This window comes from Pipra filicauda, unplaced genomic scaffold (genome assembly GCF_003945595.2).
Source record: "Pipra filicauda isolate LSUMZ 115617 unplaced genomic scaffold, ASM394559v2 scaffold214_size1419223_pilon, whole genome shotgun sequence".
In the NCBI taxonomy this organism is placed as follows: domain Eukaryota; kingdom Metazoa; phylum Chordata; class Aves; order Passeriformes; family Pipridae; genus Pipra; species Pipra filicauda.
In genome coordinates this window covers 119,334-1,272,766 of record NW_024104326.1, presented here as the reverse complement: position 1 = coordinate 1,272,766, position 1,153,433 = coordinate 119,334, and the positions used below count along the sequence as shown (strand labels likewise).

General features: G+C 38.9%; 4 protein-coding genes and 4 long non-coding RNA genes across 19 annotated transcripts in view; 5 read left to right on the top strand and 3 right to left on the bottom strand.

Moving 5' to 3' along the window:
- The window catches only part of LOC120323226, a 58,027-nt gene extending 2,033 nt beyond the window's left edge, over positions 1-55,994 (top strand). The window contains exons 2-4 of one of the 3 annotated variants that reach the window (XR_005563501.1): positions 4,037-4,136; positions 39,564-39,716; positions 55,138-55,994. This is a non-coding gene — a long non-coding RNA (uncharacterized LOC120323226). Of the gene's footprint in view, positions 1-4,036; positions 4,137-7,209; positions 7,325-19,015; positions 19,481-39,563; positions 39,717-55,137 lie in introns of those variants that run through there. The other 2 variants (XR_005563502.1, XR_005563500.1) reach the window with 2 other exon arrangements.
- On the bottom strand, positions 7,186-129,836 carry LDB3 (LIM domain binding 3). Of its 7 annotated transcripts, XM_039381161.1 has the most exons (19): positions 129,364-129,664; positions 123,275-123,400; positions 91,582-91,733; positions 77,468-77,543; positions 65,340-65,362; positions 61,941-62,144; positions 55,276-55,445; positions 54,276-54,312; positions 39,786-39,821; positions 38,193-38,390; positions 33,830-33,991; positions 32,074-32,181; positions 27,579-27,626; positions 24,798-24,925; positions 19,031-19,334; positions 17,637-17,817; positions 15,336-15,456; positions 13,847-13,962; positions 7,186-11,903 (listed from the first exon to the last, which is right to left on the bottom strand). In XM_039381161.1, exons 2-19 carry the CDS (start codon positions 123,365-123,367, stop codon positions 11,814-11,816), a joined length of 2,247 nt encoding a protein of 748 aa, XP_039237095.1. In that variant the 5' UTR covers positions 123,368-123,400; positions 129,364-129,664; the 3' UTR covers positions 7,186-11,813. The 7 variants fall into 7 exon arrangements, with proteins under 7 accessions (XP_039237095.1, XP_039237090.1, XP_039237089.1 ...); XM_039381156.1 differs by lacking the exons at positions 27,579-27,626; positions 32,074-32,181; positions 38,193-38,390; positions 61,941-62,144; positions 65,340-65,362 and adding an exon at positions 69,887-70,293 and having other exon boundaries at positions 33,830-34,000; positions 129,422-129,642; XM_039381155.1 differs by lacking the exons at positions 27,579-27,626; positions 32,074-32,181; positions 38,193-38,390; positions 61,941-62,144; positions 65,340-65,362 and adding an exon at positions 69,887-70,293 and having other exon boundaries at positions 33,830-34,000; positions 129,364-129,641.
- Positions 129,754-268,433, top strand: WAPL (WAPL cohesin release factor). Of its 3 annotated transcripts, XM_039381154.1 has the most exons (20): positions 129,754-129,849; positions 138,148-138,281; positions 208,283-208,806; positions 221,411-222,457; positions 228,182-228,297; positions 241,758-241,853; positions 244,664-244,816; positions 245,066-245,202; positions 247,195-247,306; positions 252,413-252,640; positions 256,767-256,878; positions 257,871-257,968; positions 259,136-259,212; positions 260,428-260,603; positions 260,911-261,026; positions 261,722-261,883; positions 263,039-263,246; positions 264,377-264,465; positions 265,514-265,609; positions 265,962-268,433. In XM_039381154.1, exons 3-20 carry the CDS (start codon positions 208,305-208,307, stop codon positions 266,025-266,027), a joined length of 3,591 nt encoding a protein of 1,196 aa, XP_039237088.1. In that variant the 5' UTR covers positions 129,754-129,849; positions 138,148-138,281; positions 208,283-208,304; the 3' UTR covers positions 266,028-268,433. The 3 variants fall into 3 exon arrangements, with proteins under 3 accessions (XP_039237088.1, XP_027590412.1, XP_027590411.1); XM_027734611.2 differs by lacking the exons at positions 129,754-129,849; positions 138,148-138,281 and adding an exon at positions 204,864-205,114; XM_027734610.2 differs by lacking the exons at positions 129,754-129,849; positions 138,148-138,281 and adding an exon at positions 205,522-205,778.
- Positions 143,024-165,926, bottom strand: OPN4 (opsin 4). Its single transcript, XM_027734622.2, has 12 exons — positions 165,743-165,926; positions 158,826-158,968; positions 156,776-156,909; positions 155,362-155,565; positions 153,373-153,544; positions 152,348-152,512; positions 149,745-149,852; positions 148,724-148,904; positions 145,698-145,847; positions 145,104-145,166; positions 144,610-144,649; positions 143,024-143,961 (listed from the first exon to the last, which is right to left on the bottom strand). Exons 1-12 carry the CDS (start codon positions 165,767-165,769, stop codon positions 143,774-143,776), a joined length of 1,575 nt encoding a protein of 524 aa, XP_027590423.2. The 5' UTR covers positions 165,770-165,926; the 3' UTR covers positions 143,024-143,773.
- A 75,538-nt stretch (positions 268,434-343,971) lies between the features above and the next one.
- Positions 343,972-345,254, bottom strand: LOC120323225. The gene is made up of 2 exons (XR_005563498.1): positions 345,112-345,254; positions 343,972-344,890 (listed from the first exon to the last, which is right to left on the bottom strand). It is a non-coding gene; the product is annotated as an uncharacterized LOC120323225 (long non-coding RNA).
- Positions 345,255-345,630: 376 nt separating this feature from the next.
- GRID1 (glutamate ionotropic receptor delta type subunit 1) lies at positions 345,631-871,113 on the top strand. 2 transcript variants are annotated; one of them, XM_039381152.1, is made up of 17 exons: positions 345,631-345,947; positions 348,068-348,223; positions 549,570-549,854; positions 624,898-625,103; positions 737,131-737,184; positions 750,956-751,129; positions 763,561-763,722; positions 765,028-765,147; positions 812,741-812,842; positions 814,380-814,577; positions 816,474-816,798; positions 818,213-818,351; positions 838,569-838,764; positions 847,170-847,336; positions 848,668-848,908; positions 849,169-849,255; positions 866,149-871,113. In XM_039381152.1, the coding sequence occupies exons 1-17, from the start codon at positions 345,869-345,871 to the stop codon at positions 866,575-866,577; spliced, it is 3,120 nt and encodes a 1,039-aa protein (XP_039237086.1). In that variant the 5' UTR covers positions 345,631-345,868; the 3' UTR covers positions 866,578-871,113. The 2 variants fall into 2 exon arrangements, with proteins under 2 accessions (XP_039237086.1, XP_039237085.1); XM_039381151.1 differs by lacking the exon at positions 849,169-849,255 and having other exon boundaries at positions 345,632-345,947.
- A 202,051-nt stretch (positions 871,114-1,073,164) lies between these two features.
- Positions 1,073,165-1,086,926, top strand: LOC120323227. Its single transcript, XR_005563503.1, has 3 exons — positions 1,073,165-1,073,355; positions 1,084,689-1,084,828; positions 1,086,824-1,086,926. It is a non-coding gene; the product is annotated as an uncharacterized LOC120323227 (long non-coding RNA).
- Positions 1,086,927-1,106,504: 19,578 nt separating this feature from the next.
- LOC120323228 lies at positions 1,106,505-1,114,132 on the top strand. The gene is made up of 3 exons (XR_005563504.1): positions 1,106,505-1,106,847; positions 1,110,280-1,110,335; positions 1,112,338-1,114,132. It is a non-coding gene; the product is annotated as an uncharacterized LOC120323228 (long non-coding RNA).
- The last annotated feature ends 39,301 nt before the right edge of the window (positions 1,114,133-1,153,433 follow it).

The window sequence follows — 1,153,433 nt, the reverse complement described above, 5'->3', positions numbered from 1 at the left end:
GTGTGTGTGCTCCCAACCAGAACCAGAGCTGTTAATGCCAGCATCTCTTCAGTAATACTGTGTGCTGATACAGCCCTGTGCTTTTCAGATGTTAGATATTGAGTTCAATCCAGTATGCATGAATTTAGCAAAGGCCACTAGCCTTGGAATGCATTTAATCTGTTTTGTGAAATGGATCGACTCTTTTCGTCCAGTTCCTGGTGTGGAGATTTGCACATTGCAGAAATTGCCATCCCAGCTGATACTTTTCAAGGCACTTGGGTGCTCAAGATACCCACAAGTGATAGTCCCTGCCAGGTCAGAAACCGTTGCTGAGAATGAAGTTTATATTGCTATGGCAAATAATGCCCATTAAGGAGCACCATGTAACTCCTTGTCTTAATCACAAAATAAAGTCTGCAAAAGTAAACTACATTAGGATAATATTAGGGCTGCAAGAGAATGAACTGAATCTAAAATACTGAGTCATAGCCATGTTAAAAAGTATTTAGATTGTGATGGATGTCTGATGAAACATCACATAGAAGGTACTGGTGTCCTTCAAAACAGTGCAGTACTTAAAATATGTTTCCAATATCTCTACCAGGATAGGAAATATGCCTATTAAACCAGCAAACAAACGCTTTAGTTGATAGGCTCTCAGAAAGGCACAGGGTTCCACTCAGCTAGTTATCAGTAACAGAATCTTACCCGGTGAAGATTTTAGGAATCTGCAAAAAGTCAGACACACCAGGTTTTGGTAACATCAAGTATTTATTTTATGAATTGAGCAGCACTCAAAAGACACTGAAGTCTGAAAATCTGAAAATAAACATATGTTCATTTGGCAAGGATGGGATGTGGAAATCTAACATGAGATATAAAAAAAGCAGTTCAAGACTGACTGTCATGAGGAAGAGAGTTGTATTTAAAAAAAATAAATCAAGAATTGGATAATCTTCCAGTTGCTTTCATTGTTATGTCCTCTCCAGGAATTTCTCATTAGTTCTTGGAATCACTTGGGAACTACAGACTTGAATATCAAAAGAACAAAGAGGTATATATATATAGGGAGAAGGTCAGCCATGTGATAGGACTTTATCTGTGTAGATCCTTCTTCTCTTCAGTCTCTGGAATTCATATGTCTTAAATCTGTGTCCAAATATATTTTTGAAAACTGTTAGCAATTAGATGAGTATTTCTCTGTTACTGTTACCAAAATAAATATTCCATGTTACATATTAAAAGAATATTGCCCTTCAGCCAGGGACACAATTATTTCACTTAAAATGACATGAATTTGGCTTTGTCTCTTTTTCAGATTTATTTTACTTGAAAGCATATTCTTTTCATTCTAAATTTATTCAGCTGTTTGTTACTTAGAAATGTCATGGATTTTATTAAGTGTTTTAAATTTAAGCACAGTTAATTCAATAAGACAGAATCAAATCTGTGAAGAAAGGTGTTTTTTTAAAAAATTCTGCTGGTGAAGCACTGGTAGTAAAAAGTCAAGCCCCGGCCAACCTTCGGTCCCCCCAGTGTGATGTGGAACTGGGCACAGTGCAGCACTGGAGAGCCCTGTGGCAAGAATCCAAAGAATAACAGCTCAACGTGCAGAGCATGGGCACGAGGAAACAGGAAACTCTTGGTGTATTTTGGGGTTGCTTGGGCTCCTGCCTTGTGCAGGTGGCTGGGGAGGAAGGAGGACAAATGGCTGTACCTGTCCCTGCCTCAGGCAGCTGCTGCAGGGGCAGAAAGGATTCCTTAGGAGCTGTGTGGTGGGGAACTCCACTGCACCTTGCAAAGGGTTGCAGGAATGGGAGCACTTTGCTCCAGGAGACATTTTGCCAGTCAAGAACCAAAGTTCCTGTTGCTTTTTCTGTTTCTTCTTCCTGTGCCTAGTGAAGCTGGTTTATTTTGGTTTTATGGATTCCCAGGTACAAAAGCAATATTGTAGTCTTTTCACCAGACCATAATAAACCCTGAGATAACTTATAAATACAAAGAAACACCTCAAATTATTTTGTTTTTTTCTTAAAGTCAGTGTTGGGTAGTAAGAACATTAAAAGTTTAATCACAGAAAAAGAAAATATTTGTAGGCTCAGCAGAGGCTTCACCAGGGTGCCAAACTCACATCAGTTTGTTTGGAGAATTAGTAATATGTTTTCCCCTAGATGCATGCACATAAAATCCCAAAAGTGTTCATTTTCTCAGAGAAGATTAAGTATTTAGAGTTAGATTGTAGAGCTGATTTTAAAATTTATGTTCTGAATTATCAGTCAGCAGTGCCAAATGGTTTAAGTACACTCAGAGAGAAGCTAATAACTAAGCTATGTTTGTGTTCCTCCACCTTTTATTTTAAGAGGTATTTGTTAGTTTCTTTTAAGAATATGAATAATCCTTAGCTCCAAGTCCACACTGTATTAACAGTATTAACAATTATTAACAATTAGCAGAAAAATTGTTTAAACCTGCTGTTAGACAAGGGGAATTCTTTTCAATACAGAAAATTTCTGTCTTGTTGTTTATAACAACTTTGTCCTCAGGAGGCATGGATTCAAGTGGATGTGTTTCTGAAACCTGTAGTGGTGGATACTGTAGAGATTTATGAAGATGGACATTTATAAGGCTGGAAATGCTATGTTCTTCCAAGCTTGTTAGAATGAAACAGATCTGAATTCTTTACAAAACAAATGAACTAAATAATTTCATCATATCCTTTTTTTTCTTAGTCTAATCATATCTTTAAACATGAATGCATTGCTGTGAAGTAAGAACAAATGCAGCAAAATACTCTCCTGGTTTTTTTCATATTCTAGCAAAACTAAGATAATAAAAGGATATACTTGTATTTCAGTCACAGCAGTCAGCTAAAATGCCTGAAAATATATAATGAAGTTAAAGGCATGGACATGAAGGTTTTCTCTTTTAGTCTGTAAGACACTTGAATATGTACTAAAACTGCAACTTGAACAAGTTAAAGATACAAATAAAAGCAAATCCTCAGAAACAGTCTATAATTCCCTTTGCTTCCAGTGAAAATTTTGCCTGTGTCTGCAAATCTCTGCATTTGGCAGCTGTACCTAATACAGTTTAAACTCTCACTGGCATCAGCAAAAAATTACCTGATTAGGGATGCAGGATTGGATCTAAGATAATAGCATATTAATAATCCACTATGCATTCAAAAGCTACTAATGGAAATTAAATCCCCCCCAAAAAGCAGTTGAGCAGCTTTCACTGTACGTACTCAAAATGCTAAACAATAGTAGCTCTTGCTTGTGTGACCATCAGGAAACACAGCCGGGCTTCTTTGTGTTACAATTAATTACTTCCGTTGTATATAAAATTGAAAGTATTGGTACTCCGGGGCGGAAAAAGGATATCCTGATACACTGCTCCTATTTCCTTACCAAGGCCTATTACTGAATGTTTCACCACTAATTCAGTTACAATGAATTATCCTGCAGTGAATAAAGGCAGGGTAGATTGGGTGGTTAATTGTTACACTGAAAGCCACTTTTCTCCTTGCCTTTTCACTCTCCTACATTTTTATCTCATTTTACTACTTTCACGTGTGCCCACTTTGATAGCAATTATTCACTTTTAAGTAGCTGCACTTAATAATGTAAGTCTAAAATAAACATTTACTTAACTATCCTTTGACTTAAAGATTGTTCTATCAATATTTTTTATGTTACAAGATCAGAGAAAGCAAAACCTTCGTCACTCTCCTTTAAAGGAATGAATAAAATAGTCTCAGCTGAAGTATTTGTGGCCAGGTTCTCTGCAGCTGGCACACAGAGATGTAATTTATACCTTTCTGTGCCAGTGAATTTCCCTAAGCTGGAGGGGAATGAGGATTCTTACCCAGAGTTAGGGAGGAGTAGTAACAGCCCTCTGTTATGCATTCTTTAATTTTTTTTTTTTGTGAGAATTGCATAGGAGCGAAAACTGTTTGAGGTTGTACTAAATAGGCAAATATGGACCCTAAGGATATATACTACCCCCAGACTTTAATATCTACTTTTTAATAACACCGACTCTTTCTTTTTAGAGAACTTCTGAACAGAGAGCAGCTTCTGGGACTGCTTAGGAGATCAATGAAGGCTCCAACAACCACTAGCCATATAAGTCTATAAAAGGTGCAAAATGTGGTATGTATTGAGAATTTAATCTCTCAGCATATGCCTCCTAACCTGTGGTTATGTGCATAGGTGTAATTACCACCACCAGCCTGTTTCCAGTCCATTCTAGGTTGTGTAACACAAAGCTGAATAAGTGACATGAGGAAAACGTGAGAGTAAGTAAATTCTGCCCAGTGAACTGAAATCTTGCAAGTTTGAATTCAGACTGGTGTCACAATGCAGAAGAATGGCAGCTCAGAAGAGCTCCCATTCCAGAAACTGGTTTACATAATAACAGAGGGCAGAAAATCACTATCCACAAAACATTACAGCCCTGTTCTCCTTTTGCTGCAGCAGCTGGCAGTGGGAATACAATCCGAAAGGAAAACTCTGCTCTGTCATTATTTTATTACAACACAGCTTAGATTTAGGTATGCTCTATTTGATGCCATAGCTAGAACCTGAAGCTCTGGCTTGCACTATCACATTTCTTGCAAGGATTTTCTGGCCAGAAGTAGATGCTGTGTAGTGCACATGCAGCAAAGCAGAAACTTTCAATTAGTGTCATATATATGGTGTACCCACAGTGAATCTCAGTAAGTCTCAGTAAGGGATCTGCAGGAGGCAGTAGCTGAGTACACTCACACTGCCACCTCAGCCCCTTCTATTACTTTTTACCCCCCAGTGTACAGGCCTGTGTCAGTCACAGGAACTGGTCAGGCTTCTGCCTGTGCATTAATCACAGGGGAATCCTCAGAATCAGTACAGGGAAAAAATTGCAGGAAGAAAATGTGTCAAGGAATGTGATGGGTGCAGCAGAAAAACATTTGTTTGTGAAAGAATGTATCTGGTCTTTGTTTATAATGCACAAATAAAAATTTTATTCCTTAATCCTTTTTTTTTTAAAAATATATAGATGAAGCCAGATTTTGGAAAGTGAGCCCTTTTTTTCTTTTCCCACATCTTCTATGCTATCAGAAGTCTAGAGATGTTACCTCATAAAGCACAAATACCTAACAGATAACAAAATCTAGGTCTCTAAGTGCACTCAGTTCCATGCAGTATTCTTAAGCTATATCTAATAAATGGACTATAGGACAACAGTTTAGGCTCAAATACCTCAGGTATGAAACACATCCACTTAAAGGAAATCAGAGGCTCAGTTCTGAGTGTTTCAATCCATATACATGTTCCATACATGCATATAGGAATGCTTGCATTAATCAACATTAGGATTTCTTTAAATTAAACTAAACCTTAATCCTAATATTATTTTCCAGTCTACATCTTAAAATAATTTAAACCCTGTAAATCATTCTTTTGTTCTGAAATGAGATATTTAATTATAGCTACAGATATTTATTAAACTTCCCCAAACAATCTAAAAGAACAGTAAGTTTCTGGCTTTAGTGTAGCAAGCACTATTCACTCCACAAGCACTGGAAGAACCATCACCTTTATTCAATTCAAAGTTGTATTTTTATCTATATCTTCTAATTAAAAGAAAATGAATAATTAATTCTGTTTTAGAAAGACCTCCTCTCTTTTTCAGTAACACTACACATAGTAAAACTAAGTGGAAGCAGAAGAATTTCCATAATGCCTTTGTCATTAATGAAAATAACCTGATTTTTAAAGCAGTAAGATTAGAAAATACTTTTGTAGTAGAGGCAGATTTATTAATGATACCTTATGCATACTAATTTATTATTCCCTAACAGTTAAAATCTGGAAACTTTTAAAAGAAAAATGTTTTGTTCAAAAGTTAAGCTTTGTTAAAAAAAAAAAATTCATTCTGCTTGTCCTTACTGCATAGAAAAGTCTTGTGACTCAGCCTGACAGTCCTTATTAGTACAACACACGTTTGTTACTGTTTTCTTTTGATGTAATCTTCCTAAGAGGAGGAGGAACTGTATTTTAACAGCTATCCAAGGGCATGTTTTATAGGCACACAGCACAGAATTTATGCCTGAATATAATCTGAATCTCATCCATAACTCTGATTTGGCTGGGAGAACAAAGCATTTCATTGTGTTTCAATAATGGTTTCAGCAATCTTATTCACACATTCCTTCCTTCCTTCCTTAATCAACAGAAACTGGCTGAATTCAAGAGGCATGATTGGGGCTGGGGGGGGGGAATAATGCCAAGGCCTATAGTTTTGAAATCACCATTTTCTTCAGAGCAAGTAATAATGTCTCTCCTATTAAGAATCTCTTAATGCAAGACTTGTCAAGCTATTTTGCACCGTGTCCTTTCCTACTGAACTTTGCCCTGTTCCCTCTTAGCTGGCACGGGGCTATGCCTGTGCCTCTGCTGCTTTCACTTCCGACAACTGAGCTTTCCAGGGATCACAGGGCACAGTTTAGGAACCACTGTCTTGTGCAAAGGTTAAAGGTCTGAACAGACAATCTGAAAACCAGTGATTTTGAACTGCCAGAATATTGCAATGTGATCTGGTCATTCTTTTGAATTGTTTTTCCTTACGCACATTAGAAACAGAAATCATGGCTCTAAAATAAAATCAAAGTGCACACAGCTGTGATTCCTGATGCTGTACTTTGTAATGCCATCTGAAGCCAAGTCTGTCTCTTTATCATCTAACTTCTTAATTAGGTTTAATGTACTTAGTCGTATCTCTAAAAAGCCTGCCTTCCTAAGGAGTGTGAATCAGGAATGCACAAAATGGCTGTTTTTAAAAAACACCCTGCTATATGAAGATATAATACTTTCATTTGGAAGTATTTCTTGGCACTAGAGCTCACTGAGGATGTTTAAAACATTTTGTGTATTATTTAAAATAACTTTTGCTAAGGAATGGAAGAACACCTACCTGAACTTATGCAGTCAAACTTTGTTTGCAGATGCATCGATGTAACTTAAGACAGATTTTGCCCATTCCTTACAAAGTTACCATAAACAGTGTTTGTTGACACAATAAAGTCTGTGACTGTAAAGGTCTTGCTAAGTTATAACATGTACTGTTAGAACACTACATTTTTTAAGCATACTGATATTTGTTTGTTTAAAATAACATTTGGCTAATGAAATATTTAAGACTGATAATAATGCTGAAACCAATGCTTTTACTTTTTATTTTCAGGACTGAAATAGAGAGTACAAGCTTGTGTATGTTTTCTTATCGGTGTTACATGGCTGAAAGCTGTCAGCTGTTCACATGCCATATTAATAAATATGCCCAAATCATAAAGCTTTAACTGTATTTGCACATTGCTTTTATTACTAGACTGTTTTATTCATCTTGGCACAGATAATCCATGCAAGGTAGTTACTCACATCTCATAAACCACACTACATTCTGTTCTGAAATAACTAGGAACTTAGGAAAAAATATATATCTAAAAGCAAGGGCACTTGTGGCATCAAGTCAATATGTCAATATATTATAAAACCTAGACTTCTAATATATGATCACTGCAGGCAATAAATCACTCAGTTTCAAATTCTGATGTTTATAAATACTAAACAAATTAATATCCGCTACCAGGAGACGAGTCCGGCAAACAAACATTAGCGTGCCCAGCATTAGACACTAATAAGTGTGTTCAGTGCTGTGGAAATTCACATTATTAAACATAAATACAAATAATCTTTAATAAAACATTTCACCCAAAATACTGACCACTGAAGGACCAAAAAAAAAAATATTTTTCTTTGTTTTGAATTGATTTTAGAACTGTGTAATGTGTGGATCCAATATAGTAAAAATTAACTTCTAAAAAAAAGAAGTCCTAAGACTGTTTTTTTTTGCCTAGATAATAAAAGCAGTCATCTTTGGAAACATTTAATTTACCTTGTTTTGCAGAAAGAACACAAAAAGAGAGAAAAGCATTAAGATAGTTTTTGAAGCCTTAGACTGAAAAGTTATTGAACACTTTTTGTTAGATGAAAGACTGGTCTTTTTAATTGATCATTCAGAGGTACAGTATCTTTGCTTTATTAGGTAAAACCCCACAGTAATTAGCATGAAAAGAAATATTCAGAGGAACTTAGGACTCATCCCAGGTATCTATTACAAGACATAAAACATAAACAAGTACACATTATTAACCTTGCATATTTTTGTACAACATTATGTTCAGTGATAATTGAAAGGCCATGTTTTGCATTTTAGATATATATATTATATATATGCATTTTACACTCTCCATATCACAAAGGTGACATGGCAGAAGAGTATCAGCAGTTATGTGGTATCCTACCCCTGTGAAAGTTAAAATGCTACATTATTCAAAAATTTCTGATTCAGATATGTGCAAAAATTATATCTTAATATAGATATCAAGGGCGGGTACGTGGATTCCCTATTTTTGGACCACATTATGAAGCAGCACAAGTCATAACAGGAAATTTTTATTACATGATAATCCTCAGGGTATCTCTGTTCTTCATTCAGAGATACCACTGCACCTCATATAGTGATATGTAAACTAGCTTTAATCTCACTTGCTCAGACACCAGCTGGAGTCAGGGCATGTGCTACAGTGCAGGTTATCTGCCCAAGGAAATTTTCAAGACTCTCTCAAGTTTGTACGGCTCCCATTGAGAAGGAAATTTTCAGGATTCTCTCAAGCCAGTACAGCTCCCACTGAAGTCTGTGCTGCTGCATTTTCGCTGTTGCCACCCCACGAGTTCAGCTCAGCTCTGCTTGTGGACGTTGTGTTCACTTTTCTGCAGCGCTGACTTCAGGTTTAGTTGGGATTGGATCCTCGCTCACCTCTTCTGTACATACTCACAGCACCTCTCTGGGCTATTGTGAGCTACTTGTACCCTAATTTCTTAATTCAAGCCCTTTCCCTGACTGTAGTGAGTCATCCTGGCTATGCCCCCACCTCTGTTCCCGCTCTGCCCCACCCCAACTACCTAAGGCCTGGTGAAACCGGCCTTACCTGGCTATTGCCCCCACTCCAACCCCAGCCTCAGGAAGGGCTTCCCTTACCTTTTTACACTAAACCAGAGGTCCCCAGAGCCCCTACATTCTGGCTGCTGCAGGAACTCTGCCTTCTCTGACCCAAGCCCCCCTTCCCCTGCCCACACCGAAAGCCCCATCTCCCACAGCCCTGTCCAAACCAGCAGCTCCAGCTGCCAGTCTGGGCTCCTCAGTGCACTTCCAGAAGGGACAGTCTCAGCCACGCTGTGTCTATCAACAACATCTCCCAGTCTGTAGCCCTGCCCAAGCTGCAGCCCTCCACCTCTGGCCATATCCTAGAATGCTTCATCCTTCACTGCCAGGGAAGCTTTTAGGGACATTGAGGGGGAAGGTGGAGGGAGAATGAGACACACACACACACACACACATGCACATCAGAGGTGAAAGACCTTCTGAAATTCTCCTGAGGCTTCCACCACAAGCCCTACCATTTTGTGTCGTCCCATGGAGCCTGACTCCCTGTTTTGATGTTGCAGTCAGAGACTAGTCCCAGTCAGTGGGTAACACAGAAATCTGTCTAAAGAATATCTTCAATGCACTCTTAGTATATAGTATGCTGATATGAATTCTCTCAAATAACAGATAATGACATCATTTTGTAGAATGACATTGAAAAAAGGAAATCTAGAATTTTCTCACTGTTGTGAAAATGTATTTAATGAAGTCAAATTAGGGGGTTGAAAAAATATTTATCTTCCATAATTACTATTTATTTCTCTGGAGAATATTGTGAGCCAGATCTTTGGATTTTGTAATCTATGGAACCATATTCATACCAGCCCAGCGCCGACTGAAAACAGAAAATTTTCTTGCTTATAGAAAAAAAAAGGCTTTGTATATAATGTACTAGTGTTTTAGACTAATTCATGCATACAAAAATCTGAGCCTGTAGCACTCAGGTCAGATCACTGCTAAGATCAGTGAAAACTAAGATACCTACTGAATAAATACCGGTCATACATGTCAAAACTGCCACAGGCAGTTCAGGTTGTTATTTTTGTCCAAGACGCAAACTGCCTGCAGCTAACTTAACTCTCATATTAGAACTCCAAATTTCTTTTATTGCTCTCCCAAACTTTGGACAGTTTTTCATTCCTCGAGAGACACATAAATATCTTAAAATGGGCATTACCCATTATGCCCCCATAGGAGGGGCAAGGCAGACAACGTTATGTAATTTTTTGTTGCTCAAAGCACAAGGTAAAATAGGTGCAGATGGCACCAGCACGTGGCCCACAGAATGCATCCTCAGCCTCAGAAATACTAATTCCAAACTGTCAGTACTGCAAGCTGTCAACACACACATCATAATTCTCGAGTTAATAAAACTTGAATAGTGATCAGACTTTCCATCTTAACTCCATCAGACAGAACTGCTGTCTCCAGTGTAAAAGTCATTGCTATTTAAAAATTCAGAAGTGTTATCAGTACTACAAGTTTTGCTCATTTGAAAAAAATCTAAAAAATTGTTCTATAAATAACTGTTTGAGCAACTTGAAAGTTGTTCTTAAAGTATTAGAAGAAAGATGACTGTATGGTTCTTAGAAAAGGTGACTGTATGGTTATCCTAATTGTCAGAACTTAGCTACTGTTTTACAATGGCAAATACTGCTACAATTAATGCTGTGTTGCATTTAAACTAAGGAAAGTAATACAGAGTGTGTGCCTGCTGCCTTATGAATTTTTAATCAATGTTAATTTACTATAGGGAAAAAAAAATGCCTTTTTCGTAATTATGTGAGATAGAATAGGGAATCTTCCACTTCCTGGCTGTGCTAGATGGATGTGTTTCTTCTGTATTCATCAATGTGAAGGTCCAGATGTAGATTTCTACCTCCCTCTGGTATCAATGGGAATTAGAATCCAAAGAGACTTTAAATTTATTTTTTTTTTTCCTCAAGAGGAAAGGAAAACTGATTTCGAATTAAAAGTTGGCCTTTCCAGATAGCTCTATTCCATTCAATGTCAGAGCAATTTGGAGAAAGCCAGTTGTCCCTTTTCCATTATGATTTGAAAGTGGACTGATCTACTGTACACATATAAGCCAAGTGCCCTGGCAAGGCTGACCCAGCATGCTTTTCTCAATCCTACTGGGTTATGGGAGGCATTATTCCATTTCCACTTCATTTTCAAACTGTTATGGATTGTCACCTAGGCTTCCCAGCTACATATGGATTCAAGGCAGACTTCTTATTTGGAAAGAATCTAAAATATCTGATGCTATGAGGTAGCACCACAACATAATGGAATAGCACTCACTTTCATAGAGGAAGCCCTAATCTATTTATTTCCCTTTGAAAGCTATGGCCTTTGGTTCTACAGATGACTGTACATATGGCACTTACTCATTCTTGCTGTGAAAGAAAATGACTTGCTACAAAAGGATTTTTCCAGTTGTTTTTAAACACCAGTGTGTGGTCTAAGCAGTAAAACTGCTGTGGGCAGTTCATTTGAAAGTGTATTTGCACATTACTTTTTATATTAAGGTTTTCGGTTAATTTCAAGATTTTCCCCAACCATTGCTCTAATAACGGACTAGTTCATTAGTTCAGTTGGTTTTGACTGTTCATTCAGGTTTTCATGTGAACCTTGCAAAAAAAGCACGTTCTGCATTTATGAAAGAGGATAAAGTTAAACTTCTGAAGTACCAACTGCCTAGCTTTTACCAAGGGAAATGCTAGCCATGGTTATCAACTTTATGATTGCCCAGTTAGTCATCTGTTTTACCCCAGCGTTACTGACTACCAACTCTTCTTTTAAACATTGATGGCATGGGCATGCTTCTTGCACAGTGGCTTATCCTTCTTGGAGTAGAATGGCTGACCTTCCAAATTCACATGGCATACCTAGAATTAATAACAAATACAATCAGGAATAATTAAGGGGGAAAAAAAGAGTGAGATAGATGTGACTATCAATTTCAACTGTACTTCTCTTCTGCCCATGCATTTCATTGCTAGAAGTGCATCTGATTTCCTGGTTCAAAGTGCATGCCTTGGTAGTTTTCCTGCTCCACGCTGAGGTTAGGCTCTGGTCTGCATCAGCTCTCCTATCTGTACTTTCCTGACACCCCTGCCCACTAAGTTTACTGGTACATGATCCCCTGGGCAGCTTTGGCACATCCAAGCAGTGTTTGTGTAGACTGCCAAAGGATGTTGGCACACTGGAGCACGTGCTCCGACTTTCAGACCCCGATTCTGATCCTTTAACACGCACAGGAGTTCCCAAAGGCTCTGGTGAGGTGCCATGCTCCCAGGGGCACCAGCCTTTCATGAGACCTTTCATGAGACACCCATTTCTATCGGTACTGTTTCTTGGTGTGGGCACTTACGTGATCAAAGAGTGAGTCATTTAGACAGCCATCACCGAATACTAATCACTTATTCTTACCAGGTTACTCTGCAACCCCAGAGTTCTCTGCCTGGCTGCCTTAGGTGTCAGTGTTGACATAACAGAGCAGGTGAGAATGCATGGCTGGGGCGAGGCAGCCCGGGTTTAGGTCAGCTCAGACTGCCCTGGATTGCACAGGTGTCTACATAGTGCAACACCACTGATAAGGTCAGAGTTGACTAGAACCACTTAAGGCAGGCAACACATCACCATCTAGAAGTAAGAGTAAACATTGTCCCTAATGCTTATGGCAGGGTTAGGTGGCAACATCAGATGTGCTACTGCATGTTGCAGGATATGAGGATAGCATCTTAGAAATCAGGAGTCATGCATTGATTTGCATTTGACTTAACCCACTGAAAGAAATAAAGTTAGGTCCTAAAAAAGAACCCCACTGTGAGGCATAATAAAACTATCACCTCCACAGAAAACTGGGTAGCTGAGGTAAAGGGGCAGAAAAAGAACATGAAATATTCAGAGAAAGTGTCTTTTATAAGTGATCAATATTTATAAGTGATTAATAGCTCTGTTTGTGAAGGAAACTCTCTTCCTATGTTAGAATTTCCAAAAGACTTCAGTTTTCACAGGACACTTTTGTGTCACTCACTTCCATGTACCCCTGAGAGCCCAGCAGCTAGTTTAGCTTTAGATATTTATAAACATTTCTATACTTTCAACTCTTCAACCTAAATTTTAGAGTTAAACAAACATTAGAAATTGTCACTGTCAGTTTGGCGTGGCCAACATACTATTTTTAGCTAATTAGAGGTTCTAGATATTATCACTTTAGGAATACTATGTTGTAGAGCTGCACAGCAGTATTAGAACCAGATGAAAGTACTTTTATCATATGGATTTTCCTGCTTTGTGTGCAGAGTGTGGGAATATGGCCACCCTCTATAGCTGTGTGCACACCACAGATTGATGAGTTTGCCCAACTTCTATGCTAACTACTATTCATTCTCTCTAAACAGACTCCTTTTTGCAAGTTTCAACAAGCATTCTGCTTGGAAATACAAACTTTGCTGCTTTTTAAGTAAGATTATGGTTATGCTGTTCAGTATGGTGTTAATTTATTTTCAGTCTTGCTCTATCTTTATTTGGTAAACACTGGAAAGAGTAACAGCAATAGTGGTATGTATTGCTGTATGTACTCTCTAAAACTGGATGTTTTATCAGAAAACACTCACTTGTGACGGTCAAATTTCATAATTCTAGTAAAAGTTTATGGAGGAGAAGAGAAATGACTCCCATCCTTCTCCATCTGCAAGTGAAAAATGAAGTTCCATCCCTCCACATCCTTAGGCATATGTTAGTCATTCCTGCTTTCAGGTTTTCTGATGTTACTACAAAATTTAGGAGTATAAAGGAATGAGACAGTATTTGGTGTGGAACCTACAGCACAAATGAAGCAGGTATCATGCCAAGTGTGTCCAAGAGCTTCAATGAATTTGTCTCCAGCTTCAACAGGATAATCACAGCCATGGCATTTTGTGCTGAACAAAGCAATATAATCTAAAATAAAACAGAAAGCAAACTTAGAACAAACTCTTAATGTCATTGTATTAAATCCAAGAGAAATAGAAAGTTTCCAGACAATGAATCTTTTGATTGTTTTTGCTCAGTTTCCAACTACATTCATTGAAACACTCATACTGAAATTTGGTTATTTTCTTTCGTTATTTCAATACAAACTCAGTTCTAAACCCCACATCAGTATGACATTTGTCATCACAAATCTAAAAGACAAACAAAAAAATTCATGGAATTTGAACTTATGTTTCTCACATTACTTTTAAATTAGCTTTAATGTATGTGGAATCTATTAATAAGGACAAATATGGTCATACAAAGGAGTCTAATGGCCAGGGAATGTTAAAAAGTTTTCATCACTGGATTTATGTTCTTTCTGCATTGAGAGAATATTATGATAACCCCATACTGGCTGATTAGTACATCTTTACTTTGATTATCAAGTGCACTCGGGAAAGGCTTGACATTGAAAAAGATTAGTGGAAATTCTAAAGGTAGATGGAATTCACGAGAGTTATTAGATGTTATGACAAAACCTCCAGTTTTAAAAGGTAGCTACCCAGTCAGTTCAGCTGTGTGGTTTTTACTCTTCAATAAGAGTTACTCTGATTTGTAAAATTTGAATTGCATAAACCATAAGGAAGGAATCTCCAGAGAGAAGTAGGCTGGAGGCTCTTGGAATGGACAAGGGGATACAGAGGGAATATCACTTAAACCTTAACCTCCCTCCCGACCACGTCAGGCAGCTCATTTGCATGGCAAGTACCATTCATTAAACCGTATTACCCTTTCCATAGTTTGGGAAAACTTGGCCTTTTCCTTTGTTAGTTGGCAAGAAGCAGTTCATTTGTTGCAGCAGGCAGAAAACAAAATCTGCACTACCATGTGTTGCACATCTGTGCAGAGCTATCTTTTCATATATGGTGGTTGAACAATTTTAGGGCGAGGCAGCAGCATCAGAGGTCATAACTCAAGCGATTCAATATAGAGATTGTGGGCAGTCCTAAATGAATAATTTTTCATTTCTAGTGAGCAGAGTCTGCCAAGGAAGGGAGTGGGACAGGGGAAAAGGTGTAGGAAGAGAAATGCAAAGTAAGTATCATAATACATAAGGGAGAGAAGTGAGGTGAGGCATTCTGGGCCATTGAGGCAAAGACCTCATGGAGAAAAAGACATGAGGCAAAGACATGGAGAAAAATACAGAGACAGAAACACTTGTATGTGTGGAGAGTGGAAACAAAATCCATGCTGGATGGGTAACTGATTTTATTTTGTTCATCAGCTGCTTTATTCTTATGTTTCTTCCACGAACATGAAGCACATGATTATGAGCAGAACTTTCCAGTTTGCCATACCTTTCTCACAGTAAGGTTCCCCATCCTCCATGTGAAACAGGCTATTCCCAAATGGCATCTTACAAGCAGCACAGACAAAGCAACTTGTGTGCCAAGTCTGTCTTAGGGCATGCATCACTTCCTGTAAAACAAACAAACAAACAAAAGTCTCCAGCAGAAGAGCAAGCCCTGCAACAACCTACTGGAGAACTAACACAAGGCAGAGATGCTCTACATTCTTCCCTTTATCAGCCAATTCCCTTCCTCAAAAGAAATAATTATGACAGAAATTGGACTCCTTCTGGAAAGAAAGAGGAAATAGGACTGCAAACTTTCTAGAACAATGTATTTGCCAAAATGAAACAATATGGTTCAGCCAGCTGTTTGTATCAACATGCCCAGTTGCTGTTGCAGGAGAGATTCTGCACAAAGATTCTGATTATTTTCTCCTTTGTTTTGTCATGACTAGTATGAACTCTTCAGTGCAAGAGTATGATTTGTTAAATAAATTTTAAAGAGTGATTTTCTCTCTAAGACCAAGAATAAGTGATTTAAGGCTGTTGTTTCAAAACAGTTTAGATAATGTAGCAATTTCTTTATGCTTCTTACAAGAACAATTTACAAACTAATGTGAAAATTAAAAAAAAAAAAGTTCTTAGATTTTAACTTATGTAAACTTAGTAAAAATGAGCCTGTGTGTCTGTTCCTAGACCATGTGTTTAGCACAAAAAACCCTAATTCTGCGCAACTGATGTTCTCTTAAACTGAGCGCCTAGATTTTATCAGCTTCTGACTTCTGTATGGAGCAATCTCTATCACTGCTTCATTCTTTTGGCATACAGAAGCCTTCCAAGCCCCAAAGCTGCTGTACTGAGCTCTAATGCTGATTTGTTCAATCTCACATGTGCCCAGGAGTTTGACAGTGTATCTCTGTCAAACAGTCCAGATTTCAAAAGACCAGCTGTGTAACTGGTGTAAATTAACTTTGTTAACTTCAGTGAAAGAGCTCTGATTTATACCAGCTGAGAATCTCCATCCCATTTTTTGCTGCTTCCAATTATATACAAAGAGTCTGATTCTCTTCTAAAGATTACTTTTAATGTCCATTGATTATGACAAAATGGATTGAAGTCCTCTTCCATGCTTTTAATCCAGTGAATAGGCAAAATACTCTAATTTAGGTTTGCCATATATCTTATTAGAGAATCACCATTTGAGATTCATTAACTTCTGTTACCGTTTGCAAAGCAACTATCCCTGATAAATAGGTTTGGATTCATTTATGAACGTCAGTGAAGTAAGAAGCAAAAAATAGCTTGAGAAATCTTAATAATATAAATAGAGGCAGCTGGCATCTTTGCTGCTTTCCTGATGAAAATCCATAATGGGAAACTGCTTTGTGCCAGCATTCATTAGGTAACTTAAGTCAGTACTCTGCTGTAAAATTACTGCTGCAGTAGCAAATGAGACTTGGTTTGGTTGGAGCCAGAGCTTCACCATCAATGTCTGATGCTGCCATCCCTAATTGGCAGTTGCAGAGAAGAGCATCTAGTCTGTCAATGCAAACATTTAGACAGATGTCAAAGGTGACAGCTAAGCGGTGAAAAACCAATGTGGTGCTCCTGGCTTCCTCATTTAAGAGGATCATGTCATAGATTCACTGCAACTGCATGTCCAAATACACTGCTAAAATTAACTCATGCTATTCCAACCTCATCACCATCTAAGCTATATGGAGAGCAAATTTAGTTGTACATTTACTTGTACATGAGTACTTTAGCACAAAAGTGGCATGTATTTTCGGTTTTCTGCAATTCAGACTTTGTATTTGTTCTGTATTTTCTTAACTATAAGAAGCCAGCTGTGTTGGTAACTACCAGTGAGGTGCAGCAAGAGCAATGGGCCTCCTCCCAACATCACTGACTTCTCCACTGAAATTCTGACTAAGCCCTAAGTAAGAAATAAAAACCCAGTTCAAGTCTCTTACTATAAACATAAGGAACAGAGGGATAAAAGTAACATAGTGTGTATTGGATAGCAAAAAACTACCTAGAAAGTGTTATTTACTTTACACACAGTAAGATAGTAACTGGATTACATATTATATGAGTTGAATAAACTACAGAAATATCCAAGAGTTCAGACAGATAAAAATTATTATAAAATAATATGTTTCCCATTCTGAAATAATCAACAAGCTGGGAAATAATTCTTAAACAGGAGGAAATAATAAAATATCTACATTCATTGCTTACAGTCTAAACTATTTCACTACTTCAGTGATCCACACAGTTGCAGAAAGGGTTAATGTTGCTTTCTTACCCCCATGATCTTAGTGTGGCACCTGGAACAGGTTGGTGCAAAGAACTGTTCATAGCAGCGCTCACAGTACACACTATTCTGCTCCTCCACAAAGCACATATCAGCCAAGGATGTCTTGCAGTAAGCACAGTTGAATTCTTCTGGGTGCCAAGAGCGACCCATGGCTACCAGGAAAGGACCTCTGCAAACAATCATGGTTATCTTATTTGTATTGCAAAAAGACTGAAAGACCCTGATTGCAAACCCCACGTACATGTGTAAGAAGCATTCTACTTGAACCATGAGGTGCACATTAAAAACATCCAGAAGCCTGAACAGAAATGGTCTTTTTCAAGATCATTACTCAAATACACTGCTAATTGGTTAAAACATTTCATTATTGCTTGGTCACATACACTGGATTTATAGAGAACTGTTGGAAAAATCATCAGTTGTTTTCATATCTGCATAGCTATAACAAGCCTTTGTAAGCAGCTGCAAAGACAGCAGGAAAAGGCCAAGGGCTACAACATAGAAGATAATGCTACTATTTGAAAGCATCAAGTAACAAGCAACTTTCTAGACCTACACATCCACACCTCACAATAGCTCCTAAAGTCTCCTGCCTTCTTTTCATCTGAGAGCATTGCATATAGCATGTTCTGGAAATGTCAGACTATCAGATGACAACTTGCTCTTTCATTATGTGGAAGACACATTAAATTCGTTTTGGTGATTGACTCTTGACTGTAGTTAGATATAGAGATTATTACTGGACTATTTCCATTTCAGAATACATAAAGAGCAATAATCAGCATTTCCACATCACCAAACCAGCTCCTTTTAGTGGAGAAGACTGTCATTAAACATGGATTACTTAAAGTTGGATAGCAGTCCACAGGCTAACAGTAGGCACTGGTCCAGCACAATGAACTGGGAGAGGAGAAGGGAGAGGCATGCTATGAATCACTGGTAATAGAGTGTAGGCATTATCTTTCTCCAGACACAAAAGCAACAATTACATTTGGCTGCTGTTCCAAAATGATGGCTCGTTCCTTTTCTGTCCATAATCCCCTCTCTCTGCCCCCAGCCCCCCAACTCTCCTAATTAAGTTGTACAAACCTCCTTCAAAGGGTTACCTTAGGACCAGAAACCTGTTTAAAAAACAAGCAGTGATTTGCCACAGCATCCAGGAGACCAACAATTAACATGTATAACTTTGCAGTGATAAAAAGAGAACCGCACAATAACAAAATGAGCTCTGGAAATGTTAAATTAATGAGGCAGACAACAGACATCCCTGCTGGGTAATTTAACAGAGTCTTAGGCTCTGGTACTGTATATTAATGTACAATAACCAGTCTCTCTGATATTTTTTTCCTGCTTCATCCCCCTTGAAGACCTCATGCCCTTACCGAATGATGCTGTTGCAGTGCCCACAGAGAGGAGTTCGGCTGCTGGCTGGGAAACGCTCAGCCCTCTGAACTGTTCCCCGGGCTGTTGGAGGCTGGGAAGAAGTTGGAACTGGAGATGGGTAAGCAGAGGTTGAGGCAGGAGATGGCACTGGAGCACCCCTTGGTAGGATGTGCTTTGTGACAGTGGTGGTGGATTTTCCAGGTGCAAATTTCTGGGAAAAGGAGTCATCTGTTACCCAGGGAGGGCGACTTGCAGGCTCCGTGTTGGCTGGGGTGTAGGAATGAACTGGTGCTGGTGCTGGTGCTGTTTTAAGTATCCCAAAAGAAACCAAGAAGTATTTTAAAGTCTTTTTCTTCTGATGGCAATTCAGCAATACTTACCAAAGGGTACTCCATGACATACAAAAAGTAAAAGCTTCAGATGATACTTAATTATTGTCTGTTCCATTATTGCTCATTTATTCTGGAGTGAAGCCCAGGATATCAGCACAATTACTGACTTTTAATCCACATGCATCACAGAAGTCATTGCCTACTGGCTTTTACAGATTTTATGGAGACCATTTTCAAGGTCATCTCTTCATTTTCTAGTAGGAATGGATATGACAATTCTGTGTTAATTTTGAAGACTGACATATAATCTGTTTAAGACAGGTTAAAACCAGAAAGGCCAGATCATATAATAAAGTTTTAGATGGAATTCCTCGGAATTTCCATAAGTTATGCTTAATTTTTGGTCTCATTATATTCATTCAAATGCAACGTTTTCTACAGATGTCACTGTTATCTATCATTTGTGGGTTTATTCCTCGGTTTCTGAAGAAAAACAGGCTCACACAGGGAACACAGAGATAGAGAGCACTGGAAGCAATACTGAGGGAGCCAATTCAGCTCACATGACCAGCAAGACAAAGCCAACAGCACTCAGAGGAAGGCCAGACTTCTGGTTATGACTGATCTCAGTTCAGTTCTTGGCTCTGCCACAGACTTCCTGTATAACTTTGAGCAAAGTGTAATATCTCTGTGTCTCAGTTCCTGTGTATAAAACAGAATATTACACTTTCTTTTTTCTACCCTTTGACTATCAGATAAAATCTCCAGTGCAGACTGCCTCTTGTGTTTGTGTGCACCAGGCTCTAATCTTGGGTGGAGCTTTATCATGTAAAAATAAGCAGGAGCTACAGCCTGCACATACCAACAAGTTTTCCCATTGCCCTGCTCTGTTTAAAACATCAGATCTTGCATTATGTAGGACTGAAGTTACTGCCAAGTACAGGAGCACTAAAAGCAGTTTTCCTTTGCAAGGAAAACAAAGTGAATGACTGAAAAGAAGCTTGGACAGTTGAAGTGTTTTGCCCAAATGAGAGAGCACAGATTCAGGAACAGAAGCCAGTTCTGCAGCAGTTTAGGCAGACATTCTGCATAAGAGATCCCAGCGCCAATAAAATGATGACCAAATACAACATGGACAGTTTTAAGGGGCTTGCAGTTAGAAAGGTATTTCAACCAAGAGAGTTCTGAGTGTTAACACGGATCTTTCTGAATAATTAAGTGAGAAATTAAGTGGTGAGATTATGTTCTACTTAACACTCCTCCCTTAGCCCACATCCTGCTACATGGAATAACTTGCACTTATTATTGGCAATTTGCAGGTGCTTAAATTGCATTTATATCAATGCACTACAATCACCCTCATGATCTTCTTTTTATCGAGGTCAGAGTTGAATCTAATGCATTTTCTTGATAAAACTTTCTTATTCTACAGTCTCAACAAGTTTCTGCTTCAAAAACTGTATCCCACCTTAGCTTGAGGCTTCCTTTTTTTTTTTTTTTTTCACTTGGAAATGGTAAACAGTGTTTAAAGATTTCAGAACAGAGTTTATATGCAATCTCTTTAGATCCTGAGGCTGTTGCTATTTATGTATTACACTATTAAGATAGGCAAAATTAGAAGGTAATATTTCATCTCTAATTGGTGAGTTCAAAAGGCTCCCACCTATGAGCCTCTCTAATTAAATAAGGTGACTTCTAGCTCACTTCATTTTGGGAAAGGATTCTCCCTCCCCTAAAAGTGAGCTGTGGTTCATGCAGAGGATGGCCATGTATCCCACAGAGGGCCTAACAAAATGGGCAGATATTCAAACCCAGAGTTCCAGAAAGGAAGAACAAATGCAGTCCAGGTACCATTTTTAGGATGTCTTTTTCTTTTATTGTCTTTACTAAATTCAGCTTACAGGCTCTTTGTTTGTCTTTTTTTTTTCTTCCTTAATGTCACAGTGTTGGTGTTCTATTTTTCCAGTTTGTTTATTCCAACCAATACAGACTGAATATGATTTATCTGGGTTCAGATTAATCTAGACCCCTTTGAAGGATAACCACTGGGGAAAAGTCTTTGTCTTTCATTCTCTCTACCTTCTCTTTATTTTTACTCTGTCTTTTCTACTTGCTGCAGTAAAATAAAGCAACCAAATAGGATTGTTTTTCCAGTTACTGAAAGAAAGTACCAGAGGAATTATTGTAAAATGACAAATATTGGGTGTTTGCAACTGGTCTGAGTTCTCTTTTCAGCTGTTGTAATTTAATTTTACAGGCTTGATTTCTTACAATACATTTTCCCCCTGTGAACAAGCTGCAACTAGTATTGATTTAAAATAGTGTCACTGCAATGTATTGGAAAGATTTCACTTACTTTGAGATTTTGACAGTTGTTATTAAGAAGGCATTATTATCTTATTATCTTAGAACTATATCCCTAAGCTTATTTGAACAACTTTTTTGTCTTAGTAGCTACTGCCATACACATTCACCTTGCTTGTTTATGTATTTCCAAGTCTTTCAGCATATATGCAGCAGAAAAAACAGGCTGTTTGCTGCTGAAAAAGTACTAAGATTCAGTATATCAGAGAATATATTCTTAAAATATCAGTATTGTATGAGCTGACCACTACCTGTTAAAAAATTAATACTTTAAATAATTCAGTGAACTAACCTCTATCACCCTGTTTCTCTCACCCCTCAGATTCTCTTAGAGAAGGAAAGAATGAATGGGATTATTTTTATCCTGAGAGAATAATAGGAGAAGAGGTCTCTTAGCAGCAGCAGGAACAAGCCAATTCTTTGCTTCCAGGGAATTTGGAATTCTCCCCATCAATGTAGTATCAATGGCTATTTTCCCTCCAGACAAAAAGATATGTTACCAAAGACTCATTTAGTAAAGATTTATGTAGTCTCAAATGCTTTAGTCATAGACCAGCTCACATTGTGAGAACAATTTTCCTTTTTTTTTCTTTGTTAGTAGATGACATAAGTTATTCTTTATTATTTTCAGTAACAAATTAAATTCATAACCACAACTGATTTGGCTTGTTCTAGACTTAGTGGCCACATCCTTGAAGCTCAAAGTCTTCCTGTACACTGTTACAGAATACAGAAGATGACAAACAGAGCAGATGATGCTTTATAAGGAGACACTATTCTTATTCAGAAGAATTAAAAATGAAATTATATGTAGGCTGCTGTTTTAGTAATGAAAGTTCATTAAGGTCTGTGGGAATCTGTCTACCAATTTCTAAAGGAGCAGATCAGGCCTTTATGCTTGACCACTTTGCATACACGAGTAGTCCTATTTGGACGTGGGGATTCAAGAGGAAAGATCTGCTTTCTTACACTTAGGTATCGTGTTACTTTGTGACACAAAACTGGCGTTTGAATTCCTTGGAATATGAAAAAGAGCTATCCCAGTCTGGGAAAGTCAAGGGGAAAGGAATACACAGGGATACCCTGCCATCTAGTGGACCTTGTTCAGAAGAGACGTCTATACGCCTTTTAAAAATGAAATTTTAAAGGGTCATGAAATTTAGGGAAAAGATTTTAGTGTTCACAGCTTTTCCTATAGGAAGAAAACAAAGATTTTTGGCAGCAGAAAATTCCCACGTGAGTTAGGTTAGTCAAAGTTTAGACCTCCTGATTACTCCCATCTGAGCCAGATACTTAATGCAGTTTCATTTTGAGGTTCGTTTCAGTGTAAATGAGATTTAGCCCTTTTCTGGTTTTTTGTTTTGTTTTGTTTTTGGTTTGGTTTGTTTTTTTTTTTTCCCCCCAATCTGAGACAGATTAAAAGAGTCTTGTAAATCCTTCTAGTGACTAAATCAGGTTTCTTCCTATTGCATACATGGGCCTGTTGGTGGGTGTTGTAATCTGGAAGTTGGTGCCCCACATTTTAAGGGAAGCCGGTCATGTCACTCCCATGGACACTGACGGCTGCATAAAGACGTTCCACTTCTAATTTCTACACTGCAAATTCTCCCAGCAACCTCCACTATTTCAGCCTTTTCACACAGTGGATTCACGAAAATAGATGTCATTTGTTAAAGTGGGAGCCTGAGTTTGCACTTAGGAAGAAAAAGGTGTGTTTTCTGACATATGTCATAAATTCAGAACAGCCAGTCCTCTCTGACTGAGCTTGCATTTTACACTGCAGAACAGAATTTATATGTGTTGACAAAGCTGGGTGAGGAAGTTTTTTAACTGTCTTGATGGTTTGTTTCTAAGCACTATTCATCTTTCAGGTCTGTGGCTGGAAATGCCATTTCCTCCATTTCTTCCCAAGTGGCAATTTCCCATTTGCTCAGGACTGCAGCTGTCTCCAGGGCCAAGTCATGTTCCAAAAACAGTGTGAAGTGCTACTACATCAAATATATAAAACTTAAAAAAGGTGTCAAAACAAAACCCAAATATCTTCAATAAAATATCCGTCTGGAATCTCTTTTGCACCTGAGTCACAGAATCACAGAATATTCAAAGTTGGAAGGGACCACCTTTATGTCTCAAATATAAAGATCAATCAATTGATTTGTCTGGCTGCTTTATGTCTAAGTAAAATTTCTACATTTGTTTAATTTCAGTAGATCCAGAGATAGACCATTACAGAATATAGAGTTTAGGACTCTTAGAATTCTTGGCCTTTTCGTATTTACTTGACCGTCAAGATATAAATCAACTTTTTAGTTCTCTTGCTAAGATCAGAAAAACCTTAAATTTGAAACAGAACTGTATTTAGACTTATATCACTGCCTCATTTAATTTGTTCATTTTGAAGGTTCAAATTTTGGTCATCAATGGCTTTAGAAGGTCACTCCATTTGTAACACATTAATACAAAGGGAATTAAAATAATATCAAGGAGCATATTTTTCACATGAATGACTAACCAAATATATTCCTTCAGTTACCAGACCTCTGGAAAATGGAAGCAAAGCATTATGAAGTACATGAATACGTTATTCTTTATTTCAAATGTAAGCCTGAGTTTGAGGAGTTCAATATATGGCCTTATCTATTTTGCAAATACATTCCACTCAAGATAACTCCACTTATTTTATCTTATTCCTGAATTGTGCATTCTTCAGCTAGTTTATCAATTCTGTAGTGTCACTGGGCTCCTAACTGTGTTATTTTCCAGTTGTATTTCTTCTGAAAAATCAGGCTACACATATTTTATTACAGACTTTTCCCTCGCTTTCATTCTTTCTCCTCTATTTGTTCCACATTTTACCTCTGAAGCAGAATACAAACACAACAAAATCCTCGACCTTCAGATAATTTGAACCAAAACTAGCAGCTAGCAGCATTTAGTCCCATGTTTATAAATATTTTCTGATACATCTGTGCCCTATTGCAAAATGTGCATTCTTTGCATTTTCTTTCTCTGAAAGAAATGTGTGTGCATTTTTTTTCTGGATCCTTTCAGTACTTTGAAGGCACCTTACCTGGCTGGTAGACAGAGGGCTTTATGCTGGCAGTAGTAACAACTCTTGGTTTTGAAGTACCAGAAGCAGCAGGACTTTCACCGTAGCTTCCAGAAACTGGTATTGGTGTATATGACTGGCTTGTGTTTCTAAAAGCAAAATGTAGGTGTGAACAACTTTATAAACAGCAAAAGTTACTGATAAAGAAGTAACAGATCTGGCAGTGTCCAAAGCACTCCAAGAGGAACAGTCCGTGAGAGCTACAGAGAGAATACTGTGAGATTCATCAGTCTTTATCACTGCTAAGAAAGGCTGGGACAATTGTATTAGCTGAACAAGGATTTTAAATAATGACAATTTGCTCTTGCTGTCACAGAAAATAGCTTACTGAGGGAATATGACAAATTTGGAACTCTGAGTTTAACAAGGGATCAGACTTCAGGAACCTGCATACAAAATATCTGTTTTCTGTTCCTCTACAAACAAAAAGGCCTGGTCTTGTATAAGATAAATCAATGAGAGGTATCTTGACGTAAAAATACACTGGCTCAACACAATTACTACTACTACAAATGCTAACTATATGTGTTGTACTCCTTTCAAAAATATTGTAGTGACCTTTAAAAAAACATTTCTAAAACTAACTCTTTTCCCCATTTAGACTGAAACCACAATTTACGTTAATTTTCCCAATGTTCAGGTTCAGCCTACCCAAAAAACACGTGATAGGCAATATTATGATGCGATTTCTGCATTCCTAGATTAAAAACATTTGCTCAGAATTCCAAACATCCATAAGAAACAGTTCTTCTCTATTTCATGGCTTGGACGGTGATTCTCAGTTTGATTACAATAACACATTGAAATATATCCCTCTTCTATTTGCCTTGGGATGATTCTGTTTGTACTGTCTGTGCTTCATAGACCACTAAAAGAGCATCATAATCAAAGCAAGCAAGAGAGAAGAAAGAAGTACAAGGAGGGGAAGCAACAGAGACCCAGATGTGTGCAGTAAAAAGAACCATTCACTCCAGAACATCACTCTTACTCACCCCAAAAACACAGTTTTACTTTCTTCTTCCTTTCAGTTTCTCTGTGTGAACCACATCCCTATCCATCTGTGCTGACAGTTTAGGAGTTATTTACACAGTGGCTTTTTCTATAGGAAAGCATTTGTCAGCACATGAAAACAAGTGTCCAGCTTTGCCAAACTCTTGGTCCATCTTGACTTTTACTTTCTTTAACAGTGGAAAGAGATGCCATCTGGAGGAAACCCGTTATAATTTTATGTGGCAAACCCAGCAAATTTCCTCCAGTACAGGTAAAAACCAAACATTCTGACAAACGGAAACTTCTGATTTTTAATTTTGAACAAAATAAACCTATGCTCACAATGTAGCTTTTTGCTGCTCTGACAGTCCTCCTACTATAGATCTAGTTTGCATAGCATTGCTGCCTCAGGCTAATTTATTTTGTCTATTTAGCAAGACCTAGAAACTTAGCTATTGCTACAGTGGCAATAGTTAATTATTTCTGTACCTACTCTAGGGTTTAGGGCTGGATTTGGGTCCACTATACCATGAGTGAACAGGAATCTCCAAGATAAACTGTTTTAGGGGGTTTGTATTCACTGTAAGTTCTGTTGTGAATTGTGCTGTGATTTTGTAACAGTCAAAGCTGTTGTAAGCACAGTAATACTTTTTATTTTCCCTTCTTACCATCTATTTCCTGTTGCTACCTCCCCATCTGTGGTGCCTAAGAACAGGCTGTACTTGGGGTCAGTGGACAGAGGCTCATTGCTGCTACCATAGCACAGACAGGGAGATGTACACTGCAGGCACACTGGATCCACACACAGCTTTCAACATGCCATTACCTTAACACATGATCTAAAGAATTTTCTTTGGTTTAAAATCTACTATTCAAGGTAAACCAGACAGATCAGTATCTACAATGTGGATTAAAAGATGTTAAATCACGTGTCATACGGCCTTAATCTGAAGAAGTCATACAGTCAGGAAAGTCTACTCCCAAATGCACAGGTCCATTGGTTGGAAAGACTCATTTGAATCTCCCTCAGTGCACAAAATACATAAAGAAGTTCCGAGCCAGATCAGTGATACTTAGACTGTCATGAAGAAAAAGGGTTATTCAAAATTCAAGTGTTTCCCAAATGTAATAGCATAGTGAAACCATGCCACTGGATTTCCTTCTGTGGTCAAGAGAAATGAAGTTGAAAAACAAAAACACACACAGACACCCACGCGTTCATAATAGCAAAATCATAGCAAAATTAAAAGAAATATTAAACTCTTTTAGATGTTTATGATGCATATTAAATATGGTAAGAAAGATAAAAAGGCTTGTCAAAGAGAAATAAAGTGTTACACTACATCATTAAGGGTTTTAGTGAAGTTAAAAGATTTATCAGAATTTCTGCTGAAGAGAAGGAAATGGTGTGTGATTAAAAGAAAGAAAAAAAAAGTAAAAAGAAAGAAGGAAATTAAGAAAAAAATAAAAAGATGTCCTAAGGACCAAAGATGCTTTAATGGATCAGGAAGCACTGGCATCTCGAAAAGCAGTGAAAGCAACCTTACTGAATTTATCTGTAGCAGTCAATGGCAGGTGACAGGCAGCGAATTAAATACCGGCTCTGAAAACTATTAGTTGTCAGAAAAAGAAAGAGTAAATTTCTACGCAGATCATTTTTATGTTAACGCTTTACTAGATGCTTACTAGCAGCAATAAACTGGTTTGTTAAGTGCTTTTAAGGTAGAGTAGCTGCACAAAATATTTTTATACCTCTTCTGTGACTGGTAGCTGATGGAGGTGGAAGAATGCCAGTTGAAACTAAAATGAGACAAAAGTTGTATTTGAAAAAATATACAAAAAAATTTGGGATATCTTCTCCTACCATAAATTTCCTATGAATAAGAGGTGCTCTCAAGTGCTAAAGTAAACAACATGTACATATTTATATGAATAAGAGGTGCTCTTAAGTGCTAAAGAAACCAAATGTACATATTTATAATCATATAAGATCGGCATTACACTACATTTTCTTTTCTCATTTAAAGCTAGGAATCACAGTGAAACCTGAATAATGGTAACATAAGTAAAGGAGGTTAGTATATTGCTCCCTAAGCCCCTCTCATCAGGTCTGCTTGTTATTTGGTTGTGGAATTTCAGTTCAACCACTGGACTGTTGGATTTGACATTCACCATTTATTTGTATTAGCAAAAAAAATAAGTATGAGGGATTTTTTTTGTCATTGTCATAAGCTTAAATTGCAGCAAATCTTAGAAGCAAACCTTGAATGAACTAAAGGCCAAAGATAGGTATGTTTCCAGCTTATGAGGCACCTGGGAGAACCCCATGGAAAGGACAGGCTGGAGTAGCTGAAGCAAAAACCCATCACGTTCAACTTTGCCCTTGCAGAACCATTCTCCTGTTACAGAGTTGTAGGTAAACAGGTAGGTTTTTTTTTTCCTTGGGGAAACAGCATCATTTCAGAACATAAATGAGTCATTTACGCAAATACAAGAAGTACTTAAAAGCCTGCACAATGTTTGGTGTGAGAAACGAGGGGATTCAGAATGAACACAGCTCCTGTCTAAGTGCAGAGCAGTGCAGGACTACCTGGCATCAACCCCATCCCGTGGGAGCACAGCCCACATTTGCCAGAATTACCAGAAGCCTATCACATGTCAGATATTTTCCTAACTTCTGGAGAAGTTTTTCTTCCCTTTACCACGGACACAGTGCTTGGATTAAAATCCAGGATCAGAAGCTATACCTTCCTTAAAACCATAATCGTAACTCTTTCTACTGTTCCTCCTGGTTTTGTATTCCCAGAGTTCTGTCTCATGAGGTGCCTTGCTTCAACCCTCCAGATGGAATAACAGATGCATAAAGAGCTTCAGGTTTATTTAAAACCCTCCTCCTTCGTAAGCAAGATCATAAGTGAAAGTCAGATAACATTTCAGATGTAAAAGTAAGAGTAACACAGTCGATTAAGGATTAATGACTTCAAACATTCCTCTTTAAGAGCATTAGAAAGATTTTGCTCAGGTTAGGGGTTATGCATATGGCTTTGCTCACAGAAGCAAAATTACTATAGAACTGGATCTACCAAAGTTTGAAATCATATTCAAATAGTTAAGGATATTAAGATATCAAGAAATCCTTCTGCATTTTCTTGGTGGACCTTTTTCAGCCATCTAGAAGGAACAAAAACCAACCCAAACACTGGAACAATGGTGGTAAAATCTCAGCCTCATCTTCCTGAGAATGTTTTACAGGATAGGGACAGTATTATAACTAAGGTCATCCATATTTTATTCTGGAATAAAATTATATGAAATGCTCAGTGCTTCTCTGGTGTATGTGAAGTCAAAACTGGATTTTTATGTCCATATTTTGGTATGCTAAAGCATTGTTTAATTTCTAAATGAACACTATCAGATGCTCAAAAATTTGACTTATAAATTTATTTAGAAGACAGTTTTGGTCCCTTGTGTTTGAATACAGTAGCTATAACATACAACCATTTTTAAAACAAACATGGAAGTAGTGCACAAAGATAAAGAACCTAATTCAGCTGCAACACAGCCCTCCAAAACCAACCAACCAAACTGAGTTTGCTCCTTGTACCTGATAATCAGGGAACCAAATTTTTACAAGCCCTACAAGTTTCTGATTTGCCTTTATGTCCCAAGGCTTGCTGAAGCTCAGACAGTTACATCTGCCTGTTGGTAACAGCTTGAAGTGTATGTCAGCATCAAACCTGTGTCATCCATTGGCAGTAAGATTTCAGGGCAGCAGCATATGAAGTTGATGTGCTGTAGATCTGAAGTCTTTGACTTAAATCATTGCCAGGCACAAACAAGAGGTTTTAGTAAAGCATTGCTTTTCAAAAGGACAGTGATTTTTCAGAGATTCACAGAATCTTTCAGGCTGGAAGAGAGCTCAGGAAGAGTCTTATCTAACCTCCTGCTGGAAGCAAGGCCAGCTCTGAGGTCAGATGAGGTTGCTCCATGTTTTATCCAGTGATGTCTTGAAAACCTTCAAGAATGGAGACACAGCCTCCCCAGACAACCCATTTCCTTTCAAAGGGGCAGGAAAGGGGAAAATGGTCCATGCCAATCTAAGGCAGGAAATTTACTTCCAATTCAAATGTCTTAATATCTCAAGGTGATCTTTTTATCCTCATGACTCGTTAAAATTGTGTTTCACACCGATTAGTCCATACCGATACATAAACACAAATGAATTTATAGTTTTAAGGCCTCACACTGCTTCCCTTCTCCCCATTAAATGGCTATGAAATTAAAGGGAAATTAAAAATGCTCAATCAAGAAATACACTAGCTCTAAGACAGTCATGCAAGGAGTGACAGCAAATACTGGTTATCTTTATATTAATTTATTAGCTGTTTATATGTAAGTTATACCTAGTTGTTGCTTAACTTGTCCCTGCCTATTGCAGGGGTATTGAAAGTAGATCATCTTTAAGGTCCCTCCCAGCCCAAACCTTTTTACGATTCTATGATTTCCAAGACAGCAATGAAAACATAGCTCTTATGAAAGATTTATAGGGGTCCTAAGATGTAGAGTGGTGAAATGTGAATAGGTGTGCTCTGTCTGGTCAGAGTAGTCACCAAAGCCTCAATTTAATTTACCTGAGTATAAGAGGCTTTTAACTGCCTCCTACAAAAACTATGTAGAACCCTTTTTTCACAGAGATATGTGATCATTCCAACTGACTAAAAGAGACTTGTTAGTAAAGCAAACAGTGGATTAAATACTTCTGGTGACATTTAAGAGTCTAATTGTACCAGAAGATTGAATGAAAAAGTGTTAGGTATTACTCCTGCAAAGCATAGTACTCTCCTTTGTGACAAGCAATATGGCAAGAGCAAACAGCCTCAAGTTGGCCAGGAGAGGTTCAGGTTGGGTATTAGGAAAAAAATTTATTCACCAAAACGTCTATCAAGCATTGGAACAGGCTGCCCAGAAAAGTGGTGGAGTCACCAGTCCTGGAGGTATTTAAAAGATGTGTAGATGTGGAACTTAGGGATGTGGTTAATGGTGGACTTGGCAGTGCTGGGTTAACAGTTGATCTTAGAGGTTCTTAAACAATTCTATGATTCTCATGATGTAAAAATTAGGTCCTTGTAATGGATACCTCTAAATAGCTCATCACTTTGGAATTTTGAAAGTTCATACATAAAACTAGAAGTCAATGGCAGTAAACACCCCTGCATCTGTTTTACCTTCTATTCCCAGTAACATTCTGGTGACATTCACCAGCTCCTTGAAACTAGTTATGATTAGTGTACTTCCACTCAAATAAATGGAATTACATCAGCAGTTAATTTTATTTCTTATGTTTTATTAGCTCCATACGGGAATTACTTCCCCTATGTAATTCCCATGGCTGTAAACAGACACGTTTACATTCTAAAACTGAAAACTCTCGTGTTGTGTTCTGTAGCTGTTTCATTTTTGCATTGGTTTCAGTGATGTGAAGCCAATCAAAATGCTTTCAAGTACTACCTATGCACAGCACTGAACTGCCATTTTCTGTGATTTTCTGAGAAAGATCATTATACTTGATGTGAAGCCATCAAACTTGCACACTTTGTTCATTCCAAACATCCCCTTTGGGTGATTCCTAACTACCTTTTTATGTAAAGATAAGAGGGACATGGATAATTACAATCTCAAAAGCCTTGCTAGTTTTTTGTTATTTCTGAAGACTGTTCAAATGAATCTTAAAATCTGCTGTTTTCTCCTCTGTTAGTTTTGCCAAAGTGTTAATGAAAGCAGTGAAAAGGCTTAGAAGTGAGGCAGTACAGCAGCATCCTCTTTTTCTAGTGAGAGAAGCTACCTTTCCCTGTCACTGGTCTTTCACTAGTCATGATTAAGAGCATAATAAAAGGTTTGTGATCCCTGTGATCCTATGTTTTCACCAAGAAAAAAAAAAAGGTCCATCATTCCCACCCAGTGTAACTAGACAAATACTTTGATTTTAGGATGGCAAAAACAGCACAAACCAACCAACTGTAATACCTTTGTCCCAAAAGGACCTTTTGGTCACATATCCTATATCTAAAACTTAGTTGTTTCCCCGCTCGGTTTTCATGTGAAAGATAAGGAAGGAGGCTGCTGCTTCAAACACATCATGCTTTCAACAGTCTCTGCCAAGTCAATCTCTTAAGAAACTGAAAACCTTAAATCAGAGAGCATAACACAAATCAAACCAAATTAAGTTAAGAGAGCTTTACAGATATACCTAGACTGAGATGAGATAGCAGATGAAATAGTGGAAGCTGCTAATGACATGTTCTTGGACCCATGGAAAGGCTTAGGCTGTGAAAGAGAGCTGGGGGCTGCAAGTACTCTGCAGAAGACACAGTAAAAGCATGAAAGCATGAACAAAATGATTGAACAGGGACAAAAATCATGACATCACAACCAAGCTCTGTTGGAGTTCAGATACAGGAGGACTGCTGCATAGTTACCAGGAACAGGTTTTCTGTAGCATACATCTGCAGAGTTACAGAATAGCACAACCAAGCACATTCCTACAGAACACGAGACAAAATGCACACATTATGTGAAAATCTTAAATCCAGACTCTACTGATAACTAAGAAAGACAGTATTACAGGACAGGACTTTGTCAATGATACATGCTTTTATCTGCAAGATCTGAAGATGTTTGAGTCCGAATATAAGATAAAAATTTTAATATGCAAACAGTACCAGACAGAAGATTCTGATATTTAAAACAGAAGTAATTGGAATGATTAGTTTTGTAGAGGCATTTTTTTGTTTGAAGCATATACTAGTTAATCCATTTTCTTCATGCTACAATTTCAACTGAGGGATAAAAGTTACTTAAACCTCATCATTATTTCACGTGAAAGTGCCTTACAGCCCAGTTCTGAATTACAGTATAATACCTTACTCAAACTTCCTCTGCTGGCTGATTGATTTTCTTGCACTGGAATAAAAACACTGGATCCTGGTAGGTCACAATTAGGTAAAAACTGACCAAAGTGAGAAACTAAGTTCTTTCCCAAATCTTCATTCGCGAAGACTGGCCATGAACTTAAACATGTATAATGCAAGTCAACTTGCAAAAAGTAATCAAGAAGTAGAGCCAAGAGAACATCTCCAATTCCATTTATACACATTTAAGACAACTGGCTACAACTGAGGTCTTGGTTAAAGTAGTTTACATTACTGGAAGTGTGCTTTTCCTTGGCTTTGTAAAGCATGCTAAAACATACATCTTTTCAGAATATTCATGTAGCAAACCCCAAAGATAGAAGAATAATATGCACCAAAGGAATTCACTCTTACTATCTCTGAAATTACTGTAACATAAGTGACAGTTGTATAAATCCCACAGGTTTCCTCACACGATGTCTGACAGCTTTTAATATACAACTGTAACTCCCACTGTACTACAAGTGTTACAAGTGCTCACCTCCTTGAAACTCACTTGAGCTCTAAGGCTAATTCTCATTAGAGAAAAAGTATTAGATAAATCTAATAGAAATTACTTAACTTACAGAGCAAGTCAATCATCAAATGTCCACCATGTTTTACTGATATCTGCTACGATAGGCTGAGCTCAACCACGTGAGTAAATGACTTAATTTTCCTTTTCATGTCCTACTGCAGAAAGACTATTAAAAGAACCTTCATTCAAATTATTAAAAGAATCTCCACTCACTGTAACTACTATGAGGAGTTGTTTTGGCTTTATTACAAGTGATGAAAAAACACCTCTAGTTTTAACCCTTGCCTTGCTTTCTGAAAACAAAGTTATATTTTTGGAGCTGTTTTATTTCGCAAATGCTTTGCAAACATGAACAACATACCTCAAAAAAACCCCCAACAAACCAAACCAAACCAAACCACCGAAATATATAAAAGCATATAAAACAGGTTACAGCTTTTCATACCACATTCTGAAGTGAAGAATGTGTATGCAGCATTTCCAGAGCCATATGGGGGGATAAAGCAATGAAGCATTACCTTTGGAAGGAGGAGGAGAACGACTCCTGCACTACTGAGGTGGTTGCTGGTGGTGTCATCAGGCTGGCTGGATTTTGAGCAGCAGTAGCAGGCTGAGGGGCTGAAGCGTGTGGTGCAGGAGCAGCAGAAGTGGTAGACACCGGAGCATGCTCGACAGGGGTACTAATTAGACTTAAATTAAATAAAACAAGAAGCATCTTAAGAAGGCACACATTTAAATGTAGAGCACAAAATCTACTATGTTTGAACCTGCAAACATAGTAGCAGGCTGGGTTACTGAGGGAAAAGCACAATTATGCAAAGGAAAAAAAAAGATATTTGTTCAGCCTTTTCCGCTGTGCAGTTAAGACTGGAATGCACTTTTGGTCCTGCTTGACTGAAATTTATCCCAGGTGTTACACAGCACTTTAGTCCTGCTCCCACTGAAGCCTGTGGTAGGAAATGTGGCATGGAGGACTTAAATGGTTGCAAAGAGCCTGTCACAAATTCTTTGAGCTTGGATAATTTTCATCCAATATTTACTCCTGGAACTGAAGTTTATATTAGCGTAAATTTTTTAATTAGATGAAGAAAAGCAATTTAAAGGGTATTATCACAGTCCTGTGCCAGCAGGTTTCCTGCAAATTCTGATAGTCTAGAAATCCAGTCAGCACAATTTTCTGTTGAGTTCCATCAGTTTTGTGCAACCTGGGTAGTGGAAAGATGTTTAAAAGGAGTCCCTTCATCTCTGACCTGAATTCACCTTACATTACACTGCCCAATCCAAATAACAATGAGATGCCCCTTCAAACACAGAACTATATATAAAATACAAGGGGATGATGTAGCATAAAATTTTACTATGCTAGTTTTAAAATCACTTGGGTGATGAGCATGAGTTCTTATCCTTGTGGCCCTCTTGAACTATTGCGGCACAGATTACTTGGAGCAAAGGAATATTAATTTTCTTCATTTTTTCTTTATTTGATTGCAAATAAATGAGTTGAAATGAATAATAATAATCTAGTCTGGTATCCCGTGGCCATTTTAATAACCTACTGAACTACCAGTGTCTTTCATTACCCAGTGCTTATGAACATACTTCAGCCTGAATTACTCATCTCTTACAGACAGACAAATGGGGCCAAGTTATCATGCAGCTTTGCAACATAGTTTAGTCAAAGTCATCCACTGCTAAGAAAAGAACCAGTCTTTTGGGAGTTTCAGTTTATTGTCTTCCATTAGCTCTTACATGAATTGAAAAAAACCCCAAATAAAATCACTGAAAACATTCAAGTTATTTGATGACTGTTTCACTGAACTTAATATCAACAGAATAATAATATTAATAATATGTCCATTCATAATTTTCTTGTCAATAAACCTAATAAAAATAATTTAAAGCAATTTAAAATTTAAAAAGGAGAAAGAAGAAAAGAGAAAAACTTCATTATTTTGTGTTTAGGCAGATTTTAGTGTGGATCTTATTATTATCCACAGAACAAATAAGCCACTGAAAAATAACAAATTGCAACACTATTTTGGGGCAGAAACTTTGATGACAATATAAGCATATGTCCCCTAGGCATAAGGGATGTTTTTCTTGATGCTGTAGATTCATTTTCTTTAGTAGTTATCCAAATACATACTTTTTTTTTTCTTAAATCAGAGCATTACTGTACATAGTTGTCCATGAGCAGCAGCCTAAGAAAATTATGGATATATTTATACTTCTTTAGACCTAACTCAGAAGCATATTGCCACATCTCTGCATTCTTACAAATCACTCCTATCAGGGTGATGGAATTCTGTGCTTCTCTTGCACAAGGTACAAAATGCCCCAAATACTTGTTCCTAAGCACAGTAAGTATCAAATAACAAAAGAAAGCTTACAGTTCCACTACTGTTTCTCAGCCAACCTTAGCCCTCAAGCATTCTTTCAGCACTTTTTCCTTAGCAGATTTACCATCCATTGTGCAAATTTTCTTTGTTTCAGCCATTCTACCTCATATTTTCTTTTTGCTTCTCTCAAAAGCGCTGACTTGGCAAGTTACACTCCTGAGGACCTAGAGTGAGTGCTTGGTACCTCAGAATTTGTGATACCCCTTGTTCTTAAAGGGACTGTCCCATTTCCCCTGTTCTTCTCCTCTTCTTGTGCAGCTCAGTAGTCTAATGATGGTGTCTTAATTATTTTCTGTTTGATTAGCTGCAACAGAAGCGTGGTTGTTACACCCATACATTTCAAAGTAGAATGTAACCCACAACAAAAGCAGAAAATCAGTATTTTCTCCCTTATGAATTTCATCTGCAATTATGTAAGAGATGAGATCCCAAAAATACCCAGTTTGCAATTCTGGGTTTCAAATCAGGACACCAAGTTTTGCAACGGTTTTGCAAAAGTTTGCCCATTGTAATATGCAGTCGAAATTCAGATCAGTTTTTCCATCTTGATGCATTTTATGATGCAAATTCTTCCAATTAACAAATAGACTATCAATTACAAAGCCTGTGCAGCAGAGTAGCTGAATATGATCCATCACAACTATGGGTCACAGGAGAGTCTGTTACTGAGTTTCAATACCTACAGGATTTTTTTCCCCCTGTGCCACAGTGGGTGCTGGAATTATCACATTAAAAGGTGTGGAGTCACAATTTAGTACTTACACGTCTTTGATCTGGCAAACAGGAAAGGAGTGAAACTATGCTGAACATAAAAATGGAACTTCATATATGTCTTAAAAACAAACACAAACTAGGATTCCACCTATTTTGTCTATTTGCACTGATGTCAAAGGGAATTTGCTACAGATTTCAAAAGATTCGTGACTTCCTACTTTGAAGAGAAGAAAACAGTGAACGAACTTAATTGTAACACTCTCCAAAACGTTAATCAAAATACATATTCAGTGATACATATTGAAAAGAAAGTAAAAAATCCCAAAAACCTGTATGTGAGGACAAGGACCTGTGTGGAGACAGATTTGAATGGAACAACCCATGTAAATAAAATAAATGCAAATATACTGAAGTACCTTTTATAGTTTAAAGAAAATACGAACAGATTTTATCTTGCATGGTGTTTGCAATATTTCTTTTTATATGGTTAAAATGTTAGGGGCTTGATTGCCTTCCTTCATGGTAGAATATATTAATTAACACACCAAGGAATTGGAATAAATATAAATGAAGTAGATATAACCTTAAAAATCAGGGTGATTTTGTTCCATAAATGATATGCAGTTGGTAACACTCTCAACTCAGCTTTTAGATAGATCTGAAGACTAAATTGACTGGTTTTAATTTAACAACTATAAATTTTAAATAAATATTTAGATAGTCAAATAAAACAACCTTTTTTTTTTCCTCAAGATTGCCTACTTTCTAGATTTTCAGTCTGATCTTTTTAGTTCGTCAAGTGCAGCAGAATTTTAAGAACTGATAAATGTGAGTGCTGCTTTATAAAATAAATAATATATTGCAACAGCTTCATTATTACATGTTACAGATGAGCTTTTGGTTGGTTGGTTGGTTTTTAAATGCAGTCATTCTGTAGATTTTAGATCTTTACAGTACTTTGTATTTTAAGGAAAATCAAAGAAAATCGAAAAAAATCAAACATCTTCATATTTGTGGTAACAGACATAAAAGTAAGTTAGGTGGATGAAAACAAACACACATCTCTTCTCAGCTGATTTTCACTCATGAAAAGGAACACAGATCAGTAGAGGTTAAGAGGATAATAATGGTTAACAACCATAATGAGAAAACACAGCAACAAATGCACTTTAAGATTTAGAAAAAATAAGTGCAGATTATACTTCTTTCTCTCAGTAAAGTCCTAAGTTCTGAGACTTTCTGTCCAAATAACAATCAAGTGGATTATTAAAGCAGTACTTAGTCTCCTTTATGTAATGCATGAAGGTTTCTTTGGTTTCTAATCCTCCAACATATCACATGTAAAAAATTGAATATACAGGAAATAAAAATTAAAATGGATAGGGAAAAAAATATCTCTTATTGTAACATTTGTAGAAAAAAGTGCCTGAGAATATGGTTAGAGAAAGCCATAACATGGAAGAGTCTTACATTCGAGTATGGGAATGGTTGTAGAAATACAGTCAAAATAGAGAACTATCAGCTGCTGTTTCTCTGCTGAAGGTGCTTTATGGCTGTTGTCTCTGTATTTTATGCGTGATCCTTAAGAGAGCCACTGGAAACGTAACACCCACATGAACTGGAAGTTTCTGGAATTTGTAGAACTTGAACACCTTCCTTTTAGGCAATGGGCATTTCCAGCTGAACTCCAGGAGTTAGAGGCTGTTATTACCAAACCACTCCAAAGCTCCAAACCAGGTCAGTTATGCAGTTACACATCACAGTGTACCTTTGGTTACTGGATGAAGCAAGAGGGACTTTCTGGCCAGCAGTGGCCTCCCTCTGACTTGTACCCGCTCCAAGCCTCACAGAGCCCTTGGAGGCCACTGGCTTGGCATTGTCAGTGTTGGCATCCCTGGTGGAGGGTTTAGGAGGATGCCAAATACTGGAGGTCACATACTGTGGCGCATGCGCAGTGTCTGCAGGCCTGGGTGACAAAGATTACAAGGGGGGTTGAAAATGAGGCATTTCCTAGGGAATAGCAGGTATTTGAGGAAGAGACAGAATTCCAGCCACAGAAGAAGCTGGAGATCATCATGGTATCGCAGGTGAAGTAATGACAAATCTTGACAGTTCATTAGTTTATTACTGCTTAAGACCAGGAAAGGCTTGAAGAATTAAAAAGGTACCTTGTGTTAAATCTGGAAACCATATTGCTATGAATATCAAAATAAGACACGAAGCAAGGCTGTGATGATAATGGAGGTGGAGAAAAGCTATGGTATGACAAGTCACACAAGATTAAAGCAAAGTAGTATGACACTAACACCAGTCATATATCAGAAATTGTTCCTGGTTAAATAAAATCATAATTAAAAGAAAAGGAGATTTCAGTGGAGCAGCTGCACAGTCCTGTAGGTGGTTTTAAACAAATGAAACTGTTGGCAAAATGCTAACGTATTCCTTGTTTTATACACTTTAATTTATATACAGGAACCAAGGCGTTTATTTTCTTCTATTTTCATAATTAATTTAAAAATAAAAATCAATTTTCCCTACTGTTTCAAGGCCAGTTGCCATTGCTTGTGTCACTAGTAACAAATTACACTTGCACTCAGATTTTAACTCCATGCAACCTTTGTTAAAACGTGAGCAGTCTTATAAAGGAAAAAAAAATACAAAGTGGTTGCACATCTGAGGCAGGAATCAACAAGATAGAGGAAAGCAGAGAGGTAGAATTTGTTTCATGACAAACTAATAAGAAGCATTTCTTTGCTCTGTGAAACTATTGGTCAGATTCACTCAAGAAATACTTGTATCAGTACTTGTGTGGTTTAGCACATGAACTAATAGAAAGCAGCACATTTTTATCTGTAACTGCGAAATGTGCTGAAATCCTTTGGGAGAAAACAATTTGACATGAAAAACTTACTTACAGAGAGATTGTCTTGAACCTCATAACCCACTGAGGACAATCAATATATGCAAGAATCCGACATGTAAGAGTTCTTAAAATACCAAAAAGATAATCTTACTTAGATTTAAAAAATACCTTGAATGATCTAGGCAAAGTTTAAAATGGAAATTGTTCTTAAAACTCCACCACAAATTGATAATACTCCATTTCAAGAATATTTGCTAAAAACTTGTTATTTTTCAGGTTTGTAATTTCTGAGAAAGATGATCCCCACCTGTCCCATGTCACAGTGCTTCTTGAAGTCTGCATTAGAAAGAAATGTCTAATAAACCCACTTAGTTGAAGCCTCCACAGTCATCACCTGCTCAAACAGCGTACAAATTTCATGTTTTTGAGGTAAGAACAATATGGGGAAAGTGGAGATAAACTCTTAATAGGAAGTAAGTCAAACACAGCAAACATTACCTGTTTTCTGATGCTGCTGCAACATTTTCCTTGTCTCTGTGAAAGGAGGGATACAGTGTGAATGAAGTAAATGCAATTGCCAGTGGTGGCAAGAAAACCCACCCAAAACCAACCAAGGAGAAAGAAAACGGGTTGAGCAGAAATGTTTGGTTGCAAAAAGCATCCTAGAGTGGTTGCTCATAAATATAGTTGCGAGAAATCTCTTCAGCTTTCCAGGTGAAACACACCAAATATACAAGTCTACTGCATATTGCTTCTTATAATTATATGCTTCTTATCAGTTGCAAACAACTTTGTTTCAATAATAAAGTAAAAGGAAAATTAACAGTTACAAATTAGATGTTGTATGCCTGCTTTTAATTTCAGGAATAGTCTTGATTTTAATAAGTTCTCCTTAAAAAAAAAATTCAATAGTATTCCAGCAGAACATATTTTGATGCCAAATCCAAGCAGTGAAACTAATCAGACTTGGGCAATCCTCAAGGATCTGGTATTTTGAAGCGATAAAAATGGGTAACAAAGATTCTTACAAGAAGGATTTCTTGTGCCTGGTATCACTTAAAAACTCTCTGTCCTATCCAAGTACTCGTTTTCTCAATGTAAATCAGATCAGAAACAATTTCTTCACTGAATTCCCTCAATTAGAAATCATTCCTTCCTGAGGTGAGGAGTAAATCAGCCTTGATTTCTCTGATAGAGGACTGGGCTATTATTCTGTAAACACACACACATGCTTACAAAAATAACTGATCAGTTTAAGTGCAAGCAACTGTGTATCTGTAAGAAGTTAAGACATTTCATTAAGAATAGAATCCATTAGCTTTAAACTCCTAAGTTTGAAATCCAGTTAGTTAAGTAATTGAGATAGTCTCAATATTTAGCAATTTAGTGGGTGGTTGTGTCCCTTCTTATTTAAGGAATTGTGCTGAAATTGATGGGTTTAAAGCTAAAATATGCCAAATGAGAACACTTTTCTTAACTGGGATCTTAAATTACAAAACACAAAGCAAATGTCCTCATTTATCCAACTGCACCTTCTTTCTGCAGTGTCCTTTGGAAAAAAAAAAAAGGAATACATGTATTTATGTGGATTTGTTGGGCACCAATCATTAACTTACATTACATTTGGAAGGCTATTCTTAACATTTTCCCCATTATTAGCAGTATTTTATATGTGTCTCTGTGTTTATGTACTTACAGATACATACGTATGTATAGTCATATATGAAATGGCTTCTCCTTAGCTCAGTTTTAACAAAGTTATAAAAACCAATCCAGTTTAGATCAGCAAAGGTTTGGGCATAGGTGTCCTCTACAAATTTTTAAAACCTCCAACTAACATGTAACTCCTAAAATATATGAAGTCAGATTTTCAAACCTAGAAGTGGATCTTTAACGCCCCTCAGCCGCTGCCACCTGACTCCCAGTGTTACTGGGGTTGGTCTGGAAGAGCCTGTCTTAAAAACAAATGCCCTGATGAGATCAACCAGCTCACCACTCCGAAGCAATGAGAAACCAAACACTGCCTTTATGGGAACCAAGTTGTGAGTTCATTGCAATGTCAGGTAGAGCAAAGCCAGGATGAAACAAGGTAGAGGAGGATGGATTAGAGATTGTTGTGTGTGTGTGTGGGAAGTGTTAGTACACCAAGAGCCACAGTCATGCGAGGACGTTAAAAAACACAGTCACAGCCTGAAAGGAATAAAACATTGCTTATTCCCAAGTATTCTACAAGGGATCACAGCCAAGACCAAAAGGTAGGCAGCTGGGGTCAGGCTGAAGCAGTGTTAAGCCTCTATTGTTATTATTAATCTGATCCAAACTTTTCTACCCCATTAGTTGTGGCTACACCAAAGAAGAGCAAAAAAAGTCACTTGATTTTGAGGTCAGCATTTCATAAAAGTTTTTTCCCTGAGTGTATAAAATAGGATGACGTTGAGTGACGATGGCAGGGGAGTTGGGAAGGTGAAAAACAGAGAGAAGTATAGTAAAATTACTTCCACTGAATAAAGCAAAGGAAAAAGCAGAGAGTAGAGGGAAAGATGAGTTCAAAGGCACACAATACTTCTTCATGGTGTGGCTTCCAGGAACTATTTCTCTTCCCAGTCAACAGGAGTAATGCCCATTTGGTTAACAATAAGAAAGGCTCAAAATCCATTGTGCCTCTTATTTGCAATACTTGCATTTTGAGGAACAGGCTATTGGATTTACGGCCTTTACAATCAAACATTTTCTCTAACTAAATGCAGAAATAATTTTACTTTTGAGTCCAATACATCCGTGGGGCAGGCTCAGTAAAGTCAATACCTTCACCACATGAAAAAATCTGGCTCAGAATATTATGAGCAGTTTATATCTCTGTGGCTACACAGGCTGCTCCAGTAACTGACAGTAGTTTTGAGCTATCTGGAAGAGATTTAAAATGAATTTTTTTTTGTTGGTTTTTTTTGGGGGGAGGGGGTTGGTTTGTTTGTTTTTTTGTCTGCAGCTTTTTTATTCCCCACTGAAATGGCTTTTGACAGAAGGGCCATTCTGAGAGAACAGTGCAACTCCCACAGACTTCATTAAATGTTGGACATATATCTAAACAAGATTTACACAATATACTGTCTTCCCAGTTACACGGTATATTATACAGTGGAAATCTTGAAATGCTTCCTTCTCATAAAAGTATGCTACAGGATATGGTCACGCAGACAGAATGACTGAAATTAGAAATAGAGTCTTTCCCCCACACACCAACAAGAACTGGTGTAACTGAACACAAAATTCCTTTGCAGGCCAAGCTTGTGTGTGCTATTGGATCCTAAAAAGAGCCTGCAGACACTTCAGAGAGTTTCCAATGAGTATGTTAAATCTGAACTCTATGAACTGGACATGGGAATACTTTCCCATTCTACTTTATTTTTGGAAACCAAATGTAAAAGATTGCCAAACACCTACATATAACAGGCAAGCTGAAATGTGGAGGTTGTGTACCTTCCATCTGCCTTCTCTTTAGATGGCAACAGATGTTTAATGAAGACCTAATGACATAAGAAACATGAGGCATCCTGAGAGACCACATGGTCCTTCAGCTTTGTCTTTCAGACTGAACCAGTAAGTGAATACTGTAATTTAGTTTTTTCTCTATACTCTTATGGAGCAAGACTGTTTTTCTAATTTTACAAATGAGAAACTAAAACTTAATAGAGTTGCTCATGGTCACAAAGAAGGTCTACAGTGGGGCAAGGAACTGAAATAAGCTCTCCTGAATCTCAGTTGAGTATTTAAAATATCAGCTCACCCTCTTTAATGAGAGATTATAGATTTTTTAATAAATATATCTATTCAGTTTATTGGTATTTTCCTGTATTAGTCATTCAGTAGTCTACTACAGAGCCTGACAGATATATACTGGCCTTTTATGAAAGGGGAAGTGGATTTACAGATTATTAAGGTCTATATCTATTGAATGTAAAAATTCTGGTTTTCTAGTAGTATGGTGCAGATTTGTTGGAGTTAGACTTACAGTAGCTTTCATCCTAACATACTTATATTTACATAAGCATATTTGCCTACAAATACGATTTCCTTTTAAGAAGTAGAAGTTACAAAATAACTTCAAAAGAAATTTTTACAGGGTGTCTGGGAGTAAGGTTGTGTTAAAGTTATTTTGTAATTGCCTTTCAAACATTTTTTTGTCTCAAAGGCATGAGACACTGACACTGTTGAAAACTGGACAATGAGCTACATTAACTGCTGTTCTGATCCAGTGAGGCTATTTCTACCTTTCTGTGTTTGCAGCTCAGAACTTTTCCATGGTCAGATGACTATAAAACTATTGAGGATGTTTGTCTTTTCTTCCCCCATGCTATATTTTTGTTATTCCAACACAGACATCCTAAGACACACAAAGAATCATAGGCAGTTAACGGAGAGGACAGAAGACAACTATCATGCTGGTTTAGTTAAAACTTTAGCTTGGAATCAGAAAAAAAGGGGTAGAAGAGCTAGTCTCTCTTTTTCAGCCACTGTAGTTAAGAATGTGAGCAGCCCACGCCAAAACGTGGCAATATTGTAATATATCCTCCTAGTGTGTCTGCTTTCCAAAACAGGGAAATACATTTCTCTCAGAAGGTATCCTGGTTTGTGCAGACAGTGGCACAGAACAGGAAAAGCATTATCATAGATTCAGTGGAAAAAAACCAGCAACTCATTCTCAACAAGCAGTATGGAACTCAGTCAAAGCAACTCGCTAAAATCAAAGCCAACACCTCCCATGAAGGCATTTTAGTGGCACCTGCAGGTTTGCTGTTAAATGTAACAGTCACACAATAAATGCAGCTGGGCACACAGCAGCATTGGTGTTGGGGAAAGGGAAGGTCACTCTTTTCCAAGATTTGCACAGTGATATTTGCCATGCAAGTATAGGTACTCCCATTTTCAGTTTTATCACCAAAGATTGCACAATTCTGAGCATGTGTAGCAATTTGAGCTGGGACTTAATTTGCATAATTATTCCCTGTCTTGGCCTTAAGTGTGCAACTGGATTGAACAGAATGATTTGGCCCAGCTTTTTACAGCCCCACTGGTAAAGTGCAGGTATCTGCCACCAGGCACCTGAGCACAGGATCTGGACTTTCAGGCTGTGTTTGTGACCATTACAGACAAAACCGGTGCACAATAAGTTTAGATTTTGTATGCCAGGGAACAATTCCCCTTTCACTGAAGTGTTCTTTCTCTTCATGACTTCACTTTTCTCCAGGGAAGCTGAGAGAACAAGAACCCAGAGATCGCAATTTCAGCTGGTAGTTCTTTTAGACCTACTTTTTAGTTTGTGCACATTGATGATAAGAAAATTCATACTTCTGTGTGGTATTATGCTAAGTTTGCAGCTGCCTCTGAAATACAGCAATGTGTCTGTGCTGTTCAGTTCCTGAGTCAAGTAACTAAGTGGTATGAATTAGAACACTTGTCACTCTTTCAGAATGTGGATTGCATTTTATTTCATAAACTCTCTTAAGGATTCTCTTACCTTCCCTCTCTCTCATTTGTAATCATATAACATTCTGGGTCAGCTACAACAAATGCTCACATGGAAATGAACTATGAGGAAGTTATTAGTATCTAGGGTAATTTTGCTGACACTAATGCAATTTAGAAGCAGAATAAAAGGAAGCAGTGCCAGTGCTATGCTCCAGCTCACCCTAAGCAGGGCTCTGTGAGCCAGGCTGATGATCCACAGACCACAGCTGAGTGGTCTGTGTTACAATGCTTGTTGGAAAGCCTGCTGCATGTTAGAACTGCTTTACCCTTGCTGGACTGAAGGCAATGCAAGGGACTAGTCAGAGAGAGAGGCAGCATTGTGCACTGGTGTCTTGGTTAAATGCCTGCAGCAGCTGCAGAAGGCATAGGAGAATTTTAAAGGTTCCACAGTAGGAATGAAAGTTAATGTTAATTCCTGCTCGTGCAAACGTTATGTGGTGGACAGGAACATGCAGGAGGCTGAGATGGTAAAGACAAGATGTTACATACAGGTCAGTACATCCACTCCCCAAACTGAATCTCAAGCTTTAACAAGCTCTGTTAGCTCATGCATTACTTTCTCTATGAACTATTTTGAGAAAAGCTTCGTGGTATTTCTTAATTGCATTTGGAGCCCTCACTCATTCAATTTTAAGTGGGTACATTCAAGTGGATACACTGTGCCCCAGAGTCACTCACTATCTCTGATGAATTAGTTCTACAGGGAACTGGCTTGAAAACAAGGGACTTATGATCTCTAAATAGCTCTTTTCCCCACAGAACCTCCAGAAGTATATTGAGGAAGAAAGACTTTATATTTGATCAATTTTCCCTTCTGGTTTCACTCAGAATTCCACTGAGTTATTTCACTATTCCTATGCTTTTGTCACTCTTGAGGTGCTAAAAGGTAAGCAGAGAACTGAATATATTAAATTGATGTGCTTATTATCCTTTATTGCAGTTATGTTCCTTAAGTGAGAAATCTACCCAGAGAAGTCTGCTTTATTTCATTGGTTGCTGTGGAAAGATAGAGTATGTCTTTCAAAAGGATTTTGGTAATCTGAGCAGCATATAAACAGGAGGTTTTTGGCAATTGGGAAGGTCAGCAATGCTAATTGTTGGAAATTTTGGCCAACCAAGGAAGGGAATTAAGGTGGCTTAGCTTGTCTTGGTGGTGTCAGATGGCTTTGATAAGCAGAAGTAGAACAAAGGATGTTATTGTGCTTGAGAGCAAATTTTAGTCAATTAATTTTCATGGATACTGCAGAAAGCTGTCAATTAAAGGCAAATTGATTAAAGGAAGCAATTATCTGGTAATACAATGTACCATACCCAAATTCTAGCTTTTTAACTTTGCCAACTAACATTTGTGTAAGTATCCATGCATTTTCTGAAACATATAACGATAGTCCCAGTCACTGAAACTCAGGGTAGACACTGCTAAAGGATCCACAAAATCAACTCAGTTCTTGTGGGAACCCGACTGTACAAGTAAAAAATTGGTGTCACCTCATCTGCCCCTGAGGAAGGCTTCAGAAAGATCTGTGATATGCAAGAGTTAGACTTTTGAAAAGTGATAAAGTAGTCCCTAAAATACTTGTTCCTCGCTATGGAAGATTTACTCCACCCAGCTGCGCATAACAAGAGAGAAAGTGCAATGAAGTGACCTCTGTATTTATGGCTTAGCACAAACGTCCTGTCCTTCCTGTACAGGGAGGGGTGAGAAGAGGGAGGCAAGGGGAAGAGCCACAGAACCTTTCTCATTTTGTCATGCATGAAAGGGAGACAGGTCAAGTTCTCATACCCACTCTCCTAAAGGCACACTCTAACCATGTCCCATCAGCACACACTGCATGCAGTCAGTGTTTCTGCTGCAAACTGAGCACTGCAGGAGGTGAGGGGAAACCATTTGAGCACAAGACAAGGCAGCAGGATTTGGGAAACAGGTTAGTTTAGATCAAAGAGTCTTGTACCACAGCAGAAAATAAGCATGTCCCTGTGCCATAACCAGACAAGCAGATTTACCTGGAAGGCCTTTTGATTTCCTACTGGCATCAGCTTTGCTGTATCTTCATTAAATGCTTATAAGACTATGCTTTACTGGCAATATTGGGATGGGCAGGGAGTGAATATCACTATTCACATCCTGCATTTTACTTTATTTTTGGCATGAAGGCTATTTAGAAGACAGTATTGTCACTGACCATTGTCCTCTGCTCAGCAGAGCAGTCACAGGTCAAAATATATTCAGCATGGGACAGATACACCTGCCTGTCATCAGTGCTGTTTTAAAGAATTACATGACTCATCGAGTCTTCAATCGGGAACCTATTTTAAGCCTCACTGTCATTAATTGTGAATAATCTTCCTAGGCAAAACAGCAGACTTCTGCAAATGGTCAGGAAACACTGCAGGATGGTGCTGGTCAATCAGAAGCCACATACAGTGAGATAAGCCCGAATATACTAAAAATAGAACAAAACTAGAACAGACTTGACCTTTTGCTAGAACAAAGCTACTGTTTCTTCAAAGCTGTTAATGCTTTCTTATCAGACCTCAGTCTGTTACAGTCTTTAGCAATGGCATGTAGCAGAATGAAAACTCCAGGCCAATTTCTCTACAAAGGCCACCTCCTGCTCAGGAAGCAAAACCAAGGCCTCCTCACAGTTACATGAAAAAAGATGGGTAACATTCATTTTTTTGGACTTGAAGATTGCCATGACTACATAAAGGAAGATTTCTGAGGAGGAAGAGTTGAGGAATAACTAATCTAAATATAAACAAGAAATGGCATAGAAAAATTTGACTGACAGTTAATCCAAAGTCCATCACTTGGAAGATTTTTTAAAAAGGACTGGACTGAGTAGTAGAAATATGCTGTAGTGAAAATCTTGCCATAGGGATTAATGAAGGCACCTTTACAAAAGATCTTCAATATTGCAAAAGTTCCAAAAGCTACCAAATCAAGATCTTTTTCTATTAATTTTTTTTCTCTGTAACTACATAAAAAAATTGAAATTCTACAAGCCTGGAAAGTGTTTAGATTCCACTTTGTATCCTACATAAAAAAAGGATTAATATTATTTCTTTATATGATTACATGGTTTATATGCATGAATTTTTATCATTAAACCCACTGAAGAGAGCTAAGGAGAAGGGGTGCCTTAATTACATTTCCATTAATTTTATATCTTATCAAATTACTAAAAAATACCTTTCAAAATAACATTAAGTGTAAGCACTGAGATATAATCTAGACGTTTTCTTTTTCATTATAATACATGCACTAGGACTATTTGAAACATAGCATCTGTATTTTGTTCATAAAACATTAAGGATACACAATTCCTATTTAAGTGAAGAAACTGTATTAATACTTATTCAGAAAAAATGTCAAAAATCTAACTTGGTTAAAAATTAGAACTGGATAATTTTTTACTTAGGTACATTTAATGTTTGTGAAAAAACTGACTATTGATATTTTAAGTTCTATCAAAATTTCCCATATATAAATAAAATTCACCACCACTTTGGTTCACCAAAGTTTGATCTTGGCAACATTCAGGAAAAGTTAAAATGTTGCTCTTATTTCATGCAGTGCTGTTGATTTTCCACAGGCAGTAGTAAGATGGTGTGACCAGAATCTGTTTGTGTTCCCATAAGGAAGTGTACATGCATGCTGTGAATTAAGTAGCATGTCTACTGAATTGCTATGGTACTTAGCTAAGAAAAGTGAAATGCATTTTAGAAGCAACTAGTGCTCATGTACTCTTTAATAATACTCAAGAATTGATTTTTTAAAAATATGTATCATAGCCCTTTAAACACTCCAGTATTTGGCTGATTCATGCAAAATTCTCCATGAACTGTAGCTTTTCCTTATTTCTAACACAGAAAAACAATGGGAGTTTGAATGAACTTGACTGCTGATACAAATTTGGAAGCAGCAAAAAGCACAAGAGCTTGAGTCTGATCTCATGCACTGATTAATCCCTTTGATTAGAACTATTGCTACCAGATAAAGGTACCTGATTTGCAGTTTATAGAAGTTAATGAAAAAAAATAACCCTAAGGGCTGCCAGAAGGCCTGTGATAGAGTCAGTCTGTCACTGCAGAGACCAGTGTTTCATCAGTGCCAAGGACTCCTAGTGCAGCCAGTTGAGGGCTCACATCAACTGTTTCTATGGAGACCACAAACTGTTTAATGGAGTTGCATTTTTTGTTTCATTTGATGATCAGAGCACAAACTAGAAAGGAAAGTAGCACTGCCCTTGGTGTACTTCAGATGGAATATGGAATATTTGGCAGCCTTGGCTATAGGTTTGCCATGTCTCAACTGACACAGCAAAGAACTGTACTGTTGTAACAAAAAGATCTCATTCTAAGCACCAGCAATGTCTCAAGTGCCTTTGCCACAGAGACAAATTAATAATTACTGCCAGAGAATGCAAATTATTTAAATGGAAATGCTAAACAATATTATCAATAAGTTGTCATCTAACATCTATTAATTATGCTATTACCTATTAATTATGCTTTGTTCACACTTAGTAAAAATATTTTGTTCATTTCTGTTGTTCTTTCAGCTGCTTTGTCAGTTTTATTCTAATTCAGACAACTTAAAGGTCAATAATAATTCTAGCTAATAATGGAAAGCTTTTTGACCAAATTTTCTATTCAGGAAAGAAAAGTTCTCCTTCTTTCAATAATCAGTTGAAGCAGTTACTGTTTTAAAACAGAATAAAATACTTTGTAAAACAGGCACATAATTATTTTAGTTTTAAAATGTTTTATTTCAGATAAAGCATGCTGCTATATACAGAAAAAGTGTGGGTCAAAGCAAGAGCAATACAGAATGGGCAACATATTCCTTAAAACTTAAAAGATGCTTTTAAAAGCTTCAGTGCAACAGTAGTATGATATATTCTTCTCACTCCTAAATCACCTCTAGCAAAATGTCATTTCCTCGCAGATCCTGAGCAACCCCAGCTATCTCTCACTTTTATATAATGATAAATTCAGTTTTCCAACACAAAACTTACAGCAATGGTTTCAGCAAATAACCTCTACCAGTATAATATATTGAAGAAATACAACTTCACATTGCTAATATCTTATTTCAAACAGCATCATTCAACTATGCAAACTAAGTATGTTGTACATTTAGCAAGGTCTGGGCCAGTCAGTTTTTCTTTTCAACTTTCTTTCTCCTACTTCATTATCTTTACAGTAAAACTCAGTAAAAGTCTCATTCTTCTTCCTCCTAAAGAAATACTGTCAGCAACTTCCCTCTAATTTTCTCCTAAAGTTAAGGGACTACAATAGTGATGTTTTCCTGTATACTGAAGTTTGAGATAGTAAAGGAGTAAAGCTAAACTACTTTGAAATGAAGAACACGAACCGGGTTGTACTGTTATTTTTAGTTGTGGTGACAGTGAATGGCTAACAGGCTAACGACAGAAACCTACAGAGCAAGGCCCCAGCAGCGTGTGTGACACGCTGGGGCTCTAACTCAGGACAGCAGTTAATGTTTGACTGTAACTCTGTCTGTGTTTGCCCCAGAAACGTGGGCTTTTAACTTTTGACATTAAGGAGCTGCGCTGACAGGCCGTGATGCCAATTGCGCAATTTGGCAAAGCGTGGGCTGTTACGTTCCGTTTCAAACCTTTCCCTGTGGCATGAAGAAAGAGAGAGAGAGAGAGAGAAAGACAGAGACAGAGAGAGACATAAACACAGAAGAAAGAAAGGAGGGAGAAAGAAAGGGGTTAGGGACCATGGCTACCACTCCCCTGCCTTACAACTAGGGCAATGGCAATTTATTTGGATTTTCTCCTCAGCTATCAAATCAGCACAGTGAAGGCTAGGTGATGCTTTTTGGACCATGTATGAAAGGTTTTGCAGTTGTTTATTTCTGAGAAGTAACTTGATATAACTTCTTATTCTTTGACTTGTGCTTGGTATTACAGGGCTGCTTTTGCTAGAAATGCAGTGTAATCCCATTGTTTTCCTGCCACCAGTTTCTCTTGGCTTTTCCCTCCCTTGCCCCCAGCTGAGCAGTCAGTGACAGTTAACTCAGAGAAGTGCAAAATGAATGCAGGTATTTTCCATTCTGTAACACCTAGGCCAGCCCATATATATCCTGCTGTCCTTCCTGCAAGGACCATCACCCACAGGTTTAAGCAGTACTTTTCTACAGCTTTTCTCAGCATTAGTAAGTATTAGTGTTTACATTTGCATAAATATTTCTGGTCATAGGTGTCACAAAGCAGAACAACATGGGATTTTCAAAGCAGAGTCCTGTGAAGTATTGGCCATCTCCTGCCCTCCCTGGCTACCTCTGACTGCACATTGGGGCTGTCGAGCCACGTTCAGCACCTCTCAGGATTTAGCCTTTTCTAGACACTCTACAGTTTAAATTCAGGTTTTGTAAATAAAAAGGGGAAGAAGGGGGATGTGAGATGAGAGTACAGTGAAGGAGAAGTATATCAAACAGAATGGAAAATAAAATGTTCTTGTTATTCGCAAAATGTATTTGAATCATTGCAAACAAGGTAATTTTTTTTCCTCATTATTTACACTCAAAACACAAGACAATTAATTGTGTTAATTCAGTGGAACTTGAGAGTGAAACCAGCCAAACAGAAAGGAGCAGACTGAGCTGGTTTTACTCCTCAGGCTGAAGAAAGCACAAAACAATAAAGAGAGTAAATGCCAACAAATTCACTGATATTTCTAAATCTTCTGTTCTTAATAACACAGTGCCATGCAAGTAACACTCCTAAAGAAGTGTTGATGCATGACTTCCCAAAATATCTTTTATGCTTTTAAGTAATTAAAAGATATAAAGTATTCCTAGTTGAAACTTCCTGATGGCATTTTTTCCAGTTACACCGGAGTGTACCAGCTACAGTGGGTCTGACATGCAATTTAAGAATTCCCTTACTACTTTTGAGATATTATCCCTCCATTCAAGGAAAAGGTATTCAGAAACATGTGTTTGGCTTGAAATAGATCCCTTCTTTCCAGAAAATAATCCACAACGATCATCACACCAGCAATGGAAAGTTTTCATAGCAAGTAATAATCTCATGTGTGCCTTCAAAATAGCAGCAGCACGAGCGAGGGACAGTCATGCAACGTGCTCATTAATATTAACTGAAAGGGATATTCTGCCACTCGAAAATGCCCAAGCTCCATGGGTTTCATTTAGAACATATGTCATGAAGTTAGAAGCAGCAATCTAAAAGTGACTATTTTTATGTAAAGCAGTTCTGTCAAAAATAAGCTACACGTATCACCCCCTGTCCTCCAAGAGTTTGGGAGAAATCTGATCAGCATTTCATGCAGTTCTTGCAAGAGAAAGCACCAGAGGGATTGCTCACAGCATGCCCTGAGACCAAAATCCCCTGCCCTCCAAAATCTCTGGCAGTTTAACTTTTGGAACATGAAGGATTTTTCCAGAACTCCAGCACAGCAGGGCATTAACACAACACTGAATCTGGCAAGACTCAGGTTCCGCAGTTTCATGGAAACCTTTTGCTTTCAGGAACCCAGGAAACCTTCCAGATGATCCCAAACTGTGGACGTGCAGAAAGGTCTGGTTGTATAGTCTGGATGTGGAGTAGATACTGAAGAGGACTTTCTACTCCATTATTGTGCTGGAAGAGTGAAGTTCAAGTATGGAGTCTGTGCATCTGTCATAGGTCCTTCCATTCCTTACAAACTCAAAAGTAGCAGGAGCCTTCCCAAGAGATGAAACAGGAGGGGTCCAACAGGCCCCAAAGAGCTGTCTATGATCGATGCATGCACAGCTGGGGCTTTTGCTACCACATCTCCAGTGGGGTGTGGGCAACGTTTGAGGCAGGCACCAACCCACCCACATGGGACAGGCACTGTCAGGGAGGCAGGAAGGAGACCCCATTTCATTCCTTGCCCCAGAGCTCACACCAATTGCACAGTTCCTGTGTAACTACCTAGTATATGTTCCCTTAACTCTACTACCAATGAATGCCCTTAAACCTGTTCAGCTGTGCCTAAACACAGCCAGAATCTCCTTGTGGAAACAAAGGATAACACAGTGAAACCTCAAAACTGCAGAAAACATGCAAAGCACAGTGAATATAGTCATGTACTTCGAGATAGAATGTGCAATTTCCACGTGTTGATGTGTTACTAGATAATTATTGTCAACATATCTGATACCACCTAAATTTTCCAGCATCTAGTATTTTCCAAAGCCACGGACTACACCTAGAAAGATTATTCCTCTAAAACAACATATTACTCTCAGATGTGAATGGGGGACTCTTAAGTTCATCACAATGCTTTAAATCCCATCATAGTAAGGATTTGGATGTGTGCTATTACATCAAAACAGATAATGCACAATACATTTAATGAGAATTAGGCTTGCACATTTGAGGGAAGAAATAAATCCCTGAGGGATATAATGTCAAGCCTGATGTTCGGGCACTCAGCCATGAACTTGGGTGAACTGCAATGGAAGGTTTATAGCAAACATCAGCTGAAAGCACACTTGTATTCTCACAGGGAAGATAACAGATTTCTTTCTCACTGATTCAACATTTGTAACTTGCACTGTGATCAAAAGCTCAGAACCTTTAAAGAAGCCGTACAGCAGTAAAAAGAAAAAAAAAAAGAATAGGGAAAGGAGGTGGTTTGAGTATCAAACACATCACAAACCCAGCCAGCGGCTTAGAGCAGCTCATGTGAATAGGGATTTGAAGTATGCAAACAGAAAATAAGGCTTACACGCAGGATGCTCTTGATTCAACTGCAGTTTTTAGCTCAACATAAGAATCTCTAATACATCTATTTCCTGGCTATGCAGGATGATGATAAATCTTTAATTCCATATTATATCTCTGAACATATCCACTTTTTAAGTGTTTTTGATAGATCATATGAAACAAATACATTTATCCACTAGCAAAAGCAGTCCTGTGCTTCCGTATTCTATAAATTTGGGTCATGTTTATTCCAAATAAAACATAAGCTAATGATCATGGGTATGGATGGAAACAACTCCTTTACTGTATCATTTAAGGAGAATCAAATGTCAATCAGAGGGTCATCCAAATAAATTGCTCACAAATTTCAGTGCTATCACAACATTATATATTTTCATCCAGTTACACAATCAAGTAGTTACACGGGGCTTGGAATTCATCACATTCACACACCCAGTAAAGTACAGGAAAGTTGCATGAGCAAAGAGCTTTGAGATTTGAACACACACTCCAGGAGTTTTGCACTGTCTTTCCTAAAAGCATGCTAATTTGTTATCCTTCTCATTCAAATGCCTCTCACAAATAGCATTTTAATTTCAGTGATTTTTAAGTAAATGTATTAGACTATTTTAGGACAAAAATATAATAAAGGAGGTTCATATTAATGCCATTTTAAAACATTATTGGGTTATCAGGAAGGAGAAAGCCATATTTTTCACAGGGAGTTGCCTACCTTGACCTCCTCAGGGCTTCCTCATCTGGATCTTGCACTGTAGACAAAAAATGTTTCAGTTAAAAAAGAAAGAAAGAAAGGAATTGGCTTTATGATGAAATTATAAGTCCCTTAGAAACTTATCAAAAGCCTATCTAAAGGTGCATTCATGCTGATTTTGCAGCAGTGGAATCTGTAAGAACACCATGAGGAGGAGCAGTTCCCTAGAGATGGGAAGGAGGATGTTAGGAGGAATGTAGCTATTACAATGCCTTTGTCATTCATTTATTAGCAGTGTTTCACAGCTGTAGGCAATGATTCTACAGAGAGGTCCTGCTGTTTTGCAGGAAAGCACAAGAGGCATCATCAGCAGATTCATAGGAAACACTAACTATTTCCCTCTGATGTGGGAAAGGGCCCTGAACTTCCTTATCTCTAGATCAGAAACCAGCTGTGAAGTTAGTACCAGGTGGTCAGAAAAATATTTCCATAGGCAACAAGCAGCAAAGTTCAATCTCCTGTGACATTCATAGCAGATCTAGGTTTAGATAACAGGGCTGAGAGAATCATCGATTCAAGACAAATGGTGATCCATGATTTTTTTTGACCTCCAGAAGTCACTTCTATAAAAGGCTGTTACAAGAGACACGACCTCTTTGTCATTTTTTCTAATGAATGGACAGCTTTGTAAGTCTAGGCTGCTGGAGAACAAAAAATTGCACTGCAGAAATTTTATTTGTAAGTAGGAAGAACTATGGGGTCCCAAATGCTCTTTTACTATAGAGTCTGTTATAGTTTTATGGTGAGACCCCTGGCAGATCAAAGAATTTTCTTCACAAAGCATAAGGTGAGACTGTACACTTTGATTTCCTATTCTCTCTAGTTACATCCAGGATCTTGGACTGAAAACTACAAGTCTGGTCATGAGTATTCCTTCAGTATCAGTGGCCAATACCGGGGCGATACATAACGACAGGAATCTGCAATCAGGATGAGGAGGATGTTCTGCTATTCCACTTACTGTACTCCGTTCCAGTCATCTGGGCAAGGATGCGGAAGGACTTGGACTGCAGGTTGGCGGAGCGGCGGCTCCAGTCCTCGCTCTCATCCTCGGGCTTGTTCTGAGTTTTCAGCACAGCCTGATACACCGGGGAGGCACTGTCTACGTGAGGGTCTTTGAGAGGGAGGGTACTGCAATTCAGAAAGTGAAACGTTGTGAAACAGCACATGGTGGCTTTCCTCCCAACCTCTCTGGTCTCAGTTTATCACCCAGAGTAACAGCAATCCACAACATGGCTTTGAAATTACCACTTCTTCAAAAATACATTGATCAATTTTATGTTATGGCTCATTCTATCTTTAGAATGGCCTGTTATCATCAAATCTGCATATTCAAAACAGCATGAAAATGCTTGGAAATATCTGTTTATGATTCCTCAGCCAAGGAAGCCACAAGCTTACAGTGGTTAGAATAACGTGTGGTGATAAAGGCGAGTATGCCAGGCAAAAACATTTATTTCTCTGAGAATTCCTGTCCCCCATTATTTCTTATAAAAATTACTTCATGTAGATACTGTTTTATGCTACTTCTTTAAATTACAGTGTTGGGCCAATGCGCTTTGAGATTGTACTTAGAAATAAAAACCATATTTCATTATAAAAATAATGTGGTAGGCTTTTATAGCTCTTTCTAGAGATGATTCTCTGTCAAACTCTGAATTAAACTTCCATCTGCCATAAGTCTAGATTCATTGTCTGCTAAACCTGTGAAGCAAAGAAGTCTAGACTTGTACTCAAGACTTGCATACATATGCTGTATCTGAAATCTTTAGTAACAGAATGTATCTGAGTCTTACAACATGTCTACTCATCTTGCAAAGTGATATATCCAGGAGAAAACTTTCAATTGTGCACACCTAAAATCAAAGCTACAAGTCTGTAGCACAAGTGAAGTAACCTCTCTTTGATTTATGGTGCAAGCTAGAAACAGGCTTAGTAACTTAATAGTGCCTTTTCTTCCCCCTGTGAAAATAACTTCTGCATAGCACACAGTTAAAATTAACTATTAACAGAGCTGCAGGAATATACACTGAGGGGATGATGTATGCTTGGAGTAACTTGGCTCCATGGCTTCTCTAAATACAAGGTCTATTTTTGAAGCAAGTGATTTATTGTAACAGCTTTAACTTGTTATTCCATAAAGAGCTTTGCAAGCAGCAAGCTCAACTTCAGGAAAACTGAGAAATGGTTCTGTTAAAAGTTAAGGGCCATTTGGTCCAACTAAGTCACTGCCATAAAGTTCCAGGAGCAGCCCCCTGCTATAAAAGTTTCTTCCTTGTTTCAGGCTCAAACTTAGTGTTCTCTAAGACACCACTGTGCAGAGAAAATCTACAGAGAAGCTGAGTCTGTGATTTGAAGACCTGAGAGAAATCATGAAAAAGCCAAGAACCATGTCTGACATCCTACACACAGCAATAACACACACTGTGATGAAAAATATTACCAGGTAGTGCTTTAAATATCAGTATTTTCCAGCTGACACACTCCTCTTCATCAATACATGGTTTTGATGGATCTGGACATAATAGCATGGGACGTGTTCTTCAGGTCAGACCACAAGTGGCTCACAAACATGGTCAGTGTTTATACGGACCCAAAAGCACCCTGTCTCTCTAGGAGTTTTCAGGCTTTATTGAAGGAGTATTTATGTTCTTCATAACCCCCAATATATGCAAACTTATCACTTTCTTGAGGACCCAGCACAGCACAAACCTCAGTAAATTTTTTTTTTTGCATGTTTCAGCACAATCATCTACGTGATGGAGCACAGCTTGGAAAAAAGGTGAACTTAGAAAAAAACCCGACTCTTCAGTTTAAGCTCTGCCACAAAACATACAAGTTATGTAAAAAATGTTTCTCAGTGTGGAAGACGCCCTGTAGGAAGAAGCAGCATTTTCCAGCTCCTCTTTTAGCTCATGTTTCCAGACCACTATCCTTACAATATCTAAACACTAGCAGGTACAGAAGGCATAATGTAGACTTGTTTATTTTGGGGAGGGTGTGCCATCAGTTGCTTGCACTAGTGTTGCTCCTAGTGGAAGATGGGAGAGCAGTAGTCTTCCTCTTCTGGCCCATCACATATGGCTGAAGGGCTTGCTGAGGCAGGGCACAAAGTGTGGGAGCAGGAATAGTCTTTGCATGGAAAAGATTCTCTGTAATACCAACAGTAAGTCAGCAACCCACTCAGGACCGTTCTGCTGCTGCCTCTGACACTTGGCTATGCTGAAAAGTTCTGTCACTGTAAAGGTCTTGTTAATGTTCCCCAAAAGATGACCCCAGAGGCATTTGAGGGTGTTGAGCACCCAGTACCTTGCCCTGTATGACTGCTATAGCTGACTGCCTGAATTGGGCCAACAGTTAACTTTATATTCCCAGATTGACTTTTTAATCTTGCTGAAGCTTAAAAAACTGCTGGTTTTAGCAGTGTGATAGCACATTTCCCAGCTGCATACTGTTGCAAAGTGGATAATAAACCTTTGCTGACTTCGACCATAGACCACTGTGGCAACAGCACCATGCAAGTTACAGACAGTACAAATTCCTTTGACTAAATCCTCTTGCTGAAATGCTTTGTTCTTGTATTATGACCAATATACAAAAAAAGCAGTTTAAAGGTTTATGTATAATTATGCTATTAACTCAAGGTTAGTTAAAAAACTAGAGCTAAAGGCTGGACCACAAATTTCACAGTAGCAATGTGTGGCATTAACAGGACATATTAATATCCTTATGGTAGATGATTAAGGCAGGAAATGGAGCTTGGTGAATTAAACTTCCCTAGCAGAGTGAAACATGCTCATATAAATTGAACTAAATTAATGTAATACATTGGAATATTTCCAAATCTGCCTTTAATTCAACAGGCCTTTTTCTTTTTTTAAAATCATAATTACATTGTAGATGAGTAACTAGGACATATGAGCCACTCAGCATGGAAGCGCAAAATAGAGCGCATCGCTGATTAGGAGCGTTTCATAAACCTAAATGTGACAGCTGATTCTTACAGACAGCCTAAAGATGCACATAACCACGTTAATACCTCTGTTATACCTCTTTGTAATTTAATTTCTTTCCATCTGGGTGTGGATGTGCAGAAATATTATTCATCTTTAAGCATATTACTCTAAATAGATGTTACTGAAAAAAAATTCTTCCCAAATGGGTTCGAGCTTTCACGGGTTTTCACACTACAGCCTGAGGTATTTTAGTAGGAGTCAATAAAGAATGATACTCCTTTTTCACATCATCATACTAGTCACACATTATTGACATTAAAACAAACTTTAAAGACAGTCAAACTTCTTTGAGTAAGTAGCAGTGGGATTATTATTTTTTGGACTCCATTATAAACTACAGTTTACCACATGAATGGTACCCTGGAGTCATTAACCAGGTTTAATTTAAATAGATAATGAGTAAAACTTAGGAACACTGCAGTGTTCTACCCCTGGTGTAGACATACCATGAAATATTGTGACTTCAGATATTAGACTGATTCCAGCTATTCAATAAAAGGGCTAAGAGGTAAAAATCCCCACAACCCAATAAAAAACCAAAAGTTCATGTAGACTGGTAAATATCTACTCAAGTTGACTTACTGTAGAGAATACACAAGATTTTAGTTTCTACCCAATCACATTATTGATTCCGCTACTGTAACTTTTCAGTTTTTAATCTGGATAAAGATGTTGGATTTATGTCTACTTACGACTTGTGAATTTGGCTAAAACTGCATAACAGAATTTAGAAGAGGTTTGACAGAAATGTAATCAAAATGTACTAACCACGTGGTTTTACTGCAACCAACTCTTGCTTCTTGGTTTAGCAAAATCAATTAAAACAAAAAAAAACCATAGACAGAGAAGAAAAGATAAGAAGCCATGGCATTCAAAATTCTCTGCCTTTCAGTTCCAGTGTGATGTCTGAGTAACTGCAGTATGAATAATTCTATGCTTTCCTTTGTGTTTTCCATGGTGGTCCAGTAAGTGTGGGTTATTTTCTAAGTGACAAGAGTCTGATTCTGATCTCACTAATCATCACTGATTTCAAATAGTGAAACTAGAAAATGAATTCTTATCTTGAGCCTGTCTGTCCTTCATCACAGATAGAAGAGGTAAGCATGTTTCCAGGTACTGTCTGCCCTTTAGGTCTGCAGTCTGAGTGTGCTTACCATCTTACAGACATCTTGTGGCTTCAGGGCTGACCTCTAACGTGAAATGAAAAGCCAGAAGAAGAAAAATTAAGCACTGAGACTGAATTATATGCAGAGAATTGACACAAAATGAATCAGTACACAATTTGGTCTGCATTTATATGAAAAACTCCTCATACAAATACTTCTGCATTAAGCATAATCTTATCTCAGACTTGACCAACTAAGCAAACGAAAGAACATATTACTTTGCACTGCAAATTAAAGTTCAGAATATCATGGAAGCCAAAAGAACCTAAAGGTTTAATTGAATGAGTATCAGTCAATGGCTAGGCCATTGTTAGGGCAGCACAACCCTTGCTAGGTTGCTAGATATATAGATTAAAAATGTTGTGTTAATTGTAATAAAAAAACCTACAGAGAAAATTGGATAGTCACTAAGTGTTATAAATAAAAAAAAAAAAAAGGCAAGAAAAGTTACAAGACAGGCTGTAGCTCTGAGCACAGTAGGAATAAAAACATTAGTTTCTCCTTGGGATCAGGCGAATGTTTGGCTTAGGAGTCACATTCCAAAATGAAGCAAAAGCTTAAATGGTAGCTTATATAGTTAATCTTAAAGAAAAAATTTTTTTTGCAACATTACATGGGAGAACATAGTCATGAAGTTGTCTGCAAAGAATAATGTTTAACTAGAACTGTCTAACAGAAAAGGATTAATGGAAATAGCCATCTCATATCAAAAACACCCATGCAATAGGTGGCTTCCATGTTCAAAATGAGAAAAAAAGTAAAAACTTTAGGACACAGTGATGTTTAACACACAATTTGCTGCTGGTGGTGTAATGACTCAATACTCCATAACAGTCTATTTTTTATCTATGTATCCATTCATTTGGTTCTTTTAAAGATATATGTATATATCTTTAATATATATATGTATGTATCTAATATAATTCATGACTATCTTTTAATTTATTATTCAAGACTCTCATTATTGAGATTCTTTACTTCACAATTCTACGTGTTAAAACAAATCCCTAATCTCCCTGGTTGCACTCTTTGGACTTCTCTCACTCTATCTGGGAATTTCCAGGAACAGCATTTTCCCCTCCCTGCAACACAGTGTGTCTTGATTTCTTCCACAGGTGGGAAAAGACAAGGCTGTTTTCCAGTCCAGTAGAGCCACTCCTGGTGACTGGAACTGCATTTGAGAGATTCTTTTCATGTGCTGCTTATAAAATGAAAAGGATCCACGTACTCAGCAGTGGAATTTTATAATCATCTGATCACTTAAATAAGCAATTTTTTTAAACATTACCATTTGCATTTAGTAGAAAATTCCAATATATGATAACATGTCTCATATAATCCATGCCTATGAAAGATGTGAACCGTTATAAAGAACAGAGAATGAATGAACTTCTCTCTTTGTACTTGGCTAATTGGAAATATGAGTCTACTCAACACCTGTGGAGATTCACTGAGTCATGGTCAAAAACAGCTAAAGGTATTGCTTGGGATCCATCATTAGGTAGAGCTGTGATGCAAAAAGTTAGTGGGAAAAAAAATATATATAAAAAAAAAGAGAGAAAAATGGCCAGTAAAAGGGAGCAGAAGCAAATACATAATCCAGGTTCATTCTGAATAAGCCTGAAGCTAACATATTGAGAAGAAACTATGTTAAAGTGTGTTGCTGTACCTATGTTTGGTGTCACATGAAAAGAAGGCAAGTTTGATTTTGGGTAGAAAGACACCTGGCAAGAGAGAAACCTGGCTGCATTCACTGCATGTGTAATTTCAGTTAAGTTGTAACAGCTCTGGATAAGTTAATCAGATGGATTTCCAGAAACATGCATTGGTAAAAGCAGAGTTATTAAAGATCAGTGGCTTTTGCCATAGTCCAAAGGATATGTGTAAAACATATGTACTGTATGTAAACCAGGGAGAGGGAAAATACAGCAAAACACTCCATTCTGCAGAATAAACCAGTAGCCAGTACTAAATAAATATTTTGCATTCTTCACATCTCAGTAAAAATTCCACCCCCCTTTCCTGTTATTCCCAAGCTATGCATATAATATAGTGGTTATTACAAAGCATGGTCATCAGAAATGAAAAGCCATCCAATGTCATATACAGAGCACTAGATATATTTTTGTGTGGTTTACCAGTTCTAGGAGGAATACTAAAAGTGAAAAGTTACATTAAAGTATCCCTGACCATGGCAGACTTTTGGAACTAGATGATCCTTAAGGTCCTTTCCAGCACAAACCATGCTACGGTTTTCTAGTTATCTATCCTTTTAACTTCAAAACATGGAAGTGCTTTTAAACATTGTCTAGTATTGATATGTATCTTTATGTATGATATACCCCAATAAAAAGAGTCCAGGAAGAGCCACCATGTCATGCAGGCAGGGACTGTTACATGTACCATGCAGACAAAGAGCATTCCACACAAGGAAATGACCTTACCCAGCAAATTCTCCACCCTGGGCTTGTGCCTGGCCTGCAATTGCATCCATGATAGCATCCTGGGAATACATGCTGATCGGGGTGTTATACTGGGCGTGAATTATAGTAGCCTTGCCGCCAAGGCCCTTCACCTCAATGGGTTTGTGTGTAGACAGGGCAGAGTCCTTCAGGACATTGGGGTTGAAACGCTCCGTGAACTCCGGGCTGGGTTATGCAAGAGTGAGGTTCCACAGGGAAGGGAAGGGAAGAAAGGAGAGAGGCGTGAGAGTTAAGTGAGAGAAGCACCACCGGCAGAGGAGTGTGCATGTCTGTTCATGGCATCTCACCAGCAAAGCTTCCGATCGCAGAATAGGAGACAACACAAGCACCAAGTCACAGTTACAAGCTGGCTGCCCCAATGGATGACATTTTTGTGCTGGCTCACAGATGTATAAAGAGGAAAACAAAGGTGAAATAGCTGTCACTGCATTAAAATATCATGACAAATCCCTAAGTATTTATGTGATACTAAAATTCTGCTGTTACATGCATATATACCTATAAGTGTACACAGACATACACACAGGTATATGTGCATGCCCATGGGATATACATACATACTGCACTTTATCCACTGCATCCATTCATGCTTTCAGCATTCTGACAAAGCACTAGGAAATGCAGTCGGGTGAACAGATTTTTGGTCCTCTATTATTTAGAAGGTTCCAGTACTTTCTGTCTGGATTATTAATCACAGTGAAATTTAGTTCTTGTGCCTTTTAATAATCTTCAAAGTTTTCCCTCACAAAGACTAAATCTTCCCAGAATCTCTGTACAGCCAGCCTCAAGTGCTGCTACAGCATGATAAATGCTCAGTCTCAGACCAAAATATCCTATATTGCAACCAATGGGACAATTGCATTTGGAAGAGTAGCTGCCGCAGCTTCCATTTATGAGGAAGGACTTTTATTTGAGAGACTGAGCCCCAAGTAAGTTAAATAAAGCTCCCATTACATCAGAACAAGCCAGTTTAATGTCAGGCTGCAGCCAAAGAGCACCTGGCTTCCTTGTAGGGCCGAGTTGTACATTGTTGTAGCCCTAGAGCAAGGACTGAGCATTGCCCAGAGTTTCAAGGAGAAAGTTAACCCTCAGCTGTCAGACACTGAAGTAGCTGCTCTTCTCTAACCTATGAAAATCAGATGATTCTCTAGTCTGCTCTTCCTGTCCTGCCAGCAGCAGAGGGATGCCAGCAGAATAGATTCCATATGCTCACTAAATTGGACAAGTTTTTCTCTTTACACGCACAATAGTTTGCCTGTTTGCCATGAGTTAACCCCAGAGGGTAAAAACTGAACCCTCAATCCAGCATGGAGGAAAAAGTAAAATCAAGTAAAGCTGGCAGCCATCTGACTTAATCTTCCAGAGATCATCACAGGTGATGTGCCACCTCTGAACCCAGCCAGGGGATTCCACTATGTTTTCAGCCTTTTGTTTGGTGGGATGCCCTGACTGAAGACAGACAGAGAGATACACATATCATTCCAAATACTTGACAGAACATTGACAGCCACATGCTCAAGGAACAGAGACACATAAATGCACATGCTGCATCACAGCCACAGCCTTTAGATACACACGTCAACTTTTTAAGGGAGGGAACCAGGAAGCTGCATTATGCACTCAAAAAGTGAAAATCGTCTTTTTACAAAGACATTTTCACATTTAAAATATATCTCCATTAACTATTCATCAACGATGACAGTTTTATTATTACACTGACATCACCTGTTGAAGGGTGATGTGCAGGGATGTGCAGGTTGCTACACTGAGCATGAACGTGCCTTACTTCAACAACATCATCTCTTTTCTTTGTAATACCCTAAATGATCACATGATAATTACAAACACACAGGTCCTCAAGATCTTGAATTTAGTATTCTCTTTCCTCCATGCTGTTGAGTATTGAAGAGATTCTAAACCCAAGATCTGAGAAGATTGTGTGAATGAAAGGACAGAGGTTAAATATGCCACCTTTAAAGAATAAAGTTCTAAGCAGTTGGTTTCCACAACTACAGAAATCAAAGCTAGTAACGTCAGAACAGCCTAAACTTCCCTAACAGTAGCAGCAGGAGTGATTTGGGCTTTCACTTGTGGTCTTTAAACAGTTTCAGTGATGTCTTTCAAGAAGTTTTAGTCACATTACACGTACCAAGGCAAAACTTTAACTGATGTTAACAGGATTCCCATAAAACTAATAGAAAAAGGGACAGATTTTCAACTGCAGAGTTTTGTTCATAACTCTGGAGGTAGAGAGAAGATATTAGTGCTTGTGAGGGGTGTTGCTCTCTAGGACAAAGTGGCAGAGGTAAGGCTGCAGGAACAGCTGGAGCACTGCTGCAAAATGAATGGGATCTTCTCCTAAGATAGAAAAGGATTGGAAAAATAAATGCCAAAGCAAGTAAGATTAAAAACACCCCAATACTGTGACTTCTGCTTTCTAAGACAATTGTGTCGGAATAATTATCAATGTAAATTGGCTAGATTTTGTCACGCCAAAGGAGTTCCAGCGTTTGCATGACATCACACCCACACCTGACTAAAATCAACTGAGAATGCTGGATCAGTGTAAGTTATGTGCATTAAATATTATCTCAACTTTTACGTATTCTACTGCTTCTAACCTTGTATTGTCAGTTTAAATTTCACATTTAACTATCAGAATTATTTATTTTATGCTGAATTTAACCCAGTCTCTAGAAATTTCTGGATAACATCCATTTCAGGGACAGAAAGTGAGAGTTTAGAGATAATCCTCTGCCCTTAGAAAACCAAAGATCAAAACTGAGGACTCTGTGAACTTTCTTAAATAAAGCAGATTGACCATATTTTCAAATAGTTATTTCTTGTTTGGGCAATACATTTACTAAGGTAAATGACTTTGTGGATTTTTTTCCATATCTGTATCTCATACCAACCTGAATTTGAATTTTAGCGGAGTGGGGCTTTGGAAATTAATTTTATGTCAAAGCTCAAAGTACATTGCTAATAATACACCAAAAAAGGCTCAGATAATGCTCAAAGTCTGAAGGCGTGAAGGCTACTGAAAGATTTAAGAGGACTTAAACCTGGCCTGTAGAAACAAATGCTTTTGAAAGCCTTCACAAGAACTGAGCAGGCTCAGCTGCCAACTCCATTCCCAGCGTTAGAGCCTCACCAAGTGCGTGGTGTGCTCAGAAGGGAGCACTGCTGGACACCAGAGGCAGCACATGATGCTGGCCAGACCAAGCAGATTTTTAGAAAAACACTTCCACTCGCAAGCAGACACAGCACGAGCACAGGGGATCATGCTACCCCAGAAAACACATCTTCACATACATAGCATAAGACAAACATTTGGCACTATATAGAAGTGATACTAACTTGGCAGCGGTGTTGGTTATGACCTAAAAGAAGAGAAAGAGAACAAACAACATCAACCACACAGAAAAAGTCAATAGTTTTTAGAGTGCAAAGGGCAGAATGTATTTATGAAAGCTTGCTACAGGCTCTTTTCACACCATCTACAAATAAGAACAAAAAGTAAATGTATGCCTAAAAACCCCAACATGATTAAGAAAGGAAAAAATTTAGGGATTATACTTGATCCAGTAGGACTTAGTAGGGTACCATGGCATTTTGGCTGACCCTTGAACATGATTTTATTGCTGTACATCCCTAAAAGTACTACTACCAAAGTGTATGGAGGGAGGGAGCAGAGGGAATAAAAAAGGATTTGCAGAGTATATTCTCATCTGAAAATAGCATATGAGTGGTAGAAATTATATTTTTCCCCCTAGATACTAAACATTCAGGGATGAAGTCTGTTCTCCTCAGGCCACCTTCAGAGTTGGTTTTGCAAGACTGATTTTTTGGTCTTTTACATGCTGGAGAACATCCAAAAAATACACTGGTAGATGTTTTAAATCTAAAACTAAGGAAAATGCCTTTGTATTTAACAAAGTATTGGCTTAAATCTGACTGTACTTACATTATGCCAACAGTGGTGTAAGCCAATTAGCCTCAGAATAGTCATTCCTAATTTTATTCCATGTGAAATGAAGCAAGCTGTGCATTATGTATTTTTTGGGATACGGATATCAGGATATTTTATTGGTCTGGTATGTATACAGTATGAGAAAACCACCTGTTCAGGCTACATTTCTGCTTTGCTGCATAAAGGAGTGACAGTGGCTTGCACAGTAATTCCAAAGCAGCACAAACCAGCTAAAGCTGGGAGTGATGAACAGTGTGCTCACACTGGACTGTGGTGTATTTGCTAATAACAAATAGCAGTAATGGGCTAGGATGTTTATTTTAACTTAGTTTTTCTGAAAGCTTAAAATACCCACATTTTGCTCTTTTCTTGGTTGAAGACTAATCCATTTTATTTTGTGCAAAATAAAGAGGAAGAGATCCAGGATCAGTCAATAAACCTTTCTTCTTACTTAGCTGCACAGAATGCTGGTGACAGAACTGGGCACTGAACCTTCCAACTTGCTGCTGTGACATTTCTGTATCTGGGACCGATAGAAAATACTGGACAGCAAAGTTATGCTGACATCTCAAGTGGATTTGTCTCCTTCTGCTTTTGCCTGGCAGAACCTTTGATATTACTGCTTCTTTCTACATACAGTCCTTTTGCCTTGGCTCATCCAACAGCCTTTTTCATGATCAAAACCACTCTAATGAGCCAAGCTGTAGTAAAGGCTTTGCATTTCTGCATTTTCACGGTAAAACAATATCACAGATCACCTTCTGCAGCTACTGGTCAGACTCTCAGATAAAAATCCTACATTAAGCCAAATGTATCAGTTTGTTACAGGAACTGGTAGAGATATATTAGGAACAAGCTGCAGCCTGTAAGCACATTAGTGATCCTATATTCATTTTAGGTTTATGCAGGACAGCTGGAATCATTTACAAAGAAACAACGTAATAGTATCATTTTCTGACTAATCCAGGCCTCTACCTTACATATAAAATAATATTTTAAAGGCAGAACAACCATCCCTAAAATACAACTTAATTAGAGGAATATGTTTGCATATAAAAATGTTAAAAGATAAAAATCATTATGTGCACACACTAAGAAAAGCTCAGTCAAGATTTTGAGGTGCAAAGAGGCTACTACAGCTTCCTTCAGAAAGAATAAAGCTTTGCTTCTCCTTATGTTTCATATGTGATGAGAAAATTCCCCCCAGTTCAGAGCCACACATTACTTTAGTTTGATTCTAAATATGGACATGTATGAAACACCCAAGTTGTTGCTCACAGAGGTCACAGGGTAAGAAGCCAGTAACCCAAATCACCTGGCATGCACTTGTAGGACAGGTATTTACTGCCCTTGACCTACAATGTGAAAAGTAATTCACACTGGAATGAAAAAGATCCACGTTACAAACTATGACTCACTCTTCATATTTATTAATACTCTCCAGAGCTTCCAGCACATCACAGCACGCTCTTAACAGGCCACCAATTTTTACCCTGGGTCAAGGTGATAAAGCTTTAATGTAAAGTGTATCAGAGAGACAGGTGCTTTGCCATTCTTCACAGATCAAGGAAATAATTTTAAAATTAATTTTAGTTCCTTGATAGAATTTCCCAGAGGATTTAGCTAAACCTCTAGTAGCAATTCACACAAGTTTAAATCATTTAGTGAAAAGGACATGGTATTGAAATATGAAATATACCTAAGATCAGCCCCCACACCTGAATTTTTCTAACAACTTTTACCATACTAAGCACAAGTTCATGAATTCACAATGAATTCACAGTTGGAGCACCATGACATCACAATCTTTACACAGCATCTCATGTTTTACTATACGATAAGAATGTCCCCAACGAAGTCAAGAGCTGATCTTGCAGAGCTCACAGTGCTTTCCCTGTGCATTCTGTCCCAAATATCCACTATGAGACTGAGATTATCATGGATAATACCAAATCCCAAGGTAGTTACAGGTTCTGTGTGTTATTCTGCAGAGAGCAGAAGGAGAGATGCCTCTCAGTTCATGGGTAACAGTCAAGTGGGAGTGGGAATGACAGCATTCTGGAGCTCTGAATTTTCTCTGCAAGTAAACAGAGATCTCAGAAGAGTTACCTGAGAAGACACATTATTTAGTGCCTCAGGGCACTTTCATCTTTTCAGAATGTTCCTGGGCTGCAGAATAAAGCTGATTTTTAAAACTTTCTTATTTGCTTATCAGTGCTACAGATATTACAGGCAGATAGACAGAAACTCTCCAAAATTGTGTTCAAACTAAAAAAAATAAAAATCTCAGATGGTTTTTCTAAGGTAGAACTTTGCTTTGTAATTCAGGGCACTGCCACAGGCATGCACTAAAATGGTCACATATAAAGGGGACATAAAACACAAAAAAGCAGCAGAGTGAAGACAGGGAAGTGTTTTCTGCAGGTACATCTTTTTTGCACCCCACTAATCACTGTGATATCATGTAGCCCTATTGCAATGCCCTCTGGCATGAAAAGAAAGGCTCACATAGACTTTGATGAGTGATGGATGCAGCTGTGTTGTAATTCTGATAACAAACAGTCACAATGCTGAGCTATCCAAAATACAGCCACTTTACCATCACCCTTGCAGATGTTAAGGAGGGTTGTGAAGATAATGGGAAAAAGATAGTGAGATATACTCCCAGGAAACTCTGCATATTGAAAAAAAGACAAGGATTAGTATTCTTCAAGAAAATGATAAATTAAGAGAGAAGCATTCTGAGGTTTATTTTGCTGATTTTGTTAACTGAAATAATTTTCTTCTAAACAGTAATTGCTTTTCTTAATTATCCAGTATGAGAAGGGAGGATAAGATTTTTGCAGATAACTTAATTAGGATTGTTAATGCCGAGTCCTCAAGAGAGTTACAATGAATCATATAAACTGTCTGAATCACCTAGAACACGTATTTATGCTCTTTTATAGGGATAAAATATCCTTAGTTTGCTACAACTTAAAACCCCTTGGTTTTCTCTTGCAAAGAGCTCCTGCAAAGAGATATAAAATACTTGAAGATATGCATTTGCTATCAGACCTCAGTGGACTGTCAAAATTTTCTGTTTTTCCTTATATAGCTAAGTCCCTAGTGGCAAAAGTACACTTTTCCCCATATTCATAATAAGAAATTCATCTTCATTTAAAAAAAAATCCAAAACTAAAAAATTACATTTGTTTGCCAATTAATACACGAAGGCAGGAAAATTAGGAAAACCTGTTTCTCATTGCTCTTTCTCATGTACTGTAGTCCAAGGTCCTCATTTTACAAACCTTCTAACAAAACAGTTGATCTGCAACAGAGTAATATGTGAAACCTTGGACAGCATGGGGTCAAACTATCTGGAGATCGTTCATTGTGTACATACAAGTTAACAGCAAAGCTAATGGATGCAAGACAGACAACGCCCAAACCAGATAATGACCAAAATACTGCAATTTTGACTCATTTTGCCAATAGAAAAGCCAATACATTAAGGTAGGAATTACAGCAGGACATTCCAGTAGCTGAGAACGTCAGATTTGCTGGTCCAAGCCGTTTGTCTTTAGCAAAGTACCAAAGATCAGACCTGTTTGACAGCAGCTGCTCTAAGGGCCAACAGCAATACTTGGTTCTGTGAGACTGCAGGCATCCGTAAAAACTGCTGAGTGCCAGAACTCTGAGATGATCACAGTCACTTCAGTCCTAGTGTTCCTCCTCATGCTCTGGTGACTCTTGCCAACCCATCTTCAGATACCAAAGAACAAGACTTATCCTGTGATGATAATGTGGATATATCTTGGGGGCTACTGGAAAATTTAATGATTGTTCCACACCTTAATCATGATTACCAGATAAAAGCACAATAGGGTAGGTACTATTACACTCATTTTTCAGCAAATTCATTACTTATTGAAATATTAAATACGTTACCTACCCTCTAGGAAGTCCACCTTCTGAAGCCCTTCGGTTGAGACTTAATTTATGCATCTCAGCCATTTCCCTGAGAGTCTCTGCTGAGTAAAGGCCAATGGGGTTGTTATACTGCCTTGCAGGGCTCAGCTGGTGTGCGGGGCTATTGCCACCAGCCAGCACGGGGCTTGGCTTGGAACCTAGAGTACTCTTTGCAGGTGAAATGTCAGGAGTCACAGACTGAGAGGACATGGAAGATCTAACTGTGGTAGTCTTTAAGTAGGAAGAACTATTTGAAAAGCTGATCTCTTGCTGGTTGAGGTAGCCTGAAAACGTTCCATTGGTTGCTAAACCACTACCCACAGGCCCAGTCGCCGTGTTAGTTAGAGGGCTGAAGGTTGTTCTGTTGCCATTGATTTCCCAAGCAGGTTCCTGTAGTAGCAAACATGCAGGCCAAGAAAAGAAAAAAAAGAAAAGAGCAATCATAGAACACATGCAAAAATAACATCTGCAATTACTGCTTTAAACAAATCGATAAACTTGCAATAAACAGATTGGGGCCAAAGCATTCAAACTTTCGGGGAAGATTTTCAACAACGAAATGCATTGTTTCCAAATAAGGGAAGCAAAACATACTCAGGCGTTTTTTACTGGGTTTTAGTTGAAATCAACAAATAAAGCTTAACATTAAAAGAGCATTTGCTATCAGTCAACCTCACAGTAATAATTTTATATAAACACAATGCTGCCCATTAATTTTTAGTATATTTAAAAACCTTCAAAAACCATCTTGAGGTCAGAATAATTTTAGATAATATACAAACATAAAAGTCAATGCCATTATTAGAAATACATAATGATTCTAAACCACACCATTTTCCATTTTCTATTTTCCATGAGTGCACTGTGAGTTATGGAAGCTCACACATGGCACTGCTTTCCTGGGCTCTGGTTCATGCTAATTAGGCCATGCAGCAGGGTTAGCAAATGGACCAACACAATTCGAGGACAGGCACTGCTCCACAGAGAAGATGTTTCTATGGATCATTCCTGCATAATTTACACTTGAGGGAATGTATGCATGACTACATTGATGATGTGTGCATGATCCCACTGTCATGTCCCAGATAATATTCCTAACTAGGACACCAGGGTGCAAGTCACAGGAATCTCTCCTGCAATAGTTATACCCATAGAAGTCTGTGCTGGTGCTCAAACTGGAAACAATCTAGAAAATAATCATCCTGGAAAAACACAGTCCTACACTTCAGTTTCATAAATGATTCACTATTAATGTAACTTAGTTAAACCAAAATAAAGGTGATATTAAAAAAAGAAAAATAGTGCTTTATCAGCAACACAATGCAGGTGATAAGTTGTCATGTGAGTTCTGAGGCATGTTCATGTAAAACTTCTGTGCTTTTGTTGCCTAGAAACACCTTATCACTGCTTCAAACTCCTTCTGGTGCAACACCTGGGCCTGAAGGGTACTCAGCACCTTGTGGGAAGCACAGAGCACCATTAGGGTTAAATTGCCTCCTCTCCTTCCAGCCACTGGCAGTGTGTAGTGACCACAGCTCTATACTTTCTGGAAGCCAGTCTACCTGAAATAAGGACAATTACAGAAAAATAGGAAATTCTCTTTCGGGTGGGCATTTTATACCTTTACTCTCGATTTTGCTCTTCTTTCACTTCTAAAGGCTTGGTGACAGGAATATGAATAGCTAGATTCTGATGCTGATTATCTTTAACATCTCTTTAATGTTTGCCATTTTAGCACCCTGAATGCCGGAATTCATTAGCACCTTCTAAAAGAATGAGTTACATAGTTTCAAAAGCTGTTCTATTCCTCACTTCTGTTTGTCTGTAATTATGTTCTTTGCATTAAAAAAAAAAAAAATCTACAGCTGAGCTATCCAATGAACTATTTGAGTGCTTTGCAATTTACAGATTTTTCTAGAGTTGGGATATTCTAGTTTATTGCAATAGCTCCTGGCTCCAGCCTGACTTGGGCTACATTGCTTTTGCTACAGGAAAAGGATCACTCCAGCCTCTCTCTGTGGACCTGGACATGCTGCAGCCATAGGCAGGATCCAGATGCTCACAGTTAAGAGGCCCACCAGGAATGCTGCCTGCTGCAGTCCAGCTCAGGGGATGGGGACAGGCAGGGGACACTATCCTGAAGAGGGAATGGAGCCACAATCTGGCCTCAATGAAGGTGGTGGCCTGCAGTGACATTTTGCCTCATTTGGGCTCAATCACCATCTTTAACATCTTACACTCATCTTCCCCACAGCCTTGCATGAAACACAGGCCTGAGAATAATCTGCCCTCTGATCTTGTACTTTTGCCACTATCAGTTATCATTAATGTAATTTACTAATTTTGATACTAAGGTTCACTAGAAAAATAAATATTTATGTTGTCCTCTTGGATTTTTCTATGGGAGCATACATTTGAAAAAAAATCAAGATAACATGGTCTGATTAATTAAAATTTATTGGAAAAAAACACCCTAAAGGTGTAAGGATATAATTAATCATAACATCAAACACATTTAAGATATTTTGATTCAAAAAAGTAAGACAGATAAAATGAACTGAGATAATTTTTCTCAGTTATAAACAGGAAGAGATTTTAGCTGGCATTAATAGCTGCCTGAGGCTGTAGGAACAGATAATCCTAAAAGCATTTTTCAGACTATGCCTTTTTAAATAACTACATTTGAAATACATACTTTGGTCACTATAAACTGACACTGAAAACAGCAAACAGCCTCCCTCTCAGTGGCTTATTGCAAGCTTTGAGATATCATTAAATAAACAGAAAACAGAGGTTGTCTATAAAAATGTGTTGAAAAAGAAGCACAAATGCACAAGGCCTCGTTCAAAAATTGTCATCACTTGTGCAAATGAGTTTTACATGCCAGCAGAGAGACACAAAACAATTATTAAACAGAAAATAAGTATAGAGGCAAGAGAGAAGAAAAAGGATATGCCAGAGTTATATTTGTTTGTTACCCTGAAAACTCTGTGGCTCTTTGTTAACTGTGGGTTTCCTTTTTAAACCACAAAATAAAAAAGACATGCAAGGAGAGCTGATAAAAAGTATCAGTTTCAACTGTTAATGAGAGAAATGTCAGATTTTTTTTAATCCTAATGCATTTTCAAAGTTTTTGTGTTACTGGACAGTAACAGTAGGCAAAGGGAAAATTATAGGATAGCCATAAAAAATGACGGTTGATAATTTTGCTCACCTTTATGACATGGATGGAATTTTGGTTTCACTCCTCAAACAATTACTAGCTGGAATACCAGCATGATGGGAACTCAACACTAGAATTCCTAAGAACCCAACAGTGCCAGGTTAACATTCTCCATTTTGAGGAAGTGCATCAGAGAGCAGCTGTATAACTTCTAAGGAATTACTGCCCAATCATCAGCATATTTAGTTCTTTCCTTTTGTGTTTGACAAAGAATCCCTCATTCGGCTTATTCCTGGTAGGGTATTTTTGAATTTTTTTCCCCCTGTCCAATGGCAAAACCAGATCAATGCAGCATTTCTGAAACCATTTCTGACTGTGAGGGGCAAATTTCTAATAGTGAGCAGCAGCACAGCTTTGGGCATTGCATCACATGGAACGCAGCCAACAGTAACAAACGTTCCCCTGTTTCCTGTCTCTCATCCCGTCCTGTTTCAGTTTCCGTGTCTGGAAAAGCAAGCTGACATTTCCAACTACCGGAGTCTGATGCTACCCCTGCAGCCGACCAGAAGAGGAGGCTCTGACACTGAGCAATGGGCTTCCCTCGAGAAAGATGCCGGGATCGGGCAGTGATCCCTCACCACAAGAGGAAAACTGCGTTTTAATTTCCCAGCGTCATGTCACGAATGAGCTTAAACCTGATAAATGTAGAGGAGTTTCATTCTGAAATATTATTATTATATTTCTTTTTATAAACATCCAGTTTCTGTGAAAGGCAAAAACTCCTTATTAGGGATCAGAGAAGCAAGAAACAAATTTATATTGGAAGACATGATACCAAGTTTTGCAGATCCTCTTCCTTTGACAGCTCATTCTCTATTTATCTATTGCTATGACTCAACAGTTCTTACTCACCTTTTGCACTTCTGGGAGAACAATTTTAACAGTATACTAATGAATTTGACCACCCAACATGTCCAAGAAGCAGTTGTTGCTTTTAAACATTTTATAGAAAGAAGGTAATGGAGACACCAAATGACTCTGCTCAAGGATATCCAACAAACTGCTTTTGGCTGAGCCAGCTCTTCCATCCTATGCTTTACTTAAAAAGTCAATCATCTCTTCTTCTATTTTCTCTTAGCCATATAGGTTCCCAAATTTGGCAGAAAAAAATCATGAGTGTTACAAGATCCTCACTGGGACTCCAAAAGCACTATTTCATAAACATCACAGCACACAGTCACACTGTTAAAATTAAAGAGGCTGTCAATACCTTCATGCAAAGGGACAAATGTTAAAGCTGTGCTTAGCCTTAAAGCTTCAGCTTGAATGTTTTGAACTGCACTGAGCTGAATCTTCACCTGTGTTGTGTCACCCCTGAAGAGCTGCAGGAACTCTGACTGATGATGGCTTAGTTTCAGCCCTTGGACTCATGTTTATGCTTATTGTTATTTGAATGCTTTCAACATTAACTATGTCCTTCTAACTATGCTACACCTGCACAAAAGACTACTAAATCTTTTGACTAATTAAGAAAGACTGACTAGACTAAATGAGCATTGTTTTCAGTTTGAGATTAGTGTCAGATAAGGATATAGTGCAAATAAATCAAATGTGTATTTCCAATAATAGCTCTACAGCTCAGTTGGTGCCTTATGGTTGCAGAACCTTTATCATCCATAACATTGATCAGCTATGTGAAAGAATGACTGACCTTTGTGACAGAATGTATGCCTATTTTCCTAAAACACAAAAATCCCAAGACCACAGTACTCGAAGAAGAAATGCATGCTTGAAAGTTAGTGGATGCTGCAATCAGATCAGCATTATGTACAAGAGAATTTCAGGTTTAAACTAGACACTGAACATGCACATGCAGATTGTTTAGCTCACACTGACATGCCTTAACCTTAGCCAGAGAAGGGTGAGAAAAACTTCTCTTGATGTTTGAGGATGACACTGTCACGACTGTCTTGTAATGCAGTTTTTTGCCGTTTTTTTTTTTTTTTGAAATACAGTCAAATTCACTTCATGTGAGCCATCAGTCTAAACACTGTCAAGCAGTGATGTGGAGGTGACAGCTTCTGCCTATGTGTCACAGAATTCCTCATTTCTACAATGATACTGTTACTAGAAATAATAAAGGGACAAGCAAAGAAATCTTGATTTTTAAAGTATATTTACTGTACCATACCTTTCTGCAACATCACCATACCATTGTTTATCAGTAAAGAATTTTTATTCTGGATTTTGAGGCTTCTCTGATGGTTCGATGCCTTCATTCCCTTCCAAACTACCTCCAGAGAAGAATTCTTCTTCACTTAAAAATTACTGTTGTCTACTAGTGTAGACCAGTGGCATAAATATCCCTCCTCTTGATCTACAAAGGGTTCCCACTCCAGCACTCTACTGGTACCACTTCCCTCTAGGCCAAAGACCCTACACCTAAGATACTTCTGAATAAACTGTTTCCCACCATACCTTATCCTGGATACCACCCTTTTCCTCCAGAAAGGTTTCAGTAACTCTCTTTTCCAGCTGCCAGCACTATCTATAGCCCATTCAGAACAGCTCCCATAAACATTTCCTAAGCACCAATACACAGAATTCTCAAAATCTGAGACAGCAAGCTCCTGAAAATGGGTTGACTCCTTTGATCCTCACCTCTCTCTGAAGGGTTAGGATAGAAAATATAAAATATCCTTATGGCTTTCATGCCAAAGGCTCTTTTAGGACCTTTAAGAAAACCCTACAGTGCAAAGAGTTAACTTTTTTATATGGTAGATAGTTAAGGGAGGAAAATGTTTTGTGTGATAAACAGGTTTGAATACCTATGGCAGTAATTTTAAAATTGACACTTGACAAGGAAGAAATGCACCTAACACAGAGTCATGAAAATCCCATATATAAAAGCTCTGAGTGACTGTGGTGGAAGCAGGCAAATGTTTCATACCTGTGCAGGTGCCAAAGAGAGTCTCAAAAGGTAGCTGTCAGTCTTGTGTTTGTGAGTAATTCTGAAGAGACATATCTACTCTCTGCCTTGAAAACTAACAGCATTCTGTGTAATTCTTGAGGGGAAATAAGAAATATCTCCCCTTCCTGTCCCTATTACTTTGCTGGTGCAGTCAAACACCGGTCTAACTAAAAAAAATGATCCGTGGCTTTTGTTACAGCAATTTCACAATACTGTTTGGTGACTCTTCCAGTAACTTTCTCCAAGATAACTTTTATAAAATCATGATATAAGCAGAAACAACTCTGAGCAGGATAAATCTTTAATTTCATCTTCCCTTGCCAACAAGTTTACAAGATCCAGTCTGAAATAACATTATTTTTGTCTCAACTAATAAATGGACAGTCAGGTTCATTTAAAATTTCACAAAATAAAATTGAATCAAATGATTCTCCCCAAGTGCATTCTCCTCTGTTAGTTTGAACCTATTTGAAGCAGCTTCAGGGATGATGTTACCTTCTGCTCTGAATTTAGAAGGCATAGTGTTTATAAAAATTACTTAAAATTGATCTGTGGATGTCAGAACTGCCAAAACCAGTAGAACATCATCTAATTCCCCATGTGTTTTTATCTTTTGCTTCTTATTTTTTTAGTGCATGGTAGAGAGGAAACTGGCACTGACAGAAGGGATAAGCTGCAGCAATGGAGACTTTACCTCCTCTCCATTTAGCTAATGAAACGTGTCAGCAATACAAACATCCTAATATCCTACCCAGGGCTTGAGCCTAAGGACATACACCATCTTTCAGGTATCCTTGCTCCTCAGTGCCTCCAAAGATACAGAAGATGAGTTGCCAGGTTTACTCTGTAAAGTAAACCTGTTTGTTCTAAAATGAATGTTTACTTTATGAAAGATGATGAGCTTTGACAACAGAAACCAAGCCATCCATTTCCTCTGCCACTGGCTGCTATTCATTAAATTGACTTATCCTCTTTATTCTTTTATTCTCATTTCTTGAGTACTGTGACAAGAGAGCAATATGATGTAAGCTTTCAAAAGGCCTCATGTCCTCTTTCCAAGTCAGTGTCTGTTCAGTTCTAGTCAGGATTTGGAGAGACTGAGGTACAGGCAAATGGTTTTCCCCCAGTAATCTACAAAAGCTAATGTATGTTTTGAGAAGCTTTAGTAGCCTCTTGCAGCCTAGATGAAAACAAGCTGCTCAGAATGGGTTAGACAAAATCACATCAGAGGTTGGCTGGAGGGTTTGGTCCTGCTAATCAAAAATTAGGAAAATACAGATCACTAATTGCATTGCAGCAGTTTGCTGCCTCTGCATTCATTCAATGCTTACTTATTTGGGGCAGGGAAAAGCTGTTTCCTGTAGTAGGTATTTACCTTCACTGCAGCAGATAAAAATGGTGTTCATTTTGGCTGAGAACATGCCACTTACCTTCTGGTGGGGGATTACAGCCCGGGGAGAGTCAATTCTGGGAGCTGTGGTTGAAACTGGCACTGGACGTTTAGATCTGGGGATCAAAAAAAAAAAAAAGAATAAAAGATGAGCAATTTGGACTTCTATTTTTCAGTTCTAATTTCTTGCCAAAATGCTGCTTCATCAGGAGTGAAAGTTCAGCATAGCCTAGACTTTTTCTATCAATCATTGCACTTTCTCTACATCCTCCTTTACAGAGGTCTTATATGTGAGAAATAGTTTGAGAAAGTTTCTCTGAGTGATGAAAACCCACCAGTTATGGAAGCAGCCTCTGACTTGGGAGATCATCTGTTTTCCAATACCTTGTGACAAACTGCATTTTCATAGATGAGAATCAGCCACAACTGGATAAATTCAGGTTTGGGCAGCACTCTGGGAAAAGGGACTTAGTGGTGTTTTAAAATGCAGAGGCTAAACTTCAGTGCTGAGGCATCTCAAGATCAGCTCCTTAAAAGATTATTATTTAATAGTTTCAACTGTAGAGTAACTGCAATTATTTAAACATCTCTGCAGGAAGAAACATGGGCTTCATTTCAGACAATTTAGTTTCACAAGGAGCAGAACACTACTGAATTAGCTACTCCAAATGCCTTTCACCTGTATTTGACACATACTTCATCATTTAGAAACCAAAAATAAACCACACTAAAATGCTTCCAAAACACACAGTTTGCCCTTTCATTGGTAAAAAACCAAGAAAGCAAAGTGACAAATGCTAACTGAAGCACTTGTAGGATGCTCAGGTAAGTGAAGATGTATTTGTGGGAGGTGTTGTACAAATCTGCACAGTGCTGAACATTCCACTGAAATCTTTCCAACACACATGGGATCACCAGAGAAAATGAAATGAAAAATGCAAAAATAGTCAAAAGAATCAGAATTTTACAAGTAATATCCCATTGCCAACCCACAGATCAGGGTGATGCCTCGAATTCTAATCTTTAAAAAGTACATTGCAAAATTAGGACAGGGACAAATATGAAATAAAAATACTTAAAAGCTTACAAATCAAGTAGAGATGACTGAGACATTTGGCACTGTTTGCTTTAGACGGGAAATGAATAATGGAATGCAGAGGCTTAGAAGATAATGAAAGCTAGAAAAAGGGAAATAAAGCTACACTTGTGGACATTAAGTGAAATTGAAGACAACACATATAAAATTGATAAAGGCAAACATCTTTTCCTAGAGTACTTGATTAACCTGAGGTGAAACTCATTGTCACAAAACAGCATTGAGACTATGAGAATAGCAGGATGTCAGAAAGGATGAGATAGTTATGGTTACAACAAAACCCCCAAGAGCAGCTTTAGACTGTGTATAATAAATAAACATATAGATTCTCATTTTTCAAGGCACAACTTAAAAGACTGATAGGGAGAGACCTTCTATGTTAGGTTCATTATATCCTTCCTGAGGGCTGTGTTGCACTTTCCTCTGAAACACTTAGCAATGGCATCTATCAGAGGGAAAGCTGAGCTAGACAAAAACTGGGCTCATCCACAGTGGCAATCCCTGCATCAGTACCGAGCTTCACGCTGAGCTCTGCGTTCAGCTTTTGCTGCCACACACAACATTTGTCTGTAAACAGCAGTAAACAAACAAAAAAAGACCATCTAGGAGAAAGGAGCAATCCTTACAGGAACTAGAAGATTTCCACATAGAATGTATAGAACTCTTGCTACTTTGAGAGCTGAAAACAAAGCCAGTGTAATAGATGCCTACTCACAACCAGATACTGTGAAAATGAACAGTCTGAGGAGACAGTGAGAACTGGCATTTTGTTAAACAATATGTAATTAACCTGTGAAATTCACTGACAAAGTATTCCTGAAACAACAGGGTAGAAAATCGTTAAAGGCACTAATATTCATACTCATAGTTGAAATATATCACAATATACTCTCTAAGACATAATTATCTGAAAAAGATATACTTTCAAGTTCTAGGAACAAAAACTAATCACTAACTGCCTAGAACAAACTTTCCTCAGGCAAGTTACTAACTGATCTTCCCTCAGGAATAAGTGCCATACCCTTCCTCCAACCACTTTAGCTTACAAAGAGAAACAATAAATCATATTCATGAGACATGCACATGTATCATTAAAGACAGCAAAAAAGAGAAAAAAACCCCCAACTGCAGCTCATAACACAGAGTTGCTGAAAACTGACAGTGACAATTTATGAACAAAGATTTAGGGGAAGAAGATTCTGATCTTCTTTCCAATGGTGTAATTTCCAAGTACACTCAGTTATTTCTGTGAAGTGACACAGGTGGGCCTGGGCATAGCACACTGAGTGTCCCTGGGCACACCACACTGGAAATGTGGTTTGCCAGGTACAGAGGTGGAGCAAACAATGACACGCTGCATGTTTCACGTGTAACTGGAAAATAGCTGTATTGCAGCAAAGCAACTTATTTACCAGACTGCTCCATCATTTCTGATGTTTATTGTATGTCTATTTTTTTCTCACTCATTACCTGACCACAGAAGATGATGTTAAAAAGCTGCATTCCTTCCATATTACTGATAAACTGCATCTGCCATTCACAGTGCTATCCAACCAAAATTTTTATTTGATACCAACCTTGGAGGTTTCAAGATGTTACTCAAAAACAATGAGGTTCCTACATAACTCTGCCCTGGATGTTTATAGCTTTGATATTTAAAAACAGAATAATGAGACTTGCTAGATTTAGCAGAAGCTTGCACCAGAGGAAAGGGCAGGAAAGGTGAAATCAATTTGTGGAATGGAAGTCTATGCACTTGCAAAATAAAGTGATTATTTACATAAGAGTCATCACTCCGCTGGGAAAAACATCTGCAAGTTCAGAATATTTTTTTCCTCCCTCTTTTGCTAGATGAAGCCAATCCCGCAGCAACACAAGTTTGCTTTTCAAGTGATTATGGTGCTGTGGTAAACATATATGTCCAGGTTTACATTTTAATCCATTGATTGCAAAATTATTTTATTCCAAACACTGAAAGAGTGTACCTGCTCGGTAGGGCTATGAGAGGGATGAAAGATCAAATTTCACAAATGACTATGATAATTTCAGATTTGACACTGAAATTTCCCATCAAGATTCTTTTTCTTAAGCAATTAATTAGATTTCAACTCTCAGACATTTTCTTCTATATTTTCCAAGTTAAAAATGGAAACAAAGACCTCATTTCAAAATGAAAACTCAGAACAGTTCTAATGATGACCAAACATGTCATTCCGGTATTTTTTTAAACTTTTCTCCTTTCCTCAGATATATCTCTCCTCTCCCTCAATACTGGTTCTCTTTTTAATGAGGTTCAAAACCAAGATGGATGTAGTTTTGCAAAGCAGTTCAATTTTGATAGCACTGCTGAAATGGCTGTCAAAATTCCTACTTGTTCCCACCTTCCTAGATATATCTTTAATTGAAGAGCACTTGACTTCAATCCTGATATTTTTGCACTCACCCCAAAAGTTCATTAGGAGCCAGCTGCATTGAGGAGCTGCCTGCCTAAGGAAGGGCTGCAAAGGAGTTCTGTGGTTCACTATCAGTTTAAATTGCATCCTCGGAGGAGAAAGTACAATATTGTACTTGCAGAGAGGTGAAATGATCTAAGAGATAATAGCTTTTTCATCTTCATGGGGCTTTTTTTCTATTATATCTTTACTAGTCAGTGCCTATCTTTCCTAATTCTCAGGACAGCTAAAATGAACATTTCTTCCTTACAGTAAGCTTTTGCTTTTATTTTGTGACATAAGCACTTTACACTTTGCTGAGCATCGTAATAACTGTATCTTAACATTTCAACCACTAGAAGATGAAAAGGGTCAAGTTTATGGAAAGGTAATAAACCAGATTAGACTAGGGTTAGCAACGCCTACAACACTTCTTACATACTTTACCTATCACCTAACTGAAATGGAGTCATTCTGGAGTGGAGTGGGAATTTGCAGAATGCAAAACAACAGAGCATGTAGAATTGAGTGTCTGATATGTATTTGTTTTAATGCATTCTTATTCCTGACAATTTAGTGGGGATGCTAGGAGTGTGGGGAAGAGACATAAAAAGGACCAATTAAGTATTCCTCATGGTTATCAATTTAAGTGCTGAGATAGCAATGTGCCAGTTAAATCTTCAGCTAACCAGTGAATTAAGTAGCCAAACAGAAGCTTCTTCTTGCTTCTAAGTCTTGCATAGAAAATCTTGAGTCTCATGATACCATGGTTTAATTCTCTAAGCTCTGCCTGGGACATCAGCAACCACTCTTAGTGACTCCAATGAGAATCACAAAGACAAAGCCCTGAACATTTCACAGTACTTCAAATATAACTGCGATCCCTTTGGGGCTGGGATGAGACCTACTTTCCCTCTCTAAGGATATCATCTGTGCCTGCAATAAAATTGAAAAATATTTCCATCAGCAGTTTTGTTCTCTATGGCAAATGCAAATATTAGCATTTGGCTGGATGACTGATTCGTTAATTATTTCCCTGCACTGTGCTGCAATTACACTTTCCAGACCTAATGTTCATACCCACAGCAACACATGGACAGGAACTTTTCATGCACAAATGGCATCAGCCTAAAAGGAAGCAGCTCTCCACTGTTTGTAAGTACGTAATACTCATTTTCCCTTACAAGGGATCTTAGTCAGAGGCAACCACAAACACTAAGGGACAGAGAGGCAAAGGAAAAGGGAAGAAGCCTAAAGATTTTTGTGAAAGAAAGGAAAGAAAGGGAACTGGAGCCAGTGTGTGTAAAGCTGAGATTTTTGCAAAGGCTCTCCTGGTCTCTCTTTGACCCTTTCTACTTCTGTGGCATCTCCACAGTGCCAGTTGCATCTTCCTAACTCCTACCCTCTCCCCTGCTGTGCAAAATCCCTTCTTTCTTGAACTGCCCCACATTCTGCCCTCCAGTCTGTTCCTCCTGAATGGACTAACTGGCTGTTGATGCCTCCCTCTCCTCTTAGTTAATTTGGTACCAACCCTAAAATTCTTCCATCCCAGCAGCACCTGTGGGCAAACTGGGAGGCTCTGGCAGTGTCCCTGCAGCTCTGCCCTGTGTGTGACAGTTATCCAGAGTTATAAGATGCTGAACACATGCCTGGCACTAACCCAACACGCACAGCAAGCTCCACACTTCACCTCCATGAACACCTTTGTTCAGGCACATTATTTCTCCTTCTGTCTCCTTCTTCATGTCTTTGCACTACTTCTAAAACATTTCCAAAATTTCCCTCTCTCTATCACTACCAAAAACCCAGATAACCCACAAAAAAATGTGGATTCATCCCAGGGAAATTTCATTCAGTTACAGAACTTGTGCTGTTGTGGACTGAATTTGTATATATTGCCATCAACACGGTTGAAGAAATACATTATTTTATATAAAAACCATAACTTTGTTTCTAAGTAATAATAAGCAGATCATAAGAATTTGAAGGTCAGTTTGCTTTAATGATGAGTTACCAAATAGATCACTCAGTTATACAGTGATTGCAACAACCTTGCTGACATCAGAATATCATCATCCCAATCTCTCACACAGCTAAGGTGCTACATTTTAAGCTTAAGTAAGGTATTACTAGTTTTGCTTAGACCATTCATCCATGGATTACCATCACAATGCTACCTACCTGAATTTTTAATATTAACCCAAAGCAAATTCACATTTGCTTTCAGATTGCATTACAGGACTTTTGCACAGCTTTTCTAGTTATCCATACTAACTCCACTTGAATAACATGGGATTCACAAGTAAAATACATTTTAACTAGGCTGAAAAGGATTCTATTGGAGAGAGCACATGAGTTCTTTTTACTTTCTAGTTTTTATTTGCATGTTTTCTATGGCTGTTACAGATCTGGTAAAAGCATCAGGTGTTCCTCTCAAAGCTTGCTTTAAAATAACAGCAGAAACATTAAGGTGAATAGAAGTGGTACTTCCAGCCTAGTGCAGAAAACCCACAGTACTTGAAATACTCAGAAATATATAAGTAGGTATTGATTATAAATAAGAAACCATTATTCTCACCTCAATAATAAATTGGCTAACTGCAGAAATGCAATCAAATTTATGAGAGATGGATCAAAGCTTAATGGTATATAACCTTCAGATATAGTGTCTTCCTTGAAATCTTACAGTTTGGCATAATTATTTATTGTTAGTGATTTAATTATTAGATGATTATTTATAATTACTGAGAGGTGCTAAAAAATCTATTGAAGGTAAACATACAAATTAGAAAAAGATCAGAAGAAGTGTTTGGGTTATGAAAAGATCTAGTAGTGTAAAGCAAAGGATTAGCTATTATTAATAAGGAGCAGAAGAGACACTGAATAAACGTTCAGTGCTTGGATGTAGCTTATCATACCTTGGTCCTGAGATGTGATGCAGCTCTCTTCAATAAACACAATAAATGACAATTCTGAAGAATTGAATATCAAATATTTAAATACCTGAAGTGAACCACAGTGATTTACTCTGATTATTTTTCCCCTCCCATACAAACAGTGTACCTGGGACTTAGACTACCCCATTCCAGCATCATCAGGTTCCCCTGCAGTCCTGCAACTCTTGGCTTTTTAACAGCTCCCCTGAAGGTGAAAGCCATTCAGGTACCGATTTCAGAGCAGCACTGGGGACTGCTGCAGAGCATTACCCTGAAGAGCCAGCTCCAGAATCAGGAAGTTGCAGCTGAACTTCAAAGACATGATGATTCACAAAATAATAACATACGACTTTGTAACTGCCTTCTGTTCAATCAGAGGAGCTCGAGTGTTGTTCAAATCCAAACAGATTTCTAACACTACGCAGAAAAACCTCTGTTTTTTACCACTCAACATTTTCTAAAAGCAAAAGCCCAGCTGTGGATACTTTGGGCATCCTGACCACAAATGACTTTTGGTAGTTTCCTGAAGCTATTAATGAGGTATATTTATTTAGCTGATTTTCCTGTAATTTCTCTTTGTTGGGATGTGGACCTCACAGTGCGTCACATGGTTTTTAAAGCATTTCTAATTGGCATATATGGAAGAGAAAAATTAGTAAACATGGATAATTAGATCTTAACTACAGTCTGCCTCATTTAGGCCTTCACTTTCTAACTTTCCACACTAAAACACTTGAGTGAGCGTTCCATTAAGGCCTATACCTGAGAGACTTTGACTGAAAACATAACTCTATGTCTTCAGACTGCTGAGTCGAGAAGGGTAGCCAGGACTTGTCAAAAGATTTTGTTTCCTTTGGAGGTATTTGAGTGCTGTTTGGAGTTGTCATTACATTAATGCAGTAACACCCCAGTGCCAGCCTGTGCCCAGTGCTCAGTACTGATGTGCTGCAGCAGCAGCAGCCAGGGAGAGCACAGACCCCAGGAGGTGGCCAAAAGCCAGGCAAAATGGACCTGGGTGTATCGCTGCTCTCGCTCTAAGAAACAACCAGTCACCAATGATTAAGACTTCGTGAAAAAAGAATGAGGCCAGACAGCTTTTATAGTGGCTGGTGGGCAAGAAACACCACAGTAAAAAGGATCCAAAGGAAACCAACAGCCTTACATGTGCAAAGAATGTATTACAAGACTGATCTAGTAAAGCCTTAGTATTTTACCTAACTGAACGATTTCTCATTCCACTTCTAAAAAATACTTTATCATCCATTCCAATTAGCTTCAAGTGTGTAATTTACATCTTTCCATGACCATGCTTAAGCTAATCAACGTTAATCAATAAGAAAAGGTCCCAGATCTAATACACTGTGACATTTTGGCTAACATATCTGCTTCCTCACTGCAGAGTGCAACCAGCAAATGTTTGTCTGAAAGAATACAACTGCCATGTGTATTTAGCTGTGTCAGCCCACTGACTTCAGTGAGATGTGCCCCTTGGTACCCATCTTGACCTTTCCATGGTGAGTGCAATATAATATGTGAAAGAATTCCCATGGAGATTATCTTTAGGGGATCCAGAGAATATTTCTCAGAGAAATAAAATAATGAATTTTAACCTCATCTCTAAACTGGTATCTGGGGGGAAAAAAAGTGATGGGCACTCTGAGAACAGTTCTAATCCCTAAGTAGAATCCTGTTGTAATGAAAACTTCACTGCCCTTTAAAGCCTTGGCATATATCCACAGTTTCCAGGCTCTTTTCTAAAACTAACAAGGACACTTTATGCAGTGAGTGTAAATAGCAGTCAACTCAATTAAACTGCTCATGTAAGGAATACATTTGTATTTACTGCAGTGACTGATATTTTATTTCATTTTCCATGGAAAAAGCTGCTCATTAATTTTAACAGCAGTAAATGCCGCTGCTCAAAAGCAGTAACTCACAGCCCTGAACAAATGTTAGCCAGACACTTGTAAACAAATCCTATTGTCCTCTCATACCTGCATAGAGGCAATTGGGCATGCAATGGGACTCACCACTAACTCACCAGGGGAGAGGGAAGACCACCTCTCTCAGCTCACAGTAATGTAGCCTCCTTAATTCACCAGATGTCTTTTTTTCAGTGCTATAAGCATACAGCATCACCAGAAGGAAGGAGGAAACCTTGGCTATTGGAGGCAGATGACTCAAAAGTTCTAGAGTCACATGTCTAAGCAAACTAACTGGTATCACATCACATCCACATTAGTGTTCCTCTCCTTTTTTGTACTAATCTGCTTAAAATTTTGAATAGTCCAATGATGACTAGTTCAGACCATGCTTTCATCAGTATTGTTTATATAGCTCCAATTTACTCTAGACTGGGAGAGATACCCTCTTCTAATTCTTCTGAGCATAAATGCAGCCTAAATCTGGTTCTGATTTAAATGTGCCCATCAGCAGACCTAAAACATGCACAGAATTGGTTGCTATTCATAGCTTCAGACAAAAGAAAGCAGTTTACAATAACCACTGAATTCCCCCTGCTTGCAGTTTGCTGTCACCACACGCTTTATTTATAGTTGGCCTGAAATGAATACTGCAGGATCAGCCATCTTTTGGTGCTGCACAAAAAATGAAAGCTATTAAATATTTACTGTAGGTGTCTCATGGCTTTGCCTCTGACACTTTGCCTTTCAGTAGAGAAAAGAATTATTTAGCTCATGATTTCCCAGCAAAAGACAGTCAGTTGTGGCTGTCTGGAAGTGAATGGCAGCGTCACTGGCATGCCCTGGGAGGGGGAGGTTTTGTCAAAGCACACCAGGCAGGGAAGGTCTCCACCTCCCCTGCTCCTCTCCAGCACAGAGTGACGCCAAAGCAGAGTCTTAGAGTGACACAGGAATGTTTGTGCCAGCAGAATGAGGCGCACTCATGTTACAGCACTTTCCAAAACCAAGCCAGTACATTTGGTGAATCCTTTCCAAGGAGGCTGATCAGATTACTTAAGATCAAATGAATGTTGTGGATGCTCCAGTGAAACATGTTGACAAATAATACTGCTCTCTTGTGCATTGCATTTACTGTGCATTTAAAAGAAATAAAAATATTTTATGAAATAAAAATAAATTTTGCGTGCATTTTGGTTTTCATCACCTGTGAACTGAATACTGCAGGACAAAAAGTTTGTGGCCTAATATCTGTGGGGCAGCCAGACAGTTAAAAGATGAAATTTGACTGGCCCAGAATTAAAATGCCTGAGGGCAGCTGTGTAGCTCAAGTAACCGATTAGAAACTGATACTGGAAAATGATTGAGAACTAAACTCCAGGAGGTCACAAAACGACTATAAGCAAGGTAATATCTTTTTCCACCATGATCCAGGCCATTCTAGAGTATGATCACAGCCTTCCATAGCTTGGTCTAGAAGAACTAGCACCAATACCCTGCTCAGTACACCTGGAAGAAGGCACATTTCTATGGAACAAGCTGCACCTATGTACCTAATATTTTAGAATAATTAGAATAATATATCTAATGTTTTAGAATATCAGTCTGGTTTGCCTGGATACTGTTGTGCCTCATGGAGTTCTAGTGGGTGCACTGTGCCAAAGACATTTCTTTCCTTCTCCCCTCACTCTTGCTCTCTTTCCTTCAGCAAAAAAGAATTCACTCCCTAGACGTATTTCGTCCTCCAAACTGAAGGAAGCAGAGCCAGTCTGTGATCACTGGATAACAGGTCTCTTTCTTCAGGAATGGTCCAAATACTGACACTTGCCTGTCTTCATCCTTTAACTTCCAGCACAGGGAGGCACGTTGCTGCTGGAGAAATAGGCAACCAGACAATGCAGTGTTGCACCCAAGCCACTAACAAGTTCTGGCTGCCTGATCAAACCTCTGGCATAGCTGGCGAGACTTCCAGTCTAATTTTGCAGTTTCATGTGAAAACACTGCATGGGTGAGGTGGTAAGAACAAATTTAACAGGGAGCTTAGGAAAGGAAGCTGTCAGAAAAAACATCCAGAAATTCCTGAACCCATAATGGGATATCTACGTGAGCGAAACACGGAGAACTCCATTCAGGCCAGCACTGAGCACTTAGCACTCACTGAACATCTATGTTAGTGTGCCCTGAACAGTGCAGACCGATAGTACTTGAAATAAAACTAAGTTAGTACAGCCAGGGAAGCAGAGAATCTTGTTGTTTAGGCAGGCAAGTATGAATGGGCACTCTTAACACTTCCCTTCTACGTTTGAGGTCTTGCAGTTTGACGTCCTGCACAAGTGCTGACACCATCTACAGATTTTCTTGACAGCCAAATAAAAAAATAAACAGTTTCCCACCCTGAAAAAAAAACCACTAGGAACTGAACTGTGATAATAAAAGTGAGTAGTAGCAAACACTGTCTGAGCTGTCAGGTTACAAACAATGCTCATGAAACCTTCGTGGCCAGGATCAATAAAAGAAAAGGCCATTGCTCTTGAGAGCCAAGAACCATTAGAAAAATAAAAAGCTTTCTATCTCGGACCATTTATGTCTAGATTTCATGTTCCACTCTTTCTTCCCTGGATTAAGCAAGCAAGTTCGCTTCTCATTTCCAGTGCTGCAACAACAAAACCAAGCCACAGATTGCCTGGGAAGGCCTTCCATGACCTTGAAGCCTATTCTATAGAGCCACGTGACTACTTCATGTAAATGTCCAATATCATCACAATTTAGGGCTTAAGTTTTCTTATCACAACAATCAATTTCCTAATGCACATATGTGCCTTTTCCATTTGAATGGATTTCCAATGTTTGCAAATTTTTATACAAATAAGTGAGCACTTCCATCTCTGTGCTCTTTATGGCAACTCTTGTTGTTTTTCCACAGTAGTAGAACACTCCACTCCAGTTTCGTCCTGCAAGCCATATCTAAAAATGTCACAGTGATCTCTCAGCACAGTCATGTTCCTGTTAACCAAGTCCCAGGAGATTCTGCCTTTCTTCTGTTTTGTTCTTGTTTGGTTGAAAGTTACTATCCCTTGTCACTGCTACCGTATTTTTCACATTAACTGTTATTTGTCTCGCCAATACAATACCTGTAAATTAATTTTTTTTTGGAAGAAAGTATATTGCACTGTGAATTTTGGGAAGGTGACTAAATTGACAGAATCTTTTCATCCCTAAGTAAATTAACCCATTTATGTCCAGGGAAAAAGTGATTTTTTAAGATTAATATAAGTTCGTGAATATTGTGGAGATGCCTTTTGTTCAAGTCTTTGGGATAGTGGATCTTTAATAGGGTTCCATGCATATGTCAGTTGGCTGAGATCACATGCTGATAAGCTTTAGCTTGTATAAATACGGAACTGTGCAGAGCAAAAGCCAGCTTAATGCCTCTGAGCATGATTCTTTGAATAGCCCCTAATCATCTAAGAAAAAAACATTGTTAAAAAAAAATAAATTACTTTTCAGTTCTTGTCACTGCTTTTTTCCATATAACTCTAGTGAGGTTGAATGGGTCACCAAGATGAACTAAGAGCTCACACCATAAAGCAGCTGAAGAGAAGATTCTATGAATTGTGTAAGTTCAGAGCAAAAACATGACCTATGAAAGTTCTCCCTTGTTAAAAAAGCACGTTTCTGACCTATTTGTGCTTACTAGTATTTCATTTTACTTTACACCATTTTTCTTCTTTTCCAAAGGAATTTTTAGCTCATCTACATCTATTATCTAGGCAAGCACATTTCAGTCTGTGGAGCACTCCATTACTGCTTTCTTTGGCTGGTCATTATCCACATAACTCGATTATCTGCATTCTATACTATTGCTTTGGAATCAAGAAACAGGGCAAGGCTTAAAAAAATAGAAGAAACAATAAATAGAGCATGAAAGCAATTAATAATGGTACTTCTACTAGTTTTCTTTTTTTTTTTTTTCTTTTAGTCACACTTTTGGAAACTTTTCTTCTGTGTGGAAGGAGAGCTTTTGGTTTGCAGTTTTAAATGCTGGACCAATAGAGGCAGACACTGGACCACTTTTCAGATCCACTATTGGGGAAAATTAGCTCCAAATATGCAACAACCCAAAGCATATTAAACATTTTCTCTCAATGTAAAAACACAAGGATCCAACAGAAAAGCAGACAGAAGTTCTAAAATAATCAGAAAGGATTTTCCTTAACTTTCAAATACAAAATAATCCAGAACAATGTAAATCTTTATAAAAAAGTTGTCTTACATATATTCATAATAAAACTAGCATGCACTGGAGTGGAGAAAAAGAGAAGCTGGAGTTGGCCATAGAAATGAGAATTCAACTACACACATCAAGATAGTGCCCCATCTTCCCTCAAGAGCTCTGGAAGACTATTTTCTTCTGGCTTCTGATATAATGCCCATTTCAGCACATTTAGGACGAGGCTACTGGTTTCTTTTGACTGTTTGGTTTCTCATTAATCTTCCCTAAGCACACATGAGGCACACGTGCACATCATATGAGGTGGCAGAAATTATTCCATGCATCCTCCTACCTCCCCTGCATTCACTGGAACAGGCAGACCACATTGAGGAAAATCTTAAACCTGCAACAACTGAAAATCTCAAGTCCTTTAATTTAAACTCTTTTCCGGAAAATATAGTTCTACATTTCCAGGAAATATATAACTCTACCCAGTGTTTTCACAAAAGCTAACATATATGCTGCAGTTTTGTTAGCATCATTCTACATTTTGTACTGGTTTTATACACTACCTGGGGCACTCCCTTAAAGACCAACTTGAAAGTTAAAGCCATGAGGGAAATTCAGGTATACATTTTGCTTTGGAATACACTGCTCTGTCTTGGAAAACTTAGCTAAAGATCTTATTCCCTTAGGTATTGGTCTGTTCCTGATACTGATTAGCCCTGCTGCACATTCCTGGATGAGATTTTTTGGCATATTCTAACTTGTACTTCCACATTACGAGCTTCTTTCTGTACCAGTCTTTGCCTGCCCTATGTAAAAATCATCTTCTCCATAATGCAATAAAATTAGCAGCTACTTTGCCTTCTATAATTATGGAGCTTTAAATATTAATGCATTTATTACAGAAATTCTCTTTGCAAGGTTATCTGACTTGAGAACAAGTTTCCTTGGAAGCAACATTAACCAGGAAAAGTTAAAAGACCTATTATCTGCTTTCTTAATGGCAAGACAACTTCTATCACATCTCTATGAGAAAACCTGCCCTTGCCATGTTCTACTGACTCTCCTTCCTGCACTTGGGCTACACCTTTCTCCTTCTGCCAGATGTAAAGTGGACACTTTCAGACTCTCAGGTGCCAGACCATCAGCACAAATTCTCAGCCTGCTGGGACTATTCTTCCTGTGAATGACAGGTTCCTCCCATGCACCCATAACACTTATTTCACTGGTCATTTCTAGAACGGTGGTTCATAAATGAACCAAACAAAACCGTGTTGTCCGTATGGGAATAAACAAAAGAAACATCACTGTTGAATTTAACAGAAGCTTGAGTGGATCTGGCATGACACCTGTATTCAATGGGCTAAATTCCAACATAACAATCATCCAATTTCTACAAGAATCAGAGCAGATTTTGGCTTTCCATCTCATATCTATGTCATGAGCACTTCAAATAAATCTGACAGGCAGAGATAAAACACTTATAACTCTTAGTCACGAGTTTCATAGGATGCCCTTAGGAATGCAAAGCCTTTAATTTATATCAACATACTTTTGAAGAGTGAGGCTCAGGTTGTGGCTGGCTGATTTGATCTTGTTCTGGGCCTCAAGGTGGGTCATACTGTCAGTGTTGACTCCATCAATGGCCACCACAAGGTCCCCCTGGTTCATCTGTGACTGTGCTGCCTTGCTGCCAGGGGTGATCTGTGCAGGAAAACAAAAAAAGGTCTCATCAGGATAAGTTATTCTGTACACAAAACAGTTGGAGAACTCACCCTGAATTATAATATAGAATACATACAGCAATAAATACACTAATAGATACAACACTAGCTGTATCTACTATTGTATGGGTGAAACAACAACATTTGTGGCAATTAAACAAATCAAAGTTAACTTACCTTTCTGCAAAGGTCCAGGACAACATCTACTTGTCATTACTTCCATTTTGAGAGGTTAAGCCCAATGTAGTGGTTCCCTTACTACCTACTCTCTCTTCCTCAAGGAGATAATTATCACTACTTATATTATAGTAGTATATAGAGACTTTACTCAGAAGCAGAAAACTAATGAGCTACTATCTACTGCATGATTTTATTGTGTTTTTCCTTCTAAAAGCCATTTTACCCAAATTAATTAATTTAATTGAGCAGACAGAAAATGATTGTGTGTGAGGGGCCTTGGGCATGCTTTGCTTCTTTTATAGCAAGCTTTATAGGATAACCTCACCTACATACAACTACAGGATAACCTCACCTACATACAACTACAGCTCCATTACCAAGGCAGATCACTACATCCCCAAGATGATCTCATCAACCTGTTGGACCTCACACTCCAAAGACAGACTGGTACTGCTAGAAATAAAAAGCCACAATGCTTCAACTAGAAATGCAACCACTGACACAACAGTTCAGAATTCTGGTCATTCACTATGGTAACACATTTTGTTAGCTCTAGGTACCTTGTGAACTGCATCTTCTCCAAATGGACAGTGCCCTGACCTCAGCTCTACACAGCAGTCTCAGCTTCCATATGGATGACACCAATACAGCTACTTATGAAACTTGACTCCACTGGGGAACTCCAACTAAAACAGAAGAGCCTTCACACACCGTCAGCCAGACAAGTTTTAGTGAACACATTGGAGTTGTCCTCTGCTTTCAGCACTCAGAACTTGAAGCACATGGACAAAAGCTATAGGTCTTTGCTCTTATTTTTAGAGACTCTCTGACTTACATTCCTCACTTCTAAGAAAGCCCAAGGATCTTCTGAAATACTACAACAAAGGCTGCATTCAAAAATTCTGTTCCTTCAGTACAGAGGACATAAAAGAAAGATGTGTTTGATTACGAGCCAAAATACCCCTGTGAATTCAGCCAGGCTGAAACTGTGAAGTTAAATTCTTAGGGAAACCAAAACCCAACAAAAATTCAAACACTTCTAAGTGTGAAGTGGAATTCCTTAACTTCCCTTCCTAATATGACCTCAAAACACTTATAAATATGTACATACTCAAAATGAAAAACTCCTTCCAAAACAATTCCCCAGACTGCTTATTTATGCTCTTCACTGGCAAAGAAAAATAAGCAAAAGAAGGGAAAAAACCCCACCCTTTCTTCACATCCCATTAAAGGTGTTCAGTATTGAGGCTGGCAGTCTAATTTACAGTGTAGCCTGACAGTGGGAGCTGTCAATTTACTAGAACACAAGCTTTAGTATCAGGGAGCTAAAACACAGCACCCTGCTTACTCAGACATTACTTAAAACAAAGACTACTTTCAAGTTAGGCACTGTAAATAACATCCCAGAACTGATCTGACTGGAAGGGACAAGTTTTTATACCTTTTCATTAGAGACAGAAGCAATAAGAGTTCTATGTTCTCTGAGTGAAAGACAGCCACAGATATAATGTTCTCATGCAAGCAGAAGTGACTGATAATGGCAGCACCACCCCACAAAGTATTTTTCTTGTGTTAGAGCATCAAGGGGTGGGAGAAATATTTTGTGGTATTTTCAAAGATGGAGTTTTATTCTATAGTCTAATACACCCTCATAGAAAGAGATTAATAGAAACAAGAGATTCATGTTACATTGTTTTCCGAACCTATTATAAAAACATTAGCTTCTATGCATTTTATTGACTTGCACTGTGCCAAGTACACAGAATCCAGAAGCCTACAAAGAATACAGATTATTTGCATGTACTTGTACCTGCTCAGTCCTCCAAATATGTCAAGAAACAGAATTTGAAATAAAATAAGAGGTCAGGAAAGGGCAAAACGTGAACTAATGCCAAACTCATTTGTCTGAGTCAGGAAGACTTGAATTCATCAAGTAGGATACTTCAGTCTTTCTCAAATTATCCTTTTTCTCTATTAACATGAACTGTTTGCCAGTCAGGCAGACACCAAGGCTTGAGCCTGCTTGATAGAGCTTTTTTAATAAATAATCACCACACAACACTTTTCTAAGACTCTACCTTTTACTTGCTCATCAAATGTGTAAGTTCTTGCCACAAAACATTAACTGTGTGATGCTGGTGCTTCCAGTAGCCAGACAGCTGATTCCAAATTCTGGGACCCCCCTCCCACACACACATACACACTTCCTCTCATCAAGAACAAAGACTGGTTTTTTGTACATCAACCCAGTTACTGAAAGTCAAATGTCTACCCTAATATGGCAACTCCTACTTAATCCATATATTTCCCTTTCCACTCCCCAGTGATGGTTCAAACAAAATAAGCCCAGAGAAACAGAGTTTCTTTTCCACAGAAAGGATAAAACAGTCTAGATCTGGCACTAGTTTAACACAGCTGTAACACACGGACTTCCCTCTCACTTTCTCTGACTTCTGCTTTTAGCAGCCTCAAATGTTATATCTTAAAGATACAGCAGGTAACTACAACTGCCCTAGAATTACAGTTAATTTAGAGGGAGCGGATGGTTATAACTACTAACCTGATTTCACCTACTATAGTGGAATATTTTCTGCATAACACTTCTGGAAAACACTACCTAAATGAAAAAGATACATTCATCAGAAGAATCTCTTGAACAAAAGTCCTGAGTAATTTTGAATTTCTGATTTATATGAATTTATAACTATAGCCATTGCAACACCCTTTCTGAGGCAAAGAGGTCCAGGAGAACCATACTGTGAGAGACAAGGAAAAGATCTCAATCTTGGCTTACCAGCCATTGTTCTTATATTTGAAAAGTAAAAGAGGGGATTTGCAATCTTCAACTAAGATTAATGGTAGCAAATTCTGGGCTTAAATTCAGCTTATCCTAACTTCATAGACAGCAAGACTCACAAATATAAAAGATGGACCTAATTTATTGTATCAGTAATTCAGAAAAATAATAAGTTTCAGGAAAGAGTTACTTTTCCCCCCAGTATTTCCACTGTCTAAAAGCATGCTAGATTGTTTGGTCCTGTAGAGCTTTATATAGAAGGCACCATTAAGGACTGGATGCAGAACCTGTATAAAACATTCAAAAATTGAAGCACAAAATTATACCTATTTTAGTTACAAGCCGAGAGGCATCTCTGAGAGAGTTTCAAGAGAAGCCACAGCATGCATTAACAGCAGACATTGAGAACAGTCAGTAATTGTTGGGGACAAAATACCAGCGTACAGATGGAGATATAGGGCAGCCAGATCTGAAGTGTCAAGGCACTTTCAAGACTATCTTGTTCCCATTTTTAAAGATCCAGCTGAAAGGAATGGAATGCAAAGTGTTTATCTTTTATCTGTTGGTATTTTCCTTTGAAAATTCATCTCTGATCTACTAAAATTTACTAAATATAATCACAAGCAGAGAAGAGCTCACTGTGTATTTGTGAAATCTTTAGGGAATATTTTCTATTTAAAAATATTTTTTAAAAATATTTTTGAAGGACAAATGTTAATTAACCCTTGGAATTAGAATGCAAATCTAGGTCTGTCTACACAGTAGACAGTAGGGTTCTAGTCTGCTCTCATCTCAGCCTCTCTTCTATGAACACATGTAACAAACAGAGAGAAACATATAACTGTCTAGAGCAAATATGCATTTTTCAATTTGACCACGATCTTTTTTCTTAAAAAATCTAGACTATTTCAGAAAACCTTTGTAATAGTCTTAGCTCACTTGCTCTGGATTACAACAGAGCTTTCAGTAGCTGGGTGCTGCAAATGCCTTTATTTAAGGCTACAGAGAGACGTTCACCAGAGATTCAAGGCACGGCCAGTTCTGTCAACTGATTTACAAAATCCAAGCCAAGGTACCACCGACAGATCTAATTTTAATAGTGTTTCTTCAGTGCCTCAAGCCCAAGCACAGACTTCATATTGAAAAGGCAAGCATCTTTCATGCCTCTCAGAAAAGCAGAGGAACATGTGCTGCTTCAGAGATGGGAATTTTCAGCCCTCACAAGTTTCCTACGAGGCAGACATCTGACTTCCAATATCCCTGGCTTAAAGCAAGTGGGCAGGCTGGAAGTATCACATGTTACATTCAATGCACCACAGAGAATTCTTACTACTCTCTGCTGTGAGCAGCTCTGTATTCTGGGTGAATATATAGCACCACAGTAACAGCTGTGCCCTAAAAAAGTACGTCTGCACTGGGTTCAGAGTAAATACTACTTAGCCAGAGCTCTGGGAGGCAGTGTACAAAGTGCAGCTGCTGTACCACCTTGAGAACTGCACATGTTCCCATCCAAGGCCTCTTAGCTCCACTCCAAGTGGGGGAGAGATAGGGATCAGGCAGCATTTGAGTGGATGAGTGCTAAAATACTAACGAGATGGATGGACACAGCCTTCCTACCCCCAAGGAACTGCTGGTTTACAAGGCACACAAAAATACAAAGGAAGGCCTATACAACTGAGAAGACGTTAATATGGTAGCCTGCAGCATTAGCCAGGGCCTCTTCTTTGTCCAGGGCTTCAGCTATGCCTGACCTCAACCCCAAAATCAACAACTGATATTTTCTGCTTCTCATTTAAGAACAACTTTTCAGAGAATCAAATATTCACTAGCACTAGAAATAGGCAAAAGCACAGGGAACAAACACCCTCTCCTCTTCAAGATCTCTGGAATAGAAGAAATTATTAAAAGAGAATGTTCCTTTCCATAATCAAAAATTCAGAGATTGGACATAAACTACCAGTGACCAGAGTCTGTAATATGCTCTTACAAGAAAAGGACTGGACAGAGACTAAGGATCACTAGAAAATACAGTATGCTTCCTTTATAGAGAAAACAGCATTTAAATCTCTCTCTATTTTATTTATGCAAGTGGTTTTTTGCACAGATGCTTCCAACAAGTCTTTGCAGTCTTTGTGAGCCCTGAGGCTCTCAGTGCCTGAGAGTGGCTGCAAAACTTCCTCACTTTATACATGGGAGTATGAACTACTGAACAGAGAGACCTGCTTTGAAACCCCACTGCAGAACAGTTGCCCATATGAATCCAAGTAGTTATCTCTGGACTGGAGACATCAGTTCCTCTCCCATTGTGAACAAGTCAATAGAGGAAATTTATATTATTGTTTCCTAAATGAGTCACTTTCAGCCCTGTCCCCACAATAAATGTGTAACAGCTTCAAAGGGAAAATCAAGGGTTTTCTTAGAAAACAGAAGTCAATTATGGACTAGAAAAAACAGCAAAGAAAAATGAATAAAACCTACAGGGACAAGTCATCCAGCAGAAATCCACTGTTTCATTCGACACGTTGTCAGAAGGCATAAAATAGAATCAAGGAAAGAAACAGCCTAGATAACCTCCACCATAGGGCAAACATCCCACTATCTTTGATCATGGCTTTTATAGCTTTCTGTGTTAGATGGGAGAGCTGAGCAAGCACAATTAAATGTAAAGACAGGACTGTAGGAAACCCGAAACTAAAGTCCTTGTATGTACCACTAACCAAATCTAAAGAAAACTCCCTTTCTGTAGCTACCATTTGCCTGAACAGTATGTCTCATCGTTTTAAATTCACTATTGGGCTTTACTGGCTTTTTTTTTCCTTTCTGTTTTTTGTTTGTTTGTTTTAATGAGACAACGAAACCTGCCTTAAATGAACACTCATGGCATCTGCAAAACATGCCACTGACACCTTGAAGAGCTTCCATTTATACTAAACAGAGCTGAGCTGGCAAGCTGCAAAGACACTCTGAAGTGGCCTCTCAGGCTCTGCTTCATCTGTAGCTAGGAAGGGAGATTACAATACATGTGAGAACACCCAAAATAGCTCTAATCTACCTCTCTTGGGTAACAGGAGCCACAGTAGCACAGAGATTTTGTGAGATGGCCTGTCAAGCACTTAGGATTCAGGACACCCTGTGCCAAAATCCATACTCCAACATTCCAGCTATCTGACTTACCTCAACCTCGAGTGTGCCAGGCCATACTGGAATGATGCAGCCTTGATTAACACCAAAAACCCCCCAGTCACATAAAACCCCCACAACACTGCTTTTCATGCACAATATATAGGCTCTTCAAGGAAGCAGACAGATAGCCCTTCTTGCCAAGCTAATGAGACACAGGTGATGAAAATAAACCAAATGTAAAAGATTTTCAGCTGGGAAATGAAAGGAAGCATATAGGCAATGCTTAGGGGATTGCCCTAGGCAAGGCTTTGGGGGATTTTTTGAGAGTCAGTGTGAATACTCCTGTTCCTAGTTGGAAGATCATTTCATTTCATTCCCTGCCCCACTCCCACATTATCTGATTGAAAAAATTTCAATCTCTTGTTAGAAAATAAAAAAAAGAAATATTGTGGACTTTGCAGCTTACCTTGTTAGAAGCATGAGTACTCTATGTACAGCAGTGATACAGATGATAGTAGAAGTGTGGATGTGGCTTTTTAATAGGATGTGTTGGCGTTACTAGAAGGCTAAGCAGCTCTTTAAATCTTGCATGGTATGACTAATAGTAATATCTCTTCTGCCAGTCTTTATCTAAAGATAGCTGTTAGATCTATTCAGTCTGTTCTCAGTTAGCATCACGTACTGTGCCAAGGTAGTGTGTGCTGTGCATCTCATGGAAATGAAATGGAAGAAGAGAGGTGAGTCACACAATAATAAATGTGGATTGTTTTGTTACAACGACAGGTTTTAAGGAACAAGTGACAAAGTTCTTATTTGGTATCAAAGAGTTTATGAACCTGAATGCAAACCAAAACTGAGAATAAAAGGGAGGCACTGATCCTCAGTATGCTGGCAGCCCCTGTGTGTGTGAGTTCTGTCAACTTGCACAGGACACCCCCCTGCAGCAGACACTCAGCTTCCAAGTGTTTGCAGGATCACCACTGCCAAGTTTCTTCAAAATTTCCCCATCCTCTTCTCTGCTTCTCTTTTCCAAATCTAAATTCATTTCAAGGAAGTTGTAGAAGGTGGGATGTTTCTTTGTGTTTCAAGTAGACAGATCTCAGCAATATTGCCTTTTACATTTTCACAATTATCATCTTCTTGAATCCTACATTCTCTGCAGTTTTTTGACCTGCTCACAGAAACACAATCTGTCTTGTCTCCCCCTACAAGCATTAGCAATAAACTGAGGGGTTTCTGTGTTTTGCTAATGGCCACTATGGTAAGATTTTATTTTTTCAAGTTCATTCTGCTTAATGCATCTCATGGTATGTAACTAAGACCACAATGATGTATATTTGAAGGGCTTTTGATTGGTTCAGCAACAATAAGGTCTGACTAAAAGGACATTTGAGACAATACTGAGAGTTTTAGTTTGGCAGTTAGTGGCCTGCAACCACTTCATGATATTAAGCAACTTAAAATAGCTTTGACTTCAAGTCCTGAGGTTCCAGCACAGATCTGACTGATATATGTGATTCCTCTGCTCCTGTGTGTTTGTAAAGTAGGGTACTTATCACATCGATGCAGGCTTACATTTAACTGTTCTTTAAATGTGCATTTGTCGGAGTTATTTTTGTTTCTGGCCACCAGAATACAAAGGAGTAATTCTTCCTCTGATCACTAAAATATGAACTGTCATTTTGACACAGCAAATAGCGACCCTGCTTCTAAACCAGAAGTACTTAGTACTCAACTCTGTGCTCTGCCTACAGATGGTAGAACAGTATAGTACACACAGAAAGGCATCTGCATGAAAGAAGATGAAATGTAGCACACGTCCACAGTGACAGAGATGTTGAATCAGAACTAAATTTGCAGGAACTGCACTTGGTATGGTGCCATTACTTTGGCATCTAAGGTTTTAGGAGGCCGTCTTGTCCAATGTGAACCTGGTCCAGTTGGAAGGCCCAGCATTAACCAGTCAGCAAATATCAGCAATTACTCATTAAACACTTGCTTTATCCACAAGAGTAACTGTTCTGTACCTGTAGCAATCATCCATGCTCTGTGAGGGAATAAACAAAAGCACAAGCTTCAAACTTCTGAGAGTGAAGAATTCTTTTCAAGATCAAAGTTAATAAAAAAGAATAGAAGGAAAGTTCCCCTAAGAAAGTGTAATGCCAATTTGTTCTGTAATATGCTGTGTCACATTTAGTGCATAACATGACATTCTCCCAGGTATCCCAGCAGGAACCTTGGAAATTTAAAGATGGAGCAAGTAAAATACAATCTTGATGCATATAACAGGTACCTACACTGCTGGATGTTTCAGGAAGCTTGGGAAGTTAGAGAGACTGAGGATAGTTCTTTTACCTGTTAAAATGTAATGGCTTAAACTTTGTTTTCCTAGCTTTTCATTTGAACACAAAGAGGCCACTTCCCTTAGGAAGCCACAGGAGCCACATTTGTTTAAGAGGAAGTAATCTGAACATAATGATATAATCTCAAATCTAAAAGGGTAATCCTATTATGCTGTAGATTGTTATGTTGAAGCAGCACAATCTGAATTTTAAAAAAGGAAGGATCTTGTTTTTCTAAATTCTTTAAAAGCATCCTTGAGGAGGGTTCAGAGGATTGAACTTTATTGATAGTATGATGATGCCAATGCTGGTTTTGAGTGTTTTAACCCATTACAGTAGTGAGTAAAGCAATCTTCAAAGATTTCCCACTGAAAGCTTGCAGAGTATAACAACACACACACACAATTTTACTTGATAAAGTACCAGCCAGTGACATATATGGTTTTATTGAGCATTCCTCTAATTGAATTTTGCACCAATGAGCTTTATAATCCTGTGTTGCATAAATGCAGTATCTTCCTGCACATCTCTCAGTGGCTTCAGGGCACATGGCAGTATTAAGCTGACAAGTTTTCAAAATGTGGTTTTCTGCAGTTTTTTTGCAAATACTAGAGTATTTTCCATAACTCTACAATAACAAACTTTTATATGAGTTTAGAAAGGCTTTCTGTTTACAGACAAAATAAAACAATAGAAATGAAATGTTGTAGGACACCAGTACTGTCTGTAGCTAAAGGCTATTTCAGACTCAAAAAAAAAGAGTCAAAGTACTAAAATGGAAAAAGAATCACTTATTGAGAAAGATAATTTTTGGTTCAATTCCTAATGCTTGTTTAATTTCTGGTCAAAAAGAAGTCAGATCAGATGGGTGTGCTATACACAAAGGTAACCTGGACTGACAGTCTTCTTCCCTCATAGAGTACTGCTTCATCAGCTCCCCTTCCCAACCTGCACTATTTCCCAGGGAGAATCTGAAGTAAAAATCTTTTGCAAAAAAATTACACAAAAGACAAAGAGATTATGTTCCGAAAATTTACAGAAAGTCTTCATTAAACATCATTATTGTATGTAAGCCAACACATCCTGAAAGGTACAACTGAAAATACTGCTAGGTTAAGAAAATACAACATCAAGAATGGTGTATTAAAATAAGGTTTCAACAAGAATGTCCTATAAACTTGAGAAAACATAAGCAGATTTAGAAGGTTGTTTAAAAAGAGCTTTAAGAAATTAAAGACCTCAGCTAGTTAGTATTTCCCTATGGTAAATGGCTCTTCATTTAAAATGAAGATCCAAACAATGCCACTCATCTTCACCGCACCACGGCTTCCATTTTTATGCCCAAGTTTGGGGCTGAAACTTGATTCAGAAATTCCCAACAACTACAAGGAAAGCTGTTCTTGGGGAATTCTCATTCCAGAGAAAGGCAGGAGTCTGTCATCTTGTGATTCCTAATTCAGCAGAGTGCATAGTTCGAGCAGCCTTAATTATCTTTGGATAAGCTAATGGGGGTTTCATTTTTATCTTTTACAGTGCTGTTTGTGATTACATGTTTTGAATTCCCCAAGGAGTTACCCAGCACAGGTGTGTGTGGAGGGGGATTTCAATGTGCAAAGACTATGATCAGTAACTGGCACTTGAAAGAAAGTATGAAGGCAGGAAGAGAATCAGTATTTCCTACCCAGCAGACATGTTGCTGTGGACACCCTTTCACCTTCTGTGCTGCTCACCCTGGTGATCAACAGGTGAGGGCTGGAAAGCTTTCAGTTCCATGGGAACTTAATACATTCTTCAACTTTATTTTGTACTACATTTCAGAGGCTTCAATCAAAAACCTCCATTGTTTTAACTACAGAGAGGCCCCCATCAGTTGTGAATGAACACCTTCTGCCAAACCCAAAGGCCCCTGCAAAACATAGCCTGCAGATCTGCCCGTGACACTGATATTGCTGGTTAGGGATACTTTTACCTTTTTACTTGGGGAGGAATGTTACTGCCAATTCCTTTCTGGGTACTCTGCTTCTTTCCTCATCTAGGTTTGGTGTTCACCATTTATTGGTGTAAGCAGCACCAAGATATGGCAGGATTTTTCTTCCAGAGCATGCAGGTTTTAATGGAGTGTTTCAGGGAAGGCCTTGAAGTCTGCTGTCTACATATACTCCTCCAACTCTCACTCCTCTTTACATTCCTATTTCTTTCAAGTGATTAACTATACTTTGAAATAACAGTGAATGTAAGATTTCTACCAGTCTGGCAGCATGATCAATGGTTTAGGAACTTAGTGTGGATTTTCCAAAATGGCTTGGACATTTGTATCTAATAAACATTCTCAGGCAACAAAGGTTAGGTGCATAAATTGTGTGAAAATCATAATTAGCTGGCTTTTTATACTTAGCTAGGCTTTATAGAGCTGAATATGGTCCTGATTCTTAGTTTAAGACACTTGTTCATCCTCAGTTCAGAGCATTGCTCCTTATGGATCATCAGGCTGTTCAACTTATGGAGAAGTAACAGAATTATTCTGAAGGAAGTGCTTCACTTCCATTTCAAACCTGTACTTTTATCTTTAATTTCTCAGTGATAACTGCAGACACTTTCCTCTGCACTGCAAGCAGAGGCTGGAATGAGCTACACACCTAGTCACAATTTGTTTCTAAACTCTGCATGTCCAAATTAGGAATTTTCCTCGCCTGATCCAGGGCAAATATGCTAATTATGATAATCTGGTTGCATATTTTGTTAAGGAATAAATGTTCACAGGGCATCTATTTAAGTCCTTGGAAGGAATGCAATCAAGTTCAGAATTTGCCTTAGCAGTGTTTTCCTTGGCTGCGTTAGACACTAACTTCTGCAATGGAGCATGTCAAAATAATTGGTTTGGGAGAGGCAGCAGGAAAGTTGTTGTTTGACCAAGAAAGAATTTCAGAAGGTCTAAGGTGGTCTGCCTTTCTGTGTCCAGTTTGTCTTTTTCCCTTCATCTGGCACCAAAAGAATTGCTAAACAATGGATTGTATAGACGAGAAAATATGACAGTTACTTTAATAAGGATTCCTGCTGCTGGTGAAACCATTATTTGCCTGATACAAATGAGGAATGAAAGGAACACAGGAAAAAAGTTAACCCTCCACTTTGATCTCAAATGAGGACTTAGTTAAACTGCAGGACAATGAGCTTCATCACTGTATTTTGTCATCAAGCAAGCATCTGAATGGCTAAATTAAAGTGACATTTTGGACTGCATAAAGAAAAAATGTCTTTAAAGAAGATGGATGTATTCCCTAATACCAGCATACAAATCTCAGATTCAGCCAGAATTATGACTGATGGAATTAGGAAAGTTCTCTGTTCTAGGCAGTTATATTTACAGTGACATTTTTCAGAGCTGTGCACCCACGTGCAAACAAAATTTGTAGGCGTTTTGGAGTTTTGATATGTTGTCAAAGCTTGATCTTGGCCAAGTTTCTCTAAAGCCTCTTCAATCAGGAGATTACGAAGTGGATGACTGGCTCCCACTCTCCCTAGTTTTATTTTTCATCTGTATCCTTTTTCTTACATCCTTTCTTCTCTCACAGCATCTTGTTCAGTAACATTGCTTAGTCTCATTAAACACATTTGCAGAGAAAATATTTAAAACTGCCAGTGATGGAACTTTGATGTGACCAACATCAACACTGTAACAACTGCAATGGCAGCAGAAACCATTTTGCAGAGTGAATATGCACCTATTTAACAAACAGGAGGCTTTTACTTCAGATACCAGGAAGTGGAAATAGATGAAAATTAAGAATGCTTGGATGATTATTTGGCAGCTGGGGAGATTCCTGGGGCAGAAAGAGCTGTATTAGTAGTCTCTCTTTATCCTAGAATGGGTCTTCTATTTATAGAATTCTGCAGCCCTTGAAGAGGCTATAAGATTGCATATGTATATGATATGGGAGCAGCATATGCATTTTACATGAAACTGCCTAATAAAATCCAAAGATGCTCCCAAAATTTTAGTAGAAATATTTTAAATAGTACCATGTATTATGTCCATCTGTTTTTCTCAGCTGGTGAAAGGCATTTTCTTCTGAATGGCCTTCCCCTCTGCGTTTTTGTCAGGATTGAAAAAAATTCACCCTCTATCTTCTGCTTCCATTTCCTGCGTATCTCCAACATAAAATCCTCAGAAAAGGGCTCCTTAATAAGTCCAGATCATACCAATGAGTCTTCTGGGTCATAGCCAGTGCAGTACACATTCAAGTAAAAGTAATTTCTATTCCACACAGTGACATTAACCTCCTATTCTATATCTAGAAAGCAATTATTTCATAATGATGCTATTCTTCAAGAGCTATCCAAAGTAAGAACTAGAAAAAGACTCCTATTATTCAGCCTCAACATTGAGTCACAACTGGAAATATCATTTTACCAGCAAAATTTTATTATCAAATTGGAGACACTCACAAGGCTGTAGAGGAAAATGTTAAGCATAAACTGTAGCTGATATTAAAGCTGTATGTATCAACCACACAGAGAAAATGTAAAAGTAAACCTAGACTCATCTAGCTATCTGTCTTCTCTGATGAAGGGACACACCAGAGATCTGAGGAAATTCTCTGGTTTAAACAGTGAGGCATTGAAGCCTCTTCCACATGTGGCCAGTGCTGAGTTTAAAGTGGCTTAGACCCTCCCTGTCTCTGTACTTCAGGGTAATATAAGCACTACAAGTAAAGAATCAGCATGTTTCACAGTGACAAGCAAGACATCAGGCAATATTTTGGGCAAATGACACAGAAGACTCGTATAAATAAAGCATACAGGCATTAAAATGAGTTCCTAATAAAAATTCAAACAGAAAAAACCCAGAGCAATTGAGACACAATAAGAAGAGAAAACTTATTTTACAACTTTCTGGCTGTGTCAGAGAAGACCAAGACACTCTCTACTTCAAAACATTTAAAATCATCTCATTTGCTGCTCTGTGTGAATACCAAAGAAAAACAGAATTGCCATGAAAGCACGCATTTCAAGCTCTATGCTACGTTGCTCTTCAGTCTAGACAGTAATTCTGGCATCTGTTGCAGCCTCTGTGAAGAGATTTGCAGTGATGGTGCAGAGGTAAAAGCTCCACAGACAATAAGGTGTTGATCACGTCTCTCTGGAGGCCCCTCATCCTTTTTTAACATGCATGACCCTGTAAGAATGTGCAATGCAATCATCCAGAGGCAAAAAAGCACCAGCCTTTCAGGCTAAGCTTTTGCTGGCTGCAACTCAGATATGACATGAAGTCATGCCCATCTTATGTAAAAACTGATAAGAAGGCCGTGTGTGTGCTGTTTGTGGTATATCAGCGTGGAATTAGAAAGTCTTGTGCTTGTATTAGTAGGGACACTGATAATCAACTATCAGGGAAAAAAAGCAAAAAGAAAAAGAATGGAGAACTGAAAGTTTGAATACCAAAAGTGGTTACATCTTACTAAGGAAGGAAGGGCAAAGAAGTGAACTGCTCTAAGACTAACAGCTTTTGAAACAGCATCATTACAAATACCTTCCCCAAGTAAGGTGTGAATCAAGCTGTTGTTAAAGTTCATGACTCAAGGAGTCTCATGCAGAAAATTAATTCCATCGTGCATATTCTTCCTGTGACCCCAGCCTGTTTGCTTTGGAGAACCAGACATCTCTTGGGATTTTATTTTGCTGTCCTATCAACACATTAGAAATAAAGCTTTTGCACAGCAAAAATATTATGGTTCCAATTTCCCACTACTTTGGACAAATTTATTCTCTTCAGTGCAAATGCAAATACTTCAGTTTCTCTTTTAACTGCTTTGCACTACAAATGCCTTCATAAACTGCCTGGCAGTGGTAAATCAGAGTTTTCATTTTTCACCTCGGGCAAAATATAAATGATTTCTTCTCAAATAACATTTGGAAAACATACCTTTAATTTACAATAAGGTTCTAAAAGCTCTTTATTCCCTCTACACTTTTATGAGTACAGAAGTAAAATTAAGGAAAGCAGGCAGCCTGGTGCTCCTGTCCCCATTTCCTTCTGTCCCAAAGAGCAACTTCCCTGCTCTTCTTATCAAAAGTAACAGCTTGTAAGTCCATGTCACCCTTACATTTGGGAGCCCCTCTCTAATGACTGTGGCTGGGGCCACAGCAAACACTTCACAAAAGAGCTGTCAGGACTCACATGTAACTTGCCATCTTGCAAAGTCAAAGAGTAGCACACCTTCCTCTTTGTACCAGAGAGTCCTTTTCTGCTCCAGGAGGCAAACACCCAAAGCACACATCATCTTTGCAATCTTTTGAGTGACAAATAAGCTTAAATCACAGAAATTAAAGTTTCAAAGTGCCTGTGTTGGCAGAATGCAGACAACAAGCCCATGTTAGTAGGAGAAAGTCAGGAGAATGTCCACAGAATCAAAAGGATCCATCTACATTTATCTGTAGTTCAGTTAAGCAACTCCTTGTCATGACAAATCTAGGAAGCACAGAAATCCATTTAAAAAAAACCCCAACATATAATGGATTTAGAAGAGACTGGATTTCAGAGTTGTACACATCTCAATGAGAAGAAAGGATGAGTACAGAAACTTCTGAGATAAACATGAGTCAATACTAAGAAAGTAACTTTTTCCCTCTTAAAACATCTTCTATTTCTCTTTCTAGCTTTATGTAATGGATATAACAATCAACTGGGAAACATGATCCATGTGTAGATAGTGCATACTCTCAAATCCAGTCATAATATGTTAATACACCAAAGAGTTTGAGGGGTCTGTATGTTTTTGCATGAGCTATAGACAAAGAATTTATCAGTTCATGGCACAGGTATTTCCATAGTGGACAGCAATATTACAATATAGCACTTTGTTAACCCATCATTTGAACTATGTTGATGTTAGTAAAGGAAAAAAAGTTTAATCTATTTTTAACATAAACTTGTAAGTTAAGCTATGATAGTCTTTTCAGTATTTAGTAATACAGATTGACATTGCTAAAGCCTGGCTTAAGAGTATTCAGTGCAACAACGCTTGCCAATATATTTACTATCTTAAGTATGTTTTTAAAAGTGGAGTTTATTTGCAATAGAAATTGTTTTGCCTTGTTAAAAATGAAAGGACACCTCTAGGAGGCCTGTACTTTTCTACATGGCCCTGTTCATGAAGGGCACTAATCCATATTATTACAAGTACTAAATGCCAATTAATTCTCCCTTATGAGTTATGATAAATGATTATTTTAGGGTGAAGCTATACATTTTCCAAAGGGTCTTTATCACAGCTATGTTGACAGGACTTTAAGTATGGTGGTATGCTTAGTACTACCCTAAAGTAGCTGAAGTATGTGCCACAGCAGGTGCCACAAGCAGAACATAGATTTGCTTTGACATTAGAACGTAGGGTATAGAATGAGTGCAGGATTGTTTGATGGATTTAAAAAGAGCATATGTTGTGAATGGTTTGGAAAAGTGGAGCCTTCAGGGTACAGCATTAGCGTCAAAGCTGACTAAATTTGAAGAAATCCTGCCTTGTGATGGCAACAGTTCTTTGTACTTCATGATCATCAGAGTATCTGTCATTAAAGAAACATTTTGACACCTCTAAGGGAAAAGCTCACTGAAGTGTAACCCTTTGGGGAAAGTACAACCAAAGTACTAAAGCATGCAGTTTGAGCTTTAAGGGATACATTTCTGCCAAAGAACTGTAAAGCTTATACTTGCATCTGTTTTACAAAATGTAAACACAGTTTATGTTTATTTCTCATTCTTGACAATGTCCTCTTCGAAAAAATTAAATCTTAAATGTTTGTGTCAACTCCCAGTGTCACAGGATGTCAGTAACCAATGTACTCCTAGTCCTTCAGGCACAAAGTGGCATAGAATGTGACAGCTTTTTACAATCATAGGATCTCTCTGCATCTATGACTTTATGTGCCCAACCCAGACTGGCCAATCCCCTTTAACAAAGCAGTTCTAGTAGTTTTGGCCTTTGCAATGTCATTCTATAAAGATGTAGATTATTCCTTTACTAATACCCAAGCAATGGTACAACAGTATCTAGTTTTCATTTTCTTGACCCATCTGCAAAATCAATTTTTGCTTTCTGTATGAATTAAGGTCACAGATAACTTGCAAAAATGAAATGAAATATCTAACCAGTCCGCTTGATAGTCAGTTTACGGACTTGAGGTGGGCCAAAACTGTAGCCAAAATTAAAGATCTGTAAAAATAATGGAACCATCCTAAATGCCACTAGGAAAGCAGCCTATGTAGTGTCTAACTTTCCTAGATTAGCCCTAAAATATTTACACACCTAGAAAACCTCAACCTCATCTGTAATTAAAAATCTAGAGCTGCATTCTCTGATATCAGAAAAAGTACTACATTCTATGGTGGTCGGTCTCCTTAATGAAGTTATACTGGTTTATACCAGCTAAAAACATTATTCTTATCTTAGTAAGTGTAGAATTTCTCTTACAGAAGGAATTTTAATGTTACATTAAATAGTATTTTTCCAAGCTCCTTTTATCCACAAGTTATTGAGAGCAGCAGTATTATCCTTCAACTCATAAGGCTCTCTTGACAAATATACTTCCCCTGTAACTTCGTAGAACTAGTGGAATTATACCAGGAATAAATCTGTTCCAGTATCTTCAGTTACTCTATTTGGAAACTAGTCATTTGCCTGACCTTCAGTGCAATGCTAAAAACAGAGTTTGTCTGTCATCAAGAGCCAGTGAGATTTCAGATAAAACAGAAGTCATGGCTCCTGCAATGAAATTCCAGGAGTGTCCATCAAAGGCTTGCCAACAATAGCATCTCACTCAGTCAAGACTTTCATACTTTGATAAAACTGAAGGAGGGGGGGGAAGAAGACAAGATTTGACATTGGGAATTGGGCATGTCACAGTAACTTAGTACTCAGTCTGAAATATCCAAACCCCAAAGAATTCTTTAATTATATTCTATCTAAACTTTTATTACTTGGATAGTTTTGGTTCTTTACAGGTCCAATAATTTCTCACAGTATTAGGAATTTACTTTTAGGATTTTTTACTTGGTTGTTGGGCTTTTTACCCCTACTGGGGAACGTCTCTTCCTGTTGCCAGCACCAGAATGTATTTAACATAACATATAGAGCAACACAAAATAAATTATGTTTGTTTTAAACACCAATGTAAATATTGTGAGCAAGCACCGGAGTGGAAGCAGGACTATTTATTCTCCAACTTCCTTGTTTAAATTACAGTAGATTAATCTTGTGTTCATCAGAACAACAGGACTGTTACAGAAGGACAATTGCCAGGCAAGACTTCAAACTTCTTTCCTGTGGTCCCATGCCAGTGCACAGGCTTAGAGTGCTCTCCCTCCTGCCAGACTTGACCCTGGCCTTTCTCTAGACATTACTTAATCCAGACTTAAATCTCAAAATATCATCCCACTCCTAGCAGAATATTGCCAAATGTTTTGATAGTGAGAGATGGCAAACGAAAAAATTACCAGTCATTTCCACATGCATCCTAGATATCCAGCCTTATATACAATGCTTCCTAACAGCCTTACTATCTCCAATTATATGCTTACATTCCTAGTATTCGTTCAGTCTTGTAGTTACTTTGGTTTCTACTGAGAGGATAGAACCAGTTACATGTACGCTGAGAATATGGATAACAGTAGGCTGGAGTGAAGCCAACAAGAAGGATACCTTGAACATGGTCTTCTCATATCACAAAATGGAAAATGTATATTTTAATCAAAAAAACAAAGTTCTGTCCTAGTCTCTCTCACTAGTCTTTGCAATGAAAATTAGCTATAAAAAACAGATGATGAATGTGTCAGAGGTAAGAACAGAAAAGAAAAAGACAACACACTTCAAAAAAGGTCAACAATTACAGGAAGCAAAAGATGTATTTCAAAGCTAAGCAGAGGTTAAAATTCATATTATCAATTTTTAAGTGCAGCCTATAGGCAGCTCTCCTTAAACATGAGGCCATGGCACTCCCTCTGTTGTGTTATCTAAGTCAATTGAGGGCTGTCACGGTGCAACCTACTTGCACTACAAAGTGATACAAGTCAGCAGAGGAAGAAAGTGTCAAAAGGCACAGCCAAACCAGTGGCTGCTTGTCCTTGGTGCCCAAAGTTCAGCTGGAAATGCTGAGCCTGCTGGACAAGTTTTGCAAATTCATCCAAAAAAGAAAACACCCACAGCCATCAAAACTTTTGTCTAAATAGGTGAGGCATATGAAAACATTAGCAAAAGGAAACAAAGCCCTACAGTTGGGAGGAAAATTCAAGTCTCCCTGTTCTTGCATACTAAAGGAATGAAACTGGACAAAAAGTAAAAAGATACCATCAAAAAAGCCTAGATTTTTACTTATTCTGGTATCAAAGCAAGATAAACTAGGTAAAGTGCAAGTCATGGTGTATCATATGACAGAGAAAAGCTACATATATTATTATATGCATATATATAATCAAGAGTACCTGTTCATCACAGGTGTACCCAAAAAAATAAGCAGGAGAGATTTTTCCATAGGCCATTTGTATCCAAAAATAAATACACAGGTCACAGGCAGTGAGGGAAAATCCCACTCAGGAGGGAAAATGGGGAGAACACTTCTTGCATTCCAACCAAAAATGTAAAACTAAGTTCAACTAAAAATGTATTAAGGACGTTGCAAGTCACTGCATTTTTCATCTCTTCTCAGGATTTGGTATCTTTCTAAACAAACATGCTTTTAATTTTTTTTTTTAAAGACTAATGAACATACAGATTTGGAGCTTTTAATATTGTGGCTTTACTCAATAAATATATGAAAATATTCAAATAAGTATTAAACAATTAGATGTTTCAACTTCACCATTTCAAGGTGGTCACCATCACCAATTTTAAGGTGTTAGAACTGAGCCAGAAAAATGCTTTTCTCTTATGACACACTGAGAAAACTAATTTTTACTGAGTATCACATTAATGTCGTTGCTGCAATGGTGGGAAGGTATGAACAGCTTCAGAGGATGGCACGTACCCTCTATTTTCAGAATGACTTTGGCAACTTAGGGGCTTTGTTCAATAGTTCCTGATCCATATTTTGCTACTTTAAAATTGGGTTCTCTGCTGTGGAAAAAAGACAATATTTTAGAGAGTATTTTCTAAATATCTTTTTACAGTATTAGTATATCCCAGGGCAGTCTCACACTAGTGTGGATGTATGGGCCAGATAGTCTCTCCTCAGACAGTAGCCAAGAGCAGATACTTTATGGGAAGAGTAAAACTAAAGCCTTGTGGCATCCAGGCCAGAACATTCACTGTGGATGTTCTAAAATTAAGTGCCAACAAGGAAAGTTTATACCTAAACCCTTTATCCACACATTGAACAAAGAGGCCAAACAATCAACTACATGGCAAGGGCTCTTCCCTGGTCTCCTGAGCTGGGAGGTGCATTTAATATGGGAACCCAATCCAATCTCTGCAAAACCAGTGGAGGAGGATCAAGACCTAATGGAGACAAAACAAGTAGTATTGTTTACCAGTCCTCTTAGTGATGCTTTCCTCAGATACAACTAATCAAATGTCCAGTTAATAAGGCAAATCAGTGTTAAATTACAATAAAACTACTTATTTATGCTGTTTCCTGGTCTATAAAGAGTTTTAATAAACCAAAAAGGTTAGAGCCCAAATTAAGTGTTTGAGCTAAATGCTCTGAGTGGCAAAAGACATCTACTCATATCATCAAATGGCATGAAACTCAGATCCAGCTTGGAATTCTTTCCCCATGAGAAGGATCAGCATCTCACACTGTACTTATAAAATATAATACTGTACAAGAGAATGTCCTGCCTCCTTTTCCAGGTTGTCTTTAGGACACATGAACTCCAGGGAATTGTGGGTGGAATGTATAAAAGATCTTACTGCAGCTGCTTGCACTGCATCTGTTCAAGGGATAAATAAAGCAGCTAAGTTCTAGTTTTGGTTTCATTCGCTGCCAGTCCCTTGACATGCCAAGAAATTATATACCACCTCCTCATCTTGTCAATCATACTGCAAATATGTCTTCAATATTGTGGAAGTGATGATCACTTTTTTTAGGCCAGGAATGTTCCCACAAGCTGGGATAACCTCCATGGCAAGTCACACACACTCGGGAAAAAACCAAACCCACTTCACATTCTTCTAGAGAGCAACCCTGTTCATGCAAATCATCAATCCTTAGACATCTTCTCATCCTTCCTAGAAAAGGAATTAGAATTAGGTCTAGATAAAACTGATTTGAAATTAAAACTGAATTAATTCACAAATTCTCTAAATCTTACAGGTTTATTCTGCTCCCACCCCGCTCCACTTTATTCATCTCTGATTCCCAAAGCTAAAAAACACAGAATCATGTTGTATAAAAAAAGGAATACTAGATCTATATGAGTTGAAGATCCAGACTTTTTGATGTGAGTCACTGGGGCTCTGTCCATTGCCATTTAGGACACACACACACATCTTCACAAGGCACATTTTCCACAAAAGCTTGTTGTTTCTGTTACTCCACAGGGTGGAATTTTTTTAAAAACTCTTTTATCCACTTGTCTACTTCTTTAGGTCATCTAAAGAATGTTTTCTAGAAATTTAATCAAGCAAGTGATGTTAGCCTCAGAAGGTACAACATGGGCTTGGAAATGATGCACATATTCCCATGTTTTGCCATGAAGAACTTGCTCATAATCAATATCTGCTTGTATTTTTATTTTATTTTTTTTTGAAAAAGAAGTAATACGTCTTACTATGTTCAGCATATTTTCTTCACATAAGAAGTTGGAGATTACATTCTAAAATTATATTTTGCAGGGTGAGGAAGCAAAGCTCTGCAGAAACTTAAGCACAGATACATAGGAAAAGAGAATTACTGATGAGCAGGACAAAAGCATCCTTTTGTGGACTATAGGATGTGTGACTGTAAAGGGAAGAAAGTATCTTCCAGGAATGCTCAGAGCAGATATTCTCAACACAGAATTTATATTGATATTAGTTACAGCGTGAGTTCCTCAACACAGGCTAAAGAAGACTATTTAATACAGCAACACATGTAATCAGAGAAACAGGAAACTCCACAGCTCCACACAGAGAAGTTATGAACTTCCATGAGGTCCCATATTTAGCCAGCTCCTTCCTGCACATCTACATGTACAACCTGCATATTCTTCCTTTCCCTTTACTGTTCTATAAGAAATTTTAACACCCCGTGGAAGGGTCTACAACTTTCACTTTCCAAATGCTGTCTTCATCTCTTTGCTCCTCCACCCTCAGTGCACTTAATCTGAACATCATGGAAAGCTGGGAGCAAGGAAAGGATAGCAGACTTTGATGAGATAGAAAGTGTGGGAGTAGCGCAAGGGAAGGCAGGCAGGGGAGGAAGGCCACATCCCAGGCATATGGAAGGAGGAGACAGCAGAGAACCATCCCACATGGAGTGAGGACGAATGCCAAGAGCCAACGTTAGAGGTCTCCCACATGACCACGGCAGTATCAGTACTTGTCCTTGCAGCTGACTGCTGCAACCAAGGCACACAGTTCTCAGGGGTGGGACAATGCCCCCCTCAGAAGAGATGAAACAGCCAAACAATTCTGGCACCCCAATAATCTGCTCCGTCTTCCTGTCAGGTGTCAACACTCTGCTACCCACAGCTCTGCACACTCATCCTGAGACAACTATGTGCCAAAACAGCACACTCTGCATTTTGAGAAGTGTTGCACTGAAAAGAAGCAGTACCGAGCAGCAGGCAATTAAACTGAGAAGAGATTGCTGTTCAAATAGGTTTGGTTTGTTTTTCACACAATCTATGATGCTTACAGATTGCTGACCACTTCTTGTCATCAAGAAAGCAAAGCACACATTTAATAGAGAGATCCTGACCCATCCCACCCCATGCAGTTGACAAACGGATTTTATCTTGAATAATTTGTTAGATAATTTAAGCAAACAAGTGAGATAAGGATCTTTTAGACAGGAAAGCAGTTGTGACAGTAGGTTGGGAAGGTACTTGTATTTTGCAGTTCCTGTAAAAAAAAATTAGCAGAAAGACTATCCATTTATTTCCTACAACAGTTAAAGTTAGCCAATGCTGATGAAAAAGAACATCTTGTTTTGGCTGCCTATTTGTTTTTTAAACACCTGACATAGTACCAACTGCCCTTGGCCATTTTTGAACCAGCTATGACTAGGTAAGGAGAGAATGCTGACATTCTCAAATAGAGCAGGACGGTCCCAGTGGCCCTCAGGATCAAGAAAAGGCAACCCAAATTCATCCTAATACCAGAGCATTCCAATTTGGCACTAGGTACCGGAATCTGGGGTTACACGTAGTATTTTTGGAGTTTTGGATACGATGTCCCATTCCAGAAGCTTGAGGTAAATGTAGCATAGCTTCCAATTCAAAATAGCTTCCTAAGTTACAGGATGCTTTAAATATAGCATGAGAGTCCCACAGAGGCTTCTCAAGAGTGTACGTGGCACCCTAACCAGGTATAGTAAGTACTACAATGCACTACAAATATTTTTATTCACGCCACAAAGACTAATTGTCACTAATGCTGGCTTTAAACTGAGAAGCCATCAGTTGTTTATAGCAAGCATGTGTCATTAAGCCTGTTACTTTTAATAATAATAAGTGGTTATATCTGTATGGCTAAGCAAGAGAGGCAAGGGGGCCAAAATAGTCCAGTGGCTGGAATTTGGACTCTGAGCAAGGGAAAGGTGGGAGTATGGTGGGAACATATGAAAGGCTATGTTCCTCCTAATCCTCAGCTGCCATTGCCACAAATCAAGTTTATTTTGAAGGATTTTGGAGAAAGGTTAAAACCTATTTATGCAGTGTCCAGGCACTGAACACCTGTGGCACAGATGATCACAACACCAGCCACGCATGTGGGAGGTGCAGAAAGTAACTCTACCCTTGTCAGGGGATTTGCATGCCGTTAGACATTTGACCCATTAGATCTTCCTAAAAGAAGAGCAAGATCTCATTGACTTTTTGGGAAAATGGCTTCTAGCCACCACTAATAGAAAGAGGAGTCACCTTGTATGAAGCCCATTCAAGATGTCATCTGGAGCCATTCGTAAGCTAAAAATGCATTTTTTTCAGGGTATTTCATTCCAGACACTTTCTTCTCCCTGTTTATTGGGTTCTCTTTTCCCTGAAAATCTCTCAGAAGAACACAAACGGCTTTACATTTGGGAGAAATATTATACTCTTCATTGGTCTGAAAAACATGGAAGTTTTTAGAACTGTTTCCAAAGGATATCCAACAGTAAGGCTGAATTGAGTTTCAGAGCCAGCTTCATATAATCAAGCTTTATTTCTTTTAGGGCCTGAGGTTATGATAGCTGCTAAGTAAAATAAACTTTTTTAATCATCAGCTATGTAGCACATTTTGACAGGTGATATCTGTTTGATTTTAAATATCTAATGTAAATTATGGGTCAACACAATGTGCCTGAACAGCAGGCTTTGTCCTCACTCAGTACCAGCAAGAATGAAATTCTGTATGAAACACCATTTATGAAATGTCATACCTTACTTTTATCAAATTAGGATTTAGGAATATAGACAACTGTAACAAAAAGCCTCTTCTGAGATTTTGTTCTCAGGTAAGCTTTTTATTAAGGCTTTAATTACACTGGTACAGAAGAAACAGCTCTTTAACATGCTGTATATAAGCCATTCTTTTTCAATTAGCATTACTCATTTCAACATACTACTGCTGACATTGCCGGACAATGTTTTAAATTCATTTATCTCCTCAAGGCTTGCAGTTGCAATTGATTTTTTACCATGTTCAGCAGAAATTTCCCTCCTTCCTCTTCCCTTCTCATGATCTTTAATGAGGATTAATAATTTACCTACACATTGATCATCGGGCTAATCTTGCAATTAAAATCAGCGAAAAAAGAAGAGCAGTATCTCATGTTATATTGGACACCATTTAATGTTATATTAGGCATTAAAATGATGGCACCTCAGGTATCTATGTGCAGAAATTTCTAGTTACATACAGATCAGCTACATGAAATTGTGCTCTCAGCTAGCTCCAAATCCATCGTGGAATCTAGATTACGGTGAAGGCCATTCCATTTTGTACAGCATTTTCATACTTTCACAGTGCTAATCAAGGTTTGAGTTGTTGTTTTCTTTTTAAATACCCACATTTTAGATAGTTATAAAATAACATACACTTTATGCTACTCATTAGATAACAAGAGCGACCAGATGAGAACTGCTGCTGCTAGAATAGAGAGTTAATGTTAACATATTTGCAGAGCTAATTTCTCTTTGTGTTCCACTTGCTGGAGAACATTTAGCAATAATGCATTCAGAATGGAGCTAATGACAGTTATCTGCTGTGTTATTAAGACAGTCATTTACAGAGTTCAGACATCAGACACTAATAAAAAGTTCTACCTGAAAAAAAGCTTATTGTGCATTTTAATTATAAAGCACTAACAGTTCAGCAGCTTTAAATTCAGAATTTAATTGTTACTTCCTGATGTGTTTACTGGTTCTAAAAGATCTGCAAAATTATTAACTTTAATAATAATCCTGTAAATCTGAAGACTTCCTGAAATACTACATGAACTGCATTCTCCAATAAATAAACTCTAGGCCAAAAGCTGAGCAATTTGTCAGACCAGACTATCCGGTTGCTAGGGAACACTGTTAAATGTTAAAAAAAGAGAAAAAGGAACATAACCCATTTGAGTTGTGGATCTGTTTCCTTAGGTTAAGAAACCTTCTGCTCCTCCTCCATAAAACTACACTAACTACTGTTATCCTCACTCGTGAACTTCTCAGTTTCTTATCAATCTTGGGCCCAAGTTTCTCACAGCTAACACCATATGCCTCCTGGTCAAAGGAAGGGTTACATTCCCCTTCCTTTTGCAGGGAAGAAAGCTGCAAAGTCACTTTATAACTGGCAATCGCAGAGTTGCCATTCAGCCCTGTTATTTCATATACTGAGCTCTTTTCATGGATAATGCCACATGAGTATTGATGACTCAGATACAATCACACCCCAAAGAAAAGAGCTGCATTTAGCAGGTGAAATAATGAAAAGGCTTCAACCACAGGTTATGTATTACGTGTCAGAGCAGCCAGAGCAGCAGGTTTGATGATGTAACATCATTTAAGACAGTACCTCAGCTACTACAGGCCATTACTCATATTAATCTGGCCTATATTCTAACAGGGCTAAATGTTTCTCCTGAAATTCAAAACAAGGATAGAATTGCAGAACACAACCTTAACCAGATGATTTTTGCACAGACACTGTGCAGAGTACATAATACTCCTTATATACCCTGACCTTCAGCAGTGGACTTAGTATTTAGTGATTACTTTAATCACACAAACAGATAAGAGGGGCTGCCTTGCTGTTCCAAGTACATACTTGATTTAAAAGAGAAATCATTTGACCAAAAGCTGTAGTTAGCTCCACATCCTTCCTGAAAGCTATTTTGTTGTGTTTGATTAGACATGCAATCTTAGCATACAAATGCCCTGTATACTGATCTGCCATTTATAGTACAGATGCTGACTACTGGAACGTCTCAAATAAACAATACCAAATCAGGAGCCTGAGGAGTTACTTGTAGGGTTCGGGCTCCCAGAAATACAATCACTTCTGATAACTGTAGCTGTAAACACACAAGAATTGGCTTGTTAAATTAGTTTGAAAGCAAACACATCACCTAAAGCAACTAGAACTCTCATGATACTGACACATCTGCACATATAACAAATAGTTGGATGCAACAGAATTCAGAAGGCTGTAACTGCAGATAGGGTGATTGTTGCTCAAGAAGTGATCTACAAATTAAAATGCTGATGCCTCCAGAATAGTTGTTTTATCAAAAAAGAGATAGGAAAGTTTTGAAGTGTTCTTAAAAGCCAGCCTGGAAGTATTTAATTTTCCTCTCACAAGGAACTATTTTGAGTTAAACTGTAACAAGATTGGAAGAATGTGACTGCTCAGGCATAAGAAATTACTACAGTTTATCTAGATATAAGACAGTCATTATATTAAATGGCCCACTCCCTTCTCAGAAGTTGACTCAGTCATTTGAACTTTGGGGGGAAAAAAGAAACATCTCTACTGCATAGTAGTTAAAGAGGAAGACTTTCAGAGGACATGAGACTTACCTGTTAGTTTAGTAGAATATCAACAATTACAAACAATAATCTGTGGCTTTTGGTATTGTGAAGGACTTCCTGTTTGGAGATGAAAAAAGCACCTCTCAAAGTTGCAGTTGTAGCTGCAGGACAACTCAGCAGTTCGATTCACCAGAGGTGATGTGGGATTAGCATTTCAAGTGAACTTGTTAAATTCAGTCAATAGAGGTAAACTGCATTCTTATTATAATTTATGTACAGCACCACATGGCCATCCAAGTGACAGTTGCAGAATGCATAGAGCCTGACCCAGATCATTTGAGGTTTCCCTGCTTTCAAGAATAGAAAAAAAAAAATAGAGGGACTGCCTTCCCCCATCACTTGTCTGTTGTAAGGCACTGATATGCAATAGCCCCCAGGAAATGAGTACTCTCACACAGCTCCTCTAAAGCAAAGGCAGTCACAGCCAGAGGCTGACATATGTATGCTAGGGAGTGGAGGAGGGACAGGAAGCAATCAGGAAGGGATGCTGATGAAAGGAAAGAGCCTAACAACTGTGACAAAAACCTTCCTGCTCCTGCAGAGACAGACTGCAAAATGCTAGACCAGGGGTTTCCCCCAGCCTCAAAGAGCAGTTTCAGGCTGCTTGTATCAGAATAAGCATACAGATCAGCTATTTCAATTTTTTTCATAGTAGTGTTTGCTGTTTCCCCTCACTGTGCTTACATCATCATCATATTTCAGCTTTTTCCTCCCTTAATCAAATAAAGAAAAATAGTTCTTGAATGCTTTTGTTTTGTTTAAACATTATCTCCTTCCGCTTCAGGCTCTGGCTTTTGATTTGGAACCCAAGCAACTAAAAAAACCTCTCTACTAGGAAATACAAAACTATGGATAATCACAAAAAGAATATACCAGTCATGAGTTACCACAGTGTTCTAGATAATATTTCCATTACCTCAGGTGATGATAGTTCCTGCACACCTTTCAGCTCATTGCATCCCCTGCAAGCCAGTCTGTCCCACTAGAAAATTAACTGTTCAGCAATAAACATTCAGAAACACGTGGAGAGGTTCTGCTATTGCATCCGACCACGTACAATTGTACCATCTTAGGTAACATGGCAACAGAGCACTTAGATAATTAACTATGTCCAAAAGCCTTCTTACAGAGGATTAGGTCTGTAAAATTAATGAATTCTGCTTGCTTCCAGACAGTCCATGCAAGCAGTAGGAGAAAATAAACGGCTTTGCTGCCCACGTCAGTTTGGAAAGACCAGATTTATGTGTGTGATCATGCCACTGGTGACAGCTCTTAGCTTTGCCACCAACCCACAAGTCTCATTCATTTCAGCGGGGCTGACAGATGCTCAGCTTTACTAAAAGTCTGTCAATACTGTTTTTCTACCTCTGCTACCTGCCCATGACATCTCATGACAGAATTTGACATCTTATCACAGGATTTTTCTAGAGGGTAGGATGGTATGCAGGGTGGGGACTGAAATAATAGTCTTAAAATCTTCACAGATTATTTTCCAATGCCATGGTTAAAGGAGTGTAAAAGCTTCAGAATGGCCTTAACTCTGCCCTACTTGTTTTTATCTCCTCTTTTCTTGTCCCCACCCACTATGTTAGTCAGGCATTTATTTTTAGATAAAGAACACATAAGCAGAACAATCCATTTCAGAGGAACACATCTTCACCTGTCACCCAGCTGACTGACTGTGAGTCCTGTGTCTTATGCTGTTGGCTATTCAGCAATGAGCTGATCACCTGGACCTACCTGAAGGCAAGAAAATACAGCATCTCAGACACTACTTTAAAGATTCCCTTTTAAAGTGAACTGTTGTGCCAAAGAGCTCTGAGTAATTCCCTTCCTTGTCCACTGTTTTAAGAGCATTTTTCCTGAGCAGAAGCATTAGCAATGCCACAATCTTGTATTGTGCTTTCATCACTAGGCTTCAAAGACCTTCAGGATTTCTCTCCTGGTCCTCAGGTAAAGTGCAAGATGGGTGGGAATTGTATAGGGCTGGCTTACAGAGTGCAGGTGAACAGACAGCTAAGCCACAGCTCTAGTTCCAAGTCCAGGGTGCCCACTTTATGACTGTGCATGGGCCAGTTTCATTATGGCATAACATTAGCACCCACTTTTGGGAAGGTCCTTGGAAACATGTTGGCATAATACAGTAGATGGGATGAACCATCCCAGTGTGTTCAACTGTTGCCATCATCTTCCTCAGGAGCTCAGAAGCAACTCTCTTGTAGCATGACAGAAGAGCACAGAGCTTTCCTGAAAAAGGATGATCCTTTTTGTTTTCTGTGGCCCACCCACAGCCAGGCTAATTGCCCGGGGGCAGGTGGAGTGTAATGAGCATGTCTGCATGCACACCCTGTCTGCACACAGAGAGGGACCCTGCACCTACACAGGCAAAAGGGCCGTGGCACATCTGGTAGTAAAAGCAATTACAAGACCCTTTAATTTGAAGTGTTTGGGGTTTAGGACTCATCTTGCACATAGAAAGTCACATCTCAGGGTAACCGGGGATCAAAACCAGTCCATAGATAAGTGGACAGCATCCACTAGCAACATTTAAAGCTGTGTGCCTCTTCCAAGAAAGGGATTTTCCTCCCAGTTATCTTCCCCTTCATTGCCCCCCAAGAATATCTTGAGAATGTAAATACAGATTTCCTTTTCCCCCATGATAAGATTGCAATTATGGCTAAGTTCACACCTCAACTCCCTTATGACTGCAAATTTCTGATTAAGGGGAATATCGGATCTGTTTGGAGACATATTTACGTGAAAGATGCTAAAGAAAAATATACACTATTACCATCAAAAGCCATGTATTACACAGTGTTCCAATTAAAAACATCACAACCAGCAGGCATTACTATCCCTGAAAGTGGCTGTGTTCATTCTTGTATGTATGCTTTTCCCCTCATAAGGCAAGATACAAATCCAGTCCCATCCCAAATCAATAGTCCCAGCTAAAAGCTGAGCCTCACTGAGAAAGAGTTCAAAACATTTAGCAGTGCTTTCTGACACTGCTGCTGCTGGAAAAGCAGTCAGCTGTGGGAAGAGGTAATTCCTCCACACCTCTGGGAATTCAGCCATTGTAGTTTCACTCCTGCTCCTCATATGGTCTCAAAAGCCCCATGAGAATCATACAGCCTCTGGGCATAGAGTTTACACTTTAATAAATTACAATATGAGACAATGAGTTATTTGGGAAACAACTGGCTTTTCATTACTGATTGTGTCATACACAGTGCAAGTGCCACAGCCCTGCTCCTCAACTGACAGCCTCTAGGTATGACTGTCAGGCTGCAAAGTGTCATGAAAATGCCTGCAGAAATATGTTGGCACCTCTCTGTACTTACCTTGGGTGGGATAGGAAAAGAAACACTATTTACAAGTGAAATTAATCTGAGTTCATGAAGTGAGTTTATTTTTGTGGGCAGGGGGTATTTTAGGTTGTCTTTTATTTGCTTGCTTTTAATAATACTGACCAAACATCCTTCTTGGCAGTTACTGCACTGTTTCTGCAAAAGGAGTTCTCAAAAGTTCCTCTCATCATCATAGGCCTTAATAATAAAGGTAAATGCAGCTCTGTCTTCTGAGAAAGGGCTAATGTGCATAAGAACAAGGGAGATCAAATGATACAAAGCTTCACAGGATGAATATGAAAAAGCATAGTTAAGATTTCAGAAGCTCACTGATTGACTCTGAATCACAGTTGTTGCAGAGATACCAATTTTGTACCCACAACTTAACAGACTGTATTTTTTCATTATGAAAAAAACCCAATACAGTTTTAAAAGTGGTGTAGGTGGCTTTTTTTCTTTTTTTTTTTTTTTTTTTTTTTTTTTTTTTTTTTTTTCAGTGGAGCAGACCTTTTGTTTGCATTTCACTTGTTTGTCTGATTAAATCATTCTGGTATTCCTTTTAAACACTGTTATGTAAGTAACCTCTCTTGTCACTGTACTGCAAAATAAACCTTCTGCAGGTGATTTGTGGAGGAACCAAGACTTCTCTAAAAAGATCTGAACATTCTGGAGCAGATTTGAGACTGTCAAAAAGAAGAAAACAAAAAAACAAACAAACAAAAAAACCCCAAAAAAACAAAAACAAAAAAAAAAGAGAGGGGAGCTACCAGAAGTTACATGGAACTATCTGATAAGAGAAAGGTAGGTAAGGGAAAATCAAGTTTCCTGAAAACCATCCAATGTTAAAAACTTTTAAGAAACTGAGCTAATTCAGATCATAAGAGTACTCAGGTGCAGCACCTTAAAATAATGCTTTAAGGGGAACAAGAAGAAAAGGCAGCTAGGAAATAAATGGACTCATCTGTAATTGACAGATGCACCAGGTAATTAATTATTAAATCACATGCTGTTTGTCAGCTGCAAATGGAAGGCTTCTGCATAATTTAAGACTGTATTTTAAGCACTACTGAATCTTCTGCTTGACATATTGAATTTTTATCCAACTACTGCACCCCCTCACAGGAGGGGACACATATCCCTGTCTTTGTCCAGTTTTAACACCTGACTTCACAAGTTTACAAGCAGTCACATGTTTATTTTCTAGAAATATAATCTATATTCTCATTCATAGTTCTTCTACTCCCTTCCCCTCAAATAGACAGCATCATTGAGGCCCCTACCAGCAGAAAAAGAGACAACACTGTACAAAATAGAACTGCTCATTTAAGAGAGACAGTATTGCCATTCATAAAAATATACTAACCAGAACTGTCTTCCTGAGGCATTACCCATGCCAGGTTGTACTTTGAACAGGTATATTTAAAGTCCACATTATATTCTCTTGATTCACACCTGGGTGCAAAGATCCTCTATTTTGCTAGTCAGAGTGTGCATGTGACTGCTATTTTCCAACCTAAACAAGCTCAACAAGGTTTTTTGCACACTTACTCTGGAGATGGTCAAGGGCATGTTGAAGTCCTTGCCCCCTTGCAGTCGGAAGCCCCATGGTCCAGGTCCGTTCAGAGTCACGCTGTAAGCCATTGTGTGCTGCTTTCACCACACCACACCAAGGCACTGCAGAACACAGGGATGGGGTGGACAGAGAGAAGTGTGAAAACAACAGAATGAGAAGAGGGAAGAGTTTTACGTAACGAAAGCAGTTCTCTTTCTGCCTTGCCTGTTCAGTCGTGCTCTGATACCACCTAAGAATAGATGGGAGCTATAATGCAGATGCTGATATCCCAGCTGAGCAGGGCCCATAAAAGGTTTGTAACCAGACACCTACTATGCAAAGACTTCATGACTCAGAGATCTAATATAGTCCTCAGGGAAGGGGACAGATCTTTCTAGGCTTCTGAAGCCCCTCGTCCTGCCCAGTTACTTTATGGACAAAACACGTTTTAATAAAACAAGCAAATAAAATCCAATGCTAAAATCCCAAACACCCAAATCTCTTCACTAACCTGTTAACAACTACAGAGCCATTTTTAAATTCTGCTTCAGCACATGTTTATTACATTGTAACATATAATACACTACAGGTGAGTTCTTTTTACAGAGATCTTACAATACGTAGCAGGAAAGGCACCAAAAAAGTGTTTACCTTCCTTTGCAATAGTTTGTAAAACTGAAAAAAGTTTTAGCATCACAAAAAGGCCCCACAACTTCATGTTTGGTTCTTGGTTCCACAGCCCTTGCTTTCTCAAGGGAAAATTAAAATTTATTCTCTCTGAATGCAGAAAGATGTATCATGAGATACTTCTAATCAGCATTTAATTTCTGTGGCAAAAGCATAGTTTCACTACATACCTGTCTCGTCATTTCAATACGAGTCTTCTAAAGGCACAACACTTAAATGAAAGGCTAAGAATACACATAGTTAGCCAACTCTTTCTTAATTTATTCCTTGATTTTTTCATAGTTTATATTCCAGTTCTTAGGCATTTCCATAAAACTGCAACCCTTGTTCAGTAATGCTGGATAGCATTTCTGCCTTAGATTGGAAATTGCAAAAATGCAGAGGACATGAGGGAAAGGGAGAAGCTGTTGGCAGATCTACAGATATAACCAAAAAATTTCTGCTCTCCCCTTTCAAGTCATTAATATGTGCAGGAACTCCAGGAGCCCTCTCCTGTATCTCTGCAGCATTTATCCTTCTTTATCCTCTGGTTAGAAAAAAATTGCCATTATGTTAAGGTGTGGGGGGGGGAAAGCATGAGTTCTGCCCTGATGATCCAAAAGACAACCAAAACCACACAATGCACTAGAGTGAGGCAGCTCAGTTTGAATGTTGATAATGGGTCACTCTGCCAGTACACCTACCTTAAAACACGGTAAATTCCTGGTGGTGAAATGGCAGAGAGCAAACACTACCAGGAACTCAGTCTTTATCTGAGGAAATGGTCAATAATTTTCAAATTCGTGAAGCAATACAGTGTCTGTTTAGTATTCACAGTGTCAGAAAAGCCATTTGTACAAGGGAATAATTAATCTCTGCATAGACTAAACCATGTAACCATATCATCATATCTTTTCTCCAGAGATCCACATTAAACCACAGCGTTTCACATGGATTTAAATGGAAGTTACCCCAAGCCAGCAGAACTGGCCCAAATCAAAACTAAGGCAAATAGCAAGACACAGCCTGAGAAGAAGATGGGCTTTTGATGTCTCACAAATACCTCTAAGGTATTGATTTACATCAAGAGGATTTATAAGCTGTCCTCTATGAGTCCAGAACCAGTGATGTTTGGATGACGACTTTGAGGAGAGACAAAACTGACTTGTTGGACTTCAAATGGCAGAGTTTCCAGGCCTGCCAGTTTATCTAGTACTGAATTTATTTTTTTTTTAGAAAGTCACATGTACACCCAAGTTTGAAGATAAATTCTCATTGCAGTATTTCTTTCCTTTTCCTAAGAATTGACTGCTGGTTTAGTGCCCTTTCTTGGCTCCATTTAAAGGGTTCAGGAGAACAGAACTCTTTACCAGGAGTAAGATAAACATAGCAAGTCATGGCTTCACTAGTAAAGACAGTATCACCTAAATAGGTATTAGAAGAAAAGTTACAGTTTTATGGACTGTGAATTCTGTGCATGTTACCTTCTGATACCTAAACCTTCAGTCATTCATAGAAAAAAAAGCTTAAAAAAAGGTGAGGGGGGGAACGAAACCCAGAACAGAATAAAACTGCACAGCAAGCTGAACAGAGCTAAGAATTAAGAAACAGAGATGCTGTTTAATCAAACACTATGTGCTTCTGTCCTACTTTCACATCTATAACATGCCATTCCCTTATCAGTTTAGGACATCTGAAAGGATCTGAGAGATCCTTCAGGCTGGGTGGTGTGCTAAGAAACTAGAGTGGGAATCTCATTAGGGGCTCTGTCATTTGAATGAAACGTTAAACTAAGGTCACTTGTTCCTACTCCTTTGGTTTCTGTCTGTGTCTGCATGAATGTTCAGCATAGCTTGGCACTTTTAAGAGGAAAGTGGAGAGGATATGCCAGACTCCTGGCCAACATTCCCCTTCAACACCACAGGACCACAGCTCTATCACTACCAAGTGCAATTTGGAGAAAAAAACATTCCACAGTTTTCTTTCTCCAGGCCTCCATAAGTCGTTTCCCTCCTGTGTCTGTAATCCCCTCTGCCTGCCTAGAGAAAGTTCTCTGCTTAATAATGAAGTTAAAATGCTACAGAGGCTCATGCCGTAGTCACAGCTCCATTTGTTAGGGACATTTAGCATAGGTCTCACTTTCTACAGACTTTCAATACAATGAGCCTCTAAATAAGAAAGCTGGCGATCCACCCAGATGGCTGGTTCAACCCCACCCTGTTCTCAAAAGGGCAGCAGGTACAGTGTCATCACAGCTATCAGCACAGACCTCAGCAACACCTTCTGGGAAACCTGAGGTTGCAAGAAACTGTGTGTACATAATAGACAGTCCCCTTGTTTTTCAGAGGCTTGTGATGTTTAGATTTTTAGTTGCTTCACGTAACTGCCTGTTAGACCGTTCCAAAACTCATTTTTTGTTTGCTCAGATAACAGTATTTTGTTTCTCTTGGTGTGCCTTCTTCCCTACATTCTCCTGCCATGTCAAAATCTGTGATTTGCTCATAGCTCCCTCCCTTCAGAGAGAAGCTGTGCTGAGTCAGATGAGGTCACTGATGTAAGGACTGACATTTAAACAAAAAACATATTCCAGGAGCAGGGTGACATTTTCTCCACACATATCAAAGCAGAGAATTGTCCAGAGCTCACCAGGCCCCGCCCCATCCCGAGCTATTCCCAGCTGACTGATGGGAACAGCTGGGAGGAAGCTGGATGGGCACCAGGCTCTACAGCAGGGGAGAGTGCCACCACCTCCAGCAAATGCCTCTGAGCCTGAGCAGAGCTGTCCTGCCACAACTGCATCAGAGATGTTACACTGGCGGAAACAATCCCCACGTGCTGGGAGCCCACACTGTGACACATTACAGTGCACCGGCTTCAGGAGAGCGACGGCTGCATGCTTGGGAGAGCACAGCCATGGAGTGAATGAAATCAAACCCACCGGTGTCAAAGCTAAATAAAGGTGGGAGGAAACAAGTAATGGAAATTCCAGTTGTTAAAGTTGCTACTACTTCATGGAGCTGGACGCATTACTCACGGGTTATATTTTAGCTGCAGGAGTAAACGTGTGCATAGAGGAGCCTTGAACTACTGTTACTGCAGCAACCTGGTTGTATCATTTGTATCATTAAGGATTTCAGAAGCAGATTGCTTAGAGTTTGACTTCTGATCTGCAATATACTGTGCATCTATGGCACATAAAAAGATGCATACAAGGTCATGGTTTATGTTTTTCTTTAGCCAAGTGAAAGACTTGCACGCCACAGGAATAAACTATCATTTCCTATTTGATAAAAAGATATTCAACATTCCTTTAGGGGTAAAAAAACCTGAAAAGAAGATTGTCTGCCTTTGTTTCAGTCTCCCTCACCTGAGGGAGTGGCAGTATGAGAAGGCAGCATTCGGCTTTATGACAAACAAGCCCTTTCTGTCCCATGGATTCCTGCACTGTCCCCAGTATGATTATCTACATTCTTTCAGAACAGTGGAAAAGCAAGGAGAATGGAGCCTGGAAGAAACTACTCACTACACAGATGCATGAAGAAAACCCAAGCTTTGTACTGGTTGACTGATATGTGCAATCCTAGAGTTTTCAAAAATTTTGAATTAACCCAGCGTTAATTACATTTCATGTGGAATCAACAACACTATTTGGGGAGTGATCCACAGTACAAAGCATACATTGGCTAAGCAGTGCTAAAGAGTTTGAAACTGACACTTCAGAGATGTAAAAAATTTTAACTCTGAATTCCCACCTTGCCAATGCCAAATGGAATATAAAAGTAATTACCAAGAGTAAAGATTTTTTTCCCACAAGTTCAGCACAAGTTCAATATTGCTTCCAAAGTAAGGCTATTCTACAATGCAAAAGAGCTCATTGCAATCCCCTTTCCTTCACTGCTGAGCTCTAAGTTGAGTTAATCCTCCTTTTACTTCCATGTACAGCTTTGTTTGACCTATTGAATCAAAATCCTTCGATTCTCACAGAACTTAGTATTTCTGAATTCCTTTTAGCACCTTTAACAAGTTGTCCTAAGTCCTGCATTTTGATCTTTCCCAAGAAGCTAAATTTTCTACCACAGTTTGCTTCATCTCATTCTACTTTGCCAATACATTTCTATTAATGTGCTTTGTGGGTTCCAACAAAAGCCAGTATTTCTGGGGAGATATGCTAGAGCAACATAATGACAGAATATTATCTCCCTTCCCTGTAATACAATGCCTTCAGAAATGCAGCTCCAGTGTTTCCTGCTTGCCTGTTTGTTGCTGCCAGTATCACTTTACCAATTGATCAAATTTGCTGTTTACCCTCTCCTCGAGATCCTTCACCATGAACTACTTTCACCTTTACAAAAAAAAATGATATTTCACACTTTATTCCTCTCCTGCATGGCCTTTTCCCCCTGCACATCTTTCTGCTACCACAAAAGATTTGATATACAACATAGTGTACTCTGAATTGATTTTTAAAAGATTTGAAAAGTTTTTGGTAACTGTGTTAAACTGGAAATCTGTGGAAAGACAGAGTCCCAAGAGAAGAGAAGGATACCAGTCCAGAGTGTTTGCAAAGACTTGAGTGTATGTAACTAAGTTCTCATTTTATCAGCTTTTCAGTTATTGTTTTTAAAGGCAGTCACTACATCATGTAATACTTAACATTTCCATGGCACCTACCTTCCCAAGATAAGAAAATTTCTTTTTTAAGGTAAAGAACACCTAAGCACCTGGTGGTTTAACCATCTCCTGTTTACATATGTAACCATAGAGCTTAGGTTACCAGTTTTAAGTGACAAAATGTATCAACAGCAGCAACTGGATTAAAATGCAGAGCTCAGTTTCTAATACAGGTACTTGGAGAAGAAAAACAAGGCTGTCAAATACATTGCCATTCAGTTTTCGTTGTTCTTTTCCAACTGTGGGCTGAAACCAGGAAAGTTTACAGCAAGCCTGTGACTCCTGTAATTTGTGCCTTGTTGCAGGGAATCCTAAACGACTGTTTTCCCCTAGAAAGGGAGAAATAGCGAATGAAAAAAACCCCAAACAAACCCCAACAGACCCAAGAACAGCTACAGAGGCTGCGTGCAGGTCACCATCAGCTCCGCACAGAGCGGGGGCTGAGCTTTGCCATCGAGGTCACAGCACCGCTGACAGCGCTGGCTCCTGTCCGGACGGCCGGGGTTTGGCACAGCGCAGAGAGCGCTCAGCGGGGCTTAGGAGAAGGATCCTGTGCCATCAGCGTCATTTGGCCATCGCAGATTGCTCAGGGGATCACTGCACCGCACTGATGCAGCGGTGTGCCCGTAGGCACAAGATGACAAGGCAGCCTCCCAAACGCCTCGCCCGCTCACTTCTGCCTTCCCAGCAAAGGCTCTCCGGGGCAACACATTCCACTACGGAAACTCCGTGGTCGCGGCGCACCCACCTTGCCCACCTGCGGTGTCCCGAGTAACCAAGCGGTCCCTCCGGGCCGCCCCCCTCACCTCCGCCGCCGCCGCGTTGCGTGGGCCGGGGCCACCGGGCGCGGGGCCCGCCCCCGCGGGAGCCGCGGCTGCCGCACCCACGGACATCGGCCGGGCAGCGGGGCCGAGGGGAGCGGAGCCCAGGGCAGCGCTGAGCCCGCCCGGCCCCGCGGGGAGGGCAGCGCCGCTGCCGCCCCGGTGGGGCTGTTAAAGCGGCCGGGCACGGGCACCGCCCGAGGGCAGGGGCCGCTCCCCGGGGCCGCCGCGCGGGGGCGCCGCGCGGGCGGGGCGCGCTGAGGGGGATTTCCCGCCGCGGGCGGTAGCGCAGGGGCCGGTGAGCGAGAAAGCGCTGCCCGCGGCGTGCAAATGCCCGCGTGTGAGCCGAGAGCACCGCGGGGCCGCCGTGGCGGAGCGGGAAGGTGACACAGAGCTGTGGGGAGCGGCAGCAGGTATCCCGGGGGGCGGGCGGCCCGCGTGTGAGCGCCCTCAGGGAAGGATGCGAGGGATGAAATGGCGGCGGGAGCGGGGGGGCCGCGCCCGCGGGAGGGACCGGCGGCGCTCGGGAGGGCGGCGCGGGGCGGCAGGAGGGGCTGCTGTCCTGCCCGAGCTCCAGCATGTGCTTTAGCGCCGTGCGGGCTTGGAGCCCGCAGCCTTCAGCCCCTTCGCCGAGCGAAATCGCTGATTTCACTCATTGCCTCGTAAGAAAAGTGGAAGTGAGGTTGTTTACCCCCGCCGATTCACTGGTGTTGATAGGTGATGGTCGTTTTAACTGAGTGGAAAAGTTAAAGCCACGTCCCGAGAGGAGACAAAGGGTTTGGAAGACAAAAAATGCAAAACGAGCAACGTGACTGCCCACCAGGATAGTGATACCGAGATAAATTAAGATACTGAGCCTGGCGGTGCGTTCACATGGCTGCTGAGTGCTGTCAAGGACCAAGCATCCCTCTCCACATATCCCTCTGTTCGGTAGTGCTGGGTGGTGGTTTGGGTTTCTTCTTTTTTATGTTATGCTTCCCGAAATATTCTCCAGGAATCCAGCTGTTTTCTCAGTGCAGTGACGGAGCCGCTGCTTTATGAGTTTGTTAACAATAAAAAAGGAAAAGACCGTTCCCAAGCGTCGAAAGGAAAGATGTTCCCGAGCGTCAAAGCACTGGAAACGCGGGCGGTGCCCCGTCTGAGCCCCCTGGGATTTGCCCAGGAGTGAAAATTCCCCGGGCTGGGAAGCTCCCGTCCCAGTGGCACCGCGCTGGGCTCCACCAGGAATGCCGGCTGTGCCGGGGTCGGGGTTTGCTCGCCGGGCTCTGCCCCCCGTCAGCACCAGGGACAGGGCGGGATCCGCGCCCCGGGAGCTGCGCGGAGCCGGGTCCGCCACAGCTTCGGAGTCCGAAAGCTCCTCCCCGGTCGTGTGCGGGAATAAATCGCTGAAATACACAACCGTTTTGACCGCTTTCTCAGCTCCAGCCTACTCAAAAGAATTCAAGTTTAGTGCTTCTTGTCCTATGGAACCTAAAGTCTCTTTACTCTTGAAGTACTGACTGTGCTACATACGAAGTGGGCTGTTTTGGTCCAACACACGGGGTGCACAGACCAGGCCAGGAAAACATAATCTAAATGATTTCTGTATTTATATTTGGCCAAAGTTCATATTCATACGGATTGTAACAATGATAGTTGCAAAAATATTCCATTGACAAGTTGGCTTACATCCCCAAAGGAAACATTTTGCATCTTGTCAAATGCCTGAATACATTGCTTTCCATGGAGCATGAAGTTACCAATAATTACCACAAAACAATGCAGTTTATGTGAAGGCAACATGCAAATAGAGCAGATCAGTTTTACCACGGATTATAAAAGCAAAATCCTTGCAGCTTATACTCTCCCTCACCACCCCTACAAAATATGACAAAACAGAAATAATGGGATGGTTGCTGTGGAAGGAAGAAAAGCATCCCACAGAGTAGTGCACAGTCAGTTTTATAGATCACTTACTTTTCAACAGCGTAGTAGATATCACCTTTTCCAAAATTTGTTCATAGCTAAAATTATACATCTCATAAGGGAAAAAAGTGATTCTGCTGACAGCGGCATATTCACTTTTTCTTTTAATAAAGAAAGCAATTAGAAAATTGATTTTAAAATGGATGTTTGAAGCTACTGACACCTCAAACCATGGAAATACCGAAGTATTTTTTTTTTAGGATTGCTTCTTATTACAGTTGTCAGAACTATGAACCATTGCCTCAGATTAGTCTTGAGGCAGCAGTGAAACTGTTTGGAAAAATATAGGAAATTTACTCAGAGCAATTTATTTAAACTTTGTGTATCTTCATTCACAAATAATGATACTAACTAACTCTGATGATAATAGATATTTCTATATCTACCAATTAGTGAACATAGTGGATATTTGCAGGGAGTAACCAAGGTGCTTTTCAAGTAAGAGATTATTTGATCCTGAAGTTGGTATAACAAAAGACCTAGATGTCTTCTCCTCTTCTGGCTGAAAGCTTCAGAACTTCAAGAAATATTTAATTTAAAAGCTATGAATAATGCTTTAACTGTGATGTGCATGTCCCTCCTTCACAAGTTCATACCCTTTTTGCATCAAGGCTGTTTGATTCTCTTTAGGAAGATTAGTTAGAATAAAATAAGGGCAGAATATGATTTGACTTTCTGTGGTACATGTCTAGGCACCTCTTCTGTGTGCTCTGTAATAATTTCATCATATACTGCATGTGCATTTAAAACCCTGCTCAGACACTCAGTAGGGTGTTTAAGGGTGGGAGTTTTGGTCGTCAGGGGTTTTTTGCAGTGGGATATGAGTTAACAAATATAAGGATGAAAAAACATGCTTTCTTATCCTTGAAGTCAGCTGTATCTCTTTGTAATTCTTTGAATTTCTCACCGACTCTTCTGTTTCTGAGAAGCCCTCTTTGAATAACAAAAGCTGCAAAATGACCACAAAGCAACCTGTAAAGTAGCAGACCTGATGACTTAGGCTGGAAAACATAATCCAGATGGTGGGAAGTTATGTTTATTTTATGATGATCTATTAGATTATTCCATTATACATGTGATAGAAAAAAATCATATTTAAGGGCTTGTACCTGAACCTTTCCTAGGCCTTCAACAACCTGATTTTCTGCTGCCCAGTAAATGCATCAGCAAGGATGACTGGAAATTGGCCCATACTCCTGTTCTGATAAGTGGCAGATCAGTTTTTGGTTTTGGTTTTGTTTGAAACAGGATGAAACAGGTGAGCACCTCTGTTGCTCATTAAAGTCACTGTCACTCAGAGCAAGGGAATTTGAAAGGATGAGAGCTCTACCTGCTCAGCACTCTCTAAAAGAGCCTTCAAACTCATTCCCAGAAACCTATGCCTGTCTTTTGGAGGGACAAAATTCTCTGTCCTACTTTTCTAGGAAGCACTAGTGACAGTATTAAACTGCTATTTTAAATAATGTTTCAGAAATGCGTTGCTTACCTACCAATAACCTTGGAATAGTTCAGTGAAGCACCTTCAGGATCACCTCTTAGTGTGAAAAGCTGAAGGCTGAGACTACACTGGCCAGGCCATCCTGTGCAAACAATCCTATTTGCTCTCTGGAAAAGTAGCTTACTAATAGATTTAGCTGTCCATTTTCCTCAGTGACTCGGGGTGATTTGCTTTTGACCCATGAGTTTCACTCCAGCCTGGGCAATTTAGACAGTTCTGTCAAGGGCAAATTCTGTGGTTTCTGCAAGTCTTTCTCCCAGTCTTCTGTCCTTTCTTCTGATCATGATCTGATCCCCCCAGATGTTTCATTAGCTGTTCAGCTTCAGATCAGTCACAGAAACATTGTTTTCCTTGTAAATAGGCCCTTAGTTTTCCATAAATTTCTGCATTATGGTTTCGTTAGGCTTATGAGGTATTTTAATAAGCTGTCTGCACAGTTTATTTGCAGTAACTTTAAACTAAAGGAACAACCACCATGGATGGAAACTTAAAAGAATGATTGATACCCAACAAGTTTGGCCTCCTTGGCTACCTAAGGGTTCCTCACCAATGATGGTGTGAGGAAAGTTAGCGTGGAAACTACATCACTGCAGCACAAAGTCTGGATGTGCTTTCTCCCAGGATAATGCTTTTGACAGCTGATCTCATTCCCTGCCCAGCTGAAGGGGCTACAGTTCCAAGCTCAGAAATAAGCCCGTGATGAGTGTGGCTTTCTGAGTAACGAGTAACCGGTGAGGAGACACTGCCTTCGGCTGGGAGGGGCTGTGCAGGTGTTACTTCTCTGTGGTGCTGCCGATGTGACTGTTCAGGCAGAACTGCTGACATTTAGAGGACAGCAGATCTGGGCTGCATTTGCACTGTCATTTACCCAGACTGTGACAGCTCCAGTAAATGAGGCCGTTCCATTTGTGATTGCTTATTGCCCAGCAGTTCTGATTTTCACAGGCCTTTGCACATGCTGTGTAAGGGGCCAGGAGATGAAGGGGTCTGTTCCTTCTGTCACTGGCAAATGAGTGGGCCACTTGCAAGACAACTCACAATTTTCCCTTCTGAGAAAAGACTGGAAGGAATTTCTTTAAAATTAGGACTATAGGTATGTCCAGTTAACAGTCTGATTCCCATGGGTTTGTGTTTTGGCATTGGCAAAAAAGCTGCCAAAGGAATCTAATACTTTGGATCTCCAAAATTACTTTATTTTGCAGAAATTTTCCAGAAAATATTAGGAAAATGTAGCAAGCACAGCTCAGACAAGAATCATATTTTTAGAGTGACTCTACTTTAGTAATTTTACCCTTATAAGATATTCATTGTTCCCGTTTTCAGTTTTAGTAGTTTTGCAGAGTTCCTAAATTTGCCCACAAACAAGAGCAAACAAACATGCAAACAAACCAGTCAAAATGTCAACATACAGTTCAATAAAACATTGTGAATTGCAACTCTAGAGTGTTGCTCAAACATTAAAGAGAAGGCTGTCCACGTGGTAACCTCCTTGGACTGATTTTGTCATTACCCTGGGCTATATTATTACCATAACATTCCTAGGACAGGGTGAAAACAGTTGTGGCAGGAGGTAATTCAAGATGGACTGTCAACAGGATGACCCCCAGCAATGCTGCTTGACTTATAACCCTCATTGCTTTCGTGTTTGGGGCCAATCCAGCCTCAAAGTGCTCTGATTTTATACAGAAGAAAAGCTGAAATTCTCCTAAAGTTTAATATTTTAACTTAGTTTGTCTAAATAAATGTTGGCCTCTTAATTTTGTCTCGCTGTTCAACTGTAAATATCCAGTTTTAAATGCATGCTATTTATATCAAGGGAAAGGTGAATCTTTTCCCACCTGTTTCCCTGGATATCTCTCTGCATCTCTCAGTTAAAGGCTGACTAATCCATTATTACATCTTTCTTATAACAGCACTGCTAATTTTCTATTTGAGTGTGGAAAAAAGGTTACAGGTTGCAGCCTTGATGCAAAACTTTCCTAATCTGGCCTTGCAGCACTCCAAGAGTAAATGATAGGCCCTTTTACAGATAAACTTGAGCACTGCACTAAATTGAATTGCCAGGTCCCGGAGAGAGTTAATGCCATACTCTCACTCACAACTGACTGCCTGATACTTACCCCAAGCAGTGTCTGCTCAGTGTCAGTCTGGTTCATTTTGATTACTTGGTGCCTTGATCTGATGATTTGTTCAGTTGAGCTATTGATTTATTGAAACAGTTTCAAATGTGACATCTGAAGACCAGGATAAACTTTGCTGAGAAAACTGTGACCCAGTTGGTTCTTCCAAATAAGGGCTTAACTCAAGCACCACTTTTCCTTGAGCACTAAAATAGTGTGTGAGCATTAAAATACACATTCCCAGAACCTTTTAAAAGAGGTATTTACAAAGGGATATGTTATTAGATTATCCGATGAAGAAAGACTGCCCACCTCACCCATTTAAACCAGAATTATCAAATCTTTTGCTCTGCTGCTGATAAATTCACTGCATCAAAGCAGTAAAGAAGGAGCAAAATGACCCACAGTTTTCTGAGAATTTGTCATTTTGGCCCCTTTGTAGTTGCAGGTAAAGATAATTATTTTAAAATTAACTTAGCAGCCGCTGAAGAATGCCTGCTGGTATATGGGTTTTTTTCAAAGGGTTGCATCTGCAATTCAGACAGAATTTTTTCTGTCTATTCAAGCATGAAGCAAATTTGTTTAACACCACCACCTCAATAGATAACTGGAGTAAACTATTGTTGTAGCAGTATGTATGTTAAAAGGGAAATAGAACAAAGTAGACTGAAACCTAGCACAACAATTTTCATTTAGTACATTTATGCTTCCATTTTGCCCTGCCAGATACAGAAATCCACACAAGAGAATATGTGCAAAACCAAACATTTTCTACTCAAGGTAGGAGACTGTAGCCAAATGTTCCAACAAAATACAGTGTCAGAACTGTTTCAGGCGAGGACTTGGCTATTTAATAATGATTTAGCCAAGGTCATCTTAGTTTCCATTCACACATTTTCCCATTCCTTTCTTAGTGTTTTTGGTTGTGCTGACAATAACAGAGGAACTGAACTCCAAGCAAGAAGGGCAGGGTGAGGGAATGTGCTGGCTGACTTAGCCTGATTCTCCCAAGAGGTGATTTTTGTCCTGTTTGAAAAGTGTGAAGGAGGATTGTTCCTCAGTTGAGAGGAAGGAAAACCTAGAATTTCTTGATGGTCAGGTTTGAAATGTACAGCTCATGAGATGGGAACCTTCAGCTCTGTCCTTGCACAATGTTTTCATGCAGGAAGCAGAATGAAGGACTAGTAGAGAAAGGCACATCATGTCAAAAAAATGTTCTTGACCAACTCTGTTCAATCAGAACAAGTAAAATAAATTAATTTAATGTGTAGCTTTATTGGCAATTTCAGTAATAAAAAGTTTGGTTAGGGTCAGCCAAGCTTTTCAACTGAGTTTCAGTGGCCTAGAGAAGGACAAGTAGGATAGAAATTCAGGATTCTATTATATAAGTAACCTGTTTCAATTGCCCCATTGTTTAAAGCAGTGCACGACTTAACAAGAACAGAGCTCCCAGACAAGTCGACAAGAATGTCTTCTTCTTTATTCCATTTATCATATTTTGTTACTCAGCCCTTTCCTTTACATGCTGGATATCAGCTGTAGAGGAAACAGAATAAAAGTTCCAGCGATGAGCTTTTTTCTTTTTATGAACTCTTTCAAATTGAGATCAAAAAAACTAGTAACAGTCAAATTATACTGAAGTCAAATAATTCTGCTGGAACCAAGCCACTGGCTCTGGGAAGGAGGAAGTGCAGAAAGACAAGTGCCTACAAGTTAGTCACATGTTGAAATAGAAACATTATAGGGTCTTCTTGACTTGTCAAATGAACCAAGATTTTGAGTGTAATGTGGTGTAATTTGCACTGTAAATGTTAATAGTTGGGAGTGTTGCATTAGTCCTTAGGCTGGGACTTCCAAAGAGTTTCAGTGGCTGAAGTTCAACTGCATATCCTTTGCACTAGAAGAATCCTTCTTCAAATCTCTGTCTCCAATCTTGAGAGCTACAAAACTGGAGAAGGAATACTAATATTGTGAAAATCTTAAGCAAGTAGTCACAAAGACACAAAGTACTTATTAGAGGGTGTTGCTTTATTGCCATGGGCCTTTTTGTTTTGTTTTGTTTTATCATTTTTAACTGAAAAAATTCAGAACTGATTTAAAATTCCCCATGAAGCGGTTTAACTGCCATGATTTTCTGTTCAGGGAATTCTCCTTGAATAGTGGATGAGAAATTACATCTCTCTGAAACCTGGATTCCACCAGGATCCACTTTGTGTGGCTGAATCCTTGTGCTGTAAGTTCTTGCTGGTATCATGCCATTCCTACCTGTATGGCTGTTCTGGTAAAACATTTGGCCTTGGCCATAATTTGACTAAAGAAATGCTCTGATCTTATCGAAACCCAAATTCCTATGTTTCCCAGAAATGGCTTCCAGTGATGGTGGACAGTCAGCTGTGTTATTTTGAAAATTCCTGCAGTAATTTTATGTTTAAAAGCTGGAATTCAGGCAGCTCACACTATTGCCGTGTCCATGAACTGCTTTAATAAGGAACTGCCTTTGTGCTGTGACTCAGTAAAAATGGAGCAGGTTCAGCTGTGATGGGGACTCTTCTGTTTCAGGAAACAGCATAATGAAGGGACTCTGCAAAGTACAGCTCTGTAACAGGTACTGTGGCCTCCTTAGCCCTGAAATCACTGTGGTCTGGCTCCTGCACATGAGAAAAAATCAAGGATGGTTGAGTCAGTGAAAGGAGCAAGGAGAAATCTAACACAAGGTGGTAGCTCTGAGTTCCTTTTCTGGTAGTGGCCCACAATGGGAAAGAGAAGAGGCCTGTTTCATATGAGCTTACTGTGTTTTCCAGCATTTTAGAATTCCCCAGTTTATTTGGGGTCACTTTATTTTGATGCAGTGCTAATGGGTATCCTGAATTGTGTTTTCTTATTTGCTTCCTTTGCCTTTGGGCATATTCTACCATGGCAATTTGGAGTAAAGTGAGAATTAAAGTGAGTGTGATTTATTGCAATGAAGTTTACATCATATTTTTACATGTTTTTAATTCCTATAGGTGAAATAAATGGTATCTACAGTGCCCAAAGAGAGCAGCTTTTACTGTGTGAAATTTATTTCTCATCTAACTGAACATAATGATCCCAAATCTGAAAGACTGGTGTGGCTTTTTCTTTTTCAGAGGAATGACTTTCAAAAGGAATCTTTGCAGTGAATGTGATGAACCACCGAGCTGCCTGATGCTTCTACCTCAGCTCTGTCCTTCATCAGATTAAGTTCTCTTCTTACTTCACCGAGCAGCAGCAGCAGCAGAAAGTGAGTTTAAAGAAGTGCATCTGGAAAATAGCACCTCGAATAAGATGTATCAATACGCATTAAGGGTTCTGCCATGTGCTTCTGTTACTCAGAGACTTGAGCTGAGGACAGCAGCATCAAAACTGTTCATATTTTAAAATCACAGTTGGAGGGTTATTATAAACCCAGACTCCATCTGTTTGCCTGTTAAGGTGGGATCATACATCGTTTTTTTAAAAGCCAGGAGGGGGCTGTGTTTAATTAATGCTGGTTTTGGCACCTGAGGGCATTGGGGCCTGCTTGGAAAGGGGTGCTAGAATAGTGAACTAGTGAAAACTAGAAGAAGATGGTGATACTGAAAGCAGGGCTGTCTCTGGGATGAGTGTCAAGGAATGCTTGACTGCAGGACTTGTCTGGTAGAAGGGAGCTGAGTCCTGAGCTTACAGGCACTCAAGAGATCAGGGTTTCAAAGAGCAGTGGGGTGAGAAGCAGCTGTTCCACAGCAGTCCCCCTTACCCAGGAGAGAGGGAGTGAAGGCCCTGTGGGTTAACTGGTGAAGAGTTGACTGGTCACTTAGGAGAAGCAGGGGAAATGAGAAGAATCTGAAACTTGGAAAATTTAATAATGTACAGTTCCATGGAGTTAGCAGCAAATACTAGTCTGGAAAAATATTTTTGAAATTCAGTAACTTTTAGTACTGACCTAACATACTCTTAACTCCTCCATTTCACTTGTGTGTCCTAAGGGGTTGTGTAAATATTTATGCACATGATTAACTTCAGGCATCTGAAAAACTTCATGAGAAGCAGTTGTACCAATCCAAAGGGTGCATCTGGGTATCTGTAATAGATTTTTTGAAGTACTGGGGCTTTTGAAGGAAATGCTGTTACATTAGAGGTACAGTCACTTTCTCTGTATCCCTTTGGGCATGGCACTGTGTGGAAGGGTATGGATTTTCCTTTCTATTTTTCCAGTCAGTGGAAAAAATTATGGCAGTTGTAAGTATGCCCCTAAGTGTCCCACAACTAATTCAGGAAATGTCCTTTATGAAACCTTACATTGGAGAGCTTGTGCTGTACAATGATGTAGTCTCAGATTTTTGGGTCTGTTTCCAAACCATCTTCTTTTCCTGAAAGTACTAAATCTACATAGATACTGCTGTTTGTGTAAGTTTAAAAATAGTAATTAAAAAAAGGAAACATAAGAGTAGGGAGGAAACATTCACTGTAAGAGGGGTGAATCCCTTTCCATTTTTCTCAGCCTACTATTTACCCCCAGTTTCAGGTGAAATTTGCTTGAGAGCAAATTTCATTGCCAGAAGTGTTTGTAGGCAATATGTGAACCAAACACCATCGGTCCAGCTTTGTAGTCTAGTAAGAGATTCTGACATCTCTATACATAGTGAGGTGAGCATTTTCCTACACTGACGTGACTCTTGCAGCATTTGCTTTGCTCTTGAGCCAGGTACAAAGAATTCCTGTGCTGTGCCTCCAGCAGAGCCCTGCTGCTGCCAGAACTGCTGTAATTAAAAGAAGTATTTTCCTACAGAAGAGAAAAAAATCTTCTTCTTACTGTTTATGGTTTGTATCAGACTGTTAAGGCTGGATTTGCTGTGAAGAAACTTTTCTGGCTTTATTAAGCTTACACTGATGTTCTACTCAGTCTGTTGCCCATAGAAGGGAAGTAAATAGGACAGCTTATAAATTTTGACAACTGTGAAGTTTGCATAAGATTGAAAATGAGCATTTAGGTTATAAATTCGATGGGGTAAGGGAGGTACAGGAATCAGTGTACAGGATTGTGGCCCGTGTCTAGGGTTACTAGGAATGGCACTATTAATAATTGATTTATTTGTTTTAAAACTGCTTTTATATAAACCTATTTATAACATAAGATTCCTCACATTCCTATGACACTAACAACTGCAAGGCTACAAGCACAAGTGTTTGAACTGAGATACCTGCTGCTCAGCCACTGAAATGCCATTGTCTGACACAAACATTGCCTCGCAGATAAGGGTCCCACCCAATAGAGCCCTGTGGAAGGAGCAGTTTCAGCAGCAGAGACAGACAGTTGCCCTGTCAGAGTTATTGAGGGATCACAGGATGGGGGCCACATTGCAGCACCTCTCGGAACAGCCTAAGTGAAAAATGGCACCAGCCAAACTGAGGAAAACAGGCACAAGTGGAAAGAGGGACTTACCCATATTATGCCCTGGAGCTGTAGAAACATCCAAAAAGCATTAAAGCATTGGAGGTGTCTTTGGTTATTTCTGAATGTCAAGCTTGCTGTTGGTTTTGTATTTGAAGTGAAAAAAAAATGCTCTTTGCTATTCTGTCTTACCTGGGAATGTGTGAAATGTCAATACTCAATGTCACGTGCTACGATGACACTTTTTAGTTCAGTAGTGGATGTAAAAAAAGTTTCCAAAAGTATGGAAAGGGAGGCTGTAAGCTGCAAAAAGTAGGGACTAAGATCCCTGCTTGTATGTGGAGGTTGGAAAGACTGGCAACTTGTGGCTGCTGCCTTACACAGTCCTTCGGTCCTGACTTGGAGCAGGCTTTTATTACACTGGCTCTTGGCACCTTCTTTGCAGGTCCAGCAGTAGTGACCAGTAGCTCAGCAGTTTTGCAGAATTGCTCGAATGACCAGACCAAACATTTTCACTTGTGACCCAGGCAGGAGTTTGTGCCCCCGTGGAGGGGCAGAGCGTGTCTGTCAGCTCGCAGCACTGCCTTTGCCAGCAGCCCGCCCCGGGAACAGCTGCTCCGGTACAAAAGGCCAAAGGGAAGCACCTCAGTTTTGCCCTAGTCCTGTCACACCTCCAAGTCACTGGGACACATCCAAGTGCCTGGTAAACTACAGGCGGTCTCTCCACTGCAGAACAGGCTGTACAGTTGACTGTAACTGAAACGTGAATCATCTCGGTCCGAAATTATTTTAATCCAATCAGTCATCTGTGTTACAGGGTGTAAAGAGACAGCAAAGCGAAGAGAGTGGCTGCCAAGCAGAGGATACAGGACACAAATAAAACTGCTAAGATGAGATGAAATATGAACTAATAATGATTTATTCCAAATGCCACAGGGGTTACAGAGTGAACCACTTGTAGAGATATTCAGGTGAGATGGATTTTGTAGGCTTTCCCCAAAATTACTTTTATAGTCTCAGCAGTGAAGGGAAGGCAAAACTGTTCGTTACACAGGGAGTACACACGAGGGTTTTGAAGTGCTCACAAACAAATTCTCCCTAATTAATATATGCTTTACAAGTCTCTTGTAAGTAGATGAGCACGAACAGCTGTAGTTCTTTTTATAGATACAAACTAATCTCTAATACATGTTGGAGTTGAAGGATATAGAGAACAACATGCTGTGGATTCGTAAAGCTTTTCTAGCCATGGAAGTATTCTTTTTATGCCCTCTAAAAGTGGAAGGGAATGCAGAAGTGTGCAGAGTGTAGTCTTCAAGAATACTGCTTGGAACAAAATCATGACAGGAGCAAAGGATCTAGCTATTAATGACACATACCATGCACTCCTTGTTAACACATGAAACAGCATGTGTGAGCTTTGACCTATTTTTCTTGACAGGTTCAGTCTTTTGTGACCCATATGAGATAGGCAGCACTTACTAATGTTTCTTCCCATTTTTCACTAGTGTCAAAGGCCTTCATGACAAAGGAAGAATTATATGCTTCATGTTTTTAAACAATTTTAAAAGCCCAAGCAATAAGTCATAATAGAATTCCTTAGACTTGATGAATATCTTTGAACATACTTCCTGTTTGAAGATGTTTTCTCCCTTCTTTCTCCTTTTTGCTGGCTTTATATATTATCAGTTTAATATTGTCCTCTGCAGGGAGACAATATCCGGCTGTGGTGGGTGAAGGGAGAAACTGTAATAGCTCCTTTCCATCTCTAATGCCTGTGATTTTATTTACATAAAAACATTGTGGATTTTGAACAGTGTGTTTCTTTTGGTAGTTTATTACCAGCCTGAACAGCCCACTTTTTCATGATCTAACATTCATCTGCTGCAGAAGCCATCATCACCTTTATTTTTAGTTTTAATTGCCTTTCTTTTAATAAACCTTGGTTTGAAGTAAGTTTCCAAAAGTCTGCTTCAAAACAATGCCCCAAGTCTTCTGGAACCCACTGATTTACATTTTTTTCCCTCTCAAAATAATAAGCTGGTTACATTTTTATTGATTTTATAGCTTTTTCTGATCTGACATAAGGAAGAACTGATTTACTTAGGATAAAATTCCTTGCTGGGTTCCCTCTATTATTGCAACCAACAGGAGAACTGCTGGAGGGCCTGTAGGGAAGAACTGTTTCAATAGCTCTGTGCCCTGTTCTTTTGGGCTCAGAAGGTCTATTTCCCCACTTTGGATTGTCTATTCCTCATAATTCTTGTGATGTAGACTGCTGTGATTTGCAAATTAAATTTGTCCATTTATTCTTATGCACTAGAAGAAACACCAGGGGAAAGCTGAAAATCACTATTTGATAAAACTCTTTTCCTTTCCTTTCAAGGGAAATAAATACAATCTCATAGGTTCAGTCACTGTGGGGAAAACCCCTCACCTATATGAATGCTGCTGTTTAGAGAAGGGGAAAATGGAAATGCCAAAGTGGGGATGGTGTGGATTCCACACATCTCTAGAACAGCTGCTTTTGGGGAACTAACCCTTCTCCTCCCAAGATTTGCTTTAGATAAGCACATCTAAATGTAAACCACTTTGAAGTGTCAGAAGGCAGATATCAGAACCTCTGGGGAGATTGGCTAAGACTGGGTTAAACTGGTCTCTTAAGCCACTGTTGGAAAAAGATGGAAAGGACCATTGCTTTGTCCTCAACTGTTATCCCTTTCTCTTTCCCCGGAGTCTCAGAAATTAAAAGAAAGATCTGAGACTTTAAATTACCACTCAAGTGCATTGCCTTTCCATTGGATTGTAGAAGAAAATGGGGTAAAACTTGTCATTAATAAGAGAGGGGAGCACTGACTGTGTGATTAAGTTTTCTTTTGGTTGAGAAACTTCACAGTAATGAAGAAACCGTCTTCAGGAGGTAATGTACAGTTTCCCCCAAATCTCTCAGCTTTACCTCTGTAACAGCTTTGAAGTTAAACTACACGGAGTGAACAAAGGCCTGTTTTGAATATCGTATTTCCCTTTCCTCTCATGTTAATCCCAGGAGGCTTGTAGGTAAGGTCTGTGTAGTGGTGGAATATACCTGAGCAGAGTAAAATCCAAACAAAAGAAATTGTTTCATGAGCTGCATAAAGAAGAAATAATAAAATACAGTGTGACTCAGATCAAGACATGAACCACTGGAGAGAGTTCTGATGCTGAAAAGATCACTCTTCCTGCTTTACTCCTTGCTTGTCTTGTGTTGTGTCTTTGTAGGGGCATTTCAGAACAATGCAGGAAGGTATTCTGGATTCAGTCAGTCCATAGATGTTCCAGAGCTATTGGCTAGGATGATATTCTGGCTTGCACCACTCACTTACTTAACTGTTGGGCTTCTTGTTTTGCTTGTGACTGTTGCTCTTAGGGTACAGGAAACCAGAGTTGTATCTAGAAGGCAGCTCTACTCCTTGGACATTGCTGCATGTTATTGTAATGCTGGGTATCTGAGCTGCCAATGATCCATAGCAAGACTCTCCTTTCCTTTGTCCAATACTGTTCAGGCTCTCACCTTCCTAAAGATGCAGAGATTTAAAAGAAATGGAAAGCACAAACATCTACAAGATCACATTGTATCATCTGTGAAAAAGTGGCATATATTTGATAAGCACTTTTCTGGTCTACTTTAAAGAAAGACCAGGCTAATGACAGCACGTTCAGCTATGAACAAAAGTGCTGTGAATATGTTTAGTGAACCTGTTTGGGTTCTCTGGGCAAGAGGTAATGTAAAATGTGATGGTAACAGCGTGGATAGATTGAAGGGGTAAGCAAACTCTATAATGAGGTGAAAACAGGAATTGAGGAAAAGATTAATTAGCAATTTTTGACAATAAGCAATTTTAGCTGTCACTTGTACAGGACCAAAAAATCAGATAGGAGGAGACTAACAATAGCTCTTAAGGATCACTGCTAACAATGAAGAGATAATTTGAGATAGTTGTATTACATTGGGGTTAATACTGCAGAGATAAAACTGCCTTGTTTTCACCTGTCAGCTCTTTGCTCTTATTTCTCCATCTGTCAAGAATTAAGGCAAGTTGACTCATTTGTGAGAGATGTCCATTTTTTTTACACGTGTGTGTAGCTGTGTTACGTGGAAGAAGAAACAGGCACTAGAACAACATGTTACTGCATAGGTGACATGGCATGTTTCAAAAACTGACCTTGATTTCCTCCAGGTTGCACATTTTAGATGTTTTCTGCAACCCAAAACAGAGAACATTAAATAGTTAACAACATCACTTCATACAGCAATACTTGCCACAGGACCATGGCTGTCTCAGAGGTACAGCCATCAGAATGACTATCTCAGCTTAGTGTGTATATTATTCATAGGAAGGTGGCACAAAATTAATGCTTCCACTAAGGAAATCACAGACTTATTAATTCAAGAAAATATTCAGGTTCCTTCAAGAAGTTGGACTTAAGGAGAATCCTGTAGTAGGTGTGTTTTCCTTTTGCTAAGTTTCAGCAATGATCTGCCCTTTGTGGTCATGTTTTCTGCATTCTTCTGGGAGTGTTGTGTGATATTTGCATCTCAAAAAATAAATTATTTTGTGCTCAGAGACTGTCATTAGTTTTTGTTCCCTCAGTTACTTAGATGTTCCCTCAGTTACTTAGATGCATGCCAAATATTAAAATAATGGTTCTTACAGTAGGTGTAGCCATCCTGACATTCAATTCCACCATCAATATGTCATCAGCATCTACTGATGTCTGAAAAATGAACACGGATAAGAAAGACATAAATGGCATATAGGTAAGTCTCAATATTTTACATATGCACAATGCAAAATAAAGGGAAAAAAAGAGGATAGCAGAAAACTGACTGAAAAGTAGTGGTACACTAAAATAGCCTTTTTTTTTTCTTTTTCTACATATTACTGTAAGTGCTCATTTGGTAGCAAATGGTGAGACAACAGGAAGATTGGCCAAGTAATTTGGATAGTGAAAGGCATATCTTACTAAATGGACATTTAAAACCAAACACAAGCCAACACACCACTCAGATGCTAAGTTTTCTAAAGCAGCACCAGAAATACAACAAAGACAGCTGAATAATGAACCAGGGTGGGAATAAAAAGCTGATGACCTTTTACAGCCTCTAAATCGTCGCTCATTGTGTTAACTCACAGGTTATCAGCATCTTCTTGGCAGGAACCTTCATGATTAATTATGGTACAATATGCAGATTTGTTAACTTGCCAGTTGTCAGAGAATTTAGGTATTATGAATGCAGTGTATTACCTTCTCACAGACCCCAGAATCCTGGCTCTTCAGTTCAGGTTTGGCTCTTATGTCACTAGCTGGAATTGTGTCTTTACCCGTTTCGTAGGGAATCTGTCTTCTGGCAAGTCTGGAGACTTGCAAGTCTGGAGTACTTGTTTCAGTACAGGCCTAAAATTAATACAGCAAAAACAATCACTCTAGGTTCCTTAGACTTTTCATCCAATTTGCCCCATGAGAGTCAGTTTTACCTAGATAGAAACTGTAAAAGAGACAGACATTGTATAAAAGATATTTCACAAAAGTTCTGCCATATATGACTTCATAAAATGTTTGCTTATAAGAAGTACAAAACTGTCAAGTCTGTCATGTCTAAAATTTGGCTTGGGTGGAAGCAGAAATAAATAGAAGGAAATATCTCAGGACTGCAGAATCAATTCTCTAGAAACATTTTGTTTTATGAAAGATCCCTGGTTTTTATAAACTTTGTTCCAATTAATGGGAAAACAAAAAAATAAAAGAACAAAAACCCCAGCCCACCAGTATCTCCTAGAAGTCAAAACTTCTGTTCCTTTTCCTCACTTTGTCGGCCTTTTCACTACAATGATCAAGATTCACAGAATTCCAGAGGTCAGAACAAAACAATGAAACAGTTAATGGGATTGATGAGCAGCTCATGGCATACCAGTCTATTTTCTGTTGGACTTTACCTTAAAATGGGGGAACATAACACTGTAAGATACTTTCCTCAATTTTTTCATTCCACAAGAGTTTTTTTATAAGCAATGTGTGGGCTATGGATGTAGCTTCCATCAAATGGGAGCAAAGCAATACTCAAAGCAATTATTGATACTTTCAATATTTGATACTTTTAAGTATTGATACTTTGATAAACTTTCCCCAGGGAAGGAAAAAAAATAAGAGGTGTAGAAAAACATGAACTCTGATGGAACTGAATAAATTGGCATAAGGAGTATGTTACTACTGAGAGAGAATCCCAATTGGTGATGCTATACCAGAATTTTAATATATAACAGATTGATTGCTCTAAGGAGAATAAGGATCACTTCTTTCTGTGTAACTGTGGGGAAGGATAAAAGGGACACAGAAGAAGGAGAAAGAAAAACTAATTTGATTTGGATCAGTGACAATCTAGATTGTATTTTCAGAAGCAGCTTTCTCACTGTTAGGGAAGCAATGATGAAGATGAGTTTACACACTGAAGTCTTTCCAGACTGAAATATCTTCATGGAAGATTTTTTAGAAGAGCTTAGCAAAATATCCAGGAAGACAATCTAAATATATGTTTTCCTGCTGGAGCACAAGAGGTTGGAAGACAATCTAAATATATGTTTTCCTGCTGGAGCACAAGAGGTTGGGCTAAACTATTTCTTAGATCCCAACATTTTAAAAAATGTGTACTGTGCTTTCCATTCCATGTGTAGAGTGTATTAGCACTCTCAGTCCCATTTGATTGATTTTCAAAACGGAAGCAGCTTTTTTTTCTGAGCATCTGTTCTGGAGATTGGATGCTTTTTGTCTCAAAGACTTAACTGGAAATTGTTTCTTTTGGATTTTCCCAGATACAGAATATCTTTGCATCCACAGGATCACCAAAAAAAAAAAATTTGCATAAAGATAATTTATCAGCTTTCAGTTTGATGATCAGCCTTGACATAAAACACATGGCAGCATATGTACTGCCTTTTTGCCTTGTGAGTATATGTCTAGAAATCTTAGAGTTTAATTGAGACACATATGGTGCAAAAAAAACCCCAATCAGTGAGCATTGAAGCAGTTTTGTTTGCTCAAACTTGAGCCCTTCTCTCTGCTCTGTACTTCAGCTAAACTGATATTACTTACTGATAAATTAGAGTATTCTATGGCCAAATCAAATAGGGAAACATATAATGTCAGAAAATCTCAGGTCTATCATTGTTCCAAACAAGATTCAGACTTAGTCGAGGCGATAGAAGATTCCAGAGCGAAGCATGCCAATTGCTTGGAATTTTTTACTTTGGAGAATTTTTATTCTCCACTCCATTATTTTATTTTGAGTATTAAGAGTTGCTTTCCTAAGCAAAATGAATTGTTTGTGTGGTTCCCCTTCCCCAGCACTGAGAGTAGCACAAGAACACGCAGTCTTACCAAAGGAGTCAGTTGTTTTTTTAAGAATCAGGATTCACAGTGTAAGAGATGCATCATAAAAATGTCACTTTTCTATTAGCCAGTTTTAAAATCTTCCACCTGAATGGTGGCCACTAGCCCGAAGAATTTCATTTTGATTGGACCGAGAAGTCAAAAGAATACGGAGTGCAAAGAAATTGGAAATAACTGTCAGAATTCAGCAATTATCTGGATTAGATACAATCATTATCTTTACTCTGAAAAAGAATTGCAATGAACTGTTGAATGCGGTTTATTACTTAGTAAAGTAACTGTGGGTTGCAGGAGAGAGCTTGGGATGCCAAATATTTGCCCTGTTCTCAGCTGCTGTGCAGAACATTTGGTTTCACTTACACTGGCAGCAGCAAGCTGTTGAGGTCTTCTGTGAGAAAGATTCTGTAATGGTTTTACTGATTTGTCTAAGTGTGATGAATAATATGTTTCCAAATACACCACACTTTCAGAGAGCATTATCTGTTTCATTACAACCTTGCTTTCACCAGAGAACCACCCAGTGATGAGCAGTTTGTTTTGTGTGTGTCCAGACTGCAAACCTGTGGTCAGACAAGTGCAGCCTGGAAGTGTGGTCAGGCTTTAAAGGCTGCTCTGACTCCAAGCTTCCCTTACTTTCTAAAATTCCTGTTGTTCCAGCTTTCTGCTCTTCCTTCAGTGTCACCAGCCATCAAGCAAACAGTGACCTACATTCTTTTACACTTCATCCTTCTGTCTTTTATTTCACTTTGTCCCTCCACTTTCTCTGGAGCTCTTGTAATGAGCGCTGTGATGCATTTCATCCGGAGAATCTACCGCTTGGAACGACTCTACGTGAAAATGAATTACTTTGCAATTAAAAACGGGTGTATGGGAAGTGTCTCCCTTACTGATTCACTGTCAGAGAGAGAAGACAGTCTCCTTCTTCCTTTCTGCAGCCCACTTGTCTCAGAAGACTGGCTGGTTACGGTGGCTCGTCTGGAGGAGTAATAACTGCTGGAAGATCGTGAGTCTCTGGGAGAAACCCTCAGTAGGGATCCAAGACAAGGAACATGTGTTGCAATGGCTCTTCTAATGGATAAGAGGTAGAACCAGTCAGATTTTTTTCTGTTAGCACAAACATTCAGTCAAAAATCATAAACAATGCATTTATTCAGAGAGATGAACTAATGCTGCATGGACTGGAAAATTACTGGGTATAGAAAGAGTTTTCCACATATCAGATATCTCATCTACAATCACCTTGCAAGATCACTTATTCACAGTGTTCTGCAGAACTCAAATTTATTGCTTGGCAAGGATAAGGGCATTAAAATATAACTCTTGGAACTGAAGGAAGCTGTTAAAATAATGTTTTATCTGCTTTCAGCTTAATCAGGGCAGAAATAAAATTCTGTCCCTTTAAACTGAACCTCACAGAAGTCCCACATAATTAATTATTTTAATCTTCCCCTAAGCAGCTATTCTAGCCTCCTCTTACACATCTGTTTGCTGGCTATCTCTAGAGTTGTACAAAACGTGTACTTATATTACAGTATTACTTTGCTCATATGCAACGTGAGGAAACTCCTGCCCAGCTTTCCTCTTCCTGTCTGCCTCTCTCCTGAAGATAGTTAAAAAATTTATGGTGCTTTCCTTTGAGGTGGAAAGGCTTCCATCTTTCATCATGTGATAGGTAAATACAGATCAGTATCCATAAACATCTCTAAATTCCCATCTGTGTAGTAATTTGTTCCAAGTACAAATTCCACTGATGTATACATGGCATTGAGAGGTTTTCTTGTGGAGGGCAAGGCTGTCCTATGAGTTAAAATGAGCAGGTGAGGGAGAGTTTGAGTGCTAGTCCTAAAAGTGACAAAGTTACTCTCAGATTTACAGTTTGTAAGTTTTGGTTTATAAGACCGAACTTACCTGTATTTGGGGTGAGTGATGGCATAAATGATGGGGTTATGGATGACAGAAGCTTTGGCAATCACAGCTGGTATGGAGTTCATGAAGGGTGTTAGGGCATGGGAATACCTAGAGTAATACAAATACATTATATATTTAGTGTAGAGTCCTGTATGGTCTATGCAGATATACACTGGCAAGACAATGCTTTATTAGTACTACAGAGAGAGTAAAAGGGGAGTTCTGTCCCTAAACAGTGAGAGAGCAAATTTTACATCCTTTGTCTGTAAAGATCAACATCAGTCTAATTGCATTTCTGAGAAATATGATTTTCTTGGGGCTTCTCTTGCAGCACTTCACTACTATGACTCAGGGTGGTGGTAATTCCCATGTTGTTTAGCCTAGGGACAATGTCAGCCTTCAGGAAGTGAATGTGCATTCCTCAGGGTATCCAACTGTTCCAAACTCAGCAGATACAATTCCTGGGTAATATGTCACTAAAGAGGTGTGAAGAATGAGGCATTATAGGGAAAGATAACTGATGAGTCTATTTCTATTCATTTTTTTTTTCCTGATAATGACCTGAAAAGTGAAGGGGAAGTATTTTTCTGAACCAAAGAGTGAAGGGAAAGTATTTTCACTTGTCTTATGTTACACTTGTGTTACTGTGACCAAGTATATATGCAGGTGATGTGACTGAAGGATAAAAGAATTGTTATCTATCTGCCATGCTGCCATCAGCCAGTTAATGTCTGAATACAGCTTGAAGTAGTCCACAAGTCTCAGTCAGAAGAAAGTCAGGAGAACAGCTCAGACCAAAATAAGAGTAACACTTCAGAGGCAGTTTCTACCATAGACCTGAGAGGCTTTGAAGGCCTCTTCCTGCATTGTAGAGTGAACTCTAAGTGAAGAATATGTTGTTGCTGTCAGGTGAGTTGTCTTTAGTCCCAGGCTATAGACACAGACTCTTTATCTGTCTCCCAGATGTAGCATGCAGTGATTTTATCTAAGTCTGTTGTAATAAGAGTTCACAGGAGGCGTCGGTCTATCAATCTCTGAAAAATCCCAGGATTGCCTAAAAGGCATAGTTCAGAAATGGGAAAAAAGCTGAATGAATGAATGAATATTGCTCCCCAGATATCTTCATGAGCAAAATTGGCAAATGCTCATTTATGACATACTGAAGAGTTACAAAATTGTCCGTTTGTTCAGATTTTTGTGAGTGTGAGACATGGAGCAGAAGTCAAGTTCAGCAGGCACTTGATCCTCCTAAGGCAGATTTGATTCTCCTAAGGTAGATGCTGAATCACACAGGACAGCCTGACAGTTCTATGTAGCTAAAATGGTTAGCTGAAAGCATCTCCTGATTTATTTTTTCTTTAGATCTCTTAGCGTACTGCGAGGTAGCTGTGCTGCATTTGTGTCTCCTTGCCCTTCCTCAGTGTCTGACTGTCCACATATCACCAGTGGGAGATATCCAGTACCTAAGTCCCCCTTTGACAGGAAATGGGACACTAGGACACATCCTAAGGATTTGCATTTCCAGGTGAGGAACTTGTTTTCCTTCATGGAGAAAATGCTTGCTGCTGCTTGGAATTACCCTTCTGGATATAAAGGGAGAGAATCCTCTTCTCCCAGTATATTTTCATCTTAAGCCTATGATTTTAAGAAGATTTTAGAAGTGCTATGTTTAGGAAACTGCCTTCCTAAGCTATTTTAGTCAATTTTAGGAAAAGCTACGTTTTATTTCTGAGTTGAAAAATACAGAGAGAAGTGTTTGGTACTGGCATAGGAATCTTCCACTTGAGGTTTTGCAGGTGACAAGCCTTCCTGAAGCAGATAGTCACACATTTTACAGAGGCTGAAGTGAAGCACAGGAAAATTCACATATTAATGTGGGAGAAATAACCACATAGAGCCAAGTCCATTACCTGTGCCTGGTTTGTACCAACTATAGTCTGGTGTGAAGCTCTGTGTGCAGATACTGTTTGAATACTATCATGCTCCTGTTGAAATTGCTGTATAAAATGCTGACAATTAAATAGATGAAGAACATACTTTGATGATTTATATTTAGGATCTTTTATATCCAGCATCAAAAAGCTCCCAATGCAAGTAATGTACTAATTTTGAACTTGCTCATACATGTAAGGAATTTCAGCAGTTTGTTGTAACATGACAAAATGAAAAGACTTTTGTAAGTAAAAGAAGTGGAGAAAGAAAAGAGAATAAACCCCTGGGTGGATCTTTTTGGGGCCCTTTATTTAGCACTTTGTGCTAAATAAAGTTCAGATAGTTCAAATATCCTAGCATAGAGAATCTGCATTCAGAAGTCTTCAGCATGGTAGTTTATGTTGCCAACAATAACATTAATAACATTTCTATTTTCTTTCTCTCTTTTGTTTGTTTTTTTTTTTTTTTTTACTTTTCTTAAAGTCAAACTAAGAAAAAAATCACAGTTAGCATGTGCCCTGTTTGTTAAATATTACTCCTAAATGTGTGAATATTTTGGATACACTTCAGACATTAAACTTGACGAGTAGCTTTGACTTTCATCTGTCTTTTACAATTTCATAGCTTTTGCTTTCACTGAATATTCCTTTGCTGATAACGTTTATAATTACCCAGCAAAAGCTACCAGAGCAACAACAGAGTATGGTGACCAGGAAATGACAAAAAGCAAGATGACAATCAGTGCAATTTTGGCCATCTTCCACTCATTTTTCATCCTCTTATACTGTTTCTGGAACTCTTTATTTCCATGTTTGCTTCCAAATGTCTGAACAGACCTAGAGGAAATAAACATACAACAGCAAAAAAACAAAAGTAGGGAATTGAGCAAATAGCTTCATAAAGTGGGGCAGCAATTACTCTTCTGCTACTTTAGTCTAAAACTCCTGCACTTTTAATGCTTTCTAATGTATGTGACTGGTCCTTCACAATCCAGTGCAACTTTTGTTGCACTTATCAGTGGCAAAATTCAAATGTGCTTCAGTGAAGAAAATAGTCCTGTACCAGTAGAATTTTCTCATAAAACAGGTATTCAACCCTGCTGAATAACACTATGTTAAAGACAGTTAGAGGAGTCTTTGCTTGCCTGGGTCTGATTTTCTCCCTGGCTGTCACTTTGTACTTCAGAGCTAAGTGACCAGACACGCTGGTACAGACAGGACAGATTCCTGCAGGTTACACACACAGTGCCAGGCTGGCCTTGAGTTTTACTGCTATAGTTTTTTGTTTCAGAGACCAGTGATTAAATGTTTTATCTCCTTGTCACCCTTTGTCAAACATGGAATTTGTAGTTCAATTCCATATATCTTTCTGTGGAACAGTTATTGATACACTGTCATTAGGTGTCTCTGATGTCCCTTTTGTACTTCTTATGGTTGGTTAATTTCTGTACCCTTTTCCATGTCATTAGATAATATACTGAACAGCTCTGGCTTAAATTCAGGAATCATGCTTCTAAGGATCATGCTTCTTACTACTGACAGAATTCTTGTCTGGTTGCCTGTCCCAGTTATGCATACAAAATAAAAGTGAAAAACTTCCCAATTTTCTTCTGTTCTTTCTTTTTTTTTGTTTGTTTTAAGAAAATAAACAGTCACTTAAACAGAAGGATAGAAATTTGAGACTGTTGGCTACCTACTTGTTGGCCTTCTTGATAGCCTCAAATATAAAGACGTAGCTGTATATGATGGCAATCAAAGGAATGAAAAAGACAAAGCAGAAAAGCAGCATCGTGTAGGCGCGGACTGATGGGGTGAAAGTCATGTAGTCCCAGGAACAGGAAGTCAGCAGCCCCTCAGGAACATATGCACCTAGAAGGAAGGACAGGAGAAAGCATAAATCCTGAAGTCATTCTTATTTTGAGTGCAGAAATTAAAGAAAGATACTCAGAATAACAGGAGATTTAGTCCTATTCTCTGAAAGTCAAAAAGAGTTTAAAAGGATAAACAATTCTTCAAGTAAAACACCTCTCTATTTTCTTTTACTCTGTTGTCCTACTGTATTCATGTTTAGCAGTCTAAGGCTTCCAAAAACTAAATAATTTTGCTTCAGTTCTTGAATATTGTTTCAAGCTTATCATAGTCAAAGAGCATCTCTCCGAATACTTACTGGGTCTTGCACCAGACCTGTATTTGTTTCTGGGTATCTCCATTTCCTGTCCTCCCAAGGAGTTAAACCAATTGCTATGGCTACCATTTTTTTAAGCTGGTGCAGGTAAGAGAAATTTACTGGGCAAAGGAGAAAGATTTATTGTGTAGATCAAATTAATTTTGTCATGGAGGAAAGCTGAGTACAAGTAAAAAAAAAAAATCATACATATCTAATGTTCTGAGTGAAATAAAATGCAATCTATTTGAAAGAACTCTGTCAAACTGTTCAGTAAATAAACTGATAATAGCAATGTCTTTTTACCTTTGAATTTTAATTTTCACTGTTTACACTGATATTTTCTGTTCAACTCTTAAAAGTATTGCACCAGATGTTCTCAAATGCATCTAATTACAGTGTGAGAGTTCATACTGTGGACACTATTAGAATCTAATTAAAAGATAGCAACACCCTTCAAGCAATTATTCCACCTTCTCCAATTAAGAATCGAGAACCTATGACTATATTGTCATCTTGTTGTTCTAACAGCTCCTGCCAATATTGCAGTTTGTCTGCTTCAACATGCTTCATGTTTATGGGGCACCAGGATGACAACAATATGACAATAACAAAATTCTGCTGAAATTCTGCTCAGTAACTGAGTTGGTTGCAACATCCTTTAGTAAAGTCAAACACGTCTGTGTTCTCACCTCAGCTGAGCAGACACGTTCTCTTGTGGAATTAGGGAGCATAATAATGGGCTGGGGTTTTGACTGATGAGTTCATTGTAACTTACTGACTGAAAGTGGTGACTCACAGGAAATAAATTAATGGTAGTGAGGCAGATTCAAATGAGGAAGAATAACAGAAACTCTCTTTGTTACACATTGCAAGGATCAAGGTGCTGTACGAGTGTTCCGATTTGCAGGTGTAAAATTCACATTTACAAAAGCATTTTAGTTATTACTAAATGCCATCCTTATTGGAAGCCTTAGTGACAACACCAATCACTCAATGGAGAATGTGGACAACACCTAGTGAAATTTGTCCATCTGGAGCACAGTCAAGACTTACTAAAGATGTACTTGCACAAAATGCTCAGACTGTATTCCTCCTTATTGTGAATAAAGAAAATTAGATTGACTACTGTCTTACACAGCACCTTTGAGGATGAAAAAAGTCTTCAGAAATAACACAAATACATTTCTTTCACTTTTATATTGTTGAATTTGGTTCAATAGAAGTAGGCATGGGATAATAGGCAGGCACATTCTTCATAAATTTTGGTCATGAATTTATCTGCTGTTCTTTATGTGCTTGAGAGAAAGTGCCATTGTCATATAATATCCTGTAATACACACTGGATTTTTTTCTTTTGATTAGAGATCTTCAGTTTCAACATGTATTTCATCAGGGGTTTTTTCAAGTTGATTTATTCAAGACTAATATGCAAGCCATTAATTCAACCCACTCCTGTACCTGTAACTGGTCTTTAATCCAATGCTATGAGGGCAAAAAAGTTTTATTCCGTTTCACTTACTCCATCCAAAGAAGGGTGGGAGACTCCAAGCCAAAGAGTACAGCCAGACTCCTACCAGGATTATTAGGGCCTTCTTCTTAGATGTCACTCCAACAGAAGCCAGAGGTTTTGTGATGACAAAATATCTGTCCAAGGCAATCACCATCAAAGTGATCATAGATGTAATGCCAAAGAGAGCTCCACAGAAGGCATACAGCTCACAGCCTTTCAATGAAGATGACAGAAGTAGCAGTGAAATTAATCTGCCCATGCTAATTAATTTCTGGGAGAGTTCAAGTCTGTGTTTCTTATGAACTAATGTCTCCTGGAATTTGTAAAGCAATGAAACTTCAGTTTTCCTGCAGTTATAATGCTATTTCAAAGCTGCTGTCTGTCTTACTAATTACATTATCCATGGAGATAAACTTCAAAGATTTTGTTTGCTTCAATTGCTGGAGACAGTGATACTTAACATATTTTCACTCATTGATTTCTGATGTTTCTAGTGGGATCATTTCTGCTGTCAATTAATGTCTTGCTTAAATCCAGTTTTACTGCAGCTCCCATAGAAACAGCTGTTTGGCTTAACAGTGGGTTTTAGTTACTTTGGTATCATGGAACAATTCATGTCTCAAGGTCAGCATAACTGAAGTAAATATGCAGAGTATGAATATATTAATGAGTAATTTTTCTGAAGTAAATATTCAGACTATGAATATATTAATGAGTGAATTTAATTGCTCAAACAACCTAATGATTAAAAGCAGTGGTTTGGACTGGGTTTTTATTTTAACATGTATGCAAATGAACACTTAATGGAATTAAAAAAATACATTTTTAGTCATCAGAGATCAAAATAGCAACTTTACTTCCCTGACTTCTAAAAAGTAATAATCTCTGTCAGTAGCTGTTCAAGAGGCAGAGACTAATCTTCCTCTTAGAACAGTTATATAGGAAGAATGAAAGCACCTTCATTCCACATTTTATTACTACACGGGAAGTGTTCAGTTAATATTTCTGTTGTGAAAACTCACATTTTCCAGCCTTTCTTGCCTCACTTTGCCAAGTGCAAGGCCCAGAGCAGGTTATTTAGAAGAGCTTTAAAGCTGGTGTGCTGAGGGGCGTTGCTTCTTTATCACAGGACAAAGTAACTGGGTCCTGAGATGACTGGGGAAGAATGCTGGCATAAAGAGTAGTGTTGTGCCTCACATTGCCAATGCTGCCTTTGGATCTGTCTCATGTAATTTTGCTCTCCTGGTGGGAATGTATTTATTGCACACAGACAAAAAAGTTCAAAGGAATATTTATGTCAACATTGAAACAATGTTGATAAATGTTCTCAACATTGCAAGAGTACCTGAGGATAAGGAAATAGATGAACTGCCACTATGGTAAGAACATAAATAGTGATATCTTAGAAAGAACATATACAAACCTTTCTCACCAAAAATCCAGCGTTTGTGGAGGCTGTTGGTGAAAAAAACTGGAGACTGTGTGATGGACATCAGGAGGTCACTAATAGCCAGATTGATGATGAGCATGTTGGCTGGAGTCCGAAGGCTCCTAGTCCTAAAAAGAGCAGAAGAGATGTTGCTAAACACTCCTGCACTGTTAATTGTGCTGTTACTCCTTCCTGTGAGCCTTGGCAGCTTCACAAATACCAAGGAATGCTACACAGTAAGCTAGAGCATAGTGCTTCTCATTTCCCTCACGAGAGAACACAAGCAAGGCTCAGTTTTACACCCTTATACTCCTGCGCACTTTAAAGGATTGTTCTCATAACCAGCTCAGTGATGGGGATAAATCATATTGTTCTTTAAATATTCTAACCCAGTGCACTGCATGTCCACGATTAACAGGAAATTAAAGTCGATGTACTGTATAGATTTCTGGATCTGGGTCGTGTTGAGCAGGAGAAGGGAGTGCATTTTCCACTGCTGATAAGATCAACAGTGACTTCCAAATACAGCGATTAAGCAAACTCACTATGTACCATATGAAGCATTTTGTTTAACATTAGTTCTTCTCTATGACACTCATTTCACTGGCCTGAACACTGACTTTAAAGAGAGCAATAACCAGCCTTCAGTGCATCCTGCCTGTCTATGTTATTTTTAGTATTATAGTGCAGTGTTTTAAAGAGTACACATAAAAACTCAATGGAGAGTTTCTCACTCTGGGGCTCAGTGTAACTTTTTAGCTCCTTTCTCAAATTTTCAGTCTTAGACACAACTGGAAATGGCCTGAATAAATGATGGTTCTTTGCACTAGTCCAGAATCAATCTCTAGAACTACTGTCCCCTATCTGTCAATTTAGGAGCAAGGAGATATTACTGGTAGGTGCTTATGGGCTGTGTGTATTTGTTCCATAGTCTGCAAAATTACAGAACATATTTCTGTTTCAGGCAGTAACAGAAACAGTAATGGCCATTACTTGAGACTGCTTTGTAAGCACCTCAAGTGTTCTCTGAATTTCTGATGTACTTGTTACTTTGCTATCAGTATCCCTTTCTGTTTTCATAACACCTTCAAGTGAAGACAAGCTGTGTCCTCCAGTGGAACTGCAACTGCTGTGACTGGATTTCCTGTATGGGATCAGCAAAGAGCTCAGCCAGCACACATCCTTCATCCTCACATATCTGACCTGCATGCCAACCCTTTCCTGTTCTTAAGGCCATTGTCATTCACACTTAAGTGTTGGTATCTACTTTGAATGCACATGCCAAACCTAACATTTAATGCACCCCATAAATACAGACTTGAGACCCAGACTACTTTCCTCCACACTCCAGTGATGTGAGTTAATCCAGACAAATTATCACGTAATTGCTGTTATTTTGGTTTATTACTTAGTGTCTAAAGACCAATCACACAGTAGAAGCTCACCAGCCTGGACATGATGCCAATGCTCTGCCTCAGTGTGACAAAGCAGACACAGGTGGACATGGTAGACATATCACACTGTTGTCAGAGAACAAATTTCCCTCAGGTATAAGAGCTGGAATATGGCTTTAGTTAAAAGGAAATGAGCCAAGTGTTAAAAAAATGTGAAAAAATGGGGCATGGCCACTAAGGAACAGAGGGGGAAAAGAAACCGAGCAGCTAAAAGCAGGAAGAAGGATGCATCAAAAATAGAGATTTGTGTGACACAGGGGTGAAAAACAGCCCATCAGTCCAGTGCAGACACAGTTCAGGCAGTAGAAAAAAAATGAACGTTTCTGCTTTGGCTGCTTTTCTACTTCTTGGCATATCTGGGTGATTCTGGGGAATTTTGCTAACCATTTTGCTATGGCTGTGGGTATTGGGAGGAAGTCAGAGGGAAATGGCAGATTTGCCACCTCTTTTCCCACAGCCATGTCTCTTGGTGCATTTTACCATGCCTGCATAGCAGTCTGATAGTATGCCTGCACTGTGTTTGCAGAGCACAAGGTACGGTTAACATTCTTATATTTGAATATTTAAAAAGACATTCAAAAGAAAGATACCTGCAGAAAGCATAGAAGACCAGGAAATTACCCAGAGTTCCCGTGATCCCCACTATAAGAATGACTATTCCAATCGTATAATGGGCATGGTCTGGGACATCCACTGTAGGAAAGGCATCAGGAACATCTTGCACTGTCATCTTCTATGGAGCAAACAAGAGGTCATAGGTATATTGCCAGACTTCAGAATAAGCTGGCATGTGCTTCTCTGGAAGAGGAAACGGTCCAGAATGCAAAAAGACAGCAAGCAAAAAAAGTCAGAATAAGCTAATGGCTTTCAAACTACATTTACTGTTGATAAACCTCAGGGGATAAATATGCCATCAGCAGTGCAAAAGGCGTTTTATATGTTTGCTGTTTATTCAGAATTTTGGTGCAGAAAAGCAACCTGTTCCCTCCCAAAAGAAAGATAAGGATATAGAGGAGAAAAAAAAGAGACAGGAAGGGACCAGTTTCATGGTATCTGACATCAAGGAATGCAGTATTTAACAAGTAAGCTTTCTATAGTTTTTATTTCAGGAAAGTTTCTGTACCTGTGAAGTGTGATTTCTGTTGTCCTATGACATCACTGGGTAGACTCTAAGTAAGTAGAAATGATCTATGGAGAAACAGGCGTTCACTCTTTTAGCAGTATGGCTATTCCGTTTCTCCCACTGAATAACATTGAATTGCAAGCTGCCCTCAAGAGCTGATTACCAAAAGCCTGATAGTGATAAACAAGAGTCTTTTGGAAACTAAATTAAAGATCAGGAAAACCAAAACACAAACCCTGTATACCTTATGCCTGGTTTCCACACCAGTTCTGGTTTTGCTCTGCACTGAATAAAAGTATTTTGCTGTCTGTGAAGTATTTCATAAAGCACTTTGATCAAAGCATCTGTGTCTTAATCAATTAATAACTCAGAGCAAAATTCTGTAGCCAAGTCTGAAGACTACAGTATTTTAAATAATTTTAATAACATTTTTTTACTTAAGTATGAGGAGTCACAAAAACATTTTAGGCCAAGACTGAAGCAATGAAGCAAACTATAAGGCTGCACCCAAGAAGCAGGATGACCTGATAGAAACTGAAGAGAAGAATTGCTGTCCAAATTATTCCTGTCCTGCCGCCTTTTGACGTAAGGTCAGGTGAGGAGACTTAAACACTCACCTCTGTGCAGCTGCCAGTGTCCTAAAGACCTTTTGGCATCAGCTCCAACCAGCTAATGGAGTCATGAAAAATACCAGGTCACATCCTCATTCATCTGCAACTTCTTCACAGCCAGGCTTTTCTCATCAAGGGTGGCCACTCACTCTGCTCGTAGCTTAACCCTGCAAGCTGCAGCCATGGCATTCCTCAGCTACTGAGCTTCCAGAATCACACCAGGGTTGTGAAAAGACCAGCAAATACTTCGAATCTTTTGTAGCCTACCTCCTGTGAATACTGTCAACTTGGCTGTGGCCTGGGACCCAGGACAAGGGAATTGCCTCACCAAGGTCTGTGCCTGTACCAAACTTCAGTAGTGCTCTGAGGCTGGATATGTTCTTTCCCATCATAGCTACTGGCAGGTGGGGGTACAGCTGTCATGTGCAGTCATTCCTTTCTAGGAAAAGGAAGGTTGCTAGCAGGAAAGGAGGAAAGTGCACAGAGGTTGATATGAAGCTCTGCCTTTTATGCTACAGCTGTGTGGTAGTTGGCATTCACTGTTAGAGTGCAAGTCATAAATGCCTTTGACAGAACCCCAGCTGTCAAAGGAAATGGGTATTTGTAGACAGTAGAGGTGGACTTTACTTCTGGATATATCTGTGAGGTTGGGCTGAGGTTATCTGAGGCAGTGTGTATTTAAAATCAGTGTGCCAATAGCAAGGGGTGAACCCCAGGAGTGTCTGGAATTCTGGAAGAGATTGTCTTTGCTTTGTGTGCCGAAGGTCTGCCCGCAGCAATCCTCAACAACTGGAGTGCACTCCTTGGGTTCCTACATTAGCAGCAATGAAATGCTGGACAGACACTCTGATCTTAGAGAGAGAAAACATAGCTCTGGCTGTTATGGTAACTGGAGAAGAATGTTAAGGTTAATACACTAACTGGATGACAGTATCATGGCATTTATTGCTCAGGTTCCTGCAGCAAAGTGTAAGTTGGTATCACATCACCAACATGAATGGGCACCTTGCCTAGGTGGAAATTGCTGTGCTCAACACACTGCCAGTAAACTAACAAAAATAATCCCATACTAATAGCAAGTGGATAGGGAGAGTCTGAGATAAAACTGTTTTAAGTAAATGAGATCAGGTGTTCTTTGGTTTGGGTTGGTTTAATTTCTCCTTAGTCTTGTGGCTAGAAAATTTTTAAACTGCTGTTCTACAGAGGGTTAATTGTGATTATTAATGGAATGGAAATTCCTGATGTTTTTTCCCTGTAGCTACCCATTTAATCAGAACTGGATCAATGTAATAGAAATGAAGCAACTACAGGAGATTGTTTTGGCTACAAAAAACAGATTAGAATGGCTTTAATTTGAATTAAACTTTTGGGGGACTAAGGACAAGAAAAACTTAAAAGACAAATATAAATACGCAGAGAAATCACAAGAGAGGCAAGGTTACTTAAGGGAAAGTAGAAGACTGAAGTGACATTCACAAGTGAAACAAGTTCAGAGTCAATAAAAATGTCAAGTGTGGGAAAAATAAAGGAGTAATATTTATACTGGAGCAGTTAAAGGGCATAAATTATACTACATATAAGGGCAAAAAGATCAGTGGCAGAAAGGAATAAATTAGCATTTTAGCGTGGACTTCTTTAGGACTTGTACCCTCTGGTATAAGTCCTAAAGAGAATACAACTCTGGCTGTTCTCTAAGAGATAAAAATCAATTGTTAAAAAAAATAATTTCACTGTTTATATTGGAAATACAGGTCTGATTCTATGACTGTCAGTCAAAGAAGGTTACTAGTTGACCAAGAAGGCATTATCTCAGGCTTAAGGACTACAAATTCATCACTAAATTGCATACATACATACATTTCCTTACTACAAGATAAAAACGTGTCCCTGTCTCAAGTTCAGCTCTGTAACTTCCATTGGAATTGCATGTCAAAAGAAAGGATGGGAGAAAAAGATAATGCTTGAGAAAATCAGGTCAGCAGGATAATCAAGAAATCAGTTAATTCCCAAAGCTTTTCTCTGTTCAGTTTCTCCAGTGCATTAGCCTTGTTTGTTCTGTCTTCTCTCGTCCTCCCACAGCACTTGGTTGGAAGGGAAGAATAAAAATCCCGCTGTTGCAACCTGTATTGTTGCACTTGTCCTGTGAGAATACTCTGAGCTGCTATTTCAGTTGCAGTGATAATGCCTTGTTTTTCTGCTCAGCCTTTTTTCTATAAACACCTCATAATGCAGGGATTGGTACTGAGACCAGCACTGTTCAACAGGTTTGTCAGTGACAGGGACAGTGGGATCGGCACCCTCAGCAGGTTTGCTGGTGACACCAAGCTGTGTGCTGTGGTTGACACACTGGAGGGAAGGGATGCCATCCAGAGGGACCTGGACAGGCTTGAGAGGGGAGCTGTGAAACCTCATAGAGTTCAACAAGGCCAAGGCAAGGTTCTAAATGTGGGTCAGGACAATCCCAAGCACAAATACAGGCTGGGCAGAGAATGGATTGAGTGCAGCCCTTGGGAGAAGGACTAGGGGGTGTTCATAGAAACACAGAATGGTTTAGATTGGAAGGGACCTTAAAGAGTATCCAGTTCCAACCTCCCTGCCATGGGCAGGGACACTTTCCACTAGACCAGGTTGCTCAAAGCCCCATCCAGCCTGGCCTTGAACACTTCCAGGGATGGGGCATTCACAGCTTTTCTGAGCAACCTGTTCCAGTGCCTCACACCCTCATAGTAAGGAATTTCTTTCCAATATCTAATTTAAACCTTCAATTTTAAGCCATTTCCCCTTGTCCTAATACTGTGTCCTTGTAAAAATTCCCTCTTATAGACCCAATTTAGGTACTGAAAGATTACTAAGGTCTCCTCAAAGCCTTCTCTTCTGCAGGCCCAACAAACCCAACTCTCTCAACCTTTAGCAGGTTAAAAGTAGGTTTTATAATTTTGTTTGGGTGTGTATGAAAACAGGTCTTTTGCTACAGCTGTGTAAGAATTGTGGGTTTTTTCTCTGAAAGACATGTCATTTATTATTTATTTAGAATATAGTTTTGCAGAATCAATAAATAATTTTACTCTGGTTAACCAATTCAGATGAGCATTCCTGACAAGACATTATCCTGCCTTTAGCCATGACTGGGCTTCACAGAGATGCGAAACATGCAGAATGAACAGTGACATGGGTATTTTATTTTAAATAGTCTTAGTAATTGGTTTGTATCCTAAAACAGGGTTTGAAAGGATAACCTTAGTGTAGAATATTTTTATCCTCCATATATAGGTGTAATCCATTGCTAAATCCTGCCCTATCATTTGCCTCAATAGATGCAGTGTCAGGAAGTCACGAAGTTGCTCTACGTTCATGTGTTTCCTTCCAGCAGGTTTAAGAGTGTCCTTGTGGAAACACTAGAGTGGAGGGAAACAGTTAGGTTTAAGGCAGTTTGCCCTCTTAAAGTGCTCACTGTTTTCCCTTAAGGAATGTTTGTCTACTGCCTACAACAAGACAGCTAAAACAGAACTGTGTTTTCAGTTGTCTTCCAGTAAACTTGACTGAGGCTTATAAACTTGAGATGCTTTTTGAGAGTTTGGAGAAAAACGAATGTGTTACAGATAGATATGTCTAAATCCTCGCTGTTCTGGCCTTGTCTGTGGAGGCTGCAGCACAATATGGAACCTCATTATTCTCTATTTATGGCCAGCTGCCACAGCTGCTTATTGTGGGAGGCAGAATTCTTCCTGGAGGGACAATCTGAGGAGCCAGCCTCCTTCTTTAGGAAGAGAGCAGAGCACAGGCCCTCCTGCTAAGGCTTAGTGCAAGCAGAGAAAGGGTAAAAATTAATCAGCCACAGGGCAGATTCATTAGGGCATGTAGGGCAGAACTTGTATTTCACCATGAAGTTTGTCAAGACAATTCCAAAGCCAGGAACAGAAAAGACTACGACAAGGACATTTTTCAGCCATTTCTGTCTGAACATGGCAGATGGATTGTATCTAATTTGGTGTAAAACAAGACAAGGAAAGGGAAAAGGAAAAGGAAATAGAGACTGCTATGCTGTGGCTTTTATGAATTCATCTGACTCGACAATGTAGGCATTGGTTTTGCAGAATTAGTGTTTGAATGGAATAGAGCCCAGTCCCAAAACACGTGCAAGTTTTGGCAGTCTGACATTGACTTTGGCAATATAACAGGTTCCTTTGTTGTTAATTTTCTTACAAATACAGGTAGGGAAGCTGCTTATTTACACAGTATGACTTATCCAACCAATGTGTTAGGCCTTTTACATTACAACAAACTATATAGTTTAGAAAAATTATCAGATCAGAAACACTACCATTTCCTGGGGTTTCTTGTGTGGTGTTTGTATTGCCTACCTACAAGAGGCCTCAAACAACTGAGAGCACTCATTTTTCTTTGCAGGTCCTCGCTCTGATTTCTGAGCTTGCCTCTGTAGGCACTTGCTCTGTGATGACAGGCAGCACAGACAGGAGTGTAATCCCACCTCAATTATGGTTTCAGCAGGGTGACGCTGACTGCTAAGCCCTCTTTCCAGTTGACAGCAGGGCTTTCCATGGATGACGTTTGTCTTGTTGAGCAATTTGGATAGTAGATTTTGTGTCCTATCTTCCAGATTTAATCTCAGCCACAAGCAGCGCATTCTGCTTTCAGTCCTGAAACTCTCTTAAACCAGTTTTATGTGTCAAATTAAACCACAAAAGTTTGGAAGTACAGGCACTTGACCTAGGGAGGGGAAACAGACAGCTAATTAAATCTTTCAGCAAATTAAGTCAAAGATCAATTTTTAATTTTCCAGTGTAAATCACTCCATCCCCAGAATCCTTTTCCATTTTGCCATGCTCTCTCCAGTCCCTTTTTTCTCTCCCTGCTATGTTCTGGTATCCTCTTTCTTGTGTTATCCATCTAATTTAGTGTATAAGTGCCTTGGCTCAGGACACTTCTCTGTTCATTTTTCTGTAATACACTTCACACATCCAGGTTTTATCAAAATTAGATTTTAAAAACTTTGAAAATTAGGTTGGGTCGCATTTTTATTATATACTTTTAAACAGACTTTTGTATAGACAGCAGGTGAACAAAACTTTGTAGTTCTGATAGCATACTGAGAGACAAAAACAGGCAGAGGACCTCTGAACTCCTTTGGTTCAGGCTCGTGGGGTCGGATGGAGAATATTTTTAGCAAACTCAAAAGATTCCATTCTGAAGTGTCATCACAACAGATTCTCACCTGCACACTTCCAAGGAAGTTTTCTTTCTCTTCAGTATTTAAAAACTGTGGAAGAGCTTTGATAGGACTTACCTGGGAAAAATTTCTGAAAAACTTTCCTGGGTAACTTCACATAACAACTCTTTTAACGTTGACATAAGCACTCCACTGCACTTACATACAGATTATTACAGAAATTGTAGGGATTTCCATCCTGGATAATAACACAAGCAAGCATTGTGTTTGAGCTGCTAAACAGCTGTTCAATGTACAAGAACATTTCAATAGTTTGCAACATAATGGATGCACTGTGCCATCAGTCATTCCTTTCTGCCTTCTACCCGTGTAACTGCTGAAAAACACTGCTTATGCAGTCCTTTCTGCATTAAATAAATAGTTTAAGGAATAAAAAGAGGATTTAAAAGTTTTCATTATGTTGTGCATTATGGCACTACAGCATTAAATGTGTACATGCTCCTTAAATGTCCATTTACAGTCCTATGAATGGCAGCCTTGCCAGAGATCTATATGCTACAGCTTTTAGTGACAGAAAACACTTACTGTTGGGGCTCTAAGAGGCAGATCCATGAGTGTGTAGGCATTGGCTTCCGAGTCATTCCGAGCTTTGAAGGCCTCCACAATTTTGGTGCTGTTGGCTTCCTCAGAGGGACAAGAGATCCCCCTCTGGATGGGCTGATTATTTAGGTGAACAAAATCTAAGCAAAAACCAAGAAAGAAGAGCTGTCCTCTGAATTCAAGTCAGCCAGTTTACCTTTGTGTGTGTGTGTGCGAAGCAGGTTGTTAGATTCTTTGGGACAGTGTGAGATCCAGTGCAGAGTTTCTCACTAGAGCTTCAGATTGCTTCAGTCCATCCCCAGCTTAGCAAAGGGCAGCAGCAGCGGCTTCCATTTAAATGCAGGAGGGGGCAGAGTCCGCACATGCCCAGTTTGAAGCTTGTTCCATCCTGATTCCAGCTTCCCTATAATGACAGTATAAAACTGATGCTCACTTCAAAGTGCTGTCATCTCTTTTTAGCCTCTGACAGATTTATGTCTGAATTTTAATGCTATTTGCACATTATCCGTGTATGAAAACAAAAAAGTTAAAGGGCTGAGTTCGCCGTCTCAAATATTAGACCTTACAGTTCACTTTCACTGTATTGGTGAATTAGTTTTTTGTAGCCTGCTTTTAAAGAAGATATATGTGTACAGTTCTGCTGAAATTGTCAGAACTCAAATACATTCTGATATGAAACAATGTGCTTGTGTGCACTTCTGTCTTGTAGAATTTAGGTCATGGTTGTTTGTTGGTCCATTTCTAAAAATAAACAAAACATAGGGATAAAACCCACTGACATCATCCTTTTCTGCTCTTTAGTTAAAAAAAAAAAAAAGACACACAAATACCTTAGCAGAAAACAGCAAATATCCACCTGTTTCAAGAGGTGCCTGGTTTCTTTTTCAGTTGTGTTATGTAGGGCATACATGAGCAGGTTTTTATTCACACCAATCTTGCTTTACATTGCATTGTGCAAAGAGACACGAATTGCTGTATTCCCAGCTGAAGGCCTATTACTGTGGTAAAGTGAAGTTTAATTGCAGTAGAGAATTAGGCACAGTGTGTGAAAAAGCTCTTCTAGTAGATACTGCAGCCTAAATATCAGAGAGTTTAGGCCTTCCACCCACTGCCAAAATGACCCTGATGTGAGCTATTAGCTTCATTGCAGCTGGGGATAAAAATAGATGGTGTGAACTGTTACTGGAAAGCCTTTGTGAGAAGGCTGTGATAGTAATGGTGGGAACTGTATTCCCCCAGCTCTGCACACACTCCTCTTCTCATGTACCTTTCCTTAAATTAGCACAAGCAGCACCTAACCATAAACTGAAGGAAAAGGGATTGCATTTCTTTGCATGAACGGGAGCTGTGCCTCTAATGAAAGGCACTCGCCTGTAGTGCTGCAGAGTCCCTTTCCTTGATAGTCATTTAAGGAAGGCAGTAACCTTGTGTCACCAGGCCACTGAACATTAACCAGAGGAGACACTTAGATGCTACAGCCTCTCAAACGGTGAGATCTTAAAAATAATTGTTAGCAGACCTGTCATGAAAGGCAAAGATATTCCACGGAGTATCTCTGTCCTGTAGTGCTGGTAGGCACAACCAGGCCAGATTTAAAGCAGCCGTGGCAGAACTGCACCCAGAGGTGGCTCTAGGACTGACAAGTTCCAGCTTTTTCAGTGTCTGAGATCCTACAGTAATTTTCTAAAGTGTGCTCTTCCCCCCTTCTCTGTGTGTGACATCAGACACAAGAATATCGGGGCTATGGTGGATGTGACATTAATGGTACAAATTTCAAAAGACATTGTTGTGAACTCCAAATCCATCACTCTGTTCCTGCACACACAGTGCTTGCAGGCAGCACACTGTAAGAATGAGGCAGCAAACAACAGTGTTGGACATTTTGAGGGACAGGACCTTTCTGGAAGACAATTTCCCATTTTACTCCTAAAGAGGCAGGAGGTGCCATTGCAGAAAGCCACAATGTGAGACTGGCAAAGGCTCCTACTGTCTTCAGATAAAGCTTATCAAGGGAGTGGAGCAGAAAGGACACTGAAATGATTGATGTGCAGAGAAAGGAGACAATGGGAGATCTCCCATTTGTGTGAACTTTATGTTCAAAGGAGTTGCATACAGTTACATCCTGATCTTGTCAAACTGATAAGACATAAAGTTTGAGGCATACAATCTTCAAGACAAGCATAAACACTGGATCAGATGTGATCTTTGACTCAACATTCTCATTTTCTTTGCTTAGATCCTCTTAGTTTTCTGCTTTATGTCTTAGTTTTGGACAATGCCAACACAGTCTGTTTACATGCAGCTTGCACATGAAGTTTTCCTTTTCCCTCAGTCACAGATGACATTTTTCTTCCTTCTTGTTTCCTTTCATCTTAACAAGGAGTCACTGCACTGAAAATATTTCATTTTCAGTTAGCCTGGAAGCATCCAATTTTTTGGCATTTTTAGAGGACCCCATAATATGTTTGGCAGAGTAATCAGCTCATGGAATAAATGTGGTCTTTTTAAAAGTAAATTAGACATTACAAAAGCCATGTGTCTTCTTGCTTCATTAGATTTGGCATTGTTGTACATGCCTTCCCAGGTAGATGAATTTGATTAGTTCAGCAGCTCCTGAGAGTGTATGATGAAACAATATGCAGAAAAGGAGAGAAAGAAAGTATTGCCAGTGAGAAGCGAGTGCTTGTCCAAAGAGGGCTACTGCTCTGGTATCCTTCCTTCGCCTCAGGACTCTGTGAATGCTAAGCACCTCCAAGCTAGGGGAAAGTATTTTGAAAATTGGACCCTAACACTAAGATTCATGTCCAGTGGAAATGTTCTCATATGGTGGTAGTTGTCTGATCCTTTATTGAAGCCAATTGCTAGAGGCAATTCAGCTGCCCAGTTTTAAATGTGATGCCTCAGCTTCCATGGAAGGAGAGGAGTCATCCTAGAACTGCACAAGGTGTGAAGTACAAGACATCTCATTCTCTGTCTCTAGGGCTCAAGAAGTCAGACAAAGACATATAGCAAATCATTCATAAAACTTTTTTCTCTCAGGTTTGCTTTGTTTTATATGCACTATAAAACCAGAGAGAACAGTTCCAAGTATTTTATTGAGACGGTTGTTTTTCTTTATAGGTAGGGCTATTTCATTTAAAGTTACCAGAATGTTAGGCTTGGATCTGGAGGGAAATTTGGCCTTTCTCCCTTGTTTATTCTCTACCAAAAGCTTGTCTCTATTGTATTCCTGGGAAGCCCAATGGAGAAAATGTATCAGTTTGTGACCCCAGGTGCTTTCAAAGTCATCTGGCTCTTCCTAAAGCTTTCAGACATTTCTGACCTAGTTTTATGTGTGAAACGTGGTGAAAGTTCGCCTGGTTTATGGCAAGGTCTGAACTGCCCTCCAGTCGCTTCTGGAGAAAAGAAAACCTGCCCAGAATTAATCTCAGAATTCTGTCACGTTGAACTATGGTGAGAATGGCCTTCCCAGTTTTAGAGTCCTGACTTCAGCTGGACACCAGCTACCCACCAAGCTATCTATCCCTCCTCCCCACAGCAGGATTGGGGGGGAAAGTTAAAAATAAGATGGAAAAGAACTGTGGCTCAAGATAAAGGTAGTTTAATAAAACAAAAGTGAAGGCTATGTGCAGAAGCGTAGGAAAAAATTTAATCTCTACTTCCCATCAGCAGGTGATGCCCAGCCACTTCCCAGGAAGCAGGGCTTCCATAGGCATAGCAGTTATTCCAGAAGACAAACATTGTAATAAAAATGCCCCCTTGTCCTCCTTTCTCTTAGCTTTTATTGCTGAGCAGACATAGTATGGTATGGAATATGCCCTTGGTCAGTTGGATCAGCTGTCCTGGCTATGGCCCCTCCCAAGATCCTGCCCACCCCCAGCCTACTGGTAAGAGGGGAGTGCTGGAGAGACAGCCTTGATGCTGCCCCAGCACTGCTCAGCTGCAGCCAAAACACTGGTGTGTGAGCAACACCTTCATAGGTACCAGTGCAGCTCTGGGAGGGCTATGATGTGGAAAATTAACTCCATCTCAGTCAGACCCAATGCAACCTCTTGCTGTTGATAATTTACTTTTGTTCATAGGTTTTTTTTATAAATTACAGGCAAAACCAGCAGCAAACCATGGATTCTGGGACCCTTCCAGGAAACTGAGAAAATTGTCTAACAGAAAAAAGGGAAAGATAATGCCTGGATAAAATTTAATTAAAGTCCAAATGAGCATAGGACTTGTCTTACAGTGACTGAAAAAGAACTCATTGTCCACTTCTTTGGCTGGGAGCTCTATGTGGAATTAGGTTTTAGCTCGTCTGCAGGAATACAGAGTGGACTGAAAGAACAGGTAATCTGCTGCTTAGAAGATCAACAGGTTGCTGTTGGGAAATGCCAGCAGAGTTAAACGACGTGGGGTACGGTCAGCTCGGCATTAACAACCCTGAGACATCTTTACAAAGGCTCTCCTGGGCTTCCTTAAATTTTTTGAAAGATCACCTAGGTTTCCAAGGCCAGCATGAGGAAAGAAGAATAGACTACTGAGAAATGGGAAAAGTAAAGTCCCACTCTTCTTTGAGTGCAAATACAGGTCCTGGGATTTGAGTTTCCACAAGTGAGGAATGGACAAAGCAAAGTCGTTGGGTATTACAAGTTGAGTGATTTTATTTTCCCCACTGTGAAGTAGAGAATGATAGTGATAATTCCTGAAAACATCTTGGGGAAGACAATGCTATGCTCAGAATATGCTCTACTTGCCCTCTAGCCATGCTGGGTCTTCCTGTAAGTGATGGGGTAGAGGGAGGAACTATTGATTTTTCACTTGAGAGCCTGACTATTTGCAATATCTGCCTTTCAAAAGGCAATATCACACTACACAGTGTGAGTCCCTTACACAGTCCCTGCTGTACAGACAGCCCTGGTTGTCTGCTGTGGTATTGCTTGTCAGTGGCTGCAACACCTGATGAAACCACATTTCTCTCAGAAGCATTTTTAGGGACCTACGTTTGTACTGGTACCTGCAACAAAGTTATCTGCTTAGATATGCCGTTGAAATCTGGTTGCTCATTTTATACAAAAATGTGGTTTCAACCATCTGTGTTCTTTTTGCCTTTTAACAGCTAAGATGTGTCAGGTGGGAGCTCTCCCACTTCTTAGCTGTTCCCAGACAGTGTACTGCAATTTTGGCACCCCAAATAACAAAGCAGGGAGAGAGTTGTGTAATATATATCTTCTTTGGGCTCTATTAATCATAGAAATTAAATTTAGTTCTTCATGCCTAGAGCAACTTGGCAAGGGGACATGGAGGCAAGGAGACTCTTTGTAAATAAAATTGTTAGACTGAGTACAAAGTTCTGTATGGCCTTTCATGGGAGCATACACTTGGGACTACTCAAAAATCAATAGACAAAATAGAAAACAGTAAATCAAATCAACGTGGTTTCTGCTCTGCTGTAGAAGTGAATAATTCACCTCATGGGCAGTTCTAAGTTTGTAGGGTAGCCAAGATCTATGATGAACAGCAAAAGCACAAACTGCAGGGTGCAGCCAGCAAACATTAACACTGGGCTGTTTAGCCCCACAGCAGGAGAGGGAGAATCCCAGGGCTGGACCAAGTACAGAAGGGCCAGACCAGAAAGGATGGTTTAGAAAAGTCCAATCAAACACAAGGGTTTTTTCTAAGACTTATAAAAAAAAAATCTTTTCCACTGAGATGAAGAGATTATATCAGTGATCTCTGCAACACTATGAATGTATCCCCGTAAATGGCATTAGGCTGCCACTCTATGGCAAGGCACAATCCAGCAGATGCTCTGCCTTAGTTTCCCCAGTTCCATTTCCAGCTTTCTCTAGTGGCTTATGGCTTCAAGGCCAGGTAGCTCAAAAAGGTTAACCCACCTCTGTCCCTCTTGTCCTTCCCCACCAAGTCTGAAGGCAAAGTAGTTGTACAAAGAGCTCCCCACACCAAGCCAAGTTGGATTTGCAGTCCCTCCAAAAAAAGCCTCTTACCTTGCTTTGTGGACTGAGCTTTCAGATTCATCCTTTCCTGTCTCCTATGGCTTAACCTCTGTGCAAAGCCTACCCTTCTCCAGGGAATTTTGGTTAGCCAAACTCTTTTCAAATAATTTCAGCTAGAAGCTTCCCTACTTTCAGTTCCCAAGTAAGAGCTCTCTCCTTCTCACATATGTGAGCTAAAACTGATTGTGCTGGTGCAGTTTAGTGCCTACTTTCAGCAGAGAAAACCTGCATTTTAAAAATTATTGAAAAGCTGCTGTACCACTGCAGAAAAACACTCTCCCCATCCTTCAGGCAATAATTAGATACCAACCTGAAAGAAAACTTCCCTTGTTGCTCTCCTCCCCTTAAAAGATCAGGTCTCTGTCACAGACAACTGCAGTGGGCTGACATGTGGGGTCAGCACATGGTGGTCATTTTTGCTGGAAGCAGGGATTGTGAAAGATTTGCTTATGCAGAGATACAGCAGAATTGTGTTTCCCAGCTGTGACAGGACTCCAGTAAGAGGAGGATTATTGGTGAAGAGGTGAGAAATAAAATTGCAGAGAAATTGTATCCAGCATTTTCCCCCCAGTCAAGTACTGACTGCCATTAGAGATGGCCAGAGACAGCAGTGCCAGGTTTGGGTCAGGACGAATAGTTCTTCTTACAGGAAGAACTATTCGTACCATTTGGGCTTTGATTGTTTGTTCTTTAATCTGCTTATGTTGTAGTTACTTCTGAAACAGAAAGAACTCAGTGACTAGAGCCTCTCATGGAAGGGGCTGCAGAAGTGTCTTGCACAGGTAGGTAAGACAGAGGAAGATAATGGAAACAGCCTAGTTGAAAAGACTAAGCAAATGAAAAATGTGAAAAGACTAAGCAATATGAAGCAATTTGTACCCACACACAGCAATCAAAATGAAACCCCTGACATTTGAGAAATAATAGTTCATGATAACCAGAACGTAAACAAAGTGAGGTTCATTTGATATAAAAGAATTATCATATTTCTCCTTAGATTATAGGACTATGGTCTGCAAATGATCCACAGAAAATACATATACTGCCCTGATGGTTATACAATTATTTTTTTTTGGCACATAATGTCTTGTCTTACATCAGCCTTGTGAAAGGAATCCTATTGTTTCTAGAAATACCATCAGTTGTTCTGTAGGAAAAAAAATACCCAAACCAACAAGCTGTGATTGTCAAGCCACTGGTGGGAGAAAATTCTGTTACTGCACTAATAAGCAGGCAGCTTTATGACTGACTGCAGCTTAAGTCTCAGCAACTCACAGCTATTGCAGGTGCCCTGTTTTGCTGTTCTAGACTACACTGTACCCAGTGCTTTCAGGAATTTGGGTAGGATGAGGAGGATCAAACTGACCACTTGCTAACACTGAATTTTCTAAATATTGTATTTGATTTTTTTCTGAAAACAGCCTGAAGAATGAGTGAAAATTAAAAATGCCAAAAGATATTTTAGCTGAGTCTGTAAGAGATTTCAGTGAAGAATTTCCTACCTGAGGCAAAGGGCCAGCCTTTGAAACAGAAGCAGGATTTGGTACAGACTAAAGGAGTGTTTGAGGTTTGGTCAGAATTCTATAATGACCACTGAGAACAGAGATGTTGTGAGGAGTTTGTCTCTGCTGCAACTTGAAATTCTTCACACAAAGACCAAACTCAAACAGGCCCAATGCCTAAGCTGGAACAGAATCCAGTGCAGTATAATCAGTGCTTCTCAATGTACAGAAGTGCAAAGCCACATGCCCATTTCTTTATAAACTCCTCTGCTAGGGTTATCATCCAGCCTGTCACCACCTTGGACTCTGATTTCCCAAGTGTTCACACGAGGCCCTCTAAATGAACAGATTCTTTTTTACCTCCTCAGCATGGCCTTTATTAATACCTTCTCTGCTAAATGCCTCCTCTGGATCCTCACTGACTTCTGTTTCAGCTGCCACAACATCGTTTTTCTCTGACCTTAATTAGCGGAACGCACAGGGCAATTATCACAAGGTTGCAGCCAAGGATCCATCTGTGCCAGCACGGTTATGTCCAGTTTAGTCTAAGCCCAGTTCATCTTGATCCTGTCCCCTCCCAGCCCATTTCTTACTATTATTGCCCTGCATCCCATTCTTTGATACCCCCCCCCATTCTTTTCTCTTAAATCAGATATATATTGCTGCCTGTACACCTTGCATTTCTTGTCTCCCTGTACTTTGGTAGCAAGCTCTTTGGAGCAGAGACTTTTTGTTCTATGCTGGTATAATGCTTTGATTTGCCTAAAGTTTCTAAGTATGACAGTAATGCAAACGTGGTGGGCTTCCCTTCTCTGGCAGTGCCATGAATTCGCTTAAAAAAATGCACCGTGCTTAATTTTTGTGATGAACTGGCAAGTATTTCAGTATGACTACAATAAAAAGTGTTTTGTTTTAATAAAAATGGGGACATCTGAAGATTGCTCTCAGTTTAAAAAGCAAGAGAGTAAACCTTCTGAATAAACAAACATCTCAAAATCAAACCCATATAAAGTGATAAACACTGGCACTGGTCCTCAGAAAGCCAGACTAATATTTCTCACTTCAGTCTAGTTTTATAATTCTGCCTATTCCCTACAGAACTCACATTCCTGCTCATGACTTGCAGATGATGTTGCAAATCATAAAAACATAATTGGGTGGTAATTTTGCTGCACAGCAGATAAACATAGACAAACATGTCATCTCTACTCACTGTAAGAATTTTTTGCTGAAAGAACATCCTGAAATTAATATATATGATTGGAGAAGCTGGGAATTGCACTGTTTTTGCTCCTTTGAGATGGCTAAAAATGTGCTTGAAACACCAAAACACATTAACAACATGCATCCTTGAATACAGACTTCATTTCTGGGCCTGATTCCCCAGGACATTTGAGCTATTTTGCACACCAGTTTCCTTCTTATACACACTGAAAATTAAGAATGCCACCAGTAGGGAGTGACTGACCCCTCCCCATGTAATATAAAAGTGGATTTCATGATGAGAAACATCAGATTTAGACAGGCCTTATCTCACTTCTGAGTGAGTGATCCAGTTACTGCTTTTGCTAGTAAGAAAATCAATGCACTCTTTTCTAAGCAAAGTATCAGTAATGGGACTTCAGACTGCAGAACACCTCGACAAAACCCAGACATTTAGAGGCACTTTTCCCTGATTACAAAATCATTTTCTGTGTGTTTTTTCCCCTTTTTGTGGCTTCAGTTACAAAGTATAATTTATTAATTATTCTCATCCTCTCTTGTTCCCCCCACCAAAAAAAAAAAAATCTATCCAGCCAAAAAGTTAAGCCTTTGCCTTACCATGCAAATACTTTTTTAATAAACAAATGCATTGCTGCTGCCTTTGACACAAGAGGTGAAAATGCTACTTTTTTTTCCTGTTTTTTTTTTATAGTAACTAATTGTTAGGGAGAAGAAGTAAAGAGAAATACAGTCACTTCTGACTTCACAAATTTAAGTGAAGATAAGTTGTCATGGTTTGAGAGCTTCAAAAATCTAATTCCCTATTTTCAAACCCCCTCCCACATCTCATCCTAGATTAAGATGTGTTTTTTCCAGACAACCACACGAGACTTAATTGGGGAAAGGGAATATATTACAATGACTGTACACATAAATATTATAATACATTACACACACGATCTCAACTATCTCTACCATGACAAATCAGTATTTACAATGGATCAAATCTCTTCTCCCCTCCAAATAAAAGTCCAGGAGGGAAGAAGGAAAGACCCTTTCCAGTCTCAGAGCAGCAGTTTCTCTCTAGGGCAGCAGCTTATCTTCTTCCCATGCAGCAGCAGCCGTGGCTGGATCTCTGCCAGCACACACGAGGGGGAATCCAAGCCCCCTCGGCCACTCGTTTCAAGCGAGAGTCTTCCTCCGTAGGCTGTGTTCACCAGGACAAGGCTCACGTCACTACATCATATCACCAAGCTCCGGGGTCTCCGTGACAGTCCTTATCTTCAGGGGATCCAAGCCCCTTTGCAGAGCTCCTGTGCTCTGCCACCAAGCAGCAGGGGGGCCAAGGTCACCCCCCTCCACATTCTTCCCAGAGCTTTTTAGCTCCTCTCTCCGGTGCTGCATGTTGAATTCTAGGACTTCCATCCAGTAGGAGTCCACCACCCCAACTTAAGAGGGGTCTCAAAGGGGGTTTGGGAGGTCTGGTTCAGTTCTTACCCCCAAAACTCTGTGTAGAGTTTAGTCCTGCTCTCTCTCTCTCTCCATTAGACATCTCTGTGTCTCTCCTGCTTGGCTGTAATGCCTCTGCCGCTTCTTATCTTTTCTGGCTCCCTGCCACCGTTTCTGGACGCTGCTTCTGCCGCTGCTCTGTCTCTGCTCACTCACGGTGGAGAAGAGTTTTTTAGCTTTGAGCCACAATGGAGGTATTTTTCCCATTCATCCTGCAGATTCGATTACTACAAGATCTCATTCTCCAGAGGAACTTCTTCTCAGTTTTAACAAGTGACTTGGTTCTGCTGCAGCTCCAGTTCAATACACGTAGAGCAGAAAGAGTAGCATTTCTTTTCTCACGGGGATGTTTCGAAAAGGTTAAGCAGTCAGGTGTTTGGACACTGAAGTAACCAAATTAAGAATAAAGAACAGAAAGAATTTAAGATAGGAGTGTTAGACACATCAGGGAACACCAAAGGCCAGCTGCTCCGTAGGGGCCAGGAAGACAATAATTCCCCAGGAGGGCAGAAGCCTCAACAGCCAGGGCACTGTCCCACAGCACATGAACAAGGTGAGCCAGGATCAGCTGAGAGTCTGGGCTATCAGGCAAGTCCATGGCAGCAAAGCAGGCCTGAGGCAAACCTGGGAGCAAAGGGCAGCATTTTGGAACCAGTGAAGGTACCAGGGCCAGATCAGCGAGACCCATGGCTGGGCAAGGCATAGCTGTGACAGGCTCAGGCCTAAACTTAAACCCAGTCCTGGCCCCATGGGTAGAGGGGTGTCAGGTGGGGCTGGTCAGGGCAATTAGGTCCTATTAGTGCACTTATTAGTGCACCTGACAGACACCGAGTCTCAGATTCTTATTGAGTTCTCACTACTGAAGTCTTCTTGCTAAGTCAATTCTTAAAAATTAGCACATTTTCTCAAATACAGAGGCTTACTACCTTGCACCTAAATACCTATTTACCATCTGGACATTTATTTAGGATCTTAAATTTGGAATCATCTGACATTTTGGAGGCTTAGACCAAAAGATCTCATGAGGGATTTTTAAAATTTATTTATTATTTTAAATAATCTATTGCATTAGAGAAAGACAGTGGTATTTAGTAAGTATTTCTAAGAACAGTAGAATGTGACAATGGCCATTCTGAGTCAGCCCAAAGGTTTTTCTAATTCCACATCGAGTGACTAAAAGCAGCATGCCAGGAAAGAGTGCAGGAATATGGTGAGATTTCTCTAAAATACTCTTTCAGCCTCACACAGTATGCAGCTCAGCAATTCTGTGCTTCTCAAACCATATTTCAGTGATCTAAATCAAACATTGATGGGGCTTTTGTGGGTTTGAAAAAGGATTCAGGATGTAAGTAAGAACACAGTTTCAAGTTGTTATCCTAAAAGTCCAGGAAAAGAAAGGCTGCAGTCTGAACCATGAAATTATTTTGGTCCAAGCCAAATTGCTCTTTAGCTTGAGCACAAGCACAGAAACCTGAAAGCTAACACAGCCTCTCTTGGAAAGCTTTGTATAATTTAAAACAGAGTCATACTACAAAAACCCAGTTTTCAGCTCCGCTTAGCAACTCCCTTCATGATATGCAAGTGCCTTTTAAAAAAGTTGCCAGAATGAACCAGCTGAGACAAGCTCCTTTTCCTTCCTTTCTCCTAATGATTGCAAGAAAAATTTCTCCACTTAAAATGAATTCTTGCTTCACCTATTTCAATGCAAAATCTTTTTTTTTTTTAATATCCAAAATGGCCTTATTAAAAAAGCTCTGTTTTTCAAGGTTTGATAATCAGAACTCTGATATTCACATTTCACAGAAGTGCCTGAAACTGAAGCACCCAAAATGACCAGTTGAAGAGTTAGGAACAAGGGTTTTGTATAAGAATTAGGCTGAAGAACTGAGAGGCTGAGTAGAACTAGAAATGTAACACAGTAATGCAACATTAACAGTCTCTGTGCCGAGCATAGTTTCTAATCACTGCTATTTCTCAGGCTTTTCTTGTATTTTATGGTGCTTCTCAATCTCTTACCTTTGCTTATTAGACATTACTACAATAAAAGGCTCTTCACAATTCACTAAGCATAGAAAAATAATGAAGGGAAGACTTTAAAGAGTATTTTTCATTCTCTAACCATTCCATTGAGGCCAGGTTCTTAATATTTGGTAGCCAGTAGAGTTATGAAATACATATATATATATTCCCAAGCAGAAAGATGCTTGGCAAGTTTTGCTTAAAGATCAATATTGAGAGGTTGTATTAGAGATCATTCTGTGAGAAACATTCACTCACAGGAAAAGTATTTTAGTCCTTTAATGATCATCTGTGCCTGTGCATTTTGGAGAACTGGTTCTGGAACTTCACCTATATATTTATTGTGAGGTCACTTGATGCACTTCTCTGAAAGTACTTATGTAGGAGTCAGAGATGTCAATGGTCTTTTATGCAGGGTAATTACCTAAATAAACTCTGAGGAATTATTGGCAATTTGTTCTTTCATGATCAGATGTGTATAACGCAGAAGACTGCTACTGTTTAAATTCAGGATACAACTTTACACTGACTGATTTATTTACCAAAAGATGGAAACAACTCATTTATTTAAACTAATTTCAATCTTTTCCCTGCACAGGAAAGGTTTTGAGCCACCTTTCCAAACCTGAGGAACCTTCTGCTCCATTTCATACAAAGTGTTTCACTCTGTCTCCTTGCAGAAAAATAAAGGCTATTAGGTGACAGGTCTAACTGAAACCCCCCACCCAGACACATGAAACCAGGTACATTTAAAACTTCTATAACACTTTTTTTTACAGCCACTTACACTAACTTTGATATCAAGGTCCCAAGTCCTAATTTACACAGGCATTTGGTCTTTGTATTTCTGTTCCACAGTTGATGGAGGTGGCACATTCTCAAAGAATTAACTGGAGTGACTTAATCTTACAGACAGCTGATAGCCTGGTATTAAGTAAGATTTCCCAAAAATACCATTTAAGTACTTCAAAAAACCTGACTTTGAAATATGGTGTAGATTATCAGTGCTGACAGGCTAATATGAAGTCTAATTATTATATATGTGCAATGGAAATAGTGAGAGACTTAGAAGTGCAGGTGATGAGCTATATACTATATTAGAGAGCAAAATGTCTGTGGTCTACAGGGCATAAGCTGTAAAATAGCTTGCAGAAAACAGCCAAAGATATATAACCTGTACTGAACAGAGGTGCTGATGACTAAAGTTTAGGTGTTCAACATATAAAGTAATCCAAAAGTGCAGAATAGATGGTAGCTTGAAGAACACATATGATGTAATAAGTCACTAGTTAAAAAGATAAAAGGAGCTGATGTTCGTAATCTTTGAATTGAAGAGATTGAAGAGCTGGATCTGGTTTTATGGGGCTTGGTCACAAACCCAAAGTGCACTGTAGTGCTTTGCATGAGAAATCCAGTATTGAGTAATCCCACATACCTGGGCACTACAAATAACCTGGAACCTGGAAGTGGTGGGATGAGGAGCTGCTTCAATGACTGAAGAGCCCCCCCAGTGCCAAGAGCAGCCTGTGATCCCTGGGGAGCAGGAGCAGCCAGGACAGAGCTGTTTGTGAGCAGCAGCAGAGACAGGCTCTGGAAGGAGCACTGACCCTGTTCACTTTGGAAAAACACTGCTGCACAGGCACAAGTTTCCCATTTCTGTACCAGCTTATACTTTCCAAAGTTCACTGCAAATTCCTTGCATAGAAGGTGAATGGAAAGCACAGAACATTTAACCAAGTATTAGAAAAAACATAGTAAAGGAAAGAACAGCACTGTGGCACAGGGAACAGACAGGAGCAGAGGAAGAGGACCCAGCAAAAACTAAAGCAAGCAGTAACACACCATTTATCTAACAGAGGTGTCAACCTCTACACTCTAGGAACAGAAATAAATCTACTGACAGCATTAATCAGTAATGCTTCAAATCAATAATACATAACAGACTAATGGAACTGAAAAGTCATTAGTGGTGTGGGAAGCTTACTTACTAAAAGCAATCTGCATGAACATTAGTGCTAGTCAGAGAATCTTGCCTGTGCAAACCCCAGTATTATATCTTCAAGTGATATGAAAAGCATAAATTCTGATTTTTTGCATGAAAAGAACTGTCAAAATAAGTCTCTTGACAGGTCCCTTTTTGTATTTTTTTTGTATGAAGCTTCTAACCTAAAAATATCTTTATTTCAAAAAGGTTGTGAAATAATGCAGATATTCAGGTTTTTTTCAGGATTACATCAGTAAAAAATATATAATTGAACTGTCTTTTGCTAAGGGACAACATCTATTCCATAGACATATATCTATAGATACAGAAACATTTTAGTAAAGCACTACTAGCACCAGAAGTTAAAGTGGGAAATAATGAAATACAGTGACTGTGCCATCATGCTACCTTTCCCTTTAGCTGTATAAAAAAGACAAATACTTTTATCTATTGTATCTAGACAATAAAAGGCTGTTCCATTACAGGAATGTTATGTTGCAGATTTTTTCTTATTCTTTAGACAGAAGGAAAAAAACTGCAAGGGCTGTGATAAGACTAATAAGTCAAATCAAATGTATCTCTTACAGGGAATATCTATTGACACAAAAAATGCTGATCTTACTAATGGTTCTGACATAACATTTATGTGAGAGGATTACAAATTTGTAAAGCAAATCTGTCACAGCAATCATCTCTTCAAAGAAGGGACTGCTCTGGAAGAGCAGCTGTTCTCAGAGAAGAATGGCCTTTGAATGTCCAAAGCAGATGAAAAAGGTCTCTTCCAGGCCTTGCTCACCAAAGGACAGATGAACAGCATACAAACAGAATGGGAAGAGGTATCTTTCTCATTCCCACCACCCACTAAAGAAGAAAATCTAAGATAATTTTCTGGAAAAAGTAAATTATGGGTCAAATATTTTTAAAAGCAACCAGCAGACATTTGAGACTTCCAAAAGTTGGCACAAATGCTGCTGATATTGCTTCCCTTTGTCATTCTAAATATGTATTAACTGCAGGCCCCACTAGTAGTTTCCTTTCTTTTGTTTTATCCCTTTGGTTCCTTTTGTGCCTAGAAGTTGTCATTTCCTTGAATGGCAACTTAAAAACTAAACTAACTGGAAATAGGGAATTAGGTTAAATTCATTGCTAATGCAAATTATATTAATAAAACTGATTTCGAAAACTGGGCAAGTTTCCAGATAAAGATAAAAAGGTATAAAATAAGATTGCAGGAGGTCTGTAAGAACCAGAGCGTTAACAATATAACTGGGATCACTTAACCTCTATTAAAACTATAAGGGTACAGAGCTTATGGTAACTAAAACTAAAGCATATGCTAAGTAGTATTGATTTTAATGGTGTTTATGTATGTGGTAGATAAAGGCATGGCTAGTTTTAACAGCCCCTTTGTTGGCTAGGAAAGTAAATATCGATGTGCTCATTTCACTGATGAACATAGATCCTTACTAAACAAGTGAATAATTAACAGCACTTAATCTCTAGAGGTCTGACTGTAGGCCACTGTGTAGGACTAAAGCATATGCTGGTACCAGAAAACTCTCAGGTGAGTTCTCAGTCCCAAGAGCTCCAGCCAGCCCTGAACACACGTGTTAAACCCCACAGTGGCAGGCATTGCTGGGGGGTTGTGTTCTTTCAGGAGTTTTTATATGGAGAGAAGAATAACTTTATATGGTACTGTACACACCACTCTACTAGTACAGAAGATGTCATCCTAAGGGTTGGAAAGATATTGTCAGTAAAACTGGAAGAAATTAACAGTAAGATGGCCTCCTAATATCACACTCAGAACTATTTAAATAGTGTTCTTTGAAAGCTGAAGAGTTCAAGCAGTACTTCAGTCACCCAGCTTATGCTGTTCTTGTTGCACTATAAATATTGCCTTAGTGATGAAGTAATTTCTTTTCTCACCTTTTTCACCTTACTCAGTTCTCTCTCACCCCAATCAACTTACTTTCCTTTTCCTCCCACCCTTCATTTCTTCCCATTTTCCCAAGTTGTGTTTCTCATTCCTTTCTCTAACTCATCCTTTCTTCATTTCAATTTCCTTCAGCCTCTGATGAAGAATAAATAGCATCCTTTCTTCATTTCAGTTTCCTTCAGCCTCTGATGAAGAATAAATAGCTTTGTAGAAAAATAGAAAAGCACAAAAGTTATTTTCTTTAACAGGGAAGTGGTGGACCATACCTCTAGCAAACTAATCTGGGAGTCTAACAGTTATTGCTTGGAATAATTCAGAGTTTCACATCTGCCAGTCCCACTCTTATTTTGTGTTCAAGAGCAGGCTAACAAATACAGAAAGCTTTGAAAAGCTTTCACAGCAGTATTTGGTGCAGACTTAGGGCCTTTTTTTTTTAGGTAATGAAGGAAGCCTCCATTGCAAAGGATGACATTACTTAATGAGAAGATGAAAACAAGGTTTTCCCCACAGAGCAAAGGCATGTTACTTCATGTTGCTGCATATAATGCACTAGTTGAATTAATATCATTTGGAATAGCCTGTGCTTATTCTGAAAAATAATCAACAGTTTAAAAAAGTTCCACACCCAGCGCTAGAAGAATATTACTATATAGAAGCTATTTCATAGATACAGCTGTTTTGTTAAATAGATGTTGACCTGGTTATTTGTAAATTAGTTCAAAACCAGCATCATTCCAGTTTCAGAAGCTAGATGAGGAGAACAGAGGTATTTTCTTTAAACATATAGCATTAAGGGGAGCTTTGTGAACTACTTAGTTAACTAGTACAGAATCTGTTTTACAATCTAATACAGTCTATCGAACACTAAACAATGAAACTAGGTTTTGTTCCTTCATTTGATTACATAGTTCCAGCAAATGCAATCACAGCAAGATTAACAACCTTCTGAGATAAGACACAGGGCTCAGCCAGAGGCAGCTGTTGAAGTTTCATCTGTTTCACAAACAAATAACTGTCTCCAAATAAGCACTACCTTATACAGAAGGGATGGGGAACAGCTTGTTCTGCATGAAGAAGGCAAATTTTGATTTCTTTGAATACAGTTTTATTTGAATAGCTATTCATTTTTATTTTGAAAGCATTGACAAGGCACAATACCTTTACTAACAACATGTTTCATCACATGACAACACTGCAGTGCCTTGTCTCCATCTCTTTTTCAGCAGGATATCCTATGTATATTTGTTACATTATAGAAAAACATCCTTTTTAAGTGAAATAATAGCTCCAACTAAGAAAGACTTTCTGATATAACACAGAAAAAAGTATTTTAGCAAAGAGCCCAAGTCTTTCGAAAGACTTCTTTCTTGGCTATTGGCTGTGATGAAAGACATAGAAGAGCTTTCTACATCTATAGAAAAGTAATCTTCTCTGGTTAAACTTGTCCTTAATGGAGCTTGTAGAGGTCCATGTTTCTCTAACTCCTCTCCCTTGGTTCTGCTTTGGAAGTAATGTTTTATATAATCTCAGTTGTATAGCACTTTATTTCTGTACTATCACGTGGTCTAGGCAATTCTCAGTGCTTGAAAAGCAAGTTACACCATGACTTACCTACCATTCCTTGATATGATTATATTATCTGTTAGATTCTGATTAATCACTAAGTAGATTTCTAGGATATTCAATTTTAAGAGAAGCACATACTGTTTCTGTTACTTTTTCAAGCCACATGCTCTAGTGTGACTGGAAGTGGTTCAGCTATTAAGAGACAATATCATATGACCACATAATTTTTTCCTAGCCAGGTTATCTAATTGGCTACAGCAAGAGGAAAAAGCAGCAGCAAAATAATTTCTTAGTTCTTAGAGAAAAAAAAAAAAGACTATTCTGACAGTACTGATCAGGAGACCTGGGACATAAAACATCTGAAACATGAACCACCAGTGAGGAAGTTTCTCAGTTGGGAGTTGCACCAAGGTTCATGGCACCTTTATGGACAGCCTGGTTCATCAGAGGGACTGAGAACTATTGCTATAACCCACAGTAAGCATCAACAATTGTTTCTAGTCCTGCTCATAATATGTTACTGTATTGCCTAATTTAATCTCTAAATTTTAATTAACAAAGAAAGCAGCAGTTAGTCTGTTTGTCAAGGATCCTGGGGCACTGTCACAAGACAAGAGCCATACAAGAGAGACTAATTTGTGAAAAATTAAGTTCAGACTGAATAGCCTTTCCTAAGCAGGGCTCATTGCAAAGGGCTCTGACTTTATCGTAAACAGTAGAAGTAATTCTCAGTTGCATTTGCCAGAAGCAATTTTTAGATCTAATAAATCAACACAGGATAACATACATCAATGCTTCCTACTCTATATTTGTTGCTTAAGATTATAAACTGAGAAGAACTGCACATACTTACTGAGCCATGTTACCTTCATCTTAACCCTGAAATTCAGGGTGGTTGACTAACTCAGGCAGAATTTAGTTCTTCTAGTCTTGGAAAGTTTAAGGACCACAAGGGATGCTGAGAATTTTACTTTGGTGCATCTCAGGAAAGATTAAATTGCTTATTTACTTATCACTTAAGAGCAAATACCCTTGCTTTAAGTTATTGAAGAATTAATATTTTATCTGTAGATAAAGGATTAACACCAATTTGAGTTTCATATAAGAATCACTGCAGTTTATACAACAGCAATGTCTAATGTGAATGAGAGATTCACAGATATAAATAAAGGGATGCTTTGCTAATGTATTATTAACAGGACTGAATATGAGACTTTAAATGAAAATTAAGTCAGTATTTCTGACAAGGCTGACTGCAATAGTCTGAATTAGTCCTCGAAGGTCTCTAGGAGCAAGGATCACAGTTCTTTTCACATAGAATGTTTTTACACATGGAACAGCAGTGGAAGTATTATTGACTTCAGCCCATTCATGAAAGTCTTATCAAATTAGCACCACTCACTTACAAATGTAAGAAGAAGTACTTAAATTACAATTTTTCAGCAAGTAAAACTGGTGTAAAAAGCTCTGTATCAGAAAACACCAAAGGCCAGCAGCTCCCCAAGGGACTGGAAACCAGACACAGCAGCACAACCATGAGAACAGTGACCTCCACCAGCCCCACTGTACCTGAGAAGGAAGCTGCCAGGCTAAGGGAGAGCAGCTGGGAGTCCAGATCTTTATTTATGCTCCTGAAGACAGCAAGGCAGAGCCAACATTAAGTTGAAAAGGCATATTAGAATACAACTTGTTCAGGATAATAAGGGCGAGACACCTCAGGGAGCAGGTCTAAAGTCAAGCTAAGAAGCCAGAACCAACACCAAAAGGACACAAACCCAGCAGGGTTGGAGCTGCAGACCAGCAGCACGGCTGCAGATAAGAAGGAAGGGTGTATCCAGGGCTGAGCTAAATAGGGCTCCTGGCAGCAGGGGTGGGTGGAGGCGACAGGTGAGGCTGCTCAGGGGAATTAAGGCCTGTTAGTTTGCTCAAGGCTCTGACAGTTTTAAAGCAATCTTGCTTCTCCTGAGAGTTGATGGCTTGCTAATATTTATATAGCTGTTCTTTTACCTTTCCTTGCCAGGCTTGCCAAGGTAAAAAGTTAAAAAGAAAGCATCTATTGCAAGATTACAACTTGATCACACAAGCTTAAATTACATCCCTGAGTATTTCTCTTGTTGCATTTACGTTCACTATGGTTTCTCTTCACGTTCCTGAGGTGAATGATACTTAAAGTGATTTTCAGCTTCTCTTTTACTCTCTGTAGCTTGGTCTTTAACAAGCTGTCAGATCAAATAGACATGAGACTGTTCATACTTCCCCTTCATCTTATCAACAGAGCAAAACAGTATTCTGAATCAGGGAGAGAACAGAGGGCATGTCAACACCACACAATGAGCACCATGCAGAGAGGCTAGTTTGGGTTGTGGAAGCAGAATGGAGAACCCAGTACAACACTTCTTCCCAGCTGGTTACCCCTGCTGAGCAGTGCTTTTCAGTAATGTTAACTATTCTAATTGTAGTGCTGCACTAACTTTCTTCCGTGACTTCTTTTACTACTTCTAGTTTCTCTGCACAGCAAAATAGCATATGGTATAGGCACAGTAAAAATAAAAAAAATAAAATAAAATAGAAAATAGATGGGGATAATAGCTGAGAATCTGCACCACCTTATGCTCTTGGATGTCTCGGTGTCGGATACACAAAGATCCCTGGCATGGGGAAGGTATGTATGTAGCATGTTCTGCAAGGCACTTTATTTAAAATAGCAGTTGGAGGGGAAGAGAACTGGCCACATTGATTCAAGGCACATACTGTGGGAGTCCTACCATTTTCCAGACAGGAAACCAAATGGATGCCAGTGAACACAGGCAGAGAAAAATGTTTTGAGCTGTCACAAGGCTGTGAGGAATGTGATCACATGCTGTGTAGGCACAAGTCATGTGCAGAACCAGCTGTGCCAATAATCACTTGAAAATTAAATTGTAGTAGCAATGGAGCCTGTGTAGTCCTGTGCTGAGACAGTACAATTCATCAGAAACATCCTTGGTGTGTGCAAATACAGTGTTTGTGTAACTGGGCATTCTCTGAAGAATTGTGTTGCATTTTTTTCCTGCTGGATAAATGAATTAAATGTGTCAGGCCTGAGTGATGAGGCCTTAATGACCCTAACTGACCTCATCTGAGACCCCCACCCACACACGCTGCCTATGGGCCCAAGAGTGCTACTTAAACTCAGGTCTGAGCCTTCAATATCTAAGCTGTACTGTGGGAATGCTGATCTCTAGCGTAGTGATAATCTTATCTGGATATTGATTTTAGTCCTGACATGCAGGTTGCTTTTCTAGCTTTGCTTCTGGTTTGTCTTATCTTTGTGGGGTCTGGTAACTGCTTAATAAGCAATGTCTGACCCTGGTGGTTCTTACTGGACCAGACGTGATCTGTAGATCAGTTTTCTGTTTTGACCTTGGACCTGCACTGCTGCCATAACTTGCTGGATAACCTGGGTATCTGATCCAGCCTGGCTGCTCTCTCTGGATCTGTCTGGTTTAGGTGCTGTGGGCACTGCCAGCTTTGTTACTGTGCCTGGCTCCTTGTCTGTTAGGGAACAGCTGATCCTTACTGCACCCTGACAAAATAAAGCTCAGGAGCTATAGAACTGGTCTGTATGGCTTCCAGGCATCTTCACTGACTACATTTCTATGTAATATAATTTTTTTCCTAATGCTACTGCTAGCAGTGCTTTACAGCTTGCAGAAATCTCTCTGCTTGTTCTCCTTAACTGCCCCTCAGCCTCTTCCTACAGTTTGTCATTTATGTAATGTATTATCATATTGCTTCTTAGAGGTATGGTTCTTCCTTCCTGTGCAATGAACCAGGTCAGAGAACTGAAAATGAAGTGCAGCCAAAGTGAGTACAGAGAGCTGATGGAGGCTGAGCAGGAGTGATGATCCAGCCCTATTCTGGCTTCTTTATATATGCCTATTAAATTACTTGAAGTTTTCTTCCTACCTCTTCAGGAGTCAGAGTGGCTTTGGTTGATTTTACTGCTTCAGAGAGCAATTACAGGGCAATTGTTTTAGTGAGGATTTCTATTATTTGGTGTTTGATGTAGCGCTGTTGCCAAATCCCAGGAGTATAATAATGACAGGACAATCCATATGGTGCTGGATTACTGCAGGAGCATTTTAACTCTGTCTTATCTTAAAAATGTGAGAAGGTAAAGGTTTGTTATGGTGCACCATGGGCCAAACTACAACTCAAATGTGACCACTCCAGTCAAGTCCTACCCCATTTTATGAGGGAGGCCTGCCATGCCAGATGCTGTTCTCATAAAGCAGGCTACTGAGGAAAGGGAAGTAATAACATTCCCTTTTCCCCAGTGCCACATTTCTCACCACAGAATGAGCTCTTTTTAGTGGGAAGCTATAAAAGACTGCAAGGGTCAGCGTTTGCATTCTAAGAGTGTCAAAAAGGGCGTTTCCTCCTGTCCAAAACCACACAGAAGAAAGACAAAAAAGGCAGGAATGCAAAAGTGGTATCTTTTGCTTGTAGCTCAGAAGTCAGACATGAATTAAGAGTTACATGAAGCTGTTCAGAAGGTCTATAGCAGAAATAGAAGCTGCTTGAGTCCCAGCTTTGTCTAGAAGGCCTGTCTGTCTTTGGTTGCACAAGACATTATTCTAGAAGAAAAAAAGAAACTAATTCTGCCTCATGGCCACTACTAAAGAGGAAGTCAGTAGTAAATTCTGTGTTCATGGGTGAATCTTCTGAGGGATGACAAAGCTGAAGGCAAGCTTGACAAGCTGCTGGTTGTAACTGCCTGGTGGCCTGGGAGTGGCCTGGTGGTGCAGCAGGTACAGCCTCGTCAGATGGGGACTATGGCAGCAGAAGCTGCCTCAGCAGTATAATTATGCAAAACAGACCAGGTGTTTATGGCATGTGGGAACTATTTATTAACATTCAGGGATACTAATGATGATCATCATAGGTGTTGTTATAGAAAATATTTAAAGTCAACTCTGTCTGACTCTAGCAGATGCTCTAGAAAAGACAAGGAAGGAAAATTATATCTTTTTGAGATAAAAGAATCTGTTTTCAGAGTAGGACTTATGTATCAAGTATGTTTCTTTTGCATCAGTATAGAGGAGGACCCTGCCCTTAGGCAGGAAAACTACTTTCTTTTCCCCCCCACTCCTCACTTGTGCAGTTTTCACAGCCTTAACGTTCTTCCACCTTCCTCTTAAAGGTTGTCTGCAGTTTGTTGTTAAATCACGTTTGCCCCACAAGACACTGATAATATTTAACAATGTTCTATATCCTGTTCATACGATACGTAATCTGTCATGGAACCACGGTCATAGGAATTAATGTTCAACCTAAATCACCAGCTTTCCTAGCATGTCAGGCTGGTGTATCTCCAAGGATACTGCTTTGCACTTAGCTTTCATGCTGTTCTCAAGCTTCCTTACAGACTGTCTTCAACCCTTGCAACCCTTTAAAGGCGAGAGCCTCGAGGGCACCAGCGGCCCTGGGTGTTTCCCTTAGGGAGGCAGTGCCACGATGATCTCTGAATGATTTCCCTGCTCTCAGAAAGCTTTAAAGCCTTCTGCTTTGTGGGAACTGTTCCTGTGGTCCCTTCTGCAACACCAACAGCCCATGGCAGAGCAGGAGCCTGCCTTCTCTTCTCACGCTTTCAGGCCCCAGTGCTCTGTGTAATTTAATGTGTGGAGCTTTGTTGTACCAGTATCAGAAGGAACACCTGCACTGACAGAGAAAAAGATCGTACATGGGAGAGGTGCAACTTCTTTATCTGGTAGGACTTTAGGTTACAGATTGCAATGTTTAGTTTTTTCCAAGGGAGGGAAAACATTTTCCAAGAATATAAAAGATAAACAATACAACACCTGTGAAGGAATGACAAGTTAGCTATTAAGTTTGGATAGGAGCTCTTATTTAAAGTGTGTAGGAAAACTGAAGCTAAATGCAAGTATTTTTTGTTTTCATAGCTATTTTAATTTAATTAAGGACATTTCTTTTTTTGTGTGTAGAAAAACTTTTAGATTTATGTCTATCTTAAATCCTCCTTAATGACTGATGCATTGGAAGCTATCAAGTAAATATTAAATATACATAGGCTTTTATAGAAGGACAGACACTTTCAAGCAGTGGAAGCAGTAATACTCTGGCACATCAAGGCCTGTTTACAGTGTAACTCCTACGTACACTTGTACAACAAGCAGAGCCATTCAAACCTACTCAACAGAAGTAATTCCCACTGATATTTGGAGCTGTTATGGTTTTATGACAAAACCTACATGGACATTTTCCAAGCCACAAATTATATAACAGAAAAGGTTGGGAGCAAACAATGGATTTCGATATTTGAAGTTAGCATGACACAGTGCACTGTTAATAAGTAATTGACTATAAATGCAGTTCTGTAGAAGAGGATTGACTGTGCTCTCTTTTGCAACATAATTACTTGACTTAACTCTTTCCCTGAAAGAGAAATCAAATGTTTGTCTTTTGGAGGTGAAAAAAACCTTTTTAAATTAACATAGAAATGTATTGTTATAAAATGTATACTTTTTTTAAAGTATAAAGTAATGTTTGAGTAAGTTACAGTTATCTGGTGATGAATGCCTTCCCTGAAGACTGTTGGCTGTGGGGAAGGTGTGAGCTTGATTTGAATTACTGGCTTGTAAGAAGCAAAGCAATGTGATGGTGTGATGTGTGGTGGCGTGCATTGGGCTAGTCTTTTGCTGCTGGGGATTTGCCTGTGAGGAGGAAACAAAGCTCTTAGTCCAGTTTGGTTATTCACCTGTTTGTGCTTGCTTCCCTTTAAAGCAACTAAACTCCCATGCTTTAGACAAACCTAAACTGTTTCTGCTGATTTAGCCAAAGAACCAGGTTGTATCTAGCTGGATGAAAGCTAAGCAGTGATGGAGAAATAGCATAGTTGCACTGCTGCCATCCATTCTCCTCTTAAACATGTCAGAGAAGCCATTGTAGAAAATACAGGAGATGTAGGAAAGGAAGAGAAGGAAATGTGGTAAGGAGAGATGGATGTGGATGTGAAATGCCAGAGGAATAGTGAGCAGATGAAACACATGAATGAGGAATGATGATGGGAATGACTGCATGCTTTATTTTTGTGAAAGAGCAATGGAGAAGTGTCTGGTTTGCTAGCTTTCACTCCTTTGCCTCCATGATGATTACAGCTATCATGGTGCAGGACTGACACTGTGCAAGATGCTGTATGACCTGTCTTCTCTAGCTGCTCCTCGGTGAAGATAAGTGTGCTTGGCTGATCTGAAAGTCTGTAGACTGTCTGTAGTTGCTGTATTTGATAACTGATGTTCTTTAACCTGTGCAACTGCAGATGGACTGCGTCATGCAGTCTGAGGAGTGTCTGTGCCAGCTCTACTCTGAAGCCTCAAGTGGGACCACCTAATATCCCTGAGTGACAGTCTTACCCCAGACGAAGTTTACTAGGTGCAGATTACATCTTTTGTAGCAAGTGACTGGCTATTAGACAGCCAGGTCTGACATAAGGAACAATAGATCCCTTGTTGTTAAAGAACAGCAACTGCAGAATTTCCCCAACCAGGCAAAATCTGGGGTATGCCTTACACAGTTCTTTACAGGACTACATCACCTTCACGATCAGATCTTCAGAGTTTTGAAAAGACAAACCATTGCACATTAAAAGGTGAGTGTAGGTGGATAATCATCACGTGTTGCTCTGAACTTGCTGCTTTTACCAGTTTTTCAATCCCTGGTAGTCTTTTTGCACTGCTTGAGAGCTGCAGGTTAACTGGATGTCACGTTGTATTGTTGTGTGGTGTGTTGGCAAACTCTGCAGTGGAGTGGGACCAACAGTGCCAATACAGCCGCTCCCAAGTAAGTTCTATTTACATTCCCTGTAAAGTGCTACTGCAGCCTCCGCAGGATTCAATTTCCTTTCTATTTTTGTATCATTTTCCAAGTCTGTAGTTAATATTGACTGACAGGGCCAGCTGAGAATCTTGGGATTTCCTATTACAGATAATTAAGGAAAATACTAATTCATGCACAGACAGATGCCTTGTTGTAAACTGCACTGCGTGAATATCATTGCCTTCACTGCTAATTCTGTTTCCTACTGATTACTGAGTCTGACTTCTCATACAAGGTGCCACGGGCATGCAGCAGGTTTCCAGCCAGTAGATGTGTACAGAAAGCTGTAGAGAAGCTTGATCTTACTTTTTTTCTGAAGTGTGGCTTTTATGGGCCAGTTGTCCTAAATTGTTCTGTCCCTAGAATATATGAGAGCTTGCATTTTATGCTTTCTTAATGGAGCTTGAAGAAGGACCTGGGAGAAGGGATTGCATTCATCAAGGACTTTTCTAGTTCACCTTAATTATTACCAAATTGGTGTTTGGTTTTATATTAGGTTAGATTTGGGCTTCCTGTTTAGTTTCAAAGAGAGATTGTTGTCAGGGAGTAGTAAGAGTGGGCTGCTCTGCAAGGTAGGCAAGCCAGGAGCTGGAGATGACAGCAAGGCAGGTGTAGGAAGTGGCTAATCCCATGAGACTTCTGGGAAGGTCCAGTGGCAAGCCACAGTCCTCACTAGACAAGACCATAGTGATGAGGTGTGTCCAAGGTCTAATGGAAAAGCCGAGTCAGGGTCCAGATCCGCGAGGCACATCACACGTAGGCTTACCCAAAACATACTTCAGGATTAAATGGTACACTTCAGACCTGCTCAGCCAGAGCAGTGTGAGGGTCTGAACTTAAATGCAGCTTAAAGTGAAATGGAGTCTTTGCAGCTGCACTGTATCTGACCTGGCTGTAAGCACAGGGCACCCAGAGGTGGGGGTGGCAGGTTGCAGAGCCCTTTGGTGCTCTCCTGCATCAGTTGTAAACTACTACACACTTGCCCTGTTCTTGAGCTATTTCCTAGGCAGGAGGCAGGATATTGCATTAAAGGGTTCTACAGTCTAATGTGGTGCAGCCATTGTTATGGTAACGTGTAAAACCTTTCTGGACTTCAAAATTCAACTGAATTAACTGCCTCAGTTTCAGCAGGTTTGAAGTGTAATATATTTTGTAAAATAGTGTTCCCTTATTGGTTTTCAGCATAAACATATAACCAAGTAAGATCTGATAGTTTAATCCCTGTTCTCTAGCAAGGAATGTGCTGAAGTCTCCTGACTCATAACTTACCAACAAGCAGAACAGTAAATGTTGATTGTAAACGTCTAAGTACAGTGAAACATAAGCAGAGAGGAAGCAGATCTGTGCTTGCCTTGTACCTTCTCAAGTGGCTCCTGTGGAGGGATATGAGAGCAGGTTTGCTGGAGTCACCCCAGTTTTCTCTCATCTGCCTGCCCACAGTGGGTGCCAGCAGCAGGGACACTGTGGCAGTTCTGGCTTTTCCAGTCCTCTGCCTGAGGGAGAGCTGGTCTGAGTGTGCAGGCTCAGGCCACAGGCAGCCTGCCTGCAGTACAGGTGCAGCCACCAAGGCAGAGTTACTACTTTGGGAGGGAAGGGGGAGGACTTTCCAGTTGTACCAGCTCAGCCTTTGTCTGGAATCAAGGACACAGACAAGTGTGGCCTGAAGCAGATCGAAGGTTACACTTCAAACCTGCTTCACCAGAGGCAGTTCATCCAGCTGATTTTTGAAGTTCTGTTCTTTTTTTATGTCCAAGTTCCTGATCTGAGGACTCTTTGGATGAATCAATGCTACTAGCAGGCATGCTTCACACTAACTTCCTTGTGCTGTAGAGAAAAATACAGATTAGATTTCTGGAGTTTAGCATGAAAGATGGGAAATCAGTACAAATAAACAGGACATAAGTGTAATATAACATGAATGTACTCACTTGAGGTTGCTGAGTGCCCTCAAAAACAGGGAGATGACAAAGCTCAGTAACTGGATTTTGACAGACTCCATTGCAACAACTTGCTTTTCTAGCTCTGTTGTGCCTCTACTTTTATCTAATTTTGTAAGTTCATATCTCAGCATGGCTAACTGATTAGGGTCATTCTGATATCTAGTCAATGGGCTTTGCTTCCAAGACTCTTAACTCCCTAAATGCTAGGGTTTGCTATTAACTCATGGCTAAACAAAGCAGTCTGTGCACCTCCAAATTGCTACTAATTCTTTATATCCTCTCCCTTGGAATACTGCAAAGACAATGTCTAACAATGCAGACTTATTCTATTGATCTGAACAACCCAGTGAGTGCTGAGACTTATATTTTCTATTCATGCACTGCAGCCATCCCAACCTACAGCATTGGTGTTACAAAGAATGCTGTATCCTGTGGGCTCTGATTTAGGCTCTTAAAATCATAGAGAGTTGAGGCTAGTATATTTTAATGTCTAGGTATTAGTGTGGGTGTGTGTATATATGGGGTGCCATTTTCAAGTAGCATATGGATCACTTGGCACTTACTTGGTTATGTAATTTATCACAGAATTATAAAATAGCCCTGGTGAGAAGGGACCTCAGGAGGTCTCTCCTCTAACCTCTTGCTCAAAGCAGGGTCAGCTCTAAGGTCAGACCCAACTGCTCAGGGCTTTATCCAGTTAGGTTTGAAAATCTTCAAGGATGGTAACTACAGAGCCTCTCTGGGCATCTTGTTCCCCTGCTTGCCTACAAAGGTTTTTCTTTATCTGCAGTTGGAATTTCTCTTGTTATTATTATTACATTCATATTGTAAAACAAGTGTGGTGGATGGTGGTTCAGGAGTAATGTCAGATGCAGAACACAATGCTGAGAACCTACATGGGCCACAGGTGAAGTGCTGCTGACAGTGAGAGAGCCCAATGTCTGTAAAATCTGTTCCAGCAGGGATACAGGGGCCCTACTCATGTGGTATTTAATTGCAGATGGAACTCAATGTCTGTAACTCAGCCAGAGTGTGGGCTGTTACAAAAGCAGTGCCATGGCACCAAAAGTACTCTGAAGTAGGAGATTATTTGTAAAAGTTGTACTTGATTAAATCTTCTATACCTTGTTTTCCTAAGGAGTTTGGCACATCTTCCTCCCCTGCAATCTAGGCATGATTCGTTTCTGCATCTGCTGCTCGAATCTTTGTAGGGCAGCAAAACCAGCATGAAATTGCTGTGATCTTCCTTCACTGCTGCCCCAAAGGTCTCAATAGCAACCCTGGAACAGAGTGGGCTTGTTGACTGCATTCTGCAGCTGCAGGAACAATCTGCCTCTAAGCCTGAAGCTTCAAGAAAACAGCACAGCATCTGTTCACATGAAAGATATCTTTGGGCTTGTCTTTTTTGAAATAATGAGAAATTTAAACTACTGGTTTAAATGGAAACTTGGAAACAGGTTACTTGGGCTTCCCTCATTTGTCAAGAAAAGCTTCCCACTTATCTTTGACTGGATGAATTTTCCTCCATTTCATTTAAATATTTTTTCTCCACTGTGGAGAAGTTAACATCTAATTTATGAGAATCATTAATCCTGGTATAATATATTATGTGAATCTCTGTTTAGTCAGGGTATGAATACACAGTCTCTTTGATTTTTATGGGCTTGTTCTTTCTATATACATCTCTTTATTTGCATTTGCTTGTCACCATGACGACTTTCTATGAGTTTGCCTGACACTGCACTTCACAGAAGTTGTGGTTAACCCAGGGCCTGAATGCAGAGGGCCAGGGAGAAACAGCTGGGCATCTGATTTCCATGGGAGCATGCATAGTTCTGTTCTGATGAGGTTTAATGCATCATGTTTAAAACCAAAGAATTACATTCTTTGACCAGATCTTCAAGCTGCAACATACTGCAATTTCTGTAATGTCTTCTTATTCTGATTATGTACACAGGTTTGTGAAGTCATTATTATGGACATGTTTGTAGAAATCAATGTTGAACTAGCACTTAACAGATGTATAGCCTGACTTCTAAAAATGGCTCTACACTTCCTTTAGAAATTGTTCTCTTTATAGTCTATCTTAGAAGATTTTTGTTATTGAGAACTGGGATCAGCATTTAATTGCAAGTGTTCTACCATAGAACTAAGCTGCCTTGCTCCTGTCTGTCTGCTCTGCAGTAACTTATAACAATATTCCTGCCTGTGCAAATCTGGCTGATGTGTTCTGTCAGGAGTGATTTTTCAACTTCAAGTTTGGTATTCAAAAAATCTGTGCAGTCTTTGATCTGAGATGCCTGGGCTGATACTTTGAGAGCTGTGCTTTTTGTGGTGGTGGGTGCTCATTGCCATGCTGACTCCTCACTCCATACAGCATTTTTCTTGCCTTGGGACACTCTGCACTGGACTGGCAGGCTTTACCAAAGTAGGCTTTTGGAGAGAAAGCTTCAGTTCCTTGAAAGAAGGATAAAAACTTTGTGACTTTGTTCAGCCATATCTGAAAGTACCTCAGTGTTAGAGATGGAACTGAGACAACTCTACACTTGCCAGATACAGTAAGGGCAAGGTTTCCTAAAGCAATGTGAATGGCAAGACCTCCCTCAGTGAGGGTTCCTGGCAACTGTTTGACCAGACTGTGGTTTGAAAATCTTGCATGTGTTATTTCCCTGTCAATCTCAAAAGAAATCCCTCAGTCCCAGATTGTCTCAAATAGAAATATTCATGCCCATACACTAAACTAGTTCACACAGTGGAGCCTGATGTAGACAGGGAGATGAGTGTGGTGCACGAAGCAGTAGGACTGCTTTTGCTTGTTCTGTTGCTTCTGCATGTTTCAGTTGGCAGCTGTGGTGTCTCTGAATGTGCATCATGCATATTGCATCCATTTTCTGTGGGGAAAGTCTTGCATCATGTGGGGTTTTTTCAAGAGTTGTAGTGGATATCATTAAAAAAAAAATAAAAATAATCAAGTATCTATAAAGAAGTTGTTTACCCTTGACTGCATTATCTAATCAAAAGGCATGTAGAAACGAGACAATCGTATTTCCACCATAGACAGAGCTGCTTGTTCCAGTTTTTGCTAAAAGGCCACTGGAAATACCTTATTTGAATCATGGTCCCCCAACTGTCATTTGGGGAGTTTACTGGTATTTATTCTTTTGCAAGTGCTGGCTGAAGTTACATTCAGAACTGTCTGTATGACCTACCAGACTGACACAGCTGTGACAAACCAGTTCAGCACTACAAACAGCAAGGATGTGTCAGAAGCAAAGCCATGAGCTCAGCCCAGCTGTGCTACTAAATGGGATCTTAATTTTTGGAATCCATGCTAAAAGGCATGCAACTGAAAGCAAATGGAGATGTATTATTTACTTTTTGACTACAGTCATATTAATGAAATTACTAGGAAGATCATTGCAAACATGTGCCAGTGTACTCTAGTAAGCCATAAATTCACTGGCCTATCTTAATCTACTGCTGCCAGTAGATTTGTAAATTGTATGACTTCAAAATACCTTTAGAGTGATAAAAATGCAGTTTCACGTAGTTAATAATCAAATGGAGTCAAAACCCCGTTTTGAAAAATAAACACAGTTTCATCAACTCTAACACCGGATTGTAACATGGTTCATAGCCCGAGCTGCCAAAAAAAAAAAATTATTAGCGATCATAAGGGCAGGTGCATAAATTAATGCTACTACAGTCTCAAGAAATGTTTGGTAACTTCTTTATTTACCAGTAGGTGTCACTGGAGCCCAGCACAGAGCTATTGTTGCTTTAAAACATCTTTTCTGCTTAATCGAACATTTATTTCATAGAGAAACATTCAGTAGTTGTACCTGCTGACGTGCACCCAATAAAAATGAAGAACAGGGATCAGTGCTCTTTCAAATACGGTTTTTTTCCTGTCTCAGCTGCTGATGACTGTTGGTGGATAATTTAATGGATTGAGAAAGAATTCTGATTTTTTTCTCTCCAGCATACCTGAATCTGGTCCAAGCTGATAATGACCAAAGTGATTACGTTATGCAAAGATGAAACCAGTTAGAAGTCCTATACGATTACTCAGCCCTTGCCCAGTCTTGCATTTGGTGGTGGGGATAATATGGAAAATCAATCAAATACTATTTTTTTTTTTGGGGGGGGGGGGGGGGGGAGTGGTCTGTGTGGAAAATTACAGAGTCTGGGAGCTGAATGGGACGGGGAGGACCTGGCAGCCCCAGAGCAGCTCTCTGCAAGACTGAGGAAGCATGGAGGGAGCAAGATTTCCTATACCTTGCTTTAGAAGACACAACACTGTGCTGAAGTAGCCCATGGAATGATTTTGCCTTCTTTAATGAACTGCAGTTCTTGTCTGCTTTGTGTTGGCTTACCAGGTGATCAGCAAAGGTATTTTGATTGAAATGAGCTTTCAAGTATGCTTAAGTATTTACTATCTGAAAGGCACAAGAAAGCACCAACTACCTGTCTAGTTACCTGTGGTTACTGCACATTGTTCAAGCCACTCGGTATCACACATCAAAAGGCAAAAAGGGAGTTAATTTTTGTTGTCCACCAGGTGTGGTACAAGGCTTATTCGTTACGAAAACCAGAAAGGAGACATTTGGAGTTAGCTGAAGCATCTTAGTCTGAGCCTAAGCTCTTGCATCAATACGTTCCTCCAACTTCTTTCAAATGTTTACCGAAAAAAAAAATTGCTGCACCGTAAACATTTATCTCAGAATTTCAAGGTCACAGATCCAGCAGAGAAGTACAGCGTAAGGAGGCTGCCTGCAGGCCAGTGTATTATTAGAATAATAATGGGCTTTTGGACAGTAAATGCATTGCCTGCTCTGTTGCCCTAACATGTGCCTAGGTCCAGTAATGAGTCATTTCTTTGATATGTCTAAAGAACCAAGCAGTGCACAGGTTGTTTTTAGCCTTTCGTTATCCTCTTTAAATACATTTCTGAATATACTCTGCCAGCACTTGTTAACAGGCCCTCTGCTGATGCTGCAGAGTGATCTTTGACCATTTAATGGGACAAGGTTCTATTGTAGGCAGTAATCTTTAAGTGTGAACAGGTTTGCAGGACTGGCACAATGTATGGTCCTATGTGTACCAGGATGTTGTGCAAGAGGCAGAAGGCATTGCAGCTTTTCCTCATAGTGCTGCATTGTATTCTGATAAAGGTGAAAGTAATTTATTCTGTATTCTAGGAGGAAAGTAGTGAAGTCACTAACTGGTATTTTGTTGCCTCCTACCTTCTCATGAGGAAATCTTCATTTCATTATTTTTTTAAATTTTATTTTTATCAGCTAAATTTGCTAGATAGTTCATTAATTCTGTCATGACATTCAAGGACATGTCCATGCAGACCTCATTAGTCCCACAGGTTTTAATTCTCTGTGGATTTTCTTTTCCAATTGTAGTTCATGTTGCTGTCCTGTGTAGCATTGCACACAACCCTCAATGGCCACACGTACTGGTCTCAGTGCACCAACATAATTGTTGGCCTGCTGTTGCTGGGATTTAATGTTTTGTAACTGCTGTAGAAGTGCTTAGTTACTGGGCAAGTTCTGCTCTTTCTAAAAAGTAGAAACAAGTACTTGGGAAATAAAAGGCGAAAACAAATCTTATAAATTAAAACTCAAAAGGTAATGTTACACGTTACAGAATCTGCACATAAAAGCCACATTAGAGGACAAAGGGAGATAAAGTGTTGGTCATATACCTGCCCTTTTTAAAAGATGAAGAAAGCAAAGTAGCAAAATAGGCAACAGAAATGGCTGTTCCCCTATTGCTGGAGGAGAAATAGAGTAGGACAATGACAGTTCCACCAATGAGCTTGTTATAAGAACAATTTAAAACACCAATTCCTTGTTGTGTTCCCATGTTTCTCTTTGCCCAACAAGCATTATGTTGGTGCACTTTGGTAGCTTTCCTTAAGGGCTACTGCTGTAAAGGCAGACAGAAATTCAATAATAACGTGAAACAATAAGATCTTAAAAGAAGGAGTCCAAAAAATTCAGAGAGAGGAAAAGGTTGGTATTCAATCTGCTCCTCCTATAAGGCTGCAAAAGATCTCAGGCATTTGAGAGAGTCAGCCCCCTTTCATTCCTTAACAAAAAATGGGAACTTCTTTGGTTCAAAGGACCAAGGAACCTAGACTTCCCTTGCAGCTTTTTAAGATAGGCTGCATCCTTACTACAAATGCTTTTGGTTTGGTGGGTTTTTTTTTTTTGTTGTTGTTGTTGGTTTTTTTTTGTTTTTTTTTTTCCCCTGAAACATGTTGGCACATTGTAAAATTGTCAGTGGGAAACAGTGCAGGTGGTTGCTTTCTCAGCAGAGCTTGCTGGGATAAACTGCATGGCAGAATAAAGTTCTGACCTTGATGATTATAACACGGTGAAAGCTCCTTTGTGCTTTTCCCACTGGTGTTTCACCACAGGTTTTTCCAGTAGACTTACAGGCTGATCACCTGGGGAAAAACCTGCACAGCAAACCACTGAGAATTTAGCCGTAGGTGAATGACTGCTGTTGGTTCATCGAGTCAAACGAGTCTTTCCAGAGGCTCTTACATTGCAGAGATGATGCTGCCTCTCGTGATTGCAACAGAGGGGTGTGGAGGCCAGAGAGAAAGTGGAGTAGCACAACTTTTTCTGCTGGCTGCCTGGGCCTGGCTCAGTAATGCCACAATCCAGGGAACTTTTTTTTTTTTTTTTGTTTAATCATGGAGAACTGGGACTCATGAGCATGCCTTTGTTCTGTCCAACAGTACTTGTTTTAACCTTTCAGTTACTGAACTTAATGTCTTGGCTTGACCACCTCATATGAGGAGATAGCTCCATTAGGATGCAAATACTGGAAAAATGATCCCAAACTGTATAAAGATCCCCTGTTAGAATCCCTTTCAGTCTTTCTTCTCAGGGGTCAGTGTCAGAAATAAGCAATACGTTATCCATTGGAAATGCCTCACTAAGAAAAGCCATATTCTTCACAGAAATCATACTTGGATTGCAGACCTCCCTCTCCTTCCCTGCCCCTGTACATTCTGCTTTATGTTGGCTGTATTATGTTTGTGTAGCCAGGTTTTGGTAGCAGGTAGGCTAGAGGGAGCCTCTGTGAGAAGCTGCCAGAAGCTTCCCTTGTGTCCAATAGAGCCAATGCCGGCTCCAAGATGGACCCACCACTGGCCAAGGCTGAGTCCATCAGCAATGGTGGCAGCACCACTGGAATAATGGATTTAAAAAGAGGAAGAAGAAAAGTGCACAACTGCAGCTGGAGGAGAGGAGTGAGAATATGTGAGGGCGGGAGGAGGTACAGAAAACGGGGAGCAAAGTTAAGCCTGCAAAGAGGGGGGTATGGGAGGAAGGTGTTTTAAGATTTAGTTTTCCTTATTATCCTACTCTGACTTGATTGGTAATAAATTAAGCTAATTTTTCCAAGTCAATTCTGTTTTGCCTGTGACAGTAATTGCTGCGTGATCTGTCCCTGCCTTATCTCGATCCATGAGCCCTTGGTTATATTTTCTCTCCCCCCGTGCAGCTGAGGAGGGCAGTGGCAGAGCAGCTTTGGTGGGCACCCAGTGTCCAGCCTGGGTGCACCCACACATGTGCCCAGATGCAGCTGTTCTTGCCCAGTCCCTGGGGGAGCTGCTGCTGCGAGCGTTAATAGCAATACTAAGGAAAGGAACGTGTGAGTGACTAACTATTTTTGGAGAAGTTGACCAAAGTATGGTAATTAGTTACTTAATGTGGCTCTTTACCCTCCCTTCACCTTTGCTATGCAAATAGCAAGGGGGACATTGTAGCCCCGGTGAATCGAAATGTCGAGGGCCTGTGTGCTCTCACCTGTGTGTGCCCGGTGACATTTGAAGGACGGGAACAGGAGGGGATTGACATTTTGCAGAGAAAAGGCAAAAAGCACCAAAAAACGTGTAGCATTTTGAGTGGTGCTAACTGGGACATGAAAGCACTGCAGCAGCTTTGAGTGCAGCAGGACATCCTCTTCATCCCCATCCCTTCCCACCTGGACAAGAGGCAAGGAAGGAAGTACTAGAGGAAGCTGGGGAGGACTTGGGAGGCAAATCGTGACTAGGCTGAGACAGAAGGACAGGGAAGATGCAAAGGAGAAGCTGATGAGTGGACTGAGAGGCTGCTGGCTTTGCACAGTTGTGAGGGGAGTGGGGTGGGCATGAGGAGTAACGAGGAGAGCTCCTGGGAGCTGCTGTTTGCTGCTTGGGCAGTGCCTCACAGGGAACAGGGCAAGGGATTATGGAGCTTGTTCTCTTTTTGTGGGAAAAGGGGTGGAGCAAGGATGTATTGTGCTGTTAATTCATGTACTTGGTATGAAGGATACCTAGTGCTATGGTCCCTTTAAAGCCTGTAGTCTCAGTTAAGCTGATATTACTGTCAAATGCTAGGTTTGGCCCATGAGGCAGCACTGAGAAACCTTCCTGACAGCTTCTGGAAGGATATGACTGTCTTCATCTGCCCCAAGGGTATCTGCTGCATGGGAAACCTTCCATTTTCCTGCTGCATTGCCTACATTTTCTTCTGGAAGAAACTGAAACAGTTTAAAATGTTTCAACAGTGTCTCAAAACTGAATTATGTGAAAGACTCTCTATTAGGTTACAGCTCATTTTGAAAAGTCTGTTTTGTTCCCCCCACAGAGATCTTGGTCCAGAACCCCAAAAAGAGAACTGGGAGGGTTCTAGAGTGTATTAAGATGTGATGCATCCAAATAACTGTTCTGTCCCTCTTCTATGTTCCTTCTACTGTTATACTTTCATCTCTCTTATCAGTAGCTTTGATGTATTTAAGCTGTGCTTTTCAGGGCTTTCTGACTTTATTATAAGTAGGACAGATGATAGTTTCTCTTGATGGGGGACAGTAATGGGAAGCTGTAAGACTCACTTTTATGCCTTTCTCAGAAAAGTTTTAAGGTAGAAAAGCTACAGTTGTAAGATGGCTGCTTATCTCCTACTGCTGTTGTCACGGAGGCAAATGCCAAACTGCAGTATTTCATGTCTGGCTTTTTTTTTTTTTTGTAAAAGATTTTTGTGGATGAGTTTTGGTTTGGTTTTTTTTTGTGTGAAGGGAGATGGTAACTATCAGTAATGGAATTTCACAAAAAGCATAAGATGCCTGTTAAATGCCACCTTCTGAGAATTAAACTTACCTACTGCCAAACAGAGATGAGATTTGGCTTTTGTTTGCTCTGCCTTGGTGCTTGCATATTTGAGGTAAGCCAGATGAAAATGGAAATAGCAAAGCTTAACATGTTAACTGCCAAGCCTATTAAGACACAAGATGTGAAATTTTCAAAAGTATCTCAAGTATGTTAGGGGCAGCAAAACTGGCCCATCTCTGCTGTTCTTGAACACAACAATGTTTGTTTTCCATCATCATCCTAGTAAAAGGCTTTATTAGGGTTAGAGACTTCTGCTGATACCCAAGATAGGACAGGCAGCACATAAATGAGTTTAATTTATCTGCTGTTAGACATGGGAAATTCCATCATGACCATGAATCTGCAGTGGTTTAGAGTACTCTGTATGGGGAGTCTACAAAGACTGGAAATGTGAAGCTATCCCAGAGGTATAAGGTGTGTGAGAGCTTTCAAATGACATCCAATTACTATCATTAGACTGCAAAATTCTTTAAGTTACCGAGTAAGTGACTTAGGTAGCCCAGGCTCTACGTTAGAAACAGTTTTAATTTAATTTCAACTCTTTTAACTTCTTATCAAAATAGAAACTATTTCCTATTAGTTTCTTGGTGTCAGTTCCTTACTCTGGCCACATTCTTCACTTTTTCTGGTTCTCTGGACAAACTTTTTTTTATGTTGTAAAGAACTTCACAGAGCCTCAAGATATTCTGAGCTCTCACAGTCCTGTGTTTTCCTCTTTGTCTAACAGATCAGTTAGTCACCAAGTAAGACTATGCAAAGCTCAAACTGGTTTAGCTCTCCATTTTACTCTTCAAGTTTAAATGCATTTATTAGTAGCTCTGATCAAGAGTAGTCCCAGGAAAAAAAAAATCTCACTTTTTGTATTCAAATTATGAATTTGAAAGTTAGTAACCTGTTTCCAGTGGCTCTTCAATAACTGAGTCAGGTGGTGAGATACAGATGAGCTTGTAAACCTTCTCTGACACACAACACAAATCCCAACCATATTTCCAATGAATCTTGTACATCTCCTCGCAAGGCCCAGTCAGTTTTATCTTCCCTTTCTCTGGTAGCACCAGTTGTACACTGGCTTTAGAGAGCACATTTTGTCCATCAGAAGTAATACTTAGAAGCTGCCAACACACGAGTAGGTATCAAGTAAAGACCAGATTGACTCACAGGATCACTGAACAAAACCAGAGTCTTGCATCTCCTCATTGAAGGCCAGTGATTTTGCACTGGGTAAAGTAAATATAAAATTAAGAAAAAAGTAATGTTTCTTAACTAGAGGTATTGAGACAACTCTAACCTGTTCCATGCAGTGAAATCAGCCTCTTAGATTTTTTTGTTTTGCATTTGGGACCTGTACTATAAAGCCTCAAATGATGGATGGCGAATATGAGCACATGTTGTGAGGCCATTTTAGGCTCAAGGTTGTAGAGGTTTTTTTGCTCCTTTTTTTTTTTTTTCGAGTTCCTCACTCCTCTGAAAAATTACCAGACTACATCTGTGAGCGTGATGCTCTTTTTTAATGTATTGCTTTTCTAGTCGTGCATCCCTAGTTTTCTATTCCACAAGCATTTTACGAAATACCGCCTGCGGAACGTAAAACGTTGAATCTGGTGGCTGTTTGATGCCCGCACGTCTTTGCCGCATGGCACAACCTCCGCGGAAGCGCTTTTTCGCTCCGCACGGTGCGCGTACCACTAATTAAAGCCTCGGAGGTGCGCATAAATCTAACGCACGCGGGTGGATGGAGCAGCCCGTGGAAGCGGGAGCGTGTCCGAGCCGCACGTCCGCGGCACCGCTCTCGCTGCGGGGGCTCTCCCGTGCCGAGCCGTGCGGGCCGGGCTGTGGGGCGCGGGGAGTGCCGCGCAGCGCCGCCGGCAGCAAAGCGGCTCCGTGCCCGGGGCGAGGCACGGCAAACTTTTAATGGGCTCCGCGCAGGGCGGGCTCAGCGTTTTCCCCAACTCCCGGGGAGGGCTCTGTCCTTCCCCGTTCCGGGCCGGCGGTGCCGGGGGTGCCCCGGAACCCCCCCGAGCCGCCCCACCACCCCCTCAATGGGCCCGGGCGCGGGCGCTCCCGGGGTGGGGCCGCTGCGCGCTGCCCGCGGCGGGCCCCGCTGACCCCGCCCTCCGGACCAGGGAGCGGAGGCGGCGGCGGGTCCCGCCGCAGCGGTCCGTGCCCCTCGGTGCCACCCACGCCTTGGGACCCGCCCGCCGGCTGCGGGGGCCGCGCCGGGGCCTGGCGGGTGCCGCGCCGCGAACTACAGCTCCCGTCGTGCCCCGCGCGGGCGCGGCGCAGGCGCGGGGGCGGCGCGGGCGGGGCGCGCGGCGATTGGCGGCGGCGCGGGCGGGCGGGGCGCGCGCCGTGACGGCAGGAAGGAGCGGGGGCAAATGGCGGAGAGATGGTCCCGGGGCCCGTCCCGAGCGCGGCGATAATCCCGGCGCGGAGGAAGCGCCGCCGGAGGAGGCGGCGCCGGGGGCCCTGACGCCCGCGACACCCCGCCGGGGTCCTGCTCTGCCGGAGCGGCGCAGGCGGCGCCCCGCCGGCCCAGCGCCTTTTCGCGGGCGGCGCCTGGGCGGCCCGAAGCCGCGGCCGGAGCCGCATCGGCCGGGCCCGCGCCCGGGACCCGCCGCCACCGCTGCTGCCGAGGTGGGTCCGGGCGGGGACGAGCGAGACCTGGGCGCTCCCCGCGGGCCGGAGCCGCGGCCCCCGCGCTGTCCCGGCCTCAGGGCCCTGCGGGGCCGCCCCGGCCCGCGGGGAAGTTGCGGGGCGGGAGCGGGGTCGGGGGCGAGGCGCGGGCCGGGGCCGTGCCGGGCCCCTTGCCCCGGGCACTTGTGTAATGGGGCCGGCGGGGCGGCGGGGCGGGGGAGCGGCCGGGCGGGAAGGGAAATGACATCAAGGAGCGGGGGGGTGACCCGGTTCCGCTCGCACCCCCCCGCCGCGGGGGGAGGGAGGGAGGGAGGAAAAAAGAAACTGTCACCGTGGGATTTCATCAGCTCCTTCTGCCTTCGTGCATTCAACCTATTTTTCGTTCCTTTGGTTATGTAAGAGGAGCGGTGTGGAGAGGAGCGATGAGGAGGGGCGGCTGATGGGCTTCCTGGGGAATTACCGGGGTTTTTTTGTGTCCAGCTGGCCCTCCGAGTTAACGCTGGGAAATGCGGGGCAACTGCGTGTCGAGTTTTTACGTGTATTTACTTTGCTTGCACTGCTCCGAATATTGCAGCACAATGCAGGCGAGGGTGGCAGGGACTGGAAACAGAGTGCAGTTGGCCAAGTTTTTTATTTCACTCTGACTGAAAAGCGAGAGAAAATTGTAAGTAAACAGTAAAAATCCTGTTCTGTTGATGCTCTCATGTAGGGAGGCACCAATGTATTTACTTATCTTTTATCTCACTCGTCTTTTTACCAGTTTATATCATATTTAATGTTAGTGTGGGTCTTGATATTTTGATTCAAAGCTTTTTATGAGACGATCTGAATTTCAAAATTTATAAATAGGAAAATGTGGCTCTACTTCCTGAAAATGAAGCCCTCTTGACTACAGGAATCTTCTCTGTAATAATGACTGTAAACCACAAGTCATAATTTAAATCTGTTGTTATTTTTGCATGGGCTGGAAATGTAGTGTTGAAAATACTTATTTGAGTATTTTTTTTTATAGTCCTTATATTTGGATATTGAAGTTTTAGGGGAGGAAAATGTGCTGATGATGAGTGAAGTGATTTTTTTTTTCTGTAAGAGTTGTATAGAAAGTGACATATTAATAAACATTTCACTTTAGTTTCTGTAGCTCTAAAACATAGCCTTCCTGGTCTAAAATATTTTGGTTGCCGTTATAAATATTTTCAAGCATCAGCAAAATAAAATTGATCATTTACATTTGTTTTGCTGTTTGTTTGCTGAAGTATGCATGAATAGAAAATAAAAAACTAGAGCTACCTAGAGGGAAGCAAAAAAAAAGAATTAAGTTTGGCAGCGACGTGTTTGGAGCAGCACAGAGCACTGTGCTGGTGACACTGGGGGGGAAAAGAGGAGAGGGGGTTAAAGAGCACTGTGTACTGGGAGCACACAGAATCCATCTGCAGAGTGGGGTTTCCCAGCAGAACTCTGGTCAGTAGATAAGCATGTTCCTTTGCCATCTCTCTGCTGAACCCCTGGGGGAGAAGAGCCTTTCCCAGTGGGATTGTTCCTGTGTTCCTGTATCTCCTCTGCATTGCAACAGCATCCACCTGGTAAACTTCTGGAGTTCAGATTTGATCCTTTCAGTTCACTTCACATTTTCTCCGTGGGTTTCCTCCCTGTGAATTGCTTGGTTTGTACAGTTAAGTGGAGGTTGGCCTGGTCTGGGGGAATATTATTAGTGAGGCAGTTCAGCTGGAGTGAAGTGATAGAGGGACACTTCTGGAACCAGTCTGGCAATTTTGGCAGAAGCTGGACTGGCACTTCAGGTTGAGAAACTGCAAGTGTTTGGGATGAAGACGGAAATATGGAAGAAAGACAGTATACCACAAATTCATTCAAATATATCACAAACAAGGAGAGTTGTATTGAACAAATAAATCATGTGATAAGTATACTAGCAATTATTTCAAAAGTTATTTTTCATATACTTTATATGAAGGTAGTTGACACTTTTAAAGTTGTATTTCTTTGATTCTGTGGCGTAAATAACTGCCTGCCTTTCCTAACAGACTTTTTTCTAGTATGGAGAAGAATTTCAGAGAGAAAGATGGACTTGATTAGATTCAGACTGACTATAAAAACTGCCATTTCCTATCCGGGTTTGGGCCAAAAAGAGAGAAATACTGGTTTACAAAACAGATACGATGGTTTTGGGTTTATGTTGTCATTTGTCTGGTAGTTGAAGTATTTGTTTTGGGAAACAAAAACCTAGTGGTCTGTCTTTCTTCTTGAGTTAAACAAAAGTAGAAATAGAACACATGCAAGGAACTCTTAAATGTGTCCCTCTTTAATCTGTTCATACTTAAATGTGAGTTGGCTACAATTGTAACAGCCAGTAAACAGTAATGGTTTATGCTGGTCCGCTTGAGGTGGCCTCTGTGTTCCTAGAAATGGATTGAGAAGTGTCTCTGTTCCTGTCCCGTGGTGGGTCAGATTTACTCAGGGGGCATTGCTGTGTACCAGTCCTGAGCAGGACTGATGCAGGTGGCATCAACCACATCGTATTACTGAGTAATATACTTGCTCATTAAGTCTGAGCATCAGAGAAGAACATGGGGTGGAGATGCTGTTGTTATTTCTGATTAATTAGTACTTAAAATATCTACAGCAGCTCAAAATATTTTGACAGTTTTTGTATTTAACTGCAAAGAGTCTTTTTTAAGCCATGCTGTGCTGTTGGACTCTAGCAGGGAGCTACGTGTTCAGATGTGGTGAAAATACTGTTTAGTTGTTTCATGATGTTTCATAATAGCAGTGCCTTCAATACTTGAAAATATAAAATTAGAGCAAAGCAGTACCAAAAATAATGTCTTCCTAGCAGCTTTCCATTGTTTTATAAATGTGCAAGCAACTGAATAGGAGTTGGACTCGATGATCCTGATGGGTCCCTTCCAGCTCAGCATATTCCATGATTCTGTGAATTTTGAGTTACTTTGGTAGAAACTTAGTGCAGAAACTTTTGATATAATGACATTCACATGTGAATGGGTGAGTCTGAGAAAGAAGCGGAAGATGTATCAGCTGCTCATGTGAAATGTGCATGCCTGGTGCTTGTAGGCCCAATAAAGAGTGGAAATAACAATCATTTGTGCTAAAAAGTTGGTGAATTGATGTTTCTTCTTTCTTTTCCAACAGAGAATATGAAACAGGAGCCAAAATGACATCCCGATTTGGAAAGACCTACAGCCGGAAAGGGGGAAACGGCAGTTCCAAGTTTGATGAAGTGTTTTCCAACAAACGGACCACCCTTAGTACAAAATGGGGAGAAACCACCTTCATGGCCAAATTAGGACAGAAGAGGCCCAGTGTCAAACCAGATATTTCCGAAGTTCCTAAAAGACCCAAAGTTGAAGATGAGGTAACAGAGGATCCATTTGGATTTGACAGTGATGAAGAATCTCTTCCTGTGTCTTCAAAGAATGTGGCACAGGCTAAAAGCTCCTCTCAGCTGGAACCCGGTGAAGCTGCTCAGTCTGAGGACTTCACTCCTCTACTTGAAGCTAACAGCAGAATTAATCAGCCAGACAGTGGAGAAAATGTTGCATCCAGCAAGTGCATACCTTTCGACAATACTGTTCCTCTCTTAAAAGAAAAGAGCACAAGCAAAAACATGGAAGATGGAGAATGCAAGGGCAGCAGTGCTAAACTTGCAGCTGCAGGTATGTTTGCTCAGCTGCCCAGATACTTCTGTTTTCCTCTGATTTTTGCTAATCTGCCTTTAGACTTTATGTTTTCAGGGGATCGTTAAATGTTCTAATAAAATCGTGGGACAATTAATTATAGAAAACCGTAGAGGATACACTAAAAACACTTGGAAGCATCCTGCATTTTACACATTGGTGTGAGATCCTTGACACTCTAATCCTTGTGTCTGCAGATTGAGATACAGTGCTTTAGATTCAGTGCAGTGTGTTAGACCACCTGGAATAAAATGGAATCATCATCTTCCTTTTCTAAAATTGCTCAGTGCATTTGTGGGTTTTAAACATGTGTTTTGAAGAGGGATGAGTTAGTGGTAATGGAAGGCTTTATTATTAAGCTTTTGGCTTTAATTTAATGCAGGTATGTGCTTACTACCAGGCAGGTGCAGATACAAATTATAACACGTCTTATTTCATTATTTGGATTAAAAAAGTAGTTTTCTGAACTTCAGTTGCACAAAGGTTTTTTGTTTGGCTTTGTTTGTAATTAACACATCTTTATCAATGTGTAGGTAAAAAGCTTCAGGCCTGTGAAACTGAATTCTGTCAGAATGTCTTTTAGGGGCTGTTTTGAGTGTTTGTAAGGTACCTTAATGCTTCTGAGAGAGAATTCACAAGGCCCGTGGAGCTGAACATCTCTGTAATTTTATTCAAGTCATTTTTGGAGGAGATCAGATGTTGTTATATCTCATGAGAGGCTTTTGTATAATGGGCTGATTAAACCACAGCTTCTATAATTGGGCAGAAGATCACATTAGCTGAACCTTGATGAAGATGACACCTACTGACTTGCTCTGGGTTATCAAAATCAGCTTTAATGAGAAGAACTTATATAACTTTAATTTCTCAGATATAGTTAACCCTGGGATCAGAAATTTGAGTGAACTTGTTTAGTTATAAGACAGTGGACAAGAAGATACTGAATAGTAGAAGATATGCATAGCTCAGTTATTTGCAGTATAATTCTGTTAGTGATCTAATTGAAGAAAACACAAGAAATGTTGATTTGAACTGTAGTTTCACAGACACATTGGTGGGATGTGTAGTTGCCTTTTGATTGTGCTCTTATTTTTGCCGATGAAGTATTTCTTATTTTCATATGGTTTTCAGCAGTTTATCTGTAAGTATGATTTATCTTCAGCCTGGAAATGGTTTTTTTTTTAAGTTTGAATATAGTTTTCATGAGTGATTGAATAAGTTCATCCTCCAGTATTTACAAGGACAAGAAATAGTAATGAGTTTCCTTGGTTGTTAATGAGCACATTGTAGCAGAACAGGTTTTACAGTGAAATAGTTTCCTTGTAGAAAAGCTTTGTTAGAACAGTATTTTTCAGGTTGGAAAAGAAAGTGAGAGAGCTGTGGGCAGAAAAAGTTAATAGAGCTCTGAAAATTCGTAGTGCTTGAGAGGCCAGGAGGAACAGACTTCAGCTGTTGCATTGGTGCTTCCTGGTTCCAGTCTTGTGAAAAATAATAAAATATGATATTTAGCACAGAAAAACTTTCTAATTTGATGCTTATTTAAATTCTAGAACTCTTTGTTAAAAGACAGTATTGTATATACTATAGATATACTGCTCTAAATGGAAGGAGGCTGATGAGTCTTGGTGGATAAGGCCATCAGTGGCTGTTGAGTGTGGTGGTGGCACTCTGGATGCAGAGAGGGAGACTCCTTAAACAACAGTTTACTGAAGGAATTCTGTTCCTGCATGCTGTTCAAAATACTTGTTAATCACTGCAGTTCAACCAGTAGCAGTGAAGGCCAAGGTGGATCTTGACCTGTTTTTTCAGAATGTATTAGATTCTGTTGACACCCAGACAAATGAAGATAAAAAGCCATTTTGTGTCTTTCTTCAGAAATTGAAATCAACTGAGAATGAATCTTTGCAGAACATCCTAGGAGGGTCTTTGGTTTCCTTACCCTTATTTAAAGGCTGTAGTCTTGGTGATAGTGTTTCTTTTTGACAGTTAGTGTAAATGGAACTTGGATGGTTTAAGCTGCTGTTATGCTTGTGTGTAAACTGATCCAAAACAAATAAAATTGTCTCTGAGGAGGTTGCTCAGAACACTGAGCAATTAGAGATAGTGGTGTAGTCAGCCAGTGTAAATGGAGGTGCTTCAAAGGCTTCTTTGTTGTAGTGACTGGTAAGTCAGGTTGGCTGGGAAGGCTGCCTTTCAGAACTGCAGAGTCAATGGGATTGATTTGGGGCAGGGTTCTGGAGGGGAAGGGAACCACGGGGAGTGTACAGGTATAGTACTTCTACTGCTGACATGTCCTCCCCCTCCCTGTAGTTATTTCCCCCTTTCTGGTGACTCTTGAACTCCACCAGGTTCAACCACATTTTTTCCAAGCTCGACTATTCCCGAGGAGGAAAGAAATGGGGGTGGGGACAGTGAGCAGGTAGAAGAATATTAATATTCCCAGTGTAAGAGACTGCAATGTGAGCTCAACCTTAACCCACATACAGCAGTGTATCTCTAGGTGTAGAAAACTAGGCTATGTTGGGACTGATATTCAAGAAAAGGCTTGTTGACTTGTTTAAAGTGCAGTTAGCTGATCCTTGTCCTAATACTGATTAGACAGAGCATGAGTGGAGGTCTCCTGACTTCCTGAGAGCATGTGCCATCATTGTATCTTAATGTACCTTAATTCTTAGCCTGGGTGGAATAAGGTTAAGAATTAGTGTTGAAAACTGTGCCTTAACATGGCCAAGCACAAAGTGAGAGGTGCAGTCAATCCTGCTCCAGTTCCACCTCCATGTGCATTCCTTTGGACGTTAAAATGAAGGTGAGGCAATGTTGGTTAATTTTAACTAATGTTTGATAGTAAAAAGCAGTTGGTTTTGGGGGTTTGTTTTAGTAGTTGTGCAGCTGTGTAACAGTTGAGGATCTGTATCTTTTATTTAAATTGGTAGAACTTACTGGTCTCTTTTTTTTTTTTTTTAAATAGCCTTCAGCTAGTGCTTGTAACAATCTTATTTTAAAGGCTTTGAGAAGCTCTTAATGTGTAAAGCTTCTCATAATCTTACCCTGATGTTGCTTAATACTGTCTGAAGAATGTCCATGAGTAATCCTGTGTGTAACAGGTAATTTAGAGATGAGCGTTCAGGTAAATTTGAAACAACAAAACACTGTTCAGTATTAATAGTTACTGTTAGGTCATCTTTGTGAAGGCTGGAGGACTTGGTATCTAGAAAATAAGTTGTGTCATTGGAAAAATACCTCACTGGTAATTAATATCAAGCAAAAATGCAGCAACTTAGAAAGTGAGGTTGTTATGGGAGACCCTTACAGTAGAGTAAGGTGAAAACATGCAGAGAATACTTACTTGGATTTTTGAAACACTCTGGTGGGATTTTGTTTATTTTTTTAACTGTTAAACTTATTCTGTAAGGCATAACCCAAACAGTATTTCATGCTGTATTCAACTGCACACAAGCTTTAATATAAACACACTTATGACCTTGCAGAGCAAATCACAAGGTCCTAGTTTTAAAAAACTTTTATAACTTTGCTCTTTTAGAATATTTATATTAGCTTGTAGGTCGAAATTAATGTAGTACAATTTTTCAGATGAAAATTTAAGTCAAAGCTCAATGAATTTAAAAAGTTGGTGTGGCATTTTATAACGACTGCACGACTATGTTTCAGATTAGATAACTACTTTGCCTACTGTGGCTCTTTCAGTTTAGGGAAATACTGGCGTTGTTGTGTGAGGGTTTGCATTTTGACTCTGGATGCTGTGATCACCTGCTCTCGTTTGCTTTCGTGCACAGTGCTGAGCTCTGTAACTCAAACTTTTGGAGGATCTAGTCCATGGGGTTGGTGCTGGTCATCAGAGAAGGCACTTGGGTCGGGAGATGTCTCTCATCTTTGCACACCTCGTATTCCTGTTGATGGACTATGAAATAATATTCCTTTCTTACATTAATTCTGAGTGAAAATATTAGGTGTTTAATTGTGCTTTTAATGAGAAGTTTTTTAATTGTGCATAGATTAAGTCTGGTTTGTTTTAAAGCCTGTGAGTTTATTTTCTGAAAATGTGTTTTGCTTGCTGTGGAGAAATAGAAAATAGAATGGCTTAAAATGTCTCTCCAGACTACAGAACAGCATAGGAATAGTGTCCCTTTCTGCTGTGTTGTGATGTTAAGTACAGATTTTGTGGTTATTGTCTTGGCAGTGCCCTTTGAGGCTTTTTAAGATTAAAAGAACAAATTATTGCATGTAATGTATTTGTGATACTTGCTTTCTTTTTTTTTTCCTCCTAACGTTTAGAGTAATAATGAAAATAGCTCTTCATCATCTTGTCATTTGTTGCTATGTACTGGTACTCAAACAGGTCTTTGTTCTGGCAGTAGTTTTGCTCTTGGTGCTTTAAGGAAGCATTTACCTGTTGACTGTATTCGATTCTTTTGTTTTTCTAGGTAGGTCTCAGTGCCCTCGTTGTTCACTTGGGGACTGTGCGGGCCTTGGAATCAAATCAAAATGGCAGATGCAATCCTTCTTCATAGCTTGTGCTTGTGTGCTGGAGCTCAACTGCTCCATGGCCCAGGATGCAGGATCCAGTTGTGCTGAGTTGCTGGAAAAGCACAGAGAGCACAGGGCACTTTGCAGAAAATGGTTGCCCTTGGCAAGGAGGGGGTTTAAGTCCTCTGGTCTGTTCCCCATAGACTATCCTGATAGTACCTCAGTGACTGTGTGTGCAAAGCCTCTGCATCCTGATTATGTGGGTGGGGAGCCCTATCTTTAGAGTTAAGTTTCAACTTCTCAAATGCAGGTTTGTTACATAATTGCATTTGACAACGAGCTTGGGCAGGATATTGCTTTCAAATTGTTTCGGAGCTTCTATTTTGTGTTTAACGGTGACATGGACATTTAAGATAATAGTTAGGTCAGAGTAATATTATCTTTCTTCCTCTGCAGAGTTGTTGAGTTCAAGTTATTTATTTCTTGAGGAAGAATTTCAGTTTAGTCATTTTTCTGTCCAAAAATGGAACAAAAAGTTGGGGAAAACTGAACGAGGTCTTGAGCATTTGGCTGTCTTAGGAGACAGCTGGCGCAACCATGATTAAAAAGAACTGCAGCTGTCCTCTGGCTGGGTCAAAGCATTAAGGAACTGATAGGAGAGAGGGGGAAAGGTCTGCCAGAAAATATGTATGCCCGTAGAATTTCAGTGTTGTGAGGTTTGTTTGGATGGTAGTAGTTATGATGGGTATGTAGATAGCAAGTCTTCTCTTCTTTAGTTGTGTTTTTGTTATGTTTTCCCTTTTTGAAGATATCCCTTTTCCCCTTACAGATAGAATTGTTGTACTGTGTCAGTAGCCCAAGTTTAAACTGGTGTTATAATTGTTCTCAAATTTTTATTGTTTTTTGTCTGATATTTCTTTGATGGTGGCTTGTTGGTTTTTCCTGGGGTGTTTTTCAAAAGTCTGAAATGATTGAAATTCTCTTTAAATCCCAGTGTTTATACTGGTTTGCTAAAATAGCAATACAGAAAAAAGACCCCAGCATTTAGGAAGGAATCTGATATCTGCAACATATTTCTTCTAAAGACAGGGAAAATCATACTATGTATGTCCATGCACAGAGCACATGAAACTTCCTTCCCCTAAATCTATACCTCCTCTTTCCCATACAGAAGTGAATTTTGCTTTACATACTTTTACAATCATTCTTTCTTTATGGACTTGTAAAACGAACAGTTAGTTTTTAAAAGATCATCCTTTTGACTGCTGCTTAACTTGGATGTTTAAAAAGTTGAAATAACTTTGCATTCAGAACGGTTGGTGCTTGTAGAAAACAAACAAACCCTGTTAACCTGCATACCTCTCAAGTGGGCCAAAGCTGCAGGAGAGCAGAAACCCTTTGGTAAGGAAGCCATTTTGGGTTCAAACTGCTGAGATTTTATTAACTGTATGGAAAATGTTCTTCAAATTCAAACTTAGCTTATATTTTCTTTTAAGGAACTGCTCCTGTGTTCAGTAAAGAGTTTCAACATATTTATGACTACTGTCTGAATTCAGACTGACTTAGGCTAAGTATACATCTGTTTTGACAGTTCTTAGTGCTGCTATGTTATAATATACTTGAATTTTTTTCATAGAGGCTCACCCTAGAAAAGTTGGTGAAAACAAGTGTTTTTGCCATGTGCCAGCACACTGTGTTGTCCATAACACTTAGCAGTAGTTAACTGCCTGGATCAGCTTTCTCCTGCTGCTCTGAGCAACAGATGCCCTTGTGAGCTCCCAGTAGGAAGAACATGTTTGGACTTTCCATCAAAGGTGAACACGTGATATGGCTGGTTCAGGCTCTGACAGCTCTTGTGCTCCAAGGTGTAGCAGCTCTTCTGACCATTGCATTTGTTTGTATAATTTCTGTCTCTTCATGACCATTTTATTTTTAGATTTCTGACACCAGATAGTCTTGGTTGAGGTGTTGTAGAGTTTTTCAAAGCTTCATTCTTTGCTGGAGGACAAAGGTCTTCTTTCTGTAGACAGGGGTTTTAGCGTTGTTTACTGAAACTGCAGTTTGTCTGTTATTTGAGAGAGTTGTGGATTTTGCAAGTTGGGGTGTGCATTGGTACTGTACTGCATGATATGTTGGGGTTTTATATAATACTGGTATCTGTAGAGTCACATTATAATTTGTATTATGAACATAGTTAGATGCAGATGTGAAACAATGTTAAAAAGTGTTGTAGGAGAGTTTTAAGCGAGATTAGAGAGAATAATGAAATAGTAATGATAGTTATTCCATCTGTGAAAGGCATCTGTAAGACCATAGGTGCAACTTGGACAAAAATACTTACCTGGGAAAACAAAAGGTTTCATTACTGTAAATATACTAGTGTGTCATCAGTCATGATAATAGAGTATACCAGGTGGAGCTGTCTAAAAAAATTCTCTGAGGAACCTGTGAAGTTGTCCAGGCAAAAAGGTAAGTAGCGTTAGTTTGACAAAACAGAGCAACTCTGACAAGCTGTGTCACAAATCCTGGAAAAACACTTCAGGCTGCTGGGACCTCTTGTGCAACCTGTTAAGCTCCTGTCCTGTCCACAGTCCCCTGTCCTTGCCCTGTTACGTGCTTGTTTTATGGAATAAAATTATGGGGGTGGGGGGAAAGGTAGTTCTTTTCACTCTGTCAGTTCCTGAAAGTTTTGCAATTTTTAGGCATTCCACCATCTCAACAAGTCTGTAATTATATGATGTATTTTATTATTACTGTGATCAAACTAAATGTTTTGTGGGTGGGGAGATATTCCTTCTTTTTCTCGTGTAGTACAAAGAAGAAATAGTACTGTTTCCGAGGGCTATTTGGGAACACCTTTTCAGGCATTTTTTCTTAAGGAAAACCTTTTAAAAAAAGGGTGAGATGTGTTACAGGTAATTAAAGAAAAATGAAGTTGAAATGTGAGACATTTTAATGTCAGAATTGTCAGAGATGTCAAGCTGAAGCATGTAGGTGTCTCATCTCTAAAAAAAAATTAATTTCTCTTTTTTAAAAGGAGGTGTGGTTTTTTTACAGTCTGGAATTGCATTCTTCATTTTGTGCATTATCTTAAAAATGAACAGGAAGGAGGTAGTACCACTGTGGTAGTCACAAGGCATTTACTGTTTTTGTTGGATGTATAGAATAGCATTTGTTCCATCTAAAGTGAGTGCTTATATTAAGTATCTATTTTTTAAAAAAAGTTCTATCCATCTAGTCTAATTAATACAGGTCTAGATGAATATTTTTCAAATGTTTAAAGGTTTATTACTGAAAAAGCAGTGGGATTTTGACAACTATATTACATTCCTGCTGTTTGAATGTTTTCATATATGTAGAGGAGCATAAAGTCTGTTATCTTGAATGAATCAAATGTCTTGCCTTGTCTGGACTTGAGATTTTGTCTCTAGTGGTCATTTTATAAAGGTTACTTGGAACAGTAGTCATCATAATCACATAAATATAGCTTTACAAGTTTGGTAATATGCATCTTTGTGTGTGTGAAAACATCTTGTATTTGGTGGGAAGAGGTAGAAGTTTCACTTGTTTGGTTTTTTTCTTTTAATTCATCAGCAATACTAAAGACATCTCTGTCTTGTTGGGTGACATAAACTAGAGCATAAAATCAAGCAAGAGGTATGGGAGTGTTTATCAGTTTGTGTTCCATTTAGACCTGTCAGTCCTTTGGATTGGTTTTCTTATACTCTGGTAATTAAGTTTTAGAGATTTAAACAGAAAACAAATCATGATTACCACAGAACATTGTTATGGGTCCTGGGGATATTGGGCTTGTACCTGGGCAGGGTAGAGGGAAAGTTGTGTGCTGTCACTGAATTGAAATTACTTGGGAGACTCCTTCTGTTATTTGAGCCCCAAAAGAGCCTAATTGCAGTTAAAAATGGGAGGAGAAGTTACATGCCTCTCTTGGACTACAGAACATCTAATAATTCACCATTAGTTCATTTTTTCATATGCTTCCTACAGTCATGCTAGCTTCTGCTGCAGTAGTTACTATTAGTAAATGCTGTAATTTTTAAAATCAAGGCTATTGGAATTGCTGTTATTGTACACCTTTGGGCAATTAGCAAGTAATTTGCAGTAATTTCTAGTGTAGAAGCTTCAGTCTGACAGCTATTGACCCACTGATGAGATGAGAACAGTGGCTTGACAAAATATCCTTTGAGGAAGTATTCCTCTAAATGTCACTGCTTAGTTTGCCACTAATGCATCATGATGATCCAGTTTTAAAGCCAAAGTTTCTACCTGGTGTGCACTAAACACTTTAGTAGTTACGTTTTCCATCAGCCTTGCTTATTATGGGAGATGGAAAAATCTCCCTGGTGCAGTTAGTAAGACTTGTGAAGTACTGTGTGTTTTTAAAATTTTGATGCCTCACGATGAAGGGGGAGGTTAACTGCCACTTATTTGCTGTTTAAGAGTAACCTGGTCTGCTGTATTAAATTACTAACTGAAAGTGAAAAATGAGATGCAACACTTCGTTGGTGCTTGTGGAGTCTTCTCAGACAACTCAGGGTTCCAGGTTGCTCCTGCACATCCTCAGAATGTTGTGTGGCTTATACAAAGGCATCAGGAGTCCTGCTGAGTACACAAAGAGTTGTTAGTGGTGTTTGCCTCTTCACATCATTCCTCGGGAGTGTAGTAAACCAAGCATCAATAAGGCCATTTGACTGGAAGAGAATGGATTTGTTAGTTATTAGTCAACTGAGCTGACTTGAGAAAGTGATCTCACGTTTACAGATGAAGAGAAACAAAGAATTCCAGGCTGGAAGAGCTTAGATGTGTGGTGCTACTGCCTTAACCCAGTCTGATGAGATTTTATTCATCTTCAGGTGTACTAATGCCTTGAAGTGCCTCTGCATTTTTGGTGGTTTTCACAGAGCTGGTGGAGACTGGCACTGAGGAATGAACAGCTGGCTCAGGTTCCTTGGTTTTGTTTTTGGGTTGTTGGGAACAAGCATGAGAAGAAGGGCAAGGTGGGTTGGGCAGGTGTGAAATTGGAGATGAGAATAGGAGCCACTCTGGGAAGAAAAATGGAACAACCTCAGTACAGCAAGTACAAAAAAAATCGAAGCGAAGAAAATAGATGGGAAGTGGGATTGTTCTTGTCATGATGCACCTCTTAACTGAGGCTTCAGTTTGTCCAAATGAGGCTGCTGCAATAAGAGTAGAATTTTTTGCTCCCTTAATAGGTCACAGACGACTAGATGGGGTTGTGTTGCTTGCCTTGTTGCTTTTCCTACAAATACTGGGCTAATTTTAAATTGTTCTAGAACAACTTGTGCAGTAGTTTTTGTGTGTATGTAACTACATGATCAAAATTAACTAAAATTCACTCTTAATGAAAAGATTATCTGTTTGACTTTATGATTACTTGGTGAAATATCCAATGCATCTTGAAAAAACTTTTTAAAATAAAAGCATCATATTAGTTGATATAAATGTCATAAGAATCCTCTTTCTTGCAATGACCTAGTAGATGATGGCTTTAGCCCTTGGCTACTGACAGAGTAACTTCCTGGCAAGGGACTGCAGAAACAAAGTGGCTTCAACTGCTGAAGACTGTGTGAGAGCTGGTGAACAGACAGAAGAATTTAGGGAGTGTTTTAGATGAACTGATCTTAAGTGAAAGAGTTAAATATGCACTCCCTGAATATCTTTGCTTTTTGCAAGATAAAAACCCTGGAATTTTAAGAGAACATATGTGAAATTATGTATTGTAGAGTAATCATGATTTTTGTGATCTGCTAGTAGCAGTGTAAAAAACCCAATAGGCTAAACTTTTTCAGAATAATTGATTAGCATTTCTTTGGAAGCAGATTCCTTGATAATTTTTTCCATTAATTTTTTATCAATGCTATTGATGTGTATCAGCTTCTTCAGTCAGTTTTCCAGACTCGATGTGTTGATCATGTTTCCTGCTTGAGAGTACAGACTGCACCTGAGATCATAATGATTCAACTGAAGACAACGTAAAATAAAACTTCAGGTTTTTTCATCTCAAAACAGATTCCTGAATTGTTTGACCCTTGGGTTGTTGTAATGCACATACATACATGTATAATCTATTCCTTTCCTGGGAAGATGAGATTTGTTTTGGTCCTGGTATGAAATGCAGCTCTTTTATGATCCTAGACTTTCTTAGGATGGGAAAACTATTCCTTTCCCAGATGCACATACTGACACTTCTTCCTAACAATTCAGTATTGTTTAGTGAGCCAAGGCAGCCATATTTTAAATGTACTTAGTGTTGCTTAGACATTATTAACTGAAGTAAATATGCACTCAGATATGGAACAGAAAGTTCTGAAAATTATTTTAATTGAATTTGCTGTTTTTCATGCGTAAGTGTTGTGGTAGTCTTCAGCTGCACAATAACATTAAACAGATGGGGGAAGAGGTACACTGTCAAACTCACTGCTTGATAAAGAAATTCATTTTGGTTGGGCCTCTTCAATTATCACAAGTATCAGATTGAAATGGGAATAATAAGATTTCTTGTATAACGTGTTGATACTGAAAAAGGCTAACCAAGATTCCATCACTGAGATGACAGGGATAGGTTTCCTTGCTCTTTAAGAAATGTAGTTTTGCATTTCATATATTCTGTGAAGAGCTTTTTTTATTTCTAGCTGAGTATGTGTTCTTCTGTGAGAGACCTCAGCTGAATTCTCAGGAAACTTAGATGCCATTTGTGAAATACTACTTGTCCTGGCTCCCCGAGGAATTTTGTCTAGGATTGAACCAATATCCTGCAAAACTGGATTTGGTAGTCATTTCTTTTCCTGGAATTTTCAACTTGTACCCTAAAGTTCTTCCATGAACCGTATTTGCAAAGAGGGCTTGGAGATGATGCTGTTTTAGTTTGAGAACAAATGAGCAAAAGTCCCTGGGCTGGTGCTGATGCTCACTTCCCTCATCAGGAGGGTTGGAAAGGGCAGACACCTTGGTGCTGGTGTCTGGTGAGACTGTCTCACAAATTCCCAAGAAATCCTTGTTTCTGGAAAATAACACACTTGTATTGTTTAGTGTGTGTGTGAGGTCAACAGCAGAGCAGGGCAGGTGCAGTCATCATGAAACTGTCACCAAATCCACTGAGCTTTTGTTGGTATTCTGGGAAAACAAAGGGAATGGTTTCCCTACCAGTTTAGGGGGACAACAGGTGAAAGACTTAGTACCGGCATTACTGTTGTGTGGATGCTGGTTGGCTGGAAACAGTGTACACAAACTGACTTCTTACAGAGGAATTTGCTCGCTTGGACAGTGTAAGGTTGGAGAAGACTAATTTTTGGCAGCAGCTTTTCTTCAGAGAAGCAGAAATTGATTTTAAGAACCTGCATTTCAGAGTTTGTGTGAATATGCAAACGTAGCTAAGTCATTGATTCATGGATGTTTTGTGTTTCTAATGACAGTACCTGTTTTTTCAAGTTCTACGTAAAAGTTAAAAGCACTTACAGTTCGTCTGAAGCAAATCAGACACTAAAATCTATGTATTGTGAAACTTTCATTTGAAACACAAGTGTAGTTGAAATAATTTGTTGTAAATAAGGATTTTGGGGGAGTATGTTCACATAAGAATGAAATAAAACAGTCTTATAACCTGTGTGCAGGAAGGAAATTATTTTCTAACGTAATGAAAAAATGCATTGCAGTTGTTCTTTATCTCTAATTATTCCCTGTAAATCACTTGTGTGTGAAACATTGGTAATAATCTTCTTTGAAAGTTTCACTGCAGACGTTCTTTTTTTGTGTGGTTTGTCTAGGAAGATAAGTGGTTATATTTAGGGTTTACTGCTGTCTTTTTCATGATGTGCATGTTCTCAAAGTGACACTTGTTTAGAGGATTTATTTGCTAGAAATTATGAGAAGACTTTATTATAATAAAAACTTTCAACTGGAGGGCTTAAAAAGTATAAACCAGATGGATAAAAACCTTTTTAATGTTTTTTTGTCATTGATCACTGAATATTTGTTGTTATATTGTGACTTTTTCAAAGTTGCCCACAAGTGACTATTTTTTGCAATTGCGTTTTAGTGATAAGTTTATCTTTTCTTGTAGATAAAATCCAGAATTTGAATGAAGATAATGAGAACAGTCATTTTATCTATGGGAATGCCGAAGACAGTAACAAAACCAATGCTGAGACTACAGACCCTTCTGGATGCAACATTGAAGCCAAGGACTTGACTGATTCTTGGGACTCCCACCTGGGGAAAACAGCAGACTCTCCATCAGAAACATCTCAGACCAAGGGGCCATTAAGAACTCACTTGTACGACTGGGAGGATGAAAGCGAAGACACCAGAACTGGAGAGTATATATTAGCTTTTGACAATGAACATCTCTCAGAGATGAAGAGCAAGGATGAGGAGGGTGATAAAGAAGACAGTGAAAATCCAAAGGAAGCCATTAGTGAAGAACTTGTGCAAACTATTCCTAGGCCAAGCAACTGTAGGACATATTGTCGATCCAACAAAGCAAAACTGCAGGGGGCAACGAATTTTGACAAGCTGATGGATGGCGCTAGTCAGTCTTTATCCAAAGCAAACAATGAGTCAAATAACGATGGTCTGAACCCAGGAAAAAAAGTTTCTTTGAGTAGTGGGACCAGTTTTAGAGGGACGGTGGGACGGACTAGAGACTACACTGTTCTCCATCCATCTTGCTTGTCAGTTTGTAACGTTACCATCCAGGATACCATGGAGCGCATCGACGAGTTCACCACGGCAGCCCCGACTGACCTGGGAGAAGCTGGACGCTTGAGGAAAAAAGCAGACATGGCCACCACAAAAACCACGACCAGGTTCCGACCCAGCAATACCAAATCCAAAAAGGATGTCAAATTAGAGTTTTTTGGGTTTGATGATCAAGACGAGGGAGGGGGAGATGAAGGCGCCTCTAGAAGTTCTGGGAGTTCCAATTACAAAATCAAGTACTTTGGGTTTGATGACTTAAGTGAAAGCGAGGACGAAGATGAAGAGTGGCAGGTAGCAGAAAGGAAGGCTAACAAAAAACGAAGTAGAACTGTACCATCTTCTTCACTACAGTCAACCTCTGAGGGCAATGAAAACTGTTCCCAGGACAGCCAGCTCAGTACTAATGCAGGTAAGTAGAACTCTTCTGGAATACATATTTAACATTTAATTTTAATTGACCTTAATGTTTTGTTCTGTTTGCAGTGTACTTAGGAGTTGGTTGAGCAATAGCACTATTTGGAAATCTAACAGTTAAATTCACTTATTTCTGCTATGGGCCTGTCTGGTGTTTCATATCTGTCTTGAAGTATGCTTTATACCCCTTGATCTCTTGCCAGAGGTAGTTTTTTTTTTTCTTTTTGAACAGAAGATTCTTACCTTATTGGTGTGTTGAGCGTACAGTGCCTATGCCTGGAAGGCAGATATCTTCCCACAGAAGCTCCACATCAACCCAGAATTATGGAGCTGAGTGCAGACATTTAAGTAACTCTGAGGAGGTGTGAAGTATCTCTTTGTGCTTTTGCATGTGTTTGTAGGCAGTTGGGACCTTTCTGGAGTTCCATCTTATCTGAGGGTGCACAGCTCTGCAGAGGCCGTGGGGACCCATGGAGTGCCAGTGAGATAACTGGCTTTGGGAGAGCCTCTGCATATTCATGTGTTTCTGCTCCTGTGTTCAGTTTTTAGGTATCTCCCTGTTGTGCACAGACTGTGTGTGTGTGTTTGTACTCGCACACATACGTGAGTCAAACTGTGCACGTGGCATTTGCTGAGCAAGTTCTGGTGTTTGAGATCCTTTGAAAAATTAGACTTGCTTGGTGGTCAGTTGGGTGCTGAGTAATGACTCAGGTCAAGGTTGAGGTGTGTTGGTGAAGAACAAAATGAATAACTTTGGTGAAAGGTTGCTTTTAGGTTTTTTGTTTTGAAAAAGTCCTATGCCAAAGAATCATGCATGTTGGAGTAAGTATTTCAAAACACTGCCACTGTTCTGTGGAACTTTTTGGGCCTCCATTTTGGAGCATGAAGCATAAGAAGTTTTCATCCATTCACTGAAGTGGTTACATTTTTAAGACTTTGGCAAGATGTGTTTCATTGTGATGGGGAGAGGGGGAACTCAAATCTAGCCTTGCAAATGTTGGAGGGTTTTTTTCCTACAAATAGCTTCTGCTAATATAATCCAGAAATAAAATTTCATAAGGAAAAAATGTTCATTTCTCTGTTCTAATTATAGCTGTTTCTAAAACTAGAATTTTTTGTAAGCCTTTTATTCAAAGGTAAATGTCACTGCTAGGGTTTTTGTTAGATTTGAAAAGGAACAAATGGATACTGATGTTCTATGAAACGATTGTGTTTTTAACAAAAAAGACCTTGATTTGTTTTCATAAATTTTACTTCTGATGAGACACATTCCAGCCTCTTTGGAAAATGAGCTTAACTTACAGGGCCACTTAAGAAATACTCTGAGTCCCTGTCTCTGATGAGTCTTTGTTCAGCCATTTATTCCATGGGAAAAAATTGCTTCTACAGTTAATGCAGTTGAGATGCTGACCCATCAAATAATCCTTTCAGCTGCTGTCCTCAGGAGTCTCAAAATATCTACAGTTTACATTTAGCACTACATTTACCAAGCAGGCCTTTATACTCTGAGGTATCATAGATTATTTCTCTGCAATATTTTCCTAAGAGATTTCCATGGCCCAGGTAGATGTAAATTTATGTTTTGTTAGTTCTTAATACACTTCTCCACTTCTCAGGTAAGAGCTACCTCTCAGTGCCTCTGCTGAGAGATGCTTCCCCTTTATTTTGCATCTCCTTTGCTCATTTGATTCCTCTTTTGCACTGCTGTAGCCAGGTGGGATTTGACTTGCAGTTTTTCTTCTGAAGTTTGTAAGGGTGATGTCCTGTAGTACAGATTTTGAAAACAGGGAGTCTGATGCTGCCCTAAAATTGGTAGGACTCCTTGATAAAGTTCATGCTGTCTTCTCTCAGACCTTGGCAAATTTTGAGCATCATGATCACTCAGAACAACCTTATATTAAGGTACTTAAATATAGTGATGCTGAGTCTGAGAATTCTGGACTTCCGGATCTAAGCCTGAAGGTGCAGTAGAAGTGACATTGCTCTGAGGTATCATCTTTACATACCGAAAAAAGGGACTTCTGTGTCCATGAAAAATGCCAGCTTTGACTCCAAGCCTCAGAAAAAGCCTTCAGAACATCTTGCATGATAAAACTTCCCTGAAATGACAAACAGTACTGAGAGTTGCTAATGTCACCTGAGTTCTGCATGTGCTGTTCTTTTTTTGTGCTAATGAACAAATGCACAGATAAAAATGCAGTGTTCCTGTTCCAGTGTGACAGGTGAGATGCCAGATTGCCTCTCTGAATTTCATTCCCAGGAATTCCTAAGACTGATTTTGGTGTTCCGTGCATAGGGAATGTTACACGGCATAATCAGTTCTGCAAGAAACCTGCTGCTTTCTCTGCTCTCTGTTCAGTCCTACTTTGCCATAATACTGATTTGGTCTGTTTTTATGAAACATATTTCAGAATCTTAGTTTACAATATCTTATTAAGATTTTGCAATAGAACAGGAAATGGACTATTCCTTCCAGTCTAGTAGTTCACAGTTGAGGGAAAGTAAGTTTAACAATACGTATTTAAATGTTTCTACAAATGAAATTTAAGAAGGTACAAAGACTACAGGGACAATGTTGTTAGTGCAGGAAAAAATACAAAATAGATAACTTCAATTTTAGTTAGACTGTCTTTCACTGAAATGTCTTTTCTGTTGCTCACTTTATGATAGGCTTCCTGCTGAAGTGGTTAAAAATCTTCAAAAAAAGCCAAACAAATAAAACCCCCAACTCAAAAAAAAAAAAGGGGGAAAAAATAAAGAAAAAAAGCTTCAGATTTTAAATTTCTAGATGCTGTTCACAAGCTTTTCTTTTTAATGAAAATACTTCATAACTTTATTAGCCTTAGATTTTTCCCGAAGCTTTGAGTTCTAGTTTAAGTTTATTTTTTATTTTGCCCTTGTAACCTAAAATTGTCTCATTAGTCAGTGCAGCAGCCCAGTGCAGCAAAAGCCCCTTTGACTCGTGAGCTTCCCAGCTGTATTCTGCCAGAATGCCAGGGGCTAAAAGTGCTGGTGAGACTTTCCTAGATCTGAAACACTCCCTGTCATCTCAGTAGCCAGAGCACGGGATGACTGCAGTGAAGAGGAGCTTTTAATACCAGAAGAAAATGCCTGACTTGACTGTAGTAATCAATGGGGAGTTGTATCCAGGAGAAATCTGTACTGCAGCCTAGTCTTTTGCTTTGTAAATCAGTTCTGATATACAGCTTAACCTTTGTGTCATGCATTCATTTTTACTTTCAGTGATCAAGATGGGATTCCTGTAATCCTTTTGGATAATATAACTTTGTATATCAGTATCTAGCACTGGGTTCATTTCTGCTGAGCCAACTTGCCCTATTCTTTTTTTAATTCCTTTGCATCTTCTCAAAAACCGAATCACCTTAATTGGGTAAATATTTTAAGCCAGTTAAAACTACTTCAAAGTCCTCCAAGGCAGAGTCCTGTTTGGACTTCAAAACCTTCTGCAGAATTACTCTGAGACACTAAAACAAAACTATGTTTTTGTTCCCCAGGAAATTTCCTGTGGCTGTTGCCTTCTTAGCTGATCTTTGAACATCTTTCCAATTCTAGCCAAGACAGGCAAATTATCTCGAAGATTTTAAATGCCTTGAAAATGGTTGGGTAGAGGAGCAAAGACCTTACCTGCTCCCATATGGAGAAAATGGTCAATATGCCTAACTTCTCCGTGAGGGGGCAAAAAAAGCCCATACAGGAGAGAGCTAGTGGAAAACAAGGGTCACTGCTTACCAAATAATTCATGTGTTTGCCTCACTCAGTAAATGTTAACAAAACACTTCTCCAAACCCTGTTTAGTGTAGGTTTGAAAGTCTGCTATGATAACGTATGCAGAGTGCTTTTAGGGTACCTAGAAGGCTTCCAAAAGCACTGCTGAAATAAAAGCATTCCAGATGATCTTACAAAGCTAGTAAGTGTTTGATGTGCTAGCAGCATCAGAAAAATCAGAATTATCCTATCGCAAGTAGGAGTTGAAACGTTTTTATCAAAAAGTTTCCTTAAATAAGAGTAGAATTCAAAAAAAACAAACTTAAAATGACTTAAAAATTTGTGACTTACTTGATCCAGAGCTCTATTAATCATTATTGAAGACAATACCAGCTCCAAGTCTTAGCACAGGACACAAATTACTGAGCTGATTTGGTGAAACACATCTTGCATTTCTAGAGTGACTTGCATGTTTGTAATTGCTGCAGTCAAGTTACTTTTCAGCTTTTAATCTACAATAGGAAGGTCCAGTTCTGTTGGTTTGGCTTCCTCTGGGAATTAAATTCAGTACCTGACTTCTTTAGAAGTATTTCAGGATTTGCAAGGATATGTATCAAAGCATTTTGATTGTACTCCTTAAATTGGCAAGTTCCAGCAAGGACTAAGTTGACTTTTTATATAGATTTGGAAGCAGATTTGCTTTATGTAAGTTAATGAAAATTGATCTGTAATATTTTCCCTAATTTTATCAAAAAAAGATAAAAGTCAGTTATTTTCAGAGTGGGTTTTAAAGTCAGTTATTTTAAAGTCAGTTATTTTCAGAGGGACAACTCACATGTGTTCTTATCACACAACTAAACTGAAAACCAGTGGGCTGGGATGCCAGAGGCTGATTCCAGTGGGTGCCTTGCAGTAGAGCATTCTGCCTGCCCTGGTGCTGCCAGGCTTGTTGGAATTTTTTCAGAAACTTCTGGGCCTTACTTTAAGAAAACTTGTCTGAAGGACATAAGTAATGTATCCTTGAGAGTGCCATTAGAAATTTGCTTGCCTGATTTGCCTTTGCTTCCCTTCTTACACAGGTGCTTGGCCAATCCTGCTTAGTGGATGTGGGTGCACTTGGGATTAGAGTAACCAATCCAACCTGCTTGGATTTTGGCAGTGCAGTTTTCAAATAGCACCAGCTTCTCTGCAATAGATCCATTTGCTAAACAGTTTATCAGATGAAGCAGTGTCTGTGTGCCTGTCTTGATTTCCATCTTGGTTTGTGCCAAGTAAACCCTTTCCCTTGTCTCCAACGGATAAAGCTTCAAATACAACACAAGTTTAAAGAGAAAATAAGGAGAAAAATATAATTAGATGAGTGAATTGCAGATTTACAGTCCAAGACTGAGTACTGGAATTACTGGTAAGGCAGGTATTGAATGCATTGAAAGGCCATGTCAGCAGTCCCTTCTAGCTGACTCCTTCCTGAGCTGATGACCAGAGTTTTTTCTGCTTAACACAGAATAAGCAAATACAAACAGGTTGCCTTTGTGAGAAATGAAGTAGGATCAATTCTTCAGTGCTGTAATTGTAGTGTGAAGTGTTCTCCTAAATCTCTTAATCTCATACTTCTGAAGAACCCAGCCTACTGTTTTATTCACCTGCTGCTCAGAGTTTAGTCAGTAAGCCATAAGTAAGCGCATGTAAAAGGTAACCTGGGATTCCCAGGAGTATGGAATGGGAAGGAGTAGCTTGAAGCTTCCCCAGTGGGCAGGAGGTGGCTGTGGCTGTGTACCTTGTCATGCCTCTATGTGCTGTGACAGTCCAGTCAGTAAACCTGAGCTCCAGCCAGAACTGTGCTTGGCTTTAAAGCTGATTTTTTTGCTGAAGACTGATTGTTCATGATATAATTTCAGATGCTGTACATGTGGAATTGTCAGATATGAGAAGTGCTTTAGCAGTTCAACAGCTTTCAACGTGGTTACTTCATGTCTATATTTACCTTTAACAGATCTGGAGTTTTCAGAGGATGCATCTGGTGTGCTTGAAGGCAATAAGAAATCCACAAATAAACAAGGTGATAAATCTAAGGAAAACACCAGGAAGATTTTTAGTGGGCCGAAGCGGGTGAGTACTAATACTGAGTTCTTATTTTAACAAGCTCTTCAGTATTGATGTTTCTTCTTATATATGTAACAGGCTTTTGTCCCAGTTTATATCTACACTCGAGATAATTTGTTGGCTTTTAATATTATTTCTGGAGAAGTAAAACCTGTAAGTGCAAAATTTGTGGATATGTTACTGGAAGTTTCTCTTTTCAGATTTGCATTGCAGTTGCACAGCACCAGAGTTTGGACCCAGATGTTTTTTGTGATGATTGGATGTAGATGATTTTTAAAACAAAGCATCAGTAAATGCTGTGTGTTTTATTTTGTTGGCATTTGTGGGGAATTTTTTGCATCTCTTCTCTTTGCTCTCCCGAGAAACATCTATCATATTATAGAACTGAACTTTTCTGGAAGCTTCAAATTGGACATTGGTGGGTGTAGTCTTTATAAGGGCAACTGCCTTATAGCATGTAGAATATTGAGATCTTCTTTCAGTTAAAAAAAGATAATCCCTGATCCCACCCCAGTATTCCCAAACTATGTAGTATTGAGTATGAATTCATGCTCTTGTACTGTAAAAAGAGCTTATTCATTTTACTGATGTTTGGTGGGGTTTATCTTACCTATTATTCTGGTTACTCAGTATTTTGAGGCTTTTAAAAATGTACATTCAGCAAAAATTGTGTTTACTGTTAAAAGAAAGTTTGCAGTAGGGGGATCCATGTAATCTCCATTAAATGGAGCTTTTATGACCTGGCTGTCCAGGGCAGCCATTTCCAGTGCTTTTTGCATAACTCATTCCCATTACCTGGAGACAGTACCTGTGTCACCATCCTGGCAATCCAGAACTGCTGTAGTAAGAGAAAGAGGGAAATGAACTTGTGTATCTCCTTTCCCTACGAGTTCCACAGTTTCTACAAGACCCAGCAGTGGCATGTTATTATAGAAACTCTCTTCTGCATGTGTTCAGAATGTGTTCATCAGTCCAACAGTCCTTAGTTGTTTGGTCTTTTTTTACTTATTTTCCTTGTTATTTTTCCTAAGGAATTCTAATAATTAAATCACTCTAAAGTTTTTTGGTCTTCCAGGACCAGAAGATTTATTATCTCCCCAGCTATGCGGATACATAATTTTTTCTTTAAAAATGTGGATTTGTTTTATTTCTCCAAACATGCAAGGGAATATTTTCATGTGGGAGGATACATGACCAGAGGTCCTGTCAGTTGTGATGCTCTTTGGACAAGAAGTGTCACTTGCTGCTTTGTGACTGGGCAGAATGGGAAGCTCTTGCCTCCAGAGTTTGAAGTCAGAAAAGTGAGGAGAGTCTTTTCAGAACTGAAATAGTATTTCTTGAAGATAAGAGTTACTCAGCTTCTGCTGATTTAAATAATCATTTTTTAAAAACCATCTTCTTATCAGAGAACACGTTATAGTAGACAGAGAGACAAAAGTACAGGAAGTGTAAATTTACAGTACCTTTTTTTGCTGTATATTAACAGCATAAAACAGCTGTGAGTGTTCTGGTAAATACAGAAATTTTTTTAGCACTTAAATATTTACATGCTTCAAATATTATTCTATAATAGCATTTCATGTGTTTCTTTTTTAATTTTTGTTCTTTAAATACTTGAGAGTTTATGTGAAAATGGTTTTACTTAATTTCGAATGCATGTATCATGAAGTTACAGGGAGGAAAAAGACAGCAATGTATAAAAGAGAAAATTAGTTCAACTCTAGAAAACTGTCAGTTGGGAATAAACTGAATTCAAGTGGGAAAGGTGAGAATTAAACAGCCTTTTTGACCCTCTAGTGATATAATGGACCTAGAAGTAGAAAGTGATGTAATTGAGATTCAGATTTTAAACTTTAATGTTCTCTAATCATACGGCTGTTACATGGAGTTACTAAAAAAGCTTGTAAAGCTTCTTCTGATGGTAATTAGAGATGCTATAATTATCTTCCTAAACTATAGATATAGACTCTTAATCTCAGTTGTATCTTAAGGGAATTTTCATTTGGGGAATGAAAAAAAAAAGGAACTAAAAGTATTAACCTGACCATAATAACTAAATGATCTAAAAAAAAAAAAAGTCTCTGGAACTTCTTCACTGTCTCAGCACCATTTTTTTTTTGGTAGGAACTAGCAGATGCAGTATTTATTAATTATTTTCTGCTAGGTGGTGATGTTCGAGGTGTGACACTTTGCATCACACTGAGCTGCCAAGTAAACAGCTCTGTTAATCAGGAAACAACAGTGGGGGGTTTTTAAATTTCAGTAGATCCAGAAAGCTCAACTATTTTTTCCACTTTGTGGTCAGCAGGACTCTCACCCGTGTTTGTGCTTTTGAAACCTGACCATTGTCCTCTAGTGTCAAAGTCCAGTTCTTGAAACTTTGAGCATATGTGTAATAAAATATTACAGGCATTATTGACTTAGTGAATAACAGTGTTTCTAGACACTGCTTTTAGTGTAAGGAGACCCACTGAAATCACTGCCTCGTTGGAGAAGCCACAAATTATGATGGGTATGTAAAGCCTTAACCAGGGCCGTGCTTTTAAGTGAATTAAACCTCTTTATCCTGAGCCTGAGTTACAGGAGGAGTGTTACGTTCCATAGCAACATAATTATGTACTTACAGTACATAAATATTGGCATTACTTGACTTGCAAATGATGGGTGTGAAGCATACGTGAGTAACATCTGCAAAAGTTTGTTTGCAGCTGTTTACAGTTTTAATTCAACTGGTTGGATGACTCTTGCTCTAGCATGTAAGTTTGGGAGCTCTGGATACACCCACCTGCTGGCCCCTTTCAGCTTAGTTCCCCTTCTTCAGATGAAACTAATTCTCTATTATCAGGCAAAGCCCTGTAAGGTAGACAAGAAATTTTTAGCTGCTATGGTCCAAATCTACTCAGACTAAAGACTTGAAGATAGAGACCATAAAAATTACTTCCTGAGATTTCTTGCTCCTGTTCCTCTCAAAACAGATTTTAGCTGGAGTCAGGAAATAAAGAGAATCAGATTTTGTAGGAATACTCTGGGATGGTTTCCAGTGGTCTTATGCAAAATATCTGTCTCTAAATAGGAACCTGGAGAAAAACCAGCTTCAAAGCGTGAGATAAAGAGAACTAGTCTATCTCCAGATTTCAGTTAAAATGTGTGTATTTCCCTTAACTACTCACTTATGCAATGAGAATTGAATGTTTATTAATGAATGTAAGCTACCTTAATTTTTTTTTCCTACTCTCTTGTGTTGCTATGCCTGGAGAAATTTCTCTAAATTCACTTGTTGAAGTCTTAGCTCTAGAAAACCTGTCTGGTTTGTGACTCTGTGCATCCCCACATGTACACAGTGAATGGGAATACATGAATGTGCTTTTTTCTTCCTCTTGTTGTGCACACATGGGGTTGTACAGGAAAAAATATGGAAGAATCTCTTTGCCACTACCTTGATTATCAGGGTGTTTTCTTCGGGCCACTCAAGTACTGGACCGTGGAGTTTCCTGTGTGTGCTGGTTTGGACTGGGATAGAGTTACTTTTCTTCAGAGTAGATCTTATGGGGCTGTTTTGGAATTGTGCTGATAATGATATTCATAATGCAGGGATGGTTTTGTTATTGCTGAGCAGAGCTTACATAGAGTCAAGGACCTTTTTTTGCTTCTCACCCCACCCCCCCAGTGAGGGGCTGAGGGTGCTCAAGGAGTTGGGAGGGGACACAACCAGGACAGCTGACTCCAGCTAACCCAGAGGAAGATTCCATACCATATGACATGGTGTTCAGCAATATAAAAAGCTGGGGAAGAAGGGGGGACACATTTGGAGTGATGGTGTTTGTCTTCCCAAGTGACTGTGAGGTGGGATGGAGCCCTGCTTTCCTGGGGATGGCTGAACGCCTGCCTGCCCACGGGAGTTGGTGAATGAACTCCATATTTTGTTTTGCTCACTTGCATGACTCTTGCTTTCCCTGTTAAATTGTCTTTTATCTCAACCCATGGGTTTTCTCACTTTTACCCTTCCAGTTCTCTCCCCCATCCTACCCAGGGGGCGAGTGAAGTGATTGGCTGGGTGGGGCTTAGTTGCTGGCTGGGGTTAAACCACCACAGTCGTTTTTGGCACCCAGCATGAGGCTCAAAGAGTTGGAGATAACAACAGATTTGATTGGGATGTGCTAGATCAAGTTTATAGCTGTTATTGCTGTTTAACTGTTAATTGACAGGTGTCTGTGCTTGCCATGGGGCTGTGCTTGGCTTACTGTGTCAGAGCACTGTGCTCCTTAGTGGCTGCTTTTTGTTTTTGGTACTTGCTGTGCCTGAGAACATTTTGATAACAGTGCTTTTAGCAGTGGCATTGCTTGAAGGTTATTCCACTAGTGTGGAATGCATTTGTCAGGAAAAGCTGAGATCTTCTTGGATTATTCATTAAAAAACAGCAACCAAAAAAACCCCAACCCCAAGCCTAACAAAACCCCATCTGCTATATAGGCTGGTTTTGCTTAAAACAATAAAAATACTGACAGAAGCATTTGGTTATGCTGCTTTTGCTCTCATTTTGCACCACCTGCTCGTTCCTGTTTTCTTGCTCCTTGAGTTTCCCAACGTTGTGAATTACTATAAAAATAATTCACTTAAAAAGGAAACATGTAACATAAATCTCAGTCCAGTTCACTGGGAGACTGTTAACAATTGTATCTACTCAGTTGAGGAACCCAAGAAGAGAGATTAAGTCGTCTTAACCTGGTTAAGTCAACACTGCAACTGAGAAATGCTCACTAAACACAGGCGGCGTTAGCAGGATTACGTGCAGTGCTTTGATCAAGTGACATTGGTAGGGTCAGTCATGACAGTAGTGTCGAATACATGAATGAAATCATTGCTGAATTCAGACATGGCTTAGCCAACAGACTGCTGCTAACTCGGTATCCAAGATAAAAACTTGGTCTAGTCATAACCCTGTAACTTTATTGCTTTTCATGTTTTATTAATGTTTTAAGAATAACTTCTGTACCCAACAAAGTACAGAAATATGTGCAAGATTTCCAAGTGCTGTTTTTAGACAGGTCAGTTGGAAGCAAATGTTAAATCACTACTCTGTAAAGAGCACTTATTTCCAGTTACCAAATGCTGAAAGAGGAGAAATTTTTTTTCCCTTTTGTGTGACTTCTGTCTGATCTGCAACTAGTCCATAGTTCGTTACTTAATTGCATCTTTCTTGTCCTATAGGCAGGTTTTTTCCATGAGTAGGTTATTTTCCTTGAGTTTCCGTACTCCTGTTATAAATTTTAGCCACTGTGAGAAACTATCAATACTTGAAAATAAAACTGGCCTGTGATCCTGTTGTTCCTCAGAGGATTTGCAGCCATGCAAGCGTGCATGCAGTAACCATGTGTTACGGGTATAACCGGTGGGATCTTTTACAGGTTGATGGGACCTTTTTCCACTGCTGACTGGAAGGAACTATAAATACCAGGTCAAAACAAATGCTGTGTCGAGTTAACTAGGAGTTCAAGATGAAATGCTTATACCTGATCTTTGGAGGTGTTTTGAAATTGAAGAAGCACAACCCCATGCCTGGCCCTGGGTTGGCTGCGTGGTCTGAGGGCTAATGTGGCACTGACGTGTGTGTGGGAGGGGACAGCAACTAGGCTGAGCTGTGGTCTGTAGTTTTCCACTTAGCTTGTGTTATACTTTACAGTAGATGTTTATCAAAGGCATCCTGCAAGTAACATTTCTTTCTGCTGGCCTGCAAATGAATCAGCATTTCCCTGAATTAAATTTTTAAAGACTTTTCTTTGGGTTTTTTTGTCTTTATAGATTTAAAGTACGTGAAGATTAGTCTGTCCTAAGTGCACAACCCTGTGTGGTTTTGCTTAATTATTTTTTCATAGCTTATTTTAAGTAAATAGTCCTGAGAAAGCAGGAATGGAGTCATGATTCTGAAGTTTTGCTCTATCAGTCATAGCCCTTTTTATAATTTAATGGTAGGATCAGTGTAGACTGGCCAGAACTAATCTGAAAAAGAACTGCTTGTCTTCATCTTGCATAACCTTTAGGAAAAGAGTGTCCTACCGAAAGGATGAACAACTGTAATTAAGCATTTTTATCAGCGACATTAAACTGCTGATAATTAAGCATATTGAGCTGCTATTTACATCCTAATTTAGAAAGTCAAAATTGCATGTTTTTAACAGGAAGGATTATTAGTTGGTGTGCGCTGTTTTGACTCTGCTGAGGAGTGGAGCTGAGTGTGGACAATGGAAATACCCTGGGCAGTCTCTCCTGGTGTCAGGTCAGCGCTGAGCCCGCGCTCGGTCTGTCAGCAGAGCTGACAACCTGTGACTGCATGTTGCTGCTTCTGCAGTACATTCCTTTCATTTGCTGGTTGGTGCTTCTGGCAGATCGTTTGCCCAGTCCTGAACTGAAGTGGGTTTTGTGGGTTTTTTGTACAAATACTGTTTGTTGGAATGATGCACGAGAGATGAGCTGTTCTAAGTGCCAGCCAATTATAAACAGCTTGTGTGTTGTAAGCAACTTTTATGTTGCTGGAATAAAAATCATTTTTAGGAAAGGATAAAATATGACAAAAGGTAAGAATAAATCTGTTTATCAAATAGTTGATTTGTTAAAAAATACAACTTCATATTGATACTATTCCAAATGCTTACCATGTAGGCATTTTTTTACTATTATTCTTAATGTAAATAGACCAAAAGAAATTCTTCATGTTTCAGCTAGTAAGTAGGATACTAATGAGGACTGACAGGTTTTTAGATTAGTCACCTAAATTGAAGAGTGAGGTAGCCACTGTAATTTTACTGAATTCAGTTGGGACGCAGCACCTTGAAACCATTTCAGAATGAAAGCAAATGCCAGGAGTTGGTCTCCTAACTTCAAGGTAATCATTTGATTCTGATCAAAATTATTTTCTTCCCACTCCTTCTTGTTAAACAGTGGGGAACAGGATGTGTTCTGGTAGATGCTGAGCTGAGATCCTTCAGCCTGGCAAAAGTGCTTCCTCGGGTGTCCTCCATATGCAGCTGTTGGGTAGAACTGTGGTAGGAACATTCTTGGAGCTGCATCTCTTCTCTGCGGTGCCAACAGGGTTGTTCCAGCTTTGTCTGAGAAGGTGGGGATGCAAAGGGCAACACAGGTAACAGGCTTAGTCCTCGCAGAGACAAGAGGAAAAAATGAAAAATAAGTGTGGGAATCCTTCTCCCCCCATGTGTACTTAGGCTTTCCAAGAAGTAGAAAAAACAAGTTGAATGGAAAAATTTTAATGTCACAGTGGAAACTTGGTGTTTTATATTTTCAGCTCCTACTGGCATTAGCTCTTAGGCAAGAAGCAAAGATGCATTAAAATATATTTGAGACTAAATTCTCTCTTGCATCCTCACATTCCCTGCACACACACGCCCCTCACCCCCCTAGTTTTGTAGTTCCCAGTAATTAACTCAGTGTTTTAGTAATTTGGCAATCAGGATAGCTGAGTAGGATAAATGTTACATTGCACAAGGCCTCAGTCCTGTAGGAAGTTCTCAGATGGGAAAAACACTCAAAGAGATTAAAATATACCAGTTTCATTTGCCAGAGGAAGCTTAATTTATATGCAGATGAATATGCAAAATTGTCTTCCCAGCTCCTGTGTACTGTGTGAGCATGGTTGGTTCACTCAGCTCTGTCTGTGACTTGATGTACATGAGAGAATTGCACAATGCAACATGAGCACGCCTTGAGGGTGAAATGGTTGAGGGCCCAGTGTCCTCATTATACACATTTCAAAGTTTTTACTTTAAGTTAGCTTTATTTTGACCTGATTTAGGCAATGCCCAGTGGCAGCTGCCATGAGGTAGGTGCTCTCTGGAGGAGCATCTGAAGTTTGGTTGCACTGGGGAGGAATCAGGTAAGTGAACTCAGCCCCTGATGCAAACCCCAGTGTTGCAACTGAGGACATCTGAGAGATTTATTTGGACAGTGTTCTACTGATCCAAATGGAAAACCTTATGTGGGTGTATGCACACCCCAGCTGTGTGCCCTCTGGAATTTCATTGCAGGTAGAATTTTGTAAGGCTTTGCTCTTAGTAGATTGATACACTTTGGGTAGATTACAATTAACGGGGGGAGGGGGAGGAGGTGTAGGGGACATGGGTGTCTGTGTCTGCAGTGTTTCTCTGCCTTTAGCAACCAAGAGGGCAGGAATTTTGTCTGAATGATTTGTACTAGATGTGTTTTTGTCAGTGCAGTTTCTTGCAGGTGAATGCAGGTTTTTCTTTTCTCTTTTCTCTTGACTGAAGGAAGCATTATGTGTCCAGTATTGTGCTGATATGTCTTAACTATGATACCCTGTCCCTTTCAATTAGACTTGACATAGGTTTCAGGCCGAGTTAATGACCATAACCATATGGCCTCTGCTTCTGAGCTGACCAGGTTTGACTACACTCAGTGCAAGCAGCATACAGAACACCATCAGTTATTTCTGTTAGAGAATTAATCTCATGTTTATCAAACCATCCTGTTTCTCCAAGTTCAGTTTCCGTATTTCACTTGGGTGTTTGATCCATTGTCTTGTGCCCTGTGGGCCTCCTTTTGAGCTTCAAGGAAGAAAAAAGATTTTGCAGTTCTTTACGAGTTTGATGCAAAAAAAGCTGCACTGACCTTTTTTTCCTCTGCTCGTTGTGTTTGCTGCTGATACTCTTCCACCTTGTCTGACTAACAGCTTGTAGTTGTCTGGCTATGTGTGTGTGCATAGTGTGTTTTGTGTTTAAATGGTGTAGCAGCTCACAGTTAAATGATCCATGGCACCAAGAGGTGGCTCATTGGCACTAATCCGCTACTGTGATCCAAGTAATGGAGATTTGGGTCACATTTTGAGCACTGGAAAAATGGCTTGGTCTTGGTTTGCTTCTGGTTTTAAACTGCTGTTGGAAACCATTATCTTACTGGAACCTAAATTAACTTTTTTTTACCTGTTCTATACACATGGCTCAGCCTGTGCTGAATTGATACTCCATCTTCCTGTTTGGAAGTGTGATTTCTCTTTCATTGCTCTGAATGATGTTCGTTCCTCTCACTGTTCAAAGAAACAACCCATTATGAACAGGTCTGTGCAGCAAAACATGCTTGTTACCTTTTTCCTATTCAAAGTGAGTCATGCAGGACAGGGTAGTACTCTTAATGATTATGAATACTGAGTGGTAAATCATATATTTCCTTTATTGGGTTTTTTTTTTAGAACTTGTAGTTTTGACAAGCATCTGGCATACAGTGTTACTGAATGCACTTGAAATATAAATAATGCATTTATCAGGATATCTGTTAAAAATATTCTTGGGTTTTCTTTTGCCATTGTCTTCTACCTTGGAAAGCATTCTTGCCTGCTAATAGATGCTGTCTTTCTCGTTTTACTCGTATTTTCTGTGTGACTCATATCCCTGGCTCTTATTTTCTGCTATTCTTACATCTCTGAATGGCAGGCAGTGCTGCATCAGTATGTGCAGAGTGCCAGCTTTTGAAAATTTCAGCTTTGAGGCTTTCAGGGATGGGAGGTTAAGCATGACCCATAGTTGATGCCATTTGGAGATGATCTTATAAAAGTGACAGCTCTGTGCATTTTGTGAAATCCCTGGCATTAGTTCTGGTTTTGCATCTCCACTCACCCCCAAAGAACCACATGCAGAGTCCCACAGTACCATATGCTTTATACCCTCCCTGGAATATTTGCACTCCTTCAGACATGTATCTCTGTGTAAGCAGCTGTCAGTGCTATACATATGAAAAAGGAAACTCTTCTGCTATTCAGCAGAAGCTCTTACAGCTGATTAATATTGCAGAACTTATTTGCCTTAAGAACACAGAATTCAAAGGAGTGATGTACTTCAGCTTGCATCTATTCTAAGTTAATCTTGAGAGAAAGACTTATTAAAGAAAAGTCTGCATTATTTGAATAATTGCAAGGTTCTTGTCTTTAAGAGAAAGTCAGTTTTTTAAATCACTGCTGCTTAAATAACAGTGTTGCTTCTTCAGGGAAGCTTGTTATCACAAGCATTTCAGTTGCCATAAAAAATCATCACCGAAACCAAACCACCCAACCAACCCCTTTGCTTTTGTGATCAAGCACTTCTGAAAAGTTTTTCTTCACTAGCATTTGTGTGGTCTTTGATGCCTTTCCTGCCTTCAGTTCTGTCACACAGTAATCCAGAGCAGGTCTACACAGTGCTCACTGGTTGATCAGTATTGGCACAGTTTCTTTGCAGTTGTTTGGGAAATTCATCTTGAATGTTGTGTTGCAAGGGACAATGTGAAGGTTGCTTTAAGCAGTGGCTGTAAAGCAGGGATGTATTTGCCATGTCAAAGTCCATGTGAGTAGTAAGAGAGGCTCCAAAGTCTCTGCATAATGTGTTAGAACTGATTAGAACATATTTCTTTGGAAAGCAGTGTTGGATTTTTGCAGGGGTGTTTGGAGGTAGAGCTGTGTGCAGGCAGTGTGAGACTGACCAGACACCAGTAGGTAGGGATGCTGGGGAGCACTGTCTGCTGTCTAAGGAAATATTACTGGGAAGGCATGGAATCACAGGCCTAATCACTTTTTTAGATCAATTCTGATCTAAAAGTGGAAGATACTACAGGGGATGGTGGCTAAAACTAACCTAAACTACCTAAAACCATAGGTACTTGAGGTTTTAAATTATTACTATTTCCAGATACACTTTGATTCTGTTACAAGAGAGCTATTAAATGAAGATGTCCTTGTTTCTCAGAGCAAGCATTTATTGGTGGCATTATTCGTTTTCTTACATAAAATGTGGCTTTTTTTTCTATATTGCACTGCTAATGCTTAAGCAAGCTGTAAAGTGCCATGTCACAAAACACTTTGGGATGCCCTAGCTTTTGGTTCAGTAAGGGATTAAGGAAAACCAGGGAAGAAAAGCCCATTTTTGACTGTTAAATAAAAAGCATGCCATCTTTGGAAGCCTGTGAGCCCAGAGTATTTAGAAAGAATTTGGTTTTATCTGTTTGCCCTGTTGAACTCTTTCCTACGCATCAGCTGTTGCTCTCTGCTGAAGAAAACACCCTGATGCTTTGTGGACCTTGTGATTGCACTGGCCCAGCTGTCTGTGTGCTTTGTTCTTACTCCAGACCAGAGCACTGGCCTCGCTTTCTGGGGCTGTGCCTCCTCTCTTTGTGCAGCAGAGGTGCCCAGCTTGGAAAAGCCGAGGTTGCAGGTGCTGCTGCTGCCTGCTCAGCGAGGGCCTGTCCCAGCTGCTGCCTTCCTAAGACAAGCTGCCCCTGTGCCTGCAGGGATTGTGTTTGGCTCCTCGTGGAGCACAAGGTCTGAAGGCCAAGGAATGTGCAGGCAGAGGCTTTGTGTCCCAAGCATGGTGTGCTTTTCCCCAGAACTTCATAAAAGTCCTGCAGCAGAGCCTGCGTGGGTCTGTGCCCCATTGTTGCTGCATGAAGCTAAAAGAATGCCACAGATGTAGGATCCTGTTGTGTGGGTTGCATCTCCCTTCAGCATCTCATCCTGGGTGTGCTGAGCCTGACACTGCTGTTGCAGGGACCTGAAAAGCTTCTGTGCAGCATGGTGCTCCCAGACCGGAAATTCAGGAATATTAATATATTAGTATCCTTTAAGCAGGGATAGAATACTATTTGAGACTATAAGTGAGATTTGGGACTACTAATAAAGAATATCCTATGCTAACAGGACTTCTGGCAGCTGTAATGCAGTACACTGCTGTCAGAATTGTAGCAGTTAAGCTTCCCTGCAAGATCAAGAATTATTACGCATCAGCTGAAACTGATATTAAATATACAGGCTGGATGGAAAATGGATTGGGAGCAGCCCTGAGGAGAACAACTTGGGAAGCTTGACATGAGCTGGCAATGTGCACTTGCAGCCCAGAAAGCCACTTGTGTCCTGGGCTGCATCAAAAGTGTGGCCAGCAGATCGAGGGAGGGGATTCTCCCCCTCTACTCCACTGTCATGAGACCTCACCTGGAGCACTGCATCCAGCTCTGGGGCCCCCAGCATAAGGATCTGTAGGAATCAGTCCAGAGGAGGTCAAAAAGATGATGAGAGGGCTGGGATAGCTCAAATATGAAGATGGCTGAGAGTGCTGTGGTTGTTGAGCCTGGAGAAGAGAAGGCTTCGAGGAGACCTTAGAGCACCTTTCCTGTACCTAAAGGGGCCTACAAGAAAACTGGAGAGGGCGTTTTTATAAGCACATGTAGAAACAGGACAAGGAATAATGGCATCAAACTGCAAGAGAGAAGGTGTCTCTGCCCATGGCAGGGGGTTTGGAATTAGGGGATCTTGTCTGGAAACTCAAATGATTTAGTGCTCGACAGGTCTTTCAGGCCCTGAAACTCATAGCGATTTTCATTCTGCTGACAAACCTCGTGGAGGTTTTCATTCTGCTTATATTCCTTGAAATTTTGTTAGTCAGGGCTTTCTCTTGTGGAGAATGGAAGGATGCAGCACAGCAGAGTTTTACTCTACAGTAATACAGAAACCCTTGACTTACAAAATCTGCTTTGTAGCTTTTGACATGGCAGAACCTTGTTGCGCTTCACGAAGTGGCTTCAGTCCCTGGCTGCTGCTGCTGGGCTCACCTCACACAGCCCCTCCGTGGGCTGTATTTGGGTTAAAGACTTGAAACATTATATTTTGACAGAAAAATATTTTTATTGCCTAACTTCTTTTTTTTTTTTTTTTTGAAATGACTTTTCCCCGTTTAAGTGCTGTATAAGTGCTGTGAGGAGACAGATGATAATACAGTTTATTCCATACGTGGCACATTGGGAAATTGCGAAAATTGCAGTGGTGTGTTAGTCTGCAGTATTGTTATGCAAAATAAATTGATAAACTCAAATGCTAGAAATATAGTCTGTCTTTGCTTTCTCTAAGAATTATATTATGTTTCCCAGAAATTCAAGGACAGTAAATGTTGATGCATTTAGATTTGCCTTGACACATTTTTCAGCAAGACAAAAAGAAAAGGCTTCTTAATTTATTAATATGGATTAAGGCATTTCATTTGGATGTTTTTATTCCTCAGAGCATCAAAGTCTGTATCAGTTCTGCATTTTGATTCTAAACTAGTCATATTTCTACTGACATAATGTTTGCTAGCATGTTTTTTTTCCCCAGAGCTGTCTGTTTTTGTCTATAGGAAGGTTGCAGACCTTTTGCCTTTGAATAAATTTTAAAGATTAAACAACTGAAAAATTCTTTAAATATGTACATATCATGTCTTTTGCCATTTAGGTGGGTCTGTATGTCTTTCAAACCATCAGATGCTTCACAATCTGTCTCGTTTTCTGATATATATATGATGTTGAGAACTTGTGTTGCTAGGAATACAGAAAGGGAAAAATGAAGCTAATTTTCCTTGTTGGGCTACAGTATTGCTACAGTAGTTTATGAAATATATAGTGACTACTGGAAATTTACTTAAAAAATAACTTTTATTTTTCTCTTTTAGTCTCCCACAAAAGCTGTGTATAATGCTAGACACTGGAACCAGCCAGAATCAGAGGCTCTGCCAGCACCACCAGCTTTGAAAACTCCCAGTGTCCCAGTAAGTAGACTGTTGGTTTTTTCTCAAGTTTACTAAATCTCCTTTTAAGATTCACTGATTTATATTTTCTTAAAAAAAATAAGTTCTTGGTGTCTGGTAATGTCACAGTAATTCAGAATGAAGTCCACTTTGTGATGTGAGCCATTGGGTATTTGCTAGAAAAGACATTGTCAATGAAAATATTGTAGAATGTGATCTTCCACATCCCTTCAACATACAGTTACCAAAAAATACTGCAAGTTATGACCACAGAAATCAGCAAATTGCAGATCAAAAAGGAGAAACTTAAAAGGAGAGTTAATTTCTTTTTCCTTTCTAATGGAGTGATGGCAGTTGCTGACTTGAGGCTTTAGATACTGTGAAAGAAACAACATTTTCTGTGTACAGTCAGCGATGCTAATATGAACAGATTGGATATAAGCATGTGTACAAAAAATAGACAAGAGGTGAGAACCCTTCTAGAAGTTGTTTGTTCAAAAGTCAGTGATTGTTTTGAGGCTCAAAGTAATTGTTTTTTAACTCTTTTGAGACCCTGAGAATTCAGGGTCTTGGGCTTATGCATGTAGAAATTGTTACTGATTGTGCTAAGAGAGCATTGCATGCTGTCAGTAAACTTCATTTCATTTGGTACCTTTCTGGCAGTACTTGCCTGAGAACAGAAAATCAGAAAGTAGATTTTTTTTGCTGCAACAAGTCTTCAGCTTTTGTTTTTGTCACCAGTTTGTGATGAGGTTTTTGGGTTTTTTTCTTTCTGTTGATGTTTTTTTCTCTTTTTTTTAAATTCTACCTCTGTGTATGGTGTTCTGATACTACCTCTTGGGTTTGTGGTAGGTTTTAGTGTCCTCCTCACAGTACTCTGAACAGCCTTCCTTGGATGCTAACTGCACTGCCTGGAAAATGCAGATGACTCATTTGAAAATAACAATTTCTACTAGAGTTTGAGGACAGAGCAGAAATTTCAGCCCTAGGGTTTTCCTAAACCCCTTTCTCAATTTAAATTATGTACATTTGAACTGAAGTTTTTGTTGCTTGCTGAATCTTTGTATTGATACTGATTTTTGTGTAGTACTCTGATAACTGACTTAAAGGCAGACTTTGAGTCTTCTCAGACAGACTTTGAATATAACTTCAAGCTAGGAAAATGTCTGGATCATTCATTCAGACAGGTACTTCTGTCTTCTCTCAGACTTCTCCTTTGTAACTGGAACCATCAAAATATTAATCCAGGAATATGGCAGAGGTTTGGCTGAACAAACCAGTTAGGGGAATTTGTATCTGCTCCTCATGTTAAGATGTACATCTGGAGTTACTTCAGTCGCTTTTTAACCTTGATTTACGTGTGTGTGAATTGCATGGGTTAAAAATTGCAAGGTAAATGAGCCTTAATCCAGATATTCACTGGTAATTCCTGTGCAGATGATCCTGCCTCTTTAATTTCTTTATAAGTTTGTTACCTGAAGATTGGGATAAATTTGTCTCAGGTTTCTGGTGAGAAACCCACAGCATGCCAACTGCTTATGCCAAGTAATCTCTCCTATGGCCTCTCCAAGCTCCCTTGGAACTGGCTTTGAAGGGGCAGCCATTGACCAAGACTTGGATGAGATACTTCAGTGGATCTCATGTGTTCACAGACTGATAAGATCAGAGTCCTCCAGTATGTGCTCTAAACCAGCTTTTCAGGGTGGTTTATTAGCATTTTGCCACGTTGCCTAAGTGAGTGAATACTGAAATGCCACACATTGACAGAGGCAGAATGTAAAGAATACTCCATTAATAGAGCAGCTTGTTTTGGCTTATGTTTTATTTTTAACTGTCAATGTACAATGGATAAGAAGGCTTCCTCTTCAGCTGCCCTCTGGAGAGAGTGACAGTTCATGCCTCCTCTATGCCTGCATATTAATTCTATTTTTTCAGCCACACATTAAAAATATTCTCATTTTTCTGTGTAAGGAAACTAAGTGCATGATGTTACTGAAAGATTGAGGGTAAGTAAATGACCACTGGCATTGGCACTACGTTTAGAATTTGGCATTTGGAGGTCTGTTTCCTGTATGCCTTGTTTTCTGTAGCTTGTCTTCATATCTGAATTTGTGCCAAAGTAGTAATCTGAAGATAAGCTGACACTTAAGCTTATAGTAGCCTCAAACTAATACAGCAAAGTAGGTTGAGGAGAAACCTGTAATACTTGCCTGAGATGTCTGGAAACCTGGCAGTAGTTATTCTAGACCTAACATCAAGTTCTCTCCTGCCTGTTGTAAGTTCAGAACAGGTTTTGCTGTATTTTGTGCTCTGATGTGTTGTTCCTAAAGTAGTTAACAGCACGAACAGGAATAAGGCTCATGTACAGAGAATACCATGGATTTACAAGAGCATGCAGTACCTGTTTGAGGCATGCACCGTGCCTCTCACTTCTCTGTGTGGCATTTTTTATGGTGCTACAAACTTTAACTGTTTTTAAACACTGAATTTGGTTGGTTTACTTACCCTAAAGCTTAAGGAACCAGTATAAAAGACTTTTTTTGTCTTCTTATTTTTTTTTAGTTTCAGAATTCTACTGGAACTTTCTTGATACTTAGAAATGTTTTTTTGGTTTTGTTGGTTTTTGTTTTTTTTTTTTTTTTTTTTTTTTTTTTAATTTAAGCATAGGTACATTATCCCACAGCTTAGGTACATCTTGGTAGTGTAAGGCAAGGACTAAATAGTCCCAAAATGTGAGTTTGACAATTGCACACCTGTACTGTTTCCTGATGTATTAGTGTATGTTTACGTGCTCAAAACATCTGCCCATTTTAGCACTTTCTTATTAATAGGTAAGGCTATCTTCAAAGGAGGCAATTCATAAAGATGATGGAGTTTTTAAGGCTCCTGCACCACCTCCCAAAGTGATAAAAACTGTGACAATACCTACTCAGCCCTACCAAGAGATAGTAACTGCATTGAAATGTAGGAAAGAAGACAAAGAAGTAAGTATTCTTAACAAATTTTTAAGATAAAGAATTATCGGTAATCCTAAGTACTGAAGGAACAGTCTCAAAATGAAATTTGGCTTTCCTATTAAAAATAATATTTTTATCTAAATAATTGAATGGCCTTCATTAACTTCTTAATGTTTCCTTGCACTTAAAACTGAATAGATTTTTAAACTGTACTTGTTAAGATTATAATCAATCCCAAGAGCAACTTACCTAGGTCAAAATATTTGTCTTTTCCAGTTATACACTGTTGTTCAGCATGTAAAGCACTTCAATGATGTAGTGGAATTTGGTGAAAATCAAGAGTTCACAGATGATATTGAGTACTTGCTAAGTGGATTGAAGAGCAATCAACCCCTAAACACACGTTGCCTTAGGTAAGATATCTTAATATAAAACACTGAACCTATATTTAAGAGATACTGAATTAAATATTCATCAGAGAAGAGACCATGCTTTAAAATGTCATTGCCACTTACCTGGCACTTCTGCTATGAAGAATAAAATCTGAAAATAATAACCAAGATGGTATCTTGTGAATAATCAAAAACAGTATAACCATGAAGATGAAATAGAAAATTGTACCTTAAGAGACATATGACACACTTGTTATCCCAGCTATAAATTAAAAAAATATTTTCTGATAACTTTTCTTTGTTTAGTGCAACCTAATGTATGATGTCTTTTCTGTTCTTAATGTGAAATTCAATTCTAAAATAAAATCCCTAAGAATGGAAAATTTGCTGATGGTAATCTAGAACTAATGTAATACTGAGTTATTGTTTAAATCCAGCTACCTGTTCTTTATCTTCTGTTGAGAAATAACACTGGAAGTAAAGAGGCCTCAGTGTTAATCGGAGGCTCCTTTCAGTTGTCTTAGACTACTCATTGCACTCTTAATATTCAAGTTACACATTATTGTGAAGTTGGTGGGAAAAATGTTAGTCTTGCTTTGACAGAGTTTATGAATTAATATTGGTGTCCATTCCCTGGACATAAAAGTAATTATCAAATTGCTAAATATAATAACCATTTATAATATTTTTTATATACTTGTAAATTTTCCTCTCTGTTCAGTAAAACTGAAATAATAGAGAAGGTAAAATTCGAACCCACAGAGACAGGTGATGGGAATGTTTTATTTGTGGTTTGACTGTGGTTGAGAAAAAGCTTTATATGCCTTTAAGGGGGCTATTTTAAAATTTATTCTTTGTTCTTCAGAAACTAGCAATGAATATTGTTGCTGGAGTATAGAAATAAGAACTCTGTCATCCAGTTTGTATATACGTTATGATAAGAATAAATTACTACTATAATGACAATTTGGGGTATTTTTCATATTGAGTGCTCTTAATTTGCTCATATGGCAAACGTACTAAGATCTTAAACTGAATTCTTTATTTTCCAAATTTATGTGATAGAATGTAACTTGTATAAACACAATAAAAATCTTTTCTTTCAGTTAACAAATTAAAAGAAAAGTGTTTTTCCAGAGGGAATCAATGTGTAAGGATAGGAATAGACATAAAAGAATGAGAAACTGGTAGGTAAGCTCTCACTGGTGCTGTTGTGACTGGAGACAGAAAAGCCTCTTGTTCTTTCAACACCTTACTGTGTGCATCTCTTACAATCAGATTCCTCAGTAGCCATGGAAGACTTGATTGCAGAATCACTCCCACATTACTGCACATTTGAAAGCAATATGTTTTTAATAGTTGCCATGTTTCACTGTGCTAGAAGTGGCAGCTTACTGATAAAACCAGGGGAAAGACTCCATTTTTGAAATGAACTGGTATGCTGGTCACTGATTAATATATTTGTCAGACTTTTTTCTGAAATCTATAATGTTTCCATCATTCATAAATGCAGCAATAAATATAAAAAAAATGTCCTGTAATAGTAATATCAGACAATAAGTGGGACTAGTCAGTCAATTAGATAACCATCAGATAGCAGTGGAAGTTCACATTTACAATTTCTGATAATGCCTTGGTCTGTAATAAGCTCTCGCGTGTCTCTAAATCAGACCTTCATGCTTAATCCATGAATGTTTTAATTTAACTATTGGTTTCACCTTTTGTTTTTGGTTTTGTTTTGTTTAAGAAGCAAGTTCAAGGTGCTCTTTCAAGTCCTGTTTTTAGCCAGGCTTAGAATAAAGCAGACATGGTTTGGTGCTGGTAAGCAACTGTTGAGTAAAACACTACTCTGTTCACCAATTGCAAACTTGCCTTATGTAAATTTTAGAAGAAACATCCCAACAGAGTTTTGTCTGAGGCATCTGGTCAGTCCTGTGTTGTGGACTTGTTTATGTGCTGGTTTGCTAAGTGTGGTCATTTCAGTTGTTCTAATCCAGAATGAATTTTCTCCAGTGTAATCAGCTTGGCGACCAAGTGCGCCATGCCCAGCTTCCGAATGCATCTGAGAGCACACGGGATGGTAGCCATGGTTTTCAAAACACTGGATGATTCCCAACACCACCAGGTAAGGAGACCTTCCATATTTCCTTAGAGAGTTAGTTGATACCTGTCAACTGTGTGTTAATTTTCTGTGCATCTGGGATCAGTGGCTCCATTTGAGAAAGCTGTGTTCCAACGACAAATTCCTCTTCCACTGTTCATGTGCCTCTGGGTTTGGAAATTCTTTTTTTAAGAAATCATTTAAGCTTTTTTAAAAAACTGACTGCGCTTTGGATTGCTATTTTATGGCATCTCTTAAGCTTTTTTTCGTTGTTTTCTTGTTGTGTTTATGATTTCTTTCAAATACAATACATTTGGAAGGAGTCTTTCCTTGTTGTATTTAAAAGTGGCTCTAAGTGCTCATCTCCAGACTTGCTTGTATGTGAATTATCACCTTTTCTGTAGCTGTTGTGGGGAATTTGTCATGTCTTGTACCTGTCTCCTGAGCACTGCTGTAATTGCAGTTGTGGGATGCCTTGAGTGTGTGCAGTGCTCTATGAGAAATCTAGGAAAGGTAAATTTTATCTACTTATGATAACATGACCTGAGAGTTAAACTGAAGCAGTTTGGATTTTCCTTCCTATCAACGTTACCTCTGTGGGGTGTCCCTTGAGATATTTTTACAGAAGTTGAACATAGAAGATGTCACTGAAAATGGGTAGTAGATCTGTATATCCAGTCAGCTTTATTATTTTCTGTAATAGCTCTAGAAGAATGACATACAATGCAGAATGAAACTTTGCACTCACAGAAATAGATATTTCAGAGGTGCTGTTTGACATCTTACTGTGGGTGGAGGGAAAAGCTGTAGAGTCTTCAGTAACTGATTTAAAGTAATAGCTTATTTTCCATCTTCCTCAAAAATTAGCGATGGCTAACTGTAAAACACAGGCAGCAGGTTCAATGAATTCATTATTTTGTGAGCTGTCAAAATAGTGCCAAGTGATACTAGAAGTAAATAAAGTACAGGCACTCTATTTAGGACAGTTGCCACCACTGAGATGCAGGAGATGGGCAGAGGACAGCTATGGTTCCTTGGAAAGTGTACAAGCTTGCTGGGTGTATTTTTGGCTGTCTTTTAACAGTTACCATTATTCCTTCATTTTCCAAAGAAGCAGCACATGCAGTTCAAAAGGAAATTGCCTGCTATTATTAGTCTGCAGTAGCAAAAAGCATTGATTATATTCACTATTTTCAGTATATTTGATGAAACGCTCCCTTTTGTCAAGGGAAAAAAAATTTGTAGTTAATGTTTTAATATAGTTACAGTACATTCTTGGTACAGGTTTTACAGTATTTTGAAATTACTGATTTATTAAACTACTCTTGATAAATGCTAATACATGTGCCCTAACTACTGACAGTATATACTCCAACATGGTCTTCTCTGTATAAGCATGCTGTTTTTCTATGCTACCCTTCCATTCATTCATTATTTCACTATTCAAAATGAATAAAATTTCTCCACTAAATCTCAGTTTGAAGTAAGTCAAGAGTAATAAATCACACTAGGCTTTGCATGCGTGGCTCAAATCCATTTAAGATGAATAAGGACTGAGGGGAAAAAATGCACAATTATTTAGTTAATATTTTTCTTTCAAGTGTTTTGGAGATGGGAAAGCTGCCACAATTACATTGCTAATAGAAACAGATATGAGCATACACTGCATTCAGTGTTCTGATACAGTGGAAGAGACTGAGGGTGGAGGGGACTCTATAACTTTCCATAAGGAGTATAAAATAGCAGTTGCAGATTGGCAGTTGGCATTTCTTTAACCAGCAAGGAAAACAAAATAACCAGCTATCTTACCGAGCTATGCCCAAAAATAATCACATGAAAATTACTTGTTCCACCAAATTTTTCTTGTAGACTTGTGTTTACGCTTAAGTTATTAATTGACTTTGTCTCTTCAGTGGTGCTCTATGAAGGTTTTGAAGTATTGTTAATTTTGAAAATAAAACCTATATTTTCATAATAACTGTCAGTAGTTAAGCACAGAAACGTGGTTTTGTAATGTCTTCAGCATGTGAATAACTTAAAAAAAAATAAAAGTGCATTAAATGTAGTGCTGAACCCTAGAAAATAACCATCTGTTCCCACAAGCTGGAGTATAAATAGAACAAGCAAGAGAAGACAAGGATGAGAGTGGGTGTAAATGGTCTGCTGTTTCTGGAGTGTATGTTCAACTAGGATGTTTTCCTGAATTCTGTAGAAGTATGGAGTGCAAATCCGTAGTTAGATATGCCATAAAATTTCTGTCTAGAGCAAATTCTATTTATTTTAATTTTTTTCTTCTCTCCACATTTCTTTGGAAGCAGAATGTGCCTTAAGCATCTTGAGGAATAGAAAATGGGATGGGGGAAGGTCATCCAAAAAAAACCACCCCTGTACTGCAATCTGTAAGGGAGGGATTTTGAGGGATTGATTGGATTCTTTGGCTGCTTTGTTTTCTTAGGATACTGATCAAAAATAAGTTGTACTAACAATTTTTCCCTCCTCAGCTCAGAATTCTGTGTATTGTACCTGTAGGGCATGAAATAGCTTTCAGGCAGGGTGGTTATACAGAAGATCAGAGGAAAATGTAAAGTTGTTTCATTCATGATGAAACCAACTTGCTTACAGAGGCTAAGAGAAACCAACATTAGAAAACCCATATCACTGACATGAAGCTAAAGCAGGTTTATTCTGTCATAAGCACCATCCACATTTAAGGTCCTTACTTTTCCAACATCACTCTTTTCCTGTTGCACATCAGCATTTGGAGGCCTGTTGGCCCGAGTGTGTGTGCTGTGGCAGGAGCCTGGTTCTTCTTACACAGAGCTAGTCCTCTCCTTTTTTGCTTTTCCAGCAGTCCTGCAGCCTGAGACCTTCTGCATCATGTCTTGGTCACTTCTGAAACGTTTCAGTATTTTAAAACCTGGGAGGCAGATCTGAAGGGATGTGTTGGCAGAGCTGATGTGGAGGGAGAACTGTTACTCCCTGCATAATGGAAAGCTGGATGGGTTGAAAAGAAGGGAACCTTGGACAGGCTTGGTACAGAGCTTTACAGAATGAGTGTGACTGCCCTTATCAGACTTTGGAGTATCTGTAAAGCATTTCTGAGTAGTGATCTAAGAACAGTCTCTGACTTTTTGAAATGCCTAAATAATGCAACCCAGATTATAAATTCAGCAGTTTCCCTCTGTTACCTGCTGCATAGTTTCTAGCTGATAGGAACTCCTTTGGGGGCTTAAAGCAAATTTTTTTTTTTTAGCAAGAAACCCACCTAGATAATGCTGGTCATTAGAAAATAGTTCTTCGTAGATATTGCTTTATTAGGTCTACCTTGGCTGAACAATGGTTAGTGGAGTAATCCTGTGTCCTGTTTAATCGCTGTCGTTCTGAAAGAACCTCATCTTCCAGACTCTTCCGGGAACCTGACATTTATTACAGGATAAGCCAGCTGCAAATAAATCAAGAGTAAACATTTCTATAATTAAAATTATAGAATTGCAAAGGCTTACTGGGGAAAGTTAATAAAAATTAAGGGAGAACAGTGTATCCCTCTCTGTGTAGATAAATCGCATAGATTGCTTTCTGCTTTGCATCACAGATGTGATAAAAGGCTGGAGTAGTGATGTTCACAGCTAAGATTTTGTTGGATTTTTTTTTTAAACAACTCTGTCTCAAGGTTGTATTCACAAAAGGAGCTGTGGATTTGGAAACTCTTGCTTCCTTCCTTCAGTACTTCAAGTGCATCTTTGGTAGTTGGTTAGATGAAAGTCTTTATTCACCTGAGGATTTGCTTGACTCAGACAGGAAGGAGTTTTAACATAGCTTTTGATAGACTGTCATCTGCCTAATCGTGTCTTGGAAATGCTGATACTGCTTAGTATGACCAAGTATGATCATTACTTGCTTCTCAAATAAACAGCAGTTAATGATTGCTTTGATGGTTGACTGAACTCTAAAAAGATGTTAATCAGCTCTGACACAGAAATACTGCTCTTTGCTGTTGAGCTGTACAACACTCACATCCCAGAATTAGTTTGTTTCCATTTTTAATTTACCTTATACAGAAACAATTGCAATGGATGCATGCAGCCTGTTGGCTCTTGAGAGTTGATCTCAGTAGGACACACATACCTCACACACACTTCAGCTCTCCTCTCCTCCAGTTATTGTCAAAGGTTTCTGAAAGTTTTGTGCCCAGCACAACTCAGTTCCCTGGAACATTCTTCTCTTTACCATGACTTGGAGCTCAGTGCTCTTGGTGCAAGTGCTGTACTTAACAACACTGGGGATGGAGAGCTTTGCTCTCTCTCTCTTCACTGTCTTCTGTGTCCCTTCCTGACAGTCAACTGCTCCTTTTGCTTTTCTGGATCCTCATGAAGATGAAATTTAATTCCTTCTTTAAGGAAACTTAAATCTTCTTTAGCCAGTAAGAGATCCCTTTACACCCATTCTGTATGAGATGGGAATGGTCAGGATAATAACATTCACATGTTAAGGACTGATGGGAACAGGGCAGGGGGGAAGCTGGTTTATGCTCCGGCTACTTCCAAAAAGCAGAATTCCCCTGGAACTAAAATGTGTTTATGCTAAAAAGGTTTGGATAAACTACTGACTGACAGACCTGTTTGGCAGAATCAGAATTTATGTCACCAGGCACTCCTCTTGTGTTGCACCCCCAATCACTGTCTTTATGATCTCTGTATTTTCTGGTGCTGTCATCAGTTCATCCCCTCAAACCAGAATGTTCACCCACCTTGCCACGTACCCTGTGCTTTTTCACTTTGTCCCCTGCCACCTGTCTCTTCTGTAATACTGTGTTACTGGAGGTTCTGTTTCTTATTCTGTCTGCAGCACTGAGCCCCTCAAAAGTAGAAACCTGTGCTTTTCTACTAGGATTGTGTAAATACACTGAGTGCTTTGTGTCTCAGTTTGATTTGCTAGGAGAAAGCATTGGTAGCTTGCTAGAAGGAATCTGTACAACAGCGAGTGCTCATGTGAGTGCTCGTGTACATTGGGACTTGTCAGGCATTTTCTTTCATAAATCTTCAGCTTGTTTATTAAAAATGGTAAAAGGTCTGCTTAGAATGATTATTAAAAACTACCTGGTCTCTTTCTTCCTTTCTCTCCCACCCCAAGAATTTGTCCCTTTGTACAGCAGCTCTGATGTACATCCTGAGCAGAGATCGCTTGAACATGGATTTAGACAGAGCCAGTCTAGATCTGATGATACGGCTTTTGGAATTGGAACAAGATGCTTCTTCTGCCAAGCTACTGAATGAAAAAGACATGAACAAAATTAAGGAAAAAATTCGGAGACTGTGTGAAACCGTTCACAACAAACATCTCGATCTCGAAAACATCACGGTGGGTAACATGCTCTTGTTAGAAAGCCTTGGTGGTTGTGGAATGCTCAATAAAGTGGAACTTGTGAGCATCATCTTTAATTTTGTATCCCCAGCAAAGGAGTTGTGACACTTTGTCTACCTTTGATGTGTACATGACTGCACTGCAAGTATTTTCTTCTTTCAATTTGAAATTTCCTTTTTAAAAGGCTGTTAGTAGGATAAAGGTATGGTGTTCTTCAGCTCTCTGAGTGTCCATTTGCCCCTTCTAAGGGAGCAATTACAAACAAGTACCACTTTAAATAACCATGTCTTTAAAGACCATGCTTAGATTATTGGACTCCATTTCTTTGCCTCAAATTTTATATGTACTTTCACAAGCAAATAGGGGTTTGTGCATGGGAATAAGAGTGTTTTGTGCTAAATTGAAAATATGGTTTTCCCATTAAAAAAAAAAAAATCAACAATCTGTCCTGCAGAAACTAATTTTTCCCTGCCCAAAGTGTGGTGGCAGATCTGTTGATTACCACAAATGTGGATGAATTTTTTCTTCCCTTTCTCAACATACTTGCTTTTCATGAAAAGACCTTCAGCTGCAGCAGAGTGAACTGTTTTTGTTTAAAAATAAATTTAGCCATGGTTTGATGCTAGCTTAGAAAATAAAGGGCAAGTTACAAAGGCTTTTTAAAAGAGTGTATTTAAAGAATTGATTGACAGATTGACAAGATGAGTGGTCATAAATGACAAAATTTACTAATGTGTCATTGTATTCACCATATTTCAGTGTAGTGGATGTTGGTATGATCTTAATTTTTTAACATCCTGTAATACATTCTGTTCAAGATCCTTACTAGGTTTTTGCCATTTTTCTTGTAATACACCCAACAGGAGAAGCTTCTGATTTATTGTTTATGAAGGGAGTCTTTTAGAGCTTTATCTGTGCAAGTAGTGTTCCAACTCCTGCCAGTAATCTGCAGTCAAGATTGCGTTCCATATTCGGTTAGACTAAAGGATGATACGCCTTGCTGAGCTGGCATTTTCTTTTGTAGCTTCTGTGACTTTTGTGTCACTTTAGGAAGGGTTTACCTTGGGGGTTTTCCATCCAAATTCTGGCTGTGGAACAGATAGCTGAGTTGGTGTGAAAAGTCAGTATTATGTAGCAATAGCAAGAGCTGAATTTTGGGTGAGGAAGTTAATATTGATGACATCATTCTTAATCTTGGTAATCAGTTTGTGGTGACAGTGGAGAATTGTTTAGAAGTTTCAATTTTTTGTTCCCTGTGAACATATGAAACGTGTGGGTAGGGGGCTCATATTAGTTTTCTGACCTTGGAAATCTGCAAAGGAAGAATGAATTTGAGATTATATTCTCCACTTTGCATTTACAGTGTGAAAATACCAACACAGAATGAAATTTGTTCTCTAGGTGGTGATCAGCTAGGAATTGGTATAATCAGAGTCTTATTTCAGTGCTGTTTTGGCACTGAAGGCAGCTCACATAGCACACAGTTTGTCAGTGCCAGGATATCTCTTGCACTATAAAATGTAAGACAGCTCCCTTTATTAAGCATGGAACAGCTGGTACAGGTTCCTCATTGCAAAAGCATCCAGCCACAAAGACCACTGTCTCCTGCTTGAGCTTTTCTCATATTCATAATCTGATCTAGCCTGATGCTTTTTTATGAACTGTAATTCTGTTCTTGTGTTTTCTTAGGCATGGGTTTTAAAGGGAGAGGATATATCAAAAGGGACTCTGTCTCTGTCTTGTGAGGAAGCTGTTCATGAGTAATAATATCCTAGGCCATCAATTTCAGCTGTTTTATTTGGGGGGGTGGGTTCTGAGACAGCTCTATTTTTTAAATTTATTTTGAGCTGTTGCTGTAAATGCACTGAATACTGTGGTACCCCACAGATGGAAACTGGTTTCCTCCCAGCTGCACCATCTAGAAGCAGAGACTATATAGTGTTCAGAGAATATTTGCAAGCCAAATGAGATGATTAGGTTCTCTTCCATTTTAAGATAGTAGCAACGGTAAGTTGAGACAATAATGAACATATGTAGAAGATCAAACTGCTTTTGGATGGATCTCTGTCATGAGATACAATAAGTAATCTCTATTTCGTACCAGATGACAGGCAGAAAATGCTAACAAAAATGCAAATCTTCTGGGAGTAAAGAAAAGATCTGGGCTTTTTCAGACTCAGACGTATCAACTGAGAAACAGGAGGATTGCAGCAGATGTTTTGATAACTCTAGTTTTTGCCTAACCAGTTATACCTTCAGTTTTTCAAATCTTGCACAGATCAAGTGAAGATGATCAATACAGGCTCTCTCTTCCCACAGACCATGTTATGTGACTGTCTAGAAGCTAGTTTTTTGAGTGCTCAAACAGGTATTTAAAGGGTTCTGCTCTTAATATTAAAAATATAAACCCAGAAATGAAGAAAGAGTTCTCCGTGGATTGAATTTGTTCCAGGTTTTTTGTGCTGGCTTAGAAGATAAAACCTGAAGAACTCAGCCTTCATGTTAGCAAATGGCCCTTGCCTGTCAGTCAGCACAGCCCTCTGTAGCTCATGCTTGTAGCCAACTCCTCTCTTTTGCATCCTAACAAAAACCTTCAGAAGTGACTTCTCTTTCCAGATGATGAAAGAGGTTATTCTGGTTTTCACTGTCAACATAAACATAAGGCTGAAAGCTTAAGGGAACCATGTTTTGAACCTTTGGTGTTAAAATTTTGTAATAATCGACATAAAAATTGAATGCAATGGACTACTTTCCTCAAAAGCAAAAGGCTTACAAGGTTTCATTGCTTTTATTAAAAAAAATAAGAAAAAGAAAATGGTGTTCTTATGCCCGGTAGTACAAATATCAGATTATATTCTCCTGGAGGTTTTTTAAGTCTTATTGCCCTTTGCCGTATTTCAAACCTTGTGTGGCCTTTGAGCTTCTGTGGTGAAGGTATTTAGGAAGTTAACTAAATCTTTTGTAGCTGTAAAGATCTCCAAGGAGAGTTTTTAATCAGCTTCCTTCAGTCAGGTTTAGGTTATGCATGATTTCAGTTCCCCATGTTTCAAGCTCAGTCTGTAAAGTGAGAGGAATCACCTGAGCTCAAGCCTGGTGAGCTGTTATTCCCAGGAGGGGCTGAGTTTGAACTGCTGTCCTGGAACATCCGGCACAGCTCAGAGAAAGCACAGCCCTCCCTGGAACACTGCACATCCAATCTGTCAGGGAAGGAAGGTGACTTGAGAGTGGTAAAATTCAGTTGGTTTTAACGAGATCTTATGGCTTTTTCTTCAGCCTTTCGTTGTTGTATTTACGTACCATATATGAATTTATTAAGCTTATGGTAGTTCAGATTTGCCTCTGTGTTTTCCAGGTGTTACAGGAAATCTGTACTAGTTCCTTTTGCATAGGTGTAAATCTGTATGTATACAAATGTTTTATTGTTAACATGTCTTTAACTAGAGGCCTTTGGAAAAATAAGTTAGTCTTGACTTAACAAATGGTGTTGGTTTTGGTTAAAGACAATGCAGGGGATTATTTAAGATAGTCACCTAAAGTCTCTTCAAGTTCTATTTGCAGGGAGTGAACTTATATTCGCTATAGCTAAATTTCTATATGTGTTCCTCTTTTTAAAAGAAAACTGAATCAGTAAATAGAGTAACATTTTTCTGCAGTGTTTCAGTTTAATTGCTTTATTCTATGGGTTTAAAATTAAAAACACAAAGTACCTATGTTGGAAGCAAATGTGTTCTACAAGCACAGAGCAAATGTATCTGTGAGCCAGGGAAGCTGTGTTCACTCTGGCTTTTCTTGGGTTTTTTTTCCTGCCTGGCTGATTTGTCCATTTCCTTCCTCCGGTTGTTTCTTTTGATAACAAAAGAAACAAATGAAAGGAGTCTGTTTGGGTTTTCTAAGCTATTAATAAAATAAAGAAAATTTGAAAATGCAAAGTAGCTTTTTATCAGTACCGACATTTTTTTAAGATATGCATATTTTTTAAGTCTGTTCTTGCTCCCTCTGCTGGTTCTTCTACTCAGAATCTCTGCTGCTGTTTTTATGGGTTTTATGTGACGTGTGTTTGTATGATTTGATATATACAGCTGCCTGTGATGATTTCACTGATTCCAGACCCTCTCTCTTTCAGACCGGGCATTTGGCAATGGAGACGTTACTGTCTCTCACCTCAAAGCGAGCTGGGGACTGGTTTAAAGAAGAACTGCGACTTCTGGGTGGTCTGGATCATATTGTAGATAAAGGTACATTGAAGATACTGCTTTGACAGTGTGAAAAAGTAGTGAATTGTAGTCAGATGTTTGCTTTTATTAATGTTCATTTTCTGCGGTTAAAAGCAGAAAAATTATTAGCTGTGTTAAAATAAAGTATACAACTCAATATCAAGTTATTGAGAAATATTTGTGACTTTATTCTGTTGCATGTGGGGTCGAAAGCAGTTTTAATGTTAAACAGAATGTGTATAGTGTTGCATGTAATGTGTGAGATTAAAAATGTCTTAAACGAGATTAGAGGTTACTGTGTTATGTATCTCTGTTCAGCACACAAATGCAGCACACTTTTTGTAGAGTAGATCTCCTTTGCAGTCTTCTAGAATTGTATTCAGACCTAATACTTTTAAACTAAATATCCCAGAGGAAGTCAGCCCTTCAAGAAAAAATGGTGGGGGTTTTGTTTTAATTAATTTTTCAAAGATATGTCTCAGGTTTTTTTGAGCATCTCAAAGGTAAGAAAAGGGACATTTTTAAAATGAATTCTTGAACTGAATAAAGCTGGGTCTTAAGTAAGCAGAGGAAGAACAAAAGGAGGATTGGAGAGATGAAAGTGTTCAACTTGCACATGGTTTCAGGTTATGATTTCAGATTTTTGAAGTGTGGGGAGCATGTGCTTGCTGTATCTCTTTTCTCTGCTAAAAGACAGTCCACTACAGTTAAGGAACATAGTCGTGTGCTGGATAATCTCTTCTTTGTCAGGAGAAAATAAAATATATGATTTAAGTAATTTGTAGCAACAATCACAAACTTGTAGGGCCAAATGTTAAGGTTTGTTTTTTAAATTTACTTGGAGAAATGAAAAATGCTGATCGTGGCTTGATAATTGTTTCCAAGCATTCATTGCAGGTGTGTAAAGTGTAAAACAAGGTCGATAGCAACTCTCTGAGTAGCTGCTTAGTTTGTACAACTGGCTTTTGAAGATCTCTTTCTGATAGTGGAAAACAACTTCTTTTTGTGTTTAGTTAAAGAATGTGTGGATCACCTAAGCAGTGATGAAAATGAGGAGAAGTTGGTTGCTTCGTTATGGGGTGCAGAAAGGTGTTTACGGGTCTTAGAAAGCGTGAGTATGAGCAGATACATTGCATTTCTGAAAACCCTTCTTAAGCAGACCTTTTCATTGTAACAGTCTTTTGGGATATAGTTACATTACAACACTAGAATGTTGATTTTTTTTTTTCGTAGACTTGTACTAACTTTCTGATGTTTATCAGTGTTTCTGGAATGTTTGAAAATCTGTTTTACTATTCTGTATGTATGTACTGCCTTCCGGGTTTATTTTTGGTAAGAATAACTAAATGTTACACGATGCTTTTTCTAAAGTTCCTATGAAAAGCTGCTGTTTATGGATGTTGTTTTCATGGCATGAGTTTGACTCTTCAGTGTGTGTCTAGTAATAGCTGATCATTATAGAAGCAGTATTTTCTTAGAAGCAATAAACCGATGTATATTTTAAGAATTGCTAATTTGAACCATCATCTGACGAAGCGCTGAAAGAGAAAACTGCCCTGAAAGGCAAAGTAGTCCTGTCATCAGTTAAGCATGTAAACAGAGATGGTAAATATTTCTTTGAGAACTTCGAGCAGAATCAAAATATATGGTACTTTTGTAGAGCTTAATTGACAGGAATGGTTAGTGGGTGCTTCTCTGCTGAGTTTGGTGTTTGTTATTGGTGTTACTGTTATTGTGATACCATAAGCAAGCAGGAGAACATTGTTATGTTCTAGCAACACATCTCCACGGATCGGAAAGCAACATTTGGGATCAGAGTTCAATGAATCTCACTGAACACATTGAACCTGGGTTAGAGGGCAAATAGCTACAGTGGTAACTTCACTAAAATAAAAGGACAGACTCAAAGGTAGTATAAGCACAAGCTAAAAACTGAGAAAGCTGAACAGTTGGTGAAGGGTTTCTGCCTAAAAATACTCATTACGTGCCTTGTCAAAGGTGAGAGAAAAATTTTCAGATCGATTTTCTGCTTTTAAATTGGACAGCGGAATTTCCAAGCAACACTAGAAGAACCTTGTTTAGTGTTAGAATATTCAAATTTGAACTTCAGGATGGTTTGTGATGCAGTAATGGATAATGAGAAGTGAAAGTTTACACTGGATAATAACCAAGAAATGTGGAACTGAATAAAGTGGGGTAGTAGTGAAAGGGAATGCTTCTCTTTCAGGTAAAGAAAACCCCTCCTATTTTTAATATTACTTTCTCCTTCTCTTTTTAGGTAACTGTGCATAATCCAGAAAATCAGAGCTATCTGATAGCATACAAAGACTCACAACTCATAGTCTCCTCTGCTAAGTAAGTTGTAAAAAAAAAAAAAAAAAAGACAATTTGGCACAACACTTCACAGGATGGGGGAAAAAATAAACAGAATGTTATACCAGAATATTCTAGGGGGGCATAATACCACCATTTCCATTGTTACTTTCCATTAAGTAATGGTGAAGTTAATTTAGATGAAGGTATGGGCAACTAACAGAGTACTGCCAATGTCTAGTGCTGCTACTGTTGGTTCTGTAGAAGCTGCAAACTGTGGATTTGGCTCCATCTGTACCAAGTTCAGTAGGAACACAGAAGAGGGCAGTTATGAAGCTACACTTATTTGCTGTGTTTTCATTATGCTTATGTATTTGCTTAAGTGGAGCATAACAGAATTGACAGTGTAAGTAAGAATTAAAGTAGTGAAATTCTGTTCTTGGCTGTTCTCCCTGACAGAGATTCTTATACAAACACCTCTAACCCATTTATCCATCTGGGTGAGGTCTCAGCTGGCTGGCAGAGACTGTCTGCCCCTTGTATTGCTCTTCATAAGAGAACAAATGAAGCTGAAAGGTTGACTTTACAGACCTCATTGGAAAAATTATTTAATGGTTGTAGGTTAGATATTGGAGTATTTTTTAAAATTAAAAAAAACCAACAAATTGCAGTTTAATATGCTATTTAGACCAATATATATTTTGGACATTTCTAGTTTTATTTGTAATTTAAATCAGTGTAGTGGTTTAACATGAAACTGGTGTTATGCAGTAGAATTGTGCCTATGGTCCATTAGTGTTACAAGATTAGATTGTACTAGTAGGAAGTCATGTGTCATTTCTTACAGAAGGGAAATAGTTCTGAGAAGAGAACAAGAGAAAATTTAGATAACACTGTCAGAATCATGTTGTGCCTTGATGGCCAGAGGATATGAGAGACTGAGTTTGTAGGAAGAGGAGATATCTATTGTAAGACCAAGCTGAAGCTGGGAAGGAAAATTAACTTTTGCTCTTGAAATACCAAGCTGATAAAGCTCTAAGCGACAAAGCTTCCCCGGTTTTTGTTTTTCGTAATTTCAGTTGAGCTTATGAAAGATTTTATGGGTGATAAGTTTATGTCTACCTACAGAGTGGGCATCTGGATATCAGAAAAATTCTGCATAAGCTCTGTTTGAGTTTTTTTCCTGGTGAACAAGGATAAAAGAGGAATGTTCTCTATGTTGTGAAGATAACTTTGTTCTGCATCTTCTCCCTGCAGAGCCCTGCAGCATTGTGAGGAGTTAATCCAGCGATATAATCGTGCTGAAGACAGTATCTGCCTACCAGACAACAAGCCTTTGCCTCACCAGAATGTAACTAACCATGTGGGTAAAGCAGTGGAAGACTGTATGAGGGCCATCATTGGGGTCTTGCTCAACCTGACAAATGATAACGGTAAACCAACAATTATTTTGCATATTCTCTGATAAAGCATCGAATAAAACATTTTTTTGGTCCTGATTAGGGTTTTTCCATGTACAGTGCAATGAAGCAGTTATGTATGGTAGATGCTTGCTTAGAGCCATCAGTAATTTGTCTGTACAAGCTGGATGAGTAATTGCAAGTGTAAAGTGTTTGAGGTGTGTGCTTAGGCTGGGGGAGGCTGGTTTGTCCTTAGGACCAAAAGGTTTTTATCAATCTGCTTACCATTATGAACGTGAGTATTTTCAAAATTGAGCCTCTCAACTCTCTTTGTTTACAGAATGGGGTAGTACAAAAACAGGTGAACAAGATGGTCTGATAGGCACAGCAATGAATTGTGTGCTTCAGGTTCCAAAGTTCCTACCTCAAGAACAGAGATTTGATATTCGGGTGCTGGTAAGCTATTGTGTTTGTTACATTAACAGAAAATTGTTTACCCCCTTCTTGCCCTTTGAACTACTTTGGTTCCACATTAAGGAATAGTTTCCTCTAGTTTTCATTGTCTTTTATATATATATATATATACACTTAGTGAGGTATTTAAAGTTTCTGCAAGGATTTGGTGAGTTTGAGGTTTTTATTCCGGTGTTTTGTGGGGAAAAAAGTGCACTGCTTGGTGAACAAAGAGATTTAGCTAAATAAGACTGTGAATTACTAATTTTCAAAGATCTTTTCAACTTTGGAACTTTGGTTATTGTGTAAGATAAAGGCTTTGTCAAATTTACCTCAGTTTATGTAAAATAGACCAGTGTGACCTAAATAGCTACAACAAAATTGTGTATGTGTAGGATCTCTTAAGAACATAATCTGAAGGTTGGATACATGAATCCCTAACCTGCAAAGAAATTCTCAGCTCCAGAAATGTTTTCATGTTCAGAACTGGAAAAACAGAGATGCCTCTATGAAAGTTCTCCTGTACAGGGATCTCTGCCTTGTATTTCTTTAAATCCTGTTCCCTCCGTCTCTCAGACTGTTTCATAAGGGTGTGTTAGTAAGTTATGTATCCTCAGATAAGCACTAAAGAAGACATTTTTTGCTGAAGTGTCTTATTTTAATGTGTGTAATCCTTTTTGACTCTCTAATTCTTGCAGGGATTGGGTCTGTTGATCAATCTGGTGGAATACAGTGCCCGGAACAGGCACTGTCTCGTCAATATGGAGACATCGTGTTCCTTTGACTCCCTGTGCACGGGCGAAGGAGACGAGAGCCTGAAGATAACTGGACAGATTGATGCTGTCCAGGCTTTAGTGCAGGTAAGAAATGCTTGTCCTCTGACAGCTGCCATTTCTCATTATCAGACTGTCAAGGGAGAAGGGAGAACTCGGAAATGAAGATGTGTCAGAATTTTTTCTGTTCAGTATTTTGAGTAATACAACACAGTGGGGGAGAGGGGTGCTGCTCAAAATTCTGACTTTTGCCATACTGTCCACTACAGAAACAGCTTTCCTGGTAAAAGACAGTGGTATCATTATTACAGACATCCAAAGGCTGCTCTCATGTCCCTAAAGCTTTTTTGTTACTATACAGTTTATTTCTAGTTTTATTGTTCCTATTGTTTACTTTGACTTTTGTTTTAAGCCAGCTGTAAAAACTGTAAGCTACTTTTCTCTTACATGCAGATGTAATTATTATGGATGTGAAACAGCATTCTTAAACACTGTATTGACTGGCTTGTTTAAAAAAAAGAAATCCACCAGTGATTTTGGTGAATGAGTTCCACCATGCAAACTAAAATGAAAAAATGGAAAGGAAATGACAGACTTTTTATTTCAATGTAGTTAATTTTGTGGTTGCTTTTAGCAGTTCTGTTAACTATATGGAATAACTGTTCAGCAGCAGACAAAAAAACCCGATAAAAGTAATGATATTAAATATCTTAATGTATACAGTTTGGCAATATTTAAAAGTGGTCATTTTATTATTTGGAAAATAATTGACAGGATATAAATGCACAATATGAGATTACTGGTTCATTCACATTTTTGATAAGTCATTTTAAATTACTCCTTCATACTTTTGCTTTTTACATATCAAGGTAAAAGCTAAGAAAGCCAAGAGTGTGTAGCTAGGGTCCAAAGAAGATGAAAATTGGTAGACAACAGAGATGGACAGGAAATTATGGCAACTTTTAGTCTTGAAGCCATGTCTCAAAGAAAGCAATGAAACATTTACAGTGCCCAAGAGGAGCCTGGCAGCTGGTTCAACACTGGGGAGGGAGATCTTGCTGTGGAGCTGTTGGGACAGATTATATTTTCCTTTGAAGAAGAAAAGGCTATTGTTAAGAAAAGTATTGAAGACTAACTGTATTAAGGGGTGAATTGTGAATGGGGAATAAACTTTCCAGTATTAACTCAGTGTGTTTAGGGTTTAATTTATAATGGAAATTGTCCTGAAATTTTCCCTGTTAGCTATTCCTGGAGTGTGAGCGAGCGGCACAGCTGGCTGAGAGCCAGACAGACGAGTTGATTAAAGAAGCTCCTACTGCTCAGCATGATAAGAGTGGGGAATGGCAGGAGACAAGTGGGGAGATCCAGTGGGTCTCCACAGAAAAGCCAGATAGTACTGAAGAGAAGGTTAAGAAGGAAGAAGATGATGAAGAACTTGATCTTAATAAAGGTACGTTGTCTGGCTGTGATGAGCTCAGCGAAGGCAAAGAACTGTGTGGTTGCATGAAGTCCACCTTGTCCTCTGCTTCCCACCTACATGCAGTCTCTTGGGCTGAGATTTCCAGGTGAAACTGCTACAAACCATAAGTAGGAGCAGTATGAGAAGTGGAAGAAATGTTGCTATTTCTTATTTATTTAATAGTACCTTTTATCAGTTTCTTAAAAAAATCCAAAACAAACCAAACCCCCCCCCCCCTCAAAAAAAAAAGAGATCCAAAAACCCCAAAACCTTTTTAGGGACCTTGTCCTTGTAAGTTATCTGCCTTAATTTTGTTTCCCAGGGTTCTTGTTTTAAGCTACTTTTAAGGGTTGGAGCTTTTTTCCCTCCTCTCCCTATTTGCATGTGTACCTCCTCTGTCCCCATCTTCTCTGTCTTCTTACCCCATCAGTGGTATCTCAGGTATCTGTGTAATGCCTTCATGTGCTGCATCTTTGGTAGCTTGTCCCAGGAATTTGAATATCTCTAAGCTGTGATGTAGTTTGTCTCTTGAAAATGTATCAGGTCTGAAACATCAGTCCTTCTTTAATCTTCCAAATGTAGGTGCATTGTATTATTTCTAATAGTGTTTTAATCTTTTGTTCATAAGTGTGGTATATTACTTTCTCCAACCTTGCTTTATATCCTTCCTCCTTTTTGTAGCTCCACCAACTGGTGTCTGCAGTTATTTGTAGTTTGCAAAAAATGCTGAGTCATCAGCAAAAAACCACTATATCTGCTGTCCTTAATGCTATAAACTGCTTTGGGTAGAAGTCTTACTGGCTTATAGTATCACATGAAGCAGTTACACTGGTAGTTTGGTGTGTTCAGCATAAAGTTTGCACATTGAAATGGCAGACAGTAAAATACTATCCAGCAGAATGAGTTAAAAGTGAATGAAAACCATTTTTCTTGTCGAGAATGTGCTGCTGAGTCAGTAAGTAGGGTGCTTCCTGATTCCTGCCTCTGAACTCCCAGTCCAAGATCTCGTTTTGTTTGAGAAAAAAGTATTCTGGAAAGTGATAATGAAAGATTGTATTTGAAGCAGTAAAAGATAGCAGGTGGTTAGAGAATACAATACACTCAGTTGTCTCTTTTTACAGCTCTTCAGCATGCTGGGAAGCACATGGAAGACTGCATTGTGGCCTCATACACAGCATTGCTTCTAGGCTGTCTCTGCCAGGAGAGTCCAGTAAGGGAATAAGTTGCTCTTAAGTCCAGTATAATTTTTAGTGAAGTAATAATTTCCTGTATTGAAAGGGGTTGGTTAAATTAGGCTTCAGTGTGAGCAAGTACACTGCTGAAGCTACATTGATGTATACAGCTTTGTGAAAAGTTGCCAGACGTATTCCATCCAAAACAAATTTTCTGAACATCAGTATGTTTTTTCAAAAACAGTTGGAATTGAATATTTAACCTCTTTCACCTCTCTCCCCTTATTTGTAGCCAGCAAAAGAACTTATTTTGGAAAGGCAAATTGGCAAGCCTGTGCTTTCTCAGTAAATAAGCAAGTTACCGTCAGACTTGTTTATTCTTTATCAGTCTGCTTTATTTTTTCCTCCATTGAAATTACATGAAATTGTCTGTGTCCATATTAGTTCAAGATGATTGCCTCAGGTTCGAAATATGTAATAGAAAGCTGAAGTTAAAAGTACAGAACTCTAATGGCTGAGAACTTCCTAAAGTTTCCTATCAAATATATGCTCAAATGAAAATGAGGTTCAGACCTGCCTTCAGGCTTGACTATATTTGCCATGGTGGCAGAAATGGTCTTTAAGGTGCTGTTCTGTGCCTTTGTACAGATTAGTGCCTGTACAGTTTTAGTGTTTGGAGTGAGACTGACAATAAATTCAGTAATTCTCAACCCTCAACAGTTGTAAAGGGAGAGTCTCTCCAAGTCAGAAGAGTGATTTGGTGGGGTTTTTAGTTCTTGATAATCTTGTGGGTCCTGGGGAGGTCTGACAGTCCTTTTTTTTCTTTGATTATTTTTTTAAGGGGAAAAAACCCAAACCATCAAACCAACAACAAAAAATATTTTAGCAATTGTTGTTGTCTAGAAATATAAACACAGTAAGCATATGAATATTGCTTAAAAGAGAATTAAATCATAAAGATGACAGCAAAAACCATCTTAATAATCCTCTGAATATGCTTGTCTTATTGCATGTCACATGCAGAGTACTATAGTTCTATGTTAGAAAAATGTTTCCCAAATGAACAAAGATTGTTTTATTTCTTAGATCAATGTGACTACTGTGAGGGAGTACTTACCTGAAGGGGACTTCTCGATAATGACTGAAATGCTCAAAAAATTTCTCAGTTTTATGAACCTTACTGTAAGTAATATATATTTCAAATTGATGTATGTAGATATTTTAGTAATTGTGTTTTTTGTTAATATTTCATCCATTTTTAAAAGCATTAAGTTTTCAGTTGTTGTCTTGATAAGAGCACACGATGATACTCCCTTTTTAAATACTGAAGACCCGTTTGACTGTCGTAATTTTGCCTGTCATTATACTGTGATTGGTCAGGAAAATACTTTTGATTGTCTGCCTGAACCCTAGTTGCTTTTATTGATTATATAATTGTAAACACTAAAATTGTGAAATTAGAATAGCTCTCAAATATTTTAACAAGGTGTTACAAATGCTTGTTTGTTACTTCTGTTTTCTGTTACATTTCCAGTGTGCTGTTGGAACAACAGGCCAGAAATCTATCTCTAGGGTGATTGAATACTTGGAACACTGCTAGATACTTAACTTCCGCTGCAGGCACTCTAATGCTGGAGCTACCCTTAGACAAAAGAAGAAGTCATGAAAGAAGTCCTTGAAGGATATACCAAGAGCATTCATCTGTGTCATTCGTGTTCGGATTTTTAAGGCTACCTGGTCTCTTAACCATGCATTCAGCATTTTCTAAAAGACAGTTACTACATCAATCTGCAACTATCAAAAATGAGGGGAAAAAGGTTCTGAGGAAAGTAAATAAAGAAACCTTGCTGTTTATGATGCAGTGCAGTATTTAAATATTTTTGGCAGGGTCTGCCCTCCCTATCTTTTTTTCTTGCTTTGTTCGTGACAAGTTTCAAGGGGAAAAACTTGCTGCTGATAGTGCAACTGCTGTTTACTGTTGAGCCACTGTTTCATGCCAGCCAGGTGCAAAGGCAGCTTAGCTACTGAGGTATCAAACAAATGTTCTAATAAAGAAGTTCTGGACAGCAGCACCGCTCCTATTTGAGTTTAATTTGCTCTTGCTTTTTTTATTACTAGATAATTCCAAAATCATAAAATATAAATTTTTAAATACTTTTGTGATTTTAACTACTGTCTATATTTAAAATTTGTTGGAATCCAAAGAGGCGAGGATTGGATAGTTTATTTTTTATACTGTTTTGATTGAAATTAGGTCGTTGAACTATTTCTCAGTTCTACACCTCCCACGGCCCATGTACTGTAACGGGACAGACCATAATGCTTTGTAGTTCCAAGCATGCAGCCCCAGCACCACACAAAGCCATTCTGAGGGTGTGTTATCCACTAAAGAAATAGGGACTATAAAAAGTTGTGCCCTGTTTAAAAAAGCAAAGGAAATAAAGGAAAAAAATATTAAAAAAAAAAAAAAAAAGATGCTTAATCCCAGGGTAGTTTACACTTCTAATAAGCAAAAACTTTGAAATGCTGTTTTAGTTTGTTTCGAGGAAGAACTCCAGGTGTGTTTTATAATGTTCAGTACAGGAATTTGGATGCTTTAGGGGGAAGAATTTTTAAGAAGCTAAAACACCAATGGGGATTAATGTTTCCAGCTGACATAATCTTTCTATTTCATTCTTCTGTAGTATGACAGAGTTGAAATGCATACAACACAAAGCCTTAAATTGCTGATATAGCTAAGATTTTGTTCAGTCTGAGGTCTAGTTCACAGCAAAGCATTGTGTTTGAAGACTGAAGTGGAACAAAGAATCCCAGAAAATACATTAATTTTTTTAGCAATTTTTTTCTTGCACTCACTATTCAGACCAACAGAATTGGTAATTATTTTTATTAAGGTGGTCTTGAATATTTGCAGACTGTTCTGAGATCTGCTTCGCTGACATTTTTAAATACCTGTATAGGTAGTTACATCGTGTTACTCCATGAATTTGTAAAACTTGAAGCCATAAGAATATTAGTTCTATGTATAATGAGGAGGAAATAACAGGAAATCTAACCTGCTTTTAGATCTTGTGTTATCTCCATGTATAAAGTTAAGAACTTGTGCTTTTGTATCAGTGCCAGCTGTAAATTTTTTACATACAGTGGCTGCCTTCTATGTCTTCCTATTTTTGATAATGCAGATTGTTGGGAATTCTGTAAGGAAGTAACTGATTAGCGGCAAAAATTTTATGTTGGTCATATTTTTTTGCATTTTCTCTCATCACCTTCTAAAACTTAGTCTATCAGTGTAACTTAGAAAAGTTTTTGAGGTTGTATTCCCCTTCGTTAAAAAACAAAACAAAAAACCAGTATTGAGAGAGAGGGAGAAGCTGGATGTAAATGGTCTGTATCAGGAGGAAATGACTGAATATTTGGCCCATCTAGTTTTGTGATTTTAGAGATTTTCACTTATAATGGAATTTCAAATTGATTATGTGGTTTTCTGTGGAGATATGGCAAGATAAAAGAAAATCCAAATGTGATGATGGGGGAAAGCAGGGACAACTACCTTTCTTCGTTACACTGGTAATTGTTTGGGAATTGATTTACCTCAGTGTTTAACAGTTTTTTTAAATGTAACTAATTGTCAAGCACTGACAAATGCAGATACTTTTTTTTTGAGGGTGGGGGGAGAAATCACCCTGTGAACTGCAGTGCATTTTTGTGTGTTAGACCCTCAAATAACTCTGCATTAAAGGGTACTTGAGGCCAACTTGCAAATTAAAGTTTTAAAGTAACTTTTTTTCCACTGTAAATATTTGTGTAAATACTCTCAATTGGAAATTAGAACAGTAGAGTACTTTTCTGAATCCAATCCTATTTTTATTTTATACAGTATTTCTCAGCTGTGATCTTTGGAGCAAAAGCCAACGGCAGGAAAAATAGTTTGTACCAGTTTCATGAAGTATGTCTTTGGGTTTTTGTAAATAATTTTAACTCAAATAAAATTGCTACTTTCAATACATATCTTGTCTTTTAACATGCAATAAAACACTCCTCTGAGTGATTGCAGCAAGAAGGCAGTGTCAGGTAAATTGCTAAAAGACAAAAAAAAAAAAAAAAGACAAAAAATAATAGTGGAGCATCCTGAAGGTGGTGCTTTGCTTTTCTCTTGTGTGTTTGGACAGCAAAATTCAGTGCCTGGACCTGAGGCTGTGGTCAGTCAAACCAGCCAAGCCTGGACATTTTCTGGAGATGATGTACTGTGTCTCTTGATGCATTTTGAAGTTCTCTACCTAAGTTGCCACTGATCTTTCAGTAACAACTCTCAGGAGCTATAGTCAGAATAACAAAAATGTGGTAGAGCGTAGGGGAAATGGGGCAGTTCTTATTCTGGTGGTACTTTTCACATCAAGGGGCATGTTAATGGCTTCTTTATTCAGTGAAAAATGAGGAAATTACCATGAGCGTTGCTCTGTTTCTCGATTAATATGAACGATGCTTTAATTTCCAGATGGATTTTTTTTCCCATGGATTTTTCCTTAATTGGTACAACTTGATACGGGTACAATATGCAATAATTCATGAGCTGTAAAGTGAGTTGAATGTGATGTGTCATCTCGTTGCCACTTCAACAAGCTTCAGCATAATGTAACTATTTCTGTGCTGTAAAGGAAACGTTACTGGAGTTTGAAATACTGAGTGGTATGTTATTGGTATGTGGTACTGTAAGAGGCAAATGCAGCTTTGTGTAAGCAAATGTTTAAAAAAAATCTGGTAAAAGTATTTCCTCTTGTTTATTTTGTTGGTAGTTATGTAATGGAAGCATTGTGTGTGGATGCTTTGAGGTGACATCAGCATTTTCAGATTAACAGGACAATTGTGAAGCTTCTGCAGATTTGGGAGTCATAGCCTTTCACATAAATTATTTCCCTTTCAGTCTGTCTGAAGTGCTTGATTTGCATAATAGCAAAGTGATCTGGCACGATGTGGTGACACTGATTTACCAGGAGCTTAACCCAAGAGCAGGCAGCAGTGCTGGAGATGATTCCTTAAGCTGGCCTGAGGGAGCTGGTTTTGTGCTGTCAGGAGAAGGTGGTCACAAAGGTATAAAAGCTTCACTCTCCCCCCCAAGCCAAGCATCAGTGCCAAGCACACAGCTGGGATAGTGTGGTTCTGCTAGGGGGCTGAGGAAGGCTGCACAGCCTCTTTGGGTGGGCAGGGTGACAGTGAGGGTTCTCATATCACCTCTGTATTTTGAGTTCACAGATTCCACAGAATATTCTGAGTTAAGGGGGACCCACAAGGATCATGGAGCCCAACTCGTAAGTGAATGGATCATCTGGGGATTGAACCCACAACCTTGGTGGTGTTAGCAGCATGTTCTAACCAGCTGAGCCAATCTCAGGGCTCTGGGGTGTTACATTGGTTTATGTGTTTCTGGAAAAGAATATTCTACGAGTATCTCTTGCTTTGAACCATGTTTTTGGGCTCAGGTACCTCACTGAATTGATAAAGATGTTTTCGATGTCAGATGCACTAGTGAGCATTCTGTCTTCCCTCATTTTTCATTTCTGGACATCACCAATTCCTGCTTTTAGTAAGCAGAAGTCAAAGTGTGCTTGGTTAGCTGGGGCTACTTTTAGCCAAGCCACAGTAAAGTTTCTTTTCATGGATGTGGTACTTTTCTTGTTTAAAGGGTATGGAAAACAAAAATGTGTATTTGAGTTGAAAAGATAAAGAGGACTTAGGTAGCTGCATCAAGCCCTTCCTTATAGGATGGCCTGTTAATTGGGTTTTTGAAGATAATGAGGTTGGAATTTGCCCTGAATTCTGCTAGCCAAGTGTTTTCAAAACCAGGCCAGTGTAATTCTTGATCTTGCTGCTTCTCTTCCTCTGTGTAATATGTTAATTTGTCTTTGGGTAAAGGACACTACTGGATTCTTTTAGCTACATGGAACAGAAGCCTTTCATACATATTCTTTTTTACTTGCCCTAGAGGTCCCCTGCTAAAGGGACTGTAACTTATTAGGATGTTTGCAGCATCGGTACGTTCAGATAGTCTTACTGTAAATAAAAGTGAAACCCTTATAAATAATGCAACTGCTACAAGTCCTTACCCAGAAGGACGAGAAGGGTAGATTGGTTTACTAATGCCACAGAATCTTTGTTCCAACCGTGAAAACTGAACTTAATTTTCAGCTCTAGGTTAGGCCCTGGGTTTCCATACTGCATACGATCCATGTGCCTGTGACAGCAGGCGCTCTGGTGGTGAGAGCCTGGAGTAGGGAGCCCTGGAAAAAGCAGTCCTTGTTGGCAGGCAAGTGAGCTACACTGGAGACCACCTGACATTTGAGAGACAGACATGTCACATCTATCACCTCCTGTCTGAAAACTGTATCTCTAAGTCACCCAACCCACAGCTTGAATTTCCATGTCATCAGTTTGGAGGAGTAATGGCCAAAGAATTTTTTTCTGTGTGTGAAAAGCTACACTGCTTAAACACTGAAGAGTTGTACACACAGCAGTACCTATTGCCTTTTATGCCACCATGTAGGCTCAAAGGTGGATCAGAGTTATTTAAGGAAGGTTCATTGAACTTCTGCAGAGTCAAATTAGATGACAGAGAAAAAGAGAACTCTGCTTGGAGTAAAGGAAAGAATAACAGGAATTTTATTTAGGTCTGCTGTTAAGTGTGGGAATCCTTTTAAGTTTCCTGTATTATGACAGAAGATTTAGTTGTGTGTCTGCATTTAGTTTTTTAAAAGTGAGGAGGAAGAGTGTTAATCTGGAGTGTGAAGTGGATGAAATGGGTTTTATTCTGCCTGTAAATCTGATCCTGTGACTGTGTCCTAGAACAGCAGTTTAGTGTTGGTCAGATGAGTGAGTAATAATGGTGTGTGTGTGTGTGTGTGTGTGTTGCTCTCTTCCCTGAACTTTCTAGCTCTGTCATTTCACCCATTTAAGGGGATTAAATGTATTCTCACCACTGAAAATGAGGAATAGAGACAATGAAAAAGGAAGATATCCTACCAGGGGAAATATTTGACTCAAAGATGCACCAGAGTGTTAATGTTTAAGCGGGGAGATCAATAATTACCACCTGTATAAGTATTTCTGTTGAAGACCCAAACCAGACTTCTTCAATGGATTCTTAACTTGCATTGTTTAAATTCCCTAGTGTTTAATCAGTAGAGACCAGTACCTGAGCAAAACTGCTAGAGCTACAATTTGAAGAAAAAAAAGAAAGGCAACAAACACACAGGTGCTATAAATAATTTTATTTTTTCCCAGCCAGTAACTGAAATGTATTGAAATGTGTTTAAGTAGCCTGTTCGATGGGAGAAGGGCTTGTGAATGTGGCTGTGGTGTGTCCTAGTGCCATTTGCTGCTGTTTGGAGTCCTTCTGCATTACAGTGTTCACTCAGTGCTTAGCAAGCCTTGATGAAAAAATATGGGTATGGATGTACACACACACACACACACATGTAGCTATTTTGTATCTCATTGTCACCACTACATAAGGCATGAAAATCAAGGTGAAGGGCATTACTGCAGGAGTTTGAATGAGAAAGGAAAGGAAGGAGTTGCTTTTGTGTCAAGTGAGACCATTCAGGAGCAATGCACCCCCTTACTGCCTCTGGGAATGATGCCCAAGTTGTAGAACTTGGGGTTTTATTCATGGATGTGTTGTTGGCCTCTTACCCCAAACATGTGGCTCTCAAAAGCATTTCCGAGGCAAAAACTTTTAAAATATCCAGCCTAAGTTGTTTTCTGATCTGCTGTTAAAGTTACAGCCTCTGTTGGAATTGAAGTATAAATCATAAAAAAAACTCACAGTAAGATCAGTTTGTGTCAGAGCTTTGCTCTGAGGCATGAATTTAGGTTCAAAAGGTTGATATTCAGGTTGCTGAGCCTCAAAAAGTAGTTCAGTAATGTGTTACATAAACTGCTATAAAACATCTGTTGTCATTTTGTTGGCTCATATTTTAAATTTTGTCTTCATTCAACAAGGAATTTTGAGGCAAAGCTTTCTTACCCAAATTAAAAATGTCTAGGTTAAAGTGCTATAATGAAATTATACTTCAGCAGCAGAAATGGAGCATTTTAAATTAAATAGAACTGATGCAATTATTGTTTCTAGTTTCCTTTGCCCTAACTATTTTTAAAAGCTGGTGATACATTTTTAATAAGAAAAAAATTTAATCTTTCTAATGGAAAAATCCAGTTGGAATTTGTGTGCTGAGCATATTCATGCATTTCATGCATGTCATACATCCAGTTTTAAGATGGACCTTCATCTTGCAAAACAATGTTTTTCATTAGTGATACCTTAGATTACAGTGAGTCTTAGTGAGGATTTTGCAAGAACAAATTCGTAGCTGTTTTATCCCAGGTAACCATAAAAGTTCCATATTTAGTGTAAGTTATAAAAAAACCTAAATCAATTTTGATGCTCCTCACAAGAAGACACAAATATACAGCTGTCCTGTTGGTGGTGTGCAGTGTTAAGACGTTTATAAAAAGATGAAATATATGCTAATTTTATGTTGTGATTAGCCTTCAGAGGTTCTCAGGAGAACTGGTTTGTGCTGTTTGATTAACATACATAATATATGTTATTTAGCCTTTTTCAAATTTGAAAATCACTTAGAATCTGCTTTGGTTTTTGAACTTTGGTACCTGGGACCAAGTAAAGTGGCTCTTGAACCACAGATGTGTACATATTCCTACCCTGTGCAGATTTCACCTGGACAGAGCTTTCAGAATTCTCAGTTCAACTCCTGAAGTTACCAGCCTTAGTCTGTCCTACATGATGCTGATGTTGTGTAAAGCTGAGCTCAGTCTGTGTCGCTTTTTCTGGGAGAAACCCTCAGAAAATGCTCAGTGCTCAGCAAGACCAGAAGTGCTCTTGCGTCAGTGTGAGCGTGAGGTCAGAGCTCGGGGAGCTTGGCTTGTGGCCAGGCCCATGGGCTTGGAGTCCAGTGAGCAGGGGCACAGTGCCAAGTCCATGTGAAGCAGCTGGAGTGTTCGTAAGGGCTTTGCTGAGGTCACTGCAAGTGTCCGTCTCGGGCTCTGGCTGTTCACAAACAGCTCGAGCTGTTCGCAAAGGAAGGGTCTAAGATGGAAGTGGGGGAGGGCACCTGCTCGGGCTGTTTGTGCTGAACAGCAGGTTTTGCTGACACCAGAACCCTGCTGTGTTTCCTGGGCCTGGCTTCCAAACCCGGTTGCTGAGCCATTGTGAGCCCCATTGCAGTGAGAGCAGCACACGGCACCACTGGGATGTGCTTTCTCTCCTGGGTCTGGCAATCCGAGCGTTAAGATTTTAGGCAAGTACAACCAAAAGACTTGAAGGAATTCTGTGAACCCAGTTTTCAGTAACTACTGTCATATGTGAGATTCTACTTAGACTTTGTGTGTATGTGGCTTGAATTCCCAAATGGGAGTTGTACTCCTAGAGAGGTGGAGATTTTCTCTCTTTCAAACAGGAATTTAGTCATATGTAAGACAAGCAGATCTGGAAGAGCAGAACTGTTCTGTGCATCTTAGTCAGTCTCTTAATTGATGAAGCTTCCTCAACACCAGTAAATGTCAGATTATTTCAGGAGTGTGTGGAATTGTTGATTACTTGGAGATAAAATAAGAATTCTACAGATTCAGACTTGTGAAAGAAAAGGATGTTTCAGCACTAGCATGCTAAAAACTTATCATCCACCTGTGGCCAACAGTGGGGATGGAAAATACCTTCAGTTAACAAGCTCTCCCTGGAGATGAAGTCAGAGAGACAGAGGTCTGACGGGGTGAAGAAGAACCATCATGCAAGTTGACATCAGAAGCTGGATCAACATCTGGGCCTGGTGTGTGGTTTCACAGCACTTCCTGCTCTGAAGTGTCAAGTATTTCTTCAAAAAACGAGGTGCTACTGAAGACTGAGGGTCTCCAAATGGGCCAGCAATTAGCCTGCGAGGGCCTTTTACTTCCCAAATGATATTCCAGAGTACTGTATGCTCTCTAGGATTAGGTTGCTGTCTCCCAACATACTGCAAAGCGTGTCACCCACAAGCAGTTGCCATGGAGATGGCATACCCTGCTGCCCCATAAGCAGTGTTGCAACACTGAGAACTTGGCAAAAAAGGTCCAGGTCGGTGTCCTGCTCTCTAAGTTTGGTGGTGCAAAGTGTAACGTCTGCAAACATGATGTCAGGCTCCAGGACAACACTGGCACTAAGCTGCCAGGTGCTTTCCTTGGAAGCTGCTTTGCTTTCTTCCACTGAATGCAGTTGAAAGTTGTAGTACCTGGCCTAGAAATCCTTATACATCTGCCTCTATTTCATTTCAGTATCAGTGCTGAAGTAGGTTTTTACAAGAGAGAAGCCCTTTGCAGGAGTATCTCAGAGTTCTTTAGCACCAGGAAGAAACATTCTAGAATTTCTCTTCTTGCCTTGGGGAGAAAGGAGAGGAGGGCACGGGAATCATCCTGATCTACTGGAAAGACTGTTAACATTACTACATTTCAGGATGCTGAGGTCTGCTTCCATCGGCCTAAGGTCCAGGCTGCTTCATGGCACCTGGTTTATTGCCCACCTTTCCAGGGCCAGTTACACAGAAATTGAAATTATGAATCCTTAATTTTCACACAGCAGTAAGGACCAGCACTGACTGTCTGCACAGTACCATGCAGTAGGAGTAGAAGAGGTGGTTTACTCAGAAGTGAACTCATCAGCCATGATGTCCAGTTGTAATAATACTTGCTAGATTATAACTCTAGGTGTTAGAGATGTTGTGAAAGGTGTGAAACAAATAATCTCTTGCTGTCAGTGTTTCAGATAAACCATCATAAATATCAAACTGCAAGGAGCAAAAGGAAGTTTACAGGTATTTTGCTCTTTTTACTTACATAAGGAGAGAACCAGGAGGCCCAGGAACATTAACAGCACAGTTTCAAATACATCTTGCCAAAACAAGCTCAAGATCCTAAGTTCAAAGCAGCAAGTATTCCTCCAGCAGGTTTCATGCTGACTCCTTCATCCTTCTAGAACCACAGTACCTGCTGGAAGCATGTTGTTCCTCTGTCTCCTCTGATTGCCCCTGCAGCCCCCAGGAATTCTCTTGCTGAGTTTCTGTGCCTCTCAGGGCACTTGAAGAGTTGTTGAACTATGTTTGGAGTCCTGTCTCTATCATGCTCTTCCCCACTGCCCTGGGGGAGAGCTGAGCTCTGCCTTGCTATGCATGTAAGGGCGGAGGAGGTGAGTGTGTGTGTGCTTGGCTCCAGAATGCCTTATTTATGCAAGGAGCTCTAAATGCACCTGGAGCCTTTCCTGGGGGATGCAGCACAGGGAGAGCAGAGGAGTCCCTTGCTACTCTGAAGCTCTTGTACTGGTTTATGCTGCCCTGGTCACACTGGCTGGAAACTCCTGTTACTGCATAATAGGTACCACACTCTGGTCAGTTCTGGGAGTGTTCAGAGGAGATCTGATCATAGGATTGTTGGAGATAATGTGGGATTTGGGATGGGAATATGAGGTTTTATGAAAGGCAAAGTGTTCAGTTGTGTCCTGCAGAGGGTTAAATGAGAAAAGCCACTACACTTGCTGGAGTAGTGATGACTCTATGAAAGAGATGGTGTGTGAATGTAGTATGTGTATAGAGTTCCTTGCAGCACTGCTACTTAAACACAGGATTTATGAAGGAGACATCACCACCAGTGTCTGCCACACACACAGTGCTCTACTCTCTTGCTGTTTGTCACTGTGTGCAGAGGATCTGAAGACAGAGAGCACATTGATTAAAAATAGACTTCTTGGAAACTTGGAGGAGGAAGAAGTGTCAAGGAGGTGCCAGTGTCCAGGGAAGAGCTTTGTAGGTATGAAAAGAGCTGACTATCAGTGACTCTCAGGCCCAACTGGTATGGACCAAGAGCCCTAAAGCAACTCAGCAAATGGCTGTGGTTTATAACATGTCACAGTTGGAACTAGAGGAAAGACTGTGACCACAAGCTTTCAAAAGAGCTTCAGAAATAGTCCCACTAACCACAGGGTAACAAGTTTAGTTTCATTCCAAAAGAAATTGCTGTAAGTTCTACACTGTAATATCAGGCAGCTGATAAGGTACTTAGCTAAATATTGGGGGAACAAGAGAAACTGTAAGTAGGGATTACTCTTAAAAACTCCAGAGGAGCTTATGAGTAAGCTCAGACAGGTGTGACACAGTTAATATAAAAACAGGCAAGTGTTCACTGAAAGAAACTTGGGAGACCATCTAGTCCCCACTTGTGCTCGAAGCTGGTTCGAGCTTCTTCAAAGCCCTAGCCTTTGTCTGGCCAAGAGCTGAAAATATCTAATGATGGAGATTTCACAACCTCTCTGGGTAATACACACCAGGGCTGTGCCTCTCCTAGTGGAAGAAAAGTAGGGTGTACTTGTCAAATTAAAAAAAAAAATTAAAAGATTCAGAGTTTTCACTAAAGCTTCCTACGGACCCTGAGCTGTGGAAAGAGCGACAAGTCCTCTCTTGGACTCATAACCTTCAATCCAAGGGCTTGGAAGAGCTGAGCAGAAATAAGAATCTCATCCCTGCGGGAAAGGAGGACATGCTGAATTCCCAAGGGCGTGGGGTGAGTGCTGTGCTGTTGCAAGGGTTTGTGATTGACTTGGTGAGAGGAGTGTGGTGGGTGGGAGGGGTGATGGACTGCAGGCCTTCAGCAGTCTGGGGGTATCTGGGTATTTGTGAGGGTCAGATACAAACCTGAATGCCAAGAGTTGGAGAGGCTCTAATGAATGACATCTTGATGAAAAGCTCAGTGAAGCTTGTCACTGATAAACATGGAAATGATGCACCTGAGGAAAAATAGCTCCCTACTTACAGCAGGTTAAATTGCAAATTAACTGTTCCCTGGAGGTGAGAGTCTTGCTGTTCAAACTCAACAGAGGGTGGAAAGATAATTGTAATATTAGGTGTTATTAGGAAACAAATAGAAGAAGAAAACAAGAGCCATTTTTGTATCACAGGATACATCCATGATGTTGCCTTGTTTTGACCTCAGCATGGATTTTAGGAAATAGCAAGAGGAGCAGATACAAAGCTCAGCCTCTTTATTTTCCTTTCTTCTGCTTTATACCCTGAATAACCAGCAATGTGGAATAGCCAGAAGAGGTTAAATAGCCAAGAATTCTTAAGCTCAAAGAAGAAATAATGACTGGAGATATAGGACTGGGCAACAAAAAAAAAAAGATAAAATCAAATATGATGTGGAAAGCGTAGATAGGAAATGACTGCTTCTCTCAGAGCTTTCCTTCGTTCTTATAACAGGGAGCCCAGTGCAATTACCAGGTATGAGAATTTAAAATAAGCAAAAGGAAGTACATTTTAACACAGCACGGAATTAAACTGTGAAACTCGCTCCTCCACAATCCTGGGAACAGCTCACTCTGAATATTTTGCTGCTTAGCAGTAGCCTTTGCATACCAGACAGCTCAAATGCACAGCAATGCATGAGGGAGTAGTTGCAGTTCTCTGCTAGAGAACTGGTGTCTCCTTTCAAATCTTGCCCCAGCCCCCCTCACCGTCCCACTGTGCCCTTTGTTGGTGGCAGCACGTGTGCTCTCCAGGGTGCACATGCAGCAGGAGCAGCTTTACTGGGAGCCTAATTCCTCAGTTACCCAGCAGTGTCCCAGACACCACTATGCTTCAGGATTAGCTGGGTTTAAAGGGTCATGTCCCTGGCTCACAATCCTGGAGTGGCAGACTGGCTAGGCCCAGGCTCCCTCATGGGGCAGGGAGAGGGTTTCCACCCCCACTGCCAAAGCACTCTACATCCTACAGAAGTATTTCCTTGCATCTGCTTGGGTGGCAACATGGGTCTATTCTCATTTCTTCCATAATTTTGGTACATATTTTCCAGAGCTCACTGTATTCCCATTCATGTCCTTCCTGCTTCTGTTCTAGCTCTATTTTCCCTTTACCTCTCTGCTTTCTCCCAGCCTCCACATGCCTCCCAACCCCTGTATAAATAATTTGTATTCTTTTCAAAAATAGCCAAAGTCTCCTCTGTATAATCTGCTACACTCAGATTGCATTTCCAAAAACACTGAACAAATGCCACAGACAGACAGACATGCCATGGCAGCAGATCTTGCTCCCACTTTGACCCTGGGTAGAGTTCCAGCTTCTGCTGGCTGGAGATGGCTTCAGTTCAGTGGTCACACGTATCCCCTTGAGCAGTTTGGGTCACATGAAACCGGGCTGGGGAGAAACCTCCTTATCCAGCTTTTCTGCTGCTCGCTGCCTGGTGCACCACACGCGTCTTTCAGGGCAGCTCAGCTCTTCCTTTAATGCCGTTTTCCCTGCGGCTTCCTCGGAGTGGCAGGGAGGGAGCTGTGAGATGGATGTCCAGCCGCAGGGATCAGTGAGGGGGCAGCGGGAGCAGCCGGCACGCTCCCCTGCCCGCTGAGTGCCGGGCTCGGGGCAGTCTGAGCGCTGAGAACAGCAGTTCAGAGCCCCAGGAAGTGGCAACACTGAGCTCAGCCCCTGCACCAGCACATGCTGCTCGTTCTGAGCCTGCCCAAGGATGCGTGAGGCCTTCAGCATGGTCAGGAAAGCCAGGCTTTAAACAGGGCTCCCGGAACTTAATTGCATATGGAAGTGACACAGATTCAAAGAGCTGCTCCCAGAAATGTATACTGCTGTGCTGTAAGTCCAGCTCTGTGTTAATTATTAAGGAGTGGTATTTTTAGTCAGTATTTGCAATAGATTCCACGTGTCTGAAACCTCGTTCCCATGAAAGTTCATCACAATGTCAAGTATTTAATTAATTTTAATCTTTATTTTAAAGGTGTTGCTGCAACTAGTAGAAATGTTCCTAAAAACCCCTTTGATTCCTTTCCTGCCCCCTCGCCATGGGGAAGGCTAAACAATGGTATATGAGTTGTAGCCATGCTTTCTAACATCACAGAGTGGCAAGTTTGCCCAGGATATGAATAAAAATCCTTAGAAGGGAGGAGGCAGGAACAGCTGGTTTACAAGAAGATGGAGATTCTTTCAAAGAAATGTATAAATGTCTTAAGTTCAACAAATAATCTGCAATTCTGCCAGGAAAAAAATGTATACTTTTAAAAACAAATTAAAAAATAATTGCAACAGTTGCAATCTTTCTTACAGAAGAAATTAAAATCCTTAAACAGTTGGCAGCTCTTGGCGTTATTTGCCTAAATTCATAGACTAATTTACATGTAAGAGTACATTACCATGACAACTTTTAAATCTTGCTGAATTCTCTTTTTACTAACTCTGAGTGCACTTTGAGTTGGACTGTGACAACGTGGACTAGGCTTAAAGCATATTACCCTCAAAATCTTGTTTATGAAGAGAGAGAAAACAAATCATATATACAAAGCCAAGAATTTATTGTTAGTATGGTTGAAATCTCACGTTTAATCTAAGAATCCTTGTTAGCCTAGACTTAATTATTACAGAAGAAGAAAAAATGCTTTTATATACAAAGAATTGAAATAATAATAATATAACAATAACACAGCTAAAACTGAATACTCACAATTCCTAGATTCTTGCCCCTTTTCTGGTGCTGCACTCATCCTGCCACTACTCCTCGAGGTTCTCAGATTGCTGCCTTCAGTGCAGAGGTGGGGGTCTGCTAAGGCTGGTCACCAGCACGTGGGGTCTTTGGCTGGGAGGGATGTGAAGATGGCTGCATCTTTCTCACTCCATGATTCACTTGGGGTCTTTTTTATGTTTGCCAACAGGCTTTCACACCTTGCTGCTTCCTCACTGGTTTGCAACCCACATGATATCCAAATTTACCATACATGATGCATCTTGCACATGCTAGAAACTTGCTCTTTGTTCTGCTATCCATGAAAAGGTGGTTTTGTCTAACTCCTGGTCTGTATTTTTTAATGGAAAACAATTATTGTTTTGTTCATAGATGTGGGGTCTCCAGTGGCAAACCCCCATCTTTTGTCATCTTCTGCCTGTGTTCTTCCTCACTGTATCCTGTGTCTCTACCTCTCCAGGCCTCTGCTATCACCCCAGGTCAGTGTTTCTCTGCACCACGTCATTATGTTGGTTGTAAGTATCTTGTTCCTTGGAGAACAACAACTTGCTCTTCCTGTCTGTACACGACTATGGTGGTACCATACAATGATAAGCAAAAGCAAAAACAAATCATCCATGGCCTCGTGGTCAGAATAAAAAATGCTGTTAGAGCTCAGCCAAGTTAACAGAAAACTTGCAGGGGGGTCAGCAAATGTTCTGCCAAAGCAGGGCGGGTGTGACTCGGTGCTGAGGCCTTACAAACTCAGTGCAGAGCACGTGGGCTGTCTCTGACAGGGGCAGTACCCGATCCAGGGCTCCAGGCAGGAATTGTTGCATCAGCAGGATGCAGTGACTGCTGCTGTAATGCTGCTGTGTCACAGTCCAGCTGCAATGGCAGCAGTGCCTGCCCTGCTGACAAAAACAAGGCTGTAAGGTGCAAAGCAGCAACATCTGGGATCTTAATTACTGCTCATACAATAAAAGAACCCAGGCTGGCATTACAGTCTTGCTCCAAGTTGGCTTGGCAGATACTTGAGTGGAAAAATAGCTTGCTGGTGAGATCAGCCTGTTCAACCCAGGGAAGTGAGAAGAGCCCTCGTTATTAAAATAGAAGGCAAAATGAGGCAATGCCTCTGCCTGTCAAATAATTGGGTAAACCTTCTCAGAGTCTTTGTTTCACATGCTTTTCTGGATTTAGTTACCTCTGTGCTATGAGAGTAAAATATTGGCAGAGGAAATGCTGCTTTCACAAGAACCAAGTGCCAAGCTTTTAAAAATTAATACAATGTAGAAAACACACTTAGTTTTTGTGAAAAGGTTGTCAAAACAGCCCAAGTTTCAGACAGATCTTTTTTTAAATAACATTTTGCTTATTTTCAGGAGCTATGCCTGGTTTTCACTGGAAGCATCGAGAGGCTGGGAATCTCTCCGTGGCTACAGCTGAACTTTGTATCCGGGGCTGGGAAGCAGTAGTCCTGATGTGCCTTCAGCCAGGAGGGGCCGAGGCACAGCTTGGCAGGCGGGAGACAGTGGTTTGTGCTTGGCCAGAGGCCTCTCAAGCAACTTGGACCAAGTGTCCTTTGACGTTCCCCAACCTGGGGCGCTCCAGAAAGTCCATCCAAGTTAACGAAAGGCAAGGCTGCACCAGCTAGAACTTCATTAAACCTGCAGCACGGCTCCTAAGCCCATGCTTTAGTTTAATTCACAAATGGGATTGAGTCAAGCATTTACCAGCTCTCCCTGACCCCAATCCCCAAAGGCTCGCCGTGTTCGAGCTGTGAGCTTAAATGTCTCTGCAATCCTGCTTCAAGGCCAGGCTGGAAAATGAGGACACGTGTTTCCCGTGGCAGCGGCCGGGCCCCTACACGAGGTGGCAGTGGGCTGTGTCCTGGTTTCAGCTGGGATAGAGTTAATTTCCTCTCAGTAGCTGTTCCAGTGGGATTCAGAATGAGAATGGTGTTGATAACACACTGATGTTTTGGTTTTTGCTGAGGTGTGTTTATCCTCAGTTAAGGACTTCTTGTCTCATGCTCTGCCAGTGAGGAGGTACCCAAAAGAAACTGGGAGGGAGCATAGCTGGGACAGGTGACTCGAGCTGGTCAAAGGGGTATTGCACACTAGAGAATGTCATGTCCAGTATGTAAACTGGGAGAGTTACCCGGAAGGGGGAAGATCTGTGTTTGGGAAGGGGGTCTGGTATTGGTCAGCAGGTGGTAAGAAATTGAATTGTGCATTACCTTTCGGTTTGATTTTTTTTTTTCCTTTCCCTTTTTATTATCATCATCATTATTATTATTTAGCATCATTACTGTATTTTACCTTGTTTTTAATTATTAAACTGTTCTTATCTCAACCTACAAGTTTACTTTGATTCTCCTCCCCATTCCGGCGGGGTGAGAGGCAGTGAGAGGGGTTGAGCGAGCAGCTGTGTGGCGCCTAATTTCCAGCTGGGCTTAAACCACAACGGCCTGTCCTGGCTGCCTGTGGGCAGCCCTCATACCCTCAGGCTCCCTGGTTTCCCCCAGCCTGGCAGCTGCTTTCTGGGCATGTGGGGCGGGCATGAATCCCACCCAACCCCACCCTTCCCTTCACACTGCAACTCAGCTGCCAGCAGCCCCTCAGGGAGGGACGGGGCCGAAACAACCCGTTAGGGAGGAAGGAAAGGAAAAGTGGCGAATACGTTCATTTGGTTTAGGTTGGTTTCTGGCTGTTGCTCCCCTGGGTGGGACAACACCCCCTGTTGCTCCTCTGAGGGGAGGGGGGTGTTGCCTCATAGCCCGAGGTGCCGCCTGAGCCCTGAGGGCTCCTCACCAGCCGCTGCCATTTCCGGTCAGGAACCTTCCGGAAAGTTCCTCAGGCAGCGAGCGGGCAGGGCACTCGTGGCGCTTTCGGGTGCTGGGCACTGGTTCTTTCCCTTGGGTTTTGGGGAGAGGTGGCAGCCCTACACCAGCACACGTGGAGGAAAGGGCTTTGCACCCTTGTGCTTGGCTGGTCCCCTGACGAGGGCCTTGCTAAGCTCACCCCGTGTGACCCCAAAAGGCTGAAAAACATCCAGGTGTTTCACTTATATTTGCCTTCAGTAGCCACCAGAGGGTGACATGCTGAAATTTTAACTTCTGAAGTATAGAAGCGAGGCATTAAACTTCTTTAAAGGTCAGAACTCACGATAAAACTCTGCAGGTAAAGAAGACATTTTCTTTTATGACCTATCCATGAACCAGCTGCTTTGCTGCTGTCCTGGGCTGTGTTTGGGGCATGCTAGCCACAACTAGCTGTGAATTTCCTGTGGAAATCTTTTCCCTTGTGGAAAAAGTGATGATCATCTCCTACAGTTGGGGATGAAACTGTAGGAAAATAATTGTGAATTCTGTGTTTCCTGATGTGAAAAGAAAAAAAAAAAATTTATTGGTATATGCCTGAAATATCCAGTTTCACTAATATTTACAGAAATATATTTGGTTTGTTTTACTCTTCTGTTCGAAAATTTATATTTTCCTTTTTTCCTAAGAGACCAGACAAAACGAGTAAAACATGTTTCTACATGTTAACATCCACATTCTGAAGGTTTGTTTGTGACTCTTCCTCTCTGGAGTAGGACTGTGGCTCCTACAAGCTGCTCGTGCCCCTGCATCTCCGTGCAGCCATGCCTGCCGAGCCATTATCCCCCCGTGGCAGCAGTGTTTGCTGCTACACAATTCACATCTCCCCACCAGGCACTACACAGTTCTTTCATCCTGGTCCCTGTCCTGTGTGCCAGCTCGTTGATCTGCTTTCATTCCATGCAAAGCCTGAGGGTTACGTGTGTGCAGTGCAGAGCAGCAGCAGTACGACTGTGGAAAAGCTGGATGTGGAAAGCTGAGCGTGAACAGTACTGATAGTTTGCTTTAATTTATGAATTTATAGGTGGTGCTGATGTGAAACAGGTGATATTTTGAGGGATCTTACCAACAAGGGGATCCATGCTTGATGGTATGATCCATTCAGTTCCATTTACTTCAGTATCAAACACTGTTGTTCCTGTAGGTGGGAGTTCTGGGTGAAAGGACGTAAGCAGCAAGCTGCAAACTAAACATGAAACAGACCCTGGGCCCTAGGAATGCACCAGGGCTGAGGAAGGCACAGCTCTCACCTCGATGAAAAGGCAACAATAAAATGAATGTTGCAATGTTCCCATTTGGGCCTCTAGAAGGGTTCTTCATCGCACACGTGTAAATAAAATGATGTGGTACTGCGGTACTCAAAAAAACCCTAGTTAGTTGCTTTGACTAGTGATCTGAATGATTATACCATTTAGGACCTTTGCATAAAATGGAAAATGACCTAATTTATCACAGCAGGAGCTAAACAGGTGATGGCTGGAGCTTAATCAATTAAAAATTAAGAAGCAGGAGGTAGAAGATACTGCCTGAGAAGCAAACTTGCTAAGTAATGCAGAAGTGACTGCTGCAGTGCATACACAGTGAAGATGGGGCTTGGACACTTTGGTTCAGGGCAGCACTTTGTTAAAATACAGATGTGTTGCAGATTGAAGACTCCAGTGGGATATATAAATTCATAGAAAGGAATTGCTCTTTTAACCAAATTCTTTACTCAGTTTTGGAAGCTTAGGAGGTTTTTATTTCTTAAGGGCTGTCACTGCCAAAATCTCTTCCTAATTTCTATGGTTAGACAACAACTTAGATGGAATACATACCTTGTCTTGAGGTGGGGTTTTTTCCCTGCTCCTGTCCATTACACAAGGAATGAAAAGGGCTGTCAGAGGTTCCTCGCTAAAATCCAGGCATGCAGTTTCTATTTTAAAACTCAAGTGTTTGTTTTTGTGCTACAATACTGCTGACTTTGCTATAGCTATACATAGTTCCTTGCCCTCTGTCCAAGACATTTTTAACTCCCCTGTTCTGTTTAAAAGAGAACTGAATTGGAGAAGAAACATGTTTTTAATTCGGTCTTTTTTTTTAGCTTCAATGGAGATGGAAATTGAAGTTGTTCTTGAAGGAAGAGTAGTAGATGGACCAGAACTTCTTAATATCAGAGTCATAATTCATGCTGTTCGCATCTTGTCATAGAAATACAAACTGTACTGTTCTTGAAATGTCAATGCTTTTTTCCCGTCATTTAAAACAGGGATTCTACCTCTTCATTTTGGAAAAAGAACTTGGTGTCTTCGTTGATTTCACAGTGTAAAATGTTCATGCAGAGCCTGACTTCTCAAAAGACTATGAGGTAAATATTAGCTTTATAGCAATAATTTAAATAAGAGGTTTTGTTTCTGCCGAGTCTGTTCTTTTTTATCCTATATGTTTTTTGATAATAAAACAGTTTGTTATTAACTTTTTGTATGTACTTACAAGTATAGGAAGGCTTATGAGTGGACTTCATTTGTGAAATTCAGCTGGAGCTGAGCCAGGTTCCTAATTATAGCAATTTAATTGTTATAATCATGGGCTCATCCCAGTTGCTTTATGAACTTTAGATAGACCCTGCCCAGTGGCAAATTCTCAATAGCCTACTGATTTCAGTAGGAGTTTCTCCTCTAGTGAAAATTATGAACATTTAAAAAAGGAAAAGGTCATCCTCTTGTGGATGTGCTATGTGGATCCTCTATGTGCTAATTGTGCTGCTTCCAATTGTTCATCATTGCTCCCTGGCTATACTTTCTTGCCTTCACAGCTTGTTATCCACTGACAGCCAACTGAGCAGTCCCTGTGCAGCTCTAGTTCTGCTTCAGAAAAAAAATGTCAGATTCACTGTGACCTCAACAAGGAGTGATTTCATCAGGTCTGTCTGTCACAGCTAAGATGCTGTAGCCGCACTCTTCTCCCTGTTTTTAACTGACATAATTGTGCTGTCAAAATGTTGTTGTGTAAATCAAGCTGCAGTGTGTTTGCAACATCAGTGCTAATGTGGCTGCTCTAACACTTCCTTCTAATTACAATTTGCATATTTGCAACAGTTGGCTGAGCTGCAGGAGGTGGTGAGAAGAGTGAGTAACATCAGGGAGGCTGGGAAGGAGTTGGAGAGCTGGTTCCAAGTGCAACCTGCAGTGGACCCACAGCCCATGGCCAAACAAATACAAACTCCCCCACCAGCACACACAGAAGGGTGGGAAGGAGGGAGGGAGGGGGGCAAGTGATGCGGGAGAATAAAAGCTTGTAATGATAAGGACCTGCAGGAGGAAGAGATGTCCCTCAAAGCCTGAGGTGCCCTTGCAGAACTGCTTCACCACTCTGCAGGCTGAAAAGACCCTTCACATCATGAGAGGCGCTGGAGCTAAGTAAGGCAGCCCCATCTACTCCTCATGTGACAACTAAGCACAACTAAGAAAAGACAACGGGTGAGAGTAGCAGGTGACTCTTTTGATAAACATGAAGGCACATGAAGGTTTGCTCATCTGACCTCTCTCTAGAGAGATGGGCTGCCTGCTGGGGAGTCATGTCAGGGTTGTCACTGAGAGACTACCAAGCCTCATACAGTCCACTGACTATTATCCACTGCTGTTGATTCATGTGGGAACCAGTGATACAGCCAGGAGCAGTTTGAGGAGTACCGGAGGAGTATCCAGTACAGCTCAGCAGGAGAGCATCTGAAGAGCAGGACAAAGGAATTTCAGCCACTCTCCAGCTTCTCTGGGGGCTGAATTTGCCTCTATGCAGATTCTCGTAGCATTGGGAATAATTAAGAGGAGTTAGAGGTGTGCCCACTCCTGCAGGGCTATGATCTTATTGGCATCACGGAGATGGGTGGGATGGCTACTACGAGTGGAGTGTTGGAGTGGAAGGATACAGGCTCTTAGGAAATGACAGGCAGCAGAGACGAGCAAGGGGTGGTACCCTCTGTGTCAAGGACCATCTGGAGGGCATGGAGCTTTGCCTGGGAATGGATGAGGAGCTGACTGACAGCTTAGGGTTCAGGATTAAAAGGAGGGCAGGGCAGGTGACATTATAGTGCTACAGGCCGTCCAACCCAAAAGACTGAATAGACTGATAGGAGTGACCCCATGTTCACAAGTCCTGGTCCTCACACAGTGCTTCAACCATTCCAATATCTGTTGGAGGGACACCGCAGCGAGGCATTAGCAATCCAGGTGGTGTCTGGAATGCATTGATGATCACATCCTTCTCTAAGTGACAGAGAAGCCAATGAGGAGAGGTGCTATGCTGGACCATGTTCTCACCAATGAGGGCTGGTGGGGAATGTGAAGCTCCAGGGCAGCCTTGGCTGCAGTGGCCATGAAAGGGTGGAGTTCAAGATCCTTAGGGCAGTGAAAAGAGTGCACAGCAAACTCACTACCCCAGACTTCAGGAGAGCAGACTTTGGCCTCGTCAGGGATCTGCTTGGTAGAATGCCATGGGATAAAGCCCTGGAGGGAAGAGGGTCTCAAGAAAGCTGGTTAATATTCAAGGGTCACCTCCTCCAAGCTGAGCTGACACTATGTGGGACCCTGTGACAGAGGCAGCACAGTTTCTTAGCTGCTCTCTCACCTGGATACAGAGATCCTGCAGAAAACTAGAAAGGTCTCTAGAGCAGATTATATTAATGGTTCTGAGATCTGTACTACAGCACTTCCTAAAAATTTGATGCAGTACAATATATGAAGCAAACACTTCACCAGACTTATAGCAGTCCTCAAAGAAATTCTTTGGGAATGGTAGGAAAGATGTAAATACTTGCCCAGAGAAGCTTTACAATGTCTTTTATCACCGGTAGTTCCTCTGCAGAAAGAGGAACCAGATGTTTTTCTATGATAACCATAGATTCTGAAATGAGAAACAGCAGGCATGAAAATTCAGCCAGTGGGTATATCCAACTGCTGTAGCCTTTCAGAGCTATGTCTTCATAACTAAAGTGTTACCGTGCATAGGTATTGTTTAGCAAAGATGTAACTCAAAGAATTGTTTACTTTGATGACCCAGACTGATGTTTTGCAACAGAGAATGCTGGAATAGGGAGCACTGACTGATTCCTTTCTGCTTAGCTCAAAAATCTGCAAAGGCTTTATGTTGTTAAGTGACTCTCGAAACTGCAAGCATCTATTAACATGAGGTTTGTCAACAGACTAATTTCTCCTTTCCTAAGCTCCTCTGAATCTCCAGGTTTTTATAAATCCTAGGTCTAGATCTTTATCAAAACTCAGTTGGGGAACATGGTACATGACCATTAATTGCACCTCTAAATGCAGTTGTTCTCTTGAAAAGAAATGCCTCAGTTCTTCCACTCCTCACCCCCGCCCTCAACTCAAAAAGGCAATATCCAGCTTGTATGGTTAATATAAATTACAATGTCCTTTTTCAGAGCAAAGTTGCTGAGAAGTAGCTGCAAATACACATTTCCTTTAACATGAATACTGTGTGGCCTACAGGTCCCAGAGCAGTGGCAATTACCTCTGTCCTCTACTGAGACCTGGACAGCTCCTTGTGAGCTCACTTGGCTTCTCACCTTCCCTGTACAAACCTGCTTCTGAGGAATTCAGGCAGGTGTTCCCTAATGAGATCTATTGGAATAAGAATGGAGGTGGTGCAGATGTGTTTTTGTGTGTCTGTCCCTCTCCTACCTTTCATCTCTTGTCTCCGAATTGCCAGCTCCAGAGCGTAAAAATAAGTGATTGTAGAGAGAAAATAGGATACAGAAATGCTAAAGGAGAAGCTCATTGGTAACCTGTTTGTTTGGAGCAGGCTAATTGGCAAAGAAGCATGAAGCAGAACTGGCTGGCAGGGAGCCCTATAATGCCCTGCACCATGGCCCTTTCTGCCTTGCTTGGAAGAAAACATGGTAACTCACATCCACGGCCTTGAAATTAATCCTCTTAGACACTCTTTTGAAAAAAACCAAGAGGCATACAGCTTTCCACTTTGATAAATCCAATGTGAATCTATTGTAAAGACAACCCCTCCCACCGTGCTTTGTACCTCCACATGGTCTTGAATAGAAATGGGCTCAAGACTGTCGCAAGCTTCGACTGTTTCAGAAATCTAGCAAGATAGGAAGAGAATGTGACAGCCTGGCTTGTTTTGCTTATTCAATTAACAGACTATCCAGGGAATAGAAGAGTTATGGAAGACCAAAAAGGAGCTGTCACTGTCCTAGATGACCCCTGATGGGAAAGACTCTTTGTCCGAGCCTGTCCTCTTCCTCAGACCCATCTTACGGCAGGTGGAAATTCATGGGACCTTTTCTCGGGTACAGACTTGTTATTATCACTCTCCAGGATGGACACCATTCTCTTCTGCATGAAAACAGAAAAGCAAAGGGTGAAGAAAAACTGGTGCCACTCGGAGCACTGGGAAGGGATCGAGCTTTTCTTAGTGAACTTCCTGGTGTTAATGGTTGTAGCTCAAGGAAGTGATGTGTGTTATTGCACTGTCTGTCTGCTCAATTTTTCCTAATGCCATTTGAATCCATAGGTCACAATGAGCTGAGTTATCTCAAAGACAGAGTGTCCCTAAAGGCCACAGAAGCTGGTGGCTCAATAAGGAGGTAAATACCCCTAAGGGTAGTTTCACAGAGGGAAATACTAACTGATTTCAGGTTGTCTGTGTTCACAGCTTAGCAGGCAGCACAGCTTTAGTCCTGCATTGGCTGTCCCTTCCTGCGGAGTTATCCCAAGAAAAGATAGAGCTGCTGCTGCTCCTGCTAAGACTGAGGATAGTGGTGGTGGCCCCAAGTCCATAGGACACAATATGTTGTTGATTCCACTGTTCTTGTTTTTTCTAAGGGAGCAATAACCTGTTTTGAGCTACTTGATTCGAGAATTCAAAGTATCTTTAGATCAGCCATGTTAAAAACTTGTATGTTCTCACTGTATAACCCTCCATCACTCAGAGCCTTTGGGAATTTCAGTTCATTTGTTTTTCTCCAGTTAATCTTGTCTGTTATGTATGGCTGATTTATAAATAAGTCCTTAGGTTGGAAATAAGGTGAGAATTACTTGAGGGAAACAAGCATCTTTGAAACATACTCCTAAGTTAGAGAAAGCCCTGCAATTGAGTCCATCATCAGCAAATTTGCTGATGACACCAAACTGGGAGGGAGTGTCGACCTGCTGGAAGGCAGGAGGGCTCTGCAGAGGGACCTGGATAGACTTGAGAGATGGGCTGATTCCAATGGGATGAAGTTCAATAAAGCCAAGTGCCGGGTCCTGCACTTTGGCCACAACAACCCCCTGCAGCGCTACAGGCTGGGCACAGAGTGGCTGGAAAGCAGCCAGGCAGAAAGGGACCTGGGGGTACTAATTGACAGGAAGCTCAACATGAGCCAACAGTGTGCCCAGGTGGCCAAGAAGGCCAATGGGATCTTGTCCTGTATCAAAAATAGCGTGGCCAGCAGGAGCAGGGAAGTGATCCTTCCCCTGTACTCTGCGTTGGTGAGGCCACACCTTGAGTATTGTGTTCAGTTCTGGGCCCCTCAGTTCAGGAAGGATATTGAGGTGCTGGAGCGGGTCCAGAGAAGAGCAACAAGGCTGGTGAAGGGACTGGAGCATAAGTGCTATGGGGAGAGGCTGAGGGAGCTGGGGTTGTTTAGCCTGGAGAAGAGGAGGCTCAGAGGTGACCTCATCACCGTCTATAACTACCTGAAGGGAAGTTCTAGCCAGGTGGGGGTTGGTCTCTTCTCTCGGGCACTCAGCAATAGGACAAGGGGGCACGGGCTTAAGCTCCGCCAGGGGAAATTTAAGTTGGATATGAGGAGAAAATTCTTTACAGAGAGAGTAATCAGGCATTGGAATGGGCTGCCCAGAGAGGTGGTGGATTCACCGTCCCTGGAGATTTTTAAATGCAGATTGGACGTGGCACTGAGTGCCATGATCTAGTAAATGGACTGGATTTGGACCAAGGGTTGGACTCGATGATCTCGGAGGTCTTTTCCAACCCAATCGATTCTATGATTCTATGATTCTATGATAACTGCAGAAAATACTAAAGACCAAGAGGAAAATGATGAGATTAGGAGGGGAAATGTCGCTTCAGTATTTCTGCCCTGAATATTAGGAGTAAAACTTGCAGAACCTAATTGTAGCAAACTCATAGGCAAACTCCACATTTGCAAGGAAGTGAAAAGAAATTATTTCAGGTCAAAGAAATGGATCACAGACCTTGCTATATCTGGTAGGTTTACTGGCAGCAGAAAAATGGTGATTCTCTATGTATGCAGCAGAGGTGATAAGAAGTGGGTGTATCTGCTGGATTTCAGTCCATCCTCATTGGCTCTGCTCCTAGAAATATAGGACTTGGGAGGAGACAGTGTTTGTGTTTCCTAATGCCCTCTACAGGGCCTCAGAAGTAAAGCACCAGCTTAAAAATACAGAAATATGTTGTGTTAAACGTTATGTAACAGCAACTTGCACATATAAGGAAGAAAGCTGAAAAGACTTTAATATGCATTATTTACCTCTGAACAATATACTGCTACCTTTCTGTGGTTAAGCTGGAAAATTGCACATGTAAGTAACTTATTGATTAAAGCAGACTTTAAATAACCACAAAACTCCACAGTGATCCCTGCTACTTTCTGTTATCACTGGATGTGTTTCAAGCCCAGCAATATTCTGTGTTTTGTGAGCCTGGAACAGACTCAGATTGCTTATTCCCCTCTCTCCCCGGGCCTGAAAAGAGAATTCTTGTTTTTGTAACACTGCCATTTTAATCAGCATATTCCTATCTGTTAAACAGCGCTTTTTAGTGAATTTGGCTCCACTTCTGAGGAGTCAATAACACTTGAATGCCTTCCAGTTTCCATTGTAATTCACGCTTAGAAGTTTAGGCAGGTTGGAAATCTGCAGAATAGCTTGGCTTACATGGAAACAAACACTGCAGAGCTGAACGAGAGTCCCTTAAAATCAATGGGAGACTTTGCCTATTGCCTGCCACAGGTCTGGAGTCTGACCATGATTTGCTCCCAATTTGGACAAAAGATTTCAGGCAACTACTTGCACATTCCTGTTTGTGTTGTGTTCCATAAGTCTGTGCTGGGCAGTTCTAAGGCCAGAGTATGATTCAGTTCTGCCTCAGCACTCTTATAGGTTTGATCTTTTTCCCAATACAAGTAGGGCTGGTATTACTTAGAATTACTGACACCAGTTTCTAGGAGCATTTGTTTAGTGCTTTATAGCTCAAATAAAACATTTGGTCGGAAGTTTTTTATATTGGTGGTAATTTTTCCTGGAATAAAAACATATAGAGGTTTTTATTTTTTATTTATTTTTTTTTTTTTTTTTACTTGGGTAGCAATCTCTTATTTTGGAACAAAGACTTATTGTACAGTAAGAATGATTCTTCATATCAGAGAACCCTTTTTACTCTGTACCCAACTTTGAATGAATTTTTCATTATCAAAACACTGGAAATTTATATGTGTTTCATCAAAGACTGGCTAGGGCTTAACAGCTAAAATTTCTACCCACTTTCAGACTTAGTTTGTAAAGTAGCTAGTGAGCATTAAATTCACACCCCACCCATTTTGAACTCATGCCCTGTCTAATCAAGTGCTGAGTCTGCTGTAAATCATGTTGCTTATAAAAAGAGAGGTCAGAAAATAAAAGTCAGAAAAATATACAAATGGGAAGCTCTAAGCAGCTTGCTGAAATGTAATGTGTCTGTGGGCACAGGGCATTTTACTGCCAGGTATTGCTATAACGTCAGAAGGCCATTAAAAATCAACACTGAAATTGGATCTGATGGCTACCTGCATGTTCTTTTCATGTTTTGGACTTGAATAATATCTGACCATTTAGAAAATGAAAATTAGTTGGTAGCTGGTTTTCTTAAGACAGAGTTTTCTTTTCTCCCATAGACGAGTAATTAAATATGCATGTGCTTGTTTTTAAATCTCTCAGAGCAACTTTGTAATACTTCCTGTGTTTCTGGCAAAAGCTCCTCTCAGCATATGGGCAAAAAGGAAGAGCGCCCTTCAAAATAACTGTATCTATCATGTTGCATCTTTAAACGAACATGCTGGTAAAATGTGTCAGTCTTCTATCAGAGAGTTATGTAGATAAATTGCTGTTGACCTTCTATCACTTCCAGAGATCCATTCTTTTAGAAAATTGGTAGGTGCAATTTCTCTTTCAAGAAAATTTCAATGCCACAAGAAGCAGGGAAAGAGTGAACCAGTCTGTTGCTATTTATTTATTCTCTGGCCAGTTTCAATCCTTAGGCCACTGATACCTGCTGCTGCAAGATATTTATCATAGGATTTATTTTTCCATTTCAGTCTGTGTGAAACTGTGATAATGAGTTTATTTTACTACCTTAAAGTCTTCAGAACACATAAGTTTAGAATTTGCAAGTATTTAATTCAGGATAATTTCAGAAGAGCAATTCAATTTGCATTTGTATTTTGGAAGATAGGATCATTATACATAAGAAATATAATAAGTAAATGTGACAAAAATCTTCATTTCCATGTCATAACTCTCTTGAGAGTGATATTGCAGATAGAATTTAAATCAAAGTAATCTGAAATGCTAAAGTTCAAATCTTAGATGTCAGCTGTGATGTCAAACTTCTGCCTCTACTTTGAGTATGCTGGGATAAATTAACCTGCAGGTTGAATTCCTGAATCTACCCCAATTTTGGTGTGACTTTTTGTTGTTGTTGTTGTTGTTGTTGTTTTCCTTTTTTCTTTTTGACCATTAATGGTGGAACTAACTGCTAAACCATTATTTCTATGGAATAAGTGACTCTGTGAGTTCTGTTACATTTTGTTCCTTTTATTGACACAGTGCTTATTGAAGCTAGCATACAGTAAGAGCCAGACTCAACTCCTGCCCTCATCTGTAATTAGGAAGATAATAAGGTGCCTTTAAATGTTTTTATTTCTCTACCCCTCTTCGAGATAAAAGTGGATCAATAGAGAATTCTATAGCAAGCTGAGTTTGTTTTGTAATTATAATGGCTACCAGTTGAATCAGGTAAAATTAATTCACTCCAATTGCTTATCTATTGTTATTTTGCTCCACAAAATGCCTCTTCACGTGAACAAAAGAAGTATGACACAAACATTTTGTGGCATAAAGGGGGTTTCTTTGGCACACGGGTGACAGCCGAATGCCAGCCTGGAACAGTCAATAATTGCTCACAACTGGGGAAGCCCTGGTGGTCCCACTGGGCTCACTTACAGAGTTGGGTCATTTGCCAGACGAGTGGCTGAGTAAGGAGTTAATCAGGCATGTCCACTGATAGTCAGGGACCTCTGTCTCTTGTAGGAGACTGAGGGCAGGGAGTGGGCCTTGTCCCACTTGAATAGTTCTTCCATTAAAATGACTGCATTACCAGTTAGACTTCTCTAAGCTGATTTTCTCTTACATCAATGTCAATTGTGTTTCCCTTGTCTTTTAATGACCTTACAATTGATGTATTCTCTCTTTGATCACAACAAGCTGACCTGGGTGGGGTGGGAGGGGGGTTCAGTTTTCCATTGCAGTCACCTACTTGTCGGGTTTGCTTGATGATAATTTCCTTAGATTCATTGTTACTAATTTCCATTAAATTGTTTTAAGTTAGGAGATCAGAAGCAGAGTTGAATTCAAATTTTTACCAGTAACTGGGAAAAAGACAGAAAAAAGAAAAATCAAGTGGATCTCATACGAGCTGTAAAAGGTAAAATACAAACTGAGACCCTAAAGTAATAAATGTGGTTTGTTTTATCTAAAAGAAAAACAACTTACCAACACAGGTTGCCATTTCAGGCTTTATATTATTTTTGATGCTGCCAGATGAATTTGTTTCCCAGACTATTCAGAGATGCTGAACTAGTTCTTGTTTAGCCTACAGAAAATTTAGGTTTTAAGAGAAAGTTACTAATCTGGTCGTCCAGTTATTCACTCCAAAAGGCAGGTAATGATGTGGGTATTCCGTGTGTATTCACTTGTAATTAAACCCTCTTCAGACTGAGGTGTTAGAATAAATTTTTTACCTGCAGCCTTTTGTTACCTTTGCTTCTTTCACCTACCCTGCATACAATTTTAACTGACTTAGGGCATAATAATTTTTGAATAAACACCCTCTTAAAATCATTCTCTTGAAAACTAGCTTACTTTAGGTTTGCATATTTTTCTCTTGCCTGAAATATGGGAGAGGGTCACTGGGAGTTGTTTGCAATAGCTGTATAGTTTGCTCAGTCATGATTTCCTAGGCTCAAATGACTGTTGCTTCAGCAGGTCCATTTCTGTAATGCATTTTTTTTATTTTAACCCTGTTGAGTTTAATTATTAATTTGGACAGTTCATTCCATGTTTTTCTGTTAAGAGACTTTCAACCATTCACAAATGTACAGACTGTGCTAGAGGAAGTTGCTTTGTTGGAGAAAAACACAGTTCTGTCTCAAGAGGGAAAACAATTTAATCTCTGTAGACCTAGTCATGAACCTGGATATGGCAGATCAGTGAGTCTGGGTTGAACTCTGTCAATCAACTTTATTTTTAAACTTGAGACACCAAGGAATGAAAGGCTCCATATTCTACGCTGGGCACGCTGTGTGGGTGATCCCAGCCGAGATCTTTAAGGTTTTTAACCCCACCACACCTGGCCACTATTTCACCTCGTGCACTGGTGCCACAGCCTTGGTGAGCACTGTCATGTGGGAAAGCTGAAAGGTCAGTACAATGATTTGGCCTTTTCTGATCTTTTGTGATTCACCTCATCTGCCTCCTCTGTATTATTATTCTGAAATGCTCAGTAGAGCTGAGGAATTCAGTATTTTCAGTAGGGCAAATGTGATCCAAAATGCTGCCCTGATGTGTGACAGGGAATAAAGTAGCTAATATTCTATTCCAAACAGTTCACAGTTTCCTCTGATTTATGAGTGGAGATTTAAAACTACCCAATGCAACATTTCTCCCACTCACTCTTGGCTTCTGCGGATCCTTCAGAGTCAGTTCCCTGAATTTTGGTGTACTTACTGACATGTGAGCTGGGGCAGAATAAGACACATAAACATTCTGTTGTTGGGATTTATGACTACCTTACAGAAGACAGTGAATTTTATGTGTATTCTCTGGGATTCCTTAAAATGTGCTGATCAGTAAATATGCATGCCTGTAAGCCTGTTCAGTAGAAGGATTGTGAAATAAAAATACAAGAGAACACAAAGCAGACTTATTGTAGGACTGGGGTTTTAGAGTTTTCAAAAGCCTCTAGAGAATTCTGGAAAACAAATCCCATTGAGAGCCAAAGAGATTTATGTGGTTAAATCCTTCAACCACTTCTCATAAATGACTAAATATAGGGAAACTGTACAACAAATCAGTGTATGCACTCTCAAAGGAAGAAAACAAGTTTAGGAAATATATAGACTTCACGTGACAGCAAGCAAAGCAACCTGAAAAATTGTAGATGATATAAGAAAAAAACCCACCTCCAAAGTTCTTTTTATTTTTTTTTAATATTTTTTTATGTTTGGATAATACTTACCCTAACCAATGGCTAAATGCTGGATTGAGCCAAAGTGTAACTGCTGTGACTTGAGAGGTTAAAATTTTACTCCTGATGTTTTAGGGAAATAGACTTGGAGCTGGCTGGAGTGTGTAATTCTGCATTATCCTGCGGCAGATGTTGTCTTCACTGCTGCCTTTCATTTAAAGACTATATAACACTGTGGTGTATCCAGCCCATCCATATAAATTGCTTACTTGGGAAGATGATGTTTGCATAGGTGTTCGCCTGCAATCTGTCAAGCACAGTCTAACTTGGATCATTTGTAGTCTGATACATCTGTACCTTAAATCCAAGTGTGTGGGATGGAGCCCTAAAGCCCAGCAGAAGGTCACTCAGATGACAGGTGAGGATGCACCAGCTATATTTCTCAAAAGCACTTTCTGTAGAGATTATGTTTCTGTTCCTGTTCTCAGTGCTGAAGAACTGGGATGATCATCATTCTGAGTTCAAATGCTGATGGTCATTCACCTCTTATATATTGTTACCACAGTGCTGGTAGTTCTTTCTGCAGTTCAGATGGCTAAAGCAATGGAAGTTCTAGGATAATTTTTAAAATAAAACATCTATTTTTATTGTTTGTATTCCAAGAAAGCTCTGAAGAAAACCTGAGATTTACATATGCATTTTAGCTTCTCTTTCCCTTCTTTCTGAACCTGTATGATTGCTTCATATGTTCAAATTTTGTCTCAAATGCAAGGGACAGTTAAAAAGGTGAGAAATCAGGAAAACCTCTGCATAGAAAGGAAATATTTGGACTTATTTTTTTCCCTCTGCACAAACATTGCCCTAGCTGGTGTGGTAGTTAACCAGATAATAGTTTTGTTGGAAGCAAGTCCAATCAAAATTATACTAAGAGTGTATATATCCCCAGGGTATTATTTTTTGCATGGGGTATGATGTGGCAGTATAGGAGATCAAAAAAATTATTATCATGGCAGCTAAGTACTAGCAAAGTCTGAGGGACATTTTCTGCTCTTCCCTCCTCCTGACTGGTGCTTGAGCTATTTCTGTCATCTTATGCTAGTATGAGGGACTGTTTTCTCTAGTGCTCTGATACTTTCGTAATTATTTAGATTATTTAACAAAAAAATAAACACCCCAACTTAAATTAACTAGTCCTCTGCAGCAGTCCCTGAATCCTAAATACCTACAGAGCCAGGTGAAGAAATAGTGTGAAACAGAAGACAGGTTCTTCCATCCTTCCAGTCTATAATGTAGCAGAATATATAGTGAATGGAACAGACCACTCAACAACCAAAAATAAAAAAAGAATATTTTTTATAAATTAAGAGTATCATACTCCTTACCTCCCAAATAAATAAAATCAATAGACTTGTTTCCAAGATTGACAAATCTAGCAGTTTACTGAGTAGGGAGGTGTGACACTGCAGCTCTCCCAGACTGAAGAATAAAAGAGGTGACAGTACATCCCCAGGCATTTACTGCTAAGAAAGCTATTCAGCACCTCTTTTGAATTTTAAGAGAGGATACCTGGCTGTAAAACATGATATAAAATAGGACAACTGCTGTCAGAATCCAGTAATAATAGAAAGAAAGGAAATATTTGAGGAAAAAAAAAAGAAAGGATTAGGGGAAGGCACTTTTAACCCTTGAAATCAGAAAGTTATAGCAAAGCAGTGAAGTTCCTTAAGACAAGTTGTAGTTACATCACCTGGAACTGAGATGTTCCGAGGCCTGGAGTTTGTAGAAGGTCTGTAGGAATTGCAGGCAAGAATAAAAATGGAGGGAAAAAAAGCAGAGATGTAAATGCATCACATCACCTACCTGAGGGCTAAAGCTGAGAAAAGAATGTTTTGAGTGAGAAAGATGGACTAGGACTGCAGAAGGATGTTTCAGTCTCCTTAGCTCAAAGGGCTAATTTCACTCTGACTGAGGGACCGGAGGGAGGGAACAATGTTTGAGAGATTGGCTATGAACTTTCTAAAAGTGAGGAAACAACAGGAACAGAAATAGTCAGTTGGGAAAAATAGAATTTGTCTTGAAGGTCTATGAGCTTCCTTTGTGAGTTAAAGAAAGAATATAGTAGTTTCTGTGCTAAATCAGAATAGAAGGAATTCAGTAGTTTGGGGAAAATCAGAACCGGTCAGTGGTAAAAGGACTGAGCCACTTGAGTATCACAGAAGTGTCTCTGTGCTCCAGAATTTCCATTCCAACTGAATATTCACTATGCAAGAAAAAGGTTTTTTAGGATCTGCAGAAGTATAAGTCTGTGAAGTCTCACTTTCCTCCACTGAGACACTTACCAAAAGCAAGGAGACCAAGGGAAATTACGTTACTGAGGGATTTTTACATTCCTGGGGACAGATGTGGTTCTGGAGCAAAATTCTGCATGTGGCTGCCTGACTCCATTATAGGACAAATCTAAAATACTTTTCACTGAGGAGATGGAGAACTTTGAATTTGTAAGAGGAAAAGGCTTAAACTGTGTTCTGGACAATGAATTTGGTGGCACTGTATCTTGAAATGAGCTGTTTACTCACGTGATAGAGACAGCAGAGGCATTATCAGTACAAACTACCCTGCCTGCATGTACCAGTATGCCCTTACATTGCTGCAGAAAGTGAGAACCTTTCTGGAGGCATGAGAGCAGTGAGTCTTCAGTTCCCTCTGCCACTGGCAGCTCGTCTGAGACTGCCAGGAAGTTCTGAACTAGTGCCAGCTGTTAGTCCTGAGAGGCTCTTTAAATCAGGCACCCTAAGCCAGCATAAGGGGACTGCTTTATTTTCACAGTAGTAGTTCTGAAGGTATTTTCGTTCATGCAGAGGGGGTAAAACTGCATTAGTTATGCCAAGAAAAAAGGGGCAAGGAGTTATTTATCTAAAATTCAAAGGGAAGATTATCTGATAATGAAGGCACACAGAATTAAAGACAAAGGTACATGCCTGTGCATGTCAGACCTTTGACTTTCTAATCCTGCCCAATTGCTGCAGTCAGAGTCATAAAGATTATTTTTTGTGAGCTATTGCTCAGCAAAAGCAAAACAGATCAACCATGGTTTGCAGAATTACATCAGCCCTGTCCTGAAGCATCCAGCACAAAATACAAAGCTTCTGGCAAAAACAGAGAGAAATAAAACCAGCTTGTCCTCCTTAAATCTAAGTGAGGAAAGTGCATCTGGTGTAGCCATAAAATCAGAAGTGACTTGTTTTAAAAGGAAGAAAAGCATCAATTTGTCATTCTGGAGCTATGTTTTTTTTGCAGTGCAGAGTTGCTGTAGGGATCAGAGCATTCAGGGATAGAGAAAGACTATTAAATGAGTCCACTCCCCTGCACTCATGGCCATAATCCCTTGATGCAAATACATGGTTTATTAAGGTTGCAGTGTACTTACTATGGGAATCAGACCTCTAATAACATCATCCCTGGAGCTCTGGAGGAATAATGCTTCTTCTCTTTAGATGTGTGCTGTGGGTGGTTTTGCACCAATGCTATACACTGGTAAAAGTGAACTCTCCTTACTGCTAAGAAAGACCACTTGAAAGGAACTGTAAATGTTCAGGTTCTCTGTAGGAATTAGGTTTTTTCAGATAGATCAGTATTTGATGAGAAAACTGAGATATGTTGCTTGAGACATGCTTAAATTCTCCCAGAAGATGTTGAATTTCAGATTCTATTCTAGTAAACTTCAGCCTGAAGGGGAAGGTTCTGTTGGATGACACAGGAAGTCTGAAGAACATGTGTGAGAAGATTAAAAAATTCTGGTGCTACTGAAATCTCCATCAAATAGCTAAATAAAAGACCAAAAGAAAAGTTCTAGCAAACCAGACTGAAAGCGGGGAAGAAACTTAGAGAATCAAGCAGCTTTGAATTTATTATGGATCATATTTCAGTAAAGACTTTTGCTGAGTTCTCTGTCTTTCTTTCTCCTCTGTGGGATGTAGCTTTTGGTCTACATCTTAGCTCCTAACAGCAGAGCTGGAAACACAGCCATGTCATACAGATGTCTGTGGTTGTGTCTGGCCCAGAGTTTCCTTCCTCCACCCCCTATTTCAGGATTTTGTGGCTGCTGACTCTCATCTACACCAGAGACACAATGTTTGTGTATTACAGTGCACGTAGACAGCCTAAGCTCTGAAACGTGGAGATAGCACAACTGCATAAATATCTAACTAGCATCAGCAGAGTGAGCTTGTGCTACCTCCCTCATTTTTAACTGAGCTGATTTTTTTTTTTTATCACAGGGGATTCATCACAACAAAAGTAATTCATCCTTCACTTGCTTGCCAGATCCTTGGGGCTGCTTCACTTTTTTCTGTTGTGGGAGATGATGTCTTTGCAAAGGCAAATGAAATGCAGCTGAGAATAGTAGTTTTGTTTACCACCTCTTACTTTACAGGATCAATGTAGCATATGACAATGTAGAAGAGAAGCCTTGAAATTGGAACTATTGGTTTTCCTTGTATTTTGGTTGAGGTTTCTGGAAGTTGTAATTTGTTCTGAGTTTCAGTTTGTCTTGCTGCCAGGATCCATAATCCAGGGAAGAAAGACCTAAATCCTCAGAAAACAGCTTCTTGTGAGGATGTTAACTCGGTTATTCAAAAATCAAGACACTTAATTGCTAATTAGCTTTTTAAATATTGGTCTTATTATAAAGCTAGCTGCTAATTGTTCACCTGTGCATATACACACAGTGTTAGAAATAGCATCACTTTAAAGCTTTGATGTTCACCTTTTAGAAAATTAGTTACAGTCATTTTTTCCCCTTCCTAAAATAAATGTGAGAGGAAACATCAAACTAATCATGTATACAGAGACTGCCTGTAGTGAGGTAGCTCATTAAGCTGCTTCTTCCCAAGCTCCATGTTTCTTTCAGAATTTTCATCTCCATACTTTGTTTTGTTTTCGTTGGGGTGTGTGTAGTATTCTGCAACAGTGAAATGCTTTGCTGAGTCACTTATCATCCTTTGCCTTGAAGAAAGTCTATATAATTATCTTTGTGCTTGAGTTACACTTTAAAGTTCAGAACCCAAAAGTGTAGGTGTCTGCAGGCTTTTAGAATTCGTGCAGTGGAAGTTTCACATTAGAGAAGATGCATCATTGCTTCTGAAAGCCCATCCTTGGAAGTCACATGGTTACATCCCCTTGCACAAGGCAAACTTCATTTTTCCATCGCTGTTCTCTGGCTTACAGCACCACCTACGAGTTCCTTTCAAATTGCACGTGCAGGGTGATACCTCACCTTTGTGCTTCCTCTTCCATGGTGCAGCTGGAGGTGCCTGCCCACCCTTCTGCAGCTTCATGGGAGCATCAGTGACTTCAGCCACAGCAGTTTGCTGCTAGTAAGGACACTGTGGTTCAGTGATTTTCTCTGTGCCTCAGGAAACACTGAACTTCACCCATTTCTGAAGTTCAGTACCAGTCCCTGCATCCCATTTATTCCTCAGCTCTGGATTTTAATTAATGGGGGGAGGAGCCATGCAAGGGAGTCTTTGTTGGCACTTAGGATAAACCAAATGCCAAAACTTAGTAAACTAGTGTAAAAGGCAGTGATCAGGTCCACTATGGGCAACTAAAAGCCACCTTGTCGTTCCTTCATCAGGTGGAGCTTCATGCCAAACCATTGGGGTTTTTTACTTCCAGCTCAAACCCTTGTCAGTTTTACATGTTTGACTACTTAGGTTTTGTGAGAGTCAAATTACTCACACTCTGCCAGAGGAATACTGAGGGAACTGAGCAGCACACACCAAATATTAGTGAATTATTGCAATGGCTGTAATGGCTTTGGTGGAGTTTTTTCTTCCCTGTCTTTCTCAGAGCATTCCTCATGTACTTTCATGGCATTATGTGCAGTTCAGGAGATATTTGTAGCTCTCCTGTCAGTTAATCCATTTCCCTAGTGTAGTTGACAACTTTTCCTCTGATGGAAATTGTGATGATACACTTTATTCTTTCACTTCTCTTAAAAAAAAAAGTATGTTATTTATACTCATGAAAATAAAAGGCACTTACCAATATGGATACACTCTACAGCTGTTAGAACACTTCATGCACTGCTATTGCAGCTGCTGCAACAATATCAAATGAAAGTGGTGTTCATACAGGTTCTTCTTGCTGTTGTTAAGCAGAAGAAGGAGGAGATTATTCTGTTCTATTTGAGGAAAATATTGTTTACCTTGATAAACTTATGTTTAAGTATGCCCCTTAGTTAAACCCATGGTTATGAATTTATCCAGTCTGAGTGTTAATTATGGCTTGTTTGATGTACCTTCATCTAAGGCTTCTTCCACAGTATCTGTAATGCAATCCCGTTCAAATTCCCTCTGGTTTGATATGAGTGGCAAGGCAAAGAGAGTGTCTGATGTGAATATTCCCAGAAAAGCATAGGCAAAATAAACTTAAAAAAAAAAAAAAAAATCCAAGCAAGAGAGCACATCTTCTTTCAGCCTAAAAGGAACCACCAATTTCCCAAGTGTATTACTATTAGCAGTGGGTAGCTTATTAAGAGGATTTTTCTGCCTGGGAGTAATCCTACCTCATCACACTGATGAACTTCCTGACAGACTTACTGGTAGAGTTACTGACTCCTTCTGGTAGATTTTGAAAAGCATATTGTCAAGCTGCAATTCTGCAGACAGTTATTTTTGTTCTCCTTCGCTCACTTCGTTTTTTTTATTGTCAAATACTTTTGCATGGGGATGGGATTCAGTATTCGAGAATTCAAGGGCTCCTGTTGCTTCAGGACCACTGAGGTGATTATGGTGTAAGAATGTGCTTTCAGGTGGGGAGAATAAGCAGCAGGAACAGAAGAAATGTCAAATAATTATACAGGTTTCATATTAGTTACCATAATAATACAATCAGAAAATACACCTCCTTATCTCAACAAAGAGGCAAAATTGTTTCTAAGTTAAGAATACCTCAAAAGCTTTGCATAGCACGTCAGGTGCTCTTTTGGATTCTGTTAATTTGACAAGCAGATTACCAATTGGTAGACAAAGAAAGATTTGTTTTAGTTGTGTATATTGTAGGATTTTACCAAACTTTTTATTATACATTGCATGTAAGAGAGATGTAGTTTTTTTTCAACATAGTAACAGATGACAACTCTAGTCCAACAATTTTAACAAAACCTGTTACCTGAGACCAGTGCTTTAGATGTCTGTGGGAACAGCTGTAATAGCTATTAATTGCTCACCTTGATGTCATGCAGAAAAGGGGGAAGGCCAAATGGTAGCAGATGTGAAAGCTTTAATTACAAGCAAATCAAAGGAGGGCTTTGGTTTTGGGGTGTAAGATGCCATCAAAGCTTTTCGCAGAGGCTCTGCTGAGTCAGTCACGTCAGGAGGAAGACTTGTGCTGTCCTTGCACTCATGACAGTTTTGTTTGAACAGAATGTGTTTGTCAGACAAGACAGCCTCCTTTCCTCCCCCCTCTCCTTATTGATTTCAAGAAGAGCAGAGGAAGTACTACTCTGAGCTCATTTAGCTCAGCATCTTCTCGGTCTAATTAACAAACATCCTGCATCACTGACTTTAAGAATTAGCATGATCATAGTTCTCTAACTAGTTACAACCTACTGACTCCATCTTGAACAGTATTAATTTCCAGTTATATAATACATGGAAATGCTAACAAGAAAGATTTTCTTGCATTCTTATCCAACTGCTCTTTAAATGAGGGCTCAGTGTTGCAGGTTTGTCCCACCTGTTCCCATCTTATCACTGATATTGATATAGCTGTATTGCTTAAACCGAAATACTGCATGGGCACCTTGTCTGCTCCCCACAGAGTTCTTGACTTGGCTCCCTAGAATGAGAATAGGTACACAGACCTAATCATAGCAGCCTTTGTTTGCAGGTTAAGGAAATCAAATTAACCTGGATCCTAACTCAGCCACCAAGCACCTCTATCCCCTTGGGGCACTGATTTACTCTGCTCCACATCTCAGTTTTCCTTCTGTGAAATGAGGGTAGAATAAATTCAGCTGTAAGATGAGAAGTGTGATAAATGCTTCAGCAGATAGGAACAGCGTCCACTGCAGCCTCCTTCCTTCATTTCCTTCATTCTCTGAGAATAGTTAAGCTTGCAGGGAAGGTGGACTTCTGAATATTATGAGTCACTGACCTTATGTCTGTCACTCCACTGGCCTTATGCTACTTCCTATGAATCTTATGATAAATCCACCCCTTCAGTTCGTTTTTTGTGTACACTTTTAGAGAAACTATATCATGGCTAGGCTTTGCGAACGAAGATTTGGGAAGGCTCTATGCACATTTGTTTACAGGCACGCTGGTGGCTTATGAGGCCAATACGTGACAGACATGTCCGATTGCAAAAGGCACAGCAGAAAGACTCCTTAGATGGTGTATTCTGCAATACACGGTTCTTTCTGCATTGCCTTTTCTCCTCGAGAGTGATCCTGTGTGCGTTCTCAAAGGAGACAGCGTTCAGGGTGCTGCCTCAAGAGACTGTCATCTCCGGTCAGTCTCAAATGACCAATATCCTGAACCGCCTGCATGCAGGGTTGAGTCTGCGGCTCCCAGTGCACCTTTCACCTGCCGTTTCGACCCTCGCCCGTCGCTACAGGACTTTTTGCATGTGGGTAAAGCCTTCAAGCCTGCGCAATGGATTTTTTAGGTGAGACGCAGTGTGTGCGGAACTGAACCCACCCTTTAATCCTGAGGTTCATCTGCCAGGGCCGAGCGAGCTTGGACGGTGGCAGCAAGATCCTCAGGACGTAGGTTTGATTAGAGTGACCTTCTCTTAGATGGATGGCCTTACAGGGCTAAACGAGCTCCACCTGCCCGGGTTTGGGATTAGAGTTGTCCTTCTCCTAGGATGACTGCCAGAAGGCTAACGAGCTCATCCTGCCCACGGATGTATTGTGTCTGACCCTGCTGTTATGACCTGTCTGGCATGGGCGGCCCTACCGAAGGCATGTACCATCGCCAGCATAGCTCGCAACCACACAGGGGCACACAGGCTACGTTCCTCTTAGAACGGTTTGGGCAAGTCTTACATTTTCTACTTATTAGAGAAACTATATGTACCAATTACAAATACCCTCTCCTAATATTTCCTTTTTTAAGTTTTAAACTAGCAAAAGTTTAGCCCATTAGGAACTCAGAGAGATATCTAGCTTTATCTGATACAACAGTCGGGATCAGACCACTGATCCTGGTTTCAAGGCCCTTGTAAGTGCATTGTGAGGACTTTGATGCAGCAGATGTAACCAGTGATGGGTGTTTCACAGAATGCTATGTTCATGTGCTATTGATTTAGTGGCCCCAGCTGGAGCACAAACTCTTCAGTTCTATTGTTTTCATTCCTACCATTCCACTGACACAGGGCAGTGTTCTGTGTTTAACTGTAGTAGCAGCAGTCACATAACCTTGCAGTTAAGATAAGACTTTCTATTGTTCTAGAACAGATAAAATGTCTCGTGTATTGGAGCAACAAAAGTTGTACCGTAGCTTTTTTTATTCCTTAATAAGTAGAAAGTGAAATAGAATGGTCTCAGATGCACTGAGCTCCCTTCAAGCTTATTGGATGACAGCATTTGAAATGGAGAAATTATTTCATTTTTGTTTATTCTTGTTTTCCAATTTTATCCAAGCATTTGAAAAATAAGGGAGATTTTATTTTTTAAAGATCTTCACTTTGCGTTTCAGGAAATAGATCCTCCTTTTTTTATTCCCCCCCCGGTTTATGCAGGTCACCTGCAAAAGGTGGGATTAAATTATCTATTTGAGAATCATCCTCCCGTATATTTCTGTGCCTTTTCCTTCCCTGGAGCCATGGCCTTTTTTAATTTGTTTGTGCTACTTTTTTTCTCTGTAACCACAGTTGTTACAATGTCTCAACATTGCTTTATAGTCACACTTTTCTCTATCTGAATTCATTTACTCCTCTGATGGTGAGATCATCCTTTAAATTAACTCCATACAAAACCATCAGATAAGCTACAGATAAAAATTCCTGGTTCCAAATATACTTAAACAAACAAGCCTGCCTATAGAGAGCCTGTGAAAAGTCTTGGACTGCTTGCTTTCCTGCAGAGAGCACTGTGGCTTGAAAAATAATACATGTTTTACACTTTCTACTCTGCAGACCACGTGTGGGATGCAGCCAAATCTGAGAATCACTGAACATATTCTCAGCTCTCTGTGCACAGGAAATCTGCAATGAGATTGGCTATCATCATGCCATCAAGGTCTGTTCTATGGTCACAGCTGACTCAAAGGGATAGTAAATGCTGGCTTTACAGCTGACTTCTCAATCACAAAAATACTGCTGTCCTTGCATCTGAGTGTTCTCACAGAATGCAGGCTCCCTCCTCCCAGAACTCAATTTCACTGCCACTGAAGCAGTGATAAAACCTGAGCACCGACAGCATGAACAATTGGCATTCTTAAAGGTAAACATGAAGCCTTATCACTTGGCTGCTGCAGACTGCGATAGGGAGATGAGTGCTGGGTAGTGACAATTCGAGATGAGAGATTCCAACTAAGGGGGCAAGAAAAGTCTCTGTACTGATAATGAAACTACTTAATAGTTCTGACTTATACATAACTTTGAGCAAGTAATCTCCCCCCAAAATTGTCACAATTATTTACATTTCCAAACTGCTCGAACAAGAACTAACAATATTTTTAATTTTTGCCTTATATTAGCTTGGATATGTTTACGTAATGGGCATAAATTCAGTGAATTTGACAAGCATAGGAAGAAATCTCAGTTATACCCTATGAAGGGCTTGTGTTTAATTCTTCCAGCTTTCCCTTCCCTTAGCAGGTCAGAAGTTCTAGAACTTGAGCATTTGAGTGCGAGTTACTTCTCTTTCTAATGAGGTTGGCCTATCCTTTACTCCTTGATTTTTATTCATAGTTTCTCTGACCCTAGAGAATATATAATATTGATGATCAGATCTGAGGCACATTAGCAGTGCTAGCTGTGATATTAGGTATTTTTTCCCCTTTACCAGTATAAGGTGGTTTAGCCTGTCCAGGCACTTATGTTTGTGCTCTCCACAGAGCTGATTATCTCAGGTGCAAAGTCACTGCTGCACAGCTGTTTCTAGTTTCACATTTACCTAATAAGGACTCCTCGTTTCCGTCAACTACAAAAACCTGTGCTCAGCTGTTGCCTAATCCTGTTCCTGCCTAAGTTTCAGTGCCATTTGCAGCTCTGAGCGATGCCACAGATAACCTGCAATGGAATTTAGTATTGAGGAGTCTCTGCTTCTCTTGCCTGGGTAGCTGAGCTGGCAGCCTGAACTCGGGCCAATTCACTCGAGATGTTGAAATCTGTGAGTCAAAGCGAAGATGAGGAACTGGGATGTTCCCTTGTCTCTGCAGGTGAGTGGTATTTTAGCCATTTGGGATTGGGATGACCGAGTTGTTCCCATTCTCTGGCCTCCTGAATATTTGAATACTTTTATGGGGCAGATCAGCCTATACGTGAAAAATTGAGAGCATGTATCAGCCCATGGCAAAGCAGAGTTTTAGGACAGGGCAAGTCTGGTCTCAAAATAAGCAAAGGAAACATTGCAATTCAGGTTCTGGTACTGAATGAAGGTGAGGCATCTAATTTCAGTATTTCCTAAAGATCACCCTAAAAACAGAAAAATGTTTATTTTCTTACCCACCTCCTGTGCAGTCTTTGTTGAGTCACTTGGGAATTTGTGAATTCCAGTCAACCCACAGTTAATCTAAAAGTTAATTTTTGTGTTTTGTTGAATCTGTGGTTACTTAGCCTTTAACTAAGGGAGGAGGAAAAAAGAGAAGAGTAGGTGTGAATGCCAACCAACGAAAAGAAGTAAATAACCCCTCCCTAGTGCACTGGGAGTTCAAAAAACTAGTTAGCTGGCAAGGTCCCCTCAAATACTTACTGGTACAGGATTAATATCCTGCCCAGTGACAGAGAATAGAGATCACAGCTGTCTCCTAATAGGGCTGCCACTCCCTAGGGGGCCTGCAGTGGGTAATCAAAGAGGACTTGAGAATTACACTGTGTCTTCTAGATTTTACATTATGAATCTTTTATCGTGAAGACCATTTATTTCTTGGCCAAGGAAGGGTTGGGTGGATAAATGATTTGACATATGACGCATGTCCAGGGTTTAAAAGTTTCTCTGTGAAACTGAAAAAAGGCAGAGATGCTCCTCCTGAGGGAAGGGAGAGAATAATAATCACATTTACATTTGTCACTTCAGGAACATGAGTTGTTGGTAGCTAAGATAACAAACTGCATTCCCATGCAGCATCCCAGTTCTACTTGTTGCACTTCAATAGTGTGTCCCTGAAGGGTCCCGAAGGGTTTCTTTCTTAACATGCTGTTTGTGTGAAAAAAGCTAAGGGCAATTAGAGCATTAAAGCTGTTTCTTCCATTTCAATAAAACAGCAATTTTCTGTCGAGGGCAGTTGTGTCATTAGCACAGGCTGTATCCCAGATTTGCTTTGCCATTGCTTGGGATATCTGATGCCAGAATGAGCTCCATATGGGATCCCTTAGAGCAGAGCTGCTGTAACTCAGCCCATCATGAGATACACCTGAAGACTTCAATCTTCCTTCAAAATGTCTCAGTATTGTATTTACTGTGAGTGCCTTCTGCTGCTGTTAATTAATGTGCTTTAGATCTCATTGTTTGACAAATACAGACAGCTATTTGTGTGAAGAAGTGCAAACAAGTCTTGCTGCAGGAATTACTAGGTAATGCACTTTTGGTTTGTTGCTGCTGTTAGAATGGAAGAGGGCTTCTGACCTGTTCCCTTGAGAAAAGACATAGGTTGCTAAACTTGAAGTTATTTAGTGTTTGCCTTAAACCTATGCCATCCTCTGGCACAGAGGGCCCTGGATTTTACTTTGAGGAATGTTGTACCTTCTAAAGAAAGCCCATCATTAACCAAAGCTTCAGGTGAGTTTCAGTTACAAACTTTTGATAACTCTACTTGGCCTGGAAGGATGGGACAACCGGGATTGCTGTCCAGAGTTGCAAACTGAAAGGAAAATTTCTTTAACTGTTCTGGGGAAAATCTGTAATGGTTTCTCATCTTGGAATGGGACCTACTACATGTAGGAACTCTGTGCTACTTCAGTTAAATTCTTAAATGTCTTGTTTACACTGATAAAGATATTTTTGAGGTAATAGCTGGACAAATTGTACCTGGAATATTGGGGCTTTAATTTTCTCTATCTTTCTGTTCTTTATGTCTCCTATATTAAAAAAGCATTATGTTATATCAATATGAAATGAGCTTTGTGCTGCATGGATTACAAGCTGCTGGAGAGCGATTGCATTGTCCAATTCTGCCCCTTTGAATGTTTTTTATGATAGTCTTCAGGTTCATAATTATGTTATATTAAATACATTTTCTGTTTGTTTAAAAGAATTATGCTTTTATGTACAGGGCATATCATCAGAACAGACAATGGAAAAGAATAGACCTTTTTCATGTTCAGCTCCCTCTTTCATGGTGTATTTGTGTGTCTATCTGTACAAGCTTAATAATGCCTTAACCTAGTTTTTTTGCATTCACTATGAAATAAGATTCATAGAGACTTATGATTGCAACCTCTATTTTGAATTGGGAGGAGGGGAAAACACACCTTGAAAATACTTCTTTAAGAAAGTCAAATGCTAGATTCTGTCCAGTTATACAGACAAACCCCATTTAGCTCTTCCCTGTGTGCATGGCTATTCCAGCAAATATAAGCATATAAAATAATCACTGACTATTTCAAATGCCTGATCAGATTAAAGCAGCTTGCAAGTTACATTGTCATGTTGTGAGCACAGTTGAAATGTTACCTGAGTATGGCAGGGAAAAGAGACCAGGGATACAAGCCAAATTCAAAATTCTTTAGTGATATATATTTCTTTATGTCAGGAAAAAGAAGTCTAGTTTAGATTATTTAGGCACAAGGATCCTGAGGAAGGTAAAAATGTAGTACCTTCATAGCTGGCAGGTCTACTTTTGTGATAAATGATAAATATGGAGGTTTCAGGTCTGCAGTACAGACAGCAGGAACAAATAGCTGCTGGAGAGCAAACAAGATTGTCCTTGGCTCTCTGCACAACCTAGGGATCCATTATCAGTGGTCCCATTGCCAAAGCATTGCCTTGGACAATGGTATGTGCAGTAATGAACTGCAGGGAGCCACATCTGCAGATAATTAGTAATAATGAAGGAATATGGCTTAAGTTTTGAGGCCTTGGGTTGAATTTGCAGGGTCACAGCTAAGAAAAAAAGCTCCTCTTTGCTTATAAACCAGACTTACCTGGGCAATAAAACAGTGAAGTAGAAACTTTCATAGAATTTTAAAACAATTTGGATTGGAAGGGACTTTTAAAGCTCATCTAGTCCTACCATGAGCAGGGACATCTCCAGCTAGATCAGGCTCACTAATGGATGGTTTATTTTGAATAATTCTGAAAGACACTCCAGCATTCTTGTATAGAAATGTTCTGCATGGTGATACATTTAGTGTGAGATACTTGACATTTTAAAATTTGTTCCAGAAGGGAAGTGGATTAAAAAGTTAACTTGTTACAAAGGATTTCCACAATGAAAAATCTAAAAGGTCTCCCGCTCCCATTTTCAGGTCAGGAGAGACTTTAACTTTTACAAGTCAAAATGAAAGGGATTTCTACATAATGCATGAATGATGTATAACTTCAAAGAGAACTTTCCTGGAGCAAAGGTTTGGTTGTCCTTTCCTAACTTCTCTTTACTGCAGGGGGTAGAAGCTAAGGGAATAGGCACACTGGGTTGCTTGAGGGATTAATAAAATAGTAGAGAGATTCCACAGTAGATCATCAGTTTGAATCCAGCAGAAGTCATTGGTACTGATCAGCTGTGTGGTGGTCTTTTGGTAATCACTGGCCCTCTTTTCTGAGAGGATGATGACACTGCAGTGAACATCACCTTGAGCTCGAGAGGAGCTGAAAATCTTGTCTGTTTATTAAAATTCTCCTTCTGAAAATCTGGTGAATTTGTGGTATAATCTGAGGAGGGAAATATCTTTTTGGACTGAAAAGGCTGCTGAGTTTCAGCAACTGTGTGATATAGTCCTTGCAATAAACTGAGACTCCATTTTAGAATGAGTTGGGCTGGGCCTTTGCCCCCTTTGCTCCCTTTGGAAGGGTGCCCCAGGTTTCTATGATGGTCTTCTTTCCAGTCTGCTCTGGGCTGACTTTCTTGCTCTAGGCCTAGGAGCATCTTTGTCCTGCAGGGCAGACTTGGCACACGTGTCCAACAGTGGGCCACACTGGGTTTGAATACAGAAGTCCAGTGTCAGTAGCAAATTTTGTGGTCACTGAAAGACATCAAGCAGACTATTGACCCTCTGAGCAAGAAAGCAATCTCTATGTGGCTCCAATGATTGGAGTTCTTTTCTGATTTAGAAAAGCGCGGTGGGGAGGAAAGCAAGTTCTTTTGTTTTGTTTCTAAAACATCAAACCTTTGTAATAGGTGTGACTAAGGAATTAGTTTTGAGTTGTTTGACCTCTTCTTAAAATTTAAAATTATAGTCTGGGCATTTCTCAAAACAAAACCAACCACCAAAGAAAACCTTTAAGAAATCAGGAACCATTCAAGAAACCATTTGATGGATTTTAAATTTTATTTTTCTGCTTTGACAGCTGTTATTTTAGTGATCATTTCAATTCTGTTTAAAACAAGTTCAGTTCTAAAGAATAGTTGTAAGATAGCTGTGTTTCTCAGGGGCTGGGAATCATGCATGTAATTTTTCAAATTAATGACAAGACTTGGATGGAGTGTATACTCTTAGAACAAAACTGTCTTGTTAAAAAACACTGTGTTTAGACAGCTTGCAGCAACAGGAGATTAAATTGCTGGATTGGCCTTTTATATGGCTTGATTGATGAGAAAACTATGCTGCAGTATTTGTTGTTTATCAAATGCCACTTGGCCAGCGGCACTCTCAAAAACAAATATTTGCAGGATATGGGATTAAAAAATGATATTGCAGAAATGTGTGACTAGTTTCAGTAAAAATTTCTGTATCTCTGTGGGGGCAAAAAGTTAAGATGTGCTGAAACAGTAATGAGAGGCACTGTGCATTGTAACCAGGGAAACACTGCCTCCTTCATAGGAAAGAGGTTCTTGTTCGTGATCCCCTACTGAAGAGCATTGCAGGAGTAACATGTATGTGTTTATAAAATCAAATGCTTTCTCCAGTCGCCTTCTCCCCCTACTCCTTTCAAAAATAAAAAAAAGCCAGCCTTGGTGGATGTTCTTTTATTGTCACTCTTCCTGTGTAGCTTGCTCTGTGAGGGGTTATACCTGTGCATTACAATTTGTATCCACCCAGCTGCAGCACATTCATCCACAAGCAGCAATGGGAGCTTATCCATACAGTTATCTGGTTTATGCACTGAATATGTTGTTTTGATTAGGGCAGTGCTGTGGACTGTTACTGGAATGAGTAAGAACCTGAAAGGTGGATTATCCCAATGTTAACCATTTAGGAAAAACATAGTTCTCATATGGTGACAAGTACATTGTGGACATATTTGATATAATGCCTATTCTCCCTATCTGTAGAAGAAGATTGGCTCTTTAGATTTTTTTGTGTGTGTGCATAAGAAAAGATTTGGGTTTCCATTTCCTCTGTAATTGTACACTATGAATAATTATCAGTTATCACCTGTTTATTTTCAGGGAATCCTCTGTGTTTGTGTTTTGGGTTTTATTTTTTTCCTTTTTTTTTTTTTTTTAATTTGCTTATCTAAATATGGTGTTTGTGAAAATGAGTCTCATATTAACTGTAGGTTAATGTAATGTTAAAGACATGCTGGGCAAACATCCCCTAGCCAGTCTGTCTGGGAACAGCTATAATCTCTGAAATGTTATCTTGGCTAGTTTACATCATTTCCCAGTGAGTCAGTTTGAACTCTGTTCTTTTATTGGTTTATTATTTTTGGAATGTAATTCTCAATACATTTGTATTCGTGGCAATGGACAGTAAGTAATTTAACACCTGCTATCTACAATCTCTGTCAGCAAATGGCCTTCTCCTAGTGGGATTTATAGTTCCTTCATGTTTCAAAGGCGGAGAATTCAAATTCTGTTTAGTTTGCTGTGCTGTGAGCAGAGCTGTGTTATGTGCCTTCTTTCCCTCTGCCTTTTAGTCTGGTCTTAAACTAACACTGCTTCTTTTATTCCAAAAAAGAGAAAGAACCTGAACCTTGAAGGGGTTTACAGTTGTTTCATCCCGTCAAGGTATTTTTCCTCTCAAAAATAGGAAAGGGTGGGGAAGAAAGCTAAGCAATAATTAACCCTAGTCCCACCTTATTTACAGGGAATATTTTGTAGGCTTAGTGTCTTGGTCTCTGCATTGTGTTCTCGTATTGATTTTTGAGGAAGAGTCTGCACAGGTGTGAGGCAAAACTGAGATGTAAAGCTGTAATCCCCAGAGGTAGGGGCTCTATATATGTCTGTATGGTTCCTGCTGGGAGAGCTGACTTAAGGTCATTTCCCTTTCTGCTCTGTGACAACTTCCAGTTCTGTTTCATTCAAAAAGTGTAGAGAAAGTGTAGAACAGGAGGGGTGAAAGAGATTTTTAAGAGATAACGGTATCTCTCTTGTACCTCTCATTTGAAATAGGGGAATGCAGTGTTTGTGAGTGCTTTTTTGTTTGTTTTTGTTTTTCTATTTCTGCAGTACTTCGTTTGTAGAAAGAGAGTATATGCTACATCCACCCTACTGCAAAAGCCCTGTATTTGGGAGATCATTCATATCACTAATTGTTGCTTTAATGGTAACCAATAGGAATAAGCTAAGCTCTGCTGCATCTTTTCAAAATGAGAGAACTGCCTTTTGGTTAAAAAAGTGATCAGCATCACTTGATAGATAATAGACAATTATTGCCTTCTCACAGCAAAATTCTGCATAGAAATGTTCACTCCAGCTGTCTGAGAGACCATTAAAACCAGACTGAGTATTGGCCCACATGATCAACAACCTATTGATGATTTGAGTCTCTTGCTAAACAGGTTAAGAGTACTCAAGGCTAAGATGAATTTTATCATTTCAGAGAAGGGGAAAATGTACCTCTCTTTCTCCTTCACCAGGAAACCGTGTTTATTTACAGTGCTTGTCAGCTTTTCAAAGCTGTGTATATGGAGTGTGTTAAAAAGCAAACGCTCCATCTTCTGACTGTGCATCCTGTTTCCTTTTTCAATCTGTTGGACAGAGGAAATTGTGCTCTTTTTTAGCATTAAGAGTAAGAGCAGTCTTTTGGTCTTACCCTAATTTCCATCCACTTCCCTAACCCGTGACTGGCTTGAGCTGAATTTTGCTCCTGTCTGCACGTCCCAAATTCAAGAGGGACACATTTTAGAAGCAAATATCTGAGAGTATGCAAAATGGAGACTTAAGAGCCATACCAGAAACACTTTGGAAATGCAGGAAGGATACTTTTTGTCATACCAGGCTTTCTGTTTAAAAAGTACTATGGAGAAGTAGGAGTTTGTCAAAGCACAATCTCAGTATGAGAGAGGCTCAGAAGCTGCCTAAGGAGGAGCAGTTGTGCACAGTGCCTGGGTTCAACACTGACCACACAGGAAGATGGCAATAGGTGGGCTGTTTCACACAGGAGCTGGATAACCTTGGAGAATGGGGAAAATAGCTGCTTCTACAGGAAACAGTCTGTAGCCTCACAGAAGCAGGTGGATGGAGCAGCTGAGGTGATTGGACTGAGCTGTGGAGTCAGATCATGCACTGTTCTCAGGTCTAGTGGAAGAGTTTAAAAGATCACGTAGAGCTGCATCTCAGACACACCATGCAGCCAGTCCATGAGTACACAAGAAAACCTTGTTTTGGATGCTGGCATGCCCCATCCTTTTTAACTGTGTTCCTTTGGTAAGGTAGGCCATGTCAGGGAGGTGGTGTCACTTCTGTCCAGGTGAAGGCTGTCCCACAAACAGAAAGGGCACTTATTTGGGAGCATGTCAGTCTAGCACCTCTGCAGTGCAGTAAAGCACCTCCAAAAGATAAAACCAAACCAACCCCAAACAAACAAATTATTGGATGATACATAAAATAAACCACCAGCTCTGCTTTATCTTTGCAGAAGTAAATACAGTTTACAGTTAGTTAAGTAGGGGCTTTCTATTACCATATGTTGAATTTTGCAATTTTTCAGTCCTCCTGCTCTTGCATTTGTGAGCCTCAGTAGCAGAATCGTTGCTTGGAAACTCTGCCTTTTGCATTTCCTGATAGAAAAGAGGGCTCAATTTCAGTGACTTGAGTATCATGACTTCTAAAGAGATCTAAAACTCCTTAGCAAAGGCAGTTTCTTAACTGGCAGGATAAATGCTCCAGATATAGAAGAAGTGTTTAACAATGTTTTCAGCAGGTGTTTTCCAATGTGTTGGTATTGTAATTGAGATATAGGTTGCATGGAAATGAACCTGTTGTATATGTGCCACTATCCATGTGACATTTCTACTTCCTTTTTTTTTTCTGTGGAGTAGAAAACCACCTGTGAGGTACAGGTTGCCAACATCTGACTATGGGTAAATTTGGAGTTTCTTTGCTTTTCTGAAATTTTTTGTTTGTTAAATTTTACATCTGCAGTGAGTATACATTGCTAATTTTTTGTGTATCTGCTGAAGAACTCAAACTTCTAATACCTATAAATTTGTGGTAAAGATTCAGTCACAACATTTTTCTCTGGAATTACAATACACAACAGAATACTGAATCTTTTTGTACAGATATACTCTTTGGAGTTAAGTTTGTCTGAAAGAAAAGAGTAAGTGTATTTTGTGACTCATATCTAATATCTTGTACAGATAGACTATTTGGAGTTAAATTCCTCTGAAAGAAAAGAGTAGGTGTCTTTTGTGACTCATTATATCTAATATCTTGATTCAAATTGCTTAGGAAACGGGCACTCCCTCCTATTCCTTGAGATATATATTCCTAAATGAAAAAAACTGGTGTCAGGAGGCTCATTCTATGATACATTCACAAATAGTATGTTTGATGCTGACAGCTGCTTTTTCCCCCTCATACATTTTAATTTAAAGAGATGTGTTCCTTGCTGAGTGTTTGCCTTAAAGGACTTCTATGGCACAAGAAGGATTTTTAAGTTGAGGAAAGTTTAGGAGATGGTCATAATATCAGGAAGCCTGACATGCAGCCTCTTCTTAATTTTCCAGTTGGTCACTCTAACCCCCTTATATTTTGGGAAAGCAAGTTGACAGGAGAGATTCTGAATTGCTTCATAAAACTCTTGGTCAAATTCATCTTCTGTTTGAATCTGTTCTTCCTCCAGGGTCCTTGTTTCTCTACTCCCACCTGCTCTTCAGGAGCTTCTTTGAGAAATGTCTTATGGACAGATATTCACAGCTTGGCAAGAAGACTTTCTTTTTTTAATGGGATTTTTGATTTGATGGGACACTTGATCAGTTTGGTTTCTTTGGGACTTTGAGGGTTTGGTTTGAAGGAAGTGAGAAGGAAACTGTGACCATTTTTGTGTTTTCTAGGTTGTTTTTCCTTCCCCCCCCAGTCCCCATTGCCTGAAGTAACATGAATTTCACAAACCTTGCAGGATCAATACCTAAACTGCATACTAATGTGTTTTGGAGAACTACAGAGAAGGTAGGTGTATAGGGAACATGGAATGACTCTTTCTTTGTTCATAGTGTGCTTTGAGAGAAAAATAACAGCTGCAGTTGCCATCTTCAGTTATGCTCAGGAATACCAGAATCTGAAGCTTAACAGGGCTTTTGTTTTTATTGCCATGTGAGTTTAAATGTTGGATCTTAGGCTGTGTGTGCTCTAAAGTCGGAGCAAAGAGTTATTTTTCACTCAGTTTCCAGGAGTTATCGCAAGGACTGAAAATTGAGCTAAATACCAGAGTGGGCTGGAGGAAGTGTGAGATCAATACTTGTCATTGGCACAGGTAATGACAGCTTGCAAACTGATGTGTATGTGAGAGTGATGGGTAATTGCATTGAGAGCCTTTTAAGAGAAGCCTGGGGAATAATTTTGTTTAAAATGGAAGGAAAACACTGTCAATACAACACTATGTACTACACTTTATGGTAAGTGTTACAAATGAAGGCTTCAAAGAGTATTTAAGTGCTTTATGCTATTTGTTATCCTCAAGAGTAGTATTAAAATCAACATTCTAGGTTACAGAGCTTGTGGGATGTGTTTTCCCCTAAGATAGAGAGGGATGGTTGCCTTTGTGGTTTGGCTAGTGCTTGGATTCTTTTTTTTTTTTTTTCCATCTGTGGGGATTTTCATTTGTAATCAGGACTTAAGAATCTGGACTTCAGAAACATCTGTTTAATGTGACAATGAACATAGGACTTCATACATTTGTGATTTGTACTTTTAAGGACTGGGTAGGCACTAGACAGTGTCACCATTTGATCAATATTTCCCAGTCACATCTCTTGCAAAGTTTAGTGACTGACTTTATTCTGTGGACCTCAGAGTGGTCTGAAAGTATGGGGTGATCTGAAGGTATTTAATTAGCCCAGGTATTCCAGTGTAGTCAGAAGCCTGGGCTGTTTGCACCCCTGAGAAAGTGATTTGGCAGTGAACCGGGATTGTAAACAGTAAAAGGAGAGCAATGTGCTGCTTCAGTACTTTGCCATAAAAGGCTATTCTTGTTTTCTTGCAGAATGTAGCCACTGAAAAAGAATTATAGCTCCCCAGTTGCAGAGAGCCCCTAGTTGGGAGTGAGGTTATTGTGTTCCCTTTGTGGCTTGGATGTTTTCAGCCAACAAGAGAGCAACCTTCCCCCACTCCCTCCCCCAAGGATTTGGGAGTCTTCAATATTGGACCCTTAAGCTCCTTTACTACCATCAGAAGTTGTTTATTGTCAGGTTGGAGGTAGGACAATGATTGCTCTTGCAGAAGGCTCTCACTAGCCTTTTTTTTTTTTTTCTTAAACTTGACCTGCCAGAAAAGATTTTGTAAAGAGCATGTGTTCCCAAGCACTTTTCTTTGTGGAAACTATTGCTCTGACTTCTCACCGGTCACTTGGAAACTAGGTTTTGTGCCCCAGTGTTGTGTGTGTTGTCTACAGACCTTTTGTTCTTTCAAAAATCACTGAAGTAGTGGGCTGAAATTTTGCTTTGATGTAACATAAAAATGAAGATGACCTACCCTTTTCTGATGCAGTTATTGCTGGAGTCATTAATCCAGGTGTGGTTTTAATGGCCCCTGTTGTTTGGATCTGCTTAGCAGGCTGACTTCTTAATGTCTGAGCATGTAGCTGTGTTGAATTTGGCCCAAATGAGGTTAACTGGAAAGAAGAGAGCTGTTGTTGGCATGAAAGATGGGCTACAGAGAGGTGAGTGAGCAGAGGTTTAAAGCAAAACTCTGACTTGCTGAGAAGTGCAAGCAGCAAACTGTGAAGTACATTAATTAAATACTAGTGAGCAGCAGGGAAGACTATGCTTAACAAGACAGTTGTGTAGAGTTTTAAAGAAAATCTAAACAAGGCCTTGGGAAACAAGTTTTTCCATCTTTGTTCCTTTGCCTTGTTGTAGCAAAATTTTAAATAAAAAAATTTAATTAAAACAAAATTAAAATATTTCCTCCAATCCAGAGAGATTTTACAGTCATGTAGAGTTTCCAAAATCTGAAGCAGCCCCAGACTCCTGTTGTTGGCATAAGATGGGGAATAACAGTGCTGCTGACCAGGGCAGAATGGTCATGCTTGGAGGTCTGTCTGAAACAGTGTGGGCACAGGTGGTAACTCGGTGATAGTATCTTTAATTATACAAAAAGAGGGTTCTTGCAAACATGATGATTTTCAGGATTTGTCAATATTTCCAGTTGGGGTCAACGGATACCAGAATTGAAACATGGTGACATTAAGGATTAACAAAAGGCTTTGGAGGCCAGCCAGGGAGGATTGCATGTTTGGGTTTTTTTCTACCTTTGTTATATTACACCTGTATGTCTAGTGCAGTTAAATCCTTGACCTTTCTTATGAAGCCTTGAAAGATCCTGTGGGGGTTGATGTCTGGTAATTGAATCTGAATTGGCTTATTCTGTGATGCACTGTTAAAGTAAGAACTCCTGTTTTCTGGAAAAGAATCTGTGGCTGTTAGCATGATACAAGTATTTGAAGGATGGACCATAGAGAGGCACATGCCGTATCCCATAGGATATTTTATTCTTCCTTCATGCTGGCTTTATCTTACCATCTTTTGAAGGTGAAGCTCTCTCCCAGCAAGATTGTTTTAGCTTTGGAGGAAATCACACTCTTAGAGAACTGGCTTGAAGCAGACCTTTTTCCACCCAGTGCAAAAATAACTGTATCCTACCCGGAATCAAATAAGCATGAAAATGAATTGCCCATGAAAAATTTATATGAGTGGTGCTTCAGGAAATACTTTTCTTCACTTTTCAAGTAGCAGCAATGAATATATCTGGAAGAGGTTCTGTATTTTACCTTCTCTGCTGTAACATTTCTCCAGTTTGCTAAGGTGGTGGAATTCATTAGGATATATTTTTTTAGTGGCATCATGTATATTCATTTAATCACAGAAGATGCCAGAGAAGAACTTCCATGAACCTGGATCCAAATGTCACTTTTGTACCACTCCAGTTGTTTAAGGTTCTGTTTGAAGGGGGTAGACAGAAAATAAGTTGCTTTGGAAAAAGTTGTTTCAAAGTATCTTAATTGGACAGTGATAAAGTTCTTCCACACCTTTACCAGTTTCTGGGATAATTGTTTTAGGCACCCCACAATTCACAATATCGAACTAAGAAAAGTTGCAGTTCCATGTCAGCCTCAGTTTCATATTGTCTTCAACAAGGATGATGCTTAGATTGCTTGTGGTCAGGATGGGAAAAGGCCATCTGTAGGGGGTAAAAATTTCTATCCCATGTCTCAAGTAATGGTCTCTCTTCTGTTTAGTAACCACTAAGTATGTATATTCTATAAAGAAGAAGTATATTCTATATGAAGAAGAAAGTCTCAGAACTAACCAGGCAATTCTGTTAAACTTGGTGGAAATAGCTTGCTATTTCTTAGATCCAAGACATAAGGCAGGCTTAGTCTTGTTCCTCAGTTTGATCCTGGAGCTTGGGCTGCATAAGTCAATTTTCTGTATGTTAGAGGCAAAATCTGTGTATTTGCTTAGTGTAAGTTAAGCAAGGCTTCCTATGAATTCAGTCTAGGATTGGGGGACTCAGGAGCATGGCATGAGGAAGCACCTCTTCAGAAATTTGATAGAAGTACTAAGACTACTTCCCAGTATAATCCTACTTGAAGATTACATCTAAAACAGAGAGGGAGCTTAATAAGACAGTATCTCTTCAAAGAATAGATGTAATTTCTCTAGTAAAATGAGCATTTTTAACAGCACCACCTGGTGACTGCTCTAGCAATATTTCCTCATTAAATTATAACTGATAAACCTGCTTCTTTGGGATAGGTGTCATAGCTAATTCTCAGTCATATCAGCTTGCCTGTAGTTGGGTTTTTTTGCTTATGTAATACTGGAGGAAGGGATCACATCAATCTTCACAAAATGTACAGATGGCCAGTTACGTCTGAGGTGAAGTTAACTCCTATGTGCTAACTGGCAATTTATTAACTTTGGAGGTTAGATTTTGTTTTGTGTCATGTCCTGTGCCCCAGGATTTCTTTTGTGGAAAGACTCTGGTGGTTAGCTTTGATTATAATAAGCTGTTCACACCAAAGTGGAAGCTGACTTGCTTAGTTCAAGCAGAGATATTAGGTAACTATCAGATTCTGCTTCTAATATAGATAGGATTCTAATAAAATATTTCAGGCTTATGAAAATAAGAAATAAAATATTTCAGGCCATGTGTCTGTCATTTTTATCATATCCCTCATGGAATCACTTTATGAGCTTTGGGCTAATACCAGCTGCAGATTGAAAGGGGAACATTAATAGCAAGCTGAACCTGAGTTGCTGGCTGATTATCTAAAAGATCATTTTAATACAAGGACCCATAAGCACAAAGAAAAAAAGCTGAGGGTTCTTGGAAGTATTCTAGGGACAGCAGTGAATGAAGAGTAAGGTTTATTTTCTGCTTTTCCTTTTAGGCTTTTCTTTTGTTGCCCTGAAAAGAAAGTGAAAAGGCCATATGTGACCTGGCTTGGCAGGGATGATCAGCCCCAGGGAAGCCCCATCACTGGTCCCTAGGAGGAGGGGCAATGTGTGTGTAGAAGAGCTAAGGGAGAAGGTCATTGACAATTCATTTATTCCTAATGAAGCAAGGGAATCACAGGGCTGCTGCGTAAGAACTGCAAAATCTGCAGTTATGTTGCAGCAGCAGTTTCCCGAGAGACCAATTGTAAGAGGCAATACTTTGGACTTCAGTGATTTAAAAGGCTCTAATTCCCTGTACTTGTTCCGTGGAAGTCACCACAGCAAAGGTGATATGAAAAACACAACAAATCAGCTTTGCAGCTGCTTCAAAGGTAGTTTGGAACGATGACTGAAGCAGGGTAATCAGGGTAAACGTCTGACACCTATGATTTAACTTTTCTTTAAAGTAATCGAGTGGTAGCCTGTACTAGGGGATCGATAGCATGTAAGGGAAGACTTCCCTCTGTTTAGAAGGTAGGCCTGCTCTTGGTCTGCAGGACTGATTTAGTATTATTCTCTAAGAAAAAGAGATTGGAGGAGGTTGTGCAAATGGCTCTGGCTTTACTTGCACTTAGCTGAGGTATGTTTAGGAAATTGGCACTAACTGTGCAATGTACAAGTTGTGTGGTGTGGGTATTTTGGGGGATTTTTTGTTTGTTGGGAATTTTTTGTAATTTTTTGTTGTTGTTTTTTTTTTTTTTTTAACCTTCCCAGTAGACAGCACCTAAGTTGTTCCTTTCTCTAGCAAAGAATGATCATCTTGAATTTCTAATGCTAAGTGCAGGGAATTGGTAACTGTGCATAATCAATGACATGGTCAGCTTGTTGCTTAATTTCAGTTTCTTCTTGTTCTTGTCCTGATGCTGTGGAAAGGATGAAAGTTAGCATCTAAAAGAGACCAAAAAAAGAAAGGCTCAGAGTAAATGTGCCTTGCACATGGAAGCCCCTCTTGGAGTCCTGTAAATGAAAATTCTAATTAGATGCACAACAACATCTGAAATTCTGTAGAGAAATACCTTTGGGCATACCTCTGACTGCTTACTCCTAAACTACTTTGGGCTCCTTGTTTGTGTTGCAGTATTCCATTCTAATTCAGGTTTTAAACTATGTATGTTGAGCTGTGGGGTGCTCTAGCTGGTACAGTGCTTGGGTAGACATTTAATAATGTGCTTCTTGCTTCCAGTAGAAACAAAAGTGGATATTCAGAGCACTGGTATAGATGAACAGGTTTTTTTCAGGAGTGTCAACGTGTGGGAATTTCCTCCTTTTTGCTTATTACAAAAAGATGCAAAATTCTTTCCCTCCCCCAGACTGCATGCTGGTTATAACATGAAAACTGAGTTTAAATGCATGATTTGTGTAATCTCTGGAGATTCATTTTGACACAAAGTTGATGGCACTAGCTAGAAAGAAACTTCTTGCAGAGCTTAGCCTGTACGGAGGATTTCCCCAGCAGCATTACTACGATGCAGCGCACGTGGCACTCGTGTTGGTGTTCTCGGGTAACCTTCCATGTGGATACAGCGCTGGGGGAGCATTTTAGTTCTCGGCTGTACCGAAAGAGAGAGACAATGACTTTTGCAGACAGGGGATGGCACTGTTGCACTGTAGCTCCTCAGCCTTCCGTCCAAACTATCTCTATTTATAACAAGGGCTTGGTATTTACCAGGAAGGGAGCAGATGAACCAGATGCATTACTGCAAGATTTTCTGGAAATAATTCTGCATAAAATATCAGATTTGGTTTACTGGGAAGTTTATACGTTGATAAAACCCCTGAAAGAATGTGTTAACACGCATCTAAATTGAATGTTAGCAGTGGACATAGTTTAAGGCACTCTTATTTACTTTAGATTTAAAATGAAACCAGCAAGCATTTAAGCTTCTTTCTACCTTTCTTTTATTCTGGAAAATGCAAACTTCCTTTCTCAGAAACCTTAATACATTGTTTTCTTCAGCAATTCACCCAGAAACTCTTTAGGGCAAGAGGCCAGTTCTGAAGAATGCCTGGTCCATGTGGGCAGACATGTGGTGGGTGTGGAAGCAGCATTCGGATTGCTTGTCTTGGTTCTCACCACAGCCATAGCAACATGGCAGATGGGCCAAGATTATTTCTTTTGAAGGACAGGCTTTTGTCATGTAAGGCAATATAGACCTTGATCAGCACCTTCAACTTTAGCTGTGAGTTGAGTGCAGTCAGAGCTGTTACTTGTGTACTGACATCAGCACATGGCAGTGAGGTACCTAACTCTGCTTCAGTCATTTGATGATCCTCAGATGGAGTCCCATCTGGGATGTGTTGTTAACAGCCTCAGTCGTGAGGTGATGAAAGTGTAGGTAACAATGGCAAAGTCTGCATTCAAAATACAGATGGCAGGAAGAGCTGAGCAGGCTGTTGCTGAAATTAGCTCAACAATTCTGTCTCTTTTCTTGGAGGAATGCAGCTACCTCTGTCTGTCTTCCACCAGTCCACTGTGACTCCCTTAGCTTTACCTGAAAGGTGGCTGTCTCATGTTCACCTGCACCTTTGTTTCAGCAAGGCATGGGCTGTAATCCTAAAATAAACTGTACAATTTGGATAAAGTATAGCTGTAAAGCTGACATGAGCCAGTACACAAGAAACACTGGCATTTGTGTTTTCTGCTTAGGCCCCTTGTCACTGACCAACCACTTCAAACTGTTGGTGTGAAACCTCTAGTAAAAAAAAAAAAAGGACCATGTCTGTGACTATCAGCAGGAGCCTCTGATGGAAAAGAATGAAACCTTAGAAAAGAAAACTTAAACTGCATCAAAATCTTTACCTTTCTCTCTCCTTTTTTTTTAATTTCTCCTTCCCCTGAAAATGTCTGACTGACTTACCTGAAACAATCTGCGTGATGTGACATCATTTAGTATTTTTGGGAGGGGAAAGGGAAAAGATACAGGTAATTCTGATTAGTGCCATTGGTGCTGCACTTAAAAACAAAAGAAATTTCAACGTGACACTTGGTTTCAAAAGTAAATATAAAAAGTTTGCTATGCTTTGTTTTGGGACCAAAAAAAATTTTCTCAGCTTGTATCCAACTCTTCCCATCCTCATCCTTTCTGCTTTACTGGAGCTTGATTTCTCCTTTGAAGGACAGGCCCTATTGCTGCCTGCTGAGGTGTGTAGGTGACTCAACTCCAAGGCCTTCCTACTGTGAGGAAGTCAATTTGTTTTCTGGACAAGACAAATCAGATTAGAGATAACCTGTGTGCTTCTGTGACAATATCAAAGGCAGCCAATCAAGCTAATGATAGCAGCATTATTAGAAGACATCTGATTCTCATCCATCACTAGAAAAAGATAATTAGTTAAGAATCCTTTGGCTTATTCTAAGTCCATACCTAGATTGCAAGGGTCAAGTGCAAGGAAGGCATATCTCACCACCTGCCTTAGTTGTGGAGTTGTGCTTCTTTCAAAACTGTATCCAGCCTGTCTTTCCTGGGTTGCTGGTGGTCATTGCTGACCAGGAGTTTGGTAGTTGTCCTTAGGACTCCTTTAGAAAATGATTACACAAGTTCAGTGGAAAAAGTGCTCAGCTTTTTCCCCCCTGAACACTCCTTGAGTTTCAGTGAGTCAATAACGGCTCAGGGGCAGAGCTCAGGCTCAGCAGAGCAGTCAGGGAGGTGTCTCAGAACATTTCTCATCTACCTGCTGGCCATGCAGTGCCACCACAGTCGTGTTCAGCACGTCTTAGCCTGGCACTGGCATGAATAGAAATACACTAAAAATGTCCCAGCTTTGTTTTCTTTGGGGCCTTGCATAGTAAAGGGAATAATCTTTCAGGTGCTGTTTTGGACAGAGCCCTCCTTATTCTGCTTGTTGTTTTGTTTTGAACTTAGAAGAGTGTTTCTTAAAAATTATGTTGGAGCAAAGTGAATTTTTTGTTTTTAAGCTTCACCGGATCATGTAACGTGTGTTTGTGTGTGCAATTATGTGATGACTCCTTCCTGGGAACTGGGAATGGAAAAAGTGAACTTTTAAAGGCAGAAGCACTATTGGAAAATTATTTCACTTGTGGTAAATAGATGTTCACCAATGATGATGATTTAACTTGAAATAGGGAAAGCTAGACTGGAAAAATCATTAAAATTATATTGTAAAACCAATAACACTGAAGTAATACAGGAATAAAATGGAAGAAATTAGAGAAAAAAATAGGTATCTGTATTTGACTTTTTGATAAGTATTAACATGATAATGCTATTTCTTATCATTATTGCTATTTCAGAAAGGGGGAAACAATGCACAGGTGCTGAAAAACACATTCAAGTTTACTCACTGCATTCCTGTCAAGGCCAGGCCTCCTAAAAATATTAGAACATAACATTACCTCAGGGAGTTAAAGAACTAAACTTTTTCACTTAGAAAAATCACTAGCTCAATCTAGGACCATATGTGTTAGAAAACATTCCATGGAATGTCATACAAAACTCCAAGTGTTCTGCATTAAGAGCAAGCCAAGGCACATGATCATGGTGTTCCTCCTGCACCTTGTATTTTTTTCCCCTGGACAATACTGAAATCTCTCTGGAACATCTTGTCTGAGCTGTCTCCAGCAAGGTTCTGCCTGTCATTCATGATGAGGAATGTCCATGTGAAACTAATCTAGGATGTGTAGCACTTCTGCATTTAGTGCTGCTGAAATCAGTCTCTGTCAAAATGTTGATGGCCTGCCATGCCAATTGAGGCTGAGGATGCGTAGCGTGGTGAAATGTTTATTTCAATACTATGATGATACACTATTTATTTTACACTAGCTGATGATACACTATTTATTTTAAGACTACTGAACTGCATGGTTCTGATGTTTTGAAAAGCATCTATGAAATGTCCTGGTTGTATATCTACCACAGGTAAAGATGAAGTGGAACTCTGGAGGCAAATACTGCTGGATTCCAGTTGTTCAGTACCTAAACTTGGTTCTGGATTGCTATAGCCTGGACATATATGCCTTTGCATAGAGGCATGTAAAATACATAGAGTATTCCACTTCAAAGCACCCTGGTTTGGACTTCAAGATGTAAACTCTTTCAAAGCTCTGTTTGGACAGGGATTTGGGACAGAGACCTCAAAAAGGAAAAGTTTAATTCCACCTTATTTATCCTTTTACAGAGGGAGTATTTACACCAACAAGATTAAGTTGTGGATTTATGGATAAGTATTCAGAATTCTCCTTCTCAACATCCTTGTATTAGTGTTACCTCATCCATTTGAACTACAAGCCTGAAATCTTAATTTTTTTTTTCTTCTCTGTAGATAAATTCCTTTAAATTACACAGTATTTATATGCAGGAAAACAAAATAAGGGGCACTTTCTTGGAAGACATTAGGTGTCTAAGCTCTGGGCCTGTGACTATGAAACCTACATTTTCATGGTTAGCCTAGGACTCCACAGATTCTTTTGTGCAGAATTTAATGTTTTCCTGGGGAATGCAAGGCTTCTCTGCTGGGCTTCCCTGGAGGAGTCCATTCTAGCCTTCTGCCCAGGAGGCAGTCCAGCACATGGGGTGGGTGAAGTCATGCCTATTTTTAAAGCATATATTTGCCTCACACCACAGAAATCTGAAGATTTGGGGTTTTTTAATTATGTTCATTGACTAACACAGTTTAAACTGTACTTGCTAAAGAGTTTAAAAAGGCAAATGAAAATCTACTGTCACTGCATAAGGAGTAGAACCATTTTCAGATATGCTTTATGACTAGCAATAGTTATTTGAGAATATAACATACTTTTATTTTACTCTTTGGAAACAATCTATCGGTTGCCTTCTCTTTTTTAATTAGGAGAATTTGTGCATTGTCTGCTGAAGATTTTTTTGCACCAGTTGTATAATGTGAAATTGGGGAATTAGTTTAGAAGTTCTCTGATGTGCTTCGTGAACTGTTTCCCAGTGAAGCCCAGTGTGGCCAAACACTGGCGGATCATAAGCCTACTTACTGTGTCTAGACCCCAGGACCATATGAAAGGTTCTTGTTTCCTAGGATCTGTTTGACCACTGTTATGGAAACTGTGCTTTGTGACCTGTTTAAACAATTAGTGTTGGTGCCTAACAGCACAATACATTTTAAATACACAGTTGTTAAACTGTGTATTGCAAATGAAAGATCCGTTTCAAGGAAGTGGTTGAGTGATCCTGTTTCCTTCTCCCACTCCATGCCTTGATATGCCATGTTGTCTGGAGGTATCAAGAGAAACAAATGTCTCCCTATGCAACTGTGATTTATACTTGGTGAAAATAAAGTGTGAGTGATGGCCACGTTAATACTGGTTTTCAGAAAGGCTTTTTTTGTAAAACTGTTACAACTTTCAAACAAATCAGGGCTTTCTTTTGGCTGCTCTACTGTGATCAGTCATAATTCAAAAATAAGAGATGCATGTTTCACTTCTTAGGACAGGAAATAAGTGCTTTAATTATCTCTTCATTCACCTTAGAGTGTTTAATTCACAATTAATATTGCTTACACTACAAGAAGAGAAGGACCTGACTTGTGTATTAAAGGTCACTGAGTTATAGACACCCATAATGAAACTGTCCTTGCTGATGATTAAAGCTGCCAAACCATAGTGACTGTCAGCACTGCTTGGGCTGTTCCATCCCTGCATCTTTTCTCTTTGGAGCAACTGATCAAAGGGGAAATTGGCACCAAAGTCACGTTTTTCAAGATGAGAGGTCGAAGGGATGGCAGGTTCGAAAGTGTAATGTGCAGGGGCTGAGGGAAAAGGATGTGTGGGAAGGAAGTGTGTTAACCAGATGGCTCCACTTTACTGTTTTTGGGAGCCCTTGAAGAGAGTGAGGGGGAGATCAAGGCAGCAAGTTCCTGCCTGAGCAGAGTTTCAGCCAAAGGGAGCTCTATGTGTGCTTTTCACCTCGCTGGTTCAACTCCACAAGGCTCAAGGTACACCCTGTAAATAAACTCCCTTGTACTTTACTTTTCATCTTTGCGAGCACACTACTCTTGAATTGGACACTGTATGGTGCTAATGCAGATCCTCTTTCTTTCTGGAAATGTAAAAGCCCCTATTTGCCTTTCCATTCAGATCAATTAAAAAACTCTAACTTTCATAACTGTTTAATTACAGGGCTTCTGTTGATAAGGAGTTCCAGTTCAGTGGGAACCATTCAGTATTGACTAACTGATGTCTGTGTTGCACCTTGGTGACCTTTGGAACAATTTAATTAAAATGATGCAAAATACCTCTGGTCTCTCCAGGTTAAGAGTGGATATTGTCATCCTCTAGGGCTCCATTTAGGGAATTTTGTGACTTTTTAAAGATAAAGCATATGGGGATTCTAGGCTACTGCAAAAGCACAAAACAAAATATAGGGATGAAAAGATGTTGCATAACCTGTAACATTGCTCTAACAACCATACCACTAGTTACTACTAAAATACTCCGTGGTAAATGATATGTGAGCAGACTTTAACCTAACAAATGAGAGCAGGGGGGAAAAAGGGAAAGATATTATTAGCAAGCATAAGATGAATCATGACTATATGTTCTCCAAAGACGTGAAAATGATATCTATTTTTGTTCTACTTGAAAGAGATTTCCAAATGTGTGTACATTGATTATTTATTTGCTGCAACTAGACATAACCACCGCTAATTTCAATGAGTGTGAACAAACTTTGAGTAGTGCTGTATAACTAAATTACAGGCAACCTTTTTAAATTTTCATTTCAGCATTATTTGTGCCGTCTAAGAGCATTTGAGTTCCTCATCTCAGCCATTCTTGATATTATTCATTGCTCCTCATCTTGTTACCACATCACACATAATGAACTGCGATTGCTGTGGTTTGTGCCGACATGGTTTACTGAATTGCCCTGATCTCCTGCTAAACTTGTTTACCATTAGTTAAAGACAGAGTTTTATAAGAATACCCCATTTACAGTGGATTGCCTAGAAAAATAGTATGCTTCGTTCATATGACGTCTATAGTTCACAAATAGGGGCTTCTCCACACCCACCCCAAAAACTGCAGTCCATTTGCACTCGGTCTTGATCATCTGGTCAAATTCCAGTGTTTACTGTAAACTGTGTCTCTGAGAGAAAGAAGAACACTAATTTGCTTTTTGGGTACATCACCCAAAAGATGGATATTGGAAGTTGTTTAGGTGCCCTTTAATGAAACAGCTTTTGTTGGTTTGTTTGTTGTTTGTGGTTTTTGTTTGTTTTTTTTTGTTGTTGTTCTTGATGACCTTTCTTAGACTGACTGACTCCAAACTATAAACAGCACGTATTGCTCTTTATGTATCAAAAAAGCAAATGCAAATTTATTGTCAAAACTTCAACTTTGCTCAAATACTTATGTCAACATGTCTTAAGCTTAACACAGTGACCTCATTTTTTGTAGAAATGCAGTGATTTCTACCATTTCTCTAACCTCTGAGGGGGAAGCAAATCCTATGTTCTGGGATGGAAGGCATTATAATCCTGTTGGTTCAAACATCAGGCTGCTTTGTCAAAGTGCTGTAGAGAAATAGCAAAGAAGACAGCTCCTGTCCTGGGCAGCTGCTGCTTCCAGTTATCTGACACACTGTGATGGAGCAGCACAAAGAAGAGCTGTGGCAAGGCAGGGGTGAACACTGAGGCAACAGCACAGGCTGCACTGAGGTGAAAACAATTGAAAGAGGGAACAGAAATTGCATGTTGATATCCCTAAGAAACCTCCAAAGTGTAAATTGTCCCTGAGAGTGCTTGGCTATTGCTTCCTGTGTTTGCTTGCCCTATGAACAGCTTGGTGTTTATGGTTCCTGTTGGGGTCAGTAGCCCTAATTAGACCTTTAGCCAGTGATACAACCCCCTCCAACTTCATGCTGATATGAATACACAGTGACCCATTTCAAAAACATCAATCAGTTTCATTAATTGTATTTAATCCAGTAGTTTATGCTCAAATGGAGCCCAAGCTCTGGATATTGGCCATTTGATGACTTAATTAGGTATAGAAGTCAATGACCGTCAAACTTACTAGAGCTGATACACTCCAATATTGACCTTTATCACAAGTGCTTTATTTTCAAAATTAATCTATTAGAAAAATGAATCCTTAAGGTACTGATGAATTTAATGCAGATATATCTGATTCTAACTCTGTGCCTTAAGAAAGATTTTTTTATTTATTTTTTTTATCTCGTGGAGATCAAAGCCCAAAATCACTTCTATCACATTTGTGGATCATTGCAATATGTAATTTTGTGTGTGTTGTGCTACTTGAATGACTGATCAAAATACATGAAAGTATAAATTGGGTTTTAAATAGATTAGAATAAGGAGATAGGAGATACACTATTCAGGATGTGTATCCAACCTGCTTATTGGTGTTTTAATGTCTGAAATTCTCATAACCAAGGGCTTTAGTATTACATGTTGTAGCACTATCAACACTGCTAAACTGCAGCTCCTGAAGTCAGAAATCCTATACATTAAAAAGAAACCAACAGATGGCATTTTAGAAGCCTCATGTTTCATTGTCCTATAAATAGAGATTATCAAATGCATAATGAGCACCCAGCAAGAATAATATTCCTTCTGTGTTAACCACTTTATTAATCATAAGCAAGCAACTAATACCTTTTTTGCTTCTTACTGGTAGTTCTGTGTGTAATATATATGGTGTTATGGTGTTATTATCATAGGTCTGTGCTCATCTGTGAGTTAACATTTCAAGTGGGACACAGAGCACAAGTAACACCTACTTTTTTGGTCTTCTGCTAATCATTATCCTGTAATGTGCATATACTGGTATTATGATTATATTGTAGTTTTCATTAAAGATGGATTTCAAATGGTTAGGAATCAGGTTTTCTTTTTCTAAAAGGGAGGGTGGTAACTGGCAGTTAGGTATAACTAAAGTCTTAGTTGAAAGGAGGTGAAAGAAATTGCATTTAAAATACTAATAATGCCAGGAAGACAGAGATTTCTTATGGATGGTGTAACCAGCTGTGCAGGAGAAATGTCAAAAGATGGTTATGGGAGCATTTGGAGTGTAGAAAAATCAATCTAAAAGGGTGTTACATAAAAACTGTGCATTTTATTATGATGTTGCCTTAGGACTGTTATCCTGTATCCTGCCATTATGAGCTTCTTTCTCTTATAAAGTTACTCTACCTTCTCTTATATAAGTCCCTTAATATTATTTACTGTCTTTTGTAGAAGGAAAGCAGTGTGCTGCTTTTAGTCATGTAAGAAGTAATGAACTAACCCATCTTGTTAAAAGAAAATAGATCAGCAAATCAGAAGTGTGCTTTGGAACACAGAAGGTATCACACAGAAAAGAACCCTCATTATTTTGTACATCTCCTTTCCTTGTGCATTTGGAGTCCCGTCCGCTTATTTAAGGCCTTGTCGATGCTGCATCCATGTAAAGGTTTTGGTTTTGCATTGGCAGTCCCTAGTGATTCCTTGGCAAAGGTTAATCTCTCCCCAGGTAACAGGTCTCATCTGAGACTTCCTCACCTCTGAAGAAGAGAGATGGTTCCTACCACTATTTATTTTGGTTTGTGTTAGTCTGGGGTTGATTTTTACACATGAAGTTATACTTATTTTGAATGTTGCTTTATTTTATTCCAGAAAATACATTTTTTTTGTGAGGAAGTTGTCATGCAAACATATAAAGGGAAGCTTTGTTATTTCATGAATTGTTTTGCACTGTTTGTCAGCAGAAAATGTCATGAAAGGAACAAAACTGTCTCTTCGTCTTAAAGAGGAGTGAGACCAGTAGCCTGACAACAGTTTCATTAATAGCTATTTGTCTGTTAGTCAAAATGCATAAAGAATGATCATAGTGATACCTTAAGCCCCTTAAGCGCGTCGTATAACATCTTGGCAAATAAACCCTTCCTTATCTCACCCCTAATTAACTGCTCCTGGAGATTTTTTCAGAACCAAAATACACCGGCAACAATAGAATTGGGATTTGGACCTTTGGCCATGGATGGTTGTTTATGGGACAGCCACTCTGTTACCCCAAGAGCTGCCTTGGCTTCTCCAGAGCCAGAGGCTGTGCTGTGGCTATTGAGGACTGTGCTTATCCAGCCAGGAGTGTGGTGGTTGGAAAAATGGTCCAAAATCTGGGCTTAAAGTCAGCCCTGTTAATGAGCCCACAGACTCAGTTCTTGTGCAGTCAACCAGTTTGTTTCTCTTGTTTGAGGGCGATCGCTAAATCATAAACAAGGGATGGATTTTTATATTCCAGTTTTCTTTTTAAGGTAAAGAAATATAGAGGTCTGGATTCTGTTCTAACTTACATATCACTATCGAAGTACTAGAGGCAGTCATACTTTTTGGAAGAGTATCCTTTATAAACTTCTCACTGGTGGGGGAAAAGAAAAAGAAATGGGGAGGTGAAAATTTGAGCTACTTAGCAGTAGGTAAGAAGTCAGCCTGGAAAAATGTCATGCATTTCAAAGCAGCAAAGATTTTCTGGCTACTGTGTGAGCTAGGGACCAAGAAATCAGGCATCAGAAAGGTGAGCTCTTAATTTTTATTTCTTGTTTCTAGAGGGAGATCTCTTTATTTTACTTTCCTGCCTAGTTCTGTAAAAGATGGGAAAGGCTTGGCTGGTTGAAGTGTATATGTGTGTTTCAGTCACTTTCTCTCCTCCTCTTCAATAATTTAAAATATAAAAAAACCAAATCCAAACCTAAGTTCCATGACAATGGACATGCAGATAGAGAAAAGAGGCCAAAATTAATAACTCTTCTGGGATAAGGCTATACTAAGTTTACGAAACAGTCCTGCAAGGCTTTGTTTTGTACAGAAGCACATTTGCATTAGTGGCTGTGCAGAGAGACCACCTCAAAAAATTTCCTGAGAGGAAATGTAAACACATCAGTGAAGGAGTAGATTTTTGAGAACTAAGCAGTAAAGCTGAAAAGCTACTGATAAAGATCCTCTTTTGGTTACTGTAAAAGAAGAATTATCACTGTGCAGTGGCACACAGTAGCAAAGAAGGGTAAGTGGCAAGTGACACTGCCGTGAAGTTCAGTGAGCACAGCCTTGCTGGTCAAGGACCAGGGGATACCACCCAGTTAATATACTTCTCTTGACTCAAGTTTGAGGTCAGACCTGCTCTTGGCCTTTTGACTTTGTTTCCTCACTTATACTTTATTGTGTCTTGAAATTTGAATCAGTCTACTGAGCTGTTGCCTGTGCTTCTTACCAGCATGGTTTATGAACTATGAACAAGCTAGTGCTGACTGTGGCCTGGAGTTGAAAGGGAGTTTGCTCTTGCTGTAAACCTTCTCTCTCTAGCATTAATCCAAAGCAATTAAGTCTTTTTCCCGTGAACTAGAAAGCTTATTCTTCTTGTGAGCTAATTTGGTTACCAGTTGATGTATTAATTTAGTGATCTGATTCTTTGAATCTATTGATTTAATTGTAACTTTTCACTCAATTTTTTCATTGTATTATTCCATCTTTAGTAAAACTGTATAGTGAATCAGCTTAGAACAACTATAGTTATTTAAATGTTTTTTTTCTTGTTCAGCCTTGAAATGAAATTCATAATTGTATTGTATATATGTATTCCACTACATTGCAACAAGATGAGCTCAAGGTTAGAGAAAGCAACAGATAAGAAATTTGCTTGCCACTTGCTTTTGTTTTCCCACCAGTGTTCAAGAGTCCCTTTTGGTCTCAGGCAGTATTCAGAATCTGTTTCCCTTCCATAAGCATTGTAAAGTCTGATTGTGTGTTAATGGAAAATCGTTTGAGCTGCTGTGTTGCCACCTTCATCAACAGAGGAGTGTTTTCATCCTGTGTACACAAATCCACGATTCACTCCTAACTGCAGATAGTGAGAACTTCCGCTCCAGCATTTAGAGGTCTAAATAGAAGAAATCATTCACTGTGCTTTTAAAATGCATCCTCTCAGGCCACATTAGCTAAAGCACAATAAAATATGGTGGCAAACACTGACAGAATTGAGCAGGCAGGGCTACTGCCCCTGACAGAGAGGGAAGCTGTGAATTTGTGCCAGTGTACATGGTTAGCAGTGTCATGCAGTAACCACTCGTGCAGCTTGACCTCAGGAGGGAGCAGGGTGGTTTGCAGTTTCCTATTTCTATTTCACACTGTTAGGCAAATTTCTAGGGTGGTTCTCCAGGGCAGTTGGCCTACACAGCCAGGGTATGGAGCCACTAATGGAAACTTCTGACTTAGTGATCTTTGCTAGTAATGATCTTGATAGATATGAGCGAGTGATTGGCAGGTTATCTGTGAAAGACCCAATAGATTTTTATCTCTGCCTAGGTGGTTTTGTAGTCAGGCAGTGATGTGGAGTTGGACTTGATGATCCTTGTGGGTGCCTTTCAACTCAGCATATTCTGTGATTCTATGAATGGTTGAGCAAAAGGAAAAGGAATATGTTGCTGATGGAAGGCTTCAGCTCCTGAGGCTAGAAATGCTGCTGCTGAAAACAATACTGAGCCCAGATTATAATGCAAAATTACTCGTCTAACTCAGATTATTACACAAAATCCGTGCATCCATATACACTTTCGCTTTGAAAAGGGTAAAGGAAAAATCTACACTACTAACTTATCAGGCAAAATATTTGTTGAACTGAGTGCCTTGGAGCATGCTGGGCTGAAAATAAAAACAAGAGGGGAAAAAAGTGTGTCTCTTAAACCAAGTACTGCACCTAGTAATCACATCTGCTTGTCAGGCTTTAAGAAAACAAAGTTATAAAGTTCGCTTTGTTAAAGTGTGAATTCATGAAGTGCACCAAGGAGCAGGGTTTTGCAGGGATATATCTTGTTATAATTGTTCCTTTCTATAATAGCTTTCCAATACAGAATTAGAGGGAGGTGGAAGTTCACTGAAAGGCATCTGTACTGTATTTATTTAGAGGCTTCTTTTACGTATATAGTGCAAAGGTGGTCGGTAGCTAGTTTGCAGAAAGAGGAACTTCTGAGCTTTCAAAAGAAATCCAAGTAGGTGCCAAGAGAGCAGGGGGACTAGACTGAGTGGCTGAGGGAAAACTGTCCAGCTGCTCTCCATGGTGTTGTGATGCTGAAGCCATTGCATCCCTTTAGGTTGGGGTAAGGCTCTGAATCACCGTGGCAGTGAAACAGGGCACCAGTGCAGAAGTGACAATTCCACCGTGGTGATCCTAGGCCAATCTGATTTTCTTCTCTTGTTGCATGGAAATTTTGTTTTTGCTATGCTGAGGGGAGGGTAAGGTATTCTGTTCTGTGGACTTTCCTAAATCAACTGCAGAAGGCTTTTGAGGTTCATGAGGATTATGGCATTTGCTGCTGTTCCTCCTGAGCCCCCTTCTGTAAGCCCTGTTAATTCAGTTGACATAGATGAAGGTGGTGGAGCAGTTATGGCTTTTATTAATTTCTTTGGACTGGTTTGCCCTTAGTTAAGGGTCATCCATGAATGCAGGTTGGAAAAAGCTGCTTGGAACAGAACAACAACAGGATGGCAAATGCTGTTGTGTCACCTATCTCTCCTAAATATATTTTGCTTGGTAAATTATAGGAATGATGTGAAATGATCAAATAATGGATGCATCTTTGTTTAGTGTTTCTACTGGATTTCTTTAGGTTCTGATTGTAAATCTGTCCCTTGAGAGGGAAACCTGTCTCTTAATAAGCCCAAGTAGGTGGTGGAGTCGAAGATCTCTGAGGAAAGTAAAATAGAATTCGTCTCCAATAGTAAGTCCATCTAAAGCATAAATGCCTAAAAACAATTTAGAGATAATGTGCCAAACAAGGCTCAGAAACAGAATTTTGCTTTATTGTAACACATGACACAAAGATCGCTGTGTACCTGTGATTTTTTTTTTATTCCTGGTGTTTATAAGTTCTGAGTGAAACAAGAGACTTGTGGTAAAAAGGGTAAAGACTGTCTATTCTTGAGTTTTTACCAACTGCTGTGTGAGTAAAAGGGTGTTCATCTACTTGGGTAACAGGTTTTGTGGATGTGCAGATAGACCAGCACAGGTGATGGCATTGATTCACTTAACAGTATTCCCAGCAGGAGGAAGCCAGAAGTGGAAAAGTAAGGTCCTTGTATATAATCCCAATTTGCAAAGTGGGTTTCTTGTGATAAAGCTAGCAAAGCAGTAAAATAACTAAGAGGTCTTTACCAACTTGTGACAACAAAAGCACAATCTGCATAGAAATCTTGGAGGAATGTTTAAAGGTTATTTTTGGAATGGAGCAAGCACTACCCAGGGAAACTGGTCAAATAATGATATAGGGGTGATAAATCTGGAGGACTGCTTGGGAGCATGAAAACTCTGATGATTTTATACCCTTAAGTATGTCATTTAAAATGTAGGTGTAAGGATGTACTTTAGTTTGAGGTTGAGGTTTTTTTTTCCTTGCCCCCTCCCCTGGCATAATTTATTTAATGTAAAATGTTCTTCCAAGAGTGCTTTGCTTACTTGCTTGTGGACTCTTGCATGACTCAGAGCAGTAAGTGAAAAATCTTCTTGTGTTTCCAGGGAACAGAAATCCCTACCTAACTATACTCTAAAAGGTCAAATTCAATTTAATAAATTTATCTCTCAGGAAAACAAACATCTTTTTTAGCTGGTGGAGCTAAAAAAAAATGATTTTGCATTTTGAAAAAAATAATTTGAAGTGTATTATAGGTGTGTAAGTTTGGAGTGCTAAAAGCTTCTATTACTGAGACCACATTGGTGTAAATCCTCAGTACATGTTGAAGTCAGTAGCATTACTCGTAATTCTATTATATGGTCTCTGTAAAAAAAGGAGAGCTGCTGGGAAATGCAATTCAAATTTGGTCCTAAAGTACTTATCTAAGGGCTGTATCCTGACAGCATTTTAAAAATAAGGACTGTAATCAATGCTATTGCTTAAAAATCAATGTTGCCTGGTCTAGTCATGTGTGATAATACAGCACTGCAGCAAATAAAGCTATTTCAACTGCAGACTTGCATTCAGCTGGGTAGCATGTAGCTGTAGTAAAATATATTGCTGTATAATGCTGCACAGTTTGGACTGGGAGCATGATAGGAGTGTATTTAATGATATTATGAAGACATTGGAGAACGTGGGAACTTTAGAAACCACTGGTTGGTGAGGTTTCATGAGGGTACTGTGACAGGGACTGTGACTCAGGGAGTGCTGAATGCTTAAAGTGGCATCTGTTTTTTTATCCTCCCTGCCCTTTTCATAAGCCCTTTACCACAATATCTCCAAGTCTTCAGAAGGCCAGAGGTTTTTGTCGGCTTTGTTTTTTTCAGAACTGTTGAGTCAGGTTGCAAAATAATAGTTTGAAGTTCATTTCTAATTAGAATCACTAAAAAGAGGTCATTGTTTCCAGTGCTTTCAGGTGTTGTGTACCAGGAATTGAAATGTTTTGGAACTCTTGAACTAATTTGTACTTTTTTCTGTGGCTTAAACTTCTACACTATGTCAATAATACCCAAATGGTTCTATGTGGAAGTCTACAAAGTCATGTGGTGCTGGGTTGCATATTTCCACTGGCCACACTATAAAAACTACTGCAGATGTGTCTCTGATACACTTATGTTTTCAGCTGAGGCTGTATAAATGGGAAGGGACAGGTGTTGGAGGGATGAGGCAGCACTAAGATGTGGCTTACCTGACTTAAACCATGGGAAAGGTTGTGAATGCCTGGGTGTGTTCATAGGCAGGAGTGTTCATAGAAAAAGCTGCTTTTCAGGGAGAGGCATAAAATGCCCACAGAAAATCAACCTGACATAAACAAACTTTTCGACACTGGGAAAGCTGGGTTAGAAAGCTGCTACTCTGTTCATGCTCACAAACACCTTCTACAGCCTAAAAGTGGGAAGGAAGCAGTGTGATTTTTCTCTTCTCTCCCCTTTTCTCACCAGGCCATATGGAAATATTTCAAGGTGGTTTTACTTTTTTTTTTTTTTCTTTCTCAAAAGAGGTGTGTGTTCTTCCCCCACTCCTTTTCCAACACCTCATCATCAGGACACCCCTTTCTCAGGTGGGAGACCTAGTTCAGGTGCCTAGTCCAGCAGAATTGAAGAAGTAACAAAGAGATGAGTATAACCAAGCTTGTATTTCTGGGTGGGTTTGTCTCTAGAGCTTTTCTTATCCATTTCAATATAAGGTATTTTCCCCCACTTCACACACTCCTCCCCACCATGGTTAAAAGGTTGAAAAGAAACAAAAGCATTAGACAGCTGAAGACCCATCACTTGGGTCAGCAATGGAACTTGGATACTGAAAATTTGCATCAAGACTCAGCTACATGGAATGGGTTGTTCCCAAGGACCACAAGAAGCATTTTCTGATGGAAATTATTTTAAATTAGATAATTTTTTGTAATTTCTGTATGATATACCAACTTGAAACTACTTAAAATTACTTGTTTGACCAGCCAAAAATAAACATACCATGTTTCCCTTATACCTTCTAGAGAAGTAGGACAGCTGAGTGAGTGCAGTAACTAAGGAAAGGAACTTGATGTTCTTGTTCACCCTTAAATTGAGAACTGAATACGATGTTCATGCAACAGTCCACTCAATTAGTCATGAAATGAATCAGTGACTGTGGTGGGAATGGAGCCCAGGAATCATGGCCCCTCTGCTCCAATGGCTGGATTGCACTGCCTTTAAAAACAATCCCTTTTTTTTAATAGGAAATTTAAGATATACCATGACAGTTTACCATACTGTCTGGCTTTTTTGTTGTTTCTGTTGGTTGATGGTTTGTTTTGTTTCCTCTAAGAGACAAAAATTACAACAAGCAAAAGCTTTGTGAGGATAAATTTTGAAGTCAGGCATACAGTGAGAGTCAAGCTGATGGTTCTGGTATAAAATCTTCATTTCCCTTCCTGGAAACATGAGTATGAATTATGAACTCTATGACTGGGGACCTTTTCTAAAAGAGAACACAAATCCCTGGGAGAATATATTCTCTCCTGCTCTGTGTGTGTGACTGCCATTAATGCTAATGGAGTCAATGAAAAGGCAAATATGCCCTTGTTTGCACAAATGGCTGCAAAGTGGATGCTATAAAAACACAGTGGGAAACAAACAAACAAAACAACCCCACCCCAAACAAAGAAAAACCCCAACCCATCAACTCCATGATGCAGCATTGCAAGTCAAAAAAGGAGACCTTATCAGCTGGTAGGAGTGACCTATTGTAGGACAGTCCCTAAGTATAATATGGTTTAGAATGGACTGCTGAGGAGGATCAGGGTTGTTTTTTTTAAGGTAAAATTACTTTCCACTTAGAGTACTTTCCATTGTGAGGCTTTTAAAGGTCTTTGTACCCACGAACTGAATCACTATTTAGTGATGGAATTAGTGCAACTGAAAATGTTGCTATTCTTTGCCTGAGATGCAGCAAAGGGCAGTTTCTGGCTTGTAGCAAAATTTTCTGCTTACATCACTCCTTGGTGGAGTTTGCAGTGAAGTAGGAACAAACATGAGACCAGTTACTGTGTCTTGGCTGCAGGGCAGAACTTTTTCAAATGAACATGTTCAGACTTCTCTGGTTATGGGCTTCACCACACAGCAGCAGCTGCTTTACTGGTTTTATTGCTGTCTAGGGGGGTAAAGTGAGAAGTAGCGAAAATGTGACTTCTCCAGAGTCCTCACCCAACTGAGGTGAACCGCAGGTTAAATTCTAGTAACTTGTTTTCTCCTCTGTCTGGCATACCCACCCTGCAGTTTCAATCAGTTCTAACAAAGCAAGGATATATTTTTACGGTCAAATGTTGGTAAATTTTATAATAGTGGAAGTACTGGGAAACGTATTTGCAGTGAAGTATCTATAAAACATAGGGGTCATTCTTGGCTCATTGCTACCTGTGAAAGTGCAAGATTGGTGGGTTTGTATTTATGGCAGCTGGACAGGGAAGGATATCTAGGGTTTTTCTTGTTATGGTTTTCCTTTTGGGATGTGTCTGCCTCTTTGGGTTGCTGTCCTAGCACTGTCTCATCATCTGTAATAGGCAGCTCGTTGAACAGCTCACGGGACTGGACTGTGTGTACAATGTGGATGGATCAATGAGGCATGCAAGATGCCAGTGAAATTAGCTCAGAGATTATCTTGATATGGCTACTATTAAATCAGGAACAAAGGACAAACACTTTTACTTGGAGAGCCTGCATTCCTGTGCAACTGTACTGTAACAAAGATGACAACCATACCTACTTTGCTCCGATTTTTTTTTTTTTTTTTTAAAAGAAGGATCTCTGCTCAGGAAAAAAGCTTACAGAGTTTAGCCTTTTCCAGTAAGTGTTCAGTGGATATAATGACAAGGAGCTTGCTTAGAAATGGAAGAGAAAAGGGTTTTCCTCTAACTGTGAGTTACACTCACATCCCATATAGTAGTTACAAAGGATTCTTCAGCCACTTGTGTGTTAGAATTCTCAATCAAATACATATTGATGGTATTAAAATGTTGTGAATAAAGAGATTCCTTTTTGAGTTCCTTCTGAATCAAAGTGTTTATTAAATACAGATGCCAAGATAGAGATTACACTTACCAACACCTATAAAACTTGCCTTGGACTGCATTAAGAGTGCATTTATGCAATTATGAAACTGTGGAAGGCTGGGAAAGCCTCTATAGGCTTACCTATTGTAAAGAAAATGCCTGTTAGAGTAAAATAAGGTATGAAAAGGCACAGCTGGAAGAGAGGAGTAGGGAAGTAAATATGAATCTTATCAAGATGCAACAGATATTGAACTGATGAAATTAAGCAAACATAAGTATGAATTAAATCAAATCTAGGCTGTGTGTACTCTGCTGAATTAAATCAGGTAAAAATATGGAAATAATAGTGCTTTGCCTTCTTTATGGCACCTTAAAAGGTATGTCAATCCAAAGGAAGTTTGACTGTAGCAAAGTTTCAGATTGTTGGTAGGCACACAACAAATTAATCAAGAATGTTGACTGTCCCACAAAGAACTCTATAATTCAGCAGCCTCTTCTTGCAGACTTTAGTCCATTTACTCCTGGAAGATTATCATACTATGCTATCAATCATGAAAAGAGAAAAGGTGGTTTCAGTAATCTAAAGAAGCTTCAATAAAGCAACTGAAACTTGGGGTTGTCAACACAGGAGAATGACAATCAAAATGAATTTTTAAACACAAGCATCCACAAAGTAAGGAATGCATAGTAGGTTTGAGATTTTGCATTACTATTTCCCAAGTGAAGCACAGCTGTTCAATTTCATTGCATTTTAGAATGAGAAATTTGACCTTTTTTTGTGTGTGTTAACAATAGATGTCTTGGCTTGAGATTGTTACCATGTTGTATAAGATCATATTTTTGTTTATTTTTTGTTTTCATTCTTCCGACTCCACAGACTGAGCAGCTAAGGACGGGAGGTATTTGCTGCATCTTTACACCTGTATAACTGATTTAGAGGAGTTCCATTTACTTTCAGAAGGAATAATAATAATTGCTATGTGTACAGATGTAGATATATATGCACATATTGTCATATGTGGAAGCCTCAGCTTAGCTACAGTAAATGGGTGGAACTTGAGAGAAGACACGAGAAATGTTGAATCTTAAAGCACTCCATTTATTCTGAGCATAGGATATAGTATGATAACAGTCTCAGTGTTATGGTCTTGTGGAGTTCGTGCTTATGAAGCAGCTTTGTACATGCTCATTGAACGTGAGGGTTTTCCAGACCCAGGCAAGTCCAGCAGCCAGAGTTCTGATGCTGTCTTTCAAAACGTGCTTCATTCTTGCTGTGGCAGCACAGAGGGACAGAGCCCTGGGCACAAGGCTCTGAGTGTGGCACTGCACAAACCTTTCAGTTTACCTTTATAGGACACTTTATGTTTCTATTTGCAATGTAGTTTTTGGAGCATTACTCAGGCCGTTCTCTCGTGGTAGCAAACCCCACTTGGTACAGGTTTCATGCCATGTTCATTCAGATAACAGCAATAAGCACAGCAATAACTCATGATAGGTAAGCCTAAAATCACCACAGTGGTTTGCAAAGGTAATAGAGCTGTCTGAAATCTGCATAGAATCACATCTGTTGTGGCAGAGTTGAATTTTGAGTGGTGTCTGTCACTATGTTGCATATTGCTAATGAGATGCCATTCTTCCACTGGCACTGTAAATCCAGTGGTACCTCGGGTAATAATGTGCTGTGAGTCCCCTACCAATGATGATGGAATATCACAGTGACCTACAACATTCTTAATATGCAAAATGTTGGCGAATGGATTAGCCTTTTAGTGTTGATTGCTGCATCTAAACAGTGTTCACCCACTGCAAAATGTCAGCACTCTCCTGATGGCAAATGATGAGTGGCAGAATTGAAATGAGTGGTCTCATTTATACTGGGCTTAGAAATGTAACATTGATAGCTTTTTTGGGAAGGAGGGAAATCACAGGGGAATCAGTAAGTGTTATGGAAGACATAATCCAAGCCAAAGTTGTTTTGTTTTGTTTTGTTGGTTTTTTTTTTTTTTTTTTTTTTTTTTGTTGTTGTTGTTGTTAAAAAAAGAAGAGTGGTGGGAGAGGAGAAAGAAAAAAATTATGCAAATAATGGGAAAGAAAAGGCAATGCAGCCTGACTGCTGCAACTCTTCATCCTGAAGAGACTCTACGGAACTTGCAGTTCTTCTCTTTGCTGTGGTGGATCCATTTAGGTCTCATTGTACTTTGCATGTTGCATATCAGATTTTATGGCACTTGAGATTTCTTCTAGGCATTTTTCTTGTTTGTTGTTGTCCTCTGACTGTAGCCTTCTGCCCAGTTTTGGGGCCTGTTTCAGTTGGTCTGTTCTACAGTATTCTGGGCTCTTGTCTTTCCCCCATCCCTCCCTTGGCTGGGACTGGATCCTTTTCTGCATGCAGAGTGTTTGCTCATGGAGTTCACAGGAAATTTTGTAACTTGTCCAATTCACTGGGTTTAGATTTTTAATATTTTATATTACTATTTTATTATTACTAAAATAGCAACCAGAGGCATGCGAGCTGAGGTCAGGACCTCACTGTGCAAAGTACAGAAAGAGGCAAACCTGCTCCCAAGTGCTTGGAGTGCTACTGATGGGTGCTTGGGTGCCTGCACAAATCACAGGGTTAACAGCTGCATGTTTCTACAGCTTTCAGGCTAGGATGCCAAAGCACTACTCAAACACAAATAAATTTAACCTCCTTTACTCTATGAAAGTCAGAGACTGGTTCTGCAGTAACACTTTCCCCCTCTCTAATTCCCACACATGTACTTGTTACTGACATATATATGACTCTGGTCAATATAGGTGCTTAACTTTTTAAAGAGCCTGTGTAAGTCACTAAGTGCATATTGATTTGAAGCAAATGTAAATTAGAATTAATTTTGACTTGCTAACGTAGTCAAATAAGGAACATTTCTATTGATCTCTGTCCCAGAAGCCAATTATCTGGATTAAGTGTTTTTATTACATGAAATGCAGAGTACAGTATATATCATTCTGCATTGATCAGTGCGAAATTGCATATTTAAGACAAGGACTGTAAGTAAGAGTAGTTAACAAGTGATTTATTTTTAAAAAACATATCTTGTTTTATTCACCCCCTGCTCTTCCCTGTTCAAAAGCTGTGCTTGTAACTAGCACTGAATAAGAGGTTGTTGATGCATGTGGATCAACAGGGATTCTTGTTCATATCATTTCCATTTCGGTTTCCTTCCCTTTCACTCTGCTCCATCTATACTGTGTGTTCCCTCCCCCTTCTGCCTCCCCAGCCACTGTAAAGCTTATCTAGATTTCCTACTCCTTTAGCATTGAGCAGTTCTTGTTGTACTGTGCTCTGCATGGGAAAAAAATATTTTCTATATGGAATAAATACATTGCAGCTATCGCTCCTGCAAGCAAGCAATGCTAAGTATCCGGAGAATTTACTAGAGCATATACAGGTGATGGTTATAAAAAGTGTGCTGAATAGACGTCACAGGGATGCTATAGTAAGTGACAGGGGTCCGGGTGCCGCCGGACCCTCCGTGACCAGCCTCCCGGGGCTCAGCAGGCGGCGGGGACCCGGTCATTCCCTGCCGAGCCCTCGGGCTCTGCCTTTCGCTTCCCGAGAGCAGGATGCGGCCACAGCGCGCTGTTACCAGGCTTGCGCTTGCAAGACTGCGACCTCCAGGAATCGCTCTGCTTCCCGTTGTCCAAAGGCTGACATCTCTATGTATCGCTATAGCGGTCCGTGCCTCAGCCCTACAGCAACTTAATAATCTTGGTAACATCCTGCACTCAACTAATTTTCTTGGCAGTAGTTTTAATTACGTTTCGGGCTCCTGAATGAATTTGTTTTCTCTGGATCCTCGGTATATTGAGACGCTTGTCACGTTTGGGTGCCTGCAATCACTGATGCGTTTGTTTTAGGGGATGAATTAGTCTTCTGAGCCTGAGCATGTCCAATTTATGAATTGGATTTCATTGAAAGCTAGAACAAAACAAAACAAGAAAAGGTTATGCTGTACCACTTTTCTCCCCCACCCCTTCGCCCCCAGCGCGGGGGTAAAAGCCTCTCATTTCCATTTCGCTCCTCAAACGCGTGGACCATGTCCCGGGCCCGAGCGTGCGGAAGGAGGAAGGGGCAATCCCTCCGCCCCGCGGTGCCCCGAAGTTGTAGGAGCGGCGGCGGGCGCGGCCCCACGCCCTTACCTGCGGGGGCATCCCGCGGAGCCGGGCGGGGGCTGCGGGAGGCCGCGCGGTGCTGGGCGCCCTCCGGGCAGCGGCTGCGGCCCCGCGGACCCTCCCGCGCCCGGCAGCGGGGAGCTGCCCACCCGCCTCGCTCCCTGCGCTTCGAGCATCGGCCCCCTGCCCCTTTCCTCCGGGAGATATGCGTGATACACATGTACATCTAATTCTGGATGTACCCAGCTGTACCCGGCCGCGGTCGGTGTCCCCGCTCCCGCCCGGCCGCCCCGATTCGCCGCTGCCCCCGCCGCTGCCCGCCCGCCCGCCGTGCCCCGGCGGCACCGAGCGCCGAGGCTCCGCAGTCACGTGGCGCGGGGGGCGGGCGGCGGCGGCGGGGGGGCCGCTCCGCAGTTCGCGGTCTGCCGGCGCCCCGGCACACACCGAGCGCTGGAGGCTCCGCCGCGCCGCCTGCCAACCCGGGATCTACCTCCGTGATTTTTTTTTTTTTTTTTTTTTTTTTTAAGCCCCGGCTTTTCCCCCCCCTCCCCTTTTTATTCCCCCCCCCTCTCCGCCTGTCCCCATCGCCCGTTTTTGCTCGATTTTGGGAAATTCTTGGGTCGCTGCAGGAATTCGGGATTTTTTTTCTGAGAAGGGGGGTGTTTGGGCATCTCTCCCCGGCGCCCGCTGCCTTACTCCACCTGCCCTTGCGTCTTTTTTCTTCTTTTCCCCTGTCTGTCTCTCCCACCAAACCCGGGCTGATGTGCTGTGCGAGAGGCTGGAAATGGAAGTGTTGATGCTCTGGCTTTTCCCCTGGATATTTCAGTGCGTTTCGGTGCGGGCGGACTCCATCATCCACATTGGTAAGACAGGGAACGGGGGGGTTGGAGAGAGACGCGGTAGATATATAAATATATAAAGGGAGCATCTCGTTTAGCCGCGATAATGTCACGGGCAGCGGTTGAACCCAACTCCGTGGAGAGACAGAAGGAGGGATGGGAGAAAGGCGGCTGAATTCCTCACCCGGCTATTCCTGATTGTAAAGTTAGGGGCCAAATGCCGCCTGTTTGCCCGGCCAGGAGCGGGCAGGGGACCCGCCGGGGCCGCCGCTGCGGTCTCCCATGTGCCTGGGGAGTCTGTGCTTGGACCTGTTTGCGTGGAAAGGCTTTCTTCCCCCCCACCCCCCGCCTCCTCGCCACCGAAAACAAACAACCGCCCCCATCACCCGAGCAGGAGAGAGGCATAATCTGAACGTGCTCACAGGGAAAACTTTCGGGGAGATAATCCCCTGGTTTGCATCCCCTGTCGTAGCAGGTGTCAGCCGAGCCGGAATGCGGAGGGGGGGAACTTGGCTGGGAAAGGGTTAGAAAGGCGAGCTTTGCAGCGGCTCTGTGTGTGCGTGTGTGTCTGTGCGCGCAACTGTTGTGGTTTGAATAAGATCTCATTAAAACCCCTGGGCAGCAAGAAGGCTGGATCAGCAGTGGGAGGAAGAGAGGGATGAATAAGAGGCTAAGGAAAGGCTGATGTGAACTTTTATGGCTTCTGGGAGCAAGGCACGGTGATGTCCGCGGGAAGCCTGGCAAGCAAAAGCGAGGCTCTGCAGTCACCTTTTGGCTGGTGTTGAAAGGTACCAGCAGGAACGAAAATGAGGATGTTTAGGGGTGGACAGGGGGGAGAGAATCACTTGTGGAGGATGATAGAGGAGGAGACGGGAGAACGGCCGGGAAATGAAAAGCCGTAATTCCCACCAGCCTTTCGAGAAGGATGAGAGATCAAAAAAAGGAGGGGGCCGGGGCAGGAGCCATCCTGGTGAGGGGAGGCTCCACTGAGACGGGAGGAAACTCTCGTGTCGACCCGGGGCGAGGAAAGGGAGAGGGGGACCAGCCCTGTAACAAGTTTCCCGGCACGGGCAGCTCCGGAGCCGGCGGAGGAGGCTCCGGTCATCGCCGCTCGCCTCCGGAGCCTGGGGGCGCAGCCAAGGCAGACAGCATTGCGGAGCCATTAAGGAGACGGGGTCAGCCCTGACCGCAGCGGAGGTCTCCGGCCCAGGGACACTCCCCAGGGCAGGGCAGACCCCGGCGGCACCGGGACCAGCCCCGCGGGGAGGCAGGGAGGCGGCCTTGGAGAAGTGCCCTGGCCGGGGGCAGAGGGGTGGGCGAAACAACCTCCGCGGGTCTTCCCCTCTGCCCCGCTTCTCTTGCGCGTGGACGGTGTCACCTCGGCTTCTCCCCGCACGAACTTCGGCCCGAGTAATGTTTGCTAAGTGCTGGCAGAAATAGCGGTCCGGTGGGCAGGAGCGAGGAGCTGCTGTGTGCACGGCTCCGATTTCACACGGGCAGTGCACAGGCACGCACGGTGTGAATCAGCAGGACTTTTCCAGGCTGGGGAATAACGTTTTTTTTTGCTTGTTTTGTTGCCAGCTCTAAAGATCTCCCACCGCCGCGTACAGCAGGGCAGTAAGCCTGGCGTGGGCACACACACGCTCCGTAGAGAGGGATTTTATGTAACACAGATCGCCAGATGTTTTCACGTTAACTGCATAAACAGGACAGTAAAATTACAGCTTTCAGGTTGCTGGACGCAAATCCTGACTTGACGTTTGTGCGTGCTTGTAAGCTTCAATAAAACTGCGGCCTGAAAGGCGGCATCCCAGGAGCGGCGAAGCAGAGCGAGCACAAAGTTGGTGGAGTTCCCAAGCCTGCTCCCTTTCTCATCACTGGCGAAGCGAGTCCCTCACGCCGGCGTGGCTGCGGTTCAGGGCTCCGTAAATGCCAGTGGAGCACAAGTGGCCCGGAGGAATGCTGAGCCTCCCCGTGCCCGGCCGCCCCCTCGTGTGTCCCGGCCCCGATGCCCCGGGAATGCCCTGCCTGGCACCGTGCGAGCCGGCCCGGAGGGGAGCGGGGGCTCTGGGTTGGCGGGCGGGCCGAGCTGGTGATGAGCGGGGCCGAACCCTCCTCACCCTCTGCCGCCTTCCTCCCCTCAGGTGCCATTTTCGAGGGCAATGCTGCCAAGGACGACGAGGTGTTCAAGCAGGCGGTGTCGGATCTGAACCTCAATGACGACATCCTCCAGAGCGAGAAAATCACTTACTCCATCAAGCTCATAGAGGCCAACAACCCCTTCCATGCGGTGCAGGAAGGTGAGCGCCCCGGGCGGCACCCACGGGGCGGGCGGGGCTGGGTGCGGGAAGGGGATGGGGCTGGAGGGGGACTGTCTCGTCCCGGCGGCGCGGAGAGGGCGTCAGCGCCGGGGACAGCCCAGACCTGTCCTGGCGCTCGGCTGGAAACTTTCCTTCGGTCGGGGGTCGGCGCTGTCTTACAAGGAAAGGGGAGGGACGGCGCGGTGCGGTGGCGGCGGCGCCGAGTCCTGCCCAGCACAGCTCGGCCGTGCGGCGAGGGCAGCCCGGGCTGGGAGAGAGGGCAGGGCAGGGCATGGGGGGCTCCGCATCGCTCCTGCATCCGCAAGCGCCCCCTCTCTCCGCCGCTGCGGAGGGAAGGCCGGGCCCTGGCCCCCACCGCCACCCCCGATCCCCCAGCAGGGACGCGGCGGGACAGGGCAGGCGAGCGGGTCCCGCCCGGAGGGGAGGGGTCGTGCAGCACCGAGGGGCCGGGCAGGGGGATGCCGCGCTTGCGGGAACGGCCGCGGATGGTGGCGGGGCGTCTCTCCCCGAGCATCCGCCCCTGCTCCCCCGAGGGGAGGCAGAGACGGGGTCAGCGCGGAGCTCCATCCCGGGGAGCTGGGGAAAGGGCAAGGGAGCCGGCTGGCAACCTGCCCAGAGTATACGAGTTCTGACAAGTCCCTGTGTGGGTAAATAATTTCAATTAGATCTTTTGCAAAAGGGAAACGTTTAAATTAATCAGCTTGCCTTTACAAATAAGACTTTAAAAAGATATTATTTGTGATTTAATGAAGCGAAGGTTAATTATGGCCTAGGTTATTTCAGAAGCTGCGTTTTTCAGTAGTAATTATTCTAGAAACAGAGAGCTATTTATATATCCAGACTAGAATATTTAAAAAAAATGATTCATCACCAGCCTTACCCTTAGTTTTACAGAGCACAGTGAATCTTTCCCGGTATGAAAATTTGCATTAATCCATATGTATTTATGTCTAAGTTGTGTACATGCAAATTATGGCTACAAAATTACATCAAATGTTAATTTTCATGAACTCTGAACAATTTCTTTAGCTATCTCTTTTCCTCAGAGTAAGTGCTAGTTAATATCATGCACATTCAGGAGAAATAGCAGTAGATATCTTTTCAAGGGCCTCATCCCATTGACACTAGGATTCCTCCTGCTGCTCTGAAAGCTTATCAAGGTGGTATAAAAATAATCTTTATGAAATGGGAAGAAGGGGACTTTAAAACAAAACTCCACCCACATATTCAGACATCAGAGGAAAATAAAAGTCTCGAAATAATGGCGGGTTGATTTACTGGCAAAGAATAACTGAACAACTGGATCTTCTTACATTTGCAAAAAGCTCAGTGTCCTATATTGGAGCTTATTCATATTCATGGAAGTGACAGTAGTTGGCTGGCTGAACAATTGCTTTCAACAATGTCTCTTCTCAGAAGTTAAACTTTATGAAACAATTTTGAATGCCCAAGGATCTGAGCTGACAGTCTGGTGGATGGGGTCTCTGCTCAGTTTTGTTGAAAGCAGAAAAGCACGACCCACTGGAGGACTCTTCTTGATCTAGGTTTTTTTTTTTTATTTAGTTGTTTGCTAAACTTGAAGACTGGTACTACTGCGTTTTTGAAGTCTATCTTGAAAATAAATTTTTCCTGTTGAAATTCTGTGCGGCACCCACAGAAAAGAATCTGGTCAGATTTTCAAGCTCTTTGGTGTAGAATCTTTGTGCTACCTCAATATATGTAAATGAAGATGTTTTCTACTGTCCCTTCCAAGATGTTCTTTTAGGACTCACGTGCTCATTGCAGCTAGAAATGCTCACTGACGAACTGATACAATGATTGAACAATTAAGGAAAGTGGTTGACGAAGGTTCACAATTCCAAAAAAACCTTGTTCTCCATCACTACTTCATGGAGGCACATCAAGGTGTCTTCTTTTGGGAGGACTATGAAATGATCCTATCTGCAAGCCAAAGCTTGCCACAATGGGAGAGCTAAGCAAAGAGTGTCAGACTTTGCTTGCTCAGTTTCCTGGCTTGCTTTATTGGCTTAGGTCTTTATTTTCTTTACATTTAGTTTCCTACTTTTGAAATCATTATACACCACGCTGACAGAAGGATCCACGGCATGTCCAAGTTGCCGGTCTGTTCTTACTGAACCGTGTCGCATTGCCCAGTGTTACTTGGTGTTGTCCTGACTATTCCAAATCTTGCTGTATCTCACCCTACGGATGTCCTGCTCATTTTGGTAAAATGTTGCATGTAGTAGTCAAAATAACCTGGAGCAAATCCACCGCTCAGACTGCTCACACAGTCTTGCTGCTGCTACGTAAAATGCCCTGACATCCACGTTATTCTTCTGCAGCGTCTTTCCAAGCAGCGCCATGGAAATCAATGTTGCAAGCCTTAGTTTCATAGGGATGGAACTTTTCATAGTAAAAACCAATTTGGAATAAAAATAGACCATTGTGATACTACTACCAGAATAGTTCACATGAACAAACCAATCACAAATATTGCTTATATTTGAGTTGTCTTTTGCACAATCTTTTGAGACAATATTGTAAATTATTTCTTAAGTCTTTTTAAAAGAGTGCTGCAAGCAAGGGCCTTTATTTCAATGACTTTGTGCTGGTAAAATGATGGAGAGTCACCACTCCATGTAACAAGGTCTATTACACAATAATGAAACTTTAAATACTGATGGAGTAACACGTATTTGACCTGGCATTTATTGTGCAGTTGGAGAACGTCTGCATGGGTGGGAAGCATGGAAGGGTAGCACCTGCAGGGTTTTTTCAGCAGAAGTAGTGCATTCACAGAACTAAAGACCAAACAGAAGACACCTTGCTTTGTATAGAGAGTAGTTTTCAGTGCTGCATAGTGCTGAGAAGTGTTGCAAGATTTAAAAAAAAAAACAAACCAACAACAAACCACATAAAAAAACTGTAGGAACTTCACTTTGGGGAGTGAAGGGCACTGTTGTGATAATCTCTGATGACTGAATTAGGTAAATGAAATTCAGATGCTTTTTCTTCAAAGTCTTGGTGGATCCTCATGTTAATGGTAGCCAGGTGCCAGTGAACAGTAATTAACAAAAGGTGTAAATTGTGTTTCATTCTTTGTTTTTCATTTTAATATATATTGCATAAACAAGATCCTGTTGTGCTGATAAATAACGAGACTATTTTGGCCCCATCAAAGTCATTCTATAACAAAGTGTGGCAAATGGGTGGAAGGAAATCCAGTGGCAAGGGATGTAACAGTAAAGAATAAACAGACCCTGGTGTATGCATAAAATAGGACTTTGTTATCTGCCCTTGCAAGCAATCATTGCATTTTGTAGAATATTGCTTTTATGTACGCGGCAATTACTTGAGGGAAAAATTGTTTTCTCACTGACTGTCATGGGAGGAAATACACGTGGGGAATCATTGTTCTTCTCATAAGATTTAGAGAAATGAGCTCAAATCACAAACATGAAGTTAAACTGTATCCTTGCTTCCACAAGAGCTGTGTGCTCAGTTTCAGTTAAGTGATTGCAATGTGAGGTCGGAAGTGCTTGTGTGTTTGTGGTGTGTATTTAAGCTACTACTGTGGTAACCTTTTTGTGATTCGAGGATTCAAATAATCTCAAAGCTGTGAGAAACTTTGAAGCTTTCGGTTCAGATTGGGATTTTTGAGCCTGCCATTGGCGTTGAAAAGGGACTGTGTGTATGACATATGGGTGGCAAACAGGTTTCCAGATGGGCTTGAAAACATGATGACATGTTTAAACTAAAAAAACCAAACAGAATTAACGTGTAAGTTTTTAACATGTTGCTTTTGAAGGGGGCATAATTAGCTGTATAATTATGCCCCCCCAAAACTGGGGCATAAGAAAGCTAATACTTAACATTTGTAGTGCCCTTAGGAGAGTGGATACAAAGGAGACTGTTATTCAGAAAGTGCAAAACTTTCAAACCCTGTTTCTCAGCGGATGGTGCTTACATATCTATGGAGCTGAAACTTGCTGTTCTCTCTGCATAGCAATTTCAAATGAATTGTTTCTAATTTGGGCAGCCTTGTATGTGTGCTTGTTGATGTTAAAATGCTGTCAGTTCTGCAAACCAGAACAAATTTGGAAAACCAGAATGTGATTTGAGATCAGGAATGATGTTCCATAAATGGGTTTATTGTCAGCCCCATACACACTGCTGTGGTTTCAGAGCAACTCGGAGCTGATAACGTTTTGGGTGTCTGTGTTGTATACCACAGACAGAGTGAATCTGATCTGTTCTCATAGTCTGCAGCACGTGGTGCCGGTACATACAAATAGAATAGAATAGACAGGATTGACCATTTCAGTTGGAAGTGATGTACAATGATCATCTAGTCCAACTGCCTGAATAATTCAGGGCTCACCAAAAGTTCAAGCGTGTTTTTAAGAGCAATGTCCAAATGTCTCTTACAACAGTGACAGACTTGTGGCATCAAGCAGCTCTCTAGAAAGGCTGTTCTAGTGTTTGACCACCCTCTTAGTAAAGAAATGCTTCCTCATGTCCAGTCTAAACTTTTCCTGGCTCAGCTTTGAACCATCCGAACACATCCTATCACAGGATCCCAGGGAGAAGAGATCAGCACATGGTTCCTAATCCATTTTTGCTTAGCATATGTATTTCATGTTAGTACCACAGTTTCTTTCGAAAAGTTTTGGTTTTTTTGACAGGGTATAAATTGATCAATATGTAGATAACTGAGATGAAATACAGACCTGGAGGACAGGACTCAGCAGCTCTATTGCTATTTACTTTTATTTGTGAAATATTACATTTACAAATTAATGATTTTTTTTTTTTTAAACAAACAAATCTTTATTGATTTGACTGCACTGGATTGGGAAACTTGGTTCCAGATACAAATTATAGACTGTACCTAGATTTTTAATGTAAAACATAAAAAAAATATAAAATCTCATCTTTGCCAGAATTGCAAAGGATTGGTTTATACTGATGTACTGTCAGTTTTTCTCCAATGTTTTCTCTTGAGCCTTTCACTGTCAGATAACTCCCTTTATCTGCTCTTCTTCCATGGTTTGCTGGAGCACAAGTTTCACACTGTTTTCATCGGGGTGCGAGGTCTTGTTTGGAAGTTCGCACTCTGAACTCTCTGGAAAAGCACATATTGTTACACACTTTCTTTTCCTAAATTCAGTCTCAGCTTTCAACACTTTTTAAAAACCAACCAGAAAGAGTGTAGCTGGGGGCTCCTTCCCATGGTCAGAGAGGCCTTGCCGTGCAACTACACACTTTTTCTACTAGTTTGCTGCATCGAAAAGCTGTTGCTCAGTGGGGTGAATGGGTTTAACAGTTTTACCTCCTTGTGCCCTCTGAGATCAGACAATGACTTGTCAAGGACTGCCACAGTGAAGACATCTGTGACACTGTCACCTCATTGTGCTTGTGTTTTTAGGCTCTATAGTTGCATGTTTCATTGTATTATAAACCCAAGTGTTTTCCTGAGCTAAAGAAAACAGCAAATTAAAATGCCCATCTCTTCCCTTTCTTGTAGTTTTATTATGCTGAAAGCAAAGACCTGCAGTAGGAAGAAAAGGAGTGATAGCCTATGGAGTCTTTTGGGTGCTGAGGATGAAGGCAGGCTACAGACTATGGGGCAAACATCCAAAGATGTTACTTTGTAGCCAACAGCTATTCAGGTTCTGGTCGCAGATTAACTGCAGGTGCAAAATACTTGGTTCTTTTGGGAGGAATTCCCAGCAGACATATCCCCGGTACAGCTTGGGTGTTTTACAGGCTGTACCAGGGTTAGTTCCACCCCAGCCACGTGCTCTGCTTTTATGGAGGCTCCAATCATTTCAGTCTGGGGCTGAGCTTTCCAGAGCTCAGTGTCACACTCAGTGTGAGACAGTGTCACACATCTGGGTGCAGCAGTGAGGGGAAGAGGATGTGGTGCTGTGGGGTCACAGCTCAGCATCCCAAGGTAGTGAGAGTCTTTTCTGTGGAAACACCACCATGTGGATGGGACCTGATCAGGGCTCCTTTCTCAGCCTGGGGGATGTTGGTGGTGAAGTGGCCATGGGAGGTATCTCAGCACTGCTTGCTGTGGGGTATCAGGGCATCCCTTGTTATTTTCATGCTTTGCAGTTAAAAGACTTTTAGTCTGAAAGAGTTTTTACTTTTTTCACTTCATCTGCATCACAGGTTAAACTCAATTCTTCTCTCTTTTCTGTTTGCAGACTTGCTAATACCTTTATTTCCGTGTTGGTTGTGGGTCATCCATCTGTTTTAAGGGTCTCATAAAAAAGAGAAGCTGCAGGTTGGGCTACAGCTCTTTTTTAGTACCTAATGGACTTTCCCACTGATCCTGCTGCTGATCCTGCTCATTTTCCAAGGAACTGCAGTTGTTTTTTTTTTTTATTCCAGGATTTCATTATGGACAATATGCTACATCATTAATTAGTATGCTGGAAATTATCCCAAAAGTTCATAAAGAAACGCTGTTCATAAAAACGTTAGTGAACGTGTTTCGGGGTTAAAGATTTTCTTTATGGTTCTCTTATTTATTTATTAATTTATTTTCTAAAGAAAAAAAATTTCTGAGTGTTTGTTTGTCTGTGGCAGCTGTTCTCAGTCATTAATGTGGAGGAGGATGTGTAAATGTGAAATGAGTCTACAAAACCGCCTCAGCCTGATCTAGTTAAGATGATGGCTCAAGACAAGGCTCCTGAGCTGTGAAATGCAATCTGTATATATGCATACACATGCTGGCCCATATACTCCATACAAATAACTTAATTGCTAGACTTACTGTAGTGTGTCCAGCAGGGAATATGCCTTGAGCCTTTCTCTGCTCAGAATCTTCAAGCCTACAGATGATTAGGGGATTGAATATCTAAGTATTACATTTTAAATTGCGTCTTTACACTTGCTGAATGAGATGAATTTAATATTTTGATGTGATTTATCATGCTTACTTGAGCCATGCAGTGAAAGGAGTTAAAGCTACAGTTTCCTTGAACAGAGGGGATATTATCATGTTTATTAAACTGTTCATAGCTACCATAGTTGTTTACTGGAAGGAAAACAAAACAAAGACTCAAAGCTCAGTTATGCAATTGTAATAGTGCCTGACTGTAAGACTACAGCACACTAAGACTGTGGCTGAAACAGTTACTTTGGATTTAACTTTTCATCGTTTCAGAGCAACCACAGTCAAACTCATTTTTTAGGCAAAGATCAAAATGTTTCTTATACTTTTTATTCATAATGAATTTCCTCTGAGGGGAATTCCTGCTGTGTCTTTGTCTCTGTCATCTCATGCTTAGAGGTGTTTTTTTCAATTTACCCCTCAGGAAAAAAAATTACTTAGATTATATTGGTGGAATCATGATGCTGTGGGAGCCTTGTAATTATAGGAAATTAAACTTTTTTTTTAAACTTGAAAATATCTGTGTTTATCTGACAGTGCCCTGTTAGAAATGGCCCCCTCAGGTCTTGCTTTTCTGGCAAGAGGTTTTTCCATAATTTTCAGTTATTTGAGTTGTTATATACTTTCTTTTTCCTAAGTTCATTTGAAAAATGGTTTACATGTTAAATTTCACCTTTTTTTTTATGTAATAGTACTTGCAGTGATTTTTTTTTACATATGGAAATACTGTGTGGTGCTTTCCATTTGGACACCTGTTGAAGGTGGCCAGATTTCAGACTGAGAAATGAAACATTTTATGTACGGGGCACACACAAGTTATGCAGTGTACATTAGATTACCTGACACAAAAATGTGTCAGCTCTGAGGCTGAAATCCTGGGTGTCATCCCGAGAATCCTTTCCACTTCTCTCTTCACTGAGGAACGGGAGCAGCTGAGGCTGATCCTTAGTGTAGCTCTTTTGTTATCAGGATTCTTGCTGATGAGAAAATTGAAGTGAGACCATTAAATAGCATGCAACATTTTGAGAACCTCATTTTATATCGTATGTAGATCTGTAATCATTTCAAAGGCAGATAATAACGATATGCTAATATGCCAAGTTTTCTTTCATTTACATAACTTTCAGGCAATAAATATCTGAAATGAGAACTATGTTGAAAGGATTTCTTTTATGTTTTTCCTAATAGCTTGCATTTAATTATAATTTGGAGACCTGATGGCTGTGTTTGAAAGAGTGTTCAGGTCTGTGGGTTTGGAGTGCTTTTTACAGCCCGAAAGGTTTGTCTGATCAGGAAGCAGCTGTCTGTGCTAGCACAGCCTTTGTGAAATTCCAGTCCTTTGACCCTGTTGTGACATCTTGGTGCCTGTCTGTGTTTCTCCTTTGGCCTTTCACATATTTAGTTTTGCAGTAAGAATACTGGAAAGCACTTACCAGCCAGTCCTTAAAGGTAGAAAGAACCAAGAGGCATTAATTTCAAGTGCTGTTTGGCTGCATTAAAACACACAGCGGGGTTTCTACTGCTTGACCTCACTGAGAACTATTCCCTTAGCAACCTTTCATAGAGGGAGTAAAAGGACAGTAAGAAAACGATTCCCTCCTCTTCCTCCCCCATATTCAAGAGAAATAATATCTAAGAAATTAATTTCTGTCTTATAAAATACGCCAGTCTCAAACCAAAAAACTCCCAGTGGGCCCAAGCTTTCATTAAGTATCCTGTTTCTCAGTCCAGTCATTTAATCCTCTGCTTTTTAACTTACTTATCTGAGTCTTAGAGATTTTAACTAGTAGCACTGCTGATGGAATGCTTTCCATATCCTCAAAATCTCATTGACAATCTGGTTTGTTCTTATTTAGAAATTGAATAAAAGGATTTTCCATAAAAGTGAATGTTTGTGAAGTTAATGAGAATTGTCTTTGTCAGTGGGTAAATAACTCTACTTTATACTATTACTGGATGTTTAGGAAACATCAATTATTTGTTGCTTGATAATACTTTCAATAGAAAAACTGTGTAACAATCTAGAGCACTTCCACAGCCCTTTGTCTTCTTAACCTCTCTGCTCCTGGATAAAGGTAAAACTTGTGATGGTGGAAGGAGGAATTGACTTATGGAAGGAGAGCTTCTCAGTGTCTTTTAGTGTTTGCAAACCTTTGACTTAATCTTTACATTTATTTTAAAAATGGTTTAGAATGTCAAGGTATAAATTGAACATCGCCTTGTATGAAATATTAGCTGCATTTTGATAGAAAGGATTGATGGTTCTCCCATTTGTTATCCTAGTTGAGAGTATTTTTGGAATGAGAACCATTCCATGAGAGGCTAAGAGAAAAGGAACGTAGAATGTGTTGTCTGCAAGGGTCAAACCATAAAGGGCTAGGGTGTTGAAGTGCACAAAAAATGAAAGGGAGCAACCCAGTGATCTGCTTTATTTTTACTGAAACTTTTTTTTTCTTTTATTTGCTTTTAGCTTACTTTTGTCCAAAGTTCTTCAGTTACTGTGGAAGTAACACTGTTTCTGACATGGGTAGGATTTAGTGACCCACAGAAACAAAAAAAGCTTGCTCTTCCTCTGGTCTGAGCAAGATGCTTGCACAGTATGGGTCTGGATTTTTAAAGAGACTGGAGTAGGGCAGGGGTGCCACAGCATTAGCCAAGGAATCATTTTGCAAGTAATCAGCTCATGGCAGGCATTTCACTTTCCAAGAAAAGAAAAAGAATTTCCAAAGTCTGCTCAGAGGACAAGATTGGGAAAGATATAGTCCACCAGAAGTCGAAGATGACTAAACCTCAGCTTGCAGAAAGCCATTTGCCCAGGACAGCTTGAAATAAGAGTGCCTATGTCTGAGTTAAAGTGTTGTATAGTCCACATAAAAAGTGATTTCATGTTTCAGCACTACCTAGGTTGTTTTTTTTTTTCTTTAAAAGGCCCCCAACAAATTTTAAGGGAGCTAGTGGACTGTGTGTGGTAACTCTTAGAACATTTGGAAGGAAGGTCTTGAAGCAAGGCTTCTAGACAAGCAGTATCCTCAGCCATGAGTTAGTGCACCTGTTAAATGTGTTAGAGTGCTTTGACAGCCAGTGGAGTCTTCCCTTGCCTCTGGATGGGTACTCACAAGTCAGCAGCACAGGGAAGCAGAGGTGCTGTTGTCAAGCATGATTAGAGACAGTCTCCTTAAAGTGGGTGGCTGGAGGAATCTTCCTCTCCCTTCTCTGCCTGTGGCAGGCAGGGTGTGGAAAGCTTGGTTCACAAATTGGTTTCTAAAGGCCTAGTGCCTTGTCATGTGTAGAGGGCAGTTTACAGTTTTGTGACCATGGTGGGTTCTCTTTGCTTTTGCACTTTACTTAAGAATATAATGTGATGTGAGGTAAAACTCAGAGTCATCTGGGCAATACAATGACTACTGATACCTGATTCTTCCAGAATCAAATCTGCAATCCTAGTTCTCAAAAGGCATTTTACTGTCTTTTGTTAGACTAATTTTTCAGTAATCTAATACTTTTCTCAGGAAGGGTTTCCTTCTGTTATCCTTTTCGTTTGTTCTTTGTGTCTTATTGCCAAGTCAGGGACTGTACAGCTGTAGCTGGCATCTTTATGCTTGGGGTTCTTAACCAAAACTCCAGTTTCTCAAAGGCATAGGGGGAGACATAGCTGGGGAGACACAGACCACTGTGGTTCTACTTTTCAGAGCCACCTCATCTCTTCTAGCCATGCCCCATTTTGTATGGGCAGCAGGTCCATCATTCTGCTTTCTGGTGAGGTTTGTAAATGCAAATTATTTCTCCAAATTCTGATGTCTTTTTTACCTGTTTTCTCTTGTTGGGCAGCAATGGTGTTCCCCCCATACTCCCCTCTTCCCTGCCACTGCTCAATGCAATAGATTTTATGAACAGGTTTTTTGTGATTTGCTGGATTATTCTATTTCCACTGCATTTTAATCATCGTGATGACAACATCTGTTGGCAGGAGTACACAGCTGTTTTTTCAGAGTATATTCTAAGGTTTGTAAATTACTGTGTCTACATGACACAACTAAGGTTTTGTCTTTTTCATTTACATTAAAAGAAGTGACACTGCATTACAGAAATGAAGAGTGTCTCTGTGAGACTTTATTGCCTTACATTGACCACCAGGGGAAACCTTTAACTTTGATGGAGCTTCCTCTGTGTTACCTGCTGCACTGGGCCTTGTATTACAGAATTTTGTCTCTCATCCTGCTTTCAGTGATGGGTGATCTTCCTCTCTCCCTCTCTTTTTTTTTAAATTTTATTTTAGATTTTATCCTTTAAAGCTGTGTATGACTGACATTGTAAGGAAATGGAGAACACACATGGACAAGAAGCCAGTGGTGCTCCTTGAGGGCATCACAGTAGCCCTAAAGAATGACAAAATATCAGGAATGTAAAAATAAATTACAACAGTCCTCAGTTATATTTGCTATAGGGCTTTCTGACAAGGTTAGCAGTTGAATGCATTCAGACTAAAATGGTCAAAAACCACTTCATAAAATGCCCATAAACTAGAAGGCAGATTATGTATTGCCATAATTTGAAGGTATTTGTATATTCTTCCTTGTGTTAAGCATCTTCAAAGAGATGTTATTCTTTAGGCAACTCAATATACAGAAAAGCAGTTGGTGGACATGCAAGAAATAGTTTGTGGATCAAAATCTGGTGTTCCTGTCCTGCACTCATGGTGGCAATGGGGCTCTAAAATGGATTTTGGTAACCCTGATAATCAGTTTTTTGTTGTTGCTGGCCTACAGGGAGACTATTTGTAATCTGGAGTCTTGTCTCTTGCCTCGAGAGGGTTGTGTTGAGTCAATGGAAGTGGCACATCTCCTAAAGGATGCTGTAAGAGGACAGTTTGAAGCAAGGTGTATGTCATGGTTTGGTTCTGAAATATATTTTCTCAGAAAAATAAATTAATAAGCTGTGACATGGTCTAATTGACAGAGAAATAAATTATTTTGGATCTCTTGTGTTTGTAAAAATAGAAAATGTGCTTTAAAATGTTACTGTTCTTTTGTGCTTGTAGGGGAGAGAAGCTTACAGTCTGTAACTTGTGACAGACCTGCAAGGTAGAAAGTTGAGTTTATTTTTTTTTCCCCTGTTTCAGAAATAGCACTGCTAAATTGCCCAGGGGTGTAGTTTACCTCTGTACAAAACCTGTACATGGAGTGTAAGTTAACTGTAAAATTCATACACTGTAAAATGCAGCACACGAGCCCAGAGAACTATTGTACAAGGCCCTAGAGAAAAATACGTATCATACATGCACACAACACTTTATCTGGCTAAATTCAAGTTAAACTCAGTCTCAAGATGATCAAGGGACAGGCAGTGAGCCTGGATTGCTCAGTTCACTTTCTGGGACAATTGGGTGAACTAATAAGCTACAATTGTTCTCTCTGAGGTTGAAGAAGAAATAGGAGGAGTGCAGAATAGCACAGTGACTGTCAGAAAGGCTCTGCTGGCTCCAGTGTCCCTGAAAAGGGCCTTAAGGCAAATTGAAGTCCTGTGTCGATTTGCCATTTAAATCGACATGTTCCCAGATACTTTCTTGGTGAGGTGTATCAGACTTGGGAAATACAAATAAATATATGCATTTAGAAAGTTCTGCCATATCTCCATCTCTTCAAGGTTGCCTTGAGCGTGTAATTTCCAAATATCTTGTCAGATTATCAGATTAACTAGGAAATAGCCATAGATCCTAGGGCCTTTGAAAAATGCACTTTGAAGCTAAGAATTTAAAGTGGTATCTTCAAGATTTAGCGTGTTATTACAATAATGATAAGTAGCTTGAGAATTGATAGAAAAGCATATGATTCTGTTGATAAGATGCAAACAAGCTGAAGAAGCTTGTCTAAAACTCAAACATACGTGAGATAAAATGAAATTGTTCCTTAAAAAAGATCTATATATATGTGAACTTTGCAGTCCTTTTATTTTATTTAAATATTTTTGGTGATGTTATATTTATTGAAAAAAAGGTCAAATTATTTTGGCTTTTGGTCAGAAAGTTTACTAACAGGTATGACATTATCTTTGCAGATGTAGTTTGATCTTGGTCTCGTAAATCTAATATTACAAAGTTCTGTGAGTTTCTTCATGAGAGGTTGCTAATATGAAGTGTGTCTTTCCAAGTGTTCTTTCCAAAAGATTGCCAGTTATCTTTTTTCCCCAGGGTATCCTTATTTGCAAATAATAGTTCCTGTGGGAAAGAGTGGCCATCAACGTAATAGGGTGTTCACACTGCTTTAAAAAATTGTGTCCACGATGCATTCATCTAGAATAATATTGAGATTTAAGTTGAAGATGGGAAATATTTGCTGACAGGACTGGCCTCAAGGCATTCTTTTTTCTTCCTAAATGCTGATAAAATTGCTTAAAATGTTCTTAAGGATATCGATGGCTGTCTCAAGATGGATATATTGGCTTAAAAAAGGATTATTCCATTCTCCCCATAATTATATTCTATTTTTGATGAGATTTTACAGGAAACTAATTTTATCTCCTTTTCTATATAAAACTATTAATATAGAAAGTAAACTTTTTGAGAGTGTCAGTTATCTTGATACACAGAAAGGTCAGTTGGTTTTCTGGATGCTGGTCCTGGATTAAGTTTTAAATTGTAGAAGTCTGACTCTAGTTTTGGTTGCTGGTGAATGAAAACTCCTAGTTGAAAAGAAATGGGAGTCCCACTGCAGTTTCTCATATGTTTTCCAAGCTCTGATGTGTATAACATAGGAAGAAAGACAAAACTTTGTTTGTGACATCTGTTTGTGTCTTTGGGATTGAAGTTCCTCTTCCCGGTGCTCACGTAGTGTTATCACATAGCTTGTGCCTCCTTCTGACCAAGAAGGGCCCAAGAAAGGATACTCCTCTTGAAACACAGCTTAAGGTGCACGGTAGTCTTTTACTTCATCCCTTGTCTTCTTTTCCTACATTCTCATCTCTGGCGTCCTTTGATCGCCCAAAGGACCAGAGGAAGCAATAAGATATTTGGTGTCTTAATCTGGTACCTCTTGGTCAATTCTGTTATCACTGAACTGCATTTGCTGAAACCAGAGCTGGGTTAAACAAGATGTGGTCTTCGGAAGAAACTTGTCTTCGGAAGAAACTTTTCTCCCTGGTGTGATTGACTTCTTGATTGTATTTTCCTGTGAGTTCAGAGAACTGGAGTCAGTGACTCCAATGATCTCTCCAGCTTTGCCCCGCTGGCATGGACCATAAGTACAGAACTGTGGAATCATTTAGGCTGGAAAAGACCTTTAAGATCATTGACTCCAACCATAAAATGACAGTATGCTCATTGTCATTGACCTCATGTTTATTTTCCTTAAAATGGTCTGTTAAATCTTTATTTGTAGTACTGAGGGATCCTCTTATCACTAACTAACTACAAGGACTAGAAGAATTGACTGGCATTCATGAATAATAAGCCATTATCTAAGTCCTGACAAGGAGAGGAACAACCCCCTTGAGTTTTCCAGTCTCAGTTCTTTCCTGTAGGGAAATAGAATGTGAAGGAGACCCCTCTGTCTTTGGAGGTATAAGCCTCAGAGACATAAAATGAAGAAAAGATTTCAGGACGTCTGACAGCCATAAGTTCAAATATTGGCCTGTTTGCCAAGCATGACTGTTCCTCTGTCATAGGAGAGATTAGAAATCTTTAGTGGCTGTAGTTGAGTGCTTGTAAACTAGTGAGTGATTATTTCATCTTCTGTTTATACCGTTCATCGAGGCAGTCTGGGCTGACAAGGCCAGGAAAATTCTCAAGGGTTTGCTGCTGTTAATGCAGTGTGCTACAATGGGATGTCTCTTGTACAACAATGTTTCTGAGTACTTCTAATATCACAGTCTCACTGAAGCACAGGGGTCATGTATTCGTACCCATCTGCCTTATTTGAACCGATTGCAGCCAATTCCTTGGAAGTTCTTCCTTCTGTATCTTGTATGTGAACTTTTGAAGTTGACTGTATTTGTTGCCATTGATAGCAAACAATAGTTGGTTGATGATTTTGTAAAACCCCTGACCATTTACTTAAAAAAATAAAAAATAAAGAATTAATTCTGGGAGTTTTTTGAGGAGCTCAAGTTTGTACATAAATATGAATAAATCCCTCAAAGAAATCATTGTAGGTCAGAATGTTTTACTGCTCTAATTTATTAAATTTTTAGATGCTTTTGCAACTTTTTTCAATTCATAGAAACTTAGTATGAGAACCACAACTTGCTTTCTTTTTGTTTATAGATATCTGAAAGCACAACTTTTATAACCATCTGTAACCATGTGAACTTTTACCTGGGTTGATCCTCAGCCAAGTTACAGCTGAGGTTCTAGACAATATGTAGCCCCATGGCAACTCTTTGTTTTTAAATAGTGAAAATCAGGCTCAGAATTTGTGCATAAAAAAGCTTTTCAGGCCCATGTGATTTAGTTCTGACCTGTGATCAATACAGTGTAAATGCTGTGAACATGAACCTGATCCAGTCCTGGGGTTACTTCTACCATGCCACGTGTAGTACAGCTTGACACACTCATTGGATGCATTTCTTCTTTCCTTCCAAGTTAGCTTGGCTCTTCAGCCTCAGTCAGTGGGCCTCTCATACAGCAGAAGAAATCAACTGGTTTGTTGCTTATACTTGTTGCAGTCACTCGCAATCTTTTGCAGGTATTTCTGAAGTGTGATACTTGGTCCTTCCACAGGCACATCCTGCACACTTTTCACATGCATGGGATTAAAGGCAGGATGGCTCAAAGCACAGGCAAAGCAAGCAGCTCTGGGGCAAGGGGCAAGTGACTGTAAGTGTAGCACCAGCTTTAGTTCTAGTGATGAATTTGGCTGCTCTGTGAAGCTTTGCCAGCATTGCCACTGCCCCATGAGAAGGGCTGGGATTTGGGAAAGGTAACTGTTGCTGGGGCCAGAGTAGGAGCACCCCTCCTCATATTTTCCATTTTCTCCCTGCTGACATCAGGAACAATAGGATCTGATCACCGGAGTGCACCACTGCTACTTCACCTTGTCCCTTTGTATTTATTTCCCATGGAAGAAACAGCAGGACTTGGCCAGAAATAACTTCTTATCCTTGTGGCATCAAAATTCCCTTCTGCTCAAACTTGGCCTGTGTGGGAATTGAGTCTCCATGTTTCTGAAAGGTGCAGCCAATGGGAAAAGAATTTCAAGAGTAGAGCTGCACTATGAACAAAGTTGAAAGAATAATAAGTGTTCTCAGAGTTACAAACTTTTAGCTCAGACACAAGTGATCGTCTCACAGGTAGTGGTGTGCACAGCTGCTGATGGCGAAAGACAACCAAGGCTCTGCCACTGGAGGAACTGCTTCCAGCTAAGTCACAGCAGGCACAGTGTCTCAACAGACTTGGCTGATCTGTACAGACTTGAAGTGGTTCATTTCTAAGGGAAAGAACAGCAGTCTGATATATGCTGTTCAATATAGGCACAAAAATAAAGACTATACTGGGGGAAGTTATTCGCTGAAAATTGTTCAGTCACCTCTAGAAGAAATAGGCAATAAATCTGCTTGACTCTCTTCATTAAAACCCAAAACATCTGTTGCAACACTTCTTATGGTAACCGAAGTACATATTAAATCTGACTGTAAAAGTTATAGAAAACATAGCTTTAAAAATTTATTGCCTGTTTTACTAGTCATTGACAAATAATTCCTAAAAAGAGGCTTTAAAGGGTCTGAACTGTGGAGTTCAGAGATTTGTGTTTGAGAATATCTGGCTCTTTCAAGGAGACTCTGCAGATTTATGATTGGTATCAGATGTTTTTCTGAGCTTGTAGCTGACTCTTACTAAAGAGTAAGCAAGAGCCAGCCGAGTAGGGACAATGATAGAATGAGAACAGAAAATTACCTACAAGGGTCTCCCAGGCTCTAGTGTCATCAGCTGTGCAGATGAAGCTTGGTATCCCTTCTCAAGAATATCCTTAAACTGTAACGCGAGAAAGGTTCTACTTACTCCAAATTGCCACACTGCATTTACTAATTTACTGAAGCTTCAGAAAGCCAATCTAGGGATGGATATGGCAACAGATATGGCAGAGCTGCTGTTACTGGGGAGTACAAATCATACAGAAGGTAGGAGTTCTGAGGCTACACTTTCTTAATACACACAAATGGTTACATGTAGCACAGAATGAATTCCATAGTGGATTAGAGATTCATCGTCAGTTTTTTTGAGCACTTTCGGCAACAAAATATAACAAAGGTTTTTTGAAAAGGCATGTAGGCAATTTTTTCTCCTTTATCATGCTTCTGAGAAAATGTAAACCAGAAAATGCAAACAAAATTAACCCCATGACTGTTTTTTTTTAAAAATTCATTCAATGAGATTTGTGAAAGAGTGGTGGAAAAATCCTTTATTTCATCTTTGTTTCTTTGAAAGCTGAATAGAGTGCACTCTTTCTGCTACAGACTTCTTATTAAAAAAATTATTCCTGCCTCAGAATGTGTAATTTTTGGTGACAGTGATGTTTTCTGTTACCTCTGCTCGCTCTTCCGAGTAAAATCTAAGGAAGCCCTTGCTGTCAGTGCAGATCCTTCTTGTGATAAGGAATATTTTTGCTCCGAAAACTAAGTAGCTAATCAGGCTTGGGCAGTGTCCGTAGGTAGAACCACTGCCATTTTTTAACTTCTGAAGTTCCTTTTGTTTTATATCTTGAGAACTAAATTTCCAGTGAACTGTTAATTCTTCTAGTGTAACTGGCTATCTGACAGCAGAGCCCTATTGTAACTTAGAAGAGTTTAAAGCAAATGAAATGACTTTTACCTAAAAACTTTGATGGGCTTTACTGTCCCCATAGTCAGGGGTAGCTGGTGCCAGCGCTCACTGGGGCACATGTAGTGCTGTCCCACTGCTCCAGGACTGCCTGACTGCAGACCCAGCTTTTCCCAAGGCACCTCCAAAGGCAAGGAGGCAGGAGAAGAGTGGTGGGACTGGCTCCGCTGCTTGGGCACCCAGCCACGGGCTGCAGAGGCTTGCAGACAGTCAACCTCCAGAGATCTCTGGTCTGACTGTAGTCTAGTCACAAAAGGACCCTAACAAACTGTCCTTGAGACTCTTTTGCCTAATGAGGGAGCAGAATATTTTGGATTGCTCATGACTGATTGATCTCTCAAACATTTTTAGTGAAAACTCTGTATGCGTGGGCAAAATTCCCTTTTAACTTCAGTGAGGAAGCTACAAACTGAGGCAAACAAGTCCAAAAAGCTGAAATGTGAACCAATCAACTGGCCTATATTTCTCCACTTCTGTGAAATTCATCTGTATATGTGTGTATGTCTATCTATCTGTCTACCTAAAATAACTGCCTGCCATTAGGAAGATTATGTACGCATTAGGGAACTTTTCCTTTCTTTCTGAAAGGCTTTCTCTCCATTCCCAGCTGTTACTTTGTTATGATAGAGTCAGTGTTCTTATTTTCTATTGTCTCTTATAAGATTTTAAGTTGTTGTTTTTTCAGTAAAAGTTTCCTCTAAGATATATCTTGTTTTATGCCAAACAAAACAGTTGTAGGAATTTCTTCCGGAGATCCTTGCAGTTAGGACAGGTAGGACTTGAATCCCATGAAGAATTGCTGTGATGCCTAGCAATGTATGTCTTGTAACTTCCTGTAAAGACAATTCCTGATGATTTGGTGTAACAGAAGGAAGGCATATTTTCATTCAGAGTACTTTTGTTCTCTTCATTTGTTCAGCCAAATGCTTCAGAAATAGCTGTGGTGCTTGGGTTTACCTCTGCAAGCCTGAGCTTTTTGATACCGAAAATTTTCTGTTCAGAAATGACTAATTAGCTAGAGGCTCAGAATAAAATAAGGAGGTGTCAAATATGGTAAGCATATCTAGGGAGATTGCTGTGTGCCTGCCCTGGGTGTTTGATTAGGGAACACTTCTAAAGCATAGGGAACAGAGAAGCTGTCGTTCTTGCCTCTGATGGGAGGCCTCAGAGATGGAGCTGTTAACTGCTCTAGAGACAGCACTGTGGATTTCCCCTTTTGAAAGAGTCTTGAGAGATAATTCTCCTTCCCCAGATCCCTGGTGACATGAAGGGCTCAGGAGTGCGTGTCTGACTTACAGCCCCTCAAAGCCTTCTTATCCAGTGGAAATCTTCCCAGGAGTCTCCATAAAGACACTTGAAAAGAACAGGAGATCACTGCTTGCACAGGGCCATAAGATCTCATGAAAAAGAAAAGCTTTGCACAGTAGAGGATTTTTCTTTTTCTTCGTGTACCCCCTAATGACTGAAATCAGTAAAAAAACCCTTAAACTATAGCCTATCACAGAACAAAGTAAAGGATTTGGCTTAGACAAAGTTTTTAGCTTGGCATAAAACTTCTTTGTGTTTTATATAATAGCTGTGTGTCACTGTGAAGGACTCTAAAAGGACTTTTATCAAGAGGGATTTAGATGAACGCTAAAAGACAAGGTGATACTAGCACTGGCTTGTTTCACAGGTAGCCTTCGTTGTTTTAGCAATGTCAAAATTTCTTATAACCCAGATGTTAGAGAAAGGTGGATAGGTGCATGTAAATGCATTGGTTGTTCAGGATGTTTACCAGTTTGGGGCTTATCAGGCAGAGTTTAAAAGTCTCAGTCTTTATCTGAAAAAAATGCAGTCACTTTCCAGTAAATCTGTATTTTCTTAACCAGAAATATTTTAGCTATTCTAGACCGTTTTATTGCCTATCACTGCATAGATACTGATAATATTGCTCTGTAATGATACAACCTTTCTTCTCTACCTACTTGTGAGGAGCATTGTGAGAATTAATTAACAAGTCCTGATAAGAATATTCAGCACACTCTTAAGCATTTTATTCAGGGAGATCTTGCCTTCCCTATGAGAACTTGAGATACTTTTCTTTTCCCCATATGTATTAAAATAAAAGGTCAGGAAACAGTGTTGCACTGTTTGTCACGAGGGATATGTGTTCAGATGGTGGGGTGGGGGTTGGCTGCTGCACCACTTATGGGAGGCTGTCTCTGAAATTGCTCTTTTTATTGCCTTTTGATGGGTTTGCACTGAAAGTTTTCTGAGTGTAGCTGTCCCTTCTCTACTGGTGTCAGACTTTGAAGCTCAAAGAGAAGTTGATAGCATGTCTTGTGAGAAAACCAGCAAGGTCCTGTCAAAACTGCAACCACCTGGTTGCATAGTGGTACCTATTTGAGAATATTTGTCTGAGGTTTTATGAAGAACAACCAGTAATACTTTATTAGTTAGTTGATCACAAAAAATAGCAGGACTTCAGTTGCATATGGGTCACCTTTATTTAAAATAACTCCCAGCTTTCCTAGTAATTATCCTTGGTCTTACCATTTTTTTCTGGCTTTTCTTCAGTTACCAATGATCAGATACAGTGTTTAGAAGGTTTTTCTTCATTGGAAAACTTACCAAGCGATAGAGGTGGCAGGCTTTTGCATGGAAGGAATTTATATGGTATTAATAAAAGTATGTTATTATTTACATCTTGAGAGAGGCAGTATCCTGTAATTTGATAAAAATTTTCTGGCCAAGTCCATCAAGCCTTTCAATTCTTTTCTGTGACCTTTCTGTTGTCCCTTCAGTTTACAGTTGTCCTCAGAGAGCTACGTCAAGGCGTGGTTTGACCTTGGAATCTGCCTGTAACTTTCTAAAGGGAAATAAATGAAGACTACACCATTTCTGTTTACCTTGTAGACTGATCTTCATTTGCTACATATCTTTGATAGCTGCCAGAATGCATTTCCAGCTTCCTTGAAGGTTGAGTTTATCTCCCTTCAGATCTCATTATGTTCTGCAACTTTACTGCCTTAGGAAGCAAATATATATATATATATATTTATATATGTTATTTCATCATGTTATTATTTTTCCTCTTTACAAACATCATTGCTTCTGTTTTCTCCCTTTCCTGAATGTGTGGATAACAGCAGTTTTCCAGAACGCTTGCCTTGTATTCTTTAAATCACTGCACCACAAACAAGTTCCCTTTTTGGATGTATTGATGTCTCTTTGGACCCTCTTAGTCTTGTCATGCGTTCGTGCACCATGAAGTGCTTTCTTTAGGCTCATCTCTTTCCTTCCCTGCCACTCCAGACTTTATTGATTTTTTATTTTTTTTTTCCTTTTTTTCCTCATCTGTCTCTTTCCCTTTTCTTCTCTGCCTTTACTTTTGGACCTCCCTTCTCTTCTATTTCCCCTACCAAGGCAGTCACAGTCACCACATGTTTGTGATGCAGGGTGTCTGTTGCCTTAGTACTTTCAGAAAACTTATGTGAGAAGGAAACGGACACAAACCCACAAATTGCTTAGATGTGAGGGAAGCCAATGTGCAAGGGGTCCTTGTGTCAGAAGAAAATCCTTGTGTTCCTCACTCAGGAGAAATCTGAGGACTTCACCTGGAGGAAAACATTTTCCACATACCTTTGCATTTTGTCCACATTCCTCTCAGACTAGATGGATAAAAAAAAGCAGGAGCCATTTAAACTGTCTTGGACCATCCAGCTCTCAAGATCATCACATGTGCACCTTTACTACAGCAATCATGCTTTCGGATTTTATATACCCTGGTATCCATATTTTCTCCCTCTCTATCCAGGCTGTATTCCCCTTTAAAGTGGAGGAACTGATACATCCCATACTTTAAGATTCTTTTTTCCCCCATCTGTGCATCATCACAGCTGGACCTCTAAAGGATACACTTCAAATGAGTGCTGAATTCTTATATTGTTTGCAGCAACAAAACCACTTCCATCATAGGCTCTAGCTTGGCTCTTGCCTCCCGCTGAGTGCCATGGATTCCCCTTTCATTTTCATTGTTCATCTTTAAACAGCATATCTTGTCTGCAGACACAATGAGGAGACAAGCTCTTCAGAACTGTGTTTAATAATAATTATCCATTCTTCAGGCTATTCGGCACGAGTTGGTTAGTACTTTGGAATCTGTGTTTCTGTAGGAAAATAGTGGTGTTTCAAATGAACTTTATTTCAGAGAAGTCAGGTAAGGCAGTGCCTGTTTTCCAAACAGTGGGGGAAGTACTTCATATTAACTTGGCTGTGTGAATTTTATCAGCAAACATGAAATGCTCAATTATTCTCCGGGATTGAGGTGACTTGAATCTAGTACACTGAATCAGAAAGAATGAGGAGTGTTTGTTTTTATCTGGGGTGTACAGTGGTGGGGATCAAACCAGGACAGTGTTGTAGGGTCAAACTCTGCCAATCTCTGGTTTGCTTAAGAACATGGTGCTTGAGCAGGGTAGAGAGACATGGGATTTTGGTCTTCCTGATTTCAGTTCCCCTCTCTAAGCAGGGGTGGGGATTTCATACACTGTAGAAGGTGCATTTTGAGTACAATGGTCAGTAACTGAGAGGAATTTCTATTGTAGGGAGAGGAAGGAAGCTTTAGTTTGCTTTTTGTTTGCTACATTTGTCTGTGAACATTTTGTGAAGTAGGATGAGTTTGCTTAGATGGGGGACTAGACCAGGCACAAATGGTCTGTTCTTAACTGTGTAATTGGTAGTTGTTTGTTCATGAATTAGCTGCAATTGGGACGTTCACGGTGGGCTATGGTTTGACTTACCGAACTCAAAGACTTTGGTTCTCTGCATGTGTGAGATGAGCTTCCAGCTTTATGTATTCCAGTGGCTTCAAGACAGCTGATTTGAAGTCTCTGTTAGTCAAAATGCATATTTAAAGGCGTTGTGCGTCTGCAGACTAATGTTCTTAGTTTATTTGAGGCTCTGGAGTCAGTTTGTTGCCATAAAATGAGGGTTGTTTGCACGGTCTGGAAAATAACAGCTCCAGACCAATGCAGTCGTTGTCATGTAGCTGCATTATGTGAAATTTATACTGTGCTTTCCAGTTTTCTGAAGATTTGTGTTGTTTCTGCAGGGAACAGCTTATAGAATCCAGTAGGCATAAAAGAACTGTGGGAAATTAGAGTCACTGGGAGAGCATTTGTTCCCTCTTCCTGTGGTTTGATTCGCCTTGGTTTTCTGTCTGGGAGGGAAAAAATATGTACCACACTGCCATTGCTATACAATAATTCCTGCTGCTAAACGGGCAAGTTTGATGTGGCACAGTCAGTATCGGGAGGATTATGATTTATATCATATTGTCCCTAAGCGTGATTCTTTTGTATGTTTGTCTTGTTGGGTTTTGTTTTATAAATTTTTAGTGTCTTCTGTTTCTAGTCTTTCTATTAAAAAAAAAAAAATTCTTCTGCATTTTTATGAAGACAGAGATAGGAAGGATATAATGAAAGTTTGTTTTCAAATACTTGTAATAGGCAGTGATCTCTATGCTTTTCTGTTTTTGCAATTTAAGTGAAATTTAAGATTTCTGAAATATTAAAAAAAATCTTCCTTGCATTAATAGTAAGAAGGATAATAAAATGGGCATCTCCCTTAACCCAGACCATTCTATTGAGTACCCACTTTAGGTTTCCACCAGAGATTCAAGATTTGTGTTTTGGATACCAAAACAGATTGACAGCTTGTGACATTATGACTATTGGAAATATGGGCTTAAAGGTGCTTTCAGCGTTTTGGTTTTTTGTAGAGTATTCAGAAGATCCAAAGTCCTGAACTTACCTATTAAATTTAATTTTCTTTCATTGTTAGAAATATGGAAATGCATTAAGAATTCCACATAATGTCAGACTACATGGCTATGGAAAACCAGCTTGTGCTCTTCATGTGAACTCTTAGTCAGATCCTGGCAGATCTTATACTTGGCAAAAACTGGAGTTTCAGGATAGGAGCAGAATATGGGCAAATTTAGGATGAAATGCAAGAAATTTTTCACAGAAAGAAATGGAGTTAAAATGTATTGCTACATTTCTTGCAGTGTCTTCACACAAAATATTTTGACTTTTTGCTTTTGGAAATTATGTCGTTCGGGGATGAACCCTAACAGTAGTTTATGTAAAACTGTGGTTGGAAAGTTTCTATACCTTTGCCAACTTCCTTTTATCTCCAGCTATAAACATCCAGTCTTTCCCAATGTTTGGCTCTAAGAACTCCCTAAACTAAAAGGAAATATTGTTGAAAGAATAAAAAATGTCAAATATGCCTTGCATTAAACATTCAGTCTTTAAGAAGAAAAAAAAAAAGCTTTAAAGAAACATTCTTTTCCCCCCAGTGTTTTGGTCCTGTATCCTGTAGTGGATTTTTTGTTGTTGTTGTTGTTTGGTTTGTTTTTTTTTTTTTTTTTTTTTTTTGTTAAACCTAGCTCCAGCTATAATTCTAAGAGCTGTAACTGGTAAATAATCACCGGTAAATGAAATATCTCTGCATATTTCTGTACATGCAGACAGCCTGGCATTCTGATATTCCCTTCAGGGAGGGAATGCGTTGTGAGAAATCGAGTCTGCAAATTATCTGTCATAAAAATGCATTATTTCTGGCAAAGCTACAAATGGGGTGTCTGTGTTGATGCATGCCCACAGTGTCATTAACCATGTTCCTTAATAACCACTAATTAGCTTCGCTGGAGCTCTGGTAGTCCAGATTAATTGCAGTGGGAGGGCCAAGGAGAACTAAGACTCTCCTTTATTTCACTGCATTTATGGACTGGAGGCTGCCTTTGGCCATTCTGCAATAGAGTGATGTCAACTTCCTTGGATCTTTTACCTGTCATGACTGAAATAACACCTATTAGCAGTATCCAAAATTTTGGCTGGGAAGAAGAGTTCTCTCCTCTTCCTTTGTACATCAGTATGCAGCTTTCAGGACCTCACACAGATACTGTGCAGGTCATGTTATGGGGTTTTCTTTAATCCAGGTATTTTTACATCCAGTACCCTTTGTTTCAAACTTTGCAAACAAAATGAGGACAGAAAAGTAATGTGCTATTGGCCAATGCCCTGATGAATATAAACCAGGGATTTTAACAGGACAAGTGGTAAGATTATCTTCCTTGGTTCTTTGACAAGTTTGTTTTCCCATGAATCATAAGGGAGCTCCCATTACACATCAATCTGCTCAAAGATGATTGTTTTGGTATATTCTGGATCGGAGTCTTCTATATCAGTTTTAAGAACTAGAAATGTGTGGTTTTTTTACAGTTCTTCAATAACTGTATCATAGGATCAGTTTTGTTGACCCAACACCAGATGGATTAGCCATAATTACGGTTTATATGCAGCTTGGGTTGGGAAATTTCAGTATTTTCTCAAACTGCCTATTTCCAGTTATTACCAACCAGTCTCTCATACAGGAATCAACCATGTTGAAAGTTAAGCCGTATTTGGAAGTTACTACTGAAGAGCAGTTCTTTTTCTCTGATTTCAGAGTATTTAATTCTTTTCATACATTTCTGAATGGTTATTTATAATATCTTTGTTCTCCAAGTTCCTTCTAGTAGAAGAAGTAGTAGAGAAAGCCTACCTGTTGTTGTGCAGTCACTGATGTCTCCAATATAAACGGTGTGAGTGGCCTGAAGAGGATATAATATGATCTCAGCAAAGATAAAGACTTGCTGTGACTCTAACTTTCCAAATACATTTTTTGATTTTTATACTGTAGTTGACCTTTGAATAAAATACAGTTTAGGTGCTTTTACTTCTTCTCCCTATGAACCACTTGCATCCTTCATCTGAACAAGCATTTCCGTGATTGTTGGCTCTTTATCAAACACTCCATTGTTGATACAATGATGTGTTTGAAACAGATATTTATTAATTACTGCTTGTTTTATTAATTCTAGTCCTGTTTTTATCTGATACAGTAGAATTAATTTGTCAAGAACACAACAGTCATAGCTTGTTTTATTAATTTTGCACTGTTAAAGTGCTTGTACTGTTTTTAATTGTAATTTTCACATCAACATCACTGCATTGTATAGTTTGATGGTCTGTTTGATTATCTGTTCCTTATAGGCTTTTAGTGGCAGGTTTTTTTGTTGGTTTTTGGAAGGGATGGAGCAGAACAGTTTGATATGGTCATCTTGTAATTTATGCAGTGATATTGGAACTCAGTTACTAATACAAGCTTAAAACTATCAGGTACATTAGTTTGAATTAAGAAAGAAGTTAGCATTTAATCTTAACTACTGTAGATAAGAAGGAAGCTGTCTCATTCAGGTTGCTTTCTAATTAGGAAATAAGTTGTTTGGCTTTTGAGAGAACTCTGGGCTTCCAGCTGTTGAGAAGTGCTACAAAACTTTTAACCCAGTGATTTCTATTCCAGGTTATTATACCACTCACAGTCCCTATGCTGGAAGAATTTTTGAGCTGTTATTAAGCAGAATAAATAAATGAAACTTGGAGAAATCCAGAGGGAATAGGAACTCCAGAACTGAAACAAACTGCTTTAATGGCATTTGCTCGTTGCCTTTAGAAATCTTTGCTGCTTTCTGTGGTGTTTTGTTCTCTGTGGATTTCGTATATTGACTGATCTTTATAGAAGCAACCTGCTGGGAAGTGGGAAACTGCCTTTTTTAATGTATTGACTGAGATCTTTAGAGGTGGTTCCGAGTGGGAGCAGAAGAGGGAAGGGGATGTGGAGTGCGTTAATAAAAATCAACTGCACTGATATTTCTTCAGAATATGCCCTCCCTATACAGGAAGAATTAAAAGATACCAGCTGCCTGTGCCAGAGTGCTGTGCTACCTCCTAAAGGCAGTGGGTTATCCATTGTGTTTTGGGATACTCATGATGGTTGAAGTGAATGTGAAGCCTTCCATATAGGCAGCTAGAAAATTATCAGCTGTGGTCGTCATTAGAAAGTCAGCAGTCCTTGGCAGCAACACAGTAGCATTTCTAATGTTTCTATATTTAATTTGAAGGATTCTACTGTCTGTGTAGGGACAAAAGCAATAGAAGAATAGTTACCTCTTCATGTTTTGTTTCTTCTAGTTATAGTAAAAAAGAGTGCATCTTTTGTTTCAGTGCAAAGCACTGATAATACTTGCTTTTTCTTGTCATGAAATAAGACAGGTAATACTGTATTCTTACAAATTGGATAAAAAATTTTATTCTCTTTGAATGAATTACTTCTGAAAGCAACAGAACTCACTTTGTAATGTGAGACAGAGTACAATTTTCATTTGTATGTGACATCTTTCTGGACTTCAATGATAGAGAATAAAATTGGGTGTTGACATTATGATTTTATTATAATAAATTTGTTGTTGTTCTTTCTTACTTTGTTTTTATTCATTTTTTTTCCTGATATCTGAAAGAGTGGTGTAGTAATTCTTTTGGTATCAGTCTAAACATGTAATAACTGCAGGGTTGATCTAGTCTTGCATCTGGATTTTGTAAATTAGCAGGGAGTCAACGGTCTTTGTCAGGACAGCACCCTATCTGTCCATGTGGACCTAACCCAGCTTAACATTGGTCTTATTTCTGAATAGTTGCTTTGTGATTTAAAAAATCAGAGTTGAAAACAATTCTTTTGGGTGAAAAAGATATAAAGCTATGTGTTTAATCCATGTATTCACACTGCCTAATGCTTATGTGATGGTAAAAAGTAAAACTTGGATCTCAATTTTCCATTATTTTCAAGGAAGAGATATCGCAGTGTCTTAGTAGCAGATTGTCTTTACACTGAAGATTCAGAGCCACTCAACTGCACCTTTTAGCTCAGATAGGATAAGACTTATTTTGTTCTCATTAGATTTATAATCCCAGAATTACTTTCAGCACAGATTGCTTAATGGAACAAAATTATGCCGACATTAGATAATAGAGTTGATTTTCACAAAATTGAAGATGTGAATATGACCAAACTTGAATATATATCACTCAGAGCCTTTTAAATTATCAATTAACTCTTGGCTTCAGTAACATAAAACGGATATTAAAATGCAGTTTAGTGATTAATCCTTGAGCTTTTCTCTGTTCTTATACAAGGTTTTTCAGTAAGGTTGCAGTCCTAATTCTTTGTACAAAAACACTGTACATCTGTTGCTCGGAGTAGGCAGGATATTGAAATACCAAACAGATAAATTTCTTCAGCCTTCAGATAGACATTTAAATGTTTTTGGTCGCAAGGTGTGGGTATTATATGGTGTAAATATTTATCATGTTGTTTTATGAGGTACTCATTTTGATATTGCAATTTCTATAAATACTGACAGACACTTGGAAACTGAAGCTATGAATCCAGTCTTGGATATGTTTTCCAACTACAATGATGTTTTAGAGGACAGTTTTCTACATAACGATTCGTGGTTCTCAGCCTGTGTCTCTGTCACTGTGTTTTATTGTGGAAGGTCAGCATTAAAAAGGAGAAAGAGGCAAATTGAAAATTCTCTTCTACCATGAAAATACAATTGTGTGCTGGCCTCTTCTCATTCTACATGTTATTCTGTGCAACTGTTACGAAGGGAGATACTTTAGAGTGTGCTAATGTGGAAGAAACCTGGTTTTTGCTCCAATAGCACATACTGTCTCTAGGATGTCATTTAATCCCAACTGTTCCCAGTCTGTATTTCAGTTGTAGCTGTGATCAGTGGAGAAAAAACTGCTTGGCATATGGTGGTCTTGCTGGGCAGCAAAAATATACCAATTGAAAGAACAGCTTGCAGATGTATTGCTGTAAGAAAACAGAATTTCTTCATGGCAGAAAAAATCCAGAATAAGTATATGTCTATTTGGGTTGTGCTTCAGTGTGGTGCATGAAACCGTGTTACTTTGTCACTTGGAGGCTGAGTCTCAGTGAGAGAACAGATGAAATTCAATATGTACTGGCTTTTAACCAAATTATAAAATACGGTAGGAGGTTGTAATTTTAATGCTTTATTTTACTTAATGTTGCAGGAAAACTTAGTCTTTGCAATCTTGCTAATTCACTGATACACGTTGTGTAGCTGACACCAGCTTGATCCTGAGGCATACCAATGAAGTCTACAGAGGTCTTAATGAACACCTAATCTGATCCTCAAAGCCATGTGTAACCTAACACTTAAAACTGATGGTGAGGTAATGATTGGTTTTTTATGCTGATGGACTTGATTTAGATTTTCTTGTCCTAGGAGGTGAGGTTTTTGTCTGATCCAGGATATTACTGGGAGACTCAATGTGGATTTGGTGGTGAGATTCGGTAATAACTTGCTGTATACTATTGCGTTTAGTGTTGCTTATGTGTTACAAGACTGCTGAAACCACACAGGTTTAGTATTGTTGGGAGCACGTGCAGGTCCACAGGTGTCATTTTGCAAACAGATTCCTCAACACTGGGACCATTTGTGCTGTGTTCAGACTTTACAACTTCTTGTTGAGGGTAAGTGGTATTAAAAGAAGAGTTTCTCCAAAATTATTTGGGTGTAGTGATTTTTTAAAAGGGAAACAACGTCCTGGGATCTTTCTCATTTTGCAGCCTTTGTGTGAAATACTTGACACCTTCCTTGTAATATTTGTGCTGATGAAAAGCCTGTGTCACAACTGAAGGATGCAGCCAGATAAGGAGTGAGAGTGAGAGTTGCTGGCACTGTTCAGATTCTGTGGTATTACACTTCTTAGACTTGTCATAGGCCAAACTGTTTTGTCTGGCACTACTTAGATACGTCCAAATCACTTTGCAGAATGCAATATCTGAAGAATATTTAACCTTTGTTCTTTTATACCGTTCGCGGAGCAAACCTGCTGGAAGATCTCACGTGAATGTAACGTAAAGCTTTATGACTGTAGTTCTACTGTGATTGCTTTTGTAAAACAGGAATTATAAGACTCTGAGTTCTACTGAATTCCCTTGTTAACAACCCCCATATAGCAGAAAGCTTATTATACCTGAGGGAGAGCTAATATAAATGATATTGTAGGATGTCATTAACAGGAGGGTGACAGTTTTACTTGCACTATTAGTTTCAGGTTAAAATCATGGAGAGCAAAATATTTCATGTGCACTTGACTATAATTAACCCCTTATGCCTTTCCCCAGTAGTCATGTCATTTAACAAAGGTTCGTTTGCAGTGGCTCAGTAACACAGCTTGTGCTCCTACACATGCAAAGGCCACTTTAGTGACTCCCTTCTGCTAATGGCTGGTTATACCACAGGGCAACTTGTAGGATTAACTAGTCACTCTCTGAATTTCTTACTGCTGTTGCAAATTTTAAACACTAAGACAGCAGGCAATTCTGCATTCCCAGAGTCTGTCACTACCTTCTAGTTTTAATTCTGTTTTTATATTAATACTTAGTGCTGTTGCTTTGTTTGTTCAGTATAACATGGGCAGAGTAAATGCAGTTTTTCAGAAGAAAAGAAAGTGCTGATAAAGTTGGACAAAGCTGAGCGTTAGTCATGTTGTAGTTGGCACAGAGTTTGTGCCCTGTGTGTATCTTACATCCACAGCCCTTAGCTGTATCATCACTCTGTCCTGCAGCTGTCTAAAGCTGAGAAGGAGGGAATGCCCCTTCACTCAACCTGAACATGGTCCTGCTGATGGGCTACAGAAAGGTAACCCTGCAAGGTGGTCCTGTCAGCACCAGTACTTAAAAGGGGCACATGGTTGGATGCTTTGCTGAGCTTCCACAAGGCTGGCTTTTTTGACATTGTAGAACACAGATCCAGGCAGGATCTAACATGTAATTCACTTGTTACTGTTAGCCAGAAGGATCTGAAGTCTAGAGTTGTAACTATTCTTACTGGAATTTATGATGAAGGGAGAATAAAGGTGCATGACTCTGCACTTTGCAGTTTGTGTTTTTGGAAGTGAAATGGCTTAAATAATTTTTTAACAGCAGATCAATTGCTTAGCTCAAATGATGACCACCTATTTGATGACTGTTACAGTACTAACAAGCGTGTTCTATTTCTTATTTGGTTTCAATTAAGGAAGTGATAGCTTATGTGTATTGAATAAACTGACTTCCCCATTTTGTACCCACTTCCATTTGTGTACCTTTCTAATTGCTCAGTAGACTGTTCTTCTAACATACTGTTGGTATTTTTTCTAAAAAGCAGCAGTACTTGGTTTTCTTTCTGTATTTCTACTTCTACTGCTAGCATCACCATCTTGAAAACTGCACTCTAAGTACCTGTAATCACCTGCCATGTGACAGATGAAATGTTGAAAACTGGAAAATCAAATTTGGCTCATAAAGTGCTTATATGAGTCACAAGCCTAGTGGTGATTCTGGTGCTCTCTGGATTTCTCAGAGGGAAGTGAGAAATGTTTCTTTTGCTGCTGCTTCCCAATCCTGCAGTGTCTGTCTCTGCTTCCACTGCCAGACTGAGAGGAATGTTTCAGCTAAAGCCTTGGCTAACCAAGCCTGTGTTAGGAGGTGGGTGTTCTCTTTTGGGTGAATTTCTTTCTCTTGGTTGTTTTATGGTGAGTTATAGGAGATTAGTTTACCTTGGTCTGGTCACCACCCAATATATACAGTATTTTGGAGGAATCCAAGTAGTGTAGTATGTTCACAAAACATATAAAAGGGTTTTTATACTCTTCTGGTTAACAAATGCAACAGATGCAGTGTGTTCTAATTGCTCTCATTTGAGTTTCTCTTTCTTGTCAAGCCTCTAAATGCATTTATACATATAGTGATAATAAACCATGAAATTATCAATGTTTGTTTTTTACATGTACCCATGTATGGGCACGTGCATATGGAGTCTGTGCATCATATTAGATTTGACTGCAGTAAAACTTCAGGACAGCCAAGTACTGTCTTTCCATTTGTGACTTGGATGCATTATGCAATGTAACAGCATTGCATATGTGCAAAACATGTTTATTTTTCCTGACATGGTATTTACTGTGAAAGTTTGAAATATTTATTCCTTTCTCTTTTTTTTTTTAACATTTTTTGAATAATCTAAAAAGTAAAACATTGCAGGGCTTATTTTAGCTCTTACAGATAGTGAAATGTTATTAGATATATTTAAGTGACTGATAAAGCTTTAATTTCTGCTAAGGTAATAGTTTTTCATCAGCACTGTCCATTTTCTTCTGAACAGAGGGATATCTGGATTACAGAAGAATTATCAAGCATTGTTATAAAAAGTGGGAAGGACTGCCTGTGAAAACATTAGATGCTGTAATGAAAAGCAGACAGTATTTTACTGACATCTGATTGTTCAGTTACAATAATAGCTTTCATGTCTGCAGCAGTACAGTGCCAAGTCTTGTAGAAGATATGCCTTGAAAGTGGTTTTTTTGACAGACTAAAGAAACTCCCAGAATCCATACTCCATAAATCTGGATTCCATTAAAGAAAATGTGCAATTTATTCAAGACTAACTACTTTCTTTACGCTTTGGAGAGTCTGAAAACAAGAAAAAAATCTGGTAAGATTGCCAGTGTTCACTGACACGAGGGGTAGAGGGAGTCCCTCTAAATGAACTCAAAGTTCTTTGGAACAGCATGTTGTTAATGATCAAAACTATATAAGATTAAGCCTGCAAAAGATTGACTTTACGTAATAAAAAGGTGTCAAGCTCCTTAGCTGAAGCTAAGAGAATTAAATTAATTAAAGGCGGTGAAATCAGGTCTCCAGTGAGTACAAGCATCCACTGATCAATATAGCACGTTAGAAAGTACTGGGGAAGGATCTCTTTGGAATGCTAATGCTCACAGCCCACCACAAACAACAACAGCCAGCTGGGGAGTGGGGTCCTGTGTCCTTGTGTGCCCGGTGCATCCCAGGGCCACAGAGCTCCCTTCAGCTGCTGCAAACTGCGTGCAGGGAATAGGCACAGTGCTGCTCATGAGGAGTGGGTAGTTGGCTCTGAGTTCATGTTTTCAGTACGGCCCTTTTCCAAGTGGGAAAATGCCTTTGTCTAAGTGAACCTTGGAGGAAATGATCTGTGAGGTTTCAGTCAGATCTAAGGGGCAGTTGCCTTGAGTGGGCAGCTATTGCTGTCAGCCCAAGGATCCAAGGCTTATATCAGGACTTCTACACTTTTACATTTACTTTATAGGAGCTTTCAGGAATAATTTAGTAAAAAAAAATTTACTGCTTAGTCTAAGACTATCTGAAGCCTGATGGCCTGTGTGCCACAGGGAGGTGTGTGTGACAGTTGAATTATGCAGCTGAAGATTTACTCCTGTTTTCATACAGTGAAGTAGAGTCTGATTATCATACTGCTTACGCAAAATGCTGCTACTACTGAGCAGCTCCTCACAGGGACAATTGTGAAGGGATTTCCCAATTTGTGAAGTGAATCAGAACCCTTGAAAGGGACATGGAGTAAACTAAGGGAATGATCTCGTAGAAAGTTCGTGCCTTAAAAAGATCTGCCATAGCCATGAGCCTCGCACCAAGTGTCAGCCATATTACAGGTGTAATTTTAGACAGCAATGTTAGTAATGAAAGTTAGAGACAACAGGAGTTATATAGTTTTTGCTGTCTATGTAATAAACTGACTTAGAGGCTTCAGTATCATTGCAAAGCTTTATACGCCAATTAGTTGCTTAATTATAATGGTTGTAAGTTAATTAACAAATAAGGTGACAATGGCAGTGACAGTACACCTGAAAGTCCCAGCAGAGATAAGCAACAGGAGGATTTTGTATTTGGCTTTTTTTTTTTTTTTTTTTTTTTTTTTTTTTTTTTTTTTTTTTTTTTTTTGGTTTTGGAGTAACTATCCAGCTATTTGTTATTTTTGCCCAAGGTAGGTAGGAGGGGGGGGGAAACAAGATATTTTTTTGTTTTGCCTGAGTGCTGACTGCTCTGATTCTTAAAGGGCCTGAGGTTCACACTGGAGCATGTCAGTTCAATTGCTCTGAACAAATATGAATTAAAGGATCATCTTCACTGTATTTTTATTGTTGCAGCTAGGGATGAGTACAAGAGTCTCTCTTACTTTTAGATCAGTCAACTGTGCAGAATGCTGCCTGTTTTAAATTGCTCAAGTTCAGGAACTCTTCAGAAGTGTGTAGGTACTTGTTCTCTAAATATTTCAACATTTTTCATTTTGTACTTACATGTGGAGCTACTTTTAAAGAACTTGCCAGTATCTTTTCAGGGAGCAATAGGAAAAATAATAGTGAAGAATTACTAGAAGTATCATTCAAATGCAGGTCTAGCGGGCAGAAACTTATGACCTTCCATCTTGGTACTAAAACAAATCCTTCTAAGGCATTTACTTCTCCTAGGATTCTCCTAATCTTATTACTACAAAAGTTATTTTTATTGCTATCTGTCAGCCAATCTTTAACCTTTAGCTGTTAATCTTCATACCTCATTGCACCCATTGGACAGACAGGGGTGCTACTTTTCTTCATTCCAACACAAACCTGTTGAGATCACTGTGGCTTGGATTCCCAAAAAAACCCTGAAGTCTTCAGTCCATTCTGTTTATTAAATTAGCTATGTACATGCACACACTGACTGTAACTGTATGCATGTTTTGGTAAGAATTATTTGTGAGGAAAATGGAAGAAGCTAAATCAAACTTTCTTTAAATTTAGTGCCAACTGAATGCCAGTTCTAGTGTATGCTCACAGTTACCAACAGAAGAGTTATCCCAGATTTCTGCTTTTAAAACTCTCTGAGGTTAAATGACCAATTGATTCAGGAGACTGGTTGCTTCTATCAGACTATTCCTTAGGAATGGACTGTTGAGATAAATGTTTTTAATTAAATACAAATCCTTTTCCCCATTGTACAGAAACAGCCTTGCTACTGGTCCCTCTCCTAATCTTGTTATAACAGTCCCCTGATAGGTCTCATTAGATTGTCTTGTTAGCTGATACAAAGTCTATTTTGCAGCAGAACAGACAGAAAAGTTAATGAGTTGTAATGTCCTCAAAGACTGATGTTTTTTTCCTCTTACTTTATTCACTTTTTTTCACTCCCCTCATCTAGTTCCTTTTGCTCTGTTGCCCAAACAAAAGACACGTGTGAAAACAGTAATTTATGTACTTTGATTAGTTTTTATTTAATCTGTCATGGTTTATTGAACTTAATTATTTTAAAATCATTAACTTAAACTGAACTACATGAGGGGGAGAGAAAAGCCCTGAGTGTCTTGCACAGTGTGAATGGAACATGCCATGAGCTAGTTCCTGGTTTGCCATACTAAATTAATTCTTTGGACATAGAGCTTTAATCAGGGATACCCTTTATGTTGTCAGGAGAATTTATGGAAATATTGTCACCCATAATTGCATGTGTGGGATCTTCTCAGCTTCTTTCCCTGTGACTTTCTCAGAAAGTCAGCTGCAGAACTGACTTCCAGTTGCTTGAGAGGTTCAGAAGCCCAAGGCCTCTTGAAAAAATGACTGTTTGTAGGAAGGACCGCTTGTGTAAAGTATTGTATCAGCATTTGGAGTTGTGCATGATTGTGCTAATTGAGTTAATGAGACGGCCTGTGGAAGGTGAATTTAAGCAAAAGTAGAATGTTTTGTGTGATAGTCTTCTTAACAGGACAGTTATGAATTGCTAACCATCAATAACTCAATTAATGCTCTGGTACCTACCAAACTGTTTTGCTGAACTGTTGCTTACACAGTGCTATTTGTGTGTGATGTTTCTTTGAAGAGGAGCAGCTGGCCACTGAAACTTTAAATAGCACATACGATGAGGTGCAAAATCAGAGAAGAAACTAGTAAAACTACTGAAAAAGCCATGCTGTTGACTGAATACAGTGATCTGGAGCTGCTTGCTTCATTTTTTCTTCTATTTCTTATACTGATACACTATGTGAATTATCTTTGTATGAGCAAGGTTTTCTTATATTTTATATCATTATTTAAATAATTATTCTTTATTTCAGAATGAGACATACAGCAAGAGGAAAAATTGTGTTTTGCTGTCTATTTGCAAATATTTTACATTTCTTTAGCTGGCTTTCTTGAAGAAAGTTTGGAGGGAAATAATATACAAAATAGTCTTGCTAGAGTTTAATATTATACTGAAGCTACAGATTTGATTATTTTTTTTTGTTTAGGTCCTTGATTTATGAAATTGAGGCCTTATTGCAAATACTTGCCTCCACTTTTTGTGAAGTACATGTGGTGTATTGTCTGCTTACTTGAGACCAATAGTTTTTTTGACTTTGCAGAATGATTCCAGAACCCTTCAGATAATAAGGACCTCCCAATTTTTCTCAAAAATCACAGTAGCAGAGGTACCTGCCACTGCTGAGCTCTTTTCTCTCTGGTACTCACTCTCTGCTTTTCCTTCTTCTAATGGATCCCTTTGCTTTTGAGCCTTATCTCAAAAATTCTAAGAAGTCACAGCCTGGGAATTTTCCTCTTCCTTCTTAGAAATCTTTTGATGAAGTGAATGTACCCTAAGAAGGTGATGTCAGCTAAATTGATACTCTCCACCAAAAACACTAATGTGGAGTGCAGCATCAGGTGCACAACCCATCAGTCCTGGCTTCCAAATCACCTTCCTTTTTCAAATGAAATTTTTTTCTCCTGCCTTTCTTGCTCAGTATTATGTTCATGAAAAATCCCCAGCTCAAGCTGGCTCTCCAAGGAGGAATATAGGTGGAAAAAATGATGGCACTCTCTAGGCAACGCTGCATGTTTACATTTATTATTAACTCTTGCATGGACAAGGCTTTATTCCATTTGGAGATGGTGCTCTAAGCTGTCTACTACAGCATTTGTAAATACCTGTGTGACACTGCTCCCTGTTCAAAGTGGGAAGGATGAGAGTATCCTTGGAGAACAGTGTTGGGAGTCTTTGCCAAGTAGCTGTAAGATTTCAGGAGCGACGGATGACTGCTTGGCAGATGAAAAGTGGGTGGGCTGATTCAAGTGTGGGTGCTGGCATGAAAGAAGAAATAAAACTGAGAATAAGTACAGGAAACAAGTGTGCAGGTAGGAGGGACAAGGGAACTGTTTACTCAGCACCCCAATAGCTCCTTCAGCTCTGGCAGAACAGAATCACAGTTATCTGGGTGATTTTTGCTTAGATGGTCAAGCACCACAAGTTTACTGCCTAAACCTTTTTTAAAATTTAGAGTGTGTATGGGTTTGGTGAAACTTGAGGCATGTTAAAAGCTGTATGTGGCTACACTGGAGCAAGTAGTGGATTTTAGCATGATCATCATGTCTGGTTTAATTTAAATTAAAAATATTGTACAAGTTTTTTATTGGTATGACTAAGTGGTCAATTGTTCTTATTTCTGTCAAATCTGAGTTCAGACCAGGCTTCTAGAATGTGTAGTTAGAGTTTGATATTATAACACTTTTGGTTTTTTCTGGATAAAGCCTTTATTTTGTGTTTGTTTAAACTTTATGCATGGGTACAAGGAGTGGTAACTTCTTCATTGAAGTAAACACATTGTCTCTTTCTAGTGCATCCAGTTTTCAGAGATCCAAATTCAGCAATGTACTGTATAAAAGAGCACTTGATGAAATCTGCTTGAAATATAAAACTGCTAAAGTTGCTTTTTTTGTGTAGTGTAATTAGAACAAAAGGCATGACTGATTACTTGTATTTTTTCCTAGAAGATGAAAACTCTGTCACTCTTCAAAGACATCAGGATACACTTGAACAACAGCCATTGCAGGTTCTGTCTTGTCTAATGTGGGTAGTACGGGCTTGCAGTATGAAAATGGCTCCCCTTTCTTTGGTGTGCAGAGCCCTGTGGATATCCTCTCTATGACCATATGATGAATTATTCTATGGGAAATAACGAATGTTTTCCTCCAGCCCATATTGGATTTTTAACATGCATCTGTTACTTTACCAACAGCCTCCCATATGCTGCCACAAAATCATAACTTGCACATTTTGGTCTTGGAAGCAAATGTTACCTATAGGCCTTGGCTTCTGCCTCAGAGTCCCAAAGAATGGTTATGAAATGTTTGCATAATTAACTTTTTATGGGATACAGCTTCTGTTTATTTAAATGATACTAAGTATAATAATATCCAGGTGTCTTAAACACCTATCCATGACAACAGTGGAGAATTCACAAGCATTTTGGGCTGAATCCTTCAGAAAAGACTGCAGGATCAGTCACCTGCAGGAATACAGTGAGCAGTCCCTACTGCTACTGAAACTCTTTGCATGAAGATTGAGCATCTGATCACCTGTAATTCCTGAGAGCTGGAGAGTGTTTGGCATCTCCTGCAGACACAGACAAGAAAAAATCCTTCCTCTCACCTTGCAAAAGTTCAGTCATTAAATCAAATGGTACTTTCACAGTTAGCTAAGCCCTCATAAAATGTGAGTGGCTAAGCTTTTAAAAAATAGTTCTTACAGCTTTAAAGACCTGTAGGTTAGGAACAGAATAGAGCCATAGGTTTAGGAACTGGAAATTACCCAAATTTTAAGCAAGAAATTGTCCCATTTTGCTTGCCTAAACAAGTGCTTAATTCTGTACCTCACCCTGTCAATATAACTGACAACGTCAGCAATGAAAGGAGAGACAAAACCAGCTTGTGCTTTCCAGTCACTACCAAAGGAACATTAAAGAGCAATCTCAAATTTCTTTTGCAAGGTACTGATCACAGTGGAAAAGTACTAAATGATCCAATGCAGAGCCAGCAGCTTTCTGTGGTTTCTCGATCAGATTCTCCGAGCCTGACCTAACTCCGTCACAATGGAGTGACTCCTAATATCCTAATTTTGTCAGAATTTTCTGTGTAATTTACCTCAGAATTATTATTGCCAGTTACAGGGGGAGTAGCTTTAAGCCCTTAGTGTCTGCTGTGTGAAGCCAGACAACCACTTTTACTTCCTCAGGTAGCCAGAACCTAAATGATTAGAGCAAATGTAGGAGACTGGGTGTACAATCTGCAGTGCAGTAGAAGAGGATGAAGTATAACGGCTCAAAGAGAAGTGTACTGGTTCTTCAGATATCGGTGATAAAAAAGTCCAGGGACTTTTACTGCCTGGTTAATAGAAATGCTTCCATTTGGGGAAGGAGAGGGATTCATATTTAAATGCTTTTAATCTAAGAGCTGATAAGTTGTTTGATCTGGTCCTGTTCTTGCAAGCATTTCAAGAAGTAAAATAAAAATGTATACTAAGTAACATGAAATTACAAAGAGGGGTAGAAAGAGATATTTACATTATTGGACAGTTTTTTGTTTTTTTTACTTTATCAATTTCCTTTTCTTCCTTTTTTTGAGTTTATTGCCACATGGATTTGTTTAAATTTTTTTTCCTTGTGATTTTTTTCTTTGTTTTTTTTTTTCCCGTATATTTTAATTTATAGTGTTGCATTTACATAATGAGAATGATTACATCTAATTATATGTCATCTCCCCACTGAAACTTGTAATTACAGAGATATGATGTGTAATGTTAAATTTAGTGGGGGAAAATATAAAGGAAGACCGTAGCAAATTAATTTCAAAATGAAATTATATTGAAATAAACCCACCCACCACCTCCACTACCCCCAAACAGAAATAATTGAATTCAACCAGTTGAACTGTTACTGCTAGGACAAGTTCTAATTTCAATAGTGTTCACTTTTTTTTCAGTTTCTGTTTCAGATCACATTTTACTTTCTCAGATTCAGAGATGAAATTTTCGGATTTTTCCCTGGCCAATAGTTACACAATGTTTTGTCTAAGCATTTCACTTATGATGTGCAATTAGGTTAAACCAGAGAATTAAAAAGCTGCACGCTGTGTGAGGAGTACAGAAATAGATTCAGATTAAAGGAGATCCTTTGTATCTTAAAATCTTGTACTGCTTTAGCAGTAGTAAATATTTAATCAACAACCCCAAACTTCTCCTAAAACCCAGAAATTACTGCCTCTATTATCCAGTCGGAAGAAGGCTGTAATCAAAGGCACAGACCATAATTTTAGAAGCTGATTTTTAGTGTTGCAAATTCATCATTAGTTTTATAACTGAGAACCCAGCAAAAGGTTAAAAATTTTCTAGTCCTGCTAAAGATGGGATAGCAGCTAGATAGACAGATGTGTAGCAGCTGTGGGCCTCGACAGAGATTTTTGAATACAGTTCTTTGTTTGCAGGCGCTGTGTGGATTTTCCTCTGCAGAAGGTGAAGGACAGGGCTCAGTGACTCACTGAGTTACTTTGTGCTGAAGGCTGAATGTCTCACTGGAACGAACGGCTCTTAGCGGGTTCGCAGACGCTCGGGCATCACACGGGTGCTGAAGCACTTGTGTGGCAGCAGAGGCCTTGGGGAGGCCACCATGCAAAATGTTGCTGTCTCCCTGTCTGTGGAGAATCTGGAATATACATTGCTTCAGGTGATGTTGCAGGACTTCAAATAAACTTAGAAAGGAACTCTGGAAATTCCGGTTAGCAGCCTGTGAAGGGGAATGAGGTAGCCTTTTCTGGTTAATCTTGGGCATGCCTTGAAAACTGAATGGATGATTCCTTAATTATTCTGGTGACTCATATTTATATTGTCCTAATTAATTTATTCTTGGTATGAGATGCTGACCTTTTTCTAATAGAAAATATTCAGAGCAGGCTTTTGTGAGCTCTTGAGAATGAAGTGCAGTAGGTAAGAGATGGAAAATCCTCACTTTTGACACATCAGGGTGAACCCCCCAAAAGGTTGTAACTGTCCTGTGTGGGCAGCTAATCCTCTCAGAAAGCAGCAACAGTCTTTTAAAAGGAAGCTGATCTGGCCCAGTTCCACCTTCAAACAACTCCTCTTCTATTGCCTCCTGAGAGCCTCTTTTGCCTCATCAGTACAAGGTCAATGTTTGACCTTGCAGTGAGTTATCTTGTGACAGATAATTCTGTCCACAGTCCATTCTTTCTGCAGTACAGCCTTGTCAATAGCCTCCTCTCTGAAAAAATGCTTCCAGGGATTCATTTTGCAATCATCATCCCCTTTATAAATGGGCTTTTTCAGGCAGATGATGGCTGAGCTGAATTCCACCACAGTCAAACCACATCACTTGAAAGGGACTTTTCTCAATGGGCTGGATTTCTGGACTTGTTTAGTAAAACACAAGAATTAAATGCTCTACTCCACTTCCACTCACAGCTTCTTTATGCCCTTCCCCTCTTCTCCATTTCAGTCTTTATTGTAGCAGGCTCCTTTACCTAACTGCCAGCAGCACATGATTTCCAATTGCACAAATGAAATGGAAACCACTGAGCATAGGTGAATCAAAGACATGATTAAATATGTTACAAACTACCAGGAACGTAAGGAACATGCCATTAAGGCATCATCTGTCACAGTGTATGTGGGGAGGAAGAATCTGTCAACTTATACTGTGTTAGTATCGTGATAAATTGGTGCTTACCTACACATGTGTATAGCTGTTCAGTCTCAATGTCTTTGTGGATAGATGGAAGAACAGCTAAATACCTGTGAAGACCTCTCCAGCTATTGCTCTGAAGTTAGCAAATACTTGGCTCAAAGTAGCTTTCCTGCAAATGAAGTCTGAAGGCTGTTTATGTTTGACTGAAATACCATAATGGAGAACAAATGAATGACACATTTAATTACATCTGTGGAATTAAATAGAACACACTGCTAAAACATATGCATAAGGGTTGCAGCAGAGTTTTATTTTCTGAGAAATTAATTGCCTTATTTATTATTCATAAAGTAAAACCACACAAAATGGTATTTGACATATCTGGGGCTTTTGTCTTTAGCATATTTTCATTTCCTCTTAAAAAACATTTATTGAAAGAAGCTTTATCTGTTGATGTTTTCAGGAGATACTTTCTGAGCAGCCCAGAAGTATTTGATAGTGACTCTTAGTTTTCCACTTTTTTAGGGATCTGTCACTGAGTACAGGTGTGCACAGTTAAAATGTCTGCTTTGGAGTACCTCTGCACTTGTTCATTACAAGCATGGGATCTGGGATTCCTTAGCTCCAACTGAAAGCACTGAATAGAGTATGATAGGAAAGCCAAGGTAACAAGACAACAATTTATTGTTTGTGATGTTTTCTCTATGCAGTGGCCCATGCAGCAACCCTAAGCTTAAGCAGTTGGAGCAGCTGGGTCTGCCCAGGAAGCCAAGTGAGTGAGGGATAGAAGAGGACATCTGTCTCCTAAGGGGCATTTGGGATTTCCTCTCACTAGCTGTTAGTTTCTGTGCTCCCTGTGGTGATACACTGTTTCCCAGAAGTGAGTCTCTGTACTATTTTGTTGCAGATGACTTTATTCATCCCTGTGTAAGCAGTAATATAAAGTATGTTGTTTAGGCTCAGTGATGAGTAGGGGGGGCACCAGGCTATACTGCTGGTATAAACTACTTGTATTGAGAAACAATAAGTTGAACATGGTGAAGTTCTAGTCAGAAGAAGAGCTATAGGTAATTCTGGGGAAAAAAAAGCAGGCAGAAAGGCAAACGTGATGGCTTCTGTGAGTACTGGGAAAGGAAGAAGGAAAGACACTTTGGAAGAACAGGAAGATGGATGAGATTGCACCAAGTTGTGCTACTTTTTGAATCTAGCTGCATGAAGAGCTCAGCTGTGGCTGAGAGTCACTGAGAAGCAAGCAGACTCGAGGAGAACTGTGAGAGAGGTATCAGAGTAGAGGAAAAGCCTTAAGGCAATTGTAAAATACTGTGCTGTCCTCGCTGAACCCCAGGCTCCCCAGGGTGATGCACTGTGGACCTTCTGCTTCCCTACCACAGTAGGAGCTATCATAGGGAATTGGGGGCTTGGAAAGTCACAAGTAAAGATCTGTGTTGACTGTGGGGATTCAAATAATATTTTCTGTTCTTTTCCTTCCAAAGCTGCATATTTGAGGAAGGAGGAAGCAGAGTAGGAAAGCACCAAGGCTGCTGCCTTTCTTCTGTCTGCTTTTCTTACCCTCTCTTCCTGTAATCCACTGTATCCTAGCAGCCAGACTACAGGTGAAAAAAGGAGAGTCTCAGCTCCAGGGGGAGTAGTAAGAAGCAGCTGTTTTAAATATCAGGAATGTGTTCTGGTTAGGAATGCTGAGCCAGCTGGTAGAAACAATCTCAGAAGGTAAGCTGCTGTTGATTTGGTGTTAGTCATCACTGCCAGTGGTTGAATTTTTCCATATAGTCTGTTTTAGGACAATGCATCTCAACCTTTGTCTATAAATGGAAAAGCAAAGAAACATTTTTTGAACCGATGTTGTCAGTTCCATTACAAACTCCCAAGTAATGTTAAAAAACCTAATTTTTTTACAAATCTCATTATTAAACTTGAATTTCCCGTATAATATTTTTTCTTTTATAATTAAACAAGACTTTTCTGTGAATGCTTAGCACAATGAAGTTTTTCTCAGATGACTACAAAAAATATTTGACATGTTGAGCTCAACATGGTGCTGATATTATCTAGGAGAAAATCTAAAGTACAGTGAAGCTGATGATGGAGTTTTCAGTATGGTCAATGACTGCTAGGACCCTAGCAGACACATTTTATTTGGGTGAGTTTCAGAATTAATTGATTAATGTCATTAATGCAACTTGATGTTACCTCTCTTACATTTGAATGAAAACTGGTCTGAAATTTGACAAAAGTGAATTATCGTAAGTTAGTTATGGAAAGACCAGGAACCAAAAAAAGTGGAATGTCCAGTACACAGTTCATGTGGTTGATAAAAAGACGATTACAAAATCTATGGGGAGGCAGGATATTGAAAATGCAAGCCAAAATAAGAGGAATGGACAGAAAAATCAGTGAGACCAGATGCAAATTTTTCATGCATCTCTGTCAATTTAAATTAGGTATGAATTTTTTTGCAATAAAATCTTATGAATTCTGCACTATTTGTACAAAAAAGTGGTAATTTATATGTTAGGTCTAGAGAAAGAAAATGTTTTCTTTGTCCATCATATGACCACAGTTACCTGTTCCATTTTTAATGGTAATTTTGTGCAAAAAGGGCGGCTTATTTCCGTGGTTATTTTGTCAAAGAATAATTATTTATGTGGAAACAAACTAGGGAACATTTTCAATTCTCTAAGGAGAATTTGTTTGTTTGTTTCCACATAAGTAAAAGTCAGTAGGTACATATGATCCGTTTTAAAAATCAATTTTCTTTCATTCCAGGTTTCTTGCACGAGACAATTGCTTTTTTTTCTCGTGATGGCTCAGGGTGACTTCAGGCTAACAAATCTTTCAAAATGACAGGGTGCACTTGGTGCTCTGAGGACATAAAATGGTTTCTGTCTATCACGGCCTTTAGAGAATTATATATATGGTGGAAGTTATGTCAGAATTTATCTCAGTCAAAGCTAATATTAAAATCACTGTCAGATTCCAGGCTCCTCTACTATCTTGGAAAGTGTTGCAATTGGTTAACATAGTTATGTTTACTGATGTCAGCTTGTGATGGATTGTGTGAGTAAATGGACTAAGGAAAATATTTAGTATCTATTGTACCAAACATCCACATTTCAGTGAACTATGGGCAAAGTGTGTTATCTCTTACAGTGCTGCTAGTTACAGCACACTTTATATGAAATATAAATGTTCCTTTGCATCATAATTCTTGAGGTGAATTTCCCTGGAGGAAAAAGCAACTTTATAGCCACAAAGCAGAAAATAGTTTTCTTGTTTGATAGATGTGGTGAGTTCCATTTGGTAACAAAGATGAGCAGATGTGAATAGCAAACTTTTCTCATCCACGCATGTTCCAGCATAAATTTCATGTAGCTACAGTTGTCAGAGAAGTCACCTCACGTGTTACCCCATTTAACCTTTGTGGAATGAGGTCCCCTGAATTCAGTTCCAGCAGTGGCTTGTACACTGATAAGGGTAGGAGTGGAAGAAGTAATGGAAAACAGGCACTTGAAGGAAGTTTATAAAAGGCAGAATAAGACTTAGAGATCTGTTTCAAAGAAACACAGAAGCTGCTTTTCAGCTTGTTAGGGGGAATGAATGCATTTCGCATAAAAAAGTAGTTTGAACGTGAGAGTCTCCTACACATGTGCAAATATTGCTCTGGGAGCTCATGCATCAATGTGATTATGGGTGTAATACCTGGATTTACATTTCTTTCTTTATGAAGTTCTTACCTGTGTCAACTGGCTAATTCTATTACATGCCAGCAAGGAAGAAACTTATTCATATTATCATATATAGTGTTATGGTTTTGGAGAGCTCCCTTTTTTTTTGTACATTAAAAGAAATTAAAGTCATATAGAAGGTAGAATCCATATTCACAGCAACTGCATTCTCAACATCAATTACCTTCACAAACACTGAAGTAGGATCAATTAGAGAAGAAATAAATTTCCAGCATTACTTGAAGCCCATTTCAGAAAATGTGTGTAGGAGGATGTTGCATTTGGAAGCTGTGATTTGATCACAACATAGGAGATAACTAAAGGGACATTAAGTCAGTAAGAATGTGTTCTTACTGTGAAAAGGTTTCACTGAATTCCTCCCCACTGTCTTTATAGGGGTGCCCATGCAGCACTGGCAGAAATTTCAGGCTGTTGTTATTGTCCCATGACAGTTTGATTTTCGCAAACAGGAGTCTTTGAAACTGTACCTATCAGAGTATAGATAATGAGTATTTAATTAACTCATTGTATGATGAGTTAATTGCTAATAATTGTTAGTAAAAAGAAAAAGAAGTCTGACTATTATCCTGTAGTGAGAACTCTGGACGAAGAGCAGAATTCCCTTTCTTGTTTGTCTCCATCATTCACTTGTTCAACTTGGAAAGGATGGCCCTCTCTTTCATGGAACAATTGTCCTTTTTTTTTCATCAGAAGGTGTCTTAGCAAGATCTGTCATAAAGACAGACACCTTCCAGGAGAGTATGTGTGGTTTTGCTGTTTTATAAATACAAATTCTCTAATGTTAAAACATATATTGGCTTAAATTAGTGTGAAATTGATCTGGATTTAGAATAGTAAGGAAAAAAAATAAATGAGCACAGAAATATATCACCAGTGAACTCTGAAGTCTTAATTGGTAAACAATAGATCTGTAACTATTTTGTTTTGATTACAGTCACTAACGGAGTAATTATCATTTTAATTGATATGTATGAACAGGTGCTTACACTGAAAGCAGTTTCAAACTGGGATGCGTTATGCTTGAAAAGTAGCCTGGGTGATTGTTCTCATTAGCCAAACAGATGGCTGGACGCTTGCTTGCCATTTTATGGAGAGAGAATTATAATCTGACAATATTTTACATAGTATGAAGTATTTATAAATCAATAAAAGATGAAATTTATGCTCAGTATTAGTGTAGAGTAAACCGACTCACATGCTGGGGAATGGCATCTCCATGATAAATATCAAGCTACTGTTCTAATTACCTCTTTTGGGGGGTTTACTTTCAAGTGTAATGAGGCCAGAGCATTGGCATGCTCAGCAGTATGTGGAAGCAGACCTTATTTTAAATGATGGATTTTAGTGCCCTTCTCTGGACACCACGCATCTATCTGTTTCATTCTCATCTACTACCTGCTTTTAAAAAAACTCCAGGGCTTCTTAGGAGAAGCCTTGCTGTGTATCTCTGAATGTTAATTGGGCACGCTCTGAGTGTGGCTTCTGTAGTTTAGCCTTGTTGCAAACGAGCTGGTGTGGAAATTCCAAAATATTTTATGTGAATTTACTTTTACTTTTGTTTTCCTCTTGAGTTATCCTCTGTGTACTGTAGGATAGGCCTCTGTAATGCTTAGAATGGTTGTGATGGATATATTGTACTCCTTTGTCTGGATAGTAGTGTTCGCTCCAGTATAATCTGAACTTCCTCTCAATTGTTTTTGGCCCTGAAAAAAATTCATGATTCTAAGAAATTCTGTTTTATGTCAAAATGAATGATTGTGTAGGACTTTTGCTCCAAAAGTTTGAGAGACAAGATATTCTCTTTAAAAAAAGTGAAGGTAATCGCTTCCAATTTTGGAGTGACAGAACAGAAATATTAGCAGTCTTTCCATATCCCCCTGAGTTACATAGACACTTGGATAATAAATGTGGTGTACACCTTTTCTAGTCTTGATTCTGGATCTAAAAGTCCATTTCCAGTGAGACTCACTGACCCTTGTAAAATCTTCTGAGAAATCTGGCTTCCAACCAAAAGCAATCAACACCTAAAATAATGAATGCCAGAAATCTTCATCAGTGACTTGTTAACAGAGTTTGCTTGATACTTTTTAGTTTTGCAGTAAACTGAAAAGGTATATTAGTTACAGCTGGCTTGGTGGTGGGCAAGCACCTGCTAAGTCTTTCAGGTATGATCTCCTGCTATGAATTGCTGCACTGGAATGAATCTTCTTTACTTGGCACTGTAATACTTTCCAGAATGTTGACTGCAATATCTGAAAGAGAAACAGATGACCAGCTTGAGGGATCAGCAATAACTCTTCACAAACTTCAAAGTTCTTGATGATTGCATTGCTTTAGTATAATATTCCTGTTAGTAAATGCCAAAGAAAAAAGAATTATGATACTGTGGCATAAATATAAAACTCAGAAAAAGTAATTCATATTGTAAAAAATATTCTTAAGTCCTGCTAGTAATTTTTTAACATTCACATGCCATAAAAGCTCCCGTATTAAATATCCAATTATGACTGCATACCCAGAAAAAAATTTGCTGGAGGTAAGGAAGGCTTTTGCTTAGCACTGGAACAGAAGCAAATCTGTAGCCACCTCTTCTTTTTACCTCCTTCTCCTTTTCATACCTCTATAGCCAAATGATGAGCCTTTTTGCTTTAGACTTTATTTCAGCCTCGGGATCCAGACAAAACTGCAACCACACAAACGGCCGTGCTGGCACAGAGACTGAATGTCATGGACTAGGTGGAATGTTTGGGACCAGAGGAAAGCAGGACTTCTCTGAGTAACAGCAATTGCTTTTGCTGCCTTAAAATATTTAAAGTCCTGCTGTTCCCGGAGTCCTCTGAGTACCAGGCTTGGTACTGCCCCAGCTGGGAGCCCTTCTCTGCAACACACACTACCTGCCCAGACGTACTGCAGTGGGCTGGCCCTGTGCAGCAGCTGTCAAACAAGCAGCTGTGAACTTAGGTTGCATAAAAATGATTTTTAGCACTTCCTTGTTTTCCCTTCTGTGTGGGATAATGTCCCAAGCATGCAGCTTCCAATTATTATCTCTAGCTGAACTTGTACACTGTTGTATTTTCACTAAGCACTTGAAGACACAGTCTTTCACTGCAGACAGACTGTACTGCACAGTGCATCTAAAATAAATTGTCTCCTCCTTGGTCCTTTGGGGCCAAGTGATAAGGCATTTCATGCTAACCACTGAAGACATTTTTGGTGCTGAACAGCATTCCTCTTCATTTGTTAGTGCCAGGGGCTTCAGAACAGTAAATAACATCAACAGATTTTCTCATGTTTTAGCCATATTGTTCTGCAAGCCAAAGACAAGGCAAAAGGTAAAACTAAAAATGAGTTGTTTCAGTCAAAATATGATGAACACCACACTTTTCTGAAACTCAGTTACAAATCATTCTGTCAACAAACTGAGATCAGCTGGCCTTCCAAAAGGGGTGGTCGCCATGGTAACAAAAGATACCAGACACTTCATTTTCCCCAAACCTTTATTCATGTCATAGATGGAGCAGGAGCCCATCCTTCTTTTACTGAGGGAGCAGGAGAAATGTTTTTGCTGGTGCTTGTTATCTACTGAAAAAACCTCACAAGCTTGCCCATTGCTGGGAAATGTTTGCTAGAACAGGTGCTCCTGCAGAGTGTCTGTGTGCAGAGACTTCATTGGAGTATGAGGCAAGACTCACCTCGGTAAAGCACTGAAATGGTCCATAATGGCTGATGAATTGCCAAGGGAGGTGAGAGGAGGAGAGAGGGAGAAGGGAGTCTTTAGTACTGCTTGCATATGAGTGCTGGAAGACAAAACCAAACTTTCTCTAAAGCTAGTTGTCTTTATTTCCCATGGTGAATTTATCATTTTTCAAGGGCCCAGAGCTCATAAACACACACCTGGCTCTTGAGTTGCAATATGTGTATCGAAGCTTCTTTTGTGAGGTTCCTGTGCTGGCACAGGCAAAGTTGCTTTACTATTATTGTACATGCAGTCAGTTCGTTCTTAATTTAATTTTATAAGCATCACACATATTTTGTCTGCAGCTTTGGTAGGCCATCTGGAGCAGTCTTGTTTTCCTTCTTTTACCTTTATTAACTTCACACTGAACGGTAGCCCTTCACAGTTCAATTATACTAAAGATTACAAGGAAACAGAATGAGTCAGTTCAAACTGAAAAGGGATCTTGAGCAAAGTTTCACACTCATGACTGCACCTCAGGAAAATGAACAGGTTTGAGCACTGATTTTGCTTGAAATACTTCAGCAGAGTTTTTCAGTGTAGTAGGAACAAAGAACAAAGTTGGAGTAAAAATTGATGAAAAAACGAGTTGCCTCTTTTTTTCTTCCAATTCTCCCTCATTATTCTTCCCTGTAACTGCTTTATGAAGAGACTTCAGCAGAGACTCAGATCTTTACTTGGTTCCAAGCAATATCTGGAAACAGTCCCTGATGGACTTACTTGATTATGCTACGTATATGAATTTTTGGGAACAATTGTGATGCCAGAAGACTTTGACTAAGATAACAAGATTTCTAAATACATCCAGCTGACTTTCCCTCTGACTCCCTCTTTCGCTAACTGTTGCCTTTAAGGACATAGTCTATTGTTTAGGCTCAGAAATTTGTATAAATGACTATTTCAATTCCTAGATTCAGAAATAGTTTTGAAAACCAGCATTGTTTCAAAGTTAGTCTTGGAGGGTTGGTTTTTTCCCCCAAAGTCCATCCTTTATGCAATGTTTTGACTGAAAATAGATTTACTGCAAAAATAAACTTGAGGTCCTCTCATATAGTGTGATCTTCACTATAGATCTGTCTTTATTTGTCATAATGAGATGTAATGGCATTTTCTTTCTTTCTATTCTTTTTGTTCTTTTTTACATAATTCTATGCTGAAACACTGATCCTGAGGTTTCTTGTTTGAAGTCCTTAATTACAATTCAGACTTAAATTGACAGTGTGGTATTTCAGGTTAAAACCAAAAAATGAGGATAATAATCAACTTGGCACCTGTTCTAAGAAGAGAAACTAAATGTTAACCAGGAGAAACTTCCATCAACACAAAGGAAAACTCTGACATAATAAACCTGATCATCTAAAAAAGAAGGTCAGGTAATTCCATTCCAATATTCAGCTGAACCACAGAACTCAGAAGTCTGGAGTATATTAGGAGGAAAAATGTCCCAGCTCTTGTCTATTGTTCCTGTGCTTTGCCATCCCTAGTGGTTGCTACTTTCACTTAGGAAGCTGCTCATATGAGAGGCTGCTAAGGGCATTTGGGATGCATTCAACGATATGCTCTGTTCCTGCAGTTTGTTTTGCACATCCAACAAGTAGGCCTTGATGACAATATTCAAAATATATAAAAAAGACTTATTGTTGGCCATATAAGTCAGTGATAATGGCAACAGCTTTCATATCCTTAATCTTTAAACTTTTCAGAGTGAACTGGAATACTTCTTGCATGTATGTAAATATTCACATTTAGTGAATACATTGTTTAGGACTATCTACTGAATTAATTTCACTTTACTTTCTGTTTCTAAGTAGTATTAATTCAGATAAAGCATCCTCAAATTCATTCATTATTTGAATAATCAAGTAATGTTCCTGGTGAATGTTGTTTTCTTTTTGTATTCTTAAATGGTGCTGTCATAATTATTTTCATTTGAAGAAGTGCTTTCTGCTAATGGCATAATATTTCCAGTGGAATTACCATTTTAATTTATTAAGATACCACCCATTTGCTTTCTTCCATATGTCTGTCTAGTTAAAAGTAGACTGTATAAATGCTTTGTGGAAAACATGCAATGAAATTTGGATGAGTTTAAAAAAAATTAGGGTAAATAATTTTTTCATTCTGTTATTGTTAACAGGTGAGAGGATTTTATGTGTATGTCAGTGAGACTGTGGTATGTAGCACAGTGCAGCAATGTGAGCACAACACAAAGTACAGTGGCAGAACTTTCAGCTCTCTGTGCTGCAGCTTTTGTCAGTGTGTTGCTTCTCCTCCCCTCCTTTATGTGATAAGTATACATAAAGCCTTTTACTCTAGCTGGGGAAAGAACAGATCAAATGTCTGGTCATGTACAATAAATTTTGAACTCTATAATTCCTGAAGGCTAGAAACAGTTGATGGAAACCTTAATTTACATCAAATAAAGCTTTAGTACCTGTAAAATTACTGGCCAAATAGACTGGGTAGGTCTATGGATGTGTGTAACAGGGACGGGCAAGTACTAAATCAGGGGAAAACAGATTCGAAGGATACTGGAACGTAAATAAACCAAACACCGTTGCTAGTTGGCAAAAAATAGCTATTTATTGGGAAAGGTGGCAAACAGGGAAAAGGGGGGAAAACAACAGGCGCCTGAGGGAAAAGGATTAGGGCGGAGGAAAAAGTGCATAAAAGACCCAAGAAAGATAGCTCGACACCCTCTACTCACCCAGGTGTCACCTGTAAGAAGGTCTTACCCACTCTACCCAGTAATAAAGCTTCTTTGTAGCAGCTGCATGTTCCAGAGGGGTGGCAGGCTCCCACTTCAGCAGGCGTCCCCGCTAAAAGCAACTTGGTCCATCGTGAAGAGTCTGCCAACCACCCCCAAGAAGCGTTTCTGCCTCTATAAAGTTTTTTGAGAGCACCTGCCCCGGGGAGGTGTGGCCAGCACCGCCCCGTCAGGGGCTCTCAATCCCACCCCCTTGGTTATGTAAGTGCACCCCTCCTGCGCCTGCGTGAGCACTTTGGAAATTCCCCCACACGGGCACAGTGAACTGGGGAGGGTCTTTCCAATTGAGGCTGGGGGATGCCTTCATCACCTTCCTCATTACTTTGTCCTCCAGCTGCCCCTGACGAGCCATTGACCAATCACAACAGACCAATTAAAACAGTTTACACAGAAGCTCTCCCTCCAAGGCCAAGTTCACTGCTTTATCAGAAGACTTGGCAGGAGAAAACATAAACTTCTGCAGGTGGCTAGGGCCAAACACAGACCAAAAAATAACATCCCAACTTCGTCCCGATACAGATGTGGAAGACTGGGATGTGATATCGAGCTCTTGATTGAAGAGATTTCAGTTTTTTACATATTTGTGGAAGAGAGAGGCAGGAGGGGATATTTAATGCATTATTATATGTCACCAAGAAAATTTTGGCTTTTTAAACACACATTGATTTAGGCACTGGCAAGGGTGGTTTGGGATCTTTGCTGACTGGCTTAGGCAAATAGCTTTAAACAGAGGTTAGAGGAGACCGTGAGCAAAATGCCAACAACCTGAACAATGGTATAAAGATCAAAAATCATAATGTCACACTGCAAGGAGAAAAGTTTTCATTTTGATAGGTTACAAAAGATGATGAAATCAGGAATCTGGTGAGATGGTTTTTAATAAATGATTTTATGTTGACACAGAATCCAAGGTTAGGTAGATTGTGAAGTTTAAATAAGAAGGCAGTATGGAGGGTAAAAAGTTAGTGGGTGCTCAGCAAAGTCTTAGAATTCATCAGGTTGATGAACTGAGAAGTATTTGTTTATTGATCTATTGTTGATAGTGACAGTGCAAAAATGGAAATTATTCAACAGCCTTCAATCTGATCAAGCAAAATCTAATACTGAGGAAGATAGGCTGGGTGCAACTGCTACAGGGACTGAGAAAAAAGGGGTTTAAGAAGGTAGATGTAGATCTCTTGGGGGTGACAGTCTAAGGAAAACAGAAAGTAAGATGACCTGCTTGCAAACAGATGACATTAACAACATAATTTAAAATTATCCATGTGTGGAAGGATAGCAGAGGAAGATTATTAAAGACTAACTTGACTAAATCATGAACTCCCCACTGGTTTTATGTAGAAAAGAATATTAGTTTACTAAGAACAGCAATAAAAAAGTAACACTGATTTATTGACAGGTACTCAAAAACCGAGGCTCAAAATTAGGGGTTTTTAGCAAGAAACATTAAGGATGACAAGAAATACTTCTGTAATCACTTCAGTAGCAAAAGAAAAAACTTTGGTCTTCTCTGTCAACAGAAGGGAGATTTCTCAGGAGATGATGTTAAGAAGGCCATTATTCCTAAGGTCTTTTGAAAGAGATCAAATATAAACAAGAGGGTAGCAAAATTGTTGCTAACAATAAAAGGAAGAGATAATTTCCAGCTCGGGAGAGAACTTTGCATTTAACACTTTGATAGTTAAAAATGTTTTCACATCAGCCCAGTATAACTTCAAGATAGAATTTTTAAAACCTTCTTGAATGAACCTCAGAACCAGGAGTAGTTATCCTTTGGGAGCTTGCAGAGGGTGGCTGAAGTTGAAAGTAGTCACAGGTTTCTTCATCTTTAAAAGGGGCCATAGAGAAGAAGGGGAATTAATTTGGGCCATTCAGTTCCTACATACATTTCTGAAACACACAAGCTGTTTGAAAACACCTGTGATTTGAGGAGACTAAGTAGTTGCCACTCGGGTCAAACAAGTGTGATCTTCCTCTGTGCCAGGAAGAGAAGGCATTGTATGTAGGTGAGAAGGAGTGGATGCTCTCTAGCTTGGATTTATTAAAACTTTTGTCAGTCTTACCTGCTCCATACACTTCCTTCTGCTTTATATGCTGAGTATGATGCCATGTGGGATGGAACATCCCTTGAGTCAGTTGGGGTCAGCTCTCCTGGCTGTGTCCCCTCTTAATTCCTCGTGCACCCCCAGCTGATGGGGTGGGATGAGGAGCAGAAAAGGCCTTGGCTCTGTGCAAGCTCTGCTCAGCCATAATGGAAAAATCCCTGAATTATCAACATTGTTTTCATCGCAAACTCAAAATACAGACCCATACCAGCTACTATGAAGTAAACTATATCAGCATGCATATCTTACTGGGAATTATGCACCATTCATTATGGCACCCATCCCTCAGAAAATGTGTTATTTGACAAGAAACTTTATCTTTTGTATCACGTTTCAGATAAACTTGGTCCTTTCACTTCTGTCAAAATTCCATCTCTATCTTTTGATCTAGTGGTGGAAATAGTTGTCAACAACCAAGCAACAAACAAATCTATTTGCAAAGAGGACCCAGAAACCCTTTTGTTCTATTTATGTTGCTGTTTGCCATCTAATATAGGACCAGTAAACAAATTTGTCAACAGTCTTAAGGAGTACATACCTTCAGCTCGATAAAAGAGGTAATAAATATTAACCCATGGGTCTGTGGGGTTTTGTTTATTTTGGTTGTTAGTTGTTTTTTTTTAAGCACTCTAACATACAGTCCTTAAAATAGAGGTTAGTTTTCTTTTAACAGTCAGAAGAAATTATTGATTTGATAGAATCAAAAGGACTGATGACTCTGAAGTAAAGGTCACTGTTTTACTTTAAGAAATTACCAAGAGTAAATCAGCAAGAAATAGAGGTCTCAAAATGAGCCTTGCAAAATCTGATGACAACTGAGAACTTGATAGGGTGAAATACTTGTGGCTGATTAATTTATAATGTTTTTGTTTTCTTTTTGCTCTCCATTTCCCATGAAAGTATAGAGAAATGATCTTGAAACACTTAGAAATTACTTTTCTGTGGAATGAATGCAAAGTTATGTTATGCTTATGCTTCATGTGTGGATGAGAAAGGACAGTGAATTTTTCACTAGTCATAGTGGGTATACAACTGCAATACAACTGCAAATATTGTTGACTGATACTGTAGCCTGGAGGAGGTGTGACACCCTACATATACTCTGTAGGCAATGCCTTTTATAACCAAACCATAACTTAACAGTGAACTCCATCAAATTCTCTATCAGCCCTAATATTTCTACTTCAGCAGCCTCTGAGCCTCAGAGAGAAAAAGCTTGTAAGGGAGATAAATACCCTTTTGTCTTTCTATTTAATTCTATTCTGATTGTGTTATAAACTTAGGTCATAGCCACACTCGTGTTGCAACAAAAATAGCAGGTGACATGAGCATGAATGTTCTCAGCAGGGTACTTGACCTAGGAGGCCATGGAGAGATCCATGAGCCTGTATGTCTCCTTTCTCTTTCCTTAGGACTTCTGTAATTACTCAGGGAAGGGAGAACTGTTCAAAAAGCCTCTTATTTGCTCCATTTCGTAAGGTCTCATGGCACCTTGGGAGTGGAAGCATCATGTGTGTCTTGTGGCCAAAATACAGGTGTATTTTGTCACAAAGCAGGCAAATTTACTGTTGTGTGTTGGGCACTAAGTAGAGTTGAATGGTAGGCCAGGTGATGCTCTGCTCTGTGAATGAGGATATGGTAAAGGGAAGGCATTCCTAGATAAACTAGGAGTGATTTTAGACTCTATTACTTTCTGTAAAATTCAGCAGTTGGAACTAAAATGCTGCCAGATTTATGGTTTGATGACACTCATTTAGATGGTTGTGCCAGGTAATTTTGTTAGACTTTTACATGACAAGATTGCATCCTAATTTTTCCATATGATCCATACTCCCTTCTATACACAGTGGGATATGTGGAAGGTTGGTTGACAGCAACACTGAACTTAGTTACTTCTATTTTAGGAAATCTAAAAATCAAGGACAAGTATTTCAAACATAACTGTTAGTCAATGTTAACTTTTTAATAATGACAATAAATGGAATATAGTTAGACACCATTAAATTTAACTGCATAGGTGTCTAGAACTAGGTATTTAATTTGAATTTAATAATAGAGTAATCACTTGCAAAATAAATCAGTTAGGAACAAATATATTATAGACATATATTAACGATTGCATGAGAACTAAAGGTTTTATAGCTGTTTAATGTGTTTAATATTTATATATCATTAACATACTGTGATTAACATACTATTAAATCCTAAAGGATAACAAACTGAACCAGTTAAGCTGCAGTCCCTTTCTTCCCCTTCTACTGTAGCCTTACACTATAACTGGTTAGCATTCATTATTTATACAGTAGATGTTTCTAGCCTCTTTTCTCATATGGTATGTCTGCTTTTTCCTCTCTCTGGCCTTGTTCCTCACTCCAGATATGTGCTTAGGCCAAAAAAAGCAGTTTTGCAAATGCCTGTTAAACATTGTCTGCTTGTGCAAACTCTTACTGCTGATTCCTGAATGTAGTCATCGTACATTTGCAGGTTTGTATTGGACTTTCCAGTAAATTGGACTTACTGACTTCCCAGGTTGTAGCAGGGTTGCCTTTTGGGATATATCCTCTTAGAGCATGAGTAATCGAGAGTACAGTAGGGGATAAAAAAGACAAAGAAAGGTGGAGATTAGCCAATAAGGCTGTATTTGTTAGATCAATAGGATCTCAGAATCTTTTTATTCTCCCAGAGGTAAGTGTCTGCTGACAGAAGCTAATTGGCTTTATCTTATTGCAGTAAAAGGTACCATTCTCTGGCCCTACTGACTCAGGATCTCAAGGGAGCCCCAGGTAGCTTTCTCAGCTGGCTCTGTCAGGGTGAGGCACAACTACAGGAGCACTGTGACCTTGCTGATGTGACGTAGAGCAGGAGGCATGTCTTCTGTGTCTTCTCTGACACCTCCAGGTCAGTATGGGGCCTCTGCTGCGTCGAGCTTCTCGTCTGTGCTTCCCACTAATGCCCTGGCAGTGCAGTGGCAGATGAGTAGGGCACCCTTGAGAGCAGAGCTGACAGTCACAGCGGCCCTGAGGAACAGCCCATATGCTTTGCTGGTGGGCTGCAGTCCCAGCTGCCCGCAGGGCTCTGCGTCACTTAGCCTGTGACAGCCACGGTGACAGTGACTGGCTTGGACTGGTCTAACATGTGTGAAAAATAGACCCTCGGAGAGTCCGGTGAGAGCCACCCCCCGTGCAGTGAGGCCACTTTGCTCTGAACATGTTGGCTTGTTTGTTGTCAGAACCAAGGTTAGAAAAAGAAGTAATTAGGAGAATGGGAAGACAGTGATAACTGATGCCTGAAGGAATTGCCTACTCCAGATGGCAATCTGGGAGCTGAGCAGAGGTGTAGAGATGGAGCCTTCCATCAAGAGACTGAGGAGGAGGTTAGTGAGACCTTTCTCCCAAGCAGAGCAGGAGGAAATCTCCTTGCTGCTGGGTGCCTGTGGGTGTTCTGCGTCCCAGGGATGGTGCTGTGATGGGGCACTGCATATCACCCCACCTGGGACTCTGCTTAAGACCTGTCTTGCAATGTATAATATACCTGCATGACATGCAGTCTTGTGCCTTCCATTATCACCAACTTTGCAAATTCTGATGTTTGGTTTATTCTTGCTGTCCCCCATTGACCCTGCAACATCAATAGATAATTTTGTTTCTCTAACCACTGTCAGCAGTGGGTGATCTACAGTTTGATTTCCTCTCTGTCTTTCATTCTGTCATCATTCACCTACAAGAAATCTATATCCTTTTCCTATTTTTTTCTTTACACTCTTTCATGAAAACAAATGGATCATAGCAAATTTGCAAAATTACATAGTACACATATTTAACTTTAGGATGATTTGGGATGACCAGCCAATAAAAGGGGATAGTGACAATATTCTGCAGTAGTCATAGTACTGTTAGAATTGTAGTTGAATTCAGAATTACATTTGTAATTTTAGATAGTCACATTTGTCATATCACCAAAGAGGCTACTTACCTGTTACAGGACCACAAATACTAATTGGTGTGCTTTGCATTAGGGCTTAAGAGGGAATGTTCTTTCCATTCTTCTGTCAAGGTAAGATAGCTTCTGGCTTGATGGCTTGTCAAATTCCCTCAGTTTTCACCATGCACAGGGGCATTCATTTTTCCTATTTTATGGGACAACCAAAAATGGTTATCCAAGGGAGGTGGGAAAGTAATTTCATTGTTAATACTGTAGTTTATGAGATACAACAAGGATTTGACTTCCCATTATCCATTTGGCAGGTAAATGTTTTGTTGTTGAGTTAAGCTGGTGTTTCTAACTAGTTTTGTCTAACTGAAGAAATGTTGATTACATGGCAACTCATTTTTAAATCTTGATAAAACAAGGCATAATCCTTTAGGGTGAAATGCAAAGTTTGAGCTATGGCTGAAGGAAAATCAAGTGTCTAATTTTTTAAGTTTAGAGTTACCAACAACAAAGTTTTTATGTTCTTTTAAAACAGAGAATTCTGACATGAACAACAACTACATGAACAAGCTTTTATTAACTCAGCATAGGGTTGACGCTTCTCTTGTCTCTTTGATTTCTGAAATTGTTGGCTGTCAATTTGTCTTATCCTAGGATATTTTTCTGATTTATAGGAGTGAATGTTTTCGTTGTCTCTTAGAATCAGAAACTTTTATATGCTGGACTGGTACTGCCAACAGAATTAATTTGTTTAAGAGGTGGAATTTTGATTTCTTTGGAGAGAAAGATAGAGCTTCAGCATGCTTTATAGTATATTGCAAGTTTCACTGAAAAACAACAGCAGAAGATCTGCAACCAGAAATGGTGAATGGCATAATGAATAAAGCTGACTTGAACCTGGCTTATCTTCTTGCCAAAATCTTAGGTAATTCCTGTTAGTAGAGAGGTGAGAGCAGTATTTACGGAGGGAGAGGAATGACATCTATTTTATAGATGCTGGAATAAATATGCCACACAGGATTAAAGCAGTCTTTGCCCAAGGTCATGAAATAATATAGTGAAACAAGTTGTGTGTAAATATAATATCTACTACTCATGTGTTGAAATGTGACAAACCACTCCCTATTTTCTTACATTCATTATTATTAGGACTTTCTGCTGCCACTTCAAATTTCTCTATTCTTATGCTTTTTTTCCTTTAGGTTATTTCTTTTATGGCAGTTTTATGTCCACTTTTTTCAGTATGCGTTTGTTACTGTGGTGTCTGAACGTGAAATATACAGATAAATAGAGTTGATCTAGAAAAACACAATGAGAAAACCCAATATTTGTAAAATTCTATGAATTTAATGAAATTAATTAAGATTAATTTTGAAAAGAAAAGTTATTATTAATATTATTTAAGAAACCTGAAATATACTGTCCAGAATTCTTTGCTGTCACTTAAAAATGCGTATAGTAAGTTATAAGTAAAAATATTACAATTAAACTTCCCATTTAGAAATTAGAAACTAGTTATCCCATAAAATGTTCAGATTTTAAGAGCTCAGCAATCTCAGATGACAAAAATGCTGGAGAATTTGCAGTATATAAACCGTCATTCTCCTTACCCCTTCCTTTAGGTTGTGTTCCTGTGCTCTTTTATAGAACACGCCAAACTGTGGAAGAATGAAATTTGTCCTTCGGGGGGTATAGGTTGTTGAACCCTTGATGTATCTCAGTTAGTAACAGGTTCCTGAAAAGCGGGCCTCTGTTCCTGCTGTATCACTGTCCTTTCATTTTTTCTTTGACTTTTTTGAATAAATTATGATCTTTGTCAGTCGAGAGAAATAAATTTCTCTTCTTTTGTACTCTTTTGTAGAGTGTTTTGTTGTATCACTTTCTCCTTTGTTATGCTTTCTGCACTGACAGTCCTATTCTGGCTTCTTGACTCGTCTCTACCTGCATTTTATTGTTGTTGACTGGGTATTTTTGGGAAATCTGTTGAAGTCGTTGCATTTGTCCTTATACTGGGGTAGTTTTCTGGGACAAGATCATTGTTTGCACATGACATAGAGCAGCATCTTTTGATGGCATGGCTGTCCAGAGACAGTGTTAACTTTTATGCTTTGCAAAGGTTGTATGTTTTATTTTCGAGTTAGATTTGCAGTGTAAAAAAATAAAATCTTTGATAATGCACGGTCTGATGTGTCTTTGGTCATGGTGGTTTGTTTTTTCTTTGTTTTGTTTTTGTTTTGTTTTGTTTTCTTTTATTTTTATTCAGGATTTTGGTAAGAAACTCTGTTCCTTCTCTGTAACAAAATGTTAAGGGTTCATTTTTCTAATTTTGATGTTGGTTTTGTGGTGTTTTATCCACGTGGGAAAAATATTTCACACTCAGCAATTTTTATTTATTTAATGATCAATCTAGAAACTGCAGCTAAATGAAAGAGTTTAATTCTCTTGGGAATGACCTCAAAATTTGAGTTAATGTATTTTCATTTAAGACAATATAAAAATGAAGTTTTCAATTGGTACTTCATGACTGAACTGCATTTTGTCACGTGTAAAGTGTCTGTAATATCTTCCAAATGACTCGATCCTTATTACACCTTCAGCACCGAGAAAATTTGCTAAGTTCGGGGGGGTTTTTTTGTTTTTGTTTTTTTTTTCCCCTGAACTTGTTGGTACTTTCAGAGGCTTTATGGAAAATATGCTGGTTGGGTCAGTGTCTTAATGTTCTGTATGTTTTTTGTTCCACAGTACTTAGTTGCAAATCACTGTAACAAGGTGCCCTAGAGGAACTGGCCCAAGAGTCTTCCAGGGCAAGAACTCAGGGATGAACTTTAGAGAATCCTGTGTATGTTCCTGAACAGGTTAAAGTGCTGCTGATCCTCTGAGGAGAATTCTGTTTACCAATGCTTTCCTTTGGAGATTTACAGGCTGACAAGAAATTAATAGGAAGGAGTGGATTTTACTGAAAGGTAGTGATTAGTAGTCCCTTCCTTAAGCAACATGATGTCTATATGGGTCTAATTTTCCCCTTTGTGCACCGACAAAACTCACACTTCCATTAATGAGAATTCCATGCAAGCGTCAAGGGAAGAACAAATCCTTCTGTAAACCATTGGAATGGGCCTCCTTATTCCTATGCAGGAGTGGAGAGGATAAGACTTAACTCTCTGCTTTACTGGGCATAGTTTTACTGAACTGAAAATCATCCTTAGCAACAGGTAAGTCAATTTTATAGCAAAATGTTACAAGCACTTACACAGGTTTAGGCTTCTCCTTGCTGAATTCCTGGTGAAATATGAGGGAACAAACTGTCTCCCAGATCTTGGAATAAGGAGGATACTTCTCTTTCCAACTGCCCTTCATATTCCCTGTCAGAGAGGTGATTACTTGTTGCAGTCATTACCTCCTGTCTCATCTCGTGTGGGCAGTGAGCTCTGTGCCACTGCTATGCTGAAGTGCCAACATATGTTCTGTTGTATATTAGAACAGCTGTGTGACAGTGACAAAATCATACAGTTTGTGCTGTAAAGCTATATAATCAGAGCTATATAATCAGGCAAGAAGTTGGAGGTTTGACACAAACCCAAATATTTTAAGCCGTATTCAGCAAAATACATTACCTTCTTTGTGCACTGCAGGGAGAGTTCTAGTGCTCTTACAGTGCCAAAACACCTGTGAGATTGTAGGTGAAAGTGAGAATTTAGCATGACCAACAAAGTTGTGGTGTTGCTCAATGTGCTGGTTTCTTGGGACACTGAGTGGCTTCTCACAGCTTGATAACCAAAATGAAATTAAGGGAATCTGCATTTTGGCAAAGGCTGCCTCTTTTTCAGGGTATTTTTTTTTTTTTTTGAAAATAGGTGAGGAGGGGAGATGTAATGGAGGAAATATATTTTAGTTTTATTTGCGGATAGAGCCAAGTGGTTAGCAACATAATGATGTTGATCTCTTAGTAGCAGCTCCTGTGGGTAGCAAAAGCGTGTGGGAGGTGGCTCATAGCCACAGCCACCAACAAAAATGCCTGTTTGCTGCTTCATTGATGAGAAGGAAATTTCCATGGTACTGCTCTGTTACAGCTGAGTAAGTTGCATTCTGGTGTGCTGCTTTTGGTGGTCAAAGAACATATTTATGCTCTGAAAAGTAATTTAATGGTTGTGTGGCAGCATACTTTGTCTTCTTTTAGAGAAAACTTCTTTTCAGAGATGATTACTCCTTCCATCATCTGTTAAGTGTCCTTGTAGCTAGAAGTTCTGAAAGATGTATGTATATTTGGGACCCTCAAAGTCAGACATCATAGTAGGATCTTGAATAAACATGTCTGCAAGTACTAATCTGAGAAGCATTTGTAGTGAAGCAACAAAATTTCTTTCTTTTATTTCTTAGTGCACTTGAAACCTTGCTTGGCAGTAATTGTTCCAAAGAGAATAGTAATATTTTTCTACAAAATAATGGAAGAGCTAAACAATATCAAGGATAGTGCACCTCTTTCCCCTTTCTCAGCTGCTTGCCTTTGGCTTAAATTACAGGGATTAGTTTAACACTGTACTTAAAATTGTATTTGCAGAGGAAATGGGAGTCCTGTAAACAAAATGACAGCGAAATATACTCCTTTCAGTTTTCTTTCTTCGTTCTTCTCCTGCCATGTTGAGCAGCTTTCAGCTTTGAACTGTGGTGTAGGAAAAATGTTGTAACAAAGATGACAAAGACGCTTTGCCCCATAATATACTGCCCATCTTTTCAGTTATTGTGAAATCTCTCCATGGTGTGACATGAAAATTTTTATGTTGATGGATTGCTTTTGGAAGTATTGTACATTTATGTAACTTAGAAAACAGTGATGTGGGGATAGTAGCTGTGAAGGCTGACAGGACTGCTACTGTGTTCTTCACTCACGAGGGATGCATTACTAGAAGTTGGTTTCAATACAATTGTGTTGTGTGGTGTCTGCCACAACTGCAGAATCACAAAGTTTTTCCAGAAAATGAGGTGTTTAGCTTTCAGTGAACCAGTAACTACTGGGGCAAATGTAGCAGATGACATGCCTTGCACAAAACAGTGGTAGTTAGATTGTAGTTTCTAGCTCTCTCACTCTTTGTCTTGGTCACTATGCACAGTAATTTTGCCCGCTGCTGCTGTGCTGGGACAGTTCTGTTCTGGTATGGGAGCCTTTTAGGGTCATACCTTCGGGCTGGAGGGTAGTCTGATGATTGTGCATCATTACTTGGACTTGTATTGTTCCAGTTCTTCACCTCTCTCTGGAGGTGGTCTTTTATGGGTAATAAAGAAAATACTTTACAGTATTAGAAATCTCACAACACACAGTGAGAGCACCGGTGGTTGCCGCTTACTTTTAGTGCAATTTCCCCATTTGCAAGGCTATTTCATCATCTTTCAGTGTTTTCATTATAAGGAATGAGTTAGAATACAATCATCTGAGGGTTTTTTTTAATGATTATGATAGGTCTCCTTGTTTCCTGTCCTAAAATTGCTGTAATTCAATAGCTTATCTGCATCTCAGAACTGGCTGAAAATCAGAGACTAGGGATGTGATTGCCAGTCTTTACATGTCAGCAGTGTGACAGCCTTTTGAGGTGCCAGTGACCTTGTATTGTCCATAGTTAAGTACAGACACTGGCTAATTCTTCTGCTATGGGGAAAAATCTTACATTCAGCTAAGATAACTCAACTTATTAAATTCTCTGCTGCTATAATTTCCCCACTGGCCTGAGAGACGAGTTTTGAAGGTCACAAACCTACCCCTCAGTTATTTTGCAACATGGGTTCATATGCAGACGGTTGTACTTCAGTGTCAATTTTTGCTAAAAATCCACAGAGATGGGAAAAGAATGGAATAAAGCAATTGTTCTGTCAAGGTTAATAATTTTCATTAAAATCTGATCTGTTTAGTTGCTATTTTTCAGTTTTTTAAAAGGCTCTTAGAAACTGGATTATCAATACTGTGTTATGCAAGTCTTTTATTAATGCTGTCAGTTCATCTTTTTGTGGGAAACTGCATAACAGTTTGGCTATTTCTTCATTTTTTGACTGATTAGTGCTATTTTTCAATGCAAAGGCAAATAGTTTGCAGAAATTGCAGTTCCATGCATTGCCTTGAAATCACTGTTTTTAAGTTGATCAGTTAAATTTCTTTCTTTGGTCTGATTAACATGTGGTTTGATGGCGAGAGTTTTGAATTGCTTTGTCCTAATTTTGATTTATTTATTCTGAAAGAAGAAACCATGCAGTCAACCCTGAAACAATATAATATAATATGAAATCTATATTATGTTCACCTCGACCAGACTAATTTTTGGAAGGATTCATCTGATTCCTTTTGTCACGCTTGGCCCTGCTTAGTATGGTTGATACATGGAAAGTCCCAGAGAGAAAAATCTTAATAAAGCAATAAAAGAAGGTGAATTTGCAATGTGAAAGGAACTATCAGAATGTCAAATTGTGAACAAATTCCTCTCTTTCAATGATACTGAAGAATACAGCTCACAATAGTTGAACAATCCCAGAGCTATACACAATAAACAGTCAACCCATGGATGGCAGGTTGACCTAGTTCTGTTTGGGGGGTTTCTTGTGTTGTATAGTAAATGTTTTGAAAAGAAAAACAGAGACAGGCTCTATTCTCCATTTCTCTTAGCACCTGAAAGTGTTCAAAACCACGATTGGTTAGGATTGGCTCCTCAGAATCTGCCTGCCAACTTTCTACCGCTTTGTGTTTATATGATAGTTTTTGTGGTTTGCTTTCAAATTCAAGAGAACTTTGTGTCCTCATGGAGCAAAAATCTGTACAATAGAATTAGCTTGAACTACTGAGAAGAACTTGTGATTTTTACTTAGTGTTTCTATGAATATGTGGAACACTTTCTAGCTTCCTGCCCAGCCTGGGAAGTCTGTGCAACAGTGGCTGATATTTACCCAGTCAGTAGCTGAGACTTGCCATGGTATTTAGGTGATGCTGGCTCACTCTGACTTTGGAAGCACCCACCTTATTTCCAGGATGAAAGAGTAAACTCTCATGTAGAGTATAGTAAAATTCTAGTAAAATCATAGGATACTTTTAATTGAAAGTTTAGCTTGTCTAATGTATGCAACCAAGTGGTACATGTTTAAATTAGTAGTGATGTTGCACTTTATGTAGCCAGTATCTTATTGTCATTTGAATGACAGTCCCATTTCTTAGTTACCTTTGGGAATACTGCCTCCTCTGCCACTGAAAACCTTGCAAACAAGTAGCAACCTAGATTGGATACAGCAGGAAATGTGTAATATCTGGGCCTAAGCCAGTCACAAAAACTGTACAGTAAGAATTTGACTTGATAACATACCAGATTTTAAATAAAGAAATGGACATTCTTTATCTACCAAAAAAAAAAAAAAAGAAAGCAACTTAGATCTCTTTGTTGTTGTATAGTTATTGCTATTGAGAGGTATTCACCGGTTTTCAGCTATTCTGGTATTTGTTCTTTTTTACTTCCCTCCTGAAGATGAAGTGTGGGATTTCTGCAGCTTCCTGTAGGTCATCTGTTGCAATAGAGAGCTGAAAAAAGTTTTGAAAGTTACAGAGGAATTTAACAACACAAGCTTGATGCTCCTCTAAGCTGTATTCCTACTTAAGAATTAGTGATCCTGGCTACAGGTGGGTTTTTTTCTGAGCCTCCTGGAAGTACACGTTTTCAGGGTATCAGAGGCTTTTACATATAACTCCTCATTTAGGTTCATGGATATTCTGGGTCCAGATATTTTTGTTGTTACAATCTCTTTATAAACCAAAAAAGTATAGAAAGAACATATAGGACTTTTCACAGAGACTTTCAGAGGAAGTTCCTATTCCAGTTTGTTGCTTCTTCAGTTGAAGATTGTGCTAAAAGTTGAAGAATGAGCTTTGCTTTGGAGAAAGATGGAACTGTGATTACATAGACGTTTTGTTTGAACATGATTTCCCTCCTTTAAATTCAAATAAAAATGGAATTTCAGTCTTGATCAGGTTTGGAACATCCAATAATTTTTACCATGTTATTTTGTTTTCTAAATATAGAACTCAGAGAATACAATTTGGTCAAACAGATGCACATGCTCTGCAGGTCCTCTAACGGATTGCCAGGGCCAGGCTGTGCAGACGCTTTATTAACATTTAGCATCCTTTCAGCTGTTTGTTTTTTTTTTTCCCCCCAGTAATTGCGGGTTTTATCACCATGTCTGCAGCTCTCTGTGTTTATCAATCTCTCAGATTCCTTCTCAGGTCCAGTGCTTCCCTCCCCCATTCTCTTCCAGCTCTGGGCTCTTTTCTGACACCCCCTCTTCCTTTCCCAAAGTGCTGCTATTCAGAGCACAGAGTTGAACCTGTTTCCACTGGTGTGCAGGTCCCTCTGTCCAGGACAGTCCTGTCTGATGTGTTTGTGCTGTGCCATCTGTAGATTGTATTCAATTATAATACAGCATCTTGCCTCCAATGATATTTTCTACACCTGAAAAACATAAGTGAATATTTGACCTTATCTCCTAGTGCAGGAATCTGAAGTGTTAAGATATATTTACTGCTTTTGTGGCCACCTGTAAATTATTTCTGTTCCTTTAGATATAATTAATGTACTTTTGACCTATTAGGGCATCCATAGCTGCAGAGCTAATTAACTAGGAAATTATTTTTGTATGCATACAGGTGCACTCATTTAAATGTCACTGATTTAATTTAATAACACACTGTGAGTTTAGACACGCTGCCAACTCGATGGAGTTGTTTGTTTCTTCTTTAATTTATACTTAGTAAGATTCCTTGCCCTTTTTTTTTGGAGTCTCTGAACAGCTCAAATGATAAATAATTTTCTTCCTTTATGAAAAAAATGGTGTTTTGTTTTGGGGTTTTACATTTGTTTGTTTGTTTTAGGTTCTGTGTTTTTTTTTTAGTTGGTGATTAGACATTTTAAAATAGGAACTATTGCTTAGAAAACATCAGTTTCAGTGTTTGGACAAGAAGAAGAGAAAGAGAACCGTATCTTTCTCAGGATCAGCACTTTACAGAGAAAGTGTTTGGGTTTTTTTAGAATATCTTAATAAAATAATGAGTTAACATGTCTTAGAAGCATTTATGTATTACTTATATGTTTAAGGAATGCTTTTTTCCTGTGTTTTAGGAGAAAAACATTAATCGTACTGATGGGAAAATAATATTGCAGTGTGTTACATATCTAGACACGTCACCTAGAATCTGATTTTGAGGCAAAATGTCCCCTACCATTCTTTCTCTGTCCAGCACAGTTCCCCAGGTCAGGCATAGTCAGAAAAATTGCCTCGGAGCTGTGTAAAATAATGATTGCTGGGATGAATCCCACTGGGTTTGCTGCAGGGCTCAAGGACCTGGAGGTTGTGTTTTATTTCTGTCCTCAATCAAACCTCACCCATTGAAAGGAAAGAAAAATGACTTCTTGTTTGGGTGCATAAATCTGACATTAAAAAGTATAAACCAACTCTGAGATAAATTTTTGAGACAAAAATACAGTCAGAGTTCTTCATATATTTATATATATATTTATTTATCAATATTGTTGGTAGCTTTCTTAGAAGTCAGTTCTGGAGGGTTTAGGGGCTTTTAAATTGTTCAGAGGATTATTGCAATGCTCTTAACTTCTGAACTAAACACAGTTCAGTTAAGCCAGTAATTTGTACAGAAAGATAAAGTGCTTCTCCTTCCAATCAAATTGCACTGAGCTGAATTTCTAGTTGTCTTTCTTAGCAAAGGATTTTATTGCCTACCCTCTTCACAAGAGAGCACAATCTCTGTTACAATGCTATCTTTGTGTCTTAAGTTTCAAAGCTTACACACTGTAAGATGTATCAGCCAGAGCAATGACACTTATTCATACGAGGGAACAGTCCTTGACATTATCAGGGAAGAAAATCTGGGGTGTGGAGGGAAGAAAGCCTTGCCAAAGACCTTTCTCACATGAACAGAGACTTAGGTTTTTCAAAAAATACCTTAACAATGCTGTACAAGAATCAAAGCACCTTTTCCTTCCATCTTGAGTGGTATTTAAAGTGCAAATCGGAATAAAATGTGTTTAGTTTTGCAGTTCAAATACACCATCTTTGCAATGTCTTCCTGAAAGAAAGTCTCTCAATTGCTTCACTATCTGCTTGGCCAAATCTATAGCTGAAATATCTGCTGAAAATAGGCAGGAGCTGTTCAATTAAGGCACAGATCTTGTCTCTTGTACAGAGCTTGGGTGCCCAAGAGGTGTTAATGCAACTTAAATGGGGCTGGCAGGAGGATGGCTGAAACTGGAGATTCCTGCCTTGGTCTGGACTGCCAAATGTCATTACAGCTCTTCCCTCGATATTAACTTAGGATTCACAGCTCAGATATCTGAACAGCACCAACTCTCATCATTCTATCCATTAGGGAAGAGCCACCGAACGAAGTCACTAACCCAAAACTATTCCCAGACGGACAGCTTATTCCAAATCCCATTGGCATTTTCTACTGTCGTAGTGCTTGTTAAGCCCAGAACTACTTTGTTTCTTCCCAATGATCCTTAGATTCTCTTAGAGTTTTCAAGTTTCTTCTTTCTAATGCTGCTGAAGTTGGGAATTATTTGTTTCCCTGATTAATTGATTGTTCTCTTTTCCCAGATGTCATCTTTTTGCACTTATTTCATATCAGTTTGGGTATTTTTAAATACTTTCCTACCTTCCTCACTCCTGTTTATTGCACATCCCCATTTACCAATTAATGTCCTTTACCTTTTTTTCTGGGTTTTATATCAAATCTTAAGTGACAAGATCTAAACCAAGTTCTTTTATTATCCCACATGATTTTCTCTTTACTACTTTTTTTGTATACTTTGAAATGTTTTTCATCAACGTTTTGCATTAATTTTGAACACAAGTAGGAAAACTCCTGCTCCCTAAGAAGGTATTTATGTAAATGTATAACTAAGATCAGAACTAAAATTCTTCCCGAAAAAGGTCTTTCAGTTAAAACTCTAGGAAAGAATTTATCAAGTTATTGCTGTAAAATTATGCAGTTATTCTCTATTCTTTTTATAGTATTGTTATTGCTGTAAAATTATGCAGTTATTCTCTATTCTTTTTATAGTATTGTATATCAGATATTGCATGATCCTACTTCATGACCACCTGCTACTCATCCATTTCAGTCTCATTATAATCTCAGCTGAAACTTTTCCTTAGCACCTGTTCTCTTCTTTTAACCATAATGGTCCTACAGTTTACTTTTATTTCATATTCTGAACATTTATTCAATATTTATTCCTGCATTTTTCATTTATATTTTTATGTTACTTAGAATAATAGCAGGAGTCACAGAATCATGAGCTTTCTTTTCTACGTTCTGTAAAACCCTGTCATGAATATCCACTCAATTTATAAACACGAATACTTTCCAAGAACTTTTTATAAGCTCTGAATTAATGACTATTTCTAGACTCTTTGTCATACAGATAAATTGCCATTTTTCATTTTATCAGGTATATGGAAGGATAAAAAATTATATGTTTAGTTATTTACTATGAAGTTTCACACAACTTATTATTATTAAGCTCTGATGAACTTAAGAAATGAAAAATGCGTTTGCAGAGTGTTTGATTAAGTGACTTCATAGTTTATGATTTCTATAATTCAATATTCATGGTAATTGAAAGTGGCACCCATGAAACTTTTACTTTCTCACTTTCTTGCATTTTAGATTTACGCATAACACCGTGTCATCTTTTTTTTCCCCCTCCTTTCACATTGCACTGTTGGAATAAACAGGAGTTTCATCTGTGAAAACAGGAAGGACCTTAATAAGCCCACCTGCCACCTTCATGTTTTGATACGTTTTGTTTCAGTCTAATCAAGTGGCTGCCAGGGAATAGCGTCCAAAGCCTCCTCCTTACTTTGGCAGTGTTTTCACTGCTGTCCAGGAGCCTGAGACTGTTAATTTTGTACTGGGGTTTGCTGCTTTTAATCCCAGATGAGGTAGCAAAAGACTTGACTCGGTTAAGTGCTCATAATGGAGTTCCTCTTCAAGAGACTTCCATTTCTTATTATGCTGTGTTCTCATAGTAAATAATAAGACTTTCATGAAGTGTGTAGAGAACCCTCAAATCAAGCAGAATGGCTTAAGAAAGTTTGAGGGGGGGATAAAAGCACTGTCAAAAAGTTTACTGTGTGTAGTCTGAGAGCTTGTTTCATAGTACCATTTAAAAATATAAATGCCATTTGAAAAGAGAATTGTGCAAAATGAAATTCAAACTGAAAAAAAAAAAGAACATAGGAGTTTAGCATAGTGGCATAGGCTTTGTTTTGCATAGTGGTGGTAACAGCCCCAGTGCTTCTGCTCTTATAAAATCTGAGGGGACACAACTGTCAAGTTCTTTACAAGAATTGGCTTCTTTTGGCTTTGTAAAACACTGTCCACTCCGAAACATTGTTTCAGTCTCCTGCAATTTTTAATGTGGTTTCATATAAGGATGTGACTCACTTAAGATGATAAGTACTTAATAAATATTACCTAATAAATATGTCTGTAGTGGCTGGTAGTCAGACTTGATGCTTTACACTTCGATCATGTCAGACAGAGGGCAAAGTATTAAGGAAAAATCTGGTGCTCAAATAACTGATGTGTATTTCCTGAAAATTGGTCTCTTCTACGTCACTCACTAATTGAGTGTCTGCTTACCTTTGGAATATCTTAACTAATGTAATGAATACAAATCTCTGTTGCTGGGCTCTGGAGAATATGGAGTTATATTTTTGCCCATACCTCTCATGGGTTATTCAAGGTTTTGGAGGAGTTCTTATTGATGAAAAGGTTCTTCCAGGAAAAAGAAGTGAAAATTACCTTCACATGAATAAGAAGTGAAAGCTCAAAAATGTTCTCTTGATTCACTTAAACATATGCTGCCCTATCAAAAATGTTGTCCTTCCCTGCTGAGTTTTTTTATAACTTTAAGGCCACTCCCATCTGATGTTACCTGGAGTCCTCAGATTTCCTCTACCCTTTCCAGACTGGCTAAGGCTTCCCTCTGTGTGCTGAATGCTATTCAAGTTCTCATGTTGTTACTGATTTCTTCTGGTTAATGGACTAATGCCAGGTATCTGTATTTATGGTTTAAACCTTTTAGCAATCTGCAATATTATTGACCATTTGGGAATATTTTGGGTATTTTTAGGACCTCATTGTGGATATTTCAAGTAATTTTTAGTAGCTCCATTTCTTTTTTTTTTTTACCAAGGAAAAATTCCTGAGTGTGGTGCTAGGCAGATTTATTACTCACAGGGAGCTTTGTGGTCTCAAGTGCCACAGGCATATGCCATCACCCTTCTTGCTCACATCCACTCGTGTTTGAGATCACCAGGGGCTACTTTGGAATATTTTGAACAGCATTGACATAAGGAAGTAGATTATGTGTTCCACCTCATTCTCTCCATGTCACGAGACTTGAAACAGACTGTTTGTCATCCAATGCTGGCTACAACTTTACCTTATCATCCAGAATTTTACAGTGAAGAAATAAATTTAATTGGTGCTATGTACTTCAAGAACTTTAAAAGGTTTGAAACTAAACTGTTTCCTGTAGTGACAGTTCTAAGGCAGTGGAATACCACATGTTGTACTTTATGTAAGGAAATTTGTTCAGAAGTCAGCTGCATAAATACCTTTTTAAAGTGAGACATTTCATGATCAAAACATAATCTCTAAACACTGTGTTGCTGATTTCAGTATTTGAAAGCAAAGGTCTGTCTCCCAGTAGTGCTTTGCTGATGGCCATCTTTAACCAATTACAGTCAAACAGTATTTTTTCCTTTCTGTCAGGAATTCAGTACCACAGGAAAGTAACTGATGTTTTAAAAGAAGTAAATGTCAGAGCTTACTTTTTTTAATACAAGAGTGTCCAGATTCCCCATGGGTCAAAGTGGGTCACTTGAGCCATTGCTGATGACAGTAACTGAAAGAGAACACACAGAGTATATTTTCGTGGTTTTGGGGCTATAAATGCTTGTTCTGTGATTTCTGACTAGCTCCAGGGTTGTGGTTAGGGTTTATGCCCTCTTGTGCTTCTTGCAGCATACCTTCATTAAGGATGCATCCCTATATGAAAGGTTTATGACCCTCTAACCATTGGGTGGTCTGATAACCACTTGCTTTCTTCCATCAGTGCATTTGTTGCTGAGGAATCAGCAGCACTGGCTTGAGTCAGCTGCTCTACAGGTGTTTTTCAGGTGATGCTCCGGATAACCTTCCCCTCCAAGTTTTGCTTACGTGTCTCAGGCTTGTGTACAGTGCTGGCAGCTATTCTGCATGAGACCAAGACTTCAGCAGGAACTGTGGATTATGTTGCATTAGGTGATGGTATTGTGAAATGGTGTCTCTTCCTTCAGTCATTTCTGAGTTTGGATTTGTTCCCCAGGGAATGAAAATTCCTGAGTATCTCCCTGCACCGAGATACTAAATGAGTCCATGTAGTTGTCCAGTAAAACTCTACTAGTCTGGTTTAGGAGACATAGATTATTGAAAGCCTTACCTCTGGTTGGTCTAACATACTTTCTTTTGGAACATTCAAAACAAATTAGAAATAACTTCAAAAGGGTAAACGCTAATAATGAGTCACTTTAATTCAATAGCCTCTGCTGTCAGAAAATTATAACAGTGTTTCATTTCTTTGCATAGTCAGGGTGCTTTAATTGTCAGTTGTGAGCTTGTGTCCAAGGGCAAGCATTTATAGAAAGATTTCATAGGCATTTCATGCCTACCACAACTAATTTTAATTATCTTGTTTTAAAGAAATAGTTTAGCTTGCAACAAATGCCATGCGTGTGTGAATACTAATGTTTTATAATTTAGTTCTTAAAATGTGGTACAGAATACAGATACAACACATAGACTGAGGGCTTGAGAAGCCCAATTCCTGTTCTAAAATTACTTCATCTTTTTTGCTGTTTTCTTTTTTTTTCCTTGTCTCCTTCTTCTGCCTCAAAAATCAAACTAAAGAAACCACCTTTATTTGGAAGATGACAACTGATTTCACCTGATATTCCTTTCACAGTCTGTGGGAGATACTGGTCTGTGTTGTAGTCCACATATGCACCTGTTTTGCTGTATTAGGAACAATGCTGATATGCTGTTATGAAAAGCCACATACCAATATACACATATATAACTAGCATGCAGTAAACTCTGTAGAGCTGACCAGATTCTCTGTTGTGTTTGATTTATTGAAATTTATTCACATTATATGGTGCATTCTTATTTTATTTATTTAAAAGTAATCCTAACCACTAATTATTGTAAGCTATTTAATATAAAACATGTGTTTAACACAAGCTGTGACTCTCCCCTTGCTTTTGAGAGCTCAGTGTTAATGTAATGCTATTTCTGACTCTGGTTGACATGCAGTTCTATAAATGGACATAATTTGTTTTGCCTATTGAGACACTAAGTTGTCTGAGCTAGGACTGTCTCCTACTATAAACAGTACTTAAAATGAGGTGACTGTAACCTCAGCTAGTGTTTCTGGGTACTGTTGCATACTAATGTATGCAATACACATCAGCTGCCAAAAATGAAGGATTTTCTTTTACTATAAGGTCCCTTGCTGTTTAATTTTCTCTCCTCCGTCTTTGTATATTCCTAAGGCATTTGTGATTTCACCTCCTTTCTTCACATGATTTTGAAAGTTCACACCTAATATATTCAGTAGTAAAAAGCCCAAGGCAGCAGCGTTGCATAGGCAATCAAATATTCATGCTATTTTCAAATATTTATTTGTATAATCCTAATAAATTAGGAGACAGGAATGTGACCTTTTCTTCCCTGTGAGTGAGAGCAGCTATCTGACATAGCAAAACCTGTAAGAGGTTTTAAAAGTATAATTACATGGTTCTAACACTGCTAATAATTTCTTTTTCATGGTCATTCTAGTAGAGGGCTCTGAGGTTTTCAAATATGACTTACGTATCAGGATTTATATGTGAGGATTTTGAGAATTCGGAGGTTTAGGTGAGCTTCTGACTTTCAGACAATGCACTACAAGTTTTAAAATTCAGAAATTACATTTTTTATTTGTCATGTGCATTTTCATCTTGGATCTTGACAAAAGATTCTTTTTCATGTTTAGATCTCTGCTGTAAGAGATGTTGTTGCATACTTGATTTTTGAAGCCAGAGACTGGTTTGATAATTTAGGGTTATTTGTAGGATTGTAAGAAAAAATCCAGCAACTCATGGGCATATCCAGGCGTGAAGTAAAGTTTGGATATGTAAAATATCTTGGCTCAAAGAACAACAGAAATATTTTCTTTTCAAATCTGTAAGGTAATTACTGCCAGCTGGAGCTGCTAAGGTGAGTACAGACCTCGGGGACTTTAGTCAGAGATTCATTCATGAGGGAAAAGCAGGATGCTGGGGTTGAAATCTATCATGGTCACAGATATTTAATGACTGTGTGCTTTGTGCTGAATGTAAAGCACAACAAGGTTACTTCTGGTTCTCCATGGAATATTTTTATGCTATCACAGTTCTTGCAAACAGATTATTCCAAACCCAATTGAAGTTGATGGAAAGACACTGTATTTCAAGCGCTTTTGCCAAAGAACTTCTGTCAGTTAGAAATATCCATGAACAAAATCAGGTTGTTATAATGGGAAAAAGTAAACATCCTCTCACCCCTCAAAAAAACTCCCAGTGGAGTCTTCCAAGTTACCGGATGAGTTTGTTACAGAAGCAGTTTCTGGTACTTGTAAGTTTAATGAAATGTGGCCATAGAAATCAACTCAATTCCTGGATTCAGATTGTTTGCTTATTTCTTAAGCTTATTATTCTCAGTTGTTTCTTGTATTTATGTTCCTCTTCCAAATAAGAAAAATGGGAGTTTGAATTTGGTTCTCCTACGAGCTGTGGCTGCACACATGAATGTCTTCCTTAACATACAGTATAACCTTAAGGACCTGAAGTTGTTTTCAAATTATTTTTTTTTCATTTCATCAAGGACTTCAGTTTAATGAGGCCTTATTGGATATTGTGGAAATTACAGAACTATGCAAGAATGGAGCAATTATTCATTGATCTTTCAGAGCTTTTCCTAAAACTAGTAAATGTATAGAGCCATAAATATTAATCATTCTAACAACATGTTCATTATTTAGATGTTGAGCCTAAAAACCTTTATTAAACGAAAAAGTCAGAATACTTGGAGTTTTGTGAGTTTTTGGGAGGACAGATATACAGGGATTAAGTTTTACTCTCTCTTCCTTTCAAACTCCTTTCCTCTGCAAAACTGAAACAGGGGCATGCAAGGGGCAGAAAATCGGGTATAAACAAGCAATAATTCCTTCCTTCTTCCTCTGGGGATAATTTTATCAGATGCCAAGTTTTTGGAGTATGCTAACAAACTTTGCAGAGATGGTTTATATACACCAGCACCCTGTGAGGTGAGATAGGCAGGGACTGATGAGTGTTCTTCCCCTGAAATTTTCTGTGGCGTTGCTGTTTTCCTCTAAAAGATTCCGATTCAGTTAAATTATCTTTTTCTTAGCAAAAAGTTTTCAGTTTTGCTCACTTCCCTCACTTCATCCCTTTGTTTGCCTGGTTTGTTTTCTGAGTACCAGTGTTTTAGGCAAGTGGTGTTTTCAAAGCAGCTTTTCACAATTGACTTATGCTTTCGTTTTTCATTTGAATGCTCCTTGGCATGGCTGAAACTTCAGGGTTGTGTCAAGGCTGGTTCAGACGCACAGCAGTGTTGGTGAACAAACCTTGGGGCAGCCCTGCCAAATACCATTTGCGTTGCTGCAGCCTCTGTATGTTTACAAAATATTATTGTTTTGACAGTGTCTCAGAGGATATGTTTTTGTTGTAAGGATTGTGACCAGGTAGTCCAAATTTACCTCCAGATGGTCATACGTCTGCCCTCCATATTAAATTTTTACTGACATATACATTTTCCTGTGTGTCTTCAGGTAAAGGATAAATGTCTGCGTGACAGAAGCGCAGTCTAACTTGTCAAAGGAACTATATTTGTAGAGCAAAATGTAATTCAGAGTAAGGTCATCAAACCACTTTTAAAAATTATTTGAGATATATTAAGCTCTGTAAATCTATCAAGTGTATCTAACAGATAATTTACCTTTAGAATGTAGATAGTATATTCATGCTTATTGAATGTAAATACAATATTTGGTTATCATTTTTCCAGGCATCCTTGAAAAGAATTTGGTGTAGCTTGATAGGAAAAATTCTTGTGCATGTGGTGTTTTTACTTGTTTTGTGTTGGTGTGTGAGTGGGTTTTTTTAAACTGTGTTTTATTGTCTCACAACAATACCATGACTTTTTTTTCCTTTCCCTCAAGTGTGTCATTGGTATCTCAGAAAATGAAGCATTGTATGCATACTAGAGAAATGCAAATTTATGCAGTCACACTGCTTTAAAAACCAAAAGCAACAATAGCTTTTCTGGAGTAGAGAGAATTCCCCATTCCTTCAGGATTGCTCAGGGGTGCTGTATTCCCTTGCTTATGGCAAAAAATCAGACTTGCCAGCTGAGTGGTGAAATCCTACTAACCAACAAATTTTTTACATAGCAGTGAAAATCTCCTTTCTGTTTGCCAGCTACCAGCAGTCTCACAGGTTGTTACTCTCTATCTGTCCTCCATTCCATTACGTGAACATTGCCTTTTTTTTCTCCTCTGTTTTATAAAGAAGACATAGATGTTGTATCTTCAGTGGGTTTTAACATATATTGGTATATATTTCTTCTTCTGATTGGAACAGACATCTGCTCTGTGCATATGTTGTTGTCCTGGAAAAGAGGTGAGCTTTGAGTAGAGCTCTGGTGGCAGTGCTGCTGCTCAGCTCAGCCTCCCAACCCAGCCCTGGGGCAGAGTGACCAGCAGTGCCCCTCCAGAGTCCTACTTTCCCATGGAGAGCGCCTGCTCCCTGAGCACAGCAGTGGGGCTGTTGTCATTTTGCATACTTTCATACCTAAAGTACTAGCTGACCTACTTTTTGGCTTTGATTTAAATCTACTCCTTTCCCCAACAACTCTTTTTCTTTTATCAGTAGTTACTATAAATTCATCTGGCAAATCACAGCAGATGTAATCCCAACTCTTTATCTTTCTTTGGATTTCATCTGTGTTGTACTGAATCGGGTAATTTGCACTGAAATCTAAGCTTTATTTTCAGATATTATATTTTTTTACTTTCCTTGTTCCTGAAGAATTGTTGACAAGGAAAAAACAACAAAAAAAATGAACTAAAATTGATAGAATGTATCAGAAAACACTAAAGCTTTTAGAAAGAATAATACAAGTTTATTATTTTTTACTGTCTTGCATACATCCTGTAAAATGAAATCCTTTTTTGTCTAGAATGTGCTAAGGTTAAAAATAAGTTTAGAGGAAATGTAAGATTCTGCAGAAAAATTCATATTCCACTTTCAAGATGATTGTCCAAACCTTTATTCCCTTTTCCTCGATGATGTTTTTGAGACACGAGCTCACCCCTAACCATACTGGCTGTCAGTAATGAGATACCATCCTTGGAAATGGAAGACTCAGATCAGATGGTGGATTTGATTTGTGTGTGTCCTGAGAAGATGGAGGAGGATGTAGAGCTTCCTGTGACCCAAAGAAATGCTCTAATCAGTATGATGTTTGGAAAAAAGGCATCTCTGTTTCTAGATGTCTCAGAAACCTTCTTAATCACCAAAATATTTTTCAGGACAAAGATATTAGATGATTTTCCCAGCTTCATGTTTGTTTGGGTTTTTTGTTTGTTTGTTTGTTTTTGTGGGTTTGGGGTTTTTTTGGTTGTTTGGTTTTCTTTCCCACAGAAAGTTATTCCGAAAAACCCACAGGAAATAACTCTTCCAACCTTCTAAATTCAATGCCTGTCATTCACAGACACATACATATACAAACCCCTAGTTTCAGAAAACAAGTTTCTGGTGAACAGTTTATAGCCACAGCATTGCAAGCATGTTATTTCTGATTTTGAATAGGGAAAGCTTTGTCATTGTTATATTTGTTAGCAAATTTTATGAGCAGGATTTACAAACTCAAGATGTAGAAATGTGGTTTGGTCATGAAAAGAAAACAAAATCTCTCTTTCTATATTTACTTGATTCAAATGACAAATCAATTTTTGCCTGAGAATCTTATATTTAAACTTGAGTGTAATGATAATGATAATAAGGAAAGAAATAGATACAAGACTGACAGATTTTCTGGGTTGTGTTTCTGATCTTAAGAATGGGGAATTGACTGTCCCAGTTTGCCAGAGCACATGTGCAGTGCAAGGGATGATGTGCTTTCTTTTATGCATGGATCCCTTAGCATGAGCACATTCCCATGGCTTCCTATCAGCCCCACTGCAGTGATCCTGTCTAACACCATGGCACAAACAATGTGCAAAGCTTAAATATCCCATCCTTAGAGGGGGAAGAGACTACTGAAATGTTGCAAGTTGCAGATGCAGTGAAGAGACTTTGATTTATAGGTTTGTTGTTCTTCCAGAAGAGACATGAATGCTTCATTTTGAGTTCGGCTTCAGCTTATGCAAATTGGGAGGGAGACAGGTGGTTTAGGAGATGAGGTGTTGAAGCTTTTAATTTCCAGGTTTCCCTTTCAGGTTCCACATGAGTCAGAATGACTGTGAAACCTCATTACCAGACTGTTGTTTGACCAGGAGTCCTGTTTCCTCTGTGTTTTTTATCCATGTTACTGGCTTGTCTCTATGGGTTTCCCTTTCCCCATCCTCGACGTGGGGGAGCCCAGCTCTAGTTCCTTCTCCGTCTGAAGAACCATTTCCGACGTCTTGTGGGACGGGGAAGGGGGACTCCAGAGACAGGGTTTTTCAGGCCCCGAGCCTGGAGGGGAGAGGTGCCCTCCCCTCCCCCCACCACCCACGTGGCTCCATGGCAGGCACAGAGACAGCACACCGGGCGTGGAGAGGAGGCAAAAGAGAGTTTATTGTTGGGAAGGGGTTTATAAGGCTTTTAGGAGGGTCAAAGGGGAACCAATCACGAGTTCAGGGTCACACAAAAGAAACCATCAGGTAAGGGGTCAACAGCCAATAGGAAGGGGTTAAACAAAGGACCAATGGGACGCCTCAGGACACCTTTCCCAGGACATTCCTGCATGGGAGATAACAGTTGCTGTGGGGGGTATTGGGAAGAAGAAACACGTGTTTGCAAAGGGACCACAAAGAGCCATTTTAAGACATGTTTAAACAAGTTTCTCATCAGGTATAGTGCTACATCCCAACCTTATTTTTTCCCTAAAGATGAATATGTCTTTATTGATATATAGATTTTAAATTTACCCTATTCTCTTAGTGTCTGAGGGTGTCCCTATAAAACAGAATTTAAAAATGGTTTTATTGATGAAACAAGTTTTTCACTGGCACAAACTTTCAATTTACTGCAGAACCAAACAAACTACTTATTGCTGTTAATTTTAGTTTCATTAGAGTCCAAATGGTTGTTTTCTTCTGTTTCTCGGAGGCAGTCTCGGCGTCCGGAGGGGGGGGGGCGGCGGTGGCTGCTGCGGCCGCATGTCGGGACGGGGGTTGCAGTGTGCAGCAGGAGCACGGTGCAGGCGGGATCGGCGGGGGCCGGGGCCACCAGCAGCGCCGGGGTCTCGGCGGGGCAGCGGCACCGCGGGTGTCCGGACAGGTCTGTTGCGGGGCAGGGTCCGCACCGGGCGGCTCGGCGGGAGCTGCAGCAGCGAGGCAGGAGCGGGGCTGGCCGATGTCGGGGCTTCCCCGGAGCCACGGCGCGGCGGGGCCGGCCCGGGGCCGGGCGGCGTGGGGAGAGGCAGCTGATGTCGGGGCTGCGGCGCGGGGCCAAGCGGCGCGAGCGGCACGGCGGGCGGCCGGGAGCCGCGCAGGGGGATTGCTGCGGAGCTGTTTCGAGCAGCTTTAACCCTTTTTTCGCCATGCTGGCGTGGTAACTATCTTTCAGGTTAGTAAGCAGTCTTATTAGATGACTTGCAGATGGAATTACATATGTTCTTTAAGCTTGCTTTTTCTCTCTTAAAGAGGCATGCACGCTTCTTGTAGTTACAGGTTTACAGGGGGAGAGGTTTAGGGAGTATGCCGAAGTTTCCTTAAAAGGGAATATGCCAGGCCTGCTCCTTACCTGAATGTCCTCAGGAAGGTTGAAGATACTCAGAACAGGATGCTCTCTTGTAGTGATGCAAGCCTGCTAATATCTTTTGCCGCTTAGACCCGGTTCGCCGTTGACACAGATTTCGCCCCAATCTGTGCTTGGGATTGCTTTTATCTTCACAGAAGAGTTCAAACAATCTTGGCCTCACCACGTGGCCCAATTACGGCGAATTGAGGGGGATGGGGGAGACTTCGGGGCGCCGGGGAACACAGATATCGCATCTGTGCTTTAGGAATCCACCTATCTTCATAGAAGAGTTCAGCAAGATTCGTTTCCTCACACGGTGTGCACCAGATATGGGTTTCCCTTTCCCCATCCTCGACGTGGGGGAACCCAGCTCTAGTTCCTTCTCCGCCTGAAGAACCATTTCCGACGTCTTGTGGGACGGGGAAGGGGGACTCCAGAAACAGGGTTTTTCAGGCCCCGAGCCTGGAGGGGAGAGGTGCCCGCCCCTCCCCCCACCACCCACGTGGCTCCATGGCAGGCACAGAGACAGCACACCGGGCGTGGAGAGGAGGCAAGAGAGAGTTTATTGTTGGGAAGGGGTTTATAAGGCTTTTAGGAGGGTCAAAGGGGAACCAATCACGAGTTCAGGGTAACACAGAAAAAACCATCAGGTAAAGGGTCAACAGCCAATAGGAAGGGGTTAAACAAAGGACCAATGGGACGCCTCAGGACACCTTTCCCAGGACACTCCTGCATGGGAGATAACAGTTGCTGTGGGGGGTATTGGGAAGAAGAAACACGTGTTTGCAAAGGGACCACAAAGAGCCATTTTAAAACATGTTTAAACAAGTTTCTCATCAGGTATAGTGCTACATGTCTCTATTAATTAATATGTAGATTAGCACTTTCAGCAATGACAAAAGTCAGTGTAAATATGGAATCTACTTTTTCAAAAATAAAAATACCTTCCTAAGTTGACAGAAGTGCAAAATTGGCACTGCAGGAAGCCTGTGCTTCTGCTGTCTTCTGATCACGAGTTTGTTAGCACAGGTTTGTTATCCAGAGTTGTTAGGCTGGAATCTTCTGTTAGATTCTTGCAATAAATAGTTGGTGAAATCTTGAGCACGTGAAATTTGATGCATCATTTTAAAGTCTCTTAGTTTCTATTTTACTCAGTACTTTAAAACCATTTGTCTTGACCCACTGCATCTCTCAAAAGGTTACAGGATCATATTCCACTTCTCATAGATGAAGAATGTTTGAATTGACTTACAGCAAAGCCTACATAAAAAAAAGAACTTTCATGGTGAGAACAGGCCAACTCTGAATTCTCTGGCTTCCTCTAAAGTGACCATGTTTGGTTTTGTGTGTAGAAAAGGTTAAAAGAAAGATGTTTCAGAGGGCGAGATACTTTCTTGCTAAAGATGTCCCTTTAGAAGTTTCTGTCATGGTAATGTGAGGCGTGGAGACACAGCAAGTCCAGGCTGTACCAGATGGAACACTTTGCTAATTGGTTAATTCTGCTTTAGTGCCTGGCCACCACCTGGCACTGTGGCACAGAGAATTTTACATAGATTCAGCAGGGAAGCTTCTCCTTTTTATTATCGTGAAATACAGAATTGACTTTGATGAAATAAACCGGTTTCATTAGATTGTCTTGAATTTTAGCGTGTTCTAAGATCCCCCTCTTTAACCCTGCATATGTATCACCTTTTTGAAGTTGAAATTAAAACTGGGTCCTTGTTTTTTTCAGTAGATTCCAGTGTTCTTTTAATAGTTTTAAGATCATGGCTCGTAGTTCTGCAGGTGAAAAACTGCATTTCAGTAAATGTGCTAATAATAGATTTTGCTTATGGCCCGTCATAACTACTGACTAATGGATCTGTGGATGGGATAAGTGCACTTGATTCTCCTAATTCAATAGAGCAAGCACTCTTCTGGATAGTGGGGCAAATTTATTCTTGGAATTATTCCATACACTTAAATGCACTTACAGCTGAGCTGGATTTGCACCCGAAGGTCCTATTTGAGGAACAGTATTCATAATTTCTTCAGTTATATTCACAAAGTATAGAGGCATCTTTTTATTTTTATTATCATATTTAAAGACACTGAGAAGTTTATAGTAACCTAATAATTCTGAGCTCTGCAGATCCTGCAACGGGAAATATCCAGTGAAAAAGAGTATCCTCTTTGTGCAGATTCTAACTTACAGCACACAGTTTTTGGTAGAGATGAGACTTACTTAACTAGTTGTTTCCTTAACTTGGCCATTCCTTCTGAGCTTTGGGAACATATGTTTTAATCATTTAAAATGAAGACACACACTTCACAAAGGCTTTATTAATAATTATTTGGGAATGGGAATGAACAACTTTAGAAGAAAAATTTCCTGTAAGAGCAGTGTACTTATCAACTACTCAGCATACCTATAATAGGCTTGTAGCCCTGTCTCTTATGTCACACTTCAATGAGTATTCCTAGAAAATAAAAATCATTAGAGAATTGAAAATGTAAGTGTATAGGGACACAGACCATGTTAGCTTTGTCCAAAACATGGAGATTATGATTCAGTGCCATTTACAACACTGCATTCAACAATCACAGAATCATAAAACACTTTGGGTTGGGAGGGACTTCCAAAGCTCATCTAGTCTAACTTCCCCTGCAATGAGCAGAATATATCTTCAACTAGATCATGTTGCTCAGAGTCCTGTCCCACCCGACTTTGAATGTTTCCAGGGTTGGGGTGTTTCCATCTCTCTAGGCAACCTGTGCCATGTTTCTTTGCTCTCACTGTAAAATATGTCTTACTTGTATCTAGTATAAATCTACTCTTTTTTAGTTTAAAACCATTATCCCTTGACCAGTTGCAACAATTATGTCCTCCTCTTTCTTTTAAGCCACCTTGAAGATTAGAAAAGTTGTTCTAAGGTCTCCCTGTAGCAGGCTGAGCAACCCCAACTCTCTCAGTCTATCCTCATAGGAGATGTATTCCATCCCTCTGCTCATTCTTGTGGCCTCCTCTGGACTTGCTCCAACAGGTCCATCTCTTTCTTCCTGTGCTGAGGATTCCAGAACAGGATGCAGCACTCCAGGTAGGGTCTCACCAGAGCAGAGCAGAGGGGCAGAATCACCTTCCTTGACCTGCTGGTCATGCTGGTTTCATCCTGTGAGTGCACATTGCTGGCTCACCTCCAGCTTTTCATCCACCAGTATCCCACATCATCTTTGTCTTCTGTACTTTAGCAATAACCAAGGAGATATTAAAGATCTCTCTCTCTCTCTCCAGGAAGTTTTACTAGGAGGCTTAAAAAAAAACACCTTAGCATCCAAGGTGTAGTGTGCTGGAGATAATTTTAAAAGGGATAGCATCAAACATCAAATATTCATACACATTTTCTAGACAAACATTTATTACCTTTCACATTAGGTGCTTTTTCCCCCTCTCAGGTATGTCAGTTGCCCTACTAGTAGATGATTCCACCTACAGTGTATTTACATTTTCTAAAGGCACTCCCGTTCTTGGTCTCTGGCAAATATTTTTTGTTTTGGTGGTGGTGGGAGGAAGCAAAGAACCTCTAATCCTGTGGTGAAGTAATTTCAAAGACTTAAATAGCAAATTTAAAACAGAAATGAGACACTTAAAGCACCTTTTCAACGAGAATGGCTTTCTGCAGGAAGATATATTTGTGTTTGTGTAGGCATATATATGCACACATTTATACCTTATTTATATTAAGAAGCATAAATAAAAAAGCATACATCAAATATTAGGAGCTGACTTAGGCTTGTGTTTCCAGAAATTTCAAAGTGTTCCATATCACCATGTTAGCTTAGAGAAACCCTCTCTTTGCTTATTGTTGGCTGATCACTGGGTGAGAGCTTCCTTTTTTTTCTGGTATTTGGGAATCTTCTTGTCAAAGTGGGCACCATAACGCTCATTGGAAATAGGTCATTGAGCATGTATTAAGATAACATGCCTAGTGCTTTTGCCTAATACAAGAGGGGTTCTAATCAGCTGTATAGCAGGTAAACCAAGTCCATTTTCCCACCTAAGTCTGCCAATTTATCTGTTTACATAGTGGACAGTTCTGCTTAGGTTTTATAGAAACATTTGATTTTTAATTGGTTTTGTTTTGCCAGATGGTGAAATAGAATGGTACCTTGCCTTCTCCCTATGACCACTAGCACTTTTGGAATCAATTTAAAGTAATTTGGAGGAGTCTCTTCTGTCTAGAAAAGAGACAGCTGCAACAGAATATAATAGAAGTGTATAAAATCTTGGCTGACATGGAGAGGGATCAGCTCCTCACTGTTTTTTCTAATGCAAACACGAGTGTCCAACAGGTGAAATAGTAGGTGGTGAGTTTGAAGCACACGAGAGAATGTGGCTGTTCTTGCTACAGATTGTCATGGAGGTAAAATTTTACATCAATACATGGATATCTGGAAAATTTAATGAGAGAAAAGTATTGAGAGTAATTAAATGCAGAGAAACTATTCAGATTGTAGTCTGAAACCTGCTGTCTTTCTGAGCTCTGAGTATTAGGTTGAAGCAAGGAACAAGTGTATCCTGTTCTCACTCTCTTCTGTAGGGATCCTTTCATGAGCCCTGGTGTGGAGAAGAGAAGACAGTTGAGATAGTAAGGGTATGGATACAAACAGTATAATTTCTACCTGGAAGAACGATCTGCTTGTCCATGGCCAAACTGGTGATGAAAAGAGCAGATGTAGTGACTATATAACTTGAAAGATATTTATAAACTTTGGCCAGTCAAGAATTTAAAATATTTCTCAGAAAATAGTGAAGTTAAAAGAAAAAAATAGTCCCTTGTCTGTAACCTGTAATTTCTTTTTTTGTTCTGCAGCTCTTGGGCATAATATACCCAGATTTTCATTCATTGAAGATACAAAGCATGCTTTTGCCAATCAGTTATTTAATGCTTTGCTGTCTACCTTCTATATCTGTTTCAGTAGGAAAAAGCAATGGTAGATAGAATTGGCATAAAAATGCCACAAAGCAAGTGGTGTTTTAAACTGTTTAGGCCAAAGTATTGCCAAAGTGGAAGAGGATTTTAGTTTAGTGGTGTTGGTGAGATGGTGAATATCTGATTATTTCAGAAGAGAGCTTTAAAATGGATTGAGTGTTGGAGTGTGAGTTAGGATGAGTATTTGGCTAACCATATGAACTTACAGGCATATATTTCAATAGCTGAAATATATAGCAGTGCTCAGGAAAAGTGTAGTAGAGAACACAATTCTGTCTATTTTTAGTTTATATTCTGGTTTCAAGTATTATTTCCATGTGAAGGAAAGCATGAATATAAGCAGACAATTTTCACTCCTTTTTCTTCTAGTTGTAGCACTCTGCAGCCTCTTGGAATGATGTCCTGGCTGAGTCCACCACCCATACAGCTGCTTCTTCTTATGTTGTTGCCTAATTTGCAGAAATGTGTTATCCCATTCGCATATTTTTAAATTTGTCATTCCCCTTGTAACTTAAGGAATCTTAAAAGACATCTGGAGGGCTTTTTCATGCTCAAGAAAGAGTGAAGAAGGACTTTGCTGCCAGAAATTAAATTGTTGGTGCAGAAGATAATTGAACACCAGAAGAAGAAGCAGCACAAAACAAACATGCCCTGAACAGGACCCTGTCAAAGTGCTTGTCTTCTGTAAGGTTGTGAAAGAGTTCAAATACCAGGGGGAAGAAAGCTCTGAGGAGTATCTGTTTATCACACATGCTTCTCCTTGCTCCTATTTAGAGGTGCTTGCAGCCACTCTCTGTTAAAGCCATACAAGACACAAAGAGAAGGAGATTGCTTACAGGCTGGTAGTATCATTCTTTTTTTTTCACAGAGAGCTCTGTATTAGCTCCCTTTTAATGCTGTGCATGTCAGCACCTTGCCCAGCTAATACTGCCAACATGTTTTCCCTGGAAGGCTTTAAACAATATGAAAAAGCACTTTGGGGAAGCTTGTAAAATTCAGTCGATTTGTCACGATGTTTTACGGTTTTATCACCTTAGTCAGTGGAGACTGCCTGCTCCATGTCAAACCAAAAAGTAACCAGCTGGAACCATTACTGCTTTTACATGTTCTGAATAGCCTCTGATGTTCCAACACCAGGCTAAAGGACTGCCTAATATTGAATGTGGTAGTAGACTCATCACAGACTAGAAGGCAGATAGGCCACCTGAGCAGCAAAGTAAGTATCTGGAGGTGACTGTTCTTATTTTTCCTTGGGTTTGTTAGCTGAGATCATTATTGCTTAGGTGAATCTCTCTAATTTCTTTTAAAGTTGAGAAAAACAAGTTAAGTAAAACAAAAGCTGCTATAGACTCCTTTAAATGCATGCAAAACCAAGCAAGGTGAGATAATGTAGTACCAAGCAAGTTATTTTGATAACGTGAAAATTGTACAAAATTGATACTTTTGGTTTTAATACTAGCTGTTTGGCAGACAGGCTCCTGTAGATAAGAAGGATGTGGAATATGGGAGTGGTGATTATAAGGATTTCTAGGTATTTTAAAGATGAGTGTGGTATGTATGTATTTATATGAAAGCAGTGTCACTTTGATAGCCTAACAAAGCTACAGACATGAACCAAGTGCCAGGGTAACTCACATCTAGAAGAAACAGTCTTGAGGGGACACTGCCTGGATGTTTTTTTCCTATTCTGAAATCACATTTTCAAGGAGTATTTGGTTTTATCTGAGTCTCAAATGGGCTGGCCCTCCTCATGCTCCAGAGTCCCATAAGACTTGAGTGGGAAGTGACTCTTACTGTAAATAAAGAAGATAGAAAGGAAGGTGTTATTTTGTGGCTTGATTTGGATGAAACAGCAAGACAAAGGAAGCCCAGGGCTAACCCTGAGTGTGTAGCAGAGTGATTCAAGGATAGGCTCAAAATTCGGTATCTTGTTTTTTGGTTTGATTTTTTATTTTTATTTTTTTTTTATTTAAACTATCATGCTTCCTTTGTCTTAGCAGTTCTGAAAACACTCCCCAAAATTTTCCATTATTTTTTCCCTAGTAAGGTTAATTTTAAAGTAACGTATCACATCAGATGATCCCAGTATGTTGACTCAAATTTTGCTGCTATTGAGGAGCAGCTGGTCTCCTACAGCAGTCTTCCTGTGTTCTGACATCCTTCTGCTGTACTCATTCCAGCAGACCTGAGTTTCCACATCCTTCTTTCTTTCCTTGTTTTCATACTAACAACAGTTCCAAGATATTTTGCAAGAGTGGAATGTGCAGACCTTCCTTCACCTTGACACAGTGCCACGTCAGCCCTGATGTTTGGGCAGTGCTCGGGTTGTTCCCCTCGCTCTGCAACTGGCGTTTTCCACTTGCTGTTGCAGCACTTGGGCCCCTCCCCTGTCTGTTTTTCAGTGAGAAAGCCACACCTCTGTGTTTCCACCATTCTCAAACCCTTTGCATTTTCCCACAGAGCCTGAAATTCTGTTTCAAGGTATGAGATGTCTGCCTGTATGGTAGAACAGTGTATGGAGGGGTTCATGGCCACAGAGCAGTCTGTTCCCTGATTGTTTGCAGGGCTGCAGAAGCTTTATGAAATATGGTTGTCAATCAGCGATTGATTTACTGATTAATGTTCTTACAAATGACAGTATGTTTGCTCTTGTTATTTTTGTTACAGTTTAGTTACTAACCTTACCTAGAAGTCAGTGGGATTCAGCACAGAAATGAGAAATCCTGAAGGTGGGGAAGGATGAAGCACCTACAGAAATTTAATATGTATTGCAGGGGTGGCAGGTCTGCTTCACTTCAAGTGTTGCTTGTACTTTATGCTGAATGTATTGTCTGTGTAGCAGACATGGAGAGAAGAAAACAGAATGGAGTGACAGTGGTTATCAAGGCTTTAATAAATTTTTTCCATCTGATTATTGATGATGTTTACAAGACAAAAATTAACAGCTCTAAAAAGAAATAACTGATAGGCATTGTCACTATAATGATACTATTGTTGGAAGCTCTGTTTGTGATAAGTATGACTTGAAATGAATCAGGAACTGGAGATGAATATGTCAATACGAGAAAAAAATTGTAATTGAATGTGATTTACTAAGTTAAATATTCCCTAGCATTATATTCCACATGCAGAATAAAAATGCAAGGGTACCAAATCTGAACACTTGCTACATTTCAGCATCTTTAAAGTATAATGATTACTGTAGTTATTTAGCATAATGACTAAAATAGTTGCCCAAAGTACTTTATTTATAGCAACATTTGTAATTAGGTACTTGAATATTTTTTATTTCAGAGAAGAATGTCCTGTAGAGCTAACCCATGTGAAATGAACTCTCCAATTAGTGAATTTACATATCACCCTTTTTCTATGAAAAGTAATATAATTTTCTTTTTCTTGGCAATTTTGGTTACTATTAAATTTTTTTTAAGGAAACAGTAAAACATAACTCTCCTTTTCCATATTTAGTTCTTAAACTCAGCTATTGTATCCTCAGTGAAGGAATATCACAATTATTTTCCCATTGGAACACCCCAAATATTATTATTTCATAGGGACTACTTGACATACTTATGGTCATGAAGATGCTTTTTATTCTTGTAGCTTCCCCTTCCTCCCTCCCCCCAAAAGAAGAAAAAGCCAACAATACCCTGCATAAAAACCCTGAGTATTAAATATTCCTCCAAATGAAGCAAGTTCATTCTTTGCAAATTAAATATTATCAAGTCCCTAAGTAAGTTTTCTCTTTCTTTAAGCAATGTTAAAATGAATGTCAATCAGAGATTAAAATTAAAGATGATTGTGCCTGGTGCACAATGATGAAGGTTATTCAAATGCAGTAGTCTAAAGGCTGGTAAAGGTGTTCACAGAACATAAAAGCTGTGCTTAAGACCTTGATTTAAGGTTAAGGAAAACTCCTTTGCCACTATTTTGGGTACTAGACACAAGAAGTGAATTAAATATAATAACATGAAGATTCTCATCACCTCTACTGAAGCAGTTTCTCACTCCGTGGATGGGATGAAGTTTTTGTGTGCAGTTACTCTCTGTCCAAATTTCTGCCACTGTTCACGCACAGGATGTTGTCTCAGAGGATGGGAAATTTGTGCTCAAATGTTAATCCCTCTGCCTGGTTTGGATCAGACTGCTGAGCTCAGATTCCTTACTTCCCGAGGCCTGTCGTCATCACTGATCCATTCAGTTAAAATCCATTCCTGGTCTCCTTTCTTCTTTTCTGTGTGACCCACCTGAGATAGTCTGCAGGTTCAGTTTGTACCTAGAAGCCCCATAGCTTTTATGATTTGCTTTTGTGGGTGCTTGAGCTCCTCTTGCCCAGTCTGAGGAGTCTGGGTGCCGACCATGGGGCTCTGGGTTCCTCTTGGTGAAGGGATGAGTTTGACACTGAGAGCTGTGTCCCTGGGGGAAGATCTCCCCATTTTAGTAGGAAGGCTTGGTTCACCCTTGGTACAACAGAATATTTGGGTTGAAGTCAGCGTACTGTGGGTGATAAATGGATTGCTGATTTAAATGTGGTTTTGTTCAGGTGAGGCTATATGCCAAGGAAGAACACCACTGTTTCAAGCTTTCATTTCAATCTCCAATACACCTCAGGGGAAACAGAGAAGTTTTGAAACCAACTTCTGCCGAAGGTGAAGGGATACAGAATTCGCCACGTGGGAGATAAGAAGTAACTGTGGTTCTGGGATGTGATCTGTTGGACTGACTGTTGTGTTAAGTCAGTGAAAGACTGGTAGTCTTCTACTTTTAATAGATTAGTTTTAGCAGACTAGTAGATTTTTAGTAATAATGATAACAATGCTTCAGTGTCCTTTATGTCAGTTTTTACGCCTTTATTTGAAGGTGGTTTTGATCCAAGCCAAATTAGGAAAAGAAAATAGTATCTGGATAAGCTCAAGTATTAAGTATTTACTATTATGAAAGCAAATAATTCAGGCTCATTAACACTGATGCTACATTACATAGAGTTGTGTTTGACCTTCTGTTTTCTTAACTGTCAAATACATTAGTACTGTTAGGTACTAATTAAATGTTTCTGTTTCCAAACATACTTTATCCCTTCGTAAGAAATTCTTATTACTCTTATTTTTTCTGAAGAAGCAAGAAAGGTGGTTTCTTATCCTAACATTGATGTGTGAAAGGCTAAAAGCCAATGGCTACTTCTTCATGATGTTCTGCCATCTCTCTTGTTTGGACCTTTTGATGACACACCAAAGGCAGAGTCATGGTAAGAGGAATATGGTAAAGATGTTTGCCTGACCTATAAGTGACCCTTTTTGTTAAGTCCAAGACCTGATTTTCAACTTAGAGGAATTTAAAGCCCTCTTTTTTTTTTTCTTTTCTTTTTTTTTTCAAAACCATATTTTAACAGTCTATTTTAAAGGCTGTATTTTGTAGAAGCAACACTATACCCATATTGGAATCTTTTAGTAGGCATTTAAAATGTGAAGTGTGAATTCTGTGAAATACTGTTTTAGCTTACAGAATGAATTTTTTAAAAAAGGAACATTTTAATTCCATTCCTCTTTATTTTCCATGCTTTTCCTATGAGCTTCTTAATGACCTGAAAGTTAATCTGGAACATACACTCAAATTTCTAAGAAAATGCATTTTATTAAAAATTATTTCACATTTCTAAGAAATGTAATTTTTTTAGAGTACAGTTAACACAGCGTGATTGCTTTTGAAACATTATAACACAGAGCAAATGTAGTTCCAGCAACATGACTAATTCAACACAGTCTGAGATGTAATTAATGTAATACTTCACAATATGAATACTTTCTACAAGGAATAAAAAAGCAAGTACAATTTTGCAGGATAATTGACAAGTAAAATGACCTGAAGGGGATGTTATTCAACTGTTACTCTGCAACAAACACTGGCTGTTCAAGAGATTGTTATGTGTATCTCACACACTTGCAGACCATGCAGTGTGAGCTGTCAGTAAAGGTAGTGCAGGAAATAATGGCAAAACTGAAAAGAAGGATGATAACTTTCTTTAGTTTGAAAAAGACAACTTGTCATTGTTTGAAAATAACAGAAGAAAAGAAGATTTGCTGGAATTTGTTATTTATAGCTAAGCAGCTCTGGTACTCCAAGATATATTTGGAATGTCAGGTAAATAGAAACACAGTTATGATTTCACCCAGTCCTTGGGATTTGGCACGTGATTTTGAGAACTATTTTGTAAAAGTTAAAAAACCCCCCAACTTTCCTTTTACACAGGGAGAAAAGTAGTTCATATGCAGAATACAGTGTCTTGTTAGCTATATATTTTTAATTGTGTTCAATCTTCTGGTAAAAGGGATTATGTCAATTCTCAACAGTATCAAATTCGGCAGTTTAAACATTCCCAAACCTAAAAAAGTCTCCTGAAATTTGACTTCTCCAAAAGGGATGAAGGTCAGAGCAGCCCAGGAGAAGAGCTGACAGGTGAGGACAGATTGGGGAGAGGTCCTGGACATGACAAAAACCCTGTTCAGACTGGATATGCTTTACTTTAACCTCACAGTCGTTATATATTGTGTGAAACACAAATGAGACTTGGAATGGCCTCTGGAAGGGAAAATGCTCGTAGTCTTTCTTGAGCCCTGCAGGCCTTGCCTGGAAGAAGCTGCCCATCTCCTTTCAGCCTCGCTGATCTAGTGGACTCTGCATCTGGGACTACTGTGGGGAAAAAAAGAGTGAGGGCTGGGCAGCAGACTAATATGGGAACAAAACTGTACACTTCATTTCAGGTTTGAGAACTATTTTCATCCTAAACCTTGACATGCAAACGTTCTTCTCAGTCATTGCCTAATCTCATAAAGCAGCTACTTTCAGGGCAGACTTTTGTTCTCATGGATTACTTCTACAGATGCTGATAAACACAAGTGTCACATGAAGATTTGAATAGCTGATATGTCACAGTACAGATCAAACTGTGTTTGGAAGCAGAATACCAACCAAGTAAGGGTAACTTCTGTACATCTAGCAGCCTAAAAATGCACCTAAATAAGACTTACCTTGTAATAGTGCCAGGAGACTGCTTTTAAATGTTCAAGGGCGTTCTAAGAAAAGGTTGTGTTCTTTATTTTAAACTCAAGCATCCCAAACGTGTGAGAACGTGGGGTAATCCCCAGAACTGCACAACTTGTAGCAAATTTAAAAATGGAGTGTGCGTAGCAGGTGGCTGTGCTAATGTAGCAAAACAAGGCCTGTGATGGGAGAGCTATTCTCAACATGGTTGATTGAAAGACTGTGGCCAGCTAATTAGTACTTTGCAATTTGGTATTCAAACATGTCCAAAATGCTGGGCTCCAGAGCCAACATAGGATGGTACCAGCTCTGCAAGTTCATCTAGAGACTTGTAAACCAGTAAAGAAAAAATTACAGATATGTTTCTATATTTCTGTTTGTGTGTGTATCCACAAATGTGTTCCAGGAAGCAGGGATTCTGCTCCCTTTCCCAACGACTCCTGTCTTATTTCTGTTTGGCAGTCAAGCAGCTACAGTCACTAGCAAGCAAATTTTTCCTCTGCTGCAGGCCTGAGGTCAACAAAGCCCAGAGTTCAGCCGAAATTAGTAAGGCTTAGAGATACAAAGAAATGAAATGTTCCCCTGACTGTTTTGCTGACTATGGTGCATTTTAATCCTTTGCATTTTCTATATGCCACAATCCTGTTTAATGTGCTACACATCAGTATCTTCTTTTCTTTGTTTCCCTGAGTGCCCCTTGTACCCCTGCAAGGGTCCTGCTGTGCTGCCCCCACTCCTATTGCCCTGCTGCAAGGGAGAATGGGGCTCCAAATATGGTGGGCTCTAGTTACAGGTGCCAAAGCAGATTATTTTACTCTGTAGCTGGCGGAAAACATTAAGTGTTTTGGGAAGCCACGAGTGCATGGCCGTGTAATAGCACTTGGCTGGACAGCAACTACATAAATAGTAACATGAAAGAAGGATTCATAGGCTGATCCTCTTCAAGGCTGTGTGGTCCCATATCTCACCAAGGGTTCTCCTTGCCATCCAGCCCCAGGTGCTTTCCAGCTGAAGAAATCCATATGGTTGTTGTCTGCTTTTTGTTCTGTGAATTAGTTAACAATCACAGCTACTTATACACTTATTCTGGCATCTTCAATACATGAACATGCAGGCTGAGATTCTGTGTGTGCATATGTAGTCAGAAGGAAAAATAGCTCTAAAGTGAGAGAAATGTTATTTTGATGAAACATCTGTCTTACTATATTAGCATTTATATTGAGAAGCAAACCTTAGAAAATGATTTAACTACCTTCAACTCTGTATTCTCATAGTTAGAAAAGGATACAACATCTGATTTTGCTTTTTACAGTTCATCCCTCCTATGTCTTGTGTAGAATTTAAATGTACCTCATTACTGTTCTCAGTTATTTTCTGGAATGTCTTAATTTAATTCCCATTTGTTCTCCCCTATGGCCCCCAAAGAAAAGAAAATAGGTGGGGCAGACAAATTGGAAAGTAGGAAAATACATTGTGTCAGCTTTTCTGATTGTGTCAGGTGCAGTGCAGAAAAAATAATCTACTTCATTATCTCCTCCTTCAAGTGGAATACTAATCAATATCAAGGACTCAAAGAACAGTGTTTGACAAATACAGGATGCTACTGTCATACAGTTCAATTTTAAAGTGATCATTTTTTTTAACAGCAACTTGCAATTTTGTTCTAAATATTTTTTAAGTGTTTAAATCTTGAAGAGTGCTGTATTACTACTTATGCCCTTGAAAAGGAGATGTCACTGAACTGACCTTTTACTGTCTTCTACTCCACCTCAGGAAAAAAGAATTGTTATAATATCTTTTCAGGATCAGATAGAGCAAAAAAAAAAAAAGTCTCATATAATTTGTTCATTCAGAGAGCAATCTTAAGTTCTGTTATTCTACAGGCTCTTGCTCCTTATCTTCCTCCTCTTTCCTTTCTGGACCTAATTTTTCCAGTGTTTATATTCATTGATACAAGGTATGTAGAGAATGCAGTAGTATTAAAACAAGTTACATTGGATGGATCAGGCAACCTCAAAACCAAAAGACAGTGCAGATATCATCAGGAATATTTTCTGCTAAGAAGTTGTTTTACCCTCTGAAGAGCATTTACGCTCATTGTGGCCTAAAATCAGTAGAAATTTCCATCTCTAGGAAAAGTAATATATGCCACCTTCACTCCTTTCTGATACGTTCTGAGCTGAATGTGAGCTCGAGAGATCTGTCTTTCCCATTTATCTCTTATTTTTTCATCAGTAGTGTGATAACAGGAGTAGTCTTGACTGGGTCAGATTTAGACAGGTGACAATCCACCTTCTTAGACTTGTTCTAATTGTAAATTTGGTCTCTTGCTTTCAGTACACAAGGATGAGGATTCGTAACATCCCACTTTCCTCTTTAAGGCACGTTACTGAGAATCAGCATTTTCAGAGAGCTTAGTATCCAGCATCTGATACTGTGACAAGAGAGGTCAGATAATTAGTGTTGAAATTCTCTGTTGTTTTGTGTTGGGATTTTTTGTGTGTGTGTGTGGTTTTTTTTTTTCTGTGAGAAACTGCCTTCTTTATCCAGTATTGAGAAAGAAAACTCGAACCAAATTTCAAAAATGCTGATCACACTTTTTCTGTAGTTGGTATCCTGTGGAGGTTAAATGGAGCACCTGTAAATTTTATGTGAGCCTGTGACATGTAATTGAATTTTGTAAGTTAATATGTTTTTTATAAGGGATAGTGACTGTCTCTGAATAGTTTCTCTGTTCAGCAAAGAGAGCAAAAGACACACAGTTGTAGGCACTTAATATCAGATGTCATCCTGATGCTCAGAATTAAAGCATTTGTCTCTTTGCATGGAGTTTACATCCCTCCCCAGCTGGCTTACCTGCAAAGGCCATCAGGAGGTAACTGTGGTGTTTGGTCTTGCCATCTCTTTATGGATCATTGCTCACCTATAGATGATCTGCGTGCTCCAGGACAACCTTAGAAATGGAAAGAAGGATTTGAGAGGTGGTCTTGCTGTGTTTGTGTGTCTGCCCCTGCCTGCTTTGCACTGCACACAGTGGGGAGGCAGCTGCTGATGTCCCAGCCAGGAATCCTCTGTTAGGGACCCTGTGGGGACGTGCAGCCTTGGCTCCAGAGCCCACGTGCTCTCGGTAGCACCACAGGGACAGAGCTGGAGCTGCCACTTCTTGTTTGCAAATGGGAGCTACAGCAGAGCCCTGTGTTCCAGAGGTGAAGGTTCCAGCTGATCCTGGAAAATGTGACACAGTGTTTTAGGTCTTTAATGTGCCTGATTACTTTTTTTTGAGGTAAGTAGGGGGTTAGGAGAAAGTGAAGAGCTTGAAGATCTCCTGTTTTGTCTGTTCAATTACACTTCACACTGCTTTATGCTCTTCACCAAAAAAAAAAAAAGTTTTTAAAAAGCAGTCAGTGGAGTGTCTGGTCCATTTACTACACGTCACTAGAAAGTAATATAAAATCCGTGTTTAAATCCAGTGCTTATTGCTGACCAGACAATGATAAAGAAGTTACTTTATTACATAATGCCCCTGTTTAGGGCCTGAGATCCCATTTTGCCCACTCTTTAAAATTGTCTAAAATTTATATCCTGCATTTTGTCTAGTATACAAGTTGTAGATGTGGAGGTAAGACTCTTCAGGTCTCTTCCTGAACTCTTGAAGAGCTCTCTGTATAAGATTACACTTGAGGAAACAAATATTCCTTTCTCAGGAAATATTCCTCCCTTTATTTGCCCTAAAAGAAAAGATGTCTACCTCCTTGTTCTCAAAGTATACTTTGACACAGCAAGAAGTGTTTACTTTCTCTACTTTAATACCAGCTTCGCATGGCTTAATCCTCTCTAATGACTGCAGCTTGGCTCTGTGCCATGAATCCACCTATGCCTGTAGACTTCAAAAAAGCCCCCCCAAAACTGTGAAGAATATTGGAAATCTAGCCAGAAAAACCCTCTTTAACTTCTTTGGCAGAGTGCCTGGAAAGGAAGAGAGAGCACAGAATCAAAATAAATTACAGGATTCAGAAGTGCATTAAATTAGCCCCTAAGAAATTGCTTTCTCCCTGTATTAGTGACTAGTGGTAATTTGAAACACTTCAACCCTGGTCACTTTGTTATTTTAAAAGAAATGGAAATAGAGATGTAAGATAAGAAAGCTCGAATAATAGGGACAATGGTTGCATTTTAAAGTGGCAACTTAAATTGAAATGCTTTGGTTAAGAGGAGACAACCTAGCAAAGAGTTAATTCTGAGAGATGTAAGAGGAATCATAGGATATTTTAGTCTTGCAGGAATAGCTGGAGATCCTCTTGTCTATCCTCTTACTCAGATCAAGGCCTGTGAAGATAAGGTTGCTCAAGACCTTGTCAAATTAAATTTTGAGTATTTTCAAGGCTGCAGATTCCACAACACATGCGAGTTTTATTGAGTGGGGTGCACATTTCTCAGCACAGGTCAGAGAGAGGAGAGTTTTGAATCACAGGTTGCTTGCACTCTTTATATTTGTCTTCTTCACAGGGTTTTATGACAGGAATGCATTTTGCATTTTGTGTTTTTGTTTGATTTTCCCCCAGTTATTAAACAGTACAGATCTGTCTCTATAAAGGCAGAGAAGTTCAAATTGCAGCTGTTTATTGCTCAAATCAATATTGTCCAGCCACTGCACAAACGGTCCTGCCATGTTATTCATCTTCTCTGAGGATTAGGAATCCCCTCCAAGACCTTCTGTGGGTTCAATATAATGCAATCACTAATAGTCAGTGTATGTGAACTGACTCAGCCATGCAAATCTGATCAGGTTATTCGGCTGCTGTGCTCATCATCTTCAAAAATAATTACAGCTGAGAGTTTGAAGCTTTGCTAGTACAAGCACACAGAGCTGTTACAGAGCTCTTCTGGCTGCAAAGATCTTTCCACCGGGTTAGACTACAGCTTCATTTTATTTTGGTTTTTTTTTTCTCCCCAAGAAGTTGACCATACCTAGGAAAAGTAATTCAGAAAGGACAGTAATTGCTGTAGTTTTCTCCATGCCTCAGTGGGAAGAAGACCGTATTAATAATAAAAAGTCATTTATGGAGTATGCAGGACAAAGATGATCTCCTTATTTCCTGTAGGTGAAGATAATCCTGTACTTATTGCGCAACTGTATAATCCCAAAGGTAAGGATTTGCTGCAAAAAGGGAAATATTCACCTCAAAGCAATAATAATAAATGAAAAATAAATAAAATTAAATTATGGAAATGAAATGAAATGAAAAAAGAGAAATAATAAATGAAAGGATCTTCACTCCTCACTGGTTTTTTTACAGTCATTAATCTTGGGTTCATTTATAAATACAAGAATCAACTTCTTTCTGTTTGTGCTTTTCTTGTCAGTAAATGTTTAAATGAAGAGCATTTCTAAGGATGTGTCATAAAGGCTTTATAAATGTAATATTAAAACTTTTATCCCATTGGAACCTGGCGAAGTCCAAGGGGAACAGACTTGAAAAGGACATTCTTTGGTTCCTGTCTGCCATATTGAGTTTCTGAATTATTTTTATTTACTCCTTTATTTACTGATTGATTTATTTATTGTGTCCTATATATATTTCACCGGCTGTGATAACAGAGATGTCCTTCAGGATTTGTTTTCCAATATCTATCTCTTTGTCTTTTGTGATGGCTTTATTGTAAGGGATAGAAGAGACAGTCTGTTTTGCAGAAGTTGTCTGGATCAGCATCCTGTTGCCTTAGAATTTGGAGATGTGCTGCATAATGAATGCTGTGGCACACTGAAAGAGACACATGAGTGGAGGTTATAATTTTTTTGAGCAAAAAGGAATAGTGTAGACATGCCTGTTATTGCTAGGGGAGAGAAATGAGTCTCCAGAGAGTAATTCAAAGGAAGTCTTTGGAAAAGAAAGGTGGAACATTCCCCTGTAGTTCATAGGAAGCAAAAAGAGCATAATCAGTACTCTATCACATCAGAGGGAGCGAGTAAATGTCAAGACCTTACTTCAGGAAGGTCACAGAGATCCCTGGTTATTTATCAAGGGTATTACCTTGGTGCAACTATGAGTTAGAATTATTACAGTTATTATAGGACAGTTCTACCCTATTTTTTTTTCCTTCTATAATGCACACTATAATTTTGGTTTTCTTTTTGGGGTTTGGTTTGCATAAAATGTTGCTGGCAACTTCAGCAGCTTGCTTGTCTTTGTAAGTGTTTGCATATGCCAATGTAATCTACAAATAAGTGACTTTAGGGAAGGAAGGATTTTAAGTTTGTTTATATGAAAAATAAATGAGAGATTATTCACAAAGAGAGATCCAACAGAAGTTTAATTGAATATATTTACATTTAGAATGCAAGACATTAATAACAGTAAATTTAAGAATTTAATGTGCAGTGGTAAGTTATCTTTCTCGGGGAATGCTGGGTTGGAGAAACTTCTGGAAAAACAAAGTCTACAAGTATGTTTTGTAGTATTTCTCTGGGATGCCCATAATGCTTCCTGAGTTTTTATGATCATCTATTTTAGTTTGCCTCTGGGGTAGAAAAGTGCTATCCTTAGCAGAAAAGTCCTCTCCTTAGCAGAAAAGTATCCTTATTTTAAAGCTGGGGAACTGAAACACAAGTTAGGCTGTGCCCTTCCCAAGGTACAGGAAGACGTGTAAAACAGCAGAAAGTGGTAACTCAGTTTCCCATGTCTCAGGCTCCCAAATTTGTCTGTATTTGATATTGCAGTAGAATTTGGTTGGTTGGGTTTAAACAAACTGGTAGCAATTTCTGTGGCAGAATGGATTTCAGTGCAGTCCAGATTACTCTGCCTCTCATCTCAGTAGGTTATATCCTCTACTGATCTTCATGAAAAGCTAGTTTTATATTCCCAGTCTAACTAATGTAAAGGTAGTTTTAGGGTCTGCTCACTGCACTGTAGTGTGTTGTATAAACATACTCATTGTATAAATGTACCACATTCCACGGAGTGAGAGAACATGCTTTTGTACTCCAAGTGTCCTTAATTTATTAAGTTCAGGGACTTGACGGTTTCAGCAGAATCTCCCAGTTGTGACACAGATACACGGGTGTGTAACACTGGTCAGGATACTTACTCTCCCTGCCCTGCAGTTCTTCTGCTGTAAGCTGAAGGCAAGGTTTCCTTGCCCTGGACAGTGCCACAATTCATGTCTGTTAAATGCCCACAGCCAGGGGAACACAGTCATAAAAATACACATCTAAGTCCCTTAGACCGTTGAGCCTGTACAAATTTGTAACATCCCAGAATGCTTTATTGCTGTTAAATAGGGAATAGATACTGTACAGTGTCTGCGTCCTGCCCATATCTAGAAATGCGGTCCTGGGAGAGGGCAGGGAAGAATGAAAGCTGGATATTTCTCTGGTTTAATGTTTTGAAACAGAAAAATAAGTTTGTTATTATTAATTTAAAACTAATCTCTGTTACTTACTCTCTATATCTTCCAGAGGAAAGTTGCATTATGACTGTCACAGATGTGATTTTGCAGGGGTCAAGAATAGTGTTGTCAATAAACGTACTGATGAATTTTTTACTTTCATTAAATCTTGATAGTTATACTTCGTTGCCTAAAATTCTTTCATTAAATTTTGGTCATTATACTTTGTTGCCTAAAACACTTCATTTCTTTTGCTGCCATAACAGAAGCCACAAAAGTTTCAAGAGTATAATGTAAGCATCTGAATGTGGGTTGGCCAGAAGGCTGTGTGCATGCACAGACAAACATAACAGCAGACAGATACAGAAGTGTCCAAGGAGCAGAGTTTTAACCAAGGGGTACTCTAGAGCCAGAAGTTAAGGTTATATGACATTATAGTACTCTCTGGCTTGAAACAACTTGCAGACCACCTTGTTTTAGAACAGAGTAAACAATCACTTTAAAGGATTAGAGAACAGACAGATTTTTCCTCCCCTTAAGTGTTGTTATGGATAATCTTTCTGGAGTCCGAAAACCCTAGTGATAGAAAAATGGCCTGTGGCTGTATGGCTGAAGTGATTGATGAAAATATTGGATATTTCATGATTCTGTCATTTTTTAAACCAGAGAATGTAAAAGGGTTAAGCTCTGACAGTTGCTGAGCAGTATATGCAAAATAAAAGTGTATGTTTTACAAAACCTAAAACTTTATGGAAAGTTGAATTATGTTTTAGATCTCTGTAGTAATACAAATATTTATTGTAACACCAATGAATGAGGGGAATTCTTAAGACCAGACTTTTAGAATTAAAAAATGCTAGTCTGAAATTGGAAAGGAACCACTAGTGCATACCTCATGACAAAATGCTTACACAATTTCTAGCAACAAAGACTTAATAAAATAAAGAACTTGGAGAATAATTAAAAACAAGACAGACCTTCTGCTGTTGTATGAGGAAGTATTTTCTTCCTTTCCCAAGAGACTGACTTAGTTCATTCAGGAAGCTTTTTCATGCATCATCAACAGATCTATGACATTCATTTTGTTATCAGCTTTCTGTTTTTCTAAGCTCCACTGACAAAGAGAATGTTACATCTGAAGGCTCATCATCTTTTATTACAATTTTTCTGCGTTATCCTATGCAAGACATTCATTAACATGTAATACAAGATGCAAATTAATCTAATAAACTGGCCCATTACAGAGCACAAAAGTTACAGATCCATTTTATAAGCCCAATGCTTTTAAATTCTGCCAGCATAGGCACTCAGAACAGACTTCTGTGCTGAGAGTTGTAATGAATTTTCAAGTAGTTTATAATTAAGCAGAGTCAGCAGTAAAGTTTTGGTCATGCTTTATTGGCTTTCTTATTTTTTCTGAATAACTGAAGTCAGAGTCTAAAAAACTTGCAAGTGAATGTGATATGTTTTGCCCTATAGGTATCCTTTAAAATTGCCCATTGTTTGCCTTTTCCATATATTTCCTTGCCAACCAAGGGTACCGTGGAGTTGTGGTTTAGGATGGTTCCTTGGAAACTCTCCCTGAAGTGATTTGGGTTTTACTTGCCTCTTGATTGGTATTGAGGAATTGTAAATCTTGAACTTTTAGTAACGGGTAAAAACGTATTTCTTATTTTGCATTTCTACCTCTCTTGCATTGATGCCACTATCTGAAAGCAAGAAAAACTCTGCTAGCTGAATAGTTTTGAGAATGAAAAATGCCCCCAAAAAGGTATCTGGAGTTGAAAACCTTTTAATTACCCGGGCAAGAGCAGAAATCATGTTTCATGAATCATTCAGAACAGGCATGCTTATAATCTGCTTCTTGATTATATTTTTTGGTTGATATGCTGGAAACACCCTCCTTACTCAGTTCATTTTGTTGGTTATGAGTTTCTGTCTGTCAGAACCACAGCTGAGGCTGCTCCTTCCTTCCTGACTCTGAAAGGTTCATCTTTTTTGGTTTGATTCTCTAATCATGGCAAATCTTCAGTTTTTTAATGGAAAGGAAACATGTCATCTTCAGTGTTAAAGTGATGCATGATTATATCACTATTGATTTTCAGCGAGCAAATTAATTTAGCATATTTATATTTATATGAAGTGCAGTTGAACTTTTGCTGTACTTAATTTGGTGGTGGCCTAATTATACACTTCAGTACAATCTAATAATCCAGGCTGAAGTACAGGACAGAAGAAGATTTTTCTTTGTGATTTAGCTGGCAGCAAACACTAATCTTTGTGGTTGTTATCAGAGAAAGACATCTGAATCTATAGCAGTATTTGTCTTTTCCTGGCACTCAATTCCTGCCTTCTCTGTGTGTCAGAGTTTTGTTTATCTTTTCCAGTTGTTCTGGGCTCCAAACATTCATCTTCATTTCTGGGTTTTTTCCCTTCCTTCTGTGACTCGCAGCAATAACTTATTTTCTTTTTAGGTTGGTAAACAACATAGTGATGTGTATTCTGAATCTGATGCAGAACGTTTCTGTTAGATCAGAAGTGACTCAGCTTTCTTTAGCCAGCAAGTGGCCAGTTGCTGATTCACTTTGACAAATATCTGGTTTAAAGTGAACAGTGACAAATTTGACAGTATTTAAGGAACTCCTGAATAAAATTACTGCTCCTTTTATATTCTTTAAAGGCTGATACAGGCACAACTGGAGGGAGGAAGAAGTCTGTTTAAACAGTGACCTCGATCATTTAAAAGAGTACATTCTGTGATATAAAAGAAATTTGGATGCTATTCCAGTGTAAGAAGATACCTAATAAACTGAATTCATTCTTGGCGTAGCTGCTGACTAGGTAAATCAGTAATACAATTATCTCTCTTTGCTTTATGACTGTACTTCATATATTTATATAAAAAGTTATGGAGAAATTCCTCACTTGTTTTGCATGTGTGCATATTTTCTTGATTTGTGGTACAAAATGCTCTTTTGGACTGCATAAAACAGCCTTTACTAATAAACCTGGACTTCTAATTACTATAACACAATCTCTCCCCAGTCCTCCTCCTTTCTTTGACTAGTGACTAAAAAGTGATGAGTACAAGTGGTCAGTCATCACCAGCATAAACCTCTTACAGTATCACTTTATATTTCTATTCTGCTGTTTCTGCTGATATGCTTTAGGTGAAGGCCTTAATAACAGCAGAAATAAAAATGAGGTGAATCACGGTGACTTTTAGAGACTGACGGCGTTAAATTTTTTCCTGATTCCCCTTCACTTGCTTTCTTAAACAGGAAGACAATAATCCTTCTTTAGCAGAATAAAATCTTGCTTGTCACTGATATTTCGAGAGGCTTGTCTTAAAGCCCTGTGTGTTTTAAGAGTACAAATAGGTTAATGCTGTAACTATACAACCTTAATACATGAAGATGGACAAGACTAATCAGATAAAAATTAATGGGCTTCTATGCCTTTAACATTTCTACCTGCTTTTCTGCATTTTTGTTATTATTTTTTATTGCAGATAAATGCTATTATCAACTTAAAATCATTTAGTTATAGTTACATGTTTTGGTAAAGGAAACCTGCTAGTGATGACAAACAAACTTAAATAGAGAAAAGACTACTTTTTCACGAAAGATGTTTTTTTTTTATTAAAAATAGTTGGATGTTATGCTTGGATTCAGGATATAAGAACTGGTAGACTCAGCGTAACTGAAGTTAGCCAAAGCTGTGCCATGAGCCTGGCTTTGTCCTAATTCTCTTTTTCTTCTCTCTTAAACAAAGTAACATTTCCTAAAGGGGAAATGTAAATTTATACTTAGATATGTTTCTAAACCTGTGGCTAGATTATTTGGGTTGTTATACCAATTATTTGGTCTTTCTCTCCTTGCAAATGGATATTGGAAAGGAAGTGTCATCATCTAATGCTGGAATATGCATCAGTCTTTACTGACATCTTTACTTTCCTCTTGGAAAAGCTTTCTGTTCAAAGGGAAGGTGGTCATCTGATTTCACCCTTTTGAAACTGTGTTGAAAAGCACGTTAGGAAAACTTTGGTATATCACACAATGACTGAAGCCTTATGGCCCTTCTGAATTACTGTTCAGGGCTGAAAGATTTTCACAGAGTTTTGCTGTTCATACTTCATACATATTTTCCTTTCTGGCTACCTTAGTAACTGCTTCCTTCATTTTCGTACCTCTACAACGACACCACTACTGGACAAAACTGAAAAAGAATTGAAAAAGTGGAAAAAACTAGATTAAAAAAAGGTGAAGTGATGAAGCACATCTGAGTAAGTGCAGCAAAGGATTACCTAATAAACTACAAAGTAGCTCCAGAAGAGTTGAACTGTCAAGGAGCATCTTATGATATCCTTTTCTAAAGTATTTATCTATGGAATCCCCAAACCAGAAAACTGTCATAGGATATCAACTGTATTCTGTTTCAATGAGATACTATTCACTGCACTACTGTAAATGTAACGGTGTTCTAGTGAATCACAGAAATCTTAAATCTTTAGATTTAGATTTTCAGAACCTGTAACTTTTCTGACTACACATTTTATTTATCCTTAACCCCATAAAATGAATGAATATATAAAACAAAACCAGCATCGCTTGACTGAGAGATAGTGAATAGGCATATTTTGGGGAAGTTAAAAAGCAACAACCAATTTTGTTTAAAACAGTTAAATGGATAGTCTATCATTTATCTATTAGTTTCCTTCCACCTTTCTTTTTGTTTATTTCAAAGTTGTTTCATCTCATGTTTCTTATATTTTATTGGCTGTTACACCTTGTGAATTATCTTTACCCAGAAATGCCATTTATTTTATGTCTGTATAGGGCCTAGCACAAAGAGACCCAACCTTGTCAAATCTCTGTTTGCAAATAATATTATTAATAATTAAAAATGGCACAGGAAAATTGGATTGAGACTGGTTTTTGTATGAGACATAATATTGAATGTAATAAAAGACAATCTTTAACATATAAATGGGTTTAAGAATATACAGCATAATCAAATTCAACTGCATTTTTTAGTACTTTTCGTGTCATGTCTCCCAAGGTGCTTTACAGCACAATAATCATGATTAACTCTGGATTTAATCAGTGAACTAGTGCAGTAATCCACAAAGTGGGACAATGAGTTAGAAGAACTTGATGTTGGTGAGGACCCCAGTGACCACACTATAATTCATGAGGAGATGTCAGTGGAAGCATCAAATCCAGGTGTGGCAGAGAACATGGGCAGGCAATTCTCTATTTCAGAGAAACAGTTGAAACAAAAGTCCACAAGCACTTCTTTGATGGCAGAGTAATCTGAGGAGGGGAGGTTTGGGATGAGGGCTTTGCTTTAGGGTGATACTGGCAAATCATAAGAGGAATTTACAGCACATTTTCTGGTTTGCTTCAGTTTTGCTTTTGTCAATGTTTACGAGTGCAAATCTCTCAAACGTGAACTCCGTGAATTGCAAACTCTGGTTTCTTGGCAACCACATCAGGACTTTGCTATTTGCAGCTAGAAAGGAGGGTGCATTTTAAAACAGTCTGCAAATTTAGAGGTTTCGATGGCATTCATGGCAACAGAGCTCTTAAGGCTTGTGTTTTAATCTTTTTCAGTCTTGCATTCTTAGTCCTCAGAACCCTAAGTGCAGTACACCATCCATAGCAGTAGTAGTGAGTGCAAAAGTAAACTCGAATTACCTAAGTTTTTCCTGCTTATTAGAAGACAATTTTTGAAATACAAACCTTCCTTTTAGAGATGTTTCATACCAGGTGCATTAAATAAACTACTTTTACAGTGTGTTTCAGATGGATCGTGACGGGCGCTCACTCTCCATGTCACTGGGAGATAACGATGATAGGAACTGAGGAGACAGTGTTCCCGTGTACTCACCCTGGGAGAGGGAGAAGAGGTTGTTCTGGTACAGAAGAGAAGAGCCTGGGAGGGCTAAAGGATATTTGATGCAGTGATATGACCCAAAAAAAATTCAAGTATAGTTTTCCTCTTCTTTCTACCTTTCTCCATCTTACTGCCTCAAATCCAGGGAAAGTGTTCACTGTCTCGGATCTCTGTAGAGTACAGAGACACTTATGAGTATCAGAGCGGGCAATAATCCAGTTGCTAGGGTTCAGCTGTCTGATACTCAAGCAGTACAATTTCAAATATATTTTTCTTTGCCTTTCTATATGGTTTACATAAATTATTATTAAAAAGTAATAATGCCAATGAAGAATTAATTTTAAGTATTTGTTATGGTGAACAAATAGAATGATTTATCTTAAGATTTTATTGCTATCTGAGCAATGAAATCCACGGTTATGAAAATTGGTTCTGATTTTATAAGATATTGATTCTACTGCAGTTCAGGTGAAGAAAAGAGAAAGGTCAGTGAAAAGTGAGATATTTTCATTCTCTTTTTGTGGATCTTGGTGCAGGCTCCAGAATGCATGTTCTAGTTGTGTGTTGGATCAAGGTTTAAGACTGAGCTTTTAGGATCAGAGAGAGTTTTTAAATTATAGAATGAGGGATTTATACCCTACTTTGGATGAATGTTGTATAGTACTAATAAAACAGCATAATTGTCATGACTGCATCAAAGTTTCTTATAAAGCTTCTTATTTTGTGGCCCTGCAATATAAATACCCCAGCACATTTCACAAATGTCAATGAATTGACCTTCCCATACCTTCAGAGAGCAGATGATTTTCCTACAGACAAGGAACTCCAAACAGAAGTTTCTTAAGGAGTTGCCAGGCTTACTGTGGAGTCACAGCTTGGAACCAGGTTTCATTCCTCATTGCCCTGACCAACTTTTCTTGCTCTACCCCCATTTGCTCTCCTTTAGCCCTTTTTGTTTGGAGTTAGGCCCCTTTAAAGTATGCCTATTATTTTTATGGCAATGGTTGGTCTTTTTTTTTTTAATCCTTATACATTTTTTCCTTCTGTGAAATGGTGAGAGCTGTGCTTGTATAACCTTCAAGGGGTTAAGTAGTGTTGGCTGGTTCAAAGATGCAGAACTTCTTGACTCAGCAAACTGGGACTTTACTTCTGTGTTTACACAGTGAAGAAGAAAGTAACACTCCCTTCATATCTAGAACTGCTAATGTCTCCATGGACTGCTGATGGATGCAGCCAATGCATCATTTCTTTCTCAACCTCACTCTGCATGAAGTGAAATTTTTCCCATATATTTATTATTTATTAAATGAAACGTTTTTAATTTTTATTATTATTTTCAGCATCTCTTGGCACAATTACTGAATTATGGATGCTTATGGGTATGTTAGTTCGTGCAGAAAATAAGACAGTCCAGTATAGGTTTCGATTTTTAGAGTTAGAGTAAAATCTAGCTACATATGAAGAACAGTAAGATAAAGTATCTATTGTGCTAAAGCAAATGGTGTTACTTTTTACTGCTTCCCCTTGGAAAAGGGCCATGTTTTTGAGATGAAATCCAGCATCTCAAATGAATTTTTTATATTACTTGCATGTAGCAGGATTCATTTCCTCCATTATCTAATGGATCATGTTTATTGAATCTGACAAACTCAAGAATCTGAGCTTTCAGATGTGGAGGGCAAACAACTGTCTGTGTTTGTTTGGCATCATCGATTTATCAAGACTTTCATCTTGTGCAGAAATTGAGTTTATAGGTTGAGTTTCCATCTCTTTGGGAAAGGTCCATTATCTTTCTTAAGTCTCTCAAACTGGTATTGAGGAAAGAATGGTGTTTAGGAAAACCACCAGAAATATTTTACAAATGTGTAAATGCTATAGAGCAAATGAGTAGTTATTGTCTTTCTGTTCACAATTTTGATTCAGTGATTAAGCAGAATAGGACTTCTTGATCGTGCTTTAGCAAGGTGAGTAACAAAACTTCTGCAGTTCTGTCTCTCTTAAAGACACGGATACTCAGCTGTTTGGACTCAAGAAAGGTATTTTCTTCTGCTGAGAAGAGATTTTTGCATAGGCAGCAGTTCTTCTGGTTGAACTTCTGCCTGGCAGTGTAAAGAGTGATTGCTCCCATTGCTGTGAGACAGAAACCTGCCTCTTTTCTCTGGACACTCTCCTTTCTGAACACTGTGGAATATTGCAGCTTCCCAGCACGAAAACCGACCTTGCTGCACTGAAATCAGCGGGGAGAGTTACCACTGACTTCAGCAGTAGCAGGGTCAAGCCCAGGAGTTAAATTCTTTTTGTTGATACCTTGAAACCACCAGTGGGTTGTTATAGGATTTTTGGCAGCTTTATACATGGCTTGGATATGCAGGGCAGTTATGGATTGCATCTGGGGGTCAGCAGAGGACTCCAGGTGGAGAACAGGTGTGGGCTATGCGAGCAGTAAGTGGAGGCAGCTGTGATGAAGCCTGTGGAGGGGAATTTGGGGGGGAGTGGCCGTGCTGGGAGCAGGGAACTGAGTGTGCTCTGGAGAGGTAGAGGTCTGCTGAAGGTCTGCCTGCCTTTGAACAACAGTTCTCAGGTCAGATTTCTGCATTTTAGAAGGTGAGAGCTCATCTATAGGGGTAACAAATGCTTTATTTTGGGTCACTTTTGCTTGTGAGCTTATGCATTTGTATATGTTTGAAACTTGGTTTATATTTGTGAGCTAGATGAGGCGTAAATCCTTTCTAGGACTATCTTAGAGTGAGAAGACCAATGTGTAGAAAGTATCAGGGATGCAAAAACTCAAGCATAAGTTAAAAGACTGAATGGCAAAAAAAGTATCCATGTTTCAGACCAAACAACCCCTTTGGGTGGGGAGCTGTTGGATTGTTACTTACCTGGTGTTTAGGTATGTTGGGTGTCTGCCTGGGAGTCAAGGACAGATAACTGTTGTGCCTGCAAAAAGGCAGTTCTATTGCATGTTTAGTGATTATATGTAATATTTAGGGTATATTTCACTAGATTTTCATACTGATTGATTTAGTGCAGCTTAGTTTTTGGATTAGCTTAATTGTTAGTAAACTAGAATGAGATCAAGAATTTTGTGTGTTAGGTTATGTAATTCAAATGGATGGTACAGATTGTGAAGTATGTATACTAGGAATGACTTTGGATTTGCTTATCTGTTTTTTTGTTGTGTGGCAGATACTGCACCCTGTATTCTATGGATCTGTTCTCTCCTGCTTGTTTTATGAAATCCTTTGCACCTGTGAAGAGTGAGTGTAAAAAGGCAGGCAGCAAAGTCTAACTCGTAATGGTGCTATGGATGTAAAAAGCAATACAACTTGCAAGACAATACATTGACATGTGTAGTTGCCTTTCTGTGACAATATCCCCTTTAGAAAACTAGAGGATATATAGTTAGGAGTTTGATTGGGAAAGCTTGACTATGCAATTTCTAAAGTCTAGTATTAGGAAACTGAGGTCAAATTTTTTCAAGCACCAGCTGAATCTTATTGTGGTTTATAATTAGGTACAGCTCTCTTGCATTTCAACAGACACTTCATTTTTATTCTCTCTCTCTGAGAGACTTTATTCATAGAAATTATAAGAGTTTGAAATGGAACAAGGTGTACTCAGTGGGACCTTAATTACTAACTGTGAGTAAAGAGAAGTTTTTTGCATTAACTTATTGCAAAGGCTTCTGAGTAACTATTCAGTTATTCAAGTTTGCTTTTGTTTGGGGTGACTGTTTCACCTTTTGTGAATGCTAGTGACATAACACTTTGAGTTACAGGGATTTATTTTGTAGACTGCAAAAACTGTGAGACATCTATCAGCTGAAAGGGAGCTCAGTGTTCTTAAACTACCAGTGTGTAACTGAACTCTAAGATTGTATTCTTTGAGCTCTGTGGAGTGCTGTAGGGTGCATATTTCCAGCTGTGAAGGATTACTGTTGATCCCACTAGCTTATCTAGAGACAGGTTTATATTTTAGCTCACACTTTGAATGACTGGTTCACATCTTGATGGTGATTACATAAATGTAGTCTATTGATTACTTTGTTTCCTATTGTTCATATGCAGTATTTATACTTTGCTTAAGCAACCATAAACTTTCATCACTGTCATCTCTGAAAGCTCTTATCTGGAGTGCCACTAATAATGAGAGAACTTACACTGTTATTAACTCTCTCTGGTGTGGTAGAATGGGTTGCTTTACTTCTCAAAAATACATCTTTCCTGAAGGGTGGAGGGAGTGATGTGTGCAATTGTCAGGGACAGCTACTATAGTTGCCTGTTGGGAGGTACTATTTTTTCTGTTTGGCAAGTTTACTGCCATTGAAATCCAACCTAAGCAGCTCTGGGAAGGGAAGAAGGGAAAATAATTAAATGAAATGGTGAATGGTCTGCAGACTGCCCTTGGGAACTCCAGCCAAGCATTCAGCTCCCAGTGAGCCGAACCCATTCCTTCTTCATACCTAGAACAGAAACTGAGATATCTCCTCCAGCCCTAAGATAAGGAGAAACCAACTCCATTAGCTGAAAACCAGCCTGAGCCAGGACTTTCTTCTTACTGCCACAAGTAAGGATGTGGAGAGGATTCAGTTGTTCAAATATAAGGTACGTTAGAGATTTCTGATTTCTCTCTTCGCTCTTGTTTTCCATGACTTAACATCTTCACTGTTTTATTCATGCAAAATTTCAGGAGTAAGCCTCAGGTGTCACTGCAGGGTGCCACAGTCCAACTAGGGCAGTACATTAGCAGTGGATTTTTGCATATGTGTCAGCATAAGAAGTTAGAGCTACCAGAAGCTGTGTCCTGTTCAGAAGCTGGGGCATGATAGTCTTGCATAAACGTGCAAGACTTCCTACGTGCTATGTTGAATAATTTTTAAATTAATTATTTTTTAAAATTAAAATTCCAAGTTAAATAACTTTTTTTTAAAGTAACTTTATCAGAATTTTTCTTCCTAAACTTAGTGAGTCAGCCAAAAGTTCAATTTAGTTATGATCTCTATTCTGAACTGACAGATACCTAAAAATATGATTGATTTCAACCATGAAGCTATGATTTCTCAAGGTTTTCTTGTAACTGCATTATGCATGACAGAAAAATAATGAAGAGCTCCCGTTACTTTCTTGAAAGAAGAAAACCAATAGTCAACATATGATATTCCAAAGAATGTAGAAATACATTCTGAAATCTAAATGTTTTAACTGAAGAAATCACTATGTTGGATACAGAAGCTCTTGCTGATTTTTTTGAGGGTTTAGGTGTACAGTCTTAGTACATTTATGAGTATATTGAGTAGTTTTAGTCATAGTAAGATTAAGCCTTCCAGCTTGTTTTAGCCTGTTAGCTAAAAGAAAAATTGTTTTTTTTTCCCCTTAAATCCACTTCAGATTTGTTAGTGACTTTTTGTAGAGAATTTAGAAACTGAGGTACACATGGAAGCTGATATTTATGATGTGAAGATTGATAGCAATACACCTCAAAAGAATTTTAAGCTCTTGACATAATGGCTTTTTGCAAGTTTATCTTGGAGTGATTTTATGCTTTAGAAGGTGAGAAATGGATCCTGCAGTGAAGAGTCAGGTGAAGAATGTTAGGGGCTGTGAAAGCAGCACCTGTGTTGTACCTGCCTTTGCACCAGCTGGGACTGAGCCTCTCCTTTGTACCTCTCAGCACAGTTGAGAGCTGTGAGAATATTTTGTTTCTTGTACTAATGCAGATGGAGGTACTACACACATTTTTTTGGGTGACCATCACTAAAAAAAATTGAAACCACAACAGGGACTGAAGTGTTATGAGTGTGCAGATGTGAGTTTGAATCACCAGGTAGTTTTGAAGCTGGTCCTTGCTCCAGTTAGCACCTTCTGGTTTGTTACTTGAAGCAATTTCAGACTTCACAAACCAGGCTTTTTTTGATTAAATTGAATGCGAAGATGCTTTCCAGGAGTGCTCCTAAAGCTGATAAGGGGTAGCTAGCCCACAGCACTGGATCAGTGCTAGTCCCAAGTAAAACCCTGTAATCCTATTCTGTGAGTACTTGATGATCAGCACCAGCTGGTTCACTGCTTACAGTGTGAGATCTCGTGTTGTGTTAAGTTACTTGCTAATATAGATTAAGCATGGGAATTAATTATTTTTTTATTTCAAGAGGAGGGAGTTACTTGAGACTGAAGCTGAGGGATGGAGAAGTGTGAAGTATCTACTGAGACAAACTGAAAAGATTAGAAGTGCTTCTTATTTAAATAAAACTATTTATACTTGGATTTTTATTATTTTAATAAGGATAAATGAAAATCTCGCCTTTCTCACTGTTCACAAGGGACAAGGGATGATTATGGCAGCACTACTCCATCAGAGAGTAGTCAGTGAAACATGTAGGCTGCTTTCCTGAGATGTAGGAGAAACATCTCTTAATCTCTTCTTTGATGTGACTTGAGCATCCCTCAGCTCTTTCAGGAGCAAGGTAAATGTCAGCGATATAAATGATGACGGGGGGGTTATTTTGCTCCCAGTATTTCCTATGTAGAGGTTTCACTTTGCATACAGTGTGTTTGCTAGACTAAAAGTGAAGAAGAAGGACTCTAGAACCTGATAATCAGACTCCAGGTCTCAGTTTCTGCTCCAATCTTACAGTGCAAAATGGGGCAGCTTTAGCAATTTGCGTTGCATGTGTCATGTTGTTAATAATGAAGATGAATCTGAGTGCCACTTTTAGGATGATATTTAAAAGAATATTTAAAGAAAGCATTATTTTGAATTCCAGAAGATTAAGCAAATGCAGATGGGAATTTTGGTGGGGGGGGAGGGGGAGGCAAGGCCCAAACTCAGTAATTAAGGTTTCGTGAACGTATCGCTTTCATCTTCGTATCGCTTCTACTGTTCCAATTTTACTCTTCATCACATTTTATGGATTCTTTTTAATCTGTCTCCTGGGTGATATATTTTTTCCTGAGAGCTTGTTATGCCATTGTGACTGTGGGGGATAGTGTGCCACTTCTCCTTTCCTGCCACTATTTATTCACAAAGATGAATTGTGATTTTTCGATGCTGTTTCCAGTTTGAGAGCATGCCAAAGCTTTTTAGGGTTTGACATGCCTGGTGTCCTTTTGCTGTGGGGCTGGACTATACCTTTTGCAGTGACGAAGAGCTGTTTGCTGTAAGGGAAAGAGGAATCCAGCATACTGGAAAAATCATTTATGCCCATGATATTAACAATTTTTGTAGGTCTTCTGTAAGCGCTTTTCTATCTTAATGTGAAAACTGCGAAGGGAGCATGAGATGAAAGTACTGTCAATCAAAATGTGAAACTATGTATCCTCACTAGAAGTTATAACAAAGTATTTTCATGAATGATGCAGAAGCAAATTTTTTTTTTGTGCCTCATAACATGGGATGTTGCCAATTATTAAACAAGTAAAAGAGGGAGTAGTGATTCCTGGGCAAAGTAATTCAATCTCAAGTCCTTTCTTTAAAAGGATTCTTTTTCTTTGTGGATTTTTTTTTGTTTTGTTTTTATGGGTTTTTTTTGGTTTTTTTTTTGGTTTTCTTCTGATGATGAGACATTTTTCTTGCATGAGACAACTGATAAATCAGTGTTTCCAGGCTTATGCATTTTAAAGGTAAATAATACTGGGTAGCCAAAAGAGGGAATAGTGTAACTTATTTTGGCTTTTATATGTGCATGTAATCAGGAACCTTTATGTTTAAATATGCACATAGTTATTTATGTAAGTGTGAAGTTTCAGACAATTTTGAGAACTCGTAGCATACACAACATAGTCTAATTATAAATCAGAAACATATACTATGTTTTATGCTAATTCTAGCTAAGACAAACTCTTCATATTACTTTCACAATCTTGTTTTCCGAAGGACGTTTTTTTCTGCTTACATGTGTATTTCCTCTTCGTTGTAGTCAGGTTTAATTTCAGCTGAACTTGGCAGGAGGGCAAACTCGAGGTATGGCTGGTTTGGGGAGATCCTATTGGTATTCCCTGCTGCGAAGGAGGCCCCACGCCTGGGGCTGGTGCCTCCTTGTTTTTACCATAACAGATATTGTAGGCAGTCTTGTCTGCTTCTTGGCCATGGAAGCCATTGCATTTGCTGAAACAGTTTATGCTTTAGACTACAAAGCTGGCTACTGTCAGGACACAAATCTATTGGAAATGACACTTGACTAGTTCTGCTGCTTAAAGAATTGCTTGTTACACTTCACCCCCATTCATCCCCCCTCACCTCGCCCCTTGAAACCACCACAGAACAGTTCTTGAAAAGTCAATTTTAGGAAGTGTGTTTTGTTAAAGTAGTTGGTGGATTGCAACATCTGATTTGTGTAGAGAGAATAATTTGAATTAATTAAGCTTTTTGTTGATCATCTTGCTAAATTAATTTCAGAATATCTGAACAACATTACCCGAAGCAATAAAAGCAAATATGCTAAATGCTGCTCTACTTTAGAAGTTTCTTCTGGGATACTTCAAAGTTCTGCATTGTTGATACCAACTTTTTACAGCTCTTCATATTTGAACTAGACAGAGGGGGCAGAAACCTTTTGTGGTATTTGATGTTGAATGACATGAGGAAAGACTTCTTTATATTAAGGGTGGTGGAGCATTGGAACAGTCTGCCCAGGGAAGTTGTGGAGTCTCCCTCTTCAGAGATGTTTAAAACCTGCCTGGATGTGTCCCTGTGTCACCTTCTCCAGGTGACCCTACTTTGATGTGGAGGTTGGACAGGATGATCTCCAGAGGACACTTACAACCTTAACAATTCTGTGATTCTATGACATTAGTTAAGCAATAAACAAAAAAATTAATTTTTGGAAGGGAAATGTAGCTGGAAAAATAACCTGCATTTATGATAAGGATGATTTACTACTATTTTGTAGTGGACTCGATTGAAGAGAAAGAAGTTTTAACTTTTTTGGAAGCAACTCAAGGCATAAGCATTTCAGCAGTACTGGTGTATTTTTCAAACCAGTGAAAGGCTAACCTTCTCATAAAGCAGTAGGAGAGATATTGAGCTGCTTATCGTTTCCTGGAACAATATATGAGGCAGATTACAAATGTTTTGGAGTGCCAGAGTCTTGGATGCTGAATTGTTTGATAAACTACTCATGAGTTTACCAGAGCACTGGTAATGTAAAACATCCAGCTGTTCTATACTGTGAACTGACATGTTCCAAGTACTTCTAAGCTCTATTTAGAGTTAGTGCTTTATGTGCAACACCTTAAGTCTTGGATGCGATATTGGAAGCTCAGTTGTAGTGAACTGCAAGACTCCTGTGCTCTTGGGAAGTGAATACTGAGAAAGAGATAATTACAGTTTTTTCAACTACGACAGATCTCTTACAGGAATTGTGGAAAGAGGCCAGTAATAATATTTGCTGGTTAATCCGGTCTGAAGGAGCACAGGGTTTCTTTGGCTACTACCAGAACTGTGTGTTTATATTTATGTGGTCCCTCAGCAGTTGCCTTGGAAGATGCTGGCTTTGCAAAGAGTTAAGCACTTAGACTACAGTTCTGAAAAGTGTTTATCATGCTTCAAGCAGAACACACTGATATCTGACTGTGTGATTATACAACTGCATTATTTGTCTTTTGATAGGACACCGAACACGTGATTGTCATTCGTGTTCGAGGAATGCAAATAATGCAAATTTAATTGGGCCTTTTGGGTAATGAATTTGCAAAGTTATGTGCTTAAAAACTATTTCTGTTCTTTAAACTAAATGAGACCTATTTCAGTAGGTTGAAAACCTCTCTCACAGTGCCTTCCAGGATAGTGCGTGTGGTTGTCCAGTTGTGAGCAGGCACACAAGTGCCTTATGTGAAGTCAAGGGGAGCCACATGTCTCTGAGCTTCATGTTTGTCCAGCTCTCCTTTTGAGTATTTCCTAAGAAAATGACAGGCAGGTTGAAGGATAATAAAGGAGAGGGGGGAAATGAGCAAGTACTACTGGGGTTTTGCGTTCAAAAATGAAATTTTGAACTTTGCTCCAAACTCAACTTAAAAGTTAACTCTATCTTGCTCTCCCTTTTCTCTCTTGATTCTGCTGGTGATATGAACTGAATGGGGAAGAGCTACATTCTTGTTTTGAGCCAAAACCTATCAAGGTTGTGGTGAGGTAGCTTTGCCAGGCTAATGTGTTACCTTGGTTAATTTACAGACTTCCCGTTTGGAAAACAACCCTTGAATTTCCAAATAAAATTGTCACTGTCATCTGTCCTATATCAGCTCTTTCCTGCCCACCCTCCAGGGGAGTGGAGATCAGTGTACCTTGCAAATATTTGGGCTTTGCTGATTATTCTTTCCAACACCAAGCTGGGTGTGCCAGGACCTTTGTATGATTTCTTTGCTGTTTTTTTAACAGTGGTTGCTACATATGTTTATCAGATATTTGACTTCTGTTCTACATATTTTTTTTTCTTAAAAATATCACACTGAATTGGAAATATTTTCTTCAGAAGCTTGTGTTATATTAAGTGACTGCTCTTCTAGCAATATGTTTGCTTGTATGGAAATTGGTTCATGTTCCTGCTCTTGTATTTGCCACAAAACTCCACTTGTGTGAATGTTATTGGCTTATCTTTGGTATTAAGAATGTAATTACATATACATATAGTTGAGGGTGTTTTTCAAATGCTGAATGTTTTCTTTTGTTGGGAAAATCTGTCCTTTAAAACTACTCTGCTAGATTAGGGTTGTATGACATGGGTTAAGCTATTCAATTTAATTTGAAAATGTGCCTTCTGAGACTTGTCTGCAGCTTACTGAAAAATGGTTCCTAAGTTTTTTTTGAAAGATAAATATAAGGGTTACTACAGCTTTTTGGTTTTTTTAAGGTAATAATTACAGTAAGTTCTATTTCACCTATTTAAAAACAAGACACCTTTAGTTTCCTTACACTTGTTGAACTGTTCTTTTAAAAGATAGAGATGACTGCTGTACAAAATAGAGGTGAATACTACCTTGGTAAAATAAAGTAACTAAGATTTTAAAAACCAAGGAAACATTAATAAGATAAAAGAATAATTTTCAACTACGAAGATTTGTTCTTCAAGATAAGTATCTTAAAATGATCTGGAGACTACATGTTATTAATAGTAAGATATTTATTAAAAAATTGTAAAGCCCTCTGAGGAAAATGTATGATTAAGTCATAGATCCTAATCTATCAGTGTAGCTCAGAGCTGGGTTGATCAAAGTTGAATCTCAATAGTTGTGCTTTATTCTTATTAAGCTGCATAAAGTATACTTATTTGAAGTTTTTTATTGGTATTTGTCCTCCCTTCCCCATAAATAACCTTAGTCACTTAGTTCAAATATTTTAAATACCAAAGAAAGAGAAGAATGAGAAAAACCATTCTAAATATTGGAAGAAAGGTATTTTAGATTTGTGTGGTTTTTTTTTTTACTAAGTACGAATTTTTTTCTGCGTGACAGCAAAAGTGAGCAGTAACTTATTGCATTAAAATTATTTATAATGTTAGAGGTTAATTTTTTTCCTAAATTTCTAGTTCTCCATAAATTTTTGCTTACCAGTTAAAACCTATTTGGTAAACCAAATATTTGATCTAAAGTTGTGGGTTTTAGACTATATACTTAGAATGAATTATAATATTAATGTCATATTGTGTAACATAGGTTTTACACAGATTCATAAGTGTCCAAATGTGTCTTGAAAGGCTAAACAGTGCATCATGTCAAACTAGTTTACTCCCCATAAGCAACCTCTTTTGTAGAATGAAGGAGTTGAAATACTCTGCAGGATTTTTTTCCTGTTTGTTTTTAATCTGATCATTTTCCTGTTCTCTGCTGCCTATAAAGTCTCTTCTCGTTAATAACTGGACTCCAAGGGAGGGGAAAATGAAAACTTATAAATTTTAAAACATCTCATAAAAGCTATGTAAACCAGCCTTATGATCTATAAAATGATACAGATTGTAAATCACGTATCTGGGGACCTTCCAGAGCTAGATGCAAGTGTTGCTGCTTATTGGACAGTTCCCATTTCTAATTGCATAGGGTTTTATGATGCTGTAACCTGTAAATGGAGCAAGAGATTGAATGTGATTTATTTCTTTATTTATTTTTATTTTTTTTTTTTTAGCTGAGAACAGTATTTATTGATTTTCAAACCCTGGGTTGGAGCAGTGGACCAGAATGAAATATTGGGGTAAACAAACATTGTAAAAATCTGTGCATTTTTTCAGGAATTAGGACTGTTAGAGATGTTAATGTGAATATTGTATCTATTGGATGTCATATATTAAAAATGTTATGAATATTAAGAGAAGCTTAAACATTTCAACTCCATCAGACTTGGGATTCTTGCCTTTTGCATACTTCTGTTGGTTTAATAGATACTCCTGTTCTCACTTGCAACAATGAAATCTGATGTGTTCTTTGCAATTATTAGGTCCACTAGCCCTATTTCCTTGTACTTTTAAGGTGTTACTTGTTAATTTTTTGCTCTATTAGTTTTTATTGCATTAACTTTTGCCTTATGTAAAAAGGTCTTGATTAATCAAATGGAAAATTGTAACCTGTGAAGCGGATATAGGTTGTAATCTCAAAGATTTGTCCATGAGCTGCCTCAGTCCTTGGGGAATTTCTGCAGGAGGGATGAGGTCACTTGCTGGAGCCTTTAGCTTCTCTATGGAGAACTGGATATAGAGGTGTCAATTGTAATAAGGGTGCTTTTCTAAGGGTTTGTGCTCAGTCCAGTTAAATGCAATCACCCACCCCTTCCAGACATGTTGGAGTAGCTACTAGAGATTAAATTTGGTGAGACTCTGCTGTCAAGGTTGAGGTCATTTAGCACCTCACAAGATCAGGCATCAGATAACAACCTTTGTGCAGTGTTGACTTGGACAGAAAAAAAAAAGGCTTTTTTTTTTTTTTTTAGTAGAATTTGTACTGCCAAGGTTTTGTCTTTAAAGCTCTGCAGTCCTGCTGTCACTAGTTGTTTTTGCACTGTGGGCACAGCATCGATCTTCCCCTCGTGTGTGTGATGCAGCAAGGGAACAAGGCATGCAAGATTAGCGGCTGTGCTCTCCAGGGCAGCGTCACTGTCTCTTTTTGGCCAGGAAAAGTAAAGCTCAAGATGACTAGAGATTATACACAACTCAAATAAGTCAAGACTTTGTTAGTTTGAAAAGCTCTTGTATTTTTCAGAAGTCTGTGTCTGTGTAAATTGGTAGGGATTCCTGATCGTTCATCAGTGGAGATTATATGGTGATGGAGAATAAATTTTCATTTGACAGGCTTTGATATGACAAATTGAAAAAGATTGTCACTCTGGGGAGTGGTGGGGGAAGTGGGTGGGAGTGAAAGAGGAAGGAGTCTGGATGTATGTGAAATTCTACAGTTCTCATCACTGTGTGCACTTCACAATGTCATTGTTATCTAAGATAAAAAGGATACTAAAGAAAAAAGGACTCTTCTCTGTTGTGAGCTTTGAAAACACCTATAGGAGGTTCTACTTCCCTCTCAGTACAATAGGAGTAGAGTTTAAGGTAATTTAGACAAGTGAGTTTCAGTTCAGTTGTTAGAAGACTTTTAGTCCTTGCTTGTTAGGGGACTGGAAGGCTATTCAGAACTCACAGGTCTCTCTTTGAGTTTCTCTTCCAAAAAAACTGTTTCTGTACTAGGACGTTCTTGACCTTGACTCACAACTGCTAATTATCCCAAATCTGCTGTCCTGTTTCTTTGGCTGAATATCTGAGGGATCACTTGTCTGGCTGTGGATGGGCCTCCCCAGCCCACGTACGGAAGGTGACAGTAACTAGCTCAGAAATTCTTTGACTGTTTGTGTAGAACTGGGTTGTGCAATGGATTGTACTCAGCACAGGACTGTGATGTGAGAAAAGTTTGTTGCTTTTCTTCTTTTATTTTATTTTTAATTAGAACAAGTGTTGACCATATATAAGCAGTTTCTATTGGAAGGAGTCTTCTATTGACATCACAGGAAGATTGTAGTAATCTAAAAAAATTGCAACGGGATTGCATTTTGATATTATGCTCAGAAAAATGCAGAATTTTCTTGTGTTTTTTCTTCCTTCTGTAATTTAAACAATAGTGGCCTCTCTTGGTTTTCATTGCAAGCCTGTTTCTGAATAAGTCTTCATCAGGTTTCTGTCCAAAACTCTCTTGTGGTGATCTAACCTATTCCTGCAGTGAGTCAGCTAGTTCTGACTGATGTAGATTTATAAAATCAGGAGATTGATTGAATACAAAGCTGAGCTCCCCATTTCCAAAGGTGGTGTTACCTCATATGGAGGACATTGTTTCAAAAATGGCTATTGCAGGACGCTTTTCAACTATACAGACCTGTACCAGCTACTGAAATGTGACACAAAAGCTCTTCCTGTAAAAAAGAATTCATTTTTTAATGGTTTTTGCCTTTTGGAAATAGACTCTCTATTCTCACATCCATGATGGTGATGGTTCAGAAGAGGAATATGCTTTATTTTCATCTCATAGAGAACACTGAAGAGTACTGAGCAGATGAAAGTCCCAGTACCTGTATCAAATATTTTTTCATTGATGTGACAAAGCTGTAAGCCCAGTTGCAAGCACAGGGAGACAGATGAGCCAAAAAGGTTAATTACTTCTCATTTTCTTACCCTTATGTTTATTTCAAATATTCATCTCTTTTACTGGCTGAAGGTGGCCAATTAATCTTATGTACTTTTGTTTCTACCAAAAGAATGGTTGTGGTGTGTCTTGCTGTTCCTTATAAAGGTGTGAAAAGTTCTCTAGTGAGGAAGAATACCGAAAAGAACAGAAAACCATTTTGCTTTCAGAAGCCTTTTTGAGGGTCTGTTTAAAGCTAAAACTTGTAGTCAACTTAGCATGAAAGTTCTTCCATCAGCAAGATTGTGGGTTATGCTTGGAGAGAACCACGGTCTCTACCTTTCTTCAGAGTCATTTCATTCCCTGCAAGTTGTATTCAGAGGTAAGGCTTTCAGACAGAAACCCAACACCAGGGAGCCAATCCACCTCCTCTAGTACATTGTACTTCCCAGCTTCTCCACTGTTAAATGATTTGCATTGCAGTGGATTTGTCACTGTCTGCTCTGACTCTTCCCCAGCTGTATGGAACAGGTGATGCAGCTCTGCCTGCTATTGCACTATTTAGGTTCATAGCTCCATAAAGGTAAGATAAATCAGTTTTTCCTGTGGTGCCCTTCTATCTAAAGCAAGACTTTTTTTTTCTTTTATGCTTATTGCCCTCCCTTGTATTTTGTGTCAACTGAAAATCTTTTCTTTGAGAACCTATGTCAAGAATAAAATTGTATAACAGCAATTCTTCTTGACTTTTGCAGTCACAGTTAACTATTATTAAATGTCTACTACACCAGAAACAAAAACAATTTATTAAAACAAATGGAAGAAAAGCTTTCTTTTTTTTTTAAATCTTCACCTTCCTTTTCTTTTTTTGAGTGTTGCTTAATATTCAATTTCACTGTCTGAAAGTTGCCTCTTAGCTGGCAAAGAATCAGTAATATATCATAAAATTTATGTTGAAAGGATATCAGCATGAAGTCACCATGCAGAACATAGAATCAGTAGTCCAGGAAGTTTAATTATTAGAAATGGTGTCTGTCAGATAAAGGCAGAGTACTTTACAGGTGGACTTAAAGACTCATGCAAAGGGATCTCTCTGTGATCTCCATCATAAAATAATCAGATTTTAAAATATTTGAAGAATTCATCCTTTTTTTTTTTTATAGTAGGAGACCTCTTTATTCCTTTTATAACTTTTCCTTTGCAGTTTAGAAGTATTATTCAGAGCAATCAGTGATACACCCTTTAGGACATATCCACGTCCTAAAAGGCATAGCTGTAACAATACTTCACAGTGCTGTGCCAGTGATGTGGCGTTGAAAAGAAAAAAGCAAGACAGGCAAAATAGTAAAATGAGTTTTTGATGCAGCTAGATTGCCCTTAACTGGTAATCTAAGCAGTCCTCTCAGTGTAGCTTACAGTTTATCTTAAATTCATCAAAGGGAACTCCCCAACTAGCTGGTTACTCATAGAAAGTGTTTTCTGCCAACAATGGAATTTTGGGAAAATGGATGTTTTATGAAGCTCTGAGTGACTCTAGTGAAAGCCTCCTTCCTGGATTGGTAGACCTGTTCTTAAATCTATTCCCAAACCAACATCCTTTACTTTCCCTCACTGGGAAGGAGTGATTTGGGTAAGGGAATGTTGAATTGCTGACATGCAAGTACATGGAAAACATGTCTTACTCTTCTTTTGGTAAGATGGAAGGCTGTATCTCCAAAATTGAGAAACATGGCTACTCACCTCACAAGTAGGAGGATATCCTTTGTAGGTTTTTTCATGTTTATCCTGGAGGAAGAATGTGGTGATAGGGTGACTGCACTGGGCACAGGTGGTTTTTAGTAGTTCTCAAATAAACAGTGTGATAGTAGGTTAAGGGCTCTGGAAAGGTTTCTGTGTGGTCTAAAAAGAATATTTATTTTTGAGATATGACCTGGAAAATCGGGGAATATTTCCAAAGACACTTTTGCTAGCCTTTGCTTCTTGCCTCCCTTTTGGAAAGCATTTGCTTGTCTCATACTGTGATGCAGTATATCATGTAACAGAGATGGAAAAGAGGCTGTTTTCTACAATATTTGGTTTGGTACATATTTGTCCTTTGTTATTACACTCTGACAGTGAAATCTCTAAAGGCCTACCATTAGTGAATACCATTTATCAGAGTTACAATATTATGGTATAAGTATGAGAAGTGGTTTAGCAGGTAAAATACTGGTCATGGACATGGAGATTTCTCCAGCTTTGCCTCTGCTTCTTTCACTCTGCAGGGCACGTCCAGTTTGCTTTGCCATTGCTAAGTCTCTTTCTCTTCAGTACAGAGTTGGTTTAAAACAGTATTAACGCTTCAAGATCTGTTTGAATATCTCATACAGAGATGTTGTTTTCCCCCTTTTCAAGTTGTGGTTCAATGGCTCTTTCTATTGTTTGTTTTTTTAATTAAAAACGGAAACAAAACCAAACAAACAAAACATATGGAGTTATTACAGTTGTTTTGATTGCTTTCCCTTTCCAACCAGGTCATTTCCCTGGAATTGAATTTGATTCGTGACCTAGAAGAAACCTGAATAAGCAATGTTAAGAGTTAATGATTCCTCTACTTATTAAGTCATGATGAATGCCCTTCCCCACAAGGCTTGAAAAAACCTGATTTTAAAAATAGTTTTTTAGGGTATTTTTGTACTCATTCTCATTCTGCAGTACAGGTTAAGATTTGAAAAGCAAGACTTTTTATACCCTTATTCCTGCAGACCTCTGACTGTAGAAGTACAGAGCTGGTCTTTACTGGGCAGGATTTAGATTGAATGTAATGAAGCTGATGGTGAGTGGTGAAAGATTTTTGTACAGAACTGAAAAAGGAGTGGGAAGAACATTGATGGGATTTAGGATATCATCAAACTCACTAGTAAAGGTGATCGCTAGTCGAGTGAAGAATGGGAAATGTATCAAGTCTTTCAAATGAAGTTTGTGAAAAAGAGGAATAATAGTTTATTAAAGCCTCCTAAATTTGAAAATATATATATTTTCATTTTAAGCCTGTTACAATTGTGCATGAGTTAGAATGTAGAAATCAATACATGCTTGCTCTAATGCTCTTCATCTTCAGTACTTTTTAAAATGCTGTTTAACACACAATAACGATCCTATGCGGTTTTAATTAAGCGTGGAGTCATGCATGTCAGAAACATGATTTATGTATTTTTCACTGTGATGATTCCCAAGTTATTTTTCTGGGCATTTCAAATGCTGGTTGAAAACAAGATTCAGTGTAACTGTTTAGCTTTTCATAAGAACTGATTCTAGTCTAGCTGTCTTGACCCATCACTCCTCTCTGTATTCCCTACCACACACTAGGATTTTTAAGTCTGAAAAACCAAGATTGAATTGCTAAGTTCTGCTGCTCTGAAACCCTGCCAGTCTGCACTCAGTAATCTCAGAAGAATTAAGAAAAAAGTGGATGGACTCTGTCACATTCATTCACATCATCTTGGCTTGTCATCGGGTCACAGGCTAAAGGGAACGATTGCGTAACTGCTAAGGCAGAGACACGGGCATTGTCATTAAGGAACTGTGAATCAAACATGCAGCCCTTGGGATGATGCTAATCACTAACATCTCTGTGTGCTGAAGGTCTTAAACTGTGCAATCTGTGCACACTGAAGTCACCATGATGCCACATAATTTTTTTTTTTCAAATTCTACTTTCATGCAGCCAGAAGGAAAATCCTTAAATATAAACATTGATGTGAAAATTGATGTGTCAAAAATGTACTTTGCAGTGAGGAAGCAATGCTAGTTTTGTTGGAGACCCTCTTATTGTGTCTATACTTACTGTACACTTCAGTTACCAGGACCTGAGCCTCCATCCTTGTCTGGAAGAGCTCAGGGAGGTACACAGCTGCTTTTGATGGAGAGTTTGGTCTTGCACTTGTGAAGTTTCGTGTACCTGTTGGCAATGGTGATGAGCAGACAAGAAGCCACTCCATGCAGTGATGTGAGCTCTGTGTTCAAGGTAGATGGGCTGCGCACTTGTAATGGTGGGGCAGGAGGGCTGGGCTGGAAGCTCTAGGGGTAAAAGTGCCACACAAGTCTTGGACTGCTTGTTGTCAGGGTTGACCTTGCTTACAGTCATTCACAAGCTTTTGGGTGTCTAGCTGAATTGGAAGAAACAAATCTGTGGAGATCTTGTGGGAAAATGGGAAGGGATTCTCATTGCAACTCTGAACTCTAATTATTTGCATCTATGCTACTGTGAACTTCCAGATGGCATGTTGCTCTGTTGTTTTCCAGTGCAATGCACCCTTTGGGGAATTTTCCTGAGGAACAATGAAACATATTTGAATCTGCATTCCATCCTAGTACCCTGAGAATGCCTTGTAAGCAAGACTTCCTTGTCTGGCAAAAAACGTCTGTGAATTACGAGCAACTTGGGTTAGGAGTCCACATGCCAAATTAACTTAGTTTTGTTTAGCAGCCCCAACAGATTTTATTTAGCAGGCAGTCTGTTCCACATTTGGATGATCTGCTGACATCATGTGCTTCCTTCCTCTAAATCATCCAGAATGAAAACTGGAACTTTGTGATACACTGAACACATAGACATTTTCCCTCTCTCACCTGCTAATGCAAGATGGATCTTGCTTGTTTTAGCTAAACCAACTCTTGACATGTGTACATGTAAGCGCTGATCATAAGTACTTTCTCTGAAGAGTCAAAGACATAGAACATACACCAGCATTCATATTTATAAATATTCAGGCTCTTACTGCAAAATGTTATATGTTATGGAACAAATAAGCTTTCTATATTGTGTCTATTTCCCCATATAAAGACCTAATCATAAAATAACGCGATGGTGAAACTGTAGCTAACAGTGATCTTGTAAACAGAATGGACTGCCCAAGATGGTGATGGAGACACCATCCCTGGAGATGTTTAAGGAAAGACTGGACATGGCATTTAATGCCGTGGTCTAGTTGACATGGTGGTGTTAGCTCATAGGTTGGACTCGATGACCTCAGATGTCTTTTCCAACCTAATTGATTCTATTAAATAACCTGTTTTCATCTGTCATGTATTAAAGTAAAGAGAAAAGTATGAGAAATAGTGGCAGGTCTTATCTGTAGGCATTTCTCCATCAAGTGCTTTTTGATTTATGATTTGAAATCAGGCTCTGCAGGACCTTCCATCCCAAGAAGACTACATGTACATCTACATTCTGTAGGGGAAATCCTTAATCTCCAGGTACAGCTGGTTTCTCTACTGTAGTAGAGTTGGTTCTCCAGCCATAAAGTACTCTCATTCAAACAAAGATTGATATAGGTGTGCTGTCTCTAACTTTCTCTGAGGCACTGTCCTCTCTGCTTACATACTTGATAGAAAATTTGGAGGAATAATGCATTTCATGCCAGCATAACTTTTAGTTTCCTTTACTTGAGTTGGTTCCCTGCTTTAAATGGTGTCAGAGATCAATATGTTTGTTTTATAACAATACTTGAAGAAAGAAATTCAGCTTTTTATGAGAGAGGATTTCCAACTCATGTAGTGCCTGGGCAATGGAATTGCAAAATTGAAATTATTGTCTGACTAGCAAAGGGATAAGTCCAATTTAAAATAGGGGATTTATGCTTGTCCAGCTGTGCATCTACTTTAGGATTGCCAGCACCCTGTCAAGTAGCAGACTTCTTAATGATCTGAAAGATGTTTTCATGGTAGGAATTACACTGTGGCTGTTCTATTTTCAATATGTACAAAAAGCTTGCCATTAATATCTTTATTTCTACAATAAGATAACTTGAATTTAAAACAAACAAACCCTCCACTACTTTTCAAAGTAAGGTCTTGTCATGGAGGTGAAAATCCCTCTGTTGTGAAGTTACTCTGAGTGATGCTGGAATGGAATTATAATAATATAAGAATTCTTGCCTTCACTCTCAGTCCCCTTGAGTTTAACAGCCATACAATGCCCTTGAAAATCAGCCCAGTCTCAGTAGTCTAGGACCACCTCCTGGGTGATCTAACTTATTACAGCAAAATCTAGTGCTCACATGCCATTTGAATCATGTACACTATAATGTGGGAGCTGTAGGTAAGAAGTTGAAGTTCAGGTCTCTTTTCCAACAAAAATTCCAGAGAGCCTTCTTCCTTCTGTACTGGTAAGGAGCAGAAAAAATGTCATGTATAAGCAGCAGGAGAGAGAGTGTGAAATATTCTCATTACTTGTTGAGGTGGACATAGTGTGCCAGTGGGGGATGTATAATAAAGTTCTTGTATGCAGGATGTAGTAGGTACACAAAGATTGTTTTTTTTCTGGAAGTGTCTGCTGACAAATATATGTGGAAGTAGAAAAAAGATCAAATGCTGTTCTGTCTCATCTTCCTCTGTTTTGTGCAGGAAGGCTGAACAGCCATACCTTTGGGAAAGGGGTAATGTTACCACAGCTCAACTCACTTACTGGATCAGCCTGTGGTATATTGGAGATGTGGCTTTATTTATTTATCACACCCAGGTCTGTCCTGTGGTTCTTGTCTCCCTTAGGAAAGGATTAGCAAAGTCCTCCTAGCTCAGGAAGTTGAAACTTTGTGATAGCTGTTGCTTCATACATAGATGTAGACTCAAAAAAAGGGACAAATATATTCTCTGTACCTATTTCCATCACCTGGTCTCCCCTTCTACCTTCTGTGCTCACCCTCGACTTGCTTTTTTGTTTGTTTTTGTTATCAGAGGCAGCTGAACTGTGACCTCACAGCAGTGGATAATGAATAATATTAAAACCTTCAAATGTGTTTGCTGTTATATTGGTGAAGGTGGGCTGGTGCTTCCCTCTCTCTGTGATTTAAACTGGTGCCCACGAGGTTTGATCTGGTTAGCTGACTATATTTGATGTGTTTTTGTCTGTGGGTTTAGTGACAAACTGCTGAACATTAATTTAAAGGAAACCTTATAACCAGCAATGTATATGTTGTGTGTATATTTTTCAAAGGTATAATTGAAATGGAGAATGAACTATTAGAATATCTTCTGCCAAAAAGATTGTTTTACTAGTTCCTTGTGCACTAAACTGTGGTAGCAGTGAAAGAAGCTGGAAGACACTTGTCCAGCCTCACTTGATCAACAGTGGTAAGACACAGCATTGAGTGACTCCGGCTGTGGGCAGCTCTTTCCTTCAATCCCAGCTAAACTCAGCAGCAGTTCATATCCTCTCTGGTGGGATCAGGAGCAGTGAAGATTTCTCCCTGATTGTCAGCAGTCATAGTAGTGTACTGGAAAAAGGAATTTTGTTTCTGACACGTTAATATGTGATGACTGTGCATTTTCCCTTTCACACAAAATTGTGTGCCACTCTTTTGGGCATAAACATTTCTGGTTTTGAGCTCCTTTGTGGGAATGAGTAAACTGTGCAGTTTTCATTTGCTATAGATCATAGAAACCAGACTTGCAGGTGCATTTCCAGACTTCAGAAACAAGGCAGCAGGTACATCCCCGGCATCTGCATTCCGGAGACTTTCTGCTCTGTCTGGGAAGCACCAAGGGCACCTGTGGCACTGCAGACACAACAAATGCAGCATAGAAACCACTTTGTAAACAAAATTACATGCTTCACCCAGCTGTTGGTACTGAGGAGGAATTAGGGATAGCTAACCAGAAAAGAAAAATTTTTCCTTGTTATATTTGTATATATGCTAAGCGGGGTTCTCCATATAAACAAGCATTGCTGCACAGTTACAAGGTAAAATGCATGAAAACTTTGAAAATATATATTGCTGTTCTCTATTGCATCAAAATATTTGAGGTTTTTTTACTAGGTATGTTACTTTTGCTATCACTCATACAGAACATTTCAATTAATTTTTGTTATGTTGTAGACATAGTCCAGGGGAGGTCTGCTTGAAAACTGCCTGCAGTTATCAATACTTACCCGTTTTAGTTAGGCTGTGGTGATTAATTCTTTTGCTTATTTGTCTATACAGTGCTTAAGGAAAGGCTACAGTTTTCATCAAGATTCCAAGTCTTAATATACATAATTCAGTAATTATTAAAATTATTTCCTTCCTGCCTCATCTATTTGTTACTGTAATTCACACTTAATAATTTGAAATTTTGAGAGCTGTTGGCAGAAAGTCAGTGTTTACATGCGTTAATTTACTGGTTTATTACTGGTCTGTGAATTGCAGTAGTTAGTTCTGCCCTTTCTATCGTGAATTTATAATCAAAATATAAAAATTAATACCCAATTACAGGCATAGATATTAAAGAAATCAATGAAATGATACAACATAAATAGCACTATTAGGATACCAACTAACTGGATAAGCCAAGCGGAATTAAATAAAAGCATTTTGGGAGAGGCTGAAGTAGTAAACCAAGTCCTTACAAGTTGTGTTATTTTGTATGAAAAGAGGTGGATATTTTTAATGCCTCATTTATTGTTTGAACCTATAGCTTCTGGTTTTGTTGGCCATGGGAGAGGGAGAATGTATTGGCTCAAACCTCTTGAACACTGTACAATCATTCCTCCCCCCCCTTTTAGTTTCCAGCTATATCATCCCCTTTGAGCTTGGTGTGGATGAGATTTTCATCTGGTCTTTGCTCTAGGAGGCAGGATGTTGGAATAACTGTGTGCTAAATGCCTGGATCATGAAGTATAGACAGGTTATGTCCCTTTTAAAATTAGGAGCAGCCTTCAGTGATCTGTATAGCTCATGTGATGCTTTTGCATTACTGTTGCTTTCTCTTACCTGCAACAAATAGCGTGATCGAGACTAGCAGAATGCCTTGCCTATCTGTACAGAAAAAAGTCCTGTGTACCCCAAACACCCCCCTGACATCTTCCTTCCTCCTCCTGTACTCTAAACCATGAGCCAACCCCCCTCAGGTTTGACTTGGAAGTAATTTAGCTCCATCTGGCTATGGAGGTCATATGAACCAGCCTGTGTTGGAACAGGCTGAATCCTTTGATTTGGAAACTGCTCCTTAAAAGTACTTAAAAAGAAAATCAGATACAAATGCTGCACTGTAATTGTCATCCTGTGTTGTAGATTGCACAATGAACCTTTTAGACACTGCATATTCCATCCAACATCTGATATTGTGGTCACAGTAAGACTACAGAAATAGTTAAAATAAGAAAAGGAGACTATGGAACAGGGGATGCTTTTGTTAAGCATGGCAGTCCAATGTCCAGTTTCCATACGGTTATGCCATTTTCAAAGGGGTACAGCTGCAGTATAGAAATGATCTGCAGGAAGGCAGCATGGGGACAAAGCTCGATGCACTAGATATTTTCTCAAACTATGAAATTTGTACATATATTTGTTTATGATAATGGCAGTTTAAAAGTGCTACCTGCCGCTGTTAAAATTTGTTAGCATTTCAGCTGTGTTCTCTGAAGCTAGCTAAAGGTTAGAGAAAAGAAACTAATTTATGTCCTGTGAATTAGCAGCACAAGAATGATAGTCAATGTTTCTTTGAGGTCTGAATTTTAGGATTATTTATAAAAGCTGAAGAATTAGTCAAAACTCAGGAGGATATCCTCGCAGGCACAATATTCCCCTAGGATTGCCATAAAATACATGTCTTGGGGTTACTTGTTCAGATTGTCGTGACTGGTTGACATTCAATTGTTGTGCTATTTTTGGAGTGTGGACACGCAGTAATGCTTATGCTGTAAGGTTGTTTTTTTTTGTTTAAATAATGCGAAGTAAAGCTCCTCTATTTCCATCCACATTTTCAAAACCAGACTGTGAAATGTGCTTTAAGAATCTATATTTTAAAAAGAGTCTCTTGGGTAAAAAAAGAATAAAAGTAGTTTGGTTACCATAGAGATCCAGTCCATTGTGCTCAGTTTGCTCCACACCCTGAGGCATGTGGAAGTTCTGACTGGACTACTCTTGCAAAGCAACAGGTTTTGGTTCCCTCTGTGCTTGCAGTCCTCAATGTGGCAGCAATCCAGTTGATCTGAGATGCAGCATTCCTTTTCCTCCCATCCATCCCCAGTGCTTATCCATTATGCCCAGGGACTATTGCTTCCTCTGAGAAAACTCCCACCTCTAAAAGAAATAAGGTGAAGTGCTACTGTGGCAATAGGCAAGGCCATTAGAATGCAGAGAAGGGACTTAATGTTGAAATATAACCCAGTGCAGTATGTGGAGGCCCTTGAAGAAAAGACACAGAAATGGAAGATTGATCACCATACAAACAAAAGTCAAGGCATCATCTGGTGTTTTCTCCCTTTGTAATGCTGTTTATCTGCCAGTATGATGTCAGCGCCTTAACTAATGGCAATTTTAAGATCAGGCCTGGAAAGTAAGTTTGTTTGCCTGAAGAGGTCCCTGTGTGTTTGTTGTTTGGTAGAGAGAACAATCATTTGCTGCCTCAGGGCTTTAGAGCTCTGACTCACCGAGAACATTATTGGATGCTTTGTAGGTATGGAATGGGAAGGAGGTTTCCATGAAATCTGAAGTGACATGAGTTAGTCTTTGAAATCTTGCTCTGTAGGACCTAGTCCAAACCACTGTGAAGTAAATGCAAAGACCCTAGTGGCTTCTCAGGACTTGTTGAGCTGAGGAGCCTGGATGCTTTTCTACTGACAGTCCTCCATCAGGTGTTGCATGAGGACTTGTTCCTGTCTTGGTTCCATAATTGCTTTCTGCATTATTTAAAAACCAAAACAACAAAAACCACCTTGCCAGTCAAACCCCAGAGAATGTATTCTCTGGTTGTGTCCATTTTTACACTAGACAGTGAGATTCAATAAGGCAAGAAGAATGTGGTTTCATCCAGTTCAAGCATCAATGACAGATGTTGAAGAGAAAAACTTGAGCAAAATTTGGCATAGCAAGACATTCTTACCTGGAAAGCTTTTAGAATGACAGATTTATGCTGGGCTGTGTGGTGGGTCTTGGATCTGTTGAAAGCCCATCAGTATTTGTTCCAAAAAAATGTTCACTGAAGAGTTACCAAATTGGTTTTTTTTTTTTTTTTTTTTTTTTTGTTTTTTTTTTTCATTTCTTTGATGGTTTGCTTTAATTGCTTTTCTGTAGTTCATTCTAATTTCAGGTTAATCGTATACAATTTGATGACAGTGTGCTGTGTCTACCAAATGCAAATTCTCCAAAGGCTTCAAGCAGCATTTCATCTTAATGAAAATGCCATTTGGAAGGGTAATACATAGTTTTAAAATGGAGGTCAATTTTGGCAGCTAATGAGTTGGTCTAAATGAAAAGAATGTCTTGCTGAGTAACTTCTTTTTTTTCTTTCTTTTAGAAGAGAAACCATATTTTTTTCTTAGTATGCTCTTGCAGTGACTTAGGAAGGCAAGATGATCTTCTTATGCCAGTTTCTGAGAAAGTATGCTTTGGCAAGACTTCATGAACCTGGCCTGTTTCTGTTGCAGATGACAAGTGCCCCTTTTCTTACAGCCAAGTGTCTTGTTGGCCAGAGCTGTGGATGTAAGGGTCTGAGGATGGAAGCAGCAGAGTAAGCAGAATGAAAGCTTATGTGAGTGCTTTGAATAATCCATGGGGACTGAGTAATTATGTATGGCTTTTAATGAGATGAAGATGTTGATGTAGGTAATGGGATTTTTCTGAAGCAGGAAGAAAACTGATGCTCAACAGACTAAGAAAATGTAATGTGGAACTCTGGTTCAGTGCTAGCTTTTAAAAAAGCATACAGTGTCAAGTTGAAAACATTTAGGACTTATTCACTTGTCAAGAAAAAATAGTATGAACTGAGAGGGTGATAATTTCCAATTTATCTGTGTGGAAATGACCTTGCTGCATGCTTTCCCCTCTCAAAAGAGAATATACATCCCTTTTATTCTACGTGGTCCTTCATCCTGTGCTGTTTGTTATTGCCAGGAAGCAGATAGGATTTGAACATTGTCTCAGCCTGGACACAGGGAAAAGTGGTTTTTAATTACCCAAATGGAGTGGAAAAGTTTGTATCCCATTAGCAATCCTCAAAGACTAAAGCACCACAAAGTGTAATCACTTAACAATGTGTGTCTATAGTGTTAAACACATTTGAATGACAGCCAATGAATGACTTCTAAATGTAACCAGTTATGAAAGTCGTTGGGCATATCTAAAGTATTTGGTTTAAATTTCAGAAACAAATATCAAATAAAACCCAGTGAAAATGGATTTATACGGTTAGTCTCGTCTTCTCTTGGATGGGAAGTAATTTCCTCTTTTGAAGAAAATCTTGTGTCATGAGCAGCGTATTCAGTGAATATCAATGATATTTAATTGGTAGACTTGCTCAGGAAGGGATTTTTTCCATTTTTTTTTTTTTTGTGAAAAATTCTTTCATAAGAACATTTGGTATAATGCCCTTTTTCTACATGAAACCGTGGGGTTTGTTAGCAGGAATGTGAGCATCACAATACAGATTTTTTTTTGTTTTTGAAAGCAAACCTTGGCAAATGATTGAGCTGTGACAGGGAGATGCCAAATGGGAATTAGGTGCCCAGTTCTCGCTGACTTTGAACATCTTTACTGCCGTTTGTTCTTGTGCTAATCTCTCTTTTTGATCCGAAGTAATTGGCTTCTGCTTGTGTATCTTTATCTCCTTCTGTGAGGCATGTGTGAAGGGGAATGTGTGGTAGGGAGATTCGGACTGCTCATCAAAAAGAGCATCATCTGTGTGCTGGCAGTCAGTTGGATGTGACAGTGTTCTGAGCGTGGTTTGCAGACCTGCAGAGTGGGAGAGGATGAGAGCGGGATTCACCTTCTGGTGACCTTATTATACCAGCAACCAAAATGAGTTGCTCAAGTACGTAATAAGCAGGTAGAGGCTGGATTCCATGGATTCAGTGCAAGCTCTGTTTTGACTGCCAAGGCATGGCTGCTCTGGCTGATAACCTCAGGCACTGTCACGCTCCTGGTATCTACACGCCGCTTGATTTAGATCCAGGATAAGAGATCTCAATTTTGTTGCTCTTTCAAAGCTTAAACCAGATCTTTGCTGTTCAGAATGGAGGGAAAAAAAACCTATGAAAGCAACTCTTCCCCTCATAAAAAGGAAAAAAAACCACCCCAAAAACCTAAATCAACCAAAATGACAACTGAAAAACCAACCAACAAAAAAAAAACAAAAAAACCAAAAAACTCAAGCAAGCAAAAGAAAAAAGGCAAAAAGCCCAAACTGACCACCACTATCAACAAAAAACCCCCAAAAACCCCTCAACACCAAACTCCGAACCAGAAAGGCTTTGAGTTTGAAATGGGGGGAGAATGTTTTGTATTGAAGTGTCAAAAAGGCAAAACTGTTTGTGAAGCCTTTTTTTAGTGCATTTGTTGCAAAACCTCCAGCATAAGGCTGAGCAAATTCCCTAAGCCAAAGTTTCTCCAGTTTGCTAATTCTCTCTGACTTGTCACGATGCCTTAGTTTGCTTTGCTAAATTCCAGATCATTAACAGGTGTCAGAAATGTGGCTGGGAGCTGAGCTAGGCTATGCAACAGATAATACTGAGGACCACATCTGGGCTGGTTTTACTGGTTTTAAACATTTTGTATGTTTGTATGTACACCATCCCCTGTGCAGAATGAGGGAAATAATTTTATTAAACATGCAAACACTAGAAAAAAACCCAACACCATAGAAAAATCCTGGTAGGAAGTGAACATCTGTTTTAGAAGGTAAAACTGAGAAATGAGAGCTAGGCATAGACAGTATTTTTCTTTGTTATTCAGTCTGCTTAGTAGGTGAGTTCCATTTCTCCGCAGTGCCTTGGATGGCATGGGAAGGCTCGTGGGGGGGAAGTAAGATCATATAATTAACAATTGTACAACACTGCAAACAAGGTTGAACCAAGTCTGATTAGGCAATCTGTGCTGTGTGAGTAACTTTTTGTTGTAGGGGTGTTGGTGGAGATGTGGGGGTGTTTGTGGAGATTTGTGTAATTCTCTTGCAAAGCAAAACCAGTGGGTAGTTTGTAAACATTAATTAAACCATGTGGTGATTTTATAAGTGAATATTGTTTGATAGCTAGGAATCAATTAAACATTACTTTTCCCAAAGGACATTTACTGACAAAAGGTAAGTCAGTACATGGAAAAACTCCCTCAATTCTGTACTCTAGTCATAACTCCCAACAGAGTAATTCTAAATAGTAACCAAGTAGTCTTCTGCTATTTTAAGCATTGGTTGCTGCAGTAGGTTTCCCTGTAATTTCTAGGTAATGTTTTGAGTATTGTATTTTATAATTTTTTATAATATAATTGTACAACTCAATTTTATATATCGAAATATGTGCATTAAACTATACAAGGTATGCAGTAATCTGTACACTTTTAAATCTTACATAATTTTATACAGCTGTGTTAAGCTCAAAATACCTTGTTTTCAAAGAGAAATTTTAACTTCTTGATGTTATTGATGACAAAACCCCATAAACCTATAGGGATATCACAGTATGTAAAATGAATCCATTTACCAACTGACTGGTTCTATCATGTGGGATTCTTACTTCTAAAAACACATAAACAAAAAACCCCAACCACACAGTGTTTTAGAAAGCTGGAAAGTCCATGTAGAAATCTCTTTACAAAAACATATTGATGTACAGCATATATGAATATTGCACTGTTTTTTAAAATTTTTCTTAGCTAACTTTAGCAATTCTGAAAATGGAGGAAGAAATCACCTTGCTTTGACAAAACATGAAAGTAGTTAATGACTTTAAACAGCAGAAAAAGTCTTTAGGTTTGAAAGAAACATTTTGCTTGGCCCAAATATTAGTTTTATTATATTGATGTATTAAATCTGTGTCAGCAAATGTAATTCATTGTAAATGGAACTTTTATTGCTTTAAAGTCAGTGAAATGCAGGGCTACAAATCAATGAAAGGGCTAAAAAAATCAATGTAAAAGGCTAAAAACCAATTAAAAATTGAAATGCTTTTGTAAAACAGATCAGCAAAACTTTGTGCAGACAATTTGATTTTATGAAGGCAAATCTTAAAAATTTCTTTCATCACCATAATAAAAAGTCCTGGTGTTACTCTTACATACTTTTCTGAGTTGAGAGGAAAACCTGGACTGAAAGATATCCCCCAACCTGAGCTTTGTATCTTCTTGAAGTAAGCAGCTAGTATGAGGAAAAAAAAAAAGCACTATTCCAAATCTTCAAAGTTCAGAGAATCTCCTTTTGTCTGTGATAAAACAGTTTGAGGGTTGATAGGCCCTTGGCAGCTATGTAGGTGTGCACTCCAGCCTTTGCCCTTCAGCTGCTTGTGCTTGATTTTACTGTTTGGAAGTGAGAGTTGTTTTCAGGTTGCGTCTCACCCGCACCTTTCCCTACTTCATAGCTCATCCCCTGCTTGGCTTACGTGGCTGCCTTAGATTTGGAGAGGCTGAGAGTGAGGTAACAGAAGGATGAGCAGGTTAGGGCTGACCCACGGCACGGGGAGGGCTCTGTGGGAAGGCAGCTCAGAGCTTGTCCAGGAGCTGGGGAAAAAACACCCTGCTACTTGCTCGTGGTTTGGAACTGTCACTTGACCATCGTCTTCAGAAAATCCTATAGCTACTGATCTCCTGAGAGACTGTACACTCTAATGAGTTATGTACTGTGCCCAGGAAATAACTGGCTCATGAAGTATATCTCTGTTTCTGGAAGCATTAAAAAACTGACTGTGGATAAAGCATCCAGTATTGTCAAGAGGATACCTATGATTTAGAAAGAAAAGTAAAACATGCACTACAAGTAAAGTACTTGACTCCATTGCACAAAAGAGACTTTGAAGCTTTTTAGTTTCTTGACTGAGGGCTCTGTTTTGGTATCTGGTGTGCTGTCATGGCTGAACACCAACTCCTACAAACGTGGTATAAATACTGTCAGAATGAAGCTCACTTTGCTCAGATCTAGGACAGGAAGCTCCTGCTGCGCAGGAGCCACAATGAGGAGAGTCTGTTGCTGGTGAGGACAAAGCTGAGTAGGAACTCACTTAGAGGAATTACTGCTCAGCTGAACTGGATCCATACAAAAATTACATGTGAGTTCTTAAGTTTCTGAGGCAGAAAAAACCCCTTTGTTGTGGGCTTTGGTATTGGGAATAGGATGTGCTTCCCTGATGCCACAGGAATAGCTTGAAAGTCTCAATCTAACCTATTCTGATAATTTTCGTTTTGATTTAATGCTCTTCTTGCTCCAGAGTTGTCTGCCGTTCCCTCTAGGGACCCTTGCATCTGAGACAAACATGGCAGAGTATATACTGACTTGTGAAGGGCTTTCGGCATTATGAGAGTTTAGCGAGAAAAAAAATTAGAACAAAAAACTTCTTTAAGGTTCTGTTACTTGGTGGACTATCTTCAGCTTCAAAACTTTGTTAATCAGTACTTTGTGGGGGGAGGGGAAGAGGAAATTATCTTGACCTGGAAAACACTTTAGAACTGTAAGTGAACTGCTATAAAAGCTCAACAGCTGTTTGCATTCTCTGGACCGTTTGTAAATCCTGATCCTGAAGCCACTAATGCTGGTGAGTAAATTTATTGTAATTAGTTCAGGAAGGGATAAGTAAAGTTTATTTTCTAGTCTGGATCCATACTTTGTGGCTCATGCCTGCTCGAAATTACCCCTTCAAAACTACTTGCATGTTTCATCAGAACCAAAATTGGTGGCAATACTATATGGGAACTCAGTCACCAAACTTTATATTAATTTTCCTTCTGTTACTTCCAAATATAGTTAGACCATGGTGGTGAAACATGAACCATTTGAACCAGTGTGGTGAAACATCCCTGCATCTCCCATCATTATGGGATTCTGCTGGCAGACCAGGATGGTCCCTGAGTGCTCAGAGACCTGCCCCGATTCTGCTCCTGGCCTCAGTCAGCTGTGCGTGTCATGGCTGATGGGTTATTGGCTTATGGCTAAGAGCGACTCTGTGGCCAGTTTCCCAATGTCCCTGACCTAATCTGAGTCTTATAATAACATATTAACAGATAAATATGACTCCTGACCTATTTATTTTTGGAACGATTTGGGAAGTGCTGTGGGTTGCGTGATGTACAAATCTAAGATTTAGAGGATTACTGGAGAATATTAAATTGTTGTGACTGGATCACATTCAGTCTAAGAATAAAGATTCTTTTTCTGAAAGTTGATACATAATGTAATTTTATTCTTAGTCATCACAAACTTCTCTCTTTTAAAAACATTTGGCTTCTTTGCAGAAGCCAATAAGCTACTGACAATGTCAGCCTAAAATCCAAGGGTTTATGAAAATCTAATTCCTACTGAAGACCAACACTTCTGCTCCCTGTCTGGTGAACATTATCAGCTTCTGCATCACTCAAATAGAGAGAGGTGCACAGGAAGAGCTTTTTAATATGGCCCAGTTTGTTCCACTATGTTTTTATAAGGCCACGGGAGAAGGGGGCATGTACCCATTATATGCAAATAGCAGCTGGAGGCCTAGTTATGCTGAGACTTTAACTCTGAGTAACTACTGAGCTTAGTCATGTTAGCAAAGTAAACATTTCCCCAGCACAGATGACTTTTGTGTCTTTCAAGTGAGTAAGGTTTGATGCATAGTGGATAACAAAGTCATCCAAATAATGCCTCCCTTTCTAGGTCAGTGCTATCTTCAGAGTGCACTTATTTCTGACAGGCAGTCGCTGTGAACGGTCTGTTGGGCTCTGCATTACGTTAGTGTCACGTTTTCACTTATTATATATGTGATAGTGTTGTGTACGATGTTGTATCTGCAAAAGCTGGGCTGTTGTATCTGCAAAAGTTGTCAGGCTCTAGCTAACAAAGTGTGTGCTCTTCCCTCAGGAGATATCACTCTAAAATTAGACTTTTGAAAACAGGATATAACAGAAGTAAAGATGAGGGGAAAAAAGGTGAGAACTGAATGTATTAGATCAGTAAACATTCTGAATTTACTCAGTAAAAGTGGAGCGCGTAGAAGGAGAAGTACGTAAAAGAATGAATGACCTTTGTTAGCTCATCATTACAGCTGTCAGCACAAAAGCAGATCTGGAGGAGATGTGAATCAGGAGAGTGGAGCAGATGGGTGTGCTGTAGCTGAAGAGCGAAACTGGGAACAAGAAGTAGAAGGAGTTTTTTTTTATGGGAGAAACGGGTGCTCTGTGGAGCCTGATGTGCCAAATCCCAAGTCCCTGAATATTTGATCATGTTTAACTGTGAATCTGGATGAAAGAGTGAAAATGTTCTTAAACATACAGAGAAGTCAAGAAGGTTAAGGCTAAACAAACAAACTTTCTCTCATGTGAAGAAAAGAGAATCAGTGCAGAGACTTAGATTAGTGAAAGAATAGAGGAAATGCTACTCTTAGCAGTGTTTTTTTTTGTTTTTGTTTTCTTTTGTGGGTTTGTGTTTTGTTTTGTTTGTTTGTTTTGTGGGTTTTGTTTTGTTTTGTTTTGTTTTTGTTTTGGTTTGGTTTTTTTGGTGTGTCCTTGTGTCTTGGGTGCACAAAATGAGAAGGTTTTGCTGGTCGAGTCTGTGTGATGAGGGCTTGGATGAGAGTTTTAACTGTCAGAGCTGAAAGAAAAGGTCACTTCCTAGACACTGTGGTCTTTGTCCTTTGAGTTTTGCTCTTAGGGAAAGCTCTAAATGAGGTAGTACAGGATGAATATGTGGCCCATGAAGGGTTTACAGTGGAGAACAAACTGTATTAAATTGAAATATGCATAAAAACTAAATTAGACTAGCTTATAAAATGAAGTTGAAGCCAATTATGGAAATTAAGCATGATGTAATAGTTAATGAAACCAGTGTAGCAAGCACAGTGAAGCTTTGCTGATTGCCAAGAACATCTTGCTTTTACAGTACTTATGTAACTGTCAGGAAAGGCCTTAGAGTGTTTTTAATAACAATAAGCCTTTTAATAACATTTTTTTTTTACTTCCTTTTTTTTCCTTCTTTTCCTGTGACATTTTGTGCTGCAGGTGGGAGTCTGTGTGTGTTTAAAAAAAAATTAATTTGTAATTTTCCCAAGCAGTATTCCAGGTTATACATATATTTTTATTGTCCTTGTGAGCTTCTGTGAATTGCATGCGTGCACTTCATTAACAAGGAAAATTCTGTCTCTGGAGGATTTTTTTTTTGCCCTTGCTAGCTGAATGGAAGATTTGTGTGGTTGGTTGTCTTATTTTCTTCTGTATTCAGGAGTCCAAGTTTAATTTCATTAGAGGAAAGAAATACCTAACAAAACACAAAGCCATGCAATGTCGTGTTGATTCTGTGATAGCAGCTGTTTTCCAAACTTTTGCGCTCTTAAAAAAATGGTGTAATGTGGATTTGAGCTCTACAGAACTTGATTTGTCACTTCTCAGAATGTCTCAGGCTTATTCCCTCATTTAAAAAAAAAAAAAAACAGATTTCGCTTCAAAAATCCTTGTCTGTCTAAAGTAATAATAAAGTAAGTCTAATGGATAGGAATCTTCATTTTAAAATAGAGCTTTCTTCTAGTATAGGCTGATAAAAGAAGCTTACTGGCTACAGATGGCCTTTTCTTCAGTTTTTAGATTTATTCTATGCTTTACAGATGCATGGGGGAAGCTAAACATATGACTAACTTGCTGGACTGAAAGTTGAGAGATCATTTTCTCATGAGCTGCTTATAATATCTTAGGTAATTTAGGTTACATGTACCTCACTTTACGTTGTACCAGATAAACATTAAAACAGAGAAATTAGAAGGTTTAAACACCTCAAAGCCAACTCCTTGTAGAAATATCAGCACTTGACAAAATTTTGCCTGAGAAGAGCAACAGTAGAATAGGACTCTACTATATATATAATATACTCAGGTATAGGGAAGTGAAGTGCTGGGCTCTGCTCTCCCTAAACCTATTACTGGCATAGGAAGGGGGCTTTAGTGTCATTTTGAACCACAATTTGGTGATACAGTAGTGTTTATCTTTCAGAATACCCAAAGAGTCCATGGTTTTTCATGTTCAGCTTTTATTTTTTTTTTTTTTAATACTTGTAACAAAGATCCTCTGGGGTTTTTTTATAATCAATATCTGGAGGTTGTTATTGTGGGTACTCCTTCTGCTTCCCTGATTTGGGAAGGCTAAAAGAGGACATAATTCTCTCTTGCATCATGTCATCACCTGTATTTTCTTCCTGCAGCCAGTTTTCTTGTTCATCATGTATTTTCCTGAACTAGCTCAACTTTGATGGGTGTTACTGGAAAATAGATCATCAGAACTAAATTACCAAGTGGAGCAAGGGACTTTACAGCTAGCAGAGAGAGTATATTTAAATAGTTCATTCAGCTGTAACTCTTGGTTGCCTTAACAGGTACCATACACTCAATGATATGTTTGTCCCATGAGAGAATCTCTGTCTTCTCTGTGAATTAAGGAAACCAGCTGTGTTAGCCTTAACCTGAGAAGTTTGATTCAAAGCTCCTATCAGTGATTTTTCAGTGAATTTCTGAGAAATACATGGTGAATTAAGTAAACTCCTGTCTAAACTCCTCTTGTTAATTTGGAAAATCTAATTTCTTAGTTGGAAAGTGACCTGAAATGTTGAAAAACTTACAGAAGCAGAACACGGTCCTTGGAGTTGGTTGTCTTGATACGTGTTCTCCTGGGCATCTGTACTTGGCCTGTACGTGTATTACTTCAGATTGTAGAGGAAAATGTCTAAAGAGGGTTGTTAAGAGTTTTGCATTGTTAAACAGGCTGTAATCTAAATTCTTGTTCATACTGTGCAATAAAGAGAAAATGTTACCAAGTGCTTAAAAAATTCTCCTCTCTGACTTAAGCACATGGTAGCGAGGTACACCAACCAGAGTATTCCTGTCGTACCAAGGCAAATGTATTGAGATGGAATCAAAGCCTAGTTTTGGATTACCAGTGTTTAAGTGAAGCAGTGTAAGTGGAAAATAATCAGAAGCAGAAAATTGATGGATGAGGCTATTCTTCAAAGAAGTCCAGGCTTGTAAAAGTGAAATGATACTTGGCTAATTCTCAGTCAGAATTCTTGGAATTCTGTGGTAGGTTTTTGATAATGGTACTACTGTGTCTATGATCTCAGGTTAGCTTTAATTAATTTTTAAAAATAAATTAGATAATGTTCTTGGTTTTCTCCTCCCTCAGCTTAGAGAGTTGCCAAAACAAGTTTAAGTTATTTTGCAAACAATTTCTGAGTTTAAGAGCAATGACTCTATTATATATGAAATACTGGAAACAATGCAACAGCTCATTGCATTGTATGTGTATTTCTCTCTTGTCATTTATTCTGCCTCATAAATCAAACATCCCAAACAAAGGGGAAAAAAAAAAGCATAAAAGCAAAGAGGAGTGAGACAAGAATGGGAGAGGAAGGAGAAAGCAGATTCATAATTTTCTTTTATTCCAGAAAAATATTTATTATGAATGAGACACAAACAGGTTTCTAAAACACTGAATATCACTTTTTTCCTATATTGGCCAAGCATAATACTATTTTATATCTGCACAGAATCACCTACAAAGCACTTGATGTTGCTGGGTTTTATAGGTACAGTAAATATAATTACTAAAGAGTATCTTTTGCAGATTTCTTTGTGACTTTAGGTAACTAATGACTTCTTTCTTTTTAAACTGTCTAGGGCAAAATGCTCATTTTGATTTCAACACAAGTTATGCCATTTTCCATCCCAGTTAAGTACTTTGTCATAAGACTTATCTCTGCAGAACTTGGGGTTCTGTCTGCAAGCATGTTACAAATGTCATTGCTACTTATTTTCTGGAAGGAAGATAAAATATTGTGTGTGTGTGTGTGTGTCCATTTATTTCCATTTGCTACATACCACTGCAAATTTGGCATGAAATCACTGCAGAGATAATTCATACTATTTTCCAATTCTTGCATTAAACCAGAGACACCTCAGAGACCATAACATTATCTCTGGGATTACAAACCGTGCAAATATAGACTTGCCATGAAGGGTTATGCTAGACTGTGTAATTTCCTGAACAACAAAAAAGAAACCAAGTAAAGAGTGTTTATTTTTCTTTCGTCTGCTAGAACTAGTTTTTCAGAGAACTGCCTCATAATTATTCTGTGGAAGGTAGGAGACTTTTTTTTCTTTTTTATGAGAGTTTCTTGATGAAAAATGATAAAATGTAAAGCTGAACAAACCTTTTAGTTGTGGATTCTGAAGCATTTAAGGGATATGCATAGGAGAGGAGGTTTTTTTCTGAACCCATGAAGGACACAGTGAAAGAAAATACGTATCTGGGTTTATCTTAGAGATGTGAAAATTAGCCTAGAAAATTGTACAACCTCGGTTGGCTCATAAAAGTTCTAGTATATTTTGGCTGCACTAAAATCAAGAAATTAACTTTTACCCTTACTTTGTGACTAGACATAGGCTCAAGTTATCATCTGAAATTTTCAAGCTAAAATAAGATTTCAATTTCCTGGACTGAAACAAGTGCTAGAAGCCAAACTAACCTGTTTAAGAATGTTCTTTTTATATGTTCTGAACTTCTAGGCTCTGATTATATCTTACACTGTGCAATATAGAATTTGAAAATAATATATACGAAAAGCAACAAAATCCATTGCTAGTCCATAGAAAGTTTTCTGGGATACCAAAAGCTCAGAGAAGAGGAGAGAGAGTAAAAAGTCTACCCAGGCTGCCACTTTGTCCCTCCAGGAGAACCAGCAGACCTTAGTGAACTTGTACGCATGGAGTGCATCTCCAAATGTTTGCTTTGCATATATGTATATGTATATATTGAAACCCCCCTTTGCATGTGGCTATATGTGTATATGCATTTGGATGTGTGTATCTATTTGGTGTTCGTACAGTAAATCAGAGGAAAATGTTTTTTATTTTAGTACAGACTTATTGTTGTTGACTGTCTTGAATGGGCTTTCTGGTTTTGATGTTCAGTGAGTTGGTTAAGGACTGACTTTCTCTTGTAAAATAAACAGCTTACAAAGATGAAAGTTTATTGGCTTGGCAGTTGAAATTTTAGTCCATTACCACCTTGTCAGTATTTATACTCATCAGATATTTGCCATTTTTGTTGTGTTTGTCATTTGGCAGATTTGGAAACACAAGTGAAATTACTGAGCCCTAACTGGGCCAGTATGGAGCATGGTCTAAACTATTTAAAATGAGTGGAGTGATAATGGCAATGAATTGCATGGCCTGACCATGGCCAGTTTTCCTCACCGTGTGCTAAACTGTATTGTGACCAATAGTCACAAGACCTGTATCCTATACATTGTAAAGCTGGATGACAGGAGCCTTCCAGGACAGTGTTTCACAGGCAGAACCTGACAGTGGTTGCTCCAGACTTTCAGGATGGAGTTACTACTGAATGTGACTTAGCAGTTCGCTCTCAATTTACTTTTTTTCTGTAGCTGACAGCTGGCTAACATGAAAGCAGCTATGCCAAGAAAGTCCTGATGCTGACTTTCAGATTTGGTCTATCAAAAAAAAGAGCTAGTGCATGACCACCTCTTCCACTGCATGATAAGAAAAGCAAGAAAATTGCAGGGTTGAAGCAATCAACAGGTAGGGGTTGCTTGCATTTTGTCTGCAGTTCTTTGGGCATCAAAAGGCGTAGAAGCAAGCTGACAGATTGTTAATTCCTTTTCTTACACATAGCACCCGTTATAAAAATAGAAAAGGAAGGAGGAGGTTTGGGCTTATTCCAGGCAGGATCCCAGTTCCCTCCATTTGGTACATGGGTGGTGTTTCCTCTTCTGGCACTTAGGGATTTGATTGTTTACATAGGTTTGCTTAGCGAGTGCGCAATTTAAAAAATGATTTGACAGGAAAGCAGACTTGCCTTGCATGCATCCCCATGGAAATGTATTCATTCTGTAAGAATGCGTGGCATGGACAAGAAAGTTCACGTTCCTTTGAAGGGCACAGCAGTTGGGTATGATGGAAACATGCCCACATTTTGCCCCATGCTCAGCCTTTCTCCAGCAGTGCCCCAGTGCGTGGCTCCCTCCCTACCCGCTCCTGTCGGCTGGGTTGAGCAGGGAGGTGGATGTGGCCAACGTGGTGGCTGGGAGAGGGCACACAAGATGAAGTTATTCTTCAGGCTTGGCAAGAATTATAAATTCTTGCTGTAGGTAGATACCTGGTGTTTGAGGCCCTGAAAGCCTACTGGAGGTAAAAAAAGGAAGACAGTGGAGTGAGCAATGGTGTCTCACTGTGGCTTACTCAGCTGTATTATGCATTTGTTTTACATGGTAGCAAAAGTGATTTGTGTATGCACAGCATCTATATTGCACATGATGCAGCAGCTGTACTAGCTGTGATTTTACTGTTGGTTGCAATGCAGATAGTTAAGAAAAAACATAGAAATGAAGAACAGTGAGTTAAAAATATTTGGATATTACTTGTATGCTTAGGAAGTTATTTCCTTAAGTTCATAAGGGCACTCAGTATTGACCTTCCATGATGATCTGTCATCTCTTCAGGTTTTATTGAATATATAAACTATATGATTTATGCCATTTGCATTATTTTAATGACAGTTCTTTTAAGTAACATGCGAAAAGAGAGAAGCTGAATTTGTCTTATATTCACATAGTTAATTTTATGGTTGCTTAGCTTGTGTTTGTTTCTTCAGAAGCAAACACCCAGTTCAAATTTTCCATTTCAATATTAAGTCATAGTACAGTAACAGAAGTATAAGAGTTGTAAATGAAAGAAGTCTTTTTAAAGCCTGCATAAAGTCTAATATCATTAAGTACCTCTTACATAACAAATTGTAAAATCTTTGGGTATTGCCAGTGCCACTCAAACTTAACTGGTTGTCCTGTGTAGTCAGCCTGTTGTATTATGTGGATTGCAGGCTGAGTGAAAGAAAAAGGTATCACAGAATTTTATGACAGCTTCTTCAGTGATTTCAAATGAATCAAGTTGGTTCTTTCAGTTGTCTTTTTCTCAGTCCTCAATACTCCTTGGCAACACTAATAAAGAAGAATATAAAGGTGAAAGACAAAATGACAATCGTACAAAAACTCTGAATGATTTTTTTTTTTCTCCTGTCTTGGTCCAGTGGGAGCCGATACTGTGCTCATAGAATTTTGCATGACATGGACGTGGTAATTAGGTTAATTAAAATTAGTGGAGGTTTTATCAGCAATAGGGAAGCAGAAAACGTTGTCTTCCGGGGATGATCACCTTTTGCAATTTGAATTCTATTTCAAAAAACTTGGGCCAGACACACTTGTTAATTCTTGTACCCTCAGTGCTTTAACTTCTCTGCCACCCATGCGTTTCCTGCTCACTGGGTGCTTTTCATGTTTCTCTTATATCTTCCTAATTTCTTTCCATATCTCTGCCTTTCTGACCCCTACTTACCGCCACTAATTAGGACTCTTCTGGAAGTTACAGTTTTAGAGATCCCTAAATCTGATCTATGTTGATTGAACAGCCAACAAACAACGGCAGAGTCAGGGCTGTTCCCAAGCCCTGGTGTCAGCATTGCCTGGCAATGTTGTAGCAACCTAGAACTGGCTGATTACAGTGGAATGTTTTTCTCTTCAGTTTTTTAGAACTGAAAAATGTTTCTATACAACCTGAAAAAGTCTGATTTTTTTTCTTTTTTTTTTAGTTGTGTTTATTGATAAAGTTGAATAAGTAGAACTTTCTTCAAGACTGATCAGAGAAATACGATTAGATTGCAATTACATGATCTGGTTTAACTGCTGGAAAATAACCTTTCAACTGACAAACAACCCTTGAAATAATGCTGTTTCACTCTATCAAATAATAGGATAAATCCTGGGCAAACACATCATGGCAAAGTTCTTTCAGATTTCTGAGACAGGCAAAAGACTGGTTTATAGGAGGGTGTCATTTTTGTGTTGTAGGAATGACAAATGACAACCAGTGATTAGGAAATACTTTTGTAGAGTTGTTAAAGAGGCGTTTAACAAGTAAGAAAAGTGGTTTAAAAAATACCGGTGTTCATTGAGGGCATAATTTTAGAAGGGGTGATAGCTTTATCTGTGACCAATAACCTGTCTAGTGTTGAAAATTAATTTGAAATCCAAAGTATAGGACAAGTCAAATAACCTGGCCATGGCACACCTGGAAAAACATGTGGCTCATTACAAAAAGTAAAATGATAAAAGAAAAATTATATCTTGATATCAAACTAGCTCATGCATTTCTTTGATTGGAATGCATGTTGAGCTGTGTTGTGGAGGCAGTTTGGTCCAGCTGAGTAAAACTGGCTTCAAAATCACAGCCACTTCCTGAGTTGGCTGCCCAATAATGCTTCCACCAAGCTGTGCTCCCTGTTATTGCTGGCCCTTCTCCTGGGTGCTATGCTTCCCGCACTTAATTAGATGAGAAAAAGGATGAGCTGTTCCCATCTCTCTCCCTTCAGGTTCATGTCTGGATGGTCCTAATTCCAGTGCTCAGTAGCACAGCTCACTGAGCTGGCTGCTAACCTGAGAGCCCACCTTCAGTGAGAGGGTCTGCTTTGCCTTCTCAGCTTGAGAAGAGAGTGAATTCCAACTAAAATTGTTCCTGTGTTAATATCAAACCCAGCATGACTGTCGTTTGGAGAAACAGAAAGTGGAAAGTTCCCCCAGTGGTTTTTCATGTTGAGTATTTTCATAGTTTTGATTTAAAATCTTCCTTTCCTGCTTTGAGTTACATCAATATGCAGAAAAAGATATCATGTTCTTTAATTAATGGCGAAATGAGTCCTGGCAAATACAGTCCTCTACGTACCAAGCAGCCAGAAATGCTTTAAATGTTCCAATACCAGGCGATGTCAGGCTTGCCTGGAAAAGCCAGCTCTAATAGGAGCTAAGCTGGATCAGCTGAGTTCTTGGCTTCTCTAAAATGATGCGCAAAGAGTACTAATTAGTAGCATCTCAGCACGCTGACATTTGAGAACCTTCAGTAAAACTCCAGTGATGACATTCATTAGTAACTGTAACACCCATCTTGTCACTGAGGATTAAGGTAAATCAGGTTCAAATACAGACGGTGCAAGTAGCTGATATTAAATGGGTCAGCTGCATTTGGTGCCTTCCACCCAACACAGCTGGGAGATGGGAAGAGAATGCAAAACATTTATTGTGGCCACTGTTTATCTATGTGCAGTTTTGCCTTTTACATTATAACAGAATAATCTCACATTAAAAGGCTATCAACATACATACACAGGAACAATTAGTAGCAGTAGATAATTATTCATCTTTGTTTAGAAAAATACATATGTAAAGATTGCTTACCTTTCTAAGGGAGGATGCATTGAGCAGCTCATTGCAAGCAGTGAGAACAGGACCATGTACTTTTATACATTGCTGTTGAATTTAGCAAAATATCAAGAGAGAGTGCAAGGGAATCAGCCTCATTTGTTACAGTATTTGAAATCTTTAACTGTTCTCAGGTGGTTATAATCAGTCCTCAGCTAGAGGACTAAGACAAAGTTTTGTCATTCTGGTGTCAAAAAGGTCAGAATCTGGAATCTGGAAACGTTATTCACCTCATATGCCAAATGCAGATTTTCTGAAAATAGCCATATGCCAGTTTGTTATGGTGATGTGCACATGCTTGAGCTACTATGTTGCTTTTGATGCCAAATGTCTGTCTCAATGAGATGAGTAGAGCAGAGTGTTGGTGCAGCGAGTATAATCCATTCTAATATTAGACCGTGGGGCTGGATCCTGTGAGCTGGCCTGCCCTGACAGCCCAGCCAGGGCAGCTGCAGCTCATGGTGCTTGGGACCTCTGTATCCTCTGCAAACATTTGCTGCTTCTAATTATTTTTTTTTTTTTCCTAAGAAGTATGAACACAGCACAACTAATCCCCTCACAAAATACAGTTGCAATGGAAAATATGGTCTAGTGGACAAGTGCTGTGTTGTGTTTTTGTTTATCTCAATTAATGCACTTCCAGCTTGACAGACAACACTATCCGTAGCTATCCTGTCTAGAAAGCCAGTTTGCAAGTGATGAAAGTAATACCATTAAACAAACGAAACCAAACCCCAAACTCCCAGCTTTAAGTTATCTGTCCACATCTGGGCGTTTGGAAGTGATGATGTATGAGGAAGTAGCAATGTTGAAGAGTTTGGGTAGATAGGTATGTAGTAAGTGTTTACAGGCTCTAGCTTGCTTTGTTATTGGAAGGGAGTTTGCCTGCATAACTGGCACTCAGATATCTCTATCTCACCCAAATCCCTTAGGAAAACCCAGCCCCGGAGCCCTGCCTTGACTTCGAAATGACAAACTGGGTAAGACAGACAGGAGGTGAACTGTTCGGAGCTGATTGCTGCCACCTTTAGGCCAGCTGGAAATCATCTCCCCGAGGTGTCGCGTGTGTCTTCCAAACACCCAGCTGCAAACAGAGTTCTCAATTCCCCTAGCCTCTAGAGAGTCTGAGCATTATCCAAGTCCAAAACTCCCATTCATTGCAGGCCCGTGTATTGAACTTGAACTTAGAAACAAAATTGCACCTATGTCATAGTAAGTATTTGTAGTACAATTTAGAGCATGCAATTGTAAAGAACATAAGTGCTCATTTTAGTCAATATTAAAATTTACTGTCTCTTGCTTATGTTTTACTTCAATTGCTAATAGCTTCTAATAAATGCATCACTGTTTATGTTTAATTCAGTAATGTATTTTCTTAACATTCACTTATCAAAAGATTAGAAACATCATGGAGAATCTCTTTCTTTGCAACCTCTTTCTACTCAGCACTTCCCACTTGTCAGATCTGTCTATTTGAATGCTTTTATACTTTGGTTAGTTTTAAAAGCTTTACGGGAAGACAAAGATAGTTGTGTAGTTCATTAGAAGAGGACAGTTCTGAACATAATTGAAGAAAAAAGGGTACATTGCGAAAAATGTGTGTTGCCGTCTCTGTCTATGGTACTTATAGGAAACCCATCACCATAGTAACGAAACCTCTGCTAAATAATTACCAACAGATTTGTTCTTTTTTGTCTTCTAACTTGTATAACGTGTCTAGCCTTGACTATAGTTTTAAATATAAGAATTTCGTATACGTTCATGTTTGCACACTGCATTTGGAAGAAAAGCTGAAGATTTCACTATATAGGATCCTAATTCTTGCAGAAGTGATTTCTGGTTTCTAGGTGTCCATGGCTGCTGTTTTCTCACAAATGAAAGACCAGTGCAGAACCGTTTTTAATGAAGGCTGTTTAAAAAGCCAAACAGCAGGAAAAAAGCATTTTCCACAAAGCCAAAACAATTTCTTGAGAGACATTAGATTTGTAGTTAATAAGTAGCTACTTCAAATAGAGCAAAGTTCCAAGACTTGGCTGTTCTTCCTACTCCATCAGCAGCACTTGGGCAGTGCATTATTCAGCAGTAGATCAGTGGTGCTGCATTTCACCTGCCTGTTTTTTGTTGCTCACTGTATTGCACAAAGCAAATGTACTCATTTGGTTTGGAGGATTTGCTGTCCTGCAGCCTGTGTGACCTGTGGGAACAGTGAGCAGAGAAGCCAGTGGCAGAGTAGTGGTTTTCAGCATCTTCATTCACTTTGAGTTGCTGGTGATCCTTTCTCTGAACTCTTCTCCTCATGCAGAGTCACCTCATGTTTACTTCAGGGCCATTTTGGAGAATATTGAAGTATTTTACAAAATCTCTGGCTGCTTATGGGGGAAGTGGCCTGCTTCTCCTTTATTTATTCCCCAGAATTGCTGTTTCATGGGCATATTCTGTTTGTAACGCTGTTCTTCTGGGAGGAATCTGCTGGCCTTTCATGCTACTCTTGGCAGTGAGATAAACTCAGTTCTTAAAATATGCTCAGCTTGAATAGTCTGAAGAAATTTACTGAAGTAGCTGTGCCCTGAACAAGGTCTTGCAAAGCGTTGCATTTTGGCTGAATAATGACGTGTGAAGTCTCTTTGCTGAGCTCAATTTCATCTTGTTGGGAGATCAAGTGGGTTTGTTTTCTTTAGCAGCCAATGCAACTTGGTGCTTCAAATTGCTGACAACAGAATGATCTCTAATTTTTAGGGTTTTGGGTTTTTTTTTGTCTGAGAGTTGTTAAACAGGCCATGAACCATCTAGAACCAGACTTCTGAAGTCAGTAAATCAGTTGATAGGTGTACCTGTGCTCACAACAATTAATTGAGTTGAGGCACAGATAAATCTCTCCTGGTGAGGAATTGCATCCAGATATCTGTCCAAGGCAAACATTCATCTTGGTTTTTTTTCTTTTTCGTTTTAGGGGAGGGAAAGAGGGAGGGAGAAGGAGAAAAAAAGAAGTCAACAGACAAGGCTGTTCTTGACTTTCTTGTGAAATTCTGGCATGAATCCTACAGATTGTGTGATTAGAGTCATCTTGTAGAGGTTGTTTTTTTGGGGGTTCCTTTTTTTCTAACACTACAGTATGAGTTTGAGCTAGTCTACAGCACATTAAATATTCATCTGTTTGAGGTACAGGCCTGAGGTCTCTAAAGACAGTAACTGCACTATATGGTCTCGAGCAGAATGTGGGTTACCCTAGAAACAGTAATATTAGTAAGACCAGTAGCACAGAGGAGCCAGTCATGTGGTGTATTGAAATCACCAAAAGTAACAACATTAACTTTAGACTATAAAAGTAATTCATTGCCATAAAACACGTATTTAAAATTGGATTTTTCTAAATATACTCTTTATTACATTTGTGTAATTGTTCAAACATATGTATGGACTGGGTTAGGAGATGCAAAAGAGTTCTGAGCAGTGTTTCTGTGATAGGAACTATGTACAGACATACAGTTTCAGAGTTGAACTGAATCAATGAGATAGACCTAATGAAACAAACTCACACTGTTTCCCAGGAAATCAAACTTGCAATTTTCATTACTACCATTCCTTTGAAATCTGTAAACTTAAACACGCTCTTCAACTGTATGTGGAACACCTCAGCAAATAAGAAGGTAGATCCACTGATTGTTATGAAATTTGTTAAAATTTGGTTCAGCAAGGCTTAAAATGTACATACACAGATTTCATTAGCTCAACCCATGTTACTTATGTTTATGATAAGTACTATCTTGATGCTTTGTCTAATAATCTTCTAAAAGGCAGTACGTTCAATTTCCAAATATCTTTGGTAGTGCAATAAGTGAAAAGAACTTCTCATCTCTGCAGATGATTAATTTTGGGAAATGTCCTTGAAAAAATCTCCTTGTATCCTAGCTGAGGACATGCATATTAAGTCTAATCTGCAGTTTTAAGCTCTGCTGGAGATGAAGATTTATGATCGAGGTTAGATTAAACCACGGCAATATTGTCGTGGTTAGTATAACAGCCAAGTACGTAAGCGAATTTTAAGCTAAAGAAAGTACAATTTCTTGTTCATACTATCTATCCCATTTTATCTGTATCAGAGAAGCCATGGTTATAACGTCTCAATCATTATTGCTCTTAACAGACAATTACTCTTCTACTGACTCATGTCCCCTGACATACGGTTTGCTGCTTCTCAAGCCACTTCCAGACTGTTAAATAGCCACATGTCCCCTTTGAGCTGAGGACTTTCAATTGCAGCTTCTATTTATGTTGTTGGCTTTTTTTTGTCCATGTCTCTCATTGCTTATTTTGGCTTGCATATCAGAGTTGCCGTTCTTTAATTCTCTATCAGTGCCTCCCTAAAAATGTGAATGGATCTACTTTTTAAAATTTATTACTGATCCAAATTGGTTTGGGGATGTGATTATTAAAATAAACCAATTTGCTATTGCATGCTGGGAAATATTGAAATGTATTTTGAAGAATGAAATCTTGCTCAACAACAGTTCTTCATGTCAGTAGTCACTAAACAGGAGGAAGGAGTTTGACAAAATAATTTTTCCAGTGTAGTCTTAAGTGTTTTTAGTGTGTTTAGTTGGACATTTGATTCTATATGGTATCATTTGAATAGCTGAGAACTTGGATAAAATTATTGGATATAATCCTGTCTGTCATAACTGAGAGAGACTTTAATCTGTGTATGCCTTGCAGTTTCAGATTTCAACATGATTTCCATGTTTATTCCAACAAGAGAGGAAATTAATGTAGAGTCTTTCAACTGACTCTTTGACCTCTGCACGGTATAAAACATGAGGTTCGTGGGGATTAACTAGATCTGGTCTGCTTTGAAAATGGAATTATGCCATGTATGCTAAATGATTAGGAAAACCTAATCTGTCTGGATTTTGGCAATATGTTGTGTAACAGTGCGAATGAACAGCTACTGAGAAACGTGCTTTTTAATGAAATTATGTTTTCTATAATACTTAACAATAGGAGTCTAAGAATTTAGTGGGAATGAAAGCAGAAACGTAGTACAGAAATTTCTCTGAAAAGTCTAGAATTAAATCGACTGGTTATTTTTTGTTTTGGTGGGTTTTTTTGTCTTTTTTCTTTTTTCCCCCAAAACTTGAGGCCCTTTATCCTGAAGAATGATTTTCATGACAGTATCTGTGGGAAAGTTGTTCTACTCTAATGGTCTTGAGCAACTTGCTGTTGTTGATTCTGCTTGAGTGCGTGTAGAAGTGGACTTGGTGATCTCACCTTTCAGCCTCAGCCACTGTATTGCTCTGCTGGAATTAACTTGAGTTTGCCCAAAGAGATAACTTGAGACAACTGGATTTTGCCCATAATATCTTTCTGTTACAGCTCAAAGAGGTGAATTGATCTGCCTTCTCTTTAGCGTGGTCATGAAGTTTTGTGGAGTAAAATTTGTGCTTTGATTAACAACCTGAATTTAATAGAGATGACTGTGCTTTGAACTGACATTAGAGGAGTTTTTGTTCCTTTGGAGGAGATACCAGGGAACTCTGAAATGAGCGGCACAACTTCTTAATGCTGAATTTCATTATGTTTAGAAAATAAAACTTCATATGAAAACCAAAATTCATGCAGTTAGCCGAATTCAGTAATTTGCGTGGTTTAAGGTTTCTAGAAAATTCTTTGTGAGATGTTTAAATCAGTCTGTACAATGTGAAGATTTCTAGTTGATTTTTAAAGAGAAGATGACAGAAATATAGCTCAAAAAAACTTGAGTTTTTTCTTTAATTATGAGGATCTCTACTTTAAACATTGAGATGGATTTGCTATTGAACATGGAGTGCCTTAAGGGACCTTTATGATGTTTTCAGGTTGTTTAACAGCCCTTTATTTTGAGAACCTTTAATATCATGAGAAACTGATCAAAAATTTTTAAAATGGACCCTTTTCTCCTGAGCTTGTAGTAAATTCTAAAATCTCCCTGTGTTTGCATGAAAATAATAGGATTCGTTATGTCTCAAATTTTATTACTTATTGCCTCACCAAATTCATGTGTCTCTATCAGGGTGATCTATGTGCCTTTTCTCTACCAGCTATTCACTAGAAAACCACTAAAATGCATCTTTAAATTATAGGAGAGGTAAATGTCATGGCAGAACACAACATACCTTTTTATTGCCAATTGAAGCTCATTCTAACTCAGAATTTTCATTTCCATTACATACTTATTAAAACCATGAGTTTCAGTCGTTTATCTGAACCTCTTATTCTGAGTGTTCAGTTATTCCTTCACCTTGTTTTGTATAAATCCTCTTTCCCGTATCCATATTATTGTTATTTTCAAGAGATACAGGAAAAACAACGTGTTTTCTCGTGTCGAAACAGATAACATGAGAAAGATTCAGAAACTAATGCCATGGGTATTTCCAAGGGCATAACAGTGCTAATGTAACAAAGAGCAAATAATGAAATCCACCACAGAGGGATTTCAAGTCTATAAACCAAATAACTTGTATGAATATGATAATAGACCGATTGGGTACAGAAGCGATTTGCATTGGTACAGCTACAGGTCTGTTTTGAAAAACGTTGCTGAATGTTGATTTGAATATTTTCATGATCTGAAAACATCACTGTCAACTTCTTTCTATTCAGAAATTCTTATGCAGCAATTGCAAGAGAGCTGTGCTCATACAGATAGGTTAGAAATAAAGACCGTTTAAAAGAGGCTATGTAGCTGAATATAAACCTCTGAAAAGTGGAAAGTAAACTATTATTTTTCATTCTAATACTCAAAAAATTTAACAGGAGAGTTATAGCTCATCAAGTTATGCTACAGGATGGCTTTTTCTTAAAGGCTTACACTGAGCCTTGTACTACTTTAATGAAAGCTGGATGGATGTAAATGACGAACCCTTGGACTTGTTGCTTTTGTTGCTGTGATGTGAAGCAGATTAAGAAGCAGCATGGAGGGTGCTGGGTGGTCAGAGCTTCAGTATGGCCTCACACAAAGTGGGATGAAAGATGGCTGATGCACAGCCCCTTCCTTGGCTGTGCTCTCCTTTTCCATTGAGAGACCCTGTGTGCAGGCAGTTGTCTTGGATATCCCCCTGCTGCAGTGGGATGTCCTTGCTCCTGCAGCAGGAGCTGAAAGTCTTGGAGCCCCCAGCTCCTGCAGTTGGAGCAACAGCAGCACAGGCTGTCCCAGTCAGTGATGAAACATGGGGACATAATACCTGTAATACTGTGTGTGTGTATTTCTTATATTTATATACATATTTTAAAACATGAGTGTCATTCTTTTTACCCCTGTGAGGTTGTTACTGATTTGTGCTTGTGTAAATGAGAGCAGATGACAGCCTCCCTTCTGCCTGTGTGCTTCTGGCTAGATCAGGTTATGTGCCTACAGAGTATCTCCATAGATTTGGGTGCCTTTTCTGCATGTGTAGTCGCTTAGTAAAGGCATGTGATGTTTGTGTATATATGAAATTAAATTTATGAAGTGAGATTTCAACCTGGTTAAAGCAGGCACAAAATAATTAAACGTGTTTTTCAGGGGTGAATTCAATCCAGAATAGAACAAATCCAACAAGAACAATGGCAAAGTATTAATAAGAGTAATTATCCAAAGGGGGAAGAAAACAACTCAGGCTTTGAAGTCAGCCTGAATCATGCATGCTTTAAAACAAATACTTAAAACAAAGAAAATAATTATTCTTTAATTTTAATTCATTTTGCAGCTTGAAAACAAGTCTGTATCCTAAAGATATGGGTTCAGTTTTTTGTTACATTACTTGTTTCTGCAGAGTCTTTAACTAGTTACTTAATCTATAATTTACAGCTTTTAATCAGTAAAATACTCTGACAATACACTTTTTTCTTACTTTGTGTCATGCTTGTTTTGAGGTACAGCTGCTTTGAAATCTACTAATTCAAACTTATTTCAGGCTAACTGAATTCTTATTCCCCATTATGAAATTCAATTACTCCAAAAAATATATTCCTATCGCATGGAACAATTCAGCGATAGAGAACACCTCATTCACACCTTAAAAATTTAAACACTGACTTAAGGGAATTAAGTGCTGAATTTAAATGCAATCTTCTAGCACCTTGTGTTTGGAAACTTGTAGATAAAAGATCCTTTTAATAGAATTGTGGCTCCTCTTGTCTCATATCTAGCAGAACATAGATGCAGATCATGTTATCTGTTCAATGTGATACAGCTGTGCAAAACCACAAAGGAAAAACTACACCAGAAAAAACCACCTTAGAGGGACTAAGGTGCATACTACACAATCATGAGCAAAATCTGATCTGAAAGGTAACTGAAAAGGTCACTTTCTACACTGTTTCAGGAGTGTGATATCAATGTAAAGTAGCTGGAAGGTGCTTTTATTTTCTCAATGTTGTGTATGTGTTTGATCTGACTGTTGTGCTATTTTCTGTGTTGATTCAGGGAGCTTCTGGCAAAGATAGATGTGAGAGAAGTTTAAAAACATACTAGCAAGTACTTTATTGACTTTGTATTGCAATGTCACTTTACTGACACTAGTGACTTTTACAGCACTTTTGCTTCTGATGCTAAAACTCTATTCGATGTCTAAGGTTTTACAGGTCTTCTGGGGGAAAAAATAGCATGGTAAACTTAAGTCTCTGAATCTGGAAGACAGTAGTTTACAGAATTGATAGTGACCCTAATCCCACACTTGGAGGATTACACACTTGGGGTCAGTTTGCTTAGCCTGATCTAAGCATGGGATAAATCTGCTGGGCATGTTGTTGTATTGTATGCTTTTAATGAGGTATTTGATACAGGATCTGGTCACAACTGCTGATATGTAGCAGACTATAAATCTAAAACCTCTTTGCCTTGTTAAGAGTCATAGCTGGCTGCAGACCAGTGATCAAATCCCTGGGCAGGCGAGGAGCACAGGCTGCTTGTGGAGAAAGAAGACGTTGCTGTCTGTAGCTGTGCAAGCCTAACAGAGCAGCTAAAGAGAGCTTGGAGATGCAACTGATGAATATAAAGACAAAGTAAACCTGGTTCTCTCCGGGCAGTTTTGCAAGTGGGGTATAGCTTAGGAATGATAATCAGGTAAAGCAACTCCTCTTAAAGAAAACTGGTTGAGGAACTGAATGTTTTTAGACCATCATTGGCAGTTCAGATATTTAGAAGGCTGAGGGAAATTTGATTTCCTTTCATTAAAAGTTCATGCTGCCAAGGGAAAAGATTGAAACAGCTTCTTTTCCAAACTATCATAGAGAAAATCCTTGAAGATTGTTTCCCTGAATGTAATCATCTGATCAGGCTGATACCAAGAGACTGAATGCCATAAAGGTACTCGTTGTTTTTGTGAGAAATATGTGGATTGAGATTACTTTTTGGTGAATCAGTTATTTAACTCCAGCTCCAGGCTGGTCTGGCAGAACAAATACCAGAAGACAGTGTCTGTCATGGATATATTAGTTGCTCCTTACCACGAACACTGGGTGAATTCTGGAATGTTCCTGGGACTTCAAAGGTCTCTGACAAAATGTCAGCTCCCACACAGTGAGTTCATTTACCTCTGGGCGAAAAGAGTGCAGGTGCCAGTGTTAACTCTGTGCTGGGAAGCAGAGCAAAATGAACTACCTCATAGAGCACCCAGTGAACTACCCATTAAGGGTGGGGAAGTTGTAGGGAGTGCAGTTGTGTGTCAGGTAGCCCCAGCCACCAGCCAGTGCTGCCGGGCTCTGCATTTTCTCTTTGTAGTTTACAGGTTCTAACCTAGTAAGCACTACATAGGGCAGTGGTGATGTTGGTTGTGTAGTTTTTGAGATTCCCCAAAGTGTCCTAAAGCTCTACCCACAATGAAAACTAAGTGGTAGCAGTGCACTGGTCATGACAAATCCCAGCAGCTATTAGAGGGCTAGGAATCACTGAAACTATGGCTAATGGTATCATTTTATTGAATGAGGCTGTGTTGGCTCGTACTTAACGATTAATTCCCTCTACACATTTTTAAGAGTCCTAGGGTCCTTAATTTCTCTTTACAAGTCACTAGAGGTAAGCAAAAGAGACCTTATAAGTACTTACCTGAAAGGCAGCACTTCTAAGCTGTGCAACTTCCCCATGCTGTGCTGCACACCAGCAGGAGTACTTTAAGTGCAGGTTTTTGTGGTGATTTCCACATAAGATTCCCTTCTAGTTCAGCCAGGCTTCTGACTCCTCTGAGCTGATGTTGTTGATTAAGTGCTTAATGCATTCTGTATCCACACTGCTGGTGCTGCTGGGTTCCTAATCTTGAAGAATTGTGGGTAAAAGGCAACTGGCTTGAAAGACGCTCTTTCTCTGACAAACTTCGTTGTAGCATACATGCAGGTTTTTTGGCTAACAGCACTTGCAGGTTTTACTTACAGTTCATTCTGCCAACTCAGTGCTCAGAATATGGCACTGAAAGGACATTCAGTCTGCATTAGCAACAGCAAACCTCCAAATTCTTTATGTAAGAGAAATGATAGCATTTTTAAATGGTTTTAAACCCTGTTGGTTTTGCACAAAGAAAGTTTGAAGCAGAGATTTTACATGTGTGCAGAGCACAAGAGGTTGAATGCTGAATGACCAAATTGTGCTTTTGGAAAATGCTGTATCTGATGAGGTGTGTGCGTGCTCACCTGCTTATTAGGTATTTGCTTTGGGGAGTGAGCTGTAGCATCTGAATCAGTGAAGTTGCATTGCTTTGAATGGAGATACATTGTTTTATATTATAGATATTTCGCTAGGAACTTTGTGTGGGCCTGACAGTGACTTAGTTACTTCTGAAAGCAAAGACTGAAAACAATTGGGCTGAGTGCTTTTGAATGACACATCATTAAGAAACTACCATGGTTTGATACTATTATTAATGTCTTCTATCTTCTTAGGCCCTTCAGGGTGAAAAAAATTCTCACTATTAACTCTTCCCAATGTGCCACTAAATCTCCTTGAAAACTGGCTAAACAAGTGGTATTTAAAGAAATTTTCTTGTGGTTCAGTAATTACTGATTATTTTATCAATTTCTTTAGTGGTTGCATGTATTTTCATGTTAGTCTGAGTAGACAATTTGCAGCTTAAAGAGACCTTGAAACCTTGGGTCAGTCTTAATATCGGAAAGAATTTTCTATCAGGCAGCTGTGGGTGTCAGACACTGATTTTAGGTGTAAATACTCTAAGGAAAATGTATCACTGAAGGTGATTTTGTCCTCAAATGTTAGAGGCTTATGTTCTGAAAATATGTGTTAGGATTCTGAAGCTCTGGTCTGTCTGGGAGCTGTGCTTTTCTGGATCAATGTGTTCTGAGAAATAGTACCTAAGTACTTTTTGATTTTACAATAAAAAAAGATATTTTAATGAAAATCCTCTTAGTAAAAACTACATAGCAAATAACAGCTTCTCACATTTACTGTTAAACTCTTCCTATAAAAGAGAACTTGCAATCCAGCAGCAGTAACAACAGAACTCCTTTACATGAATAAAAAAATGAAACTTTCAACCTACTAATGCTCTTTGCCCCACTCAGTGGGTACTTGTTATCTCAGTGGTGCCTGAAATTTATGGTGAAGATAGCCTGCTTTTCTTTATTGTGAGCCATACTGTTCCAGCTCTGCTGAGTGCTTTACTCCCTTTCATGCAGCAGAACTCAAAAGATAAAATGGTACCCCACTATGGCATGCTGGGCTTGAGAGACCTGTGTAAAATACAGTCTAAACAGGAAGCAGTTGTGTAAGGTGAGAAAAAGCTTTAATTCTTAAAAGAATTTAGGGAACCATCTTCTTGCTGGTAACTACAATCCCATCTTCTACATTGCAGAAACCTACCAACTCAACTTGGAAGAGGAGCTGGAAAGTGAATTTGCAGATTTTTATGCCTTTTGAGAAAAGAAGAAAAGTACTGGGGGGCTGGGAGGAGTGTGGGTTAGTCCAGCCACATCAATTTTGAACCTTATAGAACAGGCCAGTCCATGAGCTCAGCTTAACTATTGTTTGCAGTGTAACTTCCACACATGCAAATGTTTCTTAACATGATGTGAAGAAAATAGTTTCATTTTACTTGTTGCTTTAGTGTTATACTTGTTGCTTTGCCATTGCTCATAAATTTTTAGCAGCCAGAGACTTCAGTTTTCAGTCCAGGGTGAAAGGAAATGGAGGATTTGGGAGGATATGCACCAACATAATTTGCTCCGGTGACTGTTAAAGGCGAATTTTAGGCTCTGCTACCCTTCTGCTATTGTGTAAGGCAGAGTCCAATTCCTTGCTCCACTTAGCCTTGCAGAGTTACTAAAAAAGAAAAGGTAAAGTTTTACTGTCACTGAATTCTGGTGCATGTCAAAGACGGATAAATCCTTGGTACTTCCTTTTCCACTCTGGATAGTCCCCAGAAAGAAGCAGAACATAGGAAAGGAGAATGTAAGGAGCAAAGCCTACATGCACAGAAAAATACAAGGATGGCATCTAAAAAGGGTAGATTTTACCGTCAAGATGAAGCAATAAGAACTTTCTGGAGCAGGGAGGGCTGTGTTACAGTGTTCTCAACTCCCTCCTGCAGTTCTGAAAGTGCAGCAAATTAACAAGATGATTTCTTAAGGCGATTTCACTGGTGGAGACAGGAAGGAATTAAAGCCTGCACAAGGCTTCTAGCAGAAGCTGGGAACAAGGTAGAGATGAATTTTGGCATATTTTCCACTGCTACTCTTTCTTACGCTCAGCACCCCTCTTTGCTGGGAATGGCAAATGATTGCTTCTGCACATGGCCTCTCTGACAGATCTGGCCAGCTGGCAGGGAAATTCCTCTTCACAGAATAAATGACCCCATCCCCTTGGAGACTGAATGTGGATGCTGCACCTGCTGACCAGGGGAACAAGGAGCATCCTGTGACTGTCCTCTCAAGCCTGCATTTCGCCTGGCTGGAGCAGTGGGAAGGCTCACCACACTATTGCACACCATTCCTTGCCGGGAGTGGTCTTGTCAAATCTTTTCTTTGAAGTCTAACAAGCTTGGGGTGTTGTAGAATCGGGGAATATGGGTTGTAAAAGGTCATATCCCTGGGCCTAGACTGTACTTATATCAAAGGGTACTTTTCAAGTTGTTGATAATCTGTCAGGCAGCATGATGAGATGCAGAGTAAACCAGAATCTCTTTGATTTCTTCGCTGCTGAGGTTATCTGTATGCATGTCGGTCTTGTTTTTCTGCTCTTAGCCTTGGGCTTTCTACGGCTATTGATTTTTTAGCTGGTTGTTACAACATTAATGCTTATTCAGGTAAAAATATTTGTTATTTTCCCAAGACAGCCTCACAATTCATTAAGAATGTGAAGGGCTGCTGTGTGCTGGTAATGACTGCTTTAATTCCAGCAAACAGGATGCCTTACAAACAGCAGGTTAGATATTCACAGCTAGTTCTGTGGTCCATTACAGCAATTCCTTTTCTTCTTCACTGCAGCTGGCATTAGTATTCAAAAGCTGAAAGCATGTTGGTCGAAAGCTACCTAAATATTTATGGACTATTGCTAGGGTCAGAGTAACAAGGACAGCAAATGAAATTAAAGATTTACACTGTGAAACAAAGCGACCTATCAAGCACTCTTTGTCAAATTGCTTCTGCTGTTTAAAGAAGATATTTTCTAAGAGGATTTTTTTAAAAAATGAACTTCAGCATGAAATTTTGATCTGTAGTTTCACTTAAATGTCTGCATTATTTCTTCCAACAAGATGAACTGGTGGAGAAGACATTGCACAACTGACAAAGCAGGTTGTTGCATAGCTTGACTCCATAAGAACAGTACTCAACATCTTTTATCTGAGTATATCAAAGTCTCTTCCAAACTTTAGGTCATAAATATCCCAGAGTGAGGAGATTAATGAGGGGAGAAACTGAGATGCAGCAACCTCAGAAAATTTGTATGCCAAGTTAGACTTAAGAATAGAAACCAGGGGTTGGACTGACTTTATGTGTAAACTTTGCAGTCAAACTTCAGGCTGGACAAGGAATCGTGCTGTGCCCAGCAACAGGCAAGCTGAGATTGTTTAACATTTTCCTGGAGGGGTATAAAAACCTCTAACTTGGTATCTGCATTAAATGAGAAGTGACACTCTCTTGTTTTGTGGAAGCATGGCAGAACATATATTTGAAATGGAAATTGCCTTGCTTATTCAAATGAAAACCTCTGAGCACAGAAGCCCTGCTTTCATTATTTTGTTTAGAAGCAAAGTATTTTGCAATAGCAAGGAGGTAGGAAAAAAGCTAAATTTGAGGGAAGAAAATACTTTTTTTCCTTCAAAATATGACTTTTCTTGGTGCTTTGAGACATGTGTGTATATTCATAAAACCAAAGAAAAACGTGAATTTTTATTTTGCTTTGAGATAAATATGAGTGATTATCTAGCAAGGTCTCCATAAGGTGACAGCACAATGTTAATAAACATGAACATCACCTAGAGAAAATGAACTGAACTGTAAGTGGCTTTAATAAGCAGCATGACAGTTTTTTCTTTTGGATTTTAGCTGAAGATTGCATAAAACAGAGCCCCAGGAACTGAGTTATCATTAATGCCTTTTCTAGTTTTCCCTCAAAGTTGTGTTCAATACTTAAACAGACTAAGTCTGGGTATTTTATTACAGTACGGCAATGATAAATTTAAAAAAAATACATTTTGTGTAAAAAGTGCATGCATGTGCACAGGATATCTTTAGCTAGGCGAATTCTAGGGTAGATCAAAACCTGTAAGAACAAACGTGTCATTGTTCCAGTTAAATATTGAAATAGCATCTATTTGCCCTAAGTAGTGCACATGTGTACCAATGTCAGTTTGGAATCAGCATTTGCCTTTTGCAAATGAAATTGGTCTCTTTTGATGATTCACTACAGCGAAGTTGTGTTGATAATCACCCAAAAGGGATTTTGGATACGCTTGGAGAAGATACATGCTTGTTTGTGTTAGTTGACTGCCTGAGTATTAGCATTTGCAAATATTTTGGTTTACCAGTAATTTCTGGTTCTTATGCTTTCCAGGGAAATAAGACTTTAATGAAGGTGAAGGAAAAAAAAAAACCCTAAGAAATGCACAAAGTAATTTTCATTCTTATTATAGAAGGCCAAAGGATTCACAGAGAGGATCTGAAATTTGTCTCTGTGTGGTTGCTGTTGTGTGCTTTTTCCCATCATCCCCTTGCTCTGAGGAGCAAAACATCTGTAACTTTACTGAAATCCACAATAGCTTTAGGCTCAGCATCTCCCAAAAATCACATCAGTGATGAGGGCTCTAATTCAGAAAAGTAACTTTGTGTGTTTTCCAGTATTGCTAACTGCACTGTGATTTAAACTGTAATATTTTGCCTAGAATCACAGCAATTCAGATCCTGGATATAACAATCACAGTACATCACTTGAGACACAAAAAAAAAAACCAAAAAACAAGCCAACAAAAAACCCCACAAAAAACCCACTTAAAAATTCAAGTTTTTCTGATTCTTAGCCTGAAAAGAATCTTGACCTGAAGAGTAGTTCTTTTGCCTAATCGTTAAAGAAAGCTCTGACACATAGGCACTCCAGTCTCTTTATTCTGGTTCATTAATGTTGGGCTAATGCCATGTATCCTGTATGGCCAGTGTGGAAATCCAAGAACTTCACCAACTTCATAGCATCTCCCCTTATTTAGCATTCATAGACATGCCTGTCTAAACATAGTCTTTCTTCTGTATTTTACTTAAACTGTATAATCTTTTCCCCAGAGGGAAAGCATGCACAGCCATGGATGCCCCAGTGAAATATTCCTCTTGCTGCCCTGTGAAAAAATTCTGAAAATCCCTATCAGTTAAGAGTTTTAGATGAAGATATTTGCCACTAAGGATCATCAATAATAAATGTTCATGATTTTTTTATTAAAGGTTGAACTTATGACATTTCCACAACTTGTGCAATACCTAATTGGAAGTGTCTTTATTTTTCCCACCCAAGATGAAAGACATCTAACATTTCACACCTTTTTATCTTGGTTGGAGGGATTAGTTTGTTTTTCCTGTGAAATAGATGCTTCCTCCTGAGCTTGTCCTTCCCTCACTCTCCATTTACCAGCCGTTGTATTGCATGTCCATCTCAGCCGAGGTGATGCTGACAGCATCAGTGGAATGTTTCAGTGTAAAGAACGAGGTAACCAGCAGCTTTAACGAGGTCTGAATGGCTGCAGGGAGTCAGATGCTGTATTACCTTGTGGCACTGGCCACCCTGAGAGATCCAAAGGCACATTGCAGAAAGTTGAGGTTTTACGCATTCAGGTATTTCATGTAGGACCCTGATTACAGAATATTGGTTTAAAAAATAATTCCTGATGATGCTGAGAGAGTTGGGTATGTTATGGCTCTACAGCAGAGAATATAGGTTCTGAATATCAGCCCATAAAGATGTACAAGGTTGTGGAGTAGATTTTCCTTGCTTCATTTTTTAATTCAAAGGGTAAATGCACTCTAGAATATTAGTGCTTCGGGTATTTTTTGGTGTATGCATATCCTCTTTCTAGTTGTTTCCAGCAGCGTAGACTGTAGGACAGGCTGTACTTTACACGCTTTGGTTGGTTATCTTGGACAATCTTTTCATATGAAAGACTCCTGAGGATTTTTCTTGCTATTATAGAGAGTTCCTATGTCTCATAAATCATATTTGAAGTAAAAGAGGGGGCTTAACAGTTTGTTCCCAGTACTGGGCATAGTGTGTTATATACTTACACCTTGTTGTCTGAATTAGCTGTTAGAAGAAGTACTTCACCAAGATGTACATAACAAATCTTGACTATGTGGAAGCGGTATCTATATATAATTTATTTTTTAAAACAGCCTTGGAAGAATTCTGTTTGGTTCCATGTGTGATAAACTAAATACAATTTGGTTCTGTTCCCATCATCAGGTTTCATTTATTGTGAAAACATGTCTGATTCTCCTGAGGTGGCAGATTTGAGGTGAAGAAAACGAAGATATATTGAATATCCAGATATGGTACTTGCAAGTACACAATTTTTCTCTGCCAGCAAGACTTCAGTTTCCATATTGCATCTATATTTTTCTTAACTTCCCAATAGAAAAGTAGTCAGTCACCAGACAAAATGTTTTTTTAATAGAAGTGCAATTCTTGCGTGGTGCTGTCTCCAAAGGGTAGTTTTAAATGGCAGGTGAATAAAGTGTTGTCTGCTACTTGCACTATGTAAGATAGCTCTTATGTTTTCCCAGTCTTGCTTGCTGGGGGCTTGCTCATGGGGGACTGCAGTGTGGACAAGGCCTCGGAGTACAGATTTTTTTCCCCTGCAGCTGAAGGCAATGAAATGTGTTTAACCTAGCTCATCACGTTGTCTCATATTTGCCAGCAATGCAGCCTACCAGCTGGGAGGGCAGCAGCAGGGATGGATGGCTTTGTGACTGCCAACAGGGAGCCTATCTGGAAGCAATGTTTCTAGTAACTCCTCGGGAGTTGCCCCTTGGAGTGGCATTTGGGCAGCTCAGCCCCAGGAGGGGCACAGTTGCCCTGCTCTCTGTGCTGCTTTACTGCCCGAGTTGATTTCCATACTGACTTATTGAAAGAGAGGCAGCTATAGAGGCACCATCTCCTGGGGACATGATTTGCATTCTGTGTTTAATTAAAGCATGACAGTTTATGCCAGAGGATGTTAAAATGGGAAATGGAAAGCTTTTTTGCCAAATATTGGGATTTTATAGGGACTTGAAAACTCATTAGTAGAGAATTTTATTCATATGTTGCAACCTGTTTTGCAGGGCCCATTGAGTCTACCTTTGTTTTCTTCTGTGTTTCTCCCTCACTGAGTTGTTATTTTAGCCTTACATAATATTGATGGAAATACTCTACTCAGTGACAAAACTATTTGAGAAACCAAAATGTTTTTCTAATAAGGAACTGCTCCAGGGGACTGTTAATGAGAGGGAGAACCTCCTCCACACTGGGTCATAAGTTTCAATTCGATCACATCAGTCCAATTTTAATCACCTGATAAAGCTGTTAGGTGGCTTATAAGAAAGGTGGTAGGTATTTTTTACTGCTTGTTAGTTTTTTACAGGACAACTGTACAAACCCTGTGACCTGACAACTTGAATGGTAGTCTCAGAAGTCAAGTATTAAATAGGCACAATCATGTCGGTAACTGAGTAAATACTGTGTATAGTAGGTCAACAATTCATAACAAGACACAAATATTTATCACCTCACTTTGTGAATGAGGTCACAAACTTACCACTTTGAAATCGGCTGTTAGCAAATGAATTCACCCAAAGCTTATGTCAATTTTGATTAAGCAGGAAAAGCAATATTATTTTTACAAGTGTGAGGCCACCTGAAATTTAATCTAATTGTGTTTTTTCACGAAGTTTTAACAGGAGTAAACGTGATAGAATTTATCCTTCTCTTAATTGTAAGGCAAGGTCACCAAGCTGAGGGTCACTCTGCTCTTTTTCCTGGTTGTGCTGTAAGAAATGGCTAACCACGCTTCAGCAGAGTACTGCAGAGGTGCTCTTTGGAGACAGCCACGGTTGGTCAGGCAGCCCTGGCCATGAGTTATTCATATGTAGATTCAGAGTTGTTGGAATTATTCAAAATCCTATTCTTTCATCAAAAATTGAGCTGTAAACTGAGGAAAGAAATGACATTTTCATGTGCATGAATTTGATATCTTTAAAAGTCCTTTTTTGATGTTAGAAAACCTACACAAAGCCAGAGAAAGCAACAGAATTTGGTATTGAGGGTGAGGAATTTGCTATTCAGGAGCTGGAGATGCGAGTCAGAGACTGGGAAACTATTAGTAAAGCATTTGTGTGATGGACTTCTCTCATGATATTACCCACAGACATGCAAAATATTACTTTATTTGCAAGGATCTGGTTTTTTATGCAGATAATCCCAGGTTGTGTATATGATTATGTTAATACTTCTCTCTTCTGCCTACCTAATGATGCTGAAGGGCTTACCTGCCCTTACCTCCCCATTCTGCAGACTGTTTGGATTAGAGTAATATATACCAGAGGCCATGCTATCCTAACAGGACATGGAATGCTGGAAATTAGAGCAGCCTGGACCATATTAAGCTCCTGTTTGCTTTCAGATAATTAGCGGTGGATTCCACTGTGAGATTCATCCTTGGGTTCTTAAACCAAGGAAGTTTGAGTTAACAATCTCTAGTATGTATTATGATCTTCTTTTACTCTGTATGTATTTAGAATTTATAATTCTCAGTCTTTTTCAGTTTAATGCTAAATTGCACCTATTTGATGAAGCTTGTTTTGCTGCACAACAAGTCAGGCCTCCTAAAGATCCCCTTCAAGGTGATGTTTTTCTGGAGTGTTGGGAGAAGCTGGATTGGACCTGCTTAGGGAACAAAGGAGGAGGTCACAGAGGAAAAGGCTGCAGATGTGAACTTGTTCCCTTGTACTTTTTCCTTAGCTATAAATACAGAGGAATTGTACAGTAAATGATGCATTTTGAGTGAATATTTTCAGTGCTGTCTGACACGTCTCCCTGATGTTTCGGTAGCGCGTACATCCAGGTCTAAGTGTCGGCTGTGGTATTCATCTTCCTCTGGAAGAAGGCAGTGGTTCTGCACTTCATGAGGATTTGTAACTCTGGGCTGCAGTAACTTTCTCCCATATATGTAGCTTCTATTTGGAGATTGTGATTTCAGAAGGCCTTGGGAAAAAATAGATACAACAAAAGGGGTTTGTTTTGATTTATTATCACTGCTGCTTGTGAGGGCTCCTTCCTTCCTTGCCCTGTTCATAGTCTCTTACCAAATCTCAGCTGAACACGGGTGAAGATCCTGTTCCCCTCCCTCGGGCTGTGCTCTTGCCTGACAGTTTCCATTCCGCAGCCAGTGCGACTGTGGGAGTTTTCTAAACTGAAGCAGGAACTGAAAAGCAAGTAGTTAAAACCTAATTTCTAATGACTTATTTAATACAAAAGAGCCAGAATACAACTTGCAGGTGCTTTAACAGAAAGCTGACATGTCCCATCACGGAGAAGTTTATTCTGCTCTTAAATACAGAAGATGAATGTTAAGTTTAACATAGAATTGTATTTATTTTTTGACCTAAGGCCTGAAATGGGGGAGTTATGGCTTTACCTACCAGAAGCAGCAAATATTCATGCTTTTAAGTGAATTTTAGATCGTACCAAGATAATTTCCTTTATAATTAATAACACCATTATAGGTGATTTCCTATTTCTTTGCTATACTAGAATTATCATCCAGTAAATTATATACCAGAGTGTGATTTCCTGTTGACTCTGAAATATTGTCATATAATGGCCTACTAGGCTCATTCATGGATATCCAGAAATAAATAAATCAAAGGAAAGAGTCTGTTAAAGTGCAGTTTCAGCATAATTACTAACACTTTATATGAACTACTCTTTGTGCTATTTTTTTATATTCAGAAGATATGAAAGATGTGGATTTTAATCGGTTTCTGTGGGAAAGGCTTATTAAAAAAGATCTTCAGGGATTAAAGCAGCAGAGCAGAAGAGATTATAGTTGTGTTAGTAAAGCATTTTTTAAGAAAACATTTCTTCGTATTTTTATCAAACATATTATAACCTATGGACACATGATGGCAGAACAAACATCATAAAGAGAATATCCTTTGCACCACTGTATACCAATGATAAGACCTTTTATTTTTTTGTGTTGCACTGGTTATGTTGCTTATTACTGTGTCATGTCACAGCCTATTACATAACCTAATGCCCCAACAGTGAGAAAGAGGGTAGGGTGGAAAGGGATCCAGAGTAGGGGACTGAGCAAAAGTGTCTGTAATCTAGCAGAAGTATGAACTGAAAGAATTGAGATGCACAAATATTTTTTGTGTGTAGCTGCAAATGGCCAGAAAACCAGGCAGACTTAGCAGTCTTTGCAGCTGCAGTACTAGAAATTTTCAATGATAGAGCAGAATTGCAAATGAGATATATAGAAAATTGTTGTATGGGCTTTTTAATAGACAATACTCATAGAATGTGTTCGACCAAATTTGAATATAGAAAATAAAATTATATTCAGATCGTAGTTAGTATTTTTCTGAAATTACATTCTGAAACCATAGATTCTGTATTACAGCTGTTTTTTCAGAATCAGTGGAATTTCTATGATAATGTAAGTTTTTTTCTAAATTGCCTTTTTAAAATAATGCAGTCTTGTACTTCTGGTTAATCACTTAAAATCTGGCTACCAAATTTATTTAAAGAGTTAGGTAAATACTGGTCAAATACTGCTCACAAAAATGATTCTGGGCTCTGATCCTGTAGATGTGAACTGCCAGCATATGTATTCTGTCTATCTCCATTGAAAAAGCATTGCTGCTGTAGGACAGATGGATGGAATCAGTGCTTTGACCTGGCCAAGGACAGCTTGCCATCCCAAAGATTGGTGTTCGTGGTTACAGGATGTATACTTGCTGCTTTATTGTGCCATAGAGATGACAGTAGTTCAGTGTGAGTTAATACTAAACAGACAGCACTTAGTATTAAATGCTCTATTAAAAAATGGTGTTTGAGTGTCTTCTGTGTTGGGCACTGCCAAGATGTTCTTGTTTACATAGCTACTGCCTTCACTGACAAATTTGTCATAATCATTGCAAATAACTTACAAAACTTTTTCTTTAAATCTTTTATGAAATCTCTATTCTGGCTAGCAACTCACATCTGCAGGAGATGTTGAATGCAGAACCATGTACCAGCTTGCTACAGAGGCTTACTCTGTGACTTGGGGTCCAGAGCATTCTAATTAAAATACCATGAGACAGACAAGCTCTGAAAACCTTTTAGTTTCTTTCCTTAACTGAAAATCCACGTGGTTTGTTTGTTGTTATCAGAACTTAAAGATTGAGTTTGGTCATTTTCTGTGGTCTGTTGTGCTTCAGTCTGTGTGAAAGAAGCCAGAAGGCCTTAGTGAGTTAATTATGTCACCTTTTCTGATTTTAGTTCAAGGGTCATTTATTGAAAAACTAGTCTCTGTGTAAAGGGACATCAGTGGAGTATATGGAGGGAGTATATGATAGGAAGCTGTTACCTGACCTGGCTATTTGAGGTAGAGTATTAATTCTGTGGGATCTCTAACTCAAATTGAGTTGATACGGCCGTGAGTGAATAAAGTCTCTAAAGAGAGCCTAAAATGCTATTTGCATTGAGACTTTTCTCAGAAATGCCAAGTTTGTGATTGCCAGGAAGAAGTGTAAAAGTTGAATTCTGCAACTTTTTCTGAAGTAATAAAATGGAGTTAGTTTTCATATAAAATAAATGCCCTTTGAGAAGTATTTTATTTTCAGTTACAGAGAAAGTTGTGTGGACAGGTTTCCAGTAGACCTTGTTGTTCAAATCAGCAGCTGGGTAATAGGGGATGCAGATGGGGAGATGTGGGTTAAAACTTCTTGCTATGGAATATTTGTAAAATATGCTCACTACTGTAAAAGAGGAGGGTTAAGACATAAGCATACACATGCAAAAAAAATCAGTGTTGGTACGTGTAGAGCCCTATTAAGTGAAGTGTATCATGAAAAGGTTGAATTTGACCAAGGTGAAGGCCACTTATCTCACATGTGTAGTTACTGTAATAATATGGGCGGATTAGAGTACCCTGAAATCTGGATAGTACCTTGAACCTTTCAAAACTGTACAGTGCCTTTCTGCCTGCAAATCTGGGTGGAAGAAAAATGCAGTTTTGGTAAAAATCCATAGTGAGAATGTTTGTATTTTGATGCAAAAGTTTTTTAATTTTGGTTCTGATAATAGCAAGTTATTTTGATTTATGTTACACTGTTTTGCTTATTTCTATTTCAACATGTGCTTTTTTGAAACTAATTTAGCTAATATTTCATGTCTGAGAGTTTGATTTACTATTTTACAGTACTGTTGTGTAATGCTATGAAATGAATGTGATTTAGCAGCCTTAGACCTTTAGTCTTTTGTACTGATTTAGAAAAGATGATCTGAAATGTCAGAATTTCATATAGAATGAAAAATGTATTTTCAGTCTCATTATTTCCAATTTGCTTGTACCTGCAAACAGAGGAGGATCTTTCAACATGAGGTGAAGGAGAAATGGAATTCCAGTGAAAGACAATCTGTCTTGAATTTCTCAAATATTTAGCTTGAACTCTTATTGAAGTCTTGGGTAATTGCTAATTGCTTCGAGCTGTGTTTCTCTGAGAAAAAGGAACATTTCATATTACTCCGTGGGAAAGTGGAGCAGAATAACTGTTTAGAGGAGTAGAAAAAAGTGAGGATCTGGCCAACTGGAATGAGTAAGGGAACAAATACTGAAGGAGACAGTGGGTGAAAGAAAGATGACCAAAAATCCAAGTTGCAGAGGTGAAGTAAAAAATGGATGCTGGGGAAGAAGAGTTGGGTGGAGTGGAAAGATGAATGGGAATGTCTTTGGGGAGGGTTACCCAGTGTGCTTTGGAAGGACCTGTTCAGATGTCTGAACAAGGTCTGTAACATTACAACTGGTATGAAAGCCAGAGTTAAGAGACAGCTGATTGTGTCAATTCTGTTTCTGAAACAGAATACATGCCAGCTTCTTAATTTCTTACAGCTTATTGTCTCATTAACTTTTCTCTCAAGGTGGTGTAATATTGTATTACCTGCTTTTTCAATACTATGTATAAACATCTACTGAAACTTCATATTAGAGTAGTCTCACTCCTGGCATTCCAGACTAGAGTTCTCAATTCAGATTTGCCATAAAATGCAGCCTGTGACATAATTATGTTAGAGAGAACTGCACTCTGCAAAATGCTTTAAAAGCTGGAGTAAAATTAATTATAAAGTGACCTGTTAAAGAGAGTAGATTTATTTCTTTAGCATGAATTAATTTCCTGATAGAGATTTTGGATTGCCATCGAAACAGAATTGAATCTGTCAGTGCCTGTGTCACTATTACCACATCTAGCAGTATTTACCGACTTTGATGTGATGGGAACTCTTCTGGGGGCAAAAAAGGCTGCTTGGGGGCCAGAGCTTTCCAACCCTTAACTTCCTTTCAGAATGTCACAGTAGTGCTGATAGCTATTGATGTGTCTACTATAATTTACTAGAAACTGTAATGAGATCAACAGCTCCATTCACAGAAGTGGCTGTGTGCCAGTGAGGAGGTGTTAGGCTGGTTCAGTCCGACTTGTACCAAACTGTGATTAAGACTGAAGTGATGGTGGTTTGTACTTCTTTACTACTGCACTGCTGGAGACCAGCATTGATCAGCATCCTGTTGTTTTTGTCTTTTTAACTATCTGTGCTGTATCTCTGCAGGAAATGCAAGTCCTTCAGTGGATAAAATTTGTTTTCCCTTGGTTTATTTCCTTAAATACAGCTTTTGTATATGAGTTAGCTAGACAACGGTTCATTTTGGATATACTCTGTTTTTCATGTAGCTGCTGATGGTTCTGACTTCAGCTACATTCAACTCATCCTTGGTTGAGTACGGAACCTTTCAAAAGTGCTTGGCAATAGTCAGCTGATGTGGATTACCCTGTGCAAAGGCTGATGCTAAAGCTTTTGAAAATAATAATTGTTTTGAGTTTGCATTTAATAGGGCTTCTCATCATGATTTAGACTGTATTCATTATAAATCCCTTAATTGTAATATTACTAATCTGGCTGAATACAACTAGTCCATCATTTTAATTTTTTTTTCTCCTCATGACTGGCAGTATGTTTACAAAGGCTTCCTGCTCCTAGATTTACCTCCCTAGTCAACCCAGATACCAATGACAAATATATGAAATACGTTTTGTTGTTCTCTTCCTTAATCATGTGTACTTCGAAAACCTAAAGGTATTGTTGGTGAGCGTTTTAAAAGCAGAGAAATAGAATTGTATCCTTGAGACAGATCCAAGTGTTTCTAGTTTGAAAAGAGTTTGAAGTAGTCAATTAAAGCTCCTTCTGAATGCCATGATAAAGGTCCCTTCTGCTGCACCCTGGTGCATTGTGTGGCACAGGGGGTAACGTGCAGTGTTGGCGCTGTCAGAGAAAAAGGCTGGCAGTGATGTCAAACTCAGCCTGTTGCTCCAAGGACTAAGGAAGCCTTACAGCATGATTTGGATCTGTCATCTGTGCTCAGGTAGGATAGGATCTGATTGCAGGAGCGCTTGCACTGAGTGGACTGTGCTGTCAAGAGGCCTCAGTCGGAGGGGAAGAGGAATGGCAGCACTTCCTTCGCAGGAATGTTGCTGGATGATGCTCGGCCTCAGGCACACAACCAAGTGTGCCCTGAAGGGTGGCTCACCTCCCTGTGTGTCATCGTGGCAGTGTCTCTTCAGAGAGGACAAATGGCTCGCACCAAGCAGTGTGGCAGGAGAAATTGCCACCGAAGGATTCACAGCAGTAAAGGCAAAAGCAAATGGCAGAGTAGGTTATTATCTTGGTGTGGTTGTGTCGTGGTTGAGCAAGGTTTTTGTTGGACGTGGTTTAGCAGAAATCTGTATTGAGTTAAAGACCAATGGGCTTATCAGTTGTTTTCACTTTTTTGCAAATCTAATTGTGCTGCAGGGAGCAGCTGATGGCATCACAGTGTATTTTTTATGCCTTTGAGGATGGGCTTCTCACAAGGGAGTGATGTCCCACTGGTGGATTTGAAGTGATCCTTTTCCTAAGTGCACACCTGAATATAGAGATCACAAAGAAATCAGAGCTGAATGGGACAGGAACTCAGAGTACTCTAGACAAAGACAGAACTGTAATCTCATAGATAATTTTGCCTTTTTTTATTTTTGCTGAAAAGCATGGCTAGAGGAGCCAGTACATTGTAATTTACACATGCACCTTTTCTGGGAATCTGCCTCACTTAGTGGGACTTGAATGAAGCCCGGTTTGGTTTTTTCATGTGGAATGTTGGTTGTTTTCTACAAGAAAGTGTCTTTGACTTGCATTCTTTATGCAACTACTCTTTATTATTTTTAAATAGGGTGGTCTATACTGTTGTAATTGAGAAGGAAAGTGAAAGTCCTGTGTTGCAGCAGCCAGGCTGTACCTTTGTCCAGTGGTTGTAGCCTGTTGCTTTTCCAGTGCAAAATACGTGCTGAAAAGTCCATGTGTGTATTTCCATATCTGAATGAATGCAGGAGTCTCCAGGTGCAAGCTGAGTGAGGGTGATTCCCTAGCCATCATAACATGCATTTCTGAGCCAAGAATGAGAGAAGCCAGCAGATGAGAACAGCCATCCGTAATTTGTCTTGCTTCCACAGTTTTCACAGCTTGACCTCAGGAGCAGCCATGATGTCTGGCTTTGGAAGGAAAAAAACCGTAGCTTTTGTAGTGTTTGTTGATTAAAGGACATGTTTGTTGTCTAGAATTAACAGGATGCAGAACCAAGCGGGTATAGATGGTGATTGCATACAACTCTGTGATTTGGATTTTGGAGCTGTATACGACTGTACAAATTGTATCAAAGGCACCTTAATCGCCCAAGATTTGTGTGTGTGCAGAGTCACAATGAGAGGTCAGTTCTCTTACGTGGAAGATGAGATTTAAACAAGTTCAGCCTGTGCTCACATGGTAAAGTTTGCTCAACCTCTGAAACCACAAAACTAATTCTTTTCAGCTTTGCATGTACAGTGATTCTGCATTTTGCAAGTACAGTGTGATGAATATGTTTTGGCTAGAAAATGGGAAAGTTAAAAGAGTGGTGTGAAAGGCATATCAGACTTGATTACCTTTCTTGATAGAATTAGAGATCTGGTGAATAAAGGGAATGCAGTAAATGTAATGGATTTGGACTTAAGTAAAGCATTTGATAATCTGCTTCATGAAATCTTACTTGAAAAAATTGATTCAAATAGACTGTGTTGGAGATGCTGCCCTATGATCTAAGGGTTGGCAGGCAAACTGTAAAATGAAGAATAATCTTAAATGGATGAGGCCAGAGCTTTTGGAGAAGGCTAACGGCAGAATAATGGTATATGTGTTCTAGTGTTTAATGTCTTTGTTAATAGCATAAAAAAATAAGAATATAAACTAAGTTATGTGGAAGTACTGAACCATGAATATCTCCAGTATAGAGGAAATAGTTAAATAATGCAAAAGAATATTGACAGAGAGTAGAAATGTGGAGGAAAAATAGGAAGGTGAATGCTGAAAAACATAATCTCTATCATGGCTGAAGGGAAGAATAATGCATAACAGAACAGCCAGAACAAAACAATGAAACTCTGGAAATAGATTTTTCCTTTTCTAATTAACTCAAATTAATTGAAAATTGAAAAAGCTTTTTTTGAGGGCTTCTCTGTGTTGGGCACAAAGACAATCAAATCCCTTTAAAAAAAACTCAAACCCAAAGACCACTAAAATACACTGCCTGGGAGAGGTAGTTATACTTGCAAAAGAGTTTGCCTAAGAATTCTTACAAGATTTATCACCTATCAGAGACTACTTTTTGAAAGAAACTAATATTGTCCACGAAAGTGAGACTTCAAAGACTAAAATGCTATTCGTAAAACTTTTTTTTTTTAAATCCCCTAAACCAGTTTGCACTATGAAGCCTGTGAGTGAAAAAAAAATAGAAATATGGAAACTCTTATGAAAACAAACAAAAAACCCTTCCCATTTTATGAAGACAAGTTTTCTTTCAATACAAAGACTCTGTGGTGGCCCATCCCTAAATCATTACCTGGCCCTAGCATCGACCAGTGGTGAAATGTCTCCTCCAAAAGGGTTTTAGGTAGTGTTACTTGTTGTCTAAGGGAGTTGTGTTGTGGAGCTGAATCAGCAGTGCATGCCACAGAAAGACCCCAGGGCTCTGTGTTTTGGCACACTGAAGTGCTCCCAAGGGCATGAGTCAGTTTGCCAGCCCAGCCCTGCAGCCCCAGGAACACAAAATACGAAGGGAAGTTTCAGCCAGCCCAGACGTGGTAGGCTGCTGTACCCCTGTGAGGGATAAAAGCGCAAGGGCTTCTGTTCACTTGGAATTCTTTTCAGTGTTATGGTTGCACAACATTGATAAATATAGCATCAGTGAGACACAGAAGTGACAACAAAAACGAGAGAAAAAAAGCCACCAATGCCTTTTTTGACATACAAGTGAACTTTTTAGTTTTTTATCTCAATAGATGTATCTTGGGGTTAACACTTTTTCTACAGGAGGTGTTTGACAAAAGCGGATATGAATAAAATGCAGCCCATGAAGTCTTCCTCTGGCAGTGTACATGTAATCAAATCAAAGAAATGGCAAGGTCATTGTGTATTAATTCTCCTGGTATGTTATGAAGTTGACCTTTTCCTGAGTTGTATCCTAATTAGTGTAGGATGACCTGCTGAGTTCTGACTATGGATTCGAGGAACACGTAATCTTACCTCTGAGGTTTTGAAGGTCTTTGATCATCCTATAAATTAGATTTTCTGTTCACATCCCTTCTGAACTATGGGCAAAGTTAGTTTGGCATTTCTATCACTCTACATAGTTTCCCTCTAGCTGATGGATGCTGGTGTTACCAAAAGATGAAGCAAATCCTGTTTGAGGTCTGCATATGCATAAATCCAGACAAAGACTGGGGGAAATGGTGACTTAGGTTTTTAATAATTCAGGCGTCTACCTGTACCTGACATCCTGCTTAGGATTTTTATCTTGGGAGGGTACAAATCAACTGCAGCTTCATTGAACATGAATAATTTTTAATATCTCCTAGTAAAAAGGAGGATTAATCATTAAGGAGTAAAAAAAGTTATTTTTCAGGTAAGTTACATGGGAAGTTTCTATAAAATATGCGAACTAGAAGATTTATCACTTAGCTATGCCTTACTGTAACTGCAGAGAGCATTTCTCTCCTGCAATCATATTAAGTGCTATGACCTCATGTTTCTAGGAATGTGGGATGTGTATCATACTTGCATAACATAGGAGTGTGTTGTGATTTAGTAAACAATATGGGTCACTACCTTCTGTGACTTCTAAATTCAAGCTTTTAAAGATTCATAGCAGCTATGAGAGCAGAATATTGAGTAATAGCAGTAGTACCACTATGTCAGCAGTCTTAAAATAGTGTGTCTCAGTTGTGTGGGCTTTATAGAGGATATGGGCGAGTCACTGTGTTGAGTAAAGAAATACAAGGCTGATCTGACATTTGTTTCTGTTGCTCTAAGAACTTAAAAAAGGTTGACTTAGTTCAGAAAATTTTACAATCTCTCTGTAATGACTTTGAGGCAATATTTCTGGTAGTAAGTTGCTCTATACTCTTGTAGAAAAAGCCTTTATGAAATAGAGAAACTGAAGCTAGGACAAATTGAGGCTGGAACAAAAGACACTTTCTGAAATAGTAAGTGATAAAATGTTGGATCAGTGAAGTTGAGCATGTGATGAATCCAAGAAGCTCTACACTTGATGTGAGAGTCATTTGATAACATTTCATGGCAATATGGTACAGAAGCTCAGACTAAATGGCTATAATGAAACCTTCTGCCCTTAAAAATATGAAACTTTATATTCATTGTAGTATTTTCTAGCTAGTGAAATGAAGATGTCAGTTTTTTTTAAAGAATGAAGTATTATTATCATTGTTTTTATATTATTATTGTCTCTATTAGATTTTTCCAAGTGATCAGTGACAGCTGCCATATTGACATGGTGGTGAATTTAATGTAGCTTATTTTGGGATATATAAATATTATTGTGGAATTTGAAAGGACATACAATGATCTTGTTATAATATCATCAGAATCTCACCAACCATCTCCTCTGCATACAACAGCCACAGATTCATGCCCTCCGCCTAAGTGTATTTTTAAAAATTTTTTTGGTCAGGTATTTTATATTTTAGAGGCTGAGTACAGTGGTATGTCCCCTTTCCATAGATCCACTAGAATTATCACAGCTAAAAGTTTTGTCTTTGCATGGAAAAAGGTTGGGTAGAAGAACTCTGCTGTAATTGTGGAGACTTCAGGAAGTGGGGATGTGCTTGTGCCACCTCTGCACTGACAACAGCCCTGTCTAGGCTTTGGGTTGCACGTGGTGGGCCAGGGTAGCTGCTGCTGCCTGGAGAATTCCTCTGGGGACATTTGTGAGCTGCAGTGAGCTGGGAATATCTCCAGAGCCTTTTAGTGCACCTGCCCCTTAGACTGTCGCTTTCACTTTGTGTGGAAAATTCTCATTTTAAAAATGTGCAGATGACCTCCTGCCTGAATATCAGCTGCCTTTTATGGTGGCTCTAATTGCACTCCTAAAGCTACAAATTTCTGGAAATGTTGCTCTAAATTTTTATTTGCACAGATCTGCATTTATAGATTTGATCACAAGATGATTTCTGCTCTGCTATAGGCAGTGGAGTGTTACAACTAAAATGGATGAGAAGAAGAGTGATTCCAGAAGATGTATTTTATCCTCATTTTAGTTTTTTTTGTTTTAAATCTGTTGATATGCCCAATAGCAGAAGGATAATGACTTTTTTTGGGGGGGAAAAAGGCCAACATCCCCCCAACTTTATTATACATATTTTAATGCAGTAATTTAAAAAAAATAATATGTGTTATTAAATATTGCTCATGATGTGTAATCATAAAAAATTCATTACAATACATTTAAAATATTATTCATGCAAGACTTGTTCCAAATATTACAAACTTTTGAATACTGAGGTGGTTGAATACTGAGATTTTTCGGGACAAACTAGTTTATTCTGGTTTTCAAAGTGTTTCTTTTCATTCTGATTTATTCTATAATTCCACTCTTGTTCATTGTAGGCCACTTAATAGTGCCTTCATCTTGTAATTGTTGCTGTCACTTCCATACCATTTCCCTGAATTAGAGGAAAAAAAAGCTTGCACAACTAATTTTTATTCAACTGTCCCTAGGCTCTTGGGGGGCCCTGGGGGACTGCTGTGCCTTTCAGAAAAGGTGGAGAAATGAGGTAGTGACATTTGCTGTGCTGCCATCTGTGAAATTTCCACTGTCCCGTCCCTCCACTGTAAAACCCTGCAAAAAATGGAAAGCCACTGACTAGGATTCACATCATCAAGACTTAAAAAGGAATGATTTTATGAATAAACCTTCTAAATATTGAAATGAGACAGATTGCTACATATGCCCAAAGAGACGCGCGCAGCAAGTTAAAAATGTAGCCGTGTGTTTTCTTGAAGGAGACACTGCCCAGCTGCGAGCCAGTGTGTTTTACTGCACAGCACCTGGAACATGGGGGGGGCCCTGTGTCCTCTGGGCATCACCTGTGCACTCTTCAGACCTGCCTGGCTAGGAGCCATCGTTCAGCCTGGCTACTTGCTGCTCCTCCACATCCTGCTTTCTCCTGCAGTTGCATCTGTAACCCTGTGAGCAATAGAGCTATAAAGCCTCAGCCTGTTGATAAGATATCTCTGACAAATGAAGCCCCTGAAAGACATAGGCTGTTTTCATTCTGCTTCCCATCTTATCTTTTTCGAAATAGCATTGAAGTAAATACAGGAGTATCATCAGTTGTCTGCGATACAAGTTGGGCTGACCCCTGAGGGACAACAACTGAGTTGAGCCGAATGCTCTTGAGATGCTACTTCAATAAGGCAAAATAAACATATATATATATATATATATCAGAGTGCTCAGAGTGAGAATTTGATTCTCCTGAACTTTTAATGCAGAGTAATTCAGGCTTCTGAAACAAATGAAGGGGTGTTTCAAAAATTAAAGTGTTTTAAGCTCCTTGAAACTGGAGTGGTACGTGGTTAAGGTTAAAAGGTTGACTGGAGATACTTTTTATCTACAGCTGTGTCTGTTAGAGTATGAATTTTTGTACTGCTTGGAAAGTGCACAAAAGACATGTAGAGAAGTGTAAGAAGTTAATATTATGCAAAAAACCTGAAATTTTCTGTTCCTGAATTTAAGCCCCTTTCTTCCATTATCTGTTTACAGCACAAGACACACTTCTGATAGTATCCGCTTTGAGGATCAAATTAACTTCTTGGCATTTTTTGAATTAGGGAGCGTATAAAGGCCATTTAATAGGAGTGCTTCAATTGAGGAGCAGAAATTGAAGACAACAAGATTACATATAGCCCATTCTTTAGATCCTGTTAGGATTGTGCATCTTTCTGATGTTAAGAGCAGACTCTTGTTGTTTACTGCTGTAGTGTAATTTTTCATTTATTTGAAACAACATGAAGTATCTCACTACTCTTTTCTGTCCTTTAAATTGACTGTGGATAATAGAGGATTTTTGCTGTGTGTACAGATTATAAAATAGTTTAAAAAAAAGTTTCCAAGATGATTAGGACTAAGATAAGCTGTCTTGGCTTCCTGTGCCTTTCAAAATGAATACTACTTTTGCCAGTGTGTAATTCTCCTTGAACACTCGAGTTCAGTACTTCTCATTTTGCTTGTGCTATTCCTTGCTGCCATTTGCTCCAGCATTGCTGAGTGCTTTGTTGGAGCAAGTCTTGAGGAGAGAAGAGCTAATGTAAAAAGAAATCACTCTCCATTTGTGCAAATAATTTGCGGTGGCAACTATGTAAAATTGAATAAAGTAGCCAAACAGGATGATAGATGGTAGAAGATGGAATTACTGACTTGAAAACAAAGAAGTTATTGCAGCAGATGAGCAGGCCAGTACAGAGGAACTGGTGATGTAGCAGTGCTCAATTGGGTGCAAATGAAAAAGCATCCAGACAATCAGGAAGCACAAATAGAAAACCTGGCAAGGAAATAACTTCTGGTGCTTCTTAATATGCTCTTTGCTTTCACTGAGGCAGGTAAACATTCTCACGATGTTTTTCTGAAAAATATGAATTTAAATGTAACAGAGAAAGATTTTTCTAAAGGAACATGTTCATATTTATTTGCAGCTACTAGAGTCAAAAGAATTTTATTTTTCTGCATTTCTGCAGAATATACTTTTTCTTGCCGTGTTCTTAACAAATGCATTCGTGCCTGTTCGTTCTGGTGTGTCTACCCCGTGGTTGTTATTAGGCATGTTCATCCCTGTTGTCATGTGTTCTACAGTTACTGCATGAGTACAGGTGGCTGTATTAAAAGATACATGTGAAGGTGGCAGAAAACAGCTCTGTGTTCTGGATGCAGGAGCCTCCAGTCCGAGCGTGGATTTGTGCACACGCTGTACCGTGTTGGCCCCCAGCTCTTCCTTACACTGCCCTGGGAGCACCTGCAGATCAAAATCTTTGGTGCTGCCTGCAGCCACTTCCAATGATCGTGGGATATTCTGGAGCAGGCTGTACACTAGTCCTGCAGTCCCTGTGCTGTGTAGGCTTCATAATAGCTGACAAAGCAACTTATTTACCTCTGAGCTGAGGTGGTGTTTCAGTTTGAGCAGTCTGAGAGCAGTGACACTCCTTGCTATGAGACAACCACCTGCAACGTGCTGTGTGGTGGCAAAAGCATTTGATAGTAATCTGCCTATTAGCTGATGAGGACACAGCTGTGCTTGACTTCCATTTGGACACTGTCCAAGCACCAAACGTGCGTCCTCCTGTTTTCAGGACTCTATGCTTTTATAAATAATAATAATTTTGGGGGTAATGCACACAGCGAGGGGTAGATGCACATAGTTCAGTAGTTATTTTGATCGTGTATGACAGATTGTTTGTTTTTTTCCTGGGCATTTTGTTTTCTTAGCATTGTGGGGCTGTCAAGAAACATTTTCTATTGCAATATGCTACGTGTGTGTTTTCCCACAGAATATATATGTGTTCGTGTACACAACAGTAAATTTGAAAACTGCTATTACCGTTCAGGAAAGAGATCTTGCATCTAATGTGGGTATTTCTCAGAAACCACTACTTGAATGCTTGGCGACAGTAAGAAAAGTCAAATCTTAGGGATTCTTAGGAAGGGAATGGAGAACAAATCAACCTCATTTTTCAAGTGTACTTCTGTATCTTGAATTCTGTGTGCAGATCTGATGATCCTGTCTCTCAAAGGTCGTAGTCAAGTGGATAAAATCTAGAAGAGGGGCAGGAAGAACAGTTAAAGGTGTTGAGCTGCCTGTACAGGAGGAGAAACAAAATTAATTTACAATTACTGCATGAAAGGATATGATAATAGCATAATAGTAGTATATAAAATGTAGATGGTAGAGAAATAAAAGTAGGAAATAAGAACTACCTGCATGTTGTAATATGGGATCTAAGGGGTGTCCAAAAATAGGAGTTTTAAAATAAGTACTTTTCCATGGAAAGTACAATTAAATTGTGGAACTTGTTACCACAGTATTAGGCCTAAGAAGCAGGTATTGACTTATTTCTCTGATTTAAAAATAATGTAAAAGTAGTGCTATTTAGCTGTGATATTTCCATCAAAGAGTGAATAGCAGGACTCATTGGAGTTAGTTTCTTTGTTTATAATTTTTGACAGTACCACTGTTTCTCTTGGATGTTTGTAACTGGATTGTGGCTGATGCACAGCCCACAAATAGTAAGTCAATTATTAACGGTCATAGAAGAACATTTTCTAAGTCAGTTGGCATTAAAATGTACATATACACACACACATATAAATATCGTAATGCTAATAATTTCAAATTCCTCTTTTTATTCTGGTCCAATGTCTCTTATTCCAGCTCTGAATAGTAGATATGTCCTCACTACTGTAAGATAAATTAGACCTGAATTTCTACTCTGTATTCTCAGAGTTTCTGAAGTGGAGAGGGGGTTATGACAGTCCAGCAAAGATATTGCAAAGAGAAGAGTGTTTTGTCCGGGGTAAGTGAATACTTTAGTGCAAGCTACAACTGGTAGATCAAACAGAGCAAAATCAGCACTGCATTCTGAGGTGCTCCTCTGCAAAGGAACACCTGATGCTGCAGCAAAGCTCTACTTCCACTATTTGCTTATTGTTTTATCTGATGGTTTACACGAGCCCAGTGATTTTAATTGATGCTTATGAAGGCGGTATAGTGAAAATTCTGACCATAATTCTGCTCTTTGGTTCAGAAAAAAACTTTGAATTTTTATTTATTTTTTTTTTAAATCTCCCTGAGGTTTATTATTAAACGTGCAGTTTAAGAAGTTGGTGTTCTTCAGTAGTGCGTTGGGGTAAAATACTAACTTATGTGACATGCATATATCTGCACGTGTTTTATTGAACTACAACAAATATTCTGAATTGAAAACTCAGTACAGTCATGATTCAAGTTAAATATAAGATAAAGTTTTCTCTAAAACCAGTAACAGCGCTGTAAAAGTTCATAATGGCACAATAAATCACTCACTGTGTTAAAAGAGTTATCTGTACATCCCGAAATTTTGTTTCCATTTAAAGTGTCTTATGAGGGCAAAAGAAATGAATCATAAGGATTCTGCTGACAAAAGCAGCATATGGTAATTTTTTGCATCTCACCCACAAGAAGAAACCCTCATTTCCACTTTTAAGTGGTAAATGTTATGTGACTTGCATAAAGATTTGTACAGGGGTGATTTCAGCCACGTAATGGGGTAAAACCCTTGTTGAAAAGTTCTGTACAGAATTTTGAACGTTTTAAAGCTCATGCGTTTAGCCCATGAATTCCAGAGCAAGGGTAACAGCAAACTAGATCCAATTCAACAACGAATCTTTCCTTTTTTGTAGTATCATATTCTCAGAAAATGAGGTGGGCTTCTAGGGTGGGTTCTGCATCTCTGAATCTTGAATTCCTCCATGATGGAGGAAACCAATGAGTGTAACTACTGCATCAGCTGCATCAGAAACATGTGAGACTTTACCAGTACGTCAGACCTTCTGCCCTACTTTGCATTTGTGAGATGTGCCACTTATGAGCTTGTCTGCACTGCTCAGTGCACTGTAGCACAGAAAAACCTTCTGTGTGACTTCAAAATGACCTAGCTCACATACCAGAAGCTGGTGCAGCTGTAAACTGCATGGTGTAAAATCTGTTTGTAGGTTTATGTTGATTCTGCTTGTCATGTCTTTCCAGAGATGGTAAGATTTGATACTATCAAATCTTAAAAAAGTAGGGGTAGCATTATAGTCAGTTCACTGTTCTTTTGATTTTGTTCATCATCTTTTCAAGGAACTGGAATGAGATATGAGATGTTTTGCTGCAGCACTGCAAGTGCAGTTTCATTAAAATAGGCCTGCTGCAACACCTTTCAGATCCTATAACACAGCTTATGGCTTTCACTGAAGCTGCAACACAATTTCCCAGAGCAATACCCAATTAAATACATGGTTATAGGACAATGTGATCTTCACCCAAGATGGAAACTCTCTAAGATGTACCTTTTTTTTTCAGAATGTTCAGGCAATACTATTATAGGTCAATGGGTTACCATATGGAAAAAGCATACTCTGGCAAAAGTGACTCTAACAGGAGTACGTGAATGGGAAGCAGATCAAACTCACTGTTAAGACCTGCAAAGTTATGCTTTTTCATGGAAAAATAATGAATTTCACAACTGTAATGCTGTTTATGGAAGAAAGGACCAAAGTGTCACTGGATAAAGATCAATGTAAACGTGTTAGGAACATCATGTTTTTCCTTTTGACAGTGTTTTGTGCAACACAGACTCGAGCATTCAAAGGGAAGCAAAAGCTGATTAAAGCTGTGGAAAAGAGCAGAATATTGGAGCTATTAAAATTAAAAAAAATGTCATAATTGAAGAAGGGAAAATGGTGATGGAAAGAGAGCAAGGGGGATTTTATTTCAACCCCACAGGAGGCAGAGTCAAGGCTTAAAAACAGCAAGAACTTTCTGAAGTCTTGAAATTAATGTACTGAATGCTTAGGATCTTAGTAGGATTATTTCATTTTTAATTTTTTTTGTAAGTATTTGACTCTCTACAGATAACTAGAAAATGCACAAATATATTTGATAGGATTAAGAAATTATAAAGAGTTTAAATCCTCATGCTTCAGCACAAAAGCCATTGAATATGACAATATTCTGAAGAATATTCTCTTATGGGAGTTTGATCTTGTACATGTCTGCAGAAGATTTTGCAAGCTTGGGTGAGACTGATGTGGTATTGGTGACAGATATGGAAAAGACACTGGCCTAGACAAACCAAACTAGCTAATATGATGAATTCAAGATTGGATTTACCTTCAGTGAAGGTTTTTCTTTACACAGCAAGTACAAAATTGAGCCCTGACAGAGGAAAAATTCTGGGACAATAAATGTTCTCAAAGTGTCCCCCAAAGTTTTGTCTCAAAAAACATTCATCCTTTGCCTATTGTTCAGTGGAACTGTGAGAGATGACTGCAAAATCATTATATCATGCTTTGTGAGAGAAGAGGGCTGATCCTGGACTGCACAAGAGATACATGGACAGTTGTTTACATTAAAAATAGTTTATAGCAGTTCAGATTTCTGGTCATTTGCTTTTTATAGTATCTTCACTGTTTTGCTTTCAGTAGCCAAAAATAATTTAACATGTGATTCTGCTGTGCAGGGCCTGAAATGACATGACAAGTATGGATTTCTCTTCATGCTGTATTAACCACTCAAACAGAATGCAATAGCATGCTTCATACAAGCACTTCAGGAAGAGCACAAATAAAAGAAATAAATAACCATACAAATGACATTAGACCTTGCTATCATTCATGTATAAATTGTCCATGTAACTCCTTTTCTTCTGTCAAATGTGCAAAGATCAGAAATGAAGTTTCCCAGCTAAATCCAATTGACCCTGAAGATAACAAAAGTTTAGTCTGTCCTGATTTGTGTAAGTGGCATAAAGTGTTATGCTTATTGTGGCAGTCACTGCACTCTAAACAAACATTGGCATTCTTGGTGAAGGAGAAAGCCAATCATTTTTGGATAGGGTTTCTGAGTGACGGAAGCTGGGAATTGTGTTCGGCAGATTCGGTCACCATCTTAGCTGGCATGTACCCAAGGTGTAGAAGAGAGCCAGGCAATGCTTTGTGCTGGAGGCTTTGTATAACTTGCCCTTGAGATCTCACAGTTTTCATAGTAAAGAACTGAAGCAAGAAGTTGCCAGCTGATGCTCACCGTGAATGGAGCTCACAGAGGCCAATCAGTTGCCAAATTTTTTTAGCTTTCAGACCTGTGACAAAAGTGACTGTCTTATGGGGTGAAGTTGCACCTGGGCTGTATGAAGTGTCAGGTGAGGGCGCTGGTTATTTAACTGCAGCTGAGCTCCACAGGATCTCCTGGCTGCACAGGGGTAATGTTAAGTGTGGGTCGGAACCAGAGGGCTGAACCTAATCCTGTCTTGAGTATGAAGTGGGGAGGGAGGAATGGGAGAACTTGGTGATATGAGTGGGACCAAAAGTCTTGGTGAACTCATCAAGCAACTTGATGAGGATTGTCAGGGCCTGTGATGGCCCCTGGCTGACATGTCAAGAACCTGTGACCCTGTCAGTGACACCCCAGAGACACAGTCAACCTGAACGTCAGCCCACAGGGAACATAAAGTGCTCTGTGTGAGCGCACCTGTTCTGGGATTTGTGGCAGGGTTTAGTTTGCTGTGTTGGCATGTTAAAAATTGGCCCGCGAGGAATTTGCCTCATAACTGCATCAACAGATGCTATAGACATCTGTCAGAAAAAAACAGTGCATGAGTCACCATAGTTTTGTGCCTGACACACCTTTTAGAAAGCTTGCAGGTCAGTTTGAAAGGCATTTAGCTACACTGACTTACTCTGGAAACATGAAAAGTGTGTTGTGGTGTATAAATATACAGCCAGTGCTGCAAATCAACGTCCCATTTGCGCAAACTCTTTCTTGAGGCCTTCATAGAGAACTTGAGCCACTGAACCAGTGTTACTGACTTTTTGTTTGTGCTGCCCACTGGTATTCTGTGGGAGTGGACTGCTGGGATAGACAGGTACCAAAAAGATATTGGATGTAGCATGACATTAATCAGCTGAGAGTGCAAGTTCTGGCTGGTGCATTGTACTTCAACTGAGTCCTGCTGATTTGCAGTTTCGGAATCAAAATGAAATTACTCATTTATGTTTTGGTTTTTTCAAGTATATAAGTGGTAAAAAAAAGGCCTTACCTGGATTGAAATGTCAACACTAGATTTAAAATAAAAATTGCTTAATCTTTGTTTAGAAAAAGTTTCATATTTTCTTCATATGAAACTTCTTGTGGTTGATCTTTTTGCTTTGTAGAACTTTATATTTAAATGACTTCTGCAAGGGTCAGTGGGCAAGAAACTTGTCACTTCAAAATACTTACTCTTTTTGGATCATATTTGCTTTTCAGTGAATTAGCTCTTTGTGTGGCACAAAGAGACCTTTCAGCTGCTTGTCTAATATGGGGCTCTGTGTACACCCCAGGTCCCTGTTTAGAAGTCTGTGTTGGCTCCTGGGGCTTGGTGCAGTTCAGCTGGTTGGATACTCAGCATCTTATGCTGAATAATAAAAAGGGTATATTCACACAATGTGAAAGTTACCTTCCAATTTATGCAAAACAGAGAAGAATAGCTGAGAGCACTGGTAGAAAAAGAACTGCCTTTCTTTTCATTATGCCTTTCTATATGTTCTAATATTAGTCTATAAATTGAACGATACCTACATGAAGAGCTTATCAGTCGTTCACGTATCTGAAGTATTACTCTAATATCACATTATTTGCAGAACCACAGAACAGATTGGAAGGGACCACAGTGGGTCATCTGGTCCTGCTTGAGCAGGGATGTTGAGTATTTTTCATTCAGAGTGAACCTTTTCAGGGGAAAGATGGATATGATGCAAGCTGCATGTGGTTTTCTGTATCACAAATGATCTGGTTGGTCAGTTGAAATCTTCAGACTTGTTGAAAATAATTGTTTGGTTTTGGGTTTTTTTGAGAGCCTAATTCATATGCTACCAAATTCCTAGTCTGATGCCAAACTGAGCATAAATAAATTATTAACAGGTCTTATAAAATGTTTTGCCCGTGGTATGATCCAGTTGTCATTCTCAAGAGGGAGCTAATGAAGACTCTATTAGGACTCTATACACCTTATTTTCTATCCTTTTTTTCTAGTCTTTCTGACACTTTAGCTGATGTATTTGGTCATTGTTCACAAAAAACCTTTTCGTCCAGCTTTGATGTTCAAGACACGTAAGTCCTACGAGTTACCTGAGTAGTTGTGGTCAGTGCAATTAATCAAGTGTATCATTAATCTGAGGAAAAATGGTAAACAATCCTCCCATTTAAAACCCCTTTTCCCAACATAAACAGGTGCACAATGCAGCCTCCTGCATGCACAGAGGACCAAGGGGGTGTTAAAATCTTAAGTGAGAAGAAAAATAGTTGGTTTTTGTTACATTCCACAGAAATATGTTTTAGACTGGAAGGGACTTGTAGGGAAAGTGAGGAAAAATATTTTTCCCTAACTGCCCAGGTTCTGTGTGATGAAGGAGGCCTGAGTGTATATGACAATCACTCTCTTGTTTGGCACAGTCCAGTCCTTACAACATCACTTGTAACATCAGTTATGATTTGTTGTAGCTCAGGGAAGAGAGGAAGCAACGAATCCTTATAGTGGGTGTTGGCCTCGGTCTTCAGAGTGTTCAGGCTGTGTCTGGTATGTGGCAGCAACCCTGCACCAGGAGAGGGCTGTGAGGAAGGAGCATCTAATATAGGGCTTCATTACACCTTGACATAATGTGTAAAGCATACAAGGAGTCAAATTTTCCCCAAGCTTTAAGCTTGCTTTGGGCCAGAGCTTCGTTAACACCTTCCATTGGTGCTGTGGCCAAGGATAATGTATTACGCCTTGGGCTCTGCGGCTAAAGAACCCTCTTATTGTAGTGAGAAAACAAAATAAGTCACTGTTCTCTTTTAGAAAAGAGAAATAGTTGTCAGTCTAAATATATGTGAAAAATAAAAGTGTTCTCCAAGGAGTTTCCAAGCGTAATAAATGTACAAGGTCGTTATCTGCCAGACAGTTTCAAGATGTAGATTTGGGCTCTATCAAAATATTCTAACTGTGTGAAAATGGAGAGTCTCTGTGACAGAAAGTCCCCCTGAGAAATCAGCTGACATGTTTATCTGTGAGGTAGTTCTCCTTGTACCACAAAAGAGTTTCAGCCTGTGAGGGAATATATTAATTTGATTTCAAAGAAGTTACTTCTGCAGATGAATCAGGTCCCAAAATACGAGTGATTCGTAGTTCTGTATGTGTAATAAATTCCTGTAGAAAATGTTCAGGACCTCTATAGAACTCACCTTAGGGGATGTGGGGAGGGGTGGGTGAGCATGTGTTTTCTAAATCTATGGTATGTGTTTAGATTGTTAGAGATACTTGAACAAAAAATTAACTCCTGACCTAACGCTCGTGAAATTGGATCTTTGGGAAAGAGTTATTTGAAGTAAATGGGGAGCTAATAGTCACCATTGAGTCTGCAGAACCAGGCTACAGTGTTAGAGCTCTCAGACATCACGTGTCTGGAGAGTTAATCTCAGAAGGCAATGCCTCACTTTTAGAGATATTTGAGAAACTTTAACAGCCCACAACTGTGCAGGTTATTAGCAGTCAGACAAGTGAGATTCTAGAGGAGAATGTACTGTCAGGTCTGGATATTGATTCCCTGCAGCCCCCCACATTAGACTCAGGTTAGTTTGTGAAAAAATTCAGTGATTATGAGAGAAGAATAGATGGTATTAAGAATGTGACAAGTTAGGTGGTGTATATAGCTTATGCTCTGAATGAGACTGATTTTATAAAGATGATGTGCAATAAAAAGAAAAGAAATCAGAGTATAATAATCATACAATGACAACTGAAAAAAGCCCACCTTAGCCCGGCAGGGAATATGTCATAGTTATTGTCAATACATCCAGGCTCTAGAGCTGACACTGTGCTGTCTGTGGCACCCTGCTGGAACTTGATTTTTATCAGTTCTAGAATTTGAGTGTTTCTCAGAGTAAAATTCTCTGATGCTTATGCCAGTGTGAGAATAGCAAGAAGGCTGTAAGTGCTGTGGCTTTCTAATATTTGACTTTTGAATTTTTTTATTTGGCTTGTGGCTTGAGCATGTGACTGTAAGACATATTCTCAGAAAATCTGTATGATCCAATAACGAAATCCTTTAGTGGGAAGCTAGTGACCTATGAATAAACAAACAAAAAATCCACATCTGTACTGGTACTTTTGATTAGGAATTCATTTTTCTAATAAATCAGTTATTACTTTTTTAATTGGTAAAAAAAGGAATTTATATTTGGAAGCAGGATCCTACTCTTTCTGGTTCTATATTTGAGGTGCATCTTTTCCTTTTCTTAAACCAGTCTGTGCACAGAGCTTGGAATCAGGCACCAGCTTCTTTGGTATGAGGTTTAGCTTGTCAGTTTAAGGATTTTCCTTCCATCTGTGTGTAACTCTTTGTGCAAGCAATGGTTACAGGTGTTACAATGACCTGTAGATTCAGGAAGGTGTGATATTGAATTTCTTACCTAGCATGACTTGTCCCATCACATGTGATAATGCCTTAGTAACTGTTTGTGCCTCTGGCCACAGTTCTAGCAGCTCTCTTGGTCTTCTGTACGATTCATTCAAATGCAGGAGTAAGAGGACAGAGACAAAATTATTTTGGCTTTAGTCTGTGACTAAAGAAAGCCACCTGGGGGTTTTATATAACAAGATTATATGAATGCAAACATAAAACGTAACAACCAGTTAAGCTTTATTAGTAATAAAGCCTAAGGAGCACCTAATCAGAAGTGTAAAAAGATATGTATGTACAGATTATGTCACAGGGCTCAAGTTATTCTGTATTATCAATACACTCTGACAGTTTTCTATTATGTAGTTACTGAAATCAGATACATTTGAAGGAATTGTTCAACAGCTGAAAAGAAAGGCTTTAAGTGAAACAATATCTTTCAGAGGAAGGTGAGGTGATTTAATAGCAGGTCTTTTGTACGTGGTTTCTTCTGGATTAGTCTAAGTAGTGTCTTTCTAGAGTGACTTTCATGTGGAGAGAAACCTTAGGTGCAAGGTTTAATTACACCAATTTTTGAACAGTTTTTAATAATGCGATATTAAAAAAGTATTCTACGTTTGTACTGGTATGAGGTAAGCCTGGCTGTCACCGGCATAATATCTGTTTATCTCCAGAAATGGAGGTCGAGATGGTTAAAAACAAAACAAAAGGTTTGTAGTCCAAAATCGGAAAAATTTTCAAGAGCTCAGATCTCATTTAGAGGCCTGGTCTTGAAGCATCTTCTGGCAAAGAGGTGTGTAAATATTGAGACTTTTTGAAAATCTTCCCTCAGGTTTGCAGTTGGAACTATCAGGTGTTAAACACGTTTGGACAGCTGGCTAATTTCATGTATTCAGATGAGAAATCCCGACAACTTGTAAATGTTGGTGTTTTCCCCTTATTTGTGATGTGCAGAGATGAAGGGGAGAGAGAAATTCAGATTAATACTCCAACAATTTAAAGTAGCTTTATTAGCTGTTGGAAAAGTTATTGTGGTGTTTGAAGTTACTCTGTGGCAACTGCTAAAAGGAAAACTGGAGGATACAGATTTGCAGTATTTTAATACCACCCAGTCTTGTAGCACTGGACGGTCACAGGGATTAGAGGTCTGCGAACAAAGTGGGTTTTATGTCAGGAATACTGGGGCTGAGTGAGGACAGGAAATTTTTCTTAGTATTGAGCAAAAATAATTTTGGCATTCGTTGTGTCTTTCATGAGTGAGGAAAGAAGAAATCGTTCCTTCTAAAGTTGATTTTAGAAAATGACAGAGCAGCTTTAGACTGTTGCTAGGCTGAGATTTTTGCATAATCCTTGAGTGCAATTGTAAGGATATGATACGTTGCAGAGATCTTTCAACAGACCAACCCCTTACGTTTGTCAATAAATATATGCTATAAATATGCACTGAATCACAACTAGATTCGTAAACACAACAAGTCTTTGAGCAGTTGGCATAAATAAATAAAAGTTGTTGAGATGAGTTGGCTCCTTCACCATGGGTGGGCTTCTCTGGCTATGTGAATTATTTCTGGTGTCTCATCTGCCTCATGTAATACTGCTGTCCTCTTTGCTGGTAGAAGTAACAACTGTTGGAGGGGGGAAATTGTAGAGAGGACAATAATGATAAGATTTAGGGCTGTGCATTTCTGGAACTGGTTGTTGGAGTATGGAACTTGCTGTCCATGCATGAGACAATGGTAGCTTTTGTGAATTTACCTTCAGCCTCATAATGGTTTGCTTCTCCTAACACAGCAGCCCTAATAGCATTATGTAAACCCCAGAGTCTTCCTTTAAGTCTGAGGATGCGAAATGCTGCTTTGGAGTGATGTTTGCAGTTATTTGATTTTGTTGTTTTCAAGTAGGCGTTTTACTGAGCGCAATGGCTAATTGGTTATGGGAAAGAGATCAGGCAGCAGTGTTTTGGTTTACCTAAAATGTCTGGGTGAGTGGGAGTGTGCAGCGAGTGGCACGTGCTGGGGAAAAAACAGAACAGAGAAATCTTTAGTGGTTAGTTCAGAAGCAATGTCGTGATGCTTAGGATGATGCTCATCCCTCCTGCTTTCCGCATAAGGCATGACACAAAGCAGAAGAATTTAAGCCTCCCCTGCCCCCTCCCCAAATGGAAGTTTGTCTTGGCACTTTTTGTTGCATATGTGTCTGTTATAATCATTGCTAATCACACAGGCAAGCAGGGCTAACGTGTTCCTTGGTTGACAATGCCGCTCAGAATCCAAATGAGTTCCTCAGTACCAAAGAGCTGGGAGGTTTTATCAGCTTGTCTGGAGCTGCTGTGTTTGACTGCTTTTTGTAAATGGCAGAGGAGTGTTTTCCTTTTGTGCTTGCCGGAACTGAGCCTGAGCCTCGCTGACGTTAAAATAATGCTCGGCGTGTGCAAGCAAAATAGTCCCAAAGGAGGCAGCAAAGTCAAGCATCCCGGCAGAATGCTAATGAAGGTGTACAAAACACTTCTGTATCATTATGATTTGTCATGAAAGGCAGGTGAAAGAAAGAGAGGGTGAAAAAGCGCAGTTTATTCTGTGTTGGAGGGCAAAAGACAACATAATTATTGAAGAAGTTGCAGAGAATGGAGATCAAATATGTGGCATTCAGAAAAGCAGTTATGTCCCTTGAATAATTAAGATGATTTGCAGTTAGTTCTACCTCAGAACTAGTGTTGAAGGGGGAAAAGAAAAAAAAGTCAAAGCTGATTCAGTTCCACCTAGGGCCTTAAAATAGTATTGATGCCATTGAGATTAATGTGTAGTTCTGTAAAACCATGCACTATTCAAAATTAACAGCAATGCTTATTCATATTTCCAAACAGCACGCCAAGCTATGATTCTGGGAGAAAATCGTTACTAATGGAATTACATTTTGTTGAGAAAACAGAAGTACAGTTATTCTGCAGAATTTCTATACCATCAAAGTTCTTTTTATCTGCCTTAAGGATCTTTTTATTATTAATACAGAAAAAACTAGATAAAGGTTCCTATTCCAGGATGTTTCACATCCTTAAGCACTCGCACTGCAAAATTGTTTTCAAAGAAATTTTAAAATATTTTTTAATATCTACATTATGTAATCTTTGCTGGCGGCATCTTCCAAATCCACCCAACTGCAAAGCCAATAGCAAAAACCAGCTCTAAAGCAGTCACAAAGCTGTTTGTGCTCTCGGAGACTTACCTTCTGAGGAGGAGCTAGAGAGCAACATCAGAGCTGTCCTTTGGAAAAATAAGGCCATCTCTTATCTGCCACTAGTGCTCTCAATTAATGCACTTTTATCAGTGGAGTATGCCTTGTGCTGATTTCACGGTAGTAGCTTTTCCACGCAAAATGCAACGTGTTCAATGAAGATTAACTCAAAAACCTTACTTGGAAAACAACTGGTGCATTCGTTGACCACTTGATGGCATCACTCAGTTGTACGGAAATTAAACTGTGTTGCCAGTAGAGTAGTTTTACTTGTGCTTGGTGTGGGAGGACTTTCATGTTTTATCTTTGACCATCAAAGAGTGAAGAGAGTTATTAATACACTCCCATAAACTAAACAAAATCCACAACTCTCGTTTTTATCACTGTTTTCCTTCTCTGTAGTACATTACTTACCATTTTGGAGTAATTTCTTTATCTCCATAAAAGCAAACAGAAGAGTTGTCCAGATGGCAACAATGACAGTGTACTGAAGATGCTGAACCAAGGGGGTAATGGAGGAAACAAGGCACAGTGACTATTATTTAGATGTATAGGATGGTTCTGGGAGTGTCAGGGGAGCTCTGGGAGTTTACATGTGCTGAGAACTGGCCCACAGGACATCAGGTCATACAGCACATGGTTGAAAGGAAGCTGGAGATCTAAATACTGCTTCTCCTAAGCAGCCAGTGTCATTGAGCAGTAACGAGGCACCCTGTTAGGGCCCTGAGCAGTGACCCAAAGGAGATGGAGTCAGCTACTGACCCCAAAAAGAGGTTGACAGGCAGTGAAGGCAAAGCAGCACAAGGAAGGCCATATCACCAGTGTGCCTCTGTTCTGTGAGCAATGGTTAGTATGCTTCTGGAGGAGAAAAAAGTAGCAAAAATATAGACAAAACTCCATTTTGATTTTTTTTTTTAATGTTTCCCCTATTTTTCCTGCTTGTTTAGCTCAGGATACTGCATAATGGGAAAATAATAAAAAGACAGCCCAAAAACTGGGGGAGGATTTTTAATAGCAATTTTCCCAGGGCTTTTTGGTAAACCTTTCAAAATCTCATGTTTTCCTTAGCTTTTGAGGTGTTTTTTGATGCTGCTTTTTCAGGTATATTCTGACATACTGATCACATGAACTCTTAACTATGCACAGTAATGTATGTATGTACTGGTTTTCTGGAATCTTTTCCTCATAGTGATGACCAGCTGAAATAATCATCATTATCTTAGAACATGTACACAATGATGCATATCTAGTTTTTGGATCATAAAATGCTTTGAGCTGGCCTGCTGAGAATTTTATCAAAGTTGTAGGTTAAAGAGTCCAGCTATACACTTTACTCAGAAATTTTTGCTAAGTTTTTCTAAAAAAAAAAAAAAAAAAGAAGAAAATGTTTATCAACTGATTTGCCAGTCTTATTTCTGTTGCTAAGATTCAGTTGCTAGGAAAAAACACCTAAGATTCCCTTACCTTGGTTTTCTAAGGAAAAAACATAATGAAGGATGGAGAAAGAATTCAGAAACAGAAATTGTAATTATTAGGTTTTTCAGTATATGTTACCTAGCATAATGATTTTGGTTGGTAGTTATTAGGAGACAAACTGCAAAAGAACCCCATAGAGGGCTCCCAAAGGCAATTCCACTGCTGACAAATACTGTGTTTCCTCCACAGTTGCACTAAGAGAAAAAATTCAAGCTTGCCTCAGGACAGCAACGAACTTCTCTAATTTTCATGGAGTTGGTGGTAGTCTGTGCCTTGCTGGCAGCATCTCATTCATGCATAGATGTTAATGGTCCAGTTACAGGTTGACTTACACATTTTTTAGCTTTGGTACTCTAAATCTGTGATTTTTAGGAACTGTGGCCCCAGGTTTTACTGCTGTTGCCTGTCACTTGTTAAGGACCTTACAGCACACATATTTACACAAGGGAAAGTATCTGTTGTTGAGAGATGCCCTGGCAGTGAGGTGTGTGTTGGATTTTGAAGCTCTTCCTGAGCTTGCAAACTGGCAGGAGAAGGCGCTCTCGGCTTCTTGGAACTGGAGAGAGCCCTACAGTGATTATTGTGAATTCTTCCCAGTATGGGTTTCACGGCTTCAAAAAAAGGACCTGTAAAGGGAGGTTTCTCTGTGAGACTGGTGAAAATGGGGATTTTGAGGAGGTAAACATTAGTCTGCTTTGCCTTTGTGTAGAGTACATGGTTCCTTTTATCGTGTTTCTGTGAAGTCCAGCAAGAATGTTATCTATATGAAAAACTCCAGGCATGCTCTGTCCTCTTTGATACTCAGACTGGCTATCAATTTATTCATTTATATTTATTGCAAGAGAGTCTGCAGTACTTGTCAGTGGTTGCATTTGTAATTTGAATGCCAGGCTCGTGCCATGCTCTCCAAGGCCCTTTTCACAATGTGTTATTATATGCAGGGAGAGCTTTCATGATGTGAAATCCACTTCTTGGGTGAAGCCTTGGCATCACATTTGGGCTCTGAATGCAAGGAAGCAGGGCAACACAATTGTAGTCAGAAACTATGGTGAGGCTGTGTCAGACTTTCCTGTGGCTTCCAAAATAATCACATCAAGGACTGCAGGGTCTAAGAATGCCTGTATCCTGATTCTGGATGCAGGCAAAGGATTGCTTAAAGGAAAGGGAACAATATTTATTGTTCTCAAGTATTATATCCAGAAAATGGATACATCTAAGTGGAGGTACTTAGGGGGTTTGGTTGGTTTGATTTCTTTTTTAAATTTTTTTTTTTATCAAACCACAGAGGACTAATTGTCTAATTGTGAATTTTCTTTCTTGTTTTAAGATGTATTTTGTTTTGATGATGGAGTAATAAATATCCATCTTCACTACACATAAGGTGATACAGCAATGAAAGTGTCACAGAAAAGATTTTGCTATGTTTATTATTTTTCTCTATATTATAAATTACCATGTGACAAGTAACTATAGCTTTGTGTAGGGTTTTCCTAATAAAAATAATAATTTTTTTGTTATTTGTAGAAAAATAGTGACAGTACAGAACATAAAGGGTAAGTAAAAGCACCCAGAAAAGAAAAATATATTATATTAAATATATTATATTAAAATATAATTGTTGAGTATCCAAAGGAAAAATAAATGCACAGCATTAAGTGTAAATGATGCAAATTCATTGTGAAGTGCTTTTCCCAGTTAATGAAAGAATGTGAAGAGTAAGAAACATCATAAAATGTGAAATAAGGAGTAAAATATTCTTCAGGAAACCCCATTTAGGTTCTGTGAGTGCTTAGATTACTAATTTTGATGTTGTACTTAATACACCAATAATAGGAGTGAATCTTTCTATAGTTCAATATTTTAATAGAAGTATTTTTAGTGATATTAATGAGATTATTCTATAATTTTTGCTGCCTCATCAGCTGGTTTTGCACAAAAGCATTTAAGGGCCTTTTGAAGTATAAAGAGGAAACAATGTAAATAGTTAGTAGTCTTTTCCCATTTTTCTGTGTGACTGAATTAACTGTGGGCTTGTGCCCTGACTCCATGGAAATTTCTCATGTGCTGCAGCAGAAATATTTAGGTTTTGTTTAGATATGTGTGAAAATGCTTAGTTCTCTGGTTTGTGTTATTTTGGCTTTACCTGAAAGAATTGTATCATCATTCTCTTGATTTTTAAATATTCCTTGGTGGCTGCAGTCTTTCTCCTTGTATTGTTTTTCTTTCTATCTCATTTCAGTGCTCCAACAACTTCCCAGAAGGATTTTCTCCATTTAATTTGAGAATACCTCTATGGGTGTGTTTCCCACAGACCTTACATCTTAAGACACAGTTTTATTAGTTTTCTGAACCGATATATTTTTATCTCAGAACTCTTTGCTCTTCTAGTATTTCATCCCAAATTTTATGTGTATCTGTTTATATATAATTTTGATAATGAAAAAATGGCTGATTAAATTTTGTACACATGAATAATACAACAGTTTGTGTATATAGCTGATGTTATTCTGCGTCTGCTTGCCAGTTCATGTGGTAGATCTGCTAACTATGCACTTTCAGCAGAAGATATTACAAGCCTTGGTAGTATCGTGGAATAGTAGAATTTAGGTTCCCAAAAATAGTTTGTTTTGGTTTTTTTTTCCATAGAATTTGCTATGTTCTCTTTACTTTGATGTTTTAATGATACATTTTTCCCCCTATTGGTTTTCAAAAATAAATAATGTGAAAAATTAGTTTTCTTTCAGAGTGACTGAGGCAGTAGTACTGAGGCAAGCACAAAGTCCCTCATCTCAGCAGGAAGGTGGCTTTCAAACCTAATTACAGATACTTAAGTGCCAACTTTGTTAATCACTTCATTGCAGAGTGTTACAGCAGATCTGAAGTTATCTTTCTTCATTTGAAAATCTTTCCAAGCAAAAAGGCAGAAACCTCTCAATTTTCAGTGACATTTTTTAAAATGCAAGTTACTTGCGGTTAGGATGATTCTCCCTTTGCAGTGCAGTAAAGAGTTCCTAAGTATTAGTCAAACTGAAAAATAAGAAAAAAAAGTCAACCAAAAATTTAGAGAGGATTTATCAAGTATCAGGTGGTGTCCAGAGTGGGTAGGGCCAGCTATGGTGATACCCAAAAGTGAGAGACAGAATGACATTGAAGTTTGAAGAGGCAGTGTGAATGCCAGTAGGTGGCTATATTGTTAGATCTGAAATTACACTGGCAGCTGGTCTTTTGATAATGGAGAAAACAAAGGAACAAGTTTCTACTCTTTTCTGAATAATAGGAAACCGCTGAAAGGGAGACCGAGAGATGGTCATGTTGTCACATTGCCAGGAGCAAGATAACAGTTTCTCTTGGAGTATTTTAATTCCCTGTGGTTTGGAGAGAGAGGGATTTAATTACAGAGAGATCTGAGCTAAAGCCCTTAATGCAAATATCGCTATGAAAAGGGTGCCAAATCAGGACTTTACCATCTGCACCTGTCTTCAGAAATAGGATGGCAGGACACAAGGCAGTGGTAGAAAAGCAAGCCCTCAAGCAGCATGATTGCAGCAAAGTAAAATTCTTGTATCGTCTCATGTGCCATGAGGAGTCCCACTGATGAAAAAGGTCATATGGATAAGGCTCAGTCTTAAATCTAATAGCTACTGTTCTTCCAGACTTAAGTGTGCCTTAATGGGATGTGATTGGAGTTAGAGATGTGGGTCACAGAATGAGAGAAAAGTTTAGTACATATTGCTATGATGTAATAGTCAAGTTAGACAAGTGGAAGCTAGAAGATGCCCAAAATATATTAATCTGTGTTACTTCTGCCAACATCATGACAGAGATGACACGGAGAAGCTAAATGGAAAAAAACCAAGGCAATAGATGGAGAAGAAAGCAGACAGTGTCTTGTGAAACACTGTAATGGAAATAACAGCTCAAGAGATAAAATGTCAAGCAGATGTGAAAAGGGGAATTTCTGAAAAGAGACTTGAAGAGAATAGGTTAGGAGAGTTACTTCCCCCAAAATGATTAAGAACAGGATTAATCAATAATTTGGAATACTTTAATGAAATCCAAGAATAACCTTGAGAGATGGCTGGTTGATAGAGGCCAACACTGAATAAGCTGCTTGGCATGATTTAAGTTGCTCGAATGGGTTAATGCAGGTTTATTTTTTAGGTATGATGATGTTTATGTTTTCATCATTAGAATGCACATCTCTTACTGTATGGTTTTTAGGATGTTGGTGTCTTCTTAAAAGGAAGCCTAATTGTGATGAAGGAATTCAGTACAGCAAACTTATAACTCACTATTTAAATAGCAGTCAAATCCGGAGGCAGGATTGCTAGAATGTTTATGTCTTTTTATCTGTGGAACAGATACCTTAAAAACATTATCTCTTGAAATCTATCTAAATGAATATATATATACAAGATAAATATGAAGCATTTCAGTTATAAAAATATTAAATTCTTATAACTATAAATATAGTAATTAAAGATCACTAAAGTTCTCAAAATGTTTTGATTCCCCTTTCCATTATAGGCTGACATGGACCAAAACATTTCAAATCTCTGTATTTCAGCTTTAAGAAAATCAAGATCAGGGTTATGAAATTTGTATGCAAAAATTCAAGGTTCTTTCGAGTGCTTGTGAAGCTGCAGCTGATATACAGAATTAGTGATTTATTCAATCTGGTAGTCAGGGATGTTTGATTGTTTCTACAAATCCATAGCTAGTGTGAAGTAAAACAGAAAATCACATACATTTTCTCATGTTAGTTTTCTGTAAAAGAAAGTGCAGGACTGTGGGAGGAATCCTAAAAAAAAAAAGAAAAGTCACCAGGGTTTTCTTCTGAGATTGTATAATCCTTGAATGTTCCCTTGCTAAGGAATTTTGAGGTGTCTAAAGAGTTAATGAGTTTTTTAATGGAGTCTGTTATGTAGTAGTAACCCACTGTGTTACTCATGTAAAAAGAAATACTTTATGTGCTCAAAGCTAATTCTCACCCTTCAGTGCAATAAGTGTGGAGAGGTTGAACTTCTTGGAATCCATTGTGTTTTTATATAATGAAAGTCTTCTATTAGAAATGACACGTTCTGTTTCACATTCTGTGATTTGACTAAAGAAAGCAATTCAGAAAACACGAAACCTTTTTTACTTAGTCATTCCAGTTTTTATTGCCTGCTATCTTGAAACAGAGAGGCAAGAGGAGAAAACACTATGTAGCATATGCTTTCAGGCAGAACATAATCAATTGACAAAATATCAGAATGTGGAAACATATTGACTAATTCTTCATTTTTAACCCATGTACACAAACTAGAAAACATTGGGAAAATGCCTCAACTGAAATGGTCTTTCTTGAGATATTTCAGCTGTGTTTGGTGGGCTGTGCTGGGAGATAAGGGGTCCCATTTGCCATGATCTGTCATCTCTCTGGTCTCTCTGCTAGTAAGCAAGCAGCTTTTGATTAGTGTCAACCACTGAATGGGCGTTTTTCTTGTTAAACAACTGGTGATCAGCTCTATATTGCATGAATAAGTGACTCTCTGAATGCAGCCTCCCATCAGAAAGGGCTTTGTTTTTTCTCTCCTTCTGTCTGCTTTGCAAGTAAATTGTTCCTGCTACAAACCCATGTTGCTTGCTTCTCTCACCCTCGCTGACAGCAAAGCTTGCTGGCTGGTGATCTCTGCAGGGGTTTATGGCTCAGCTCTGCTGTTCTCTCCCTCTGTTCCCACTTCGCCGTTCCCTCCCCTACTGTGACTAAATAAATTACCTGTATGACATGTTCAGTTTTCTCTGGCAAGAAGCCTGGGAAATCAAATCTGTTCCCGAACCTGGGTCTCCCATTTGGCAAATATAATGCCTCCCTGCTGTTAAATCAGGTCAGCTCTCAGGAAAAACAAAGAACAATTTCATATAACTATAATCAACACAGAGTAAATTTAGATAATGCTGCTGGCATATGTTTATTGTAAAGACCATCAAGGAAATAATTTTAAAAGCTCTTCATCTTTTTCTGTTGCATCAGGATACATGGTGTACATTCTGTGCAAAGAGAAGATCAAACATTTTCCTTCTGCTATCCCATATCAAAGGGAAATATATCTATTTTCTGCCTGGTCTAAGAAGATATTTGGTGAAGTGGTTCACTGGTTGTGTTAGAAACAATTTTATGCATTCAATTACTGAGCTGTTACATAATTAATATTAATTGATACTTAACTGTTAATTACTATTAATTATTCATAACCTGTCCAGTTCCTTTGACTTTCTGGCCTCCAAAAGTGGAGATGTACTTAAAAGTGTTTAGAGGAGGAAAAATAAATCCTTTTAATAGATTGTGTTCTCTTTTCTACCTTTACACTCAGCCCATTTCCACTGGAGATCAGAGGCAGTGGGTCAGCAGCAGTGACACAGGCACTGGCAGTCCTGCAGCACGTGGCATATGTGGGCAGCCCGCTCGCTCGTGTGCCAAGGCTGTCACCCTGGAGCGAGGCAGCACCGGTGTGGGCAGCCTCCCCCTCCCAGATGAAAACTGAATTTCCTGCTCAGCTCTCTGTGTGTCCTGGAGGGGCTCTGAATTACACCCCAGAGGCCGTTTCGTTTGTCCACTGCTAGCAAGCTTGTGCAGACTGCAGTGGAGCATCTCCAGTCACCTCCGGTCTGGCTTTATTACAGCAGGACTCTGTGGTGGAGGAGCAGAGCAGAGGTTTCCTTTGGGCAGGTGGTTGCTGGGAACTGAAACAGCTGCTGGAACCCTGAGCTTGCCTCCAGTCCTCTTCAAAGGCAGAGAGGAGTAGGCAGTTCCAAGTGCCCCTGGGGGATGCTTAGGGCTGGTGCCATGCTAACCCATGATGTTTGCTGTGCTCAGCTCCCAGGGCCAACTTTGCTGCCACTTACTCAAGGGAGTTAGTAAAAACTGGCATTGCTGGCTGCTCTGTGGTTCTTACACAGCCTTAGAACCACCACTGACTAAATAGCTGCTGAGTTATACCCGGGGGCCTTGGCTGGAAACACTTTCCAACTACAGCTTAATATCAGGGTGTCTTACCTGGAGGAGTCCTGGGAAGAACAAGCCATGTGGGATGTCCTGAGCAGCAGAACCAACTTCCCAGGGCTCTGCCCAGTCTGCATGGCCTGTGCTTCAAACTCACCTAATACTTCATTCTCAAAAGCAGATGGGGTCAAGCTGTATGCTCTGTTTTTAAATGGTATATGCTTTTCCAGATCTTTTTAAGGACAGCTACAGTGTTGTTAGTAATTATTTAATCATTCGTAAGTTGTCTTTGTTCTAATGAGTGCCTTTGTTGTTTCTTCGTTGCTCTGAGACTTACAGTGAATGTCTTTTTCATCAATTTAAAAAATCATTCACAACTCTGCTGTGTAACACAAATCCTTGAAATGGAAATTGCTCTTTATTGTCCAAAATCTTCATCCAATGTGCCTAATGAAGCTTAAGGGGTTAAAGCAGTGAAATGAGTTTCAAAAGATGGGAGTTCAGTTCCTGCTTCCACCAGGAATGACCTGAAGCAAGGACCATAATCTCCATCCATATCTGCTGCTGTCTCAAGAACTGACAGTAGCTACATTATCTGTCCTCCACTTTGACATATCAGTACAGATTGCAGATACTGTCTCCTACTGTAAAGGTGCAGAACCTAACTCTGAAAGGCTTCAGCTGATACTGTAATATAAATAATTTCAGCTCTGTGTTGATGGCAAGGGCAAAGCTTGTCTTGTTCCCTTCCTAGTGTCTAGGTTGTCAGAGGCGTTGCTGAGCTTACTCAAACCCTGCTTTATTTCTTGTCTTCTCCAGCCTGTGACCTGATGACCCTGGGGATCTTGGCCTTAGTGACGTCCACTGGCTGTGCCTCAGCCAACGCCCTGCAGTCCCTGACGGATGCCATGCACATCCCACACCTCTTTGTCCAGCGGAACACGGGAGGCTCCCCCCGCACCGCCTGCCACCTGAACCCCAGCCTGGAGGAGGAGGAGTACACGCTGGCCGCCCGCCCGCCCGTGCGCCTCAACGACGTCATGCTCAAACTGGTCACTGAGCTGCGGTGGCAGAAATTCATAGTGTTCTATGACAGTGATTATGGTGAGTAGAGGATTTCAGGCACGTTAAATCCCTTTCTTTTCAGCTGGGAGGTAGAGAGGAAAGTATAAAGGGAAGGGTGAAATATAACTTGCCAGGGGTTTTCATTGACAGAGGAGAAAGTGTTTCAAGTGGACACAGATCTTTGGCTTGAAGGAAAGGTTGCTGTGAAAACTAGTTCTCAGAAAAGGAGCAAAGTTGCTTAGCAACACCTACCAAGACAGACAAAGTTTGAATCCTCTCTCACTTCTTCAGTAAAATATTAATAAAGTGTTGACATTGATAGGCAGGGGTCGCACAGGCAAGCAAGGAAGTTCAACATGGCCTCTACCCACTCCAGAAAACACTTTCTGTCAAAGCTGAGAACTGCTCTCTTTAAAAATTAATTTTCACAATAACTATTACCGTTTCTTTTTTCACACGCTTCCTCATACTATTCCGTGTTAGGACTAAATTTCACAAGGATATACTTCCTGGCATTAAACCAAGGGGTAGAGTTAGTATTTTCACTGTATCTGAAGCATTTCCTTCAGCAAAATTTTTGCTCGGGCAGAAACTTGAGGAAAAGTAATCTCTGCCCAAGCATGTTTTGTGCATTATGATGGGTGTAAAGAACAATGACAAAACAAATCTCTCATTGTGCCAGGCTCTCGGAGTGAAAGGCAACTGTGTGCATACTTTTTTTTTCATATTCTCTCTGCCTCCCGCTCAACTGATACGAACACTGTTCTGTATGTTTAATTTGTGGTATTTTCAGCTCTGTTGTCTTAGGATATTGGATCTGTAATGGGGAAAATAAATGGGGAGTGGGAACTATAAATTTTCTGTGGTATATTTTAAAATCCTGCAAATACTTTTGCCTTAAAATGTGATGGATAATCTTTTGATGTGGTGACTTACCATGAACAGAATAAAAAGAAAGGAAACTTAAGGTTAAATCACAGTAGGAAAAATAATCTTATGTGTGTCTGTGCATATAGTTTATATTTTATACGTAGTCTTCCACAACTGCACAATAAATCTTTATTTGCATTCTCTGTATACTATCAGATTTCTGGTGGTGAATCAGAGAGAAATAAAACATCTTTTGTTTTGAAATTGGGCTAGTCCTGCTTTAAAAAAATCCAAGAAACAACAAACAAAAATGAGAACAGTTTTAAGTGAGAGATCAACTGAGGTTGTAACATCTTTCTAATGATATAGAATTATTTTAAGCATGAGAAGACTGCCATGGTGCTTGTAGGCTTACTTAATCTGTAGACTCAAAAATCTAGCAATCCAGCAAGTAATTACTATCGTATGTAATGCTTTAACAGAATGCTTTGAAAGGCAAAGCTACAAGGTATGTGCTAAGTGTACAAGGTGGACTTCTGGTAGTGATGAGAAAGTTGCTCTTTAGAGGAAATTGGGTTTAAAGACTCAAAATTCTTCTAACAATTATTTCAAGAATGAAGGGGAAAAAAAAGAAATCTTAAAAGGATGTCTTACAAACATCCCAGATGCTCTATGTGCAAACTGCCATTGCCAGTTTTGTTACTGAACCGTGGTATCACTTATTCCAGTAACACATCTATGTTTCTTGACCTTTTTTATTTTTTCTTCTTTTTTTTTTTTTTTTTTTTTTTTTTTTTTTTTTTTTTTTTTTTTGTTTTGTTTTGTTTTGTTTTGTTTTGTTTTTGTTTTGTTTTGCACAGGCTTACCATCTCAGTACAAAATCCTGAAACCCTTAATTCACATACTGTGTAAATTCAATTATGATCAAATTTATCTTTTCTGTTTCCCACAAACTGTATTAGTAAGACGTCAACGTTATGGAAAATTGCCACAGGCATTCTGCTCCTTCCAGTGGAGAGTGTGGTGTGCATTTGCAGCTGCCCATGTGCTGCTTCTTCTCCTTTTCCTCATGGATGTGACAACCTTCTTATGCTAACTCCACTAGAATAATTTTTTTCATAAGAATTTGGTGGGAGGGGTTTCCATAACGAAGCCAGCTGAACCTTGCCAGCTCTGGGCAGGCATCAGTGAATGGAGGATAAATAACCCAGTTCCCAGGATAGGGCATGCTGAGCTCAGGAGCAGATGCCTGGTTCCCGGGGCATGCCCCTTGCCCTCAGCAGTGAGCTCCCACCCAGCCCTGCTCCTGCAGCTCCAGCAGCACTTCCCTACTCAACAGGCAGGAGCTGACTGCTGGCTGTGAGGAGGGAGGTCACATGTTTGGGATTACAGAGCATTTCCAGCACTGGGCTTTTGTGGTTTTCTATAATAAATGGTCCTTCTCTACCTGATCTCTGAAAGTTATACCGTTCCTTGGAGTAGTGTTTTAATTTGTCCTTTTGCTGATCCCTAAAAGCCATCCAATCCCTTGGTGTCTTCCTTGTGGAAATGGTCAGATTTTCTGAAGCTAAAGCAGCATTACACAATTTAAAGAAGTCCCGTGTTTATATATACAGTAATGCTGTGTTATGTTGATGCTGAAAATTATTTACTTAGTTAATTACTTGTCCCTTATCAGAAATACATTTTGGATTTTAATTTCTGCATTGGCTAAATTAAGGAAAAGTTAGTAATGAACTTGATGATTAGAAATATAGAGTAGTCACTGAACAGCCTAATGAGCCCTTAATATTGTTGTGCTTACTATATATATACCTTGTTTTACGCTGAAGTGACAGATAAAAATCTGTATGCATAACTTCAGTGAAAGAATATGGCCCTTTCCAGTAAAATGTCTTTGTCTGCAACAAGAAATATAGAGGATTTACAGAAAAAATGTGGAAGTTTCAGTGAAAAGTTTTCTAAATGAAGTGGTAGAAACAGGGTTCAAACTGTGGCATTTAACCTAATGTGAAACCAGCTTTTAGATTTTGTCACTTGTGGTGAAGGAACAGGTAACAGCAAGCAATGGTAATGGCTTGATTCTGGACAAGTGACCTTTTAAAGACCCTGAGGTTGATAGTTGCAGCACTCAAATTCTCCTGGATGACACACTGTTCTCCTGCCGAGCAGTGCCAACAGGGGAAAGGTTAGTTGATATTTCATCCATATGGTTCTCCTGTACTAATAGAAGAAACGATAAGAGTTCAGATAGATAAGCATCTTCATGACTTAGACCTTGTTTTTCCACTTCTCTCATTTATGGTTTATGAGCAATTTTAAAAGATGCACAGAAATCTACTCCCCATTGATCACAACAGAACTTTTCTCTTGCTGAGACCACTGCCTGATAAGAAAATGATGGCTAGGCACTATAGTCTTTACCATGTTGTCTTGAGAAGGCTTTCTACCCCCTGTGTTCTTCCCTTTCCCATCTGTGAAAGAAAAGCCTTCCTCCCTGTGTGACTGAACTAGTGTTTGAAATTTCTTTAAAATTCTTTAGGAAACAGAATTAAGTGGCACAGTCAAGAATAAGGCAATTCCAGTAAGATCTCAAGGGACCAGAGTCATGTTAAATGCATAATTTTACTTTAAACACTTTTACGAAGATCCTATGTTAAAACATGGTATTTGACATTCATTTTCTGCAGGAAAAAATGAGTTTGTCAATGGCTGTCAGGTGGTGCTCTGTGGAAATAGGTCTACCCACCTGTTACAGAACCTGCAACAGAATTCAGATCAGGTCTATCATCCTAGAAAGCTTCAACTGCGCTGATGTGTTTTGAATTGCTTTTTGCTCTACGGGAGCATCTTTTGTGCCTCTACATATATTGTAACAGTGTGTAAAGACCTTCTGGGAAGTTTAATGTTTTATTTTGCTGACCTTCTGGATGTAGAAGCATCAGTAATCAAATTTTCTGACAGAAAAATTGGTAGCATGGCAAGTTTCATAAAGAATCTTACCAAGCTGTAAAATGACTATAAGTTAAAAGTAGTATGTGCTGCCCACAGTAAGATGAGGTTGAATAATAAACAGTTGAAACTGTGCTCCTAGGGTGAGCAAATAAAGAGACGTATGGTTAGAGCATGGATTTGAGAAGAGTTTTGGAAGCTGAATGCAAAAATGAAAACAATGAGGAATATTAAGTCATATTTCTGAAGAGAAATGTGAGTTATAGCTATGTTTTCACCAGCTTAATCTTATTGTCGAAAACCACTTTGTAGTTATATTGTCACTCTGCTTTCCTACCTACATGTCTGCATATCCATATTACAAAATGTAAGACAAAAAGGTGTTTTTATGAATCCATTTGGTCAATGACAATGGTATTAGACCTGTTAAAAGTAGCTGTAATATTTTATTCTTAATTTTTGGTGTCATTAAACGAGTGTCATCTGTTGAAGAAAAGTGTTGTATGAAAGTTTTACAGAAGAAACCATTGAAGAATTTTTGACCTTCCAAGTCTATGGAGCTTGGTCCTGGGGGGGCAACCCAAACTCACAAGTTATTGATTTCTAAATTATTTTCAATTTTTTTTTTTTTTTAGGGTTAGAGATAATGCAGCATCAATAAAAAAAATTAACTTGGAACACTTCTTGATCATTCTTGCAGTGTAGGAAGAACTTAGTTTTCAATATGACTAGTTTTGTGGGAAGTCGTATTTTCCACAGAAATTATGTGGCAGTTTTATTTCTGAGTTCTGCTTTTCAAGGGCCTTACCCTTGATTATAAGTTACAGGAATTATGCTATTAATAACTTTACAACTTGCTATTGATCCTGGAATGGTCTCTCCTTTGTCAAGGTCCCTTTGTGCAGGCCACTACTCTTGCCATTATTTAATTTGCAAAGGAGTATTGTAATGAAAACTGAGAAGTGCATGCATTTACACAGTCTACATGTAGCACTGCAAATCACTTGGGATGTGAAGCATTGGCTGTCACAAAAAAAAGCAATGTAGAGCATTTGTACACAAGCTGCTTTCACCTTACCTGCTTTACTTAATTTTCCCGTTATCCTTGTCTGTATGATGTAAGTTATCTCATGTTTTCTGTGTCGTGATTTCAGCTGTCAGACAACAACTTCTGCATCACTAGGGCTGCCATATTTCTCAACAGGCTTTTCCAGAGCATGCCTTGTTTAATGTAAATACAGGGAATCTGGCATTTGAAGTGTTGAACCAACAGCACATGTACTGGTAGGTGCCTGTTTAGCAAATCTTACACTACCAGGAAGTGTTGGGCTTTTTCTGCATGTGCTGTGTGGTTGAGTTTGCATGTGTCATTAAAAATACCTGTGTTTTTCAGTTGGTTGATGCATCCCAGCTGGAACTGTTACAGAGAAGCTTCAATTGATATTGATGTGTTTGAGTAGTAGAATGTATAGAATTTAAGGAGTCAGCTACAGAGAAATATATACCATATTATGGTCATCTATCTGTAAGTCAGCACTCAGGGAGGGAATCCTTGCACATCTCTGTCGTTGGTGCCATTGTATAAGATGATGAAGGAATAGACTGGGGCTAAGAACTTTTTCAGCAGACAAGGAACAGAATCCTCTCAGTATTTATTCTATGCCAATTGTGCATTACCTAGTTAATAATGCATAACTGGATACTGGATGTCTAATCTCCAGACTAATATAAAATCTACCTGGAAAAAATTAAGACTTTCCTGTAAAAAGTTTGTGTCTCATAACTTAATGTATGATCATCATTGCAGCTGCGGAGAATGCCAGGAAAGAAAGAATTCAGCCAAGTTCTCCAAGTCCAACAGGGAGTTTGTGATGCCATGGGGTAGTGAAAAAAAAAATTGACCTTTCGACTTTTACATTGAATTTGATCTGGAAGCTATTGAAGAAATAGCATTGCGTGTTCCCATACTTATCCTTGAATCACTTTTCTGACTGTAGCAGCACTTAAAGTAATTGGTCTGCTTGAATTAAGCATGGATTTTTGTCATTTCTGATAGTATTCTCTTTATTTAGTAATGCATCACAGTATATAACACCAAATGTAATTAAAGAAAGTCAATTTCACTTCAAATTATTACATATACGTTACTTTTAGTACTTTGTTTTGTAAGGTATATGAGTATGTGTGCTAAAAGCAGCAGTAAGATTTCCCCCTCTCCAGCCTCCCCAGAATTCCTCGCAAGGCATGGGAGCAGTGGTCAGAGGTAGTTTCCCATAAAAGCTATTAAATTCCTTCAGGACACTGCCTGAAGGGATATAAAAATGATCTTCCAGTTCTGGTAAAGCCTATATTTTAAATGTGTACTATCATAGCTGACCTGGAAGTTCAATGGTGGCAAAAGCCAGTCAGAGATCTCTGGACAAAGAGTTTGGGCAGTTTCAGTCATCTTATCTCACTCATAAATTCAAGGCAAATAAATAGTAAGGAAATAATTTTGACCTTTCAAATAGTTTGAAAAATGTGTTGCAAAGAGAAGGTCCAAGTTCTTTTGAAAAAGAAAAAAGAAAAGTTTACCACGGACTGACACTTTTCAAACAGAAGGCTTGCACTCTGTATTCAAATTAGTTATTTTTAAAATCAGTTTGTATTTTAAAAAACTTTAGAAATACGTATCTGAGGGGATGATAATGAAAAAATTAAATTAAAGGCTTTATTAAAAGCAGTTTTCCAGCAGTTTTTCGGCTCAGTCATCTCGTCAAAGTGAGTATTAATCTAGTCCTAAAAGCCCTCATTGTGTATTCTTTACTGTCTCTTTTTCGACTCATTGTATCACTTTAGCGAACAGTCTCCAGGCACAACTTTGTAGAAACTAGTGGTGATTCTGTTTTTTCCCCCCTTCATAACCTGAAACAGAGAAATGCTTCATAATACAACACCCACTGTCCAAAGAAAGTGCAGAGTTCAGCAACCTGGAACCAGAGGGCACAAATTAATTAATTTTGAACAGAGGGGTCTTTGAAAATTGTAGAAGTCATCTGCAAAAGGTCCTAAGTTCTTGACTCTCTCTTCTTGACTGATGGTAGTTTGAATCTCTTAACTTTTTGAGCCATGGCATAAAATTGAACTGTTTGTTCAGGCATGTGAAAAAAAACAAGGAGAAAAGTAAGGATGATCTGGAGTACTTGAGCAGGGAACCTGAGGACCTAATTCCAGAAGGGAGTCCCTTTAGTCCACATTTATTAGAGACTGAATGTTTATACATCCATTTAGACGTTGTTCAATAAATGTGTAGCTGGAAAACAAACAGAAGGATAGAAATTTGTCCTGGAGGGCTTCAGACAGTGACATCATTCTGATGAAATATATTCACATATCTCAATTTGCAATGAACCTTGAATAAGTTCCCAGTCTCTATTGCCTTTCACGAAAGCAGTGGGGGAGAGAGCTCATCTATGTACACACATGTATAAGTACACACACACATGTATATATTTATGCATGGATTTCAGGGAAAGCAATAAAGGAGTGTGTATATTTGTGTACTTGTATATGTATTTACTTGTGTGTAAATGTATACCTGAGTTCATATATAGGATCTAGAAAACATATTTCCTCTACTTCTTTGCTGTCTTTTCCCAGTCTCCCCCAGTAATCTTTCTGATGCCACTACAGGCAGGACTTCTTTGGCTTTCTTCCTGGTTGGAGATAGTTTCTTGTTTATTATTCCTTTAAGAGTCGACATGGCTTCCCACCACTTCTTTGTGTTTTCCTTATTGAGACAGAAATCCCACTCCTTCTCCTTCTTGCATTTCTTGTATTTACATATTTCCCCTTATTTATTTACTTTTCTTACAGTTAAACTTTTTTGTGAGTTTGCTGGCTTTCTTTCCAAATTGTTTTTAATATGTAACCGGTTGTCCACAGCTGCACAGGTTTCCCCTCCCAGCCAGAGATGTGAAAACGTGGTACTTTTGCTCTTAATTGAGTTCTGCTGTGCAGGCCTTTTGTGCTTTCTGCATTTACCTTCTGATTTTAGCTTCTGATTTACTTCTGTATTTAATGTTTAGATCTGTTGCTTTGGGAGTTATTTTAAGACTTACTTCAATCATTTTAGGAGAAAATGCATCGTTAGACTGTAAAAATTAAATAAAAGGCAGACAAAAAAAGGCCTCAAAGTTTGGATTATCGTGAGTCAGAGCCCATTAGCAATGTAATCTAGATGTCTGAGTTCTATTGGAGAGCATTTTAATATTCATCATGTTATTATAGCATTTGTTTAAATGGAAATAATGTATTATTTTTTGTGTACGAATTGAGTAAACAGGATTTGTCTCACTACTGGGGAACACTGAGTCCTGCAGAGATCCTTTTTAATACTGGATATTTTGTTTTCATGTCTCTTGCTTTAGTTATCAAGATTCAAGTAGACTTTCTAACAAAATCATAAAAAGGCAAAAATAGGGTGGGGACATCCCTCTCAATAATTTCATTGGTTGGTCCCTGTGACAAGAGAGCACTAAATGCAAACATAGCTAGTGTAACACTATTTGGAGACAGTAGTTGAGTTCATCAATTTGGAAGATCTTATGAAGTCAGGAGCTATTGATGGTCCCCACTCCCATGAATCATCTAGGTTGGAAAAGACCTTCAAGATCATAAAGTCCAAACATTATGTCCAATGCCAAGTCCACCACTAAACCATGTCTCTAAGTGCCACATCTACAGGTCTTTTAAATACCTCCAGGGATGGTGACTCCACCAACTCCATCGCTTCCCTGGGCAGCCTCTTCCAGGGATTGATAACCCTTTGGGTGAAGAGGTTTTTCCTAATATCCAATTTAAACCTGGTGAAACTTGAGGCCATTTCCCCTTGTCCTACCGCTTGTTACCTGGTAGAAGATACAGATCCCTACCTTGCTACAATCTCCTTTAAGGTATTTGTAGAGAGAGACCTCTACAGGGGAGAGAGATCTCCCCTGAACCTCCAGGCTAAATACCTGCAGGTCCCTCACACACTTGTAAGACTTGTGCTCCAGACCCTTCCCCAGCTTCATTGTCCTACATACACTGTGTGATGGGACTCAATCTGCCTTAGCCCTTCCCAGACCCTTCCCAGCACCCTATCTCATCTATCAATAAGAATTGAACCTTTGGGTGGATAAATCCCCAGCTGTCACAGAGCAGAGGAGGAAGGGAATTCAGGATAGTAATTAGTGCTGGTGTGTATTGTGGTTGGCTTGAATTTCATTTCCAATGTGACTGTGATTTTTCTGTGGTTTGCCTCTGGCCACCATTAGCTTATCTCAGCAGCAAAGTGTCTTCCTCACAAAGCACCCATGCAGAGTCAGGAAAATAGAAAAACTGTGCTATGGAAGAACAGTTGTTATGTTTCTATCTAAAGACCAAGAAATATCCAGCCTCTGAATTACAAAATGCTTTCCTTGCATAACAGACCATAACCCAGAGATCTCATTTGTCCTAATGCAACTCCTCAGTGATTTTGAAAGTCATTTTCCTTTGGCCCACTGGTATTAATATTTGACATTGCCATTAAAAGGAATTAAGACATATCTTGTCTTCCAAAAGCCATATAATAACATCAAGGGAACTTTTGTTGAGAAAGGAATAATCCATTAACTAGAACCAACATTTCTCTGCAATCACCTTTATCCTTCAAATGACAGAATCTTTACAGGAAGGAACTGTCTTTCATTTATTTTTGTCATAGGCATATTAATCCCTCCTGCAGTGGCAGAATAATTAAAGGTCAAATTCTGGCATTGTATTCACGAGTCAGTGCAGCCTGAGCACCAACACCTAACTGGATACCCCACCAGGCACTTGTGGTGTAATAGAAATCTTGTTGGCTGAAGGAAAAGAAGTGTACTTTAATTCTCAGTGAAGATCTTCCCTGTTGCTCTGCATTAAGGATGCTTTGTTATGATTACCTTGTATGGAAGCATATATAAGTGCATCAAATTATTAAAAAAAATAAAATAGTTTGGACTGCCTGAAGTGCACTCTATTTAGCAAGGAGTATTTGGTGACAGTCTGTCTCTGCTGTATAAGGCAGTATCTGTGGGAGTCTTTGGTGGTGCAAGCTTCTTTTTCTCTAATTTTACAACACTGATGTACCACTCTAACTAGCAATGAGTGAATAGTCTCCTTGAAATCCAGATATAAATCAATAATCGCAGGAAGGGAATTAAGGAATTTATAACCTGTCTAGAACTCTCAGAATGACTCCTGAGTTTCAGTCCTGCTGCAGAAACGTCTGTCTGATGTGAGGAAGCACATACACGAGGCATTTTTAGGCAACAGAGCCTGATACCTTCCATGCCAGGAGGCCCACGAGACAGTATCTGCTCCTGTCCTGCAAAACACATGTACTAAGTGCTCCATCTCCAGACAGAATAGAAGGACTGTAAAGGCTGTAACCTCAAACTGAAATTGTTTGCAAAATGACCTGTCTACATGTATGTAAGGACTGAATTGTTCAGTTTGTGTTGAGTTTTACTTGGTTGAAAAAATACGGCGTCTGTGATTACACTCCGTGTGAGATCATGTGTCAGTCTGAATTGTGTTCTGAATAATGCTGACCTTGTTGACCATCTTCAGATCAATCTCCTATGGCAGAGGCCTCAAGCCTTTACTATACACGTAGAAAATATAAGTGAGCAATGCAAGAGAGAGCTCCAGATTCTTGCTGTGCAAAAGATTGCGCTGTGAACCTGATTGCAAACTATGAGACAGCAAAGCATCAACCCAGCAGCAGCAGGTGCTCACTTAGATTTGACATCAGGGAGTTCCAAAAGAAAAGGTCTTGTGGAATATCCGAGAGTACTAAAAGCTTTAATCAGACATTGTTAAACATGAGGTAATCCAAACATCCAACACAAAGTCACAGGGCTAGTGACTGCTATTGCTCAGGAAAGGGTTTTTTCCTAATGTTCCAGTGCTCAATGCTTTTTATGTGCTAATTAACCTTCTGTGTTTCATCTTTCTCAGTCAGGAAAAGTCATTGTTATTCTTATATTGTATAATGGATTAGAATGGAGTAAACCATCTCTAAAAGAGTTCTAACAACCTGGCTCTACAGTAGTTATTGTGCTGTCTTAGGGTCTGCCAAAAATATTTGAATTTAATCATGGTTATTGCAAGATCTACTTTTCTCTTGTTCACATTTTTAAATTCCTCTGAAGGTGGACTTTTCCTTTGCTTAGGACTGCATGAAATTTATTCTGCTGTGCACTGTGGCCATTAATCACTTTATAGTAAAACCAGACAAATTTGAGACCCTTCTGCTGCAGAGTGGCTGGCAGTGCCACCTGAGGGAAAGGAAAATCCTTACAAAACTAATAATCACCTCGGGCAGGGGGAGTATTTGAGGAGCTACAACCCTTTGTAGGAGAGAAATGCATTTTCATAGCAGGTTTTTAATATTAATGTATGAAGAAAGATTACCCTTGCTATCTAGAAAAACAATAGCTAATTAGATATTTATTTCTTAATAATGATGAAAGTTAAAGTGTTAGAACATCAAGACAACTATCTGGGCATTCTGAATGATCGCTTAGAAAACAAAAAGCCCAGTTTGAATTTCCTCTTATTTGTGGTCACTGCTGTTTTTCAAGTATTGCTTCAGCAGGATCTATAGAGACACGTTTTTTGTCATGCATTTATTAGAAAACGAGGTAAGAATACCTGTGGGTTTTGCATGTAAGTGTGAGTGATTTTGGAGTTGTTTAGATCGACATGTTCCTGCGTGTTCTTATATATGTTACCCATCTAACTGAAAAATGGTTGGAATACTGCTATGAGGAATTGATATTGATTTGAGTATTCTCTTTAGCAGAACACACTACCAAAAATAAGCAGCTTAATGTGTTTTTCCTTAATAATGGTTTAAAGACTGGAAATTGGCAAGCGAAAGGAGAACCTGTGGGGATATATGCAAATAGCTTTGTTTTCCCATATGTCTTGGGTGGGAGGATGACTGCTTTCTATTTAGCTAATTCTTTATGTGTTAAAGAGATGTTGTGTTAGGGGAAAATATCTTTACTTATTTATTTATTTTAAGGAAAAAGGAGAAACTCTGGTGATAATGATCTGAAAGAAGTATTCTAAACAGCTAATGTTTATTGCTGTTAATTACTGTGGTAATTGTATAGAAGTGGTAATGTGTGATGTTAATTCCTAGTTTATTTATTTGAGACATGTAAATGCATCTACAAGTGAGTTTTTCATTAGAAAATCTTGTGTAGGATGTAGCTGTGTTGTCAGACACCAGATTCTGCCTACAGCCTGTCTCATGGTGGGGTGTCTCTTGCAGAACTTGACTGATTCTATGGAATATCATATGTTTAAAATAAAATGAAGCCAAAACAGTCCTTAAACTTAAAGACCACAGAAGCTGGCAAGACACTTTGTCCCTATCTTTGAACTTCAATTCCCAAGGAGAAGGATTTTGAGTTTCAATGGCAGGGAGATGACTAAGTTTCATTGGCTTTTAATGTCATCTCAGTGCTTGGTCCACTAATTATTTTGCCTTTTGGATATGTTTTGAGTAAGACCTTTTAGAAAAATGTGACAAAACTTGATTTTACTGAAATTGAAGGGAATCTTCCATATATCATTCGAATGTCTCAGGAGAGGCAGGCCCTCACGGAGAGGGATTTATAAATACCGCTACCAACTACAATTGCATGTACGTATTCTCATCAGTTATAATAAACCTGATCCCATGAGTCAGTCAGACTTTAATGCACCTTGTTCTTATTAATTGGAGTATTTTGCACTTGGTCTTCATCAGGCTTACGTGCATGGACCAGAACCTTCTGGTTTCCACATGGTTTGCAGCAGCTCTAAATCTAAGACCAAGCAGTGTTCACATTCCTCCTTCTTTTCCACAGCTTTTCTGTCACTCTCAAATGTTCAAAATGTTCTGGTTACATTTTTTGTGTGTGTTTTTTTAGATTTGTTTGCTTTTTAAAGAGTGATAAATATTTTTAACAAAGGATGGCTGTGGTGAGGGTTGAGCTGAAGAGCAACCCCTAATGTTTCTTATTAAAATGTCAATAGCTGAAGCCAACCTAAAATCTAGTTTTTCATACATTTCAAACAAACCCCACGTGAATTATTAGTTTTAGAGAAAAGGTGATGTGCCCCACTTTATCATCAGTTTTGAGAAGAAACTCTGATTATTGCTTCATAATAGGGGTTATATTTGTTAGCATTTCTATTGGAGAAGGCTCTTCTTCCTCTCTTTGATACCTTGACCCAAGGGGCTTAATGAGGCAAGAGGTTTTTGAAGTAGTGGGATTTTTCTTCCAAACCACAAGCTTTAGATAGTGCCTCACTGTACTCACTGGCAGTTTTGTTCTTGTATTGCAGGTGAGGAAGTTAGATTAGTATTTATTAAGTTTGAAGTGGCTTCTGTGTTCATTTGTGGTTCATCTGACAGCCCTACACTTTGCAGTTAGTATTTCTATTTAAGGTACAGGCTTTGTCTCTCTACGTGCTTCACACAGCAATGGGGAAATGGAGCCACCCCTGTTAGAAATAATTGGCAAAAAACCATAACTGCTACCACACTATGCAGTGAGGCTTATAGCACTTTATTTGCTGAGGCTGCATGTCAGAGCCTTCAAAATGATCTGCATTTCTCCCTTTGTGATCACACCTTGCTTCTGAGGCTTCACTGAAATGCAAGTCTTGTGGACTGTGTTACTGTGATTCTGTTCTTCCATTTGTGAGCTGCAGAGTCATTTGGGCAACATTAATCAGGGGGCTAATCAGGTTGTCTTCCTTTCCCTGCAGTCCTCACAATTAGGGACATAGCTGCTGCCTGTACTGTGGCACTGACAAAGCAGAGCCAGCTTTTTGAGAGAGTGCTGTTTGTTTTGCAAGCCTGTCCTTACGGCCAGCCACCTGTTGCCGAGACTAATCAGGAATGTTTGAGGGACCAGTCAAGAATAGGAGAAAAATGGGATAAACCCATATGCACACAACACCCATGAACATATGTGCTTAGAAAGTAGTGCATTTTTTGTGTTTGTATTCACGTCCTCATGCTACATATAAGTGTGTCATACATATCTACATTATTTATTGCTCTGTATATGTGTGTGCATTTGTACATACAAACGTGCAAATGAAGAGAAAAGACAATCTGTGCTTATATTGATGGATGTCAGCTACCTGGAATCTGTAATTAGAAATCAAACTTTAAATACAGAGGTAGCATAAATACAAAAGACCTCGAGGAAGTAAGAGTTTGGTTTGGTAGCATTCAGACATATAAAAAAAAGGTGATTCTTCTGGAGAAGAAAAAATGTAACTTTCTTGTTTGGTTTTGTTTGTTTGCAAATCAACATCTAGCTTTTCAGGCTCCCAAATACATCAGTTTTGAGAAGTTGGAGGGTAGGAACTAATGGGTGGCATTCATGCTTTGAGGAACATGCCTTCATTGAAACTGTATGATTTCTTGTGCCAGTTCCTTTGTGTGCACGCAGCACAAATGTGAGCTACAAATATCATCTTTGCAAGTACCCATGTAAAAAGCCAACACAGAACCCCCTGGTAACGAGTAGTGCCTACTGTTGTTAGAGCTATAAAGGTTTTCAAGTTACAACTTTATTTCCAGGTAGCCCTGGTAACTTCCTTTACTATTTTGGTTTTCAGATTTAATTTGTTGTGTTTAGTTTGTCCCGAAGAGTGAGTTATTTTGTCAAGGTCAGGCTATGTAGGTACCGTGATGTTGATTTGTGAACATAAAGTATTTGGCAAACCCAGAAGAGTTTGTGTTTTTAAATACTGTGGGTTGACTACCTTGTAGTATTTTCTTTTATTCTCGCTTTTCCTTTTCTTTCTATGGTGTATCAGTTGGAAAATCTGAGATTTCCATCATACAACTCAATGTATACCAAGCACTCTGTTGTCAGGGGCCTCCAGCAGTAAGACAGCTCTGGTACTGCTACCTTTACCACACACTGGGTGTGCCAAGTGTCTTCTCCCTGACATCTCCTAGTTCAGTCAATACTTGGTTATCAGCACATGACACAAAATGGGAAACACAAGGAAGTCCATGTTGCCTGAGTTAAGGTTCATGCTTAGGCTTTGCTGAAAGCTTCTGAGAACTTAGCCTGGTAGATGTGGCAGTGGAAGTTGGCTTATTATAATTGAAGTCAGACAAGCTGATAAATATTGGAAATGATTGGCTGTAAATCCTGATGATAGTCAAGGTAAAATATGTTGTATTACATGATACTGAAGTAAAATTAACTGAAGGACTTGTCTCAAGGACAAATTCAACTTTTTTTTAAAGATTGACATATCTCCTGTGCTAAATTAAAAGATAAAAATTAGATGTGATGTTAAGATGTTTGAAATTGTGAAGTAGTAGAATATTTTAGTGTGAATTTAATCATGCTTTGGAGAACTTCAACCGGAATGTCCATATGTAAGAAGAATGAGTGCTCAGGTGTGACCATGAAGAGACATTGCCTTGCTGTGCTGGTCTTCCTGTTTAAACAGTTTTGTTTACTGTTGAAAGTTTAGCACAAGTGATAATAAAGCCCTCCACAATTTTCTTTCTGTCAGGTGTAGTGTTTGATATCTCTATTAAGGCAGTTGACAAAAGGCGTACAGTCTCGAAGAGATGTAAGTGTAATACAGCAGAATGAAGCTTTCTATTCTAGCTCCCACTCCCCGAGACATTTTGATAATTGAGAATGTGTTTCTGCTATCCAGTGTGTATTAAAAGGGCAATAATTGCAGGATCTTGGGCCTATTACACCATAATAATTTTGAGTTTCCATTGTATTGGTCTTTGTTTCATTGTACCCAGATGCTTATATGGCAAACATTATGAGTGGAAGGTAATTCCGCCTTAGGTAATACTCTTTTTCTTTAATGTCCTCGTATACTGATGATTGAAAGTTTGATATGTTTACACAGAGAGGTTTCCTGCATAAAAGTGATTATGTTTTCTTTTGAAAGCGGGGCATATATAGGTAGCAAATGTTTAATCAGTCTTCCTATTTTCTTCTCATGATTGAAGATTTTATTTTTTTTTTTATGGAAGACATCTCTCAGTGAAAGGGGGGAAGAAAGAACAGCAGGATAGCAGGGTTATTAGTTTTGTGTACATGGATTTTAAGAGCGTATCAGGGTAAGAATTGTTTCATAGCACTCCAAAGAATAATTTATTTATTAGAATCTTTTGAACAACATTATATCTGGACAGTAGGAGATGCATTGGTCCCTTGGGAATGAAAGATGTGATGCCACTGCTGAAGGCACTCTGCTTCATGCTGCACTGCTGGAAGAAGGGTTAGGTATCGGGACAGGCTTGGGATTGGGCAGTGTCAGAAGGCTCCAAAAGGAGTGTTGGGAAACCAAAGTGGCAGCGACCATGGAAAAGTGAGTCTAGATCTTGGAAAAAAATGATCTATTTCCCATAGCTCTTCTCTGTCACAGATCATTATGAATTACACAGATTCAATGCAAACTAACAACACAAATGGATCTGGTCTGCCTTCCAGTTTCACAATGGTAGCCATGGCTGAGTTTAGGTGTTTGTATGGGATAGGTCTCCACATCCAGTAATAGTATCTTGCAGGTTAGGGTTGATGAGAAAACAGCTACCATGTATTGCAGAATGACTGAGATCTGGATCATTTTAGCAAAGCGTTCTGAAAACTTAATATATTTCTTTCACAAAAGTGAGAAATAGTTTTTCTTAGTAATTCCTGTCCACCAGAAGTACAGGGACATGGCTATATCAGACATTAACAAGGAGATGAAACTCCAGAAATGCTATTTTTGTTGTGACAAGAGAGACAAGATACTGATAAATACTTGGGTCGGCTGGACCTATTTGGTCCATGGAAGAAAATAATTTAATACCTTGATCGTGAGTTCAAAATATAAAACTACTTTTATTTTACTTAATTTTTAATTTTTTGGGGGGACATTTTGAATTACTTTTGTCGGTGTGTTCAATAAAGTGTTTCAACAGATGTAGTTTTCATCTATAGAGGTAAATATTATTCCTCTTGCATATGTCTCTTTCTGAAAGCACTTAGGAGAAAAGGACCAAATATTCTTAAATGCAGATGCTTTTTTTTTATGTTGACCTTCCCAGAACAATAATGATTAGTGGTGTTTTGAAGGCAGACTTCTCATTTTATCTCTAGAGCTTTTCTGTGTTTTTAAATATCTTAAATTGAAAAGTAAATAGAAAATGTTTACTCCTATCTCTGCAATTATTTCTCCCTCGTTTTCTATTTGTTGACAGGCAGGAACGTTGTATTTCATTACTGCAGAGCTTCAGTCAGCACATTGATCTTTATATTAAACAGGCACTTAGTGCAAACTTTACCAACATTTGACATCTTTTCCCTTGCTCTTTTCCTTTTAACCCTTGTATTTATTGAAGAGCCCTTTCAATAAATATATCAAGCCCTACAGCCTTATTCTGTTTTGCATGTTCTATGCTACTAATAAAATGGAAATAATCTCCAGCCTTAGAAACGCAACACTGTGGATGAACTTTTTAGGAAGCTTGGTTTAACTAGACTTCTACATCAAGAGCTCGTTTTTTTTACTCTTCCCTTTCTACAGATTTTTCTGTATTTCTGCCCAGTTTGCAATATTTGTTACTTAAAAAAAAAAAAGGAAGAAAAAGAAAATGTGTTTTCTTTGTATGATTTCAAGTTTTTGTTTCCAGTTTACACATTCCAATTTAAATTGTCTGAATCAGTAATTAGTATTGACTAAACATTAACAAAAAGTGTTGACTACGAAGGATTGTTTATTTTATGCCTTGTTTTCCAATTTTTAAAAGCATTTTATAATGGCTTTTGTTCAGAAATGTTTCCAGTTGTTCCATGTCTTTATAGAATCAATTCTTTTGATTTTTACTTTTTTGGTTAATTTTAAGTTCTGTTGAAGTTAAGTAGCCAAGTAGATGTCTTGTAAAAGCATGTTTGAGGGCTGTTTGATGATTTATGTGAACATGCATATGCATGCCAATGTATTTATAAGGAGCATGATTTGATTTGACATGTATGTTAAACTCTTTCTCATATTTTTATATTTATCAGAAAGTACAGATCTTTATAGACTATAAGAAGTTTGGGTGGTACCTGATTTTCCTGCAGTCATTAGGTTTGTTTTGTCTGAGGAAAGCAATAATTACTCTGATAAGAGCAGCTTCAAAAGTATTCTGAGGTTTTGGGAGGGATTTATCTCTCCATATCTTCAATACAGAAGCCAAAGTTTGGAACTGTGTGCTTATGCCTACAACAGAGCCCTTGCCTGAGGCTCCCAGCCACCTGCCCATCGGTCTCTGCTGTTAACCTGTTGCCGATGAGATCATTCAGCAATGTGTTCCTTGGCAGTTCTTAGATTACAGCGTAGAGAGACATAACGTATTTCCAGAGAGAGAATGAAAGATCACCTAGTATCTTCTCTCTCTAGGGGGTCAGTTCTAGAGGGTCAGTGTGCTACTGCCTTTCCTCTTGAAACCAATGTGTGCTTCATGTATCATCTGCCACATCAGCTCAGCTCAGATTTGCGCAGTTGTTTTTCACCCTGTCAGCTTGCACCGTGTTCTGCTTCAAGCTGATGTTATGTAGCATTATGGGACTCAACATGGCCTGACATAACAGAAATTCAAATTCAGTTAGAGGCAGCCTATGTGGGGTCTATGGTGCCACTCAACAAGCCATGAGCTTTTGGCTTCGTGGCCTGCTTTGCTCACTTAGTAAACTCTGTGAGTCAGGCTTGAAAATGGATGCTCTTGTTTCTGGTTTCATCCTCTGCAATAATTTACCAAGATATGAAAATACAGTCAAAGACCTGCTGGATTTGAAAACAGTTGGAAACTTTCTCCAGTTACCTCTGTGAAAGTAATCAAGTATAATCAGCAAAAGCTCAGTATTGGTATATTAAACTGCAATAATGTCTAATCCCTTTAATGTGATCACTTCAGTATTAAAACCAAACAAAATCCCCAAACATCGTAAGCTTAGAGAAAGTAGTAAAGTATGTAATGGTATTGAAAAGAGTGGGCCCAAGATCTGCCTGTGGATGTTACCTATACTATGAGATAAAATTATATCAATAGGACTGTGTTCTTTAAAGTCCATAGCTCCTTAAAACTGTTTGGAACTGAGTTCTTGGCTAAATTGCTAGTTAGCAAAGGGAAACCTTTGATAAAAAAAAAAAATAGACAGCAGTAATGTGAGAACAGTCAGTAGAATATAACATTGTAAGAATCCTTGCAATGGATTGGGTTTTGGCTGTACCACTTCTTGTGTTATCTTCTACAATGTGCCTATCCTACCTTTTGAGCATTGACATTCACTGTCAAAACTAGTCTGCCAGTACTGTGAAAAATGAATCAAATCAGAGTTGATTTCTAACTATAATGTAGTACAAATACTTTTAATAATTCTGTGGAGCCTCTATGTGTGTTGTGATTTCTGCACTGAAGTGAGGTGCTTTATGAGTCACGGTATCTAAGAAAAACCCCAGGAAATACCAATCTTTCATTCTATATGTATATATATATTTTTTTTTTTTTCTTTTCAAATAAGACTCTGGACCTGAATATGGAGATGCAATGCTGAAGTGATATTGTTTTGGAGTGATATGACACCCATAGCGTTCTTTAATTTTCATGCTTACACATGAAGGGATTTTGAGAGAAGACACAGAATCACAGGATGGTTTGTGTTGGAAGGGACCTCAAAGATCACCTGCTTCCACCCCCCTTGCTGTGGGCAGGGACACCTCCCACTAGACCAGATTGCTCAGAGCTCCATCCAACCTGGCCTCGAACACTGCCAACGATGGGGCATCCACAACTTCTCTGGGCAACATGATCCAGTGCCTTGCCATGCTCACACTAAAGAATTATTTCCTAATATCTAACCTAAACCCACTCTCAGTTTGAAGCCATTCCCTCTTGCCCTGTCACTACATGCCCTTGTAAATAGTCTCTCTACATCCAGGAGAACTTTTAGTTAGGAAGTGAATTGTGATCATTTTTTTCTGAAGAATATTTTGACTGATTTTCCTCAACAAAAGGTGTGGTTTCTTATGTACAATCTAAGGGAACTTGGTATCACTGAAAAGTCTTGGCCTTTTAGACTGGAGTATGGAGAGAAGGGTAGAAAGGGGGAAAGGTCCTAAAGAAAATATAAAAAATAAGCTTGTCCCTCTTTCCTGCTTAGGGTGCTGGAGAAAATGGAGTAAACCTGGGGTCTTATGCGAAGTTAGTTTTTGGACAGCCCATAGTAAAAAACTATTTTATTGGAATATGTGTGGTTTAACATGGTAATTACTAGTCATTTGCTGAGGCTGATTATACTGTAAAGGAGCAGTCTAAAGGCCCAAGGAGAAATAAATGAGTCAGAAGAAAAAAGCTGTCATCCACCCATGCATTCACCAGAAATAGAGAAAATTTTTACACAATAACAGGTACAATTGTGGGTTAAGGAACCAGAAGCCAAGGCGCTGTCAGCCTGAAAGGCAGCAGGAGAACATGCTGTGAGGAACTACTCCTGGCAAATTGGTCTCTGTCTCCATCTTAATAAAACCATGGGTGAGCTGAAGACCCCTGCAGAAATGAGACTGAGGATTAAAATCATTTGATGATCAGATAATTTTAATTTTGTTATTATATATATACTTTAAAACCCACTAGATGAACTCATTTGATTTGCTAACTTAGCTGTAACACAGTTTTTTGAATGGCTGGAAAAGGCTTTATGTTTCTAGAAATACACTTTGGAGCAGGATTTTTTTTGTACCTCAGCTTTTGAAGGCATGTCCAATTTTTTTCTTATTAGTTCAGATACCAAGATCAAAAAGCTTATGTGGTCTTAGTGCCCTCCTTCTTTACCCTGGTTTTCTCAGGCAGTCTTGGTCACAGCATAATCGGTATTGGAGTTTATTACTTGAAAGCTGATTTACATATGACTGTGGAAGCTACAGCTCCACTTTTAATTGCAGTGCAGGCAAACTAAGATCCAGCTGCTTATTGTTATTCACAGTCACACAGCATTCCTGTAAGGGGAAAGTAGACCTGCTAAGTTTGTTTTAGCCACTTTCCAGCTACCAGAATTGCTTTCTGTCACTTGCTTTAATTGTGTGAGAAAGAAACTTCCCAACAATGTTCTCACTGACTAACTTTGGAAGTTCCAACCAACATCCAGAAAATGCTTGAAATGTAAGACAGAGAAGTTGGTCCCATGTGTGAATATTTATCTGTGAAAGCAAAGTTCAAGGCACAAAATTTTCTCATGCTAGAAGACATTTATCAGAATAAATCTTTAAATCTCAAAGCTGCTAAATAAGATGGTGTCTAATGGAGAAGTCTGAGAAGAGAGATTTAAGCAGTGCAATGCTCTTCTCCTCAATGAATGAACTTTAGCTGTCCCAGATTTATAAAATAGAATGGAGCCTTAAAGGTTTCAGTGGGGAAAATTATTCCTGAAGTTAATGTGTGAGATGTTTTTCTTAATGCTTGATAGATGAGTTTTGTTCCAGCTGGCATTATTAGTTGCGTAAAATAAGCCATTTACTTCAATTCTCAAAAAATCCCAGTTCAGAACTAGAATTTAAATTGGTGTGTTTGTGTGAGATTTTGATTTAATCCCACATTATGTGATGGAAGCAGCTCTTTGCCTAAGTCACTTCAAGAAATGACAGGAAAAAGACTCAATATATACATTGTTATGTAATATAATTCTTAAAAATTGACCTGAGTTTGAATATGGCAGTTTTGAGTAGCCAACAGCTAAGACCACTGATAAAATTAGTTAAATTTTCCTTTCACAGATGTGAGATTAAAATGATTTCCAATAGCGGCAAAAGCATCAGGATAGAATTGGAACTATCTTCTCTTTTTTGTGGCTCTCATTGCTCATTTTTTAGACTTTAGTTCCTAAACTTGTCAGGTGGAGGAGAATGGCTTATGTTGCAGGGAGCTTTAGGCATTATAAAACCAGTCAAAAACATGCAGATCTTGTCGCTGGAATAAGTAAGGAAGAAACATCATCCACTTTGTGTGTCTTCAGGGGTCAGATATGCTCCAGTACAGTAGGGGTCTAGTCTTGGAACCTATATTCTTGACTGTGAGGAGCGTGTACATTAATGAACACTTAAACATACTTTCACAGACAAAGAAGGGGAGGGAGTCAATCAGACGTTAGGGGAAAGGTGTTTGTGATTCAAGGATGAGGCTACAACCAGTGTGGAAATTAATGCTGAGGAAAGAACATTGGCATCTTTTTTTTAAAATTGATTTAAGTTTTGCTCTCTCTGTTGACCTGGAGGAAGAGAAAGGCATGGCCTTTCCTTTTGGTCTCCATAAGAAATTATAAGAGTAGAAGGACAACAAAATGCCTGTCTCAGCAGCCTGTTTGAGATCTCTCTGTGGTCTGGTTCTTTGTTTCATCTTGCTTGTCCGTTCAGTTTCCATCCATCATTCTCTGGGTGCTCCTTCATGCTGGGTCTGCCAAATGTGCAGGAAATCACATTGTTCTTTTTGAATGCAGAAGATGCAGATGCACAGGAGAACTTCTTGTCAGAAGAAAAAAAAGGACGAACCCGGAGCATTCTTTGTTACAACAGTTTGAAGAATGCAGAAAGTCTGAAACCCTCTGTTTTTTTTGTTTGTTTGTTTGTTAATTTTTGGTGGTTTGTTTGTTTGGTGTTATGGTTTGGGTTTTTTTAATTTGGTTTTGGTTTGTTTGCTTGTAAAGCCAGGAATGAAGAGCCCCTTTTAATATAACACGTTTGGCTGGAAGCTGACTTGCAAGTTGAAGTCCCGTAATGTTTTCTGGTTTTACCTTTCATGAAAAGAGAATATAGCATATATTTAACTATGTCCTCTCCAGCAAACCTCAAAATGCCACAAGGCCCATGTACCTTCCATTGTGAAGGCTGCAAAGCCTGAATTTCTTCATCACCTGTGTTCTGTGTTCTCCTTTTAACTGTCACATTAAAAAAGATTATTGGCTACATTTATTGTACACTTCTATCCACAGATATTTAGATCTGTATTTTCAACTTCAAAGGTTAAGTGCCAGGTTTTACAGTTGTGATGACTTGGGAAGAATGCTAATCAGCAGGTCTAGAAGCTCCATGAAGGGTTTCTTATAGTACACTGGAGGACTTCTCATTGTGAATAGCCTTCCTTTGAAAATATTAATTATGAGAAAGGTATTTTCTACTTTGTTACAATTACCTTCCACTTCCTAGTGAGTATACAGACAATTTCAGAGTTACTTTCTTTGTAGCACACGTCACAGAAATATTGATGCTGATTTGGGTGTCCAAGTGAGGCATTTGCAACCTGGAGTGTATTGCACTCTAATATCCATAAAAGTTCTTGGTATTTAAAAGAATCCTTTCAACCAAAGATCTCACACGTGTCCATACCTGTGGATTAATATGGCTGTGACTTTTACTCTTGAAAGTGAACTTTGTCGAAAGAGAAAGTAGTAATGGAACTGGGGACATCACATTTCTTACCATGTTCTTTTCTTGTGTAATTCTTCCTCCTCTTTCTTTTCCAAAATATGTTTAGATGTAGCTGGTCCTAACTGCCTGTTTTGATTCATATGCTGTGTGTATCTGTGATACCTAAATATCTATTCAAGACACTCTTTTATTGTCCACTCTGTTATACACTGGGAGCACCTTTCTATATCCAGCCAGACAGATTTGCTTCTTGGGTGAATGTGGAAATGTAAGTTTTGTGAGGATTTGTAATGATATTGCTGACTTGCAATCTCTCCAGCTACAGAGTGTTTTTCTATTTTTTTTTTTTTTTAAAAAAGGAATCTTTCAGGTCAATCCTTTCTGACAATCTCTGTCATTCTCTCTCTGGAAGACTGTTCTTATTCTCCTTTAAAAATATAGGATGCACTACTAGAGTAATTCCCATTGTAATTATTGACAGGCTCTGAAGCCATCTCTAATCAAGACACAATAAGGAAGTCAAACTGTAAGGAGACTGGATGAAGTATCTTTCAGTGCATTGCATGAAAAAATAAAGAAGGTTAGCTTTAATATGTAATTAAAAGCTATGAATACTCCTTAATAAGACTAGGATAGACATGCAAAACCCCACCACTCCCAAAAGACTGGATATTTCATTGCCTTCACCAAAACTCTCTGGGGCTGTTAACAAGTTTAGAGAAGAAGCTTCAAAGACTAAGTTTTCAAATTTGTTTATATATTTCTTAAGTGACTAGTGATAGTACAGATAGTACTTGAAGAGTCCTTGGGAAGATTAGCATTGACTTTCCACTGAATGGATAATTATCCTACAGTATCCCATCTGAATTCATATAGGGTGGGTGGGCTTTTAGGTGTCTGTGACAAAGAGCTAATGTAATAGCTTCAGGCAGAACGCTTTGTAATTGAATGCAGGAGAGTTCAGATGTACTGCAGACCATTAATATATGTCCAACTTTTCTACTACCTCTCCTGGGTAATGAGGTGGAAATTAAGAGAGATCATTCTGAAGTCAGTTGCTAAGCCGGCTTTGTTTATTGAAGACTTTTTTTCAGCTGTTGCTTGTTTTGTCTTTTTTTCTTTTTTTGTTTAGTTTAGGTTTTTCTGTATGATGGAGATTGTAAACTTCTAAGAGTGGCTACTCTCTTTCTTATCTCTTTCCCAGTCTGTTCTTCCTTTCTTTAATTGTTGACATAATTTAAATGTGGTTGATTCTTTTTTTTATTTCTGTAGAGATGTTTACATATCAATGGTTTTTTAGGAGCTGTCTCTGAAAGAGAGACTTACAAGAGACTGTGCAGGTAGAAGATCAAATCCAAAGTACATTGCTGTAAAATGGAATGTGTCTGGCACAGATAGATTCAAGTATCTGATTTCTTCACACTGTTATCATGCTTCTACCCACAAGGAGAGAAACAGTGTTTTGATCCAAGTGCACTGAGACAAAGAGGCAGGATGTGTGAAGCAGGACAGAATGTACAGAGCAGCTGGCTCAATTAATTCCAAAGATGATGGGGAATTTTTTCAGTGGCTTCCTTCATACTATTCTGCAAATGGTTGGAAACGTTCTTGTGCTTTGACTTTCTGAGCAAAGCAAGTTCTTATACTGTTTTCCTTCTCAAGAATATTAGAGCAGATACTTAGAACCTTTATGGTATTCTGTTGATTTGAATTCCAGTTGGGAATACAGCGTTGGTACTGTAATGGGGTTCAGCATCTCTGACCTCCCCCTACAGGCAATACTTTATGGGAAGGAGCAGTTCTTGATTTGTGGACAAAGAAAACCTCCACTGATTTGGCTTATAAAGAATCCCATACAGAAAGCAAAGATTTTTCTGGACAGTCATGACAGGTACCTGCACTGTGGTTTGTTTTCTCTGACAAATTATTAATCTCCTCTAAGCACAGCTCCAGCAAAGAACCAGGTCTGTTCTCTCCTGGTGAGAGGATATGCAGCTAGCTAACAAACTGATTCTGATTCTATTTGGCCAGTGTCAGAAAGCAAAACTCCTACTGACTTGATTTAAAAAAACCCAAACCAAAACAAATCACAAAACCAACCACCAGAACAACAAATGGTTGGTATCTCATACTGCTCCTTTCCTTCTTTGTCTCTTTAGACCCTGTGACACTGTTTCACTGTTTTTCTTCTGAAGAAAGTGATTTATTCTCAGTTTTTATTGCTACTTTTCTTTAGAAACAAAAAGGAGACAGGCAGTAAATAGCCTTTTTGCTGATGACAACCTGATCATCCTGTGTGCTGCCATAAATGGTCTTAAATGATGTAATACTGATGAACTCAGCATCTTTACCATTCAGGAGCTTTTGTCACAAGGGGTTAGATAAGATTTCTCACTATCTTTAATAGTATCAAGGTAGTTAAATTTTGTTTTTTAAATTTTTAACTTTAGCTTGGCCAGAACTCTCTGCTAGTTTTTAGCCCATATATGAAGCAATTATCTTCCATTGACTGCCAAAGTGATAAAGCAATGGCATATATTCTCAAAGCTTGTTGCATTAAGATATTCTTAATCTAGATTTAAAAATTATTAGTCTAAATAACTCTTGGTCTTCAAGTGAGAATAGAACTGCTGTCTTCCAAACCCGATAAATCACTCCAAAAGGAAGTCTTTAGCCCCGTAAAATTTGGAAACAAATGGAAAAATATGTTTTCCTTTGCTATTGCTTAAGTATAAAGACCAAATTGAAGGAGCATTATTGGAAGACAAATTAAGCAGCACAGCAGAGGTATTGTGCAAAGAAAGAAAGGTCTTGTCAATAAAAGACTGTGCAGTGAATAAGTCTTTGCTTCCTTTTTGGTGCATACCTTGGCAAGTCCTAAAGGAGCATGATAGAGAAGTTTGCAAATATATACTAAGATCAGCTTTCATGGGAATGGGATTAACCTTTAATAATTCTTTATATCTAACTGCTTTTAAAAAAACCCCAACTATCGCAAGGTGAAGTAATAATTCAATCTTACCAGAATATAACCTATTTATTTCTTCAGTGTTTGGGGTGTTTACCTTGAACATGAACTTTGCATTTAGTGTGCTGTTTCAGTGGTTAAAGCAGCATTATGCTTGCTTTTAGGGACATGGATGGTAAATGTCTATTGTCCCTGAGATTAAGGGGATGGAAAAGAACAAATAATTATCTTTCTTTTCATAAGGTTTACCCTAAGGTCTTAGTACCTAAACCAGCTACTGTACAAGTTTTTTCTTTCTGGTTTTTGCAGAGGTTTGATTCCCTCTATTTTACTTTTTTTTACAAACTTATAGGAGTGGGTTGATGGAGAAGAGAGACTCTCTAACTGCATATAAAGACAGTTTATGGACTAATATTTTTCAATTCTTTTTTTTTTTTTTTTAAAGCCAAGAATTAATCTAACTATTGCCCCCAAAGGATGGGATGATGTCTTGAGTGCAAAATCATCAGAAAACACAAAGGCAAGTAACTAGAGCAGGAAGCCATATCCAGGGCTATCAGTGTCTGGTTTAAAAAATTATTTGACTACCACAGCTTCAGAGCCAAAAGACAGTAGTTTGCATTCTGTCTTGCAAGATATATTACCACAAATAGAAAAGTAGGCTTGAGTGTCATTGGCATAACTGTGATACAATTACAGTGACAAATTACAGACATGAAAAATCACTGAGAAATGCCAAGGAGTTTTAGTTACCATTTTTAGTGCCTGTAATTTTTTTTCAGCCTTGGTGATTACTAACATGAGATTACAATATAATATAATTTGGAGGATATTGCACATGTTTGCAAAATGTGTTAACAGTGAGCCCAGTATTTATTGAAGTTAGGAACCGGCACTTGAACTTGCAGTCTTTTTTCCTTGTATGTTAGCACCAGCCTATCTCATATTTTTGCCTTAGGATTCTTTGAAAATCAACAACCAGTGTACTTTTGTAACATAGAAACAAGGAACAGAAGAAATCCACCCTGTTCCTTTCTACTTCCAGTATAAATTAGAATTTGCATTGATTTCTTTGGGGATTGGATGGCTGCAGCTGCTGGTAGCCATTCCTTTATCCCTCCAGGCTTAGCTGTCGTTCAGACTGCCTCCTTCACCCTTTTCAACACCTTCCTCCTCCTTCATTACTCTGCTTAGAAAAGATGCTTTAACACAAACCTTGAAGGGTGGTATGTACAAGTGAATATAACGTCCCTTCGTGGGGGGATTTGCAGACATGGCACTGAAAATAATTGTAGGGCTTTTTCCCTCTCCTCCTCCACTGTGATTAATCGCAATTTAAGGAAAATCTTGCATGTCACAAATATTTTTCTCTTTGATTAGGAAAAAAAACCCTAGAATAAATGTTTTGTAGTACTGTGTTGATAAGACATCAGGTAAAAAATATTTTGCTGAAAAATAAAGAAAATTTCATAAAGCAATGGATTGGGGTTTTATTCTTGGGTCTTCTGTTGGCCTGTTGCCGACTTTTCTCTGTCTTGTCATGCTTTGACTTTTCTGCCTGTAGACTGGGACTTTGTTTTCAGGTATTCTGGGGTCTTTTGAGTAGAAGCTTGATATCAGTGTTTGGGAAATAAAAATATTTTGTAATCAGTTAATTTGCCTTTTATGTTTCAGATCTCCGTAGCTTTCATGTTGTTTATTTAAAAAGAAAATAAATATACAAATTGAAAGCAGACCAAATACTTTGGTATCCAGCTCCTGCTTTTTTTTGACTGGCTTCCTCATCTGAAAGAATTTCAGTTTTTCAGTATGGGTGTTTTGCTTAAGTGTGGAAATAATAGCTCTTTTTTATTTGCTTGAATGCACATGATTTAGATACCTGGGCTTTAGTGACAGTAGAAGCTTGAAATCCAAATCATTTGCCACCTATATTGTGATCAAATAAAGTAAGTCTCTTGCTCCATCAAGATTGAATTCTTGTCCAGATTGCACAATTTCTTTAGGAACATAGTAGTGCAGATTAATAATTTATAAATTTTTAAAAAAAGCATAACCAAAAGCAGAGAAACAAAATCAACCTTTTCCCCAATTCTTCCCCAATATTTCTCTAAAACTAATGTTTTTGTGGTTGTCAGGGAAGGGATTTAGTACATATATTCAGTAATTTTTCTCACTAAACTACCATCATCAGATGGTATAGGTAAAGTAGACATTGACTTTCTAAGTTATCATACTTTTCTCAGATGTTTATAACTTCCTTAGATCAGTTTTTAGAAAGCATAATAAGTCATAATAAGGTAAAAGATGAATTAGTATCTATTTGAACAAAATAGAGTTTTCTGCATAAACATGAAAATATTTCTGAAGTGCTTCAGTAACCCTCTAGCTCTGCCCTATTATTCAATTAAAGCACGATAAAACTACTATGTGTGCTTAAGAATGTGCAGATATATCAAGCAAAAGATGTGTCCCTGTGGGTTCCATCTTTTCATAAACTGGAATGGCAACAACAAGCCTTGGTCAGCTCAGCAGAGAGTGTGAAGCTGGGAATTAGAGATGATCAGCATCCCAAAATGTCAATGTCTTGCACTGTGCTCTAGAGATGTTGTGTGTGTTAAGTGTATCACGCTAGCTCTTCATATTTTCAGCTTGATCTTGCAATTTGTGAAGGACACTTAACATTTTGCTCACTGCATGTGATGTCTTTAGTATCTGCTCTGTGTATTGGATGGGTTTTTAAAGATAATACTGTTTATTTCTTGGTCTGTGAACTGTTTTGAAGAAAGTCTTACAAAAGCCATATTCCTAGGGATTTTTTCCTCTCTTTTTTTTACTGCATGAAAGGAGCATACCTTCAAGAGAGAGACTAAAATCCTAAGGTGAAGTTACCATGTTACTAGTAGTACTTGTTGGATTTCTAATAATTTTGTCAGTATTCTTTTTTTTATTACTTTAATTTGCTCCATCTCCCACAATTCCTTTGTGCATGTTTACTTAACCTTTTCTTTCCTGTGTCTTCAAAATTTTTCTCTGGCAATATGAGAAGAATAATAGGGACTGATAAACTGAAAGGACTATCTTAGCAGTGAAAAGAGGAGCCAAAAGAATAGGATTCTCAGGTTGCTTTGTCTGCCTGAACAGTGCAGGGAGGGACTTTAAAGGCAATATATTGGCATTGAATCCCCATCAGGTTTGCTTGTAACTTTACTTCCATGATGCAAATTAAATTCATGACTTCTTTCACCTTGACCAGTGCAGTAGAGAGCTGATCTACCCCAAGCAGAGTGAAAAATGTCCTAGACTTTAGTCTTTTGCCTCAAAGTGAGTATTTGCAGTGAAATCTGGCACAATGATTTTCTGGCATGCTCAGATACTAACTGATCTGATGAGGTTTTCACCAAATGTGTTTCAACTTCTGGTTTTCACTCATGTAGTGGCTGCTGCAAGGATATGACCTTATCCAGAGAACTCACTTCCATAATCAGTCTCTTCAATTATTTGGCCTTCATGTGGGGAGGAACATTATTAGTTAGCTGGTTTCTCTGTGGGAACACAAGAAGGTGGTTAGAAAATCTTGAATGCTCTTTCTATCATCTTTGCTTTCTGTTGCAGTCTTCTCCCACTAGCCCTTATAGCAAAATGTGGCTTCTAAGTTCCCAGCTTTTGATAATATTTGGAACTTTCTGGGCAGGCAGAGATTTTGGGCAGCTGTTGAGACCCGGGTGGTGGCAGAAGTCAGCTGGCTACAGCCTGCCTTGAAACAGTCACCTATCATTCAAGGACTCTGTTTCTAAATTCCAATTCTGGTTGATGACACAGTGTTGGAAAACCTCAAGCTGCTTTCTTGGCAATTCTCATCTGTGTGATGGGACCGAGACAAAGGGCTCTTGTATAGAACAGTACTGTGAGTGCACACAGGTAGGGCTTCTGCAAGGGACTTTGAATTTGCTGATAAGGCAGGTTCTAAACATCTGTTTCATGATGTATATCATTTCAAATAAATTATTTATTGAGCTAATTTTTTTCTTGTATGCTGCTCTTGTCAGTATGGTAAATTCCTTAGAAAATTATTGTATTTCAATTTGGTGATACTTGCTTGACCATCATTTGTACTGTACTAGCAGAATGCCTTTGAGAGAAAATGCATTTATATTGGGGTTTTGCTTTACTGGACATACTTTCCTAGACTCCAAGTAATATTTTCCTTAAATTCTTTGTAAAGTCTTTCAACAATTTAAGTAAGATATTTAAAGAACTTCTGTCACACTGTGACCATGATATTTAATGAAGAAAAGTCTTCTCTGTGAGTAAGGATATAAATGTTTCATTGCTTATTGCCTGATTTTTGACATGCCAATGTTGGACTCAGAAGCTCCAAATACAAGTAGCAGTGGTAATGTGGAATAACAACACCTGTGGCTGTCTTGGGAGTTCTGTGTGTTGAAATGAACTCAAATGATGCCATTGTCCATTTAAAATGCAAGATTATTGTTGCCTGTTAACTGTTTTGTTCCAAGGTCTTGTCCTTTGCCTTATGTTTGAGTAAATGGGTGTTGTATATCTAACTAAATGTGCAGTTCTTTAAATCTCAGTTGCACAGTCAGTGTTTGTATATTCCTGCCAGCACATATTTTTTTCTAGCTTTGTTTTTTTACCTTACTTTGTTAGGCAAAACATCATGTGAGAAATCTCAGTGTAAAAAAGGGAGAAATATTAATATTGACTCATACAGTAGCTGTAGTGTAACTTCACAAGAGATATATATTCAACCATAAATTTAAACTCACATAAACTGTGAAACATGAAATGTTCTGAGGCAACTTTCAATGCTAGTAATAGCTACTTTATTGCTATTTTGTGTGCTTGAAGTCTCTGCCACTGAGTTATGTCTTTGTATCTTAAATATAAATTTTCTGTCATGAAAACTGTAATCATGTGTGCAATGGGTTCTCAGGCAAAATAGGCAAACTTGGATTGAAAAAATCCACTGTTAAAAGAATACTTGCTAGTTTTGAAAATACAGAAGGTCTAAATCTATCTTCTGGCAACTTGTATTTGATTGAAGTTGTTTGTGCTCTCTACAGAAGAAAGAATATTCTTGAACTTTAGGAAGTCATTAATTGTAAACAGAAAAGAGTTGGAAAGCTTTGAAACCTTCCAGGTACTGTTTAATGAAGTATGGAATATCTTCTTTCAAAGGTGCAGGTTTTCATGGAAAGTTGCCTCATAAAATTTTAGATTTTTTTTTTTATTTTTTTTTTAGCTAAAACAATAGAGATAATTGTATTTATTCAGGGTCTTGGGAAAACAATAATATTGGAGAGTACATATCTATATGAAAATGAGAATTAGACACTTAAAATTCCTAGTATGGTTGCATATTTGTTTTGAAGCTTGAAAACAGTGAGAATTTCTTTTTTACCCTTTTTGAAATATGTTACATCATTCTTTAAGTTTTGCCCTTCCTATGCTGTAACCTCTGCTCACTTCCTTCCTTATCTGAGCCTTTTATAAATTCACGTATTTTAAGGCCAGAGGGGATTGTCTGAATTGATCTATCTCGAATATCACTTAGGGAACAGACTGATTGAGTTGTAGGAGAGCTGTTCACCTTGAACAAATGATCTCAAATGGAGGAGGAGCTGCCATTTGCCTCGGATGAATGGTTCTCTTGGTGTCACTAGTCTGATTCTCACCTCTTTTCTCTGTCTTGCCTTTTTAGGCTTTGCACTTGGTCCTCTCTTGAAAAGGAGTAAACCAACCAAACCAAAACAAAGAAATTTTCTGTCTCACCTATTTGATTCCTTTTTCCTACCTTTTTCTGTTAACCCTTCTACACATCTTCCACCTTTAATTCAATACATCTCTTATCTTTCTTGTTGCAATAAGGAAGAGGAATTGGTAGATATTCCTCCTTTTTGTACCTTTCCTTTCTGATCCGCTCTTCTTTGATGTTTGAGTCCACGAGTGGTGGCCAAGGCAGGGCAGCTGCATGTCTTTTAAAGTTTTTGAGAAGACATTATTGAAAGTGATGTTTCTGTGTTCATCTGTTTTCAGCTGAATTTAAGAGCACAGCACAAGGAGAAACAGGCTACTATATGGCAGGATCTTGTAGCTTTAATGAAATGAAAGGAACATTGGCAGAAGCATTGTTGCGAGACTCATCACAGTGGGACAGGCTTCAAAAAACGAGTTTGGAAATGTGCTACAAGAACCACTAATTGTAGTTCTGCTGCTGCACGTGAAAGCAAATGAATCATGCAAAGGTCACAAAAGAACATTTTTGGTTCTTAAGCTTATTGCCTACATGATTGTTGAAAATCCATGTTGTCTTCAGCTTGGTCTGGAATTTATATGAGATCATGAATCATTCTTTTCAGATGGTTGTCTTGTGTTAGGCACTGTTCCTTTTATGGTCCTTTTAGAGTGACATAAATTCTTCTATGAAACTAAGGAAATGTCCTTTCCTGTGTTGCACAGACTATACTGAGAGATGATTTTGTGCACAAAGATTTATTAGCAGGGTCTGTAGCTGATGTCATACCTTTATTGTAATGAGGAAGATTACTTTTGGGGGAAAACAGGAACAAAAGCGATGTGTCAGGAAAGCGTGTTGGATGGCTGAATTAATATTTGTAAATGTTTAGCAATCTTCCAACAATAGTCTCTTTGCTAGAAGAGACCCCAGTATATAATGTATAAAATAAACAAAGTGTAGATGTAAACAGTGAGTTAGTGTAGAACCTAGCATGCCAAAATTAGGTGATTTTAATGCATGGGAGAAAAGACTTGGCGAGATATTTCTCCTGTCCTTTTTATATGTTCTTTAACATATTTATTTCTGTATTACTGTGGTGACATTTTTTTCCCCCCTTTTCTGTCCCGATTTCACTTTTCTCTTTTCCTTCATCAGGTCAAATACAGCAGCTGCTAAGGAATTGCAGCAGAAGTGACAGTTGTGCACACAAGTGCTGTACTGTAGGGATTGCTCCAGCTAGTCTGCAGCTGGCTTCTTATATGAAATGCTTCTTTCTCTCAATATTGCTACTTCCACTGCTATTCACCCTTTCTGATCTCCCAAAGCACTGTGTGTGGAAGGCTGGTCGTCAAGAGATCTGGTGGTTGTATGCGTGTGATCTTTTGAGGAAATGCTGCAGCATTGCTGCTTGAGAACAAAAGTACAATCCAGGATACCCATTTCCAAGTTTAACAGGGATAATGAAGTTGCTTTTTCTCTAAACATATTCTTTTTCAAAGGTGTCTTGATCTAGACAGACCTGTAAAATGCACACTGCAGTGCCACAGTTAGACTCTCATTCTAGCTGACTGCTGCATCAGATCTGCTGTGTTAGAGTTTTCCTGTGAAAGCATTTCACTTTGTAGCAGTAATGTTCCTAGTATTTGGCAAATGGTATTTCATGTCTGGGGCCCCCTTCAAATTATTTAGCTTCAACTTTGAAAGTCTTCCTAGCTTGCTAAGATGCGTACAGGTAGAGAAATGATGCTGTTCCAGTCTGAAAAATAGGAGCAGAGTTGAAAATGTGTGGGCTAAATTGTGAGCACCTCTGTGAAATATGATCATCGTGTAGATGCCTGATAACTGTCAGTGTTGATCTCCCAGGCTGCTGATGTACTGATCTAGCTGAGATCAAGGTAAGTGCTGTACTCGTGAGTTATGTTGCTGTGCACTGAACTGCACAGAATGAAGAAACTGTGCTTTTGAAAGGATAAATGGCTATTACTTTATTTCTAAGTATCTTATCACTTATGTCTGCACAACGTAAAGCATGAGTCAAGAATAGTTTGGTTGGATATTAAGCACTCCCCTGCCATGTTCATATGCAGCTTTTTCAGAAAGTGTTTTTTTGCTTCAATTTTTAAAAGGAATGGATGGGGATTAGATTAGTCTTTCACCTGTAGCATTAAATACAGATTTATGCAAGTACCAAAACTATCTTGATACATTCTTAATTAATTATTTTAGAGCAATTTTGTAGTAGGGCAGTAGAAAAGCTAAGCAAACATTTGTTTAGAAGTAAATACAATACAAGTTACAGTAGAGGCACTGAATTTATTCTCATGAGGGGAAGGGGAGGAGTTTTTTTTTCTCTTCCTGCTGTTTAAGAATCATCTGATTAATCAGTTGATGCTTTCAGTGAACGCCCTAAAAACCCTCGGTTCCTTTTTTTTTAAGAGTTGGAGTCAGTGAAACACTAGTGTATTTACTATAAAATGTTTCTTTAAAACCTAGGTTAATAAATAGCATTAATAGAAAGCATAGAAGATTTGCTCTGAAAGCATTTTGCTTCAGAACCATGATAGCAAGAAGTAACTCCCTGAATTTTTCTCAAGAACAACAAAGAACCAACACTGCAAATGCAGTATTTCAGTCTCTTCTTATTTGCAATTGCATACAATTAAAGTCTCAAAGAAAGAAATGAAAAGTAGCTTTGACTGTGTGTTGATTCAGCACAAAACTTTTGTTTGAAGTAATGCTGAAGGCATTACCGCCTAAAGATTTCTGAAGGGAAATTGAAGCCTGAGATTTCCTGTTCTAGTGCAGAAACTGAGGTGATCCTTGTGCTGAGCATCCCTGCCCAGCCTATTGTGCTAATTGTGTTAGTCCCTTTATGCAATCTGCTAGTGACCAGAGTCACAGAGAAGGAGCCAGCTGCACCTTCCCGAGAATAGCATCACTATTTCTGGCGTGGCCGACTGAAGCCCAGGGCACAGATTTAACTGGTGGTTGGCCCTGAGCCCAGAGCTTACACAATGTGTTACAATCGCCAATCCCCTCCTGAAGTTTTCTCTGATCTTCACGTTCCCTCTCTTTAAAGCAAGACACAGTCTTGTTCTCCTGTCTGTTCATATTTTTCACTTTGTCTTTATTGTATCAAGATCAAGAAGGTAAAGCATTTGGATCTCTGAGGTCCATCCAAACTGAGAGGAGACAGTAGTTTCAACCATATGGGGTGTTTTATCCCAGGAAAGATGGCATTACTTACATGTGCACTGACCCAACAAAATACTACTTCAGATTTTTTCCAGTAATAGTAAATGTGTTACAGAGGAATTGGATAAAGACAGACGCTTGAACAGTGAGAGAAAAAATTAACTTATTTAAAATTAGGTGGAAAGACAAAAAAATATCTATATCTAAAGCTCCTTATTTCAGAAGGTGAAATTCTGAGAAAAGTAAAGGGGATAAGTCTCAAATGCTGCTGAACTGAATAGCTCAACAATTTCAGCATTGAGGAAGTATGAGAATTCTTTAAAGCAACAGCTCACACCCCCCATTAACCTGGATGAATGATCACCTTGGGAAAAAGCAATGAAGGAAAAGATTATGACTGAAGTATGTTCCATTTTAGAGATTGGCAAATTCAAGAGGAGTTAGTTCATATAAACAAAATGTTCTCTGGCCAAAGAAAAAAATGATAAATGTGAAAAAGAAAAGAAGATGATCTAGCAAGGCTTACAAAGTTCAGTAAATAAGTTTGTGTTTGGATTGCAGCAAGATTGATGAATATTGACTATTCTGGCAAAATTAGAAAGGGTAAACAAAGGGAGGAGAAGGCAATGGACAGCAGGACAAGTAAAGCTGCAACACAGTGTGAACAGTGTGGTATGGCTCTACAGGAGAGACCTGCTAACCTCTCAGCTGGAGTTTGTAAAGAACTGGCTTAGGGTAATGCAGAAGTACATTTCTGATGAGTGTGCCCACTTAGCAGTATTAGTGTGTGATTAATGAACAGCAAACACAGTAGTGTATTTGAGGGTTGGACTTTAGAAGCTCCTGTAGTGGAGTCACAGAGGAGAGAGAGAAAATAATCTAGAGAACAACAGACTTTATAAGTCTTCCTTGAAAAGAAAGTAAAAATTTAGAGAATGGGGAGGATATTTTTGGGTTTGAGTTTACATGCATTTATATGCATGCATATTTACATACATAAGAAAAGAAAATGGGACAAAACCACATTTTTGAAGGCAATATATGATAAATTAATGTGGGATCTTTCCTTGGTAAGCCCACTAATTCCTTAGGTATAATAAATGCAGTGGTTCTTATGTGTCTGGGTTTTGGCAACATTTTCCGTGCAATATTGTGTGGAAACTTGTTGGTTTCAATGGAGGTTGATACCAGAATGCCAGCAGTGGCTCAAGAGGAAAGGGTAACCTGTTATGCTAGAAGTGGTATGGATAGGTCAGAGAGCCAACCAGTCTTATTTTCATTACTGACTTTGTTATGAGGGGTAGCACAGTGTGCTTTTATAGATGCAGAATTATGTGGGTTAGTGGGTATCTGAACAGGCCCTCACTGTTCAGACTGCCTGTTTAATCTTTGTACTCTCCCTGGTGTTTGCATGTTCAGCTGCTCTGACAGTTCCCAATGTGGCAGTGTCCTGCCAACGCGCTGTCAGTGAACTAAGTCACTTTGCAATACTCCCTCCTGCCTCAAACACCAGGCTGAGGCATCTGCCCAGCCCCTGAAACAGGCAACTGGCCTCCTTCTAGGGGCTCCTGAGCTTCCTGCTGCTCTGAGTCACTTGTAGTTTACTGTGATCTTTGCCATTGCTCTCTACAGAAAAGCTGAACGGGAGCCAGATTGGCAAACACAGGACTGACATTTCTGACAGAAGTGCATGGGAAGATCCTGATGAACTTGTTACATCACCTGTTTTGTGAGATGTCTAGAAATAGGAATAGTCCTTCCATATTTTTCCAGTGTTGGGATGTGTGTATTTTAGAGCAAGAAGTACTCAAATATATTTTGAAAACAGGGCTATTAATCTCTAATCTTCCTTAAAGGGATGTGTAACAGCTGGTATGCTGATGACAATGGAAAGATAAAAATAAACGGGTTTCACTACCAAAAAAAATAATGCTGACTGACTTTTCTTTTGAGGGCTTGTATCTAACAAGTTTTTCTTTTCTACATAGGAGAATTGTTGCAGGTGCTGCTTGCACAAAACCTGACAGCTATTATTAGAGTAAAAAAGTGCTTTTATGTGGTAGAGTTCATAAAGAATGTAGATTGATGACATCTTTCTCTCAGGAAATTTATAATCAAAAGCGTAATCCCAACCCACGGGATTTTTTCCTTCTCTGTGCTGCTGATAAGCTCCTGTCTTGAAGATGCTATCATGGGAGATTTAGATGACTGCTCTGTGCTTTATAAGTAGAGGAATGGGCAGCAAGACATTATTGCAATAAATTTTAATACATTTTAAAAAGCAGTCATTTGGGATGGAGTGTTGAAGATTCAGTAAAATTCAGGTTGTTATCATCAGAGGAATTGTTTTGGTCTTTTCAAAGTCTCCTGTCTTGTCAGCAGTGTATTGTCAAGTTCTGTGAATTCATCAAGAGTATTGTGCTCTTTGGTTTCTTCTCTTTCTAGCACAGCTCCAGGAGTAATAACGGAATGTGATTATTCTAACTCTTATTTTCTTATTTGTTTATTTAACATGAGTATCTCCTGTGCCTGATTTTTAGGGAGGGGAAAAACTTCAATGCTAGAAAATCTAACTGTAAGATTAAAAATCTGGCTGTAGAATTAAAAATAATTTTGCATGTCTTCCCTAGGCATCTGCATTTTTCAGGTAAGCGTTATTGGTTTTGGACTCCTTATTTTTGGATGGTCGAGACTAGCAACACAGACTTTACAAATGATGAAATACAAAAAACCCTCCCCGTGTTTCCATGGAGTTGCTTCTGCTTGTTATTTGTTTATGGCTCACGCTAGCCCAGCCTGTACGTAGTAAACAGCATGTAAAACCAGAGATGCATCTTGCTACCAGGCAGGTGTTCATACCTTGGCTAATCAAGTACACATTAAACCCAGGCTCCTTTTAGCAGGCATCAAAATTAATTAGCACGTGTGTAAACCCTGTGACCACTGTAAGCCTTTGCAGATTCCTCCAAGAAAGTCAGCTGGACTGGAAACTGCCACCTGTTAAGGCTCACATGTATTTCATTGGTAATACTCAGTGGAAATGCACGACTAACCCACCCCTTCCTGCCCAGTTCCTATGGAAAGGTTCAGCAATGATTCCTCACCATTACATCAAAGTGATTTTATCAGTTCCATGGTTGCTCAGCTGTTAATGTTAATTTTACGGTTCTGTTCATGATCTACACAATTGATGCCATTGATTGGCACTGAAACCGAGTCATCTTCAAGGTGACTGTGAGATGTGGAATAGATTTAGCAATACCTGAAATTATTCAGGTAGCAGTCAGCTGAGGGGTGAATGCAAACTGATTGTGTGTAGACGATTTCAAAGTGGTAAACTTGGGATAAAGTGTTGTCAAAACAGTCTGGACTCTCACTGCCTCACTGGTGACTTTTGAAGCAGATTTTAAAAACTTGAAACAAGCGATTTATCTACTCTCTTTGACATTTATTTTTTCCTCCATTTTTTACAGTAGAGAAAGAAACTGTAACAGCTCTGCATTAGTGAATGAAGGTTACACAGGCAGAGACAGTTCAGGTGTTAATTTTTATGGAAATAATTTTTGTAATATGTTTTAAGTCTATGAAGTATAAAACTTACATGAAAATCCACAGACAGCCTTTTTATGTCCTCTCTGTAGAGAGGGGGGCAGTCTACTCTAAAATGTCCTTTTGTGTTGAACATATTGAAAGGTCATGGCAAGGATGGTATGCTACATCAATTTACTTACAGATCCATCATTTTTGAAAAATTTCTGCTTGATTATGCCTCCATTTGATTATATGGGAGACTAACGCTACCGAAATTGCTGTCTTTGTGGCATGGTTGCAGTGTGTCTTACAACATAGCTAGAGTTGTTTTTTTAGCTTCAGGGGACCTGGGTGGTAAAATTGAGCAGAGCTGAGCACCTCCTCGGTACAAACAAGCATGAGCAGTTTGTGGGAACAAGCCGTGATCGCCACCCGTGTTTTCAGTTCACATGTCACAGCCCATGCTAATATCCCAAAAAGCACACCTAAGCCACCATGACAGAGGAGGAACTGCATGCCATGTGCAAGGCCAGATTAGGTGAACTTGTGATGAAAATGCAGTATTTAACTATACACTGGTGTAACCTCAAGCAGGCATTTCAAGCGATAACAGGCTTGTGAATGCCCAGAGGCAGATGAGAGCCTGCTGCACCTACTGTGATCATTTGATTTCTTGGTTGCCTGGGCTCTGAGAATCTGCATTTCATAAAGTAATTGTAAAACTGCAGAATTCATTAAGGATGAGAAGAGAGTTCCCCCTATGTATCAATGAAATTAAATGTAGAAAAGGGTGTTTAAAAAGTGGTAATAGATTTAAACAGTCACGTAATCTGGTAGGAGGCACAGAGCATTGCACTATCGCACAGCAAGACCACGGACTTTTTTGTTGTATGTTCAGATCATTCCTGTACTAAACTGCAATTGGGTTTCCTTCATGTTTCATTTACTTTAAAGAGCTATATGTTTTTGGAAGTAAACTCTAATTGTTGTCCTGAAATTTCATGGAGCACACATTCCTGATCACAGTGCACCATGGACTGCTTTCCCCAGAAGTGTCCTTCCTTATTTCATGAATGTTGTGCTTCTAACATGCTTCATAGCACTCACAGATTTCCTTTAGAAAACCAGCTTAATACAAAGGAGGTAGGGGAATATATTTTTCTTGCAAGCTTACTTTTTTTTTTTTTTATTGCCTGGCTAAAAACCTTAGCTAGCCTGTTTCTGTACATTATATATTCTTCCTCTCTGCTTAATTAAGTATCTCTTGATTGAAAAAGCAGCTGCTTCAACTGAACACCTCGTACAACCTCTCTGTCTTCTCCAGGAAGGACTGACATCATTCGTAAAGCTCCAGTAAGGCTCATAAGAGAGCAAATGAAGCGGATAAATAAGGTTCCAGCTTTAACTTCCAATGGCTTTTGAATATTTTTAAAGCCTGAGTAGAAACCTCTTGACAGGACGGAGTCAACATGGCATAATAGTTGCTGTATCAGGGATACACACTGAAAGCTCCTTATGTTTTCACCAGTTTGCCAGGCACAAAATATTCCCTTCCTGCACATGCCCAGAATGTTCCTGTCTTTACCGAACTGGGCACCTCGAGTGCATGTCAACCTAGGCTTGTTTTGGGATCTCAAACCAAAGCTTTCTGAAAGGCACAGCCTCACAGATGCTTTGCTTGCAATGGCAACCAGTGCAGTGACTTTGGGCACTGTAGTGTTCCACAGCTTCCAAAGGAACAGGGCATACCTGTGACTGTGGGCTGGTGGCTGTGACTGTGGCTGTGTCCTGCCCTGGGAAGGAAGAAAATGAGGGGGGGTTGTACCTGTAGCCACTTGTGCCTCTTCTCAAAATAGAGCTTTGCCTCCTAATGGGTTAAAATTACTGTTTGTGCTTTGTCTCTTTGGATCAATGTATCCTGCCTGCTTTTCACTGCAGTGGAACAGCTTTTGCAGAGGGGATGGGGAGGGGGTGGACCCAAAGCAATAAAACTGAAGCTTGACAGAGGTGCAGGCAGGCTGAGAAGACTGTTAGTTGCTTCCCCCCTGCTGACATGTGTAGATGTCTGTGAGTTTACAGTGAATAGACAAATTTATTATTTCTGTAAAGCGTTGGTCACTGTCCTTAGCAGAAAGCATACAGAAAATAGGACTTGTGCTCAAGAATCTAATTACTTAAAGGCCTAATCTGATACCTGTTGAGGGAAATAAGAGGTTTCTGGGTAAATACAGGGGAGAAGAGAGAGCACGTGAGTTCATCAACGTCGTGCACTAACGAGGTGGATTAGAGGAATGGGATTAGGCAGGTATTAAATTTAGATGCATAAAAAAAATGACACAGCTTTTAGCTTGCCTGGCTGGTGGTAATGTGGACTTCAGTTTCATTTAGTGTTGGTCTCAGGAAAAATTATGTGAATGAATGCACCCTCTGCCTGAGCACCGCAGAGCACTGGGCTCTGAGTGGTGTGACAGCCGAGCTGCTGCTGGTTCCCTCCTTTCCCACCTGCATCCTGGGGGGATGAAGTGTGCTCTGTGCAGTTACCTGTGCACCAAAGAGAGGGCACCGTTTACCACGTTAATAATTTATTATTTCCATGGCAACTAGCAACCGGTATCACTTTCAGAATATTTCCCCGGTATAAACTTTGCGTTTCGTGTATCACCTGATTCAGACTGAGGGAAAGAAACTTGTCTGTTCAAGAAATACAGTTAGCTTCCTATTAGACTGTGATATATCATGTTGAAATCAGTGAAAGGTTTTCTCCAGTCTGTGCGTAGATTACTGGGTTCAATTATTTTATCTGACATTGACATTTATACAGTAAAGGTCAGCAAAAAAAGAAATCGATGCATTTTAAAGGATAAAAATCAGTGGTAAAAAAACCCCACTGAATTGAAACTCATGCTTTAAGGAGCAGGTATTGCTGTTAGTGCATTTGCTGAAAAGCTCCTACCAGTTCTTAAGGGTAGAGTTCTTTTCATTAGAAGGAAAGGAATTTCTCTAGTGAAGTATATGGAGAGAAAAATCCAGCTATATTGACTTGGAAGACGATGGAGCAGGGTAGAGAATTTTAAACAGCACAAGAAGAGGTGTTGCCATTTTTAAAAATGTTTTAGTCTGTATGATTTGATTTGTGATAATATATTTTTATATATTCAGAATGTATATATTTTGAATTGCTAATTGGGGAGAATTTTTCTTTATATACTCATTTTTCATGCTAAAATGCAGTGGTGATAATTAAACTGTTACTGGCAAAATGACTGGACTGGAAAGTTAGCTTTCTGGTGAACAGCTGTCTATTCAGACATAATCATGAAAAGTCAGAAAGATCTGGGTTGTCTAGGATTTGGGAAACACAAGTTAATGTGGATTACTATCACTTTGCCATTTTCAGTTGTAGGTAGGGCAGTGTGCCTTCTACACCCCCTAACATGTTGAGTTAAAATCTACTGGGCTATTTACACAGTGACTAATACCTCTCAAATCCTGGTATAGAGAAACCAGTATGGGGCATTAGAGGGAACTAATCTTTTGTCCCAGAAATAAGATTATGTGAAAAAATGAGACTGTCTTCATGCTGTTTCAACTTCACTTGCCCTACCAGTGTCCCCTTCAGGTCTCCTGTAAAACATTGACATCACTGTCAATCAAACATCTTTCATCTATCCCAAATTTGCTTAAAATTCATCACAAATTTGCGTGAAAGTCACCCCAAGAGAATTAGAAGCCTGGGATACCAGAATTTTTAAGGTCAGAATTAGAGTATATTGGCAATATTAGAATTAGAGACTCATTTATGTTGTAAAAGAGCCTTAAGGTCATTGAGCCCAACAGTAAGGAGGACCTCTCTACAATGTGCTGCTCTTACACAGTTCTGACACTGCCACACAGGACAGCTCCACGTTTAGCCTGGCAGCAATTCATCCGGTGTTATCCACAGATTTTCTGAGCTGACACATGCCTTGTCTTGTGGAATGAATATAGAGAATTATGTATTTCTTGTTCTGAAAACGATTTCAGAAGACAAAGTTTAGCTGATTAGATTAGAAAAATGACCCAGCAGAAAATAGTAAAACATGAATAATGCCAAATTGTCAGTGTATTTGAATTACTGCAAAGTAGCTGCTCAGACTATCAAAAAGATTGGTGGGAGAAGTACTTCCTTTTTTGTGTGTACGATCTCTTTGCTCTCTGACTAGCAAGATTAAACCACCAGACTCAGGTCTAGACATTGTTATTTTCATATATTTACTGCCTGCAGATGAAGATGTTACAGTTATTTTTCTGTCAGAAATGAGTGCCACAGCAGAACCAGAAGGAAGTAAACAGAACAACATTTATTCTTTTTAAGTCAGCTTTGAATCATTAAGAAAGTAGTCATCAAAGTGAACAAATGAAAAGTTACATTGCTGGGGGAAAAGAAAAACACTCTAATTTTTGGTTCCAAGAAACTGTTTTCAGTGAAATAAAAAGATTAGCAAAGGACTGCAGCTAGAGATGGATTAAGGCTGGAATGTTTAGACTCTGGGGGTTCAGGATATGTGTATAGTTTCAAGACAATTTTGCATTTCTTTTTCTGTCTGTTAGTTGGGTCATAGTCCAGTCTAGAATGTGCTCCTTTCCTCTTCCTCACTGGGCATGAACATGTTCTTCTTTAGGAAGAAAGTCTTTAGGTCTACACTATATAGTGAGAAAATTAGAGGAAAGATGGGTCTGTACACGTGGAAACTGTGTGAGAGTTATCCCCCTTGGACTGGCTTTCTAATTTTTCTTCTTTACGTTTCAGTACTTTTTCTGCTGTTAAAGAACAGTGAATCTCAGAAAATGGCTACTTTTCCGTACTTCCCTCTGTCATGAGTGGAATTTTTTTTTTCTTGGGAATCTAATGAAACCCTGAAAGTCTGAACATTTGTTAAGTTGTATCTTTTCCAGAGGGGGAGCCAAGTGGGGATTGACTCTTTGTAGCTTAAAAATTTTACATAAAGTTGGTTCGTTTTGAGACCAAAATAAGTAAATTCATACATTGCCAATAACTTATTTTCTGAGTATGCTTAGAAAAACATGTTATTCTGAAAGTAATTGGAGAGCACTAGCTATCCCTTACTTGTCATTACGAATGACAGTGTGCTTTCTCCATCACAATCTTAATTTGGATTTCCATGTACCCTTAAATTAGAGAGTACTTCGAGTGCATGATTATACCACTGCTTAATCAAGCTGTGACGTGCAGACTGGAGTTTTGGCATTTATGGCTCTGTGAACTGAGGTAGTATAGAACTAATGTATGGGTCTGCATACCCTATGAAAATATGGAGGCAGTGACTCAGTACATAAAAGTAGCTGGTTAGTGCTATTGTAGGTGCTTGGGGTTTCTACAGGAGGCCATCTACATTATCTTCCATTAGCCCATTGTAAAGCAGGCAGGGGTCACTTGCAGAGCCTGTGCTGTATCTCAAATGTCATGAGACACCTATTTGCAGATGTTTGAATTGCTCCTAAAGGGTCTGACAACAAAAGCTTCAGTTTAAAGATGGGTAACAGATGGCGATATTTAATTGGCTTTTAGATTTTTTTTGGTGGACATTAATTTTAAAGACTATGGAAAATAATGAGATGCACAAGCAAAAAAGTCTGAAAAATAACTCTACTTGAATCTTAGATGAGATATGACTGAATAATTTCATTGTTCTTTGAGGTGCTCTGGATTTTTCCAGAACATTTAAATGTATAAGTTTCTTCAGAATGTGGTTTAGATTGTGGACTCTGAGGAACTCCAGGGTTGTTTTTTTTTTATTCCTGATAAGATTGGTGGTTATGTTTCCAAGAGGAAGGTGCAAGCCATGAGTTTTTTTCACCTCTTCTGGTGTTGGCTGTGCAAGTGGAAAGTCAGTATTCTGTGTCAATCCTAAAGAAAAAATTCCTGATATTGTGTGCAATAGAACTCAATTTATGAGAAAGACTAATGACTACAGCCATAAATGAGTTATTTTAAACATACAGACAATGATACTTTTGCTTCCACTCTCAGCCACTACATGACAGAGTCCCCTGTGAGCTCTAGATCCTGCATCAAAAGCTTTTTGTGAAGGATTCTTATACCTTATACCCAGCAATCAAGGTATCTAGACCAAAAATAGGTGACAAATAGTATATCCATGAAAGTAGATTTTTTAAAAAGTAATTTAAGTGTCTGAATCAGTTTTCATTATGACATGACCTTAGTCTGGCTTTGCTACTAAGCTGGATCCCATGCAAACACACTAAAAATTATTGCATGATTTGAGAGGAAAGAACTCAGAGTATATTGTATTCATCTTGAACAGCATAATCTGGTGCAAACCTCTCCCCATAGAACTTTATCTGGCTCTCATGCTGTACACACTTGGTAGGCAGGAAAGAGGGTGGAGTTTGTGTAGGTCCAGCCACAGCACTGGGGCATGTAGAACAGTTTGAGGCCATAAGGGAAAGCAAATTACGCCACTTATCAAATTAACTTTGGTAATTTGATTGCACTGATCATAAAGAGGAGCAGCAGAATATAAGAGGGTGCTTTCAAACAAGGGACAAACATCAAGTATTTCCAGCTACACTCCAGAATGTTAAATAACAAGTGGTTTATTACAGCATTCAGGTTGGAATGTCAGACTTTTTTTCTGACGAGGCATCATTAGCTTTTTTCTTTCCTTCTATTTGTTTTTCTCTCGCTCTTTAGGAGAATGCTGTATCCTTGCACTGATTTGTGTTCTGTTCAGAGCACATGGTGCAGAGGGATGCTGACTGGTTCACTACCTTGTTCAGTCTCAGGGAAAGAAGCACAAAGAGAACACCCTTCGAAGTCCTACTTGCTTATCATGCCAAAAAGGAAAGCTGTGTTTGGAAATAACAGTTCAAACTAGAAAGGAATACAAAATAGGACATTGGCTTCTGAAACTTTTCCAACTTAATGATACTACTGCAAAGTCAGTCATCGTACAAATCACTTGCACACCTTAACCCATTTAAATAAAAATATTGTCCAGCTGCTAGAAACAAAGGAATTAATCTTGACCATCCACTGCTGTGTATTCACTGGTGTGATTTTGAATGCAGCTGAACAGGTATCTTGTAAAAATCTGGAGGGGAATAAAAGCCAAGGAAAATGTTTAGCCTCAGGCAAGGAGACTTTATTGCAGGATTTTTATAATACAGCCCAATAAACTTTTATTTTTATTTGAAATTCTTCTTGTAAACAACATTGTAAGGTATTAAACAAGGAAAGAAGAGATAAAATCCCCAAATAATGCTTTTCTAATAACCACAACAGAAGGAGAAAGTATGGGGGCAAAAAAATAGGCTGTTAGTGGCACATTAAAAAAAAAATAAACCCAAACCAAAAAACAATGAAACAACATTTTGGGGTCATTTTTTAAGTTAAAAAGAGGCTGAAATATACCCTATTGGTTTTATTTAGAAATGTATGGTCAGTACTATTCTGGGCATCCTTTAATAGTGAGGGTAGACTATGATAGAGCTTTCTGTTGTCATCATTACACCTGTGTTAATGTCACGTGTGTAAAGTAGACATGGGTATGAATAACTGCATTGAAAAGTGGCATATGCTTGCCTAGTTGGCAAGATAAAGGGACTATTTTGCCCTTTGCAAGGTTTACGTTTCCTTAAGTGAAGATATGATAAAAGCAAAGGCCTTGGAGGTTTTCTTCCCTGCGTGTGTTAGAGGAAGGTTTGGTGCTACATTGCCCACAGTAAGGCAGGTTGGGAAGTGAGTACCATGTGTGCTTCCCACAGTGTAACTCAGTCTTCCCTCCAAGCTCTTTTCCCATGGCTGGTTGACTTGGTGAAGAGCTATAAGCCAAACCCCACCCACTGTTTTCCAAAGCTCCTTGGGGTGTTTTCAGACGGTTTGGCAGCTTGTGGAGAAAGGGTGTGTAAGGCTAACAGAGATCTGTGCCTGTTCTCTGCCTTTGAGGCTGAATGGATCAGAGAAGATATGAATTTCTGTTATAGGTCACTCATAGATGCTTCCAAAGTCAGATATCACATGAATACAGAGTTACATGCCTTCTGCCAGGCCCTGGTCATTAGTGAAATACATTTTAAAATATCTTACTGCACTTGTTAAACGAGATATGCAGTTCTGACACCTCTAAAGAACAGAGCAGTGGATATTCCTCAACTATTTGAGTCTGACTGCAATTTGCATGGCTCCATTCCAGTTACATCACCAGGAACTTTTGTGACTGAAAAACTGGAATTCTGAATCATAGCATAGGGATGTGGACAGTGGAAGTCCTGCCTCAGCAAGCCACTACCACCTGTTCCCTTTGGAACACTGCAGATGTTTGCTGTAGTATCTAAACAGGGAAGAAAGTGTGCTGTGGAGCAAGGCTAGTTTGTTAAAATTGCATTTAGTTTTATGTACATTTTTATGATCACTGCAGAGATCTTCACACTGTCAGTCCTGTCGCTGTCTCAGTGCTTGCTGTTTCCTCAGCAGTGTGAAGTCTGATCCCGGCAGCTGTCTAGCTCTGACATCTGTCTTGTTTGCCTGTAAGGCCCCATGCACACCTGGGGTATGATCTGAGTAATAAATAATGGTAATAAATGTTATTAGAAGCAGTTGTTATGAAATCACAGACCCACTGAATACAGTACAAACTTCCATTTAAGCATTTGCATGCACATGTAGTGCAACGTGTGTGTGCAAACACAAATAATGTAATAGATGTATAATTGGTAGGGTGTGGAGAGGAATACATTGGTTTGAATAAAGAAAAGTAAAATCTATGACCAGTAATGCTTGTTTAAGCTCTCCAAACACGTTTCACAAAATTTGACTCGTGTCTTTTTCACATGTGCTAAATATTTATGTACTGCTTTCCTCAATGCTAAAATATGAAATCATAAAGACTATGTAAGGATCTAATTTGATGTGAAATGTATTCATCTGCCAAGGAAGATGATGTTTCATATTGAGAGATGGTTCCAAACGTAGAAGGTGATTTTATTTGTTTGCTTCTCTGCTTGTTTAGCTGTGGGCTTAGGTTTCACAGGTGAACCAAGATTCTCACCATTGGTTTGGCTTTGAAGCAATTAAACTAAACACACCAGTAGCACGTAGGGATCTGCTCCATGATGCAGTGCTGTGCAAGTAATGTAATAAAGTCTTATTATATTTTGTTGGTGTCTAAGAAGTTAAAACCATTTCAATTTACTTCCAGTGCTGTTTGGTTTTAATATTAAAAATACCTGAGGGTCTGTACAGTTGTTGTTTGAATTTTTGCTGTTGATGATTTCTAAGTGGTTTTTTGATTATTTTTTCTTCCTTTTCCTGTTTTCACTGGGTTTTGTCATTTTCATCCAGCCTGTTAATAAATACTGGTTTACTGCACTCTGAAAACTTTGGGTTAAGCATTTACTCTATCTTTGATACATACAAATAGTGTACAGGAATCTTCTGATTATCAGGCCGGTTCATAGAAGCTTACATATTTGTTTATAACAGTTTTTACCCCTATGATGGATTGCTGGCTCTATAAACTGTGACTCTTTTAAACAATTGGTGTGAATTAGGAAGTTCCATATTCTTCAAATGTCCAAGTATGTGGTCTGAGTACTTATGTTATTTTAGAAATAAGACACAGACTTTTAGATGTATGAATGCTTTTAAATTTTCATTTGCAGCCGTGAACATTCTATTATGAATGGACAAGCTTCTTGTCCTTATGTGGCTGTGGTGAACACTGATATTTGAAGTACATGATGCAGGTTTAATCATCCATATGAATTTTACTTGTAGAAAAAAAATCATACTAGAAATTAACCTGGAACTACATATAGGCTGGACCTTTAATTGAGCTGAATAAATGAACTTCTTACAAAAAGATTCTTGTGGGTCAAAACTGAGGCATGGAGAACAGCACAGTAGCAGCTTCTCTTAGAGATTTTTATGCTGTATTTATTCAGGGAGTAAGTGGAAATATTTATTCTTTAATTGCTGTCATTTTGGTTTTTCCTAGCTGAGATTTGAGGACCACTGATCGAAGTCATGACTTTTAACATAGTTACTCGAAACTCAGTGGTTTGCTCTAATCTTGCATTGCAGCGTAGTACAAGTGCAACAGTTGCACTTTGACACAGTGGGATAATATGAAACTCGGGATCAAGATCAAGCCTAAGGAGGCTGAAACATTAAAATGTATTGAAATGTGAAAGAAAATAATTTCTCTAACCCTTTTCCACAGTTTTGTGCTATATAATGAGTAGCTGCTGTTATATATTCCTTACCTGAAGTCATAGATGTCACTTAGTGGCATCATTGGTTAGAGCTAAAATAATGACTGTGTCAAAATACAGGAGTGTAACTACAGGGGAGGGAATCATCAGGAGCAGAAGATTGCAGCTTGCCTCTTCAATCAGATAAAATTGTTTTGAAAATGTCCATTGCAATATTAATAATTTAATAGCCAAACTGTGGTTAATTGCTTGGGGAATGCTAGAACCCTTAAATATCATTTTAGGTTAAATTGTTTGTTATTTACATTTCCCTTGAACTGTCAGTAAGTCTCTAAGATATGTATGCTGTTTTGTATCCCAACCTGCCAAGCAGAAGAGGCATTTTGATAAAATCAGTGAGAATTTGGTCCTTTGAACTGGAGGAGAATGCTGTATAATGGAGTTGATGGATTTTGTCTTTAGAGGGGAGAGTTTTGGCTGCTTCATGCTGCAGCTCTTCAGAATGGACAGACTAGACAGTCAAATGCCATTTCCTGTTAATCACCCAGTCAATCACAGCCTGCCCAGCATCCAAGCTGAGGAGCTGCATCTGCTAACAGAGACTCCCATTTTGTACAGTGCAAACAGGGTTTTTCAATTTTTGCTTTAATCCAAGTGCAGACGGAAACACCACTGCTTTGTGTGCTCAGGGAAGTGGGTGACCTGTGTAACCTTATAGACAATATACTTTGAATACAGTTGTGAAGGCGTTTTATACAAGACAACATATACACACAATCTTGTCAAAACACAGGAGCTTTTTCTCTCGTTGCCTCAAGTGTATTATTATTCTTCTGGTAGGCTCCTGTTAACGTCAAAGGAGAATTAGCACATGTGCATGATAACAGATCAGAGCAGAGCTTACAAAACTGTGTAGCTGTCAAATGGTACATGCTTGTCTCCTCCTTCTGTCAGCATTGTTCTTGCATCCACCCTGTCCAAATTCTAAATGCTGTCATAGAATCATAGAATATCCCGAGTTAGAAGGACCCATGAGGCTCGTTGACTGCAAACAACTAAAAATTTAAGCTAATATTAATATATACATATGAAACTAACAGTAATGGGCTACCTACTAAACTTAAAAAATTAAACATGATATGATCTGTCATACTAATGTAACCAGTTGCTTTTCCTTGAGAAGCAAGTTCATCTCACACCAAGATAATGGTACCAATTTTAGTTCTCCATTTTGGATTGAGAGTCTCAGTGGACTGTGGGACAGAGGTTTTTTATAATGTCAGAGTGGAAATACAAGTTGGAGAAGGACAGGAGGCAGGGTGGGGAGGCAGGAAGCTCTGGAAGGATGGGGGTCAAGGCAAAGATGTGCTGGTGGGAGCTGGAGACGGCTCCAGAAAATGAAGTCCACAAGGTGAGATGGTGTTTGTCTCCACAGTTCAGTATTTATCCACAGGTTACTCTGCTGGCTCATCACTGATAAAGAGCAACTTGACCTTTCTTTTTGTAGCTGAGCCCCCTGCCCCAAGCCAGGAAGATATGAGCACTTATGAGGCAACTGCAAAATTGCAAGCGCCTTTTTTTGGTGCTCTGGTGTATCTATTCTCTGCCTCCCTCTGAGAGATCATCTTCATGGTTCTCCATCCACATCTCTGTTGGCCTTAGTTTGTTCAGAAGTTGACCCTTAAGCCTCTCACATAAACAGTTTTACGTGGAAGACTTGCTGCAAGAGACTTCTTACCCTGACCACCTTCCCTGCCTGGTAAGATCCCCCGCAAGGTGCATTACTTCTAGGGATGAGGGAACTATAAAACAAAATTGGGGTTTTTCTTCCCCCTTTCTCAGCAAATTTTGCTAGTTTGTTTCTTCTGTGAGTTCTCCATGCTGCAAGTCCCACTGAATGTTATTGAGGCTGTTGCTTACGCATAGGCATAATTAGTTCGTATACAATAGACCAGAACAAATTGTATTTAAGCAAGCTAGGAAACTGGAAGGCTTGTTCTGTGTTTGGAGCAAAGGTCCTCAAATCAGGTTTATTTCCAACAGCCAATATTATGCAAATATCCTCTATAATTTCTTCTTTAAAAATTCACAGATCCTCAGCTGAAAAGGTGCATTCTGGACTTGTGTGTGCATTCTCTGCCATTGCATTTGAAAGAGAACAATCTGGAAGCAAGTGTTAGGCAGAGTTTAGAAGTAGAGGTCAGACTGACCTTTCCCTGTGTCTGAGAGCTATCCTTGCTCCAATGTACTGTTAGAGCAGTAATTGAATGGATCTCACAGTGAATAATAGGAAATGAATCATACTTTTTTAATTTTATTTTTTAACTCTCCACCAGCCTAAAAAGAAATTAATCTGGCAGAAGTTGCATGTATTGCCTCTTTCCCTTTCTCCTGGGTTCCTGCCTTCCGTGCTTATCATGGCAGGGCATAAAAATAATGAAGAGGAAGGAATCCTTCTGAGCTCCTGCTAAGCATGCTGCACTTTGGAAGCATGGCAGTCTCGCCCAGGGAAGTGGAGTGCATCAAGTGAGGAGTGTGTGTGTGCAGTCATGCATGTAGGTGTGCTGGAACAGGTGACTATATAATGCTATTTCTGTGTTCTTGAAATGATATTGTCCATTCCAAGGCACTGCAAAGTAATTCAGCGCTGTAGATAGTGAAAAACTGGTCTTTTCCTATTAGGTCTGACCTCATTTTGGGGAAAGAGACAGGGAGAAAAAGGAGATTGATTTAGTCTCTGTGTGTCTGCCATATGCTGAGGGAGCATTAGTCTGCACCTGTGAGGTGGCAGAGGTTGAAGGATGTGAAGCCTGAGCTGGTAGAATGATGGGGAGGAAAGGGTGGAGGCTGTAAAACAATTTGTTTAGGAAGCTCATGCAACATGTTGCACTGAGAGGTCAATACAATTTTATCCATGTTAGTGTTGTTTACTGAATCTTTTAGTGTGGTCCTATTTATCTTTAGGACCATATGCTTTAGAGGGTGTGTTTCCAGCACTACTGAGAAGTGGTTACATGCTTAAGGGTTGTTTCACAGCCAGCAGTAAGAGCTGATGTGGTCAGAAATGTCATGTTAGCCTCAAATTTTCCAAACTCTGGCTACGTTTTTAAATGTACAAATCAGTGAAAACTGTAGAGCTAAGGTTGCAAGCTAGTATTGAAATCTTCAGGATTATATGTTTTAACCAGCAAAAGGAGTTGCTTCATGATTGCTGGACCAGCATGCTTGAAATAAGCAAACAGGAAGGAATCATCAAATAGTGTGCTGGATACCATGGTGACAAGGGTGGCATAAATGTTTTAGTTCAAATCATTAGCTAGTTGCAGAGTTCCTGGAGTGCGCAAGGCTTTTCCATACAAATAAGACATTTAAGGAGAAATAGTTTAAAAAGTAACTGTTAAGGGCCCCTATTAAAAATGCTCCCGTCAGTGGTGAGCTCTGTATATTAACTCATACATTTTTTTCCTATATGTTTACATGTATAAGTGAAATATGGAGTGGGATGTGTCAGCAACAGCTCCCTGGGCTAGGATTGCTGATAGATTTGTATTTGATTCTGAAAGAAGGGGGTTTGTTACTTGGTGAGGTTGAGGTCATGGTGGACTGTGGCTGCCTACAGGGTAACCCAAGAAACAGAGCAGTGTGGTGTTAGTTATGTCTCACTGATTAAACTGCTGTTAGGGTAAGATTTCTTTACAGTAGTTTGTCAAGGTAGGGCCATTTTCAGGAACAATCCACTAGGAATTGCACACAGAGCCCAAGTCAGTAAGGTAGTAAACAGATAATAAGGTCTTTCAAATAATCCAGTTTATCCTTTATTTTTTTTGTTCCATCTAAATTGGGAAAGACAATGAAAGAATCATGACGTCTGTCTGAGGGGAGATTAAAAGTTTTGAGGGTTTTTTTCCTTAACAGAGACATATCTTTTTGATTCTGTACAGTGTAGTTTTCAGAATGAGGTCTCTATTCTTCATATTGCTACGTTATTTTTCAGAGTGGGTACGTATTAGTTTTGAAAAGCTGGGATCTCACAGAATCCCTTCACTTGGTGGTTTTAATGTAACTTTGATTAGTTAAATAAGCTTTGTGTTACCTTCCTACGAACTTCTCTGAGTTGTAGAATTGGATACACTCTTAGGTGCATCTTCACTGGATTTACACCGTGCTGAGGGCAGGTTTGAACACTGGTGTAAAACCGTTGTGAGCTTTGCACTGCAGGAATGGCAAAAGCTAAGGGGTGTTTACTGGGCTGTATCCAAGATAGTTCAAGTACCTTTCTAGTCAGTGCAACAAATAGGATGCAAAATGGTGCCCACTGATAACAGCTGAAATCTGACTCATTATGCACCAGGTGTGACATGAGCTTTTGCTCATCTCAGCTTTCTCTTGAGTTCCTAGACATTAAATAACTGTTATCAGCCTTTCTTTTGAACTTTTTAAAGTAATATAAAATTGTGTTGAGAGAATGCCTGTGTGTGTATAGATGTGTATAAATGAAATACATGGGAATGTATTAGTTTTCTCGTTTCATGTGCATCTGTGTCTGTAATTAATGATGATATTTCTCATGGATTTTGCAGTGGATGCTGGCTTTTCTGTAAGCAAGGCTCATGTCAGAAAAGTATTGTGACCTGAGAGGATAAAATTCTAGTTGAAGTTCCTGGAAGTGCAGCAAAAGGTACAGGTGGGTAGATGTTAGGAACTTGCACATTGGCAGATAAAATTGATGGTTTTGGTGAAGCATGTTCAGGATAACATGTAATCTGTGAAAGAGTAGAGTGGGAAATATAGAGGGAACAGCACGAGGAAGGACATTCCTCCAAGCTTGAACTAACAGACTATTGGTTGTGCCGCTGAAAGTTTTCTCACAAGGGTGATAGAGTCTAGCAGGAAAATAACCAGCACCTTGTGTGGAATGGAAAAAGTGTGGTGGCTGTTAGAAAAACTCAAAAGATTATGTATTCACTGTCAAAAATAAGAGATTATATCTCAGTATCGACAGCGGACAGTAAAAATATTATGAAGGAAGGAGCAACAAGTTTTTGGCTGACCCAATGTGTAGACATTAAGGTACCTGGGAAAGAGAATGGAACTCTGCTTCTGTGGTTCAGCCAGAGGGAAGGGGATGAAAGAAAGACCATATAGGAAAGATACTGGAAGACAGATTAGCATTTGACCAGGTCAAAAATATTAAGCCTTGTCTGTAATAAAATATCATTAAAACATGCCAATTTGCTTAAAGTGATTTTATAAGCATGTATCACTTCGGATAGCCAATTTTCTTATAGGCTTATTCTAGTCAAAATGACAAGCACAATATTTCCAAGACAGCCCTTCCAAGGATGATGGGGGTTTCAGGCTCAAGTTGTTGTTTTGTTGGTTTCCCTAAACTCCTATTAATATTAATGCTTATTCTGTGCAGCAATTGGAGACAGAGTTGAAATGGCATTTAACCTTCTTATTATGTTTTAACTGTGTATTTTGTCTTTTCTCAAATGTCTCATTTTGCATTAGAAAAGAAAGAGGTAAGATGACCTTTATGCAGTCAGAGGGTTTGCAATTTCTTTCTGCCTTAAAATATATTAGTGCTCCTCACTGGTATTTATACTTGGAATTTGAAGATAGAAAACATGGAACAACTAGATTGTTACCACAATTATCACTGATCTATAGTTTATGAAAGAAAGCAGCAAAGTTGAAATTGGAGTTTTAAAACTGTGTTAAGAACTTTGATATCTTACTCTGCCTAGTGAGCTACTGCCAAATAAATACACAATTGAATATTTTTTTTATTCTAGATTACAAGATTTGACATGAAATAATCATATTTCACTCCTAACTGAATTTTAGTGCTACTTCTGAGGGGAAGGATTAATTTTAAATGCTTTCCTGGATATTAATTTCCTTTAAACTGGAAATTGCTATAATTAAAGTGAACATTCTAGACAGTGAATTTAAATGTTCATCTTCGGTTTCTCACCATAACTTTGTTTAATAGACATCTACAGTTTACTGGAGAAAAGCCATTCTAATTTCTCACAGGAAATGATGGCAATTTCTGTATTAAAATTTCAGGCTGTGTGGTGAATGAAGGCTAGAATATATGCTACTTTGAAACGGTGCTTCATGGTTTGTTTCTCACAGTTTTTTGAATGGAAGGAAAAGACTTCATATGGGTTGCATGAACTATATGAGCACATTGTGAAGAAGATTTCCTTCAATTTTTGAATTTAGATTTATTTTTTGAAAGTGCAATTATAAAATCATCTATCCTGGTAAAGTCTTTGCAGAAGGTATTTGACTAAAGCACCTTGACTTTTGTAGCTCTTCAATACAGCGTTTAAGATTGCCAGAATGCTTCCTGGTAGCAAGATACATGGTTGTAGATATACAAATACTGATCAAAAAGTCTCTGCAATAGCCTGGCAAATAACCTAATATATGGTACTCACCTGTGGATTTTTTTGGACATACATAGTGAGATTTTCTTTCACATAGGCTTATCTGAGACTTAAACTGTATTATAGACCTGACCTGGTCTGATTTTTTTTTTTTTTAATTGACTTGCTTAAAGTATGAGTAGCCTGGAATGGCTCTGTCTCACAAGTTAAAAAATGGGCAAATATCTTGGTTCCTGTATAAATTCCATTCCTAAAATCTTCCCTTTCCGAGGCTCCTATAAAACAGCCACCAACAATTATATTCTGGTAGTTGGTCATTTTTTCTACCTGAATAACTCCTTCACAGCATAAACTTCGTCCAAGGTCATTTACTTCCTCTAATAGAATGGTATATAACATCTCTTTTTTTAGTAAGCTTTTAATTTCCAATGTGTAAGTAATCACACTCTCCCATATACCCTGGGCAAGGTAGCTTTGCTTCAGCTGCATCTGTATGATGGTTTTCTGTCTTTTTTTTTAGTTTGTTTTGCTTTAATTAGTTGTTGTGTAAGGTTCTATTAGTCCTGTGCATTCACTCTCAACTTTTTGTTTGCCATTTACTAACTCACTCTATCATGTATAATCTGAAATGCATGGACTGGACATGGCAGTACCATTCCCACGATTTGCTCTCAAATGATTAATTGTAACCATTGAATCATAACCTTGATTTATTGTAAGTCTGGGCAGTGACTGTGGGTGATGGATCATGACGGTCATGATATTTCAGAAGTAAAGTTCAAATTATATTTTAAAAGAATTTTCCCCTCCTTTGAAGCATCACATTTGTAATCTTCCCATAGAGTTTATGGCAGCAGATGATTATAGTGATTGATTCTTCCAGGATCCTATTAGACCAGCTTTATTTTGCCAATATGGCTTTTTAATTAGTGGGTTTTTTTGACATTATCAGCAAGAATTGATTTTTGAAAAGAATCACTGGTAATATTTCTAATAAGTCACTATAGAGACTAAGTTCCTTTATGCTGGCAGTAAACAATGTAAGGAAATAGATTTTTGTCAAAGTCAAATGGTTTTAATCTGTTCAGTCCCTGGATGTTAAAGATTTTTATATTCTTTAATTTTATCTCAATAACTGAAATCTAGCTACTATTTAACTTTAAAATGTAGTTGATGGTGCTGGTTTGATTGTCTCTTAGTACTGTGAGGTTGAAAATCCATCCCTGGGTAAAATTCTGGGGCTGTTCTAAGGTAGGACAGGGAGTGAAACAGCGACAAATGTCTGCCTGGGATGGAGTTGTCTTTCTTCAGAGCAGTCCATACTGTGCTTTATAGGAGCTTAACACTTGCTGGTGTTCCAGGGCAGATCTAAAATAAGGATCTTCAAGTAAAGGAAAAATACTTCTTTCACTTAATTTTAAAATACCTCTGACTACAGCACAGCTTGTTGTCCTAGTCCAAGAATAGCATAGATAAGGTGAATTTTTTTTTGTAAAATGCTTTGTGGTACAAAAGGAGAAACATATCCAACTTTTATGTGGGCTATGTGGATATATAGTTGGTGGACAAGGCAGAGAAGACAAAAATATATATGTGTATGCCTCTGCCCTTGTTTGGTTGGCTTTGAATAGAATCATTAAGGTTGGAAAAGACCGCTAAGATCAAGTTCAACCACTAACCAAACTCTGCCAGGTCCACAGATGCTTGGATGTTAATGAAGATAAAATGCAAGGAATTTCTGAGCCTTTGGATGTGTTTCTTAATGATCTATTTAAAGTAAGTGAATATTGCTGCTCTTAATGTAGAATCTGGATAATTTATTCACTTTAAAACACTTTGTCCTTGCAATAACCATGTAAAATAATGCTTTTAATGATTTAGATGGGGAATGGAGGCAAGACATCCAGAAATAAATTTTTATTTTTTTTTTAGAACGGTGTTAAAAGTTTCTACCAGTTTAACAGTTTTATTAAGGAGTAGACTGTAAAGTTCTGAAATTGTCACGAGGCACCTCTTTACAACATCAAGACCTCTGAGTATGTCAATGAATATGATCCTGTGAGACTTGCCAGCACCCACTGATGAATAGCTTAAGTGTAGGAAGGATCTAAGATCTCTGGTTTATTTCTAATCCAACCCTAAATAATTTGGCTCTAATTTTTGCTTTCCTCACTTTTCCTTTCTGTTTGCATATATAATTCCTCAGAGAAGGAATCCTGTCTCATGAAGTGCTGACAGCACCTATCACTTGGCTGATAACATGCAAGTTAGGCCTCCACATGCCTGTTCCACAAAGAAGTAAATTCAGGATGATTTGATAATGAAAAAAAAACCATGAAGAGCATTGGCAAGCTATTTATGCAAATGTGCCCTGGATATTAAGATTTATTTTTTTTTTTAGATAAAGTTAAATGCTAGAATGTTGAAAAGATTTGTTTTCTTCCAGTAGTAGTTGGGTATTGCATGTCTAAAATCATAGTTACAGATACCATTACTGTAATCTAGAAATTTTTTAAAGTAAAAATGGAGCCTGGAAGTTTTCCCTCTTGTTTTCTGGCTCATGCCCTTCAGGATGTTTTTAAAAATTAATGATCACATGCCCACTTCATTGGTAATAAACATATGGAATTTAGCCTTCCAATGTTACGGTTGCTAAAACTGATTCAAATGCATCACTACCAGTGATATAAATCACATTCTAATACAGGTTATATTTGTGCACTGCCAGGCGTGCTGTGTCTGGTGGCCAAAATACTCAACTGCACCTGTACTCCACCTTAGGTGATGAATACACTGAGGGTACTCATAACTTAAGTCATGGACTTTTCATTTGAGTAGTCCAGTGTTTTCAAAGTTTTTGCCTAGATTTTTTTATCTCTTTTGCTGTAGCCCAAGCACTTGTTTAAGGTTAATATCAGAACTTGAATATTTCTATGTATGATAATATAATTCCATAGATGAGTAATAAAAAATGTGTATAGTCATCCAGTGTATCAGATTTAATAAGCATTATCATGATCAAAATCTGCTAGTACCAAAAGGTACTAGGCATTGCTTTCTTAATATTATTGCCTTTTCAAGTAGTTGGATGATGTTTGCTGGAGTGACCACCTGCAGAGAAGGGCATGTCAGCCTGACGAGCACAGACTGATGAACACAGTTGGCTACAGATTATTCAGGATGAAGACAGCAGGGAGCCATGAAAAAAAATCATCTGCTCCTGTATGGAGGGCTGGCATTTCTCTCTCTGTAAGCTAGCCATCCCATCTCTATCCAAATGGACTGGTTCTGCCTGGTTCTTTCTCCATCTGGAAACGGTAGACCAAGCCGTCTTTTCTGATCTTAGCCTTTGCCAGGCAAATGGAGAGGAAGTGGAGGGGGGATATTGTGCTAAGGCCTTGCCCACACTGAGCCTTAATTCTTTCTTGTAGAAAATAATCATGGCCTGCTCATAATGAGTTCTTAAACCTTTGCGTGAGTTTGCTGCTGCTGAAGTGGCACACTGGACCTTCAGGGATTACCATTTGCTTTCTGAGCTATAGCCAGGTCCTACCCTACAAGGCAGTGGTTCTCCAGTCCTGGGGTTACCTTTGCAGAATAAACCACCCTGGTTCCTCTCCTTCCCCGCTCCTGTAGCTCTCTTGCCTTCTCCTCCCTCATGCCATCCCCTCCTGCAGCAGCTCTTGGAAGTGTGGGAAAACCAATGCTTGTGTGGAGTTGCCAGGAACTGCACAGAGGCATCTTCAGGGACACAGGAAAGGATCCTGGCATCAATGTTAATGAAATTGGTGTTGAATTGTTGAAACTGTTAATATGTTGCAGAGTCACCTGGAGCAAGGGCACTTCTGGGGTAAGCTGATCTGCAAGAGTGAGAACATACGAGGAAGGGCTTTAGGGGCTCTCCAGCCATCCTGGCTGACTTACAGTGCTTGGGAGAGCTCTGTCTGCTGTTTTACTGAATCCCTAAGGGATCACACTCTGTTTTAGACACATTTTATAGTGGAGAGCGGTGTCTTTTTGGGGGAACAGGGAGAAGGTGATAGACCATTAATGATTTCATGGGAGGAATGACTGAGGGGTGAGTGTGGAACATGAGTGAGGGTGCCCTCGTGTAGCGGTGAGTAGATGGGTACAGTTAAATCCAGAGAATTGCACAAAAAAAGTGACATTAAAATTTGATAACTGCTGCCATGGGAAAAAACCAGACAAACAAACTCTAATTTTATTAAGTTTCTCTTAGTTATATGTAGCTATTGAAAGGAAAAGTACAAAGTTGTCACTTTTGATGTAGTATAACCCATAAAAAATTGTATCAGATACATTTAATGTGCCTGCAGATACAATAATTTTAAATTTCATTCTAACATCACTTTCAGCTACCTTTAGTAAGAGGCTAAAAAGAAATTGGGCAACTTGAAGAGGAGCATGACCTTTATAAGTAATCAGATTATATGAAATCTATAATTAGAGCACTAATAATAGACATTCAAATTAGTTGAAGTGCAAGCTGCAACAAAAATAGGCATTGGACATCTGATGAGTATGAGACATCAGACATTTGAGTTTGTATACAGACCTTTGGAAAGTCTTTAAAAAGGAGAAAGTGGTCTGAAAACAGAATGATGTTCAACCTAGAGTTTTAAATCTGCATGACTTGTTCTTTTAACTCTCCAGTCCTATTATTTATGCAGAAAATGCAACAAACAGCTGCTTGTATCCTTAAAGGCTATATTTGCAGTTTATTTTAATCTTTCCACACTCAGTATCACACTAAAGTTGCAAACAAAATTAAAAATTGAAAAAAAGCAACTTTAAACTCTTGTCTTACAAAAAGCCTTACAAAATATGAACTTTCATTTATTTTTTTATTAATTATTTTATGTGTGTATATATATATATATAATCCTGTTCAGTTGGCTGAAGGGAATTGTAAATCAAAGTGACTATTTATTGCAATGGGAATAAGGGATAGGTTGGATAAAAAAGGAAGAATAGAAATTAAGGTACAAAGAAGCAAAGGCAGTGTCAGATAAACATCAGCAAAAATAATTTGCAGTAGTGAATTATAAAATCAGAAACAAGGAAAAGTTTTTGAATAGTTCATTTGGACTATTTTCAATTGGTTGTGGTTTGTGGGAGGTTTGGGAGTTTTTTTGTTTGTTTTCTTCAGAACCAGGTCAAAAGTGTGAATAAGTAGCAGACTCGAGGATACTCTTTAGTTTGTGTTGGTTCTTTCCTTTCTGTTCATTAGTAGTTGCTAGAAGAATTTGCCTCAAAATTCCCATGGCACTCTTCAGTGTCCAATTCTTTCATTTTCACAGCCAACCTTGCTATCTCTCTTCATATCTTTTTAGCACATGGGACTATGCACTTCACTAAATCCACTGCAAATTTCAGATGATTCATTCTCTTCTAAGAAGGTTTTTTACTCACTGTCTCTTCAAATTGTCTTTAGCATACTGCAAAGTTCAAGAAGTCTTTCTTCCCTCCCTCCCACCTCGATATGTTTATCCTCAATTAACTGTTCTACATTCATTCTAATATTCCTCCTTCAGCTTCTGCACTTAACTATCCCACAGTTCCTCAAGGGAAATATTTTTATTGCTTGCTATTTATTGCTATAGCAATGGAGTCCTCTTAAACCTCCTTGCCTCTCACACTACAGAGATTTAAACAGATACTCATGTTTTTGGTCAAACTTTTCCTAGTGGGCTTGGGAAAGAGTATATATATATGTAAACCTCTCAACATTGTGGAACTGATAAATGGATCATTGATCACTTCAGATAGAGATGAATGAGTACTCTGTAAGAGGAGAGTAAGGGTTTATTCCACTCACTGAAAGTCAATTAAAATTGCATGTTTCAATCACTGAAATATAACACAGAAGAATTAAGATGATATAAATTTAGAAAGTACAGGAAAATGTCTTTTTTTTCTTTTTTTAAACGTGTAAGACTTGGTTATAAGGGGTGAAAGAAAACATAAATCAGGATACTATTATAAAACAACCAGAAACTTATATTTTTAGTATTAGACTCTTTCTACATGAAAAATGAGAAAGAAAGAAAAAAATAAAAAAGGTCCTACTGTATAAAGAATGTAATCAGTGACCTCCTAAATCTCAAGAGCCTAACTTCCAGCTCTCTCTTTTTCCTGTGTTAGAGAGCATTTTGCTGATCATTCATTCCACTCTTTTGAGCAAAAGAGCTCTGTTCAAACAAATACTGAGTACTTGTTTCCAGGGGAAAAAAAAAATGTTTCTTTTTCATGGGAACAGTAGCTCGTGTAATAAAGCCTCGGAGGTGGCTGGGGTGTGTGGTTTCAAATACTGTCACTGGATACGCACAGCAGTGTTTCTGGGGACATGTCAAAAGAAATGAAGTGTGAAACTGTATCTGCAACCTCTTGCTAGAAGGTTTTGAAGTAAGGGTGTTTCCAGCAGCTTACATGGTTGTCTCGTTCCCTGAAGTTTACAGCTATATTGTCTGTGCTGCTGTAGAAGTCAGTGTAGTTATAAGCCAGGAAATGCATCTAAATAAATGCTTAGGGAAGGAAGAAGGTGCAGATGAAACCTGTTAATGTACTCGGTGACCAAGAACAACCTCTTGATAGTGAGAGAAATGATTATATGAGTGAATGAAGAGATTTGAAGAAATACCTGAACTGGAAAGAACCTCATTTTTGCTCAAATGAGGATCATAAAATAACAAAGAAATCTAAGCTTAAGAAAAACGCTCGGTGCTATTTTGCCTTCCAAAGATTTCCAGCTGGCATTCTTAAGCGGCCTTTCAGAGATCTGGGTCACATTCTCCTGACAAGAAGTCTCTCACCCTGCTTCCCCCTCTGCTTCAAGTTGTCAACTATATTGACCAAATATATTTCAGATGGAGAAGTGCTTGAACATATTATGTAGGATTGAAGCATAATGATTTTCATGATGAATAAACTGAAACCTTAACTAATATATTACCTACATTTGGTGAATAAATGAGCTAGTAGAGTGAAAAATGTTAGTTCTCGTTCGGTCCTTTTATTATTAATTACAGTATGTGGAAGTTACCTTAGAGCTAGAAAGATACAGAGCTTGATGTGTTGTGTCCCAGGAATAAAAACCTGGGATTGATTCTGCCCAGAGTGAATAGAAGAATGAAAGTTAGAAATAAAAATAAAACCCCCTATGTATGGTTCACCTAGAGTTCAAATAGTCTTTCCACACCTTTATACTAAAACATCATGTAGTTGAATTGTTCTCGTGAACTCAGCAGAATTAGATTTTTTTTTCCCCTTGATAACCGGAATATGTGAAAGTAATTAGCTTTATTAGCTATATTTTTAATATTTTTTGTTTTCCTTTCGGTGCATTGTAGCAATTGTAATCTTTTCTTAAGGAGAGGTTTCTGTTTCCCCCTCTCCAGCTACTCTACAAGAATAGAAAAATGAGAAATCAGTGATTACATTAGTCTTGTCTTTACCTGATGAATGGTTTTTTAGATGCCTGGCAGTAACATATTATCCAGTCCTTTCTGGCATGACATCTTGTCCTCTTCCAAGCCATTGCTTTATTTAAAGTAACTGAAATTAGCACAGTGTCTGCTTCTGTGAACTATGTTAAGATGTGCAGATTTGCCAGCACCCACCAAAGATAGCAGCACCTGCGTGGTGCTGCTCAGCCAGAGATGTCCTTTTCAGCCTTTTCTAATGATAAGGTTTTTCCTGGTGACTCTTGGAGTTGTCTAATTCCTTTCCAGTAAATTAGAAGATATTAACTAAGGAATTAAGTTCATTAGGGGAGAAAAAAATAAGTCCTCTTGAAATATTAACCTTAGGGCATATTTTACTTCCTAAATGGCCTTCAGATTAATGATTGTCATCAGTAGATAAAAGCTTGTCAGATTTTGCGGAGTTGATTTCTCTTTGAGTCCTACAATCAAATTTAAATTTACTGAGGCATATAGATCTCCCATTTCATTTACTCATAAATATGTATAAAGGAGACACTCTAGTAAGTCCTGGTTTTATAGACATGCAAATAAACCCCCTTACTGTCACTGAAGTAAACTGAGAACCCTGAATATTTCTTGCTTTTGAAAAATATGAAGGGGGTTTTCCTGTTGTCTCTTTGGGTATCTGTGAGTGCAGATCTCAAAATAACTTTCTAGTGAATTGTGAATGGAGGTTTTTTGAGATTTACTTTGCTGGGAATGGTTTTGCCAAGTAAACAGAGGATACCTACTGTATTTGCTTTTATTCAGATAAAGGTATTTTAATTAAATTTGTGAGGGGCACATTAGTGGAATCAGAAAACTCTATATAGCATTATGCTCCCATTTTCCCATTATCCTTTTCTACAGCTGAGTATTTAATGAGAAGACACTGTTTTCCTGTAAATATTTCTTTGCTGTTGCTCTATAAAATATAGTAAAGAGAATAAGAAAAAATATTCTTACACATGGTTGTTAATTTTTTAATGGAGTATCTCTGTGAAAACTGGATATTTGCTTTTGTGTCTGGGCACATTATGGAATCATTAAGGCTGGAAAAGACCTCCAAGGTCATCGAGCCCACCCTTTGACCAAACACCACCACGCCAAACTAAGCCGTATTACTAAGTACCGCCTCCAGTTATTTCTTGAACACTTCAAGGGATGGTGACTCCACCATCTCCCTGGGCAGCCTGTTCCAATGCCTAACCAGCATTTCAGTGAATTGTTTTCCTGGTGTCCAACCTGAACCTCCCCTGGCACAGCCTGAGGCCTCTTGTCCTGTCTCTAGTTGCCTGGGAGTAGAGGCTGACCTTCACCTGGCTGCAACCTCCTTTCAGGTAGTTTGTAGAGAGCAAGAAAAGTCTCCCCTAAACCTCATTTTCTCTAGGCTAAACAATACCACCTCCCTCAGCTGCTCCTCATAGGACTTACTCTCTAGACCCAAATTTACCATATGAAACAGTCCTAGGCATGCCTGGCAAGAGCAAGTTTACGGTGCTTTCACAAAGGCCATGTATTCTATCAGATATAAGCTGTTAAACTGTCAGGGATGTAGTTTGGAGAGGAAGGCTGCACAGGAGCATTGGTTAAAAAGCTGGGAAGCTTTTTGCTTGGTTTTTCAGTTTGTTGTGGGTTTTTTATATTTTTATTATTATTATTTTTTATTATTATTATTATTATTTTTTATTTATTGACGTTTTGAGAAAGAAGTACTTCACATCCAGGAAACTGTACATTCTATGCGCTTAAAGTGTTTGTCCTGATTATCCTCACAGGAATAATTTACAGTGTGCAGGAGCTATGTGAACACTTATTTGTGTGTTGGGAGATTTTGTCTGTGGGAGGAGACTTGGCATTGAATTTCCTCACATGAAGTAAAATACACACTCGAATGTTTGTAGGACTAAGGCCTGAAACATCTAATTTTTCTGTCTGTTAAAATGTATTACTTTTGTTTACAATATGATGAGCGGAGAATCTTTTGGCACTAGTCTTGGTACAATGTACCACCTCAGAGTTAGCAGTTGTCTTTTCAGTAATCATTTCTCATTATGTTCCAAAAGCACGGAGCTGAGAGAGGGATGCCTGAGGAGGTTTTAGCTGATGACAAAGTACAAGCAGATTTGTGGTTTTGTTTTCTAGCATGTTATTTTTGTGTTTTCCTTCCTCCCCGCCCCCCCGAATCAGAGTTCTGTTGTTAGAGAATGGAGTACTTGTATTTGCCGTTGTACTAAAGTAGTTGTCATAATGCGAACGAATAATTGGCAATTGATTATTTTTTTCCCTGTTCATTTGTGTTTGGCGTATTCCTACAAGAGGGAGTAATTGGTGGTCATTATATGTGACATGAACTTAGTTTTTATTTTCAACTCCCTCCTGCTTCTGCCAAGAGATTTGTTATCTCAGTAGGGATCCTTCTCATCTTGCTTTTATCAGAAAACACTGGAGAACGGAAGAGTCTATAATTGATTTTTGTATTCCTTCACGTTTTTGTGTACAGTTTTATGGAGGCTATATTGCAAAAATGGGCTTTAAAAAAAGTAGGAAATTAAAGAAGGTTACATTTTTTTCCCGTTTTCAAGTTCAATTAATATTGAAGTCTATATTAAAATGCATTTTGTGAGTCAAACGGCTATTCAAGGAAATTAAACTTCCAATACTACCATCGTCATTATGGCCTGAGGGACATCATGCAAATAAAATAAAGATTGGCCTAAGGGTCCTTCTTCCTCAGTTCTGAACCAAAAATGGTCACTCTGCTGTCCTTGCCTTGCCAGCAGGTGAGCAACTATTGGCTGAGTAGTTCAGGATGGGCTTGCCAGGGCAGGTGAGCTCTGTGAAGCTCAGGCTCCACGTGAGTGTGGTGTCCATATGGTGCATGTGGTGTGGTGACACAGAGCCTTAGTCACAACCACAGCCAGGTGCTGCCTCGGTCAGAGAACACTGTGCTGGGGGCAGTCAGGCTCAAGGTGAGGGATGGGCTCAGTGCCCCTGTGCCACCTTGTACTGAATGCCCTGAAAAGCGAGCACTGGAGTGAAACTGCGGCATCTGCCAAAGTCACAGTGCAGAAGGTTGGAGATAGTACAAAACTAACAACAAGTAAGGACTTGGTTGGGAAAAATCTGAGACTGGTTGAGAAATAGTAACAACAAAGAGAATTTCTGTTTCCTCAGTGAAGACTCCATCCCTGGAGGGTGCCAACATTAGAACTGGCAGCTCTGGCAGCCTTTCTGCTGTTTGTGTGCCCAGAGCAACTGACTTTTTCTTGAACCTACAAAAATGAGAGAAAGTTTCTTCAATAGAGAGTTGAATTATTATTTGCTGACATGTAGTTAAGCAGGTATAAGAACATCTAGCTTCTCTAGTGTGTATTTATAGAGTATACTTTTTTATACTGTACAGGTGTTTATAAAGTACACTGAGACGCTTAACTGAAAGAATGTTGTATGAATACAAGCAATAATTACTGTCACACATGTAAAAGAATCAGGTCTTCCTGCCAGTAGCCTTTCCTCAAGGGGGAATTTAATTCCTTTATCTGCAATAATTTTAATGCCACCTCTCTTGAGATTGGAATGTACAGTATTCAATGCTCATTTAAACAAGAGGGAGACTTGCTCTGCAATCCATTAAATCCGAAGGGACATGCTCCTACCTTCTCTTTGCTTGACACTTATCTATACATGCAGAGAATGAATCTCTCTCAAATTCTCAGGTGACTTCTGGTTTTCTCTGAATGAGAAGAAATAACCTTTGCCTCTCTATTAAAGGCACGCCCTTTACACACTTAGTTTGTTTCAGGATGTTTTTACTTGCAAACCTATCCCTAGTTTTGGGTTGCTGGTTTTATTTAGGAAGGGTGTTCTTCAAGTGTCCAAGTACAGTAACCAGAGTTACCAGGTAGTAACAGGTGCTTAGCATAACAACTACATTTGTGTGAAAGCAAATAGGCTGACAGTCACAGTGGGCACTATTAATTCACATATTTATGTAAAATAATATGGCTTCAGGAATGTGTACCTCAGCCCTCCAAGAGAAGAAAGATATGTTTTCCTAAGGTACTGATGGATGGTTGTTTAGATTTTATGGTACTCAGTCATAGCAAATATTAAGCTCAGTAATTTAATGTCATAATTAGAATTAGTTTAGATGGAAGAAATACTTCATTTAAACTGAGTCTGTACATCAGGAAAAGTATATTTTCTGCCAATACAGATATTTTTGGTCTCAAGAAGATTCAGCAGTTCCACTGTGTAATGTATTTTAGTATATAAACAGCAGTAGTGAGGTGAGAAGCTATTACAGCTCATTTCAGTGGTTTACCATTGGGCAAACAGTTGGCAATTATTGCTCTTGGAAGAATTGAATGGATGATTTGAATGGAAATGCTGGTTCTTCAGTGAATTCCCTTTTTACATCAATTGTAGCATATGTCCACGTTTTTTCTTCAGCAATAATGAATTTCCTGAGGTGATTTTCCTTGTGCTTTTGAATGCTGAGTGTTAACATCCAGCAGGAGAGACCTGTAGTTGACCTTTCATGCTAAATGTGAAAGGGCTGTTGTAGCCTTTAAAAAGATTTTGTGCTTCTGGGCCTCCTGGGAAGCTCCAGTTACCTTCAGATTGGATCAGCTGTTTCAGGTATGAAACACCAGTTGTGCAGAGCAACTTTTAAATATTGTTAATAGTGGTATCTGCCTTCTATGATAAGTCAGGTCTGAAAAACATCTGTTTGTGCACGCAACACATCTGGCTTTATGGTGCATTCTGTACCTTTCCCATCTGTTTAGGAGTGAAAATCACCAATACATGTGATTCAACTCTTTTCAAAGTACTTTTTATATTTGAAAGCATGAAAATAATATCAATGTGGGCGGTATAACTGCCCAATAGAAAATTTCTGCAGCCATTATACAAACTTCAGCCTTCGGTATCACGAGGAGTTTGGAGTAGGTCTTTGCATCTGGTTAATGCTGACTCTTGTATCCAAATACACATGTAATACTTTTAGTTTCTATGAAAAGGTGGTCAAGTGTCAGCTTGTGATCTAGATTTAAGTGATGAATCAGTATTCTGTGCATTTTTCAAAGATTAAATTTCTGATAGCCTACTTTTTTTCTTTGCAGAAATATCTGATTTCTGGTATTTCTCTCATCTCTTTGAGAAGGGACTATGCAACTTCTAGGTCTGGTTGGTGAGGCAGTGAAGGTGCTGGCATGTTGCTCTGTGTTTGATCCATATTAGTAGAACTGTCCAGAAGAGAAAGATCAAATTGGGAAATGGGAAAGTCCAGGGGGATCCTGAAAATTCTCAGGTTGTTATGCTGGTTGTGGACTGATTTGGATGCTCATAGTTCACATGGGCTTAAAGGGAAGCTGCTGCTGTTCTCTGCAGGAGAACCCACTGAGAGTTACATGGACCCTTAGTGCATAGAAATACATAGAAACCACACCTGCCTGAGGAATTCCCTGCACTGCAAACTGAATTATCAGGAGAATATTATAGGGAAATGTCCATGATTTGCTCCTGGTTTACACTCTGTTTGTCAGAGACAGGCTCTGGAGCTCACCAGAACTTCTCGTCTGGTCACATCTAGTACAGCTGTTCTTATCTAAACTGAAAAATAAACAATATCCAATTTAATTAATGGATTTATTGTACCTGATATTATATCTACTTGCTGTAATAATTACTGCCTAGTTATTGACTTAATTTCTTTATAAAAAAGGAAAAGAAAATGGAATATAACTGCAGAGTGTTACTTTGAGCTCTGGCATATCTAAAAGCATGAAAAAAGCCAAATATTTTTTCCTTAGCAGAAAATTTTTGAACTAAAACTTAATTAGGAATGAGGTGACTATATCAGACATGGTTTGAAATTGTGAGTTCTAATGTTTGTAGAATAAATTATCTTAGCACTGATTTGGGAATACAGCAGGCAGAGACATACAAGGAAATGATGTAGGTAAAATGAGAAGTTACATGTTTGGAGGGAGGCTGTAAGAGCAGAGAAAACAAAGTAGAAAATATGCTGCACTAATATAATCTCACATTTGCACTGGGAACTAATCAGCATTTATATTCTCAAATTAATGCAGTCGTATCTTTGTTATACTTTCTGGACTAATCAATCTACTTGAACAGTTAAAACCATCTTGTGAATATTTTAGATTGGAAGTTTCAGTACTTGCTCAAAGTCTAATTCTTCTAGATGATTTGGACGAAATAATTCCCTTTTGGAAGCATAAATAGCAATATTCTTTCTATTGTTTGAAGAAAGAATTTTGTTATTTATTAACTGAAAAATAAGAGCTACTTCTGAAGTATGTCCACTTTCAGCTTTCTAAAATACTAGAATATATTCAAATCCCTCAAGTAGGTTGTTATCTGCAGCAAGGACAAAAAGATGGTATTCAAAATAATTTATTCAGAAAGCTGGCAGTGCAGCAGGAGTCTAATCATCAGGATATGTGTCTCTGTTTCTAACACCAGTCATATTATCCCTTATTTCTAATACAAACAATTTTCAGTTGTGAAAATTAGGGAGAACAGCCAATGTAAGATAAAAAGAATGAAATCCATGAAACTGAAGTGGTTTAGGAAAGCTGTTTCAGAGTGCTTATAGGTTATCTTCCAAATCAGTGGATCCTGGAGTGAGTATTTTATTCTGTCTCAAGAAATGAAATAATAAGTGGGAAGTATTCTGTTCAATTTGAAGTCAAGAGAGACAAAACTACAGTAAAGGAGAGGATTTTTGTATAAAAGATAAGAAATAGTAATTTTTTTCTTCTCTTGGAGCTTTTAAGTATAAGGAACAATGCCTCGAATAGCCTTCCTAAAATTTTGGAAAAGGTAAATGCATTTTTATAAGTGCATAAATGCTAGAACAGTGAAACTACCCAAGTTTCCTTTACACTCTTCTCAATACTTTAAATATCGTCAAAATAATGCTCAAATAGAACTGATATGGGAAGAAAAAAAAGTGTGAAGAGCCTACAATCTGCAAATGAGAACTCAAAACCTCACCATCGCCTGATCTCATGGTTTTTCACACTTATTTACTTTTCCCTCTTACAAATGTACAGGTGAAAGGATTGGCGTAGGATATTTGAAAACAGAACTTGGTGGCAATACTTAGTCCTCCCAGAATTTACTGGGATAAAAATGACAGAGCGTGAAGTTATATCCTGGTGCTTCTTCAGCCTTGCTTTCAGCTCCAACTTGATACTTCAGTTTGCTTCCAGCTGTTTTCTGCCCAAAGTAAAATGTTTCCTGGCCATGTGCTGCCTCTATTTCTGTCAAGTGGGGTTAGGAACTGGTGTTGAAAAGACAATATAGTGCTCTTTACCTCCTGGAAATTCCTTTCTGCAATGAGCCGTCCTAAAAGGCCAGCTGTGCCCAACCACACAGCTGTTCCCAGAAAAATAATAGCTTAAACCTGCTTTTGTCAAGGCCAAGAATCAGGTCCTGTGAATTTATGAAAGGTGAATGCTATGGTAGACTCTAGAAGTGTTTTGCATAAGCAAGATTATAAATAGTATAATAAAAATTAATTACTTTAGTACTTGATAATGAGCTTTACAGGTAGCTAATGCCATGTTTAGTATTATTCTTTTATGTTTGTGATCCAATCACCCAGTGCAGTAACCAACCTAACCTATGGCAGGAAATTACACATCCCATTATTCCTTATAGTACAATAAAGCCCTTTATTTATGGTAAGCATTAGTTTTCTAGTCACACTGACAGAATTCATATCTTAGCAGTGCATCAAGACTTTCCTTCCCTCCTTGTAATAGTTATCCCTAAAATTGTCAGACCTGGACATATGGTATATCTGTCAGCATTGGGAAGAAGGCTCTGGGCCACAGAAATTCTCTCTCCAGTCAGATTTAACAGAAGAGGCCCAAAGTTCATAAGAAATTTGCTTTTCTTATGAAGATCTATTGCATTAGTTCTAATTCCAGCCTGCTGATTCCACGTGATGGTGGATGACACTAGAGTATTGTAAACATATCCAATTATCATATGGTTTTACATATCGCTTCTATGAGAGGTGCTCACCCGAGTGCATTTTCTGTAGTACAGTTTCTCTTCTGAAGTGTATGTGTTTTATCATCTCTAAGAAACTCATGTTCTCTAAAGGGAAGTTTTCAAATATTGCCTCTGAAGCTCTGCATGTTGAGCATGCATAACTCAGGTGGGCAATTAGATAATTAAAATATGACTATGTGATTTTAATGTTGAGTGTAGGCTACAACCTGAGCAAAAGGAAGTAGTTGTGAAACCGAAGGCAGATAGCTGAAGGTTGCAAACTGGTCTGTCCTTTTTCAGATGTTCTAGGTAGAAGTGAAAGTCTGAAGTGGTATACTTTTCCTAGAAAACATGAAATAAATGGGGACAAGGAATTATTTCATTAGTAATGGTCCAGGATAACTCTAATGTTAGAATCTGAACTTAATAAAAGGTCTCTGTTAAGACTACAAGAGACAGGAAACAATTGTATTTTAACAGGCAGAAGCATTTATAGAACCCTTTATTTTTATGAAATTCTATGTGAATTTTATAAAACTCATTTTAGTGTTGAAGGAAATGAAGGGTGAGCTGTCCTAGATTATGAGAAATGAAAAGAAATTCATAACTGTTATCTGTGAATATTTCTGTTTCAACCACTGTGGAACAAAGCTCAGTTTTTCTTTAATGTTTCATGGACTTGTGATCTACTAAATGGAGGAAAAAAAATGAGGGCACTCTCTTCCTTGTGTGATATGTCAGATAAAATAAAAATGAGCCTAATTTATTATGTCTTTTAAACAGATGCTCCTGCATATGGGCATGTGTTTCTGTATTTGTTTACTGATACATTTTAAGAAATGATTGCCCTCTTGGTAATGGCTGCAGATAATTACTTATGAAGAAAAGTTCCCATTATGCAGGCACCTAAAATTGTTAGTCACCTCTTAAAACACTTCAGTTCCCACTTCCACCTCTGAATTCCCACCAAACCTTCTCCTTCTCCTCAGTGCCTCAGTGTCATGTAGGAGCAGGCATGTCAGCATTCAGGAAGATACCATCACACAGTTCTTTTTAATTGCCAACACTGAATAAATTCACATTCATTTATATCTGCGAAAAACTCACAGACTGTGCTTGTGCAGTTGAGCTTGGACAGTCTCTTCCATCTTAGGTTTTGCTTTCTCAAGATGGAAAAAGTAATTTTTTTTTTCATTTTTCAAACTGGGAAATAGCTTGTTTTCCTTGGGGGAAAGATTTGTCATCATCATCATGGCTAGGCTTCGCGAACGAAGATTTGGGAAGGCTCTATCCACATTTGCTGCAGGCACGCTGGTGGCTTATGAGGCCAATACGTGACAGACAAATCCGATTGCAAAAGGCACAGCAGAAAGACTCCTTAGATGGTGTATTCTGCAATACACGGTTCTTTCTGCGTTGCCTTTTTTCCTCGAGGGTGATCCTGCGTGTGTTCTCAAAGGAGACAGCTGCGTTATAGATGGTGTGTCTCCAGGCCTCCCGATTTGAGGCCAGAGTAGACCAGTTTATGGTGATCAATATGGCCAAGGCTGAGATGTTGTTTCAGGGAGTCCTTGTATCTTTTCTTCGGGGCTCCTCTCTTGCGGCAGCCAGTGGCAAGTTCACCGTAAAGCAAGATCTTAGGGAGGCGGTGGTCCTTCATCCTGGAGACATGACCTGCCCAACGCAGCTGTGTTCTCATCAGCATGGCCTCGATACTTGTGATAGCTGCTTGCTCTAGAACAGATGTATTGGGGGAAAGATTTGTAAGGGAATATAAAATACCCTTCCCAGTCCAAACAGTCTTACCGTGTGCATCAAGTATTTTGCACTGGTCTACAAGAATATTTCTAACCAGTAGTTCATTAGGTCAGCTGAAAACATAAGGCAAAAAGAGAACCAACCTAGAACAATATCAGCACAGTTAATCTTTTGTAAACAGCTTTTGTTTGTGCAGTGATAACATTAGAGGGTGACATGAAAAGACAAATTGCTACCAAATCATAAGAGTTTTCTTACTTACTTTCTTTCATACTTGCTTATCAAACACTGCAGTAATTTTGAAGGACTAAACATCATTAAAAGACAAATCTATGTGTTTTGCATACTACATATCCATAAAGTGTGCATAGGAATGAATGATAGCTTACTGAATTTAAATTAACAAAATCCAGACTTACTTTGACAAGTTTAGTGAAATACTTTAACCTGTCAATGATAGTTGTTTGTCACTGTCATTTTTGCAGCACTCCTGCAATATTTAACAGTTATACAAGTACTAAAATCTTCTGATGCTTTCCAGAAATTCCTGCATAGCAATAAACCCCTTAATATCCTCACTTACTTGGGATTTTGGACAATAAGCTAGTCTGGCATGTATTTGACAGTGTGATAAAGCTGCTATAGACTTAGCTGCCTAAATTGAGCAGCAAAAGACCAGCAAAACCCTCATGAGTTCACCTTTCCTGATGGGGGAGTTGGCTGGAGGGATGATCATGTCAGCTAAACCAGAGTTAAAAAGGCAATAGGGAGTCCACTGTGGTTGGCCCAATCCCAGCTTAGTTTCTATTATTTCTGATGTGTCTCTGCAATTCAGCTGATTTCTGAAGCTGAAGTAATCACCTCAACAAGTATTCCCATGTTTGGACAGAAGTGTGAAGCTACTCAGGGCAAATTCTAATGCTTTTCTTTTGGATCTGATATTTTCTAGTTGACACTAACATATTGCACTTGTTCATGAGCTAAATTCTTTACCTGATGTATCCTCACAAGGTATTACTTACATCAGGTTTCATATGACATTTTCCAAGGAGATATAAAAGGTGATGATATGTATTCTATGGCTGTGAAACACCAAGATGGGTGATGGTTTAGGAGCCCACTCAGGGGGGGCAGCAAGCAGTGCTATTGATTCAATTGGAATGGTGTTCAGCTCTCTGAACAGTGTCAGAAGATGGTTATTTCCATGATTAATACAAAAAAAAAAGCAAACTGCCAGGTGTTATGATGTGGTTTACAGAGATTGTTAGAGTTATAGTAAAGTTTTCTGAAGAGTGAGTTTTATTATTGGATCAATAAATGTGCTCCAACTTAAGCCATTCGGCTTCACCCAGGAGATGAAGTTTAATGATGAAAGTGTGAGAAATGAATGTGAGAAAAGATGCTTCAATACTTTGTTTTTCAAGTTTTACATGTTTCCCATAAAATTAAGGTCTCATAATAACATGGCACAGCTGTGATCAAGTCACTGTTAATTTTGAGAGCAACCCGGTGCAATACAAACTTTGACCTTGTTCTAAATTTCACAACAAAATAAAAACTCAGACATTTATTACAGAAAAATGCTGAGAGTCAGGAAAAAAGAATACAGTTCAAACAAGCAGCTTTCAGCGTGAACATAATATGAAATATGTTTCCTCCACGTGGATGTGGCCCTAGAATGTGATTAAGGAAATACGTTTTTTTCAGTCATCCTGAAGTTGAGGCATAGAGTTCAAAGAAACATGTTCTGAATGGGCTTGTTTGCGTGATTTCTCTTCTATTAGACTGGGGCTTTGTGCACTATTTCATGGGCTTGCAGGTAAATGGTAAACCTCTGTTTAGGTAGGTTATTTATAGGACAGGAGAAAAACAGGGATGTCAAAAGGAGGGCTGTGTATGTTCTGGATATGGTAATTTTTTCTTGAAAAAAGCAGGTGTATGAGGTTGTGGTAGAATAAGAGAAGTTTAGGAGTGAGTGATCTATCCTCTGTGTATTTATCTGCTCCTGGTTTTCTACATTTGAACTGTTATGTTGTTGGGGTGGGACTGTCTTTTTGTTTGTGCAGTGTTAAGCCTTGTGGCCTTGAGCTTCTGGGGAGGTTGGCACAGCCACCCAAATTCACAAATTGGATCTTACTGAGAGTCATTCACAGATGATTGGGGAAAGGTAACTGATGGAGTTTCCCCGTTGGCATTGGCTATGAAAGGGAGGCATGGAAGATGATGGTGTGGAATACTACTCTTCTAATAGCATTGCAGGAAAAAAGTAAAAAAGTTTTCTCCACCTAATTAATAATGCTTGCCACCCAATTAGTGATGCTTGTCTGACTGATGAAGGTTGATGCAGTGGCTTTTTTCTTTTCTCTTTTTTTTTCCTCCCTCTGTGTTACAGATATACGTGGGCTGCAGGGATTTCTCGATCAGGCCTCAAGACTGGGACTTGATGTATCATTACAAAAAGTGGACAGGAACATCAGCAGAGTATTTTCCAACCTTTTTACTACCATGAAAACGGAAGAGCTGAACCGCTATCGGGACACATTGCGGAGAGCCATCTTACTGCTGAGCCCACGGGGAGCCCAGACTTTTATTAATGAGGTCAGTGCACAGTTGTTTTTATCATCAATATTTTAGAAACATGTATTATGACTTATTGTGACTTATAATGTGATACCTTGCTGTGTTTTGCCATTTCGACAGTGCTGTTTGTTAAGTGTCGGATGGGATTGCAAGGCTCTGGTGCCAGAGAATTGAAAGATCACATGCTCCATGGAATGCATACTTTGTGGTTGATGCAAATGGGGCAGCATGGGCCAGATGGACCCTTTCAGTATAATATACAGTTCTCTGGAGTAATTATTTTTTATCTGGTTGTCTTCTGTATCAATAATTTTGTCCTGGATTTCTACCGCTGTTGACAAGTGACCAGAAAATCTACAATAGTCCATTAGAAATGAAACATAATGTGCTTAGAGAAATGCCTTCGTTGTGGAAATGTCCAAATTCATGTTAAAAGGGCGCATTATGGATGTTTGAAAGTTGAATCAAGGAGATTTTATCAAATATGAGGTGGGAATTAGATGTTTGTCTTTTTTTTCTTAGTGGTTTCTTGAAATCAATGAGGCTAATTAGGACAGGGAGGTAGCTGTTGGGCAAACTTTAATTAGTGTGCTGTGGGCTAATTTTTGGCATTAATTAGTTTTATCCAGATTTCTTAATATTAAATAGTGAATTATTTTACAGTGTTTTATATGTCAGAATTGAGAATGAGAGTTGAAGCCTCAGTATAAGTTTGTGTATTCATTAGCTAAGAATTTGGCAATGAAGTAGGGGTTTTAATTTATTTTTTTTTAGCTAACCAGGCATAAGACTGAACCAAGAAATTAAAATGTGGGTCAGACCTGTTTCCAATTATCAGTTTAGCTGCATCAAAGCCTGCTAAATTAAAAAAAAAAAAAAAAAAAAAAAAACTCAAATTAGCTTATTAACGTTTTTTTACCATAACGGCATTAGTAAATTATCCACATTTTATGTTCATCAGTAGTTTTTAAATTAATAAGGTAAATTTTATCAGAAATAAATGAGGCAAATAGTTAGCTTGGAAAAGACTAAGCACAGGGATAAACTCTACTAGTGTTTGTGCATACACAGGGATTTCCAGTAGAAGAATGAGGGAGCAGATGCCCTCAAAGTGCAGCAAGCTCTATGCAGCTCAGTCAGTTGTTTTATTTGCTTCGTAGCAGACCTCCAGCAGAAATACACATTGCTAAACTTTCCAGTGAGTCCTAACAAAGTATTCAAACCAGGTATGAAAAAGAAATAAACATGTGTGTTTTATTCAGACTCAAACTGGGTGGAAAGTGTGTCCCCCTTCAGTGCTCAAGGCTCCAGATTTATTTGTTAAGACTTAGATGAGTGCACTGTCAGGACCCTGAGGTGTCTGGAGTGTAAAGGCTCGTGTATTAAACTGCTTTACTACTCACTTCACCTTAAAACCACTGTGTATTATAGGCATTAAGACTAATGACTCTGATATATTTCCAGCTCCCTGCAGGAGTTTAACAGTGGGCAGAAATGAAAAGTAATTTATTTTGCAATCTTCCTATATTGAATCTTGATTGATTCAGAAAAGCTTTATAAAAGAAAATTTAAATCTTAGAAAGGAACTCTCAAAAGGCTTGAGATGTGAGGTGCACGGTGTAGGGGAGAATCTTTCTCTGGCAGAGGCTGGGCTTACATTTGTGGAGTTAGCAAATAACTGCAATTCTTCAAGATCTCAGTCAATAAGTGGAACTAATTATCTACAGCACAGTTTCAGGGAGTCTAGAATAACAGCTTTCAACTTAAATGAAATATGCATTTGTATGTGATTTACAGAAACGCATCACTCACTGTGTGTGGCAATAAGTACCTTCAAAGGGTTTACTTATTTCTTCAGTAGCTATTTCATACTATAGATAACATAGAGCTCTATACTAGTAGTATTGTTACCAGTCTGACTCTGCACCTTGAAAATTGTTTGAGATTCTGGAACAATTTCTCTCTTCAGTTTTGGGGGGAAAATTAGCTCTGCAAAAAAACCCTAAGTAGTAGCATTAGAAAAAAATGTAAAGATATAATTTGTATATTTTGCACATATTTATTTTCTTTTTTTTTCTTTAACTTGAGTTAGAAATAAAAGCTGAAAAAACAAAGAGAAGAAATTGGATTTAATGCTTTGTTTCCACAAACTTGTGGAATGGAAAATTTCATGTGAAAAATAGGTTCCTTATTAAGTTTTTCAGTTTTGCTGAGTTAGTATTTTGTAGTAGGGGAAAAATGTCTGAAAAGCTTTAACTACATTTTTTAAGGTGTATTGGCCAATAGCATTTCTTCATAAAAAACAGGTGTTGCATGTAGACCCTCCAGTGGAATGCAGAACAGAAATATGAACAGTGTTTGGACTATGAACCCTGATATGAACAGTTTTAACAAATTTTTCTTAGCACAAGTCACAGACATCAGCCATTGGAAGCTGGTACAAGATTTATTTTGCCTGGTTTGATATTACAAGTGATACATTTTTCCTGCTAAAAAATATGGATCCAGTTTTCAGCCTCACTTATCATTTCTTGGGTGGGCCAGAGAGATCTCATCTGACTTTGGATGCACAAAGTTAGAGGATTCTGCCATGTCACACATGAAGAAGCTTTGAATTCTAGAAGAACTTAATTTTAGGATTATCTCTTTAATTTTCATTTAACTCTCTTAATATTTCAGTGCCTGATTCTGTCATGTGTCAAAGTTACTGCAGCAGGAGTCATTTCATAAGCTTTCAAGATTTATTATTTTACTATAAAAACTGCTTTGACTGTAAGAACAGAGAGAGGAAGAAAGGAAAAATATCTTTACAATGATATAGGTATAAACACGGAATCAGCTGTTATTCAGAAAAGAAAAGGTAAATGCATTTATAAAATGTTAACTAACCTAGATTTTGCATTAAAAAGTCACTTTGGGACTGAAGCAAACCTATTGTAAAGAGTGTCCCTCCTTAATCAGTTGAGAAAAATGTTCCATTCTCCACCTGCAAAAATCCTGGATATTTTTGTCTCAGTTGGTACAGATGTACATGTACCAGCAAACACAATTTTGTAGTTTGAAGGCCATGCCATCCTCTTGCAAGGAAATATATAGAAAGAAAAGAAGAAAAACTAACAATTCAGAAATGGGGAGATTTGTCACTTTTAGCTGCTCTTTTAGTTTCTTTGACCCAGACACAGGAATCTGAGATTCAAAAGGCCCCCTCTTTGTGGCAGCCAGGTTTCACCTCTCACTTACCAATTGATAGGTTTTTTGGTTGCAAGTAGAAGTAAATTTGTATGGATTGCTTTTATCATTAAGGGCTGTACAGTGAAATGAATAAATGGAAAAATAGTTCAAAGAGGTGACAAAAATGATAAAAGAGTTGGAGAGTACGACCTGTGAAGAGAGGTCTCAGGAACATGCTATATACAGCCTACCTAGGGGAATACAGCTGATGAATACTGAGAAGGAACATGAGAGGAGAAGGAGGGATTATTTAAGGTGATCATGATTGTCCAACAGGAAGTAATGACCCAAAGCTAAACAGGGAATGCTTTCTAGCAGGGAGGTCAGTCGGACAACAGGAGTGCTTGGCAAGAGGGTTCAGTGAGACGTCATTCCTCAAGGTGTTCAAGAGTTCACTAGACAAAAACACTCTGGTAAATTAGGCTAGCAGACTTTCCTGAATCGGTTTGAAGGATGTTCTAGATGATCCAGGAGTTCTTCTGAAGACTTACCTTGAAACATTTGTTGCGTGAATAAGTTTAGACGTTGTACTTTTTAGACCAGACATATCTGAAGAGGAGGAAAAGGTCTTGTAATTTAGTGCTTCTTAAGTTTCCTGTGGCAGGTGTGTGGTACCTAGTGGCTGTGGTTTGGTTTTTTAATTCTTCACAGAAGACATATGGTTTGCTTGGGATATGTATTTTAATGACATTTTTCTTTATAACCATAGGTGATATTAATTCTTTAATCTTCCTTCTTTTCATTATATATATATATATATAAACTTTACTTTTTAAAACCAGTAAAATAGAGGCTGTAACCCACTTGCATGTAATTGTTGACTTGTAAGGAGAAGACATTATTGGCTTTACAAAACCTTTAACTCAGCATTACTTGTATTTTTGGCATCTTCACTGAAGTGAAAAATGTTTCTGTTGAGGTGGATCTTTGAAAATGCTGTAGTTACTTGTGAGCCTGCCTTGCCTCTAAGCTGGTAAGCTTACTGCAGTAAGGTTCCTTGTATATATGCATGTCCCTGCAGCAAACCAGACGAAAGCAGAACTCTTTGCATACCTAGGATAGTAAATAAGCTTTTTTTTTTAAAAAAAAAGGTAATAAAAGAGAGCAGATTAATTGCTTTAAAAATTAATACAAAACCCCTGTATTGATGCAGCAGAGTTATGTGAATCACTGCAATTCCAATTTGAGCTGAAGCTAAAAAATTCCAGACTAAGTCTGTGTTAAACAGCTTGTAATTTATCTCTGCCCTGTTTATGTAGTAACCTCTGTGTCCCCACTGGAGAGCAAAGACTGCTCTCTCTTTCTCTTTTACCCTAGTTCATACTAAGTGTTCTGCCTGATTCTTTGAAATAAATAGAGATATCCTGCTTTTGGTTTGGGCTTTTGGGATCATTTCACAGTGATTTCTGGCCTTCCTTCATTCCTGGTCATTGAGAATGCTGAATACCTTACTCCCAGAGCACTCTCAGTTGGCACTTGTTAGTGAACAGTGCTCCAGACTTCTCTTTTTCCCTTCTGCAGCTGGTGACATGTTATTACTTGACTGGAGCTGAATGAATTATTTATGGCATCTTGAACAGTTTGCACCCACAAGCAATTGTATGAAATGTTTTTTCTCAGAAAGCAGGGACCTTCAGTTTTCAAAATTTAACTAGAAAAAGTTCAATACTAATTTTCTGGCACTTAACATTTCATATTGGCATACATCTCTCTCTTTTTTTTTTTATTTTATGTTGCAAACATTCAGCATATTAGTCCATATCTCTGTTTTCTCTGCAGCATAAAAACATCTTGAAATATTGGTGAATAATTTTGGGAAAAAATATTATGCCTCTTCTGTTTTTAGAAGGCAATTTCTATGTTGAAAGAGCTGGTAGTGATTTGTGAGTGCTGGTAACAGACCTGTAGAAATAATACATTCTTCTTTCAATGGTTCAAGTTAAATTATGCCCGCCTTATTTCTCCTAAATCCTCCTGTGGTATTCTATTTCTTCCTTAGAGCTAAAATCTTGTCTGCTATTGTTGACATTTTCAATACGCTGAGACTCTTTGTGCTTAAAGAGAATAATAATTATAATTAAAGCCCAAGCAAATCTCGTTGAACTGCTAAAACTGAAGTGAAAACAAAGCCCTCCCATTTTGGGATAAATTGGCCTTGAAGCAAGTTTCTTTCCGCTGGACCAAAAAAAAACACCCCAAAACACAAACCCTCCTACATTTTGTTTCACTGTGATTAATCCAAGGGGTGGGATAATTTTCACAGGGATCCCAATCTATTGGATCCCTGTGTGAATATGTTTGGAATGATCAATTACACGGACTTGTAGACACTGTTAAGAGGGGGAAAAAATGGTGAATAAATGACTTTATGAATTTCTTACCTAGTTTCATTTAAATGGCATTTCTTTTGCTACTACTGGTATATTTAAGCGACAATTTTAACCCCTTTTTTTTTTTTTACTCCACTAGAATGTTACATGAGTTGTTGAACCTGAATGTTGAAATGGTGGGAAACATGAGGCTCTCATCCAATTTTGTGCATCTCTAATAATAGCTGATAGGAGTTTTGTGAGGCTTTGTGGGTCAGTTGAGAAAAATGGCGAGAGACACACAAAGTCCTTGTGAATCTAGAACCTGCTTTGCTATCAGTCTTACTAAGTCTCTCGATGCCAGTAATGATATGTCTGGTCTGAAGGAACCAGATTTCCCAGCTCATATTCTGAATCTGATGACAGGGCACATATGCATAAGGGATCATGTATTTTTAAATGTCATTAAATCTGTATGTACAGGAACCAGGCCTTCCTCTTGCTCCAAATGCTTAATATCCAGTGTACTTTTGGGTCCTTGTTTTATTGCAGGTGTTTGGTTGCTAAAACAGGATTCACTTCAAAATTTTCCTGCTATCCACATGTAAGGATGTCAGGTCTAAAGGAAACTGTGCCAAACATCTGGCTGACAAAGTTATTAAAATATCTGAAATTAACTTTTGTCTCATGAGCTTCATTAATTTTTTTGAACTAAACAATTTTTAGCTAATTATTTTTTGTTATTTTTTTTATTTGTTAATCCAGATCTCTGAAGAGATTTAACCTCAAGATGAGGGGGGGGAGAGGCTGCATTTATGGTTTGGTGGGTTTTTTTTAAGGAACAATGACTTGGAAACACACAAATGTATTGGGCTACAGACAATGCACCTTTAGTACTGTCTTAGTGCTGGTTTTTGCAAGAGCTGAGACGGGACAAGTCCAGTGGGCATTAAAAAAAAGGCTGTCAAAAACTAACCCCACCTCCACCTACTCCTTCATGGCTCTGTTTTCCAAATCATTTTACTTCAGGTTGTTTGGCTGACTCCTTGATTAATGTGCAATTTAAAAATAAAAATTATATGTGTATATATTTTTAAGGTAGTGAAAAGTGAGATTGAATACTCTGACATATCTGTGGTCACTATGGAAAATGTTTCTCTGAAATGCTGCAAATCTGTAGATGACTTTATCATTCCCAGCAAGGATAATTTTCTGCAATTTAGGTATAATTTACCAGAAAGGAGAAATTAGTAATTAATTATGGATGATTAATTTTAAATATGCTCCTGCATTTGCATTTCATCCCTATACTAGCATTTGCCTATTGTAGGCACTGGCAGAAGCAGTACAGGTACATGAGAAAAGGTCTTTGCCTCACAAAAGTCAGAAAAAAGTAATAGTCAAAAAAAAAGCTATTTATCATCTTCTGGTTTTACTTTTTCATATAAATTTAGTGAATTGTTCAGCTGACTGTTCTAGAGAAGCTCGACTTTGAGGATTAAAAAATACATACTGTAATCATTCTGTATTAAACTTTTGAACCTACAACACCAGTGTGTACACACTGTAGCTACAGCTTGATTTTTTCCATGTCTCTAAGCACAGGAATTGGCTTGGAGTACAGGACTCTGAACAACCATCTCTCCCCTAAAATAAACTTCTAGACTTGCTGTGCTGGATTAAGAAAACCACTGATTCATTTCGTTAGTTGTTCCAGAGGTTATAGAAGAAGGCCATTATCCTTAGAAGGGATGAGTAATTATTGCTGATAATAATTTGCACCTGCTTCAAAAATCAGCTCCTTTTCACAGAAGGGTTTTAATCACTTCCAGTAGGTGAAATAAAATTATATTTACCCAAGACTTTATTTTTAGTTTCAAACTAATTTGAAAAATTACTTAAGCCTTCACTAATTACTCGTAGCACACAGGATAATGCTGTCTGTGTATGAGATAAAAGCTTGGGTGAGATTTACCATGATTTGAGAAGACTAATCCCAATCAAGGTGTCCTAGGACTGGTGCTCTGTTCCTCTTAAAGTTATTTTGTGCTGGCAGACAGCACACAGTGAGAAGGTGTGAGGGTTAGCGCTGTTGATGCAACACTGCCTGGTGTGTAGGAGACAACACTGAATTTTATGCCTATTTCTTCACAGTTTAAAGTTTAGAGTTCCTAAAAAAATCAAAAATAAAGTCTCTAGAAATACAAGGGAAGAAATATCTGGAAACTTTGTTCATCAAGGACAAGCAGTTAGATCTGATTCAATTCAGCTTATAACTTGAGACAGTGTGATAACTGTGCAAGAAGATTGTCTTTTCCTCGGGCAAAGAGTGTTCTGTGTCAAAGGAATAGAGCGGTGTATCATCAGCATAAAGCGTGATGTGTCAGTTCATTTACCTTTGTACCTTGGAGGATGGCAAATACCGCAAAATTAGCAAGGGTTTGAGAGTTGTTTTGGAAAGAGAGTATAGTCCTATGCTAATAATTATTTTTCCTACTGCCACTGCTAGTACTGCTGGTGCTATTATAACTAGTATGTTTGCTGTACTTGAGTGGCTTGTTATGATTTTGGATGTTGTTTTACTGGGTGCTATATTTGTGTCCCCAAAGAATTTACAGCATTCAGGAGGTGATAGATAGAGGTATCTGGGGGGTAAAATGGATTGATGATGAATGTTGTTCTGTGGCACCAATAGTGTCATCATTCCAGGATCTTAGAAGGTAGCATTTTGAAAATAAAATAAAAGAAGGATTTTGAGATATTTGTGGACATGTTTTCATAAATAAGAATACATGAAAAGGGTTGAAACCAAGGCCAGAATCTTCATGATGAATTAGAGGTAACCTGAAAGATTGGAATAAAAAGTATACAGTATTGAAAGTGAAGATAGTTAGCATATCTTTGATGTGACAGGTAACAAGGGAGCTATTGAAGCAATGTGAAGAGATGGGTGAAATGATCAAAGCAAGGGGTTAGAGATCCCCTTTGTAGCAGAAGTTTTAGTGACATATGAGGAGAGCTTGCAATTCTTAAGGTCAGAAAGATGAACTTGGAAGTAATCAATATGTAATATCATCAGAGCTGAGAAAGGAATTTTAGCATTACATATGGGTAAAAAGAACTGTTTATTAGAAAGATTATGTCTAAGGAATCTGTGAGATTTTGGGTTTATCCTGGATGAGAAGCTTTGAAAGTAGTGAGTGTCAAGGATGACACTTGTAGTCCAAATTGGCAAGTCTGATGTTCTGGCTGTTCATTTTGACTGAAAAAAAGGATTTTCTTTCCCTAAAGGGAGAGAGATGAGAAATCTCATTATCCACATGAAGCTTGTGAGGGTATCCAGAAAGCAGGCTGTCAATTTAGACTAAACAGAATATGAAAAATGTGTCAGAGAGAAGTAGATAAAGACTCATCAGCATGTGAATGACCATGGATTTTTTTTGCTAGTTTGTTCACTGGATGAAGTTAATGTGAAGAAAGAAGATTACAGAGTGAAAGGGTTTGGAACCCTCCTTGGGAACTTGGAGAAAGTATCCCCAGGAGAGACTGTGCTGAACTGTCAGAGGAGGAAACCCATGAGAGAGGTGCTGAGAAGAGGAAGTTTATCAAGAAGAAATGTGATTAGCTGTATTAGAAATATCTGGCGAGTCAAACAGGAGACAGTAACAATTTTAGAGTGTGGCTAAGAAAAGTGAATGACAGCAGGAACAGTTTCAGTTAAGTGAACCATGTGTTAAAGGGTCTGCAGGTAGAAGGGAGAGGAAGAATGGGGTGACGAGACAGGCTGGCAGTGGGAGCAGTTTGTGTGGGCTGGGGCTTGCATCATCTCTTTGGATGGGCAGTGTGTGGTCTGTCAGCTCTGCTTGTCTTTGCAGTTCTTACCACGTGTGCAGTTGTTTTGTGTGCTGTTCTCCAATCATTGGGAAGTTGTGTATTCATAGTCAGTAGAGATTATACTCCCTATTCTTGGTGGTGGTTGTTCTGCTGTGTGCAGAATTCCTTCGTATTAATCTTATTGGGAAAGGAGACAATTTTTCAGGTTTTAGATAATTTCCTTTGCAGTGTGATGACTAAGGGAATAAAAGCAGATCTGACAGTATCCTCTGTGGGAAAGGACATACACTTTGTGTCCTAAGGACATTTTCTGATGGAGCTTTAGTTTTCAGTAATGTCTCTTTACTGGAAAAGTCATCATGCTGAAATTTTCATAGAAGGAAATATAATCAGGTTTCTATACCCAGATTTGCTGGTTTTGTCATTGGTTTTGTTCACTGCATGTTCAGGGTTTTGTTAAGATACATTTTCAAAGCTTTTATTCAAAGATCAATTTTCAAGGTTGATTTCTTCCTGTTGAAACTGGTACCTAATGATTATCCTTACAGAACATAAAATGTGGAGGTAAAGGGTTATTAGTCCCTTTTTTACCAGCTGAGGCATTGAGGTTATAAAGAAAGTAGGCAATTTACTGAGTTCACCTGAAGCAGGGACTGAAGTTCTAAATGTCAAACCAAGAACTTGCCCAAAAGGTCATCCTTTCATTTGACACTGCCAGGTGTGTCTTTGCCACCATTGACCCCTGGTTGTTTCATTTGACAGAACTGATTGTCCTGTCACTCCAGTGATCCTTTTGTCAGACATGCAGCCTTTAACCCATACATGCTGTGTCAAATATTAAAACTCTCTTTGAATAGTGGATGTTGGCTTTAGTTTCAGATAAATAATGCTGCTTGCACGTGCAATCCTACAGAGCATTTAGAGATGTTTAGGTAACTTTAAAAATCTGTATTTTATTTATTGAATTGAGTCCTTTCACTCTAATGGAGTTATAGTTTGCTATAGACCATGCACTGAAAGAGATCAATATGTTTGGCACTGACCCATCCATTCAACTTGAAGCAATCAGATTTAAAAGCTTTGCACTTTATTAATGTGTGTGCAAATAGCAACTGGGTTCCAAGGACACTCTTTAGGAAAGCACCTTGAGTGATTGGTCTTGATATATAATTCATATTTTGCTTCCAGCTTTCCAAAGGAAAAATCATGTTAAAATTATTTTTAGATAATATTGAAAGGAGAAAAAACTCAATCCTTGAAGGATGATAATGACTTTATGTGTTTAATAGAAGTATATTGACTTGAAAATATTACAAGTTCCCCAATGTGTTTTCCCATAAAATTATTAAAGAGTATAGAGAATATTTTGAGATGTACATCAGCACATAAAAAACACACCAAACAAAAACCCATTACACCATAGTGTTCATTTTCTAAACTATACTAACATTCAACCTATTTTAAAAATCAATTTCAGTTCTGAATGCATCTTGATTGAGAGTAAGAACAACCTAGCAAATAGAGCACTTCAACCAGGAGGCAGTTATGAATACTTAATAAAAGTACACAGTTCAAGACAGACTCATCCCTGATGGCTCCCATAACCAAGAGGCACCCTAACACTGGAAATGTCATTGTGTAAATAAGATGGTTACAGCATCCAGGGCAAATAAGCAGTGGAAGTGTCTAATTTGAAAAATCTGTGGCATGAAGTGCTAATAATAATATAAAGGAAATAAATTTGCAATAAAAGGAGAACCATAAAAATACATAAAAAGTAAGGATAATTAATTACTTAATAGAGCCAATTAATAACTATTATATTTCATACCAACCATGTTTGAGTAAAATATATATGCTTATGTATAATATATATTAATGTGAAATACATATACTTATATATATTATAAAATATAAAAATATATATGTGCCGTATGTATTTCATATATATATATATATACATATATATACAGACACACACTCACTACACCTTGTGTATTATACCATGCCCAGGTCAGTCACTTGAGGAGGAATTTGTGTATGCAGAAATATGAAAGAAAAAAGTTTAAATGTTTGTGTTCTGTGCAGCTGGAACAGAAAAATAAAGATATTGGAGCAGAAATGAACTAAAGAGTGCAAGCTCTTCAGAGTTGATCTGTTTCAGCTCATTAAGAACATTCACATTTCTGATGTGCTCTACAGATATTTGCCAATAGTGTTGACATTTTTCAGTGTAAACTAGGTGAAGGACTGCATTTTTAAAAGCCTGTTGGAATTGGTTATTATTTCATGCAGGGGACTTGCAAAGCTGACCAAATGGAACAGAAACAGCATAGAAAAACTACCTCACTGAGGCTCATTGGCTCTGAGATTTCTGTGAACGATGAAGACACGAAAAGTAAAATTAAAGGTCAAAGCCTGAATACGGGTGAGCAGGGAAAAGCTGTGCCAGTGCTGGCTTCCTCACAAAGCACAGAGGTCTCTTAGGGGACGTGAGGAATGCTTCAGTGTGAGTGACAATGTCAGCCAGGTATCGGTCCCAAAAGACTACAGTTTGATGGTGACTTGTGCAGGAACTGTTATTTGTGATTTCTAAATGAAATCTGTGGAACGTTGCAGTCACAGATGTAAAGGAAAACAATCCTGAATGAAATGGTTGAGTGGAAGTGTCGAAACATCAACAAATGAGGCTGAAGAGTCAGTTTTGCCATTTCAAGGCTCGTTGTCCTGGCATCTGAAGAGGAAAGGCCTGGTTGGCTACTTGTAATTAGTAGTTACTGTGAATATAAGAGGGAGTGTTGAGCTCTATAGTCTTTGAAATAGAAAAATTTATGAGTGTGTTTATATCAAGCTGGCTGCACTGGACAGCTTGGGTTGCTGATAACAGCTGCCTTGTATGTCAGGAGTATTAGCAGTCACATTGATGTGGCCACAACATGGTGTACATAAACTTTATCTCTGGTCTGGTTTTTGCTACTTTGAAAAATTAAATTCAGCTTTTCTAGCCAGAGAATTTATGTCTTTCTCTTGTTCTCTTTATTTCACTGCCCTTTCCAATGGTTCCCTTTGTTATAAATTTAACTCACTCTTTGTGATAAATAAAGAGTTCCAGAGATCCTTACAGTAAATAACAGTGCTGCTGATGTTAAAATGATCTACATAGGCACTTAATGAGATATGTTTGCACTGCTGCAATTGCTAATCTAAAATTAGAATTAAGAGTACATATAAATCTTTGTAGAGAGGTAATGACCCAGTTAAACAATTGCCATGTCCAGGAGTTTTGCTTAGGTATTTCTTGTCACCTTGACAAAAATTTGTCAACTCTCCCCCCAAAAAGCAAAACCACACCAACCCACAAGACCCCCCTGAACTACTGAAGCTTTCTTGTTGAGTGCTGTAATTAGAAGTGAACACTTAGGTCCTACCTAAGTGGTTTTACCTCAGCACTGGAGCTGTGAACACTGTTCATGGTGATGGGCAAACAGTTAAATCAAGAGGCCACTGGGCTGCTCTAGAGCATAATGGCACCCTTTATTTCCCACTCAGCTCATTGGTATTGATTTGCAAATGAATATGCCTATTTGTTTATTGGAATCATCATTACTTCAGCAAAGTGTTCCAGCCAAGATGCAGTAGCTTTCCAAGGACTCTGGATTTCATTGTTTATCGCTGTCACTTGTTTGTGGAAGGTTAGGCAACCTAACCACAGGGACTTGCAATGACAAAAAAACAGTTGATCAAATAAAGAGCAAAAAAGTGCATGCTAGAAAATTACTTTGGTACTCAAGTTTTTAAAATAACTAAATGAAGTTTAAAGAATAAGGATGCAATGATGTTTCAGCTGCTTTAATAAAGACAATATAGTGTGGGAAATCATAGCATGTATGCCACTGCTTTCGCTAATGCTCATTATTTACTTGTTAATATAAGTAGTCCTAAAACTGTTGCTAATCTTCTAGATCAGGGATATGGAGCCTCTATTTGCAGTAGATGTGTAACTATATCAATATTTCAGGGACCACTGTTTCGTATCACTGGAAAAGTGTGAGGGTAAAATCCATTGATGGTCATAAGACACCAGAGAGCGAAGTAAAGAGAACAAGACAAGCTAAGGGGATGGGTATCAGTTTCTTGGGTTTGAAATGTTCGTGTAATGAGTGTTTAAAAATACTTTGAAAACTTTTATGTTAACCAACAATTTCTTCAGTTATCAAGAATGACCTGTTCCCATACAGTGCGTTAACCCTGGGAAAAAGTAATGATTCTGAAGCACTGCCCTTCTCCTGAACATACCTGTTTGTTGTGTACGTTGTCCCTCAGTCTTGTGTTACTCTCTCTTAGTCGTGCACAACAATGAAGGCAATGGAATAGGGTTTGTCTTTTAAGAAGCTGGGCAAACTGACATCATCTGCATGTGAGACAAGAGCAAGAGAGAATGGCATAGCTGAGTGCCACATTTGTCTTGCCCTCATTCAAATAGGGAATTTCTTCTCATTGGCTGAATTGCCTAAGGAATATCAAAATGTTACTGAGAAAAATCCCATGCAATCTCTCTCCAGCTCTTTGTTGATCTTGACAGAGGTACATGAAGTTCTCTCACATGCAAGAGAACTGTATCAAAATGGCTCGTTTTATGCATTTTCTACTGCTTTATATTGGCAGGATGGCATCTGGAAAGGTTAAAGTAGAGTCTATTCATCTAGAATTCTGGCAGCAAAGGTAACCAGAGACATGGTGCCAGTCCCCTTGTTTGAGTTTGACCTTGCTGTCCTCTTTGTGCTCTCTGCATACTCTGCCTTTGTAAAACTCCTTTGTTCTAACACCAGAAATATTCTTGGTGAGAATCCTGGATTCAGCAGAGTTTGTATTGAGAGCTCAGCCACTTCTGCAATTCTGTGCTTTACCTTTTGAGATTATATAATGCTGGAGGAGAAACACATGATTGCTTTTTTCCCCTGTGGTAAGGTCCTAGAAACGGTGATGTTCTGGGCCAGAATTTTGTTTTTGTTTTTAAATACATAGAATTTTTAAGTTATTTAAAGAATAATCTGTTGTACTTTCTTGACCGCAAGCAGTGACTACCTCACGAGAAAATTTAGATATATTTGCTTTGTTTTCACTGATCAGTCTTATAAGCCATTTATTACGAATATCCAACAGAGTAACACAAACTGTCACTATTTCACTTCATTTGTCTAACAGGAAAATAAGTTGCAGATTTTTTGTGAAAATCTGGAACAGTTTCAGTGCTTTCACTGACAGTGAAAATTTCAATTCTTGACATTTTTGAGTGATGTCATAATGACATAAACCATTAAGAAATTTAAATAAGCATATATTTTACACTTCTGATACAATGCAACTTAATCTATTGATTTGAGACAATGACCAATGTTAGATCCCCCATATTGTAACTCTACAATATACAATGAAATCCTGCCATATATTATCATAGGGAAAATCCTCTTTTTGATACTGTTTCATATCAAATGATCACAGACTTCAGATCTCTTTTGCCTAGAGAAAGCTTTTAAATGTGAGTGTGGTTCAGCCAGATTACCACTGAGTACAATATTTCCACTGTGTGCTGTAGTATTCGTTGCCTTCATTGAAGAAACTTAGAAAAAGTATGGACTCTTGCTTTCATTGGGTTGCTTCAAATAATTTGCTTCCACAACTGATCCCGGAGTAGGATGTGTTATTGACCAATACAACCACAAGGCTCTGATGCATTGTTACTGGCTTTTGAGATGGAAAGCAAATTTTAGATGATAGGTTGGGTTGTTCACAGCAACATTCTGCTGCTGATAACAGAGCCATGTTCTGGTATTTCCGTCTTTTTTATTGTGGTAGTTTGGTTGGTGTGCGTGTATATATATTTAAAAATTACTGGAAATCATTAGTATGAATGAAAACAGTGATCTCATGGTGACCTGACAATGGACAGTTGCTACTACTGCCTGTCTGCTGAATTGCCAGCCATTTTCACCATGGGTATTTTAAGTCTCTGGAGGTGCCTATGCCCACTGTTCATCCCTTAGGTTCCTATATTAGTACTCAGACTACATGTTCCTCTGTTCAACACCTTTGCCCAAGTACAGGAGCCCATGGAGTACCTGTCTCCATGGCCAGGTTCACTCTTCCCAGGTTCATAATCCCCTCAAAAAAGGAGTATTCAATTTTACAGTTTTATTTTTTTAAATGTGCGTTTGGGGATGAAATTGAATTAAAAAGCACCCAAAACCAAATAGAGAAGCACCCATCTTCCCTCAAGATGTTTTCAGACCTTTCACAGTGTGTCCCCACTTGGTCTCCAGCAGCACATGCACATTCAGCAAAGCAGCTCCACCACAGCACATCAACAGGCTCCTGGTGTCAAGGACCACAGTTAGGCTGAACAAGGCATAGAATGGCAGCAAATTTCTCTGTATATCCATGGAAAGTGGAAATTGCCACTTTTCCCCCTGGTCTATATTAGGCTTTTGAAGTGCTCTCCATCACTCTCTTTTCTGAGTGCAGCCCTATTACCCGGTGCCAAAACAAGAGCTCTGTAGGCTGGGGTACAGGTGAGGGCTCTCCCAGTCTTTTCCTTCTAATATTAGAAGATTGTCTGGTCAAAGGGAACTCTTAGGCATCTATGCAAAGAGCTGTCTGGTTGTGTATTTATTGCACTTTTCTTCAAAACACAAGAGCAGCTTTTTTTCTGAGAGCAAGAAAGAAGCTATTTTTTCTCTTATTCTCTTGAAACTCTTCCAGATCATTTGGGAGAAAATATTTGAAAAAAACTGACTATGCATCAAAGACAAAATCACACCTCATGGGACAGTAGCAAAAGAGAAAGTATAAAGATGAGAATTCAGAATGTGTTGCTGAGGGTGCTTGTTGGTGCTTAAAGAATAGTTTGAAAACAGGCAAGGAGCATCAAGAAGGGCTGCAGGGTTACAGGATTTTGTTAGATTTTGGGGAAATACCTTTTGGAATCAGGAAACACTATCTGCAGATTCATGACGTTAATATTCATGTTATATCTCTGTTCAGGAGGTCAACAGGATTAAATGGGAGGCTAACTGTGTAAAAAAGGATGAATTTCACCCTTAAGCCCTCAAAGATCAAAAGAAATCCTAAACTGTTGAGGCTGAAAATTGAGGACTTCTTGTTTTGTGAAGACAACAGTAACACTAATACAGATAAATGAATATTTGGAGATATCCACTGATGTCTAAGAGCAATTGGACAGGGTTCAACAATCATCTTTAATTTCCCTAGCTTATGCTTGTCTCATAATTTGAATGTTGCCTACACTATTGTTTGGCTACTATATCTATATATATTTATACATACATATATAATATAACCCTAAAGCATTGAGAAGGCAAACTTATGATGAAAGCAAATGCTAGGTTTGGAGAGAGCATGCAGGGACTTGTATCTGTGTTTTGGGAGTCTTTTTGGTTTGCCTTGCAAAAATCCTGTTTGTATTTAATTTAAATATTTATGAGCAAATAGTGAATTTTAAATATGATTCAGTGAGAAGGGTTTGAGTTAGCTACTCGTTCTGCCAGTAAATAGTAAATTCCCTTTAAGATTATCAAATGAAGTATGATATAAGCTATTAAAAATACTACCAATAGAAATCTGGTTCATTAACTGTGTTGTTAAGGTTATAAATGAGTTTCTTCAAATTCATAAGCAACTTTTATATATGCGTTTATGTAGACCTGAACGTTTACTTTTGCATATTTGTTATACCAGATATGATGAAAGTAATGTATATTGACTTATTTGTAGTTATAAGGTATGAGTATAGTTATATAGTATGAATTTATATGCATAGACTATAATATTTATATATTTTTAACATGCAATTACAGCTGGACTCATAATTTGGTGACATATAACTACCCTCTTTGTATCTGAATACTTTATTGTGCATTTAGACAGTTTATCACTGTTAGAAAGTTGTACCAACTGTCCTGTATACAATATTCAGTGCCATTTGAAAGACAATCTCTGTGTTTGAGTTTTGGGTAGAATGTCGACTTGTCAACAAATAAGCAACATTTCTAGACATCTTCAGTGCATGGCATCTTACATGTCCAGCTGAGAAGGCAAACACTCAGATTAATGTTTGCTAAAATCTGGGATTGCAAAGGGTATAGAAGAGGAGCGTTCTGGCTGAGAAAAGTAATGGGTTTATTGCAGGGTTTATTTGGGTATGTATCCATTATTACATGTCTCTGGTGGTTCCAGATTCCCTTGGTCTTTGTCTAGGGACCTCGTTATCTGTTTTCTTGATTTAATTTTCTTTGCATTGCCTGACCTGGAGTCTTCCCAAGACCATCCCTCTCTGCTTGTACTTTTTTAGTGAACTTTGATTTTTCCATGCAACCACATAGTTTTAAGAAAATCTTTTAATTTGGGGGCTTGATAGAGAAATCAATAAATGCAGCCAGTAAAGTGCTCTGTCCAATAAAATATATGAGTTTTGTTAATGGCACTGTTTTATTTTCCTCTGAAATTTGGGTTCTACTTTATGGTTTTTAGCCTACAGTTATACCCTCTCTGAATTCATTCCAGTGTTCCTCATTTCCCAGACTGTGCAGTTCTCAATAGCTCTTGCTTTGGAATAATCCATTGAAAAAGTATAACACAGATTTCCATGTTTCATTTATCTGACTGGATCTCAAAATTGGTTGGATGATCCTCATTTTTAGGATACAAAATGGTTTTTTAGCCATGCAAAGGTTCCTTTCGAGATAAGTAGACAATTGGAAAATACCAGGAGCTCTACTTAATGGCATTGCCTCTCTTAGAAAAAATTGATAATAAGAATTTAGGTTGATAATAATTTATGAATGATTTAAGTTGTACTTAGTGTCAGATCACACTTTCTGCCACTAGATGTCAAAAAAACCCAAGCAGCCAATACAAACTTGTCATATCTACAGAATGTGTGCAGAGAGTGCCAGAGGCATTTGACAGATTTTATTTTACTGTCTTAATTCAGTGTTTTATCACAGAGTGTTTTTTACCTAATGAGAAAGTTGATAGCTACGTTATACTAAATTAACCAATCTCTGATTTAACCTTATGGCTTGTTATTTCAACTTCTTCACGAATCATTAGTTGTCCTGCCTGCCCGCAAGAGCTTGGCTGGGTCTTGGGAGAAACAGATCAATAGAAAATACTTTAATGCACAGTTGTTTACAGATGCAGCTGTCTCACATACATGCAGTTTTGAACATTAGGGTCTTTCAGGCCCTTCTATCCCTTGCTTGATTCGTAGTAGGGCTATCATTATTTCGTGGTCTTTCAAAAATAAAGTACAGTTCAGATGCTCTGTCTCTTTGTCAGTGAATGTCACAGGCTGTGACACTGTTTTTATTGTTGCTCCTAAGAAATCAAGGAGCTGGACTGTTGACGTAAGTCAGCTAGAAATGGGTTTGTTTTGTGACGCAAACCCATGTGTTTACTGTGTAAGAGAAACTAGGGGAAATGGAACCCTCTATTAATAAAGCAGAAGACTATAATGGAGTTACTTCAGTTCACCTTGTTGTGCTGAATTGTTCTTTAGGGAATTCTAGCACAAGCCTAGGTCATATATCAGTTTGAAGATTGGTTAGAGTTGATTCCATGGCACTTAAAATCAACAGAGTTCGTCAATCAGAGATAATGCCATTTGAATGAAACTCAAGAAGATCTTAGATGAGGGGGAAATTCAGATGCCAGAATGACGTTGGGACCTTGTATAGAAGAGCAACATCACAAAGACCGTCTTTCTGTCATGTGTAGAAAAGAAGGAATGGTTATGAGAGTGTGTATGGATGAACTCCTAGCACTTTGGAGTGGAATACCTTCTGAAGTAGCACTATTAATTTCTGTGAAAAACAAAGTTTTTCCTCTGCTGATACCAATGTATCCAGGGCTGCAGGTTCTAAAAATGTGTGAGAAAGGGCTCAGGGGAATTCCTGGTGTCACTTCACTTTTCCGGGCTGACTGCAGGCTCAGGGGAGTGCTGTGACATCTCTTACCCTTGGCTCACATACTGAAAGCTTGTTTTTTTGTCACAACTGGTAGAACTAAAAATTTGCTTTGACTGAAATACAGGGTTGGATTCTTTTTGGTCCTCAGACCCTGAACACTTAAAGAAACTAGGACTTTCTGCTTCAGGACATAGGAAATTCTTCTTCTCCAGTCTCAGGTCTGTATCTTCACATCTACGTGAGCTCGAATCTGAGACAGATTTTGCTGTGTCAGATTGCATTCATTTTCCAGGGTTAAGTTTTCATTCTAAAAACAGGAGTTCAAATTGGAGGCCATGAAAATCCTCCTCTTAATTCTTTCCTTGGCTTTTCTTTCCTCATGACTGCTCCCAGGCTTCCTTGCTGGTGGTCTCAGTCCCCTCAGAAAGCAAATTCCCAGCAGTAGTGTGGTGGGGACAGTGTTCCTTCCCTAACAATGGGCCAATAAGGTAACCACTTTTTATCAGAGTGCTATTTTTAGGCAAACACTTGCCAGACTGCAACAAGTAAGTTGGTATTGACCAACTTACACTGAGAGGTGTTCAATGTGGCAGGCTGCTTGTACCTCTGAAATCACCCTTGCATTCCCTGGAGTACATACAACAATTGCTAAGACCCAAGAAATGAATCATTACACTCTCAGTCATCCATTCCTGATGGCCTCAGTTGTCCTGGGGTGGGTGAATTGATACTTCTGGCTCTGAAGCATTGCAGTGTAGCAATGGCCTAGCCACAACAGATCTTAGAGACTCATTATGTGAAATCAAGTTTTTTTGGTGCCTAGAATCATGTAGGCTGGAGGAAATCATGAGAACTCTGGTGTAGGTAAGGTCACTTGCTAAAGTTACTGATACTCTTTGAGTGAGGACCTGTAACACTAGATTTGCAACCAGTTCCAAAATATTTATTGTAATTAATTTTATTAATTCTACGTATATCTTATGTCTGGTTTAAGGTCAGTTATTTTTAAAGCTCATTAAATTTTTGATCTTGGTGATTTCTGTAATAAAATTTTAGGTTATTTAATGTCACGTGAGAAAAATGTTCTATTATTGTGCCATGAGGCAAACAAAACAGCTCAAAGGCTGCTCAGAGTATTTTTATTACGTTCCCTTTTATTAACCATCTTGCTGAATACAATTCCATCATTTACATTCTTCTTGCTACTAGTTTTCCTTGGCTTTTGAGAATTTTTCTCACTTTGATCTCTTTGAGTTCTTTTACCTAACTTAGAAGTATTGTGGTTTTGTCTGTATTGTTCTCCAAACTTTCCCAATTGGTGAGCTCTAGAGAGGCCTTTTTTTTACATATATATGTACCAGGACATTGAATAAAGGGAGGATAAAGTATGTCTGCAACTTGTCTAATTGTAAGATGATGAAGCAAAGTGGGCTGCAGTGCAAAAGAGTATTACTGGATGGAAATTACCAGATGGAAAGTGGTGCAGGACAGAGATGACCTCAGATAACTTTCTTAAGCTTTCATCTAATTTGAACTGGGAACAGCCTGCATTAACCAACCAAAGACAAATTCAAACTTTTAATAAATACTGTGGCTCTGTTTTAAATAATTCTGTAAAGACTGATGGACTCATTCAGATGTGCTATTTGTCTTTGGGCTTTCTATCAATGAATCAATGTCCTTTATTTGACTGGCAGACACGTATTTAATTTGGTGTAATGTATGATACAGGGAAAATACCTTTCAGTTTGAAACATTAATGACTGATAGTTGCCATCACTCAAGTTCTGCCTGTTACAATTTATTTTTTTCTATACTCATCAAGTTTACTAATAATGATTAAAGATTTTCTTAGTTACATTGTCTTTGACAACACTGATGATTAAAGACATGGGCAACTTGTAGTATGGAACAGTTCACTTCTGTCCATCATTGATCTTCCTTTCCATATTGTCTGCCAGTTAGACCTAAATGAAAGTATAGAAAAGCAAGGTTATTCAGCACATTTGAATGAGTTATTGATGAGTAGATATCAGTCAACCCAATAAAATATATATTTTAAAACCTGTAATCAAGAGAATGATATTTCATGCTTATGAGAATATTGGCATTACATTGGAAATTAGATACTTGCAATTAGGATGAATGATGTAATATATAATACAATGGTAGTACATGAGTTTCAAATAATTAAAACTTATACTTCATTTGAAGTTTCAGACTTGTTTTGTGAATTCTCTACCTGATTACACAGATATCCCACCTTTTTATATGTTTGGGGGGGCAGGTGAGAAAGACATGCTACTGTTTCTTAAATATAAAGACTTGAAAAATAAAATCTGAAGATAAGAAAAAATCTCCAAACATTGAACATGGCACACATGACTTATCTGGAGTTTTATTTCAGCACTGTATGCCCTTGGTAAGCATTTCTGAGCTTAGATGTTGTGCTCATGACTATATTGAGCTGTCTGGATTTCACTTCCCAACTCTGTCTCTTGCTTGCTGGTTGACCTTGGACCTTGGCAAGCCATCACTGTGCTGCCTGCCTTAGTTTCCGCTTTGTAAGAATAATCTTAATAATACTGACCTCCTCCTTAAAACATATCCAAGATCAAACATATTCCTACGGACAACCATAAGCAACGGTTGGTCTTTGCACCTCTATTTAAAAGGAGACTGACACGATTCATCTTCACACGGGAAGAGTTTCCTGGTCGGTCACAGATACAGAAAGCAGCGCTTTCTGTTCCAGGCTGTGACAGAAGGTCTGACTTCAGGAAATTACTTTATCTTGCTTCTGTTTCTTCTTTTCCCATCTGTCAAATAGGGATCATCACCTTTTTAAAGTGGTTTTGAACCTATAGGAAAAAAATGCTGTACAAGAGATACAATTTACTTGAGCTATGTTTTAAACTTGGTGCCCTACATGGCCTAAGGATACCAGTATTTGAGGAGGCTTCTGTAAGGATTTCAGCTGTAAAGGAGTAATTGGATACAAATGTTAAATCTTAATGTGTAAATGAAGTTCTACACCATTTTTTTCCTTACCTTTTTTTGCCACTTTGTAATGATAAGTTTCAGAATCCTCCATCAGTTGTACTTCTAATCCATCACTAACACTTCTAGTTCAATAGCTTCAGAGTGAGAAGTGTGGCTTTCTGGTTAATGATTTATATCCAGTTTCATGTCTTAAAAACCTATCTTATTTTTGTAAATATGCTTTCTAGCAAAATTGAATAATAAATCAGAATAATTTAAGGACTATTTATCTTAACTAATGGTGTGTTTAATGCATTTGGATATCATCCATCATTTTCTTATAGATATTTGATCACAATTTTATATATATATACATGTGCTGTGATATATGCGTAAGAAAAAATAGTTTAAAACTTATATTCTTAAATGTAATATTTTCATATTACATATACATACTGAATATTTAAAAATTCTGTTGGATATCATGTACTTAAATAAAGTGTATTTTTCCATATATTTACTTACTGAATTATATAAAAAATTGCATTTAGAAGAGACCTAACCACACAGACTTTAGATTCTTGTGAAGGAAATAGGTAAAGATTAGCAAACACACCTGTGTATTATTACTTTAGGCATACATAGCAATCTTTGTTCCTTTTGTTTAAATTGACTGTAATTTGACAGAGTGAGGTCTAAAGTCATAGTACAAGGACATGGGTGCATTCTGTGCATGAAAATATTTATTAGACAAGCATGTCTTCCAGATGAGAATGTAGAATCATTCTCTTGCCTTGAGTAGAACTTCAAGCTTGAATTCAGAAATTCTCTCTAACCTCTTCCTAGAGGCTCCCCAGATCTTGCCAAGTTGTAGAGTATATGATGATGGCTTAATTTTCTGTCACTGTTATCTGGTTCCCTGATGTTGTGTGTGTGTGTGTGTCTGCGTCTATCACATAAGGCTGAATTCAAATGGGTCTTTTTACAGAATATTCACCTCTTGAGTAGCCAAGTGCTAGGCTGTTACTTGCATTGTGTTGGCTTGCATGCTTCAGCTGCAGTTCTGACTTTGACCATGCAATGCTTTGTATGATATGTAGGCATTTCATCATTTTTAAACCTGTGGAATCATACTCCTTGCAATCTGACTGCAATGAAGTAGCTCCAGTCCTAAATTATTCTTTCTTTAGTTTGCAGTCCTGCACACAGTTTGTCACAGCACTGGACACTCAGGTAGAAGAGTGGTGCTTTAGCAATAAACATGATCTTTACATGGAGGAAGTAAAATGGCTCATCAAGATAAGACAGAAAAACAAAATGTTGAAGTGTTTTTTATTTAAAAATAAGGTATTTTGTAGACTAGAAAGTTTCACTACAACTGAGAAGAAAAGTTAGAGATAGTGATCAAGCTGAGGTAAAATAAATGACTGAGCTCAAAAATGTGTTGTCAGAGAAACAACAATAACAACTTCCCTGCTGGGTCATACCAAAGTTTCCTCTTTCTGATGGTGGCGGGGGAAAGTAGACAAACCTGGCTGCCCTATACTGCTCAGCATCTCCTCAGCATCCATTTATTGGATTAGAAATATTAAAGAGAAAAGGGAAGGATACTAATTTTTTTTACTCTGTTACTTATTAACTTGATGGCATAAGACCCAGCAGAAGGATCTGAGTCAGTGGTTGTGGACAAAAATGAAATAGAAATATTAAAAAGGGATGTCAACATGCAGGGTCAAAGTTGATTGGGTTTTGGAAATAAGTGGATTCAGAAAATTAAGACTAAAGCCCCAGCACAAGTTAATGATGCAGACATAAAGTGGATTTCAGCAATTTTCTGCCAAACATTGAATAAGGGCATGTTCAACTGTCAAAATTAATTGAGTTTGCCTGTAATTTGTAATAAATCTCACTATGTGCTTTGTGAAGATGACGTCACATGCTCCTGTTTGTCTGTGCTCAGCTACTGCTTTTAAGTGTGTGGCCAACTCAAGATGATGAAAGGTAGAGAGGCTGAGGGGTAAAGGAAGGGCTTGGCCTCTGGGATTTTGGTATCTGTGGGAAGATTTTGAAATGCCAACTTTTTTGATGAATGGAGCTACAAGTTGTTATCCCCATCTAAGACAATTAACAAAACTCTTTGGGAAAATGGTGCCCTCCCCTTGATAACTGTTTACTTGGCCAACCTCAAAACAACTCCTATGTTGATTTACAGGATGAAACCATATTTCTCAGAAAATTAAAAAAAACCCCAGATATCCCTATTGTACAGCTCAGCCTACTGCCATGAGTAAACTGTATGACATTCCTCCTTTAATCCCTGATTTGTCTTTACTAAACTTTTCAAGGTGGTCTCTCTGTGTAGTTTAGTTCTTTGTTGCTATATTTCTTTCAGTTGTTGATGCACTTGAGGCATGTAATTTTCTAAAAATGGGATGATGCATGTCAGTTAATTAGGCTAGCAAAACCCTTGTGAGGAAAAAAAGGAGAACAAAGGGAGTGTAGCTGGAGACTCCTTTCATTGCTTTTAACAGGCTTTGAGGAAAACAGATGTTCATTTGAAGATTTTAGAAGAAAAACACAAATGTTTTTAATTCAGCTTTAAACTGGGAATAATAATTGACCAAATTATATGAAGTGATAAAGAACAAATTTATCTTTTGAAACTAAGTCAATAATTTGATTATGTTGAAGTACACCTCCCTGCACTAGTGAGGCATTTAAACATTTTTTTCTAATTGACATTCCTTCTCATACCTGATGCCCAGAAGTAAGATATGTGGATTTTTTTTAATTTTTTTTTTTTCAAATCTTCTTCCTTATGAATTCATACTCTCTCCAGAAAACTTGCGAAATGAGAACAATGAAGCCAACAGTGGTTAATAACTTTCTCACTTTTTGCAGATAAACACATTTCAGGACTGGGACCTGGCTGCTCCCAGCTGTATTTCAGCTATAGCTGCTTGTCTGCTAATGTTTAACTTGTTCGACTGTAAAGTGTTTTTAGATAACCAAGATAGGAATGGCTGTATGGAAAAGAAAAATTTCCATCTGTCCATCCTCTGTCTAAATAACGGTCAAAATATTTACTCTGGTTGGCTATTTCTGCGTTGTGCTGTAGTAAAGATGAGGTACAGAGGTACAATTATATATGCTGCAATAATTAAATGGAGTTAAGGGCTTTCTTCTATTCCCCTGGTTACTTTTGTGGAAAATTCTTCTGAAAATATGTCATGCTGATGGTATCCAGTGCAGAGACTGTCTATAGCCCTTCCAAATGTACAGACCTTTTTGTAGAATAAATGCAGTTGTAAAGGGACTGATCATTCACTGAAATACTGGGATGGGTTAGTTTATTGTAGGTACACAATAATGGGGTTCTCTGCCAATAAGTGGCATTGTTTAGGAGTTCATCTACAGCAGCAATGAAACAAAAAGGCACGTTATTTTCCAGGCCGTAAATTTCCTTATTGCTATTTCTATATTTCAGTTGCAGGCTCTGCACTCTACACTCTGTACACTATAAAAAAGGACCACTGGGGCTTTTGTTACATCACAAGTCTCATGAACAAATTGTAAACCTCTCTGCTCAGAAATAGGGGAGAATGCAATAGTCAAAATGCAGTTATATTGTGAGTCTTATCAAGGCATTTCAAATCTGGGTTTGTAGCACTGATGCAACATGGTTTGGGTTCAGCTCAGGGTGCAGGTAGTTGTTGAGTTGTCAGCACTGATTTTATCACTGGTTTCAACTGGGCCTGCAAAATGCTCAGCCAAATTTTGGGAGGGGAATAAAAAACAAAAGTATTAGAGGATGTCATACATGTGTATAAATATACACACACATATATATATGTATGTATATATGCTGATATTTTAGGTGATCTTGATCCATACTTCCTTCTTGATTAAGTCTTCTTTTGTAAGAATGTTTGATGTCAACAGCCTCACAATGACCATGTTCTAGCTTTCCAAACTAAGCTTTCTTCCCGGGTGAGGTGTTTCTTCTCTGGAAGTTTTACTTTGCCTGGAAGGATGTGAGGATAAATGCTGTTCAAAAGGCACAGGAACTCACGGGCAGGCAGGCGTGTTTCTCAGACTGAACAGTGAGTTGCCCAACACTGTTTGCTTGATCAGTGGCAGACTCACAGAATCGGCTCTAAACTGTTTCATCTCAGCCCAATCCAGTAACTGCTAGATTCCCTTGCCTTGTCAAAGAAACCTTTGCTAATTATATCAGAGCTCTTGGCAGACTTCAGAGATTTGACAAAAAGGATTTGTTTACTCTTTCCTAGAAGTGGTTACCATGGCTTTCAGTGGGTATGTTTCTTTTCCTGACAGGTCATGAAAGCTGCTACTGAGATAGTATTCTGCAGGCACCAATGTACGTTCTTTTAAGTCCTGTTTTTGATGCTGATAATGGAATAATCATCTCTGTTATAACTATCCTCTGAAAAACGATCTGGTTCCCACGGCACTCTTGTCAATGGTATTGTACATTTTCCTGAAGGGAAGGAAGCAAAACATACATGCAGGAGTGACAGATATGTAAACCTAGAAAATGTTAAATACCTCACTCATTTCAGATCATTTAAGACTGAATATTATGTGCTAGGACAAACTCCAACAGTTTAATACTATACTTTTCTGCAGCCTCTGCACGGGCATAGGAACTTCTGTGGTATTTACCTGTGACAGTGCACTGTCTTACCATGCAATTTATGTGTGAGTGTCTCCGTCATGGAAACTCACTCACTTGTTTATGTTCATTTTTGGCTTTATTGAAAGGCTTAAGGTGTCATGGAGTTTGATGAAAGACTGAAATGAGTAAATGGGGAAAATTGTAAATACGGTTTAGTTTTTGCAATGTAAAATTGCCCCGGGGACTTAGCTGAATGCCCTTCACTTGAGCAAAATATGATGTGTGGATCCTTGCTTTTTACATCAATTATTTGTTTGATGCACACTGAGGTTTGAGAGAATGCCTTTGATGTTCAGTGGTAGCTGTGTCTAGTGTGACCCTTGATGCTTCTTCATGGGTGGAAAGAAGTTGGTTGTGAAAAGATAGATAAAATCCCATTTAAGGTCATTATGTTTCTATTGAATTTTATACTGTACTTCTGCATATGGTCATTTGTCTTATAGGAATAACAACACAAGAAAACTGAACATATTTGCATTTCTCTCTTCCTTTTGTGAACTCTTGACTCTTTCACCTTGATTTAGTCTCTTCTTTACACCCAGCAGCATCTTTATGGGGTTGTATCAACTGACATTAATGAATTATCTTGAAAGTTTTTGGGGACATCACAGGTTTTAAGAATTGATTTTTGTATCATTGAAGTAAATTTGCATTTTGTATTGACCTCAGCAGATGAATATTCCTAGCTGAAGACAGCAATGTTTGTGACATGGCATAAAGCTCTGCATGAGGAAACGGTAACTAGTTTCCATCCATCTGCCTTGCTATTAGATTAATATTTTTAAATGAAGCTATAAATTAAACATTTACCAGTATTAAATTTTTCTGGGTAATAAATCTGTGTTGAAGCATGTTGAACAATGCTGACACTGGTGCCGTATGTTGTACAAAGACAACATTACAAATAGTTGCAATTTCAGCCTTGTAATGAGGTAACCACAAGTAGCAAAAGACTTCCTGCCTCTCCCCCCAAATACTCATTCCATTTCAATATGTCCTTGTAAAAATTATTTTCTCATAATAAAGACCAAACTGCCAACTTTCAAAGCTCAGTGTGAATATAATTGAAAAGGATGCATAGTTTTAGTGAATACACCTGTAATTGCCTCCCATCCTTTCAGACAATAGCGGGGGAAATAATATTAGCTGCAAATAACAGATCCAGAAAATCTGAATGGAAAAAAAAAGATAATAAGCACTTTCATGGCATTTAATTTATATCATGGATTTGTAAGCAGAACAGCAGAAGCCAACCAATGGACAACATTCAGGGTATGAATTCCCTGATATATTTAAAATTTGACAGCCTTATCTTGCAGCATTCATGAGTTGTATATTGGAAAGTTGAAAATAGAGAATAAACATCGCAACTTCAGATGTGGACATCCTTAGGAGCTCAGACAGTAGCTGATTGAGTCTGTCAGGAACAAGACATTGGACGAACAGCTGTCGAGTTCACTTAAAACCTCTTTGCGGTTTCTTCGAGCTGCTGGTTCAGTTAACCTTGCTGTTATTTGCAAGTGTTTACGTGTAGTGCCCGTCACTGCAAAGGCCGGGTTACGGGAAAGTTTAGCCACAAGTAGTTTTTTAATGGCCAATTTATTATCCTCAGTTTTTAAATACACCTTTCATCTTTACAGATGATTTTCTTCCTCTTACATTGAGCTGAGGTTATGGTGATGCAGTGAAATTGTTTTGATGCCACAGCCACATTAGTCACAAGCAGTGATGTGGAAACTGGCTTACTCCATTGCTCAGGGTGTACTTTAATAAGAAATTAGTCTGCAGCCAACCCCTACACATTGCAAATTTGGATATTTATTTGGATGGAACTTCTCTAGGCAGAACTCAGGTACTCTCAGGTAGCTATATTCAACAGATGTCAATGGGAGTGAAAGGAGACCTGCTGAACTGAGTGCGTGTCTAGTATGTGATATGAAATTTTCCATGTTGTATTTCCTACAAATGTTAAGACTTCAGACATAGATACATTGGCTAAAGTCCAGTTAGGAACCCTTCAGCCCTAGCACTAACACTCCTACAGTGTTAATTCGAGTTTGTTTTTATCAGACTTCTCTCTTCAGCAAAGCTCTCTGCTCCTATATCCTCAACATTTTTAACCTGACACTTGAAAAATACCACCTCAGGGTTTCGTGCAACCCTGTAGCCAAGCAAGCTCAAGGCATGTGGATGGATATCTAGCGAGATCTGGGATAGGGTTGTAGAACAAACAGTGCACCTATTAGGAAATAGTCGAGAATCCCAAGGAAACTCTAATTTCCTTGATTGTCTGGAATTGTTTTAATCTTCCCTTGTGAGATACAGGTAGTGTAAGAGTTTTTGATAGAGTAGCAGAGTGCACGTGGTCTACACAGATGACATTTTTACCTTGGGAAACTGCAGTAGAAATATGTGACTAGTAACATGTAGCAATTTTAAATATAGTTTGAATAGTGAGCTAAGACAAACACCCCCCTCCACAAAACAAAAAGCAAATAAAAGGCAGATGCATCTTAAACTCAGACAAAATGCAGTGGAAGGAGAAGCCACCTGTAAAATACTGTCCCAAGGGACAAAGAAGAGGCTCATTGCAACTGCGAACTGTCTAGAGAAATTTGGCTAATCTACCTGTTCATCTAGTCTGAATCCACTACAGGGCACAAATATAAGGTGAACACATGGTATGAATCTCAATAAAGGATTTGAAAATCTGAAGAATTCAGAGGCGTCCCTGTTACCTTTCCTCATTTGGCTCCGTAGAGATATCTTTACTCGAGTGCAGAGACTATCTGCAGGGAGGATGTGCTTGAGTTGAATATCCACCAGCATACACACAGCTAGTTCTGGGACAGAAATATCTCTACATATAATAAATATTTTCATATGCATTTTAAGGTTTTCCTGACTTGGGAACCAGGAGTGGGATAAGAGTTCTACTGGAGGACTGAATTTAGTGAGGAAAAAAAGGCAAAAAAGTAGAGTATTGAAAAGGCAATAACTGCTTCCGGAGCAATGTAGTTTTAGGAGGTCCTCAGTTAAGCACAGAGCTTATTAGCTGCTGGCTTTTATTGAAAGTGGCTCTCTTTGATAACTTTTTTCCTACTGCTCTTTCTGAAGAGCTCATGCCATATTTATTATAATCATAGTGGGGTGAAAAGGTTACAAATGCTCTGTTATGCAACTGATTTTGCATTCACTGGACTGGATTTGAGTGCGTGAAAAAGTGTATGTATGTGTTTACATTTATACTTGAAGCTTACCCAGGACATAACCTTTTCGGAAAACAAAACATCCTGAAAATGACATTTGTTTCCTCACATTAATTGGAAAGAAACTTGTGTATAACATGATGCCAGATGCTCCCTACCATCACAAATCACTCCTGAAATAAAAAATACAGGCATAATTATCTAAGGAAATAATGAAGCTAGAAGTCTGGGGGAGTAATTTGTCAGGTAAATGAATCTCAACATGAACTGTATGAGCATGGACTGACACCTTTTTTATAAAAAAGCTGTTACCTATTGAGGAGGACAACTGCTTCATTGTTCTGTTTCTTTGCCTCTCTTCCTGGTTTTCCCTTATGCTCTTCCTTACCCAAAACACACCATTTAGAAGTAAACAGTAAAAGTCTGAACATCCCAAGTGACAGGGGTGAAAAACTCTGTATGTCATTGAAATAAATACTGAAGAAGAATGAAACTCAGACCATTATAGCATTACAAAGACTCTGCTTCTAACAGTTGAAGAGGATAATGCAGCCAAAGCATATTGCTTCTGTTATTATTGCTGAAAAATTACTCCTGAGTAGATTTTTAAAAATGCCAGACCTTACCTAAAAATCCATTGTTTGCAGCTTTATTTCAGATTCAACGTGCAGTTGAACATCCGACAGGGGAACTCTCAACCTGAACCCTGAAAGTCAGATACAGAATTAATTTAGATTGAATCAAAACATTTTTTTTTAATTTTGATGGAAAATAAATCAGTCCAAATAAATAATTGTGGTTTGCCCAAAATAAAATGTTTTCATCTAAGGTAACTCCACACTTTTATTTAAGATTTTAAACGGTACCAACACCTCTCCACACCACCACTTTCCCCTGTTCTCCCCCAACTTTTTAAAATACTAAACAATCAGAAGGAAGTGAGAATATGTGATGAAATCATGTGGGACTTATAAATCTAGAAATTTGAACTTGTTGACCTATTTTAGGCAGATTTGATGTGGAAGTAGAAACATCAGAGTTGCTACTTTTCCAACATGTCTTCTGGGAGGGAGGAGGGAGCAGGAGCATAGACCTGACCCTTCACTTCAAAAGTTAAAACCAGAACAAATGCATCACTTAAAAAATATTATTTACTTTTTAGAATAAATGAACAAATCAATCCAGTGCTGAGGCTACAGAAACATAATGCACTTCCTCTAAATAGAACACTGAATACAATTAATCAAAATCTTCATCTTGGATGAATCAAATCATGTTGGCTTAAAAATGTAAATTGTTCATTTGTGTCAGCCTCCTGGTTTCCAGGAATTCAGACTCTGGGAATAGCATCAACATGTCAGTTAAGCTGCTCAGGAACATATTCGAGTTTTAAGTGACTTCCTGACATTTACCTCTTACGTAAGTTATTATGTAAATAGGAAAAGGTTATTTTAATGTACTCATGATGTATGATGTTCATGCCTGTGTGTGCGCACATGAGCCACGTTCTTTGGTCCAGCTGCCTTGAACTCTGGTTTTGGCACTTCTTATGGAAGGGTGCTGCTGCTTTTAGGGTCTTGCTGGGCTTTTCACACTGTTATGCTGTGTCTTAGTGTATAATTATGTGTGGTTGTATCTCAATCAGTTCCTTTCAACCAAAGCAAAGGTTGACCATGTTGGATTCCTAATTGTGGGCACTGCTGCTGCTCTGCTGGTAAACAGCAATCATGTTTTCCCCTGATTTCCCTAATAATAAAATGAATGCGTGTGTATGGACATGCTTTTGCAAGGAGAAAATGTGGATTCGAGATAAAACAAGCTGGGATGAACAGTTAGATCTGTGGGTCCAAATATTTTGTAATTAAAAAAGGATAAATACACCATTTCTCACTTTCCCCAAACCTCAGAAGTCATCGGAGCAAGTCTTAAGGAAACAGTGGCAGGTGTGAATATAGGTGGAGCAGAAATGGTGTGTGGAGAGAGAGGTACAGCACTAGTTCTTCTGGAGATTGCCAAGCATAGAAGACTTTTGCAAAATAGAAAAATGTAATTTTGAGAACTAAGGGTCTAATGGAAGGTATTTTGTATTATATGATACCCATTACTGGAAGCAGTGTTTCCCATTTTTCTTTTTAAATTCCATAAATTTATTTATTAAGAACAAATGGCAATATTAAACACCAAATAGAGCAAAATGATGCATGCACTTTTATTTATAGTGTGTTTATTAACTGTTAAATATTAGCTTGATGGTAAGATATTCTCAGTTTCTGATGCCATGAGACATAATGTTGGGCGTAACTTCTTTTGGTAGCATGCAGACAGTCATTGGTGAGAAAAAAATGAGTCAGGAAAGAATCATAATTGGGAAAAGAGAACAAAAGTTTTCAGAATGATATAATTAATTAGCTTTAGTAGAAAGAGGATGGGAAGGAGGACACAATCCACTTCAAAAAAAGAAAAGGGGTGAAGCTGTTGCAAAAGAAGGGATGAACTCACCTGGGATCCAAATATTTTGAAACTTGAAAGGATTTCTTTTCTTTTGAGGTTCACTCAAAACAGTCTCCAGTGCATTTTAAAACCACATTGCTAATTGTTTCTCCCACAATGCCTGACAGTCAGAGAGACTTTTAAATACTCTTTCCAATTACTGCCACAAACCTCTTTGTACTGCATCAGTACAATGAAACAGTTTTACTGCACATTGCTATGATGTAGTAAATGACATTACTGCATTTTCTCCTGTCCTGTGTTTTGCCATTGAGAGACCCTCCGTCAGTTACTCAAATGATATTTTGTATAAGCCAAGATCAGTGGGTGACTTGTGGACACATAGAACTGCAGAGGCTCCAGGATGTCACCAGTGAAACCAATATAGCTGCAATCTCTTGGGAATAAGGGGGAAAGGATTGGTGTGTCTTTCTGTACTCTTCTCCTGCTCTCCCTTCATGTGGAGGCACGAGTGTTTCGGGCACAATGTAGGTCTGACTGTAAGCAATTATAGCTGCTCTTGTTGCACCAGCTCTCTTTGAAGTGAAACTTTCTCGTTATAAATCCGGGAAATGTCTGGCCTGGCATTCCTGGGGGGGCTCTCCATGGTGTGGTTGGTTAGTGCTGCAGGGAGCAATGAGGTAACAGGGTCCCATGGGAGCAAGCGCAGTCAAAAGACATAAACCAATCTCACATAAAGACTCACATCTTTCCTAATTTAGTATTTTGACCACGTGGCAAAGACCTCAAAATTGAAGAATGAAATTAATGATGGTATAGTAAAATAATTAAGCCTCGTTGTGTATTCCCAGGAGGAGATCATGAAGTTACTGGTCAACAGAGAAATCTAATCATTGCCATGTTCAAAAATGAAGAAATCAAATATGTTCTTTGTCCTCTCATGAGTTCAAGAAAGCCTAGGAATTGGTGTTCATGGAGAATATTGATTAGATTTTGATTTAGCTTCCTCCTTATTCTTCTGTTGATTAGGGAAGGCAAGAGCAGCTGTTGATTCAGACTTCCTATCTGGTTTTTTCATCAGTTTATTGCAAAGGCATCTGACACTTAGCTCTGGGTATTTTTTTTTTTCCAGATTTTAGTGTATGCTGCAAGAAATTATTCAAATACAGGATTAAATGAGATACAGAGCACTTTGGAGTGGGTACTTTGAATGTTGGAGACACTTGTGAGTTGATGAACAAAGGCAATTGGAATCTCTTCTGTGCTTCCCAAGAAAGGTGGGAAGGAAAAATGACCATTCTGAGCCTAAAAAATGCATGTGAGCACAGAAAATATTAAATGCCCAAGATGATAAAGCATGCTCTAAACAGCTCTAAAACATCCAAAGCTGGATGTTTAAGTTCCTTGAACATATAGACCCTTTCTCACATTATATTAGCAAGCACTATTTTTATCTGATAAAAATATAATCCAATCAAATAATGTGCAAGATGTCATGCAAGGGATATCTGTTGTTGCCTAGTACATGCTAACATCTGTTTAGCCCATATGGAAAGTTTTAGAGTAGTCTATATAGAAACAATTTTGGTAACTGAACATATTTTGTTTCTCCTGACTCATTATTTATTTTAAGAACTCCTATTTGGTATAGCAGCTCTTTCTTTCTCAAGAGCTTCTTCCCTTATTGTAGCTAATATTTATCTATATTTTGCTTTAATTTGTGTGCTATTCTTGTTCCTACAAAAGTTTAACTGTGCTGAAGAGTGGCAGCTTCAGGTGAGAAACAGGAAATGGAAAGAGTCGAATATTTGATCATGTGAATGGCTAATGGCATGGGGCCATTCCAAGGGGTGGATTGGAGGCAGACTGTGCAGGGAATGTAAAATATGTTGTGGAAACTGAGATTTATTTACTTTGAATCACCTATCTCAGCACTGTCCTTGGCTGTGAGGCAATAAGCGTGTTATAAAACTTGTTCGTTGCGGCCAGACCCTGTGCTTGAGGGATTTTCACCCCTAACAAGGTCTTACACTTAAAGCAGCGGAGCAGTAGACGGATCACAGCACAGAGGGAATTTCATTCCAAGCCTGACCGTGTTTTGTGTTAGACATTTGTCTACATGAAGAGTAAACAGACAAAAAAGCCTAACAGAACTGCCAGGAAGCGGGAGTGGAGTCCCCAGCAGGTCCCTGGCCCGCGATGCTCCGTTCAGGCACGCGACACCCCATTTGCTGTGTCTCGAGCCATCTGCTCTGGTGTGTTCCCTGCTCGCTGCGAGCCTCGGGCGAGGGCCCACAGCCCGTGGCAGCAGACACTTGTTCTGCAGGCGCAGGGTCGTGCCAGGCCAGGGCCCCTCGCAGGCTGGGCCGGCTGTCCCAGGTGTCCTGGGAACATGGGAGCTGCTGTCAATGGGGACCCTGCTCTTGCCGTCACTGCTCTGCCGCTGAGAAGGGTGGTTCATGTTTATGGAGCAGCATTTCTTCCTTCATTCCATTCTGGCACTTTTTCTTTCTTTTTTCATGTATTGACACATGATACCCCATAGCCCTCTTGTAGCAATTTTCCACGCGCTCATACAGATGAATGCTCATATTTATGATTTATAGATGCTTTTTCAAGATCCTTCTCTGTACGTTTCCATGTACACTATAAAAAGAAATTCTATAACTCCACTGAATGTCTTATTAATTCTTAAAAAAAAACCCAACACACAAAATAAAGACAAAACATATTTTTCTTTGGAAATCCAACTTTTGTCTCCTGTTACCTGTCCATTATAGCATACAGCTTCAACTTACGTACAGATGATCCCCTTGTAATCTCTGATCATTTTACATAAATATTAGAGAACGCTGACCTTGAAGTGGTGACTGCTGTATTTACAAATGGAAAAAAGACTGTTTATAAAAGATTTGAGGAGACCTTTTTTTATGAAGTGTTAGTCTAAAGAAAAAAGAAAGAAAAAATTACCACAGCAGTACTCCATAAAAATGCAAATACTGTTCTTTCAAGGAATAAATTAATTTGAAAGATTAAAAAAACATAACTGGAACAAAATATATAAAAATATAAAACATTTCAGCTGAAAGGTAGGTGTTCTATAATGAAGAGCCAATTGAAGGTCTTTTGCCAGCTTTTTTATTGTTTATATTTTAATTAAGTTGCTCCCTAATACAATATACTTTTTGTAAGAACACTTTAAGATGTAAGCAATCATATCTCAAAACTTTTAGCTGAGTAATTATGTATATTTTAATTTTAGCTCTGGGGAAGTTTGAGGACTGCTCTTTGGCTTTCCTTGCTAATTGCTGACTGGAAATGCTATTGTGTCAACCACAATACAATAGAAAACTAAAGGAAACAAAAAATGCCAACTTCAGAAAAACAATTTTTTAATTGAGGTGAACTTGCATCAGTTACTGTTGTGCGGGTGGGAAGATACTGCAAAGAATGAATAGGAGAGTAGTTTTGTGTGACTTGAGCGGAGGAATGAACTCAAGGAGGACTTTTGCTGTAGAGGTGCACACTTAGACAGTATATTTCACTTCATTGCTCTCATTTTTATTGTTCTGCTGTTACCAAATAATTAGGAGGCTCTCAACAGTTCTCTACGCAGTGTGAGGCCAAACTTGGAAATTTCTGTCCAGTGTTTGCTATGTTATACTCACAGTACGTTTACATTTTGGAATTCATTGTAGTATTTCAAGTACTGTTTATCAAGTATTTGTGACATGATTTGTTCAAGTTTCTTCTCTTTATTGGAGTGATAGATTTTGGTAGGATCTTAGTAAAATTTAAATCAGCCCTCAAGAATTTTAGTAGATCATTATTTTAATTCTAATATTTGCCCCCCAACTTGTTTGTTAAACTTTGATTTCAGTGAGGATCTAGCTTGTATTGCCCACCCTAAAAAAATCACAATTTAGAAAAGCTGGGGGTAAAAATGTGTTTGCCTCATTGCCCACGTCTGCATTTTTTTCCTCATAATTTCATCTGAGAGCTTGTTCTCCTAGTCTGATACCTTGCTGCAGGACCTAGTTTATCTGTCTATAACTGCTAGCTTTGAAGGCTGCACTGATCAATTGTATAATATCAGAGAATGTTCTTAGCATCTCTGGCAGAGTATTTTGCTTTGGGAAAATATCAGAACATCAGCCCAGGGAAAACAGGTAACCCACCTTATAGCAGGGTTTGAACATATTTGCATTTGTAAGTGGATCAAAGGCTTTTTTTTTTTGTGGTAGCAAGTAATGTTCTTCACTGGTTCTGCTTTAGTTAATGCCAAGGTGGAAGACAGAAGATGTGGAACAAATGTATAAGTATTCATGTGCAAGTCTAGCTGTGGGGGATTTGCCTGGTGCAGGACTGGCCTGGGTGTTGGAGCCCTTCATGGGCAACACAGTGAAGGGGACAGTCCCTGACTGGTCCACAGTGCATAAGAGTGATTAAAGTGTGGAAGGGGGTGCACAGGGCCCTTGTGGTAGAATAAAAATTACTGTAGAATCATGAGTTGAAAGGGATGCACAAGGATCATCAAAGTCCAGGTCCTGGCCCTTCACAGGACAACCCCAAGAATCACACCATGTGTCCAGAAGCTTCTTGAACTCTCTCAGACTTGGTGCTGGGCCTGCTTCCCCGGGGAACCTGTTCCAGTGCCCAACCACCCTCTGAGGGAAGAACCTTTTCCTAATATTCAACGTAAAACTCCCCTGACATAACTTCATGCCGTTCCCTCGAGTTATGTCACTGGTCACCAGAGAGAGGAAATCAGTGCCTGCCTGTCTGCTTACCCTCCAGAGGAAGTTGTAGAATGCAATACATCTCCCCTTGGTTTCTTCCAGGCTGAACAGACCAAGTCCCCTCAGCTGCTCCTCATATAGCTTCCCCTCTAGGCCCTTCCCCATCTTTGTAGCCCTCCTTTGGATTCTCTCTAATAGATTTATATCTTTTTTACACTGTAAAGCCCAAAACTGCACCTAGTTCTGGAGATGAGGCCCCACCAGTTCAGAGCAGAGTGGGACAGTCATCAGCTTGACTGACTGGTGATGCTGTGCCTTATGCACCCTGAGACAGGGTTGGCCCTTTTGTCTGCCAGGGCACACTGAGATTGGCGAGGTTTGGGAGGGAAGAGGTGGCACAAGAAAGATGTGCATACATGTAGAAACCCCTTGAAGAGGGGGAGTTAGGCATCAATTGGATGATTGAGGAGGGAGAACTTCAAGCTTACATAGGATCCTGTAGAATGGAGAGGAAGGGGCACAGCAGGTCCTGATGAGGGATATTTAAAGAAACCTTGTTTTTGAGGGAAAGTGGATTGATAGTGTTGGGAAGTGAAGGGTCAGTGCAGGACCTGTGATTAGAGGGAGAATGAGAATTAGAAGTCATACACAGTCTGAACATTGTCTCTGTAGGTTGTTGGAGGGGGACTCCTGTTAGGGAAGGGGCAACCTGATGGTGTGGGGTCTATGATGTGTAACACATCTGGTCTGTGGTGTAGAGTGTGGCTTCATGTTTCTTGATTGTGTTTCCCCTGTTGTCTCGCTTCATGCCTCCCTCCATATTTTCTACTTATTGCTCTGTCCTGCAGGGACAGGGCACCTTGTGCATTTGGCTGCTGGTGGCTTGCTTAACTCTGTCTCTAGAAGACCCCTTGTTCTTGTGCCTCTTTGTAAACTGTGTACGCCTGTCACAGGGCAGCACAGCAGAGACCAGCCCGGAAGGTCAGTGTTAAATGATCTCTCCAATAAAGCTGTAGGTGGGTGAGGTAGCTGTGTTTTTTTCATCTCTCTGTTCGGCCTCAAACACTTGCTATCTAATTACTGAGCACCTTGTGCAGTGAACCATACAACTGGCCTTTTCAGTGAGCTTGTAATTCAGTCACCGTATCATACTGACCCTCCTTTTTATCCTCTTTCTGATGTATTTATAAACTTGCTACCTGTGCCTGAGACAGCAAAAGTTATTTTATAATCTGAACTTCAAAGACAATGAGAAAATTCAATTCTCAATGATTTTCTTGTGTTCTCTGCAAAAGTAAAGCTCATCTACAATTCTGCTTTGTTCTACTGCATCACAATAGTGTTGGATAGGAACTGAGAGGAGGACGAAACTTGCTTAATAATCTCCTGATTTAAAGCGGAGCTAAACTTTAAAATTTGCTATTTATGCGAAGCTATGAGAAAATGTATTATGCAGGCAAGTGGTATAGCAAAGCAGCACCTGTCAGCATTTATCTTGCAGGTGTACGTGCCAGCTTTTTGTGTCAGGCACCGTGCAATGTGAGATCCACGAGCTCAGCAGTGTAGGTGCTAAACCCAGAAACACTGGATAAAATGCTTGGTTTCAGAACACTACTTTTAGACAGGGTGTTGCCTAAATATGTGACATCACCTCCTTGTGGGTGCTAGCTATATAAGTGATTTTCCCCTGCATATTAAACCTTGCGATTGTTCATTCCCAATTCCCCTTCTCTGGCTTTTTGCCTGTCTCCAATGAACTTCATGGGCAATTGAAAAGTTCTGTCTGTCTGTTTGGAAGTCCTTTCCACTTAATTACAAGCACAAATAATATAAAGCTTAAAAATCCTTCTATTTCATTCAACCCAGTCTTCATTCACAAAGACTTGGAGCTTGTGTCAATGAAGAACATTAGGAGTGTACTTAAACTACACTTATGATGTTCTGGTCAGCTGGTGCTATCAAGCATCAACTTCTAATGGGAGTAATGCTCAAAATGGGCATTGCCAACTTTTTTTCAGCATTACCAATCTTTTTTCTGCATTACCTTGCTCCCCTACAAAGCCATTGAGAAGTTACTTCTCTTCTACTTTTTATGTGCTTGCTCTGTTAGATGATAAAGTGTATTTTTGTGCTCTAGTGACTAGAGTGGTATGTATTATAAAAAACACCCAGTACTGTCAGCCTTTTGCTCACAATACTGGTTTTTGGTTGCATAGAAACAAGGCAGATTAAAAAAAAGATCTGGAAGTTTTCTGCTGAATTTTGGAACATGATATAGGCATTCCCGTGTTTCAGAAGATCTCACAAAATAGACATCCTTGAGGTGAGGGGAAGAGAGGAAATCTCTAAAACTAGAAGACTGCTTCTATTCCCAGATATTTTGTAAAATGGTATTCTTGGAAATATATTAACAAATGTATAGAAAATAGCTGTGATTACAAAATATTCCCGATTCATTTACTTTATGATTATTGTTTTCTAATGGTGGTTTCCCCCCTCATTTGTATTTCCTTCTTTAGTCCTATTATTAGCCTGTGTTTAAATAAAGTGCACTCTTCTTCCTTGAGCTCTCTCAAAAAAGTATTCAGCAGTTTGGGCAGTTAATTATTTTGTCTCTAGTAGTTGATCATAAAGTATGGTTTGCCTTTTTTAAAGAAAAATGAAGAACTTCAAATATTTTAAAGTGTATATACTCAAACATGACGATATTATACTAATGGCATCTACTGTGGGTTGGACCCTTCACGAGAAGAATGAGAGAAGCTTGCTTACAATGCCACATCAGATGATGCTTTCTATCCTTTTATCACAGCATCCATCCTTTCTCCTATAGGCATCTGCTACTCCCACCTACACAGTGTTTTCCCTTTTGGAGGACAGGCACCACAGTCTGTTTTGACCTAGAAGACTCAATGATGCTAATGTGTTTCTAGTTCAAGTGTCAGGAGCTGCACGTGCTTATTGCTCCTAAGTGAAGTCTTGGTCTTCCTTGGTTATCTTCAGTGTTTCTACATGGCACCTTTCTCTGTGTGAAGACATCCTCTAAAGATGATGCTGAGCAGTGACCCTTCTCCCTTCCTAGTTTTAATGTCATCTCATTTTTTCCCTGCAGACCTCAGAGCTTTCTCTGATACATTTTCAGACTCTTGGGAAAAAAGTGTGTGCTTCAGTCCACACTGCAGGCACCACTGTTTGTCATGGGCTGATGGGTGTCTGTCATAGAATGCAAGGAAAGGGTTTGTTGGCATTACCTGTGAGGCTTGTAAGCATGTTTTTTTTGTAGCTTACAATGATAATTCAAGAATTCCTCTTTGCCAAGCGGTCAGAGTATCTCCCACCATCATTATGGCCTAAGAACACAAGTGTTTGACTTTTCCATGAGCAGAGAGCTGTGTTAATAGTATCTGTTTGCATGATTTCTTGACATAGAAAGCCAAGGTTTTACCAACATTCTCAGCACATTTCCAGGCTGCTGGTGGCTTTGAAGGGTTGCCATAACTGGCAGGGGGAGCTGCAGACTGCACAAAGGACACAGTTTAGGCTGGGTAGTTGCTGTAGTAGCTACCACCTCTACTGGGGTTTGCAGGCTGGCAGAAAGGGACTTGGAAGGACATTGAACTGCATTATATGAAGCAATATGTAGGTGTTCATGGCCCTCACTGGCTCTGAATTTTTCATTTACTTTGCTCTTGTACCTCCTTTGACAGTTTTTTTTATGGCACAATTAAAGAGTTTTCTGTCTCAAGTTTTGCCATCTTCCTGTGGAATGTATTGATCCCAATAAATACATCTGGAGGCAGCTGTTTGGTAGTCAGGTGCTCTTTTAGCAATACCCAAAGAGCAAAGAGAATAGTGAAGTGTGGGTCCTGGTTAACATGAGGACATGATAGGGCTGTTAGAGCACACCAGAGGCTTACAGGGACGAGGTGCTCACCAGTTGGTGGCAGAAAATGGGAGGAATAATCTGATAGTAGGTGAGGTTCTAGTCTCTGGCCACATATACACAAGTTTGGGTTTATATGAAGAGGCTTGTGAGCATGGGAAGTCCATAATACTCACACCTGGTAGTTCCACTGTTTCTGGTTTGGGATGGTGTAGCCAAAGAAATGAAGTGTTTAACTTTATAGTGAAAACTGAGTGATGCAGGCTGTGATCTGCTGTCCCTACAGTAGTTTTGCTGGCAGATTTATGTCAAACTTTTCTTTATAAAATATTCCTTAAAATATAATGAAAATAAATAGAATGCCTTGAAGGCATAAAATAGTTTTTTATTTTCCAAGGTTTATACTATGAATCACTCCCTTGATTTGCATCCTAATAATCTGATTTATACGCATTTGTTGTTTACTTCTGTTTATATATAATCTGTTGTCTGATCCTGGTTATCTTCTTTTAGGGCTAAGAGAGGATAATAAAGTTGTGATGCAAAACAACACAAATGCTTAATTTTTCAAAGTCACCATTTTTCATGCGTTGCAATGGATATAATAGATTAATGCAATAAATTATGAGAGCCCAAATGGTTGTAATTCTTCACTTTTCATTTAATCATAAAAATTACAATATTCTTAGTTTATTTAATATTTTCCATTAAAATGGAGATTTTCCTTATGAAGCAGTACTGGACTCTTTAAAAAGGAACCTCTGATAATACTCTTTAAATGATCAATTAATAATATTCACGCTCTAAAACTTTTAAAATCAGTTATTCCTCACATTTCTTCTGAGTGATGTGTGGATAAATATATTAAGTTTATGTAATTATTAAACTGCCGTTAGTTAGAGCTGAATAAATGAAAAAAAGAGGTTAGGTTTTTTCTAGTAATATGTAAAAGATGAAATTTTAAAACATATTTTGTGTAAGGAGATAAAAAAATATATTAAACAAAACATGTCCTTCAGTCCTAACTATGATTTTCAAACTAGATTTTAAGCAGACTGTTTTCAGTTTAGTTTTGTGTAACTCTGAAGTCATCACAAATGAGTTAAAAGATCACCAGTCTGCTGCTCAAGGGGGGGCAATGCTGGTCCAAGTGGACATGTTGCTATAGCATATTAAGTTATTCTATGTAAAGAGCTACCTAGACATCTCTGTATGCACCTGAAATAGTTCTCCATCTTATTTTTATGATTTAATTTTTTTTAAAAAATCCTATTCTCCCACATAAAATATAGAAAGTTTTTATGTTCTGCCTGAACAAATAACAGGGGTCTGACAAAATAATTTTTTTTCACCACCCAGTTAGAATCTTCATGTCAGTAAAACAGCCAGGAAAATGAAAAGAGAGGCTTACATCTCCATTGACAGAAACCTTTCCTTGCAGTACAGCATGAAATCTGGCTTGGAAAACTTAGGTTTGGTCTAACTTGCAGCAAACTCTCAGCACAAACTGTTTGTATTGTGTCAGACCTGGTACAAGGTGCTGAGGACCATTTGCACTTGGCAAATTACAATGTCCTGACTTTGACTTCTGAAAGAAGAATCAAATAAATCTTTATAAACCCCGTAAACATTTTCAATGCATTCTCAAAAGTTTGGTGGAAATGCTGAGTCCTGGGAATTGCATACCCAGTTGTGCACATACCAAATATTTTCTGAGTGCCACTTTTCTACTCTTAAAGTTTCTCCTTTTCTTTAAACTGGACAAGTCGATTAACCAAATCTTTGGCAGAACATTGAAAGTAGGTTATAATGGCCTGCATGCAATTCATGGCACAGAAATGTCCGACTTCTTGTACTATATAACTGTCATGTTGTGGGTTTTTTAGTGCTTTTGTGTTTTCAGGTTTGTTGTTTTTTTTTTTTTTTTAAGATAAAACAGTTGAGAAGAGAGGATTGTGGGAGGATGTAAAGAGGACCTAAACTGTGTAAGCAGTGAGAATGGTTAATGAGAAAACAGGTCATAAGAGGAATCCATGGACCTGTTCAGGGTCCTGATTGAGCCTTTAAGAACCATTTTTCTTTACAGTTACTTCGATTCCATGCAACCAAAAAGCACTTACTCTTAAAATCAGAGCTATGGGCAAAACCTCTTTTATTGTCTTCCTTAATGGCTGGTTGCAGAAGCACCTCCTTTGAATTAAAAAAAAAAAAAAAAAAAAAAAGGAAAAAATCAGTCTTGGGAAGAATCTTTAGGGAGCTGAGTTGTTTATCTTTAAGAGGGGGCAGACCCTGGGTGCACTTGCTCTCCACAGTGTCAAGGAAGCTGTCATGCATTTCAAGCCACATTGGTTTTTTTCTCACTTTGCCACTTCTAATGTGTATATTTGCAAGTACTGCTGACCAGGTGACATCAAGTTGGAAATAAATGCCTTTTTGTCTTCCTGTAGAGGAAGGAAATTGGTTTTATAGGAGATTTTTTGATAAAGTGTATAGACATGGAATTGATTTTTAATAAAGTATAGTGGAGTAGAGTCCTTGGAGTAGGATATTCCAGCCTAGCTCTCCTGAAACTTGAACAATTTGCCTCTGAGAGATTTCAGATTGTACCTCCCTTTGCTCTTTGTGTCTGAGTCCCTTTAGGATGGAGAAGCATCCTTCCTCAATGATAGGTCCAGCAGAAAGCCTGAGTGATGAATTGTCAGTTGTCTTGAATTATTCTCCACCCTGAGAAAATGCTGTGCTTTATCATTGTGGAATAATAATGAGAGGGAAGCAAAAAGGGAAGGAGGAGAGAGAAAAGAGAGAGGACATATTTTGTATTGGTGTTATCATTGGAACTGTAAAATTACTGATGGTATTGAGGGTTTTTTCATTTACACTACCTTTACAAATACTAAATTAACTATAAATGGTGTGAGTGTTGCCTCACTGAGCCTTTATATGCTGAGTTTCTGTCCAGAGCAGATTTTTATGATTCTTATAAGTCCTTAATAAAAAAGCTTCTGCAAGAAATGTCAGAGATCTGTCTGGAACATCATGAATAAAGTTATGTAGGAAAGTGTGTTGAGTAGAAAGCCAATGCTGTGAAGCTTGTATTGTGTGGAGTAATTCCCCCAGTATTCCTACAGTAATAATAGAATTAAAAATCAGTGCCTCATAAAAAAAGTTGGAGTATGTGGTCTACTGGGCAGCTGTAAGACAAAGGTGCATTTGTGCTGATTATATTCCACTCAGCACCCATAACCCATATTGTTCATAGGCTTTAGCAACAGCCATGTCCTGCTTAGGATTCAGTTCACATTCCTCTGCCACATTCTGCAGCCATCACATCATCTGCAGAGGCAGGAGTGACTACAAAATAGTACCAGAATGGAGAAGCCCAATGACTGACCTGGGAAACAACAGCTGTTTGCTGAAATGATTAAAAGAAAAAAGTGCTCACAGCCCCCCAGACACCTCCCCAAGAAATATATAAATTTGGCAAGTTTCTGTCCCCTTCTGCAGAAAATTATCATTGCAAATCAAGAAGAGAGAAAAGTGTGGGGAGACAGTGTGTTGCATCATTTGTATTTCTGTTCTTGCACTCTGGAATGAAGGATAAGTGAATGTGCTCCATATGTTCCAAAAGAGTAACAAGCAATGATTTTCTATATAGACATGGCATAAAAGGGGATTTTTTTGAGATTCACTCACATAGTTGACAATGGCTAACTCTTTTTCATGGTTAACACAGGGTGGCTACTGTTGCATTTATTAATTCTGTGTCTGATATGCTGAGTTTTACTTTATTGATTTTATTTTGATTGGAGTAAGACTGATTGCTACCTTGGAAAACAAAGTTGTCCTTGAATGACACTATTTAAGTATTACATTCCCCTAAACATTCATTAAAGCTCATGTTTTAATTAAACTTAAGTATTACCAGTAAGTGTTGGAGGTGCTAAAATAGAAACAGCAGTAACTGGACAAACCTGAGGGCCTTTTTTCTCCCCCTCTCTCTAGAAAATGTCTGAATTGCTGGGGAAGAAAGTAAAAGCAGCCAGTGAGGGGTTTTTTGAGATCGACAATGTTAAAATGTAACTTTTTTTCCCTTTGTTTGTTCTTATGGTTCATAAAACACTTTTTACTACCTAGACAGAAAAATCTCTTTTATATGTGTATTCATGTCTTTTGATTTTGTATTCTTTTAATGATTCTGTGAAAGCTAAAGAGCTTTTGGGCAAAGAAGGAAACCAGTCTGGTAAGCTCTAGTTCTAGGTTCATAATGTCTAGCCTCTGTTTTTCTTACTTACCCGTTGTATGATATGGGACAAATAATCTTTTTTTTTTCCTTGTATTTCCTCTCCTGCCTGTTTACCTGCAGCCTTAGGTTTTTTTTTTTTATGAGAATCTTGCCAAATTTGATTAAGTTTATTTATTACTGTTTTCTTCCTTGCTGTTTTTACAAGCCATTGCATTTGTTTTGTATGATACATTGTGTTAACTTCTCTAGCAGTTTTGCCATGTCCCACATACCCCTGTCAGTCACCGCAGTGCCACTTCTCACTCATCAGTGAAGATCCACTTCTCTTGGCTCCACCACACTGCTGTCAACCAGTATTCTGCTCCTGTGCAGAAAGAGCTAAAAATACTGTTTCATTTTTTTTTTGTATGTGTATGTAGGGCTTTTTAATCTGTAGATCTACAGTTGTTTAACAGTTCCCATCTCTGTTTCCTGGTGTCGTTACAGTGGTGCAGAGAACACAGGCTGATTTCCCAGGGTCACCCAGCCAAACTAACAGCAGAATAAAATGCTAGAAGCAATCATATGGCCTGTCCTGCTTATGAAAAAGTCTGTGTAAAGGCAGGTACCTTGATGTTTTACACAGCTCACGTTCCCTAGTATAAACAGGACTATTTAATAAGAATGCATTTACTTCTGTCTTTACACCTATATCATAATCGTAAAGTATTTTGCTAATATTTTCTGCGTGACACATCTGTGCCTACTTAGGAATTTATCCATTCTACAGAAAAATAGCTGCTGTTGAGTCAGCAGTTTCCTAATACGATGTAATAATAAAGAATGTAAGAGATTTTGGCAAAAGAATTTGCTTAGTGTGTGCTATTTTATGATTAGAAGTGGCACTTGGGCTTTCAGGTAAAGCGCTTAAAGAATTTAGATAATAAAATACTGTATTTTGTGCACTTTTGCCTCCTAAAAAGTGACATGTACTTGTTAGAAATAAAATAGAGAACTTAAACAACTACAAATTTGTTTTGGTCCAGTGAACTCTGGAAAAAGCAGGGAGATTGTGTCTGTTGCCTTTTATTACTTATCATTGCTCACTCAGGTGAGCAGACTCAAACATCGCACTTTTGGCGTTTAATTTACCAACGTTGCTATCTGTAGGAAATGTAACAAAATACATAATGAGACAGACATAATCAGAATTTACCAAGGTTTATTAATGCCTTATCAGGACTTTGGAAGGCTCAGCACACATACACTCTTCATTTCCTTTATCTCACTTCATGGAATTTGTAAACAACCTAAGCTAAGATGTTCTCCAAGGCTCATTAGCTCCTCAGAGCTTTGACAGAGAAGCATCGGTCAGATAAATCAACAACATGAACTATTAACAAAAAATGAGGTTTAGTTCTAATTGTGTGCTTGAAGTCAGGGATGGGTGCAAAAGCAGTGTCATGGCTGCAGAGGCAATCCATGTTTATAGAATTATCCCTGAGTAATGGCAATTACTGTGTGGAGGCCAAAAGGTCTATATTTTTTTCCAATGAAGTCAAACTATGAAAAATAAAATTCCATGTATTATTTTGTAGTAATAATTGAAACTGAATGCTATGTTAACCACTGTTTAAATCTGGTTCTTAAAAGACATCAGCAGACTTAGCCTAGTGTAATTTAAAACAGTTATGGTGATAACACATAAAATCCCTTGTAATTTATGACAGTTTCTATTGGTACAAGAATTCTGGTACATACAGAACAGACCAAATTAGTTAAGGCCGTGAGGTCTTATGTTACCTTCTTGGGCTATGATAGAAAAGTGTGTTTCTAATGGAAATATCCATGTCCCAGGAAGTGAACATGACCTTTGAATATCACAGGATGAGAAATTTTGGGGGTCAGCGGACAGGGTGGATTTGGGTTTGGATCACTTGGGCCCGACCAGGTCTAGTGCTTTATTTGCAACTGAAATCCAAATCCCAGCCGGGTCGAGTCTCTTGCTGGCATACCTACATTTCTAGGAAACTTAATCACTCTAGTACATTTAAGGAATTTTGACCATATAATCTAGTTCCTCCACCTTGACCTCTGAGCAAGCCATGGTGTGTGCTTACTGTAGATTGAAAAGGACTGTAGGTGGCTTCAAGTGGCATTGCACTTGCATCCTTCAGGTGGGATTATTCTCATGTTACCGAGCTGGAGTTTCCATCTGTGTTAGCTTGGCATCCATTGTGCAGCATAGGCTTGCCCTTGATTCCCTATTTGCAAGGTAGGATTCTCAGTATTAAAACTCATCATTCAGAATTGAAACACATCACATAAACTTCCAAATGATTTTCATCTACCAAAGATCAATTCAGTCAATTTTCCCTAATACAAGGGTTCCTTATTTTAATTGTTTCTTCTAATGGCCACCCTTACCTAGCAGTCACTGACCAGAGCTGCTGGCAGTGTTAATATTACAGAGTGCCCCCTGCATCCCACCCAGCCACTGCTGACTACTCTGCTAAATTCAACCTTCTTGGGATATTGGATTAGCCAATATTGCCCAGAAACCAGGATCAGCCCAATGCTGTTTTTGTCATAAAGGGTTCATTTTTCAGGGCAGTGGGAGAACATTGTGAGTACTATGCCTATCTGGTGCCCAGTGCTGTCCCCCTACAGAGATATTTTCCTTAGATGTTGCCTTATCTGTGCATGTAGAGGTGGTTTTTTCAGATATTTGTTAGTCTTTTGTGGATTGCTCCTCCCCCTCCTTCTCCATTTGTGACATTTGTGTCTACAGAGTTGTTTCTCTCACGTATTCTCACTCCTCTCTCCATCTGCAATTGCCCAGTTTTCCCCCCTCTCTAGCTCTGTTATCCCAGTGGTGCTGCCACCATTGCTGATGGGCTTAGTTCGTCTTTGAGCCAGCTGACATTGGCTCTGCTGGACATGGGGAAAGCTTCTAGAAGGTTCTCATAGAGGCTACCCCTCTAGGTCCTCAGCCTCCTTCTGCCCCCAGCCTCGCCACACAAACCCAATACTCCTTCCTATCAGAGAAGACCTGAGGCTTTGATTCAAGCCATATAGTATATATTTTATAGGTGAAAAGCCCCATCATCTACTGTGTATTCCCAGGGTACCTTGTTAGTCTTATAGGGTGTTTTTCTCTGTAAGTCTGATTTTGAGCCTGAAGAGTTGTTTGTTTATCCTTTTACTTACTCTTTGCTCTCACCCTTAACTATGATTCCTGTGTGTGCTCATAACATGACTCTGACTCGTCTCTCCAAGACAGATGCTGGGTCTGTGTTCCTTGTAATATCTCAGTTTTACCCTATGACATTAGCTAGATCCTGTAAGAACTGCCACTGAGAATTTTGGAGGCTTGACAGTAGATTCAGCTGTGCTTAAACCTGAAACTAAGAACAGATATTTACCTAATTTGAATGCTACATTGACAGCTTAGCATATCTGTGGCCAGTCTTGAGAGAGGAATTTCAATACAAATGATTTTCATTATCAAACCAGTGGGAAGGGATTAAGTCAGTAATTTTAAAGTATTAATGTTAACTACAGTCACCGATAATCAAATAGTAATTTGCTCTCTGCCTTTCAATCTTCTAGTTTTCTATTTCGAAGTACTATAGTTTTCCAAAATCATGTTTTGAGACTGAAGTGAAACTTGACATTAAATTTAATAAAGTGCATTGACTTTACAGGAGCAAATAGGGTTAAGCTTCTATAGGTCTGCACAGCCTCGTGGCTGCCACTGTGCTGGGTGGCACAGAACACTTTGGGTGCTTCACAGAGCACCCCATGGAGAAAGAGGAGCCAAAGCTGAAGCAGAGCCTTTGTCCACACCTTAAAATATAATAGATTTAATCTTTTTTTTCAGACGTGTTGCTTCACATCTGAAATTGTATCTTTCCTAATCGGGTAAACCAAATTCCATGTGTGCCTTTTCCTTGTGATTCCTGGCCATTTATCACTCTATTAAGAGTCTGTTGGTCTCCTTTGGCCTGCATATGGTGATTGTATGGACTTAGCTGTTCAGCCTGATGTCCACCATAATCCAAAGATCCTTTTCAGGAGAGGTACTACCCATCTAGTCCTGACCTGTACCACTGTGTGAAGGACCCTGCACTTCCCTCTTACCTTGCTCTGCCAGGCATCCTCAGGTTCTCCTTGTACTTTGATGTTACCTGCAAACCCCCTGAGAGTGCTGCTGTGTCATCATCCAGGTTGATGAGGAAGATAATGAAACAAGAGTCCTGTCACCAACCTCTAGGATACTTTGCCCACTACAAGCCAGAGTCAACAACCAGTGCTGTACTCTCAGTTGTTGCATTTGGAAGCTGTTGGTTCAGCAATTTTCCAACCTATAACACTGCCTGTTCATCCAGGCCGGGCTTCTCCACCTGCCAAAAGAACCTGCTGTGTGAGACAGTCCAAGATAAGGTTCAGTTTCAAAGTGGGACAAACTTCAACTTTTTAGAGAGTTGTCAGAACACCAGAGTGCCATTGCATAAATATTATTTTTTTCTCATGAACTTAAAATATTATCATGACGTACAATATGAAAAACATCTCTTCCTGAAGTTTTTAGATGGACAGTCTGAATTATATGAGAAAGTGTGGGCAAGGGAACCTAACAATTTTTAACTAATCATTAAAGTTGGAACATTTCTTTACAGTAACATCTTACACTTACGTATATAACCCAACACAGCTAAATGTGAAAATTTTCCTCTGTGAGTTAATACTTTTTAGTCTTAAGTTTTGTTTAAAGGATTGCACAATTTCATGCTTCTAAAACTATTTAAACTATCTTTTGAAAATATTCTGTCAGTCATAAAATGTTGTCAGTTGAAATGATTGCTGAATAAAAATTTACATTACTTCTCCAGCTCTAGAAGAATGTGAACTCAAGAAAAGAAATTAACTTGCATTGTTTAGATTGAATTTCACTAGTCAGAACTCAAGTATTACATACATAGTTTGAATAGTTAGGTAACATTTGGAGAGGGTTTCAAGGATATTTGACAGGCTTGACTGAACAAGAGTAAATCAAATCAACTTAATCATAATTTATATAATTGAACAACTCATTTTGGAGTTTGGTAGGGATAGATTGGCTTCCACTTGTAAACATCGACGTATATTTCTTTGTGATAACTGGATGTGCTGGTTTAGGAGTTAACCAGCAGGGGAAATGAACTCAACTCAAAGGAGAGATTATAAGTCAGAATAACAATTTACTAAAATAATACAGTAAGTACAATCATACAAACAAACAATTGGTCTTAACCCACAAAACCCAAATGTATAACCCAGTACCCTGGGGCATGAACAAAGTGGTGTTCCTTGGGCCCCACTTGAGTCCAAAGTAAGGGGAGAGGGGAAGAACCTGCTGGTGGGAGAGCTGTTGCAGTCTGGTCAAAGTGGTGATTGCAGTGAGATGCTGGGGGAAGAGCTGTTGCAGTCTTTCTCTGGATCCCACAGAGTGGTTGAAAAATGTTCTAAGACTCCAAGATTATATATCCTCCAGTTCAGGCAGAAATACTCAGTGCTTCCCTCAGGGCGGGGAGTTCCACAAAGGGTGTGAGGACAAGAGCATCCTCCTATCTCACAGGCCTCTTAACACCTAGTTTATAGCCTGAGGAGTCAGGCTCTATGGGCAGAGGGTGCGAATAGTCTATTCACAACAGTTTCTGGGAAATGGCATGGAAGGCTATAGAATACACAGTTTTGGGTTGCACCCATACCATGATGAACTGGTCTCAGTTGTCCTAACTAGGACACTGGAAAAGAACAGCTACCTCTCTCTTTGACAAGCTCTTAATGAACTCTCAACAGATCTGATGTACAACTTCAGCACAGCGTCAGAGGGCAGATAGAACCCCTGATCTGCCACCAAAGCTGTGTCCATTCCATCACACTTGTGCAGTATAACAAAACTGATAGCAACTAGGCTGTACACTTAAAGATATACTCCCTTTCATTATTGATGACTTTGAACCTGGCTTGTTCATCATTCTATAATCTTTTGGGAATCACTGTGTTTGGGTATTTGGTGCATTCTCTTTTTTTTTACTCTCCCATTACTGTTAAATTAGTGATAAATAATTCTGACAAGAAAAGAATGGAAGAAAATTAGTTTCTTCTTTCCATTCTCTATTCTTATTTCATCTGAAATAAACCCAAAATTTTCCATGTTTTGATGATTGTGACTGAATGGATTTTGGGCAAACTTGTAAACCAAATTTTACCTATAAGAAACCTAAGTAACCAGGCAAAAAGATATTCAGTATAAATTTTGTCCATAGTATAACAAGTTTTAAGGCATAGGCTTTTTCTGACAAAAATTACTTTCCAACAATTAGCCTAATGCTATGATTAACTTTGAGGAACTCAGTAAAATTAGAAGGTTTCATCTGGGTTTTGGGGGTTTTCTTCAACATGGTTACTTAACACTTTGATCTTTAAAATAACCTTTTGCATATTACTGATTTTAAACATTTTCATGTATACTTATGTCTTGCAAGAAAAGAAAAGATCATTTAGCGTGTTCATAATGCAAATTCAGGTGCTGATCGTGTGCATTTAACACCACTCAGAAAATGTCAAAAGACTGGTATCTTGTGGAGGTAGTTTTGAAAAAAGACAGGGATGGGAAGGTTCTGGGATATTCTCAGCTTTGAGTACTTTCCTCTGGCTTCTCCCACACTGAACTTAAGTGCTTTCTAAGACACACGTCGCTGCTGTGCCTTCATCCTCCTCTGCACCGCCTTTAAAGACACTGAGGCAGTGGTTGAATGTGCTGCCATTCACAAATAACAATTGATTCAACCTTCCTTTTTATGACTCTGAGTGGTGCAAATGCTTAATCTTTAACGTATTGCTTATTTAAGTTCTCGGTGCTCTAGGCTAAGGATATAGCAAGTTGATGGTTAATGTCTGCATAGATCACAAGTGGTTATTAAATAAGTAAATATTTTGTATTTGAAATGATTCTGTATCAATATAGAAGACATCTCTTTTCCTTACCACACTGAGCTTGTAGAATTACTTGTGTTCACTTATATATACAGCACACTATTGAATTTGAAATGCAATTTAGAGTTTTTTGCCCTGAGATTTACCACAGCATTTGTATTTGGTAGATAGAAGGAAAGGTAATAGGGTAAGCCTTTGAAGAGTGAGAGATAGCAGACTATAAAATAAAAAGTTAATAATATTAGGCTGAAAAATAAATTATGGAAGTCATGCCAGGAAGAGTAGAAAAACCTGTAGTCACTGTCAAAGGGAGAATTAAGAAACCTACAGAATCTTTTCTATCTAATTTCCATAATGTTGTTAAGTTTGGGGTGTTTGAGGATTGAGAGGGTTGGTTTGAGGTGGTTAAAAGACTTTAAATGACAACAATTTTTAATTAATGTTAGTCAATTTATTAATTGCAATTTACTCTGTAACAATGGAAATATTGGAAAATTAGTGAGACTAAGAATGGTGTTTAGAAATGTAATGAAACGATTCACTGAGAGTCTTAATTAAGCACCAGACTGTGCACTGCCCTTTAGTCGCAAGTCTTTTTAACTTCATTCTTCAAAAGAAGTAATTGCATCGTTTCTCAGGGCTGCTGCAATACTGTAGCAAAGGGCTAAAATCATTAATCACAATAATGCAGCATAAGTGATTTCAGGCTTGTGTTTTTATGATCTGTGCTCAGCTCACTGAATACGAACCTTCCGCTTCACTTATTCCCGTAGGTTTGTGTAGTAACGTATCTGCAAGTTAATTTAGATTTGTGAACTTTAATGTGCCGAGGTGCACTGAGCCATTTTCCAGAGCTCTCTACATGTCAAGGTGTTTACCTGCACCCAGGAAATTATTTAGTTGACAAACCAGTTTTGTGTGTTCCTGTTCAAATAGAAAATGTTCCTGTGTATTCCACAAAGCTAAGTTGATGTTGATAGTGAATAGCTGCAGTCAATCACTTGTTCTGAAGTTGAAAGATCTGGACTCAAAATCTAAGTTAATGTGACTGTATGTTAACCAAAGGATGGCTGATGGTACACTCAGAGTGTTACTCATAGCTCTGATATTCAGTCCAAGTTTCGGAACATTTGTGACTAATTTGTTTTCAGACAAATATTTACATTGCTTTTCCAGAACAGGAAATGAAGTTCTGAATACCATAAGAGAAGCTTGTGTAAAGACAGTAGACTTTTTAACAATAACTTGTTTATGATTATCCATATCTAAAACTATATTAAAAATGTTAATTAAACAGCCCATTGAATCTAAGCACACGAGCCAATGCAATTTGAGTGTTGTACAGATTCCCTCCATGTAATGTGTTTATGAAAGTCTGAAAATGCAGTTGTGCATTTTTACCATTACAGCTTCCTCTAATGTCTTTTCGTTCACATCTGCTGCTCAACTTTCAATACTGACTAAATGGCAACACTCACTTTGCTGTAATCAAATTAGTCAGTAAGTCCTGCTGAAATGAATTAAAAAATATAAAATGAAAAGCTAAACCAGTTTTGTTATAAAAATGAATAAATGAATAATCAAATAGCTAATGGCCTGGTTTTGTGTGAACACTATTTATCTGTGCATAAGTGTGGAACAAAACTTGCAAAATTGCAGTCCAGTATCTTGTATGTATTTATAAGTTAGCGTGGATAAGAATATTCTGTGCAACTGCTCAAAGAAATGCAGATATTATATTATTTCTTTGTATAATTTTTATCCTCATGGTTAGCCAGTGCCTCTAAGCAGATAATAATCCCTGGTTAAGGAAGCATTGTTTCTCTTTTACAAAGCAAACTGAAGCAGAAGTAAAATAATTTTTCCTAGTGTTTTATATGAATTCTCTTGTACTGGTGGAATTAAGTAAATTCATTACTGTCGTTAGATGTAAAAAATGAATTTCACTCTACAAGGCTAAATACAGCAGCATTTTTCTCTTTATATACTTGAACTTTATCTGTGCTGGTGAATTGCTCTTTAATAATGCAATATCTTCCCCCCTTCCCCCCCAACTAACTCTGTTCCATTACCTCATTTTGTTGCATATATGAAGGTGTTTTGTGCCAGGATCTTAATGTAATGCTTAAAGTAAGCACATGCAGATCTATGTTGAGGTCAAAGAACTATTCCCATGGGATGAATACAAGCAAGGGAGAAATTTAAGTGTATGGCAGAAAACCCTTCATGGCAGAGATATATTAGATTGTGAAAGAGTCATCTTAGGGAAATGTTAGAAGCACATTCACTTGAGATTTTTGTAACTGGAATTGTCAAAGCACTAGAAAATGGTCCGTAGAGTGAAAGTTGTGCAGTGCAGAGCACTAGATGAAATAGGAAAATTGAGCTTTTCAATCTTGAAATTCGATGATTTGGGGACAGTGAGACAAATCACACCTATGGTATAAACTTCAGACTTCACGTGTTATCAACACTATCTAAAAATTGACCCATTTAAACACTGAATATCTAACTTGCTTTCCTTGTTCTCCCTTGATAGCTAGCTTGAAAGAAATAGTTTGGGTAATGGTAACCTACTCCATTTGAAACACATGATGGTGCATTAAAGAAAGATTTGTGAAAAGTATTCTTGAATCAATCCTGGTATTGATAGATTTCTGGGTTTTATTGTGGGTTTTTTTTGTTTGTTTGGTTTGGTTTCTTTGCTTTTTTACAGTAGTGTTAAACTGCCTGTTGCAGTTCTATGTCTTGAAGTCTTTTTTTTGTGTCAAAGTAGGAAAACCTGATAATTTTTGATAGCTGGAATTACTCAATCTTAATGAACTACAGAGATTTTTGTAGTTGTATTTCCCTTACTATTCAAAGTTACACAATTAAATGGTTGACATTCCCTACCAACTTTTTGCCATCAGAATTTTCTATATTTGTTTTATCTGCAGAGAAACTTAAGATCCCAGCCACTGATTAAAAATACCCCTTTTTTCTTTAAATTACTTTTAAAAATTATTCAAATTATTTCTGTGGTGTTAAGTTGGAGTTTTGTTTGTTTGTTTGTTTCAAAAAAAGAAGAAATTAGGATTGTTCAGAAACTCACAGTTTCAGCTCTCTTAAGAGCCACTGCAGCAGTGATCAAAAGTCATTGCCATCTGCAAGAACTTGATAGGTTTGTTGCTAAATTTACACAAAAATTTTAGGAAATGGTTGTAGAAGTTGTGAAGTTTCTTTAAGCTACGGTTTGAGATCTAAATGCTATTAAGGAATTTAAGGCAAGCTGGATGTGTAATATAAACATAATTTGTCTTTATAAGCTTTTAAAATGAGCATCCTGAAAGATGTTCTCGTTAATTGTACTTTAGTCTTTAAGGTCACTTTAATGAAAACCTAATTTAGAACATTTTTAAGCTGGTGCTATTTTAGTACAAAAGCCATGGAATTTTGCTTTAAGTTAAAAAATTACAAAAAAAGACTCATTTGACTATTTGCTCTACTTATATTTTCTTTTGATCCCTACAGACTTTTCTTGTGCAGAACTTTAATTTGCTGCATTTGGTTTTATCTGATTAAGATATGGGGTCAAGTTCTGATACTACAAATCCAGAAATAGTGCTAAAGCCTAAGCTAATGTTATTCTGGTAATAGTTGAATAACAGTAAACTTGCAACCTGAAAATGCTTCTCAATTAAAAGTCAATGGGATTTCAAGTGGTGGAGGTGGTGGTTGAATCAGAAACTAATGGATTGTGGCTAAATTATCAATATGTTACTCTGGAACATGTACCTTCATACTGGAAAAGCAGATGTTATCAGAATCAGATATATTTTATGTGTTGGATTAGAAATTAAATCAGGGCTGAAGTCTGGATTTGCATTTCTTTGTGATGATCAAAATCTCCCACGATGCTGGGAGATTTCCTGCTTAAGATTGTGGAAATTGCCTGTGAATGCGGTCTGGGAAACAAAGTTTTTCTTCTGTGGTTGTGCAGTGAAGTAGGATTGAATTTAATATTTGGGAATGGTTTTCCAAACCTACAGAGATTTTGAAGAAAGCTGACTTTGGAATGTAAACAAGTCCGTGTTAAGACTTCCCAAAGAGGATGTAACCAGGAATAATCTCTTAAGTCAAGGTGGTTTTCCTGCTCTCGTGCATGCTTTGGAAAATTATCACTTTTTACTAGCTAATAGAATTTAAATGAGGACTTGAAGTTCTCTTTAAAAGATCAGTAATTTACATGAACAAAAATTCTCAAGACCCAGAGTTTGGTCAAAAGTTTCCAAAGAACCTTAATGCTGATGATTTTCAATGTTGGAAAGGCAAAACAGTGTTTTAGTAACTGAACTGTTACTATAATGTCTGTGCTTCCTATGAATTGCTATGAGCCGTTGCTACCACCGTATCAAGTTTTGTGTGCTCAAATCTCTCCTCAATATTCTGCAGAAATTTTCATTCTTTTTCTGCTTCACAAGTTTTGTCCACAGTGATTCTGGGCTAAAGCAACTAAGTCCTGAATTGTGTTGTACATTACCTGTTTTGTTTATTTTAGGAGTGCTTGTCATAGGAAAATATTCTCTCAAAGCAAAATATTGTAGGTATGGTTTCTCAAGTGTCACTGCATAATACTATGAATTACCTCATCAATTAGTGACTAATTATAAAATGTAATTTGTTACATGCATTCAGGTTGAAAAGAGTATGTCTAAAAATATTTCTTTTCCTGAATACTGTGCTGAACTAATTGTGCCTCGTGAGCATCATGGTTAATGGGAAATAATTAGTGAAAGGACTGCACTCCTGTTGTCAAATCAGTGGTTTACATGTAAGGGGGTGTGTGTGTGCTCATGCAAGTAGCGACAATTTGTAATTTCATATTGATCTTTTCACCATCAGAGGCTTACAGTTGCATTATAATCTTACAGTTATGATGCAAAATTGATGGCTTTGAAAGTTAGGCTGTCAGATATAAATGTTTCAAATATTGCACTCCCCTCAATCACACGCAGAACATTTGTCCAGAAATCATTCTGCTGCAGGAGATTTTGAAATTGTGAGATTTTTCTCCTGTTATAATGCAGTTCCATAGGCATTAAGATGAGTTGGCTCTATCAAATTAGTGAAGCAGAGACATACCTTTTAGATTTCTATGCAGTTTATTGTCTTCACTATTCGCTTTAAAGCACACTGATGAATAACATAGTTGATATCAAACTTGTGGGAGCTGAAAACTTTGAGACTTATTTAATCAGTTATGTAATGTTCTGCCAGATATCAATAACTTTTGAAAACAAGCATCCTGTTGATAAAAATTTTAATATTTGTAGATTTGGACAGCAGAACTGATACTTCACTGGCAGCACTTTGCATCTGTTCCCAACTTTTGAAAGCAGCAGTTTGAAATGTGCCATCTGTAATCACCAACTGCTTAAAAAGAGGATAGTGTCTGTTTGCTATTAGCTATTACCATGGATCAAGACATTCAAAAGATTTTTGTGAGCCAAGCTGTGTCAAATTTCAAGTAATACTCCAGTCTTTACTGGGAATGTTCTGTAGGTACTGACTGCATCACCAGTCCCATTCATTGCATCCTCTCTTTCCTACAGCATGAATAATGTAAAATATAATATTTTCTTTGTTTTGGATGACCTGAGACCCTGCTGGATTAATTAGTGCTCATTCTCTTTTTGGTGTTTCTTTTTTGGTTACCTTACCCTGTGTTTCTTGCTGGTCTGTTTATTCTTCTGATGGCATCACCCAAGGCATTTGTGTGGTCTTGTTTGACCTCTTCTCTCATCATTGAGTAGCAACTCTGTCTCTTTTTCTTCAAACTTTGCTGCTGCTGGTGGTGTTAAATTGCAGTATTACTTGTACAGTTGGGAAATAGACCAAAACAATTTCTCCATAATAGAAATAATAATTTGAAAAAATATTGTCATTAGCTGGAAGTTTTTCTAGAGGTTTAAATTCCCATCTTCCTTAATCAAGGAAGGCCTCCTGAGTTTTTTGGTAACAGAGGTTTGTGAACATCAGTTTACCAGACATCAGAACTCAGAATTGAAAGGTGTGTTTAGGTCTCCAAGTCACCTTTGTGATTTCAGCACTAAGTATTTAATTTCTGCAGATTAAACAAATGTGAAAAATCAGCAGCTTCCCACTGGGGTATACAAGAGCTTTCATCAATAAACTCTTTTAATTTCCTGCATTTTAATGAAAGTACATTCTGTGAGGGAGATTTTAAAAATTAGCAAGCTATTAAGTGGTTGGTGCAGTTACAACAGTGGTGGGAATTTATCATTTTGGCTTAACGGAGGTAGGATACCTTTTGAATTTCACTGCCTTGTGTAAGACTGTATCTTCGAAAATTTCATTTATGTGTAAATATTTTGGAAAGCAATGCACACATGACGTATCTGTGGCAAAATGTATGTGAATCTTGTGGCCAAGGTGGATTTTTTTTTTCCCCATAGTTTTAGTTGCTACAGGAATTCATAATAGGTTAAGGAAGAAATAAACTCAAGCTGAAAGCTGAAGACAGGGAGGCTAAAGTCAAAGGAATTTATTAGAAAAGACTTTAAGGAGGTCAATATTTACATAGTTCCAATTAAAAATCTGCAAAAATAACTCGTATGCAGAAAAATTTGACTCACACGTGAAGATTCATATCACAGAAATATTAGGGCTTAAAAATAAATGTATAAAACTAGTTCATGTTTGAAGGTAATGTCTGCAGGTATTTGGCTGATGCATCATCGCACAGTGTGTGTATGGAAAGTACCTTTTCTCACAGGTTAATTCCAATTACATAAAAGACAACTGTGTATCTAAATGGATTGCCTTGATTGAATTTTAAAGTGCAGCACAGTAATGCCTGTAGGATGGCAGTCAGTAACAGATGCAGTATAAGTATGTAAACAAAGTTGGATTTATACACCAAGAGATAAACAAAGGGAAAAATTGTGCTATAAAGAAATAAGGGAAATTTTAAAGATAATTTTGAAAGGAACTCCAGAATAATATTATGAGGCTTTTAAATGACTAGAAGAACTCTGGAAAAACAGTTTTGATAGCCAGTAAATTTCCTGGACTTTTCACTGGGAACCTGAGCAGCATAATGCAGTGCTGTGGTTGCCTATCTTTTTATTTTGTAACTCTTCCTTTGGTTTAGGGTTTCTTTGGGGGAAGTGGGTATTATTAATAAAAGAAAAGTCCTGGAGAAAATCAACATTGTGTTAAAAATCTAGAGAAGGGTGGTTTGCAGTGAATGCTGAGGGAACATGCATCAGATGAGAAAGTATATATTAAAAATCTGGCATATTCCACCTGGCTGTTTTTAACACACTGCAGAAAATGTGCCTCATTCCTCTATCTGCTCCCACTTTTTGAGCACTAGCTGTCATATTCCCATTGCATGCACCACATTTTTCAATAGGTTGTCTCTTTTTCAATCTATGTCTCCTCTTATTACTCCATTATGAAGATTATAAATATATGAAATTGATCTCAAAATAGAATTACCCACTCCTATTAACTTTGCTGACTAAGAGAGCCATGTAAAGATTTTTATTTTCATGTTGTAATTTTGGATTTGATCCCATATTTGTAGTTGTGGGGCTTTTTTTATTTTTGACTCTTTAAGGTTGGTTGGCTAGTTGTTTGGAGTTTATTTCGTATGAGACTAGTTCTGACTCTGAATGTTTTCTGGTGAAAAATATTGACAAACATAGAAATAAACTGGTTTGACTTGTTTTTCCTTTTCATTATGCAGAAAATATTTCCATTTTTTTTTAGACTAACTCAGAGTCCTAGTCTTTAGCTGAGGAATAGTGTTTTGGTTTGTTTGTGCTATTTGTTTTTTTCCACAGACATGTTTTGGCAAATCATTTATGAAATAGCCATTTGGACAAGTAACAACCATTGTCATATAGAAAAGGTATGTTGATTCTGTTTATTATGGGTTGTGGAAAATAGAAGATGTTTGCTTATGTTACAAGTAATAGGTTGAAATACCCATTGGTTAGCGTTTTGTATTTAGACAAAAACATATTTAATAGCTTCATTCATCATCACATGTGAAATGAAAATAATATCTGTGCTTTTTCAGTTTCATTTCAACATTTATAAAACTCAAAGCCGTTGTTTTTTTTCCAGGCTGATTTTTTTGAAATAAATGGTAGCAGGAGAACTGTTTCTCCTTAGGTAGGCTTGGCTCTTTTCTCCATACTAATTAGCTGCTATTGATTAGGACAGCATACTGAAAATATATGTGTCAAAATCTGAGCAAGCCTCATTTATCTATACAAACATTCCTATTTCTTTAATTTTCGTCAAGATTCAGTTTCACTCCAGAAACACTATTATCTGGCTTTAGCTATGATGGGCTATATCTGCAAATATTTTAAAGCATGGGATAACAAACTCATTAATGTTGATGGAAGGGACTTTTCTGTTGGCTTTAACAAGATTTACTTTAGGTACAGAATATACTGAAACTACTGAAAAATATCTCATTGCACCAAGACACTGAACTAGGTTGTGTCCTGGTGGCGTTTTGAAAGTATAGAAATGCTGCTCTACCTGGAGTGGAGAACCACTGCAGCAGGGAGGCTGATTCCACGTCGGGGACCATCTCCTTGTCCAAGAAGGCAGGGCTGTGGTCAGGGAAGGGCAGTGGCTGCTCACCAGCCTGCAGCAGGAAGAGCAGCCCCTTTATGGCTATTAATATACAGGCCACTTAGAGCTACCCTTAGAACTGGAGTTTTAAAATTAGATTTTATCTTTAAATAACTATCGATACCGCAATAATAGTAACAAAATCTCTGCAGTATTACTTTTGCCCTCTATTGTTTTCCATTATTCACTAGTAGAGATCTAAAAGCTTTGCTCACTAAAAAGATCACTTGGTAACTTCTTTGTATTGGATGAATGTTTTACAGTCAAAAAGAATTTACAGAAGCAGTGTTCTGAGTTGATTATTGACCATTGGTCTTCACTGGGGAAGGCAGGATCCATAGAAAAGAACCTATATAATGCTTGTGATGTTATGAAACACTTTTTAAATAAGCATAATCTATAAAAGAATACAGAGTCTCAGAATTATTGTTTCTGTCAGCAATTCTTTAAAATTATTTGAAGGAAAAATATTACACAGCCACCAGCTGAAGTAAGCAGGGACCTCTATTAGTTTAATGTGTATCAGCAACTCAGAAATATTCAGTAGTTTTAGAAAATCTGACTTTAGGCCAATCATATTCTGGCGGGTAATGCGGCTTGAACCAGAATAATGTCTTACATACTTTTATTTCCTTTTAATTTTAATTCATTTAAACAATGACGTTTTAAAGCAATGAAGATTGAAGTGGAATCATCCAGTGGAATGAGTATGGTTACGTGAAATCACTGTTTTGATTTCAGATCTATGTTAGGATGCAAATGATAAAACTACAAATTAAAAAACAATTATGTTGAAGTCAAAGAAAAGGTGGAATGCTCTCAGTAATGGGACCTCTGAGACAAGAGGTCAAAATGGAAGTGTGATGGCGTTCACTGACTGGATTTTAAAATATGTGGTCTCATCTGCTCCGTGGTCAATACAGTTGTGATTGCAGTATTTTTGTTCAGGGGATAGCAACCTTAACTGACAAGAAAACCAAAATAAAAACAATCATATTGAGGTGTGTCACCACTCCCTCTCACATATGTAACATTTTTTGTAGACATAATTCCCATCCACACACAGATTCCATTGGAAGGATCTTGGTACTCTCCAGGGAAATGTTTCTGAGCAGTGTTGCCCTCTGTGGACACTGTCTGCAGACATGGTGGAGCTGAAGGCTGAGATTTAAGTTGGCTACAGCACTTCAACATCCCTTTTCTTTTGTTAGAACTAAGTGTTTGAGTTGCTTGGGGAGTTTTGACATCTTCAGCTAAAAAGTTCAGAATATTGAGCCTTCTGTTCTCCCAGCACACAGCACCACTGCACCATCAGGGATATCTCCTTTCTGATTCCAGATACTTCCCAGATTGGTCTTTGAGCATTACCAGAGATGTGATTCAGCCAGACTGACTTGGACCATCCTGGACAGGTTCTCAGGTGTGGACAGCTGAAGACATATGCCCTCTTCCTTCCATACCCATTATTCAGATTTGGGTGATGACAGGGATTTTGAGGTGCTGGCTGAGGCTGAGTGAGCCAGCTGGCCACTGGCCTTGAGCTGTTAATGTGTCTGCAGTGTGTGCCAGGAGCGAGGCCAGCTGTGCCCTGCCTTGAAGGGCCATGGCAAGAGGGAAACAGTGAGGGAGCAGTGGGGTCTGCAGTGTGGATGGCAACAGAATGGGGTTGGCCTCAGTGGGAGCAGTCTCATGGGGAAGTTTGTAGGTGACTGAATAGGCTGAGAAGATCATAACTTCCCATATCTTTTTTTTTTTCCTGAAACACTGTATAAAATGACAAATTATGATGATAGTCTGAAGATTCTTAGGATAACAGCGACTACTAAAATGCATTATTTTTCCCACAGCTGCATATTTTCTAACAGTCAGCGTGCTGAGTGGGGAGACAATACCTATCATCTCATATTTGTGTCAGAACCTGAAAGAGAAGTATCTTTTGGCAAAGTTATATATGAAAAAAAATAACAAAATTCTTATTTTTTGGAGATGTAAAACTAGGGAGTTAATCTTTCTCTTCAGTATGTGTGGCACATAGATTAAAAATATTCATATCTTGAATTCAGGTACTTGTCATAAAGAAATAGCCTTTATGTTGTTTGTTTCTTGCTGTAAATGACTTAGAATGTGTGATGTATTTCAACAAATGCTTTAGTTATGTATGTTTCCCCATTGTGCATTATATGTTATTGCTAATTGAATATTGCCTCCAAATCTTGATTGATTCTCCTTACTCTCTAAACTCATTTTAGTGAGTATTTTATACTCACATTTTGAATTTATCTATCTATAAATATATATATATATGTATATATATATATATATATAACATTCTGAATTTTCTGGAAATAGCTGAGTTCAATACAACTCTCATGTTGTATTGCATGGGCACAAAAAGGGAAATGTGTTCAAGGGACTTAGATAGAAATCTAGGCTGTATTTTTCTTATAGAAACTCCTGAGGCCACTTAGTTTCTGCAGAGAAAAGAAATCCACATGGATAAGACAATTTTTTCTTTTGAGTTGGTTCTTTATATTTCTCTGAAGATGCTGCTACCAACACCATCTCTTTATTGCTCATGTTCATTTGTTGTATAAAATTCTCTTATTTAGAAGCTCTGTACTAGGCAAATCTGATTATAAAGTGAGGTTCAGCTTTTAGGAGAGAGACTGATTTATCTCTTTTCTTTTAGAAATCCTGTAGTTTGATGGCAATGTTGACTTTTCATTGTGCATGTTGTTTTCTGGTCTGTCTTTATGCTTAGGTCTAGGAGAATGAATGCATAAATAAAAATCCACTGTTCCTCTGCTGCTCTGCTGCCATTTTAATCCCTATTTATCTCACTCTAGGATGCCAGAGAGGAAATTTAATGTTGAGTATTGGTTCAATAAATGTCAGGGAGGGCAGGCAGTTTATATCCTCTTTCGCAATAAACATTTAGTTCTCCTGACAAAGACAGCATTAGAATATCAGGAGGGAAAAGCTGCTCTAGTGGCCTCTGCTTCTTTCAGGAGCTGAAAATATGAAGTGGTCCTGGTGACCAAGTACACAAACCTGAACCTTCAGAAGTGGTAGATATGCTGTTAGGGATTCAGATGCTTTCCTGATAAAAGTAAATATTCCTTGTTTAAGAAATTGAACTACATGAGACTTGGTCTGGCGACAAGTGGAATTTTCATCTCCTCTGTAACTGTTTTGTAGGGATAAACTTTTAAAGAACATAGTGTCTTTACGCATTATTTTTTGTATGCTTTGTTTATATTAAAATGAGAAACAATTTCATGTCTTACCACCAGGTTACCAAATAGCATGAGACTTATTAAGCTAAATCTTTTTGTATTATAATGCAAGGTGGTTGTTAGTTAGGGAAAAGCAGAAGTACGCATTTAGAAAACATCATGCAAATTATCTAAGCATTGTGACTGTGTTAGGTGAGTTGACAGGTTAAATAATTTACTATGCAATTATTTGTTTTATGCATAGTTAATATATGTCCTGTGTATTTTACAGTGAGGAAAATAAGGCAAAATGGAAATGAGGAAAGTTTTTCTAAAATTAAATGCCTATCAATTAGAAGTACTGAAGTTATATCTCTTGAGTATGAGATAATTACCATACCTATGATTTCCTTCTGCATTCATCAACAGACTATGCTTAATTTCTGAGGGAGCTTTGCTAAGGTGATGAAGTGGTGTTGAGAATAGACATCTGAACAACAGCTGTGACAGTTGGAAAATGTAACAATAACAGGTTTATAACATTTTTTGAATCAACTATTATATCACATACATAAAAATATAAAATACCTGATGTATAATATTGTATACATAGCTGTTTTATATGTGTTGTGTGTACATAATTTTCTATATATACATATCATACACTGATACATTGTTTTATGTTCTTTTCCAATACCAGAAATCCTTATCAATGTGCTTTTCAAATATATATAATTAAAAATTCTCTTCAGTCTTCAAATTTAATATTTCTCATCTTCACATATCCCCATGACTGATATTTTAAGAATCTTTGCATTTCTTTCAGAGCTTTCTTATGACATTTCTGCTTTTGCTTTAAGCTTATGTTTAAAAACAGGAGAAGAACTCAAAATGAAGGCTGCACTTTGAATAAAGGATAGAATTAGAAATACACTTCAGAGACAGAGTTTCATCCCTAAGTGTTGTGAGTCCTTTATGCCAAAACTCTTCTGTTTAAGGTGTTTCAGCTACTTGCTAATCAAATTAAAAACTACTTAGGGAGTAAGAATTTCAGTCCTTCTCTCCTTGATAAAATGCACAAGGGTGAGGAGATGGCTGACGTGACTAAAACCATTGACAAAACATATCTTTTAGCCTAGAAGAAGAGGGACAGAGAAAATCTTAAAAAACTGTATCTTTAAACTACTCCTAGGCATTTAACTTCAGGCTGGGTGAAATCCCTGACCATCAGTTTATTTGTTTGACTTTGGCAAACACCAAAGCACCAGAGAGCCGACAACTGGGGTGTGTAGCACTGGTATGTCTCAATCAGCTTTAGCCTGGTTTTAGAAAGAGGTAAAAACCACTGAGACCAAGAGACCAATGGGAAGGGATCTGATGCTCCTAAAAGTACCATACAAACTGAAACCTGCCATTGCAAGAGCTGGTGTATTAGGCTGGGAATTATTGACAGCAGTGTCACTTGCCAGACTTGAGGAGCATGTGCTCATCCCCTCAGTGCTGCTCAGCACTGGTGACACCTCAGGCACTGCAGTGCCCCACTGCCTGAGCATGGCCTTGAGTGGGGCAGCAAGAGCAGGCTCATCCAGAGCACACCACCCTTGAAGGAAAGACTTGATCCAGTGGGAGTTATCAACCTGGACACAGGAGGTCTGGAGGAGTAGGAGCACTGGGGTATAGAATCTGAGCATGTTAATAGCTCTTGCAAAGAAAAGGTGCTAGAGAAAAGGAGGGGAATGGTGTGACCAGGCATTGACACAAAGTCAAGTATGGCCATGATTCTGGCTGGATACTCCTTCCTGGGCTATGTTAAGCAGGCTCTGGCAGACTTAAACAGCCAAGCAACTGGTTCCAGGACCCAGACTTAGCTGGGGCAGGAATGGCACATCAAAATTTTCCTGAACAGATGTAAAATTTCAAAGTATGGAGAAGCATGATGACTGTGGATTGTGGCTGCGGAGTACCCTGGGCTGCCACAGGGCTTGAGTCAGGCTGCTGTGCTTGCAGATTGTGGGTCTGTCTTCTCTCTCTGTGGTGCTCTGTATTCATCAGGCATTCTTGGATCCAGCCCCAAGCTTTAAGCCGACAGCAGCCATATCCTGGAAGTAACGATCCTGTTAAATAACTATCATGTAAGCATGTCATCCAGGCTGTCAAGAACACGGAGGCCAAGCGTGATCATTTCTTTTCCCCTTCCTCTTTCCCAATTAAAGAGCTTGTTACATCTTTCTGATAGTTTAATCATTGCAAATTGTGGCCGTGAATGTTGACGAGATGCAAATGAGGGTTGCCATCTGTTGATCGGTGCTGTGCGCTCCCCAGGCTCGGCGCCGAGGGCTGAGCTGGGGCTGGGTGTCCTTCAGCTATTTCCCTTGCACAGGGGAGTAGTCACTGAGGGAATCTTGGAATGGGTGATCCATTCTTCACCCTCATAATGAGTTTATTTGAAGCAGCAGAAGGACAAGTGTCCTTAGAGACAGCTACTACAGGACAACGAGGGTATTTAGACCAAACCAACACGGGCTTAGGAAAGGCAGGTCCTGTTTGATGAATCTGAGCTCTTTCCATGACAGGGTGACTGGCTTAATTGATGAGGAAAAGGCTGTGTATGTCATCTACCCAGACTTTAGTAAAACCTTTGACACTGTTTCTCAGAACATTCTCATGGAGAAACTGGCTGCTTGTGGCTTGAGCAGGTGACTCTTTGCTGGGTAAAAACTGTCTGGATGACCGAGCCCAAAGAGTGGAGGTGAATGGAGTTACATCCAATTGGTGGGCAGTCATAAGTGTGTCCCCCATGGCTCAGTTCTGGGGCCAGCCCTGGTTTTATACATCTTTATCAACAATCCGGACAAAGGGATCGAGTGCACCCTTGGTCAGTTCACAGATGACTCCAAGTTGTGTGGGAGTGTTGATCTTCTGGAGGGCAGAAAGCTCTGCAGAGGAATTTGGACAGGCTGGATCAGTGGGCCAAGGCCAACTGTATGATGTAAACATGTAACAAGTGACAGAACGGGAGGAAATGGCCTCAGGTTGCACCAAGGCAGGCTTAGGTTGGTTATTAGGAAAAATCTGTTCACCAAAATGGTTGTCAAGCATTGGAACAGGCTACCCAGAAAAGGGGAGAAGTCACCAGCCCTGGTGGTCCATGTGTAGACGTGGCACTCAGGGACATGGTTTAGCAGAGGACTTGGCTGTGCTGGGTTAATAGTTGGATTCAATGATCTTACAGGTCTTTTCCAACGTAAACAATTCTATGATTGTCCCATGGTCTGAAGAAAAACACACATGTGAATATTACTGTCTGTTCTTCACTCCTGTAACTAATTCAGCTGAAGGTGTTCTCTCTGTTTCCTGCTCTCCTGCCCAGCCTAGCACACAGGTATCCTTGCAAAGGGAGGTAGACACCTTAATTACAAATTTAGCATCTGCTACTCTGAGTCAGAGCAGTGGCCCATCTAGACTTTGTATAAAAGTGGCCAGTAATAGATGGTTGGCAGCACAGGCAGTGGGCATGTGAAGAGGTGCACTCTCAGCACCTGCTGCTTTGCAGTTTCAAAATTCCTGGAGCCAGGAGCTGCAGGAGAGGTGGAGGTAACCTTTGTGAATGTGCCTCCTCCTGTCTTGAAAGCAGATCTTTTGATTTCTACTCATTCTTTGAAAGTGAGTTACTACTTTAATGTGCTTTGTGTGGAGAAGTTTTTTTTAACTGCAGGCTGATAACATCATTTGGCTCTGTCTGGTTCTTGAATTGTGAATAATCATTTCCTATTCACCTTTTCCCGGCTGTTTAAAATTTTAGAGAGGTTATTCTACATCCCCTCAGTCATATCTTTTTCCAGCTGAAAAGCTGCAGTCTATTTAGCCTCTTCTCATGCGGAGGAGTCATTTGACTGACACAGCTGACTTGTTTCAACTTTCTTAACTGAAAAGTCAGTGTACTGGAACCATTTTAGGTCATTAAGAAATTTAGAAAGTACCACGTTTTATTTGAAATTACTTAAAGTATTGTACTGTGCTACCAAAAAGGTTGCAGAAATGGTATAAAATCCTAATTTGCTACTTTCCTCCTACCTCACTCCCCCCCAAAAAAAACCCCAAACCCAAGGAGAGACCCATGTATGGTAATTCAAAAGGAAATTTTATGTATAGTAATTTACTGTGAGGATGTCTGTTCTATCAGTTCTGTTCCTTCCTTCCTTCTGACAGATTCACATTTGACATTTAGCAGAAGTTGTTGCTGCAGGTTGAAGCAGAATAGAACACCCCAACTTCATAGTAAATTGTTTATGGCTGAAGCAGCATTAACTATAGTCTACCAAAATAAGAGCACTAAAATATCCATTCTCTATTACGTGATGATGATTGTTGTTTTAGTGGCCCTATCCTGGTCCAATCTCAGGCTCAGAGCAGGCTTGGCTTTGAAGTCAGGTCTGAACTTGAAAGATGAATCTGCTTTCTCGTGACACTGGCCCACCAGTACATTGACTATATAACTAGTATAAATAATAATGCCTTTTATTTTGAATTGTATTTGCTTTTTTCCTGATTTTGAAGTTTAAAAAAAGAAAGTTGTTTTTTCCTGCTTGAATAACAGCATTTTTAGTCTGTGGTTTTTGAAGTGCATTTATATACACCAGTGCACAAAGAGCTAATTTAGATTTAATTCTTAACTATTTTTAAACTTTAACATATACTTCTTATTTTAATACTTTGACTCCTCACTGCCATTGATTTAAATCTTGAGAGCAGCAGTACAGTTGCTCTATATCTGAGTTTTTAGGGGCCTTCAGGATTTTATTTTATGATTCTTCTCAACACAGACCTTTCAGGTAGATTCATTTCTGCTCTGCCTCTTCTGTCTACCTTGGAGAAAAGTTTTGACCAAATTTAGGGTGTGGTAACCACATAGCTCCTGTTTTCTGCATTTTCTTCTGGTAATAAAGTAAAGGAAAGGAGACCCAGCTGTACTGTTTTTCCTGAGCTAAAGAGCCAGAAGGTTTTATGCTCCCTTTCTGTTACAATGGACTCCTACTAGATCTGGCTCAAAGTCTCTACCATGCTTTGTTACAGCTTATCTCCACTGCAGGAGTTGATTCCTTGTGTCTCCAGGAGAATTTGGTTTGAAGTTTCAGAGCAACAACCCTGCTATGTATTGCTAGCATGCATTTTTGGTTTGGTGTGTCCTCTTTTGTCACCCCCTTGACAATTTGATTCTATTTTGCATGAATAACGCCGCTGAGATACCACGTCAAATAGTTTCCTATCTGGGCTGAGAACTGAGCAGAAGGAATTAAGTTTATTAGCTAGCACCCTTAGGTTTTTTTAGAAGCTGGGTTTTCACAGCATTCCATGTGGAAAAACTCCCTAGACCCACGTTTACTATGGTAGACATAGAGTGAAAAGTGCAGATCTACTGATAAAAGATTCATTCTGTGAGTTGTCCTTTGCTGCTATTCTTCAGTTAAAATAAACACCATTCTGTTACAGTGTAGAATATGACCAACTGTGATATAATTTAAATTGCTAATTGGAAAAATGCTAAATTGAACATGGTTCCTGGTTAATAATTTTCATGGTCTGGTCTCACATAGCTCCTAAGTGTCTTGTAAAACAGGATTTCTGTGCAGAATGGCTGTTTGTGTTCCTTTGGAAGCTGAAATTCTACTAATACTAAATGTACGTGGTTAATAATGGCTTATGAAGATGCCAGAACCCTCGTATCAAAAGGACCAGCTGTATTTGAAACACTTAGACTAAAAGATACTTAGGAGCTTATATAAGCTTCTTTTTCTCCTATTTTGATAAATTGGCTTTGCTGTCAGTTAAACTGTGAAAACTTGAACAAGGGAGTTTCTTGAATTCATTAACTTAAAAAACAGTATTTTTTTTAAGAATTAAAGTTAGTTCATGGAACAGAAGTCCCTTGCAAAACAACAGATGCAAATGACAAAGCATCAGAGATGCTTTTAGTGGGCATTTTAGTGGGCTTTTTTTCCATATGTACTGAGATAGTGAAGCTCCCTAATATATGTCCAAACTGATGAGACAGATGTTATAGCTATTTTGCCCTGAAGTTTGATACCAGAAAGATTATTTCTCCCTCAGCATACAATAAATAAACAAACAGTAAGTTCATGACAGTGGACTTAACGTGATGTAAAAGTTGAACTCAAAAAGCATCTTAAAGCTTGGCTGTTTATCTAGATCTCTTTGGTTTGGTTTTTTTTGGGGTATATGAATATTTTTCCTTCACTAAAATATAATGTTCAAGTCCACCATTCTGGCATTGTTCCCCTTTTAGCCTTCTACCTAAATTTAGCTGTTTACATAAGAAAAGGTATATTGCTTTTTCTAAGGTGGTGTCATTCTGCATTGTCATGGTTTGAGATAGCCCCAAAATCCAATTCCCTAGCTCCATTCCCCCTCCCACATCTCAACCTAATGTGAGATGGGTTTTTCCAGACAAAACACACCAGACTCAAAGTGGGAGAAAGGGAATATATTACAATGACTGTACAAATAAATACCATATCACATTATACACATGATCACAACTATCTCTACCATGACATATGTATTTACAATGGATCAGATCTCCTCTCCCCTCCAAATAAAAGTCCAGGAGGGAAAGAAGGACAGATCCCTTCCAGTCCTTAAGCAGCAGCAGGAGTATCTTCTAAGGCAGCAGGTTCTGTCTGTCTTCTCCACATGCAGCAGCTGATAGCTGGCTTTCTGCCAGCACTCACGAGGGAGGTATCCAAGCTCCCTCGGCCCCCTTGACGCAGGCAAAGGGGTCTTCCGTGGGCTTCGTAACCCCAGACAAGGTTGTTTCACCACGGTCATATCACGAAGACACAGGGGGGTCTTCGTGACGGTCTGGTATCTCTTGCAGGGCCTCTGTGCCCTGTCTCTCAGGCTGCCACCGTGGCAGCAGTGCAAGGGGGGGAAGCCAAGGTCGTCCCCCCACATTCCATCTGGCCGTCCCGGTCCAGCTCCAGGACGCTCTGAGCTTCTCAGCTTCTCTCTCTCTCCGGTGCTGCATGTCTAAAACTCTTCTCCAAAATAGGAGTCCATGTCCCTCTTCTCCAAGAGGGGTCTCAAGGGAGTTCTGGGGGAGTGTGGTACAGTCTTACCCCCAGAACTCTGTCTCTTGGCTCTCCTTTCCTCGGCTCTCCTTCCAGGAGTCTCCTCTGCGGTGCTGCATGTTGCTTCTGCTGCTCCTCCAGTTCAGGTCTTATCTCTGGCTCTCTGCCACCGTTTCTCTGGTCAGTGTCGGCTGCTGCTCTGTGCCCATGGAGAAAACATCTCCCGGCATAACTACAGGCACCTAGCCCAACTTTATGCTGTTCCAGGTCCCTGCAGCCCCCCAGCCGGGGCTGGGAGGGGGGCCAGAGGGCCCAAGGGGCTCAGAGCCCCTTCCTCGTGGCTCTACAACATGGCCACCTCTCCTACAACCAAAAAACTACAACTCATCTCTTCCGGTGCTTGTGATATGTTTACATTTTTGCAGGAGCGCCCATTGGGCAGAACTTCAAAACTTCCAGGGGTTTCCACCCCTTGGGGTCTACCACTTTTCTTAGCCTCTGGGGGAAAACAAGGTTCAAACCACTACATGCATGCATTATCTTCCATGAATTAACTTTTTCACTCCTAATTTGTGCCATGAATGATGGTGTGCTGGCACTCTTCTGATACTGCAGAGGCAGCCAGTTGTTCAGTGTTTAAGTAGAACACAAAAGAGACCCAACAAAGTCTAGAAAATTTGATTATGCACCATTTACACAAAATACTCAGCTAAGCACAGTGCCAGATGCTTGAAGGTATTATTTTTAATGACATGGGGAGGTAATATACGACCTGCCACTGACAGAGTGCTAAAGAATAAGTAGACTTCTTTTCATTCAGTGTGATATTATTCCCCAGACAGTTGTGTTTCTGTAAATGCAGGATATACGTTTTTGCTAAAAAAACTGGAGACAATCATAATAACTAGCAACCTGTCAACATGTGGCTGACAGTATGTGCTTTGGATAGCTCAAACTTTTTGAAAAAAGCAAAGTGATTAGAAATGTTCTGTTCTTTTTTTTTATTATTATTAATTTTAAATTGAAACAGTTTGTTTTAAAACAAATCAATATCCCTGAATTCTTTGCCATCCAGCACAACATTAGAGAAAACCAAACAGAACATAAACATACCTGATATGATTCATTTTCTTTGTCAGATACAAGAACAAGATACAAGGCAAACTAACAGTAGTTCATAGAATGGCATTTATTTCTTCACAGTGTTACTTTAAAATGTCACTATTCTTTTAAATTCAGTTGAAATCAAAGAATCGAATTTACTTCTTCATTATTATTTTTGCATTAGGCTGTGAGAATTTATGGCTTGTTTATTCTCTTGGTCCCCTCAGTTCTTCAGTCTTTGAATTACATTAGAGCTGTTGAGGTTGTATAATGTTCCAGGCAGACACAATTTTCTTTGTATGCCACATACAATGCATTTTCTGTATTTCTCCTTATTCTTGCTGTAATTACCAGGAAAATTTCCATGAAATGGGATTTTATTTTATAAGAATTTAACCCACTTGTGCTACTAAATCCCATTATAGTGAGAGCATAAATGTCAAGGGGATAAGTAGCAGGAGGAGATGAAATCTTATGAAGAAAGCATTCCATTGAAAATGAACATAATATATGTCCAAGAGATTTGTAAATTACCTACACAGGTGAAATATTGTACCCTTACATCTAAAAAGTTTTCAGTTTCCTTCAGGATTGTTCACAAAGAGTTCTTGTTCTCTTTTATTAACACACTTTATGAGGAAATAATGTTCAGAAAATGTTTGTTGCAATATTAGAAAGAACCCATTATTTCTTATCTTTATTTGTTCAGTATGTAATTTCCACAGAAAATTATTTTATTAAAATTGATGTGAGCTCCAAGTGTATTTATACGTCCCATTGCATCAAAGATTGCAAGTCATCATTGTATTGTGACTGTAGGATAAAAAAAATGGAAGAAAGGAAATTTTCTAGCTAATTAACATGTGAAAATATGTGCCCTTTTTATGTGATTTACATCTTTGTATTTTAGCATTGTCCATAAAGAACTCTAAGTTCTGCCTGTCACATTTATTTTCCTGTACTGGGCTACAAGTTTGAGGATATTCTTACACCAGTATAACACTGACAGTTTTGGCTGATGGATAAATAGCTTCTCAGTTAACTTCAGACCACACTTCTACATAATGGCTATGAAGCTGGCTTATGCATAGTCTCAGAATGCCTTTACATGCTTTTTTAGAAGACTCATTGTCAGGAGTTGAGAGAAAAATGACATTTTTATAACATTAGCACCTGCTTAGTCCGTGGGTACAATGCAGAGTTATAAAAGACTTAGGTAGTGATGGAGATGTGTTGATCTTATTCACTTAAATAAAAACTTCCAGCTTGCTAGAAATCAACAATGAGAATATTTTACTGAGCCAGAGTGTTGCTCTCTGGGGCTTGGTTGTCATTTTTTGTTTGTTTGTTTGTTTTTGTTGGGTTTTGTTTGTTTATTTTTTAAAATTACATTTATTATTGTATTCTGGTTTACCCTTCCTCATTTTTAACTTTGTAAATCAGACTTCTGAGAATCCACAAGGGTTTGGATTTTTTTTCCAGAAAACTCTAAGGCAGTAGTCATAAGCAAATGCTGAGGTCAGAGACCTCTTTAATGTGTTGCATATCTTATAATTAAGGTTGCCTATTGCAATTAGTTACAGTGTTCCAGTTAAGAGCACTTGTTGCCATGGCTTTCTCATTGCTCTGATCTAGCATCCACGGTGTTGCTTGTGGAAGGCTGTCAGCTGCCTTGCTGAGATCTAACTTCCCATTGCTCAGAGTGACTTAAAAGTTGTCCTGGGGGGATATTTTGCAAAAACCACGGTTATTTAAACAGCACAGTGAAAGTATTGTTTGTATCTTTAAAACAGGAGACTGTGCACAGTGGAAGAGGCTTAGGAAGAAACAGCAGTGAATGTATTACTGCCCAAGAATTCTATATTCTCTGCTTAAATTATCTGTCCATTAAGATAGTTCTGTGCACACACTCTTCCCCTGTCTCCCATGCCTCTCCCACCTTCCCATCAGAGTGTCTAAGTGCCTAACAACCTGTAATGTCCTAAATTTCACTGCCTGAGAGATTCCTCCCTCTTTAGTGGGGAATTAGGGGACAGAGACAGCAAAGGACTTGAGCGAGATGAATCATGTAAAGCACAGCTGTAGTTTATGGATTTGGACTGCCTTTTCAATCCCAGATCAGCATTTTTTCCCGGCACAAAGAAGCCTGTGGTCACTATAAACAGGATTTTCAAAGGACTGCCATATGCTATGGAGTTCTTCCTGCACTGAAGTGCTCAGCATCTTCAGAACTGAGTACGTTTATAAAATCAGGAATGTATTCAGAGACTCTTATGCTACTTATGTTCCATTTGAGAATTGGTAGAGAGAGATATTGCTATTTCTATTTTTATAGTATTTTCAGTAAGATTACATTAAAAAGGTCAACTATGTATTCCTGAGGTGCTTTGAGCCAAGAAATAGGGTCTTGAGGCACTACCATGAAAACAAATAGTATTTCCTAATTATAACAGAAATCAGGGATTGTTGGAGGTGGGGTATGAGTCACAAGTCTCCAAAGTACAGTAGATATTACTTAACATTTGCTCTGCAAAACCACTTAGAAACATTTATAAGATGGTTCTCTTCACTAGAATAGATACTTTGCAGAATTTGAGTGAATAACTGTCCTATTTCACATCAGTAAACTCAATGGAAAAAAAACCCCAGTCTACACCTTCTGCATAACACAGGCCCATTGTATTTTCATTTATCAAGGACAGATTTCCATCCTATTTGTAGCCATTCTCTTTCCAGAATGTGTTTTAACAGTATTACGGTGTTTTCCAGTGGTATAGGTGTGAGGGTGTGGTGCAGCTGACATGTTTGTCCATGTTTCAGATGCTGTGGGCATCAGCCAGGCAGCTTTTCAGTAATCTCTTCTCATCTGTAGCTGCAATATTAGCAGCTAATGCCGAAGGATGATTCCCATTCTAGCAGGAACTAGCTTCTTCTTCAATTTACTCCTAAGGCCCCTGGATCCCTGCAGTGCCATTTTTTTCTCTCACTGTGTTTTTTAGTTTGTTAGGCTTATGCTCGTTGTTTGTGTTTGTGACATGATGGTGTTCAATCTGGACTCATGTCTCACTACCCTGAAATTATTTAGTCATAAAAGAATCTCAGATTAGTATGGAGGTGGGGTAAGGAAAGAATTAGTGGGTTGTGGTGTTGATTTTTATTCTCTGGAGATACAATTCACACCAATTTATTGCATAATGCTTTTCCTGACAGTGTGAATTTCTCCATTTCAAATGTTAGTCTTTAGAGTCAAGTGCAAAAATATCAACTTTCTCAGGCACATATTTTATTCTTGCCTCACTGTCCTTGTAGTCCAGAAAGGTGTATGTAACTAGAAACATTCCAGACTTCACGTACGCATAGAGGTAATGTGCAGAGTAAATAAGCAGCTTTCAAAAACAACCTACTTTTTCTTTTTTTTCCCTTATTTGAGAAATCAGAGTTGTCTTACTGTGACCTGTACCTGTTGTTAGGGTAAGCTCAGGAGCTCATCTGTCTTTTCATTTGGGGATGTGATGCTTCTCACAGTGATGAACAAGAAATTAAAACCTCTTTTGACAGGAGAGGGAATACTTCCTCATCAGGAGCTTTATCACTATTGATAATGCAATGCTTTGATCTCTCCAGATTGAATAAGAATATATATTTTTTGGTTTTGTTATTTGGTCTGTTCTTATGGGACTTGGTCATTATCATTTTTGTGATCAGTGTAAATCACACCCTCACTGTGTAGTTAAGTGGAATTATATCCATTTGGGTGAGAGCAGCATTTGGATGAGAGCAGCAACACTCTCACCCTTCTAATAGTGCCTGCCTTTGTACCCAAGACCCTTAGATTAGCTCAGTTCATTAGAGCCTGGTACTAATAACATCAAGGTTGGGGGTTTGATCCCTGTATCTAATTTGGGCTGTCACAGTACAATTATTCAGCTGCAGTTAAAAGTCTTCTTCTGAAGAAGTGGTGTGAAGCAAATTGTGGTACTTAAGTTTTTCCTTACAAAAGGAATGGGTCCTGGCTACTCAGAACTTACACAAAGTGCTTTTCATAGGGTTGGGGTAAAATAGAAAAGTTGAGTGTCTATTTGTACTTATGACAAGTAGGACCTTACAGATTTAGATGGATCTTGTGCTTGGGACAAAAATCTCTCGTTATGTGTAAATGTGTCTCGGGGGACAGGGGATTCCCTGATCTGCATTTATGTGTCTGTATTTGCATGCTTGCAAATCCCATACTTTGTTCAAAAGAATGTACTTGGCACTTACATGGAGGTTTTCAACAAAACATCTCAAAGCACTAAAAAACTTTAAAGAGCAACCTACTAGGAATGAGCAGCACTATGTGCAACACCAGACATGGAGGACAATATTCTGATGTCAACTTTTTCATCAAGCTGTTGCCATTAAATTAAATTTTCAGGGTCTTTTTTGAAGAATGTCATGCTGGAAAAATAATCAAACAAGTTGTTTTAATATTTGCTAAATCAAGACTCTTATTTAAAATTATTTATTACTTTAAAAAAATAATACTTTTACAAGCTTCAGAAAGGTGGGAGGGGAAAGTTGAAATTAAATTTCATGAGAGATAATAAAGTAATTTAATCAAGGCTCTGGGTTATGGATAGCACCAAGGGAGGTAATTATACCGATGTGGGGTAGGAATAGAATGTACTCCCAACAAAAGCTTTACTTCCAACGTCTATAACTTTCTCTTTATTACTTTAATCTTCTAGTAGCCCTTTCATAAGTAAATTATTATTCATTTATTCAACCATGTACATTTGGGAAAGAGCTAATTCCTTGTGATTTAAAAGTAATGTCTGGAACACGTATTTTGTAAACAGAAATATTTTATTTATTGTTTTATATTTAAAAAAATATATTCTGTCATTTTCTGATCTAGTGATTAAGCAGCAAGAAACTACAAATTTAAGCCGATGCAGTTTGATAGATGTTATGTGCAGTAAAAACCCTCCTAACACACCCTCTTAAAAATTACTCAATGAATAATGTCAAATCCCTTCACTTATTTTATATTTGCTGCAGTAAAGTAGTAAAGCATTAAGACATATCATTCAACTCTGTGAAGGATAATTTTAGATAAATATAAATTTTTGAACATTTGGTGGGAAATATGGGTAGTAAAATTTTGCTGATGGTTATTTATCAGTAGGAATCTTTGCTTGCCAGAATTTGCTAAAGATCTTGACAACTAATAGAGATGCTTCAGCAGTAAAGCAGTAAATTTGAACTTCCAGCATGGTAAATCTTAGCTTGAAGTTAAAGAACGCATCTTCTCTTTCTGCTGGGGCCCTACATGACCTCTGTAGGACAAGTTATCTTTTTTAATGTACCTAAAGTTTATAAACATAAGAAAGCATCCTAAGACTTAATAGAGTGGAAAGAATCTTTACCTTTCTCTTTACTGGTATCCTTATGCTTTTTTCTTCTGCTTGCTTTCTCTTTCTTTTCCCAGCTCTTGCCTTGTCTATTGTGACTTTGAGCAAAGAAATCTGTAACATGTTCTGAACGTCCTAAATACTAATAATCATTGTTTTTATGTAATGTGGATGCTTTTGGTCCACATAGACATGGCTCATAGACAGGCTCTGCCTGTTCTGAGGTTAGTAAAACCTGGGCAGGAAAGGAACACTTACAATGTTAATAGTGTTTGAGCTTCCTCTCCTGTCAGAATGAAGCTGGTAATCCATCACTGAAGGAAAAGACGATATCAAAGTAAATAATTTTTGTAACATACATTAAAAAGTAATAGCTTCAGCTTCGGTCATGAATCTCTGTAACTTTTTTTGAGTTTCACATTTCAGGTGCAATAAAAGTGCTAAATATTAATTTTAAACTTGTATATGTAATAGATACCACAAAATCCTTCTTCCTCAACTGACAAATAGAGACTTTTGTTTATTGCTAGGAAAAATGTGATGTTTTCTCTTTAGAAGACCCACATTTTAAAAGGTTTGGTTTAACTTCTTATGTGCTCGAGGCAGAATGTGTACTGACCCTTGGAAAGGGAAATGTTTCACAGCAGTTTAAAGCCTCATTTGCAGAAACAAATTAAAAAGTCTGGTCATTTTTGTGGTTGAAGTGTTCTTGAAGTTCTCAGGTTACAAACAAAGTGGTATTGGGTAGTGAAATTTCCTCCCTGGAAATTATTAAAGCATGATCACTAGAGAAATATAAGGTAAAACTGTCAAAGAGCAAATACTTACTTGCTATTACCTATCAAGAGTTATTCTAGGGTTCTTAAATGGAACCTAGCAGGTGAGAACACCTTATGTGAAGTTTAAAAATTGTGCATTATATTATACTTTCATTAAGTATAATATGGAGTATAATAATGTATAGGAGTAATGATCTAGAGAAGTAATACAGAGAAAATTCTGGTAAGCTTTTCTCCAAAAGAAGCACTTAGTTTTATTACAGAGCCAACAGAAGTGAAACCTATTCTTTCCTCTCTCCAGGATCATTGATGATACATTATTACAGTTTTCAGTCATAAATATGGGTCAAAAAACTGTAATTTTTTTATCTTGCAATTTGTTTTTTTCTCCTTGAAGTTCTTACAGCCTAATGAGGCATCAACGCTAGAAATTCAAATCTGGCAAGAGATGCTAAATAAACAAATACACAAATGACAAGGAGAAGATGAAAAAGAGGACATTTAAAATAGCTTGATTTTGGCTTAACTCTTTTGAAGCCTTTAATAAAACCTTTTTTCATAAAGAAAAGAAAATTAACAGTAACGTGCCAAAATGAATGAGTGGAATATCTTTGCAAAAAGACCTGAGGCTGCAGGATTGAAATCCTGACCCAGTTAGTTTTTTTATGGAGGTTATACTGTCCCTCTTTAAACTCTTATGGCCTAGCCCAGTCTTGTCCTCTAGTTCTTATATCTTCAGTTACCCCATAATTTTTTTTCAGCCTTTTGAAGGAGTATTGATATGATTATGAAGTTTATGTCAAGTCCAGAATTTGCTACAGAAGATTTCTATTGATTCATTGTTACATCAATTCATCAATAGATGAAACTCAGTACAACATGTTTTTCAAATGCTTTTCTCCCAGTATCTAATGAAACTGTCTATTAAACCTTGAACCATCCACGCTGCTGCATCATATCTGACTCAGGCAACCTCCTGAGCTCCACTAGTGCTCTGTGCTTCAGTGAAGTGATACATTATAGAGCCAAACCAGTGGTGAAAGAATTCACAACATATACAACATATTGAATAAAGATGCTCAGCCCAGTAAAAGTGACACCAACTAAAAACACCTTTGCAGAGAAGTCTACCTGCTGCCTACTGCATTCAGGAAGGTTACTTCTTCATCGTATTTTGATCAGTGCCCTTCATTACACTCTAGTAAAGAAATGGGGAAATATAAACTGGGGAATGAGAGGCTGGAGAGCAGCCCTGTGGAAGGTGACCTGGGGGGGGTCCTGGTCGATGGCCAGTTGGACATGAGTCAGCAGTGCCCTGGCAGCCGGGAGGGCCAACCGTGCCCTGGGGGGCATCAGGCAAAACATCACCAGCTGGTCAAGGAAGGGGATTGTCCCGCTCTGCTCTGCACTGGGGCGGCCTCGACCTTGAGTACGGTGTGCAGTTTTGGGTGCCACAGTGTAAGAAAGACATTAAGCCGTTAGAGAGTGTCCAAAGGAGGGCAACGAAGATGGTTAAAGGCCTTGAGGGGAAGCCGTGTGAGGAGTGGCTGAGCTCACTTGGTCTGTTCAGCCTGGAGGAGAAGAGACCAAGGGGAGACCTCATTGCAGTCACAAGTTCCTTGGGAGGGGAAGAGGAGGGGCAGGCACTGATCTCTGTGGGAGCCAGTGACAGGACCCCAGGGAATGGCCTGAAGTTGTGCCAGGGGAGGCTTATATTGGGTATTACGAAAAGGTTCTTCACCCAGAGGGTGATTGGGCACTGGAACCAATCCTGCCAGAGTTCAAAAGGTGTTTGGACAATGCTCTCAGGCACATGGTGTAATTCTTGTGGCTGTCCTGTGTAGGGCCAGGAGTTGGACTTCGATGATCTCTGTGGGTCCCTTCCAATTCAGGATATTCTGTGATTCTACGACTATTACCATGATGTCTCCCCTCTTTTCTAATGGAGTACATATGCCAGTGTTATGCTATGACTAAGCCCAGCACAAATGGAGGTGGGAAAGGAATAGAAGGGATTTATTTTGCTTTCCAAGCCCTGTTTTAAGCTGCTTGGTGGACTTCTATTGTGATTTTAATTTATGCATTTGTTGTAGCTAAGTCAAAGGCAGAACTGTACTGAAGCGCCACATCCAACTGTTTTCCAGTCTATCCTTCCGCATGTAATATAGGCATTATTGGTCATTTTAGAATAAAACTGTGTTTCAGAGAAAAGAAAATGTTTTGATATTTTCTAAATGCAGTGTTTTAACTTCTCTCTCATTTCAAAAGAACATTTTGCCAAAAGGAGAAAAACAACATTTTAGGACACTAACCAAAACTCTTGGTATGAATGACTTCTGTCAGCTGACCTAAAATTAAATTTCTCATTGTTTTAAAAAATTTTTGTCAGAAAACCTGTTCTTAAGAAAAGACTGTTTCAATTAAGTTGAAAATATTTTATGCTTTTTTTAAACTTGTCTCCAAACAAACAAACAAAAACCCTGCTGTTATTAATTGAGCTCTAAGCAAAGGTATTTAAACACAAGAAATTATAGCAGCGTATAACTTGCCTTGCATATAAGTACATGTACACAACATATACTTAGATGTTATTGCATAAAAAACAGATTTTGCTTCAATCACAAAAAAGTGTGTTTTCATGAAAGGACAAAGCATTTTTGAGTGTCCCATAATGTTTAATGTTCCCGATTCTATATAACACAACCCCCTCTCTGTCTTCCTCAGCAAAATCTTTTCTGAAGAGACAGGTGATCTTAAACTAGTACAAAGGAAGAATTCTACTGTTAAATTATACTAGGAATAAATGGGGCAGCTTTTTTTTTTCTTTTACAATTACTCTTGAAATTAACAAACAAAAACTTCCTGAGTTTTCATACAAGAAATTTATTATTCATTAAAATTTCTTCTATAACCGTGTCCTGAAGTGGAAACATCAATATATTCAACTGATGTATTAACCAATTATTTTATGGACATATTACATGAGAAAAATATTGTATTAAAGATATGTCACAGGTTGTGGTAAAAGTTGCTCTCTCAAAATTTTAGCATAGAGCTTGTGAGATCCTCAAATATTTACTTCCTTGCTGGCAGGAAAAGATAATGCAGCAAGCTGTTAATGGTATGAGAGAAATTGTGCTGCCATACAGCATCTCTAATCCAGCTTTGCAAAATGGTATTTTCTGTTGAGGCTTACATGGCATTGTACTATCAGATAAACTTTAAATGTTAATAGTGCTATTATCTATGTATATGATTCACTTTTATTTGTTCTGTAATACAAATTTAAAAAAATAGTGCTGTAATCCAAACAGACCTTTGGAAGCAACTAGTTTGAAATCCTTCTGCCTTTACAGAGGTGGTCAAAGAAAGGAGAGAAACTGCAGAAAGGCTGTAATGTAGAAGGGAAGAGCATGTCTTGAGGAACACAAAAAGAAATCAAGTTTCACAGCTTCCTTTGGAACCTTTCCTGTGTAACCACTTTTAGTGGAATTTTAATGTTGAAGCCTTTTTCTAAGGCTCCTTATTTTTAGCCTTTTAGCACTAAAATCTTTGTTCCTTAGTTTTGATTAGTATATATTTGTGTTATTTACAACAGTATTATTTATTTCTTTTCCATTAGACTGTTGCATTTTTTATAGGTGTTTAATGTTATATTCTTAAATGGATGTCCTTTAAGTTAGCAAATATAAAGCCTTTAAATTATACAATGTGGCACTTCAAATCAGTATCTAATAATGAGTTTATGTTTTTAAATGTTTATAGTTCAGGTTCTCATATTAAATGTATTTTTATGTTTCAGTTAAAAAGCAGATTCTAGTTCAGGAAAGTTCTTAAGTGTGCATTTAGCTGAAAAGGAACAAAGATATCTTCAGAAAAAGGACTGAGAGATAACTAACTCAGAATTAATAATTATTAATTAAGAGTTTTGCTGGATCAAGGGCATGGCTGGCAGTTCTGGTGTGGTTCAGGCAGAAATACATTTCTTCTGTATGCTTTGCAGTGCAAGCAGTCACAAGAAATGAGTTATAGTGAGATTTCCATTGTGTGACTCATAGCACAGTTGTTTCTTAATAGTGTGATTCACTCCCATGAAAACATTGGGTAATGAAAAGCTGTCTACTTTGTGAAATCACAAACTGAACAGCTTTTTTGTTTGGTTTATTTTTTTCTTTTTTATTGTGTCTTCACTTCAACAACCAGCTCTCAGTATTTGAAGACCACTCTCAGATTTTCTACTGTGCATTGCATAAATATGCAAATATCTGTTCTGAATGGTCTTCACACTTTGTTGCTGATTTTGAGAGACCATTTGGCCTCTTTATTGGAGGTTCCTCTAAAATGTCTCTGGTGGTTGGTTTCTGCTTTCCTTCTGTTAGCACTGGTCCCTTGGTCTTTACTGAGTCTGTAACTTAGGAGCTGCAGTGCAGAGCCAGAGGTCCTGTCATTAAAAGTGGAAAAAGAGAAGTGCCATAACGGAAAAGAATTTGGAAGAACTGTACTTATTTCTTCTACTGCCATCAGAAAAGCTGGAAGGGTGATTGCAGCTGCTGTTTCTGAGAGAAGCATAGTACAAGTCCCTTTGTTTCCCCTCCATGACAACAGTGACACAGGCAAAGCAGGTTTTGGCATTGCTGCCACTTCACTGCTTTGGCAGTCTGCTGCTTTCCTCGCCTGTGCTCATGGATATGGCTGAGGAGCTGAACTCCCTTCACCACTCCACCAGCTGGCATGGCTTGCTGACTTGACAATCTTGGTTGGAACATCTCTCAGCTATAATAAACAAGGAATGGACAAACAAAGGAAATCTACAGAACTCTGGCCTTCTCTAAACTTATCAACTAGGTTTCTTCCATAGTAACAGAAAGAAAACTTCAAAGGGTGATTGATTATACCTGTCTTTAATAGGATAAGTTATTTTGGAGCTGTACATCTATTTCTATTGACTCAGGTTTCTAGTGAGCTGCTTGGATGATGCACCTGATTATACACACCTGAAGTTAGCTAAGTCTCTTAGAAGTGCACAAGAAGGAAATACTTCAATTTTTCTAGTGCTAGGAAAAATTGTTGTTGAAAATAAAATGTTGCTTGTTACAACTTTTAGCTTTCTTACCTAAATGAAAAGTCGTTTGGTGGTGCTGAGGGCTATACAGATCTCTGTAAGGGACTGTGACTGAGTCACCTAATGACATGGGATATTTGGGTTGACAGTAATGATCATTTCATGAAAATTGTTTATAAAAAGCAAAGTATTGGAATCATAGTATCTTAGACACTAAATAGGACTGCATGAAATGCATAAAAAAAAATAATTACACTTCAAGAAAATATCCTTGGCTTTAGAAGAGGTTTAATATTATGAGTCATTAGTGATATTTTCCTAACTAGTCTTTTCAAAAGTTCCCCTTTGCTGTTCAAATGAAAGGACATTATTTTCTGTGAGCTAAAGAACTGGGCAGTTAGGACCAAAAGGCATTTACAGTGTCATTCAAGCTGAATGTCATATGTTATTTTAAAGCAAATGTTTATGGGTCAGAAACTGGCACTTAAATATAACTACTTTTAGGGCTTTTTGGAAGGAGTGGTAGAAGAGTGAAGGAAATAACACCAAAAAAAAAGCCCTTAACAAAACAAAAGAAAAAAAACTCGAAGAAACCTAAACGTTTCTACTGGTAGATATGTTATTCTTCATATGTCCAACACTGACTATCTCTGACCTTGGAAATATACTCCATCTTCCTGTCCTTGCTTGTGTCCTTGGCTCTACTATTACTGCTCTGCATTTCTATAACACACTGCAGAAGTGTGGAATCATTTCAGGATGCCCACAAAATTCTTTGTGTCTAGCAAGAAACTGGTGACCTTATATCATAAAGGGACAGCACAGGAGTTTGGAAGCTGTGCTACCCAGTAGTGTCCATCCTGTCTCAAAGAATTCGGCTTGTTTTCCAAAATACTGTGCCAATAACAGTAGAGGTTGTTGCTCCTGGTATGATGATGTTAATAGGAGAGGACTTTGAGCAACACTATGGCAATGGAGCCAGAAGGTTATTCAGTTTTGGACACTGATTTTTACTCTGTCAGCATTGACTGGACAGAGTGGAATAATTTGGATAGTGTTTGAAGTAATTTTTAAATATACACTGTGGCTTCTGAAATCAATTAATTTGGTCCAGGTCTATTTGTGAACTGTAAAGATCCCAAGTGCCAGAGCATGGAGATACAATGCTGGAGGCTCACAGAAATGCCACACAAAGATGATTATAGACTGGATTTCATTTTTGTCTCTAAAACAGGTAAGCCACAGGTCCCACCTAGTCCTATCAAGGTGCTTTCATACCAATAGTCTACTTAGCTTTTCCTTGTGTGACTTACAAATACGTTAAAACGTAGATATTTACTCACAGTAAATGACTTGATATAATTTCAGACAGCAAACAGTTTTTGTTAACAATAAATACAGAGATTTGGAGAAAAGCAGGAACTCACACTGAGAGGATCATTTTTATATAAAGATCTTAATATTGGACTACAGAGAACCACTTTCTGCTGTAGTAAAACAATAAATGCTCACCTTTTATTCTTTATAGGATAATTTTCATTTTTTCATGTCAAACTCAAGTTACTATTTTGTCTTATTTTTTTTCTTTCCTCTGATAATGTGAGACATACTGTTACATTCTTCAGCAGTTTTTTTTTCTCATCTCTCTCTACATTCCCTAAATGAGATAAAAATCTATGTTGCAGAAACAGGTTTACAGTTTGAGTTTTGGTTCTGTTTATCTTTCCCTATACCTTCTTCAAGACAAAAAAGAAGAAAATTTTCTCTTGCCACAGCAATTAGCAGAAAGTAATAGAGCTCTAAAATATATAAACCAGTATTATACAGAAACATCAGAGTGCTGCTGTTCATTCCTGCCACTTCTACAGGCATCCAAATATTACCCTGCAGTGTTTATGTGTTTAGTCTCTAATTTGTTATAATGGTGTAATGGAGTAAAAGTTCAAATCAGAGATATTCAAATAACAAAGAGGAACTGAAGAATCTTTAGAGAATACTGAAAAAAAACCAGCAAATGACTTCATTATGCTAGAACATAATTTGGGACATATTTTTCTCTTGTGAAGGGGCCTGAGGGAATGGCCTGAAGTTGTTGGAGGAGTTTGAGGCTGGATATTAGGAAAAGGCTTTTCACCCAGAGGTTGGTTGGGTGCTGGAACAGGCTCCCCAGGGCAGTGGTCATAGCACCAAGGCTGACAGAGTTCAAGAAGCATTTGGATGACACTCTCAGGCACATGGTGTGACTCTTGGGGATGGTGCTGTGTGGGGCTAAGGGTTGGACTTGTGGGTCCCTTCCAACTCAGCATATTCTGCAATTCTGTAAATATGTATATGTATGTGTGTGTGTATATATATGTGTGTGTGTGTATCTATGTAAAGAGATAATGTCCATATTCATTTATATTTCTGAGTAATCAAGCTCCAGATTTTCCAGGGTCTTGCAGTTGCAGCAATGCATCAGTTTCAGAGCAGGTGAAGCATACAGGTGGTAAATATCAATTTTGTAGGTAAATAAAAATTTTGTAGGGTATAAACATTCATAGACCTAGTCAAAAGTTGCAGATCAACAAGTCTGAGTGATTACTTTAACAGAGAAAGTGTCATGTAAATTTTGCCCAGCTTCTAGTTGATTCATCCAAACAGAAATCTTTCAGGTTTCCAGCACTATTTTTTTAGACCTTTTCCAAAATTCAGCCATTAGTGATCCTAGCGAGTTCTGCCATTATATACTGTATCAAAACTTCCTGCTCATCCTGTCACTTTTAGATATCAGACATTACCTTTGTTTATGTAGTTAATTGTGGGATACTTGATTTTTCTTTAAAGCCCATTGGCAAGTGCTGGAGGGAATGTGAGCTTTGGATCAGCTCTGGAGTCATTCAAGTGTGAATTGGCTATGGGTATATGCTGCCAAGTCTGCAGGGGAACACAAAAGGTCTGTTTTCATTTCCTGCCATGAGTAAATTCTCAGGGAATTTGTGCATTCCTATTGGTAAAGAAAGACTTGTTCAGTTTGTATTTCAATATGTAAAAGTCCACCTCCAGAAGATTTTTCAGGTGTTCTTGATTTTTCTCTAAGGTCTTTCTTTTCAGGAATACTTATGAGCAATCTTTTCACGCGAATAATCTTTTTGTACTGGATTTGAGTGTTGGGTTTTTGAAAGATCCTTTATTACAGATATCAGCTCTTATTCTGAAAATCTCTTTGCACGTATATAGCTTTAAATGAATGCTCTTGAAGGAGCTGCTATTGGAACATCCAGAGCAGAAAACAGCCAAACCCCACTGAAAAAAAGACTGCAAATTCATTTCTGAATACAGATCTTGTAGCTGAGGAAGCTCACAAGAAGAGTTCATTCTGAAAATCTGCTTTATAATTAAGGTCTCTTTCAAAATGAAGCATTTGGACTTGATGATATTAAAGGTCTTTTCCAACTTTAATGATTCTATAGCAGCTGGGTAAATGCTGAGGAGTCCTTTGAAAGAGGAGAAGGAGGAGGGCAATGAAACAATACTTCCATTCCTGAACAGGATTTTTCACCTGTTGTTACTAATTGTTGCAAATGTCATGGGTTGAGTTGGTTACTTGTTAAAAGCAAGGTATTTTATTCAACATAACGGATTTGACCAAGCTGTTATGAGGAATGTGCTTTAGATGCAGGGTGGAAGTTCCAATCAGAGACAGGCAGAGCAATTATCTCTTTTAAGTCAAAGCTGATAGTTCTCAGACCTATGGTGGAAGACAGAACTGCCTTTCTGTTGGTTGTTTTGAGGTGCTGGAGACAATATCCTTTGTGAAAATAAGTTAGAGACATTTCATTTTCTCTCAGTGGGAAATGGAAACAAACTCTGAAGCACATATTTGGGAGAAGTTGATGTTTTACAGCAATTCCAGCAGTGTTTGAAGCTTTTCATCCTGAGGTTGTGTCTAGATGGTCTTGACTGGTTTAGACAGCATTTAACACACAGCTCCTGTATGTCCAAGGAGATGGGAATCAGAGGCAGATCTTACTGCTGCTTAGAAGTTCACACCATTACACTCACTTTCCTTGTTCAGGATCTGAAGTTAACATCCATTTCCCTGTATAGCTGGCTCATAGTCCCAGAGTTTTATCAAAGTCCAGACTAACTGGTGTTCAGGCAGTGCCTGAATTTTGCAGGAAAATTTTAACCATTATCCCCCCAAAATAATAAATGGGTTTCTACTTTACCCATTAGAAATCATATGCAACTGCCTGCAGAAGATCTGTGTCTACAAGCAGTTGAGTTTCATGTGTTTTCATGATTCATGGTCCTCTTTTCTTCAGTCTAGTCTTTGTTTTTGCTGTGGTGAACCTGCTGCTCAGAAAGGACCTCGGCTCTTCTGTGGCTTTTCAGTCTTCTGTGTCTCGTGGTGTTTGTGATCAACCTTCAGATGCTGAGATACAACTATATACATAATATATAGAGAGAATTTATAAGGCAAAGGATAGCAGAAGTTAGATATTTTTAACTTTTGTGCATACAAATTTCCAGACTGCTTCAGTTGTTAAAGGTGTAGATTCTTTTTTAATGTTGAGTATAATTTAAGATGTCTGTATTTACATCTGAAGTGAGAACTTTGTACCCCAAAGCATGCATCTGCATCTTAGGTACTTCTCTGGGTTTTGCCTTAATAGTTTCTGAGCCCTTAGAAACAATAAATTTTATGCACACAACACCTTTATGATCCAAGGAAGCATTTATATTTATACTTGGCCAACCAAGTATTTGGATACTGAATCACCTGTTAAAGGTTAGAAATTAAATCTGGGGAGGTCAAGGAGTTTAAAATAATATGTATTAAACCCAGGAGAGTTGCTTATTTTTACAAAGTTATACTTTGCTTTACTAGACAAATATTCACAGTAAAAATGCTTCAAGCTACTGCTTCTATAGTCGTGATTTTTAATTTTTTTTTGTAGAAGAGGTAGATGACTTCTTACACTCACTATGTAGAAGGCAAATTGGAGATTATCAGTTAGATTTAATTTTTTTTTTCCTGATGAATGCACTGTGCTTTGGAGCAGAGCTTCAATTTGGAATTAGTACTTGTAAGCGTATTTTTGAACAAATTTGAAATTTACTCTTTCTCCGAAGTGTAATAGTGCAAACGAATTTCCTCCCTGTGACCTGCAGTCTTCATGTGTCAGAAACACAGATTGCTCTGGTGAGCAAGCCCCAAGTTTTATTTAAGCACAAGTGGTAAGAGGCACCTTAGCAAATGCTGCTTTAAGTATTTACTGAAACTGGTGTGAATCCAGTATTGCCTTTTTGCTGGACAGGCAAACAGCGAGGGTTGAGGGGATTTCTAACAGTATTTCTAACTGTCTCTGAGTTTACCTCTATACTTTATAACTTCACAGCATGTAATGCTAAAAGGTATCATAAGATAATCTAGACTTTGTGGTTATTACAAGGCATCCAAATTATTCCACACTTTTTACCAGAATTAGCATAGTGGTAAGGCAATGACAGTTAACCATCCACTTGTTCTCCTTAATCGATATAAAATCTCTGTTAAAAGATCAAACATTGTATGTAGTTAAAGAATTTGTATCAATAATTACTTTTTCTGGATTTTACCAGTAACACTGCTAAAGGAAAAAAAACCCAACACATCCAAAAGCCCCTATATATATGTTCTTGAATATCTAATTATTGGTTGACTAGTCATAGATAAATTATTTTATATTATTACCTGACATGAATATCAGGATCGATCCATGGTATATAACTCTACATCCTCACTTAATTGTTTTCTATTTTTGAATTTTAGAACTAATAATACTTTGGATTTTCCTGAGCTTTGAACTACCCATCAGTTAACTCCTTTAAGATTCTGTTTTGTCTTTTTTATTATTTATTCATAATACTGAAATATTTATATATATATTTATATGTATTTTCTGAGCTACTGTCATCTACTAGATGAAAATTCTTCATTTTTATCTATTAGAATTCCTGAGGAAAGACTACTTTGAACACATTGCCAAACCAGTGCATCCCACTCAACTGTAGTGGAGTAATGTGTGTATACTATGTTTGGGTTACAGGAGATTTAGATGCACTGCCAGAAGAGAAATTAAATAGCAGTTTTGAAAAACAGTTTTTAAAAGGATGAATCTTTAATATCAAGTATACTGAGGAGCTTTTCAATTTATTTGAACAAGTAAATGAATACAGGGGGAGAGAGAGAAATCTTAGAATTATCCTCAGATATGAATCACTTGATATCTTGTAAAGACTTTTCTTCAGTTATCTCACTGGGGCTGGCTGTCAATCAGTCAGTTTGCTTAAGGATCTGAAAGAGGCTTGAGGTTGTATTGTGTTGGCAAAGGAGGCAAAGGCAATAACAATTGCCTTTCCATTGTTGCAGGTTGTCCCTGGTAATCTGCATTTGTATTGAATAGACACTTTTGTGACAAAGAAACAGATTATTGTATTGATTATGACTGGATGTTCAGAAGAAAGCTTGGACCTGTTACATCTGTTAGTGATACCACGGGCAGTAGCGCAAACTTTGCGTAAGGATCACCAACTCTGGTAGGCAGTAATCCTTGTTTCCACAAGACATCTCAAAAAAACTATTAACAATCCCTTGGGGGGGAAAAGAGAGCCATCCAGGGTTAGCAGTTGGCTCAGATTTTTTGTAACACTGGAAAGCAACTTAGTTTCCAACCTTAGTAATTGTAAAGCCAAGACTCGTGCAGTGGTAGGCTGATCCTAGTTGGAGATCATCTGAAACTCTGGGAAAAAGAGAAAAGCCTCTACTTGGAGCAGAAGTGTTGCCACCTCAGGTTTTTGAAGGGAAAAGATTTATCCTGTTCTCCAAAACACTAGGAGGAGAGAAAAACCAAACAGAAAGAGGAGGAACTACGTGACAGTGCACCAGAAATCTCAGATTGTCTTGGGTTTGGGGAAGAGGGTGATGAGAGATGCCAAAGGGTATTCTCAGTTTTTTGCTTGAATATCACCACCATACATGTGCAATGAGAGTAAGTAAATACATGAATCCTTGTGTGGTGGCTTTTGTCCTTCTATAGCCCCCAGACACATAGAAGGATCATTGTTTTAACTGCTGCATTGGAAAACATTCTTCCCCCCCAGAGATCTAAAGGCTTGACAAATTAGTGTAAAAATACAGAGTATATGAGGGAGAACAAAACAAATATTAGAGCTAGTTAGAAGATGATCAGAAATGTTTAATGCTTCCAACGAACGATTTTATTTTGAGAAAAAAACACAGTCCCAGTTGCTGTGGCCCTTGCTCACCTCTTGCTGTCTGCTTCCACTCCCTCTTGTTTTTTTAGGACAGAGGTGAGGAAAGAATGCTAAAGCAAAATTGAGAAAAGTGATATTTTTCCACCATAAAAGGAAATACAAGAATGCGGGGGATTTGAGTTACCATTTCAACCTTTAACAGCATTTTGTAGATAAACAATATATTTGGACAAAAATGTGAACTGGATTTTGCCATTTGAGATAAAACCGTGTTTATTTCAATTCTAATGCATACTGATGCACTTATTTGTAAAGGATGAGTAAGCAAAATAAATGTCAACCTCCCTGTTACTGGTTTGCTGTTGGAAGTTTGTCATTGGTATTATGATAGAAGAGTTAGAAGGGATTTGAAGGATTATAAGATCTTGGGTTTACCTTTACGAAATGTATGTCATACATTTATATGTAAATGAGAAAATTCTGCTGTGTGACAAAAGGAGAAAATTGTATTGGTGCTTTCTGTTTTGAAGAGGCATTTGATTTATCATATTTACTGCAGTATATTGTTTCAGCTAATACCATACCTACTTAAAAAGGTATAAAGTCCTTTCAAATTTCTTTACAATGCTTGTGGTCAGCCTTGCATGAAATGGCCATTTGTTCTTCCCATATTAAAGCTTATGCTTTCATGTAGTTCTGAGAATTTTCTATTACTGTAAATTAATTTCACTTCATTAAATGGTTGGGTCACAGGCAAAGGAATAATAGCAGTCAGAGACAAAGGAGATTACTAGTTGGAATAATTGTAAATTGGCACCCACCGCTTTCTCTCTAATACTGGAAAGGAGCTGCTGGCTGTCAAAGCCATTTGGTTCATCAAAAAAGCCTACAAATGTGAACTTTAAAGTTGGACAAGATAAAATTATTATCTATAACCCCAACATTTTACAATGTGGAACAACAGATTCTAGTCCCTGTGGGAGACAGTGACACAATGGTAAAGATTCAGTTTTGTGTATTACTTTGCTGTTATTTCAGGTCACTTGTGATTATTCAAAGCCATCGACTCAGCAGTCAAACATTATGCATAGAGGGCTCAGTTGTGAAGAGATGACTCCAGAGCATGGAGAGTTTATTGTTTAGATATTAATTTGTCCTCTCATCTAAACCATTATTTCTTCTGCCACGATGATTACGATAAGGTCTAATAAAAAGAGAAAACTTGCTTTTTCCACATTCTATTTTTCTGAGTCTGGCCCAATGCTTATTGAACAGCTACTAATTTCAGCAGATTTCTGATCAAAATACTAATATCTAAAGAAAGCTGAGGGGAATATTTTTTCCAGGAACCACTTCCCCTTTTACTGAATAGAAAGAATGAAGCAGCATTGCAGAACATCCTCAGTGCAGGTGTTTCAGAAAGGCTATAAAACTGCTCTTTGAGAAGCAAACTGGAAACTACATGGTCAGAGAGGCTGCATATATGGTATAGCAGCTACAGGGAGCTGCAAACAAGCTAGCCAGGCCCCTCAGAGCTGTTGGAATTATGGTGGACATTCCTCCAGCATTTCCTCTGAAGCCTTACACAGGGCACGGAGGGGCATTCCTGCTACTCTCTTCTTAGGCAGCCCCACTACCACCTCCCTGTTTAAACAAGGGTGAAAATTTCAATTATTGCTCTTTCTACATCAAATGTGGCTCCTGATATCAAGTCTGTCTCCTCAGCCTGTAGTTGTATGTGGCACAAAGGATTTCAGCATTGCAGTCCTGTCTGGGAGAGAGAGGGAGGACGTATTTCTATGATGGGTCTTCTGGAAGCACTCCCGTGGTGGCAACACATTGTCAGCTCTGTCAGAGGGTGAAGGTTGAGGAAAAGCTGACAGGTCTTGCTTTGCTGTGAAAATACCACATAGTATTCACTGTGTGCCTTTGACACACTCAGATGGAAGGAGTGGTGATGCTTTGTTCTGATTTTCTCCTTGTACCCATTCTTGTCATTAGATTACTCAGTAAGAAAAGCTTGTCGTAAAGATTGATCAGTAATTTATCGTTGTATATCATGTAACTGAGGGTGGCATAATTACTTAGATAAAGGATAATTCTGCAAACATTTATGTATGTAAATTCAACAGGAAAGTTTGTATCAGCCCAATTAGTCATACATTTTAAATCCTACTGATTCAAAAAGTATGGCACTGAAAATTTACAGCCATTTTTGATTTGCTGTCACTTTACTGAAAACATTGAAGGAACTTTAATTTTTGCATCAGACAGATGCTTCTTTTTTTTTTTTTTCCTAGGCACCTCTTTTCCTGTGGTAGTAATTCAAGCAGTGATAAAAACAAGACATCTCAGTTTATTTCAGTTATTACCGCAATTATTCATTTGAGACAGGTTGTGAGCCTTCCCTGGCAATAGGATGGAATAGCAAAGCTTAAGATTGTATATAGTGGTTTCCTAAGCTGGCCAGGCATGTAGCTCAAAAGTAAAACTTGAGAAACAATTAGTGTATTGAGCATTTAATAATCAGTTACTAAATGAAAGTTCAAATTTGTTAATTAATAATGTTCAGTAGTCACAGAGAAGGATGCAGGCCTATGTGAAGCCTGGAAAAGCTGTATGATGTCCTAATTGATTTTAAATTACAGGAATAAATGTTTAAAATCCATCCTGAGATTATGTTTTTTGGTTGCTCTTAATCCACCATGGGTTATAACAGTGGAATTTCAAATGAGAACAGTGTAAGAGTGCCAGATAATTGTTTTGCTTGTTTTTTGTTGTTACCGTTTTGGTTTTTTTGAACAAGTATAATTTTTCAGACAAATTTATGATACTTGGCTTGGATTAAAGGTGTACCCTGTGGTAGAGGGTATTTGGAAGAGTATGCATACATATATGCATAGCTTTTGCACAAAAAAGTTTCTGTGGTTATGCTAAATGAGAATTGAGAATTGCAATGGCTGTTTACTCCTGTTTACTGAGGCCAAGAAATGTCCTTCCTGTTTTTTAACTAGATAGGTAGATGGGGTAGAAAATAAATTTGCTTGTTTTTTGAAAGCTGATGAGGGCTCGTTCTGCTTGTTTCTCACAGCACAGTTTCAGGTGGTGTAGGGTCACATCTCTGAACACAAGAGAGGGTGAGAGCTGGTGAATCCTGTCAGTGGCTCCATCCCCAGCATAGAGGCAGAGGTCTCTGAGCAAGAAGGCTCAAGTATGAACAGCTGTTAGAATAACCAAAACTGAATAAACAAAAGTTTATGTTGGAAGTTAGTCTTTTTGAGTATACCTTACAAAACCTAATATACCTTGTTTAACCAAGATCCAGAAAACAAGATACACGTGGCTCAAAATTCCAGGTTATCTTTCATTTTAAAAAGAGCAGGAGAACCAATGGTGTGGGGTTTTCACACAGCTGTAGTAGACTCTTCAATGTGTCTGGTGAGACAAGGGAGTAAAGGTGGTATAGAGGGAGAGGAAGAGTTTTATGTTTGTAGAAGTTTATCTACAGCTGGCTGCAAGCAGTTCCATTTGTCTCTGAGTTTGGAACAGGATAAATAGCTGGTGAGGGTTCCAGAATAAAGACTGGCAGTGTACTTGTAATTAATTTGGGAAATAAATCTTTCTCTGGAATAGGGAGCATGGAGTAGCTAAAAGAAAGCAAAGTAATGGTATAGGAGTGTGCTGCAGTCTTCTCACTTGACAGATAGCTTTTCTGCTTCAGCTGTGCAGCACAGACAGGTGAGTAATGTCTTGTGCTTGTTGAGAGGGACAGGAAAGAGTCAGCTGACAGAGAGACAGCCAAGACACAGATTTTAGAGAGAATTGCTGAAGAGACTTAATGAAAAGAAACAGGGAACAATGGGAGGTGAGGGAAGGTGATGTTTGAGCATGGTACGAGGCTGCTGTGAGAGGCAATTTGCACAGAGCTCAGCCATGTGGTATCTCATCTGACACAGCTAACTGAAGTGGTGAAATGTGCTCTCAAAGGCAAGGCAGTAGGAAATCTAGCAGGGGAAATGGCTTCTTGCCACTTGCCCCAGAAGTGTCACCCTGAATGGGAAAGGCATCTCTCTTCCAGAAACCAACAGATGATGACAGAAAAATGTATATATTCAAATGGTTTTGAAAGGACTGCCCTCCTCTGTTTTCTTTTTCCTAAAGCTACAGAAGGGAATGAATGCATGACATATAAGTAGAACAGAAACAAACTGTGTGCTCTAATAATTTATATTGGATTTCCAGGTAAGTTTATACTTTGATCAATAAATCTTATTTAGATATAGCCAAGCTTAAAAGTCAATAGTCAAAACACGTACAAACATTGTTTACTTGTTAGCATAGCTACTAATACAATCCTGCTGTTCTGTATGATAGAGATCCCTGAACAGTTGCAACAGTGGTTTGCCTACCTCTGTCAGTCCTAGATTTGCAACATTTTATGCATGAATATATGTATAAGTATCTATCAAAATGCACACATATACTACGGAGTTTCTTATTCCTATATATCAAATTTGAGAAAATTTGCTCATATTTTCCCAGGAATATTATGATAAATCCAAGAGTGAATTTTTCTGAGTCCCTGTCCAGTGTGGTGAGAACTCAACTTTGTTTAAAATACCTTTTATGCTTGGAGCATACCCTTTATGCTTTCTTCTTTCCATTTTCCTTTTTTCTGTTTTATGTGCCTGTCCCCAGACAGCCGCGTAGGGGTGTGTATGTATATATATATATATGTATATATGTATATATGTGGGAGTATATCCATACAAATGTGCATAGACACAAACACGTGTATATCTACCCAGGGAAGGAGTAGATATGGATTATGGATTGACAGTTCTGGCTGTGAGCTTCAGATTCATGAAGGAGAGATCATTCTGCCACCTTCCAGCATTCAATTAATAAACAATCAAACCACAGGCTTAGGAGTAGCTGCAGGCGCGACGCAGTGGGATAGAATTTGCAAGTGCAAACTTGCAGTGATATTCTTATAAGCTCAGGCTTTGTTTTCAGTTTGAATGGTGTAAGAGAGAAAGTGGTAAAAGACATAGATTTATGTGCATAGCCAGGAGTACACATCTTTAAAGCACTTTTCAAGCAGAGATACCAAAAGAGACAATGGTAGGAATGCGTTTCTGGTGAGGGCCTCTGGGATACTGACAGTGTATCTCCAAGTGTGTGCTGCCTTTTCCCTCCTCTGGAGCAGAAAGCAGTAGGTTCAGCCACATCCTTTGCTGTGATGAACCCTTCTACTGAAGGCAAAAAGTAATCCAGATTTTTAAAGCAATGGTACTGTTGAAGGTCTTGAAGAAGGATGTGTGACTTGAGCTCCTTGTCCTGTCATGTGTTGTGGGTGATGGTTAGCATGCACTTGATCTCTCTGCCTTAATTTCCAATTGCAAAAAAAGGTATGATCATACTGTATTTATTTTTTTCCTATTCCCTTCTATTGAAAACTCTTTCTATATCATCTTGATTTTCACCAACGGGGGTGGTACCATCCTGAATTGGACACGTCTGCGCAGAATTCTGTCATACTTACTCTCATCAAGAAAATAGAGTCTCAGATTTCTTTGCTTACCTTTGGTGTGTACTTGTTTGAAAGAGATTTTTCAAGGAACTATTAACTGAGTTATTTTACTAAAACATATGGACTAACTAGCTCTTAATAGTCTTCTAAATCCATCAGTTTTGCAGGATTTTAAGCAATATTTGAGAGATAAAAGACTCCTGAGGATGAGATCTTGTCCCCCTTGACTTGAATGGAGCTAATATTCATGCCATATTACTTTATTAAGTCTTGAATCATATTTATTTTTGTGCAAGTTCTTCAGAGCTGAAGTAATCAGTCTTCTTTTCTCATCCCCAAATTCATAATATAGCAATTCAGCTATATAAATAAATAGACTTTGAAAAATAAGTTCCTTTTCTTTGACAGTCAAGCTTTAGTAAATAATAAAGATTATGGTAGACAACCTTTATCACAATGGTAAAGGATTACTGCTTTTGTACTTAATGCCTTAAAAAATTAGAACACCTTAACCTTTTAAAAACAATTTGGATCTGGAAAAACAAATTGCACTGAAGCTGACAAGATGCTTGCCAAGTTCCAGGAGATACAATTTACAACATCTGAGATATTAAACCTTGAATGAGCTTCTAATAGAAACGGGGGCCTCGGTATTAACTGTTTCAGCTCTGCCATGGTCTGTAATATATAAAGTGCATATTTTTGTGCCTTTCTCACCTGGGAGGCTACTGCTGTGTCTCTGTACTGTGTCAGGGGTACAAGATAGGAAATTACCTCCTGGATTGCTCACTGCTGTCCCCAGAGAACAGAGGCCACCATGATAAATAAATATATATTCCACACTTTCATAAACTAATCATGCAGTTTCCTGAAAAGGAACTGTGTGTATTTTGGCCTGCCACTACTGTTGTGAGGTGAATATAGAATCTCCCCATAATACTTAGAAGCCTTTCTATTCTTGGCCAGAATATATCTGTGATCCTACTAGTATCCATATGTCTTTGTGCTAGCATGGCCCTGTGAGCTTAGCAGTTGGGATGCCTTCTTTTTATCCTCCTGAGGTACTTAATATAGTACTTGAAATGCAGCAAGCATATTGTCTTATGTTTCTGCTACTAAACTATCCAAACCTAAACTCTACTCTCAACCTGCTAGTGACTAGAGGAATCTCTCTCTGTGTTGATATTCATGCTTTCTTACTCTAATGACAACATTTCAACTGATATGTATATACATATATGCATATATAATTGTTCCTGGGTGTGAAAATTGCTAGATCACAGACAATGAAGCTGTAATAGCACCTCTGGTGTTTTTCAAATTGACGAAGATTCAAATAATAGATTTTTTTGTTGTTGTTATCTGAGTGCATGGCCTTATTTTTCAAAGTAGTGAATTTCAGCATAATTATCTTACCTGGTTTCAGAATTCATCATCTTTTTAAACGCTCTCTAAATACCTCTGTATTTATCATACTTCCTAGTTTTCTGTCATAGTTAATTCCTTTAATAGTATTTGTCAGATTCATTGCTGCTAATATTAAATAAGCAACTAAAGCTCTCAGGTTCCACAGGGAGTAACTGCTGAGTGAATAAGATAACTGAAAAGCTCAAAATCTAAGCAGACACAAGAAATTTGGAAATTCTTTAAGGTCCTCTGTTGTGAAGCTATGAACCTTCACTGTACTTAACTTCATTTAACTAATGATTACACTTTTTTACAAGATCTGTTGTAGTTATTTTTTTGCTCTGGCTTTGAGATTTTAAAATTTATTATATGAACACCACACCTGCAGAACATTTTAATAGGTAAGGGTTATTCTTCTATATTCAACTTTGACTGTAGGGCTGCTATCCCAAGAAGTCTTTCTTTCCTTTGTTAAACTTCCCTTGCATTACACAAATTCAGTCCATTTTGCCATAATGTCCTTATTTATTTCTTTGTTGTCTTTTATCTTACTATGCAAGTATCATTCCTTTTCTGACTCTGTCATTATATTTGTATTTACCTTATTGCTGGTTTTGCATCTTGCACTCTCTGGACATGGCTGTTAGTATATCCTCATTAAAAAATTTTTATAGTCTCACAAATTAAAAGTAGCTTTAGAGACTGTGAGCCCTCTGTGCTTTTTAATATTTAATTTTTCTTTTAGTAGTTTCAGACTCCCTAAAGGAATGACCAAAGAAATGTTCATTTTAATGAAAATGCTTTTCAGTGGTTACATTTACTAACCATTTCTTTTTACCACAAGTCTTTTATCTGTCTGTTCCTCTTCAGTAGCTGCATCCTACTTTAATTTGCACTGTACATCTATCTCACCTATATATAAATATTACTTCATCTGAAAGTAACTTTACAATAACACCTGTCCTAAGTGAAGAAAGATTTTTTTTCCTCTTTCTTTTTTATTTCTTTTCTGCCTCAAGGCCATATTTCTTATCCTAGCTTGCTGACCTCTTCCTTCTGTGCTCTCTGATGACAGGCCAGTCAATTTGTCCCTCATGCAATTCAACAGTTCCTGGAATTGTGTGAATCTCCAATCTTCTCAATTTTTTTTTTTCCTTCATCTGTTTTGTGGTTGCCTCCTACCTCTCCTGTCCTCTTTCCCTTCTTCTTCATTTGTGTTTTTTTATCTTCTATGTGTTGTCCTCATCAACCATAGGTCTCAGCCCTTGGATTTTACCTTCCTCTGTGCTTGCTGAGTTCTTCTGGTCTCTTTATTTGTCCGTCTTTTTGCTCTGTGCAGCATCGCTGTTTCTCTTTACAGCTGCCTTGCCCTGTTAACAACCCTTTTTCTTGCTATATTTGATCCCTCCTCTGTCTTATCTTGTTCCCACATGCTCCAGGTCTTTCTGTTTGCAGGTATTTACAATCGCATCAAGTCAAATTAATATTTTTATTATCTTTTCCTCTGCGTTTTCTTATTAAAAAAAAAGGGAATTTGTCCCATGTCTCCAGATGCATCTCTAGTCCTTAGTTCTTTTCTTCCATGCTTTCTATCAGGTGATTATATTTCCATTATATTTCTGTCAGGTAACTGTACAGGGATCTGTTTTTATTCAGTTTCTTTCAGCTAGTAACATTTCTTGTCAGACTCTTTTGAGTTTTCTGTAAAAACAGATGTAACCCTGACTTAAAAATGTCCATTCTGATGTCATGTTTTATTCCTCCTTTCTTTATCATTACATTTGCACAAACATTACATCTCAAACTTCTCTTTTGACACCCTCTGCTTATTGGCTTTCCAAGACACTGTCCTATTAAATTTTTTCTTAGGTAAAACCTTTTTTTTTTTTCCCAGTTTTGCAGTTAACTGCTGCTCAGTCATAGCCAAAGATGCCTATAATATGTGCTCAAATACATGGCCTTTGTCTCACTCAAAAGTTCAGTGCAGATTCCGCAAACATGGAAACCTGACCACACCACAGACTTTAGGAATAAAGCTACCATCAACTAACAGATGATTCTCATTTCCATCTCCCGTAGATTTTCCCTCAAGGAGGATGGATTACATGCCAAATTCTGTGTTCTGCACTCTCTGTTGTATTGTTACACAACAGGTTGCTGTCACTTTATCTTCAGAAAAAGAAATTAACACTTGATGGATGCTTTTGTATATTAGCTTGAAATCTGAATCCATTTAACATTAAAATAATTTTTGTTTTCTAGGCATAGTTTGTCACAAACTTAAAACTGTGTTCATTCCATGATATTTGGGGACTGTTTTCCTCCTCTAAGCAGATCATTAGAGTTTTACAACATAGACCAATGTGCCTCTATATAAATTGTCCTGCATAAAGGATATATCATATAATGTACTTTATTTTTGGTCAGTGAGGTGCAGGCTACTTTAATTAGATGGAATACAAATTTCTCTTTTGAATCCTTTCATACTTACATGGATGGAATGATAGAAATCAGTGCTAAGGGTAGGATATCAACAACCAAACAAGCTCAGATTTTAAAATCAAAAGCCTATTAGTTTCACTTTTTCTTTTTCTCTGGATTTGTAGGGAAACTCGGGTACATGGAAATTCTAAAACAAATCTGTGTTTTGTCTAAATCCTGCCTCGGAAACAATGGGAAAAAAACCTGCAGAACTTCAAATGCTAAAAATTATTTAGTTTCGAGAACAGAATCAAAGCATAGTCTAATGAATGCAGGTTTCCCTTGAGTCAGAAGATAACCTGTTCCTCTAGTCAGTGTAGAACGGTTCATTCTCAAAAACCCATTTGTCTAAAACCTTGCAAATACTGTGTGAGCTAGTGTTAGTTAGATGAAGCAGAAAATGTTTCAAAGGATCAAAAAGGTTTTGGTATTTTTTTTTTGTTTTGTTTTGTTTAGTTTTGTTTTTTTGTTTTGATTTTTTTAATTAGTAACTTTGCTATACTCTTCTGAATAACTGTGTGCAAGCCTTTGGGAAAAGTAAGTATGTTTTCCAGTCAAATCTGCTCATGCCCCATTACTAAAATATATATTTTTAATATCATTCTTGCTGCCAAAGGTAAAGCTGATACAGACTGGCAGTAATGAGATCACAATGGGGGTTCCAGTGCACCTGTGCAAACTTCGAGAAAGTATAGGTGCAAAACATCATGGGATTGAACTCATATGATGAATATTTGAACATCTGCTTGGAGGAAAAATCTGCGAACAAAAAGTAAATTTGTTTGTGCCTGCTTCCCATTGGCATGGGAACTGTACACGTGCACTGTGCTGGGGGCCTGCTGCCTCTGCATAACCTTCATTAGCCTGTAAGTCTTCATTAAGACTGGACATCCTGAGGGAGAGTTAGCCCTGCCATTACCACCATTGCTCCTCCCCATGGTTTTCCTTCTTCCTAGAGGAAGGAAAGAGTTGTCACTTGGCAAATACACAGCAGGCAAGTATCCTCAGGCAGTGCAAAGAACAGCAAATACTTTTTCCTCTTGGCAAAGCTGATCAGGCAGAATCTTGTGGTTTGAGATGGTTAAGGTGATCTTTAAGGTGTGCTTTAATGCTCACACAGCCTGTGGCATGTTTGTGCATTTAAAGTGCCCTGTGACTGACAAGAAGGTCCTCAGACCTGTAAGGATTTTGCTTTATTTATGTCTTTATTTTGCAATTTAAAATAAGAGTGCTGTAGGCAGAAAAGGACTGGTTTGAAAGTCTTTATGTTTCAGGCTGACTAGTGTCATCTTTCCTTTAAAAACAGACATGATTTTTAAAACTGTTAAGAGAAGAGAAAGCATGTGTATCAATGGATGAAAAGATGGATATTGGATAGGGTAACCTTTGATGTTGACTTATCTTTCCAAGTTCATTGAGTTTAAAACCCCATAACCTATGTAAAATAGCAGCCTTGCATTGTCATTTGGTACTTTGTACTTGAGGCAATGAATCAGTATTAAAACTGTAAGTTCCTCAAAATCAATGTGGTCTCTTCACACTATAGCTGGTTCTTTCAGTTCAGAGTTTGTGATAGATGATCCTGGGAGTTGTCGTACTGTCAAGACAAAGCATATGTCTTTTGATAGGGGAAATTAGGAATGTGTAAGTTGTGTTCATGATGAAAATATAAGAAATTTACATCTTCCTTTAATGATATAGTTGCCATCTGCTGTTTATACCGACAAAAATCAAACTTTGGAAAACTCTGTGCAAACTCTATAAAGTTATCTTGAACTTACAGTGGAAACTGAAGTTGGAGCTTAAGCTTTTGTTCTGAGTAGAGCTGAGAAAGCACAGTGTATGACACTGGTGGTGTGCACTGGAACATGTTATATCCTGACTGTGGAATGGCTGCTCATTATGAGAATAGAAACCAATCATCCATGCTGAAAATAGGCTTGTCTACCTGGGGTCTATGCCTGTAAAAGCATTTTCAACCTTCAGACCGATGTCCACTCAACCCCCTGTAGGCATTACAAACTGAAGACTTCAAGTATTAAATTGTTTCAGTGGCAATTTCTTCTCTTAATGGGCGACAGGAGGGGAACCAAAGCAAACCAACCAAAAAAAGACCCAAGTCCAAGTGCTGGCCAGTTCTGATGAATTTGAATTTATTCTCTGGAGTTTGACTCTTTCGGGTGTACATTTGTTAACAATGCATTACAAAATTGTCTCTAAAAACCTGAGGCTTTTTAGTAGAATATAGATGTACAAGCCTGTTATTTTCAAGAAGAACTTCAGCAAGTCAAGGAGCAAAATCTAGTTATTCTTCTCAAAGATTTCATTGGGTCTTCAAATTCAACTTAATATGTGGCTATGGTAAAATTTTAAATACCGTATTTCTGAGAGGTTTAGTTCTTTAGTTAACATTAGATTTGTGTCTTTACAGAAATGTTGCTTTCTGACAGCTGTGCAATTACGCAGTGTCACTACTGTGCCATGTAGTTAAATGGTCAACAGTTACCATGTTTATAAACAGTGTGTGACATTTGAGCTTTGAAAAGCAAATTCTTACTGAATGCTTTTGGAAGAGTTCCATGTATGGTATTTTTATGCCTCATTCAGTGGAATATGCACTTAATGGAATGGCAACACAGATTGATTGTAATAAGCATTACATATAAAATGGGAATCAGATTAAACAGAAATCCCAATGCATTACATTGAAATGATTCAAGTTAGAACAATAGGCAATGCCACCTATATTACAGTAGTGACTCAAGAATATTACAGCTGTGCAGCCAGGAGAAGTTGCAGTCCATAGCTCCTCTTCTCCCAATCTTCCTTACAGTTTTCTTCATCTCCAATACTTCTCTTGATTAACACTAATGTTTTATGCAGGTTTTCTTTGGTGTAGTTTTTTTTCTGATCCCTATGACCTAAGTAATAGGCAACTAGTGCAGTGCAGACTTCAAAATGCATTATTAGTATATTTTTGTTTGTGTTGTTATCAAATCACATTGTGCAAAATGTTGGGTACACCTTCTTATTAGCATTCATCAACCGTAGGGGTGTGTGCTAAAAGCTGGTGCAGGTTTGGGTCATATTTACTCCTGTTTGCATAAACTGTCTTGTTAGCAACCAAAAATGGAACTCAGTTGGGGGTGGTGTTTGGGAATGCATCTTCTGTCTCCCCACACTTTTTATTTTTCTCCCTTTTTTTTTTTTTTTCTTTTTCCCTCTCTCTCCCACCCCCTGTGTTTTTTTTTCTTTTTATTCCTCACCTCTCCCTCCATTAGGTTGAGTTATTTAGCTTGTGGAGGAACTGAAATGGAGGTCAAGAAAGGACGATATCATATCATTTAGACAGAGACCATAAATGGAATATTACAGAGTTTATGGGGAACAAGAATCTTGGATAGCTATCCAGACTAATGACCAGGCACCTGAGTAGGAGAGTATAGAGATCTACGTGACCAATCTGGCCTATCATTTGTGGGAGATTCCAGCTGAATATGCCAGGTTTTCAGGCTTATATTAATGGAGGAGCCTACAATGGTTAAAATACCACCCAATCTCATGACAGCCTTTCAATTACTACTTGTGCTTCATCAGTACCATGGGGGGAAGAATAGCTTTTCTCAGCAGGGCAGTTCTGCAGAAGAGAAAGAGGGAAATATCAGGCTCCATATTTTAATGTAACAGTGCATAACTTGAAAAAATGTCCCCACTGGGTGAGGGCTTTCAGTGCTATGTTTGTAGAGTGTATACTAAGAATGAAGTACTACTCGTAGTAAATTATCAAAAAACATGGATGCTAAAAGCACATTGTGCTTGTGGTTCATTAATGACTTGTACAAAGCTAATACATACCAAGTTTTGGAATTGACAGCTCTTATAGTAAGAGTAGGGAAAGTAAGTATATTACTGAGATGAGATGTAGTGATCAGCTAAAGACAGGGACTTTGTGAGCCTGCAAAGTGCTTTTTATAGTCATGTGCATGCACATCTCTAGAAATATGTTCAGAAAAAGGAAGAATATAGATTTTCTGGAAAAACTTACTTTTATTAGAAGTACCAATTCTTCATGGAAAATGATGTTCAGTAAGAAAGGGACAGTTTCAGTGGATTTTCTGATCTGAAAAAATATGTCATGGAAACTTTTTGAATTCCCTTTTTTCCATTTAGAGAAGGAAGAATTTAATATTTCACTTTGAAATGACATTTAGAAATTTTAATGAACCTGTATTAAATAAGAAAAGTAAACTTACAGACCTGATTCAGTTTACTGCAATTGAATTTTTTCTCTTCAAGATTATTAGTCCAAAATGTCATAGTTTTATGACTTTTCATCTAGAGTTGGGATGTTGTACTAAAAAAATTTTTTTAATCCCTGTTCTTGTGGTGCTATTACCAATTAAGCTTTAGAAACAATATCCATTTTGAGTGTTCTTACATACAGTATAAGAATTATAATATTTACATAAATAACTTATTTATTGTGGCTAGTAATGCTTACTTTATTTTTAATCTAACAAAGGTCCTCTGGAGATACTGAGCCAAGAGATATTTATTTAAAATGCAAGGGAAAGAAGGTTCTAGGGAAGTATAAGAATTATACTTACTGCTACAGAGAAACTGTTTTTCTGTGAAGTTCTATTACCTATGCAAATCACACCTGGACAAGGACTGCACTATTTTAATTGAAGAAATTTCTAAATATAAATTGGATATCTAGGGGATTTAGAGTGAACCCATCTGTTCTACTAAAATCGACTTTTTCGTATCTGTTATCTTAACTTATTTGTATCCAAGACATACACAAAGCTTCTCAGATAAACAGATGCACTTCGATATTATCCAATTAATTACTGTCAGATGGATTACATTGGAAACTTGGTCTGTAGCTCTTCTTTGGGAGCAAAACCAGTTCCCTGATTCCTAGGATGCTTTCCTGGATATTTAACTCAGGAACAAAGCCATTTTAAAAAATATAAGTCCATCTCCTACAATGAAACCAGCAGCAGGACCTGGGTTTGACTCAGGGTTACAAAATGCTATAAAGAAGATAGTGATTCTTTTTCTTCCCTACTGCAGTTTTACTATAGTAGATTTCAAAATGATTCTGAAGTATTTTTTCTTATTTTTGGGGGATGGGAGAAGATAAGACAGTAGGCAAATAATTTCTGCAAGAATATGTAGAGAAAAGAAAAAAAAGCTGCTTTTGGAAGCAGGTGACTAGCTGCAACCTTGTTGGGGATAAGAGTTGGAAACAATTTTCTTTTGAAACCTGTTCAGTGGCAAATGTGAAGTGAGCAGGTAATGAATTGTAAGGGCTGAGACTGATCCCTTATGAAAGATTTGCAAAGAGCTGAGATTTAGACAGGATTACTTCCCCAAACCCTCCTTTACTTACAGCTTCATTATGAATAATAACAAAAAATTAAAAAAAAAAAGAGGGAAAAAAAGAAAAGGTAAAAAAAGGGTTTTATCTGTCATTGCCATACTGATTGTTTTAGACATATGAAGGGAAAGGTGACAAATTCCCTCAGAAGAACCAGAGTTTTGGGATATTTGCCTATGATGATGTGAGAAAGGTGTATTTTATTTTTTTTACTAATTTCATAGTGTAGAGCTGACCCTGAGTATTTCCTAACCTCATCCTCCACTCTCCTGGTCTCTAAAAAAAACTTGGGTCTTCTGCAGGCTGCTTCTTCAGATGCTTACTGGCCAGCACATTCTGTGCCTGGTTTTCTGCTGTAGGTGTTGAGGAACACGTCCCATGCAGGCAGCTCAGGCTGCAGCTGCAGTGTGAGCTCCAAACTGAGCTCTGGGTGGGAGCCCCAGGCAAGAGGACATGAACTGCCTTTTGCATGACAAAGGGCTCAGGGACCTGTGGCACAGCCAAGTGAGGAACACTGAGGGACAGGGCTGGAGCCAACAACCCCCAGACTGTCCCATGCTTACACTGCGAGAGTATAAAACCCCAAGATTTCCTTTGTTTAGGGTCCCTCCCCAGATGTACCAGCTCAAGCTGTTGTTTAGTTACTGCAGCAAGATTAAACTGTTTTAAAGATTAGTTCATCTGAGACTCTGTTATGGTAAATCTGGGGCTGAGCAGGTGAGGAAACTGTAGTGTGAGAGTGTGGAGGTGTAGCTGCTCAGGGACCTCAGTGCCTCTGGGGGTTGCTCAGGTGGTGTGAGTGTGACTCCAAGAGTGGGTCCGGGACGGTCGGACAGGGAAGTTTCCTTAACATAACCATCCTGGAGCTGGCCACGGTCTGTCTGTCTGGTTGGTAGGGCTCTGCAGTGGCATCTCAAGAGGAATACAACTGTGTAGGAGTGGCTTTTTAACAGGGCCTGGTTCCTGGAGCTGGAGTCTGGGGATGATCCGATGTATCCGCCAGTGACACGGAGCACTCACCGCATTGCAGGTGTATCTGCTCTCTGATGACAGCTGTAATTAGTCATTGGTTGGTGCCCTGGTTTCAGCTGGGATAGAGTTAATTTTTCTTCCTACTGGCTGTACAGTGCTGTGTTTTGCATTCAGTATGGGAATAATGTTGATAACACAGTGATGTTGTAGTTGTTGCTAAGTCGTGCTTACTCAAGGACTTTTCAGTTTACCATCTTTTCCAGAGAGGAGGTGCACAAGAAACCAGGAGGGAGCATGGCCAGGACAGTTGGCCCAAACTAGCCAAAGGGATATTCCATACAACAGAGCATCCTGCCCAGTATATAAACTGGGGGAATTGGATGGGAGCCACCAATCACTCAGGAAGGGGTTGGGTATCGGTCAGCGAGCAGTGAGCAGCTGTATTGGTCACCACTTGCCTTTCTGGGGTTTTATTTTTCTCTGTCTTTTTGTTATCTCCCTTTTAATTACAGTTATTTTTTAATTATATTATTTTATTTCAATTATTGAACTGTTCTTATCTCAACCTACAGGTTTTACCTTTTTTTTCTGATTTTCCTCTCTATCTCGCTGGGATAGGTGAGGGTGGTGAGCGAGCTGGCTAGTTTGTGGCTGGGGTTAAACTGTGACAGCTGGCAATAGTTTTGATTTTATGTTCTTCCAGTATCTCTCAGGACACTTTTTTCAAATTATTTTCTAACTGCAAACACCCCAGTTTACTCTATTTCATTTTTTCATTCTGGAAAGCTATGATGCTCTTTATGCTCACTGTTAAGGTAAAGGATGTGCAAGTAATAACCTTTGCTACTTTCATATCCCTCCCAGTAAAACAGTCCGGTGGTTCTTTTATATCATGGATTTCAGGGTGGCAAGCCTTGTTTCCAAAAATTGAGACACAGCAGGAACATCTGTGTTTGCCACCTGCAAGACATTTCCTTCTAGGATCCTGGGGTTGATTGTGGGGCTTCCAGACAATCCTACTGCCTGTTCCCCTGGGTACATAGTAAGGAGACAACAGGTTTACAACTATAACACTGAAGCATGTAATTCTAAACTCTTTAGCACATCCTGCTGTCACTGAAACAGTCTGCCTACGTTTGTTTGAACACTCACCAGCATCTCTCTCAGTTGTGTCTGGCCACTCATCCTTGAATTCCTTTTTAGGCAGGCTCCTTGTTGCTGTTAACAGCAAGGTGTTGACCCTGGCAAAGCAGCCAGGTATTGTGGAAAAGAGCCTTCCCCATTACTAGCCACCCATTATATCCTTGGAGAGGAAAGGATTGTTTCTGTTCCTTTTTTTTTTTTTCCCTCTGCAGAATTGATTTATTTCTAAACATAGCAGTATTTATTGCTTACTTTCCTAACTTCTCCTTTTAATCCTGCAACTACCATTAAATAAAATAATGAACTAAGTTACTTATTCATAAAGGCAATGTAAATATTTGCTCTTCGCTGTATTCCAGTAAAATAATGTTGTCATGGATTATTGACAGTAAATTATTTTAAGTTATATATTTAAAAGTAAACAAAACCATATACATGAAACTATCTTTGACCATTTTTCATCCAGCATCTTATTTTTTTCTTTTATCATTGTTGCTATGAGATCTGAAATCTTAATGCTCGTATTTTGATTTCCAGTGTCTTCTTATTTCATTGCTATTGCAAATGCATTCTACTGAGAAATTGTAAACGATTTTCTACATTTGCTGCTCCCTTCCCATCTTCCAATTCTGGCCCAGTTCTGATAATATCATTTATATGTTGTCACTAATAGTGGTCCACTGAGTGTATTACAATTCTCTTGTTTGGGTACTGCATTTTACATTTGGCTCTTGAAATGTAGTTGGGGAGGAAGAAGGGCATTCCGTCTCAAATAAACCTCTTTTTTCCAAATTTTTAGAAGCTATTTGCTACTCTAAGAGAAAATAAAGGGAAGATGGATGCTCTTTAATTTCCAGTGTGCTGTTTATCTCAAAAACAGATTTTCTGTTTGATAGGAATATTGTGAGGCATTACTCCCAAGTGCCAACTAGACCCCATGTACATATAAAGTATAAAAAGAACTAGGACATTTTGAACATATATTAATTGTTTTTTCATAAAAATCCCCATTACATACTTTAACATGTGAATCCTGCCCCAATAGATGGCAGCACTTTTCCTCAGCCACAGTGATCTCACAAATTCCTAGTCTACTTCCTTTATATAGAGTGCATTTATGAAATAGGCTGTAATAGATTCTTCAAGGATGCTTCATAAACCATTCTTTTCTTTTTGAATGGATGGACACAAACATAAGCAAATGGCAAGACCTTGAACAGCTTGAATTATTAAAAATGGGAGACCATAATCTTCCAAGTGCTGATATGTTTTTGCTCTTTGAAGTAAAATAAACTCCATAATTTACAAACATGTAATTTCTTTCCTATTCTGAGAATTCTCAGTAAATTTTCCTATGATATCACAGGTCTCCAGGACCTTGCTCTTCACACTGCTTAACTTTCAGGAGCCTCCAGCAATACACTGGTGCTATCAGAAAGTCGAAACTGCTGAGAGATGTTTTACAATAAATTAATTTTTTAGGATTTTTTAAGACCAAGTCGGTAAACATGGTGCAAAATCTGAAGCACAAAATGCAAGAAGTTTCTGCTCCCTCTCAGCATGTTTGGGTTTCGAGTAAAAGTTCATGCTATGTGTTGCAGTTCTTAGCTGGAGACGTTTAGAGCTATTTAAAATCGACTATCTACGGCGATGTTTCTAAATACATTTCAAGCTATTAGAATGCAGAGCCATTGCCTCTGTAGGAGGAGCACTGAATGGTCTAGCACTCTGATGACTACAGAGAAACTCTTAGCAACCTAAATTTAGGCACCTCATTTTAAAAACTTTGGCCCAGATATGTGAACCCAGCAGAATGAGTTACAATAATTCATTTCAAATTCCCTGGCTCTTTCAGTTCCCCAGACTTAGCATTTATTCATATAAATTGCTCACTGTTGCAGATAAATCACAAAATGTAGCCAGTGCAATAACTCTGCACCTGAGCATTATTTAATCCTGTGTTGCAAATGCTGGCAGTACTTTGATTTTTCTTGCTATGTTATAGCACCTGGCTATTTTGACTTTGTCTGAACATGTTTGGGGGTGAATAGGGAGAAAATGTACAAGTTTTTGCCCTCCTGTTCATCACTGCCAGTTTTCCTAAGAGCTGCTATTTCTCAATTAAGTGGTCAGTTTAATTTTCCTGCCAGCTTAGAATAAATGCAAAGGAGACAATTACCAAGGGGAACAATTTTTCACTGCATGCTTAGAAGAGGATTATTTTATCAGAAGTGTTGTCTCTAGTGGTTCTCATCTGCTTTGACACCGGATTTCGTTATTTTCCCATAATGCTGTTTATGATGATGAAGAGAATTACTGTGCTCTGTCTGTGTTGATTTTTCTCTTTCCATGAGTTTGCAATTTCTGTTTTGGGATTTGTGTCTCTTTAAAGGAGTACTTCACCTTGTGGACATGAGAAATAGATGGAGATATGTGTGTTGCCCACAGTTTTTCTTATGTTTTTGTGAGCTATGCAAATGAGTAAAATTTTAAAACACATTTATTTAGGCAAGTAATTTATACCTTTTTTTTTTTTTAAAGCACAGTATAAATTACGATTAATGTTAAAAATTTAGGTGTTGGCTACTTAGCGAAGTTTTACTTGTTTGTTTTTTTTGTGGGCTCAGTACTCCCTTAGCCTATATTAGGGATGGATCTCTTGTCATTTCACTGCAGCCTTAGAAGTTGTGGGCGTTTATTCTAAGCCAGTCATCTGTAGTCAGTGTCATCAGAGAAGGTGATTCATCCCATCTGATGCTAAATGTCTGAGAGGCTTATTATGCAAATCTGTTCTGAAGAGGAAGGTGGTTGATGATGCTCCTGCTCAGCCCAATGCCACAGTCTACAGAGTCTCTGTATCAGTGCAATTGTTTTTGAACAGAGTTCAGAAATTATCCAGGTTAAGAAGCAGTAACTGGAAGCATTTTGTTGATCTGTATTTGTTTTTTTAACCGTGTTCATTTCAGTGATTCATAGGGCCTTTTATAACAGAGCAATAAGAATATCTGTTCAGTAAATGGGGTCATACTGGTACAGAAGAAAGAAGTTGTTGAAGGCAGGAACATTCAAAACTTCGTGTAATGAACTGCCTTCTGAAATACATGTGTGCACTGTGACTGTCCTGGTTTATTAGGTGAGATGAATACACAATAGTAATTGTTTAACCATGTATTAAGCAGGATATTAAGAATATCTCTAGCAGTGTAATGTACACCTCTTGGTGCTTGCTACTGCTCTATTAGACTGCTAAGTATCTTCAAGTGAGTTTATCTATGTCAAACAGTTAGGAACTTGTATGTTTATTGCCAAATCTTTCCTCTGAGGTCCTCAGTACTAGTAGTGCTGTTTGTGATAGCAATCTTTCCTAGTTTTAGCTTCCTAGTGAACCATGAGGGTTACTTATGTATGGACAAATATGCTAACTGCTGAGATGGGCTGTTTCTTTATAATATGTAATGATTGTCCAAGTCCATAGCAGGAAGCCAGAAAAAGTGACCATGCAAATCATAACTTTACCTTGAGTACTGTGGAAACATGAAGAGATGACGACTTATATGAACTTCACTTGAGTGTCTTCATGGTGTTTTCCACAAAATAGCTTAACTAACAATTAAACTATCAGAGTTGCAGTGAGGCAGAGACAGTACATTTTGGGAAGCAGGTTGAAAAGAAACCCAACCTAGTAGGATGCATTAAATATATCATACAAAAGTTAAACTTCATGAACTGCATGTTTGGTATTCAGTTGTTCATCACAGAAGCCCTTATGTTGATGAACCACCCTGCTGCAGGATGCTTTTGTGGTATATGTACATGGTCAGGGTACTTTGGGTTAGGAACTGAAGTCAGGGAGAAGTGACTACCACTAATAAGATACTGTCCCATGAAGAAGGAGAGGAAGAGATGAAAAGAACTATACTGAAACAATGCCAATCACAATGAAAACAATCAAAATGAGCTTTATAGTACATTTTTATATAAGTTTTTTTCTGGAATATATTTCACATGTTTTATTTATTTTTATTATTATGTTTCTTTTTATTTTTGTAGGCTGTGGAAACCAACCTTGCATCAAAGGATAGTCACTGGGTCTATGTAAATGAGGTAAGAAAGTCGAAAGAGAAAACAGTTTGCTACATTGACTCACCACCATTTTTTGTTTCGTATGTTTTGACACACCAAACTGAGCATATACTTACCATTTTTGCTTTTTGAATGGCACAAGGTGCAAACTCTGCGGTGTCACTGCTTACCTGTCTTAGTTGAATTGGCACAGGCTGAACACCAGAGGTCAAGATAAAGCTTCCAATACACCTCATAGCAGCTGGGAGACTTTATTTTTACCTGCATGCTGATGCTATTTCATTAGCAATTTAGGAAGCAGAGAATATATGAAAAGAAACCTCAACTATAGGCATCTCTATCTGCCAGGGGCTCACTCTTCACTGCTATGAAAGCCTTCACACAGGTGCCAGGACAGGAAAGAGCGCTGAGGTGGTTGCAAGCTCAGCTCATTCAAATTTACATGATACACAGGTTTTCTCTAGTGCAGAACTGTGTTGGTGCATTGGCCGAGATCCAGAACAGCATAGATTCAAAATGTGATGTTTCCTCTCTGCAGCAAATGGTGTCCTGTCCTGCTACTGTGATTATTTATTTTACCTTAATACCATGATACTCTAATGGGAATCTGTTCAGATTTGTATTTAAAAAGCAGTGAAATGTTTTATCATATATAATAATGTATAAATCACTGGTAAATTTCAGTATTTTTTATATCTGTGGTTTTAATAATGATTCATTAAAAGGTAGAATAATATCTAAGTTAAAAAGAACAGTGTTCACTGTCTTATTTTTGTTTTATAAATACACAGCCTTTAATTTAATAATGAATTCCTTGGTTAATTTCTCATTCCTTTCTTTGCACCTAGTTAATAATTTTGGATAGGCAACTTTTAATAGTAACATTAAATTGTATTGTGTGGCATTAGAAAGGCTCTGTAATTAAACAGGGTTTAGGGAAAGCAAGTGAAATCCCAGCTTGTGAAGGCTTTATAAATTCTTTCTGGTCCTTGTTACATTTAAGTACCTCCTGGTTTGTCAGCTGCAGTAATGACCCACTACAAAACATCAGCAAGATGCCCAGAGAGCCAGTGTTTATATTCACATAAAGATAATACAGTGCATATTTCCCTAAACATTTATAGTCAGGGAGTGTTTGTGCATTTTTTATTGCTGTGTTATTGTTCAGATGTTAAAACTCACTTCATGATGCCTGAATCTGGAAAATCAAAATAAAAGCCTTCAGCACTCATGCACTAACATGTGCATGCAATACACATGCACAAACACATCACACAGGGTGTCAATTCTGCTTCTATTTTGGGAGCTGTTATTTTTTCTCTTTTATGGCTGAAGACTGGGTAGGGAAGCCACGATAGCAACATGTAAATCTAAGGTATAACTTTCTAGTGAAAAATATTAGTACACATAATTATAAATATCATAAAATGAAATGAAATTCGAACAGACAATTACAGAAGCTTTTTAGACTCATGAAACTTTGGAGAGTTCTTTGCAGACAAAAATCTCTTGACTGTCCTCTCTCTAACAGAAGAGTGTTGGTCTTTGTGAGTTTGCTTAAAGCTGCTATGAAAAGAAGGTACATCAAACATCCATATGAATGCATCTATAGACAGATGGAGATTCCTTATGGCTTGCTTCTTATTTAAGTGTGCATGCTGGTAAGAAGACAGACTGATCACCCTTTCCATGCACAAGTTTCCAGTTGGTAGTAGTGAGAACTACATGAGTACTTGATGGAAAATATAATGCTGGCTGTTGCTGTGATTTGAAGAATGGTATGAATTTTTAATTCCCAACAATCAGCTCTTCCCAGTCAAATCAGCTCTTTTTGATGTAATTCCTCAAGAGTAGCAGTCCCATTATGTAATGGACCAAAAACTCAGCTATGCCTTTTTTTCTCCCAGGCAGATGGAAAATCCTCTACCTTTCTGTTCACCCTATGTTCTGTGTGATCTAATGATCCCATTGCAAGGAAGGAGAGGTGTAAGGCTGACTGACCTGAAGGGGCAGTAGTAGGAAGAGAACACAGTGACAGATTTTTCCATTGAGGTTTCTTGTATGACAAGCATTTGATTGTAAACAGGCTCTTCAGGCCTTTCTCACTCCATGAAGGATTTAAGGTCCTTGAACAGCTTAGACTGCCGAGGTCTGCTGGTCTAGAACACCTTTTATTTGCCCCATCTCCCACCTTTTGTCAAGCCAATGAGGATCTGAAACTTGGACTTACCTTACTGTAGTAAGAATGACTACATAGCATGCTATTATTTCAATAAGAGATTTTTTTTATTGCCTTACTTCACTTAAATCTACTTTACTATCTCTCTACTGATAATTCGTGGGGTTTTTTTCCTTGTGCACCTTCCCATACAGTAAGACAGGAGTTAGATTTTGGAGTTAGACTTAAATTTTGTTAGGTGAGCAACACCACCAAGCTTGGGATGAGATAACTTAAATCTCTATGGTTGGTAAGGTTATTGCTCAGCAAATGAGCAAATGTGAAATATAAGAGTTGTTCCCAAATTACAGAGCTGTACTGTCAAAATCCCTGTGCTGGTTTTCAATAACCCAGGTCTCTGTGCTGGGGTATCTGTTCAGTTTGGATGCCACTGCTGGTGCAAAAGGACTCCATCATCTCAGTGAATTGGGAGTTGAATTTACTGCATGAGGTTGGAAGGCTGAAACATTACATGACAAGTTTTCTAGAATAAGGGAATACACAGGGATGGGTCTTTGCAGGCAATATCATGTCCTCATATGTCCTCTTTGAAGCCAAGTCATAAAAACCTTACTGCTTTAAAAATATATAATTTTAAGTGTGTCTACTTTTCTGATTTCAGACATGTTATGTTTCAAACTTGCAGAACTGTCAAAAGTACTGGAGATTAGAGGGGGAAAAATGGTTTTCTAACTACCCAGCCCCTTTTAGATTTATATTTCATCGTCTGTGGTTTTATTTTTATTCCTCTAGAAATACTAAATCATCCCTTGCCTCCATTTAGGTAGCAATTCTACCTGAATTCTGGGTTAAACATGCCAAGTAGCTTTTTAAGAGCAAGAACACTTGTGATTTCTGTACAAATCCTTGCAAAAGCAAACAACTCTTCCAAACAATGACATGCTTAGCTGTGTCTCCAGAATAGTCCAAAACATTTTATTACCTGGGTTGGGAGTTGCCAATGACTAGCATTTTGGACCCTATGAAAGACCTGCAAGAACATATCTAGTCTTCTGCTTGTACAATTTTTGTTTGTGCCTTTAATTGTTGAAGTGACAGATGTGTGTTGCTGCTTCTTTTGGCATGACTGGCACAGTTGTAGACACCCCCCATTTTTTGGATATTTATTTCCTGTCTTTTTTTCCTAGTTTCCCTTCCTATTTTTATTTTTCTCTTTTCTTTCTCTTTCATACCTGGCATCAAGTATCTCTCTTGGTTCCTTGAGACATTTTTCATTCTCCCTTTCTCTTTTTCTGCCTTTTCTAAGAAAATTCTGTGCCTTCCCCAGGGCACATATCTGTGGGAGAGGCACAAGAGCACTACTTGAAACTGAGTTTGTATGTGGTTGTACCAGGAACAGAACTCTAAGGGCCTGTGTCTGCTTCTTTATTAGTAGCAGCAGTAGATCTGGAGTATAAATAGCATTAGGGACCACATTTCTCTGGTTGTGGAACATTTAATGGTTTTGAAATTTTCTGCATTCCAAGGATAGAGAAAAGATAAAATATACTACTCTGCAAAACTGTAATATGGACCAAAACAGACAGTCAAATTAAAAAGAGTATTTTATTCCCTCATATTAATAAATGTAGTTTTAATTCTAATTTTCTAAACATTCATTATTTTTATGTGAAAATCAGTATGAAAAGCAATGAACTACTCTTCATGGAAGAGAAATGGGTACTGAATTTGACTGATAGTTCAATTGAGAGTTGTTCCACTCTTATCTCATCCTTCCTTTAATTTCTTTTTCAACAAACTTCCACCACTATTCAGAAGTTTAATTGAAAGCTGTAAGACATGGAAAGACAAAGCAGAAAACTATTGATTATATAGGAGATTATTTTTCATGAAAGGCCAGTAGGGATGAAGAGAGGGCAACATAATGTCGCATGCCCTAACCATATGTTTCTGCTCTGAACTTAGGGAGAGGTGAGGGACAAACCTTGTTCAATAGCTGCCTGGAAATACACAAAAGAAAGAAAGACTGAGAAAGACATTCTTTTGGAAGTGTATTTTCTTTCTTTTTAAAGAAATGCCCCAGAGAAAAGAAATTAAAATGAAGGTTTTAATTTTCCTGGCATTTGAAAAAGTAATGTTGGGATACAGACAGGGCTTCACAATTTCCTGTGATTGACAGCATTATCCCTACGTGTTTAAAAAGTTTAAGTCAGCCATCATTTCAGATTTCATTATGGCTAAGGAAGAATGGGCTGAGAAATCCAGAAGATAATTAGTGTGAAAGTGATTATGACATGGTAGCATCCGCTGTTTGGAGAAGAGGAAGAGGTGGGAAAAGGTCAATGGGGATAATAGGAATCAATAAAAAGACTTCACAACTTTAGGAAACCAGTAACGCTTTTGGAAAGATAATACAGTAAGTAAAGGATGGCAAAAGAACTGTGGAATTCTGTGGAGATGAAGGCATAACAAGGCATAGTTGTGGTTCCAATGGGTTAACTTTACAGAACTTGAAATCAGAGGTGAATTCTAAAGAAAAAGTGTTGAGAAGACAAAGGGAGGAGTGTAAAGGTGTAACAAAGTAAGTGATTATAAAATGAGGCTGTGGTTCAAAATGAGTCATACCACGTATCATAAAAAGCAACCAGAAAACATTTAGGTGTAGCAGAAGATAAAGGAAAGTATAAAGCGATTACTTGATGGGAAAATGAGGTTTTGATGGTTTTAATGAGTTCCTTCATGCTGACTTTGTAGAAACTATTAATTATAACCAGACTTAAAAACATATTGTAGTAGACCCAGTTTATTCAGAAAAATCTGAGGCACTTCACGAGATGCAATTCAGTAGAGAAGTGCTGAGTATTTGTAGCCTCATTTGTGGCTACAAAATAAGGTATAGCTGGTGAGCATCTGCAGGAGCAACTTAGAATCCTTGTGGATAAAAAGCAGAATGACAATCAATGCTGTTGTGGTCTTGCTAAGGAAGCAAATGTAGCATTCAGATGTGTCACCAGAAACATTCTTTGTAAGATAAAGGAGGCAATTATTTCACTGTATTTAACATCAGTTTGGCCTTGTTGGAACAGTGTGGCAAGTTTTGGGCAAGACACTTTAAAACGAAACAAGAGAATGCAGAACAATACTGAAAATCTAGAGGAGAGCACCTGGTATGATGAGAGCTCAGTAAAATATGACCCATATGAAAAGGCTGAAAATCTTAGGTTTGATTCTTGTGAAACTCAAGATGGAGAAGGGTATAGCAGTACAAATAAAACAAAATTCTTATCACATGTTCACTCTGGAAAGATAAAGGAAATGCAATTTAGTCTTCAGCAGTAAAAATGAGATCTAGTATTGGAATATGGTTTATGATCTAAATATGATAGTATATAGGAACAACTCCCCTGGTTACCTTCTTTCATCTCATCATCTGTCTCTCTTCACACCTGGTTCTGCTATTGTTTTTTATTCTTTGTTTTTCAGCGTCCTACTCACATTATGTAAGTCTGCTAAATATTTTCACATGTCAGTATGGAAAGACAAATACAACTGTATTTTGAATGCCACTGGGTATTTTCTGATCTGCACCTTCTGTTCTAGATCTTTTCACATAACATTTTTCAATACGGTTTATGACAGTGACAGTTTATACAAAAAGTCACTGCATATACTTCTTATCAAATCATTTATTCAATGCTTTCGGTGGCACACATAAATGTATGGGAACCGTGACTCGCATTTGATTTCCAGCCATCATGGAACTCCATCCTTCTCTGTCTACTACTGAGTAAGCTGGAACGATTGTGTTTGATTAGATTCTGTCAGCCAAATCCACCCTTGGGGCCGCCTCAGTGATTTGACTTAGCCAGGGATGAACCTAGCATCATATTTCTTGATATCAGTCATTTGTAATGGGGGATTATATTGTAATTGTATGTAGTTTTGATAGAAGAATGCCTAGTAATGGATTACTACCACTTTCAGTGCTTTAAAAAATAGATTTAATTGTAAGGTGTAAAGAATAAGTCTGAAAGCTAAAGATTAAAGCTTTTACTTGACTGCAGTGTTCATTTGCTGCTTTTCCATTGTATCGATTCTTGTTGCTTCAAATCAATCCACATCAGATAAGATACAAAGGAGAATTTGTTATTAACACAAATTACCTTTTATAGTCTTAAAATCACCACATTCTCTACCATATGGATTAACAAATGCTGAAATTCAGACAATACTCCCTTTCATCACATTAGTTCCTTACCATCCAAATGATCAGGTACTCTCTAGAAAGGAGTGTACTATGGAGTACAGAAGTCCTCCCTGTAAGCCAAGTACCAACCCCTGTGGGTATTTGTCACTGCACACCAGTTTGGGAAGGGAGGAGATGTTCACAGGGACTGCCCAGTGGGTGACTGTATCTCTGAATTTCACAGCTCAACATACAGTTTAATGCTATGCAACCTTGACTCTAAGGTTGAATAGGGGCTCATTTCTTTATTGCTTAGAAAAACTTGTACTGTCATTTGTCCCATTTAAAAGCAAAGCAAGAAAAATCAACCAGGCAAGCCTATGCTGCAGCATCGTGGGGTGGATAGCAGGGAGGGAAGTTGTATTTGTAATGGCCCTTGCAAGTTCAAAGATTTTTTTTTTTTAATGGATAGAATGTGATAAACCAGTTAATCTTGTACTAACCTGAGCTTAATAAATAAAGCTTTTAAAAAGTCATCAATAGCTTTTCCAGTGCTAACCATAAATACATTTGTGGTAGTTTACTTTGGCTGAACAAACCCACTACAACATTTAAAAAAAAAAAGTCAGGGACCAGTTTGTTATTGGTGAACATCTGTTTTCAATAAGAAATCTGAAACAAATATCATGAGGCTGTAGAAATAGAGTGTTATACAGATTCAAAATTTGTAGGAAAGCAAAGTATTCGGTATTTAGAAGACAACAGAAATTCTTGTAAGCTTCAATTAAAAAATAAAAGTAAATTCACATTAACACCCAGAAGAGGATGCTTTTGAATATTTTCTCTTTTCAATCCACAGAAAAGATCCCAATTTGGAAAAGTTGGAGTCAGTAAGCAGAGAGAAATTACTATAGCAATTGCAGCTGTAAAGTATTTGGTTAAATTCTTCCCAGCTATGATGATACTTCTCAGAAAAGCCCTTGTAGTTGAGGAGGGGAAGGGAAAAATAGAGTAGAAAGAAATTTCTTGGAGTTTTTTGTGGCAAAAGTAATAAAAATATTTGGAAATATAGCAAGAGTACACATTCCATCAGTGGCAAGAAGCCTTAGATAGAAAGTGCTAAGGGATTTGGAGAACCCTGAGCCATGTGGAGATGATATTGTCCTCATCACTTGAATACAAGTCAAAAATTTTAGACAGCAGTTGACCTTATTCTTCCTGTTTGGACAGATGATACTTTCCAAATGATGCTGGTGGTTTTGCCAGCAGACTAAGTTGTAGGTCTCCAGCTGACTGATAAAACTTTCCCAAATTTTGCCTAGGTGATCAGTCAGAACACAGTGCAAAAAAATGGCTATTGATGCTTTTTCCTTTTCCTTCTGAACATTTTCTCAAAGCATGTTTCTGCTAATATTTTTCTGGATTCAGGCTCAATTCTCTTATTTCTGCTGTTTTAATAGGTCTCTCTTCACCGCTGTTTCACTGCCTGTAGAAGGCAGTTTGCTCTATGAGGGACTAGAAAATGCCCCATCATCTCTTTCCTGGGGTGACATATTTCTTACTTTCCATTTTTATCCTGCAGCTTCATTGCTTCTGCCAGTATTTGTTTTCTTTCCTTTCACCACATCAGACGGGCCCAGTATGTCCGTAATTACTCATCCTCTTGATTTGAGAAACAAATGGCTTCTCAACTGTCATCTGGGCACTTCTTTATTATTTTTCTCTATAAAATATTTTTAAAAGTTGAGAGAAAGGAGCGGAAAATAGAATAGTAATTATCAGATAAAGTCTATCTCAGCAAGCTACTTTTTTCCCTAGGGGTAGCATGTAGGAAGGTGTTAGATAATGAATGATGAGCCAAGTTTTCCTGGCACATGGCTTGTAGAGCGATATTAGGAAAACTTCTGACTTCGGAAGAAAAATCCCTTATGAATACAGTGTTTGTTCTTCACTTTTACTTGGATACTTTTTTTCTAGAAATGTCTATTTTAAATGCATTTCGGGTTGTAAACAGTTAGGCCCTGTGCAAATTTGCCTGTGAAAAATGTTATGGCCTGATTTTTACTTGGGTAGAGCCAGGACTGGTAGATAGACTGGAATTGTTTCTTAGGATTTCTCTTCATATGAAAGTGCCTAATATTTTTTTTTCTTCCATTTTAAAGCATCAGTATGTGTAATGGTATTTGTGTTTACTTTGACAACCAAAAGTTAGTAAATCTTTAACACTTCCCAGGATCTTTTCTTGGAAAAAAGCAGACTTTTAAATGATCACTTACTAATGCAAGTGGGGCAGGCTTCTAAGATATTTTAAAATTAAACAAAAATGAACAGGGTAAAAAAGTAAAAAAATTGAATAAAAATACAAGCAACACACTGTGAAAATTTCTTAACCTTTAGAAAATGACATATTTCAATGCAAAATATAACAATTTACAATTGCAATTTATTCCAATTGTATTCCAGGTACTCTATATTTATTACTTGCCTAAGGAAATCTTGCTTCCTTCCTTTTGGCAGCTATCTTTGACACTGCAGAATTTGTATCTTACTTATTTATTTTCACAAAAAAATCTATGTGTGTTTTTTTGTTCATTTGTTTGGGGTTTTTTTTGTTTATTTGTTTGTTTAGTTTTGGTTTTTTTTTCCTTATATATGATTGAAAGATATACATATACATATGAAAGTGTACTGCATGTATACCTGCATCATGCTCAAAAAAATTAGGGTTTAGAATTGATCTGGAGTATTAGTCAGCGAGGAGCAAGGTTACAGATGAATTTTGATGAGTTGTTTTATCAGTGAATTCCACTCTAAAATTAATGGATTTTTTTTTTCATTTTTGTCCAACTTTTGCTAACTATCATTTTGTGTGCTTGTTTTTTATTATTTTTCCCCCGAGAGAATTAATTTTTTGTATGGAATAATATTCTGTTAAATCAGGGATTTTTTACTGCGTAGGTACTCGCCATGATCTGAGAAAGACATCTGGACACCCAGTGCAGAGCCCTTATATCTAGAAATAGAGCTAATTCAATTACATTATAGACACAACCCTGTAGGGAATTTTAGGAGCATTGGGTAAAAAGAAGAGAAGTGAGGTAATGTTGGATGTATGGGAGGACAATGAGGATGAGAGTAGGACAGGTGGTCATGCAGACTTGTATTAGAATGCTTTCTGTGGTTTGAAAAATGGACAGTGCCCTTTCCTTAAAGAATTAATCTTTATGGATATATCTGTGTCTGTTCATGTGGGATGCAGAGAAGCCAGCATAATGTAAATGTTGAATAAATCTATGTGCAGGGTAAGCTGTGGTGATTTTTTTTAAAATAATTAATTGAATGATGTTTTCTGGATTTTCAATTAGTGTCCCTTTTCAGATGCAAATAGTGTATTGAGGGGAGTTAGAATAAACCAACAAACAGCATTGATACTACTGGAAAAAGTCCACATATAAATCTGTAACTTGTCTCCATGAGCATTCCTGTCCTCATTGCCTTTCAGTTTAATCCTCTAGTTTTCTCAGGGATGTGCTTTCTGGAAATACGTTTTGGTTGTTTAAATTATTAATTTCATTAAAATTTATCATTTTCTGTCATCACCTCTAGGAAAATAAAGACTGTAATGTGAAACATAATTGTCTCATTTTGCAATTTGTGTTATGATAGTTGAGCACAACTAGAGCGGATTTAAATATTCCCCTGAGGAGTATGACTAAATATTGCACACTAATTGAAGTTCTTTGTGTGCAGATAAATAAACAGATAAACGAATTCCCCAAATAAACAATATTTATGTGCAAATAAATAGATAATGCCACAAAAAATTGTTATTAATATGCCACGTGAACAAAAATACAGTGTTTAAAGGAATACCTTTTAAGCATTGAGTCAGGTGGTAAGAACTACTATTAGCCTGGGTGAATAGTCAGTTGTACACTTATGTCTGCCTACCAAAATATTTAAGTGCTCCCTACTATGTTGGGAATAGGTAAAGTCTTTCCCTTACTAAAAGAAAAAGTGAGGATAAGAATACTTAGATATGAGAGCATCTTTTGTCGCCGGGTAAAATGTTCTCCCTCCACGCTCATTCAAGAAATTCAATATTTACAGGCTTTAGGGCAAACTACTCTTATATGTGCCAGGCAATAGAGGGTTGGGCTCCCTAACCTTGCACAAAGCATATCCCTGAAACAAGCAGAACGCACCACCTGCATTAAGTAAATATTTACCCTATAGTGCAGTAGCAACATCATGGGATCATAGAAACCAAAAAGTGGGCATTTGATACAGAATTTTTCAAGGAGTATTTGCCTGGCCCAACCGGCTGATAAGCTCTACTTCATTCACGCATGGTATAAATGGTAATAACTGAGTGCTGGGTAATGATCCAAGAACGAAATTGGAAATTTGGGATGCATTTGTTTGGGGGGGGGGAAAACCCTCTCGGACCAAATTAAATAATTTGCTCAGTTTCACAGTGTAAAGAAATTTTTTGTGTCATTTGCAGGAAGGAAACACATTACTTTTAAACAAATAAGTAGATGAATAGATTTTAATTGTAAGATCAGTGAGAAATCTGTTTTCCCTTTTGACTACAAGTCTTAGAACTACTTTTTGGATATATGTTGCTATTCTGTTGGGTGTAAAAGTAAGAACAAACTTCACATGTACTTCTTTTTCCTTTTTTTCGACTTTCTATGACTTTATTTTTTTTTTCTTTTTCCCTGTATTTATCTCAGTTGGGACACAGGTGACCTTTCTGCATGTGACATTTAAGATTTCACGTGTTACTAAGCCAGGACTGTAAGTTTTCTGGAAACAAGCCTGCAGGGCCTTCCAGTGCCAGGCAAGAGGAAGGGATGCACATTCCCCCTCTGGGGAGTCCACAGCAAGGCCCGTGCAGGATGGCTGTGACCTGCTCTCCTCTGCAGTCAGGCACTCAGTCTTGCTTTCCCTGCTCCTGGACCTGCTTAAGTGCCCTGGGATGCTGCCTGTGGCTGTACCACCCTGTGCACTGGCTTGGGAATGCCCAGAGTTGCCTTTAGTGTTTAAAGCAGCAGCTCTAAAACACAGACATAAGCCTTTTGTTCACAGCACTTTCAACAGGAACCTTTTTTCACCATGCTTTTACATTTCTAAAAAGGCCCCCAATTTCTAAAAGAAATGGATTGTTTGCTTAAATAAATATCCATCAGCTGAAAAAAATTACAGGAGCTTTGTTCCCCTTAGCATTATGTGGTGAACTGAGGCATTGAAGGATTTAGCTACTTTCAGCTGGTTACACAGAAAAAGGTGGCACTTTCAGGGTTAGATTTAGCCAAATTTAGGTTCTGAAATTCCCACTAGAGACTCCCATTTTTCTTTGGCTGTATAGTGACATGGCTTTTATATTCAGGACTCACTTGGTGCCTACAGCTAAGCGGGAAGAACCTGGGTTAATGTGCCTATCATGACTGATCTCTTTTATTACCTTACTTCTGGAAACCCCATGGAGGAATCAGTTCTGATCTGCTACAGACAGGCTTAAAAGTCTCAGGTGAAGCATTTTGACACAGGTTATGAGATATCTTTGAAAGGCTGTGTATCACTTGGAGAGGACACAAAATGTGTTTGGTGTGAGCTGAACTGAAGGTTTGGATGATTTGTGATTCCTTATTTTTTTTGCTGTTTCCAGCCACTCGGTCTGAGTGTGCATGCCAAGGGATGCAGCCTAGGAGGTTATGAGCTAAAGCTGTGCCATAAAACTATCTCTCCCTCAGACTGCAACTTAGACATGGCAGGTGGTTTTAACACCCCCCAACCCCACAGAAGAGAAATCCAAGGCAGCAGCCTGGAGGAATCCGTAGAGCTTGTGGATCTGCTTCAGTATCTTGCTGCAAGGCTACAGGTGCTGCCCAGCATTTTCTATTAAGCTTCAAAATCTTTTCTTTTATAAGAATATATTTATTTTCTTATTTACTGTTTTCATACCACGCCAGTTGGTCTGTCATTAATGCAATGAATTTCACCTTCTGCAAAGTTAAAAATTCATGCTCCTAAAAAATGATGGGAAACTGGCAAAGAAGGACTAACCTGAGTCAAAGCTACAGTACTAGTCAACCGTAACAAGTAATTATAATAACCCTATGGTCATTTCACTCACAGCTTGACAGAGAAAATGGCAAGAAAACAAAACAATTTTTTCTTGAATTTTAGATGTCTGGGGCCAGGTTCACTTCTGCTGATGACACCTCTCAAGGTGTGGTCCCTGCTGACTAAGTGCAGCAACAGGAATAATTTGCAGTCCCCTGCCCTGCAGGGGGCTGAGACAGCCCTGTACAAGCTGGGCACTGTGCAGCTGGGACAGACCCCCTGTGCTGGAGATGGGCTGATGTGAATTCCAGACACTGCTGGTGGCTGTGGTGAGGAGCTGGGATGTAAAGCAGGTGCTTGGGGGATGAGTGCAGACAGCAAAGCCACTGTCTGTGTTTCCTCTCAGTGAACTCTTGCCGGGAGGAAAACATCACAAGCTGCACCTTTGATATGATTTCGGGATCTGCTAAGCCGGTGATTTTCAAACTATATATCCTGGGGTAAAAAAAGAGGTTTTGGTTTTGTGTGTTTCTTCAAATACAAAATATGTGAAGCATGTAGCTGAGTTGGCTTCAGTCACCATTGATGAGTACCATTCATGCAGGCTCTGTCCCAGGATGGATTAGGAGGCTGAGGCATGTGAAGGTCTACAAAGAAACTTTAGAAAGTGCAAAGCCTGGAATGAAGAGCAACCTGTCCTTTAGATGTCCTTGTATCTCATCCCAATTTATTCTGTGTGCAGAAACTGGTGTTCCTGAATGTGTCAAATCCTTCCATGAAGTTTCTCCTATTTTTGTTTCCTATTACAGACAACCTCAAAAGGCTTCCTCAAGTCATTATCAGGATTAGTCTGTAGAAATGATCTACTGTTCTTATGGGAAAAATGCTTACTTGTAGCGTTGTTCAAGGTGTAAGGGCCATATTTCCTGAAGACTGTTATATTTTCCAATTGTTATTTTGTCCTGAGGATATAGTGAGGTTCTAGTCTGTTAAACAAGAATTCTTTCTATATAAATTTGGTTTCAAGGCTCTTGGTTTTTTCTATTTAGAAACCTATTGAGACCATCTTGGTGCTTTTCTATGAGGAAAACCCTTTTCTATGCAGAATTTTAGTATTGCCAAGATAGATGGTACTGTGTTAGGCTGTTCTCTTTCGTTTCAGATGATGTATAAAGAAATAGCATTTTTGGTTTTAAGCACAAAATGGTAACACTTAGCCTAGACTAAGCATGTGCCTCTGTAAATGTTTTTCTCCTATTGTCTTTTTTTTAAAACATTTATCCAATAATAAAAGGAGGATATAAAATGTCTGGACAAATATATATGTTTCTAAAAGACTGTATCTCCATTCACAGGAAATCACCGATAATGAAATATTAGAGTTGGTACATAGTGCTCTGGGGAGGATGACAGTGATCCGGCAGATTTTCCCTCTCTCAAGGGACAACAACCAGAGGTGCATGAGGAACAATCACCGAGTGTCGTCCCTGCTGTGCGACCCACAGGAAGGCTACCTTCAGATGCTGCAGGTCAGTAGCTGTACCCAGTAGAAAAGCCCATCTCAGAAATTTGACATGGGGTAGTTTTCTGTGACTGTATTAACTCAGGAAAGATAAAATGAGTACATTTGAGATAAATCTGAGGATGTAACCTGTGGTCAACTTTTCCGGACTTAATTATTTATTTCCTGGGACCAAGTGCTTTAGGTGTGATGTTATGTCCATGAAGTACCAGCGAGTGGTTGCACTAACTCAGAGCTGATTTTTTTCATATCTCATTCTCTTAAGAATATTTTCTATTTGAAAAATATCATACTGTCATAGTCTTGTGGTATTACTCCTTGATTATTATGTTTATGCTTATTAGACATCTGCTGTGAAAGAGTTAATCTGAGAGGATAACAGAACTCTGATAGGTATTGAGCTGTGGAGCATTTCATATTTAGTTAAATGGACTGAATCCAGCTGATGTATTCAATCTGTCCCGTCTCAATAGTCTCAGAAGTCTCCAGCAGTTGATAATTGACTAAGCATGTAAAATATGCACTAGTAGTTCAAGTTCCAGATTTTGGTAACAGATTTGACTCTGATGTAAGCAGCATCTTGAAATTTCTTGGCAATTTATCCCAGATATCAGAATTTTTCTTGCTATAATTTAAATATAATTCAAAGTGCTATTTCCAAGGCTAGTACAATAATTTAGAAACAAAGGCCTTGACTTTCAATGGGGACTCCATGGGTTTTGGTTTACTTTAGACACAATTAAGGATCTTGTTTGTGTCACTGTTGAAGGTGTTGGATAAAGCTATAAACTTGATTGAAAATTTAGTCTTAAGCTGAGATGAATTGAGTGAGGACACATTGGTTGAGCCTGTGGGTTGACAGATGTGGGTATTGTGTGGTAGAGTGAGCCTAGAAGGAGCTTGATTAGGCTGTGGGGAGGGGGTTGTTGGCAGTCTGGGCTGCTGCAGCCTGGTCAGGAAGGTGGTGAGGAGTCCTTAAAGAGGGAATTCATGTCCTGGCTTGGAAGAGCTTCTGAAGAGCAAGGTGTGAGGCTTATGGAAAACCATGAGAGGCAGGACACTGTCAGGAAGCAAAGTGGGTCAAGATTTTCCAAGAAACATGGGTAGGGATGTTCATTTTACTTACTTGTGTCCTACTAAAAAATTGTAGCTGCAGAGGCTGAAATCCTTTAAGGGAGGGATAAGGACCTTTCCTCCTTGAAGAGAACCTCTGCTGGCTCAGGTTCTGTCCTAGTTGTGGCAAAGGTTGGGAAATGCCAATCACACATCCTGTAGTTCTGAGCACTGGTGTATTCTTTCTGTACAAGTGAAAGTCTGTGCCTGTCTTGGCTCAGAAAGAGAAGATATTTTTGATCTTTGTTAGTAACTCTGAGGTATGCTGTAATGAGAACAAGGGCTGCTCATTTCAGAGGATCAAAGCAATTTCCAGTATGATGAAAAAATTATCTATGCTGCACCAACAAATCACTCATTGGGGAACAATCTTCCATTACAGCAGGATTTTGACTATTACTGCCTATGCTGGTTTATGCATAATCTAATTCAGAGACTCATCTGAAGGGCTCCGACAGGCCTCTGAGCAAGTTCTTATTTGCTAATGTATTAGCTGGTTTGCTAGCACAAACAGCCTTATGTCCTGTTACAAAATTTCTTTGATAAGAACCCTTTTAAAAGGACCCTCTTCCTGCTGATTCCCAAATGTGGGTTTTGAGAAGCAAAACATTCTCAGTTCCTGTTTTCCAGAAATATTTATACCATCTTAGAAACTGTCTTTAAGAGAATGGTATGGTAATGTTATGCTTTGCCCATTAACAACTTCTCTATGAACCTTGAATAAAGAGATGCAAAGAAGTGCAGAGGTAAAACGTTTGCCTTTTGGAAGCTGAATCCACAGCATTCACGTCCAGTCTCACTGGCATGAAAGATGAAGGCCACATGTGAGAACTCTCAAATTAGCTACCCCCAGTATATCTTGTGCTATCTTGAAGTGTCTACAGATTGAATACAGGATGCTTTTATGCTGTGCAGTTGTACCTGAAGTGCTCCAGAGCTGCATTTTTTCATAGGCTTTGCCAAAACATCTTACGTAACACCTTGTGGATGTGCAGCTCATATTAATTTCTGAGTATGACTGACATGTTATTAATGGTCCTGTAATTCAGGTACTTCCAATTTTCTGTTTCCTTTCTTCTTGCTTAAAAAATAGTTTTGACCTTTTGCTGTACAGAAGTACATCACTAAATTACCCCTGTTGCCAGAGGCTGCAGTAGCTCCAAGCTCCATGTCAGGCTGCATGAATCCACCAGAGGCAGTGACCGCCTGCCAGCTCTGAGTCTTTGTGTTGCTTTGAAGTAGTTTGATTAACACCACAGTTTGGAAATCCCTGGCTCATTCTCCCTTGGGCAGTCTCATATCAATAATTGTTTGTTGTCAAGGTAACTTACCAGCTATTGTTGGTTAATTATTTATTTAATGACTTTGAAGAAGAATAAGCTAATCTCTGTCAGCCTCTAGCTGTAATATTTTTATAGGGGAGAATTTAGCATTTTTAACGAGCTAGTAAAGAAGGAAACATGTATGTCATAGATTATTAACTTTGTTCTGGCTAAATTAATGAAAATCTTTTTGGAATGATTTTGCTCTCTGTGTCTTTAGTACCATATCCTGGAAAGTTGTTTTTCAGTGGGTGATCATCCTGGTTTGGCATTCTGACAAGGCGTTTAAAGATCAGGCTGTTCTGCAAGCTCATCCAAAAACTCATCTGTTCTGAATGCTTTGTGGAAATCCAATCTTATTCCATCAAACCACTTGTCAAAATTTTGCTCATACCCTTATTTCTTGCACGTATAACATACTCAGCTGGGTTTCTGCTTGGACTGGAGAAAAAGCTTTACAGAGTTTCCTGTCTTGGTCATTTTATTTGACTTTGGAAGACTACATTTCTCTCTTCCTTATTCTTCATATAGGATTTTTTCTGTCCATCTCTCTTACTCTTTGTAAATGGAAAAGACACAGTTTAGAACTTGCTGTCTTCCATTGGTCACGAGTATCCTGTGGTTTGGGCCATCAGTGTTGTCAGTATTGCCTCATCTGGAGAGAGAATACTGAAGCACTTCAGGATTCATAGTTAAATCTAGTTAGTCCTGGATAGACTTAGTATGTATCCGTGTACAGCATTTGAATGGTGTATAGTGGTATAACTGCTGTAAACTATTTAGTTTATTTCAGACATGTTCTTATGTCGTCAGCTGGAAGAAATTTTGCTGCATAACCTGCTGCTTTCCAAAATCTTTCCATTTAAATAAATGTTAGTTTTGACACCTCTTTACAAACTTGGGTTTTTGATGAAGATTTTTTTTTTAATTTCATGATGTGTTCATAAGCTCAGAATCAGTTCTCTCCTGTTTTTTGTTTTTGGAGAAGGATTTCTCTTTAGAAATGTAATTCCCATTAGTTTGGGTTTTTTACCAAATTTGTCATTTACACAGTTAATGAGTTTAACCTATGTGAGATTCTAAACATATTAAAATGTATTACAGGGACACAATGTATCTGAACTCATTTAGAATGGTCCAAAACATATAATAAGATTAAAAAGGCAAAAAGAAAACCCCAGCATACTGTGTCACAAAATTAATGAGGTTATTGCTGACAGGACTGAGGGTCCAACATCCCTGCTGAAGAACTATTCCAGGCATTGCTTTGACATTTGAGGAGAAGATATTGTGAAGTGTGGGAGGTTATTCATTGAAAGAGCTACTCTTCTCCCTGTGTAAAAATTTCATTCTTCAAAGACATGTCCATCAGATATCTTTGTAGGCATTTCTTAGCAGTTGTTCCTACAGAGCTGTGTTTTTATTCCTGAACTGTCTTCTTTTCAGGAGTCACTGCGATTTAACTTCTGTAAGTGAAGTTATGGTTTGAAAATGTGTTTGGCTGCCTAAATTTAAGAGCCTGATCCCACAGTTTTTCCAACTAAATGGCCTTATTCTCATTTGACCTCTTTAGACTGCTGTTATTACACAGCTGTGGGTGGTATTGGAGGCAGTAAATATTGATTGACCCCTATTAAAGCATTCAGTTTCTCCAATGAAGGATCAGTGAGCCACATTTTTCTTTTTTTTCATTAAAAACCTACATTTACCTGTCTCTTTACTAAAATTTAATTTGGATTTTTTGCCACATATTCAGTCATAGGGAAATTGTTTAGGAGTACCACATGAATGAAAAATATCCTTGAACTGACTTTACTGCCCATTGCACAAGATAATCTCTCCCTGAAGCCCAATGACATGTGCTTTATACAAAGTGTGTTAGCAGAAGAATTTGTTAAAAAAAAAAACAAAGCACTGTGGGTTTCCTGTGGCCACGAGGAATTTTGTGAACACTCTGGAGGCTGAAACCCCAGGTGAGCTTTTCTGCTCTGCTCAGACTGCCTCTCCTGACTGCTGGATTTCTCTATTTCCATAATTATTTCATTGAATTTTTGTTCAGTGCTCTATCAGGGAGCAGACAACAGTGGCTAGAAGAAAGGGTTAGTACCTCCATTTTTCACTTGTTATTGCCTCTGAAACCTAATTTGCACCCATATTTATTTATAAATGAGGTCGAATAAAATTATAATCTTATATTCTCTTTTGCAATTCCAACATTACCTCTTGTCCTTCTGTCTGACTCTTAGTTATGTTCAGTTGTTTTCTTTGTTAAATGTCTCCTACCAGACTTTCCCTGGATGATTAGTGTTAGCTGTGCCAAATTCTTGAGATGTTTAATGAGTGAAGCCAATGCCTCCAGCTAACAAACTTGAGCTTTACAGGGTAACCCAGGCCTCGTATTATTGTTAACATGTTGTTATAAAACATACTGGGGAAGAAAACACTCATAATTATGTTAATTACTCATAATGAACAGCTGAAGGACAGTGAACATTCAGAGAATAGAAACTGTGGGTAGGGAAAAGTGTTGTGAAATGTATAACTCAGTAAAAACAGGATAAAATGAAAAAGCAAATAAGAGCTGCTTATGAATTAAAAAGAGATTCTGAGAGTGCATTTTTCCAAAGAAATCTTTGGAAAGCCCATTGTTTGAGATGCTTAAAACTAGAATGGGCAAAGCACTAAATCAGACACAAGTTAGATTTCCTTACTGTCAGAATAATAGGCCTGTCTTTCTGCGGTTTTAGGGGTATTTTATTAATTTTATTTCAGTTGCTTCAGTGATAATAAATAAATAGCCTTTTGGAAGTTTGAAGCTGACATTTGAGTCCTTAATGAATGTTTGTTTTTTGACTCTGCTTTTCTCATGAACACCAGGCTGATGGCTGTGATTTTGTTCTCTCTCAGTATTTAGAACATTTTCATACTCGTGCAAAGTCTCACAGTGGTTTCTGCAAACCAAGAGTGGCTGACAAGGCATGGGCAGGGCCAGGAGTAACAGGAACCAGCCCACACTCTCCCAGAGGCAGCCCTAGGGAGCGATGTGGACCAGGACGTGGTGGGCAGAGTTTGCTTAGCCATTCACGTGGGAGGGCACGCAGGGAAGATGCCTCCTTGGAGGGAGGAGCATTCCAGGAGCTGAGTGGAGAGAGCTGAAGTCCACATAACGCAGTAACCAGGTAGTTCTGTGACCATCTGCACAGGTCAAGGGCACTCATCCTACCTGACCCTCAGTGCAGAATGGTGGGCATCATCTGCAGGCAGAGGCTGCACCTCTGCAGTGGAGATCTGCACCATCTACCCCAGTGGGGGCTGGTGCCTGCACCCAGATGGAGCTGCTGAAGGGAGAGGCTGAAGTGTAGACCTCAAACTTCAGGAAGTACCTGGGCCCAAACACTGGTGCAGGGTCTGGATATTTGGACCATGGGGCTCTCTTTGGAAACGTGGTCTACTGAGAGCTGATGGGCTCCATCTGTCACAGAAGGGGAAGAGCATCCTCTTTCGTAGGCTTTCCAAGCTGGTGAAGAGGGCTTTAAACTAAAATTTCCGTGGGAGGGGAATCTCAGTCCATCCCACTCCTACCAGATGATGTGAGCACCAGCAAGAGATGTCCAGAGCCTGGAAAAGGATCACAGCTCAGCAGGAGACCACCTGAAGAGCAGCACAAAGGAATTTCAGCCAGTAAGTTGGCTTCATTGGGGCCCAACTTTAATGTTTTTATGCAAACACGCATTAGGAATAAACTAGAAGAGTTAGAGATGTGCACGCTCCTGCAGGACTATGATCTTATTGGCATCATGGAGATGTGGTGGGATGGCTCTTGTGACTGGACTGTTGGAATGGGAGGGTGCAGGCTTTTAGGAATGACAGACAGTGGAAATGAGGAGGGAGTGTCTCTATGTCAATGACCAGCTGGAGTGCATGGAGCTCTGCCTGGGTTTGGATGAGGAGCTCACCGAGAGCTTAGGGGTCAGGATTAAAGGGAGGACAGGGGCAGATGGCATTATAGTGGCCATACAGGCCATCCGACCAGGAAGACTGAGAGCGTGAGGGTTCTGCACAGATGGATAGGAGTGGCATCACATTCACAGGCCCTAGTCCTCATGTGGTACTTCAGCCACCCTGGTATTTCTTGGAGAAACATCAGAGCAGGGCATGAAAAATCCAGGATGTTCTTGAAATGCTTTCTTCTTCCAGTGACAGAGCATCCAAAGAAGAGGGGTGCTATGCTGGACCTTGTTCTCGCTAACAAGGAGGGGGCTGGTAAGGAAAGTGAAGCTCCAGGGCAGCCTTGGCTGCAGTGACCATGAAATGGTGGAGTTCAGCATCCTTAGGGCAGCGAGGAGGGTGCACAGCAACCTCACCATCCTGGAGTTCAGGGGAGCAAAGAGGAAGACAGTCAAAAATACTGGGAGGACTGTATGGATGAACAAATAGCCCCTGGACAAACTCAAACACTAAAAGGAACCCTACAGAGGGTGGAAGCAAGGACAGGAAACCTGAGAGACATACAAAGAAATTGTCTGAGCAACCAGGGATCGGGTTAGAAAAGCTAAAGCCCTGATAGAATTAAGACTGGAGAGGGAGTAAAGGGCAAAAATAAAATCTTCTATAGGTACAGTTGGTGATAAAAGGGAGACTAGGGAAACTGTGAACTCTCTCTGAATGGAAATAGGAGACCTGGTTACCCAGGATAAGGAGAAGGCTGAGGTACTCAATGATTTATTTGCCTCAGACTTCACTGACAAGTGCTCCGGTGACAGAGAACTTGTGGATGCTCCGTCTCTGTCAGTGTCCAAGGCCAGGATGGATGGGGCTTTGAGCAACTTGCTCGTTCTAGTGAACCTGCCACTCTAGTGAATGTCATGCCTGCCCATGGCAGGGATGTTGGAACTAGATGATCTTTAAGGTCCCTTCCAACACGAGACATTTTATGATTCTATGAAACTTATTTAAGAGAATGAAACAGGTTAAATTTTCAGTCTCTCCACTCCGACAATGTCTTTGTAAGCACACCATTATACCACAAGTACCCATCCATCTTCGCTGCTCTGAGTAAGATGCATTCTGCCATTAGAGACACGAGTGTGTAACTCTCTCTGGCACTACTTGAACTCTGAAAGTTGAAATACAGTTTTAGGGCATGCTGGTCTGTGCATATGCAGCCACCATGATACCACTCCCCAGGCATCAAGTGTTTCTGCTGCTGGCAGGCTGCACTTGATCTGAGCTCCTCTTCCATCTGCTTCATCCTTGGAGCTGACTGCTGTGGCTACTCACAGAGCAATTTTGGCAGCAGCAAGGTACAGATGCCCAGCTTGGGAATGAGGTTTTGAAGTAGTGGCATCTCAGTGTCAGCTTGCCTTCCCAGCTGGTCTCTTCAGCATTCTTCTCTGGCTGGACTCCTGGTTCTCCTGGAGAACTCAGAAGCTGTGGTCAGTTTTTGTGGCTTGCTGGCCTTCCCAGAAGAACACTTGTCTCTGATTAGTCCTCCTGAAGGAGCTAAAAGCTATCTTCCTACATAACTTTAAAAGTAAAATCACTCTGGAAAATCTCATGAAATTCGCATAGAAACCTCTATGAAATGATATTTAATAATGTGATAGATTTCCGTTCTTGTTGAAAATTTCTGCTGTTGTCTACTAGTGTATGGTGGATTTATTTCTTTAATACGAAAGAGAACTTCATAAAGTCTGGAATAATTTCCAGAAGATAAACTAGAACATACCTAAAATTACTCATGTACAAGCACAATCTTTAACATATTGGTGAAGCAGTCACCATCATTCTTATAGCAGATAGATTAAAAAGCATTTCAGTACCTCCTGCTCTTACGCTGTCAGCAATGGAGTGAAAGAAGAACTGAAAATTACTGTCTCTTCCTCCAAACATGACTGAAATTAAACACTTTGTTCTAGTCTAGGAATTTTTATTCTATTAAGGGGAATCTCTTCAGGCAGATATATGTCCTTCCCTCCCCTATTCCCCTGTGAATATACAAATAGGGGAAATAAAAAATGCTCCAGAGCTTTGAAATCCCAAAGAAGCCAAATACATTTCCTTGTTTTTCTTGTCTCTTGCTTTGCTATGAATTCTGAATGCTACCTGAAGATTAATTTTTAAGTTTACTTTTTTCTCATGCCTCTGACAGTACAGGTGGAGTTGGAGTATGGCTTAACCACTGATATCTCACAAATTCTCTTTCAATGTCATGTCTGTACTCACAGGGGTTTTGATAGTTCACTGAAAATTAAAATATGTGTGCAGTTGCAGTTTCAAGTGTATACAGGCTATGACTGCCAAATCTTTTTTCTTCTCAAAGCATCACTGTTCTGGAGGTTACAGCAAACTCAGATTGCAGATATGATCTAGGACATCTGCAGAGATTTTGCTGTGTTAAAATGTAACAGAGGAAATTATTATATCCCTGAATTTACTGGGACATCAGGCCAGAATTTCTGTATCTTAAGTAACTTTTTTTCTACAAGAGAATACATATATGGTAATGAATTCAAGTAGAAAGCGAATATTATTTTGAGAAGAGGATCATATCTGAGGTGTTTAAGTATTTTTGTCTACCTCAGAAAGGAATTAGAAAAAAAAGTAGATAAAAATATACCTTATAGTAATTTAATAATATATCTTACTGTAGGTATTGAAGGAATCAACTGTTCAGCTACAGTCACAGAACACTACTCAGGCATCAGATTGGACCTGATTGCATAATTCTGTTTTCTAGCATAAATCTAGTTCCCATTTGGAATTAGGTAAAGACAGTAAGTTTATACTACAGTGGATAGTCAGGAGCTGGGTTTTGCTCTGCCCACTGTGCTGAAGCATGGTGATATTTTTTGTTCTTGACTGTGTTTTGCACTTCAAAGGGACTCAGCCTAGAGGACTACCAAAACAATAACATCATGTGAACGTCCTGTCTTCTCTTCTTCTACATAAACACACTGTCTATGCACTGATTTTTGATCACTGTGCAAAACCAGATGCCTTGACTCATAGGCTGTATAAATTTTAAAGGCTTCCCTTTATAGAGTGGAGTTATACATTTTGTGTTAAGTTATGGCTTAACTAGCAGACTGAACAAAGAAAATATTTAAAAAAAAAAAAAAGAGAATTTGTTTTCTTAATGTTACAGATCCACCCTTAGTTGTGGAAGTTTTGATGCTGGGTTTTTAGTAGCTTGCACATTTTCTGTTCTAAAAAAAAGAAGTGTTGCTTGTGTGAATAAGATTCAACTTACTCTTCAGTACGATATTGACCTTCAGTGAGAAAATATAGTTATATATGCATGTGGTTATTTCTGGATAGAGTATGTTTTTTTGCTGATTAGAATTTTGCTGATTAGAATTTTGCTGATTAGAAACCACCATATACTCATGTTTTGGATGAGGCTTTCAGTAGAAGAGAACTGGAGTGGCGAAATACCAGTGGATATTTGTGTACAACAAGACGTGCAGAATATTCTTTTCATGGCAAAAAGTAACTTGCTGTATTCTCTACAACATTTCCTCCTGCCTTGGTACAGGAGGAAATACAGATATATGATAGAAGGGTATAAGTAGAGGGAGACTCCTCTTGTGCAGACCCTTTCTTGCTGTCACTCAGTTTATACAATTTTTTCAAAAGAAATTAATGGAACAATAGTGATACAAATTCCATTATAAATCTAGCTAAACTATAAGGATTAAGTTGGTAAACACAGGTGTGGTTTGTTTTGCTCTGCAGCATAAGGTAATTTGAGTTGGATGCATGGTCATGTAGGCTGAGATCCTCAACACAATTCTCACAAGCTCTCAGTAAGTTATACCTGCAGAACTGGGGTGTTTTCTTCAAAAGCAGAAAAAGTAGAAAGAGTAAGAAAACAATGTACCCAAGTGCATCTTCTGTTTTGTCCTAGAGATCTCTGCTAGCATACCAAGCACACTGTTTTTGGGTGTGAGGCTGCAGTTTTCTAGAACTGCAAAAGAAAAGTGATAAACAGAGAAAACCCAAAGCATTCCTGATTTGTGGCAGTTCCAAGGCAACAGACAATGAGTTGTCAGTTAAAAGGGAGGATGTGAAATAAAACTCAGTGGGGAGCAAAAAGGACCATGATGGTACATAAGAAATGGTATTTTTCCCTATGCATGTAAAACCTATTTCTAAGCAAGTGGATTTTGTGGTGTGTGGTTTATCTTGTGGGATCTGAGGTTTGTTTTGATTTTTTTCTGTGAAGAGTAATTTAACCTAGGAGAAGAAAAGTGCCCTGTTGAATAATAAGGATCCACTTGGTTGCTGTATTTGGAAGTTGTTTGGAAAATATCTGGAGATTAGGGAAACAAATGAAATTGAGAAGAAGAAAACTTAGTTGCTGGGACTCTTACTAACTCTTTACTAAGGAAATCTGGAAAGTAGCTACTTTGAAAACTGTTTTTAAAGGAAAAGGATTAACTGGATAAAATAGCAAATATAGGTAATGTGGACTGCTTGTTCAACAAGGCTCAAAAGAAAAGAAGGGAATAACGGTGTCACTGGCAGCTGGAAGTGATTCTCACTGATAGTTTCTCATAAGGTCTGTATTATTTTCATATTAAGATCCCTTTTTATATTTAGTCAAATTTGTGGGTATTCTCAACCTTTTTTTTCATGTATTTGCTTTGTATTTTGGTTCTTTCAAAATGAATTTTTGTTTATATATCTTCTGTTCAGATTTACTTATACTAGAATATTTTTTAAAGTGCCTAGGTTATCAATTTATGTTGAACTCCAGATTATGGAACATGAAACATTTTGTTTCTGAAGATTAGAATCTTAGAGATATCAGGAGTTTACTTGGAGCCAGTGATGCAACAGTAATACATGTTTAAGCTTTCACAGTGACACTTTTATTGGCACACTTAGAGAATGACATTTTTATAGGAAGTATGCAGCTGCATTAACTTCCACATGTAACCCCTTCCTGGTCTCGAGGCATCACTTTCTAAGGTGAACTAGAAATATTACAGAAGATAAATGGCATATTCATGGATCACCCTGATTAAAGCCTTCAGCTGGGAGAATATATTTTTAATAATAATTAAAAAATGCCATATTCTGCAAATTATGTGAACTGGAGATTTGAATCTAGTAAAGAGTAAATCAAACCTCCTGCGCGTAAGTTTGAAGAAGAGTGCATGTGAACTCTGGAAACAGGTGAAGAGTATTTAATTATTTTTGTTAAATCACTTCTCAGCAAACTCCCACTGCTGAAGTTTTATCAACTGTGTTGCATACCACTACATGTCAAAGATCTGATGTTGTATTGCTGGCCATGTCTTGATTTGAAAAATGAAATACATAGCTCAGCATTACTAGTGTGGTGTTCTGTTCTTACTGAAGCCCTTATCCTCAATTATTGTTCTCATTATCTCTCATGTAAATTGAAGAATAAGGAGACTAAAATCAATAGTTCCACAGAAAGAAGCATAGTAACTAGTCTCCTGTATATTTGGTGGAGAGAGATGATAAGACCAAAATAATACTGTAATGTCCCCTCCCTTTGTTCTAAACAGTTGCATTAGTTTGCATTCATGCACTGTGGTGGGTTTGCTGTGCCAGAAATTACCAAGGAGATTGCTCAAAGGAATAAAAACCCCAACAACTTAATTCTATTCCGTCTTTCTCTCCTTGCTGAAAGGACTGACAAAGTAGCAATCCTTGTCTTTCATTGATAGATAGCTGTACTCCCTCTCTAGCTGAGTTTATATGTGAAGTGTGATCTCTTACTTTACAGCACTGCATTGCAGTGGTGTAGGTAATGCTCAGGCAGTGTATGTGAGCCAGTCCCCCAGCCAGAAGGACCCAGGTTCACTGATATTTGTCTCAAATGCCCTGACTATTGAACATGTCAAACATTCCCAGCTTTTAGTTTTTACTTATGCCTTACTTTTGTTCACTTTATTAGCTGGTTTTTGCAGTTTCTTTAAAAGGTGCTCAAATAAACAAAGAGGCTCATTCTTATTATTGCTTGCAGGTTTCCAACCTGTACCTCTATGACAGTGTGCTCATGCTGGCCAATGCTTTCCACAGAAAACTGGAGGACAGGAAATGGCACAGCATGGCAAGCCTGAACTGCATGAGGAAATCCACCAAACCTTGGAATGGAGGGAGATCCATGCTAGAGACTATTAAGAAGGTGAGAAAAGAAAAACCACAGTCGTGTGAGCAATTGAAAGAATTGTTTCATTTCTACTCGAGCGTTTGAAGAGGTTTTTTATTCAACTTTTCTTTGATTTATTAAAAGCAAGTGATTTACAACTACCAGGAATGATCCACAGCTATTAAATGAGTGAATGATTTATGACAAACAAATTGCAGAAATTGCAGTGTTGCTCCAGTGGTGTGTGTTTTACCTCTGTTGTTCTCACAGCCGCCTTCTGTGGAGATACCACGATTAGGAGTAGTCATTTGTAGAAATGGAAGCATGCATTTTATAAAGAGAACAACCTAAGGAGCTCAGGGGGGCAACCAGTGATGTGGTTTAAGACTTTTGTTCCATTTACTAAACTCAACTAGCTTTGCATGTTAGCTGAGCATTGATAAGTATGTTTTTGTGTACTGTAGGGATCTGATTTAGCTAAGTTGTCACTAACAGTTACACTGTCTTGCAGCATTGCTGAATTACTCAAATATGGACAGTACTGTGGTTTGTAGATGCATGGCGGCTTCTTGTATGAAAGTTATTTGATCACGAATACTAGTGGAAAAAAAAACCTCATTTTTTACTATCCTAACTTTAGAAATTATTATGAGGAAATCCCTTGTTTCCCAATATATATGGATGAAATAATTTTCCTCCAGTAAAAAGATTCAGTTTGATCATTCTGATCAGTCCTAATGATGCTATTCTTTGTTGCTAAATTATTTCAAACTTTGGTGTCACTTCCAGCTTCTTTGCTACAAACCCAAAATCAAACTCGGTGATACTTTCACAGAGATACTTCCAATTATAACTTTTTTTTTCCCCTGCCTCTCTTGGGAGCACAGCAGGCATACTCTTTTTTTTGGACTGGAGTTTCATGCCTTTGTATTCAGACCCAGAAGTGAACATGCTTCAGTTCAAGTAGATACTGAAATAGCTGTTGTCTCATAGTCCACCAAAGTCCTTCTCTTCTCTGGACTCTGTTTCTGTGAACAATGATGTCCTGATGGCCATAAACAGTGGATGTGTTAGTGCTAAAAAAATTTAAAAAAAAAAAAAAAAAAAAAAAAAAAAAAAAAAAAAAAAAAAAAAAAAAAAAAAAAGAAAGAAAAAAACCCCCAAATTAAAGTCTTTTGTCTGGCACTGGTTTGAGGTTTGAGCTACTTAAGGACATGTAATTGCTACATTTAAGTTCACTGTAAGCATTTTCAAAGCAGATTTTGCCTATCTTTAATGCAGAGGAGTGTTTATAAAGGTAAATTTGTTCTATTCTAAACTTCTTAAAACTTATTTCCTCAGGGCCATATAACTGGGCTTACTGGTGTTATGGAGTTCAGAGAAGATGGTGCCAACCCCTATGTTCAATTTGAAATCCTGGGCACAAGCTACAGCGAAACCTTTGGCAAAGATGTGCGGAGGGTAAAGACATGCTGTTTCTTTCTTTTCACCTAAATAAAGTGCATTCTGCTTCACGGGTGGAAATGTTATTCTGAAGAATGAATTAGTGGTATGCTGCAGAAGAAATTTACTATAAGAGAAATATTTTCTAATTTATTACACACTTAAATCTTGAAAACTAATTTTATATTGGTAGGCAGGAATTCTGCAATTTGTTTCCCATGTGCAGTAATGATGAAGTGCCATAACAATCCTGTGAACATAATAGTGAAGACTGCACGATTCTGCTCATCTATTTTATTGTTAATTAAGATATGATTGATATAATATAAATATGGAAGATATAATACAACTGGCACTTGTCTTACTAAGGAAGGTAACTGAGAATATAAATTACCTAAACACACAAAGATGTTCCAAGTATAGCTACTACAAGAATTTGAGATACATAAATAAAAAACTGTAGAGAAGATAATTTCCCAAATTAATGATGCTATATCCTGAAAAATAAAGGATGATTCATCAGTGGTAGCTGGTGGAGTAAGAACTGATGGGGATTAGAAGGCAGTTAAAATGGTTCTAAGGTGTTATTAACATAAATTGTCTTGGGCTAAGAAGGCTACCTGGAACAAGCTCATGCAGAGGGGATGCTCCAAAAGTGTGTGAAACTCTCAATTGAACAGTGAGGTACTGATTGGAACCCAGGACACAAATAATTTCTAAACTGGTCAGCTGGTTGAAATATAGACATTACCACTGTGTGATTAATGGATCCTACATTAAACAGAGCTAAACAAAGAGGTTTTCCATGAAGAATCAAAATATATGACATTTTCTATTTCCATTTGACCATTGGTTTCTGTGATTTGTTTTGATTCATCTAAATTACTGAAGTCTAAATGGAAAAACAAGCAATAATGCAAAAACAATGTATTCGCATTATCATTTTTATCAGCAAAACATGAGGTTCTTTCAGAGTCTAGTTTGGCACAAGGATTCTGGACGTGGAGCCAAAGGCATTCAATATCTATTAGAAATTCAACAGAAGGCAGATAAGTATTGGAAATGCATAAAATTCCAGGAGATATAATTGAAAATTTTCTCTTGCCAAAAAAAATGTGTTTGAACACTTCAGATTGGCTAGGCACCCTCCTATATTGTAATGGCCAGAAAAGGCTATTTCTCAGTCTGCTTTCACTTCTAGAAGATTGAAAATTAGGAAGTCTTAAGTTTCAAACCCTACCTGAATTATTAAAAAATATATACTCTATTGTCTCAGTTTGGAAAAGTGTTGTCTATTTAAGAAAACAAAGTCAGCTTAGGAGGTCTAGGAAACAATTCCAGCTGATAGTCAGAAGTATACACCTCCCTTTTTGCACAAGTATGCAGAACAGAAGTATCTGGTGCCACGTGAGATGCTGTGGACTGTCCTGCTGTGTTTCCAGCTACCACTACAGAAAAGCATGAGTGTCCTGCCAGTGCTGTGTTATCCTTAGCACATGGATGTCATGGGGTGTTTCAGTTTGGTTCCATTTTGTTACAGAATTCCCAAGTGACTTTGCATAAGTCACATAGTGGCTTGATGCTTTGATTTCCCTTTCAGTAAAATTGGCATGAACACCACTCAGCACAGGTTTCAGCCTTAAAGGCAAATTATGATGTGTGAGTATATGTTATTACTTTTTTTTTCTGATGTGTATTTCAAACATGGTGACACAGATACAAAAGCTCTCACTTCGGCATATGTAGCAGACTGACCACATTGACTTATAATCCAGAGGTGTGAAGTGGAGAGAGCTAAAATACCACTCAAAAGGGACCAAAAGGCAAAGAAATAGGTAAAATGACTAAATGGAAAAATTGCTAAAATGGCTTACCTGATATACTACTGATCACTTTTGATCCCTAATGTGCTACTTTGGGATTAGGTGTTTAATGTAGGAGGCCTAACTTTTTGAATGTCAAATCCAGAACATTATGCAGTTCCCAAAAATGAAAGGGAGTATAATTCTAAATGGGTAAAAAGCTAATGGCTGTGGAATACTGCTCTGAGATAAAATAAAATTATACTTTTAGTCTAATAGAGAGAGAGAGTAAAAAGTCAGCAATATGCCCAAAAAGTCTATAGAAGAAGTTGGAAGAGATGATACCTCTCAGAGCATGACTACCATGGAACTACTGGAATTCAGTTATTTGAATTGACTTGTATTATTGCAGCAAATATATGTTATAGCTTAGAATTACTTTTAAAAACTCAGAAAGTCATGTTTGTCTTGTTTATATTACTTGAGTGAGAGACCAATTCTTATTTATTATCAGTTGTTTCCATTTTCCTTTGCTCAGTTTTAGCTGTGGAGGCACATATTTTGGGTAGAAAACAGAAGGTTCTTCTACCTGGTTTTCTTTTCTTCTGCATGGAGAGCATCTGTATTTATTTATCCCTGTCCAGATCCTACAAAAAATTCTTTGCACTTGGGATCTGTGACAGGGTAAGGCAAAAGACTATAACATTAAGTGTTGAACCTTAGATGGAATCCAGTCGAAAGCAAGTGGACTTTTAACTCTCAACATCCCTTACAATGTTTCTTGGGGATCATTCCCACCAGAAAGACTCCTAGGAGGGTGTCCAAGATAGTAACTAAAATCTAGCAGGAATTTTCAGAGCTATTTTGTAGAGGCATCTTGACTTTCCAGTTGCCCTGAGATCAGATCTTTCTGCAGACAATTGTTGCTTTCACTAGCTGTGATTTAGGCAGGAGTGCAAGTAAATATATGTATTTTCTTGCTTAGTATACCTTCTGCTTTATTCAACAAGTCGCTTAGTATGTCTTTTGGTACACAGGTCTAACAACATGTGGTTTTCCTAAAGGCTTATAGTGCTTTTGTATGCACCATTTATTTTTCCTTTGGGTGTACTTTAGTGAAAGGGAAACTTCAGAAAATGCTCTAATTTCTTTGGCTGAAACATAAAAGAACAGGATATGTCCCTTAAGGTATATCACCTTGTTAACAACAGGCTCAGGCAATTGCCTTCTATTCACTGTGTCTATGTGGAGATTTAGAAAGCATGGTGTACTTGTGCTTAAAAAAGAGATTAGTGTGGTGGTTTATCAGGGCATTTGAAACTTGAAGACTGTTAGACAAACCAGGCTTAAATGCCTAGTGCTTGGCAATTACCCCTATGATTTATGTTCCTGCTGTCTGTAAACACCTTTAGAAATAGCAACCAGGGTATCTCTATATTTTAAAAAAATATAATAAAAATAATTAAATACAGAAAGTGATAAAGGAAGAAGTAAGAATAAAGCTGATGTCCTACTTCCGTGGTACAAGGGACATAAAGTAGGAAAGCAAGTCAGGACTACATTAATTCACTCCTTGGTGACCATCTATTAGTTCTTATTAATGAAAACCTTCATGTAACTGTCAGAACACCTGAGCTGGTTTGTACTTCTTGTGTTTCTGCACTTGGATGGATTCCACACAGTGCAATAGTTTGATGATCCAGTTGTGAGAGCAAAAGTAAGGGAGCTGGTAGTCCAGGGTGGTATTCCTAGCAACTCACTACCTCACAGTGAGCTCTTGAGGTGTAAACATATTTGTTCTCATTTGACCATGTATGCAGAGAACACCACAACAACTAACTGCCCTTGTAGGGATGTGATTAGGCTTAGTTAGATGATGCCCGTGAGGAGCTTTATGATAATCTTCATCTTCATCCTTGGCAGGAAGATCTTCTGTAAGTGTGAAATGATGTGGTTATTTAGTTTACTTTATGACAAGGATCATATTTTTTCTAAAGCAATCTGCATTTCTTTACCAAGCTGGCTGTAATGAAGGCAGAATTAATGGTTTACACACATTCAATATTTCATAAGAAGCATTCCGCTCAAAATGATAATGTTTGGGAGTGGTTATTAATTTGTTAGTTGGTGTGCTTTAATTTTTTTAAATTAGATTTTCTTTAAATATCAACTGCTTCATAAACAGTTATAGTTGTTTCCTACAGCACTTCTGAGGCAGATTGCAGAAGTCACTGTGAGTAGTTTCTGTGATATGTTTCAGAGTTGTTGAAACCCCATTTTTGAATTCTGAAAGCGTGGTTTAATTGGGATTGTTACTTTTAGACAAAATCTCATCCATTATCATGATGAGAAATCCTGTGCTCCTTATCCATTGCAAAAAGGAATGGTATTTTTAGGGATCTGCAGTAACAAGTGCTTTTGTCTGCAAGAATATTGCCAAGTCACATCGTATGCTGCTAAAAGATATATATATATATAGATATATAGAGATATATATATATATATACACCAAAAGAATGTAGTGGTAATTGAATCAGTTTTGCTTATATGGACAAATACATAACTAAATTGCCTGAGTTTAGCTATAAAACAGATGCCTGCATCCCATCTGAGCACTTCATAAACATGTACTTGGATGTAATATTTTGGTTTAACCTCTGTGGCCAAAGTATCTTTCAGCAGAAATGTAAGACTGAAGTCTTGGTTACTTTTGATCCCTAAAGAGCCTCTGTTACTTTGCAAAGGGAAGGGCTAATAGTCCTCTCATTCCAGATAAAATACAATTTTCCACCTTTACATTTAGTTAAACCTTCTGTTTGAGTTGATTGAGTGCCATGGTGGAATAATTTGGAAAAAGAGTGTGGTTTATATTCACCATATAAATATGTGTGTCAAACTGAAGAAAGAACTGAAGTATTTTGCTTAAAATAATAAAACTCCTTTAATGTTTAGCAGTAATTTTCTCTCCCAGATGGCTGTGAGGAGTAAAAATAAATGCATACCTTGCAAATTCCAGAGGCTGAATTACTCGTGGTGAAAGATACAGCTGAACATATAGGAAATTGCTATGATCAACTATAGAAGAATACTAGAGAAGAAACATGATGAACAGGGGTGTTTATTTTCTGTTTGCTCAGGTTCTGCAAATTGGGCCATTTTGTAATATTTTATGCTCTGTATGATTTCATCGTAAAATTCTAGCTGAATTATTACACTCACTGAAAAGTAGGTAAGCAATTTTAAAAATGTATTTTCTGTTGCAGATATATGATAAATTGTTCTTTTTAAGTTAGTTTTTTTATTTTATTTTATGTTTTTGAAAAACAGTGGGACTCATGCTCGTGTATAAACTGTTACTTGTATTTGGAAATACAAAATGTTGTATATATTTGCAAATTATACCAATGTCAACCCCAAGTAAATGGGATGTCTTGCAAATTTGAGTTGGAATTTCTCCAAGCATGAGATCATGCTGGTCTTCTCCTTTGGAAGACTGTTCAGCTGTTTATATGACATTTTCACAGTGTGAAGCTTAAGGTTAGATTTTAAAAAGCAGCCGTATCTCAGTTAAGAGTGGGGCCAGGATACCTAGAGCAATTAGGATGCTGCTGAAGTTTCCACAGCCCACATACACCACTACCTGTATGTTTAGAAATTCTGTTTAATTTGTGAGTCACATACTATATCCTACCTACCAGATTATAATGAATCTTGGCTATAACATTGTCCTTTTTTAACACATTATGCAATACTGCATAGAATTGGGATACGAGGAGTGTTAAAATGAGCCTTATAAAAACAGGTACATCTTTAATTATGGAGTTTTCATCAAAGCTCCTATAATTTATTGATGAATCCTAGGAGAGTATTCAGAATGGGATGACAAGAAAGACCCTTTCTGTAGCTCAGCTCAGGAAGCATCTGTGCTGAAATATGGACACTATGAAGAAAAATGTGTTTCCATAGAGAAACGGGTCAAGATTTTCTGAGCTTAACATAGACTGAAGAGAAGTATTCGAAAAAACCTGCACAAATTCTTTTTACATTTTTGGAAATCCAAAGACAGAGATTATTTGCTATTTTCTTTTGCACAGCATCGATCTTGAACAAAGGCAACAAGCTCACTTCTCCAGAAAAGAGGGACAGTCGCTCTTTTTGAATTTCCTACCCTAAGAAATGTCTTTGATACATGATTATTTAAACATTCGCACCAATCCAGAACTTTCTGTTTAGTGTCAGAATAGCACCTTTTTTTTTTAATAACGTCTGTTTAGTGAAATCTCTTTGAAAGATAATAATGATAATGCCAAAATACAGCTATTTAAGCTGTCAAATCAAACAGGAGTCATCTTGGCTTTCATAAGTGCATAAACTAAGGAGATCTGACTTCCTTTATAGCATGATTTCAGTGTCAGGGACAGTTGCAAGGACTGTATGTCGAAGGAGACCATGCATAGTTTGTTTTCTGTAGTATTTGGAAAATGCATTTATTCTTCTAACGATTGTTGCCCTGTATCATTTGGTAAACAGCAAATAGCTGTAGGTCAAGCATAATTTATGAAGTAATTTATGTCAGCAGTAACTTTAAAATCCAGGATAATGTCAGTTGTATGTTGCTCTGATATATTCGATATGTCAAAAAGTGGATGTTTAAATACAGGTAGTTAAGCTATTTGGTCATGCCAGCATCACAGTTTTAAGAAAAATGAAAAAATTTTATGGTTTTTCTTTAGTCTTATTAAAATACAGAACATAAATAGAAGTAGTTAAAAATTACCTTTATATTTATGTTTTTATTTCTGCCACTTCATGCTGGATTTTATTATTGTGTATGAGTAAATAATTTTACATGCAGGTTTTCAAAAGACAAGTTTCACAGCAAGATCTTAGTGGTCAGCCCAAATGTGGGGCATGAGGAAATTTTGTGTGACAAAGTGCCACAAATTATCTGACTTGTTTTGGCTTGGTTCTTTAATTTCATTATGCTTTAAAAAGAGTAACCTTAATTCGTCAACTTACTGTTTTGGAAATATACCTTCAAAAGGGCATCGGAGTTCTGATTAAACTTCTTTGTCTGTGTTGGCTAATTCACTGCAATTACAGTCCTTGGCAGAGGTTGCCTGCTGCTGTTCCAGTTCCTGACAGAACTGCCTTTAAATTGAGGACTTTCTGTTTTCAGACAGAAAACACTCAGTTTTACCTTAAAATAGGTACAATCTATAATCGATGTGAGCCTGTGCCAAGGAAGGAATTCTAAAATATGCCTGGTCCAGTACCACGATATCTCCTGCAGTAGGAGTGAATTAATTTATGTGTTTGGGTAAAATACACAGATGTCACATAATAAAACTTGTTCTCCAGTTTGAGACAACATCATTTTGCTGGAATGAGGATGGTATCAGGCATAGATAATAACAGTCAAAATGGAATATTCTTTCTGAACCTTACATCTATGTCACAGGCTACCAGATTTGGTATGTCTGGATTTTTAACACATTAATGAGTGTGATGCACAAACATTTACTTAACTCACAACAATATCTTTCCTATGAAAAGGTAAGTTTCAAACTCCAAAAAAGTTTGTTGATGAGGTCTGAAAGCTTGCAAATATTGGGCTTTGTTGGAAAGCAGATGTAATGAAGAGTAAAGGAAAAAAAAAACCCCAACATATAATCCAGGGATTCTCTGTTATAGTGGAGGAGTTAAGGAAAATATCCTGCTGCTTATTATTGACCAAAGGATATAGCTGGATACAGGCTTTCTTTTAGGAAAAGAAGCATCATAAAAACTGTTAAGTCTGACATCAGTTATTTGCTTTAAAATTGCTTGCCAAGATCAGTTTCCCTGAATATGAGCACTATGAGAAGAAAGAGAGTGCTTGCTGTAATCATGAAATTCCTCTCATTTGGAATACTTTCAAAAGGTCCCAAAAGGTTCTGCTTTACTTAGGACAGCACACCCACTTGTTCCCTCAGTGTCTGAAATTTCTGTGCTGTCTTGCCTGGTCCTGCCCTTTCTTCCACCATCTTAAACACTGGGAAAAAAAGTGGGGAGTCAAATCCTTTCTCTCACATGCCCTGTTTTCTGGGATACTGGTTCTGTGATGAAAGCATTGATTATACTTTTGTGTTTCATAGTTTACTGGTTTCAGCAGCTTGACTACTGTATCTCCCTGCATTGTTTGTTGTAAAGTCTCTTTTTTTTTTTTTTCAAATTTTATCAATTGATAATATTTCATTACAATGCTGTGAGAGAAGTGGTTATGTTTTAAAATGGTTGAAATAATAACATCTAGGGATGGTGTCTAGCTGTTATCAGTTCATGGGCATTTGTTTGTTTGGATTTTTGCTCTTTTTTTTAAGTAAGGACTGTTATCTAAATATAAATAAGGTTGACAAAGTGCAAAAATAGGTGTACTTTTACAAAGCAGTCTAAAGCTTTCCTGTGCAATACTGTGCTTGGTTAGATAGTGACTGAAGGTGCTGAAGCACTGAGTCCCTGGAGCCTTAACACAGAGTAGTCCTGGACAAGCACAACAGTCAGCAATTGCTTACATGGAGTTAAAAATGCTCATATCTAGTAACTAGAAGCATGGGTGATATTTAATCATATGAGAACATTTCAGTTTGAGTAGTTCTAGCACCATCTATAATTATCTTAAAGCTTTATGTGTAATTTATTCTGCCATTAGATTAATACAATAAGACATAAGCTAGTGGATGCTTTGCAAGATTGCTGTCTGAGCTGTGCTGAATGTAAACTTTCTACTCTCATTCATGATGCCATTCAATACCAGTCTACAAGGCCACTGTAGCTATTTACATTTCAGTAGCACCTGGAGTCTATGGATTTGTTGTACCAAGAGTTGCCCAGGTATTTAACTGTGTTATTATTGTGTAAACCATGTAGTTGTGTGTTCAGAAATCTGCTGTTGTAGTGTTGCCATTCTGACAGGAAAATGCTTTCATAATCTAAGTTTTGAGAATGTTCAGTATTGGGACTTCTCAGGGTGTTTGCCAAGGTAGGGGGCAATAGTTCAGTGGATGAGGTGTAATGTATGAATTTCAGGGTAGGTGTAACAAACAGTGCTGCCTATGCCTGAAACTTGCAGACAGAGCAGCTCACTTCTGGAATAGAATCTGAAGTTGTGTATCTGTTTTTAGTTTCTTCTCTCCTAAATTTTAAAATAAATAATTGAGAGGAAGTACTTCGTAGTAGGTTTTCCAAACTTTCACAGTGATACGACAAGGTAATTGCATTAGAGAAACAAGTGTTATTACTCCTTTGTTTTTGGTTGGTTGTTGGTTTTGTTTTGGTTTTTTTTGGACAAGCGAGGGCAAAAGAGGGCATCAAACAGCTACTTTATGAGCATGAGGGAAGTGCACTGAGATTTTATTATTATTTTTCATTAACTCTGATTGGTTTCTGAGTGTTCAGAGGAGGACTATTCCTCGATAGACTCACTGAAAGAACATTCAGAGCTTTTTTATTTGAACACAAATAGGAACACTATTGCACAATAGTAGCCAATGAAGTGGAAAACAGAGATTTGCTGGCTGACCTGGCTTAAAATGAACCTGAATCTAGGGTACAGCCCACAGAGTCTACTACTCTAGTGTGGCCCTCATTACAGGACATTTTGGTCTCTTTCTTCATTAAAACAAAATGTTTACTCTTGAGATCTCAAGATGAATGTCCTATGTCAGAGGCTTGCTCTCTGAGTTTGCTTCTCCTCCTCTCATGCATCCCCCAGTTTCAGACCCTGCTACATGGTCCTCACTTTTGTATTGCATCCTGTCCCCTGAAAGCTTCTCTCTGTTGTGGGTGGTCAGTTGTCTCCATGGAAGCCCCAATGTCCTCCATTTCAGCAAACAATTCAGTGTGACTTTGTGTGCAGTCTGGCTCTGAAAAATTGGTACCTTCCTCGGCTGCCCAACCACAACTTTTTATTAGAACTCAACATATATTCACACTTGAACTGAGAGATTAAATATATTCCATCCATTGCATAAATGGCTTCCTCCCAATTTCTATTTTGAATCTTGATGGAGGTTTTGGGCAAAGACAGATGAGTTGTTCAAAGATCTATTACTACATTATTTTAACTATGGTTTGATTTATTAAAAAAGTAAGGAACAATGTAAAACACCTACTGTTAAATCTCAGAAGACAGAGAGAAGTTTTCATGTATATTTTCATTCATTATGTAATGTACTTCTGTATATTTTTCCTATGGGAGATATTACAAGATTTTATTATCAATTGCTGTGTCAGCCATGACTTAACACCATCATAACACTTTACTCATGATGACTCCTGTTGAATCTCTCTAATTATCCACATACCATGCTCTTTGTCTATGTTTTCCATTCCCAAGCTGCAGTGCAAAACAGTCATTTGTTGTAGCCAGTAGAGAAGGACAAATGGAAAATATGGATTAGATTGCCTTTACTTAATTTATATATTGTTATTTTTTTAGTGAGAGTCAGATTTCATAAGGAAAGGAGCTCAGATTAGACTAGACAGTCATTTTTTTAGAAATAATCAAAACTTTAAGGCATTAAGTAGTTTTGGCTTTAAAATGATTATTGCAATTGCATGAGGTTTTGGATATAATTTATTATGATTTTCCAGGTTCATGAGAGAGAGCTTCCTGCAGTGCTAATGTGCTGTTTTAACATGTGTGCTGTAGGCAAAACAGAATCTGATCATCATTTACATCTAGACTTGCAACAGCAGGGCCACATCCTTCTGGGGGCCCTGGAGCCTCACCCAGGTGGGATCTCACCAGAAGAGAGTAGAGGGGCAGATTCCCCTCCCCTGGCCTGCTGGTCATGCTGCTTTTGACACATCGGGGCACAGTTGGCTTTCTGGCTGCAAGCTTCTCCTCAACATCTCTGTATAAATGTCCTTTGTGCTTCAAGGTGGTGTGTTACTGAGCTAACTATGGAGGAAAGGAATGCTCAACATCCTAGAAAATCACAGTTTCCTCGTTGCTGACTTGGTGTCATCTTGAGGTGAATTTGTTGAGTATAGCATAGTTCAATATTGGACAGTATGATGAGGATATGAGAGTAATTTTTATCTGACAGCTGAGCCATCTGTGAAAAGTCAGTCACCATCACTAAAATCTTTTTATCTGCCACAGAGTGACCCTGCTTTGGAATATAAATAACCTTCAACTTAAGGGAAAGGCTCAATAATGGTGGAGAAAATGAAGCTGGGCCTTCCTCTCTCTGTCCCTCTCTCTGACATACATGAAGCACATAAAGTTGAAGTGTGGTGGTGCCACCTAGCATAAAGTAGAAATCTTCTCTTTCTTATTTGCATTATTTGCATGCTTGTGATTTTGTCTAATTGCTTTTTGTTTTGTTCAAAAAACAGTGCATTGTCTGAAAAACTTCATTTTTCTTTGTTATTTATAGCACAGGTTGGCTATAATGTGTTGGAGGAGTTCACCACATTTATAAATTGATCTATAGCTGCCCTTGTAATATTTTATCCTAATATTATCAGGTAACAATTTTTCTGGCCTAAAATACATCAGTGGCACTTACTATACATATTTTCTGGTTTCATTTGAAGAGAACAGGTAGAGCCTTGTTTCTTCACCATTTATAGCACTTCAGAGAGGATCTTCACCTGCACACTGCTCCTGCCAGATTATCTTTCTCTGTTCTCACAGATTTTGAGCAAAATTTAAGATTTTGAGCAAAGTTTAAGAACCTGTACTCATTTTGCTGGTGTCTCTGTATGAGAGGATTTATGGTAGTTCTTTTGAGTATTGATACTGGATTTTGAAGATAAGCTGCCCTGTTTTCTCACCCTTTATGAAGTAAAGGAAAAGAGTCAGCAGGATCTTCTGGAGGGAAAGGAAGAATTGGAACAGCAAGGATCTCTTGAGCTCCCTTCCCTCCTGTGTCTCCCTGCCTGCCCACATGAATAATCCTCATTGCTCCATGGCAGTTAGTCAGGCTGCAGCAAAGATTAAACATCCTTCCCTGTATCTGAATTAACTTTCTAGACACAGGTAGTATAAAATAGGTACATCAATGTACCTACTGCCTCTCTGGTTTTAATTATTTCAGAAATCTTCTCTGTTCTGAATTCGTAATAACCGTATTTCCAAGACTTGGAAGTTTAGGATCAGACTAGCAACAAGGCTGTGTAGAGGCAGATTTCCAGTTGAAGTGAGCTGTTTTGATTCTGATTTTGAAACACCACTGTAGGATATCTCACTTCTCTAGCTCTGGCTTGCTTCAGTGGGTATTGCATGGTCCAGTCCAGAAAGACAGTGTATGGATTAATGATGCTCTAGATCAACGAGCAAAGGATTGTTTTCTTTTCTCCTCCTTCTCCATTAGAAATTAACAGACCCAAAGCCATTTGTGTGCTTGTGTACAGCCACAATCCTGCCCACTGCCACTGCTTCAAATCCTCCCCATGCTTTCCTGTCACCAAAAATAAGCATCAGCAATGTGTTCCAGGATAGAAATTAGGATGTCTGTTAGTTTGTTCTATATTACTTCCAGAATTTCTTTAGTTTTCCATAGGTATCTCAAAGTGCCTGATGATAAATTAAATGGGGCATAGACCCAGGCAACAGCAGGATGCTTTGTGGGGGAGTGCACCAAGAGCACAGGCAGCTAATTTGAGTAATCCCAGAAAGCTGGGGGTGCAGTGATTGATGAGGAAAGGACCTCCAGCTGGCCTGTAACTGAAGCGAGCTGACAAAGTCTGTTGAATTAAATACTGGTTTGATTGACAGCATCTCAACTGAAATCCACATCAGGACTAGTTCTATTGCCTTCCTGATGTATATTTATACTGAAGTATGCCTGGTCTTGGCTATGTTTGGCTTTTTTATGTCACAATGTCCTCAGTTTTAAATCCAAATGTTCTCCCTTTCTTTGTTGCTGTAAAGCATTTGCATAAAAATGCTGAGTCTTTAAATTGTGGGAAAGACTATAAAATATGCAAACTCCTATACATGTATACATGCATATATAGATTTCACTGTATCTTAATTTTCTCTGTGGCATATTAGAATATGCTTGTCATGCCACTCAATTAAAAAAAAAAAGTACAAATCAACAAAAAACCAGTTCCTCTGGGAGCATTTTGAAAGCTTTATATGGACACATTTAAAGATTAAAAAAGTATAGCAGTAAGATTCTTTCTTTTACTTTGGTGTGCTGACTAATGCCGTCAAAAATACAATGTTGAGAAACAAGGCATGCCCAGTGGAAATACAGGGGTGTGAGAAAACCAGAAAGAATTTATGGATAATGGTCATCAATAAACCTGACAGGCAATATCAGTACTTCCTTTGGCTTATTATTTTTAGCTTATTAGCTAGAAATACAGCTCTGCTTTCCAGACTTTAAATTAGAACTCATATTAATATTGCTGTGAGGAAGAATCTTTCCTTATTTTCTCTGCACAATATTTTGCAACCAGTCCTGCAGTCTCCCTCCTAGTTCTCTGGGCTGGCCCTAGCTGCCTGCTCAGAGCACAGACAGTGCTCAGCTCTCACTCTTCCTCTCAGCAGAGGATCTGAGCTCTGGCACCCATCAAGGTAACACGTAGGGGTAACTCCTGGTCTGGTTACTGCACAGGGAGAGCAGCCTCACAGGCTGCTCAGAGGGTGGACAGATATGCTAGAAAATACTATAAAGTAGTGTTTTACTTTACTGGGATACTTCAGTTTCCTTCATTGTAGGAAATTGTTAAGTTTCTGGATCATTTATCAGACTGATCAGAATTTGATAGATAGTTTTGAACCATGCCAAAAAAATTGGTAACGGGTTGTCTGGTAACAGTTGAGAAGGAGAAATAGAGGGGGCAAATTTGGATATATAGAAAATGCAGGCTAGCTTAACACATGTGCAACTATTTCTTATTTAAATCAGATGGTGTTTTTTTTAAATAATAGAAGTTTTTCACAGACTAAGAGATAGATTATATTCTGTGTCAAATTTCTCTCCATTTTAGAAAGTCAAAAAATGTTTTGGCTATCAGTTTTATTGTTGTGATTTTCAGTTTCAGGCACTAATTCCATACAGGGGATTTTTTATACACATGTATATACGTACATTAGCTTCTTTCATGTAAAGGATAAGGCTTTCATGTAAGAACCTAACTAATGTTAGCCTGGTTTCACCGATAATAAGCAATTATTCCTTCCACGGCAACTGGCAGGCAGTGAGTACAGCCACTGCAAGCAGGGGTTCCTTTTTCAGAAAGGCACCACATGTAAGGTAATCTAGATAAACATACAGAACATATAATGGTCCTCTAGCTTGTTTTTCTCTGCCTGTTGTTCCTCTTTGCAGCCATTCTAAACACGTTTGATTGGCCGTGCGTCATTACCAGGCATATATATACCTCAGTTGAGAGATTATTAGACAGGTATTTTCTATTCATGAATCACGTCTCTGATTCTAATTTATAAAGTCTCCTTTATTAAAACTTATTCTCACTGGGCATTTCTTTTAATTATCTGAGAGACTATGCACAAACTTCTTTTTTTTTCCTTTTCATTTTTCTTTGTAAAGACTAAAAATATTGATTTCTAGCTAGCTGGATTTTGTTGTCTTTCTGCTGCTGTATTTTGTCCCTGTAGAAATACTGTCTCCCTGATGTTACCTTCACATGAAGACCTTTGTACATCTGCATTTCTTTATTTTCCTTAGGAGGAAATGAGGCTGCCTTGGAAATGGGTTTTGAATGGATTTTTAAATTCTCTGTTGGACAAAGAAAATCAGTTAATTTGTAATGAAAAGAAGAATAACCAAAGAGAAGTGTTTCATACAGAGCTTTTTCTAAACTATGATGACCTTTTGGTCACAGCACATGGGATAAGACTTCACAATGCTACTTGTAGCCAGCCACAACTTTTTGGAAAGGATACATATGAAGGTTGCCAGCACAGATCTCCTGAGCAGTGGGAGACTAGTCTCGCTTACCCAGTGAAGTTACTGCCTGTGTGCAGTGTTGTGATGCTGCACAGGCAGCAGCCCCCAGGTGAGTAAGGCAGGATGTTCCTCCAGCTGCAAAGGCAGTCCCAGGCCATGACCCAGCTGTGGTATCTATTAGCTCTCCTACCTAATGAGGACACTGCCAGTGACTGACTGAGTCATGGCTGCAGAGAAACAATAAGCAGTTATGTCAGATTGTTCCAACAGAATTCAATGGTAATACAAAGCAGTTAATTTTCTGAACCAACCTTGTATATAGCATAAATATGAACTTCTTTCCTGAACACCAAGATGGAGAACAAAGTGTGTAGTCACGCTGATCTCAGGTGTGCTTCAGGACCCAAACCACTCCGGCTGCCTCCAAATGGCAATAGGTGTTTGGCATCACTGTACTCTGTATCAGTTAATCAGGTTTTTTTTTTAAAAAAATCTCCTACTGTTTTGTAGTAATCTGCTTTAAAGAAAAAAATTCTATTTGCAATGTCAGAAGGTGTGATCTACCTGAATATCTCCCAGGTAGATAATTTTTAATTTTCTTAATAGATGTGTTTGGAAGATAGTGACTTACAGACAACCATAGGCTATCTTGAGTTGTAAGGGACTCACTTATGTAATTTAAATTCTTAATTAAATACAGGGGACCGTGATACAAGTATATAGAAACTGCCTTATTTATCAAAATGTTTCTAACCAGCATAGCATTGTATGTTTTGTATCCATGTTTTAAGGGATATTTCTGGACAAAATGGGGTGGGGGAAAAAGGATGTCCAAGAAGAGCAGCTGTCTGACTTCTCGTGAAAATCAGGTACCTTTAAGGTGACCAAAGTCAAATGAATAAAGTCCAAATTAATTTGGATCTGATCACAGTATGACTGACCCTGGGGTTCTGTGTCTTGTGCCCAGCCTGGCATGTGCCACGAGAGGACAATGCCAGGGTACTGTCCTGTTAAAATATTGGACCTGCCCCATGGTGAATGCTCACACAGCTGTGCTCCTTCCACACACCTCTGAGGGATGGTGTTATCCTTCCTGCACTGTCCCTTTCCTATCCTACCTTACGTTTCCTTTACGTGTATAATATTGGCCGTAATCTTTTGCTTAACTTTTTTGCTTGTACAACAGTGCAAATCAGCCCATTTGTGTCTAGCTAGTTTCTCCTTGAAGTTGATTTTCAGTTGTGTTGTTTCTCTGTGTTTGAAGCAGATTCTTTGCTGTATCATTTAATACCTGATGCAAACTGTCTTGTATTGAGAGAAATATGAGCTGCTAGCATCCATCCCCCTGAAAACTCCTTTGACTTTCTCCCCTTCTCCACCTCTTGTGTACTTTGAAATAATTTACCTGGCATGTCTCAAACTGTTGACATTGTGAAGCAGTTGTTACATTTCACTGCAAAAACTGACAGAATAGATGTGCAAAAAAATGAAGGGCTCTTTAGAATGAAAATCTCTGTACTGCAATGAATATTCTGATTGATTAAATTCTCAACTGCATGTGGTTCTTTTTTTCTTCAAAACAAGACAAAAATAAAAAAAAAAATAAAACTTTCAGATGTGTTATAAACTTCTGATGCCATTTTTGAAATAAAATAGACATCTACCTCAATAAGGTTTTAAACAATCTTTCAACTTCAGGACTTTGTTAGATTATGCCCTCAAAAACCTATTCTTATTATAATTATGACCCAGAGGAAATATTCTTGAACAGTAAGACTTTTTCATGGTAATAGCACAGTAGATGTAATAGTGTATTGATTGTTTAAAAGCTTTTTGCCAGTGTGAGGTAGAATGATCCAACATGCTTGAAACAAGATACTAACTTTGGGTTGAATCACGAACTGTAATAAAGGAGAAATAAGTTCTTAGAAAATGCATTGAAAATTAGTAGGTTGAAGATAAAAAGACTGAAATTATTAATAAGAGTGTTTCTTTCATTGCACAAGAATAGCTGCTATTTGTGCTGTTGGAAGTTTTGTAGTTAAAATCAAAGGATCTGTGTTCTCTCACTGCTGTTCTGTCACCTGTTACTTTGGTGACATTGAAAAGATGTCAGGGGGTCAGTTTCATAAGCAGTAAATACATAATGTTTGGTTAACATTCAGGGTAGTTGGATTAATGTTATCAACACCACAGCCATAATAATTATTCTGTATTGTAGAATTTACAGTGGAGCCCAGAACAGCGGCATTTCCAAATTTGTGAAGACAAGATGGTATGAGTTAGGAGGGTAGTTCTGTTGTATGTGACTACTGGGGTTTGAGTCTTGTGAAATTGAAAATTGTCAAAAATACAAAGTACATTTGTAGTCTTCTCTCTGTCTAGAAAAGAGTCAAGGCAGCTGAAAGTATGTTCACTGCTATCAAGATAGCTTTGAGAGATGGCATTTGTGACCTTTTATTTTACTATTTTCATACTTTAAAGTTTCCTTTTGGGCAGGGAACTAGAATCAAAACATACAGAAATCAAGTGTTGCTGGTAAGGTTTTCCAACAAGTATTGAAAAACCTAGCAGAACATTCTCATCTTGTTTACTCTGTGGACCAATTTTGAAAGTGGTTTGGACAATTTTAACATGATTGATATCAGAAGTGTCTCTTTCGGGTTTTTCATGTATTTCTGATTAAAATGAGGAGAATCCTATTAAAAAAATCTGTAAGCCCCAAACCTCTTCTAGCTTTTGCTTGTTTTGTTTGGGTTTTGGCTGTGTATGTTTTTGTGGGTTTTCTCCATTTTTAAAGAGGAGAGGCATGTATGACTCTCCTCTTCAGTTTTTCTGCATGAGGATAACCAAGTTGAATAACCTATTTACAGACACATGGAGTTTCTGTGAGTTCATTGATCATGGCAAAGTCTACGAGACATTATATTATTTTAATAGAGACTACAGGCCTAAGTGTCTATCTTCAATCCTTATAGTGCAGGAATCCAAAATAGACTAGTTATGGTGACCTCTTCTGGCTTTAAAATCAAGTCTAGTACATCCAAAATCTGGCTTTCACAACTGGTCTCCATCATGGGGAAACCTCCCATGTTTTGGATTTCAGCTGCCTCTGATTTACCGTGTTTGAGATTCTTATTTTTTATCTAAAAGTCAGGTTCACACCTAGAAGTACATGGAAATATCCCTTAATATCCAAATGTATTTATTTCTCTGATATTTTTCACCTTACTAAAAATAAAGCCTTGTTTCAAAAATAGGCTTGTATTCTTTTTACTAGTGTGAGAGTGAAAACACTTGGAGCTTGGATTTAGTAGAGGAGTTGTTTACAGTTTTGGTTTTAATTCAGAATTTTGGAATCTATTCAATTCACTTTCATTCTGACAAAAAAGTCTGATGCAAAATAGTGACAGTGCCTAATATTTGCACATAAATAGTGGAAATGAAATGTGAGCTTGTTGGCTTCTAATCCCTCAGACTTGATATATCGTGTCTAAAATCATGTTGTATAGAAGGTATATGTGAACAAGCATAACCTTGGTGGTGTTTTATATTCTCTCTCAAAAATTTGTATTTTTTTATGTATTTTGAGCTACAGGGTTTTTTTCTATGTGGTATATCTGCCCTGAATACATCTTGCTTTCTGATACATACAGAGGACAGGTCCCAAAATGTCTGGTGATATGCAATTTATATGTAACTATTCAAAAAATAAACTTATTTGACTACAGCAATACAACAGAAGTTGTATTTAAATATGGAGTAAATAGCCTGATAAATTATCATAGAATGGTTTTGGAAAGGACTTAAAAATCATCATGGGGTTACCATGGTCTTCCTTTTATCAGCGATGTACCTGTATGAGCTTATCTTGTTGCTCTTGATGTCCCTGGCCAGACTGAATTCTATCAGGGCTTCAGCTTTCTTAATCTGATCCCTGGCTGCTCAGACAAGTTCTTAGTATTTCCCCCAGGCTTCCTGTCCTTGCTTTCACCCTCTGTGGGTTCCTTTTAGTGTTTGAGTTTGTCCAGGAGCTCCTCGTTAAGCTATGCAGGCCTCCTGGTGGTTTTGTCTGACTTCATCTTGCTGGGATGCATCGTTCCAGAGCTTGGAGGAAATGGCCTTCGGATATCAACCAGCTTTCTTGGGCCCCTCTTCCCTCCAGGGCTTTATTCCATGACACTCTACCAAGCAGATCCCTGTTGAGGTCAAAGTCTGCTCTCATGAAGTTCATGGTGGTGAGTGTACATCCTCCTGGCTGCCCTGAGGCTGTTGAACTCCACCATTTCATGGTCACTGCAGCAAAGGCTGCCCTGGAGCTTCACCTTCCCCACCAGCCCCTCCTGGGTGGTGAGAACAAGGTCCCCATAAACTGACTTGGGGAATAAGGAGAAAGCAGCGTGGAGCAAGACACAGAAGTGACTGAAAAGGGGAGAACAGAGTTCTTAAAGTTAGAAAACGGGATAAGTGGCAATTTTCATCTCAAAATGTGGCCATTGTTTGTATCCACAATGATAGTTAATTGAAACAGTAGCTAAAAAAGAAATAAACTTGGAGAAACAAAAAAGATGTCAAGCATAGCCATAATAATACTGGAATAGCTCTCTGATAGACAAGTCTAAAATTAGTTTCTCTCATTTATTTAGGTTGTAATAGAGTGTTTGTCCCATGTCTGCTATTAGAGATTAGAGGACATTATTGACTCTTCTTCCACAAGAAAACTGATAGCAATTGCCTGCAAGGAGAAGTTAGACTTCTTTAAACCAGATGATTAACCTTGTCATATTTCTGCTGGTATAGTGGATATAAGCATCAGATAGTTTGGATGCTTTTTCTTTATTCAACATATTTTAATTAACTGAGGAGAGAAAGCAGATCAGTGTAGAATAGAAAAGAAAGAGAACTGTCGCTGATAAGTGTCGGAACGGCCAAAGCGACACAAAAAAAGGTTCCAGCAAAGTTTATTCCAAGAAAAAAGCAGGGACCCCCGGGGCTGCTGCGCAGCCCCTTAAGTACAGTTTTTGAACACACGTAATGCACATGGATAGGACAGTTCAAACTTTCACACCAGAATTCTTACAGCTAATAGGTGCATTTTCTAAACTCTACTTTCTCACAACAACTTTGCTCTTTCTCAAAACAGCCCAGTTCCTTCCCACAACAGTCCCGAGCACCTGCTCTTATTTTTCTCTCATGTTGATGTTCTTCCCAACCACTCTCGTTCAAAACAGGTCCTTGTTCTCATGAGACAGTGCTCCTGTTCTCATGAGACAGTGTTCTCTGTTCCCACAGGACAGCTTCTTCAGGGTGCATCAGTATGTTGTCAGGATCAGGGCCTCCATTTTCAGTCCTCTCTTTCAGTCCATCTCAGGGGTATACTTTGATCTGGTCAACATCTATTGTTTCATCAGTATGTGCCAAGGTGCTGACAGACCCGCTGTCACCCGTGACAATTCCCCCTTTTTTGTATTTGTGCGACAAAGATGGCCTTAACAGTCTGTTGCAGGGCCCTTTGCAACAGGCTGATCAAGCAAGGCATCAGTATCGACAACCCCTGATTCAAAGCTAAGAAGAAATGCACCATTTCCCAACGAGGATGGAGAACAACACTTCACCAAGAAAAAAGAGAGTTCATCTACCATCTAGAATAAGGACTCACTATGGTCCGACAGATTCATGTAACACATTCCTTTAAAATCTTGACACTCATGTAAAGTATTTTTTAAGTCTACACACATATATATCTACACAGTTTCTCTCTCTCATACAATCTTTTTCCAGTCATTCATTGGTGGCCACCTCAGTCACACTTCACTCACACATAGCTGGAATTTCTATTATACTTTTACATTTTAATTACACACTTTATATTTTAAGTAGTTATTGACTGTGTACTTCTCAGTTTGTCATCTTTGGCAGTCACGTCCAACAACTGTACCTGGCCTGAAAAGGAATACATACAAGGAACATAAGGCCTAACAAATTTAAATGAGATCTACTCCGATTTAGCATCTGTTTATGTACCTGCATGGTCTCTTTCCCCCCTTTTTATATTTTAAAATGTTCATTTGATGTGTAAAATGTTTTCTTGACAACAATTTGTCCTATAAGTGAGTTAGGAATCTCTGTATAATTGTTTTAGCTCTGGAAAACCAGCAAATTACAACATTACTTGTCTTTACAGTTTTTCAAAACTTCCTAAATTGTGGAGAATTAAAGCAATGTCTGAGTTGCATGAGTAATGTGTGATTGGCAGCAACACATGATTTCTGTCTATAGTCGGTACCTAGAAAAATGAATAGATAAATCATTATTACAGTCTGCTAATACAGCTTGAAATTCAGGGTCTTCTGTGAGAAGTCAGTCCAAGTCGTCTCTGATGTCTGGGACGTAATTGACTCTCAGCTCTTGTTCATCTGCTTCTTTTAGTTGTTCTTCACCTTTAATAAAAAACTCACAAATTTGTTATTAATAGTTCAGTCAGTTTTAAGTGGGTATCATGGGTAATTTTGCAGTTTTTCTTTGAAACTGAAGGCCTAGTGATGATTCTTTGCAGTATAATTCTCTCTGTAGGAGATAGGTTATATGGCTTGGTTTTATGAATTTTTTCCTGGAGCATTCTTCAATCCTGCTTCTCAAAGAACATTGGTTAGAACAATCACATTTAGTTTTTGCTCATCTTTTTAGGTCTATAACTTCTGTATTTACTTTTACTTTGCTTTTATCATTTTGAGCAGCATTTTATCATATTGTACTGCAGAAAAATTCTTTCCTATTGTAAAGGAAAACACTGAATTTCAGGAAGGTCACTGTAACTTCAATAAAAGCAAATAGCAGCTTTCATTATGAAGAAACAATTGGCTGTTCAAAATCCCAGCATATGGAAATCTTTCAGAGGATAGGATTACTGATTTTGATAAGGGTCTTAGTTGCATAATTGGATTAAATATAGTTTTGTATCTTTTACTTTTCTATTATCAAGCCACACATGGCTTGTGATTTGAACAGGATTCACAAATTCATAGGGCAGATTCCTGCCTCTCTGAATGTAAAAAATGAAACTGGAGAACAGTCATGTCCTTTTAGAACTTAAGCAGTCTCACCCAGCCTCTGAAACGATATGATCAGCTAGGATTTATAAGCAGCCAATTCTGAATTTTTGCTGATATTTATATATATTTCTGGGATATGCATGAAAACTTTAAACATCTTATTTAAACAAAATAGGTGTAACAGTTTAACTTACATCCATGTATTTAAGAAGTTAACACTCTTAAAGTAGCTCTCAACTTTAGCAATTTACATAAAGCCACAGTAAAACTCACTCAGGCTGCTTTAAACTAGGGTTTTGCTCATAAGAGTATACCAGGGGATCCAGAATGCACACCTTGCAAAGCAGCAACAGTTCTGGTTTAAGCTTGTCACCTGATAACAGGGACACACCTCTGCTGCTTAGCACAGAGACTAGGACAGATGCAGTTTAAACTTGAAACACTGTCTGTTGTTAGGCAGTTTCCTGTATTATAACTTTAGATTTTATCTCTCTTTCCACAAAGGTGGAAACTTTCAGCTAGAAACAGTTTATTTATTTTTTCCCTTTTTGCTCCGGCAAAAACTGCCCCTGTCAAATAAGATATTTTTTAGCTAGGTATTCCACCAAATAAGTCTACCTTAAAGCTAACTGTAAAATACAGAAGCAACAAAAGAATGTTTACAGAGCTGTTTGAGCAGGGGGGGGAGAGGGAAGGTAGAGCAGCTGTGCTTAGAGCTCTGCCAGAGAATCGCTCCCCCCACATGCATTGGAATTTTCTTATCACAGACAGTTGTCAGCAGTTACTTTAAAAACTCTATTTCTCCATTACATTTATGTATGTATTTTAAAACAAGTTTGCTTATTTTAATGAACAACTTCAGAAAACAGTTAGTGAGACTATGTTATGAAATTGTAAGACAATTTCTTTCTCCAATCAGAAGGCTACAAAGTTACAATTTCTACAAAACAGGATAGTCTCACTCCTCTCCCAGCTCTGAGGCGGTGATTAGTTTTTGCTTAGTTAGCAAGCAACAGACCATCTCTATCATGTGAAATACACTCTGTTTCTTTCCCTGGCAAGGTTGAATCTTTTCAAGGGAAGGCTTTTTACTTTTCTTTTTTCCTTTTTCTCCAGGCGAAGAACTTTGTTTCTTCACATACACACACACAGTAACAATAATATTGTGAGCTCACAAAAACACATTCAACAAACACTACAGTTAACACGAGAATTAACAGAAATATCAGAAGGCAGTTTTTTGCCCCCCCGTTTCTTCCCCCCCCAGTAGGGATCGTTGTCTTCAGGCTTCCATGACACCAAACTTGATTTGTTGTATATTTTTCTGTGTTTTATCTTACACACATTGTGAGACTGAAACAGCCAATTAGTACATGAACAAAAAATAGGTAACTCAGGCTGCGAAGAAGCAAGAAAAGGAGGTAGATGCTGACTTTTAAGTTCAAAGGCTTATACAGGGACGGGCTTTGCTGTCTTGTTTTCTGCCCAGCTCCCATTGTTCTAATTTATCTCTGTCCCTCTTCATTCGCTTATATATCTTGATTTGAATTTCTTTTCTTAGTTGTTTTCTTGGTGGAGTTATCTGGTGGGAAAACTGCTTTTTCTGCAGCAGTGGCAATGGAGAGGGGGGGTCCTTACTTCTTTTCTGTCTCCGGGAGTGAATTATTAAATTTTTCTGCATTTTTTTGCTTGGAGGTGTAGTTCAAGGACAATTTGTTACATCGGCAACCTGCTTATCTTTCTGGGCAACTGCGTTTCAGAGTTTTAGTTCTTATATGAATTATTGCACAGATCGTTGCCTCCCATACTCTTCTAAATCTTTCAAAGTCTCACGGAGCAAGTGTTAGGCAAACACATGAAATGCAACCTAACGTAGTAGCTTCAAAGCCTTATTTTCAGTACTATAACAGCACACGTCGTAAATTAAATTCAGTAACCTTGACATTCTTTCGGTTTAAGAGGGATTTCCATGTGGATAGAACCACACTTTCCTCCTTCGTTATGTGCTGTCCCCTTGTTAAAATATAGTCCCCGGTGGCACCCCCGTTAGCTTACCTAATGAGGGTCAAAAAATTCAGGTCCGGACCATTTCGCGGGAACCCCCCGCTCTCAAGCTTCACCGGGCTCCGTTCCCCCTGTGCCTTGCCCCACAGGTCCAATCTCTCTCTAGGAGAGAAAATCCTCTGCTCTTTCCCCCTCTAGGAGGGAAGTCACGGCAGCTCCGCAATTGGAGATAAATCCGTCTTCAACGTTGCAATCACGTCGGCGTCGCCAGATGTCGCTGATAAGTGTCGGAACGGCCAAAGCGACACAAAAAAAGGTTCCAGCAAAGTTTATTCCAAGAAAAAAGCAGGGACCCCCGGGGCTGCTGCGCAGCCCCTTAAGTACAGTTTTTGAACACACGTAATGCACATGGATAGGACAGTTCAAACTTTCACACCAGAATTCTTACAGCTAATAGGTGCATTTTCTAAACTCTACTTTCTCACAACAACTTTGCTCTTTCTCAAAACAGCCCAGTTCCTTCCCACAACAGTCCCGAGCACCTGCTCTTATTTTTCTCTCATGTTGATGTTCTTCCCAACCACTCTCGTTCAAAACAGGTCCTTGTTCTCATGAGACAGTGCTCCTGTTCTCATGAGACAGTGTTCTCTGTTCCCACAGGACAGCTTCTTCAGGGTGCATCAGTATGTTGTCAGGATCAGGGCCTCCATTTTCAGTCCTCTCTTTCAGTCCATCTCAGGGGTATACTTTGATCTGGTCAACATCTATTGTTTCATCAGTATGTGCCAAGGTGCTGACAGACCCGCTGTCACCCGTGACAGAGAACCACTAACATTCTTGTTTTCCTGAGAGCCTACAGTCTTGAGCAAAATACTGAGCTGAGTAAACATTACATTTAAGACCATATTTGTAAAAATTCTTTTTCCTTTCATATACAAATCTTTGGAAAAACCTCTAGTTCTGTAAAGTTAAACATAATTTTATTTTTGTGCTGTAGTTCCAAACTGTAGTTCTCCTATAAATGGAATGGCATGATGACCACTTTCATTACATTAAAACAATTTAAGATTTCTACTGTACTTCAGGAGGTGTAAAGAGACTGGTTTGCCATTCATTTGTATTAGTGGTAAGTTAAGAATGACCAAATGAGGCTAATAAAATGCCTTCAAAAATAAAAAGCTGTAAATAAAAGAATTAATCTCTAAGATACCACTTTCACAGAGATTTCACTATGATGACAGTTTGGTGATATAATCTATGACATGAATGTCCAGAATATTGTAGCAATAATTTAAGAGCAAATGTACCAGAGTATATGTTCCTGAAATGTTCCTGTTAACACAGACAGAAAATCACTAGGAGCACTTAACAAGATATCACTGGTAAAGTCACCTGGAACCTCAGTTTTCATACAGTTGTGTAAGAGCAGTGAAGTCAAGGGCTATTGATCAGATTTTGCCAATTAAGGGTCTTGCCTGGAATATTTTTCCAGTAGGGTTATAACATCTATTCGCTCTGCAGGCTGCATAATAACAGTTCACCCAACCATATCTAACCTAAGTTTATATTAGCTTAGGTATTGCTCGTTTTATTTCCATGGCACCATGAAATTCCTACAAGGACCGCAAGACCCACTTATGCCTATGCTAAAAACCTACTGATATTCATGAAATTTTGTATTACCTTTGGCAGTATGCTAATAGATGGGGGTTAAGTAGGAGAATATCAGTGTTCTACTAAAATATTTCATTGTCTTAAGCACAGTACATTCCCTCTGAAAAGCTTGTCTTTTACCACATCATGGAGTTGATGGGATTTGTCTCTTACACCCCTCGTGATAAATTCAAGATTGTGAGGACTTTGAAGACTAGAATTCTGATCTGGCATTATTTTTGGTCTCTAATGTTCACATTTTACCACAATAACAGTCACAATTAGAAAGCATAGAAAGCATCAGAATGCTAAATTCACAGTGGGGACTAGTTGGTGGGGGTTTTTTCTGAATCATTTTTTATTGCTCATAAGATTCTGATTACACAAACAGAGGTTTATTTTGTGGGTTTTGTTCTTGTCAGATCTCTCTAAACACCAGAGGAATTATCTAGACAGCTCACGAAAAAGGCTAATAATCATATTTATTTGTTATGATGTTCAAAACTTCCTGATGCAGCAAGGCCTTTAACCCAAATCTAATACAAAAATTCAGAGTGATTGTTGACATGTTTAAATTCTTTGCTGAATAGAGTCTGAAGCTTTGCCCATTGTTAATGTCCCCAGTCCTTGCTGACTGCAGTGAGAGCCTCACGCTTGTGTCCAAGGGGAGATGGCTGGTAATGCATAAATTCCAACCCATAGGGAAATTCTGGAGTGAATGTGATGACTTTGTCAATCTACAATTTTGTAATTATCTTGCAATATCAATATCTCTTTATCATGTATCGGCATTTCCTGATGCTGAAAGATAATACTGTTTGTGTATGAACATGAGAGAATTTACTGAACTTGTTTATTGTACCATGGGTTAAATTATAATGTCAGTGCTACTGTTATAGTTAATAAGTCAGACACTTTCAAAACTGTCTAATATCCCCAGTTTCTAAGAAATAAAGGAAAGGGAGAAAATTAACAAAAGTAGCATAATCATTATATGTCTTCTGTTTTCCTTTGAATATTTATTCTGAAATAATAAACTGAGATTGTCTAATGTAAATCATAGGCATACTTTCAGATGTTAATGCTTGATACTTCATATTTTGGAGTTCTGCTTACTCTGCTATAGAGAAAAGTTTAGGTTAAAATATAGCATCTTTACCAAGTGATTTCACCAAGTGACCCTACCCTATGGTTTCTGCAGAATGGTCGAAAAGAAGCAGCCTCAAAATGTCTTTATCAGGTATTTTATCAGAGACACAACTAATAATATTTTGCCATGATATCCAGAGGGTGTTCTAAGAGGAAAAAGATTCCTCTCTTCCTAAGGGATGCTGTTTGGCTAATAAGCTGGTCAGCCTGTCAGGTGCATTAGCAGTAAGTGATGCTTCTGATGACTGCAATTAAGGAAAATAAGCTGCATGTGTCTGCTTGCCTGCCATCTCTCCTGTGCTGTGGTATTCTATCTAGTCAGTCCTTAGTGCCTCTCCTTTTCTCTCCCTCTGTCCATCTTCCTCCCACCTCCTGGCCTTCTTGCTCCTGTTTTTCCTGGACATTCCTTCCTCCTCAACCCTCTGTGCCACTGATCTAGGAGGTTTAAACTGTGTCCATACAAACATGCATGTTTTCTCTTTTATGTCCATCAGCTACATAGTATCAAGTCCTCAAAAACCTCCTCTCACCTTTTTTTTTTAGCTGTTTTTGTTTTAAACTCTGTGCAGTTTGTTTCTGTAGTCAATTAGTATAAAGACCGTCAGTGTACTTTTCAAAGAAATTGTGAGGTTTGTTTGTTTGTTTGCTTGGTGGTGGGTTTGTTTGGGTGTTTTAATATATATTTATTTATTTTACTCCTCATCTGGGAAGTTTGTCTTAAAGCTCAATTCTCTTGCTGAAGAATGCTTGATCTCCATGTCTGGGAAGAGACTTCTCTAGAGATCATAGAAGAAAGCCTCTGGTGTTGTTTTCATAGATGAAAATACAGTTGAAATTTCACACAGTGAATTTGATTATGGAGAATATTCAAAATTAATAAACTAATATTAGACTTTAAAATTATCATGGGACATTGACAGGGAACCTGCAGGAGGAAGGCACATAATGTGCAACTGAGATTTAACCTGAAGTGTTGATGGCTTTTGTTCCAGCTGAAGGTTTCACATTTTTTCATTCTCTGCATTTAGTGTTGTGTATTAGAGCTTTCCATACATATACAGAGGGGAAAGTTGATAAACCAGAAAGTACTGTTGTTTAAGTTCAGAAAAGTTCAGTAAGAAGTCAGATAGGACCCAGAGATTTTGCAGCTAAGTTACCTACTTTCAGCACTTCTATTTCCTCCTATAATTTTGCTCACATCCCTCTCTTCACTAACATATACTTTACATAGAGAAGGTAAGCTGAACTCTGACCAAAAATCATGTTTTGAGTGCCATTACCTAAAACTTTTTGTTTCTCTCAGCAAATGTATTTGATGCCTCTTTTGTTTTCCAACATATATTTCCCTTCAAAGTTCTGTGAAGAAAGACAGGAAGAGAATTTTTAGGGCTTTCTAATTTGTCCAGGTACATTTCACATGTAAGTACAATTGTCAGTCTTTTTCTTTTTCTTTTGTTCAGTCATAAAGGCTAGATTTTCTTTTTAAAATTAGAGATTTGATGGCCTCATAATCATATGACTCTGGCATCTGGAAACTTCTGAACTTTTAATCATACTTGCTGGCAACATTGCAGTTAGTGTTCACAAACTGATTCATAAATCAGCCAACCTTATACATGCTGCATGACTGTCAGTTCTTCTCTTTTACTTTGCTAAATTAATTTGGCCAATCAAAGAAAAATTTACATGCTTTCTAAACAAATTTTTCTTCTACCAGAACAAGGCAGAAGTGTGAAATAAGCAGGTTTTTTCAGACTTTGCCCAAAAGGTGTTCTGCCATGACTTTTGATTCAGTTTCAACATCACATATTATTGAGTGCTAATCATCCTAACAGTGAAATTTTCCTGGGATCTCGCCTCCAGAACCCTGGCCAGCATCCTTGATTGCATAGGTGAACCTTGGACAGTAAAAAGCACTGAACATTTATAGTTAAGAGAACCTAATTAGTCAAGTAGACTAAAAGAGAGCTTTTTAACAAGGTGTTTAGAAAAATAGGATCAATAAAAATCATCTGTAGTAAAAGCTGGTTGACAGTTTTTCATTGAAATGATTTTCTGGTGGATAAAGCTGCACAGAAAAGCATTTATTTTGTTTAAAAAATATTAAATTGAAATTTAGAATTTGTTAACTGGACAGTAGGGTTTCCTTTTGACAGGATTATTAAAAAAACTCACAACATTGACCTGGTTTAATATCATCTGCCTTTTATTGTGAGTCAGGTTCTCTTATATATTTCCTATACATGGTGATCCTGAGGGACTGGAGTGCAATTGTAGGAATTTATTCAGTGGGATATTACAGTATGCTTAACAACTGGTCCACAGAAAGAATTTGAGAACTAGGATTGCAGTGAGTGCAAAACAGGGAAATAGGTTTTAATTCTGGAATAGATAAGATCTGCAGAGGATTTTTCCGAGGATTCCATTTTGTCAAAACATTTTACTTGAATTAAAAATGTCTCAACATAATGTTTTGACACTGCCCAACTTAGATTTCTCTCTGTGGAAAAGCTCAGCTCTGCATCTCATCTCAGGAGAAAATCGAACTGCCTGGTTTCTCCTATGGTAGCAAGTTCCGGCTTTTTCTCAAGTCTGATTGTCATACCTCCTTTAAATACATACATAAGTTAGTGGGATATTTCAGATGGGAGGATTTCTTGGGCTGCTTCTGGAAAGGCAAGCATTCTCCTAGGGAAAGGATGCTACTTTAATTCCTTCCTAGGGGAAGGAATTGGTTCTGAAAGGGTCCTAGAGCATCCATGTTTTGAGAAGGAGGCAGAAGAAGAAGGCATCAAATTGGATCAGTAAACATTCCTGTTGGGTTTCTTTCCTATTTGGGTGGTCCTACACAGCACAGGTAAATCGTTATGCCAGGAGTGTCCTAATTCAGAAGCATTTTACTAGTGAGCTGCTATAACAAAGGAAGGCTATATTAAAGGATGCATTTGGGATTTTGGTTATTATAAATTACATTCTTTGAAATCTCATTTAGAACCACAAACTAAAATGATGTTGGAGGGCTCAAAGGATTAATTCTTCCTGAACAATAGACTGTCACTGATCACTCTGTGAAGTAATTATGCCAAATTTAATTATAATACAAGCACATTGTATGATAGTCATAGTGTGCCCAAAAGAGAGCTTGAAAAGGTGTCTCAGAAGCATATGGACTAGCTCTGGGAGCACAGTGGCAAATTACAGATGTTGTAATTGAGTACAACTTAATATCAGGCTTTCTTAATTAAAGGTTTGGGGTTGTGTGGGGTAGGTTCTGGCTGGCATACTTTGCTTTTCAATATCATGAGCATAATGGAATATACGGACTCTCCCATCCCCATTTTATAGATTCTGCCAAAAGCCCTTGTGACTTTCAGTGATGTTAATGTGTTTAAATCAGTTCCAGTATCATTGTTGAGGAGAAACTAGGAGTAATCAAATTGTTCCTCCTTCTGATATTTCAGGAACTGCACTATCATATATTGCTGATATTTCATAATAATCTGCTTATGCAACCCTCATGCTCCTACTTAATCATTTCAGTCTTCTCTTCTCAGTTTTCCATTCATCTTCATATTAGATTTGGACTAGTTATGGAAATATGCTCCTGTTTCCAGTTCCACCCCTGTGTCAGGCTGAAGTCTAAACTGAGGAAACCACCAGGATAACAGCCAGAGTGGTGTTAAAATCCTTTGCCAGAACCTTTTCTTGGGAACTACAAAAGTTGTGTGAGTCATACATAAACAAATGAAATGAGTGCCAATGCTTAGGAAGCAGTTCCACAGCTGGAATGTCATGGTGCAGTTTACCTGAGATGAAGTTTCATGCTCATGTTATGTTAGGGCAAGTATCCTGGGAGAAAGCTAATGAGATCTAGAGCATGTGTGTCAGGGCAACGAAGCAGGAATGGTAGCAGAGAGAGGTAGATAGATGCCTTTGCTTCGTGTAACAATTTAAGGTGTTTACTATAAAGCAGCAAAAAGGGTTAGGACCACAGGTCAGCACAAACAAAATAAGTGCAGATCTGCTGAGTTTCCTGGGTTTGTATTCACAGCAGGCTTCAGTTTAGCTTTACATCTCAATGGAAAAAGTTAAATACAGAAAATCTGTGAAGAGGAGGAAATCTACTATATCTTCTTTTTTCCTTCTTCTACCTTATTTCTTTCATATGCAACTGCTTTGTTACATAGGAAATCTGGTCAAAATATGAGTCTGGTGTTAGTCTTCTTACTTCTAGCACAGAGGCTACTGTCACACTGAGTTGCAGGTGCAACTTCTAGTTAAGCAGGGGACAGTGCCAGCACATGCTCTTCACTTTGCTTTCCTCATTTCTCCCTGTCCCAAAATGCCTCTGTTCAAAATTGTTGCTCAATATAACTAGTAAAACTCTTTAAACAAAAAAAGTAGAGAAAAGTGTTTTCTCTGCTTTCTTCCGGTGTAGAACATTTTGTTTTCCAGGTTGTCTTTACAGCAGTATTACATTTTCAGGGAAAGTGTAGGAAAAAAGTTGTTAAAAAAAATAAAAAATCCTAGGCTCATTTTGGTTATTTGACTTAACAATCTGATAGCCTGGAACACTTTAATAGCTGGTCTACTGTAGTAATTTACACCATCATTGAAATGTTTATCAGATCCTAAGCCATATCTGCCAGAGATAGGAAGAGTGTCAGTTTGTTTTACTGAAGAATATTGGATGTGAAATCTTGCGTGAGCTGTAATGTCAGCACTTTGCACACAATCCACTAAGTGACCTTTAACGTGCCTGTGAAGAAATTTGTGTTGATTTGGTGGCTGTTCTGAGGGTAGGAATGATGTACTGGTGACTTTCATTGTTTGATGTGTTGCTGGTCTTTTAGTCTTAACCAATTCCTTAACCAGTAGTTTCTGACGTATTCATATGCAGCCCATTATACAAATTAGTTCTCTTTGATTTTCTATATACGCATGCAGTCTCTGTAATATTGCCAGACTAACACATACCAAAGTCCTGATGAAAGTCATTAACATAAGATTTATTCATACTAACAGCCAGCTCCTGCTTATTGAAAGGTCCAATATTCTTTCTCCGAAGCTGATGTGGTAACACTTCAAGACCAGAAACTTGGCATAAGGAGATAGAAGCATCCCAAAAGAAGAACAAGTAACTAGGTTAAAAAAAGCTCTGAAAACTAGTTTAGAGTATTGGGGATTTTTTTTTCAGTTCTATAAGTTTTTTTAAATTGTATCTCTCTATAGTGACTGTGACATTCAGTACTGAAAGGCAATTGAAGCTCTGCCAGATTCTTACAAGGGGTAATTGCACAGGCTTCTTTATGCATGCATATATACGTATATATCTGTCTACATATATCATGTATATCATATATATATATATTTAATCACAGCTGCATGTTTCCTAAAGGAGAGACGAAGAAATGCCATTTTTATGACAGCCCCAGGTGAATGTGGGAAGGGATATATTTTTACAAGAGCACATTTTAGCTAGTTCAGTTATGATCTTAGATTGAGTCTTGGAAAAGTCCTTCACTGGAGAAGCTGTCTCTAATCAGGATCTGCCTTTAGAAGGACCACCTGAAGACTTGCATCTTCCTACTGTTGGGATGCAGGGCCTGTGACCTGGGTACCCAACCCATCTGGCTAGCCAGGCCTTTCAGTATGTTTTGGATGAGAAACAGTCAAATGATTTCCCTCCCTGGAGTTCTAAAAGTGAGTGTGCGCTTGCGCTGGTACCAGAGTGACAGCCCCCAGTGTAGGAGGGCCATGAGCAGCTTTCATGGGCTGAGCTGCCAGTTCTGGAAGGGCCTCAGCTATTGGAGTTCCCTCCCAACCCTTGGCTGTGTCAGTTTTGTGTGTCCATCAAAGCACGGACTCTCAACTAACTGCGACCTTGGGAGTACCGATTAGAAGCATTTTAGGACCATCTCCTGGGCTGATATGATAATGATATTTATTGCTTATTCGTTCACCCCTCCCTGTAGCTGCTGCAGTTTGAAGTCTGCCAGAAAGCTGGTTGTTAATCTCTAATGCAGGCCCTTATAGGTCGGTAATGGGCAAGTTTTCACTCAAATATCACGAGCTACTAAGCTGATGGACAGCCACAGATTGCAGGGGCTTTTAGCCATCAGTGCTTGTCCTAGGCCTGCTCCAGCAGCTGGGAATATTTTGCCATGGAGATGTGAACAAAACCCCATAATTATTAACACACTGTTAATTTTGTTTCCTTTAATTAATTTGATTTGTGAGCAAGGTTTGTAGCCTTCAGACATTCTGGGGCCTATAAGGCAATTTTGTGAATTACAAGAAAATTCTTGTTGGTTGGAACAGTGGTAAAGGCCTGATATGCTTTATGGAAACAGAAATACTGGAAGTTCAGCAACTGCTGCAAATTCCCCTTAGACTTATGAAGAGTTATGGGAAGCAATTACCAATAAATTATTTATTTTACTGTAGATCTAGTGAGAGAAGGGAGATTATTGATAGCTCATAGCTTTCTGCTTTGTATATACCACCTTCTGCTTATGCAAGGGAAAGGTTTAAGGAAGAGTTAACAATAAATAAAATGGAGGATGTTATAATTTTTTTCTAATAAATGAGAGGGTTTTTTTTCCAAGAAACATTAAATAATTCTACATCTTACTGTCCATATAGTAGGTGTTTATTTTCCATTTTCTAAGCATATATTATCTAAATATATTCCATTTCCATTATTGACATTTGCTTTCCACTTCCCTTGTTCAGCTCTTTCTGCATTTTAATGCTGAAATGCAGTGTCAAAGATTTTTAAGACAACTCTTTTAAGATCATTTTAAAATAAAGGTTTAAGAAAGTTGACTTTCTTAAGGTCAGATTTTGAATTTTCCATGGGCTGATTTTTGACCAGTCTCTATGATTTGGATTGGGTTGGGTTTTTATGATTTTTATTTTTATTCAACTTCCAGAAAATATTGGAATAACTAGAAAAGATATAAGAGGAAAAAGGGTGACTAGAGATATCAGATTGCTTCTATATGAACAGAGTATACAGGCCACTATTTTTCAGCTCAGTAAGCAGGCAAAAGGAGGGAGTATGACCAGGTGCTTAGGAACCAAAGAGATAAAAAGATGGAATGGGAACAATTACTCATTTTTTCTCATAGCTGAAACCTAGATAATACTTAATAAAATGAACTGGTGGCCAGCTTACAACCTGTAAGAGAAAGTACATTTTCAGAGACTGCATGCTTATATTTTGGAATTCATTGCCACAGAATGTGTGGGAGAGAGAAGTTTAAATGGACTCAGAAGACCTTAGGAAAATGAATGCCTGATGGGTCCACTGAGGAAATAGTCTTTATATTGCATTAAGGAGATATTTCTTACACTTAGAATTTCATGAGAGGGAATACTGATTTTTTCTTTAAACGTATAAATGGCTGGATAACAATCACCATAGCAACAAAAAGAATATCAGGTTAAAGCAGTAAGAAAGGGATTTAATGACTGTAACGTGTGTAGTTTTTTCCTCCTCAGATATGTTTGTAGTAATTCTTTGCCATATTTCTGCATCCATATTTCTCTGAGGGCATTGCCCATTTTAGTCCTAATGTTGCATACAAATACTCTGCTGTTCATTGTTGAGAGACTGCCTGCCCCGCAGTGACCGAGAGCCATTTACACAGTAGAAATAAATCTTGTAATGTTTTAAGGTAGGGTGATCTTAAAATGAGCTCTGACCGCTGGGTCATTCCCAGAGAGCTGCTGCCTTTCCCTCGCTGGAGGCTCTGCTGCTTATCTGTGGCCCTCCATGGGCTGAAAGAGTTTGTCTCCTCCCACTGAGAAGTTTGGACCATGGATAAATCATGTCCTGCTTTCTAATTTGATCGGACCTGACCTTTCTAGAACCTTCTTCAAGACTTTGAGAACAACAGCACATCAGGTGCAATATTAAATGAACTTTGTAGTAATTATATAAACTTACTAAATCATTGAATCGTCTTAAACATGATGTAGGGTGCTCTTATAAAGGTTCTTGGAGATCAGTGTTTTTTTTTAAAGCTGTAGTAAGGAATCTGGAAGGTAGACCTTTAAGCATCACACAGAGTACAAGCTGTATTTCTTACCTGCTTTCATTTCTTACCTTTGACTACTTTGCTGAAATTACCACATCCTTTCTAGTGATGGAGTTTCGCTGGTACATGTCAGTTTGTGGAGCTTGGGAAAAGTATTTATTACTGTAATCATTCTTATATACCCAATGTGCACTGTCTGTCACTGTGTAAAATTGCTCAGAAGTTCTGAACTTCCAGTTTGTTTTTTTTAAAAACTAAAAATTCTCCTGAATGCTGATTTGAAGCAGGGAAAAATGAAGCAGGGCAATAGGTTGTAAGCAAAAGCAGTAAGCAGTAACATGTAAAAATATTTTTCATGCTTACCACGGTTTCTTTATGAAGGCTATTCAGAGATTAGCTAAGTGTATTGCTATATTCCTTGTGAATACTTAGCAACTGGTATATAGCTTATATAAATGATAATATCTATGGATATAATGTTTGTATATTCTCTGCTAATTGGCTTCATGAGCAAGATGATTTTATTTGCCTTACAAAACCTGCTCTATGTATGTAACAAAGCCCAAGGGATAAATATATTTTTGAAAGCTGTTTCAATATAGCTCTGTTGTTAATTAAAACCATTAAATGCCTATCATTGTACAGAAGGAAAGCCATGTTATCCTTAATACTATCTACTGTTCTTCTGTTTCTTGGAGAGGTAATTATCCATTACCAAACACCAAGTTATGGGTTTTTTTTTTACTCAGCGGTTTTCTTTGTTGGAGAAAAATATCTGCAAATTTTTGAAAGCATTTTGTGTCATTTCTAAGAGAAGCAAAAATAAAGATAAAGTCATATTGAAAAGATCTAAATAAGGAAAGTTCAGAAAAAACAGAACTTTTAAATTTATGACAAGAATTTTCAATATTTCATGGATATGGGTGTAGATACCAGTGTGATAACCAGAGCTGGCCAAAATTAATTTAAAATCCTTAGCAGTGAAACTTTGACATTTAGGGTTGTGACTGATGTTAAGAGAGAATATTAACTTGTCTTGACAGTAATTCTGATAAAATATTGGGTTTTTTAAATGGTCATTTTAAAGTACCAACATTTTATCTAAAACTTTGACCTCTTTGTGTTATTTGTTTTATAAATTACATTTTTAAATCCACTTTTCGTCTAGAACATTGTCCTTATTGTTATATCAAGGCCACCAAAATATCATCAGGTAATTAGATAATAGCAACGGTAGAAAAATGGAATAAAATAACAAATGTACACAAATGTCAGGGAAAAATGTAAGAAGACAATCTCGAAACTTTTAGATAAAATTTTCGAATCTCGAAAATTTTAGATAGAATTTTATTTTTTAAATAAGTTTCTACAAAAAAAATACTCTTGAAGTTGTGGAGTTTTGTCAGGAGCATGACAGAAGAGCGGTTTCAATACATAAATGGGAGCTGGCTCGGTACGTGACACCAAAGAGTGGGCTGAATTTGGATTTTGTTCTGGGATGACTCAGTGCTATCACCCAGAATCAGAAAGTGAATTCATGATGGCCAAGCTTCAGAAGGTGTGCACCTTTTGAAATCACACCACAGTCTGTTTCTCATGGGCCAGGCTGTGAAAAGTTCGGTTGTTAGAACCGCAGAAATACGTATGGGCTGCTCGAACATGTAGCGAGACAGCAAAAGCATTCAGCTCAGATAATTTCCAAGAAATCCAGTAAGGAATTGCAAAAAAGAGCAATTGTTTTGCCATAGCCAGTTGTAGTGTACCAGTTAATCCATAAGTGCAGAGCTCTTGTGTAGAACAACTGGAGAAGACGGCAGGTCCCAACAGCTGTCCAGCTGCACAAACCTCTCTTGCTCTCCTTCCCCAGTAGAATTAATAGAATGTCACTACAGGGAGGTCTTTGGTTACTACATTGCACAGAGCAGTACAGGAACCTATAGAAAATCAACAAGAATTTGTATTTGTTGTTAGATCCAACTTTTCGATGACTTTTTTGTTTACAAAACAGTCTGCTGAGTTCACCACTGCAGAGATAACAAGTTCTTCTCTCAAAAGCTTGTAATTGCCCACCAAAAAGCATTTGGAAGCTTTGAAAAGAATCTGTTCTCTGTGTGGAACAGATTTGTTTCCATTTTACCCACACATGATGAGTAATGGTGTTGGGAATTGGTTCAGTTTTGTTCACAAGCAGCTACTTTTGAGCTACCTGATTTCCAGTATTTAGCTGTAGCACTCAGAGTATCCTTGGAGTCCAGCACCTGTTGTCTCTCACTGTCACTGAGCAATGACTTTGCTTTTTAAATGTCAAAAGAAAGAAGAGGGGCTTGTTTGTCTTTCAAATTGTCATGGTTTGAGATAGTCCCAAAATCCAATTCCCTAGCTCCATTCCCCCTCCCACATCTCAACCTAATGTGAGAGAGGTTTTTTCCAGACAAAACACACCAGACTCCAAAGTGGGGGAAAGGGAAATATATTACAATGACTGTACAAATAAATACCATATCACATTATACACATGATCACAAACTATCTCTACCATGACATATGTATTTACAATGGATCAGATCTCTTCTCTCCTCCAAATAAAAGTCCAGGAGGGAAAGAAGGACAGATCCCTTCCAGTCCTTAAACAGCAGCATCCTCTGAGGCAGCAGGTTTCTTCTTCTCATGCATGCAGCAGCTGATAGCTGGATTTCTGCCAGCATCCACGAGGGAGGTATTCAAGCTCCCCCGGCCCCATCGCCTCACAACCGAGGGGTCTTCCGTGGACTTCGTAACCCCAGACAAGGTCGTTTCACCACGTCATATCACGAAGACACAGGGGGGTCTTCGTGACGGTCTGGTATCTCTTGCAGGGCCTCTGTGCCCTGTCTCTCAGGCTGCCACCGTGGCAGCAGTGCGAGGGGGGGGAAGCCAAGGTCAACTCCCCCTGCATTCCTCTCGGAGCTCTCTAGCTCCTTTCTACAGTGCATGTCGCACTTCAAGGCTCTTTCAAGTAAGAGTCCATCATCTTCCTCCTTCCAGGAGGTCTCACAGGAGTTTTGGGGATCTGGTATCAGTCTTACCCCCAAGAACTCTGTAGCTCTCAGCTGCTGGCTCTCCTTTTCTCGGCTCTCCTTCCAGGAGTCCTTTCTCTGGTGCTACATGTTGTTTCTGCTGCTTCTTCAGTTCAGGTTCTTATCTCTGGCTCTCTGCCACTGTTTCTCTGGTCAGCGTCGGCTGCTGCTCTGTGCCCATGGAGAAAACATCTCCCGGCATAACTACAGACACCTAGCCCAGCTTTATGCTGTTCCAGGTCCCTGCAGCCCCCAGCCAGGGGCTGGGAGGGGGCCAGAGGCCCCAAGGGGCTCAGAGCCCCTACCTCGTGGCTCTACAACATGGCCACCTCTCCTACAACAACCAAAACTACAACTCTTCTTTTCCGGTCTGGTTGTGGTATGTTTACATTTCTGCAGGAGCGCCCATTGGGCAGAACTTCAAAACTTCCAGGGGTTTCCACCCCTTGGGGTCTACCACTTCTCTTAGTCTCTGGGGAAAACAAGGTTCAAACCACTACACAAATAGGTAACCCAGTGGCAAGGAGCTCATGCTGTAGGGTTTTTAAGTTGGTAACTAGTGACATCTGTGGAGGACTTTAAATCTGGATTGGTCTAACTTTTATGATTGCTTAACAGTTTTAATTTTATGCTTAGCGACCTGGTTGTCCATATCAAAGGGTAATTTACAATGCCCCTGGCAAGTGCCTGACTCAGCAGAATCTAGGGTACTCACAGTTAATTTATTTGACCCTTAAAAGAATCGTGGTGCTGCACATACATCTTTTCTGTATCAATGCTGTCATCTGATTCAACAGCAGCGTTTCTACACTATAGCATGTTATTCATATCTTAAAGCCTTGAAAAGTGGCAAAACTGCAGATTGACAGGGGTGCAAATTTTCTGCCTGCTTTGCAATAGAGAAGCCTGTGAGCTTCTAGGAAAAAATACCTCAGATTTATTTTCCATACCTTTTTCACTATGTTTTGATTTTGTGTTAGGGAAATTAAATACAAAAAATTTGGAGACAGAGCAATACTTGCCTGTACTTTATAAAGAAGCCATCAGAGGATAATATTCTTGTTCATATTGTTTTCATCACTCTTATGATTGCTTCATTTAGTGCTACATCTTTTTCAGTGCCTGTGTTGCTGCACTAATAACATCAGCATGTTGCAGTCACTGCTCCTTCAAAGAGTAGTATTAATTGAAGCAATTTATTCTACCAGAGCTGAAGATGGCCTATTTATACTTTCATATAATGAATATTAACAGGTTACATTTATCATGTCATGTCCTTTCAACTCCTTTTTCTGCTAAGTGTGGATTTGCTACCCCAGACATACTTTGCCCAGGCTCAGCACAGCAGAACCTGGGTGTTTCTGTGTCGCATGAGAGGTCAGAGATGCTCACCAGCCATCACAATATGGAAAGAGGAGCAACTCTGAACTGGTATCATTGCTCCTCCATTATTTGCTAGCAAAATAATGTCTCACTCTGCCAAATAATGGAGCAGCATCTTATTTCAGCAAAAAAAGATGATGTTCATAATTTGTGTCCTTCAACATAATATTAAATGATGTATATGCAATATGAAGTATATGGTGCTGATCCGTTTCCAGGGAGTGTAAGAAGTCTTACACTGTTTAATTTTCCATGAAACTCTTCAGTCAGGGTACTGCAGAAAACAGTATACACAAATGCATGTATAAGAATATCTTGGCTTCCTTAATATTAGTAGTATAAGGCATAATGTGTCTAATCTTCATTTATGTTGTAGAGCTCTATTATATATAAAATAGTTTGCTTTTAATAGTATGGTCATTACAATTAGTTGAATTGATCTTTGGCTAATGAAGAACATAAGGGAAAACAGGTCCTCTCACACCAAAATATTTGATGTTCTTTGCAATGATGAACCATAAAAGTTGTTGAGCAAGATACTGCTGAGTTAGGATAGGTAGGGTCAAAATTGTTAATTGCAGTGGACAGCAGAATTTGTAGAGCAAGAGCTGAGTAAATACACAGGCTTTTAGAGAATCACAGTTTTAATGCTGAAATACCTCTACCAAAGCCTCTGCTTATAGTCCTCTGTCCTCCTAAACTATCAGTTCTGAGATAGCTATTGTAGTTTTTCCCCTCTAGGTTTTCCCTGTCTATTATGTAGGACTTATTTTAAATGACATGGAGAGAGAGAGACTCCATATCCTAGACTCTAGTTACTCTCTGATAATGATAGTGGTTAAATACTGTAGGTGATCTTACATGACAAAAACATGTTTCTGAAAATAATTTGTATTTTGTTTTAAGGCAATGTAATTTTTATCATTTTTCTTTGATTTTGAGCTGTTTGAATTATTTTGAAATTTTTATTCCCATTTGTACAAGTTTTCTCCTCGTTACTATGGAGCTTCTTGCTGAGGTACATTTTGTTTGCACAACTGGAGATTTGTTTTCTTAAATTTTAAATCAGAATTTCGTGGGATTATCTGTGTGGTAGCGACTCAGTTACTTCTACTCTTTTCTCTTAATTGTGAGCCAGTTGCCTTACATAGTTTGAAGGGCATTATGCTACTTCAAGGGCAGACTTTATGTGGCATCCTAATCCCAGATATTTGCCATTTATCTTGCTGGCTTCTCAGGCGAGCAGTGGTGTATATCTGTTTCCTTAGATATGTCAGTTCAGGTCAATTGCTCTTTCCTACTCAAATCCCTCCTTCAGTGTTCTTGAACTTTCTTTATTTTCTATTCTAGGTCTATGCTCAATTAATTTTATATAAGTGTAACTCTCAGGATTCAGTAGTATTACGTAGGCTTCCCAAGTTAACGATTGTAGGCTGGGACCTTAAATTGCTCCTGTGCACTTTCTACATAATTTCTCCCTGGCTGAGTTCTAGGAATGGCTTCATTTCAGCAGTGGGGAATGGATTTTTCTGTTGAAGTTGAAAATGCCTGAGGTTTTCAAGTATTCAAGAATTATGACATTCTTCAAAAAGACTACACCTATATCTTTTACCTCTGTGAAAAACTATAATGGGCTTAAAGATGGTGATTAATCCACTCATCTGAGAAATGGCAAACTGATGAGATCACAGTTTAAACCTTGAACTTTGCGACTTGAAGTTGTTCCACACAGGACAAAAGTATCCTAATCACCTTTGGCTGAGATCCAGTGTTGTGTGAAACACTGGCTCAGATCTGATACCTCTGGTGAATTCAGGAACCGTGAGAGTGTTCTTTGATTTCCTTTATATAGGTACTTCCTCATATCCTGGATGTGCCAAGCCTTTCCCATAAAAAAATTGCTTTGTTTAGAGATACTGAAAAAATCTCTGCCTTTTTGTCTGTCATTTCGCAGTCTGCATTGGGAATGAATAAATGTTTCTAGGAAACAGTTTGTATTTGATGTGAAAGGGTCTCTGTAGATTATTAGAAGTTAGCAGCAGTAGTTCTATTGCCTTTTAGTTAGTTTTGTTTCTAATTTTTCTGTTCCTTAGTCATCATTACCTTCAATATTCACAGTTGTATCTTTTATTGGTTTTTTATGACCTGAATCCTCCACCCCAGCAGTATTTGTCCTGTTCTCCCTTGGTTTTCTTCCATCATGCCTAAATCTTGTTCAGACAGGTGCTAAATATTGTATTAAGACTATATATTCTTCTCAGCTGTGTTGTGAGTGCTCTCTGTGCAGCCTATGCCATGAGAGATGTGGAGTCCAAAACCACAGTGATGCTCTCGCAGTTGCCCTTTTTCACAGGCTCACCATCATTTGCAGCTCATCCTGCACAATTTGTCAACATTAATTTCTGTGTTTATTTCTTCAGTTGAAGTATCTCTGTTTCCCATTTTTCTGTTCCATCAGTGTTCACTTCCAGTTATGCAAGATGCATATTATTTCTTCATGTCTGAATTCTTACCACTCCCATTTATTTTTCTCACTGTACTACTCTGACATATTTTTAACACTTTGTAGTTTTGAGATATCTTTGCATCTTTGACATTTTAATTTTATTAATTTCCTATTTCCTGTTCCAAAACACTAAAAAAGCTATTAATAAGATCTTGATGTTGACTTGTTCTAAGCTACCTAAGAACTTTTTTCCTCATCTTGGTCATTCTTCACTGTTGCTTAGAAGCTAGTCTGTAAATCATGCGATATTGTCCCTATTCAGGAAACAAAATCAAATTTTCTTATGTGAGATTTCATAAGACCTTGTGTGAACTAAAACTAAAATGCAGATACAAGCATACTGTGCTCTTCTCTTCAGCAGCAGCTTAATTCTGTGCTCTTAATTCTGCAGTACTATTGAAAAAGCAGTAAAGTTTTTCCAGAATGACTTGTTAATTTTTAGGTCTTACTGCCTCATGCTCATCTTCCTGTGATTCGCTGGAGAAATTTTATTATCATTGATATAGCGCCATAAATTTGCAAAAAAAAATTAAATTTGCACTAAAATTGGAATAAATGGCATTCTTCTCCCTGAAGATCTCTCATTCTTAAAGGCCAGTTAAAGCATCCACAGTCACATCTGTGTCCTTCACAGAAAACCAGGGTCCTCCTGTAGAAGCATCAGTGGCATGTCAGCCCCAGGGGAGGCAGCCCTTCCCTCTCCTCCATTTTTCTCACTTTATATTGGCTGGTCATTGCCTTTAAAGGGTTTACTTTCTCAGGAGATGGTTTGCTGTGGTATCAGGAATGGGAGATGGCAACTTTCCATGATCTCCCTGCCCTTCTCTAAACTTTTACCCCGCAGATGCAACCTCTGTGTGGCCCTTTAATGGCAAAGGGAGCATCTTGACCATGGAACAGGGTGGGATAAATCTTGTCCAGTATCTTATCCCTAATAATAACTATAAGATTATTCTTTGGAGTAGAAATGTTAGAATATTCCTAATAGTTATGTAGCCATGATGGAAATAAATTGCATCAGTGTTTGGATTTGCTTGCTAGTATGAAAATAAAAAGATACCTTTTTATTTTCCTAATCCTGTTTTATATTACTGTGGATTACACAAATATACAGTCCAAAATGTTTTTTAAACTTTTATTAATTGTTACCTTATATTTTAAATTAAAAGATGTTAGTGCCTTCAAGGCAACTCCAGTCATAAAAATGGAAATGATGTTTCAGGAATCCTATCAGTTCTTTAATAATGACACATAATCTGAAGTGTGAGTCCTACTAATACTTTGTTGTGTAGGACAGCAAATTCTGTAGATTACTGTTATACTACATTTAGAAAGAAATAGTGGACTTAAATGTTTTAAGTGGACTTAAATTTGTTTTAGAATTTAAATTAAATTCCTCTTATCCCTTAGAACTGCAGCAGAGGAGTGTTCAATTTACTCCATGTATTTAATGGACCACTGTCTTCTTTCATATTTCTCTCCTGTAAACATTAATTTTCTCTCCTGTAACATAAACATTGTTTATGTTTTGTTTGTGTAATTTTTTTATTATCATGTTCACTTAAAATCTGTTTTTATAATATAAGTGTTTCAGTAAGAGTTTAGCTATATTGCAAGGGAGTGAGGCACCGATGTTATTAAGAGCATCATACTTGATATACACTGTATTGAGTTCAAGGTTAAGAAGCAGGTGGTCATTGAAGTGAAATCTGTTTTAATTCAACTTTAATCTAAAAGCATTATTAGATTGTGAGTGTCATAGATGAATTTATTTAACTCCTTGCACAGAACAGCTTTCATATTCACAGAAAATGTGCTCTGGTCTATATGTGTGCCTCTGGTTCCTAGAATGAGAACTGCCTGCCTTGCACTCTCTTCACTTTCCTGCTTTTTAGAAGTTTTTCAGGTGTCAAGGCAGGGGGTCCCAAATTTAATTTCTTTGGATAGTATAACCTTAACTCCAAAGGAGTCAACATATAGAAGATTTCAGGTTTTGGTAAAAAAGATGTATACTCTGGATAGATTATAACCATTTCAAACATTACTATACATCCGCTGATAATTATCTTTTTTTTATTTCTTATGGGAATCACATTTTCCCTGAAAAGTAGATCATGTTTAGGATGGTGTCATACTTAAAATTGTGTTATATAGCAGTGACATGTATTATTTGGACAGTAGCTACCATGTCGTAAACTAAAATAGTGTAGATGATCACTCAATGCTGTGATAGAAATATCAAATAGTTTTTTGCTAATGTCAGTTTTCAACTGTATTTACCAGTAGTTTGGGGTAATTTGCATCTCAGTTTGTTTGGGCCTGAGACAGACATTTGCCACAGTTTAATGGTGTGTTTACAGCAGAGTTAGAAAATCTAAATTCCAGTTCCTGATTCAATGAATTTGTAATTATTGTGTAATAGAGTCGCATGAACAGGCAGACTTTGCAGACAAACAGATGTGTAATAAATAACTGAGTTTATCATTCGTTCATCTCCTAAAGGAAGTGGCACACAGGCTCTCAATCTAATTGATCAGGTTCACAGGAGGTAGTGAATCTTGCAGATCAGAGTTTAATTCATGCAGCCTTGATTTATTTGAGCAGGATTGTCTGCCTCATTATGCTGATGAGGGTTGTCACACTTGCATGGAGTTGTTTCTGATATTCTCTGGTGTGAGTTTGCCATGACACCGCAATATGATTTCCCCTGGGGATCTAATCACTCAAGTAAATGTTGGGCAGCCAACAGCTACATAATTAACAAAGTCATGAAATTGCTTTTTAGAATTTGACTTCTGGTTTATCAAAGGGAACTCAGGAACCCTAAGCTTATACAGACATTAAGTTTTCTTTGGAGGTCCTGGCAGATACAAATACCTTTCAGGGCAAAGTCCTGAACAGCACGTTCAACAGACATACTTTGGATGATGTCCTTTATCATTTGATATTCCTAGGTTGTATTTGTCTGTGTTTTGAGTAAGTATGTTTGTTTCATTCTGCATTGCTTGTGGAGGGTTAAAATGTTAAAATTGTGATTCTCTCTCCAAGCCTTTCCTTGAAGTTCTGGTTGAAAATGCCGTAAATATTGATAAAGATCAGAAACATGTATTGAGTCAGTATTTTCCAACAAATTACCTTTTTGTCTGAATTCTACATTTGTTTCCTCTGTGTAGTCTTTATTGGATGATTTAACTTCTGATGTATGGCTAGAACTATGGGATTCCCAGCAACAGGACTGTTTCAGAAAGAGAAGTTAGGAAGATTTAAGTTGAAAACCTTTCATAGAGTAGCTGATTTCAAAACTTGAACTCACATAACCCAGTAATTTGAGAACCAAAAAATTCCCACCCAGACTGCCATTCAATACATGTTCCAGAGACCACTGATATTTTTAAAAACACATCCTGCAACTGCTGATTCTGCAAGTAGTTCACCATCATCAGATCTAAAAGCCCTTTATCTCCTATCACCTGATGGCTGTGCTAGAACCTTTGGCTTCAGACTTCTGGTAGGAACTCAGCACATATTTTTACGAAGAATGAGACTCTAATGGCCTTAACAACAGTACTCATTGTGTGTAACAGTGCTGGCAATTAGTTTCTTAGGCATTGATCTTGACAGGTCAGTTGTCACAAATTGATAGACATATCTGCAAATACATCAGTCCTATAAACAAAATTGTGTCTGCGAGAAGTGGAGGCTAAAATCGGCACATTTCTGAACAAGTGAAATGTTCCAAAGCACAAGGATGCACAGAAAAAATCCCTTCTGGAAATGGTTTTCCTTATGTTCCATTTATGAATTTTATCTGCATAGTTTGCTTTTTAGAGACTGAAAAGTTTGTGCCTCTATAGAGAACACTATGGAGTTCTGTTCTGAAGTGAAATATGCTCCTTCTCCTTGCACTTATCCCTGCTGCATAAAAGGGGAATCTTTGTCTTGCTCCCTTTGAATAAAAGGAATAAGTTTATGGTTTTTCACTGGCATGTCTCCAGTATTTTTTGGAATTCTTGGAGTTAGTACAGAATGTGAAACATAAGGTATGCAAGAAGTCCAAGGCCCTGATAGTTTTCGAAATGTGAATGTGTGGGAGAAGGAATTAATACATCAGTCCATGAGAAGTAATAATTTGAATGTGTTACATTTCCCATTTTTTAATAAATATTTATTCATCACTTGTTGATTTTGCAAACCATTTTGGCCAAAATCTTAATCATATACTTACTGCATAGGACTGCTGAAGAAGGCTTAAACAGTGAACTTTCTTTACATATTTGAGACACAATATATACCACACACTCCCCTATACTAATCTGTGAAGTCTGTTGAACCACGTTGTTTCATGTCAAATGAAAAACTGTCCATTTGGTTTGACAATAGCAAGAGTAAGAAACATCTGGAAATATTTCAGAGCAAACACCTAAATTCAAATTCAGAAGATACCATGGCTACAGGTATTTGTCTACCTGTTTTTTTGCAGACACTTCTATGTGTAGAAGCTCATCTGTCACTCCAAACTGGCATCACAGGGGAGTTTTCAGTCTAAGATACTTTAGCTTTCAGGTGTGTCATTAGAAAGCTGAATATTATTCATTCATTCTCCTCCTCCATCCTCCAGGTCATCTGGATAAAATGAGGTGCACTTTAATTCTTTCCTCTCCTATGTCTCAGCTTTCAATATTTAGTGACTATGGAATAATTTTCATCAGTTGTGATAGTTGCTCAATATTCACTGAATGTCCCATTCTTTTTCTAGTTCCCTGTTTATCGGTTTAGTGCAACAAAACAAAAATAAAACTGTACAGATCTCTTCCATCACATTTTATTTGTTGATTTGATTTGTAAGGCTTTAGGATAAAACTGAAGTCATAGAAATAAATCATGTAAGACATCTAGCCATAGGCATTTTCAGTGAAATAAGTTCTTTCCAAGAAGGTTTTGACTTGTTACATGAAAATTAGCTTCTGGCAGGAGGAATCCACATTTCACAGATCTTGGACTGTGTTTAATTTCTACAGGGCATGCCTTCAGCTAACAGCACTGCTTCCACATACGCGAGCATAGTATTGGTGTTTAAGAGTAGAGCTGGAAAAAAAAGAAGAAGCAGTTTCTACTCGATACTATTTATGACTCTTCTGAGCGAAATGACACTGTGGATTCTGTTTGGAGGCAAAAAGAATATCTGACTGCTGCTGCTGCTCAAGAGCATATTTAGTTTCAACAATCCAAAGGTCACTTAAGATTGACTTTTCTATTGAACCTGTTCTATTGAGTTGGACTGCATTTCTCTTCAGAAATTGCGGTAAAATTGATTTTTAAAATTATATATTTAATTGAAAAATAAAATATTTAGATATAATATTCCAGAGAGATATCCTGAAAATATGCATCCAGGTACATCTGGCAGATGCATGAAATAGTGGTAGGTATGAGATATTTGTTCATCAGAGCCTAGGACCTCAATAGGCTGCTACTGTTTTAGAAATGAGTTAGAAGTAGGGCAAGAACAGAGAAAATAGGACTCAAGATAGGATCTGAAGAAAATCTGAGAGAGGAGGCAATTTGACACCATAGAACCTATGTCAAGAATTTATTACTATCAGTGAGCAAAAATGTTGTGCAGCAGGAAAAATGGTCAGTCTTTGATAAACAGTGGAGAATTACTTGAAAATAGGCAGGAATCTGAGCAGAGAGGGAAATCTGGGATAGTGAAACCACAGATAATCCTCAAGACTGTCAGGCAATATAAACTTACTGAAGAGAAATGTCATATCAGAGTGATCTAAGCGAAATAATATGACAACTACCACAGATAATAGAGCAGTTACATTGCACGCATCCATGAAAATACATTCAGGCAAGGTACTTGTTTATGTCTATCCTCTGAATCTCACTAATTCTGATTCTGCATTAAAGAAACCCACACACCTCTCAACTTCTCTATATCAGTTCTGGATTGGGCCAAGCTACCATTAAATGTTTATGTAAATGCTGAAAGATTTCTGCTTACCAGACCTTCAGACTCACTGCACTTTCTGTTCTAGTTGGCAACGTGGGACTCTGAGAAAGGACTGAATGGCAGCCTACAAGAGAGACGTCTGGGCAACGACTTACAAGGAGTGACACTCAAAGTGGTGACTGTCTTGGTACGATGCTCTTTGAAGGATCTTTCAGGAAACAAAACGCTCAAAATAAAAAGGACCCGACTGGGTATTTTGGGCACTTCCCGCAGTGTTTTTGCCTATCATTTTCAGTTCTGTATTTTTGGATGATCAGTTACATAAGCATGGAAGATAGATGATGGCCTTTTATTATTCTATGTGAAGCTGTGCGCTGTCAGAGATACAGAGCATTTGTTTGTTTGCTTATGCTGTTTTTCTGCATTGTAATTCCTACCAGGCACAGAACCAGCACAGGGCCTGAGTGCACAGGGGGGCATTCCAGATATTGTGCTTCAACTTGGATAGGCAATTTCCAGCATTTCATGGATTTTAAGATCAGATGGGCCAATTATGATAATCTAATCTTGGCTCTTGTACACTGCAGGCTGTAAAATTTAATCAAGTGTTTCCTCCATCAAGCTCATAAATTCCCATTGAGATAAACTATATCTTTTAGAAAGGTGACATCTTTCCAAAAAAATCATTATGCTTTTGGGACTACTGTCTCTTAGACTCTGAGTGGTAGAAGAGCTCCTGTCAGCCAAGTTCTACATTAGGGGCAAATTAGGGCTTAAATGCATTCCTGCCTGAAATATTGGAGTCTGCAGATTGCAGAATGTGATGTCTTTCTGTGGCTTTTAATCATCTTTTTCTGAATCATGGTACAAATAGGCAGTACTACGTGAGATCATTAAGACACTCCCTCCAGCCCTCAGTTTACTTTTCTCTATTTATGCTGTAGCTGATGTGAGAGGTAAGCAGACAGTGCGAGTACCAGGGTACAAAGGCAGCCAGCTGTGGTGGCTGTGCTGCTGGCATCCCTGGCATTCCCCTGCAGGAGAGCAGGACATTCGTGCCCAACAGAAAACATCACACAAAATGCTGCATTTCCTTGGTCCCAAAACATACTTTTAAATTAAAATATTCCAGAAACTAGTACTCATGAAGGTTATTCTTTGAATTTTCAAAATTTTAAGTGTTCGCTAAATGCAGTGTTTTTAGCTCTTGTTTCAATATGTCTCTTGGATAAAAGATTAAGAATTGTATGTAAAAGATGGCTTTCTAAATCTAATATGATCTGAGATACATGGACAGCAGTAATCTTCCTATCTAGGACTGATGTGCTGAACTTAAAATCTGTACTCTAGACAGCTATTTAGGACACTAAGTTAGGTCTATGTACCTCCTTTATCACCAATGAGAAGAGGCAGGTGTTTTAGAGAGGAACTAATCCTGTGGATGCCAGGAAGCTGCTAGAGGGGATTGAGTTGTCTTCTGGAGTCTTTGCCTCTTCTCAAGAACTATGGAAACCTAAGGCCATGGACAGGGCTGAGGTGGTGGTGTCTGGTTGGGATGCTTCACGGTATCCCACATTGCCTACAGTTTTTGCCTCAGAAGGTTATGAGTGTCTCAAAATCTGTGCCAAGTTGTTCAGAATTAACTCAGGAAACGTCCTTTTGCTAAGAGGAACAAACTAAAAATCTTGTTTCAAGTGCCAGTTAAGATGTTGTTTTGTTCTCAGGAAGAACCTTTTGTGATGGTGGCAGAGAACATACTTGGGCAGCCAAAACGATATAAAGGATTTTCCATTGATGTCCTCGATGCACTTGCCAAGAATCTAGGCTTCAAGTATGAGATATATCAAGCTCCTGATGGCAAATACGGACACCAGCTCCAAAACAGCTCATGGAATGGCATGATTGGAGAACTTATTAACAAGGTACACAGAGAAGAAACTGCACTATAAGAAAAAAAAAAAAAAAAGAAAAAATATTACTCTTTGGAGTAGGGTGTCAAAGCTTTGTAAAGGTGTTTAAATATTCTCCTTTCCTCATTTCAAAATACAAGAGAATGAATTAGGATGAAAGCATCAGTGCAGAATGCTTCTGAGCTATGCATGGTTTGAGTGTGATATAAACTGCAATTTAAGACCTACCTGTAAACAGGATAGAAACTAAAGAGGCTCTTGTTTTATTTGCTCCCAACTGCTCTCAACATAAATTATATCAGTGTAAATCTGTGTGTTTATATAGCTATTAGAAGAGAGGACATGCATTTGTGTGAGGGAATGACTATAGAAAATAGAGAAAAAAGGTATTCTTCAATATGAATTTCTATTATTTTAATTTTTGCCATTATGTGTTTGCTATTTTTTTGTAGATAGGACTTTATTTCTGTCACTTTGTTTGACTCCAACACAGGAAAAGTGACCCTAGTAATAGGGGACCAGAATTTGAACTGATCTCAAGATTATTAATTCATTTAAAACAGAGAGGACCAAATTTCTTTTCTTAAATACAATCTTGCAAATCCAGGAGTAAATTAACTGTACTCCATTCAAGTAGATGGGGAAAGCTTGTAACTTAGAATCTCTCAGAAAATTGAATTAGATTATATTTTGTTAATGTTCTTGCTATCTGACATGGGACGAATGTTAATCAAGAAGAAGAATCAAAGGAATTAATATTCCATGTTGTTGCTCTCTGTAGGAAAGGTTACTCTTCTGCAGTGGAGTTATTACTGAAAATTAAAACTTTCTCATTGTCTAGTAAATAGGTGGCTCAGTATCTGGTAAGTAGATGTTTAGAAAGAAATAGAAGTAATTAAAGCAATAGCCAATGTGTGTGATAAGGGGATGCTCTTGGTTGGTGCTAGGAAACATAAAGAATTTTTACCTTATTTTGCATTGACATAAGCTGTTTGATTTTCATTGATTTAAAAATGAGTTAAGGAATCCTGTTAAATTTCCTTGGAAATTGCTTTCTTTGAAGCAATAAAGTGTCTATTGTGGTATATTTAAAAAGTATTTCTGCTACCAGTTGTTCCATTGACTCCAAAGGATTTTAAAGCAGACCTCCCTCATCTAATATTTGCTTTACTTTCCCAGCAAAATTAGAGATAAGAAACAGAATGTACATTCTGTGTTTTGAAGAGAACTCTTCTTATTAAGATGGAAAAATATTGAAAATCTAACTGCAGCTCTTCAAAAGCTTTGGGAATCTTATTTATTAACTTTTTTTTTCCTTCATCAAGTTTGCATACTCTTTAAGGACCACCTCCAAGTAAAACCTACTTGTTTTAAATGTTGAAGTCAAAGCAGTTTCAAGAACAAGGATGCTTTTGGTGCCTTCTTCCTGTTACTACTTTTTGCAATCGCTTTATTCGTTTTAAAAAACAAAATCTTCTCCCTAGTTGTCGTATAAAGTCTCTTCATGAATATGGAAAGCTGGCAATTCTGCAGGGAGAAAAACAAACACTAACTCTTCACACCTTGCTACCAAATACACCAGCTAAATAATCGGTGTTTCTTTCTTTATTGCTTGCAGTGCACCAAGGTAATATGGTTTGGAAAACAAGTGAGGGATAAAGGTTAAATAAGTTGGACTTCCATAGAGTTCAAGAGTACCTTGACAGGTTATGTTTCACTCCTCTGCTTTAGACCAATGCAATTAACTAATGCTTAAATTATGAAACAGATTCTGATTTTATTTTTAACCAATTTATATAAATACATCTAAATGTTTTAAGTTATAGAAAGAAAGTGTCTCCTTAAGGCTCATGCTGGCCAAAATGGTGGTGAAAGGGAGAGCCCTGACCTGTTGCGCTTGTCTCGCAGAGAGCAGACCTGGCCATCTCAGCCATCACCATAACACCCGAACGAGAGAGCGTCGTGGACTTCAGCAAGCGCTACATGGACTATTCTGTGGGCATCTTAATCAAAAAGCCCGAAGAGAAAATCAACATCTTCTCTCTCTTTGCCCCTTTCGACTTCGCGGTGTGGGCCTGCATCGCCGCAGCCATCCCCATAGTCGGCGTCCTGATCTTCGTGCTGAACCGCATCCAGGCGGTCAGGGCACAGAATGCTGCCCAGCCCAGCCCTTCTGTGTCCTCCACCCTCCACAGTGCCATCTGGGTTGTGTATGGAGCCTTTGTTCAGCAAGGTACTTACCCTCCTATAAATGCCACTGAAAGCCCTTCAGAAATGGTCTGCCTTGGGTAAAGCAGGGCAGGACGTGTCAGTCTTGGCCAGAGTGGGCTAAAGGTGAAAGAGGAGGCTTGTGTGGGGAGGTAATATGTTTTATTAGCCTAGCTGATGGAAAGTGGGAAGAGGTAAGTACGACTGGGGGATGTATTTCTTTTTTTTTAATGGCTTTTCTGCCTCTCATTAAGTCCAGAAGAAGGAGTAGCAGGCTTTTTCACTTTGGGAAAATTGTTACACTAGAAATAAACTACAGAGCTGCTTGGTGCAGAATTACAACACTACTCCAGCTCTGAAACTAGCACTTTTTCTAATTGTTTGAATTTCATTTATAAATATAAATAGAAATTTATATACTTTTGAGCTTATGTGAGACAATTCAACTCTTGGTTCTTTGAATTGGTTATGAAAATTATTTGTGGTCTTATAACTACCCTCAGGAATCTCTAGGTATAGGACTAAACCTACTGAATTCAGGAAGGCTGTTACCATTAACAAAGTTAGTTTTGTAACTAATTGCTTGCAAAATCTGCCCACACAGTTTTTGTGTCATATCTATAATGTTAGTTCTATTCTTGAAAGTCAGGTCTTGTTGAATGCCAATATGTGGGTAAGTTATTAACCTTTTTCTACATTTTTTGTTGTTGTGATTGCAAGCTTATAAAGCTTCAACTGGAAAATCCTTCCTATTGCTATGAAACTTGGTCCCTCATGTCATTAAGGTGGCATCCCTGACGGGTTTAAGTGCAGTAAGATATGGTCAGCACAAATGTATGCTGAATTGACTAGCACCAGCTCTATGGTAAAGTTTAGCCTCCAATGATGTTCAAGCATGAATGTGCTTGAAGACTGCGGGAAAGAAATCTTCACGTTATTTGAAATCTTGCAAAGAGTAACAAGTGATAACACTAATGCTTCAGTCTTTTCAGATTTAAGTACAGCAAAGATAGCACACAAAACATTGGGCAACTCTGTGGGTTTTTTTCCCCAGTTCTAAAATTATAATTGAAAACAGAACAGTACTATATTCTGAGCACTGTAATTGATTTAATTCCTGCATATTAGTTGTGCTTCACTATTCAACTTTCTTTATTCAGAACTTTTTTCATGTTCTCTAGATTTGATCCTCAATAATTCTCAAGGGAAATGTGTTGAAAGATGATTTTCTAGAACACTGTCTAGGGCAAGATGTTGACTGGCGAAAATACTTTTAAATTATCAGTCTCAACAGAAGCAATGCTTTTTCCACAGTGAAAGGGAGGACTGGAGGGGGAGCAGAGAGGGAGCTCCAACAAAGTCTAACACAACAGGGCACACAGAGGGTGATTGTAAATGGAAGCTGCTGAGAGACCCTTATTTTCTCTGTTTATTTGTAGGGAGTGAATCCACTGTCAATTCTGTGGCAATGCGCATTGTAATGGGAAGCTGGTGGCTCTTCACCCTTATCGTGTGCTCTTCCTACACAGCGAATTTAGCAGCATTTCTCACAGTATCAAGGATGGATAATCCCATCAGGTAAGAGCCTCTTCTTAACATGAAGCTAGAAACTTGGATTTCACAGGACGGTATTATCCATTTGAGCACTCATTCTTGCAAGAAAGAGATAACTCTCTAATAAAATACTCTTCTTATTTGCTGTGTCTGTTTTTCTCTTCTCTCCCCCCTCCACCTTCCCTCCAACAGCCCCCAAGCAGTTTTGACAAGTGCATGGAGGGGACAATGGCACTTCAATTGTGTGTTTTTCCAGAAGAGAGGTCTTTTGTATGTTCCTGGTTGTTTGGCGGCAATTTGGGGGTGTGGGGGGTGTGTGTGTATGTAACTTGGGGGTTTTTCATCAAATTTAAAAGCTAAATAGTGTTTTTATTTTTTTCCCCTCACAAAAATGTGGACAAAATTCCCAGCTTCACACTGGCATAGAGTACTGGGCCACTGGTTTTTCACACTGAGAACTGACAGGGTAAGAGCCTGATAGCTCATGTTTGATCTGATGGCGATGGAGCGGAGAGGTGGCAGTGCAGCACAGGCTCTCCTCCTAGAAAATTCTGAGCCAAGGATTTCAGGTGCTAGAGGGTGACACAGTTAAGTCGTTGGTCTCCTCTGGGATTGCATTGGGAAGACTGGGACTGAATGTTTGTGCTTGTCACTGAGGTGAGGCTGGTACTTAAAAAGCTGCTTTTGCCTTCTCTGTGGTATCTGCACAGTAGGACATGAATAAGTGCATTTCTCATAAACCTGAGTTCAGCAGAATTTCCCATTTTTAGCTTGTCAATGTTTACTTACAGATAATGTAACATTTTTAATAGATCTAGTCTTTTAATAATAATAAGGCCTCCCCAAAACCATAATAAGCTTTGGGTTTAAATTAATTTTGTTAGTTTGTTAGTTTAAATTAATTTTGTTAGTTTGTTAGTTTTGCTAATTTTGTTAGACCCAAAATAAGTGGGTCTTAACAGTAATAGAAATAAGTACTCCAAGTAATTTCTGGAAATACCACGAGAAACTATATAGAATAAAACTTTGTGTGAATAAAATCTATGTGTGAGGCCTGGAGGTACTGGGAAAAAGTTAAGCTCAATGAATAAATTGCTCTTGAAAACCAAGACACAAATAACTATCCAGAAAGCTTGAAAAATGACGTTTTTAAAAAATTCTGAAAGTTCTATTTCTTTCGTTGCAGAAGAGTTTTTCTCTTTGGGCTAATTAGCACTTCCTAAAACTCAGCAAAGTTCAGAGCAGGACAAAAGTTGGAGTGCAATTACGTGAGGAATCTCCAAAAAAAGACAGAGGTTTAAGAACCAGAACTATGAATTTTTAGAGGAGGCCTTTGAGGCTGAGCTGTTGCAACATTTACAAGGGGTTTTGATTTCCCTTCTTTTTAAAATTAAAGGACATTACTAAGAATCTTGAGAAGGAGAGAATTTCTTTGGGTAAAGGAACTGCTCAGTGTTGTTTCTCGAGCAAAGACTCAGGCACCCTTCTGCTGTTAGAGATGCAGCTGGAAAACGGTAATGAAATGCCTTTCTATATCAAACAGTACCTGCTGCTTTGCAGGTTCCTGTTATCCCCTTGTACAAGGTGAGGATACAGGAGGAAGAAATCACTCTATTATGATTTGAAAACATCAGCAGAGTCATTCAGGTGCCAAAACGTAAATGCCAAAAGTAATTTAAGCTGCTATAAGGCTCACTGCCTGTGCTCCAGCTACTTGGCTATAAGGTCAGGGGTCTCCATCAGGAGTTGTCAGCCACAATGTGGATTGTTCGTATTGCCTGAGATGTCAAAAGTGGTCCTGGATGCTGTGGCTTAGGTACCCAAATCATTCCTGAGGTAATCTGAAATGGAACTGTCAGAATACCCTCTGAGTTGATCACTGGTTGGCATAATTGAGACAGTTAAGAGAGTGGCTTGTCTTGGCTTGCCTATGGCTATTTTACAAAGTTTGCATAATTTCCCCAAGATGCTCCTACTCTGAGAGAAAGAGGTCTGGAGTAACCCCTCTCATTGAAAACTGTGATTGCCTTAGGAAAGAGGAAATGGGGTAAAGAAATAAGTCTCCCTTCATCCATCTCTAAGTTATGATGAAGATATTTTCATGTCCCTACTCTTCAGGAGAAACATCTTATAAAATGTTTTGTCAGATTTAGAGCAAATCATTTTCCTGAGAAAGTAAATTACTGCCCTACCTGAATTCATTGTGTCTCGGCTCCCACTACTAACTGGCTTCAGCATCATATGATGTGGAGTGGCTATTTTTGCCTCTCTAACTCTGCCCTCAGCTTGGCCACATTATATCTTTCATGAACCCAGAAAGGAATACTTATGTGAAATCCATTTTTCCCACCCAAAGAGGCACAATGAATTACAGTGAAAACTTGCTCACCAGCTGAGAGCTACCAAATTCATCTGTGTATACTTCCATTGTTAAGAAAAAACAACCTCCATCATTTCAGGAAATGTGTGCTGTTATCTCTCCTTCTATAGAGAAGTCCTCTGGTGTTCAGTACTGCTGCAGCTCAATTGCCAGCAGGAGAGAAATAAGTATTATGGTGCTGCAGTAGCTGCTACATAGTTAAGATTTTCATTACAAGACTGATTTTCTTCCCAAGCCCTCTCCAAAATGCTTAATAAAAGTTGTTTCAGCATCAAATTTGGCATGTGTGGTCTGTGACTAGTGAAATAGAAGTATGTTTGATTGAATAACTAGGTGTCAATCAACCCAGTGATCATTGCCTCTACAATTTCACTGCAAAAACAAGTGTGTCATAGAAATCATAAATGATATTTATTAGAAGGGGCTTGGTGAGACATTCGCTGCAACAAAGTTGAGCTGTTGGAAGGCAGCTTTTTAGAATCAGAATGTCAGATGAAAACCTGCTCATAGGTGAATAATTTTTTTTTTTAAATCTGGGGTAGTTAAGTCTCACAAGAGTATTCCACCCTGACAAGAGTTTTAGAGACTTCCTGTGTCTCACAGAAAGGTGAGCTACCCAGAGCAGGAGGCATGACAGAAAGCAGTTTTGATATGCCACCTGTATTTCTGTTTCCTGAAATAAAGTTCTTAAATCCTAAACAGGTTCCCAGGTGCTGTGCAGTCCAGGTGCTCAAATCCCATGTAAGAGATGTGTCTATCTTGGAAAGAAAAAATATCCTTCTCCTTGGATTTTCCCAAATCCTCAAGGGCTTCATCACACGCTCGCTAACAGGAGGAGGCACTGGGTTTCTGGCCTGGCATGGCAGCATGTGCTGCCTTGCTCCTCCCATGTCCTGTGAGCCCATCACTCATCCTGGTGTGACAGGGTGGCGGGGAGGGTGTGAATGTGGAGGTTAAGACCCATATCAAAAGCTCTGTCCCTTCAGGAGATCGAGTCTAGCAAGAAACAATGTGAGCCTTCCCTGGCTGTCCTCCATTTTTGGTTTCTAGCAGATTGTCCTTCTGCTCCCCTTTGCTCTTATAATGCTGCTTCTCTAATCCCTCTGTCTAAATTACCTCCTGCACTTCTCACCTTCTCTCTGCCTCAACCTCACAACAAGGGGGCAAAGGCAATGTCGTGGTTAGCTCAGAATTTCTGTGTTTGTAGAGATTTGCAGGCAAGGCAGGGAAACATCAAATAGATTTCCTGGCCACATATGGGCAGAGGAGTGAGATATTACCCAGTCCAATAAAAAACAGGGAAGGCTGTTTGTGTGAATGTGGTGGTGGCCACTGCTTTGGAGCTCAGGCCAAGAAGCTGTGATCCATGTTCTAACTTTGTAAATGAGTAGTTCTCAATTCTTGTTTTGAAATAGAAATCTAGGTAATGTTTAGAGCCTGTGCTAATCCTTGACAATCTCATTTAGACCCAAACAATTTGCATTTATTATTCTAATATTTGCCTTCAGTACTATATGCAGCTGCGGAGTCTTCTAATGGGTCAGACTGCCAAATAAGGCAGAATTATTACATGTAAGTTTGTTCTTTCTTTTGTCTTATTACATTTTCAAACAGCTCTTGGATCTGCTGTCTGACCTTCCATTTGTAATTATGAGTTTAATTAGCAGTGACTTACATTCCAGCCTCATTTCTTGCTAACAAGCAGACGACACGCAGTTCAATGGCTGCACAGATATTCTGAAACTGTGCAGGTTTTGGAGAGCTTGTCTGACAATAGGTTAAGAATCAAGCAAGAAAAAATAGGACATTAAAAAGTATTCTATTTGCAAATTCAAAAGAGTTTAAATTGAAGATTTTATCAAATTGATCCTTAACATTTGTACATGCTATGAGTGTTTTGACACCCATATATGTATATGTATAAATGCATTCATGGACTGCATACAAATGCACGCTGCGTCTCCTTTTAAGTTTGCAGCTGTTGTTTCATGATTTGGGATTTCCTTATTTGCATTTTAATCCCCAAATTTCTTGTGTTTTGGTGACAGCTGAAGATTTACTGCAGCTTAGTTGGGGTGATAGGCTGGCACTTGGAAGACTTGGGTACAAATTCTTTTTCTACCACACGCTTTGTTTGATCTTGGCAAGCTTAGCCTCCTCTCTCTCTTGGTTCTCTTTCTGCATAACAGAGTACTAATATTTTCTTATCTTATATGGCATGTTGTCAGTTTAGCTGCTTTAAAGATGATGGCCAGAAATGACCATATTATAGTAGCACTGCAGGTATTAAAGCAGATAGATTTTCTGGGTTGCATACAAAACAGAAACAATCTCAAAATATTTTAAAAGAAAATGAGGTAAGTACTTGGAAGATGCCAGCTAGAGGGAAATGAACAAAGGTTTCATCTGCTGTAGCTAAGTGAATTTGATAGGGTTGGCAGCAAGAACCTCCTTCTGTATTTTCAGCATTTTTTTCTTGCAATTCCTTGTATTTGAAAACAGCCTTTCTGTTGTTCATATCATACGTGGCTTTTTAAATATTTCATTGCATTATCATTTGTTATGTTTAACTTGTACTATGTTTTGTGGTGTCTGTGCAGCACCTCAGGCACGTTGGCAGGAGGCATGTATGAAAGAGCATGATAAAAAATAATTACAGTTATTATTATTTAAGGCCTGTGAGCAAATGCTTCAATCATTAAATAACTAGATTAAGTTCATCCATAAAAAAAGAAGGCAAAAAAAGGATGTAAGAAGGACGCAAGCAAATGAGCAAGGACAAAAACTCAAAACTTTTTTCCTTCCCAGAACATTCCCTGTTTAGAGCGCACGGCTGAGATTTCCTGGGAAATGCTCTGCAGCCTGTGCTCAGGGGGACAGCTTGCCAGCCCTTTGCCTCCAGGCACTGCTCAGGACAAGGCACTGTGCTGTTGCCAGGGCTAGAACCCCCATTGTCTGTCTTTTCATTTCCCTCCTATTGATGGTGTTGCCCAGTGGGTGCTTCTGGGAAACCCAGGGCTTCACAGAGTCTGGAGCCTTTTAAAAATCTTTCTGAATGTTGGCATATGCCGCTCGACCACAGCTTAAAATGGATCCTAATTGCTCCTGTAATTGAACAAGCAGGCAAGCATCTAAGTGCAAATATTTCCCAAGGACAATTTTTTTATGAGAAAAATGAGAATGCACAACTAAAACTCAAGCTTGCATTCCATCTCTCCAGTTGCCCTTAAAAAATGTGGCGTATATTGGAGATCAATGGCAAACCAAGAGATTTCTGATTCTGTAACTCTCCAACTTGACTTTTACAACACCTATACCATAGCAAGTCTTCATTTGTTCCTGTAACTGAGAAGTTCTGTGACTTAGGTGGGTTGAGGCATTAAAATTCAAACGCATGCACAGTTTAGAGAAGAAAATGATTTGGATATAACATTAGCAAAATCTACCATCTGTGCAGGTAATAAAATCTTTTTTTATTATTTTTTCTTTTGCTTTGAAAGGATGAAAATCTAGCAAGAGTAACAACCCTCATGACAGCCCATCAAAATGTATAGGGAGTGGTTTAAATCTGATATTTGATAGTTTCTTCTCAGCTCAGATTGAGTCTCCTTATGGGTCAGATTGTCTCACGTTAATATGGGTTATTCAGTGGCTGCCCATTGAGTAGCTGTATGCTTTCTGCATACATTATATCACATTGGCCCCTGACTTAAATCTTCTTTGTTGCAGTATGAGGCTTCTTTTTATTACAAGGATAGTACCTCTGGCTTATTTTTTTGCGTTATATTTTCTATTTGACTCCTAAGGGATAAACAGTGCAAAATGCAGTAATAGAAGATTTTTGCACTATAGGATATTTATACTTCTATTGTTTGTCTCTAAAGAAGCTAATTTAATGTCTTATATGAATTGATAATACAATCTAATATAACAGGATATTAAAAAAGCAAAATAATTATTACTATAACAAATCAAATAGAAACAACCTTAAAGCTTCAGACATCTCCTAACTGCTCAATCCATCACTTCTAAAGACTAAAACAGGAGTAAGAAGAAAAATTTCATGGTGAATTCTGTTTTGGAAATGATTCTGTGTGAAGAAAAACCATTAAAGAGGCTGGCATGTGTTCTCATCTATTTGAATTTCACTTCTGCAAAAGCATTAGTATTTTCTTCTGCTGTAACAGGCAGATATTTCCTTGACCCACAATGCAAAATTACTTAAATTCTTTTTCCATGTTAATATACTATTACATGTGTTTGCCTACTTGCTATGTTTGCTATTCTTTTGAACAAACATGGACTGTCACATGCCACTGTGGTATATATATCTTTGTCAGAAGAGTATTTAAAAAAAATCCACTCTCAGAGGCAGATAGAACCAGAAAATATACAAAGATCTTTATGATATTTGCTAGTGAAGCTGCTGCCGGGAAAAACCCCCAAAATTAACCCCCTGTAAAATAGCTTGTATTTTGTATCATTTATCTGTGCTGGTCAGAGTCATTAGCGTGACTTTTACTGTAAAAGCCATGCAGGTTTGTCTGTTAAAGGGTAAGATAGTCAATATTACTACATAGGTTTCCAATTTTTCCGGAGTCAGGTCTCTCTGAGAGCATCCCTGAAGACCATCTAGCAACCTTGAAACCAAAACAAGCAAATAAATTGCATTCACAAAACTACCAATAATTAGTAAACGTTTAATCACAGTAAGTTCGTTCCTCAAACCATGAGACGAAGCTGAAAGTCGGTGTACTGACTTTTAAGAAGGGAAAGTTGTACCTGTTTTTTTTTACTTGCTGTCAGCTCAGACAGGAAATACATGGACTTCCAACTCTGCTAATCTGCAGTATTTTGGGAAATGCTTCATTTTCTCATGTAAAAAATGTCTTCTCACCTTGCACAATTCCTCACAAACATCCCCACATGAGCAGTGGTTCTGTCATTCTTGTACCATGATTGTTCAGCATCAGATTTTCTCACCCACCTGACAGCAAAAGTAATTTTCCCACCTTCTGTTCATTACCATGTGTTCAATGTCAGCAGGCTGACTGTGAGTACAAGGAACACACACTGAATTGTTTATTTCTTTAGATTATTTTGGATAGAGAGAGGAGTGGGAAAAGAAGGGAAGTTTCCTGATGGGGCAGGGGAAGGATGCTGGCCCAGCTGTCCTCCCAGAGCCATGGCTGGTTACTAACACTGACCAGTGCCACTGTGCCATGGCCAGCCCTGTGCTCAACATAGATGGACCTTCTTTCACGTTGCAAGATTTGAATTGATAGCCTGTTGCAAAAATGAAGTAAAGATCATACCTTCTTGTAGCCTAAAAGTTCAGTTTCATACAAGCAATTCAAAAGCTGATGGTCAGTAGCCATTCTCTCAGAGACTAAAGGCTGAACATGCCTGTGCTGTAGGTTGTGAAGTTAAGAGTTTCAGTTTTGGTGAGTTCCGTGCACAGTCACCTGTTTCATGTTACGCTGATGAAATTAGCCATAAATTAAACAAATCAAACTTTGTGTGGGATAGCTGGGGTACAGGAACATGTCTTTTAGCCAGCTCTGCTCTGGACACTGGAACTTCAGTCAAAGGCCCTCTGCAGTGACATCTTAAGTCATACAAGCTAAGTTCACTGGTGTTGTGAGGAGGATTTATTTTTGATTCCCTGTCTTTTTTTTTTCCTCCCATGCATTTGTACAATTCGCATGCATTTGTAGTATGGATACATATTTAGTCGAATGGTTGCACTACTCTTTGACATCACTCAAGAGAGAGAATGCTTTTGGTTTTCTATGTCCTGAAAGAGCTTTTGCTGACAGTATAACAGCTTCTTATAATTGTTTTTAATAGTCCCTCATGTTAAGATAGTTTGCATCTGTGTCTTTGATATGGTTTCTTTCAGGAATTGCCAGCCCTTCTGTAGCCTTTTATCTTTAAAGCAACACCCCAAGAGATTTTCTCCTCCAGTTCTTGAAGTTTTTTGAGTCTGGTCTTTTGAAATGTATTATTTTTAAATTTTTGTTTGGGTTTTCCCCCTCAGGTTAGTGAGTTCCATTGTCTTGCAAACACTTTAAATCTGGTTACTTTTCTCTTTGACATTTCCATTCAAATCTATCAAATCTAAAATAGCTACTAGCCTTATAAATATCTTCATGATAGGAGATCATTCATTCTCACACCTTACACTCTTAACATTTCAACTGATCCATAGGATGGTGTTTCATCTGCTGAAATAAAAGTTGTTCTGATACATTCTAAAACGTTTATAGGCTCTCTTGCCATGAGGTGGAAATCTGTAAAATTACCATTTAAAGAAAAGGCTTTAAAAATTGAGTATCTTTATAAGGAAATTTAGAAATTATTCCCGTGTATGTAGAAAAAACCCCAAAAACCAAAACCAATCAAAAAATACGAGCAAAACACTTTTGACTGATGTGGGTTATGGGTCTCTAGGAGAGAAAGGAGCTGGGTGTTTTTAGTTTTCCTGGGAACTAAGATACTACTCTTTATTACCATGATTGCATTCCTATTAGTTCTTCGTTCTTGTGTTGCAAAAGATTTTCTAAAAAGAAAGAAAACATTTTTGAAAATAGTACTGTGTTGCTAAGAGAAGGGTTGCATGTGTTCTTTCCTTTTCCTGGGCTCATCTGCCTTACTGAGCAATGTTCTCTTCTTCTGCACGTGTGCCCCCTTTATAATATAACACAGGAGTGTTTCCAGGCTCATCTGGAGATGAGAGAATGGTTTTGCCTTATAAAAGCTATTTTGGTACAGCTGACAAAGTTTGTTACATTAAAAGAAATGTAATTATGTGCACTAAAGTTGTTTGCCTTCTAAGCCATTAAAACCAGCCTAAGAGAATATGCCACTGATGTAATTTAATTGATTTATGAATAGTCATATCTATCTAGAAAAGAATAGAAAACCATCAGTTAGAATGGGGTGGATGTTAACCACTGTGTTTTTCACATGTGGCAACAATGCAATTCCCAAGCTCATATTTCAAGGTATGTAGTTAGGCTACCCAATAAACTAATAAATCTCAATATAAAGAACAGCTAGCTGGTGTTGACGTGGTGCTTTCAGTGTTTCTAGTATGAGATTCAATATTCAGGCGAGACTTGTGTTCAGGGTGAGGAGAGGGAGAGGCCAAAGGGCAACGTCTCTTCTTCTGTTTACCCTTCTGTCCATCAGGATGTGATGGGAAGCACATCAAATACTATGTGCTTGCAGTGCTCTGAGAAACAAGCAAGTGAGCCTCCAGACCTTAAAATATGCATGTGTGATGTGTGCACTTTAGACATCAATAATAACTGATGAATGCTATATGTGCTTTCAGTATTAATGAAGAGCCCTATATTTTGATTTCCCAGGAGTATGCAGCACATCTCTAGCAATCAAGATACCTCTTCAGAGCTTTTCTGTCTTCTTCTCTTCTTTCTGCCAGTATCGATAGCTTCTGCTTTACTCCCTGTTGGAAGGGAAGGGTGTGTGCTGTTTTCCAGCATCACGTTGTAACTTTGACAGATATGAACTCACCCAGCCCCTCCACCCCAGGTATGAGGCTGCTGACATGCAATAGCTCCTGATAAATCAAAACTTAATAAAGAGTTGAGTAGGACCTCATCCCACACTGGGATTTCACAGACTTTAATGGAACTACTCACAATATAATGATATCCTAACAGTCATTGTATAAAGTACCACTAACCCCAAGTAAAGACTTTATAAGCCAGCATCAAGATGCCAAGCTTATCTGTTCCCCACTCTATTTAATTAAAAAGCTACTCCTTGCCATCTGAGTGCAAAACAGAATGTCAGTGCTATCAGTACTTATAACACCAGTTGAAAAGGAAGAAAGCAATTTCTTCCCTCTCGATCTTAATCATTAATCTTCATTAGGATTTTTAGCTTCTGAGTGTGAGTGGTAAAAGACATCAGCATAGCAAACAATTTAAAGTGCATCTGCATATATAATACAGGTAGTTTGTTATTTTCATTGTAGGTAAAAGCATGTGTCAGTTGCCAGATGTGTTTGATTCAGACGATATGATTTTCATGCCAACATTATGATATGTTTGATTTAGGTGAAGTGACTAAAACCTGCCGTTGGGACTGAGTTGCTGTTAAACACCAGCTGCAGTTTTTATTTTAATTAATAATTTAAGGAGTAGAATACCTTTCTTTAATTAACATGTTTAACCCTTCGAGCTACTCAGAGAAAGGACACAATGGCAAAGTAGTTTAAAAGTAAAGCAAAAAAATTATTCAAAGGTACTCCAAACAGGAGTACTTTGCTTCAAACACGCTACAAGCTCTTGAGATTTTTCACCATTTCTTTGTATTTTAATTTCCTCCTCACTGTTGTATGGGATGTGGAGTGTGGGTAAAGAGTTCAGGAGAATCCAGATATTTTAGCAGGACTGATTATTCTGGATTTGCAGGATGAACTGCAACTGTTCATAGCTGCTCTGAATCCCTTTCCAGACTTTTAACTGAATCTGCCAATGTCTTAAGTGCTGTTGTGCCAAAACTTCCCTTGATCTCTTCTGAAAATCTGCCTAGTCACGTAGTAGTTTAAATGTGGATCTGAGCATGAAAATTAAAGCTCCTGATTTTGAAAACCTGAGCCTACATCTTAAAAAGAAAGTCCAATGTGTTAGACAGTCTGAGTGTCTCTTTGTCAGTCGGATACTCTCCACTGTTAAACTGCAAACACGATGGGCAAATTGGGTAATATCTCAAGGTTATTAAGTTTTTAGAAATATGGAAAAATGGGGTGTGAAGAGGGGTCCTGTTCATGGCTCCGGTAAATACAAAGGAAAGACTGCCTTCTGACTTCATTCCCTCAGTTAAACATCAGATGAACTCATACAGAATTATAAAGTGCCTGGCCATGACAGAAGCTCCATCCAGAGATCACAAACTATTGGGCACCAGTGAATCCACCTCTGAGATGCAAATGCTCAGCAACTACCTTTCATTGCCCCCACTATTAGTGGAATTTTTTATTATGCAATTTTTTGGTTTTGAAAACGTTTCAAGCAAAGTAATCGTAACTTCTGCTATGAGGACCATCATGGTTTCTTTACGATATGATAACAATTAAGAAAATATAGGACATCCAAAAAGAAAAAACTAACGAATCAGCATCAAGCTAAAAAAAAAAAAGAAAAAAAAAAAAGAAACCCACTAGTTAATGGAAAAAATCAGCAATCTAAGTGACTTCTGCTTTTATTGCCTGGAGGAGGTTTGGAGAAGAGGAGGTTTGGAAGTATAGTTAGAAACATTGGACTGGCAATCAGGAGATGTTTAGCTTATTTCTAGCTGTTTAACAGATTTCTTTATGTGCAGTGCTGGAGCAGAGCCAGTGTCAGCTCTAGGCAAAATGAACTTCTATGATCCAGCAACAAGTCAAGTCGCACTCGTACAGATCACTGCAGATGACTCGAGTTGCCACGGTGGTCCTGAGGGCATCATTTAGAAATAGCAATGGATAGGAATACCCAGGGGTCTAATTTTGTTTACAGAAGAACCTGTTTTACTGATTATGATGAGAATCCAGTTTGATTTTTGGATCCAAATTTGAGTCTCACAGCTAGAAATACTGTTAAGTCTTTTTTTGGAAAGTGGGCATGTTTCCTAAATAAACTGCTGGAAGATACCAAGAAGTTCTGTGAGCAATGGGACACAGCCTAGTTGTATGTGGGTTTGTCCTACATTCTTCACATTTTGGCTTTAGCAAAAATGCTAAAGACTGTTTTGGGTTCACTAAGGAGAAAGAGAAGTGCTGCTAATAGAACGTATTTCTGCTGCATCTCAGACTCTTTGAAAGTACACAAATCCTACAAATGTTTTGCCAATACAATGTATGTAGCTAGTAATTACTTACTATTAAAATCACAAACATGACAGTGTATCATTTATTAATGGCTTGACTGTCTTTGCATTTTAGTGGGTATACATACCATTTGTTCCTGTCTTTTAAAAATTAATCGTGCAGTAGCTCTGCTGGAACAGAGTCCCAGTGAAAACAGGCAAATCATTGCTGTATGAGGAGTAAAGAAGACAGTTCAGTTTAGTATAGTTTACTTGTTTTTCACTTTGTATGTTAGGAATTAAGGCTAGTGGGAGCAATTTCAAATAAATTAAATCAGTTTGGAACTCTACAAGTTCTGTGCTTCTAGTATCTTGTGTACATATTATTTGGCTGTTTTGTTTTGCATTTTTCTTACTGTTTGTGTTTTTGTTTCCAATCCTGGAAACCTTGAGCATGTCCTTTTGTGTGCTTGAATAGATCTCAGCAGTATTGGTCTACCTGTTAAGTCTGCTAGGTAGCCTACAAAGGAAATTTCTTTGGGGCAGCAGGAGAGAAAGGACCCTGATCCTACAACTGTTTCCATCACACACGGCACACAGAATGTGTAGCAAGCCCCCTCCTCCTGTGGCAGAAATAAAGCTGGCTTTAGCTTCCTTTCCTCTGTAAATCCATACCTGAATGTTGCATCTGGCTTTTGGTTGGACCTCATATAGGGCCATGAGTCCCAGTCCAGACAAGGTCTCGTAGATGCCACCACATTAGCAGCAATGACCATTACCACTATGAAAAAAGCTACTGCAGTGCCATTACCTGCTGAGGAGTTTAATCACTGTTTGGTTTTGCTGTAATAAAGTATGTAGTTGACATGGCAACGTTTTCTGTGACACGTCAATTGATTGTTTTTTCTGCTGGAGGAAATCCTGCTTCTTTGAAATCCTGTGTAGCAGCAGTTCCTGTCCCACTGATGATGACAAGAGAAGACACAGCCTTAACTGTCTGCACTGTTTGTCTCCTCCTGTGATTTGGAAAGGCTCAGTCCTGGTGTGAAGGGCTGCAACTCCATTGATTCAGTGCAGTTTAATCTGTCAATACTGATGGCTTCCCTTGTAGAAACTCCCATGAGGCTTTTTCTGTTGAGGCTTTTGTTTAAAGTGGATGGTATTTTTCATGGAGAGCTGATAAAATGAGTTTTATATGAACTATAAAACAGTATATATTTGCTGGTGAAAGACTTGAGCCAGTAAAATGTATACTAGGCATGCAAGTGCTGGTTTCTATTTCTACTGGACTTACCTCTAATTGGTAAAGTTAAGATTTTGCTTTTCCATTTGCTGAAGGAATCTGTTGCTCTGCACATCACTGCACAGAGACAGAATTAAGAGCATTTAGAGTGACTTGATTTGCAGTGAAATGGAACAACTCAGGATTTGATCATGTCTCCATAGAGAAGCTGGCAATTTAACAATTGATTTAAGAGCTCAGCTTGATTATTCATGATTTCAAAGAAAGTCAGAGATGCACAAATTAAAACCATGGACCCAATTCTTCTGAAGTTTAAAGTTATTAGGTGTGGAGACAAAGTTGCTTTCATTTTAATATTCTTTGTATAAGGCTGCTGCCATTCTAACAATAATTTGAATGGTTTTATTGGCTTCACTAAGAATAATCTTTAAAGTAGCCCATCTTTTAGTTCATGTATGTCCAATTTAACACACACTTTTAACATTCCTTATGGACTTGGAACAAATGTTGAAAATCCATAGATATATATATTTTTTTTTAAGGATATTTACTTTTTAGACCTGTAGGTCAATTCTATTGCTACCTCATTGTTCAGCTAATATATCACTCTTTCTCATAAAATTGAAGGCTTCTGAAGTATCAGTTGCACTAAAGTTTAGAGACACTAAATGCTATTTTCTCTTCCATTTTTAAGTGGGCCTGTGCTTTTGTAACTTGGATTCAGCAGGACAGTGAAGCTTTTCAAGCAAGTCTCTAAGTCAATGTGACTGTCATCCCCTAGTGGCAGTTTATATCCATAACAGAGGGATTTTTATTTTTTCTCCAGCCCGTCAAGCAGTTAAACTATTCAACCTTGGAAGTCCAGCTCTAGAGAGTGTCTTTACATGAAAGCTTGAACTCTGTTTCAGATGTCTTAAGACATGCTTTAACCACTCCTAAATTATACTTAAAACTGGAGATCCAAAGGTTGTTCGTTTGTGAATAACGGATGAAGGCTTGAATCCTTTGAAATATATTTTTTGGATATAAAAATTAATCGGGACTCAGATCAGAACTGAGGTTCTGAATAGTAGAATCTCCCGTTCATGTAGACATTGTCTGTAGCACCACAGTACCACTTCAACCTTGATTCAGCTTTGCAGATGATTTTCTCACTGGAGATATCTACAAAATTTGCTGATCTGGCAAAGCTTACTTGGTTTCCAAGTTCATTGTCTCAGTGGGTGAATTGACATGGTCAACAACAATTAATGCCATTTTGTCATTTGTCCTCATTGTCATGGAAAATTCATTCATGGAGGGAGTAGTTCTGATCAATTTTATGTTTCAAAATTCTTTACTTTTCTGCAGTTTGCAGTAGGTAGAATTCTCTTTCAATTTCTCAGAATTCTCATTGCTTTCCACTGGTGATGACTTTATCAAATAAATCTCCCTTCAGACAGGATTTTATATTCTAGGTTTCTTGGGCTTACACTGGTGTTATAAGGTTTTCAGATCAATTCAGGTACTTTTATCTTTACTTAGAAGTTTAATGGGTTTACTGTTCTCCCAGTGCATAAAACAGGTATTTCCCTCTCATATATCCTGTGGATAAAATAATTTTAGTTAGGAACTGTATTTATATTTAATTCTGTAGACGTAATGAATTCCTAACTTTTGGAGAAAAAAAAAAAGCTTAAAAGAAAAAAAAAATAGCTTCAAGGTATTTAAAAACATAAATTTAGGACTTACGCCATGCCTTTTTTGCATGTATTTTTAAGGCTTCATTTAGGCAGAGCAGCTTAAAAAGTCTCATCATGTCTGGGACACTTTATCTTGATGGCAGCCATCACCTAAAATGTTATGCTACATTGAGCAAAAATCTCAGGGTAGTGGCTTCCTAAAGTAAAAGAAGAACATAGCTTGTTCTCCAAATTTGGAAATATCAGTAAATTTATTTTGCTGTCTGTATATGGCTTAGGGATTAATATTCCTTAAGAAAATTAATTTTAGTTGAGAGGAATGATGTATACTTGTTCTTTGACAATTGTAGTGCTGTGAAATGTTCTCACAAGAAGTCAGAATGAGGACAGGAGCACAGCATGGAAAATGTTGCATAATTTTAAAATAGTACTGTGGATTCAGAAATGCTGAAATATTATTTTTCTGTAAGCAATAACAGACTGGAGATATCCTCAATTTTACAGTGTCAGAACGTGGGCAGCTGTGAAGACTAAGGAGAAACTACCTCTAAATCAAGAATCTGTCAGGATTTTCCCATGATGGTTTTTCTGAAGTCAAGATAAAATGCTGCATTTGTTATTGTGGTGTAAAAGACCACTCCCGGATGACACCGTGGTGCCAACCACTGGCCCGTTTACAGTAATAGACTCTACACACAGGAGTTCAGATGTGAAGCTTGCCACAAACGTTTTTAAAAAATATGAACAGTAAGGATGAGGAAAAGCAAGAATTTTTTGCCTTTTTTCCTTGTTTCTTTGTTTAGTAAACCTTATTTTAATTTTAAAACAAACCTTGTTTTTTAGAAATAACAGGAACCTGAGTTTTTTTTGAAAAATACTTTGAACACATCTGATGATCCTGAAGGCTCCAGTTGAGTTAATTGATCAGCAGTTACCTCAAAGCACCTAGTGTCAAGTTTAGTCTGTCACTAATTATCCATCCAGAAGTCTTGGGCTTACAGCAGTAGAAGAGTAAAATAAACCCCTACGGGCAGCATATTTTTAGTCTATGTATCCACAGCCACATGAGGCTTTTACTAGTAAGAAAACATCTCCAAAAAGTATCTTAACCAGTATTGTTATTCTGGAAATTATTTCTAGTGATCTAATTATAAATACCTGGTTGTTTCCTCTGCAGCATATGTTTTATGTCACTATGTTTCTAAAAGACAAAACAAGTGGAGAGCCCAGTTTTCAGTTGACTGTGCATGAAGTAATTGCAATTTCACCGGGAAGTGCTATCAATTGTTGCGTTGATCTAGCAGGCATAACTACAGGCATTAAATATTTTGGCTGGTAAAAGCCAAATCTTTGGTTTTAAAAGATATCCGTTTTCTTCAGATTGACCACAGACACATTTACTTAAATCCATTGGTTTGCATGTACTTGTCAATTACAGCAATCACACAGTGGATGTATTTATCTACAAATTGAAGTTGGGCTCCTGTAACTGTAAGTGAGGAACATTGGCTTTTTCTGCTTTACTAGCTTCATCTTTAATCACACTTACAGAGAGCCTTTAATGGGTTGTGAGATCCAATAATTGAGGTGGTAAGGTTAATGGGGCATCTTGTTATGCTACGGGTTTTTGTTGCAAATAATTTTATATGTTAAATTGCATGAAATCTTTGCAACAGGAAAGTGAGACGAGAATTTGAGTGGCTAAAGGAGAGGCATCCAGCTAACATCTGGTTGCAGAAACAAAGCTTAAGAACAACGACAGCAACTGCCTTTAGAGAATGACAAAATTGTAAGAGATAGCCAGTATCTGAAATGTAGTGAATGATTTTGTCTGGCAATGACAGATCTGAGGGAGTTAAAATAATAGTTTTTAAGACCTGAACTTGTGATTATCTTACTTCATCCTGTAAAAAGTAGGAGATATTCCTCTTTATTCAGTATCTTTTTTTGCATGTGACCATACTGACCACGCCCAAATCTTTTGATCACTTCTCTAGCCATGGAGATGCTGAGCATCACCTCCACTTTCAGTACAGAAATACAGCAGCTCAGAGATAATTTTTATTCAGAGTGAAGAACTATGGTCTAGACCACTGTCTGTCAGGATAATTTCTGAGATAGGTTTTTGGCTAAGTGGTCCATTTGGTAAAGGCATAAGGTTATTTTCTCAGTCAGTCACCATCTTTCTGAATTTATGCCACAGGAGTCACTGGCAAGCTTAGTTACCTACTGTGCCCCTCACTGTATCCTTTGGTGTCCATCTGTGTCTCTCAGAGGATATTTCCAGTGATGGGAGAATTTCCCAAATCATTATAATACATCAAACAGTTCACTGAGAGAACGGTATCTGTAATCCTTAGGACACACAGTACTCCACGTTTTTCCTTCCAAGGAAACGCTAAAGTGGTAGTCACCTTATTCCCCACACCCAGGCCAAGGATGTGCTTCCCTCCCTGCCACCTGAGCTGATAGTCTATTTATTGCAAAGCACTTGATTTAAACCCCAAAATTTGCTCACTCTGCCCTGTGATGCTTAAAGAATTGAAGAAACTGTGCTGCAACATGTACTGTGCTTTTGTACGGTACTGATTATCAATAAAATGTAATTTAGCTAAAACAAAAATACCGATTGTCAATAAAGAACAATTTAGCTAAAACAAAAGGCACATTTCTGAGTAAAAGCCTCAGAAGTATTAGAGGCAGTAGAAGTGATACAGAAAATACTGATGATATTAAAATTGCAGGTTTAATTATTTTTTTTTAAATATCCAAACTCTCATGTTCAAACTTTCAAAGAGAATGGCAGTATGAGCAGTAGGTATTTGTTGTTACCAGCTGACACTTGTGTTAAAGAATATTAACTAAAATATTTCTGCTACTGTGCTTCTACCAAACATGCTCTCCTACACATGCCAAAATCTGTACACCAAATCTGGTATGAAAAGGTTGCCACAGAAACCCTTCTGTTTGTACCCAGTAGCTTTCTTTGTCCTTTATACATAAAATAGACAGAAGTGTGTCTTTTAACAGCCAGATCATCCATTCCCAGGACAGAAGTAATTCCATGGGATATGATGAAACTTACTAAAGACAGAACTAAATACAGTATGTAATCATGTAGATCACAACTGGAGGAAAACCAGTCCTATTCAATGGAATGTACCTGTAGATTTAGGAGGCCAGAATAGACCTTTCAGAATTGTTTAAAAAAAAAAAAAAAAGAAATAAAACCTGCACAAATTCTCTCATATTTCATTAGAATTTTGAATTTACAGCAACCTCAAAATCTTTGTTTTGTTCTTCAGCAGAGTTCCATGTAGAGAGCTAGGGAAATAACAGGAGGTTTGGAGGTTGGTGGAACTCCTAGAGGTAGCCCAAATCCACAAGTGTGCCGTGTATATAGAGAATGTTGACACAGTCTTACTTAAAGCTGCTTAACAGCTTAAAATGATAAAAGTCCTTAACACAATTTAAGAACTTAAACCAGTTAAACTGTTTGAAGCAGCTTTTGAGTTTGAAGAGTTTGGGAGGGGGGTGATGGTGGGAAGCATCCCTGCTGAGCTGCAGGCCTGGGGACAGAGCTGGCAGCGTCCCACCAAAGGGGCCCTTCTGCAGGTAAACTTTGGAGAACTGAAGGAGATGTGATGGAGAAGAGAAAAGAGTTTTCTACGTATTTTTATATAGAATTGTATATATGCCCAGATTGCTTTGCTTTAAATAGTGTTGCAGGGAATCTTACTGGGATGAGAGGTGTCAGCAGTGGCATCTCCCCAGAGAAAAAAGGAAGACGGTGGCAGAAAAATATTGTATATGACAAGTCTTCAGCTGTGGAAAACAACTTTGGCTCATGGGCCAATGGAAGGCTCCTCAGGAGCATTGTGAAGAAATCTTCTACACGAGGTGCAAGGCAAAATGTTCTGGTTCTGTGGCTCCAGGAGTTGGAGGAAGGGAGTGAGGTGGCATGAGTGGGCCTTTCACATGTTTTGAGGAGGAATTCTTGATTCTAAAAGATTGTTTTGGGGAAAAAGAAATGGCACGGGTGGAAGGGGAGGCAGGGAGAGTTGCTTTAGTTTGACTGATCTCAAACAGCGTTAGTTGGTCATATCAGAAATGTTGTTAATATGTGAAGTCACACGTTTATAAAACAGAAAAGAAACCATTATTTTTGAGATCTAGTTTGGTCCCTGCTGCCATGTGTGGTGGTCAGTGGTTGTATGTGTGTTTGTGTGTGTGTATGTGAGCTCAGGTGGAAAAAAATGGTAGCACTGCACAGGAGTGATACTTCAGGGCAAAGGAAGAAGGCACGGGAATGGGAATTGATGTCTGAAGGGGAAAAGAGCTATGAAGCTGCTTCTGAAGGCAGTGATGCCACCTTAAATGTTTTCAAACTTGGTCTGGTTTTCATTGATGCAGGCAGTGATTTACACCTTTCAGTGCAGAAAAGGCTGTAAAACAGGAGTGAATTACATTCTGTACCATTTGAAAATAAATTGCGCATTCACAGCCACTCAGGGTGAGGCCTATTTACACTTCCAGAGTGGTATATGATGAGTAAATGAAAGTTAGGCCTGTGTGTGAATGAAAAATGCCTGTTTTACCAGAGGCTGTGAAAAGAGAGAGCAAGAGAGACTTAGTGGAAATTGGAAGCGAGATTTTATTTGTTTGTTTAAAACAGTCCTATTGATTTGGAGTCAGAGGGAGCACTGGTGTAACTGCAAACTAATTCCACTGAATTCTGCAAGGTATTTCTGGTGATGCTGATGGGGCTGGAAGTTTATGTTTATTATATGAGTTTTTCTTGTGTTCAGGTAAGTGTTTATCACGTTATATTCTTGTGTGATCTTGGTGGCATAATATTTAACATGAATGTTATCTGTCCAAAAACACAATCTTCACTGGGGAGAAACAGAGCTTGGGTATAGTTAAGATCATTTTATCTCAATACAATTAAATAACTCCTTGGTTTTCTTGTATGATAAGGAATGAGATATGCAAATGTTACTTGGTGAGGGTAAGTGCTTTCTGACTAATGACAGACATAGAAAGAAACCCTTTAATTAATGAAATCTTGCTGTTGTGCACGTAATGCTAATATCTCAATATTGCTTGAATTTCAGAACGTTTCAGGATCTGTCCAAACAAATGGATATTTCTTATGGTACAGTCAGGGATTCAGCAGTGTATGAATACTTTAAAGCAAAAGGGACAAACCCTTTGGAGCAGGATAACACATTTGCTGAACTGTGGAGGACTATCAGTAAGAATAATGGGGCAGATAATTGCGTATCGAACCCTTCTGAAGGCATCAGGAAGGTAAGACTGGATCACAGGGGTTTTCATCTAATTTTTGTATCAGTGTTGTTTCTATGGAGTTATTGTTAAGTTCCGAGAAAGAAATTACAGTCATTTAAGAAAACCCTGAATTCATATCTAAAGTTCCTTTTAGTACCTTGATGGCAGATAAGAATCATATTTTGGTGTCATGGCTTTGAAGTATGTACTTTAGCTTTGCCTAAGTCTTCAGTATGTAAGTCCTTCTTTGAATGTGGTCATAAGGTCTTGGGAGTTTTGATAATGCCTTTTTTAATGTCATTCTTTACATTATCCAGGTACTGACTCTTGTCCTTTGGCTCATTTGAGTTTTTGGGGATTTTTTTTCTGCTTTCATGAACTGAACATGTTGGAAACATGAGCAGAAATGAGGGGATTCACAGAACATATACTCATTTCTCTTAAACAGAATTTAATGCAAGGTTTTTCTTTGTTTATTCCAAACTTTGAAAAATACATTCGCCTGACACCGTGTTTTTACCTACATTTTGTTGCTCTCAGATAAGACCACACATTTCTTTTGTGAAACTGAGCATTGTTGTGAGATTCAAGGACTGATTTATGACAGCTTGGGATCCTTCATCTTTGTGCCAAGTCCTGTGATAAAGAGTATTGGTTCAGATCAGACCATTACAAATGTCCGCACTCACTCACAGCCTGCCTCTCCCCTCTGCTTCCCATCCTGAAGCTCAGGAAAAACGGATAGTACCTTACATCAAACCACACATGTCCAGGAGCAGAAGGGATGCAGACATGTTGTAAACAATGTGCTGCTTCTTTAGTGAAAGGTGTCCTCTTTATCTGCCAATTGATTTTTTTTGTAAAACAAGCTAACAACCATTATTAGCACAGTGAATGTTTGATCAGATGTACTCTTGTCAGTGAAACACTGGTTCTGAATTAATATATATTACTAGTTCTTTATGCTTTTGTAAGTGGGAAATGATAATATGGTTGAGTCTTCCATTTATTTTTTTACTATGGATTTTTGAAACCTTTTCTGAACAGTGAGAGGGAGAGTATCCAAAATCTACTATTTTTTTACAATGCCTTAAGGAGGGTGAACATAGTAACACAAGCCAACCCATTTCCCAATTCATTATCCTTTAGCAAAAGATTCCCAACTGTTTGCATGACTTTTGGACAAAATCCTTGTACAAAGACTGTTATGTCTTCTCAACCTAGGAGTATTTAGTCAAAAGTTTTGGTTCACCCTGCCTTTTCACTCACCTCCCAGATGAGCTTCCCTAAAGACCTCTGCCCTCAGCTCCAGCAGCCTTTCTCCCTTGGTACTAGGTAGAGCTCTGGCAATAGCAAGGTCTGCAGTTTATTCAATTATTTATTTGATCTGCTCAGCCCCTTATGAAAATGTGGCCTCTATTTTGAGAGATTTTGGTAGCATTTAAAGGAGAAATGGAGACATTAAGTACTTTTCTATGTACCCTAGCATTTAAGCCAATAATAAAACAGTTTACCTCAGAAAAATGTACAGTATTTTACTTTTCTTTTTTCTTTTATACCATTCTTATGGCAGTGGATGCTCTTTGTCCATGAAATTGTAAATACTCTTATTCTGTAAGCCTACTGCATGTTGCCATTTATGATAGCTAGATACGCCTAAGCCAGAAATGTAACTGTAGATTGGCAGGCTGTTGAGAATACCAATTATATTGTCTGTATGGAACTGGCAGCTTCATCTTATCTATGTGATAATAACTTTTTGTATGAAGTTTGATTTCAGTATTGCAGGGTGATTTTTATACGACTAGATCAACTCATTGAATTAGTGTCAACAAGCAAATTTTACTTCAGTCCCTAAAGATGACCGAGGCCACTATTTGATTAGACACCTACATAAATGGGGATTAATATTTAATAACATTGTCAACTAAACTGTTGTGTTTATAGTTTAAGTGTCACTCTTCCTAGCCCATGAGCTCTTTCAATAAACAGATGAGTTTTCCATGTCAAGTATTACGACTAGAAATTCTGTTTTTTTCTAAAGGAGAATTGATGTCAGCCAAGGAAATGAGAGTTTCCATCCATAAACGCATACTGTTGCATGAAAGAGATGTAAACGTGCCTTAAAAATGTATTTTATAGGAAATGGGAAATCTAAATGTCTCTAGCATAAAAAGATCCATAAAACATTTTTCTGAATGAGGATTTGCCTGACGCAATGCAAAAATAAAATAAAAAAAAAAATCGCTACTCTCCTTTCTTCCCTTCCCTTCTCCTCCTTTCCATTTTCTTCAGACAGTGTCACAGTTCAGCTGTGGTTACAAACAGGGCAATGCCACTTCAATGCAAAACAGGGGAGTGCTGGTTGTTTATGCTACAGGCAGGTATTTCAGGTGTTTATTCCATCTCCCTGCATTTCATGGAGATTTTCCTACTCCCTTTGACTGTCTGAAAGTCAAAAGGATGGTAGTGGAAGAAAGTCCTGAGAGGTTTTGAGGTGTTTGGTTGCCAAGGCAGAGGTCTCTCTTCAGAGCCAGCACAGTCCTTGTAGCCACGGCGACCATCTCCCATAAGCGACAGGAGGATGTTTCAGAGACAGGGGTAGGGGAGGCAAGTTGCTTTTTTTCTGCTCCAAGGTAGTTGAAAGAGGTCATTGAAGTTTGAAAACTTCCTCCTGTTCACCAGTGCCTCTTCACAGCATCAGAGCAGGTTACCAGGCAAATCACCAGTCCATACAAAATGCTGTTTCGCCACTTGAGCTTTCCGGTGTTATAACAGAGGATGATTGACTAACACTGTCGTAGGGAAAGTTTCTTTCTGGGTCAAACTCCAGCCAGGATCCCCAGGAATCATGCAGTGAGTTCTCCTGCCATCTCATCCCAGGTGGACATTTGCACTGGAATCACATGCATTTCTAAGCCATTTGCACATCTCAGCAAACTGTTTGCATAATACCCAGTGTCAATTCATTTTCAGGGTAATTATTGATTGCACCAACATATACAATAACCCGTGGTTTTTGTCATTGTAGGCACCCATTTTTGCTTTGAAAGGATGAAGCAATATGATCCCCGTGTAATGCCATATCTGCTATATATACACCTAGGAGAATTAAACCGTTGTTGTTGCATTTTATAAAGCCCTGCTTTGGTTGAGGCTGTTCCCCTGTCCAATCAATTTGGTGCCAAAATTTCTCTGAATCCTTTCTTTTCTTCCTGTGTATCACTTTTGATCAAAAGTGAACAAAGCCAAGTAGAGCACAAAATGAGGATGCATCACTGACTTAGGCAATAGCACAGTAAGAATTTATTCCTTCCCTTTTTTGCTCCCCTCAAAAAGTCTCTCTTGACTGCAGATGAAAAGCAAACATTAAATCAGACTGATCTTATTGAACAGTCACTTCTATTCATTCTTATTTTGAGAGTAAAAGTAATTTAAAATTTCAATTAATATGACTTTTTAAAAACTATTTTTTCCAATAATTTATTGTCCATAATGAATTTCATATTGTGAATTGAGGTTTTTCATCCATATGCTTTCATGGACCCTTATAAATTTTTCCATTTCTTGACCCATTTGAAGTAAAAGCAAATGCTTCCTTAAACCTGAAACTATTGCATCCGGTAGTGGTTCCTTAATTATTTTAATGTTGGAAACATTTCAACAGGATTAAATGGCATGTCTTTCTTTTTATTATAACTGTTTTGCTTCTCTTAAAGCATTTTTTTATAGACAATAAATGTTATCCAAGCGTGTTTTTTAACTACTCCACTAATGTCAATGTAAAAGTCACTTTTTGATATTTCTGTGGTACCAGCCATATAATGGGATCAGCCACAGTGACACTCTGTTCTGGCAGTAAATTAATGACAAATTTTGCACTATTCTGGCACTTGTGTCTTTAGTGTCATAGCTTCTTCATAAGTTAATCTGGAATTAATATTTTTTTTCATGTTATTATTATTTCTTACTATGTTTTCTTTGAAATAACATAATTAACCGTCAGTAAGCCAGGACCCTTTGAACAATAGTCTTCTGTCTCCCTCCACATTGAAGAGTGACATTATGAGGTTGCTTACTGCCTTCCTGGAGTATTATTTCCTTTGTGGTCCTTCTTATGTCTAGGAAGAAATCTTCTTTGGCCTTTTAATTTTTTTTAGGATTGTGAAGAAGAAACATTTTTCCAACATAAGTTTTGCCCAGGGGGGTCATTTTTTCTTAAGTCTGTTTTCTTAAGTCTCTTAAACTAAAAATAAATCTGGTGTCTTTGATGTAAGTCAAAGTAGTTGTTCTACCTGGGTAGGATAAATGAGTGCTGCTTTGGCTGGCTTTCTGATAGAGAATGTTGAATGTTTAACCAAGTGATTTTGTTTTGTTCTGCAACATGTCTATATGCTGGCAGTCGCTATAAGGCCATAGCAAAAAAGCAAAATGTGAAAGACAATGATAGATTTAAAGTACAAAATCTAGCTTATTATTCTGTATTTAATTTCAGTCGTTTTTTATTCAAGCTATCTTACTTATACTCAGCTGGGGTTTGCCACAGGCCCTTTTACCAGCTTTCTCTCTATTCTACCTTTGCAATGATGTCTGATCAGTAGAACATTTTTATGGGCCCTAAAACCACACAATTCAGGGTTTAGATGACTGAGCTTTGAATGCAAGAGCCTGAGGATGTGGATATTTGCTGTACTGTGATCAGGACTTGGTTACATGGGTAGGTACGTCTGTGTTATACACAGCTGGGGAGCTTGATGTGTTTCTTGCTCGTCCACCCCATAGGTCAGTGCCAGGTCTTCCTACTTTCCCTATGGCCTGGGAGCTGAGAGGCATGCACATGTGCACACATGCATTCTTTCATGTAAAAAGAAATGAAAAGTTTAAAAAGCCTTTAAAAGTTTTGGGTTGATTTTTCTTTGAAAATAAGTGTCGATTTGACTTTATTTGGCTTTTACCACTTGCCTAGTCAAAGTATATGAAAAGTAAACATTCTTCAAACACACACGTATGTGTGCAGTTGTGTGTCTTGCACATATTTTTTTGTAGTTTGACAGCTTTTCTCTAAATTGAACAAATGATACCGCTTAGCTGTCACAACAGATATTAACAGGGAAGGGAATGATGCTGAATTTAGAGAGCAACTAAATGTTTTGTTATAAGAAAACTTTCCACACAATGAACACACTAATAGAATGAGGTCTCCACTCCTCAGAGAAGAAAATTGAGCAAGTGGAAGAAGTTTTAGAAGAAACAAATCTCTCCTTAAGAAAAAGGGATCTTTAGAGATTCCATTTTTGGCATCAGAGAGGGGGACCAGTCTTACACCCAGTATTTCTGGGAGATGAAAGAGTTTAAGACTCAGATTCCTGTTTATGCTAAAATGACCAGGCTGTGAGAGAAATAATGTTCTACAGATGTGATGACATTGGATAGAATGATTTATGTAACTAAAAAAATATATAAAATAGATGTGAAGAGACCTGGTAGACTTTGTTTTTGACCACTTACACTTGTAGCATGTAATTTGGGATAGCAACACTGCAGACAAAAGATAAGCAGACCTTTACAAAAGATCTGCTGTCCAGAATTGAAAGTCAGTGTAGAAAACTCTGCTATATAAAATAACACACAGAAAACAGAGGCTTGAAAAATAGAATCAATAATGTGATTTTCCTGTAGTCATTGTATTATAACGGAAATCGAATATTTGAGGAAGATTGTGTTCCTCAAGTATTACTAAAAAATAGGTGAGGAGTGTATTATATGTTGTCAGTGTTGTTCTTTTCTAAACTGTAAATTTGAAAAGCAGATTTACAGAGCAGTTCTGAAAGAACAGAATATAGATACAATTCTTTAAACCAAATGAACATACAAAACAAGAACAACAAAAAAACCCCAAACAACCAAAAAAGCCCCTAGAGAAATGCAAGACACATGTCCAGTTTCTGTATATCCATCAGGCGAGATTTTGTTCTCTGATAGCATGGATTTTGAATAAATTCTGTGTGCAGTAACAAGTGCTGCTCTCTTTGTTCCCACGAGTGCGTATTTTTAATGCACTTGAACTTGCAGTTTCCTGTCGTAGGTATCAAAAGCCTGTGTACCATTTACCACAGAACACAACCTGTCTGAGATATGCAAAAGGAGGGCCTTTGATGGTCCTCCCCTGCCAGGATCTCTAGTGGGACTGATGGTCATTGCCAGGGGTCCCTCACCAGGTGGGAGGTTTATCAGCACCATCACAGCTGTCAGAGGGTAAAATGGGGATCCTTGAAGCCCATTACAGGAAGGGAAGAGAGGAAGATGCAGAGATTTACAGCTAAAAACCCAGTTAATTATAGCTACGTGATCATTCAGAAAATACCTTTGAAGAGTATCTTTTAGGCTTCCAAGAACATAGGTTGCTGGTGGAATAAAGGCCAAATGCCTTGAGAAACCACTTCCTTGGCATTCTGAATTTCGTACACATCCCTGCGTTGGTAGATGTTGAAGCCTTTTCTGAGGTTTGCTTATAGTAAAGAGTGATTTTTTTTGTTCTTTTCTCTTTTGTGCCACCATTACCAGATTAGGTAAACAGCCAGCTTGAGTATTACAATGCAGATATGGAAGTCTTGCTCTGATCTGGTTTCATATAATGATATTAAATTGCAAGATATTTTTATGAACATGCTGGTTTAATAAGTTGTGTGAGCTAAATCAATGACTGATTCTAACAGTAGAGTGTGGCTTCTATTTGAATAACTCCTGTAATAGGAGTTGCTTCATACTATAGTTCAGATTTTAATGACATTTTTTACTAGGATATCAATTGCCGTTTGGGGCTACATGAATCATTGACTGTTACTCTGAACTGGCCAGGGAGATGGCAAAGGAGAAAGTGGACACAAACTCACACTAGTGGCATGCCCTTAAAAAATAAAATAGTATTTTCAAAGGGGTCACTATATAGGCTCATTTAAAACTTACCAAAGAGGAACATTTCTACTCTGTTTTAACTCAGAAGCAAATGAATTTGTGGATCTTTGATTGCCTTGATGCAGATAAAAGGGAAGATGGGAAAAGAGGTGGATTGTGGCAAGTAGCTTACAGAAAATCCAGGAACCATAATTTTAATCTTTGTTTCCCTGATTTCTACCCACTGGGGGATAACCCACCCATTTGATTTATTCTCATGTGTAAGCAACTGTAAGGGACTTCAGAAGCCTATGGTTTATATCAAAGCACGGTGAATTAAAATTATCTTATTTCTTCAACTGAGGAATCCAATATAATAAAACATCTAACAGAGTCTTACAAACTTACAGTTGAATTTAAAATTGAACTTACACAGAAATTGAAAGTATGCAGAGGGATGAACTAATACTGTGTCAGAGCTTCAGTCATTTGCTAGGGGAGCTTGGTGAATTGGTTCACAGAAAGAAATATATACAGGAGTTCAGCTCACTGTTTTGCTTTGATCTGACTTAAAGAAGGATCTGAAAAAAAAAAAAAAAAAAGAATTCTACAGTCGTGACTAGTCATGTATTTACCTTAGATGTTCCAGCCCATCTGTTCTATCGTTCACTAGGGACTTAAAAACTTGCTGCTTAAATATATTAAGAAACCAATGATTACTTTAACCAAGAAAATTATTATTATTTTTACTTTATTGAATCCTTATCCAGAGATGTTTCTTTCTTCTTGTGTTAAGTAAAGTGATTTACATTCACTGTATGCCCGGTGTGCAAGCATTGGTTTCAATCCCAATTAAGTCTGATGCTTAAGGACCACTGCATGGGTGTGTGTTAAAATAAAACAATATTTATCCCAAAACTGAGATAATAGGAGATTCTTGTGAATCTTCTTACCTGTGAAGAAAAGAGGGAAGTCTTTAAATTCAGAGCATGCCTTTCTTTACAGGACTAACGTAGCTCTTAGAAAGGCTTTGTTTATTTGGAAGGGAAATTGGTTTTATTTACGTGTTTATATCAGCAAAACTACAAAGTTGCAATTTTGGTGACTGTGATGATGAGGAAACATCACTTAGTGCTCATACTGTGCCTGTCTTGTTACACGAATGTATGGAACCAGCACATTCAATTCTCCTACAAAACATACATAAAATCTCATCATCTAAAGCAATAGATTTCATTTATAATTAATAACTTGTTACACAAACTTTACTTACAGTTGGCTATGTTATCCTCTGCATTCCTATTAAAAAAAGGAAGATATTTTAGCAAAGTTTGAAGTAGATGAGGTACTGCTGGGAGCGAAGAGTGTTAGAAATACATTAAGATGTTGGAGGTCTACAGATAACCTGTGACCTAAGGAAATACCACCAAGGAATAATTACAAGGTCTGGATTTGTTTGTTGACTTGGGGTTTTGTCCTACCTGGAAATTCAGTTTAGTTTAGATTGTGTTGTGTTCATGCTGTATTTACAGGCCAAGAAAGGAAATTACGCTTTCCTGTGGGATGTGACAGTGGTGGAATATGCTGCGCTGACAGATGATGAATGCTCTGTGACAGTCATTGGAAACAGCATCAGCAGCAAAGGATATGGGATAGCACTTCAGCATGGAAGTCCCTACAGAGATCTTTTCTCCCAGAGGTAAACTGAAATAAAGCTCGTTTTGCAGGATTCCTCTCTACAGCCAGCAACCATTTGTGGTTCACATTAATTTTGGAATTTAATTGATAAAGGACAACGAATACATGACAGCAAAGAGGTTGAGTTCAGGCTCAACAAAGCTGCTACTTCTGCTCCACATGCATCTGGTTTGGGAGGAGGGAACAGAGGTGATGTGTTGATCTGTGGCCTCACACCTTCAAGCAGTGCTGCCTCTGGCACAAAGGACTGATGTCCTCAGAGCTTTGTGTGAGGTAGAGGAGAGACTGAAGAGAGATCCTTGATTCATGCTGCATTTTGCAGGCTCTGAAGCAATGTGTTGCTCCCTGCAGTAAGCAAACAGTAATGCCCTGGCTTATCCTTTAGGGTGGAGAGACAGGTCGAAGACTCACAATGGCACAGGGAAACAAGATTTGCCAAGTATTGCATGGGACTGCCAAGACCACGAGGCTATAAAACCATGCCATTTAGTGATCTCTGAGCTATCAGCTAGGAATATGTTTTTCATATGAATGTGTACACTGAAATGAAGACATGCAGTGGTGCAGGCAGAAGGTGAGCTGGTGCTCCCCTCCAGGCAAGGAACTGAAGCAAGATTTCCTCATTTTGCTCCTTCTTTATAAAAAGGAGCAAAACTCCAGCTGCCTAACTAGAGACAAAGCTGCCTCAAGAGAACAGATTGTTAGTAAACAGCTAAAACAGTTATCAAACCAAATCCAAAATGAATCATTCATGCAGAGAAGGGACACTTCACAAGAGACAAAACAGTGATTAATTAGCAACTGTTAACACAGTAATTCAGGAATTGTGTAACAGCATTGAAGTAAAATCCTTTTGAATAAAGTACATTTGCTGAAGTAAATGCGTTGGTCGCTGCTTAAACAGATTTGTATTAAGTGGTGCACAAACAGTAGCATGTTTAGCCTCCCATGATTTTGAAATTATTATGGAAGAGCAGCAGTGGAGTGGGTTGAGCATTTCACTAGTGGGACCAGCTGTTGCAGCTGAATGTAGCCAGACCAGGCATGACTAACTGGTGATTTCCCATGGAAATGCTGTTTGCATTGCAGTGGAATTTTTGACAGTCTCTTTTTTTTCTGAAGTTACCCAGTGGAGTTTACCTGCTGCTGTGAGTAGAAAGAAGTCTTGGTATAGTGGAGTCTCAGATGAAAAATAAAACACCATGGTGGTGGTGGGGTGGAGTTTTGAGCTGTGGGATGATAGGTTTAAGAGTTGTGCAGCATAAGGAAAAGACAAAAAAACTGCAAAAAAGTATCATTGAAAATAATGCTTGTCTTTTGAAATTTCTGCAGGATCCTAGAGTTGCAAGAAAGTGGAGATTTGGATGTCCTTAAACAGAAATGGTGGCCACGGATGGGACGTTGTGACCTGAATAGCCATACCAATGCACAGACAGATGGGAAGGCACTGAAGCTTCACAGTTTTGCAGGCGTTTTCTGCATTTTAGCAATAGGCCTTCTTCTTGCTTGCTTGGTGGCAGCATTGGAGTTGTGGTGGAACAGCAACCGTTGTCATCAAGAAACACCGAAAGAGGTCCATAACTTTTATTCTTATCACAATTAAAAGTAGAAAACACAAAAGAAAGAGAGAGCGAGTGAAAGTTGTGGGATTTTAGGTGCTCTCATGCAATAAATTTGATTTATATTGATTCGCCATACTAAGCTTTGCATATAACTTTTTGGGTGGTTGTTTCTAAGCAAATAAAAGAACAAACAAATGTGTCTTTTGTGCACGTGGAAGGTGCCAAACTGACGGCCCTGGAGACTAAATTCCTCTATTTATTTGTAGAGCAGATACAGCATGGGCAGCAGCAGTGCAAACTTCCCCTCATTGCCCCACCAATGTGCCTCAACCCTGACCTGGAGAGACCACCTTTAGGGGTAAGAGAGTAGTTCAGAAACACGCCCTTGGCCACTCTGCTGTGAGTGACAGGGAGGCCAGTCACAGGCACCCAGTTGTGCCGTCTGTGGTAATGTTTTCCCTGATCTGAGCCCCCACCCCCTGGCTGTGAGAACGATGTCCATCCTGTGCAGGCTGTGCAGCTGCCAGCCATCTGGTAGCTTCTTTCCTTCACGGCTGACCTAGGCTGAGTTTGGAGAGGTACATGAGCAATTAAAAATAAACCAGCTAGTTAAAAATTGAATAAGCCATATTGTCATGACACTGTTTAAACGCTTCTTTTGAATTCAGTTTTATTTCTAAAACTAGGAGCCTCTGAGAAAACTGACCTTCATATAACATGTTTTACCTAGTAAAATACCTCTGAGAATTTTCTTGGGTTTGAAGTTTTCATGTGCAGTAGTAATAGTTAGCAATGCTGCGATACAATAATCAGTCCATGCTCAGCTCTGTCTTGCATGAAGCCTGTATTTGTTTACTTATACTAAATGTTTAACAAACTAACCTCTTGTTATTTTGGAGACATTGAGGCATTTGTAGGTGCTTTCATCTTGGAACAGATGTTTGTTACAAGCAAATAATAGCAGTGAGCTGCACTACAGCTGGAAAATAGTATGTAACCCATCGGTTCTAACCTATGTTTCTCAAGTTGCAGTAGTACTAGACTAATTGACATACCTATCACCTGTAAGCAATTTTGGCAAATTGGCAACCTGATCTAGTGGATGGCATCCCTTCCCATGGCAGAGGGGTTAGAACTAGAGGATCTTCAAGGTCCCTTCCAACCGAAACTGTTCTATGATCCCATGATTTTGCCCTGCTGCTGTGTAAAGTCGCTCCTGCTGTAACCCCAAAGGTCCGCCCACTTCAGCATTGTGAAGGTCTAAAGCCCAGAGGCTGGTGGTTCACTGCCCACTGTGAAAGCCTGTCAGGGCAAGGGACAGGGGTGTTGTCTGAAGTGTCCTACTGCTGCGTGTGCACAAGCACAAACCTGGCCAGACTATGCAGTGAGTTCCCCTCTCTACGCTCAGGGACTCACCTTTGTGTATCTTTGTAGACTGAGATGAAAATATGACTCAATGGCAGTTTCATATAAAGTGAAATAATTCACTTTTTCATTGTAAGGAGTTTTAAATACTCGTTTTCCATTGCTGAAAAAGGATCTGTCTTGCCAAGTTTAAATATTGTCTTTTTTGCCTTTACCCTTTATTTCTCTTTTTATAACCATTAAAAGGAGTACTACATACCCCTGTCTATTCCATCCCATCCCATCTCTTCTCCCTTTTTCATCCTTCTCCCCCTTCCCTCCAGTGCATTCTTGATCAGGGTTGCTCTGTACATCTGTACTGCTCTTTTGCAGTTTCTGTGACAAACAATAGAATGCTTCTAAGCTTCTGTGTTTTAAAGTCTACTGAAGTTACTCACATGGTACAGCTGTGCTTGGAAAAATCACTGTGTGTGGGGCTGGCTCTGCCTTTGGAGCACAAGCAGGCTGGGTTAAGGAGGCAAATTAAACTCAGGTACAGTACGTGGACAGATTCTGGAAAGATCAGTGATGTGGGTGCTGCTGAGAGAGAGGGAACAGAGTCAGTGGGAGCCCTGGCACAAGTAGGTGTTAAGGTTGAATGAGGAAGTGCATGTTCCCAACGAGAGGGCACAGGGCTGAGCCAAGCTGGTCGGGAGGAAAACATGGTGGGTGTGCCAGGCAGGCAGGGTGGGGTGGAATGAGAGGTCTCTGACAGGGACAGCTGGGTGCAACGAAAGGCAAGCAGCTAGAGGCACCTTTGGATCCAGCCAGAGGGAAGGGTGACTGCTACCCAGTACCATGGACAGACAGGATACTTAGGGACTCTGCCCAGATGTGAGACAGCCACACAGTTGCAATCTAAGCTCTGATCCCACTGCAGACCAGGGGCTGGGGGTTCTGGTCACAGTGACCACAAGATCCACTCAACTAAATCAGCAAATGAATGTGGCAGATGTTTCCTGATAGGTTAAGAGTCAGAGATGTTTTACTTATGTGCTACCAGCGAGGAGGGGTCGAAGTGGGATTGCTGATAGCTACTGCAATTAAGATGGGAAACCCAGTTTCAGAAGGGATAGTGTACATGGGTTGAAGGGTTTTGACATGTTAAGAAGGCCTAAGTTTCATAACTTTCGGAAGGATAGGATCCAGGACTGAGGGGAACATGGAGTCCTGGGTACTCACCTGCTTGAACCAGGACAAGTGATGTAGGGCACAAGGAGAACTTGATATCCAGGAGGAGCATGTTCAGGATATCTCATTTCTACCACTGTTTCTGGCACTTCTACAGCAAGAGCCATAATGGCAGAGCTGCAGCACATGTAGCACATACAGAATATTAAGATCCACCTCTTAGCTGTATCCAATACTCCAGCCAAGTCATTAGTTCAACAACAGCTGCAAACTCAAGTCATGCTGCCGATTTTCTTCTGATTTTGGGAAGGCTTTGGCAAAACATGAGCATTGTGATATCACCTAGAAATTGTGGGAACTGGGTTTTCTCCCAGCCGCTTTCTTCTGTGAAGTGCAGAGCTTGTGGAGGGTCACAGAAGAGGCTGATTTTCTTGCAGTCTAACATCAGACTTTGGTGTCACCTATGAGGCGAAGGAGAAGGTGGCAACATTTGGCTGCTGTGACCCTTAGCCTGTTAGGAGCTTTATAAATCCATTGTACAGAACTGGAGTGGATCAGAACTGAATGAGAAGTTGTCGTGACCCACAGAGCTCTTGTGTAACATTCTCTGTTTGGCATGATCCACTCAGTAGGCTGCATCATGTCTACAGCTGCCAATTCAAAAAAAAGAGGTGTTGGGAAGAAGGAGGCACAACTTCTATGGCAGACTCATGACAGGGTTGGATGGTGTGCATCTTGGTAGAGAGAGAGAGAAAGCATTTTTTTAGAGACTCTTTGTATGTCGAGGGTCTGTGAAGTCTGGGGTTAGAAGGATGCGCACAGCCTTCATTAGCATTGGAGAAATGTTTTCAGCTGACATTAAGGTGTTGGGTTTTTTGCCAGTTCGTTGTCTTTTCTTTTTCCACTTTGTATTCCTTAGGCTTTTGTGGAGGTTAGGCTGAGCCAGTACACTCGTGTTCAGGGACTTAGATGTCTGCATGGTATAAATCACAGCTCTTAATTACAATGAGTGTGAAGAATGTAGTGTTAACTGTGTACCTGGGGGGAGCAGGAAACCTGTGTTTTGAAACCTGACAACGCAACTTGGACTTTGACATTAACATGACCTACTTTTGTAGAGACGTTATAGGAAGAGTTAGGTAATGTGAAGACTGCCTCCAGTTGTGATATTTTTACATTATTTGCATATGAAGAAACTCTGCCCCACAAAATTAAAAAAAAAGGTAGTATTTTTTCTACCCATTAAGTCAATTCATTAAGATAAACCTCCAGGAAAGATGAATTTCCTTTATTTTCCCAAAGACACAGTTGCTATTGATTCACAATTGAAGAATAGTGACATTTCTTGCTAGAAGAGTGAAGGCTGGGTTGATCTTCTGTTTCAAGATGTTGATACTAGATATTTTTTTTCTATTTGAAACAGATTTATAAAAATGTTTCTAAGTATTTCTGCTTTACAAATCTTAATGTTATCCTTATTAATTCTTCATTTAATCCTTATCAGATCAGATTAACAAAAGAAAGATTAGTTCCAACATCAGGAAAAAATGTGTATCTGCAACACCATGCCACATTCTTCTATTAGGGATCAAGTTTGCAATCTCAAAGTTGGAAAGATATCTGGTAGGATTAAAGTGCCCTTTTTAATTTCTAATTCAGAGAAACTTATCCTTGGTCACCTTTTTCAAAACAGATTTTCTGGAATTTATAGTCACCCTCTCCTAATTGTCAATACACAGCCACCCTATGCCCACAGCGAAATTTAGCCAGCTCATACATCTGTCTCTGTGTGTTAAAACCTTGAATTTACACAGCTGCTACCCAGCCTGCAATAGTTATACCTAATCTTTTAACTTTGATACGCTTCAGAAAATTGGGGAGTTGTAAAAAAGTAATATTTATTCCAGAGTCTCTGTTCAGTCACTCTGTGTCCCTTTTAAATAACTGAGAAATCAGATAAAGTTATTAAACCCCGGTACCATATAAATGCTGAGCTTTTAATAATTATCTCTGGAGTCCTATATCTTTTTATATGAGTCCTATGCATTTATTTCACAAAATCAGAAAGCCATAATGTAATTTGGATCATTTAACTGCCAAGGGCTTTGCCACATCATCAGATTGTTGGTATCTTTTATTCCATTTGACAGAATGAAAGACAGTTTTCACATCTCCATTGTCATTACGATCAAGTGTAGCTGCTTACTGCAATGGACTCCCCAGCACCCACTGTGCTTTATCAACTATGTCTTAGTGTGATGTGCTATTGCTCTTGAAGATTATTACTTCTGAGATCTCTTCAGAACTATTAAGGAAGCATTCCTAGTTCATCCACATACTACAAAACAATGGAAACTTTAAAGCAAACATAAAATATCTTACTCTTCATGGAAAGAAAGTTGAATTCCCATATTTTTCACTGTGCATGAGGTGTATTCATTAAAAAGAAATGGTAACACCCATATTAAACAAAATTAATCATTTATGCAGGATGATTTTTTTTTTTCTCTCATAAAGGTGATATTGATTCACTTATAGTTACCATAGTTCTTGAAAGACAATGTTAGAATGACCTCAAGAAATTCTTGGTTTGATTCTTTGCTCAGATAATGCATGTGATAAATCGGAAATCTATTTTTTCCTAAACCTGCTGTGCTATTCCTAGCAATATGAGTGTTTCAGAAACTGTACGTAGTGCATTTGTGATTCTGTAGCGCAAGAAGATTTTGAATTCTTGTTGGTTAAGAAACAGCATAGTTTTCCATCTCCTGAGTTGCTCCTAGTCATTGTCTCCTAACTTGTGTCAAATTTATAATTTATTAACAATCACAGTCTTCACAGCTTAGTTTGCTATTTGTTAACTTTCTCATGCTTCTGCAAAACTATTTTGTTCAGTAGACTCTTTTCACTTTTCTGTTCTTACTTTTTATTTTTAAATTATTAAAACAGGGCAGCAATTCAGGTACTGTCCAGAGTGGGAACTGACTCATGTACTAGAAACAGCATCTTATAATTCCTGTTTCCTGCTACTCCAGGTTAATAATATTTTAAATGTATTGAATCTCAGAAAGTCTAGACTCTGCAGGCTCTATAAGATTGTGGGGAGGTAGCAAAATTACTCTAAAAATTATCACAAATACCTTGGCTGTATGCAGGATGAAAGAAAGAAAAGCTGTATCTCTGGCCAGGGCAGCCTTGTGTGATCTGCCTTAAGTTCCCTTGTTTCCATGTGCAGTGATGTGCAGACTCCAGCCTACCTCAAAAATCCATACTTCTAGCTTTAGCTGTCATGAAAGTTACCTGCTAAGACTCTCCTCTGGTATTAGAAGAGCCTGAAACTCAGTGTACCTTAGAAATGGAAGTATGAGTTGGCAGACACGAGTCCAATGGATCAAAATTTGTCACTGCTAAGAGTTGTGTTTTGCACCATATTCATCTCACTTGAGTTCTCCAACCAGATACTATTCCATGGCAACTGAGGCTTCTGTACCTTCAGCTTGGTGTCAGCAGTGTTGGGTTTGATTATTAAAGAGTCTCTTGCTTTCACCATTATTTTCACTTTCCTTTTCTTTTTCTTTGTCACTTCATTTACCTTCTCTCCTTTGTGGTGTTATCTTTTTATCTGACAGTTTTATTCCCCCCCCTCCAGGATGGTTCCTTTTCAAAGTGAAAGGAAACATGAGATCATCAAACAGATATTTTATTTTCTCTTCATTGCATGTTCTCTATATTTTATCTTGGTTTTATTTTAAGTTATTTTTTTCTGTATTTTAATGACATGTCTGAAATCTTTGTACATTTTTTTGCTCAGTTGCATATAAATTATCATTTGTTTGTACCACTGTATTGTATTCTACTTTTCTAAGAATAAATAAAGTTTTTTGGGGAAAATAAATCACGCAAACACTGGCAAAATAATGCATTTTAATGCCATCCAGAAATTCAGTTTCAAACTAGCTTAGAATATAATAAGCTGAGAAACTTCATTTAACTAGCATTTTTAAATCAGCAAAGTGGTGTTAGGAATCAGTCACCCCAGAATGAAAAGTTTAATGTTGTTTGATGATAAAGTATAACCCGAAAGAATCAGTTAAAGGAAAAAAAAAGAAGAGGAGTATATAGTATATGAATTGCCTTGTACATAAACTGATAATAGCTGGAAGGGCATCTTAACTAACTCTGTGTTGGCTTTTTACATGAGTGAAGCAACAAGATTTTCTTTTTGGAAGTGTCTTGCAGTGAAGCAGATATTCTGTAATACCTGGTCACAGGCAGTGTGCACATCCAGAATCCAGTGAAATCAGTCAGCTCTTGCTATTGATCACTATAGATTTCAGTCAAGGCTGTAATGGATTTAGAAGTGACATGTCATCCCTGTGATTTATGACACTGCTACCCAAAGCAGTGCTGAAGCAATTCAGTTTGGTACCAGCATATTTCCCTAACTGCAAGGAAGGGATTTTTGTGTTCGGTTTAATTTTTCTCTCAGCCATGTAAGAAAACCCTGCTAACGGGATTCTTAAGGATATAATCTGGATTTACTTGGCATGAATCTTTGGGGGGAAAAAAATTATTCAACAGAAATAAGCTTAAAAAATGAATGTACCACGCAGGGAAATCAAATTTAGAGTTTCAGTTTGGTAATGAGTGTAAGTACTTGTTTAGTTTGCATTACATCATCTATCCCAGAGAACTTCTGAGGCTACTCATGGGCTGCATGAGCTTATGTGTTTTACTGAATTGGAGGCTTAACGTGTCAGATTCTTTTAGATTCTTCACACATTGTTTACAGAGCTAATTTTTTGTATGTTTTATCTCAGCCTACAGTGCTATTTCAAAGTTGACTTTTTGAAGGGGGTGTAAAATAACAAAATCAGTAAAAGTTTAAAATAAAAAAAAAAAAACATAAAATGTGACCTTTTTCTCAAATTTCTTTTACATTTTTGTGGTTTGAAAAATGCCTTAGGTGTTGATCTGACTAAGCATTTAAACATGTACATAAAAATAAATAAGATGTGTATCCAGATCTCACCCAGATCACCAAAACACTTTTATTCCTTTTAGTGGTATAGGATTAAACTGCAAATGCTTTGAAACCAACATGTATAAAGCATAAATTGGAAGTTACATGTGCATTGAAGTTATTTGCTGAAGATTGACCTTACCATGCAATAATATTAACATGCAATTTATAAATTTATCCATTGAATTTAAATAATTTTCTAGTACCTGAAATAAGCTGTGGTCAATAATAGCAAAATATTAATTATCACATATATCAATACTGTGCAAAATTAGTTTGGTTATGATTTTCTATAAGTTCAGGACCATATTTATAAGCCTATGTATAGAAAAGAGCTACTCAAACTCACTCAACATAACAAGTACTATTTCTTCAGAATTATTCAGTATGCAAGAGTTCTCTTCTGGGAAACTGGTGACCAGATTTTTATTATGCTGCTCTGTTTTAATGATTTGGCTGGTCACGTATTTACTTATGTCAAAACAGGTGCTTGGGCAGTTGCCAAAACATAGCCCTGAATGAGGGGTGCAGAAACCTTTTCAAAATTCAATTTTTAATTAAAAATATGTGGCTAATAATCAGGAGTAAGGTTTTCACATAGCTGGCAAGCTATGTAAGCTATGCCTTACACATATTGTAAGGCAACAATAACTGGGCATCTAACAGGTTGTAGAAGCAAGTCTTTGTCTCCTGTGTCAACTCTTCTCTTCTACTCCTGACATAATAGGAAAAAATGGGAACTTTTGAGATTTGGATTTGACTAGACCGGAATGGTAAAGAAGGAGGATGTAGAGCAGTCTGTTGTGCCTGATGCTCCAGTAGAGTAAATCAGACTGTTGAGGGATAGCATTGCTTTGCTTTGGGCTCACTGGAGTGAAAAATTACATCCCTTATGGACTAGATAACAATTTAGGATTAAAAAGCTGTGCAAAGCAATGTAAAGAATCCATTAATTTTTAGTGAATTTTGGAATGGAACCTTCATGAATTTAATTCTTACTTCATAAAAGAGTAATCTGTCACCTCACAGGGTAATTTTAGATGTAGTCAAATTCTGAAAACACCACCCTCCTGAGGGCCATCCTCTTTTGTTGCCATGCTATTTCAGACCAGAACTATAAGAAATAAGAAGTATATGTTTGCTGAAAAGAGTGAACTATTAATTACATTGTTAGTCTCACTATCTTGATTCTTTTTTTTTCTCCCCATATCTTCCTTTCCCTTTCCATCTGGAGATGGCCAATGATGTGAGGCTGGGCCTCAGAAGCATGGTGAGAATTTATAATAAACATACAGATAATCAGTTTCTTGTTGAAAATGCCTGCACAGAAGAATACCTGTTAGTTTTTTCCTCATCTTTATCTCTCCCTGGAACTCCCCTTGAACCTCACCTTTGTGTTGTTGGAAATGCCTGTAACTACAATATATGTGATGTGTACACAGTAAAGGTTTCTCCAGTTGCAAGTTCTCCTTTCTCCTAAGAGTTCCTTTGCAGAGACCTGGGCATGCTCATCCACCAGCACTCATTCTGTACTGCATTTTGCTGCTTGTGTTGAAAATATGTTTCTTTGCATTCTTTTTAACCTCTTGAAAACCGTGGAAACACCTGTATAATGTGAACCAGTCATTAATTTTCTTTGTAGCTGGGTTACCGGCTTGTGAACCAAGGTTGGTAAGGATTTTAAAGCTTGAATATCTCAGCCCGAGGCTGAGTGTCTCCTTTTGTATTGAGTAACAAGTGAAAATGCTATTACAGCCCCTTACCTTGCAGGTTTGAATGTGCTGTGAACTGTGAGGACTAGACTGTTTCTCTCTGATTGCACGTAGTTAATGGATTGTGGTGACTGTGGGCATAGATCACTGCAGGAGGCTGTGGGGCTGCTGCTGTCACCTCATGTGCAATGTTCTCCCATCAGTACTGTGCCCAGCACGTTGATTCACACAGTACCATAGCATGGGGATGCAGTTGAAGAGGACAAATAAAACAAAGAGAGAGGTTTAGCTGGTTTAAATTGGTGTGCACGGTCAGCTTCACTGGCTGGCTGGGGAGCTCACTGTCCACTGCGTTTGTGGACAAGGCTCACAGGCAGGAACCACGGGACTGTTACAGCCACCTGAAGAGTTACATCCCTGGTTAGATGTCATTTCAGGTTAGATAAACCCAACCTGGGTAAGGGTGTGGGAAGATATGAACTGCTTCATGAAGGTCCTTGCTACTTGTAGCAATTCTGTAGCAAGTCGCTGTTACTTGTTTGGTCTCTAGGCTTTTGGTAATTTCTTACTTTCACCTATTTTCGGGCCATGGGTCATTGGGAATAAACTTTGGCAATGTATTTGAAACAATTTTCTATCACATTAACATCATCTTTGCAGTATTTTGTTATTTCTCACTTTTTTTCAGGTTTACTTAGAAGGGAAAAGAATGTTACTGTTTCTTCATAAAGGAATTTCTGCTCTCTGGTGGAGGAGAGCATCACCTAGTGAATGAGGTGGCCTCTTGTACATAATTTTTATGAAGTTTTGTTCCTTTGCAGATGATTACACATTGAATGCAATTAACATACTGCAAAAGTTTCATTTCTTTTATTGTTTCAATTAGATAACAGCCAACTGGACCTCAACTGATGTCAGTCTCAGTGCATTCTTCTAACATCTGTTTTATGGATGATAACTTACTTAATTGCTAATTTAAAATATGTGGTGTAGTTTCCACTTAGAAGAGCAGAAGCTTGATTGCAGGATTGGGCCTATTTATAAAAGCAGTTTTTCAAGTAGACAAGGTGTGTCTTTACGTATTTCTAATAGGTTACTGTTATGGTCAAACTGGCATCTTGCAGAGTACCCTGAGAAACCACTCAGAAAATTTAATGTAACATTAAGTGCTATTTGACTAGGTCAGTTGCCTGTGTTAAATTAATGACAGCAAGCATACATCATCACTGCATCTGTTTACACGTCTGTCTGCATTTCACTGCATTGTCGGCTGCAGAATCTCTGGAATAATGAGCGTGGCAAACTGAGTCATATTAAAAACAGGTTATTTGTATTAATATAACACCATACTGTGTTGTCATTGTTTTGCAGCACATCTATTACATATATCATCCTTACTTTTTCTTCCTGAGCAAGCCAATTATGCCTGGTTTTGCCAGTCTGTCAGAGCCTCCTGGAATAAATTAAAATTACAGCTTTGTGTACGCAGTAGTTGTAGCTGAAAGTAATGATAATGAACCTGGGTGAATACAGGATTTGAAAATAATCTTAAACAAATGTACATATACAGAGCTGGTGCTGCTGTTTTATTTCTCCTTAACAAGATAAATGTTTGAGTCCATGATGTCTGGAACCCCATGGACAGAAGCTGGTAGCTGGGTGGAGCTGTGGGTTTTAATGCTGAGCTAAGAAGAGAATAGTCTGTGGGTACCTGAGCATGGAAACGTCACTGTTTCATTTCTCTGCTTTGTTTTTCAATTGTGTAGTATGTCTGTGCATGGAAGTGCCTCAGAGTGTGCCTTCCATCACCTGTGTCTCATGACCTCTGATACCTGTATTTTTAAACATTCATGTACGAGTCAAGAGGACTTTCATATGAATGGGAGAGAGACTGGCATGTATCCTGGTCAAGGTCAGAAGAGGAAATGTCTGTCTGAGGCTGGGGTTTGGCTCAAATTTTGAACCCCAGTCCTAATCACAAAATTATGTTATTTTCTAAGTAGTTTTTTCACAGGATGAAAATCTAATATTAGCACTTATGTCTTGGTTTTAGTCTCTCACCAAAAGATAACCTTCATGTTGTCACCCAAGACAGAAACAAACAAACAAACCAACCAGAAATGTGTCATGATTGATCACTAAGGGTATATTACTTTAAAAGCATTATTTTCTGCATATCTCCTGAGGCTTATTAAGAACTACATTTACAAACTTTTAATTCTTGCCACAGTTATCAGCACCTGACTAGGAGGTATTGACACGTTCATGACAGTCCCTCCCTGTATGAGTCTGTCTGCTCATATTGCCTACATTTCTGAATTTCCAGTTCTTTTAGGACCAGGGCCATCAATCTTTCCTTATATAGCCCAGTGTGCTTTTATTTGCATGTGTGGGATGCAGGTGAAACTTATCAGAGTTTTGGCATAGTTTTAGCATTGAATTTCTGCAGGTATTCAATCTTTTTTGGTCATTTGTCTTCCTTTTTTTGCCTTACTGGAACTGCTTCATCAGCTTGTAGCATTTTTATGTCTTCAACTGGCTTCTCTTGAACTCTGCTAAAAGCTCAGAGAAATCACAAGTAAGAACAAGAGGCCACAGGGGAGTCTTTAATAAAAATATTTTTCTCAAAAATCTTCCCTTTGGAAAATCCCAAGTGCTGCAACCTGTCAGCTGAGCAATATTACCTTTTAATTAATTGTGTTTACAGTGATGTAGGCAATTTCTGGAAAACATTAGCCAGCAGCTCCTTTTCAACACTCAGTGTGATGTCTCTTGAATTTGATCACATCAACTGACTCCAAACCTCCTAAGTAGTTTCATATTCTTTCAATATGACTGCCCACGGGCTTTTATTAGATTAGAACCCACTGCCAAAAATCCCAGAAAATAAGCTAGAAAAAAAATATTGATTACTCCATAAATCATCCCGTCTGCATTTATATCTTGCCATAATTTCTCTCTGCGTGATAAGGCCGAACTTACTTAGTCCTGAAAGGGAATGGTAGTTGGTTGCAGGTGTGGTCATGCAGGTTTAATCATTCCCAGGTAATTCTGGTGTGCATCCTTCAAATCCACTCCAGCAGGTGCCAGGGTGTGCTCTTGCTGTCAGTCACAGGCCGCTGAACCTGTCACTCACCACTGAGTGCTTGGGACGTATCAGAAACATGCCCTTCAATCACCCTTCCAGAACTCAAGCTCATTGGGAAAGAATGACATTTCAATTGGTATTTATGAATAAGATAATTTCCTGACCAGGAGCAATGTTTGGTTAGCAGTTTTCCTTAAGCCTGCAGAGGATAAGCCTGTATGTATAATTCATTTTCCTTACACGTTTCTTCCCTTCACTGATTAATTTCTTCAACTGATCTATTTGGAGTACAACATTAATATTGAAAATAGAATTATGAAGCTAGCAAAGGAGAAATATTTTATCTTCTTATGGCAACACAAACATATACATTTATCCAGTGTGGCCATAAGATGAAAAATGAATTGGCACGAAACATCTGAGATGTGACATATTTATAATATTAACTAAATTTTGTATAGTAAGTGCAAAAAAGAAAGAGGAGCAACCTTTGGTGACATGTCTGTCACAGACACTGAGGAATTAAGTTTGGAGCTCATTTATTCAGCTCTTGGAGAGCCCTCACTCAGGCTCAGTGGAGCTGAAGGCAGAAAGATTTGTGGAGAGTAGCAGTAGGGCTTCCCCCAAGGGGCTCTCTTTGGGTAAGGGAGGGCTCTGTGATACAAAACCAGCTCACCAGAGCCTGTTTTTCATCCAGCTGCCAGGTCTAGTACCTCTGCCATTCCCTAGCTCCAAGCCTCAATGTATTAATTGGTAGTATTTTATTAATTTTAATTCATTAATTTTATCATAGAGGGATGCAAAAATAGAGAACAGTTAGAGCATCAGAAACCTTGAAAATCATCTTCAATGCTACATTACCATTGGACAATTAAGGTGACACAGCCTGAGGAAATGAAAAAGAAAATGCAACCCAAGTTCTTAAAAATTATAACAAACAACTCATATTTAATGAGAATTAGAGAACTAAACACTGAGCTGAAAAAGGAGCAAAATGTCATAACTTCTAGGAATTCTTTTTCTGGCTTTATTGCCATTTAATCCTTTTTCCATTTAGCTTGTTAATTTTCAATACCATACTTTGTTACTGAATTTTCCAGAAGAACAATAAAGGGAAAATAAAGATTAGATCTACAGAATTTACAAATTCTGAAAGTTGACTTGTCACATAAAGCTATCCCAAAACATTCAGTTCTGTAAATCTTGGGATTCAAAACGGTTTTATAGTATGCAGTGACAAACTAATCTTTTCAAGGGTTTCTGATTTTTATCTTAGGGTTTTTTTTAAGTATTTGAAAAGTCATTCATTCAACATTAAGATAGTGTCATACAAAGCTTGACATTTAGTTATTTAGTTGGTCTTCATCTAATAAGACAAAGAAAAAGAGAAGAACCTTTAAAAATGTGGTTTTATTATTCCTCAGAGACAAGTTGTTTTCTATAACCTTTACAAACATTTTATTTTGACAGTGAAAAGAAGGAATAATGTGAATTCCTGAGCTGTTGAAAGAGTTTAAAAAGTTTTCTCTGATCTCAATAAGGCCAGAAAGTTGTCCTTAATGCTGAAGAGAAGTAGGCAAATGAAATCCTCACCCCTACCTCTTAAAAAGATCCCAGGCATTTACTTCTCTACTTACTACATAAAGTGTTCTGCTATAGATAGAATGGGATGTCTGTATGCAGGAATTGGTTTTTACTTTTCTTGAGAATTAAAACTTTAGCACATTTAGCATAAGTTTCTGTTGTGAAACATCAGCAACTGCAAATCCACCATTTTCTGAGGAACATTCCATATAATGTGGTCCTTAACAATCCCTGTGGTCTGGACCAGGAGATGTCTGTTAAGAGCATCCCATCTGCGGCTCTTTGTGCCTGCAGATTGAAAGGGCTAAGCTAAATATATGGCCAGGATTAATTCATGCCTTGAATTTTATGACCCTCTGAGCACAGATGCTCCAAATGAAGAGCCTGCTTCATTCACAAATTTATTTTTACTCTGCAAACAGTTAATGCTACATATTGCAACTATTGAAACCCTACTTTTCCCGCTGGCTTGGCTTTCTCCAAGTCACGTCATATTTGTTCCCATAGTAAAGCAGGATGGAAGGCACTGAGGATGTACTTGCAGTTGAAAAATTCAAAAGCAAATAAAATGGTGATGTATATTTTCCCTTGAAATGATTTGAAGAAGGCATTAGTATTTGGCAAAAGCTCAGAAAAATGTAAATGAGACATTTCTCCGAAGTCTCATTTAGGAAAATTTGTTCTAATATTTGTGCAGTTCTAACCTGAGTTCTTTTGTTTTGTTTTGTTTTGTAGTAGGGGCTTGACAAGAATATGGGTCCCAGATAACTAGAATCCAAACTAGGAGTCTCAGTCAAAGCTAGCAACACAATTTAGAAAATAAATAGCATAAGGTACCTAAAAAAGCATTATATAATGGGCTTCTGGGATTTAGCTTCCTGAGACAAAGGTATCATCACACGTGCTGGGTTTGTGGACAAGCAGAGCTTTGCAGCAAGCTTTTGTTGGCAGACAGGTGAGGAAAATGCAGCTGTAAATGGCTGGACATCGCTGTAAAAGGAACTTACCCGTGGAGGTCGAGCCCTTCCTCTCATCAGGGAATATAAAAACTTTTGTCATACTTGTCCCCAGTCCACAATTTTAGTTCAAGAAAGAGAAACAAAGGAAATTATGAATAAATCCATGTAATCCTCTGGCTGCTGTACCATAAATCCTTAATTTACCGAGCTACAGAGTTCATGAAAGAGCCTCTGAGTTATGGCCAGCTTAATTGTCTAATGTATTGAATGAAGAGCTTGATAGGTCAGGTATGGTTGTTGGCAAGAAGGACTTGATGCAGCTGCAGGGGTTATCTGATCAAGTGTCGTGTGATCCCTTTATGTCAAAAAAGTTTATTATTTTATTTATTATCCATTGATTTTCTTCAACTCAAAATTATCTGATTAGAGGATTTGGCTGAAAAACTAGCATTTTTTAAAAAAATAGGTTGTATCTTTGGTGAGGATGATTATATCCCCTGGGTTTCTGGGAGCTTCATTTGGATTTTGGTGTATTTGTGATGTAAATTAAATAGGAATTCATTTTTTACTGATTAGCAAAGAAGTTGCAACACACAGCTCAGCCCTGTAATTGTGGGGCAATAGCACTCCAATTGAAATCAATATGGATTTAGCTAAGGACATAGGTTTGGACTCAACATCATGTAACACTAATTCATTTCCAAATCCATGCAGGGATCAGCAATTCAGCAGTTCTTGAGTAACATAGAAGTGGTGTTAAATCACAAGGTTAGAATCGAATCTGTAGTTGACATTGACTGGAATAAAGGACTTTGGAGTTGACTTTTCAATTCACATGTAGAAGCAAAATTGCATAGCAGATGCCACTGGAATAATATTTTAATTCTCTCTTCTCCACCTGAACATCAGTGGCAAAAGATTATGAGGAGCTAGTGGCAGCGACACTTCTCTGTTCCCAGAGTCAAGATTTTGGTGTGAATCAGTAAGACTGCTGTTGTTGGGTTTAACAAACATCTAAGTACATATTGACCTTGGGCAGTCAGGGATTACTGGAACAGAGAATTTTCAGGTAGTCCTACTTCCTAGGTTGGGGTCTTTCTGGCTGCCTAATGTAATTACAGGTTTCTGTCAGAGCAGGGAATTTCTCCAGTTCCAGGGTTGTTGGGTGTTCATAGATGCCTTGCTGCTATTCTGCGGTATGTTACACTTATATATATAAATATATTTAAATAACTACAACTGCAGATCATAGCTGTGCACTGTGAAATGTAGAGAAATTATATAATACAATACCTTTTTACTGGCAATTCAATGCTAGCTGTTAAAATTCAGTCATACAGCATCCCAGGTGGTTGACTTTACCCTGCCAGTTTTGTTGCTTTCCAATTTGAGCATCCTGAATGCTGTGCTGAAGTGATAAACAGCCCATTGCAGGTCTTTGCTGCTTCAGGCTTAAAAGACAACTTTTTCTTCTGTATTTCCTCATGGAAGCTAAACACTCATGTGTTGGGTGAGTGGTCCTGAAAGTCTGTTGAAGAGACCAGTTTGGAAACCTTAGGCAACATGTTTTCAGAAGATGATGTAAAGACCAGCATTGTTTTCCCAAGCTCTGACCACAGACAGACTTCTTCCAGATGATGTGTCAAGGTGACAGACAGCTTACTGCTGGTCATGCAACTGTTCAAAAAACAAGTATGTGGTCCCCTCCCGAGGGTTCACAGAGTAGGTCTCTCTCAGTGCTGCTCCAGTAGGTCTATGTTGCCACATGGGTGACCCAGGGCTTCCTGATGGGAAGGGAAAAATTCTTTGCCACCACAACCCTGCCAGTAGATTTTGACACACAAAGCAACTACCCTGAAGTCAGGGGGATTTTTTCCTGACATATTTTACTGATGTGCTCTTTAGAAAATGCACTGCATAGAGATGAGACAGTGGTGAGCTGTCATGTACTTACAAGATGGTGAGCTGCCCACTGGAATTTGAAGTCCCAATTTTGCTTGTTTGTCTGACATATGTTTTTTTTCTGGGCTTGTGCAAGGTGAGCAAAGGATGTGCTGGTCCCTGGTGCCAGATCCTGTTAGCTGAACCACAGCCATCTGTTTAGCTCCAAGGAGGATGGGTTTGGCAACACAGGGCCTTCTGCAGGCTGAGATTGAGCTGGTGCTTTTAATTCAATGTGTTTTGCAGCTGGAGCTGTTGGGCTGACCTTGAGGTTTTGCATAGGCACAGATGAAATCAAAGTGATGTAACGACTGATCAGCAACTCCGGTCACACACAAGAAATGACGGGGGGGCCAGGCGGGGTTGGAGATTGTGTTTGGACTGATTGTTCTGGTTTCTTCCTCACTAGGACAAAGAAGTGAATCTGGAGCAGGTCCACAGGCGCATGAACAGTTTAATTGACGAAGACATAGCCCACAAGCAAATCTCTCCAGCGTCCATTGAAATCTCAGCCCTGGAGATCGGTGGCATGCAGCCAGCCCAGACCCTGGAGCCCGTGCGCGAGTACCAGAACACGCAACTTTCTGTCACCACCTTTTTACCAGAACAGACAACTCATGGTGCCAGCAGGACACTCACAGCTGCCTCCGGCAGCAACCTGCCGCTGCCCCTGAGCAGCTCAGCCACCATGCCCTCCATACAGTGCAAACACAGGTCACCAAACGGAGGACTATTTCGTCAGAGCCCCGTGAAAACCCCCATCCCAATGTCATTCCAGTCCGTGCCGGGGGGAGTCATTCCAGAAGCGATGGAGCCCTCGCACGGAACATCCATATGACGAAAACAAACAGTGAAACAACCAGCAGAGCTTTTTAATACAAAAATTTAAAAGGAACAAAAAAAAAAAAAAAAAGCAAACAAACTCTTACGTTTTTCTTGTATATACTTGTAAATAATGAAAGAATGAAGTGGGGTAAAAGTGTATTTTGAATATTCCCAATTTTCGAAGTAAGTAAAAAACAAAACAAAAAACAAGCAAAAATGTATGAATGACTTTGTAAATTTTGTTCTATATGAATAAAAAGGCAAATTACTTGTGGTTGTTCTCAAGTGCCAAAGAAGACCTGTTACTGGGACTGAGGGCCATACTTTTCTTTTTTTCCATGTATTTCAACACTTATTCCCTTACAGGTTTGGGTTTTTTTAAGAGCAAAAAAATTATCTGTTTCTTGCTAGAAAAATTCACCATACTCAGATCTCTCCTTTCCCCAGAACCCTATATTATAGTCAAGATGACAATTCACTTGGAGAACTTAACAGCTGGTATTAGCATAGCAGTAACAAATGTTTTAAAGGTGAATTATAACTAAAATCCAACAAACAATAAACAGAAAAAAAAAAGAGAATTTTTTCCTTCTAACAAGGATTTAAACTTCCACACTGTTTCTAAGTTTAAGCACAAGATTATTGGATTGTGTTTTTACATGTCTGCTCTGCTGTGTGGCTCTTTTTGTTTAACTTTCTGTGTTTTGTTATACATATATATAATATATATTATATATATTATGACGTATATATTATATATATATAAACACTTTGGTGAACAACATGTTTTAGGTTAAGGGGAAAGCTTTTAAGAAAAACTCCTCGGCTTTTTTTTTGTTTCTTATGTACATGACTGAAAATGGGGAGGAACCAATGGAGTGAGGCAAGGAAGAACTGTAAGGGCAGGAGATAATGGTGTTGCAGCGACTGTGCCCTCTGGTGCCATTTCTTTCTTTAAGATTTCAATGAATTTGTTGCATAATGGATGCAATGCTCTCTGTTGAAGTCATATCCCTGAATGGCAAGGCTAAGCTCATGACTACAAGCACAGCTCTGCTTTCTTTTTCCATTGATTTTGTAGAGAGAAACATTTTAATAGCCATATCTATAATTGTGGTAGAAATGGATATAAACCCCCTTTTTTTTTGTCTGTGAAACACAGAGGACAAAGATAGAGCAACACATATAGTGAATTTAATGTCTCGTTCTGCAAATATTACCAGTGCAATTTCATATGACAGAAAAAAAATCAAATCAAAACCTAACACATTGTTTCCTTCCCAAATAGTAGCTTGAATGCCAAACATGATGGCTCCCTGCTCCCCCACCTATGCTTAATGGACCATCACTCTCTTTCAAAATGGGGATAATTTAGTGTCTTCTCAAATGTATCCCTATAACTAGGCTGTAATTTCCCTTCCCAGCTGGATTTCTTCACTTTATTAGAACACTGCTATTTGGAAAAGGTTGTAGAACCTGGTGCAGCGAAATCTCTGTCTACATTAAGGTGAAAAATTCTGTTCAAACAGAGGTAGAAATGCTTTCACATCCCAAGAAAGTCAGCAGGAAATCTGGGTCAGGTTTTTTGATAAATAAACATTCCATTGACTGCTCCTAATTTGATTTGCATAATTACACAACAGGTATATTTATGGGGTGATTAAAGTCCCCAAATTTTTACATTTCTAGTTTAAGCAATAGGGAGGAAAAGTCAAACTGTGACATAAAACCAGCCTAATGGAAGAGCATACTCAGCACACTACTTTTTAAATGAGGAATATTGATGGTAAGCTCACAGAAGGAGTACTCTTATAGGAATTAATTTGTCTCTGTTGTCAAGCTGTTTCCTCCTGAAGATGGTGTGATTTTGCAGCTTGTCACAAGTTGCAATATTTACTTCAAACTAATTAAAAATTAATAATGCTCTAGTCAGCCGACCAGATTTATCCTATTTAAAGACTTGGCCCGCACAAACTTGGGATTTTTTTCTTTATTCTTTCGTCATACTTTTTCTTATCATTATCTTAACAAACCCATTGCCACAGGAAAAAAAATCTTTTGTGAATACATTAATTAGTTATGACAGAAGTAGCTGCACTAATAAGACTATGCACACACAGAAATCTGTAAAGATGCTTAGGAGAAAGCATGCAACTATTTGCATTGGAAAAATCTCTTGTTTTTATTACCAGTTTGAGATTTTAGCAGTAGTAGAGGAACACGCTCCAGAAGAGGTGCATGGAGGTGCTTGAGTAGCTACAAGGGTGCAATCTGAAAGCTTGGGCTTGGTTATACTGGATAACTTTAACTGACCTGCATTTGTGGGATAAATGGTGAATACAGTTTATTTTGGGGATTAACTTTAACATTCTTCATATTCAGTGTTCTCTTCCTGGCTTAGTCTTGCCACATGCTGTGACTCTCCTGTTTGAGTGCTCTGTAGCTTAACATCTAAGATGATCAGGATCTTGAAAGAATCAAACTACACAGCCCTCTTTCAGTAAAGTATTGAAGCATGTGTGTAAGCCCTCCAGAAAGCAGCTGCTTTATGCACAGGTTGAAGTGCTTCACTGATTAATGATGGAACTAAAATGCATATCTCGAAATAAATATGTGCCTAATTTTAAGCAGGTGAGTGAGCTTGCCAACCTCACTGGGACTATTCAGTTGCTTTAAGTTAACTGTCTTGAGTGCTTTGCTGCACCAGGGTCTATACTGTAAAAGTAGGGATCTATGATGGATCTGTCACTGTCTAGTTATTTGTTTATATAAAAGATAGCAAATCCTGTCAGCCTTGACAGGGAGCTGTTAAATCCTTCATGTGATAGTGGTTTGGGTTTAGATTATTTAAGCAAATCACCAGGTTCTCCTTGAACATAAACAATGTTTCTTTCCCCGCAACTTTCAGTTTTCAAAGTAAATGCAGAATGTATGTTTTTCATACCCTGTCTCCTGTTTTATGTTTGTATCTTCCTTTTGACAGATCAAAGCATTCACTTTCTATATAATATGTATTCACCACACACATGCATATATATATATATATGTGCAGTTACTCACAGAAGAAGTGAGAAACATAATTTCCATGTGATGTAAATGAGCATAAGTGAAAGCTCTCACAGAGCTGTGCTTATTTACACCACCTGCAGATTTGACCCTTCAACTTTTAATATCTGGCAAGTTGAAATAGAAAAACTGCAGAAACTTCTGAAAACTTTGAAGACCAAACTGTGCCCTTGATTTTCAAATGGAACTTCTCCTGACTACACTTAAAAAAGGGAATAATGTATGATCTCAACTATTCTAGCTCCTCCGGGATGTTTACATTGCAAAGGTGATTGTACATTAAATGTACCTTCCTTTTATTGTGCTCTTTTGATGATGAACTTTCACAAAACTGACATCTGTGGCACAGCACTTGTAGTGTGTCTTGTTCTATCAATCCATTAGTTTAGAAATTACTTTATTTTCTTACAAAAATGTGACTCAGTTTCTTCTATTTGCTTGCAATCCACGGGCAATCTGCTTTCAATCTGAAGAATGCGTTGCTCTTACTTCTTAGTATGTCATGTTTTCCTATTGCAATGGAAAAAAAGAGTAATTGTTCTTTCTAATTTCAGAGTTTAAACTCAATAGAACATTTTTATGCTGAGTTACAACTACATGTGTGCAATACTTGTCTTGCAAAGTAAAATTCCCAGTATCTGCCTTGCTTTGATAACCATTGCTGCACTGTAGAGGAAGCCTCAGTGAAACAACTCACTTTTTCTCAGTCTGCTGATAGAATAAAACACTTAAACCTGGGTTCTCACCTGTGTAAATCAGTATCCCTCCACTGAGTGGGTCAACCTTACTGAGTTTCAGCAGGTGAGGGTTTGTCTCTTAATACTGATCTTGAGAGCACTGCTTTCCATAAACTTGTATTCAGCGAGAGCTCTGAAAAGGAAAAAGTTCTGAGAGTCTCAAAAATGAACCAGAAAGAGGAACATTTACTATAATTTTGAGCATGTAACATGGATTAGAGTTTAAGCTGTATGCTAAAATTGCTTAGAGAAAAAATTTCTTCTTCAAATCTCTTCGAATTTTGGTATGGCTCTCCTTTAAGATAGGCTTAAGCTGTTGAGTTGGTGACAAGTGGACCACTGAGAGAAAATCATGTTAGTGGGGCAGCACAGCAACTACAGTGCTCAGACCTTGTTGTTTTCTTTTATTTTGCTTTACTGACTTGAACTTACGTTGTGAGCAGCTAAAGAATGACATAAATCTAAACACAACACATTTGGGGGACCCTGTTGGAAATTTCTCAAAGAATCCACATCCTGGGAAAGACAAGGAGAAAGGCAGAAGAAAACTCAGAAGAGAAGCAAAATTAAAGGTAAAAACAAACGTGGTGAAGGGGGAGGGAGAAAAGGGTGACTACAACTCATGTTTAGCAAAGCTGTATTACTTGTATGAGAAGCCTCAATTCCATCATACAAGCAGTTGCCTCAGTTAATTATTATTTTCCTTAATTTTTAGGAAACAAATAAAAACAGCATTTGTTCTACCAGAAACAGTTGTTATATTATTTAAGAGTTGGAATTATTTCTTTGGTGATGCCTGTTTTTTGGCTTGATTGTGACTCAGCTGGGGAAAATCAGCTTCAATCAGTGATTTGCACCCAAACCAGCTGTGGGCTGCTTGCTGGGAGATACTCTCAGGGGCTGTTCAGGTCTGCAGCTGGGAAAAATCAGCCTCAATTAGCTACCCATAAACCTCTCACTTCTCTGGGTTTGGGTCAGAGTCCTGGCTTAGCAGTATCAGCTGCACCTCTCTTTGAATTCCTGGATGAGGACGCTGTTTTGCTACTGTTCATATTGGAGGGAAGCAGAACAGAAATGTGGCTTCTTCAGGCTTGCAAGGTAACCAATAACAGAAGCAAATAATGTGTATGGTTTCAGATTTTACTGAGTTTTATTTTCTCCTAAATTTACTGGCAGCCTTATTAGAGGAGTTTTTTAAAGTTTTATTTTTAACTGTTCACTTACAGGGTACTACTTGACTGACTTTCTTTTATCCCCACTTAAATTGATATTAGATAGCTTGCTTAGAAATCAATTAATGCTGGTTGTAATTTTACATCATGTTGTAAGGGAGCAGCACCATGGGAGAATTGTTTTGTCTTTTTTTAATTCCTTTTTTTCTTTCATAGCTCTTTGGAAGATGACTCATCTTTCAGTAACTAGTTCTGTTGTTGCAGTCATAAAGCTCTGTAGTTTTGAGGGTGTCAAGGTTTCTGTCTGTTTTGGTCTCTATCACGTGAGAAGGGGGATAAGTGCTCACAATCATAGATACAGACATGGAAATTAGCAGGGTAAGGACAAAACTTAAACAAAAAAAAGAATAAACAAAATCTCTCCACATCTTGCCAAAATTTTGAGTGCTTGGATGGGACAGAATCTGATTTCTGAATCATATGCTAAATCTGAGTGTATTGTAGGTATCAGCTGAAACATTTTGAGGTGGAAATTACAGACCATGGCTCAAAATGCCCCCAGTTGCTTTCAAGAGGTTTTTTTATTATTATTATTATTAATTATTTTGTTATAATGTCATAACTGAAGCTGTATGAGAGGGGATGTGGAACCTGAGATTTTACAACAGCTGCTTTTAGACTCTCTTTCTGAAAGTCAGTGATTAATATCTTGGAGATATTTCTATACTTAAATATTTTTCTTATTTTCTTTCTCTCTTGTAAAATGTATGTATTTGTTTTCTGATGAAATTATTTTCAAAGTGGTTAAGTAGAGCCCAGCACTGCAGGTGAGAAGTGCAGCTCAAAGAACAAAAGACTGTGCAACCATGACAATGAACTGCAAAGAACAGAGATCCCAGATTTATGTAGCTTTTTCTATGTATCAGCAGAAAAAGATTTGATTTTTGTTTGTGTTTTTTTTATGTGATTTATATTGGATCAATCCTGTCAAGTTGAATACTTGCCGAAAGCAAAATATTCCAGCCCACCCAAATGCTGAAATGCAAATCTAAGCAGACACTGAAAGGTTTCCCTGTCTTATGTAGAGAAAGCATCATTTTAGGCTGCTGAAATTAGTATACTTCTAGGTTAAAGATTTAAAGAACTTGAGCATGTAGTAGCACTGTTCTGTGCCGACTTGTGGTGTAGTGTCCCACAGCCATCAGCAGCCACACAGGGAAATGGGCATGAAATTAGTTTTGGGAGCTACTGCTTCATCCTGAGACAGAGAGTCCTCACCCATAAATAAGTCTGGGATGACTGTAGGTGAAAAATCATTTGTAGTTGCAGACCCTTTTTCATTTGGGGACATTAGTAAGGATTTTAGAGGAGTGAGCTGGGTCCTGGTTGCTACCCATTGCCCTGAAAAGAAGGGACAGGAGTGTCCTGCTCTGGGTGACAGTGCAATGTGTCCATGTGTACTGTGGTTTTGCCTCTCTATAAGGATGCTGCTTTCCAGTGTTGGCTTTGTTGCTGCTGCTGGGCAGATAACATGACAGAAGAAACTCATGAGAAGTGCCAGGTGTAGACAGGTATAGCATTTACAAGCTGTTGAAATTTAGTAGTTCCCGCATTTCAGCTGCCATTTAAGAACTGGTCAGGAAAATATAATGCAAAGTTTTGCTTGGTTCTAAAGGCAGTTTGAACGATGGTGAGAAACAGTTTTTGTGAGGGTGCTATGGTCAGGAAAGCTTTCAACTTGCAGTATAGCAAACACTAATGTGGCAGTAGAGCCCACAGCTCAGCACACACCCTGTGGGGACCCTGAGATGGTGGCAAAGTGAGTGTGGAGTGAGGTGGTATTTGGCAGTGTGTGTTGCAAGTTTCCTGGAGAGCTCCTGCCTGCTGCTGTGGGGGCAGAGGAGGGCAGGGGAACCGCACAGCAGCACTAGCATGGGGAGCTGCTGGGGAAAGGGAATTTGAGGCAACCCTGGAGAGCAGGGGGAGCAACTGGAAGGCTGCAGGTTTCCAGAGAGGAGTGCTGATGATGGAGGTGAGGTGGGAAATACCCATCGATAAGGGCTGGTGAGGCCTGGAAATGGATAAAATGCTGTATTGGAGTATGAATGCACCCCAGGCTATGGACTGTGGAACATGGAGGTTGTTCGATGATGCTGTCGTTATTTACATAAAGGTTTCCTAAAATTCACATGATGCTAAATGGGAAAACTTGAGTCAGACTGGTCCTGGCACGTGGAGAGAAGAAATAGTGATTGTCTTGGGCTGTGCAGATCGCATGGGGCCGTGAGTGGCTGTTTCAAGTCCTTTCTGTTTGATTTCTCCTCCTGTTCTGTGTCTTTTGGTCGGCTCACACATCTTTCTGGGCTGTGATTAGTTGTGCAACATTTACCCAGCTCTTTGACAGGGGCAATGTGCTTTTACAACACAAGAACAGTTTCTTCTCATGCATTTGCATTCCTAGCTTTGTCTTGTCATTCATGTCAAAATGTCAAGCAGAGAAACATATGCTTTCAAATGGAGTTTCTGCAAACCATTTGGATCAATAAGGACTGTCTGCGTATTTGTAACATTTGCCATGGAGGAATACGAAGCTCTATGAATTCAGTGGGTTAGTATACCATATTTTACTCCAGACTGTAGATTGTTTACATTCAGTGACAGAAAAATACTGCTGCTCTGGGCACTGCAGAGGTCTATTCTAAAGCAAGTCCTGATTTTTGGACAGTAGAATGTCTCATCATTTGCAAGCAGCAAACACTTGCTACCCTGACAGGCCAGGGCACTAATCCACAGACATGTCACTTGTGGCTCTTGACAGCTCAGTGCAGGTGCTGATCATCCCTGGGCTGCTCTGAAGGCTGGTGTGGGCAATAATTTCAGTTATTCTGAGACAACACCTGAAAAACTGCCAGGGTTTCAGGAGGAGAGACCACCTGCCTGTGGACAGCAAGAGGGAGCGTCTGGAGTGAAGTGGGGAAGTGTCTAGCAACAGTCCATGGAAGCACTGAAGGTGAAGACTCCCCGTGCCCTGCTTGGTGGGATTTGGATGTTGAGATACACCTCTAAGGGCTTAAATGTCACAGCCAGAAAATGGTAGTGGAAGGCAGTGATAGGAGAAAGGTCTCAAAAATTAGGGAGAACCAGTATCAGAACATGGAGCAGGTTAACAGCTTGCTTGGTCCTAGAACAAAGCTCCTGGCAGGGTGTGGGTATTTTGCCATGTGAAACCATGAGGTTGGAAAAGAAGCATCCTACAGTGCCAGCTTGGATATTAAGCAGTTGGGCAAGTCCCAGTTATAAAGCTGCTTAGTTCCACAGTATTAAGTGCCATGAAAAGTGTATTAAACCTTTTATTAAGAACTCAAAGCGCACACAGTGAAAGCATGCAAAATGTAAAGTGTTAAATTAGGCTGTCAATTTAATTATTCTTTATCACTTAATCCCTTTACCTGTGTGGCTTGTTAAAGGCAAATCCTTCTCTGCTGTTTGGGGAAGAACTGCAGAAAACTGCCAAGTCCTCTGGGAAGGAGGGAATTGGGGAATGCCCTCCTGCAGGGGTGGAGGCAGACTTGAACTTCAGCAGGACTAATGCACGAGCAGCAACTGAGAGAGAGGGCCAGTGGAGGAGACAGCCTTGCTGTCACCTCACAGTGACAGCACTGTGAGGTGCAATGTCAGCAGCCAGGAATTACACCTTTCTTGAACTGGGATCTTGGGGTTTAGTTTTGCTTAAAGTTTGGGAATGGAAAATGGTTCTGCTCTGACACTCAGTCTGTGTTGACAGTACTTTGGGAGGAGCAGGTGCAACACCAGGCAGATTGGGATGGGCAGTGGGTTTACTTCAGTGGTTGGCACTTTCTTTTTCTGGTTTGACCTCAAATTGTTATAAAAATAAGCATTAAGAGAAGATAGATTAAAAAAAAAATATTTATAAAGCCTAAGGGAAAATTCTGGCTTTTTCCTCACCAATAAATTGCCTATTTTCTCAAAGACAAAAACCTATGTATATGTGGGATTTGATGAACAGATAAGATAACAATGTGTTAAGGAAAAAAAAAAAAACAAAAAACCAAGACCTGCTCTGCAGTTTCTGTGCTTCTGGGGTCTTTTCATATTAGAATATATTAATTGAAATTTTCTTTAGTTGAATTTTTATCAAAGCTTAGATTGGAACTATGTAAGCCGAGGGTCTATAATTGATCTAGATGGGAAATGCATAGGATTTTGTTTTTAAATTAGCTGACCAGTTTTACGCAGATACCAGCAAAAGTAGAAATGACTATTCCGTGAGTTGCAAATCAAAAGTATTCATAGTTGATAAAGAAACATTAAAATTTCATTTTGTTTTTGTTTTTAAAAGAAGCAGATAATTAGAAACAATTAGCATTGAATTGCTCACCTGGCTTTGGTTATTATGGGTTTATTAAGTCTTTATTGAGAGATTGAATGGTGGCATATTTATTACGTTTAGATGTCACTTGTCTTTGTTTTTTCAAGCACTAGAAAGAAATAGCTCAGGTCTTCTGACAGGAAAGAAAAAAATAAGGTAAAAATTGATGCTATGATGGAGTTGAAGACATTTAAAGTCTCCAAACTATTAAATTTAAATGGAATTTATAAGCTTAACTCTACAGAGCATCTTTGATAGTCCCTGATCAAAGCAGAAGTCAGCTCACTATTATCTTGTGCATGTCGTGTCAGATGTGTGGATTGAGATTTACCAATACCCTAATATTTGTGAGAGGTAGAGATTTTTTTGGTTGGTTGGTTCGGGTTTTTTTTTTTGCTGGTTTGTTTTTTTTTTGTTTGTTTTTTTTTTTTTGGTGGGGGGTTAGGCAGGAGCTAACTTTCATCAGTTTTGAAAATTAATTGTTTTGAAAATGTGTTCATCTTAATAATTGGAAAATTTCAGACAAGGTTTGCATCCTTCTGCCAGGAGAGAATACTGAAAAAAGGGCTTTAAATCACAATTATTAACTAAGACACCTGAAGTACTTGCCACTTTGCTCTGTCATTGGGCTGAGCCTTGTACTGCAGGTCATCTGTGGGATCCTCTCTGTTGTGCTTCAACACACAATATAGAAAGAGGTGTGTATTTGTGGAATTCTGATAATGCAAAATGTTTCAGTTTCAGTTTCATCAACTCTTCAAATACTTAATGTTTACTTATGCTGGCTTTCTATTAGGTATGCTCTATAGCCCACCTTTGTGGATCCCACAAAGATCCAACTCTTCAAAAATAGAAGCAATACAGAAACCTTTCAACACTATAAACAGCTATTCCTTCACTCTAGTGTGACATATAGAGAAAGTGCATTTGAAGGACTATTGATGCAGAGGCCATTAAATAAACTGTAGTAAATATTACCTATATTCTATAATAATTCATGCAGCTTCTGATATTGCATACATATTCTTTCAATATTTCTTAGCACATAAACACAGGCAATGTTACTTTGCAATGGAAATAGGAAGGAATATTTATTTTTATCTGTATTTGCTATATTGCAGCTATCGTTCAAAGTGCAATAATTTAAAGAGTACAAAGACTTGTGTAAGTGAACTGATCTGGCTGAAAAAGTGAAAGCACTTTTGAGGAATGGGACACAAAATAGGGTCCTTCTGCCTGTCTGAAAACCTTGGAATTAAATGTTGTGTTAATCTCTTTAGATAGATTTTTAGCTTTGCTGTGAAGTGTTTGAAGTGTCTTTTTTTTTTTTTTTTTTTGTTTTTTTTTTTTTGTCTTTTTTTATCTTGGAAGGGGAGAGACGAAATGTGCCATGTTTCTTTGGCTTTTCTTAGCATTTTTTCTTTAAGGTTGCTGTGGTAACCTGTGTCATGAAGACTGGGGGGGGGGTGGGGGGGAACACTGTAAGGTTGGACTTTTTGTTGTTTCTTTGTGGGTTGTGTAGGTTTTCTTGATCTCATGATGAAGAATAATGTCCCAAGGTCTCAGCCTTAACACCAGGGAATTATTTTGTATCTTGCGGGATCTGTCATTTTTGTGACTTACTCATAATCTGTTATTACTCAACTTCCCAGAGAACCAAAAACTTTGATGTATTGCTATGGCTGGTGTAAATGAGGATAATTTGCTATGAAATGCAATGTATCACATAGTGCCTAATTATGTCACCTCGAGGCTTGACCCCTCTGCACTGTGACAGGCACAGTTAGCAATTCTCTCAAATTTTCCATCTACAATAAAAACCCTGTCTGGTTATAGCTGAAGGAAAAGAAAATCAGTGGAAAAGGAGAAGCATTCCACTCATCCCAGCGCAGCGATGTTCTGTATGCCTACACACCAGGAATGACTCTTTGCTGGGGTTGCAGGTGAATAATGACTTATTTGTAAGCAAGATTTGCTGGAGCTGAAAGTCTGCCTTATTGCCATAGGAAGATGAGATTTCTGACTGGGCCTTTTCTTTTGTCCTTCCCATGTACTTCAACAGTCCCAGCCACAGTTATCCAGGAGAGCTCTCTAATTGCTCCTTGCTTTTCCTTTTAGGACTTGCCTGCATGAAAATCCTTTCCTTCCTGAGGGAGTGGTCTGCTCTACATTTGACATGGCTCACATAAATGATATTTCTTCCACTGGAGTCACTTATTTTTTCACAAAGTAACTTGGGAACTTAAGAATACCTATATTCTTGCTGGCTGATGTGCAGCTGAGGGAGTAGAAAAATGAGAGGGAGAAGAGCGAGGGGGGAAATTCAGCAGAAAATAAATTGTAAAATCCTTTTAAAATCTGAGTTTGAATGTCTGTGGATAGTTCTGTTTAGCTAGTACAGTTTTGCAACTTGGTTCCTTAAATACAGTTTATTATCAGCTTTACATCTAAATAATCATCTGTGTGAGCAAGATGTCTTAGCTTTTCAAGTTTTATTGTGGGAGTTATAAGACATGGATGAAGTCACAGGCTGGGTACATGTCTCTGGCTCTTTTTTGTTCTTACACCTGCACTGTAACTCAGCCTTATTTGCCTGTGTGGATTTTTTTTCTACTGGGTAGTTAAATTTGCATGTGTGAAATGCTGAAGTTTTAGTTGTGTGACCTTTTTAATTGTTTGGCTTTTACATGTAAATTGGTTCTATGTCAGCCAAATACTACCTTAATTAGAAAACAAAATATGCAGCCTGGCACCTAATGTTTCCATTAGCTTGTTTAAATAGTCTGCAAATTTGGATTTGGGCCAGACTGTTTATTTAGAATGTATTTTTAACTGGATTGTTGGTACGTAATAATTGATATATCACTGATCCATTACTAAAATATAGATGTGTTTGGAAGCGCTCTGAAACATTCCGGTGGATTTTAATTGAAATATTTACTTACATACAGCAATTCCTTCTTTCAATGCTAAATAATTAAAAAAACAAGTGATTTGATAGTATATTAAATAAATCCTATCTTTGTCAGAAATGGATTTATCTTTTACTGCTATTTGAGATGTATCCTTGAGAGTTTTTATGTATAGAGAAAGCTATCATTTTTCTCTAGAACTTCAGAATGGATACCCTCATTTTTGAAATATGAAACTGGAATAATATTTCTGATTAGAAAGCTAGGAAATACTTTTTCTTGCAATGCACTTCCTTTGAAAACTGACTAATTGCTTACCTTTTTTTTTTCCTCTTTTAGTCATGTGTAAAGAGGTAAGTTGCTGAAAGATAAATCCATTCTTAATCCAAGAAAAGATCTTCTGCTGTCTCTTAACAACTGAGTTACAGTAAGAACCACTTTTGAGAAACAGCTTCAAATGCTTTTTTTTTTTTTTTAAAAAAAGCACCTTTGTTATATCAACTGGATCATCTTTTGTGACCCTTTCAAAAGGACACTAGATTTAAGAAGTATGGTTTTTTCCTTCTGAAAGATGGAGGGGCGAGTGCAGGGTTTTTGTCCGCCCCGCTGCCTGCCAGCCCCTCTATGCACTTGTTCCTGTACAAACCCTGCTGCACTGGCCATGCTGGTAATTTGGGAGGAGGGGACTAGAAAAAAGCAAGATCTGAGTGTCTTCCTGCTCAGCAATGGCTTCCCTGGCAGGTTGCAGTGGGGCTGCCTCTGAGAGCCTCAAGAGCCCACTGAGGGTTGAGGGTGTGCAGAGGGTCTGCAGGGCTGCAGGCTCTGCTCCTACCCTGACTCGTGTTTCCCCTCGGTGTGATGTTGTGTGTCCTGGTCATGCCTGTCACTGGTTTGGTCAGGAATGCACAACTCGTGAGCCTGAAGTCTATGCAGAAACTGCTGGTGAGGGATAAATGAGTAGCAAACAGTATTGAACAGGATCCTCCTTCCTTGATCCAGCTGTACATCACTGTGGGTCCCTCACTTTAATTTCCATCTTTTCCCTGTCTGTAGACATCTCCCACCCCATAAAGCTGCTGCCCATGCTCTGAACCATGTTAGTTGATCCTTCGGAGATTTCTGGTCCAAAGGATTTGCTAACTCTGACCTGAGCCAGTCTCCCCGTGAGAAGGGATTTGAGAGAGGAACTGCCTTTCTCTGTGTTCCTTTCTGGAAGGATGTAATCATGGCCTGTCACTCAGAGCTGCTCTGTATTTTGGAGAGAGTAATGACATTTCACCACACTTCTCGAGTGATGCACTGAATAATTTTTTTTAAGTAAAGTTCTGATAAAGCTAAAACTGTTTCAAGCAGATATTGGTTTCCAGGAACCGTTATTTGTCCAGCCTGAATCAGATGGCTTTGTGGTGGTGTCAGGGTTTATTTCAAACAACTGTATAAAGGCGGCAGCCTAGTTAAAGCCCTTACAGCAGACTTCGGAAGCTCTTATTTCCAGGAGATGAATGTGTGTGTGCTAAGGACTGGAGCCCAGGGGATCACTGATGTTGCGTGTTCCCCCTAGTGTAGTATTTAAATCCTAAATTGAAGCCTGACAGTTTGGGTTGCACAGCTTTGAGCTAAGATTGGCCTGTACAACTGGGGAGAAAATGGGTTTGTTTCACATGGCTTCAGTGACTTATGTTGATGGGTTACCTGCGTGCCTTCAAAATGAACGTGTGGCAGAGGTGGATTGTCGTGGTGAGAACACGCTGTTTTACTGCTAGATGGAGGTCTCTGACAGGAGTGTGCAAGGGTAATGATCCTTCTGTGCCCCTGTGAGTTTCCAGCTGGAATCCAACCCACACCTCACTTTGTGCTGCTGAGTCAAGAGTGGCCAAGGGCACTGAGGTAGAGAAAATGGCAAGCAGCACATTTGTTCCTTGATGGTCATCTTGAGGAAGGATTTTTTTGTCGGGTGCTGCTGAAAATCTGAGAAGGCTAGAAAGTGGTTTTGTTTTCCTTATAGGCTGCTTAGATTTGAAGCTTCTTCCCCTTCCTACCTTGCATATCTTGCTATCCTTTTAGCTATTGTCACTAAAGTGTTTTCTTTGTTAAATAAAAGCCTTAAATGGTTTGTGAGTTTAGGGTAAACCCTTTCCAGTTCCTAGGCAAGTATTTTTATTTGTACCAGTAGCTAATCTGAGGAATAAAGCCTCTTTCATGACAGCTGTTGCTGAAGACTCCCTGCCCTGGTCTACAAAGCAGTGATTCTTATGGAAGGAAGGTGAAACATTTTTAGTCAAATATAATGACAAGTTCATTCCAGAATATCAGAAATTGTCCTCTGCAGTATTGCCTCTGTTGCCTACCAAAGTCACCAGATTGTTTTCGTTTGAGGCATGTCTAAAAGGTTATAAGCTTTATGCTATAAAGGTTAATTATGGGGGAGCTGGATGTGGGAACCATCTTCTACTTGGAACGAAAAACCAAAATGCTGCCTTCATAGCTTGTTAACTGCTGTAACCTCCCTGTCCTGGCCAAGGTAAAGAATCATTGCCCCATCTGTCACTTGGTTTGGCTCCAGTTTCCTTTCTAGCTAGAAATAGTTCATAGATGTTGCTCTCTCTATCCCAGTGCAGCTCTCTATGGCAAAGTTGGCCCTCCTGGTCACTGAGGAAGCTGATTGTTAATGGGGAGAGAGATATGTATATTAAAATATATGTATTTAAGTTTTTTCAGGGTGATCTTGTTGAAAGGATTTCCATGTTGGCTGTGAAGTCTGGCCTTTTATGGGATTCAGAGTCCCCCCCATAGGCTAGGGACTAAGAAAATAGTGGGTTACTTTCATAGGCTAAGAACTAAGAAAATACAACCATCCCTATTATACATAGAGCCAGTATAGTATTATGAGTTATCATAGTTCTTAAACATGAAAAAAAAAACAATTTCTGTGTAAAATGAGGAAAAATGCCCTGGAGGATTATACAAATAGAGGTTTCAGCTCTTGCCTCAGAAGGTAAAAGAGTGAAACTATAGCTGAGTTACCTTCTGTTCACATATGCCAGTGGTTAACTGAATCTGAGGTCATTTAAGAGCAGGCCAAGACTTGGCACCAGCATCTCTAATTCAGCTTGGTGTTTCTGGGAGGCACTATCTTTTTGTAAGAAACTTGTTTCCTGGAGAAGGGAGCAATTAATAACTAATATTCTGCTTATATAGAAGCCAAAGAGTGAGTGTTAAAATTCCCTAAGCAGGTTCTGTATTCAAGTCCCTCTGTTGGTGTAGCACTTTCTGTCTACCTTTATCAATCATTTATTTGCTCTGGAAGAAAAAAGACTCCCAACAATCTCTCTGGAAGTCCTTCTTCAGCCAGGATTTACAATCTTTGGTAGATTCCCAGCACCAGTGTGCTCTTTCTTAAATGAATCTTAAAGGGCTCATTTCCTTAGTTATATTCCCATTTTATTTAATTACACTTCCTGAAGAGAAGCCATTCTATTTTATGTTTAACACTGCTGTATGCATGGGAAGCGAGAGGGGTATGGAGCTGGGAAAAGTCTATTGCAATTAAGCTTTTTGTGACAGTAATGAAGCTGTGACCATACCACCATGATACCTGGAAAATACATTTCTGTAACAGTATTTTATTTGATTTTGTTCTGTGAAATCATTTTATAAAAAATACTTATTTAAGTATTTTTAAAAAGTAATGCTTTTTTATTTTTTCCCCAAGGTTTTACTTGCTGCAAAATTTTCTTTGGTTATAACTCATCTGTCTGAAAAGCTTGAAATTACTTAGCTGAAACAAGTCTTTCTCTGTATCCAGTGGGGAATTTAGTGTTTCCTCCAAGAGAGACTGTTTTTAACCTTTTATTGCAAGCAAGCAGGCCAGTTAAGAGGAAGAGAACTGATTTTTGGGATGTAGCATCTCCAGATTTCCAGGATAAAGTTCCCTCTGTATGAATGGGTGGTGGAAGCAGTAGTTTTTCTTGGTATCTCTTAAATACCCATTATGACTTCTGCAGCTATTCTGTGCCCCTTCTCTAAGGTGGTAGCTTGGCCTGCTCTGTGCAAGGTAAGAGTATTGCTGCTTCCCTGTTTTCTTAAGAGTGTCTCAGCTGGGCTCCAGAGCCAAGCTTAGTGCAATAAACCTTCATTTCTTAGACAGGTAAAAGTATTGATAGGTACAAGTGGTTGCAAACTAGAGGTAAAAAGGGTCGAATTGGTTGTATAGCTGTAGCAGTTAACATCGGAGTAAAAGACAAAAGAAACAGCAAATCCATGGTCTTTACCAGGCTGGTAGCTCTTGCAGCCTCCCCAGCAGTGCATGCTCTCACTTAGTCTCAGCCCTAACAGGTATTGATCAACAAAATTACTTTTCAAGGTCATGGCTCTGGACAGAACCTCGCACCAGAGATAAGCAGCACCTGCTTCACGGGCAGAGCGATGCCCAAGATACCCCGTGAGAAGTGCAGCTCTGGCAGCCAGGGAGGCTGTGACCTGCCTTGGCAATGCTGGAGGATCCTGAGCAGGGATCAAGTCACTTCAATCCCATGGCTTTGTTAATTTGAGCTGCATGGAGTAACCCAAGATTTATCAGAATTTCAAGGGACCGTTTTGACCTCTTTTTTTTTTTGTGATGTTGGCTTTTTTTCCCCCCAGATTTTATTTTTAAAGTGAGATTCTGGGAGTGGTTTGGTTTTCTTGCTGTTTATTTTGTTTTATTTTTATTTGGTTTTGGGTTTTCTTCTTTTGTGCATATTTGTCTTTACATGAACTACTTGATAATTTAACTCATGGTCAAATTTTTTTCTTCTGAAAGTCTTACAAGTTCATTGAAGAATTTTTAAAATGAATGGTGCCTATGTGAAATTTGGGGTTAAGTTTAATCACTACTGGAAGTCTTTTCCTACAGTTAAAATGGGGAACAAATCCAGTTTTCTTAGAATGCAAAGTATTGGAAAAATTATATCAGAGATGCTAGTTTTTTCCTGTACTGATAGTTAACAATAGGACTGAAATAAAAGAAACACGGGTGGAATATTTTCTGTCCAGTAAACCTTCTTTCTGAATGAATGACAAAACCTCTTCATCACTGAGGGCAGCTGAACCACATGGGAAAAGACACTGGAGTCATTTTTGGAGATGGAATAGCTGCTTCCAAGTAAATGGAACAGATACCTGGTTAATGGTAGCAAACATCTCAGAACTTAATTACTAAAGCTTATGGTTTGGGAGTCACCCAAGCACACTCTTTTGGGATGCTGTAAAACCTGGAGCCTAAACTATTTTCTGGTTTCCCTGGAAAATCACAGTGATGTCACCAACCTTTGCACAGAAAACATTTTTAAATGAGTCCAAACTTCTTTAAGTTCTCTTCTGTTGGGTGAGATGGATATATGATGAAAAATCAGTCATTAGAAAGGAAGAGAACTAGAAAGTCACCTGATGGTCAGCATTTGTTGTAAACTCTGATTGCTTCACTTTGAAGTGAGAGACTGTGACTGTGCAGTAAATGGCAAGGAGATCCTTCAGTGTTAACCACATTACTTTTGATGAAAGAAGATGGCAAAAAATGAAGGTGTACCAAGTTCAGCTTCATTCAGAAACTGTCTTATTAGGTTTTGGGGTTGGATTTAGGCTTAATGCACTACTAGTGTGTTAAACCATTTGTTAGCCCTAATTCTGGACAGTAATCTGTTTTCTGGGGCAAGCTGGTGCATCTCTAATGATGTTGTAATTATTACTCAGCCCTACAGGGTATTGGTGTCTGCAGTAGGAAATGGAGTTCTTGGGGCCTCCCAGCATCCCCAAACCAGCTTATTTCCTTCTGTATGCCTGCCCTGTGAACATCAGGGCTAGAGCTGGAAGGCTTGAGCAGCTTTATAAGCACACTTCCACTTATGTGTGACAGAAAATAAGACGACACGTAATCAATTTACTCCTCTGGTGCGAAGAAATAATAGGTTGCAACTGGTTACCATTTTCTAATGATCTCTGAGCATTGAAAGAGTCATCAGCTTTGTTCCGTGTAATTGCATTCTTTAAATGTGGCTATTTGTGGTAGATTATAGCTTGCAACTACAAATGCATTTGAGTAGACAGCAGATGAAGTCTATCGGTTCTCCTTTCAGCTTTCTTGGTTTTAGTGAAGTGGAAGCTGGCTTGCTTCCATGAGCAGAGGTAAACAATGGCTGAGGTGCACTTCGATTCCACAAAATACATCCTATTTTCTTGGTCCGATTCTGCTATTTCTGGAGTTATGTAACTACAGAAACTTCAGTTTCTGCTGCTGTGAAATACTTCTCAGAAAATTGCAGAATTAGCAAGGAACTCCTTGTAAAACATTCAAGCATCATTTCCTATTTTATGCAACATTTAAAATAAAATACAGGAAAAAAAAAAGGCAGAGTTCCTGTATAATAGCTCCTCATAGTTGCGGAAGGTCTTCGCTATAGCCTGTATCATGCTGAAGTCAATACTGATTCTATTTTCAGTGCATCAGGTAACTTATGAACCCAAAGAGCAGAAGCTGCCATTTTTAAACTTTAGTTCTTACGCAGTAATATGGGCTAGTTAGCTATTTTTTCCAATTTGTTATAAGACTTGAGTGGTAATTCAGTCTTCATGCTAGCTTAATCTTCAGCTCAGCGACTGCCAATTACTAACAGAAACACGGTGATGCTGCTTTAGCAATTATGATCTCAAGGTCAAACAGGAATGAGAAGTGACCACTCTTGTTTCAAGGTGCCCAGGCCTGAGATCTGTAGAAGTCAATTCCAAACACTGATCTTACTTCACTGACAAAGAACCATACCCTTCAATCTTTCCCAAAATCTTAAAGACCTCTTCTGCTCTACTTTTGCAATCCTTTTTAATACTAGGTAGATAGGTCCAGATGGAAAACATGGGACTGTTTCATACTGAGTTCATGGTGAAACTCTTCCCCAAAAGTAATCTTTTTACCTGTGCATGTGTACACGCACTTTCACACAGTATATTTAAAACAAGGGGAACATGGCAGTTCTTTAAGTACATGCAGGAAGAAACAATTAATACACCTCACTTGAAACTGTCTTGCATAAAGGAAAAATGAAATAGGGCTTCTCACAGAAAAAGGGTCCTTTTCTCTTTTCACTAAAAAGTAGAGGAGATGTCAAATGAAATCCCCATTTGTTTATTTTCACATGCCAAGGGGTGTTGACTCCCTGAAAACAGGCATCTCTCCACACGATCTGTGTCTCCTTCTTTGATTAGAAATGACCTTGGTTCGCAGCCAGGAGATTTGCTTTTCCTCAGAAAGGGAGGCTAATTTTCTACAGCTCTAAAGTTCCTCTGAAAATCATCCCTGTTTTTCTGTGCAGAAGCACTTATATTAGGAAGGGCAAGCTACTTGAGAATTCAAAGGAAACTATACTAGTGTCATCAAAAAGGAGGAACTCAATGACTCTTTTATTGGGGTAGGAGAAAAACCCCAAAGAATGTGTTCCTTTGAGGGCAGGCTCAGTAGCACACCATGCACAATCCTAGCTCTTGTGTACCACAAATCATGTCTCTTAAAACCCCAAACCCTGGCTTCATTTCTTACTTTCAATTTGCTGCCAATGTACAGAAACTTAGGTAGCAACTGCAGTTTGGTTTTTAAGTGACTGCACTAGTAGGCTGCATGAAAAAGATACCACTCACGGCACGTATAGGTAATTTAGGAACTCTTACAATGAAATTCTGTTAGCTGATGGCAAGAAGTATTAGGAGTTGCACAAAGTCCAGGTATAGTAGCTAAACAACTGCCTTGCAGGCTTCTTGCCCTTTGGAGAGGGGACTTGTGTGAGGGGAAGAACAACAGCTTGCATTAGTGTCAAAGCTAATTTGGCTGACTTCCCCATCCAGCTCCTTCCCTTCTTTTACCCTGTTGCAGGTACCTTTCCCAGATTCTTGTGGCTGTTCAGAAGTACTCCTTCTATGCCTATTCAGGGGAACACCATGTGGTCCTGGCTGGAACTGTGCAGCCCAGCCAACAGGGACAGCTATACCCTCTCCTCCCACCCCTCCCTGTGCAGTGACATCTATGCTTGTGCAAGGGAACTTGTCTTAGTAGTTCCTGCTCTCTAAAATTTAGTCTATCTTAGTTGAAGTTATAGCAAGAAAAAAACCAGTGAAATAATTTCTCTTTCTGCCTCCCGATTTTCTAATCCTCTCTAAGCCCCAGTGTGCTGAAGTGCCTGGATTCCTATTTCCTGTTTGATCAGAAGGATGTAGGTGCTTTTGAGGAACTTGATTTTAGCCTGTTGTTAATAAGCATTAAGTGACATGGTGAGCACCTGTCCATTGGCCAAGCCTGTCATGGGTCCTGCTGTGGTCATTTTCAGAAGGTAGACAGTAGCTTGAGGTCAACAAATTAAATCCTTGTGGGTCAGACCTGAAGGTCCTTGAAAAAAGTTTCTAGGCTGTCTGTCTGATGTGTTTGAAGGAGAGCAGAAGAGCAGGACATGAGATAAAATAATGATGTTGTGAGAAATCTTATTTACTGACTTTGTATCAGTCCAATGCTACTCAGCCAAGCCATGCCCACCTGCCCCTGCCTTGACAGTGCTCCCTTCCCATCTTGGCTCTGCTGTGGGGCCAGCTACAACTCACTGCTATAGCACTGGTGGCAACTTCTATTATTTGCACTTCCCTACTCAGAAGAGGGGTTCAGAACAATTAAAGTCCATTAAAAGTGAAATGCAGAAGTGACAGGTACCTGCAGCAACTGAGAAGAGAGGAAGGAGGAGAGGAAGCAGGAGGTGGCTGAGGTGCTTTTATTTCCTCAGATTCTCATGTCCATCTACCTCTTTTTCTAATCGCTGTTTTTTCCTTGGGCATTGCTCCTTTAGTTGAAGGTAGGTTGTCTGGTTAGGAACACAAGCCTTGATATCAGGCTGTATGGCACCAGTTGCACAGCTGGTGTGCTGGAAGTCACCTATTAGTAGTGTCTACTCCAGAAGATTCCCAAAACACCATGAATATTATCACAGTCACTGGTTTTGAATGGTGTGATATGTCAGGAACTTGGTGTCTGACTACACAGGTATGTCTTGTGGGTTGTTATTTGGCCACAGTCTTGTGGTAGTGAAGTGTAGTAGTGGTTCAATGATTTAGAAGAATTTAGAGGCTTGTCATGGTTTTCACAGAAAAAAAAAAAAAACCAACAAGTTTTTATTATTTTCTTGAGAAATCAAAACATATATGGGCAACCAGCATCTTGGAAGATGTACAGCAAACCTCACAGAGGGAATTTAGTGAAGTCTTTTCTCTGAAAATATCCGTGGTGAATCGTGTTATGTGTCTGTCAAATTTGACACCATTGATTTATAGTAACTGGATGAAGAAATACAATTAACCTAGATTGTAAAATCCAAAATTAGTAGGACCAAAAAAGCTCCTCAAAAAAATGGTGCCAAAAAGGTACATATAGCAGAAATTAATTTCAAAATGAAGCCATCTGTTTCCATGCAAGTTATCCTGTAATTTTACAGTATTAAATCCTTGGTGAAAAACTTGTACTCACCCTTAGGAAAGAAAGACTGGAGACTTTTCTAGTTCATGTTAAGCATCGCTATTTCTTTACATACTGTTAAATGCTGGCCATAAATACTGCATATTGCTTCTAATTATTGATGTTTCACATGAGTTTCATAATCAGTGAAACTGTTCTCATGTATAATTAAGGAAGAAAGGCTACAGTGTCCCAGGAAGGTACCTAACAGAGCTGCTGCCTGCCTTGTCTAGCAAAAGCATGAAGTAGGCAGCAGCCCCTGACAGACAGGAGCGTATCAAGATAGATTACCAAACGTTTACAAAATAGATCAAGCAGAACAAGAACTTTGTTTGAGAAATGTTATATTAATGCTTCACTAGACAAGCCTAACTACTGTAGAATATTAATAAATGAGGCATTATTTATTACATAAGTGGTGGGTGGGTGTGGATGTGTGTGTCCATATCTATATATTATAGAAGAGCATTTATTTTATATTATTTTACAGAAGATAAACCCCTCGAGCTTTCTGAACGGGGTCTCTTTCTAATTAACCACAGTCACTTGTTACAGAAACACCCAAAGTCACTCCAAATACTATGAGATGCTCGTGAGCTATTTGTTAACATTGTAATGGATAGAAACAAAACTTGGCAAGTTCTCCAATTTAAAAAAAACACCAACAAAATAACAAACAAATTAAAAAACTGAACCCACCTAAAAAACCCACCCAAAACCAGGGGAAAAAAACCCCAACCACACAAAATCTAATTGGTTTGAAGCTAACCTCCAGTGCTGGTAGCAGCCTCTGCTGTTTCCTCTCCATCCTATGGTTTGGAGCATGAAGCAGTCAATTGCCAAATGTTTGCACAGGGCTCTCCAACCCTGTCCCTTCAGATAGCAAAAACTAGATGCAGAACAACTTCTGTAAGCTTTCCCAAAGTGAGGGTGCCCCCAGTGTTTTGGAGAGCTAATGTGTTCAGAGGTTGAAATTGGTGCTGAAATTGGTTTGCCAGCTACAGCATGGAGCTGGGCCCCGCAGTGGCTGAGCTCACCTTGTGATGCTGTTCATAGGCATGCACCATTTCCAGTATTTTCCTTTTGGCAAGGAGGGGGAAGGAGCAGATATCAAAACCATTTTAAATATGTCTTTGACATTTCCCAGTGAGTGCATTTGTTCATCAAGTGGTTGTGATTTACAGGTACCGTGCACCAGTGGTGTGCTGCCCTCGCTCTGTAGGAGGGATTATCTGAAAAGTTGGCAGTAGCAGAGGAGACTGTGGCTAATCCTGGTAATCCCTCCGACTTGTTTATGCTGTACATATTTATCTGTTGTAAGTGTATGTTTGATAGGTCAGGAGTTCAGTAAAAGAGAATTTTTGTCTAACCTTGTAATACCATGGCCGCTGTCAAAGCAGTTCTCAGGTGCAGAGGTCTTTGCAGCCCAAAACAGTGCTGAGTTCTGCTCACCACCCCTGCTAAAGTTTAAATGAGCCTCCTCCTTGTAAACAACTGTTCTGTACTGAACACAGGGTAAATCATTTGTGGCTATGCACCTACTGTAAAGCTGAGGAGATGGTGTGCACCTTGGTGTCATGTACAGCTTCAGCTCAGCTTGTATCCTGGGCTGTCAGCAAACTCTGTATTATCTGAGTTGGCTCAGGCCACCTTTATACCTATTACAGAGATTTACAGGAACCCTGTGCTTCACAGAGCCAAGCAGGGTTTTATCAGAGACTTTGTGAGTTCCTGTTCACCACAATAAGGGTATTATTGGTGCCAGACCCCTTATCATCAGATGAATTATATGTCGTTGCCCACACTGCAGTATGTGCCTGCAGATGTGCATGGTCAGGGCTGGCTGGAGGGGCCTGAAAGGCTCTCTGAGAGGCAGAGAAATGACAGAAGTATAGAGCTGGGATGGGCTTGAAAACAAACTTCCACTGAAATTTTCACCACTTGTTTTTTTGAGTTGTCTGGAATTAAAACTAGGCATGTGAATGTTCAGATGCCTGAGGGAGGTCTCCGGAAAGAGCACAGGAATTTAGGGCATCCCAGGGATAAGGATGGCACGTTACTAACAGATGCCTTTTTGGCAAACAGGTTGGAGTTTAAGTCATGTTCTACTCAGTTGTATGTCCTGACTTTTTTTTTTTTCAGAAGCTAAGCACTGGTCTCCATTTAGAATGCTGTCTTGAGCAATACTTTGTTCTCCAACTCACATTTTCTCACAGAAAGTTTCTGCTTCAATAAATCCTCAGATTGAAAAGGGAAAGAACAGTAACTTCTTTTTGGGTTTTTGTTTTGGGTTTTTTTGTTTGGTTGGTTGGTTTTTCTCGTGGAAGGTTTCTGACCTGCTGTGTTTTAGAGGATGTGCTACTGCAAAGGCTTGGATACCACGGAAGTAAAGCTCCCCCACTATTGCTTCTCAATGGAGATCCTAAATCCTTTAGCACTTGAGAGGTGAATCAAAGCTCCATTGAAGTAGGAGTCTGAGACTTGTAGGATGTGATGTTTCCAAGGCACTTCACTTACTTACACAGGTCAGCTGTGATGGCTGGAATTAAAGGCCTTCTCCAAAGCCCAGTGACTTCAATAGGTCCTCAATTAGCCCTTATGGTGTGCTTTTCTCTTGGTGGGAGTTGGCAAGAAGGTCATAAATAAACTTGGCTCAGCCGTAGGGAGCTGCTTTGGTTTTGGTTCATGTGTGGGTGAGTACTTTCTCTCCTCAGCGTGCTTTCTCCTCTAATAACATACATAGAATGATGAAAATCTGGGTGCCGTGTTTATGAAAGGGTGGTGATGAACACCTCTTGTGGACAGGTTGGTAAGTCAAGCCCCGTGCATGATCTGTTTGGTGAGCTGCAGATCCTTTTATTCACTATCTGCAGGCCCCTGGGAAGGGAGGGTTTGTGTACAAGTTACAGTGAAAGCTGGAGAAACAAGTTGGCTAAGAAAACTGGAGTGGGGATGGTCATCAAGCTTGGAGGAGCAGGAGGGCCACTGTGCAGTGGTGTTAGTTATTAGGGGATTGAGCACATTTCAGTAGGTTGATGCAGAAAGACAATGAGCATCAGAAACCTCCTGTGGGGCTGGAGCTGCTCAGCACCTCTGGGGTTTGATTGCAACACATGCTTGGTTTCTCTGCATGATCAACACCAGTCTGACTCTGCTGCTTTGTTATTTACCTGCAAAGTGCTGTAATGCAGCATAAGCTTTGACTTTCACTGAATTCCCTCTGCTCTCAGAGGAGGTAAAAAATTGTGAAGTTGCAATTTGCATGCATACAGAATTGCTATCTGGAAAAAACCCACCTGCAGAAATAAGTCTCGGAAAGATATTTGGGGTTTTTTTTAGGCTTTTGGTTTATGCTTCTGTAGTATTCAGTAACAATAAGAAAGATGGTGCTTTGGGGCTGGAGTGTTTGCCTTTGCTATTGCAGAGGAAAAACAAAAAAATAAAATCCTCAAGCACTGGTTGCTGGTTTAGGTGAGGAAATAGTCAAATAGTCAACATGACACTAATTTGCCACTGGAGCAGAAATGTCAGGAAGGATTGTGAAAACGCACTGATGGTAGCAATTATATTGATAACCTACCATTCCCAGAAGCGCAGAAATCAATCTTGCACTGACAGGATTCTGACAAATTTCTATGAAAATCAAAAAGGAATCAATATTAATTGTGGGATAGAAATAATGCTGAGGACTTTCTTGTTTTGCTCAGTTTTCCCCTTTCTTTGTTCTTTTTCATCTTCCTCCAAACAACATGGTTGAAAACACTGCAAATGACAGAAACAAGAGAAATATTAAAAGACAACTGTCATTAGATACACAGAGTGGCCGCCTGACTAACCTGGCTTTCTTTATACTTACCTGTATGTAGTATTTTAATAGCTTTGAGATTTAGGAGGAGTGCTCTCTGGGAGTCCCTTGTTCTATGCTGAGGAGTGTGGGGCGTTACATTACTGATATTGAGTCTTACTCTTTTTTTTGCCTCTGACAGCCCTATATAAGAGGATTAGGAACAAATTACCTTTTGTCCTGCCATTAGTTAACCAGATTAGTTCATTGCTCTGTTAAAAGGACATACTCCTACAGCATCACCTCCCTGGTTGATCCTTAACTCACAGCTGCATGCCAGGTAATAATTGTATTTTGTAGTAAATGAAAACTTTTTGACACTCTATAAACTGATCTTGCCTCCCCTTCTTTTTAGTGATGTTAAAAAACTTCTCAGATGCTGGTTTCCAGCCCTTCGGTGTGTCACCAGCCATACACTTTACACTGCATTTCATTTTGCTTTTCACACTGTAGTGGATTTAATTTTAGTTGTAACACATACAGAAAGGGAGATTTTGGACGTCAAGAGAGCTTTCCAGTTTGAAATATAAGTGAATTTTTGATTGGGAAGCTGAAATAAAAACAAAGTGTTTTGAACACACTGAATGTGTGGGGTTTTTTCTCCAGATTTTCAGTTTGTTCCTTTGAGATGTTTCTTTTTTAATCCACTTTTTGGAGTGGCGAGAACTGCAGAATTGTTCTGACACCTGTGAGATGAAGTGGGTCATGCAAGCTTACAGTGATGGAAATAAGGGAGTGAAGTTGACTGTCCCATCTGCATGTCTTACTCACCATGCTGAGAACAAAGCATATTTGGCAAAAAGAGGTAAAGTTAACATGAAGCCATCTGAATTCTGCCAGATCAGAAATGATTGCAAAAGATACGAAGGAGATGGTTAAAATTCCATGAGCCGAGACCACATTGCATACTATTAATTGAGAACCTGCCACTTTCAGGAGTATGAGCAAGAAAGCCAGAGGCTTTGGGATATATTAGATCGGGAGCATTAAGTTTAACTAGAAATCGCTAAATTAAATGTTCAATAAAATCTCAGTTAGAAAAGAAAGAACACTTTGTTCCTCAAAGCTGTATGTCCTAGGAAATGTACCTGCACCCAGCTGTCTGGGCAGAGCACTGATCGTGTGTTGCAAATTTGTGTGATGGAGATATGTGACTGTGAACTGCTGGAGAGCCAACCCTGCAGAAGTCCAGGAAGGACCAATTTATTCTTGCTGTGAGTAATAACCAGGCCAGAGCCATGTACTGTGCAAAATGCTATGTTTCTGCAAAGAGCAGTGAGTGCTGGAGGGTGAGAGGAAAGTTTGCTTTTTCGTAATGAGGAAATAATGTAAATGTAGGTAATCATAAAGGCCTGTAAAGGTGTTTGAGGACCATGGAGGGAGTGATGCTACCTGCTCCCTTGCTCGCTGTGCCCTTGTGAGATGGTATTTAAAAGGGCAGTGAAAGGCCCAGACTGAGCTTTTCCAGGTCTCTGTCAGAGCCTGCAAGCCCAAGGACCAAGAGGTGTTCTCTGACTGGGGCTAGAGCAGGAGGATGTGGGTGGGAGGAAAGTGTTCTGTCATCCCAGGAGCATTTGGGGTTCAGAGGGTGCCTATAACAGGTACAGTAGCTTGATGTATAATTGCAAGAACACTTTTTGCAGGAGCAGAGTTAGTTAAAATAACCCTGCCCTCTCCAGTTCTTCCTCCTTCATCTGTCTAATGGTTGGAATTTTTAAATAATCTCAACATGGGGAAGTGATAGCATACTGCTCTGAGTGTAGTGCCAAGAAGTGTGGATTGCAAACCCCTCTGTTCCACAGTAAATGGATTTAAAGGACGCGTAGTGTTGTAATTAGAATATTGCAACAGTCTTTGCAAATCTTAATTAGCACCACCAGATTAGCAATTTAAAGAACACTGTAATGGCTTGCACCTAACAAGTTTCTTGAGTCAAAGAAAGTTAATCCTGAATTACTCACAAGTGATTTGCATTGTGAGTGTAGAACAGGGAAAGTGACTCCTAAAAATCAAATAATTCTCTTATTGGAAATGGGCTGAAATGAATTCAATTTGCCATGCAGAAGCTTGTGAATCTGAATTGCTCCTCAGGTTCACAGGCTGACCAGGTTCTGAAAAGTTTTGAACAGAACTGGTCACCGAAATGAATCCTTTAATGCAAAAAATTTTGGAAATGAGACGGTTTTAGTTCTGGGTCTCAGATTAGGATGAACAGCTTGTCTTGGAAATTTTCTGGAGTCCAAAATGCCCAACAGTCATGTAAATCAAGTTCATTTACAACACTTAGTTTCTTTATCTCTAAATTCACCTATCTTCTGAAACAAAAGAGATGTTCTCCTTCATCAAAAGGAATTGTGTTTAGCAGGGTCATAATAGTCCACACTTTCAACTTAAATATTTTAAAAAATCTAACAAACAAAACTTGCTATAAGTGACTCTCTTCCTACAAGTAGCTGAGCTTTAACAAAGTGTTATTTTCTGGCAGAGAAATGTCTCAGTAAAATTTCCAAGAGTTTCCACAGCAAGTGATGTTCCATAGGAACTAATGCATTTTGGTTTGGCATCCCAGTGCATTCTTAATATTTTCAGTGAAGCAAAACGTGTGTTGAACCAGCCATGCCTGGAATATTCCATGTCATGTGAATGTTCCTGTTGTGTAGCACCACACCTTTTGTGTTTTTCTTGTAGGTATTTTAACATGCTTTGGCACTCTTTCTTTCTTACGTGCATGCCAAAATATAATTCTTTATAACTTGAAGTTCAGAAGCTAAGGCATTTCTGTCTTTCTTCCAAGGTAGGCCAGTGTTGCTCTCTATAGCAGTGAAAATTCTGGCAGCTGATGGTGGCCGAGTACAGCACTGGAAACACAAGAGCAGTGCAGTTATTTTGTTAGAAAAGGCATCAGCAGCTGGGCTCTAAACTTGAGGACTACTGACTGGCCAAGCAGGGTCGCAAGCCCTTTTTATAGAAGTGTTTGTATCTGCCAGAAAAATGACAAATATGTTTTCAGAGTCCCCAAGAAAAGCGCATATTTCAGTACACAGAACATCTTCACATACTGAAAGGGGTCTCTGGATTCCCTCTGAGCAGTGAGATTCTTTGCACTGTTTCATGCTTTGCTCCTCTGTACAACTCTCTAGTCTGGATATTTTTGCTCTTCTTTTTTTTAACCAGGGCTGTTTAAAGTCTGGGAAAGTAGCCCTTAAAATTGGCAGGAACAACTCCTGCCATAGGCAGCCAACTGAGTATAGTATATGTGAAGAATATCTTTTATTCTATGTCCATATAAAAACCTAGCATTGGATTTTTTTGAGAATAAAATTTATTCTACTACCAAAAAAAAAAATCATTTGTTTTATACTTCTCTTTCCTAAATACAGACAGTAAAGTTCAGTGATAGCCATGCTCATAAAATTGTTCAATGCTTTTGTCCATTAAATATACTGTGCCTTATTTTCAAAGTATAATGTTGCATTATACTCTGTAAGTCTATTACACTATCTCTTAAAGGCAAGTTTGGCCTTCTTTGACTTTCAAAGCAGAAATAAGCAATCAAAATAGTGTTGAAAAAAATAAGTGTTTTTCTTTACTTTTTTTTTAAACTTGGCTTGTCTACTTTGTTCTTGTGCAAAGAAGTTCTGAAAATCTTGACTAATGACTAGAAGGTTGTAAAATACAGAGATATCACTCTGGTTTGAGGCAGAGGATATGGTATCTTCTATATTTCTTTTGCTTTTTATAACTCTTTCATTATTGGGTAACAAATGATGTTTAGCTTTGGTTAAGTTTCCATCAAAGAAAATTTTTTGATTTATGCTTTTGCTGAAGCACTGTTTTAGCAGCATTTGACATCATGGACAGGGTTTGAACTCTGGTAAACAAAACAAAAAAAAGTGAATATTCAGAACCCACTGTCTAATCCAACCTCATGCAGATTCAAATCTGAGTTACAAACTTCACTCAAATTGAAATTTCTCCAGGCTTTGGTGATAGACCTTGGTTGTCTCTTACATAAAGAACTCCTATAGTTTTGCCAACCATTTCTGTTTAACTTCTGGAGCACAGGTTTGAAAGCCACTTGATAAACACTTGCCTGTCTGTGGACACTGACCACTTCTGTGCTTGTGCAGTATGGGTAGAGTACCAGCAGCCTTTCAGAAGCCACAGCACGTGGTCTCTCAAGATTTAAATTTCCACATTTTGTACATTTTTGTATAGCCTTATGATGAAATCTCCCTGCCCAGATCTGGACTAAAGGTTCTTAAATATCTCTTGTTTCCATTTCAAGAAATGGTCATTTACTTTTCTTTCTGAAATGGCCTTTGGAAAAGTCAACCATATGCCTCATTGCTTATAAGAATAATAAATACCTTTGGGCTTTGGCAAATCCTTAGCTAAATGACTTCAGGGTCAATTTTCTCTAATAGACTTAGTCACTCGGTGCATGCTAATTTCTGAAGGAAAAAGAACAAAGGAGATTTCTGAAGGAAAAAGCACATTGAAGAGCGACTGTATAGTAGTTTTCATGAGTGTGAAACATTTCACTGTAAATGCAGAGAGGGGGCTCTGAGTCCTGTTTGACCTGCCTTCACCTGACCCTTCTTAAAAACAGTTCCTGGAAGCCTGGCAGGTGAATTGAATGGAAGTGGGCCCTTACCATATGACCATACTGCTTTCTTTTGGTGCACAGGAGCCAAGTGCCCACCAAAGGCTGTTTCCAACTCTGTCAGGTTTTTAAGCTGGGTGTTGAGGCAAATCAGACCAAGTTCACCACATGTTCCTCGCCTGTACTGAGAGTAGGGTCTGAGCTCAGGGACCCTTCCCTGTCCCCCTTCTGCCTTAGGAGGTCACTGAGTCTTGCTCTTACCCTTTGGCCATGGCAAATATACATGCCATTTCTGCTGTATCTTGGTTATCCCTGCTTTTCTTGACCCGATTAACCCAGTTAAGCCTCCTACTTGCACTTGCAACTTCTCTTTGAAAGGGAAGAACAAAAGGAAAATGGTTGCTGTTTTGGCTGATGGCTGATTATAAGGAGAGCAGTGACAAGTGGCTGTGTTTACTGGGAAATCTTTCCTAAGTTGCATTTGATGGTGCTGTCAGGGTTTTTTTTCAAGGGCAGCTTAGAGTTTCAAAGGTGCTGGTGGCACTGATGGTCAGCAATTGTCAAATAAAATGGAATGGTAGTGAGTGAGGCAGTGCTTCAAAGGGGTCTTTTTTGGGCACAGAGAGATGAGACTCCAGTTGAGGTGCTCCAGAGGTCCTTCTGCCCTGACCTCATAAGATAATTAGTGATAAAGATTCAGGACCTTTCCTTTGCGTTCAAAGTTTTGTTTCTCTCTCTAAAGGGATACTTAGAGTGAGCAGCAACCTAAAACAGGGGGAAGCGTTGGCACTTGAAGGAAGGTTTCTGAATGTCTATGCAGGGACTGGAAATAGTTCCTTGATGTTTTTCTTTTTGAAGAAGCACTCCAGAGGTGTGTTTCTGCAAAGGTCAGTGACAGTGGGTCAGTGCTTCTGAGTGTCATTAGATTAGACCCAGTACAAAATCCCCCTGTGCAACAGAGGTATGTCAGTACGTGCAGATTCTTTGGGATATAATTGTCCCAGGGGAACTATTTTGATTCATGAGAGGCTCACAGAGTCATCTCTTGCCCCTTATCAGTTTGCTTTGCTGTGTAAGACCTCAAGATTATGACCTCCTTGAAGGTACCAGCACCAAGACGTCCAAGTCAGCTATGTGTCTGGGTCCTCTCACTCCATCTGTGGGCTGAGGGTAGACAAAAATCTAAAAACTCTAAAAAATAATGTGTCTGGGGCTCTAGGCTCCTGGACCATTGGAGATTCCCAACATATTCTAACTGGAATAAAGCAAAATACTAACACTTTCCAACTCTCTGGTAATTATTATTCTCTGCACAGCTCCCAGATATATTTAGAAAATTAATTTCAGGCTCTTTTGGTTTCAGCTTTTTCCTCTTTTTTCTTTAGAAGCCCCCAGAGCTAAATTAACTTTCAGCATCTTCAGTAACCACCCGCACTCCAGCCGAGCACAGCGTGAAATGAACCCCTGGTCTCACAAGGGTCCTGTCCTGGCAATAGCCATTGTCTCACCTGATGCAGATTGGCTGTTTCTACTGGAGCCTCATTAGAGATCTGCGCATAAATCAATGAGCCTGGAAGATGAATTGTTCTTTCCTCCTTATTAGAGGATAGGGCCAACTAGGAACTGAATATCTTCAATAGGGCAGCAAGACCTGCTCTCTAGATAAATACGTTATTTCAGCTCAGAGAATTGTCAAACCAGAACTTAGGACTAGTGCAGAATTCAAACAGACCCTTAGCACAGGCGCAGGTGTAAAATAAACTGAGGGGTGATAATGTCAAGCAGTGCAAAAAGCACGAGGAAGCTGCCAAGTTCTCATGTTATGTTCTGTGCTGAGTAAAGCACTTCTTCCTCTTCCTCCTGTCTCTGACCCAGGGCCAACAGTGCTATAGCTCATAAAGGTATTGCAAAGGAGGATTTGCTCAATCATGGAATAATATGGGAGAATTCTAAAATATATAAGAAATTTTAACACTAGATATAAGAGTCTGGGAACTTCTTTGTTTTAATAAAGGACAGTATCTTATTTCCACAGTGCTTCTGGCAGGGCCAGTTGCATTAGAAATAGGAGGTATATTCTACTTCTGGTTTGCAGTAACATGTCACATGTAAGTGAAGAGCATTCTCTTGAGGGCTTTTTAGAGGAAAGACACTGACATGACAACTTTAGGTGGAATCAAAAAATACGTGAATTTTTTTGTCAGCAGTGAACTGTGGTGCCCTGAATAGTTTCTGTGTTATTTAGGTACCTAGTTTTGAAACTATGCTCAGGATGTTGCCTCTGACAAAGGGAAGAAACTCTGAGCTGCACTATATCGGTGTTGATGTGATATATGATGGACTGATTTCGGTCACTCTCTTTTCTATTAAGGTCCTGCTGTCAAAGAGAGGTATACTGGATTTGTGGTTACTTTCTGTTGTTAAAGATGTATCATGTGCTACCTTATTTGTTTCTCAGCCATCCTTAATTGTGCAGGGGCAGAAGCAAAGACCTGCAATGTCTGGAGAGAGGGAGCAGATGACATTGCTTTGGTAAACTTCCTACTCGGGGAGAACTTTTTCCTCTCTGTCTTTTTTTTTTTCCTTTTTCTTTTCTCCTTTTTTTTTTCTTTTATAGTGCTTTTGTGGGTCCCTCACTGGTCTTAGAAACTATGGAGAAGGTTGAGGATGTAAGGAAAATGTTTAAATAGTGCTTTGAACTGCAAGTGAAAGGTCTGAGGGATTGAAGTAAGGAAAAGTGAAGATAAAAATTACAACAGCTACCCAGTCTGTATAGAAATACCTCAAATCTAAATAAAAGTATAGAATTGGTAATAAGTTTCTTAAACTGTTCTAGAAAATGCAGAGAAACTAGTAAAATTCAATGATTAAAGCTACAATACAAAGATTTCTAAAATTGAAGGCTGAGTCTTTTATAGTCAAGAAAAACACTCTATACTCAAAAGACATGCTCATAAAAGGATGCAGAGCAAACCCAGGCGTACTGTACAAAATAAACACTAAAGCCTCACTAACTGGGGTAATAATTGGAGCAGCGTGGTTCAAAGGAAGCAAAAAGCTAGGGAAGTCAAAGCTCAGCTTGAACTGCTGAAATAAAGGGGGAAAATCAATTTATAGGAAAGTACAAGGCAAAACAAGGACAATTACATTTGCTGAACTTAACAAAGAGTGTGTTAGTAATTGGCATGGTGCAATGTGATGCTGTGGCAGAGCTCCTGGTGAGCTGGCACCCTGGCACTGACCAGGGCAGGGATGGTAGCTCAGGAGTGGGCAGTGGTGCCAGGGCAAAGCAGAGTCCCTTTACATGGATTGCATACAGCACAGATATGGTTCAAAAACTTAAAAATTACCTAAAGGATAAGCAGGAATATTTCTGTGAGAATGGCAGCTGGTGAGTTTCATCCCAGGGAAAGTAGAATTTTGCTGTGACTGTAAGATGAGTGAAGAATCCTCCCATTGACCCAGGAAGCTGCTTGTGCTGGGTGTGACTCAATACTTACACTCTTGACCAAGGTGGGATCAGTTATCACTCATTCAGGATCTAGGCAAATAAATATATATTCGCCTGACAGCTGGAAAACACTCTCTCCCTGACTCTGCTCCAAAATTAATAGGGCCAAATGGCTCTAGTCTGCACTGGAAAGAGCTTTGATGTTCCTCAATCCATTTTAGGAAAGCAAGGCATCATGTTGGCCGTTAATATCAACAGCCTCTTAGGGTACATCTTGTAGAGGATGTTACTTATGTCCTGGCTAATAGATGAGTTTTTCTCAGACATCATAATGCTGGGGGGCACCCGCAGCAGAGGAACAAAATTTTTCCTCATTATTGTGCATATGGCAAGGCACAGGCAGTGTGGCCTGCGCAGAGGTGTAAAGGGAGATTTCTTTCTTTCTCGTTTGAACAGGCTGTTATTTCCTGATTGCATTTAATTTTTATAAGATTTTGAAACTCGTTGTGGGCCGTATTTCCTTCTTCTTGACAAGAAGCCCAAGGCTATGTTATTCCTTGTGATAAATACATTGCTCGCCAGGACTGGAACAGAGTGTTTCGATCGCCTGCTTTGTGCAGTTATTCTGTCCTCCCTTGCACAAGCATCAGGGTGAACCGGCCAAGGGGGGCTTCTGCTAACCCCAGGCACCTTCAGGGCCTGTGTGGGGGAAGAAAAGGAAAGTCCCATGGGAATGGGAGGTAGAGCTGGGTGGTTTAGCTTTCACTGCAGATCTTTTCAATGAGGAGGAGAGGGCAACTGGGACATTGGCTTGAGAGGTGAGAGTAGAGCTTTATTAGGGTCCAAAGTACACTGTCCTGTGTCTAGTGATTCAGAAAGTTATTGAGCAAATAAAACCATGTAATGAATCTGCCTGTAAAGGCAAAGCTGGTGGGAGGACAGCTGGTCAAGGTTTTAGTGGTCTTTTTCTCTCTCTTTTGTGATCTGCCTTATTTAGAGTGATATGCATGTCAGAAGTTAATAATTTTAGCTTTTTTTGCAAAGCTCAACAAAAGATGTTTATAATTCTATCCATTTCATGCTTTCAGCCGATGTAGGGCTGTGATAAATACATGCATTACTAAAACAGTCGCTCTTTCCAGATGCCCAAAAAGTTTATTTGGAGCTAAGTGTAGTTATGTAGCTATGACAATGCTCAATACTGCATGATTACTAGAAAAGTAGACTACAGTGGGAAAGAGACATGAGAGAAGAAACATGCCAAGCAGTAATACCAAGCAGAACAATATGTGAAGAAATTAATATTTCCCACTTGTGCAGCTCCCACAGAGGGAAGCTGGTTGGTGATTTTCTCAGCTACTGTGAAAAGCATAAAAAATAATAGTTGCTATAGTAAAGGAACGTATTTAAAAGAAGTCATGGGGAAATTTGCAGGGATGGAAAAAAAGCAGGCTTCAGGTTGCTCATTTCAGCTCTGTAGGTGATCTGCAGCTGCAATACCTTGGAAAAAAGGCTGTCATGGTACTTGTTCATCTTGCAAGTCCCATGGGACTTTCCTTTTCTTCCCCCACACAGGCCCTGAAGGTGCCTGGGGTTAGCAGAAGCCCCCCTTGGCCAGTTCACCCTGATGCTTGTGCAAGGGAGGGCAGAATAACTGCACAAAGCAGGCGATCAAAACACTCTGTTCCAGTCCTGGCGAGCAATGTATTTATCACAAGGAATAACACAGCCTTGGGCTTCTTGTCAAGAAGGAGGAAATACGGCCCACAACGAGTTTCAAAATCTTATAAAAATTAAATGCAATCAGGAAATAACAGCTCGGTCATCAACTGAGCCCAAGCTCATTTGTTTCTTATGATTGCATGATCAAAGCATAAACTGCTTCAGCAAGTTTAATACAGTGATAAGAGAACATTTACCACCATGGAGAGTGGCTACCCTGCATTCCCAGTGAATGTCAGGGATGTTGGTATTGGGGACAGTCCAACAGCTAGAAATCAAGGGGGTTTCAGACTTTGCTAAATTATATACATTTCCTCCTGGATTTCAGCCATAAATTAGTAGACTATGGAATCTGTACAGTTAGGAACTTCTAAGAAAGCATTCAGCACAAAAGTATTCTTGTAAAAGTTAATCATAGAGTAGCCTTGCAGAAATCACTGGAAGGGCTTCAGTACAGTGGATGGTCAGACAGCAGAAACCAGAAAATGGCAAATAATCCTGCAATCTTTGCAAGCAAGTACATCTTAGAACATGCATTTAAGAGAGATGGTAATATGTTTTTCCATAATACCTGGCTTAGATCCTTTACATTACAAAAAGCTGAAAGAAGTATGGGCATTTAGCACTCCAGGTTGCCTTTGCAAATATCTGCTTTTGTTCAAATACAGCAGAAGGGAAAGCAGTTAGAACAAGTCACCTCCTCCATGGCTTGTTGATCACACAGTGAAAATATTTGATGATAGAAGTATGAATGAGACCGGGGGGCACAGGAATAATTGCCCTAAAGAAACACTGCAGGAACAAATATTCAGCTTCCATAGCTTGCTTTCTTTTGCATTTCTGTCTGAAACACATGTAAGTGTTTGAAACTTGTCTAGTCACATCTTTCTTTACTTTAAATCCACAAATTCTGGAAGATGCTCACTGGGTCATGTAAATTGTGGGGAAAAAGAAAATGTCTAGGTGAAGATTTCCTGAAGTTTGCTCAGAGAATGAAGAAAACAGGGACATGACAGTTGTAGAAAGCATTTTATCCCTGCCATGCTGGTTTTGGCTTTTGAAGATTTCAAAGCATATAGAAACCATCTGCAAGGACTGTAATAAACAATATGCCATTTTTGCAGTATAAGATGTTTCTTGTTGGATTAGAAGTTAACATACTTCTTTAGTCACCTTTGTGATATGAAAGGCATTACTAACATGTCTACTTTCTCAAATGGAAAGCACTTGTAATGGAAATTAGTTTATTTTTTTTCCTCTGTTCCAGGAAGGGCTGTTTAAAGGCACAGCAATCTTGCCCCAGCATTCTTAGCAGAGATAGGGGTTGTTAAAGAAATATAGTTCTTTTGTCCTTAACTACTACTGAATTAACGCTGTTAGTGTGCATGAATGAATGGCTCTTCTAAAAGTTCTATTAACAAAAAAAAACAATAAAAAGGTGCTTAACTTTATTTACATGAGACCTTACTGCTTTTATGTCAAACAGGAGTGTGGGGAAAAGTGATACTCTGAAGAGAAGAAGGGAGAGAAGGAATCCTATTGCACTTAAGGACAGCTGTCTGCCTACCCTTGCAGGCATCTCTTGCCATGTGCTTCCAAAGACGGTGGCTAGGAGCAGAGCTGCTCCCACAGCACTGCTGTCTGCTCCTAAACAACCACAGAACTGGTGCCAGGGATAAAAGATAGCATTAATTTTTCCTTATGTAGGGCTACATCTTTTTGTGCCTTTTGCAAGGAAGCAAAGTATAAAGACTCTTACTGGCTTTGTGAAGTACAGAAGGGCAATGATGATCTCAGGCTCCTGCCCAGGGTTGTTTATGCACAGTGACAGGCTTCAGTAATTCCAGTGTTGGGCTAATTTCTGCCAAAATTAAGGCAATCTGATCATGCACAAAATGAAGCCAAATTAGGTCCACTGTGATTTTCTGCATCCAGTTTTGGATGTAACTCTCAGTAAGTTTTGTTGTGGTGGCTTTTTTTGTTTTGTTTTTGTTTTTTATGTTAACCAGTATTTTTGATGTACCACTATCAAATTTCTGGAAAAGAGCTATTAGCATAAAACCAACCACTTTCATGTAATTGCAGAAGATGCACAGGTTACCAGTGCATCCCTTAAAGTAATAAATGGGAAAATTAATGAGTCCAACCACAGAAAGAAGCTGTAGGGAAGAACTCCCTGGGAGCGGGTCTCTGAGGCACTTTGCAACCTTGGAGGATTTTGGCTGGCAGCCATGTCCACTCTTCTGCTGTTTGGTTAAACACTGACACCCCACAAGAGAGTGTTTAGCCTGTATCTGCAGAGCATGAGTATGGGAAAGGCATCATGCTGAGACCTGGCCCCAACCCAAGGAGTGGAGAGAGTTTCTGGAGGATGCTCCCTTGCCTGGGTCTGGCCTTTCTGCTCTCAACACTACAGTGTCACAGTTGTGTTATTGGGCATCATTTGGAGATTAAAGATGAATTGTGCCAAGACTTGCAAAAATATGTAGTAAGAAAAAGCCTCCTGAAAAACTTGATTCTAAATAAGAAAAACTGGTCAAGAATAAGAAAGGACATGGGGAAACAAAGCCTTGCAAAAGGTCTCACAGCAAGGTCGGTGGCAGAGCTGGCAATATGAGCTGGTCAGAAAAGTCAATCTCTTTCCCTCCCAATGTTCTCCTTGAAGGCAAACCAAATTACAAGAGCTTTCAAGGTGCTTGCTGGAAGCTAAACAGCCTGACCCTTTACCTTCTCAGCTCTCTGTGGTCTTTCTGCTGTTAGAGAGGTATCCAAACCTTGATTATGAAAAAAACATCCGTCTGTTGCTTAAAATTGTAGCAAAAAGCATACGGCAGGAACACTTAGAGCATTGCTATTTATCAGGCAAATCTCTTCACAGATGTTAAGAGCACTCACTGAATACTCAATGTATTGACTGCTGTATTGAGTAAATCATATGTATTAGCTGGTTAAATGCATATTTTTCTACAGATGAGAAAGTCTGTCAGCTTGATGGGAACTGCCTGGCTCTAAAATGAGTGAGATTCCATTGGTGGGGTTTCTGTTGAAGATATGCAAACTATCAGTAGACAGAATTGTAAGAAGTGAGATAGCAACGTGCAGTGACACCAGAGCCAAGGATTTCTCTACTTCACATTCAGTAATTGAAGAGCTAGAAGAAGAAAAGCAGAGTGGTACAGAAAGAAAAGCAGTAAAATCCAGGAAATGTGCCTTAAGTTGCTCCTTTTATGTCTCCTTTTCTCCTACCTGGAGGAGACCTTAGTGGTGACCTTACTGCTCTCAACAACTACCTGAAGTTGGGCTCAACCTCTTCTTCCAGGTAAAAAGTAACAGGGCGCAAGAGGAAATGGCCTCAAGTTGTGCCAGGGAAGATTTAGATTCAATATTAGGGAAAATTTCTTCTCTGAAAGCATGTGAAGCATTGAAACAGGGAAGTGGTGGAATCACTATCCTTGGAAATGTTCAAAAGGCACGTGGATTGGCACTGGGATATAGTGGTGAACATGTCTGTGCTGGCTTAACAGTTGGACTTTATGGTTTCCAAGCTCTTTTCCAACCTAAAAATTCTATGATTCTATATTAGATGAACAGATTTCATCTACTCAAGCTACATCAGCCTGGGACTTTTGGTCTGGGATTCTTCCCACAGCTGTGCCTGCCTAAGGACCTTGCTAACTATGCTTAATTCCTGAGGCTGGGAGAACCCCACTGCCATGCAGGCTGCTCTCCTGCTATAAACAACCCGCTGCTTTTAGTGTTTGTGCCACCCTATCCCAGCTGAATTTACCCCTGCTGAAATCATCAGACCTGCAGGAAGGCTTTTGTGAGTGTTCTTGCCTTAGCTCTCCCCTTTGGGCAGCCTTGCCCCAGCCACCCACCCACCGCTGCTTCGGAACCGCAGAGCTGGTCCAGCTGCCCACCTCGCTCGTAGCCACCCAGGAGCCAGCAATTTTTGCCAGTGTATTGCTGCCAAGTCCTGCCTTGCAATCCCTAGAAGCACCTCCTGCTGCCCTGCCTGCTGCTGTGATTCAGAGTGTTTAGGAATCAGCTGAAATCCCCGCTGCACACATAAGGTGCTCCTGGATGGAGTTTGTGGCTTATTTTCAGTTTTCCAAAGCTGCTACCATAGATGATTCCCAACTGTGCAGGACTTTGTCCTTTGGAGTTTTCAGGAGGCATCATTCTCTGCATGCTACCAAAGGCATGAAGTGACATAGCCAGGCTGTCCTAGACTTGTGTCTGCCTGCGTTAAACATTGATGTAACTTTATATTTTTCTCAGGCATATAGAAACATATAAAAAAGTACAGTACTTCTATCAAAGGCATATTTCAGCTTTTTATCTTCTCCTTTCATCTTTCTTTTTCTCTTTTGAGAAGGTGATTCAAAATCAATAGTTCTGTTTAAATTTAGTCTTTTAAATGTGTCTAGATTTGTTGATACAATCTTTGATAAAAGATATTTCTGTTGAGGAAGTCAGTGAAAATATTCTTCAGGGTGATGTTTCAGGCACATTTTTCAAGCCTTATATCACACCTTATACTGGAGTATAAACTAATTTTGAATTGAAACCATATTCTGAGTAGAATAAAAGTGGTGGTTTTAATTTTTTTTTTTTTCTCACCTTTGCTCTGGAACACATTTTGCAAGTTATTCACTACTTGAGTAACTTCATAAAACTGCATTGATCACTTTTTAAGAAGTTGTTGTTGGAGAGCAGAAGAACTTGTCTGCTATCTGGTTTTTAGAAGATCAAGCCATAACTTACCCCTTTGCTGAGGAAGAAGTCCCTGGGAATTTTTATTTTCCTTCTGGTGCTCATCCTTGTTTCTCAGAGTGTTTCGTGGACAGCTGTTCCCAGCCATCTGTTGCACAGTCTGGGATGCTGCTTGAGCACATATGGATTAAGATATGGTAGCTGGGATTCAGGAGTTTGAGTGCCAGTCTGGTGCTGAGCTCACAAGAGCTGCCTCCAGCTCCGCCGTAAGGGGGTGGCTGGCAGTTCAGAGCTGGGGTGAAGGATCAATGGATACAACTTTGGATGCAGCAGGCCTGTGTCTGGTTTCCATAAGCTATCAAAGATAACCTGCTTTATCTGGAATAACTCAATGGTCTTTCTAGACTCGAGGCAAACCCTTGACTTCACTGAGATTAGTTTCTCCCGCATGTATGTGTATGTGCTCTGTCACACACGAACCGCCTTGGGGTGGCATGACCCAGTGTTGCTGGGTCTGGATTTCCAGGGAGACATTTGCATTCAGTTTGGAGGAATGAATAAACTGCCCCAGATTTTAGAGCAATGGCAAGCAGAGGCTGGTTGCTTGTCTGAAGAAACGTCAGGCAGAGCTGCTGCTTCCCATGCCTGTCTCAGCCCCTGGGGCTGGGAAAACCTTTGTGGAGCCTAAAACTGCTGCCCTACATAGGGAATGTATCGCTGGTATTTTCAGTACTTGGTCTCCTTTCAGTCTCCTTTAAGAATGATTTGCATTTCCCTGAGTTGATTATGTTTTGACAAGGAATGCCAAGATCTCTGACGAAGGACTGTTTCCTAAAACACCACCAATGCTTAGGGCTGACCACAGACTATGATTAGAAGCTGGGTCAGGTTTATCTGACTGATATTGATTCTCCTGTCTCCTTAGAACTTTTTTTTTTTTTTTTTGTTATTTGAGTCCTGGTCCCTCAGTAGCTTGTCCTGACAAGAAAAGTAGTGGCTACCACCGCAGATAGACAGGACTTTCCTGGGTTTTAGAAAAGTTCAGGGAACTGTTAAAGCTATGAAGAATTTTCTTGAAAATCAATGAGTCAGGCAGAATAATTGGCATAAATGCAGTCGGTGTTTACAGCCACATCCATATGCAGAAGTTATTTTGGGTCACTGTGGTATAAATAACAATGGCACATCTAACATTTTTATATTCTCTCTGTGTTCTCCAACTTATTTTCCGTCTTGATGCTTACATGTCAGATCAGGGAAAGTAAAACCGTAAGGGAAAAACAGACAAGAGAATTTTAAGACTGAGAAACAAAATGAGAATGCCTAGGGTGCAGGCTACAATGTAGCTCAGCTTTGGACTTTGAACCCACGATAAATTAGCTAGTGCTGAGCTTCCCACTTTCGGTGTCTCAAGTCCTGCTCAGCTTTGCACCAGATGTCCTGGGCGAGGCTGGGCATTGCTAAACCATGCTGCAGGTAAGACCACACCTGAACAGGAACACAAACAGCAGGAATGGATGGGGCTGCAGAACAAAGCGCTCAAAAGAAGAAAGGTGTCTGTCCTTTCAGCTTCTTGCTTCTGCCCACCTCAATTTAAATAACAGCAATTTAGCCTTGGGAACATGAAAGTGTTGGTGTGGCCAGGCCAATTACTGCACCTTTTGAGTTGGAATGGAAAGGTGTGGTGTTTAAGCCCACTCTCCAGGAATGCTTGGGGACTTTAATACTCAGGTTATAGTAAGATGCTGGGTTACTGGATGGGCTGTGTTTTATTGCAATTATTGAAGAGGCTATTAAAGCAGAAAGTCCTGTTAAGCCTGGATATGATATCTTTAAATTATCCTTGCAAATTTGTTGTAGCTGGAGGCCACTTGCAAATTGGGGGTAGCTGGAGGCCAGTCTAACCCTCTGTAGGCATTAGAGCAACCCTAGGTTGCCTTACATCCTGCCTGGTGCCTTCAGCTCTGCTGCTTGGGTGCTAGTCCAGCCTTCCTCCCTATCCTGAGAGAGGGGTTGCTTGTGCTTCTTTTTTCTGTATTATTGAAGTGATTGGGCTCAGAACCTAGAGAGCAGGACACCATATCAAATATCAATAGGACTTTGGAGAAAATGCCTTATATTTAGAATGGTTGGATATTCTTAAGCCACACCATGTGGTTCTGTAGAATCTGCTTTTTTCAAGCTTAGTTTGTTGTTGTGTTGATTTTTGGGGTGTGTGTTTTTGTTTGAGTGCTTTTGTTGCTGTTGTTTTTGTTTGGTTTGGGTGTTTTACTTTTGTCGGTGGTGTGCAGTTTAAAACCAAACTTTTTCTGATTTGTTTCCCAGCTAACATAAACATTCTTTTCCACAGTTCTCCATTTCCCTACTGTTCTTCCCTTCCCCCTAACAATTTTTGTACCTCCTGCTTTAACTCTTGCTAAAACACTGTAACTCAGATATGTTTCACGCTGCTTTCCTTCCCCCTGTCTCCCAAAGAGTTTAGATGTAAGTACCTAAATCGTAGATGATAAGAGCTTGCTGTGACAGATGCTTGAAGGAACGCTGTTCCCAAGTGTTTCCAGCTTTTGCAGTTCAGCACCATTGGCGCTCTGCACTGTTCCCTTGTTGTGCAGTTCCCTGTCATTTCACTTTAACTGGAAATTAAAAAAAAAAATCCCTAAAGCAGTTAACCAACTGCGGGGTGAAGTGAGGCCGTTTCAAATGACATGTGATGGAGATCAAGAGGCAAAGCACAGGCTAAAAGATGGCAGGTTGGAAGAAAGAGCCCAGGATTAGAGATCATGTTTTCAGAAGAATTTGGGGGAATAGCCATTATGAAAGTAATGTAGATTGCTCCACATGCTCACAGCTTGAATGCTGTGTTGCCCTGGCATATTAATCTCAAACTGCCTCCTATTGCTAACGTAATGGACACACATTGAATTTAAATGATAGTCAGCCAAGAATCATCAGTGTATGAGTGACTGTCCTGTAGGTCTCAGTCCATGCCAGTATGACACAGAGTGCAGCCACATTAGTTCTTCATAGCAGACTAAATCCTACTGTAAATGTCCCACCCTCATGTGTACCTGCTGTCCCGTGCTGTGAACTGAACATTTCCCACTCCGTACTGAGGGAGGATTTCACCATTGGCTCTTTAGTCAGCAGCCCAATTTTTCTAGGGCTTAATTGCCTTGGCTGGCTGGGCAGGCTGTCCAGCTGACAGCCTGGGCAGAGGGAGTGCTTTACCAAGGCTTTTATTTATTTAGCTGTTGGATACATCGTGCTCTTCTTTTATTACCTGTCACATCTTGCCCTTTCTTGCTTTATGAGGAGCCTGTTCCGCAGCAGGACCCTGGGATCTCTGGCAGGAAGATGGAGGTTTTGCTCCATACAGCAGTCAGGAGAACAGTAGGAGCATGGCACATGTTTGGCATTGCTTTTCTTTACCCCAATGTCTGCATATACTATATCTTGAAAATCCCTGGGCAAGAGCCCAGTTAACATCTCCATGTTTAAAAGGTAGCAAGACAAAACACAAGTACTGATAGCTTAAGTGAGTTCTGTGAATTCTGCCTGTAAGCTTGAGAAGGAATTGCACTGGGGACACAGAACTAGCAGTTCCTGAGGAGTGCTGATGTCTACGCTTGTGCTCTTTGATTTGTGGGTATTTTGGCAGCAGTGGCAAATCACTTCATTAACCAAAATAGGCAAGCAAAGGGTATTACAGTATTCCAACTGATAATTGAAAAAAGTCACCAGGAAATATCTTCATGTATCTAGCAAGCATGTCAAAATGTGGTCCACGTTGCAGATCCAGCACCAGCAGAAGCCCTGTCACTGACTGATTGCTACTCTTGCTGGAAAGAAAATCACAGACAAATTAACTGCTGATGTGCACTCTGCAGTCACTGACCTGGCAGAGTCTGAATTAATAATGTTACCAAGTTTAAAAGGTCTTTGACTAATTTTACTTGTGTGTAAGTGGCTGTGTATGGAACAAACTAGTGGAGAAGCTGGCAGCCAGCAATAGACTCTGTGGGTTGGATTCATCTCTACCTGCTTGCAAATGCCGAAAGGGCAGGTGGAGAGCTATGGAGAGAGTCTCTGCTGGCATGGGAGAGAAAGCACTTCCAGAGCTCAAATTTTACTTCAAACTAGTCTGTTTCGGGTGCTGGCGAAGTTCTTAGTTTTATTCCTTACTGAAGAAAAGAAATGTCAATAATCCATTCAGATGCAGAAACCCACATTTGTCTATATTTATATTTAATTGCACCCTGTGTGCCCTCAGCTCCCTGAAAACAACACCAATTACCAGCTCCTGGGGATTTGAGCCTTTGTCTGATATTTCAGTGAGAAAAAAAAAAAAACCTGCAAGCATTTAACTCTGAGAAGAATGCTGAACAGGTTCATGTATCAAGAAACATCTTTGCTATCACACTTGGTTAACTAAAAGTAGACTATTTTGTAAATCTCAAAAAAAAAAAAAAAAGTGTGTGTACAGACCCATCCTTCTTGCTCTTCTTCCCCTCTTGTCCCATAATTGTGGGGTAAATGATAATGGAGAAAGGATATCTTTGACATTCTCCTGACTCATCTTCTTGGAATTTGATTTTTTTAAGCATCAGCAGAACATTGGTATTTTTCTGATAAAGCTAGTTTAACCATAACATGGCCCTCTTCTGGAATTTTCCCCTCCATTAGAAAACTGTAATGATTAATGTTCAGAATGTGCCATATTTGGATTTTTGAGGAACATAAGGTTTCCAACTACATGACCATCCGGAATTGTACCTAGAAGTTTTTCACCTTTGGGAAAGGGAAAGCTATGATTTTCCAGCATCACAGCACTTTCTTCAAGTTCTGGTGGGTCATGAATTCTGAGAAAGTAAAAGGTACAGCAGTAAGTTTGAGAGATGTTTTAAATTTTCTGTACATCTGAGCACAGTACAGCATGGCTTATTTTAATTAAAGTCTGGTTTGCAGTTGCAAGGATAGAAGAAATGGTCCCCATAAAATTTTTTAAGACTCTCTAAAAAGTGTCTTATACAGAGTTTTTCCCTTCCTGTAAAATTTTATACAGAGTTTTTCCCTTCCTGTAAAATAAGTTGCATATGTGGAATATACAGCAATCCCATATAAAAAAGGTTTTATTGGCACTTGTAGTAATGACTTTCATAACTTATTCATGAGTTCACTGCTCATGAGTAATTTGGTCATCCAAAATACAGGCCAATAAAACTTTTATACCCTGCTGTCATGTCTTCTACACTTGGGGTGGGGAGATAAACAGAGACATACCAGAAATATTTTGTAGATCCTTTAAGAGAAGACTTAAAATAGAAGCTAAGTTCAGCTGTGATTAAAAGAAAATTGATTAGATAAAGGGGAGCTGATAAAAACCAGCAAGACCAAAGCAAATGTGGTTTTGACCTGATAAAATTGATGCCGCTTTTTAAAGTGTTTAAGTTTATATGTACTTAAGGATCAGAAACTGGTGCTCATCATATTTGCTGCATATTTTTGCAGGTCTCCCCTCATTCTCTCTTGTTTTGTATTTCGGGTGTTGCTTTGTTTTGGTTTTTTGTTTGTTTGGGTTTGGGTTTTGTTGTTTTTGTTTGGTTTTTTTTTTAGCCTGGTGAGTGGCAGTGGGACAGTTGTATCACTAGACCTGTATTACACTGGACTTTTTTATGGCATCTGCAGGTGTTCAGGAGCAAACGCTTGCACTTGGAGCATAGATCGGATGTAAACCTAAAATCAGGCTGTCTGCACACAGAGAATGTGATCCCTTATAAATCTAGTTTGACACAATTCCCTATTTTTAGCTCTCTGGTGCAGTATCATATGACTAAGTGCCCCCAGGGCATCCGCTGCTCCCACAAAAGAGGAGGACTCCCACCTCCAGAAGGCAGGCTCATATTTGCTATGCTACTGAAGGAATATAATGAGCTCCTGACTAACCTGACATTTTATAACCAAGAGAACTTTTAAGTACCTGAGCTTGGAAGCAGTGCATCAATTGCCACTTATTCTATTTCTCCACCACTTTAAACCACCAGCGGCATCAAATTTATCATCTTTGAGCCTGCTGCTCTAGATTTTCTTTTTTTTTTGTAAAAAGCATATCCTGTGCATATTTTCCAACTCAGAGCAGGATGGGTGTCTTCCCTGCCTGCCACTCCTTCCCATTTCTTAGGCAGAGGCTATTCCTTTGACGTGGAGACCACAACGGTGCACCACATACATTTTTAATAAGAACATTGTACCTTTAGCAGCTTGGCAAAACACCACAGTACAGGGAGGGGGGTGTGGTACTGCTGACTACCATACCTGAGGCTGGGAAAGGGTTTGAAGGGGAAGGTCTTGCTTTGGCAGAACTGGCATGAAGAGAGCTGGTTGCATATGTACTCTTGCAAAGTGGGAAGGTCTTCCTTCCCCAGTACATAAAGGAAACTTTTCAGCCTGAATGAAAGGAAGGGCACTCTGAATGAGCTGAATGGCACTCTGCCTTTTATTTGCTATTGAGCAAAACCTGACCTGAAGCCATTCTCTTGGAGTGACTGGTATTTACCATCCTGGTGTGCTGGATGTAAGACCAGGCTTTAGAGGGAATAAAAAGAAGTGGGGTGAGGGTATGGAGATGTATAACTAAGGACCTAATGCAGTAAGTGAGACTGGTTCACAGATTTTCTGGTAATTATGACAAGAGAATAGCTGTAGGGTCATCTAGCCTGACATGACTGAAGTTTTTGATTGAAGACAAACCTTGTAGTGAATATGCCCTCCATTAACAAAAATATTAAGGGTATTTGCCAACTCAAACACTTTAATGCTACTTAAGTAACCCAAGAGGGTCACAGAAAATGTCTGACTCAATAAAGCAGGAGCCTAAGCCTTTGTAAGGCTTTCCCAGTCTTCAGACTGGCAGTTCCAGCTTGTCATACAGTGTTGGCCATCAATCTCTGAGTGCACATGTGATAGTTGGAGAGATTTGTAAGTTTAAGGCTGTTTTCTGGTTATTCTAGTATTGAGAATGCTGTCTTGTATGTACAATCTTGTTAAAGTGGGCTCATTTTATTCAAACAATTTTTTGGGAGACCTTGTCACCCATGGTTCCTTGAATTATAGAAACATACACACACTATTCTTTTTTTTCCCTCACAGATCTATCATTAACCTTTGTAATTTACAGTGGTTCTAGCAGAAGCTATGTACATCGTGTCCCAATTTTACTGCAATCTGAAGCAGATAAAATTGTGTGCCAGACAGTTTGTGTATGTATACACACAACTACATCCTATGAGTTCAAACACAGAGAGATATAAGTATCATGTTAACTATTTCTTAAGGTAGTATTTTAAAAGACTGTTTAATTTATGTTATTTACTTTTGATTCTCTCTGCTAAGGAAATGTGTATATCCCTCATGCCTGTGTGTAGTTATAGCTGGTGCCACTGCACTTAACAAGGTAGGAGGTCCCATTAATTACATTTTTCAATGCATCCGCATGAATGCTGCAACACTCACAGGCTTTTACACCCCACTGGTAGCATGGGAGGTTGATTGTCAGTCCTCCAACTGTACAAGTGTCATTTGCAGGTTAAAGTGACTGTAAATTAATTATGTCTTTCTGGAAGATGGGGGGAGTGGATAAAAATTCCTAGGACGCATAACTTATGACAGCTCTCTGCTGTGCAAAAGAAGAGTTATTAATTTTCACTTTCTTGCCTTTCCTCCCCACCTCCTCTAAAGGTCAGTAATGAGGGTACTACTTACAGCAGCAAAATGGCTGTCCTGTTCACTTTGTTGCATATGTGGGGGTTTTTCTTCACTCTTCTAAATATTTTAAATTTTTATAAATAGTTGAGGGAAATACCGTTTGATGGTCTTGTGATTTGTGGCTCCGTGGGAATGAAGGATGAGGGAGGTGTGTTTTCCTGGAATCTCCTGCGGGTGTCCCGGGCAGAGATCATAAACAGGTTTACCTCCAAGAAAACCTCATCCTTAATTTTCCACTGCTTTGTCATCCTTGCTGGCAAAAAACCACTTCTTTTAAATAATAATTAGATTCACAGGGAGAAGATGCCTTGTCTCTAATGGCTTCCTAGGTGACAGCCTGACACACAAATGAACCATAATTTGTTCATCTGCATCTAACTCTGGACTACTTTTAATTGTGTTACTAGTCAGGGTTCTCTTAGCAAAACTCTGTTGTTTACAGACAGTTTTTCTTCAAAGTATGCCTAGAAAAGCCCTACAGGCTAGGCAGCTGGAGCCTAAGAATTATCAGGATCTACAAACCCCATGAAAGTCCTTACTTCACCTTCAGATCCTGCTCTGAGAAATCCCAAACTGCATTTACAAGACCAGATCCTGCATGAAACGAGGGGCTGTTGTGCAGTCACTGACATGAGCCACGGAGTCCTCCACCATGAGAGGCAGTCTGGGCTGCTGCTTCCCTGCCCATGTGTGAACTGTCCTACTAGTCAGCTCTGGAAAAATCTGCCCTGAAGCCTGCCCAAATTTGTCTGTTGAAGCTGTTATTTTGTGCGGTGGCCGTGGATATTGTGTATATCGGGCACATGGAAGTGTGAACGTTACTGCACCTGTGAGTGCATTCAGTGAGTAGTTCATCTGCTGGTGGGATATATAGGGTAGGACATTTCAGCATGCACAAACAATGCTCAGTGAAATTCGGTGTTATTAAACTATTTAAAGAAAAAATAGCTCAGTTCATTGCCTAGTCCTTTCTGAAAATCAGGCCTAGTTCACTACCTAAGTCATTGCTGAAAAGGAGTACTTGCTTTTAAAACACAGCTTCCTGAAAAAGATGCACTGAGGCACATTAAGATACTGGAAAAAAATTACTAGATAATTTTTATTGTCACTCTCAGTAAGTTATTAAGCATACTTCAGTGTTGTAAGGGGACTATTTATTTCAGTGTTTGATATAAACCATATTTATTTATTATCAATCACATCTGTGAAGAGAACTGTCCCCTTTCCTTACACACATGGCTATGTTTGGCTGTAGTCTGCACACTGTGAATCATGGATGTGTAATAAGAAAGTTTATTATCAACAACTCCTTATGGAATTGAAGTTTCTCTTCCAGAAATACTGCAAGTTTGTGCATATTCTTCAGCTGTTACAAACTCTTCTTGGCTGGTGTTTAAATCATCGATAAAAGTGACTACTGGAAAATGTGGAACTTTCTGTAAAAACTTCAGCTGAAAATATTTTTTGTTTTCAGCTGCAAATCAAAACCTGACATATTCCAGTAGCGAATGAAAAAATATTTTAATTCTGAATTACCACTGTGTTTCCTCTGGGGAGATGATTTAGGTATCTTGTGTTTGTCTCTGCCATTCTTGGGTTCTATCTTTAATAATGCATCATGATTTTTCTCTTGTGATGGGACTTAGTGGAGTGTGGTGCTAGATGACTGAATGTAATTTAAAGGCAGATAAAGAAAAGAAAGGGGGAAAAGAAACATTCATTTTCTGTGAAGTACTGATGGTTTTTTCACATTGAGATATTTTGCTTTTGATAAGAAAGTGAACTATACTATACCAAAAGAGGCAATATCTTATCATTAAAAAAATGTTCAGTTATAAACTCAATATAAAAAAAAAGTTGACCTATCATAGCACTGAACTGTATAACTATAACACTGAGCTGTATAACTACTGTCAGTATGCAGAACGTGTCTTTCAGCCATAATGCATATGTATGAGAAAATTATCCTGTGAGAGGCATACAGTGAAGAAATCTTGATTGCTTTCTGGTGTTATTTATATATTTAAATTAGAGTTTTAAAATTAGTATATGCAGAAAACAAAGGGGTTATTTAGGACATACCAAAACGTTACAATAATACTCTTATTACCAATAATTAATTTGCTGCAAATCTGATACAACTCAATAAAAGTCACTTAATTTACACCAATATGAAAAAGTTGAAAAAGAGACATTCAAAAACAATTTTTAACACTTTTTGTATAATGAAGAGATTGCCTCTTAAGCTTTATTGTATTGGCTAGAAATGCTGTTACAGTAGGCAGAAAAAGAGGGTTTTGATCCACTGTGAGTCGTGTTGAACAGGGAGAAGCTATTCTGTGCTGACTGCCTTTGCAATTAACAGAAAGAAAACCTATGAGTGGGATGGGGGCTAGAGAGGGATCCAAAATGTGCCCTGTGTCTCCAGGCCAAGAGTCCTTCTCAGAAAAGCAAGTTGTGCAAAAGCAGATATGAATGGAGAAAACGTCTGCTTTGTCAGACTCCCAGCAGGAAATCCTTGATTGTCCCTATCTATTACAGAGCAGTAGCTACAAGGCTGTGATTTTTTTTTTTTGCCACTTTAACTCTTTCTTATGCTGCACTTTCTCGTCACACTTAGATGGATTTAGTCATCTCAGGAGGGTTTCTTTTGAAATCTTTAATCATAATTAGGTGAATTGATTTATACGTAGCACTTGTAATCATAGTCAAGTGGATGCAAGAAGGGCTTGGAAAGGGCATTCAGAGTGCCTGTTAACAGCAGGCTATAGGCACTGGATGATGACTGTTATGCACTGCTGAATAGATCAGTCTGTGACACTATAAAATCAATTTTGCTTTATGTCGTTCATCAAACAATTAATATAAAGAATCTGATTTCAAAACTATAAAATCAGTTTTGGCTGATCTTGTTTCACAAGGCGATTAATACAAATGATGTGACTTCAAACGTCTGCTGTCACATGAGCCCGCTGCATCATAAGCCTTAAAAATGCCAACAAGCCTCTGATGGTTCAAACTGAGTTGCCAGGTGAGGTACAAGTGGTGGTGTTTTAGCTATTGATGTCTTCACAGGCGAATGAAAGGTCACAGTCAAAGAGAGCTTCAGCTCCACCTGCCCCCACCAAACTGGGGCCGGTCCCCTCCGACGTCTCTGTCCCGGCACCCACAGCCCTCCGGCCGCGGAGCTGAAGTTTTACCCAACAGACTCTGCCATGGGCTCTGTAGCTCGAATCCCTCCTGGGAGATTTAGCTCATAATTTCCTATTTCTATACAACCTAGGCACTGTTCAAATAATTTCTTGGGGCTGTGTTAGCAGAGGTAATATTTGAGGAGAGACAGTATCCTTGCTTCAGGAGGGCTAAACGGACACAAATCAGGAAAAGGAATACAGAAGAATTTGTGGGGGCAGAATAGAAATGCTCACATAAGGCTAAGATGGTGGTAAACAAAAAGAATGAAATATTTAATTTTCAGACAGATCTAATTCTGTCTTTCTCAGCCATAGTGATGACCCATCAAAAGACACTTTCTGTAGGAGGTTAACATGAAGGCTATACATCTAACAGACTGTAAAGGGAAAAGCCATGGAGACAGAGGGCTGAGTGAAACTTTTTATAAGGAAACTTTTCTGTGAAATATGCAAATTTGACAACAGTAAAATGTTTTGCTAAAACTTGCTGACACCAGTAATTTCATTTTTCTATTTCTGAAAGATTCAACATTCTAGTTTCAGCACTTAAAATATTGTATTGACTTACCGTTATATATGACTTTATATTAGAAAGTATTTTTAGCAATATTTTAAAATATGTGAAGTAAAAGAAAAATAGAAGAAAATGAATATGATATTTTATTTTTTGCGAGGATAAATTTGGCACAGATATAAAAACCATTTTTTTTCCACTGTGGTCCAGTTGGTTTCACATTTGATAGGTGCCTACAAACTCTGCCAAATTGTATTTGTTATTCTAGGAACCAATATAATAGTAATAACCAATCATAAAAATGGAAAAATAAAGTCTCCCTGGAAAATATTGAAGGGAGAGCACTTCCATGCCTGAGATTGTGTGGTGCATGCTGATACAACGTCATAAGAATCTCATCAAGGGTAGAAGTTGCTGGTAAGCTGGGTATGTGTCCTGATAGTGGTCCTCAAGTGCTGCAGATGTCACTGCTGGTTGTGCTGATCAGCAGAGGAGCAGGGATTGCACGGGATGGCAGGAGCAGTTAGAAAGTGTTTTGGCTGCTAACTTTGCCCAGAGCAACTACATTAATGTTGGTTTCCTAAGCATTTCGCATGGTGTCAGTAAGTCTGTGCTCACTGCCTCCCAGCTGAGCGGGGGTACCCAGGAGCCGCCGTCTTTCAACACATTCTTCATTCCTTTATTTCCCCTGGAGAGAAAGAAAAAAAAAAAGTGATAAAGCAGATCTGCCACCGAAAACATGGAGCACGCTCCAAAGGCTTTTTAGGCATGATGACAGATGCGGCAATGTGTTGTCATAGCCCATGGAAAATCCTTGGACGCTGCTGTGGGCTTGCCGAGGCTGCTTTCACTCACTCTTAGTGAGGAAATGGGGAGGCCACCAGCTGGAAAGCTGGAAAAAAGAAGGGGAAAATGCTCCCCAAACTAGAGCATGCTTTGTCAGGCAGAGCTGACACAATGGGGAGGTCAGCACTGCTCTTGCCAAAGGACTGGACTTTAAAGCTGAATTTTACTGAAGCTCAAGTTCCTAAAGCTTTTAGGAACCAAAAATGCAGGTGGAGCACATATTTTCAGGCCTTGCTCAGCATAACAAGGAGGAGAGCTGGGAGCAGGGTTGCTGGCACTGGTGGCTGGGGCGTTGGTGGGGAATCCCTGAGAGTTGGGAAGCCCTGTCCTGCACAAAGCCCTGTAGCACTGCCTCGCCAGGGAGCTCTGCACAGAGAGCCTCGTGTTCTGGCAATGCAGGTCAGTGCACTGGCTGTTTAAAACCACAGGCAACACAGATTTGCTGCTTTCTTGTATTTAGGGAAATACACATACTTACATTAGCTGATCTACATCTGATTTGGGGATTCATAGCATGATCTCCCATTGACTGCCGTTCTGGGCATACTTATAGTACAAATTTCCCAGTCAAATATAAATTAATTATCATTTATATTACAATATTATCCTTGATCCCCCAAGGCTGCTAGTTCTGCACAAATTTATACTGTAAAAAATTCTTTGTTCTCAAAGAGGTTACTATTATTATATGTAATTCTGTAAGATACAAAATGTCTAAAGAGGCATTATCAACTCTATTATTTTCTCTTGTTTCAGATAGGAAACTCGAAATAGACTTTTTTTTTCTTCCATGGGTCTAGAACAATTTCATACAGGAGACTGGGAATTCAGCCAAAAATGCCTCAGATTTTAGACCGTATCCTTAAACAGTCAGTTGTACTAACAGTTCACGCAGGTATTGATACTGAGTGTCTGTAAATATATATATAAATAACAATAAAGCAGTGCAGTGACTGATTCTAGAGTAAAGAGATTACAATGTTTTAATCTGCAAGTGTAGAATTTAAAACATGCTTTCTGCCATTTTACAATTATTAAAGTTCAAGTTATCTTTCCTGGATGGAGATCTATGCTCATGAATATGGGCTACCTGAAGCTAAAACCTGAGCCCTGCAGAAATAGATTACATTTCTTAATTTAACAGTCTCTCAAACTCTTGATCTATATGCACAGTATATAGACTAACCTGAAAGCATTTGCAATGATAACAGATAACATTTTGTTTTCAGATGCTGCTGTCATTTTTACTAATTATCATTAAATGCATTAGAGATCCTGGCTTCAGGATAGCCTTCTGTCTTGATGAGGGACTACAGTCCTGCTGCAGGGGAGCATTTCACCCCATACAGCAGTGAGATGGATCCCAGGGGGATGTCCTCTGCTTCCAGCAGGCTTTGGGCTGTGACATCCCTGGGGTGTGATGGGAGGACTCCCTGGATGGCTCAGGTCATGGTTGGTTCTAGAAAGCTGCACAGGACAGGGATGGGAAGCTCTGGTTATCTGAGGATTTCAGTTAAAGATAAATAGTACTTTTCCTAGCTACTTTCAGTAGCCACAGGAAATTTTAAAGCCGTAGGTTACAGTCTAATCAAAGCAATGTCTGCAAAGAATGGGGACAGCCTGTGCTATGGAAAACTTGGAGCTCAGTCTGTTTTGTATACCACAAATCAGCTTGTAGTAGCTGAGCTGATTAAATGTTACCCATCCATTCTGATAGATCCTCAGTAATGGTTCCAGTGAAATCAGCATGAGTAATATATGCCAGGTATGACTCAGGTGCAGACGTGCGTGTTTCTGTGGGCAGAGGCAAGAAAACTTCTGGCTTAATGTTTTTCTTAAAGGGATTTCACACGTGGACTGTTTGTTTTGTTGGCAGGGCAAGGCTGTTAAAAACCTGCTCCAGGTTTCAGTTAATGAATTCCTGATTGAAGGGAATCTTGGCATGATGCAAAATGAGAGATGCAGTAAAGCCCTCTGTTGTAGTTTCTAGCATCCTGGCAATACTGAATTTCAAATTATACAACTTATTTCATGCTTATGCAGTAACTTTGGGGTTTTCCCCAAGTAATATATGAAGGACATTAGTATTCCAATTGAGGTCTCTATTAAAAGAAGTTAGGATTTGCATGGAAGTAAATTACATTAATCAGTCATCACATTCCTGTGGTCTGAAAGAAATATCTCAAGTCTCTAACACCAGGTAGAAAATAGCTGAGGTCATATATCCTACAGACCTGCTGAACAGAAACACTTGTTTCACCTAATTTTCCGAACTATAACTCTAAAAATGGAGGGCTTTAACATAATCCATCTGACTAGTGATGAGTTTTTAACTTTGAAAAATTGTTAATGAGAAAAAGAGGAACCACCAGGAATGCAATTGGCGGTGTCAAAAGTCACACTTACTGAAAACTGAATATCTGAAGTTCTCAGAGCCTTCCTGACTCTGACCTGCCAGTGCTGGGGAACCTGTGTAAAGAACGTGCTGAAATTCAAATATAGCCCTCTCGGTGTGCTGGACTGCAGGCAGCCAGCAGCTGCTGGACAGGACGTCTCTTGTGCTGCCTTCTAGGCCTTTAGAAAGAGCTGCCATCCTCGGTGTTAGAGACTCAGTTAGGGCTAATTTTAGGAGTTTGATGAACCGTGGTTTTCCTTCCATTTGCTCATAGGGGTTGTAAATGGCTAATGATCTGCAGCAGAAATTAATTATTGCTAATTATTCCCTTTCAGCCACAGCTCAAATCTTCTTTTAGCACTGTGTGTGGATGCAGGTTAAATGAAGTCCAAATCCCATTCCCTTTGCTGTCCTTGAAGTTAAACAACAGATCCTACTCGCTCTTCAAATCCAGATTGGCCCATGCAGGAATGCATGGGAGGGATGTTCTTGTTTTCAGAGGCAGAGAGGAGGTGGGTGCTTAAAGCCTAAAATTGGATTAAGGCCTTTCTTTTGTCACAGGTTCACTCTTTCTTCTGGGGTTTTAAGTAGGACAAGGTGAGACTGATACCTCTGCCAAACACCTATACTGAGGGAGATTCTATTTATGAGGAGAACAGTGCATCTGACTTCATGTCAATGAAGGTCACGATAATACTCCAAGTATACTATGCAAAGTGGTGTGATTTTCTATGCAGTCTGTGTGGGAACAATTATGCTGTTATTAAAAACACAACTTGCAAAACTTAAAAGATGGAAATTAATTATATAAATTTGCTCTAGGACAACTGATGTTGAACAGGCAAGGCAAATTAATGAAATGTCAACCAGACCATGGTTACCTTGCCTAAATGGATTTGTGGCTTTAATCAGCATAGGGCCATGTATTACCACTGCCTCTCTCAGGTGGGTCTGGTGGGAAAACATGAAAACACCTACCAGCAAACTACAGAATTTTCAGAGGACAAAGAGCAGCCAAAGTATGAGTTTTTTTCCCCACATTGTCACAAAATTATTGCCACTTGGTGTTGTAGTGAACCATCTTCAAAGAGGTTAGTATGTGCTTGCTGGCAGGGTGATGCTCTCCCTTGTCTCACCTTGGAAACATGTCAGCTCTAAAGGCACATAGGAGATTTGCTGGCAGAAAAGCAAGTGCCTCAATTTCTGCATTTCATCACATGCATAATAGCCTGAATATTGAGCTACACAGTTGTATGTAATGACAGAGCCCTCTCGGCAGTGAAGGTGGCACTTTCTGGGGCAGGCCAGGCCAGCACAATGTGCCCTCATAATACAAAGCAGCCCTGAGCTACTCTTCTTGCACTTAATAGCCCAGAGCTTAAAGGACTCCTGGAACTTGCAAAGGAGATTTGAATCTCATCTCATCCCTGACTCAGAGCTGTGATTTCAGCTAAAATAAGGCAATGATCTTTGAGAAAGGAAGAGTTCAGGTGGTTTTCTTAGTCTGTTAGAAGCAGTATGTGATTCACTGAGTATCTCTGCAGGGGAAACCTGGAGCCACCAAAAGCCCTGATTTTAGGTGTTGTCATTTTGAGATAAAGTCTTTCTGGTGATTGTAACCTCCTGTTGATTCTAAGCCATCAAATGAGAAAGCTGCTTCTGCTTCTTTCACTTGTGCCTGGCCTATCCTCACACAACTCATGTGATGTCATTAGTTTGCTGGTGGAAGTTGTGATAATTTTGTCTGCCATTGAATTTGGAGTTGCAGGTTAAAAATCATTTCTCCAGCAAATCTCATCCTTTTGACACAAACTACATAGCTAGAATATTCATTTACAGAAAGGGACAGCATTATTATCTGAACAGTGACAGTGAGTGCTGTTAATTCCCCCCTGCTGCTTAATGACACAAATCTGTTCTAAAGAGTGGTTATGTTTCTGTGGAGCTAACTCTTCTTCACCTCACCATGTATCTCTATTATAAAACACACAGAAAATGGAGCAGGCATTGGTCCTCAGCATCATCTCTTGTAGTGTGGGAAGTACAGGTACCAACCTCTTTGTCAGAGGGTTTTTGGGGAGACTAGTGGGCTTTCCACTGCCCCATATCACAGGAGGTATGATCACTTAGGCTGATTGCAATTAGACATATGCTGGACATCTCCTCTGCTCCTTCCAGCACCTGCCACTCCTCCATAAGGAGCCTGAACTCCTCTGAGATGTGCTGAAGAGAGACACTGTGAGCAACTATGTACCTTGAGAGCTCATTTGCAGACTTTATTACAACAATTACTAAGGATCATTTGACTGTAAATGCTGGCTCTCTCTTGCTATGAATCAATGTCATTAACCTTAACAGTATTGACGTGTTCTTCCTATGCATTTCAAGCAGTTTAATAAACAAGGGAAGAGTTAAGAGCCTGTTCTGTGAGCTGTGATGTATTCCTGCCTTACTGGATCTGGATAAACACAGTGACACTTCATTGTACGCTGGGATTTATGAAGGAACTACAATGTGGGAGAGAAGGGGAGAGAGAGGCTTGTGCTGAGATGTGCTGGTAAAAAAGCAGAGCTTGACAGAGAAACGGGAGCAGCTTGCACACGTGTGCTCAGCTGAAGAGCAGGCAGCTGACAGTGACCTGACACCTGCTAGGTAGGCTTCGCTTCCAGTTCCTTCTGCCACATCACTGGCATTCTCAGTGACTTTGAATCATTCTGAGAACAATAGACCTCAGTGTATTCAAGTGAAAGGTGGAAAAGAAGGAAGAAAAAAAAAAAGCACATGCATAAAAGTAGCTCTTTTTGATGTGTCTTTTTAGGTGATCATAGTAAAGAGTATATGCTTGTGTCTTGCAAAAGTATAGTTCTGTGTATTATGAAGGCCTTGATTATTTTATTGCACTCTTTAATATCAAAAAAACAAAGGAAACAAAAACAACTGAGGAAACAATAGAGTCAACCAGAAATCTAATTTCTGACAGTGTATAAAATGACTTGGAGGTCTCCTTTCCTCCCCCCTCCTAAATCTTGAAAATCTTTTGTTTTAATTCTTTCTTAGCCAGCAGTCCCCATCCAGTAGTACCGGCCAACGTGATCCCTGGGAGGCTCTTAGATGTTTTCTGGAACAGTATCCCTGTGAACAGTCCAAGTTGAGGAAATGATGTTATATGTAGAGCTGTCATTGCTCAATATTTCTGCTTGCAACAGGAAGGGTTAGAGATCTCTACCTCAGGGCATTGCAGCCCGGCTGGCAGGTGTGGTGAGGGTGACATGCAGTCCCTGGGAGCAGGGGCAGAACTGGACTTTGTGGGTCAGTGCCACTCACCAGCTGACGGTCACAGCAATGCCAGGACCTCATCAGGCAGCAGAGTCCTGTAATGTCAGCCAGAAATCTGCAAGGACTGGGAACAGCCTGCTTTTCATTACCTGGTGACTCCTGGGTAAATCAGGAAACAGATGTGACAAGCACAGCAGATGACACCGGGCTCCTCCACTCTGCAGCTGGCCATAGGTGCAGCCAAACTTTCCGGCTCTAATGGGCAGAGAACAGGCACCAGCTTTGTAGCTGGCTAAAACAGGAGAGCTGGAAAACAATGTCCTCTGTAGGAAATATGAAGCACTTCACTGAGCCTCCTGACTAAGAGGTAGGATCCGAGTCTTCAAGTCCCCAGCCCGGAGCAGCCTTTGTGAATGGACTACCTCCAAAGAGTAGCCATGGAGAAGGGGTGCCCACATGCCATCTGGAAATCCTGCCTGTTTTAGTACCTGTGTATGAGCATCCTGGAGCTTGACAAGTCACCAAAGGGCTCAGCAGCTTCATGTTTCCTAATTCCTAACATATGTAGAACTTCAGCTATGACACAATCAATTTAAGCTATTAGAGAGAGTTGGATCCAGGCCTTTGCTGAGCCAAAAGGCCTATATTTTGGGTTTTAGGAATATAACACATCCCTCTGCTTCTGAAGGGGGAATAATCTGCCTTTAGGTGTACCTGCTCAGCCAGCTTTAAGCAGACCTGTTGGTGGGGGAAGTGCCCCACATTGTCATGACTCTGAGTGCACAGGGACACTCAGGAGTCAGAACTTTGCAGGCATGAGCCCTCTGAAAATTTCAGATAGGGAGGTTTTTCCAAGCAGATTGGTCTGAAGCACATTCCTTTGTCTCCTTTATCTTTATTCACCTTTGTAGGTGTGTTCATTCAGGTCCCACACAAAGACCTTATGAATGACCTCCTGTTAGCTTCTTTCATGAATATGAATGTCTTTGCACAAAGTTTTGTACATTCAGCTTCATAAAAACATGGTCTTTAAAATCAGCAACTGTGGGCTGGAAGTTTTAAACAATCTTGATGTATGCTAAAGAATTTCAGTTCACTTCTAAGTTCTCAAATAATGTTTTATATTCTAAATTAATAGATATAAAAAAAATTTGAAGTATATCCTCTTGAGCTTTAGATCTTCCAGTCAGTTTTATTTTACTGCCTCAAACTATATAAATATATAGTAGCTGTTACACCTGAGTATTTAAATCAAAATGAGTAATTTATACAGATTTTCTACTTTAGCCTTCATTAGAAAATTATAATTTTCTTTATCAATTCAGTGTCTGTTATTACTCTTACATAACTATACAGATTGATTTTGAAAAAAAAAAAGAAAAGAAGAAAACAACAAAACCCCTCAGTGAGTATCTCAATTTTTAGTCAATCAATACTGATTAGTTGTGTTTGGTCAGATGTGTAATATGACATTGTTCTTCTGCTGTGACTGGATGAATGCACAGATAATCATGATATGAATCATTACATTTGCAAAGCAAAATCCATTTTCTACCATAATGCTCCCATGAGCATTTTTTATAGAGATGAATTGCTGAAAGGCACTATTTTTGAATATGTTGGCCATTTTTAAGTGTCTCTCTTGAACAGCTTTAGAGATTATTTGCACCTGATTTCAAATTGATTAAAGGAGCTAGGGCTGGGAATAGGTGTTGCTTGTCTGAGTTGGTGGAACTGAAGGTGATTAGGTTGGAGGAGGGGGCCAATCTGCCCCATCCTATCTCCTCCTACAGCCTGGGCACTGACCCTTTGCAGAGGGGCTCCCCAAAGTGTTGGGGAAGGCTGGAGGTGTCACTGAGGCTGGCTCTGTGGTGTGCCCCGTGGCTGTGGAGGCTGACCCTGCACGTGCCTTGGAGCAGCAGGGCCGGGGAAGCCACCAGTCCCCCGTGGCTCCTGAGACATGGCACCTGGAATGGCTCACCCTGGGATGCAATGTGTGGCTGATGGAGGGCTCCTGGCTGCTCTTCTGCTCTGTACTGAAACACTCGTGCTGCCATGGATTTGCAAATGCTTATGCTTCTGTAAGTGGAGACACAGTTTAATAAGTGATTTCCTATTGACTTCCTCATGGATGGGGATGCTGGGAGTGAATATTCCTATTTTGTCAGTATTTTCTGCCTCGATTGTCTTCCACTTTTGTCATGCTTCTTGGGATGTGTAAGTTTACCTTGGTGAACGGCCAAGCTCACAGCCTGAGCACACTAACCCTGAATAAGTTTGCACACAGATAAGATGTGGGAATGGGAGGGGTAGATGGACTCGTAGTTACTGCAGCTCACAAGGATCAGGCCCGTTTCAGATGCTGTCTCTGGTTTCTTGTGTTACACCAGGCACACTGGGGATTAGAGCTTTCCGCCTCTCAGCCTGCCCAGTCTGTCTGTCAGGGTTGTCAGATGTGCACTGTAATAGGAATTATTTAGGTGGAGCATCAGGTGCAACTGGGACCCAATATCACACGGTGTCATTAGTCACCAGTTATGCATGAATGGCAAAAACGAAGCACAGGTTAATGCAGAGACAGAGAGACATACATAAAGTTATAGTGCTGATGGCCCTGTGCTGGTAAAGATTAATATCTCATAGACCTCCTTGAAAGCAGAGAGAAATTCTAGCTTTTGTAAATTATTTGTAATTACAATAGCACCTTATTGCTGCCTTTAAAAAAAAAAATAATTAGATGATGTATAATATCATATATAATAGATGATAACTTTGAGATTTCATGGTGCCTAGAGGAAAGAGATGTAAAAGTGTTTGTCTGTGAGTATACACAGCAGTGAAGTTGTCACCTCATGGTGCAGCCTGAAGAACAACTTCAGGAAACCAAGCACTTGAATTAATACCACAGAAGTGGGAAAAGGCTTCTGAAGATCTCAAACAAAGTTAGATGTCTTAAACAGCTATGAGTTTAACACCAAGTGAAGTACTTGCAGGTTTTTAAAAAAAAAAACCTTCTCTGATCAGGAGCCAGAGAGGGTGCACAGTGAGAACTCTCAGCACCCCGGGCTCTGCAGAAACCTAATGGTGAGCACGGCAGGAGAGTTTCTCTGCGTGGAGAAAGTCCTAGCTGAGAACAGACCAGCACGAAGGAGTTGGAGGTGCTGATTAGAGATCTCCTACTCTGCCTTTCATGAAGAACAGCAAAAGGAAAAAATAATTTAAAAACCTCAAGAACTAGAGGAAGCAAATTAAATTACTGTTCGAAAAGAATAATCTCTATTAGAAGTGTGAAGCGTTGATCTTATGTATTTTTTTGCACATTGTAGAAATCCTTAAAGGCTGTCAGCATTTTAATTAAATATGACAGCTTGACAAAAGGATCAGCTAGGTGTGAAATGCATATACTGCTGGAGGGAGGCTTTCTGCGCAACGCTGACCTGGAATCGGGAAGTCGCTGCCTGTGACCTTCGCTGTGCTTTGAGGAGCAGCCAGAGCTGCAGGCGGGGTTGTCGACTGTGCAGTCCCCAAAACTGACACACCACATTCATTACTGCCTGAGTCAGGCATGGGGAGAGCACTGCCACTGCCGCTTGCTGCTGCTCATGCTGGCTGCACTCAAGCAGAGAAAGGACCTGACCCTTCCCCTCGATGTGCAAGTTTGGTTTCTTACTGGTGTAATGGACTAACCTGACAAAGTTATGACACGGCATTCTTCCAACCTTCTTCCTGTTGGTGGGGAAAAAAATAAATCAATCTTAGCTGTAGGATTCTTGCCATTAATCTTATTGTTATTAGAGACCAGCTATGACTGTAGCCTGTAACCAAGTTCTTTCTGCCATTACATGGCTTTTCCATTAACTGCTTCCTCTAGTGAAAGGCTTCCTAGCTGAGTAACACTTTGCTGCATTTCAGGCATCTCTATTATTAATAATTGTTATTCACTGTAATAAATCCCATTATAATTGATTTACTTAGCACAATATGGATATTTCACGTCTTCTGATTATGCTTCCTTGAGAGCTTCAATGGCAGGATTTCCCAGTACCCTCTGACATCCTGATGCAGCAGATCCTGACCTGTATTCTATCAGCAGCATCTCACTATAAGAAAACTTGGAACTCACTCTAGAAATGGAAATGAAAAAGCTTAAAAATTTTCAGGCCCATTTCAGATTTTGGAGGGCTTGGATATTTCAGAATTTTCAAGATGAAGGCCAAGTCTTGTGAGACTCCACCTGGAGTACTGCATCCAGCTCTGGGGTCCCCAGTACAGGAAAGACATGGACCTGTTGGAGCAAGTCCAAAAGATGCCACAGGGCAAGGGGTAAACTAAAGGTAAATTCAGACTAGATACATAGAAGATGTCTTTTATAATGTGGGTTGTGGAACAGTAAAATAGGTTCCCAGAGAGTTGTTGGATGCTCCATCCCTGGAGAAATTCAAGGTCAGGTTGGACGGGACTCTGATCTAGTTGAAGATGTCCCTGCTGATTGCAGGGGGCTTGGACTAGATGAGTTTTAAAGGTCCCTTCCAACTGAAACTATTCTATAATTCTATGATTTTGTGTCACTCCAGGGAAGCTGCAAAGACCACAGCCACGCAGACCTTGTCAGAGCTGAGCATATCCTGACTCATGAAACTCCTGTGCTATCTGGTGTTCAGATCCTAAGAGCCACTGATGTAATTTTCATGACCGGTACATCAAATCTACTTTCATGATATCTTACCTTGTTAAAATGTTATCTACCATGTAATTTATGAAGTAAAACTGGTTTTAAATTCAGAAAAAAATCTGAACTGCTCTAGAGTAGTAGGTTGTACATTAACTTGTAGCTCAGCTTGGTCACTTCTGTGAAAACTATTTTAGGTAAGAACATCTATTCAGAGAGGACTACAATTGCATTAACATCCCGAAAAGGAATGAGACAGAAATTCTGTGCAGGAAAACTTAATAGTCATTGTACTTAGGTGAATGTAAATTGAGGTCTACATGCTGGTACGTGCCTCAAAGTAGTTGAAGATTTCAACAAATTCCTTACAACCACAAAAAATAACTGATCATTTGTTATTATCTCAGTGGATTTCTAGTACTCATTCTGCCATAATTTGTCCCCCTTATATCCTCAGATGTAAACAGTCATCAGCGTAAAAAAGACTTGAAACAAACGTGCTTTGAAAGAAGCGAATTAAACATTATGTATCAGTAACATTGTGATTCAGTAATACTTTTTCTGGAGCAATAAGCATAAATATGTTGTTTCGTTCCCCTCCATCAATATATAAACAGAGTGATTAATGACAAAATCAAATGTTCTCATTCTATTCATGCACTAATAGTCATACCTACAGCAGCATATGGTTTGTTCCTGAAACTCAAAAAACTGTGCAACAGAGACAATCCTGCTGTAGGTGCTGTGGAGATGAGCTGGACTGGGATGGGAAATGCCCTGGGAGTTTTGCCAGTTGAGTTCAAGGTGAACTGTGCTAGATGTGGAGACCCTGGAGAGGCAGGGCCAGTGCCACTGAAAACATCAGGAACACTCATTCAGTGCCTGGCAACAGTCGATCTGGCCCATACAGCCCTGTAGCCATTTCAGAAACTTGCACAGAAGTGAATAGCACTGTACAACCCAGCACGGGCAAAATCAAAACAAAATGTGTATTCAGCAGGATGATCAATAAATGTGCTGCAACAGGACTTGACAGTTTAGCTTTTCATTTTCTGGTGTCCTGCCATTGAGAGAATTTTTGGGGGAAAAAAATGCCAAAACTAAAAAACACCCCTCCAAAACTGGAAGTAGATTCAACCTTCTAGTAAAAAAAATATGCTATTTCAACTATATCAGCTTTCAAACATCTTCAGGTTATGAATTTACCAAGTTCATTTAATTTTTCACTGCTTTTGTTACTAATTTTTATAGACTTATTTCCAGGATGACAGGCTTTTCCATGCTCTCTGCTCCTTCCTGGAGACTGGGGTTTCTCTCATCTATCTGCTTGCACACTGGTCCATTTAAAGCAAGAAATCTTTTCTAATATATAGGTGATTTTGTTGTATACTTCACGCTAAAGCATTTGTCTAATGTGGCTGTGTAGTTGAACAGCCAACTACTCTCTATTAGTGTTAGGGTATGTAAAATAAATACTATTTCTACCCAGCTGTTATCATGGGTACAGGTGTATGTTGTGAGTTACAATTGTCCTCTTTGGTAAAAGGAGCCCAGAAGTCACAGTTAGGCTGACATGAACTCCGAAAGCAGTAAAACTAGGTTTTAGATTGCATCCCTCCACCCCCCTTTGTGTTTTACATCCTCTACGCATCAGGTTAAACACACTTTGCCACACTATGTGGGATGACTTCCTCAGGGTGAGGAGAGGAAAAATGAGAGAGGGAGCAGCTTTGGATATAACCATATTTACAACAGCAGACTGCTGCATCTGGAAAGATGCCATGTGTTTAACTGCGCAGAATGACCCCAAGGAAGTTCTTGTTATGGGCACATTTCTCTGGAAAAGCTTTCTCTGAATCTGGAAGGGAATGTGGTCGTATGTGTTAAGTGGAATATTGCCAGTGGTCTCCTCTATGCACAGGCCTAATCCCAGTACTCTGGTTTAGAGGGCAGGGCTCTGTAGTTATGAAGGTCATGAAGATATTTTTCCTTAACTGTGTGTGCCTGGCTGGCTGCTCTGTGGTGCACAAAGGAGGAAACAGCTGCTATCACAGGCAGCTGGTGGCAGCTGCCTGTTGTATCTGCAGCAAGAGAGTGGTGGGACTGAGGTGAGAGATCAGGTACTCGAGTTCTACCTCACCTTTCCTCTGGCTGCAGAGGAACATGCCTGTGAGACTGCAGGTGATATCTAGTTAGCTGCTGTGTTACTGAACTTGCAGTCTGATCTAATTCTCCTGGAAGAACTGGGTCACGCTTTGAATCCCTTCCTTAAGCACTGGTGGTTTCCTCAGACTGAAACTTGACACGTAATTTTCGACTTCTAAAGGTCATTTCTGTTCATTCCTACTGTGAAAACACAGTTGAGCTTTTCTGGAATATGGTTTTTGTAATAAAACATTGTTATTGGAATAGTAATATTTGAAAATAAACTCTATCCACTTTATCAGAAATCAAAAGAACTTCTAAAGAGGTTGACAGGTACATGTAAGCATCTGAAAATACTACACTGCTGTCTTCTGCTGTCTTCTTAGATAAAATTAAATGGTGGAAAGGAACCCAGTAGGATGTTTAAGAAAAGAGAAGAATTATATTTCTTCTGATGTTTTTAAAAGCTACTATAGTGGCATTTTTTTAACTGTTGCTTCTGATTCAGGACACAACATATAAAACAAATGGGAGAGCTGTAGCACCTGTCAGTCTTTACCTCAGATTTTTTTGCAATAACCCATCCTTCACCTCCAAAATCTCTCCCTTACAGGTTTTCATTGAACTGGAAATACTACAAAATATATTTCTAGATGAACACTAGCAGTAAAGGTTACACTGGAAAGAAACCCAATCACTTTTCTTTTTTTCAATTTAGAAAGGTATTTTAAGGCAATGGCTGAACCAAAATTTGCACCACTTACAAACTGTTTCATACTGCTCAAGATGATAGTTTTTCTATTTCTAATTGAACTGTTTTCTATCAATTAAAAAAACCCCATATATTGTTTTTCCAAGGTTCAAAGAGTGAAAATGTGTTGAATTCACAAAAACTTTGATCAGAAAAGTCTGGTTTCTTTTTTTTTTAAGTTCTCATTTCATTAAAATATGCCCAAAATGGCTTGTACCATCTATTCATTGGTCTAATTAATTCTGGGGGTCTTGTTACCTACAGCATATTTGCTTCCTTTCTTATATTTTCCTGAGCTACAATTTACCTTCCCAAACCACCTCATCTTCCATTACTCTGAAGTTAAATCATTAAATAAAGATCATTAAGAATAAAAGTAACTCCCTTGCTTCCCTCATTAACAGTGTCCTCTGGCTTCCCCAAATCATCTGGTGCATGAAACAAGGAGTGAGATAACACTACATCTATCTCCCCATGCCCTGAGGAGGCATATGGGGAAGGAAACCCAAGTCTGGTGTCTCCATACAAGCTGTTTTTGGACCTTCACTTCATAGCTCAGCAGGAAGGATGGACATACATGTAAAAAAAGCACAGCATGTGGTTTGGAGCAGCCCAAGAGTGATGATCACTGTCCCCTGCATGGTGAGTCCTCAGCGAGCACAGCAGCAACTTGCTGCTGCTGCTGCTCTAGGTCCTGGAAGTCAGCCAGGAAAACATCATCAGGAAGTGATTTGCAAAGCCTGGTAGAGTGCTACTTAAAGAAAAATCGCTGGCTTCAATCCTGATCTTGCATGAAGCCTCTGTGCATAGCAGGGTGTGAGCAAGATATGTTCAGGAGGCTGAAAGGAGACTAATTTTCAAGGCCAAGGAGGGAAAAATAACAGATCTGTCTGCTCTGGATGGATGAATCCAGCTTTGTGTGACTTGAATTTGAGTTCTCTCTTGATAAGGCTGGAAGTGGTGTTCTTTCAAAGTATCAGCTAGAGATCATATGGAAACTCTCAGGGAATGATGGGTTTCAGGACCCACCTCCATCCTTGGCCCCTGAGCTCTGAGGAGCGTACCTGTGTTGCAGCATACCTCCTCCTCCTGACCTTGCTCTCCTGATCTTGACTGCAAGCCCTGAACACCCTTCTTTGTGGAAATTCCACCCGGGAAGAGCTTCTGATTTGTCCCTTTGTGATAGGCTTCTATGAAAACTGGGGTGATAAACTTGTGTGGTCCTCCCCAGCTGCATCCTTGCAAACTTTCTCAGCTTTGCTTTATTTGCCACTGAGAGAGCCTGGCTGCAGCATCCTCTCCGTGCACAGAAGTAAGTTTCAGGATTTATCTGTGTACTTTCTTCATGTCCCATTGTTCTTCCCACGTACAGCAGAATAATTACAACCTCACACAAAAAATGAACAGACCAGGCTTTTGTCCTTATCTCTTCTTGCCTCCCTGTTGTTTCTCTTCCTATTCAAATGCATTTGAAATAGAGTTACCCCTGAAACATTTCAAAAACTTACCCACCTGCTCTCCTCTTTTTATTTTTTTTTTGTTAAACATGATTTTAAAAGAATACCTACAAATTGATCTTTTTTTTCCCAGAAAGACAACCAGATTTGAAAGAGAGGCCCATTTTGAAGAAAGACAAAAAGGGAAACCCTCAAGTGTTTGAAATTTCTGTTCAGATCTGCTTTTGGTGCCTGCAGTGCTCTCCTAAGAGTCAGGGCAACATTTACGCCTGAGGTAGCAATTAAAGAAGGAAACTTTAAGTGGAATTAAGCTTAATTCCCAGGGAAAGTCTGACTCTCATCTTTGAGTAATTCCCCATATTCTTTGACAAGTGATTTCACCAACACCATTATTCTGGACTGTTTTTCACAGTGGTTGTATGGCTTTTTGCTAAACTCACCACACTGTTGCTCATTCAACATTCATTAGGACTTTTTTTTCCTCTGTAAGAAACACTCCTCTCTCACTGTCAAACATCTAGTCATCACAGTGAGTGAGTTGAGGAATTTTTCACTGAGTGCTGTGCAAAGCAATTCGCAAGCCTATCTCCAAGAAGCACCTTTCCAGCAGGTGATCTGGAAACATTTTTGGTATCTCAGCCATTTCATAAACAGAAAAATAAGAGTCCCTTATTGTTGTGGTTTAACCCCCAGCTAGCAACTAAGTACCATGTAGCCAGTTGCTCACACATCCTTCCCCTAACTGTGTCAGCAAGTGTTGGGCACTGCACATTTCAGAGCAGAGGCAGCCTGTACCCAATGTGCATTTTGTTTGGTTCCCAAAGAATCAAAGGTATTTGGGATTTAATGTCCACAGAGGTCAGAGAGGAAAAGGAAAAAGGAAAAGAACAAAAAAGAAATTAAATCTCCATCCCATAGATGGTAAGATCCCACCAAGGACTTTGTGTGATGACACGAATTCAGTGCACATGCAGGGGCTGTTGGGAATGTGGTGCAGATGTCAGTGTCTGCACTGTTTCGGTGCTTTGTACATGGATTCAGGCAGCCCTGTTTTCATTTATTTCAGTCACCATCCAGGCAATGACATAGTTTGTAACACTGATTTTCCCCCCACCACAGGCTTCAGGAAAATTTTCAAATGCTTGTCATCATTTCTGGTCTAGCATTCCTCTTCACCCCTTAATGTATTCCTTCTTTAAGCTTAGTCTAAAATGATGAGGTTGGAGTTTTTATGAAGAACACTGCAGTCCTGAGTTGTTGGGTTTTCCCTTTTCATCACTGTACTTCTTTAAATTGTATATGCACTAAATAGAAATATTATCTTCTTGTAGGCTTCAAGCAGAGACAAAGCTTTAGTGCACTATATTTGGGCTTGCTTTCAGTTGGGTGGGTTAAATAAAAAGCAAACAGAATTTATAACTGACTTCTGGGGGGCTTCAGGGTTGTTTGGGGAAAGCTAAGAGGTGTTCTGTGTTCTCTGGTTCTGCAAACATCGCAATTATCTGAAAGAGAAATCTCGCAAGAGCAAGTCTTTCCTTACAGGAATTCTGACCTGTCTGAAATCAACAACCTGAGATTCAACTACTGGGCAGCTTGTGCTACAGTTTGTGTCTGTACACGCAGCTCACTGCTTTCCAGAGAAAAGGAGGCTGGGTGAGCTGGATAATTATCCAGAGTTTTACACGTTTATCTGGAAAGAAGCCTTTGAAATTCATCAGCTGCTATCTGGGATGTGATAGAGACTCCTGCTCTGCAAACTATGATGCCACACATTCAGACTTAAAACCTTTCTTAAAAATGAAATGCCAGAAACTTAAAAACTCCATGAGGAAAAAAAGAAACCTGCGTAGAAATATATTTTATATCTTTAATTGCATGCCCTGCAAGAATCTATTCCCATAATTAAAGGGCGCATGATAATTAGCATGAAGAGGCAAACTACAAGTGAAAAGTCAATGGAGTTGTGTTAAAGAGGCATATAAGTTTCTTTTATACTCAGTTGGAAAGTCCTTTTTTGAAGCGTTTATTGCAGAGTTGTAAAAGATAATCCATAAAAGAAAGTAATTTTGCCAGGAAAATGATGTCTTTAAAGCTGTTTCCCATTTTACAGTGTAATGCTTGTCTTTTGTCATGATAAAAGTGTTCAGCATGTTTTGGGGTCCATACTTATTTATCCCTTCCTCCAGTCAAGAAATGTCAATAGTGCTGAGAAGGAGATGGAAATGTCAGCAGTGCCATTCTTAGCAGGGATTACACATTTCAATAAGTAATAATTTTTGATATTTCATCATAGAGACAAACTGGTATCTGAACCTTGCAAACAACCTGGGGCAGGTTTTTACAGTCACCAATGCCAAAATTCATGCACCCAAAAACTTCTCAATTTTTGACCACTGATTTTAATTCAAACCAGTCTTTTCCTTTTGTCCAAACAGATGGGAAAATATCAAAATGTTAAGTAGCTTCATTTTCACCACAGGGCTCTTTCAAAGGCTTTAAACTTTTGGATAGCAGCCAGATTTTCAGCTGGATTTTTCTCCTCGTGTTTAGTCCCTACAGCTCTGACGGCACAAGAAAGGAGTTACATGCAACTCCCTTTAGCATACCCTGCTTGCTTTCTCTGCTGCTTGGTTAGCAAACTTTACCCAAAGTAGGTTAATGTTCTGATGCACAGCAGGCTCCAAACCCAAAACTTGATTTTTAATTTATTTTTTTTTTTTTGGCTGTCATCATTCATTCATCCAAGGACCTATTCTATCTGTCTGTTTACCTACAACAGGACATTTTTAAAATCTGTCTCAAAGACCCAAGCACTATTTTTAGGATTCAGAGGGGTTACTTTAATCAGCCATTTTGTTTTCCTGCAGTGACAATTGTGATTTATCTTATCGCTAAATAAGGCTTTACTCGTGAGAATTTGCATGGGGAGTCATCCAAGAAAAACAGGAGGCAGTGGGACTTGCATCAGAAGGCAGGTGTATTTTTGGGTAGTTCTTCTTTAGCATCTCGCCCTCACCATTACACTTGTCTAAACTTTTCAGGCTCTGAAGACTTTGGACTGGGCCCTGGATCAAGTCTGCAGTGATGGAGAAGAAGGTAAGCATGGGGCTTTTTTGGCAAAGAGGGAGAGGACATGGTGTGGAGGAGGCAGTCAGTTCCTGTATATAGGATGTATGTGTATATCTATATATAAGGGTGTACATATATATATATATATACATATATGCCCTTTTTATCTTGCCTTTGAAGTCAGAGATATTTAATGCCCCATTTCCTTTCCCTATGTAAAAGTGATTCAATGCAGGAAGGTTCCTTGGCCCCCTGGTGCCAAGGGATGCATTGTCTGTAAATGGAATCATGGAATCATAGAATGGCTTGGGTTGGAAGGGACCTTAAAGATCATCTAGTACATTCTGTTGCATGTGCTTTCTGTTACTTGCCAAACCCACCTGTGTCCTCAGCAAGTGCTTGTGGTGTTTAGTATTCTTCAGGAACTACATATGGAAACTAATATCTGGATTTTGGGAAGACAGGTCTCAAACTTATCCTAAAGAGGTGGGCTCATTTGTCAGAAAAAGGGAGGAAATAATCAGTGCAAAGTACTCCCTACAGTGTGTCAGGAACTAGAATTGGAAAGCTATTAATGTAAGTATGTGGCCTGGAGAAATAAATATATTATATGATCTCATAAGGATGATTTTAACTTTAACTTTTAACTTGGAAGGGGGAGAAGGGAGTTTATATTGCTTATGTTGCTTCAAGATATTAGCCTGACGATGATAAGTCTTTCTGTGTCACTGTAGTGAAGAATCACAGGAAGTTTCTTCATCTGGGATAGAAAGAGACTTGATGCTTCATATTTTAATATCTCTGCACTTCTGAAATATGTTACAACTTGGGTGCTTCTCATGAGAAGCCCTAGAAAGCAGCAGAAGAGGTTTCAAAGACAGGAGGAGAGTTAAAAGTACCACCGTTAAAAATAGCAATCTGTGTAAACTGCTTTACAACTTCAGAGTTATGCAAAGCCATAACTTACCTTGGCCTCCTGCCCCCGATTGCATGTCCGTAAAGCACTGCAACCCTACCTTGACACATTTTATAGTGCACTTCAGCTTGGAGGGAAATAAACTAGTTGTTAAAATGCTACTGCAAGTCCCAGGGTCCGTCCCATCTGCCTGTGGACAAGTGGACCGATGAGACTGTCCCCTGTGTTTGTACATGAGAAGTCTTGGGGGCTTGTTTTGCTTGGCATTGTTTGTACTATGAGTGAGGGGCCCTTTCTGTTCCCAGTTGAGGTGATGTATAGCTGTACAGTAAATGTGTTCCCCACTACCTGTCACGTAGTTGCCCAGCTAATTGCATGTAACTCATATTACACAGCTTTATGGAATTGCTGCACTGTCTGGTCTGTGTTCTAATCATAAGTAGCAATAGTTGCATCATAACAATGACATCTTCAGCTTACAAGAGGTGTTTGTTTAAAATGAGATCATCAGCTTCTAGAAAGGTAAAAGGGGATCTAAATCATAATTCGTGTGAATAATGATGAATAACTGTCATGTGCCATGCAGTTTGACTTAATTTTAAGCCTAAATCAGAACTCACTCAGTGGTTATGCATGTTTGTAGTTTAATGTATACAAAAACCTTGCAGGAGAATCCAACGGGTGCAGAACCCTGAAGCTGTGGCAGGAGACAGGAGACGTGCCCAGTGTGATCATGTGCAGCCACTTCCCAAAAACACCCTGGAGACAGGTTGTCCTGCCCCCTGTCCTCAGGGGTCTGCAGGTGGGAACCTCCCACAGAACTGCACTTTTACATCTGATCCCACATGGATCCCACGTTACGCGAGGAGGAGGGAAAATGGAAAGCTAATGAGCAGAGGATCTCAAAAGCAAAATGCTTTTTATCTATAAAGGGCTTGATCTGCATTGCACTGACAAGTTTCATGCAATGCAAAGGAGGAACTGATGTGTGAACTAGAGCAATTTATGCACATTTAAAGAACTTTTTAATTCTGTAATTAGATGGGCATCTCTACAGAAAGTACGTGTCAGCAGCCTAAATAAGAAGAGATGAGAAAACTGTTATTATTTTATGTTGTTCTCTCTGTGTCTCTTTTAGATCCAGTGCACTGTCCAGCTAAATATTTCTTTAGATTTTGTCCTTGTAAGAGGTTCTTAATGCAACAGCATCCTATCGTGAGGGCATTTTTATTATTATTTTGAGGTGTTTGTTAGCACTGGGATAATGCTACTCTATAAATAGAACGTTTTTTTCTTTGTTTTTAAAATATTTTTATGATTTTATTGAAATAGTTTTTAAATAGTTTCCTGCTTTCAGAAGAGCAAAATACAGCTGCTACTGGCATCTGATTAATGCTTGTTATTTCATGACAACTGTAATTAAATTCAGCTAATTCTCCACTGCAATATTTATGGAAAACAAGAAACAAAAGCTGTACTTCAGCATTTATACTGCAGAGTATAGGGGCACAGGAACTTTTTGAGCTGTGAAAAGCTGTAGGGCAGGGTGGTGACCCCTGGGGTGGCCTGTAGGGAGCCCAGACTTTCCTTTGCATCCCGCTGGGTGATGTGGAACTGGTATGTGCACACTCTCCCTCATAACATCCTCTTGCTTCCATTTCTTTTCTTCTGCTATGAAGGATGTGTCAGCAGAATCAGTCTTGGGGCTGTGTTACACAAAGGGTTGCTTTGAACTGTGCCTCAGCCCTCACTGCTGTGGAGATGTCCCTCTGACCGGACAACCATCAGGGGGATTTACAGCCACCTTTGTCTGCCTTCAGTTTAAGATTTAAGGGAAGAACAGAGAAACATAATTCCCTGGAAACTCCTCTTTGGTGACAGCTTCTGAAACACCCAAGCTCTGACAGATGGATGTGGTGGCAGTTCATGGATATGTTAGGGGTTACAGCAGTGCCACTGCTCTCAGCTCATCACAGAGACCTGAAGCAATGACAAGAATGTCACTGGTTGTGTTTTAATTTTTTTTTCCTTTTTTGGTTTTTTTTTATGTTTGGATGAGGTTTTTTTCCTATGTAGCTGTGCCTGTCCAAACTGATCATAGGAATTGATGCAACAAGCTGTCCAAATCATGACCTAACCCTTCCCACCCTCAGTGGATAACTGCTCTGTTAAAACCAAGTTTTCACTTTATATGCCCCCCAAATGGTGCCATGGTCTTTACAATGGCAGGCAGATAGTCATCCACAGCTAACATGGCCAGAAGAACACAGCCTGGGAGGGGTTCACTGCAGGCAGATGGTCAAAAGTGCTTGTTCACCACAGCTGAGTCACCTTGGGTTTACTAACATGTTGGTTGGACTGAACACCAGTACAGGTAGCAACACCACATATCTTGACCACAAAGACGAAGTCTGTTGCTCAGAGAACAAATATTGCAATAGACTATTAGGACAGGAAAATAGAGCTTTAATTTCGCAAACCACAATGTATCAATATAAATAGTGCCTTCTCACCCCCCATAAGCTGCTGGACTTAAACATTACTGACACATTTCCAAAGCTCAGAGCTCCAGAGTTTGATTTGTGAGCACTTGGACCTGATCTCACCCAAAATACAAGTTTTGTCTGTTGTATGAACGATGTATGGACACTTGGGTTTGAAGAGGGGGAGCACATACTGTTTGAGGCGAATGCCAGAGAGCTGCTTATCCTACAATCCAGAGTGTGCTCCTAAGTATACAGAGGAACACATCCTTCTGGTTACATACTAGGTGAAAATCTTGTCGTGCAGCAGGAGAGATGCCAGTGTGTGTGGTGATCGTGTTTCAGTAAGAGGGGATACAGGACACCTGTTGTGAGAAGGCTGCTGAAGTAGCCTGCATCGTTACTGTCTTCCAGCTATCAGTTCTTTCTCAATGTTTCGTTGAAGATGGTTCAGTGGTTCAAATGCAACTTCAGCCATGGGGCATCTTGGTTAAATTTTAGCTTTGAAGTAGATTTTTGTGGGTACCAGTTGCCCTGGTTGGTGTAATGTGAGGATTAAATACTAAAATCATCTCACTAGGTTATTTCCTCACTGCCAAAAAAAAGAAAATCCTTTCTAGAGGAGAAAAAAATAACCACCATCAAATATTTTTGATAAACCTGACAGGATTAGAATAGAATATTTCAATTTGTAGTTTCAGTACATGATTCTTTTTTTCAGTGCCCTACTTTCTCAGTCTTTTTTTCTAATGTTATTTTGTGTGGCTAAGAAAGAAGAGTTTGCTTGTCTTCCTCAAGTTATTTAGAGCTTTTCATTGACTAATGCCTTTTGTCACAAGTGACAGTGAAGGACCTGTTTGGTAAAAGAGATCAATGGAGACGAAGGTGACATTTCAGACCCAGCATTTTAAAACTAATCCATTGCTGTTTATCTGACCAGGGCACCAAGGAACACTGGCTCTTACTCTAAGACCATCACAACACTCACTGTAAGTTCCTCCTCCTACAAATGCACGTTACCTTTTTCTGTCACTCTTCTCCAACCCAGTACTTTTCAAATTTCTTCTTGACTCTTCCAGAAAACTCTTTGTCATTCTCTGGTCCTATGAAACTTTTATCAACAGACTTCTCACTGTGTTGGCAGGGTTAAGCACCAGTTGGCTGAGGTGGGGCTTTATCAGCAACGGGTGGGTGACTTGCTTCCCCCGGGTAACTGCACCCTGTGGTTTTTGCAGGGACAGAGCCTTTAGTGATGGGGAGGTCCAAGGGCACGAAAGGTGTTACTTCCTTTTTATTCTGTACCGAGAAAAGTGTGGTGTTGGCACTAAGCAAGTTAAGGAAGTGTGATTTCATGCTTCAGCTCTCTCTACAATTTCAAGTGCAGTAAAGATACTTGTGAAAAGTGCTAAAGTGATAGACAGTGAAGAACTTAAAGCCCCTTTTCACTTGGAGAAGAGGTACAGTAGAAGTTAAAGGTCATCCTACATTATATATTGAAGGGATCAGCTTTGAGTATACAGTATAGTTCAATTCCCAAACACATTTAGGATTTCATCCACATCTTCTTTGCTAAGATATCCAGGAAGGGTGGCAGCTTTCAAATCTGTAGGGATCTGAGACCACTATATACTCAAATAAACTTCAAAGCATTGGCCAAATTAAAGCCCTACCGATGTTGACTACCTTTGAGTAAATACTTACTACTTTGATTCCAATTACTCCTCTCCCTCTACACGTAAGCTTTGCCATCTCTGTCCAGAAGTACTGGCTTTCGTGGTCTGTCCACTTGCCATCCTCCACACTTAATTTCAGGATAAGAAGGTCAACTCAGATAAAGCATATAAAACAAAATCTCAGTAACTTCTGTGCATAAAAGAAATAAAACATATAAAATAAAAACGTATTGATAACCCACCATACGTGCTGCCCGGCTGTCTCACACTGTGTCATAGCAATGCATTTAGTACAGACCAAGCAAAAGGAAGACAGATTGCTTTCCCAGAATTCATTCAGTTAATGGAGAAAAATTCACCCTGATCTAAGCTGGCTCCAGCAGTTTCTGAGAAATATTAATGTCTCAAGCTCTCATGGCTTTAATATGGTAAAATATAATGTATTTCAATGGAAAACAAATTCCCCATTTCTTCTCTTCTGGTGCTTGGTGCAGCTGATAGCTACAGTACTGGTTTCAAGCGGAGCATGCTGAGCTAATTATATTTCTTCTAAACATTGTTGATTTCTTGATTGCTAATGTGGTATTTGAGAGTCAGTGATTCTTAAATGTCAGCTTAAGAATCCATCTTTACCAATCTGAAACCCCTAAATGCAGATCTTGTTTTACCAATATTCCCAGTAAAGAATTATTCTCTCTGTTGCTTGTCTGGCAAGCGAGACAAATAACAATTTCCAAAGGCTGTATTTTTTTCTCCACCATATTTAATTGGTGGGAGCATGGAGACTCAGAAACATTTTCATTAATGCTTTATTATTAATCAGTAAAAGATGGATGCAACATTTGAGGGAAGCACTGAACGGTGAATTCCCTAAACAATTTACTGTAGCTTCCTTGCCCTATTAGTGCAAATGTTGCAACAGCACAATGAGAATGAGCTCTCCCTTTAATGTCCTATTTATGAAAAGGGGGAAAAAAATCCTCTAACTGGATAAATCTAAACTGTTTGGTAAACAAATGCAAATGATATTATTTTTCCTAATTTTTCTAAGGTTCTGTGGGCACAGCATTCATACAGTTTTTGGTCGAGGAGTCACATAAATATTACCTCCATATTTTTTGGTAAGTTTCCCTCTTTCTTTATTTTGCTTGTATAATATTGTATGTGGGGTTTTTTATATATATTTACAATATTGGAACAGAACAGTAATTAAGCCTGGGTTTCAATTTAGATACACACATGTCTAGATGTCCTACAGGGAGGGTCTACCACCACGAATGCCCCTCAGAGGAGGAGAGCCTTACTGGGTGCTGAAAAACAGTGGCTCTCATTCTTAAATGTGCACTGGGCAGGCAACTGAGCAGCATGCAAGGTCCCCAGCACGAAAGCAGGGACAGTGAGGTGCAAAGCCATATTTGTGTGGGAAAAGGGGAGGCAGTGAAAATGAGTCTGATGGCTAGCATGAAAATACATGGAAGAAATCTGGATATGCAAATTCTTATCCAGTCCTTGCTATAAATCTTCCTGTTTGGGTGTCTGTAAGGATTGGTCATGGGAACAGTATGTGAATTAAGTTACTCTTGTAAGCAGAACTCTAGATTTTTAGAAGCTTTTCAGAAAAATATCTTGAGTACATACAGAATTTGTTTCCCTCAATGCTACTACCAGCAGTAATGCAGAGGCTAAAGTACCATGGCATCCTTTTTTACTGCCTTTGTTGCACTGACACCTGTAGGCAACAACAGACTGATGGGTGACTGTTGGAGCTGTCATAAAACAGCAAACCATGGGGGTGTTACTCCTTGGGGTCCTGATGAATGGCAAATCTCCCTGCTCTACCCTCAGTTAACCAGATATCAATGTAGCTCTGCAGTCTGGAATCAGTCATGGTCTACCAGGGCCAGACAGGCTGAGCTCTGCATTTTTTAGCAGGTCATGGCCTGAGTTAGGGTTCTCCTGGAATCACAGGTAGGTGATGACCAAAGCAACTTTCCAGCTTCTGGTGCACAGTACTGGATGCTGAAGACAGAAGAATCTGCTCTTCAGTCTCAGTTTAACTCTGTCCAGTTTCCTGAAACCTTTAGCTTGTCTCCTGGCTGAGATAAATCTCTCAAACACTGCTGTCCTCCTGATATGCTTGATGCTGCATCTCCTCCTCTTGTGCACCTCTGGTTGGGTGCTGTCCGATTTGCTCTGTTTCTTCTTAGCTGGTGCTTGTCAACTGATTGGTTTTCCTTGAGAACAACTGGTCATACCAAGATATGGCACAGGGGAAGTATCCCATTATCCTATTCCTCAGTCAAGTAATATTCAGGCACCAAATGCAAACATCTGCGGACTTGTAACCATTTTTACACCCTTGGATGAAAATATTTGGGAGCAGAGAAACTGAAGAATGTAATTAAACTGAAGATATGGCACAGTATATTCTCATCCAACATGGAATAACACTGACAGAATGAAAAGAAAATAGCACATCTTTTTGCCTAGTTTTCTCTCTCATAGGATTTCTTTCTCAGCCACGCAAATCAAATCAGATATATCCATGAGACTATTTACTGCTTTCAACTCAAATTGGAAGGGCAGCAGGTAAGAACGGGAATATTTATTTTCTGTTTAACTCTCAGGAGCAACAAGTCACAAACCTGGGACCTGTCATGATTGACAAAGCAAGTCATTAGATAATTACACGGAAATCCCTTTTATTGAAACATCTGTGTTAAAATGTGCATGCTAAACAGAATTCTAACAGGCTATGAGTCTAACTCCCTAAGCTTTAATTTGGTAGCAGAGAAACTTGATGCATTTTCAGCATTATTTCAAAAATAGTTTAGACAGATCCCATTATAAGGCAAGAGTTTTTGGAGAGAAACAATATTTTGCTTTGGCATCAAAGCAAATGTTTGATAAAATTCTTATTATGACATAAAACATAAGCACAGTTTCAAGCTACAATGACTGAGTTCTTTTTTGTTTCAGCCTTCCCCTTTCCCTTCAGTTCCATCTTCACCTTTCTGCCAGTTCACCAGCTCTTTCCTTTCACTCCAGTTCCTCTCCTATATTTTATTCTTTTCTACTGGCTGAAGAGGGATCAAGCCTCTGTGTTGTTATTTTGATGCTTCACCAGACATTACCCTTCTAGGTTTCTTAGTCAGCACAGTCCCAGACTGCAGACCTTGAGTATCCTCCCATTCCTGTATCCAAAGAAGTCCTGGTCCCTGGGACTCTGCTGATGTTAGCAAATGAATACAGCCCAAAGGAGCGGATCTGAAGAGGACAGAGGTTGGCATGCAGCTGGTGGTTGAAATCCACGCTGTACACGTTTTAGGAGATTTTGCTTTGGGCAAGTTCTGGCCTGGTCCTGTGGGGACCAACTGGAGCACACCTCCCAGTTTAACTTCATCAGAAAGGGGCCCAGTTTGCATGTCCTGAGACTACTTGCTGATGGAAACCAAATCACAGGGATTTGCAGAGGCAGAAGGGCAGTAGGAACTAAAATGCTAACACAGGTTACACCTCCCTCTTTCCGGGCTTTGCATTTCCCTCTCTGTATTTCCCATTATCCCACTGTCTGGTCAAGGGGAATCTTTTCCGTTTTCCAGGACCCATTTGCACTTAATGAGTTTCTCTCTTCCTGACATGAACTTTCCTGGCTTACTCTTCCCTCTTGCTGCTCGAATTCCAGCAGGAAAAGAAGAAGAAGCTCTTCCAGCTTGGCACTAGCCAGGAAAGTCCCATAGATGCAACTCTGAAGCATCTCACAGCATATAGACAATATCTCCCCATAAGGAAGTCTAGGCACAGAACTGTATTGCTACCCCTTCTTCAAAATCATGAAGTATTTCAAATCTCTTGATAGTTATTAAAAAAACTAGTTGTAAGAAATAAATTCTCTCCTTATTCTTATGTTTAGCCTGATTTTTTAGAATATTTTTCTTCAATTTAGCCAAAACAAGGAAAAGTTAATATTGATCTCTAGGAGTTCAGCCATAGTATGAGATTTGAATGTACAATCCTATGATAGGAAATAGCAGATGTCCCTACATTTAGGTATCATTAGTCTTCTTCTTGTGATACTGCACCCCAGGAATTCCCCACATGGCATATCTCTAGAACTGTAGTTGATCACATTTTTATTAATATTTATGCAGCAATATAAATATGTGGGTTTGTTTTTTTTCCTAGCAAGTCAACACACACAACCTTCTCTCTGTTTTAAATCTGTCAAAAGTCCTCAGGAGACTTAGACTCACAAGGCTCCAAATCTAAGGTGCTTATAGTAAAAGCTTCTTCAATAATAATACTTGAGGGACTAACTCTATTGATGTCTGTGAAATTACTTGTACAAAGGAGGATATTGGAATGGTTTCATGCATTGATAATCGTTGAAGGTGTCTCTATGAAGCATCTTTATCTATTAACTTCCCTTCCTTGTTTTCTTTTTCTTTCTGTTTGCCTACACTCTAAAAAAAACACATAAATTTTTCCAAGGCTATAAATCTAGGATTTTTTTTCTCCTCTGTGAGAAAAATGCATGATGAAATGTCACCTCTCCTGGTATTTGCTAGTGTGTACTTTAGTGCTACCTACTAGAGTAAGACTTCCTACAAGGGCATTCTTCTAGCCAGGATGCAAATAGATTTTTTACATTTAAAAAATCTCAAGTACCCCCAATATCAATTCTTTTCCATTTTATATGTAAACAGGAAGAGATGAAGAGTGTAATAACCACATGAATATAGGGAATAAGGTATAAAACACATGTGGCAAGAAGACTCAAGGATCTCTGAAAATTGCATCTTATGTGAAAGTTAAAGCATCATCATTCTTTGTGGATGATAGTCATATTCACATATTTTGCTTTTTGAAACAACTGTTGACATGTTTTGATGTATTCCATGTAACAATTTTCTTTATATTTCTTTTACTTTAGTTTCCTGGTCACTTGCCATACATCCGTGAAAAAAAACTCTCAAAACCTGAAAAGAAATTTCCTTTTCTTTAAATTCTGCTTGTGGGAATAGAAAATTTGTATGCATTGAACACTGTCTGAAACAGCAATTGTATAAAATTCATAAAGTGGCATAGCAATGTAAAACCTGTAGGTATTCCACTTAATGGCCTTGCCAATATCTAAAGAAAATGAAGGGACAAATAATAAGCAAAAACTTTTATATGGAATCTACATCTACAAATAATAACTTTGTCATGAAGAAGAATTTTTGGAATCATCACTTTTAGACAGCGATGCAGCCATGAGACAGTGGTACAAACCTACAAATGAAATAGCTTCTGGCTCTCTGTGTAAACCAGAAACCAATTAGAAATATTACAATTTATCAGGCCCGTATTAGTCATGAGACAATGACAATCAAGATAGTTATAGCCAAGAAAAATCAAACGTTGTTTTATTAATAAGATTATCTGCCACCTTCACCCTCTTTTAACTCCACCCAGACTGAGTTACCTTTCCCAGTGTCCCCTCCTCTGCTCTGACATTGCTGGTTTCAGCATCTCACACACCAAAGACTCTGTGGAAAGAAAGTTCCAGGTCTGGTCCACTGCTTGTGTACTGGCTGTGGAAACATTTTAGATTCTTTTACCTGATGGTAGGGGCCAGGCTCATCTGAAACCGAAATCTTTCAGTTACCTAATACCTCAGTGCTGCTTCTTTGTTCAACAAAGCCTTGAAAACCTCAAAAAACCACTATATATTGCTCTATATGCTTTTCCAGTATAAATGCTGTCCTGTAGTAATACTCCACAACAAAATTTTTGCCTTTATGCTTTACTCTAGTGAAGCTTTTATCAAAAACTATTAGGAATTTGTGAAATGAGTATGTAAAGATTCAGTGGTCTAAGCTGCTTGTTCCCTGGGTATCCCTGTTGGGCCCAGGCTGTCTGCCTCTCTGCAGATGTTTTCCTCTGCACATTCAAACAGTATAAAATCAAACAGGACTTGGGTCTAAAGTACCTTTATTAGAGTTAAATTGGATCACTTAAACAGTTTTCCTAACATATTTAATTTGCTATTTGTGTTTTCCTAAGAGCGTGAGTTTGGTTTAATTTGTTTCATTTCATCCTGTACCCAGCTGTCTGTAATTTTACTATCAATTTCTATATTTTTATGGTGACTTAGATAAACATTACTAAATTACGGAGATTTCATAAAAGCCAAACAGGTAATGCCATTAACCTCAGCCAGTCAAAAATAATCCCATTAAACTTCCAGCCAAATTGCCTCATGATGAATGTGCAGTCAAACTCACAAAAATTAACCATTTCACTGCAGATTAGTAAATCATGTACTGAATATTTTTCTCCATCCACTGCTATAATAGCATATTACCACAGAGCTGTCAGCAACCAGGGGATAGTGATACAAATATCTTCTGGTCTGAGGTCCACCTTGAGGACACTGGTGGTTTTTGACATCAGAACCTGAGTAAATACACAGTCATATTTGCACTCTGGCTACAGAAATGGCTTCTCAAAGGCCTTGAATGCAAATTAAACACTATTTTTTTCTGTTCTTTTATTAGCCTCAGTGGGCAATTGTTCTCCTACACTTTGCATCTTTTCCATTCTGAAAAATCCAAGACTTTGATTGATCAAGCTATACCTGCTCTTCTCAAGACTCTAGTAAAGCTATTGGATTAGGAAATTGAAACAATACAAAGAATATCCATATGGAGATTTCTACTTATAGCTTTGCATATTAATTAAATCAGGATAACTCTTAAAGCCTCAGAAACATTGATGAACTGAGGCTGAAAGAGAAGCTGGTTGGCACTTTTTGCTTTGTAGGGATTTTCTAGGGGCTGAGCTCTGTTTGAGTAATGCTGGAGCATGGCAGCTGCACTGTATGATGGAATAGCTGGTTTCAACTTGCACCTGTCAGAGGCCCTGAATGGTACAGTCCCCTACAAATTTGGCAAGTTTTGTTTCTTTAGGTCTCTCTTAGGGTTTAACATTTCTTAGCATAACTGGGAAGAATCACAGCTGATATTCATAATGGAGCAACTGTCATTCCAAGCCCCAAAGCCCTTAGATGATAGTTCAATGCATCGTGACCTTCATCTCTGGATTAAAAATGGGAAATAATTAGCCTGAACAGCAACATGTCTGAAAAATGTTCCAAATGCTCCAGATTCCCAAAGTGGGCAACTATTGCCTCCTTTTCCCAGGAGCCCATTCCTGGTAGTTCACAATATATGTCTGTGAAAAGCTCTTGGATCCAGGTCTGGATTCAGTATGGGCTTCTCACATCTTCCCCTTGCCCAGTAAATCCTCCACTCCTCTTCACCCCAGGGCACACTCCTGCAGAAACAGCTGATATGGAACCAGTGAGAGGCTGAGATTTCAGGCAGCTGTTCCTGAGAAAAAAATCAAAAAAATCAAACCAAAACCAAACCAAAAACAACAAAACCAAACAACAAAAACAAAAAAAACCACAACAAAACAAAAAACAAACCACCAAACAAACAAAACCACAAAAAAAAAAAAAAAAAAAAAAAAAAAAAAAAAAAAAAAAAAAAAGGAGAAATTGGAAGCACATAACATAATGAGGACAGATAAGGGCCACCAAGGAATTTTTTGTTACACTACTAAGGGAATTCAGCAGAGAAATAAACATGGGAAATACTGACTCAGGACTCTCTCTCTCCTCCCTTAAGCTGTTTTTGACATGGATAATCAATGCCCAGATTGTTTCTTGCAATCTTTTCTAGCAAATATATTTTCCTTTTGTCTGAATTATACCTCTATCTTATGTGTCATCTACTATTATTACTCTTGTGGTAAGTACTATTAGCTGCTATGCTTTCCTTGAGTTTTATTTTTGTCTCCCTCTGATTCCTATTCAATATGCCAAAGTGTAGTTGCTCTTACTAGTGGAGAAATGTGGCATTTAGTTAACTGTTAGCAGTAAAGCAGCAAAATCTACTTGACAGTTGTGCATGCAGAATGAACACACAAGGCCTCTAAAACATCTCTCTAGGATGGGAGCTACAAGGAAGAGAGCATAGTTTCAATCTATTAAAGTAGATGAGGATAGAACTTTCAAGGTACAATGCTATCGGCTTGATGTGTACCAACCAGCCTGTTAAATAAATCCTTTTCTTTTAGTACATACAGATAAATGTACAAAACTCCACAAAACTTCTCTTTTCACAGCCTACAAAGCATGTGCAATATCTCTGCATTATATAGTTTCCATCATGGCCACAATGTTATTGGAGCCCATCCTCTGCCTAACCATTATCTGGCATCTGCTTTATCTTTCACTATGTTGAAAAAAAATCCATAAATTCAGAAGTTATTTTATCCACAGAGAAATGAGTAGCTCCAAGAATTGTCACCATTCCCAACAGTTCTTCATGTGTTTAACCTACATGGTTCTTCCTCTTTTTCAGGGATGTAAAATACTTGTTTTCCTTACAGCAGATATGAGTCAAAAATAAATCTAGATGTGCTTTGTCGTTTCACCTGGGAAAACCCCTGGCACTCGGGGTAGGCTACATGTACTCTCTGAGGTCAGCTTTTGTCGCCATCCTTTGCTGATCCATTTTGGAGCCCACACCCTGGTGTGCAGGGTGGGTGTTCCCAGCTGCTGAGGCACAGGCTCTCCTGGGCTGCCCAGCAGCAAGACCTGTTGAGAGCATCCCTTTAGTGCACTTCCCTAAAGGTTTGTCCTCAGCCTGGATGTCCCTGGGCAACTGGCCTTATGTTAATCCACATTCTATCTGACGATGTGGTCCAATGTTGTCTGTCTTTTACTGAACTTATCTCCCTGTTGCCCTAATTTCCAAAAAGTTGATTTCACTCTCTAATTCTGCATGGTGTCCCTAAACTGAGTTTCCATTTTTCTTTCCTCTGTTCTTACAGAGGCCATGTTATCTTTCCAAAATCTCTATTTGTTTTGGGAGGATATATTTCCACTTGGGATTACCTATATTTTGCTGATTCTCTTGATATATGTATGGCATATGGCGAATAAAGTATACATTACATCTGTTACTATCTTTTCTAGACTCTAGAGGTTTATATTCTGCTGAACCCTTGCCAAAAATTACAAGATATATAAACATGATTGAATAAAAAACTGATGGACCTCTGCAACTGAGAAACAGACTTGTTCATAACATGCAAAGACAATGGGGAGGAGACACAAACAAGCTCTTAAGGTGCTAAACTGTCAGCAACAAAAATCGCCGTAATTTCATGGCCTTCTGATTTTCATAAAAGTCCAGAATCTTACCTTTGGGTTTATTCAAGAATGATTTAAGCATTTTGATTTACTTATTTTTCTGTTTCAGTTAATTTAACCTTAACAAACTCTTTCTGCCATTGCAAGTTCCTCATTTTATAGATAGAATATGGGTACTTACTCATCACAGATTTATGAGTACTTTGAAACTCACATATTTAAACAAGAGAATAAAATCTCTCTGTTATCTGCCTAATGCCACAGGAACTATCAGTGTCTTAATTAAATCTTTGTCATCCTGCTACAACTGTGGAAAAGCATAAGGGCCTGATTTCTCGTAGGAGATCTCAGCTGGCTCAGAAAGGGATAGCATAACACTGTTTCTCACTGGAGCTGGGACTGAGCTTGTTTATTGCTGGCTTTATGTGCTGTTGGTTTTGCTTTGGCTATAGCTTTCAGTGTCCCTGTCTGACTTCAGGCTTCCCCTTACTCCAAGCCCCAAGGAAACCTCCAGGCACACGTGCCTAATCTAAAGAGGCAAGGTTGGGAAGAATTGCTACTACACACGAGTTGGAAATACCAGGCAAGGGAAAGTAAATCTGCTGTTTAAGGTATTATTTGATTCTTACTTTTACCTGAGGTGATATATGAAGTCTAGGGCAGAAAAGGGAGATGAACCTTAACCTTCCATTTGAGTGCATTTAACCATAAAACTGTCATTTGTCACAGCATGCGTGATGAATGCACAAATACAACTGCTTTCCACATTACCCCTCCTGGAGGATTTTACAGTCATGACACTGGACAGGAATCAACTGGCTTGATTTAGTTTCCTACATCTACTGTACAGTTCCCCAACACCACGAGGAACCAGCCCTCAAGGCTGACATACCTCTTCTGAAACATCATAAAAATGAATGTATTTTTGTTCAGAAAGCTTTGTGATGGGAGGATGCCAGGGCTAGTGAGATAGATAAAGATCTTTAAACAGCTTTCTGAAAGCTGCTTCTGTAAAGTCTTTCTTTGCAGGATTGAAAAGCTCTCTTAAAAAGTTATACAGTCAACAGTGGCTGAAATTAAGAAACTAAATTAAAGCATATGCAATATCAAAAAAGAAAAACCCCAAAACAAAACAGATACCTAAAAAGGGACTTGTGCCACTCAGCTTTGTGTGTTTCAGATAGACTGGATACAACACACACTGAATGTCTCAAAATACTCGGAGCCTCAAGGGATCAGTAACTGTGTCATACTATTCCTGTAACCTGCATCCTTCTTGCCTTTATCTCAGTACTAATGTGACATTCTGAGCTTCCTGGTTAAAATTTTTTCACTCACTTCACTGGGCTGGTTGCTGAGTTCCCGATGCATATCCTCACTTGTCTTACATATCTATTGTTTAGAAGGAGGAAGCTCCACAGGGGGTTCCTTCCAGGATCCTTCCTGCCCACCCTGTGCAACCAAGTCCTTGCAGCATCCCTCCTTGTTGCTGACTGCACTTGCTGTGAAACAAGACACATCACCATCCTGTGCTTAGGCCAACCGGTGGCTGAGGAGCATGGCCAGGGGAGAGCAGCTGGAGATGAGTCAGCTATTGTGTTAGTAGCTCTATAAGGGTAGGGTTTGCTTGCCTTTTTTTTTTTTTTTTCCCCCAAGAGGAAAATAGGAACCAGGAGCACTGAGTTAAAATGTTAAAACTTTCTAAGAAATCATGATTAAAGGAGAAAATATCAGTCTACCCTTCCTTTCAGAGTGGTACCACATGAGCATTTTGGATTTAATTCTGCTGGTCTATTTTTTTTCTAACACCCTATCGCTTTTATATCGAACACTATTTTCTTTCAGATGCTATAGTTTAGAACCTTACCACTTCACATCATGTGGTATTCAAAGCTTTTTACATTATCTTATTGTAACTTCAAAAAAGGCAAATTATTCAGTGTGTCAAAGGAAATAGCTTCCATCTACTGCATTCTCGGGCTGAAAGCAAAGGTTTGTAATCTGTCCTCTCAACTTTATTAAAAAACATAAGGCATCAGCCTTCATGTAGCTCAAATACATTTCCTTACGTGGTGACATACCATGTCTGATACCGTAGAATGAACTTGATATGAATTTCTATTCAGTGCACTCAGCATATTGAATACTACTTAATTCTCCAGTGCTGTGTGATTGAACACACTGATCATGGAAACAGAATGCTTGCTCAGCCTTGCACTCCTTTGCCTTGCTCTCTCCTGGGTTTTTTTGTGGTGATGTTTTTCCCTTCCCGTGTCTGGGGATTCAACACTGCCTTCCCATGACCAAGAAGAATTTAACTCTCAGGCCCTGCCCTTGGTCCCAGGATTGCACAGCCCCACCTTGGCAGTAGCTCAGCAAATGTCTTATCCTGTGCAGCAGCCACCCCATGCTCTGTTTACACACATGTAGATATTTATAGATATGAGGATATTTATAGATATGCATAGATAGAAATGTAGAAAAACTGACAGTATTAATCCATCTGAGATTTCTGCTTTAGACTGTCCCCAAGGACTTCTGTGGTGGTATCATGAGGGCTCTTGTGTCACTGCTTACTCTGGGGTCTCAGTGGCACCTGTGACTCGGTGACATCCAAGTTCACCTACTGTCCCTCAGGGGTATAGGACTTGCTGGTCTTGATATCGTTAATTTTTGATGTGAAATACATTGGTCTGGCAACCTGGGACTAAGCCTAAAGATTTAGAACAGATATTCAAGAAGTAGGAAAATCAAAAGATTTTCTATAATTGGGGCAGAAGCAACTATTGAGGTTAGTAAGGGAAAGAGTGTTTTCTGTTCGAGCACAAAGCTCTTGTTTCTCAAACGAATACAAGCTATAATTTTCTACAGAAAATCTCCAACTATATACATCTATTTCCAAGCCAATACCTGTGCCTGGTAGCACAGTTTTTAGCAGCTACCGCTGGCCTAGAGGAATGTGGGAAATGGACTATTTACAGGGTATCAGTGCCTGTGTTTCTTACAGGTGCTGTAAGTTATTTTACGTTACAGATGAGAAAACTTCTGCATTCTCTGTCATGTCTTGTACAGATTAAAGGAAAGATAACCTGTCCAATCATCATTATACACTCAAAAGCACAGATAGAAAAATCCATGCATATCAACTCTGTAAGTCTCAAGGAAATGTGCAGAGGAAACAAATGACCCACAGTGCAAAGGGATAATACTTTACAAAATTGGTACCTGGGAGCCATGTGGCTAAACTAACTGTAAAAATGACCCATTCTTTTCAACATGAAATTAATTCTCTGTGAAGTATAGGAAAGAGATTTTTATGCTCTTTTACCACCTGCTCCTCATGCCTGGGATCTGTGTACTCAGTTTTGATTTATGAGGGAAAGTGAGGGAAAACTGATGAATTTTAAATGGCATATATCAAAATCATAGTGGTTTATTTTTTTTTCTTACAGGCTATACATTTTTCTTACTCTATTTTTGTAAAATAGCAAAATTTTTACTGCTTGGAAAGCCAGAGAATTTTTGGTTACTTCTCCTCCAATATTTTATCACTGCTCCACTGCCAAGGAAGTCTTTTGCTAAAGAGTAAAAGCAAATTATTTGCCATGTGGTGACTCTAGCCAGCGAACAATTTGACCAGGTCAAATCAACTGTTACAACCACTTTTCTTTTAAATTTATGTTAATAACTTGGATGCATGTGTACAACTGTGACCATGGGGGTATTTAATACTCTCAGAAAATGTCAATCTAACTGCTCTGGCATCAGACATTCTGTGCAGCACTGGAGTAACTTTGCTATTGCTCTTCAGTATGTGAAACAGAGTATGCTGGACCTACTATAAGGTAATTGAAAAATAAAAAAAATATTTTATCAAGTTAAAAAAATTTTTAAAAATAAAATAAAAATTAAAAAAATGAAAATAAAAAAATAATAAAAAAAAAAAAGAGAGATAAATAGTCTCATCCTCATGGAAAGCCAGGAACCTAGGTGTGCAATTAGCCCTCAAAATTTCACTCTAGGTAGGTAGGTTAAATTGCACACTTCAGTCACTGTGGACCAATGGCATCAAAGTCTATTTGTCAGGGCCCACCAGGATAAAAGAGCAGGAGGGGTTTGGAGCCAAAGTGTTGCAAGTGGGGTCCTATCTCTCCATATAAGGGAAAAAAAAAGCAAACAAGCAGAGTTATGTGTACTGTGAGTACACTTTCCACTTTATAGCTGAGAAATTATGGCTTTTACTCTTTCTGAACCCAAGCATCTACTACTGCTGGTTAAGAGATAAAAATGGAGATGAAAAAGGCAATAGGAATAAATAGAAAACCCTCTTTCTATGGATGTAATTAAATTATCTGACATCAAGTTATACAACTGATATTTTTAGATAATTTGGGAAATTTGGATAGAATTGATATCAGGAATCAGTCAGTGATAAACACTATTGGTCTTTGGAGATAAGTTAGGTGCAGGTTCTTTACAGAAAACTTGGAGGAAAAATACTATTGAAAATTCTGCTGAAATGTTTTATTTCTTCTGTAATTTTTTCTCTCTGTCTATTTCTAAACCTTTCTTATTCTGTGATCTTAATTTAAAGCTTATAGTTTCAATTTTCAACTCAGATTACACGTCAGGGGTAAATCTTGTTCTGCAGGACTTGTGATAGAGATGTCTAATGAATTGGAAGAACAGAGACTTAGTTTTAAATACGGTATTACTGTGTGTAATTTTTTCTCTTCTGCATCCTCTGTCATGTCTTGTACAGATTAAAGGAAAGACCTAATTTTTTCTCTCAGTAATGATGTTTTTAATTTTTCTCATTAAAAACATCCTGATGGCTAAAAATTTCCTTCCCAATCAAGAGGTCATTAAACTGAGAGAAAAAGAATGAAGAGCTCCTGCCCCAAAGATGCCTCTGTAGATATTAAAAATATAGTAGTCCTCTGGGATATTTTGTGACAAATACCTGCTTTTGAACCTTCATATTGAAAGGTCTTGTCTAACTCCAAACTAAATGTTATTTAAAACTTTTAACAAAGAAATTACTTTTAAGAAACGTTGCTTTGCCTTTCATCTTTTCATATCAAGAGAATGACAACTGCATGACAGGAATGCAAGTCCAGGGTGGAGAAATATACAAAATTTATAGAAATGTCTTGTCTGGACAATAGTGCCTTTGGTGTCACCCTTTTTTTTTTGTGTGTGAAAATTGTGATATAGATGAATGGCTTAAACAACTGCTCCGAAAGAGAGTATTTATATCATGGACTTTTACCTTTAAAAAGAGAAAAGCCTTAAAATCATCGAATTCTAAAATTCTGTCTTTGAGCAAGTTTAGAATTACACTTATCCTAGTCTTGTCTCTTTTTACTTTTTTTTTTTTTACTATATCTGACACCCATATATGTGCTATTCTTTCAATCTCTCTGCAATAAATGTATGATATTTTTCACATTTATCATAAAGCAGAATCTTATGGAGACTGACCTTTGTACTGTTCCTCATATACATCTGAGTCTGAAATTAGTGTTCTTTAATTACTGGAGAGAGAGATATTTTACTTGAAAAATGGCTAAAAACCAGAACATTAAACTATAATAAAAAAGAATGAATTCTATTTAGTCTGTTTAGACAGTTATGCTTCTGGATGGATTCTTAGCATGGGTAGGAGGTGTGAGTTATTGCCCAAGAGGTCTGGATTTTTATCTTGCTGTTCTGGATGTGATGCAAATGTTGGTGTTTGATAAGAGGAATGAGCTCTTACTTATAAGGGACAGTGTAGAGAAGTTTCATAATTAATGAAAAATACTCATCTATTTCAGGGGTGTATAGTTCCTGAATAACATCTGAAAGAAAATAAAATGGGTTTATACAATAAAACAGAGCAATTCAGATTTTCAGAATTATAGCAAAGGACTCTTCTCTACTTTTCTACAAGCATTTGGGTATAGTCCTGGCACAGCCCTGGTTGGTTGTTTGCAAAGATTGTCCTTGTAGAGTTCATTCCACACTTCAGCATTTCTTTTGGATGGTCCTGGTCCCACAATCCCAGTGATTAATCTGGGTTTCTGCTTTCCCAGAGGATCCAGTGTGCATTTTTTCCGGTGTAATAGTTTTGTGGCTACAGAAAAAGGACAATACGTGCAGTTGATGCCCTTGGTTTGACTTGGAGATTCTTGATCACACAAACAGCCTGTTCCAGCTTCCTCAGACTGACATGGACTTAGATAAAAAAGACCAAAGTCCCACAGATTCATTTCAGGACCTAATTCAAATCTAATTTACTCCTTTATTGATCTATATTTGGTATAGTTATCTTTAAAAGTCAGGTCCCTATTTTGGCTATAAAAACCTCATCCTTCATAGTTTTTCCATCTTTGCTTCTGCTTCTTTATCATCATTTATCTTTATCAGTTTCTATGGCATTAAGTCCAGAACAGTGCACAACAGAGGAACACATCCAGTCTGAGATGAGCAAGTGAATACGATCATGCATGGATGTGTAAAATTACAAAATAATTTGTTCATTCTCAGCATTTCTCACTTCTAATGTTGTATTTTTGAAGCTATTGTTAAATCTTTATTCTGGCCTTCAGAAACATAGTGTTTTCTCTAACAAGGAGAATGTAACTCCTTTTTGTTAGAAGATATAAAGTACCAGATCCATGCTATTTATATACTCGTCAGTGCAGTGGGGGTTTTGGTTGGTTGGTTGGTTCTTTTTTTTATAATGCAAACTATATTAGATATCAAAATAATGATGAGAATGAGAAGAATGATAATGCACACAGAAGGAGCTATCATTCTAAAAGCAAGATGTCTGTTTGTTCTGTCCAATTACCATGAATATTATGGTGTGTTTTAAGTGCTAATGAATGAGAACTTTGATTTCTAATTGTGATGAGGCCTTGTTGAAAGAATAGGTAAATAGCAAATATAAAAGGGAAAAACAACTGAGAGGCAGTGTTACATTGCACCTGAAGTCTCTTAAAAGGACTGGTTATTGTTATTATTACTATTAGGCATTTTATTTAGTCATCATCATCATCATCTATACAGCCACACATTTTCTTTTTCTCAAATGAAAGAAAACTAATTCCTTCACTATACGAAGAAAAGACTTCTAGGGCACCATGAACTTGTGAATATAAAAGACAGAAAGACTCTGCATTTTGCAGAACATGGGTAACTATTGATAAATACAATTCCTTAAATAAATGAAATAGTATGACTGGATTAATTCATTTAAGACTGGTCTTCGGTAATTCCTGTGTTTTCATTAGGGCCTAAATTCAGATTCACACTATGTAACTATGCAATTATATCCTATTAAATCTTTGTGTGGACTACCTGAATTAGGGCTCATTGCAATTAACATAAACAGGGCAGCAAGGATGTACTTTTAACACATGGAGTGAAGAAAGGGCGGGGAATTTGGAGGAATATGAACATCATGGTGTGACTTGACTACCAACTTGGTACCACTGAGAGGCTTTAAATTTGTTGCTTGTAAAACATATAGGAAACTTGGAAGCCATTCTTGGAAATCAGAACCAGGAGGGTGAAAGCAAGAGATTTGTACATTTTCGCTTTTGTGCATCTCAGTGCTACTCCTGTCCTAATGCTCTTTATGTGAGTTAAAAACAGCTAAATGTAGCTTCTGTGCTGCCCTGTGCTTTAGGCTGGGCCTCAGCCAACTCCAGCTGATGATCAGGGTAGAGTAAAGCCCTTTCAATAGCTGACAAGCTTGGAGGTTAATCTGCAGGTCTTGAAGGAAAATTGTGCCTTTTAAGTGTCCAGTGCTGGAGTCCTGCAAAAGACCCATCAGGACATCTTATTTTTGAGCCTCCTGCTTTTTTCTTCAGAAGATTGGTGTGGGGTTTAGTGGGGTTTTTTTTGAGGGAGTGACATTTTCCTCAGTCCTTTTGGATCTTGCATCAGTCATGAGCACAGTCTGCAGCAGAACTTGAGGCATGATCACATTCCCCATTTTATCAAGATCATGCATTGAACAAATCTGCACCAAACTCGAGATAACATCAGGATAAAGAAACATTTTAGCAGAAACATATGGATGATAACTTTCAATAAAAATCCAGGACAGTCAAATAGAATTGAAATTGAATTTTAGAGTATCCAGAAATTATGTGCCTTGACTTTTTACTATTAATAGATCTATCAGACTTTGAAACTTCCAGATGAAGCATCAGTGCTAATTGATAGCTGTGTGCTGAAAGAATAAGCATTATTCCAGCTCCTCCACTAGAGACATTAGCAGTCTTTGAGAGAAACAGGAGAAGTTCTATTTTAAGGGCAGGACTGTGGCAGAAGCTTGTGTATGTCCAACACAGAGGGATCAGGGCTGTGTATGGCTGATGGTAAGCTGGGGCAAAGGTTCAAGCAAACAGCTTGAGGTCAGCTCAGGCTGCATTCTTGGGGAGCAAGAATAAGGCAGAAGCAAGAGGTGGGGTAATGATTTAAGTAGTAAATATCTAGGTTAAATGCTACGGCAAGAAAATAGGCTTGATGCTAGGGACTTGGAAGGAGGAGTTATGCACAGAACTCAGGGAAAGCAGCATTTCTACTTTACAACAGTTGTGTGGTGCCAGATTTTGAGCTGCTGTTCAGGAGCAGAGTGGCAAACCCACTGGCACAGTACAGCAGTCCCATTTGCAGCTGCACTCACTCATTACACTTGGAACTTCTAATCAACAACCAAAGGTCCCAAAAGGCGAATTACATCTCTGTACATCAGCCAGCACATTCCCTGAATAACCTTCTTTGTTACAGCTGAGAGGATAGAAGCATGGATTTCAAGAGTGTTTATTGGACATCTTCATGCTTTATTCTCCCAGGGTAGCAATACATTTAGGAAAATTCAGCTGACAATATTTACACACTGGAAGGGCTTTTTGATACAAAGCAGTCGTGGTGGTATGAACTAAGCATTCTTATTTTTTTTTTTTTTTTTTTGTCCAAGCAGTTTAAGTTGAAAGTCAAATATTTGAGACAGAACATTGTGTTTACAATTGTGCAACCCAACTAGATTTTTCTACTATCCTAGTACACTGGCTAACAAAACCTCTTATGAAGAGACGTACAGACATCAGAATTAATCACTGCCTGCATTCACTGGACCAATATCTGCAGTAAATGCTGCTGTGTTGTATTTTTTACCTGTGTGAAGGTATTATCTGTCATTTTGGGGAGATTAAGTTTAGAGAGCAGAACCTCAAAGCTCATCTTGTGTTGTCATCTGCCTGCTGAAGGGTACTGAAAAAAAGCCCAAAGGGAAAAAATCCTTTTGTTAATGAAGAATCCAAGAAATTGAAAGAGTTAATGGCTGGATCTGCTGTTCTTGGGATTGCTGGAGCAATTCATTGTTGATCCAAGTGAGCTGGAGTCAGGCCCTGTGGCACTTAAGCAAAAATAGGCCCAGTATTGCCTAAAACTGATTCTTGCACCACTTCCCCTTTGCTGTTGGGGTAAAGGGACAGTTAATAGCTAATCAAATTGCCCTACTTCACAGCTTGCTTGTAACTATCCCTGGCAGTCCTGCTTCCCTTAGTTTGCTGCCAGGCACTGCAAATCTAACAATTATAACACTAAAACTTACAGCCTCTGTGTATCACGTTGCTGATGCCATTATATTGGTCTAATCACCAATACACATTTTACGGAAAGTTGACAAATACATCAGGTTATTGAGGTTCATTTTAGCTTTGGCTATGCATGATTGAATATAGAAAGAAATCAGGTTAGGGAGAGCTTTGAATATGTATTTTCTAGGGGGAACAAAAAAAAAAGTTTTTTTCTCGCCTCCTCTCACTGCTTCTCAGTCATCTAGAGGGAGAGAAATGATGAAAATGACACATGAGCTGCTGCAAAGCCAAAAATAAGACAGCTTTTATTTTATATTTGGAAAGGGAGATTAGTTTGTTCTGTGGCTATTTTTCTTTTCTTTTTTTTTTCCCCAAGTCTTCAAACAAGGTGGCATTTAAAGTAGACATTCACCACATCAAAAGAGGCAAACAAATTTATTGTATTTTATTGCTGGGGAGGTGGATAATGGGAAAAGAAGTGAAAAGTGAGGGAGAGTGGGAAGTGGGGGCAGTTACAGGGAAATGCATTTGTGTGGGTTGGGTTTAGCAGTTAGAGACAGGGAAGTACTTCGACAAATAGCTTCACATTTACACTCAGAAATGAGGAATAGCCTTTCTCTTAAAAGGTATTACATATGAACCATTCTTGAAACTAGTATTAGGTAGGCAGGACTGAGGATGATGCTGGCAGGGGACTAAATGTGTAAGTGCTAATTGTGGCCAGACCAAATGGGTAACCTTCCAGTTCATTAAATGTAAAGGTCCTGAGGTTAAAAAAGGAGGACAACTGAATGCTAAGGGACTTTATTTTTCTTCTATACTAAAAAAAAATTAGTCCTGCGCCTTACAAAGAGTTTTGACACTGACCTCAGACACAAACTGCAGAAATAAAAATATAAAAGCCACCAAATTCATGCTTTGAAGTTCACTAGGATTATCCACACAAGAGCAAATTCCAGGAAGAGAAGGTAATCAAAATGCAGGCAAGCAATTAGATCTGCATATTAAGTATGAAAATACACAGTGCTGGGTTGCATATTAAGCTAGTGCAGTAACCTTGTGCTTCTGGAGCTGCCTGGTGAGGTTACTGTGCAGAAGAGCTCAGAGAGCTCACCTCCTGAGGGGAAAATTGCTTTTCTTTGGCTATATGGATATGGTGCTGCAAATGCACTTTGTGCTTGATCCTTTCCCAGGAGGGGGCTGGGGACTGCAGGCAGTGGTGAGGCCTGCCCAGACTGGGGAAGCCCAGCCAGGTGTGGTGGGCATCAGGTGGGCACTGGGCAGGGCTGTAGAAGCCACATGGGGTGCTCTCAGCCAGCCAGGGTGGATGTGAGATGCCTGAGTGAGGGGCTTGGGGAGGTTTGCAGGGCGGCTGCTCACACCATGCTTGACTCACAACTCTGATCTGAGCAGCGGCCTGGGAATTTTTTTTATTTTTATTAATGTAGTAGGCTTTTACTGCTACAGAAGGAGCCTATTCTGATTTTGGAAACCAGTACTTCCTGAACAAATTACATTTTATCTGTAATTATTATTATTAGTTTGATTTTTTTCTTCTCTCTTTAAAATTGAGGACAGAGACTTTTCAGATGCCCGTGTGGCTGCATTGGGCTCTCCCTTCTCTCTGCTGTTCCTCACTGGCACTGACCACACAGCTGGGAAAAAGGTCTGACCATCCAGGCATCCGTCCAGGTGTCTTGCTGTTCAGCATTGCCAGCAGAGTTCGTGGGTTTCTAAGGCTTGAGTTACCTTATTTGTAAAGTTTTAGCATAGAGCTGCTACCCTGTGCCCACCTCCTGTCCCTGATAGTCTGTCTATGCACACTCAGTAAATGCCAAATGTTCATAAACCCCATTCATAAACCCCACATTAGTGGCTTAGACATATTTTCTCCCCCAGGTTCCTAAAGGCTTCTGTTGGTTAGGACTCAAAGGCAAGCCAGGAACCCCCAGCTTGTTGGCTGAGTAATTTCTTTCTAAAATCCTGTGTGCTTCCAGGGGAGATTTATCCTCACCTTCTCAAGAAAGATCATTGGCCTTTAGTGAGAAACATGAGTACAACACGTTTGAGATCATCTGATACTTTATGTGACATGGCACATATGAAATAAAATAAATGCCACTCTGTCTTCCTGTCCTTCCTGTCCAAGCCCTCAATTTCACTGCGTACCTCTAATGTTTCCATTTATAAAAGTCTTTTGAAGATGAGGTACTCGCTCATTCTTTTTTTTTTTTTTTTAATTTTCTGTAAGAAGCTTGATATTGTAGCAGGGAAAGCAAGAAGCAAAGGATGGAAAGAATGATCACCTCTAAGGCAAGCAGCTTACTATTTCAGGAGCCTGGCAAAATCATTTTGGATAAGCATCAAAGGTACAACACAGCCAAAATGTTTTATTGTTCTCTTTTTCCCCCTCTAAAATAGCACATTTGACAAAGCTGTCCCTTTAAATCTACTCAACTATCTCACTTCACCAAGTTTGAATTTGCTGTATTTATCAGCCCTGTGTGTTGGTGTGGGTGTCAGAAATATGCAGGTGATGTCATTTTTCATTCCCTAACCCAGGGTTTAATTGACAATATCATTCCACACCCCTCCTCCCACCCTTCCTCCACCTCTTCAGTTGAAACCTTGTTCTCTGAGGCCTTTCAGGTCAACACACTTCAAAAACGTGTTACCTTCATCATTTAAAGTTTTCTCTAAGAAAGGGAAACTTAATGACTCCATTTTTACATCCCTGTTGATATGGAGATGAAAGATATGCCCAATATGAATTTACTTTTGTAATCCTATCTAGTAATAATTTCTTTGGCACACAGAATGAAGTGATAGCACACTACTGGTGGTACAGAGCAATTTGGCCATTAGTATACTTTGAATTAGGAAGATTTGCCGCCTTCATTTTACTGTCTTTCTCATAGAAAAAAAAACCCTCTAAATCATCTCTTCTGCATAGAATTTGGTGTTGGAATTTTCATGTAACCATATTAAATAAAACATGGTAATAAGCCCTCTAAAGTATTTTGTCCTACCTTTAATCCATTCAGAAAAGATTCCAGGGTAAACAGTAAAAGTCTTCCCTTTTTTCCCCAAGTGGTATATATCATTACTAGAGGAAATACAAACTTAAAAAAGAAGTGGTTAGGAGGCATATAAAAGAAAAAGGCAAGAACTTAATTGCATTGAGAGAGAAAAGGTCTCAGCAGTCTGGCTCCTCTCTTTTCAAAGGATCTCCATGCTCCTAGCATCCTAGGGGCTTTTCTGAAAAAGGAAAACAAAAATGCTAAGACCAGCAATGATACATGGACTGCACCACAGACAAGTGTCCTTGGGACTGTCCTGGGAACCAAAAGTCAAACTGAGGCAAAACTCTTCCTCTGCCTTGTCTTCACCCAAGTGAATGGGAATGTGTAATGTATTCAACTCTTGTTCCTTGTCCCCAGCTTCATCTGACTCATAAATATAGCCACAAACAAAACCACCTCAGTTCAGTGGAGCTGTGACTGTTGTGCTGGCTGGAAGGTAACGGGTAACATCGGAGTCACAGGAGTAACTCGGCACCATAAGCCAGGCCTTTCGAAAGCCAGGCTTTCAGCCTTCTGAAAGGCTGAAAGCCTTCAGCTTAGGCAAAGCCACAGCCTGCAGTCTTATAGCTTAGTACCTCCCTCATTATGGTTATAGTACTGATGGTTGTCTGTGATTACTTACTGAGTCAATTAATGAGATAAAGGAAAAGTATGCGTGAGAGCATATTGGGTAATTCAAAGGTTGAAAGGCTATATTGAAACACATCTGGTCATAATTAAGTTTAACTGTACAGTTTCATCTAGCCAAACATAATTACTTGCAACTAAATGTATGTCAGTGTAGCTGATTGACACGTATACTATATATAGCCACCACAAGCAAGGGACAAGGTTTAGGTCAACTGCATGAAAAAGTAAAAAGCCTGCTTACAGGGATGGAGTGGGACAGAAAAATAAAGTAAAAAAAAAAAAGGTATTGTTGTCAATTAACTTCACACAGAGTTTAAGATCCTTTTTTTGAAAAAAGGTATGGCCCAACCTAGAGCAAGGTTTTCTTTTACTTTCTTCTGGACTGTCTCTTCTCAGTTACAGTGATTACAGTTTTGTCCTTTACTGTGATCAGCTAATGCTATGAATAGAAAAAGTTACTGAAAAGAGGAAAAAAAAATAGTGGGTTTAATTTGTTCACGACAGGAATCAGCAGAAGTGACTGATGGAATCCACAGGAATTGGTGATTTACTGGTGTTAAACCAATGCTGAAGGTGATTAGTTTTTGTCTAGAAGTGGTACCTACATGTCCTGCTGCACAAGACAAATCTTCTCCAAACAATAAAAGAATCTCTTTGAAATGTGATTCTAATAATGTTTGTAACCACTACTACTTTCACCATCTTATCTCTCCATGTATTGAACTATTACTCCAGTAAGTGCTGCAGTTGTTCAGCCCTGTGCTTGTGGGTGTCAGGCAAAAGGAAATCTGAAGACTTGCTCCAGAATTCATCAGGAGTTGGAGAAAGGAAATTCTTGACTGAAAATTGCTTTTGATTACATTCTCTCCTTGCCAGGAAAGGCCAACTTCCCACAGGAGCCGTAATTCTCCATGGGCTCTACAAGGATGCCAGTTTTACTGAAAATTCAATCTCTTTACTACAATAAAAGCCCAGTTGAGCTGCCATCCACAGCAGCACTCAACTAACCCCATGCCAATACTGTGTGATTCATTGATTCTTATCATATGAACTTTCACTTTTAACTTCAAAAAAAATTAGACAGAGATGAAACTCACTGTAAGGGCATCTGAGCAGATTCAGTTGTAATAATGAAAAGGAACAACTACAACTCTAAGTTGTACCAAGACATGTGGGCCTATGCTGCTTTTACTTAAACATTATTTAGACTTCTGTAATTTGTTTATAGCATATCAATATAAGGTGCCCTTTGGCAGTAAAAGTGTGGGTGCTGATAAGAGCACATGTGAGACAATTGTGTCTCTGTGTACCCCTTTCTCAGTCATCCCAGGAGCACTCCAAGTTGAGCCTTTAGCCTGGAGGCAACTCAAGTTTGTTGCAGATTTTTCCCGCTATCAACTCAGGTGTTTGGGTGGCATCTGACTCATTAATAAATTAATGAATATGAAGAATATTCCCAGTCCGTGTCTTTCAGGAAGATGTATCACCAGGATTCTTTGTGATACTGTTTATTACTTCAGAGGGCTTGGAGGCTTTGCCTCTCAGACTGTCCCTGCAGGTAATGATGCAGGTCTAACTGCACCCAGCTCCTCATCCTCATTGAAGCCACACAGATGATGCACAGTGAGTGGTGAGACTGGGCTGCTGTCTGGAGCTGCACCCTCGACAGGTCAGCTGAGCATGGAAAAGGCTGGGGCACTCTGTCCTCATCCCTACCCACAGCACAGGAACACCTGGGCTGACACTGGCCTTCGCTTTTGTTTCATTTCCCAGTTTATGCCCCTTGCTTACTGGCTGTGCCCCAACCTTTGCTGGGGACTGTGCTAAAGCACAGCCTTTTATTTCCGTTCCTCAGAGCCTTCCAGGTTCATTGCCCAGGTATTGCACACCCGTGTTTCTGAGATACTCCACACATCAGTTTGAGAAAGGCAATCTCTGTGGTCTCTGTGTTTGCCATGACTTGAAAGCATCGTTTAATAATGTTGATCCAGTTGGAAGCTTTACTGGGTGTTTTCCACACACACAAATGCTGAAAATATTTCATCATTTCTCAAGGAAGGAAGAGTTTAAAATGGAGATAAATCAATACCGAATGGAATGGATATTGATTCATTTCCTTGCCTTTGGAATGAATACCTTCTCTCCTCAGCAAAAAGCTATGAAGGGGAAGCCATTGTTCATCTGAAACAAACAAGGCTCCATAAATCCTAATTCTGCTAAAAGATATTACTGAGATGAGCCCCAGACATATACAGTTTAGCATTCCTGCAACCAAACATGACAGTACCTTTCTTCTACTGTTTTGTCTACCACTTGACCTGTTTTTTTTAATGTAAAGTTGTTTAAATGTGGAACTATTCTTATTTTAATAGCAAAACTGTATTCATATTCTTCCATTTCTTCTACTTATTCGATGGAATTCCACACTTCTATGAACATCTGACCTTAACCTTTCACAGTACCTAACATGTCATTTTTGCCAAGAATGACACTGAGCGTGAGAGCTTCCATCAGAATATCCCTGTGAAGCTTGAACAGAGGTCCAAATGATCTGGTACTTTTCTTAGTAGTTTCCCCTTTTCTGACCATTTTCAGGTCAGGAGATTGCCTGAGTCAGCTTATGCATGCAGAAAAACCTCAAAGGATCTCAATTCTGTTAGTTCTGTCTCATCTCAGACTCCTCCAAACTTCTTGAGACTACTGAGAGCAGACACAAACTGTTTAATATTAAATGCAAACTAAAGCAAAAAAAAAAAAAAACATGGAGAATGGAAACTATATTTGAAATTTTAAGTTATGTGTATCTCATTAAACTCAGAAAAAAACAAAAACAAAAACAAAAACAAACAAAAAAAACAAACAAACAAACAAAAAAAACCAGAAGGATTTGTCTCTGTGCTTTCCTAGCCTCCTGCAGGGTAGGCTTGTCTCTGCTGAGCTGAGAAGATGAGTGCTGTCAGACATGGCTGCACATCCATGGCTCAGCCCTAGAGAGGGTACTGGACCCAGTGTTTCTGCAGTGCTGCTGCTGTGGGACCACACAAAGCAAGTCAGCAGATCAGCTACAGACATTGAAATAACAATGTCATCTCAGCTCTGATGACCCAAGTTCCTCAGCCTTATCCATGCGTCTGAGCTGCCTCAGGAAGCTAAGGAGCTGCAATCTGGCTGCAAGCAGGTGCTTAAAGCTAAGGAAATGTGTCAGTACCTTCCAGACTTGGTCCCCTACTTCATACTAGGCATATTTCCTCTGAATCTTTCCTTTTAAAATGCATTCTTTTTGCACAAATACCTTTTGTATTTGCTTCCTATGTGGCAGTAACAGCTGCCCAGCAGCTGGCTTCTGCTGGGCAAAATCTGCATGGAAGGTATTTTAAATCACTCTCAGGGCTAATCACACTGGCACTATGTTCACACATTCTCCTTAAGACCCAAATGGCACCGGATGCCCTGTGGGATCAGCTGCAGCTCACTGTGGACCCAGTAGTCTCCTAAGGTAGCAGCAATGTCTTCTCAAATGCGCTTAACTCTGTTCTTAACACCTCCACATCCCCAGGCACCCCAGATAGCACCGAGTCTGCCTTCCTGGCTACAGCATCAGCAGATACAATGGTAAAGAAATGACATTCCAAACTATTGCAATTGGACGTATCTGGGAGTTTGTGGTTAGGTGTGTTAGGGGCTGCCTAAAAACGACCTTATTTGAAGCTTTCTTCTGTAACTGTTTTAAGACCTTATCAGTATGAGACTGTCTAAATTGTGTATCAGGTTGACACAGGGAAAAATCTGTGTCCAGTAATGCACAGTATTTTTTTAATATTGCTACTCAGTCCTTGTTATTCAGGCAACCTCCTTCCTGGTGGACAATTATGGATTGACCTGTGTGTAAGAAATTGCTTTCTATCTAATATAATTATCAGCTGATATACCCACAGAGCATAGTGACATCTCTTCTTCTGCATACGTCTTATTTTTCTGTATATATGCATATATATATACATACATATATGTGATTTGTGTATTTTATAAATACTTAAGAATAATTAATAACATGGTCTATTTTGGTGTGTATATTTATTTTAACTATATGTATTTTAGACATATAATTCAGCAACTACAGTTTATAAAACTATATTTACTCATATAATATGCCTAGGGTTTTTCTTGTCTCCCACCTACATGTCCTTCTATTTTCTCCTATGTCTTTGTTACCAGTGACTCTATGTGACCAAAAAGAAACTTGGGGTTAATATATTAAGTCTCTGTTTGATTAATTTTTATATATATTTATATTTATATAAATATATATATTTATATATAATATTATATGCGCATATACCATACAAATTATGCATAATGTGTATATATATACACACTATAATGTATCACAATGTAATATTGCAATAAAATTTAATGTATGGTCTAATATAATGCATTGGAATATTTATGTAATATGTAATATGTTATATAACAAAATATGTGATAGATAACATATTCTGTAAATTGCTATATGATACATGTAACACATACATGTGACATGTATCATATAATATGTAACATGTCATATAATGTACAATGTATGATATATTAGGTATTACTAGTGCAAGCCTAACAAATGCTGTCACACACCATAATTAAATCATGTTTTGCTTTTTAAAATCTCATTAAAGAATACCTCTCTGAGAACAAGTATGCCATTAACTACTTTGTCTAACAGAAGCTTGTTCTGTCTGATTTATCCATGGTAAACAGGTACTGTCACCTCACGTTCTCTCCCTATGAAAGTTTTTCTGTGAAACCCATCATTTCATCTCCAGTCTCTGAAGATCTCTTTCTGCTCTTCTGCAGAACACACTATTAAGGGTGAAGGAGCACTGATTTAGAAAATGGCATTCTGTTCTCTTTCTATTAATCTGTATTCCTTTTTTTAGCCATGGTTGCCATCCCACCACCCTTGTAGATTGAGCAAAATTGTTTATGGCTTCAGGTGTCCTTCCTCAGTGATCACAGTTGATTCAGATTCAAACAGGAGACGGCCATGTAAGTGTTTCCTGGCTGGTGTTGCTCAGTATGAAGAACTGAATATATGATTATCCAATATACAGGGGTTGTATTTTTTTACAGTTTGTTTCAGTCTGCTTAGAGTGCTGACTGATTTGAAACAAAGATTTTTTTTTTTTTTAAAAAGCTGTATATTTCAGGGTTTCTGTGGGATTTATTGTTTTCTCATTTATCAAATAACAGTAGCTTTAATAAGAGACTCCTGTCTCTTTGGATTCCCATCAGGTTTTAGGTGTAAGAAATGCTTTTCCATGCCACAATTCCAGATTGTTCCTCCACTACAATGAGGTGCCAAGACAGATAAGATCTTTGACACAGAGGCATTGGGAGGTTTCTATCAGCAGCTCCCAGGCAGAGGTTGAGAGACACCACAGCACTTGGATTTCCTCTTAATGGCACACTGAATGCCAAGAAAGCAATCACAATAGCTCCAAAGCTGTATTTTCTAATTACAATGGCAAAATGAAACAAATACTTCCTAGTGAAGTTAGTACTGCAATAACAATATCATACTGATTCAAAAAGTGGACCTCAGAGTTTACCCCCCCTGCAATAGATGCCAAAAAAACACCTCTCTGTGGTTAGCACTGCCAGGGACAGGCTTTACCCAGCCAATTTCTGCTCATAAACTCAAGGACCGATACAGTGTTTTCACAAAAACAAGCTGGTCATATGGTTAAATTGTCCACTTTAGTCTCACAGCATCTCACTTCAGCTACATGACTCCAAGACTCATCCCTCTGTGTTGTGGGGGATATTTCTCTGCAAATGGGGTGTTATGCATATCTAAGTCTCTAGTCTGTGACAGGAGAAAAAATTCAAGTCATGGTTAAAAAGGCAAAAACAAGGTAAAAGCCCCCTTAATCAAGCGAGCACTGTTCTAGACTCATTTACCCACTTTGGTGATGTATGGCAGGGAAGTTGTGTGTGATTTGAATTTAAGAGCTCTTTCAAAAAGTAACAAACACACTGCAGGGCTTTCTTTCCAACCCCACTTTTAGTTTCCGTGATTTTTAGGCATAGGAAATGTTTTGACATTCAGTGCTGAAGAGAAGCTAAGCTACACTTTCCAGTCAGGGGGAGTATCCTGAATGACCCATGGCCTCCTTACACAGCTCAGCCTGAGGATTACCTCACCTGTTTGGGGAACGCCGGTGGGGAAAAATAAACTTCCATTTTCAGTGCTTCAAGCTTGCAAACTTTTTGTTATTGTTCATTTTAGAGAGGGATTTTTTGGTGGGATTTTTTTGTTGTTGTTGTTTTTCTTTTTGCGGAGTGTACGTTACTGTCAGTTGGAATACTAATGGACATCAACATAAACATCATCTCCAGGACTGTTCAATGAAACTAAGGAGGATTGTCTTGAAATTAGCTTGACTGTATCTGAAAATTGCCAGTGATTAGCTGATTATGGTTTGAACTCAGATTGCTACAAAAAGCTACAAAAAGTCATCCTCAGATGTATTCTAGTAAATGATGCCTCAGATGCCTCAGTTGCTGCCAGCACTTGCATTAGGGATGAAGGTCTATTACCACATCACATTCATGGTAGTCATTTTAAAATATATATTCTGCCTGGGGAGAATCTGTCTCCTGGGGAAAATTCTGTCTTTTTACTTTTTAACCTACTCACTAGGAGAAAAAAAAAAAGTAAATTGAGATGTCACAAACAGCAGAACAAATTAAAATATTCTCCCTATGAGCAAAACTTGTTCCTCTGTAAATATAATTATTACAATTACAGAGTGATTCAATCCTGTTGTCTTACTAGGAATCATTCCTTCTCTACTGAGAGTATGTGACATTTAAAATAATTTTAAATAAATTGAAGGCCAAGTGCTAACAATGTTGATAGATGTCAGGCTTATTAAGGGAAAAAAAAGTATTACTTTGTCGTAATTATAAAGTTGTGAGAACACTTCTGGGTTTATTAAGTCCTGTGGATTTTAGAACTTCGATACAAACAAGAGAAGACTATCAATATCTCTGTCCAAAAGTACAAAGACATACATTTGTCACATATGCATCTGCATTTCCCAAAGTTGAAATAAATACAGTTCAGTTTCACGAAAATAAGCAAGTCCCTCATTTCAAACTGGCCACTTTTGAGTGAATCTCTGCATGGTTTACAGGCTGCTCTGCTCTCAAGTGCCTCATTTCTTTTTTCTCCACAGAGGAAATTCCCTTACAGTCTTTACATGTGAAAATGTATTGGAGCTCCAGCCCTTCCTGCATTACCAAGCATATTGCACAGGGAAATATTCAGATGGTATCCACAAGTCGGGAGTCATATTTTATCCACGTAAAAGTGGGCAATGAGGTACTGCCATGCCACTTCCTACAGGCATTTGATTTAGAATACTCACAATTGCTACTAATTTCTTTTTAGTGCATATTTGACTTCCCACCAGAAAATAAATTCTAAAAATAAATCATAACTTGGTATCTCTGGTGATGTAAGAGAATGCTACTGAGTCCGGCACTGGAAACACTCATTTGGGGTAAGGATTAGGGAAATAGCAAAGACCCTGTCACACCTGTTAATGGTAGAAGCCACTATGGGACCAAGAGGTGAACACAATTGCTAGGACCAGGTAGCAGTGACAGCCCCATAGACACTCCAGTTGGAAGGGACCTCAGGAGGCACCCCTGCCCCAAAGCCCTGCTCCGTGCCAGGCAGCAATGGTGACAGAGCAGGGTGCTCCGTGGCTGTCGCCCACTGCAGGGATGGGGTGTCTGCACACCTCACTGCCATGTGTAATCCATGTGAAATAACACTGCCCTGGAAATAGAAACTGGAAAATGGTAGGCTTCATGTCAGTTTGAATTTTTAGCATCTCCAGGCAAGATCCTGAAGAATAGGGTCAAGTATGACATGCGAATGCCATTTTCTGCAGAAGAGTTGAGGGCTACAGGGGAGGTTTCAGGGACCAATGCAGGAGAACACTGCTGTAAATGACTCAAAAAGTGGTTGAACGTGGAGGGGATGACATCTGCTCATGACAGCAAATGCACTTCTCAAAGGAGAGGGGCACATTTAAGAACCACTAAAACTTAGTGACTCTTAAATTATTGAAACAAAATTATTTTTAAGACATTTAAAAAAAATAGCAGAGGAAATTCACTGACAGAAATGAACATGGAAGACCCTTACACACCCTCCCCACCACTCCCCCCGGCAACTTTTCAGATTAATTGAATGCTTCTGTATCATCTCTAACAACCCAGAAGAGCCATACCTACCAGCTAGCATTAAGGCAGCACCAGCACAGTGCTAACAATCAAACAACAACAAAATAAAGGAAAACTGATATTAAGATCTTGTGCCAGGTACAGAACACAAAGAAAGGCCATCATTAGGAACTATATAAATCTCTATTTTGCCTTCATTATGATTACTGCTTGCAGTGCTGATTTCCTCCCTCTTCTCCATCTCATAAACTGGTGTAGAGAAACAAAAGGTGGTTGATCAGATATCAAGCAGCTTCTCCTAGATGGACTAAGTAAACAAGACCACTCCAAAGTGTAATGTGCCTAAGTATGACTTCGTAGAGGATGATGAAGTCTGGGCAATGGGCGAAGGTGTGTGTCAGGAATAATCATAGCTGTCTCTAAGGCAATGATTAGGAACAATAGAAGGAAATAAGCAGATGGTTGCTAGTTTCAGAACTAACAAAGGGGTGTGTTCCCTCTCTTGGTATGAATTCACACTGAGAAAAAGCTCTGCTTTTAAATGGCTGCAGTTGAAAGGCTGCAGAGAATCAAGAGCGAACAAGACACAGCCATGGAAGAAAAAAAAACACTGAGGACACAGACGTGTGTCTCAGAAATTAGCTGCCATATAAAGCCTTTATGGGTGGCAGAGTACCCTGGGGACATCAGTCTGCATTGCCTTGTTGCTAAGCTCATACTCAGATGTCTGCTGGTGATATGATGAGGGCATGTTGAGCTAACACAGCCTGGCCAGTCTCATGTTCTCCTTCAGACCTTTGCTGTGGCATAACCAGCAAATGAAAGGGCTTAAAAATATTCAGGTTGCTATAACTATTAAATTCTGCTAGCATGGAATCTGTGTTTGATGATATAGCAGAAGAAATATGTGATGTTTGTGCTGTTAAAAGCACAAGGTGGACCTCTTAATAGATATATTTTATAAATGTATAACATCTAAAACTGAATTCTAACCTTAGTTATGCAGTATATATTCCTTGTCTGTCTGCTTGCAAACTACGTTGACTAATTATTTAGACTTTATGAATAATTTAAATTATCATTAGAATTTCTTGCATTATATTCAAGAAAATGTGACTGTCCCCTAGTCTTCATTTAAGAAAGGATTTTAAAAATCTTTGCTTTTTTCTTCATTTCAAATTTAAGCTCATGAGTACAGGCTAACCTTAGTGTCTTCAGGGTTTGAAATGACCCACACAAAACCATATTCCTTTTTATGACAACCAAATGACCTGCTATTTTTCTTCCTGATTGAAATCTGATTCTCTTTCCATCACTAAGGGTGATGGTGCCATGAGCAGGACTGATGCTTCATCTGAAGGACCCGGGAAAATTTTGCAGTGAGTACTCTAGAGCCTCATCTCCTGCACCTGTTGGGTCCATTGAAACTCCATAAAAATACCTCCAGGGCACCAGCAGCTAGGCCATTCATCCTGGACTCACCCAGGGTGGAAAGAGCTATGGAGCTTAAAAGGGGGTTAATACCCCATTTAGTGCACATGTGCATGGGGTGCTCCTGTGTGGATGCAGGAGGACAACTTGATCTTTCAGAGGCTATAGCTGGCCCCAGAAACTCCTCTGCCCAGGCACAACAATGCAAACAGAGCTTCATGGAAGTGTCTTGTTGGTGCAATACCGGGGGTGCTGAACTGGCCCTCACAGTGGGGGTGGTACTAAAGGAAACAGTGACAAGTTGAGTTCCCCCCAATACTCTTGCATCCAACTCCAGTTCTGTCAGTACCAATCATCTCACCTTAACAACTAAACCAGGATGACAGCCATTTAGAAAGCTTAAATATTTAATTTCGGAACAATAGTAGGTCATTTAAATAATTAAATTCAAAGGAACACTCAGACAACTCACAACACCAGAATGGTTTCATTTTGTCTGATATCAACGCATACATTACCTACACAAGCACTTGCAGTTGTTAGCTAAAGTCACTTCTCTCCTCTCATACAGACACACAAGTACACTCAGACCAGAGAGCTACGCAGTGCTGCATCCTTTCCTTTGGTCACAATACAAGAGCAAATTAAGAAAGAAAGAAAGAAAAAAAAAAATGCAAGTTATTGCTGTTGCTGTGATGCCTGCTCTTGGAGAACCGTTCTTTGTCTGGGCCCTGGGACATTTTAGTTAACTGGGGAATGGATGCAAAACTTACTGCTGTAAGTCACCATCAGGTGTTAAGTCTGCAGGCAAAGGGAGCCCAGCCTGGGCACTGCCTACTGAAGTGGGAGAACAGCCTTTGACACTGCTGCCCCTGAGGCTTCTCACACCGCAGTGCCAAAAGTGAGGATGGCTGTGCTGCCAGTGGCTTCTTGGAAAACAGTGTTAAAGTGTCTAGAAAATGTGATGAGGAGCTCAGGGGTACTAATTCTCAAAAAAAGCTGGTTTTTGCTTTTTTTTTAATCCAAACTAAAATAATTAGTAATCAACTAATGAGTTTGACATGAACATTGCTGATGTCAGCTAAAAAGTATTACATTAACATAAACTAATCATCTATGTTAATTATTTCAATGTGTCTAATCACTATTTCTTAAATAACTACTTTGTCATAGGTAAGTAATATTTAGGAACACGTTCCCTTAGCTATGAAGTAAAACACACACACACATCAGACTACATTGGCTGTGCAGAATTTTGTATCTCTAGTGTGAGGCTTGGACATGGACACGGAGCTGAAACTTCAGCTACCTGCAGGCCAGAAGGCAAGCTTTTGTGCCCTCATTTGAAATATTAGCTTTTGGATCAAATGGCAGCATGGAACAGCTGTGAACTGCAAGTCTCCTACCAGCAACTAATGACAAGCTAAGCCAAAGGCTAATGAAACATCAAAAAGGGGTCCTATGATGCCAGTAGCTAAGCAGCCTGCTGCACAGGGAGATGTCAGTCTGCTCTCATCACTAACAATCATCAGCACAAGGACCAGCTTAGCCACTGCTGTCACGCCCTGCTGAGTTTTACAGACATCACGGGACAGACCCCAGTCTAGGAAACCCCCAGTCCCCTGAGTCACTGACCTCCCAGGTGCCACCCTTGCTACATGTGGGACAGCTAATGATCCTGCTCTGTCACAGCCTCATGGTACCTCAGGAGGTCACTGCTCAGTGTCCACCTTCACCCATCACTCCCTCAGTGCCTTCTGCAGGTGCCCCTTTAACTGCTATAAATGGCTGATGGGTCAGTCCAAAGTTTCTCAGCCAGGGTAAGGATTTCTCACTTGGGAAAGACCTGTTTGGCTGTTTATGCTGCAGAGACAGCAAATTTCAGTAAGGTCACGACAGACTATACCCTTGCTGGCTCTCACAACAGAAGTCCAACAGTGAGGCAAAATCTTGACCTCCACAGCTAAGTTATCTAAGGCATAAAGAGACATCGCACTTTTGATAAAATCCTACATTAAATATAACATTCTTACATAAACCTAATTTTATATGACAAATATATTAATTTTCAATAGTCAAAACAGTGTTCCTGATGGTCCCACTCATGGTTATCTTATTTGCATCTGTTTGATCAGGGAAGTAGACCTCCAGCATCTCTACTGGGTTTTATATTTCTCACCTTGATATAATGCTGCCAGAATTCACAGGTGGCCTCTCCAGGACTCCTCTGGGAGTTCCTCAGATGTCTACCAAACATGGCAGTTTTAATGCCTAGTGGAGGCTGCTGACTCAGTATCAGCACTTCCTGGTATCATCCTCATGCTCCCTTTTCCAGCCAGTACAATCTTATTTTCTGCTCCTGCGTAGATGCAGCCTGTAAGTTAATGGAAAAGAGAAGGAGATTGTTTATTTCCCTGCCACTAGTGACAGCTCGTGAACAGCCCATCCCAAGCAGCAGCCCTGCCCCCAGACACTTGGCAAAGCTGCCTTTAGAATTATTTCTGTTCTCCTTCCATTAGAAAAAACCCTTTGTCCTATCAACCTATTAGCAACCGGATATTTTACTTTACATTCAATTATGTTCTCAGAGAAAGAATAAGTTATGAAAGTACCTTTTGGACTAACATCAAATGTATTTCTTGATGAATTGCAAACTTCTAAACTACTTGGAAGCTTTTGAAAAGTAAAAATCTATTAAGCCTTTCCATAAAGTAATTCTGTAATGCATTGTACTTTTTTCGCCCAGGGAAGGCAAACGTAATAGAACACCTGCTACTGACTGGAGCTGGTGCTTGTCAGTGGGTGCTTTTATTTTCAATTCCATTTTTCATGAGGTCTCAAATCTTCACTTAAGAAGTGCAGAACCCTAAATGTGACAAATCCTATTCAAGGAGTCCCAATCATCCACAAGAGTAAGCAGAATCCTTGTGCCATTGCAGGGGCCTAAATGGAGCCTGGTGGTCTTGGTTTTAAACACGGCTCACCAAACTCTTCAGTCCACATCTAAGTAAGTGATAGCAAACAGTTATCTCTTTAAGCTGAGGAAATGGACCCATTTTCTGGCATCCCTCAAAAAAGGCCACTCGTCAGGCAGGACTTGCCCTAATGCAGGTTAGATCACATCTTCCAGAAACCTGTCTCAGCCCTGGCTTAAACTCTGGTGCAGATCCTGGACTATAAATACTTGTTAAAGTTAAAATATTGTTTATTATCAGCCTTCATACAGATAAGTAAATATGTTTTAAGCCTCGTTTAGCTGGAAGACGTGACCTTAGCAAGACTAAACAGCTATCAACAAATTATGAGCAATTTTCTGCAGTAGATGGAGAAATTAAACTTTGTTGGTTTTCAGCTTCTGTTGTGAATACAACCTTAACATTAAATCTGATAGAGAGAGAAACCAGGCAAGGGACTAGAACCTCAGCTCTAATAGCTTCTCCCTAAAGGACAATGGCAAAAGCCCTTAACCTTACTCAGCAAGGTCTTTACACGTAATTAGAAGATTTTTTTTCCAAAGCACCTAAAAAATTAACCACATCCTAGTGCTGGTTGCTCCAGCATGAAGTAAAAGAATCCCACAACACATAATTTCTGAGACTCCCTGCAGACTGTGTGACTTTACCAGAGGATACCGCAACAGCTAGGAAAGGACTGAAAAATGGGAAAGGATGTCCAATTCCTTGCAACATGTTTCTGAAACTGCTTTCCTAAAAGACCTTTTTTTATCATGCACATAAATACATTTGAAAACTATTTTCTCACTTACTGTGTTCCAAGATGGCTTGGGAGGGGGTGCTTTAAAACTTTTAATTCAGTGTGCTTTAAAAAAACCCCAAACTGCATTAACACAGAAGCTGATAAGCCCTTCCAAGTGGGGGCATTACCCACTGAGTTGTAGAGCTCCCCTATGTTCTCCATGGACTGCATTGCCAAGGTTAGTTCTGCCCTTCACAGAAATTTGAATCAAGACAAACTTCAGTCATAATCTTTTCTCACAGACTTGGCTGCTTTCAGGGTTGTGTGCCAAGGATTAATCTTTTCAGATAGCATTCCCATTTTCCCCAAATATATGGTTGGACTAATGAATTTTCTGCAGTAACGAGCTGGGTAAAGAACACTTCAAGTGTGCCCCTAAAACTGCTGGTTTTTAAGGAGGTGAGGTTTCCAAGCAACGTGTGTGGCATGCTGAGAAACAAACAGCAATAATCATCCTTATGCATAGGAAGATACATGAGGAGTTTGTTGTACAGTTAATCAAAACTTTCTTCTGGCCAGGTTAAATTCTTTCAGTTCACATTTGAAACCACCTGTCCAGTGGCTCCAAACTACAATGGCCATAAGTTACAAAAAACCCACAATGCAGGCAGCTTTATAGGTCACTGAAGTAGTTCACCCAACACATTATTACACAAAGCAAAAAAAAATAAAAATCAATTATATACATTTGAGTAAACCTCGAACAATAAAAGAGAAAAGGTCAAAATAAAATTAAACCATTTTGCAAGTAATTATGCAACAATAATCCCCATGAGAATGCTGTTCTGAAAGCAGTTGCTTTGTGGTCAACATTAGTGTCAACTAATAGCATTCTAATTTTTACTCTGCTTGCATGCTCTAACAGTAAAGGAAAAAAGGTAGAAAATTCAGCATGTTTAAAATTGCTGGGGTTTTGCATGTGTGTGTATACTCATATATTTTTGTCCTCAAAGCACCATTTACTATGAGCAACAGAGAGGATATACATCTGTAGACACCAAGTAGAATCAAGAGATTAAATCACTAGAAGACCCTTTCTTTGAAGTGGCTGAGTTGGGACCCCCTGGAGACTCCAGACAGATGGTTTTTAGCTCAAAGAAGCACAGAATGTCATGATGTCATTTTTGCAACACTTTAGATCAAGTGTCCTAGATCAACAAGACAGTTGTGGGAGGTTTAAACAAACACCCAAACAAAACCTTCAAAAATGCTACAAGTCAGATGCTAAGCCAGGACAAACCAATTAAGAGCTTTTGAAAGCAATTTCAGTTTACACCAGTAAAACTTGCCAAGTCCACAAGATCAGAGAACGCAAGGGAAGCTTCAGAAGAGGGCACCGTTATAATTTTTTTTGATGACTAAGGAGAAAAAGGGGAGAAATATTCTGCCAAGGTGTAGTAGCAAACAGATGAAAGCAAAAATAAAGTTTATTTGCATAAACTTTCTACTCATCACTCTTTCAAATGATGCTCTGAATTGCCTCCAGAGCTGCAGCTGTAAAGTAATATCGAACAAAAAGGGGGAAGAGTCTTGAGAAGATGCAGCTGTAAAGCAGTAGACACCTTTTCACCTATTTGCCATTTACTTGCTTTCTTCAAAAGAATATTTTTAAAAGAAACAACTTCTAGGTGAAATTCAGCTAATTAGTGAAACCTCAAGGTAACAAAGAGCCTGTACAAATAAACTCTGGAGAGAATTTCCTACGCAATGTGTAAGAGGCAGAAATCAATACAGCTGGGTTAGATAGTAGCACCTCAGAATCTCTCTTTCCTCAGTTGGGGAAGACAAGCCTTTCTGACTGCACTTCTGTATTCAGGCCATTGTATTTCTTGCTTTTTGGGTCCATTAACAAAAAACTGTTCATAACCTTACATATGGTGTGAGAGATGGGAAAGAAGGAAGTATCATCTCAGAAGTTTGCAGAGATGGATAGAGAACTGGCTTTAAAAGCTATTTCATTGTTACGGTACCTTCTACTATTCATAAATATTATTTTTTTTTTTTTGCCATATGTAATGATGTTGATGCTCTGTCCCTTCATGCACTTAGTTTTCTCCTGGTTTCACTAGCAACTGAAGAAATCCATCCAGCTAAACACGCCCTGAATTACATTTTGCTATCATCTTCAGCTGAGTTCACTTAAAACTGTTGAGTGTAGCCACACCGAGCGTAGTTTGCTTGTGCTTTCAGCTTTTGCATAAAAACTTGCTCTTGAGGTCTTTGCCTATTATGCTCAAAATAACAACTATAACCAGGAACAAAATCACTTAATCTATGTCTATGTATGATGGAAATATTGAAACAGTTGTGGCTATACTTGGCTATTGATGCAACAGCGTAGATGACACATACTAACTATAGTGGGCATAAGCTCATGTGTACTACATGTGTAATAAAATAGTCTGAAAAATGACAGAAATCAGAATGACGGGAGAAACACCTCACAGAGGTCCCCAACTTTTCTTCCTAGCAAGAAAAAAAGACCAGAATGAAGATCCAGCAGATCCCTCTTATGTCATGTGTGGCACCATGATACATAGAGATCTTTTACAGTGAAAAAAATTTTCAGCATAAAGTTATTTTGCAATATTGTATTATTTTAAAGGTACTGATCACTTGTGTTAAAAACAGTGTAGAACTAGATGTTTTGTAGGAACAGCCAGGACATCCCCCAAGTTTACAACTTTTGCAGCCATACTTGAAAAACACTCTGGTTTAAATCAAATACCACATTTGTTGAATGCAAACTCACATTGTCAAGTGTTGAGGCTGAGTAATAGAAAGTCACTATTATCATACACTAAAGGAGTGATGTGGAAGATTTATGCAAGAATTCTACATCAGCTCTTAATTACCAGTTTTGTCAATATAGTGATAAAATTCTCTCACAGTTAGTGTGTTAGGGAAATGGCATGTGAATAACAAAAATATACAAAGTAGCTATTGACAGCTAGTTCTAGCTGTACTGTACGCGTACTTGACAGAATACATTTTTTTAAAAGAGATTACATAGAAATTTAAAAATTTTTTAAAAAAGACTATGTTCTCTTTATCTGCTGCCTTCTGATCAACTTATATTTTGCAAAGAGGAAGAGGAGGAGGAAGAAACGGTCTCTGGAGTCACAGAACATGATAAGGCTCAGGGAGGCTCCTGCATTGTGGGTGATAACACCTGAAAAACACTTAAAAGGAGGAAAGGAGTTTGCCAGCATTGGGGTTATGCTTAGAGCCAGCTACAGAGACATGGTGCAAAAGTAGAAACTTCTGAAAAGGCTTTGGACTAGGTGTGTGCTGGAAAGTCCTCCAAATGTGCCAAAGTTTATTAAACAGTGGAAGAAGAGTTCTTGACTCTGCATTTAGAATTCTTCATGTGGTGGTCAGAAGTGGACTGGTTTTCAGGCATTCTATTTAGTTCATCTCAGCCATGAACCCAGTTTAGAGAGTGGTGTTATTTTAATTTGTTCTATGATCTTACCAAAATCATACTTCTAAAGATCAGAGAGTGCTGGATGAAGGGCCCATGACAATCCTAGTTATCAACTGAGCTTGGATTTCTGTAGTGTGGACTGCTGACAATTATAAATTATTTTGTAGGAACTGATCATTAAAAGGGAACACTTTAAAAACCAATTTATTTTAGAGGTTAAAGTGTGACTGATTGTTTTAATATGATTGGTAGTCTTCAAAGATGCAACATTTTAATTTGAGGGTCAACTTATTCTGAAAGGCTAACCAATCATGTAATCTAGATAAGTCTTAGTCTAAATAGGATAAAGATGGCCATGCATAATTAAAGTATTCAAAGGCACCTTATTCAGTTCACTGCAAGCTTTTCAGATGCCTTGAACCGTACTAAAGGAACACTGATTGAAGCAAATAGTTTGAGAGATCCATCATATTAATATGGGTAGTGAATCCTACTTTATACTAAGAAGTTATTTTAATATAATCATCTTTATGTGATGAGAATTTTTAAAATACATTAGCAAGGTTTGATTATCTCTACTTCAGAAAACTTGAAATGTCCCATGTTAAATTTGCAAGTTTAACTCTATTAGCTTACAACTCTTTTGCTTTCACTTCCCATAGTTCCTTTTCTACTAATGTCACTTAATAAAGCATAACAGTTCACATAGTTCTGCTTTTAACTTAAACACCAAGAAATCTAGTACGGTAGTGGAGAATGTTTTATAACTTATTTTTCATCTGCTTTTCAGTACAAAGTCTTAGTAGGTACTTTGCACACAAGTACTCTACTGTGGGGGGGGGCAGGACCCCGGCTCCTGAAAGTCAGTGCGGTTTCAGGGCCAACAGGAGCACCACAGACATGGTATTTGTCCTCAGACAACTGCAAGAGAAGTGTAGGGAACAGAACAAAGGTCTCTATGTCACCTTTGTCGACCTCACCAAGGCTTTCGATACTGTGAGCAGAAAAGGTCTGTGGCAGATTTTGGAACGTTTAGGTTGTCCCCCCAAGTTCCTTAAAATGATCATCTCACTCCATGAGGATCAGCACGGCCAAGTCAGATATGGCAATGCACTTTCTGAGCCCTTTCTAATAAAAAACGGTGTGAAACAAGGCTGCGTTCTCGCTCCAACCCTATTCACAGTCTTTTTCAGCAGGATGCTCCAAAGGGCCACGGCAGACCTCGATGATCAGGACGGTATCTACATTCGATATTGTACTGATGGAAGCCTATTCAATCTAAGGCGACTTAAGGCCCATACTAAGACCTTAAACCATCTTGTCCGGGAGCTGCTTTATGCTGATGACGCCGCCCTTGTTGCCCACACGGAAGCAGCTCTGCAGCGTTTAACATCCTGCTTTGCAGACGCTGCTGAGCTCTTTGGGCTGGAAGTCAGCTTAAAGAAGACGGAAGTCTTCTACCAACCTGCACCTTAGGAAGCCTTCCATCATCCCCATATCACCATTGGCCAGTCAGAGCTTAAATCAGTCCAACAGTTCACTTACCTAGGTAGCCTCATCTCCTCAGATGGCAAAATCGACGGAGAGATAGACAACAGATTAGCAAAGGCATATAGTGCCTTTGGAAAACTCCACAAAAGAGTGTGGCGTAATAAACACTTGAAGAAAAGCACCAAGATCAGTGTTTACAAAGCCATAATGTTGTCTACTCTCTTATATGGCTCCGAATCATGGGTCATCTACCGCCACCACCTGCGTCTCTTAGAACGTTTCCATCAACGCTGCCTCCGCACAGTCCTAAACATCCACTGGTCAGACTATGTGACCAACACATCTGTTTTAGAGCAAGCATCTGTCACAAGTATTGAGGCCATGTTACTGAGAACGCAGCTGCGCTGGGCAGGGCATGTCTCCAGGATGAAGGACCACCGCCTCCCTAAGATCTTGCTTTACGGTGAACTTGCCACCGGCTGCCGCAAGAGAGGAGCCCCGAAGAAAAGATACAAGGGCTCCCTGAAACAACATCTCAGCCTTGGCCATATTGATCACCATAACTGGTCTACTCTGGCCGCAAACCGGGAGGCCTGGAGACACAGCATCTTTAACGCTGCCGTTTCCTTTGAGAACACACGCAGGATCACTCTTGAGGAGAAAAGACAACGCAGAAAGAATCGTATCCTGCTGAATACACCACCTAAGGAGTCTTTCTGCTGTGCCTTTTGCAATCGGACATGTTTATCTCGTATTGGCCTCATAAGTCACCAGCGTGCCTGTAACAAATGTGGATAATGCCTTCCTAAATCTTCGTTCGCGAAGCCTAGCCATGATGACTCTACTGTAATGCAAATTCTTTTTCCTTGTTGTTTCTTAGAAAGCAAGAATTGTCTTGGTGAAAAAAAAAAAAAAAAAGGAAAAAAAAAGAGCATAGAAATTATAATCTTGAGTGTTCCAAAACCAGAACTTTATTTATGCCTTCACATCTATAAGCTATTGCTGGCAGCACACCTGTCAACTGATACCTAAGGGATCATATAATCCCCTTTATCCTCCTATCTATCTATAAGTAAGTTTTGAGTCAAGTGACCTATTTCATATGCAATGTGCCTCATTTCTGTAGGAAGTGAGGGAACAACAGTTTCTTTCTATTTTCAGAAACTAACTAAGCAACTTGGTCCCAGCCCTCTGGCTGGAAGTAGAGAAAAATAAACACATGCAGTGTGTACTTGCTGGCTGCACAATTACAGCAGTTTGAATCAGACCTCTCAACCAATTAATCTAAGTCTCGGAGCCTCAAAAACTAATCCCACATCTGCCTTTCTCTCATGAACAAAGCAGCAAAGGTGTGGAACAAATGACTGGTGTGATACCTACAGCAGGATCTGTCTGATGGCATGAAAGAAACTGGTGATCTAAAAGGAAGGAAGGTTTATCTCTGTGCAGTAAAACACTAGTAAAATACCAGAAGGAAGTCACAGCTAGAAAAGCAATAACCTAGAGATTACCTGAAGTCTTCTCTGTAATTCCCTGTTTCTTGTTTTCAGGCAAAGAAGAGACAGATAAGACATGCTTTCCATTTCTGGTTACTTCTAGTGAGCTCATTTTGGCGGTCTGCTAAGGCAAACCACCAGCACTCAGCATCTGATCCCCCAAGGTGGTTCTCACCTTCCTCCATGCAAAAAGAAAACTTTCAGTTCTTTCAAGAAATTAATAGAAAAATAGAAAAAGTGCAGAGATAAAGCAAGCTTTATATAAATCAGAATAACATTCTACATTTGCACGTAATGCCAACAAACAACCCAGCACCAGAGACACTTAAATTCAAACTAAACAGTGACCACCTCAGCTCCTTGCTACCCTCTTCCTGGTAGTCTGGCTCTATGGCTTCAGGAGAGTGAGAGGGTCACATTTGACCTGAAAACTCTGGTAGTGCGGGCAGAATAAACAGGACCCCTATGAAATATCGACCAGAGAGCTGCCCAAGCCTAATCTTACATTTAATGGATGAATTTAACTTGTATGAACATGATCTTGTATGGAAGCCAGGTTCATACTGGGAGGTGGTAGCTCTCATTAGGCTAACTCTCATAACTTGAAAGCACAGAAAATATTGCAGAGGTCCTTCTTCATATTTGAAACCTCTTTTCAAGGTAAGCTGAAGCTGAAACCAGGCTGTGAGTCCAAACTGACTGCGCATTATATGGCTCCCTGCCAAAGTTGTGATTGAAGTGAGCCTAATTACTGGTCCATCTCAGGTTTAAGGTACATTTAGATTTTAAGGTAACAGACACAAATTAAATACTGTAATTTCCTAATGTTTATTTTGGAGATTTCTACACTCTGGGCATACCATTGACAAAGCAAAATCTGTTACAGTGAAGGGTTCATATTAATTAGGGTCACTGATGTAAAAATAACTACAGTTGTATAACATAGATGTTTATGTTACTAAGATTTATAGTGAGAGTTATTAACTTTAACAGGTATTTTATCTAAAGCAATGTCCATGAAATAGGATGACCTTTTATCTATTACCTGTTGCGTTTACAGCACCTATGAGTTCCAGATTGATGAGTTTCATGCTCAAGCCAATTTCATTACATGTTCTATTTATATCACCTTTTTTTTCCTTGAATGACAGGGGGAAAAAAAATCCCCAACCAAAAAACATCACCCAAACCCTGACATGTTTATGGCATGAAAATTTGATGAGCTAACTACAGTGGTTATCAAATGCACAGTGACTCTGGGCCCTTGGATAGATGAGACAAAGCTCTGAACCCAGCAACCCAATAGGTTAACTGTGTTAAATATTGCATTATTTGTCATAACACATTCATGTAACGCATGAGGAGATAAGGTTCCCGTGGTTGAAACTCAAGACATCACAGGGATGTTTGTGGGCTTTGAAAAGACTGAAATTAATAGAAAAACTTTACAGCCAGGGAAAATAGCCTAAGCAAGCCCTGAAAACATTCAAAGTACTTCCTGACTTCCAGGGATATCCCTTCCTAGGCTGCCCCATGGAAGTCTTCATCAAAACAAGGACCATTTCTTATTTGAGACCTTAAAGAAACAGCTGGAGTTTCAAAATGCTCAGCACCAGGCAGGGTGGCGGTCTGACTGAAGAATGCTCAGCCAGATAAGTGGTAAATAATGAGAAAGGGTTGCTTTAAAATACATGATAAGGTGACTACTAGAGCATACAGAGAAACTGTAGCCACTTTACCATGTTCTCCCCTCAGAATGTTGCTCAAGTGCTTTCAAACCTGGTCTCACAACACCTCTGAAAGTCCAAATAAATTATAGAATACAGCAGTCATACTGTACATGCGGTTGAATGGTTTTAAATAAAATTGACTATTTAAATGACTCAGTCCCTCTATTTCTCCTAGAATATCTTTATTTCCCCTCTGAGATCTACAAATCACATATCTACCTGCTTTCGTCTCAGGCTTTCTGCTGAAGTACAGAAATCTTTAATTGGAGTATTATTTGATCCTTTATAGCCCCAAAGTTAACTTTTGTTTACTGGCCTCTTAAAATGCTTGGAATCACAGAAATATTTCGAGACATCTCCATGAAATAATTATTAGTGCTGAATTTGCACCATCGTCATTAAAGCTTGGGACTAACAGCTAGCTGAGATAATTGAGGGGTTTGTATTTTTTCTGGATTAATGACTTTACAGTTTCTGTGGGAGAAAATACATCAGGTTGAATCCCTCTGCAAGTGCAGAAGTAGCCTCATGACAAGCACAACTAGAATTTCTTTTCCTTTTTCATAACACTCTGCTAAACAGTGAAAAAATACAAAAAAACCCCACCCAACTAAACATAGAGAGAAGTTGAAGAGAAACAAAAAAGTCAAATATTTCCAGAGAATTTCAGCAGAATATGTATAGTAGCACATAAAGAATGCTGACGTATTTAATGACTTTTTTGCCTCAGTCTTCAACAGAATGTGCTCCAGCCACAGAGAAATTGTGGATGGCCCATCCCTGGAAGTGTTCAAGGCCAGGTTGGATGGAGCTTTGACCCAGTCTAGTGGAAGGTGACTGGATCTAGATGGTCTTTAAGGTCCCTTCCAACCCAAACCATGCTATAAATCTACAAAGAAATTTGTGAATTTTTAGATCACCCCTGTTTGGCCACCTGCTTTGAAAAAAACACCTTTTTGCACAGTTTCTCTTCTTTGTTATAGTACTCCTGCCAAGAAAACTATTTATTGTATACTCTGCAACAAAACCATCTGGCAATGCTAACCCCAGTAATTGACATTAATATTATTAATATTTTCAGGTACAACACCCCATTGTGGATATAGCCTAATGTTTCACACACACCTGTATTTAGTCTTGTACGTCTTTAAGTTCTTAAATAAAAAGCTTCATATTCAAAAGTTCTGATTATCTGGCAGTAGCTCGTGCTGGCTTTTAATTGACTTGTAACTTTGTGAAGGTCTTAATTTCCACAATATTACTTTTCTTTCTAAGCAAAAAATACTAATTCTTACCATCCACACTAATGGTTATGATTTTATGCACTGATGATATCCTGCTTTGTTCTAAACACTGCTCTGTTGAATATAAAACTACAGAACTTTTGGGATAACTGATTACTTCTCCTAAAGGGCATCACATCTTCAAAGATTTCTCTCTTTCTAGGAGATGAGTAGAAGCTGCATAATTTGTACTTCATGACAAAACAGCAGCTCACACTCTGAATTAGCAGTGTTATACTCTGATGCGTGTCAGCAATGGCAGTGCAGTGCTGGCTGGTTATTTAACAAAGATAAATTAATTTGTAGCTGTCAGTTATGTTTGCCAGATTTGCTTAGATCCTGAAATTTATTGACAAGCTATAATAACTGACATTTAAATTGTCTGTTCTTGTAGAAGCAAACATGAAGCAGGGACCTAAAATATGACATTTAGTTCTAATCCCTGTTGCAAATAGAGAGGAGGAGAGATATCATTTGCTACTTCTGTAATTCTTCTTTTTAAAATGGGTATTCTCAAATGCTCCAGCATCTTTTTAAAGTAGCATTTGAAGATCTTAAATTTACCTCTTCCTGAAATATTTATATCTGTTTCTCAAATTCCTTGAATGCAGTTGATTTTATTCTGGCAGACAAGTGCAAAAGGGTACATTCATCCCATTCTGTTCCTGTACTTCTGGCTCATTCAAATCGTAATTAGCAGGCAGTTTGATGGTGATTGAAAGGACCTGGCTGCATCATCTTTGCTGCTGCCACATGGGAAAAGGAATTCAGTTTCTTGTGTTTCACTTTCCCTCTCTACATGACCGCCCTGATGCTCACACACTCACAGTGACGGGGAGAAAAGGGACAAAAACTCCAGCTTCCTCCACTCCCAGCAAGGTGCTTGAGGGCAGAGAGCACACGCCTTGACAGCTCCATCCCATAGTACAGTCAATCATAACACAGCCCTGATGATACATCAGGGACAACTGTACTACTAAACAGCTACAGTAATGCTATAGGAACATTATAAAGCAAATCTTTGGCTGAAAAAAAAACCCCACACAAATTGCAAACCTTTTTTCTTCCTCTTGATGCCCATTGCTCCCCTTAAGAGGAACAGATTGATGATTTGTCCACTGTCTTGTGTGCAAACCTCAGGTCAGTGCTTGCTTTCAGAAATGTCATAGCCAAAAGGGAACAGTATGTTTCTTTGCTATTTTAAAATAAATGCTTCGCTGCTAAACAGACCGATAATCCATGTTAGAAGTCCATCCTTCCATACTGACTCTACTATAAATCATCCAACTTGAACATATATAACAGTTACCAGTCTGAAGGGCTTAGCACAGATATTTGGCTCAGACAGACTCTGGAGCTCATTTGCACAACTGAACTTGAACCCCTGAACAACATACTGACAGGGCTGTGAAAGCAAATGAAAAAAATTCACAGGAATGAAATGTTCTTCCTGGATTTTATCAGAACCTCAGAGGGTGCACACAAAACAAAGGGACATAGTCAGACTAAATTGCCCAGGAAAAATATAATCTGCATTTAGAACTGGGAGATGCAGGGAGGATGCTGCCTGACCTGCAAAATGCCACCCCTCTACCTGAAAAGCTTTCTTGATGGCTCATTCTTTCAATCCCTCTGATTGCAACTGCCAGCACATAAAATCAGCCACTTGTGTAGATCACTCTTAGCTGATTATTGTAAAGAGTCTCTACTTCAAATAAGGGGTTAAATCCTCTTTCCGTTACATGATAATGTTTTTCGTCAAGGGGTTTGATTGGCCTGGTGCTCACACATTCACTCCATGGAGAAGGACTAGGGCAGTGATTGCAAAAATGACACCCAGCACAGCTCCATTAAATCTACTATTGTGTCAGAACACAAAGAACAAAACTAGCTCCTGGTTGCCTTAAAATCTAGAAGTAATATTTTCTTTCTTTTATTAGAGGGCACATTTTTGAAAAGCAACAACAGCTGAAGCTTTAAGTCCTTCACTGGTCCCCTAATCATGACTGACCAGAAAAGTAGAGCATCCTTGGCTTCCCTTCAGGCCCTTTAACTACTCCAGCTGGTCACTAAGTGCTCTGTAAAAAGACCTCTGTATGACACATTTGTACACAATATGGATCCTGCAGGTTTCCTATCCCCATGGTAGTAGTTAGGCAAGTGTTCCCTTCGTGTATTGGCTATGTCCTGCCTTACAGGCATGTATCTATATATTTTTCTCTTTTTGCCAGCTTCTCTGACTTCTATTTTTAATATTCAGTTAACTTTGTAGAAAGTAATTATATTCTGCTCATTCTACACCAGCTGGTATTTACTTCATCCTCCATCAGGCATCAACAGAGCATGGGGCTGCAAGACAGAAACATTACTCTGGCAAGCATAAATATTTCATTTTTCACACCACAAATGCGTTGATGATTTATTAATTAGCCTAAAGGCCTGCTGCTACTGCATAGCTGAGTAGCAAAATAACTCAGCTACAACGACTGAGAAAGTCTGTGGCTCACATCCCATTGGAAAGCTTTGACCAGCAGCATGTCTGAAGGCTAAAAACATTTCCAGTAGGCTAAGACCAAAATTACCAAGATAAATCTTGGACATTACAACCTTTGGACCAGCTTTGGAGAGACGCCTTGTGGAATTTGAAGCAGCAGTAGCAGCTCAGATGCTGGCCTTGTGCTGGTTCTGCTGAGGGAACCTGTCTGGCTGCTGTCAAACACATTCTCAGCAGAACTGATACTCTATAGCAGCCATAACACTCAAACAAGCCAATAAAAGCAGGAAACTGAGCAACAGTGTACTATTATTCCTTGGTGTTCATAATTTCAGATCCAGGATGGCAACCATATCTGCTTTTTTCCTTAAACAAAAAGAAAAAAAAAACAAACCAAACCAAACCAACAACAAAAAAAATTACCAAAAAATTAAAAACCGTAATAAAAAAAATAAAAATCCTGAAACTCTCCTTTAAAAATTCTAATAATTATTCTTATGTCTTAATTTTACTTTATGAACAACCAAGACAGTTTCTACTTAATTTTGTTTAAAAATTCAATAATTTAGGAGTTGATTCTAGCAATCTGAATTTTAAATGAAAAGCAGAGAAAGGAAAGGAGTATATCTCAAAATAATTTACACCATTTTTAAAGCATGCTGAAACACCATTTCAGTTCTGGAAAATGTACCAGTGTTCCCATTTTCATTCTGTATGTCTTTACTTTTAATTATATTTTTAAAAATAAACATTACAATCACCATAATGATTCATTCTCTTTAGGCATAGGTAAAAATCTGAACTGCACTGCTGCATTCAAGTGGGCAGTGGTTCAAACCAGTGGCCAGTGATGAGTGGCATCCTTAGGAATCAATACTGGAGTACCTCTATCAGGCAACAAATAATTGAAAAAAATGCATCCTTGGCAAATTTGCAGTGACACCACATTGCAATTCCCAGAAGGTCTATTAGAGGGCAGGGCTACTGTTCAGGGAACTTGGCAGGCTGCAAGGAGGGACCCAGTGGAGCCTCAAGGAGCTCAGCAAAGGCAAATGCAAGCTCTGTACCTTCATCCTGGGCTGCTTTAGCAAGAGGGCAGCCAGTAGGCTGGAAATTAATTCCTACCACTGGGCATCTGAAAGGCCACATTGCATGCAAAGTACTCCAAATGCTGTCCCTCACTAGGAGAAAGGTATCAATACCCCCATGGAGGAGGATGGAGCACACAATTCAGGAGGAGCCCAGGGATCTGGGCTTGCTCAGCCTCAAGACGAGAGGGAGAAAGGCTGACCTGCTGCAGTCTCCAACCATCTGGAGCGGGGTCCAGGGAAGACGGAGTCTGACCTTCCCAGAAGTGGTCAGTGAAAGAATAAAGCAACATTCATAAATCATAGCTGAGTATAAGGTCAGGAGGAAAAAAACCAAATGAAACAGCATAAAAAGGTTAAGCCCTGCAATAGTTTTCCAAAATGTCTGCGGAGTCTCCACCACAAAGGTATTCAGTGCTGGGCTGCATGAGCCCCTCAGCAAGCTGATTGCTCTTTGAAGAGCCCTGCTTTGAGTAGTAGGTTGGACTGTTTAACTGTCCCAGTGGCCCCTTCTAACCTAAATTATTCAATGATTTAATGAGTCAAAGAACTTAGTGGTAATTGCTATTTATACAGCCTATTTAATAATTGATGTCATTTGATGTTTGTATCATAAAGTTTCGACCTGCAAGGAAATATCTTTCGCACTCTGAAAAATGATCTACAATATCCAAAACTGGAAGCATTTTATTCTAAGGTTCTCAAAATGCAGCCTTCGTCCATTTTGGGTTGAAAATACATTTTACAGGATCAGAAGTTTCCATGGAGTTAAGTTCTGCCTGGCAGCTGCAGTGTATGCACACAAATCACTTTAACTTCCGCTAAAATAAAGTGTTTTTCCCTATCTACCCATCTTGCCACCTTTTAAAAAGGCTTTTTAGTATGATATTTTGAAAAAAAAATACTGAGACTGGTCCCATTAGCAATTTCCCTTTAGTTTTGTTATTTACCTTTTGCAAGCAACCAGAGACCCCAGTAGAGACTTGGTAGGTAGTGTAAAATTGTGCAGTAAAGAGCAAAAAATCAATGCCCAGGAGGGGCAGTGTATGACATGCCAGATACATGGTGGAAGGTTTGGAAAAGGATAAAGAGAGGTACCAAAAACATCAGAGCTGGGAATACAGTCTGTGTCTCTGGGTCTCAGTACAGTGCTATCTGGCAGAAAAAAAAGCTGGTATGATGGGAAAAAAAATCATTTTGAAGCCTCTTGCTGACACAGTCTGCCTGAGGTTAAAGACAGAACAAAGCCAACATTAGACTTCTTCACAAGAGTTATTTTTAAGGTTACTCCTGTTCACTAAAACATCACAAGCTGGCACAATGGGAAAAGTAAGGGAGACACTGATGTCTGCTTTGTTCATGTGCTGGCAGCAGGAGACAGCTTGTGGCCAGGACAGGGGGAACAGCAGCACTGTTGCTACTGGCGAGTCATGGTGGCCACCACCTGCCTGGCCTCCTTGCCAGGGAGAGGTGCCAGCACAGCACCACCCCGTCTGGCAGAGGGGCTGGCAGAACTGAGAATCAGCTCAGCACAAGCACCAAGCAGCCAGAAAAGGGCTGGGCATTTAAGCCTCAAAAAACAGTGATTAGCGGATTCAGCAAATTCAGTGAAAAAAATCATATATAAACCCCTCCTTTCGCAGGATTTCCTAAGTGGGTTATGCCCTCCAGGGAACTCACTACTGCCAGAAAATTTAACATCCACCAAGAATGCTCTGGACACTCAACACTTTCTCTAAAATATAAGTCTTGTCCAGCTCTGGTCAGTCTGTCACCGGTGTTCCTGTACAGGCTGACAATTGTGTAGGCAGCTCATCACAGACCATGCCTGACTGAGCAGGGGGGAGTCAGGAGCCTGTGCTCCAGTTCCACTGATTTGTGCAAACAGGATCTTTACACTAAGATCACGCTTATTTCTCACTTTTATAATCCATATTTTGAGGTTAAAAAAAAAAGGAGAGAAAAAAATTTTGAACAACATATTTTGCTTCAGCATGGTGTTAGCATTAATACTCATGTAAAAAGACCCCTGGCAACTGTTTTAACATAGCAAGAATTGATTTATACCTGGATCCAGTTCTCTCTGACTTTTTTTAGCAGCTCCTGTCAAACACTACTTTATATGCTTATATTATTTCACTTTATTGCACATTAATAATGTATGCTTTGTTATTATCAACATTAATATTCAGTGAATAAATGTAGCTTTGCTAAATTTTTGATTAGTGTTACAATGAATGTACATGTTGATATACCTGTGATTGCAAATGTTTTTAGACGGACAGTTGTCCCAATGGATAGTTAATGCTTCTGAAATAAATGGTAGCAACATCTCATTAATTTACACAGAAAGATACAAAAGGATAAATTCCCAAGATATAAGTTTTGATTTTCCTTTTTTTTTTAATAATCCTAGCAGCTCTATGCACACTAAAGATACAAAATAGAAGTTGTTATTGTAAGAAAGTTTCTTGGGAAGTTTCTTGGGTTTTTTCCTCTCTAGATTTTTCATTTCAAGTTGTTGCACAGAATATCTGAGGTCTTACACATTTAAGACTTCATCATTCTTACTGCCAATTTTATATTTAGAAGGAAACCAGCATAAGACATAGGTTTGTTTACTTTCAGCTAAAACCATCAATAAAATATGATAATCTATATCTGAGAAATCTATCTCTCTGTAGTACACATGCAATATTTTACTCACTTCTAGGCAAATCCCTCATCCAATAATGCATTTTCAAATAGTAGGTAGCACAGGAATTATCTCCTGAGCATCTTTGCCATTCTTGTCAATGCTTTGGTTGCCTTATGCCCTGAAAAATTTTTGCTTAAAGATTTCAAACTTATTAATTGCCAGCATGCTTACTGTTCTGGCCTGCCTTGAACATATGTCACTTATTACAATATATAAGGCATTGTAGCTGTGAAATGGAGCACCATAGCAAGAAGGGCATGTAGGAGAGGACTATTAAACCAGAGAAGTAGGTGTGACAGAAGGCCTGAGGTTTGTCAATAATTCATACTTTATGGCAAGAGGAAATTGATAAAAGGCATTTAAAAAGAGTTAAATCCATTCTATTTCTGTGATCACGCAATGCATCCTTCATCAAGATGTGAACTAACACCTCTAATAAGAGGTAAAGGAGTCACAATTCAGTAGCTGATCACTTTGGTCTCCATTTCCACACTATTCCACACAAATCAAAATTAAATGCTGTCTGTGAAGGTAAGATACTCCAAGTACCTTCCCAGAAAAAGAAGGGACAACAGCCAACACGACAGGGACAGAAATGTTCAGCACTCTTGGTCTGTCTCCACCTCGCTGTCTCAGTGCCACCCTCATAATTCTTGGAAGCACTTGCTCTGACAGAAGCCAGACTGAGGGGCCTTGAAGTGCAACTGCAATGTCAACACTGGCCAAAACCTTACAACCTTTGCCTTTGACATGGCATGACCTTAAATCACATTGCTCTGCAGTCGGATGAGGGAGAATTTAAAAAAAAAAAAGAAAAAGTTTTATGGAAGAAGGAAAGGCCTTGATGCACATTCCCTGTGTTGAATATACTTGTTGGTACTTGTTGAACTTCCAGGACGTGTGGCTGGTGTTTCTCTGCACTGAGAGATTAAAATTTCCAAGTCCTCCTCTATCTTGAAAGGAGAAAAAATTCTTCATGGTAGTTATGTCATCAGCACGTGGGACAAATATGCTTGTGCTGCCCATCAGCTTTTGTAGGAGAAAAAGCACCTAATCTTTGCTAACATGCAGTACATGAGTTTATTGTGGCTGAAAGATTTGCTGTCTTGCAGAAATGAATGAATCATCACTAGTGCTCCTGGAAACAAAGGAAATATTTAGGTGGACAAATACTATCACAGGAAGAATATGGCTTAGTTTAATAGAAAATAATGAGAAATACTAGAAATATTGAAATAAATTAAAAAATACTGGTTAATTGCCAGGAGAATTTTGCCGTCAAAATACAGTGATAAAAGCTCCTCTTATGGACACCAGATTCATCATTAGGATGTCAAAAGGAAAGCTGAGACAAGGAAAAAATAAGAAAAATATAATTAAGAAAGGACTGATTTAAGAACTTGGGAAAAAATGCACTTCCATTCTTGTTTAGATTTTACTAGACAACTACATTGCTCTAAGTTTTTCTGAGGTGATACTGCCAGTGGTGGCCTTTAGAAGATTTTGATAAATACTTTTCTTAAAGTCAACCTAAAATTAGTTTATTTGTTCAAGTGTATTCAAATGAGACTATGGTGTGAAAACCTAAATATGTTAATCTTTCAATTACTATCTCAAACACACAAGACTGAAAACTTAAAGAATATGAACAACTGGTATAAACCAAAAGAATCCTATTCAGCTGTGTCACTGTTAGCTAAAACTCCCTTTTGCTTTGATATTTGTTCTGCTTTAAAATCTTTGGTGCATTTTCTGAATAATTTTACAAGTGATAAAAGCCAATACTTTTATTATAAGTCACAATTAAAATGTTATATTATTCTAATCTACTGTTCCAATCTAGAATAAAAATAATTGATGTCTATTTTTTGACTTGCATGGTCGAACAGCTCTTTAATCTCAGCAATGTTCCTACCTGACGTTGGAGCAGCATAACTATGACTACGTGCTAAGAAAAGGACCAAAACCCATCCTGAGATGCAATCTGATGGGATAAATATTTATCTACAGCTTAGGTGGTTAGAACCTTCACCCTCCAAAATTAATACTGCTGCATGGAAAAACCCCTAAATCAATCATGGTTTGTTCCCTCACATGGGGGTTAAACATACAGAGGTGTATTTACAGGTGTCAAAGCTTCTAGAAAGCAGCTCTTGAAGCATCCTATTATTAATGATTTCAAGCAATATTTCAAAGTTGAGAAATAGTAATTTTAAGGTCTATAAGAATGAAAAGCATGTGCCTTTCACAAATTGCTGACCTGGTTGCAGACCACAGAGGAACAGACAGGTGTTCTGCACAGGTTCCCCAAGTTTATTTCTGAGATGCAGCTCCCTTGGTACAAAAGACACTCATGGATACACCCAACTGCAAATCCTCACACAACTACTGAACCCACTTGCTACTCATGCAGCAGTAGGAAGAGGGGAAGGGATTTTGATGGTACAGGAATGACACAATGATGCTACATGAATATGCCCACATTTCCTGTCTCTCAAAAATCAGTAATTTCCTGAGAGTGTTACAGAAGTAGGAAGTTAGGGAATGAAAGCTGGCAGTTTACAAAACCCAGATGATGGTCAGTTTGGTTATTTGTTTTCTGCACGTGAACCCTGACAAATACTCAGTGTGGGGAAAACAGGAAAGGCTTTAGGAGTTAAAAAAGGCAGAGAAATCATTTTGGTATATGTGGAGTCAGCAAAAAACTCCACCTATAACTGAATTGACCCAAGTGACAGAAGTCTAGAAGAAACCGGTTTCATTAGTTGTGTTTATTCAGTAGTACCCTTTGGGACCAAGGGAGGTCTGTTCTGCTGCAATTACACAGGGTCTCAACTAGCATGAAGGTGAACAGTAATGCATTACCCTGCAGCACCATTAAGCCTGTATGAGCACAGAGAAGGACACAGCTTTAACATAGAAAGCCTTTGCAGGCTTGCTTTTAAGATTCTGAATGAAGTTGCATTTAGATAACTGTTCCTTCTGCGTTTGCTGAGATTGAACATCTCCCTCGACCCCATGCCCTATCTCCCTTTCCAGCAGCCACAAAGACTGACTGGAAGTCTACCCATGAGTGATTTCTTCAAAATTAGTCAAATGCATTTCCACAGAAGGCTCCCACCAGCTTTTTGCATAATCACTCTGCGTTATCCTTGTGCAATCTGAAAGGCATGGTGGCAAAACCCCTAAGTGGAAGAGATTGATATGGCTAACACTGAGACTGCTACAAATAGTGCTGCACAATGAAAGCTCCACACCAGGTCCCTGGCAAAGATGGGCACAAGCCAGCCTGACTGGGCTGCACACCAGAGTTGTGCAGACTTTTAGAAGCAGCATGCTACCATGCTCTATGCTGCTGGAAAGCTTCCTGTTGCCTCAAGTATCTTATTATTGCTTTGCTCTTCTGAAGATGATCTCGAAGGCAAATACACTCTTCCCTAACATAATTGCCAAGAAGTTCTACTGACGAGGGTTTTGAGAAAGCTTAAAGTCACAGACACTCCTGAGAGGAGTAACCCATGTTTCACTCTTAGTTTTTTATTATTTACTGTTTTAGAAGCTAGAGAAAATTACCTTGAAATCCTTTCTTTAAGAATCAAGAGAGGTTATTATGTTCTGACAGGATGGAGTACAATTGTCTCCTCCTTTGCAAGTTTTTTTTCCCAGATAAATGCATTTTCTTCCATTCCTCTTTCTGTATGCATTTATAAGATTTTCTGTAGTATTTCATGTTCAGCAAGACTGCTACCTTTGTAGATATTTTTTGTGGTCCTCTTTTATTCACTGTAAATTTACATTTAGATTATGTACTTTTACCTTTTTATTGGAACAAATGGCAGTAAAAGCACATTTGATATAGTGTTTACATCCAAATATAAATAAGCATCAGTAACTGGCCATGAATTTCTCAAACCCTACAGCAAGAAAATAAAATGCTTCATTGTGTCACCTAGCTAGGTCTATAGTGGGAAGCAGATGGAGACAGATGAACAAACCTGTAATGCTGGGGTAGTGCATGGTAAAAGTCCCAGGTTGTTACGAGCTTCACTTCATCCCCCAGTATTGCCCTGCCTTTGGAGAAGCCAACCATTCCTTAGCAACCTTTCAATTTCCTACAAAGTCAAACAGTGCCAGCTTCACCAGGAACATAAACCTTCCTTGTCACAGATTGTCACAGAGTTTTTTGGGGAGCTGAAATATTCTGTTCATGAGTGGGTAATGTATGGTGGACACATTTGGCTCAAACCTTCAGCTACTGAATGATTCAGCAAACAATAAAATGTCTCTTTTCCAGCAAGAAAAGAGCACTGGGTAAAATGCCAGCTCTGTAAAACAAGAATCCATCTTCTGGTTGTTCCTGATTCTTAGTAACCTTTGATCTCAAACTACATTCATGTAATCTATTGAATATGAATAGAGTGTAATAAGTTCCAGAAGCAACTATAGCAATAAGACAAATTCTGCCTGATCATCTTTGTGTTATTCACAGAAATATTGAAACTATTTTCTTGCTAATCATCCAAATGCTGGAGAATACTGAATTCTCCAAGTTATGTTTTTCACAACAGCAAATGCTCACTTTTTCAATAGTTTTTTTTATACAGTCCACCCCCAGCCCCTCACCAGAAAGCAGAGAGTTTAACAACCTAAACTTTAAAAGTTTTTACTGCATATAATAGAATCAGTCATGCCTTTTCCTGTCTTTTCTTTTTTCTTTACCTTTGGCAATCTCACTTTTGAAAAAGACAACTGAAACATGGTAACTTTGCAAAAGCTGGAAAAGATCTTAGTCTGAGTGTCCTTTTTGCTACAGAAAGGGAGAAGGGTTAGAAAAGCTGCGATGCAGCAACAGAGGAGGAAAATGGGTAAGCAGATAAAAATAACCAATGAGGAAGAAAAGATATCACTTACTGCAACAAACATCAAAATAGAAAATGTGTATGTTTGTGCCTATGCCTTCCCACAGTTTGCTGGGAGGAAAGCATTCAATATTGAAGCACCTCAAGATATAATTTATTTCAAATATCATGTTGAGAAAGCCAGATCAGAGAAATGGGAGAAAACACTCAAAGAATAAACACAAACACAAGGATTGCTAATTCAAGTACCTCAAAATGGTAACAGCTTCAAGCATCTGAGGGGAAGGTGAGTGGGGAAGAGAAGAGTTATCACTTCTTGAAGGAGCTCGGGGTGGGTCTGTTGTTTCCAGCTGCTGAGGTGAAGGCAGCTGGTTTGTCTTCTCTTCCAAAGTCAGAGATGGTAACAAGCACAGCTCTGCTGGGCTGTAAATTCACATGCAGCACTACCATGCACACTGCTTCAAGTGCCACCTGGCAAATAACCAAATATTAGTCCCACGGGCCCTTTGGCTTGCAGTCAAGGGCTGTGAAAGCACAGGTTTGGCAGACAGGGCCCGGGAGCCCCAGGGCAGGTACAAGGTGAGGAGTCAAGCTTTCAGACCATGCCACAGACAGCACTCACAGCTCGTGCCAGGCAGAGCCAGCCCACGCTGCCCGGGCTGGGAGCATGGGGAAGCAACATTAAACACCCCCCACACACTGGCTTGAACAGCAGCAGAGGAAAAGGAGAATCCCCGAGGATGCCCAGAGGGAACAACCAAGAACAAGAAAGTACCCACATTTATATATGTTAATAGAGCCACGTTTATGACAGTTTCTTATTTGGAGATTTAGCTCTTGCTGTTTAGTGTAGAGCTACCAGCAAAGTGGGTGTGAAAGAGCAGATGATACTGAATTATCTGAGCTACTGACTGTGTCTTGCATGGGCTCTGAGGGCTCTGCCAACAGCTGGATGGAGACACAGCTCACTGCCATCGAGCCTCCAACACCGAGAGGTGAGCAAATCCCAATTTTGTCACACTTCAAGGTGCCCTGTTCTCTATTTCCCCAGCCCTCACTGCTCTGGGAGGAAAGGATTTAAACCATTAATTCAAAAAGAGAAAAGAATAACATTTTCTAGCAATAGTAGGGTGAAGAAACCACCTTTTCACTGCAGTTGATTCTTGCACAGGTCTATTTACTTTGCTGAAGAGAAGACATAGGTGTTTAAAATGACAGCACATCAGCTTTTCTGTCTATTCTGCTCCAAGAGTAGTGCAAATTCCCATTGATGTCTCACCTTACAGAGCTCTGGATGCAAGATGTTCCTAGGGTAATGAGTTGTAGCTTGGGAATTTGGAAATACAATTCTACTCTTTGAAGGTTGGAAAAAAAAAGAGGAAAGAGAAAGTAACAGCAGGTTGGCATAAGGGAATAGGCCATTTTCACAAAGTTTATCTGCAGCAGATTATAATTTTCAAATGTAAACCCCATTCAGAGAGGCAAACAATCAAACAGAAATATACTGTAGAACATATTCTTTGGTCTTTTCTCAAGAGAAGGAAAGAAAGTATATTAGATCTAGTTGAACAATCTGTAACGAATAACGTAGCTGACATAACATACCCGTGCTGTGTTTATCACCAATGTACACTGGGTTTCTCAACTGTTTATTACTCAGAAAACCTTTGCTAAACAATGGAAGTGCACATTCAGCTCTTAAATAGGAAATATACTCTCAGTATGACTGCAGACTTACAATTTAGGAAAAAGACTTTGGCAATTCAGGCATGTTTCATGACATCCACAAGTCCCTCAAAGCAAAGCTCATACAGAAAATTACCATGCTTTGTCCCAAGCTGTCATTTGGTGAATAAGGTGACCAAGACTTGCCTGCTGAGGACAGTAAATGAAGCAGTACAATTTGGAGGAATACTGGCATCAGTCAGCCAGGCCCTGAGCTCTCAGGCCTCAAGCTACTGCTCATGAGTGCAGAGAGACTTCACACAGCTTTGCAGTTAACCTCAGAATTTAAAAAAAAAATAAAGTACTGGTTTGAACTCAACATCTCAACAGCTCTGCAGGGCTTTTCTCCAAGAATATCAGATAAAGTACCTCCTATAGCCACCACTCTATTTTTCATTATCTGCTTCTCCCTTTCTGACCCTGAGTATTTTTCTCCGTGCTACTGCATTTCAAGTCCAAGCACATTACAGAGCTAACACATATACAAACACTTCCTGAGCTGGAACCTCCTCAGTCTTACATTGACTCCATCTGGGCTCTGAATAACTCGCAGCACACAACACATTAGTGCTTAGACCCTCATGGACTGGACAATCAGATCCATTCTTACAGCCAAGGAAGATGGAACATGGGAATTAGGTGCAAGGGTATCCATTTCAAGGACACCAGGATGTGGTTGCAGTGTATGAGAAGAGATATGGCCCAAGGAGGCTGGATTTCCAACACAAGAAAGCCTGCCACCTCCTCTAAGAAACTGTAATTGAGTCTCTGACCACCAAGTTCCTGTCATTTTGTCCAGTCAGTTGCCACTCGCTAGATCAGGTTGCTCAAAGCCCCATCCAACCTGGCATTGAACACTTCTAGGGATGGGGCATCTGCAACTTCTCTGAGCAAAGGGTAGCACAAAGGTAGTACAAGAGTAGAAGGAGGGGTTCGTTCTGTTCTGAGCCTGCCCCAAGCTTTGAGGTTGTATAATAAACTGCTTTTGTTCCAGACTAAAAAAAAAAAAATTATTTTGCATTTAGAAGGCAAAGCTTTGTTGGATGAAAGAGACAAATGCCAACACCAAACTGTTTTAGTAAAGCTGCTGGGATGCGTGGGAAAATTGGCTCAAATGCATGTTTCATTCAGTCCCTGATTTATTGCTGTTTGTCTTCATTTCTTCAGCAACTCAAAATACACTTAAGTAGAAAAAATGTTTAAGCAGATTTGCTCTACTCTTTACAACAGCAGGCTTTCAGAAGACATGGGCATTACTCTAAATCAATTACTTTTTGCTTCTTTTTCTTGTCTTTGGCTGGACTGGACTTCTCTGCTCAGTCAGTGGAAGCTGTTATATAGCTGACAAGAAATTTCCCAGCTGAAAAATACAGAGTGCCAACCAAACCTTGCTGAGCATTATTTCATCAGGCAGCCACTGTGTCTCTTTACAGTATAAATGATAGACTGAGGCATGAGGCCTTCAAGAGGTCCTTAGTTGCCTTGGTCTTGAACTTTGTTTGCCTGCTCTTAAGGTGTCTTACCCTCAGTACCAACTATTATTCAAGAGCCCCCTTGAAATTAACTCTCTTTTCTGGGTTGTTGAAGTATACTGGCATTTTTATTTTGTTTTTTTGTGTGGAATGGGGGCACCTTGCTTGTTTAATACTGTTAGAAAACACAAGTTATCACCAGCAATCCTCCTGTAAACTATGAGATTTGAAGCATGAAGCACTCAGTGATGACCTATTCAAGGTATACACGGAGGAACAGTAAAGTTGGACAGCCAATTGCTACAAGTTAGGCTCTAAAAAGCCACTCCAGGGTAATTAAATACCTTTCCTCAGAGCTCTTCACTTCTGAAAATTTTTGTTGGGGGTACAACCTGTCAAGCAATTTGCAGAGTAGAGCCACTCCTATGAGTCTCCATCATTCAGAAACTATTTAAATATTATGCAACTTTCCCCTGAAGTTTCAGGGTGGCCAAACAGACCAAAACTGGCTATGAAACAGGATTGTTACCAACTGTTAGAGTCTACTTTTCTATCTGTTCATCCCTGTTGCCTCACTCCTTCACATCTAAATGCCACCTGTGCCTTGCTGATTGAAATGAATATTTTATATCCATAAATTCCTTCCAGCTTTATGGCTGATCTGTAGATTTTACTGAGCTACACCACTTGCACATCTGATGGGTTTTGTCTACACTTACAGTAACTGCAGCCACATTTGCTGCAGCCACATTGGCTCAGACAGAACCACTTCTCTGTAAAAGTAAAAAAGTGGAGTTCCTACGCCCTGAGGTTACAATTTTGTCAAAGTTTACATTTTTGACATAGCTTTTTAAGGCTATAAAACATTCAAGAGACTGACAGCTCCAGACGACATTTGTTTCCGGAGAACAACTCACAGAAAAGTTACAAAGGTTGCTTTTAGGTACTTAGATTATATTCTAAACTTGATTTACCCCTGAATGGTCCTTTGTAAGCCATTTATGTTTCCCAATAAAATAGAGCAGCTTCAAATTCTTCTCTTATCTAAGCACGTCAGAAATTAAAATTAGATATTTTTTTTGCATTTCTTTTATCATACTAGCTCAATTCCACACCACACATGAAAGCTTGGTCTCTGCTTTCTTCTAGCCAGAAGCACTTAATCCTCTTAATGGATGACTCACCCGACTTACTTAGTCTGGTCAGATAGGAAATCATCTGCACAGCCACAGAATTACGAGTCTGGAACAACACTGCATGAAATTACCTCAAGGATTTCCATATGGATCTTGCTGTCTACAAGACTATCCTACCTAATAAGCCCAGGGGATTCAGATAACATATTTACAAACCCTTCTTTCATTGATTTTTTTCACTTTTTTCCTCTCCTCATTAAACAAGACAGATACCCAATTTAAAGTCACTGGTTAACAGCTAAAAGCAACTTTTATAGGCTTTGTAGCAAGTAGGAGTGACAAAAACACCTCTTCTATCACTTCCTGTAGGTCAATAAAATATAACATGATGAACCATCTGCTGCTTGTATAATGGGTAAAGGCTGGAATAACACATCAGAACTAATCTAGTCTTTTCGGGGTTATCTTCATGAGTTTAAAATGTAACCCTCCCACTGGCTACATGGAAGAGCTGACTTAGCTCTGGAATAGCTGAAGTCACTCCCTGCACTAAAAATCTTATCTGCTTCCATTCTCACTATAATTGACTCACCAGGCAGTGAAAATAAAAATTAAATTACCAAAAACACCTTTAGGTATTTCTCTCACATCCCCAAAATAGACTAGTACTTTAACACCACGTCAGAAGATGTAAAAACAGTGAAGATGTAATGGTAAGGGTCAAATCTGGCATTTGGGATGAACACATCTGGGAGAAAATCTCAGAATAACAAGTCAGAGTACTTATATGTTACACAGAGCCAGATGGGAGGTGGATGGTGGGCTGCTGTTGAGGAACAAGGAGGGCATGAAGGTCCCTTGTGCTGAGCTGTAGGAAGCTGCAAGGCCTTGGCAGAGGTACATGTGGCCAGGAGCATGCTGGGGAGCAGATAAGGGACATCCCAGGCTCCTATTTGGCTCCAGGAGGGCCAGTTGGACACAAGACCTAACACAGAGGCTAACACTCATCCCAGACAGGGACTTACCCCAGTAAATCTGGAAACAGCCCAGCACCCTGCTGGGAAAACAACCACCTTTCTAGAACCTGTCTCAACCCACCTCAGAGAAAACTCCCACAAGCTGCTATATAAGATTATTCCTTGTCTCTCCTCATGTCAGGAGGCTCTGCAGAGAATACCAACTCTGTAGAGAAGACTGATGGGATTTTCCATGATGCTATATAACACTGATCCTTGCCTTTCAGATGGTGCACAAGCAGAAACATAGGAGATTATACTCCTGCTGTTTAAATCTTATGAAGAATAAGGGACAAGGTTTAAAAATAAAGAGCTGTGATGCAAAAGAATGTATTTGGATGTCCTAGCTTAGTCAGCAGTAGAAATTACATTTAATTAAGAAAACACTAATAATCTTCAAACAGCATTAACTTTAAACCAACTAAATCCATGAAATATCTTCAGCTTAATTTTGAAATACTATTAAATAATTACTGTATCTCCTCTGATATTAATTTAAGCAGAAAATTTAGTCTCTTGAGGCATGTTGGACAAAGACACAAACATCAGCATCAATATCTTCTTTTTATTTCCACAATTATCTTTCTTAATGCTAATCCCTAAATACAGTTTAGAAGTGATGCTTTCCCTAAGTCTTAGCTTGCTTTGAGTTTCTTACTTCAGATGAAATTCAAAAAATACAAGGAGTATTAATCCAAAAAGACAAAACTAACACAACTTCTCCCATCAACAGCTAGCAAACTAACAAACCAAATACATTGAAAAGAAAGAGAAAACCCTGTGTATGGAAACGTCATAAGTCACAGGTGTTTGTTTGTTCTTTTTTTTAACATTATTTTATCCCATGTACAGCAGCAGTGGCACACTTCAGCTGGAGGCAGCCTGATAAACGTTCACATAAACTATGGCTTGCTAAAAGAAGAGATAAACTATTCTTTCAGAGACATTTCTCACGGTAATTCTTTATTTACGCCCTCATATTGATAGCTAAACCTAAAGTAAAAATATTTTAAATATTCTATGTGTTTGTGATTTTGAGTGTAAAACAGGGGGATTACTAAATTTCTCAGTGTTTCCATTGAAAACTACTGTCTGAGGTCTTCTAGGGCTGTTTGGAACTAAAACTGAGGAAAATTTTTAGATATTTCAGAACTTTATGAACCATCAACAATTTTAGGTGATAAATGTAGATTTTTTAACTGTTCATTTTTAGAACTCATGTCTCCCAGAAAACAGACATTGTCAGGAAAGTTTGTATGATAAATCATGGCTTAGGTTGATAAATACAAAATCATTCAAAACCCATCTGAAAGATGTTCAGAACACTAATGACAATGAAATATAGTTCAGTTTCTGAATCAAATTTGCCTAAGCTCAGATGGGGCGATCTCATGTGCATGTAAATTAACAAAACTGTGGCAGTTTTGCCTTTCTAAGGCAGAGTCCAAAAGGAGCTGTAAAGCCCTTTACAGCTCTAAATGTAAAAGGCCACACACATCTGGCAACAGTCCCACTGCAGAGAAAAAAGAAGTTTCCACTTCAACATAAGATTATGGGCCTTACAAAAGGCAGACCTGATCTATCAAGAAGGATCAAGATGACAATACAAATCAAAAGCACTGGCAACCTGGTGTCACTGTATCACCTTTCTATAGGCAGGTGGCTGCTGTCACCAGAACTGACAAGATCCTTGTGCTTAGAGCATGCTCTGAGCATTACTGTGACTTAAGACTATTTTCTACATGCCAAAGGAAGGATGTCTTTTTCCTTGCCTGCTTTTTTTCCCCACAATATCACTTTAATGTTAGACCCTGTCTTTAAGCTATTTAATCCATCCAGCTAAGGGACACTGACCTCCACATTTTGGAAGTGCATCTCAATATCATCTGTGCTTGCCTGCAACCACATACTTCCCATTCTGTTGCAACCCAGAACATCCTTCTATTATGTGTCATTTGTTTCTCACCAGCCTGCTGTGCCCTATGGCATTACCCCACCTTTCTATCCCAGGGAGCCAGAGGGTGTAGGAAGGCTTTTTCAGCAACAACAGGTATTGCTGCTTCCGTGGGGATTGCTGTGGGTGGACAGCATCCTGCCAGGGATAAAATGGCCCCTTCTCAGCCACAGAGTCATATTTTGTGCTGCATTATTGCTCTTTAAAAGAAGGTGGGGTTTTTTCCTCGGCAGCTGGCAGATGTGCCCCTCTGAGGAGCCTTCTTTCAGCTGAATCCAGGCCCTTCTATCATTTTGACTGATCTTAGAAGAGAATCAGTATTTAAGCAGACAAAATGTTGGCTGTCAGACACCTAAAGGTAACACTGTTGACAGGGTCTCATATCATACTCCAGTAAAAACAAAAATTGACTCATTCTGAATAATTAACCTGTAACCCAATTGGAATGAACCATGGGTGGGGGCCATGCCCCTTTCCTCAGAATCTCAACCTTCTGACTGGAAAGAGCATCCTAGTCTAGCCAGTTGTACTGCTGCACTCCAAAGGGAAGGGTTAGGTGGTAGGCTCCTGGGATAGATACCCCTGGGTGCTCCACTTTAAAGCTGAGCTGCCCCTTGTCTTCTGTCATTAAATAAATAAATAATATAATATAATATAATAAATAAATAAATAAATAATAAAAACATTATTTTTCAAGAGAGTGATATGCTGTCCACAAATCACTGCGTATTTTCCCTAGGATTACGTGAAAAGAGTGGTTCAAAGAACAAAGTGCAGTTGTGTACTAAGGCTTAAAATACACAAATCCCAACAGCCTCTTTGCTAACTACCCACACCAACATTAGAGGCTTCTTCCCAGCTCACAGTTGGGGTTTTAGATAGGTATTCTAACTCTCTCTTTAGTTTTGATGAACATTATATATTCTTGTAATCAAGGTATGTGACTATAAATCAGGAATGTGTAATCCAAAGACTTCTGTTACTGAAGTGAAATGACAAGGAGACGAACATCTTGGGGCATCCCAGACCTAGCACATGTATTAGCCTCAGAAGAGTCTAAAGTTTACTACAGCTCAGGCAACCATCCCTACACATGGAGACATGTGCACCTACCTCAACTGCAAAAATTGGGCTGGGACCATATACCAAACATCCCACCTTCACCCAGATAGTTACAGGAACTAAATGTATTTCATTCAAAGTTTCAAGAAACAGGGAAGGCTATGATCACAAGGTATTTTTTTCCAGGTGTAAAGCCCCTTGTTTTACCAGCTGGTTTTGCAGAATCCTGTTCTGCTTTCACCTTTGTCCCCAATGCTCTTTTACCCCACTTAGCTGAAATATCCCCTCACTCTATATCCTACTGCTTGTCCTGTGCAGTTTAGACTAGGTTAGCTTTTCTCTTCTCCTTCAGCTGAAACACTCACCATGCCTAAGCCACATAATTCAGGATTAATCGTTCCACTCTGCTAAATGTCATTGACTTCTGCTCGTTTCTTCTTCAACATTTTCTTACTTGAGGGCTAAGTAAATGGTAATAGCCAAGGATAGCTTTATCCAGCACATAAAGGGCACCTTCCTTTTTTGAACTCAGAGGACAATATCATACATAAGTATTCCAATGCAAATGTACCAGTTAACATACATTTATTTCTGACTTCAACAGTCAACTTTCTATCCTCCATTAACTATTCCTTTTTTTTTTTTTTACAACCTAGCAAAGAAAAATAATGCTTTTTTTTTCCCCCCCTAAAAAACCAAAATCCTCACAAAACAGCAGAAAACCATCTGAAACTCTCCCTCGGCAAAGTTTGTGCTTTGCAGAATTGGCAGGTGCACGCAATGAATGTGACACAAAGTGCAGTTTGTGTAACGTGCCAGAGACCGACGCTTGACAGCCAACTGCTGCCCCCGTCGCCGGCATCACTGCCTTTCCTTTTCGTACTCACAGGCAACTCTGACACTCATCTGCAGTGCCCTGGCACCTCTGCAGTTTGCATTCTGCACACCTATGATGCTTGTGTTATAAAGGCACAGCAACAAGCAGCAGAAACCAGACAGCAGATCAGGCTATACCAACTGCTGCTTTAAAGTGAGTAGCTTCAGGCTTAATGCTGGTCCTTGTTCCATATGCACTTTCCTGGAAAACTTAAACAGCAAAGTAAACCTGGCTTTGCTGGCTCCAGCCTTAGAGCTGAGCCAGGTCAGAGAATATGAGCAACAGCTCAACATGTCAGGAATATGAAGGGGATGAGCAGAAAGGGGCTGCTCTGAAAACAAGGAGTCTGAGTGAAATGGTGATGGCTGAGCTGATGCTCAGGCCCAGGGGGAATTGCACGATAGTCTTTGTGGTTGCCTAACACATTTGAAGTAAATTAAAGAGGAGTTTTCTCTTTCTAGCAAAGCGTGCATGGTCACATCTCAAATGATACACAGGTTTTCCAGAAAGGACTTGGGTGGGGACAGCAAGCAGCCACTCATATAAGGCCAGATTTCTGACCGAGGGATACCCCTTCATAGTGTCTTTAAGAAATAAAGCTTAAATATTTTCACCATTGTCCCTGAGCTGCTCAACCCTAACCCAAACTACAAAGCTATCTGCTACAAAAAAAAAAGCACTGCCTACTCATATTGCAGCACAAAAAAACAGATGTATTTGCTCACACACACAAACAGAGCACTCTTGAGTAGGACTTTTCAGAGCCATGCAGTTGTGGGAGCAGGCAGTGTTTACAAGGGTCTCAGCATGAGCTGGCAACCTAACTCTGGAAAATGGTACACGCTATCAGAACATTATCTCATGCCTTCAATGCAAGCAGGACACTCAGACCTCTTCAGAGCCCCTTATCCAGTCAAAGATCAAATATAGAATTTTTTATATGTGCTTTGAAGAAGAAATAGGAAAATATTTCAGAAGACTACTTTGTTCACGCTAAAAAAACCCATCACATGCATTTGACTGAATCAATTTTATGAGTCTACAACAACTGGTCAAGCAATTTCAACAGATCAAAACAGCAAGGAAATGAAAATAATCAAGGCAACAGCTTAAAAATAAAGTCTTTCCTTTTCTCTTAGGGAATAAGAATTTTGTTATGAAATTCATAGAAATTTATTTTTTAACACAATCTCCTGCTCCCCAGAGAAAGTAAAATGCTTATTTTGGGATTATCTTAAATTGGCTAGTTACTTGCAGTGGTTATCTTCTTTCTTTCTCCCCCTCTCAAAAAAATAAAGAGAAATTGTGCTCCTATTTGGTCTGAATTATTTTTCTGGTCTGAGCCACCTGCATGAAAAACTGACAAATCAATTCAATCCCACCACCCTTCAAATGTTCATTTACATCCACATATTTCATAGACCAAAAGGAAAATTACCTTTTATGCTTCTATCTAGAAAATATAAGCTTCCTTGCAACACAACACAGGTACAAGTCCCAAACCAGCTGAGCTGATTACCCAGCAGCTCAGGCAGTTCTGGACCTCCTGCCCTGCCACCTTGTTTCCTCCTTAGGTTGATTGGTCCTTTTGCAGCTGAGCCTAATTAAGGGTGCAGACCTGCAAGGCCCAGGTGTGAGGGCAGTTCCTACGCTCTCTGTCCTCTGTTCCCCTCCAGCTGTTGCCATGCTGTTGAAGGGTGCCAGAGGAGACTCCCTGTGCTCCCGTGCTCTGTGCCAGGTTGTGAACATTGGTATCTCAGAGCAAGGCAAGCACTGTTGTGCTTTATGCTCCCCCTGAGTCTGACTTGCCTTCCTTCTTTTACATATAGATATGAATGGCCTCCTAAAAATGAGACAGAATATCATAAAAATAGATCCCTTGTAGATCTGCTTTACCATTTACTGCAATATGAAATTATACTCATGCTTTAGTTTGTGATTTCAAGAGCAATGCAAATACTTCTCCTTGGGAAGTTCAAAATGCAGAGACAACTGAGTCTTTTAAAAAATTCACGTTGTTTTCCTGTGCTTTTTTCCTTTTCCCATAATTAACAATCATATTAACATGTGGTTCTGTTCAGAGTCTGACACTCCTGTAAAGTTGATGGGTCTGCATTGAAAACACCAAAAGAAAAGAAGCAAGAAAGGAAAATGAAGAAACCTCATATTACTTGACTTTCCCACCTATGAATCCACTGATATTTTACTTGTATCTATTCAATATGCAACTTCTACATTTTAGATAACATACCAAAAAAAAAAGCCAATTTATTTTGTTTGGAGGTTTCCATATATGCTTCTGATTTTTTTTAATTGGAGAATGTGACTTACATTTCTGAACATAGGAAGAGTGGAAATGCCTCAGCATTAAAAACACAATGAGAACAATTTTAAAGCTTATAATTTCCATAAAACATTTAGATACTTTTCAAATCTAAATGAGTTGCTGATGAGAGAGCTGTTCTTTTTGTGTTATGTGACAGCAGAATCCCAAGATCCTTGTTCAACCATGATTCTCACTGAAATTTAGGAAAAAAAATTGTCTGAGCCAAGACAGCAGGATTCAGTCCCAGAGATTTTTCTGCAAGGCCCTAGGGCCAAATTCATTCTCGATTTAAATCAGACCAGCAGAACTGAAGTCAATAAAATGCCACTGATTTATATCAGCTCTTATTTATTGCTATAGCACCCATGCTTACTTCCATGCCTCCACTGTAATCATTCTCCACCATTCATTAGGTCCATATATAAAAGCTGTCAGAAAGCACAAGCCAACTGGCTGCTCTTTGTAAACCTCCAAATGTCAGATTTCCCTCATTTGCAAAAAAAGGTCTTGATCTTACTAATGCTGGTGGAAATAAGGATTCCTACAATGCAGCCCCATGCTGTTCCACTGGGATAAATGAGATAAAAATCAAGAACTGGAACACAGAGCTACTGTGAGCATTACTGTTCACATTGCTTTGAGGTGTGTCATGCAGGGAATTTTAGGGCTGGCTCTTTCTGGGTTATCTCACTGGTAACTTCAGTTCTATTTAATAACGTAAAACCTCTTAGTGACATTTCTAGACAGATTCCCTGTCATTTCCTACTGAGTTGCTTAATTTTTTTTTCCTTTTGCCATTGTTCTGCAAAGATGCTCAAAACTCATTTGCATGAAAATATCCTATTATCCCATTATTTATGCGAAATCATGAATGCCTACAGTGTCTGAAGAGAGAATGGGGGGTGCCTGGCTGTGTTCAGTGTTTTGCTGAAGACCAAGGGGGCAAGTGCAAAGTGTATCCCCTGATGGCCCTTTGGTTCAATTCTTAGTGACTTGATGCTCCCAATGTAGATTCCTCCTGGAAGAAACCTGAATGATGGCTCCATGCCACAATCATGCCATCCAAGAGGCCCCACAGCCTCACCATGGCTGTCCCAGTACATGCCTAATGCTTCTTCTTTCCACGAAGCTTCAAAACACAAAACCTAGAGGCATTTATCCGCAAGGACTAGGTTGTCTCTCACCTCGTGTAAACTCCTCAAGACATATATAACATCAGTATTTAATAGCTCTGCATGAGTTGTTTTGGTCAACCAACCACTCCTCTGAAACTAAATTACAGCTCACATAGATGTAACCAATGTCCTGTGAACTTTTAGGTTCCTTCTCCAGAATCTCCACTGAAGATCTGACTTAATTCAATATGCCCCTGGTAATGTCATAAGACAACAACAAAAAAATCACTCTCATTCTACAAAGCCAGTGTGGGAACATCTGCCCAGCTAGGCTGCTTTCTTTCATTATCCTAGTGGTTTGTAACAGGACAAATGTATAATTTTAATGTGTTGATCATTTATCTTTTACTCAGGCTTCTGCTAATTTTGAAGGAACAAGAAATTGTAAAAGTATAGTGTAATTATTCTAGTCTTGCTTACCTTTTTTGTTTTCTTTATTTTCCTTTAAGAGATACTGCTGGAGCTTCATTTAAAACAGGAAGATCTTGTCTTGTACCCCACTGCTGCACAAAGTGCTCTCAACTATGCACCATACGCTGTACCATTTAATTTCTTAGGTATTCACTAGTTTAAATAAACGGATCGCAATCTGAGAAATAAATCTGCAACCCTCAACCTGAAAGTAGTCTTACTTACACAATAGAGTCATCTTTCACATGGACTGAAGGACAAAACATTTGGTCTAAGTTCATAAATTGTCTTCTGTTCTTTTGTTCCATGCAAGCCTGTTTTTACATTAGTAGACCACATTGAAAGATGGACAGATTGTTTGAAAGTAAATTAGTCAATATGACTGTGAGAGAGATGACTATTATGGTGACTAAGTGCTGTAAAACATGGGAGGACAATGGAAGCCTGAGCTAAGAAAAGTCCTTCCCCTCTTTTTATCAAACTAGTTTTACTTGAATCAAAACTGCAGTCCTCTAGGTGCATTTCAGTTTGTGGGGCTTGGTTCTGATGAAGTGAATCAGCACAAGGATGACCGTAATCCAGCAGTTTGTCCAGGAACCATTACCAGCCAGAATTGTAGACCTGACTGAATTTCCATTGAAGTTACACTGATTTTCTTGACTTTACCATTGGTTGCAATTTGACTTGAAGCAAGGCATTCATTACTGCCTTGAGATATTATTGAGTCAAGTTACTGTGTATAGAAACTTTAAAAGTTAAGAAAATTAAAGAATGTTGTCTGAGAACAACAGAGCTGGTCTGCTTTTTGTTCTTATTCAATATGCATCTAGTCTTTTTAAAAAACTTCACTGCTTGCCTTATTGATGTCTTGAGGCAAGGAGTATAGTGTATTAAGATGGGTTGATTTAAATTGGTTGATTTGTTTGAATGTCCATATCTGTAATGCACTAGGGTAAAAGATGCAAATACAGCTATATGCTCCATCAGCTATATTAAATTGTCTTTTTTTTTTTTTTTTCTTATTCAGTGTCCCTTATAAATGTCAAAACTTTACAGCTGTTATAGTCAACTTACATGCAGAAACTTCTGGCTGAAATTTTGTAGTTCAATGTTGTTTGCCTGAAATTGAAAGAAATATATGTAAACTTAGTCTAAAGTCAAATCCCTGAGCCATCTGTACCAGTGACTTTGTAGGTTGTGAGACTGCTGCCATTAAAGTTTTTGCCCAATAAATGATCTTGATAAAGCAAGTAAAAATAAAATGCAGAAGCTCAAATGAGGCCGGTCATCCAGCTCTCCAAATAGACGTCATATTTTCAATAATAGTAAATCCATATTTACCAGCGTATACACCTATTTTCTAAAACACTTCACACTAAAGCAAACAGAACATGTTCTGAGACACTTCTAAGACAATGTCAAATGAATTTCACTCTACAAGTTTCTATACTAATCCAGCAATCATTCCTCAAGGCTTTCTAGCTCTGCTACCATATGCTTTTTTGTGGGGAGAACATAAGAGTTGAATTCGGTTGTCAGCATTTGTTTTGTTCACAGGAGTATCCTTTACTGAGACAAATAAGCATATATAGTCAATGGTCATGAGGGCACTGTTACATTTGCCTTACTGCACAGAGTTGAGACCTTTCCCAAGTCACTCACTGTGAGAGGACTTCATTCATAGAACTCATTTCTTTACAGTTTGTGTTACATTTTTCAATTCTTCTCAAATGATGTCTGCATCATCACCTGCTCTAATCACCTTTGCTCTTTTATTTCCCTTTTGAATTCCTTAAAATTCTTCTTAAAATTCATAAAGCAAATCGATGTGTATGACTGGAAAATGAGTCTGCTATTCTCAGCCTTGCAACGCATGGCAGCAATTATGTCATTCTAAACAGCCTGTGTAATCTTGAATACTTAATGTACAAAGTCCTCAAAAGGCATGTGGACAATGGATTGCATTTGAACAGAAGGAATTAAAAGGTGCAAAACTATTGCAGAAGGGAGCCAGTCCACAGGAAAGAAGACAGATGTGTCAAAGGAAGGGATGAATACATCAATGTATTTATGAGCATTTGTCTGGGATGAGGAACTTCAGCTGTGAAAAAAAGGGACTGCTCCTGAAAAACCACAACAGGTGGGCTGCCTACACAGATCAAATTCACTTAAAACGGGGGGGCAATGTCACTGAATGTCACTTCTTCTCTGCAGAAATCCAGCTGAGGGAGTACAGTGCTCCATCTGGCAGAAAACTAGTCAGATCTACAGAGGAGAAATTTTAAGTGTGTTCACTTGGGAGACGCTGAAGCATACATCTAAATATGAAAAGCCTTTCATGAGAAAGGTGAAATTTAATTTCTCTCTTCTCTTTTCTCTTTCCCATTTATTTTTTCCTTATTTTTTCTCATGGGGGTGATTTTCTTCATCATTACTGGCTAGTCTGAAAGCAGTGAAATATCTAGAGCATTTCAATTTTATCCCTGAGGGTCATGCCATCTCAAAAGGCATTTTATTATCATGATATGTAACTTTATTTTGTCATTTGTTTAGCCCTAATTGTGACATGCATCTTATTTAATTTTTTGATCCTTTTTTGTTAAATTTTCTTGCATGTGATTGAGGTGACCTAAATGCTCCCCATTTCTCATGTCTTTATTTCTACTCTGCGATAGAATAAGAATAGGAGGACATCACATCCTCTCTAAGATGCCTTGATCATGTTTTATTTTCTTTGATGTATTCTGAGTGTGCCCTTTCCTCTGTCATATGCAGTGCTTCTTGTAGCAACTTTTAACAATTGTGATTGATTTCTTGGCTTTCCTTTTAACCACAGTCTAAAGCTTCTTTAGTTTTCCAACTGCCACCATTCTTCAGTTTCCACATCTTGACATTTTCTCTAAAAATTTTCTAAATGATTCTGAAAAATCCATGGTTTGATAATTCTTCTCAATGTATCTTTATATTCTGTGCTTTAGCTGTATGTAATAATAAAGCATTGAGACAGTAAACAAAAACTGAATTCAGAATTCTTCATAAATTTTAATTTAAATACTTCTGCCTTTCATATTGCTAGGGACAAATGAAATTACCATAAGCACAGAAAGCACATGCTTGGCTTCACCTGAAATAATACTGCTATGTTTCTTATGTCTTCATTTTCTTAAGGAAAAGCTGGGGAACTTGGAGGCATTAATCACCAAACTTTATGGTGTCACTGAGAGCACATTACAACTCTTACAAGGAAGGTGTAATACCTTCCTGTTTTCACAATACTATTATCAGTATGATATTGAGGATTTAAGGCAGTTACCTGGGCATCTGCATTTATGGAATTTTTAAACACCTAGATGTAAACAGGTGGGACTGCCAGGTATTCATGTAGAGAGAGACATAAGAAGCCCTATCTCATCAAGGCCCATTGCCTCTGGTTTTATTCAGAAATTAAAAGCCTGCAGGGTTTAACAGCATCCCTTTGCAGTATAGTCTTCTGTGCAAAGAAGACTTCTCAATTTACTGTAAAAGTCCAATATCAGAGGAAACCAGAAATCAAAACTCTATCCAAGACAGTTCTGTGCCCAGTCAGTATTGCATTTCAGTGATGAACACAAAGGAGGAACATATGTGAATTGTTCCTTGTTATTCTATTTCCAGCAGGGCAAAGCAGCCAGTGTATCCAGTTTTTCCAGCATCAAGGATGTTAGCTGTAGAAACAACTGTGTTATCACATGAAAATTAGGAAGCACCAGTTGAGAAGCTGGTGGCAAAGGAGAGAAGCCACACAAATTTCTCATTTGCAATTTATGAGCCTGATAGGAACAATCTCTGGGAAATTCTCACAAACAAGTAAAGTGCAAGTTCCCCACAGCCACAGGAATGTTCACGATTTTTTTATTTTTTTTTTTCAAAAAAAAGGAGTGCAATAAAAATAAGATATTATCAAAACAGGAAGGTTTAGCTCATCTTAAGTCTCTTTCTGAATAATTTCCCTGCAGTTTATTTGCCTTTTGTCAGAATTCACGTGAAACAGGAAAATTATTTATTTCTATGGACAACTAAAAAAGGTAAGCTGAGGAGATGGAGACAAAGAGAAGAAATTAAATATGCAAGATAACCAAACCATGCTTTGCAGATGTATAATGTTAAGTTTAATGCCCAAGTGCTGGTGATCCTTCATACACCGGGTTATAAAGCTCCAGAGTTCAATGAAGATTTTGGGTAAGAATAAAGAGGAAGTATTAGTTCTGCCAGTAGTAGGAATGGACTAAGGGAGCAGAATCCCTTCAGTGGAAAGCATCAGTTCCAGAAGAGATAATTAAATATGGTATTAGTTGACTGAAGGAATACAACTGGAACTTTGCCTGGTGTTTAGTTTGATTGAAACTCATATAGGTGGGTGCCTTTAACCAGGTGAGAACTGTTATGAATGAAGTTAAGACTTTAAAACACAGAGTGAAGGAGTTAACTGCAGTTGTCAGGGGTATCTGATGCATGTGCAAATGGATCAATGTTCTTTCTTGTCTCTCTCCAATGCCATATAAATCTCAATAGCTGTTGGATGAATCAGCAGAAGAGAAGACCTGAAAAATCAGTTTGTTATTGACTTAGGATCTCCAGGACTTAATTCTTCTTTTTGCCTTTAGTGTTATTCAATATAACCTATATTCAATATAGCCTGAAAATTAATCGTTGGAAAATTCAATCCTTTTGGAAGTTTGAGCTTGATTTCAAAGCAAAAATCCTCATTTAAAACAAACATTTGCACGTTCACTTTTCAGTAATCAGTTGAGCATAAAAGTGTGTAAACCCAACACCCAAAAACAGAGCTGAAACTTCAACTGGGTGTACACATAGAAAAAAGTTCCTCACTAAAGACACTACAACTTGATTAAGTAAGAAAAGAGTAAAGTAAAAGAATATGATTTCTGCCAGAGCTACAAGGACAGGTAGACCTGGAGACTTAGGCACATTGTTAATCAGTAAATAGGGAATGTCTAAAAAAGTTAGGAATCCTTCAGCACTAGCTTAGTTATTTCACCTGAGGAGTACATTTCCTCTTCAGCCCTGATTTTTTTTTTTAATTCCTGAAGTCAGATAAGAGTGAATGAACAAAAACTAAGGGAAAAATACTATAGATAACACTGGTCAAAATATTATTAATATTATTATTAGCATTAGTATAATCTTTTAATCAGGTGCAGTATCAGAGATAGCCAAATCTAATGAAAGATTGTTCAAATTTTGCTTGAGTTCTACATACAGAGTGGAGCTGTTCCCTGCTTAAATTATTTCATTTCAGCTCTAGCAAGCCAGGTGAAGTAAAGGATGAGTGACATCAGTACTGTCCTGGCCCTGGTCAGAAATGTTACCTCTTATGAATCTGCAGTGCACACCCCACCTTCTTTCTGGAATAGGAAAGGAGAAAGAGAGCAAGAGAGCAACTGTATCTATATTCACATGTAACCCCATCTATCTTGTGGAGACCACCAAGATCAGTGCTGAGACTGCTTAGTCATGATGGCAATTATAATGATTTGGAGAAATAAGTAATTGAACAGAGAAAATTTCCATCATCATTATTACAGTTCTTAATCTCAGCTCCAAACTCAACAGAAATTGTATTTCATTTCTAGGAATGTCCATTTGAAGGCATCTCTATTTGACCAATAATGCAAACTCCACAACCCATAAAAATCACTTAATCTCTTCAGCCTTAAACTGGTGGGGTCTTGGACCAAACCACTTACACAAAAACACCAGGTTATACTTTTACCTATTTCAAAACTGAAAAAAGCCCACAGAATGCAAAGAGATGTCAGGGAAAAAAAATTAATCTACCACTGAGCTACGGAGAAATCCATTTTGTCTGGTCTTCACAGAACAGGATGGCTGTGTTCCTTTGTTCATGCAAACTAACTTACAACACAGAGCTTTGGCCATGACAACTTTGTACACAGAGGAAATGAAGTCAGCAGGAGTAGATCAGAGATCATTTTTTTCCTACTTCTGACAGGAAAAAGGCCAGATATCTAGAAAAATGGGGCTTTGTGTTTCTACATGTACAATTTTCCGAGATAATATGGAGAGGTAATATTAATTTCTTAGCACATCCCTGTCTATAACATTTTCCTATCTGGGGTGCTATTTCTGTTTATAAATATGATTATATGAAATCAGACAATAAAAAGTGGACAGTGCAATGAAGAATCAGTCACCCAAGTGGTGATCCCAACCATCCCACAGGGAACACTGGACAGTTTGACAACACCTAAATAAACGTGTAGTTATAAAACTGTGCTACCATTTCTATTGTCTAATAAAAAGATATCTAAAAACACTGGCTAGATTGTTGATGGCTCAGTTATAGAAAAAAGGCAAAGGGGAGAATTGTAAAATTTTTTTACCACTGCTCTGTTCTTGTATCAATGTGGGGCAAACTCATTGGCAGAGAAGTGAAAAGAAGTGAAAGTGAAAAGAAACGTTCCTTTCCCATAAAAGTTTGAGAAATTTAAACACAGATGTCTATTGAAGCCTACAGTTATGTTTTCTAACTATGTAAAACCTATTATTCATCAGCTTCCTTCATGCTATGACACTGGAACTGAATTAAAACCTTTTTTTAAAATATTTTGGCTTTGAATACCCACTGTCTGATTAAATTTATATCCCTAAATCCTTAAAAGTTCTTGAGAATCCCTTCCAAAATTTCTCTCTTTCTTATTTCCCAAAAGAGGCGGTAAGATGGGACTTTCTGTCTCCTTTCTGCCACCCAGCATCTCTGTTCTCTGCGAGCAGAGGTGAAGTTGCAGGCCCTCACAAAAAAAAGATGACAACTGCACCCATCTCCACCACCTGCTTCTCCATCTCCAAGAAGAGGAAGATGCCCTCTGCTGATGATATGACCTGTTCTTTCCTCTCCTCAGGAAAACATATTAGGTCTTTCTGGAGAGGAAAAAGTAAAGTAATTCTGCTGGGGAAAAGCTGTAAAAATGTGAGCCCTAAACATGAATACTTAGAAAGAGAATAGATTCCATATTTGGTCCTCTAATTGTAGGGACCATCGAACAAATCTGGATTTAAGGCAATCTGGGGAAATGAAGGGGCTCCAGGTGACTCTGTCAACAGAGCTATTAATAAATGATGACTTTCTCAGATACAACACAGAAACAAGAAGCTGCCTGCTGCTCATCTGCACAGTGCTGAGAGCAAAGCATATTTGCACAGACCTTTTTTGGCACTTAGGAAGGGGAAAATTTGGGTTTCTACTGAAAAGGGAAATGCTTTCTTTCCAGATCAGCTGCTGATAGCACTCTGTTCCTAGCAGTAAAGAGGTTTTAAATATTGACAGTATTTCTTATGTTCTGCATGAGCATTAAATGGGCACATTCCTTTATCTACCTTTATATCCTTTCTACTTGAATTTTGTTTTTCTTCACAATATTCTCTCCATTTAAAAAGCAGGGAAAATTAAAATTCCTCAGCTGAAGAAGTATGCCTTCCCTGATTTGGTTCACTTTTGCGAATTGTCTATTTAGTTTTATCTCCTTGCTTTTGTGATTCTTGTTTTTGTTTAATCTGCAGTACACAGGAGGCTGGTGGAATTACAGGAGGAAAATGAGCTGCATAATGCAACCTGAGCAGGGTGTGGCAAATGGGGACTTACTGGCAAATTGATCCAAAGGGATTATTTCAAAGTCATCTTTCCTAAAGCTCTATTTTAATGGGATTAGACAGATGCCTGATACATATTTGATTTCTGCAACCTTTCAGAGACCCTTGCCTGCCTATGATATCTCTGTGCTGTAAAGGATGCTGCAGCTATGATATTTGCTTTATTTCAGGGTAAATTCCATAGGAAAGTAGGATATTTTAGAGCTGTGAAAAGATGTCAAGAAATCAGAAAATACTGATCTTCTGGCTTTATAAATATCCTCTTTCTTTTTTTTTTATTCATCATAGCAGCCTACAGTTACTATATCTAAGGAAGTGCTAAACTTTCTCTCATACATGAAACTGACATATTTTATAAGATCTCATGTTTCTTTCAAATCTACAATACTCTCATTGACATAATTGTTCCATATATTTTAATTGATTTCTATTTCTTTGTATGAGATCTTGACTCTGGCAATGACAGAGGCAAAATTACAAGCCCTAAAATTTCCATCTTTCTAAGCAATACTTTAATAATCTTACCACTGACCTTACTCATATGTTTTTTATCTCAGCTTTCCTCATGCTTTGCATACAGACAGCAGATGAAGTTCTGTGTCCTGCTGGGTGGTTCTCCATGACCACAGTTTGTGGAGACATGCAAGGCAATGCTTCTGACAAGGCAGGTTGGTGAGGCCCCAGAGTTGATGTTGCCTTCATTAATTTTTCCAATTCTTTAGATATAAATGTTTGTTTCTGCAACATGAGAATTTTCCTAAAGTTGCCACTTTTTTAGACAGCAGTCCTGGCCAGGTAAGGACTTTACGAAGTGCTTCCCACAAAGAATGTCTGGTTCCACTGGGCTGTGGCTACCAAACAATAAATCAAACTGACTGCAATTAGTTCTGTGTTAAATGTTCACTTATACTTTCAGTGGATTGGCCCCAAGGTTTGCAACCAGGTAAGGGTCTTGCACCCATTTCATACAAAGAAAAGAATCCAGGTAACTGAGAGGAATATTTTGATTTCTCTCTTTTGTCTTCTCCAAATGTATTTAATACTGTTTGGCTAAGCAATACCAGACTTGTGGGGATAGGAGACAAAGTGTTTCATAGATAATTATAATATTATTATGCAAAAACCGAGACAAAATAAGTCCATTTATTTATTTAAATTTTGTCTTCCGTGTTTTTACACAGGCCTGAGCTCAAGAGGCGAAACAAGTGGCTCATCCCAGAACAATGGCCTTAATTTACTTCACAAATGAGACACAGGAGTCCCAGCAGCAGAGACAAAACAGGAGATAGGCTGAGGGGAGGTTTCAGTGTAATTACTTATGCTTAATGGACTTTCAAATTTAGTGTGGGGTTCAGCTCTTCCAGTTCACCTTAAAAAGGTAATGGGAGCCTTTCTAAGCTTCCAGAAAAGATTTGGCTCTGGTACTGAGGGGCCTCCAGTGTAAATTTACTTGTATCATTAGAAAAGCCATTTCCTTGTACGTGTAAGCCTAATGAAAGTACACTTAATTTGTAATTTTGTATAATTATAGATCTTGATGAGACAAATGAATATGAATTCAGTATCAGCTTGTGAGTTCATCATTCCTTGTATCATCCATTTCTCAATTATCTCTAATGGTTGTCTCCAAGAGATTTACATCTTGTCATTTTCCTGCTAACCCACATAACATATTCTTGCAGAACTGTACCAGCAATTTGTCCTAAGGAGAAGAGTTTGCGTCCCATGCCAAGTTTCTGAAGGTTAGGCTTCTAAAATACTTCCAGACTATCTCCAATGTAGATACTGATTTCACAGAATCACAGAACCACTAAACATGCTAAGTTGGAAGGGACCCACAAGGATCATCAAGTCCAACCAGTAGCCCTGCACAGGACCATCCCCAAGAGTCCCACCGCGTGCCTGAGAGTATCATGTAGATGCTCCTTGAACTCTGGCAGGCTTGGTGCTGTGACCATTTCCCCGGGAAGCCTGTTCCACTTCCTTCCAGCTTGTGGTATTCCTATTGTTTGCTTTTCACCTTTAGAACAACAGCCAGGTACTCCAACACTAATGCCTTCTCATCTCATATTTCCATCCCCTTATCTCCTTTGAAACCTTACTCAAGTACATGTTAGATCTCAATAACACAGCCAGTTGTTTCTCCATGCACTTTTTTTTTTTTCATGCATTAGTACAATTTCCTAAATGTCCTGTGGGGTTTTCCAGTTCTCAACTTTCTTTTTTTAACATTCCTCTTATGTCCTCATAGTTAGTTCAATGGCAAAGTGACCTCCACCCTGGGCTCTGGGCTGTACATTCCAGCTGCCTTCTGGGTCTCTCATTGCTCTTCTTATTCATAGCAATCTTTTCCTCACAATCATGCTTTTTCTTTTTCCTTTTTGTTTTTTTTTTGGTTTAACTGCTGAATTTACTCCCAGGGACAATGCTTACAAGAGAACTCTAAGGCCTAACAGTAAAAGCAAACATGAGGCACCCCAGGGAGGGCCTGCACACTTTTCAGAATTTGTTACTGGTTCTTAAGGGAACTACATGTTTCTGAAAAAAATGTGTTCAGGACAGAGAGCAGTTCCTCTTCCATGACTCTCCCATTAGGAAAGCAGACATCCAAATAATTCAGATATAAATAAAATTTTTAGAAATCCCACATTTCTAATCTCCCTTTTATCCTTTACATGGTCATCTCCCAGTATTTAGGGTAAGGATTCATTTCCATTTCAGAGTAGGGAAAACGTAAGCTCACATATTGTGGTGTTTTTTCTGTGCTCATTTATCTTACTGACTTTCATCTTGAAAGCTTTCAGGATTAACTGAGAAGATTTTCTTTATTTTTTTTCATCCAAGGTAATGGAGGCAGCAGCCTTAGCAGAAACAAATTCTTTTCCACCAGAAGAAGAAGGGCTCATAACATAGCTCTGTTTATCATCCTGCAAAATAAGAAATACTGCAGCTCCTCAGTCTGCCACTTTGAAATATTCAGAACCAGTCATGTTTTGTCATTATTTGCTTGACCAGGAAGGTATTTCAGTGCTCTTATGAAAAATATTTGGGTTATGAGTACTGTTAATTTTGCAGTGTATGATGTAATTGACTTCCCTTACACATCCATAAATTGTCAGGTACTCCAGGTATCTGTCACATCCCATCTGATTATAGAAATGCTTGTAGATAATTTAATAAACATAGTTTTACAAAACACCTGAATAAGCAGTGTTTAAAGATTTGCAGATTTAAATGGACTGGAAAGACATTAAATAAATGTAAGACAGAGTCCACCTTACAGTGCAAAAAAAAAAATACAAGTGACTTTCCATCACCTGCTGATCAATCCTTACTGTACTGCAAATGCTGAAGTAATTCTGTTCAGTTTTATGAGCAATAAGCTGGTTGCTCAACACTACAAAAGGCTGGGCAAAGATAAGAAGGGAACAGTGCCTTTTCCAGATAGAACTGCTGGACAGTACTAGCCTTGCCCTGTCTTTCTCAGAGAAACTGTGATTGACGTAAGAATAATGCCAGAGCAAAACCCACAGCATCACTCTGCACTTCCAGCAGCTCCTAGGAAATAGGGTTTCCTATTCTACTTAAATATGAAGCAGAAATTATAGTTCTCAAACTCACAGGATAAACAGGTTCCCCAAGGGCTCTCATAACTAGGCTTTATTGCTAAACGTGGTTCATGTTTGGATGGTATTTAGAGAAAGCTCTTATGTAAAGAAATTGTGAGCCCTTCAGTGCCTGACTACCACTTACTGACCTTGGTGAGATCTTACCCTTGCCAACAAATATGAACTGGCAAATGGGTAAAGGCTTGTCATCACACTCTCACCTGTCACAGAAGCTTGGCTTAGATAATTTCTAGCTTCAGATATCTTAATTTAAAAATGCTTGTAGTATGACAAACAGAAATGAGGCAGAGTTTGGAGAGATAGAAATGGCAAGGGAAAGAATATTTCTTATAAAGAAATATGTATGGTCACATAAATGAAGGATTACCAGGAAAAAAATTAAAGGGAAAAAGTATGAATTTGGAATGACATTTTCATTACAAGGTAGAATACAAATATCAATAAAATTTTTGTAAAAATGTGTTTACTGCAGTGTTTCTTAGCTTAGTAGTAATTCTTGGATTTACCTGGCTGAAAACTTACCATGGAAACAGTTTTCAAAGAGGAAAACTTGAGGTTGGGTCCATGGTTACTGCATTTCCACAATTCTTCTTTGGACAACCAAGTTCAAATCACTCCATCCAGCACATCATCTGTTTGTCTTCTCTGTTATAATCCTGATGACTAAATAGAAGGAGATAAGGAAAAAAATCTCAAATAATTGTGAAAAGAGGTGGTGTAATTCTTGGGAATTGCTCAGACACTAACAGCAGTACACAAAACTAGATTTGGGAGCTGGATAAATCTCCAGTTCTAAGTGATGTCTCCCTCCTGCAATAAGATAGATACATATTTGAAGAAATGGAATGAGAAGTGATTTTTTTTTCTTAAACTGAGAGAAGAACTGTTCAAGGAATAAGAAGATCAGCAGAACAAAGAGATTCCACAAATCATAATTTCCTATGTTTTCTTTTCTCCATTTATAGAATGAAAATATCAAGCATGCAGATAGCTTACCCATGTAATGTTTCATTTCGTAGGGTTTTTTGAGAGAAGGCAATAGAGGAAAAATAGAATAATCACGTCTTGCTTGTCATATCATATCATAACCATATTGTAACCTGGAAGATTTAGAAAGAGTAGTAAAAACTGAAATGCTTAGAAGATTGCAATGCATGGATGTATATGTACAAAAGAAATCCTTGGCTAAGAAGTGATCTTTCTCACTTTACTTTTCCAAAACGTGGTACAGACAAGGGAATTTCTATGTAAAGCAGCAGAAACAATCATCATCCCCACAACTACCACAAGATTTTAGAGCCATTTGCATAGTAGGAATTTCTGCTGGATTTTCTGACCTCCCCACAGAGATCATCATATGGATTTCTGTAATTGTACATGGCTTTGTTTTAGCCTTATATGCTATGTTCTTGATAGTATTGGCACACAATAGCAGCTTAAACTATAATAAGGTGTTAGTTTTTGCTTGTTTCCATCCCTACTGTAGTCCTTGGTGTGGATAATTACTGTATTCCTTTCTCTCTCTCCCTTTCCTTTTTAAATCCATTGTTCCAACTTCTGGCAATGAAGGAAACACTCGGGATGCCAGCATCGCCTCCATTTTGCTGTTGCACCACTCTGACTCTTTCCAGAAGCTGCTTATTCCATTTCTCAGCTGTCCTGGGAAGATGTTCAGGAGCAGAGGAAGGGATATAGGAACCATAGAAAATCACTCTGGAGAGGCAGAACTTTGTTAGCTCATTTGGCCCCATTTTGTGGAGAAGTCTCACTGCTTCCAGTGGCTTGGGCTTCACACCATCCTGTAACTTTATACCTCAAACTTTACACCTTCCTTGGGTAGAGGCTGGGAAGATTATCTGAGTTGCCTCTAACTTAATTTCTTCAGTCAAGGATTTAGGAAAGAGGAAAAAAACACCAATTGTTGTTTTCAGCAGCAGACCCATTGAGACATGATAACCCTTTTTACCTTGAATCACACTCCCATTCCTGACTTTTTCTCCTCCTTATTTGTTTAGTTCTTGTTTTTTTCTCTTTCAGTATGTTACCAGAAAGTGAAAAAAAAGCCAGTTAAAAGCACACTATAAAAAAGATCAGATATGAAAGTCATGTCTGGCTCAAGATATGACATCATTGCTGTCCTGAAGTCAGCTTCAGTCTGTCTTCCTCTTGAAACGGTGGGCTCTGGAAAAAGCCCTCAAGCCCAATATTACTTTTAACTTTTTTAATCCCCACTTTCTTTAGCACTGATCTGACAAACTGTTCTGCTGGTGCTGAACTCACTCTTATTGAATGATTGATTGGCAGGCTTCTCCTGTCTGAGATAGTGTGGCTGCTGCTGAGCCCGTGCTCCTTCGACTGAAAAAGGACCAATGAATTTAAAGGTGGTTTGCTCTCCAAAGAGCCTCTTTATTATCCTCCAGACCTTCTGACACTTCAGAAATACAAAGTCAAGTTTCCCCTCTGCCTGTTCCCTGTTTGGAATGATTGTTTTGTTGCATTTTGGCTGCACAAAGGATTGTAGTTCAAAAGTAGTTCAAACTCTGTTAAATGACAGATAGCTGTTAAACTACGTCTGTGGGCACTGGTATACAAGAGCTCAAAAGTGGTGAAGTTTGGGATGGGAATGGGAGTGAAGTTGGGCTAAGATAGATCTTTCGTACCTCAAATCCCCAATGAAGCCTTGACAGTGGAAGAAAAGTAAAGTGTGATTTATCCCAACCTCAAATAAGGCTTCATTTACGACAACAGGATCTGAATTGAACTTTGTCGTGGGCTTGGGCTAAAATCTTGTTCTACTTTCATCTCTTTTTTTCCACATTGCTATTGGCATAAACTATAATGACCCCAAAGAAATGCAATAGGAAGATCACCCATGGCACCTATGGCACTACCTCATTTCTTCTGGAAAAAACACTGAAAAGAATGCTTGAGAGGACTGAATCCACAGATACTTGCATAAAGTCCATTTCCACGAAGAGCCACCCGAACTGACAGCTGCTGCATTTGTGCCAGAATGTTTAATAGATTTAGCAGTGAAGCACATATTAAGAGGCAGAAACTGAGCTTTTCTGAATTCAGTCTAATGCAGCCCATTCTGTAAGAACTAAACCATTTAGCCTCCGTGTACCCCCTCCCAAAGTAAAGTACGTGAAAGAAGTTTTTTAGTGCCGAGAATAATGATTTATGACTAACACTTTTCATTTCATAAGCTATCAGCTACTATTTAAAAGTACTTTAAGAAAATATATATTCCACTCATACGTATTCAAATTTTGCTAACACAAAGCTACTGTCACGGTGGTTAGTTCATCTGTTATTTGCAATAATAAAAATAAAAATATTATTCTTCAACTTTAGCATAGCCTATATTTAAGTATTTTTGAAAGCTTGGCAAATATTAACCCTTACACATCTCTAGGTCACTTTCCCTATAAAGAGTGCAAATGCCAAATATATTAAGTAATTTCTTCCAAAGCTTCTCATTGAGATGTCTGATACTTTCTAGCCTATTGTCCTTTCTCATAACCATTACATTTTATTAATTTTCAAGAAGCAACTAAAAACCAAAGGCAGAAAATAAAAAGATTGCTTATGTGTGGCAGAATAAAAGGAAAATCTGAGCGAGACAGGCTACAGCTAAACTGGAGCTTGGCAAGAACCAGAGGATTGGTGCTCTTCTGTCCCATGACAGTACTTTTATTTTCAAATATCTTTATCAGATTCAACACTGAGAAAGAACACAGTATGTGTAGGCAGACTAATTAGTTTGTTAGCAAGGTTAATCATTACATCAGTATGGTACCCTAGCCTACTGCCATTACGCACCCAAGAAAACTAATTCAGTTAGATGTGGATTTTTTTTTTATATTAGGATACAGCTTTCACCTTTTATCTTATACTTGATAAGCTGTACTTTAGAGACCACTGGTGAAGAAGGGAAAAGAATATACAATGTTGATTTATGTATTTAGCAGTGTACATGGTATTTTCTGGAACCAGGAAAAGAGATCGGAACTGAAAGACAATTTTAAAAAATGGTTTATGCTGCCATGTTTTTGATAACTGAAAAAAACCTCACCATTTTTCTTTCAAGTTTTTCATTGAAACAACATGGCTGAACATCTCCTTTTGCACTAACTCCAGCTGCACTTTTTTGTCCTCTGCTCACTCTCTGATAATATTTTTGGTTGCAAGCTATCAAGATAGGCCTTTTTTTTATTTCTTTCCTCACAATGAGTGGAAATACACAATTCTTTTCTGTTTTATTCTCCTCTGGCTTTAGTCCTCTGCCAGCCTTGCACAGGTGCTTCATCTCCTGACACCCCAAATAGACCTACGACAGGCAGAAAGAATTGCAGTCCCCTGCAGTGAAGATCATCGGTGTTATCAGACTCTAAATATATATATATTTTTTAATTTTGTTGTAAAGTCTGTTTCAAGAGAATGACTGGATTCCCACCTAGGCCATTTCAACGTTGAGCTCTGAGGTCCTGCACCTCTTTTCAGTCTGCTCAGAAGAGAAACCACACAGGCCCAAGAAACGTGATTAGAATGTTAAACCACACAAAAGACTTCAATATAAATATTTGCAAAAGACCAGAGCTACAAGATTGAAAGAGAATAGGATAAAACAGAATTGCCTTAACTTTAAAACTATGTTTCAATAAAATAAAACTCTGGTTGAACTCCATGTTGGAACGCCAAGGTACTGTGATAAATGGAGGACTCAACCCCATTTCACCTGCAGGAAAAGGAAACAAATTCTTTGTAATGCACTTTATTAAAATGCTGATTTTGACTTTTTGCCTATGACAGGGCAATCTGTAAGAGAAAGTAATAAGGCAGGGAAGCTTTGAATTTTAATCTCTCTCTTCCTCTTCTTCCTTCCCTTCATGTTTTTTCTCCCCTCCCTTGGTTAAATAGAATTGGATGACTATGACTCAAGCACATACAAAATTAAAAGGCTTTTATAAAATTAAAAGGCATACCCTTGCCTGCTTCTTTATTTACCTATATAACTATATAGATAAAAATCTCAATAGTCCCAAGAACAGGTTATCTGAGAGTACCAATAGTGTGACTATGTGACTGTTCCAGAAAATTGACTTAAATTGATAATCTTAGGTGTATGGGAAACACAATTTGAAAAATATTTCAAATTAACTCATACAGCTTGGTGTAATTTCCTGATGTCTGTTTCTTCTTATTACAGGTATAAAAGTGGCCTCTAGTAGATTTAGAAGAAAATGAAGTCAGAAATATCTTCCATATTGTGTGTTCACCAGGATATTTAAATTGAAGGAATTGATTTTTTCCAGTCAAGTGTTGCACTAAAAAACAAATCTAGAAAGACACCTGATTTAAAACAAACAACTAAATAAACCAACAAAAAAAATCATGACAGCTCTGGGGAGAAGAGACTTCATTGATATTAATAATGTTCAATTTTAAGATCACTGTCCTGGGACTTCAGAACAGGAATGGAATCTTATGGCAAAAGTAAACAAAATAAAAGCATATTAAAGAGGAGCATCTCAGGATCTTACAGTGTTGGATTAACCAGTAACTTGGTCTATGACCTTGGATAAATCACTTGTCTGATTACATCTTGGGAAATCAGCTGGAAAACAAGCATAAAGGCTGCCCTCTCTGATGAGCTGCTTTGAACAAACTGAAACGTGCTCCTGTGGCATCCCTTATTGACAGGTACTTCTTTAGATAGAACCTTGCCTAATGGGTATGTTGTGGAGGAAGGGGTACAATAACCAAACGTGACAGATGCAAAAAGCACCTATATTCATTTACTGCAGAAAAGGTTAGAGTTCCTACTCATTTAAATATTACAGTACACAGGACAAGACAGCAAAAGATTAGTAGATGGTTTTCTAACTTATTTACTTCAAATCTTACAAAATAATAACAATTAGATTTAAGTTGTTGGTAAAAAGTTCAAAATGAATTTGAATTTTATCCCAACACATTCCTTCATGCTAACTGCAATAGTCTGTATGTGAACCAAAATGTATCTCAGATGGACACAACTAGTGAATATGAACCATATGGCACATGAAGCCTTGCCTACTGTTTTACCCAACTCAACTCAATCCTGACCCAGTGCACACACATCACTGACCTCATAGTCTTCGTCACCCTTATTACAAATGAAATATTAGTTTTTGAAAAGAGTTGGCAAGCTGGAAGAAGAAGAGAAGGCAAAATGGATGCAATGGCTGACTGACTGCTAAAAGGTCTGGAAGGGGTTTTTATTTCAAGTCTTGGAAAATGTGAAATAAAAGAACGTACCATTTTTGTAGATGAGTATATGAGAGGTAAAAATCCACAACATACTCTATATTCCTGGTGACTCCTTAAACATTGGTGCTTTACTTTGTTAAGCTCTGATTCTCGGAGCGAGTGTTTGTATGCAACTTGGCAGTTGCTAAGGTAACAATCATTTGGGGGAAACAGTAGAGTAAAACAGACTTATAAAACCTACATAAAATTGACATGAAATGACAATGGCTTCCCTAGGCTTACAGTAACTTTCTATATGTTCATGATTACACATATCTAACACAAATATTTCCATTTCCCAGGAATTACCTAGTTATGTTTCTGTTTAGAAGGTGAATGGTGGTGCCACTTATATTTGTTTAAAAAATAAAAATATTGGTTAATGAATGAAATGAAGGACATGTACTTTTGTCTGAAACCATCACCATTTAGCACACAAAATATTTGCACACTAATATTTGCACACCATTATTTCTTTTCCAAAGGAACATAACCCAGCACAGATTCAGGAGCTGCTGAGGTGACAACCAGTTGTCCCCACCCTTAAACCTGTTTGTGCTCTGGGGCACAGGATGCACTAAGAGCCAGGACAGTCATATCTTTTTCCGACGGCTCTTTTTATCACACCCAAAACATACCACTTTCACAACTAGCTTGGATTTTCTCATGCTGTCTACTTTTTGTAATCCCATGGGTTTCCCTAGACCAAGACAATTTGTAGGTGGATACTACCATCCATAGTTGAGATAAGGCGCATGGACTCATAGTGCACCCCATATTGTCTTCCAAGCTTCAGTTCTGTGAAAAAGATATAGGCTGGTTTAACTAATGAAGATATTCTGTGGTTACTTCAGGTAGTAATAGGCTATAAAGGATGCACCTTCTATTTTAAGTAAAATTTTAGCTGAAGCATGCTTCATTGATGGCAAGAAATCATTCATTCACCTAGGAAATCTTTTCTTTATATCTTTATATTCTGCATCGCTTTTTTGAGACATGCAGTGTTCTTAGATGATGATAACTGGAAGCTGAAAATCTTTACTAAATCTATGAGTAAAACATAAAATGTTTTATTTAAAAAAAAAAAAAAAAAGGAGAGGAAACTCCTCTGCAGGAGTTGCTAATACTTTGTAACAGGCAACAACTCACCACAGTCAAAGCATTTGGGGTCACTGTTCAGCATAGGTTTCTTAGAGGCTCAATCATCTTTTTCTGGTAGAAAAGCAGAAAACAAGAGTAGTCACAGCTACATAACAAACTCAAATCAGATAGAAGCACAGATTTTGGCAGCATCTAAACTGGGAAAATAGCAAACAAAGCACTCCAAACTGGCACAAATCTCTATCTACCATTTAAAAACAAACACGTACAAACACCTAGATTTCTCTAACAAGAGTCACTTAAGCATTCAGTTTTGTGTCAACAGTCAAGGAAAAGCTAGGAATAGAAACCAGGGTGATTCCTGTAGCAAAGACCCACCACCCAGAGATGGAATCCAAGGTGTCAAGACAACTCAACAAGATGCCTTAAGATATGCATAATAAATTCAAGTAACAATGTTTGTTGAGTGCTTTCAGCAGCTCTTGGACTTCAAGTTGAAATCGAGTCATAATTTTCACCCTGGTGAAAGATTACTTGCATTGCTGTATATATTTCAATTTAAGGAAAAGCAGAGGGAAAATGCAAGTCTTCAGGCTAAACACTTCCCAGAAGAAAGATTGTACTTGTCCATAATAATAAGCATTACACTAGTTCAGATCTATTTTGTAAATGTCTTTGAACCTGTATCTACCTGCAGGGTAGAAAAAAAAAAGAAAGAAAGAAAAAAGAACTAGGTAACTTTCAGCATAGAAAAATGGTCATAACTAAAAAAAGCCTTTCTGAATGCCGCTTGTACCCTGAATATCCCAGGGGAATCAAGTTGTGTCTAGCATTGTCCATCTTGATACCCTGACTGCCTGTCTGCACTCTCAAATAGTGATTTCTAAAATGTTAGCCCCACTGACAGGCTCTGGTTGAGGCTGCCAGGGAGCCAAGTGATCAGCTCTGCTCTGTTTCCAGCAGAGACCTGTGCCCTGTGGTATTTGCCCAGTGCACAGGAGGAGATCACAGCAGGAAGGGAAAGGTTGGACACCCTCCCCATCCAGGGAAGGAGACAGCAAAACTCCACTTTCTTTAGTGTGTCCTCCCTCTGGCACTCAGAGCACCATCGATGTGGTTTCTGGAGAGAGGCATTAACAGTCCCAATTTTCAAGCGTCCCACTGGATTGCCAGAGGGAAGAAGTAGTTTGGAGATGCAGCTGAGAAAGATCCTTCCTGTTCTTTTTTTTCAAAGTTCATGGTTTTTATCCTTACAGACCAGAAGGATTTGGCTTTTCCTTGTGTTGACATGAATGTGAATGAGGCATCTGCCTCATGAAAACATAAGGACCAATGGCACAAAAATCCCTTTCTTCTTATACTGGCATTTCCTCTGCTGACACAGTTTTTGTCTTTGCTAGTTACTGTGTTCAGTGTCCTCTGCAAGGCGTTTCTTACTAAGGAAAGAAAGTCCAGGGTACTGCATGAAAGAATTGATTTCATACTTCACAGTGTCTCTCCCTAGGAGTTTACAGCTGCTCCTCATGACAGTCACCAGACAAAAAAAAGTGCATGTGTGTGTGCACACAGGACAAACTAGTCTGTGATATATTGATGAGTTCATAACTGCACGATAAATCTCAGAGCAGACAAAAGCTGCCATTCATTACTCCTGTTTTGTCTGTAATTTTTTACATTACATTTTAATACCATTCCTGTCCACGAAAAGGAAAATTATGAGAACCAATCAAATAGTTTCTTACCATCAGCAGAGAGGGAAATTGAGGACACAAGCCACTGCTCTGGAAGGATTTCACTGTAAGAATTTACACGTGTGCAAAAGAAGGAGAAGCACTTAGTTAAAAGTAAGTGATATTAAAGTCAGCTGACTCTAAAATCTGCAAGATAGATTGGTGTTATGAGACTGACTTAATAGCCTGAGAAAACTGATGGCAGCAGACAGACGTCACAACAAGCCTGGGACACAAAGTCCTCTCAATACCATCATTTCAGTCCCAGAATAAGCAGTTCCTCACCCTCTTAATGATCTCTGAGTCACCATAATCAAATCCAAATATCTAATTAAAACATCAGTTGGAGAAGGCAAGTGTGTCTAAAATCCCCTGCAGTTGTGAATTTCTTTAGTCTAAATCAATGTGTTTCAGTGAAGTGTGTGCTGGCAGTCTCAGGTAGGCCTTCTCAAAACTTTCCTACCTCAGATACTTTTTTCAAACCTAGAGCTACTACTTTGGCATGAGCAATAAATAGTCGAAAGAGCATGGGAGTGATCTCATTGTAATCTAAACATGTGCCAAATTTTATTTTTAGAACAAAGGGGTGAGTGGCAATAAGAAAGAATCACACAGTGCAACAGTAATTTAGTATTATTTACATAATTAACAAAACTTTTCCTGAGGTCTTGCAGGGACACCTTACAAGAAAAATCTACTGGCTGTGTTCTGTCTTACTTGAAATCTCTCTGTTGACTTAAATGGAATTTTTCTTCCACGAGACAAGTAGAAATGGGTGTCCTTCTGAAGGAAAAGATACATTTGTCTCTTAGCCAGGAATAAGTAATGTGAATGTTTGAACATCCAAAGTGTCAGGGGAAGCAAAGGGTTAGCTGTGCTGAAGGGCCTCAGGGTTGTTGGGCATCCTTTCAGCAGAAATGGCTTTTACACTAATATTTGGCAGCTCACATTCTATTTGATGGTGAAAAAATGGACCCTTACGATACATCTGGTAGGGATACAGTGCATGGAAAGAAATGGATCCTGTGCTAAATTCGACCCGAGCCTCTGGCAAGGAAACCTCACCCTCTCGAAATTATTGAATTCGCTAATGGGATCTTTCTCTGTGAGGAAGGAGATAAATATCCAGGCCATTTATCAGAATCAGATTATTAAACATTTAAAAGTGACATTAAAGGGGATGATACTCAGACTAATGCACATATCAGAACTGGCAGCCCAAAAGCATATTAGCAGTCTGAACTGCAAAGCCCTGAATCTGGAGGTGCTAATCACAGTGTGCTGGGCTGGGTGTCTGGTGAAAATGAACATCCATTGCCTGAGGCGCTGCTGCTGTAGTTTGACTGTTCAACACTACAGGAGAGCAGTCAAACAGAGAAAGCAAACCAATATTCAGGAGAGCTCTGCGCAAAAGCTTAGATCCTTGACACAGTCACTTTGTTGTGCTGCCATCCTTATTTTTAGCATATTTTGATAGAATTCCCTTTTTGTCTCAGCCTGGTGACAGTTAATTAAACAAACGTTTCACTGGATCTAGATGCATATTTTATGTGATGAACTGGTTCAAAAGCAAAACCTGTTTGAACTGCAGTGGGTAGAGGGGCGTGGGGGGTGGAAGCCTTTACATAAATAACCACATCATTTTATGATTCATCACTTAGTGTTTTTCAACATTTTCCCAGATCTCTCTGATATTTCTTATCTAGATGTCAGTTCTGTTTGTTTTGTTAAATTGACATATGAACAAATCAATCTGTCTGCTACTCGGAGCAGCTCAGCCCTTTGCATCTGTGTTCCTGAAAGCTGAGGTGAAAAAGAGGAGGAAGAAAAATAAGTTCCTCACAGAGTGCAGGGAGATTTGTTCCTTTCTTTCTGGCAATTCAGTTAAATCCTGAAGTGCCATTCATTAGGTTTTGATGTTGGATTTTGGACCAGAAAGACTACTAGTTGGAAGCACCAAATGCTGCATGATCACTTATGTACCTTGACCTCAAAATGGAAATCAAACATATCCTTAGAAATAAATACAAGACAAATTCATTGCACCTCTGAGGAAAACCACCTGTATATTCTGTAAAGCTCTGCTGACTAAATTAAAGACAACAGGAGACTGAAGAAGAACTGGAGCCTTTCTCACCCCTTCATGACCTGAACCCTAAAGAAGGGAGTGAATGTGACAGCCTGTGTAGCAGGAACATGTTCTTACTCATTGTCTTCCTGTTTGCTTATCTTAATGACGAATCAGAGCAGCCCCTGTCTAATTGACTACCTCTAACCCTGTGGCTACTACATAAAAAAAGCAAGAAAAAAATGTTATTCCAAGTAATGATCCAGTTGCAGTTATGTCACTTTTATACTACATCCCAGAGACACATGAGTTTTAACATTTTATATGGTCGGTATTAGGGAACACAGTAGGGAATCCTTGATGAGGATAGCAGCTAGTGAGGGTGGATTAACCTTTCCTGGACACCAGTGGCTTTTTTCCTGTCCAGAAAATTTTGATTCCTACTCATAATTATAAATATTTTTAATGCATATTAATTATCAACAACAACTGCAGGTAGCAGAGGAAAATTTGTGGGGAAAAAATGGCAAAAATGCAATGGATTTCGATGAGGAGGTAAATAATTTTTTGAAAGACTCAAACACTTTAAGTATCAGATAAGCTTTAGTCAGTTTGTTCTGGAAAATTTAGGCCACCAAACTTTATACAGTGACTTTTGTAATGAAACTAATAACTTAAAGATAAGCTAAAGCATTTATTTTACAAAAAGGTCAATCTTACAGCTGAGAGAAAATTTACTGTATCACTTGTAAAGTTCTGCAATTACAATTATCCTCATTATAAAAATGTGTTCCTCCTCATTATTTTAGGTGCTGTTGTTGGAAGCTTAATGGTTCACACTCATTTAAATGTGAAAAAATAAACAGTTTATTATGAAGTATGGAACTACAGCATAATGTTCTCAAAAATTAGTTCAATTTTAATGAGGCTGCAGAAAAAATAAGTTATGTTTTCATTTTTGTTTTGGCTAGGTGCTGAAACGCAGCTGCAAACGCTGTTCCAACCCCAGCAGACAGGCTGAATTCTCTCACAAAATTCTGCTCTCAGGAGACAATGATCAAATTTTCATTAAGACCTTTGAATCTTTCTGTTGAAATCCTTAGGCTATCAGTAGATCCAAAACAACTTACTTTTAAACCAAGGTATTTAGCCTTGGAGGGCTTATTTGATATGAAACACAGCTGCTTTTCAATTTCTAAGTTGACCAAAAACTCTGCATCTGAAATCTACCTTGGGCTTTTGAGTTCACGTACTGAAGCACTTGAAAACGCAAGTATAGTTTCATATTATTTTCCTACAGGATGGTGGCAGGAAAGGTTTATAACATTGAGGACAGCTCCTGAATTTCCACACAATTTCCATTCAGTTTTCACACCAGCCTTTATATACTGTCAATATTTACCGGCGAGAACAATTTTCCACAATGCCAAAAATGAAAATGGAGCTGTAACTTACAATTGCAGCAAAACAAAATGGTTTTCATGACATTGGATTGAAAAAAAAAATTAAAAATAAAAACCCGATTGAGGCTAAGCCAACATTTTGCTTCAGTGTTTCACTTCATATAAATAAATCTGTGCCAGAGGACTAAGCTTAGCATCACTGGAAGCTGAACAGATGCTCATTTTTTTGTGATTCTCCATCCATCTCTGTGGTACCTAAAATCCAAATTGATATTAAAAATCTGGTACTGATAACTCCTCCTCGCCATTTTGAGTTGTAACACAGAGGAAATCTGCTTTGACCTTCATGACCCTCATATACAATAGCAAAAATAAACAAAGCAATGCTTATCTATTTTTCTGACACTGAAAGAGAACAAGAAGGGCTCTTAAATGGTGGAGCCTCCTTCTGCCTGTACATATAGAGCCACATACACACGTACACTCGTGCCAGCCCTCATAGATTTTCTGGTATCCTTCACAGTAAGGCACACAAGCTCAGAGCACAAACAGGCACACTTCCACTGAATGGGGGACATGGAGATTTGTCAGCTCTGTAGCCCATCTAAGCAGTAAGATGGACAGATGTAAAAAGTTCTAACTCTACCTATGCTATTCCTTTCTTCAATTATACTATCCACTTCCCAAGGCTGTTTTGTACTTGGAGTAAAGTTTCTTTGATTAATACATGAAAATACATTCTTCTACTTTTCTCAGATTGTTTGTAATTGCTGCTTGTAATTCCAACTGAGATTTTCACAGGGAAAATTAAACTTCAGCGTCATCACCTCTGTTTTAGGTTGCTGAAATAACCATCTATTCGAGATCTGCAGTATAAGGAAAATGCCACAAATACTTCTGAGTGCAGAGCAGGGCTTATAGACATATTTCTGTGTTCCTGGATCTTTTTAAACAGCCCCTTGTAGTCCTGGGAGGAAAAGTGGGACAGGTGTTTGAGAACAGCAAAGAATCTGCAACTCCTACAATTCACGCTTTTAAAACAAGTGTGTCATATGTGTAAGACTTAATCTGAATGAATTCTTGCAGCTGACCCTGGGTATTTTTTCCATACAAACCCTTTTTAATATAAGATACTGATCAAGGTAAGTCAAGAATCAATGTTGACTCAGATTTCAAACCAAAAAGGAGAAAGCATTAAACTGCCCTTGAACAGGTAGAACAGGGACACATAGCAGTGCTGCCCTGAACATTGTAACAACTTAAAAAAAACAACCCAAATCTAAACCAAGACATGATTGTATCAAATTTAGCTTTTCTATCATTCCCACCAGTATTTTTCCTCATTTTCATTTGCTATGTAAAACACAATCCATCATTGAGTTTGCAATAGACTGGTTCAGTCTTCAAACACCCTGGATGTCACTTATGGGTTTTCTTCTTTCTCTGTTCTGGGACAGGCAGGGATTTTTCTTGGTTTTCCCTTTCCTCCCAAAATGCTGAAATATAATCATACTCAAGATTAATTCTTCATAGACAGAGATGAAAACTATATGCTTGAAAATGAAATCTAGTGCACAGTCAATATCAATCATATAAGAGGAACAAACAGGTTCATAGTTTGAAATTTCTTGTTACAGTGCAAACTGAGACTTTATTTAAAGGTTCTGTTTCAGGATGCAAGGAAAAATAGTGGGGGTTTTTGTGTGGTGTTTTTACAAAATTCAAGGTCTGTATATAATAAATAGTGTTTCTAATTTCAAGACAGCAGCTCACTTGCAGAACAATCTGCAAGTTCTAAAGATTTCCTTAAAGCATTTGACGTAAGTTATACCTCAGCAAAGGTCAGCTCTTGCTTTAAGACTATTGAGAAGGTTAATTTGACCAGATGAATTCAGACTTCACTCTGAAACTCAGTTGACATTTTTAGATGAAAAGTGAGTGATGGTAGTAAGGGAAAAAAAAATCAGTCTCAGCTGCTTCTGTCCAGCCACCAGGGAAAGCAGAAAATTTTCTATTGTACAGAACACTCAAGATTAAAACCCCAGAATTCTCAATTACCATGTCCATATGGAAGCTGGATTCTGGAACTCAACAGCTTCAAAGAAGCTTTTTCACACTGTAGCAATAGTACTTTATAGATTTCTGCCGTGCCTTCATCTTGACACTCACAGAGGTTAATTTTTGATGTCACACTCCCCATCCTGATGTAGCTTCAATGGTCAGTTGGGAGCAAGAGGGAAGGATGGAATGGGGAGAGTATCTTTCCAGGCTAAGGTGGGAGCCTGGTTAATTGTGGAATGGAACCGCTGAGCTCCAGCACAGTGGACAGGACTCAAAGAGCAAGGAACAGTCCTCACTCTGTGCACTGATTGCTACAAATGAAGGGCAGAGAAACAAGGATCTAAAACTTTAAGGACTGAAGTTAGGGAAGAACATAAATTTTGGAAATAATCTATATTTGGAAGAAACAAGAGGCATATATATCAGTATGTACACATGCACACACATTATATATGTATAACATAAATGTATATATACACACGCTCCTGCATACATACATGTAATAAAACTCAACTGAAAATGTCTGAGAAATGTTTGCTTTTTTACAAGAAAACTAGGAATGCTTAAGTTGCCATTTTCACCTACAGTGCACAATCCACTTTTGTAGCGCTGTGCAATTTTTAAGCAGGCACTCTGCCACTTCAGCACAGCCATTCCAGCCAACCAGCTTGTCCCGGAAGCTTGAGACTCCCTCGCCAGCTCCTCATCCCAAAATGCTTGAGCAGCATACATGGTCTTGGTCCTGTGGCTACAGGAGATGTGTCACTGCCTGAATCTGGAGCATGGGTAAACTTTTCAAAATCCCTAATCAGTGGAATAAAATATCTATTCTGGGAAGTAAATCCACCAGGGTTTGGATTTTCTGTGAGAGTAAAACAGAAGAATAAGCTACATGCAGTGCTATGTGCTACCCGTGATCTGCCAGGAGGGGTCACAACTTTGTCAGGAAGCAGTGGGAATTTTAGAGTTAGGCAAGGGGCACAGTGTGAGGTAGACACAACTGCTGCTTGTCCAGCCACCCTTGGAGCTCAACCAAAGTGTCCCAAAGACTCTGGGATCTCACCCAGGACTCAGTAACCTCCAGAGCAGCAGAGTGAGAACAGGATTTGATATCCCTGTCATGAGTGTTACAGGTCTCTGCTCCACTACCATGACCCCATCAGCATGTCTCTTGTCACAGGCATTTATCCACAGGAAGATCCTGAATATTTCTGTGGCTTTCTCTACAGAAAAGCAGTATGGCTTTTCACTATATACATCTTTCTCATCACTGCCTTACTATCAGACCGTTTACATAAGTTCTGCTTATGTAAAAACAAGTCAGAAGACACGTCTTTAAATTCATTACTACTTAATGCTTTCCAAATAGCCAAAAGCAGTACCAAAAGCTGCAGGTGCAAAGACTGAAATTCTAGAGATCACACAACCACAACAGGGAATTTTTTTTTTTATCTTTCTGCTAATACTGTATCAAAGCACAGCAGTCAAAAGGATCTCTTATAAATTAGTCACACTACTTTCATTTCTGTTTAGGGCATAGTTTTCCATTGGGTAAATCCTTGCCTGCAAAGGGGTAACCAAGCCACAGGTAACTTGTGGGAATTGAAAACCAGTTGTATTTTGCAAAGTGCTGATGTATAAAGCTTTGGAAATGTTTACTTCAACAAGAGTGAAAAAAAAATAGTAGGACAGTTTTTCACTGTCAAATATGCACATTCTGCAAAATGTTTACATACATGTGTATTCATGCATCCACAGCCAAATATACATAAATATATATATATATATACACACACATATATTTTTATCCTTATATTGATATTCTAATACATTTAGAAACATGATCTGGATATGTCATAATTTACCCATAAGTGTGCTTGCTGTACAAGAGCAGCTAACATTTTTACTTCAATCATGGCTGTAATTAAGTAGGAGGAAAACTGAAGTGGCTGAAGGTTCATGCTAGAAGACTGACATGATGTCAGGTTTCATAAGTAATAAGATGTAGAAAATGTCAAATTATTGCTGAGGGAGAAAATGTCAAGGATGCACTTAAAATTAGATTTCCCATGCAAGAGTCACAGTGAACAAGAGGATGCAGACTGATTATGACCAATGTCCAGATGATGACCTTCAAGACATAGTGGTCTTAGACTCAAGTGCACAGAGCTGTTTCACTTCTTCAGTGACACCTGAAAAATATTTCCATTCTATGTCTTTTCCTAACTATTTCCACAAAGAACTCAGCTCTATTATCAGGGTTAAACCTGCAGGGTTTATCAGGGTTAAACCCTGTTTCAGCTGGGACAGAGTTAATTTTTCATCCTAGTAGTTGTACAGTGCTGTGGTTTGGATTCAGTAGGAGAATAACATTTATAACACAGTGATGTTGTAGTTATTGTGAAGTTGTGCTTACTCCAAATCAAGGATTTTTCAGTTTCCCATGCTTTGCCAGTGAGGAAGTGCACAAGAAGCCAGGAGGGAGCATGGCCAGGACAGCTGACCCAAACTATCCAAAGGCACAGTCCATACCACAAAGCATCATGCCCAATATATAAACGGGGGGGGAGTTGCCTGGGAGCCACCAAGAGCTGCTGGGGCCCAGACTGGGCACTGGACAGAGGGTGGTGAGAAGCTGTACTGGGCACCACTTGTCTTTCTGGGGTTTTATTTCACTGTCTTCTTTTCATTACTATTATCATCACCATTATTTTTATTATCATATTTTTTTATTTTGTTTAAATTATTAAACAGCTATTATCCCAATCCATGAATTTTACTTTTTTCCCCAATTCTCCTCCAGACAGGGGATAGGGTACTTAGTTGCCAGCTGGGGTTAAACCACAGCAATAGGATATAACTTCCTCAAAATGCTTTCATTCGGCTTTTCAGTTGTTACGTTTTAGCCTGAATTAGCACAGCTTTAATTTCTCCCTTTTGTGGTTTTTTTTTTAACCTTTCAGAAAAACTCTTGAATATGAAAGTGCATCATTTACTAAACCAACACATTCTGAAATTACACATCACACCAAGAAACACTTAATGGCTCACAGGACTGGCATGCCCCAGTTTAGAGAAGTCTTCAATAAGGAAGGATATACCACAGTCAACTCCCTCAATCCTCTGTGATCAAAGCACTTGAAAGTGAGTAGGCAGCTTTTATCAGTAAATGCTTGGTTTTAAATCATAACAGCTATTCAGGTTTCCTTGTCCTTGTTTGTAAATTGCCTACTTTTTTTTTTTTTCCCCAAATGTTCCAGACATCTACCAAGGGAAAAACTCTAAAACTTTATGGTGCATCTGAGTGGATGATTAATCAATCTTTGAACTTATAACTTCAGTGCTGCACAGACACAGAAGGCAGCTGTTAGGAAGCATTAAAAGTGTGCAGCTACCCGTCATTCAGTACACATTTCTTCTTTCTCCCTTCCCCAGTCCCTTTTAGAGCTTCTGTTGCCATATTGCCAGTAAATTCTTAACATAAAATAATGTTATTTTTATAGTTTAGAGCTATATATTCTATTGAATGGCTTTTAAAAGACCTCCATAGGCACTTGTTTTCAAAACTATATTTTTTTTAACTCTCTTCCAATGCTGTATGTGGCTGAATTTCTGAAGGGGAGGCCACAATTTCCTTACAGTAATCAGAGAACCAGAATTTCCCTTTGCTGCAGGGGGACAGTCACTACATGTTTTACTCTGCCTTGTTAAGTGTGTTTGTTTAATTGTTAAAGTACCCTTTCTCTGTAGAGTAAAAGTGAAGGAAGTACCTCAGTGATGTCCCAGAAATCGCACAAGAGGTAACATATGGGTGTTTCACATCTGGAGAGCTCTGCACACGTGGTGTTTGTACCCTGAATTCCAAGAACCATAACCGAACTCCTTTTCAAATTGCACTCTTCATTTTAACTCTGTGATGTTTATTCTTAAGACTAGCTATATTAGCACTGCGGCTGAACATCAGGCGACGCTGGTGACATCAATTGTAGAATGGTTTGGGGTAGAAGAGATATTAAAGATCCTCTCCTTCCAAACCCTCTGCCATGAGCAGGGACACCTTCCACTAGACCATGCTACTCAGAGCCCCATCCAGCCCAGCCTTGAATACTTCCAGAGACGAGGCATCCGCAGCTTCTCTGGACAACCCTTATGAATGTTGAGTAAATTGGAATTATATTTTGGGTGGCTTTATAAACAGAAAACCAGAAAGAATAACTGGGTTAGAGAAAGTTTCATTATAACTGGGTTATAATAAAAACTGAGGCACTCCTTATTATTTTGTTGCAAGTAAAATGTGTCTCTGTTACAGATAAATTTTCAATGTCCTTAGAGAGAGGAAAAATACCTTAGATTCTGCCCATGTAATCTCAGAATATTCTATTTTAGACAATATTAACATCAGTTGGGAATGAAATATTAATATCTCTGAATTGAAATAACTGGTATTTGCACTTAAAATCCAAGTTTTATTATGATTTCAATATTCTGTGATAATTTTCTTGATGTAGTTTTCAGTGTTTCAAACTTCAGTGCAGCCTCATCTATTTGCCATTTGGGATAAAATAGTTTATAACTACATCTCCTGCTTTCCTACCTATTATAATTTGAAAAAGATATTTATCAGTAGTTGAAAATATTATTTCACTTTTTTATATCAAGACTGAATTATCTATATTAATGTAAATTTTCTTAGAGAAAGCAGGTGTATTGGTGTGATACTGACTAGGAGATAATTTGATTCTTATTAGAAAATGTCTGGCTAGTGGAGGGTCACTTGTACTTTTAAATGTATTTTATTACTTAATTGTCTTTCCAAAGATATAGAAAGGAGAAGCTCCAGAAATTTAAAAAAAAAAAAAAATCACCTGGTAACATGGTAAAAATCATATATATAATGCAATTAATTTTTTCCTAGCATGAAAAATAAGAAACTTAAACCAAGAATCTGCTAAGAAAATTAACTTTATGCCAGATCCCCGGGTGAAGCCTCTTTTTTCAGAATAGTAATTCAGCTCTTGGTTACCTTTAGCACTGGGTAAATTCTCACTGCAGTTAGCATTAAATACCTGTTTGTTAGACACCTCCCTGTGTTAAAATGGGGTTTATGTGCTGCTGGACTGGTCCCTACAGCTCTGACCAGCCACGAGTAGCTACCATGTTAGAAGGATGTGGAACATTCACACCATGAAGCTGCAGGTTTAGAATGGAGCTGTTTTACCAAGGAAGATGAGAGGGCAGAGTCTCCCCTCACCTGCAGCCTCTGATGTAATTAGCAGAAGCAGGAAAAGTCTTGCTGCTTCTGCCAGGGAAATACGCCTTCTCTATATGCAGTTGAACTGTCTTTGACCTTTTTTTAGGCCTTTAGGTAACAAGTTCAGCAAGTAATGTCTTGCAACCTACGCTTTGGCCTCCCAGTTAGATGATTTTGGTTGGAAAGTCATCTTACTGCAGTCTTCAACTTACATCACATGAAAAAATACATCATCATCATCTGAAGCAGACGATACATACACACAAAAGCTGAAGAAAATTCAGGTTCCTCAGAAGGAGTAATGATTTGAGTGATGTTTAGCTGGACATCTTTGTGTCATGGGTGAAACAGCACATCATGTACTGTGGGTTTACTCTGTCTTGCTTTAACATTAGTGCTTGTCATTTTACAAACCAGATATGCTGAGAGAATCAATCTAACAAGTTTTGTAAGACAAAGTAGGAAGGTTATTTTATAGAATTCTGAATTATATTCATTTTTTCAATAGTTTGGACCAAAAAGCCTTAGAGTGTACACATCCCAATCAGCACACATAATTTGACTCCAGATATTTTTATCTTTAAGCTGGATGCTTGCATTCTACATATAACTTTTGAGTTAATAATCTTATATTGTCTCTTTATCTTACTGCAGTCAGTTCTTTACTGCTTTGGAACATAAGACTTATCTGTGTGAGATGTTTTTCCTTTCTCTGAAATTACTGACTTCATTTATCCCTATCATGTCCACCACCTCTCTTGTTATGAGGTCTGACATTAAGAGATCACGGTAGCTGAAAAACACAGCAGGAAAGCAAAGAGAAAGAAAGGAAAACAACCTGTTTTAACTGTAGTTTTACTCGGAGCTTTCACTGTAAGGTAAAAAAACAGGTATTTTTATGCATAATCAGCAAACGCTTCTTATAGTGACAATCCACGGATTATCTGAAACAGCCACTGTTTTCCTCTTAGGTTCCTGTGGCTTTAATGTACCTAATTCACATTAATATGATGAGATACTACACCAAGAAGATACACCAAAAGCCAATGAGCACTTTTAACTGTTTGACCCTCTTCCCATACTGCAGACCTCTGACTACTACTTCCTTATCTCATCACAGATTCCTTTTAATTAAAAGTCTCCTTAACTCTCCATGTTTTATCTTCTCGTAGTGCTATGGATTTTAAAGAAACCACAAGATCCCACAATTTACTGTTGAAATTATTTACATGCCAAGGATGCCAAACTGTTGGAGAGAGTACCACTCAACGTCTGCTCAATCCTGTTGAGAGGATGTGAGAAAAATACAGGTTGTGAATACAGATTTACTGGAGTGCCTTGTAGGGATTAATTTCACTAGAAAAAGATTACAGCAGATGTTAGCATTGCTTTCTAACAAGAGTCCTTTCTGCTGTAAGATTTGAGGATGTTATTTCTCCTCTTGTCAGGATGAAAATATTCAGGAACGGTGTTCTTGGGCTGTGTGCCAGCCCTTGCATACCTAAAAACAGGCTAATCTTACCTACTGGAAAGTTAAATGTCTGGTCTAAAGTAACTGCCTGCTGTCACACTTCTTGAGGGTGTGCAACTCACTTCTCTTGGGTACTAATTTGTCACTGTAGGTACCTCCCCTCTGCCACTGACTATGTGAATAGTTGAGGAAGAGTGTAACACTTGCTTTGGGTGAGGTCACTTAGGTAGTGAACTTTCATAGAGCTAAATTTGGACATGCATTTCCCCACTGCTGGCCACCACTGGTACACATATAACCTGGCAACGGCACCCAGAATTGGTATTTTTGGTGCTTACCTGCAATATAAATAACTGATATTCAAAATTTACTGATGTGGTCAATCATGGTAATTATTCTGCTTACAGGAGAGGTGGCCAGAGCACAGTACCATCATGGAAAACAGAGCACAAGAAATCCTAGCAAAACATCAATCTTGCTGCTACAACCAACAATTGGGATTATAATCTGAGCCTTCTATGTGCTTTCTCTGACCAGAACACTTTTCTGGGCTCTCTGTAGAAATTCCTTGTCACGTATGTTTTTTCCTTTTTTTTACTCCTAAATGTTCCAGTTGGAGAGAGCAGAGTACAGAACATGAGCTGCTGCATTGCAGATCAAAGCAAGCCAAAACACCTTAGATCAGATTGTGATCCATAGGCATAGGTAGGCAAAATATGGTGTGGTGTCAGCAGCTTAAAAGGAATGATAAGAAGGGAGTGTTTGAACCTTCAGGTGGCAATGATATGTGTTTACTTATTTATTTTCAGCATGGCATTTTTGTTTAAAAAGAAGAGAGAGTTACAAGGCCCAATATCCGGAGAGAGAAATGGCATTGTCAAGGTAAGAAGAAAGAGTAGCAGGGATCTTTTGATAATAGTGTATCTAAAGAAACCATTTTGATTTCAACTGTTCATTGTATTTCATCCATATTGCAGAAACAGCACTCATGGAGATGTAAAGCCCTGAAATGATAAATCCATCTTTATGGCGTGATGTTGACTGAGATTCACTTAGGCTTTCCCATCTCCAGAGTACCCTGATTGATGTACATCTTTGAAGTCCACCTCTTCTCAAACAGCTTCCCATCAATTGTATCCTCCTGATTTGCTACAGATTCTTCCCTGCCAGATGTTCCCACTCAAACCCTTCATGGATCTGTTACAGGGAGATGGAATTGTTGTGCATGCTAATCTTGCATTATTGTCAACAACAAATCCATCATAAGTTGAGCTGGTAGAATATTATTCAGAAAATATGTTTCTTGATTAATTTCCCTATTTTGCATTTCACTAATGCAAATTGTCTTCTGTTGTGCTTAACAAAAGAACTCTTTAACAGATCCAAGACTGGATCAAACCTCAGTATGTTCATCTCATTCAGATTTCAATGTAGTTAATGATTCTGAACTCACTCTGAATATAGTTTACTGTTCAGTAAATGTTTATTAAATGGACTACTTGAATGCAGCAGTCAAATTCAACAAGTGATAAAATATTTGTAAAAATCTTTCACTCCTAAAAAATGAGCTCATATATCACATGTGTGCCATGGAGAAAAAGAACCATGTGAAAGATACCAGAGATTTCTTCTGTTCTCTGTGAGCCAAAAATGTTCTTCCACATTCTAGAAAATGGAAAGAACACAAATACAACTCTGCCTGATGATGCTTATGGATATGAAACGTCTAATAGGAGCAAAACATAAACAGACTAAATTCAAAATTTCCTAAGATTTTCTTCCACTATGTGAAATCTACTTCATATTGTGAGATTTAAGTTTAAGAGAGGCAAAATCTCATGTAGACAGAGTTATTTATTTCTAGGTTGTGTATATCAATCCAGTGTCTCTTAGCTTCTACTACCTTAAAATTAAGTGGAGCTCCAATTTACAACAGTACCTTAACCTGAATGAGCAGCATTTCCAGTGAGAAAGTGCTAAAAGGATTATTTTCATTTGTTCACAGAAAACTAGTTTTCATCCAGAAATAATTTAGTTTGGCTTGCCACCTTTCTACTCAGCTTTCCTCCCTGTATTGCACAGGTCCAGTCACATGAAAAAAAATAGATTCAGATATATTGATTTTCCTTCCAAAGGCTGGCTGTCATCAGACAGGTGTGGGAATCTCCTACAGAGGCAAAAGATTGAGTTTGCAGGCAACTTCATGCTGTAGTTTTATTTCCTGCTTTTATTTTTCTTTTATTTTTCCTACAAGCCACACCAGCTTAACCTGAAGGTGAGCAGAAAAGCTAGTGAATTATAAAATATGAAGGTAATTAATTTGGCCTCTGACCAGCACATAACCTTTGCTGTCTCTGTTCTAAATTTGTGTTATACTACCTACTTGTGCCTTCCTCTCCCAGAAATCATCTTGAAACTGAAAGGGCCAACAGCATAAGCAAGCTCCTCTCCAGTCTGAGGAAGAGAACAACTTGTCCTTACAGGAGAAAGGGCTTATTAGCAGTGTTGGGTTGCTATTCAATCTGCATCATTTTGGAAGAGGTAGAAAGGAAATTATACATTCAACGCACATCTAACCCAGGGATATATTGCTACTAGCTTTTCCAAAAAGTGTTACTGCTCAAATAAAGCTGATCTACGAGCCTCACAGCTCAGAGAGTTTTACAATGCAGTCAGCATTTTCTCCTTTGTTCCCTTGATTGAGCAGTCATAGATTTAAAACCGAGAGATTTAACCAGACAGCATAAGAAGGAACACAAAACACATGATTTAGGTATCCAGAGCAGAGCTATACATCCCACCACAAACTACGAAAGTCAAAAGACAAAGACTTTCAGGGTCACACCCCATGTAATCTACAGGAGCGTGGGAGGAGGCAGAAATAATTGGCAATGAACGTTCTCAAGCAAAGGGTCTGCGCAGCACAATAAATTCCTACCCACACCAACAGCACCCTGAGAACCACCGGGACACTGGGCAGCTGTACTGCTTCTTTTGCCATGGTCAGTATATGATAATGCTGGTCAGATATCGACAGGAATTAACCACAGCACTAAACAGATTGATCTAATCCTGCTGTTAATCAGATAAGACCTGAGATGGAGCACATTTGTGGCACTGATGGGAAGGGTTGGCCCAGAGGGCTTAAGGTGGTTGCTTTTCTCCTCAGTAGAAATTAATCTAATTTCAAGTGCCTCTAGTTGCAGTCTCTGACTAAGACTGACAGATTAGAATGGATTGGAACAAGCCAAGGAAGTTCTTTGTAATTCATAACAGGGTAGACACAGTGATGTGGATTTAAAAATAAAAATCAATCTGAACCCTTGCTTGAAAATGGAAGGGAAACCATTCTGAGTACTGAATCAATTAGGCTGACATCTTTTAACTGCCAGATTTTAAGATTTAAATTGAATATTCCAACTCCAGTCACAAGTGAAAATGAATTCAGGTGCTTTAATCACTAACTGTTCCGCTCACCAAAAGTATGATCAATGAAAGGGAAGACCCAGGACTTCAGTCTTTTTTGGTGTTTCATATCAGCACTGAAGTGTTCTGTTGGACACCTGAGGAGCCATGAATGAGAAGTTCAAGGCAAGGTACGTATCTCAAAGGTAGAGCCACAATACTGTCTCCACTGCTAGCTGATATAAATTTTCTTTTCTTTTCTTTTTAATCTATATCCAGTTCCATGTTTGTGTTGTTTGGTTGATGTTTGTTTTTTGGTTTTTGGGGTTTTGTTTGTTTGTTTTGCTTTTTTCTTCTTAGCTGTTTTTCACTTTGATGAGAACTCAATTCCTCAAACTGGGGAATTTTTTCTCAAAAGAGAAAAAAAAACAGTGTCTTGTGAAGATACTGGAGACTCCCCTTCTACCACTCAGATCAATAGAGAAAGCCAACTTTTGCTTTTTTACCAGTTTCTGTTTATCTACTTGTAAGCTGTCATACGTTACACTCTGCGTGACTTACAGCACATGCCCTTTCCCTGCCACATTCCTCATCCCTGCCTCTTTCTGCTCCAGAAAGTCATGAGACGCCAAGCACATGGAGCTTGGATCGCTGGCAGTTTTCTCAAGAAACACAAATCAGAGAGCACCCCTGTGCTTTAACAGTTTGATGCCTCTGTGTGTCCAACATTTGGAAATATGTGACAGCTGGGGACAAACTCCTGTCTGTTGGAGCAGTGTTGCTGAAGGGATGCCCAGCCCAGAAACTCAGTGGAGGAGAGGATTGTTCTGCATCTTCATGTAGAGACATGGTTTTGGTGTCATGTTTGCTTTGCCACAGTGCATTCCTGAGGTGGAATTTGAATGAAGATATGCAACAGTTTTGCTGTATAGTGACTGGCCTAGAAAGCTGATACAATCCTGTTTCTCCAAGTGGATGGATTCTCAGACAGGCCTCTGAGTTTTGGTTCAAAAACTGCAATGGTTTTCTCATGTTTGTTGTAGACTAGAAGTGTGAGGAATGCTGTCATATTTAAGTATCACACTGTCCTTTGGATCAGATTTAAAAATAAAACTCTAAAGAAGCAAATTTTGCATGTTAGAAGGTGTGCCTGGATCTCATTTAAAGACACCCTGGCTTAAAATGGACCAGATTAATTTCTGGAGACCTATGGAGAAGATGAACTTGATCTGACAAAGTGCCCTGAGATGATCAAGCACAGCTGAAGAATCTGCTGCCCTGGGAAGGTGGCAGGAAGGATGGATCCCTGCTGTCAGAGACTACAGCTGAGCAGAAAAAGGCAAGGGCCATAGGTTAACTACAAATGCCAGAAACCATGAATCAGGTTTTGCTACTCATGAGGCAGCTCCCTCTACTAGTATGAAGAAATAGTGGCTTTAATAGTGAAGTAATTGATATTCTTGTCATTAAGCTAATTAGCCACAATGCTTCTTCCACTTCCTCTGCTTTCCATGGAAGTCTCCTGCCTGAGGACTATGATATCTGATGAGATCTGTGGATTAATATAGAGAGTAACAGGCTCTAAGCTGTACCTTCAATCAATTCAAGATCCTAGGGCTGAAAAATATTTATGCAACCGTTGGAGACTAGGAGCACTTCTTCCCCTCACTGTGCAGAAAATTTAAGAGACATTGACTACTAAAAAATCTTTGAAGGCAAATATTTACCACAGAGCTGTTACCTTTTGTATAAAATTTTTGCCAGCATTAATAAAAAAATTAAAATAAAAATAATTAAAAAAATGTCAGTGGTTAAAACTTACTGTAATTTCTATTTACATAGCTATCTGAGATAGTGATCTTACCAGGGTAAGGAACAGTTCTCCTTTCTGAGGAAAGGCTAAGCAGATTAAGACTTTTCAATTTGGAGTAGAGATAAGTGAGGAAGACATGACAGAGGTTTGTAAAATCAATAGAGCAATGGAAAAGTGCACAGAGGACAATTATTCATTTTTCTTCTTTATGAAAGGATTAAGGGGAATTAAATGAACAGATGACAGATTTTAGAAAGCATATAAAAGAAAGTTCACAGAAAATGCAATTAAAACTGTGGAGCTCATTACCACAGGATGCTGGAAAAGCTAAAATTTTATGTGAGTTTGAAGAGTAAGATACTGGAAAAAAAAATCCACTAAGATTTCTCTCCATGCAGGTACTATACAAGTCTCAAGATTTAAGCTCCAACTCACAGGAATTTTGGAGAACATACCTGGGAAATATCACTCTTAGATGTCTACTGCTTTCTTCTGTAGGAGGTAAAATATCTTGCCTTGATATACTTTCAAGCTGGCCTGATGCAATGATCTTATGTCATTGTTAATAGATTTGCAGCCACAGAGAGCAGCAAAGCTGAGACATGACCACGGATATTTCACTGTAACCGAAACCAGTGGGATTATTGTTGGGAACACCTCTCTGCTAAATATACTCTTCTAGTGAAGAGCCACAGCAACGCTCTAGTTATCAACATCTCTTATTTTTCCATCTGCAGAGAACTAAAATAAATTATTTTATTTTAGATTTCATAATTGTTCAACAAAGTGATTCGGACGTGCAAAATTAACTTCAGTGACTTGCAAAGGAGATAGAAAATGGCTCATGACTCTGACTTGAGTGAGACAGAAAGCTCTGAGAACTAAAATACTTAATAAAGAATTTACTCTTCCAGGGTTAAAGCTGATACGTATCTCAATAAGAGTTTGCAGGAGATCCTTTTAGTGCTGGGCACCAGGAAAGCTCACATGGATGCCATGCAGAAACCTGATAGTGTGTCATTTGTCCTCTCACATGACTGAATCAAAGCAGTAATAGTGTTTTTTGTTCCCATATGCAACACACTGGGATATACATAATTTAAATATTTCACATAGTACAGTTCTGAAAACATAGTATCTTAAAATTGTGGTTAAAGTAGTATTTGTTCCCACATTGGTTTTGATCTTTTTTTTTCTTCTTTTAACAGAGGAGGCAAAGAGAGGTGAAATAGCTGCAAGTCTGTAGAAAGAGTGCTTACACATGTGTTTGATGTGACCTCCAGAGTGGCTGTGGCAGCATATACTATTGCACAGTAATCTTTCTGCCACTTATGTTAGACACAAACCTGTTGCTGTGCTTAACTGGATGTGCCCAGTGTCTTTTTATAAGACACAAAAGATACCTAGGTGCTTATTTTATTTTGATTGACAAAATTGCCAGGAAGGTCATGCCATGGCAGTAACTTTAGCCATCAGTTTGGTATCCCAGTCAACATCCAGTAATCAATTTAAAATAAAATAAAAAGGGGGGTGGGGTGGATTAGTACCTGGCTTATTAATGAGTAATTAAATGCAGATTAAAGATGTAGTAACCTAGAGTCCAGTCATGGAAATTTAGCTGTCAGATGATGTGGAGCTGGCTGTTTTGAAGGAATCTGATGAATACCAGCTCATGGGAAGCTGTCACAATGATGAAACAAGCCCAGCCTAGGCTAATAGATTTATCTATTTCTACCTGGCAGATTATAATAGGATTTGGAGTCATCCTGCTGATCAGTGGGTATCAGTAGAAAGCTCATCACACAAAGAGTGTCATTTGAAGTGGATCGAAGGAGACTATTTTTTGGAGCTGGATACCTGGAGACATCATCACTTGAAGAAAAGCAGAGAGGGAAGATGGAGTGTTGGGGTATAACTTGCAACAGATTGTCAAACCATCTGCAAAGAAGTAGCTAAAATAGCTGATGTGCTGCTGTTGTCTATTCATGGGAAATTCCCACAGGAGATTCCTTCCCTTCCCATTTCCCTGAAGACCTTACAGTGCTGTAAGATCTAGTGCTTCATATTTTTGACTGAATGTGAAGACATTTTGATAAAGGAGAAGCTGAAATAATCAGTATTTCCAAAGCCTTCAGCTAAAATGCTGAAAAAGTCAACTTTTTCAATTTGCTAAAGCTAGAACTCACTTGGAAAGCTGGAGAAAGTATTATTAAGCAGTTAACTTACTCACATGAGGTGACTCTTGGGGATGGGCCTGTGGAGGACCAGGAGTTAGACTCAGTGATCCTTGTGGGTCCCTTCCAATTCAGCATATTGTGTGATCCTGTGACTGCAATAAAGACAACAGCACGTGTGATATCTCTATTACATGTGTGTGAAAACAAGCCCTCTTCTGGCAGTTGTACTGGCACTTGGGATTGTTCCTGAATGCAAACACAAATCAGATTTGCTTTTGTTGTCTGAGAGCAGAGTGGTCAGTGCTAAAGAAAGATGCTGAAGGCACGTCCATTCCACATCAATGCCATGTCTCCCACACCTACCAAGGGAAAGAAAATGTGGAAACTCCCAGCTGACTCCAGAAACGTGCATGAAGCCATGCAGTGTGGACAATGTCTGCTAGTGAAGGGGTTATCCTATGCCACACCCACACCCAGCCCTTATGGTGAGGGCTGTCACTCATGTCTTAATGCTTGGCTTGAACCGGTCTCAAATATCTCATTTTATGCAGTCCAGAGGAGCAACCATATTTATATGAGATATCCATCAAAGTCACAGTGCTCAAGACCTGACAAAAGTAGCCAAAGCCATTAAATTTTGCTTTCTTTTATATTTTTAATTTTCTATGAATTCCAGAGAAGAAAAATAACTTTTATTCTTACCCCTATCATTTTTGAATTACTTCTTGTGCGCCAGTAGCAGACATTAGCACCAAAACAGTGTCCAACATAGCTCAAATAAATTCAGTGTCTTTTATTGATTTTTAATATTAAAAAAATTAACAACCTGGAAGCTGATTACAGCAAGAACACCAAAATCCTAAGCCCACTTAAAAGTCAGTATTTTCAAACACAGATTATGCACTTATGAATGGGGAAAGGGAAAAGGGACAAATAGATCAGTTTTGCTAAAAAGTAAAAATGTTTTTAAATCAATGTTTCAGTGTAGAAAATGAATGACCATAACACTATTAGGAAAAAAGCACCAGAAAAAGCAATTCCCTGTTCCAAGATATTTCAACATAAATAAGCAAAATATATAGTGTACATTGAAATAATATCAATATTACTTTTCAAATCAGAAAGTTCAAACTGATGTACAGCTAAAGGGAATTTGTTATGTGCACATAATACTGAAGTAGTCTATAACAAAGCAAATTTCATGCAAAATGCCTAAACAAGGATCATATATTTTTCTGTGGTATATTTATGATATTGCTATCCAGTCATGAAATAAAATGTGCACACAATAAATGGAAGGCATTTGATTCAGATATCAACAATACCAGAGGCTGAGCTCAGGATTTTCAGAAGCTGCTATGGTATAAACAGAGCTGGTATTTTTAATGAGAAAAAGAATGTACAAGTAATTTGTAAACTAAAGTTTGTCTGCAGTGGCCACTGGATTTGTATTAACATTAGAAGACAGAGTCATGATCCACAAGCCTTTCTTTCAATGAAAAAAGATAAGTTTCTTACAATGAAAAAGGCCGGGCTCCTGGGGTTGTATACATCAATGGCACCTGACTTATGGACACAGAGCTGCTGCCCTCAGTGGGGAAAGATGGTTAGAAAAGACAGAGGAATAAAAAAAACAACTGTGGTGTCAAGAAAAACTCCTCATTCAACTTTTGATCTCTATCAGTGAGGGTCTGCAAAGACAGTGAGACTACAGATATTTCTGCAAATACTTCAGGCAAGTACTTGGGTATACCGACTTCTTGTCCTCAAATTCGCTTCTCACTTAAGAGTGCAAAATACCAGTTATTTATTAAGTGGGCAAACAATAAAACACTTTAAGAAACAATATTGTGTTTCCATCTTTCTCCTCTGAGCACATAATGATTCGTGTTCTTCAACATGCTTTGCTGTACCTGCAGTACACCTTCTCTTATAAAGGTGGCTTGTAGTGGATGGGACATCTACATTTGTCCCTTTGCTAGTGTCCTTCAGAGAAAAATTTAAGATCTTATTGCTCATGTGGGATCTGAGCCAGAAGCTCTTAGTTAATTCTGTGGGTGTTGGATCACAAGGCTCTAAAAAGTAATAGGAATAAATGGAATCTCCTGTCTACCTTTCCATTTTTCTTTTAAAATAGTATTTCATATGCTTTGCCTTTTTATGTGCACACCTTTGGCTTTGGACCAAATCCTAACTACTGTAAATCAGCCTCACACCACAGGCAGTGGAGCTACACGAGCTAACAACAAGCCTGGAACTGGCCCACTGCAAATAAGTTATAGATTTACCTGTTTCTGTATCACACCACTAGTTCCTGTTATTGCTTTCTAAAGTGCTTTGGGAAATTAAGGGAGTAGTAGGAGCTACATTAAATTAGATTCTAGTCTAATACAATCTGACCTGTATTTCACAATGAAAGAACTTTTACTTCTGAAATGCTGAGCAATGAATTTTATAAAGTATTCAAAGAAGGGTAATTCAGATAGCTCGATGCTACCCTGTTCAGAATCATGTGGGCAAATCTATTGCTGGCATAATTTTTTTCTGTCCTCCTAATTATCTTTAATGCTAATTAATAAGTGTATGTTAGTTCAATCTCATTGTTACTCCATAAAGTTTAGTTTAAAATGATGATAATGAATTCCAACTTCTTCAGCCAAATATAATAAAAGGGTGATTAATATTCCCCTGGGCTAGGATGGAATATGATTCAGGGTAATCTAAAATAGTTTTAAGTGAAAAGTTTGATATCCATCAGGCACTGATGCTGACACAGTAAATTTAAGATGTGATTAGCAATGTGGGGAAACAAGTAGGTCACTGCTCTCTGCTCAAATCACAAGTGCTGTGGCTGCTATGACGTGGTCAGAATTGCTTGGCTGAGTATGGACTGGTTGTGTCCTTGTTTTCCACCTTGTTCAATTCTTGTGCCTCTATTACCCTTGAAATCTGCCCACATATTGAAATCTGCCCACGTGTACTTCTGTATGGAATGAAAAAAGCAAACCTCCCACTTTGTTAAATAAAAATCATTTTTTCCATGGGTTTAGGTAGGTTGTGCATAGTTAACTAAACAAGATAGAAATTTAACATAATTCAGAGACACCCAATGTCCTGTCAGTGCACTTAAAATCAAAAATTTCAGGCCCTATCCCAGATGCCTGTCACAGGTGTCATCCACTCTCTTATGACAGTATCACAGAAAAGGTTTATTTGGAATGACACGTGGATGGACAAATGCAATGACCTTGGCAGGGAGCCAGCAGGCAGGTGGCCATGTGAGGCTATGACAGTCATTTATCCTGAGGAACAAATGGGCCAAGACCACATTGCTGAGCCTTCTGCCAGTGACAAACTTTCAAGAACAAATCTAAAGCTTGTTTGCCAGGGACATGCAACAGGCTGAATGCTCAAGAATGTACAGCACTTTTAGAAAAATACACATTTTCTGTCATCCTATATATCCAGTGCTGCCAAAATTACATTTTCTCTAAGAACAGAAGGAGGTACAAAAATGGGAGCTCCTGATCTCACTCCAACAATAATCCATAGAAATTCATGCCCCAAAATTCTTACTTTACATAATCCAGTTTATACAAACATGTTCTCTAGTCACATGCTGCTGTGACTGTTGCAGTCAAAGGAGTTACATAGATGGGAAAAGGGTATACATCCAGGATGAATTCCACCCTGGCTAGCTATCCTCTCACACTGCATTGTACACTTCCAACTCCCTTCAGGTTCCACAAACTAAGAAATCATAGGAAAGAGTACCATAATAGATGCACTGAAACCAACCCTTTATTGCAAAATTAGTTTCACAGCTGCAGATAGATCTTTAAAGTGCAAATGTACAGGGAGTCCAATCTCTCCTTTTAAAACACTGAAAATTGAACTCCTCTCCATGATTTAAACAAAAACCCCAAACAAACAATAAAGCCAACATACACCTCATCCCAAACCCAAGACATTGCTGCTGAAACCAAAGTACATGAAGACATGGTAATAGGATTGCCTTAATACTATAGGAGATCTGCCTGTGGCCCTCAATCTTCTCATCCCTCATTTCCCCAAGTATATAAGAAAAACCTCCTTAACGACCTTACTGTAATACAAAATATTTTATAGGTCCTCAGGTGATGCAAGGTTTTGTTACAAAGAAGTGCAGGGCACAAAATATCTTTTGTGTGTACCTGTCTGTGTATATATGTAAAAATTTCACAGAGCTGAGCAAACGCTGCATTTTTATTTCTTTGAAAACAAAATTTTCCTTCTCTCTCCTTATCTGTATGCACAAAATTAAGAAAACTTACAGCTGTCTTGTGTTCAACAGTGTTGTGCATCTGGGTATTAAAGAGTTGAATTTGGTGAGGGGGCAAGTATTCCTATCACCTGACAGCTCCTAAACCTACACTTCTCTGTGTTTTGCAGCACCCCCTCAACCAGCTGAACAAAGGCAGTGCAGATTTCACCCACTGTGTCCCACTGCAATCTGGAGGGAAACTAGGGAAGCAGAGACAAAGATCCATTCCAAGGCAGCATTACAAAAAAGAGTATGTCCTCTTTTTTATACTTTTTTTTGAGCACTGAACACTTTTTTGAGCGCTGAGTATTTATAGAACTGCTTCATTTACAAGTCACTCAGAGGCAACACACAAAAAGTACTTGTGTGCTACAGTGCACAAACACTAAACTTACTGAAGGAATTGCATTGCTGCCTAAACCAGGGAGGCCTGTTTTCATACAGATTTTACTCGTGTCACCTTACTCGTGGTTGTAAACCAACAAGTGGCAAACAGAGTCAGGTGTGTTTCTTGCCTCTGATGGGGCGTGGAAAGGGGTCCCCCTCCTGATGTGGAGAAGGAGACTACTATTTTAGCTTCATCCACTTTCTAGAACAAGCAAACAAATGACAAATGAGAAATAGGTTATTGTTGTTTCTAACTGACAGGATATATACATAGAACACTTGGCTTTATGTAAAAGCAAACAAATCAACCCCACTCTGCTCTCATTTTTGCACTGGTGGATATTTGCAGTGAACTGGAAAGCTGTCAGAGGAGAGGTGTTACTTATTTGAATTCTAGAGCACTGTATTTGCTAAGTAAGTAAAAAAGTAGGAGAAGTTTTACATGTTATCTTGGAATATGTGAAAGTAAATTGATGCAAATAGGGGTAAGAGGAGTATCACATTGTGTAATTGTAAGGTAAACTCAGCAGTGACAACTGAAAGGGCAAGTTTATGAAAAAATCATAGTTTTCTACCACATGATTTATTATTTATTTATAGTGAAAAACTGCACAGTATAGAAGTTCGGGGGTTTTGGGTTTTTTTTCCCCTAAAAAAAATAAAAATTGTTCAATTATTTTAACATAATTTACCTTCTGTTGATTTTAAAAAGTGTACAGAATATATTTTTTCCCTTCACTCACAGAAAGAATTCCTTCCTGTTTGTTGTGTCTCATATGTCAAAGGAATGGAAAGTTTATAAGGGTGAGAAATGTTTATCCAAGGTACTTGTTTCCAAAAGCAAACTAATGTGCCTCTAAATGGTATCAACAGCACACCTATAATGCTCTATGAAAGTGTGTAACCACACAGAACAAGTGGCTTTCTGCCTTGGGTCTGCACAGGCTTCCAGGAACTAAAAAGCAGTGAAGTCTTTCTGAGCAGTCTCACCACTGGCCATGCACACCCCTCAAAGCTGGGCATCCCACGACACCTCAAGAAGGGAGAGAAAACCACGTGTGAACTACATGGTGCCAGCAGCAGCGACTTTGGGAGAGTCTTTGGGATCATGCAATAGGCTCTTGCAGAGAAGAGCAGCTTGTTCAGTACTTTGACTCAGAAACAATCCTCAAAATAGACACACAGCTGGTCCCTGAACATGGGGAAGGTATAACACACCTTTTCCAAAACTCTATTCCACTGAAATCTGTTCTTGGGAGAGAATAGAGACTGAAGTAATTCAGAGCAATGGATCTTCAGTGTTCAAGCTTTTATTGTCCAGATCTGAAGAGACTACAAGAGAAAGCAAGAACTTGGCCTTAGACAGTACCCTCATCTAGAAATCCTGCTAGAACATCAAAGGAAATGAATTTCTTTTCTTTTCTTTGTTTTTATAGGATGGACATCAATGCTCTGAGATGTTGTGTGGATGAACAATGAGGTTAGAGATATTTAGGAATATTATACAGAGGCTGTAAGAGGAGCCCAAAAGAGAAAACTTCATTGATAGAAGAGAATTAGAAGACTTGCGTGCTTTTAAGTAAAGGTACATCAAAGGTCACTATATTTCATTATTACTTTACGCAGTACCTATCACACCATACTTTCCACATCAAATGCATGTACAGACACAAAGCAGGTTCTGTCATAGTTCCCCTGGGTAAGGTCACAAACAACTATATTATTTGTTTACCTCCAAGTGAAAGCACTTTGCAATAGTGTGACATTTATTGTCACATTTGAATATATATATACACATATATAAAGGTAGAAAACTTCTGGTTTTAATTACTTTCTCACCCCAGTTGTGTTTAACACAATGCAAGTTAATAGTGCTAAAGAAAAATGAAATGTGATTAGAAAAAAATCCAGAAATACTGTCTGCAGTATATCCTTCAGCCAAGGGGACTGCTCAGTACAAGGTCAGAATTTCAACAGTGAATATTTGCAGTCACTCACTATATCTTTCTGAGGTGTCCAGTAACAAAGTCCATATTATTTTATCTGCTTGATCTTGCTTGAACTTGGTTTTTGGAGTATAAGAATAGCTGGAAAATGAAGTCCAAGGGCACTTTTGGATATCCTCTACCCTCAGACAGTCCCCAAGGCCAGACTAGACCTAACCTGAACTGCACCTCCCTGAGATGCTCATCATGTGGACATCCACAGCCTCAGCACAAACTGATTTACACTGGGAATCTGACCCACAGCACCTGTGAATGTAGGCAGAGTTGGAGAGACACAAAACCATCCAAATACATCTGACCCACAAAGATCACTAAATTTAAGGAATCATTGCTTCCCAATTAGAGACAAGTTAGAAGGTGTTCTTGACTGAGTAACTGGGAAGAAATTTTGCAAGAGAAAGCTCCAATTTCGCTAACACTGATGTTCTAGCACTAAAAATTTAAATTGACCATATAAGTTCACTATCATGTGTTAATTATATTTAGGAGGCAATGATTCAGTAACCTACTCAAATAATTTACCTCCTGCCTTCAAGGCTCAATTCTTAATAACATAAATAGAAAAAAATCAAGCTGTATTTTCACTTGAATATTTTGACTTGCACTTTTGTGTGTGGGAAGATTTTAATCAAGCAGTTGCTAATGTAGTAAATAATGAAAACAGAGGCAAAATGTTAAATATGGCTTAGCAACTAAATAAATACAATATTAAAAATTTTTAATTTTACAATATTTCTTGCTTACAATAAACAGAAAAAGGCTTTCAAGAAGAAAGAGTTATCTTAAAAACACACAAAATATACTAGAAGTCTGCATCAGAATACTGGACCAAATTCTGAAAATATACTCTGGCCTTAAAGGAACAAACACAGGAATTTAGAGCTGTTTAATGGAATACGTTCTGTGGAACATAATGCCTGTTTATTAGTTTTATACCAGATACATTTCTATGCTTTTTATAATAAGTATTTATTTAATTAGTAAGTTACTGGCTACAAATGAGAAATTAATGTACTATAAAGCTGAATAAACTAGGATATCTAGTCAAAGACTCTAAAAAGCAATACAATTTGGGATGTTGAGGACAGAAAGGAAACTACTAAGAATGTTCTAAAGTAATAAAAAAGCTATTTTGTTAACCTTATGAATGACTTCACATCTAGTGGAAACTACAGGAATACTAAACACTGGTTTTCCAAAAAAGACTTTCAACAAAGTGTCAGTTCAATGTGCTATAAGGGGAGAGGGAGGAAGAAAGAAATGTGGAACTTCAACACAGTAGGAGTTAAAACGGGTCTCACTCATCACATCTTTAGCAGAACATAATGAAGGAAAGGACCAGCTTCAATATAACTTCCTGCTGTTACTTCAGATAGCTTTCCCCTAATTACATATCCTTGAGCTTTGCTTGTGCTATAAGACAAAGATACAACAAGTTGCTTAAACACAAGTTTTTTTGGTGGTGTAGGGAAAGAAGTTGGTTACACTGCTAAAACATCTACTCATTTCACTTCCAGCAAAGCTGAGAGCACATAAGGTTAAGGCTGATGAGGGAGAACTCATTCTGACTTACTGATGTGCCCTGAGCCACAGACAACAATTTTTATCCATTTTTCCAACAGGAAATGAGCAGACAGGCAGCATTCACATGGGTGTACACCTTCCTTAAGAGGCTTTGTCTGCATAAGCATGAGAAGCACTGCTAACTGCTCAGGTACCCAAGCCATGTTTCAATTCACCTCCTATTCCTCGTTGGCCTTTGGAGCAGATTGACAGCTGACCATCAGCTTTGCTCCCTCTATGAATATGACTGACAAATGCGAAGAAAAGGAGCAGATAGATCAGTAATTCAAAGGTGCACCTTAGAGCAGATAACACACACTGACAGACAATCTCAGAGTGTTGTTACCTTTCAGGTGATGCACGAGAGAGTGGTGTGCCTAAACTAGGGTACTCTTGTGATAAATTTGTAAAATGTCAAGAAGGAAGCATTTCTGGTTTGTGTTTGTGAAGACTGTAACCCAGAAGGATACTAGTTTCCCAGCCCTCTAGAATCAATGAAGAACAGTAAGTACTTCCACTTCGTAGGTCAGAAGAAACACTGAAAACTTAGACAAGACTAAAACACTTTTCTTTGGTTTTTGTTTGTTTGGGTTTTTTAATTCTTTTTTAAAAATATTTAAAATTCTTTTACTATTATCCACATTTCATTTACCGTCATTTTTCAGTAATAATGAATAGTGTTTAAGGTTGTAAACCCATCACTTTTGACTAAGAATAGGACAGTAAGCCAGCACAAATGGATGCCACAGAAAGAAGTAAAACACTGAGACATGAATACCCTTTAAAACCTTCAAATCTTGCCATTTTTTAAAAAGAGAAAAACAAGCATACTCTGAGAAGAGGGACGACACCGGGCCAGACAAATTAAACAAAACCAGCCCTTATATCATGGCCTAGTGGAAACCCACAATGCAGAGAGGTGCATAAACCACAGCACCAAGAAAGGAGAGATGCTTTTTCTATGGTCATTTCAAAATTGTGGAGAAGCAAAGCCTGCAGAACTTCATGCTGAATGCTGCTTTTTAGATGCACAGATGCACAGGGAGATAGAAGCGGAAGAATTTCTTTTACTACATTTAAATTAATTGGTTAAAAAATATAAATCTCTGAGAAAAATCAGAGGCTGTTTCTGTGCTGATGTCTGCAGGAAGGTGGTGAAGAGGCCGTTGAAACCCCTACTGGGAAGCAGGTGGGATGTAAGGCAGCACCACTGGGTAGGTAGCGACAGGAAGCCTGCTCAGTGCCAGGCCAACAGGGATTTCAATGAGGGTTTTGGCTGTGCCACAGGCTTGGTGCAGCACTTTGATGGCTTCATCTGCAGCAAGGGAATCAGGGGAAAGTGCTTAGACAAGTATTTTTAATTAATCTAGTTTTCAGAGAAATATTTACATTAAATGCCTCCCTGTCTTGTTGGCCGTACTCGTAACACACCACAGCAGCGACAAGGTGTCAAAGGCTCTGCGCTCAGCTCTTGAGGAGACATATCACGGTATTTGGAGCTGCATTTTCAAGCACTGTTGACAAAATTCCTGGAGGAATTTGGGCTTGGGTCAGCCACTGAAGGCTTACTTGACAGGTTAGGGTTTCCTGGCCCTACACCCTAAAGCACTGACTGTGCAGTTCTTTATGCATTCCTTTCTTCCCTCTGCAGTGAAGCTTGTGGAAGGTTCTCTGCCCAGGGAAGGAGGATTGGAACCAGATGATCTTTAAGGTCCCTTCTAACTCAAACCATTCTATTATTCTGTGATTCAGCAGCCAACATCCTTGCACAGATAAAAGTTTTATAAACTTGAGATTAGACTGGATCACACTGTCCTCGGAACTAACCATCAGTCTGAGAGGTAGCACAATTTCCTCCCACAGTGATCAGAGTAGTCTCTAATCAGTCAAAACATTTCTTTCACTCTCGTTCAGAAATTTTGAAGCAAGAGGTATGCTACATCCTCCTTTGTGCATTTACTTCCAAGGAAAACACTTCTTCAGTTGAAATTCTACCTCAAATTTTGCTTCAGCTTACAGCCCCTGAGGTTTAAAACACTGATTATTTTCCACCTAATGTGTGTTAGTCAGTTTAAAATGCAATGTTTTTGGTCATAAAGGCAGACCTCTGTATTGAGGGTTCATAATGTCAATAAATAATGCCAATCATACTGATTTTTCATTGAACTTCAAGCATTTCCACTGTTGCAAACTAAGTCATGAAGCAGTTTCTGCAATATGTATAAATGAGCCTTTAATTCACCTTTTCTATTTCTAACTCTCCAGTTGTCAGAGTGCTCAGTGCCCTATGGGATATACAAGGAAACAAATAACTAACTCTCATCAGAAGATCATGTAATCAGAGAGAAAATGTAGCTCAGATGCAAAATGTGTTGATCGAGATATAAACTCTTCTAAGGGGACCTGCAATCTGCATTTTCCATCTTCCAGTTCTTTCTGCAGGCTTGTTCCTCTTGAGATGATGTTCCTTTTAACCCAATCACATAGCCTCTTTCCCCTTTGACTTACTCCGTTTAAGAATGGTTTCCTTAACGCCTTTTTTCTGTGCAGAGTTTTTTTTGTGATTTTCTCTGCAGAGATCACTATCTGAAATTGAAGTGCTCCATAATGTCTGTCACAAGAAATTCCTTAAAAAAACCAAGTAACTGCACAGTATCTGAGACTCTCTATGGTGAATTTTCCTATGTCATTCTTTCCAAATGCCACAGTCAAACTGAAGCTTCCATATCCCTTCCATACTAAAGGTAGCATTTGTTTCAAGGACAGATTCACCACACCTTCACTGCTGAGTTTCCCCAAAGTCTTCTAAATAGCAATGTATTTCTACTGTAGCTAGCTCAAAGTAGTGTCTTAAAAAAAGGCACTGAAAGTTTGGGAATGAGGAGGAGGGTTTAGGTTAAGAGTATCAAGGCTGAAAAGTTATTCAATGAGTACCAACGTGTCTGTCTCCAGATCTCCGGCAACAAAAAATAGAAGGATATTGAGCCTCAGACTGTAAAAGATTTGAAGACTGCCTTAAAGACAGCATCTCAAACTGCCCAGTACTGTGGAGATTTGCCAAAACTTTCACAGAGTCTGATAATTTCTGGGCAACACCCACTGGGAAGAGGAAACTTGCCCATTTTACCACTTCTGTGGAACTCAAGTGAAACTCTAATTTGCTCAGTTTATCCTGATGCTTTGACAGGCACACTGCCTCAGAATTGTTGGTTACTGATTTATTTTATTGCCCAGATGCAAAAATAAACTGGTGAACCATGCAAAAATCCATCTCTTTCTTCCCCAATCCAATGTTCAAAACTGATTTCCATATAAGCCTAGCCATCCACTTTCTGAAGAGGTCACTGGGTAGAATCACAGGAGTCTGCTGTCTGCTCTTTTTGCTGGTTTAATGGGATCACGGTGAGCAAATATTAAATGTCGGCCAACAGCTAGTGGAATGACTACAAGCCTGAAGTGCAATCACACCCAGTAATTCCCAGGGAAGGCAAATTATTAATTTGTAACTAGTCATTCTTTTCAATTACAGGGTACTTTTCCTGGGAAGCTGTTTTCTCACTGATCTTTCAGCTGCAATGTGCCCTCCGTTGCCCTGACACATTCAGATACTCTAATCAGCTGAACCTTGTGAAAGTGGTAATTACTGTGTGTTGAGGCTGAAGAAAGCCTCAGACACAAGAAGAGACGCAGGCCCCCAGAGATGTAAAGATTTACTTATTATACTATGCCATCTTCCATCAGTCTGTCATATGACCTCTAAAGTTCATAATTTACAGTAATGTACTAAAAAAGATAATTCTAATTTGTGTTATCATCTGTTGCTGAATTACTGCTTTCTTTCAATATTGCATACACTGTTGCCTATGCCAGCTTGTTAGATATTTTTTAGAGTTTTCTGAAACTCAAAAAAATAAAAAAGGTGTTCTTCTTCTGAAGAGCTTTGTGATTACTGCAACTGCATACATACACCTGTTCCTTGAATAATTCATGTGTCTTCTCAGTGTTAAGATCTGAAAGGGAAATATTTCAATAAAGAGATCAGGATATGGGCAAAGTCTAAAGTCAATAGACAACAAAGGGAAACTGATCCTGAGGTAAACACATTGTCATTTTGTGATGTGTCTGAAGTAGGCACAGACTGGATGGATAAAGACAGGTCAGAGGCCTGAGCTCTGCCAGGCCAGAGCTCAAATGAAGCTGCACAGCACATCAGGTCAGGATTTCTTACAGATGGATTTCTGATTGTGTCATTAAGCATGATAATTGCATTGTAACTGTGTTCTGTGGGGAAGCAGATATGCTCTGAGCTGTGTTACTTTAAAAGGAACAACCATCAGGCCCTATTCTTTGCATAGGTCATTGTAGTAAAGATACACTTGAATATCAGGGGAAATTTTGAGGTTCTACTTATTTTCCAGGGCCCTCTATTTCCTAAAACATAACTGTGGAATAGGGATAAGGAAGCAGAGCAGGAAGCTGTAAGTAACCATGATCTGAATCACTTGTTCAGATTGAAGAAAAAAGACCCTGGGTTTTGAGATGGGCACCATAACAGCATCAAAAGGTGCAATTGAGACAGTGTAAAGAGAAATGTGCAAAAGAGATACCTCCTCCCCAAAGTTACAAGAAAGGGAGGCCTTGGTAACATCCTAAAACCCCTCCTGGATGCCATCATGCAGCACATTGAATTGGATTATAAAATTGCCATGTAACTCCCAGAGATATGATAAAACTAACACTATCGCTCTGCATTGACTGATGAGCAGCTCACTTCATTTGCTGAACTTGGACTGTGTTCACAAATCTCAGAGGCAAGAAATTTCCACAGCACTTGCATAAATTATGACTAACTCATAATATTATTGATCACTGCTGTGTGGTAAATTCTCTTGTTCTCTGCTCCCCCACATCTACCACAGTAGCTTTACAGAAAGCTGTAAACCTTTCCTAGTCATTTCAATGTATGGGTTTTTAATTATTTTTTGCCAAGTGCCTACTTCTGTAAACAAAGCCAAAAGCCATCCCACAGCATTTGTTAGAGCTGTGAGCTTATTATCAGGGTGATGGGATACTTGAGGCACCCTTAGCTTTTAAGAATTGCCCAAGATAACATTTTGTATGTCATCAGGAAATGAAAGCTAAATCCTCTCAAGTGATTGAGAAAATAGACCCTTCTTTAAAAGTATGCTCTCCTTCATCCTCTCACTCTTCTCTTCATAAAGTACCACAACTTGGCTCTTGGCAGGGCTGGGGCAAGTTCATGTACAGAAGAAAATTAAGTTTCTGGATTTCTCCTGTGCAGTACAGATGTTGTCTCTTCAGCATGGAGATCCCTTTCATAATGACTAGAAAAGAAGTTTTCATTACATTTTTCCTCTCATATTTCTTTGCCATATATCACCACCATTCCAGACCTGATCATTTCCAGATTGAGAACAGGTTTCTTCCCAAGCGTTATTTAATCCTCAAAACTGTGGATCATTTTTGTGTGGTTCAGTTGGAAATCCCATAGGTTCTGAAACCTGTTAAAGATTATAAAGATATAGAAGGCTGGGTTGGAATGTGATCTTCAAGAACTTTTCTATTTTATTGCTTCCAAGGGGCTTGTCAGCTTCCTACTGAAATACAGTTCAGTAATTGTATGGTGAATATAAATGAGAAGATAACTTTTTATTAGCAGTAAATGATCAGGTTGATTGACATTAGGGATCTTTTTTATGTCATTTCATTGACAAAAGCATATGCTGAAAGTCGTCTCTATGTCCCAATAACACATTACTATATGTAATAAGACAACTCACTACACATTATATTAAGCCATAATGTTGCCGATCACTTGGAATATGCCTCTACTGTAATTTCTGCTACCCCCACCAAAAAAGTATTAAACCTATTTTTTAAATTTTACTTAAACTTACTGATACTAAAAATTACTTATAGTTATTTCATCTATGGTTCTAAGATTCTCTGAACTAAACATTTTACAGTAGGGTACAACTGAGAGGAACTTTCACAGTTTTTTAGACAAACACATTTCAATAATTCCCATTAGATCCCTTCACATTGCTTATGGAAGCCCACAGTAAACCCTCCCCTTTCATGAGGTGGTGCCCTATTTACACCATATTTCTGAGAACCAAGCACACCTCAGGCTGAGACATACAGCACCTCATGCAATCACAAAAGAAAAGAAATTGCTCTCATAAGATAAAAGGGTCCATAACAGACTGAATTATAGGCTTGTCATTTCAAAACCTTGTTAGTTGTTGATCTAACCCTCTCTAAGAGGGCTTGCAGTGATAAAGCATCTACCATTTCCTCTGGAATACCATTTCCAGAATATAACTGTTCTCTCCATACATTTTTTTGCCTATATACAAAAGCCTTTTACATATTTGTAGTATTATGTCTCCCCTCCTCCATTCCCTTCAGTGTTCTTCACTGTCTGATTTTCACTCTCTTCACTTGTTCATGAATCTGACATTTTCTAAATCTTGGTCTTTTCTCTTGGTGTCCTAGAAATCTTTGTTATGTTTATTTTCTCTATATCAAGTATCATATCAGTCACACATGACTTAAAGGACTGGCTAAATCCACAGAGACTAGATGTTTTTCACCGTATTTCTTTGTAAGTTTTAGCAAAGTTTGGACCTCTATAAATATTTGCCTTTGACTTCTTGGGGAAAAATACTCAAAAAGGAAAGCCTGAAGTCATCTGATCTCTCATTGAGAACTAAATTAAGGGCCTCCAAAGCCTAGTCTGCATTTTCACAGTATTAATCATTCTTTGATGCTTCAGATCTCAGGTGTCCTGGTCAGTCATACAGCCAGGTGGCCACTCAAACTGAGCACCTACAGTTCCAAAGATCAAAATGAAACCAGAGGATAAATCAGGAGCCCCTGATGGAAACTCCACAGGTGAGTACAGAGTCCTTCAACAGAACCTCATTTACAGCAGACTGCAGTAACTTAGTGTGTAACTACTGCCTTCATTTGTTGCCTATGGCCAGAGATTAATCACAAGATAAGCTAATACAAGATATCCCACTGAAAGGAAAAATAATGTCCTGCTTTGCATAAAGCTACTTTATATCATGGGAACTACCAGGGAGTTAATAAAAAGTTAAACAAAGGCAAAAGATTTATTTAAGCAAAAAAAGGCTGAAGCCAAAAGTAGCTCACAGGTCACAGAACTTTTCTTATGTTCCCTAACAGATTAACTACTTGGACTAAAAAAAAAAAAAAAAAAAAAAAAAAAAAAAAAAAAAAAAAAAGGAACCCACACAATTTTCAAATTCATTTCCAAGATGGGGCTTCTAAATTTAGTAAGTTGACTTTCCCAGATAAAAAAAAAAAAAAAAAAGAAATTGATTGAGGAACATTTTTTCTTTCCACAATATATCTTTCTTAAATTTTTTTTTTTTAAGCAGTGCTTAAGAATTCTTGAAGTTATAGCATTTTAAATCTCTGAAAAGAGGGAAGCCATGTGAAGTGCAATTGAGTTGCACCCATTTGAACTTTATGAGGAATGCAATAGATTTTCATGAAAATTACTCTAAAAACTATTACAATTTATTTTTTATAAAATGCGTGGGAGTTGAATATGAACATTGCTATTGCATTTAAAATCTCTCTTTGGGATTTCTTTGTCTGCATCTCCTTTGAACACAACATAGTCACATAACTCAGTCAGTAAAAAGATGTAAGCAGGAGTTGGAGGAATATTAGCACTCATGGCAGGCAACCTTCCCAAAGCTGAATTTAGACTAAGGTTTTGTTTCAAAAGAAAAACTGTCATCCCTCTTGCTCACCTGGTGTTTAAATGCAACACTATTATTGGGGCTATATTAGTATCTATGGCTCTGTTGATTTGTAAAGTGGAGACATGAAATCTTGTACAGCCTAAACTGAGACACTCTTATTCACCCAGAGCCTTCTGAGCAGTTCTCATTCACTGCAGGGTTACTCTTTGCAAGTCTGTCGTTTTCTTTGCCACCAAACCCCTCAGACATCTAGAGCTGGATATGCAACCTCAAAACATCCTGTCAGATAAGTGTCCTGGCAAAGCCAGAAATAAGGAGCAAAATGTCCAACCTACTCTTCCTGGCTGTGCTACTGATCTGCTCTCTGAGTGGATGGCAACCCCTCAGTGAGTTGCTGGACAGGAGAAAAAAAAAAAAAAAAAAAGGTGCAAAAAAGCCCCACCAAAAAAACCTGAAGAGAAGACCGATTCTTCTCTGTACAGAGAGTTATCTGACAGAATTCTAATTTCCAGGAGAAAACAAAAGACTGGTTTTAGTTGAATGATCCTTTTTTGTTTTAATTAATTTTATCAGATAAGGTGCTTTTTATATCATGGCTTTAGTTTGGTTTCTCCGAAACCTGAATTACGTGTGTACATTTTTCAGAACTACAGAACTGGTGCTATGACCCATTTATGTGAGAAGCCTAAACCTCAGAGAAATAATTGAAATTAAAAATGGAAAAAATGTCAGAAATTGTTGTCCAGTAGTTCAAACAGTGGCAGAATTACAGAAAAAGATATGAAATATGGAGAGTGAGGGGGAACTATTGGAAATATTGTAACAATTGCTAATATCAGTTGATGGGATGATTGTTTCCCTTCTGACTTGTAAACATAAAGAGGAAAAAAGGAGAGTAAACCAGAAAAGAGCCTAATATAACAAAAGAAATGGGGGGAAAAATGGTAGGGAGGAGGAAGCAAGCATTGGCAATCAATGAAGGATAAAAACAATGCCTAGTTTAGTTGATAAACTTCTGGGGAAAGAGGATTTACTTAAACCTTATGAAACCTTTATAAACTTTATGGAAGTTTTATTCTCTGCTATTTAGCCACTGAGGTAGGAGAACTATGATAATCATAAGAGCCATAGTTAGAGACACAGGACAGATTTCTTGCAAAGTCCTCTAATTTCTAGCCACTTTCTTTCCTTTTCAAGTAAATCATGAGTCGTTAATGGAAACGTTCCTGGAGAAAGGCAAATTTTTGCCCTTCTTCCCTGAAGATCTGTGAGAATTTGCACAAAAGAGCCTCAATTCTCACTCACAGAAGTAAAACCCATCTGTATAAAAAGAGCAGAAAGGATGAGTACTGATGGCTGGACTCAAAACCACACGTGTGAATTTTCTAACAGACTGGAAAAATCACTTCTTTTTGTTACTCCTCCTGTCCTGGCAAAGCCCAAGCTGATGCACGATTTCTATCTCTTACATAGCAAATGCATCATCCTCACTCATGCGCTTATGAATATGTTATAAGTTGTGACTAAATGTAATTATGTAAATGATAGTCATTTGTTTGCTATACAGATTAATGTTCTGCTTCATTGGGGTCCCAATATGGAGCAGCAGAAGTTTGAGCTTTGCAGCTGTGCCTCTGTGTGGTGCTGCCTCTCATGTAAAAATTAAAATGAAGATGAAATTTGTCTTTTAGTTAGAAGGAACAAAACAAACCATCTCTGTGTTACTTAATACATTATCTATTACTTTCTACAGGTAGCAGAATCAATCACCTTTCCCAGTGGTGGCAAACTCCTGGGGAATAATTTCATACACCTCCACCTCTATAATACAACGTCACAGTGTTAATTAAAATCTGAAAAAAATGGATTTGTCTTTTTTCTAGGGAAGCTAAGCTCCCTTTGTCAAACTGAGACCTGTCAAGAGGCATGAAAAGTAAAGTTCTGCTACAATGAGAAGATACAGCTAATAAGAATTTGTATAAAATGGATTATCCTTCCCATTAATTTTTTGGGGTTTTTTTAGCTAGTAGGTTTTTCTATTTTGCATCAGGATTAATCTGAGAGCTTTTAAGGCTGGGAAGACTGTCTAACAAAGAAAACCTCTTCCAAAACATAAGTACCTGTGTGCTTCATAAACTTGCATGAACAGATGTTTCTTTTAAAGACAAGTCACACTAGCAACTCTGTGTACTGTTGACTATTTCTCCTCCCTCTCTAGAAAGTCACCTGGAAAGGCTTTTCAGAACTAGGGTACAATACTGCTGTCAGGCTGGCTGGTCCCATATGAAGTCCCAGATCTGACTAGTTCTCAGAGTTAGGTAGTCCATTTCTCTTGTTTAAACCAGTAACATTGCATGCAAACCGAACACAGCTTTACATCGTTATGGTAACATTTCCAGCACTCATAATACGGTTACTGCAAAGTGTTTATATTCAATTTTCTAATTATGTCTCTTGAATTATGCATGTCTCTACCTAATATAGAGGATGCAACATAAGTAGCTCTAGGGAAGAAGGGTAAAAAAATCTACCAGAGTTAAGGAGACTTCTAAAGGTGGTACTGAGTTTGTTAAAAGTGAGACCAAATGATGTGCAATTCTCTCAATAAAGTTCCTTTCACTGACAACGTCAGTCCTAAGACTTGCTTTATTATCAGCACATCATGGCAATGGAAGCAGGAACAGACTGCCTACACACTCTATTGCCTTATTAATAAAAATTCAATATTCAGGAAAAGGAAAATTGTCTTTCAGGGCTCTTGCATCTGTTAACAATGAAAGAACCTCTGCTGTTCTGCACTTCATGTTCGTGGAGTCACCCAAACCCCTTCCCACAAAATTTTAGCCCTTCTTTACTTAATCAGCTTTCTATTAATTGCACATGTAAGAAAAGTACCAAACTTATTTCTATTACTCTTCAAACTATATGTTGCTCTTCTCCAACCATAGTTACAGAAGGACTAGTCACTAGATGTTTCTGGGGAGCACTTGGTGATGCAGAATTGAGCATGAGATCTGTTTGGATCTCCTCTTGAATCCTCTTGTGCCATGAATCTATATTTCTAGCTACTCAAAAGTAGCTTTAGAGTAACCCTCACTGTTTTGGTGTTGCTATGAAATTGTGTAGGAGCAAACCATGTGTATCCCTGAGAACCGGGCACTGATTTCTTACACTGACTTTTTCAGGTCATCTATCTCATTCTAAACCCACAAATTTCTGTTTATACAATAGGAAACAGAAAAATAATCCCTTAGATAGTGACCAGTGTGCCTTGCTGGTTCCTTATATAGCTCTAGGGGAAGTAGTAACACTTTCACACCTTAGAAATAGGCTGTTTATAAATTACTCAGAGCTTCTTAGGTGAAATAGGGTGTTGAGTTCACAGCTATTATTCTTGCAAGTTTTACCCATTTGAAGGAATACACCCAGGGTATTTAGAATCTTTAAAAATATCATCCACAGGAGGAAGAAGAGAGTTAACTTTTTAAACATGTTGCTGATTGATTCATAAAGATTAACTTGCATTGCCTTGTTACATACATACACAGTGAAAATTACAGGAGGGCAATTCATACAGCATGTTCCTCTTTTATAATTTAACAGAAAATATCCTTTATCCTCATTTTAATCTCTCCCTACTTTCATGCTCAGATGTTAATCAGTGTACAGAAAGTCTGCCTCCAGTCAGCCCTGATCCATTTCTCACAGTACTTGCACGTCACAGAGAAGCATAATTGTACAGCCACAGCAACAGCAGACCTGACCCACCAGGATGCTCCATGAGTGCAACCAGTTCAAATATTCATAAAGCTACTAATTTATGGCAAGTTCTTGTCTCCCATCAGGGTTTTCCCTTGGACTGCATGCAGATTCCAAGTGTAATATGCCTTCTTGCAAAGCAGAATGGTAAGAAATTAATATTTCAGGAAGTGAAAATAGAAAGATAGAACAATGCCATGGCTTTCCATAATTTTCCTAAAAGAAATATTTTTCCAAGTTATCATTAATCATATGTGCAACCAATAATGTTTGAATAGTTATTTGGTTACGTAACAATATAATCCTGTTTATTGATTTTTCATCAAATATCAGTTTTGTGAAAGTAATTACGCTAATCAAAAATATGTGGTTGATAATATTATTCTTTGTAAACATTGTTAAATATCAAATATTTTAAGATGTTATACAATAATATAACCTTTAATGTTTCTCATTTCTCATCTCCTAACAAAGAAAACATGCATTTCCTGTTTTCCATCACAGTGAAACAAAACAGTGCAAAGTGACAGAATAAAACTTAAAGCAATAGAGTCCTTGTGGCAATCAAAGTATTTTTCGTCAGAAGAGTCCAGTTAAAACTATTACAAAACAGCTGTATCCTAGAGGTTGGCCTGAGGTGACTGTTTCCAATCCTTTTCAGGTTATGAGTTAGAAAAGGTGCAATAGATACTCTAGACAGGAGGTGATCTGTAGTGTGATCAACTAATTTTCAGACTGCAAATTTAAATATATAAATTAACAGCATCTTTAAAAGAAAAAAAAAAAAGGAGAAAAAATATAAGTAGCATCATTTGGTAGATGAGAGAATGCTAAATATGAAGTGGCCATGTACTACAAGCATTGCACAAGCCAAGCTGTAAGACTTTAAGCCAAGTCTCTGCACGTTCTCTTGCCAATATGTCTCAGCCCTTCTCTGGAAGGCAAATTGTACTGATGTGAATTCAGTCCTTGGCTGTTCAGCTAAAACTACTGATATCTTTTACTCCCCATCATAAAGCAAATTCTTGCCGGTACTGTGGATCTACAAGGTCTGAGACCTATACTCAAGATCAAAAGACAAAGATGCCTCTAGAGGAGACACCTAAGGAGTTCTGGTGACCTGAGAGATGCAATTGACCGCTTTGCCTTCACGTCAGGCTTGGGATTCTGGTTCTCAGAAAGTCAGGAGTCAGATTGGAGAATAAGGCCTTCCTTACTGGGAAGGGAAAGTGTCTTTTTAAATTCTGCTAGGCTGCAAGTATCAGAATATTTGTGTCAGTGACACTGGCTAATTTTAGTTACCAAGCTAAATCACTGTCAGTGTGAAGAGGCTGCAAAGAAATGCTAAGCTGATAAATGACTTTGGGTCACCAATAAAGTGATGACTCTGTATGGTCACTCACTGCTGGAGGGCCCACAAGCTTCCCAAGGAGTCTATTAGCTCCATAATTGTCCAAGCAAAGCTACTTCTTCCCTTCGTAAAGGCTCCCTGTTTCCCTAATTCCCTTAAGGCTTGGCTTTGTCTCTTTACCAAACTCTCCGTGCCAGCCGTAGAGAACTGTGCTTTAAATTACTCTGGCAAAAGGCAGCTGGGAATGGTTGTTACACTGCAGTGAGGTTCATGTTATGCATTGCTGATCAGGCACTGAATGAAGCAGACCCAGTAGGCACTTTGGCTCTGTTACTGGGAGTATAACAGAGAAAAGCACTCCAAATGGAAACAAACACAAAAAAGCCCTCAGAACAGTAAACAGCTCTGCCAAAGCTGGGGGAAAAAAAAGAAAGGAAAAAAAAATCAGAGACAAACCCTTCATCAGTGAGAACTATAACCAGAGAAGGTTAATGCCCTTTAACAGGTCATGTGCAAGCTTCGTGGCAGCAAAAAGGAACATGTACCTTAAAGGATTTGAGTTCTTATAGCCTTTGGAGGCTAATGTAACATCTTACTGGCATACTTGGAGGACTACGGACTCTGTGAGTACAAATGTGGGTGGGGATTGTTCGGTTGGGGGTTTTTTGGGAGTAGGGATTGATTGGTTGGTTTGGTTGGCTGCATTTGCTTTAACATATAGTTGATTTAGTAAAGATTAAAAAAACAGGAAAGGATTTTTAAAGCTCAGAAAATCATCTTATGAATTTGGGAACCTACACAAATCCCTAGTATGAAACTTGTCTGCACTTTTAGAATGAGAGAGAACACTCTTTTCAGCCATGAACACAGGACTCAATGAAGTGTTCACAAAGAGACTGCAGTTTGCCAGAAAGGCACCTATAAAGCTCAAAGTCAAGATGCACAGAAATGGGAGTAGCCTGTGTTATTCACAACACCACCAATCAAGAGATTCAATGAAAACAATTCCATTGGGATGCTAAGGGGAAACAATGGTTGAAAGTACATGTGACATCAAAGAGAGTCTGATGAGAGTTCAGACAGGAGAGTTCTGCTATTTCTACATCACACAACAAAAGGGAGGCACATGCAGGTAATGAGCTGGAAGGTGAGAGACTAGTTAGGAAGAAAAACAAAACCGAACCACAAACAAAACAAACAAAAATAAAAATCACAAAACTAAGACAACTGAGCCCTGAGAAATTTCAGAATTGAAACCAACAGAATCACTTTCTGACAATAACATTGTTACCTAAAGGCTCCCCTGTCCTGATCTCAGAACACATGTACCTGGACATTGTTAAAAACTGTTCTTAATAGGGTGCTTATTGATATTTCAAAGGACAGGTATTGTTTTGAGGTTGACTGCCTCTAATATTATACTTAGCTTGTGCAGAAAGTATTAGAGCTTAAATAAAATGACACAAAGCAGTTAACTCAGTTTCTGTGTTATACAATAGCTAAGATATGCAACATAGCCTGGATAGAAGCAGATGCTTCTGTGGCTTTCGGGAATTACAGAGCTACAACTGAGACAACAAATGATTTTCTAGATGGAAAACGAAGTAGTTGAAATAGATATGAATACGGTACAGGGAAAGGACAAAAATCAACCTGTAACACTTATTCAAAGTAAGAATTGCAAACCACTCCTTTGTGTACTAGAGACTCCTCCATTCCCATGCCCAAATCATCCAGCTGTTTAGAGCAGAGAGTCTGGAAAATTAAGCACTAGCTTGAAAATATGGATTCCGCTATTTCAGTAGGTGACAATGGCTCCCTTCAAAGTCCAGGCAGGGAAAAAGACAGTCTGAGTCTGACATTTCACAGCAGGTTAGCTCATTATGAACAAAAATGGAAGTGACTGATCACACCGTAGAGAGACCCTAAGTCTACAGGTTAAACATACTTCAAGAGTTGGGGTCTGATCTCCCTCATCTGGGTCCAGCTGCCACTTCTCAGCCTCTCTCCTCCTCCCAGCCATGTAAAGCCGCTTCCCCACTAACTTCTCAACAGTGCCCTTCTCCTTTCAGTCTTGTTTTTGAGCCTCTCAGCTTGAGCTGGCCAAATACAAGGGAAGAAGCTTTCAGAAGTCCTCCTTTCCCTGCTGCCAGCCTCAGAGAAAACAGCTCCTGTCCCTAAAGCCTCTGTTCCCCTTTGCACACAGCTACTTCTGCCAACAAACCCCTCTGCTTACTGTGAAAAGTCCCTTCATTTACTTGTTTATTTATGGGGTGGGGGAGCTGATTTCAATATATGTAAATGAAAGCCTGCAGGAGAGAAGGAGGAGAATCTTTCAGATTAAATTTGCCCATAAGCACAGCAGCTAAATTTCAACTTTATCTATAAGGTTATGACTAAATACTAATGACCTTACTAACTGAATACCTAAGATCTTAAAAATCTTGAATTGAAGTCTTACAATTTTCTATCTGCTCTTCACTCCTTACCTCTTAACGCTATCCCTAATGACAGTATTTGCTTTCCTGGCCATCACTACTTACATGCCCCCCAAAATATGAGGCAAACATTGATATGTGTGACAACCTTTCGAACAAATTTCTTCTCCTTTCAAAAAATTTGTATTTTCTTACTCTTTCTAATAGTAGTATTTTTACTATTCTGATTGCTATGCTCTCTTCACCATTATTTTAATTTGCTACCCATTTTACCAAATTTGCCCTGCAATTTTTTTATTGACTTGAAAGCATTGCAGAAATGCTTTCCAGGAGCTTACAAGTGACTGGGAAGGACACTCAAGGCACAAAGCCTGCTAGCAACAAAGTAAAGATGTTTTTTTCATTCCCCGGGCCATGAATTGCCTTCTTCCCATGGAATCCCCACTATTGCTGTTTGCATGTGAGGGTGAGATTTTTTTAAAAAATAGTTGGATGGGAACTCACAGGATTCTTAAACACAATTAGTGAGCTGAGATCAGAGTACTACACATAAGGCTGATCTAAAGCTGAAACAGAAAAGCATGGACCTGATTACATTAATTTGAAGTCACCACAGTGGGCATAAGTAGAGTATATCTGCTTATATCACACAGGTAAGTAGGACATGTCATTATTAATGAAGCTGCATGTTAATCCTATGTAGAAGTGTCACAAGGCTTTCACTCTTTGCAGGAAGCATTGCAGCTTGGGCCTGGGTACATGGCCATTAGTGGGATCCGAGGATCCTGTGGTGGTGGCTGTAACTGCAGAGTGTCCTCGTGTCTTCTCTGCACAGCAGGTGGTTCTTAATGGTTTCTCAGGATCCCAGCAAGTCCTCTCTTTGCTGGCTGCTTCAGCACCTTAGGCCAGTATTTTCATCATCAGGTGTGGCTGCACTAATAGGAGCAATCCTCAGGTGTCTGACATGTCACTTAGATAGATGCTTATTCCCTAACTTCACATGAACTCAGCTGCTCTGCTGCTGAACTCCAGATACATCAGCTTCCCAGCCCAGCTTTGAAGTTTCTTTTCAGAGGTTTCAGAGCTATGGCATTTTATTATAACAGGACCTCTACTGCCTTCCTCCATACAACCATCTTTCATTTTGCCATGACTGGTAATGCTGGGAATCAGGAAAGGTTCTTGCAGATGTTATTGATTTCAGCATCATGCTCAAGATGCATGGCTGAAACTGGCCACACAAGCAAGGTTTGAATGCTCTGCAAAACCAAGAAAGGTTTTGAACCTCTCCTCTAACCTTGTTCACTTGCTTTACTTGGCCAACTTCTGAAATTTTTCAAGAGCACATGCAGATCCACTAGACACAATTTAAATGGCACTGCACCAGGTGAATATTACCTGGCCTGAACTCATTACAGGAGATCTTGCCTGCATTGCTGCTTTTAGAACAATTATATAAGTACTTACCCATTTCTATTGCTATTTCAGATAACATTTTTTACAGAACAGTTATTGTATCTCATTCACTTGTTCTTTTGAGTCTTTCACATTTTATCATTTGTTCTTGTTTTTATTTCAATCTCTCTTAAACGGTGCAAGAATTGATTGGCTACTGGAAATTCTTTTTCCAGGACAACATTGCACCTTAGGCTTCACCTTTGTGGCATCAAGATCAAACACAGGAATCTCAGCAATGTAAAAGCTGCTGCTATGCTGAGAACACTTTTTTGTATTTTGTGATATATTTTAAGCAGACAGCCACACAATACACACTCCCTTTGCAGCACCCTGACACGTTTCTTACATCCAGTAACAAGAGCTAAGGACAGCAGGGCTGACATCTGCACTCATGAGCCAAATCCCACCAGGGAGGATTTTTGCAACAATACTTCTCCAGCTACTACACCTGAAGCTGTGATTTTTAGTATTCTGTTTTCTAAACTTAGTTATCTTCAGAAAGTCTTCTCTTTGTTCCAGTTATTCCTTAAAGATACACCCACATCCTTATCCCCAACGTGTTACAGAAGTGCTGTGTTTTCTACTTACCTAGAGTAACATCAATGGTGTCTAATCATTCCTAACCTGATTTCTAAAGGTCAGAAACAAGAGGTAGGAAGAACTGTTGCTTTTAATTGCTTTTAACATCCAAGTTCCCTTCATTTGTAGCAATGCAATAATTTTATCCTGTGCTTCTTTCAGATCCTACCGTATACAAAAACTACACAGTATCAGCTCTGGAATATCTCTTGTGCTAAACAGACAGCAGATGTTCCCCTGAAATGTTGTCTACCAAATGGAGTTTTGAAAGCAAATTCTCTTTGTTTCTTTTCCAACTGAACCAAATGAAATAATAGACTCGCAATTATCTAACCAAACCTGGAGTAAATACACGTATTTTTATACTTTTGTATAGATGTCATGCTTTAACCCCAGCCAGCCACTCATTCACTCCTAGGTGGGACGGGGAAGAGAATCAGAAGGGTAAAAGTGAGAAAATCTGTGGGTTGAGATAAACAGTTTAACAGGGAAAACCAAAGCTCTGCGTGCAAGCAAAGCAAAACAAGGAATTCATTCCCCATTTCCCATGAGCAGGCAGGGGTTCAGCCATCCCCAGGAAAGCAGGGCTCCATCATGCACAGTGGTTATTTCAAAATACAAATGCCATCACTCCAACTGTCCACCCTCTTTTTTTTCTTCCTCCAGCTTTATATGGTGAGCATGGAGCGATAATACCATGTGGAATATCCCTTGGGTCATTTGGGGTCAGCCGTTCTGTCTATGTCCCCTCCCAACTCCTCATGCACCCCCAGCCTTCTCACCAGTGGGATGGGGTGAAGAGCAGAAAAGCCTTGACTCTGTGTAAGAGCAGCTCAGCATTAATGAAAACCTCTGTGTATTATCAACACAGTTTCCACCATAAATCCAAAACACAGCCTTGTACTAGCTGCTGTGAAGGAAAAACTCTATCCCACACAAAACCAGCACAAAAGAGTTTCCATCTGTTTGGATAAATCATGCAATTTCAGTATCTTCCTTTTGATAATTTTCACAGGTCTGGGCCACATCTACCATCCCTTCCTTAAAATAGACATAAATTACCTCACAAAAATTCCTTCGTTTCATTATCCTCCCTCACTCTTAAGGAAGATCAGTTTTGTGCTTGAAGCTTTTGCAATGGCCAAGTAGACTGCTCGAAGCACACATCTAGGAAAATAACAATTTTTTTCCCCACTGTCTTTTTTGTGATGTATGTGTCACACAGCACCCAGCTGGCAACATTTTCTCTTGTGCACATCAGTGGTGTTCCCTCCTATGCAGACAAAACAGCTTCTCTACCACATCTCAAAGAGATATTTGTGCTACAAGCTGAACCTTTGCTGTATTTCATCTCTGTCACACAGTTTATTTTTGTCTTGATGTTAGCTGAGAACTTTATTGAACTTCTTAAGATCTTAGGGAGGCGGTGGTCCTTCATCCTGGAGACATGACCTGCCCAACGCAGCTGTGTTCTCATCAGCATGGCCTCGATACTTGTGATACCTGCTTGCTCTAGAACAGATGTGTTGGTCACATAGTCTGACCAGTGGATGTTTAGGATTGTACGGAGGCAGCGTTGATGGAAGCGTTCTAAGAGACGCAGGTGGTGGCGGTAGATGACCCATGATTTGGAGCCATATAAGAGAGTAGACAACACTATGGCTTTGTAAACAACATCTCAGCCTTGGCCATATTGATCACCATAACTGGTCTACTCTGGCCTCAAATCGGGAGGCCTGGAGACACACCATCTATAACGCAGCTGTCTCCTTTGAGAACACACGCAGGATCACCCTCGAGGAAAAAAGGCAACGCAGAAAGAACCGTGTACTGCAGAATATACCATCTAAGGAGTCTTTCTGCTGTGCCTTTTGCAATCGGATTTGTCTGTCATGTATTGGCCTCATAAGCCACCAGCGTGCCTGCAGCAAATGTGGATAGAGCCTTCCCAAATCTTCATTCGCGAAGCCTAGCCATGATGATGATTATTGAACAGTCAGAAAGACATTTTTTCCCTCATTTTCCTCTATAGTCAAAACCAACTCTTCCTCCACAGCTGCTTGAGCTGACCTGAACAGTACACCCTGCTTTTCCTGCTCCCCTGGCAGCAGTGGTGGCACTGAAGTTTGGCTGTTTTCCCGTTTACAGTCACTCCTCCCGCTGCCTCGGGTCACACCTGCTGGGGAAGGGCCCTTCCTGGGAGCTTTGGGCAGCTCATTGTGCTCTTCTGATGCATACATGTGAGCCCATCCCTTACTGTAGTAATTCTACCTGCAAAAGACATTTTTCATGGCTATACATCTACTGGTTGTCTTGGATATTCCTTGACTGCTTCCTTAACAAAGTTTGTTTTCATGAAGCTATTATTGTTTGGAAAACAAAAGTAATCAACCACTTATCTGGACTTCTCCTGTCTGTTGATATGAGACCTCCACAAAGCGCCCGTGTTCTTTATCTTTTCCTTCCTTCTAATAAGTTTTAAAAACTAAGAGGATTTCGTCAAGAGCCGTGGTGGGGAAGTTTATGCCCTTCTGCACGGCTCTGTTCTCTGCAGTGCTTCTGGTTAAAAATCCACAGGCTGCACTTCTTTGTCTTATTTACATGAAGGCCACAGTCTCTTTTTCCTTCTCTTACCACATTATTTTGATTTAGATACCTGCCAGTAATAGAAATTAACAGAAGAAAGGGTGATCTACACTGGCTTCTATTACAACCTTCCCAAAGAGTTCTGCCTGATCTGTGCTGCTCACTACATACCCAGAGAGTGATCAGGCTGTTAAAGCTTTATATCTCTTAAAGAAGCAATATACCTGTAGAGGGACTAACACACACCTGAGTAATGTGGTATTGACTTCATGTCATTGGGATGGTTTATTAGATTGTCTGCAGCCACTACCCTTGGGCATCTTCAGATGTGAGCTTCTGAAGAGAAACTAGCTTGGGGATGCAGAGAGATGAGTTTGTGTTTCACAGGTGTCTTTTTTGCAAAGTTACAGGTGAAGTTGTATTGCTGTGTTCAAAAAATTAAAAGTGGAAAGTGTGCTTACACAAGCAAATGAAATAGAGACATGAAAAATGATCATGAACAACTGGTTTACACTTTTGCAGGGATCACAGTGGGAGAATATACCCATATGTCCTAATCACTGTTTAATGGATGCACAAGGTCAAAGAACACAATGCCTTGACAAAATATCAAAGGATTAAAAATGAAAAAATTGAGAAATATCATTTAAAAAGAGCATTTGAATTTATGGGAAACAACCATGCGAAATATTAATAAAGTTAGCAGCGTCTCTTAAAATTGATGAGCACCTACTGGGATATTTCTGTGACATAACAAATTACTTTATCTGAAAAATATCCCACATAAAATCATCCAAACATATTATTGCTGAAAAAAAATAAAATCAAGGAGCAGTTGCTGAGCTGTTGCTGCTTAGCTTGGCTACCTAAACTACCAGTCTACGTTGTGTTCTCAGGGATGTTTGCCAAGTGGTTATTCAGAACACCTCAGATAAAAACTTGAGTCTTTTTTCACTGACTAACCAGTTATACTCTAAAAAGTCATCTTTAACCACCTTCATGTTGACTGATACTATTAAGTTACCAGTGGATTTATCATTGACCTGTCTAACAAACTTAATTTCTCACCTTTTTTCTCCTCCAAGAAGGCACATCAGCTAATCATACAAATATATTTTGTTTTGAACTTCTTAATAAAAGTCGTAAAACAGAAATATGATCTCACTTTAAGGCTCTGAACTGTAATGTTGATTTGAGAAAGGTTCACTTTTCCCAGTAGCAGTGATTTTGGTTATACTGGAGCTGGCATGGCTTACGTGTGCAGGAAGCAGGCTGAGGCACCACCTTCTATCGTGTCAGGTAACATATTTCCATCTTTACAGCACTTTTTAGGCTTTCACTGCAAATGTGAAGGACTAGCAACTAACAGAGGAAAACTGCCACTCACAAAGAGGATGTAAGAATAATTAGAACTTCTTGATTGAAGGCAGCTGTTGGAAAGACCTGTCCTGGACTTCAGAGTGGCTAACACAGCCGCAAACCTGATAGGCAGGAAAGCCAGAAGTGTTCTGCATAAAACTTTGGAGAAAAAGGTGGCAGAAGGAGAAGCAGTGTATGCTTGTGATGGAAAGCACTAAGAGTGGGTCAAACCCCAGTTCTGATCAGACAATTGAGATGTGACATACTTTATAAGCCATAGCATCATGACTAGGGCGCTTAACATTCATACTCATTATCCAGAGAGACTACAGAGATTCAAAAAGCGAGGCAAATTGCATTTGTAACTGATTGTTGGGAAAACAGTGAAAGGAAGTACATGGAATTAATATGCTTGAGAACAACAACATCAGCAGAAGTTACTGGATTCAAAAACCAAAATATGTGCTTGTATGTCCAGAAGATACTTAGAGGAAAAAACCGAAACCAAACACAAAAACAAAGTTCATGATAAGCAAATAAATTACAAGCAATGCATGAAACAAATGATGGAAAAACTTGGTTATATTCTTCAAACAAATGTTGCAACTAGGATAAATTTCCCCCCAATAGCCTCAGTGATGTTTCCTTGCAGATGACTTGCTCCTGGACAACATGCTTCCATCATACTAATGCTGCTCACAGCTTGGCTAAATCCAGGACTTTTCTAGCTTTAACGGGATCTTTACAAAAGAGTTTCAAATCTTTCTTCCTTCTTGCTACTTTATGGGTTTTTTAGAACCCTCCACCTACCTCGGCCAACCGAGAAGTTTCCCTCATGAATGGTGCACCATGATTGAGTTTTCAAAGTGAGAACAGAGCGAGCTTGTTTGCTAGCAAAGAAAAGCCATAGGGAGATAGACTGCTTCTTAAAGCAACTAAATGATGATAACATTAAACCTCCAATATCTATAGGTCTGACTGGAAAAATACAGTTCCACTGCCTGAAGTGTCTTTGCCAGGACTCCAGGAATCATCTAAGAGTTCAAATGCAGCATATTTTATCCAACTCAGTTACTAGCAGAGAAAGTTTTGTCTTGCGCCTTTCAAGTCTTCTCCAGATTACTCATCTATTCTCATAAAACCAAGGAGTTTTAGTGTTACTAAATTGAACAGAACACAGAGGCTATTGTAGCAACTTTATTTTACTTAAAGCAGTTTGGGCAAAATATTGGACATAATACTACACCCCAAGCTTTCTCTGGCCATCTCATTTTGTAGGAGAGGGCAAAGCAAAGACAGTAGAAATCTATCCTGATGTCATACCACCATTAATATCTTTACTGCCAAGAGGGATTTCTTCACCTCATGGACCACCCCATTACCCAGGAGTGCTGGAGTAGAGGTTCCTAGGAGCTTTTTTGGAGCAGCAATGTGGGCTGCTGACTCCTTAGAGAAAGAAAAGGGAGATAGAGCCAAAATTTGTATTTCCAGATCTGATCAGCTACCTAATACTGTTTTATGATCTGGCAATGATAACTTCATGGCAACACAAAGATAGCTGACAAGCAAAATTCCTCATTACAGTTGACTTCAAAGCTTTTTCAGTAAAATGACAGTTTTTGTGAAGTGTAAGTTAGTACAACATGCTAAACTAAGACACTTACTTGTAATTCTCTGATATTGCTGACTATGGCCTGGACCTGCTTGTTTGCAGAAAAAAGGAGGCTGGTTGTGCTGTGCCTTGTGGGACCCTGGTGCACAGTTGTCTCTTTTCCCAGTGTCATCCTGCACTAGTCAAGCATATACTTCTACAACTCTCTGTGCAGGCGATGTGAAAGCATTTTGTGCTATACAAGTGGTTTACATCAAGGTACTCCCTGGGTTGGCTGGATTTCCATTAACCCCGTCCTCCTGAGAGCACAGCATGGCCTCTCAGTCACATTAGAGCTGAGTCTGCCATGAAAGCCTCCCAGCCAGACAAAAGGAGTCCAGAAAAAGCTGATACAGCTCTTTAAATACTAAAGAGATGTTGCCTAACATGTAGGGGGAAGGGGATATGAACTGCTAAATCCATCTCCCTGCCCTCACCTCAAGCACACAGATGCATGAGATACCATTCCATCCACGCGATGCTAGGCACAAAAAAATGTCTAGGAGGAAGAAAGAGCAGGTGTACATTAAGCATTTTTAGCTTTTATATCAAAATATGGCTCAATCAGTGTCATAAAGTGATAGGAAAAAAAAAATCCTGATTTTACTACAAAATTTCTCTTTGACATCAGTGGGTGTTTGCATGCTTATTTACATGGATTTGCATATTGCCACGTCCCAGCACAGCACACAATCTTGTTCATTGGGCATTTTAGCAACAAACCCTTACACCAAAGCACACAAAACCACCCAGGTTTATTCTTACTATCATAGGAATCTTCCTTCTTTTAAACTTCAAGTACTGAACAGGCATATTCAGCTCTATCAAGGGACTATACTGGACAAAAAAGCCCAGCAGCAGCATAGCCTAGGCAGTGAACCAACAGTGGGTTTCTTGGATTCTGCTTAAGGAGTGCCAAGTGCCAGAACAGAAGAATATTATAATTGAGAAAAATCAAAGAACTTTCACTTGTAGACAGTTGTTTCATTATTTCATAACTGGCAATATGTAGCATGTAATTATTGCCATATGTAAAATGCTACATTAATATATTTCTTTGTAGATTGTGTGAAGGACCTTTCTACCTGTCTTGAAAGAGTACTCAAGAAAACACAGCTAATTATCTAATTTTTCAGAACTGAGCAAAAATTGGGAAGATGTAGCCCCATGAATTACTGCATCACTATCAGCCAAAAAAGCCAGGGGCAAAACCAGATTGAATTTGCTTAATTAGGTCCAGATCCAGTGAAGTATATACATATCTCTAAGCCAGCAAGGGAGCCTATGGACATCAAAAAACTTGAAATAACTGTGTTGAAAGAGAACATAAAGCTAAATACGACCTGGGTTTCAGTTTCTACATATGATTTCTCATATGCTTAGGATGATCTTCATGCTCAAGCATTTTGCACAATCATTGCTTTGCCTCTTGTCAGAGAATTGCATAGTAGAAAGTTCTAGAAAACTGCCTTGAAGCTGATTAAGACCCTATTTCATTCCCTCTCATTTCTCACTCAGTTTTATAGGAAAAAAAAACAAATTTCAGCACTGCAGACTTTTGGAAACAGCATGTATGAAATTATAGATATAAGCACATTTAAAAATATGAAAAAATTATGATTCAAAGTATCCAGAATTTAGTTCAAAAACACTATGCAAGAAAAAAACCGCTTTCCGGGCAAAGTAGAAACAAGGTGTGTTATCAACTTGTGGGTAACACATGGGTTTTAGGGATATTTCCTATCTGCACAGCTAGACAGTCCTTTTTTGGTATTTTCTTGAGATAAGACATCCATCTGTCAGATCATTACAGGAATTACAAAAAAAAAAAAAAAAAAAAAAACACAAAAATCTTTACCAGTACCTATTATTTGACATATTGTAGATAAAAAGCAATTCTTGACCAGAGGGAATTCCCCAAATATGGTAAAGCAGGATACAGCTCAGCTAAGGGGCAAAGTGCACTAACCTGTGAAGAAAGTCAAGACAACCCAAGTCACCCAGAGGAACAGAGCCACAAGAGAGGTAAGTGATACAGGAGAAAGCTCACAGGCCAGACACACACTGATTTAGACAGGTGACATAAATTGTACTTGACTTGCAACAAAATCATCATTAATTTCCACCTTCCATTCCAATCTAATGACAACATTTTTACTTAAGCAAAATGTTTCATCTTAATTGTCTTCTCAAGGTATTCCAATAATGTGATGTAAAAACTAATTCTAGAGTAAAAGACTGAGATTATAAAATGAGCAGTATAAACAAAGAGCAAAGTAATCCCACATATTTCTCATAACTCTAAGCCAAATTTAAAAGGTCAATGTTTTCAGATACGTCTAAACTTTGGGTACCTCCTGAGTCAAGAAATAAAAATGTTATTTTGCTCCTAGGAGACAAAAGTTTGAGGCCATAATAGGTTTAGATAACTTATGTTAACAACTGAGACTGAGGGGACACAGCCATTCTGAATTTTGACCCTTTCGAAGATTGCAATTGTTTTGCAATACAATGTACTTTAACACACATCTAATTATTTTCTGGAATAAATAGCTCTTAGCTGATCAAGGCTGAACATCTCTGATCCAAATAATAGCTCATGATAAAATTATGGATGCACAAAAGACAATTCTGATTTTTTTCTCTCCAGGTATTTGCTCAGTTACTTCAATTTTCTTAAAGAGGTGAACATGTCTTTAAAGAGAAAGCGAACAAACCGAGCCAGCTTACGCTGCAGTAGCTATGACAACAGACTTTGAAATAAGTGTGGAAAAAGCTAGACCTGAATCTTAATTTCATTTAATTATTTTTTTCAGTCTACACTTCTCATTCACTACTTTGCATTTTACTCTGAAATTCTACAGAAATTGTAATTTCTTGCTAACACTAAATGCATAGTATCTTCTGTAGCAGATTCTAAAGATAAGAGAGTTGGAAATGAAAATATTCAGTGAATTAGTAGACAACTCATATTGTCTTCAGATGAATGTCAGTCTGCCTTCTGGGGAATATTCCTCACTCAAAGATGCTGGGATCAATGCAGACAGGCCTGTGTGAGAGATCTGACCATTAAGGAATGATCTTACTGGTCAACCATTAGCAAACTGTATCATATTGTCTATTAGTGGTGAGATGTTCAACATAAAAAGACAGGAGAGATGGTAGAGTTAAAAGCCAGGTTTTCAGTGGATTCAGCAGCTGGGCTGGGGTGAGAAAGAAGAAACTTCAGTTCTAGAAGCTCTTTTTTTTTTCTTTCAGTCCTTCCCATCTTCCTTGCACTGTCTTTTACAGATTATATCCACAATCATGGATACCACTACCTTCACTAGACAGAAGATCTGGCTCCCTATTTATGTCTCCCTTCCCATTCCTCTATATCATCTCCAGCAGAAGGAGCAAATTTTCCCTCTTTCAACAAGCACAGCAGTTTAGAGATTGAAAACACTTAAAAAAGAAAGTAAAAAAAAAAAAAGAAGAGACACTGAAACCATTGCCACTAACATCTCTTCTTACTCCACAAATGTTCCATCTGCCCTCTCTGTCTATTTTCTTTGAAAACATCCAGGACTTCACAGGAAAACTAAATCACTTTACAGCTGTGATTATACAGAAGAGGAGTCGCTTAAACCTCTTTTAACATGACCCATGTCACTTGTGCTCCCAAAGCAAGTTATTGAGCTACAGCCACCCATGAGCTCCCACACCTGCCCAGGCTAGGGACATTATGCAGCACTTTCCCCCACTGTACCCACTCAGCTCCTCTGGAGGCAGCTTCCCCTGAGCTCAGTGTGGTGGATTTTAGGGCACCACTGCAGAGTTTGGCACCGGGGCATGCAGGCATAAAATACAGAAACAGATGGTCATCATGCTAATCACTGCTTATTAATTCCCTTAAGAACTCATTGTTGAGTAATCAACCCTCATAATTCTCCCAGAAAGACAAAAATGCATAAGAAATGTAAAAAATATAAGTCATTCTTTTTCTTCAAGCCTGATACCATCAATTTTTTTTCTCCTTAGCTCCCTCCACTTTCTCAGTAAGGTGCCTGCTGCTGTGATGGGTGAAGAAAGACTGGTTGAGCAAGGACTGGAAGTAAGCAGCCTTAATCTGCATTCCTTTTTACTGGTGCATTAATTTTTAGACTTAGCTGTCTGACTGCTGGAAATCTGTGTGAGGACACCTCACGTGCAAGAAACTACAGATATATTCACAAGAGGAGGTCCAGGCCTTGGTCATCAGACACATCCACCCATTGAAGAATATCGGCTGGCCCATGTTCAAATACATTACTCATATTCCCTGATTTGTCCTCTTTTCAAAATGCAGCCCTCTCTCACACTCTTGTAGATTTGCCCTGCATTTCCAGTATCTTCAGCATAAATGAAGCATTGCAGTGTCCCATCTATGACTTGCAGAGCTATGAACAGTTATAAGGTACTTACAGATTTCATCCACAGCTTCCAAGCAGCTGAAGACCATCATCACAACAAGTCTTTAGTCAGAAGACAAGATTCAGGATTTACTGACTGCAAAAAATGTAAAAGATACCTGTGTGACGCCTAAGGAAGAAGAGGTGTGACAAACACAAACCCAAGCACAGCCCCAGCCTACAAAGGCACCATTTGCATTTCACTCAGGGAAGCGCTGCTTGGAGGTTGAGAGGTACTTAAAGATGTCCTACCCCCAGGCACAGCTGCCACCTCTTACTCTAATTTCCCACCTGGGAGTTGACAAGCAGCATTAACTCTTCAGTGCCTGGCTCAAGGAGAGTAGAACAGGATATGATGCTCAGAGGACTCCTTGTTACTGAGAACTTCTTGCCATTAAATTTGGAAATGCTCCCAGCATATCATTCTATCTGTGCTCTGCTTGCAGCAATGATCTTTGATCTTTCTCTTCCATGCTCGACAGAATCAGGATGAAATGGCCTTGCCACATATTTTGGTCTTTCCAAGTACCTCTTAACAGCATCTTTGTTTCTGCATCCTCTGTGCTCAGTACACAAAGAGTTCATTTGCTTTCCGATAAAGAGTATTGTGAAGTGCATGCACAGCTATTTTTAAATCCTTCCTCTTTAAATCAGATATGATTTTTTTTGGAAAACCTTTTTCCCTTGACTCCAGTGGACACTGAATGCTAGGGAAATAAAACAGAGCCACATTTTGTACTAGAGTTGGTATAGCCCTTCCATTCTTCTTCTCTCTAGCCACACAACAGCATTGAGAACCTTGTTTCAGTCTCTCATGTAGCAAATGTGAAAGTTATTCTGCTTTTTGTAATCATGGAATGAGTCATGGGCACTTGAAGTTCAATAAATCCCCAAAGGCAGCCAGCTTGGTTTATTTTCAGCACTTATGACCCACAGAGGGGAAATTAGTTTACTTTTTTGAGACATGGGAATTGGATTTTTTCCTCATTATCTGTAAACAATCCTCATAACCTAGGAGAGGGAAAAAGTTCATATTAAAAGGCAATGCTTATTAAAATATCAGCTTTTCCCTGCTGCAGAAGGATTATTAGCATCACTGACTTCCTTCTCTGTTCAAACAATCTATTGCCAGGTTTCACGGAGAAGGACTTTTGTGGTTGCTGCTCCTTGACAGTGAGAGTCTAGGAGGTTTATCCTTCATGTGAGAACAGTGTTGCAAAGAGAAAAAAACAAGGTGCTGAGTTTCCTGGTGAGGGGGGTGACAGAAGAATCCCCCACTCCAAATAAGGCCACTGAGTTTGAAGTCTTCAGTAGAAGCATGAGATGAATTGCTTCCTTTCTAAGAATCAGTCTGATATAGCCCAGAGAAATATGTTCTCAGAAAGAGAGGCATATTTGCTAGTGTACTTCATACATTGCATTACTATGCACAAATATAGACACAGTCTTAAAGGAAAAAAGAGAGGATGATGTCCTGGTCATGTACAGTGACATTTAGCAATAAGTGACACAGAAATGATACACTGAAATGGTGCAGAATGAGTATAAATTGGCTCATATTGTGTCTTAAGTATTGCAGAAGGCTCCATATAGTGTATCACTGAGAAAAGCGTTTAGTTTATTTAAGCCTTACCACACTGTTTTTTTCTTTACTTATTTCTTGAATTTATAAACCTCAAAACAAATTCTGATTTTCAGTGCAGAGATTTAGAATTCAGGCTACAGAAGCCAATTTAGCACTTAAGATGCAAAAATAGTTCTGTCTAAAAAGAGATACTTTATTTGTTTCTAAGGAGAAACTGAAAAAGAATACCTAATTAAAGTGGGCTTGGGTTTTATTTTTAAGAGAAAAATGAGTGAGAGACGACATTTATTTAAATCTTTAAAAACTTATGTCTCTTCCATGGATTTAATTTTATTTTCATAGTATGAAAATGTATCCTTCTCTTTTTTCCTCCCAGTTTTCCCCAGGGCAGACACTTAAGCAAAGATACTTTTTAATAAATCTACCTGTATATTTGCTCAATCTATTGTTCAATCCCTGTTTCTTCACAACGTTTGATGAAAAACTTCTGCTTTCCTGAGAGCAAATCGTTCAGTCAAAGTTCCATTTTTAATTGCTGAATATTAGAAACACTTCTGTGCACCCTAGCTTTTAAGGGTGGCTTCCTTATTTTCAGCTCCCCTTCTGCTTCTACCCATTGTCATTCTGGTTGCCATCCAAGTACGATTTTAAACCTCCTGGTGTGACAAAAACAAAGACAATAAAAGACTTTCTAAGAGTCATTTAAGGATATACAGGTGCTTTACCAATCCCTGACTTCCTTTCTAGGAATGTCTGCTTTCCTTTGATACTCCCTTGCTTGACAAGTTTGTGATGATAAGGTCCCACACACACAGATCCATGTTCCCTTCATCAGTCATCAGATGACTGCCATTTTCTGGGGATTTTAGGTATTTTTTTTTAAATCGAGTCCCTCAACCACTGTTGACATGTGCTTTTCCTTCTCTGTACCATAGTCACTCAGAAAAGGTGTCAAAACCCTTTCTGTATAGAACAGAGTTTACAGGGATATCCTTTAATTTTCCTGGATATTTACATAGCACATAGCATGAACCTTTTACATTTTGATACTTTAAACTCTAGACTCAGTATGTTGTGAACTGTGAAATAACTATGAAGTTGTGATTTGTGCTTCCGCACTTAAGGCTTCAGACCCACCTGTGCTCTCCTGTAACGTCAGAAAAGACCTAACATGGGATAGTCAAAGTTTTCTCCTCTCAGAACTGTTTAAGTTCTGGAAACCAACACACTAACTGCTCTAAATGGCCATAGAGAGCTCCACCAGCCCTGACTCGCACTTTTCAGAGTGCTGCAGACACAAGCTTCAGGTAATTTATAGTGAATAAAGAACCTACAATAGGCAAGGAGGGGAAAGAAAGATGGCTTTGAGAACACCCGGCTGCTTTGTGCTGGCTTTGCACTGCATCATATGCCCAGTGAGTGCTAAACATAACAGAAACATTTTAAGTCTTGGCAGAAAAACCTGCTATGTCTTCCTAAGAACAGTTGGGTCATTAGTGACCATTCAGTCAGACAGACCATGGCTGTCTCAGAGCTATTAGGTAGATGGGGAGAGGTTGGTGGTGAGAAAATGTTGTGCTGGAGGATCTCAGTGAGCAATTACTGGGCTCAGCTGTGTGCAGAAAGACAGCCCTCGCTGCAGGGCTGATAGGCGGGTGGAAGCCAAAAGGGAAATCAGCACTTCATAAAAGTTAATGACCAAAGATATACTTCTTATGAGTCCTGACCATAGCAGGATTCAAGTGCAAAGCACAATGCTATTTCCTCCTCCATTTCTCCCTCTTGTTTTGGACCAGTCTCCCTCTCTTGTTTTGTTGTTGTTACTGCTGGTTTTTAAGATATAACTTTGTGAGAAAGTCCTGATTAAATCATCCACCATCATTTTCTTCCCTCTCATTATCAGATCTGACTCAGGTAGGCCATCCGTTTTCTTTTCTACTTTCCCAAAGGTAATATCTCAAGTGAGATTAAATACCCTCTTCCAGATGGCCCATTTTTGGTAAGAAAATTAATCCATGAAGCCAAGCACTGGCAGATCCTGAAATCCTGCACAGAGGGAGGAACTGACATTCTGAGTATTAGCCCTTCTGACTATTACTATTATATTTTCTGTACTGACATTATTCCAGATAAAGCTGACTGCCAAGCACTAAGTGTAGTTTCATATCTCCCAAAGTTTGCAGTGCAATGTTTCAGCATTTTATTGAGTATTTTATTATTATTACTATGGTTTAAAATTATTAATAAATTATCATATTTAAGAAAAAATTTTAAATATATAATTGAAAAGAGATTGTGTTTTTTTCTACTGACTAGAAACAGGAGAAGATAGTAATATGCAAAATGCAGCTTTCAGCCCTGTGGCACTGAAGTATATATCTATGTATGCTGGCCAAAACTAACTGTGAACACTAAAAACAGTCTAACAATAACAAATGTAAATATCTGAATTTCTTAAAATAATAACCCTCTCATAATAATTTTTTTCTTTCCTTTTCACCTACATATATATCCCTCTATTCTACCTCTTTCTGCTTTTCTATTCTGTAACCAGCTCTGCAAACATAGTACAGGTTTTCTACTACATTTTCTAAGTTCATACAAGTGGAAAAGGCATGTGAGATGTTACGGTGCTTGTTTTCAAACACTGGGACAAACACACAGATTGTGCATTGGAGAGGAGGGGTTAACACTGAGGACATTGTGCCCTGCCAGAAGGGCCCAAAACACCTTCACAACTAGAAGCACTATGATCTACACAACACAGCCCTGAACTCACTGGGTCTTTTTGCTGGTTTAAAAAATTGGAGTTTTAGTCCAAACTCTGTGTAATTCACTGTGATCACAGGCTAAATATTTCCTCTCTGTTTTCTATTTTACCAGTTGTTAAGAATACATAAAGATGCCTCTGATTTTCAAGGAGGGATTCATTGACATTAATGTTCAATTTTGATGATTAGGGTGAATGGCATAGGGCAGGAAGAAACCCAAGGAAAAAGTCACTTGTAACTATGGTGCTATAAAAGAAAGCTCTGGGATACATAAGCAAGAGAAAAATCTAAAAATGAAATAATTCCAACAGAGCTTGTAAGGTACAGAATAAATATGAGTACACTTTAAGTATTCTGTCTTATCAAAACTGCATTTATGATGGAATAAAAAATTATTGCATTGCTAAAGGAACACTCATAACTGTGAAGAAAAAATGTTGAATTATTATGGCAAACTGCACAGCAAGACAGCATTTATGGCTCCACTCAGGGCAGACTGCTCAGTCAGGATTTTTTTCACATATATTATCATATAAACCTCCTGTACCACATGCAGTTTTGCAGAGTTCAGGTGACGAAAGAGCAAGAGGGAGTTAACTTTACCTATTGTTGTGGAAACCTATTTATCATCCTTGTCTAGAATTATTGTCTTTTTACTTGAGTTGAAAAAGTTTTCATTAACTCCACGACATCTTCCCTTCACCCCAAAGTTCCTTTCTTCATACGTGCATGTACATAATTACTATTGGAAGATGTGCTTTTACAAATTGTACTACCAAGTTTGCTACTACCAATTTGCCATCACTGGGTAGCACCAGATTATCAGATCAAAATAAATTATAATAGCTCAGGACCATCCCAAAATTCAAACCCCTTTGTCTGACTATTTCTGGGACAATTCATAAGCTCAGTGGACTGCAAATTAAATATTTTATGACAGTTATATGATTAACTCATGCTGGTTTTGAGGGTTTATGGGCCATATGATCAGAACTATCTTTGTCCTTTTCAAGTAGATGCATCGTCTTGGTCTCCATCCACGGTTTCCTTTGCTACAGGTTCAGCAGTAGGATAACAAATCCCAGTCTTGACTAGGAAAGAGAAAGAAAAGAAGGGAAAGGAAAAAGACTATCTAAAGTTTGCTGAGATCTTGAGCTGCTACTCTGCCTCCAAACATATACATTTCCATGGCAATACCAAGGGAAGGTACAGCATCTGTGCTGCAAACCTCACTTGGAGACAGCTTTTGAAATATCAGAATTTTTTGTGGGTGCAGATGATATCGAACATATGGTGTTTGAAAGAGTGGCCAACATTGCAAAAGCCTTTGAAATCATCTGATGTTTTGTTTCCCCACCCTCAGCTTTTAAGTCTGTCATATTTTCCTAGTAGAAATATAGTGACCCATTTATGGCAACAGCTGCACATTCAACTTGTCACTGGTGATGTCACTTATCATAGGGAAAAGGAAAGACTCAAGAATACAATGATGAACCTAAATGTGAGGTGGGGGGGGGGAAGCAGTGCTCATACTTCATTGTATGGCCTGGATTATCTTCTCATAACATGTAAAGATTACTTTGTAGTCATATGTTGACTCTGCATGTTCATGTTACGTACGCAAGTGGAGCAAAAGTCCTTTCTCATCCGTAAGTACAGTGTTCTAGATATTTCAGGCAGAGAGCACAACACTTCATTGATGTGAAATGTCAGTCTGAACTGGGAAATGCCATGAAGCATGAAGTGATGAATTACCATCATTTTTGCCAGGCTTCATAATATACAGTGGCTTTACATTACACTGTTTTAACTTGCACTTGTGTTATTCATTTCATTAGGAAACATCTAAAAAGTAAAGCCTTAAAAAATAGGTCTGACCTATTTCCCTCCCTCTTAAATTTTGTGCAGTTTTTCTCAACCTTACATTTCAGCAAAAACTATTCTTTCTCAACTCATGCATTATGCAGTTCCTAACGCTCTCCATGCATCATCTGTCTCACACTGAGGGACTGTAGTTGAGACAACTGCATCATACCACAAATGTGATTTTCTGCTATTAATTATGTGGTAAAAACTACTCTGGAATAGTTTAATTCCCTGGCATTTTCTGGGCATCTCCTTGTTTGTGAATTCAGGCTTCCAAAGCCTGTCTGTATAAAACAAATGTCCTGATCTCAAGGTACAAAATTTCAGGTTTGAAAAGTCTATAAACTTCTGCTTTGGTCTGTACTGAAAACATGACCATCGGTACTTTTGGGCATCAGACTTTCAGTGTTGACCTTACATGTCATGAGACACTAATCCAAAACCACATTAAACCGATCATTCGGATGTGTAACTAATAATTTATTCATAAGTTGGCAAAGAGACATCCTTCATATTTCATATGTGTCTGTCTGTGCTCTGTAACTAGGCAAAGAAGGAAGTTAAGCCTGTATATCTTTTTCTGATTGCTTTCACCTGCATTACAGCCAGACCTGTTAAGAGTAGATATGGGACACTTCTCAGTTTCTACTCACATCTCTGCAGTTGCAAGTCATTCAAATTAGTTTACGTTTGTGACTGTAATAGCTGGTAGAGAGTGAGAAACTGCTGTGCACTGAGAGACTTCCACAGGATGCACACAAATTGTATCAGACAGGAACAGATTAAAAGAATAGCATTCAGGATTCCAGCTTTGGAAAAGGATGTAAAAGCTAGTGAAGAGTGATGAGATTATTCATTGAAAACTTTCTTACAATCAGCTCATAGGATGTCCATTGCGGAGGGGAGTTTATACCCATTTGTGGCCTTCAAGTGCTTCTGAAGTGTTTCAGGAAAAAAAACAAAATAAAGAAAAGCTAATTAAAAAAGAAAAGTTTTCAAATACTTAAGGAGAGAATGTACCTTTGTATTTGGAATAGATGTACGTGAAAATGTCAAGAACTCAACCCCATGGCAAGGGTCTTCAAAATCTTCTATGAGGAAGAAACTCTTCTCTTTGGTTCCCTGAATTCTGAAGGATGGTTTCTATACTTCATGCAATCAGGTCAATAACTGGAGACAAGAAGTCAATAAGGGGAAACACAGGGCATTTTCATATTTGGCCAAGCTTTATAGCTTATATTGCTTATCACTGAGTTAATTGATTTGTAAGTGATATTTCAAGCTGGTCTATGTTGCCTGATTGATAGCACTATGTATCTGTCCTGAGCATGAGCTGCACATGGCACACTGGTGAGTACTCCCTAACCACAGCTGAGGAAACTTGTTGCAGAGGCAGCCTAGGTGGAAAATTTAATTTATAAATGGTAGAGGAACTAGTGAGTGTCACAGTCCCACTCATATGCTTCTGCCTTCTATATTCATTTCTTGGCTTTTGGATTGAGACTTCCAATAAAGATGACAAGCACAAAAATATTTTCTCTTCTCTATCATGAACATCTGCTTATTGGGAACTGTTTAATGCCATAAAATCCTTTTATTACAGATTTCTGCCTGATAATATGATATCAATTTCATCAGCCATAGCCAGCAGTTCAAATAGTGATTTAATTTTTATTTGCAACAAAGAAATCCACCACTAATAAGCAGCAGAGAGAGGGCTCCAGTGGGTTGCTGAAACTTTTGCTCTCCATAAACACACTGATGGGCATGCACAAAATGTATGAGTACAATAAACATATATGAAGGTACAAACACACTGATGTATGTGCATACATCATATATGCACGCTGGAAGAGCTGTACTGAGGATGTCTCTGTGGAACAGAGCAATCAGATATACAGGCTGAACTTTACAAAAGTTTACATTCCTGCCTTGTAATGTTGTGGGTTTTTTATTCTAGAGAATTTACATTTCAAAGTCAAAGGTGGAAAAAAAAAATAGAAGAAATAATAGGATTATTGTAGCGTCTGAAAAGCACTTTCTCCTGCAACACTTTTGCAGCCAAAATGATACTAAAGGGATTGAAGTAACCTTAGCAGTGCTCCATAGCAACACCAATCTTCCCTCCTTCTTTCTCCCAGCCAGGCAGTGAGACTGTCTTGGGTATTGTCTCACCTATTCAATAACACAGCCAGGGAATGAAAAGGGTGAAGAAAACTCTCCGAAAGTAGAGTAGGAAAGATTAAAAATGTTATCAAAAGGAACAGAAGCATTTCTGGGGGGTGGGAAATCAGCAAAGACAGAGACTGAGGTTGCAGCTGCACACCTTTACTCATGACAACCTCACAAGACTGTGCAGCATTACCTTTTCTTTCCAAGTTATTCAGCTGGGGAAGTTATACTTTAAGGTATGTTTGATGTCCAAACAATCCTTTACATATACATATACCTTTATATCTTGACATACATATACTGTGGGCTTTCCTCCATTTCCCATTTCCACTTTATTCAAGTTAGAGTTTAATATGGCTTTTGAGCTGAGAAAATTGATGGGTAAAAAATTACACAAAACAGAGGGGATATGGCTGCAAAAGAGGGGGGGATGATCAAATCCTCCTCTGAACTCCCACAAAACTGAAGGCAGCTACAAGAAGGTAGCAATCTTCATAACTACAATGTGGAGGCAGTTGTTTCTTGTGTTGCTGTGAAGCAACAGCAAAAGAAAATAAAAGAATGTTTCATCTATGCATTTTAGGCATCTCTAACTATGCCTTTGTGGAAACTGCAGATTGGTTTCATTTTGCTGCTGAAATGAACCCAAGATCTTGTGCGACATTTCAAATAACGAGAACAATATATTTCTCTATTACTTTACCTACTTTAAGTACATGTGTTTTGTAGTTAATGTAGTTCCTGGTGTTATGAGAGAGCAATGAAAATGAAATCCATGCTTAATGCACTGAACTTTGACAACAGCAGCTGCAACTCAAAATTAAAATCCACTGCTCTGCTTTGCTCTAAGGGTCTGAACCAGCTTTGAGGAAGTGCTGCAGCGCACTGTGGATGAGGATTTCTGAAATGAAAAACGCCTGAAAGACTGCCCAAAGGACAGATCAAATGACCAAAAGCAAACAGTGATGTGCTAGGCTGTTTGCTGAATACTCAGGTGAAATCAGACTAAACCCATAAGCCTTGGAAATTTCAAGACAAAAGAGATACTGAATTTTTATCATCTGCTGCAAGGCACTAATCATGGAGATAAAAGACTCATTTAGACTGGATGACTTGACCCAAAAGCCAGAGGAGGCATTGAAGGGAATGAGGTTTCTGCTGTTGGTCTCAGAGCACTTTAGATCTGGCCAGAAGACATATACACTGCAGTTTTTGATTAAGTTGTTTTGGAGGGTAGAGAGGGTGTATTTTGGGTTTTGGGGGAGGGGATTTTTTTTTATGTTTTTTTTTCAGACAGCAACATTGTACTGAGCATTAGTCATTTTTCTCGGGGATCTGATGATGTCCTTTAGGTGTTTAACTGCGTTTTATAATGACCCAATATATTCAGGTTTTGTTCATTTGTTTTCCCCTTATGTCATCAAGGACCTGCTTCGGATTTCTGGTTGAAGCAGGAATTATGGAAAACCCAGGTAGCCTCTGAAGGAGGGTTGATTAGAACAGCCTCTGCTGAGTGCCTGGCACGTGGTCAGCCTCAGCTGCACCCTGGCTGAGCAAGGTGAAATTCTCTCCAGTGATTTCATTTAAGTATCTACAATAGGGATAGTGGGAGAAAAATCCGAGGATGGAAGGGTGTGCAGACACTATGATCTTAAAAAGATTGTGAATGAGGACTGACAGAAAGACTTGCTGGTGCCATACTTGCCTGCTCCCAGGGGATGGTATCTGTAGCAGCCAGAACTCACCACTCAAAACTGGAGTCTTCCTGCTGCCTGTCCAGAAGAGGCAGTTTTTAATCATGCACAGGCCCATTCGTTTATCCCAGAGGGATAAATGGCAGGTAGGGAAATAATATGGCCCTACTGGGTCTGAAAATTGACATGTAAAGTTAGTCACTTAAAATGAAAGCAAGTGACAAGCTGAATTACCTTCCTATGATGTAAAAGGTTATTGATTCAGTGAAATAATACAGTCACATTTCTGAATGTGCTTCTTATTATATGTTAATCGTAATAATGTAAATATCTTGCAGATCTTTGTGTGCCATCCACCATTCATTTTCGGTGAGGAACAGAAGTAGCAGGAGTCAATAGGTCTGACTCTGCAAGCTTTCTTTCTTTTTGCAGTTAACTTCCCATGTATTGAAATGCTCTGAATACAGATTGAGTTGCTTTGTTCGATATTTATTATTGTTCCACCTGCGTTGAAATGAGAACAGCTCTGGCTTTGATAAATAGATTCAAAGGCAGTCAAAATTCATTGTACCTGTTTTAAATGCTTTTGTGTCCTCTGCTGGAGTTCTTTTTGATAATCTCTTCTGACAAGGCTTCTCTTGAATCAAAATAGATATATTTCTTGCTTTCATAGGACATCAGTGCAAACCCTTTCATTGATCCAGATTGTCCTATGTCACATATAGGTCCAACTTTTTGGGCAGCCAAAGTCTGTTTCTCTTTCCCACATTGAGAGATGTGGTACTCTTTCTTAAATCAGTGAGGCCATATACATGATAACTGATGGCTAATTAAAAATAAAGGTGTCAGAATCTGACAGTAGAACTTCACCAGCTTTCCAAAGCATACCAAAGAACATTCATTATCACAGTATGAGGTATCATAAATAATTAGTGCTAAATCCACGTGCCAAGTGAACGATCAGTATGACTTTGTATTGTGATCAACTTGCCTGTTTATTTCATTACTGTGCTCATTTGCAAGCTCAATATTTTGCCAATTCTGCCATTCGCACCAGTTGTCCCAGCATTTTTGCGATGAAAGAAAAAGCCACTAGGATTGTCTTGCTATTCTCCTAAATCGCAACACCAATGAGCTATAAATATTTCACCACACAATAATAGCACAATCTTGATTTAACTCATCCTTGAGCCACTGCACCAAGAATATCTCCCTCTAGTTTTTTTTAATTTGCTTATGAGGTAGAATAATATTACAAACTGCAGTTGTAAAATACGGCAATATTAAGCATAAGGTTGATGCACAACTCAAAAAAAACCAAAAGAAATGGAGTTCAAAGATATACATTATGTGTATAAAGTACTTCTTCAAGAATTCATGTTTGTGCCTTTTCCCTCTTCCTTTTACTCATGTACTGAATGAGGACATTTCTTCTCCCAAGAGGAGAACAGAGTGTACAGGAAAAGAGCATTGAAATGACTAACTTACATACACACACAGAGTTTTTACGTAAATAATGTGTTTAAATTTAGTTCCAAGATCATCCTTGTCAGCAGCTCATGATGTAACTCACTGCATAATGAAAGAGGAGCAACATTAGTTTATAGTGATTTAGTTTTTGTTCCATAATTAAGTTTTGATGCCTGGTGCTCCAGGGCAATGCAACAAGACGCGCCTAAGCGGTGATATGAGTACTATGAAAATTTAAACTCGGGCACACACCAAGAAGCTGGAAACAGCAGAACATGAAGTGTCTAAGGCATCCAAAGAGCAAACAAATGAACAAAATAATCCACTCATTCTATTATGCCTACTTTCCTTCCTCCTTCTGCAAATCTCATACACCTGTGCCTGAAAGACACCTCCTGCTTTCACCTTCGCTTCAGGTTTAATCCAGACATGTCTCCTGGACAATCCTATTTATTAAAACTTGTTGCTGACAGTTCAGCTAACTAGAGTCCCTTGATATAGCCACAGGACAGGAAAACAGAGCTGCAGCCCAGGTGTTCAGGGTACAGAAATGGCTTGCTCACCCTTGCCCTGCACAGCATAAAGGGTTTGTCTGTGTGATTCAGCTGCTGCCAATTCGAGTAAGTGGCTAAGAGTAGTCCATTCTTGCTGTGCTATTTCCTAAATAATCCACAAGCTAGTCAGAAATTTTCCCCTTCCTTTTTTGGTTTTTTTTTTTTTTTTTTTTTTTTTTTTTTTTAATGAAAAGAGCTGTAATGCACCCAGCAGAAATGGGAAATATCAATTATAATAAAATTCCTAATACAGGAGGGAGAAAAACAGTGAAAGCATTTTAAAAGTGTTGAAAGATTCCAATTAATTTTCCATTACAGAATTGCTCATTGTTTTGAAATTGTACAGAATGAGAATAGAAGGTAACAAAATTATCACAGCAGCATAATTGAGTTTACAAGGATTCTTAAATTTTTTTTAACCTTCTTAACATTTGTGGATGGGGAGGAAATGTAAATAGTCTAAAATATTTTCAGAGGCTCCCTTTGGCTCCCTATCTGAGCAATTGGCAAGAGGCTGCCTGGCTATATTTCCTGAGGAAACACTGAAGTGACAACTTCCATAGCAGACCCCAACTGATCCCAAATTTTCATTAGACCAAGTAAAAGACAGGGCTGTTAACAGCACATGCTGCATTGAAGGGAAGCAGGACACAGACACACTTGCCACTGGGCAGCATCACCCAACTGAGGGTAATTTGGGGCTACAAAAACATGCCAGAGCTCAGCACAGTCACGTATGAAAGGCTGCAGCCTCCCTGCCCCAGAAGAAGCAGGTAGATGTTGACAACAAGAAATTTGGGAAAGAACTGACTCTCCCACTGCAGCCCAAGTCCTGGGTTTGGACCACCCAGTCCTAGTCTGCCTGAGTCAGCATCAGGCCTTGCCACTGATTTGGGACTGTGGCACTTTATGCTCAGAGTGGGAAACTATGGTTACACCCCTGAAAGCCAGATGCTTTGAAGCCAACAGAAGTAGTCCTGATGGAGTTTCTGAGTCAGCTAATATAATTCGCCAGGTTCTACAGAAAACTAAATAACAGGTTTTTGTGTCAGAGAGAGACTACAGGGAGCTTGGTTGTCGTCTACAGAAATTCATGGGAGAGACTGTGTTCCTGTTCAGTAGTTCATTTTCAGAAGGTGATTTAGCCACTTGTTTTATTCAATTTAAAATTGTCAGCCTGTTTTTCATAAGAGAAAATAGATTATAGAGCCTAAGAAACTGTCTTTTTATTCTTCACAATGGCTTCAAGCAGGTCCTCCAGTACTCCAACTAGACTGGGCAGTTTCCCTCAGCTCTGTGTCTGTGGTCTCCATGGGGAGATACATCATAGAGAGAAATCAAAATTTACTGCAAGATTAAAGGCAGTGGAGATCAGAGCAAGTTGCAAGGAATCACTGTGCATTAGATTAATGCTCAGACCAATGCTGCTTTGAATTCCTCTCCAGTTTCACAGACTAACAGGAAACAGTGGTCAAGTTAAAAACAAGGCCATTTCTTCTCATAAGCAATCACGCTTGGCTGGAACTTGTTCTGTCACTGTCTGCACTAATCAGTCACTTCAAAGTTTGCCTGGCACCCTCTGGGGCTGCCCCCCGCACATAGCCTCTCCTTGCCCTCCCATTTTAACTTCTTCACAACTTCTTAGACTGGTAGGAGAGAGCTTAGAGGGACAACTCACTAGATGCAGAGTAGGAACCTAGAGAGTATAAGGCTGAATCCAAGCACAGCGGAAGATTTCTTCTGTGAGCTTGCCATTCTACTTTGTTTCTCAAGGTAGATTTCTCTCTGCATTAACAGAGACAATAGCCTTCAGCTCTGCTCTCTTCCTTTTTTCTCTTCTTGTGCAATGAAGAAAAACTAACTCAAGCTTAGTGGTAAGAGAGGGCATAGACTTTAACTACTGCATTTCTCCTATAGAATTTTGATAACTCCTTTGCTAACAGAGCTGGTAGAAAAGAGAATGAGAGAGGGGAGGACATTCTCTTCTTGCTCCTTTTCTTCTTCACTACTTTGAAAGTTTTGAATATTTTCACATAACTACAGAACTAACAAAAATGAGAAGGAAAATGCCTTTTGAAACACGAAAATTCAATATTAGAAATGTGATGACAAGACACAAATGTAACTGATTGAAAAGGTTTGCTGAACAGGGAACACAGGAACAGGAACAGCTGTCGTACAGCTCCTGCACAGGAAGAATGAAGAAAGCAAAAGGAGGAGGCTATGGGGAGACAGAGCAGCAGATAGACTGAGATTCTTTTAATTGAAAATTGAATCCAGCTTCATTCATTATATATTTTTTGTGAAACAGTGGAATTAAAAAGAAAAGGTTTCAATGAAACGTGGCGCTTCCAGCTTGCTCAAGAATATCACAAAAGCCCTTATTCAGCTTCCCTTAAGCCAAAAGAAACATGTCTTTTCTGGTTCAATTTTCAGCTCTTTGAAGCAGAAACTCACTCTTTTATGTGTCCCTACAGTGCCCAGTGCAATAGGTCTCCTGTCTCAGCAGGGGCTTCTAAGTGCTATTGTAATAAAATTGATTAATCATAATTTTTAATGAACTCCTTAATATTTTCAGTATCATCCTTGACTAAAAAATATATGCAGGCTGAAAAGACATGAAAGTTTAATTTAGAATACAGTAAAGAGAACTTTTTGCTATAAGAAAATCTAACTCAAAAGGTAGTAAAAAATGCTGTTCATGCTAAGCAGATGCAGAAGGAGTAACAAACAGAAACAAAACAGAAATCTGGCCTTGAAATCTATTTGTAGCCTAAAAATTAAGTGTGAGATGGGTGAGATATGCAGTAGCATGTAGGGATGCTATTTTTGACTTTAAAAAGAGCGAGCTGTAGTGTTATCTACTCCATCTTCATGGAAATGAAGGGCCACTCAGAGATAGATGTGTAAATCTTCCTGATGTGATTCCTCCCCACTCTTTTGCAAAGTAGCACTTAATATTGACTTCTGCACTACTATCATATAAACCCTGTGATAGCCATGGAAATGAAAGGGCCAGCTCACATCTATTGCTGGCACTGGTTCAGGTTGCAAATGCGGGTGGACACAGCTGCATCAGTCAATAAATGTTTTTAAGGCTTATTTTTCACAGCAGGAGCAGAAATGAAAGATAAGATTCAATTGTACGTGTCGACAGCCTGGGAGAAGTGCCAGTATGCCATAACCCCATGTACCAGCCCAGCCCTTTTACTCTCTAAAGTACAATTACTGTAAATTGGTTCAGAGCCTGGCAAACATACGAAGGGCACACATGTGCCTCTCTGTAAATATGCATATAAAGTACACATAAATGATCCTGGTTTTCTTTTTCTCTCTGGTAAAAATTATTTAAAAGCCTTAATGTGAACTATCCTTTTTTCCTCAGCTAGGGCAGATTTCTATCTATCTGAGATAGTTTCTCTAGGCTTTCCTCCAAGTCAGTGAAGAACACAAACATGAGCAGAAGGGGCTCATCTCTCCCCGTGGGAAACACATGAAGCTTAGGCCCTTCCCATTTCTCTCCAGTAGCTACAGTCCATCCTAGGCAGGTAGTTGAAGCCCACACATCTCACATTTGTTGGATTAAATGCTTGCTATTTGGATGCCTAATGCCATTTGATTTGAATCTTTATATAACTGCCTATCAAAGAACCACAAATATATCTAAAAATGTTAGTTCTATATAGAAAGAACTGCCAATTTTAAAGTCTATTTTCTGTGGTAATTTTGCAACCAGAAGTATTAGGTCCATTGAACTATACAAAAATTTGCCTTTGTAATTTAGAGTTATAAAACACAATAAAACTTATAATATATAAATAGATAAGCTTTTACCCCAGAATTTAGTCTTCTTTATCCCTGACATAAAGCGAAACATGTTATAGAATGATAAGAATACCTGGTTGGAAGGGATCTCAAGGATCACATGGTCCAACCTTTCTCGGCAAAAGCAGGGTATAGGCAAGATGGCTCAGTATTCTGTCCAGGCAAATCTTCAAAGGGTCCAACACTGGGGAATCCATCACTTCCTTGGGCAGTTCATTCCAAAGGTGGCTTCTCGTTACGAAAATTTTACTTTTGAGTACAATCAGAATCTAGCCGGGAGTAACTTGTGCCCATCACTTCTCATCTTTTCCTTTTACACTCCTTGTAAAAAGGGAGTGTCCATCTCTTTCGTAGCCACCCTTTAAACACTGGAACATGGTGATAAGGTCTCCCCTAAGCCTTCTTTTCTCAAGGCTAAACAAAACTAGCTATATCATTCTTTCCTCCTATGGCAGGTTCCCAGTCCTTTGATCCTCTTTGTGGCCTTTCTCTGGACCCTCTCCAGCCTGCCCACATCTTTTTAATATAGCAGGAACTAAAACTGAGGACAATATTCCAGATGTGTCCTGGCAAGCACTGAGTAGAACGGAGTAATGACTCTTGCACCTCTGCTGGTGATGCCCTTGTTGATGCAGCCCAGCATCCTGTTGCTTTGCTTTGCCTCAGCAGCACACTGCTCATTCATACCGACCTTGTACCCCAGCTCCCTTCCCACAGACCTGCTCCCCAGCTGAGTAGATTCCAGCCTGTGCTACACTCCTGGGTTATGTTTTCCCAGGTGCAAGACCTTATGCTTGTCCCTGTTGAACTTTATAAGGTTCTTGTTAGCCCATTCCTCCAGCCTATCCAGGTCTCTCTGCAGGGTGGCTTTCCCTTCTGAAATGTCCACTTACCCACTCAGTTTGGTGTCATTGGTAAACTTCATCAGGGTACACTTGATCCCGACTTCCACATCTCTTATGAAGACACTAAACAGTGTTGGGTCAAATATGGATTCCTGGGGGCCTCCACTTGTGACAAGCTGCCAGTTTTCCTTCTGTTTCTGCTCCTACATACCTGAAGAAACCCTTTGTTGCAGTTTTTGACCCCTCTGGCTGATTTCAATTTGAGCTGAGCTTTTGCATTTCTCACTGCATCTCTGCACACCCTGGCAATGCCCTCGTAGTTCTCAACATCTATTCATCTGGTTTCCCATCCCTGTTACTCACCTCTTTTGGTACTGAGCACATTCAGAACCCTGCAGTTCAGCCACGCTGCTGAACAGAAAATCCCATATGTGAATGAATATGAGGAAGCTTTTTTTCCCTGCAAATTATTTCTCAGAAATGTCAGCTGTGTGATAAAGCTGTGGGATTAATTAATTTAGTACGCATCTGTAATTGCCTTATTGCAATCCTTCTCTCCCAGGACTAAAGCTAAAGCGCCCAACCTCGAAGCATCTTCAAATGGTAGCTTTTTCCTAATCATAGCATGCCACAAATTTATTCTCTTACCTTCAACACATAAGGAATTTTTGTACCTATTATATACAGGTACTATTTATGGGCAGCCTACAAGTCTGTGTAGATATTGCCACTACTTTACAGTAGAAACCACTTTAAAATGTAGTTGCTTTTTCCCATTAATGCTGAGTACTACTGGGAAGTTAAGTGCAAGACATAATTTAGATATACAGGTGTATACCATTTCTATGCAACAGCTAAATCAGATTTTAAATAAAGAGACACCACTGGATCAGCTAATAATCTCACCTAATTTAGTCAAGTTAACCTTTTAGAGAGTCCAGTTATCATATTTAGCTGAGCAATGTCTCCTCCAAGCCATCCAGATCTTGGTTTGACTATTTTATAAACACAAACCACAAGAAGCAACAAAGCACAGGTGTGTTTTTTAACAGTGGATATTTATTTGCATGAGCACATTAGATTACTTCCACTCTGTTCACATTTGTGTACCTTTTCTAAATAAGTGAATTAAATGTTTCATGAACTTGGAGAGGTTTTTGAACTTTCATATGTATTTACCAGAAGGATCATTCTGAAGGGTTTAGCTGGACAGAAAATAGACAGTTACCTGTCTAAAGGTAAGAGACAAATCCTAAGCCAAGAATTACTCATGGAAATTACTCAACCAATAGTTGGAATAACTACGTTACATTCAGGATAATTTCAAACTTATTATACACGACTAACAATTAAAAAGGATAAATTATAAATTGGATTTCAAAAAATTATTCCTGACAAGAGTATTTTTTTTTCTTCAACATAAAATGCGTACCACGGTTTTATTTAAAATCCAGGTCTTGGGTAATGTCTGATCCCATGAATAAGCATCACAAGGATCAGCAAGCTCTCATTACATTGAAAACGAACTCAACAGCCTGCTCGAAACCACAACTCAGATGAAAGCCCAGCAGTCCAAGCCGTGTAGGCCAGGAAACAACAGTGATCAAATTTATTATTTAAGGAAAGGGGTAGCAAAATGATGAGCACATCTTGAAGCAGGTATCTGCAGCCTTATGAGAGGAAGCAATGTGTCCTACAGCCCTCTGGCACCGAGTCTTTCTACTGCAGCAAATGCGCCGCTTTGTTTCACCAAGATACGTGAGCAGTCTGGGAAAAGTCTGCTGGGGGAACAGTCACTGCAAGTCATCTTGTTTTTCTGGTACCTTAAATATTTTATTTTGATCCCTAACTAGCATATATACGTGATGAGCAAGATAAACTGAACTCTTTAACAACCTGTCTCTCTTTTTTGGACAAGCAAGCCTTGATTTACAGCACATGGGAGAAGATAGTCAGCACTTCCCAGATGACCCTTCTTTAAAATTATATCTTTTTTACATAATTTGTATTCTGGTTTCCGGCTAAACCAAGACTTTTGCTGTCAATCTATGTATGTCTGTTCCAGTCCATTCACTAATAATTTTTGTCACTCTCTGGGCAATTTCAAATTCAAATTCAACAGAGGTAACTTTCAAATACAAACCCTAAAAGCATTAGTTAGCAACTGTGTCACATAGAAACAATTATTTACTTTCTGGAGAAAAGTCATTGATAACTCAGCGTAGATTTATCCTACAAAAGTCCAAAACCAGCCAGGAAATCTCACAGTATTCATCCAGCAGCCAATGGGCACATTACCTACAAGAAGCAAGTGGAGAAGACAAAAAAGGATTAAAAGAGCAACAGGTAAGAGTTCATAGCAAACCATATTCCACTAGATTGTAGAATATCTTCTTTTTAAGGACAAGTTTTTTTAAGTTTCTTGTACAATTCTTCATATAAATTTTTTTAAACCATTTTTAAGTGTTATACCAAATTTCCCTCCCCTACTTCTGGACTTCTGTTTGCAAAAGTGCCCATGAAATAAACTTCTGCAGCACTGTAAATACACTTTCTTATTACTTGTTCCAGCCACATTGCAGCTTTCAGTCTTCAGCAATGAAAACATGGAAACTTCACCAGATGAAGCTTGATGGATGGAGGAAGAAAGGAAAGCACTGGCAGAAAAATAGTGTGTCAGAAGCTGGCTCTGACTGCATCTCTGAGATCAGTGAGGAGCAGGAGGAGTGCTCCCATTTTCCAGCTCTTACAACAGACTGCTGGCCTTGTCACCCATTGTCCAGGTTTGCTGGAATTCTGAGGTGGTCTTCAACACTTTTCTATAACCTCATGGTCAGTTTTTCTTTTATTCCTTTAACCACTAACATATTTTTCCTCCAAAGAAGGACACATTTCATTAGAAAATGAAATTATTCAATCTCCCCTTCTTCTTTTAACTTTATCAACACCTTGACTTTGCTAGGAGCTATTCCCCAGTCACAGTGAGAGGGAAGCAAGGGCCCATAATCTGAATGTAAGCTTGTCTTATTTCATCTTTCTTTTCCTAATTTAATTTTTATTTTTGTAATTCTCACATTTCCTCAGGTTATTTAGGATGACAACAGACTCTTTCCTTGTGTGCTGCAGAACTAAAACTATTTTCAGAAGCACTAGACTCAAGGAATGAGAAATAACATCTATAAAACCTGTCCAGTTGGTTTACTTAAGCTTTGTAATACTTCAAGACACTTGTTATTACAGACTTGCAGGACTTTCTCAGTCCCTTCAACACTGTACCCTTGCTATCTCTTTTTTTGATAAGAAAATCAACACAGTAACCCCTAGCAGACTTTTTTCTTTCCCTCTGGAGGTTTACATCCTTATAGACTGTAGGCTGTGATCCCCAAAAGTGTTCCTTGAGTAAATGCTATTGAATCTTACAGCTACAGTAATACTGCCCCACCATATGCATTTTCTATATAGATCATGGCCCTTTCCCTACTTCTTGCACAAAACCTTGCTGAGAATGAATGTGTGGAAGGTCCATGACATCTCCCTCAGTGTATATTGTGTTCTATTTCCCATAGCCCATGAAAGGCTTCAACAACCACAGCTGATAAAGGACAGAGAGAAAATATGTTACAGAATAAAGTGACAATGCAATAAATACAACTCATATGAGAGCAAGGATCTATTATTGTGGGAAGGCAATAGTTTTGTGTGATGCCTGAAGTCAGACTGTATGGTCAGAAAGAAAACTCCTGGCTTTCTGACCCATCTACCAGAGACTCTGCAGAGGAAAGGAGGGAGCAGAAGAACCTCATTATGTCTGGTCTCAGTGCATCAGCACACTGGTATGGAGAAGCTGAGTTTCAGGGCTACAGGAGCTAATGCAGTCTAAATGCACCCTTCTGTGAGTCTCATCAGAAGAGAAATCAGTCAGAGACAGAATACATATATACTTCTTGAATTACTGAACAGAAAATAAATCAGAAGTCCAAATGGTTCTACCTCAGTTCAGCATGCCCAAACTAATTTGCTTATATTAATATTTTCATTCAAATAAGCCTTCTCACAAAAAAATAAAGCGCAGTGCTAAGAAAAATCATTGGTCCTGCAGCTGTGATCAGGGAATGAATGAGACATGACAGTGCTCTTGTAGAAGTTCAGACAGCCTGAGCTTGCCTCAGTCATCTTTTCCTGCGGTGGCAATATCCTGTGTGATGTAGTTTTGTGTCATTTCTGACACTGTCATTTCAGATGTTGTAAAATCTTGGAAGCAAGAGAAGGCACCAGGGTAAGAGGGGAGGAAATAGAAAAGAAAATACTATCTGACAACATATATCCAGTCCCTTGTGTCATTGCAAGATTTGCATGACTTGCCAGAATAACCATCAATCTGATCAAAATGCACCTACAGCCGGCTTGGCAAACAAGCCAAGCCTTGGAAGTCACCTCTTGGGTTGCCTTTATAACCTACACAGCAGAGGGGTCCTGCAGCATTTGGTCAGTTGATTTGAATTTTCCCTTCACATAGCAACCTTCCTCCTTTCTGAGCAAAAAAACTGAAGTCTGAGCTGACTGCATTTCTCTGCTAATCAGTGGTAGCAAACTGGACAAGAAAAAGGCAGTTTTAGCTCAGTTAGCAGTATTTACACAGGCTACTTTTCTTCAGGTTTCTCAAGAGCTGATTCACTGGAGTCTCCCAGTAGGGTTGAGCTGACATTGCAGCCTTCCCTCTAAAAGGGTTTGAAATTATCTGGGCACATGTTTTTTTGTGTACATTGACAGTAACATGGTTGTCTAAGGTCTGTCCTACTGTCAAGCTAATCAGGTTCAGAGAGAAGTTGACAGGCAGATGAAAGGACACCTAGCACAACTGGAGATGGCAGATTTCTTTAGCAAATCATCATAAAACTCGTTAATAAAGAATATAAAACATTTCTTTCTAAATCACATCTGTCACATTAATAGTAACCCGCTAAAATGTCATGACTTTCACATACAGTTATCTCTGCCACTGTGAGACTGACGAGCCTTTTAATGCAAATTCTTCCCATTATCAGATTGATTTCACAACCTTTGATGGCCACTTCTGGCTAATTAGGTGGTCAAAAAATGTTCCAATTAATCTGTGTTTAATCAACCAAAACTATTTCATTGGAAAACTATACCCTTCCAAGAATTTTCAACAAACATAAAATGGGATTTTTGATGGGAATCTGTGTGATCACTGACAAAATTCCATCTCTTTTCCTGCCCTCCCTCCCTCATCTGAGTACTTGAAGGGCTTCAGGTCCTGGGTTCCAGAGCAGTCTAACGTTGAGATATGAGGAAAAATATTTCTGAGGCACAAATTCAGGAGGACACTGCAGAGACAAGAAGGAGGTTCTAGGCATTCCCTGGTGTCCAAACCGCTCAGGGAAAGCCAGTCTGGGACCTCCTGTCCCTCATCAGTGAAACCATAACTTTCAGTTTTGTGACCCTGCAAGAGACTCTCATATATGCACTGTGATTCTGTTAGATGTGACAAATTTGTGGACAAATTAAAGATGGACTTACCAGGGCAAAATATTTAAAGCAGTTGTACAGATTCTAAGCTTTGGAAAAGTGACTCTTAATTTAGGCAGCCTTCAGTGTTGAGTTCTCATTTCCCACAAGGTACCCATGTTCAGGTTTCAAGTGTTAAAATTCTATTTAGGTAGTTTTCAGGTCCTCAAAATATTGAGCAGCTGCTCTGTGAAAGACAAAACCCTCAGGAAACTCTAGTGTCAGAAGCCCAAAGGGGAAGTAACCAGAAATACCCTGCCCCTCTGTGGTGACAGTTCTGTCAGCTTCGTGGTTCCAGCAGGTAAAGAATTGGAAGTGGCTCACTGTTTGTTCAGATAAAAATATTAGGTCATTCAATTCTGGGTTTGTTTTTGTCGTTGTTGTTTTTGGTTTTTTTCTGTTTTGTTTTGGGGTTTTGTGGTTTTTTTTTTTTTTGTTTGGTTGATTTGGTTGTTGTTTTGTTTTATTGATTTTTGTTTGAGTATTTTGTTTGGGGTTTTTTTCTGATGCTTTCCTGAGAAAGGGGAGACCAGCTTACAGGGAAAATCAGGATGATTTTGGTAAGCATGTATTCTGGTATTTGATGTATTAATTGAGAGGTAACAGTGGTTACCAAAACAAATGCATTAAAGAAATAAGAAATAACGTAGTCTGCATAGCACAGAGAGAATAAAAATGAAGCACCACATTATGGTCTCATAACAGTTAATGAAATTTCTGTTCTCTTGCTTCCAGACTAACTGTACCTGATTTACTTTATTACAAGATCATAATCTGGTCCATATTTAAAGGTACTTTCTATTTTTTCCAAGATGATTTTGGGTGCAAAACTGAAAAGGAATTCTGGTAGAGGATTATTCTATCACTTACCAATGAAAAAAAAAATGGTCTAGCATTCACTGTGTTACACTGATAAATGTAAATAGTGACAATTCATGAACAAAATTCTTTCTAAAGCATGAGATCAGAATACTAAAAAGTAATTGTATTCTGAGTTCTTTTAATTCTTTAGTTTATTAGTTGTCAAAAAATTAGAGTTGGTTTTCAAGTTCTTTCCTTCAGCAAGTCAAAAACTTGCTTGAAAAAAACCAAAATATTAAAAAAGAACAAAAACAAAAAACAAAAACAAAAGAAAGACAAACCGGGGTTCTGGATGAATTCTGGACTTGCAGAGAAATACCAGATATGGAAAAATCACAAGAAAACTACACCACATGCCAACATTATACTCTTACACTCTCGGGTGATATAAAGATAACTGGAATTAAGCTTTGAGTTTTATTTCGATAGAAATAAACTAAGAATTTATTTCAAAAGAAAGAAACTAAGAATTAACTCATAAGTTAATAATTTATTAATGACTTCTGCCTACGTTTGTCCAAAATTTCATACCTTCTTAAATATTTTTATGTTTTTATAGTTCTTGTTTACAGTGGTAGTACAGTTATTGCTACAGCACTTGAAAGGCATAAAGGGAAAATTTTACATCAGTCATTGAACAGCATTGGATTGTCTGTGTTTTTCTACAAAGCCAGAGAAAGTACTTACAAAGTATAGTTTAGTGATGTTCAGTGTGTTTAGGTGATTATTAGAGATCTCATAGGGATTGACAGCATAAATACATTTGAATGTCTTGAAAACAAAAACTTTTCTTTTGACTTTAAAATGTTTTATACATCACAAAATTTAATATATGGCAAAGCAGAAGTAGTTTTAAACAGGTTTCAGCTGTTCAATAGTTCTGTTTGTAGGTATTTATTTGGTAGAGAATGGAAAAGAATGAAATATGGTTTAATTAAAACTGTCAAAAAGGCACCAAAATTAACTTAGCAGGAGGGATAAAGTTAACAAATCTTAACTTTTTGTCTCTCTGTATGATCAGCACTCATATACCACAGTTATTTGACCTGTTAAGAGATACATAAAACCACACAGCCAGCCCTCCTTTATTGTAGCTTATTGTCTTGGACACCGCAGGAAGAAAGACATAACAGAGGCAATGTGTTTTAATTAGGCCAGAACTTGATCAACTTTGCACATTGGGGATGTCTTTCAGAATTCACTCATCTAGAGCAGAGATTACTCATTGTACCATCTGGAGGAGGGTTGCCCACTGCCCTGCTGCCCTCCCAGCACTTAACCTGGCCTGGCCTCCCCACAGGGGAGATGAGGGGAGGGAGGGCAGACCCTAGACCTGTGCTCTGGCAGCCAGGGAAAGCCTGACACCCTAACACCTGCTGCATTGCAAGACACCCACTTATATTGTTTTAAAAGCCTTGCTTGTCAGGAAATCCAGCTCTTGATGGACAGTTGCCTTGAGAGGATAAATATCCAGCTGCAGAAACATGACCGTGACCTGATCTATATTACTTACCATCAGCCTGTGAGAATGAGATTGGAAATAAACACAGCAAGTAATCCTGTTTAAGAACACTATAAACTATCTTCATAGATTAGACTAGTGACATCATTTTCAAAAACACTGAAAGTAATATCATCAACTTGTTAAAGACAAAAATGTATGTGGTGGGTTTTTTTTTTTCTTTTTTTGCTAGTAGAAGATATAACATCTTCTCTTCTAAAATCAGGTCAGATATGAGGGTGTTTCCCAATGAGTGGAACAGGGGCAGTGATGAGGGAATGTTTGCATCTCATCCAAACATTCCATTTCCATTTTCCTTCTGATGTTGCCTCTTCCTCTCCCCATTATAAATATTTCATTTTTATCCCATTTTAAATGATATTTGAAGTGTTGTGTTTTGCAATGCTAAACTGTAATGTTTGCTCTTGCAGGAATGCTGCCTTTTCCTTCAATGAAATTCTGAGGAAGTCAACCTGTAGCTGTGATATATTTCCTGTAATTGGAAGACATTTTGCATCAAAATACCTCAGGATAGTAATGCTCTGTATGTTCAAATCATCCTTTTCTTTAACTGTTCCAATTTGACTATAAAAGACTCGCATTCGGCATTTCTGTCTCACAGAGTCCCACACTAGCGTGGTAACAACTGCAAAATAATGCTGATCGTCCTCCTGTGGTCACAGTGCTCTGCCAAAGCTATGGTTTTGGAATGACCATATGCATCCCAAATCAGCGAGTTTGCAAAAGACATCCTAATAACTGGTATGGGGTTTCAGAACGTGCTTAGCTGCCTTGGCGTGTTTGCAAAAAGAACATGAGCACTGCAAAATAAAATCCTTCTAACATGCTCTGATGTGCTTCATTCAGAAAGTTCACTACTCTTCTCTGTCCTCCTGTGCCCACACAGACATTCATCTCATGCATTACTCACACTCCTCCCCTCATGACATTTCCTCTGCCTTCCCTGTGAAGACATTTATCCACGCTCAGTGCTGTTTACTACATTAGAAATGTCCCACGCATTTACTATTAGACTGAATGCTCTTTGCAGGTAAGATCAACCCATGATCCACCTACAATTCAGCAAGCATGAGTGCCTCCTACCATCCCGAGGACAGAAAGATAATACTTTGTGTGCTGAGCACCATCTGAACATATCCACACCAATATTCATCCATAAGCTCTGACAAGTGAGGTTTTTTTTTAGAAGAGGCTTTCATTCCCTTGCATTCTATTTCATGCTTTCATACTATGTGTAGATTTTCCTTTACAGTAATTTTGGTGGAATTTTAAAAGAAGATCCAGAATCTTCTACAGAAAGTCCTCTGTGAAATTACTCAATCCAGAAAGGGTTGTCTGTTCCACTTATTTTATTTCAAGCAAGAAAGATGTCCTTAGAATACTATATATAATTTAGTCTGAGCAAAATATAGCATGTACTATGATGTGAGCATTGATTTGTTTTTCTTTGCCCATCTATTATCTCAATGAACATATTTGGAGAAGGTACAACAGTAAATCAGTTGTAGAAATTATCCTTGAATTAAGAAGAGAGAAGAGAATTCACAGCACTGTCACCTGGGCACATATAAGAAATGGAGTTATTATGTTCACCTTCTCTACTAAAACAATGCATTAGAAAGGTTTGGCTTCTTGTAAGTAATTTCATAAATACATTATTATCTAGCAACAGGCAAAACCCCCCCCTGTGACTATTGGCATTATCTACGCTTCATTTGGATTCTGGAGAGCAACGTGAATGGAGAATGGATAAGCTGACAGACATAATACATCAAAGGAATTAAAAGCAGCACCTGGTAGTAAATGTGTATTTTACAGCTACTTCCTGAGCTGCTCCAGACAGTGTTACTGCTTGAATTCACAGTGTAAGGAAAAATCTAGATTTTGCAACCTACCCAGTGATGGGAATGTGATTGCTTTTATAGTCCATATCTGACACCTATTACCTGTCAGCTACATCACTCTGGTTTTGTGCACTCCATTCAGAACACCTACCAAGATAACCTACAAATAACTTCACTTTTTGAGGAGGAATAAAAAGAATTCCACTTAGCCGTAGCATGGCTTGTCACTAAAGCCATTAAGACATTGTGGTTTTACACTGTATCTCTGCTGGATACAATTTGAAACACCACGTTTTCCAGCTTTGTACCTTATCTCATATATATGTTCACAGGCACACAGTTAAACTCAGGCTTAATGTAATTTGACTAGAAAATCCATTTAAATTGTTCACAGAATAAAAGATTATTTCAGAACAAGGTGTCTAGACGGTATTTCTATTTAATTTCTGGTGAGATCATTCTAAGTCCACTTCCAACACTCATCCAGGGGATTTCCACCACAAGCTTTTGCTGCATTAAAGGCAATGTCTACACTGGGGTTTTATTCTGATTCTTGATGACAGAGACCAGTGTTGCTTTATTAATCTGAGCCCTGCCATGTGCTGCTGTTTACACCGCTAGAGATTATTCTAGACTGAAGGTGGGTCGGTGACACAGGAGGAAGGAGCAGCTCTGCGTGCCTGCGCTGCGCTGTAACCACAACCCCATCACTGGTCTTAGGTGACCAGTAGAGAGAGGAAAGATATTGTAGTGGTTTGAACCTTGTTTTCCCCAGAGGCTAAGAGAAGTGGTAGACCCCAAGGGGTGGAAACCCCTGGAAGTTTTGAAATTCTGCCCAATGGACGCTCCTGCAGAAATGTAAACATATCACAACCAGACCGGAAAAGAAGAGTTGTAGTTTGGTTGTAGGAGAGGTGGCCATGTTGTAGAGCCACGAGGAAGGGGCTCTGAGCCCCTTGGGGCCTCTGGCCCCCTCCCAGCCCCTGGCTGGGGGCTGCAGGGACCTGGAACAGCATAAAGCTGGGCTAGGTGCCTGTAGTTATGCCGGGAGATGTTTTCTCCATGGGCACAGAGCAGCAGCCGACGCTGACCAGAGAAACGGTGGCAGAGAGCCAGAGATAAGGACCTGAACTGGAGGAGCAGCAGAAGCAACATGCAGCACCAGAGAAAGGACTCCTGGAAGGAGAGCCAAGGAAAGGAGAGCCAGCAGCTGAGAGCTACAGAGTTCTTGGGGGTAAGACTGATACCACACTCCCCCAAAACTCCCTTGAGACCCCTCTTGGAGAAGAGGGACATGGACTCCTATTTTGGAGAGCAGTTTTGGACATGCAGCACCGGAGAGAGAGGAGCTGAGAAGCTCAGAGCGTCCCGGAGCTGGACCGGGACGGCCAGATGGAATGTGGGGGGAGTTGACCTTGGCTCCCCCCTCGCACTGCTGCCACGGTGGCAGCCTGAGAGACAGGGCACAGAGGCCCTGCAAGAGATACCAGACCGTCACGAAGCCCCTGTGCTCGTGATATGACGTGGTGAAACGACCTTGTCTGGGGTTACGAAGCCCACGGAAGACCCCTCGGTTGTGAGGCGATGGGGCCGAGAGAGAGGCTTAGATACCTCCCTCGTGGATGCTGGCAGAAAAGCCAGCCACAGCTGCTGCATGCATGAGAAGAAGAAACCTGCTGCCTTAGAAGATGCTGCTGTTAAGAGACTGGAAGGGATCTGTCCTTCTTTCCCTCCTGGACTTTTATTTGGAGGGGAGAAGAGATCTGATCCATTGTAAATACATATGTCATGGTAGAGATAGTTTGTGATCATGTGTATAATGTGATATGGTATTTATTTGTACAGTCATTGTAATATATTCCCTTTCCCCCACTTTGAGTCTGGTGTGTTTTGTCTGGAAAAACCCATCTCACATTAGGTTGAGATGTGGGAGGGGGAATGGAGCTAGGGAATTGGATTTTGGGGCTATCTCAAACCATGACAGATATGCATCTTAAACATCTCATATTATTGATGACAAACACCACGATAATTTTTAACACGCAAGGAGCCCCCACACAAGTCACTCCTTCAAGGAAGTAATTGGGACTTGAAGCAGCTTGGCATTGGTGCCATGAGTTGGTCTCTGTCACATCAGGAAATGCCTGCTGGATGTACAGCCATTAGAAAGCTACAAGGCTCTTACTTTATATTCCTAATCAGTGAGTAAACTGATAAACAGAGGACTGTTCTACCCAATCTCACTCTCCCAAGATCTCCATTACCCCAAGCACAATATACACGTCTCCTTGGAAACCAGTGCACCATGCCCTGTGCACAGAAATCCACTCTGCAGAACCACACCTCAGGTGCCTGAATACAGCAAAAATAAAAGGTTTTACTCTTCCAGGGCACTTCTAGTAACTGAATTCAAGCAGGAAAAGTCATTAACATATACGCAGAAGTGCATTTTCCAAATGAAACTTAAAAATACCTCAGCAGTAAGGGACCCAAGAAAGTTTTCTTTTCTCCCATCTATGAATCTGTCAAGATATATCACAGAGGAATTGTGAGTATTGTTTTAGTGATCATTTGGGGGCACTATAATTACAATACAAAGCCATCTGCTTCTTGGGGAGTGCCTAATTACTCTGTGTCAAAATGAGATTAAGCTTGAATTTCCTTCCATCTCATTTTAACCTTAGTATGAGTTGATATATGAAATCCAGATCATTAAAGAGAAGCATTAGACAATCTTATAACAAATAGCTTTCTTCATTTGTGCTCCTTTAAATGAGGTGCTGTTTCCTAGAAATTATCATGGAGTCAACTCTATTAAATCTGTTTTCTTTTGTGCTTAGTTTCTCACCAAATGATCTACTGTGGGAAGCAAGGCCTGACCAAGCCATCCCTGGGAGCCAGCAGCACTGACAGCATGGGAAAGCTCCATCTCACTGCTGAGACGGATGCTTGGGCATTTTTAAAGAAAATTCTTATGAAAGGCTAAATTTTAAAACCAGTTCCTTAAGCCTCAAGTAGCCTAAATTTGTTCATGGTTAGGCTTCAGGTAAACCCTGCCTTTTGACAAGCTTCCCTGACAACCTTCTTGCAGATTCAGAAAGTTCTTCTTTATCTGCCAATGACAGATAAGTGTTATTGAATCTTCCCACACCCATAGCCGATGACTTTCAATATACTGCAAAATTTTATACTGAGATGGGCTACTACAACACACAAATTACTGTGAGATGAAAGCAAGAAATTTAGTTCCACTTCTCCTGCCTTCTACCTTTTCCTTTCATCTCCACCGTCTCTTTCTTTTCAGCAGCTTCACATTTTATTTCCTCTTCCAGCAGTACAAATAACAATTATTTACTTATTTGTTTGCTACTTCTATACATAGTTAATTGGTTTCACCAAGAGAAGAGTGTCAAATGGTAAGAAAGATTTGCTTATGTTAAATAACATCTCTGGAAAAAGTTTCTGTTTGCCTCGACGGGAATGGGAATCTGAGTGCCACAGAATGCAATCATTTTTTGTCTCTCAGGCAAATTGGAATCACGACCTGACAAACTCTACACGCTGCTTCCAGTGTTCGAGGTGATCAGGGTGGCAAATTCAGCACAACCTTCAGCAGTCTTAATCTTTAAAGAAAGTATGTGGCAAGTACACATTTTAAATATGCAGTTTGACCTTGCATCAGAACAAAGGTTAAAGAGGTAAAATACAATAATTTAAGAGATTTTTCTTCTCAAGGACTGTATGCTCTCTCATAAATCTGTATGTACTAATAAGACTCATATATCACTCCCAATGCAATGTACAGGGCAGAATTAACCTTAATTCTTGCTTTTCCTTTTAGAAGAGAATCATGCTTTCAAAAGATGCCAGATTCACTGCAGTAGCAAGTGATAACCTCTGTTTATCCAGACCTAAGAATTTACAAAGCTAGTAGTTGGTTTTTTTGTTTTTTCATTAAAATTTTTGAGCTTTGACCTGTAAGAAATAGCCCTGTAGGTGAAAGGGTTTTATCTCCACATCTGTTCTTTGCAAATGTGACCTAACAAGAAGGTGCAACAAGGATTCTAACTGTGGGAGGAAGAAGGAAAGGGACTGTTTTTGATATGCAACACTTGTGAGCTGGATAAGTCTATCAATGCATCTCAAAATCTTTATAAAAGTTTGACCTCAAAATCACCTTGAAATATCATAGCCTTCACTACATGCCCGTAAGGAGCTTAAAACTCCCTTATTCCTAATCAATTGCTTTGGCAACTATAAATATGTAACATTTCTCTGTTGTTTGTTTTAGCTGCTGCTGAGATGAATTTACAGGCATAATAAAATAAGAAAATATATTTGCAATGTAAAAGAATCACATAAATTTATTTTATCAAAACTGTTTTTTCTAAAGCTAACATTTCTAGCCAATTAAAAATATATTAACATATAATATTCACATTGTGGCATACTTATACATTTGATTTTATAATAACAAATAAGATACTTTTGAAATAAACACAAAGAGTTTTCACAAATTATTCTATGTGTTAAATTCTGTATTAAATCTTTTACATGCTGCTCCCCAGAGTCTTAGGAAAATGTATCTTATTTTTGCTACTTTCCTTGCACACAGAATTCTGTATAAACGAGTGCACTCACACAATTATACTTTCCTTCTAAAGAAAACATCAAAATAACTGTGTTTTTTCTATCACACCATTAAATGGAAGACAAGATGAGCTGTTAGCCAGCAGTGGTAGGACCTGCCTTTGCAACTGCTGAGGAGAGCACGCACATGGACCAAAAACTGCCATTCATGCCCAACTTCCACAACGACCACAAACAGCTTCACCCAATTACCATTTGTGTGGGTTGTATATATGCAGCTTACATATTTCCAGAGCATTAATAGGGATAGTGGCATTTCCAAAAAAAAAGAGACAGGCCTGTATGGTGGTGCACCGACACACCTGGCAGCACAGGATGCCAGAACACAACCCAGGGCTCAGGTGAAGGGCAGCCACCCCACCCCTCAGGTGAGGGGTTCTGCCTTGGATAGCCACACTGCACTCGCCATATGGTGGATGCAAATGTCAGCAGGAGCTACTGAACGTTCCCGGGAAAGGAGCACACTGGCTGCAGCTCCCTTCAGATAACATTTACACAGGGATGACTGCGCTGTCCTCCCTGATCTCTTGATTCTGCTCCCTGGGATGCTCGCTGCCTGAGCTCTCACACACAGACCACAGAGCTCTGTGCTCCCGTGACCATGCAGGCTTAAAAAGAAGGTGGCAACATTTACATATTCCCATCACTGTTGTCATAAATACGGGCTGTGGTAAGAGACTGCAAGTGTCTCCTCCGAATTCGAATGTGAGTGCTGTGGGAACGCACAAAGTCAAAAGTGTGTGGAAATGTTAAGTGAATTTATGAGCTGTAAATGGAATTGAATCAATGCAAAAAATTTTATATGACATTTGGTTATTCACTGTGTTGAACTATTTTGTCATTTTATAATGTGCCTGTATTATACATATAGGCTGTACATGAAGTACCTCAGAAACACATTCTAGTCCACAGATTATCTCGCAGTCAAAGTGACATCACAGTGTTAAAATAACATGTCTGTTCTGAACTTTCAGACAGCAGCAACATCTATTTTTCTTTCTCTTCTCATTGCATTAGGGCTCTGAGCTGACATTGTAGAATCACTGTGGCAGCCTGGGAATAATGGTGCACAAGGCAGGGAAACCACTGCCCCACCCTGACAGCCAGGGAGAGCATCTGGAGACAGAGCTGGGCTGTGTCAACAGAACCCTACCTGTCTGTTTGCTCTGTGAGACATTCACAGGCACAGATCTGCCTCAGAGGACTGGAAAGCCTAAAGGGACTGAGAAAAATAAATGGCAGGTAATGTAGATTAAGTACTGGGATTATGATCTTAATTGTGAGTGACTATTATTCTCACCAGTATGCAGGTAATCATAATCACCAAATTAAACTGGTAAGATTTCTTTAGTTCACTAGATGACAGCAGCATAGCTCTATTTATTCAACCAATTTGATTAGATTAACTACTATATATCTGAAATAAGAATTCGAAATAACCTCTTATAATACTATTTTATAATACCATGAGCTAAAAGGAGAAATTTGTTCAGGATTGCCTCCCTTCCAGGTCCAGCATATCCCCATATCATCCCTGCTGGGGACAATATCTCTCTTTTTCTCTCATGCTTTTTACACTGGGGATGTTCCCTGCCTCTCAAGCTTTGCTTCTCTCACCTCTGCAGGTGCTTAGTGTCAACTTCAGTTCTCTGAATCTCTCCCTAGACCTTCATAGTACAAATCTTTTGTTTTTGTCTAGATGAAGCCCCTGGAGCTTTCCTCAGAGGCAAGGAGAAGCTGCAGCACGATGCAGTTCTACTGTTAAACACAATTCAAAAAACATACAAGGGAAAAAGAACTCAAGAACATGAAGGAAACAACAGTGTATTTCTGCTGCTTGTATTGCAATCTTGTCAAAGTAGGTCCTGGATTCTGATCAGAGCCTGACTGACTTGCTTTTTGCTCAGCAATTTATTTTAAATTGAGCACAGTGAGCCAATTCTGTGCATTTATGAATATACACAGCTACCACAATCTGCTGGAGCAGCACAGAGAGGGTGGAAAAGCTTGCGGGGGAGACATCCACCACATGGGAGGCATCCCAAGCAGGCCAGAAAAACACAGCTGATGACTACACTGTGATGTGAGCATTCATCTCATCTTCAATGAATTCATTGTGAGCATCAAACTTTTAGTCCCAAGGGTATTTTTACCTGGAACTCCCAATCTATTCAAATTGAGTGCAAACTCCTCTTTGAAAACAGACACATCCCAAAACGCTGGGGTAATGAGGGTAGTCTCAAGGCTGCAAACCGAGGCAGTACTAATGTCAAGCAACGATTTTAAATAGTAAAAAGGTTCCTGAGAGTGCTGGTGGCTTATGTTTAGTTCTGAGGACCCTTTACTTCCTCTGAAAAATGTTTGAATTGAGAATACTCAAACCACAGAGGACCTGACCTTTCCTCAAATATAAGCGTCTCCATACGTATGTATGTGTCTCAAATCAGGGCTGGCTGTAGGACTTCTTTAAGAGGCTTATTTTTAAATGACTAAGGGATATAATTGAACAGCAAACATTTTTAGATAATGATCTGGATGGAAGCTAGGACAAACATAAGGTGTGTCATTGGAAGAAAATCTCAAAAAGTTTTGAAAGTTACATTTTTCTCATAGTTCTTTCAAGATCAATTTTCCCTGAAAAATTCTTCCTAATTTACTCTTGGGTCTCTTCATAAATCTAATTTATTAGAAAGTCATCTTAAATTACTTTCAGTGGTTCATCATCTCTCTCCCCAACAATATAGTGAAGTCATCTTAAAAAGAGAGAAAAGCCAGAATTCTGGAGTGGAAGTGGGAGAGGAGTTGGCTAGATGCCCCTTTATTTCTTTTGCTATTCACATTTGTCTTGTCACATGTTAAAAATACTTCCCTGTTATATTTCTTTCTTTTTGATAGAAGGAAATATTTATAAAGAGCTAAAAGCCAAGACCCCTCATTATAAAAAGGTGCAGACTTCCAGAATAAAACACAGTAGAGACCTTGAGCTTCTTTTTATTTCCTTCTAGCCACTACACAGACACCTCCCATCTCCCACATTCTCACAGGAAAGCCTGTTATCACAAACGTTAGAGATGGCAGAGAGTCTCATTCCAGCTGACCCTGTATCTCAAGTTCTGGTGTCCAACATGCCCTCCCGAGGTCCTTTCCTGATCTTTACTTAGGTAACCTGTTGAAGATAGTAAGAATCTGGGTTTAACTAATGAGCTTTTGAAAAGATTTCATCAGAAAGAAAGAGAAATAAGAGAGTGAAATTTGTTATCTCTTCTGCTTCATGTTACCAAGTTATCCTGTCACAGCTTTTTGACCTAAGGAGGAAGCTCTGCAGCCTTCTTTTATTTTCTCCAGTCATTGTATCAATCATGTCTTGGAAGATTAAAATTTAATAAAGACCAGTGTCTAAAAAAGAAAAGCCTGAACAATAGAGCAAATAGAGCAAAAGACTGAGCTGCCTTTATTCAGGAATAGGATACAGACTGTCGACCACAAGGCACATTGAATGAACACAGGGCAGCAACCAGGTGTGACACCCCGTGGGGGTGGCAAACAGGCATGGGGACAGCAGGGGAAGTAATCATAATGAGCTGAGCTTTGTTGCCCAGTTCTGAGGATTCAAACAGGGACACCTTGCTCTTTTTCAGCCCGTTGTGCACATCTATGACCCTGTCTGTCTTTGTATAATCTTGACAGATTCTGCAAAGAATTTTCTTCCGCTCCCAGCAAGTCAGACGTTCTTGGGCACATGAGCTTTATGCTGATATCCCAAAGGTAATGGCAGTTCTCTCTGGGAAAGTAAGACTCAACACGTGAAAGCTGGAAGGGGTCACCCAAAATCTGGAGATAAAAAACTGCATGCCTTGGAAGTCAGTGAAAGATTTCCATGGGAACAACAAACACATGGTAAAGTCTATTTCTGTTAACAGACATATACTTGCTCTTTCCCACATTTTTTTCCCCTTTTGCTGTATCTCTCTCTGTTTCAAAGGGCACTACTATGTTCTTTCTGGCAGATAATCAGTTAAATCAATAGCTCTTCGACAGTTTGTTCAGAATTCCCAAAGAAAAGGCAATTTCATTGTGGATCTGATGTACATTTATCCCATTAACCTTTTCCTTAGCCGTCAGGAGCACCTGGCTTTTGGCATATGAATAAAATCCTAGATCCATGTAACTCACATGACGAGTAGTGCACTGTCACCTGGATGGTGAGGAAGAGGAGGAGAGCCCTTCCAGTGTGGTCTCTGCATGCTGAAGTGTGGGATTTGATTGCCCTCATTATGGCAGTTGGTGTAGCTGACTCTGACTACAGCTGTAACACCACAAAGGCCTTTGCAAAACCCTGAGTTTTTTCCTATGATCTCCTGTGGTGGTAAATTATAGTATGAATACACAGTGTGGCAGAAAGTAATAATCTTGAGTAATGTAGCTGATCTTATTGCTCTTTAATTTCATTAAGTGCATTCCTGTCAGGCAAGGGACAGGCTTTCAGCTCCTGGGAGCAGATGCTCACGTCCTAAAGCTAGACCTGAAATACTTATCATGAAGACAGAGACCATTTGCACAGTCTGGACCCAAATAAGGAGTGATGTTAGCATTTTTGGTTCAGAATCATTTCTGTTCCGGAATAGGTGCATGAAAGAAGACAAGTACTGCTTTATGGTCTAGGAATTTCTGTTCTTTGGACTACCATCTCCTCCCACAGTCCTGGTGAGTGGTGCTCAGCAGGACTCACCTGGCAGAGGTGAGCAGGTGGTTTACATTGGAGGGGTTTGGCAGACAGCTGCCCACGGAGAGGGTGCCCAGGGACAAGCCTCTCTGTACAGAAAGTACATCTATGCTACAGCTCCTGTCAACAACAGGCTGATCCTACAGCATCATGGAAGAGAGAAGTTAAATCATTGCAGAGAAATGTGGATTTACACTGAAATGACAGACATGACACTTAAGAGACTGGGGCAGAATCATATACTCCCTTCTGCTGATTCTGCTGTAAAACATCTGGAAAGTGATGAAATAAAAAGTATTGTTTCTTAAACTAATGAACTAGGGCTTCTCAAAGCTTGTCTGTAGACATGTAACTCCATCATATTAATGATAACTGCCTAGATTCTCTAACTCACACATAGATAGAGGAAGTCTGTAAGAATTCATAACAAAAAACATACTGGAATGAAGATGATCATCTTTTCACTCAGAGGAGCAAAGAACTTTGCTCTCAGAGGTTCCCCTGTTTCTATTTGATATTAATATTAGGAATGCATTTCTCATTCTCAGAGCATGTAGAAAAGGCTGTTGCATGTCATCCTGTGAAGTGAATCCCAATGCTAAATAGACTGACCTCACTTTCCATGTGCCTTTCTTTCCAATTCATGTATTAGGGAGGCTGGTCTAAGTTCTTCCCCTTCCAATCATCTCCTCAGTGCCGTCTGCCAAATTTACTAAAAGTCTCTGAAAGCCTTTTGGAAATTGAATCAAAGGTTCATAAGCAAACTTGTGGGAGAGCAACTGCAGGACCTTCCTCTGTCTTGGTAAATCTGAAATTTGGTAGGAACTTATTTAGCTGCTGTGTGAGATAAGATGGGGCAACTGAGAGTCATTCAAACAGAGGGTATATTATAAAATTATATAGATATATTTAGTGTGTATCTAGTGCTCTATTCTATCACCACATTCAGAGACTCCAGGATATATTTGATAAATTATTATTTGATCATTCATTCTTTACTTGAAAGACTCCAGATTAAAAACTGTGATTATGGAGAAGTATTAAGGTAATAAGTTGCTTCACTTCAGAAATTGAGTCATCTTGTAAATTTATATGTATATATATCACATAAATATTATATCAGGAAAAATTGAGACTAAATTTGGAATAGAAGATGGTAAAAAACTAGGTGAAGAAATCCTGAAGTACTAGTATGCATACATGCACATACATAACAATTTTGTGACTCCCCTGTGGTAATCTAATCCAAATTGAATTCTGAAAATAATATTAGTTTATACAAAATACAGAGCCTATATAAATTCATCACAGAAGCAGAAATCTTTATTCAACTAGCTGATTAAAGGATTTTTTTTCCATAGCTCTTTAATCTAATTTTTACGTGTTACATCCCATTAGTGGGTTCTCAGAGAATAAATCATTTTAAGTATATAATACCAAATAAGTCAGCTTCAGGTTTGACAAGCCATTGACTATACACAAGATAAAAAGTAAGTACTGGAAGGAATAAAAAAATTAGCAAAGCTTAAACCCCTTTATGTATAGCTTAGTTATTACAGCAGTACTGGAAAAGGAAAGCAATAATTATAGTGGCTAATTCCCCTTAGAATAATACAGTGTCGTGAACTCATTTCTCATGTGTGTGCAATATTGCTCTCTGCTGGCTGCTGACTGGATCAGAAGAAGCAAAGTTTAAACCAAAGGAGCTTTCATGTGGTCTCTCAAATCCTGACTATCTGTAAGCTGAAAAACTAATTCCTAAGAGGTTTGATCACACAGCAGCAGCCAGCTGACTTTCGAGACAGCTGCTGGATATCCTGCTCCTTTATTGCAAAGACTAAATAGAATATCAGGGGTGGAAAAATGTACGTAATGCAGTCATTTGAAAACCTTTCCAGTGGCTAGCAATCTCAGAGATGATGGTATGACATTACAGGAATAAGGATAATACTCACTGTGAAATAGAAATTAACTGTAATACCGATATAAGTGAAAGGAAACTCTTTTTGCTCACATGGAAAAGGTTTCCAATTCTGTGATAAATGCAGTACAGTTCTAATCTCTGCTCCCTCAGGTACAAATACATAATTTAAATGAGTATTATGTCTTCCATCCAGATCCTTTGACATCATTATTTTAAAAATCAAAAATTACTAAGGGGAAAAAATCTATGAGGGAAACAGAATCTGTGAGGGAAACAGTAGATTCCACTTCTCTTAAATACTGCTGCATGTAAGTTTGTTCCTTCCAGTCTCCAAAGAGTCTTGTCATGGTTTGAGATAGCCCCATCATCCAATTCCCTAGCTCCATTCCCCCCTCCCACATCTCAACCTAATGTGAGAGAGGTTTTTCCAGACAAAACACACCAGACTCAAAGTGGGGAAAGGGAATATATTACAATGACTGTACAAATAAATACCATATCACATTATACACATGATCACAAACTATCTCTACCATGACATATGTATTTACAATGGATCAGATCTCTTCTCCCCTCCAAATAAAAGTTCAGGAGGGAAAGAAGGACAGATCCCTGCCAGTCCTTAAACAGCAGCATCTTCTGAGGCAGCAGGTTTCTTCTTCTCATGCATGCAGCAGCTGATAGCTGGCTTTCTGCCAGCATCCACGAGGGAGGTATCCAAGCCCCTCTCTCGGCCCCATCGCCTCACAACCGAGGGGTCTTCTGTGGTCTTCGTAACCCCAGACAAGGTCGTATCACCACGTCATATCACGAAGACACAGGGGGGTCTTCGTGACGGTCTGGTATCTCTTGCAGGGCCTCTGTGCCCTGTCTCTCAGGCTGCCACCGTGGCAGCAGTGCAAGGGGGGGAGCCAAGGTCAACTCCCCCTACATTCCTCTCGGAGCTCTCTAGCTCTTTTCTACAGTGCATGTCGCACTTCAAGGTTCTTTCAAGTAAGAGTCCATCATCTTCCTCCTTCCAGGAGGTCTCAAAGGAGTTTTGGGGATCTGGTATCAGTCTTACCCCCAAGAACTCTGTAGCTCTCAGCTGCTAGCTCTCCTTTCCTCGACTCTCCTTCCAGGAGTCTCCTCTGCAGTGCTGCATGTTGCTTCTGCTGCTTCTTCAATTCAGGTTCTTATCTCTGGCTCTCTGCCACCGTTTCTCTGGTCAGCGTCGGCTGCTGCTCTGTGCCCATGGAGAAAACATCTCCCGGCATACTACAGGCACCTAGCCCAGCTTTATGCTGTTCCAGGTCCCTGCAGCCCCCCCAGCCAGGGGCTGGGAGGGGGCCAGAGGCCCCAAGGGGCTCAGAGCCCCTTCCTCGTGGCTCTACAACATGGCCATCTCTCCTACAACCCCCAAACTACAACTCTTCTTTTCCGGTCTGGTTGTGATATGTTTACATTTCTGCAGGAGCGCCCATTGGGCAGAACTTCAAAACTTCCAGGGGTTTCCACCCCTTGGGGTCTACCACTTCTCTTAGCTTCTGGGGAGAACAAGGTTCAAACCACTACAGTCTACTACTGATTTTTTAACCTCAGAGTTGCCTAAATGTTATGCTGCTGGAAATCAATGCAGGACTTGCTCCTCTGATGTACATATGTGGCTTTCACACAAACTTGTTAGACATGTGCATGTGACAAAAGATACAGGGTGTAAAACATGAGTACTTCCCTTCTTTTCCCCCCACAATCCCAGCCACATTCTCACCTCTGAGCCAAAATGTTAAATGAATAGAAATGTGCCCTCTCAAAAATCTGGATGAAGTCTGACAAGAGTGAATGCCCTCAGAGAGGTTTAGAAGCTTACAAACCTGTTCTTAACTATAAAAGGGAGGAGAAAAATCATATTCTGGGCCATGGAGAGTAGTTGAAGGCAGTTCAAGGTTTGAACACTTGTTAACTACTCTGAATTACTTTCCTCACAGTCAGACAGACATAAGAAAATCGCATGGAAAAATCTGTACCTTTTCCACAATATTCTTCTGGAAACAGAGACCAGAATTGCATACATGCAGGCAGTATTCAAGATACAAGCTAATCTGGGGAGTATTCAAGGTCATAATAATAACAACAGTATTATTATTTCTACAACAATTTATAACAACAAAATTATTATTATTTGCTTCCTAATGAAATCCTTATTAGTCCTTTAGTCTTTTTTTTTTTTTTTTTGTCAGAACCACCATTACTCCCAGATCCTGTTCCCAAGCAATAGTGGTACGCTCAGACCTTATTTTATATGCAAAGGTAAGACATTTTTATTCCTCTGGTGCATCACTTCACAACTATTTACACTGAATATTACTTGCTGATTTAATAACCACTCTTTTAAGAGCCTCATGCAGTTCTTCACAGCCAGGCCTCATCTTTTCACCCTCTGCAACTTACTAGCATCAGCACATTTTGCCATCTTAAAAGTCACTCTTTTAATAAATCATTTATAAGTGTGTTGAGCAGTGGAGATCCCAGCACACATCTCTCAGACTCCTCTCACCAACCATTTAGTCATTCACTTTTTTTCCCAACTTTCACGCATTTTTTTTCTAATCCATAAAATACCATTCTTTCTTTTTATGACACCATCTTTTCCGAAAGAACTTCTAAGAGGTCTTGCTGATAAACCTAGCGAAAGCCTTTTAGTATATGTTGGGTTTTGTAGTATGAGTTGGGTTTTGTAGTATCTCAGGATTCAATGGAATTGGGATAAAAACATCAGAGAACTAGGTAAGTTAACAACATGTAACCTGGGCAGTTACCCACCATCATGCTGACCTCCTCCTGTTGGGAGGACAATGAAGACCCTTGACTGATAGCCTGGAATGGTAGTTAAAAATAAAATTAAAAAAAAAAATCTTTGCTAGAGTTTTTAAAGGCTACCAATGGCACTGTTTCCTACTGGTAAAAAGCAGTTTAAGGACCAGACAAAATCTAACCCTCAAGGTTTACCTGCCCCAGAAGACTATCAGACTTCATCCACTCACACAACTTCACTTTAGAGATGTGAGAGAAGGGAGTGAAAGGAGCTGGAAATGTCACAGAATTCTTCATAACACTTTCTTGGTGCCTACCAGATCATTTTCTTGGTCATTTATGGCATTTTCATGTCAAAACCAAAATAAACAGTGATACCAGTGAAACACAGCCAAGGTTCACACTTCTTTTTTCACTGTTACTTTCATCAGACAAAAGAACCTGTTGACAAAAGCCATTCATTTCCTACAGACTGCTTGATTCAGCAACGTACATCATTCTGTTATGAGCTGAACCTACTCCAAAACTAGACTTCCTCAACTTAAAACAGTCAAAGACCAGAAATTAAAGATTTTAAAAGGTAGTGTGAGATTAAAAAAAAAAAAAAAAAAAAAAAAAAAAAAAAAAAAAAAAAAAAAAAAAAAAAAAACAAAAAAAAAACCCACAAACCAACTTTCACTGAACATCTCGGAGGGCCTTGGCCTTAGTCTGAGTTGGTGACTGAGGTGACTATTTTTGCTGTTTGATCTTCTGCTGTGTAACTCTTAAGGTAAGTCAAGAAAGAAATTGTGGCCTCCTCCAAATAACAGATGACTGAGATGGCCTTTCTCAAATACAAAAGCTGTGTGTGAAGATAGAAGACAGAGACAAGATAAAAAGTGAATGTCTTGTCTCAGGAGGTGGAAAAATATGGCTCTGGAAATGGTGGAGCCAGTTCAAGGGAGGACACAAGGTGTATCAAACAAACAGATACTGTCGGCTGTCTCAGGAGCTTGCACCTTACAGCCTTGAAGTGCTGAACTGATTCAAAGTATGATGTGGCTACAACTCATGAGAACAGAGCAAATGGAAGGGCTGGTAGGGATGAAGGTAACTTCAAAAGATAAAAATAGGTCATTACAGGCAAAGAGAGACAGAAACTTCAGATCTGAAACTCTACAAGGTGTCCTGGACTAACACAAACTTTTGTTCACTTCTACTAAGAAGGTTAGGGGACGGCAAAAGGAAACATGAAAGAGAAAAAACACGATACATTTTTAATATTTTTAAAATAATTTCATTCAGTTCACCTTGTAGACAGCCAGTTCACGTATCTGAATGTTCGTGATGTACCCCACTGGAAAAGTGGGGTTAGAAGCTACTATTTAAAATTATTTACCTAATTTCAGATTTCTTCGAATGAATTTAAGGAAACTACAAACACTCTAAACTGTCCTAAAGTACATTTTACTTCTGCAGAATATTACAGTATATTCTGCATTCAGCTTGAAATCGGACTGATTCTGTTAAGGTATCTTCCAGCATACTTGAAATGAATTAGAAAGGAGTGCAAGATGGACAGCCCTGGCAGTGAGAAATCCTGGCATAGTCCCCTCCTTTTTCTTTCCTATCTCAGAACAACTTTCTCTCAATGCACCTGTCTAAAAATGCCTTTTTAGGAACCTGAGGCTTTAATATCCTTAGAGATAATTAAATTAATAAAGTTTTGTCAATGAAAGCTCTGTCTACTACAAATTCATTCGAACTAGAAGGCTGCACTGTTTCAGCCCCACGCCCACTTCAGCCCATAAAGCCCACTTCAGGTTTCATAAAGGAGAAGTGCAGTGCCAAAACACCCACAACCAGACACAGAGGAAGCAACTAAGTTTAATATGACGGCATTTGTCTCTACACTACTAGTTGCTGGTGAGCATAAGCTGAGACTTTTAACATCAATTTTATCCACACAGGTTTTGCATTTAATTGTAGAGTAAGGTCACCATGTGTTCCAAGAGCAATCATCTTATTGATAGGTTATTCTGAAGCCAGCCTTCATTCAGTGTGACACATGCTGCTTATGCACTAGCAAATAGAGCTATAATGAATTGAGGCTGGGGAAAAATACACTGGAATCTGAAGTAATGCCAGCTAAGAAAGAGCTTATTTCTACTTTATTATTATTATTATATTTAATAAACAAGCTTTATGCCTACAGAAGAAAGAAACAAATGAGAGTTTTCTAGGATAGTTATAAAAGCCTCGCATAAAAAATGTGTTTACTGAGTTACAATTACTTTCCATTCTGTGCTAAAATTAAAAAAAAAAAAAAGCAGGTTGAAACATACAGAGAAGTTTACAATTATGATGTGAAGAGGTAGAAGACAAAAATATATTCCAGGTTGTGGCTTATGACCATCTTTGGTCAGGATACAGCTTTTCGTATAAAGTGCATCATGAGCTCCTCTGTTTAATTGCCGATCCAATTTAAAGATCCATCGAAGGACCTTGGAAAACTTTCTAAAATAAGTAAATATTGCTGATGAGCAGTTTTGGATTTGGATTATTTCTGACACCATCTAATCAGCCTTCTTAAAAAGACTTCTCAGTCACTATCTACAAACATGAGGCTGCAAGGTGGTGAAGGGTCCTCATTCTGCTGGGTCAGTCCTGTGCTTTGCAGCACCAGCACCTGCTAAACAGGTTGTGAGCTGGGACTGGGCATTTCTCACTGAATTCTTCATTTCTCTTCTGCTGTATTCTGACAGCCTTTACCCCTCTTTTTCACAGCCTTCACCCCTCTTTCATCTTGACTTGATATGGAGCTTTGTTGCATAGCACATGGTGCATATCACCATGGTTCCTGAAGCTTAAGCCCTGTTACAGTATAGAACTTTTATTTGTTTTCCTAAACTACAATAATTGCTGCAAAAAAAAAAAAAGAGGTCAGATTTTTCACATGTTGCAATAGGAGCTCTGTAGATTTCAAAGCTGATTGCTATTCTGTATATATTTTCAGGGTCCTTGCTTCTGTATTTCAAGACAAAATCTGTCACAGAATAATGTATTGTGCTTTCAGCATAAACAAATAATTAGAGTTTCATTTTTCAGTTTCCAAATTATATAAAACTGATCTTGAAATAGAGAAGATCTCATTTATGTTTCCTAGGCTTTTGGTTTTCACAGCTCTCTGACTCACTGTGGGCTAATACCAAGCCAATGGTACATTATGAACTCTTGGATGTCCAAGTCTGTCTGTCCTCAATTCTTGTTCCCACCTAGTATGAGTGCATGCATTCTACAGATGAATCCAACCCTGAGTAACTTACACTGTTGTACAAGGAACTTACTTCAGGAACAGTATCATGAAAAATCCCTGTTTGAAATTTGGGCAGCATCAAAGCTTTGTGAGAGCAGTACAATGTACATTTTTTTGTCACAATTCTTATTTCTATTTTATGGTTCTTATTATAAAAAGACATTACATAGAATACTTTGTATGTTCTACCTGCACTCAAAGAGATGCATTCTTTAATATTTTCCATAATAGACTTTACATCTGGAGGATATTATTTGCTTAACAAGTTTCTGCCAAGACCAGCATCTTAAACTGAATTCCAAGAATATTAACTCAGAGCAGAATTTTATAGCAAGCTCAATGTGAGTACTACTCAAAAATAAAATAATTTCCTTAGAAAATATGCTGATTTCTGTGTTGTACCTGGAAACAAGGCTTCTGGGGGCAGAAGCAGTCTGTTTGGAAGCCAACAGAGTTCCTGTGAGGACACATAATTCAGTGCCAAATCGGTTATACCCTTAATTAATTTGCAGATTGTATCGGCCAGCCCAGTGAAACAGGAGCATCCAAGAGGCTTAAGCTCCCTACATTCCAGTAATACAGAGTCCCATAGTCAGCTCTGGGAAACCTGGAACAGCCTTACAGACTGTGAGCTCGGCCTGTGATTCAGATGGCCTTTGAACCTTTTGCTGACTTTGGCTCTGACCTGCCACTCAGATAAGCCATTCTGGACCTTCTACAGCAAAAGAACAAGGCAAAGCTAATATTGTTTTATTATTAAAATCAAAGCAGTTTTCCATCATGGTTTTGACATAAATTCTTCTTTACTTTTAGCATGACCTGGCACAGCAAGAAAGTCTTCTGACAAAAACATTGCTCTGAGGAAAGCTTTAAAATTTATTTACCCCATGCATGTCTTTGTATCTTTTCTTTTACATTTTCAGTTTTACATGATTATTTCTGTTCTCAAGCACTTCCAAACTTGTATGTGATCTGCATATAAAGTTCTCCAATTCTAGAAACACAAATCATTTCTTTACATCTATGACAAACCAGTATCAGCTCTTATTACTACTGTTAAGTATTTACTGTAAATTAATCTTGCACTTCATTACAAAAACAATAGAAATTAAAAAAATAAAAATAAAAAACAAAACAAACCAAACCAACCAACCAAACAAACAAACAAAAAAACAAACCCAAAAAAAAAACAAAAAAAAAAAAAACCAAAAAAAATCCTCATGATAGCAATCTGAACAACTCAAGAAATAGGAAACTTTTTTAATTTCTAAACTAACCATCAATACAATCCTTTGAGTTATAGAGTAGCTTCAGTGTATTAACATATAATCTATTATAAAAATATACCTATGTGTAAGCCTTCCTTACTTGCATTTCTTCAGGAACTTTTCTTGAAGATACCAAAGCCCCTAATAAATTGACACTACAATGTTTTCTAGCAAACATAACAGTAAAAGGAAAGATGTCTAAAATATTTTCACTAAAACTGTAAAGATTAATCCCATTTTATTTAAGTTTGCATACTAAACTAAATTTAGTATTCAATGACACTGTTTTCCTAAGAATAGGTGGATTATCACTTTCCCATAGACCTGTTGCCAAAATAAACAGGAAATTTCTCACTGTCATAAGGAGATTTTTTTCCTTAACTAACCATTTCATAGCTCTAGAAAATCCTGGAAAATTCTTGCTGATCTTGTGTTGCTAGAAAGTTACCATGGTATTGGGTTTTACTGCTGGCTTTCTTTCCTGCATGAATGTGCAGCATATTAGATTCTCCATATGAGCTATGTTCATTAAACTAGCCAAAGATGACTATAATTTTCCAATAAATTGTTGTAGGATTTTAAAGACTAAGAAGCAACATTAGGAAACATCCTAAAACCACAGACCCTAACAAGTAAAGCTGATTAGTAGCTATTTTATATATGCATATGTATGCTATATTTACAACATATATACATTTTGAAAGGTGTTCAGTATTAATCTGCAATAACCAAAATGATCATTGTTTACAAGTAGCAGTATTCCTATGCTTACAAGCATTGTAGACTTTAATATTACAACATTTTGGCTTTTTTATGACAGATAATCAAAGGCAGGGAGATATGCAGAGCTTAAAGTTCAAGGTCATGTTAGCAGTGGTATGACATCAGACATCTACTATCCAACTCCAAATCATACTGGTCTTTTCTGACCCAGCTTTCCCTCTGTAAAAAGGGTCTTTACCCTAATCAGTCAAACTCAACCACAGCAAAACATTTTTTAAGGCCTGATTTTATACCACCTGCAGGCAGTATTTTTGGATGTCTTAATAATATCGTCTGCTAATCCTGTTATCTTGTTTTATCATGCTAATCAAGGTTTTAATCTCCAGGGGCAATACTCAGTGCATCCCTGAATCTATCTGCATTTAGCCATATGGCCTGTCCTAGGGCACTTGAATCTGCGTTTCAGTGAGCTGATGCTTTTCCCAGGACTACCTGAGTTCAAAGCATCCAACCTAGTCCGGTTCTTGTACATCATTACTGCTAGTCCCAGTAAGAGAGAATGTGGTAAACTTGGCTACACAGTGTGTGCTTGTTAAGTGCTTACAGTCATCATAAAAGACAGGGTGAGCTCGAATTTGCCATAATTTTCATCCAGAGCCTCAGAGCTGTTCAAGACACTGTGTCACTTGCTGTGGAGCACTGTGGAATACACACTGCTGCTACTTGCAGCCTAATTAAGCTTTTTCTTTTGGTGGAACACCATGTAGATATCAGTGTCCATGCCTGACTAATTCCTATGGAAGTGGAAAGAATAGCAATTGTAACAAGAACACAAATGAGAACTGGTCATGGAGCGTGGTCTGGTTAAGCAAATCTCTTTTCTGATCACAAGCTGTTCCTTCGAGCTGTATATTTTAACCAGTCAGCACATGCAACCACAATTCTGTTTTCTTGGCTCGCTTGCTCACTTGCTTGGCTAAACATGACTGGCAGTTGCAAATTGAATTGTTGCTAACTGATACCTTTGAAGAAACAAACTCCAGCATTCTTACTAATTTCAATAACTTAAATACTTCTACACGAGAGAAAAGAAACATAACGAAAGGAAATTTTTCTATCAGCAGCCAAATTGCATAGCCTTGATAGTTTCCAGAATAGAGATAGCTTCATGACAACATGAACCAAAGGAAAAAACACAAGTCTTTGTTGGAAATGGCATGTTTGTGCAGTTTGAATTCATTAAGTTCTCCATGGTGAATTAAGATAATTCTCAATTTTGTTGTTGTGGATATAGAAAAGGCAGAACCCCTTCCCAGACAAAACAATATACATCAACCCCCCTCTGCTAGCTTACAATAACAGAAATCATAATCAAGCATCACTGAAGAAACATGTTTTTCTTTTCTAAAAACTCCCCGCTTTATTGAGAAGAAAGCTTCAGCTCTGAGAGGTTCATGTTCTGTTCTTTTCTCCTTTCACCAAATGTCAGTCACTTCAAATATTTTCAACTCTTGCACAGAAAAGATGCCTCTGACTTCCACATTACACTGAAATGATTAGCTTCTATGAGAGTGACAAGAAAATGCAACCGTACAAAATAACAGTTACAATGGCCACATATATTGCTTTCCTTGTGTCAAAAGCTTTATGCTTTGGTATATGCAAACATTCCTAATGGAGTATTTCTCTGTATGAAGCAGAAGTAGCTAATGAAGAATTAGTGGTGAAAGTCTGTGTGTCTGAGTGAAAAGAGAGGGAGTTTTTTCAGGAAGGTTTCTTGTATTTCTATCAGGACAACAGCTTTAAACTACATATCCTTTATTAATCTGGAGGCATTTGTAGGTATTTCCTTTTCCTCCTCACTGCTTTTGAGATCTTTCCCAAATTCGACCACAGCATTTTCCAGATATACCCAATCAGAAATCCCTTCATTATCAATTGCTAATGGAAAATAATGGTTCCATCTAAAATATAGCCCATGATTAAGCACAAATTATAGAAAAGTAGGTCTGGCAACATCCTTTGTAATTTAACTAGTTTAGGTCTCTCCAGAGGGGTATCCATTATTCCATTCCTAACAGATTTTTTTTCAACCTGCTTCAAAAGATCAAAATGCAGTGATGGGATTCCAGCTCCTCAACATGCTCTTACAAGCTCAGGTTTAAAAGCCTGCTCCAGCATACTTAGGTATTTACTTTTCTCCATTATTTGTAATCTCAGGGTTGAAACCTCAGTAAACAAGAGAAATTTCCTGTGGGAGATGGGAGGCCTGATAATGAGCCAGCTGAAGGCAGGGGTCTATGCAGCCTTCTGGACCTGACCTATTTCATGATTTGACTTGGATTATGGACTTTGCTATTATTATTTTTCTTGGGATTTTTTCTACTTAAGGACAGGTAATTGTTTGCACCTTCCTCCTGCAGGAATTCTTAATGCTGACCCCTACAGTGACCAGCTGGTCATCTTTTGATTTTTTATCCTAGAGACTGCCTTTACTTGAGGAAAAGCAGCATTTGCAGATGGAATTCTACAAATAATTATGAGAGCAAGCAGTAGCACAATTCTTACATCTTTCTTCCACACCATAGGAAAATCTGCCCTTCTAACATTTCTAGCCCGGTTGGAAGCAAGAAAAATTAGACATCTCACAAGGTCTTCAAACAGTCACATGTTTGAAATAAGCCTCTTGTTTCTTGAGCTGGCCCAGCAGTGGACACTTTTGAGATTTTCCAATTCATAAGTTCTGATACCTTTTTGCAGCAGCAAAAATTCAGCATAGTTCGTGATGCTAACACAAAAATCCAAGTGAGGTGAAGAGATCTGACCTACAGTTTTCTTGACATCTAAAGCCCAATTAAGAAGATCATTCTCTACAGAACCACATCAGCTTCATTGCTCTTTCTCTTGGCTACTCTGAGTTTATGCAGTCTGAAGTTTCCCTTAGATGGAGTTTGTAACATTCCAGGAAAGGGAATTCCGGCACCTATCCCACTCATATTTTTAGCAATTTTGGGTGTCATATTTAGATTCTCCATGAATTTCAAGGCATGTACTGGATCCAGTTGGTATGTCTCCTGACTTTTGATAAACCCAGTACTGCTGCAGCATCAGCTCTGCCTGCTTATTGGCAAATGCACTATATTGTCTGGTCTCCAGTCTATCAGATCTGACACAGAGGTGCTTCCTCCATGTAAATGATGATAAATGGTGCCCACATGCACACATACACTTGACCCACTTATGATAAGTATGTTTCAGAACCAATTATTTATCTCCCTCTAACTTTTAGAGCCAGATTTAGCTGAGGAACAAAATGCTGTAGGGGCTGAACAGTCTTGAAAGTCTCACTATATAAATTGCAGTATTATAATTACAGCCCAATTAAAATTCAGTGTTACTCTCTTCATTAATTATCATCTCTAGCCTTACAAATAAGTTGGGAAGGACTGCTGTTCTGTAGAACATGCAGATATCCCCCGCCTGCTTTGACTTTGAGAAAACCATGGCTAAGTTTTTTGCCTCAATAATAGAGAGCACAACAGGTAGAACCCCTGGTTTGCACTCTCAGCCTCACAACCACCCCATTCTGTGAATCACAAATGCTCAAAGCTCTCCACCAAACTCAATCAGAGTTCTTGTTTCCGAAGGTGTGAAGAACTCAGTCCTGTGAACAGCAATGTAATTGGGGACCACGGTATGAGGACACATAAAAGCTGTTGATAGGACAACTATGCCTACAGCAAAACTTCAAGGCTGCACAGTCACATTCTGATACTGTATGAGCTCATTCTGCTGCTTCTAAAACAATGACATCTCACTGCTTTAATCTTAATTTGTGAAGATGTTTCCCCTGTCCTTCTGGGACATACATAAAGGCACAATAAAGTCTGCAGGAAGCTCGGCCTGGATCAGTGCTGGTAGGGGATGAGCAGTTCACAAGCTCAGACTGAAGGGTCAAGAATTCCTGACTTTAGGCTCTGCTTACAAACATAGCACCACAGGAACTCTTTGCAATGTAATAATTTAGAAATTGCTACACTCCCAAGGGAGTCAATACTATAATTTATCTTACCTTCTTAGGCACACACTGTATTTCACAGGGAATGGCTTGTTTCAAATGCTATAGCATTAGTGCTTGCTTAGGCTATTAATGCAAAGGTCTATCTGCTCCACAGACTGTTGCCCAATGCCAGACATATCTTTTTGGCCCGACCAGAACCTAATCACCCTTTCTTGCACCCAAAAAAATATGGTCACAAACTCAGCAAAAATACCATTCCTGTTATATCCTTCTCATTCCACAACCAACTCAAATATCTTTTTGTTTGTCATACTCATAATTCAGTCCGATCACCTGCTGTGTTACACTGTTGCTTGTACCATCTGAAGTAACTGTTTTACTGATTTAGAGTTTACTGATTTTACTTGGTCCAATGCATTATTCCATCTCTAATTAAATGAGTAAAATCATAGTACATTAGCTCTGTAATATCTTTTTCAAGTAAAAAAACATAAAAGTACAAAGGGCTGTTTCTTTCTGTTAAAACACAACATGAATCTAACCTCAAGTGAGATGTTTTCCAGCAGCTTGATTTTTATTCCAAATTAGTAACCACATCCTTCGCACAGGTGTTGAAAACCCAAAAGGATTCAATTATCATTAGAAGAAATGTCTAAGCTATAATAAGAGAACAATGTGTTGCAAAAGGGACTATAGTAAAAGAATGACTAAACAGACACATAATTTAAAAGCTGCTTCTGCCTTAATAACATCTGTCAATTCTTCTGTTGTGCTTAGAAACCAAAGATCAAAGTATCTCTTGCTTGGGTAGGTTGGTAAGGGGGATCACGACAACCAGCAAGTAATGAGCTGCTTCAGGCACAGGCTTATAGGGAAGTGTGGGAGGATGTGGAGTATAAACTTCCACACCACGAACTGAATGGAGGACGGCTATATGAATGGTCTTGGATAACATCTTATGATGTCTCACGCTTCTCTGAGGGATTCCTACAAGCTTCCTCTTTTCCTTCATGCTGGCCAATATCCCACTGCAGTATTTGTTTCTCTCAGACAGTTACAGAACATGGGAACATGGATCTGTACTCGTTATGCTGAGCACATTAATTGCATTTCTTTTCTTTGCCTTCTTATTTTATTTGCTGCTCTGTACCTATGTTTTAAATATGCTTTCTATCCATCAAAGGGCTAATAGTTATTCTGAATTAAACATGACTCCCAGGGACTGGCAGACCTTTCTTCTCCCATATGTATATACAAAACAAAAATAAAGCTCAAAAGATATGTCAGGGATAATTAGACAAAACAGTGTCATATATTTTGAGAAAAACAGAGATTCATCAGGTAGCATATGTAAAGTGATATTCCCAGTTATCAAAGTACTCCTTTCTAGTCACAAACTGACATTCATTTCTTCTTCTCTGGCACTGAAGCAGCAGGATTTGGAATCTTGCTGCTTTTTCTTTTAACTTTACATCGGTTATATATTTGGGCAACATAAAGGTTGATTTTATATTTCTTTCAGCATACAGTCAATCAACAAATCAGCATGTCTTCCAAAACCAGAGTTAGCTTTCTGTCTTTCCTCAGAGGGTCTGTAAAATGTAATTAATGTTTGCAAAGCACTAGAATATTCTTGCATAGGAAGTGCTAACTTACTGCCAGGTATTGAATACAGGCAGTGCTCATTCTGTTCAAGTTCCCAAATGTGATTCAGGAGCAGATTCAAAAGGAGCATTGACATACAAATAAAAAATAGCTGAAGACTTTCAATGAACAACCCAAAAAGAGCCCCCAAAATGTTTACCCAATGACTACTCAAATCTGTAAGTAGAAAAGTCACCAAGCCCTTTTCTTCTGACCTCAGAACCCTTTGGGCAATAGGAACTGGGTTTGTGAACTCTGAGCTGCTTAGGTTTGGCCTGAAGAGTTACACATCTTGCTCCCTGACACGTGGAAAGTAGACAGGCACCTGTAATTTAGTTTTCACATGTGGGTGAACATACTTTGGCTAAACACAATTGTAAAAAGCAGCATCACAGAGAGAAGACAGGGTGGGTTGAACAGCTGGAGGGTTTGTCCTCTGCTTCTATTTCTTTTCCAGAAATTATTTCATATAAGACAAACAAATGGTCTTCTGCATAGGTTTGGCTCTTCTTGACAGGCTCTCCCTGGTTATGAGGACTAAGAGCACTACCTTCAGTTTGCAGACACATGTTCAATAGGGCAGAAGGAGGCTTCCCACCCTATGTGACCTGTTCCAGCAGATCCCAAGCTCTGCAGGCCAGGAAGAGACTCAATAAAAAAGTAGCATACCTCATGGTGCACACTCCAAGTGCTATATATGGCTACCTGTTACACCCTGGAACTGCAAGATTGAAATGGCATTCTGTGCATCACAGCAGTTCTATTTCAAGTCCCAGTTTGAACTAAAAACCACAAACAACATGAAAATTATTAACTGTTTAAAAAAAAAATAGTATACCCGTCACCAAGACACACTCTCAGACCCTGGACAAAATAAATTCCATTTGCGATCTGAAGCAGAAACACTTTCACAGTGAAGTCTCAAGGTTACCGTGAGTCATGGGTAAATAGGTGACATGTCTCGGGCACTTAACCTTTTCTTTAGGTTCAGTATGTGACCTTTGCAGTAACTGAGAGAAATCTGAGACAAAATAGCACAAGCTATTTACTAGAGGTCACATTTTTAATCATAAGATATTGAAGACATCTGCCTTAAAGCTATTTAGTTTTTCAACTACGACAAAATAAAAAAAAAATAAAATACAAAGAAGCACTCCCACTGAAGGCTCGAGTTTTTTAAATGTTTTAAAAATAACAGCAGAGAATAATGAGAATGCAGACAGAAGTGAATTTATTGGCAGAATGATAGCATTTTTAGCAGCCTGGGGGCAGGAAGTTTGTTGGAAAGATGGAGGCCTCTGTAAACCCTTTGTTAGCAATGGACTTAAAAAGTGTGGGATTATAACCATTGCTGTGCTGATCTAAGACAGAGGCCTTCTAGTTAAATGGTTGCCATCAGCTGTGTAAGAAGAAAGCCAGCAGCACACCCTATACTCATCAAATTATCGTGCTTGACCTTGGCCAAAGGGAAAGCAGAGAAGCAAATCTCTGTAGGTGAGGGAGGTCTGTGTGGTTTACAGAGTGAGGGGCTGCACGGGGCAGCCCTGGTGGGGGCAGCTGATCCCTGCAGGCTCTGCTGCCAAGGAAAACACAGAGCTGCTTGGAAACGCCCCCCGGAGGAGCACGGGCTCTGAAATCTCTTGGGAGGGGCTGTTTCTGTCCTCAGGTTTCATCACCAGGATCCTGCAGCGGTTCGTGCCCAAAGCAGAGCCCCCCAACAGAGAGCAGCGCTGCCTGCAGTGGGTGCAGCCACCGTTTCTGAAGTTATAACGCACTTCACTGTAACAACTCATATGTGGCAGGGCAGATCTCGAATTCCTGGGAGCTAAGCTGCAGAAACTATTTATTTCCACCCAGGACTTGCAATGAGACATGAATAGAGATGTTGCCATTGTTCTCAAGATTTGACAAATTTAACTGACATGCACTACAGAGTGTAATCATACCCCAGAGACTGAGAAATCCTTCCTGAAAAACGATCAAGGACAATGTTTGTACATACTTATGTTCGAAGTACAGATATGTAAATGTTATGTTGTTACATTTAGATTTAAATTAGATAAAAACCAAGGCAGAGTGAAGCAGAAGAATTATGAGGGACACCAATAGATTCATTATGTCATAAATACAAGCCAACATATGAATATTTTAATTGTCCTTTAGCATTATAATTTTTTCTCTGTTCAACTAAGGCAAGATTTTCTAGGATTCATGTTACATATTCTATACAGCATGAGTGCAGACTATCAAGACCTATTTATTGAGTTTTATATGCAGCTCAGCAGTTTGACTGCATAGTGCTTTCAGATATTTCCTGAGGAGACAGGTTGATGACTTGTAGGTGAAGAAAGGTACAGGAGAAAAGGGGAAATTAATTTTTTTAATGCATTATTCTCTCACTTTCTTATTGTGCCATTAAATATGTACTTTTGCCCTCCTGGAAAAGTTCCAACAAAGCTTTTTGAGGACTGGTTATGTAAACTGTATTTCTTTGGAAGTGGATACTTTCTGTGATACTTCAGTATTTTTCAAAAACTGATGAAATTTATACTTTTTTAAAAATATATATATTTGCCTACATATTATTAAGTGTAAGGCATTAATATTGCAAATCATTGTGAAAGAAATTATAATCTGGCAAATTTTAGCACTTAAAGAGTCTGGTTTTGACAATCAGACTGCTCCCATTTGCCTTGTAATGAGAATTCCTAAGTAAAGATGAAACAGACCATTAAAAACAATGACCCATCTCAGAAACCACTTAGATTTTATCCCAAATTATTTGTGCCCCCAACCTTGCACAAATGGAGAACTTTAATGATGTGGTTTCTCTTCTAGGAACAAGTGTACATTCTTTGCTAACATAAACCAGGAGAAAAATAGTATTTTGAGGTTTAGAAGGTAGAACCAGATTGTAGTTCTAACTCAGTGAATTGAAATATCTGTAATAAATGTAATATATGAACAGGATGGAGATCATCCTGACGATGGGTCTGTCTCTCTCTGCCTGGAAAACATATGCTTGGGGCAGATGCATTGTTTGCTGACACACAGGTCAGGGAATTCTGAAAAGTTCATTCGAGCTGGTAGACAGAAAAGTTGGACAAATATTTCAACACTGCAGGGATGTCCATTAAATCAGTCATTGTTTTCTGGTCACATTTAAGTTCAGTGATTCAAGATTTGCTATACTGTGTTTTAGAAACAGCAACATGACTAGCTAAGCTGGTTGATTTTAAGGAGTAAACAAGGAAAAAAAAGTGATGTTCATTATGGAAAATTGTGTATTTCTTCAGCATTATATTCAAGTTAGTCTAATTAAGTACATTTCAGTCCAAGCTGCAGGGAGTTTGTGTCTTTCTAGGCAGAAAACAAGATTAATCTGGGGACAGTAGTATTTTATGTTAATGCAAAAGACTGAAGAGGCAGCAGAAGAAATACCTTAATGTCCTGGTAAACCCTGGGGGTGAAATTACTGTTGTCACACAGTAAAACAAAAATGAAGAAATCCGGGTCACAAGAAATATAGTAGGTCTGTATTCCCTCTGGTTATTTAGAATTTGGATTCTTGAGTTTGTCAAGGACTTATTGTTTCTTCCGACAGATTTTCAGTCACTGCTGCTCGTGAAGTACAGTGAGAAATTAAGGAGAGACAAGACAGGACTGATACTTTACCAGCTAGACCAGAATCACTGAAGAAAAATTGTGCATCGTGGACATTTCTTGCCATGGAAGAATCTAGAAGCTCTGAACTGGAGAAGAAATGGCACCTAATCTCCAGTTATTATGGACCGCACTGTAATTTCTACCTGAAGTCTGTCTAAGGTTCTAGAACATGAAATGGATAACTTTCATTCTTGGCAAAGATGAGAAAAGATTTAAGTGATGTCACAAAATATTGCTTGTAAATGCTTGGACAAAGCAATATTGCCCAAGTGCCTATGCAATTGAGAAAACCACCTGGAGGTGGGATTTGTGCATTCCAAAACAAAGAAATTATCTAAGCTGAAGAAAAACGCAATGTTTTAAAATGCACATTGATATTTCATAGCAGCAAAATACAACTGTACCTTAATCTCTGTCTCTCTAAGAGTCCTGTAGTACCTCACTGGATGTAGTTAGAGATGAAGCAAGTACTCTTGAATGACAAGTACTGACCCATCACAGTACAAGAGGAACTTGGTAATGTTACCTTCTAGATTAAAGAAAAAACAAACAAATAACACCCTTCACTTTCCATTTAACACTTGCAGACACAGAGAAGCACAAAACATCTTTTATACTAAGACAAAAACAACAAACTTGCAGCTTCCTGCCTAATGATGGAAACATGTTTTAATGGGAAATCTTACAGAATATGTGCATCTGCCTGATACAACAGGGAAATCACACTGCTCCGTGCTTAAAAGAGATAAATTACTTAGGTAAGGGGTCATAAGCAGGAGATGGCACCTCCAGAGAACATTACAGGCTGAAAAGAACCTCTAAAGATACAGAATATTATATTGGATGTTTGTTAGTCGAGTCACAACAAATGGAGGTTTGTTCCAGTGAATACAACTGAACAGTCACTGCCAGGCTCACTGTGCCAGGTAACCTGTTCTTGGGGAATACTTCTCCAAGGTAAGCATAATTTTACTTCTGCTATGTGTGCACTCCGTCTCCATTGGCTCTCCAGGAAACATGGCAGAAAATTAATTGCCACCTGCATCATTATCAGTGGAGACCTCATTCCAAAATTATTGATGGAAGCATTTTCAGAAAGTTGGATGTAAATGAAACATCCATCAAGCATGAAAAAAAAAAAAGAGACAGCTTTGCTTTTCAGAACAGGATAATGTGTGGGTGAGCAGTTACATAACATATAATATCACCATTTTGGTTATTTATTCCTTTCTAAATATCCATCAGCTTGGACAAACATAGCACCACTCTGATAAAGATGCTTGCTGGAGTACTGTTAGACTTATATTATTGTTAGAGTATTTAATGATTACAGCTATTTTAGGAAAATGGAAGCAACGGTATTATTTACACTGTTTATTTCAGTTTAATCTTAAAAGGATACTTTTGTTAAACTTCATGCAAAATTCTTGACCAAAATGTCATTAAAGCAATCAAAATACAATGAATCAAGGAAAACATATATAATATATATATTTATATACATAATCATCTATTTATATAAAATATATATTTATTTATATATACAGACATACCTAACACATAAGTTCAATATTGGTAGAGGTCAGTATTTTGCAAGATCTGTGAGGACAGGATTAGAAAGAAGACATTTTATAAGATTCTATTATTTTGTTTGGTTATCAATTTTCTCTGAAAAAGCTTCAGTAGCTTCTAATAGACATCATGGCTAGACAAGCTATGTGTAGTCATTGACTGCTTCATAATGAGGCCAAAGGAAATGGAAATATATGTTAACAAAATTACCAAGTAAATTTTATTAATGAGAAAATGATGTGTATGTGTGCTGTATGATAGGCCCTAATGTAAGAACTTAACTCAACCAGACAGTGATCTGCAGATGGACACTACATTCAATTCAAAGATGAAGAGGCTACATTAATCAAATCCATTATCTATTGGAAAAGTCTATTCAGTTCAAATAATTCTTACACCTTCAGACTGACGATGTAGCTGATGCCTCAATCTAGCAGAGTGTGCTAAGGAGAATGAAATGGCTGATTTTAGGGGAAATTTTTAAAATAGTAGGGCCATATGTAACAAGGTAGAGGCCTGAATTCCTCCTAAGTGCCTTCTGCTCCCAGCAAAACCAGCTAGGTCAGAGGGAAGGGGACAAGGTGGGAGGGTCTTCTCATTACCTTTGTATTGCTGTTCATCAAAATTTTTCAAGCTCAATTTGCTCAAGAGTACCAGAAACTTACATTTTCAAGCCTTTCTTTACAATTGCAAAAACTAAAAGAATGTATATGAGGGGTAGGGGATAGTGTTTTAATAAAAATAAACAGACCCGAAGAGTTCCCAATAATTACCTGATTTCAAAAGCTTAAGCTGTAAGCCAGGAAAACTGTGCCAGCTGGGATATTTTTTATATATAGATGAGAAGGGGCAGAATCTTTAATTCCTGACATTCTGGTCTGATTCTCCATAAAAATCTAAGAAAATACTTTGAGGTTATTATAATGTGTTTGAGGGACAACCATATTCCCTATTATATCAGATTTGTTTGAAGATTATTCTCTGGCAAGAAGGAAAGAAACTGTTTTACATTTTTGTTTCTCTTACCCTTGAAGAAAAATGCCTGTGATCTTTCCATGTAAAAGTATATTGGCTTATATAGAAGATGGATTCATAATGCAATAAACACTGTAGCAATTATTCCTATGGTATTTCACCTTACAAGTTAATTTTCTTTTCAGAAACTGAAAAGAATGATCTATCCAACATCATGATTCCTTAACTGCATGAACCAAGCAGGTCTTCACGAAGCTCCAATATGCACTGACATACATAAAGTTCAATATGACATCATGTTGGCACTCATCATGTGACTCAAGAAGTGAAACAGAAACTAGATTTTAAAAACAATTCATAGCCTGCTTTTTATTACCCTAAGACTGAATGAAACGAACGGCTTTAAGTTGCACAGGGTAGGATTCAAAGTACGTACATGTCCATAAGGTGGGTGAGTGTTTCTGAGATAAGATGCCCCCCCGAGCAAAGACTGTCCCATAAGACCAGATGTCAAAGCTCTCTGTATAGAATGGGCTACATTATACCTTGGAAATATTTATTTTCAATAGCTATAAATGAAAGTCTAGATGGGTAGCTGAGATACGTGACATGTGTGGGGGGTTATGTTAAGAAACAACAACATAGTGGCCTTATTTTTCTGCAGACAACACCCCTGGGAACTACTGAGTATTGCAAGGAGACACAAAGCCAGAAAAAAGAAAAAAAAAATCCACATGCAGGGCAATCGAGAATAGTTTTGCTGCTGCCTGATCAGTTGTAAACAGAGGCTTATTTCACTGGCCTTGCAAAGTTATTAAAACTAGATTTCCTCATTGTGCAAGTTTTCTGAGATCCATTCTCACTATTAATGCAAGCTCTTGCTCTACTTCCTCTCACTGAGCCAGCTGTCTTAGAGGGTATTGTCCAAACTGTTTTCTTGATGGGCGTAGTTCAAAGAAGAGAGGAACATTGCTGTTGAGCATCGTTCAGAAGGAATAAAAGTTCCTTTAAACTTCGTGGGTATGAGAATATGAGAAGCTATTTCCGTTCAAATAAGGGCCAGGAAGGAGAAATAATCTCAGAGAAAAACTGAAAATCTATGATAGTCAAAATGAGTTTAGCATCATGCTTATGATATGGGAAGTGCACAGCCTTAAATAAGATTTCCTATTGCGGTTCTTTATTAGATGACATGAATTGCCCTCAGCAAAACAAATTTTTATGGATAGTTGCCATAGGGAAATGTCTAGGAGAATTAACCAGTTCACTGTACTATGGTAGCCTCAGATCAGGTTCTGCTAGAGGCTGCAATGCTATGCCTTTAGGGACACAAAGGGGTTAGAAGACAAGAAGAAAAGTGAAAGAAGAAAACTGGTAGAGAAAAGACAAACAATACAAAACCCAAAAAAGTGCAGCTGGGGACAGAGAAGGAGGCCTTAAAGCATTGTAGTGGGAACCTACAGAGACACCAGGCAAACCACAAATTCCCTGAATTCTGTTCCTATAAACTCTCCGTTTAGCAAACTCCTGTAAGAAAACTTGAACTATGATTTTATACACTCTTCCTAAGGGATTAGGGACAGCCCTTGCCATGTTTAACTGGGGTCAAACTTCTCCCATCTCGGGAAAAAAAAGACATTTCTGAACACAAAAGATATTGAAGTAACTTCTTACCTAGACATGATGTTTAACAGCGAAGGCTTAGGAAAAAATGCACTTTCAGCAGAAGGTGGAGAGTGCTAACAGTTTTCAGAAATGCTTTCTCTTCTACTTAAGGTCAAGTTTAGGAACAAGTTTTTATTAAAATCAGATTTCTCAGTGTCTTTTAGAAAGACATGTTGCTCAATTGTTTACAGAAGTACTTGTGCTGGGTAGTCTGGATGCTTTATACTTAAGAATTTGTAAACAAACTTGGTATGGCATGAATTTAGTGTTTACCCTGGCTCGAGCAAGAAATTAGACAAGGTGCCCTTCTGAAATCCTATTCAATCTGAATTATTCTATTATTCTGTCACTGTTTTGTTGTTTGAATTGTTCCATTTGATGACATTTAACAGGCATCTTCTTTAACTTGGGAATTCAAACATTCACAGAAGGGGAGAACTATGTCTGTGTACAGAGACAGCAGTATCCCATTTAGTGGTAGCTCCTGGAGTATTAACTCATCTATCAAGACTTTGATGGTTTAGGAGAAAATTAGCTTACTTGGCAAATTTCAGGAGTCAAACACAGTTGTTTGTGAACTCAGGCATAGACATCTTAGCTACTACTGCTTCACAACAACACTCAGAATATGTTTTTAAAACAAAGCATCACTGCATCTTACTGCTTTTCCAGGCAAAGCCAGAAAAGGAACTGGACATCACACCCCCATCTTCTCTTTGCCTATGTTTCTGCTAGCTTTTCCATCTCTTTATTTCTTTACATTAAAGGTTTTTCCAACCTTTAAATGTGTTGAAGACTTCTAAAAATTCCACCAAGGGGTTGCTGACTTCTCACTTTCAGAAGATCTTGCCTGATGTTCAGCTTGACTAACAACTTTATTCTACTCATTTTTCCTACACATCCATACATTTCCTTGTTTAGCCATGTTCACATCTTTCTGACATAAATTTAGGTTTTCATCCTTTAGCCTTTTCCTGTCCACTTGTAATTCTACTACAAATACATGGACTTCTGTTGGCCTTTTATTTGCAGATTGTCTTAGCAATACGCTTCTTCGTGCCTGATCTCTTTAGGGCTGTCTGTTTTTTCCTTTGGGGGTGTATGTATATTCCATTATCAGAACACAGTGAATTATTCTAGGTACTGCCACCCCTAGAGCTAAAGAAAGAGGAATAAGTATGTCACAGCTGTGTGTTGAGAAGCCTACATTTAAAGCATAAAATCCTACTGGGCTTTTTTCCCCAACATATCATCCTACAAAATCACGTCTAATTTACTGCTGGCTATTTCTAGCTCTTCTTTTCAGTATTACTGATTTCCATGCTCCTCCTTCCCACTGAATATCAATGCTTCAAATTGTATCACTTCAAGACAGCAGTGTCTCCTCTGGGAACAGCAGTTGCTGGTTACCACCTGCTGGCCAGCCAGGAACACACCACTGAGCACTGCCTGCTGCCTTTCATGCACAGCTCTGAACACCAGAGCCTGAACTATCTTAATTTAACAGGTATATCCAGACCTTCTGACAAGTTGCAAAGATGAAAACCAAAAATCAATACAATCAAGTTCTCAGCTGCAGATAAAACAAAATTTTAAGGATTTTCAGTCAGGTATTACAGCAGGTAGCACAGTAAGATCTACACAGGAAAATGAACTCTAAATGCCTGGAAAACTGCTGTTCTTCACATATCTGGAGAAGTTCTAATATGAGATCAGGCCCATGGAAGGCTTGGGGCACTTTTATGGGTATAGAAATAACATACGCTTCTTGTGTTTATGTAGAGAAAATGATCTGTTAAGGAGTTACATCTCTCCCTGTGAGGGAGCTACATTTCTTTGAGAAACAGAATAAGCTCGCCACAGACCAAAGTCTCTGGCCAGTACAAAAGCCAAGTGGAGGGAGGGGATGAGAGGGGGTGGTTACTGCAGAGGAGTGACTCAGAAAGAGATGCAAACAGAAGAGTTACACAAGAGGTCAGGAACAGCCCATGCAATAACTAGAAACACGATCTGGGGAAAAAGAACAAGGTGGGACATTTGATGCTAAGCATTGAGAAGACGTGAAGTTTTAAGGAAAGGTAATTGCCATGTCAAACCTCTGTGTGATGTTTAGTGCCAAACAGCTCTGTGCAGAAACTATTCCATACTAGGATTTGCCTGCCCTTCCTGACCAAGAGAGTCACAGACATCCTAGGCTGTGGTTGCAGTTGTGATTTTCTCATTTTCACGTCTGACATCCATGCAAACACAGAGCACACATAAATTAAAAAAGCCCAGTATCTAGTATTCAATGTACTGTTTTACTGCCTGCCCTAAAAGCATTTCTGATACACTACAACCAGAGCCAGCTAACCATGAGACAGTATTGCTGAAATTTCAGGAGGGTGTTACTCTTTTTTCTGTGTAATCTCTTGTAAGGCCCTTAGCCAAAAAACAATTGCATGCTCATTGAAGTTGTTTGTTTCACCTGTACTTACAGGGATAACATGCAATTTTCACATTACCTAAAGTGGTGTTACTGACACAGACCAGACTGTGTTCCTAGTGACTGATCTATACATCAGCAGTGGTATGAACTTTGCTGCTCTTCGAGCCTTTAAGGTTTTAATCTATAGCTCATGAACAACTTCACTGAGGTGTAGAATAACCTTCAGAGAAGACTGTTTTTCAATCAATAGCATTTCAGTAGAAAAGCAGTGCATGCATGAATACACTAATCAGAGGATGTTTCCTTAGTCTCAGTTCCATTATTGTATTCTAATTTCTCACCGTTTTTGCAATTTAACATTTCTGGTTGATACAAAGTTCATCATGATACAGAGGATTTATTTAACATATAGGAGAATTAACTACTAATTTTGAAAGCAATTTGAACTGTGAGAGATTAAATTGGAGCTATTAACATGTTTGCATTTGCTCTGACTGAGAAAAAACCTTGACATCCAAAAATCAGTTGCCACAAAAAAGCTTTGGTGTATTTGTCCTGACCACGTCCTTTATTTGTCACAGAAGCAGTTGCCTCATATTTTAGAAAACATTACAAGTTCTCATACCCTCCTGGTCCTCTTCCAGAGATGCCTCTACCCGTATTTCTTGTCAAACCCTCAATCTTAACCCCTTACTGGCATTGCTAAATTATGTCCATTTTGTAAAGAAATTACACACACATTCCAGAAGCACAGGAAAGATTAGGCAAGTAATAGTAAAAACAGTGCATTATTTAAAAGCAATAAGGTACACAGATCTAAAGAAAGCACGATATAAAACTCTCTCAAAAAGAAGCCTCTGAGCTTGTGCTTTATTTAAGATTGCAGTCCTAATTAAGTAGTTGCTGCCAAGAAGCATTGAACCAGTAGCAAAAGGCCCAGAGAAGATTCTGGTGGAAACACAACAATCCATGAGCAAAAACATCCTGTAATTCAAAGTAATATAGAGAAGCAGCAGTTTCTCCTGGTTCCTGTGCTAACAATTCAGCCCACCTGAGCAGGGTCTCAGCTACAGTGGGGTCCCTGAGGTGCACAGTAGGCTGGCAGGAGAGACTGCAAATGAGCTGACAGACTCATTGCAATGTTAAAAATGAAGCATTTTACTGAAATTTGTGTGTGCACAAACAGCACAGCCAGAGTGGGAACTCCTCAGCATATAAAGTCGTTTAGATATTCTGTCCAATTTCTTTCCTCTCTCCTTTTATTGTATTCCTCTATTTGTAAACCAAATTTGCATTGCAGAAATTTCCAGTGAAAGCTGGAGGTTTGAACAGTTCAGGGATGGATGAACTTTTCATATCCAGAGTTTACCTCAGCTTTTACTGTTTTCAATGAGAAAAAAACCCCAACAAGCAACAATAACAACAACAACAATCTATGTGTTCTAGGGTCTGAGCATATCATAGGGCACTCTTGGGATGCACCTCTTAATCAAAAGTTTCATCCGAAGTATTCATTCCAACCTTAATGAAATTACATTGAAGTTCCCAACTTTGCTTTATCCATAACACCACAATTAAGCTTTGTACGTGTCCATGCTTTGTTTCCAGCTAAGATACCTATCCACCTAAAAACATTTTTGTGTTGGAGTTTCAAAAGTCACTGTTATGCTTTACAGTGAAGCCACTGGAAATCCTCTTGACTCCACCCAAGTAAAATGAGAATTCTGTAAATAGAAGGTTTTCCATGATACTTTGTGATCTTCTCCTCTTACATTTGGGCAGAAACTTCACCTGTCAGAATCGGAAGATTCCTTTGCTGTATTTCCAAGACCAGAAAAGAAGCTTTAAAACCCTCACCAAACAACATTTTTTTATAATCTAGTGAAAACTTTCTGTTTGAGAGGAGTTTTAAGAGGGTCCTAACAGTTTCTTTTCTTTATTTTAATTTTCAGTCTACTTGTTTACTTCTCTTCCTACATGTCCCTTTTCCCAGGTCTTCTTCTGGGACCGAGTGAACTTTCTACAAAGATATTCTAAAATTATGAGAATGAGGGAGTATGCCATATTTTTGTTACTCTTTGGGGAAAAACCCCATGTGACAGGGAAGAGGAGACTTAATAAAGGAGGGAAAAAAGGGAAGACTGAATAGCATGTACAAGGGAATTCTCCTTTTGTCTCCCCTCTCTTGCTACTATGACTCAGACAGGAGGATCAATTCTCATCAAAACATCCTTCCTTCTTGATATTCTTTGCATACCTTGTCTGGCACAACAAGACACCAATCCTGACAGGTTCCCTCATGAATGACTGTAATAAACTTATAAAGCTATATTATCCTGTACTTCTTCACATAGATACCAACTTTTCCACCTCTACCCCCTCCCCCTTAGTGCTCATACAGGCTACAGCCGTGTTTATCCCAGTATATTAAAATATAGCAGCTATGGGAGCTGTCAGAAACAATTCCTGTTTCCTTGCACTGGAGAAGTTCAGAATATATTATGGCTTTATGGTTAGCTTTCATTAAAACCTAAAAAATTATATATATACCACCACTGGGAGATAATGAACTACATGCTATCCTAGCTTTACAGACCTCGAAAATGAGATGTCAAGTGTGGGGAAGTACACCTGTAATTGCCTCTAGTGAGAGAGACAGCTGGAGCTCATCACTGCTGTTTCTCCACAAACAGGCTCAATGAAAAGATATCTCTCTGGCTCTCCTGAGTTCTCCCAAAGGGTCAACTCTCACTTCAGCTGGTGTAAAATCTCCCACTGCTTTACTCTACTTGTTAATTTCTTTGCAGTTCAGCCTTTCTTAACGACTTTGTAGCTAAAATAAAATCCCACAAGCACCCTTAGAGTGCCACCTTTGGAAAAGTAATTCCAGAAGATAGTCCGGGTTTCTGGGCTAGCTATATGCATCCATATATATATATATATATATTTATATATACACACTGTATGCACACTAAATCAGTCTAAGGTTACATTTAAAAGAAATTTCTAAAAGCAGTGGGATGGAAGGGGATTAGGCTACTTGAGGTCTATTGATAAACCCTGCAATCTCTTTTCAGGATGTACTTTTCCCATTAAAATAATTTTACTGCAATAATTATAATTTTTTTCTTTTCTTCAGAGGAAGAAAAAAAAGAAAAAAATTGCACTATCAAATTCGTTCAGGAGAAGTTAAAATAAACAGCTGAAATTAACTGGAACACTGACCTCCCACAAAAATGTTTTAAAGAGATAATATGAGATTGCAGTCAGAAATTGGTGTCAGTTTTCATTCAAATCATTAAATATGTTCATCTAACTGACTACCTTAATGAGATATTGAGTTCTGATGCTTTATTAGCTTTTTTTATTATTTTTTTTCCTGTGTGATTACCATGGTAAATGGACCCCATTACATGAGCATGAGGTCCTCACATCAGCAACAGAGCAGCTCAATCTCTGCCCACCACCTCATATCATATTAGAGACATCTTATAGATTAATGAAGGCTTGTTCATTTAGACTCATCAGCTTTGGGAATCCCCCTGTTTCCTTGATTGTCTGAACTCTGGACCAAGAAATTTTCAGTGTTTTATTTTGCCTAGCTAGATTTGTCAGTATCATTTTTCTTTCTCCTGTCTGAAAATAAAATCGTGTTAGTAACTCTGAAGCACGTGAGAGTAGAGCAGCAGCCCATGGACTCCACACCATGTAGGAAGAAGGAAAGTACCCTTTCAGCTCCATGTTGGTGAGCTCCCTCAATTCTTTGTCCCCACAAGGGTCAGTTTTCACATACAAAAAATTCTTCAAAGGAAGCTCTGCAGGCTGGAGGTTACCTCGAGTCTTTTGATGCAGGCTAAGAAACTGTGCATAAATCACACTTTTGGCTTTTGGAATTTTGGCAATTCATGTGTTTAAGAAGAATAAATTACTTTCCCCCTTCATGTTGCCACCCCTTGGTAGTGCCTTACATCAGCCCCAGAGTGAATCCAGGGGCACCTGCCAGAGACAGAAAGGACAGCCATCCATCTGCCTCTTTCTCCATGTGCTATTTACCGCCAGCACATTTTTTGGCATGGTGGTGATAGATTCTTATCATTTAATTAAATCAGTCACTGTCTACTTCTGTTTTCACTGCCAGTAGGCTCAGCAAACACTTCCCAAATCCCAGGATCCTTCTAGAAATTAAATGAAACACAGGAGTACAGTATTCCCTCTCTTACACTACTCAAATGACTGCAAAGCAGGGCTATTCACATGCATTCTGCTCATTTTTCATAATTAATGGTAATCTCCATATCTCCTGACATATTTGGAA

What these genes read in the sequence shown, in the direction of transcription:
- LDB3 (XM_039381161.1), bottom strand. Translation starts at nt 123,367, where the DNA reads ATGGCTTACAGCGTGACTCTGAACGGACCTGGACCATGGGGCTTCCGA. An exon ending in GAAGCCCTGAGGAGGTCAAG is followed by an intron (nt 39,822 to 54,275) that starts GTAGGCAACTCC and finishes CTCCTTTCACAG; the next exon opens with AGACAAGGAAAATGTTGCAG. An exon ending in GCCCTCTGTCTACCAGCCAG is followed by an intron (nt 19,335 to 24,797) that starts GTAAGGTGCCTT and finishes TACTTAAAACAG; the next exon opens with CACCAGCACCAGCACCAGTT.
- OPN4 (XM_027734622.2), bottom strand. Translation starts at nt 165,769, where the DNA reads ATGGATCTGCCTCTTAGAGCCCCAACA. An exon ending in CCCACCCTTCTTTGGATGGA is followed by an intron (nt 153,545 to 155,361) that starts GTAAGTGAAACG and finishes CCTTCCTTCTAG; the next exon opens with GTGCATATGTTCCTGAGGGG. An exon ending in ATCACTCACCCCAAATACAG is followed by an intron (nt 148,905 to 149,744) that starts GTAAGTTCGGTC and finishes CTTATCCATTAG; the next exon opens with AAGAGCCATTGCAACACATG.
- WAPL (XM_039381154.1), top strand. Translation starts at nt 208,305, where the DNA reads ATGACATCCCGATTTGGAAAGACCTACAGCCGGAAAGGGGGAAACGGC. An exon ending in TGCTAAACTTGCAGCTGCAG is followed by an intron (nt 208,807 to 221,410) that starts GTATGTTTGCTC and finishes CTTTTCTTGTAG; the next exon opens with ATAAAATCCAGAATTTGAAT. An exon ending in GGATCATATTGTAGATAAAG is followed by an intron (nt 256,879 to 257,870) that starts GTACATTGAAGA and finishes TTTTGTGTTTAG; the next exon opens with TTAAAGAATGTGTGGATCAC.
- GRID1 (XM_039381152.1), top strand. Translation starts at nt 345,869, where the DNA reads ATGGAAGTGTTGATGCTCTGGCTTTTCCCCTGGATATTTCAGTGCGTT. An exon ending in TCAAAGTGGTGACTGTCTTG is followed by an intron (nt 812,843 to 814,379) that starts GTACGATGCTCT and finishes TTTTGTTCTCAG; the next exon opens with GAAGAACCTTTTGTGATGGT. An exon ending in TGGAGAGACCACCTTTAGGG is followed by an intron (nt 849,256 to 866,148) that starts GTAAGAGAGTAG and finishes CTTCCTCACTAG; the next exon opens with GACAAAGAAGTGAATCTGGA.